This window comes from Heterodontus francisci, chromosome 9, assembly GCF_036365525.1.
Source record: "Heterodontus francisci isolate sHetFra1 chromosome 9, sHetFra1.hap1, whole genome shotgun sequence".
NCBI lineage: Eukaryota > Metazoa > Chordata > Chondrichthyes > Heterodontiformes > Heterodontidae > Heterodontus > Heterodontus francisci.
This window is the reverse complement of record NC_090379.1, coordinates 106,548,689-107,469,229: the sequence shown is the minus strand read 5'-3', so window position 1 is coordinate 107,469,229 and position 920,541 is coordinate 106,548,689. Positions and strand designations below refer to the sequence as shown.

Here is a 920,541-nt window from a genome sequence, read left to right as displayed (position 1 = left end):
TTTTTTCTTCTTCTTCTCATTTTCTCTTCATCTTCTCATTTTTTCTTCTTCATACTACAAATTTTCTTAACTAACATAACTTCTAACATCATAACTAAAACTTATCTTATATCTTCTTCTCACTTTTTACTCTTCTATCATTATACAAACTCAAAAAACAACAACAAAAAACATAATCACTCACCACAACAACAACCACAACAACCCACACCAACAACAACAAAACCCAACCCACCCCCACAACACCCACCCAAACACCCAACACAACCACACCCCCCAACCCCACACACCACACAACACACCCCCCCAACCAACCACAACCACCCAACACACCCCCCACACAACCCCCAACACACCCACCCCACCAACAAACCCCAAACCCCACCACCAAACCACACCCCACACCACACACACCCCCACCCACCACCAACAAACCAACCCACAACCCACAACACACAAAACAAACCACAACAAAACCACAAACACCAAATCACACTAACCACACATACCACAACCCCCAACACACCACCCTAACAAATACCCCCCCAATCACTCACACCCACAACTCCATAACACCCAATACTACCCATCCACAACCCATTCCCACCACATCAATACCACAATACACCTACCCCAAAACCCCAACACATACTCCACCACTACTAACCTATCCCCCCCACTCTAAAAACCCCAACCACTCACCATCCCCACCCTCCCCCTTCCACCAATTACCCACAACATACACCACCCCTCACCTACAAATTACTATATTCTCCCTCCAATCATCACAACACACCTATATTACCACACTTAACATAACCTTATGCCTTCTTGACTACCTTATCCACCTGCGTTGCCACTTTCAGTGACCTGTGGACCTGTACGCCCAGATCTCTCTGCCTGTCAATACTCCTAAGGGTTCTGCCATTTACTGTATACCTCCCACCTGCATTATACCTTCCAAAATGCATTACCTCACATTTGTCCGGATTAAACTCCATCTGCCATTTCTCCGCCCAAGTCTCCAACCGATCTATATCCTGCTGTATCCTCTGACAATCCTCATCATTATTGGCAACTCCACCAACCTTTGTGTCGTCCGCAGACTTACTAATCAGACCAGCTACATTTTCCTCCAAATCATTTATATATACTACAAACAGCAAAGGTTCCAGCACTGATCCCTGCGGAACACCACTAGTCACATCCCTCCATTCAGAAAAACACCCATCCACTGTTACCCTCTGTCTTCTGTGACTGAGCCAGTTCTGTATCCATCTTGCCAGCTCACCTCTGATCCCGTGTGACTTCACCTTTTGCACCAGTCTGCCATGCGGGACCTTGTCAAAGGCTTTACTAAAGTCCATATAGACAACATCCACCGCCCTTCCCTCATCAATCATCTTCGTCACTTCCTCAAAAAACTTAATCAAATTAGTAAGACACGACCTCCCCTTCACAAAACCATGCTGCCTCTCGCTAATAAGTTTGTTTGTTTCCAAATGGGAGTAAATCCTGTCCCGAAGAATCCTCTCTAATAGTTTCCCTACCACTGATGTAAGGCTCACCGGCCTATAATTTCCTGGATTATCCTTACCACCCTTCTTAAACAAAGGAACAACATTGGCTATTCTCCAGTCCTCTGGGACCTCACCTGTAGCCAATGAGGATGCAAAGACTTCTGTCAAAGCCCCAGCAATTTCTTCCCTTGCCTCCCTCAGTATTCTAGGGTAGATCCCATCAGGCCCTGGGGACTTATCTACCTTAATGCTTTGCAAGACACCCAACACCTCCTCCTTTTTGATAATGAGATGATTGAGACTATCTGCACTCCCTTCCCTAGGCTCATCATCCACCAAGTCCTTCTCCTTGGTGAATACTGATGCAAAGTACTCCATTTAGCACCTCACCCATTTCCTCTGGCTCCACACATAGATCCCCATCTCTGTCCTTGAGTGGGCCAACCCTTTCCCTGGTTACCCTCTTGCTCTTTATATATGTATAAAAAGCCTTGGGATTTTCCTTAATCCAGTTTGCCAATGACTTTTCATGACCCCTTTTAGCAATCCTAACTCCTTGCTTAAGTTCCTTCCTACTGTCTTTATATTCCTCAAGTGCTTCCTCTGTTCCTAGCCTTCCAGCCCTTACAAATGCTTCCTTTTTCTTTTTGACTAGGCTCACAATATCCCGTGTTATCCAAGCTTCCCGAAACTTGCCAAACTTGTCTTTCTTCCTCACAGGAACATGCTGGTCCTGGATTCTAATCAGCTGACGTTTGAAAGACTCCCACATGTCAGATGTTGATTTACCCTCAAACAGCCGCCCGCAATCTAAATTCTTCAGTTCCTGCCTAATATTGTTATAATTAGCCTTCCCTCAATTTAGCACCTTCACCCGAGGACCACTCTTATCCTTATCCACAAGTACCTTAAAACTTCTGGAATTATGGTCACTGCTCCCGAAATGCTCCCCCACTGAAACTTAGACCACCTGGCCGGGCTCATTCCCCAATACCAGGTCCAGAATGGCCCCATCCCTAGTTGGAGTATCTACATACTGCTTCAAGAAGCCCTCCTGGATGTTCCTCACAAATTCTGCCCCATGCAAGCCCCTAGCACTAAGTGAGTCCCAGTCAATATTGGGGAAGTTAAAATCGCCCGCCACTACAACCCTGTTACCTTTACATCTTTCCAAAATCTGTCTACATATCTGCTCCTCTACCTCCCGCTGTCTGTTGGGAGGCCTGTAGTAAACCCCCAACATCGTGATTGCATCCTTCCTATTCCTGAGCTCCACCCATATTGCCTCGCTGCATGACCTCTCTGAGGTGTCCTCCCGCAATACAGCTGTGATATTCTCCTTAACCAGTAATGCAACTCCTCCACCCCTTTTACATCCTTTTACAGTAATGAAGGAGTGCTACACTGTCAGTGGTGCTGTCTTTGAGATGAGATGTTAAACCATGTCTGCCCTCTCAGGTGGATGTCTAAGATCCCATAGCACCATTTGAAGAAGAGCAGTGGGAGTTGTCCTTGTCAACATTTGTCCCTGAACCAACATCGCAAAAACAATGATGTAATTTCTCTTCATGGGACATTGATGCACACAATTTGCTTTCTACCTCTCACTTAGAACAGTTCAAAAGTACTTCATTGACTGAGGTTTATTAAGGCACTGTATAAATGTAACTCTTTCTCGTTTTTATTAATGGTCTCCTTGCCTATGTCTAAAGCCATGTTGGATCCAAGTAAAGCTTGAAGGACTTAAAATCAGAAGACAATTTTGTTTAGCTCAAAAGGCATAGTCAGGGCCAAGCCTTCGAGCTATGGAACATGGATTTGCATTTAATTTAGCCGCTTTCACACTCTTGAGATGTCTCCAAGCACATCCCACCCAATGAATTTCCTTGAAAATGCAATCAGTTGTCATGTGGGCAACCATAGCAACTAATTTGAACACAGCAAGATCTTGCAAACAGTAAATGAGATAAATGACCAGTTAGTCTGGGCAACAAATGTAGGACTATGTGTTTTTTGTTATGTCTTCAAACTTTCTGGCTTTGCCATCTCCAGTAATGCAGCACTCCCTCAGTACTGCACTGAACTGCCAGCCTAGCTGTTGTGTTTCACATCCTGGTAGAAGTTTTGAACCCACAACCCTTGGATTCAGTGTGCTCAGCTGACTTCTATACCCAAGCTATGTCTGTCCTGCATGTACTGCCTCCCCACCACTGGAGCTCATGTTCTGGAAGTCCCTCACTCCATCTCCCTTTAAGACCATCCTTAAATGTCCTCCCATTTGGCCAAGCTTTCAGTAATGCTTACTATCTCCTCCTTTGCCTTGGTGTCTCTGAAGTGACTTGGGACACTTTTCTATTTAAGGGATATATCAATACAAATTCTTGTGCATTATGAGCAAGAACTGGGCTTGATGAGCACCATTAGAACCAGCTGTTGTCAAATGTGGAATTGGGTTTGAAGCTTGGTTCCTGATTCCTGAACACGTACATAATTCTAACTGCTGTAAACCTTGGGGGATTTAAAAAGCATGGCAACAAAATGTTCCTTGTCAAATGTCACTAGATATAAAGACATCACTAAGTTTAAAGTAGTCACAGCTATCTTCTGTTGAGCATTTCGGTCATGCTTCCTCAACCCAATTTTTGATCCTGATACATTGATGTGCTGGAAGCCCTCCCAACAAAATCAGAAGATGCTGTTGCATTCCAAGTGATTGAGAAGTTTTTATCTGAGTTGCAATGGAATAAACAAGGGTGGTTCTTGTTACCAGCTGGGATTTTCTATAAACATATTCAGGCAAATCCTCGTGGCGTCCCATTGCTAAATATTTGCAAGCTAGTTGTTTAGTTGGATGTGCAAGTGGGTGGCTTTGCTCTTCTCTGAGTAAGAGTTATTTTTACTTTGCAGATTATGTCTTTTTTGAAAACTCTTCAAGCAATCCATTCTTGATAAGAAGAATAGAGGAACTGAACAAGGTAATGACCTGCATGTTGAAATTCTGTTGCATCAGCAAGCCTCAGTCTCAGCTTTAGATGGTCTATGTAGCGTTGTGATCTTTCAGTGCTGTCTCTTCAGGGTGTATACAAGAGCCCGTGTTCTTGTTAGTCCTTTCAGGATTTACAAAATCTCTAAACTTTCAAAGGATTTAGTTATTATAACAGATTTATTATTAGCGTTCCCTTTGCTGTGCCCACCTGAAGTAGAAGCACCATGATTTGTTCTGTTCTCGGACAACGCCATAGCAGCCTGTCTTCAATGTATTATTCAGCGTATCTTAATCTCTCTGTAACACACCCTTACTCACAGTTTAATATATACCCCAGTCTTTGTGCAACACATTCCCAGACATTGTTATTTTCTGTGTAACATGCTCACTGTCTTGTGAAAAGGGATCTGAGGTTGACTTCACCCTCCAGGATAACCCTGAAGCACTGGGAGGCAGAATCACTTAAAGTGATCCAGCCATAACTAATGGTGAGCAACTCGATCAGTGAGATGTGCTCAAACCTTCAGTCATCAGATTGTACTGGGAGAGTAATGGGAGTGGGGCACTGAGAATAGTATTATGTTGCTGGACTAGTCATCCAGAGGCCTGGACTAATGCTCAGGAGACATGGGACTGAAATTTATCAGTCCTCCAGGGACAGGTGGGGTGGGGGCGCCGACTGGTGAAGTTGCTATTGCCTTCCCAACATCATTTAATTTAGGTAGGGACGGTGAAGGTTGAGGATGGCCTTTCTGCCCAGAGGCCAATTAATGGCCACTTAAGGGCCTCATCCTGCCGCTGCTGGCATTTTACCAGTAATGGGGTGGGGGTTGGGGGTGGTGGGGCCAGGCAGTTAATTGCCTGAGTACCGTAAAATGCTGCCGGGGGTCCCCCAAACAGCCTACAGGGTTTCCCCTCACCTTTTTGGCCCAGCGTCTGGGTCCCTGCCAGCTGCATAAAATTCAGCCCATGGTTTCAGATCCCACCATAGCAACTGGGGAATTTAATTTTAGCTAAATGAATAAATCTGGAATAAAAAGCTAGTATCAGTAATGCTGATCATGTAACTACCAGTTGTCAGGAAAAACCCATCTGGCTCACTAATTTCTTTTAAGGAAGGAAATCTGCCATCCTTACCCAGTCTAATTTATGTGTGACTCCAGACGCTGTGGTTGACTCTTAATTGCCCCCCTGAAATGCCCTAGCAAGCCACACAGTTGTACCGAATCACTGTGACAAAGTATGATGAGAATCAAACAAAACAGGCCACCTGGCATCGCCCAACGCATCGGATTTGGATACAACAAAGCCACATCCAACCTGGTCGACCTTGCAAAGTCCTCCTCGCTTGTGTCAAAATTGGGAGAGCTGTCCCACAGACTAATCAAGCAACAGCCTGATATAGTCCTACTCACAGTCATACCTTTCAGTAATGTGATGGAATACTTTGAGTGCAACTCAAGAAGCTTAACACTGCACAGGACAAAATTGTCTGCTTTATTGGCACCCCACTTACCACTTTAAACGGCACTTCATCACCAGCTTACTGTTGCTGCCGTGTATATCATCTGTAAGATGCAGCGCCCAAACCTGTGAGCGCTGCCACCTAGAAAGACAAGGCATTAGGCACATGGGGACCCCCACCTGCTGCAAGTTCCCTTCCAATTCACACACCATCCTGAAGTGGAAATACACCACTGTTCCTCCATCGTTGCTATGTCAAAATCCTGGAATTCCCTCCTGAACAGCACTGTTTACCATACAAGCTGCAGTGGTTCAAGAAGGTGGCTCACTATCACCTCCTCAAGGTCAATTAGAGATGGGCAATAAATGCTGGCTTTGCCAGCAACACCCACATCCTGTGAATAAATTTTAAAAAAAGACGGCGCCATTAAAGGCAGGGACATATGCAGCAGTGTCATGAAGGGTGGAGAGCTGGAAGAGAGGAAGTTGGAATTTTGAGATAGTGTTGTAAAAGAAGTTTTTTTTTAAGGGCAAGAGGGTGATTGTGTGGAGGTAGATGTTGGCTATGCGTGATTGGAGATAGCTTTGTCAATGATCAAAATTTTGAGGTGCTGAGACCTTACTGGGTGAACAAGACGTTGAGGGCTGATCATCGGTGCGGGTGAGGACAGGTGTACAAAGAACTCCAGTGCAGAGAGAGGGGGCAAGAGGTCAAGGTTGGAATCACTGAAGGTTGGAAATCCTTTGGTCGAGAATTAGAGTAAGGAGAGGAGAGAGGCTGTTTTGGAGAGAAAGTTATCTTTGGTCTTCAGAGTGTTGTAGATGACAAAGATGCAGAGTTGGGAGGGTTGGTGTGGGTGAGGGCTCAAAAAGAAAGCATGCCAACAGAGTAAAGGGCCGCATTGAGGTCCTCGGTGAAGAGGAAGTAGTCACCGTCTGTGAACCAGGTTTTGTTGGAGCCTAGAAAGAATTGCATTTCTAAAGCTCATTTCACAATCTTAGGATGTCCCAAAGTGCTTTACAGCCAATTATGTACTTTTGAAATGGTCAGGAACGTTGATAGAGTTATCTATGATGAAGTTGTGGATGGTATCTGTTACTCACAAGAGAACGGACATTTTGTGGGGCAGTGTTCAGTGGATGATACATGTTATGACTGCACTGTCTTTCTCAAGTTCCATTTCTCCATGGGTCACAACATATATTCAAATGTTTACCCAGTTACCGATACAGCCAATGATATACTCTGTTTTTATTTCAGAATGAAATACACCAACCAGGTTTCTTTAATAAACAGCAAAATTATTAATTTATTATAAAACAAAACTTATTCAGTGATGATGCAAAGCATGAATGCACAGATTGAAATATGAAAGTTCCTTTTGAAAATTGGCCACACATGCATGGGCGTGCACACACACACAGGTTAAAGAAAAAAAAAGTTTTCTCTGCAGAGATCTTTTGACAAAAAAAGACAAGAAACATTGGCCAAATACTTGTTAATTCTTGAAGGAAAAAGAGAAGTTATGGAATGATATCAGTTGTCCTTTTATTCTGGCATCCCAAATATGTGTAAATGCATGCCACTGGATCTTTCTGGAGCAGTTCTTTTCAGGGAGCATCGAGAATTAATCTGGCAGGCATCAGGCGTTTCAGCTAACACACATTGGATTTTGCAGGGTTTCTCAGAGAGATGGAGAAAAGATGAGCTGGCTGTTTCTCTCATCAGGCTACAAACAGAACTGACTCAAAGCAGTACCCAAAAATGAAACCAACTCTTGACCACCGTAAATCTTGACATGTCACTTCTCTGTAAACAACTCCCCCAGTCACCAAGGCTTTTGTTGTTTATTTAGCTTAAGACATGTGACATCCAGTAAATGTTTTTAAACAGAAAGCTCAAGACCTTCCAATGACCTTTTCTAAAAAAAAACTGAAGTCCAGCATCTATGGAATCACTTCAGTCCGAAATGAATCCATCTCCACAATCTTCAACCACGAGTCCTCAAAGAGACTCGGGAATATGGCCATTGGCGGCGGAAGCAGGTGCAGTGGAGAGAGGGTTGGAGGATTGAAATGAGAGAGTTTTGCCCACAAATATGAAGGTGGTTAGTTATACATTGAGCTTAGGGGAAGAAGGCAGTACAGGTTGCTGCTTTGGGAGAGCCCACGGTGGGAGCTGCAGTGGGTGTGGTGGAAGCTGATTGCAGTAGAGCAGGGGGAAGCTAGATGCTAGTTTAGGGTGGGAATCAAGCCAAGCATGGTGATGAAAAAGGGGGTTAATGGAAGAAGAGCAGCAAATTGTCTGGGGTATGAGGCAGTAGAATCTAGAGATGGGAGATGATTGTCCTCTGGGTGTAGAGAAAGGGGAACAGAGCAGGGATGAAATGCAGAAAATAGGAAACGGCTGAGTCAAACGAACAGAAGGTGGATACCAAAGTAGCTTTGTACTAACATGTACCAACTGGATGATTTTTGCAAGAATATGAGAGTCTGTGCTTATATTTCATTGAGCTTGATAAATGTAGTTCAGGATTGAATGTTGAAATGGTCTGGAACTGGGTGAAGGTCAAGGAATGAAGAAGAAGCTGGGACTGAGTGTTGGAATGAAGGAGAATCTGGGACTGTGTGTTGGTCAAGGAATGTAGGAGAGCTTGGAATGAAGGAGGGCCTGGATATGGGTGATGGACAGATGGAGAGTCTGGGGCAAAATGGTGGTCAGTGAAGGTCTGGAGTATGGATAATTGGTGGTTATATGGTGGGGCTTGACAGGCTGCCTGGTGTTGTGCCTGGCTGAACTGGTTGACTTTGTGAATTGGTCTGCAGATCTAACCCCACTGGGTTGGGCTGAAAATGGTTGTGAATGATGTTTTACAATAGTACAGTTACAGTTTTGAACATCTTAAGCAGGCCATTAAATCCTGACTGCAAGATGAAGAGGGCCATGATCAGCATTAAGGCTACCTGATGGAGTCTAACTTCTGAATTAGAGCAGAACGAAAGTGTATAACGGCCAATACAACAACTCCATTGCACTTATATAGTGCGTTTACCGTACCAGAACATCCCAAGGTGCTTAACAAGAGCATTTGTCAATAAAAATTTTGACACTGAGCCACAGAAGGAAATATCAGGACGAATGATCAAAAGCTTGGTCAAAGAACTAAGTTTTAAGGAGCCTCTTCAAGGAGGAGAGAGCGGTTGCGAGGCGGAGGGATTTAGTGAGGCAATTCCAAAGCTTAGGGCCTAGGCAGCTGAAAGCACAGCCACCAATGGTGGAGTGATTAAAATTAGCGATGTGCCAAATACCAGAATTGGAGGAGCGCAGAGATCTCTAAAGCTTGTAGGGCTGAGGAGGTTAGAGATACGGAGGAGCGAGACCATGGAAGGATTTGAAAAGAGAAGTTTTTAGACTGGAAACAGTGTAGGTCAGCGAGCGCAGGAGTGTTGGATGAACGGGACTTGGTGTGAGTTATGGTATAGGCAGTAGAGTTTGGAATGAACACAAGTTTATGTGGGTGAAAGTTGGAGGCCGAGCAGGAGTGCGTTGGAAGAGGTCGTCCAAAGGTAATAAAGTCACAGATGAGGGTTTCAGCTGCAGATGAATGAAAGCAAGGTTGGAGTCAGGCAATGTAACTGGGATAGAAATAGGCAGGCTCAGTGATAGAGCAGATATGTGCTTGGAAGATCTTCTCAGAGTCAAGCACAACATCAGGGTTACGAACGGCCTGGCTCAGTTTTAGCCAGTTGCCAAGGAGAAGGATGGAAATACTGGTCAGGGAACAGAGGGTGGAAGATGGGTGGCCGCCCAGGGGAGTGTTGCAATAATCCAGAGGTAACGAAGGATTAGGGTTTCAGCAGCAGGTGAGCTGAGGCAGATTTGGAGTCAGGTAATGTTATGGAGGTGGAAGTAGGTAGTTTAGTGATGAAACGGTTATCTTGGAGTCAGATACAGCACCGAGGTTGTGAATGGTCTGGTTCAGCCTCAGACGATGTCCAGGGAGAGGGATTGGTTTCTGTGCCTAGGGAACAATAATTGCGAGGAACTTGTGGATGATTTTGTAACTAAGATTTAGACAATCCGTTCAGCTGCCTCTGCTGCTTTCCTTCCCCCTCCACCCCCCCACCCTAGGCCTGAACTCACATCTTTCTCTACTTTCTCTCCTATCTTCCCTCATGCCCTCTCCAAGCTCATCTTGTCCATGAGAACCACCTCCTGCTCCCTTGACCCCATTCCCACTAAACTGCTGACCACCCAACTTCCCCTCCTGCTCCCCATGTTCGCTGATATTGTTAACCGTTCCCTCTCCTCACGTACTGTCCCTTCCCCTTCAAATTTGTCATCATCACCCCCTCCACAAAAGTCCACCCTTGACCCCTCTTTAGTTGATAGCTATGCTCCTTCTCCAACCTCCCTTTCCTGCCCAAAGTCCTTGAAAATGTTGCTGCCACCCAAATCTGTGCCAATCTTTCACAGAAAACCATGTTGCATCACTCCAATCAGGTTTCTGCCCCAGCCACAGTATTGAAATGACCCTTATCAAAGTAACAAGTGACATACTGTTTGACTGTGACCAGGGCAAACTATTCCTCCGCATCCTTCTCAACATGTCTGCAGCCTTTGACACAATTGACCACATTACCCTCCTCCTACGCCTCTCTACCGTCGTTCATCTGGGTGGACTACACTTGTCTGGGTCCATTCTTATCTGTCTCATCGTAGTGAGAGAATCTCCTGCAATGGCTTCTCTTCCCACTGCTGCACCATTACTACTGAAGTCCCCCAAGGATCTATCCTTGGCCCCCTCCCATTTCTTATCTACTTGCTGCCCCTCAGGGACATCATCTAAAACCAAGATGTCAGGTTCCACTTCTCAACCCCTCTACTGTCTCTGATTTGTTATGCTGTTTGTCCACATCCAGTAGTGGATGGGTAGAAATTTTCTCCTGCTAAATACTGGGAAGACTGAAGGAATTGTCTTCAGTCCCAGCCACAAACTCCTTTCCCTATCCACTGACTCCATCCTTCTCTCCGCCAACAGTCTGAGGCTGAACCTGACGGTTGCCAACGTTGTTATCATGTTTGACCCTGAGTTGAGCTTCCAACCACATATCTGGTCCATCACCAAGACTGCCTACTTCCAGCTCTGTAGCATCACTTGTGTCTGACTCTGCCTAACCCCTCTGCTGCTGAGCCACCCGTCCATTGTAACTTTCAGACTTGAATATTCCAGTGCTCTCCTAGTCGGCTTCCCATCTTCCACCTTTCATAAACCTGAGCTCGTTTAAAACTCTGCTGCCCATATCTTAACTTGCACTAGGTCCCATTCACCCATTGCCCCATGCTCGCTGACCTAAGTTGGCTTCAGGTCCAGTAGTGCCTCAGTTTTAAAATTCTCAGCTTAGTTTTCAAATCCCTCGCCCTTCCCTATCTCTGTAACCTCCTCCAGCCCTACAACCCTCCGAGATCCCCGCTCACCTCCAATTTTGGAATCTTGCGCATCCCCTATATTCATCATTTCATTCTTGGCAGCCGTGCCTTCAACTACCTAAGCCTTAAGGTCTGGAATTTCCTCCCTAAACCTCTTGCCTGTCCTTTTAAGATGTTCCTTTAAAGCCTATCTCTTTGACCTGACTTTTGGTAATCTGTCCTGATATCTCTTTCTGTGGGTTAGTGTTAAATTTTGTTTAATAATCACTTCTGTGAAGCACTTTAGGATGTTTTGCTACAATAAGGGTGCTATATAAATGCAAATTGTTATTGTAGTAGTAGTAGTACAACACATCCAATGATTGGATAAACTCAGCACAGACAGAAGCTCAAACGTCCTCCACTTCAGCTTGATGGTTACTTCCTGACGGACAGAGGAGCAGCTTTGTATTCTACTGAATTCCACCTTTCCAGATGTTATTCCTGGCTTAGTTAGTGCTGTGTCGTGCAGGCTGCCACTTGCCAAGAATGAGACATATTAATTTCGCCACATGATCATTGATTTTTAAACTTTTACTGGAGTAAAGAAAGAACTTGTTTTTATAAAAAAAACACCAGACCCTTGACTGGAAAGACATTTGCATAGCAACAGACAGTACTTGGAAAGGACAAAGGGTCCACTCCCTGCTCCAATTTAATCCACAATGGACTTTTGATTACCAGACGTTGAAGGTGGAGAAGCTCGCATTCCAGTTTAACTGCTAAGATGGCCGAATATACAAACAGATGTCAGACCAGTTTAGTCACATGACTAACTGGCTGTTGGAGTTTTTGTATTTGAACTTGCAACAGAGTTTTAAAACTCAGAAAGCCGTTGCTCCTGGGCTGACAAGGCCTCTCGTGGCTGACTTGCTGCAGCCTCTCCTGTCTGCTCTCATCTCTTTCACCAGCTTCGGAAACCATTGAAGACATATGAACCCCAAGAGTGAAAATTCTCCTACAGTGAACAAGGTTTAAGAAGAATACTGGGCCCCAACGAAAAGCAAGATCTACCTACAAGCAAGGACTTCAGCGAGCTTGAAGCACAGTAACAAAAACCCCTCTTCAGAAATTGCCTCAAACCTCTACTTTATTTTTCTTCTCTTTTCTATATCTGTTTGCATGTGCGTATCACATATACATGCTAGCGTGGGGTGCGGCGTGTATCTGTAGGCGTTAACCGAAATAGAGTTTAAATTCAAGTTTTAGTAAAATTTCACTTTTCTTCTTTAACCCTGAGAACACCTGCTGTGCTGGTTTCTTTGCCTTATACTTGGAAAGTGATGAACAAGGATTCACCAAGGGGGAGCTCAAAACACTGTGTTTAAAATAAAATCCTGTTTCATTAAGACCAGGTGAAGGCTAAAAAGGACCCCCAGACATCTTTCCCACCTCATAACAGCTGAGTTAGCTAATTCCAGCCAGAATTGTGCAGAGCAGGGCTGTGAGAAGGAATAATTGGCACGAGCAACACTGAGGTGAGGAAAAAAAATCAAATAAGGCAGTGTTCCTGTTTTTGATTATTACCCATAGACCAACGTCTGTGGGGTGAGGACAAAGTGTGTGGCATTCGTGGTTGAATGACAACTTGTCGGCTTACTTGTGAAGAATGGGCGTTTGAGTGAGTTAACAGAAGATCACTGGCATCTTAAAAAACTGTCCAATGAGCTGCCCTCTTCAGGAGAGGAGGGAACTGGAGAAGGAAAAAGAAATGAACACGTTTCGCACAGTCATTGGGGCATTTCTGGTGTGCTTCACTTCGGCGCTTGAGTCCAAGGCCGCTGAGGCCTAATGTGGCAGCTGTTGTCTTTAGGTTACATGTCACACATAACTTGTCAACTCAGAGGTTTAAGGCATGTGCAGTAACACTGCTGTGTGCCAAGGGACCTCCACACTTTTATGTTCAGTGTTTCAAATTAGGGGGAGACAGTGGCATAGTGGCAATGTCACTGGGCTAGTAATCCAGGGGTTCAGGCTCATTTTCTGGGGCATGGATTCAAATATCACCATGGCAGCTGGTGGAATTTAAATTCAATTAATTAAAAAAAATCTGGAATTGAAAGCGAGTCTCAGGAATGGTGCCATGAAACTATCATTGATTGTCGTAAAAACCCACTTGGTTCACTAATGCCCTTTAGGGAAGGAAATCTGCCGTCTTTACCTGGTTTGGTCTACATGTGACTCCAGACCCACAGCAATGTGGTTGACTCTTAACTGCCCTCTGAAATGGCCGAGCAAGCCACTCAGTTGTCAAGGGCTATTCGGGATGGGCAACAAATGCTGGCCATGCAAGCGACGCCCACATTCCATGAAAGAATAAAATAAAATTAACATTGGTGTGTGCCTCAGAGTCCTGTCTGTTCACTTTTTCACTGTAGCATTTGTGTGATCTAATTATCCTTCGTGCCCTTTCTGTTCATTATTTCAGACTGTCAATGGCAATGTGGAAGCAAAGTGCGTTTGTTTCTACCGGAGACGAGACATTTCAAGCAGTCTTATTGCACTCGCCGATAAACATGCAAGTAAGTTTTATTTTTAATATACTCATCCCCGTGATATCACTGCGCCAGCAAGGCTGGCATTTATTGCACATCCCTAGTTGTCCTTGAGAAATAGTGGTGGGCTGCCACCGTTAGCTGTTGTAGTCTGTATGGTGTAGGTACTCTTACAGTGCTGTCAGGTAGAGAGTTCTAGGATTTTGACCCAGTGATGATGAAGGAAGGGCGATATATGTCCAAGTCAGGATGGTATGTGACATAGAAGGTACCTCGAGGTGCTGGAGTTCCCATGCACCTCTGTCTTTGACCTAGGTAGTGGAGGTTGTGGGTTCGGAAGGTGCTGTGGAAAATACCGTTGAGAGTTGCTGAAGTGCAACCGGCAAATACCCAGCCTCTAGTAGCCAAGGCATTTATGTGGCTGATCCAGTTCAGTTGTCGGTGGCTACTCCAGGGTGTTGATTGTGGTGAGTATGGTTGAATGTCAATGGATGGTGTTTATTCTCTCTCTTGTTGGAGATGGTCATTGCCTGATACTTGCGTGGCACGAATGTTACTTATCACTTATCAGTCTGAGCATGCATGCTGTCCAAATATTGCTGCATGTGGACATGGCCTGCTTCATTATCTGAGGAATTGCAAATGGAACTGAACACTGCAATCAACAGCGAACATCCCCACTTCCGACCTAGTGATGGAGGGGAGGTCATTGATGAAGCAGCTGAGGATGGTTGTGCCCTAGGAACTCCTGCAGTGGTGTCCTGGGTCTGAGATGATTGGCCTCCAACAAGCACAGCCATCTTCCTTTGTGCTAGGTATGACTCCAACCAGTGGAGAGTTTTCTCCCTGATTCCCATTGACTTCAATTTTGCTAGGGCTTCGGTCAAATGCTGCCTTGATGTCAAGGGCAGTCACTCTCACCTTACCTCTGGAATTCAGTTCTTTTGTCCATGTTTGGACCAAGACTGTAATGAGGTTTGGAACTGAATGGCCCTGGCAGAACCCAAACTGAGCATTAGTGAGCAGGTTATTGGTGAGTAAGTGCCACTTGATAGCACTGTTAGAGTCATAGAGTTATACAGCACAGGAACAAGCCCTTCGGCCCATCTTGTCTGTGCCGGCCATCAAGCACCTAACTATTCTAATCCCATTTTCCAGTACTTGCCCCGTAGCCTTGTATGCTATGGCATTTCAGGTGCTCATCTAAATACTTCAATGTTGTGAGGGTTCCTGCTTCTACCACCTCTTCAGGCAGTGCATTCCAGCTTCCAACTGCCCCCTAGGTGAAAAAACTTTTCCTCAAATCCCCACTAAACCTCCTGCCCCTTACCTTAAATCTATGCCCCCTGGTTATTGATCCCTCCGCTAAGGGAAAAAGTTTCTTCCTATCTAACCTATCAATGCCCCTCATAATTTTGTATACTTCAGTCATGTCCCCCCCTCAGCCTTCTCTGTTCTAAGGAAAACAACCCTAGCCTTTTCAGTCTCTCTTCACAGCTGAAATGCTCCTAGTGAATCTCCTCTGCACCCTCTCCAGTGCAGTCACATCCTTCCTATAGTGTGGTGCCCAGAACTGTACACAGTACTCCAGCTGTGGCCTAACTAGTGTTTTATACAGCTCCATCATAACCTCCCTGCTCTTATATTCTATACCTCGGCTAATAAAGGCAAGTATCCCATATGCCTTCCTAACCACCTTATCTACCTGTGCTGCTGCCTTCAGTGATCTATGGACAAGTACACCAAGGTCCCTCTGTACTTCCTAGGGTCCTACCATCCCTTGTATGTTCCATTGGCTTGTTAGTCCTCCCAAAATGCATCACCTCACACTTCTCAGGAGTAAATTCCATTTGCCACTGCTCTGCCCATCTTACCAGCCCATCTATATCCTCCTGTAATCTAAGACTTTCCTCCTCACTATTTATGACACCACCAATTTTTGTGTCATCTGTGAACTTACTGATTATACCGCCTATATTCACATCTAGATCATTAATGTACACTACAAACGGCAGGGGTCCCAGCACCGATCCCTGCGTTACACCACGGGTCACAGGCTTCCACTCACAGAAACAACACTCCTGCCACTAAGCCAATTTTGGATCCAATTTGCCAAATTGCCCTGGATCCCATGGGCTCTTACCACCTTGACCAATCTTCCATGTAGGACCTTATCAAAAGTAATGACACCTTCCATAACTTTGTTGATGATCGAGGGTAGCTTGATGTTGTGGTAGTTGGCCGGATTGGATTTGTCCTGCTTTTTGTGAACAGGACATATCTGGGCAATTTTCTGCATTGTCAGTTAGATGCCAGTGTTCTAGCTATACTGGAACAGCTTGGCTAGGGGCACAGCTTGTTCAGGAGCACAGGTCTTCAGTATTACTGTCAGGATATTGTTGGGACCAGAAGCCTTGGCTGTATACAGTGAGCTCAGCCGTCTCTTTACAGCATGTGAAGTGAATCAATTGAGCTGACGTCTGGTATATGAGATAGCGTGGAACTCGGGATCAGGCTGTGATCGATCATCCACCTGGCTCTTCTGGCTGAAGGTGGTTGAGAACGTTTCAGCTTTGTCTTTTGCACTCATGCTGGTGTCCACCATCGTTGAGGATGGGGATGTTTATTGAACCTCCTTCTCCTGTTAGTTGTTTAATTGACCACTACCATTTGCACTTAGATTGACTGTAGATTAGATAAATTAGTTGTGGGCTGGCTTGGTTCAGTCTGTGGCCTATTGCTTATACTGTTTAGCATGGATGTAGTCCTTTGTTGTAGCTTCAGCAGGTTGGCATGTCATTTTCAGGTAAGCCTGATTCTGCTCCTAGTATGTTCTTTTGCACTCCTCATTGATTCAGGGTTGGTCACCTGGCTTGATGGTATTGGTAGAGTGAGGGATATGCTGGGCCATGAAGTTACAGATTGTGTTGGAGTACAATTCTGCTGCAGCTGATGGCCCACATCGCCTCCTGGATTCACAATTTTGAGCTTCTGGATCTGTTTTTAATCTATCCCACTTGGAACGGTGATAGTAACACACAGTGTGAAGATGTGACTTGGTCTTCACAAGAACTGTGCGGTCATCATTCCTACCAAGGCTGCCCTGGACTGATGCATCAACAGCAGGTGGATGGTGAGGATGAGGTCCAGTGAGAGTAATGACATCCTGGGGGAGTGCAGTCAGAAGCAAATCTACAACACTGTGGTAGGCCCAACTGCACATGGGACATAAAGTGTAGAAATGCAGTTGTTCTAGAAGATTTGATGGGGGATAAGCAGTTGTTTCTGGAACTGCAGACGTGAGTCCTGAATGGTGTGTTGCCGCCCTAGTGCCGGGGTAAATGACATCACTGAACTTGTGCAGGATATTCTGCAAGGAGAAGGGGAACAGCTAGAAGTTTTCATCCATATTGGAACCAGTGACAGTGTTAGGGAAGGGGTTAAAGTCCTGCAGACAGTTTCAGGAGCTAGGAAAAAGATTAAAGAATGTGACCTCAAAAGTAGTAAGCTGCCAGTGCCACCTGCTAGAGAGTACAGAAAAAAGAAGGCCGTGCAGATGAATGCGTGGCTGGAGAAGTGGTGCAGGAGGGAGGGCTTCCAATTTCTGGAGCATTGAGAAGTTCTGGGGCAAGAGGGACCTGTACGAGTCAGACAGGTTCCACCTGAACACGACTGGGACCAATGTCCTCACAGGGAGTTTAACTAGTGCTGTGGGGGAGGGTTTATACTCGTATGGCAGGGAGAGGGGCACCAGGATGTAGCAGCAGAGAGGGGAGATGAAATTCATAGAAAGCCAGTAGCAACAAACAGCTACAGAACAAAGAATAGTGTAGAAAGAGCTTTGCCTGTGGGTTATGTCGGAGGAGCAAAATGCACAGCCTGTGACAATGGCTCAAAATGTTGGTACTTTGTCCATTCCAAGCTGGGAGTTCTCCTCCTGTTTTTTCAGATTCTGCTGTGCAATCCATCAAACCTAATTCTTTGTTCCTTGATTTCCCTTTCACTGACCTTTTGCTTTGCTCCTTTCTTTATTTTTCTCCTCTTTCTACCCCTCCCATCCCTCCCCCATGAAGGCACCAACAGGGGCAATGTAAGGGAGTTGCATTGTGTCGTCGATAAGAGGCATCTGCTAGAAATTCCTGACCAAACCTCCTCCCTTCTGCTGCTTTGCAATTTTGGGGGCGGGGGGGTCTCTAAGGACCCTGCAGGGTGAACCCAGCTGTGATAATTCTCCATCTTGGCCTGTTTCTGAATAAGCAGCAGTCAGTGCTCAATCTGTGATGTGCTGTCTGAGTAGTCCACGTTGTTTAGAGATATTGGCACTTTTTAAGTCCTTAATTGCTCTCAGGCACTGTCCCAATCCTGGAGGCACTGGTACATGCAGGTGTAGTGGTCTGAGAATCACTCCACGGATGTCTGTGTCTCGCTTACAGTCACACTATCCTCCTGCTCCAATCAGGGCCTGCCTGCAGTGAATCAGTACAGGAGAGGGAAAGAGTGTTTTGTACCCCATCGGAAAATTTGATTTTGTGGGAGAGGTCAGATGACGGTAGTCCTAGGTTTGTTATGCAGGCCCTGGATTGGACACTGGAACTAGGAGCAGAAGCAAAGCTCAGGTGGCAATAAGTTAAGTTACAACATTTATGAGTTGTTTCAAGCAAGAGTGTCCTTCATTTACCATAGTGGTATGTTTCGAATCAATTTATGCTTTGGAAAGACTTTGGTTTGTTTCAAGAGTTTTATGAATAGCTTGGAAATTATTTTTAATTGAGTTTGGCTTGATTTCCTATATTGACAGCTGTGCCTTCAGCTGCCTATGTCCCATGCTCTGGAACACCATCCCTAAACTCTTCACCTCTCTCTCAACCTTTAAGAACCTCCCTAAAACTTACTCTTTACCCCTCCAGGTAACTACTTTCTTTAAAAAAATGAAGCATTTTGGGATGTTTTTCTGCATTAAAGGAACTATGTAAATGCAAATTCTTGTTTATAATCTGCCTGATGTTACAGCCAGGTGAGGAAGGGGCCTCAGGCTCCCCCCTCGCCCTTCCTCTTATTTGACCGCAACAGGGGTTATACTTTTTTAAAAACAGTGGTTGTGCCTACCACCTCAGTGAGTGTTTTACCTTTTTCCTTTTATGTGACTGCAAAAACACCAATTGGACAGGTTTTCTTGAGCTTAAACAAGAAAGAGGTACGTTTATTATACTTAACACTCCAATCCGATTGAAAAAATACACTACGCATTCACCCACACAAATAGATTATGGGGGAAACAGATTTGTTGGTCGGATTAAAGTCCAGAATAAATGGAACTTAAATACAGTCTGTAATCCAGTAGTCCTCGGCTGAAGCTGTATTTTGAAGTCCTCACTGGTCAAAGTGCACTTTGCAGAGTTTTCCTGAAGGCAGAATTGGTAGTTGATTCTCTTCCCCTGCTTGCTGGCTGTAGCGGTTTGGAGGGTCTCCCAATCGCAGACGGTTCTTTTCTCGATATTTTCTGGGGAGAGAGAGAGAGAGACAGGGGAGCAGCCACCTTCTTCACTGCTGTACACTTAGTTACTGCTCGTCTGCTGTCTGTATCACAAAACTTCTAGTTTCTTCAGAGATGAACAGGCAGTCACATGGTTCTATCAACATCCCTTTGTTTTTAATGAGTTCCAAAGACTAAAATCCAAAACTCCTCTTAGGTGGGGTTGCCAGTATTTATTCCCTGGAGGGACATCTCCACTTATGAATGCCTCAAGATGACTTTAAATGGCTCACTAAGAAGGATCATCTGGCTAAACTACTCAGTTATCTAAAGCATAGTTCTGGCTGGGCTTCTTGTTAGTCTTTTTGTCTCCAGTTCAATCTCCTGGTGTTTTAGATGTAAATGGCAGTGGCCATCTTGGCTGCTAGTTTTTTTTTTAACAAGTTACTGCAGTGGTTTTTATCCATTAAAAGTCTAATGTAAGTTTCTAACCGATTAAATCAATATTTCCCATTTAACGTTTAGGGTTTTCCTGACACCACCGGACCACGCAGAATGAAATGCAACTATGGCAGCATTTCATTAAAGGGGTGGAAAAGAAAAAGAGGAAAATACACATTCATTCTCATTCACTCCCCAAATTCACTATTAATCTCAAAATTGTTGCAGCTGGTTTTTCTCTGCAACAGCAATGCTGATTTAATTTCATTTTTTCTTGGAGTTTGCCTGGGATGGTTATGTGTTGTCAAATGGGGTTAAAGTTTCTTTAGTATCAATTTGTAATACCCTGGGGATGTGCATCTCAATAAACATGTGGTTGTTGGTGAAACTTGGGTTTGCAAACTTCCATGATTGTCTAAGGCAAGTTCTCCTGTATGTACAAGCTTTAACCCCTCTAGCTCTGCTTTTGCAACACATGGCTTAACCATACAGGCTCCAGCACCTTGATAATTTTTCTTACTACAGTGGTAGTGGGCAATAAATTGGTTTTAAGCCCCTGTGAGGTGTCTGAGATTTCCTCTGGGCCCTTGTTTGTGCTGAATTTGGAATTGAAATTGTTGGGTTTGATTAGTTTTGGGTTTGGGCACTGATCGTTGGGGTCTTCAGTGGGGAGATTCACCTTGACCTCACTTTTACTTTTCTTGTAAGTCATACAAGTGCTGTTCACTTTAGGTCATTTTTGTTTCCCTTTTCCGTGGGGAGGGTCTCTTTGCTAATCTGCCCCATGTCCTCTGGGACATTCCTGCTCGCAGGTGTTTGTCCAGCTTTCACAGCACTCCCCTGTGGCACTTCGCCGAGGTGAGGCATCACCTTCACTGTTTGTCTTTTTGGGAACTTTCCTTGTCCCTGTTAGCAGCCTTGGTAGGGTGCTTCTCTGGCCTGCATTTATGTAGGTGGGTGCGGGGTCTAATTTTTCTAACATTTCAGGGTTGGCCAACTGGACATTCGGAGGTTCCATTTGGGAAGCCTCCTGGCCCTCCTTTCACCGGTCCTTACTGTCCTTTTCATCCCCTTCCTCCCTAACTGTCTGCCAGACCTGTGCTTGTTTGTCCCCTTTTGTTTTCGGCACAGTTCACCAGCACCCTGCTGGAGGGTTTCCCAAAAGCCGGTATAGAAATTAGGGGTGCAGGTTTTACTGCAGGTTGGGGCATCCCCACAACCTGGCACTTTTGGCAAGATTTACAGAACTCCACCACATCTTTGTGGAGTTCTGGCCTGTCAAAATGCTGTCTTATGCAGGCTTTGGTTTCTCGTACACCGACATGTCCAGCCATTAGATGCTTGTGGGCCATTCCTAATATTTCTTTACGATACCTCGGCAGTACCACTATCTGGTGAACCACTGCGCACTCTTTGTTTGAAGGTCTGCGAGGAGGTCTCCACTTCCTCCTCATCACCTCATACTTGAAATAGTAGCACTTGGGGACTCCCTTTGCCTTAGTTTCAATTTGGGCAGTCTGTGCTAACTTCTTTAATATTGGGTCAGCTTGCTGAGCCTCAATGAGGGATGATTTGTTCAACCCATTCTTTGGGTCCTCTAACTTCCCAGAGAAGGTTTCAGATAACCAGACAGTAGGGTCATCTGTCTGCAGTGCCAGTTGAGTCTCCTCTGTGGCCATGGACCAAGTCACCTCACAGTCAGGGGAAATGCTGGGGACCATCTCCTGCAACTGCCCCGTCTCTCTCTGATTCCTTTCAGTCTCTCTACCACTACTGGGGAAGCTACCACCTTCACCCCCGCCAGATCATTACCCAGGAGCAGGTCGACCCTGTCCACAGGCAAACTAGCGACAATCCCCACGGTCACCTGTCCTGTAACTAAGTTGCACTCCTAGTGCACCCGATATAAAGTTATGGGCATACACCACCCTCCGATACCATTCACTATCACCCTAGCATTCACTGCGTTATCTGGGGGAAAGTTCATGCTTTTTCCCAGCAGAAGGGATCTGGTGGCCCCTGTATCCCTGAGTATGTCTGTGGGTCTGCTTGCCCCACTCGAGGGGTATGGGGTTGCTTTTCCTTGGGCCAAAAAATCCTGGTAACTTTCAGGGATTTTGTTAAGTTTTCCCACGCACACAGCGGTAGGTTTACTGGGCCCTACTGCTGCAGTTGAGGCCACAGCCTGATCTGTGCTTTCCATCAAGGCCCCTTCGCCGGCACGGGTCTGGTGTGCCCTGGTGTGTACCGGTTTTCCCTGTATTTTCCAGCAGTCAGCTCGCAGGTGACCTGCCTTGTTACAGTGGAAACACACAGGTTTTCGGATCTCACTCCTCTTCTCAGTACTGTCTGTTTTGGCTTGAGGGGAGGCCCCTATGTGTCCAGCTTTCCTTTCTCACCCAGGACTGCTTAGGCTCCTATCATCCTCCCATCTTTTATCCTTTTGGGTTTGCAGGGGTGACGAGAGAAGAGTTTACCTTGGGGTACGAGAGTAAATTCATCAGCCGGAATTGCGGCCTGCCTGGCTCTGTGACCCTTTTGTTCCTCTATGTGGGTTTTAATAAAAAGGGGAAGTGAGTTTTTAAACTCGTCGAGAAGAATCCCCTCTCTGAGGCTTTCATATGCGAGCTGTACCTTAAGTGCCCGTATCCACTGGTCAAAAGCAAGCTGCTTAACTCTTTCAAACTCGAGGTAAGTTTGGTCAGGCTGCTTCCGGAGGGTTTGGAATTTCTGTCGGTACGCTTCTGGTACGAGCTCATATACCCCAAGAATAGCAATTTTAGTCATCTCATAATTTGATGAACTTTCATCTGGCAACAATGAATAAGCCTTATGGTCTTTTCCTGTTAGCTTGCTTTGTAACTACAGGGTCCAGCTCTCGGCCGGCCATTTCAGCTGTTTTGCAAGCTTTTCAAAAGTGACAAAAAATGCTTCCACATCCTCCCCATTGACCTTTGGAATTGACTGGGAGAGCTTTAAGAGCTCGGCACATGGCCCTGAACGAGGGGTAGTGTCCGTGGAACATAGTGAAACCTCCATGCTTTCACTTTTCCCTTTCTTGATACTCTTTCTGCTGTTTCTCTCTCTGGAATTCCAATTCGAGTTTCCTCTGTTCAAATTGTATTTTAGCTAACTGTACCCTGTCTGTTTTTGAATCTTCAGGTTCAAGTGAAAAATAGTTGGCCATAAGTCTTAAGATTTCAGATTTCTTAGCTTTTGCATGGAAAGTAATCCCTAACAGCCTAGCTACATTCCTCAACTCTTCAATAGGGTAGGGCCTATAATCTATCCCAAGTTACTTCATCCTGATTTGGGAAGGTACTGGCCTCTGATGTGGACATGTTAGTACTCTAGCAGCAAAAACCACAAGAAAACCTGTATTGAAATTTAAAAAAATTTTTTTTGACAAGGGATCAGTTTGGTTTCCCACTTGCAATTTCTTGTTTGTGGTTCGGTTACGATCCCGGATGAGAGCCCCCAAGTTTCTGTTACGGCCAGGTGAAGAGTGAATCTCAGGCTCCCCCCTCGCCCTTCCTCTTAGTTGACTGCAACAGGGTTTATTCCTTTTTAGAAACAGAGGTTGTGCTTACCACCTCGGTGAATGTTTTACCTTTTTCCTTCAATGTGATTGCAAAAGAACCAATCGGATAGGTTTTTTTGAGTTTAAACAAGAAAGAGGTAAGTTTATTATACTTAACACTCTAACACGATTTTAAAAAAATACTAAAAATATGCGACACATTCACATACACATTCACATGAGAATCACACACACACACAAACAAATTACAGGGGGAATCAGATTTGTTGGTTCGAGTAAGGTCCAGGATAAATGGAACTTAAAAATACAGCCTGTAAATCCAGTAGTCCTTGGCTGAAGCTGTATTTTTGAAGTCCTCACTGGTCCATATTTTCCTGAAGGCAGAGTTGATAGTTGATTCTCTTCCCCAGGTTGCTGGCTGTAGCAGTATGTAGCCTTGGAGGGTTCCCCAGCCGCAGATGGTTCTTTTTTTGATATTTTCTGGGGAGGGAGAAAGAGAGAGAGAGACAGGGGAGCAGCCATCTTCTTCGCTGCTGTATATTTAGTTACTGCTCACCTGCTGTCTGTGTCTCAAAACATTTAGTTTCTTCAGAGATGAGCAGGCAGTCATGTGGTTCTATCAATCCCCTTTGTTTTTAATGAGTTCCAAAGTCTAAAACCCAAAACTCCTCTTAGGTGGGGTTGCCAGTGTTTATTCCCCAGAGGGATGTCTCCACTTATGAATGCCTCAGGATGACTTTAGCTGGCTAACAAGGATCATCTGGCTAATCTACTCAGTTATCTCAAGCATTGTTTTGACTGGACTTCTTGTTATACTTTTTATTTCTAGTTCAGTCTCCTGGTGTTTCAGATGTAAATGGCAGTGGCTATCTTGGCTGCTAGTTTTTTTTTTACAAGTTACTGCAGTGTTTTTTCCCATTAAAGGTCTAATGTAAGTTTCCAACTGATGAAATTAATATTTCCCATTTGGCATATAGGGTATTCCTGGCACTATTTTTACTATCAGCAAAAATCTTCTGTGTACCTAAAAGGCAAATTAAATCTGTCTGCAGCAGAAAAACAGATAGTGCCAAGCTTTTTTGATTGACTTTATAAGGAAAATTGCCTAACAATTCAAGGTCTAATTTAGTGGCAGAAACCTCGTTTTAGAGCAGTGCTACATCAGTGACAACAGGTCTTGAACATCCTCGATCAATGAATCGCCATCCTATGCTGTGGCTCAGTGGGTAGCTCTCTTGCCTCTGAGTCAGAAGGTATAAGTCTCACTCCAGAGACTTGAGGACCAAACTCCAGGGAGTGCTGCATTGCCGGAGGTGTGGTCTTTTGGATCAGATGTTAAACCGAGGCCCTGTCTGTTCTCTCAGGTGGACTTAAACATAGTATGCCAATATTTTGAAGAAGAGCAGGGGAGTTCTCCCTGTTATTCTGGCCAATATGTATCTCTGAACTAAAACAGATTCACTAATCATTTCACTGGTTATACTCACCATTGGTGTTTTGTGGGACCTTGCTGTGCTCAAATTGGCTGCCGTGTTTTCCACATTACAATGGTAACAACACTTTAAAAGTACTTAATTGACTGTAAAGCTCTTTGGGATGTCCTGAGGTCATGAAAGACAGCATCTTCCAAACCCGAGACCTTGACCCCTAGAAGAACAATGGGAGCAGGCACATGGGAACATAACCACCTGCAGGCTCCCCCCTAAGTCACACACCAACTTGACTTGGAAAGATATCGTCGGTTCTTCACTGTCGCTGGAACTGTGGGTACAGCACTGTGGGTGTACCTACGCCACATGGACTGCAGCGGTTCAAAAAGGCGGCTCACCGCCACCTTCTGAAGGACAATTAGGGATGGGCAATAAATACTGGCCTTGCCAGTAATGCTCACATTCCATGGACGAATATAAAAAAGTAAGTCTTCCATCTTTCTGTGGCACATGTGCACATATGGATTTTCTGGCCAGTGGGGTCAGCCTAGAATAATTGGGAAATTAAGTGTTGATTTATTTTACCAGTCTCTGCTCCAGTCGTCTTGTGTTCTAGTTTCCAGCAGGTCTAAAGTCTTGTTGCACCAGTGTTTCATTGAGATGATGAAAGTAATGTTAATGAGATGTCCTTGTGGGATTCACCCCAAAGGTTTGCCATGCATTCTGTTTACCAATTTAAAATGGGTGGTAAAGGCCAATTACATTCTAGCCTTTCAGAAAATGAGTACTTAGAGCTGCATTACTGGGTTTTTGATTACTATAATCTAAATTCTGAACAGGAAAGTTTCTATAGGCGTGAGGACGAGAGGAGGAAGAAGAGGGTGAAAAGAAGGGATGCAAGACAGGTTTGCTTGCATCAGAGGCACACTGCCTCTACACATCCATACATCCACACGCCTAAGAATGTCAGGGGCAGCTATGCTATGCTTCACCAGGGAGGCAGGAATTTCATTTAGTACAAGACAAAGCAGTTAACAAGACAGATTTCTAACAGTTTTACCATTAAAAGCAATAGCTACAATAAACATGAGATTACCCACTACTCTGGTTAGAGAGTAACCCCTGCCTCTTCCTGGTGTTTCTCCTTCACTACAGTGAGGTCTACCTTTCTCCCAATGTCTGAAAATCCTGTGGTCCTGGTTCTGTGGTTCCTCTTTCAAGTCTTGTATTTGTCACACTCACGCAAGGAGGAATTATGAACTATATAATGAACTTGTGAATCAAACCTGAAAACAGGCACTTTTCCAAAAGAAACAAGATGGAGTCAAGAGGTCAGGTGGCATTATCCTGTACTGCCAATACACATGGAAATTACAAGAACCCTGAGTCAATTTTCATGTCTGGACCAGCCTTGGAGAAGGCATTAGAATGTAAATGGACTGATCTGTGTTAATGGCTACCTCTGTTCAACAAATTGGGTTAACAACAGCATGGCAGACACGGTGGCTGGGATTTTGCGAGGCCCCCTGAGGTGGGCTGAAGCTGGGGTGGGGCACGGAGTATTGCAATGGATGGCGGGGGGTGGGGGGGCGTCGGCAGGCGGTGTGGTGGGGCAGAGGGCGCCTCCCTGCCCCCGGGATAGGCTGACGATGGCCTTCCCGCCAGAGGCCAATTGAGGCCCTTAAGTGGCCTATTTATGGCCAATTAAGGAACTCTTCCCGCCTCCTCCAGGATCGTCATACGAGGCGCCACCCTGCTGGCTGGTGGGGGTGGGCATGGGGCAGGGGGAATCCCTCCTTCGTGGGAAATTTGTGGCCCACAGATGACCCCCACTGGGAGCAGCTTTACCCCCAGGGAACCCCCCCCCCTCCTCTGGACTGCACGACCACCTCCCCCCCCCCCTCCCCCCCCACATCCCCACTCACTGGGGCAACCCGGACTGGCCTTAGCGACCCTACCTCACCTACCTCCGGTCCGGGGTTCCAGCGCTGGGCTGGGTCTGAGGCTTCTGCAGTACCGGCAGTGGCCACTGCACCCGGTGGTGCTGCCGATACTGCTGAGTTGCTGGCTGGCATCTCGTGGAGGCGGGATTCCCGTGCCTTTAAATTCTTTAAAAGGACAGGGATCCTGCCTCCAGAAACTTTGATTTAAAAAGACCGGAGGATTGCTCTGGGTTTTGGCCGACTTTTTAGCCTGGCGCATGGAGTCCCACCTCCAGCACAAAATCCAGTCCAGTGTCTCCAAATTCAAACTCAAATGAATGGGTGTGAAAAAACACTCAACTTTCTCATGGAATGAAGACGGGTGACACCCAGACCCCATTGTCTAACAATGGCCCCGCCATCAGACATCGTTTATTAGGTCAATGGTAACAAGAAACCATGGTCACATGACAGAAACCAGGGGTCTGATAAGGAGCTTATAAAAGTATATGCTGGGCAGACAAAGGCAAAGGTACTGAAGTTGTGGCCTAACTAATGATTGATAGAGTTCCAGCATAAACTCCCTACTCTTATATTCTATACCATAGCTAATAAAAGAAAGGATTCCATATACCTTCCTAACCGCCTTGACAAACTGTCCTGCTACCTTCAGGGATCTGTGGATAGACGAACATACGAATTAGGAGCAGGAGTAGGCTACTCAAGCCTACTCGCCATTCACCGAGATCATGGCTGATCTGATTGTAATCTCAACTCCACATTCCCGCCTACCCCCGATAATCTTTTACTTGCTTGCTTATCAAGAATCTAGCTACCTCTTAAAAATATTCAAAGACTCTGCTTCCACTGTCTTTTGAGGAAGAGTTCCAAAGACTCACAGCCCTCTGAGAGAAAAAAATTCTCTTCATCTCTGTCTTAAATGAGCGACCCCTTATTTTTAAATAGTGACCCCCAGTTCTAGATTCTCCACAAGAGGAAACATCCTTTCCACATTCACCCTGTCAAGACCCCTCAGGATCTTGTATGTTTCAATCAAGTCCCCTCTTACTCTTCTAAACTTCAGCGGTTACAAGCCTAGCCTATCCAACCTTTCCGCATAAGAGAACCCACCTATTCCAGGTATTAGTCTAGTAAACCTTCTCTGAACTGCTTCCAATGCATTTACATCCTTCCTTAAATAAAGAAACCAGTACTGTACACAGTACTCCAGATGTGGTCTCACCAATGCCCTGTATAGTTGAAGCATAACCTCCCTACTTTTGTATTCAATTCCCCTTAGGATAAACAATAACATTCTATTAGCTTTTCTAATTACTTGCTGTACCTGCATACTAACCTTTTGCGATTCGTGCACTAGGGCACCCTATCCTTCTGCATCTCAGAGCTCTGCAATCTCTCTCCATTTAGATAAGATTTTTTATTCTTCCTTCCAAAATTTCACATTTTCCCACATTATACTCCATTTGCCCACTCACTTAACCTATGTATATCCCTTTGTAGCTTCCTGTGTCTTCTTCACAACTTACTTTCCTACCTATCTTTGTGTCATCAGCAAATTTAGCAACCATAGCTTCGGTCCCTTCATCCAAGTCATTTCTATAAATTGTAAAAAGTTGAGGCCCCAGCACTGATCCCTAAGGCACACCACTCGTTACATCTCGCCAACTAGAAAATGACCCATTTATGCCTACTCTCTGTTTCCTGTTAGCTAGCCAATCTTCTATCTATGCCACTATGTTACCCCCTACACCATGAGCTTTTATTTTCCACAATAACCTTGGATGTGGCACCTTATCAAATGCCTTATGGAAATCTAAGTACAGTACATCCACCGGTTCCTCTTTGAAGAAGTAACTGTGGATAAAGAACACCAATAAATTGGTTAAACATGATTTCCCTTTCACAAAGCCATGTTGACTCAGCCTGATTACCTTGAATTTTGCTAGGTGCCTTGCTGTAACGTCTTTAATAATAACTTCTAACATTTTCCCTATGCCAGATGTTAAGCTTAATTGGCCTGTAGTTTCCTGCTTTCTGTCTCCTTCCCTTTTTGAATAAAGGAGTTACATTCACTATTTTCCAACCTAATGGAACCTTCCCCAAATCTAGGGAGTTTGGAAAATTAAAACTAGCGCAACAACGATCCCACTAGCCACTTCTTTTAAGACCCTAGGACGAAGTCCATGAGGACCCGGGAACTTGTCAGCCCACAGTGCCAACAATTTGCTCAGTACCACTTCCCTGGTGATTGTAATTTTCTTGAGCTCTTCCCTCCCTTCCATTTCCTGATTTACAGCTATTCCTGAGATGTTACTTGTATCCGCTATAGTGAGGACCCATGAAAAATACCTGTTCAATTCATCTGCCATCTCCTTATTTTCCATTGTTAATTCCTCAGACTCACTTTCTATAGGACCAACACTTACTTTAACTTTTCTTTTTTAAATATCTATAGAAACTCTTAACTATCCTTTTATATTTCTAGCTAGCTTTCAGACTCTAATTTTTCCCACCATATTAATCTCTTAGTCATTCTTTGCTGTTTTATATTCTGTCCCATCTTCTGACCTGCCACCCATCTTTGCACAATTATATGCTTTTTCTTCAAGTTTGATGCGATCTTTAACTTTTTTCGTTAACCATGGATGGTGGGTCCTCCCTTGGAATTGTTCTTTCTCGTTGGAATGCATCTATTCTGTGTATTCTAAAATATCCCTTAAATGTCTGCCACTGCATCTCTATTGACCTGTCCCTTAACCTAATTTGCCAGTTCACTTGAGCTAGCTCTGCTTTCATGCCCTCATTATTGCCCTTGTTTAAGTTTAAAATACTAGACTTAGATGCACTTTTCTCTCCCTCAAACTGAATATAAAATATAGAATATAAAAAACCCTTTCTGCTTCTCTAGTTATGCGTCTCGCTAGACTAGGGGAGTCGTGAGGGTTTTGCAGTAAATAGTGGGGGCAATGGATCAAATTTGGGAAGATGTGGTAAATCAAAGAATAGAGACAAGGCAAGAGAGAAAGGTATCAATATGGGAAATGATGAGCAATGATCCCGTGACCTTCAATTTTTGATGCTCTCCTGAAGCCATGGTGTCCTCTTATTTTTTTCAATTTGCATTGTATTTGGAGCAACTGGAGACTAGAGATTGTTCTCCTCAAGGCAGAGAAGGTTCAAGGAAGGTTTAGTGAAGGTATTAAAAATTGTGAAGGGTTTTGATAGAATACATAAAGAGAAACTGTTTCCAATGGCAGTGGAGTCGGTAACCAGAGGCAACAGATTTAGCATAATTGACGAAACAAACTGCGGGAAGATGAGAATTTTTTATGCGTGAGTTATTACAATCTGGAATGCACTGCCTGAAAGGGCGATAGAAGCAGAAAAATTGGATGAATACTTAAAAAGGAAAGGTTTGCTGGGTATGGGGAAAGAGCAGTGGAGTTGGTCTAACTGGGTTGCTCTCTCAAAGAGCTGGCACAGGCACAATGGGCCAAATGGCCCTCCTCTGTGTTGGTTGATGCAATGATTCAAATTCCTGGTATTTGAACTTTTCACAGCAATGGTCAATTGGGCCTGCATCAATTTTGTCCACATCAGGTGGAATTTTGTTTAAGGTAAGTGTGTATGTTTACTGCGTGGGGGATGGAGAATTCCTTCTAACTGGCAGTGACTAAACAAACTGAATTTGAATTCACTTCAGTTGGCAAATCTTTTCTAATACATTGTGAATAGCGGCTTCACAGCACAGATGGGTCGAGCACTTGCATTTCTAGTGACTGGTTCACACAAAAATAAGACTTTGGAGGAACTGTGACCTCATCCTCTCCCTTCCTTGATGAAAGACCCCAAGCCCTCCCTAAAGCCAAGCCCAGTGTTGGGCAGCCTCTAGGCCACCTGACTTTCCGTGCTGACATTCCGAGAGTGTGAGCATCAGGGAGCAAAGTAAAAAAAAAAAAGCTTAAAGTGAGGTCAGCACAGGGGAAGATGCTGATTGGTGACTAGCTGAGATTTTCGTTTATAGAGGCATGGCAGGGCACCACAATCCCATGGAGTGTACAGCCATGTGGAAATTCCAGGGAACTACTTGTGTCCCGGACAACCACTTGTGGAGAAACTGTCGTCAGCTGGAGGAGCTTGAGTTCGAGATTTCAGAGCTTGAGAAGCAGCTGGCGCCACAAGGGTGCATCTGCGACACTGAGAGCTACGTGAATAGCACATTTCTAGAGGTGGTCATGCTGCAGCTTGAGGGTGCGCTGGCAGAGAGGGAATGAGTGACTGCCAGACAGTCAAGCAGGGCCAGGCAGGTTGTGCAGGGGTCCCCTGAAGAAAGAAATTAAAAAGTAAGACCTCAAAGATCGTAATCTCCAGATCACTCCTGGTGTTACGTGCTGGTGAGTACAGAGATGGGAAGATAGTGCGGCTGAATGTGTGGCTAGAGAGATCGTGCAGGAGGAGGGATTTTAGGTTCCTAGGACATTGGGACCAGTTCTGGGGGAGGTGGGATTTGTACAAGTCAGATGGGTTACACCGGGGCCAATATCTTTGCGGGGAGGTTAGCAAGTGCTGTTGGGGAGGGTTTAAACTAGCTTGGCAGGGGAATTTGAACCTGACAGATTCAGAAGAAAGAGAATAAAAGCTGGAAATAGAGGCAGAAAATGAGTAAGTATGGATGGAAGATCGAGGAAACAAAGCTAGAAAATAGATGGCAAAGGAGTTGTTCAATGATTTGTGGTATATACTTCAAAGTTTAGTGAAGAAGGCAGGTAAGCTTAGGACACAGATAACATTTGAAAGTATGGTGATATAGCCATTACTGAAATGTGGCTTAAAGGGGAGGAGTGGCAACTCTACATTCCTGGTTACAGCGTTTTCAAACAGAATAGAGAGGGGAGTAAAAATGGAGTGGGGTTTGGCGGTGGGGCCAGTGGGGGGGGGGGCGGTCATAATATTGGTTAAAGAAACAATCACAACTGTGAGAAGGGATGATAGACTAGAAGGGGCACCAAATGAGGTCATATAGGTTGAACTGAGGAATTAAAAAAGGGGCAATCACAATGCTAGAAGTATACTGCAGACCCTCAAACAGTCAGAAGAAGATGAATGAGCACTTATGTAGGCACATTTCTGAGAAATGCAGAAACAAAGGGCATCAATTGCAGGAGAATTCAACTATCCTAATATTAACTGGGATAAAATAAGTGTAAAAGAATTCTTAAAATACATTGAGAACTTTTTTAGGCAGTACTTAGCAAGCCCAACAAGAGTAGGGGTGGTTCTGGACTTAGTTTTAGGAAATGAAGCTGGGCAAGTGGAAGGGGTACCAGTGGGATAGCATTTCAGTGGTAGTGATCATAATTCAGTTAGATTTGGTTATGGAAAAGGATAAAGATAGACCAAGCGTATAAATTTCAAATTGGGGAAAGGTTAGTTTTATGAAGCTGAGATGTGATTTGGTAAAAGTGGACTGGAAACAGCTACTTGAAGGTAAATTAGTGTCGGAGCAGTCAGAGGAGGAGGTAAAGAGGGTTTAGAACATATATGCACCCACAAAGAAAAAGGCTGGGGCTCACAAATCTAAACAGCCCCCCCATCCCGGGATATCAAAAAGCATTCAGAGTAGGATAGGAGGAAAAAAGATGTCGGTGTCAAAAACTCAATACCGTAGAAAGCCGAGAGGAGTATAGAAAATGCAGGGGTGAAATTAAAAAGGAATTAGAAAAGCAAAGAGAAGGCATGAAAAAAATGTTGGCATACCTAAAAATGAGGTGACAACCTGGTGAAGTTAGAATACGTGCTTAACAGCAGAAGCAGCATGAGATAGACAGAGCTAAGAACTCCCACAACCAACGGATCAGATCAAAGCTTGCAGTCCTGCCACATCGAGTCGTAAATGGTGGTGGACAATTATCCAACTAATCGGAGGAGGAGGTTCCACAAACATCCCATCTTCAATGATGGTGGAGCCCAGCATGTCAGTACAAAAGACAACACTGAAGCATTTGCAACCATCTTCAGCCAGAAGTGCCGAGTGAATGATCCATCTTGTGATATCAAGAAAGGGCTGAACGCACTGGATATAGCAAAGGCAAGGGCTCTGACAACATCTGGCTATAGCACTGAACACCAGGCACTTCAGAACTAGCCAGATCCCTAGCCAAGCTGTTTCAGTACAGTTACAACACTGGCATCTACCCAACAATGTGGAAAATTGCCCAGGTATGTCTTGTCCACAAAAAGCAGGACAAATCCATCCGGCCATCAATCATCAACAAAGTGACGGAAGCTGTCGTTGACAGCGCTGTCAAGCAGCACTTACTCGGCAATAACCTGCTCTGCTCAGTTTGGGTTCTGCCATGGGCACTTGGCTCCAGATCTCATTAGAGCCTTGGTCCAAACATGAATGAAAGAGCTGAATTCCAAAGAGGAGGTGAGTGTGGCATCATGGAGCCCTAGAGAAACTGAAGTCGATGGGAATCTGGGGAAAGCTCTCCATTGGTTGGCGTCATACCTAGCACAAAGGAAGATGGTTGTGGTTGTTGGAGGCCAATCATCTCAGCCCTAGAACATCACTGCAGAAGTTCCTCCTCAGGGCTGTGTCTTAGGCCCAACCATCTTCAGCTGTTTCATCAATGAACTTTTCCCTTCATCATTAAGTGGGGATGTTCACTGTTGACTACACGGTGTTCAGTACGATTTGCAACTCCTTAAATACTGAAGCAGTCTGTGTGTGCATGAAGCAAGATCTGGACAACATTCAGACTTGGGCTTATAATTGGCAAGTAACATTCGTGCCAGGCAATGACTGCCTCCAACAAGAGAAAATCTATCTCCACGACATTCCACGGGATTACCATTGCTGAATTCCCCGCAGTCCGCTTGTTTGGCATCCATTCACAAACTTAAATATTTACTCCCACTTCCAGTGGCAGCAGTGTGTACCATCTATAATAGGCACTACAACAACTTGCCAAGCCTCCTTCGACAGCACCTTCCAAACCCGCGACCTCTACCACCTAGAAGGACGAGGGCAGCTGATGCATGAGAACACCACCTGCAAGTTCCCTCCAAGCCACACACCATCCTGACTTGGAACTATATTGCTGTTCCTTCACTGTCGCTGTGTCAAAATCCTGGACCTCCCTTCCTAAGAGCACTGTCGATATACCTACACCACATGAAATGCAGTGGTTCAAGAAGGCAGCTCACCACCACCTTCTCAAGGGCAATTAGGGATGGGCAACAGGTGCTGGCCTCGCTAGTGATGCCCACATCCGATGAATGAATAACAAAGAACAAGGAAGAAGATAACTAAGGGAAAGCGTAGAGCCAATTAGAGACCAAAAAAGTTAGTGTGTGTTGAGGTGCAAGACATGGGCGTGGTTCTTAATGAATATTTTGTGTCTGTTCACACAAGACATGAAGCAAAGTAGTTAAGGAAGAGTGTGGAATATTGGATGGGATAAAACATAGTGAGGGAGGAAATATTAAGGCATTTAGTATCCTTAAAAGTAGATAAACCACCAGGCTTGGATGAAATGTATCCCAGGCTGCTTAGGGACCTAAACATCCAAAAACATGGAGTAACCCCCCCCCCCCCCCACAAGTGTGATTTAAATATTTTTGCCAAGTTTTGGTTTGGTGGCAGTCCCCTTAATCCAGTCATAATACAAGTAATATATGTCAACCGTGACCCACTCTCGTCTCTCAGTCAGAAGGTTGTAGGTTCAAGACCCAATCCAGAGACTTGAGCACAAAATCTAGGCTGACATTCGAGAATAGTACTGTGCGATTGGAGGTGCCTTCTGTCAGATGAGCTGTAAACCGGTGCCCCAGCTGCCTTCCCCTTCAGTACCACACTGAAGTATCAGCTGGATTTTATGCTCAGGTCTCTCAAGTGGGACACGAAATCCACAGCCCTTCTGACTCAACAACAAAACTTGGTATTTATATAGCACCTCTAATGTAATAAAACATTCCAAGGCACTTCACAGGAGCATTATAATACAAAATTTGACATCAAGCTGCACAAAAAGATATTTGGGCAGATGACTAAAAGCTTGGTCAAAAAAGTTTTAAGGAGTGTCTTCAACGAGAAAGGCGAGGTGGAGTGGCAGTGAGATTTAGGGAGGGAATTCCAGAGTTTAGGCCTTGGCAGCTGAAGGCACAGCCAGCAATGGTGGAGCTATTGAAATCGGGGATGCTCGAGGCCAGAATCAGATGAGTGCAGATATCTCTGAGGGTTGTGAGTTGGAGGAGATTACAGAGATAGGAAGGGGCGAGGCCTTGGAGGGATTTGAAAGCAAGGATGGGAATTTTAAAATCGAAGTGTTGCATAGCTGGGAGCCAATGTAGGTCAGCGAGCACAGAGGTGATGGGTGAATGGAGTCTTGGTTGAGTTAGGACCCAGGCAACAGAGTTTTGGGAGACATCAATTTTATGGAGGGTAGAACGTTGGTGGGCAGCCAGGAGTGTATTGGAATAGTCAAGTCTTAACAAAGGTATGGATGAGGGTTTCAGCAGCAGATAAGCTGGGGCAGAGGCGGAATCAGGCAACGTTACGGAATTGGTCTAAATGGTGGTGCGTATGTCTGGTGAGAAGCTCATTTTGGGGTCCAGTATAACACCAAGGTTGTGAAAGATCTGGTTCAGTCTCAGACAGTTGCCAGAGAGAGGGGTGGAGTCAGTGGCTTGGGAACGGAGTTGTGTGAGGACTGAAGACAGTGGCTTTGGTCTTCCCAATATTTAGGTCACAAAATCACAGAATTGTTACAGCACAGAATGAGACCATTTGGCCCATCATGGCTGTACGAGCTCTGCGAATGAGCAGTTCACTTAGTGTCATTCCCCGACTTTCTCCCCATAACCCTGCACATTCTTCCTTTTTAGATAACTATCTAATTCCCGTTTGAATGCTTTGATTGAACCTTCCTCCACCACACTGTCAGGAAGCGCATTCCAAATCCTAACCACTCACTGCGTGAAAACCTTTTTTCCTCATGTTGCCATTGCTTCTTTTGCCGATCACTTTAAATCTGTGCCCTCTCATTTTTGATCCTTTCATGAATGGAAACAGTTTTTCCCTATCTGTTCTGTCCAGACCCCTCATGATTTTGAATACCTCTATCAAATCTCCTCTCAGTCTTCTTTCTCCAAGGAAAACAGCCCCATCTTCTCCATTCTGTCCTCATAACTGAAGTTCCCCATCCCTGGAACCATTCTTGTGAATCTTTTCTGCGCTGTCTCCAATGCCTTCACAACTTGCCTTAAATGCAGCGCCCAGAACTGGAAGCAATAGTCCAGTTGAGGCCAAACCAGTGTTTTATACAAGTTTAACATAACCTGCTTGCTCTTGTACTCTATGCCCCTGTTAATAAAGCCTACAATATGTATGCTTTAATAATCACTGTCTCAACCAGTCCAGCCACTTTCAATGGCTTATGCACAGATGCACTCAGGTCCCTCTGCTCCTGCACCCCTTTTAGCATTGTGCCCTTTATTTTATATAATGTCTCTCCATGTTCATCCTACCAAAATGAATCACTTCACACTTCACATTGAACTTCATTTGTCCGCCCATTCCACCAACTTGTCTGTGTCCTTTTTAAGTTCCACAATATCTTAAAGAAACATAGAAAATAGGAGTAGGAGTAGGCCATTTGGCCCTTCGAGCCTGCTCCGCCATTCATTATGATCATGGCTGATCATCTAACTCAGTAACCTGTTCCCGTTTTCGCCCCATCCCCTTTGATCCCTTTAGACCCAAGAGCTATATTTAATTCCTTCTTGAAAACATACAATGTTTTGGCCTCAACTGCTTTTTGTGGTAGCGAATTCCACAGGCTCACCACTCTCTGGGTGAAGAAATGTCTCCTCATTTCAGTCCTGAAAGGTTTACCCCCTATCCTTAGACTATGACCCCTGGTTCTGGACTTCCCCCCCCCTCCCCCCACCATTGGGAACATCCTTCCTGCATCTAACCAGTCAAGTCCTGTTAGAATTTTATAGGTTTCTATGAGATCCCCCCTTATTCTTCTGAACTCCAGCAAATATAATCCTAATTGACTCAATTTCTCCTGATACGTCAGTCCCGCCATACAAAGAACAAAGAAAATTACAGCACAGGGACAGGCCCTTCGGCCCTCCAAGCCTGTGCCGATCCAGATCCTCTATCTAAACATGTCGCCTATTTTCTTAGGGTCTGTATCTCTTTGCTTCCTGCCCATTCATGTATCTGTCTAGATACATCTTAAAAGACGCTATCGTGCCCGCGTCTACCACCTCCGCTGGCAACGCATTCCAGGCACCCACCACCCTCTGCGTAAAGAATTTTCCACGCATATCCCCCCTAAACTTTTCCCCTCTCACTTTGAACTCATGACCCCTAGTAATTGAATCCCCCACTCTGGGGAAAAAGCTTCTTGCTATCCACCCTGTCTATACCTCTCATGATTTTGTATACCTCAATCAGGTCCCCCCTCAACCTCCGTCTTTCTAATGAAAATAATCCTAATCTGCTCAACCTCTCTTCATAGCTAGCGCCCTCCATACCAGGCAACATCCTGGTGAACCTCCTCTGCACCCTCTCCAAAGCATCTACATCCTTTTGGTAATGTGGCGACCAGAACTGCACGCAGTATTCCAAATGTGGCCGAACCAAAGTCTTACACAACTGTAACATGACCTGCCAACCCTTGTACTCAATACCCCGTCCGATGAAGGAAAGCATGCCGTATGCCTTCTTGACCACTCTATTGACCTGCGTTGCCACCTTCAGGGAACAATGGACCTGAACACCCAAATCTCTCTGTACATCAATTTTCCCCAGGACTTTTCCATTTACTGTATAATTCACTCTTGAATTTGATCTTCCAAAATGCATCACCTCGCTTTTGCCCTGATTGAACTCCATCTGTCATTTTTCTGCCCAACTCTCCAATCTATTTATATTCTGCTGTATTCTCTGACAGTCCCCTTCACGATCTGCTACTCCACTAATCTTAGTGTCGTCTGCAAACTTGCTAATCAGACCACCTATACTTTCCTCCAAATCATTTATGTATATCACAAACAACAGTGGTCCCAGCACGGATCCCTGTGGAACACCACTGGTCACATGTCTCCATTTTGAGAAACTCCCTTCCACTGCTACTCTCCTGCACAAAACCATGTTGCCTATCACTGATAAGCCCATTTTCTTCCAAATGGGAATAGATCCTATCCCTCAGTATCTTCTCTAGCAGCTTCCCTGCCACTGACGTCAGGCTCACCAGTCGATAATTACCTGGATTTTCCCTGCTACCCTTCTTAAACAAGGGGACAACATTAGCAATTCTCCAGTCCTCCGGGACCTCACCCGTGTTTAAGGATGCTGCAAAGATATCTGTTAAGGCCCCAGCTATTTCCTCTCTCGCTTCCCTCAGTAACCTGGGATAGATCCCATCCGGACCTGGGGACTTGTCCACCTTAATGCCTTTTAGAATACCCAACACTTCCTCCCTCCTTATGCCGACTTGACCTAGAGTAATCAAACATCTGTCCCTAACCTCAACATCCGTCATGTCCCTCTCCTCGGTGAATACCGATGCAAAGTACTCGTTTAGAATCTCACCCATTTTCTCTGACTCCACGCATAACTTTCCTCCTTTGTCCTTGAGTGGGCCAATCCTTTCTCTAGTTACCCTCTTGCTCCTTGTATATGAATAAAAGGCTTTGGAATTTTCCTTAACCCTGTTTGCTAAAGATATTTCATGACCCCTTTTAGCCCTCTTAATTCCTCGTTTCAGATTGGTCCTACATTCCCGATATTCTTTCAAAGCTTCGTCTTTCTTCAGCCTCCTAGACCTTATGTATGCTTCCTTTTTCCTCTTAGCTAGTCTCACAATTTCACCTGTCATCCATGGTTCCCTAATCTTGCCATTTCTATCCCTCATTTTCACAGGAACATGTCTCTCCTGCACGCTAATCAACCTCTCTTTAAAAGCCTTCCACATATCAAATGTGGATTTGCCTTCAAACAGCTGCTCCCAATCTACATTCCCCAGCTCCTGCCGAATTTTGGTATAGTTGGCCTTCCCCCAATTTAGCACTCTTCCTTTGGGACCACTCTCGTCTTTGTCCATGAGTATTCTAAAACTTATGGAATTGTGATCACTATTCCCAAAGTAGTCCCCTACTGAAACTTCAAACACCTGGCCGGGCTCATTCCCCAACACCAGGTCCAGTATGGCCCCTTCCCGAGTTGGACTATTTACATACCGCTCTAGAAAACCCTCCTGGATGCTCCTTACAAATTCTGCTCCATCTGGACCACTAACACTAAGTGAATCCCAGTCAATGTTGGGAAAATTAAAATCTCCTATCACCACCACCCTGTTGCTCCTACATCTTTCCATAATCTGTTTACATATTTGTACCTCTATCTCACGCTCGCTGTTGGAGGCCTGTAGTACAGCCCCAACATTGTTACCGCACCCTTTCTATTTCTGAGTTCTGCCCATATTGCCTCACTGCTCGAGTCCTCCATAGTGCCCTCCTTCAGCACAGCTGTGATATCCTCTTTGACCAGTACTGCAACTCCTCCACCCCTTTTACCTCCCTCTCTATCCCGCCGGAAGCATCGATATCCTGGGATGTTTAGTTGCCAATCATGCCCTTCCCTCAACCAAGTCTCAGTAATAGCAATAACATCATACTCCCAGGTACTAATCCAGGCCCTAAGTTCATCTGCCTTACCTACTACACTTCTTGCATTAAAACAAATGCACCTCAGACCACCAGTCCCTTTGCGTTCATCATCTGCTCCCTGTCTACTCTTTTCCTTAGTCACGCTGACTTCATTATCTAGTTCCTTACAGGCTTTAGTTACTACCTCCTTACTGTCCACTGACCTCCTCATTTGATTCCCATCCCCCTGCCACATTAGTTTAAACCCTCCCAGGAATCAGTCTGGTAAACCTTGACTGCACTCCCTCTATAGCAAGAACATCCTTCCTCAGATAAGGAGACCAAAACTGCACACAATATTCCAGGTGTGGCCTCACCAATGCCCTGTATAATTGCAGTAAGACATCCCTGCTCCTGTACTCGAATCCTCTTGGTATGTAGGCCAACATGCCAGTTGCCTTTTTTACTGCGTGTTGGACCTGCATGCTTACCTTCATCGACTGGTGTACGAGAACACCCAGGTCTCACTGCATATTCCCCTCTCTCAGTTTATAGCCGTTCAGATAAGAATCTGCCTTCCTGTTTTTGCTACCAAAGTGGATAACCTCACATTTATCCACATTATACTGCATCTGCCATGCATTAGCCCACACACTCAACTTGTCCAAATCACCCTGAAGCCTCTCTGCATCCTCCTCACAACTCACTCTCCCACCCAGTTTTGTGTCATCTGCAAATTCTATTTAGTTCCCTCATCTAAATCATTAATGTATATTGTGAAAGCTGGGGTCCTAGCTCTGATACCTGTGGTACCCCACTAGTCACTGCCTGTCATTCGGAAAAAGATTTATCCCTACTCTTTGTTTCCTGTCTGCCAACCAATTTTCTATCTATCGCAATACACTACCCCCAATCCCATGTGCTTTAATTTTACATGCTAATCTCTTATGTGGCACTTTGTCGAAAGCCTTCTGAAAGTCCAAATAAACCACATCCACTGGCTCCCCCTCATCAACTCTACTAGTTACATTCTCGAAGAATTCTAGTAGGTTTGTCAAGTATGATTTCCCTTTCGTAAACACATGCTGACTCTGCCTGATTCTACCACTGCTCTTTTTTTTTAGAACTCTGCTATAAACGTGCTCTGCTATAAAATCTTTGATAATGGACTCTAGAATTTTCTCCACTACCGACGTCAGGCTGACTGGTTTATAATTCCCTGCTTTCTCTCTACCTCCCTTTTTAAATAGTGGGATTACATTAGCTACCCTCCAATCTGTAGGAACTGTTCCAGAGTCTATAGAACCTTGGAAGATGGCCACCAATGCATCCACTATTTCTAGGGCCACTTCCTTAAGTACTCTGGGATGCATACCATCAGGCCCTGGGGATTTATCAGCCTTCAATCCCGTCAATTTCCCCAACACCATTTCTCTACTCATACTGATTTTCTTCAGTTCCTCTCTCTCACTAAGCCCTCTGTTCCCCAGCATTTCTGGTATGATATGTGAAGACAGAACCAAAGTATGCATTTCGTTGGTCAGCCATTTCTTTGTTCCCCATAATAAATCCCCTGTTTCTGACTGTAAAGGACCTTCCTCACAGTTGAGAATGCTTCCATGTTTTGTATCATCTACAAATTTTGAAATTGTGTCCTGTACACCAAGGTCTGGATGAAATTTCTGCTCATTCATTACTGAATGTCAGACAAGTAGTCGAACAATTTTGTGAGAGTTGGTAGTAAGGTGGAGCAGGGTGTCATCACTTGTGGAAACTGACTCTGTGTTTTCCGATGATGTCACTGAGGGGCAGTATGTAGATGAGAAACAGGAGTGGGCCAAGGGGGACACCACGGCAGCGCAGTGGTTAGCACCGCAGCCTCACAGCTCCAGCGACCCGGGTTCAATTCTGGGTACTGCCTGTGTGGAGTTTGCAAGTTCTCCCTGTGTCTGCGTGGGTTCCTGTGTTCCGGTTTCCTCCCACATGCCAAAGACTTGCAGGTTGATAGGTAAATTGGCCATTATAAATTGCCCCTAGTATAGGTAGGTGGTAGGGAAATATAGGGACAGGTGGGGATGTGGTAGGAATATGGAATTAGTGTAGGATTAGTATAAATGGGTGGTTGATGGTCGGCACAGATTCGGTGGGCCGAAGGGCCTGTTTCAGTGCTGTATCTCTAAACTAAAAACTAAACTAAACTAAACCAGAGGTGACGGAGCAGGAGGAGAAGCCAGTGCAGGTGATTTGCTGGCTATAATTAGATAGAAAATAATGGAATCAGGGGAGAGCAGTTTACCCAGCTGGACTACAGCATTGGAGGAGATGGTGTGGTCAACAATGTCAAAGGCTGCAGGCAAGTCGCGAAGGATGAGGAGGGATGGTTTCTCTTTGCCACAGTCATGGAGGATGTCTTTTGTGACTTTGGCAAGAGCTATTTTGGTACTGTGGCAGGGATGGAAATTTGATTGGTGGGATTAAAACATGGAGTTTTGGGAAAGATGGACGCGGATTTGGGAGGTGACAATATTTTCAAGGACTTTGGAGAGGAAAGGGAAGTTGGTGATAGGGTGGTAGTTTGCAAGGACAGAGGAGCCAAGGGTTGTTTTTTTTTGAGAATGGGGTGATAATGGCAGATTTAAAGGAAAGAGGGTCGGTACCTGAGGAGAGAGAACTGTTAATGATATCAGATAGCATAAGGACCAGGAGGGAAGTTGAGTGGTCAGCAGTGTAGTGGGAATAGAGTTAGGAGATCAGGATTTGGGTCTCATGACAAGATGAGCTTGGAGAGGACTTGAATGGAGATAGGAGGAAAACTAAAGCAAGATGCAAGTTCAGGGTTTGGGCACTGAGGAACCTTAGAGGAAGTTTGGCCTGGTGAGATAGCGGAAGTGGGGGGGTGGTGGTGTGGGGGGGGGAGTTACTGGCAGATGCAGCTGATTGGATTGTCTCAATATTAGTGCAAAAGAAGTCCATGAGCTCCTCACACTTGTTGGAGGTGAGGGTGAAGAGACAGGGGAGAGGGTTTAAGAAGGCGATTTTCAGTGGAGAAAAGAGGCTGGGGGTTTTCTTCGCATTCCAGGATGATCTGAAATAGTGAGTATTTTTGGCAGATGAGTCTGTACCCGAAAGTGGTTCATGTGGTCCAGCCAGATCTGATGAATGACTGAACCAGTTGTCCACCATATCTGTTCAAGTGATCCTTGGACATAAGGGAGCGGAGTTGAGGGCCGTACCAGGGGAAACGGCCAGGGGCAGAGATAGAGAAATGGTTTTAATGGGGCCTCAAGCGTCGAAGGTGGAGATGACTGTGTGCTGGAGCTGATTGGTCATGACAGAAATTTCTTGATGAACAGAGGCTAGATAGTTGAGGTCTTGAAATTGCAGTTGTAATTGAATTGAGAGAGTTTTTCCAGGGTGGATACACAAGGAAGTGGGTTTGGGAGGGGAAGGGGGGTGTGGGTGGAGAGTCATGCTAGGAAGTGATCCGAGATGGCCTTATCTATGATACAATGGGAGTATCAAGACCACGTGAGATGGTAAGGTCAAGTCAGTGGCCTATAGACTTATGCTGACACCAGTAATCCCTTGAAGTTGCACAGAGCACAGCAACCTGTAAGTCCCTGCGCAGGCTGCGCTCAAGTTGGCCCCTTTTAAATTACCACTCGTGTGGCTGTGCAAAGAAAATTAAAGGGGCCATGCACTTTAAGAAATTTCCTGCACACTCGGGGGAAAAAAATTGGACGGAACCTTGGCTGTCACCTGTGTTTTTCCTATTGTGTCTTTTGTTGGATATGTGTGGACTGATTTCATTGTGTAATATTGTGTAATGCTAGTACTAATTGGAAGGGCGGGAGATGAAGACAAATGTGGGTCCCTTACAGTCAGAAATGGGGAAAGTTTTAATGGGAACAAAGCAATGGCAGACCAATTAAATACATACTTTGGTTCTGTCTTCACAAAGGAGGACACAAATTACCTCCGAGAAATGTTGGGGAACAGAGCATCTAGTGAGAAGGAGGAACTGTATGACATCAGTATTAGTAGGGAAATTGTGTTAGGGAAATTGACGGGATTGAAGGCCGATAAATCCCCAGGGCCTGATTATCTACATCCCAGAGTACTTAAGGAAGTGGCCCTAGAAATAGTAGATGCATTGCTGGTCATTTTTCAAAATTCTGTAGACTCTGGAACAGTTCCAACGGATTGGAGAGTAGCTAATGTAACCCCATTATTTAAAAAAGGAGGTAGAGAGAAAAGAGGGAATTATAGACTGGTTAGCCTTACATCAGTAATGGGGAAAATGCTCGAGTCCATTATAAAAGATGTAATAGTCGAGCACTTGGAAAACAATGACAGGATCGGACAAAGTCAACATGGATTTACGAAAAAGAAATCATGCTTGACAAATCGACTGGAATTTTTTGAGGGTGTAACTAGTAGAATAGATAAGGGAGAACCAGTGAATGTGGTGTATTTGGACTTTCAGAAGGCTTTTGATAAGGTCCCACATAAGAGATTAGTGTGCAAAATTAAAGCACATGGGATTGGGGGTAAGGTACTGACATGGATAGAGAACTGGTTGGCAGACAAGAAACAAAGTAGGAATAAACGGGTCTTTTTCCGAGTGGCAGGCAGTGACAAGTGGGGTACCGCAGGGATCAATGCTAGGACTCCAGCTATTCACAATATATATTCATGATATAGATGAGGGAATTAAATGTAATATATCCAAGTTTGCAGCCGACACAAAGCTGGGTGGGAGTGTGAGCTGTGAGGAGGATGCAGAGAGGCTCCAGTGTGATTTGGACAGATTGAGTGAGTGGGCAAATACATGGCAGATGCAGTATAATGTGGACATATGTGAGGTTATCCACTTTGGTGGCAAAAACAGGAAGGCAGATTATTATCTGAAAGGTGATAAATTGGGAAAGGGGGAGGTGCAGCGAGTCCTGGGTGTCCTTGTGCACCAGTCGCTGAAAGTAAGCATGCAGGTGCAGCAGGCAGTTAAGAAGACAAACGGTATTTTGGCCTTCATAGCGAGAGGATTCGAGTACAGGAACAAGGATGTCTTGCTGCAATTATACAAGGCCTTGGTGAGACCACACCTTGAGTATTGTGTGAAGTTTTTGGTCTCCTTATCTGAGGAAGGATCTTCTTGCTATGGATGGAGTGAAGCAAAGGTTCACCAGACTGATTCCTGGGATGGCAGGACTGACATATGACGAGAGATTGGGTCGATTAGGCTTGTTTTCACTCGAGTTCAGAAGAAGGAGAGGGGATCTCATAGAAACCTACAAAATTCTAACAGGACTGGCAGACTAGATGCAGGAAGGATGTTCCTGATGGTGAGGGAGTCCAGGACCAGGGGTCACAGTCTAAGGATAAGGGGTAAGCCATTTAGGACTGAGATGAGGAGAGATTTCTTCACCCAGAGAGTGGTGAACCTGTGGAATTCTCTACCACGGAAAGCAGTTGAGGCCAAATCATTAAATATATTCAAGAAAGAGTTAGATATCGTTCTTAGGGCTAAAAGGATCAAGGGATACGGGGAAAAAATGGGAACAGGGTACTGAGTTTGGATGATCAGCCATGATCGTACTGAATGGCAGAGCAGGCTCGAAGGGCTGAATGGCCTACTCCTGCTCCTATTTTTCTGCGTTTCTCTGTTTCTGTGATTGCTCTGACCCATTGTCTTTAATTTTTGTGCAGAAGAGGTGGAAGAAGAGATGGAGAACACAGAACTACAGGAGCTCTCGGAAAATGAGCGACACCAGCTGAAGCACCGAGAGCTCTTCCTATCACGGCAGCTGGAATCTTTACCAGCAACCCACATCAGGTAACTGTAGGGAGGGGGAGAGCTCGCCAGTGGCTGCAGACTTAACCCTTGAGATCATTGCGATGTTCAGTCTTTGGGTGTTTACCCACGGTGGCCCCAGCTGTCCTGGGTCCTGTCTGTGACTGATTCCCTTCCCTTCCAGTTTGGCTGCACATATGTTGGGAGAGGTGGCAGTAGCAACAACAACTTGCATTCATAGAGTGCCTTTAACGATGAAAGGTTTAAGCTGCTTCACATATGTGTAATGGAACAAAATTTAACACCAAGCCACATAAGGAGAAGTTAGAATTGGCGATCTAAAACTTGGTTAAACAGTTAGGTTTTGAGGAGTGTTTTAAAGAAGGAGAGAGAGGCAGAAAGTAATAGGCAGGGAATTCCAGAGTTGGGGCATAAACAGCTGAAGGCATGGCCAGCAATGGTGGGGTGATGGAAATCAGGACAGCGCAAGAGTTCAGAATTGGATGAGCACAGAGATCTCAGATGGGTTACAGAGATAGGGAGGGGCAAGGCTGGGCAGAGATTTGAAGAAAAAAAGGATGAGAATTTTAAAACTGAGATGTTACCGGTCTGGGAACCAATGTAGATCGGCGAGCACAAGAGTGAAGGGTGAAGGGGACTTGGTGCAAGCTAGGATATTGGCAGCAGTGTTTTGAATTAACTCGTGCATAAGTGACAGAGAAAGCCACTGCTTGGTATTATGTATGTTTCTTTGCCTTCAGTTTACGCTTCTAATATCTTTCTGGCTTTCTGTACCTTTATAAAAAAAAGTTCAAACTGGTTCCACAGGCACGAGGGTCAGTAACCAGAGGGCAGAGATTCTCAGATCTCTGGAGTGGGACTTGAAGCCACAACCTTCTGATTCAGAGGCCAGAGTGCTACCTATTGAGCCCTGGCTGATACCAGCAACAGATTTTCTTATCTGTTGAATTCATTGGGGAGCTGTGCAATTAGGGTAGGGACAGACTAAGGTTAATGATCGGGCTCCAACATTGTAGCACCGAATTTTCAACCTGTACATGTCTTTGATTGTGGCTCCTCATTGGGGTGTACAGGACCCCAATGACTTGTGGTTGGCGGAAGGTTCGAGAACTAGAGGACACCTATATAAGCTGAATGGCCAAAGAACCAATGGTGACATGAGAGAAATTCTTTTTTACACAGCGAGTGTTTAGGATCTGAATTGCACTGCCTGAGAGTTTGTTGGAGGCAGATTCAATCGCAGCTTTCAAAAGAGAATTGGATAAGCGCATGAAGACAAAAAAGTTGCAGGGCTATGGAGAAAGGGCAGGGGAGTGGAACTAGCTGAGTTGCTGTTGCAGAGAGCTGGCCAGCACGGACACAATGGGCCAAATGGCCTTCTGTGCTGTAACCATTCTATGATTCTATTTCTAGGTTTTCTCAACACAAAGATAAAATACTGCAGATGCAGGAAACCTGAAATAAAAACAGAAAGTGCTGGAAATACTTGGCAGGTTAGGCAACATTTGTGGAGAGAAAATCAGAGTTAACGTTTCTCGTAGCATTTATCATAACCGGAAAAAAGTTAGAGATGTAACAGATTTTAAGCAAGTACAGAGGCAGGGAAGGTGGGGAAAGGGAAGAATAAATCAAAGGGAAGTTCTGTGATGGGGTGGAAGGCAGGAGAGATTCACTGACAAAAGGGATAATGGTGCAAGGTGAAGGTGTGTGGTAATGGACCAAGTAAAGAAACAAAAGGTGGGCCTAGAGGTGTTGTAAGTGGTACCAGCAGGATCTTTACCAACAGCTGCTGTCTGGATAAAAATGGGAGCAGTGATTATGATCTGAAATTCTTGAAGGCAGTGTTGATTCCGGAAGGCTGTAAAGTGTCTAATGTAAAAATGATGTGCTGTTCCCCAAACTTCCGTTGAACTTCAATAACAACAACCACAAAATTTTAAATAGCGCCTTTAGTGTAATAAAATGACCCAAGGCGCTTCACAGGAGCTTTCTAAAACAAAATATGGCACCAAGCCACACAAGGAGATATTTGGTCAGGTGACCAAAAGCTGGCTTAAAGAGGTTGGTTTTAAGGAGTGTCATTAGGGTGGAAAGTGAGGTAGAGAGGCAGAGAAATGGATTGATTAAAATCGGCAATGCTCAAGAGGCCTGAATTAGCTGAGTGCAGATATCCTGGAGGATTGTGGGGCTGGAGGAAATTACATAGACAGGGAGGGGCGAGTCTGTGGAGGGAATTGAAAACAAGGATGAGAATTTTTAAATCAAGGCATTGCTTGACCTGTCATAGTGTAGGTCAGCGAGCACTTGAAATCTGCCGTCATCACCCCTCTCCTCAAAAAACTAATCCTTGACCCACTGCCCTTGCAAATTATTGTCCTATCTCCAACCTCCCATTTCTCTCCAATGTCCTTGAATGAGTTGTAGCCTTCCAAATCTGTTCCCATCTTTCCTGGAACTCCACGTTTGAATCCCTCTAGTCACGTTTCTCCTCCCGTCACGTTTCTGCCCCTGTCACAGTATTGAAACAGCTCTTGTCAAAGTCACAAGTGACACCCTATGTGACTGTGACAAAGGTAAACTTTTCCTCCTTGTCCTTCTCACTCTGTCTGCAGCCTTTGACATGGTTGACCACACTATCCTCCTCCAACGCTTCTCCACTGTTGTCCAGCTGGATGGGACTGCTCTCACCTTTCTTATCTATCCAATCATAACCAGAGAATCACTTGCAATGGCTTCTCTTCCTGCTCCCACACCATTACCTCTGGTGTCCCCCAAGGATCTATCCTTAGCCCCCTTCTGTTGCTCGTCTATATGCTGCCTCTCGGTGACATCATCTGAAAGCACAGTGTTAGTCTTCACAGGTACGCTGACGCCACTCAGCTCCATCTCACCACCACTTTTCTCGATTCCTCCACTGTTGCTAAATTATCAGACTGCTTATCTGGCATCCGGTACTGGACGAGCAGAAATTTCCTCCAATTAAATATTAGGAAGACGGAAGCCATTGTTTTGGGTCCCCACTCCAAACTCCGTTCCCTAGCCACTGACTCCATCCCTCTCCCTGGCAACAATCTGAGATTAAGCCAGTCTGTTTCCAACCTTGGTGTCACATTTGACCCTGAGATGAGCTACCAACCTCATATTCGTGCCATCACTAAGATCACTTACTTCCACCTCCGTCACTTTGCCTGACTTCGCCCCGTCTCAGCTGATCTGCTGCTGAAACCCTCATTCATACCTTCATTACCTCTAGACTTGACTATTCTAGTGCACTCCTAGCTGGTGTCTCACCTTTAACTCTCTGTAATCTTGAGGTCATCCAAAACGCTGCTGTCCGTGTCTTAAACTTGCATCAGAGCCTGTTCCCCTATCATCCCTGTGCTCGCTGACCTACTATGGCACCCTGTCAAGCAACGTCTTGATTTTAAAATTCTCATCCTTGTTTTCAAATCCCTCTGCAGCCTATGTCTGTAATCTCCTCCTACCCTACAACCCTCCGAGATATCTGCACTCCTCTAATTCTGATCTCTTGTGCATCCATGATTTTAATTATATGTCTACATCACTAATCTCCCATCCTATGGTCACCTTGTATCATCTGAGTATCATCCCAGAATTTGATTCTACAGTGGGAAACTGTGTACGACATCAAACCAATTTGTATGGTTCAGATGGTAATGCTCTCGGCTTTGAGGCAAAGTTGTGAGTTCAATTCCCGTTCCAGGACTCGAGCAGATAAAATGGTGGGTATATTTAATACTGAGAAAGACTGCAACACAATACAAGATGATAAATGGCAAGAAAATTTCAATATGAATGAGTGTGAGGTGTGTATTTTGATAGGGGTACTAAGGAGGCCCACATAGTACTTGGAAAATAAGAGGCTAAGGGAAATAGTGGAGCAAAGGGATCGAGGGGAACAAATACACAAATCATTAAAAATAGCAATACAAGATAACAAGGCCATAAAAAATGGAAACAAAGCACGAGTGTCAATTTCAAGAGAAATAGAATTGAAAAACAGAGACGTAATGTCAACTCCGCTTCTCTCTCCACCGATGCTGCCTGACATGCTGAGTATTTCCAGCACTTTCTGTTTTTATTTAAGCTTATATAGAGTCTTGGTTAAACCATGGTGAGAGAACTGTGCACAGTTCACGGTTCTGATCTCCATATTAACATGCATTGTGGATAAAGAGGAGCCTGTTGACGTACTGTACTTGAATTTCTAGAAGGCATTTGACAAGGTGCCATATAAAAGATTATTGCACAAAGTAGGAGCTCATGGTGTAGGGGGTAACATATTAGCATGGGTAGAAGATTGGCTGGCTGGCAGAAAACAGTATGCATAAATGGGTCCTTTCTAATTGGCAGGATGTGATGAGTGGAGTCCCGCAGGGGTCTGTGCTAGGGCCTCAACTTTTTACAACATATATCAATGACTTGGATGAGGGGAGCGATGGCTTTGTAGCTAAATTTGCAGATGATACAAAGATAGGTAGGAAGGTATGTTGTGAAGGAGTTTGCAGACCGATATAGATAGTTTGACTGAGTGGGCAAAAATCTGACAGATGGAGTATAATGTGGGAAAATGTGAAGTTGTTCATTTTGGCAGGAAGAATAAAAAAGCAAATTATTACGTAAATGGAGAATGACTGCAGAATTCCGAGGTGCAGAGGGATCTAGGTGGACTAGTGCATGAGTCACAAAATGTTAGTATGCGGGTACAGCAAGTAGTAAAGAAGGCTAATGGAATGCTATCCTTTATTACGAGAAGAATTGAAAATAAAAATAAGGATGTTATGCTTCAGTTATACACGGCATAGGTGAGACCATATCTCGAGTACTGTGTACCATTTTGGTCACTTTATTTAAGGAAAGATGTAAATGCGTTGGAGGTGGTTAAGAGGAGGTTTACTAGATTGATACCTGGATTGAGTGAGTTGTCTTATGAGGAAAGGTTGGACAGACTGGGCTTGTTTTCACTGGAGTTTAGAAGAGTGAGGGGAGACTTGATTGAAGTATATAAGATCCTGAACGGTCTTGGCAAGGTGGATGTGGAGAGGATGTTTCCCCTTGTGCGTGAGTCCAGAACTAGGGGGCCACTGTTTAAAAATTAGGGGTCGCCCTTTTAGGACAGAGATGAGAATTTTTTTTTCTCAGAGAGTTGTGCGACTTTGGAACACTCCGGCTTAGAAGGTGGTGGAGGCAGGGTCATTGAATATTTTTAAGGTGGAGGTAGATAGATTCTTGTTAGGGAGGGCATCAAAGGTTATTGGGTGTAGATGGGAGTGTGGAATGTGAGACACAAACGGATCAGCCATGATCTTATTGAATGGCGGAGCAGGCTCGAGGGGCTGAATGGCCTACTTGTGCTCCTAATTCATATGTTCATATCCCTCCACCTGGTGGTCATGTTTTCAGCTGCTGAGGCCCCAAGCTCTGGAATACCCTCCCTAAACCTCTCCGCCTCTCCTTTAAGGCACTCCTTAAAACCTACCTCTTTGACCAAGCTTTTGGTCATCAAACATAATATCTCCTTTTGTGGCTCAGTGTCATAATTTGTTTTATAATACTCCTGTGAAGTTCCTTGGGACACTTTATTACATTAAAGGCGTTATATAAACATAAGTTGTTTTTGTTGTAGGGTAATGGGACTTGGTGTAAGATAGGACATGGACGACAGAGTTTTGGATGACCTTCTCTTTACAGAGGGTAGAATGTGGGAGACCAGCCAGGAGTATGTTGGAATGGTCAAGTCTAGAGGTAACAAAGACATGATTGAGGGATTCAACAGCAGATGGGCTAGAGCAGGAGCAATGTTGGGCAATGTTACGGAGGTGGAAGTAGGTGGTCTTAGTGATGGTGCGAAGCTCATCTCATGAGAACAGTATAGGAGGCTGAGGCCCTCGCTTCTGACATGCAAAACGCCACCAATCCCCACTCCCTCCTTGGAATGAAATAGCACAGAAGGAGCCCATTCGGCCTGTGCAAGCTCCTTGAAATACCGATTCAACTAGACACACCACCCTGCTCACTCCTGCCAGCCCAACAAGCTTCTGTGCCTTTCTTACCATTCTGACCTCCGGAGAGAAATTCCTATCGCCACATTCCCTCTCGCGAATTGACTTTAAAGTTCTTGAAAATCATTCTTGTGTTTTTATCAAGGAAAGCAACATTTTCCAGAATTTACAGCCAGGTCATGACCATAGTGGTTATTCTTTGCTGAGTGACACCCCTCAAATCTCCTCCCCACTGTTCCTGAACTATGTGGTTATTCATAGTGGTTATTCTTTGCTGAGTGACACCCCTCAAATCTCCTCCCCACTGTTCCTGAACTATGTGGTTATTCATAGTGGTTATTCTTTGCTGAGTGACACCCCTCAAATCTCCTCCCCAATGTTCCTGAACTATGTGGTTATTCTTTGTTGAGTGGCACCCCTCAAATCTCCTCCCCAATGTTCCTGAACTATGTGGTTATTCTTTGCTGAGTGACACCCCTCAAATCTCCTCCCCAATGTTCCTGAACTATGTGGTTATTCATAGTGGTTATTCTTTGCTGAGTGACACCCCTCAAATCTCCTCCCCACTGTTCCTGAACTATGTGGTTATTCTTTGTTGAGTGACACCCCTCAAATCTCCTCCCCAATGTTCCTGAACTATGTGGTTATTCTTTGTTGAGTGACACCCCTCAAATCTCCTCCCCAATGTTCCTGAACTATGTGGTTATTCTTTGTTGAGTGACACCCCTCAAATCTCCTCCCCAATGTTCCTGAACTATGTGGTTATTCATAGTGGTTATTCTTTGCTGAGTGACACCCCTCAAATCTCCTCCCCAATGTTCCTGAACTATGTGGTTATTCTTTGTTGAGTGACACCCCTCAAATCTCCTCCCCAATGTTCCTGAACTGTGTGGTTATTCTTTGCTGAGTGACACCCCTCAAATCTCCTCCCCAATGTTCCTGAACTGTGTGGTTATTCTTTGCTGAGTGACACCCCTCAAATCTCCTCCCCAATGTTCCTGAACTGTGTGGTTATTCTTTGCTGAGTGACACCCCTCAAATCTCCTCCCCAATGTTCCTGAACTGTGTGGTTATTCTTTGCTGAGTGACACCCCTCAAATCTCCTCCCCAATGTTCCTGAACTGTGTGGTTATTCTTTGCTGAGTGACACCCCTCAAATCTCCTCCCCAATGTTCCTGAACTATGTGGTTATTCTTTGCTGAGTGACACCCCTCAAATCTCCTCCCCAATGTTCCTGAACTGTGTGGTTATTCTTTGCTGAGTGACACCCCTCAAATCTCCTCCCCAATGTTCCTGAACTGTGTGGTTATTCTTTGCTGAGTGACACCCCTCAAATCTCCTCCCCAATGTTCCTGAACTGTGTGGTTATTCTTTGCTGAGTGACACCCCTCAAATCTCCTCCCCAATGTTCCTGAACTATGCCGCCACCATTCTGGTGCTGTCATACCCCGTGGTGCTGCTGCTGTCCCAACAAATCAAAAAAAGACTTTCATTGAAGCTAATAGCAAGAACTGCATTTATAGACCATACTTCATAATTTCAGGAAGTCCAGAAGCTCTTTATTGCCAATGAAGTACAATATCACTGGTGTAATGTAGAAAATGTGGCAGCCAGTATGCGCACAGCAAGCTCCCACACACACAAATGTGATAATGACCAGATAATCTATTTTAGTTATGTTGGTTGAGGGATAAATATTGGCCAGGACACCAGGAGACCGCCGTACTCCTATTCGAAATAGTGCCACATTTCCTCCTGAGAGAGTGGTGGAGTCAGTTTAATGTTTAATCTGAAGGACAGCACCTCTGTAAATGCAAAACTCTGGAGTTCCAATGTAGATCATGTTCAAGTCCCTGGAGTGGGACTTGAACCCACAACCTTCTGACACAGACAGTGGTACAGAGGGAAATCGACATCTTGCCCATCACAAAACAAACTGGAACTCTTACTGACAGCTTTTTGCTTTCTTTCCAGGGGTAAGTGCAGTGTTACACTGCTAAACGAAACAGAGTTACTTTTATCCTATCTGGAGCGTGAGGTAAGGACCAGTTTCTGCAAGTATTTGTGATCTGTTATTTTTTTAAAATTCATTCATGGGATGTGGGTGTCACTGGCTATGCCAGCATTTATTGCCCATCCCTAATTGCCCTTGAGAAGGTAGTGGTGAGCTGCCTTCTTGAACCGCTGCAGTCCATTTGGGGTAGGTAGACCCACAGTGCTGTTCAGAAGGGAGTTCCAGGATTTTGATCCAGCGACAGTGAAGGAACGGCGATATAGTTCCAAGTCAGGATGGTGTGTGACTTGGAGGGGAACTTGCAGGTGGTGGTGTTCCCATGTATCTGCTGCCCTTGTCCTTCTAGTTGGTAGAGGTTGCGGGTTTGGAAGGTGCTGTCTAAGGAGCCTTGGTGCATTGCTGCAGTGCATCTTGTAGATGGTACACACTGCTGCCACAGTACGTAGGTGGTGGAGGGAGTGAATGTTTGTGGATGGAGTGCCAATCAAGCGGGCTGCTTTGTCCTGGATGGTGTCGAGCTTCTTTGTTGGAGCTGCACCCATCCAGGCAAGTGGAGAGTATTCCATCACACTCCTGACTTGTGCCTTGTAGCTGGTGGACAGGCTTTGGGGAGTCAGGAGGTGAGTTACTCGCCTCAGGATTCCGAGCCTCTGACCTGCTCTTGTAGCCACGGTATTTATATGGCTACTCCAGTTCAGTTTCTGGTCAATGGTAGCCCCTAAGATGTTGATAGTGGGGGATTCAATGATGGTAATGCCGTTGAATGTCAAGGGGAGATGGTTAGATTCTGTCTTGTTGGAGATGTTCATTGCCTGGCACTTGTGTTACTTGCCACTTCTCAGCCGAAGTCTGGATATTGTCCAGGTCTTGCTGCACTTCTACACAGACTGCTTCAGTATCTGAGGAGCCACGAATGGTGCTGAACATTGTGTAATCATCAGCAAACATCCCCACTTCTGACCTTATGACTGAAGGAAGGTCATTGATGAAGCAGCTGAAGATGGTTGGGCCTAGGACACTATCCTAAGGAATTCCTGCAGTGATGTCCTGGAGCTGAGATGATTGACCTCCAACAACCACAACCATCTTCCTTTGCGCTAGGTATGACTCCAGCCAGCAGAGGGTTTTCCCCCTGATTCCCATTGACCTCAGTTTTGCTAGGGCTCCTTGATGCCATACTCGGTCAAATGCTGCCTTGATGTCAAGGGCAGTCACTCTCACCTCACCTCTTGAGTTCAGCTCTTTTGTCCATGTTTGAACCAAGGCTGTGATTAGGTCAGGAGCTGAGTGGCCCTGGCGGAACCCAAACTGAGCATCACTAAGCAGGTTATTGCTAAGCAAGTGCCGCTTCATGCCACTGTTGATGACACCTTCCATCACTTTACTGATGATTGAGAGTAGGCTAATGGGGCGGTAGTTGGCCGGGTTACAGGACATATCTGGGCAATTTTCCACATTGCAGGGTAGATGCCAGTGTTGTAGTTGTACTGGAACAGCTCGGCTAGGGGCGCAGCTAGTTCTGGAGCACAGGTCTTCAGTACTATTGCGGAATATTGTCAGGGCCCATAGCTTTTGCAGTATCCAGTGCTTTCAGTCATTTCTTGATATCACGCGGAGTGAATCGAATTGGCTGAAGTCTGGCATCTGTGATGCTGGGGACTTCAGGAGGAGGCCGAGATGGATCATCAACTCGGCACTTCTGGCTGACGATTGTTGCAAATGCTTCAGCCTTATCTTTCGCACTGATGTGCTGGGCTCCCCCATCATTGATGATGGGGATATTTGTGGAGCCACCTCCTCCAGTTAGTTGTTTAATTGTCCACCACCATTCACGGCTGGATGTGGCAGGACTGCAGAGCTTAGATCTGATCCGTTGGTGATGGGATTGCTTAGCTCTGTCTATCGCATGCTGCTTACGCAGTTTGGCATGCAAGTAGTCCTGGGTTGTAGCTTCACCAGGTTGACACCTCATTTTGAGGTATGCCTGGTGCTGCTCCTGGCATGCCCTCCTGCACACTTCATTGAACCAGGGTTGGTCTCCTGGCTTGATGGTAATGGTAGAATGGGGGATATGCCTGGCCATGAGGTTACAGATTGTGGTTGAGTACAGTTCTGCTGCTGTTAATGGCCCACAGCGCCTCATGGATGCCCAGTTTTGCATTGCTAGATCTATTTGAAATCTATCCCATTTAGCACGGTGATAGTGCCACTCAACACGATGGATGGTATCCTCAATGTGAAGGCGGGACTTCGTCTCCACAAGGACTGTGCGGTGGTCACTCCTACCAATACTGTCATGGACAGAAGCATATATGGCAGGCAGATTGGTGAGGATGAGGTCAAGTATGTTTTCCCCTCGTGTTGGTTCGCCCACCACCTGCCGCTGACCCAGTCTAGCAGCTATGTCCTTTAGGACTCGGCCAGCTAGGTCAGTAGTGGTGCTACCGAGCACTCTTGGTGATGGACATTGGTCCCCCACCCAGAGTACATTTTGTGCCCTTGCCACCCTCAGTGCTTCCTCCAAGTGGTGTTCAACATGGTGGAGTACTGAGTCATCAGCTGAGGGAGGGCGGTAGGTGGTAATCAGGAGGTTTCCTTGTCCATGTTTGACCTGATGCCATGAGACTTCATGGGGTCCGGAGTCGATGTTGAGGACTCCCAGAGCAACTCCCTCCCTACTGTATACCACTGTGCCACCACTTCTGCTGGGTCTGTCCTGCCTGTGGGACAGGACGTACCCGGGGATGGTGATGGCAGTGTCTGGGACATTGTCTGTAAGGTATGATTCCGTGAGTATGACTATGTCAGGCTGTTCCTTGACTAGTCTGTGGGACAGCTCTCCCAACTTTGGCACAAGCCCCCAGATGTTAGTAAGGAGGACTTTGCAGGGTCGACGGGGCTGGGTTTACCGTTGTCGTTTCCGGTGCCTAGGTCGATGCCGGGTGGTCCGTCTGGTTTTATTCCTTTTCATTAACTTCATAGTGGTTTGGTACAACTGAGTGGCTTGCTAGGCCATTTCAGAGGGCATATTAGAGTTAACCACATTGCTGTAGGTTTGGAGTCACATGTAGGCCAGACCAGGTAAGGAAAGCAGATTTCCTTTCCTAAAGGACATTAGTGAACCAGGTGGGTTTTTACAACAATCAACAATGGTTTCATGGCCATCATTAGACTAGCTTTTTTTAAAATTCCAGATTTATTAATTAAATTCAAATTCCACCTTCTGCTGTGATGGGATTCGAACCCATGTCCCCAGAGAAATACCCTGGGTCTCTGGGTTACTCGTCCAGTGATAATACCACTGCGCCACTGCCTCCCCCATAGGTTTTACTACAAGTATTTCAGTCTCACTCCACATTATTTGTTTTATTTAATTGTGTTACTTTGCATCCGGTCATTCCTCTTTGCTTATGTCAAATCACAATATTCTTAGACGGCATGCAGCCTCGCACTGAGCCACTTGGGGTGTCGGGCTTGACCTCCAGTACTGATGTTGCTGACCTGGGGTAGGATGGCAGCAGGGGTGACACAGGTAGCCTGAGTGTCTCTGGAGTAGAGGGGCGAAAGAATCCTTGAGTTCCCACTACAGATTGCTATGAAGGGGCCCCTGCTAAAAAGTGTGTGTGTGAGTGTGTGGGGATACCAGCTGAAGCCAAGATCGGTGATGCCCCCATAATCAAATAGCATACCAGCAGCACTTAGTGTCTCGGCTCACAAATGAAGAAATGTTGCTTGGATAAAGTAACCACCAGTGCCTTCAGGAAATGAGGGAAAGAAAACAGAATAGTGGGCAGGGGAAAATTAGTTTTTCTATTTACTTACATACTCAGTTGTTTCAGATATTACACCCTCAGTACATCCATTTATGCCAACTGCTGCACCTCCACCCTGGTACCAGGACTTCCCTAACAGTCAGTCTGCTGTGTGCCACATTGAAAGTCTCGCAGAATCAGAATTTGCTGGTATGGTCGATTATCAAGGTTGAATTTTGTTGGCCCCACTGATCGGAAGGCGTCAGTGCGACTGGAGTCAGAGAAGGGGGTTCTGTGTTTGTTCAGAACATCCGCTAATGTCCGAGAAGAGAGATTTCAGTGAACCAATCCGATCCTGCCTGTAAAGTTCAGGTTGTTAGCGATTCACCTGCAGGCCAACTGTTTCGGGAACAGCCGCTCGCTCCAGACCTTGCTGTTACTAGCCGATTGTTCCTCACTTAGCGCCACCCCCTCCTCCGGCCGCTAGCTCTGGACCGCGCCGCTTCCGTCCTCTCGGCCACTTGCTCCTACGTCGATCTGTCACCCCTTACTTCTTCGGGCGGCTCCTGGAGGCTGATGAATCGTGAGAGCGAGTGGCCAAGAGGAGGGAAGCTATGCAGCCCAGAGCTCGCAGGTGGGGTGGGGGGTGTTGGTGGGGGGCCGGGTACGCAAGCAGCCGGAGAGAGCGGGGTGGCGCGAGCGGGGAACAATCGGCCAGGGAAGTGGGGGTGGAGCAGCGACGTCTGGAGTGAGCGGCTGAGGGAGGGAGTGGGAGAGAAAGCAAGTTGCCAAGGGGGGGAGAGCGGCCAGTGAGGCGGGTACTAGTAGCTGCGTTCGGGTGAAATCAGTCCTGGTCAGTCATTTAAACGAATTGGCAGCACATTTTATACTCTGCCCGATTTTCTTTTCCATCTATCGGGGTGCCAATTCACTCGGTTCCAATGGAAATTCAATCATACAATTCCTTTTGTATTTAATAGGATTACTGGAATATTAAATGCACCTATGGATTACAGTTAGTATCCTAAAACTACATAGTAGCATATTACTGGGCTTCCACCCAACTTGATGTAAGGTTAGTTTGTTGGAACGATCTACCCACGAGCATTTCCTGTGATAAATTGAGCAGTGCCATCTTTAATCCTGGCAGCTGCCTGAATGTCGCAGACACTGACGTTCCAGTTGAAGAGCCTGCATTTGCGCATGTGCAAGCACTGTGCCACCTAGTGGTTGCGTTGTCAGCAAATGCAGCCCTGGGAGGAAGGGTTGTCACCAGGGTCCACCCCCATCATAGAAACATAGAAAGTAGGAGCAGGAGTAGGCCGTTTGGCCCTTCGAGCCTGCTCCACCGTTCATTATGATCATGGCTGATCATCCAACTCAGTAGCCTGTTCCGGCTTTTGCCCCATACCCTTTGATCCCTTTGGACCCAAGAACTATATCTCACTCCTTTTTGAAAACATTCAATGTTTTGGCCTCAACTGCTTTCTGTGGTAGCGAATTCCACAGGCTCACCACTCTCTGGGTGAAGAAATTTCTCCTCATCTCAATCCTGAAAGGTTTACACCGTATCCTTAGACTATGACCCCTGGTTCTGGACTCCCCCACCATTGGGAACATCCTTCCTGCATCTACCCTGTCAAGTCCTGTTAGAATTTTATAGGTTTCTATGAGATCCCCCCTCACTCTTCTGCACTCCAGCGAGTATAATCCTAACCAACTCAATCTCTCCTGATACGTCAGTCCCGCCATCCCAGGAATCAGTCTGGTAAACCTTGGCTGCACTCCCTCTATAGCAAGAACATCCTTCCTCAGATAAGGAGACCAAAACTGCACACAATATTCCAGGTGTGGCCTCACCAAGGCCCTGTATAATTGCAGTAAGCATCCCTTCTCCTGTACTCAAATCCTCTCACTATGAAGGCCAACATACCATTTGCCTTTTTTACTGCGTGTTGGACCTGCATGCTTACCTTCAGTGACTGGTGTACGAGAACACCCAGGTCTCGCTGCATATTCCCTCTCTCAGTTTATAGTCATTCAGATAATAATCTGCCTTCCTGTTTTTGCTACCAAAGTGGATATCTCACATTTATCCACATTATACTGCATCTGCCATGCATTAGCCCACTCACTCAACTTGTCCAAATCACCCTGAAGCCTCTCTGCATCCTCCTCACAACTCACTCTCCCACCCAGTTTTGTGTCATCTGCAAATTTGGAAATATTACATTTAGTTCCCTCATCTAAATCATTAATGTATATTGTGAATAGCTGGTCCTAGCACCGATCCTTGCGGTACCCCACTTGTCACTGCCTGTCATTCAGAAAAAGACCTATTTATCCCTACTTTTTGTTTCCTGTCTGCCAACCAATTTTCTATCCATCGCATTACACTACCCCCAATCCCATGCGCTTTAATTTTACATGCTAATCTCTTATGTGGCACTTTGTCGAAAGCCTTCTGAAAGTCCAAATAAACCACATCCACTGGCTCCCCCTCATCAACTCTACTAGTTACATCCTCAAAGAATTCTAGTAGGTTTGTCAAGCATGATCTCCCTTTCGTAAATCCATGCTGACTCTGCCCGATTCTACCATTGTTCTCCAAGTGCTGTGCTATAAAATCTTTGATAATGGACTCTAGAATTTTCCCCACTACTGACATCAGGCTGACTGGTCTATAATTCCCTGCTTTCTCTCTACCTCCCTTTTTAAATAGTGGGGTTACATTAGATGCCCTCCAATCTGTAAGAACTGTTCCAGAGTCTATAGAACCTTGGAAGATGACCACCAATGCATCCACTATTTCTGGGGCCACTTCCTTAAGTACTCTGGGATGTAGATTATCAGGCCCTGGGGATTTATCAGCCTTCAATCCCATCAATTTCCCCAACACCATTTCTCTTCTAATACTGATTTCCTTCAGTTTCTTTCTGTCACTGAGTCCTGTGTTCCCCAACGTTTCTGGTATGATATTTGTGTCCTCCTTTGTGAAGATATAACAAAAGTATGCATTTAGTTGGTCAGCTATTTCTTTATTCCCCTGTTTCTGACTGTAAGGGACCTACATTTGTCTTCACCCATCTTTTTCTCTTCACATACCTATAGAAACTTCTACTGTCACTTTTTATGTTCCCCACAAGCTTACTCTCGTACTCTATTTTCCCCTTCTTAATCAATCCCTTGGTCCTCCTTTGCTGAATTCTAAACCGCTCCCAATCCTCAGGTCTGTTGTTTTTTATGGCAAATTTATATGCCTCTTCCTTGGATCTAATGCTATCTCTAATTTCCCTTATAAGCCATGGTTAGGCTACCTTTCCCGTTTTACTTTTGTGCCAGACAGGGATAAACAATTGTTGCAGTTCATCCATGCGCTCTTTAAATGTTTGCCATTGCCTATCCACCGTCATCCCTTTAAGTAACGTTTCCCAATCCGTCATGGCCAACTCGCGCCTCATACCTTCGTAGTTTCCTTTACTAAGATTCAGGACCCTGTCTCAGAATCAACTACGTCACTCTCCATCTTGATGAATAATTCTATCATATTATGGTCGCTCGTCCCCAAGGGATCTCGCACCACTAGATTGTCAATTATTCCTCTCTCATTACACAATACCCAGTCTAGGATAGCCTGTTCCTCAACGTATTGGTCCAGAAAACCATCCCGTATACACTCCAAGAATTCCTCCTCTACGGTGTTGTGGCTAATTTGATTTGCCCAATCTGTATGCAGATTAAAATCACCCATAATTACAGATGTTCCTTTATTGCATGCATCTCTAATTTCCTGTTTAATGACATTCCCAACATCACCACTACAGTTTGGGGGTCTATATACAACCGCCACTAACGTTTTTTGCCCCTTAGTCTGTCCCATCAGAAAGGACAGACATTCCTCGGGGTATCCTCTCACTGGGTGGCAGAACTATCCCCAAATACTTGAAACCAAACCCCACACCCACCTCCCTACATCCCCATCTGCACTGGGAGGGAACGTCAACCCTAGATGTTTGGGAAAATCAGCCAACCCATGCTGTACCCATCCTGGGAATGTTTGGGATAGTGTAGAGGAAGCTTTACTCTGTATCTAACCCGTGCTGTACTTGCCTTGGGAGTGTTTGGGACTGTGTAGAGAGTGCTTTACTCTGTATCTAGTCCATGCTGTACCTGACCTGTGAGTGTTTGATGGGGCAGGGTTCAGGGCCCCTGAGGGGTCGGTCGTGTGAAGATTTCAAGGGGTCCAACAAAAATAGGAACTTATGTTATCCACTGTCTCAATCTGTCACCCTTCTGACCAAGTGCCTAACTCGCACTCTGGGTCAGATGTGGCCAGTGTGGTTATTTGGCTTTGCGCCGCCCATCTGAAGCACCAGATAAATCAATAAACACAGCAATTACAGCTGGGGTTGGTTTAGTTCAGGGGAGCGTTGTCGTGCTTCAGACATGACAGGACAGTATGATCCAATGCAGGGAAAGATAAATCAGGGCTAGGCCAACAGGCAGTATATTGAGTTTATCACCAGCAACATCAAGAAGGTATTAGATTTCCTCCATTCGTTCAATAGGAGCAACAGCCAGTGAATAATAGAAAACCAGCTGTAACAACAGAGTCACCAAGGGAGAGCTTCCTCTTTACAACCACTCATTCCGGTGTAATGCTGGGGTTCAGGTCACATCTTGTTTTAGTTTGTCTCTGACTTGACAGTTGTGGAAACATAAAATTTCATCTCATTTCCAGTTATTGATTAAAGGGGTTGTGGTTAATATGTGAGTGTGTTTTAAATCATCTGGGTAATAAAATGATTTAATGACTGTGTGTATATGAGAGGTGGTTTTGCTGATTCAAAAATATAACCCAAAATATCACAGTTGTGGGATTCTTTCACACTCCTGAAAGAACTTGTTGAACGCCCCAACACTGATGCATTATCTCCAGATTGTTTCCTGAATTGCCTGTTACCTTAGGTTAATCAGGCCCTAAAAAGCAGTGCTTTGAAATCCACTAAGCTGTGTGTCTGTAAAGAGGAACATCTCTGAACTCTATAACTGTGCATAATAAGGAAGGCCTTTTTAAGACCCCCTTCATCCTATTGGCAGGACACAAAAGCTCATTGTTCACTTATTACCTCCAGTTTCCAACCTCTCTCAGTGCAGCACTCCCTTGGCACTGCACTGGAGGTTATGTGATCAATCTTCTAGTCACATTAAGTACCACAAAAAAAATGTGTTTAATTGTATAGCTAATTTTTAGTAGAAACAATACCTGTCTTGTGTTTAATGAGTCTGTGGAATTTTTATGACATTGGTGGCAGTGGTTGGGTGGGGGCGGGGGGTGGGGTGCGGGTGTCACCTCAAAAGCAAAAAGATTGAGAACCCTTGGTGCAGAGGGAGCCTTTCACTATACCTAACGCATATTGTATCTGCCCTGCAGATTTGGATGTAGAGGGATCTTTACTCTGTAACTTGTGCTGTACTTGATCTCAGAGTGTTTAACGTGACAGTGTAGAGGGAGCATTACTCTGTATCTAACCAGAGCTGCACCTACCCTGCACGTGTTTAATTGGACATTGTAGAGGGAGCTTTGCTGTTCATCTAACCTGTGCTGTACCTGCCCTGGGAGTGTTTGATGGGACAGTGTAGAGGAAGTTTTACTCTATATCTAGTCCATGCTGTATCTTCTCTGGGAGCACAAAGCAGAAAATATTCCATTCCACAACATTTATTCTTCATTAAGAGAGCAAGGAATAAAACTAACTGGGGTCTCTGTTCATTCAAACACGCTAGGTATTTCAGTCCCAGGGCAGTCAGACCTGCCTCATGTGAGCTTGCACTGAATGGCCTCTCTGTTCGATTCTTTTCCCTCCAGGACACATTTTTTTATTCGCTCGTGTATGATCCACAACTGAAGACCCTTTTGGCAGACAAGGGAGAGATCCGTGTCGGTCCCCAATACCAGGCAGACATTACAGACTTACTGAAAGAAGGTAAATGGTCAATGGATTTGGCAAATGAACACCTCTATTCATGGCAACACAGACTTTCAATTGGACCATCCATGGAGTTATAACATTTGACAGCACAGACAGAGGATAGTCAGCTCCAAACAATCCCATAATTTAAAAAAATTATTTCATGGGACGTGGGCGTCGCTGGCAAGGTCTTGAGAAGATCGTGGTGAGCCCAAGTCCCTTTTGATCAGGAATTCACCTTTGTTACCCAATATTTAATGATAGGATGATGTAGCGGGGAGTTGGGAGTAACGATGCAAACCTCTTGTTATGTGAACTAGATTGTGTGAAATAGTGTGCGTCCCTCGTGCATTTCTCCTATTTTTGAAAGGTGTACTGATGGCATTTCATTGGGATGAAGCCAATTATAAATCAACAGGCCGATTTATTCAACACTGAATGCATGAAGAAACAGTAACATTTGCAGTGAATTTGAATCTATTTTGTAACACTCCTCGTGACATGCAAAATTACAAAGGATATGAAACTGTCTCTGTTATTGGGCTAAGTACAACTGTCCTGATCGGTAATTTTCCTTTAACTGGTTGGTACTAGGTTGAATAATGAATCCCTAACTCCATGTGGCTCAGTCCCTTACCAACTCCTGACAAAGTGCTCCATTTGTACTCCAGCAGTTCTTTTTACTTTTTAAATGGACAAGAAGAAAAAAGATTGACCTCTGCCTCACCCCAGCTCTCTCTATCCAGGGATTGGCCACTTGAGCTGCCAATCAAATCAGTTACAGCCCTCCTAGTTGTGAGTTTCCTTGCAACAACCCCTGTTCAGCTTTCATGAATGAGGTGGTTATGACATTACGTATCTGAATATCACTGGAAAGTGTTAATTATGTCCTCAGTATCTCAAACTGGTATGACCAACAATGGGTAACTCATTATAAACAGAAAATGCTGGAAATACTCAGGTCAGGCATCACCTGTGTCAAAAGAAACTGAGTTAGCGGGCTGGATTTCCATTATGGAGGCGGGAAACAGGAACCTGGTCTGGTTTTGGGTCAGAAACCTGCCTATTGTTAAAAGAAGTTGATTCAGATTGCAGTTTTCAAATACGTAAGCCCTTATTTGGTATGGAGACAGGTTTCCTGTTCTCTTCAAGTCATTGGTATTGAAAGTGGTCGTGGGTTAGATCAAGTGTGGGACTCATGTAGACTTCCATGGCAGCCACTGAGGCTGCTGGTTGTCCTGACGGAGTGATCTGCCTTCCACAGCACAATTGGGAAACAAATTGTCACAGGGGAGCTTGAGGCCTGGCACCAGGGGCAGAGCAGCTCCTTGCTTCATCAATGCCCACCTGGATCTAATGCTAGAGGCCATGAGGGAGAGGAGGGAGCTCTTCCTGGAGGGTGGCAGGAGGAGGACACCTCGTCTTGCAGCAGGTGCACCTCTCTGTTGAGTGTTATTCCCCTCCACTTCCTCTTCCTCCTCCTCTCTTACCTCCTGCTCCTCCCACGGAGCTGTCTCCTTCCAAGGCCTCACCGTCTTCAAGGTCCACTCTCTGGAGGGCCATGTTATGCAGAGCTCAGCAGACACCACAATGACCAAGACCCTTGCAGGGGGGTATTGGAGGGTGCCACCCGACTGGTCCAGGCACCTGATGGCCTGCTCAGTGATTGGTCTGCTTAGCAGGTGGCATTGGTTGTTTTGCCTCTGTGCCTCTGTCTGGGTCTCCCGTAGAGTGGCCAGTTGCCACCTCTTCAAGGAATGTCCCTTGTCGCCAGTCATGCACTTTGGGGGATGGACTGAAGTGCCGAGGCAGCCTGGATTGGCGGAGGATGAAAGAGTCATGGCAGCTGCCAGGAACGTGAGCATACAGATAGAGGAAGCTCCTGTTGTGGTTGCACACCAGTTGGACGTTGAGGGAATGGAAGCCTTTCCTGTTGATGGATCTCATGAGCCCATTGCTGGGTACCTTGATGCCACAAGGGTGCAAGTGATGATGCCCTGCATCAGGAGGAATCCAGCGATTGAGGCCAAATCCAATGCCCTCTGTGCCTGCACAGGCCCATGTGTCTCAAAGTGGGTGTACTCCCCCTGCCCTCCTGAAAATGACATCCGTGACCTGTCTGATGGCCTGTGAGCTGCTGACTGTGAGATGCCACCGAGGTCCACAGCTGATCCCTGGAACAACTCGATTACATAGAAATCCAGAGTGACAGAGACCTTGGCGGCTGCAGGTAGGGACTGCCATGGGGGCCATGAGGCCTCAGGTCATTGTGGATCAGAGCACATGGGTGCAAGACCATCTGCCTGGATAGGCACAGGCTCCTACAGCACTGGTGCTCTGTCGTTTGTAGGTAGCTGACTCGGGCTGTGCACCCAATGTCTTGGGTAGCACTTTCCTCCCCTTACAGCTCCCCTGCTGTGCTCTTCTGTCCTCCTGCTGTCCAGGGGGTTGCATCTGCCGCAGCTCATCCTGGCTGCTCTGTCCGAGGTCAGAGTAGCCTGTTCCCATCTGAACTCCCTCAGCTGGGCTTCGTGTGTTCACCAGGCCTTCCCCTGCCAACCCCAGGTGTCCAAGTGATGTCAGCGGCCTCACATCTCTGTCCAGTTTCTGCCACTCACCACTGAGAAAAGCCACTCAGTGGCACTTTGGAAGCAGCTGAGCGTTTTTTTGGGTCTCTGCAGTCTTTTAATCAGCCTCTCCCATAACCCTCATGGCCCCCCCGCTATGTTCCCGTCTTGAACACCCTGTTGTGTTCCCCCCATGGCATTCTCCATGCTCCCAGCCTTTAAAAATTATTACCTGCTGCTGACAAGCCTGTTAATGAGCTCTTCAATGAGCTCAACAGGTTATTAATTGGAGGCATGCACCCGACCCGTTCCCTTGCTGCCAGTGTCCCTTTAAAAATGGTGTCACATTCTGGAGGCGACAGGTCCCAGTTCCGACCTCCGTGAGTGCGATATTCAAATCACGCTTGCCTTAGTTGCTAACGCTCAGCGGGCTTTAAAAATCCGGCTCAGCATTTCAGGTCTGTGAAACATTATGACGTTCACAGAACTGAAATGTTAATTTTGCTTCTCTCTCCACAGATGCTGCATAACTGTCTGAGTATCTCCAGCACTTTCTGTTTTTATTTGATTTCCAGCACCTGCAGTATTTTGCCTTTGAATGGGAACTCATTGTCTGTTCCCTACATTAGAACAGTGAAGTACGTCATTGGTTGTGAAGTGCTTTGAGATGTCCTGAGGTTATGAAAGGTGCTATATTAATGAAAGTTCTTTCTTTCTGTTTTGGTTTAAATACCTCCTGCCCTGTTGTTCCAGTGGCTTCAGCCTTTTTCCCTGTGAAGACTTTTGGGAATTAATCCTTGACATCTTAAATCCTAACTTCATATCTGAAATGTATTCTAACTATCAAATTGTATAATCACACATGAACCTGCTTTAACTATCATCTAACAATTATCTGTCTAATTTACAAATCTGCCTATGTCCTATTTAAGTTGCTTACAGTCCTCTTCACAGTTGACCATGTTCCCTAGTTTTGTGGGATGAATTCCCCTGGGCCTCCTCCCTCTCTGCCACAGTAATTGCGACAGAAGTGGTTTGTGTGCCTGAAAAGAGGATTTCTGTCCAATTTACGGTCAGGGAGCAGGAGAAGCTCTGAGGAAATTCACCTCCTTTGTGTTGTCTCCAAATTTAGATGTTGTGCTCCCAAGTCCAGATTGCCTCATTGAGCAGTGACCCGTGGGACACTACTTAAATCCATCCAGTTCTTTAACCAACTTCCTATGAATCCCGAATTGCTCCCTTTCATACCATGCATCTTAATTTTATGAACAAACCTCCGATGTGGCTCCATATTCTGTTATGCATTGGCTACACTTGGATAAAGACCACAGTCATGGTTTTCACATTGTTAAATATGGTATGGGGATAGCCCTTTTCAGTGCATGGCATTCCTTACTTCTCAAGCTCCAGTGATTCACGTGGTCCATGGATGGAGACCAGAGATGAGATGGAGCAGTGAAGCTAATGAGGGAGGGTCAAGGGGGAGGTGTGCAGTAGATGGTACCTGGATTGTATGATGAAGAGTACTCTCTCCTATACTAACTACTTTTGACCGCATGCCTTTAAATCTTTGCACCACCGCCCTGCAGACACTTGAATTATTTGCACACTAACTAGTTTAAGCTCCTGGAATTTTCCCACCATTTCCTTTTAGCTAGATGAGCACTATCACTGTTGAGTTTCTCGTATTGCAGGAGAGGAGGATGGAAGAGATCAGTCCAAAATGGAAGCCAAGATCTGGGATGGCGACACCCCACTGACAGACAAACAGATTGACCAGTTCTTAGTGGTCGCTCGGTGAGTGCTGACAACATAACCAATAAGGTGTATGGTGAGCAGCCGATCACAAAGCTCTCTTTAAAAGTGCTGCAAAATAGAGAGGAGTCTGTTTCACTGATAAGGGATCTCGGGCTCAGTTCTGGTGATCACACTATCACCATATCACAAGCCTGGTCTTTCCATGGCATTATTGTGTGTCACTCAGTGCTATTGAGCCACACTCCGCGACGCTGTTGTGCCACGCTCAATGATATTGTGCCATTGTGAAATTATTGTGTGTTTACTAAATGGAGCCCTTGCGACTTCCGTGCCTTTTATACCTTCTGGCAAGAAGACCAAAGGGAAATAGAACAGAAAGGGACTCTCAGGTTTCTGTATTATTGAATAAAGTTAATTAGTGGTTACTGAGGGAATGCTTTTGCACAGCGAGTACAGGCACCACTACAGTGCAGTCCTTGCTGTACAGACCAGGAATGTCTATGTTTGATCCCCAGTCCATATCTTATTTGATCTCACATGTGTTACAATTGGTCTCTGTATGCCTGGGGTTTTTCCTTGTATATAATATTCATTCTTGGGGTGTGGGTATTGTTGGCAAGGCCAACATTTAATGTCTGTCATTAATAACCATTGAGAAGGTGGAGGTGGACCACCTTCATGAACCACTGCTATCAGTATGGTGAAGGTGCTGCAACAATGAGCAGTTTCATACAGTTGAGAGTGCTGTTAAGAGTAATACTCATTGGTGTGGGACTGGAGTCACACAGAGGCCGTGCTGACACATAGCAATGTGTAAGCTAAAATTGAGAGAAACTTTTTTTCTTGGAGCTGCCTTATCCAAACAAAGAGTGATGATGTGTAACCATTTCTGGCCCACTCTAGGTCTGTAGGTACATTCGCCCGTGCTTTAGACTGCAGTAGTTCAGTGAGACAGCCCAGTTTACACATGAGTGCAGCAGCCGCCTCCAGGGATATCACCCAGGTAAGAAACGGCATGTGACAGCTCACTGTATATGATGTCTCCTTACTGCTCCTCATGTTGACTGTATTCGCCATAGGTTGCCGACAGATCTACGAGGATGTTGCCAGAAATGGAGAATTTTAGCTATGAGGAAAGAGTAGATAAGCTAGGTTTGTTTTCTTTGGAAAAGAGGAGGCTGAGGGGACATTTAATTGTGGTGTGTAAAATTATGAGAGCCTAGATAGAGTGGATAGGAAGGACCTATTTCCATTAGCAAAGAAGCCAATAACCAGGAGGCATAGATTTAAAATAATTGGTAGAAAGATTAGAGGGGAGTTGAGGAGTAGTTTTTTTCACCACAGGGTAGTGGGTGTCCGGAACTCACTGCCTGAAAGGGTGGTAGAGGCAGAAGCCTTCAATGCATTAAAAAAAATACTTGGGTATGCACTTGAGGCGCCATAACCTACAGGGCTACGGATCAAGAGCTGGAAAGTGGAATTAGACTGGATAGCTCTTTTTTGTCTGGCACAGCCACGATGGGCTGAATGGCCCCCTTCTGTGCCATAAATCTTTCTATGTTTCTATCTCCAGCTTGATCAGTATTGTCAGCTGTGGCACAGTTTGTAGCACTCTCGTCTCTTGAGTCAGAAGGTCGTGGGTTTCAGTTCCATGCTCCACACTTGAGCACAAATCTAGGTTGACGCTCCCGTGCAGTATTGAGGGAGTGCTGCTTTGTTAAAAGTATTGTCTTTTGGATGAGATGTTAGTTTAGTTTTAGTTTAGAGATACAGCACTGAAACAGGCCCTTCGGCCCACCGAGTCTGTGCCGACCATCAACCACCCATTTATACTAATCCTACACTAATCCCATATTCCTACCACATCCCCACCTGTCCCTATATATTTTCCCTACCACCTACCTATACTAGGGGCAATTTGTAATGGCCAATTAACCTATCAACCTGCAAGTCTTTGGCGTGTGGGAGGAAACCGGAGCACCCGGAGGAAACCCACGCAGACACAGGGAGAACTTGCAAACTCCACACAGGCAGTACCCAGAATCGAACCCGGGTCCCTGGAGCTATGAGGCTGCGGTGCTAACCACTGCGCCACTGTGCCGCCCAACAAAGGTCTATTTGCCCTCCTAGATGAACGTAAAAAATTCCATGGGACTATTGTCAAGAAGAGCAGAGGAGTTATCCCCAGTGTCCTAGCCAATATTTATTTCTCAACCATCACCACTAAAAACAGATAATCTGGTCATCTGGTTATTATTTCATTGCTGTTTGTGGGAGCTTGCTGTGTGCAAAATAACTCCATGTTTCCTACATTGCAACACTGGCTAAATTCCTAAAGTTGGTTGGCTGTAAAGCGCTTTGGGACGGACTGAGGTTGTGAAAAGCACTACTTAAATGCAATTTCTTTAACCAGCACAACAACGGGCAAAAGTTAACGTGTTATCAGGGTAGAATTTTAACAACAGACCCGGAACTGGTGGACAGCAGGCAGAATGCCCACCCGCTCCTGCCAGCAGGAGAGCCAGACCATTTCGAGGGCCAGACCTCATATCCTTGCCACCGGTCAGCTGCATTCTCCGAGCAGACACCCAGCTGCAGCTTGCCAGCTCCCAATATTGAGTGATTCAGAGGCTGACCCAGCCGGCAGGAGGGCAGGTTGGGGGGGTGGAGGCGGTATCCCTTGAATCAGGTGGGCACCTGGGCTGCTTGTTGGAAGGCCCAGTAAATATGGTGGCAGTGCAGAATTGGTGAGGGGTAAGTTCATCACAGTTATTTTAATTCTGCTGCTCCCTGGGCTCTCCACAGTTTCTGCTGGCAGCAAGTTACGATTGGCCTATACTCTTCCTGAGATTAAATCCCCCAGTTTTTTCCCTTGTCCATTCTTTTTTTTTCTCCCCGGTCCTGAACTTTGAACCCCCAGACACACTCTGAGTCCGTGTGACCTGCTTAGCGACTGACAGCAGCAATAAATACCCCAGCAACATACAAAGAACAGTACAGCACAGGAACAGGCCATTCGGCCCTCCAAGCCCGCGCCGATCTTGATGCCTGCCTAAACTAAAACCTTCTGCACTTCCGGGGACCGTATCCCTCTATTCCCATCCTATTCATGTATTTGTCAAGATGCCTCTTAAACTTCGCTATCGTACCTGCTTCCCCCACCTCCCCCGGCAGCAGGTTCCAGGCACTCGCCACTCTCTGTGTAAAGAATTTCCTCGCACATCCCCTCAAAACTTTCCCCCTCGCACCTTAAACCTATGTCCCTTAGTAACTGACTCTTCCACCCTGGGAAAAAGCTTCTGACTATCCACTCTGTCCATGCCGCTCATAACTTTGTAAACCTCTATCATGTCGCCCCTCCACCTCCGTCGTTCCAGTGAAAACAATCCGAGTTTTTCCAACCTCTCCTCATAGCTAATGCCCTCCAGACCAGGCAACATCCTGGTAAACCTCTTCTGTACCCTCTCCAAAACCTCCACGTCCTTCTGGTAGTGTGACGACCAGAATTGCACGCAATATTCGAAGTCTGGCCTAACTAAGGTTCTGTACAGCTGCAGCATGACTTGCCAATTTTTATACTCTATGCCCCGACCGATGAAGGCAAGCATGCCGTATGCCTTCTTGACTACCTTATCCACCTGCGTTGCCACTTTCAGTGACCTGTGGACCTGTACGCCCAGATCTCTCTGCCTGTCAATACTCCTAAGGGTTCTGCCATTTACTGTATACTTCCCACCTGCATTAGACCTTCCAAAATGCATTACCTCACATTTGTCCAGATTTAACTCCATCTGCCATTTCTCCGCCCAAGTCTCCAAGCGATCTATATCCTGCTGTATCCTCTGACAATCCTCATCACTATCCGCAACTCCACCAGCCTTTGTGTCGTCCGCAAACTTACTAATCAGACCAGCTACATTATCCTCTAAATCATTTATATATACTACAAAGAGCAAAGGTCCCAGCACTGATCCCTGCGGAACACCACTAGTCACATCCCTCCATTCAGAAAAACACCCATCCAATGCTACCCTCTGTCTTCTATGACCAAGCCAGTTCTGTATCCATCTTGCCAGCTCACCTCTGATCCCGTGTGACTTCATCTTTTGTACCAGTCTGCCATGAGGGACCTTGTCAAAGCCTTTACTCAAGTCCATATAGACAACATCCACTGCCCTTCCTTCATCAATCATCTTCGTCACTTCCTCAAAAAACTCAATCAAGTTAGTGAGACACGACCTCCCCTTCACAAAACCATGCTGCCTCTCGCTAATAGGTTTGTTTGTTTCCAAATGGGAGTAAATCCTGTCCCGAGGAATCCTCTCTAATAATTTTCCTACCACTGATTTAAGGCTCACGGCCTATAATTTCCTGGATTATCCTTACCACCCTTCTTAAACAAAGGAACAACATTGGCTATTCTCCAGTCCTCTGGGACCTCACCTGTAGCCAATGAGGATGCAAAGATTTCTGTCAAGGCCCCAGCAATTTCTTCCCTTGCCTCCCTCAGTATTCTGGGGTAGATCCCATCAGGCCCTGGGGACTTATCTGCCTTAATGCTTTGAAATACGCCCAACACCTCCTCCTTTACATACCCCACCCAGTCACTATTGGAAAGGAGAACAAGGATTATTGGCCTTAAATGCATCAGCTACTAACGAGAGGCCAAGGATTAAAATCTTTTCCCTGTGGGAAAACGATCACAGTCCAACAGTTATTGTTTGGGATGTTAATGGACAATCACTCAGCATGTTTGTACCACACTCTACTAGCTGCTGTCTTATCAGAGGCTTTAGCCACTTGTTTTCTTGCACTCATCTAGGTGAGGGATATTAGTCCAATAGCAAAGTATTACAGATGCTGAAAATCTGAAATAAAAACAAAAAATACTGGAAATATTCAGCGGGTCTGGCAGTTTCTGTGGAGAGAGAAACGAAGGGTCACTGAACTAAAACGTTAACTCTGTTCCTGTCTCCACAGATGCTGCCAGATTTGCTTAACATTTCTAGTATTTTCTGTTTTTATATCAGGGATATTAGTGTTGGGGATGGAACTCTTCCATTTCAGGAATCCAGTAAAACACAATCACACACTCCCAGGACAGGCGCAGCATGGGTTAGTTACAGAGTAATGCTCCCTCTACACTATCCCATCAAACGCTTCCAGAGCAGATAAAGCATTTGTTAGATACAGAGTAAAGCCCTAACAATATGCCTCAGTTCCAACCTCAGACGAGCACTCTGCACTGCACTTCTCCTTTCCCGTCCCACCACTGGTCTCTTGAGGGAGATTACCAATGAATGTCATAGTAGGATCAGTTTATTGTTGTTTATCTAGGCCCACGAGGAACTGGATTGGAACATAGCAGGGAGGTGAATGATTAGGAATGCATTGATTGTTTGACCCCATATATCTCAAAAGATCATTTCTAGAACCTCAAAAAAATGTGAAATCTGAAACAGCCGTTCAGCTCATTGAACCCTCCTGGGAGCTGTGTACCATCTGCACTATCTCAGGCTTTAAAAAACCCAGTTAATTAAGCAAATTTAATTTCAGCCGTTCTTTTCAACATTGATGGTGTCCTGTATTCTAGGCTTTGGCCCATCACCAAGATTTTTCCATTTAAAAGGAAATCTTCTGAGGGAATATAGTCACCGATTCCCAAAGTTAATCAAGCAGAATCGCAGGATGTTTATTCAATCTGATGTTTCCACTGCTCAGCCTGCCCAATTCCCCTCCACCAGCTCTCGCCTGAGGCTGCTCCTGCCCAGGACCTTTGCTCTTAATCTGCTCCAGCCACTTCTTCAGCAGTCCTCTCTGGCCATTATTCTCCAGCTGCTCCCACCAAGACCCCGACAGTCAGTCCACCCAAGCCACTTCTCCCAGGGTGCCCACCTTGATCCTTGCAGCTGCTTCCTACTCAAGTCCCCTTCCTTCTGCATTAACCATTGCTACTCCACTTTACTTTAGCCTTCATTATTTGTTCTCCAAATGTAGGCGAAGGGACACTTCTGCTTTGTCCTGGATGGTTTTGACCTTATCATGTGTGGTGCTGCACCCATTCAGGCAAGTGGGGAGTTTCCATCACACTCCTGACTTTGAGCCTTGTGGTTAATGGAGAGGCTTCAGAAAGTAAGCCATTCATCTCAGAGTACTCAGCCTCTGCCCTACTGTTGTAGCCACATGGTTGATGAGTTGATCCAGTTCAGCATCTGGTCAATAGTGACACCAAGGAAGTTGATGATAGGGGAGTCAGTTGTTTAAGATAATCATCATCTGGCACTTATATGGCATGAATGCCACTTGTCATCCCAAACCCATATGCCATCCAGGCCTTGAAGTTTGACAAGGGCTGGTTCAATTGTAAATGAACATTGCTCTCTTGTTCCACCAAAACTATGTGGGATAATTTCCATGCAGTGTAATGATGAGACAGCCTATCAACAAGTTACTGCTTGGGATTAAGCCACCTCTACGTACCCTTACTGTTGAGAAGGAAAAGAAAGGCCTGGACTTGCATTTAAATAGTGCCTTTCACAACTTCAAGACGTCCTAAAATATATCAACCAATGGAATATTTTTGAAACGTTGTCACTGTTGTAATTTGAAAACGCAACAGCTAATTTGCAGACACTAAGGTCCCACAAACAACAATGGAATACATGACCAGATAATCTGTTGAAGGATAAATATTGGCCAGGACACTGAGGAGAATTCCCCTGTTCTTCAAAATAGTCCATGGAATCTTTCAGGCCCACCTGTGAGAGCAGATGGATGTTTGGTTTAACATCTCATCGGAAAGACGGCTCCTCCGACAGTGCAGCACGCCCTCAGTATTGCATTGGAGTGTTAATCCAGGTTAAGTGCTCAAATCTCCGAGTAAGAGTTGTACCCATGACTCTGAGGTAAAAGTGCTATCACTGAACCACAGCTGAGACCTGATGTCAATAAGCTGCAGTAATCGTGAAACACATCATAAAATCTTCTGATGAAGGGTCACTGACCTGAAATGTTAATTCTGCTTCTCTCTCCACAGATGCTGCCAGACATGCTGAGTATTTCCAGCATTTCTTGTTTTTATTTCAGATTTCCAGCATCTGCAATATTTTGCTTTTATAAAATCTTCATACTTACTCTTTCTGTCTATTGGGAAAGAAGGGGTGACTGAAGGGAAGCACTTGAAAATATTTATAATTGTCTTTTGTAAGGCGGGGGTGGGGGGGGTGGTGATGGGAAATCGGCATCTTGTGAAACTCCCATCCATCTTGCACACAGTGAAGAGGAGCTGTCACTCGGGCAGTTTGTGAACTTTTGTTCAGGACCAGTTTCACTGATCTCTTTTTTTCTTCTCCACTTCTAAATTGCCAGTTCCATGCCATGGACACCTTGTACAAAAGCACCTATGAGGTTTCGCAGGCCATCTCTGCACTGGTCCCACAGGGTGGGCCGGTTCTATGTCGGGACGAAATGGAAGAGTGGTCTGCTTCGGAGGCCAACCTGTTTGAAGAAGCACTGGAGAAGTACGGGAAGGACTTTGATGACATCCAACAGGATTTTGTGAGTAGTGCAATGGTGTGACAGATGTGAGATGGCTGCGCCCCACCCCCCCCCCCCTTCCTCCCCACGGCATGGCTAAGATCAGTATGAGCAATTGATGGGTGCATTCATGCCCCGACACTCAATGGGGCTCAGCGCTGTGCCCCCCCCCCGCTCCCCCCCAGCATACCAACCCTGCAGACCTCTAGTTGATGCACCTGTGCACTGCCAGTTGATAACACTCCTGATTAACTAATGAAGACTTTTGCATGGGTGTGGTGTATTTAGGCCCCAGAGTGATGTCCTGATATCCTGCTACACACAGTAATACAAGCAAGATGTCCTGTGATGAGAGGCTAAGTAAATTGGGTCTATGTTTACTGGAGTTTCGAAGAATGAGAGGTGATCTCATTGAAGCATACCAGATTCTGAAGGGGCTTGATGGGGTAGGCACTGAGAGGTTGTTTCCCTTTGCTGGGGAATCTTGAACACAGGAGCACAGCCTTAGGATAAGGGGCCAATCATTTAGGACTGAAATAAGGAGAAACGTATTCACTCAAAAGGTTATGAATCTTTAGAATTTGCTACCCCAGAGAGTTGTGGATGCTCCATCCTTGAATATATTTAAGGCTGAGATAAAGAGGGTTTTGGTCTCGTGAAATCAAGGGATATGGGGAGTGGTCAGGAAGTGGAGTTGAGGCTGTGATCATATTGAATGGCGAGCTGGGTCGACAGGCCATATGGTCTACTCCTGCTCCTATTTTTAAGTTCTTATGATTTCCTGCAGTTTCCTCATCAAGTTCCTGACCTTTGTCAGGCTCAGTAAGAATCTAAGCGAACATTTATTTGCATGTTGGTATTAGTAAATGAACATTGCTCTCTTGTTCCACCAAAACTATGTGGGACAATTTCCATCAATGGGCTGGATGATATCTCAGAGGACAATAATCATAGAATAGGACAGAACAGAAGGTGGCCATTTGGCCCATCGAGTCTGCACTAGCTCATCCAAAGAGCAGTCCAGTTGGTCCCACTCCCCTGTTCGTTCCCCATACTCTGTATTTTTTTCTCTTTCAAATGTTTATCCAATTTCCTTTTGAAGACAAATATTGAATCTATATCCACCAAACATTCGGAGTCCTAACCACTCATTGCGTCAAAAAGTTTTTCCTCATGTCGCCTCTGGTGCTTTGGCCAGTCACCATTACAACTGTGCCGTCTGGTTATCGGCCTCCTTCAGCCATTGGAAACAGTTGCTCTTTATTTACTCCATCTAAATCCTTCATGATATTAAACATCTCTGTCAAATTTCCTCTTCACCTTCTGTTCTATAAGCAGAACCCCAGCTTCTCTAGACTATCCACATAACTGTAATCCTTTATCCTTGGAACAATTCTAGTAAATCTCTTCCGTACCCTTTCCAAAGCGCTCTCATTCTAAAGTGTGATGCGCAGAATTGGACGCAGTATTCTAGCTGAGGCTGAACTAATGTTTTATACAGGTTTAGCATAACTTCCTGGCTTTTGTACTCTATGCCTCTATTTGTAAAGCACAGGATCCCATATGCTTTATTAACCTGTTCTCCCATCTTCAAAGATTTGTGCACAAAACACTATCAGGTCTGTCTTTTCATGCCACCACTACCCCCCACCCCCCACAAACCTTTTTTAAAAATTGTGCCATTTAGCTTGTATTGTCTCTCTCTCCATTTTTCCTGCAGAAGCTTATAATGAAGGAGTTAGGTTAAATCATCGGTTAAAGGGATACAAGTTTATTGAGATATATTGGGTGTAAGTTTAAAACTGGCATGACGGATTGGAACAGTTTTTACAGAAACTACACCGTATTCATTTCTGTTTAAATTAGTGGAAGAAAAATCAGGCTGCTTCCAAAAAGGATGGTCGATTTGCAAAATCTGGTTACCACCCAGTCAGCCGAGTTGTAAATTACCTGCCTTATCGGTAAATAACGTGCTGGTTTCAACAGGCACAATGCAGCTTGCATGGCACTGGGAAGCAGATAATTCCACATCTTTGGTGTCCCGGATCTGACTTTTCCAGGATCCCAAGTACATCATTGGGAGATCATGCAAAATGTAGCCTGCAGCTACTGTAGGCACTGGCAGTTTTTAAACTGCTGAGGCCTATTGAAGGACAAGTTGTAACTGATTATAAGTTTCAGGCTGTAGACCAATGACTTTTTTTGACTGAGTATTATTTCAGATCTCTCATTGTCTTTCCCTTAGAAACGGGGTAAGTCAAATCAGAGGGGCTCAGAGCTGAGGGGGTGTTTGGTTCTGCATCATCTTCCTGCCACCTCAGTCTCAGTATAGCAGTCTTACCTCTGTGCAAGGTGGGTTTGGAATATTTGCACTTGAAACTTTGTCCTCAAACAAATTATTGGAGTAAGTGTAGTTCCAGTGATCAGGATGTGATGGTCCCTCCATGGAATATAAATGGATGAATTTGAATAATATGTCATTGGGTTTGTGATTCATTTAGTAATAATTTGACCATTTTTGGAAAACAAGTAACGTTGAAATTCAGTCTAACAACATTTTCTATTTGACATGTTTTTCAGTTACCCTGGAAGTCACTAACCAGCATCGTAGAGTATTACTACATGTGGAAAACCACTGATCGATATGTACAGCAGGTAACCTTCACATACTCACTGATTCCTTCCTTCATTTTTAAAATGGTGTCGTAGGTTCTCTAAACTTGGGTAGGTGTGACACCGAGCACCATTGTGTTTTACTTGTGTTTGTGTCAGCTTCTCTTTAGAGAAAACCATTTCAGACAAGCGTTTGCTGTTGTTGTAATTAGATCAGTGTTTACCTCAGCATCGTTGGTGTTACTGCCTCTCCATTTTTCCAATTTTTTAAGCAACCCAATTATTCAGTAGACAAGCTGACCCCGTGGCGTTGGGTAATTGGAATGCAGATGTCAAATTTGGCTGGTAACCTGGCCTGTGCCTTTAATGTCACTGCTCTTAATTCACATTAATCCAGGTCATTGCAGCTGCTTTTAAACTGCTGAGGCCTATTGAAGGACAAGTTGAAACTGATTAGAAATTTCAGGCTCTAGACCAATGACTTTTTTTTGACCAAATATTACCTCAGCTCTCTCATTGTCTTTCATTTAGAAACGGTTGAAAGCGGCTGAAGCAGAGAGCAAACTGAAGCAAGTGTACATACCTAACTAGTAAGCACTCCTTTTCTCACCTTCTCATCTGTGTCCCTCTGAGTCACTTGTGAAATGTCAAAAAAGTATCGATCCCTGCCAGTATTGGGCTGTGTCTCTGTCTCCATCCCTCCCTCTCTCTCCAGCCAACCGTTGGTTTATAGGCTATTGTAAGCTTTTGTAACAATAGGGCCATCTTAACTCCATATATCACTACTTTAAGTTTGCCATAGAGCTACTGTGAACATTTATCTCTGAATTTATACTTCATCACCCCTGCAGAGCAATCGCAACTTAATAGTTAGTGCCTTTAAACATAGACCAACATTTCAAGGTACTTCACAGAAACCTAAAGTGAATAGAAAGCTAAAGAAGGAGGTATTAGAATCGGTCAGAGATGGATTTTAAGAAAGGTCTTAAAGAAAGAAAAGCCTGCATTTATGCAGCGCCTTTCGGAACCTCAGGATGTCCCAAAGTGCATAACAACCAATGAGGTACCTTTGAAGTGTAGTTACTGTTGAAATGTAGGAAATGCTGCAGCCAAATTGCACACAGCAAACTCTCACAAACACCAATGTGATAATGACCAGGTAATCTGATTAGGGAGATGAAGTGATTCATTTTGGTAGGAAGAATGAGGAGAGGCAATGTAAATTAAAGGGGTTGCAGCAGTGGAGGGACCTGCGGGTATATGTGCACAAATCATTGAAGCTGGCAGGGAAAGTTGAGAAAGAGGTTAATAAAGCATATGGGATCCTGGGCTGTATAAATAGGGTCATTGAATACAAAAGCAAGGAAGTTATGATATACCTGTATAAAACACTGGTTCGGCCTCAACTGGGATATTGTGTCCGGTCCTGGGCGCCACACTTGCGGAAGTATGTTAAGGCATTAGAGAGGGTACAGACAAAGATTCAGGAGAATGGTTCCGGGGATGAGGAACTTCAGTTACATGGATAGGTTGGAGAAGCTGGGGCTGCTCTCCTTGGAGAAGAGAAGATTAAGGGGAGATTTGATAGAGATGTTCAAAATCACGAGGAGTCTGGACAGAGTAGATGGTGAGAAACTGTTCCCATTGGCGGAAGGATCCAGAACCAGAGGACACTGATTTAAGGTGATTGACAAAAGAAGGAACGGCAGCATGAGGAGAAATCTTTTTATGCAGCAGGTGTTAGGATCTGGAATGCACTGTCTGAGAGTTTAGTTTAGAGATACAGCACTGAAACAGGTCCTTCGGCCCACCGAGTCTGTGCCGACCATCAACCACCCATTTATACTAATCCTACACTAATCCCATATTCCTACCACATCCCCACCTGTCCCGATATTCCCCTACCACCTACCTATACTAGGGGCAATTTATAATGGCCAATTAACCTATCAACCTGCAAGTCTTTGGCATGTGGGAGGAAACCGGAGCACCCGGAGGAAACCCACGCAGACACAGGGAGAACTTGCAAACTCCACACAGGCAGTACCCAGAATTGAAACCGGGTCACTGGAGCTGTGAGGCTGCGGTGCTAACCACTGCGCGATAGATTCAATCAAGGCCTTTAATAAAGAACTGGATTATTCACTGAACAGAAAAAAATTGCAGATTTACAGGGAAAAGGCTGGGGAGTGGGACTCGGTGAGTTGCTTTTGCAGAGAGCCAGCAGGGACATGATGGGTGAAATGGCTTTCTTCTGTGCTGTAACTATTCTATTATTCTGTGTTGATTGAGGGATAAATATTGTCCAGGGCACCAGGGATAATTCCCCTGCTCTTTTTCAAAAGAGTGCCATGGGATCGTTTAAAGCCTCATCTGAAAGATGGCAGCTCTGCCTGCATTTTTGTGCTCGTCTCTGGAGTGAGTCTGACTCCGAGCTGAGATCCGTTGGGCTAAGGGAGGAGAGTGTGGTATAGAGGCAAAGAATTGAGGAATGGAATTCCAGAGTTGAGGGCTAAGACAGCTGAAGGAATGGCCGCCAATGGTTGGACAAAGAGAAAATATGATGCTCAAGAGACCAGAGTCAGTGAAACTGAAAGTCAGGGAAGAAGGGGTGGGGGCATTGTAGGCCTGGAGGAGGTTGCAAACATAGGGAGGAATGAGGCCATGAAGGGTTTTAAGCACGAGGATAATTTTAAATTGGAGGCATTGAGGGTCGGGAGCCGGTTGTTGGTCAGCAGGGGCAGGGGTGATGGGTGAACGGGACCGAGTGTGGGATAAGACCTAGGCTGCAGAATTTTGGATGAACTAAAGTTTAAATGATGGATGGTCGACCAAAAGAGCATTGGAATCACTGAATCTGGAGAGGGCAAAGGCATGGACAAGTGTTTGAGAAGATGGAGCTGCGATGTGGAGGTGGAAGTATATGATCTTTGTGACTGAGAGGATATGGGTTTGAATGCTGAGGCTGCAGACAGCTTGATTCAGCCTGAGACGGTGGTCACGGAGGGAGATGGGTATGGGAGCTTGGTGGTTATGTTACTGGATTAATAATCTAGAGGTTTGGACTAATAATCTGGAGACATGAGTTCAAATCCCACCATGGTAGGAGGGGATTTTAAATTCAGTCAATCAAATTAATCTGGAATTAAAAAGCTGCTATTAGTAATGGTGACTGTGAAGCTTGTCGTAAAAACCCATCTGGTTCATTAGGGAGGGTCTGACCTATATGTGATTCCAGGACCACAGCAATATGGTTGACTCTTCCATGCCTTAGCAAGTCACTCAGTTGTATCAAACCTACAACAAAGGGCAATTAGGGATGGGCAATAAATGCCAGCGGCACCCAGATCCCGTGACTGAATGAAGAGAAAAAAATTGGTTTGAATGTAAAGAGTTTGTGGTGGGATTGAAGTTAGTGGCTTTGTTCATCATGGGGGCATTGAGGGAGGGCTATCTTTTAGGGTGCTGCTTAAATTGTTGCAACCTGTGCCTGTTCAGGTGGATGTCAAAGATCCCATGGCTCTTTTCAAGGAACAGGGAGTAGTCCTGGCCAGCATTCCTCACTCAACTGACACCACTACAAGTAGAAAGGCAGGTTGTCTGGACATTTGCTGTTTGTGAGGCCTTGCTGTATGCAATTGCAGTTGCCTGCAAAAAAGTAAGTAATTGGTTGTCAATCACTTTGCGAAGTCCTGAGAGCCTGCTATAGCAATTCAAGTCTTCCTTCTTTCTTTATCCAGCTGGTGCTTACTGTGGGTGAGCTGGTCCACAGTGTGGGTGAATTGGTCCACAGTGTGGGTGAATTGGTACACGCTGTGGGTGAGCTGGCACGCACTGTGGGTGAGCTGGCACGCACTGTGGGTGAGCTGGTATGGAGTGTTGGTCAGCTGGTACGCACTGTGGTGAGCTGGTATGGAGTGTTGGTCAGCTGGTACGCACTGTGGTGAGCTGGTATGGAGTGTTGGTCAGCTGGTATGCAGTATGGGTGAACCGGTACGCATTGTGCTCAGTGGTGTGGAATTTACAGAAAAAAGTCTTATTTACTTTGAAAACATCAGAATCTACTTAAGCAGAGTCTCTACGAACAACAGCAAACAGAACTCATTCTCGAAACTGCAGCAAACTTTCCAAATATTTCCCCAGCAAAATGCAGCAAGTGGAGGATAGTTGCATAATACAAATTCTGTGCGTATAGTCAATCCCAGTCGCTTACTGCAAGTGTGATTGATGGGGGAATTACCCAATCATCTTCATTTTGGCTGGGACTTTTGTCACTCTATGCAGGCTTATTTTTTTTTGTCTTCCTCCCCCCTACTCTTTAGTAATAAACCAAACCCGAACCAGATCAATGGAAGCAGCACAAAGACGGGAGCGCTGAATGGAGGGAGCGCGCTAGCACCAAACGGGGCAGTGGCCGTGCCAGGACCATGTCGAGCTTGCGAAAGCTGTTTCAGTAAGTACTCTTGGGATCACAGAGCAGTGTGAAGGTCTCCAAGTGGTTCAGCACGGCCATCATTTTGAGAGCTTGATGCCGGTTATTGAGCCAAGCCGGCAAGAGGGTGCCGAGACAGGAGGAAGCCAGAAGCAAGTGTCTGGCTCCTGTTTTGACAGTGCAGCAACACAAGGTTCTTTGAATACACTGGGTTTTGAAACCCTGTTGGCTAGTACCAACCAGATTGAGTTATCTCAACATGGAATGTGAGCATGATGTCCCAATTACTCCAGATCAGACTATGCCGTGCTCCTGATCGGCCAGTGTTAATGCAGCATAAATAAACAAAAGAGGTGGAAGGTTTCAATATACTTGTATCTTTTTTTGTTTCACCAGCTACCCAGTCGTACCAGTGGTACTCGTGGGGCCCACCCACCATGCAGTGCCGGCTCTGCGCAGCCTGCTGGGGCTACTGGAAGAAGTACGGTGGACTGAAGATGCCAACCCGACTGGATGGTGAAAGGCCAGGACCAAACCGGAATAATGTGGTAACTGCTGAGTGCTGGAGATCGTACCAATTTGCCAGCTGCTCTCCACTAGTTTACTCACCTTCCTTTCCTCCCTGAAGAAATTGACTGGTTGTTGCACTCCAGGTCCATGCACAGCCTCCAATAGATCACCCAAGGGGCTCATTATTACTGCGTGAGCCTGGACAGGAAGTGTTGTTGCCTTCTTAGAGTATGGATAAATTATGGTCAAATGTGATCCAATCCTCATCCAACGTCCAAACATGAGCCCTTGGGTAGAAGCGCTAACCCTTGACACTGGGAGAAATTGTAGTGCCTCTAACCCCACCCTGCCTGAGATCGGCTCAACAACAAACAGTTCACAATGTCAGTTTTTTCTGAGTGTGGGTAGCAAAATCGCCTCTGAGTCATAAGGTGATGGATTCAAGCCCCACCCCAGGAACTGAAGTGAGTAATCTCAGCTGACACTTTAGTGCAGTAATGACAGAGTGCTGCACTGTTAGGAGTTGCTGAAAATCAGCCAGGATATTAAAATCCATCTTTTCGAATGCATGTTGAAGATCCCACAGCACTATTTGAAGAAGAGCAGGAGAGTTCCCTCAGTGTCCTAACCAATACTCCTCTCTCAACCAAAATCTTCCTCAACAGATTAACTGATTGATCATCTTGGCGCTGTTGGTAGCCTTGCTATGCACAAAATGCCCGCCCAGTTTGCCTATGTAACAAAAGGGATGTGATGAGGTGCTATATAAATGCAGGTATTTATGATCATTTTGCACTGGCATTCCCTGAGAATGATAACTAAGTGCAGCCTCCAAACAACTGCCCAGTGGTGATTTTTCTTCTCCCTTTCCTGCGTGTGGTGGCCACTCTGTGCCTCTCTCTGAGATGGGGCAGTCACCAAACAACTGTCACTAGCATAGCCCCTCACTGCACCACTTCTGTGCCACTAAGTTGTCTGAGTAAACCCCTCAGACTCTTATTTTTTTTTGGAGTGCATTTTGATGATTGCTGTAATATTTTGTCCTCTTTCTCCTCACCTCAGAATGCCCATGGCTTGCCGGTTAGGAACAGCGCCAGTCCTAAGTTCGCACTGAAGACACGGCAGGCCTTTTACCTGCATACAACAAAACTGACGAGAATAGCCAGGCGTTTATGTCAAGATGTTCTGCAGCAGGCGGCACGACACCCCCATGTGCCGATTAACAGTGCCGTCATCAAGGCGGAGTGTAAGTGTCAAGGTAACATGACGGCAACTTAACAGTGAGTAAGTTCTCCTCCAGACTCCAGAGTAGTTCAGTAAAGAGGATATGGGTCCTTTCTTCTATGTGACCTTATTCCGCCACTCTTCGTGGGTTCAGGCCCCATGTGTGCTGGTCACTCTCCAATACCGAGACTATTTTTTATCTGGCAGGAATTCTCCCAGTGTTCTGGCCAACGTACGTTCCTCACACAGTCCTACAGTAACAGATGTACTACATTGATTTCATTTGTTGGGTTCTTGCTGTGCACAAATTGGCTAGTGTGTTTGCCTTAATAACAACACTTCAAAAGCAATGAATCGGCTGTGAAAGTAGATCCATGCACTTCCTTTCTTCAAGTGAAGTTGCTAATTTATTTTAATTTCTGGCCACTTTTGTGTGTTGACTTCCACACACTCTAGGTGCTGGTTCTACACTGTTCAGACTCAATCTCCTTGGCCTTATAGCTTGTATTGACAGCAGGTTTTTTGGGCTAGATTTAAAAGCAGGCCCCAGAGTTTTCCCTAGGCTGGGAACTGGCCAGGTTTCCATGCAACTGGCTCCCTGTATGAGCCATTGTCTGGCCTTCCATAACCCTGAGAAAAACACATGCTCAGCCCAGTCCCAGCCCAACTCAGAGGTTAACTTTGTTTTGAGTCTCCTCCCATGGAGGAGGGAGATGCTTCCTCTTGGTGTCAGTACCTCCCTGGAGACTGAAGAGATCATTGCATCCAGTCACTATAGGAAGACTCCAGCTAGTCATGACGATTTAGTAAAGACTTGGTCTCTATTTACCTCAGTCACAATTAAGTTGCTTAATCATTCTTTTAATGTCAAAGAACTTCTGCATTTCTTTATCCATCCTGTCCTCTTGGTATCTTGAAGGTTGAACAGACATTCAGCCAGGTCGAATGAGTCTGGGTGTTTTCAACTTGCCAAAGGCTCATATTTTTCGGAGATATTGTATTGAAGTGTCTGCCAGTCCCATTTCATCTCCATCTTGGCTGCAGTAGGACAATGGTAGATGAGAACGCTGTCACTTGGCACCATTCTTTTTATTCTGTCTTGGACTGTGGGTGTTACTGGCAAGGCCGCCAATCATTGACAATCTCTAGTTGTCTTTGAGAAGGTGGTGATGGGCCACCTTCTTCAACTGCTGCAATGCGTTTGGTGACGGTACTCCCGTAAGCGCTGTTATTCTTTGTAGCAGTTTAAAATAACTGAGTGGCTTGCTAGGCCACATTAGAGGGCAGTTAAAAGTCTAACAGGTTGTTGTGGGTCTGGAGACATGTAGGAAAGACAGGTTATGGACAGTAGGCTTCCTTCGCTAAAGGACACTCGTGAACCAGTTGGGTTTTTATGACAATCTGACAGGTTCATGGTCACTTTTATTGGTACCAGCTTTTTATTTTCAGTTCTTTTTAAAAACTCAATTCAAATTCCAATGCACCATGGCTGGCTCAGTTGTACAGAGGGCAGGAGGAAGATTGGAAAAGCAATAGTGATAGGGGAAGCAATGGATGTTTCTGCAGCCACTGACGTGAATCCAGGATAGTATGTTGCCTCCCTGGTGCCAGGGTCAAGGATGTCATGGAGCAGCTGGAAAGCATTCTGTCGGGGGAGGGTGAACAGCCAGTCATCATGGTCCATATTGCTGCCAACGATATAGGTAGAAAGAGGCATGAGGTCTTGCAGTTTAGGGAGCTAGGAAAGAAGCTAGCAAGCAGGACCTCAAAGGCGGTGATCTCAGGATTACTGCCGGTACCATGCACAAGTGAGTGTAGAAATAGGATAGAGCAGAAGAATGCTTGACTGGAGAGATGATGCAGGAGGGAGGGCTTCAGATTCCTGGGACATTGAGATTGGTTCTGGGGGATATGGGACCTATACAGGCCGGACCAATGTCCTTGCGGGGCAATTTGCTAGTGCTATTGGGGAGGATTGAAACTAACTTGTCAGGGGTGTGAGAACCAGAAGGTAGTATTAGAGAGGAAAACCAAGGTGTACAGAGAATTGGGAAATAGTAAGACATTAGGTGGGGTCAGTGTAAGAGGGAATTAATTAGGATTACTGTGCATGTATACGAATGTATGTGAATGAGTTTGGTAAATAAGACAGGCAAGCTGCAGGCACAGATAGCCACGTGGAAATATGTTGTTGTGGCAATAATGGAGACCTGGCTCAAAAAAGGGCAAGACTGGATATTAAACATTGCTGGATGCAAAATGTTCAGAAACGATAGGGAACAAAGGAGAGGAGAAGTAGCTGTTTTGATTAAGGACAACATTACAGTGCGGGAGAGAGATGTCCTAGAGGGGTCAAGGGCAGAATCTATTTGGCTAGAGCTAAGAAACATTAGAGGTATCATTACACCACTGGGTGTATTCTATAGGCCACCAACTAGTGGGAAAGATATAGAGGAACAAATTTGCAAGGAAATTACAGAGGTGCAAGAATTATAGAGTAGTTGTAATAGAATTTAATTATCCTAATATAGACTGGGATAGTAATCGTGTAAAGGGCAGAGAGGAGTAAGAGTTCCTAGAGTGCGTTCAGGAAAATTTTTTACGTCAGTATGTTTCTAGTCCAACAAAGAAGGAGGCATTGCTGGATCTGTCCTGGGGAATGAGGTGAGTCAAGTGACGTTGGGAGAACATTTAGGAGACAGTGAACATAGCATCATATGGTTTTAGTTAGCTATGGAAAAGAACAAGGAGCAATCCAGAGTTAAGATAACTAATTGGGGGAGGGCCAATTTCAATAGAATGGGAACGGATTTGGCCCAAGTAAATTGGAAACAAAGATTGGCAGGCAAAACGGTAACTGAACAATGGCTGCCTTTAAAGAGAGATATTTCGAGTACAGTCAAGGTACATTCCCACAAGAGGGAAAGGTAGGGCAAACAAATCCAGAGCTCCCTGGATGACAAAAGAGATAGAGAGTAAGATGAAGCAGAAAAAGGGTGCATATGACAGATGTCAGGTGGATAATACAATTGAGAACCAAGCTGAATATAGAAGGTTCAGAGGGGAAGTGAAAAAACAAATAAAAGCATAGCGAGGGTATGAGAAGAGACTCAAGGCTAATGTAAAAGGGAATCTAAAAGTCTCCTATAGGTATATAAATAGTGATAAAAGGAGCAGTGGGCTGATTAGGGACCAAAAAGTGGATTTATGCATGGAGGCAGAGGGGTATGGATGAGGTACTAAATGAGTACTTTGCATCTGTCTTTACGAAGGAAGAAGCTGCTGCCCAAGACTTGGTGAAAGCGGAGGTAGTTGAGATACTGGATGGACTAAAAATTGATAAAGAGGAGTTATTAGAAAGGCCTAAAATTGATAAGTCACCAGGACAGGATGAGATGCATCCAAGGATACTTGGGGACATTAGGGTGGAAATTGCAGAGTCACGGGCCATAGTCTTCCAATCCTGCTTAGATACAGGTGTGGTGCCAGAGGACTGGAGAATTGCAAATGTTACACCCTTGCAGGTGCAGCAAGTAATTAAGAATGCAAATGGAATTTTGGCCTTTATTGCTAGGGGGTTGGAGTTTAAAAATAGGGAAGTCTTGTTACAACTGTTCAGGGTGTTGGTAAGGCCACACCTGGAGTACTATGTACAGTTTTGGTTCCCCGTATTTAAGAAAGGATATACCAGCATTGGAGGCAGTTCAAATGAAATTCACTAGGCTGATTCCTGGGATGAAGGGGTTGACTTATCAAGAACGGCTGAACAAGTTAGGCCTTTATTCAGGAGAGTTTAGAAGAATGAGGGGTGATCTTATTGAAAGGTACAAGATTCTGAGGGGGCTTGACAGGGTAGATGTTGAGAAGATGTTTCCACAAGTGGGGGAATCTCGAACTAGGGGACATAGTTACAGAATAAGGGGACACTCATTTAAAACTGAGATGCGAAGGAATTTTTTCTCTGAGGGTAGTGAATGTCTGCAATTCTCTACCTCAGAGAGTTGTGGAGGCTAGATCACTGCAAGTATTTAAAGAGGAGGTAGATAGATTTTTGAAAAATCGGGGAGTTGAGTGCTATAAGGAGTTGGCACGAAAGAGGTGTTGAGGTCTGGGGCAGATCAGCCATGATCTTATTGAATGGCGGGTCAGGCTTGAGGGGCCAAATGGCCTACTCCTCCTATTTCTCATGTTTTTATGTTCAAAAAAGGGTGTAAGGACAAGACTGGCAACTACAGAGTAGTGGATTTAACCTTAGTGGTGGGAAAGTTTTTAGAAATGATAATTCAGGACAAAATTAATAGTCACTTGGACAGATGTGGATTAGTTAAGCAAAGCCTGTACGGATTTGTTAAGGGCAAATCATGTTTAACTGACATGCTTGCGTTTTTTGATGAGGAAGCAGAAAGGGTTGATGAGGGTAATGCAGTTGACATGCTGTTCATGAACTTTGAAGAGGCTTTTGATAAAGTGCCATATGCAAGGCTTGTCAGAAAGGTTAGAGCCCCTGGAATAAAAGGGACCGTAGCAGCATGGATACAAAATTGGCTGAGTGGCAGAAAACAGAGAGTAGCTGTGAACAGTTGTTTTTCGGATTGGAGGAAGGTATATAGTGAGGTTCCTCAGGGCTCTGTGTTAGAACTCCTGCTTTTCTTGATATATATTAATGACCTTGACTTGGGTGTACAGGGTGTGATTTCAAAATTTGCAGATGACACAAAACTTGGAAGTATTGTGAACTGGGAAGAGGATAGTGATAGACTTCAAGAGGACATAGACTAGTGGAATGGGTGAACAAGTGGCAAATGAAATTAATGCAGAAAAGAATGAAGTGATTCATTTTGGTAGGAAGAACTAGGAGAGGCAATATAAATTAAAGGGTACAATTATAAAGGGGATGCAGGAGCAGAAGGACCTGGGGGTCTATGTGCACAAATCATTGAAGGTTAGGGGGCAGGTTGAGAAAGCAGTTAATAAAGCATATGAGATCCTGGGTTTTATAAATAGGGGCATAGAGTACAAAGACAAGGAATTTATGATAGCCTGTATCTATTGGTTCAGCTTCAACTGGAATATAGTGTTCATTTCTGGGAACCACACTTTGGAAGGATGGTAAGGCGAGAAAAGATTAATGAGAATGGTTCTATGGATGAGGAACTTCAGTTATATGGATAGGTTGGAGAAGCTGGGTCTGTTCTCCTTGGAGAACAGAAGATTGAGAGGAGATTTGATAGAGGTGTTCAAAATCATGAGGGGTCTGGACAGAGTAGATAGGTAAAAATTGTTCCCATTGCCAGAAGGATCTAGAACCAGAGGACACCGATTTAAGGTGATTGGCAAAAGAAGCAACGGTGACGTAAGGAAAACCTTTTTACACTGCGAGTGGTTAGGACCTGGAATGCACTGCCTGAGAGTGTGGTGGAGGCAGATACAATTGAGGTCTTCAAAAGAGAACTGGATAATTATCTGGAGAAAGAATTTTCAGGGCTACGGGGAAAAGGCAGGGGAGTGAGAATAGGTGAGTTGCTCTTGTGAGAATCGGCACACACAAGATGGGCGCAATGGCCTCCTTCTGTGCTGTACTCATTTTATGATTCTATGAAATTCTCAAGCTGCCATGGTGAGATCTGAATTCATGTTCTTTTGATTATTAATCCAAGCCTCAGGATTGCTAATGCTAGTTTAATAGCAGAATCACTACATTAACTTACCCAAATCCTCTGGTTCTGGCTGTTGAACCTTGGTTGTTGCTATGCACTGGTGCTGAAATCCTGATCACCTCCCTCTAAATATATGGAGCAGTAATCCTGCCTGCTCGTGTGCTTGGTTTCAACATTATTTCTGGTAAATCCAGTATAATGTTAGGCTGAGAGTGACTCTCTGTATCACTGTAGATGGAATAAGTTAATAGCGAGGATCATTGAAGCATACTCAGTAGTTTTATGTGCTCATTAGGGTGAGTGATATTATTATTGGGGAAGGGAATTCTACTCACTTGGCATGATTTCAACCTGAAATGGAACTAAGGCAGGTGGGGAATGGGGCGAGGGCCAAACCCTTCCCAACCTCAACAGTGCATAAAGCTGTTGAGGCTGGGCGGGGAGGGATGGGGGGCAACTAAAAATTTCAAGATTGAGATTGATAAATTTTCGGTAGACAGTGGAATTAAGGGTTATAGAACCAAGACAAATAGATGGAGTTAAATGAAGTTATGCCATGATATAATTGAATGGCGGAAGAGGTTTGATGGGCTGAATGGTCTCCTCCTGTTTGTATCTTACTAGCATGAATCCTGGGTGATTTTATCTCCTGAGCCTTAGCTGCATTTCACTGGTCAGCTGGTGACTGACCAGCAGGCGGGACTGAAATTACAGAAGGCCGGCAGCAAAGAGAGGCTTTCTCTTGACCATAGAGTGAATCGCTAGGAAGGGGTTTTGCAGAGGTCGGGGAGCAACCCAGGACAGGAGAGGCCTAAACTTTGCTATTATGGCCTAGTGGACCACTGCTGCTTCTCCTGACCGTTCAAGGAAGGTTTTTTTTAAAAATTTACCTTAGATAGTTTTCTTGTGTCCCTGACACTCTTCCCGGTGTCCTTGCCACCACTGGGACAATTGTGGGTGAGTCATCCATCAGGTTTCTGTTGGACAATGTGCTAAGGTCACCTCTGCAATGACAGCATTGTGAGCAGGTGTATTCCAGGTGCAAGTAAAGCTCCCTCTGCTCTGTCTCAAAAATGTGGGTCAGCCCCAAACTCACTAGTGCGCCCTTTACTGCAGCATGTGTCATTTGTCGAGGCCTTCAAGATTATGCAGAGGAGGTTCACCAGAATCATACTGGGGTGAGGGTCTTCAGTCTCCAGTGTCACCACATAATTGGAGAAACTTGGGGTTGTTTTCCCTAGAGGACAGAAGATTAAGCAGAGACTTAGTAGTGTTGTTGAAAATCATGAATTGTTTTGGATCAGTTTCAAATAAAGAGAAACTGTTTCCACTGGCATGACAGTCAGTAACCAGAGGACACAGATGAAAGGTAATTGGCAGTGAGGAAACAATATTTTACTCAGAAAATTGTTGTGATCTGGAACGCACGACCTGAAAGAGAATTGGATAAAATACTTGAAGTGGGAGAAATTTGCTGGGCTATGGAGATAGATCAGGCTAATTGGATAGCTCTTTTAAAGAGCTGGCATAGTCACCATGGGCCGAATGGACTCCTTTTGTGTTGTATCATTCTGTTATATCCCACACCAGCTATCCTGTGACCTCTCAGAGCAAGAATGCCAGTTAGAACCAAATTTGTGCTGCAGGCCTCTGCCCACGACGATCTTGGTTGAGATGGACCCAAACCCATTTCACACAGGATATTTACAGTCAGCAGAGAGGAGGGACTTGCATCCCCTCAGCCTGGGGTGGCTCTGAACCCAGATCTCAGAAGTGAAAGGACAGTGTCTAACCCCATCATGGCACCCCATTCCTCTGAAATGGGATTGAGAGAATTAGAGATTGTGCCAGAGGATTAAGGGTACCTAAAGCAACATACATCTCTTTTATGTACCAGGTACACTGCGGTTACCAGCAGCAGAAAAACAAACCATAGGACTGAAACGAGCTGTTAGAAAACCCTTGGAAACAATCGTGGAATACCTAGGTAAGAGTCAGCCCAGAATAGTGACACGTGCTGGTGACATGGTTCTTATTTTGAACAACTAATCATACTTGTGAATAATTAAAGCTTGTGGTTTGATCATTTAAGTCATCAATTCCTGGTTCAGACCAGTGAAATTTCTGAATACTTTGAGCAGAAATAAAGTGGACAGACCTCCCCTATAGTGAGAACATAATAGGCATGTAAACAAATGAAATATTTTTGCTCTACCCCTTTCAGACAGCCAAAAACCTGTTGCTTAACTCATGATAGAGCCCATAATAAAATAAATCTGAGGTACTGCACCATCAAAATGGGAAGCAAGTATTCATTGTATCATGATCTCCCTGTTAGGAACGAGCTTAGAGGAGTGCACTGTCTCCCTCCAGTCCCACTACTCCACTGGTCACAACATATATTTTAAAATATTTTAACCATTTATGAATATGGCCAATTATATACTTTCATCTATCCGTTTCATAATACAAATCCACCAATCAGGTTTCTTTAATAAACAAAAACATTTTAAATTTATTTTGAAACAAGACTTATTCAATAAAGATGCAAAACTTATTAACACACAGGTTGAAATATGGAAGTATAAATATATTCCCTTCCAAATAACCCAACACACATGCACACGCACACAGACACACCGGTTAAAGAAAAAAATAAAGAAGCTTTGTGTACAGAGATCAGCTTTACCAAAATAAAAATACTTTGGCCAAATAATTGTTAATTCTTGAAGAAAAAAAAAGGACAAGATGTGAAATGTTCCAGATGACTTTCAGTCTGGCATCCTGGGACACGGAGTCACTGGGATCTTTTCAGAGCAGTTTGCTCAGGAGATGTTGAGAGAAAGTCTTGCAGGCTTTTCAGGAGAATTACTGTGTCAGTGGGTTCAGCTATCACACTGGATTCTCAGAAAAATAGTTTGGCATTCTGGTTTTTGAATTTTTCCACAAAGGCTAAGGGGTTATGATCAGTATATGCCAGGGTCTCCCTGTAGCCATGGTGGACATATACTTCAAAATGTTTAAGAGCTAGTAGTAAGCACGGGATTTCTTTTTCTACTGTAGAGTATCTCTTTTGGTGTCGATTTAGCTTTTTGGAAAGTATCCTACTGGCTTTTCTAAGCCCGATTCATCATCATGTAACAAGACTGCACCAACCCCCAGGTCACTAGCATCAATTGCTATCTTGAAGGGCTTAGTGAAATTTGGGGCAGGCAACACTGGTTCATTGATCAAAATGGCTTTCAGCTTCTTAAAAGATGCTTGGCACTCTTGTGACCGCACTACCTTGGCTTTATTTGTGAGAGGATCCGTGAGAGGAACAGATATAGTGCTGAAATTTGGTACAAACCTGCGGTAGAAACCACACATCCCCAAAAACCTCATGCTTTCTCTACGTGTCTCGCTATAGGAATTTCATGGGCTATCCTTAATATTTCCTGGCGATACTTGGATGGTACCACTATCTGGTGAACCACCGTCCATTCTTCGTCCACAAGTCTGTGAGGAGGTCTCCATTTCCTCATCAGAATCCAATTTTTAATATACTAGCATTCCGGAACTCTCTCTGCCTCAGCTTTGGTTAGAGCCCATTGTGCCGCTTTACTTAACTCTAGATTGGCTTGCTGAGCCTCGATCAGAAAAGGCTTACTGAACATTTCCTTTGGATTATCCAAATCCCCCAAAAACGTTTCAGATAGCCAAATATGTGTCTGTGGTGCCAATGTAGCACTTGTTTAACAATTGCTCGGGTCACTAAACATGAAGGAAAAATTCCTGGAACCTTTTCTTGCAACTGCTCTGTCTCTTTGACGACTGGAGAAGCTACTACCTTCACTCCGGCCAAATCATTCCCCAACAGTATGTCAACTCTGTCTACCGGCAAACTATGGACAACTCCTACGGTTACTGTTCCAGACATGAGGTCATGCTCGAGGTGCACTCGATACAAAAGTAAGGGTGTATATTTGACTTTACAGCTGCAGTCAGAGCCAGAACTTGGTCTGTCGTACTCTCGGTCAGGCCTTGTGTATCCCAATAAGACCCATGGGTTTACCCCGCAACTTCCAGCATTCTGCACAAAGATGTCCCACCTTGTGACAATGGAAACACTTAGGCTTTCAGACCTCACTTCCACCCTCAGCACCTTCCTTTCTGGCCTGAGGATGTTGTCATGGTACATTCCCAGCTGTCCCGTCTTGTCCCTGGCTACTTGTCTTCCTTTCACCCTCCGACCTTCTATCCTTCTCGGGTTGGTGGGGGTGACGGAAAAAGGGTTTGGGCTTATGGACAAGCTCATAATCATCAGCCATCTCAACTGGCTGTTGAAACTGTCAGGTTCTCTACATGAGTTCTTACTAATGGAGGGAGTGAATTTTTAAGTTCTTCCAGGAGAATTATTCCCCTAAGGATCTCATTCATTGCCTCTACCTTTAGTGCCCGCATTCAACCATCAAAGTTAATTTGCGTTACCCTCTCAAATTCTATATAAATATGTTTAGGCTGTTTCCAGAGATTCTGAAATTTCTGCCTGTAAGTTTCAGGGTCCAACTTATAAGAAGTGAGATTAGCCTCTTTTGCCATCTCGTAATCTGCAGAAGCCTCTTCGGACAGCATGGCATAAACTTCATAAGCTCTGCCTATCAACCTATCATTCTAGTAAACCTGCACGAGCAGTGTCCAGTTTTCTTTCGGCCACCTCATCTGTTGAGATAGCTTTTCAACAGAAATGAAAAATGCCTCTATGTCCCTTTCCCCAAACTTCAGGAGGGCTTGCACAAATTTAAAAAGCTCTCCACTGGGTTCTGGGTTGGAGTCAGCTCTTTCCTCATCAGAACTTACCCTGGCGTCGAGGCCACCCTTTTTGTTTTAGCTCCAGCCTTTTTAATTGGAATACCCTTTTTCACTCCCTTTCTACAATTTCTTCTGCCCTTCCTCTCTCCTGCTTCTCTTTTTCTTTTTTGGTTTCCCTTTGCCATTCTAGTTACAGCTTCTGAAATGCTCTTTTTCTTTTCTTATTCATAGGAATATAAGAAAAAGACTATGCCGTTTAACTCTTCAAGCCTGTTCTGCTGTTAAAGGAGATCATGACTTATCTATGACCTAAACTGACATACCTGCCTTTGCCCATATTCCTTAATACCCTTGCTTAACAAAAATCTGTCTCAGGTTTAAAATTGACAACTCATCCAGCATCAACTCCTGTTTGCTAAAGAGAGTTCCAACCATCTAGCAACCATTGCATGTCGAAGTGTTTCCTAATTTCACTTGTGAAAGATTTGGCCCTAATTTTTAGACTATGCCCCCTAGTCCTAGACTCCCCACCTACAGAAATAGTTTCTCTCTATCTATCCTATCTGTTCCCCTTAATATCATGAAAACTTCGATCGCATCACTCTTACCTTCTAAATTCCGGGAAATACAGCCCCAGTTTGTGTAATCTCTTCTCATAATTTAATCCTTGGAGTTGAGGTATCATTCTAGTAAACCTACGCTGCACTCCCTCCAAGACCAATTTATTCACCCGACAGCGTCGTGCCCAGAACTGCACTCAGGACTGCAGATATGGTCTAACGCAGACACTGTATAGCTTCTATCACCTTGCATTCCTCTAGAGATAAAGGCCAGCATTCCATTAGCCTTTTTTATTATTTTCTGTACATATCCATGACATTTTAATGATTGATGTACATAAACTGCCAAGCTCCTTTGGACCTCCACTGTTTCTAGCTTTTCACTATTTAGAAAGTACTCTGTTCTAAACCTTTTGGGTTCAAAGAGAATGAGCTCACACTTATCCACGTTAAAATCTATTTGACAGAGTTTTGATCAGTCACTTAATTAATATCTGTGTGTAATTTTATGCTTCCATCTATGCTGCTTGTAATGCCACCTGTGTTTGCGTCTTTGGCAAAGTTGGATATGTGGCTTTCTGTCCTAACATCTGAGTCATTAATGAAGACAGTGAGTAGTTGAGGCCCAAACACAGATCCCTACAGGACTAGTCCAATAGCCATATCCTGCCAATCAGAGTACCTGCCCATTATCCCTGTTCTCTTTTTTCTACCACTCAGTCAATTTCCTAACCAGGTTAATAATTTGTCTTCAATTCCACGAGCTTCAACTTTAGCTAACTGTCTTTTATGAGGGACTTTATCAAATGCCTTCTGGAAGTCCATATAAATAATATCCACAGACATTTAGTTGCGTATTACTCTCATCACCTCTTCAAAAAATTCAAGCAGGCTCAATCTACACTTTACAAATCCATGCTGGCTGTCTCTGATCAGCTGAAAATTTTTAAGGTGTTCAGTCACTCTATCTTTAATTTATAGACAATAGTAATTTCTGGACAGCAGAGGTTCAGCCTATAATTCCTTGGTTTCTCTTTTTCACCTTTTTTTAAATCGCGAGTGATGTACGCAATTTTCCAATCTAAAGGAACAGTTCCTGATTTGAGAGAACTTTGGAAGAGTTCTGATGAAAGGTCACTGACCTGAAATGTTAACTGTGCTTCTCTCTCCACAGATGCTGGTAGACCTGCTGAGTATTTCCAGCATTTTCTGTTTTTATTTGAAAGATTATTGTCAGGCCACCTACAATGTCTACTTCCTTTAAAACCCTGAGATGAAACCACCTGGTCCTGGGGATTTGTAACTCTATAATACATTACTTTTTGCTTTAGCGATATTTTGCTTAAGTTAATTTTGGTGCCCTGATTCAATATTAGTTTCCTCGGGATGTCCAGCATGCTATTCTGTTCCTTTGCTGTAAATATTGATGCAAAGTAATTATTCAACATGTCCACTATTTCCTTATTTTCATTGATAATATCATTGTTATCAATTTTCAAGGGTCCCACATTGCTCCTGACCACCCCTTTTTCCTGCTGTAACTGTAAAACATTTTTGTGTTGATTTTGATATCCTTTGCAGGTTTCTTTTCCTACTCCCTTATTGTAGCTCTTACATCTGTTTTGTCACCTTTTGTTCTTTGTAAATTTCCCAATCGCCAGAATCTGTGCTTTTTTTGTTCATTCTTGTATGCTTTTTCTTTTAGTTTTATATTGCCCCTTACCTCTTTTGTTGTCCAAAGCTCTTGCCCCTTAGGGTCCTGTATCACAAATTCTTTTTTCAACACCTAACGCAGATTACCCATTCCAATTTACTGTGGACAGTCCCTCATCCTGAAATCAGTCTTATCTAGATCTACAATCTTAGTAGCTGTTTCGGTTTCTCCCTTTCAAACACAACAATGAACTCAATCATATTATGATCGTTATTCGATAAATGTCCACACGTCATTAGGCTTTTGACTAAATCTGACTCATTGCTCCTTACTCAAACTAATATGGCTTGGCCCCTTTTGGTTCTAGGATGGGGCGGCACAGTGGCGCAGTGGTTAGCACCGCAGCCTCACAGCTCCAGCAACCCAGGTTCGGTCCTGGGTCCTGCCTGTGTGGAGTTTGCAAGTTCTCCCTGTGACCGCGTGGGTTTCTGCCGGGTGCTCCGGTTCCTCCCACAGCCAAAGACTTGCAGGTTGATAGGTAAATTGGCCATTGTAAATTACCCCCAGTGTAGGTAGGTGGTAGGAGAATTGAGGGAAGTTGGGGATGTGGTGGGAAATATGGGATTAATGTAGGATTAGTATAAATGGGTGGTTGCTGGTCGGCACGGACTCGGTGGGCTGAAGGGCCTGTTTCAGTGCTGTATCTCTCTAGACTCTATGACCTATTGCTGCAGAAAATTATCCCGGACACACTCAAGAAATTCACTCCTTTCTGATGTGCTAGCCTACTTATCCAAATCTATATGAAAATTAAAATTCCCCATTAAATCCACTCTGCCTTTGCGACATGGTTGTCTATTCTGTGCATTTATACAATCTACCACTTCACAGCTGCTACCAAGGGACCTGTACACAACTCTTACTACAGTCTTAAATCTTTTTCTATTTCTTAATTCCACATATAAAGTCTTCACTGACCTCTTATTATTTGCTTTCTTATCATTGAAGTAATTTATTCTCAATCTTCAACGCTGCTCGTTCATCACTACCAGTTTCCCTATCCTTCCTGTCAACCTTGTATTTAGTTCCTAGTCCTGACCGTCTTGCAGCCATGTCTCGATAATGATACCATGTCATACCTTCCAAGTTGAACTTGCACCTAACTTGTCCTTTTGCTCACAAGTTTCTTATTTTTGTCTTCTGATTTAATCACTTTACATCTTTCAGTTTTCCCTTTTGTTTGTTTCATAATTATTTATCCTTTCCACCTGAGCCAACCCACCCCCCATTTATTAATCCTTGCGACCGTCCTACTCATTCTTTCAGCTAGGAACATGGACTCGGACCGGTTCAGGTAGAGCTGATCCCTAACCTACAGTTCCTTCCTATCCCAGTACAGTTGCCATTGTCCAATGAAATGGAACTGCTTCGTCCCACACCACTCCTTCAGCCACACGTTCATCTCCCTAATCCGCTTATCCCTACCCCAATTTGCATGTGGCTGACGTAGTAATTCAGAAATTATAACCCTTGAGGTGCTGTTCTTTAATTTAACTCCCAGCTCCTGGTACTCTCCAAACAGGACTTCTTCCATACCCCCCCGCAATGACTGTGTGCTGGAGAGATTTGAGGCGGAGACATCTCCTGCAGACATGTTCACTCGGGACAGTCTTGCTGTCCACAAACACTCTCATACTGCAGTCCAGACACACAACCTGCTCATCATTATCTTAGTCTATATTTATTTATAGTTACTTTTTAGTTTCAATAATTTTTATGCACTATCTTGCACTAAAATATTGAATAAAATTTTAAATACATACTGTTTCAAGCTTACACAAATCATTGCATGCATTAAAGGCAAAAAGGAACACCTCCCTCCTCCTCTATACCAAATTCCCACTCTCACCAAATTCTGGACTTTCCACTCTGTTCACGAAGTGATCTGTGGTTGTGCTCAATGAAGTTCCACAAACAAATCGACCAATGTTCCTGGTCCTGAGCACCATCCAGCGACCCAAGCTAGAAGATGCGCATGTCTGGGTGTTGGTTGAGAGAAGGAGCACTCATTCAGCTGGGCTGAGATGTGAAGAGTGGCCTTGCTTGCAGTGCACTGCATGGAAGAGAACCTTAGCAAAAGTCAACATCGTCCAGAGACAATGATGTATTTGCACCAGGTTCTTGTAAATCTACAGGCTGTTTCCCTACATTACAACAGCAACCACACTTCAAAAATATTTCATTAGTTGTGAAGCACTTTGAAATGTCCTGAGGTCGTGAAACATGCTATATAAATGCCGGTTCTTTCTTACGTCTGAATGCTGACCATTTTGTCTTTATTCACAGAGGCCCATCCATGCCCAAAGCAAGACCCTCCCAATGCCAGTTTGCATATCAGCAATGTGACACCTGCCAAGCTGATGCCCATCTTAAATCACAGCTGTCCAACCATCCTGGGCAAGCGCAGCTATGAACAACACAATGGCATAGACGGTTAGTGTTTCAGATGTGAGAGTGCAGTTCCGGTTGTTTTGGGGGATTTATGTTCAAATAAATATATATGTTAATTTGTTAATGCGGCTGTTACTTCAGGATTATTCGCTGAGACCTGATTTATCTTTTTCCCCTTTCTCTCAAAGTGCTGACTCCTGTTGGGATGGAGTTCCATAGATATAAAATGAGACCTGCTGGAAACGCACAGTGGATATGTGACTAGAAAAGGACATTTTTGGCTACCTTTTACCTTTTTTACTCAAGCTATTTTTGACTTCCATGCTCCCAACAACTCTCAAAGGTGAACCTTCACTTGTCCTGATATCGGACCAGAATATGGTAATATTCAGGGTAACAAACAGAAAACTTTCATTAGACTCTTCCAGATGCCATCTCTACCCCTTTTACCTCAGATCAGTGCTCCTTGCCTTCTGAAGTGACAGCATTAAAACTTGGCCTAATTGGAGTCTTGAACTGCCAAACAAATTTATTAAAACAGCAAATGAATCAGCAAATAATAGCAGAATGTATCATATATTTTTAGTCATTTTAAAGTTTATTAGCTCCTCATACAGTTGAAACTAATACACTACAACTGTTTCTCTCTCCACAGATGCTGCCAGACCTGCTGAGTATTTCCAGCATTTCCTGTTTTTATTACACTACAACTGTTATTGTCTTTCATAATTTTTCTTTTTTTCCTATTTACCTCAACAGTCTGCCTTAAAAGGCTCCAGATAAACTTATTGATTTTGAAAAGTGTAGGTTAATAATTCCTGTGAAACATTAACCAGAGGTCAGTGAAAAAAGCTGCAAATCAGACACCTGTCTGCACAAATCTCACAGCATGTTTGGATTTTAATTGAGTGGTTCAGCTCCTCCCTGAAGCAGACTGCCCAGAACCAACTGAGCAATCCTCCCACTATTTTATTGAGTAAACTGCAATGCTATCTCTAAGACTTGAGCTGGTTTTAACCCCTTTTGTATCATGATTCATTTTTCTCGCAGATCTTTCTTCAGAACCTGTTCTGAAAAGGGGGCTGCATTTAAAGCGTGAACCTGTTGTGTATTTCCTGCACTTTTTGCTTAATTTTTGCTTTTTAGCAGTTTTTTTCCTTTTTATACGTACAGATCAAGCAGATGGCATCCCAGCTGAGCCAATCCTGTGCACACCCGGGATCCACACACCAACACACATTTTCCAGGGGTTACTGACTCGTAGTCAGCATTGGGAGCTCTGGTTCCTTTGTTTCTTGTTTTGTTTTGCTTCCTCCCCTTACCGAGAGGTGCCGAGGGTAGTGTAGTCTCACAGTTGTTGTTCTCACCTGAGTTTCGTTTAACTAAGCACAGAATGAAAATCAAACCTGCTAAGTAGGACTAAACTCGGGAGTGCCTTTTTTCAGGAGGCTGTTGGTTGAGGGTGGAGTTGTACCTGTGAGGGGGGGTTCTGCTTGTGAGCTATGAAGTTGTAGATTGCAATTTTGTCTGTGGTGGAGCACTGTAGTACAGCAAAATGCGAGTTACTTTAATGTGCATGGCCTGTTAGGTATGTGAATGTGTCACAGGGTCCTTGTCATGTGAATGGATTGGCACTGCTTATAGGCAAACCATGTTTGGCATTGTTGCAGGTTCAGTCAGTAATAGTAACACTGGATTAGCAAAAGAAAACAGCAAGTCATAGTAAATGGTTGCTTTTCAGACTGGAGGATGGTAGATAGTGGTGTTTCCCATGGGTCAGTGCTGGGACGACTTTTTTTTTTTGCTATGTATAAATGAATTGGATCTTGGAATACAGAGTAGAATCTCAAAATTTGCTGATGACACCAAACTTGAAGCTGCAGCAAACCTGCAACAGGACACAGATAGGCTAGCAGAATGGGCAGAGAGGTGGCAGATGGAATTTAATACTGACAAGTGTGAGGTGATGCATTTTGGCAGAAGGGATAGGGTGAGGCGGCAATATATACTTAATAGCACAGTTCTAAAGAGTGTGCAGGAACGGATGGACCTGGGGGTGCATGTGCATAGATCTTTGAAGGTGGCAGGACATATTGAGAGAGTGGTTAGTAAAACATATGGGATCTTGGGCTTCATAGAGGCATTGAGTACAAAAGCAGGGAAGTTACGCTGAACCTTTATAAAGCTCTGGTGAAGCCCCAGCTGGAGTATTGCATCCAGTTCTGTCACACTTCAGGAAGGGTGTGAGGGTCCTTAAGAGGGTGCAGAGGAGATTTACCAGAATGGTCCAGGGATAGAGGATTTTAGTTACAAGGTTATGTAGGAAAAGCTTGGTTTGTTCTCCTTAGAGCAAAGGAGATTGAGGGGAGATTTAATAGAAGTGTACAAGATTATGACAGGCTTAGATAAATTAAACAAGGAAAACAGTATTAGGACTAGGGGACACATTTTTTTTTTTGATTAGATTAGAGATACAGCACTGAAACAGGCCCTTCGGCCCACCGAGTCTGTGCCGAACATCAACCACCCATTTATACTAATCCTACACTAATCCCATATTCCTACCAAACATCCCCACCTGTCCCTATATTTCCCTACCACCTACCTATACGAGTGACAATTTATAATGGCCAATTTACCTATCAACCTGCAAGTCCTTTGGCTTGTGGGAGGAAACCGGAGCACCCGGAGAAAACCCACGCAGACACAGGGAGAACTTGCAAACTCCACACAGGCAGTACCCGGAATCGAACCCGGGTCCCTGGAGCTGTGAGGTTGCGGTGCTAACCACTGCGCCATTGAAGGTTTTGGGCAAAAGATGCAGGGGGAATATGGGGAAGCACTTTTTTTACGCAGTGGGTGATAATGATTTGGAACTCACTGCCCAGAAGCGTGGTGGAAGCAGAGATGATCAATGACCTCGAGGAAGGTGGATGGCCACCTGAGAGAGAGAGAGTTCCAGGACTAGGGGGATCAAGCCAAAGAGTGGGACTGACTGCATCGCTCTGTGGATATCCAGAGTGAACTCGATGGGCTGAATAGTCTCTTGTTAATAAATATCTCTGACTCTAAGTGGGAGAGGGGCTGTAATTGGCCTCAGTTCCTCTGCATCAGAGTGGGGAAACAAGTCAGTTAGGGTTCCTGTTACTTTTCACTAACCAATGATCCCTATTGTGAGAGTAAATGTTGGGTGAGTACAGGATTGGACTCTTATGCATTGCTCCCAAGGTCAACTATCCTGCATTAACTCACCATCTGGCTTGATAGGTTGCTGAATGGCCACTGGAGGGCTGCTGGCTTTATGAAGCTCACTAATTGTACCTGGGATCTGTGGAGTACCAATGCTCCGTCAGCAAAATGTGGCAGGGATGAGTTTAGTTTTGAAATAGTGCTACTGGATATAAAGAGGAATGAATTGCAGTGTGGTGAGAAAGCTTGAATTATGAGGAGAGGTTGCCGAGGCTTGGCTTGTATGTCTGAATATAGAGGATTAAAGGGCGATTCAGGCAAGGGTATTAAGGGATATGGAACCAACGAGGGTAAATGGAGTTAAGATACAGATCAGCCGTGATCTAATTGAATGAAGAACAGGATCGAGGGGCTGATTGGCCTAGTCCTGTTCCTATGACCCTTTCAGGTAACCAGACTTGATCCTTCCACAAGTTGAATTTATATAGCACCTTTAAGGTCCCAAGGTGCTTCACAGAAGTGTTCTCAAATAAAATTTGACAATGAGCCACAAAAGGGGATTGTAGGGCAGATGACCAGTAGCTTGGTCAAAGAGGTAGACTTTAAGGAGCATCTTAAAGGAGGAGAGAGGCAGAGAGGTTTAGGGAGGAATTTCCAGAGTTTAGGGCCTAGGCAGCTGAAGGCATGCCCACCAATGCTGGGGCAGGGAAAATCTTGGATGTGCAGCAGGCCAGAAATGGGCTAATGCAGAGGTCTCAGAGTTGTAGGGCTGGAGGAGGTTACAGAAATAGAGAGGGACGAGGCCTTGTAAGAATTTGGAAACAAAATGAGAATTTTTGAAAACAAGATGAGAATTTCCAGCTAACAGCCCAGTCACTTTACCAGGCTTGACCCTTGATGTTAACGGCCCAGTCACTTTACCAGGCTTGACCCTTGATGTTAACAGCCCAGTCACTTTACCAGGCTTGACCCTTGATGTTAACGGCCCAGTCACTTTATCAGGCTTGACCCTTGATGTTAACAGCCCAGTCACTTTACCAGACTTGACCCTTGATGCTAACGGTTCAGTCACTTTACCAGACTTGACCCTTGATGTTAACGGCCAAGTCACTTTACCAGACTTGACCCTTGAAGCTAACGGTTCAGTCACTTTACCAGACTTGACCCTTGATGTTAACGGCCAAGTCACTTTACCAGACTTGACTGTTGATGCTAACGGTCCAGTCATTCTACCAGACTTGATCCTTGATGCTAACATGACGGGATCAAGTCACTTTACCAGACTTGACCCTTGATGTTAACAGGCTAGCTACAGGGAGGATGTTCCCGATGGCTAGGGAGTCCAGAACCAGGGGTCTCAGTCTCAGGATACGGGGTATGCTGTTTAGAAACGAGATGAGGAGAAATTTCTTCACTCAGAGGGTGGTGAACCTGTGGAACTCTCTACTGCAGAAGGCAGTGGAGGACAAGTCATCAAATATATTCAAGAAGGAGATAGATATATTTCTTACTGCCAAAGGGATCAAGGGATATGGGGAAAAAGCGGGAACAGGGTACTGAATTAGACGATCAGCCATGATCTTTTTTGAATGGTGGAGCAGGTCTGAAGTGCCGAATGGCCTACTCCTACTCCAATTTTCTATGTTTCTATGTTAATGGCCCAGTCACTTTACCAGGCTTGACCCTTGATGTTAACGGTCTTTACCATGCTTGATCCCGTCATGTGACAGTCTGGTCATGTTTTATGGCAAAAGTAAAACGTGTATAAAATGTGGAAACAGATAAGTCAACTTTCACTGTGATAAACCTCTTATTCTACCATTGTATTGTAATACACCTAATATGTGTGCTATATATGGGAGGATGTGTGTGACTCCTCATCTAACAGAGTCATAGGCTGCCAGAGTCAGTGTTATTAACCAGGCCCCACGTGTCCACTCATTCTGAACTAGAAATTGGCTTGTGTTGTGAATTTTCTGAACCCTGTCACTACTGTTGAGAGGTCCTTGCCTCTGAAGATATTATTGCTGGGAATGATCTGTGAACATGCGATTGATCTTTTTTTTCCTGTCCCTTGCAGGCAATACAAAGAAACGTCTGCTGATGCCTTGTAGGGGTAAGAGCTCTAAATTGCAATAAAAGTGATGCTATATGCTCTCTCTCTCTCTCTTTCTGTATTTCTTAGGTGTGTCTCCATGTCTGTGTATCTGTTTCTCTGTCTCTGTATTTCATCACCTGTCTTTGTCGATATTTCCCTTTTCTTATCTGGGTGTCTGCATTTCTCTTTACCTGGTTGTGTCTTGTGTATCTGTGCCTGTGTTTGTATATCTGTTAATGTATGTGCATTTCTATCCGTGTCTTTTTCTGTATTTGTGTGTGTCCTTTTACTTGCCTGAATCTGTGGCCTGATTTTAACTCACTCATAACCCATTTACCTACACAGAGTTAAAATCGGGCCCACTGTCTATGTCTCTTTACCTGTCTCTCTGTCTGCATCTTCCTTTATTTGTGTATATAATCTGTTTGTGTATGTGTATCTCTTTATCTGTATCTCTGTATCCGTGTTTCGCTGTGACTTACTGGTTGACAATTTCTGCTGTAAATCATTAAGTGGCATGATTCATTCATTCTGCCTCATTTCTTCAACTCCCAGTTACTGACAGCAATCATCAGTCATTTGCAAAGGAAACTAAAATCAGTGTTAAATCCAGTCATTGATCACAATTGCTGTAAGACTGTAGTGTAGGTAGATAATGGTGTAAAACTACTGTGTAAAAGCACTGCCTGAGCTGAAACTGAGCATTGTCAAACAGAAAGGTTAGTTGATCTCAGCCAGGGTAGAGCCCCTGAGCTTGCAGAAGTAATCAGCCTGGGTTTCTTCTTGTGATTATTATTGAGTGACCCCTGCGAGAGGTGCACATGTGCAATGTCAGGTGAAGATAGGATCGCGCTTGCTTGTGTTCTCTGCTCCCACCCTTGACTGGATGCACTGTCATAAATAATGATCACTTGGGTGTCTAATGGAAGGTTGGAGGTCGGCTGATCAGAATGCAGTAAAGATTTTCCCAAAAGGACTAAAGAAAGTTGGGGTTGTGGTGGAGTTAATGTTAGACAATACAAAAGAGTGATGTGGGAGATTTACTGTGGACAGGAGCCTGTGTTGTAAAGTGGGGAAGCTCAGCTGATGATGATGGCTAGGACTTTTGGCATTCTCCCCTGTGATGGGATGGCGGAAGTTGCTACTTATACATGGGTGTTCGGCTTCATTCAAAGATCGAGGAAGATTCCATCTACAGGAAGTAATCTACAGCTTTCTTTGTCGACTCCTTTGAGGTCACAGCAGCTCCCTACCACTGTTATAGATTATCTCAACTCTTGGTGTTTGAAGGGATATGGCATTCAACTGAGTTGTCGGCTAAGTTCTAAACAGAGATCTCTACAATTACAACATTTCACATTCACCCTGTTTTACACTGTAGACTTGGTTAGATCCAGTTTCTGAGCAGCTGTTTAATGTGGAGCCAGCATTTAATTTTAACATTACTAAGAGATTGGGGTAAAAAGGTTAAATTAGTCGGGCAGGTTGCATAAACTTATTTGTGTTCCCTTGAGTTTAGTAGATTAAGGTGTAATCTGATAGACAGGAATTCAGGAAGAATTTTTTCACACAAGAGTAGTAGAAATCTGGAACTATCCCCCAAAAAAGCTGCAGATGTTGGGGGTCAATTTAAATCATCAAGACTGAGATGGAGGTATCAAATGATATGGCGTAAAGACTGGTATGTGAAGTTGAGGTGCAGAACAGCCATGATCTAGTTTAATGGTGAAGCAGGCTTGAGAGGCTGAAAGGCCTGCTGCTGTTCCTAATGTCATACTGGTGCTGCTCGGAGACCAGTAGTTGAATCACATTACAGAAGCAATGTACTGCAGATGCTAGAACTCTGAAGGAAAAACAGAAAATGCTGGAAATGCTCAGCAGGTCAGGCAGCATCTGTGGAGAGAGGAATAAAATTAACGTTTCAGATTAATGACCTTTCATCAAGACACCAACCTGAAACGCTGGGCTCTATCTTCCCGGCCTCATGGCGACAGGCTGGGAGGCGGGAGGACTGGTAATATGGTGGGGGAAGGCGCCAGGAGGGGAGGTCGACCTCTTCCCGCCGCCGTAGCATATTACCAGTATCAGGAACCTCTGCGGTGTGACCACCCAGTTAAGGGCCATTTCCTGCCTCCACTGACATTTTGTCCAGTCGGGAGGGGCCACCGCCGCATGGGAAGACCTCAGTGTAAACCCTAACGGGTTCCTGGGGGCACGGAGGGAGCCGTCCTGTACGGACACTCCACGGCCCACAGAGGGACTTCTGCGGGCAGCGGGCGTCCATGTGGTTACCATGCCACTGGTGCACTACAGCCCCTACCCCGATCACCAGGGCCTGCCTGCTTGCCTACCACTGGCTGTTCAAAATTAACTTACCTGCTGTTTGACAGTGCCTTTTATCTTTCAGCCTTAGCACTAGTGATGGCACTGCCGAGGCTGCTGAGCTGCCGGTGCTCTCATTGGGCCTGCAGCTTTGGAGACGGGGTGCGGGCTGTTGCCGTCAATTGGACAGCGGCCCCAGTGGCAGCCTGTTAATTGGCTGCCGCTGGTAAAATGCCACCCCAGGGTCCTGGCCCCAGCAGCGGGACTTGACCCTCAACGAAATAATTCAGCGTGTTAACCATGCTTCTCTCTCCACAGATGCTGCCAGATCTGCTGAGTATTTCTAGCATGATCTGTTTTTATTTTATATGGAGAATTGTTAGGACAGTGTAGAGAGAGCTCTACATTGCTTATAACTGCGCTGACCTAGGAGTGCTTAATGCTGACATCAGGTGCCTGAATTCACACACAAAAGTCATTAAAAAAAAATAAGAGGATTACACTTCCCTTTAAGCACCGGTGGTTGCTCTTCATTTTCAGCTGGGGTGGGGAATGGATTGTTGATGCATCTTTTCTACTTGCTGTGGTTATTCTGGGATGCCAGAGGAAACATTCCACTGGAGTTGTAAAGGTGAGTGCATAATAATCATTGGCTTATGTTAATAAATCCTTCTATTTACTGCAGGTATGTCGAACCACGCACAAGGGAGACAGATGGTAAGGGACTTCACTTTGGAAAGCTGTTAACTGTGATGGGATAGATTCCTGTGGAATGTGCTGTGATTTACTAAATGTTCCAGACTGGTCAATAAAATATTTAAAACAAAATCTTATTCAGCCTGGTGGAGATGAAAGGATGGTCAGGCCTTACATAAGATCTGTTGGTCCTTCTACTTAGTGTTACTCTTTAAACTTAAAAGTTTGAACTTAAAAGTTCTTTTATGTTTGCAACACATGATGCACAAGCCTTTGCTGGAAGATGGGCTGGTGCAGTGGATTGCACAGTGCCCATTCACTGCTGGGATCCGTGTTTGAATCCAACACAAACTGGTGGTAGGAAAACATCTTCTCATCAGGCCGTAAGGGCCCTATGAAAAATTCATTTGGTCAGTCTTAATCCACCTCCCAGCGAATGTGGAAAACTTGTCCATGAGTCTCATTCACGGAGGTTACACTGGCACAAACATAGGCCAGTGTCAACTGGAACTTAGTGAATAGCACACTCGTCTCTGAGTTAGAGGTTGTAGCTTCAAGTCACACCACAGAAATTTGAGCATAAAGATCTAGGCTGACATTCCTGTGCATTACTGAGGGAGTGCTGCACTGTCGGATGTCATGTCTTTATGAGACATTAAACCAACACTCTGTCCGCTGTCTCAGGTGGACATAAAAGATCCCAGAAGATTGAAGAAGAGCAGACTTATCCCTGGTGTCCTGGCCAACATCATTAAAACAGATTATCTGGTCATTATTATATTGCTGTTTGTGGGAGCTTGCTGTGCACAAATTGGCTTCCACGTTTTCTGTATTACAACCTAACCTACACCTCAAAAGTACTTCATTGGCTGCAAGGGGCCTTTGGTCATGTAAGGTACTATATAAGTACCAGTCTTTCTTTCTAGACTGGATTTGACGTATCTTGTTGAGGTAGAGTATAGGAGGCTTCACTCTGCATCAGCCCATTCCTTGTCCTAGAAATGCCTGACACTGTGTACTGGGTGCCCAAGGTGTTCTGTTCACCAGCTCTTGTATTTCTGGGGGGGAAAAATCACCAGAAAATCTGATTAGTCTTTTCCTCAAATGTGTGTTTGTTATATGTGTGCAGAGCTACGAAAAAAGTTTTCTTAATGTTAGACTTTTAACTTTCTTTTCCTAACTCTCCAAAGTTATGATTTTCCATTCTGCTTTGTATTGGATAAAAGGAAAATGGTCCCTTTAAGATTTTGAACAGAAGGCTTTATGTCACATGATTCCCCTTCCCTATTCTTGCTCACTTCTGCAAAGGACTACTCCCCTGTTCACTTCTCCAAATTTCTACTTTAGGTGTCAGCTGTGACTCAGTGGTAGCATTCTCACCTCTGAGTCAGAAGGTTGTAGGTTCAAGTTCCATTCCAGACACTTAAGCAGAAAATGGAGGCTGACAGTCCAGTCTTGAGGGAACGCTGCATTGTCAGAGGTGCCGTCTTTTGGGATGAGACATTAAACCGAGGCCCCATCTGCCCTCTCGGGTGGATGTTAAAGATCCCAAAGCACTGTTTTACAGAAAAGCAGGTTCAGCCAATATTTATCCCTCAACCAACTATTATCTGCTCATTTATTTCACTGCTGTTAGTGGGAGCTTGCTATGCGCAAATTGGCTGACTCATTGCCTATTTTACAAAAGTGACTATACTTCAAAAGTACCTCATTGACTGTAAAGTACTTTGGGACACCCTGAGGTTGTGAATGGTGCAAGAGAAATACAAGTCTGTTTTTCACAAGGAAATAAAAGTCCTTTCACCTTCACATTGTTCAAAATTCAAGAAATCGCTTCGTTTTTTTTCAACTTAGCTCAGCAGTGATCCTTGACCATTCCCTTATCCTTGGTAGAGAATTTCCATCTATTTCAGAGCAGTGACTAGTGTGTCCTGAGCACCCAGTTCCCTTGTTCCTTGTGAACAAGCCTTTTCAGCTCCTGGTCTTCATGATCTTGCCATTTCTTTGCCTTCCCACCAGCAGAAATCCTTATTGTTGTGAAAATTGTCTCCGCCTTTCAGTAACTGAGTGCCACCTGTTATCCTCAAGATTAATTGTCCCATGTTGGGGTAAGATGGCTTTCTTGAGCAAGCATTGTCCGAATCCCAGGCATGATCATAATAACATTTGACATAAAGCGGAATAAGTCCAGAAGAGGAGCAGGTGTACAGCTCAGGGTCAGATTATTCAGGTAACTCCAAAGGCCTTTGAACCAACCATAGAGCGTCACGTGAGGTGATTTATGTGGCATCTCTGTTGTCATTTCTTTAAGACACATCCATATGAGTTAACCCTTCAGCCTGGCACTGTGAAGCTTGTAGTTTAACTGTGCAGTTATTCACTTCGCTGTCTTCTCTAACAGAAAATCAAAGTTCTATTGCAGAGCCCAAGATCCTGGAGCAGTAGGTCTTCAGCTTAATATTGCAAAAGCCGAACCTATTGTTTTCAGTCACTGCACAAACTCCGTACTCTTGCCACCAATTCCATCTCCCTTGCTGGCCACATCCTATTGGACCCTGAGCTGAGCTTCTGAACCCATATCCTTTTGGTCACTTCACCTCTGTAGTAACAACCACCTGCTCCTACCTCTACCCGTCTACTGCTGAAACCTCATACATGTCTTTGTCACCTCCAGACTCAATGATTCCAGTACTTTCTTGTCCAGCCTCCCATCCTCTGTAAACTTCAGCTCATTCTAAACTCTACTGCCGATATTCTATCATGTATCAAGTCCTGCTTATCCATTACCTCTATCCTCACTAATCTGCATTGGTTCCCACTCAACCATAGTTTCAAATTTAACCACCACCTTCATGTGCTTAAATCCCTTTGTAGCTTTGCTCCTGCCTAGCTCTGTAAACTCTCCATCCTCCTCACGAACTCTCCATTCCTCTCAATCTGGCGTCTTGTGCAACCATCCCCTCCCTTCAGCAGCCATGCCTTCCACCACCTGGGCCCCAGGCTTTGGAATTCTCTTCCTAAACCCCTTCACTTTCCTCCTTTGGAACCTCCTTAAAACCCACCTTTTTGGACACTTTTGGTCATCCCTCCTAATATCTCCATAATTAGCTAGGCATCTTTTTTTCGATTCCATCTCCATCAAGCACATTGGGATGTTTTTCGACGTTGATGTTTTTGTATAAGTGCAAGTAGTTGTAGAAACATAGAAAATTGGAGCAGGAGTAGGCCATTCGGCCCTTCGCGCCTGCTCCACTATTCAAAAAAGATCATGGCTGATCATCTAATTCAGTACCCCGTTCCCACTTTCTCCCCATATCCCTTGATCCCTTTGGTATTAAGAAATATATCTATCTCCTTCTTGAATATATTTAATGACTTGGCCTGCACTGCCTCCTGTGGATTCACCACCCTCTGAGCAGTCTCTCTTTCTTTTGCAATGATGCATTCCTTTGGGATTCTGTTGTAGGAATCCACATCCATTCCAGTAAGTGGGAATTTGTGGACAATAAGATTGTTCCAAGTGAACACATCTGTAGTAGTAGTCCCTGTCTCAAATTTCTCCGGCTCAGAGACATTGCGTGAAGTGTGAGTTGGAGATACTCCGACACATAAGGGAGGTGGAGCAGTATCTGGCCAGTTTGCTACAGACCTCGGTCATACCTCGTAGAGAGGTGCAAGTTCAGAAAGGGGTTGGTGTGGTTGTTAGTGTGCAGAATAAGGGGAACCCAGGTGCGATAGAGAAAATGAGGATCTGCAGGAACTGATGCTATCCAGCAGGTACAATGTATTTGCTACCTGTGAGGATAAGGATAAAGGCTGTCGGAAGGGCAGCCAGAATGCTGATCATGGTACCTTGGAGCAGGAAGCTGTTCAAAGGAGAGAGGGGGAGGATGGAAAGCATAACGTGATAGTTGTAGAGATTCAATAATTACGGGTACAGATAGCATCCTTTGTAAGCAGGACCGAGAGTCCCACATAGTATGTTGCCTACTTGATGCCAGGGTGAAGGATTGAAAGGGGAGGATCCAATTATTGTGGTCCATGTTGGGGCCAACATTGGGAAGAAGTCCTGTTTGGAGAGTACAGGGAACTAAATTAAAGAACAGGACCGCAAAATCTATAATTTCTGGATTATTATCTGACCTATGTGCAAATCGGCGTAGCGATAAGAAGATTAGGGAGATGGACATGTGGCTAAAGGAACGGTGTGGGAAAGAGGAGTTTAATTTCATGGGTCACTAGCACCAGTATTGGGACTGGAAGGAAGTGTACAGTTGGGATGGACTCACTTGAACTCGCATGGGACCAGGGTCTGGGCGGAAAGATAAATAGAGCGGTCACAAGGACTTTAAACTAGCAAGTGGAGAGGAGAACTCAGGTGGAAAAGGTAGGTATAGATAATGTTTCAGAAACAAATGTTAAGGCCATGTGGTGCAAAGTGAGTGTGTCCCACCGTTCAACTGCCCACCTGACCGCATCAAGTATGTTTTGTTATTAGGGTTTAACCCCTTGGTGTTTTATTTTTCAAATGAACAGACAGCGACAGGTTTTCTTGTAGGTTTAAAAAACAGAAAATCAATTGTTTATTGATCAATAAGCCTTATCCCGAAATTGTTGCAACCGCATCCACTCATGCATTTGCTCGTGCTCACACACACATAAGAGAGAGAAGGAAAAAGGGAAAGTGATGTTTAGTGGCAGGGGGAGGTCACAATAAACCTGTTGAATTCTCTTGGATATCAAGTTCTTGATGGGTACAGGCCTGAGATGATTGTAGATTTCTCTCTTGATTGAAAACCCAGTTGAAGATGGTGGATAACGTCTAGTTCACTGCTGTCTAGTGTAGATGTAGGATTCTACAGCAGGGTACGTGCCATTTGGCTTGCTGGAAAACAAGCTGCTTGATGATTTTTTTTCTCTCTCACTCTCTGTCATCTGAATCTCTCTCTCGCTCTCTGCCCCTCCCTCTCTCTGCCCCTCCCCCTCTCTGCCCCTCCCCCTCTCTGCCCCTCCCCCTCTCTGCCCCTCCCCCTCTCTGCCCCTCCCCCTCTCTCTGCCTTTCTCTCTTTCACTGCCCCTCCCTCTCTCTTTCTCTGCCTTTCTCTCGCTCTCTGCCTTTCTCTCTCTCTCTGCCTTTCTCTCTCTCTCTGCCTTTCTCTCTCTCTCTGCCTCTCTCTGCCTCTGCCTCTCTCTCTCTCTCTGCTCTTTCTATCTCTGCCTGTCTCTCTCTCTGCTCTTTCTCGGCTATCTTTTTTTAAGGTAAAGCTGTGTGACTTCTCACCTGTTAGGAGATGTTCTGATCTCTTCTGCATGGTGATTGCACAATGGCCCAGGATGTGGCTACTTCACACCTTTGTTTCAGAAGAATATATTCAATTCTGGAATGTTTTAGGATGGGGTGCAATTGACACCTCTTAGCTTTGAATATGTTTGCTTTGTCCTTGTCAGACAGTTTGAATCCACAAAAGCCAGTCACTTTTTCCTTCAGTGACCATTTTGGACCATTGTTCACTTTTTGAAATAAAGGTTCATTTTTTTAAAAGATAAAGTCAGTTTTTTCAGATTTAGTCCATGAGTGCAGTTCTGGTGTGCGTGACACAAATGAAAGGCAAGAGAGTAGAGTGATAGTCAGAAGTTGTGCTTTAGGTACCACAGGTAAAGGGTAAACTAAAAAATGTGAATTAATTAAACCAGGAGTGAGAAATAAAAATGTATGCATAAAACATTAGGACAGAAGCACAAGTTGGGGTGTGTGGCCTAAATAAGAATTTTTGGTACAAACACACTGAGTATTAGGAACAAATTTAATGAATTGAAAGCAAAATTTCAACTTGGAGGGTATGACATGGTATTATTACTGAGGTTATAAGGTATAAGATGAGGGAAATGGTAGAGAGAGGAGTAGTCTTAGTGTAAGAGAGGATATAACAAGAGGTAAGCAGGAAGAGGAGACTTTATGGGTAGAATTAAGAAATAGAAAAGTCTTTAAGACTGTATTGGGAGTTGTGTACAGGCCTCCTGATAGCGGTGGTGAAATGGTAGATTGTAATAATGCAGTGATTATACAAGCATGTAGCAAAGGCAGAGTGGTTTTAATAGGGGACATTAGCTTTCATATAGATTGGGATAAAGAGACTCGCACGTGTCAAAAAGGTAGTGAATTTCTTGAGTTTGTCCAGGATAGTGTTCTACTGTAATATTCCCTAGAATCAACAAGGGGCATGCTATATTAGATTTCGTAATGAGCCAGATTTAGTTGACAGCCAATGTGAACATTTATATAAGCAACTATAACATGACTGAGTTCAACGTAGTATTTGAAAGGGAGGAATGCAAAACAGCTGCTAAGATTCTAGATTTAGCTCAGGTTGATTTCAATGGCATGAGAGAGGGATTGTCCATGATAAAGTGGACAAATCTGTTAATGTATAAAACAGCAGATAAGTGGGAGGTGTTTTAAATGAATTTTATGTGATACAGAACCAGGTTATACTCCTAAGGGGCAAGAGTTGTACTTGCCAAAAAGACAGCCATGGCTGACAAAAGCGGTAAGAGACAACATAAAACTAAAAGAAAAAGCATACAGAAATGCAAAAATAAGCACAAATTGTGGTGACTGGGAAGATATAAAGAACAGCAAAAGGTGGCAAAACAGATGGTAAAAGCTACAAAAAGGGAGATTGAAATAAACTTACAAGGGATACCAAAATCAACACACAAAATTTTTGCAATTATATTAGGAAAAAGGGTTGGTCAAGAGCAATGTGGTCCCCTTGAAAACTGATAATGGTGATATTCTCAATGAAAATGAGGAAATGGCAGGCATGCTGGATATCCCAAGGAGACTAACATTGAATCAAGGACCGGGCCTCACCAAATTAATGTAGGCAAGTGATAGCATTGAAGAAAATAATGGCATTAAAGAGCGACAAAATCCCCAGGACTAAATGTTTTCCATCCAGGTTTTTAAAGGAAGTCAGTGAGAAAATTGTAGATGCCCTAACTATAAGCTTCCTGAGTTCTCTCTCTTCAGGAGCCCTTCCTTTATACTGGAAAACAGTGCATGTTATTCTGTTACTTAATAAAGATGACAGAGACCCAGGGAATTATAGGCCAGTTAGCCTAACATCTGTTGTCAGGAAATTACTGGAGTCTATAGTTAAGAATAGGGTGACTGTGAACACTTTGAAAAATTTCAGCTGATCAGAGAAAGCCAGCATGGATTTGTGAAGGGTCACTCATGCCCTGACGAATCTGATTGAATTTTTTTGAGGAAATGACTAAAGTAGTGGACAGGGAAATGTCTATGGATGTTACTTACATGGGCTTCCAGAGGCATTTGATTAAGTCCTTCGTAAGAGAGCGCTAGCTAAGGTTGAAGCTCATGGAATTGAAAGCAAATTATTGACCTGGTTGGAAAATTGGCTGAGTTGTAGGAGACAAGAGAATGGGCAAAATATGACTAGTGGTGTCCCGCAAAGATCTGTGTTGGGGCCTCAACTGTTCACCGTGTTTATTCACTACTTAGATAATGGAATAAAAAGCCACATATCCAAATTTGCTGATGACACAGAGATAGGTGGCATTGTAAGCTGCATAGAAGGAAACTTAAAATTACAAAGAAATATAATTAAGTGAATGGACAAAACAGTGCCAAATGAATTTCAGTGTAGGCAAGTGTGAGGTCATTCACTTTAGACCTAAAAGATATAACAGAATACTTTCTAAATGGTAAAAAGCTAGAAACTGAAGGTCCTGAGAGACTTGGGGATCCAGGGACACATATTAAAATGTCATGAATGGGTACAAAAAACATCAAAAAGGCTAATGAAATGCTGACCTTTATATCTAGAGGACAAGAGTACAAGGATATAGAAGTTGAGTATTGCTGAAACTAGAGACATGTTGTCAAAGCTTTTCATCTTGCACTCATCAGGACAATCTGCAAGAATACAAGGGAAAACAACAACTTTCCACTGTATAAGAAGAGAGTGCTGATTGGTTGGCACATGAACCCTGATTGGTAGAGGTGTTGCCATGGAGAATGCACCAGTTTACGGTAACTGACAGTTAACTGCTAAGCTTTGTTTGAAATTTAAATCAGGCAGCTTGATTCTGATTGGTCAAGGCATTGCCCTGAGGAATGAAGCAGCGAATGGCTGTCACTTATTTTGTTTAGCTGAAACAGGCACATCTTCTTTCTGTCTGCAAAGAACAGGGCCCTGCGTATTAATATATGTAGCTTCCAGTATGTGCAAATGCGCCACGCTGTGAGCCCTACTGACATTCTTAAATTGGTTGTCAGCCTAATTCTTAGCACACTGAGGATTATTTAGTAAATGTTGTCCAATCGCAGAATCACATCTAATGTTGGGCACTGTATTTTGAGACTTGCAAACATGGGTTAGTTGGGTACGGCCTGTACCTTGCTTGTTGCGAACAGCAGAAGGGACATGTTTTTTGATAAGATCTGCCAGTCTTTGGGACTTAGGGCCGATATACCTAGCATCACACTGGCATTGAAATTCATATATCACATTTTTCATTTGTGTGATAGGCAGGACATCTTCTTGGCTTGACAGCAGCATCCTGTTAGTGGCGAACAACACAGATGTTGCCACTGCATGAAACAGCTAGCTTCACCTGTTGCTCAAATTTTTGGGATACATTATGCATCCAGGGTAAGTTGAGGTAGACTGGGCACTTTTCAGGGCTGAAAATGACGGCCTTAGGCCCGTTCATATCTTTGCACGATATACAGTGAAAAATGATCTGATCAGGGTAGGATGTCTTTGATTTGCTCTATTTCAGCATCGAGCTTGCAGGGTGAGCAAATGGCTCGGGCCTTATTTACAAGGTTGCTGATAAGGCCAATCATATAGCGTGTGGAACTGTAAGAATCCCAACACGTGTACTGACCAGTGAAGGTAGATTTGCGGTAGACCATGGTAGAGAACCCCTTAGCAGATCTCTCAGCTAGTATGTCAAAGAAAGGGAGCTCATTTGACTACATATATTAATACACAGGGCCCTGTTCTTTGCAGACAGAAAGATGATGTACAAACATTGTGCCTGTTTCAGCTAAACAAAATAAGTGACAGCCATTCGCTGCTTCATTCCTCAGGGCAATGCCTTGACCAATCAGACTCAAGCTGTCTGGTTTAAATTTCAATCAACGCTTAGCAGTTAACTCACCATAAACTGGTGCACATCTCCATGGCAATGTCTCTACCAATTAGAGTTGATGTGCCAACCAATCAGCACACTCTTATACACTATAAAGTTGTTGTTTTCCATTACATTGGTATTCTTGTGGATTGTCCTGATGAATGCAAGACGAAAAGCTTCGTCAACATGTCTCTATTTTCAGCAATGCTCAAGTTCTGTACTACCAAACGACTGTGGTACAGAAGTCGTGTGACAGCTATAGAAAGATTTGGAGTACTTTGAGCAGTTCTGGGCACCGTACCCTAAAAAGGATATATCGGTTGTGGATGGTGTGCAGCACAGATTTGCGAGAATGATACCTGAACTCTAAGGGTTAAATTACGAGGAGGGTTTACACAAACTAGGGTTTCATTCCCTGGAATTTAGAAGGTTGAGGGGTGATTTGATCGAAGATTTCAGATATTAAGGGGGAATAGATAGGGTAGATAGAGAAAAACTATTTCCACTAGACCTGGGGCACAGTCTTAACATTAGAACCAGATCTTTCAGGAGTAAATTTCGGAAACACTTTGACATGCAAGGGAAGGCAGTAGTTTGAAACTCTATTCTGTAAATGGCAATTGATGCAAAATCAATTGATTTTAAATTTGAGATTGATAGATGTTTGTTAACCAAAGGCATTAAGGGATATGGGGAAAAGGCAAATATCTAGAGTTATGTCGCAGATCAGCCTTGATCTCATTGAATGGCGAAACAGTATTGAGGGGCTAAATGTCTACTGCTGGTTCTATGTTCATATGAGAAAAGATGGAAAAAGACCAAACAGTAACAGAGGTCTAATGATCCATCTGTGAATACTGGATGCCCTATACTTCAATCTTTAAGAGCGGAGTGTAGATCGACCAGTATGTCCGTCTCCTTGCAGTTGGTCCCAAAGATCAAGCTCGATACCTTGATAGCCTGGCCATTGAGAATGAAGGGCTGGTGGGGTGTTGGAAGCTAAGGGGAAAGAGTCTCTTCATTCCCACTGTAAGTCCACTGCATCCAGATAACCACCCTTATTGACAGTGTGTACTACTTGGTGTCATTGCAACAAGTTAGATGCTCTCACTTACAATCTTCCTATGGCCCTACAATAGCTTCAACATTTGCTGACCAGAGCCCCAGGTCTAATATAGACTGGTGTCTGTGTTGTGGCCATTTTGACTTCCATCTGCTTCATAGAACATCTGTACTCTGTCCTGTATTGGTAGATTTTGCAACCAGCTATACTTTGCTCCAGCCAGTCTGTTTAAATACATCTTTCTTCTTTTGTTTGTGGTGCAGAGGGATCAATAAATATTGCAGCTTTCATGATGATTTTGTGTCTTTCTGTTTGATTTAATGAGCATGTTGGTGCCTCCAGTACTTGCTGTCCTCATGAATTGGGAATTGTTGGACTGTGTGTATCTGTGCGTGTGTGCGTATCTTCCCTTGTGTTTCAGCCTCCTTTTGTGTGTACCTCTATGTGCTTTGGTGTGTGGTTCTGTATGTGTTTGTGCACATCTGTATGTCTCTCCATGTGTCTCTGCGTCTCCTCCTCCTATTATTGTGTGTGATGTTTTGTATGTGTGTTTGTGTTAAGTTTGCCAACTTTGGTTTGATCATGTGATGCTTGGTCACATAACACTTGCCCACAGATTGAAAATGTTGTTGTATTTGCCCTATAAGGTTGGATCTCCAGTAGTCAAGAGACTTTATTCCTCGTGAGCCTATAAAAAGCGTGTTGTAACCGCAATATTCTCAAACCACCAAAGAACTGTGTTGATATTTAATGAGGAGGCATTTATTCCATGAAGATTTTCACTTATTAATTCCTAACATCAATCAGTTTATTGCACCCAAATGTGAATGAAAAACCCTTGATTCACCCTTGAAACATGGCATAATGGTTCTACAACTACTGTTAGAGTCAGGTGGGTGATGGCGTGGCTTGTTCCCACTCCACAGCAAGTGTTTTTGTTACTAGGGTTTTAACCCCTTGTATTTTAATCATCAAATAAACAGATAGTAGCAGATTTTCTTCTAGGTTTAAAACAGAAGATTAACTATTTATTGAACAGTATTCATTCCGGAAATGGTTGCGATTGCACCCACGCACACATTCACTCATACACACATTGAAGAATACATAGATAAAGGGTAAGTGGTTTGAAGTGAGGTAGATGTTCAGGGTTCATGGTAATCCTGTTGAATCTTCTGAGTGGACAGTTTCTTTTTAAAGTTGCTGGCCTGGATGTTTGTATTTTTCTGGTGATTAAGATTTCAAACTGGAGGAGGTGGTCACGTTCAGTTCTCAGCTGCATCATGTTGAAGTGTGGAATTCACAGCAGGGCTCCTTTCTTTGTTTTGATTGGCCTTTCCACAGTCACTGGCTGGACCTCCTTTCTGTGATCTTGTGATCTCTCTCTCTCCAGTGAGCTACCTTTTAAGGTAAAAGTCTTTCACATTAGCCTCTGTTAGGAGATGCATGGCCTCCTCCCTGTGGTGAACACACAGTGGGCCAGGATGTGGCTACTTCACTAAAATAAAAGCAAAATACTGCAGATGCTGAAAATCTGAAATAAAAACAAGAAATGCTGGCAATACTCGGCAGGTCTGGCAGCATCTGTGGAGAGCGAAGCAGAATTAACGTTTCAGGTCAGTGACCCTTCATCAGAACCAGTTCTGATGAAGGTTCACTGACCTGAAATGTTAACTCTGCTTCTCTCTCCACAGATGCTGCCATTATTGTGGCTACTTCACCCCTTCTTTGTTTCAGAAGAACCCATTCAATTCAGGAATGTGTCTTGATGGTTTCAGGATGGGTGTAATTGATACCTCCTAGTCTGGAATGTATCCTTTGGTTTTTAACAGACAGTGAGGCAGTTTAAATATACAGGCCAAGTAAGCTGTCCTTTTGTGGCCATTTTGCCGCACATTGTCCACTTTTTAAAGGAAAAATCAATTTTTTTATAACTCTTCAGTTTGGTTCTGTATTTCATCGCTGCACTTCTCATAAATGTGACATCTCCCCCAAAAAGAAAAAAAAATTCTTTGTATTTGGTCTAGAAAGAAAGAAGGAAGGTAAGTATAGGGTCACACCACTGTACACATTCTGCACTCATGACACCCACACTTCAATCTTACAACTGCTACAGCTGGCATTGTTTGTAACAGTAATTTCTTATTCACGTTTGAGTTTTTCATCATCCTTTCTTTGGATGAGCAACAATTTTGAATTGAATTTCCTTTTTGGGTGTTGAAGTTTTGCCCAGGAAAGCTTCAGTTTAGAAAATTTGGTGTTTTCTATCTTTCCCATTTTTAAATCCCAGTTATGTGGTGTCGAACAGAGCTGGAGTTTTCTAGTATTTGTTCACAGTACTTTGGGGGATTGCTGGAGAGACATATTTTTTGTCCCTAGGTTTATAACATGCAAATTTCCGTTACTGCATTGTTCCTGGCTGTTGGCCATTAGGCTGTTGGCAAATCTCACTGCCTTTACAGGCCTTAACCCCTCAACTGCAGCTTCCATAACACATGGATTTGATAGTTCTGGTGCACTGAGAATTCTTATCTTTGGGGTGACAGTGGGTGATAAATTGTTTTTTACCCCCTGTGAGGCTTCTGGGTTCTCCGTCTGCACTTTGTCCTTGGTGCGTTCTGAATCTAATTTGCTGGGTTTGATTAGCTCTGGATTTAGAAACTGACCCTTTGATTCTTCAGTTGGCACATCCACACTGACCTCACTTTTATTTTTCCTGTAGCTTTCACAAGTGTTGTTGACCCTAGGGCATTTTACCTACCCCTTTACTTCAGGGATGGTTTGCCTCCCCCCCCCCCCTCCCCAATCTGCTTCATGTCCCCTGGGATACTACTGCTCACAGGTGGCTGTCCAGCTTCTGCTGCACTCCCATGTGGCACTTCAGCTAGGTGAGGCATCTCCCTCACTCTTGGTTTGCCTCTTTGGGAACTTTCCTTGTCCCTATTTAAATCTTTAAAGAAGGTCTCTGCTATCCATACCTCTGGTGCACTCCCTTCAACCTCTGCTGCTTTTATCTTTGCTCCTTTAAACTTTTCGGGCTCTGTCTTGGCCCTTTTAAATTCTACTGTCTCTATCTTGGCCTCTTTAACTTCTAGTGGCTTTTCTTTAGTCTCTTTAATCTTGACTGGTCCTATCGCTCCCTGTGGGATTTTTGGGACTTTCTCAGCCCTCTGCAGCTGTGCAGAATTTTGTTCGTTCCCCTCAGTTTCCCCAGTATCCGTGGACTGTTCTGGGCCCTCAGAAAACAGTATTGTGCTTCCTGCCAAGTCATTGCCCGCAATAGGTTGACCTCCTGCATTGGTAAGCTCAGAATGACCCCAACCGTCACTACCCTGGTGGCCAGCTTACTCTGCAGGTAAACTCCAGTATGCTCTTTTGCCAATCCTGTGGTATTTGTTCTGCTTTCGGGTAGCATTTCTGTAAATTTTCTACAAATAGTGTTTGAAAACAACCAGTATCCCTGAGGATGCTTATCTCTTTGCCGGGTGCCTGGGATACAAAATGAGTCATTTTTCCTTTTTGCAAAAGGTTCTGGTATGCTGATCCGGTGCCACATAAGCACACATGCTTGCCACTTTCATAGCTATGGACACTGTCTTGACTGCAGTGCCCCCTGTTGTTTTTGGAATACCATGCATTGACGTGCAGAATTTCCACTCTGGAAACACAATGGTTTATCATCTGGGTTCCTTCTTTTAAAAGTCCCTACTCTCCTTTTCTCTCACGCCCATTTCTACTTCATCTGCATCCCTCCTATCTCTCCATACTCTGGAAGAGTTACCTGTTGTAGATGCATCTGTTCATGATAGTATTGATAGGACTAATCACCACACAATCCTTGTGAAAACCAAGTCCCATCTTCACACTGAGGATACCCTCCATCGTGTTGTGTGGCACTACCATCGTGCCAAATGGGATAGATTCAGAACAAATCTGGCCGCTAAAAACTGGGCATCCGTGAGGCGCTGTGGACCATCAGCTGTAGCAGAATTGTATTCAACCACAATCTGTGACCTTATGGTCCAGCGTATCCTCACTCTACCATTATCATCAAGCCGGGGTATCAACCCTGGTTCAATGAGGAGTACAGGAAAGTGTGCCAGGAGCAGCGCCAAGCATACCTAAAAATGAAGTGTGAGCCCGGTGAAGCTACAACACAGGACTCTTGCATGCCAAACAGCGGAAGCAGCATGCAATAGACCGAGCTAAACAGTATCACAACTAACGGACCAGATCAAAGCTCTGCAGTCCTGCCATGTCCAGTTGTGAATGGTGGTGGACAATTAAACAACTGACAGGAGGAGGAGGCTCCACAAATAGCCCCATCCCCAATGATGGGGGAGCCTCGCACATCAGTGCAAAAGAGAAGGCTGAAGCATTCACAACCATCTTCAGCCGGAAGTGTCGAGTGGATGACCCATCTAGGCCTTCTCCTGAGATACCCAGCATCAAAGGTGCCACTCTTCAGCCAATCGATTCACTAAATGTGATGAGAAGAAATGGCTGAAGGCACTGGATATAGTAAAGGCTATGGGTCTTGACAACATCCCAGTTGTGGTACTGAAGACTTGTGCTCCAGAACCAGCTGCACCCCTAGCCAAGTTTCAGTATAGCCACAACACTGGCATCTACCCAACAATGTGGAAAGTTGCCCAAGTATGTCCAATCCACAAAAAGCAGGACAAATCCAATCTGGCCAATTAATGCCCCATCAGTCTACTCTCGATCATCAAAGTGATGGAAGGTGTCGTCAACAGTGCTATCAAGCGCCACTTAAGCAGCAATACCCTGCTCACTGATGCTGAGTTTGGGTTCTGCCAGGGCCACTTGGCTCCTGACCTCATTACAGCCTTTGTCTAAACATGGCCCAGGATATGGCTACTTCACACCTTCTTCGTTTCAGAAGAACCAATTTCATTCAGGAATATGTTATGGCCAAGTGGTAAGGGGTATGGGTGGTCTCCACTGTTCAACTCCCAAGTGACCACAGCAAGTGTTTTTGTTCCTAGGGTTTTAAACCCTTTTTCAGCGAGCGGAGCCACAGTATAAAGAGACCGGGAGACAGAGAGAGAGTTCATTCAGCGAGCCGGGAACAGCGAGAGCAGAGCCGGAGCACGGACAGACTGGGAGAGAGAGAGAGTTCACTCTGCGAGCGGGAAACAGCGAGAGTGGAGCCGGAGCACGGACAGACCGGGAGAGAGAGAGAGTTCATTCAGTGAGCTGGGAACAGCGAGAGCAGAGCCGGAGCACGGACAGACCGAGAGAGAGAGTTCACTCTGCGAGCGGGAAACAGTGAGAGCGGAGCCGGAGCACGGACAGACCGGGAGACAGAGAGAGAGTTCATTCAGCAAGCGGGAAACAGTGAGAGCGGAGCCGGAGCCGGAGCACGGACAGACCGGGAGACAGAGAGAGTTCACTCTGTGAGCGGGAAACAGCGAGAGCGGAGCCGGAGCACGGACAGACCGGGAGACAGAGAGAGTTCACTCTGCGAGCCGGTAACAGCGAGAGCAGAGCCGGAGCACGGACAGACCGGGAGACAGAGAGAGTTCACTCTGCGAGCCGGGAACAGCGAGAGCAGAGCCGGAGCACGGACAGATCGGGAGACAGAGAGAGTTCACTCTGCGAGCCGGGAACAGCGAGAGCAGAGCCGGAGCACGGACAGACCGGGAGACAGAGAGAGTTCACTCTGCGAGCCGGCTTACCTTCTGGGAGCAGTCCAGGTGTGCGGAGTTTTGAAAAAATAGTCAATAGTGACATCACAGGAAAGCTGCAAGGTGATTGGTTGGTGACTAACAGCTGTGAGAGAATAACTCAAAATAGCTGGGTTTGTAACTTAAGTAAAGAGAAAGTTCTACAGTTCTTTTTAATATAGTATTGTTTCTTTTGGGGGGGAATCAAGGTACCGAGTGCAAATCTAATTTTTGGGTAATTTAAGGGAGTAAAAACAGAGTGACATCACAGGAAAACCGTAAGTTCATTGGTAAGTAACTGCTAATTTGAATTACCTATTCTAAGTTGATTTCAAACTAAAGGTGAATAGGAGAAATATTTTACAGATTAAAAACTAAAGACCAGTCGGAAATTTAAAAAACAAATTAAAATCTAATTAAATAAAATAGAGATGCAGGGCCAGGCGATGTGTTGTACCTGCATGATGTGGGAGCTGGTGAACCCCATTGTGGTTCCTGGTGAACACATCTGTAGCAAGTGTTGGCTGCTCGAGGAACTCCGGCTCAGAGTTGATGAGCTGGAGTCTGAGCTTCGGACACTGTGACAGATCAGGGAGGGGGAGAGTTACCTGGACGCTGTGTTTCAGGAGGCAGTCACACCCCTTAGATTAACTACCTTGAATTCGGCCAGTGGTCAGGGACAGGAGGGTGTGACTATGAGAGAGGTAGGTAGAGGGTTCCAGGAGGTAGTGCTGCAGGAGCCTCAGCCATTGTCCTTGTCCAACAGGTTCGGGATTCTTGCTCCCTGTGTGGACGACAGCAGAGACTGTAGGGAGGATGAACAAACTGACCACAGCACCGTGGTACAGGGAGCCATTCAAGTGGGGGGAGAAAAGAGAAATGTAGTCGTAATCGGGGATAGTATAGCTAGGGGCATAGACACTGTTCTCTGTGGCCAGGATCGAGAGTCCTGAAGGCTTTGTTGTCTACCTGGTGCCAGGGTTCGGGATATCTCATCTGGGCTGCAGAGGAACTTGGAGTGGGTGGGGAAAAATCCAGTTGTCGTGGTCCACGTAGGTACCAACGATATAGGTAGAACGAGGTTAGAGGCTCTGCTGAGGGAATATGAACAGCTAGGGGCTAAATTAAAAAGCAGAACCAAAAAGGTAATAATCTCCGATTACTACCTGAGCCACGAGCAAATTGGCAAAGGGTCAATAAGATTAATGAGGTAAATGTGTGGTTCAAAGATTGGTGTGAGAGAAATGGGTTCAAATTCGTGGGACATTGGCACCAGTACTGGGGAAGGAGGGAGCTGTTCCGATGGGACGGGCTCCACCTGTATCATGCTGGGACCAGAGTCCTGGCGAATCATATAACTAGGGCTGTAGATAGGGCTTTAAATGAAATAGTGGGGGGGGGAAGGGTTCAGTTGCATGGAAAAAACAGGAAGTTAAAGGAGAAGGTAGGAGTGCAGGTTAGTGGTGAGGCTGATTGTTACCAAACTGCAAGAAGTATACAGGCTAAAGCAGAAGAGAGAAATAATAAACAGGCAAATTAAGCATCAGTGCTGAGGGACAGATTAGGGAGTATAGCCCAAATAAGAGTTCTATATACAAGTGCACGGAGTGTAAGAAAAAAATGGAGTAGCCTTACTGATCAGAAATAATATCACCTCATTGGTGAGGGAGGATATAATGAGGGGAAAGCATCCAGTGGAGACCTTATGGGTGGAATTGAGGAACAGAAAAGGATCTAAAACTCTAATAGGTGTTGTGTATAGACCCCCTGGTAGCAGTTCTGAGGTGTTCGATTGTATAAATGCACAAATTAGGCAAGTGTGTAACAAAGGCAGAGTCGTATTGATGGGGGATTTTAACTTACACATAGATTGGGAGAGGCAGACTAGCACTTGTCAGAAAGGTAGTGAATTTCTGGAATGTGTCCGGGATAGTTTCCGACAGCAATATGTCCTAGATGTAACAAGGGGACAGGCAATATTAGATTTAGTTATGAGTAATGAGTCAAATTTAATTAGTAGCCTAACTGTGCGGGAACATTTATCAAACAGTGATCACAACATGATCGAATTCAAGCTGTTTGAAAGTGAAAAGCACGAATCAACTACTAGAATTTTTTGCCTTTGCTCCGTGACTTTTTGGTCAGCTATGTGGCCTGGTCCAATCTAGACCTCCTTTGTTATCTCTTGCCCCACCCCCACCTCACTTGCTTATAACCTGTGACTTTTCTAATATTTGTCAGCTCCGATGAAGGGTCACTGACCCGAAACGTTAACTCTGCTTCTCTTTCCACAGATGCCGCCAGACCTGCTGAGTTGTTCCAGCATTTGTTGTTTTTGTTTCAGATTTCCAGCATCCACAGTATTTTGCTTTTCTACTAGAATTTTAGACTTGGGTAAGGCTGACTTTACCGGGATGAGACAAAGACTGTCCACGGTAAACTGGGTAGATCTGTTAATGGGTCAAATGACTGAAGAACAGTGGAGAATATTTAAAGAAACATTTAACGAAATACAGAGCGAGTATATACCCCTGAGAGGAAAAAGCTCCACTTCATAAAAAAAACAGCCATGGACAACTAAAGAGATTAGGGATAGCATAAAACAAAAAGAAATGGCTTACAAAAATGCAAAACGCAGCACAGATCTGGCCGAATGGGATTGATACAAAGACCAGCAAAGGGTCACAAAGCAGCTTTAAAGAGCTACTAAAAGAGATTATGAAAGGAAACTTGCAAGGGACATCAAAATCAATAACAAGAAATTTTATTGTTGCATAAAGGGAAAACGGGTGGTCAAGAGCAATGTAGGCCCAATAAAAGCTGAAACTGGAGATATTGTCATTGATAATGGAGAAATGGCAGTCATGTTGAACAATTACTTTGCCTCAGTATTTACAGTTGAAAAGGAGGATAACTTGCCAAAGTCCTGAAAAACTTAATAGCCGATAGGGGACAGGGACTTAATACAATTAACGTAAGTAAATCATCAGTAATAAGGAAATTAATGGAACTAAAGAGTGAGAAATCCCCAGGACCTGACGGTTTCCATCCGAGGGTGTTAAAGGAAGTAGGGGAGCACATTGTAGATGCCCTAACTATAGTCTTTCAGAGTTCCCTAGATTCAGGAGTGGTCTCTCTGGATTGGAACGTTGCACTTTTTAAGAAGGGTGAAAGGGGGAACGCAAAGGTTGGTAGAGGTTTGGAACTCTTTCCCACAAACAGCAGTTGAAGCTAGAACAGCTGTTAATTTTAAATCTGAGATAGATAGAGTTTTGTTAAGCAAAGATATTAAGGGATATGGGCCAAAGGCAGGTATATGGAGTTAGGCCGCAGATCAGCCATGATCTCATTGAATGGCGGGACAGGCTCGAGGGACTGAATGGCCTTCTCCTGTTCCTATCTTCTTATGTGTTTTATTTGTCAAATAAAAAGACAGCGGCAGGTGTTCTTGTAGATTTAAAAGAGAAGATTGACTATTTATTGAGCAATGTTCATTCCCGGAATGGTCACAACCGCACCCGCACATGCACTCACTCGCACGCCCATATGCAAGAAGAGATAGAGAGGAAAGAGGTTAGTGGTTTGAAGTAGGGTAGGTTTTCAGGGTTCATGGTAAACCTGTTGAATCTTGTTGGAGGTCAATTTCTCTTTTAAAGTTGCAGGTCTGGGTTTTGTAGCATTCTCTGGTAGCTGAGTCATCAATCTAGAGATGGGGCATCACCTTCAGTTCTCTGCTGCACAACCTGAAGTGTATAATTTATAGCAGGACACCTTCTTTGACTTTGGCTGGATTTCTGCCAGCTCTTAGCTGGACAGACTTTTGTGATGTTCTTGTTTTTCTCTCGCTCTCTCTCTCTCAATTCAAAAATGTCTGTTAATCAGTTCAGGATGAGTGCAATTGACACCTCTTAGCTGGGAATGTATCCTTTTGTCCTTGCTGGACAGTAAGACATTTTGTATATATGGTTTGAACTGCAGCAGCCATTTTTGCAGCATGTTGTCCACTTTTTGAAGGAAATTTTTATAACTCTTCAATTTGAGTTCTATTTTCAATCGCTGCACTTCGCATGATCGTGACAAATGTCTCTTGCTGGTTTCAGGATGGGTGTAATTGACACCTCCTGGCCTGTTTTGTATCCTTTTGTCCTTAACAGACAGTGAGACAGTTTGAATATACAGGCCATGTCTGCCGGCTTACGGCAACCATTTTGCAGCATATTGTCCATTTTTAAACGAGAAGTCAATTTTTTAATAACTCTTCAGTTTGGTCTGTATTTTCATCACTGCACTTCTGGTGAGCATGACACTACCTATTGATTGTCTCTGTCAGAGTTTGAATTTAATTTGCCCCCCTCCCCCCATAGTACAGAAGCATTTCAAAAATGTTTCTGTGGTATTATTTGTCAGGAAGAAAGTTCAAAAAGTACCTGTGACTTCGCTAAAGTACAACTCAAACATTTAAATAATGCATCTACTAGTTTATTCACAACACCCATTGCTAGTGGTTAAGTCTCTGTGCTCCTGAACAGTTTATCTGGGGACAAAATAATGTGTTTTGTTCTACTGCACTGCTATTTCTTGTTGGACCGACAAATGGGCGACCTACAGCTTTGAAGATATCAAGAACCAAGATAACTGAAGTTTTAAAAAAACATGTTTATACTTCTGGGGCAACTCTTCCATTGTACACCCTCGAGCAGGAAGCATTGTGCCTATTCAAAATAAGCTGAATACTTTAAACCAACTTCTTGCCTCTTCTTCCAGTTTAGAATCATAAAGCCTTAAACACAGTAAGAGACTGTTCAACTCATTGTGCCTGTGCGGGCTCATTGAAGGAGCTGTCCACTCACTCTCCTGCTCTTTCCCCATTTATCCAATTCCCTTTTGAAAGTTTCTACTGAGTCTGCTTTCGCTATCCTTCCAGATCATTACTTGCTGCAAAAAAAATCTATCCTCATTTCATCTCTGGTGCTTTTGCCACTGATCTTAAAACTGTACCCTCTGGTTACTGACCTTCCCGTCAGTGGAAATAGTTTCTTCCTATCTGTTTGATCAAAACCCTTCATATATTTTGAACTCCTCTCTTAAATCTCCGCTTAATCTTTTCCACTTTAAGGATGAGATGTTAAACTGAGTCACAGGTGGATGTAAAAAAACTAATAGCTCTATTTGAAGAAGAGCAGGATAGTTCTCCCTGCTGTCCTGGCCAATATTTATCCTTCAACCAACATCACTAAAGCAGACGTTCTGGTCATTATTCCGTTGCTATTAATGGGAGCTTACTGTACAATGTGAAAGACACTACCCCCCCCCCCCCCCTTGGATGAGGGGCAGCTTTTAATCACAAACTTCATGAAAACTGATTCTTTAAAACAAAAAGCCACTTTGCTAAAATAACTTTGGTATCAAAGTGTGTGTGTGTGTGTCTTTTCTCTTATCTCTCCCTGAATGTTATGTGAGTTTGTGTACTTCTGCCTTTTAACAAAGCTTACTGTTAAAGGGACGGCCCTTGTCATTTCCCAAGTGTGCTATGTGGTAAGTATGTGGTGATTTTATATATTCAAAGATTGAGAAGACACTCGTGGAGGATGAGTGGCCTTAACTCATGTCCCCCTTGATTGCCAAAAGAGGAACATTCCACACCCCACACTCCTCCCTGCTCTGTAGTAGATGCAGAGTTGATCTTCTTTAAGCTGTGTGTTGTCAATAAAGATTGTTGCAAAGTTGAATTTGAGTTGTATGGAAAAAAAACAATTCTTTTGGACAATACAATGGGGGCAAGGGTAAGTGTCATGCCCAGTAAAGACACATCATATTCCTAACTTTTAAGATACGAACTTTATTCAATATAGACTCTTTTTAAATGGAAAGTCAATTTCAAAAGTGGACAATCAGCTGCAAAATGGCCACTGAAGGTCAGATGACCTGATCTGTGTATACAAAAATTGCCTCACTCTCTTGAAAAGACAATAAGATACATTCCAGACAAAGAGGTGTCGACTGCACCCATCCTGAAACCATTCAAATACTCACTCAAACATTAATAGATAGGCATGGATTCCACAACCTGGTCCATTATGTGCTCACAACAGGGGAGAAGGCCATGTATCAACTAACAGAGACTCTAATTTGATGGCTTTTTCACCGTAAAAGGCAACCCTCTGGAGAAAGAGTTGCGATCACAGACACATCACAGAGAAGGCAGTCCAGCTAGGGGCTGTGGAAAGATCCAGCCTAAACAAGAAGAAGTAGCCCTGCTGCTAATTCTACACTTCAGCTTGGTGCTGCAGAGAACTGAAAGTGACCGCCGCCTCCAGTCTGAAATCTTAACCACCAGAAATCTACAACACCTCAACAAGTGCAAGACTACAAACAACCCAGGCCTGCATCTTTAAAAAAGACTGACCTACTTCAAAGATTCAACAAGTTTACTGTAAACCACGAATGCCTACCACACCTTGAACCCTTACCCTTTACCATCTGTCAATCTTCTCTTGAGAGTGAATGTGTGCGTGAATGGTGTTGTGAACAATTTGGTTAATAAAAATTGTTCAATAAATAGTTAATCTTCTGTTTTAAGCCTACAATAAAACCTGTCACTGTCTTGTTTATTTGGCAAGTAAAGCACTCAGGCTAACTCATCATTTTAAACAAAACACGATTGTGGTCAGTTATGAGGTGAGCAGTGGGAACCACCTACACCTCTTACCACCTGTCCATAACAATCAGTGTGTTATTACCCAGGATGAATGTTAGCCTTTGGCAACAACATACTGGCATGGGTCTCTAATAGTTAAGAAGTAAACAGTAAATTGAGAGGATTTTAATTTTCAGATGTGATAAAGTGTTGATTAGTTCCTCATTTTGTCTGTTGTGTAATGTGTACTAGTGTCCTAGCTCTTTGACACAATATACAGTCAACAGCAAGGAGCAGCATTGTGAAATACATTCTCCGCTTCCTGGAAACGGTTTCCTTCGTTATCTACTTGGAAATATACATTAATCCTATTAATTCCCTCCATGTATATATCTATAAATATTTTAAGAGTTCAGGTCAAATTGGATTCTCAGAGTCCGATCATATTTGTAAAACTCTGGGTTTGCAGATTGTTCTTTTGCCTGTGGGATCTCAGTTTGAATGCAACTCAGATTAGCGTCAGCTCTCACTATTGTGAATGTAAAGTTGGTGTGGAATGAACAACAAAAACAACTTGTACTTATATAGTGCCTTTAATGTAGTAAAACATCCCAAAGGCACTTCACGAGAATATTATGAAACAAATTGTGACACTGAGCCAGATAAGGAGATATTAGGGAAGGTGACCGAAAACTTTAATAATTGAGAGCTGTCTAAAAGGAGGAAGGAGAGGTAAGGGTAGAGAGCTTTAGGGAGGGAATTCCAGAGCTTTGGGCCTAGGCAGCTGAAGGTATTCCCTAATGTGGAGTAATGAAAATCAGGGATGTGCAAGACGCCAGTTTTTCCCAGCGCAGATATCTGAGGGTTGTAGGTCTGGATGAGGTTACAGAGTTGGGTTGCGGGGGGCAGGCAAGACCATGGGGGATTTGAAAACAAAGATGAATTTTTTAAAATTGAGATGCTGCTGGACTGGGAGCCAATGTAGGTCAGCAGCCACAGGAGTGATGAGTGAACAGGACTTGGTTTGAGTTAGGATAGAGGGAGCAGAGTTTTGGGTGGCCTCGAGGTTATAGAGGATGGAAGATGAGAGGCCAGCCAGGAGACTATTGGAATCGTCAAGTCTCTAGGTAATAAAGGCATGGATGAGACCTCCAGCAGCAGATAAGCTGAGCGGAGACAAGTGATGTTACAGAGGCGGAAGTAGGTGGTCTTGGTGATGGAAAGTCTCAGATAGGATGTTGAGATCACGAACAGTCTAGTTCAACCTCAGACAATGGCCAGGGAGAAAGATGGGAGTCAGTAGCTAGGAAACAAAGTTTGTGGTGGGAATGGAAGACAATAGCTTCGGTCTTCTCAATTTGTAGTAGAGGGAAATTTCTTCTCATCCAGTATTGGATGTCGGACAAGCAGTCTGACAATTTAGAGACCGTGTAGGGGTTGCGAGAGGTGGTGATGAGGTAGAGCTGGGTGTCGTCAGTGTCATGTGGAATCTGACACTGTGTTTTTGGATGATGTCGCCAAGGGCAACCATATAAATGAGAAATAGGAGGGATCCAAGGACTTTTGGGGGACGCCAGAGGTAACAGTGCAGGAGAGGGAAGAGAAGCCATTGCACGTGATTCTTTGGCTACAATTGGCTAGATAGGAATGGAACCAGGTGAGTGCAGTCCCCACCCAGTTGGAGGATGGTGGACAGGCGTTGGAAGAGGATGACATTATCAGCCATATCAAAGGCTGCAAAGAGGACTGTTTTATTTTATTTTTTTTTATTTTAGAGATACAGCACTGAAACAGGCCCTTCAGCCCACCGAGTCTGTGCCGACCAACAACCACCCATTTATACTAACCCTACACTAACCCCATATTCTCTACCACATCCCCACTATTCTCCTACCACCTACCTACACTAGGGGCAATTTACAATGGCCAATTTACCTATCAACCTGCAAGTCTTTTGGAGGTGTGAGGAAACCCACACAGACACGGGGAGAACTTGCAAACTCCACACAGGCACTACCCAGAATCGAACCCGGGTCGCTGGAGCTGTGAGGCTGCGGTGCTAACCACTGCGCCACTGTGCCTGACATATTAAATGGAAAGGACATAGTGCTGCAGCAGGCGATGACCCGATGAGGTCAGGCCTAGGCACAGAGAGAAAACTTTAAACTGTGTATCTGACATGTGAGTTGCACAATATTTGGGCGTGCTCGATCTTGACAGTGGTTGTCAAAAGTACTGTGCTACGAATTGGCTTCAAATTTTTCGGCTGAACATTGGTCAACTGAGGGTCTGGGGCCTGCATTGATTTATCGGAGTGGCTGCATTATTCAGCTAATTGTTAATCTAACGTGTCCACCACCAATTGGCGGCCAGGCGGGAAGGCCATTCACAGGTCTTCCCACCCTGGACTTAATTTCAGCGGAGACGGGATTGGTTGTTTCTCCTGCAGTGTGCCTTTTATTTAACACTCTCACCTGGGATTGTGTCTAATTCTGGATGCCTCCCAGCGGGAAGTGATTTCAGTTCTATTTTCTGTACACTGGTTTTCCCTGGTCACCATCATCCTGGAGTCCTTTTCCATTGAGGGAGGGATATCCTGAGCCTGGGATCTGTTATGTTGGCAAGTTGCACAGGGCAAAGTGGCTGTTTTAGGGCTGGAGTGCTTGGAAGACCCCAGTTGAATGGAATGGAGGATGGGGAGAGGTTAAGGTTCTGCAGACTCCTCCCTCATTGTGCTGCAGCTCCTAATGTTTGCAGTACTCAAGGATGGGTAGGGGACTGTTAGCAGCTTGTCAGTACCTTACATACTAGTGGAGTGAGATGTGATCCTCCAATCGCAGCTTTACTCTCTGCCACTCTCTCCAGCCACTCGTGTTTTGGTTTGGGTTTTGAATGCTCAGCTTGTGCTTCACACCTGTTGCTCTCAGTCTGACCGCAGCTTTCCTCCTGCACAGCCATTATCATGTTCTGTACCTGTGCTGCTGTGCTGTGCACATAATACCCCTTTAAATTAGAAGCATGCAGTCTCATAGCTCATGTTCGAAGAACCTTCCTCCTCCCTTCCTCCTTGGTTCTTGCACTATAAGTGGCTGCTCCTGGGTCTGCAGAGAATAATGGTGCCCATCCCAACCCTAACCACTCCTCCCCTTCAGCCCTAATCCTGTGACTCCTAGTCATTCTCTTCCCTTCTCCTTTGGTCCCCGAGACCCCATTCTCCAATCTCTATCTGATCCCACCGCCCCACTGAATACAGAGCCCCACCCCGATTTCAGAGATGCCCCAAATGCTGAGACCACCCCAGTCACGATTCCTGACTCTCCAGTCCCCTTCTGACTGTGCTCCATGTGGTCGTGGCTCTCTGCAGCAATGGTTGGGTGACATCGTCAGGTTGGTGGGGGGAGTTTGGTGTGCACTGCGGTGGGAACTTTAATCTATTCATCATTACGTAAGTAATGTAGAGGTAGGACTCTGGAGACCCAAGCCCCATTTCACAAGACTAATGATCATTTTGGTGCAGTTCCCAGCTTTTGTGGAATGGGAGTTCTTTCCTATTATCCAAAGCGGCAGAGAAACTCCACCTATGCTTGGTGGAAAAATGGATGTCTCTGTTTGAGAGGGTGCTCGTCCAGCTCTTAGCTTTGTCCTGTGCTGCAGAACAGCACTGTTTATGGAAGAATCAATCAGTAAAGTAGGCCTGACGGCTCAGACGTACAAAACATTCTGACCTTGCAAAGTTGCAAACCATTAAAAATTGCAGCTAGGCAGTAAGCATCTGAAAGAGATTGAGAGGCTAATGTTTGGAGGTGAGGGATTCAGGACTGAAGCTCCTGGGAAAGATTAAGTTCGAGATGCAGACATTGCAGGGAAGAATGGGCTTTAAGCTAAACATCCGGAAGACAAAGGTCCCCTACCAGCCTGCTCCTGCAGCACAACACTGGAGTGGAAGAAAGTCATCCTTGTTCCCAAGGGACTGCCCAAGAAGAAGGAAGAAGATGCGCAGAGGAGGAAGAATCTGTGGATCAGCATATTTACAGCTTAAGTGGAATTGGGAAATGGTGCTGAGACAGCTCCAGGCCATGCTGGTATAAATAAATCAGAGAAATAAGAAAAATTGTAACAGAAAGAAGATTAATGCTGGCAATGTTTCCGAATATTTGCCCCAAAAAAAACCCACCTGAGCAGAATCGGTGAATGTTAGCAGAATTTGATAAATGTTGGCAGAATCTGCTGCAGGCATTGCAATGCATTAGGGAAGGAGAGAGTTACCTGGACACTTTGATCCAGGATGCAGCCACACACAACCACCCCCCCCCCCCCCCACCCCACTTAGGTTAGGTAGTCGTGCAGGTGTGGTTAGTGGTCAGGCAGAGGCAAATGTGATTGCGAGTCAGAGGCAGGTAAGAGGTGCAGTGCTGGAGGAGCCTCAGTCTTTGTCCTTATCCAGCAGGTATAAGGTTCTTGCAACCTGTATGGATGAGTGCAAAGTCTGCAGAGTGGCTTAGCAAACTGACCATGGTTCCATGGTCCAGGAGGCCATTAAAGTGGGGGGTGTGAAAAGGAATGTGGTAGTGATGGGGGATGGTATAGTTAGGGGGATAGATACTGTTTTTGCAGCTTCGGGGAGTTCAGAGGTTGTGTTGCCTGCCCAGTGCCAGGGTTCAGGAGATCTTCTCCTGATTGGAGAAGAATTTGGAGTGGAAGCGGGTGGATCTAGTTGTTGTAGTCTGCATAGGAATCAACGACATAGGCAGAACTGAGGTTCTGCTGAGAGTGTTTGAGGCGCTGGGGTCAAATCCAAAGTGAGTGGGTACAAACATGGCAGATACAATATATAATGTGGAGAAGTATGAAGTTACCCACTTCGGTAGGAAAAATAGCAAAGCAGAATATTTTTAAAAGTTGAGAGACTGGGAAATGTTGGTATTCAGAAGGACCTGGGTGTCCTTGTACATAAATCACAAAGTTTAACATACAGGTACAGCAAGAAATTAGGAAAGCAAATAGTCTGTTAGCCTTTATTACAAAGGGATTGGAGTACAAGAGTAAAGAAGTCTTACTGCATGTCTATAGGGCCTTGGTGAGACCACACAAGGAGTAATCTGTACAGTTTTGATCTCCTTACCTTAGGAAGGATATACTTGCCTTAGAGCAGGGTTGTCCAACATACAGCCCGTGGGCCAGCATCCGGCCCACCAAATGTTTCCATCCGCCCCATGGATTTCATTTCAGAGATGAGAAATTTTCAATTAGCTTCTTCTTCCAGACAGGCTTTTAAAAAAAGATTGCAGGTTAGTTTCATAGCTGACAGGTATTGACATCGGGAACAGTGGTTTCCCAACTTAGGACAGATTTGAGATTTTCCAGTGGGTTCCAACTTTTTTTTTAAATGCCAAATCTGTTCGAAGTTCAGAAACCGCTGTTCCTGCTCCCAGCACCTGTTAGCTGTGAAACTGACTTGCGATCTTTTAAAATAACTGATCCACCACAAAGCTGCAGTGCTGAGTGCTCCCGCTGTCTGTAGCTATCAGAGAGGAGAGGCAGACTAAGAGAGGTGGGGGAACAGAGAGATAGAGAGGGGAGCAGAGAGAGAGGGGCAGAGAAAGAGAGAGGGGCGAAAGAGTGTGCTGGGGGGTGGTGGGTAGAGGAGACAGACACAGGGGGTGCTGAGAGAGAGAGGGTGGGGGAAAGAGAGAGAGGGGACATGAACATCTGAATTAGGAGCAGGAGTAGGCCACTTGACCTCTCGATCCTGCTCCGCCATTCAACAAGATCATGGCTGATCTGATTGTAACCTCAACTCCACATTCCAGCCTACCCCCATAATCTTTCACCCCTTTGCTTATCAAGAGTCTATCTACTTCTGCCTTAAAAATATTCAAAAACTCTGCATCCACTGCCTTTTGAGGAAGAGAGTTCTAAAGACTCATGACTCTCTGAGAGAAGAAATTTCTCCTATATCTTAAATGGGTGATCCCTTATTTTTAAACAGGGACCCCTAGTTCTAGATTCTCCCACAAGAGAGAGATGGGGGACAGAGATAAGAGGGGGAGACACAGAGCGAGGACGACACCGTGGGGAACACAGAGAGGGGGGACACAGGGAGATAGAGTGATCAAGATCTATCCGGAACATCTATCTGGAATGCTCCACAGTGCTAAACCAAGTGTGCGGGCAAATATTGACGACCTGTGCAAGCAAAAAAACACCAGGTATCTCACTAAATCAGTGTCCAATATAGTGACAAGAAAGTAAGTCAATAAATTAATCTCCTCATTTAAAGTTTCTTCATAAAAATACACATTTGTTGTTTTGATTAATAGTAAGATAAATTTTTCATGCCTTTATCTTTCCGAAATTGTCTCACCGGCCCCCTATGTAAGACAAAAATTGTAATGTGGCCCCCCACGCACAAAAGATTGGACAACCCTGCCTTAGAGGGAGTGCAACGAAGATTCAGTACACTGATTCCAGGGATGAGGGGATTGTCATATGAGAAGAGTTTATGTAGACTAGGCCAATATTCCCTAGAATTTAGAAAAATGAGAGGTGAACTCATTGAAACATATAAAGTTCTTAAGAGGCTATGTAGGGTAGATGGGAGGAAGCTGATCATTTAGTACTATGAGAAATTTCTTCACTCGAAGGCTTGTGAATCTTTGAAATTATCTACCCCAAAGAGCTGTGAATGCTCAGTCTTTTGAGTATATTCAAGATAGAGATCAATAGATATTTGGATACTAAGGGAATCAAAGAATATGGGGATGGTGCAGGAAGGTGGAGTTCAGATCGAAGATCAGCCATGATCTTAGTGAATGGCAGAAAAGGCTGGAAGGGCCAAATGGCCTATTTCTTAAGTTGTTATTATGTTAATTTAAATAGAATCCAGTGAATTTCAGCAGGATCTGATGTATTTCAGCAGAATTGGGTGAACTTTAGGAGAATCAGGTGAAATTTAGCAGAATTCAGTTAATTTCAGCAGAATTCGGTGAATTTCAGCAGACTGTGATTTTCCTCATTGGTAAAATAAGATCCAGTTAGAATTTAACTTCTGATTTCACATGAGTACAACTCCAATTGTGACCAATAGCTGCTTCAACCAGTGAAAGAATGTATCCAAAAATGAGAGACAAGGGTCCCTTTTTATATTAACTGGTGGCACTGGGGGATGGGGTAGTGGGGAATCAAGGTAACAAGTTGAAGTCTGCCCTGGTCTTCCCAATGGAGAGCTGACTGTCCTAATGGAGGAGGGAAGTGCTATATCTTCCAACACCTTAACTCTGCTGTGGAGAGCCCTTGGTCTGGATTTGAAACACTGGTTTTGACCAGTTTGATCCACCTAATGGTGTTTTAAGTTGTTGTGGGATATAGTGAGCTAGCTGAAGAATGCCGTCTACACAAGGCCATTTTATTTTTTCCCAGTTATCATTATTGTCCTCTGCCCTCCTGCAGGGACCTGCTCGAAACTCTGTGGTCAATGGGAGGTCTTACCCAGCCAGTGTCAGAGCTCCACGAGCAGTCTCGGTGCCACCAGTGAAGCGTAGGCGGCTAAACTGGATCGATGGCCCTGGCAACGTCTTTTTCATGGCAACTGATGAAACCAGGTAAGACTGCTAAAGGTTTCCAGCCCTAAGCAGATCATCATCGACTCTTGATACCTAAGGTTACACGAGAGTCTCAGTGCCAGTTCTTCAAAGCCATTGTTCCCTCTTCTCCCAAAAGGCGCAATAAGGCTTGTTCATTAAGAAACTAAGGTGAAGGCACCATTCAGATTGAAAAGAGTAGGAGAGAAGATTAGGTAAATCAGGAAGTGCAGTGAAGATCAGTAAATACCTGACCAATATGATCACTATCCTCACTACATTGATATCAAGTCCAGGACCTACAAACTGTGCAACTCCTTCCCTCTTTCTGTTTTCCCTTTCTTCCTGATAACAATCTTTTTTAAATCCCACGCTTGGTATCACCTTATCACAACCTCACAGTGTACATTGTATCTTTTCATTCAGTCTGTGCGGTATCCTGCACTGTGCGATGTGATCATTTCTGTCCACCTTGGTTTACCATGATTAAAAACAAATGTGTTGCCAAGCTTGGGGTTTCAAAGCCTGTTGATAGTAGGAAGGAAGTGGAATCTTGAGGGAAGTAAGATGTCCCTGTTTGGAGGTTCTGGGAGAGAATGAGTTACAGTAGGAATTGAGTTACAATTTCAACAATATAAGGAGAGAGAACAGAATGTGTCATTTGATTTCAAACATACAACTTTCTTGTTATGCACAATACAGCTATGAATAACTCTGGACCTCACGAGCAGAAGCAGCCTTATAACATTCTGCTACTAGTCCTTTGATCAGTAACTTGAAGCTCTCTGTGTCACAATTATGGTTGAGCAGATTGAGGATAGCTGTGTTCGTGTCACTCACGTATTCAAGTGCTGTCATATTGTGATAGTCCCAGAGTGGGGAAGGGGGCCAGTACCTGTTTCATATTGTACTCATTTCACAAAATAACATGGACGAGATTCAGATATCTTGATGGAGTTTATCAGTGGGTGGAGTTGTGACAGACTTGGCGATCTCTACTGATGTGATGTGTTATCCACCGTGACACCTGCGTCACAAAAACCTCCTCATGTTGCTCACCAGTCATGAACCATGTGCCTCAAGGGGCTTGAAGCACTTTGATGCCATTTTTGCACTGATAGCAATCAAATCAATTTATGCTAGAAGTTTTCATTGGAGAAGGAATGAGATCGACTCGGGATAGAGGTGGTGTAAACCTGAATCTGCGAATCGGGGGATCGGACGGCTACCGGTGGGATGAGGAAAGTCTCACACTGCTTCTGAATTGCAGCAGCTGAGAAACCAGTTTTTAATTTTTTTCAAGTTAAAAAAGGCTCAGGTGTTGGCTTTTAAACATTTTCAATACCAATGGGACAGCAGTATTTGGGTCTGTCTGTGAGTGTGCAGGAACAGAGTGTGACAGGCATATGTACACAGGCACAGAGCAGTGTGAGTTGTCCAGTGCATATGCATGCACAAAATGGGGCAGCATGTATGAGTGGTATGAATGGGGTTGTGTGTAAGTGTGTGCACGGAGGAGGGCTGCATGTAAATTTATTTTTTATTAATTTATTCATGGGATGTGGGCATCACTAGCGAAGCCAGCAATTATTGCCCATCTCCAAACGGAATGGTTTGCTAGGCCATTTCAGAATTAGCCACATTGCTGTGGGTCTGTAGTCTGGAGTATAGGCCATACACTGTAAAGAAGTCAGATTTTCTTTCTTAAAGGACATTAATGAACCAGATGGGTTTTTATGACAGTCCAGTAGTTTCATGATCACGATTGCTGATACTAACTTTTTATTTCAGATTTATTTAATTAACTGAATTTACATTTCCCAACTGCACTGGTGGAATTTGAATTAATGTCGATGGATCCAGGCCTCTGGAATACTAGTCCAGTAACGTAACTACTGTACTACTATACCCCAGTTTACATGGAGCAGGGCTGCAGTTACACAGTGTGATACACAGATTGGTGCAGTTACACAGATTGGTGCAGTTACGCAGAGTGATACACAGATTGGTGCAGTGACAGAGTGACACACAGATTGGTGCAGTGACACAGAGTGATACACAGATTGGTGCAGTTACACAGATTGGTGCAGTTACGCAGAGTGATACACAGATTGGTGCAGTTACACAGTGTGATACACAGATTGGTGCAGTTACACTGAGTGATACACAGATTGGTGCAGTTACACAGATTGGTGCTGTTACACAGATTGGTGCAGTTACACTGTGATATACAGATTGGTGCAGTTACACAGAGCGATACACAGATTGGTGCAGTTACACAGTATGATATACAGATTGGTGCTGTTACACAGTGTGATATACAGATTGGTGCTGTTACACAGTGTGATATACAGATTGGTGCAGTTACACAGAGCGATACACAGATTGGTGCAGTTACACAGTATGATATACAGATTGGTGCTGTTACACAGTATGATATACAGATTGGTGCTGTTACACAGTGTGATATACAGATTGGTGCTGTTACACAGTGTGATATACAGATTGGTGCAGTTACACAGAGCGATACACAGATTGGTGCAGTTACACAGTATGATATACAGATTGGTGCTGTTACACAGTGTGATATACAGATTGGTGCTGTTACACAGTGTGATATACAGATTGGTGCAGTTACACAGAGCGATACACAGATTGGTGCAGTTACACAGTATGATATACAGATTGGTGCTGTTACACAGTGTGATATACAGATTGGTGCAGTTACACAGTATGATATACAGATTGGTGCTGTTACACAGTGTGATATACAGACTGGTGCAGTTACACAGTATGATATACAGATTGGTGCTGTTACACAGTGTGATATACAGACTGGTGCAGTTACACAGTATGATATACAGATTGGTGCTGTTACACAGTGTGATATACAGACTGGTGCAGTTACACAGTGTGATATACAGATTGGTGCTGTTACACAGTGTGATATACAGACTGGTGCAGTTACACAGTGTGATATACAGATTGGTGCTGTTACACAGTATGATATACAGACTGGTGCAGTTACACAGAGCGATACACAGATTGGTGCTGTTACACAGTGTGATATACAGACTGGTGCAGTTACACAGTGTGATATACAGATTGGTGCTGTTACACAGTATGATATACAGATTGGTGCTGTTACACAGTGTGATATACAGACTGGTGCAGTTACACAGTATGATATACAGATTGGTGCTGTTACACAGTGTGATATACAGACTGGTGCAGTTACACAGTGTGATATACAGATTGGTGCTGTTACACAGTGTGATATACAGACTGGTGCAGTTACACAGAGCGATACACAGATTGGTGCTGTTACACAGTGTGATATACAGACTGGTGCAGTTACACAGTGTGATATACAGATTGGTGCTGTTACACAGTATGATATACAGATTGGTGCTGTTACACAGTGTGATATACAGACTGGTGCAGTTACACAGTATGATATACAGATTGGTGCTGTTACACAGTGTGATATACAGACTGGTGCAGTTACACAGAGCGATACACAGATTGGTGCTGTTACACAGTGTGATATACAGACTGGTGCAGTTACACTGTGTGATATACAGATTGGTGCTGTTACACAGTATGATATACAGATTGGTGCTGTTACACAGTGTGATATACAGACTGGTGCAGTTACACAGTATGATATACAGATTGGTGCTGTTACACAGTGTGATATACAGACTGGTGCAGTTACACAGTGTGATATACAGATTGGTGCTGTTACACAGTGTGATATACAGACTGGTGCAGTTACACAGTGTGATATACAGATTGGTGCTGTTACACAGTGTGATATACAGACTGGTGCAGTTACACAGTATGATATACAGATTGGTGCTGTTACACAGTATGATATACAGATTGGTGCAGTTACACAGTATGATATACAGATTGGTGCTGTTACACAGTGTGATATACAGACTGGTGCAGTTACACAGTGTGATATACAGATTGGTGCTGTTACACAGTATGATATACAGATTGGTGCTGTTACACAGTGTGATATACAGATTGGTGCTGTTACACAGTGTGATATACAGATTGGTGCAGTTACACAGTGTGATACACAGATTGGTGCAGTTATCAAGTGGGGAAGCGCTCAGTTCTTATCTACTACCCCCAACCTCAGAAAGACACGGTGGGGGTGGGGGGTGGGGTGGTAGGGTAATACTGACTCCCTTCTACCACTTCCAAGTTCATATCAGTAGTAAGTACATTATCATTTATTATTTGGGAAAATTGGAATCTCCTGTTTGTCAGAGATTGTTCCAGAGACTTCGTTTCCCTACTTGAGGCTTGTGATTTGCTGCCTTTTTCAGAACTGCTGCTGTATGCATGCCTATCTATCCAGTTGTTACCATAAAATCATCTGCGATTACCTCTCCTCCAGTTCTTGCAATTTTACCTCTGGAGTCTTCCATTAATCTTTCCCTGGCCCTATTTGTCACCTACATGCTGCCTATTAGCAACATCATCTGAAAACACATAGTCATGTTCCACATTTACAGTGATGACACCCAGCTCTCATCACCACCTCTCTTGAGCTCTCCAGTGCCTCTGATTTGTCACACTGCTTGTCCTACCTCCATTATGGGATGAGCATAAATTTCCTCCAATGAAGTGTTGGGAAGACCAAAGCCATTATCTTTAGTCCCCATTACAAACTCTGTTCCCTAACCACAACTCTAACCTGCTTCATGGCCACTGTCTGCCTTTTAGCCCTGGCTCCTTATTTGACAATGAGCTGAGCTTCTGACCCCATATCCTCTCCATCACAAGACTGCCTACTTCCACCTCCATAACATTGCCTGTCTCCATCCCTGCCTCAGCTTACTTGCTGCTGGAACCTTCATCCATGCCTTTGGTACCTTTCGACTTGACTATTCCAATGCTCTCTTGGCAAACCTCTCATATTTCAACATCTAAAAATTTGAGGTCATCCAAAACTCTGCTGCCCATATTCTCACTCACAATAAGTCCCATTCACCTATCAGCCCTGTGCTTGCTGACCTACATTGGCTTCTGGTTCAGTTATGCCTCGATTTTAAAATTCTCTTCCTTGTGTTCAAATCCCTCCATGGTCTTGTCCCTTCCTATTTCCATAATCTCCTTCAGCCCCACAATCCTCCAAGATCTTGTGTGCTCATCTAGTTCTGGCCTCTTGTGCAGTGGTATTTCATTACTTGGTGAAGCTGGGGTTCTTCTCCTTCGAGCAGAGAGATTAAGGGGAGATTTTGACAAGGTCCCACTGCTTAAAACCTACCTCTTTGACCAAACATTTGATCATCTGACCTAATATCTCCTTATGTGGCTTGGTGTATATATTTTGTTTTATATTGCTCCTGTGAAGCATATTGGGGTGTTTTATTACATTAAAAGTGATATATAAATAAGAGTTGTTATTGTTTAATACCGGAGAAGCTAGACAAACACATGAGGGAGAATAAATTAAGGGATATGCTGATAGGGTGAGATAAAGCAAAGTGGAAGGTGGGTCGTGTGGAGCATAAACACTGGTACAGACCTGTTGGGTCAAATGGCCTGTTTCTGCACTGGGAGTTCTAATTCTATGTAAAACCATGGCCCCATCTGCCCTTTCAGGTGGGCATAAAGGTCCCACAGCAATATTCAAAGAGCAGGGGAGTTCTCCCGGTATCCTGGCCAATATTTATCCCTGACCCAGCATCACTGAAACAGATTATCTGATCATTCCTACATTACCTCGGTGACTATATTTCAAAAAGTACTTCACAGAAGGTAAAGTGCTTCAGGATGTCCTGAGGTCATGAAAAATGCTGTCGAAATTCAAGTTCCTGTCTTTATTCATCTCTCTTGCTGTTTGCTGGAGCTTGCTGTGCACAAATTGGTTGCCGTATTTGCCTACATTACAACAGCGAGTGCACTTCAAAACTATCAGGAAAAACTGAACAGGCCGGGACTCTCCTAGAGCAAGGGAAGGCTGAGGGGTGACCTAATAGAGGTCTTTAAAATTATGATGTGCTTTGATAGTTAGGTGACGTATAGTGTGGGAGGAAGCTTGTGAGGAGCGTAAACACTGGTAGAGACCAGTTGGGGGAATGGCCTGTTTCTGTGTTTTAAATTCTATATAATTCAGTGAGAGCAAAGCACTTTAGAACTTGCTGAGGATGTTAAATCACTCTACATAAGTGCAAGTTCCTTCTTTCCTTGAACTTGCAGTTTGGGAGGTGTGATGAGAATTAATCAGCCATCAGCCTGGCATCACTCAGACGTTAACTTTGATGATGACTCAGTCAGAATATATATATGTAAAAGACATAATGAATAAACGCCTGTATTTATTGTTTTGCAGGAAGATCCGCAAGTTACTTACTTCCTTTGAGAGGAGACAGAGTGGGAGGCGGCCCCAAGCACAGATTGCGATTGAACAGTGCCCCTCAGATCCTGCAAAAGGCTCAAAGCCTCCCCCCATTGATGAGCCCATTGTCATTGAAGATTAACTGAGGAAAGTCAACATCAGCCATCTCCTTGCACTTCATACTAACGGTGTTGGCTTTGCCTAGTGGAAGAAGAACCGTATTTGTTTTCTTTTTAAAAAAATATTTAAAACAATCTATCTTTGTAACAGTGCCCGAGTCTGAATCTGAAGCCAAATAGTACTTGTGGTTATCTTCCCTTCCCATCATTTGTTTTTTGTCATTGGACTTCTGTAAGAAAGACTTACATTTATAAAGCTTCTTTCATGACCCTAGGATGTCCCAAAGCGTTTTACAGCCAATTAAGTACTTTTTGAAGTGTAGTCACTGTTGTAATGTCGGAAACGCAGCAGCCAAATTGCGCACAGCAAGCTCCCACAAACAGCAGTGTGGTAATGACCAGATAATCTGTTTTTAAGGATGTTGGTTGAGGGATAAATATTGGCCAGGACACTAAGAGAGAATTCACTGTGTCTGTTTACCAGCTGTAAAGTCAAGTTAAATTATTAAGCTATAAGAGAGAAAACAAAATTATATTTTCAGTTTTGGGCCTCAGACTGGTGAAGGTGAGAACTTGGATCCAAATGGAGAGGTTTGTGATTCTGGGGTGAGGCGTCTGGGCCCTTCATGCTGTGTTTTGGTATTTCTGATGACGTTCTGCATCCTTAGAAATGTCAACCTCTCAAACTTATTTCCTCATTTTCTCCCCACTGGTACTGCCTTATGCTCCAGGGAGCACAGGCCACAGTCAGCTGCTTCATGGCCATCCCTCTCCTTCATATGTGAGCCTGGCAAACTGGTATAGCTGAGATGTGATGCAGGGTCACACCTTCGACATTTCTGCTGTTCCACATACTGACTGAATCGCTGATTATTTCCAACATTTGTGGTTGGGTGTTGGCATTTAACTCTTTGAAAAAGAGCTCCCATTTTCTCTCCTCTTCTCCTGAAGGTGCTAACTTCTTCTTGAAATATAATTCCGCAGAGGCTGGGAGCTCTCGAGTGTCTCGCACAATGGCCAGTGTGCCTGTACACTGTTTGACCATGGGAGGAATCACAGCCAAGCCTGATCCTGTCCTCACCCAACATCCAAACAGCACCTTCCAACAGGATAGTGATCAATAGTGGGAATACAGGCTGGTTATTTTCCAGATCCCAGTCTGGGGCCCTAAGGTCAGTAGTAGCTCTCTAACTGAGATTAAAGCAGGTCAGGAATTCAAACCTTTACAAGAAAACAATTTTCCCCAAAGGTAATTAGAAAACCAGCTATAATATGAGAAGTGGAGGGGAGGGGGGTTCAACAAAAAATAGTTTACATTTCTCTCTCAGTCAAATTCAATTCTTGCCCAACTACCTGTTTCTTCTCTGTTCACCTGCCTGTGTTAGACAGATGTCTTGGGGATGGTTCCCAGATCAGGACCAGTGAGGCTTCAGTGTGACAGTGAAACTGGAGGGAGGGATGTAGGATAATTTTATTGTGTAAGTGTGTATTACCTTCGCAACCTTTTCAAAGAGCTTTGCAGTCACTCACCTCTCTTGGCTGGTTTTAATTACCCTCTTCCCTTCTCACTCAATGAGTTTGTAATCTCTCTTGATCTTTTTAATCCTAAATCTCATTCCTAACCTTTCCCTGAATCATATAATCCTACAGTACAGAAGGAGGCCATTCAGCCCATTTGCCTGTGCCAGCTCTTTGAATGAGCTATCCAATTAATCTAACTCCTCTGCTCTTACCCCATAGCCCTGCAAGTTTTTTCTTTTCAAGTATTTATCCAATTCCCTTTTGAAAGTTACTATTGAATTTGTTTCTACACCCCAGGCCAGATTTCAGATCATCATAACTTGCTACGTAAAACAAATTCTGCTCATCTCCCCCTGGTTTTTTTGCCAATTGTCTTATGCCTGTGTCTTCTGGTTACCGACCCTCCTGCCAATGGAAAAAAACTCTCCTTATTTACTCACATCTGCCTATTTGTTGTTGCTTCCTTTCTGAACTCTCTGACTGACACAACTCCCCATCTGACTGCGGGTGATCAGGAAGATGTCAGGCAGCCTCCTTCGAGGCTCTGATACTATGTTGGAGCAGCCATGCAGTGAACTCATCTCCTCTTACTCCCCCTCCCATTCTGGACTCTGCTCTCCATCTCTAACCACATTACGATGAACCCCAACCAGCCAAGCGTCTTTATCTTTTGAGGACTGAGGTTTTTTTCAAGTATATGTTTGTCTTTTGTTTTTTTTTTAAAGAAGGTTTTAGTTTGAACACAGCAAAATGAAGACTGCATAACTTCCTGTTTATGAATAAAGATGGAGTTTGTGTTAAGTATGAGCTCTCTTAGTTACTGTGCGGCACCATTCGCAGTAACCTGTATTATGATTGGACGTGGCTCAATTTATGAGAGGAAATTATATCATTTGAGCAATGCGTGAGTCAGTGCCGATTCACGCGTGCCACCAGCAGCTGCTACGATGGAGAAGGGTCATTGCTGTATCAAATTGTCCTATCACGAAGTACCTGACTCCTTGCTGGGGCACTATTTCAAGCCCTGGTCAAGAAGGAAATGAGGGATAAACTAGAATTGCAGCCTATGATTTGTGGGAATTAATGGGAACAGGAATCGAAGCATTATGGCCCTAAAATTTCCAGGTTGGGAGAAGTAAATCCCATCTCTGCCATAGGGTGTCTCAAATTCATGGAATTGTTACAGCACAGAAGAAAGCCATTTGGGTGGCGCAGTGGTTAGCACCGCAGCCTCACAGCTCCAGTGACTCAGGTTCGGTTCTGGGTACTGCCTGTGCGGAGTTTGCAAGTTCTCCCTGTGACCGCGTGGGTTTCCGCCAGACGCTCCGGTTTCCTCCCACAGCCAAAGACTTACAGGTTGATAGGTAAATCGGCCATTGTAAATTGCCCCTAGGGTAGGTAGGTGATAGGATTAATATAAATGGGTGGTTGATGGTTGGCACAGACTCGGTGGGCCGAAGGACCTGTTTCAGTGCTGTATGTCTCTCTATGACCCATCATGTCTGTGCTGGCTCTCCTAAGGAGCAATTCACGTACTACCACTCCTCAGTCTACTCCCCACAACCCTGCACATTCCTTTTTTGCAGATATTTAGAATATTTAGAAAATGTAGAAAAATTTACAGTATAGAAGGAGGCCACTCTACTCATCGTGTCTGCGCTGGCTGAAAAACAAGCCACCCATCCTAATCCCATTTTCTAGTACTTGGTTAGTTTCCCTTAAGTTTACAGGACTTCAGGTGCATATCCAAACACCTTTTTAAATTGAGTTCAGGGTTTCTGCCTCTCCTACCTTTTCAGGCAGTGAGTTCCAGACCCCTACCACCCTCTGGGTGAAAATCTTTTTCCTCATCTCTCCTCTAATCCTTCTATCAATCACTTTAAATCTATCCCCCCTCATCACTGATCTCTCTGCTAAGATAAATAGGTCCTTCCCATCCACTCTATCCAGGCCCCTCACAACCTTGTACACCTCAATAAAATCTCCCTTCAGCCTCCTCTGTTCCAAGGAGAACAACCTCAGCCTATTCAATCTTTCCTCCTAGCTGCAATTTTCCAGTTCTGGCAACATCCTCATAAATCTACTCTGTTGCACCTCTCGTGCAATTACATCCTTTCTGTAATAAGGTGACCAGGACTGCACAAGGGTCTCAAGTTCTGGCCTAACTAGTGTTTTATTTAGTTCCAGCATAATATCCCTGCTCTTATATTCTATGCCTCAGCTAATAAAGGAAAGTATTCCATATGCTTTCTTAACCACGTTATCGACCTGTCCTGCTATCTTCAGGGATCTGTGGACATGTACTCCAAGATTCGTCACTTTCTCTACACCTCTCAGTATCCTCTCTTTTATTGTGTATTCCTTTCCTTGTTTGACCTCTCCAAATGCACTGCCTCACACTTCTCCTAGTTGAATTCCATTTGCCACTTTTCTGCCCACCTGAACAGTCCATTGATATCTTCCTGCAGTCGACAGCTTCCCTCCTCATTGCCAACCACACGGCCAATTTTTGTGCCATCTGCAAACTTGTTGATCATGCCCCTACAATTACGTCCAAATCATTAATATATACCACAAAAGGCAGGGGACCTAGTACTGAGCTCTGTGGAACCCCACTGAAAACAGCCTTCCAGTTGCAGATATTCCCGTCAACAATTACCCTTTGTTTCCTGCCACTGAGCCAATTTTGCATCCAGCCTACTACATTCTCCTGGATCTCGTGGGTTTTTTTTAACCAATCTTCTATGTGGGACCTTGCCAAAAGCCTTACTAAAATCCATGTAGAATCATAGAAATTTTAAGGCACAGAAAGAGGCCACATGGCTCATCGTAGACCACATCAACTCCACAACCCTCATCAATCCTTGTTAGCTCCTCAAAAAATTCAATCAAGTTAGTTAGACATGATCGTCCCTTAACAAATCCATGCTGACTGTCCTTGATTACTCCATGCCTTTCTAAGTGACGTTTATCATGTCTCTCAGAACTGATTTCAATAATTTGCCCACTACCGAGGTTAGACTGACTGGCCTGTAGTTATTCGGTCTATCCCACGCTCCCTTTTTAAACAAAAGCACAACGTTAGCAGTCCTCCAATGCTCTGGCATTGCTTTTGCATCCAGTGAGGACTGGAAAATAATGGTCAGAGCATCAGCTATTTCCTCCCAGGCTTTTTTTAACAGACTGAGGTACATTTCATCCAACTCTGATGATTTATCCACTTTCAAGGATGCTAGTCCCCTTAATACTTCCTCTCTCCCTTGTTTATCACATCCAATATTTCACACGCCTCCAATAACTACAATAAGTGGATCGTTCCCCTGTTTTGTGAAGACAGATGCAAAGTATTCATTAAGAAGCATACTGACATCTTCAGTTTCTATACATAGGTTACCTTTTTGGTCTTTTATGGGCCCTACTCTTTCCTTAGTTATCCTGTTACTCTTAATTATATTCTTGATTATATTCTTAGAATTATAGGCTGGAACTACTAGGATACTGTCCTGTTGAGACTGGTCTTTTAAATTCTGATAAGGGGAGCTGTGGCTGGCTTCCCTATGTCAAGGGGGCCTATTGGGAGATGTTCCCAGGCTTTGCTAGGAAATTCCTGCCCTTGTGCTGTTGAAAGGTGTCAGCAGAAGTCATGCCAATGAAGAACCTTGCAAGATGCTGTATAGGCCCGAAGTTTTGAGTAGAGTAAAACAAGTGGACGCGGAGGAGATCGAATTACCGGCTGTGGTGAGAGTGGTTACAGTGGGAATTGAAGACTTACAAAGTAGATATTTTCCTTTTAGCAAGAAGAAGTGCTGCTAACTGCTATGTTTGAATCATTGAGTGACTGTCATGTGACAAGCCCTCCCCACCTGTCGTTTTAAGCTTGTGTTTTTCTGCAGCAGAGAGGAGAAGCAACTGGACTCTTGACACATGCAGATCCAACTGGGGGTATCTCTCTCCATTCCAGCTTGAAAGCTTTCAAATCCTGTCTGTTGACTGACCACCTTTGCGTACTCTGTCTACAATCAGAAACCCCATTGGAGGAAATCATCTGCATCGCTGTCTCCAAGAGACCCATTGAACCAGTCATCTACCTCTTCAAACTAAAAGCCTCAGGACCACTGAATTCAGCTAGATGCCAGCTGAATCACCAAACTCCACAGACTGTATTTTCGATGGACTCTAACTCAACCAATCTACCTTTCCCCACTCTGTAACCCATTTGTGTGTATGTGTGTGAGTGAATTTTGGCGCGTAGTTTATTATTTTCATTAGTTCAGTTTAAGTACAATAAAGTTAACCTCTTTCTTTGTTAAACTTAAGAAAACCTGTCCAATTGGCTCTTGTTATGATCATAGCAAGTAGGTAATCAAACACCTACTGAATTAGCCAGTACATCCACTTTAAGAAGAATTATCCTTCAACTCCACTCACTTCCTTTAAGTAAAATGTGTTGCTATGGGTACCCGCATGGGTCCTAGTTATGCCTGTCTTTTTGTGGGGTATGTCGAACATTCCTTGTTCCAGTCCTACTCAGGCCTCCTACCCCAACTCTTTTTCCGGTACATTGATGACTGTATCGGTGCTGTTTCCTGCTCCCGCCCAGAATTGGAAATTTTTATCAACTTTGCTTCCAATTTCCACCCTTCTCTCACCTTTACATGGTCCATCTCGGACACTTTCCTTCCCTTCCTCGACTTCTCTGTTTCCATCTCTGGTGATTGGCTGTCCACTAATATTCATTATAAGCCCACCGACTCCCACAGCTACCTCGACTACACTTCTTCACACCCTGCCTCCTGTAAGGACTCCATTCCATTCTCCCAGTTTCTCCATCTCTGACACATCTCCTCTGATGATGCTACCTTCCACGACAGTGCTTCTGATATGCCTTCCTTTTTCCTCAACCGAGGATTCCCCTCCACTGTGGTTGACAGTGCCCTCTACCAAACGCATCTTCCCCTCCCTTCCCTGTCAGCATTCCAAAGGGATCGTTCCCTCCGCGACACCCTCATCCACTCCTCCATTACCCCCATCACCTCGTCCTATTCCCACGGCACCTTCCCACGCAATCACAGGAGGTGTAATACCTGCCCATTTACCTCCTCTCTCCTCAATATCCAAGGCCCCAAACACTCCTTTCAGGTGAAGCAGCAATTTACTTGTACTTCTTTCAATTTAGTATACTGTATTCGCCGCTCACAATGTGGACTCCTCTACATTGGGGAGACAAAATGCAGACTGAGTGACCGCTTTGCGGAACATCTCCGCTCAGTCCGCAAGCAGGACCCTGAGCTTCCGGTTGTTCGCCATTTCAACAACCCGCACCCCCCCCCCCCCCCCCACCCCCCCTTCTCATGCTCACATCTCTATCCTGGGATTACTGCAGTGTTCCAGCAAACATCAACGCAAGCTCGAGGAACAGCATCTCATATACCGATTAGGCACGCTACAGCCTGCCGGACTGAACATTGAGTTCAATAATTTCAGAGCATGATGGGCCCCCCTTTTTATTTTTAGTTATTATTTTATTTGTTTATTTCATTTTAGTTTGTTTCTACTGTGCCTACCCACTTTTTTTTATGTTGTGCTTGCAGCCAGGGCTGTTCATTTTACAGTCAATTGACACCCTCTCTGTACTAATGCTTTGTCTTTCACCACACCATTAACAAACCATTTGCCTTTGTTTCATGACCTTCTGGTCAGTTATCCTTTGTGACCTTGTCCTATCAACACCTCTTTTGTTATCTCTTGTCCCACTTTATTTGCTTAAAACCTTTTACATTTCTAATATTTGTTAGTTCTGATGAAGGGTCACTGACCTGAAATGTTAACTCTACTTCTCTCTCCACAGATGCTGCCAGACCTGCTGAGTATTTCCAGCATTTCTTGTTTTTATTTAAGAAGAATTATATCTGTTGTGGTCAAACAAGGAGAGGGAAAAGAGGGAAGCCCTTCAACCCCTCCTCATTTGACTGTACCAGTGCGTTTATATAGCACATTTTGCAATCCCAGGATGTCGCAATGCACTTACAGCCAATGAATTATTGCACTGTATTTGGGAAACACAGCAGCCAAATTTCACAAAGCAAGGTCCCGCAAACATAATGAGATGAAAAAACATAATGGGGGCAATTTTGATTCCCTATGCTTGGGAATGGAGTCATCATCAGAACAGGAGAAGGCCATTTTGCCCCTTGAGCTTGTTCTGCCATTCAACGAGATCATAGCTGATTGTGATGTAACTCTGCTTAGCTGCCTTTGCCCCATATCCCTTAATACCTATGGTCAACAAAAATCTTCCAATCTCAGATATGAAATTAACTATTGATCTAACATCTATTGCCATTTTTGGAAGAGAGTTCCAAACTTCTATCACCTTTTTAGGGTGATAGAGTCATTAGGGCACAGAAGCAGGCCATTCGACCCATCAAGCTCATGCTGGCTCTCTGTAGAGCAATCCAATCTGTCCCATTCCTCTGCTCTATCCTCATAGTCTTGTAAATTTATTTCCCTCAAGTGCCCATCCAGTTTCTTTTTGAAATCATTCGTCTCCGCTTCCACCATCCCTGTAAGCAGCAAGTTCCGGGTCAGTACCACTTGCTGTGTTAAAAAGTTCTTCCTCACATTCCCTCCTGCATCTCTTGCCCCAAAACTCACATCTGTGTCCCCTAGTCCTTGCACCATCAGCTAATGGGAACAGCTTTTCTTTGTCTACCTTATCTAAACCTGTCATAATCTTGCACACATCTACCAAATCTCCCCTCAATCTCCTTTGCTCCAAGATCAACCCAGCTTCTCCAACTTAACCTTGTAGCTAAAATACCTCATCCCTGGAACCATTCTGGTAGATCTCCTCTGCGCCCTCCCAAGGACTCTCATATCCTTCCTAAAGTGTGGTGACCAGAACTGGATGCAATACTCTAATTGGGGTCTAACTAGAGCTTTCTAAAGGTTCAACATAACTTCCCTACTTTTGTACTAATTGCCTCTATTTATGAAGCCCAATATCCCATATACTTTGCTAACTACTCTCTCAGTATGTCCTGCCACTTTCAAGGATCTTTGCACATGGATGCTGTCCCTGCACACACTTTAGAACAGTACCATTAAATCTATATTGCCTCTCCCTAACCCTTCTACCAAAACCTCACAATTCTCTGTATTAAATTCCATCTGCTATTTGTCTGCCCATTCTGCTAGCCTATCTATGTTGTGTTGCAGTCGACTGGTATCATGCTCACTGTTTACCATACCTCCAAATTTGGCATCATTGGCAAATTTTGAAATCTTACTCTGCATTCCAAGATCCAAGTCATTAATTTATTTATATATAAAGCCTCCATTCTGAAAAACAATCATTTACTGTGACTCACTCTTTTCTGTCCTTCAGCCAATTTTTTTTTTTATCCAAGCTGACACTGACCCCACTATCCCATGAGCCTCAACTGTTAACAGCCTTTTATGTGGTACTTTGTCAAACACTTCCTTAAAATGCATGTAGACAACATCCATTGCATTCCCTTCATCAACCTTCTCTGTTACTTCATCAAAAAATTCAATCAGATTAGTCAAGCATGATCTGCCTATCACAAATCCCTGCTGGCTTTCCTTAATTAACTCGAACCTCTCCAAGTGCCTGTTGATTTTTTCCTGATTATTGTTTCTGAAACCTTACCCACCAGTGATGTTAAACTGACCAGCCTGTAATTACTAGGACTGTCCTTACATCTTTTCTTGAATAAGGGTGTCAAATTTGCCACTATCCAATCCTCTGGCACCTCCCTGGTAACTGGAGAAGATTATGGTAAGCCCGTCTGCCATCTCCACTCCCACTTCCTTTAGCAATCTAGGGTACAAGCCATCCATACCAGGCGACTTATCCATTCTAAGCATAACCAGCCTTTCCAGTGCATCCTGCCTATTAATTTTGTTATGACCTCAGTGAGACCATTAATGTTAAAATATGAGATATGAACCCCCAAGACCAATTTAAAGACATACACAAGATTTCACGACTTTTAGTATAACAACTAAGCTAAAAGAAATCCCCATTAACTAAATAGTACTTTGTAAGTAGCTGATTCCCCAATATTAAAACACTTGAAAACTTCACACCACACTTATATGGTGCAAAGACACCTTTGATGGTGAATTCTTTGCGGTGAAAAGTCCCAAACTCCTCTCAGTTGCAATGGATTAGATCTCCCAGACCTTTCTCAAAGTAAATGTCCTCTTTGCTCACTTCTGCAAGCCCTTTCGACCTGAACAGCTGCGAACAGGGCAATTCCTGGTGATCTTGTTGTTCTTTTCCTCTGCAAACTTCAACTTTCAAAACAGGCTCAAGTCTTCGCAGCCTTTTGCTGCATCAGTCTTTTCTGAGAGCAGGTGTTCCCTCTCTTTCTCCCTTGAGGCTGCCATCCCTGATCGCCTTCCTTACTGCCTGCTCTGAGGCTGTCATCTGGGAGGGTGAAGCCCGTTGTTCTTCAGGTGTTGTCTCTGCTGTCTCTGTCTCTGCTGTCTCTGCTTTTCAAAAAGTCTTTGATCTGGGATCTTTCTTGTCCTGGTAACCAAGGATTTCTGTCTTGTCTTTAAGCAAAGTTGATGTGGGGTCACCTGACTTCACTGATTCTATCTTAAACTTTTAAAAATCGTAGTTTTTAAAAACATATTCATGTTACAAAGTCCAGCATTCAAAAGAATTTTCACCCCCATACATTACCTCCACTGATTCCACTTTGAATGATATTTTATCAGCATCCTCTTAGATACAAAGTACTCATTAAGTAATCTTTCCTTTGTGATGGAGTCTGCGGTCTGCTGGACCAATGGGGGAGCGTGTGCAAGTTGTCTGAAGAGTTGACTTGTCAAATGTTTTCTTAGGTGCACTGACCCTGGTTTCAAAGCTTTTGTTTTTTGGAGATAGGCCCTAAGTGAAAGTGAAACAGAAAATGAAACTGAAACTAACAGTTCCAGTTTATGGGACAACTGAAACTGTTTGGAACCAGATAAAAGGACACAGAGCCATCTGAGCTCAGATTATGCAGGAGTGGAGTCCCAGCAGGCTGAAGAAAGTAACGGCTGGATCCAGGAGCTGTTTCTGTTTCTTAAAGTAACAGATTAACGAGACCTGGCCATACACTGCATGGGGTTGTCATTGAAGGGCTCAGATAAAGGTAATACTGGTGGATCCACACCATCAAGACTGTCGTGGGCAGAGCTGAGGAGGTTCTGAAGAAGTATGCTGTTTTGCATGATGACTGTACCCGTGGAGTTTGTGTTGAGGGGAACTGCTGTCAGATGAAAATCAGTGGCTGCATCTTGGAAGACAAGAGCTGAGGAAGTTCAGAGCTTTGAAGAGCTTTGTGGCTGTAATTGGTGCCCAGTAAACCTGTGAGATCTAACTTTGCTGTATCTGACAGTTAATGTGTAATTTGTAATAAATATATATTGACTGTAATCTGTCTATTAATTCATGTTTAATTTATGTTGATTTTGGTTTGATTGTTAAAAGTTATGAAAGTGAAATCTTGTCCATTTGTTTTTTTTATTGGGATTGTTCGGTAAATTTGGTTCTTTTGGTTTGTTGATCTCCATGGGGATCATAACACCTTCCCCTGCACCTCTAGCATATCTCACCTTCTTTGTCCCTAATAGGCCCCATCCCGCCTCTTACTACCTGCTTACAATTTACATGCTGGTTGACCATTTTTGGTTTCCCTTTTATGTTAACCACCATTCTGTTCTCATATTCTCTTTGCCATAGTTTGCTCTTCACTTCCCCTCGCCAACTTATTGTATTCAGCCCGGTTCTCATTTGAAGAATTCACCTGACATGCATCATACACCCTCTTTTTTTGTTCATCATATTCTTTATCTCTAGCCATCCTGAAGTATGGTGCCCAGCACTGCTCACAATACTCCAGGTTTTGTCGAAACAGGGCTTTGTGTAGCTAAAGCATGACTTCTATTCCCTGGCATTCTAGTCCTCCAGATAAAAAGGCCAGCATTCCATGAATATTTTTGATTATTTTCTGTACCTGTTCATGATATTTTAATGATTTATGTACCTGGACCCCCAAGTCTCTATGGGCCTCCACTGTTTCCAGCTTTTCTCCACTTAGATAGTACCCTGTTCTATCCTTTTCAGGTCCAAAGTGGATGAACTTACATTTGTCTACACTGAAATCCATTTGCCACAATTTTGTTCATTCACTTAACCTGTCAAATATTTCTTTGTAATTTTATATCTCCATCCACACTGCTTACAATGCCGCCTACTTTTGTGTTATCAGCAAATTTGGATATATGCCTTGCTATCCCATCATCTAACTTGTTAATAGATATGGTGAATACTTGAGACCTCAACACAGATCCTTGCTGGACACCACTCATCACATCCTGCCAATTAGAGTACTTGCCCATTATCCCTACTCTCTGCCTCCGTCGACTCAACCAATTTCCTAACTGGGTCAATAATTTGCCTTCAATTCCATAAGCTTCAACTTTCCCTAATAGTGTCTTTTAAGAAACTTGTTCAAATGTTTTCTGGAAGTCCATATAAATAACATCCATGGACCTTTTCCCTACCCACTACTTTAGTCACGTCCTCAATAAATTCAGTCAGATTTGTCAGGCATGACCTGCCCTTTATAAATCCATGCTGGCTTTCTCCTGTCAGCTGCAATTTTTTAAGGTCTTCAGTCACCCTATCCTTAATTATAGACTTCAGCAATTTCCCGACACAAATGTTCAGTTAACAGGTCTATAATTCCCTGGTTTCCCTTTGTCATCTTTCTTAAGTAGCAGAGTGACATGTGCAACTTTCCAATCTAAAGGAATGATTTCTGAATTGAGAGAACTTTGGAAGATTATAGTTAGGGCTATTAGTTGTATATCAAATGTGTTTAATTATATGCAGATAGAGTAGACCCATAGAACAATTGCGGCACAGAGTGATACCATTCAGCCCATTGTGTCCGTGCTGGCTGAAAAAAACTTGCCGCCCAATCTAATCCCACCTTCCAGCACCTGGTCCATACAGCACTTCAGGTGCATGTCCAGGTCCCTTTTAAAAGAACTGAAGGTTTCTGCCTCCACCACCATTCCTGGCAGTGAATTCCAGACACCTACCACCCTCTGGGTGAAAAAGTTTTTCTTCATGTCCCCTCTAAGCCTTCTACCATTCACCTTAAATCTGTGTCCAACCGTGACTGACCTCCCTGCCAGGGGAAACAGGTCTTTCCTGTCCACTCTGTCTAGGCCCCTCATAATTTTGTACACCTCAATTAAGTCTCCCCTCAGCCTCCTCAGTTCCAGGGAAAACAACCCTAGCCTATCCAATTTTTCCTCATAGCTGCAACTTTCAAGCCCTGGCAACATTCTTGTAAATCTCCTCTGTAGTCTCTCCAGAGCAATTATGTCCCTTCTGTAATGTGGTGACCAGAACTGTACGCAATGCTCTAGCTGTGGCCTAACCAGCGTTTTATACAGTTCCAGCATCACATCCCTGCTTTTGTATTCTATACCTCGGCCAATAAAGGAAAGCAATCCATATGCCTTCTTCACCACTCTATCTACCTGTCCTGCCACCTTCAGGGACCTGTGGACATGCACTCCAAGGTCTCTCACTTCTACCCCTCTCAATATCCTCCTGTTTATTGTGTATTCCCTCGCTTTATTTGCCCTCCCCAAATGCATTACCTCACACTTCTCCAGATTGAATTCTATTTGCCACTTTTCCATCCACACAACCAAACCATTGATATTGTTCTGGAGTCTAAGGCTATCCTCTTCACTATTAACGACACAGACAATTTTTATGTCATCAGCAAATTTCCCAATCATGCCTCCCACATTTAAGTCCAAATCATTAATATAGACCACAAACAGCAAGGGACCCAACACTGAGCCCTGTGGAACACCACTGGAAACAGCTTTCCAATCACAAAAACATCTGTTGACTACTACCCTTTGTTTCCTGTCCCTGAGCCAATTCTGGATCCAACCTGCCACATTCCCCTGTATCCCATGGGCTTTCATTTTACTGACCAGTCTACCATGCGGGACCTTGTCAAATGACTTACTAAAATCCATGTAGACCACATCCACTGCACTACCCTCATCAATTCTCCCTGTTACTTCCTCAAAAAAACTCAATTAAGTTAGTAATACATGACCTTCCCCTAACAAATCCATGCTGAGTATCCCTGATTATCCATGTCTTTCTAAGTGGCAGTTTACCTGTCCCTCAGAATTGATTCTAACAATTTACCCAAAACTGAGGTCAGACTGACTGGCTTATAATTATTTGGCCTATCCCTCGCACCCTTTTTAAACAATTGGGGTTTCACATGAGCACATGTAAAGAGACACTTACTGAAACTGTGCGAAATTGAGTTAGGAGGTGGATGCTTGTAATGTTTCACATTGTAAGTAAATGCTAGACTGAGTAAAGACTGGCTCCAGTACTATCCTACACCAACTGGCTGTCTGGAATATAATATGGTAGCAGAGAATGGTTGCCTAATGATGAAGGTTGGAAACTAAGAAGTTTTTTTTTCTGTCAGAAGTCTACAAAACTAGTAACATGATGAGAAATGTCAGAAAACAATTGCTGAGGCATGATTACCCTCCAATGTTGTCACAGTCTGTTTATGACCAGTGGAAGAATTAAGTGGATATGTGGAATGGGTTATGTCTCGACCAAAGAGCAAACAAGGTATGGCCTTGGCATTGTAATTTAAATCAAAAATAAAGTATTTTGTGAACTGGATGCCCATCGGTTGGATACTGATGATGGTTTGAATCTTCTATTAGAGTTCTTGAATGAAATTTACAAGAAAGGTGATGTATTAAATGCCTATGAGGCATGGTCAGACTTTAATAGATTTTGGAAAACAGAGGGTTATTCAATGGAGGAATACATCATGGAAATTAACAGACTGTATAAAAGATCGTGGAAATTCAATTTAGAGATTCCTGGTTCAGTGCTAGCATTTTAATTGCTGGATTGTGCTAAGGCAAGGGTCTGCAATCTGTGACTCATTAAAAACTCATGTATGGCTCCTGACCTTGGTCGATCAAATCATTTTGATGATAATTAAATGCCTTGTTTCATTTTTTAAACTTTTATTAACATTGTACTTGTGAAAAAGTATCATTCAATTAACAACATTTTTGTAAAAACCTTTAAAAAGTTCTTGAAATGCATCTTTGTCTTGTTTTTCATTATTAGTGGCATCTGAGTAACAGCATTGGGGTTCTTAAGATATTGCGTTTTTGACTAAAGTTTTTAAATGGCTCTTCTTGTTATGAAGGTTGCCAATCCCTGTGCTAAGGTGTTGCACATGGACAGTCTCCGCGTTCTAACTGGTCTTCGGTTCTCAGAGAGAGACTCCTTGTTGAATCAATATTTGCTGCCTTGAAAAAATTCCTGGGGAAACAATGATTTACTGCATCCTTTCTGGAACAAATGGGACATTCCGTGGTGACACAAAGAATAAAGAACTCAATACAATGGAAGAGTTACAGACAGGCAAAATGAATATGAAAGCATCATTAGCAGATCTGGTTATTACAGCAGAAGACAGAATTGGAACAGCAATAACAGGAGAATTAATCCCAGGAACGCCCAAGGAACAATTAATAGGTTCTTCAGATGTGACTACAAGTATTATACAATGAACTGCCCAAAGTGGAGAGGCAGGGTCCTCAAAATAACAATAACACAAATGAATTCTGAGGCAGTAGATGAAGATAATGTGCTTCCAGGGTGTGGTATTTTTGAAGAGATCTGTTTTGCTGACGATATGTTGTGTTCAACTAAAAGCAGATCCTGCAATGTTTTATTGGTATCATAAAGGGAAACGTTCAGGCATCTTCATGATTTTTTTATGGGGTGATACAGTGAAATTTGAGAAATGTATTATTAATAATACTGTGTTCTCGCACCCACACTTTTTGGGATTTTCTTCTCCCTGTTGCTTTCACATGCGTTCAAGTCCTCTGAAGAAGGAATTTTCCTCCACACAAGATCAGGGGGCAGGTTATTCAACCTTGCCCGTCTAAGAGCGAAGTCCAAAGTACAGAAAGTCCTCATCAGGGAACTCCTCTTTGCTGACGATGCTGCTTTAACATCTCACACTGAAGAGTGCCTGCAGAGTCTCATCGACAGGTTTACGGCTGCCTGCAATGAATTTGGCCTAACCATCAGCCTCAAGAAAACGAATATCATGGGGCGGGACATCAGAAATGCTCCATCCATCAATATTGACTGGAAGTGGTTCAAGAGTTCACCTACCTAGGCTCAACTATCACCAGTAACCTGTCTCTAGATGCAGAAATCAACAAGCGCATGGGAAAGGCTTCCACTGCTATGTCCAGACTGATCAAGAGAGTGTGGGAAAATGGCGCACTGACACAGAACACAAAAGTCCGAGTGTATCAGGCCTGTGTCCTCAGTACCTTCCTCTATGGCAGCGAGGCCTGTACAACGTATGTCAGCCAAGAGCGACGTCTCAATTCATTCCATCTTCGCTGCCTCCGGAGAATCCTTGGCATCAGGTGGCAGGACCGTATCTCCAACACAGAAGTCCTCGAGGCGGCCAACATCCCCAGCTTATACGCACTACTGAGTCAGTGGCGCTTGAGATGGCTTGCCCATGTGAGCCGCATGGAAAATGGCAGGATCCCCAAAGACACATTGTACAGCGAGCTCGCCACTGGTATCAGACCCACCGGCCGTCCATGTCTCCGCTTTAAAGACGTCTGCAAACGCGACATGAAATCCTGTGACATTGATCACAAGTCGTGGGAGTCAGTTGCCAGCGCCCGCCAGAGCTGGCGGGCAGTCATAAAGACGGGGCTAAAGTGTGGCGAGTCGAAGAGACTTAGTAGTTGGCAGGAAAAAAGACAGAGGCGCAAGGGGAGAGCCAACTGTGTAACAGCCTCGACAAACAAATTTCTCTGCAGCACCTGTGGAAGAGTCTGTCACTCTAGAATTGGCCTTTATAGCCACTCCAGGCGCTGTTCCACAAACCACTGACCACCTTCAGGTGCTTACCCATTGTCTGTCGAGATAAGGAGGCCAAAGAAAAAAAAATTATTAATAAGATCAGAGTAGAATTTAAGATTGGGAGTCTGGCTTATGGGGCTTCTAAATGTATTGGTTTAGATATTAAACAGGGTTAATTGTGCTGGGTCATCATAGAAAGATGATATATCTAAAGGAGAGACAGAGCAATTGTAAAGCTTGATTGGTGTGTTGAACTGGTTGTGCACTCAGACTAGATCAGATACTAGTTTTGATGTGTTGAAATTAAGTACTAGGATGAAACACCCTAATAGAGAATGTTTTAAGGGCAAATAAAACATTGAAAAAATTAAATCTGGAGAAATTTATACTTAAGTTCCTATCCTTAGGTGACCCAAAGAACATGAAACTACTCATTTTTAGTGATGCTTCACATGTTAATGTTCCTGATGCGTATTCAAGTGCAGCTGGTTTCATAATATTTCTGATGAGTGAAAATGGGAAATGTTCCTCTTCAGCTTGGGAAGATAAGAAAATAATAGTTGTTAAAAGTACTTTATTGCTGAAACACTGGCGCTTGTGGAGGCAGTGGATTTGGGATTTTATTTGGCAAATGTTTTAGGTGAGATTCTATACAAGGGGCATACTGAAGATAGTGGGCTGAATTTTTATAGCTCGTCGCCTAGACGGCTCGTGCGTGCGCTGCAGAACTGCCGTGATATTTTGTGTGATGGCTCATTATCATGGAGGGGGCAGACCGCCCAGCCCTGATGATGTAGAGGGGGCGGGCGCTCCATCCCCGGCAACAGCGTTCAGCGCTAACACGCAGGTGCCAGCACCATTTTTAAAGGACTTCAGGCCTTTCCCTTACATTTTACTGTTTAAAGTGACAGGTTGGTAAAAAAATTAAAATAAAAAGCTATTCACGCTTCCAGTCCCCTCTCCCACCCACCCCCAATGAATAATCAGTTTACTATTTGTCCTCTCCCCCCAAAAGAAATAAACTTTTGATCATGACCTTATCCCCCCGAACTTTCTTTACTTTAACCTTCAACCCCTTCCCACCATCCCGTCAACCAATCGCATTCATTTTTGCCATTTCCCCCCCTCCCACTGCCCTGAAAACTTCACTCCTCCCCCTTATACACCAGTGTTCCACCTTGGATATCCGAACAGAGATCTGAAGGCGCGGGACTTCTGGCAATCGGCCGGAATATTGGCATTGGATGGCCGTCGCAACGAGGTAAGTAATTATTCATTTCTTAGCATTGATTAAAATATGTAAATTAAGTTTTTTTTGCTAGGAGGCGGGGGGCCGCCCTGAGGCCTCGCCACCGCCGGCAAAATGGGGCAGGGCCTTCCAGGCGTCGAGGCCCATGGCGGGCCTCTCCTGGAGGTATTTTCCGGGCCCCCCCGCCATGACCCCTGCATTGGGTGGTTGGTAAAATTCAGTCTCGTATACCCATTGAATGATATGTAGATAATTGTGGGATAATGTACACTCTACAAAAAGTATGAGTGAGAAAAAGTTATGGATTGACCTTGCTGGCTTGAAACAAATATTGGAGAGATTGGACATCTCTGAAATTAAATGGTTGATGCAAGTCATCAACTGTCTGATTGTTTTACAAAAAGAAATGCTTGTACGAAGAGTTTGTTAGGAGTCCTAGAGGAGGGGCATCTTGCAGTGTAATGCTTTGTACAGAACATGGAATTTTTTTTTATTTATTTGAAAGTTTGTGTAAATTAACTCCAAGTTTTATTTAAAGAGAAACAAGGGAATTTGTTAATTGTTATCTTGTGTTTTATTATATGCAGGTGGAGGACCTTAATTGGGGTTTCACTTGATCACATATAAAGTGATACTTACTGAAACTGTGGCGCAGTTCAGTTAGGAGGTGTACGCTGGTAATGTTTCATGCTGTAAGTAAATGTTAGACTGAATGAAGATTGGCTCCAGTACTATCCTTCACCAACTGGCTTTCTGGAAAATAACAAGGCATTGTTCTCACCTACTGCTTTTAAAACCCTGGGTTGACAACCATTAGTTCCTGGAGATTTGTCACTCTTTAGTGCCATTATTTTTGTCATTACTGTTATTTTGTTTACTTTAATTTTTCTGAGCCCCTGTCCCTGATTCAATATTAGTTTCCTTGGGATCTCTGGCAGGCTGAGTTGGTAGCCTTACTGCCCCTATGACCCCCATGATGCTGACAGCACATTTTTCTAAGGGGCCTACTGCTAGGCGCTCAAAGCACCAGCTTCTTTTAAGTGGTAAGCATCTTTTAATAATATCTTCTGAAAATCATGGGATTAAATAATAAACTATATGCCTGGTCCCTTTTGTACGTAACTTACTTGTTTTTGCCATTGCTTTTCTTTCACAATACTTTTCATTGCAAAAACTGACCTGAATATAATTTTTGTTGCTCCCATTTGAAATCTGTACCTCTTTTCCATCTTTCAGCAAGTGGAGGGCTGAGACGCTGATTTGCTCCCCTTAGTGATTCATTAGTAGGCCTGTCAGTAAAACGAGCTATCTCTTTATCTTCCCTCCCACCACACCCCTCCTCCCACCCCATGCCCCACACATGCCTTGAAATGTGCATTTAAAGAAGCCATCTTCTGTTCAAGATGAAAGAGGGACATCCTGTCTCATGAGCCTGCAATAAGATGATTGACCCTCATTGTATCAGTTGTAAATTCTACAAACAGGCCCATCTGGCTTCAATTTACATCGTTAATACCTGTAACCTGTGACCTCTGATCGAAAAACACAGCCCTTAAATATAGCTCAATCTTTGTGAAGGAAAAAGTATGATCTAAATTCCCAAAAGTCGACACCCTCATTATTTGAAATCCTTAACTCTCAAAGAGAAATTTTGCTCATTGGATAAGTTTTTCTTTGCTGGATTTGAAAGACCATAGACTTCTCCATGATTGAATGGGTAAAACTACCACCTGATGTGGTACTGAGCCATACAGACCAGGAATGCCCCAGGCTCAATCTCCTGCCTGTACTGAGGTAACTGCTCTCAGCCATGGAAGTGCTTGAGGTGGGGAGAGGGGGTACTAAAATCAGCCTGTGCTCCAGGCTAGAAAGAGGAAAGCTTGTCCAGTGTTCCCACTGATGATCACTATTGAGTGATCCTCGGGAGAAGATGGGACTGGGTTGCAATAGCCTATCATTAGTTAGTCTGGCTATGCTTACTATCTAAACACACATGAAGATTGGCCTGTATATACTGGTAGCTTGTGGAACTGAACGCTGACAAGACTCAGCACCTTCAAATGAGTAGAGAAAATATTCAGCAGTGCAAATTGCACAAAAGAAAATTAATTTCAGAAACTTTATTCCTCATTCCACTGTTTTGATTAGGAATGATGAATTATTCATAAATAAAACAGATGGTGTTTCCACTGAACACCGTCCCTCTTATTAACACTTAGCTGAAATCTAACTCTCTGATAGCCTCCAGGAACAAAACAGGAAATTGCAAATATCACTGTTCAGCAAATATGAGCAGTGAATAATGAGATGGGACATAGCTTGTACCATTCCCTGTGTATCATAGCCAAAGGTCCTGAGTTCAATCGCTGGTCATGCTGAGATGATAGTAGAGGCTTTACAGATTGCTTCAGCATCCTGGATTAGAGAGGGGAAAACCAACTAGAATTCCTGCTCCCTGGTCACTATCCAGTGACCCTTGCTGCAAAATGCACAGCCTGAAGCCAGGTGAGGACATGATCAATCTTGACTGTGAAGCTCGAAGTGCCTTTCATCACTTGCAGTTTAATTTCACACATACAGAAGGCATCAGGCAAGATAGCAACAAATCAGGAGTCAACATGTGACATCTGTCAAATTGAAGGCAGATGAATTTTGGGGTAAACAGCCTAGTTGTAATTCATCTTTCTCTTTCAACACTTCTAACTTGCACATAACAGAAAGACTGAGTCTCCAATAAGTTGGGACATTCCCATCATAATCTCCTGTTTACTCCAAAAGGTGGTAAAACACACTGACCATTAAATTTGAGTTCCAAATAATGGTCACTTTTATTCACAAATTAGATAAATACACTGAAGCAGAAGAGTCAAAGAGACATTTATGGCACAGAAGGAGGCCATTTGGCCCTTCGGGTCTATGCCAGAATACAGCATGAGTAACAGTACAATACCTAACTTGTGCAATTCATAGTGTTTGAAAATAATAAAATGTACGAAATCATAGGTGTTCTTAGTTTTGGATTGAGTTTCTCTCAGGAAACATTTCTTGGGCAGTAACTCCAGAGCCCCTCTTTATGGCCTGATGTGCAATAAGCAACATAAAGCAGGGAGCTGGCAGGGGTGGGGGCCTATCCTTCAGTGATATGTCTATCTTTACTGTTACAGCCAGGTGAGGAGGGGGTCTCAGGTTTCCCTTTCGCCCCTTCTCTGGTTTGACTGCAACAGGGTTTATCCTTTTCTAACAGTCGATGAATTTACCACCTCAGTGAGCACTTGCTCCTGTTCCTCTAATGTAACTGCAAAAGAACCAATCAGACAGGTTTTCTTGAGTTTAAACCAGAAAGATGTAAGTTTATTACTCTTAACACTCTAAACCGGTTAAAATTAATAAATGATGCTACGCATTCACACATACATTCACACAAGAGTCACACAAACACAAATAGATCACAGAGGGAAAACAGATTTGGTGATTGGAGTAAAGTCCGGAATAAATGGATTTTAAATACAGTTTTAAATCTCAAGTCCTCAGCTGAAGTTGTATTCCTGAAGTCCTCGCTGGGCCACGTGCACAGTGATGGGCTTGCTTTTCTCAGGGATCCTGAAGATAGAAGAGGGGTTCAATCCTTGTCCCCTATTGGCTGGCTGTGGCAGTCTGTAGGCTTGCAGGGGGGAGGTTCCAGTTGCAGCCGGGTCTTCTCTTGATATTTACTGGAGGAAGAGAGAGATGCTTCATTGATGGCTTTTCAGTTACTCCAGTTTGCTGAATGATAAAGCTTACAGTCTCTCCAGAGCTGCACAGGCAGTCACATGACATTATAAAACCCCTTTATTGTTTTAATGAGATCTTTCTGGAATCTTCTCTGAGATTCAGGGTGCTACATTCAAGCTCTCCAGTCACACTTGGAGGGGGTTAGTACTTTCAGAGTCAATGGGTGTAGATGGCCTTTGACAACCATGCTGATAAAGCCATTACAGGTAATTTAATCATCGAGAGCACCCCATTGTTCTGGCTAGGCTGAATCGGTCGTGTCATCTCCAGTCTGATCTTTTGGAGTTTCCAATGTAAATTGCAGTGACCATCTTGGTTGCCAGTTTACTTTTTAAAAAAGTTACTTGTAAGAATTTCCAATAAAAGTCTAATGCAAGGTTCCAACTGATGAAATTAATATTTCCCATTTGGCATATAGGGTTTTCATGAAATTACTCTGAGGTGAATCCAAATTCATATGAATATCCAATGATTTCCTCAATGAAACAAAGAACTTGTATTTATATAGCATCTTTCATAGCCTTAGGATGTCCCATCTTGCTTCACAGGCAATGGCATTCTTTTGAAGTATGGCCACTGTTGTTGGGAAATACAGCAGCCATTTCCAACACACCAAAGTTCTACAAGCAGCATTGATATATATGACCAGATAATGGAAATGGTTTGAACCTGTTACTGGGGTGGTAACGGCTTAAAATTGGAGTTGTAGTCTTACTGCCGTTAACCCTGGCATTTGACGGACACCATTTTGAAAGTTGTCTACTGCTGGGCACCTGAAATGCCCACCTGTTTCAAAGGGTAGGCCCCCTATAATGTGCAAACCCAGTTCCTATGACCCCAATTGCAATTTTGGGTTGGAACCAATTGGAGCCTTTGCCGTGTACACTGATCAGTTCCATAGGTGATAAGACCTGAAAGCCCAGCAAATGGACAGTTTGATTTTATTTTTGTGTGGCCCAGAGAAGCCCATTATCACTACTCTAATTATTTTACATCTTTCTGAAATTTACTTGCAGATTTGCTCCTCCACCTCCTTCCCTTGAAGTATACAACATCAAATCACCTCCTTTTTATTGGCTCCTGGTGAGTCAATAAACAAATTGGAGCAAAAGGAACACAATAAAATGATTGAAAGCCTTCTAAATGGCTGCAAAATATTTACTTCAAATTTTAAATACTGCAAACAGCCGACAGACACAGCAGCTGTGTGATATCTGTTTATATATGTGTCACATACACACACACGTTAGGCAATCTTTCATGACATTGCATGTGGCAAGTCAATCCCAAGTGCAGTCTTCAAGTTAAGTGAGGTCAAAGGATTGCGTTTCTCTACAGTACAAGCTGAAGAGCTGGGAGACCTAAAACTGATGCACTACCACATCACCACTGGCAGGAATGTATAATTGCAACAAGTTTACATTGGCACTTTCCAGTAACAGTGTGGACAAAAGAATAAAAAAAACTGACACAAAAATGGGACAAAATCATGACAATGGGAAGTAAGGTTTTCAGACAGGGCATGTGCAGAAACATAGTAGTTTTGTATAAAGTAATAAAGAAGGCTAATGGATTACTATCCTTTATTACAAGAGGAATTGAAAATAAAAGTAAGGATGTTATGCTTCAGTTATACAGGGCATTGGTGGGACCACATCTCAAATACTGTGTGCAGTTTTGGTCTCCTTATTTAAGGAAGGATGTAAATGCGTTGGAGGCAGTTCTGAGGAGGTTTATTAGATTGATACCTGGAATGAGTGGGTTGTCTTATGAGGAAAGATTGGACAGACTGGGCGTGTTTTCACTGAAGTTTAGAAGAGTGAGGGCAGACTTGATTGAAGTTTATAAGATCCTGACAAGATGGACGTGGAAATGATGTTTCCTCTTGTGAGTGAGTCCAGAACTAGGGGGCACTGTTTTAAAATCAGGGGTTGCTCTTTTAGGTCAGAGATGAGAATTTTTTTCTCTCAGAGAGTTGTGTGACTTTGGAACTCTGCCTCAGAAGGTGGTGGAGGCAGGATAATTGAATATTTTAAGGCAGAAGTAGATAGATTCTTGTTAGACAAGGGAATCAAAGGTTATCGGGGTATATGTGAGTGTGGAATTCGAAAAACAAACATATCAGCCATGAGCCTATTGAATGGCAGTGGGTTTGAGGGGCCGAATGGCCTACTTCTGCTCCTAATTCATATGTTCATCTAGATGTAGATGTGTGATATATAAGAACGTGAGAACATAAGAAATAGGAGCAGGAGTAGGCCATTCAGCCCCTCAGGCCTGTCCTGCCATTCAATAAGATCATGGCTGAACTGCCCCAGACCTCAACTCCTCTTTCATGCCATCTCCTCATAGCCCTCAACTCCCCGATATTTCAAAAATCTATCTACTGGCTGTACATGTATGTGTTTCTGTGCATATTTCTATAACTTGTTTATACAGTGCCTTTAACATGGTAAAATATCACAAGATGCTTCACAGGAGCATATAAAACAAAATATGACAGCCAATTTAAGAAGATATTAGGATAGGTGACCAAAAGCTTGGTCAAAGAGATAGATTTTAAAGAGTGGCTTAAAGGAGAGAGGTGGGGAGGTTTATAGAGGAAATTCCAGAGGTTAGGACCTTGGCAGCTGAAGGTACAAACTCCAATAGTGATGAAAATCGTGGATGTGCAAAAGGCCAAAATTGGAGGAACAGAAAGATCTTGGAGGGTTGTAGGGGTGGAGGAAGTTACATAGATAAGGGAGGGTGAGATGATGGAGGAATTTGAAAACGAGGATGAGATCTTTAAAATTGTGGTTTTGCTGGACCGGGAGCCAATGTAGGTCAGCAAGCACAGGGGTGATGGGTGACTGAGACTTTGTGTGAGGGAGGACTAGTACAGATTAAACAGAGGTCAATGAATAGCAACTGGGAAAGAATGGAAACTGTATGGATGGTGAGGTGAGAGCTTGTCGTGGCAGACATGTTATTTTACTGCTAGCGATACTTTTCCCAAGGAGATGGGGAAGATGATGTTCCCACCCATCTGAGGGTTGCGCAGTGCATTGTTTCACTTACTCCAAAGGATTGGCTGCTTCCGAAGAGAGCATTGTGATGTGGTGTAAACTCAAGTCACCACATATACATGTGTAATGTTTCTACACGCTTGTGTGTATTACAAATAAATGTCCACACACACACACATGGACCTGTGGCTGTACATGGATAAATATAAGGTGTGTGTATGTTCGACGTAAAATCTGGTCTCCATCCAGCCCTTGTCCTATGGACTGAATTAGCTCCAATGCCTCATAATATTAGAAGGCTGCAGAGTTTGTATGTTTAATATCCGCTGTAACACAAGCCATCCTTGGCTAGTGTCTGCCCTGGCAGCCCAGAGGTTAAAATGCATGTCACAATGGGTCTGTGCTGTTTTGTGTGCTACTTTACATGTCCTCTGTTCTCAACTGCCTTCTAAGAGCACTAAGCTGTAGGGATGCTCCATTGAAGTCTAACACTGTTCCCTATTCAGCTCTGAGCTGTGGTACTTCCCACATTCTGCTTCTGCTAAGTGCTTCCCCAGTATTTCTCCCACCCGATGCAAAACCATTGTATATGATTGCTGAGTGCTGGTTAATGAGGGCGAAGGGGTTTGGCAGGTTGGTATGTTTAAAAATTAATTCTTTGTGTTTCCAAGGATTGGTTAATGTTGTCCTCATCAGCTTGTTTCATGTAACTGGATCTGTGTTTTTATCTTTGCAGATTTCTCTTTCCCTCTGCTTTAACTCCTTCCCTCCATTGACTGAGGATGGCTGCAGCAGAGCCTCTGAGTGCTCTCTCTCGCTGGTATCTCTATGCCATCCATGGCTACTTCTGCGAGGTGATGTTCACAGCAGCATGGGATTTCGTGGTGCATTTCAACTGGAAGTTCCCCGGGTTCACCAGTGTCTGGGCCCTTTTCATCTACGGGACATCCATGCTGATTGTGGAGAGGATGTACCTCTCCCTCAAGGACAGGTGCTGCACCGCCGCCCGCTGCCTCATCTACACCATCTGGACGTACATCTGGGAGTTCTCCACGGGCTACATTTTACGGCAGTTCAACGCCTGCCCCTGGGACTACTCTCAGTTCGAGTTCGACTTCATGGGCTTGATCACCCTCGAGTACGCCATCCCCTGGTTCTGCGCCTCCTTCATCATGGAGAAGCTGGTCATCAGGAACACACTGCGCCTGCGCTTCGACCACCTCCAGGACGCAGCTGCGGGGACATCCCAGCCTCCCGGCGCCGTAGCGAATGGGCACATCAAAACCGATTGAAACCTTGTTTGGGGGGGGGTGTGCGGGAGAGGAGGAGGAACTGCTACAAACTGAAAACGTTTTTTTTACACGCTTCAGTCGACCAAATGCACAGGAGAAAAATCCCCAAATAAAGCAGAAGCTGCTCAGCAGTGCACCCGCCCATCAGACCGCCCTGAGTGACGTCAGGCAGCGGGGGGCTGGATTGCGATTGGTCGAGGCGACTGTCACTCAGGGTGTTTAAAAGCGATGATGTCAGCGGCACGAGCCTGACCGTTATTTCCCGCCTCTGGTGGCGGGACGTCCATCCGTGCACCGGGAAGGTGACCTCGGCTTGGAGTAACGCAACAGGCATCGGTCTGCAGCTTTATGTCCTTTTTCATCATTGTGAACAATTTTATTAATTGAGGGATGCTCACCCTGTAAATTATCTTTCATGCACTCAGTCTGAATTGTACTCAGGCTGAAAGGATTGCTGCTGAGAAAGGTGTAATTGAGTTCTTCATCTATTCCTGCAATGATCTCTGTTTTAAGGGATTGTTTAACCTGTGGCGAAATTGTGGACAAAGAAATGGGACCCAAACCCATTGAACCCTCATCTAATATCGAAATATGTAGGAAAATGATTGGCAAAAGAAGCAACGGCGACATGAAGGAAAACTTATTTTTGTGCAGAGCAGTTAGGATCGGGAATGCCCTGCCTGAGAGTGTGGTGCGGGCGGATTCAATCGAGACTTTCAAAGGGAATTGGAGAATTATATGAAGAGAAATTTTTTTTAGGGCTACGGGGGAAAGGCGGGGTGTGGGACGAGCTGAGTTGCTCTTGGAGAGCGGTACAGACACAGTGGACAGAATGGTCTTCTGTGCTTTAACTGTCCTATAATTCATCATCCAGATGGCATAAACACAGTAACTTGTACTCCACCTGAGTTTCCCGACAGTTAGCTGGTGCAATAATGAGGCCGTTTAAATGGATACAATTGTCTGGTTTTGAAAAAAGTGTCAAGTAAGGTTATCTTCATCATTTTGCCAATCTCAGTCTGCGCACAAAAAACTAAAACAAAAGCTTCATTGGAGTTTCCTTCTGAAATATAAACAAAGTGCTGGAAATACTGAGCAGGTCAGGCAGCATCTATGGAGAGAGAAGCAGAGTTAACATTTCAGGTCAGTGACTTCAGAACAGAGAGTTTCCGTCTGGTCAGGTTGTGTCTCTGTGGTTAGCACCGCAGCCTCACAGCTCCAGCGACCCGGGTTCAATTCTGGGTACTGCCCGTGTGGAGTTTGCAAGTTCTCCCTGTGTCTGTGTGGGTTTCCTCCGGGTGCTCTGGTTTCCTCCCACATGCCAAAGACTTGCAGGTTGATAGGTTAATTGGCCATTTTAAATTGCCCCAGTATAGGTCGATGGTAGGGACGTAGGATTAGTATAAATGGGTGGTTGATTTTCGGCACATACTCGGTGGGCCGAAGGGCCTGTTTCAGTGCTGTATCTTTAAACTAAAACTAAACTTGATGCAAGAGAATATATGATGTCGCTTACATACAGTTGTGTGCCCATGTGCATCTTACTGCACCACCTTCCCACCTCTGTGGTGGGATGGGAAGAGTTCTGAAATTAGATTCCCTCCTCCCCCATTTCCTCAAGACACGCTGACTCTTATTGGGGTGCAATTCCAAGGGCACTTGCCACTCTGCAGCACCTCAACCAAATGGCCATTTCAGCAGACTATTTGCCCAAAGGGGCCATCACAGCCAAGCTCTCTTCCCTGAACATTGGAACGCATGCATTCCTGGAATGGGGACTGCTTTGTCAGTTCCCTAGACCAGAGGTACTGAAACCAATTGGAGCACCCCTATCGCTGACCGAGTTGAGATCAGATAACTCAGCACAGCCTGGGGATCGAAGCTGAGTTCTAGACTGTAGAGCTCAGTCCGACGTGACACTGTGCTTTTAGCAACTAGTCTACGGTTAAATTCCTTTGAAAAAAGAATGTTGCATTTTCATCTGTGATCGGCAACTTTCACAATCGGGAGACATTTTTAAAATAATGTGGACAGAAAGGACTTGTTCTCATCTTCAAAGCCCTCTCCATTTTGGTCAATTTTTATTTAAACGACCTCTTTGGCCTCAGTCAAAGGCTCTGGTTGTAGCCTCCATGCCCCTTGGGCTAGAGAGGGAAAATATTCCTAAATTGTTATCTCTTGCTGGTAAATGCACATCAGGATACTGGGTGAGGCCAACTGTTGAATTCAACCTCGACTTGAGTCACTGCCTCAGAAAACAAGATAACTGGCTGATTCAAAGATATGGTGGTGTCTTTTTAGAGAAGAAAAGGTATGAAGGGAGGCATTTTTGGGGGAGGGAGGAAACTTGTTTCAAAGGGACAATGAGTCTGAAATGGTAAAATAACTGAATTAAGCAGACTCTGATGAAAGAACAACGGGTTATAAACAGCTCAGGAAAAATATTTAAATGTGAACAGAAACAGACATGAAAACCAATGGATGTCAATTAACTCTGTAACTTATTAAACAGGATTCCTTTTTTAACTATTTCAGTCAGATATAGTTTCCAGTACATGGAGGACCACAATTACCTTGCAGTGGGAGTTCATCTGGCTGTGAGAGTCAGACTCAGGCGTACATGGACCACTCCTTCTACCTTACAATGTTTTAAGTTATGAACCAGTTCCTTCAGCGTGACATGGTGCACCTTCAAGGAGTGGAGAACAATTACAAGAATGCTGGAAATCAGAAATAAATGCTGGAAATGTTTTGCAGGTCTGTGTGTAGCGTCTGAGGGGAAGAGACTTGCGCTTCAAGTGCGGTTTTTCACTCACCTGTTTTTATTGTGGCAAAAATGGCAACTGCTTTTACGACACTGAGCAATGGAAGCAATTGCAGTGTCACCCAATTTGAGACCAGCGGAACACAGACAAGCGATGGAACTGGCACCATTCTGGACTTTGCAACTCACCAGGCAGGGTGTTTACCCACCAATAAAAAAGCAAAATACTGTGGATGCTGGAAATCTAGATAAAAATATTAATAAAAAAGCAACCCACCAAGGGTGTTAAAGATAACATTTCCAACATTTTGTCTGAATGAGGCTTAAAGGGGATGAGAGCAAGATCAAACCAGTTTAACTGCCCCTTTAATTTACCTTTTGAGAATTCCAGTATTAGAATCTGAGGTACCGGGCTATGGAATAGTAGAAGGCTAGGCTGACAACTCTGTTCTGATGGATCCTGGGAGCTTTCCTTTCAAGAGCTTTTTCCTCCAGCTGCCCTGCCCCCATGCTTCTGCATTGGCCTCCTGACTCTCACATACTTGTGGCAATTAGTCAATGATGGTGGCTACAACACCCACACTGCTCTTGTGCTCCAGAAACCACTCTATCCATTTACTGATTGGAGCATGCATGCACCAGAGTGCCTGCTATTTTTTTTTTGCTGAGTCTGGCAAGATAAATGCACCCCAGCCTTTTACTAAAGTTTTCATCTAATATTTCTGCGTTGAGTTTGCTGCTCACAGTCACTGAGACTGTTGATCTCACTGAGCTTGGGTTAGGGAGAGTAGAAAATGTGACTGACATTCTGCTTTGAATCATCATCCAGTGACTGCATGTGTCCATGGGATGAGGACATACCTGGGTTTACCTGTGATGCCCCCAACAGTTAAGCCTGGCGAGGCAAACAAATGAAGAATGGTCACTTGGGCAAAGGGGCTACAACTGCCCAATGAATAGTATCCCAGCAAGATTCAACAACTGTGAGAGAGCTCTGTTGAATTGTCTACTGAAACTAAATTAGAAAATCCTCCCCAGTGCCCAGTGGATGTGAAGTCAGTTTCAGCCCATCGAAGCTTATTCCAAGTGTGTAAATGAAGAAGGGGTTTCAGAGTGTCTGGACTTGTTTTATATCAGGGTAGGTGACTTGTTGCAGCAAGTGACTTATTATCAACTCAAACTGCATTTTCCGCTGCTTTTTGTACAATACTGCCTTCTAGACATGGGAACCAAAAGTGAGCCAAGCAAGCCTGCTCTAACATTTTGTCAGCCATGGGAATCACTTTTTTAAATCCAAATGTCCTGTCCTTTCTCTGTATCTCTTATTTCACTCTCGGTAAAGCACTTTAAGACTGCCTGAGGAACATAATGTGTTATATAAATTCAAGTTCTTTTACTCATAATCTCTGTCTGCCTTTTAAACAGCTCAATTGATTCTGCACCTATGGTCTTCTGGACCTATGGTCTTCTGGACCAGTGCATTCCATACTCTCACAACTGTGTGTCTTAAGAATTTGGTTCTGGATTTGCTGTTAACCGGCTTAGTTATAAGATTAAGTGCTCTGGCAGCACCTTGTATCACACAGGGTAAGCATAGGAATTTGTAGGTTTTCTTGCTGTGCGAATCACCAGCTCTGGCTACATCAAATTTTGTCATTAGGGAATATGTTTAAGTAGCTTGTTGTGTCAACTGAGTCCATAAAGACATGCTGCAACACAACAGCTCCTCGTGGGGTGTGTCTTGTTTTGCAAACGTCCAAGAAAAATATACTGGCAAAGTTAGAAATTCAGTGTGAAAGGAATTTTGTGTAGATTTAAAAAAAAATCATTCTTAGGATTTAGATATTGCTAGCAAGGCCAGCATTATTGCCCATCTCTAATTGCCCTGAAGTTGGTGGTGAGCTGCCTTCTTGAACCACTGCAGTCCGTGTTGTGAAGGTAGATTAGATTAGATTAGAGATACAGCACTGAAACAGGCCCTTCGGCCCACCGAGTCTGTGCCGAACATCAACCACCCATTTATACTAATCCTACACTAATCCCATATTCCTACCAAACATCCCCACCTGTCCCTATATTTCCCTACCACCTACCTATACTAGTGACAATTTATAATGGCCAATTTACCTACCAACCTGCAAGTCTTTTGGCTTGTGGGAGGAAACCGGAGCACCCAGAGAAAACCCACGCAGACACAGGGAGAACTTGCAAACTCCACACAGGCAGTACCCGGAATCGAACCCGGGTCCCTGGAGCTGTGAGGCTGCGGTGCTAACCACTGCGCCACTGTGCCGCCCCACAGAGCTGTTAAGTAGGGATTTCCATGATTTTGCCCCACCAACAATGAAGGAACAGTGATATATGTCCAAGTTAGGCTGGTGTATGACTTGGTGGGGAACATGGAACTGATGTTATTCCCATGCACCTGCTGCCCCTGTCCTTTTAGGTGGTGGAGGTGAACAGTTCTTAAAAGAAGGGAAGGGGTAGGTGGTGGTGCAAATCTTTTTAGAATTCAGCCTTGTTTGTGCAGACATTCATTTTGAGGAAAAGGACTAAATTAGATGGGACACCTGCCTGAATGGGAGTATTTAATAGGTGTGAACGCTGGTCAAAGGCTGTGCGATGTTTTCTTCTAAATTTGAATGCATTGACTTAACCTTCTGGGTATATATTCCGCTGAAGTACAGATCACATTATGATAGCATGTTAAACTTACCCAAACAAATTGCAATGATTACTTCCCAGTTTAGTCAGCAGGGATGGGTCCTACGCTGAGGCAGCAGGCAGCCCTTGCTGTCATTTCGTGTAGGAATTTATTTTGCCTTGTACCCATTTTAGGTCATTTTCCTGATGCTCGTGGAATCTCAAGCTCTCTTAAAGCTTTTCAGATGTGTGTTTTTTTTTCCTGACACCTTTAGCTGGAAGTGAAAGGATTCTGTTCATTTTTGTTACTCGATATTCTCAACTTGAATATTGGGAAGTGTTTGGGGAAGAAATACATTAGCAGTGTTCACTGAATATATTAAACAGCAACACCATTGCCATCATCTTAAGTACTCTCTGATTCAGTGCGTTCTGCATTGACAGACCTCGGCATGCTAGTTCTTTTATCTCCTCTATACAGTTACAGTTTCATGGCTGGTTTCTACCTGCAGTCCGTGCCCCAGGAAATTCTTCATGTTTGAGCACTGGCACTGAAGTGTTGGCATGGGTATTCAACCGTAGAAGCACACAACCAGACACAATCTTGTCCTCACTTTCCAGCAAGGATCACTCAGTCGCCTTCAGAGAGCTATGTCTGCTTTATCCCCTCACTGGAATAGAGCAGTGGTTCTCAACCTGGGATCCATAGATTCCTGGGGGTCTGTAAACATTTCATGGAGCCCACAAAAAGAAAGTGAAAGTACCCTCGTCAAGAGTAGGCGAATGAGTAGTAGCCGGAGGTGGGCTTCTACCAACTTGGTGCTCATGCTTGCTCAGTGTTCCCTTAGTGCTTTCACCATCCTCTGCTGCAATCCCCATGCTCCTGCTCTCTCCATGCTCTGCTTCCTTTGTGTTCCCACTCTCTCCATGTTCCTGCCAAGGATAGAAAAACTGCAGTGAGAAGCAGGCACTGATATCTGTAAGTAAGTACCTGTTTTCTGAAAGCATTATTAAAACAATTACAAGTATTGTATAATATTATAATTTAGATTGCAATCTGTGATTACTAATCCATTTGAAAAGGAGTCCTTCAACAAAAAAAGTTTGAGAATCACTGGACTAGTACTGAAGTCAAGATTTTGGATCAAACCTTGGGAACTTTCCCCATGTTAATGTGCTACCCAAGGTACTTTAAAAAGTATATATAATTCATTCACAGGATGTAGGTGTTGTTGGTAAGGCCAGCATTTATTGCCCACCTGTTGTTGCCCTTGAGTAGGTGGTGGTGAGCCGTCTTCTTGAACAGCTGCACTTTGTGTGGCGATGGTAGTCCCACAGTGCTGTGAGTAGGGAGTTCCTAAATTTTGACCGATAGACAATGAAGGAATGGAGATTATATGTCCAAATCAGGATGGTGCTAATTTGGATGTGATGGTATTCTGATGCACTTGCTGCCTTTGACCTTCTAGGTGGTAGAGGCCAAGGGTTTAGCAGGTGCTGTTGAAGCCTTGGTGAGTTGCTGCAGTGTGTCGTGTAGATGGGTACGCACTGCAACTACAGTGCATTGGTAGTGGAGGGAGTGAATATTTAATATGGATGGAGTGCCAATCAAGCAGACTGCTTTGTCCTGACGCTTCTTGAGTTTTGTTGGAGCTGCATTCATCCTGATGTGCCTTGTACATTTTTAAAAATTCTTTCATGGGATGTGTGTGTCGCAGGCAAGACCAGCATTTGTTGCCCATCCCTATTGTTCTTGAGAAGTTTGTGGTGAGCCGCTGCCTTGAACCGCTGCAGACCATTTGGTGTGACTTTTCTGCAGCAATTTGGTTCAATTGAGTGGCTTGCTAGGCTATTTCAGAGGGCAGTTAAGTGTCAACCATATTGCTGTGGGTCTGGAGTCACATGTAGGCCAGACAAGGTAAGGACTGCAGATTTCCTTCAAAAATCAATGATAGTTTAAGTAATGGTGCCATGAAACTAGCTTTCAATTCCAGATTTTTTAATTAATTAGTTGAATTTATTAATTAAATTTAAATTCCATCAGCTGCCATGGTTTGAACCCATGTCCCCTGGGCATCAGCCTGGCCCTCTGGATTACTAGTCCAGTGACATAATAATAATCAGAATAAGGGGTAGGCTGTTTACAACTGAGATGAGGAGGAATTTCTTCACTCAGGTGGTGAATCTTTGGAATTCTGTGCCCCAGAGGGTGGTAGAGGCTCAATCATTGAGTATCTTCAAGACAGAGATGGATAGATTTCTAGGTATTAAAGGCATCGAGGGATATGGGGATAGTGCAGGAAAATGGTGTTGAGGTAGAAGATCAGCCATCATCTAGTTGAATGGCAGAGCATGCTCGAGGGGCTGAATGGTCTACTCCTGTTCCTATTTTCTATGTTCCTATCACTATGCCACCATCTCCCCAAGATGGAAATGCTTTGTTAAGTCAGGAGGTGAGCCACTTGCTGCAGAATGCCCCGGCTCTGACCTGCTCTTGCAGCCACAGTATTTATGTGGCTGGTTCAGTTAAGTTTCTAGTCAAGAGTGAACCTCCCTCCCCCATCCCCTTCAAGATGTTGATGGTAATACCATTGAATGGCAAGGGAGATAGACTCTCTCTTTCTGGGGATAGTCATTGCCTGGCATGAATGTTGCTTGCCATTTATCAGCCCAGGCCTGGAGGTTGTCAACTAATACAAAAGCAAAATACTGCAGATGCTGAGAAATTGAAAGAAAGACAGAAAGTACTGGAAACACTCAGCAGGTCAGGCAGCATTTGTGGAGAAACATAGTTAACGATTTAGGCCATCTGATTGGTCATCAATCTGGAAAGTTAACTTCATTTCTCTCCACAGATGCTGCTTCACCAACTGAGTATTTCCAGCAATTTTTATTATTACTGGAGATTGTCAGGTCTTGCTGCATCTGGGCAGGGACTGCTTCATTATCTGAGGAGTTGCAAATAGAACTGAACACTTTGCAATCATCAACGGACATTCATATGACTGACCTGATGATAAAGGGAAGGCAAATGAGGAAGCAGCTGAAGATGTTTGGATCTAGGACACTGTCCTGATGAACTCCTGCAGTGATGTCCATGGGCTGAGGCCTCCAACAACCACAACCATCTTCCTTTTCGCTAAGTATGACTATCACTGCTGGATAGTTTTCCCCCAATCCTCATTGACTTCAGTACTATTATGGCTTCTTGGTGCACACTCAGTCAAATGCTGCTTTGACGTTAAGGGCAGGTACTCTTGTCTCACATCAGGAATTCAGCTTTTGGTCCACGTTTGAATAAAGGTTGTAATGAGGTCTGGAGCCGAGTTGCCCTGATGGAACCCAAACTGCATTGGTGAGGTTTAAATTGCATTTTAAGCTTTTGCTTTAACTATTGTACAAGGTAATAAGTAGTATCAATAGTAATTCACTATTCACTAAGGTTCACTAAAGTCCTTCAGGGAAGGAAATCTGCTGTCCTGACCTGGTCTGGCCTACATGTGACTCCAGACCCACAGCAATGTGGTTGACTCTTACATGCCCTCTGAAATGGCCTAGCAAGCCACTCTGTTGTATCTAACCATTACGAAGTCAATAAAAAAGAATGAAACCGGACGGACCACCCGGCATTGACCCGGCACTGGAAACGACAATGGCAAACCCAGCCTGGTCGACCCTGCAAAGTTCTCCTTACTAACATCTGGGGGCTTGTGCCAAAGTTGGGAGAGCTGTCCCACAGACTAGTCAAGCAACAGCCTGACAGAGTCATACTCACGGAATCATTCCTGACAGATAATGTCCCAGACACTGCCATCACCATCCCCGGGTATGTCCTGTCCCACCGGCAGGACAGACCCAGCAGAGGTGGTGGCACAGTGGTATACAGTCGGGAGGGAGTTGCCCTGGGAGTCCTCAACATCGACTTCAGACCCCATGAACTCTGATGGCATCAGGTCAAACATGGATAAGGAAACCTCCTACTGATTACCACCTACCGTCCTCCCTCAGCTGATGCGTCAGTACTCCTCCATGTTGAACATCACTTGGAGGAAGCAATGAGGGTGGCAAGGGCACAGAATGTACTCTGGGTGGGGGACTTCAATGTCCATCACCAAGAGTGACTCGGTAGCACCATTACTGACCGAGCTGGCCGAGTCCTAAAGGACATAGCTGCCAGACAGGGCCTGCTACTGGTGGTGAGGGGACCAACAACAGGGAAAAACATACTTGACTTCATCCTCACCAATCTGCCTGCCGCAGATGCATCTGTCCATGACAGTATTGGTAAGAGTGACCGCCGCACAGTCCTTGCGGAGACGAAGTCCCGCTTTCACATTGAGGATACCGTCCATTGTGTTGTGTGGCACTACCACCTGCTAAATGGGATAGATTACAAACAGATCTAGCAATGCAAAACTGGGCATCCATGAGGCCCTGTGGGCCATCAGCAGCAGCAGAATTGTACTCAACCACAATCTGTAACCTCATGGCACGGTATATCCCCCACTCCACCATTACCATCAAGCCAGGAAACCAACCCTGGTTCAATGAAGAGTGCAGGAGGGCATGCCAGGAGCAGCACCAGGTATACCTCAAAATGAGGCGTCAACCTGGTGAAGCTAGAACACAGGACTATCTGCGTGCCAAACTGCATAAGCAGCATGCGATCAACAGAGCTAAGCAATCCCATAAGCAACGAATCAGATCTAAGCTCTGCAGTCCTTCCACATCCTGCCGTGAATGGTGGTGGACAATTAAACTACTAACTGGAGGAGGTGGCTCCACAAATATCCCTATCCTCAATGAAGGGGGTGCCCAGCACATCAGTATGAAAGATAAGGCTAAAGCATTTGCAACAATCTTCAGCCAGAAGTGCCGAGTTGATGATCCATCTTGGCCTCCTCTTGAAGACCCCAGCATCACCGATGCCAGATTTTAGCCAATTCGATTCACTTCGTGTGATATCAAGAAATGACTGAAGGCACTGGATACTGCAAAGGCTATGGTCCCTTACAATATTCCAGCAATAGTATTGAAGACCTGGCTCCAGAACTTGCCACGCCCGTAGCCAAGCTGTTCCAGTACAGCTACAACTCTGGCATCTACCCTGCAATGTGGAAATTTGCCCAGGTATGTCCAGTACACAAAAAGCAGGACACGTCCAACCCGGCCAATTACCGCCCCATCAGCCTACTCTCTCTTCTTTGGCCTCCTTGTCTCGAGAGACAAACGGTAAGTGCCTCGAGGTGGTCAGTGGTTTGTGGAGCAGCGCCTGGAATGGCTACAAAGGCCAATTCCAGAGTGACAGATTCTTCCACAGGCGCTGCAGATAAAATTGGTTGTCGGGGCTGTTACACAGTTGGTTCTCTCCTTGCACTTCTGTCTTTTTTCCTGCCAACTGCTAAGTCTCTTCGACTCGCCACTCTTTAGCCCCGCCTTTATGGCTGTCTGCCAGCTCTGGCGATCATTGGCATCTGACTCCCACGACTTGTGGTCAATGTCACAGGACTTCATGTTGCGTTTGCAGATGTCTTTAAAGCAGAGACATGGACGGCAGGTGGGTCTGATACCAGTGACAAGCTCGTTGTATAATGCATCCTTGGGGATCCTGCCATCTTCCATGCAGCTCACATGGCCAAGCCATCTCAAGCGCCGCTGGCTCAATAGGGTGGATATGCTGGGAATGTTGGCCGCCTCGAGGACTTCTGCGTTGGAGATACGGTCCTGCCACCTGATGCCAAGGATTCTTCGGAGGCAGCGAAGATGGAATGAGTTGAGACGTCGCTCTTGGCAGACCTACGTTGTCCAGGCCTCGCTGTTGTAGAGCAAGAGGACACAGGCTTGAAACACTCGGACTTTTGTATTCCGTGTCAGTGCACCATTTTCCCACACCCTCTTGGCCAGTCTGGACATAGCAGCGGACCCCTTTCCCATGCGCTTGTTGATTTCTTGTTGAGGCTTGTTGAGGCATTGCGGTGCCTCATCAGACCCCTTTCCGATCCTGAGTGGCGTGAAACAGGGCTGTGTTCTCGCACATACACTGTTTGGGATCTTCTTCTCACTGCTGCTCTCACATGCGTTCAAGTCTTCAGCCTACTCTCAATCATCAGTAAAGTGATGGACGGTGTCATCAATAGTGCCATCAAGCAGCACTTGCTTAGCAATAAGCTGCTCAGTGACGCTCAGTTTGGGTTCCGCCAGGGCCAGTCAGCTTCTGACCTCATTACAGCCTTGGTTCAAACATGGACAAAAGAGCTGAACTCAAGAGGTGAGGTGAGAGTGACTGCCTTGACATCCAGGCAGCATTTGACCAAGTATGGCATCAAGGAGCCCTAGCAAAACTGAAATCAATGGGAATTGGGGAAAACTCTCCACTAGTTGCAGTCATACCTAGCGCAAAGGAAGATGGTTGTGGTTGTTGGAGGTCAATCATCTGGGCTCCAGGACATCACTGCATGAGTTCCTCAGGTAGTGTCCTAGGCCCAACCATCTTCAGCTGCTTCATCAATGACCTTCTTTCAATCATAAGGTCAGAAGTGGGGATGTTCGCTGATGATTGCACAATGTTCAGCACCATTCGCAACTCCTCAGATACTGAAGCAGTCCGTGTAGAAATGCAGCAAGACCTGGACCATATCCAGGCTTGGGCTGATGTGTGGCGCGAATGTTACTTGCCACTTAAGTGCCAGGCAATGACCATCTCCAACAAGAGAGAAATTCACCATCTCTCCTTGACATTCAATGGCATTACCATCGCTGAATCCCCCACTATCAACAACCTGGGGGCTACCATTGACCAGAAACTGAACTGGAATAGTCATATAAATACCATGACTACAAGAGCAGGTCAGAGGCTAGGAACCCTGTGGCGAGTAACTCACCTCCTGACTTCCCAAAGCCTGTCCACTATCTACAAGGCACAAGTCAGGAGTGTGATGGAATACTCTCCACTTGCCTGGATGGGTGCAGCTCCAACAACACTCAAGAAGTTGGACACCATCCAGGACAAAGCAGTCTGCTTGATTGGCACCCCATCCACAAACATTCACTCCCTCCACCACCGACGCACAGTGGCAGCAGTGTGTACAATCTACAAGATGCACTGCAGCAACGCACCAAGGCTCCTTAGACAGCAGCTTCCAAACCCGCAACCTCTACCAATTAGAAGGAGAAGGGCAGCAAATGCATGGGAACACCACTACCTGCAAGTTCCCCTCCAAGTCACACACCATCCTGCCTTGGAACTATATCGCCATTCCTTCACTGTCGCTGGGTCAAAATCCTGGAACTCCCTTCCTAACAGCACTGTGAGTGTACCTACCCCACATGGACTGCAGCGGTTCAAGAAGGCAGCTCACCACCACCTTCTCAAGGGCAATTCGGGATGGGCAATAAATGCTGGCCTTGCCAGCGAAGCCCACATCCCATGAATGAATAAAAAAAAAATAATAAGGGGTTTTTGTCCTGCACACAAAAGTCTTTTGGTTCTGACATCACATCTACTGATGAGAATAATGGTGACAATTGACCAGTAAGTACCGAACGCGATCTACAGGCAGGGCAAATGTTGACCATCTGATCAGTTCACACTTATGCTAGCTGGTGTCTCAATCTTTGTTGGTCATGCCGTAGAAAATGGCTTTATAATCCTGCTACTTGAGGAGCCCATTCCTGCGTTGTAACACTCCCTAGAATACCCCACATCACTCATTGTAACAATTCCTATATAACCTACAATAACGACTCGCCTTTAATGTAGCAAATGTCCCAAAGCAGTTCAAAGGAGAGGAGAAAACTGACACTGAGCCACATAAAATATTAGGGCAGGTGACCAAGAGCTTGGTCAAAGAGACCATCTAAACGGAAAAGAGAGAGGCAACGATGCAGAGAGGTTTAGCGAGGGAATACCAGAGCTTCGAGCCTAGGCAGCTAAAGGACGGCCACCAATGGTGAATGGTGCAGTGATGGCAATCAGGAATACACAAGAGTCCAGAATTGGATTAATGCAGAGTTCTTGGAGGGTTGTCGAGTTAGAGGAGGTTACAGAGATCGGGAGGGGCAAGGACTTGGAGTGATTTAAACACAGGACAAGAATTTTAAAGTTGAGGTTTTGCCGGATTGGGAGCTAATGTAGGCCAGCGAGCACAAGGGTGATGGGTGAATGGGATTTAGTGTGAGTTAGGATATGGGTAGTGGAGATTTGGATGAGCTTAAGTTTAGAGGGTGAAAAATGAGAGCTTGACCAGAAGAGCATTGGAATAGGCAAGCCTAGAGGTAATGAGCATAGAGGATTTCAGTAGCAGATGGGCTGAACTAAGGGTGGAAATGGGTGATATTACACAAGTAGAAGTCGGCAGTCTTGGTGATGGAAAGGATATGTGGTCAGAAGCTCAGATTAGGGTTAAGTAGGATGCTAAGTTTATGAAGAGTCTGGTTCAGCCTCAGACATTGGTAAGGGAGTGGGTTGGAGTCAGTGACTAGGAAGTGGAGTTTGTGGTGGCTTCGGTCTTCCCAATATTTAATTGGAGGAACTTTCTGGTCAGCCATTACTGGATTTCAGACAAGCAGTGTGGTAAATCAGAGGCGGTGGAGCGGTCAAGATAGTGGGGAGTGTTACACCTAGGTGTTAAGGGTTGTGGGTGGTTCCCACTGTTCACCTCCCAACTGACCGCAATTATGTTTTGTTTAAAATGATGAGAGTTAGCCCCTGAGTGTTTTTGGGGTCAAATAAACAGAAAAATGACACGTTTTCTTGTAGACTTAAAACAGAGGAACTATTTATTAAACAATATTCATTTCCCCAAAATGTTTGCAACACCACTCATGCAAGCATTCTCTCTCGCATGTACTTTCAAGAGAAGATAGATAGAAGGCAAAGGGCAGGAGCTCAAGGTGTGATAGGGGTTCATGGTTTATGGTAAACCCGATGAATCTTCTAAGTACAACAGTCTTTTTTTGAGGTGCAAGCCTGGGTTGTTTGTAGTCTTGATTTGTTAAGGTGTTGTAGATGTCTTGTGGTTAAGATTTCAGATTGGAGGTGGTGGGTCACTTTCAGTTATCTGCTGAACCAAGTTGAAGTGTAGAATTCGCAGCAGGGCTCCTTGTTTTGTTTGGATCTTTCCACAGCCCCTAGCTCGATTGCCTTCTGTGATGTTGCTGTGATCTGTCTCTCCAGAGAGCTACCTTTTAAGGTACAAATCTCACATTAGCTTCTGTTAAAAGACGCATGGCTCTCTCCCCTGTAGTGACCGCACAATGGTCCAGGATGTGGAATCCATGGCCATCCATTAATGTTTGGATGAGTATAATCAGGTTATGATGTGGCTGCTTTGCACCTTCTTAGTTTAAGAAGAACTCATTCAATTCAAGAATGTATCTTGATTGTTTCAGGACGGGTGTAATTGACAAGGGTACAAGGGAGACTCGAAGAGCCATAGTGATAGGTGATTCAGTAGTTAGGGGAGCAGATAGGTGTTTCTGCAGCCGCAAACATGATTGGTGTGTTGCCTCTCTGGTGCCAGGGTCAAGGATGTCACTGAGCAGCTGCAGATCATCCTGAGGGGGGAGGGTGAACAGCCAGCAGTCGTGGTCCACATCGGAACCAACGGCGTAGGTAGAAAGAGGGATATGGTCCTGCTGTCAGAATTTAGGGAGCTAGATAGAAAATTAGCAAGCAGGACCTCAAAAGTAGTAATCTCTGCATTACTCCCAGTACCACATGCAAGCGAGTACAGGAATAGGATGATAAGACAGATGAATGCATGGCTGGAAAGTTGGTGCAGGAGCGAGGGCTTTGGATTCTTGGGACATTGGGATCAGCTCTGGGGGATATGGGACCTGCACAGGCTGGACGGGTTGAACCTGAACAGAGCCAGGACTGAGTTTCTTGCGGGATATTTTGCTGGTGCTGTTGGGGAGTTTGGTAGGGGGGGGGGGGGGGGGGGTGGGGACTTGAGGGTAAAAATCAGAAATTATAATGGAAGGCAGAAAATTACTGAATGAGACTGAAATGTAGAGGAAATAAAGATTAGAAAATAAAAAAAAAGGGTTTGTTGGTGTTCAAGGACATATACGTCACTGCAAGGAGTATAGCAAATAAAGCAGATGAGCTGAGGGCACAGATAGAAATGTGGCAGGATGATATCATAGCTATTACAGAAACATGGCTTAAGGAGGGACAGGAATGGCAGCTCAACATTCCTGGTTACAGGATTTTCAGACGTGATAGGGGGGGGATAAAAAGGGTGGGGTGGCAATTTGGTCAAAGAAACAGTTACAGCTGTGAGGAGGGGGTGATATGTTAGAAGGAGCATCAAATCAGGGCATATGGATTGAGCTAAGGAACAAAAAGGGGCAGTCACACTGCTGGGAGCGTACTATTGACCCCCAAACAGTCAGAGGGAGATAGAAGAGCAAATATGTTGGCAAATCTCTGAGAAGTGCAAAAACAATAGGGCAGTAATATTAGGGGATTTTAACCACTCCAATATTAACTGGGATAGTTTTAGTGTGAAAGGAATTGAGGAAGCAGAATTCTTGAGGTGCATTCAGGAGAACATTTTTGGCCAGTATAAAGCAACTAACAAGAGAGGGTGCAGTTTTGGGCTTCATTTTAGGAAATGAAACTGGGCAGGTGGAAGGAGCGGCAGTGGAGAGCATTTTGGTGGTAGTGATCATAATTCAGTCAGTTTTAACATAATTATGGAAAAGGACAATGATAGAACAGGAGTTAGAGTTCTTAATTGGGGCAAGGCCAATTTTGCTAAGCTGAGGAGTGATTTAGCAAAAGTGGATTGGAAACAACTACTTGAAGGTAGTGGGAGGCATTCAAAGGGGAGATTGAAGGGGTTCAGAGTAAACCTGTTCCCACAAAGAAAAAGGGTGGGATGGCCAAATCGAGACCCCCTTGGATGTCAAGGAACTTACAGGGTACGATAAGGCAGAAAAGGAAAGCTTATATCCGACACCGAGAACTCAATGCGACAGAAAGGTAAGAGGAGTATAGAAAATGGAGGAGTGAAATCAAAAAGGAAATTAGGAAAACAAAGAGAGGGCATGAAAGAATATTGGCAAGCAAAATCAAGGTGAACCCAAGGATGTTTTATCAATACGTTAAGAGTAGGAGAATAACTAAGGAGAGAGTAGGGCCCATAAAAGACCAAAAAGGTAACCTATGTGCAGGGGCAGAAGATGTTGGTATGGTTCTTAATGAATACTTTGCGTCTGTCTTCACAATAGAGGGGGACGATGTTGATATTGTAGTTAAGGAGGAGGAGTGTGAAGTATAGGATGTGATAAACATAGGGAGAGCAGTTATTAATGGGATTAGCATCCTTGAAAGTGGATAAATCACCAGGGCTGGAAGTAATATACCCCATGTTGTTACAAGAAGCCAGAGAGGAAATAGTGGGCGGTCTGACCATCATTTTCCAGTTCTCACTAGATGCAGGTGTGGTGCTGGAGGATTGGAGGACTCCTAACATAGTACCTTTGTTTAACAAGGGAGTGAGGGTTAGACCAAATAATACAGGCCAATCAGTCTAACCTCAGTGGTGGGCAAATTATTGGAATCAGTTCTGAGGGACAGGAAGGGCATGGATTAATCAAGGATAGTCAGCATGGATTTGTTAATGGAAGATCGTGTCTCACTAACTTGATTGAATTTTTTGAAGAAGTAACAAGGAAAATTGATGAGGGTAGTGCAGTTGATGTGGTCTATGTTATTACCGACTACTCAAAACAAAGCCCCGAATCAAAATATATGATTCTGATTGTGGTGGGAGAAATGCACCGTTGGTTCAGGCCTGCCCCTCCACAGATCACCTAACATACCATTTTTAAACTTACCAAATTAAAGAAAACCACAGCCAAATTGACCATCTATTAACCCTGAATGAGGGTAACCAAACCAGGTATCTTTAATCATCAAATAAACTGTTTAATTAGAAAAACTGAATTCTTAAACACTACTAAGATAGAAACAACATTTAAAAATAGAAAAAGTGGTGTCCTTACAGATGTATGCCCCTGCCGAAGTGGAATCTTCCAATGTGGAACAGTCCAAGGTTGCTTGAAGTCCTCACAGCTGTCAGATGGGGGTGGGGTGGGGGGGAAATGTCCAACATCTGAAACTCCAACTCCTCTTTCGTCTAGCAATGACCTCAGTCGATCAACAACTCGCAAGCACTTCAATGAATCAATTTGGCTTGAGAACTTTGCTGGGGGTGGGGAAGTGATCAGTCTAAAATTCACCTTCTTCAGTTTAATCTATCAGAGAACTCTGTTAAGTTCATGCTGGTCCAGCTGTCTGTCTGTGTCAGTTAACTGTGTCTCAAAAGCCAGTCTTTTCAGCTAATTTCAAATGTCAATTGGCAATGATGTATATTTAACCTCTGTCTCTGAGTGGCTGTATCCCAGGGCAACGAGAATGCATTCTTTTACTCAGTCCCTGGAACTTATTGCCTTAAAGCAGCACTGATCCTTTTCCAGCCTTAAAGGCACACAGCATACTTCCCGGGAAAAGAATCTACAGGATCGTCACCTACCTGGCGTCCGGGGCAGTGGCGGACCTGAAAGGAACAGGGCTGAAGAGCTACAAAAGAAAGAGCGGGGCTCGAGGCCCTTCACCTACCTGACCTCTGGGGCAGCAGCGGACCTGAAAGGAACAGGGCTGAAGAGCTATAAACGAAAGAGCGGGGCTCCAGGTCCTTCACTTACCTGAGGTCCGGGACAGCGGCAGGCTCTCTGGCTGTTTCTGCACATGCTCTGTTTGGATTTAGTGAAAAAAAGAATAGTGACATCACTGAAATTTTGTGTGCTGATTGGTCGGTGGGCGGCAGCGATTATTGCCTGGGAATAGCTGAGATAGATTGGTGTTAAAAAAAAGGTTCCTTTTAAATTAAAGCCCTAGGATACCTGTTTGCATGGAGTGAGGCTGTAAGTTAAGTGTGGGTATTTTCACTGGCTGGGGGCGGTGGAAGGTGCTCTGTGGTCTTTTTCTTTCTCAGCCTCAAAGGTGCAGGGGATAAAAGCTGATTGTAAATAGCTGGTAAGTTATTTCAACTAGCAAGTTTACATTATAAAGTTAAGTAATGACAGGGCAGCTTGGCCAAGCAGAATGTGCCTCCTGTGCAATGTGGGAAGTCGTGGACATGCCATGTGACCTTGGCGAACATGTCTGCAGAAAGTGTCTCCGGTTGCAGAAGTTTGAGTTTCGGATTTCGGAGCTCGAGCAGCGGCTGGAGTCACTGTGGCGCATCCACGAGGTGGAGGACTACGTGGATGGCACGTTTCAGGAGGTAGTCAAGTTAGTGCCCAGGCAAACACAGTCGGGGGGTGACTGGTTGACTGCCAGACGGACAAAGAAGTCAGGGTAGGTAGTGCAGGAGTCCCCAGAGGAGATCCCACTTTCTAACCGGTATTCAGTTCTGGGTACCAATGGGAAAGAGGGTTCCTCTGGAGAATGCATTGAGAGTTATAACCGGAATATCATGGGTGACTCAGCTGTGCTGGGATGGAGAAAAAGGGGCAAGAGGGCAATAGTTGTAGGGAATTCTATGGTTAGAGGAACAAATAGGCGTTTCTATGGTCGCAGACGTGATTCCAGGATGGTATGTTGCCTCCCTGGTGCAAGGGTCATGGATATCACCGAGCGGTTACAGAGTATTTTGGAGGGTGAGGGTGCACAGTCAGAGGTCGTGGTCCACGTTGGTACCAATGACATGGGTAGAAAGAGGGATGAGGTCCTGCAAAAAGAATTTAGGGAGCGATGCAGCAGATTAAAAAGTAGGGCCTCAAAGGTTGTAATCTCTGGGTTTCTTCCGGTGCCACGGGCTAGTGAGTATATATATTTTTTTATCCATTCATGGGATGTGGGCGTCGCTGGCCAGGCCAGCATTTATTGCCCATCCCTAATTGCCCTTGAGAAGGTAGTGGTGAGCTGCCTTCTTGAACCGCTGCAGTCCATTTGGGGTAGGTATATCAACACAGTGCTGTTAGGAAGGGAGTTCCAGGATTTTGACCCAGCAACAGTGAAGGAACGGCGATATAGTTCCAAGTCAGGAAGGTGTGTGACTTGGAGGGGAACTTGCAGGTGGTGGTGTTCCCATGTATTTGCTGCCCTTGTCCTTCTAGTTGGTAGAGGTCGCGAGTTTGGAAGGTGCTGTCTAAGGAGCCTTGGTGCATTGCTGCAGTGCATCTTGTAGATGGTACACACTGCTGCCACTGTACGTCGGTGGTGGAGGGAGTGAATGTTTGTAGATGGGGTGCCAATCAAGCAGACTGCTTTGTCCTGGATGGTGTCCAACTTCTTGAGTGTTGTTGGAGCTGCACCAATCCAGGCAAGTGGAGAGTATTCCATCACACTCCTGACTTGTGCTATGTAGATGGTGGACAGGCTTTGGGGAGTCAGGAGGTGAGTTACTCGCCTCAGGATTCCTAGCCTCTGACCTGCTCTTGTAGCCACGGTATTTATATGGCTACTCCAGTTCAGTTTCTGGTCAATGGTAGCCCCTAAGATGTTGATAGTGGGGGATTCAACGATGGTAATGCCGTTGAATGTCAAGGGGAGATGGTTAGATTCTGTCTTGTTGGAGATGGTCATTGCCTGGCACTTGTGTGGCGCGATTGTTACTTGCCACTTCTCAGCCCAAACCTGGATATTGTCCAGGTCTTGCTGCATTTCTACACGGACTGCTTCAGTATCTGAGGAGTCACGAATGGTGCTGAACATCGTGCAATCATCAGCGAACATCCCCACTTCTGACCTTATGATTGAAGGAAGGTCATTGATGAAGCAGCTGAAGATGGTTGGGCCTAGGACACTACCCTGAGGAACTCCTGCAGTGATGTCCTGGACCTCAGATGATTGACCTCCAACAACCACAACCATCTTCCTTTGCGCTAGGTATGACTCCAACAAGCGGAGGGTTTTCCCCCTGATTCCCATTGACCTCAGTTTTGCTAGGGCTCCTTGATGCCATACTTGGTCAAATGCTGCCTTGATGTCAAGGCAGTCACTCTCACCTTACCTCTTGAGTTCAGCTCTTTTGTCCATGTTTGAACCAAGGCTGTAATGAGGTCAGGAGCTGAGTGGCCCTGGCGGAACCCAAACTGAGCGTCACTGAGCAGGTTATTGCTAAGCAAGTGCTGCTTGACGGCACTGTTGGTGACACCTTCCATTACTTTACTGATGATTGAGAGTAGGCGGATGGGGCGGTAATTGGCTGGGTTGGACTTGTCATGCTTTTTGTGTATCGGACATACCCGGGCAATTTTCCACATTGCAGGGTAGATGCCAGTGTTGTAGCTGTACTGGAACAGCTTGGCTAGGGGCGCGGCAAGTTCTGGAGCACAGGTCTTCAGTACTATTGCCGGAATATTGTCAAGGCCCATAGCTTTTGCAGTATCCAGTGCCTTCAGTCGTTTCTTGATATCACGCGGAGTGAATCGAATTGGCTGAAGTTTGGCATCTGTGATGCTGGGGACTTCAGGAGGAGGCTGAGATGGATCATCAACTTGGCACTTCTGGCTGAAGATTGTTGCAAATGCTTCAGCCTTATCTTTTGCACTGATGTGCTGGGCTCCCCCATCATTGAGGATGGGGATATTTGTGGAGCTACCTCCTCCAGTTAGTAGTTTAATTGTCCACCACCATTCACGGCCGAATGTGGCAGGACTGCAGAGCTTAGATCTGATCCGTTGATTATGGGATCGCTTTGCTCTGTCTATCGCATGCTGCTTATGCAGTTTGGCACGCAGATAGTCCTGTGTTGTAGCTTCACCAGGTTGACACCTCATTTTGAGGTATGCCTGATGCTGCTCCTGGCATGCCCTCCTGCACTCTTCATTGCACCAGGGTTGGTCTCCTGGCTTGATGGTAATAGTAGAGTTGGGGATATGCCGGGCCATGAGGTTGTAGATTGTGGTTGAGTACAATTCTGCTGCTGCTGTTGATGGCCCACAGCGCCTCATGGATGCCCAGTTTTGCATTGCTAGATCTGTTCGAAATCTATCCCATTTAGCACGGTGAAAGTGCCACACAACACAATGGACGGTATCCTCAATGTGAAGGCGGGACTTCGTCTCCACAAGGACTGTGCGGTGGTCACTCCTACCAATACAGTCATGGACAGAAGCATCTGCGGCAGGCAGATTAGTGAGGATGAGGTCAAGTATGTTTTTCCCTCGTGTTGGTTCCCCCACCACCTGCCGCAAACCCAGTCTCGCAGCTATGTCCTTTCGGACTCGGCCAGCTCGGTCAGTAGTGGTGCTACTGAGCCACTCTTGGTGATGGACATTGAAGTCCCCCACCCAGAGTAAATTTGTGCCCTTGCCACCGTCCATGCTTCCTCCAAGTGGTGTTCAACATGGAGGAGTGCTGAGTCATCAGCTGAGGGAGGGCGGTAGGTGGTAATCAGTAGGAGGTTACCTAGCCCATGTTTGACCTGATGCCATGAGGCGTCATGGGGTCCGGAGTCGATGTTGAGGACTCCCAGGTCAACTTCCTCCCGACTGTATACCACTGTGCCACCAGCTCTGCTGGATCTGTCCTGCCGATGGGACAGGACATACCCGGGGATGGTGATGGCAGTGTCTGGGACATTGTCTGTCAGGTATGATTCTGTGAGTATGACTATGTCAGGCTGTTGCTTTACTAGTCTGTGGGACAGCTCTCCCAACTTTGGCACAAGCCCCAGATGTTAGTAAGGAGGACATTGCAGGGTCGACAGAGCTGGGTTTGGCATTGTCGTTTCCAGTGCCTAGGTCAATGCCGGGTGGTCCGTCCGGTTCCATTCTTTTTTATTGACTTCGTAACGGTTAGATACAATTGACTGGCTTGCTGGCCATTTCAGAGGACATGTAAGAGTTAACCACATTGCTGTGGGTCTGGAGTCACATGTAGGCCAGACCAGGTAAGGACAGCAGATTTCCTTCCCTGAAGGACATTAGTGAAGGAGGTTAGAGCAGATGAATGCATGGTTGAAGATATGGTGCAGGAGGGAGGGCTTTAGTTTCCTGGATCACTGGGTCTGTTTCTGGCGAAGGTGGGGTCTGTATAAGATGGGCAGGTTGCACCTGAACTGGAACGGGACCAACATCCTTGCTGGGAGGTTTGCTCGACCTGTTTGTTGGAGGGGGGCGTGGTTAAACTAATTTGGCAGGGGGATGGGATACAGATTGGAAGCACAGAAGTGGGTGATGTACAATCAAATATAGAAGAGAGGCTAAGTCAGTCTGTAGGGCAGAGGAAATGTAGACCTGTTAAGGCTCAAGCAAATAATACAAGGCTGGATTGAATCTATTTTAATGGAAGGAGTCTTACTAGTAAGGCAGATGAATTGAGGGCATTGATTAACACATGGGATTATGATATTATTGCTATCACTGAGACATGGTTGAGGGAAGGGCAGGACTGGCAGCTTAATATCCCAGGGTATAGAATCTTCAGACGTGATAGGGGAGGGTGTAAAAGAGGAGGTGACGTTGCATTGTTGATTAAGAAGTCAATTACTGCAGTAAGGAGGGAATGATATCTTAGAAGGTTCCTCTAATGAGGCCATATGGGTAGAACTTAAAAACAAAAAGGGGGCAATCACTTGGTTGGGAGTGTACAGTCAGGGAGAGATAGAGGAGCAGATATGCAGAGAGGTGCAAAAATAATAGGGTAATAACAGGGGATTTCAACTTGCTCTATATTAGAGTGGATAGTATTTGTGCAAAAAGCTTAAAGGGGCAGAATTCTTCAAGTGCATTCAGGAGAGCTTTTCGCGCCAGTATGTAGAGAGTCCTGCAAGAGGAAGAGCGGTACTGGACTTAATCCTAGGGAATGAAGCCAGACAAGTGGTAGAAGTGTCAGTGGGGGAGCATTTCGGGGATAGTGACCATAACTCTGTTTGATTTAAGGTAGTTATGGAAAAGGACATAGCGGGACCAGAAATAAAAGTACTGAATTGGGGGAAGGCAGATTTCAATATGATAAAACAAGATCTAGACAAAGTGGACTGGGAGCAGCTTCTGATAGGAAAGTCTACATCAGACCAGTGGGAGTCATTCAGAAAGGAAATAGTGAGGGTTCAGGTCCAAAATGTTCCCGTAAAGGTGAAGGGTGGGACCAACAAGTCAGGGGAACCCTGGATGTCAAGGGATATAGAGGATTGGATAAAGGAAAAAAAGGAGGCTTATGGCAGATTCAGACCGTTGAAAACAGCGGAGGCCCGAGAGGAGTATAGAAAGTGTAGGGGAGTACTTAAAAAAGTAATTAGGAGAGTGAAGAGGGGGCATGAAAAATCACTGGCAGACAAGATAAAGAAAAATCCCAAGGCTTTTTATAAGTATGTTAAGGGCAAGAGGATAACCAGGGAAAAAGTGGGTCCCATTAAGGATCAAAGAGGCAATCTGTGTGTGAAGGCGGAGGACATAGGTAAGATTTTGAATGATTACTTTTCATCTGTGTTTACTACGGAGAGGGACAATGTAGGTGTAGTGATCAGGGAGGGGGATTGTGATATACTTGATCGAATTAGCATTGAAATGGAGGAAGTATTCGCTATATTAGTGGGCTTAAAGGTGGATAAATCCCCAGGCCCAGATGAGATGTATCCCAGGCTGCTATGTGAGGCAAGGGAGGATAGCAGGGGCTCTGACACAAATTTTCAAGTCCTCTCTGGCCACAGGAGAGGTACCAGAGGACTGGAGGACAGTGAATATGGTACCATTATTCAAGAAGGGTAGCAGGGATAAACCAGGTAATTATAGGCCAGTGAGTCTAACGTCAGTGGTAGGGAAATTATTGGAAAAAATTCTGAGAGACAGGATTAATCTCCACTTGGAGAGGCAGAGATTAATCAGGGATAGTCAGCATGGCTTTGTCAGGAGGAGATCATGTCTAACAAATTTGATCGAATTTTTCGAGGAGGTGACTAGATGTGTAGATGAGGGTAAAGCAGTTGATGAGGTCCACATGGACTTCAGTAAGGCTTTTGATAAGGTCCCGTTTGGGAGATTGTTTATGAAGCTAAGAGCCCATGGGATCCAGGGTAATTTGGCAAATTGAATCCAAAATTGGCTTAGTGGAAGGAGGCAGAGGGTGATGGTTGAGGGTTGTTTTTGCGAATGGAGGCCTGTGACCAGTGGGGTATCGCAGGGATCGGTTCTGGGACCCTTACTGTTTGTCATGTACATTAATGATTTAGATGTGAATATAGTAGGTATGATCAGTAAGTTCGCAGATGACATGAAAATTGGTGGTGTCGTAAATAGTGAGGAGGAAAACCTTAGATTACAGAATGATATAGATGGGCTGGTAAGATGGGCGGAGCAGTGGCAGATGGAGTTTAATCATGAGAAGTGAGAGGTGATGCACTTTGGGAGGACTAACAAGGTAAGGGAATATACGATGGATGGTGGGACCCTAGGAAGTACAGAGGGTCAGAGGGACCTTGGTGTGCTTGTCCATAGATCACTGAAGGCAGCAGCACAGGTAGATAAGGTGGTTAGGAAGGCATATGGGATACTTGCCTTTATTAGCTGAGGCATAGAATTTAAGAGCAGGGAAGTTATGTTAGAGCTGTATAAAACGCTGGTTAGGCCACAGCTGGAGTACTGTGTGCAGGTCTGGGCACCACACTATAGGAAGGATGTGATTGCACTGGAGAGGGTGCAGAAGAGAAGAGATTCACCAGGATGTTGCCTGGGCTGGAGCATTTCAGTTATGAAGAGAGACTGGATAGGCTGGGGTTGTTTTCCTTGGAGTGGAGAAGGCTGAGGCGGGACCTGATTGAGGTATACAAAATTATGAGGGGCATAGATAGGATAAATAGGAAGGAACGTTTTCCCTTAGCAGAGGTGTCAATAACCAGGGGGCATAGATTTAAGGTAAGGGGTAGGAGGTTTGGAGGGGAGTTGAGGAAAAAGTTTTTCACCCAGAGGGTGGTTGGAATCTGGAACACTCTGCCTGAAGGGGTGGTAGAGGCAGGAACCCTCAGAACATTTAAGAAGTATTTAGATGAGCACTTGAAACGCCATAGCATACAAGGCTATGGGCCAAGTGTGGGAAAATGGGATTAGATTGGACCAGTGCTTGATGGTCGGCACAGGTATGTTGGGCTGTAGGGCCTGTTTCTGTGCTGTAAAACTCAATGACTCTATAACATCTACATGAATTTTAGCAAGATTTTGACAAGGTCCCACATGGCAGACTGGTTAAAAAATAAAAGCCCATGGGATTCAGGGAAATGTAGCAAGCTGGATACAAAATTGGCTCAGTGGCAGGAAACAAAGGGTAATTGTTGATGGGTGTTTTTGCGGCTGGAAGGCTGTTTCCTATGGTATTCCACAGGGCTCAGTACTAGGTCCCCTGCTTTTTCCGGTATAAACAATTTGGAGTAAATGCAGGGGCATGATCAAGAAGTTTGCAGATGACACAAAAAGTGGCCGTGTGGTTGACAGCGAGGCAGATAGCTGTAGACTACAGGAAGATATCAATGGACTGGTCAGCCGGGAGAAAAGTGGCAAATGGAATTCAACTCGGAGAAGTGTGAGGTGATGCATTTGGGGAGGTTAAACAAGGCAAAGGAATCAACAATTAATAGAATACTGAGAGGTGTAGAGGAGGTGAGGCACCTTGGAATGAATTTCACAGATCCCTGATCTGTCAATAAGGTGGTTCAGAAGGAATATGGAATCATTTATTTTCTTAGCTGAGGTGTGGGATATAAGAGCAGGGACATTATACTGGAAATGTATAAATCATTAGTTAGGCCACAACTTGAGTACTGTGTGCAGTTGTGGTCACCTCTTTACTGAAAGGATGTAATTGCACGAGAGAGGGTACAGAGGAGATTTGTAAGGATGTTGCCAGGACTGGAAAAATGCAGCTGCGAGGAAAGATTGAATAGGCTGGGGTTGTTCTCCTTGGAACAGAAGAGGCGGTGGGGAAATTTGATTGAAATGTACAAAATTGTGAGGGGCTTGGATAGAGTGGATGTGAAGGGCCTATTTGCCTTAGCAGAGAGGTCAGTGACTAGGGCGCGTAGATTTAAAGTGATTGATAGAAGGATTAGAGGGGAGATGAGGAAAGGCTTTTTTACCTAGAAGGTGGTGGGGCCTGGAACTCACTGCCTGAAAGGGTAGTAGAGGCAGAAACCTTCAACTCGTTTAAAAGGTCTCTGGATATATATCTCAATTGCTGTAACCTGCAGGGTTACAGACCAAATGCTGGAAGGTGGGATTAGTTTGGGTGGCTCGTTTTCCAGCTGGCGCAGACACAATGGGCCAAGTGGCCTCTTTCTGTGCTATAAACTATGATTCTATATGTCTTTACTGGGCAGGACAGGAGGTAGAGCTGGGTGTCATCAACATATATGTGGAAACTGGCGCTACTATTTCCGATGATGTTGTGCAGGGGCAGCATGTAGATGAGAAATAGGGTGTCAAAAGCAGATCCTTGGGGGACTCCAGAAGTAACGGTGTGAGAGCAGGAAGAGAAGCTTATTGCAGGACATGTTCTGGCAAGGCTGGATAGATAAGAATGGAACCAGATGAGGGCACCAGGTAACCTAGGCGATGGAGAAAGACAGTGTGTTCAACTGTGTCAGGATACAGACAGGACGAGGGTTGAGAAAGATGATGTGGATCACTGTCACAGTCACATGATGTCATTTCTGACACCTCTCCATATAATGCTCCCAGATATACCTTTGATGCCTATCTGACATCAGTTCTTGGCTAAGTTGAAATTTCTACCTGCTCATCAATAGCAAATCAAAACATCCTTTTCTGCGAGCACCTTCATCACTGGCTTTGACTCCCTGGCTGCCAGTTCAAGGTTAGCCCATTGGTGTGCTGACCCTTGTGTCCTGATTCACCAGTGCTGAGAATCTTAGCCCCAGTCTATGGTCTGCATCCTTCCATCTCCAGAATATTGCCTACTTCTGTCTTTACCTCTTCCTCCACTGATGCTAACTAAAACCCTAATTTATATCTTCATTAACTTGGTTATTGATTTCTCATGCTATCCTGACTGGCTTCTCTTAAAGTAATCCAGAACATGTTTTGTATAACCTTCCTCTTTTCAAGGTCGTATAAATGTATGGCCAGAATTTTACACCCCGCCCCCCCCCTCCCCTCAAAGAGTGGGAAGGTGGCATAAAATAAAGCGGGAGGTTCGGGGGGCTCCGGCCTCTGCTGCCACTTTACGCAGGGCGGCAGTGGCAAAAAACAGCCAGCCCGCCCCATGCCAATCAAGGTCCTTAAGTGGCCTTAAGTCCTCTACCATGGGGATTTTACCCGTGGCTGGTCAGGCGGCCCAGCCGTGAGAGAAGCCGCCTGACAAAAGCATGCGGCTCTCTGACGGCCTGGGGGGAGGCCCTCATGATCGGGCACTCTGTGCCCGACAGAGGGCTGCCCTTGCTGCCCCAACAACCCCTAACATTCCCCGTCTCCCCAGTCAACCACCCTTGCCTCACCGGGGCCCGACCGATCACACCCGGCGAGGCACCAAAAACTTACCTTTGTTCTCCGGGCTCCCCGACGTCGTCTTCACCAAGTTGGGCTGCAGTCCCAGCAGTGGCCACCGCTACTGGTGGCGCTACTGTGACTAAGAGCTGCTCGCCTGCTGATTGGCCGGCAGCTCCATTAGGCGGCACTTCCTACCTGAAGCAGGTGGAAGTCCTGCCTCAGAACAGTTAAAGGTCGGGGAACCGCAAAATGCGAGTCGGATCCCCAGGCCACGCGGAAGTGGGTTCGCCACCGACTTTTCAGTGGGAAAAATCCCGGCCTATGTCTTTTTTTATAACACTTTTCATGACCACTGGATGTCTCAAAGTACTTTACAGCCAATGAAATACTTTTGATGTGTAGTCACTGTTGTAATGTAGGAAACGTGGCAGCGAAGTTGTGCACAGCAAACTTTCACAAACAGCAATGTGGTAATGACCAGATCTGGTTTTGTGATGGTGATTGAGGAATATATATATGTTGGCCAGGACACCGGGGATAACTGTCCTGCTCTTCTTTCAAATCTTATCCTGGGATCTTTTACATTCATCTGAACAGAAGATGAGGCTTTGGTTTAATGTCTCATCCAAAAGATGGCACCTCCGACAGTGCAGCACTCCCTCAGTACTGCACTGGAGTCCATGCAATCTGCAGTCATGGCTCCGTATTACTCAGCAAATCAATTTCAAGTTCCTTTTCAAATTCTTCCATTTTATCTGAATAACCCTCTGTAACAGCATGTCCCATGTCAGAGAAACTTCCAAGCCTGTTTGTGAAGAAGGCACTGAGACTTGGATGCTATGGGGGAGACATTTTTATCATATATAATAAATAAAATATATTCAACCCCTAGGTATTTAACATCCATCAACAGAACTTATTAGAGAATAACAGGTTCCTTCTTTAGTTCTATATATATATATATGGTTGTATTTAATTTAAAGAGACCAAAATGATACTATTTTCTTTATCTTACTTTATTATACCATCAACCTTCAGCAACACCAGCCATTAAAATAGGGGAATACACAGTATGTTAAACAACAAAAAAAAATTTGTTTAACTAATTACAAAGTGATCTTAACAGAAAAATTTCCATGGTCTATCAACTTATCATATCACAAGACGGCCCTCTTTGAGGACATCCAGCAATTTCTGTGAACAAGCACTTTTCGTAAAACAATCCGACAGCTGATGACTTGCGTTGACCCATTGTATTTTGGAAATTTTGTTTTGTATGAGCGACATCAACCCTCAATCTCTTTTCTGTGACACTTCTTGCTGAATGGACATTGTCCCAGAGAGAATGGTTATCTATATAGCATTCTATAGGAAAAATTTTCTCCAAAAATATAATGAACCCTGCTGTGCTCAACTTTAATACATCATAGCAAGCATCCGGTCTAGTTTGTGTGCACAACCAGTTTAATTGCCCGATTAAGCTCCTCACCTGGTCCGCCCATTCCTTGGTTGCTGAGACTTCCTTTTGTGAGAATCAGGCCCTATTTATTGGGATCCTATTAACATTCTTCAGGTAAGACTGTTTATTTAGGGTTACTCCCAACTTAGTCTGCCTAATGTCCAACCCTATAGATTTAAAATCTCCGGAAGCCCGACTTCCAATTTTAAATTCCTTTATAACTTTATCTACCACAAATTTCTCAAATGCTGCAGATCCTCCCCACAGAAAATAGTCGGCATCAAAAAAATTGCATAACTAGGGCTGTAGATAGGGCTTTAAACTAAGTAGTAGTTGGGGGGCGGGGTGGTTGGGAGGGTTCAGTTGCATGGAAAATTAGGAAGTCAAAGTTAAAGGAGAAGGTAGGACTGCAGGTTAGTGATGAGGCTGATTGTTACCAGAAAATAAAACGTAGGGACAGAACGTGTGAACGTCATATTGCACCAAGGAATCGTACAAGAGTAAGGAAATTTGATAATAGAACAAACTTAAAGGCTTTGTATCTGAATGCACGAAGCACTCGGAATAAAATTAATGAGTTAACAGCGCAAATAGAGACGAATGGGTATGATTTAGTTGCGATTACAGAGATATGGTTGCAGGGAAACCAGGTGTGGGAATTGAATATCCAAGGGTACTCAGTATTTCGGAAGGAAGGAAAAGGAGGTGGTGTAGCTTTGTTAGTAAAGGAAGAGATCAGTGCTGTAGTGAGAAATGATATAAGCAGTGGAGATAAAGACATAGAATCAGTCTGGGTAGAAATAAGAAACAGAAAGGGAAAGAAGTCTCTGGTGGGAGTAATCTAGAGGTCACCAAACATTAGTTCCGCAGTGGACCACAGTATAAACCAGGAAATACTGGGGTCTTGTAAGAAAGGTACGGCAATAATCATGGGTGATTTTAATACGCATATGGCCTGGATTAATCAAACTGGCAAGGGAAGCCTCAAGGGAGAGTTCATTGAATGTATTAGAGATTGTTTTTTGGATCAGTATGTTGTGGAACCAACCAGGGAGCAGGCTATTCTAGATTTTGTATTATGTAATGAGGTGGGATTAATTAATGATCTCATAGTTAAGGATCCTCTAAGGATCTACCCTACCACTGATGTTAGACTCACTGGCCTGTAATTGCCTGGTTTATCCCTACTACCCTTCTTGAATAATGGTACCACATTCACTGTCCTCCAGTCCTTTGGCACTTCTCCTGTGGCCAGAGAGGATTTGAAAATTTGTGTCAGAGCCGCTGCAATCTCCTCCTTTGCCTCACATAGCCATGCCTGGGATACATCTCATCTGGGCCTGGGGATTTTTCCACTTTTAAGCCTGCTAAAACTTCCTCCCTTTCAATGCTGATTTGCTCAAGTATATCACAATCCCCTTCCCTGATCTCTACACCTACATAGTCCTTCTCCATAGTGAACACAGATGAAAAGTAATCATTTAAAACCTCACCTATGTCCTCCGGCTCCAGACACAGATTGCCACTTTGGTCCTTAATGGGCCCTACTCTTTCCTTGGTTATCTTCTTGCCCTTAATATACTTATAAAAGGCCTTGGGATTTTCCTTTATCTTGCCTGCTAGTGTTTTTTCATGCCCCCTCTTCGCTCTCCTAATTACTTTCTATACTCCTCTAGGGCCTCCACTGTTTTCAACGCTCTGAATCTGCCATAAGCCTCCTTTATTTTCCTTATCCAATCCTCTATACCCTTGACATCCAGGGTTCCCCTGACTTATTGGTCCTACTCTTCACCTTCACGGGAACATGTTGGCCCCATATACTCTCACTATTTCCTTTTTGAATGACTTCCACTGGTCTGATGTAGACTTTCCTACAAGTAGCTGCTACTTTGGCCAGATATTGTTTTATCATATTGAAATTGGCCTTCCCCCAATTCAGTACCTTTATTTCTTTGTCCTTTTCCATAACTACCTTAAATCTTACAGAGTTATGGTCACCATCCCCGAAATGCTCTATGCTCTGACACTTCCACCATTTGTCCGGCTTCATTCCCTAAGATTAGGTTCAGTGCCACCCCTTCTCTTGTAGGATTTTCTACATGCTGGCTCAAAAAGCCACTTTTCAAAGATTAATGAACCAGATGGTAGCCAGTGTTCTCAACTGTGTAGTGTATCTTGATGATGTACTAATATACCGTAACACAGTGGCGCAGTGGTTAGCACCGCAGCCTCATAGCTCCAGGGACCCGGGTTCGATTCTGGGTACTGCCTGTGCGGAGTTTGCAAGTTCTCCCTGTGTCTGCGTGGGTTTCCTCCGGGTGCTCCGGTTTCCTCCCACACGCCAAAGACTTGCAGGTTGATAGGTTAATTGGCCATTACAAATTGCCCCTAGTATAGGTAGGTGGTAGGGAAATATATAGGGACAGGTGGGGATGTGGTAGGAATATGGGATTAGTGTAGGATTAGTATAAATGGGTGGTTGATGGTCAGCACAGACTCGGTGGGCCGAAGGGCCTGTTTCAGTGCTGTATCTCTCTAAACTTGGCAAGAACACTTAAAGCAGCTAAAAATTCTGTTTAAAAAACAAGCAGTGGACTTAGTGATAAATCTGGAAAACAGCAAATTCGGAAAAGCAAGAGTAACTTACCTCGGTCACAAGGAAAAGCATTGCCAAAAATGGCAAAGTTAGAGGCCTTAATAGAGTTCCCTATCCCTAAATCTAAACCTGAAATAATGAGATTTTTAGGGATGTGCAGCTTTTACAGGAAATTTGTACGGATTTTTAATACTGTGGCTGCTCCATTAACCGATTTGCTACAAAAAAGGAAAAACAAAGTAGTATGGTCAGATGAATACCAGGCAGCTTTTGAAAAGCTAAAGGCAATCTTAACTAATGAACCAGTGTTGGCTGTTTCAAATTTTGCTCAACCCTTTATAATAGCTATCGATGCTAGCGACCTGGGGTTGGTGCAGTCCTATTGCAGGATGACGAATCGGGCATAGAAAAGCCAGTAGGATACTTTTCAAGAAAACTAAATTGCCATCAAAAAAAGTATTCCACTGTGGAAAAAGAAACATTAGGACTTTTGCTGGCTCTCAAACATTTTGAAGTATATGTCCGCCAAGACTCTTAGAAACACTAATATACATTGACCATAACCCATTAATGCTTGTGGAAAAAATTTAAAATGCTAGTGGAATTTGTTGTTACAACCTTATCATTTGAAAATTGTACATATTTCGGGGAAAAACAATGTTATCACCGACGCTTTGTCACGAATTTAACCATGTTAAGCTACATGAATGGTGATAGTACTAAGAAAAAATCTGTAAATTATCAGTAGAGTGAATGACATCATGAATGTGAAAATATGTTTAGAGTGTTTTGTTCCAGTTTCTGTTTTACATTGTAATGAAATGCATTTTAAAAATGGCATTTCATTTCACAAACGGCGGAGGTGTCATGGAAGTTTAGTTTTTTTTCTGTTTAAAACAGTGCCTTTAAGACTCAGTTTAAAAACAGTGTGCCTTTAAAAACTAAAGGGCACAATTTGCCAGCTGCACCTGGTTCCTAGGCCACAGCAGGAGAGAGAGGAGGTCACATGGTGTACTGTAACTTTTAACTGTGGTAAAGACTGGCTTTAATTGGTTTGAACCAGAGTCCAGCGAAGCGTGCTTCACTGAAAGGATTTCTCTCTCTTAGCAGAAAAAAAAAATCTACATTTATATTCAGGCTCTGTATTATCCAGGAGAGGAAAACCCTGGAAAAAGAACATTTTCATTGTTTGAAGTAGTAAATTCCATTTTACTTCAAAACTCTAAGAAGTCTCTACTACAGAATTGACTCTCTATTGCCTGTTTGTGTTGGCTGGAATTCTCAGTAAAGTTTCTACCAAAAGACTACCCATTTTAAAATCCAAGTAGACCTATTGCTGTGTTCCTCGTTGAAAGAACTGTGTGATGCCTGCTGTAGCTGAAATACTTTGAATGCCTATCTATTAAAGACTGTTTCGTCAAATTCGCCTAGAGACTTCGAGTGGCATCTGATTACTGTACTCTGGGACGCTTCATTAACTGGGAACATAACCCACCTAGAGCATAGCTACCCGACCTGAACCCGACGGGAACCAATGACATGTGTCGGGTTCGGGTCGGGTCGCTCTTCCGGGTCCGGCATTCGGGCTCGGGTCGGGTTGGGCCGGGTCGGACACACTCTATCACCACCTCTGGTACGTGGCTCCAATCTTAAGTGCCCTTTTTAAACAACCTTTCAAGTCCAGTTACAGTTTTTGTTGCTTATCTGCACAAGCTTAAAAAGTGAAAAACGGAAGCTAGGTTAACTGAACATTCCGGTGGTGAGATATGGACACTGGACATTCCCTGAGATGCTTTGCAAGCATCTTTGCACTCCTGCCTTAGGCCTCCAAAAAACTTCTTTGTATCCATCTGTAAGCAAGCAAAACAGTACTGAGATTGTATCAAATTTTGCATGAAATAAAAATGTTTTAATATGTTTGCAGCCACTTTCGTGATCAAAACTGTTTCAATTTCTTTTTTCTCCCACTACATCTAGGTGCTACCCTGACATTTGCAGCTGAGGTGGAGGAGTCTGTTCAGTGTGCTGCCCCATTGCTGTGGATGACCATGGCGGGCATCCTACTCGGTGTCTGCAGCAATGGTGCTTGAGTATCCCCCATGTACACGCCTGCTGGAGGTAAGGGGGTCAAGTCGGGGGGGAGGACGAGATGCTGCTTACCCTGTGGGTGTCCTAAGAAGAAGGCCCTGGGGCAGCTGGCACATGCTCCTCCTCCATCTGGGTGCATGATGGCACCCTACCTGTTTCCATGAGAGGAAGCCCCAAGGCAGCTGGCACATGCTCCTCCTTCATCTGGGTGCATGATGGCACCTGCCTGTCTCCACCAGGGAAAGGAGTACCTGGAGGGAGGTCCAAGTTCCTTGTCCCCCTCTCGCTTAGACTCTGCTGCATGGAGCCCACGGCAACAGTGCAGGTCAGTTCGTATATGGCTCGAGTTGTCAGCCAGACTCGCCATGGAGCTCATCTGACTCAACTGAGGAAGCCATATGCTCATGGCTTACATGAACTCCTCCATGGCACATGCAAAGCCATGCATGATGTCAGGCACCTCTGATATGTTTTCCACGTGGCTTTGCTGCACATCCAGCAGATTTCTCACAGCGACAAACAGAAGATCATCATGAGCATGGTGCTGAGCAGGGGCCTGGTTCTCAGCAGTCCTCCAATTGTCAGGGGACCTGGCTGGCACGTGCTCCATTAGCTGCTGAGACGTGTCTGTGTCGTGACCATCAGCCTGTGACCCAGATTCTAATCTTAAACGCTTTGTAGACCGTGTGGATATATCTCCGCTGATAGAGGTGTAATAAGAGGCAGGTGACGATGCACCCTCTAGGGCATTGGCTTCTTCTTCCTCCCCAGAGAAGGATTCTTAGGCCACGTGGCGTTCTGCGATTCGAGTGCGAACACTTGCAGTGGAGAGACAAGCAGGCACTTTAATCACGTGCTTCACACAAATTCAAACAATTTCCTTCAGTTTCTACATATGACTATAAGAGCAGGAATGACACTTCATCCTTATGCCTTGTGGCTCCTGCCTCACCATCTCTGCTCACCCTGCCTCCCTCCCTTCTCGTGGTCTCCGAAGCTGCTTCCTCAGCTGTGGTCATCAGCCTGATGTCAAGGACCCCTCCTCCTGTCTTAGCATGCTCATGCTGGTTGTGGCTTCATTTATCCTGCAACAGACAGTGCAGATTTAATGACATGGCTAATTATGCATCACACCCATTGCATACATGCATCAACATTACTCATTCTACATTGGCTTTCATGACACATCCAATCACATAAACAATGCCAATCTTCATTATTTAGTGAATGGCACCAAGGGTGCTCACGCATTCCACTACATTCCTTGCATACCCTCTGCCTTAAAGACACAGAGCCATGGAAGAAAACAATGGAGCAGCTTCACCAGGACCACTTACCCTCGTTAATCTGAGCAACTCATTGATTCTCTTGAGGCCCTGTACCCATGTTCTATGAGCTACCCCAAGCTTTGAGACCTCGTTTGCTATCTCCATCCAGGCCGCCTTGCTGAGCCAGGAGGGTCTTCTGACTCCGTCTGCAGGGAAGAGGACCTCCCGCCTTTCTCTGACTGCCTGGATGAGAACCTGCAGGGAGGTAAAATCGAACTGGGGCAGGACGCTGCCTGCAATGAGATTCAGTTCGGCTGTAGGGTAAATAAATGATATGAGATTGGTGATGACTTTCACAAAATAAGGGAGGCAAAAGCATTTCAAGTAAAAGCTTCAATTGAAGTTACTTTGAAGATATGTTCATGAAAGGAAGGCTGCAAGCACAGAATGTTTTATATCTGTGGGGATCATGGTGCTCGGAGCAGTGACGGCGGGTTCCACTAATGAAAGGCCATCCCTGCTGCATGATCCCTGTTCCCTGTGCCCGTTGCCGCATGGCTAATTTAAATACAAAATTATGTGGGATATGGGAATTGTGGCGGGAGCGGAATTTACAACACGTAGAGTCTGTGAGTGTCTTGTTTCAGCCTGTTTTGTGGATAGCTCACATCCATGTGTGATGAGTTGTCTCATTTCAATGCAGACAGGGTTAATGAGTTTTAGTATCAGCAGATATGGATGTGTATTTTAGTGTAGGCAGTGGTATGTCTTGTGACTGTGCCCTCCGTCTTGTGATTGTGCCCTTCATCTTGTGAAGGCAAGTGTACCAGTCTTTTTAAATTGTTCTATTTTTAATTACACTTCGGTTTATTTTGTATTTCCATTGCTGCGTGACAAGATTATGTCCCCTTGTTCTTGATACTTCCACCAGAGGGAATAGATTCTTGATATCTACTCTTTCAAATCTTTTTAACATTTTAAACACCCCAATTATATCACTCTGCAACCTCTTATACTCAAGCGAATACAAGCCAAGTTTATGCTATCTTCCCTCATAACTTAACCCTCTAAGCCTAGCTACACGCCATCCAAGGCCATTCGTCCTTCCTGAAGTGCGGTGTCTAAAACTGAACATTGTACTCTAGAAGGACTCTGACCCAGGCTCTGTACAGCTGAAGCATAACTTCCAACGCCCTTGAGATAAACATTCCTTTAGCCTTTTTGATTACTTTTTGTACCATTCTACTTGATTTTAATAATTTGTGAACTTTGATTCCCAAATCTCTTTGCTGCCCACAATTCTTAGTTTCTCGTCATTTAGAAAATACGATTTATCTTTCCTGGGTCCAAAATAGGTGACCTCACATATGCCCACATTGAAATTCATTAGCTTTGCCCACTCACTTAATCTGGCTATGCACCTTTGCAACTACCTGGCTTCATTTACAATGCATCTGTGCACCAGCTGGATTAGGGTGAAAACAAAATCTCCTGCTGTCGGTGTCAGTGAGGATGGGTTGGATTCTGCTTGGATGCCTTCTGTGCTTAATTATCCTCTGACACTCACTATCTAGGGTTGCACATGAGGAAAGACTATTTGAATGAGGGCAGCTGGCACCCGTGGATCCGAACTTCAACAAGAGCTAGATTCACATTCAAAATGGCTTCAGAAGACATCAACACATTGAAGGAAGAGCCAAACAATGATTTGAGAAAGGTTTCTTTCTTGGGAACATATTTTTAAAGTGCCTTAGTATGTTTTACTACGTTAAAGGTGCTATGTAAATGCAAATTGTTGTTTACCCCATGAGAACATAGCCGACTGAAGGGGCGAAGTGATGGTGGATGATGTTTGTAGGCTTCCTTTTTGTAATTAGCAGCATTTCTTGCTGTTTGATTGAACCAGTCAGTTTTAGCAAGGATCACTGAAGCTGTGTGAAACAGAGTTTGCTCACTGAGACACATTAGAACTGACCCCCGATGTTAATTCTGATCAGTGTTTTGCTATAATCCCTGCTAGCCATGGTTCAGTTTGGAGCACTCTCCTGCCGGGTCAGAAGATTGTGGGATTTAGTCTCACACCATAGACTAGAATACAAAATTCCAGGCTGACACTCCAGTGCCATACTGAGGGAGCACTGCATTGTCAGAGGTGCCATCTTTTGGATGAGACATTAAACTGAGGCCACATCTGCCATCTTGGGTGGATGGCACTATTTTGAAGATGATTAGGGGAGTTCTTCCCTGTGTGTCTAGCCAATATTTATCCCTCAACTATCATCACTAAAATAGATTCTCTGATCATTATTGCATTGGTGTTGTTACGAACAGGTGGTAAGGGGTGTGAATGGTTTCCACTGTTCACCTACCAACTGACTGCAATGTGATTTGTTAAAATGATGAGTTAGCCCTTGTATGTTTTTAAGGTCAAATAAACAGACAAATGATAGGTTTTCACGTAGGTTAACAAAAAGATAACTATTTTTACACAATTCATGAAATGTTCACAACCTCACCCATGCACACATTCACACACACACACACTACACAAGAATAGATAGACAGAGGAAAAGGTTAAGTGGTTTAAAGTGAGGTAGGAGTTTGTGGTTTATGGTAAACCTGTTGAATCTTCTAAGGAGAACAGTTTCTTTTAAAGGTGCAGGCCTCGATGTGAGTATTCTTGAACTTGAGGTGTTGTAGATTTCTGGGAGTTAAGTCTTCAGAGTGGAGGTGATGGTCACTTTAAGTTCTCTGCTGCAGCAAGTTAAAGTGTAGAATTAGCAGTCGAGCTTCTTCTTTGTGATCGCCCAATCTAACAGCCTTTGGCTGGACTGCTTTCTGTGATATCTTGGCTTGATCTCCTCTCTCTCTGGGAGGCTATCTTTTAAGGTCAAAATTCATCACATGCGAGTTTCTGTTAGTTGGCAGATGACCTTCTCCCCATGGCTATCTATTGATGCTTGGATAGATACCATTCTGTTTTGATGTGGCTATTTCACACCTATTCATCCTGGCTTTGTTGTAAGACTTGCATCCTGAGGTGGCGGGGTGGGGGGGCAGTTAAGACAATCATCTTTGTCTCAGAGAAGAAACCCATTGAATTTAGGAATGTCTCTTGATGGTTTCAGGATGGGTCTAGTTGACATCTCTTAGTCAGAAATGTATTCTTTTGTCTTTTCGAGACTATGAGGCAGTTTTTGAAAACACAGGCCAGGCCATCTGTCCTTCAATGGCCATCTTTGCAGCACATTACCCATTTGTTTAAAGGGAAAATAAATGTCAATGAATCCACATTGAATAAAGTTTATATCTTAACATTTTGGAGTACGCTATGTCTTTACTGGGCATAAGTGCTTTTAGGACCATCCTGTGCATAAATTGTAGCAGTGTCTACCCTTCAACAGTATTTATTTTTTTTATTTAGAGATACAGCACTGAAACAGGCCCTTCAGCCCACCAAGTCTGTGCCGACCATTAACCACCCATTTATACTAATCCTACACTAATCCCATATTCCTACCACATCCATCCCTATATACCACCTACCTATACTAGGGGCAATTTATAATGGCCAACTTGCCTATCAACCTGCAAGTCTTTTGGCTGTGGGAGGAAACCGGAGCACCGGAGGAAACCCACGCAGACACAGGGAGAACTTGCAAACTCCACACAGGCAGTACCCAGAATTGAACCCGGGTCGCTGGAGCTGTGAGGCTGCAGTGCTAACCACTGTGCCACCCAATTTAATTGGCTGCAAAATGCATTGGGATGTCCTGAGTTCTTGAAAGGCTATATAAACCATATAAAATCACCCACTATCACTTCTCCCCCTCCAGTCAGCTAAGTTCTGATGGGATAAACAACAACTTGTATTTACAAAGCACCTTTAACAAACTACTCATTTACTGTTCAGTAATAGATCAGTAAACACTGGAGTGGTTTTGTTGTATATGGAGTGTTTTGCCTTGTATTAATTGTGGAACAATAAATGCACAGCTGCCCCATAACACTTGAAAATAAGTAAATACTCATTCACCCTATAGTACTTGGCCAGTAAAACTCAGTTGCCCTGCAATAATATTGGGTGAGTAAATACTGAACTAATAGCAGGACATTCAGTGCTCCTTTGCCCAGTAGTAAACGAATTCAGTAAATACACAGAACCCCTCCAGTAAAAGTAGGTATGTAAACATTCAGTTAGCCTGCAAATGCATGAGATGCAACACCTGCCCTTTTACCTTCTCTGTCCTCACTGTCCAACGCCCAAACGCTCCTTTCAGGTGAAATAGTGATTTACATGTACTTCTTTCAATTTAGTATACTGTATTCGCTCTTAACAATGCGTTCTGCTGTACACTGGAGAAACCAAAGACAGACTGGGTGACCACTTTGCGGAACACCTCCAGTCAGTCTGCAAGTGTGACCCTGAGCTTCTGGTGCCCTGTAATTTTAAATCTCCACCTTGCTGTCACGCTGACATCTCGGGCCTCGGCCTGTTGCAGTGTTCCACTGAAGCTCAACGCAAGGTCAAGCAACAGTAAAAAAGGGTCATTCACCTGAAATGTTAACTCTTCTCTCCACAGATGCTGTCTGATCTGCTGAGTATTTCCAGCATTTTCTAATTTTGCTTCTGCCATTTGTAATATTGAAGAGGGTCTTAAAGGAAAAAATGGGAGATGGAAAGGCTGAGAGAGGACACCCTGTTACGATGAAGATAGTTAGTTGGAGGAGCTGCGGGAAATCGAGACACCAGCTGTCACCATAGTTACTACAGCTGTCAAAAATGTGCGCAAGCGCAGTAACGCTTACCTCAACCTCTTGTCTGTCTTCCCGTAGGTTCCGCCTTCTTTGTATTCTGCAATGTGATTGGCTGCAGATATAGGCCGGCGCCACAGTCAACGGCGCGCGCACGTTTTGTTTTCTGAACAAAGATTGGCGGAGATGCGAAGCCTGAGGACCAATGGAAGAACGGCTTTCAGGCAGTGGCGCGTGCCAAGTTATCCCTCGTGGCGATTGGCGGGACATGTTGCGGGCTGAGACCAATAGGAGCGCAAATATAGATACAGGCAAATTTTCCCGGGAGATTTCCGGGTGAAGAGTATACGGGCCGAAAGGTACGGAACCGGAGGGTTGGGGGAGAGATCGGGGTCAGTTACTGAGTCCGGAGGGTAGGAGGAGAGACCAGGGTCAGTTACTGAGTCCAGAGGGTAGGAGGATAGACCAGGCTCAGTTACTGAGTCCGGAGGATGACGGAATGTCTGTGGTCAGTTATTGAATTCCGGGGGAAGAGAGACGGGGTCAGTTACTGAGTCTCGAGTGGAGAAAACGGATCGGTTCCTGAGTCTGGGGTGGGGAGTGCCCGGGGTCATTTACTGAGTTGGGGTGAGACTGTGGTTACTTTCTGGGTCCCGACGGTGGGCAGTTTGGGGGAGGAGGTCGGGTCAGTTACTGAAATAAAAGCAAAATACTGCGGATGCTGGAAATCTGAAATAAAAACAAGAAATGCTGGACCCACTCAGCAGGTCTGGCAGCATCTGTGAAAAGAGAAGCAGAGTTAACGTTTCGGGTCAGTGACCCTTCTTCGGAACTTGGGTCAGTTACTGAGTTTGGCGGGTGGGAAGAGATCGGGGGTAGCTACTGGCTGCGGGAGTGGACGGGTGGTAAGACGGTCATTTCTCTCTGCCCCCCAACAGTCTGCTCCTTTCTCTTCCCCTCACCCAGGTCTGGTAATTTCTACGCCCCCCCCCCCCCCCCCCCCCCACCCGTGTCCCACATCTCGTCATTTTTCTTCTTAGTGTACAAAATCATGAGAGGTATAGACAGGGTGGATAGCAAGAAGCTTTTTCCCAGAGTGGGGGATTCAATTACTAGGGGTCACGAGTTCAAAGTGAGAGGGGAAAAGTTTAGGGGGGATATGTGTGGAAAGTTCTTTACGCAGAGGGTGTTGGGTGCCTGGAACGCGTTGCCAGCGGAGGTGGTAGACGCGGGCACGATAGTGTCTTTTAAGATGTATCTAGACAGATGCATGAATGGGCAGGAAGCAAAGAGATACAGACCCTTAGAAAATAGGCGACAGGTTTAGATAGAGGATCTGGATCGGCGCAGGCTTGGAGGGCCGAAGGGCCTGTTCCTGTGCTGTAATTTCCTTTGTTCTTTGTTTCTCCCCTCCTGACGTCTAGTCACTTGTCACGTTGCTTTTTTTTTCTCTGTGCTCATTTATGGCTGATTATGGTAAATGAAGCCTCGTCACATGTTTTTAAAGTTATCTACATGTTTGCAGTAATGAGTTGAAACTCCAGGGTAATTGGAGACCTTGAAAGTAGCATAACCTCAGTTGAATAGTTCTGATATTCTTCACATAAATTATGTTGGACTCTGAACAGATTGATAAACCTAAGTTAAGGAATGTATTGCCAACTGGTTTATTCTTTGTTTGGTATAATTTTACTGGCAGTAAATTGAAATTAGGAGTTTAACCTGAATTGTGTGTTCTGTGTGGTGTTTGTGCAAATTCAAAGAAATCGCATAATTAGACCATGAAGACCCTAGGTTTGCCTGCCTTACCTGTGTTGAGGCAGCAGATCTCAGTTGGCACATTGCATTCAGCTACAGTGTCCCAGGCTGTGGGAAGGGCACAAATCAGCCAAGTCAACAACGTGTAATCCTTTGTCACCTTTAACTTGGTAAAAACGACCCAAGGTGTTTGGCACTTCTGATTTGCTGACTTGTGACTCCTGCTGGAAGGATGTGTGCAGTGTAGAAGGCTAATGGAATGCTATCCTTTATTACGAGAGGAATTGAAAATTAAAGTAAGGATGTTATGCTTCAGTTATACAGGGCATTGGTGAGACCACATCTTGAATACTGTCTACAGTTTTGGTCTCCTTATTTAAGGAGACGGTTCAGAGGAAGTTAACTAGAATGATACCTGGAATGAGCGGGTTGTCTTTGGACAGACTGGGCTTGTTTTCACTGGAGTTTAGAGGAGTGAGGGGAGACTTGATTGAAGTATATCGGATCCTGCACTGTTTTAAAATTAGGGGTTGCCCTTTTAGGACAGATGAGAAATTTTTTCTCTGAGGGTTGTGCGATTTTGGAATTCACTGCTTCAGAAGGTGTTGGAGGCGGGGTCATTGAATATTTTTAAGGTGGAGGTAGATAGATTCTTGTTAGGAAAGGGAATCAAAGGTTATCGGGGGTAGATGGGAGTGTGGAATTCGAAACGCAAACAGATCACCCATGATCTTATTGAATGGCGGAGCAGGCTCGAGGGGCCGAATGGCCTACTTTTGCCCCAATTCATATGTTTGTATGTGTGTGGGGACTGGACAATTTGTACTGTGTTGTACATTGATGTAATAGTGCAGCCGTTTGCATTTAGTTCAGCATTATTTAATTTCCCTAAATTAGGTTTCAAAACATGGCCAACAAAAAGCTGAAGAGGACTGGCTTGCCTTCAGATTTGTGTGAGAGGCTTAACAAATACCAGATTGTAAACTGTCAGGTAAGGCACTGGTGGGAATGGAGTGATGCTGTAATAAACTTGGAAGTACTTATAGCAGATTACTGTGTACTGTAGCAAACTTAATTCCTGGCCCCACAGACTAATGAAGAACATTAGCAATTGTGCACTCTCATTAAGGGTTCCATTTTCCAGTTCCGCCATCTTCTTTTGAAGGAGTTGCTGCCCTTAGAGCAACTCCCACCAAAATGCCCCAGAACACCATATCCAAGAGGACATCCTTCAGATGGCAACCTAGGCAGTTGAGTGTTGGCATTTCTTGATAGTGGAAGGCATCATTGCCAAGCCAGATCTTGTTTTCACCGGACACCCTTTTTTCAACAGGGGTCACTGTAGTGGGAATCCTGGCTGATTTTATAAATTTAATTTCCCGCCAATTGTATACAAACACCGGGAATCAAACCAGGTTTGATCTATATGGCTCAGTGTTGCACTGTTAACTTTACCCATCAGGGTTGGTAAATCATAGGGGTGGTTGATTTTTGGCACTGTATGGTACTTCAGTTATACCATGCTTGATTTTTGCATGGACCAGTTCTGAGACTTGCAGAATACAGACCTCAACCACCCTGATCCCATCCTTTATGAAATCCTGCTCACCCATCACACCAATCCTTGACGATTGGCTCCCCAAATCCCATGTCAATTTCAAAATCTTTGTCCTAGTTTACAGATTCCTGTGTGGCTTCACTCCACCCTGCCTCTGTAACGTTGCTCAGCCCTGCATTCTGTTTTCTCTCTTCTGAGTTTGGACTACAGCCTATTTACCCTTCCTCTGCTCCACGGTCAGTGACTGAGCCTTCTACCAGCATTGGCCTGCGTGCAGGCTTTCAGCTCCGGCTCAGCTGGCAGCACACTTGCCTCTGAGTCAGAAGGTCATGGGTTCAAGTCTCACTCCAAGGATTTGAGCACATAATCATGACTGACCCTCCAGTAAGGGTAGTGCTGCAGTGTCAGAGGTGTCATCTTTCGGATGAGATGTTAAATTGAGGCCACATCAGCCCTCTCAGATGGACCTAAAAGATCTCTTAGCAGAGCAGGGGCGTTTTCTCCCCCCGTGTTATGGCCAATATATATTCCTCAACCAACATCACTTTTAAAAAAAAAAAGATAATATCTGATCATTATCACTTTCCTGTTTGTGGAATCTTACTGTGCACGTGTTGGCTGCAATGTTTCCTAGATTACAACAGTGACCAATATTCCCTGTAATTTATTTTTTCGGAGTGCGCGGGCAATGTCTTTAAATGCACCCCCCCTTTAAATTTTTTTGTGCGGTCAACTTGTGCACAGCCTGCACGGAGAGTTTAGTTTAGTTTAGAGATACAGCACTGAAACAGGCCCTTCGGCCCACCGAGTCTGTGCCGACCATCAACCACCCATTTATAATAATCCTACACTAATCCCACATTCCTACCACATCCCCACCTGTCCCTACATTTCCCTACCACCTACCTATACTAGGGGCAATTTATAATGGCCAATTAACCTATCAACCTGCAAGTCTTTGGCATGTGGGAGGAAACCGGAGCACCCGGAGGAAACCCACGCAGACACAGGGAGAACTTGCAAACTCCACACAGGCAGTACCCAGAATTGAACCCGGGTCGCTGGAGCTGTGAGGCTGCGGTGCTAACCACTGCGCCACTGTGCCGCCCAACTTTCAGGTTGCTGCATGGCCGCACAGCTTCGAGGGAACATTGACAGTAACTACACTTCAAGAAGTACTTAATTGCCTGTTAAATGCTTTGGGATGTTCTGAGGTTGTTAAAGGTGTGATATAAATGAGTCTTTCATTCCAAACCAATCAGCCATGCCCCATCTCTCTCCATATTCAAGGCCTTCCTCTTTGACCACCTCCCTTAACTTTTTCCAAATTTTTCTTTGGTGTTCAATGGATTTATTTTGGAAGTTTTGCTTGTTAAAGGCACTGTTCAAATACAACTTATTGATGCCTCTCTCCCAATCTTCTTACCCACCCTCTCACTTACAAATTTGTAATCACTAACTTTTGTGACTGTGTCTCTTCTGTTTTTAACAGGATTTTCTGTCCCTTTCTCCTCTGGATTTGATGAGGCTCACGGGTCAGAGTATCCAGAAGGTTTCTACACTGGCAAAAACAGTCAGCAAGGCTTGTGCTCCTAAAATGGTCACTGTAAGTGGAGGTTCTTGTTAATTCATTGCAAGAGACTTCTAATATTGTAATTTGTTACTCAGTTCTGTTTCCTTCTGCCCTCCCCTTCTCTGCTGTCCACGTTTTCCCTGAGTTTTGAGGGTGGAAATCTTCACGTGAGACAGGATTACTCCATGGTCTATCCATAAAGGCACTGTTGGAACGATGTGTGCTATGTTATATAATCAGCACAGAAGGCCATTTGGCCCATTATGCCTGTATAGGCTTTCTGAAAGAGCTATTTAATTCTCCCCACTGCCCTGCTCTTTCTGCATCTCCCTGATCACTTCTGTTTTTTAAAATGTTCAATTTTCTGTTTCTGTAAAGTCCCTTGCCTTCCTTTTTCTGCTTCATTTCAGCATGATTAAGATTAGAATTGTGGGCATAAACTCACTTGTGATTTCAGCTTTTTCCTGAGCACTCCTCAATTGTGTTCACAACAAGCAGCTCCATAAACTGACACCATAGCCATGTGCCCTTGTATATGCTGTGAATGGCCTAGTATATCACAGGACCTATAGTTGGCCTTTATTATAACACACTGGAAGCGATGTAGACTGCTCACTACATTCTCCTGTCTACTTCACTAGTAGGTACTGCACTATTAGACTGTTGAAGTCAGTCTAGAACTATTAGATTTATTTGCAATATTACTGACACCTATCATTTATATTACACATTTAACCTAAAAAGTATTCTTAGGTTCTTCACAAGAATGTAAGGCAAACATTGAGAATGGAAATGAAGGAACAGTGATATATTTCTAAGTTAGGATGGCATGTGAGGGGAACTTGGAGGAAATGCTGTTTCTGTTCACCTGCAGCCCTTGTCCTTTTAAGTGGTGGAGTTTGCCGGTTTGCCAGGTACTGCCAAAGAAAGCTTGCTGATTAAGTGGACTGTTTTGACTTGGATGGTACTGAGCTTCTTTAGTGTTATTGTAACTGCATCCATCCAGGCAAGTAGGGAATATTCCAGCAGATGCATGGGAACACCACCAAGATCCACTTCCAATCACTCACTATCCTGACTTAGACATATATTGCTGTTCCTTCATGCTTCATTGCTGTGTCAAAATTCTGGAAATAAATGCCGGACTTGTCATCGACACCCATATCCCGAGAAGGAATATTTTAAAAAAAACTGTGTTGAATGTTGTTGTGATCTCAAGGGCAGTCACTCTCACCTCACTTCTGGAATTCAGCTCTTGTGTCCATGCTTCAACTAAAGTTGTAATTGTGTCTGGAGTCCAGTGGTCCTGGCAGAACCCAAATTGAGCATGGATGAGTGCAGGTTATTGGTGAGGAAGTGCTGCTGATTGCACTGTCAGTGACACATTCCATCACGTGCTGCTAATTGAGAGTAGGCTGATACGATGGTAATTGGCCAGATTGGTTTTGTCCTCCTTGTGCTTTCTCAGGATACTACACAACTGGGCAGTTTTCCACATTGCCTGGTAGATGATGGTGTTGTAGCTGTACTGGAACCGCTTGGCTGGAGTGTGGTGAGTTCAGGAGCATTAGTCTTGAGCACTACAGCTGGGATGTTGTCAGGGCCCATAGCTTTTGTCGTTTCTTGATGTCTCACTTGGAGTGAATTGAATTGGCTGATGACTGACATCTGCGCTGGTGGGGACCTGAGGAGGAGGCTGAGATGGATCATTCACTCAGCAATTTTGTGTGAAGATAGTTGGGAAACCTGCAACCTTGTCCTTTGCACTCGTGCTGGGCTGTGTCATCATTGTAGGTGGGGATGTTCTTTGAAGGATACACGCCAAAATATTATAACCAGTCTCTTTTTTTTTAAACATATGCTTTCCTGACTAATTGTGTTCCTCCATCATTTTCCATTTTTTATTAGTGATAATGACTTTGTCTATTTCTCAGTTTGTAAAAATTAATCTTGCAAAAGAGCTGACCCAGACATCAAATGATCTGACTCTGTTTTGAAACAGGGAAACATCGTGAGAAAACTATCACAGCCAAATGAATCTCATTGAGATGTGGATGAATCAGGGTGGTTTAGTATATTCTCTAACACAGGGACAAGAAGACTCTTTTGCTTGCTGCAGCTTAGATGAAACCAGCTTCTAAACCACATCTAAAGTGATATAAGAAATTTAGTACAGAATGGTTCCCTAATTGTGGGAGGAAATCTCTGCATCTTTTGCATTCAGATTTGCGGCTTTGTTCCGAACACCGAACGAAGTTAAATTTTGAATCTAGTTGAAGTCCAGTTTGGATTCAGGATCGATTTGAAAGGTCACCACCTAAACACTTGGATTTTGTGGGGGGAGGGGAAATGAATATAATTTAAAGTTTCCCCCAATGGCCTAAACTTGTAAAGGTCCTGATGACTACACTTCAGAAAGCCTGGGGTTTGACTTCTGGCCTTTTAAATTAACCAATTCCAGCCAGGACTAGAGTCTTAGGGCTGCAATTGGCTTGAGTACCCCAGGGTTAAGGTGGATAAAAATCAGCCAGAGTTCCTATTGCTGAGCCTTGATGGAAACTGCACGGGAGTGGACATCAGATTGAGTTCAGCTGTGATACTGTTCCACTGTCTGGGTTCAGACCCCAAGAAAAGACTTGCCTGGGCTCCCAGACCATGAACAACTCCTTTTTAGACCTTTTAACAAAATAAAACATTTCAAGGCGCTTCATAGGAGTGTTATAGGTCAGAAATTGACACGGAACCACATCCAGAGAAACTGGAACAGGTACCCAAAATCTTGATCAGAAAGGTAGGTTTTAAGGACTGAATTCAAGGAGGAGAAAGGTGCAGATGTTTCGGGAGGGAACTCCAGAACCTAGGGCTTAGGTAGCTGAAGGCATGGTCATCAATGGTGGAGTGATTAAAATCTGGTGTGCACAAGAGCACAGAGACCTTGGAGGGTTGTAGGGCTGGAGGAGATTACAGAGATGGGGAGGGCTGAGCCCATGGAGGGATTTGAAAACAAGCCTGAGAGTTTCAAAATTGCACTGAGAGCCAACTTGGATGAATGAAAGATCCTTGGGTGAGGGGTTCCAGCATCCATAGACCCATACCTCAGTAATGATGTGCTCTGCAGTCTGGATTCATGCTTGGTTAATGGACAGCTTGAGCGCAGCCAGGGTCAATAGAACTATATCTCAGCAGGAGTCGGCATCTTTAGGATCTAAACCTGGAAGATTGCCTGCCTATAATAGTATCCATCTGCTTTACTTCAGCTGCCAATCACCAGTTGTTCTTCCGGGTGGCCAGTTTAAAATCTACCCCCGTTGGCTGATAATGTTATGATGTCGTCGGTGGGCAGCGCTTTGATTTAAACACTTGTTTTTGTTATTGTCAGGCACTTGAAATGAAAGCAGAAAGATGTGCTCAACCCTCTACTGCTTTCTTCCCCACCTCTCTGACGGAACTCGACGAGGTTCTCCATGGTGGACTAGCCTGCGGAACTCTCACTGAGGTATGGTTCCAGAAATCTCCCAATCCACTCTGATCTTGTCCGCTTCTGACCTCATTTAACAACTAGTGATTTCACAACACAATCTAGACTGAAGTGAAGTAATTATGAGCTATGTATGATGGCCCTCAACATCAGAAGGTTACTCTGAGTATACGTTGGGTGAATACAATGCTGCGCAAAACAGCTTTATTGGCTGAGCAAAGAGAGTTTGCCCACAATGTGGATCAAGAAGTGGGGATGTTCGCTGATGATTGCACAATGTTCAGCACCATTCACGACTCCTCAGATACAGAAGCAGTCTGTGTAGAAATGCAGCAAGACCTGAACAATATCCAGGTTTGGGCTGATTAGTGGCAAGTAACATTTGCACCACACAAGTAAGTGCCAGGCAATGACCATGTCAAACAAGAGAGAATCTGACCATCTCCCCTTGACATTCAATGGCTTTACCATCACTGAATCCCCCACTATCAACATGCTTGAAGTTACAATTGATCAGAAACTGAACTGGAGTAGCCACATAAATACCGTGGCCACAAGAGCAGGTCAGAGGCCAGGAATCCTGTGGCGAGTAACTCACCTCCTGACTCCCCAAAGTCTGTCCACCATCTACAAGGCATAAGCCAGAAGTGTGATGGAATATTCTCCACTTGCCTGAATGGGTGTAGCTCCAACAACTCTTGACAAGCTCGACACCATCCAGGACAAAGCAGCCTGTTTGATTGGAACCCCATTCATAAACATTCACTCCCTCCACCACTGACACACAGTGGCAGCAGTGTGTGCAATCTATAAGATGCACTGCAGAAACGCACCAAGGCTCCTTAGACAGCACCTTCCAAACCCACGAGCTGTACCACCTAGAAGGACAAGAGCAGCAGATGCATGGGAACACCTTCAACTGCAAGTTTCCCTCCAAGCCACACACCATCCTGACTTGGAACTATAATCGCTGTTCCATCACTGTCTCTGGGTCAAAATCCTGGAACTCCCTTCCAAACAGCACTGTAGGTCTAGCTACCCCAGATGGACTGCAGCGGTTCAAGAAGGCACCTCACCACCACCTTCCCAAAGGCAATTAGGGATGGGCAATAAATACTGGCCTAGCCAGCGACGCCCACATCCCCGGCACAAATTTTAAAAAAAGTCAATACAGAATCAGATTGAGCCCTGGGTTTGTACCCACCACACACTAATCACCCAGTGTTCACCCCCGCCCCCACACACAAACACACACACTAATGACAGTCTTCACCCCCCTACACAGACACTAGTCGCCCAGTGTTCACCACCACCCCCCCTTATACACCACACACAGACACGCACACACTAATCACCCAATGTTCACACCCACATATCCACACTAATCACCCCACGTGCACACTAATCACCCAGTGTTCACCCCCCCCTCCAATGTGCGCGCTCTAATCACCCAGTGTGCAGCCACCATGAGCGTGCACTAATCACCCAGTTTACAATCCCCACATGTGTGCACTAATCACCCGGTGTTCACCCCTCACGCGCACAAACTAATCACCCAGTGTTCACCTCCCACATGTGTGCACTAATCACCCAGTGTTCACCTCCCACATGTGTGCTCTAATCACCCGGTGTTCACCCCTCACGCGCACAAACTAATCACCCAGTGTTCACCTCCCTCACGCACGCTCTAATCACCCGGTGTTCACCCCTCACGCGCACAAACTAATCACCCAGTGTTCACCTCCCTCACGCACGCTCTAATCACCCGGTGTTCACCCCTCACGCGCACAAACTAATCACCCAGTGTTCACCTCCCACATGTGTGCACTAATCACCCAGTGTTCACCTCCCACATGTGTGCACTAATCACCCAGTGTTCACCCCTCACGTGCACAAACTAATCACCCAGTGTTCACCTCCCACATGTGTGCACTAATCACCCAGTGTTCACCTCCCACATGTGTGCACTAATCACCCAGTGTTCACCCCTCACGTGCACAAACTAATCACCCAGTGTTCACCTCCCACATGTGTGCACTAATCACCCAGTGTTCACCTCCCACATGTGTGCTCTAATCACCCAGTGTTCACCCCTCACGCACGCTCTAATCACCCAGTGTTCACCTCCCACATGTGTGCTCTAATCACCCGGTGTTCACCCCTCACGCGCACAAACTAATCACCCAGTGTTCACCTCCCACATGTGTGCACTAATCACCCAGCGTTCACCCCTCACGTGCACAAACTAATCACCCAGTGTTCACCTCCCACATGTGTGCACTAATCACCCAGTGTTCACCCCTCACGCACGCTCTAATCACCCAGTGTTCACCTCCCACATGTGTGCTCTAACCACCCAGTGTTCACCTCCCACATGTGTGCACTAATCACCCAGTGTTCACCCCTCACGCGCACAAACTAATCACCCAGTGTTCACCTCCCACATGTGTGCACTAATCACCCAGTGTTCACCTCCCACATGTGTGCACTAATCACCCAGTGTTCACCCCTCACGTGCACGCGCTAATCACCCGGTGTTCACCCCTCACGCGCACAAACTAATCACCCAGTGTTCACCTCCCACATGTGTGCACTAATCACCCAGTGTTCACCCCTCACGTGCACAAACTAATCACCCAGTGTTCACCTCCCACATGTGTGCACTAATCACCCAGTGTTCACCCCTCACGCACGCTCTAATCACCCAGTGTTCACCTCCCACATGTGTGCTCTAATCACCCAGTGTTCACCTCCCACATGTGTGCTCTAATCACCCGGTGTTCACCCCTCACGCGCACAAACTAATCACCCAGTGTTCACCTCCCACATGTGTGCACTAATCACCCAGTGTTCACCTCCCACATGTGTGCTCTAATCACCCGGTGTTCACCCCTCACGCGCACAAACTAATCACCCAGTGTTCACCTCCCACATGTGTGCACTAATCACCCAGTGTTCACCTCCCACATGTGTGCACTAATCACCCAGTGTTCACCCCTCACGTGCGCAAACTAATCACCCAGTGTTCACCTCCCACATGTGTGCACTAATCACCCAGTGTTCACCCCTCACGTGCACAAACTAATCACCCAGTGTTCACCTCCCACATGTGTGCACTAATCACCCAGTGTTCACCCCTCACGTGCACAAACTAATCACCCAGTGTTCACCTCCCACATGTGTGCACTAATCACCCAGTGTTCACCTCCCACATGTGTGCACTAATCACCCGGTGTTCACCCCTCACGCGCACAAACTAATCACCCAGTGTTCACCTCCCACATGTGTGCACTAATCACCCAGTGTTCACCTCCCACATGTGTGCACTAATCACCCAGTGTTCACCCCTCACGTGCACGCGCTAATCACCCGGTGTTCACCCCTCACGCGCACAAACTAATCACCCAGTGTTCACCTCCCACATGTGTGCACTAATCACCCAGTGTTCACCTCCCACATGTGTGCACTAATCACCCAGTGTTCACCCCTCACGTGCACAAACTAATCACCCAGTGTTCACCTCCCACATGTGTGCACTAATCACCCAGTGTTCACCCCTCACGCACGCTCTAATCACCCAGTGTTCACCTCCCACATGTGTGCTCTAATCACCCAGTGTTCACCCCTCACGCACGCTCTAATCACCCAGTGTTCACCTCCCACATGTGTGCACTAATCACCCAGTGTTCACCCCTCACGCACGCTCTAATCACCCGGTGTTCACCCCTCACGCGCACAAACTAATCACCTAGTGTTCACCTCCCACATGTGTGCTCTAATCACCCGGTGTTCACCCCTCACGCGCACAAACTAATCACCCAGTGTTCACCTCCCACATGTGTGCACTAATCACCCAGTGTTCACCCCTCACGCACGCTCTAATCACCCGGTGTTCACCCCTCACGCGCACAAACTAATCACCCAGTGTTCACCTCCCACATGTGTGCACTAATCACCCAGTGTTCACCTCCCACATGTGTGCACTAATCACCCAGTGTTCACCTCCCACATGTGTGCACTAATCACCCAGTGTTCACCTCCCACATGTGTGCACTAATCACCCAGTGTTCACCTCCCACATGTGTGCACTAATCACCCAGTGTTCACCCCTCACGTGCACGCGCTAATCACCCGGTGTTCACCTCCCACATGTGTGCACTAATCACCCGGTGTTCACCCCTCATGCACACAAACTAATCACCCAGTGTTCACCTCCCACATGTGTGCACTAATCACCCAGTGTTCACCTCCCACATGTGTGCACTAATCACCCAGTGTTCACCCCTCACGTGCACGCGCTAATCACCCGGTGTTCACCTCCCACATGTGTGCACTAATCACCCGGTGTTCACCCCTCACGCACACAAACTAATCACCCAGTGTTCACCTCCCACATGTGTGCACTAATCACCCGGTGTTCACCCCTCACGCGCACAAACTAATCACCCAGTGTTCACCTCCCACATGTGTGCACTAATCACCCAGTGTTCACCTCCCACATGTGTGCACTAATCACCCAGTGTTCACCCCTCACGCACGCTCTAATCACCCGGTGTTCACCCCTCACGCACACAAACTAATCACCCAGTGTTCACCTCCCACATGCGCGCACAAATAACCCAGTATTCACCTCCCCCGCGCGCGCACTAATCACCCAGTGTTATAGAGTCATAGAGTTATACAGCACAGCAAAAGGCCCTTCGGCTCATCGAGTCCGTGCCAGCCATCAAGCACCTAACTATTCTAGTCCCATTTTCCAGCAATTGGCCCGTATCCTTGTATGCTATGGTGTTTCAAGTGCTCATCTGAATACTTCTTAAATGTTGTGAGGATTCCTGCCTCTGCCCCACTTCAGGCAGTGTATTCCAGATGCCAGCCACCCTCTGGGTGAAAAACTTTTTCCTCAAATCCCCTCTAAACCTCCTACCCCTTACCTTAAATCTATGACCCCTCCGCTAAGGGAAAAAGTCTCTTCCTATCTACCCTATCAATGCCCCTCATAATTTTGTGTATCTCAATCATGTCCCCCCCGCATCTTTCTCTGTTCTAAGGAAAACAACCGTCGCCTTTTCAGTCTCTCTTCATAGCTGAAACGTTCCAGTCCAGGCAACATCCTGGTGAATCTCCTCTGCACCCTCTCCAGTGCAATCACATCTTTCCTATAGTGTGGTGCCCAGAACTGTACACAGTACTCCAGCTGTGGCCTAACTAGCATTTTGTACAGCTCTATCATCACCTCCCTGCTCTTAAATTCTATGCCTCAGCTAATAAAGGCAAGTATCCCATATGCCTTCCTAACCACCTTATCTACCTGTGCTGCTGCCTTCAGTGATCTATGGACCAGGGTCCCTCTGACCTTCTGTAATTCCTAGGGTCCTACCATCCATTGTATATTCCCTCGCCTTGATCGTTCTCCCAAAATGCATCACCTCACACTTCTCAGGATTAAATTCCATTTGCCACTGCTCCACCCATCTTACCAGCCCATCTATATCTTCCTGTAATCTAAGTCTTTTCTCATCACTATTTACGACACCCCCAATTTTCGTGTCATCTGCGAACTTACTTATCATACCTCCTATATTCACATCTAAATCATTAATGTACACTACAAACAGCAAGGGTCCCAGAACCGATCCCTGTGGTACACCACTGGTCACAGGCTTCCACTCGCAAAAACAACCCTCAACCATTACCCTCTGTTTCCTGCAACTAAGCCAATTTTGGATCCAATTTTCCAAATTGCCCTGGATCCCATGGGCTCTTACCTTCTTAACCAATCTCCCATGTGAGACCTTTTCAAAAGCCTTACTGAAGTCCATGTAGACTACATCAACTGCTTTACCCTCATCACATCTAGTCACCTCGTAAAATTCTATCAAGTTAGTTAGAGGTGATCTGCCCCTGACAAAGTCGTGCTGACTATCCCTGATTATTCCCTGCCTCTCCAAGTGGAGATTAATCCTGTCCCTCAGAATTTTTTCCCAATAGTTTCCCAACCACTGATGTTAGACTCTCCGGCCTGTAATTACGTGGTCTATCCCTGCTACCCTTCTTGAATAATGGTACCACATTCGCTGTCCTCCAGTCCTCTGGCACCTCTCCTGTGGCCAGAGAGGATCTGAAAATTTGTGTCAGAACCCCTGCTATCACCTCCCTTGCATCGCACAACAGCCTGGGATACATCTCATTCTGGGCCTGGGGATTTATCCACTTTTAAGTCCGCTAAAACATCTAATACTTTCTCCCTTTCCATGTTAATATGTTCAAGTTTATCACAGTCCCCCTCCCTGATCTCTACACTTACATCGTCGTTCTCCACAGTGAAAACAGATGAAAAGTAATCATTTAAAACCTCACCTATGTCCTCCGGATCCACACACAGATTGCCACTTTGGTCCCGAATGCGCCCACCTCTTTCCCGGGTTATCCTCTTGCCCTTAATATACTTATAAAATGCCTTAGGATTTTCTTTTATATTGACTGCCAATGTTTTTTCATGTCCCCTCTTCGCTCTCCTAATTACTTTTTTAAGTACCCCCCTATACTTTCTATACTCCTCTAATGCCTCCGCTGTTTTCAGCGCTCTGAACCTGCCATAGGCCTCCTTTTTTTTCCTGATCTAATACTCTATGTCCCTGGACATCCAGGGTTCCCTGGACTTGATGGTCCTACCCTTCACCTTAATGGGTACATGTTGGCTCTGAACCCTCACTATTTCCTCTTTGAATGACTCCCACTAGCCTGATGTAGACTTTTCTACAAGTAGCTGCTCCCAATCCACTTTGGCCACATCCTGTTTCATCAAATTGAAATCGGCCTTCCCCCAATTCAGTACCTTTATTTCTGGCCTGTCTTTGTCCTTTTCCATAACTACCTTAAGTTTTAGAGTTATGGTCACTATCCCCGAAATGCTCCCCCCCCTGATACTTCTACCACTTGTCCAGCTTCATTCCTTAGGATTAGGTCCAGTAGTGCCCCTTCTCTTGTAGGACTTCCTACCTACTGGCTCAAAAAACTCTCCTGTATGCATTTTAAGAATTCCTCCCCCTTTAAGCTTTTTGCACTAAGACTCTCCCAGTTGATATTAGGTTCACCTCCCACGCGCGCACTAATCACCCAGTGTTTACCCCTAACGCGCGCACACTAATCACCCAGTGTTTACCCCTAACGCGCGCACACTAATCACCCAGTGTTTACCCCTGACGCGCGCACACTAATCACCCAGTGTTTACCCCTGACGCGCGCACACTAATCACCCAGTGTTTACCCCTAACGCGCGCACACTAATCACCCAGTGTTTACCCCTGACGCGCGCACACTAATCACCCAGTGTTTACCCCTAACGCGCGCACACTAATCACCCAGTGTTTACCCCTGACGCGCGCACACTAATCACCCAGTGTTTACCCCTGACGCGCGCACACTAATCACCCAGTGTTTACCCCTGACGCGCGCACACTAATCACCCAGTGTTTACCCCTGACGCGCGCACACTAATCACCCAGTGTTTACCCCTGACGCGCGCACACTAATCACCCAGTGTTTACCCCTGACGCGCGCACACTAATCACCCAGTGTTTACCCCTGACGCGCGCACACTAATCACCCAGTGTTTACCCCTGACGCGCGCACACTAATCACCCAGTGTTTACCCCTGACGCGCGCACACTAATCACCCAGTGTTTACCCCTAACGCGCGCACACTAATCACCCAGTGTTTACCCCTAACGCGCGCACACGAATCACCCAGTGTTCACACCTCTCTCTCTCCTCCTTTCTCTTTTTTCTCTCTCTGTCTCTCTCTCTGTCTCTCTCTCTGTCTCTCTCTCTGTCTCTCTGTCTCTCTCTCTGTCTCTCTGTCTCTCTGTCTCTCTGTCTCTCTGTCTCTCTGTCTCTCTCTCTGTCTCTCTCTCTAATTGGCATTCTTCGGTTCATGAGTGGGACTGATCAAAGTTCCCTACTTCCCTGTGTAGAACTTCCTTGTCCATATTCACAATGCTGGCGTTGGAGTATGGCAGGAGTAAACCATATCTAATAGTTGATTGTAGGTGTGTCCAACAGTGAGATGCGTTCAAGGAAAGCTACATTTCAGAAGAGCCATCAAGTTTTTTTTAAATTAATAAATTTCCTGTGCAGCAAATTGGCAATCTCTGCTGTGTCTCCAGGTTGATACGTTTTGAGACTGGGCACTGGGGGAAATTGGAGATGCTTTCACACACACCGACAACTTCTGTACAAAGCTAAGCTGTGACTAAAAGCAACATTCATTTTTCATCTCATGAATTGCTGCCAACTTGAAAATTGTACTTTTGAGAAAACAAGATTATTTTAAGTCAGTACTGAAATCAGAATTGTAGGACTCAGTGTACTAGGACTGCCACATTATTTTTGACCTGTGAAGATGAGCATGAGGGAAATATCATGGCTATAGCGATTCTGATGACCATTTGTAGCACTGTGCCTCAGAATGTTGGCTGCAATTGTAGTCCACCTGAAAGCAATGAGTATTACTTTAGACTATTTTTTATTCATTCATGGGATGTGGGCATCACTGGCTAAGCTCGCATTTATTGCTCATCCCTAATTGCTCTTGAGAAGGTGGTGATGAGTCGCCTTTTTGAACCGCTGCAGTCCATGTGGGGTAGGTACACCCACAGTGCTGTTAGGAAGGGAGTTCCACGATTTTGACCCAGGCCTGTATTCCCTAGAGTTTAGAAGAATGAGAGGTTATCTTATTGAAACATATAAAATTCTTAAGGGGCTTGACAGGGTAGATCCTGTGAGTATATTTCTCTCGGCTGGAGAGTCTAGAATTAGGCTTCATAGACTCGGAAGAAGGAGTTGGCCATTGAGATCTGAGATGAAGTGTAATTTCTTCACTCAAAATGTTGTTAATCATTGGAATTTTCTACCCCAGAAAGCTGTAGATACTCAGTTGAGGAGTATTTTCAAGACTGAGATGGATAGATTTTTGAATGCTAAGGGAATTGAGGGATGTGGGGATAGTGCGGGAAGATGGAGCTGAGGTAGAAGATCAGCCTTATCGTATTGAATGGTGGATTGGGCTGAATGGCTTTCTCCTGCTTCTATTTCTTATGCTCTTGAATGATGGTTGGGCCTCTTGGGTTGTCCCAACATAGTGTCTTTGTGCTACAGCCTTCTCCTCTCCTGTTCCTGGAGTGCAATTCCTGCTGTAGTATGGTGTCACTGCTGCCCAGTGGTATCTCTGTATGCTCCTCTTCAGGTCATCAGTTGTGGCAACCATAACTCATTGATTTCTGCTCCTTCATTGACAGAGGACAGTTAAGGCTAAGTGTAGTACCCTGGCTGAGACAAGACAACTCAACACTGACCAGGGAATCAAATCTGCGACCCCTTTGATCTGTACCACAATACATGGTGCACTTACCACTGCGGCAGCTTCAAGTGGTATTTAAGTGACCTGAGTTCTGATTTAATTCTGCCAAGGTGGAATGATGTGAGTGTTGCAGGTCACCCAGTTGTGCTAGGCCCTGACTAACTGTCTTTTGTATTCCAACAATCCAAATCAATTTGTGGGACAATTTTGTGCTGCAGTGTGGTGTGTGTTATTTTACAATGTTGTTGGCTCTTGTTTACAGAACCATTCCCAGTAAGGTTCTCTGTTTTCAGGTGACTGGTCCTTCGGGCTGTGGAAAGACTCAATTCTGTATAATGCTGAGCGTTTTGGCCACCTTGCCTGTAAGTATAGGCGGGCTGGATGGAGCAGTCATTTATATCGACACTGAGTCTGCGTTTAGTGCTGAAAGGTGAGAGGATTAGTTATAATATTTAATTCTAGTACTGCTACAGTATTAATGGTACTGGACTAAAAGACCCATAGGTTGCGTGTTCAAATTCTGCTATGGAAAGTTGGGAAATTGAATTTAATTTATCTGTTTTGTTGCTGAACACCAGAAAATGACAATTGGTTGTAAAATCCCAACTGTTTCATTTGTGTCCTTTTTAGGAAAGAAAGCCTTCCACCCTTACCTGCTCTGACATATATGGGACTCCAGTCCCACATCAGGTGGTTGACTCTTTAAAGTGCCCAAGTAAGCGAACCTGGTGTAATTCATGAATGAGGAAATCAGACAGACCTATCAGTATCTTTTATCAGAATGAAGGGAAGGCAATTTCAGGCTAGTTAAAGTTCTCCTCCCAAACATCTCTTGCTGGTGCCAAAGCTGGGAGAACTGTCCCATAGACTAGTCAAACAACAGCCTGACCGTAGTCCTGGCAGAATCATATCTATTGGCCCACATCCCTGCCACCTACATCACTGTCACTGGGTATGTCCTGTCCCATCACCAGAATAAACGCACCAAAGGCAGGGGCACAATGATTTCTAGTCAGGCTGAACACTGACTTCAATAAAACCTCCTGTTGATTGCTACATACTACCTCCTTCAACCGACTAATCAGTACTCCTCTATCGCTTGGAACGTACTCTGGGTGGAGAATTTCAATATTCAGCACCAAGACGCTGGCTAGTACCACTCATGGCTGAGTCCTGAAGGTCCTAGCTGCTGGACTAGGTCTGGTTCAAGTGGTGAGGGAACCAACATTATGAAATAACCTACTTGACCTCATTCTCAACTTAACACCAATGCACCTGAATGCTGCAGCATTGGTAGAAGGGACCACTGTACAGTGTTGTGAAAAAAATGTTGCATTTCCACCACTGTGGAACAAGATTAAGGAGAGATCAGCAACCCTTCCATGGGACCATCAGCAGCAGTAGAATTTTTTCTCTCCACAATGTAACCTCGTGGTCTGGCGCAACGCTCGCTCTTTGATCACCGTCAAGCTAGGAGAGCAATCCTGGTTCAATACAGAGTGCCGAAGGTGACGGGTACAGAACCAGACATATTGTAGAATGAAGCATGGACATAATAAAGCTGCTACACAGGGATACTTGCATGCTAAACACAAATAGGTAGAACTAAGCAATCCTAGAATCAACAGATCAGAGCAAAACTTTAGTACCCTACCGGATTTAATCAGGAAAGGCAGTAGACAACCAGGCAACACCGGCTCCATGAACATCTCCATCCTCAGTCCTGGTGAAGCCAAGCATGAGAGTGCAAGAGACAGCCTGAAGTATTTGCAGGTGCTGACAGGATAACTCAACTCTGCCTCTTCCTGAGGTCCTTGTCAGTGTCCAACCAATTTAGTTCACATCATGTGACTTTACAGATCAGTTGAGTGCATTAGACACAGCAAAGGCTTTGGTGAAGCTGGGCTGTAGTGCTGAAGACCTGGGCACCAATGCTAATCGCACCAAGATATTCCAGTGCAGGTATCTCATGGGCATCTACCTGACAATGTGGAAAATTGCCCAGGTATGTTCTATCCACAAAAAGACATAATAAATCTAACTAGGCCAGTTGTCAGCCTATTGGCCTTCTTCCAAAAATCAGTAAAGTGATTGAACAAGCCATCAATGATGCTATCAAACAATGCCTGCTTGCCAGTAGTCGATTCACTGATTCAGTTTGGGCTCCACCAGAACCACTTGGCTCCAGACCTCATCACAGCCCTGATCCAAGTGTGGACGCAGGGACTGAATGCCAGAGGGGAGGTGAGCATAGCTGCCCTCAAAATCAAGGTAGCATTTTTTCAAGTATAACACCGAGGAGCCCTAGGTCAGTGGGGTAAAAGGGGAAAGCCTCCACTGGCTGGAGTTTTACCTGACGCAAAAACAAATGATTATGGATGTCAGGGACCATTCGGAAAAGAACATCAGGGGCAGGAGCTCCTCGGCAGTGCCCTTGGCCCAACCATCTTCACCTTATTCAAAAAGTGACCTTCCAGCTGTCATAAGATCAGGAATGAGGCTGTTTGCTGAAACTTCCACAGTGTTCAGTTCTATTCACAGCTCCTCTTGATAGTGAAGCTGCCCATGCTGGCCTACAGCAAGACTTGGGCTGAGAAGTGACTGAAAACTGTTGTGACACACAAGTGCCAGGTGCTCACCATCTTCAGGAGAAAGCCTAGTCATCTCTTCTTGATCTTCCAAGGCAACATAATTCCTTATTCCTGACCTTCAACATCTTTAGGACAAGGGGTCACCACTGACCGAAGCTGAACTAGACCAGCTCATGGAGACTGTGGTCACAAGAGCAGGGCAGAGGTTGGGTATTCTGACGAGTGACTCATCTCTTAACTTTCAAAGCCTTTTCACAAAGGCTGAATTCAGGAAATTCCTGAATGAGTGCAGCCATACAACATATGGGAAGTTCGACACCAGCAGTTCACTTGATCAATGCCCCCGCCACTGGATTCAATATCCATCTCCTCCATCACCCATGTACTGTAGCTGCAGTTTGTGTGATCTACGGGATGCAATGCAGTGACATGCCAAGGTTACTTAACAGTACCTATCTCCCCACTAAGAAGGGCAAGTAGTGCTGTAGAAATACTGTCTACTCCAATTTCAATGCAAGTCAAACAACATACTGGCTTGGACATGTATTGCCTTTCCTTCATCATCACTGTGCTAATATCTAGGAATTCCCTACCTAACCCCATGTGGGAGCACCTTCATCAGGAAAGCTGTGGTTCTGGAAGGCCTATCACCAGTTAAGACGACTAGAGATAGGCAGTAAATGCAGCCTTGCTCCATGTGTTCTTGTTTACAGGCAGTTCAGACCTTGTGCACTATTCATGTTTACTGCAGCCCACTGTGAGGTCACTCGCCTCCCAGTGTTCATGCTCAATATTTCGCGATACTTCTGCTGTCTCCTAGTTTTAAGTAACTGGTTTGAAGTACTTGCCTGTCAGGAATGATTTACTTCTCAACCATTTTTATGCCCACTGCCAGCCAAACTTGCATTAATAGTGGAACTGGAACATAAGGTGGACAGAACTGTGAGTGTTATCTTTGTAATTAAATGTATACAAGCGAGACTGGTGAAATATCTGCGAGAATTGCCTTCAAGTCATTATTCTAGAGCTTCTAGCAGCTTGACTCAGTTGTCAATGTGCTCGTCCCTGACTTGGAAGGCTGCAGGCACATAGTCTAGGCCGTCATATCACAGTGGTACTGAGAAGAGTTCTGCTTTGTCAGTGCTGCCTTTCGGATAAGATGTTAAACTGAGGTTCCTTTCTGCCTGTTCCAGCTGATTTAAGTGGATGGCAAAGATCCCATGAGTATTAGAAGAGTGGGAAGCTTTCCTGGAGTCCTGGCCAACATGCCTCGCTAAACCAGCACCACCAAAAAAAAACTTTGTGGGATCTTGCTGTACATTTTAAAGTTTTAAGTTCTAGAGTCGCAAATATTATATAAATGGATAAGGGATTGTGACTCCAATAATAGTGAGATAGTGCCCGAGAGCCTGTGTATGCAGGACTCCTTTTCAAGGGAAGTTCTTGCATGCTGTAATGGAGTGTATTTGGTCCCTTAATGCTGTGTGAGCTCTTTGTATGGCATTAACATTTGTGTATTTTCTAACCTTATTTTTGTTGTGTTTCAGGTTGGTAGAGATAGCGAGGTGCCGATTCCCTAGTTACTTCTGTGCAAACCAGAAACTGATCGCAATGACCAACAGAATTCATCTGTACCGTGAACTCACCTGCTTGGATGTACTAAAAAGGTAGCTGTTGTTTCCTTTTATTTGACTTCAGTTTTGTTCTCAAACCATCCCCTGACTCTGTATTCCTTTCACTTTCTCAAAACGATCATTAAGGCATTGCATTTCACAATTTTGGGGCACCGTACAGGAATTTTCAGCCAATTAAATACTTGAAGTTAGTCCTTTCCTTCCTTTTCCTATCCTTTCTTTACAACAACAACTTGTATTTATATAATACCTTTAGCAAAGTAAAGCATCTCAAGGTGCTTCACAGGAGCATTGGCAAACAAGATTTGACATGAGCTATTGGGATAGGTGACCGAAAGCTTGGTGCAAGAGGTGGATTTTAAGGACAATCTTAATGGTGGAGAGAGGGAGATGAAGAGACAGAAAGGTTTAGGGAGGGAATTCCAGAACTTGGGGCCCAGCAACTGAAGGCTCAGCCACCAATGATGGAATGATAGAAATTGAGATGCTCAAGAGGCCAGAATTAAGTAGTGTGCAGTAATGAAACAGTGAATGCAGGAATCGCACACATGCTTGTGATTGTGTGAATTGGATTGATTCCCTAGAAAATGTATAGGATTGTATTAGCACCAAAAAGGGGTCAACATCTATTGCCGGTACAGTGTTGTAACTAGGAATTCAATTAGCCTACTTAATGGTGAAATTTTCGCACTGTGTCAACATGAAGTGAGAAAGTCAGCTGTTGAATTCTGGAATTTGTTCTAAACTCAGGTTGTGAGCTCTGGAGATTAGGTTTTGAGCTATGTAACCTGGATTAAATACTTTATTTCCAAAAATATACATTTTTCATAAAATCTGTAAAAATACATTATGTGACGTTCGACATTACGTAAAGTGCGATACAGACCAGTTTCTGTAAATACAGTACATGAAGTGCCTCACTACACTTGCCATTACAGGTTATATTTGCAATGTACATTTACATTTCATGTCAAACATTCTCTGGTGCATACAACCTGAGGGGCTTTACACTGGTTCCAGCCCCTCCATATACTGTGGCAGGAGGCCTTACACGGTGGCCTTTCCCCATTGAGCCTTTGCAGCAGCTGCCCAAACTTTAGTTCCTCCCTCAGCATGTAACCCTGGACCTTGGAATGTGCCAGTTTGCAACCTCGGTCATCGACAGTAGAAGACCAGGAGTTGATGGTTCTCCAGCAGTAGTTGATGTTTATGTCGGTGTGCATCCCTGTGAACAGCTCGTGGAGCACTGAGTCCTGCTAGATAAGGAAAAACTGTTCCCATTAACGAATGGTACAAGAACGAAGGGATACAGATTGAAGGTTTTGGGCAAGAGATGCTGGGGGAATATGAGGAAGCACTTTTTATTACGCAGTGGGTGGTAATGACCTGGAACTCGCTGCCCACAAGGGTGGTGGAAGTGGAGACCCAAGAGGAAGTTGGATGGCCACCTGAGAGAAATAGACTTGCAGGGCTACGGGGATCGAGGCGGGGAGTGGGACTGACTGCATAGCTCTGTGGAGAGCTGGCTTGGGCGTGATGGGCTGAATGGCCACCTTCTGTGCTGTAAATGACTCTGAGAGGGAGCTGCAGTCAGATGAGAAACTGGCTAAAATCCTTGAAGAAAGGAGCTGGAAATCTACCTGAGGAACTTCAGACTTGTGAAGAACTGTGTGACTGTAATTTGGTGCTTTATATTCTGAGTGGACTGCCCAGTTGAGCCTAGGTAGGTGAACTCTTGAACCACTTCCAGAGCATGGTCGCCGCTATTGATGGATGGAGCATTTCTGACGTCCTGTCCCATGATGTTTGTTTTCTTGAGGCTGATGGTTAGGCCAAATTCGTTGCAGGCAGCTGCAATCCTGTCGATGAGTCTCTGCAGACACTCTTCAGTGTGAGATGTTAATGCAGCATTGTCAGCAAAGAGGAGTTCCCTGATGAGGACTTTCCGTACTTTGGTTTTCGCTCTTAGAGGGGCAAGGTTGAACAACCTGCCACCTGATCTTGTGTGGAGGAAAATTCCTTCTTCTGAAGACTTGAATGCACGTGAGAGCAGCAAGGAGAAGAAGATCCCAAACAGTGTAGGTGCGAGAATACTGCCCTGTTTCACGCCACCCAGGATAGGAAAGGGGTCTGATGAGGCGCCGCTATGCTGGATTGTGCCTTTCATATTGTCATGGTATGAGGTGATGATACTTCGTAGCTTCGGTGGACATCCGATCTTTTCTAGTAGTCTGAAGAGACCACATCTGCCGAGGTTAAAGGCTTTGGTGAGATCAATGAAAGCAACGTAGAGGGGCATCTGTTGTATGTGGCATTTCTCCTGTAGCTAGCGAAGACAAGCGCATGGGAAAGGCTTCCACTGCTATGTCCAGACTGGCCAAGAGAGTGTGGGAAAATGGCGCACTGACACGGAACACAAAAGTCCGAGTGTATCAAGCCTGTGCCCTCAGTACCTTGCTCTACGGCATGGAGGCCTGGACAACGTATGTCAGCCAAGAGCAACGTCTCAATTCATTCCATCTTCATTGCCTCCCGAGAATCGTTGGCATCAGGTCGCAGGACCGTATCACCAACGCAGAAGTCCTCGAGGCAGCCAACATCCCCAGCATATACACCCTACTGAGCCAGCGGCGCTTGAGGTGGCTTGGCCATGTGAGCCGCATAGAAGATGGCAGGATCCACAAGGACACATGTACAGCGAGCTCGTCACTGGTATCAGATCCACCGGTCGTCCATGTCTCTGCTTTAAAGCTGTCTGCAAACATGACATGAAGTCCTGTGACATTGATCACAAGTTGTGGGAGTCAGTTGCCAGTGATCGCCAGAGCTGGCGGGCAGCCATAAAGGGCGGGCTAAAGTGTGGCGAGTCGAAGAGACTTAGCAGTTGGCAGGAAGAAAGACAGAAGCGCTAGGGGAGAGACAACTGTGTAACAGCTTCGACAACCAATTTTACCTGCAGCACCTGTGGAAGAGCCTGTCACTCTCTAGAATTGGCTTTATAGGCACTCCAGGTGCTGCTTCACAAACCACTGACCACCTCCAAGCGCTTACCCATTGTCTCTCGAGACGAGGAGGCCAAAGAAGAAGAAGGACTGCCCAGTAAATCTGTGAGACCAGATCTGTTGTATCTGATAATTAAGGTGTAATTTGTAATATTGACTATGATTTGTCTGTTGATTCATTTTTAATTTATGTTGATTTTTGGTTTGATTGGTGAAGTTATAAAAGTGAAATCTTGTCCATCTGTTTTTTCCTATTTGAAGTCATTCTATAACTTAGGTTCTTTTGGTTAGTTGGTCTCCATGGGGATCATAACAGCCATCTGTTACCTCTACCATCTCAACTTCTACCGATATTTTGTTAGCATCCTCTTCCGTAGTAAACATTGACGCGATGTACTCATGAAGTATTCGAGCCTTAACCTGCACCTCTAAGCATATGTCACACTCTTTGCCCTTAATAAGTCCCAGCCCATCTCTTCTACCCGTATGTAAATAGTAAGTGAGTAGTAAGATTTTATGTTAACTGCCATTCTATTCTCATAATCTCTCTTTTCTAGTCTTATTTTCCTTTTCACTTCCCCTCTCAACTTACTGTATTTGGCCTGGTTCCCGCTTGAAGACTTCACCTAACATGCATAACACAACCTTTTTTTTTGTTTGTTTCTTCATATTCTCTACCTCCCTCATCATCAAGGAGTTTTGATTTTGGTCCCTTACCTTTCACCCATTTTGGAATGTACCTGAACCATCGCTTTCTTAAAGATCACCATTACAGATTTTCTTGTCAATCTTTGGTTCCATTTTAGCCTGATGAGGAACACTCCTATCTAAGTGTTCCCCCACAGACACTTGGCCCAGTTCATTTCCCAGCAATAGATCCAGCAATGCCTCCTTTCGAGTTGGACCGAGAACATGTTGGTCAAGAAAGTTCTCCTGAGCACAATTCAGAAATTCCTCCCCCTCCTTACCCTTTACTCTGACATTATTCCAGTCGATATTTAGATTTAGATTAGATTAGATTAGAGATACAGAACTGAAACAGGCCCTTCGGCCCACCGAGTCTGTGCCGAACATCAACCACCCATTTATACTAATCCTACACTAATCCCATATTCCTTCCAAACATCCCCACCTATCCCTATATTTCCCTACCACCTACCTATACTAGTGACAATTTATAATGGCCAATTTACCTATCAACCTGCAAGTCTTTTGGCTTGTGGGAGGAAACCGGAGCACCCGGAGAAAACCCACGCAGACACAGGGAGAACTTGCAAACTCCACACAGGCAGTACCCGGAATCGAACCCGGGTCCCTGGAGCTGTGAGGCTGCGGTGCTAACCACTGCGCCACTGTGCCGCCCATTTGAGTCAGGTCCCTCAATATCACTACTCTATAGTTCTTGCACATATCTGTGATTTCCCTGTAGGTTTGCTTCTCTCTCTGTCTCACATGCATGCACACATACACATGCAAGCATACGCATGCTGACATGCATACACGCACGCACACACGCGCACACACACACACGCACACACATATATATATATATATATATATAATTTGGAGACCTATAGAATACCCCCAGTAGCATGATCATGCTCTTTTTACTTCTCAGCTCTAACCAAATGGATTTTGTCCTTGCCCCCTCAATGACATCCTCCCTTTCCAACACTACAATGTCTTCCCTAATCAGTACTGCCACACCACCACCTTTTCTCTTCCTTCCCTATCTTTTCTGAACATTTTGCATCTTGAATATTACGCGCCCACTCCTCGGACTTTTTAAGCCACGTTTCCGTTCTTGACACCACGTCATTCCCAGATGGCTATTTGTACTTGTAGCTCACCAACCTTATTCACCACACTTTGTGTGTTTATATAAATGCATTGTAAACCTGTCTTTGTATTTCTTGTCGTTCTTCTTAGTTTGCTCCTATATAATATGGTACTACTTCATTCTTTAGTGCTATCCAACACTCTCACTCCTTTAAGCACCTTATTCCTCTTTTCTACTTCTATATGCTGGTGTCCAACCCCTGCCAATTTGGTTTAAACCCTCCCCAATGACACTAGTGAACCTCCCTGCGAGGACATTGGTCCCAGATCTGCTGAGGTGCAACCTGCCCCTTTTGAATAGATGCCTCCTGCTGCAGAACTGGTCCCAATGTTCCAAGAATCTGAAGCCCATGTTTCAAGCCACACATTGATCCTCCCTATCTTCCTATTTCTAGTGTGTGGCACTAATCCAGAGGTTACTACCTTGGAAGTCCTGCTTTTTAACTTCCTCCCTAACTCCTGAAAATCTGACCATAGGACCTCAGTACCTGCTCTCTCTATGTTGGTACTGAAGAATTTTCTGCACCCTCTCCGTGATGTCCTTTACCCTGGCACCAGGGAAGCAACATGCCATGCGGGACTCACGATGACAGTTACAGAAATGCCTGTCTGTTCCCCTAACTATGGATTCTCTTGTAATGACTGTGTTATGAACAGGTGAGGAGGGGGTCTGGGGCTCTTTTGTCCTTTTCTGGTTTGACCGCAACAGGGTTTATTTTTTAACGGTGATTTAACTTACCACCTCGGTGAGCGCTTGCTCCTGTTCCTCTAATATAATTGCAAATGAACCAGACAGGTTTTCTTGAGTTTAACCAAGAAAGATTTAAGTTTATTAACCTTATCACTCTAAACTAGTTAAAATTACTAAAACACGCTACACAACCACGCCCCACCCAAGCACGCACGCACACACAAATAGATTACAAAGGGAAAAACAGAGTTGGGAGGTTGGAGTAGAGCCTGTATAAATGGAATTCAAATACTGAATCTCAGATCCAGAGTTCTTGGTTGAAATTATAGTCTTGAAGTCTTCGCTGAGCCATGTGCACGGTTCGGGCTTGCTTCTCTGGTTCGGGAAGGCAGAAGAGGGGCTTTATTAGTGTCCCCTAGTTGCTGGTGGTGCTGATCTGTAGCTTTGAGGCTTAGTAGTTGCAGCTGAGGCTTGTCTGGTACTTTCCTGATGAGAGGAGAGAGATGTTCTCTTGCTGGATTTCGGTCACTCAGCCTTCTGAGTCACCAGTCACAAATCTCCAGAGTGGCCCATGAAGTCATTGTAAATTGCCCCTAGTATAGGTAGGTGGTAGGAGAATTGAGGGAAGGTGGGGATGTGGTAGGGAATATGGAATTAGTGTAGGATTAGTATAAATGGGTTGTTGTTGGTCAGCACAGACTCGGTGGGCCAAAAGGCCTGTTTCAGTGCTGTATCTCTCTATGACTCTATGATCTAAGTCATGTGATATGACCACCACTTTGTGTTTGAATCAGAATCTTCAGGAATGGTCTTTGAAATCCCCTTCAAGCTGTTCAGACAAGTTTGGTGTGGAGTTTGGCTCTTTCAAAGTCAGTGGGTATCGATGGCTTTTGATGACCACATTGATGAGGCTATCCCAGATAAATGAATCAGAGCACCCCATTGTTCTGGCAAGGCTGAGTTAATCACATCTGTCTCCTTCGGTTTTTATCATGCAAATTGTGCATGGCCATATTGGCTGCTAGCTGTTGTGTTTTAAAAGTTATTTGTAACAATTTCCTGGAAAAGTCTCAGGCAAAGTTTCACATGATGAAATTAATATTTTCATTTGGCGTGTGGGATTTTTGTCACAACTGCATTTCTACTCTGTGCTGTACCCTCCTGTGCAGTCCCTTACCCATTGGTACCATGGTCTGGACTGCACTCCTTCAACATCACTCTCAGCAGTCTCCAAAGCTGAATAATGGTTTGAGAGTGGCATACACCCCAAAGGCTCCCGCACTTCCTACTCTTCCGGATGGCCACCCATCTACTGTCCTGAACTCTCGCTGCCTGTGAGGCGGCCACCTGCAGGAATGTATGATCCAGGAAACACTCTGCCTCCCTGATCCTCTGCAGTGACTGCTGCTGCCCTTGAAACTTGGAAACGCTGAACTCGAGCTCAAGCAGCAGGAGACACTTCCTGAACACATGGTCCCCCTAGACACATGAAGTGCCCTGGAGTTCCCACATGGCGCAGGAATTGCAAGCAACAGGTTGCAGATGCCCATCGATGACCTAAAAACAGTCCCTATTTCCTCTTTTAGAATCTAGTTGGTTCTTTGTTTAAACTGTTAATGTTAGTTCATGCCTCTAAACCTGCTCTGTGCAAATACTCTTATTAATTCCCTTATTGTTATACTTACTCTGATTAGTTAAGATATAATTTAAAACAGCACTTTATAGTTTCTTGATCCTAGTTTAAACCACTGCCCTAGTTTAAAACAAAACCTAATACTCATCAACCAATCATTTAACTGCTGTCCTCTGATGTCACTCCTTGCTTTTTACGAAATACACTGATCTGGTCCTCCTGCTCTCTCTCTCTTATTCACTGTTGCCATTGCTGGTTTCCCAGATCTGGCCTGCGCTGTTCTCACTCTCTCTCTCTATTTTATTCATTGTTGCCACTGCTGGTGTCCCTGATTTAGTCCGCGCTGTTCTCCCGCGCTCTCTGTCTCTCTTTTATTCACTGTCGCCACCGCTGGTGCCCCTGATCTGGTCTGTGCTATTCAGCTTAGTAACACTGCTGTACTGGTACTGGTCTATATCAGTTTAGTAACACTGCTGTACTGGTACTGGTCTATATCTACTTAGTAACACTGCTGTACTGTTCTGTAAATAGTGGGATGTTGTGGTGAAATGGATTACAATTACCTTGGGATATTGGAAGGAACTCTGAATACTCATTTATGTATAGAGAGTAATTGCCAGCTTGTTATTGAAGATCCAGGAGAGTGCACTGCATGCTACATAGAACTCACTCAGTCCTTTTTTCACTCTGTAGTTGCACATGGTCCTTGATCAGTATTGGACTGGAACACACTGATCCAAGTATGAGCTTGTGTCAAGTTCAGTGAATTGTACTGATGATTAGGAATGGACTGCAAAGCGCATTGGTCAGAATGCTGGCTTGAATGACCTGTTCTCTTGCACATTTTGCTGCATGGTGTGATGTTTTGATGAGGTGGCTTTTACCACCCTTAAAATAAACAATGAAATATGGTACCAATGTGAATTATCAGTGGATGCAACTGAAATGTGTATTGGAACAAAGGTGCTAAATTAACCATATTTTGACTCTAACACATAGTCTCCAATTGCTCAGAATAAAAACGACTGAGTACTGACCAGAACACACCCAGGTTACTGAAGTAGCTGATCGCAGGCCTGTTGTGGGAGAGGTACAGCTGGCATGAGTCCCTGGGCTAGTGAGAGAAGTTGGTCAAGGGTCTTGTTGATCATTGCTATCTAGTGGCTTCAGCTGGATGTGTGTGGATGCTGGGAGAACAGTCGGGGCGAGCTGATGCACAATGTCCAGGTTCATGTGAAGAATGGTTGTCGGAGTGGATTGTTGGAGGGCTGTTGGTCACTCTGGAACCATCTCTTAGCAAGGAACTGTGCCACCAAGAGAGCATTGCAGTGAACACAATTGTCAGCAAGTCTCATCTCTCTGTAGCCATACATGCATTGCTCAATGAATTGTGCCTCATTAGAAGGATTCTATTGATATGGTACTTAAAACTACATAGGTCACTGGATTCAATGGGTCGACCAATGTCTTGCATGTATTTTTATATGGTTTCAAGGTGTCAAAAACAAAATGGCCATTCTTAAATAGTTAGTGATAATTAAGTACTTGCTGACTTACATTGATTCTCGGCCTTGCAATGCCTTGATTTTAAAAATTCTCATCCTTGTATTCAAATCTTTCTATGATCTTGTCTGTCCTCCAGCCCTACAACCTTCCGAGATCTCTATATTCCTCCAATTCTGGCCACTTGTTCATTCCTGATTTTTAATTGCTCCACCATCGGCGGCCATGCCTTCAACTGCTTCGGCCCTAAACACTTGAATTCCCTCCTTATTCTCTGCCTCTTACTCCTTAAAAATTACCTCTTTGACTAAGCTTCTGGTCATCTTCCCTAATATCTGCTTAGGTGGCTCAGTGTCTGATCTTGTTTGACAATGCTCCTGTGATGTCCCTTGACTATATAAATACACTTTGTTGGTCATGTTAGAACAGAAGCATAGCAACTGTACACCAGTTTTGCTTTTCCCAGTCCTGTTGCCTCCTGAATCTGAAGGTTATGAGTTCAAGCACACAACCAGGGACAACACTTCAGTGCAGACTCAGATGTGGTCCTTTGGGTGAAATGTTAAACAAGTCCATGTCAGCCTGTTCAAGATCCCGTGACATTATCTGAAGAGCAATGGTAGGGGTGTTGGGGTGAGAGTTTCCTTTGGTATCTTGGTAATATTTGTCCCTCAATTGAAACAACAAAGAACCGGTTAACTAGTCACTTGTCATGTTGGGATCTACTGTGTGTAAAATGGTTGCCACATTTGGCTACGTAACCATCACCACCCTTCACAATAATTCTTCATAGTTGAAACATTTTGGAAAGAGAAATTATTAACTAAGTAAGTCTTTTGGATAACACTGGAAAAATGCATTGTTACTTATGGCCCTATAGGTCATTGGGTACATGCAATGTGTTGATCTGTACAGTCCAGGAAGTCCCCAGGTTCAAGCCATGGTCTGTCCACGTTCAGCTGACCTTGGCCAGGGTGGTAGTGTAAGCGGACCTCAGAATTCCAAAGTGGGGGAGGACAGCAATCATCCAGGATTCATGCTGCTCCTTCAGCCCTATGCTTCACCAAGACTTTGCATTCTTCCAAATCTGGCCTCTGATACATCATGCTCTTCATTCACCTCACCATTGTTGGCTGTGCCTTCAGCTGTCTAGATCCCAAGCTCTGGAATTCCTTTGCGAAACCTTCCTGCCTTTCACCTCCATTAAGGTGCTCCTGAAAACCTAACTCTTCAACCAGGCATTTTGTTCACTTGTCTTAATGTCTTTTGGTTTGGTATCAATATTTGTCTGATAACACAGGAGTTGTTGTTGTCGACAACAGATTGATTCAGTGACCCTTGTGTGATAAATGTGTGTGGACTCTGGATGGGGACAGGGATTGGAGATAGCAGTGAAATAAGCGCATAAGCGATAGGAGCAGGAGTAGGTCATACAGCCCCTCGAGCCTGCTCCACTATTCAATAAGATCATGGATAATTCTCAATCCCTACTCTATTTTCTCCCTTGATTCCCTAAGAGTCCAAAAATCTATTGATCTTAGCCTTCAATGTACTCAATGACTGGGCATCCATAGTCCTCTGGTGTAGAGGATTCCAACTATTGACAACCCTTTGAGTGAAGAAATGTCTCCTCATATCAGTCTGAAGTGATTGGTCCGTTAACCTGAAACTCTGCCCCCCGTGTTTCAGATTCCCCAGCCCGCAGAAACTACCTAAGAGTCAACCCATCAAGCCGCTTCAGAATCTTATAAGTTTCAATGAGATCACCTCTCATCCTTCTAAACTCCAGAGAATATAGGCCCAATTTACTCAACCTCTCATCAGATGTGAACCCTCTCATCCCAGGAACTAATCTAGTGAACCTTCTCTGTACTGCCTCCAATGCCCTTTCTTATCCTTTCTTAAAGATGGAGACCAAAATTGCACACAGTGGCCAGGATTTTATCTTGGTGACAGGTGTCTCGACCATCAGCGAAAGCGCCAGTGAGAGACCGCGTTGCCTCCTCTAGAGAAGATCTGCCGAGCTAAGTGCCAATTAGGTGGGCCTTCCCCGAGATTAAGGACCCCGGTGACGGAAGTCCCACCCTCTGAGAGCTGTTGGCTATTCAGAGGCCAGCAGCTCTTTAACTTTTCTTTTAATTTCCAAAATATACTTTATTCATAAAAATCTGTAAAAACTACATTACCAAACAGTTTCAAACAGCACCAAGTCAAAAAATACAAACAGTGCAAAGGAGATCAATTTCCTTCAATACAATCATGAGTTGCCTCACAACCCTTCCATTTCATTTGTCATGCCATATACATTTTTACATTTTACAGCACACGAAAATATTCCCGATACAGTTTGAGGGGTTTTCCATGGATCCAGCCCCTCAGTTCAGCTTGGTAGGGGGACCTTACACAGTGGTCTTTCCCTATTGAGCCTTTGCTGCGACTGCCCCAAGCTTTAGTGCATCCCTCAGCACATAGTCCTGGACCTTGGAATGTGCCGGTCTGCAGCATTCGGTCGTGGACAACTCTTTGCGCTGGAAGACCAGCAAGTTTCGGGCAGACCAAAGGGCGTCTTTCACTGAATTGATAGTCCTCCAGCAGCAGTTGATGTTTATCTCTGTGTGCGTCCCTGGGAACAGCCCGTAGAGCACAGACTCCTGTGTTACAGAGCTGCTTGGGATGAACCTCGACAAAAACCACTGCATCTCTTTCCACACCTGCTTTGCAAAGACACATTCCAGAAGGAGGTGGGCAACCGTCTCTTCCCCACCACAGCCACCGTGAGGGCATTGTGCGGAGGGGGTGAGACTTCCGGCATGCAGGAAGGATCTAACAGGGAGGGCTCTTCTCACCACCAGCCAAGCTACATCTTGGTGCTTGTTTGAAAGTTCTGGTGATGAGGCATTCCACCAAATGACTGCTCGTGGAACCATTCGACAGGATCCACCCTCTCCTTTTCCCGTAGGGCCTTGAGGACATTCTGTGCAGACCACTGCCTGATGGATCGGTGGTCAAAGGGGTTTTTCCGCAGAAACTACTCCACGAAGGATAGGTGGTACGGCACAGTCCAACTGGATGGAGCGTTCCGCGGCAATGTGACCAGGCCCATCCTTCGCAACACCGGGGACAGATAGAACCTCAGCACATAGTGACACTTGGAGTTTGCGTACTGGAGGTCGACACACAGCTTGATGCAGCCACACACGAAGGTAGTCATCAGGATGAGGGCGATGTTGGGTACATTTTCCCCGCCCTTATCCAGAGGTTTGAACATCGTGTCCCTCCGGACCCGGTCCATTTTGGATCCCCAGATGAAGCGGAAAATGGCTCGGGTGACCGCCACAGCGCAGGAGTAGGGTATGGGCAAGCCCTGCGCCAGGTACAGCAACAACGTGAGCGCCTCGCACCCGATGACCAGGTTCTTGCCCACAATGGAGAGAGATCGCTGCCCCCACATGCTCAGCTTGTGTTGTACCTTGGTTACTCGCTCCTCCCAGATTTCGGGGTGCACGCCCCGGCCCTTCTGAACCATATCCCCAGCACCTTCAGGTAGTCTGACCTGACGGTGAAGGGGACAAAGGATCGGTCAGCCCAGTTCCCAAAGAACATGGCCTCGCTCTTGCCGTGGTTAACTTTGGCTCCCGAGGCCAGTTCGAACTGGTCGCAGATGCTCATTAGTCTGCGCACAGACAGCGGATCCGAGCAGAAGACGGCGACGTCATCCATGTACAGGGAGGTTTTAACCTGAGTGCCTCCACTGCCTGGGATTGTCACCCCTCTTATGCTCACATCCTTCCTAATAGACTCAGCAAAAGGTTCAATACAGCAAACAAACAAGACAGGGGAGAGAGGACAGCCCTGTCTGACTCCAGATTGGATCGGGAAACTTTCTGATTCCCACCCATTGATTGAGACTCCGCTAACTGAGCAGTGCCACCGTGGAGGCGATGGCTGCTGCCAGTAATGCACCCACCCGAAGCCTAGGATCATCGATGGACCCAGGCCACAGTTAAGTCTGGGCGGGAGGGGTTTCGCCATATGGGGGTTGTGGGGGAGGGGGATGTCGGGGGGGCAGGGAGGTGGCTCTCAGAAGTGGCCCCCTCCTTTCATGATTCTGGGTCCCTTGTTCAGGCACTGTGCCTTTTAATGAGAGTCGCCCCCCCCCCAGCTCCCTCCGGAGCCGGCAAGCAACTTGTACGGGTTTGCTTGGCATGCTCCCCATGTGGCAACAGCCCACCCACTGATAATACTGGCGGCAGGGTGGGAAGGCCATTCACCGGCCTACCCACCCCAGACTTAATTTGGGTGGAGGCGGAAAGGTGGCAGGTAACCCCAACACCCACCATCCTGCCCGATTATGTGCTCTTGCTGTCTCCAAAGTCACCGCGGGTAGAGCATAACATTCCCCCAACATGTCATTTGTCTTCCTAATTGCTTGCTGTACCTGCTTCCTAATTTTCTGTGTTCCTTGTACGAGTCCCTCTGAACATCAACATTTATAAGTTTCACACCTTTTTAAAAAAAAAAAATTCTGTTCTTCTATTCTTATGACCAAAGTGAATAACCTCACACTTTTCCACATTATACTCCATCTGCCACCTTTTAGCCATTCATTTAACCTGTCAAAATGCCTCTCTGTCCTTACAGCTTGCATTTCCACCTCCCTTTATATCATCAGTAAACTTAGATCCATTTCTCTGTCTCTTCGTCTAAATCATTAATATAGATTGTAAATAGCTGAGGCCCCAGCACTGATTCACTAATGTCGTTTAGGGAAGGAAATCTGCTGTCCTTACCTGGTCTGACCTACATGTGACTCCAGACCCACAGCAATGTGGTTAACTCTTAAATGCCCTCTGAAACGGCCTAGCAAGCCACTCAGTTGTATCTAACCACTACGAAGTCAATAAAGAATGAAATAACTGGCACTGGAAATGACGACGGCAAACCCAGCCCTGTCGACTCTTACTAACATCTGGGGGCTTGTGCCAAAGGTGGGAGAGCTGTCCCACAGACTACTCAAGCAACAGCCTGACAAAGTCATACTCCGGAATCATACCTTACAGACAATGTCCCAGACACCGCCATCACCATCCCCGGGTACGTCTTGTCCCACCGGCAGGACAGACCTAGCAGAGGCGGCGGCACAGTGGTATACAGTTGGGAGGGAGTTACCCTGGGAGTCCTCAACATCGACTCTGGATCCCATGAAGTCTAATGGCATCAGGTCAAACATGGGCAAGGAAATCTCCTACTGATTACCACCTACCATCCTCCCTCAGCTGATGAATCAGTACTCCTCCATGTTGAACATCACTTGGAGGAAGCACTGAGGGTGGCAAGGGCACATAATGTACTCTGGGTGGGGGACTTCAATGTCCATCACCAAGAGTGGCTTGGTAGCACCACTACTGACCGAGCTGGCCGAGTTCTAAAGGACATAGCTGCTAGACTGGGTATGCGGCAGGTGGTGACGGAACCAACAAGAAGAAAAGACATACTTGACCTCGTCCTCGCCAATCTGCTTGCCGCAGATGCATCTGTCCATGACAGTATTGGTAGGAGTGACCACTGCACAGTCCTTGTGGAGACGAAGTCCTGCCTTCACATTGAGGATATCCTCCATCGTGTTGTGTTTTGAAGTGCATTAAGGTGGATAAATCCCCAGGGCCTGACCAGATGTATCCTAGGATGCTATGGGAAGCAAGGGAGGAGATTGCTTGGGCCCTGGCAGAGATTTTTATATCATTGCTGGCCACGGGTGAGGTACCGGAAGACTGGAGGATAGCTAATGTTGTGCCTTTATTTAAGAAGGGCAGTAGGGATAAGCCAGAGAACGACAGGCCAGTGAGCCTTACATCAGTGGTGGGAAAGTTATTGGAAGGGATTCTGAGAGACAGGATTTATATGCATTTGGAAAGGCATGGTCTGATTAGGGATCGTCAGCATGGCTATGGCTTTGTGTGTGGGAAATCATGTCTCACAAATTTGATTGAGTTTTTCAAGGAGGTGACCAAGAGGATTGACGAGGGCAGGGAGATGGACGTTGTCTATGTGGACTTTAGCAAGGCCTTTGACAAGGTCCCACATGGCAGGTTCGAACACATGGGATCCAGGGTGAGCTAGCCAATTGGATACAAAATTGGCTCGGTGATAGGAGGCAGAGGGTGGAAGTGGAGGGTTGTTTTTCAGATTTGAGGCCGGTGACCAGTGGTGTGCCACAGGGATTGGTGCTGGGCCCTCTGTTGTTTGTCATATATGTTAATAACTTGGATGTGAATGTAGGGGGCATGATTAGTAAGTTTGTAGATGACGCCAAAATTGGTGGTATAGTGGGCAGTGAAGAAGGTTGTCTAAGGTTACAACAGGATATAGATAAACTGGGAAAGTGGGCAAGGGATTGGTAAATGGAATTTAACGCAGACAAGTGTGAAGTGATGCATTTTGGGAAGTTAAACCAGGGCAGGACATATACAGTGAATGGCAGGGCCCTGGGGAGTGTTGTTGAACAGAGAGACCTTGGGGTGCAAGTACATAGTTCCCTGTGGCAACACAGGTAGACAGGATGGTGAAGAAGGTGTATGGCATGCTTGCCTTCTTCGGCCGAGGCATTGAGTACAAGAGTTGGGACGTCAGGTTACAGTTGTACATAACATCGGTTAGGCCGCATTTGGAGTACTGTGTGCAGTTCTGGTCACTGCACTACGGGAAAGATGTGATTAAGCTAGAGGCGGTGCAGAAAAGATTCACAATGATGTTGCCTGGTTTGGAGGGCTTGAGTTATAAAGAGAGATTGGATAGGCTGGGTCTGTTTTCCCTGGGGCGAAGGAGGCTGAGAGGGGACATGATAGAGGTATATAAAATTATGAGAGGCATAGATAGGGTAGATAGCCAGAGTCTGTTTCCCATGGTAGGGGTGACTAAAACTTGAGGGCATAGATTTAAGGTGAGAGGGAGGAGTTTTAAAGGGGATCAAAGGGGTAAATTTTTCATACAAAGAATAGTGGGTATCTGGAATGAGCTGCCAGAGGAGGTGGTGGAGGCAAGAACAGTAGCGACATTTAAGAGGCATCTGGACAGGTACTTGAATGAGCAAGGCATAGAGGGATATGGAATTAATGCAGGCAGGTGGGATTAGTATAGATAGGCATTATGGTCAGCATGGACGCGGTGGGCCGAAGGGCCTGTTTCTATGTTGTATGACTCTGTGACCACCGTGTTCAAAGGGATAGATTTTGCACAGATCTAGCAATGCAAAACTGGGCACCCATGAGGCTCTGTGGGCCATCAGCAGCAGCAGAATTGTACTCAACCACAATCTGTAACCTCATGGCCCGGCATATCCCCCACTCTACCATTACCATCAAGTCGGGAGACCAAACCTGGTTCAATGAGGAGTGCAGGAAGGTATGCCAGGAGCGGCACCAGGCATATCTCAAAATGAGGTGTCAACCTGGTGAAGCTACAACCCAGGACTACTTGCGTACCAAACAGCGTAAGCAGCATGCGATAGACAGAGCTAAGTGATCCCATAAGTAACGGATCAGATCTAAGCTCTGCGCTCCTGCCACATCCAGCCGTGAATGGTGGTGGACAATTAAACAACTAACTGGAGGAGGTGGCTCCACAAATAATCCCCATCCTCAATGATGGGGGAGCCCAGCACATCAGTGCGAAAGATGAGGCTGAAGCATTTGCAACAATCTTCAGCCAGAAGTGCCGAGTTGTTGATCTATCTTGGCCTCCTCCTGAAGTCCCCAACACCACAGATGACAGACTTCAACCAATTCGATTCACTCTGCGCGATATCAAGAAACGACTGAAGGCACTGGATAATGCAAAGGCTGTGGGTTCTTAAAAAATTTTCCAGCAGAAGTACTGAAGACCTGTGCTCCAGAACTTGCCGTGCCCCAAGCCAAGCTGTTCCAGTACAGCTACAACTTTGGCATCTACCCTGCAATGTGGAAAATTGCCCAGGTGTGTCCTGTACACAAAAAGCAGGACAAGTCCAACCCAGCCAATTACTGACCTATCAGTCTAGACTCAATCATCAGTAAAGTGATGGAAGGGGTCATCGACAGTGCTATCAAGAGGCACGTGTTTAGCAATAACCTGCTCAGTGACACTCAGTTTGGTTTCTGCCAAGGCCACTCAGCTCCTGACCTCATTACAGCCTTGGTTCAAACGTGGACAAAAGAGCTGAACTCAGGAGGTGAGGTGAGAGTGACTGCCCTTGACATCAAGGCAGCATTTGACCGAGTATGGCATCCAGGAGCCCTAACAAAACTGGAGTCAATGGGAATCGGGGAAAACTCTCCGCTGGTTGGAGTCATACCTAGCACCAACGAAGATGATTGTGGTTGTTGGAGGTCAATCATCTGAGCTCCAGGACATCACTGCAGGAGTTCCTCAGGGTAGTATCCTAGACCCAACCATCTTCAGCTGCTTCATTAATCACCTTCCTTCAATCATAAGGACAGAAGTGGGGATGTTCGCTGATGATTGCACAATGTTCAGCACCATTCGTGACTCCTCAGATACTGAAGCTGTCTGTGTAGAAATGCAGCAAGATCTGAACATATCCAGGTTTGGGTTGATAAGTGGCAAATAACATTCGTGCCACACAAGTGTCAGGCAATGGCCATCTCCAACAAGAGGAAATCTAACCATTTCCCCGTGACATTCAATGGCATGACCATTGCTGAATCCCCCATTAGCAACATACTGGGGGTTACCATTGACCAGAAACTGAACTGGAGTAGCCATATAAATACCATGGCTACAAGAGCAGGTCAGAGGCTAGGAATCCTGTGGCGAGTAACTCACCTCCTGACTTCCCAAAGCCTGTCCACCATCTGCAAGGCACAAGTCAGGAGTGTGATGGAATACTCTCCACTTGCCTGGATGCGTGCAGCTCCAACAACATTCAAGAAGTTGGACACCATCCAGGACAAAGCAGCCTGCTTGATTGGCACCCCATCCACAAATATTCACTTCTTCCACCACTGATGCACAGTAGCAGCAATGTGTACCATCTACAAGATGGTACCATCTACTGCAGCAACTTGCCAAGACTCCTTAGACAGCAGCTTCCAAGCCTTCAACGTCTATCACCTAGAAGGAACATTGCAGCAAATGCAAGGGAACACCCCCATCTGCAAGTTCCCCTCCAAGTCACGCACCATCCTGACTTGGAACTATATCGCCATTCCTTCTGTTGCTGGGTCAAAATCCTGGAACTTCCTAACAACACTGTGGGTGTACTTACCCCAACGGACTGCAACGGTTCATAAGATCATAAGAACTAGGAGCAGGAGTAGGCCGTCCGGCCCCTCGAGCCTGCTCCGCCATTCAATAAGATCATGGCTGATCTTTTCGTGGATTCAGATCCACTTACCCGTGCTCTCACCGTATCCCTTAATTCCTTTATTGTTCAAAAAGATATCTACCTTAGTTTTAAAAACGTTTACTGAAGAAGCGTCAACTACTTCACTGGGCAAGGAATTCCATAGATTAACAACCCTCTGGGTGAAGAAGTGCCTTCTTAATTCAGTCCTAAATCTGCTCCCTCTGATCTTGAGGCTATGCCCTCTTGTCCTAGCTTCACCTGCCAGTGGAAATATCCTCTCTACTTGTATCTTATCTATTCCCTTCATAATTTTATATGTTTCTATAAGATCCCCCCTCATTCTTCTGAATTCCAATGAATATAATCCCAATCTACTCAGTCTCTCCTCATAAGCCAACCCCATCAACTCTGGAATCAACCTAGTTCAAGAAGGCAGCTCACCACCACCTTCTCAAGGGAAATCAGGGATGAGCAATAAATGCTGGCCTAGCCAGCGACGCCCACGTCCCATGAATGAATAAAAAAAACTCCACTAATCACAGCCTGCTAACCTGAAAATACTACATTTATCCCTCCTCTTTGCTTCCTGTCCATTAACCAATCCTCCATCCATGCTAATATATTACTTCATTACTCCATGAGCCCTTTACCTATTGACCTTTTGTGTGGCGCTTTTCAAATGCCTTTTGGAAATCCAGGTATAATACATCTATAGGTTCCCCTTTATCTACCCTACTCGTTACATCCTCAAAAAACTCTAATAAATTTGTCAAATATGATTTTTCTTTCATAAAACCATGTTGACTTTGCCTCATTATACTGTGATTTTCTTAGTGCACTGTTAAGACTTCCTTAATAATATATTACCCTAATTCCATGAGCTTTTATCTTGTGCAACAACCTTTTGTTGGCACCTTGTTGAATGCCTTTTGAATATCCAAATATACGACATCTATTGGTTCCCTTTAGTTACCCTGGTAGATACATTCTCAAAAAATTCTAATAAATTTGTCAAATACGACTTCTCTTTCATAAAACTGTGCTAACTCCACCACAGTTGAATAACTGGCCCAAGGAGCCTTGATTGAGCAGGTTTATCCAGCGAGTAGATCCCCAAAGACACATTGTACAGCGAGCTCGCCACTGGTATCAGACCCACCGGCCGTCCATGTCTCCGCTTTAAAGACGTCTGCAAACACGACATGAAATCCTGTGACATTGATCACAAGTCGTGGGAGTCAGTTGCCAGCGTCCGCCAAAGCTGGTGGGCATCCATAAAGGCGGGGCTAAAGTGTGGCGAGTCGAAGAGACTCAGTAGTTGGCAGGAAAAAAGACAGAGGCGCAAGGGGAAAGCCAACTGTGTAACAGCCCCGACAAACAAATTTCTCTGCAGGACCTGTGGAAGAGCCTGTCACTCTAGAATTGGCCTTTATAGCCACTCCAGGCGCTGCTTCACAAACCACTGACCACCTCCAGGCGCTTATCCATTGTCTCTCGAGATAAGGAGGCCAAAGAAAGTTACACCATATGGAACAGACGGAGGCATGCTGTCTGTGCTGAGTTAAGTGAGCTTAGCCAGTGTGTTGATGACGGTGTTCAAGTTTGGCCTTGTTCCCAGGGTTTAGCAGAGACAAAATGCCCCCTGCTGCTGCTCTTGATTGCTGTTCTGTGGTTCCCTGCAGGGAGCTGTGTGCCTGTGGACAGAATTGGCTGTGATGTCCCATGAAGTTGAAATGGATGCTAACGCTTGACAGCATGCATGCAGTACGTCCAATTGAGTCAGGTATCACAGTGTGCCAGCAACCCTCAAATCACCACTGCCCTCCCTCCACACCCAATGGCACCTAGTAAAAAAAAAAATATGCCTATAGGTAGAGCAGATGGGAGTTGGTGAAGGGGGGAAAAGATATCCTGTGAAGAATGGCCATGTGAGTTCCTCGGTATGATATGTCCGATGGTCACAGACTGCATCCAGTGAGATTTGGCACCTTTGGAGGGAGGAGAATACTTTTTAAAAAGTAAAATGAAGTAACCTTTCTTTGAGAACATTGCTGTATCATGCTGTGGCACAGTGAGGCGAGTTTACCTTTGATGTGTAATATGTAATTTAGTCGTAGGTGGTGAGAGGAATTAGCAAGCGGAATGGCAGACAAATAAGCCTTTGAGAGCAAAAAGGAAAGCAATGGACAGAGCAGTTGGCATCACACTGGCACTGTCCGCCCTTGGCATCTGTTGGCGCAGTCCACATTGCGGCAGAGCATGGTAGTGATGCTGTAATATACTTGGCATAGGAGCCAGGAAAATTTGTGATTTTTTTTTTTGTATTCGTGGATGTGGGCGCCGCTGTTTAGGTCAGCATTTATTGCCCATCCCTAATTGTCCTTGAGCGGTGTATGTTTTCCAGCCTCACTTGGTTCCAGATGTCACAATATGGTTAATCTGCTGAATGGCATTGGTAGATTTCTGGACGACCTGTATCATTTCATCGTAATTATTGGCAGTCGCGGAGCAGGGAAAAGCTGCTCAGATTTTGTAGTCACTTATGTGAATCCAGCGGAAGTGATAGCTTGTATGGGGAACCTGAAGAAACCGTATTTATTCTGGTGATGTGATGGACGGTATTCAGCACTGGTAATCATTTGCCCCGTGTAAAGCTCAGAGACAAATGTTACACATCTCCATAAAATCAGGTGTAATGAAATATGCCAGAAAACTGGAGGTAAGGACATCATTCAGAAGATAAAGGAAGCCTGGCTGGGCATGTTCCTCGAAGAAATGATAACAGGTGGACAAAAAGGTTATTGGATTGGCAGCCAAGAACAGGTAAAAGAAGAAGGAGGAGACCGAGAAGAAGATGGAGAGATGACATAATATCATACCGAGGAACTACATGGGCGAGAACAGCAAAGGATAAATGGAAAAGGCATGAGGGGGACAGTGGATGAACACAACCTAAATGATGATGAATGATTTGCCCAGTTCAGTGTGATGGTGTGAGTTGATTTAGAATAATTAAATATGCTATAAATTTTCAGACAAAGAGCTTTCATTTATACAGCCCCTTTCACTACCTCAGGACTGTCCCAGAGTGTTTTACAGCTAATGAAGTACCTTTTGAAGCAGTCACTGTTGTAGGAAATGTGGTAACCAATTTATGCAAATTAGATAATGATCTGATCATGTGTTTCAGTGATTGAGGGATAAATATTGGTCAGGAGAATGGGGAACACTCTCCTGCTCTTCAAACTAGTGCCATGGGATCTTTTGCATCCACCTGAGAGGACAGTCGAGGCCTCAGTTGAACGTCTCATTTGAAAGATAGCACCGCTGAGTACAGAATTCCCTCAGTACTGCACTGAAGTTTCAGCCTTGATTTTGTGTACAAGTCTTTGGAGTGGGACTTGAACCCACAGGATTCTGACTCAGAGGCAAGAATGGTCCCACTGAGCCACAGCTGACTCAAATTGGTTGGATGATGGCCTTAACCTGTGATTAATAGAGAAGATCACCTGCAAGTGTGATCTATTAGCAAAAAATCTCTACAGGCTAGTGTGTGATAGAGGTGTTTAAAATTATGAAGGGGTGGGATAGCGATGGAAACACTGGTGTTTCTAATGATTGAGGGGTCTAGAACGAAAGGCACAGCAATATAATATTAAATGTAAGAGATTTAGGACACACAGCAGGAGTAACTTTTTTAGTGGTGAGTTCATGGAATTAGTAAAGTTAGTGACTGATCATGTTGACATATAAGTACAGATTATATAGGTAACTGGGAGAAGGATAAAGGGATAGAGGATTAGGTCTACTCCTCACGTGGGGGATAAATACTAGCATGGATTCGTTGGGCCGAATAGCCTGTTGTAATTCTGTGCAAGATAAGAACTTCTGTTTTTGGTGGTGGTGGTTGAAGGTTAGATGTGATGGGAGAACTTAGCTGCTTTTTTGACTGGTGCCCTGGAATGTTCCACATCCAGATGATACAGGCAGAATGTCTTACCCGAAAGACCGTATCGCCAACAATGCAGCACTCCCTCTCCTGCATCGCAATGGAAATATTCCGTTGTCCAGCACTGACATGTGATGAGTAGAAGGGAAAAAAGAAACTAATAAAAAAAAAAGCAGGAAATACTGATGTGTTAACTGCTGGGTAAGTAAAAACTATATATTTGGGTGGTGGCTGTACCCGAGACACTACACGTGTAGTGTCTCCCACCCACCCTCCTCCTCTAACCAAAAAAAAAGGTCTCTGTTGTGTTGATAAGGTAAGCTTTTTATTTAAGAAATTCTGTCCGTTGGACTGCTAACCTTACAAGTTTTGACATTTTTTTTGGTTTTTCAGTAGATTTGTTGGGAATTTAGAATAGTGGGAATGTTCCTCCTGCAGAATGTGGGAGGTAAGGGTCGCCAAGAGTGTCCCTGCTGACTGCATCTGCGGGAAGTGCACCCAACTCCAGCTCCTCGAGAACCGCGTTAGGGAACTGGAGCTGGATGAACTTTGGATCATTCGGGAGGCGGAGGGGGTTATTGAGAGGAGTTATGGGGAGGTAGTCACACCTCAGGTAAAAGAAGTAGGTAGATGGGTTACCGTCAGGGGAAGGAGAGGGAACCAGCAGGCAGTGCAGGGATCCCCTGTGGCCGTTTCCCTCAACAACAGGTATACCGTTTTGGATACTGTTGCGGGAGACGACTTACCAGGGGTAAGCAATAAGGTACAGGTCTCTGGCACAGAGTCTGTCCCTGTTGCTCAGAAGGGAAGGGGGAAGAGGAGCAGAGCATTAGTCATTGGGGATTCCATAGTTAGGGGAACAGATAGGAGGTTCTGTGGGAATGAGAGAGACTCACGGTCGGTATGTTGCCTCCCAGGTGCCAGGGTTCGTGATGTCTCGGATCGTGTTTTTGGGATCCTTAAGGGGGAGGGGGAGCAGCCCCAAGTCGTGGTCCACATAGGCACCAACGACATAGGTAGGAAGAGAGATGGGGATTTAAGACAGAAATTCAGGGAGCTAGGGTGGAAGCTTAGAGCGAGAACAAACAGAGTTGTTATCTCTGGGTTGTTGCCCGTGCCACGTGATAGTGAAGCGAGGAATAGGGAGAGAGAGGAGTTGAACACGTGGCTGCAGGGATGGTGCAGGAGGGAGGGTTTTGGTTTCCTGGATAATTGGGGCTCTTTCTAGGGTAGGTGGGACCTCTACAAACAGGATGGTCTTCACCTGAACCAGAGGGGGACCAATATCCTGGGGGGGAGATTTGCTAGTGCTCTTCGGGGGGGTTTAAACTAATTCAGCAGGGGAATGGGAACCTAAAATGTAGTGCCAATGTACAGGATGTTGAGAGTAGTGAGGTCAGGGATAAGGTTACAAGGACGCAAGAGGGCACTGGCAAGCAAGAACCTGGTTTAAAGTGTGTCTACTTCAACGCCAGGAGCATCCGGAATAAGGTGGGTGAGCTTGCAGCATGGGTTGGTACCTGGGATCTCGATGTTGTGGCCATTTCGGAGACATGGGTCGAGCAGGGGCAGGAATGGATGTTGCAGGTTCCGGGATTTAGCTGTTTCAGTAAGAACAGAGAAGATGGTAAAAGAGGAGGGGGTGTGGCATTGTTAATCAAGGAGAGTATTACAGCGACAGAAAGGACGTTTGAGGACTCGTCTACTGAGGTAGTATGGGCCGAGGTTAGAAACAGGAGAGGTGAGGTCACCCTGTTGGGAGTCTTTTATAGACCTCCAAATAGTTCCAGAGATGTAGAGGAAAGGATAGCGAAGATGATTCTCGACCGGGGCGAGAGTAACAGGGTAGTTGTTATGGGGGACTTTAACTTTCCAAATATCGACTGGAAATACTATAGTTCGAGTACTTTAGATGGGTCAGTTTTTGTCCAGTGTGTGCAGGAGGGTTTTCTGACACAGTATGTAGACAGGCCAACCAGGGGCGATGCCACATTGGATTTGGTACTGGGTAATGAACCCGGCCAGGTGTTAGATTTAGATGTAGGTGAGCACTTTGGTGATAGTGATCACAATTCGGTTAGGTTTACCTTAGCGATGGGCAGGGACAGGTATATACCGCAGGGCAAAAATTATAGCTGGGGGAAAGGAAATTATGATGCGATTAGGCAAGATTTAGGATGCGTAGGATGGGGAAGGAAACTGCAGGGGATGGGAACAATCGAAATGTGGAGCTTATTCAAGGAGCAGCTACTGCGTGTCCTTGATAAGTATGTACCTGTGAGGCAGGGAGGAAGTTGTCGAGCGAGGGAGCCATGGTTTACTAAAGAAGTTGAAGCGCTTGTCAAGAGGAAGAAGAAGGCTTATGTTAGGATGAGACGGGAAGGCTCAGTTAGGGCGCTTGAGAGTTACAAGCTAGCCAGGAATGATCTAAAGGGAGAGCTAAGAAGAGCAAGGCGAGGACACGAGAAGTCATTGGCGGATAGGATCAGGGAAAACCCTAAGGCTTTCTATAGGTATATCAGGAATAAAAGAATGACTAGAGTTAGATTAGGGCCAATCAAGGATAGTAGTGGGAAGTTGTGTGTGGAATCAGAGGAGGTAGGGGAAGTGTTAAATGAATATTTTGCGTCAGTATTTACAGTAGAGAAAGAAAATGTTGTCGAGGAGAATACTGAGATTCAGACTACTAGGCTAGATGGGATTGAGGTTCACAAGGAGGAGGTGTTAGCAATTTTGGAAAGTGTGAAAATAGATAAGTCCCCTGGGCCAGATGGGATTTATCCTAGGATTCTCTGGGAAGCCAGGGAGGAGATTGCAGAGCCTTTGTCCTTGATCTTTATGTCGTCATTGTCGACAGGAATAGTGCCGGAAGACTGGAGGATAGCAAATGTTGTCCCCTTGTTCAAGAAGGGGAGTAGAGACAGCCCTGGTAATTATAGACCTGTGAGCCTTACTTCGGTTGTGGGTAAAATGTTGGAAAAGGTTATAAGAGACAGGATTTATAATCATCTTGAAAAGAATAAGTTCATTAGCGATAGTCAGCACGGTTTTGTGACGGGTAGGTCGTGCCTCACAAACCTTATTGAGTTTTTTGAGAAGGTGACCAAACAGGTGGATGAGGGTAAAGCAGTGGATGTGGTGTATATGGATTTCTGTAAGGCGTTTGATAAGGTTCCCCATGGTAGGCTATTGCAGAAAATACGTAAGTATGGGGTTGAAGGTGATTTAGAGCTTTGGATCAGAAATTGGCTAGCTGAAAGAAGACAGAGGGTGGTGGTTGATGGCAAATGTTCATCTTGGAGTTTAGTTACTAGTGGTGTACCGCAAGGATCTGTTTTGGGGCCACTGCTGTTTGTCATTTTTATAAATGACCTGGAAGAGGGTGTAGAAGGGTGGGTTAGTAAATTTGCGGATGACACGAAGGTCGGTGGAGTTGTGGATAGTGCCGAAGGATGTTGTAGGTTGCAGAGGGACATAGGCTGCAGAGCTGGGCTGAGAGATGGCAAATGGAGTTTAATGCGGAAAAGTGCGAGGTGATTCACTTTGGAAGGAGTAACAGGAATGCCGAGTACTGGGCTAATGGGAAGATTCTTGGTAGTGTAGATGAACAGAGAGATCTTGGTGTCCAGGTGCATAAATCCCTGAAGGTTGCTACCCAGGTTAATAGGGCTGTTAAGAAGGCATATGGTGTGTTAGCTTTTATTAGTAGGGGGATTGAGTTTCGGAGCCACAAGGTCATGCTGCAGCTGTACAAAACTCTGGTGAGACCGCACCTGGAGTATTGCGTGCAGTTCTGGTCACCGCATTATAGGAAGGATGTGGAAGCTATGGAAAGGGTGCAGAGGAGATTTACTAGGATGTTGCCTGGTATGGAGGGAAGGTCTTACGAGGAAAGGCTGAGGGACTTGAGGTTGTTTTCGTTGGAGAGAAGGAGGAGGAGAGGTGACTTAATAGAGACATATAAGATAATCAGAGGGTTAGATAGGGTGGATAGTGAGAGTCTTTTTCCTCGGATGGTGATGGCAAACACGAGGGGACATAGCTTTAAGTTGAGGGGTGATAGATATAGGACAGATGTCAGAGGTAGTTTCTTTACTCAGAGAGTAGTAGGGGCGTGGAACGCCCTGCCTGCAACAGTAGTAGACTCGCCAACTTTAAGGGCATTTAAGTGGTCATTGGATAGACATATGGATGAAAATGGAATAGTGTAGGTCAGATGGTTTCACAGTTCGGCGCAACATCGAGGGCTGAAGGGCCTGTACTGCGCTGTAATGTTCTAATTCTAAAAACCAGTAAACACATTAATGTTTGGAGTGTGGTTGCCTGTTCAAAACAAAACTCTTTTGCAGATGCTAGGAGGACCAGCTGTGTATTTCATCCAACATTTACAGATCTCTTGTGCCATAATTGAGTCTGTGAAAGTGATGGATGAGTAGTGCATATTGTTAACATAAAAGCAAAATACTGTGGATGTTGGAAATCTGAAATTAAAATTAAGTGCTGGAAATACTCAGGCCTGGCAGCATCTGTGGAGAACAAAACAGAGTTAATGTTTTGAGTCAGATATGGCTCTTCTTCAGAACCCATACCCGACTTGAAACATCAGTTCTGTTTCTCCACAGATGCTTGTCTGGTGACCAATGGTGGGCGAGTGGGTATAGGGCGGGTGAAGGCAAGGAGGTCATGTGATGAAACCTTCAGGAATACTTCGAACCAGAGTTGGCAACCCTAATCATCAGTGTTCAGTCTGATTTTGAGGCGCAGATATTCATCTCAGTAACGTTTGACTTAGAGTGGTGGTTATGCTCCCTGCCAGCAGATGGAGGTGTTGCACTCTGTAACCCATACAGGATTACGAACATCACCACCCCTGGCCCATCACTGCTTCCTGACAGAAATAAAACACACTTGTAGCTCTGCAAACCTATTGTAAATTAGTCAGTTTTCTGTGGTTTGCACAATGGAGCAGAGACTGAGTGCAGTGCTCAGGTGAAGCAGGATTTGAGGACAGGGTTTAATTGGACCAGTACATGCGGATATAATTGTCGCCGTTTTAAAGTCATATATTCAATTCCTACTTTTATATTGTGTTTAGATTTTTATATTCGTTAAATAGAAAAATGTATGGCACGTGGGGAAGCAGTGAAAAAGTTGGCTGGAGTTTTTGTGTAGAGGAGACCAAGGCATTAGGAGCTGTGTAGTTGCTACAGTGTCACCACTGGAAGACGGTTGTAATTACAAGTGACATATATTTACAATAACAATAATTACTTACATTTTTATAGAACCATTTAATGTAGTAAAACATCCCAAAACACTTCACAGGAGCATTATCAAACAAATTTTGATACCGATATTGGGACAGATAACCAAAAGCTTTGTGAAGAGGTAGGCTTTAAGAAGCATCTTAAAGGAGGCGAGAGAGATTTGGGGAGGGAATTCCAGAGCTTAGGTCTTTGGCAGTTGAAGGCACGGTGGGTTAGTTAAAATTTGGGATGTGCAATAGACAAGAATTGGAGGAACCCAGATATCTCGGAGGATTGTAGGGCCAGAGGAGGTTACAGAGATAGGGAGAGGGGGTGAGGCCATGGAGAGATTTGAAAACAATGATGAGAATTTTGAAATTGAGGTGTTGTCGGACCAGGAGCCAATGTAGGTCAGCAAGCACAGGTGATGGGTAAATGGGATGGTGCGAGTTAGGATGCATGCAGCATGGAGCATGCGAGATGGAAGGCCAACCAGGAGAGCATTGGAATAGTTGAGTCTGGAGGTAACAGAGGCATTGATGAAGGTTTCAGCACCTGATGGGCTCAGGCAGGGGCATTGATGGGTGATGTTACAGGAGTGGAAGTTGGTGGTCTTGGTGATGGAGAGGAAATTTAGCGTTGGAAGCTCAGCTCAAGGTTAAATGGGATGCTGAAGTTTGAACAGTCTGGCTCAGCCTCAGACAGTGGCCAGAGAGAAGGATGGAGTCAGTGGCTAGGGTTGGAGTTTGTCATGGGCCTGCAGACACTGTCTTCAGTCTTCCCAATATTTCAATGAAAGAAATTTCTATTCATCCACTACTGGATGTGGGACAAGCACTCTGACAAATCAGAGGCAATGAAGGGGTCAAGAGAGTTGGTGGCGAGCGAGAGCTGTACTTGTGGAACCTAATGTATTTTTGGATTATGTCGCTGAGGGGCAGCATGTAGATGAGAAGTGGTGGGGGAGCCCGAGGAGGGCTCCAGGGGTAACTGAGCGCAAGAGAAACCATTGCAGGTTTATGTGGGTAACGTGCATTATAAATGTGAATGTAAGATTTTATAATAGGTAAACAGTTGACATTTTTTTCAGGTGTAACATTTATAAAGGAACTCGAGATAAACAAAAGCCCATTCTGCAGTTCTGCGGATTGCATATTTTGAATAAAATTCACCAGTCACATCGGCATGGATTTTATTTTCTTTTTTAAAGGGTATTTTCTGGTTTTCTCTGTGGCTCAGTTTGCCCAGTTTGTTGATCGCAGCTGGCGTGTGATGGTGGCAGTACAATTAGTCTCTGTACCCCACCCTGCCGGGGAGCACAGGGCAAAGGGGTAAACTTCCCAGGGTTCCAGCTCCTGCCAACTATCTTATGGCATTGCCTGTGGACAGGATTGAACTTGGTTGTGATTCCTCTCCTTGGTGGACTAGCCCTGTCGATGATCAGCATCAAGGATGGGCTTTTATATTCCTCCAAGAATCATGACCAACAAGAGGAGAAATTCTTAGACTTCAGATTCATGTGTCAGCCATGGGTCAGTAGAGCCATAGAATCATAGAATGGTTACAGCGCACAAGGAGGCCTTTTGGCCTGTTGTGTCTCTGCTGGCTGTCTCCTAGTCCCACTCCCTGGCCTTTTCCCTGTAGCCCTGAAAATATTTTCTCTTCCGATATTTGCCAGTTCTCATTTGAAAGCTACAATTGAATCTGCCCTTACCACACACTCAGGCAGATCATGCCAGATCCTAACCACTCGCTGCGTAAAAAAGTTTTTTCTCATGTCGCCTTTGACTCTTCTGCCAATCACCTTAAATTAGTGTCCTCTGGTTCTGGATCTTTCGGCCATTGAGAACACTTTCTCCCCATCTACCCTTTCTCCCTGGACCCCTCATGATTTTGAACACCTCTATCAAATCTCCTCTTAATCTTCTCTTCTCCAAAGACAACAGGCTCAGCTTTTCCAACCTATCCACGTATTTGAAGTTCTTTTTCCCTGGAACCATTCTCGTGCATCTTTTCTCACTCTCTCTAATGCCTTAACGTCCTTCCTAAAGTGTGGTGCCCAGAACTGGACGTACTACTGCAGTTGAAGCTGAACCAGTGTTTCATACAGGCTTATCATAACTTCCTTGTCTTTGTATTCTGTACCTTATTTATACATCCTAGGATCTCGTATGCTTTATTAACTGCTTTCTTAACCTGTCCTGCAACCTTCAATGATTTGTGCACCCCCTTTAGAATTGTATCCTTTAATTTATATTGCCTCTCCTCGTTTTTACTAACAAAATGCATCACTTCATACTTTACAGTATTAAATTTCATCTGCCACTTGCCCGCCCATTCCACCAGTCTGTCTATGTCCTCTTAAAGTTCATCACTATCTTTGTCACAGTTCACAATACTTCCAAGTTTTGAGACATCTGCAAATTTTGAAACTGTGCCCTGTACACCGAATCTATGCCATTAATATATATCAAGAAAAGCAGGGGTCTGAGCACCGACCCCTGGGGAACCCCACTATCTACCTTCCTCCAGTAAACCATTCACAACAACTCTTTGTTAACTGTCACTCAGCCAATTTTGTATCCATGCTGCCACTTTCTCTTTTATTCCCTGGGCTCTAACTTTGTTGACAAGCCTATTATGTGGCACTTTATCAAATGCCTTTTTGAAGTTCATGTACACCACATCAACTGCATTACCCTCATCAACCCTCTTCGTTACCTCATCAAAAAACTCAAGCAAGTTAGTTAAATATGACTTTCCCTTAACAGATCCGTACTGGCTTTCCTTAATTAATCCGCATTTGTCCAAATGACTGTTAATTTTGTCCCGAATTATCCTTTCTAAAAGTTTTCCCACTACCGAGATTAAACGACTGGCTTGTAGAGCTAGGCTTGTCCTTACACCCTTTTTTGAACAAGGGTGTAACATTTGCAATTTTCCAGTCCTCTGGCACTACCCCTCTATCTCAGGAGGATTGGAAGATTATGGCCAGTGCGTCTGTGATTTCCACCCTTAATTCTCTCAGTATCCTTGGATGCATCTCATCTGGTCCTGGTTTCTTGTCAACTTCAAGTGCAGCCAATCTATCTAGTACCTCCTCTATCAATTTTTAGCCCATTCAGTATCTCAACTAACTCATCTTTCACCCTGACTTGGGTAGCATCTTCTTCCTCAGTAAAGACAGATGCAAGATACTCATTTAGTACCTCAGCCATGTTCCCTGCTTCCATGCGTAAATCCCCTTTTAGGTCCCTAATCGGCCCCACTCCGTTTACCACGTTTTTACTATTTATATGCCTATAGAAGACTTTTAAGTTACACTCCAGTACAGTACCTAAGGAGTGCCTCACTCACTTCCTGAGATGCCATCTTTTGGGTCAAACATTAAAGCAAGGCACAGAAATGGGCACAAATGCTCCCCGGCGTCCTGGCCATTATTGATCACTCAACCAACATCAGTACAACAGATTATGTGGTCATTATCACATTGCTGTTTACGGGAGCTTGCTGTTAAAAATTTTGTTGTCGCATTTCCTCATTACAACAGCGACTGCACTTTGAGAAGTCCTTCATTGGTGCACTATGGCTTTACTTGTATGTGTAGGGTAACAAACTGCTCCCTGCTTTCCCTACAGAGCTTGGAATATGAGGGGGGAGGATAGAAAGGTGCTTTGTCTTCTCCCACTCCCCTCGCAATCCCCACTTCAAAAGTCTTTAAAGGATTAATATAATTTCTCCCCCCTCTTTTCACACCAGGGTTGAATCCTTGGAAGATGACATTATCTTGAAAGGAGTTAAACTAATTGTAGTGGACTCGGTTGCGTCTGTAGTCCGAAAGGAATTTGACACGAGGCTCCAGGGTAACCTGTTAGAGCGCAGTAACCTGCTGTCAAGCAAAGCTGCCACGCTGAAGTATTTGGCGGAAGAGTTCTCCATTCCGGTAAGACCTTTTTTCTGGTTGAACAAAATGATTGTGTTTGATTTTTTTTTTAAAGTCTAAGCTTTTTGCACCCCTTCCTGTTAATCCCCAGAGCTCTTGAATGCAAATGTTGCAAGTGTTTGAAGCGTTCACAGAGACTTCCTTCCCCTAGATCAACATTGTGGGCAAACCGATGTTCTGTAGAGATTGATTGTTACTCCATAGTTCTTGTACATGACGCTCCCATTTATATGACTTTTTGTCTTACCCCTAACATTCTCACATTCAACTGATTTGTTGTTTGAATATTTACCTTTTACCGCTGTGCGAGACGGTAGAAGCTTTGGTGTTTAGGGGGAAAGTATTTCTGCTCATTGTGGGCTCAGTAATAGGTACGTTTGCACATTATTCAGAGGAGTGCACACCGATGAAATGAGCCTGTTGTAATAGTGGCAATAGTGATAATTATGATACAGAAGTATTGCATGCTCTGGGTGTTGGCACAGCACCTTAACAATGTAATGCATGTATTTTACGATTGGAAGCCTACAGCCATTCTCTCCTCAATGGCTAGACCTCTTCCCCTGCCCACTTGATTTCCAAATCCCTGCTAGTTCACATAGGGCACTTGAAATGCTGAACTTATAGCAGCAATTACTTATCAGATTTCATACACATTTAAACTGCTGGAATTAAATACTACCCCTTAACTTTGAGCCATGGTCAGTTGCAGCAATCAGCTTAATGCTGAGCTTCCTCATTGTTACGGCCACGTGGTGTGGCATGGGTGGTTCCCACTGTTCAACTCCCCACCTGACTGCAGCAAGTGTGTTTGTATTCAGGTTTTAGCCACTTAGTGGTTTATTTTTCAAATAAACAGACAGCGACAGGTTTTCTTGTAGTCTTTCCTTTCTTTTCTTTAAAAACAGAAAGTCAATTGCTTATTGATCACCATGTCTTATCCCGAAATTGTCACAACCTTATTAACTCACGCATTTGTTCGCACACACACGTGCGCGCGCACACATGAAGAAACAGAGGAAAGAAAGAGGTAGGTGGGTTTTTTGTGGGTGAGAAGAGTTTCGATAAACCTCTTGAATTCTCTTGAGACTCAAAGTCCAGATAGTTGTAGGCCTGTGGTGATTGTAGATTTCTGTCTTGATTGAAGGTTCTGTTAATGTTTGTAGATGACTCCTAGCTCTCTCTCTGCTGTATGATTTAGATTTCAGTTTTTTTCCAGCAGGGCTTGTGCTTTTTGGCTTTCTGGAATGCCAGCTGTTAGAAGTAGCTTCACCTTCTCGGTCTCTCTCTCTTTTTCCCTCTCTATTTTTCTGGCTATCTTTTTTTTAAGGTAATGCTGTCACTTCTCAACTCGTATTAGGAGACTTTTCTTATTGTTTCTTCCCCATGGTGACTGCACAATGGCCCAGGACGTGGCTACTTCACTCTTCCTTTGTTTTAGAAGAAGACATTCAATTCTGGAATGCTGTTATGATTGGTGTGAGATGGGTTTCATTATCACCTTTTGGCTTTGAAGATTTGTCCTTTGTCTTTGTCAGACTATTTGAATATACAAAAGGTTAATCCCCTTCTCTTCGGCAGCAATTTTGGACCATTGTTCACTTTTTAAAAATAAAGGTTCAATTTTTAAAGACAAAGTCTGTTTTTTTCACAACTCTTCAGAGTTGCTCCATGTATGTTGTATCATTGCACCTCTGATGTGCGTGACACCTCCCCCGAAAGGAAAAAAAATGAAATTCTTTGGATTTCATTTTTGTATTGTTTGGGTTTAGAAAGAGTGAAAAGAAGCAGTAAGACAGTTTAGGGTCACATCACTTTACACATTCATTTCATTCACTCCTCAGGCTTCCAGCTCCGAGTCTGATAACAATTTGATTTGCACAGTGTTCTTTACATTCTGGACAGTGTGTCGACTAGGACATTGTCTTAGGCTGAATGGACGGAGGAGTAAACTCCATCGAAAAAGCCTGGCATTTTTTTACTTTGAATTTTTCCAGGAAGGTAAGTGGATTATGGTCTGTGTGAATTGGAATCTCTTTGTGCCCGTAATTGGCACAGACTTCAAAATGTTGAAGAGCTAAGAGGAGCCCTAGTGTTTCCTTTCATGTAGTGGAGTATTTCTTTTGGTGTCCGTTCAGCTTTTTTGAGGAATAGCCAATTGGTCTTTCCAAACCTTAATCATCATCCTGGAGTAGGACAGCACCTACTTCAATATCATTGGTGTCAATGGTCATTTTAAAATGTTAGTTGAAATTCGAGGCCGTCAAAACTGGGTCGTTTGTTAGAATTGCCGTTAGCTTTTCAAATGCTAGCTGGCACGGCTCTGACCACACCACTTTTGCACTTTTCTTTAGCAGGTCTGTCGGGAGCAGCTAAGGTGCTGAAATTGGGAACAAATTTGCGGTAGAACCTGCTCATTCCTAGGAACTGCATGATTTCCTTGATTTTTGGAATGGGGAAATCCACTAGGGCCTGCACTTTTGCTGTCCTTGGCAGGACTTGACCTTGGCCCACGATGCGGCCGTAACAGGTGACTTTAGCTTTGGTGAATTTACTTTTTGCCAAGTTGGCCACGAGGTGACCGTTCTGTAGGCTTTTGAAGAGTGCCTGTAAATGATTTAATTGGTCTTCCCAGGTGTTGCTGAAAACTAGCAGGTTGCCAAGGCAAACAACACAGTTATTTAGACCAGCTGTCACTTGATTCATTAACCTTTGGAATGTGGCTGGGGCATTTTTCAGACTGAAGAGCATATCTTTGCACTGAAATAAGCCATAGTGGGTGACAAGGGCGGAGATTTCCTTTGCCTGCTGAGTCATTCATACTTTGCAGTATCATTTCAAGAAGTCTATTTTGCTGATGTAGATGGAATTTCCTACATGGTCCATGCAGTCTTCGATACAGGGAATTTGGTATGGATCTGTTTTTGTAACTGCGTTAACCTTGTGGTAATCAATACAAAGCCTGGTTGTACCATCAGGTTGGGGAAAAATACTATCGGAGAACTCCAGCTACTCTGACTTTGTTCCATTAAATAATTTTCCAGCTTGTACTGCATTGCCAGAGACCTGAGCTAGCTTAATTGGGTTCAATCTGTAGGGGGTCTGTTTTATTGGTGGGGGCTCTCCTGCCTCCACATGATGCACTGTTAAAAGTGTGCAACCTGGTTTATCCTTTGAACTCTTTTAATAATGTGATTAGGTCCTGTCTCTGTTGTTCAGAGAGATAGTCCAGCATTGTGTCTAGTCCCTTTAAAATTTAAATTTCCAATTTGGTGGTAGGGGGTTCAATTTTAGAGTTTTCAGGGCTTTCGTCCTCATCTAGTTCGTCCCCACTATTACCCTCTTCCTCTATCACTTTTACTGCCTGGCACAAACTTACTGATCTGTCTAGTACCCAGCTGTAGTAACTTTTCAGCATGTTAATATGACACTGTCTTTGTTTTGTCCTTCTGTCAGGGATGTTAATTAGGTAGTTTATCTCATTTACCTTTTTCCCTATGGGATGATGATGACAGATTTGAAAGAGAGAGGGGCAACACCTGAAGGGAGAGAACCGTTAATGATATCGGCTAACATGGGGACCAGGAAGAGAAATTGGGTGATCAGCAGTTTAGTGGGAATAAGTTCGAGTTAGCATCTGGGTGGGTCTCATGGGAAAGATGAACTTAGAGAGGGCATGAGGGATCAGAGAAACTAGAGAAAGATGTGAGTTTTGGTCTATGACGGGGGTAGGGGGGGAGAGGAGCCTTCAAGGAGGTTTAGCCCAGTGGGCTAGGGCAAGGGAGGGGGTTGCGGCAGAGGCAGCTGATTGGATGGTCTCAGTCTAGGCGACAAAGAAACTGTTCTTCGGCCTGTGGACAGTGGACTGTAGGTGGAAAAGATCTCAGATGAAATGCTTATTTATTATCTTATTTCTTTTCTGAAGAGAACTCTGCAGTCTGGTGGAGTGCAGGAAAGGCTGGAATCCGATAGCAGCCTGAGTTACAGTGGGCCGTGTGGCTACAATTTCAGTACAGTATGCTCGCTGTGGCAACTGATCTGGTGAATTTATTAGATGTCAGTGCCAGAACGTTTAATGGTAAAATGGGAAGTTTTGGCAAGAAAGCTTGTGGGGGGCTGAAAATGGAGTCCACCTGTGTAGCATCGGCTCCCACTGCTTCCAAGGTACTAGCTGTGCATGAGGTCTCCTTGCCCTGTAATGTGAAGTCTGCTCATTCTCAGATTGAAATCTTGCACCTTCTGGATAGCTAAGGACTGGATAGGCGTGTGGATCAGGGGTATGTCAGTGCTGGTCGTTCCTGCATCTTTCGAAGGACATGTTTTTGAGGGGGAAGTGGGTGTTGATGCCTGAACAAAATTAACTCAAGTCACTGCGCTGGACATTAAGGGAAGCCACATCCAAGGTCAGAGCCAGTCGGCAGGGGAAAGTATATTAAGTTGGGTCATTCCACTGGCATTGTGACGAGATTACTGCTCGGTCACTCAGTATCCATATTATGGGGAGGCTGCTCATTTGTGACCTTAATGAACAGAACACATTTGGTGCACAGGCTCTCAGCATGCTATGCTGTGGCCAGTCACACTGGGTACTGATGCCTTAAGTGACTTCAGGTCATGTAAAAAACATAGAAACATAAATAATTTGAGCAGGAGTAGGCCATTTGGCCCTTTGAGCCTGCTCCGCCATTCATTATGATCATGGCTGATCATCCAACTCAGTAGCCTGTTTCGGCTTTCGCCCCATACCCTTTGATCCCTTTAGATCCAAGAGCTATATCTAACTCCTTTTTGAAAACATACAATGTTTTAGTCTCAACTGCTTTCTGTGGTAGCGAATTCCACAGGTTCACCACTCTCTGGATGAAGAAATTTCTCCTCATCTCAGTCCTGAAAGGTTTACCCCGTATCCTTAGACTATGACCCCTGGTTCTGGACTCCCCGACCATCGGGAACATCCTTCCTGCCCTGTCAAGTCCTGTTAGAATTTGATAGGTTTCTATGAGATCCCCCTCACTCTTCTGAACTCCAGCGAATATAATCCTAACCGACTCAATCTCTCCTGATACGTCATTCCCGCCATCCCAGGAATCAGTCTGGTAAACCTTCGCTGCACTCCCTTTCTAGCAAGAACATCCTTCCTCAGATAAGGAGACCAAAACTGCACACAATATATCAAGTGTGGCCTCACCAAGGCCCTGTATAATTGCAGCAAGACATCCCTACTTCTGTACTCTAATCCTCTCGCTATGAAGGCCAACGTATCATTTGCCTTTTTTACCGCCGGTTGCATCTGCATGCTTACCTTCAGCGACTGGGGTACGAGAACACCCAGGTCTTGTTGCATATTCCCCTCTCTCTGTTTATAGCCGTTCAGATAATCTGCCTTCCTGTTTTTGCTACCAAAGTGGATAATCTCACATTTATCCACATTATACTGCATCTGCCATGCATTGGCCTACTCACTCAACTTGTCCAAATCACCCTGAAGCCTCTCTGCATCCTCCTCAACTCACCCTCCCAGCAGTTTTGTGTCATCTGCAAATTTGGAGATATTACATTTAGTTCCCTCATCTAAATCATTAATGTATATTGTGAATAGCTGGGGTCTTAGCACCGATCGCTGTGGTACCCCACTAGTCACTGCCTGCCATTCGGAAAAAGACCCATTTATCCCTACTCTGTTTCCTGTCCGCCAATCAATTTTCTATCCATCGCATTACACTACCCCCAATCCCATGCGCTTTAATTTTACATGCTAATCTCTTATGTGGGACTTTGTCGAAAGCCTTCTGAAACTCCAAATAAACCACATCCACTGGCTCCCCCTCATCAACTGTACTAGTTACATCCTCGAAGAATTCTAGTAGATTTGTCAAGCATGATTTCCCTTTCATAAATCCATGCTGACTCTGCCCGATTCTACCTCTGTTCTGTAAGTGCTCTGCTATAACATGTACCAGTGAAAGGAGCTTGAACCCTCCAGAGGAGCTATATAGATGTGTGGGGACTGTTGCTATGATCGCTGTCAAGTCTCGGACAAGAGGAGTAAACTGCAAGCTACTGAAGGACGGCTGTGGAATCATTCTGTGACAATAACTCAGTGCCTTTATGAGAGGAAGAAAGAAGGTGAACACAAAAACAGACACCAGCGATTTACCGACATTTGTATGAATGGAGTCAAGAGTTGACGGTCATGGTAAAGGACAGGGAGGGGCTAAAATGAAGTCTCTTACTGAAGGCCCATCTGTGTCACTGGAGTAGGTGCTTTGTATGTCTGGAGTTTCCTCTGGACAATGTGGAAAGCTGGAGCCCCTAATTGGACTGCCAGTGTTACTACACACAGCCCCTCTCCCCATCCCAAACAACAACAACAACAACTTTGGTTTATATACTACCTTTGACGTAGTAATGTGTCCGAAGGCCCTTTATAGGAGCATTATTAAACAAAATTTGACACTCAACCACCACCTGTATTAAATCACACATTATATACACTTTTTAGGACAGGTGAATAAAAGTTGGATCAAAGAGGTAAGTTTTAAGAAGGGTCTTAAAGGCGGAGAGAGAGGCACATTAGAGGTTTAGAATGTCAAGTTCAGTTCAGTTCCCATGCAGTAAATTGTGAGATTCCTATTTCTTGGCTCCAGCGCTGGAATAATCTTTCCCTTCAAAGTCAGGTTCGGACACTTTTGCATGATCGATTTCACTTTCCTTTGGAAAGAACAGGAGGTCATGTTACTTCACAAAACTTAATCTGGAACAAATGTCAGCCCTGAAATCTTAATAAGCCTCTCATATTTATGGTTGAGTGCAATAAACCCAAATGATATACATCTGTGAAAGGCCAGTCCCTCTGCAGTCAGTCCCAACTTTTTCCCTTTTTTGCACTGTGAAGCTTTGAGCACTGAGGTTTCAGAGGCAGTGTGACTGGGGGTAAATTTTGACTTTGTGTGACTGTCTAAACAAGGGATAACAAGCTAGCGGCCCATTCTACATCTTTCCCCATTCTTATTTCTATTGTCTTCAAGGTCTACCCTGCTGAGTTGGCAAGAGCAGGAAAGGAGTAACAGTGGTCAGGAGGAAGGGGCCTGACAGATCAAGAGGCCTCGCAATGCTTCACACAAAATTCTGCCATAATGACTCCGTTTTTGCATAGCCAGCCAGAGCATATGGCTTACACTAAAGGAAAACTTGCATTTATATACCGCCTTTAATGACTCAGAGATATCCCAAAGTGCTTTACAGCCAATGAAGAACTTTTTGTTTTGAAGTGTAGTCACCGTTGGAATGTGGGAAATGTGACCACCACAAAAGCATTGTAATAAATGAACAGGTAATCTGTTTTAATGGTGATCTTGGTTGAAGGATAAAGATTGTCCCGGACATGCGAAAACTCCCCTGCTGTTCGACTAGTGCTGCGGGATCTTTTACACCTACTCAAGAGAGCAGACGAGGTCTCCGTTTAATGTCTCATCCAAAAGGCGCCACCTCCAACAATGTAGTACTCCCTCAGTATTGTACTGGAGTGTCAGCCTAGGTTATGTGTTCAAGTCTCTGGAGTGGGTCTTGAACCAGCGACCTTCTGACTCCAAACTGAGAGTGCTACGCACTGAGCCAAGTTGACACATGAAAAATAAATCTGCACACAGTTGGAAACAGGTGCTGAACTAGCTCAGCATCAGAAACTGACGATATGAATGCCTTGATGCACTGGGAGTGTCGATGTAGATTTAGTACTGATGTCTCTAGAATGGGACTCGGACCCACAACTTTCTGACTCAGGCAAGAGTGCTACCACTGAACCACAGTCGACGCTGACCTTTGACTGACTCTTTTGATGAACAAAGCAGTCTGCTTGATCGACACACCCATCTGCTGTCCGAAATATCAACTGCTTCCACCACCACTGTGGCAGCAGTGTGTGTCATCTAAACATAAGAACTAGGAGCAGACTCAATACGATCTTGGCCTCAACTCCACTTTCCTGCCCGTTCTCCATAACCCTTCAACCCATTTCTAATTAAAAATCTGTCTATCTCTTCCTCAAATTTACCCAATGTCCCGGCATCAACTGCACTCTGGGGTAGTGAATTCCACAGATTCACGACCCTTTGAGAGAAGTAATTTCTCCTCATCTCTGTTTTAAATCTGCTACCCCTTATCCTAAAACTATGACTTCTCGTTCTAGATTGCCCCACAAGAGGAAACATCTTCTCTACGTCTACTTTGTCAATCCCCTTAATCATCTTATATACCTCAATTAGATCCTCTCATTCTTCTAAGCTCCAGAGAGTAAAGGCCTAAACTGCTCAATCTCTCTTCGTAAGACAAGCCCCACATCTCTGGAATCAATCTAGTGAACCTCCCTTGAACTGCCTCCAATGCAACTACATCCTTTCTCAAGTAAGGGGACCAAAACTGTACGTAATACTCCAGGTGCGGTCTCACCAATGCCTTGTACAGTTGCAGCAACACTGCCCTACTTTTCTACTCTATTCCTTCAGCAATAAATGCCAAAATTCCATTTGCCTTCCTTATCACCTGCTGTACCTGCAAACTAGTTTTCTGTGATTCATAAAGGATCTAAAGGATGCAATGCTGCAACTTGGCAAGCCTTCTTCGACATCACCTTCCAAACCTGCAACCCCTACCACCTAGAAGGACAAAGCAGCAGGTTAATATGAACACCGCCACTTCAAAGTCACACACCATTCTGACTTGGAAATATTTTCCTTCATATTCGCTAGATCAAAATCCTGGAACTCCCTCCTTAACAGAACTTTGGGTGTACCTTCACCACATTGTTACGACCAAGGCAGGAGGAGTACACTGTTTATTCTAGGATCACTTCTCCACAACATATATTTTTAAATTTTCCCACTTACATTTTCCCACTTACTGTTAGTCAATCATTTTCCCAAAATAGAATGCACTAACCAGGTTTCTTTAATGAACAACAAAATTGTCAGTTTATTGGAGAACAAGTCTTAACTAGTAATGAAGTAGAGCATGAACACACACATTGTAAATTTTAAAGTCCCTTTTTTATCTTAGCCCCTCACACTCTGTCTCACACACATACATACATACACTGGTTAATGGGAAAAATAAAAGGGATTTTTTTCCAGAGCTCTGTTACAGACACAAAAAGCACTTGGGCTGATTACTTACTCATTTTTGAAGATAACCGCAGATGGGATATGTTGTTCCAAAACTGGCATACAGTCTAGCCTCTGAGTACACGTTGACAGGTCACTAGGATCTTTTAGAACTGTTCTTTTCAGGCGGCATTGAGAATTATTTTTAGCAGGCTTTCTTCAAAGACAGAAGATGAGATGAATTGACACAGTGGACTTCTCATTTTTTTTTAAGATACTGGAAAGCGAGCTGGGTTGTGGTCTTTTCGCCTTCCTTCACTTCTTCAGGCTAACTTTATCAGCCGCTCACTCCAGAAGGTAAAGCACACACACTGACTGCTACAACCAAAAGCCTGAGTTTTCTGCCCCCTCAGGTGCGCGCTGCCGCTGCCTTGTCCAATCAAGCAGTGTTACTGACTTCTCTGCCCACATTTTCCCCGTTATTAGGGTTTCGGTTCTGTTTTTAACTTGAGTCATGTGACAACCAGTAAACATTGTTGCGAAATTTGTTCTTTCAGTGACATCTTGAAAAAAATTGTTCCAACATTTATTCAGTTTGACTGAGTTCTTTAAAAATATTTTAACAAAAAAAACAATCACTTCCATAACAACAGGGACTGCAGCAGTTCGAGAAGGCATTTTTGAGGGTAGTTAGGGATGGGTAATAAATGGTGGCCTTACCAGCAATGCCCACATCCCATGAATGAATGAACACAAACTACCCCCATTAGAAGGATACATTGCCCTTTTACTGGCTGTACCTGCAGTGAAACCTTTGTTAGGATGTGCACTCCTCTTTTTCACGGACTCTGTTAATATTACTGATGGGTAGAATCCAGACAAAAGGTGACACTGAGCCACACAAGATAGTCGGATGGCTTGGTCAAAGAGGTGTGTTTTAAAGAGCAGCATAAAGCAAGAAAGTAAGGTGGAAAGGTTTGGGATGGAATTCCAAAGCTTAGAGTCCAGGCAGCTGAAAGCATGGCTGCCAGTGTTGGGCCAGAGAAATTCAGGAATGTGCAAGAGACCAGATTAGTTATAAAAATATTGGAGATGGTGGGGAGGCTGTTTGGATCGGGCGATTGGAGGTCATGTGACAACTTCCAAAAAATGTTCCTGCTGAACTTCACATACGTGTGGCGTGCACCAGCCTGGAAGGTACCATTCAGGCCTTGTTCCATGTTAAATACCACACCTGTGCAGCCGGGTAGCGACCGTACAAAAAAAATGTAAAGGTTCTGTGTATTGAAAAAATTGACCACACACAACAACAGTGTTACAGGGAATATTGTGTGAAACTGGAGTTGGAAACCAAGTAGTATCCCTGTTAGGGGCATCCAGCTCTCTTTTACTGATTCTGTTAATCCTGATGTTACAGCCTTTCGGAACAGGAGTAGGCCACCAGCTGAAACAATGCACAACAAATGTGAAGAATTGTACCCATGGAGAAATGTGGCAGAATGCACTGAAAAGGTTTATGAGTCAGTAGCCATAGAGAGGATGCTGCCAATGAACAAGCAATTGTGCAGATTAATGACCAGCTGTGGTCCTGCGTCTGGTTGGTGTTTTTGCTTTAGTTGCCTTTTTGGTCTTCCTTTTCTTGTTATGCTTGCAAAGTGAACAGTTGTCCCTTGTTAGGAAGTGTATGACTGGATGTTGTGTGAAGGCAGGACTAGGCTTGGCTATGATTAAGGACCTCTGAGTCCAAAGGTGCAGGGATCGAAACCTGCTTGAGGCAATACCAGCGAGTGGGGACCAGAACTGCAGCTTTGGGTTCTGGGACATTAGCATCTCGCAAAATTCTCCCATAAAATCCTCCCAACGTATAGGACTAACCACCTCATTGACTGATTAAAAGATGGTTAAGGTCAGGGAAGGAGTGTTCCATGTCGCAGCCTGTCAGACTGTTAATCAGCCTATAAGTCCTTCCACCGCTTCTCACTGTTCTCCAGGGGAAGAACGTGAAAATCCAAAAACAACCAAACACAATTTTGGATACTGATCAAAATCAGCAATTGTGGCTGAATCAATTTTAATGTTCCCTGAGTCCATGAGACACATTGCAGCATCCCAGCCCACTGTCTGAGGTCAGCTAACTTATCACAGGCCAGGCGTTAAATCTGGGACACGTTGTAGACTTGATGTCTAGCATAGTGCTACACTGAGTGGCAACTATGTATCAGCTGTGGCTGAGTTGGTAGCACTCTCACCAAGGTTCCAGGTTCAAGTTCCACTGCAGGACTTGCGCACAAAAATCAAGGCTGACACTCCAGTGCAGTACTGAGGGAGTGCTGCACGGTTGGAGGTGTCGTCTTTTGAGTGAGACATTGAACCGAGGCCCTGTCTGCCCCCTCAGGTGGATGTAAAATATCCTGTGGCACTATTTTGGAGAATAGCAGGAGAGTTATCCCTGGTGTCCTGGCCAATATTTATCACTGTCAAAATTAGATTACCTGGTTATTATCGCATAGCTATTTGTGGGACCTTGCTGTGCACAAATTGGCTGCTGTATTTCCTACTTTACAACAGTGACTACACTCAAAAGTACTTCACTGTTTGTAAAGCGCTTTGAGACATCGGCGGTCGTGAAAAGCGCTATTATAAATGCAAGTTGTTGTCGTCATCCTTTACCCACTGCCATGTTCTCCATGTATAGTATGATTAAAATGCATTCAGCAGTGTGTTATAAAACCATAATAACGGGGGGCTCAGAACATCAACTGAGTGATCTTCACTTTCCTGTTGTATGATACTCCACAGACCATTACCTTATGTTCAATACTTTGGCTGTTATCTTGATCTGAGTATGCTAATCTCCATTCAAATATGAGAAAATAAAGCCAGAAATTTTCTGGAGCATCATTGACTTCTCTTGTTTATTGCCAGTTCCTTTTACGCTTGTAGCTGAACTCACTTAATCTGTTGCTGTGGTCTCTCACACTTCAGTTGTGTCGCCAGCTTGTCTTGTGTTCTCTCGCACTCTTGCTCGATCTCTATCTTCCCTCAGTTCTTTTAGCTGTCTTGTCTTTTTCTCTTCTAGGTCTCTCTACGAGTTTGTCTCTACCTGCCTGCCTCTCCCAGCACTTTTTTTGTATGTGTCTCTGTGTTTAGCTCATGTTCACTCTGTTTCTCCTTCTCCCTCTCCACCTTGTGATTGCTCTCAACTGTCTCACTGTTGGGGAAAGGGAGCCCTGCAGGGTGAAAAATCTTAAAGAAAACTGACAATAGTGCATGCTAGCTATTCACTACATTTTAAATTGCTTTTTTTAAACAGTGCTGAATCACAATTGGGTTACTCCTTGAAATTTTTGGCTGATTTTAGTCAGTTGCAGTACCAATCTTCGGCCAGTCAATGGTAATGTTGAGCTGGGGTTGTATGCTCTTGACCATGTTTGTTCTCAGGAAGCTGTGGGAGGGTGAGGATTGGGCTCTGTTGATTCAGAACGTATCACCTAGGTCAGGATGCAATTTTGTACCATTACTTTAACCAGATTCAGGAATTACAGTGAGGCGGTCTTATATCAGACCCCAATAAAAACAGATTCTCATGAACTTTTAACAGGCTTTAGATTTGTTCTGTATCTATTATGTCTTTGGAGGCTGTTCACACACTAAATGCAGATAATCTCATCGGAAATGTTGGCTGGGAGAAGTTGTACAGTGATGTGGGCAGGAGCAGACCCATTGGTCCATCTAGGCTGCTTATCCAATTTTTGTGTTATCTTTATAACGCTTATAAAATTGAATAATAGTGCATCCTTTTAGATGCGAGAAACATGTCTGTTTTCTTTTTAATATTCCTTAGTTTAAGGTCAGGCCTCAGTTAAGCGTGTACTCTGGGTTGATGCACTGAGGGAGTGCTCTGTTCACGTGAGATGTTAAACTGATTCAGTTCAGCTAAATGATAAGGGTCCCATGGCACTATTGATGAGCTGGCCAACATTTCCTCTTCAAACAATGGTGCCAAGTACCAATTATCTGGTCATTTATATCGCTGCTGTATGTGGGACCTTGCTATGCACAAAATGGCTGCCACACTGGCGTACACAACAGGTGCAGTATGTAAAGTATTTTGAAATGTTTGAAAAGTGTAAATGAAATGATTCTGTAAATCAAGTGGAGGGAGTTCGATAATGCCACACCTGTGTACATGAATGTGTTAGCTATAATATTCTGAAAGATCTCTGACTTTCCAGTCGGTCCCCGAGTGCAAATTCCTTACATTGGGCGGTGTGGCCACAATAATCAGAGCCCAGTGCATTGAGCGGAGATATCTCTTGGGTTTGGTTCTGAAGACAGCTGGGAACAGGGTCACCAAGTGGCAGATTGCCTAATGTTTGCTGTAGTAACCAGAACTTGGCAAGCAGTTGATAACTTCATATTGAAACTCAGAGATACAAAGGGACAGAGTTTCAGCTGATGAAGCAGCTTTGGAGAGAGTGCATATTGCTTCTGATAGGCTTGTTAGCTAAGACATTATGATATAGTTGCCTGTGGGCACACCTTGAATTTTCGACCGAACATTTTAAATGAAAACTACTTCATGGTACTAGACTCGAAGATGGAGCTCAGTCTTTAGCAGCTGAGGCTGAGAAGGGTGACCTCAGCCCTTGCTTGTGCAAATGTCAATTATGAGCCAGTAGCTAGGAGGTGTCCTGGAGTCATCTTGTGATGGCAGCAGAAATATGTTCTCATTTCAAACTGCAAACAATTCTGATTTTTTTCTTTTCCAGTGAAGTTTTCGCTCGATCAAGTCTTGTGATTTTAAAATGGAACTCCATTGCAGCATTCTGTAAGGAACTTTTATATTTTTGCCCTGGGGGCCTGAGTTTAAATGAATACACCATACTGTGTGGAGTTTGCGATTGGTTTCAAGAGTGAGCCTGAGCATGCATTGCTGCTCTGTTATGTTGTGCACTAGGTCCTTTGCAACTCTAACCAGCATCATGGTTTTCCCTTTACCCTGCATTCTCCTCTCCTGCATTGCTTAAGATTGCCCTGTCCCTCCATCTTAGCTCAATGTACAAGTTCAAACTCCAAATTTAAATTTACCTGTACCGAGCACATTACACAACCCCAGCCCGTGAAATAGCTCTCCGTAGGTCCAGGATGCAAGGGATTTACAGGGAGGATCGCTCCAATTGCTTCCCTCCTTGTGCAGCCTTGTACCTTCCGGTAGCGGAGCGGACCTGAGGGGAGAACGCTGAGAGAGGAGTGGATGAATAGAGCCCGAGGATCGCGGGCTAGACACTTGCCTTCCGGGAGCGGAGCGGACCTGAGGGGAGAACGCTGAGAGAGGAGCAGATAAATAGAGCCGGAGGATCGCAGCCTAGACACTTACCTTCTGGGAGCAGAGTGGAGAGCAGTCCAGACGTGCAGAGTTTTGAAAAAACGTCAACAGTGACATCACGGGAAAGCTGCAAGATGATTGGTTGGGTAAGTAACAGCGGTTAGTGCCTGTAAATAGCTTAAATAAATATCAGGGGAAGTTCTTCTTTGAAAAAAAAATCTCGAAACCTACCGTATAAGTGATGAGGTTAGTACTACTAAAGTGTGTTTTTTTTTAATTAGTGTAATTTATGAAGGACTTTAGATTGTAGTGTTTGGAGTAGAACAAGGCCCCTAGCGTAATTAGTATTTTTTAATTAAAGGGAATATCTAAGTAATCTAAAGGTAAATCATGGCAGGAGAGCTCGCACCCGTGATATGCTCCTCCTGCGCTATGTGGGAAATCAGGGATGCTTCCAGTGTCCCTGACGACCATGTGTACAGGAAGTGTATCTATCTGCAGCTACTGGCTACCCGCATTACGGAGCTGGAGTTGTGGGCGGATTCACTGCGGAGCATCCGTGACGCTGAGATCGTCGTGGATAGCACATTTAGCGAGGTGGTCACACCACAGACAAATGCTGCAAAGGCAGAAAGGAAATGGGTGACCACCAGGCAGAGTAGAGGAAGGCAGGTAGTGCAGGAGTCCCCTGTGGCCATCCCCCTCTCTAACAGATATACTGCTTTGGATAGTGTTAGGGAAGATGGGTCAGGGGAAAGCAGCAAGAACCAAGTTCATGGCACCATGGGTGGCTCTACTGCACAGGAGGGGGGGGGGGGAGGGGGGGAAGAAGAGTGACAGGGCTTTGGTGATCGAGGATTCTATCATCAGGGGTACAGATAGGTGTTTCTGTGGCCGCAACCATGACTCCAGGATGGTATGTTGCCTACCTGGTGCTAGGGTCAAGGATGTCCTGGAGCGGCAGCAGGACATTCTGAAGGGGGAGGGTGAACAGTCTGAGGTCGTGGTACACATTGGTACCAATGACATAGTCGATAGAGGGATGAGGTTCTGCAACAAGAATTTAGGGAGCTAGGTAGCAGATTAAAAAGCAGGACCTCAAAGGTTGAAATCTCTGGATTACTCCCGGGGCCACGTGCTAGTGAGTATAGGAATAGGAGGATAGAGCAGATTAATGCGTGGCTGAAGAGGTGTTGCAGGAGGGAGGGCTTTAGTTTCCTGGATCATTGGGTCTGTTTCTGGCGAAGGTGGGACCTGTAACAAGTTAGACGGGTTGCACTGGAATGGGACCAACATCCTTGCTCGGAGGTTTGCTAGTGCTGTTGGGGGGGGGGTGGGGAGGGGGTTAAACTAATTTGGCAGGAGGATGCGATACAGAGTGGAGGTACAGTAAGGGGTGATGCACAGTCAAATATAGAAGAGAAACTGAGTCAGTCTGTTAAGGCACAAGCGAGCAATGCAAGGCTGGATTGCACCTATTTTAACGCAAGCAGTCTTACATTGACAGGAGGATGTAAAAGAGGAGGTGGCATTGCACTGTTAATCAAGGAGTCGATTACTCCAGTGAGGAGGGATGATATCTTAGAAGGTTCCTTAAATGAGGCCATATGGGTAGAACTTAAAAACAAAAAGGGGTCAATCACCTGGCTGGAAGTGTTTGACAGGCCTCCAATCAGTCAGGGAGAGATAGAGGAGCAGATAAGGAGGCAAATCTCAGAGAGGTGTAAAAATAATAGGGGTTTTCAACGTTCCCAATATCAACTGTGATAGTCTTAGTGCAAAAGGCTTAAAGGGGCAGATTTCTTAAGGTGCATACAGGAGAGCTTTTTGAGCTAGCACATAGAAAGTCTTACAAGAGAAGGGGCAGCACTGGACCTAATCTGAGGGAATGAAGCCAGAAGTGGTAGAAGTGTCAGTGGGGGAGCATTTTGGGGATAGTGACCATAACCCTGTAAGATTTAAGGTAGTTATGGAAAAGGGCAAAGAGGGACCGGAAATAAAAGTACTGAATTGGGGGACGACCGATTTCAATATAATAAAACAGGGTCTGGCCAAAGTGGATAGGGAGCAGCCACTTGTAGGAAAGTCTACATCAGACCAATGGGAGTCATTCAAAAAGGAAATAGTGAGAGTTCAGGACAAACATGTTCCCATAAAGCTGAAGCGTAGGGCCAACAAGTCAGGGGAACCCTGGATGTCAAGGGATATAGACGATTGGATAAGGAAAAAAAAGGAGGCTTTTGGCAGATTCAAATCGCTGCAAATAGCAGAGGCCCTAGAGGAGTATTGAAAGTGTAGGGGGGTACTTAAAAAAGTAATTAGGAGAGCGAAGAGGGGACGTAAAAAACACTGGCGGGCAAGATAAAGGAAAATCCCAAGGCGATTTAGAAGTATACTAAGGTCAAGAGGATAACCAGGGAAAGAGTAGGGCCCATTAGGGACCAAAGTGGCAATGTGTGTGTGGAGCCGGAGGACTTGGGTGAGGTTTTAAATGATTACTTTGCATCTGTGTTCACTATCGAGAAGGACGATGTAGGTGTAGAGATCAGGGAGGGGGATTGTGATATATTTGAACAAATTAGCATTGTGAAAGGGAGGAAGTATTAGCTGTTTTAGCGGGCTTAAAAGTGGATAAATCCCCAGGCCCAGATGAGCTGTATCCCAGGCAAGGGAGGAGATAGCAGGGGCTCTGACACAAATTTTCAAATCCTCTCTGGACACAGGAGAGGTGCCAGAGGATTGGAGGACAGCGAATGTGGTACCATTATTCAAGAAGGGATAAACCAGGTAATTACAGGCCAGTGAATCTAACATCAGTGAAAGGGAGAGGCAGGGATTAATCAGGGATAGTCAGCATGGCTTTGTTGGGGGAGATCGTGTCTAACAAACAAACATAGAATTTTTCGAGGAGGCGACTAGATGAGGCAGTTGATGTAGTCTACATGGACTTCAGTAAGGATATTGATCAGATCCGCATGGGAGATTGTTTAAGAAGGTAAGAGCCCATGGGATCCAGGGCAATTTGAAAAATTGGATCCAAAATTGGCTTAGTAGCAGGAGGCAGAGGGTGATGGTTGAGGGTTGTTTTTGCGAGTGGAAGCCTGTGACCGGTGGTGCACTGCAGGGATCGGTGCTGGGACCCTTGCTGTTTGTTGTGTACATTAATGATTTAGACGTGAATATAGAAGGTATGATCAGTAAGTTCGCAGATAACACGAAAATTGGTGGTGTCGTAAATAGTGAGGAGGAAAGCCTTAGATTACAGGACGATATAGATGGACTGGTAAGAATGGCGGAGCAGTGGCAAATGGAATTTAATCCTGAGAAGTGTGAGGTGATGCATTTTGGGAGGACTAATATGGCAAGAGTATGTACAGTGGATGGTAGAACTCTACGAAGTACAGAGGGTCAGAGGGACCTTGGTGTGCTTGTCCATAGATCACTGAAGGCAGCAGCACAGGTAGATAAGGTGGTTAGGAAGGCATATGGGATACTTGCCTTTATTAGCTGAGGCATAGAATTTAAGAGCAGGGAGGTTATGATGGAGCTGTATAAAACACTGGTTAGTCCACAGCTGGAGTGCTGTGTACAGTTCTGGTCACCGCACTATAGGAAGGATGTGATTGCACTGGAGAGGGTGCAGAGGAGATTCACCAGGATGTTGCCTGGGCTGGAGCATTTCAGTTATGAAGAGAGACTGGATAAACTAGGGTTGTTTTCCATAGAGCAGTGAAGGCTGAGGGGTGACCTGATTTGAGGTATACAAAATTATGAGGGACATAGATAGGAAGACACTTTTTCCTTTAGTGGAGGGATCAATAACTGGGGGCATAGGTTTAAGGTAAGGGGCAGGAGGTTTACAGGGGATTTGAGGAAAACTTTTTTCACCCAGAGGGTGGTTGGAATCTGGAACACACTACCTGAAGAGGTGGTCGAGGCAGGAACCCTCACAACATTTAAGAAGTATTTAGAAGAGCACTTGAAACGCCATAGCATACAAGGCTATGAGCCAAGTGCTAAAAAATGGGATTAGAAGAGATAGGTGCTTGATGGCCAGCACAGACAAGATGGGCCGAAGGGCCTGTTTCTGTGCTGTATGACTCTATGACTTGTGCTTGCCAGGCTGATCTTGCAGAGGGATGACATGATGTCTACCATTCTGCTTTAAGCCTTCTGCTACTGGTGGGCCACTGCAGGACACCAATGCCATCATCGAGGAAGAAAACCTGATCATAATTTAATTACAAATATATTAGTTTGATTGGAACGATTTTTAAAGTTACCTCATACTGGAGTCTCTGCCTGGCTGCATGTTCCACCACCTGCTCTTCCCAAACTGCTGTGGTGACGATTGACCCTTGTCACCAAGTCACAACTTGATCGTTCCTCGTAATCTTCTAATACTTTATCCTCAGTCAGGCACCTCGCCTTTTTCCAACCCCGCCTTTCGAATCCTCATTGTTCACCATCCCACCCCAAGTGTGTCAGCGAGATATCCTTCCTCCTCTCCTTCTTCGATCTCTACACTGAGTGACTTCTCATCCTTGGTGATGTTTTTTTAAAATTCATTTGTTGGATGTGGGCATCGCTGGCCAGGCCAGCATTTATTGCTTATCCCTAACTTCCCTTGAGAAGGTGGTGCGGAGCTGCCTTCTTGAACCGTTGCAGTCCATGTGAGGTAGGTACACCCACAGTGCTGTTAGGAAGGGAGTTCCAGGATTTTGACCCAGCGACAATGAAGGAACGGCGATATAGTTCCATGTCAGGATGGTGTGTGGCTTGGAGGGGAACTTACAGTTGGTGATGTTCCCATGCATTTGCTGCTAGGTGGTAGAAGTCGTGGGTTTGGAAGATGCTGTCTAAGGAGCCTTGGTGCGTTGCTGCAGTGCATCTTGTAGATGGTGCACACAGCTGCCAATGTGCGTCGATGGTGGAGGGAGTGAATGTTTGTGGATCTGATGCCAGTCAATTGGCTGCTTTCTGCTGGATGGTGTCGAGCTTCTGCATTGTTGTTGGAGCTGCACCCATCCAGGCAAGTAGAGAGTATTGCATCACACTCCTGACTTGTGCCTTGTAGGTGGGCAGGCTTTGGTGAGTCAGGAGGTGAGTTACTCGCCGCATGATTCCTAGCCTCTGACCTGCTCTTGTAGCCATAGTATTTATATGGCTACTGACCCGAAGGGTCACTGACCCGAAACGTTAACTCTGCTTCTCTTTCCACAGATGCTGCCAGACCTGCTGAGTGAATCCAGCATTTCTTGTTTTTGTTTCAGATTTCCAGCATCCGCAGTATTTTGCTTTTATTTATATGGCTACTCCAGTTCAGTTTCTGGTCAATGGTAGCTCCGAGGATGTTGATAGTGGGGGGTTCAGCGACGGTCATGCCATTGAATGTCATGGGGAGATGGTTAGATTCTCTCTTGTTTGAGATGGTCATTGCCTGACACTTGTGTGGCATGAATATTACTTGCCACTTATCAGCCCAAGCCTGGATATTGTCCAGGTCTTGCTGCATTTCTACACGGACTGCTTCAGTATCTGAGGAGTCGCAAATGGTGCTGAACATTGTGCAATCATCAGCGAACATCCCCATGTCTGACCTTTTGATTGAAGGAAAGTCATTGATGAAGCAATTGGAGATGGTTGGGCCTAGGACACTACCCTGAGGAACTCCTGCAGTGATGTCCTGGAGCTCAGATGATTGACCTCCAACAAGCACAGCCATCTTCTTTTGTGCTCTGTATGACTCAAACCAGTGGAGAGTTTTCCCCCTGATTCCCATTGACCACTTTTGCTAGGGCTCCTTGATGCCATACTCTGTCAAATGCTGCCTTGATGTCAAGGGCAGTCACTCTCACCTCACCTCTTGTGTTCAGCTCTTTTGTTCATGTTTGGACCAAGGCCGTAATGAGGTCAGGAGCTGAGTGGCCCTGGCGGAACCCAAACTGAGCGTCTCTGAGCAGGTTATTGCTAAGGAAGTGCCGCTTGATGGCACTATTGAAGACACCTTCCATCACTTTACTGATGATTGAGAGTAGACTGATAGGGTGGTAATTGGCCGGGTTGGACTTGTCCTGCTTTTTTTTTCAATCTCCATCTCATCTGTCCTTTCCCTCTCTCCTCTGATTTCACTGCTGTCCTCCTCTCCCAAAACCTCTCCCACCATATAAACTCTGCTAGCCCTATTGACAGCTGATCCTTTACCTTGTCATTTCCTGTTGCCATGGTAGGAGGTAGGAGACCATTTCCTACTTCCATGGTCTCGATTACCAATAAGACCATCTCTGACTGCTTTCTTGTAAGCCTCACCACACACTGCTCTTTGCCCTACCAGTCCCACTCCCTCTGCGTCCATTCCTGGAAAAACCTCTTACCCAAAGTTACTTGCATCTCCACAAAGTCCCAACTGCCTAGCTGTTGGCCTTACATTTATCATGCTACATCTGCAACTGTCTGTCTGCTCAGCCACTTTCCTCCACCTTCGATGCTGTTGTCCCCAGCTTACTCTTTCCTATCCTGCTTATTCACCTACCATGTTTCCTCAGTATCAGCTGTGGAACTTTTAGTCGCACTCTTGCCTCCTAAGTCAGAAGGTTCCAGGTTCAAGTTCCACTTCAGAAGAACGCAAAAATCAGGATTAGCACTCTAGTGCCGTACTGAGGGAGTGCTGCACTCTTGGAGGTGCCGTCTTTTGGATGCGACATTAAACCGAAGCCCCATCTGACTGCTAGGGTGAATGTAAAAGATCCCATGGCACTATTTCGAAGAAGAGCAGGGGAGTTAGCCCAGTGTCCTAGCCAATATTTATCCCTCAGTCAACATCACATAAACAGATTATTTGGTCATTATCACATTACTGTTTGTGGGAGCTTGCTATGTGCAAATTGGCTGCCATGTTTCCTATATTACAACAGTGACTACACTTCAAATGTACTTCATTGGCTGTAAAGTGCTTGGAGACATCTGGTCGTTGTGAAAGGCACTATATAAATGCAAATCTGTCTTTCTTTTCCCTCAAGTTCATCAAATGCAGATCTGTGCATAGCTGGTGCACAGTTTATATATATATATATTTATTTATTTAGAGATACAGCACTGAAACAGGCCCTTTTACCCACTGCAACTGTGCCGACCATCAACCACCCATTTATACTAATCCTACATTAATCCCATATTCCTACCGCATCCCCACCTTCCCTCAATTCCCCTACCACCTACCTACACTAGGGGCAATTTATAATGGCCAATTTACCTATCAACCTGCAAGTCTTTGGCTGTGGGAGGAAACCGGAGCACCCGGCGAAAACCCACGCAGTCACAGGGAGAACTTGCAAACTCCGCACAGGCAGTACCGAGAATTGAACCCGGGTCGCTGGAGCTGTGAGGCTGCGGTGCTAACCACTGCGCCACTGTGCTGCCCAATTTAGCCATTCATCACCAGCTCTGGCTGGACCACATCAAGTGCTATCGAGACTTGCTCTCCTCTCCTCTCACTGTTCCAGTATTGTCATGAAGAGCATAGATAATCCCCAGTTGCCTTTCTGGGAACATAGGAGCAGGAGTAGGCCTTTTAGCTCGTCGAGTCTGCACCGCCATTCAGTTAGATCATGGCTGATCATCTACCTCAACACCACTTTCCCGCGCTATCCCCATGTCCCTTGATCTCATTAGTATCCAGATATCTATCCATTTCTGTCTTGAACATGCTCAATGGTTGAGCTTCCATAGCCCTCTGGGGTAGAGAATTCCAAAGATTCACCACCCTCCGAGTGAAGAAATTCTTCCTCATCTCATTCTTAAATGGCCTACCCATTATTCAGAAACTATGTTCTCTGGCACTAAGAGTGTGCCTTGTTCATTCTGTTGCTCCTGCCTCTCATTTCCCCTTGCCCATCAAACCATACCTGCCCTTCTCCTAGCTTTAAACCCTTAACTCTTTTGAGTTTCTCCACCCTAGACTTTATTGCCTCAACTCCAACATCTCTTTCCTTTCTAAAGTCTGCAAATGTATTGCTGCTTCCCAAATATGTGCACATCTTTTCCACAGCTACATTTTATTTGTATCTTTCCAATCAGGTTTTTGCTTCTGTTGCAGCATTGAAACAGTTATGATCAAAGTCACAAATAACATCCTCTGCTACTGTGACCATGGTACACCATCCCTCATTGACAACTCTGCCATCTTGGTCGACCACACCAATCTCCTCCAATGCTTCTCCTCTGTTTTCCAGCTCACTGGTAATGCCCTTTCTTGGTTTCATTCTTATCTATCCAGTTATAGTCAGGAATTTATAATAATAGCTTCTTTTTCCACTCCTGCACCTTTTTATTTCTTGAGTCCTCCAAGGATCTGGCCTTGACCCCTTTCTCTTCTTTATCAGCTTGTTGCAATTTGACTACATCATCAGAAGACATGAGGTCAGCTTTCACATATGCTAACGACACCCAGCTCTACCTTTGCATCGTTTGCCTCTACTTTTCTGGCACCTCAGCGTTTTCAGCCTACTTGCCCACCATCCAATCTCTGATAGTCGCAATTTCTTCTAGTTAAACATTAGGAAGACTGAAACCATCATTGCCAGTCCTTGCCACAAACCCCTTGTCATCTCTCTCTGGGCCACTTCCTCAGATTGAATGTTTGCAATAGTTTGCAATCTTGACATTCTATGTGAGCCAGGCGAAGATCTGAGCTTCTGTCCTCTCCATCATAAACACTGCCTATTTCAACCTCCTTATTGCCCACTTACATCCTTAGCTCAGCTCTTCGTGTCTTTGTCAACTCCAAATATTCTGCTGGTTGGCCTCCTATTCTCCCACCACCATAAACTTCAACTCATTTAAATCTTTACTGCCTGTGCTCAATCCCACACCAGGCCCCTCCCCCCATTACCCCTATCCTTACAGAGACACCTTGGTTTTCAATTTAAAATTCTCATTCTTGTTTTTAAATGCCTTCATGACCTAGCCCCTCCCTATCTCTGTAACCTCCTGCAGCCTTACTGCCTGACCCAAATTTTCTATTCCTCTAACTCTGACTCCTCCCTGCCGATGCTGTTGCCGACTGGGCCTTTAGCTGTTTAGTTCCTTTGTTCTGGAATTCCCTCTCTGAACCTCTGCTGTTTTCAATCTCCTGCTTTTCCTTTAAGTTTCTCCTTACAGACCTCCTGTTTGACCAAGCTTTTGATGACCCCATCTAATATCCTCTTCTTTAGGTCGGCTTCCTTATTTGTCTGATTTTACCCCCGTGAAGTTCCTCGAGATGTTTCTCACACTAAAATGTAAGTTCTTGTTGAAAGCAACTTATCTCTTTTATGTATAAATAAAAATTACTTTATAATTTTCACTAATTTCATTCTGTTGCTTCACTGTATATTTTATTATAATAAATTTGACTAATGGCTTTAGCCTGAATGATGCAGCCTGACACTGTGGTATTTTTCTACATGGTGCAGAACAGGAGTGCATGTTGGGCAGCTTGTACGACTTCCGATTTTAGATAATCTGATGAAAAGGTTATTCCTAGTCCTGAGGCACTACAATGTGCCTGCAATTATCTTGAGTGATCTGGGACATAGATCTGCTCATGGAAATTGCAATTCACTTTGAACACACAAAATTGGGAGAAAACTTGCATTACAACACTCTTCCTCAAAACTATTTTAGTGGTACAGGGCATGAACCCCTTTGTGCAAGAAGGATCATTGCAAGTCTCAATGATTTGCTGATGCTCTGACTCTCTTGCCCCAGTATATCAAAGGCAACTGGCAATTGACTCAGCGCAAATGCAACAAGTTTGAACTAGGAGCATTCTATGCCCTTTTTTTAGGAATTGGCACACAATAAAATGGTGATGTTCTGGACAGATAGACAGACAGATGCAGGTTGCTTGCCAGCTCTGGGTTGTTCGGGGGAGGTCTCATTAAAAGACACTTAGTGCCTGATCGAGGGACCTGGCATTGGGAAAGGGGGCAGCCTGCTGAGAGCCACCCCCTTGCCCTTGCTGCCAACCCCTCTACACCCCTCCCTCACCCGCAACCCTCACTCCATTGATCGTTCAGTGTCATGCACATATATATCCACAAAACTTCGGTTCAGTATTATGGCACAGACATGATGGGCTGAATGGCCTCCTGTGCTGTATCATTCTCTGATTACATGATAGTGCTGCAGTGGATTCCCTCAGCGAGGTGATGCTTACCATAACATAAATTAGACTGCTCATCATGACAAGACCCATATTGTCTACATCAGTTGAGGTTACCCAAAGACGGAACAAAAGGTCACAGGACCCAAGACTGAGGAACTAGCACTGGACAGTTTGTATGCATCCTCCCCATATGAGCAGATAAAGAACATGGTGTGAAAAATGGACATGCTCCTTCCTGCCACAGAACTTGTCCAATTTCCTCTGTCCTGGCCTCTACTGCGTCACCAAAGATTATTAAGCAAACCTCCAGCATATCTATCCATCCTCATATTGCTGCTGTGCAGCAATGGTGAACTGTCCTCCACATATTAGTAACAGTCTTACTAGCTGAAGAAAGCCTGGTTCTCTAGCCTTCTCATTAGGAGCCTTCCAAGACATGTGCAGACAGATGGAGGGTCAGAAATACACCCAGGTGCTCCTCTCAGTCTTCATTCCACATCCTGACCAGCTTCACCAAGCCACATCTTCTTTCTGTCATTGCTATAAACTGTGTATCTTGAATGCTGTTCATCAGGAAGGCAGTAAATCATTCGGGTGCAAGAATTCAGCAATTCCGATCGATTCCTTCTCAGTTTTGTGTCTTCTGCACATTGTCCAGATCACTGAGAGTTGGCCTCAACGTTTGGGCTACTTTGTGTTTCCAGCCAAAGTTCATTTACTTTTTTTTTGGATGAAATTTTTATTTATAGTTGAATGTTGAAGATTGCTTGAGAACAGTGCTAACATGTAATTTGTCTGCGAAGAGGTTCAGGAGACGGTCGCACAAAGTCTTTCAGGCTAACATAAGAACTGTTTGAAACTACACTTTCCCTTGACTTTCAAGGTTGACTCTTCACTCTTAATTCAACATGCAGTCAGTGAAATTGAGCCACCTCATTTTCCCCTAGCGTGTGAATAGGGCGGTCCTGGGAACTACATCTGTCAAGAATGCCTAAATTTGCATCTGGCTTCCATTTGAGTTCGGAAGTAACGGTGCTGAAGTGTTTGTACTGCTGTGTGCTGCTCCACTTTATTGAGGCTGTGAGACATTGAGCGTTGTATTTAGACAGAACAAAATCTAAACCACTGTGTTTTACTTGTAAACCAAGCCTTGAGTAAACCAATAACTTGTCAGAGACCTGGATTTAAAATTGTTTTGCGCCTGTTACTCTTACCAAGGTAGATTATGAACCACACTTGTGCTACAGACACTTCTAGAGCTAATGTGCCAAGGGACAACTTCTATACTCACTGTATAATCTGGAAGTTCAGGCTGATAAGGGCTCTGGCGCTGTGAACTTTCCTCAATATTTCAGCCATGCTGCTTCACTTCTTGTGCTGCTTTGAACAATGAAGGGAATTAAAGCACTTGCATTGATATAGCGCCTTTCATAGCCTCAGGAAGTCTCAAAGTGCTTTAGAGCCAATGAAGTACTTTTGTAGTGCCGTCATTGTTATGATGCAGGAAATACAGCAGCCGATTTGTGTGCGGCAAGCTCCCACAAACAGCAATGTGATAATGACCGGATAACCTGTTTTAGGTGTTTGAGGGGTAAATATTGGCCAGGACACTGGGGATAACTTCCCTGCGCTTCTTCAAATCGTTTCAATGGATATTTTACATCCACCTGAGAGGCACATGGTCTTCGGTTTAATGTGCATCCGAAAGACGGCGCCTCCAACATTGTAGCACTCTCTCCGTACTGCACTGAGATTGCCAGCCTGGATTTTGTGCTGAAGTCTCTGAAGTAGGTCTTGATCCCACACCATTCTGACTCAGAGGAGAAAGTGCTACCACTGAACCACAGCTGATACCTGATATCTGAAAGTTCAGGCTGTCACGGGCTCTGGTGGTATAAACAGGCCTAGATGTTTGAGTCATGCAGTTTTCTAGCTTTAGTTCTTGTGCTGCTTTGGGAAAAATCATATGTGGTGATTTAATATTAGATTACTTACTTGGGTATTGCTGACTTCATTTTCTAAATGTAGTTCATGTTCATGTGCAAAAGCAAACTTTGCAATTCCTCTGTCCTATTTCTGACCCTATGCAGTTCTGAACTTGCTAGTTTTTCTGTGCACTTGGAGTTCCTCACTGTCATTTTAAATCGCCTCCTCTGAATTAAGATGTCTGTCTACTTGTAGATAGTCAGAAGAGCATCTGACTAATATGAGCCCTATCATGATGATCTCTTAAATGTTGCAGATGATTTTTACCTTGTTGGGCAATTAAGTATTTTATGTGGAGGAAGATTTTATCGATTCTGACTAATGTTAACAGTTTTTTTCCCCTTCATATTCTCAGAAGTGCTTTGAGATAAAGTATATTTCAAGAATTGGGCTCAAGGACTTTTAAACATCTTTTGAACTAGCATTCTTCAACAATATCTATTAAATCTCTACTTTTTAATGCTCGCAGAGAACAGAACTGCTAAAGTAATGAAAATGTACAAATAAAGTGCCTAATTTGCATTGTATGCAGTATAATCTGCAGTAGGGAAGTGAGTTTAGGCAGCAGTTTTACATACCTCAACTTTCATTCATGTGGTGCCTTTTAATGTTGGAAATGCCCCAGTGAGCTTGACAGGATGGTGGCAGGGAATAAATAAATAATAGGAGCCATGGTGGGAGTGTTAGGAGGGGTGAGTAAAAGCTTGGTTGAAAAGAGGGGTTTTTTGAAAGCTTTTAGGGGTAAGTAAGAAAAGCTTGCATTCTTGCATTTAGATTGTACCAATAATGTTGAAAAACATCCAAAGGTACTTCACAGAGACATAGGGGAAAAGTGGACACAACACCTGCAAGTTCTCCTCCAAGTCGCACACCATCCTGACTTGAAACTATATCGCTGCTCCTTCACTGTCGCTGGATCAAAATCTTGGAACTCACTTCCTAACAGCGCTGTGGGTGTACCTACACCACATGGACTGCAGCAGTTCAAGAAGGCAGCTCACCACCACCTTCTCAAGGGCAATTAGGGATGGGCAATAAATGCTGGCCTAGTCAGTGATGCCCACATGCTGTGAATGAATAAAAAATACTAAACTGCATGACCAGGCAGAGACTGAGGAAGAGGAGGGTGTGTGATTGACTGTCTGTGATAGACTGTTGACATGTTGAGGTGGAAAAAGAGGGATAATGCACCAGGGTCACAACCGCAGGGAATGTCGGTTCTGACTTTGTCTAGGGCCGTCTCAGGGCTGTGAGAGGGGTAGACACCTGGTTAGACGTCCCTGCAGGAGTGATGGGTGGTGAGTGATCTGTGAGGCAATAAACATTTAAGGGAGTTTGTAGCGGAAAGGGAGGATGATGATAGGGCAATGATAGTGAGAAACAGAGGGGTCTAGCAAGGGATATTTGAGGGGTGTGAGTGATGGGAATTGTTTTGAGAGGAACAGGAACAGTACCAGAGGAGAAGGAATCATTTATAATGCTAGCTAGCACGGAGGCCAGGAAGGAAAGTTGGATGGCTGCAGTTTAGTGAGAATGGGGTCAAGGGAGCAGGAGATGCATCTCTGACTAAATGAACTCAAGGGAGGGCTTGAGGGGATAAAGGAAAGAGTTGAGGATTCTGGGATAAGAGGAAACCTGAGGGGAAGTGTGGCTTGGTGGGCAAAGGAAGCAGCAGAGGCTGTTGAAGAGATGGTCTCAATCTTAGTGACAATGAATTCCATGATCATTTACATGTTGAAAGTAAGGGTGGCAGGGCAGAAGGGAGGAGATGGTGGTAGTGGAGAAAAGAAGTTGAGGGTTATCTTTATTCTCTAGCCTGCTCCAGGTGAAGGCCGTAAAGTAGTGGGCAATTTTGGCAGATAGGATTGGGGCCTTGTTCTCCATGTGGTCCAGCCAGATCTGGTGATGGATGGCTAATCTAGTTGTGCACCATATACGCTTAAGTCAGGACTCCTTGGACTTATGAAGATTGGGGTCACACCATGGGGAAAGACCAGGAGGGGGTAGAGCAGAAAGTTTACTCGAGAAAATGGCATGAAAGACAGAGGAGAGGGACTGATTCATCAAATTGGTGGCTGAAGAAATATCAAGCTGAGGATTACAGTATTAGTGGAAGGTGACGGTCCAAGGAGAGCCAAGAAGGCAGTCAAATGGAATTTTAGCCCAGGAAACGGTGAAGTTTGGGGAGGGAAAATTCCAAAAAGTACTTTTGGATTGAAGATATATTGGGGTAGTGGAAGAAATTAGGACCTAATGTGGGACAGAATGCTGAAGGTTGAATTTTGGATGTGTTTGAGTTTCTGCATGCTGTATCCCAATGTGAGTATATTCAGGCTGCTGGCAGTTGCTTTGTTTGTTAAGGAATCTAGAGGACTAGAAAACTTGTGTAAACTTGAAATTTTCTTTTCAGTTCCACTTGGCTGTTAATATCGGCCAAGTATGCTCCATTCATAAAGGGGAGTGACATGCTGTGAATTTTTTTTTATTAAAAAAAAAATATTGTTTACAGTGTGCATTGGTGCTGAAACCAGTCCTGACAAGATTTCCTTCCTCTTTGATGCTTTGAAATGTAACCACAGGCATGAATAGCACACACATAATAAACATAATGGGCTGCTCTGATTTATATTTTAATCAAGTGAAGATGCTCATCATGTTTGAACTAAAACCCCTGTGCCTCAAACATAGTGCAGTAAACTTCATGAATGCCAGTCTGTTGGGATTTGTAATATTTTTAGTGCATATGTTACTCTGAACCAGAGTTTCACATTGACAGATGTGTTGAAGATTTATATATGAAGGTTGAGGGACCCTGGTATCCGAAGATGGTACAGATTCATTTCTAGTGAGAGTCTGAGTAGCCATTTTGGGTGGCACAGCTTGCACTAATCAGTGCCCCATCAATGCATTGCACAGAATTACATAGAATATACAGCACAGAAACGGGCCATTTGACCCAACCAATCCATGCTGGCATTTACGCTCCTTTTGAGGCTTTTTAAAAATTCATTCACGGGATGTCGGTGTTGCTGGCAAGATCAGCCTTTATTGCCCTGCCCTAAATTCTCTTGAGAAGGTGGTTGTGAGCCGTCTTCTTGAACTGCTGCACTCTGTGTGGTGTAGTTATACCGACAGTGCTATTAGGTAGAAAGTTCCAGGATCTTGACATAGCGATGCTGAAGGAATGGCAATATATTTCCAAGTCAGGTGATGTGTAACTTGCGGGTAGTGTTGTTCCAACACATCTGCTCCCCTTGTCCTTGGTGAGTTGTTGCAGTGCCTCTTGTAGATGGTACACACTGCAGCCACATTGCAGCAGTGGTGGAGGGAGTGAAGATTTAAGATGATGGATGGGATGCCAATCAAGCCGGTTGCTTTGTCCTGGATGGTGTTGAGCTTCATGAGTGTTGTTGGAGCTGCACTAATCCAGGCAAGTGGAGAGTATTCCATCACACTCCTAACTTGTGCCTTGTAGATGGTGGACAGGCTTTGCGAGTCAGGAGATTAGTCACTTGCTGCAGAATTCCCAGCCTCTGACCTGCTCTTGTAGTCACAATATTTATGTGGCTTGTCCACTTAAGTTTCTGATTAATGGGATGTTGATGGTTGGGGATTCAATGATGGTAATGCTGTTGAATGTCATGGGGAGGTGATTAGACACACTTTTGTTGGAGATGGTCATGGCCTGGCAATCGTGTTGTGGGAATGTTTTTGCCACTAACCACCCCAAGCCCAAATGATGGAAGGCAGGTCATTGGTGAAGCAGCTGAAGATGGTTGGGCCTAGGGCACTACGCTGGGAAACTCTTGCAGTGATGTCCTGGGGTTGAACTGATTGGCCTCCAACAACTAGAACCATCTTCCTTTGTGCTAGATATGACTGCTGCCAGTGGAGTGTTTTCCCTCGATTCCCGTGGGCTTTCATTTTACTAGGAGTCTTTGATGCCATACTTGGTCAAATCCTGCCCTGATGTCAAGGGCAATCACTGTCACCTTACCTCTGGAATTCAACCCCTTTTACCATGTTTGGCCCAATTCTGTTATGAGGTCAGGAGCCAAGTGGTCCGAACTGTACCCAAACTGAGCATCAGTGAGCAGGTTATTGATGATTTAAGTGGTGCTTGACAGCACTGTTGATGACTCCTTCCATCACTTTGCTGATGATTGAGAATAGAATGATGGCACAGTAATTAGTCACATTGAATTTGTCCTGCTTTTTGTGGAAAGGACATAGTTGACCCATTTTCCATATTGTCCAGTAGATGCTGGTGTTGTATGTGTACTGGAACAGCTTGGCTAGAGGTACGGCTAGTTCTGGAGCACAAGTCTTCAGCATTACATCTGAAATGTTGTCAGGACTCAAAGTCTTTGCTGTATCCAGTGTGCTCAGCCGTTTCTTGCTATTATGAGGAGTGAATCAGATTGGCTTTTGTGATGGTGGGGACCTTAGGAGGAAGCCAAGATGGACCATCGACTCAGCACTTCTGGCTGTGTGAAGATAAATACAAATGCTTCAGCTTTGTCTTTTGCTCTCGCGTGCTGTGTTCCACCATCATTAAGGTTGGGGGTGTTCATGGAGACCCCTTCTCCGGCTAGTTGTTTAATTGTCTACCGCCATTCATGTCTGGATATGGCGGGATTGCAGAGCTTTGGTCTGCTTCGTTGGTTGTGGGATCGCTTAACTTTGTCTATCACATGCTGCTTCCAGTGTTTAGCATACATGTAGTCCTGTGTTGCAGCTTCACCAAGTTGGCACCTTATTTTTAGGTATGCCTGGTGCTGCTCCTGGCATGCTGTTCTGCACACCACATTGAACCAGGGTTGATACCCTGGCTTGATGGCAATGGTGGGAGCGAGGGATATGCCAGGCTGAGAGATTAGAGATTGTGGTAGATTACAATTCTGTTGCTAATGACCCACAATGCCTCATTGATGCCCAGTTTTGAGTGGCTAGATCTGTTCTGCCTCTATCACATTTAGCATGGTGGTAGTGCCACATAACACAATGAAGGTGTCCTGAGTGTGAAGATGGGACTTTGCCTTCCTGAGGACTGTGCAGTTGACTGAGCCTCCTCCCAAACTTCCTTATCTAACTTATCAGCATAATCTTCTATTCCTTTTTCCCCTCATTCTTATCCAGATTCCCCTTAAATGTATCTAAACTACTTGCCTCAACTACACCCTGTGGTAGTATATATTATAATATAATACACGCTTTGCACATCAGAGCGAGCGTTGCCTATTGGTGCGTTCCCTCTTTAAGAACTTGGACACAAGTTCTAACAGTCAGAACTTTGTTTGAACTGTAGCCTGGATTGCTATTCAAATTCATCTGGGCTTGTTTAGCAACTTTGGCTAGGTATTTTCAAGTTGGCTGTGGTGCTTATACACACAGTGGCCTAAAACTAACTGTCGACCACAGGTATGGCAGTAAGACTTGTATTGATGTTTTGCCAAGATGTACTGATATCTAAAATCAACCCTAGGTGTATAAGAATGGTTTTCATTTGAATTTACACTAACACCTCAAAAATGTAACTGAATCCATTGCTAAAAGTGGTGGTTAAGTTTCACATATCAATATGAGGAGGATAGAGCAGATGAATGCGTGGCTGGAGCAATGGTGCAGATGGGAGGGCTTTAGGGACATTGGGACTGGTTCTGGGAGAGATGGAACCTGTACAGGCAAGACAGGTTGCACCTAAAGAGTCAGGCCCAATGTCCTTGTGGGGTGGTTTACTAGTGCTATGGGGGAGGGTTTAAACTAAGTAGGCAGGGGGATGGGAACCAAAGAAGGTAATATTAAGAGAGGAAAACAAGGTTTTTCACAAAGAATTGGGAGAGACAGATAACACTAGAATGAGAACTAGTAAGATATTAGGTGGGGTCAGGGTAAGAGGGAATGCAATAAGGTCTAAATTAGGTTTACTGTGCATGTGTGTGAATGCACGGAGTGTGGTAAATCAGGTTGGTGAGCTGCAGGTGCAGAGAGCCACGTGGGAGTATGATGTCGTGGCGATAATGGAGACCTGGTTCAAAAAAAGGCAGGACTGGTTACTAAATATTCCTGGATACAGGATGTTCAGGAAAGATAGGGAAGGAAAGAAAGGAGGAGGGGTAGCTGTATTGATTAAGGAGAACATTACAGTGCTGGAGAAAGAGGATGTCCTAGAGGGCTCAAGGGCAGAATCTGTTTGGTTAGAGCTAAGTAACAATAGAGGTATCATTACACTACTAGGTGTATTACCTACACTACTAGGCCACCAACTAGTGGGAAAGATATAGAGGAACAAATTTGCAAGAATTACGGAGAGGTGCAAGAATTGTAGAGTAGTTATAATGGGGGACCTTAATTATCCTAATATAGACCGGGATAGTAATTGTGTGTAGGCAGAGAGGGGCAAGAGTTCCTAGAGTGTGTTCAGGAGAATTTTCTACATCAGTGTTTCCAGTCCACGAGGAAGGAGGCATTGCTGGATCTGGTTCTGGGGAATGAGGTGGGTCAAGTGAATCAAGTGTCAGTGGGGGAACATTTAGGGGACAGTGAACGTAGTATCATAATGTTTAGGTTAGCTATGGAAAAGAACAAGGAGCAATATAGAGTAAAGATATTTAATTGGGGGAGGGCCAATTTCAATGGGTGGGAATGGATCTGGCCCAAGTAAGTAGGAATCAAATATTGGCAGGCAAAATTGTAAGGGAGCAATGGTTTGCTTTTAAAGAGTTGGTATTTCGGGTATAGTCAAGGTGAAGTCAGAGCTCCCTGGATGATGAAAGAGATAGAGAGTAAGATGAAGAAGCAAAAGGGTGCAGCTGACACATGTCAGCTTGATAAGACAAATGAGAACCAGACTGAATATAGAAAGTTTTTTTTTATTCAATCATGGGATGTGGGCATCGCTGCTAGGCCAGCACTTATTTCCCCTCCCTAATTGCCCTTCAGAAGGTGGTGGTGAGCTGCCTTCTTGAAGCACTGCAGTCCATCTTGGGTAGGTACACCCACAGTGCTGTCAGGAAGGGAGTTCCAGGAATTTGACCCAGCGACAGTGAAGGAACGGCGATATAGTTCCAAGTCAGGATGGTGTATGGCTTGGAGGGGAACTTGCAGGTGTAGGTGTTCCCATGCATTTGCTGCCCTTGTCCTTCTAGGTGATAGAGGTTACGGGTTTGGAAGGTGCTATCTAAGGTTCCTTGGTGCGTTGCTGCAGTGCATCTTGTAGATGGTACACAGTGCTGCCACTGTGTGTCGGTGGTGGAGAGAGTGAATGTTTGTGGATGGGGTACCAATCAAGTGGGCTTCTTTGTGCTGGATGGTGTCGAGCTTCTAGAGTGTTGTTGGAGCTACACCCATCCAGGCAAGCGGAGAGTATTCCATCTCGCTCCTGACTTGTATCTTGTAGACAGTGGACAGGCTTTGGGGAGGCAGGAGGTGAGTTACTTGCCACAGGATTCCTAGTCTCTGACCTGCTCTTGCAGCCATAGTATTTATATGGCTACTTCAGTTCAGTTTCTGGTCAATGGTAACCCCCAGGATGTTGATAGTGGGGATTCAGCGATGGTAGTGCCATTGAATGTCAAGGGGAGATGGTTAGATTCTCTCTTGTTGGAGATGGTCATTGCCTGGCACTTGTATAGTGCGAATGTCACTTGCCATTTATCAGCCCAAGCCTGGATATTGTCCAGGTTTTGCTGCATTTCTACACGGACTGCTTCAGTATCTGAGGAGTCGCAAATGGTGCTGAACATTGTGCAATCATCAGCCAACATCCCCACTTCTGACCTTATGATTGAAGGAGACAAACTCTCCGCTGGTTGGAGTTATACCGAGCACAAAGGAAGATGAAGCAACTGAAGATGGTTGGGCCTAGGACACTATCCTGAGGAACTCTTGCAGTGATGTCCCGGAGCTGAGATGATTGCCCTCCAACGACCACAACCATCTTCCTTTGCGCTTGGTATAACTCCAACCAGCGGAGAGTTTGTCCCCTGATTCCCATTGACTGCAGTTTTACTTGGGCTCCAAACAATTATGCCATACTCGGTCAAATGCTGCCTTGATGTCAAGGGCATCACCTCCTGAACTCACCTCCTGAGTTCAGCTCTTTTGTCCACGTTTGAACCAAGGCTTTAATGAGGTCAGGAGTTGAGTGGCCCTGGCAGAACCCAAATTGAGCATCACTGAGCAGGGTGTTGCTAAGCAAGTGTCACTTGATAGCACTGTCGACTACACTTTCCATCACTTTACTGATGATTGAGAGTAGACTGATGGGGTGGTAATTGGCCAGGTTGAACTGGTCATGCTTTTTGTGTACAGGATTGGTCTCCCGGCTTTGTGTAACAATTTTCCACATTGTCGGGTAGATGCCATAATTGTACCTGTACTAGAACAACTTGACTAGGGGTGTGGCAAGTTCTGGAGCACAGGTCTTCAGTACTATTGCCAGAATATTATCAGGGCCCATAGACTTTGCAGTATCCAGTGCCTTCAGTTGTTTCCGCATATCACGTGGAGTGTATTGAATTGGCTGAAGACTGTCATCTGTGATGCTGGGGACTTCAGGAGGAGGCTGAAATGAATCATTAACTTGGCACTTCTAGCTGAAGATTGTTGCAAATGCTTCAGCCATATCTTTCACACTGATGTGCAGGGCTCCTCCATTATTGAGGATGGAGATATTTGTGGAGCCACCTCTTCCTGTTAGTTAGATTAGATTAGATTAGATTAGAGATACAGCACTGAAACAGGCCCTTCGGCCCACCGAGTCTGTGCCGAACATCAACCACCCATTTATACTAATCCTACACTAACCCCATATTCCTACCAAACATCCCCACCTGTCCCTATATTTCCCTACTACCTACCTACACTAGTGACAATTTATAATGGCCAATTTACCTATCAACCTGCAAGTCTTTTGGCTTGTGGGAGGAAACCGGTTCTTTAATTGTCCACCACCATTCACGACTGCATGTGGCAGGACTGCAGAGCGTAGATCTCATCCATTGGTTATGGGATCGCTGAGTTCTATCGCATGCTGCTTCCGCAGTTTGGCATGCAAGTAGTCCTGGGCTGTAGCTTCACCAGGTTGACACCTCATTTTGAGGTATGCCTGGTGCTGCTGCTGGCATGCCCTCCTGCACTCTTCATTGTACCAGGGTTGGTCTCCTGGCTTGATGGTAATGGTAGAGTGTGGGATAAACTGGGCCATGAGGTTACAGATTGTGGTTGAGTAGAATTCTACTGCTGCTGATGGCCCACTGAGCCTCATGGATGCCCAGTTTTGCATTGCTTGATCTGTTCGAAATCTATCCCATTGAGCATGGTGGTAGTGCCACAAAACACGATGGAGGGTATTCTCAAGGACTGTGCGGTGGTCACTCCGACCAATACTGTCATGGACAGATGCATCTCGAGTTCCGAGGGGAAGTGAGAAAAGAAATGAGAAGGAAAGAAAGAGCATGAGAAGAGACTGGCAGCTAACACAAAAGGGAATCCAAAAGTCGTCTTTAGGCATATAAATATTAAAAGGGTGGTAAAAGGAAGAGTGGGGCTGATTAGGGACCAAAAAGGGGGTTTACGCATGGAGGACGAGGACTTGGCTGATGTACTAAATGAGTATTTTGCACCTGTTTTTACTAAGGAAGAAGATGCTGCCAAAGTCGTAGTGAAAGAGGAGATTGGTGAGACACTGGATGGGTTAATAATAGAAAAAAAGGAGATATCAGATAGGCTGGCTGTACTTAAAACAGGGGTGGCGACAGAGGACTGGAGAATTGTAAATGTTACACCCTTGTTCAAAAGAGTTTAAGGATAAGTCCAGCAACTACAGGCCAGTCAGTTTAACATCGGTGGTGGGAAAGCTTTTTGGAAACAATATTCAAGATAAAATTAACATTCACTTGGAAATTTGGATTAATTAAAGAATGCCTGCATGGATTTGTTGAGCGCAAATTGTGTTTAACTAATTTGATTAATTTTTTGATGAGGTAATGTGATTGGTGTGGTGTACATGTACATCCAAAGGCATTTGATCAAGTGTCATATACAGATTTGTTAGCAAAGTTAAAGCTCATGGAATAAAAGGTACAGTGGCAGCACGGGATACAAAGTTGGCTGAGTTAAAGGTCACAGCAAGTAGTAGTGAATGGTTGTTTTTTGGACTGGAGGGAGGTATATAGTGGGATTCCCCAGGGGTTGGTATTAGGACCACTGCTTTTCTTAATCTATAGTAATGACCTAGACTTGGATATGCAGGGCACAGTGTCAAAATTTGCAGATGACACAAAACTTGGAAGTACTGTGAACTGTGAGGAGGATAGTGATAGACTTCAGGAGGACGCAAACAGGCTGGTGGAATGGGTGGACACATGGCAGATGAAATTTAATGCAGAGAAGTGTGAAGTGATACATTTTGGTAGGAAGAATGAGGAGAGGCAATATAAAATAAACGATACAATTTTAAAGTGGGTGCAGGAGCAGAGGGACCTGAGGATATATATGCACAAATCATTGAAGGTTGCAGGGCAGGTTGAAAAAGTGGTTAATAAAGCATATGGGATCTTGGACTTTTCAATAGGAACATAGAATACAAAAGCAAGGGAGCTATGGGGAACTTTTATAAAACACTGGTTTGGTCTCATCTGGAGTATTGTATTCAATTCTGGGCACCAAACTTTAGGAAGGATATGAAGGCTTTAGAGGGGATGCAGAAAAGATTCCAGGGATGAGGGACTTCAGTTATGTGAATAGTTTGGAGAGGCTGGTCTGTTCTTGGAGAAGGGTAGGTTGAGAAGAGATTTGATCGAGGTGCTCAAAATCATGAGAGGTCTGGACAGAGTAGATGAGGAGAAACTCTTCCCATTGGCGAAAGGGTCAAGAACCAGAGGATATCAATTTAAGGTGAATTGTAAAAGAACCAGAGGCAATGTGAGGAAAAGCTTCTTTACACAGTGAGTGGTTAGGATCTGGAATGCAGCACCTGAGAATGTGGTTGAGGCAGATTCAATCTTGGCTTTCAAAAGAGAATTGGATAATCATCTAGATAGCAAAAATTTGCAGGGCTATGGGGAAAAGGCAGGGGAGTGGGACTAAGTGAGTTGTTGTTGCAGTGAGCTGGCACAGACACAATGGGCCTTCTGTGCTGTAACCATTCTATGATTCTATTGACTTTGCAAACCCTTTTTGCTATATGAATGCCAAAGTAATAACATGGCTGAAGTTTCGCATTTTTTTCACAGAGTTGACTGTTCAGTGATGTTCAGTCTGAGTTGAATTCAAACTGCTAGTCCAAGGTTAGTGGAAGAGATGGGACGATATATTGTGTTCAGACCCAAGGTCCTGTGAAGAGAAGAGGAGAACTTTATTTACTTTAACTCGGCTGGATTAGAACTCCAAGAGTTCTGTCATACATCTGCCAAGAATGAGACATTAATTTCACCACATGTACATTGATTTTTAAACTGTTACTGGCGTAAAGAAAGAACTTGTTTTGGAAAAAAAAAACACCAGACCCTTGACTGGAAAGACATTTGCATAGTAACGGGCAGTACTTGGAAAGGACAAAGGGTCCACTCCCTGTTCCGATTTAATCCACAATGGACTTTTGATTACCAGACGTTGAAGTTGGATAGGCTAGCATTGCAGGTTAACTGCTAAGGTGGCCGAATACACAAACAGATGTGGTCAGACCAGTTTAGTCACATGACTAACTGGCTGTTGGAGTCTTTTTGAATTTGAACTTGCCACAGAGTTTTAAAAACTCAGAAAGCTCTTTGCTCCTAGACTGAAAAAATCTCTCTCCTGTCTGCTCCCACCTCTTTCACATGGAACTGAAGACCCATTGAAGACACATGAACCCCAAGAGAGAAAAGTCTCCTACAGTGAACAAGGTTTAATAAGAATACTGGGCCTCAACGAAAAGCAAGACTACCTACAAAAGGATGACAGTGAGCTCGAAGCACAGTAACCAGAAACTCTTCTGATATTGCCTCGAACCTCTCTACTTTATTTTTTCTTCTCTTTTCTGTCTCTATTTGCATACGGGTATCGCGTATGCATGCTAGCGTGGGGCATGGCCTGTATCCGTAGGCGTTAACCCAATTAGAGGTTAAGTTTAAGTTTTAATAAATTTCGCTTTTCTTCTTTAAACCTAAACAGGCCTGTTTGTGCTAATTTCTTTGCCTTATAATTGGAAAGTGGTGAACAAGGATTCACCAAGAGGGAGCTCAAAACACAATGTGTTTAAAATTAAACCCTGTTACAATAAGACTAGGTGAAGGCTGAGAAAAGACCCTAGACACCTTTCTCACCTGGTTGTAACAGTTCTAAGACTGAATAATGCACTCTCCAGGAAAAATATACTTGATGTCTAATGCAAACTGATGCCGGAAAAACTGATCCAATAAAAATGCTACATGAAGTGATGGAAATATGGAATTTTATGGATGTGAAAGTAGGCTCTAACATATACAGGAACATATTTCTAATGGAAAGAGTTTAAAAGATAGAATCCTCAAAGTTGTATTTGTTCCAAATTGAATTTGTCTTGGCCGCTTTGGCAAGTAAGTTGAAAAACATTGCTGTGTGTGCCTGAAATGAGAGATACTTGATAGGAGCCATTATTTGTAGTTGATGTTTTTTCAGTAAATGTACCAATATGTAGTACAGCGTTGAACACATGGTGAATTGTCAGAGTTTGGGCCTATTTCAAACTTTCTCCTTTTTCTGAGATGGTTGGTCCAGAAACTCTTCTAAATAAAGTAGAAGGAATGTTTATGCTACCATGAGAATGCCCTCCACTACATTTACTGGGGAAGCCTGCCAAAAATGCCTAATGTGGTCAAGCTCTTTGTAAAGACTAAAAGAGGAAAAAGGGAAATGCCAGCCCTCCTTTGGAGAGATATATGTTGACTTGCTGATACACCCCGTCCGATAGTCAACAAGCCTGATTTATAGCACCTTCTAAAGACCTTGGGTCTGAACCCAGAGTATAAGGGGTTTATAAAGGTCTCTTTTCTCCCACTAATGCTGGAAAATGTTTAAATTGAACTCAAAACTCTCAAAATCCACTAACGGTTAACTGTACTCTCGACAAACCTGGAGGGGTTTGGCAATAAGCCATGAATTTAGCACATGGCCAGTGACTAAAGCCATACCAGGCTTCATCACGTGGGCCTTGTATTGTTTTGTTTGCTCAGAACAGCAGCTGCAAGTTCTTTTTGACTTTGCAGCTGTTGTATTTGACTTCAACTTGATCCTTGCCTTTGGAAAGCATTTTGGTAACCTCAGTCTCCCAAAGGATGGGCACCTACCCTGACTGATGATTTTTTAAGAATGATTTCTGTCATTATCTACCTCGCTTGGGATTGCTTTGCTTATACTCTCCGGACTGTGGTGCTGATTGGGCATGTAAACTTCTACTGATTTGGTGCATATACAAGCATTATCTGAAGTATGAGATTATGCATGTTAATTCCGTTTCTCGTTTTCCCCTATTCGTCTGCTCATGGGCAGTCTCCTGGTTCTTGGACCTTCTCGTAAAACAGTGCAGGCTGCCAACGTAGCAGATTCGAGATCAGGCCATCCCTCCCTAATGGAAAAGGACCCCAGGATGGCAATAACCTGGGAAACTCAACAAACATAAAATAGAACTGATATCACTTCCCATTGATAGGGCTGCAGAATTGGGTACAATCCCAGGTGAAGGCAAAACAATCAACAAAATTAGCTATCTCTATGTTTATCTTCTTGGATAGGCAGGATGATAGTAAACCTTTGGATGATGAGCCAACTTTTGGGTAATGAGCCATTTTTTAATGCTCACAAAATCTCTTGATGAGTTTAATGGTTGTACTGAAGCTAATTTGGGTGTGTAGGTATACCCTTGATGAGTATTGAGTCTCACTCTGAGTCCTGGTTGAATATTTGGTTTAACTTCTGAATTTACTGGTTTACCTCCTCCAACTTCTTAGCTTTCCTACAGGTTTTGTTTTGAGAGTGGTATATTCCTTGCAGAAATGAAGGTTGGATACAGCAAAAAAAAATCTTGCCCTTTGAAAGAGTCCAAGCGATTACACAGTAGGTACAGCCTGTGCCCATTGGGTCCTCTTCATGAGACTTCATTCAGGCTGAAATACCTCTTGGTGCCATCTGCAGTTTTCTTAAATTTTCTGTTACAAATTTGAGAACCAAGGTTACTCAACTTGCTTTCCAAATTCCTGTTTTCCCTTTGAACAGTTGAAGCTAAAAGCACAAGAAGTGGCAGTTTGGCCCAATGTGCCTATGCTGGCTCTGTGCTAGAGCAATCCAAAATTACTCTGACTATCCTGTAGTCTCCCATAGACCTCTATATCAATCGTTCATCTCTTCCCTGAAAAATTAATGGTCTCTAAGTCAACTGTACTCTGTTGTAGAGCACTTCATGCTGTAACAGTATTCTGTGTTAAACCGTTTCTCCTAATCTGTCCTTAGTGACAATTTTGAATTTGGATCGCATATCATTAGTTCCTGAACCAGAGGAAACAATCTTTCCTGATCAAAAACCTCCATAGTTTCAAAAATTTCCAATAAATCTCCTCTTAGCTAGTCTTGCTCCAGTGGAAATAGGTCCAATATCTCAAGTCTCCTCATAACTCTAGTTTTCCTATCCCTGTTATCAGCCTGGTGAAGCCACACTGTACAATCTGTGATTTTAATGTTCGTCCTATATTAGGACTCTTATTATGGCCTAAATAATGCCTTGCACAGATTTAGCATAACCTTTGCTCTTGTACTTTCTGCATCTATATATAAAATTCAAAATGTTACTGACTTTATGACTGACTCCTCTCTTTCCCAATTTGAAGGAATTCTGAATTTGTGCCCTTGATCTTTATGTTCCTTCAAACCTTTCAGTGTCATTTCAGTTCAGTGTAGCCTTTCATTCTTTGTTTCTCCTTCCAAAAAGCATCGCCTCTGTAATCGCATGGCCTAATATATCCCTCACTCTACCATTACCATCAGGCTAGAGGATCAACCCTGGTTTCAATGAGGAGTGCAGGGCCAGGTGTTCCGACCAGGTGAGAAAGGTGTCTATGGGTCTATTAATGTTTTCACCTGGTCTTATTGTAACAGGGTTTAATTTTAAACGCGCAGTGTTTTGAGCTCCCCCTTGGTGAATCCTTGTTCACAGTTTGCAATTATAAGGCAAAGAAATGAGCATAAACAGGCTTTCTTTGGTTTAAAGAAGAAAAGTGAAATTTATTAAAACTTGCACTCTAATTGGGTTAACACCTACAGACATACGACGTGCCCCACGTCAGCATGCATACACGATACGCACATGCAAAAAGGGACAGAAAAAAGCAGAAGAAAAATAAAATGGAGAGGTTTGAGGCAATATCAGAAGAGTTCCTTGTTTAATGTGCTTCAAACTCACTCTAGTCCTTTTGTAAGTAGTCTTGCTTTTCATTGGGGCCCTGTATTCTTCTTAAACCTTGTTGACTGTAGGAAACTTTTCTCTCTTGGGGTTCATGTGTCTTCAGCCGTTTCCGAAGCTGGTGAGAGCGAGATGAGAGCAGACGAGAGAGGTCTTTTCAGTCCAGGAGCAAACAGCATTCTGAGTTTCTTCTCTCAGCAAGTTCAAATTCAAACAGCCAGTTAGTCATGTAACTAAACTGGCCTGACCAGGTCTTCTGTGATTTGGAGAGCAGGGACTTGGTCCTTAGTCCCAATACTGTCTGCTAGCCTGCAAGTGTCTTTCCAGTCATGGACTTGGCAATTCTTTGTGATAGGCCCTGTTTTCTTCCCAGCTACAATTTTAAGTTTTAATGTTCATGTGATGAAATAATGTGTGCCTCAGTCTTGTCAGGTGGGGGCCTGCATGACAACAGAATGCAAGGAGCAGCACCAGGCATACTTAAGAGTGAGGCGCCAACCTGGTGAAGCGATAGTTAAGGACTACAGGCGTGCGAAACAGAGGAAGCAGCATGTGATAGGCTAAGCAAAGTGATCTCACAACCAACGGATCAGGTCAAAGCTCTGCCATCCTGCCTCACCCAGTTGTGAATGATGGTGGACAATTAAACAACTAACCAGAGGAGGAGGCTTCACAAACATCCTCATCCTCAATGATAGGGGAGCACAGCACATCAGTGCAAAAGACAAGGTTGAAACATTTGCAACCATCTTCAGCCAGAAGTGCCTCCTACAAAGTGGAATTTGCTGACAAGAGCAGGTCAGAGGCTGGGAATTCTGTGGCGGGTAACCACTACCACCTAGAAGGAGAAGGGCGGCAGACATATGGGTACACCACCACTTGCAATGTCCCCTGCAAGTCCCGCACCATCCTGACATGGAACTATATCATCATTCCTTTACTGTCGCTGGGTCAAAATTCTGTAACTCCCTCTCTGACAACACAGTGGGTGTACCTACACCACATGGACTGCAGCGGTTCAAGAAGGCAGCTGACCACCACCTTCTCGAGGGCAATTAGGGTTGGGCAACAAATGCTGGCCTTGCAAGCGACCCTCATATCCCATGAACAATTTTTTAAAAACGGCTGCATGAGGTGGCATCTGCCACTGGCCTGCTCAACCTGCTAACCTTTCCATGTGCCTGCTGTTTGCTGAACTACTCTTATGTCATCGGCAAATTCCACTTGTACTCTCAATGCTGATGTCCAAATCATTAAGTGGACCCAAAATGAATTCCAGTCTTTTTTAATTTCAAGCGACACAGATGTACTCAAACCTTTAGTTTCCTGGCTGCCAAACAATTTTTTTTTAACCCATGCTGCTACATTTCTTCCTGTGCCCTGCACGCACATTTTGTAACAAGCATCCAGTGAGACACCTTACCAAATTATTTCTGAAAATCTGTACTATTTGGATCATTTAAACAAAAAGGAAGCTTAAATCTGTGACACAAGTTGGAACTTAAACCTTAATTACCCAATGTATCTGGTGTGTAGCTATCCTTTTTCTTTATTCATGCATGGGATGAGGGCGTCGCTGGCCAGACCAGCATTTATTGCCCATCCCTAATTGCCCTTGAGAAGGTGATGGGGAGCTGCCTTCTTGAACCGCCGCAGTCCATGTGGGGTAGGTACACCCACAGTGCTGTTAGGAAGGGAGTTCCAGGATCTTGACCCAGTGACAGTGAAGGAACAGCGATCTAGTTCCAAGTCAGGATGGTGTGTGACTTGGAGAGGAACTTGCAGGTGGCGGTGTTCCCATGCATTTGCTGCCCTTGTCCTTCTAGTTGGTAGAGGTCACAGGTTTGGAAGGTGCTGTCTAAGGAGCCTTGGTGCGTTGCTGCAGTGCATCTTGTAGATGGTACACACTGCAGCCACTGTGCGTCGGTGGTGGAGTGAGTGAATGTTTGTGGATGGGGTGCCAGTCAAGCGTGCTGCTTTGTCCTAGATGGTGTCAAGCTTCTTGAGTGTTGTTGGAGCTGCACCCGTCCAGGCAAGTGGAGAATATTCCATCACACTCCTGACTTGTGCCTTGCAGATGGTGGACAGGCTTTGGGGAGTCAGGAAGTGAGTTACTCGCTGCAGAATTCCGAAATTCTGACTTGCTCTTGTAGCCGTGGTATTTACATGGCTATCCCAGTTCAATTTCTGGTCAATGGTAGCCCCTAGGATGTTGATAGTGGGGGATTCAGCGATGGTAATGCCATTGAATGTCAAGGGGAGATGGTTAGATACTCTCTTGTTGGCGATGGTCATTGTCTGGCACTTGTGTGGCACAAATGTTACTTGCCACTTATCAGCCCAAGCCTGGATACTGTCCAAGTCTTGCTGCATTTCTACACGGACTGCCTCAGTATCTGAGGAGTCACAAATGGTGCTGAACATTGTGCAATCATCAGTGAACATCGCCACTCTGACCTTATGATTGAAGGAAGGTCATTGATGAAGCAGCTGAAGATGGTTGGACCTAGGACACTACCCTGAGGAACTCCTGCAGTGATGTCCTGGAGCTCAGATGATTGACCCCCAACAACCACAACCATCTTCCTTTGCACTCAGTATGATTCCAACCAGTGGAGGGTTTTCCCCCTGATTCCCATTGACCTCAGTTTTGCTAGGGCTCCTTGATGCCATACTTGGTCAAATGCTGCCTTGATGTCAAGGGCAGTCACTCTCACCTCACCTCTTGAGTTCACTGCAGGCATTAAAGCTGCAGACATTATTGCATTCAGAATTCAGTTCTGCAGCCAGCCATCCTTTGGAGGTTCTGGATCTACACAAGGGAAAATAGCTTTTTTTTCTTTGAAGAGCAAGTTCAGGTAACTCTGCTGTTCAGAAAATACCGAACAATGCTTATAGGTTGCAGATGGTGCTGAGAGATGTTTCATCCTGAATATGGTCCATTGTTGACCTCTCAGGTAAGGCTTTTTGTAGGGCTCAAAGAGACTGTTAAATTACAATGCCAAATGTCTAGGTAAGGGAACTGGAGGGGCGAAGCTGGGAGGGGAAGAAGAAAAACAGTTGTCGTCTCGTGCACTAAGATATCAGCTCAGCAGTTATTAAAGGGCAGCTGATGGGTGGAAGGATCTTCCATGCATTGAATACACTTCTGAGAAGCCATCTTTGATATATGAGTGAAAGAGAGTTGATATTGCAAGGTTATCCCCTTCAATTTGAATTCCTCAGTTCAGTACAATCATGGTTGATAGCCCAAGATTGTATTTCTTTTGGCTTGAAGTGCATTGGTGCATTCCCAAGCAGTTGAAGTAGTTTCCTTAAGTTAGAGTGCTACTTTAATGGCCCCAAAATAATGGAACATTTCCAGCCCTTTAACTTCAGGAAGATGATGCATTTAAAGATTTGTTGATCAGGTTCTCAAAGGTGCATGCATGCAAGACTTGAAGTTCAGAGCCCATACCATAAGCAACAATGTAGGGTTTTCTGTCAGTCTGGCTTCAGCCCTTGACATCAAGAAATGCTTGTTACTAGAAGCCTGGCTTCCTCTGACAGCAGTACCTTTAAGACTATCCCTTTCTATTATAGGTTATTTGACTTGTGTATTGACCTCTGGTATCCAGGTGCCATTTTATTTGTGTGACCTTACACTGGTTGCAGTGTGTATTATCTACACAGTGCATAGCAGCAACTCGCCAAGGTTTCTCCCACGTTGACTCCCAAACCCACAACCACCTAGATGTAGATGGGGTGCCAATCAAGCCGCACGTCACCTTGACTTGGAAATACATTGCTGTGCCTTCATCATCAGTGGGTTGAAATTCTGGAACTCCCTACCTAACAGCACTGTCAGAGTACTTTCACTACATGGACTGCAGTGGTCAAGAAGGCGGCTCACCATCAACGTCTCGGGCAATTGGGGATGGGCAACAAATGTTGACCTTGTCAATGGTGCCCACATCCAGTGAATGAATAAAAAAAGTGAGCTTCAGGGAGCTGAGAGTGACAAGTGGGATGTTTCGGTTGCGCCTCTAATCGTAATGTTGATCTATTTCATATGCGTAGGACGGGTATGCCAACAATCCCGAGAATGATTGGGGCTTTGGGCGAGGCCCGTCTGTCAGAACATCATACTGATGGATAGTCTGCACCAGTGTTCCCTCCAAGCTGCGCAGCAAACCAAAAATCCCAATGCAGGCTGTGCACAAGTTACTGGACAAAAAATTTAAAGGGGCTGAGCACTTAAATAAATTGCCTGCGCACAATGAACAAAATGAGAGTAAAATAAAAGCAAAATACTGCGGATGCTGGAAATCTGAAATAGAAACAAGAAATACTGGAAATACTCAGCAGGTCTGGCAGCATCTGTGGAGAGAGAAGCAGAGTTAACGTTTCAGATCAGTGACCCTTCTTCAGAACTGGCAAATATTAGAAATGTGAAAGGTTTTAAGCAAGTAAAGCGGGGGTGGGGCAAGAGATAACAAAGGAGAAGGTGTAGATAGGGCAATGTCACAGACAATAACTGACCAGAAGGTCATGGAGCAAAGGCAAACAATATGTTAATGGCGTGTTGAAAGACAAAGCATTAGTACAGATAGGGTGTTAATGGACTGAATACTGAACAGTCGTAAGTACAAACATGAAAAAAAACAGTGGGTAGGCAAACTGAATAAGCTAAGATAAAATAAACACAAAAAATATATAAAAAAGAAAAAGAAAAAAATAACTAAAAATAAAAGTAAAATGGGGGGCCCATCATGCTCTGAAATTATTGAACTCAGTGATCAGTCTGGCAGGCTGTAGTGTGCCTAATCAGTAAGTGAGATGCTGTTCCTCGAGCTTGGGTTGATGTTCACTGGAACACTGCAGCAATCCCAGGACAGAAATGTGAGCATGAGAGCAGGGGGGAGTGATGAAATGGCAAGCAACCGCAAGCTCGGGGTCGTGCTTTCGAACTGAGCGGAGGTGTGCTGCAAAGCGGTCACCCAGTCTGCGTTTGGTCTCCCCAATGTAGAGGAGACCACATTTTTAGCAGCGAGTACAGTATACTACATTGACAGAAGTACAAGCAAATCGCTGCTTCACCTGAAAGGAGTGTTTGGGGCCTGGGATAGTGAAGAGAGAGGAGGTAAATGGGCAGGTATTGCACCACCTGCAATTGCAGGGGAAGGTGCCATGGGAAGGGGACGTGTGGTGGTGGTAATGGAGGAGTGGACCAGGGTGTTGCAGAGGGAACGATCCCTTCAGAATGCTGACAGGGGAAGGGAGGGGAAGATGCATTTGGTAGTAGCATCACGCTGGAGGTGGCGGAAATGGCGGAGGATGATCCTTTGGATATGGAGGCTGATGGGGTGGAAAGTGAGGACAAGGGGATCCCTGTCTGGGAGGGAGGGGAAGGTGTGAGGGTAGAGGTGCGGGAAATGGGCCAGACATGGTTGAGGGCCCTGTCAACCACTATGGGGGGAATCCTTGGTTGAGGAAAAAGGAAGACATATCAGAAGCGCTGTCATGGAGGGTAGCATCGTCAGAACAGATGCGTCGGAGACGGAGAAACTGGGAGAATGGAATGGAGTCCTTACAGGAGGTAGGGTGTGAAGAAGTGTAGTTGAATTGAGCTGTGGGAGTCTGTGGGCTTATAATGGATATTAGTAGACAGCCTATCCTCAGAGATGGAGACAGAGAAGTTGAGGAAGGGAAGGGAAGAGCTAGAGATGGACCATGTTAAGGTGAGAGAAGAGTGGAAATTAGAAGCAAAGTTGATAAAGTTTTCCAGTTCGGGGCGGGACCAGGAAACGGTCATCAATGTACTGGAAAAAGAGTTGGGGAGGGGGGCCTGAGTAGGACTGGAACAAGGAATGTTTGATATATCCCACAGAATGACAGGCGTAACTAGGAACCATGCAGGTACCCATAGCAACACCTTTTACTTGAAGGAAGTGAGTGGAGTTGAAGGAGAAATTGTTCAATGTGAGAACAAGTTCAGACAGGCGGAGGAGGGTGTTGGCGGATGGGGACTGGTTGGGCCTCTGTTCAAGGAAGAAGCGGAGAGCCCTCAAACCGTCCTGGTGGGGAATGGAGTTGCAGAGAGATTGGGCGTCCATAGTGAAGAGGAGGCGTTTGGGGCCAGGAAACTGGAAATTGTCAAAATGACGTAGGGCGTCAGAAGAGTCACTGATGTAGATGGAAGAGACTGGACCAGCGGAGAAAAGATAGTCAAGGTAGGAAGAAATGAGTTCAGTGGGGCAGGAGCAGATGACACAATGGGTCTGCCGGGACAGTCCTGTTTGTGGATTTTGGGAAGGAGGTAAAAGCGGGCTGTCGGGGGTTGTGGGACTATGAGGTTGGAAGCTGTAGAGGGAAGATCTCCAGAGGAGATGAAGTCAGTGACAGTCCTGTGGACAGTCACTTGATGTTTGGTGTTGGGGTCATGGTCTCGGGGGATGTAGGTAGAACTGTCTGAAAATTGGCACTGAGCCTCTACAAGGTAGAGGTTGGTCCGCCATACAACAACAGCACCACCCTTGTCTGCAGGTTTGATGACCATGTCGGAGTTAGACCTGAGAAAACAGAATGCCTCAAGTTCAGAGGGGGACAGGTTAGAGTGAGTGAGGGGGGCAGAGAAATTGAGATGACCAATGTCTCACCAACAGTTTTTAATGAAAAGATCAAGAGCGGGTAAGAGGCCAGGGGGAGGGGTCTAGGTAGAGGGAGAATGCTGGAGGTGGGTGAATGGGTCTGCTGGTCAGGGGGAGGACTCCTGGTCGAAGAAGTGAGCCCGGAGGCGGAGACGACGGAAGAAGAGCTCAATGTCATGCCGAGCGCGAAATTCATTGAGGTGGGGGCATAAGGGGATAAAACTGAGACCTTTGCCGAGTACAGAACGTTCAGCATCAGAGAGGGGGAGGTCAGAGGGTATAGTGAATACACAGCAAGGGGTCAGATCAGAAGGGGTGGGGTCAGAGGGAAGTGAAGGGGAACAGGATCTGGAGGGTACGTCTGTCTGCACCAATTAATCTGCGCTGCTGGAGCCCACTCTGTTTGTCATTGTTCTTGTTTCCTTTAATCCGTCCTTGTAGCCATTCACAAACACTATTTAGTAGATATCTTTGAGTATCCTCGTGAAAGTTTCTATTGTCTCATGCTTATAACACTTGGTGTTTATGCTCCATACAAGCCTTCTCCCACCTCATTTCATCAAACCCATGCCTTGGTTTCCTCCGGATACAGATATTCCCAATTAGTGCCCCATCCTTCGCCTTCCATAAACATAAGCTCATCCAAAACTCTGCTGCCTGCTTCCTACCCCGTACCAAGTCTTGCTAACCCTTTACCCTGTGCTCATTGACCTACATTAGCTCTTCGTTCCCCAGACTTTAAATCCTCTCTTGGCTTCTCCTGTCTATCTCTTTAATCTTTTCCAGCATCCCCCCACAAGTATCTCTGTCCCTCCAACTGTGGCCTTTTGATCACCCCCCCCCCCCTTCCTTTCCCCCATCATGGGCAGCTGTTTTTTCAGCTAAGGGGAAGCCTGATAAGTACATGAGGGAGAAAGGAACAGAAGAATAAGCTGATCGGCTTCCTCCCTCCCTACTTCATCTTACCTATGTAAAAAATAGACCTGTTGGGCTGAATGGCCTGTTCCAATGCTATGGACACTAAGGGTTACATAGAAATACAATCAGCGTATCCTTTTATTCCTTTCTCCTTCATGTATTTCTCTAGTTTCCCCTTAAATGATCTGTTCTATTCACCTCAACTACTCCTTGTGGTAGCAAGTTTCCATTCTAACCACTTTCTAGTTAAAGACATTTCTGCAGATCTCCTTATTGGATTTATTAGTGGCTATTTTATATTTAAGGCCCCTGGTTTTGGACTCCCCACAAGTGGAAATATCTTCATTATATCAACCCTCAAAACCAGCAAAGGGCCTCCAAAAAGTTGATAAAAAGGGAAAAAATAGAACATGAGAGTTAGTGAGCAAGGTATATAAAAACAGATTGTAAGAGCTTTTACAAGTTTATAAAAAGGAAGAGAGTAGCTAAAGTAAACGTCGGTCCCTTAGAAGCAGAAACAGGAGAAATTATCATGGGGCATGAGGAAATGGCAGAGACATTGAACAAATATTTGTGTCTGTCTTCACAGTAGAAGACACAAGTTACATACTCGAAAAAGAGGGTAACCTAGGGGCTATTAAGAGTGAGGAAATTAAGGTAATTAATATCAGCAGCTAAGAAGTACAGGAGAAACTGAAAGGACTAAAATGCCTGGGACCAGATGGCCTACATCCTTGGGTTCTAAAAGAGATAGCTTCAGAGATAGTGGTTGCGCCAGCTGTGATTTTCCAAAATTCCCTAGATTCTGTAATGGTCCCAGCAGATTGGAAGTTAGCAAATGTAACACCATTATTCAAGAAAGGAGGAAGAGAGAAACCTGGAACTACAAGCCAGTTAGCCTGACATCAGTTATCAAGAAAGTGTTATCTGTTATTAAGGAAGTCTTAACAATGCATTTAGAAAAGCATAGTACGATTAGAACAAGTCAGCAAGGTTTTATGAAAGGGAAATTCTGTTCAACAAATTTATTAGATTTTTTGAGAATGTACCTAGTAGGGTAGATAAAGGGAAATCAGTAGGTGTAGTATACTTGGATCTCCAAAAGACATTCGATAAGTTGCCACACAAAAGGTTAATACACAAGATAAGGGCTCATGGAGTTGTGGGGTGATATATTAGCACGGATAGAGGATTGGTTAATGGACAGGAAGCAGAGAGTAGGGATAAATGGGGCATTTTCAAGTTGGCAAGCTGTGACTAGTGGAGTGCCACAAGGATCAGTGCTGGGGCCTCAGTTATTTACCATCTATATTAATGACTTAGACAAACAGAGAGTAGTGTATCTAGGTTTGCTGACGATACAAAGCTAGGTGGAAATGCAAGCTGTGAGGAGGACATAAAGAGGCTGCAAAGAGATATAGATAGGTTAAGTGAGTGGGCAACAAGGTAACAGATGGAGTATAATGTGGGGAAGTGTGAGGTTATTCACTTTAGTAGTAAAAATAGAAAAGCAGAATATTTTGTAAAAATGCATGAAACTTGTAAATATTGATGTTTGAAAAGACTTGGGTGTACTCGTACAAGGAACACAAAGTTAGCATGCAGTTACGGCAAGCAATTAAGAAAGTAAATGGAATGTTGGCCTTTATTGCAAGGGGATAAAGAAGTCTTGCTATAATTGTACATGGCTTTGGTGAGACTGCACCTGGAGTACTGTGTGCAATTTTGGTTTCCATATTTAAGGAAGAATATACTTGCATTGGAGGCAGGACAGGGAAGGTTCACTAGATTGGTTCCTGGGATATGAGAGTTGTCTTATGATGAGAGGCTGAGTAAATTGGGTCTATATTCTCTGGAGTTTAGAAGAATGAGGTAATCTCATTGAAACATTCAAGATTCTGAAGGGGCGTGACAAGGTGGATACAGACACATTCCCCTGAGTGGGGAATGTGGAACAAGGGGGCACAGTTTCAGGATAAGGGGCCGATCATTTAGGATTGAGATGAGGACATTTACTAAAAGTGTTGTGAATCTTTAAAATTCTCTACCCCAGAGGGTTGTGGATGCTCCATTGTTGAATATATTTAAGGCTGGGGTAGACAGAGTTTTGGTGTCTCAGGGAATTAAGGGACAGGGGAGCGGGCGGGAATGTGGATTTGGAGCCCAAGATCAGCCGTTTGATATTGAATGGTGGAGCAGGCTCAACAGGCTGTATGGTTTACCCCTGCTCCTACTTCTTATGTTCTTAAACCCTTTCATTATCTTGAAGAACTCGCCCATTTAACCATCTCCTGTTTTTCACTCGTGCACTTTACAGGCCATTCAATTTCTTTTCCTATATTTTCTTCCCCTCCTCCTGTCTTTTTCATTAATAATATCTTCCAGTTGTGATGAAGATTTTACACACTCGAATCATTACCTTGTTTGTTCTTCCCACAGATGCTGCCTACCTGTTGAATGCTTCTAGCATTTTCTAGCTTGATTTCAGATTTCCAATATTGCAGTTGTTTTTTGTCACTATATTTCATATTTGCATATAGGAAGCTGGCTGTCATATTAATTTGCTTGCTGCTTCCTCAAGCTGAATAGAGTACACAACATAGCTGTCTACATCAATGCTTTCCTGGCCCACCTTGCACCTGTACCCTCTTTAAACATGAGCTCATCCAAAACTCTGCTACTTGTGTCTTAACTCTCACCAATTCCTCTTCACCCATCATCCCTAGGCTCATTGATATTGGCTTCCAGTCCGGCAAGACCTCAATTTTAAAATTCTCATCCTTGTTTTTCAAATCCCTCCGTGGCCTCGTCCGTCCTTATCACTGTAACCTCCTCCAGCCCCACAACCCTTCGAGGTCTCTGTACGCCTCCAAATCTGGCACATCCCAGATTTTAATCGCTCCATCATTGGCGGCCATGCCTTCAGCTGTCTGGGCCCTAAGCTCTGGAATTCTCTCCCTAAATCTCTCCATGTCTCCACATCTCTCTCCTCCTTTAAGACGCTCCTTAAACTCTACCTGTGTGACCAAGCCTTTGGTCACCTGTTCTAATATTTCCTTATGTGACTGCATCAGATTTTGATGATGCTATTGTGAACTACCTTTGGACGTTATTACTATATTAAAGGTGTTATATAAATGCAAGTTGTTTTCAAAATACTATTTCAAATGCATTTCCTCCTGCATATTTGCGTTGGTGTCGATGCACTTCGTCAAGCTGGCTCACCTTGAAAACTTTGTTGGTTAAAGACAGGCTGGCTGGGAAGATGTCTTTGAACCCAGCTGGAAGTGGCATCTGCAGTATTTGTCTGCCAAATACCATTTTGATCATCTTTTATCTTGGGAATCAAGGAAGACTTGAGTCAGGTATGTGATTCTTTGTGGTTTTGCCTGATGTGATTTATATTTAGTAGTGTTTACCCAGCTGAACCCACAGTACTACTGAATGGGGAGGCAGAGGCAGAACACTCTGCTAAGAGCAAAACTCTTATGTATCCTTACGGTCCGAGCTTTGCTTCAGGTCCAATTTTACCGGAGGTTTTAGTGGAGGCGACACCACAAATGTTTTATTTTCTATTTTGAACAGGGATAGTTGTATATTACTGTAAACCTGTTGTTTGCTTTTGCTACTGTTTAATCAATTTACTGTTAATAAATCTCAGTAATTTGTACTGTTGGACAAGGTCTAAAGGTGTTTATTCAATGTGATCACGTGGCATGTCTTGTAATATATCCTGTAAGCTGAATACAATGACAGATTTCTATTTGAACCCTGGACATGCTATACTTAACCCAGATACTGAATCAGTCTTTGGCGCTGACCCCACGGAAAATATCCTGGGTAAGAGTCCAAAATTTAACAGAGTGTCATTGCCAAGTCCACTCCTCCTCTTGGACAGTTTTAAGCACGGGGTCATTAGACAGCTGGGACACCTGGTTAATTTTTACTCTTCCTGTTAAAGACCAATGCTCCCCAATGCTGCCATGTTGTAAACAAATTGTTATTTGTTAGTGTTGGTTATGTTGGCTGTTCTTTGTTTTTGCCTTCATTGAAGTAGGGCCATTAATTTACTGGGACTCGGTAATACAAATTCAAAGAAAAGAAATTGCATTTATTTAGTGTCGTTCATGACCTCAGGCTCATTGGCTATAAAGCATTTTAAGAAGTACTTTGAAGTAGTCACTCTTGTAATATAGAAAACACAGCAGTTAATTTGCACATGGCAAGATCCCAGAAACAGCAATGTGATAATGATCAGATAACCTAGATGTTATGTTGAGGAATAAATATTGATCAGGACACTGAGGGCTCCTCTTTGTTTCGTACCATAGGGCCTTTCTCGTCCATTTGAGAGGGCAGACAGGGCCTCAATTTTAAGATCTCTTCCAAAAGACGGCGCCTCTAACAGTGTAGCCCTCCTTCAGTACTGCACTGGAGTGTCAGTCTGGATTCTATGCCCAAGTCTCTTGAGTGTGACTTGAACTCCAGACTTTGTGACTCACAGGTGAGAGTGTGATCACTGAACCACAGCTGACACATTTAGTTTTAATTGCAAGAATGTTACGCTCATGAGATGTGTAGTGATTAAAAATACAAGAACCCAAACTGAAGAATTATAAAAATTGATTCTTTCTTTAAAAACTGGAAGTGTAATGCAAAATGGTCGCTGAAGCTCAAACTGAATATTCAAACTTTTACCATCGGTTAAGGACAATAGGATACATTCCAAGCTAAGAGGTGTTAATTACACCCATCCTGAACCCATCGAGACATTTTTGAATTAAATGAGTTCTTCTGAAACAAAGAAGGTGTGAAGTAGCCACATCCTGGGCCATTGGCGGTCACCACAGGGAGGGGGATCTACATCTCCCAACAGAGACACCATTTTAGCTTAAAATGTAGCTCTCTGGAGAGAGAAGAGGAGACCTGAACAAACATCACGAAAGCTTGTCCAGCTAAGAGCTGGGAGAAATCTAGCCAAAACCAAAGAAGGTGCCCTGCTGTGAATTCTGCACTTCAACTTGTGTAGCAGAGGACTGAAAGTGATTCCCCATCTCTAGATTGGAGTCTCAACTACCGGAGGAATCCACAAACACCCCAGGCCTGCAACTTTAAAGGAGACATTGATTTCCGAGAAGATTCAACAGGTTTACCGTGAACCCCGAAAACCTACCCCATTTCAAACCGCTTACCCCGTTTCCTCTCTATCTATCTCTTCTTTTGTGTGTGTATATAAGCGAGTGATTATGTGTGTGTGGGTGTGGTTGCAACCATTTCAGGAATGAATATTGATCAGTATAATCTGCTGTTTTAAACCTACAAGAAAATCTATCGCTGTCTGTTTATTTGCCAAATAAACCATGAAAGGCGTAAAAACCCTAGTAACAAAAACACTTGCTGCGATCACTAGGGAGTTGAACTGTGGGAATCCCCACACCTCTTACCACCTGGCCATAACAAGATTCTCAGATTTTTACCTGTGTTTTTGGTGTTGCATTCTGCAATTCCATCAGTGTGCCATTTGACCGCTTGATTTTTGTGGTGATTAATCAAATTTTGCCTTTATTACAGAATTTTCCAGAATGCTATTCTCTGCAATTGAGTCCATTTTTTGATAAAACTACAAATCAGTGAGCTTTGCCATAAGAATAGGGAAATTAACTGTTTTGCATTGTGGAAATTGGATGTATCACATCTTGTGTACGCACGACATACCTCATTTTCTATGATACATTTTCCATGTTGGATGACTGGGCCAATTCATTGGTATGCAGAGAGTAGTTTACATCCAAAGAATGGGAAGGAACTTGCCAAAGTATAAGTACGGTAACGTTTCAATGCAGATAAAATGGCAATCTAATGGTGTATTATGGGATTTCTCTATTCCAGCGATAAGGAAATGCATAGAAGGTACAACAGGCAAATGTTCCCTTTAGCCCGGGCCTGTCCATATTGGTGTTTACACTCGTTGGGAGCATTTAATCCTAATCACATTTACCTGCCCTGTTCCCTTATCCTTTTATCTCCTTTTCCTTTATCCATTTATCTAATCTTGAATTTTGCCGCAGTTTCTGCCGCAGCCGCCAACCTTGAAAATGAATTCCACAGTCTCACAATTGATCGAAGATTTTTCTCTTGTTCTCTATTCTAAAGCTCTTAATGTTTAATCTTGTATCAGTATGGCCCCTTGTTTTAGGCCCTTCACTTCAAACAATTATATTACTACTTCCTTTCTTCAGTCCTTTTATCATTTTAAACATTTCTTCATATAGACTTATAGTTTGCCTGTTCTAATGAAAAAGGCCCCAATCTTTCAGGTCTTTCTTTAGATTTCTATTTCTGTTTACTCTTACTGAGGTCTTAATAAGGTTTTTTATAGACTTATCAGTATTTTTTATGTTCTGTACCTCTAGTGATAAAACCTGGAATTCCATTAACTTGTTTTTATGACTTTATCAATTTGAGGTCCTATCTTAGTGTCTTGTGAACCTGTATCCCCAAATCCCTTTGCTCTTCCACAGTACTTGGCTCACTTCCATTCAGGGTATAATTATTGCTTATTTTTGCCAACTGTATCACCTCTTATTTACCAACATTGAATTCTATTTGCCACTTTTTGGCCCTTTCCCTCATCTTATCAACCTCCCTTTGCAACTTCCTTCGGTCTTCTAAAGAATTAACTGTTCTTCCTATTTTGGTATCATCTGAACATTTCAATACCATTCCCTGTTGGCCAACATCCAAATTCCGAGGCTTATCAATCCTCAATTGTCCCTTTTGAAATTATCTCTTTATTTAGATGCATGGTAATTTTTAATTAAAGACTCTTACATAAAGAAAATAATTAATCTAATGTTCCAAACCACAGATATTAATCTAACTGGCCTGTAATTACAAGTTACAGAAAGATGTGCAAGTCGCAGAACAATTTGCCATGTGTACCGAGAATACTGTGACTTTGGTAATTCAAGCTGTTAAGTGTTAAGTGACCTCCAATTGAGGTAAAGTGTCTAGTTATTGAATGAATCTCTGCTAGTGGGTTCGTATTGTAATTGGTCAACCCAAAAATCACTTATTTTATCTCGCACAACGTGTTTTTGTCTTTTTGAGTTTGCATTAAAATATTGCAGTGGAGATGGAACTGCAGTTCCTTTTCAAGGCCATTTGGTTCGAGTCAACATTTTATGGGCGATAAAAATTCCTTGTGATGATATCTGATTTATAGTGAGTTAAATAGTGACTTCAGGGTTGAACTTCATTTAATGAAATACATGCTTATGTTGATGAAATAATTTTCCACTGGACTGAGACCAGGACCCATGTTATAGATCTTTTTCTGCATCAGTGGTCATAAAACTGTTTATTAATATCCCATAAAAGGAAGGAGAAAGTTACAACTCTATGAAAAGAAAATCTGTAGATATTCCCCACCGGATTAGGCAATTATTATCTCCATTCAGGTGCTTAGTTTTTTTCTCATTAGATGTCTAATAAGTGGAGAAGCATTTCCCAGTATTTATTGCTTGTTCCTTTGCATTACCCTTTTGAATAAACAGGGAATTATGTACAATTACAGAATGTGTAACTCTTATCCTGCTGAACAAACAGGAATGTGCAGTTACAGTGAGTAACCCTTACCTTGCTGAATAAACAGGGACTCTGCACAGTTACGCAGTGAGTAATCTTTACCCTTATGAATAAACAGGATTCAGAGATAGAAGTTGACAAGAGCCAAGACCAAGGATTTTCCAAGCTTGCCAGTTGTACAGCTGGGGTTCCACTGACTATCCCCAGCTGAGGGCAAGGGTCGGCTACCTGCTGCTTTCCCAGCTACAAGACCATCCTACGCAATGGCATTAGCTTACATGTTTATCTGATGCACCGCACCCCCCCACCCCACCCCACCCCACCAACCTCAATGACCAGTCTGTTCATCTTGGTGCCACACTGGCTGGTCAGTTGTCCTGGCTTGGGAATGTGGTTACCAAGTTTTCCATGGCGGATCAGTCACATTCTAATTGCTTATCAGGTTGACCCAATAGACCATCCTTAACTCTCACCTTAAACCACACCACTCTCCCCACCACCAGCACCCCCGCCCCCCCAAATCCCGCAACATCCCTCATTAGAAGATGGTCATTGGAGAACTGACAAGCGCGACAGTGAGATGGAGCAGAAAATGAGAGAAGCTTTCTATAAAGGATGGAAGGATAGAGGATTTACAGTAACGAGACAGTGGATTATTTGGCAGTATTTTATAACTGTGGTTTATTTGAAAGCTGTGTTAATTAAAACAAAAATGTACACCACATATTTTCACCACGGGTAAAGCGTTTTTAAAAATAATCAGTGAAATAAAGTACAAGTTCCTGTGCAATAACTGTGTGCTTGTCTTAATCTAAGCTAACTGCTAATTGCCCAAATGCTTGTTAAGTCTCCTTATTACTCTCTCTCACAACAATGCTCTTAAAACTGAGGCAAGTGGGACACAGATTAATTTCATTTTGCAGTTGGGCACATTGTTTTGATTGTGCCAAATTGGGTTTTCATGACATATCTGCATCTTCAGATTTTCAATTCCTGTTTGCCACAAGATGTAGACAGAGTTCATGGCGAATGTGGGGAAGCACTGTTATACACCCTATTCAGGGATGATCATTCATTGCCTTCCCCGTTAGGTATGCTTTGCAAAACTATGAAGTTAATTTTGGGACACTCCAAGCAGCCATGGTGAGACGGACTTGAACGGCTGTCTAATTATTTTCGAAGTCGGCCTGGCAGGACATAAGATCTTGTGATTAGAGTCTTGGGCCTGTGTGGGCTTAAAATTTTGCCACTTGTGAAATCGGTGCGTCAACTTCCCAAGAGGCTATGGGGGTTGAGTGTAGTATCCCACATAGCTAGAAGAAGCAGAGATTGTGAAAAGGCTCACCAAAGTCATGCTTAGATTCTCTGAATAGGGGTACAACTCTGTGGAACAACTTAAGGTCAAGGTCTGGTTCATGTGTGAGTCAAGATGATGAATGCCAGCAGGCATTTCAGACAGGGGATGTATCGCAACCCTCATCACATAAGTGTCCAAACTCTACTCGGGTACATACAGTTGTTGCTTTTAACTTGCTGCTGAACTGTTGATATCCAGGCGGGGCGGGACTGGACTTAGGCTTAGCAATTCTGGTTGGACTATAGTCCGGGATGATTTATCATATGACCTCCAACTGCCCCCTTACATCTCGCCATTGGCCACCTGATGACCGTTTTCCAGTAATGGTGCCTATGATACCCACAATCCTCTGCACTTTAGCAACTGGCCCATCATTGTGTGGTTTTACCATAACGCACGTGTCAGGGATGAGTTGCAGCCTTGCCATTGTGAGTCTGGCCAGAGTGAAATAGGAGAATAAAAATGTCCCTATAATATTATTTTCCCTGATGCAGACATGCCTGTGAGATTGTCCTCGTATGTCCTGGGATGAAAGACTAAACAGAGAGGATTGCTAACCCTAGCTGGACACCAGGTGAAAGTGCATAGTCTGAGGAAAGGTTCTTGCTGAACAGCAATAAATAGTTAGTGATTCTGTTAGTGAGGGTGACTGACAAATTTGGAGATTGAATGGACAGGGGTCCTCAGTTTGTTTCACAGAGCAGTAGTTGCTACTATTGAGATGTTCAGTCATGGCTCTGACACTTTTTCCATTTACTTGACTAGGTTAAAAGGTCCAAATACTCTGAACTGATATCATAAAACTCACCCCCACCTCACTTGCTTATAACCTGTGACATTTCTAATATTTGTCAGTCCGAAGAAGGGTCATTGACCCGAAACGTTAACTCTGCTTCTCTTTCCACAGCTGCTGCCAGACCTGCTGAGTGGTTCCAGCATTTCTTATTTTTATTTCATAAAACTCTTGTTCAGTTGGCCATACTATTTCTACAGTAACCATGGCAATATTTCTGCCTTCACTTCAGAACGCAGATGTGTGATCTAGCCAGTCACAAGATGACACATTAATGCATTTTGTAAATCAGATGTGATTTCATAAACACATGTTAAAAGGGAAATAGTATCTATTATCAGCATTGGATTTTGAAGCCCCACCGTCTTCCAGTGAATTGGTTGGTCAAAGGAAACACTTGATCCAGTGATCTGATTGGTCCATAGGAAACACTTGCTCTCATGAGTGCCTGCACTTGTGAGAAGAACATCCGGTGCAGAAAGAGAATCCAAATTGCCATGATTATCGTCAAGTTGGTTGGCATTTAGAAACCAGGTGATTGTCTGCCAGTGTGTAGACACTCACTGAATCTTGCTGTTTTTAATCTTCTGCCTCTCTCTTGGCCCAACGAACTTGTGTTGTAAGTGTTCCCTTGGGCCAGTAATCTGGCAGTGCTTCTGATCCAAAAATGAGCAGGAACCACAGAATGTCCACAATGCCCGGTCTGGCCTCAAAGTTACCATAATGAGCACTTGCAAAGATACTCTTGGTTTCTCGACCAGGAAACATCAAGAATGGTTTGACAAGAACAACCAGGAGTTCCAGGAGCTACTAGATCGCAAGCTGTTGTTGTTCCTGAACTGGAGCATCACCGAAATTCGAGGGAAATAAAGTAGGGGCACAGACAATCCAAGGCCGAGGTCCAACAAAAAACCCATGACCTAAAGAACAGCTGGTGGGCTGAAAGAGCACAGGAAGTACAGCAATTTGCTGACAGCCACGACATGCATGGATTCTTCAGCACAGTCAAGACCATTTATGGCCCAAGCACCCAAGAACCTACCCCACTGAGAGCAGAGAATGGAGTGGCGCAGATCAAGGACAGAGAGGCAGTCAGCGATTGTTGGACGGAGCACTTCGAAGATCTCCTCAATCGCGACTCAGTCCTTGATGTGAGTGCCCACGACCACATTCCACAGCATGCTACCCATCACGACCTCAGCACAACCCCAGCCCGACACAAGATCGAAAAGGCCATCTGACAGTTAAAAAAACAATAAGGCCCCTGATGTAGATGGAATTCCCAATGAAATTCTAAAATACGGCAGAGAGGCACTCTTGACACTGTCGGGCAAATCCCCCACCTGCCAAGACTGAGCACAAAGTATTTCGCCACATGAGCAAAAACTTAAAAATTGCAAGCCCTGACTGGAAGGAAATTACATAGTACCAGACAGTGTTGAAACAGTGGGGACCCAGCAGTTTCTTCCCCAATGCACAGAAGTGTTCAGACCAGTTTTAGTCACATGGCTAACTGGCTATTGCAGAGAATTTGAACTTCCAACAAAGGATGTTGAAGAGATTGTTCCATATAAGGAGTCACATGACTAACTTCCTGGGCAACCTGGGAGTTTTTTTGAATTTGAACTCCCAACAAAGAGATTGAGACAGAGAATGCTATGTGCTCCTGGACTGAGAACGTCTCATCTCCTGTCTGCCTGCCCTCATCTTTTCCCACAGAACTGAATCTTGTGAAGACATGTAAACGCAAAGAGAGAACAGTCTCCTACGTGAACAAGGTTTAAGATGAATACTGGGCCCCAATGAAATGCAAGATCATATCTTCAATCAAGGACAACAGCGAATTTGAGAAACAGTAACAAGATATTGCCTCAAACTGTTCTACTTTTCTTCTCTCTTCTGTCCCTATTTGCATGTGTGTATCGCGTATGCATGCTAGTGTGGGTGCATTGTATATCCGTAGGCATTAACTGCATTAGACTTTAAGTTTTAAGGTTTAATAAATTTATTCTTCTTTAAACCACAGAAAGCCTACTTGTGCTAATTTCTTTGCTTTATAATTGGAAAGTTGTGAACAATAATTCACAAAAAGGGAGCTCAAAACAGTGTGTTTAACATAAAACCCTGTTGCAATAAGACCAGGTAAAGACAGCAAAAGACCCCTAGACACATTTCTCACCTGGTCTCAACACAGATACATGGTCTTATCTCCCGCATCTTGAAGGAGGAGAGCATGGTGAGGATCTCTGGGACGCCGTAATTGTGAACATCTTCTGAAAAGGCGACAAGACGGACTGTGGTAACCACAGAGGGGTATCCCTGCTGTCTGCCACAGGGAAGGTCATCATAAGAGTCCTTCTCAACCGCCTCCTCCCTGTGGTTGAAGCGCTCCTACCGGAATCACAATGTGGATTCCGTCCATCAAGAGGCACAGTGGACATGATCTTCACAGCAAGACAACTCCAAGCAAAATGTAGGGAGCTGCAGCAACCTTTATACATGGCCGCCTTTGACCTCACAAAGGCCTTTCACTCTATCAACTGGGAGGGATTATGGAACATCCTCCTCAAATTTGGCTGCCTGGAGAAATTCGTCACTGTCCTCCGCCTGCTGCACGACGACATGCAAGCCGTAATCCTTGCCAACGGATCTGCCACTGATGCAATCCGAGTGCAAGCTGGAGTCGAGCAAGGCTGTGTCATTGCACCAACGCTCTGTTCCATCTTCCTCATCGCAACACTCCACCTCATCTCCATGAAGCTCCCTGCTGGAGTAGATCTACTCTACAGGATGAGTGGGAAACTATTGAACCTGCGTTACCTCTAGTCCAAAACCAAGGTCACCCCAACCTCTGTCATCGACCTGCAGTACGCTGATGACGCCTGCGTATGTGCACACTCGGAGGCTGAGCTTCAACCTCTCGTCGATGCATTCATGGAGGTGTATGAAAGAATGGGCCTTAAGCTAAACATCTGGGAGATAAAGGTCCGCTACCAGACTGCTCCCGCAGCACAACACTGCCCCCTGACTGTCAAGATCCACGACAAACCACTGAACAATGTGGATCACCTCTCAGACCTTGGGAGCCTCCTCTCAGCAAGGACAGACATCGCCGATGAAACTCAGCATCGCCTCCAGTGTGCTAGCGCAGCCTTCGGTCGTCTGTGGAAAAGAATGTTTGACGACAAAGACCTCAAACCTGGCACCAAGCTCATGGTTTACAGGGCCGCAGTGTTACCTGCCTTCCTGTATGCATCGGAAACACTGACTCTGTACAGCAGCGATCTCAAAGCCCTGGAGGGATATCACCAGCAGTGCCTCCACGAGATCCTGCAAATTCAGTGGCAGGACAGGCGCTCCAATATCAGTGTACTCTCTCTCAGGCCAACATCCCCAGTATCGAAACGCTGGTCATGATTAGTCAGTTACGCTGGGCGGGCCACATCGTCCGCATGCCTGACACAAGACTCCCAAAACAAGCTTTCTACTCCGAGCTCCGTCATGGCAAGAGGTTACCAGGAGGGCAGAGGAAACTTTACAAGGATGTCCTTAAAGCCTCCCTGAAAAAAATTTGACCCCTCCTCTGATATGTGAGAATCTCTTGCCCGAGACTGCCCAAAATGGAGAGGAAGCATCTGCGAAGGTGGCAGCCAGTTCAAACAACGTCAACATGCCCAGGCAGCAACCAAGTGCAAACAGTGGAAGGAGCATTCGGAAATTTGAGCATCCCATCTACTCGCCTCATCGAACACCACCTGCCCCACCTGTGGCAGAGTGTACGGATCCAAAATTGGATTATTCAGTCACCTAAGGACCCAAAACCCTGGAGTGGAAGAAAATTATCTTTGTTCCCAAGGGAATGCCCAAGAAGAAGAAGAATCTGGCAGTGCTTCTGATCCAAATAGTCTTGTCCCCCTTCTGTTAGTTGAGCAGCAACCTCAGCGCTGCTCCTTGTACCGTTCCCAGTCTCTGGCCGATGCCTTGTGTTTTTCTTTTATGGCTTCAGCCCCATAACCACTCTTTACACTTTCCCTGACTACTGCTTTCTTTGCCCCATGTGTAAAGTAATTGGAATGTTTATTTTTATGTTAAACGTATTTTATGAATACATATTTATGATCTTGGATATAAGGGGCATAATTTCAAGTTTACAGATGACATAAAACTCGTAAATGTAGTAAACAGGGAGGAGACTAGCAACAGACTTCAGGAGGACATAGACTGGTGAAATGGGCAGCCACATGACACATGAAATTTAACAAAGGGAAGTGTGAAGTGCTGCATTCTGGTAGGAAGAATGAGGAGAGGTAATATAAACTAAATGGTGCAATTTTAAAAGGGGTGCAGGAACGGAAACACCTGGGGTTTCAAATACACCATCTTTCAAGGTGGCAGGACAAATTCTTAAGGTTGTTTAAAATAAAATACACGGAATCTTTTGCTTTATAATTAGATGCATAGAATACAACAGCAAGAAAGCTAAAAGTTTAGCTTAAAAACACAATTTAGGCCCCAGTGGGAGTTTTGACTAATTCTGGACACTTTAGGAAGAATGTCAAAGTCTTGGAGAGGCTGCAGAGGACATTTACTAGAATGGTTCCAGGGATGAGGGACTTCATTTATGTGGAGAAACTAGGATTGTTCTCCTTGGACTACAGAAGGTTAATGGGAGATTTGATAGAGCTGTTCAAAAATGGGTTAATAAGGGGAAATTGTTTCCAGTGGCTGAAGGGTCAGTAACCAGAGGCAAAGATTGTCGACAAAAGAACCTGAAATGCGTAAACATTTTTTTATACAGTGAATTGTTGTGATCTGGACTGCACTGCCAGATTCAGTAGTAACTTCCAAAAGGGGTTTGAATGAATACTTGAGAAGGAAAAACTGCAAGGTTCTGGAAAAAGAGTGTGGGCAGTGGGATGAATTGGATAGCTCTTTCAAAGAGCTGGCACGGGCGCAATGGACCAAATGGCCTCCTGTTCTATGATTTGATGATTTCCCAGCCCAAATTTTTGCCCCTCTGCTGCACTCCCCTGCTCTGTAGTTTGGCCTCTACTCTAATGCTCCGTTCCCCACATTGAGGCTTCTCTCCAGCCCTGTGCTGGTTCATGCCTTTTTGTTGCTTCACCTGTACCTGTGAGCACGACTGCCTCCTGGTAGTGACACTGCTGTGATGAATGTGGAGCTTTGACTTCAGATTATAAAGAGGCTTCCATATTTTTATTACTGTTTCGGAGAACTGACTTGTCTGTTTTTAAACTTTGCTGACTGCACAGCCAGTCTGACTAAATATAAGCAGCAGCATCAGACATGGCCTGCTATGTGAGTCTGAAAGGCATTAATATACAGTGAAACCTATATAAACGGACACTCCCAAAACTTAGACACTGATTGAGGGACCTAAATAACTAACATTATGAAATATGCAAGAGGCAGTCTCTAACCACTGCTACTCACAAATCGCAGACTACGAACAGCCTTCAATGCATCCAATCCTTTCACAAATTAAAACATGGGACACAGCCTGCTGTTACATATGAGCTAGGAGTAGGAGTAGGCCATTCGGCCTCTTGAGCCTGCTCCGCCATTCCATAAGATCATGGCTGATCTGTTTGTGGACTCAACTCCAAAATGTTCCAAGTACGTACTACATCTGAGTCTGAAGATGATGATGTCATTTTTGTTGGTTCCCGTTCGGGGTTCGAGGTACCCTGTCACTGCTGTCCCTGCTTCTGAAAGCAACTTTCTTGACAGTGCATGCTAGAATGTGTGCGTTCACCTAACCCCGCGCAGTCCCATAAGATATGCGTGCACCAGACCCTGCAAGGTACGGTTATTTGCTATCAAGAATGTCATTAGGAAAAGGTTCCACTGTACAGGTACCAAATCTGGCACATCAGTGTTATATATCTACTTCCAAACTTACATTTTTAGCATTGTTGCAGTTGATTAGTTGCTGATCATAAATTCAGCTGGTTCATGCTTCTTCACAATTGTTGGGAAATTTTTACTGTGGATTCAGTGACCATTTTGAAAATAAGGACACCTGTAAAATAAAGGACAGCTCATGCCAGTCCCTTAGGAGTCCCTAATTTACAGGTTTCACTGTACTAATGTTTTAACTGCACCTTGCTTTGCTCTGTCGAGGGTCTTTTGAGTTCAAAAGGATAGTGAAACTAGGTGAGATGGGGTCACAAGGCTCCCCTCTTGTCCTTCTTCATGTTTGACCACAACACTGTTTATTCCTTTTAAAACAGTGGGTGTGCTTACCACTTAAGTGAGTGTGTTACCTTTTACCTTTGTTGTGATTGTAAAAGAACCAATCGGACAGGTTTTATTGAGTTTAAACAAGAAAGACATGAGTTTATTGTACTTAACCAAAAACCTGATCTAAATAAAATAATAAACTGCACTACACTTTCACTTGCACACACACAAACAAATAGATTACAGAGTGATAAGGGATAGCTTGGATTGGATTAGAGTCCAGAACAAGTTTAATAAAAAAATATAAAGTCTATGGGGTCTGGTAATTTAGATGTCTTCCAGCTGAAGTTGTGATTCTGAAGTCTCTGGCTGGTAGAAGTACTTTGCGGCTGGTAGAAGTACTTTGCAGCTGGCCCACCTAGTTTGGGTTTTTCTTGGTGACAGAGTTGTAGGTGGCTTTCTTCCCCGGGGTCTCTGTCTGTAGCAATGGTAGACTTGAATGTTCCACATTTGCAGACAGGTTTCAAACTTGCGATGTTAATTGGAGAGAGAGACGCACATACACACAGCCCCCACTGGGGTCGTGTCTGGTTAGCACTTGAAGCTTGTCTGCTTCAAAGTCTCAGGAGCTTGTCCTTTTGCAAAAGACAGCTAGATTTTCCACTGATGGGGAGGTGGTCACATGATTGTCCAGCATCCTCGCTTGCAGTTTAATTAGATTCGCATCTAGGTATGTTCAATCTCTCTTCACCCCCTGGAGATATGACTCCACTGTTAATGTTCCAAGATGGCTTTGAATGTTTTGCCATTCGAAGTGATGCTGTGAGTTTCCAAATTAAGAAGGCATTGTCCTGGATGCAACCTCGTTAGACATCTGTCTCCAATTCGATGTCCTGGAATATGAGGTATTTTAATACAAATTGTGGTGGCCATCTTGGCTGCCAGCTTTTTAAAAGTTAACTGCAGGATCCCAGCTCCTTTTAAAAATTTTAATGTTGGTTTCCAACTGATGAATTAAAAAAATCCTGATTTAGTATAGCATGTTTTCTTTATATGGGGGATTTGTATCAGTGGTTATTGGTTGGGTTGTGACTGGTTTTGTGTTTTGGAAGAAAGGTTTTTTGGAAATATTTGCTGTAGCTCAATACACAGTTATTAACCGATTGAATCAGGCCGATCACTGCATTGTCACATTCAGTTTCTCTATATTGCAGGTTTGAGCATAGTGCATATAAGAATGCAAGGGACATGACACTGGCCAGCCAGCATTCCCTATGTTTCAAACATTATGCATGTTTGATAGCCTTGTGCACATGTGAAAGATCCTTATTTGATTTCCTGTGTTCCTGATTGGAGTAGCTGGTGTCTGTGTCTCGATTTTAATATTCTCATCCTTGTTTTTAAATTCCTCGGTGGTCTCGCCTCTCCCTATCTCTGTAATCTCCTCCAGGCTCACAACCCTCCATGATATCTCCGCTCCTCTTGCTGATCCCCGATTTTAATTGTTCCACCATTGGCAGCTATGCCTTCAGCTGCCAAGGCCCGAGGCTCTGGATTTCCCTTCTTAAACCTTGCCACTTCTCTACATCTCTTTCCCCCCCCCCTTTAAGACACTCCTTAAAAACATAGCTCTTTGACCTCATCTGTCCTAATACCTCCTATGTCGTTGGGTGTCATGTTTTGTTTGATAATGCTTCTGTGAAGCACCTTGGGATATTTTACTATGTTAAAGGTGCTATAAATATCTGTAAGTTGTTATTTTATATCTCCGAGAGCTTGACTCCAGTTCACCACTTCTTAGTCAACCAGGCTGGGGGCTGGAGACTTGTGGCTCTTAAAAAAACAGTGAGTTTCAGTTATGTTACAGACTCTGATCCTGCTATCTCTGAAAATATTCGTATTAAGGAGAAACATAGGGTTCAATAAATTACTTCAGTCTCTTGTATTGTCTGTCACTGCTGCTTACATGTTATTTTTTAATAAACCTTTTCTGCAGCTTATATCCTAAACCACAACATGAAAGTGTTTATTCTGCTAAACTTTAGGAGGTAACATTAGGGTTCATGACACACCTGGTCAGCTGAATATAGTGGAAGGATTTCTGTTCAAGCCCTGGGATCGTTATATTATCAGGTATAGTGTCAGGCATGGCTCAGTTGGTAGCACTCTCACCTCTGGGTCAGAAGATCGTGGGTTCAAGTTCCACTCCAGAGACTTGAGCACAAAATTTAGGCTGACACTCCAGTGCAGTACTAAGGGAGTGCTGTATTGTCAGAGGTACTGTCTTTCAGATGAGATGTTAACCCATCTGCCTGTCGGGTGGACATAAAAGATTCAGCAGTGGAGTAATTTCTGGCATCCTGGCCAATATTTATCTCTCCAACAAACATCGATTAAAAAAAAAAATCTGCTCTTTATCTTAATTACTGTTAGTGGGAGCTTGCTGTGTGCAAATTAGCTGCCGCATTTTCTGCATTACAACAGTGACTAAACTTCAAGAGTACTTCATGTAAAGCATTTTGGAACGTCCTGAGGCAGTGAAAGGTGCTATCAGAATGCAAGTCTCTTTATTGTGCTTGTATGGTTGCACCTTGTTCGAAGAAAGTGAGGAACTGCATGGGTAGTCAGGACAAGGTGACAGGGAATGGGAAGGTGTGTGGGGTGGGGAAGGGTAATGGGAATTCTCTCAGTCCCCAGATGATTTTTTTAAAACTCAAAAGACTTTTCTTTGTGGCTGAACATGAAATAAATGTGAATATGACCTAAAAATGCAATGATTGCTGCCCCCCTACTAAGACAGCATGCTTTTCAGATCACAGCACCACCTCGCCCCCATTTCCCCATCAGAACCTCCTCTTTCCCTATCATATTCCCTCATTCCCTGATCATACACTCCTGTTTCCCCATCATACCTCCTGTTTCCCCATCAAACACCCCCCCCATTATCCCATCAAACACCCCCCATTATCCCATCAAACACCCCCCCCCTCCCCGTTTCCCCATCATACGTGGTCTGACCTCATTCTGAGGAGAGAGAAAAAAAAATCAAAATATGACATCACAGGAAAATAGGTAGTTGATTGGTGAATTTTTTTATCGTTTATCTTTCAAAGCTTGGTTAATTATACTAATTGTAAGGTTTTATTTACTAATATTAGTTAAGCTTAATAGATTGGCTAGTGAATATTTCCTATTAATTAAGTAAATAATTAATTAGTTAGTTATTTCAACCACAATCAGGATGGCAGGGTAGGTGTTGTGTTGCAGCTGCAGTATGTGGGAGCTGGTGGACACCAGTGTGATCCATGGCAAATACGTCTGCATTAAGTGTCTGTGGCTCGAGGAGCTTCAGCTCAGAGTCAGTGAGCTGGAGGCTGAGCTAAATACACTGCGATGCATCAGGGAGAGGGAAAGTTTCCTGGACACTTTGTTCCTGGAGGCAGTCACACCCCATAGAATAGGGTCTTCTGATTTGGTCAGGGACAGGAGGATGTGACTGCGAGTAAGGCAGGTAAGAAGATCGAGAAGGCAGAAATGGAGGAGGCTCAGCCCTTGCAATTGTCCAGCAGGTTTGAGGTTGTTTCAGCTTGTATGGATGAGAGTGAGGGCTGCAGGGTGGATGAGCAAACTGACCATGGCACCGTGGTACAGGAAGCCATTCAAGCGGGGGAGTAAATAGGAGTGTAGTGGTAGTAGGGGACAGTATAGTCAGGGGGATAGACACCGTTCTCTGCAGCCGTGAGTGAGAGTCCAGAAGGCTGTGTTGCCTGCCTGGTGCCAGGGTTCGGGACATCTACTCAGGGCTGGAGAGGAACTTGCAGTGGGAGGGGGAGGATCCAGTTGTCATGGTCCACGTGGGTACCAATGACATAGATAGGACTGGGAAAAAGGTTCTGCATAGAGAATATGAGCAGATAGGGGCTAAATTAAAAAGCAGAACCTCAAAGGTGGTAATCCCCTGGTTATTACCTGAGCCACAAGCAAATTGGCGTAGGGCAAATGAGACTAGACAGTTTAATGCGTGACTCAAAGATTAGTGTGGGAGAAATGGGTTTCGATTCATGGGGCATTGGCACCATTACTGGGGAAAGTGGGAGCTCTATCATTGGGATGGTCGACACCTGAACTGTGCTTGGACCAGTGTTCTGGCGAGTCGTATAACTAGGGCAGCAGAAGAGGTCGTTAAACTAAATAGTGGAGGTGAGGGATCAAGTGAGGGAAGATGTGATAGTTTAAAGAGAGAAGAGGAGGCAAAAGATAGCAAGCTAGCAATAAGGATAATGATGAACAGGGTGTGACAGGAAGGGACAGTACGTACAAACTCAAGAGTGAGCCAGCAGATAAGACTAGAGGTTGTTAACTAACAGAGTGGAGGGAGGGTTCACGAGAGGTGAGATTTAGAATTCCAAGGAGGAACAGTATAGCATTGTGGATAACTACAAGCAGAATGGGACAAGAAGGGACAGAGAGTTTCATGAATTGTACATTAGCAAGTAAGGTCATTGAAGGGAATAGAAGCAAAAAAATGAAATTAAAGGTTCCATAAGTGAATGCACAAAGCATCTGCATTAAGATAGATGAATTAGTGACACAAATAGAGGTACATGATTTAGATCTAATCACCATCATAGAGACATGTTTACATAGTGATCAAGGTTGGGAAATAAATATTCCAGGGTACACTATATTTCGGAAAGACAGATAGAATAGCAAAGGAGGAGGCGTATCACTGATGGTAAAGGATGACACAAGAAATTATTGGAGCTTGTAACAAAGGCAATGTAATAATTGTGGGGGCCTTTAATCATCTTATAGACTGGGACAATCGGATTTGCAGGAGTAGTCCAGAAGATGAGTTTGTAGAATGTTTTCGGGACAGTTTCTTGGAACAATACATTATGGAGCCAACTAGGGATAAAGCTGTCTTAGATCTAGTATTGTGTAATGAAGCAGGGTTAATAAGCAATGTCATAGTAAAAAATTTCGCTGGGAAACAGTGATCATAATACCATTGAATTCCATATTAAGTTTGAAAGTGACATTGTCCAGTCACAAACAAGACTCTTAAACCAAGCCAATTACGTAGACATGAGGGGAGAGCTGGCTAAGGTAAATTGGGTAAATAGACTGAAAGGTATGGCAGTAAATGAACAGTGGGAAACCTTTAAAGAAACAATTCAAGATGTTCAAGAAAAATACATTCCTTTGAAAAACAAAAACTCAGCCAGAAAGACCTATTCATGGCTCACTAAGGAATTTAAGGATAGTATTAGATTAAAAGAAAAGGCTTATAATGTTGCCAAAAAAGTAGCAAGTCTGAGGATTGTGAGTGTTTTAGAAACCAGCAAAGGGCCATGAAAATGTTGATGAAAAAGGAAAAAATAGAATGAGAGTAAACTAGCCAGTAACCTAAAAAGAGATTGTCAGAGCTTTTATAGGTATATCAAAAGGAATAGAGTAGCTAAAGTAAACATTGGTCCCTTGGAAGCAGAGACAGGAGAAATAATCATGGGGAATGAGGAAATGGCAGAGGCATTGAACAAATGTTTTGTGTCTGTCTTCACAGTAGAAGACAGAAGTTCCATACCAGAAATAGCCAGTAACCTAGGGGCTAAAAAGAGTGAGGAAATTAAAGAAATTCATATCAGCAGAGAAAAAGTATTGGAGAAACTTAAGGGACTAAAATCTGACCAATCTCCTGGACCTGATGGCCTACATCCTAGGGTTCTAAAAGAGATAGCTACAGATATTGTGGATGCGGTAGCAATGATTTTCCAAAATTCCTTAGATTCGAAATGGTCCCATCCGATTGGAAGTTGGCAAATGTTACACCACTTTTCAAGAAAGGAGGGGGAGAGAAAACAGGGAACTACAAGCCAGTTAGCCTAACACCAGTCGTTTGGAAAATGCTGGAATCTATTATTAAGGAAGCCTTAACAAAGCACTTAGAAAAGCACGCTATAATTGGAACAAGTCAACATGGGTTTACTAAAAGGAGATCCTGTTTGACAAATTTATTAGAGTTTTTTGAGGATGTAACTAGTAGGGTAGATAAAGGGGAACCAGTAGATGCATTCTTGGATTTCCAAAAGGCATTTGATAAGGTGCCACACAAAAGGTTCATTGGCAAGATAAGGGCTCATGGAGTTGGGGGTAATATATTAGCATGGGTAGATGATTGGTTAACAGACAGAAAGCAACAAGTGGGCATAAATGGGGCATTTTCAAGTTGGCAGGCAGTAAATAGTGGAGTGTCACAAGGATCAATGCTGGGGTCTCAGCTATGTACAATCTATATTAGTGATTTGGATGAAGAGACGGTGAATAATGTATCTAAGTTTGCTGATGATACAAAGGTAGGTGGAAAGGTAAGCTGTGGAGGGGACACAGAGAGGCTGCAAAGAGATATAAGCAGGTTAAGTGAGTGGGTAACAAGATGACAAATGGAGTAAAATATAGGGAAGTGTGAAGTCGTGCACTTTGGTCGTAAGAATAGAAAAGCAGAATATTTTTTAAATGGTTTGCAACTTGTAAGGGTCGATGTTCAAAGAGACTTGGGTGTGCTTGTACGAGGAACGAAGAAAGTTAACATGTAGTGTAAGTGGTTTTCTCTGGCTTATCAAAAACACACCTCTCACTACAAGTTCTAGACGATAGGGATTATATGGACAGATCAGTCTCGGACTCACATTTTTCGGGCTCAACCGTATTGTGTTTAATAAGATTAACAATAATACTTGTAAACAGTTCAAAACAGTACAGCCCTGGCTTGTCCAACAAGCCCTACCGTGCTAAATTACCTTGGCCTAATAAAAGAACTCTCCTGTGAAATAAACTAACACAGGACTCCCAGCACTAAACCCCTCTCAGGTTTGGTTGGGACTTCCAATCACCCCCTCACACAGCTAAGGGTTTTGTGGATGTGTAGGCGCAGGCACTATGCTTACCCCGATTGCCTGTTGTCTTGCTTACAGCTTCTTGCTCTACGTCTCGCTCTTGGTTCTGTACTGCCGACGCAGTATCCAAGTTTCAGTTTGAGTTGAGGTCCGTTGATGAGGGTTGAAGAGCAGCACTCAGCTTCTGCCGGTGTTCCGTTGAATCGAGCTGAGCCCCACTCAGGAGACCCGCTGTAGATTGATGCCGAGGAGAAGAGAGAAGAGTAAGCACCGTTGGCAAACGGCTCCATATATATATTCAAAACCCATCACCTTTTCTCCCGCCAATACTGATCGATATATTGACTCAGGTGATCTGTCTGGACCTCCCCCGTGGCCTGGAGTCACTCATAACCTTTGAAATCTTTGTGAAAGATGATATTTTGTTTCCCCACTCCCAGACCTGGCACCTGGAGAGACAGTGAGTGCTGATTACTGAATGTCTGTCGTTTCCTGAGTTGACGGCCCCCATTAGCAGGTAATGGGTTTCAATCTCAAACCAATCTTAACTGGTTTATCTCCTGGAAGACTATGGCCCAGCCATCTCCTGCCTTCCACCAGTCGCAGTTGGGACTGATTTGTGCGATATTGAGTTACCTCTCGGGGTATTGTTCCCAGTAATCATGTTAGAATGTTAGATGGTGATGGCGTCAACCAGCCTGGGTTTACTTCCACCCAGCTTGTCAGTGTGAAATGTTTGTTTGAATATGAATGCACCTTAGTCAGGTTAGCCTGGCTTGAAACTCCTGCCAGTCAATCCTATTCCCTAAGCCACTCCCATGAGCTTGCCATCTTTATTGGGGTTTTGGATTTAAAATATGTTTCACAAAAATGGCCTGAAAGTTGGCACTACATTAGTTATGACAAATAATGAAGGCAATGGCATGTTGGCCTTTATTGCAAGGGGATTGGAGTACAGGAACAAGGAAGTATTGCTACAATTGTACAGGGTTTTGGTGAGACCATATTTGGAATACTGTGCACAGTTTTGGTCTCCGCATTTAAGACAGGATATACTTGGAGGCATTGGAGGCAGTGCAGCGAAAGTTCACTAGATTGGTCCCTGGGATGAGGGGGTTGTCCTTTGATGAGGGATGAAGTAAATTGGGCCTGTATTCTCTGGAGTTTAGAAGAATGCGAGATGATCTCATTGAAACATATAAGATTCTAAAGGGGCTGGATTGGATAGTCTGAGAGATTATTTCTGCTGGTCAGGGAATCTAAAACACGGGAGCACAGTCTCAGGATAAGGGGTTGATCATTTAGGACTGAGATGAGGAGAAATTACTTTGCTCAAAGCATTGTGAATCTTTGGAATTCTCTACCCCAGAGGGTTGTGGATGCTCCATCGTTGAATACATTTAAGGCTGGGATAGAAAGATTATTGGTCTCTCGGAATCAAGGGGTATGGCGAGTGGTGGGAAAGTGAAGTTGAAGGAAAGATCAGCCATGATTGTTTTGAATGGCAGAGCAGGCTCGATGGGCCACATGGTCTACTCCTGCTCCTATTTCTTGTGTTCTTGTATTTCCCCATCGTACCCTCTCGTTTCCCCATCGTACCCTCTCGTTTCCCCATCGTACCCTCTCGTTTCCCCATCGTACAATCCCGTTTCCCCATCATACAATCCCATTTCCCCGTCATAGTCCCCTGTTTCCAGTTGTGCTTCCCTGCAATTCCCCATCACTCCCTGCTGACTCCCCACACCCAGAGCAAGGCCCCATTTCTTCTCATGTAATTTACATGTTGTTAAATTTCAGAACATTTAAAATAAAGGAATTAACATCTTACTTGATAATAGTGTTCAAAAGAATTTTGCACAAACTCATTGACATGTTTGTGCAGCATGATCTCATTACAAAAGAATCTTGCCCTCAGGTTGAAAAATGAAATTAGCAAAGAGCACATGAAATGTAAAGGTGAAATATTTCAGTGTGATTATTGCAGAAATTTCCATTCTCGGGGTGTGGGCGGCAGTGACAAGATGATGGGGACTGCCCTGAGAAGGTGGTGGGCCTTCTCCTGAGCTGCTGCCGACTATGTGGAAAATGTGCTCCACAAGATGCTAGGTTGGTAGTTCCAGGTTATTTAAACAGTGGCAGTGATATCTGTCCAACTCAGGTGGTGTGTGACTTGAGATGTACTTAAGGCAAGGTGTGTTGATAAAGCCTTCTGACATTGCTGATTTTGTCTTTCTTGATGGTAGATGGTGCTGTTGAAGTACCTAGAATGGATAACATCAATAACACAGATTATCTGGCCATTTATTTCATTACTATCTGTAGGATATTGCAGTAAGCTAGTTAGCTGCTGCGTTTCCCTTCAGTGACTACAATTCAGATGTACTTCATTGGCTGTAAAGCACTTTGGGATGGCCTGAGGTCATGAATGGCACGATAGAAATGCAAACCTTACATTTTTTTACTTTTATTTTTTGATATCACGAGGGTGGAACCAAATTGAATGGTTACTACTAGCCACGCTATCACGTAGAATGTAGATTCTACCCTCCTGTTGGTTCCTTTACTGGCGGATGCATCTCTGTTTGAATGATGTACTGTAGAAATGTACTAATAAGTTGCATCGTAGAAAGAGAACCCTGCAAAACTGTTGGGATCTCCTGATCTCTTTATCTGAACTTATTTAACATATTCAACGTTTTGTTTATCGGAGGTTGAGAAAAGGAACTATTTTTTGTGAGTATTTTGTTTCAACAAGATGAGAGATATTAATGCTCAGAAAGGAACTTTGTTCTATTTCAGGCACCCAGTGTCAGCATCACACACTCCCAGGACAGGTACAGCACACGTTAGACACTAAGTAAAGCTCCCTGTATGCAGAACCATCAAATACTCCCAAGGCAGGTATAGCACAGATTAGATACAAAGTAAAGCTCCCTCTACACTGTCCCATCAAACACTCCCAGGACAGGTACAGCACAGGTTAGGTACTGAGTAAAGCTCCTTTTAACTGTCCCACAAACACTTGCAGGCAGTAATGCCAACACTAATGTATAATAAATCAGGAGACAAACACTTATGAATCAAGCGATTTGGAATAAAAATCATGAGTTGCTATCGTTTACAAACATAAACTGATATAGATTGGCAGTTGGTTTTTAAACCTCAATACTGGTTTATTTAATCTGAGCAGGCCAGACATTTTACAAAAGCTATATTGCTGCATCTGAAAACACTTTACAAAATCTATTACAGAGCCTCTCTCATAGAGCAGGAATTCCAAGGCCTATCCGCACACAAGCCCTTCTTGCAAGTGTGCCTGGTTAATAATCAGGACTAGCAACCATGGTGATTAAATACTTATTAAAATTCCCTCTACACTGTTCCATCAAACACTCCCAAGACAGGTGTAGCATGGGTTAGATACAAAGTTAAAGCTCCTTCTACCTTGTCCCATCAAATACTCGAGGTGCTGAATGGCTTCCAACTTGTTATTACAGTTGACCCTATTGCACCTGAGCTGGAGAGGATGCCTCCCTGCCTTGCTGCACCTCTGTTGGTTGGAGGAGACGCTGCTGGTTTGGTCCTCTCACCGCCACCCATGCTGTTCCTATTGGTCAGAGCCCAAGACAGTCAGGTCATGCCCAGGATTATGTGCTGTGTGCAATATTCTTGCACTACCACGTGATCAGTGCGCCAGTAACTTGCTAGGATGATGTGCCTTCCCTCAGAACAAAGGCTTCAGTGTCTGAATGCCTCGCACTATCGGGTTTGGGATTTTATCCTTTTATTCTCTGCCTACACCTGCCCTGCATTTCTCTCCGCCACTCCTATCGCTGTATCATTCTCCTCTGAGAAAACTCACTTTCCGTTAACGATCTGGACTCTGAACTGTCACTGACTTTACCCAGAAGTCCCCTCGTCATAAACAGGCAACCACAGGGGCAACAAAAGGTGTCTTGTGCCTACCCCTACCCCCACCCCGAGCATGAGTGAGTGAATGGGTGGGGAGAAGGGGCTGGGGAGGTGGGGGGAGTTGGGTGGAGTTGGTGGGATGGGTGGCTGGTCTTTAGAGATACCCAGGGTGCTGGTCAGGGATAGCAGCAATTTCTGGAGCGCAGAGCATTTTGTGTATGCAGGTTGCTGTGATTAATCTCATTATTAATGGCATCATAAAACAGCCTTCCTTATTATAGCAAAAATCCTGACATTTCAGAGCCCTCTTGCGAGATTCAAAGTGAAGCTGAATTTTATTTCGAAATCATGTCTTTCGTGATAAATTCGCGAGAATCGACATGTTTTCCCAGGGCAGGTACAGCAGGGTTAGATAAAGTTTCTTTTACACTGCCTCAATGGAAGAGTGGTGCTGTTACATCAGTGTGACATTTACATTTTCTGCATCATGTTACGGCCATGTGGTGTGAAGTGGGTGATTCCTACTGATCAACTCCCCAACTGACTGCAGCAGTGTATTTGTGTTAGAGTTTAGCCCCTTAGTGTTTTATTTTTCAAATAAATGGACAGCAACAGGTTTTCTTATAGGTTTTAAAAATACAGAAAGTCAATTGTTTATTGATCGATACGCCTTATCCCGAAATTGTCACAACCGCATCAGCTCATGCGCACACACAAGAAGCAGACAGAGAAGTGAAAAAGGAAGATGGTTTTTAGTGGGGGGGATAGGTTAAAATAAACGCATTGAATTCTCTTGGAAATCAAGTTCTCGATAGATGCAGGCCTGAGATGAGTGTAGATCCCTCTCTTGATTGCAGGTACAATTGAAGACGGTGGGCTACTTCTAACTCTCACTGCTGTATAATGCAGATGTCGGATTCTGCAGCAGGGCGTGTGCTTCCTGTCTGGCTGGAACACAAACTGTTAGGATGTTGCTTCTTGCTCTCTTTCTCTCTGGCTGAGTTTTTTTAAATGTAAACCTGTGTCATCTCTCACCTCCTGGTAGGAAACGTTCTCATCTCTTTTCCATGGTGATCACACAATGGCTCAGGACTTGGCTACTTCACACCTTTTTTGTTTCAGAAGAAGACATTCAATTCTGGAATGATTTTAGGATGGGGTGTAATTGACCCCCTCTGTGCTTTGAAAATTTGTACTTTGTCTTTGTTAGACGATTTGATTACACAAAAGGCCAATCTCTTTTCTCTTTGGCCATTTTGGACCATTGTTCACTTTTTAAAATAAAAGTTCATCTTTTAAAGACAGTTTTTCATAACTCTTCAGAGTTAGTCCATGATTGTTATATCATTGCACTTCCAGTGGGCGTGACAGTCAGTAGGGCATATGTTCATAAACTAGACTGACACTTCAAACAAAGAACCAAGAATAGGGAGTGCTGCATTTTTGGAGGTTCTGTCTATTGGATGAGGCATTAATTTGAGACCTGTCTTACTCATCAGGTGGACATAAAAGATCCCATGGTAAAGAAGAGCAGTGGAGTTCTCCCCAGTGTCCTGGCCAATATTTATCCCTCAACCAGCATCATTAAAACAGATCATCTTTCCACTGATTTCATTTCTGTTTGTAGAATCTTGCTGTGCACAAATTGAGTGCTACGTTTCTCTGTATTACAGCAGTGATTACATTCAAAAATTTGAAAGGATTTGGGAAGTTCTTTCTTTCTGGTGAGCTGAGTGCTGTACTTCAGTGGCGGATGGAGTTTGAGCCTCATTCTAGTTCACTTCGATGAGGTTTCTGTGCTGGGCTTGCTTATCCCAGTGTGCAGAATGCATAACTTTCCTGACAGTGCAGCAGCTACACAAGTCACAAAATGCTGGGAATACCCAGCATTCCAGTTAACCTCAGAGAGAGAAAAAAGGAGAATAACGTTCTGGGTGGAGACCCTTTTGGCTGAACTGATGAAGGGTGCCAGCTGAAACATTGACTTGTCCCTTCCCATTCAGACACTGACTGACCGCAGTGTATTCCCAGTGTTGTCTGTTTTTAATTCTGACTTCCACCATTCGCTTCTTCAGCTCAGAAATGTCATTTACCATTACATATTCACCAGTGAAACAGAGATTCCTTCTCTGATTTCCAGAATCGTATTTGAGTTTGTTGTCTTGAATGAGTTGTTTTTGTGGGACCCTCCTCATAGAAGGGCCACTTGCTAGTAATTAACGATCATTGTGTAGCATTGAGGGAAACCTGAAGCCAAATCAATTGGTTCAAACAGAAGAGGGTCTTGTACTGAAAAGTGTGCCTCTGAAAGAAAGAAAGACTTGCATTTATGAAGCGTATTTCACTACCTCAGGCTGTCCCGAATGCTTTGCAATCAAATAGTACTTTCTGAAGTGTAATCACTGCTGTGACGTTGGAAACATGACACCCATTTTGCGCACAGCAAGCTCCCACACACATCTCTGACCAAATAAACTGATTTAGTGATGTTGATTGAGGGATAAAGGTTGGCTAGAGCACTACCACAGAGCTGCGGCTGGCAGTCTATGGGTGTGTATCAATGGGGTAGGAGAGGGTTGAGTTCGACTGTGATTTCCTCCACAATCTGATAGTCAACCAATGCTCACTGTCTTGGCAAAAACGAAGTGATGAGGTGGGAACAACCATGCACCCCAGGAGCTTGCATTCTGTTCACTGCCCCCGTGGCTGTACTTCAGGCACACAAGACACATGACAAACGATGGGTGAGGGTGGGAGAGTAAAGTTGTGTGATATTATAACTGCACACACCCCAATAAGGTTTTTGATCATTATCGGTGCCAGCTGTTAGATACAGAGCAAAGCTCTCTGTACACTCTGAAGAGGCTCTGAAGATGTAATCAGAGCTTGCTTCTAAAATTATGTTTTCTTTTTATATAAATACAGAAACACGTTTTGGCTCTGATGCTACTTTCGGCACACATTGGAACTTGAGATTTTCATTTAACAACTCTCTCTCAGGCAGTGTAGCTGCACTTTGCTAATTTTTTCTCTGAATCCTCCAAATTTCTCAAAGAGAATGGTTCAAGGGCAGAAGATACCTGTGCATATCACTAATGCATTGAACAGTTTTCACATCATTCTCACCTTAGCACTGTATGGGTCATTCTCTGTTTTCTCTTGTGTGCGTGTGTGTTTGTTTTCCTCCAACTTTCTGTTCTAATCTCCACCTTTCCCTTGTTCTGCTACTTCATCAGTGCTTTTTGACCTGTAATTATGTTCAGTTTCGAAGAAAGAAAGGTTTTATGTCTGAAATATCACCCAATTCTCTCCGGTCAACTGTGACTCCAGCTGTTTCTGTTTCACATTTCCAGCCTTTGTAGAAGTTTGCCTTTTTTCTCCCCCAAAGTGTTCTTGAAACAGCAATAGTCATGGCAGCTATTTTCAAAGCCACAGTGTCTAGCCCTTGCTACTAATTCATAATAAAATACACAATGTGGAAATCAATTTTACCTTGAAACTGGATGGATCTCATTATCTCCAATAACTTCATAGAATCATAGAATGGTTACAGCACAGAAGGAGGCTATTCGGCCTATCATGTCCATGTCAGCTATCTGCAACAGCACTCAGCTAGTCCCACTCCCCCACCCTTTCCCCGCAACCTTGCAAATTTTTTCTCTTAACATGCTCATCCAGTTTCCTTTTGAAAACCATGACTGAATCTGCCTCCACCACACTTCCAGACAGTGCATTCCAGATCCTAACCACTTGCATAAAAGTTTTTTATCATGACACATTTGGTTCTTTTGCCATACACCTAAAATTGGTGTCCTCTGATTTTCAACCCTTCTGCCAATAGGAACAGTTTCTTTCTATCCACCCTGTCTAGACCCCTCATGATTTTGAAATATCATCTCCACCTTTTCTTCTCTGGAGGGAACAGCCCCAATTTCTCCAATCTATCCATGTCACTTCTTTTAAATGTATTTGTTCATGGGATGAGAGCATTGCTGGCAAGGCCAGCATTTATTCCCCATCCCTAATTGCCTTTGAGAAGGTGCCTCGAACCACTGCAGTCCATGTGGTGTAGGACCACCCACAGTGTTGTTAGGAAGAGAGTTTCAGGTCTTGACCCGTGACAGTGAAGGAACGGTGATCTAGTTCCAAGTCCAGATGATGTGCACTTGGAGGTGGTGGTGTTCCCATGCGTCCGCTGCCTTTGTCCTTCTAGGCGGTAGAGGTCACGGGTATGGAAGGTGCAGTCAAAGGAGGCCTGGTGAGTTGCTGTAGTGCAAATTGTAGATGGTACACACTGCTGCCACTGTGCGCTGTTGGAGGAGGAGTGGATGTTTAAGATAGTGAATGGGGTGCCAATCAAGTGGGTTGCTTTCTCCTGGATGGTGTGGAGCTTCTTGAGTGTTGTTGGAGCAGCACTCATCTAGGCAAGTGGAGAGTATCACATTCTTGACTTGTACCTTGGACAGGCTTTGGGGAGTCCGGAAGTGAATTACTCTATGCAGAATTCTCAGCCTCTGACCTGCTCTTGTAGCTAACGTATTTATGTGGCTGCTCCAGTTAATTTTCTGGTCAATGGTAAACCCTAGCATGTTGATGGTGAGGCATTCAGCGATGGTAATGCCGTTGAATGCCATGGAGAGATAGATTCTCTCTTGTTGGAAATGGTCATTGCCTGGCAATTATGTGGTACAAATGTTACTTGCCTGAAGTCCCTCATCCCTGGAACCATTCTTGTAAATCTTTTCTGTACCCACTCTAAAGCCTTCACATCTTTACCAAAGTGTGGTGCCCAGAATTAGACACAGTACTCCAGTTGAGGCTGAACCAGTCTTTATAAAGGTTCATAAAGGTTTGTACTCTGTGCCTCTACTTATAAAGCCTGAATCCTGTATGTCTTTTTAACCAGTTTCTCAACCTGCCCTGCACCTTCAATGATTTGTGCACATATACTCTCAGATGTCTCTGTTCCTGTTGCCCCTTTAGAATTGTATCCTTTATTTTATATTTCCTCTCTCATTCTTCCTACCAAAATCTATCACTTTACACTTCTCTGTATTAAATTTCATTTGCCACCCGTCCACCTATTCCATCAGCCTGTCTATGTCCTTTTGAAGTCTATCACTGTCCTCCTGATGGTTCATGGTACTTCCAATTTTTGTGTCATCTGCAAACTTTGAAGTTATGCCCTGTACACCCAAATCTAGGTCATTAATATAGATCAAGAAAAGCAGTGGTCCTAGCACTGATCCACCAGTTTGAAAAACAACCATTTACCACTACTCTGTCTTTCCTGTAACTCAGCCAACTTTGTATCCATGCGGCCGCTGTCCCTTTTATTCCATGGGCTTCAGCTTTGTTGATAAGCCTATTATGTAGCACTTTATGAAATGTCTTTTGGAAGCCCATATACATCACATCAACCACATTACCCTCATCAACCCACTCGGTTACCTCATCAAAAAACTCACTCAGGTTAGTTAAACACGACTTGCCTTAATTAATGCACACTTGGCCAAGTGACTGTTGATTTTGTCCTGGATTATTGTTTCTAAACATGTTGACTGGCCTACATTTGCTGGGTTATCCTTACACCTTTCTTTGAACAAGGGTGCAACATTTGCAATTGTCCAATCCTCTGGCACCACCCCGTATCAAAGGAGGATTGGAAGATTAAGGCCAGTACTTCTGCGATTTCTACCCTTTCTTTCCTCAGCATCCTTGGTCCTTGTGATTTATCAACTTTAAGTACAGCCAGCCTTTCTAATATCTGCTCTTTCTTAATTTTTAACCCATCCAGTATCTTAACTACCTCCGCTTTCACAGTGACTTTGGCAGCATATTCTTCCTTGGTGAAGACAGATGCAAAATGCTCATTAGTATCACAATCACGCCTCTATCTGTAGATCCCCTTTCTGGTCCCTAACTTGGCATGAAATTGACTGCAGCAAGCTTTATTGGATTCCACTGAGAGGGGAGGATATAAATCCTCTTTTGGGTCTGAAGGTGCTTGTTGCTAGGTTATTGAGACAGTGGTGTTGAAGCAGAACCTAACCCTAACTGCTCTCTTACTTTTACTTGATCATCCCAATGTGGTGCCAGTCCTGATAAAAGGATAAGATTTGTATTTTTATGATGCTTTTCATGATTTTAGGACTTTCCAAAGTACTTTACAACAAATGAAGTACTTTTGAATCGTAGTAACTGTTGTAATGTCGGAAACATGGCAGCCAATTTGTGACACAGCATCTCCCACAAACAGCAGTTTGATAATGATCAGATAATCTGTTTTTTAGTGATGTTGGTTAAGGGATAATATTGGGCAGAATACCTGGCAGAACTCCACTGTTCTTTGAAATCGTGCCATGGGATCTTGTATGCCTACCTGATAGGACAGACAGGGTTTTGGTCGTTCATCATATCTGAATAACGGCACCGCTGACAGTGCAGCGCTCCCTCAGAGTTGCACTGGATGTCCCTGTTTAGATTTTGTGTCCAATCACCAGGGAAGTGGTACTGAACAAATTGTTGGAGCTGCAGGCTGACAAGTCCCTGGGTCCTGATGGACTTCATCCTAGGGTCTTAAAAGAAGTGGCTAGTGAGATAGTTGATGCGTTGGTTTTAATTTTCCAAAATTCCCCAGATTTGGGGAAGGTTCCATTAGATTGGAAAATAGCCAATGTAACTCCTTAATTCAAAAAAGGAGGGGGGGGGGGAGGGGAGGAGACTGAACGCAGGAAACTACAGGCCAGTTAGCTTAACATCTGTCATAGAGAAAATGTTTGAAGCAATTATTAAAGATGTTATAGAAGGGCACTTAGAAAAATTCAAGGTAATCAGGCCGAGTCAACGTGGTTTTCTGAAAGGGAAATCATGTTTAACCAATTTATTGGAGTTCTTTGAAGAAGTAACATGCGCTGTGGATAAAGGGGAACTTGTGGATGTTCTGTATTTAAATTTCCAGAAGGCATTTGATAACATGCTACATCAAAGGTTATTGCAGAAAATAAAAGCTCATGGTGTAGGGGCTAACATATTGGCATGGATAGAAGATTGGCTAGCTAACAGGAAACAGTGAGTAGGCATAAATGGGTCATTTTCTGGTTGGCGAGATGTGATGACTGGTGTGCCCCAGGGACCAGTGCTGGGGCCTCAACTTTTTATAATTTATATAAATTACTTGGATGAAGGGACCGAAGCTATGATTGCTAAATTTGCTGATGACACAAAGATAGGTAGGAAAGTAACTTGTGAAGAGGAGGCTACAGAGGGATATAGATAGATTAAGTGAGTGGGCAAAGATCTGGCAAATAGAGTATAATGTGGCAAAATGTGAAATTGTCCATTTTGGCAGGAAGAATAAAAAGGAAGCATATTATGTAAATGGTGAGAGATTGCAGAGCTCTGAAATGCAGAGGGATCTGGGTGTCTTAGTGCATGAATTGCAAAATGTTAGTATGTAAGTATAGCAAGTAATTAGGAAAGCTAATAGAATGTTATCATTTATTGTGAGGGGAATTGAATGCAGAAGTAGGGAGATTATACTTCAGCTATACAGGGCACTGGTGGGACCACATCTGGGCTACTGTGTACAGTATTGGTCTCCTTATTTAAGGAAGGATGTAAATGAGTTGGAAGCAGTTCATAGAAGGTTTACTAGACTAATACCTGGAATGGGCGGGTTGTCTTGTGAGGAAAGGTTGGACAGGCTAGGCTTGTATTCGCTGGAGTTTAGAAGAGTGAGAGGCGACTTGATTGAAACATATAAGATTCTGAGGGGCCTTGACAGGCTGGATGTGGAAAGGATATTTCCTCTTGTGGGGGAATCTGGAACTAGGGGTCGCTGTTTTAAAAATAAGGGGTCACCCATTTAAGACCGAGATGAGGAGAACTTTTTTTCTCTGAGGGCCGTGAGTCTTTGGAACTCTCTTCCTCAAAAGGCAGTGGAAGCAGAGTCTTTGAATATGTTTAAGGCAGAATTAGATAGGTTCTTGATGAGCAAAGGGGTGAAAGGTTATTGGGGGTAGGCGGGACTGTGGAGTTGAGGTTACAATCAGATCAGCCATGATCTTGTTGAATGGCGGAGCAGGCTCGAGGGGCCAAGTGGTCTACTCCTGCTCCTCATTCGTATGTAAGTCTCTGGAGTGGGACTTGAACCCATTACTGTCTGACTCGGGTGAGAGTACTGTGGAGGAACAATGCTTGGTTTCCATGCCTGCTTACAAAACCCAGGGAACATCAAGCCCTGGGTTCCTGTGGAGCTGCAGGGCTTGCTTCCTTTTCACAGTATGCCAGTGGTGACGTGAGGACTGTGTGTTTGTTGCTGATACCCCACCATCCAAAGGAAAGCTCTTGAAGTGCTTTGTACCAGTGTACACCATACTTAGAGGAAACAGAATCTCTGAATTACAAAAGCAAAATTCTGCAGATACTGGAAATCTGAAATCAAAACAGAAAATGCTGGAAATACGCACCAGGACAGGCAGCATCTGTGGAGTTGATGTTTTCATCTTTTAACAATTCGTTAAATTACTGTAGTAGTGGAAGTGTGCTTAGAAATCACCTTCGAAACTGCCTTGCTTGGTTAGTTATTCAATTAAGATACTTGAGAGTTTTAACTCAAGGCACCAGGCTGCTCATTGTGTAATCACCTCATCCTTTGAATTACTCTTTTTTTTTGAAGAACAACAACTTGCATTTATACAGCACCTTTAACATGGTAAAGCAATCCAAGGTGCTTCCCAGGAGCATTATCAAACCAAATTTAACACCAAGGCGTATAAGGAAATATTACAGTAACCAAAAGCTTGGTCAAAGAGGTAAGTTTTAAGGAATGTCTTAAAGGAGGGAGCAGTGGGGAAGTTTAGGAAGGAAATTCCAGAGCAAGGCCCTTGGCAGTTGAAAGGTCGATTGTCAGTGGTGGCACGCTTAAAATTGGGCTGCTCAGGAAGCCAGAATTGGAGGAATGCAGAGATCTCGGAGGGTTGTAGAGTTGGAGGAGGTCAAAGAAATAGGGATGAGGCCATGGAGGGGTTTGGAAACATAAGAAATAGGAGCAGGAGTAGGCCATTTGGACCCTTGGGCCTGCTCCACCATTCAATAAGATCATGGCTGATTTGATTGCGGCCTTAACTCCACTTTTCTGCTTGCCCCCATAACCCTGGACTCCCTTGTAGATCAAAAATCTGCCTAACTCAGCCTTGAATATATTCAATGACCCAGCCTTCATTGCTCTCTGGGGAAGAGAATTCCAAAGATTCATGACCCTCTGAGAGAAGAAATTCCTCCTCATCTCCATCTTAAATGGCAGATCCCTTACTTTTAAACTGTGCCCCCTAGTTCTAGATTCCCCACAAGGGGAAAAATCCTCTCAGCATCTACCCTGCCAAGACCACTCAGAATCTTATATGGTTCAGTAAGATCACCTCTCATTCTTCTAAGCTCCAATGAGTATAGGCCCAACCTGCTCAACTGTTCCTTTAAAAACAACCCCTTCATCCTAGGAATCAGCCTAGTGAACCTTCTCTGAACTGCTTCCAATGCACGTATATCGCTCCGGAAGTAAGGAGACTAATATTGTACACGGTACTCCAGGGTGTGGTCTAACCAATGCCCTGTACATTTATGGCATGACTTCCCTACTTTTATATTCCATTCCCCTTGCAGAAAAGGCCAACATTCCATTTGCCTTCCTAATTACTTGCTGTAGCTGCATGCTAACATAAGAATTTTAAAATTGAGGCATTGCTGAACTGGAACCCATGTAAGTTAGCAAGCATGAAATCTAATTGAACCACTAGCTTCTGTTTGTTTGTCATAGAATTAGACCATTTGGCCCATCATGCCTGTGTCGGCTCTTTGAAAGAACCATCCAATTCATCCCACTCCCCTGCTCTTTCCCCATAGGCCCTGCGCATTTTTCCTTCTCAACTATTTATCCAAATTCCTTTTGCATGTTAAAATTATAACTGCTTCCAAAACCCTTTCAGGCAGTGCGTTCTAGGTTGTATGAACTTGCTGCATAAAAAAGCCCAAGGGGCATTGATGTGGCGCTGTTTGTTGGTAGTCCAGCGCCCTGTGCTGTGATGCTCTGCAGTGCTCTCATCGTGGTCATGTTGCAGAGTAGCCAACAGAGGGAGGGAGGTCTGTGTGACTGATACTTCTTGGGGGTGAGGTCTGAAGTGGGGTTGCTGAAGGCAGGGCAAGAATCTACCTTGCTATTTTGTAGGGCAGGACGACAGTGCCTGAAGGGGATAAATTCCACATTTTGTTCAATAAATGGAGTTCTTTGCAATATCCCTTGGGGCTCATCATATTTTACTGAAGAGTAAGAGCCTGCACCAGGTTTGTTACAAATTGATATATGTGCCTTTGCCAGGTGAATTACACCATTACATGTCTTTAAAGTGAGTGAAGAGTTTCTCTGATCATTTTTAGTTTAGTTTAGTTTAGAGATACAGCACTGAAACAGGCCCTTCGGCCCACCGAGTCTGTGCCGACAATCAACCACCCATTTACACTAATCCTACACTAATTCCATATTCCTACCACATCCCCAACTGTCCCTATATTTCCCTACCACCTACCTACACTAGGGGCAATTTATAATGGCCAATTTACCTATCAACCTGCAAGTCTTTGGCATGTGGGAGGAAACCGGAGCACCCGGAGGAAACCCACGCAGACACAGGGAGAACTTGCAAACTCCACACAGGCAGTACCCAGAATTGAACCCGGGTCGCTGGAGCTGTGAGGCTGCAGTGCTAACCACTGCGCCACTGTGCCGCCCCTAATCTTCATCTTCATGAGTGTCTATCATCCTTCTGATTATTTAACTATACATCCCAGTAAATTGCCCATGGCATTACGCACAGTCACTTGATGAGCGTAAGCTTTTTTTTAATGAACAAGGTAATGTCATAGTTGGGGGAGAGACCAAAGAAACTTGCTCCATCGACGACATAATAGCCAGAGCCAGTAACTGCAGTGTGATGGTGGACATAGCAAAATTGAGTGGGAAATGTTGGCATCGCAATTTAAATGGGAAAGGTTGATGCAGAAGTGTGACCAAAAATGGTGTCAACAGGCAGTAAGGTTTGTGGACGGGAAGTACGCACCAACGCGAAAGATGTAAAGCAGCATAAGTGTTCTCCTCATGGCTAGTTGTTAAGTAATTCACTCAGCCTGAAGCTGAGCAACACAGTTAAGGTTGTGATCCCTGGTCTGCATTGTCAGCTGAACCTAAGCTGGTGCACGAGTTAGAATTGCTATAATGGCTTCAGAGTTCTTGAGCAAGGGAGGAATAAAATCTGCGAGTGGTCCAATTGTTGGTGACAGTCACCTCAACCAGAAAGTGCACATGTGGATTTAGGGTGGAAACAACATAGGCACAGGAGGAAGTAATTTGGTCCTTTGAGCCTGTCTTGCCATTCAATGTGGAAAGAGATGCTGTGGTTTTTGTCTAGGTTCATCCCAAGCAGCTCTGTAACACAGGAGTCTGTGCTCTACGGGCTGTTCCCAGGGACGCACACCGAGATAAACATCAACTGCTGCTGGAGGACTATCAATTCGGTGAAAGACGCCCTTTGGTCTGCCCGACACTTGCTGGTCTTCCAGCGCAAAGAGTTGTCCACGACCGAATGTTGCAGACTGGCTCATTCCAAGGTCCAGGACTACGTGCTGAGGGACGCACTAAAGCTTGGGGTAGCCGCAGCAAAGGCTCAATGGGGAAAGACCACAGTGTAAGGTCCCCCCACCAAGCTGAACGGAGGGGCTGGATCCATGGGAAACCCCTCGAACTGTATCGGGAAAATTTCTGAGCTGTAAAATGTAAAAATGTATATGGCATGTCAAATGAAATGGAAGGGTTGTGAGGCAACACATGATTGTGTTAAAGGAAACTAATCTCCTTTGCACTGTTTGTATTTTTTGACTTGGTGCTGTTTGAAACTGTTTGGTAATGTATTTTTTTTTACAGATTTTTATGAATAAAGTATATTTTGGAAATTTTAAAAAAAAATAGGTTATGGCTTCTGGAATGTGCCTTTGCAAAGCAGGTCTGGAAAGAGATGCAGTGGTTTTTTGTCGAGGTTCATCCCAAGCAGCTCTGTGACACAAGACTGGGTGCTCTATGGGCTGTTCCCAGGGATACACACTGAGATAAACATCAACTGCTGCTGGAGGACCATCAACTCGGTGAAAGGCACACTTTGGTCTGCCTGAAACTTGCTGGTCTTCCAGTGCAAAGAGCTGTCGATGACTGAGTGTTTCAGACTGGCACATTCCAAGGTCCAGGACTACGTGCTGAGGGACGCACTAAAGCTTGGGGCAGTTGCTGCAAAGACTCAATGGGGAAAGGCCACGATGTAAGGCCCTTCCACCATAGTATACCAAGGGGCTGGAAACAGTTTAAAACCCTCGGGCTGTGTGCAGCAGGGAACGTTTGACATGAAATTTAAATGTATGTTGTAAATTTAACCTGTAATGACAAGTGTAGTGAGGCACCTCATGTACTGTATTGGAATAAACCGAACTGTGTCACACTTCATGTAATGTCAAATTTGAACTGTTATGCCATGTATTTTTCTTCTGGAAAAAAAAAGATCCTGGCTGATTTGTATCTTAACTCCATCTACCTGCCTTGTTAATATCCTTGCCTAACAAAAATCTGTCCGTCTTAATTTTGAAATGTTCAACTGACCCGCAGCCTCAACGTCTTTTTGGGGGGACAGAGTTCCAAATTTCCACTACTCTTTGTGTGAAAAGGTGCTTCCTGTGCGGCTTAGCTCTAATTTTAAGGTTATGCTCCCTTGTTCTGGACCTTCCCCATCTGAGCTGACTCCCAGGTGAGACTCAGGAGGTGAACAATGGGCACTTGGTCAAGGTACTGGAGCATAGTCAACATTGACAGAACTTGCTGCAGCACAAGCCAGTATCTTCATGAGAGGAGGGGGAAGGGTCCCAGTAGTGTCAGAAAACTGGGAGGATAAAAGGAATGGATGGGAATTTCGGGAAGGTTCAGGCTTCGTTTGTTAGCTGCTTTGAAAGGTCCAATGAAAGATGATGAGAAGCTGCTATGTCGTTGCCCTCTCGCTAGTTAGATGGCCTGTAGTGATTTCTTCTTGCTTCCTTTGATCAAGTTTCTGAGAGAAAGAGCAATTTGATTTATATATTGAATCTGAGCCTGCTTTTTGAAATGCTATTTCCTGCTCAGTCTGGCAGGCGTGTCTCAGTAGAGATTGCCAAATTAGTTGGCAAGCGCAGATGTCAACTTCAATTTGATCATAAAGGTTTTTCTGCCCCTAATTGAAAGGCATTTTTTGAAGGGTGTTCACGATATTGTTTAAGGAACCAAATCTGGGGAGAGTCCAAGCCCTCCTCAGAGCAATAGAAAGACTTGACCAAGTCACAAGTTCACTTTTCTACAGTTGAATGATCCAGAACACAAAGCTTAGCCTATTGTGATAAACTGACTGGAAGTGGCTTGATTTTATTTATTTATTTTTGTTGATTTATCTATTTATTTAACCCCATCCTCTATTTCTCTCCCTACATTGCTCAACTGACAATAATCAAGTGTGAGCCTGGGCTGTGAGTATTGACATGTGTTTGACTGAGAGAGGCATTACAGGCAATCCTGACCCTACCCTCTCTTTGTGAGGCATATGCAGGCACTTGAGCATCCACTGCCTCTCTCACTCATTCTCATTCACTGGCTCGCTTTTACTTTCTCGCACTCTCACCACCTCGCTCTCACATTTTCATTCCCTTGCACTGATGTACTCTCTCTCACACACACATCCATCTCTCTCTGACACTTCCATTCTCTGACACGCTCTCACATGTGCTCAGGTGCAAAGACACTTAACCTTGGCTGACATTTTATCCTGCTCCGTTAGCCCTGGGATGCTGAGGCCGCTGCCTTGGCTGAGTTCAGTTAACTGAGGGCACACTGGGGATTGAACATGGGACCTCTGGGCTGTAAAGCACAACCATTAGAAACCTGACTTTAAACAGAGTAACCTGCAGAACAAGCTTAATAATGTTAATGTTTTCTCAGAATAGAACCTCAGCTGAAAAAGAAGTCTGAATGACTTTAATTTTACTGCTGATCACTTTTGCTTGTGCTCTATTCACCCTGGTTGGATTTTTGTGACAAAGGGGAAAAGGTAAAATCTATAAAGAGGAGGTGCAGTTGTTGCTCTCCTGTACCACGTTGTTTAGTTAGAGTGAAATGCACCTGGAACATTCATGCACTCTGGGAGTCAAAGGAACTCCTGGTTTCGGTGGAAGTTTCTGGCTGGTTTTGATCACAATCTAGACTGAAAGCTGTGACTACAACAGCTTACATTTATATAGCACCTTCAAAGTAGAAAATCATCCCAAGGCACTTCACAGAAGCATCATCAAACAAAATTTGACACCGAGCCATGTAAGGAAATATTAGGACAGACGACCAAATGCTTGGATAAAAAGGTAGGTTATAAGGAGTGTCTTAAAGGAGGATAGAGTGGAAGAATTTTTGGGAGTGTTGCGACCAGGTGAAAAAGAGGTCTAGGGTTCCCTTTCAGCCTTCACCTGGTCTGACTGTAACAGGGTTCAATTTTAAACACACTGTGCTTTTAGTTCCCCCTTGTTAAAGCCTTGTTCACCACTTTCCAATTATAAGGCAAAGAAACCAGCACAAACAGGCTTTCTTAGGTTTAAAGAAGAAAAGTTGAAATTTATGAAACTTAAACTCTAATTTGTTTTTTTAAAATTCATGCATGGGATGTGGGTGTCACTGGCTAGGCCAACATTTATTGCCCATCCCTAATTGCCCTTAAGAAGGTGGTGGTGAGCTGCCTTCTTGAACCGCTGCAGTCCATGTGGGGCAGGTACACCCACAGTGCTGTTAGGAAGGGAGTTCCAGGATTTTGACCCAGCGACATAGTTCCCAGTCAGGATGGTGTGTGACTTGGAGGGGAACTTGCAGGTGGTGGTGTTCTTATGCATTTGCTGCCCTTGCCCTACTAGTTGGTAGAGGGCGTGGGTTTGGAAGGTGCTGTCTAAGGAGCCTTGGTGCGTTGCTGCAGTGCATCTTGTAGATGGAACATACTGCTGCCACTGTGCGCCAGTGGTGGAGGGCGTGAATGTTTATGGATGGGGTGCCAATCAAGCGTGCTGCTTTGTCCTGGATGGTGTCGAGCTTCTTGAGTGTTGTTGGAGCTGCATCCATCTAGGCAAGTGGAGAGTATTCCATCACACTCCTGACTTGTGCCTTTTAGATGGTGGACAGGCTTTGGTGAGTCAGGAGGTGAGTTACTCACCGCAGGATTCCTAGCCTCTGACCTGCTCTTGTCGCCACGGTATTTATATGGCTACTCCAGTTCAGTTTCTGGTCAATGGTAGCCCCTAGGATGTTGATAGTGGGGGATTCAGCGATGGTAATGCCATTGACTGTCAAGGGGAGATGGCTAGATTTTCTCTTGTTGGAGATGGTCATTACCTGGCACTTGTGTGGCACAAATGTTACTTGCCACTTATCAGTCCAAGCCTGGATATTGTCCAAGTCTTGCCAAGTTCTGAGTAGAACAGCTGCTTCGGCAATCTGGTGTCAGGCATGCGAACAACATGACCTGCCCAGCGAGCTGGTTTTGCGTGATTAGTGCCCTGTTACTGGGCAGGTTGGCTTGGGAAAGGACGCTGCTTTTGGACTGCCATTTTTGCCATTGGATTTGGACGATGTTGTGGAGGCACCTCTGGTGGTACTTCTCCAGTGCTTTGAGGTGCCAGCTATAGGTTGTCCAAGTCTCCGAAGCATGTAGAAGCACAGGGATTACTGCTGTCCAGTAAATCAGTCTCGGGTTTGAGATCCTGATCCTTAAATACTTTCTTCTTCATTTGTCTATTGTCTATTTGTTTTTGTCTGTCAACAATGGTACCTGGCAGTGTAAAATAATAGTACACCTACCTTGCCTGGTGACTCAGCAATTAGCTCCGTCTGTGTGTAAACAGGTTCCAAATCAGTGGGCAATTTCACAGCCCAATGGAGTCTGATGACACCTGCATATTCTACACCTATCCCTGAAGAGTAGTTTGTTTGCATAATTAGGCCCAGATAACTAGGTGGCTGAAATGCCTGAGATTGCCTTTAAACACCAGCCAGAATGAAGTTCTCTCTCAACAACAAGAAACCAAGTCTGCAGTGAAGTGGTACTTCACAAACTTCAATATGGAAAAAGTGTAACAATTCCCATGACATCACAACAACATACATTTGTATAACATCTTTAACATAATACAACATCCTATAATCCACAGGAGCATTATCAAACAAAATTTGACACCCAGCCTCATAAGGCGATATTAGGTCAGGTGGCAGAAAGCTTGGTTAAAGGTTTTAAGGAGCGTATTAGGAGAGGGGCAGAGAAGTTTAGGGAGGAAATTCCAGTGGTTTGGGCCGAGGCAGCTGAAGGTACAGATACTAACTGTAGGGCAAAGGGAGTGAGGTGCACAGGAGGCCAAGTTGGAGAAATGCAAGACAGATACTGGATTAGTAATGGCGAATAGCCACTCTCTTCAGACTGCCACATGAAGAATGAGCACAGGGGAAGACACCAGAGGGTGACTATCACCTGATACATTTAGGAGAGGGAAACGGAGAGCGAGTTCCCAACCGACAGGACTTATCAATAGGAAATTCAACTTCGAGAGGTAAAACGGGTGCTCAAGAATCGGCAATACATAGAACTGTGTGTTCGCAACAAGGACTGGTTTGTTCATAGAACCATAGAAAAATTACAGCACACAAGGAGGCTATTCAGCCCGTTATGTCCATGCTGGCCGAAAAAACTAGCTGCCCAATCTAATTCCACCTTCGAGCACCTAGTCCATAGCCTTGCCGGTTACAGCACTTCAGCGGATGTCCAGGTACCTTTTAAAAGAATTGGGAATTTCTGTCTCCACCACCATTCCTGGCAGTCAGTTCCAGACACCCACCATCTTCTGGGTGAAAGTTTTTCTTCATGTCCCCTCTAATCCTTCTACCAGTCACCTTAAATCTGTGCCCCCTGGTAATTGACCACTCTGCTATGGCCCCTCATAATTTTGTACACCTCTATTAAGTTACCCCTCAGCCTCCTCTGTTCTAAGCAACACAACCCTAGCCTATCCAATCATTCCTTGTATCTGCACCTTGCAATCCCTGACAACATTCTTGTAAATCTCCTCTGTACTGTCTCCAGAGCAATTATGTCCTTTCAGTAATGTGTGACCAGAACTGTACAATACTCCAATTGTGACCTAACCAGCCTTTTATACAGTTCCAGAATTACATCCCTGCTTTTGAATTCTATTCCCAGGCCAATATAGAAAGCATTCCATATGCCTTCTTCACCACTCTATCAACCTGTCCTGCCACCTTCAGGGATTTAGATTCGGACAGCTTACTTACAGGTGATATGCTCTTCTTTAACTATACACAACTCAAGCAGCCTACCATATCACTCTCACCCTCGAAACTTTTGGGATTAAGAATGTCATCTCAATGCTGTGCTGAATTAGAAACGTAGAAATTGCTAGACAAATAAAGGTCAGGGTCTTCTACCATCCCGGTAGTGGAAGGTTACAATGACAGTGGAGTTGTTGATTAATCAGAGGAATCAGTCTCTATCAATTACTCTACAACGACCCCAGACATGACATGAGGCAAACCCCAGTGTTGGTGAGCTTTTGGCACCATAGCTTTTGTGACCATCCCGGACCTCCCCTCACACAACAACAAAAACTCTCACCTTTACAGGGTTAATGGAAAGAAGTTGACGTGTGAGACTAATTGGATAGTTCTTTCGCAGGCACAATGGCCCGAATGGAATCCTGTGCTGTAAGATTCTGTGATTCTAACTTGTATTTATATAGTGCCTTTAATGTAGTAAAACCCTCCTCCCAAAGCATGTTTTAAGACAAAATTTGTCACTGAGCCACACAAGGTTACAGTTTGGTCAAAGAAGTAGATTTAAAAACTATAAAAACCATAAAGGGGCCCAGAGAACATCACAAGGGATGAAAAGATGCAAGTGGTTTAAAAGATTCCAAACATCAGGCAAAACTGAGACGGTTCACTTGGCTGATGAAGAAAGGTTGAGCAGGTTAGGCCTGTACACATTGGATTTTAGCAGAATGAGAGGTGATCTTATTTAAACATATAAGATTCTGGGGGAACTCGACTGGATGCTGGGAGGATGTTTCCCCTTGTGGGGAAATCTAGAACTAGGGGACACAGTTTAAAAATAAGGGGTCTTCCATTTAAGATGGAGACGAGGAGGGCAATATTAGTTCAACACTCACAGCAACCTACAATCAACCTACATTACCGGAATAGGAAGAGAGACTCCAATAAAACACCCACGAGGAAAAGGAGGAGCAGTAGCTGTGCTTGCCCTGATATCCTCCCAGGCCTGTCACTCAACCACCCTCCCCCCACCTCCCCCGCAACTCCGTCCAGTCCACAGCTCAAACTAGCATCTTCCTGCACCATGAGCCAGCCTGGCCCAGGTGTGGCACAGTCCAAGCGGAGTCTTTGTGGTATCAGGGAGTGGGGGAGGGGGAACCTCCTGCCCTCTGCTATGTCCCAAATGGTTCCTCCATCCCCTCCCCCAGGCCCCTATATAACTGATCTGACTTTCCTTTAACGTTTTGGGGTTTGATCGTTTATTAATCCTTTGTTCGTTCGTTGGTGTCATCTTCTTCCCAGAAGGTTGACTGTCATGGATCTCCACCTGTCTGTGCTGTGCTGTCCTTACACATTCTGCATAGGTCAACTGCATCTAGTCCATTATATCTATCTTCCATTTTCTTCTCTGCTTCCCTCTCCTACATTTTCCATCAATCTTTCCTTCTAAAAATTGTCTCTGTCTACCTTCTGCTCTAATGATGTGACTGAAGTATTGTATCTTTCTCTCTTTGATGTTATGCACTGATTTCCTGTTTCCTCCAGCCATTTCCAGCAGTTCCTCATTAATCTTTCTGTCTGTGTAAGATATGCAGAATGTCCTCCGATATGTCCACATCTCGAATGTATACAGCTTATCAATAGTCTCTTTATTTTATCTTCATTATCTTTATTAATCTTTAGTTCCCCCAAAAGAGCTGGAAAGCTGGTGGCTGTTAACCAGGGCCTGTCACCGGGAGAAGGCCCGCAACTGCCGCCATGCTTGGTGCAAACACGGGACCGGTAGCTACTTATTGGGGTGTTTGAGGCCTACACTGGGTGTTTATAAAGCCTCCCCGCCCACCCGCCAGCTCCATTCCTCTCCTGCACCCGCCAGCTCCATTTCTCCTCGCACACTTGCTGGCTCCGTTCCTCCCCGCCCACCCGCCGGCTCCGTTCCTCCATTCTTCCCCGCCGGCTCCATTCCTGCCCGTCAGCTCCATTCCTTTCCTGCACCCGCCGGCTCCATTCTGCTCCTGTGCCCGCCGGCTCCGTTCCTCTCCTGCGCCCGCCCGCCAGCTCCGTTCCTCTCCTGCGCCCGCCCGCCGGCTCTGTTCCTCTCCGCCTGCCCGCCAGCTCCATTGCTCTCCTGCGTCTGCCCGCCAGCTCCGTTCCTCTCCTGCGCCCGCCCGCCAGCTCCATTGCTCTCCTGCACCCACCCACCGGCTCCGTTGCTCTCCTGCGCCCGCCCGCCGGCTCCATTGCTCTCCTGCACCCACCCGCCGGCTCCGTTCCTCTCCTGCGCCCGCCCACCGGCTCCATTGCTCTCCTGCACCCACCCGCCGGCTCCGTTCCTCTCCTGCACCCGCCCGCCGGCTCCGTTCCTCTTCTGCACTCGGCGGTTTCTCACCTGCTGCGGATCTGACACATCTGCCTGCATCCAGCTCCAGCTCCAGCACCTGCACTGTGCATGCTCCAATCACAGCCCAGCACCGCACACGCTCCAGTCACAATCTACTCAGAGACTGTCAATATGTTACCAGCAGCTCGCGATCACTGTGTTGGTGACTCCTGTTCTAGAACCTAGCTCGATGCCTTGATGAGCTCGATTCTTTCTAATTACTTTCACTCCTGGTAATTTTAAATGTCTTATCTAGCTGCTAGGTTATTTTAAAACACGTTTAAAGGCTTGGAGCATGACATTTAAAATTACCGTGGACCTCAAACGTTTTACAGCGGACACAGGTGTCTGTGTACCGACACGTTGCCGACCCCTGGTCGGGAGTGGGCAAAGCCATGGAGGTATTTGAAAACAAGGGTGAGAATTTTAAAATTGGCACATTGCTTGACTGGGAACCATTGTAGGTCAGTGAGTAAAGGAGTGATGGGTGATGGTGCAAATTCAGTCACAGGCAGTAGAGTTTTGGAAAACCTCAAGTTTATGGAGGGTAGAATGTGGGAGACCAGCCAGGAGTGAGTTGGAATAGTCAAGTCTAAGAGGCATAGTTGGGGGTTTCAGCAGCAGATCAACTGAGACAGGGGCAGAGTTGGGCGATGTTACTGAAGTGGAAATAGGCAGTCTTAGTGATGGCGTGGATATGTGGTCGGAAGCTCTTCTCGGTTTTCATGGTCTAGCAGAATGATTATTTTGTCATCTGAACACTTCCATCTGTTCCAATGAGCAAATTTCAGTGTTTTATTGACCCAAGGTCACGCTTACAAGAATGATCTTTTGAGATGGCATGTGGGCAATATCTGGTGCAGTCAAACTTCCCAAATGGATTTAAAGAAAGAAAGTCTTGCATTTGTATAGAGCCTTTTGCGACCTCTGGATCTCCCAAAGAGCTATACAGCTAATGAAGTAGTCCGGAAGAGTAGACACTGTTGTAATGTTCGAATTGTGCCAGTCATTTTGCGCGCAATTTACTTTAATGTCAAAAGCAAAATACTGTGGATGCTGGAAATCTGAAACAAAAACAGAAAATCTGGAAATGCTCAGCAGGACAGCAGCAACTGTGGAGAGAGAAACAGAGCTGACATTTCAGGTTGTTGACCTCTGCTACTTTAATGTCACTTTGCAATGATTTTTAGTTGTTACTTACTAAATGTGCGAGCTATTCAATGCAGTAATATATGGACTCCTGTAACATTTGATATGAGCATATTGGAAAGCCCCAGGCATGTGCATGCCCCAATCCTTTGCAGGAACTGCAGGATTTAGATGCCATACCACAAACTGACCTCTAGATGGTACTCGACTCACATGAAACGCATTGTGTGCAAGAACCACTGAGAGTGCAGGAAGACACTGCGAGTCTGCTGTACAGCAGGGTGTTATAACTGAGCTCCACTTACAGGTAGGATACTGTGCTGTATGCCCCATTAATTGTAAGACCTGACCTGTACTGTAGGTCAATGGATTGGTCAGGTGGACAAAAAAGTGGCAAATGAAATTTAACCCATAGAAGTGTGATGTGATGCATGTGGGTAGGCCAAACAAGGCAAAGGAATACACAATAAATGGACAGATACTGAGAAAGTGAGGGAGCTTGGAGTGAATGTCCACAGATCCCTGAAGGTAGCAGGACAGGTCAATAAGGTAGTTAAGAAGGCATATGGAATCCTTTCCTTTAATAGCCAATACATAGAATATAAGAGTAGGAAGGTTATGCTGGAACTATATAAAACATTACTTAGGTCACAACTTGAATACTGCGTGCAGTTCTGGTCACCTCATTACAGAAAGGATGTAATTGCTCTAGAGAAGGTACAGAAGAGATTTATGAGGATGTTGCCAGGACTGGAAAAATGCAGCTTTGAGGAAAGATTGGATAAGCTGGGGTTGTTCTCCTTGGAACAGAGAAGGCTGAGGGGAGATTTGATTGGGATGCACAAAATTGGATAGAGTGGATGGGAAGGGCCTATTTGCCTCAGCAGAGAGGTCAGTGACACGGGACCCGAGATTTAAAGTGATTGATAGAAGGATTAGAGGGGAGAAGAGGAAACATTTTTTCACCCAGAGGGTGGTGGGTGTCTGGAACTCTCTGCCTGAAAGGGTGGTAGGGGCAGAAAATCCCATCTTATTTAAAACGTGCCTGGATGTGTACCTGAAATGCTGTACCCTGTCAGGCTATGGACCAAATGCTGGAAAGTGGGATTAGGCTGAGTTTTTTTTTCAGCCAGCACAGACACGATGGGCTAAGTGGCATCTTTCTGTGCTGTAAACCTTCTATGATTCTACTGTCCAACAAAGTATTATAACTGAGACCCATATACTGAGGGGTGTATACAACAGTATTATAACTGAGACCCATTTACTGAGGGGTATATTGGTTGTTTGGCATCCTTTCATCTACGAAAGATGATGGACCTGCAGCAAACAATTCATTTAGGTGGGGTGCCTTCTCTTGGTGTACCTTTGCTGATGGCTCTGAAGGCCAATCCTTGAGAGGCAGCTTCTGTCACAAATGCTGCACGTGAAGCTGCCAAGTGACACTGTGAGCTGTTGTTTTTGACATTGGTCGTCGTGGTAGTGCACAGCAGTCCACAGGATGTGGCGCCATTTCCCTTTTTTGCCCACTAGTGACTCCCAGTTGCAATAATTGATGTTTAGGGCCTTCATGTCATGCTTGCAAACATCCTTAAAGTGCAGCTTTGGGCGCCCCACTAGTTGCCTGGTCCCGGCTACCTCACCATACAGAAGGTCTTTGGGTATGCGACCATCTTCCATCCTGTGGATGTGTCCAATCCACTGAAGGTGCCTCTGTTTGATTAGTGGCAACACACTTGGGAGTTCTGCCTTTGAGAGGATTGCCGCTTTGTGATTTTGTTCTGCCAGGATATACCCATAATGTGCCACAGGCAACGAAGATGGAAATTATTGAGCTTCTTTTCCTGGTAGCTATAAGTCACCCATGTTTCACAGCCATACATGAAGTGCTGAGAACACAGACCTTATAAGCCATCAATAAAACCATCAGCTTGGTGCTAAGGGTCAGCTTGGTGTTATCCCATGTGTGTTTCTCAAATTGGCCAAAGGTGGTAGCTCCTTTTCCTATGCGTGTTCGAGCTCTGCATCAAGGGATGTATACAACAGAGTTATAAGTGAGACCCATATACTGAGAAAGAAAGAACTTGCATTTATATTCCCCCCTTCATGATCTCAGAAGTGCTTGGCAACGATTAATTCCACATTTTAGGAAGGATATCCAGGACCTGGAAGGGGTACAGAGGAGGATGATATCAGGGATGAGGGAGTTCAGTTATGTGAGAGATTGGAGAAGCTGGGATTGTTCCCCTTAGAACAGGGAAGTTCAAGGGGAGACTAATGGAGGTGTTCAAAATAATGAGGGGTTTTGATAGAGGAAGTAGGGGAAAACTGTTTCCTCTGGAACGTGGATTGCTAACCAGAGACCATAGATTTAAAATCATTGGCAAAAAAAGAACTAGCGGAGAAATTTCTTCACACGGGGGTTGTTAAGATCTTGAACACATTGTCTGAAAGAGTGGTGGACACAACAGCCAATTAGCACACCACAGGTTCCCACAAACATCACTGAGATAATCTGTATTTAGCAATGTTGGTTGAAGGATAAAGGGGAGAGGGGTAGGGGAGAAAATTGGAGTGAGAAAGTGGTGATGTGAGGGTATTACATTTTGTAGATAAACTATGAATATATGAAATCGATGGGCAGGAAAAGACCAGCTGGTCCATCAAATCTGCCAAATACTGAAGATGGCAGGAGCACCATAACTAAACGCTTCTCCGCTCCCAGCCTTGTAATCTCCTGGGGGAGGTGCAAAAAAAGAAACAAAGCCCAAGGCCAAAAGGGAAAAAATACTCCGGGAAATTCCTCTCTGTTCCCTCACGAGATTGAAACCAGTCCAAGAGATCTCAAGGGCCAAGTGTTACCTAAAGCTCCAACCACTAAACCCAACACCATTGTTTAGGTTTGGCGTAGCTGCTAAATTCAATCTCTTCCTAGTGTTCAGGTGATGTATCAGTGGCTCGAGGAGGAGGGGAGGAGAACCAATTTTTGGCTGGTCCAGGCCCTGATGATTACATAACCAACTCAGGCAAACAAATAAATGCTGCTTATTTATCTCTTTCGGTATGGGATTTGAGAGAAATACCAGCTGCTTTCTGGAAGTTTAAGTAGGTTTCCTTATGTTTGACTTGAGGGCGTTCCAGCTTACTGAGAGCCAGGAGAACTAGTTTAGAAACAATGCAAGGTTGGGAGAGATATAAATATAAGCCCAGATCTGTAAAGATAAGCTGAGAAAATGTTTGCTTGCCCTGTGTGCTGCAGCATTTCAAACATTGGCTTTAACATATTGTGAGCAGTGGTGGATCTATTTAGTTCTCTCTTGGCCCAGGACCCATTGTAAAACAAACATTCAGCCTTTCTGACCTTCACAAGGCCGTCTGATATTTTAATGCTGTAGTTTCAGGATCCTGTCACTCAGAGTTATCAATGAGGCATAAAAAAAGTGTCCTGCTCGTGGCAGAAAATAGGCACTGAATATTTCAGTTTTCTCCACGCGTCCCATTGCTTTGCCCTGATGCTCTGAGGTCAGTCACCCTCCCACTCACCTTCCTCAACACTGCCACACCCTAGCTCTGTCTAGCATGGCTTTTGTTGTCGAGCTGGGTAATGCCTGTAATTAAATCTGTAAATAAAATCTGTAATTATGGGTGTCTTTAATCTGCATATACTTTGGGCAAATCAAATTAGTCACAATACCGTAGAGGAGAAATTCTTGGAGTGTATACGGGATGGTTTTCTGAACCAATACGTTGAGGAACCAACTAGAGAACAGGCCATCCTAGACTGGGTATTGTGCAATGAGAGGGGAATAATTGACAGTCCAGTGGTACAAGACCTCTTGTTCTTTGGGACGAGCAACCAGAATATGATAGAATTCTTCATCAAGATGGAGAGTGATGTATTTGATTCTGAGACAAGGGACAATCTTAGTAAAGGAAACTACGAAGGTATGAGGCGCGAGTTGGCCATGATGGATTGGGAAACGTTACTTAAAGGGATGACGGTGGATAGGCAATGGCAAACATTTAAAGAGCGCATGGATGAACTGCAACAATTGTTTATCCCTGTCTGGCGCAAAAGTAAAACAGGAAAGGTAGCCAAACCATGCCTTACAAGGGAAATTAGAGATAGCATTAGATAAAAGGAAGAGGCATATAAATTTGCCAGGAAAAACAACAGACCTGAGGATTGATGGCAGTTTAGAATTCAGCAAAGGAGGACCAAGGGATTGATTAAGAAGGGGAAAATAGAGTACGAGAGCAAGCTTGCGGGGAACATAAAAACTGACTGTAAAAATTTCTATAGGTATGTGAAGAGAACAAGATTAGTGAAGACAAATGTAGGTCCCTTACAGTCAGAAACAGGGATATTTATTACGGGGAATAAAGAAATGGCTGACCAACTCAATGCATACTTTGATTCGGTCTTCACAAAGGATGACACAAATATCATACCAGAAATGTTGGGGAACACAGCGTTTAGTGAGAAAGAGGAACTGAAAGAAATCAGTATTAGTAGAGAAATGGTGTTGGGGAAATTGATGGGATTGAAGGCTGATGAATCCCCAGGGCCTGATGGTATGCATCCCAGAGTACTTAAGGAAGTGGCCCTAGAAATAGTGGATGCATTGGTGGTCATCTTCCAAGGTTCTATAGACTCTGGAACAGTTCCTACAGATTGGAGGGTAGCTAATGTAACCCCACTATTTAAAAAGGGAGGTAGAGAGAAAGCAGGGAATTATAGACCAGTCAGCCTGACGTTGGTAGTGGGGAAAATTCTAGAGTCCATTATCAAAGATTTTATAGCAGAGAACTTGGAGAACAGTGGTGGAATCGGGCAGAGTCAGCATGGATTTACGAAAGGGAAATCATGCTTGACAAATCTACTAGAATTCTTTGAGGATGTAACTAGTAGAGTTGATGAGGGGGAGCCAGTGGATGTGGTTTATTTGGACTTTCAGAAGGCTAATGACAAAGTCCCACATAAGAGAATAGCATGTAAAATTAAAGCACATGGGATTGGGGGTAGTTTATTGCAATGGATAGAAAATTGGTTGGCAGACAGGAAACAAAGAGTAGGGATAAATGGGTCTTTTTCCGAATGGCAGACAGTGAGTAGTGGGGTAGCGCAGGGATTGGTGCTAGGACCCCAGCTATTCACAATATATATTAATGATTTAGATGAAGGAACTAAATGTAATATCTTCAAATTTGCAGATGACACAAAACTGGGTGGGAGGGTGAGTTGTGAGGAGGACACAGGGAGGCTTCAGTGTGATTTGTACAAGTTGAGTGAGTGGGCAAATGCATGGTAGATGCAGTATAATGTGGATAAATGTGAGGTTATCCACTTTGGTAGCAAAAACAGGAAGGCAGATTATTATCTGAATGGCTATAAACTGAGAGAGGGGAATATGCAGCGAGACCTGGGTGTTCTCGTACACCAGTCACTGAAGGTAAGCATGCAGGTGCAATAGGTGGTAAAAAAGACAAATGGTATGTTGGCCTTCAAAGCAAGAGGATTCGAGTACAGGAGCAGGGATGTCTTGCTGCAGTTATTCAGGGCCTTGGTGAGGCCACACTTGATATATTGTGTGCAGTTTTGGCCTCCTTATCTGAGGAAGAATGTTCTTACCATAGAGGGAGTGCAGCGAAGGTTTACCAGACTGATTCCTGGGATGGTGGGGCTGATGTATGCGGAGCGATTGAGTTGGTTAGGATTATATTCGCTGGAGTTTAGAAGAGTGAGGAGGGATCTCACAGAACCTATAAAATTCTAACAGGACTTGACAGGGTAGATGCAGGAAGGATGTTCCCGTTGGTGGGGGAGTCCAGAACTAAGGGTCATAGTCTAAGGATACGGGGTAAACTTTCAGGATTTACCAATTTCTTCACCCAGAGAGTGGTGAGCCTGTGAATTTGCTACCACAGAAAGCAGTTGAGGCCAAAACATTGTATGTTTTCAAGAAGGAGTTAGATATAGCTCTTGGGTCTAAAGGGATCAAAAGGATATGGGGTGAAAGCGGGAACAGGTTACTGAGTTGGATGATCAGACATGATGATATTGAATGGCGGAGCAGGCTCGAAGGGCCGAATGGCCTACTCCTACTCCTGCTCCTATTTTCTATGTTTCTATGCCTTTTGCACATTTTAATTTTTTTTTCAAAATTATACCTTATTCATAAAAATCTGGAAAAAAAATACATAACAAAACAGTTCAAAACAGTTCCAAGTTGACATTCCAGAAAGTGCTAAAGAAATCAGTTTTCTTCAATACAGAGCGTGAGTTGCCTCACAACCCTTCCATTCCATTTTACACGCAATGTACATTTGCATTACACAGCAAAACCATATTTTGGTGCATACAGCCTGAGGGGTTTTACACAGGTACCAACTCCTCACTTCACTATGGTGGGAGGACCTTACATAGTGGCCTTTCCCCATTGAGCCTTTGCGGCGTCTGCCCCAAGCTTTAATGCGTCCTTCAGCATGTAGTACTGGATCTTGGAATGTGCCTGTCTGCAACACTCGGTTGTGAACAACTCTTTGCACTGGAAGACCAGCAAGTTTTGGGCAGACCAAAGAGCGTCTTTCACCAAGTTGATGGTCCTCTAGCAGCAGTTTACGTCCTTGGGAACAGACCGTAGAACACAGACTGCTCTGGATGAATCTCGACAAAAACCACTGCATTTCTTTCCACACTTGCTTTGCAAAGACACATTCCAGAAGGAGGTGGGCAACAGTCTGTTCCCTACCACAGCCACCTTGAGGGCTGCGTGCGGAAGCAGTGAGATTCCCAGTGTGCAGGAAGGATCTGAGGGGAGGGCTCTTCTCACCACCAGTCAAGCGACATCTTGGTGCTTGTTTGAAAGTTCTGGTGATGAGACATTCTGCCAAATGATTTTGGCAGTTGTTCAGGGAACCATCCGACAGGATCCACCGTCTCCTTTTCCCGTAGGCCCTTGAGGACATTCCGTGCAGACCACTGCCTGATGGATTGGTGGTCCAAGGTGTTGTTCTGCACAGACTTTTCCACAAAGGATAGATGGTACAGCACGGTCCAATTGGATGGCGCATTCCGCGGCAATGTGACCAGACCTATCCTTCGCAGCACCGGGGACAGATAGAACCTCAGAACGTAGTGACACTTGGTGTTTGCGTACTGGGGTTCTATGCACAGCTTGATGCAGCTGCACACAAAGGTGGCCATCAGGATGAGAGTGACGTTGGGTACGTTTGTTCCACCTTTATCTCGAGGTTTGAACATCGCGTCCCTCCAGACACGGTCCATTTTGGATCTCCAAATGAAGCGGAAGATGACTCGGGCGACCGTCACGGCGCAGGAGTGGGGTATGGACCAGACCTCCGCCACGTACAGCAACAACGTGAGTGCCTCGCACCTGATGACTAGGTTCTTGCCCACAATGCAGAGAGAATGCTGCTCCCACATGCTCAGTTTATTGTGTACCATGGCTACTCACTCCTTCCAGATTTTGGCACATGCCCTGACCCCTCCGAACCATATTCCCAGCACCTTCAGGCAGTCTGACCTGACGGTGAAGGGGAAAAAGGATCGGTCAGCCCAGCTCCCAAAGAACATGGCCTCGCTCTTGCCGCGATTTACTTTGGCTCTGGAAACCAGTTCGAACTGGTCGCAGATGCTCTTCAGCCTGCGAACGGATGGCGGATCTGAGCAGAAGATAGCAACGTCGTCCATGTACAGGGAGGCTTTGACCTGAATGCCTCTGCTGAATGGGATTGTCACCACTCTTATGCCCCCATCCTTCCTGATGGACTCAGCAAAAGGTTCGATATAGCAAACAAACAAGACAGGGGAGAGAGGACAGCCCTTTCTGACTCCAGATTTGATCGGGAAACTTTCTGATTCCCATCCATTGATAGAGACTGCACTACTGGTTTTTGTGTAGAGCAGTTGGATCCAACTCAGATTCCCTCCCCAAACCCCATTTTGGAAAGCACGTCCATCATGTAGGTGTGTGATATCCCTTCAAAAGCCTTCTCCTGGTCTAAGCTGACGTGGCAGGTGTCCACCTCCCTGTCCCGTACATAGGCGATCGTATCCCTGAGTAGCGCGAGGCTATTAGAGATCTTCCTGCTGGGTATAGCGGAGGTCTGAGCGGGGTGAATCACCAACCCCAGAGCAGACTTGACCAGACTGCCAATGACTTTGGACAGAATCTTGTAGTCTACTTTGAGATGGGCCGCCGATTTCTGATTTTCGCCCTCTCCCCCTTCCGCTTGCAGATGAGGATGATGATGCCTTTCCTCATAGATGCTGACGTGTTGCGGCCAGAAGCGTACTCTCGTACACTTCCAGCAGGTCTGGACCGATCCAGTCCCATAGAGTCGACTCCAACTCAACTGGTAAGCCGTCGCTTCTGGGAGTTTTACTCGTCTCGAAGGATCTGAAGGCCTTTGTCAGCTCGTCAAGAGTTAGCAGTTTGTCCAGACTCTCCCACATGCTGTCATCTAAGACCTCCGTGATAGATGACGGAAGGGACTGGGATGCCGTGCTGTTCGTGGGCTTCACGTCGTACAGCTCGGCATAAAATGATTTGCTGATCCTTAGTATGTCAGACTGCGATGACGTCACCGAGCTGTCCTCTTCCTTCAGGCTGCTGATCACAGAATACGCTCTGTGTACCTTTTGGAAGAAGAAATGCGAGCATGTCTCATCCTGCTCAACGGAGTGAACTCTGGAAGATGATCTTGGAGCCTCGGTGGCAAAGAGCGAGGCCTGCTGGCTGTTCGCATCTTGGAGATCCTCCTTGACCTCGACCCCCAACGACTGCAGCCGGAGCAGATTCTGCATTCTTTTCTGGAGTCAGGACATTTCCCTCTGTCTCTCTCTCACCTTCTGAATACCTTTGAGGATAAAGAACCTCTTGGTGTTCACCTTGATCGCTTCCCATCAGTGCACCCGAGAGTCATAGAGTTATACAGCACAGAAACAGGCCCTTCGGCCCATTGTGTCCGTACCAGCCATCAAGCACCTATCCTAATCCCATTTTCCAGAACTTGGCCCGTGTCCTTGTATACTATGGTGTTTCAAGTGCTCATCTAAATACTTCTTAAATGTTGTGAGGGTACCTGCCTCTACCACCCCTTCAGGCAGTGTGTTCCAGATTCCAACCACCCTCTGGTGAAAAATTGTTTCCTCAAATCCTCTCTAAACCTCCTGCCCCTGACCTTAAATCTATGCCCCCTGTTTATTTACACCTCCGCTAAGGGAAAAAGTTTCTTCCCATTTACCCTATCTATGCCCCTCATAATATTGTGTACCTCACTCAGGTCCCCCTCAGCCTTCTCTGCTCTAAGGAAAACAACCCAAGCCTATCCAGTGTCTCTTCATAACTGAAATGCTCCAGCCCAGGCAACATCCTGGTGAATCTCCTCTGCACCCTCTCAAGTGTAAACACATCCTTCCTATCGTGTGGCGACCAGAATTGTACACAGTTCTCCAGCTGTGGCCTAACTTAGCGTTTTATACAGCTCCGTCATATACTTCCTGCTCTTACATTCTATGCCTCGGCTAATAAAGGCAAGTATCCCATATGCTTTCCTAACCACCTTATCTACCTGTGCCGCTGCCTTCAGTGATCTATGGAAAAGTACACCAAGGTCCCTCTGATCCTCTGTACTTCCTAGGGTCCTACCATCCATTGTATATTCCCTTGCCTTGTTAGTCCTCCCAAAATGCATCACTTCACACTTCTCAGGATTAAATTCCATCTGCCACTGCACTGTCAATCTGACCAGCCCATCTATATCATCCTGTAATCTAAGGCTTTCCTCCTCACTGTTTACGACACTACCAATTTCCATGTAATCTGCGAGCTTACTGATCATACCTCCCATATTCATGTCTAAATCATTAATGTAAACTACAAACAGCAAGGGTCTCAGCACAGATCCCTGCGGTACACCACTGGTCGCAGGCTTCCAATCTCAAAAACAACCCTCAACTATCACCCTCTGCCTCCTGCCACTAAGCCAATTTTGGATCCAATTTGCCAAATTGCCCTGGATCCCATGGGCTCTTACCTTCTTGACCAATCTTCCATGCGGGAGCTTATCAAAAGCCTTACTGAGCTCCATGTAGACTACATCAACTGCTTTACCCTCATCTACATACCTAGTCACCTCCTCGAAAAATTTGATCAAATTTGTTAGACACAATCTCCCCCTGACAAAGCCATGCTGACTATGCCTGATTAATCCCTGCCTCTCCAAGTGGAGATTAATTCTGTCCCTCAGAATTTTTTCCAATAGTTTCCCTAGCACTGATGTCAGACTCACTGGCCTGTAATTACCTGGATTATCTCTACTATCCTTCTTGAATAACGGTACCACATTCGCTGTCGTTCAGTCCTCTGGTACCTCTCCTGTGGCTAGAGAGGATTTGAAAATTTGTGCCAGAGCCCCTGCAATCTTCTCCCTTGCCTCACATAGCAGCCCAGGATACATCTCATCTGGACCTGGAGATTTATCCACTTTTAAGCCCGCTAAAACCGCTAATAACTCCTCCCTTTCAATGCTAATTTGTTCAGGTATATCACAGTCCCCCTCCCTGATCTCAGCACCTACATCATCCTTCTCCATAGTGAACACAGATGAAAAGTAATCATTTAAAACCTCACTTATGTCCTCCGGCTCCACACACACATTGCCACTTTGGTCCCTAATGGGCCCTACTCTTTCCCTGGTTATTCTCTTGCCCTTAATATACTTATAAAACACCTTGGGATTTTCCTTTATCTTGTTCGCCAGTGTTTTTTCATGCTCCCCTTCGCTCTCCTAATTACTTTTTTAAGTACCCCCCCACACTTTCTATACTCCTCTAGGGCCTCCGCTGTTTTCAGCCCTCTGAATCTGCCATAAGCCTTTTTTTTCCCTTATCCAATCCTCTATATCCCATGACATTCAGGGTTCCCGGATCTTGTTGGTCCTTCCCTTCACCTTTACGGGAAATGTTGGCCCTGTACTCTCACTATTTCCTTTTTGAATGCCTCCCGCTGGTCTGATGTAGACTTTCCTACAAGTAGCTGCTCCCGGTCTACTTTGGCTAGATCCCGTTTTATCATATTGAAATTGGCCTTCCCCCAATTCAGTACCTTTATTTCCGGTCCATCTTTGTTCTTTTCCATAATTACCTTAAATCTTAGAGTTATGGTCACTATCCCCGAAATGACACTGACCCTTCTACCGCTTGACTGGCTTCATTCCCTAAGATTAGGTCCAGTACCGCCCCTTCTCTTGTGGGACATTCTATATGCTGGCTCAAAAAGCTCTCCTGTATGCACTTTAAGAATTCCGCCCCCTTTAAGCCTTTTGCACAAAGACTATCCCAGTTAATATTGGGGAAGTTGAATCCCCGACTATTATTACCCTATTATTTTTACACTTGTCTGAGATTTGCTTACATATCTGCTTCTCTATGTCTCCCTGACTGTTTGGAAGCCTGTAGTACACTCCCAGCAAAGTGATTGCCCCCTTTTTGTTTTTAAGTTCTATCCATATGGCCTCAGTTGAGCAACCTTCTAAGATATCATCCCTCATGGTTCACCAACCTTTGTAATCCCTTTTGAGTTCCTCAATGTTCTCTGGGGTCAGCAGTATTACATTCAGCTTCCATGGCCCCTGCCAACCCGCGGGTCAGCCAGTAGGAGGCAGTGGGCAGAGAAGAACACCAGCTTGACGTGGTGGATCTGACCGTGAAAGCACGGGACTCCGAGGAAGTCAATCCTGGAATGGGCAGACCCGTCCGGTCTTGATCAGGTGTATCTACGCTGCATTCCGTTTGCAGGGTCGCTAAAGACGCCCTGCAGCTTGGCATTTTTTACTGTCTCCATTTGGAATCTAGACATGGTGTCCAGTTTGCTGTCTTCACGGCCGGATCGTCCAGCTGCATCAATGACGCAGTTGAAGTCACCGCCTAGAATGATCGGCCTGGACGTTGCCAGCAACAGCGGGAGCTGCTGGAAGACACTCAGCCGCCTGCTGTATTGGACCGGGGCATACACGTTGATTAACCTGAGCGGAGCATTGTCGTACATTACGTCTGCTATGAGGAGGCGACCACCCACCGCCTCCTTAACTTCGGAGATGGTGTAGTTGCCTCCCCGCAGCAGAATACCCAGGCCAGAGGAACGGGAATCATTTCCCCCTGACCAGATAGATGGCCCGTGGGACCAACATCATCTCCTCTTGCTACTGGTTTGGGTGGTGACCTGTTCCATTTTTTGGGGCTGCTTCTTGGTTTTCCTTTTGACCACTTGTCACTCATCCGATTGTCCCACTGCTGCCTCCTCCTCCATGGATTCTGTGTGTCGAGGAGGAGTTTCCGGGCACGGGGTAGGTGTTGGGTCACTGGTTGCAGCTGCCTCCCCTTTCCTCTGCATCTCAGACAGATTTTCTGAGGAGTATTCAACGTTCCTTCGTCCAGCCTTTCCTTGGACCTTGCTGCCTGTGCATAACTGAGGCAGCGCTTGGGGCAGGTCTTGTAGCGGTGGCCTGCCCCACCACACAGGTTGCAGCACTTACTCTGCTTACAGTCCTTTGTGTGATGACCTTCCTGTTTGCAGTTTTTGCAGATGACTGTGCTGCAGTTGGCCGCTATGTGACCAGATTTGCCACAGGTCTGACAAACTCTGGGCTGCCCCTCATAGACCAAGAAGCCTCTGCTTCCCCCGATAGCGAAGCTGGAGGGAGGATGGGTGATGGCTCTGTAGGCGTTGATCTTCAAGGTGCCCTTGACCTGCCATTTGCTGGTCCAAATCCCAAAGAGGTCCTTGACCTCGGTGCTGCCACCTCGACGTACCTGGCGAGGAAGGTGAGCTCGTCCACGACTGGAACATGGGGGTTGTAAAGGTGGATTGTCACCAGCCAGTTCCGTTGCGACGGCAGTGTGAAGAGCGGCTCCACCATGAGGATGGACAGTAGCGCCTGGTTTCCCTTCTCCTTGAACACCTTCAGGAACATGATGCATCCCGTCACATTCTTGAACATCATGGCGAAATATCCACTGCTGGGGAAGTCCTGCAGGCAGAAGATGTCTGCAGCTTGGAATCCACATCATTTGATCAGGATTTTCTTAATGAAGAAGGCACGGTTGATGGGTGCACCACCTTCATTATCTTTCACCGCCTGCCTAATGGTGTTGTGCACCCCCTGGCCTGGAGCTCTGGTGTTGGTTGCAGCCGTTTTTTGCTTGAAGCTTTCCTGGGACAGGTACTAAAACCCCTACCAACAGGAAAACAACAACCACAGTGGATCGCCAATCCCAAAGAGTAAAAATGGCGCTGAAATTCCTGCCAAAAAACCCCCCAAAAACACAAGAACAGTACCTGTGGGATCAAAGCCCACCGATCATGGTCGATCCCCTGTCAGGTAAGGTGATTTTAATTGCTCCACTACTGGTGGCTGTGCCTCAGCTGCCTGGGTCCTAAACTCTGGAATTTCCTCCCTAAACCTCTCCACCCCTCTCCTTTAAGTTGCTTCTTACAATCTACCTTTGTGACCTGTCACTTATCCTAATACCTCCTTATGCGACACAGTGTCAAATTTTGTTTTATGATCACTCCTGCGCACTGTTTTGGGATGTTTTGCCATATTAAAGGTGCTATGTAAATGAAAATTGTTGAAAAGGAAATGGAGGATCTGATTGCAATTGTGAGATTCCAGTGCAGGAGGCTTCCAGCTGAATGCAACAAGCAATCTTAGCTCCTCGAAATGTATGGTGTGACTTGCTCTACTTCCTATTTGAAGACAGGCCACCCTTTCCCAGGCCTCCACCTGGGAATGTTGCTAACAGCCAGCTCCTGGGGTGGGCTAACAGGCGAAGCCTGGGAAAGGTCAACCCAATCCTCCTGATAATCTCTCCTCACTACTGAGAGTTGGCTGATCACCTCTGCTCAATGTAAATGCTCAGTGGAATAGGAATTGAGACTGGATTCTGCCGCTGCATGGCACTTCATGACCACGTCACTGGTGGGTTGAACAGACTCGCTGTCTCTCCCAGCTGCAGATAACCACAGGACAACTACACCACTTTTCACTCCTCCAACTTTCTCTCCAGACCTTCTTGATCCAGCTTCGTGGTTTGGTGATCATTCAGGAGCACAAACACACCTCACTTGGGCACCTATTGTTCTGAAGTGTCAGTGGGCTATCCAACAACTAGGGGTGATCTTTGGTGTAAGTCAGTCAGGCATTCTTCAATATGAGCCATTGATGGGGCAAGAGCCCTGGAGTTTATTATCACTAAGTGTGTTGAGATAATTTGGAAGGTGCTCTATAGATTCATAATTTTTTGCTGAGTGCTAATAATAGTTGTTCACTCAACTGTGATTAGTTCACTATACACAGACCTTGTGGTTGAACCTAGATCTTTATGATGTGGATGGCTTTGTACAACCTGTTGGAGAGCACATATCTCTCGAGAGAAAATGGCCAGGTTGGCTGGTCTCTCAGTCCTGCAGTTACGTCACAGCTATACATGCTAATGTATCTACTGTTCTCCTGCACTGAGGGATCCATTACATCCAGAATTTGGTGGGTTTATTTTCAGATTACACCTTTGTGAATTTTTTTTGCGTTAAAAGCATATTTTGATAGGGAGAAACTGTTTCCATTGACAGAAGGGTCGGTAACAAGAGGACACAGATTTAAGATAATTGGCAAAAGAACCAGGGGCAGAGGATGAGCATTTTATTTTAATGCAGTGAGTTGTTATGCACTACCAAAGGAGAATTGGAGATATAATCGACGAGGAAAAATTTGCAGGGCTATTGGGAAAGAGCAGGGGAGTGAGACCAATTGGATAACTCTTTCAAAGAGCTGGCACAGGCATGTTGGGTTGAAATGTATCCTTCTGTGCTGTATAATTCTCTGTAAATAGACTGTTTTCTTTGCGCAGTCTGATTTACACTGAACCTTTGGGCACATTTTTCTCACTTTGTCTTGTAATCTCATACTGAAATCAAACTGCATTCATTCACCTGCTTGTAGTACTGATTACCTGCCATAGATGTCACTAATTTCCTAGCAGTTCTAACTTCAAGACTGTGGGTTCACGCACGTCTGCATTTGTTTTATTTTTTGTTAAATGTTTTTGGAATTAATTTTTGTACTTATTTAGATAAAATCAGAACACAATGAGTGCCAGCATCAAGCACTTGCAGTTAATCACAGTATGAGTAAATCTCCTTTTACACTGCCCCATTACACACTTACATTTCAGGTACAGTACTGGTTATACATAAAACTCCCTGTACATAGCCATACCTAACACTTGCTAGTTAGTACAAAATGAATTTGATACAGAATAAAGACCGTTTTACAGTGGCACAGCAATCTGGTGATTACAGCACTGGTTAGATACAGCGTAAAGCTTCCTCTACACTGCCCCACCAAACACTCCCAGGGCAGGTATAGCACAAGTTAGATATGTGCCATGGGTTGTCGACTAAACAAATATGAGGAGAGTTTGAAGACCAAGAAACAGCAAACAAAAGAGCGTCTGTACACCATGCGCAAATTTGCTGTGAAAGCATAAATGTTCTCCCATCGAAGTTATTAAATTTAAGAAAAGGAAAAAAAAACAGGTTAGATACAGAGTAAATCTCCCTCTTCATTATCCCATCAAATACTCCCAGGAAAGGTACAGGATGAGCTACAGCAGATTAAAGCTCCCTTCCCTTACCTCTGAATAGCATTCTAGTTGTAGTATTGTGTAGAATATATTAATGGGAGTGAATGCAAAGAATATATTAATGGGAGTGAATGCAAAGAATATATTAATGGGAATGAATGCAAAGAATAAACTGAGTGATAACAGGTACAAATATTAGGCCCAACTTTGAGATGATTTCTAAACATTCACTTTGAATTGAACTGTTGATACCTCCAGAGTTGACCTCAGTACCCTTATTGCTGGCCTCTTGAGCTCCCCCTCTGCAACTTGTACGACACTGCCACCTGAATCTTTACGCATTTAGCATGCATTCACCCAACACCCTCTGCCCTTGCTGACTTCCATTGGCTCCCTGCTCTTATGCATTGAATTCAAAATCCTCATTCATGTTTGCAAGTCTCTCCATAGCTCCCTGCCTAACTCTACCTCTGTCACCCCACTCCAGCTCTATGTTCCAGCCTGTGCCTTCAGTGCTCCTATGTTATTGTAACCCTTATCCCCTCTACAGCTTTGATTTTAGTCTCTGGAACCCCTCCTTGAATTCCTTCACCTTGCTCCTTCTCATGCCATCGTTAAAAGCAGCCTCAAAACCATGCTTTTGGCCATCTCCATCCCCACTGCTTGGTGCTCCTTCTCTTTGTATATAAAACAAGTGTTTGTGAACAGACAGATCTCATTCTGTGCATTTGGGGAAGAGTTTCTTCCTGTTTTCTCATCTCACAAAGGTCTCGGAACCTTCCTGGGTGTGGTTAAACGGTACCAGATGGCCACTATTTGTCACTCCTGTGCTCTTTCTTCATGCTTGCATATTAACTGGCAGAAGTCTCTTCAACCATAGGAAGCATCACAGATGTGCTAGACTTTACCCTCTCACCATGTCAATAACATACTTTCCAGCAAGGGGTCGCAAGTTAGAGATAAAGCATCCGAACCTTCGCAGGCCTATTAGAGCAGCTTCGTCATCACGTTGGGGGCTGAGAACAGCGACCTCAGCCCAGAATAGTGTTAGAATCTGGGACTTTCCTTTATGAAAGTGAAGCGAAAAGCTGATAGAAAATATGAAGTTTGAGAGAAAGGAAACCATAAATACAGGAAGGTGGGTGGGTGACATCAAAAAAGGTGTGCCACAGCTTATTATCTTCACTCCTTTTAATCTGCCTCCATCACCCGTCGACTGCTCAATAGTGCAGTTTCAGGACAGTCCCTGTCAGCAGTCTTGCAGGCAGCATGCGCACACACACTCACTCACACACACCCACTCACACTCGAGTGCACAGTTGTACACACTCAGAAGCACACGGATTTGCCTACTCGTTCATGCTCATGTTCCACTCACACTCTTGCTCACTCACAGAGCTAAATAGTGAGCGATTCTGAACAAAGTAAAATTGAGAGTTATGTTAGTATTCCGCCCGCAGTGATTACAAAACTGGGAGTGAGTTCGCCCCGGGCTGCACTGACAATGTAGAGTTAACATTTGATATTATATTAAAGGCCAAGAGAAACAGATGTGCAATACTTCAGAAAAATCTTTGAGCTGAAGAGAAGAGTTGTGGGTGTGGGGATTAAGTGGGAAGCAATACAAGGAGGAAACTAAATATACGTTCAGGGATATATGAGGAGTAGAAATAATATTACTAAAATTACAGAGGGTAAGCAAGAAGCTCAGAATCAGCCTGATGGCAGCAAAAAATAGATACAAAGAATCAGAGAACTGGGAGTTTAGATATAAATCATTTAAGAATAGTGAAAATGAACAAAAAGCACAGCAGAGCAGGAGATTGTGGAAACTTGGCAAGGAAATACAATTTGATGCAACGTAGATGGTCTGTTAAACACCAGATAGGCCCTTTAAGGGAGACTCTGCATAAAGCTGCTTTGTGTCAGAGGTGCTATCTTTTATATGAGGTGTTAAACTCAGTCCCCATTTGCTCTCTTAGGCCAATGTAAAAGATCCCATGGCACTATTCAAAAAATAGGGTATTCTTCCCAGTGTCCTAGCCAATATTTATCCTTCAACTGACAGCACTAAAACAGATTAGCTGATCATTATTACATTGCTGTTTGTGAGAGCTTTATTTTTTAATATTCATTCGTGGGATTTGGGCATTGCTGGCTAGGCCAGCATTTATTGCCCATCCCTGATTGCCCTTGAATTGAATGGCTTGCTAGGCCATTTCAGAGGGCATGTTAAGAGCCAACCACATTGTCTGGAGTCACATGTAGACCAGACCAGGTCAGGATGGCCGATTTCCTTCCCTAAAGGACATTAGTAAAGAACCAGATGGTTTTTTACAACAATCGACAATGGTTTCATGGTCATCATTAGACAAGCTTTTTAATTCCAGATTTATTAATTGAATTCATATTTCTGGGCTCTGGATTACTAGTTCAGTGACATGACCACTACGCCACCACCTCCCGAGGCTGTGCATAAGTTGACTGCTGCATTTCCTACATTACAACAGTGCAAATAATACTTTGTTGTCTGTAAAGCATTTTGGGACGTCTTGAGGTTATGAAAGGTGCTATATAAATGAAAGTCTGTCTTTACGTGCAAACAGGATGGCATGTTACAGACGAGATAGATCTTTTAAGGGAGACTTAAGATAAAACTAATTTGTAAGAACACAAGATATAGGAGGCGGAGTAGGTCCTGCTTGAGACCCTGGGGCAGCAGCTTTGTTGACCCTTCTGCTGGGGGTATCACTCGGGAGACCACTCCGTGACACTCCCCCCACCCTGCCTGAAAAGGGAGCATGGTCCATAGGTTGTACCGTGGCACAAAGGCACCTCCCTCCTATGATTCATGTTTTAGAAACAGTGCAGAACTATTCCTTCGGGCCTGAAGGTGTTAAAGGAGAATCACTTTCCCCCTCCTCCACCCCCTTGGTGAATGGGAGAATGAACAGATGTTTTGTGTGAGAGGCTGCATTATAGCAGCCAAAAAGAGCCAGGAAGTTTCCCAAAGCCTACTCGGAGAGACACTGTCCCTTTTGTAGGCCCCAAACAATCGGATTCACACAACATCCTCTCTCACTGCTCTCCACTTTGTCCCCCACTGTAAAACCACCTCAGAAATGTGCTGGAACACACAGGAAGGATTCTGTAGCATTAGTGTCCTCCTAATCCGTGAGCTGTGGTTGGAAAAGATAAAGATCTGAAGTGGACTCCAAATTTAAAGATACTATCAGTCTTAACCCTTTGTGTGCTTGAAAAAATTGATTGATGTTTACAACACAGGTGGAGATTCTGTTGCACCTGTGCTGGCACTCACAGAGGTATCGACTTAATCCTATTCCCCTGCTCTTTCCCTATTCCTTTTTAAACTTTTCTCCATTTATGTCTCTTTAAAAGCTATTATCCAGCACTGTTTTTTGGTTTTATCTCCCCTGCCCTGACAACCCTATGCTTAGCAAAAAAAAATTCACCTAATCCCTCCTAACTTTCCACCACCATGGGCATCTTTCAAAAATTAAAGTTTGTGTGATCAGCCTTTCAGTAAAATGTTTCTGTCTGTAAATAATGTTAGCTTTCTTGGTGGTCTATTGAGTGAATATAATGCCTTATGTCCTGGCCAACCAACATCACTGAAACAGATTATCTGGTTAATATCGCATTGCTGTATTTGTGGGAGCTTACTGTGCTCAAATTCCTTGCAGGGTTTGCTCCATTAAAGCAGTGACTACGCTTCAAAAGTAGGTCATGGGCTGTAAAGCGTTTTGGAATGCCCTGAGGTCACGCAAGGCACTATGGAAATGCGAATCTGTCTTTGTAATCTGATACCCAGTCTGTGCTGCTGAATCAACTGGTCTTAGCTGGGCGGACAGTAGAGTTGATACAATGGGCCTCAGTGCCTCGAGGCTAGGGGTATGGTTGGGGGTGGGTGGGAAACCTGCCAAATTCCCTTTTCCGATGTTCATTTAGTGATCCCCTGCTGGAAAGTGTGGATTTTGGGTGAGAATCCCACTCCGCACAGCAATCAGTGTCCTTGATTCAGAGTGAGCCGAAGTCTTGAGATTGCTCGGGTGGAAGAATGAAATCCTGAAATATGGCGCGTTCCACAAATACAAATGAAGTGTGGCTCGTTGCAGACTGAGGAGTGGCCCAGACCAGCAGTGTCAGGTGTCGACCCTGTGCAGAACAAATCATTAAAAGACTTTTGTAACAATCCAACTTAAGCTAAGACCACTGGGGAGGTGGTGGCGTGTGTTAATGTAGTGGACTAGCAATCTAGAGACCCAGGCTAATGCTCTGGGGAAATGGATTTAAATCCCACCATGACAGCTGGTAGAATTTAAATTCAATTACTAAATCTGGAATTAAAAAGCTAGTCTCAGGAATGGTGACCATGAAACTATTGTCGATTGTCTTAAAAATCCATCTGGTTCACTAATGTCCTCTGCCGTCCTTACCTGGTCTGGCCTGCATGTGATTCCAGACCCACAGCAATGTAGTTGACTCTTAACTACCCTCTGACATGGCCTAGAAATCACTCACTTGTCAAGGGCAATTAGGGATGGGGAATAAGTGCTGGCCTTGCCAGCAACGCCCACATCCCATGAAAGAATAAAAAGAAAGCGTAGATGCGTTTAAGGGAATCTAGAGGAAGGAAGGAATAGAAGGATATACTGATGGGGTAGATGGAGTAGGTTGGAAGGAAGCTCAAGTGGAGTACCAAAACCAGCACAGACCTGCTGGGCCAAATGGCCTGTTTCTGTGCTGTAAATGCTATGTATAACTGTACAAACTAGAACAATAATAAAAATAAATGAGGTACATCAATTCCCCAGTCGTGATGATTTTGTGTTCTTCATACACAGGAGTGCTGTGAGCTTAATTGGTCTCTAGACTGGTAGCTTAGTGGTTATGTTACTGCTGTAGTAATCTTAAGGCCTAGACTAATGCTCCAGCGACATAGGCCAAGATTTTACAAAGCTCCTGATATCTGGCTTCGTGGCGGGGGAAGATCATTCCAGCAGTGGCCCGCCACGGAGCCGGACGCCAGGAGGGCTGGGCCCGATCTTCCCAGCGGCGGCGAGGCTCCGTGGTGGCCCCCCCCCCCCCCCCCCCCACTGCTGGGCGATGGGACCCAGATTAAAATATTCAAATTAGCAGAATGCATACATTTAACTAAAATTGACTCCAATCTTACTGTCGGGCCACGATCTTCTGAGTGGCAACTGACACTTTCACTTTCCCATCTGGGGAAAGCAGGCACCACAGTGGTGGGGAAGGGGTTAACAAGATTTTTAGTGTGGGTGGAACGGGGTCAAATTTACAGCATTAGTGTAGGGGATGGTGGGAAGGGGTGACCTGTGCACCGTTCAGTTTTGGTGGGGGGTTGGGGGGGAAGGTCAAGTGTGGAAGGTAAGTGCTTTGGGGGTGGGGGGGTGGGTGAAGAGGGCTAATAATGAATTTTGTTGTTGATGGGGGTGGTAAAGGATGGCAGATTTTTAAACAGTACAGTGGGGGGGTTGGGTATAACTTAAAAAATTTAAATTAGCCGACAGGGCTTTAAAAATGGCACCGGCGCCTGCGCGTAGGCAGGTGATGACATTGCTGGCGTGCGGACTGCCATTTTTCCACCCACCACCTCTCCCTGCGGCAGGTACATAAAAGTCAGCCCATGAGTTCAAATCCCACCATGACAACTGGGATAATTTAAATTAAATTAATTAAATAAATCTGGAATAAAAAGCTAGTCTCAGTAATGATGACTATGAAACTACCAAATTGCCATCTGGTAATGTGGTTTAGGGAAGGAAATCTGCCGTCCTTACCTGGTCTGGCCTATGTATGACTCCAGACTCTCACAATGTGGTTAAGTCTTAAGTTTCCTCTGAAATGGCCTGGCAAGCCATTCAGTTGTATCAAAACCGCTACAGAAAAGTTGAATGAGAATAAAACCAGATGGACCTCTTGGCAGCGACCTAGGCACCAGACGTGACAAAGAGACACTAAGCCAGTTGACCCTGCAAAATTCTCCTCAGCAACAAATTGGGACTTGTGCAAAAATTGGGAGAGCTGTCCCACAGACCAGTCAAGCAACAACCTCACTGAATCATACCTAAGAGCCAATGTCCCAGATTCCTTCATCACCATCCCAAGAGCTGCCGGCACAATGGTATACAGTCTGGAGGGAGTAGCCCTAGGAGTCCTCAGCACTGACTCCAGACCCCATGACGTCTCATGGCATCAGGTCAAACATGGGTAAGGAAATCTCCTACTGATTACCAGCTACTACCCTTACTCAGCTGATGAATCAATGCTCCTTGATGTTGAACCCCACTTGGAAGAAGAACTAAGGGTGGCAAGGGCACAGAATATACTCTGGTTGGGGGACTTCAGTATTCTTCACCAAGAGTGGCTCAGTAGCACCACTACTGACCCAGCTGGCCGGGTCATGAAGGATTTATTTGCCAGACTGGGCCTGCAGCAGGTGGTGAAAGAACCAACATGAGTCAAAACCCACTTGACCTCATCCTCAATCTACCTGTGGTAAATGCATCTGTCCATGGCAGTATTGGTAGGAGTGAGTCAGTGCAAGTCCTTGTGAAAATGAAGTTCCATCTATACACTGAGGATATGTTCCATTGTGTTCTGTGGCATTATTACTGTGTTAAATAGGAATAATTCAGAACAGACCTAGCAGCTCAAAACTGGGCATCCATGAAGCATTATGGGCCATCAGCAGCAGCAGAATCTGTAGCCTTATAGCCCGGCATATTCTTCACTCTACTATTACTACCAAGCCAGGGGAATCAAGCCTGGTTCAATGAGGAGTGCAGGACAGAATGCTGGGAGAAGCACAGGCATACCTAAAAATGAAGTGCCAACCCAGTGAAGCAACAACACAGGACTACATGATTGCTAAACAGTGGAAGCAGCATATTATAAAGAAAGCCAAGTGATCCCACAACCTATGGATCAGATCAAAGCTCTGCACTCCCACCACATCCAGTCATGAACAGTGCTGGACAATTAAGCAACTAACAGGAAGAAGAGGCTCAATGAACAGCCCCATCATCAATGATGATGGATCACAGCGCATCAATGCAAAGGACAAGGCTGAAGTGTTTGCAATCTTCTTCAGCCAGAAGTGCTGAGTGAATGATCTAACTCAGCCTCCTCCTGAGGTCCCCAGCATCACAGAAGACAATCTACAACCAATTTGATTCACACTGTGTGATTATCAAGAAACAGCTGAAGGCACTGGATACAGCAAAGGCTCTGGACCCCAATAGCATCCCTTCCTCTGTAGTGCTGAAGACTTGTGCTCCAGAACTAGCTGCGTCCCCAGCCAAGCTGTTCCAGTACAGCTGACACTGGCATCTACCCGACAATGGAAAATTGCCCAGGTATGTCCTGCCCACAAAAAGCAGGACAAATCCAACCAGGCCAATTACTGCCCCATCAGTCTAGACACAATCATCAGCAGAGTAATGGAAGGTGTCGTCAATAGTGCTATCAAGTTGCACTTACTCAGCAATAACCTTCTCACCAATGCTCAGTTTGGTTTCCACTAGGACTACTTGGCTCCAGATGTTGTTACAGCCTTGGTCCAAACATGGGCAAAGAGCTCAATTTCAGTGGTGAGGTGAAAGTGACTGCCTTTGATATCAAGGCAGCATTTGATTGAGTGTGGTGTCAAGGACCCCCATTAAAATTGAAGTCAATGGGAATCAGGGAGAAAACTTTCCACTGGTTGGAATCATACCTAGCACAAAGGAAAATGGTTGTTGGCGGCCAATCATTTCAGCCCCAGGACATCGCTGCGGTGGTTCCTCAGGCCAGTGTCCTTGGCTCAACCATCTTAGCTGCTTCATCAATGACCTTACTTCCATCATAAGGTCAAAGTGGGGATGCTCACTTATAATTGCAGTGTTCAGTTCCATTTACAACTTCTCAGATATTGAAGCAGTCCGTGCCCTCATGCAGCACGATCGAGACAATATTCAGACTTGGGCTGATAAGTGGCAAGTAACATTCGCGCCACACAAGTGTCAGGCAATGACCACCTCCAACAAGAGAGAATCTAACCACCTCCCCACGACATTCAAATGCATCACCATCACTGAATCCCCCACTATCAACATCCTGGGGTTACCATTGACCAGAAACGTAACTGGAGCAGCCATATAAATACTGTGGTTACAAGAGCAGGTTCAGAGGCTGGGAATTCTGCAGCAAGTAATTTACTGCTGACTCCTCAAAGCCTGTCCACCATCTGCAAGGCACAAGTCAGGAGTGTGATGGAATACTCTCCACTTGCCTGGATGAGTGCGGCTCCAACAACACTCTAGAAGCTCAGCACCATCCAGGACAAAGCAGCCCACTTGATCAGTACCCTAACCACCATCTCAAACATTCACTTCCTTTATCACTGCACAGCGTGTCAGCAATGTGTACCATATAAGATGTACTGCAGCAACTTGCCAAGGCTCCATCGATAGCACCTTCTTCAACCACCTCGAAGAACAAGGGCAGCAGACATATGGGAACACCACCACCTGCAAGTTCCCCTCCAAGTCACACCCCATCCTGAGTTAGGAATATATTGCCATTCCTTCACTGTCACTGGGTCAAAAACCTGAACTCCTTTCCTAACAGCACTGTGGGTGTACCGACATCACATGGACTGCAGCAGTACAAGACGGTGGCTCACCATCACCACCTTAAGGGCAATTAACAATGACCAAGAAATGCTTTCCTTGCCAGCCGTGCCTACATCTCGTGAATGAAGAAAAAAAACGCGTGCTGACTGTGTACATGAAGACGTTGTCATGACATGACTGGTAGGCTAATCTGAAAGTGGCCTCCTATTCCTGCATCGTACAGAATTCCAGGACTGGTACATCGCCCCATAATGTTTTTACCTATGCAAGCCTCTTTGTTTCTCAGATTGACCCTCTCAAGGCACAAATGTGGGCTAAAGCTTCCAGTCTCCATAGTAGTAGGTTAGGTTAGAGTGACGATAGTATATCCAAGCATTCTGTGCCAGCCTGGCTGGATATTTGTGTGGCATTTTCAATTTTCCCAACCACCTCTGGAGCTACCACCAGCTGCCAAGCCTCCAGGACATCTACTATTAGGCTGCATTTCAAGGAATGCGGGACTTCAGTTTTGTGGAGAGACTAGAAAAGCTGGGATTATTCTCCATACAGCAGGGAAGGTGAAAGGGAGTCTTAATAGAGGCGTACAAAATCACGAAGGGTTTTGATAGAGTAAGATAGGGAGAAATGGTTTCCGCTGGCAGGAGGGTCGATAACCAGAGGACACAGATTTAAGATAATAGGCAGAAGAACTGGGAAAATGAGGAGGAATCTTTTTCTCATGTATTGAGTTGTTATAATGTTGAATGCATTGCCTGAAAGGGTGGTGGAAGCAGATTCAATTGTAACTTTCAAAAGGGATTTGAATATATACTTGAAAAGTAAGATTTGCAGGGGTATGGGGAAAGAACAAGGGAGTGGGACAAGTTGGATAGCTCTTTCAAAGAGCTGGCACAGATACATTGTGACAAATGACCACCTCCTGTGCTGTATTATTCTATGATTCTCAGGGCAAATGTACAAGAGAAAGAAAAGTTATTCTGTTACATCTTGTGATAATACAAGAAACCGATCCAGTGCTTCTTAGATGGCCATTTAAAGAACAAATAAGGCAGACAAAAACAAATGAGAGCATTGGTACCCAAGGGGCTGAGCTACAAACTGGAATTCTACACTCAGTCCACAGAGTGCTCCCGCTGGGCTGTGGTCATGTAGAAGTCTCTTCAGCACTGACCCATGCAATGCTTCAGCCCTATCAAAAACAAAGTGCCTCCGTGGCTGGATCAGTGTGTCATCACCAACATCTGCTAAAGGCTTCAAATACTGTGCAAAATGCAACTGTTTGTTCATGGTGGCCCATGCTTGCATTCGTTACCTGGACTTGCTGCACTAAACATTAAAAACCACGCCTCACAGGAAAAGCTAAGCAAAGGTCTACATATCACTCAGAAATAGGTTAGACTGAATCTCAGCTTAAAAAGGCAAGATTTTCAGGGCTATGTGGAAGGAGCAGGAGGGTGTAGTGTTTTGAGAATTGCATTGTACATATTGTTCACTTGAGGCTACCATGCATACATGAACCAGCAGAGGGAGCTGAAAGAGAAAGTGAAAGTAAAATAGAATAAAGAAGACTCTATCAGGTTCAACAGCATGCTGCCTCTGATTCAGTCTATGCCTCATATTTCTTACTAAACTCTGCTAAACCTCACTCCAGTCCTGAAAGCATCACAGAGGGCTGGGCAAATTGAATAGCTCTTGTGAAGAGCTAGCACAGACAGGACGGGCTGAATTGCCTCCTTCTGTGCTGTATGATTCTACAGATCTTCTTTTTCATCATTCTTCACTGGGAAAGTTTTTAGAAAAAATAATATGGGATAAAATTAAGTCACTTGGACATATGTGGATTAAATAAGGAAAGCCAGCAGAGTTGTTAAGGGCAAATTGTGTTTAGTTTGATCGAGTTTTTTGATGAGGTAATGGAGAGGGTTGAAGAGGGGTAGTGCAGTTGATGTGGTGTACGTGGACTTCCAAAAGCCGTTTGATAAAGTGCCACTTAACAGGCTTGTCAGCAAAGTTGAAGCCAATAGAATGAAAGGGACAGTGGCAGCATGGATACAAAGTTGGCTGAGTGTCAGGAAAGAGAGAGTAGTGGTGAACAGTTGTTTTTCGGATTGGAGGAAGGTATACAGTGGGGGCAGAAAGAAGCAGACTCGCACAGAGCAGGAAGATCCCAGATTCAATCCCAATGGTGTGCCTAGTCAGCTGGTCTCAGTCACTTGGCCTCATCACCCTCGAATTAGAGAGAGGAAAGTTAATGAAACGTTTTGCTCCTGATCACTGCCTAATATGTCCTGGGAGAGAGAGAAAGAAAGACTTGCATTTACATAGCACCTTTCATGACCTCAGGACAACCCAAAGCACTTTCTAACCAAAGACATATTTTTTGAAGTCACTGTTGTAATGTAGGAAACGCGGCAGCCATTTTGTGCACAGCAAGGTCCCACAAACAGCAACGTGATAAAGAATAGATAATGTGATTTAATTATGTTGAATGTTAAATATTGACCTGGGAGAACTCCCATGCTCTTCTTTGAATAGTGCCATATGATCTTTTCCATCCACCTACTTATCATCTAATCCAAAAGTTGGCAACTCCGACAGTGTGGCATTCCCTCAGTACTGCACTGGAGTGAGCCTGGAATATGTGCCCAAGTCTCTAGAGTGGGACTTGAATCCATTACCTTCTGATTCAGTGATAAAAGTGCTACACCCGCTGAGCCACATCTGATGCTGACTGAGCCAGTGAGCAGTGATGCTAGCTCATTTGAATAATTTCTGCACATTCATCATCCAGATTCACACAGAAAGGATGAGCACTTGAGTGGGACACTGAAGGCCTGTCTGCCTGGGCACCTGTGGAACACACCCTACAGCAAGGAGCGGAAGCCATCAGGAGAAAAAGGGGCCTTCCTCACGCTTTGCTGTGCTCTGACAAGTCTTTTTGAGTGACCGGGCACTGTGGATGGTGGGGAATATGACACAAGTGTGCAGCCAGCCAGAGCTCGATGGAGTTGGCAGGACAACTAGCCTCACTGCCTCCCCTATTGGTGAACTAGAGCCTGTTCCTGTGCCCTGATGTAATGTAGGTCTGATAATGGGGCTGTAAATCAAATACTTCTATCTGGTTAAAGGAGTCATAAATAAATTTAAAACAGAATTATGTTGGAGGTCTGTGCCAGATTTTGTTATGTTTTGAAACAACACGAGAAGGGACCAATCTCCAAACTTATTAAAACCAATGTTTTTAAGCACTGCCATTTTCTCAGTGTTATCTCAAATTTCAGCAGAAATTTGATTCTGGATTTTAGGAATGTAGTGTCTGAGACATTTCTGTACAGTCTGTGAATTGCTGTGGGCCTTACCTTAATTTTCCTGTAGGGGTTATGGATTTCCCCCACCCACTTGGTTTTACACTTCACCTCCTGCATGTAATAGATTAATCCCCAAAATAAGAGGTCGTGGAGGTTGGCAGTGGGGTGGGGGAGGGAGGGAGCAGCTTTGCAGAGTGTGACTGCAGCGGGGATACAGCTTTGCAGAGTACGACTGCGGCAGGGATACAGCTTTGCAGAGCGTGACTGCAGTGGGAAAGCAACAGCTTTGCATGGTCTGAATGCGGTTGGGGAGTAACAATGCCTTTGCACGGTCCAAGTGTAGAAGGGAGTGCTAGTTTGTTGACAGAAACCTTATTTGCATTGTGTTGATGTCCCTGTTTATATACTAGCAGCGTTCTTTTACCAATAACGGGTACCTGGTAACCGAAGTTGCTGTACTGAATCGTGTCACAGCTCTGCGACAGCTCATATTGGAACTTAAAAGTGCTTTGTGCAAAGAGGAATAAGAAGTATTAGTGGGCTTGAAACATTGGCCCACCCTTCTCATCAACAGGAGACAGTTGGGGTGAAATAGCTTTACTTAGTGGGGAGTGGAGCCCCGGGGGTCAGGAAGGCTTAACTGAATGGTGGTTTCTGGTTATTTTTCAGATTCTATTATCCTAGTGCAGACAACGGCAAGCACAGTTCTGCCTCTCTTTGCTGTTCTTTTAATACAGAGGATCAGTCCCTCTTTGTTCCTTGGCAGCAGATACACTTTTAGTTTTGTGGGTCTTATCCTTCTCTTTGTTGCCTCTAGACTTGACTATTCCAACACTCTCTTGGCCGGCCTCCCACCTTGCGTAAACTTGAGCTTATCTAAAACTCTGCTGCCTGTGTCATAACTTGTATCAAGTCCTGCTCACCTATCACCCCTATGCTCGCTGACCTACATTAGTTTCCAGTCTGGCCACCCCTCATACATAATATTCTAACCCTTGTTTTTAAATTCCTCCATGACCTTGCCCCTCCCTATCTCTGTAACCTCCTCCAGCTCTGCAATTCTCTGAGATATCTGCATTGCTCCAATTCTGGCCTCTTGTGCATCCCTGATTTTAATCGCTCCACTATTGGCTTCAGCTGCCTAGGCCCTAAGCTCTGGAATTCACTCTCTAAACCTCTCTGCCACTCTCTCCCACTTTCAGATGCTCCTTGAAACCTACTTCTTTGATCAAACTATTGGTCACTTGGCGGCACAGTGGCGCAGTGGTTAGCACCGCAGCCTCACAGCTCCAGGGACCCGGGTTCGATTCCGGGTACTGCCTGTGTGGAGTTTGCAAGTTCTCCCTGTGTCTGCGTGGGTTTTCTCCGGGAGCTCCGGTTTCCTCCCACAAGCCAAAAGACTTGCAGGTTGATAGGTAAATTGGCCATTATAAATTGTCACTAGTATAGGTAGGTGGTAGGGAAATATAGAGACAGGTGGGGATGTTTGGCAGGAATGTAGGATTAGTATAAATGGGTGGTTGATGTTCGGCACAGACTCGGTGGGCCGAAGGGCCTGTTTCAGTGCTGTATCTCTAATCTAATCTAATCTAATATCTTTTTATCTGGCTTGGTGTCATGTTTTGTTTGACACTCCTGTGAAGCACCTTGAGACCTTTTACTACATTAAAGGTGCTATATAAATGCAAGTTGTTAGGAGAATGTGAGGAATTGAACTACATATCTTCCTGAGCAGTGATGTCCTTGAATACAGCCATGGCAACAGCCTTTCTGCGTACCTTTCCATGGGCTCTGAATTGCTAAGAACTTGTACTTTTCAGTTCGCAGCCAATTTAAATAGGTCTCTGTTTTGTTTGCTTTTGGTAGTTTGCTTTTAATCCCGTGGCCTGACCTCATTGCTCATTCTGAACATGGTTTTGCAACCACTCCCCCCAGGACTTTTTAATAAGTTCAGACTGTTGATTTAGAAACTCAATTGCAAGATCTTAAAGCCTCAGAGCCCGCAGTTCTTGTCAAATGACTATTTGTCTTGGAGCGCACAGATAGCCGGTCAGTGTGGATTGAGACTCAGTGGAAGGTTGCCCAGTCTGAGCTGGTCATGTGCTTCCTGAGGCTGATCCAGGTGAAATTCTTCACAATCTGGTTCCTCTCGTTCCTTCCTGCCTCTTTTGTGGACCACTCAGAGAGGCTAGGTGGTGAGGTAACTCTGCCCATGTTGTCTGAAGTATGCTTCACCTCGAGTAGTGTGCACCGCCCCCCCCACCCCACTGCCAAATTCCTGGTGATGGTGACATGACCAGTACCCACCAGACACCAATGAGTACATCAACATGCCCCAACACTGTTGGCACTCCTCAGAATCGGTCCACAATCACCAAAACCCAACTCCCTGATAAAGCTCACTCGAGGTAGAAGTTATAGTGTCAGTTGTGGCTGAATGGGTAGTACTTTCTCGCATCTGTTGTGGGTTTAAGCCCCACTCCACAGCCGAGCACAAAATCTCGGCTGAAACTCCTGGGCAGTACTGAGGGAAAACTGCACTGTTGGGGTACTGTCTTTCAGAGGAGATGAGGCCCCCGTCTGCCCCCTCAGATGGATGTAAAAGCACAGCACTATTTTGAAGAAGAGCAGGGGAGTTGTCCCCAGGGTCCTGGCCAATATTTATCCATCAACCAACTTCACTAAAACAGATTATCTGGTCATTATCACATTGCTGTTTTTAGAACCTTGCTTTGAGTAAATTGGCTGCTGTGTTTCCTAGATTTCAACAGTGACTACACATCAAAAAGGACTTTATTGCATATAGAGCACTTTGTGACACACTGAGGTCATGAAAGTCTTTTCTTTTCTCACTCATCACTGCAATTCCACATAAACATATAGCAACGTTTAGCAATGACCCCAAGATGGTACATCTGGCATTGGGAGATTGGAACCGAGCTGGCCCCTCCCCCACCCCATACAAATGTGATAATCCACATGCTGAACCAAGCAGTTCCACTACTGCATTGTGCGAGCCTGGTGTGGTAGAACTGCACTTTGGGGATAGTATTCTTCCTGCTCAGCTCCAGATTTCCCTGCTATACAAGAAAAGGACAGGTTAAAGGGGTTAGAGTAGATAGCTCCAGCTAAAGAGCCTTCATCGGTACAGGCACAAAGGACTAACTGGCCTCCTTCTCTGCTGTAATTTCTGAGTTTATAAACAGCATGAAGCTTACTATTGATGCCTCCTGTCTTGCACCCTCCATAAACTTGAGCTCATCCAAAACTCTGCTGTTCCTATCCTAACTCGCACCAAGTCCCGTTCGCCCATCAGCCCTGTGCTTGCTGACCAACATTGGTTCCCACGATGGTAATACTTTGATTTTAAAATTTCCATCCTTGTGTTCATATCCCTCCATGGCCACATCGCTCCCTTTGTCTGTAACCCCCTCCAACTCTGCAACCTTTAAAGAACTATGTGTTCCTTCAATTTTGGCCTCCTGCACAACCGCAATGTCTATTGGTCCACTATTGGCAGCTGTTCCTTCTGCTCCCTAGATGCTAAGCTCTGTAATTCACTCCCCAAACCTCTTTACCTCTCTCTCCTCCTTTAAGGTGCTCCTCAAAATCTACTTCTTCAACCAAGGTTTTGTCTACCTGTACTAGTAGCTCCTTATATGGCTCGGTGTGAAATTTTTTTGGATACCATTCCTGTGAAGTACCTGGGGATATTTTACTGTGTTAAAGATGCTATATAAATCCAAGTTGTTCTTTAGCTGATTAAACTTCACTGACCCTTCAGAGGCCCTTAAACCACATTTCTTGTCATCCTGTGCCCAAGCTCTGTGGCTGAGAATCAGTACAGACCAGGAGTCAAAACTGAAAACTCAACACCGTGGCTTGAAATTATAATATTTGAATGTTCAGTTAGCAGCAGTTACTTGTTTAATGCAAATCTGATTTGTTATTTTCACGCAACCACTTGCTGCTTTCCACATATGCAAATATTTTCCACGATTGCTCGGCTGCAAGTTGAAAGGTTTGTATTAGTTTCACATCTGGGGTTTGTTTCTGTGCACCAGTGTGATGTGAACCAGTGCTGCATTCTTCTCACACTCAGGCTGTTGGATTGTGCATGTTAGCCACGAAGATGTAAACCCAGGGGGTGTCCTGTCTATGGTATTCACTGTTTTGTTTTGCTCAGAGCCCAGATAGCCATTTGATGTCTGCATTCTTATCAATCTGCCTAGATCTGATGTTGCTGATATGAACTGATCTTTGCAACAGAGGAACAGAAGTGGGCCATTCAGCCCCTCAAGTTTGTTCCGCCATTCAGTTAGATTATAGCTGCTCTGTATCTTAACTACCCACCTGCCTTTGTTTCATATCCCTTAACAAAAATCTCTCAATCTCAGTTTTGAAATTTTCAACTGATCCCTGGCCTCAACTGCTTTAGGGCAGAGTTCCAGATTTCCAGTACCCTTTGTGTGAAGAAGTGCTTCCTGATGTCACCCTGAATAACCTAGCTCTAATTTTAAGGTTATGTCCATTTGTTCCGGACTTCGCACCAGAAGCAATAGCAAGCTACCCTATCAAATCCTTTAATCATCTTAAATACCTCAATTAGATCACCCGTTAATTCCCTATACTCAAGGGAATATTGAATGATGCCTCATTGTTCTTGGTGACATTCTCATTTCTCATCCAATCAGGTAACTCTGTCCTGCCCTTTCCAAACATCCAAGCAGCTGATAATGGAAGAGCAAAGAGGTTTGAGCTATCTGGGTTTTGAGGACTGGATTGTTGAGGCTTGGCTGGGGTTTAGGGTTGCCAAAAAATTGTCCTGGAGTCTCCAGGAATTAAGGACTAATCTGCTGTGAGCAACTGAAGAGAAAAATCAGAGGGATATTAAAAAAGTGTTTTTAAACTTTTCTTTGAATACTTTTGTTCATTAGTTATAAAAATATTGGACATGAAAAAGAAGGCTGTTTGACTGGTCAAGAATCATCCAGTTGAGAAACAAAGAGTATATTTACTTTACAAATGGTTTGGGAACACGGTACATTGTGAGGATGGGAATGTTGGGCGTTAAATGGCTCGAGAGGCCATATGGCCTACTCCTCTTATTTCTTATGGATTGTGGGAGCTGAGCGGTTGGAAGCAGGTGGTGATGTAATGACACCTAGTTTGGTACAGCATAGAAGGTAGCCATTTATCTCTATGGTAGAGCTATCCAACTAGTCTCACTCTTGTTATTTCACCACAACCCTCACAATTTTCCCTTCGAATATTTATCCAGTTCCCTTTTGAAAGTTGTTATTGAAACTGCTTCCATCACCCTTTCAGGCAGTTCATTCCAGTTCTTAAAGTATGTAAATTTCTCTTTCCTTATCTCCACAGCCCCCCCCCCCCCCCCCCCCCCCCCCCCCCACCCACACCACCACCACCTCTGGGTTCATTCGCCAATGACTTTAAATTTGTGCCCTCTGGTTACTGATCCTCTGACCACTGGGAACAGTTTCTCCTTATTTACTCTATCCTAACTTTACTTTAAGGAATTTTTTTTTATTTGTTCATGGGATGAAAGCATCACTGGCAAAGCCCATCCCTAATTGCCCTTGAAAAGTTGGTGAGCTGCCGCCTTCTTAAACCGCTGCAGTCCATGTGGTAAGTGTACACGCACAGTGCTGTTGGAAGGGAGCTCCAGGTTTTTGACCCAGCAACAGTGAAAGAACACTGGTATAGTTCCAAGTCAGGATGGTGTGTGGCTTAGAGGGGAACTTGAAGGTGGTGGTGTTCCCATGCATCTACTGCTCTCATCCTTTTAGGTGGTAGAGGTTGCAGATTTGGAAAGTGCTGTCGAAGGAGCCTTGGTGAGTTGCTGCAGGGTATTTTGTAGATGGTACACACCGCAGCCACTGTGTGCCGGTCGGTGGTGGAGTGAGTGAATGTTTAAGATGGTGGATGGGGTACCGATAAAACGGGCTGCTTTGTCCTCAAAAGGCAGTGGAAGCAGAGTCTTTGAATATTTCTAAAGCAGAGGTAGATGGATTCTTGATAAGCAAGGGGGTGGAAGGTTATCGGAGAAAGGTGGAAATGTGGAGTAATCAGTTCAGCGATGAACTTATTGAATGGCAGGGCAGGCTCGAAGGGCCGAGTGGCCTACTCCTGCTCCTGATTCGTATGTTCATATGTCCTGTATAGTGTTGAGCTTCTTGATTGTTGTTAATCCCAACTTCTCTAGTGTTTTGATATAATTGAAGTCCTGCATCGCTGCTACCATTCCAGTAAATCTTCCCTGCACCCATTTTAAGTCCTTGACATCCTTCCTGAAGTTTGATGCCCAGAGTTTAACACAATACTCCAGCTGCGGCCTGATTTATAAAGGATCAGTATAGCATCTTTGCTTTTGCACCCTATGCCTCTATTTATAAAGCCAAGGATCCTGTATGCTTTTTTTAAAACAATCTTATCAACTTGTCTTGTCCGCTTCAAAGACTTGTATACGTATGCCCCCAGGTCTACCTGCACCTGCACCCCTTTTAAAGTTGTACCATTTATTTTATATTGCCTCTCCTCATTCTTCCTACCAAAACAAATCTCTTAATACTTCTCTTTATTAAATTTTGCCGTGTATCTGTCTGTTTCACCAGTCTATCTATGTCTTCCTAAAGTCTGTTAATATTCTGCTCACTGTTTACTACATTTCCAAGGTTTATGCCATCTGCAAACTTTGAAATTATGCCCTGTATACCCAAGTCCAGGTCATTAATATTAAAGAGCAATAGTCCTCACACCCACCCTGGGGACACCACCATGCACTTCTCTCCAGTCTGAAAAAAAAACCATTTGCCACTACTCTCTGCTTTCGGTCCCTTAGCCAATTTTGTATCCATGCTGCCACTCTCCCACTTCAGTTTTGCCAACAAGTTTATTATGTGGTACTTTATCGAACAGCTTTTGAAAATCCATACATACAACATCAACTGTCCTACCCTCATCCACCCTCTCCATTACTTTGTCCAAGAACTCAATCAAGTTAGCCAAACACTATTAGTCTTTAATAAATCTATGCTGGCTTTTATTTTTTCCAAGTGCTAATTAATTTTGCCCCAAATTATTGTCTTTAAAAGTTTTCCCACAACTGATATTAGGCTGACTGGTCTATAATTGCTGGGTTTATCCCGCTCCCCTTTCTGAACAGGGTTGTAATGTTTTTAATCCCTCAACCCTCTGGCACCTCTTCCATATCCAAGGAGAATTGGAAGATTGTGGCCAGAGCCTCTGCAATTTCCACTTACTTCCCTCTGCAACCTAGGCTGCATCTCATTCAAACTGGGCGACTTTTTTACTTGACAGACTCCGAACCTTTTAAGTACCTCCTCTTTATTTTTATCACCAATACTAATAACCCTTGGGCAGCACAGTGAAAAAGTTTGAAAAATGAGAGGCTGAGGTTACTGTACGCAGGTAAAGCCACAGTCAGGCCATACACAAAGGTTCCAGAAATAAAATCAGAATGGTTTTCAGGCAGCATCTGTGAAGAAAGAAACAGAGTTCACACCAATAACTTTTCATCAGAACTGGAAGGAGTTAGAGATTTAACAGTGTTTAAGTAAATACGGAGCCTGGGGAAAAGGGGGAAGGAAAGAACAAAGGGGAAGATGTGTGATAGGGTGGAAGGCAGGAGAGATTAAATAACAAACGGAATGATGGTGCAAGGAAAAGCAAATGATTACAAGCGAGGCTGAAGTATTGAGAAGAAGCAAGAGTGTGATACACCAGATGCTGGGTCATGCCTGCAGTTCTGTCATTGCCACCCTGCCTGTCCAAGAGGAGGACAGTCACCTCCACCTGGAGCAAAAACGTAACCGAGAGGCAATCCTGGCCTCTTCTAGCAGACAGTTTCTGAACAAGTGTGAGTGGGGGTTGGCGAGAGCTGATCCAGCTACTTTCCAGGTCAGGATGGGGCGGAGATCCAATCAAGGACAAATGAGGAAGGAACTGATCAGGAAGAAAAGAGTGAGATATAACCTTCAGCAATACCATCACACACACTGCACATTGGGTCTCATCTTCCCAGAACACCTACTCTACCACCTTCCTATTATGGTGTCTAACTATCCAGTCCCTCGATGCTATTCTTCCTGGTAACTCATTCAATTTGTTGAAACTTGATGGCATAGTTCTATACTTACCCTTTACACCCTGACCCTGTTGCCTTAATGCACACTAAAGTTTTCTATCTCTGTCCCATTAACTATCTTGTGTAACCTCCATGTTTGGCTCTGAGGCACAAATCTTCAAGGCTGATGAGCCTCAAGGTCTATTTGTTTCCCATAGCTTCTGCCTCAGGTACCGGAGATTAGCTATTTGTTATTCTTTATTCAAACCAAATCAATATACATAAACTATTGGGTGTTCGTAGTGAGGGAGAAACGGAGGATGAATCACCTGCACCAGGAGAAGCCATTTTAAGAGCCAAGTTGATGCATTCAAACTCCTTTTGCTTAAGACATTGGAAAGAGACAAAAAGCCTCCATATAGAAGCATGGTGCTTGAGAACACTTATTCCTAAACTCTGTACATGTTGCTGCTGATATCGAGAAGGGCACACTTTAACACCTTTTGCTCCAGTTACCAGCACTGAGTGCCCAGATCCGATAAATAGTAAACTTTCATCCCATCAGTCTAGGCTGGATTAGAACTGAGAGGCCAGAGGTAAATGAAGTGATTAGGTCACATCACCCACTCTTGTAAATATTAAATAATTGAAGTAAATCCTATTTAACTCATCATTATTCTGGGAACTGCCCAAATTGAGGGATAAATATTCCTGATTGAATGTGGTGGGACAATATTTGGATTGAATTATTCTCATTAGATAATGGATGTCTCTTCCCACCCCCCTCCCCATCCCTCCGTCCACTTGTTACCATATTCTGTGTAAATGATTTTTATCTCCACTTTAAGTAAATCTTACCGCTTTCCACTGGATAGGGTGTTGTGTTGACTTGCTGCCTGGTTTGAAACAAGTGGCTGTGGGATGGTCTCAGATAGCATAGCTTAATTGGATTTTCTCCCCTCCTCAAGGCTGGTGTCCTCCCAGTACCTCAATCAACTGGTCAATAATTTGTCAGACATTGAAATGTCAATTTTAACCCCTTCTGCCAGGTAGAAACTGGACTGGGATTTGGATGAGGGGAGCAGCCAGTTAAAATGAATGGTTCATTTATTACCAACTGCGAAAAAAATGCCTGCAACAACACTCCACAGTACTTCCACCAACTGTGCCTGAGAAAAGTAAGTGCAAACCACCCCACTTGCAACTTGTTAAGTGACCCCTTAAATAGCCCTGGTTCAGGGCCCATCTTGTCTTTCTTCACTTGTTTTTTTCTTGACTGATTAGCGCATATGTAGACAGGACCTGTGTGAACCAAGTTTGCAATTCTGGTGTCACGTCAGCTGGTTAGGCTATGTGGCATCAGGATAGTGTCCATTCATAGCCTTCTGTGCAAGTGATTAGGATCTGGAGTGCACTGCCTGAGAGTGTGGTGGAGGCAGATTCAATCAAGGCCTTCAAAAGGGAATAAAAGCAAAATACTGCAGATGCTGGAAATCTGAAAGAAAAACAGAGAGTCCTGGAAATACTCAGCAAATCAGGCGGCCTCTGTGGAGAGAGAAGCAGAGTTAACTTTTCAGGTCTGTGACCTCTCATTAGAACAGAAGGGTGGTGCTGTTGCCTGGCTACCTTGCAGAGGCACCAACTCTCAGACACTTCTTCCTACCTCCCCCTGGACCATGACCCCTTCAAAAGGGAATTGGACAAGCACCTGAAGAGAAAGGATTTGCAGGGCAATGGGAATATCTGAGTTGATCTTGCACAGAGCCAGCATGGACATGACAGGCTGAATGGGCACCTTCTGTGCTATAACCATTCAATAATTCTATGATGTAAATTGGCAGAATGGATCATTGTTGGATGACTGGTGCAGAAGGTGGCATCTCTGACAGTGTAGCAGCCCTCAGTACTGCTGTTCTACATCACAGGGCAAGTTTTGCAGTGGGACTTGAGCCCATGACCACCTATTTCCAAGCAAGAGCGCTACCACCCGAGCCATGCCAATGAACCAGAGCTCAGGAACATGTTGGACAGAGTATTTTACGAATGAGAAGGAGGTTGGGAGACTTATTGGTGGAGCTTTTAGCCAGTCAAATTTCTGGCTTGGGACAAGCTGTAGATGTCAGCTGTAGCTCAGTAGGTAGTACTCTCGCCTCTGAGTCAGAAAGTCATGGGTTCAAGCCCTATTTAAGAGATTTGAGCACATAATCTAGGCTGGTACCCCAGTGGGGCACTGAACATCTCATTACTGTTTGTAGGACCTCGTTGTGTACAAAATTGGTACAATACAACAGTGACTACAGTTCAAAAAGTATTCCAAACCCACGACCTCTACCAACTAGAAGGACAAGGGCAGCAAGTGCATGGGAACCCCACCACCAGCAAGTTCCCCTGCAAGTCACACACCATCCTGACTTGGAACTATATCGCCGTTCCTTCACTGTCGCTGGGTCAAAATCCTGGAACTCCCTTTCTAACAGCACTGTGGGTGTACCTACCCCACATGGACTGCAGTGGTTCAAGAAGGCAGCTTACCACCACCTTCTCAAGGGCAATTAGGAATGGGCAATAAATGCTGGCCTGGCCAGCATCGCCCACATCCCATGAATGAATAAAAGAAAAATGTTATTGTCTTTATAGTGTTTTTGAGATGTTCTGAAGTTGTGAAACATGCTATATAAATGCAAGTCTTTCTTTCCAATGAAGGATTTTCTGGGTGAGTGTGTGGGAAGCCTGCCATTGTTGACAGTGATTGCAGCTCCTCATGCTGTGCATGTTATGCCTGGTGGTAGTTTTCAATTGAGGACTTTGAAGTACAAGCCTACTATCTGCTGGCACTGTTCATATTTTCCACTGGTGGTGCCAGCCCTCCCTTGTGGTCAATCACTTGCTTGGCATGTTTGCTTTATGTTTCAAAGAGCAGTACATTCCACTCCCACCGTCCCATCCAAAACCAGATCTCTTTACCATTTTGAACCAGTGTGCTGAGGCTCTCAGAGCAGGTGAGCTGTCTGATTTCAGCCAGGTTGGGGTGGGGCGATGACGGTGGACGTCATTATTAGCCTCAGAACTTTTTTATTTGTTCATGAGATGTGGGCATTTGTTGCCCATCCCTAAGTGCCCTTGAGAAAGTGCTGGTGAGCCACTGCTTTGAACCACTGAGCCCATGTATTATAGGTACACCCACAGTGCTGTTCGGGAGGGAGTTCCAGGATTTTGAACCAGGAACAGTGATATAGCTCCAAGTCAGGATAGCATGTGACTTGGAGGCGAGCTTGCAGATGATGGTGTTCCCATGCAACATCTGCCCTTGCTCTTCTAGATGATCGAGATTGCGGGTTTGGAAGCTGCTGTCGAGTTGCTGAACTGTATCTTGTAGATGGTCCACACTGTAGGCACGGTAGGGTGTGAATTCTTAAGGTAGTTGATAGGGTGCTGATCAAGTGGGCTGCTTCATCCTGGATGGCATCGAGTGTTGTTGGAGCCAGATTCATCTAGGCAAATGAAGGCTATTCTGGGTAGAGGAGGAGAAATACAGCCAGAGATTCCACTTGGTGCAGTCTCACCTGAGTGCACATGTGTGCAGAGTCAGGATAGCTCAGCTGTGATGGCATCCTTGGTCGAATAGCTCACTGTCATCTCACTGCCCATCTTCTCTCATTGGCCAGGGGGAGCCATATCATCTCACAGGCGTCAGCACCTTTAGGGGAAGGATGAGGGTTGGGAAATGGCCATGTTAAGTTTGAAAATAGCTGACATCTGTATTTGTCCCTTTCTTTAATATCGCCAAACCGCACATCAGAGCTCCTCAACTGGCAGAAGTGAAGTTTGAATATGGACCAGAAAAAGAGAGAACGAAAGAATGATAGAGCACAGTGGGAGGCCATTTGGCCTATCATGCCTGTGCTGGCTGTTTGAAAGAGCTATCCAATTAGTCCCACTCTCCTACTCTTTCCCTGTCGCCCTGCAAATCTTTCGTTTTCAAGTATTTATCCGATATCCTTTTGAAAGTTACTATTGAAAATGTTTCCACCACCCTTTCAGGCAGTGCATTCCAGATCATCATAACTTATAGCATAGAAGAAATTATCCTCATCTCTCCTTTTGCTAATTACCTTAAATCTGTGTAATCTGATGCCACTGGAAACAGTTTTGCCTTATTTACTCTATTAAAATCTCTCATAATTTTGAACATCTCAATCAAATCTTGCCTTAACCTTCTCTGCTCTAAGGATAACAACCCCAGCTTCTCTAGTCATCCACGTAACTGAAGACCCTCATCCCTGATTTTATGACACCACTTATATTTGATGCAGCACGTGACTGGTGCTGTTCTGGTTGCAGTCGCTGACCACGCAGCTGTTCTTGCGCTGTAGTCTGTGTTGCGCAGGCCCTGTGTGATCCATTTATACCCTGGGGGAGTTTGAGGTGGGGGAGGGGGTGGCTGTCTTCTTGCTGGCCTGTGCCTTCAGCATGAAATCCAGAAGGCTTGAATTTTAACTTTATGCCTTTTTATTTAATCATTTGCACTGGTCTCCTTTATTTGAAGATAAGATCATATCAAACAACCTGTGATAAATTGGGGCAACGTAAGGACAGATTACATGTAAGCAGGAAGAAACAAACTGTGAATTTGATATTGCTACTGCAGGAAAACTGTCGGAATACTTTACTGGATACAATATTTCATGCTTTAAACTATCTGGCAATTCAGATTTGTTGTAGCTGCAATGTGTCACTTCAGAAGTGAAGATTCACTTGAGTTTGTTTCATGGCAAAACACCATAAATTGTGCCTGAGTGATCTCTTAGTTATGGTCTAGCAGTGCAGGGTACTGGGAGTTTATGCTGTACCCTCCGGTTTGATAAATGTCAAGTCTCGAAACTGTTCTATCGAGAGGTCTCCTGACTTCCTGACTCCAATGGTGATATCTCATAAACCTGTAAAGTTCAAAAATTTAATTACCAGTTTTTTTTTTTGAAAAAACACTAAAAATGTGGAATATAAACAGTGGCGCAGACCAGTTGGACTGAATGGCCTGTTTCTGTGTTGTAGATTCGATGTCATTACAATGGGGCCCTGTTCAACCTACAGGTCTTGTAACGTGGAAGCTGACTTTACAATCAGATACAATCACCTTGTCGTCTTATTGCATCTGAGCATGTGCAACAGTTACATAATTCTAGGCAGTAAGGTTAAATACTTGGATGTGATATTTTTGATAAGTAGATACCCCAGTAGAACTGAGTATCCATGCTATAAGTAGCTCCCCAATCAAGAGCCTAGGAACAGGAGTAGGCCATTCAATCCCTCAAGCCTGTTCCGCCATTCAATTAGAGTACTGCTGATCTTAACTTCATCTACTTGCCTTGGTTCCATTATCATAAATACCCTTGCCGGACAAAAATCTATCAATCTCGGTTTTGAAATTTTCTATTGATCTAGCTTCAACAGCTTTTTTAGTGGCGAGAGTTCCAGATTTCCACATCACTTTGCAGTGGGATGGTGTGGAAGAAAATTGACACCATGTCCTGTTCTGATTGTATAAGTTTTTTTCAGGTCTATTTTAATTGAAATAAAATGGAGGCTGTCATTATTTTCTACAGCATCCAAAATGGCCACCAGGTGTTCTGCTTGGCTTGGGTTTGTGAGGGAATCGAGATAAGTGGGTTTGAAATGCTGATGGTCTTGAATAGACGTCGGCAGCTGTGTTTGTTCAATGACTCATTGTGATAATATGAAGTTGCAATTCTTCGTCCAATGCAAAATGTTATTGCCATATCTATAAATAGGTTTGAAGTCAAGATCACAGCTTAACGAAGCACCAAGTGTTGCTGTTGTTTTGGATCTGCATTCTGTGGTGATATTCAGAGTAGATATTGGGAGTTAGTATTTGATGTGGAGGTATCATTGTTTTTGGTGATTTGCCCTCTTTTTTTAGTGTGCAACATCTTGTATGAATCTGGAGATTTAAGCGTAAATTTGGGCTTTAAAATTGTGCATTTAGCTGCTGGTGTAAACAGACTATTGGAGAGCACTGCCATTCAAAGGAGAGGTTCTGTCAGCAAGGTTGATTGGCTTTGGGGCATGCAGAACTGAATAAGTAAAACCAGTCATCCAAAAATGATTGTAACGTCGTAGAGGAGGAGGCTTTTTAAAAATTTTTAATGACTTTCTCCCTTACTCTTTTTTGGCTTATAGTAACAATGTCATCTCATTCCTGGGATGAGAGGAATTAGCCTAAGAGGAGAGATTGAGTTAAATGGGCCTATATTCCCTGGAGTTTAGAAGAATGAAAGGTGATCTCATTGAAACGTATAAAATTCTTAGAGGGCTTGACAGAATAGACAGGTCTTCCAGTGCAAAGAGTTGTCCACGACCCAGCGTTGCAGACTGGCACATTCCAAGGTCCAGGACGACTAAAGGGAAGCACTAAAGCTTGGGGAAGCCGCCGCAAAGGCTCAATGGGGAAAGGCCACTGTGTAAGGTCCTCCCACCATAGTATACTGAGGGGCTGGAACCCGTGTAAAACCCTCGGGCTGTAGGCACCGGTTTTTGGTATGTATTACAAATGTACATTATAAATATTACCTGGAACGGCAAGAGTTGTGAGGCACCTCATGTTCTGTATTGAAAGAAACTGATCTTTTTTGCACATTATGAAATGTCCAATTTGAATTGTTTGGTTACGTTTTTTTTTTACAAATTTTTATGAATAGAATATCTTTTTGGAAAAAAAGACACTGAGAGTTGTTGCCCGCGGCTGGAGAATTCAGAACTAGGGAGCATATTCTCAGGAAAAGGGGTAGGCCATTTAGAACTGAGCTGAGGAGAAATTTCTTCACTCAGAGGGTTGCGAATTTTTGGAATTCTGTACCCTAGAAAGCTGTGGATGCTCAGTCAATGAGTATATTCAAGACAGAGGTCATTAGATTTTAGGTACCAGGGGATCTGGGGATAGGGCAGGAAAGTGGTGTTTAGGTAGAAATTCAGCCATGATCTTATTGAATGGGAGAGCAGGCTTGAAGGGCCAGATGGCCTACTCCTGTTCCTACTACCACTTGTGATATCTCCCCCAAGTAGCCATTGTTCATGTGTGAGCCCAAACTGTCGTCAAGATATTCAACAGCACAGGGAAGCGCGGCAGAATCCGATCCTCTTCTCACCAGGACTTCCACTTGCACAGGCCCTTTCCATCAGGGATCACTAGATGGTGATCAGGACTGGGAACCCTGGTGATTTTTTAAAATCTCTTGCCCTTTGCTAAAGATGAGGTGCAATTATACCCCAGTAAAGCTCTTTTATGTTGCACTCAGACATGCACTAATGCCTCATGCTGCCAACCTTAGTGAATTGTGGCATGTTTATTTGCAGGTTGCACCTGGCTTTGTGACACCTTCTCACCAGGAACCTTCCAGGACTGTCAAGGGTTTCATGCAGTATGAACTTAGTCTAAAAGTTATCATCTTCAGGGCTTTTTGTTGGGTTGGGGTTGGCGGGGGGAGGTGGGGGGTTGGTGTTGGTTGTGAGGAGGAATTCAGATGACAAGTGGGAAAGTGGCAGGTGTGAGCGGGTTAAAAATAGACTGACTGCATGTAATTTAAAACCTGCTAGAAAAGCAGGTTATTTCATCTTTGAACATGTTCATTGACAGGAGTTCCTTTGTGTTTCAATAAGCGTCTACTTAATGTAACGGCTGATGACTATCAGCTTGCCCTCCTCCCGCAAACATGCCCATACACCATTAGTTGGGCTGATCATGCAGAGCTGAAAGGTGTGGCTGTATGTGGCGGGTGAGAAGAGAAACTTTGGCCGATGCAGAACAGAGGAAACCTAAGGGCACCCAGGTCACCCTGTCAATTGGGAACTCTGGCTGCCTTTTGACTACCTTGTTTCATTGGTGCTGGAGATGGGACAGTGGGGGTTGTAAAGGGATCCTATGTAGATTTGCAGATTAGATTCATTCATGGTTCCTGTGCATTCCATCACCTTGACAGAGCAAATGGATTTTGTTTTTTTTAATGTTGCTGCCGATATTGTTTCTGTCTTAATTTGTCTCATTCATTCTGCCCACTGGAGCAGAACGACATTCTGGTGTGCTCTATCTTTTGAAGTATTGCCTTTGTTTTTTCTGAGTGATTGGTTTTTCCCCACCCAAATGCACCAGCATCAAGCCAAACACAGTACTAGAAATAAACAGGTCAATCGAGGTGTGGGAATGAAATAAGGCAGCTTAATGTTTAGATATGCCCACTTCTGGTTTTATTCTGACTTCCAGCTTACCTCTGAGCCATGGAGGTCAGAACCATTCCAGGTGTGAAGTTTGTAGAGATAACAGTTAAGGCTTTCAGAATTGACCTCGGCACTGTGCTGGAGCGGCACAGTGGCGCAGTGGTTAGAACCGCAGCCTCACAGCTCCAGCGACCCGGGTTTGGTTCTGGGTACTGCCTGTGCGGAGTTTGCAAGTTCTCCCTGTGACCGCGTAGGTTTCCGCCCGGTGCTCTGGTTTCCTCCCACAGCCAAAGTCTTGCAGGTTGATAGGTAAATTGGCCATTGTAAATTGCACCTAGTGTAGGTAGGTGGTAGGAGAATGGTGGGGATGTGGTAGGGAATATGGGATTAATGTAGGATTAGTATAAATGGGTGGTTGATGGTTGGCACAGACTCGGTGGGCCAAAGGGCCTGTTTCAGTGCTGTACCTCTCTATGACTCTAATCCTGGGCAAAGGAGGGTGAAAATCAGCCTGGGTTCGTGCTCCTGACTACTGCGCGCTGTGATCCTGATTGAAAATTTCTATTCCAGTGCCAGCCCCTGAGTCAAGATCCATTCCAGAGGCCTGAGCGCATGATGTATGCTGAAACACCAGTGCAGTACTGAGGGAGCACTGCATTGTCAGAGGTGCCGTCTTTTGGATGAGACATTAAACTAAGGCCCATCTGCCCTCACAGGTGGATGTAAAAGGCCCTACAGACTATTTTGAAGAAGAGCAGGTGAGCTCTGTCCAGTGTCCTGGCCAATATTTATCCTTCATCCAACATCACTAAAACTGGATTATCTGATCATTATCACAATGCTGTTTGTGGAAGCTTGCTGTGTCCAAATTGGCTGCTGCGTTTCCTCCATCACAACAATAATGCCACAATAAAAAGAAAAAAAAAATTGACTATAAAGCGCTTTGGGCCGTCCAGAGGTTGTAAAAGGCACTATATAAATAAAAGATCTTCTTTCTTACATGGATATCAGACCTGGTTATAATATTCTCCACTGCTGATACAAAAGAGGAGTGGGCAGTTTGCTGAGGCATTGTACAAGTTGGTGCTTGCAGGAGTCCCAGAGTGCTTCACAACCAATGGAGTACATTTGAAATATTGTCACTTGTTTTGTAGGCAACTTGGCAACTAATTTATACACAGTAAGGTCTCAGAAGCAGCAAATTAATGACCAGTTAGTCTGGTTTTGGCTGAAGGTGGAATTTTGGACAGCACATTGGGTGAGTTCCCATTGCTCTTCTTGCAGTAATCCCATTGAGTGCCATCTGAACAGGTCTGTGGTGCTTCAGTTTAGCATCTCATCAGAAAGACAGCACCTATGACAGTGCAGCACTCCCTCCATATTGTACTAGAGTATCAGAATAGATTATCAGCTCAAGTCTCTGGAGTGAGGTTGGCCCCATGAGCTTCTGAGGCAGAGGTGAGAGTGTTATAAACTGAGCCATGCTGACTCAAGGAAGAACAGGAGAAAGTCTGATTTTCTATCAGCTGTATGGCAGGAACTGCCCACCCATTTGAGATATTGGTTAGGGCATATGTGGAAATTCTCTGTAACTTATTGTGAGCGCGCTTCCCTGGCACCTTGTGACGAGATGGCATGAGACTTCGATTCAGCGAAGCTGCGGTTCTCGTTGCACGGATTGTGCAAGCATTGTAAGTAATAGGCTGTGCTGTGAACAATAAATCTGAAGCAGATTGTATGCTGGCTAGGGTGGGGGAAGGGGTGCTTGACACTTTGTAATCCATTGATTGCTAGAGGAAGTGTAATTCCATCAGGAGCAGCCACAAGGCAAAACAAATCTCATTCATTGGTCAGGCAACTTGCAGAATGATCTGCCAGCACAAAGGTGAGCTTGGTTTGGCTATACTCAGCTCGTCATGTCACATTGGGCAGCTCACCCGAGGGACCTGGTCTGTCCATGCTCACTAAGGGGCCTGGTCTGCCTAGCTTCACGACTCGCCATGAGGGGCCTGGTCTGTCTGGGCTCAACCCGGGCCTGGTCTATCTCTGCTCTTTGCTCGCACGCCTATGTTGTCGGTGCCTGGCTGATCACATTGGGGATAGGTCAGCAGGTGTTGGGTCAGTGATGAGTAATAGTTCTGAGCACTTGTGACCGAGTTGGTTCGGCTGTGCTCGGAAAAACACCTGATTTTGGCTGTGATGAAATGCTCTGTTTGCACGACTCAGCAAAGACCCCAGTAAATACTGATATACTGCCCGGGGCCATTGGTAAATCCTGACACACTCGCAGGAACTCCTGTGAATACTGACATACTCCGAGAACCCCTCTGCAAATAATGATACACTCCCAGGACCACCTGTAAATACTGACACACTCTCAGAGACCCCCCCGCCCTTGCAAGTAATGACACACACCCCAGGACGATCTGTAAATACTGACGCACACCTGGTGGACCCTCTGTAAATAATGACACACTCACCGGATCCCCTGTAAGTACTGACATGCTCCTGGGGACCCCTTGTAAACAATGACACACTCCTGGGAACCCCCAGTAAATAATGACACACTCCTGGGGACCACCCCCTGTAAAGGGAGACGGTGGCGTAGTGGTAATGTCACTGGGCTAGTAATCCAGAGGCGCAGGCTAATGCCCTGTGGACACAGCTTCAAATCCCACCATGGCAGCTGGTGGAATTTAAATTCAATTAATTAATAAAAAATCTGGAATTCAAAGCTGGTCTCAGTAATGGTGCCATGAAATTATCATTGATTGTCGTAAAAACCCATCTGGTTCACTAATGCCCTTTAAATCTGTAATAAAAGCAAAATACTGCGGATGCTGGAAATCTGAAACAAAAACAAGAAATGCTGGATTCACTCAGCAGATCTGGCAGCATCTGTGGAAAGAGAAGCAGAGTTAACGTTTCGGGTCAGTGACCCTTCTTCGGAACTGACAAATATTAGAAAAGTCACAGATTATAAACAAGTGAGGTGGGGGTTGGGCAAGAGATAACAAAGGAGAAGGTGCAGATTGGACCAGGCCACATAGCTGACCAAAAGGTCACGGAGCAAAGGCAAACAATATGTTAATGGTGTGTTGAAAGACAAAGCATTAGTACAGATTAGGTGTGAATATACTGAATATTGAACAGCAGCAAGTGCAAACCTGAAGAAAAACAACCTGAAAAAAACAGTGGGTAAGCAAACTGAACAAACTAAGATGAAATGAAATAAATGCAAAAAAAGATTGTAAAAAATGTAAAAAGGAATGTAAAAAAAAAGGAAGAAAAAATAACTAAAAATGAAAGTAAAGTGGGGGGCTGTCATGCTCTGAAATTATTGAACTCAATGTTCAGTCCGGCAGGCTGTAGTGTGCCTAATCGGAAGATGAGATGCTGCTCCTCGAGCTTGCGTTGATGTTCACTGGAACACTGCAGCAATCCCAGGACAGAGATGTGAGCATGAGAGCAGGGGGGAGTGTTGAAATGGCAAGCAACCGGAAGCTCAGGGTCCTGCTTGCGGACTGAGCGGAGATGTTCCGCAAAGCGGTCACCCAGTCTGCGCTTGGTCTCCCCAATGTAGAGGAGACCACACTGTGAGCAGCGAATACAGTACACTACATTGAAAGAAGTACAAGTAAATCGCTGCTTCACCTGAAAGGAGTGTTTGGGGCCTGGGATAGTGAGGAGAGAGGAGGTAAATGGGCAGGTATTACACCTCCTGCGATTGCAAGGGAAGGTGCCCTGGAACGGGGACGAGGTGGTGGGGGTAATGGAGGAGTGGACCAGGGTGTCGCGGAGGGAACGATCCCTTCGGAATGCTGACAGGGGAAGGGAGGGGAAGATGCGACTGGTAGTGGCATCACGCTGGAGGTGGCGAAAATGGCGGAGGATGATCCTTTGGATATGGAGGCTGGTGGGATGAAAAGTGAGGACAAGGGGAACCCTGTCACGGTTCTGGGAGGGAGGGGGAGGGGAAGGGGCGAGGGTAGAGGTGCGGGGAATGGGTCGGATACGGTTGAGGGCCCTGTCAACCACAGTGGGGGGAAATCCTCGGTTGAGGAAAAAGGAGGTCATATCAGAAGCACCGTCATGGAAGGTAGCATCATCAGAGCAGATGCGTCGGAGACGGAGAAACTGGGAGAATGGAATGGAGTCCTTACAGGAGGTAGGGTGTGAAGAAGTGTAGTCGAGGTAGCTGTGGGAGTCAGTGGGCTTATAATGGATATTGGTAGACAACCTATCCCCAGAGATGGAGACAGAAGTCGAGGAAGGGAAGGGAAGTGTCAGAGATGGACCATGTAAAGGTGAGAGAAGGGTGGAAATTGGAAGCAAAGTTGATAAAGTTTTCTAGTTCGGGGCGGGAGCAGGAAACGGCACCGATACAGTCATCAATGTGCCGGAAAAAGAGTTGGGGGAGGGGGCCTGAGTAGGACTGGAACAAAGAATGCTCGACATATCCCACAAAAAGACAGGCATAACTAGGACCCATGCGGGTACCCATAGCGACACCTTTTACTTGAAGGAAATGCATGGAGTTGAAGGAGAAGTTGTTCAATGTGAGAACAAGTTCAGCCAGGCGGAGGAGGGTGTTGGTGGATGGGGACTGGTTGGGCCTCTGTTCCAGGAAGAAGCGGAGAGCCCTCAAACCATCCTGGTGGGGGATGGAGGTGCAGAGCGATTGGACGTCCATAGTGAAGAGGAGGCGGTTGGGACCAGGAAACTGGAAATTGTCAAAATGAAGTAGGGCGTCAGAAGAGTCACGGATGTAGGTGGGAAGAGACTGGACCAGCGGAGAAAAGATAGAGTCTAGATAGGAAGAAGTAAGTGCAGGAGCAGGCTGACACAATGGGTCTGCCGGGACAGTCCCGTTTGTGGATTTTGGGAAGGAGGTAGAAGCGTGCTGTCCGGGGTTGCGGGACTATGAGGTTGGAAGCTGTAGAGGCAAGATCTCAAGAGGAGATGAGGTCAGTGACAGTCCTTTGGACGGTGGCTTGATGTTCGGTGGTGGGGTCATGGTCCAGAGGGAGGTAGGAAGAGGTGTCTGAGTTGGCGTTGAGCTTCTGCAAGGTAGAGGTCGGTACGCCATACAACAACAGCACCACCCTTGTCTGCAGGTTTGATGAGCATGTCGGGGTTAGACCTGAGAGAATGGAGTGCCTCAAGTTCAGAGGGGGACAGGTTAGAGTGAGTGAGGGGGGCAGAGAAATTGAGACGACCAATGTCTCGCCGACAGTTTTCAATGAAGAGATCAAGAGCGGGTAAGAGGCCAGGGGGAGGGGTCCAGGTAGAGGGAGAATGCTGGAGGCGGGTGAATGGGTCTGCTGGTCGGGGGGAGGACTCCTGGTCGAAGAAGTGAGCCCGGAGGCGGAGGCGACGGAAGAAGAGCTCAACGTCATGCCGAGCACGTAATTCATTGAGGTGGGGGCGTAAGGGGATAAAACTGAGACCTTTGCTGAGTACAGAACGCTCAGCATCAGTAACGCTCAGCATCAGTAACGCTCAGTAAGGACTCCATTCCATTCTCCCAGTTTCTCCGTCTCCGACGCATCTGCTCTGATGATGCTACCTTCCATGACGGTGCTTCTGATATGACCTCCTTTTTCCTCAACCGAGGATTTCCCCCCACTGTGGTTGACAGGGCCCTCAACCGTGTCCGACCCATTCCCCGCACCTCTACCCTCACCCCTTCCCCTCCCTCCCAGAACCGTGACAGGGTTCCCCTTGTCCTCACTTTTCATCCCACCAGCCTCCATATCCAAAGGATCATCCTCCGCCATTTTCGCCACCTCCAGCGTGATGCCACTACCAGTCGCATCTTCCCCTCCCTTCCCCTGTCAGCATTCCGAAGGGATCGTTCCCTCCGCGACACCCTGGTCCACTCCTCCATTACCCCCACCACCTCGTCCCCGTCCCAGGGCACCTTCCCTTGCAATCGCAGGAGGTGTAATACCTGCCCATTTACCTCCTCTCTCCTCACTATCCCAGGCCCCAAACACTCCTTTCAGGTGAAGCAGCGATTTACTTGTACTTCTTTCAATGTAGTGTACTGTATTCGCTGCTCACAGTGTGGTCTCCTCTACATTGGGGAGACCAAGCGCAGACTGGGTGACCGCTTTGCGGAACATCTCCGCTCAGTCCGCAAGCAGGACCCTGAGCTTCCGGTTGCTTGCCATTTCAACACTCCCCCCTGCTCTCATGCTCACATCTCTGTCCTGGGATTGCTGCAGTGTTCCAGTGAACATCAACGCAAGCTCGAGGAACAGCATCTCATCTACCGATTAGGCACACTACAGTGTGCCGGACTGAACATTGAGTTCAATAATTTCAGAGCATGACAGCCCCTCACTTTACTTTCATTTTTAGTCATTTTTAGTTATTTTTTCTTCCTTTTTTTTTTACATTCCTTTTTACATTTTTTACAATCTTTTTTTGCATTTATTTCATTTCATCTCAGTTTGTTCAGTTTGCTTACCCACTGTTTTTTTCAGGTTGTTTTTCTTCAGGTTTGCACTTGCTGCTGATCAATATTCAGTATATTCACACCTAATCTGTACTAATGCTTTGTCTTTCAACACACCATTAACATATTGTTTGCCTTTGCTCCGTGACCTTTTGATCAGCTATGTGGCCTGGTCCAATCTGCACCTTCTCCTTTGTTATCTCTTGCCCAACCCACACCTCACTTGTTTATAATCTGTGACTTTTCTAATATTTGTCAGTTCCGAAGAAGGGTCACTGACCCGAAACGTTAACTCTGCTTCTCTTTCCACAGATGCTGCCAGACCTGCTGAGTGAATCCAGCATTTCTTGTTTTGGTCCTTTAAATCTGTCATCCTTACCTGGTCTGATCTACATGACTCCAAACCCACAGAAATGTGGTTGACTCTGAACTGCCCTCTGAAACAATCTAGCAAGCCACTCAGTTATCAAGGGCAATTAAGGATGGGCAACAAATGCTGTTCTTGCCAGTGATGCCCACATCCCATGAAAGAATATGAAAAAATAATGACACACTCCTGGAGACCCCCCGTTCACCCCTGTGAATGCTGACACACTCCTGGGGACCCCCTGTAAATAATGACATACTCCCAGAGCCCCCTGTAAGTACAGAGATGGAGGGGGATTCAGCATACTGTTGATCATAAAGTTCCCCTAACAGCAACTATGATTTATATAGTGCTTTTAACATAGTAAAATGTCCCAAGGCGCTTCAGAGGAACATTATCAAACAAAAGTTTGACACCAATCACCTAAAGAGATATTGGCACTGGTGACCAAAAGCTTGGTCAAAGAGGTAGGTTTTAAGGAGCATCTTAAAGCAGGAAATCAGCGGAGAGGTTTAGGAAAGGAATTCCAGAGTTGAAGGCACAACCGCTAATGGTGGAGTGATGAAAATCAGGGATGTAACTTCTAATCACATGAATTGTATAGAAGTGAGAGATTGCTTTGGCCCCTAACCCTCGTACACAATGAATATTATGGCAAATGGGAAAGCTTCAAATAGTGTTGTCATGCCTGCCAAGAATGAGGCACATTAATTATGTCATGAACAGTAATTTTAAAGTGTTACTGGAGTGAAGAAAGGACTTGATAAACAGATCAGCCATGGCTGGAAAAAACATTTGCATCTTAACAGACTATGATTAGAAGGACAAAGGACCATTTCCTGACACATTCAACCCACAATGGACCTTGATCACCAGGTATTGTGTGTAAGAGGAGCATTCCAGAGACTGCTAAATTAATACAATCCAAGGCGTAGTCAGACCAGTTAGTCACATGACTAACCTGCTTGGCAACTTGGGTTTTCTGAATTGTACAAACAGTTTGAACTCAGAGTGTCTGCTTGTTCCTGGACTGAGAAGATCTCTCCTGTCTGCTCCCATCTCTTTCTTACAAGCCTTTGAATCCACTGAAGACACATGAACCCCAAGAGAGAAAAGTCTGCTCCAGCAAACAAGTTGGAAGAAGAGTATTGGGCCCCGACGAAAAGCAAGATCTATCTACATCAAGGACTGTACAGTGAGCTAAAAGAACTGTGAAAAAAACTCTTCAGATATTGTTCCAAACTTTTTCCACTTTATTTCTTCTGCTCTTTTCTGTCTCCATCTGCATGTTTGTATCGCATGTGCATGGGCGCGTTGTGTATCTGCAGGCATCAACCGAATTCGAGTTTAAGTTTAATAAATTTCAACTTTTCTTCTTTAAACCTAAGAAAACCTGTTTATGCTGGTTTCTTTCCCTTATAATTGAAAGCTTGCTTTTGCTGACAATGCTGCCACTAGGTGGCGCTGCAGTGGCACATGTACAAATGCAGCCTGCACCACTAAAACGTCAAAGTCTGCGACGTCAGCAGTTGCCAGGACTAAAGATGGCGCTGCTCAAATAATCACACGAAGGCAACCTAAACACATGGCAGCACACAATGGCGGGCGGGCGAGCGGGCCGGAGGGGGTAGAGAGCAAGCGGGCGGCCGGGGGAGAGCGAGTGAGCGGGCAGGCCGGGAAGGAGAGAGCAAGTGGGCGGGCTGGGGGGTAGAGAGCGAGCGAGCAGGTGGGATGGCCGGGAGGGGGTGGGGGGGTGGTTACGGAGAGAGCGAGTGAGTGGGCGGGCCAGGGGGGAGGAAGAGAACAAGCGGGGGGACCAGGGTGGCGGGGAGGAGGAGAGTGCACCCACCGCCACCACCACCACCAAGGTCTTCGGCGCACTCTCCCCGCTTCCCCCACCCCTGCGCTCTCTCCGCTTCCCCCACCCCTGCGCTCTCTCCGCTTCCCCCACCCCTGCGCTCTCTCCGCTTCCCCCACCCCTGCGCTCTCTCCGCTTCCCCCACCCCTGCGCTCTCCCCGCTTCCCCCACCCCTGCGCTGTCCCCGCTTCCCCCACCCCCGCTCTCTGCACACATTACTTGATGATGTAATCTGCGCATGCGTCAACCAGTCCTGGCAATGCGGAACGCAGCGTATGCGCAGAGAGTAGGAGCCAATGTGCGCAGATCGGCAGAGTCTGTTGATGTTAGCTGCCGGCTACGTTGTCGATAATCACTTTGTAATTGAAAAGGATTCACCAAGGGGGAGCTAAAAACAGTGTGTTTAAAAATAAAACCCTGTTACATTAAGACCAGGTGAAGGTTGAGAGGGACGCCTAGACCCCTTTCTCACCTGTTCGTAACTGTGTGAATGAAAATAAATTTCTGTACCCTTGTTTGTCAATTTTCTAATCGGAGTGTTCCAATGTTAGTGTTTTTAAAAAAAAGATACAACTCTATAGTAAACAGGATATGGTGTCGGTGTGACTTCCTGTGGACATGTTGGGGAATATTACCTGAGCATATATTTTGGCAGTGATCATGCTGCAGATCAAACTAGAGTATCCAAAGTGTTCTAGGTACTGAAACACTGGAAATACACAGCACATCCAACAGGAATATTAGTGTTTTAGGTGAGATTCTTCATCAGTCCTAGGTCAGTAACAAAATATGAACCTATTTTCACTCTTGCACAGATGCTGCCTGACCTGCTGTGTATTCGCAATCTTTTTTGTTTCTATTTGTGTTTTAACATTTGTGTGTTAATCTCTACTTAAAATCTTGAGTTTCTTGTATTTTATTCAAATTTCCGTATGCACAAAGATGAGAATTTTAAACTTAAGGCATTGTTGGATTGGGAGCCATGGTATGTCAGTGAGAACAGGACTTGGTGCAAGTCTGGACACGGGCAGCAGAGTTTTGGATGCACTGAAGTTTATGGAAGGTGCAAGGCAGGAGGCTGGTCAGGAGAGCTTTGGAGTAAATGCAAGCTTCCTTTATGGGCTGGGAGGTAAGGGGTTATGCCATCTATAGCAGTGGTTCCTCGGTTTGATGGTTGGCCAATGCTACCAGTATTTGAGATACTGTTATTTTCCTCGGCCACCTCACTGAGGAGGAAAGACAGCCATGGCTCTCACCCCAGATCCAGATCCAGTGGTTATGGTGGGTGAGGGCAGGAGTGGCCTCGAGCGGTTTCATCACATGACCTCCCACCCCTAAAACCGCTCCATCCCTGCACTCCCACCTTTGATCACCCGACACATACATCCTTGCAGCACCCCACCTTCCCAAACCAATCAGAAAACAAACAGATTCTTTGTTATCCAGTCAGCTGCAATATTTTATAACTAATAATCAAAAGTGTTCAATGAAACGTGCAATTAATTTTTCATGCCCCAGTGATTTTCCTCCATGGTGCTCGCAGCAGGCAATGAATCTTTAATCCTGGAGACTCCAGGGCAATCTTGGAAGGTTGACAACCCTATCGGGCTCAGCTGTAATCACTACGCCTAGTTCCTCCCACTCCACAGTCTAAGCTGACATCTGAAGAAGGGCCACCTGGTGCTGGAAGGCAGCAAGCACTTGTGGAATCGAACCCCTTCAGCACCTTTAGTGAGGAGGGTGGGAACAAAAATAAGCTGTAGTTACTGACATGGTCACTGCAAGGAGAGTGCTACCCTTATCATGGCAGTGTCAGTCGGAGGATCAATGTTGCCTCATTTGGTAGCTCTCTTGCCTCCAAGTCAATTATTCATTCCTGTCTGGTGCAAAAATAAAACTGGAAAGGTGCCTCAACTGTGGCGTACAAAAGAAATTAGGGATAGTATTAGATCCAAAGAGGAGGCATATAAAATTGCCAGAAAAAGCAGCAAGTCTGAGGGTTGAGAGCAGTTTAGAATTCAGCAAAGGAGGGCAAAGAGGTCGATTAAGCGGGGGGAAATAGAGTATGAGAGTAAACTTGTGGGGAACATAAAAACTGACTGTAAAAGCTACTATAAATATGTGAAGAGAAAAAGATTAGTGAAGACAAATGTAGGTCCCTTACAGTCAGAAATGGGGGAAATTATAATGGGGAACAAAGAAATGAGAGAACAATTAAACACATACTTTGGTTCTGTCTTCACAAAGGAGGACACAAATAACCAGAAATGTTAGGGTCTAATGTGAGGGAGGACCTGAAGGAAATCAGCATTAGTAAAAAAAAAATAGTGCTAGGGAAATTAATGGGGTTAAAGGCAGACAAATCCCCAGGGCCTGATAATCTACATCCCAGAGTACTAAAGGAAGTGGCCCTGGAAATAGTGGATGCATTGGTGGTCATCTTCCAAAATTCTAGAGACTCTGAAACAGTTCCTACAGATTGGAGGGTGGCAAATGTAACCCCACTATTTAAAAAAGGAAGGAGAGAAAAAACAGGGAATTATAGACCAGTTAGCCTTACATCAATAGTGAGGAAAATGCTAGAGTCTATTATAAAGGATGTCATAACAGAACACCTGGAAAGCATAAACGGAATTGGACAAAGTCAGCATGCGTTTGCGAAAGGGAAATCATGCTTAACAAATCTACTGGAGTTTTTTGAGGATGTAACTAGTAGAATAGATAAGGGAGAACCAATGGATGTGGTGTATTTGGATTTTCAGAAGGCTTTTGGTAAGGTCCCACATAAGAGGTTAGTGTGCAAAATTAAAGCACATGGAATTGGGGGTAATATGCTGGCATGGATTGAAAATTGGTTGACAGACAGGAAACAGAGTAGGAATAAACGGGTCTTTTTCTGGGTGGCAGGCAGTGACTAGTGGGGTACTGCAAGGATCAGTGCTTGGGCCCCAGCTATTCACAATTTATATTAATGACTTGGATGAGGGAACTAAATGTAACATTTCCAAGTTTGCAGACAACACAAAGCTGGGGGGAGGGGGGGAAATGTGAGCTGTGAGGAGGATGCACAGAGGCTCCAATGTGATTTGGACGAGCTGGGTGAGTGGGCAACTGCATGGCAGATGCAGTATAACGTGGATAAATGTGAGGTTATCCACTTTGGTTGTAAAAACAGAAAGGCAGATTATTATCTAAATGGCAATAGATTAGGGAAGGGGAGGTGTAACGAGTCCTGGGTGGCCTTGTACACCAATTGCTGAAAGCAAGCATTCAGGTGCAGCAAGCAGTTAGGAAGGCGAATGGTATGTTGGCCTTCATTGCAAGAGGATTTGAGTACAGGAGCAAGGATGTTTTACTGCAGTTATACAGAGCCTTGGTGAGACCACATCTGGAGTATTGTGTGCAGTTACGGTCTCCTTATCTGAGGAAGGATGTTCTTGCCATGGAGGGAGTGCAAAGAAGATTTATTAGGCTGATTCCTGGGATGGCACAATTGACGTATGAAGAGAGATTGGGTTGGCTAGGCCTGTATGCACTAGAGTTTAGAAGAATGAGAGGGGATCTTGTAGAAACCTATAAAATTCTAACAGGACTGGACAGGCTAGATGCAGGGAGGATGTTCCCAGTGGCTAGAGAGTCCAGAACCAGGAGTATGCTATTTCGAACCGAGATGAGGAGAAATTTCTTCACTCAGAGGGTGGTGAACCTGTGGAATTCTCTACCACAGAAGGCAATGGAGGCTAAGTCATTAAATATATTCAAAAATGAGATAGGTATATTTGTTAATGCTAAAGAGATCAAGGGATATGGGGAGAAAACGGGAACAGGGTAATGAATTAGACGATCAGCTATGATCTTTTTTGAATGGTGGAGTAGGCCCAAAGGGCCAGCTCCTGCTCCTATTTTCTATGTTTCTGTGTTAAGTCACAATGTTGTGGGTTCAAGTCCCGCTCCAGAGACTCGAGCACAGAATCTCAGCTGGCACTCCATTGTAGTACTGAGGGAGTGCTGCACTGTCGGAGGTGCCCTCTTTTTGATGAGATGTTAAACCAAGGTCCTCTCAGGTAGATGTAAATGATTGCTTGACACTATTTCAAAGAAGAGCAGGGGAATTCTCCAATAATTATTCCTCACCACGCACTACATTATCACATAGCTGTTTGTGGGACCTTACTTTCTGCAAATTGGCTGTTGTGTTTCCTACATTATGATAGTGACTACACTTTGAAAGTACTGCATTGCATCTAAAGCGTTTTGGAATATCCTGAGGTTATGAAAGGTGATGTATAGGACAGTTACAGAAACTCCTCTATAATAAAGGCAAAATACTGCAGATGCTGGGAATCTGAAATATAACAGAAAGTGCTGGAAATACACAGCAGCATCTGTGGAGACGGGAACAGTTAACATTTCGGTCTGTGACCTTTCATCAGAACTGGCAAAGGTTAGAAATGTAATCGGCTTTGAGCAAGTGACAGGGAGGGGGGTGGGGGAAGAAGAACAAAATGGAACATCAGTGATAGGGCAGAAAGCAGGATAGATAGAAACTTCTCCTTAGCCTTCCTGCTCCTGTCAGAGAGAGAGGCCTTTCTCTCCTGTGACTTGACCTGACACCAGGCCCAGGGCTGAGAGGTCCAATCTGTTGCTCCACCCGCTTGATTGAGTCACAAGGTATTTCGCGAGTGTTTCATTTGTGCCTCACCATGTCAAACCACATTGCTTTTAAAGTATGGGAGCATTTAGTGATCCAATGTTTAACAGTAAAGGATTGGGTTATGTATTGGGATCGAGGACAGGTGATGGCTTTATGCTAAGTTATTCTACAGTCCAACAGAAATTCCAAAATCCACAGCATGAAAGTGTGGCTTTTTACAAACTATGTTTTGGAATAGTGCACAGGTGATGTGTGTCTGTAAATTATCCCCGAAAGCCTGGCATTTTTCTGTTCAGTGTTTGCTTGCATTGCTCTGCTGGTGCCAGAAGACCCTGAATGTTCAAAATTGGGCCATGAATGTCCACAGGCTGTTTGATGGTGGAGGGAATCCTAACCACACCCAATCCTATCCCCACTCAACATTTACACACTCCAGGAGTCCCTGGATAGCACTCACGTGTGGGGGCTTCTCCAGTCCAGGGTGCTGAGCTCCATTGTTGTAGCGCAATACTTGCTGGGCTGAAATCTGCTAACATTGGACACATTGGGAGTCTCTCCTGAAAATACCATTGCTCCTGAAGACTGTTAACCTTTTGTGGGTACAGTTCCACCTCTTACTCAGATGGCCATTCTTCATAGGTGAGTCGATTGAACTGTGTGACCGAGGGGGGGTCATTGTTGTTGAGATCACCCATAAACCCGTTCCGAGTGGGAACCCTGGCTAGTGTCATTCCCCCGCCCCTAACTGGGGGTATACTGAGGGTCATTGACTGGTTAAGAGTACAGACCAGGAACCAGGCCTGAGACCTTTCTTGGTTAGTCCAGTACAGTGCAGTTCCTCACTGACTAATGAAGAGGGGCCACCCATAGAACTACTTTGAGAATTCAGAGGATCTGATCCTAAGGCACTGTGCACATTCAGGATTAGCAGCAATTGTGGCCTGAAGTACTTAGTAAGTAGCGATGAGTTTACGCATTAGCGCAGCAGCTCCAAAGCGTGCTAATGAAATGCCAGTGGATCTAGTTCGTATCAAAGGCTGTCCTCCGCTGGGTATCTGAAAGATTGGGCTGAGTCAGCAGATATCTGCAGGGTCCCATGGCCGTTACAATTTGTGTCCGAGCTGCTAAAATGGCCAAGCATCCATATCGCGGCCATCAGCAGAAGCTTTGCTGAGTATAGGGGGGCCAGGCTCAGTACCAGTAGCATCAATAAAGCTATTGTACTGCAACGTCCTGAATCCCAGGCCCAGAAAAAGCATTTGCTGAGCAATGCAGTAAACAATCGACAGCAGGGGTTAATGAGGGCTGACCTCTCTAAGTGACTGATGTTTCTGAAGCCTGTAGGGCCTTGCTCGTTAATGAAGTGTCCTTGAATGGAGGTCATGGCCAGACCTGGCCCAGTCCCTCAGCAATGCCTTCATGGAGTATGTTTGAGTCTCAGTTCATTTTCTGTGAGGCTTTGATGGTGTCAGTAATTTTCGGCACTCAGGTGAAAGCCTCCCTATTCATGAACCTGCACTCCATCAATCTGTCTGGTTATTATTTGTTTTTTTATGCGGGTTGAGCACTTGTTCAGGCTCGGCAGTGAATGATTAACAAAAAGACTCTAAGAGGGATTGCTGCCCAGGCCTTCAATATGGTTTCATTATCACAGAGGCATTCTTCTGAGGGCTTTTCCAGTTTATTATTTGTATCTTTGAAAAAAAAATTTGACTTTTTTCCCCCTCCCTCCAAGATATTTTCTAGATCCCTTTTCAATCCTCTCCACACCTGCAGCACTAGAAAAGACTGTTCTAGGCTGTGTGACACAGCTCAGGTTACGAGAATGACCGTTCAAATATTCTCTCTACTACTTTGGGATTTTGGTACGACGTGTATATGGTTTTATTTTAATTTGCTATAAAATTTGCTTAGACATTTAGATTCAGTTTACAAGGGGGTTAACCTGTAGAAAGGTGCAGAATTGTTTGACTTGATATTAAAGCCAGTGGACATTCAGTAATGGGGGGAGGATGTGATCATTTGAATTTCTAATGAACTACCCAAAGAGAGATGGGACAGCCAGGCATCTTTCTGTAGCTTTTAAACAATGGAGCGACCCTAGGAGGCCGTTAGCTAAAATGCTCATATAGTTGAGGAGCATTTCTGGCTATCAACAAAGGCAGATTCCTTTGTTTCAGCCCATGTCAGTGGAAGACCTATTCTGGGTTAATTAAGTCAGAAATCATGACAAGTTTGGGCAGGAGAGTTTGTCCTTCTCTGACTGAGGCAGATTTACCAGACTGTGTGTGAAATCATGTGTTGCTTTAGAACAGCAGAAGCCATGAGCTAAAGATCAGCTGACTTACAATTGAGCTTTTGCCGAGAACAGTGTCAGAGGTGCAATATTATGCTTTTACAAGGAACATGGAAAGATAGGAATTGTCGAGTTTCATTGTGCATTCCATTCATTCTTCTGTTTTATATAAAATAATCCAGTTTGTTCACATGTTGCTTGCATAGAGGACGGAGAACACATGTGGTACCACATGTGAGATTACAGTGGCTGGTATAGACAATAAGTTTCTATCCCTGGGTCATGCTCTTGTTTTTTTTAGCTATTGGGCAGTAACGATGCAGTCGAGAGCATAAGGGATGTGAGATGCACTTCTGGGAGTGACACGAACATAAGCGAGTATCTGGTGTAAAATCCACAAGATTTTAAAACTTTACCTCCCTGTTGAGAAAAGACTAGCAATCTTTAGGAGGGTAAATAGTCTCATGGTCTGGTAATAAGCTGTACAGAGTAAGAAGATCCCTGGTCAGTTCATAGTTGGATGGTTTCATTGGGGATGGTGGTTGGGACAGTAGAGTTTGCTCTAATGTCTGCGTGCTGGATCCCTGCTGAAAGGTGCATGTGAATGGAAATGTCGGGTACCAACAAGCTTTCCCTCTGTGTGTGACAGTCGGACAACATGCGGACTCTCACTGTCCAGGCTCATGCTCAAGGAATGCCTCCTTAAGCAAGGTGCAGGAGGGCGGCTGGTGCCCATGGACATGTGCCTCAGTCAGAAGCCACTCTTTCAGATAATAAGGAAGGATGGATAAAAGCTCCATACCTGTGCTCAGTGCCTGTCCAACATGGCAACGAAGCTGAGGTCAGGCCGTGAGCACAGTGTATCAACTGCCACGCGTTGGTATGTTGATGCAGTAAGATGCCATTTTTCTGTCTGTTATTTGTTGTTTTATTTCCCTCCCCCTTTACCCTTTTACCACTGAGTGACCAGCTATTTCTCAGACCATGAGCAAGCACAAGTCACCTGCTGTCACACATTTGCCTGTGCCCCTCTGTAGCTGACAGCCAGGCTGTGAGCGAGAAGACCTGGAGTTCTGGAGATCCTGCCCCACACAGACCCTGGTTTGAGGGCAAGAGTTCACCACATACAACAGAACTCACAAGAGTACCATTGGCAGCTATTTATTTTTCATTTCCTGCTTTTACTGTTAGCCTTTTATTTATTTTCTCCCACACTGCCAAGTGCTGACCTTTCACCTCTGCCTGTGCAATGTATTCCCTACCCTGCCGAACCCAGCTGGCGCATCTGTGCTCCATTTGGGAAACCAGGCCTATTGCTGGGGAATGCCATGAGAGATTTCATGTAGGCTTCAAAGTTAAAATTAACTAAAGTTTCCTTTGAAAGCTCTTGGCCTTTGCCACTGGCTGTGTCCCATCTCACCATGTTGCTTGTAGCCAGGCGATTTTTCAAAGTCCCAGTACAAACCAAACGCTTGGATCTCTGTGATAGCTAAACTTGTTTTTAAATAGAGCAGACCTGATATTAATTGGATAGAATCCAGAGATCAAGAGAGTGTTCCAGGGGCATTGCCTCCGACTCCAGTTTCTAAATGTGTGTAGCGAGCTGTGCTGACTGACCTAAAATCCAGCAACACCTCGATTTTTAAAATTCTCATCCATGTTTTCAAATCCCTCCATGGTCCCATGCTCCCGAGCTCTTTGACTTCCTTCAACACTCTCAGATCTCTGCACTCCTCCAGTTCTGGCTTCTTGCGCATCTCCAAGTTTCATCGCCATTGGCAGCTGTACCATCAGCTGCCTGGGCCCTAAACTCTGGAGTTCTCTCCCTAAACTTCTCTGTCTCTCACTACCTCTCTTTACTCCATTACGACACTCCTTAAAGCTAACTCGTTACCTGTCCTAATATCTCCTTGTGTGGCTTGTGCCAAATTTTGTTTCATCGTGCTCCTGTAAAGCACCTTGGGATGTCTTAGTACATTAAAGGCACTTTATAAATGCAAGGTGTTGTGAATGATTTATGAATATAAGTGGTTATAAAGATAATTGTCTTTTTGTTTGAATGCCCTGTGCCCCATGTTTTCTAGCTGCTCGCTCCAATCATTTTGAATGCTGGTGTAGTGCTGCTGGTCCTGGAGGCATTGCGTGAGATAATGTACTCACAGTCCAGGTGATCCTCCCGCCAGCCTCTTGCATTCAGTAAGTGGGTGCTGTGGATGCTGCAGGCTGACAAATGAATGGCCGTAGGCTGTGGTGACTTGCAGCTGAGTCTCCCCTGTTACGATAAGGTGAAAGGGGGGGGGGGGGGCCGAAAGGCTCCTCTCTTGTCCCTCTCCTTGTTTGACCACAACAGGGTTTATTCCTTTTTAAACAGTGGATGCGCTTACCAATTCAGAGAGTGTTTAACCCTTTATGTGCTATGATCATGCCAATCAGACAGGTTTCCTTGAGTTTAAATAAAAAAGAGGTTAGTTTATTATACTTGAAATCAAAACCTGATCTAAGTGAAATCAATAACCAACACTCCAACTTTCACACATTCGCACACGCAAGAATCTCACACACACAAATACGATACAGAGTGATGAAAAATTGTTCGGTTGGATTAGAGTCCAGAACAAATATAAATAACATAACGTCTAAGGGATCTGGTAATTCACTTATCTTCCGGCTGAATTTGTGGTTCTGAAGTCTCTGGCTGGTAGAAGTGCACTTGCAGCTGGTCCACCTGGTTCAGGGTTTCCACCTGGTTCAGGATTTCCATCTGGTTCAGGGTTTTCTTGAAGACAGTGATGTAGGTGACATTTTCTCTGGGGTATCAGTCTGTAGCGATTACAGACTTGGACAGGGTTCAAACTTGCATTGTTACCTGGAGAGAGAAAGAGAGACACACACAGTCCCACTGGGGTCTTGCACTGGTTAGCTCCCAAAGCTTGTCTGCTGTGTTTAACAAAAACTCCAAGTTCACACAACCTGGGGAGACTGTCACATGGTTCTCTCACTTTTTTTTTTACTTTACTGAGGTACCAAGTCTATGAATCCCAAATCTCTCTCAGGTCTTTTGTTTCAATGTTCACCCCACTGGAGATACATCTCCATTAGTGACTGCTCCAAGATGGTTTTGAATGCCTTGCTAACGAGTGTGATATTAAGTAATTTACTCAACTGTTCAAGCCATTGTCCTGGTTGGGAGCTTTTTAGACATGCGTCTCCACTTTGATATCTTGGAATGTGAGGTATTTCAATGCAAATTCTGGTGGCCATCTTAGCTGCCAGTTTTTAAAAAGTTAAATGAAGGATTCCAGTTTTCCTTTTTAAAAGTTTTATGTAGGTTTCCAACCGATGAATTAAAAATCTTCATTCAGTATAGCATGTTTTTCTGACACCCCCTTGCTGGTGAGGGACAATCTCACTTCATTCCAAAGCCCTCCAGAATTGGGAACCACCACGTGGGAAATTGTGAAAATAACATGGGATTTACCACATGGAATAGTTGAGGCGAATAGTAATGGATGTCTTTGAAGGGGAGGCTAGGTAAGCACATAAAGGAGAAAGGAATAGAAAGTTTACTGAAGTAAGGTGGGGGGAAGCTCGTGTGAAGCATAAATGCCGACATAGATCATTGGGCTGAATGGCCTGTTTCTGTGCAGCACAGTTAGCTTAACATCTGACTTAGGGAAAATGTTAGAAGCTATTATTAAAGATGGTATAGCAGGGCATTTAGAAAAATTCAAGGTAATCAGACAAAGTCAACATGCTTTTATGAAAGGGAAATCATGTTAACCAATTTATTGGAGTTCTTTGAGGAAGTTACATGTGCTGTGGATAAAGGGGAACCAGTGGATGTATTGTACTTAGATTTCCAGAAGGCATTTGATAAGGTGTCACATCAAAGGTTAGTGCAGAAAATAAAAGCTCATGGTGTAGGGGGTAACATATTGGCATGGATAGAAGATTGGCTAGCTAACAGGAAACAGAGAGTAGGCATAAATGGGTCATTTTCTGGTTGGCGAGATGTGATGAGTGGTGTGCCACAGGGATCTGTGCTGGGGCCTCAACTTTTTACAATTTATACAAATGCTTGGATGAAGGGACCGAAGCTATGGTTGCGAAATTTGCTGATGACACAAAGATATAGGTAGGAAAGTAACTTGTGAAGAGGACATAAGGGGGCTACAGGGGGATATAGATAGATTAAGTGAGTGGGCAAAGACCTGGCAAATGGAGTATAATGTGGGAAAGTGTGAAATTGTCCACTTTGGCAGGAAGAATAAAAAAGAAGTATATTATCTAAATGGTGAGAGATTGCAGAGCTCTGAGATGCAAAGGGATCTGGGTGTCCCAGTGCATGAATCGCAAAGGTTAGTAGGCAGATACAGCACATAATTAGGAAAGCTAATAGAATGTTATTGTTTATCGCAGAGGGAATTGAATACAAAAATAGGGAGGTTATGCTTCAGCTGTACAGAGCATTGATGAGACCACATCTGGAGTACTGTGCACACTACTGGTCTCCTTATTTAAGGAAGGATGTAAATGCGTTGGAGGCAGTACAGAGAAGGTTTACTGGACTAATACCTGGAAAGGACGGGCTGTCTTATGAGGAAAGATTGGACAGGCTAGGCTTGTATCTGCTGGAATTTAGAAGAGTAAGAGGCGACTTGATTGAAACATACAAGATCCTGAGGGGTCTTGACAGAGTGGATGTGGAAAGGATGTTTCCCCTTGTTGGAGAATCTCGAACTAGGGGTCACTATTTAAAAATAAGGGGTCGCCCATTTAAGACAGGGATGAGGAGAAACTTTTTCACTCAGAGGGTCGTGAGTCTTTGGAATTCTCTTCCTCAAAAGGTGGTGGAATCAGAGCCTTTGAATATTTTTAAGGCAGAGGTAGATAGATTGTTGATAAGCAAGGGGGTGGAAGGTTATCGGGGTTAGGTGGAAATGTGGAGTAATCAGTTCAGCCATGAACTTATTGAATGGCGGAGCAGGCTCGAAGGGCCGAGTGACCTACTCCTGCTCCTAATTTGTATGTTTGTATGTACGTTCTATGTAATTCTAAGTAACTTTTGTTTTGTTGTCTGGACCTATTTGATGAGTTACTCACCACCCATACACCATGCGAATCTCCACACTGCTTCGAGGAGATTCTCTGTATTCAACTCAATCTCCATTCTATGGTATCGTTCGCTTGACAGCACCTCTTTCCCCCCCACACCCCACTAATCTTCGCTTATGTAAGCCCACTGAAACTAATAAACTTTGGAAGCAGATGGAGGTTGGAGTTGGGATCACATTGTCACAGTGACCGTTTCTCATGCGTAATGAGCTGTACCTCACGGTAATAACTGCAGACTTCTAGAAGGGGTCAAGCCTGGAACACAAAGAGGTTTGCTTGGGATTTGCTCCTATATTGGTCTTTGAAGAAACAGGGCACAAACTTGGCTGAAATACTAACTGTCAGAAACACCAGCTAATTAATTCTCTCTACCTGCTTGGCTTGGTTCCAAGATTGAGACCTTGTGGTGAGACAATCTTGAGGCTGTGTCTATAATTAAACTGATTAAATTCTCCCAGATGCAGAGCTATCATTCGCTGTTTATTCTCTCTGGGCTATGAAGCAGAAGAACAGAAGTTATATGTTTGGAAGTTAAAGTGAAACAACCTTCAAATCTCAGAATAGTTTCTTCATTTCCTTTTGAAGTGCATTGTGATTTTTTTTGCTTGTCCATGGTGAGTTACTGTTGGTGCCTGTGTAACTAGTTTGCCTGGTCTGTTAGACGAGATCCACCTCATGTAAATTTCCTGTCGCACCCTCACCGAAGCTTAGATCAAAATCTGCAATCTATAGCAATAGCCTGACTGAGAATTGCCCTTTAAGAATGAAGAAAGATTTGCATTTATAAAGCACTTTTCATGATCTCAGAACATCCCAAACCACTTTACAGCCAGTAAAGTACTTTTGAATTGTAGTCACTGTTGCTATTTTTTATTGGTTCGTGAGATATGGGCGTCAATGGCTAGGCCAGCATTTATTGTCCATCCCTAATTGCCCTTGAGAAGGTGGTGGTGAGCTGCCTTCTTGAACCGCTACAGTGAAGGAACAGTGATAAGAGTTCCAAGTTAGGATGGCGTGTGGCTTGGAGGGGAGTTTACAGGTGGTGGTGTTCCCATGCAACTGCTGCCCTTGTCCTTCTAGGTGGTAGAGGTTGCGGGTTTGGAAGGTGCTGTCGAAGGAGTCTTGGTGAGTTGCTGCAGTGCATTTTGTGCAATGACCATCTGAAACAAGAGAGAATCTAAGGATCTCCCGTGGATGTTCAATGGCATTACTATTGCTGAATCCCCCACTATCATCATCCTACTTTTTGCTCAGGTTAAGTGGAATTTTAACACAAAGCTACACCTCCTTCACATCTGGCTGAAGATGGTTGCAGATGTTTCAGCCTTGTCTTTTGCACTGATGTACTTGGCTCCCCCATTGTTGAGGTTGGAGATATTTGTGGAGCCTGCTCCTCCTGTTAGTTGTTTTATTGTCCACCACCATTCATGACTGGATGTGGTAGGACTGCAGAGCTTAGATCTGATCTGTCGATTGTGGGATCGCTTAGCCTCATCTGTCGCATGCTGCTTGAGCTGTTTGGCATGCAAGTAGTCCTGTGTTGTAGCTTCACCAGGCTGACACCTCATTTTGAGGTATGCCTGGTGTTGCTCCTGGCATGCCCTCCTGCACTCTTCATTGAACCAAGGTAGGTTTCCAGCTTGATGGTGATGGTAGAGTGGGGGATATGCCGGGCCATGAGGTTACAAATTGTGGTTGAATACAATTCTGCAGCAGTTGTTAGCCCAAAGCACCTCATGGATGCTCAGTTTAGAGTTGCAAGTTGTTGAGACCAAATTGTTGGAGCTGCGGGCTGACAGGTCTCTGGGTCTTGATGGACTTCATCCTAGGGTCCAAAAAGAAGTGGCTAGTGAGATAGTTGATGCATTGGTTTTCCAAATTTTCCAAAATGCCCTAGATTCGGGGAAGGTTCCAAAAGATTGGAAAATAGCGAATGTAGCTCCTTTATTCAAAAAGGGAAGGAGACAGAAAGCAGGAAACTACAGGCCAGTTAGCTCAACATCTATCTTAGGGAAAATGTTAGAAGCTATTATTAAAGACATTATAGCAGGACACTTAGAAAAATTCAAGGTAATCAGGCAGAGCCAACATGGTTTTGTGAAAGGGAAATCATTTTATCATTAAATCATCCAATTTATTGCAGTTCTTTGAAGAAGTAACATGTGCTCTAGATAGAGGGGAACCGGTACATGTACTATACTTAGATTTCCAGAAGGCATTTGATAAGGTGCCACATCAAAGGCTATTGCGAAAAATAAAAGCCAATGATGTAGGGGGTAACATATAGGCATGGATAAAAGATTGGTTAGCTAACAGGAAACGGAGAGTAGGCATAAATGGGTAAATTTTCTAGTTGGCAAGATGCAACAAGTGGTGTGCCATAGGCCTCAACTTTTTACAATTTATATAAATGACTTGGATGAAGGGACGAAGCTATGATTATGAAATTTGCTGATGACACAAAGATATAAGTAGGAAAGTAGGTTGTGAAGAGGACATAAGGAGGTTAACATAGAAAATAGGAGCATAAGTAGGCCATTCGGCCCTTCAAGCCTGCTCTGCCATTCATTATGATCATGGCTGATCATCCAGCTCAGTAACCTGTTCCCGCTTTCGCCCCATATCCTATGATCCTTGAAACTCAAGAGCTATATCTAACTCCTTCTTGAAAACATACAATGTTTGGCCTCAACTGCTTTCTGTGGTAGCAAATTCCACTGGCTCACCACTCTCTGGTTGAAGAAATTTCTCCTCATCTCAGTCCTGAAAAGTTTACCTCATATCCTTAGACTATGACCCCTGGTTCTGGACTCCCCCACCATCGGGAACATCCTTCCTGCACCTACCCTGTCAAGTCCTGTTATAATTTTATAGGTTTCTATGAGATCCCCCCACTCACTCTTCTGAACTCCAGCGAATATAATCCTAAGCGACTCGTTCTCTCCTCATACGTCAATCCCGCTATCCTAGGAATCAGTCTGGTAAACCTTCGCTATGCTCCCTTTACAGAAGAACATCCTTCCTCAGATAAGGAGACCAAAACTGCACACAATATTTCAGGTGTAGCCTTACCAAGGCCCTGTATAATTGCAGCAAGCCATCCCTTCTCCTATACTTGAATCCTCTCGCTAAGAAGGCCAACATACCATTTGCTTTTTTTACCGCCTGTTGCACCTGCATGCTTACCTTCAGCGACTGGGGTACGAGAACACCCAGGTCTTGTTGCATATTCCCCTCTCTCAGTTTATAGCCGTTCAGATAATCTGCCTTCCTGTTTTTGCTACCAAAGTGGATAACCTCACATTTATCCACATTATACTGCATCTGCCATGCATTTGCCCACTCACTCAACTTGTCCAAATCACCCTGAAGCCTCTCTGCGTCCTCCTCACAACTCACTCTCCCACCCAGTTTTGTGTCATCTGCAAATTTGGAAATATTACATTTAGTTCCCTCATCTAAATCATTAATGTATATTGTGAATAGCTGGGGTCCTGCGGTACCTCATTAGTCACTGTCTAAAAAGACCCATTTATCCCTACTCTTTGTTTCCTGTCTGCCAATCAATTTTCTATCCATCTACCCCCAATCCCATGCACTTTAATTTTACACGCTAATCTCTTATGTGGGACTTTGTCGAAAGCCTTCTGAAGGTCCAAATAAACCACATCCACTGGCTCCCCCCATCAACTCTACTAGTTACATCCTTGAAGAATTCTAGTAGATTTGTCAAGCATGATTTTCCTTTTGTAAATCCATGCTGACTCTGTCCAATTCTACCACTGTTCTGTAAGTGCTCTGCTGTAAAATCTTTGATAATTGACTCTCGAATTTTCCCCACTACCGACGTCAGGCTGACTGGTCTATAATTCCCTGCTTTCTCTCTACTTCCCTTTTTAAATAGTGGGGTTACATTAGCTACCCTCCAATCTGTAGGAACTGTCTATAGAATCTTGGAAGATGATCACCAATGCATCCACTATTTCTAGGGCCACTTCCTTAAGTACTCTGGGATGCAGACCATCAGGCCATGGGGATTTGTCGGCCTTCAATCCCATCAATTTCCCCAACACCATTTCTCTACTAATACTGATTTCCTTCATTTCTTCTCTCTCACTAAACCCTGTGTTCCCCAACATTTCTGGTATATTTGTGTCCTCCTTTGTGAAGACAGAACCAAAGTGTGCATTTAGTTGGTCAGCCATTTCTTTGTTCCCCACAATAAATTCCCCTGTTTTTGACTGTAAGGGACCTACATTTGTCTTCACTAATCTTGTTCTCTTCACTTACCTATAGAAACTTTTACAGTCAGTTTTTATGTTCCCCGCAAACTTGCTCTCATACTCTATTTTCCCCTTCTTAATCAATCCCTTGGTCCTCCTTTGCTAAATTCTAAACTGCTCCCAATCCTCAGGTCTGTTGTTTTTTTCTGGTGAATTTATATGCCTCTTCCTTGGATCTAATGCTTTCTCTATTTTCCCTTGTAAGCCATGGTTTGGCTACCTTTCCCGTTTTACTTTTGTGCCAGACTGGAATAAACAATTGTTGCAGTTCATCCATGTGCTTTTTGAATGTTTGCCATTGCCTTTCCACCGTCGACCCTTTAAGTAACATTTCCCAATCCATCATAGCCAACTCGCGCCTCATACCTTCGTAGTTTCCTTTACTAAGATTCAGGACCCTTGTCTCAGAATCAAATACGTCACTGTCCATCTTGATGAAGAATTCTATCATATTATGGTCGCTCTTCCCCAAGGGGTCACGCACAACTAGATTGTCAATTATTCCTCTCTTATTACACAATACCCAGTCTAGGATGGCCTGTTCTCTAGTTGGTTCAGAAAACCATCCCATATACACTCCAAAGGGATATAGATAGGTTAAGTGAATGGGCAAAGATCTGGCAAATGGAGTATAATGTGGGAAAATGTGAAATTGTCTACTTTGGCAGGAAGAATAAAAAAGAAGCATATTACCTAAATGGTGAGAGATTGCAGAGCTCTGAGATGCAGTGGGATCTGGGAATCGCAAAAGGTTAGAATGCAGGCTCAGGAAGTAATTTGGAAAGCTAATAGAATGTTATTGTTTATTGCAAGGGGAATTGAATATAAAAGTAGTGAGTTTCTGCTTCAGCTATACAGGGAATTGGTGAGACCACATCTGGAGTACTGTGTACAGTATTGGTCTCCTTATTTAAGGAAGGATGTAACTGCGTTGGAAGCAGTTCAGAGAAGGTTTACTAGACCAATACTTGGAATGGGGAGGTTGTCTTAGGAGGAAAGGTTGGATAGGCTGGGTTTGTATCTGCTGGAGTTTAGAAGAATAAGAGGCAACTTTATTGAAACAGAAGAACCTGAGGTGTTTTGACAGGTGGATGTGGAAAGGATGTTTCCTCTTGTGGGAGCATCTAGAACTAGGGGTCGCCCATTTAAGACAGAGATGAGGAGAAATTTTTCTCTAGAGGGTCGTGAGTCTTTGGAACTCTCTTCCTCAAAAGGTAGTGGAAGCAGAGTCTTTAAATATTTTAAGGCAGAGGTAGATAGATTCTTGATAAGCAAGGGGTTGAAAGGTTATCGGGGGTAGTCAGAATGTGGAGTCGAGGTTACAGTCAGATCAGCGATGATCTTGTTGAATGTTGGAGCAGCTCAAAGGACAGATTGGCCTACTCCTGTTTCTAACTCGTATGTTCGTATGTTGCTAGATCTGTTCGAAAATGCTCCCATTTAGCATGTTGGTTGTGCCATACGACACGATGGTGGGTATCCTCAGTGTGAAGATGGGACTTTGTTTTCACAAGGACTGTGTGGTCGTCACTCCTACCAATACTATCATCGATGATGCATCCGTGACAGTTAGATTGGTAAAAATGATGTCAAGTAGGTTTTTCCCTCTTGTTAGTTTCCTCACCGCCTGCTGCAGTATCGCAGCTATGTCCTTCAGGACTTGGCCAGCTTTGTCAGTAATGGTGCTACTGAGCCACTCTTGGTGATGGACATTGAAGTCCTCCACCCAGAGTACATTCTGTGTCCTTGCTACCTTTAGTGCTTCTTCCAATTTGTGTTCAACATGGAGAAGCATTGATTCATCAGCCGAGGAAGTGGGGACACAATAGGTGGTAATCAGCAGGAGGTTTCCTTGCCCATGTTTAACCTGATGCCATGAGACTTCATGGGGTCTGAAGTCAATGTTGAGGACTCCCAATCAACACCCTCCCCACTGTATTCCACTGTATCGACACCTCTGGTGGGTCTATCCTGCCAGTGTGACAGGAAAGACCCAGGAATGATGATGGTGGTGTCTGGGACTTTATCTGTAAGGTATGATTCTGTGAGTATGACTATGTCAAGCTGTTGCTTGAATAGTCTGTGGGACAGCTGTCCCAATTTTGGCAGAAGCCCCCAGACGTTGGTAAGGAGGACTTTGCAGGGTCAACAGGGCTGCGTTTGCCTTTGTCGTTTCCAGTGCTTAGGTCGATGCCAGGTGGTCCAACCAGTTTCACGATAGCCAATTTGTGGACAGTATGTTCCCACAAACAGAAATGTGATAATGACCTGATTGTTAATTGTATATCAATTGTGTTTAATTTTTTGCAGGTGGAGGCTGTTAATTTGTGTTTTGAGCACATATAAAGAGACATTTGCTAAAACAGAGTTGAGGTTCGACTAAGGATCTTTTTACTCTGTAAAATAAATGTTGGACTGAGCAAAGATGGGCTCCAGCACCATCCTCCAACAACAAACTTTCTGGAATAGAATGTGGTAGCAAAGGATGGTTACCAAAAGGTGAAGATTAGAAACCAAGAAAAAATATTTTCACAGAGAAAACTAAAAATCCCAGTGGATTGCCCTCCGATGTTCTGAGTCAGACTTGGATAGATTTCGGAAAACGGATGGTTATTCAATAAAGGAATATGTCATGGATTTAACAGACTTATAGAAGATTGAGAAAATTCAATTTGAAGATCCCTGCTTGAGTGCTAGCGTTTAAATTGCTAGATCGTGCTCGGGTGTCACATATGGACAGGCTCCTGGTTCTAACTAGGGTTCGGTTGTCAGAAAAACACTCCCTGTTAGATCAGATGTCGGCTGCCTTGAAGAAGTTCCAGGGGAAACAGTCATTTCCTGCAGCCTTGGTAGAACACATGAGATATTCTGCGGTGACACAAAGAATGGAGGGCACAAAGAATGGAGGACTCTATGATTGCCAGATTTCAAAATGATCCAGATACTGGACGCAGGCTTCAGTACAATGGAAGAGTTGAAGACAAGAGGAATGAGGATGAAAGCACCTTTAGCAGGTCTGACTATTCCAACAGAAGACAGAATTGGAACCAAAATAATAGGCAAATGAATCCCAGGAATGCCCAAGGTGTGACTCTAAGTATCATTATGCGATGAACTGCCCAAAGCGGAGAGGCAGGGTCCTTGAAATAACAGAGAATTCTGAGGCAGAAGAGGAGATAATGGTGAATCTGAACAAATTGTACTAATTACAAGGAGTTTTCGTCCTGTGATGAATGTGTTAGTCATAGATTTGTTTAACTGTGCTGTGTTAGATAGTGCTTGCGCGTTGACAGTATGTAGAGCAGATTGGTTAAAATGTTATCTGGATTCACTCAGTGAGGATCGATGCAAGGTTATGGAGTATAAAAGTATAATTTGTTTTAGGTTTAGTGATGACGACACAACTGAAGTCACTGAAGAGAGTTGTAATTCCATATAAAATAGCTGGAGTAAGCCATTTTATTAGCACTGATGTACTCTCTTGTGAGATACTTTACTGCTGAGTAAACCTTCTTTGAAAAAGGCACAAATGAAACTTGATATAGAGCATAATAAGACAATTGTTTTTGGAAAGTCAGTGGATTTGCAGTTTACCAGTCACGGCATTATTGTATCCCCTTAACAAAACCTGATGTTTCTAGTCGGAGCGTTAGAGAAGAATTAATGGCATCAGGTGCTAAGAATCCGAGAGAAAAAAAGCAAATTGTCTTAGTTACACAGACAATTTGCTCACCCTTCTTTTCAAAGATTAAAAACCTGGCTAAAGGATGCAGGTGCGGTTGATGAAGAGTATACACGGCGAATAGAAGAGATTAGTGAGAAACGTAAAATGTATAGGAGGACACCATCACATCCTATTGTAAGCCTTCCATTGACACGTGACTTTAATGAGGTAGTTCCAATGATTTAAAGGCATGGGACAAAGAAAGACATATTGCACTCTACATTTTATAGACCTGGCAACCAGATTTGGTCGTTGTACAATAATACGTAACATGGACAAAAGGGTGATTTATAGATAAAATCATGAAGAAATGGATAAGCACCGGACTTGGGGCACCAGATAAGTTTCTGACTGATAATGGAGGGGAATTTGCCAATATGGAGTTCAGAGACATGTGAAAACGTGAACATTATGGTCATGGATACCACAGCTGAAAGTCCTTTCATCAATGGACTCTGTGAAAGGAATCACATGGTGATCGATGAAATGCTGCATAAAATCTTAGCTGTGCATGCAGGGAGACAGGCTGTCATCAAGGCTGAGGTCTCGGAGAAAATTCAGAGAGCTCTGAGGCATCATATAAGGCCACCTGAGACAGAACTTAATTAAGGAGATTTGGTGTATTATAAAAGAGAGCGTCATGGGAAACGGAATGCCCCTGGTATGGTAATAGGTCGTAATGGTAAGACAATAGTTATCAAACATGGAAATCAAACAGTTAAGGTTCATGCCTCACGATTAATCGGGATTGATTACAAAATTTCAGAATCTGAGCAGCTGATAGAAGGAAACGAGGCACGTTGGACCACAAATGCTCATGTGTTTTGTGATGAAGGTCCTGAGGAACAGAATATGGTAACTAAGGGTTGGATAGTGGTAATGTGAGTGACCACGATGCACATGACATAGTTATTGCAGCCAAAGGCCAATTCCCGCAAGTAGGTACTCTGGTGACAAATATTCCAGAGGGGTCTAATGAATGGAGGGATGTGACAGTTGTGGGACATGCAGGAAAATCTACTGGCAAGTTTAAATATTAGTTGAATGATGATGACCAAGAAGTAAGGTCCATGGACTGGCAAAATGGGGTGAAAGAGTGCAGAGGAAAGAAGTGCAATGCAAGATGGGGCTGGACGTGACTCTTGCATCAGGAAAGGATTACAGCCTCCGCTAGTGCGAGAGGGAGATCTTACAGTAATAGTCCCAAAAGACATCAAAGTGCTGGTAGAGGCTGTAGTTTGGACAGAATGCATAATTAAATTAAGGCTAAAGAACAGTCTCACAATAGAACGAGAAGCAGAAGTCCTCATGACCCTGAAGTTTTGTGTCTGGCAATAAACCTGAGGATAAACTAATGAGGGATGGAAGAAGTTGGAGAGAGTTTGGTGTTTATTCTGAGGTACCTGATAAGGGACAGCCAGCCTTGTCACAGAGATGGATTTGTATTGAAAAGGTCCTGCCTGATGGAACTTATAAGGCTAAAGCAAGGCTAGTTGCTAGGGTTTTTGAAAAGCGACTGGGTGATACTGATGTTTGAGTGCACCGTCCCTTAATGAAAAAAGTAATCTTAAAGTCTTTTTAGCTCTTTTGGCCATATATTCAGACGAGTGTAGATCAATCGACATCAAAGCCCTGTTTCTGCAGGGTAATACTTTTCGGAGAGAAGTGTTTCTGAAACCACCCAAAGAGGCAGCAGATGCAGAAGGAAAGCTATGGAAACTAAATAAATGCATCTATGGTCTTAATGATGCTTCTAGGGTGTGATATTTCTCAGTGAGATTTGTTTTGCTGAAAATTGGTTGTGTTCAACTAAAAGCAGATCCCACAATGTTTTATTGGTATCATAAAGGAAAACTTTCAGGCATCTTCATGATGCATGTTGATGATGTCTTGTGGGTGGTACTGCAGAATTTGAAAAATGTTTTTGTTGATAAGATGAGGATAGAATTTAAGATTGGGAGTCAGGCTTGTGGGGCTTTTAAATATATTGGTTTAAATTAAGCATTAAGATATTAAGCAGAGTAAGTCTGGAATAATTTTAAAACAACAAACCTTTTTCGAGATTGTTACTTCCATCCTAGTTAATCATGCCATGTCATCACAGAAAGATAATGATATATCTAAAGAAGAGACAGAGCAATTGCAAAGCTTGATGGATCAATTAAACTGTGCACTTAGACTAGACCAGATGCTAGTTTTGATGTGTTGGAGTTAAGTACTGTGATGAAACACCTGAAGGTTGAGAATGTTTTAAGGGCAAATAACACATCAAGAAATTAAATCTGGAGAAATGCATACTTAAGAAAAGCTGGTTTCATAATATTTCTGATAGATGAAAATGGAAAATGTTGTCCTTTAGCGTAGGAAGCTAAGAAAATAAAAAGTGTTGTAAAAGCACTTACATTGCAGAAACTCTGGGCCTTGTGGTGGCAGTGGATTTGGGGTTCTATTTGTCAAATAGTTCAGGTGAAATTCTGTACAAGGGGTATACTGAAGATATCTATTGAATGTTGGGTCGATAATTGTTCATTGTGGGATAATGTGCACTTTACAAAAAATGTGAGTGGGAAAAGGTTATGGATTGACATTGCTGGATTGAAACAAATGCTGGACAGAAAGGAAACTTCCAAATTTAAATGGGTAGATGCAAGTCATCAACTGTCTGATTGTTTCACAAAAAGAAATGCTTGTTCAAAAAATTTGGTAGGGGTCCGAGAGGAGGGACATCGCGCAATGTCACTCTTTGTACAGAATATGGTAAACCCTAAGCTTTATTTAAAGAGAAAGAAGGGAATCTGTTAATTGTATATCAGTTGTGTTTAATTATATGCAGGTGGAGGGTGTTAATTAGGGTCTTACTTGAGTTCATATAAGGAGACACTTACTGAAACCGTAGAGGTTTGAGTAAGGAGCTATAGGTTTGTGATCTTTTCACTCTGTAAAATAGATGTAAGACGGATCAAAAATTGGCTCCAACATCATTCTTCAACAACAAACTTTCTGGAATAGAACACAGATAATCTGTTCTTAGTGTTGTTGGTTGAGGGATAAATATTGGCCAGAAAACCAGGGATAACACCCAAGCTCGTCTTCGAAATAATGGTGTGGGATTTTTTTACGTGCACCTAATAACCATTATTTTAGTGATCGCATCCAGTAGGACACAACCATTGTTCCCTGTTTATTAGGAGTAACAGGAGTAGCTTGACGCTCACTGGGAACAGATTCCTGTGGGAGGGTGAGAGCGTTAGCGTTAGACTTTCAATATGCTGCTTTCCTTGGCTTACTTTGAATTGTTAGATCTTTACTTCACCCCCTTAAAATGTAGAATTAATGAGGTGCGGTTTAGATGGCTGAGTTGATTCCCAGTACCTCCTGTCTTGTGTCGATGTGGGACCATGCCTTGAGTACAGTGCTCCAGAGATGTGATAATTTACAAACTAAGACGCTATTAATAACCCACTGCAGAGAGTTAAGCACAAAATCTAGGCTGACACTCCAGTACAGTACTGAGGCAGTCTGAGGGAATGCTACACTGTTGGAGATGCTGCCTTTTGGGTGAGGCATGAAACAGAGACCCCATCTGCCCTCTTGGTTCGATGTAAAAGATCCCTTGGCAGTATTTCGAAGAAGAGCAAGGGAGTTCTGCTTGGTATCCTGATGAGTATCCATCGCTCGTCCAATATTGCTAAAACAGATTCTCTGGTCACTGCCGTATATAGGAGCTTGCTGCATGCAAATTGATCATCTTGGTCCTACATTACAACAGTGACTGCCGTTTTTTTAAAAAAAAGTGTTCATTGGCCGTAAAGTGCTTTGGGATATCTTAAAGTTGTGAAAGATCCTATATAAAGGTGAGTCCTCATTTTTTATCTCCTCGGAATGACGGACAAATTACAGAGGGAGCTGTGGCTGGTGGTGAGTGGCATTGTTGGTCTCTTTCTCTGCTCACCACCTGTAGTCTGGGAGTTTGGTAGGAAATTGAGGAATAAAACCAGAGTAAATATGCTCTTGATCCAACTAATCTTGGTTATACTATATATGATGCATATGATACTAGAAAAGATCGGATGTCCACCAAAGCTACTAAGTATCATCACCTCATTCCATGACAATATGAAAGGCACAATCAACATGGTGGCTCCTCATCAGAGCCCTTTCCTATCCTGAGTGGCGTGAAACAGGGCTGTGTTCTCGCACCCACACTTTTTGGGATTTTCTTCTCCCTGCTGCTTTCACATGCGTTCAAGTCCTCTGAAGAAGGAATTTTCCTCCACACAAGATCAGGGGGCAGGTTGTTCAACCTTGCCTGTCTAAGAGCGAAGTCCAAAGTACAGAAAGTCCTCATCGGGGAACTCCTCTTTGCTGACGATGCTGCTTTAACATCTCACACTGAAGAGTGCCTGCAGAGTCTCATCGACAGGTTTGCGGCTGCCTGCAATGAATTTGGCCTAACCATCAGCCTCAAGAAAACGAACATCATGGGGCAGGACGTCAGAAATGCTCCATCCATCAATATTGGTGACCACGCTCTGGAAGTAGTTCAAGAGTTCACCTACCTAGGCTCAACTATCACCAGTAACCTGTCTCTAGATGCAGAAATCAACAAGCGCATGGGTAAGGCTTCCACTGCTATGTCCAGACTGGCCAAGAGAGTGTGGGAAAATGACGCACTGATACGGAACACAAAAGTCCGAGTGTATCAGGCCTGTGTCCTCAGTACCTTGCTCTATGGCAGCGAGGCCTGGACAACGTATGCCAGCCAAGAGCGACGTCTCAATTCATTCCATCTTCACTGCCTCCAGAGAATACTTGGCATCAGGTGGCAGGATCGTATCTCCAACACAGAAGTCCTCGAGGCGGCCAACATCCCCAGCTTGTACACACTACTGAGTCAGCGGCGCTTGAGATGGCTTGGCCATGTGAGCCGCATGGAAGATGGCAGGATCCCCAAAGACACATTGTACAGCGAGCTCGCCACTGGTATCAGACCCACCGGCCGTCCATGTCTCCGCTTTAAAGACGTCTGCAAACGATACATGAAATCCTGTGACATTGATCACAAGTCGTGGGAGTCAGTTGCCAGCGTTCGCCAGAGCTGGCGGGCAGCCATAAAGACAGGACTAAAATGTGGCGAGTCGAAGAGACTTAGTAGTTGGCAGGAAAAAAAGACAGAGGCGCAAGGGGAGAGCCAACTGTGCAACAGCCCCGACAAACAAATTTCTCTGCAGCACCTGTGGAAGAGCCTGTCACTCTAGAATTGGCCTTTATAGCCACTCCAGGCGCTGCTTCACAAACCACTGACCACCTCCAGGCGCGTATCCATTGTCTCTCGAGATAAGGAGGCCCAAAAGAAACAGTTATAGGATACAGTATTAAAGATGTAATGTCCACAGTGCAGAATGATGGTGAGTGAGTTTCTAGAATGACTTCTGGGAGTGGTGGTTGTGTCACTATACAATGTGTTGGTGTCTGGTATCTTTTGATACTCTGCCATAGTTGGTCAATTATCTCATGCAGTTTGTGTTCTTTTGTTCCTGTTCTTTCCTTTCTCTGCCCTCTTCCCCCATCCCCTTCCTGAAGGGTTTCATTCCTTGCTGAGTTATGCATGGCTCCACGGCTACAGCCTGATCCCTGCCGCCTCAGCCAAGTTGGCATTCCTAATGTGTGGTTACTGGCAGCATTCCTGAGCCTGATTGTCGGCAGATGACAGCAGGGATCAGCGGATAACCATGAGGAACGCGAATATCCAGTAATTTTTCCCTTTAGCCAAAGGACAGCGAGGCCAATTGAGTTGGTAGCACTCTCGTCTCTAAGTCAGAAGGTTGTGGGTTCAAGTCCCACTCCAGAGACCTGGGCGCACAAATTCCAGGCTGATACTCCAGTGCAGTACTGTGGAAATGCTGCACTGTCGGAGGTGCTGTTTTTACATGAGAAGTTAAATCGGGGCTTTGTCTGCCCTCCCAGATGGATGTAAAAAATCCCATGGCACCATTTTGAAGAAAAGTAGGGGAGTTTTCCCTGGTGTTCTGGTCAGTATTTATCCCTCAACATCACTAAAACAGATTATGTGGTCATTATCACATTGCTGTTTGTGGGTGCTTGCTGCGTGCAAATTAGCTGTCCTGTTCCCTACATTACAACAGTGACTACACTAAGTACTTCATTGACTGTAAAGCACTTTGGGGCATCCTGAGGTTATGAAAGGTGTTGTGTAAATGCAGTTCTTTCTTTCTTTAACTCTACACAGACCACTCATCAAACCTGGGACCTACTCAATACCTTAAGTGAGACATAAAGGGAGGCCAAGTTGGGCTTCTTAAAGTAGAAAGCCCATAAAGAGCTTGGTATAGTCTGAGCATAGTCTGGTTGTGTCTCTTGGGATCAGTATGACCGGTATATGTTACAGCTCAAGTAAAAGCAACCCAGAGCAGGGCTGAGTAACCATCAGCGAATACAATGCCCGACCTGTGGATTGTTGTTTTACAAATACTGTGCCTGTCCCTCCCTATGTATCTTTGCCAAAGGCTGAGCCCAGGAAAAAGTCCAGACTGCTTTGTAACTACTTAAACATTGGCTGCTGTTGGTATTTGATATGGGAGCAATAGACTGACATTGATTTACAGTCTGATGGCGGTGTAGGCATTATATTAATTGATGCTGTGTGTGAAAAGTACATTCATACATTGCTGCTGTTCAATTTGCCCACTTTCTTTCTGCCCTCTTCTCTGACTCTCTTTCTGGGGTCACAGTTCCACAGCTGCAAGATGACCTGTAAGCCAAGTTGACATTTTTCTTGAATGAATCTCAACAGTGAGTGTTGGCAGGCTATTCAACTGCAGGAGCTGAGCCTGATCCTGTGTCATCTAATGTTGACATAACAGCAAACCTGCATTTATATTGTGTCTTTAAAAGAATGTCCCAAGGCGCTTCACAGGAACAAAAGAATAAACTCAGAGCCCTTGTGGAAAGTTTGGGGCGGTGACTGAAAGCTTGGACAAAGGAATGAGTCATGAGACGGCAAGAGAGAGAAAAGAAGCAGAAGAGTTTAGGAAGGGAGCTCCTGGGAGAAGGGTGGATATGGCTGAAGGTTCTGCCATCATTAGTGAAACAGAGAGGGGCAGATGCCCAGGAAAAGAGTGGAAGAGAAACTGCAGGAGTTTTCAAAGGCTAGGGATGAGGTTTAAAGTTACATAGAATTACATAGAATTTACAACACAGAAACAGGGCTATACCCTACATGCCTCCTCACACTCTACTTCATCTAACCCCATCACCAGAATTTTCTATTCCATTTTCCCTCACGTGCTTCCCCTTAAATGCATCTTTCAATGCTCTATATCTATACTCCTTGTAGTATCAGCTTCCACATTCTAATACTCACTGGGTAAAGAAGTTTCTCCTAAATTTTTAATTGGATTTATTAGTAACTAACTTATATTTATGTCTCCTGGTTTTGGATTTCCTCACTAAAGGAAAAATCTTCTCTTTGTCTACCCTATCAAACCCTTTTATAACCTTAAGGAACTCTATCAGGTCATCCCTCAGTCTTCTGTTTTCTACAGAAAAGAGCCCCAACCTGTTCAGTCTTTCCTGATAGGTATAACCTCTCAGTTCTGGTACCATCTTCAGTATATATCCTTGTTGTTACATAGAGATCAGAACTGTGCACAGTCACTGCAAGTGTTGTCTAACTAGGGTTCTATGTACGTTTAACATAACTTCTCTGTTTGTGGTGGAGGAATTTGTAGATGCGGAGAAGGGTATTAAGTTTGGTGCTGAACAAGTCTGTGCTCATCATCTTGCCCTCACTTGATAGTCACATATGTACATGTGCCAGCAGAGCAATTAGGAGCGAGAACCTGGCTGATTCCCTCGCCCAGAGGCACTGAGGCTAATTATACTGTTGACACCCCTGTGGGTGCTATGCTGTGGCAGGCCTGGTGTCAATGGTGCTAATGTGGAGCTCATTATTGTCAATTTGTTGGAGCTGCTGAAACTGTTATTGATGCCTTTGATACCTCCAGACTCGACTATGCTGTCCTGGTAGTGTGCCACCCCTCGTAAACGTGAGCTTATCTGAAACTTGTGTCCTAACTCGCACCAAGTCCTGTTCATCCATCACTCCTGTGCTCGCTGACCTACATAGGCTCCCAGTCTGGCAATGCTTCGATTTTTAAAATTATCACCCTTGTTTGCAAATCTCTCCCTGTCTTTGCCCCTCTCTATCTCTGTAATCTCCTCCAGCCTCACAACCTTCCAAGATACCGGCGCACATCTAATTCTGGCCTCTTGAGCACCTCCAATTTGAATTGCTCCACCATTGGTGGCCATGCCTTCAGCTGCCTGGGCCCCAAGTTCTGGAATTCCCTTCTTAAATCTCTCTGCCTCTCTTCCTCGCTTTCCTCCTTTGAGACGCTGCTTAAAATCTTTGACCAAGCTTTTGGTCACCTGTCCTAATATTTCTTTATGTGGTTTGATGTTAATCTTTGCCTGATTTTGCTCCTGTGAAGCGCTTTGGAGTGTTTTACTATGGTAAAGTTGCTGTATAATTACAATTTATTGTTAAGTACAACGGACAAATTTTGGGGATAAATTCACTTTCCTACTACTATCAGAAGCTGGGAGAGCAGAGTATGAGTAGCAGACTCAGATGATAATACTAGATTCCTTCTTGGATGGGAGAGTTTGATCCAGGGTGGGGAAGTGTAGGGTTCCAGCAGGGACCAGATTTCCAAATGCCCAGCAGCCTGGTCCACAAGACTCACATGTGCTGCGGTGGGAGAGAAGAGGGAGTGAGACGCGGGGAGATTGTTGGTTCTGTTTTTAAACTACCTGTGCCAGCCTGAATTCACCTCTGACAAGGCTTTACATGGCAAGCTTCACTGGAAAGTTAGATTTACTCCTCCCCCCCCCCCCCCCCCCACCACTTCCTCCTCCCCCAAAGCTAATTGGAAAGTCCCTACTCCTTTCATAAGCCATGGCTTCATGGTAGTGTTGTTGCCTCTGAGTTAGAAAGTTGTGAGTTCACTTCAGAGGTTTGAACAGATAATCTTGGCTGAACTCCAGTAATGAGGAAGTGCCACAACATCGGAGTTGTCTACTTTTAGATGATATGTTAAACCGAGGCCCCGTCTGCCCTCTTAGGTGGATGTAAAATATCCCATAGCATGATTTGAAGGAGAGCAGGGGAGTTATCCTGGTGTTCTGGCTAATATTTATCCCTCAACCAACACCTGACCCCCCCCCCCCCCCAACCCCCCCTCAACCACCCCTAGATTATTTGGTCATTATCAGAGTGCTGTTTGTGGGAGCATGCTGTGCACAAATTGGCTGCTAAGTTTCCTACATTACAATACTGACCTACATTTCAAAAGTCCTTCATTGACTGTGTAGCAATTTGAGACACCATGAGGTTATGAAAAGCACAATATAAATGCAAAACCATCTTTCTTAGTTGTCATGGACCGGGATTTGAACTTGGGACCTTCTGGTCTTTGTACCTGTGTTCACTGCATGTACAAGCTGTGCTATTGGGGAAGGGAGCTGCCTGCCCAAAGCCTCAATGCACCCCTAGAAAGAAAGCTCCCCAAACGCAGAACCTTTGAGCGTGAGAGATTTGTGTGCAAGGCTCCTCCTGCTGTTGTACTGTCTCATCCTGGCAGTAATTAAATCCAGATGGATGGTAAACACAGCATGGAAATCAATTACAGCACATGGCTTATTTATTAACTTTCCTGGAACAAAGGCGCTAAAGCTTTATTCCCTGCCATTTATTAGAACTGACTGATAAAATGGCAAAAAGTTTTATTCAGGAATGTTGGTTCAAGTTAAAGCCCATTAAAAATGTATGTGCGTTTAATCTTTCCTTTACACTGACGCTAAGTAATGTTTGCTTAATCTGATTGGCCAACAGCTACTGTTGCCATGGGCAAGCCTGGCTGAGTAGATTTATTGCTTGTTGGCTTTGTTAAAAGGGGCAGGGGATCTTCTATCACCTGGGCATGGTGGGGAAAGGGACAGCCGTGTGAGGTATTGCTCTCACCTTGGTAACTGAGTCACAGATAAAGTCATTTTGCTTACTGATCTGATGTGCTACATTCGGGTTATTTTTGCTGGCAACATAGGATTTTGGTTTTGAACGGGCAGAAAAGGTTACCCCACATGCCACTTTTCAATATAACCCAGGTTTTGAATTGCTGTCCCACATTTGTTCTGCCGTTTGGTGTCAGCCATGGCTTAGTTTGTAGATCTTTTGCCTGTGAATTGAAAGGTCATGGTTTCAAGTCCCCACTCCAGGCACTTGCGAACATAATGCAGTACTAAGGGAGTACTGCACTCTGGGAGGTGCTGTCTTTTGGATAAGACATTAATCTGAGGCTCTGTCTGCACTGTCAGGTGTATTTACAGATCCCATGGCACTAGTTCGAAGAAGAGAAGGGGAATTCGTCTAAGTGAAATAAAAACAGAAAATGCTCGAGATACTCAGCAGGTCTGGCAACATCTGTGGAGAGAGAAGCAGGGTTAAGGTTTCAGGTCAATGACACTTCATCAGAACTGGATAGAAATAGGTTTCAAGTAGGGCAAATGGAGGAGGGTGGAAAAAGAACAAAAGAGAAGGTCTGTAATAGGGTGGAAGTCGCGGGAGACCTCAAATGACAAAAGAGTTGGTGGGGCAAAGCCAAAAGGAATGGTAATGGGACAAGTAAAGAGGCAAAAGATGTGTTCAGAGGAGGTGTGAATGGCAGAATAATGAACAGTTGCCATCCGAAAGTAAAAACAAGAGAAAAACAAGATTAAAGCCGAAACATGCAAAGAAAAGGAAACAAAATGGGGGGCAGAGATTACAGTCTGAAATTGTTGAACTCAATGTTGAGTCCAGAAGGCTGTAAAGTGCCTAATCGAAGGATGAGGTGCTGTTCCTCTAGCTTGTCTTGAGCCTCATTGGAACACTGCAGCAGGTCGAGACCAGAGATGTCAGCATGAGAGCAGGGTGGGGAATTAAAATGACAGGGCATCAGAATCTCGGGGTCACGCTTGCAGATGACTGGAGATGCTCCGCAAAGCAGTCTCCCCAGTGTAGAGCAGACTACATTGTGAACAGCGAATACAGTATACTAAATTGAAAGAAGTACACAGAATCACAGAATTGTTACAGCGCAGAAGGAGGCCATTTGGCCCATAGTCTCTGCACCGACTCTCCTAACGAGCATTTCACCTAGTGCCACTCCCCACCTTCTCCCCATAACCCTGTACATTCTTCCTTTTCATATAACAGTCTAATTCCCCTTTGACTGCTTCAATTGAACCTGCCTCCACCACACTCTCTGGCAGTGCATTCCAGTCCTTAACCACTTGCTGTGTGAAAAATCTTTTCCTCATGTCACTTTTGCTGCGTTTGCCAATTATTTTAAATCTGTGCCCTCTCGATCCTTTCATGAGTGGGAGCTATCTCCCTAACTACCCTGTCCAGACCCCTCATGATTTTGAATACCTGTATCAAATCTCCTCTCAGCCTTCTCTTCTCCAAGGAAAACAGTCCTAACTTCTCCAATCTATCTTCATAACTGAAGTTCTTCAGCCTTGGAACCATTCTCGTGAATGGTTTCTGCACTCTAACGCCTTCACATCCTTCCTAAAGTGCGGTGCCCAGAACTGGATGCAGTACTCCAGCTGAGGCCGAACTAGTGTCTTATATAAGTTCAACATAACCTCCTTGCTCTTGTACTTTATGCCCCTATTAATAAAGCCCAGGATACTGTATGCTTTATTAACGGCTCTCTCAACCTGTCCTGCCACCTTCAATGACTTATGCACATATACACCCAGGTTCCTCTGTTCCTGCACCCCCTTTAGAATTGTGCCCTTTATTTTATATTGTCTCTCCATGTTCTTCCTACCAAAATGTATCACTTCACACTTCTCTGCATTGAACTTCATCTGCCACCTGTCTGCTCATTCCACCAACCTGTCTTTGTCCTTTTGAAGTTCTGCACTATCCTCCTCACAGTTCACCATTCTTCCAAGTTTTGTATCATCCTCAAATTTTGAAATTGTGCCCTGCACACCAAGGTCTGGTTCATTAATATATATCAGAAAAAGCAATGGTCCCAACACTGAGCCCCTGGGGAACTCCACTACAAACCTTCATCCAGCCCAAAAAACATCCATTAACCACTACTCTTTGTTTACTGTCACTCAGCCAATTCTGTTTCCATGTTGCTACTGTCCCATTTATTCCATGAGGTATAACTTTGTTCACAAGTCTGTTGTGCAGCACTGTATCAAATGCCTTTTGAAAGTCCATGCATACCACATCAACCATATTGCCTTCATCAACCTTCTCTGTTCCCTCTTCAAAAAATTTCCAGCAAGTTAGTTAGACATGATTTTCCCTTATGAAATCCATGCTGGCTTTCTTAAATTAACCTGCTTTGTCCATGTGACTATTGATTTTGTCCCAAATTATTCTTTCCAGTATTTTCCCCACCACCAAAGTTAAACTGGCTGGCCTGTAGTTGCTAGGCTTACCTTAACATGCTTTTTTTGAGCAAGGGTGTAATGTCTACAATTCTCCAGTCCTCTGGCATCACCCCCGAGTTTAAGGAAGACTGAAAAATGATGGCCAATGCCACTGCAATTTCTACTTTCACTTCTCTCAGTATCCTTGGATGCATCTGATCCGGTACTGGTGCCTAATCCACTTTAAGTACAAACAGCCAATCCAATACCTCCTCCTTATCAATTTTAAACCCTTCTCATGCCTAAATTACCTCCTCTTTCATCATGGCCTGGGTTGTGTCATTTCCTTTAGTAAAGACAGATGCAAAGTATTCATTTAATACCTCAGCTATGTCCCCTGCCTCCATGCACAAATCCCCTTTTTGGTCCCTAATCGGCCCCACTCCTCCTTTTACCACCCTTTTAGTTTTTTTTTTAGTTTTTAGAGATACAGCACTGAAACAGGCACTTCGGCCCACCGAGTCTGTGCCGACCATCAACCACCCATTTATACTAATCCTACACTAATCCCATATTCCTACCAAATCCCCACCTGTCCCTATATTTCCCTACCACCTACCTATACTAGGGGCAATTTATAATGACCAATTAACCTATCAACCTGCAAGTCTTTGGCATGTGGGAGGAAACCGGAGCACCCGGAGGAAACCCACGCAGACACAGGGAGAACTTGCAAACTCCACACAGGCAGTACCCAGAATTGAACCCGGGTCGCTGGAGCTGTGAGGCTGCGGTGCTAACCACTGCGCCACTGTTTTTACTGTTTATTTGTCTGTGGAAATCTTTGGGATTTCCTTACAACCTGAGATTGCCAGTCTCTTTTCCTACTCTCCCTATGCTTCTTTTATTTGCTTTTTTAATTCCCCTCTGAACCTTCCATATTCAGCCTAGTTCTCAATAATATTTTCTACCTGGCACCTGTCATAAGCACACTTTTTCTTCTTTATCTTAATCTCTATCTTTTTTGGTTACCATACCTTTCCCCTTTGAGGTAACAAAATTTGACTGTGCCCGAACTATCTCTTCTTTGAAGGTAGCCCATTGTTCAGCTACTGTTTTTCCTGCCAACCCTTGACTCAGTTTATTTGGCCCAGATCTGTACTTACCCCATTGAAGTTAGCTTTCCCCCAGTTAATTATTCTTACTTTGGATTGTTATTTGTCCTTTTCCATAGTCAGCCTAAACCTTATGATACAATGATCATTGTTCCCTAAATGTTCTCCTACTGATACGTGATCTACTTGGCCCACCTCATTCCCAAGAACCAGGTCTACCAGTGCCTCCTTTCTCTTTGGACTAGATCCATACTGCTGTAGAAAATTTTCCTGAACACGCTCTAGGAACTCTTGTCCCTCATTGCCCCATACACTACTACTATCCCAATCTATGTTTAGATAATTAAAGTGTCCCATTATAACTATGTTATAATTTTTGCACCTCTCCACAATTTCCTTGCAAATTTGTTCCTCTACATCCTTCCCACTCGTTGGTGGCCTCGAGACAATACCGAACAATGTAACTGCACCTTTTTGTTCCTTAGTTATAGCCAAATAAATTCTGTCCTCAACCCCTCTGGGACATCCTTTTTCTCCACCACTACAATGCTCTCCTTAATCTATACTGCCACCCCCCGCCACCCCCATTTTTCCCTTTCCTTTCTTTCCTGAACACCTTCTATCCAGGAATACTTAACATCCAGTCCAGCCCTTCTTTGAGCCAGGTCTCTGTTACAGCTGCAACATCATAGTTCCATTTCAGTCTGCGCCTGTAACTCACCAATCTTATTAGCAACACTCCATGTATTCACATACATGCACATTAACCTTGATTTAGACTTTATTACCTTCTCCCTTACTCTGACCCCCACCTAATAACTTGCCATTCCCTACTCTAGTGCTATCTATCTCTTGCAGTATTCTGTGCACCTTGGTATTCCTCTCTGATATTTCCTCCTGGTTTCCACACCCCTGCCAAGTTAGTTTAAACCCTCCCCACTAGCACGAGCAAATTGCCCCACAAGGAAATTTGTCCCAGCTCTGTTCAGATGCAACCCATCCGGCCTGTACAGGTCCTACCTTCTCCAGAACTGGTCCCAGTGTCCCAGGAATCTAAAGCCCTCCTTCCTGCACCATCTTTCCAGTCATGCATTCATCTGCACTATCTTTCTATTTCTGTATTCACTTGCGCGTGGTACTGGGAGTAATTCTTTTGAGGTCCTGTTTGCTAATTTCTTACCTAGCTCATTAAACTCTTTCTGCAGGACCACATCCCTCTTCCTACCTATGTTGTTGGTACCAGTGTGGACCATGACTGCTGGCTGTTCACCCTCCCCCCTCAGGGTTTTCAGAAGCCGTTCAGTGACATCCTTGACCCTGGCACCAGGGAGGCAACACTCCATCCTGGATTCATGTCCGTGGCCACAGAAACGCCTGTTTGTTCCCCTGACTATCGAGACTCCTATCACTGTTGCTCTTCCAGTTTTCTTTGTGCCCTCCCACCCCGTGCAGCTGAGCCAGCCGTTGTGCCATGGCCTTGGCTATGGCTGCACTACCCAGATGAATCATCACTTTCCTCAGTATTCAGAACTGAATATTGGTTGGAGAGTGAGATACATTCAGGGGTCTCCTGCACTACCTGCTTGTTTCTTCTTGACTGTCTGGAGGTCACCCATTCCCTCTTTCCCTGCATACTCTTAAACTGAGGGGTGACCACATCTATAAACATGCTATCCTCAAAGCTCTCAACCTCATGGATGTACTGCAGTGACAGCAACTGCTGTCAAATTCCAAAACCCAGAGCTCAAGCTGCTGCAACTGACGACACTTCCTGCACATTTGGTTATTCAGGATACGAGAACCAAGGATCAGACACAGTCGAGGGCCCTGTCAACCACACTGGTGGGGGCATCCTGGGTTGAGAAAAAAGGAAGATATATTGGCAGCGCTGGTATGGAAGGTTGCGTCATTAGAATAGATGAGATGGAGAAACTGGGAGAATGGAATTGTGTCCTTACAGGAAGCAGGATGCAAGGAAGTGAAGTCAAGGTAGCTGTGAAAATCATTGGGCTTATTGTACATATTAGGGGCAGCCTATCCCCAGAAATGGAGACAGAGAACTTGAGGAAGGGAAGAGTTGGAGATGGACCATGTGAAGGTGAGGGAAAGGTGGAAATTAGAAACAAAGTTGAAGCTTTCCAATTCAGTGCAAAGCAAAAAACAACACCGATACAGTCATTAATATACTGGGAAAAGAGGTGAGGAAGGGGGCCTGAGTAGGACTGGAACAGGAAATGTTCCACATATCCCACAAAAAGACAGGCAAAGCTAGGACCCATGGGGGTACCAGTAGCATTTTCCTAAATGTCATGCCAATATTTATTCCTCAACCAACATCATCAGATTATCGTCATTATCACTTTGCTGTTTGTGGGAGCTTGCTGTATGCAAATTGCCTGCCGAGTTTTCTACATTACAGCAGTGATCACACTTCTGAAGTATTTTATTGGTTTCAAAGCAGTTTGGGACGTCCTGAGGTCCTAAAAGGCACTATGTAAGTGTAATTTCGTTCTGTATCAACCTCCTGTAATGGGCCTACAGGGCAGATGTCCCTTCAGGGTCTCCACTGCCAGCTCAGGGACAGTACTGGTTACATATAGAGTAACCTCTCTCAACATTGTCCAATCAAACACCCCTGGGTCAGATACACTATGCGTTGGAAATAGTGAAGCTTCCTCTACAGTGTCCCATCAAACACTCCCAGGGCAGGTACAGCACGGATTTGATACAGAGTAAAGCTCAGTCTACACTGTCCCATCAAACACTCCCAGGACAGGTGCAGGACTGGGTTGGATACAGATTAAAACTCCCTCTACACTGTCCCATCAAACACTCCCAGTTTAGTACAGCACTGGATTAGATACAGAGTAAAGCTCCCTCTACACTGTCCCATCAGACACACCCAGGGCAGGTACAGCACAGATTTGATTGAGTAAAACTCTCTCTCTACTGTTCCAACCAACAGTGTGCCTCAGAAGAAAACCTTCTGTTATGCCAATGTGGTATTTTTCCATTTCCTACATAACCTCTGAAAGAAAAAGCTTGTGTTTCTATAGCATCTTTCATGTTCTCAGGACATCCTAAAGTACTTCACAACCAATGTTATTTGTTAAAGCGTAGATTGCCTATAGAAGGAGTCGGCTTTATCTCGCGTTCTTAATGTTCCCTTATATTATGTTCAATATACACTCATATGGACTTCAGAACCAATTGTTAGAAACCCCATTCGGGAGAGTGTGTAGATGTGGGGTTCAATACTTTCTCTCACTACTGAGTACCTCCAAAGTGAAAAACTCCTGCCCACTCCACCACTGTAAGTATGTGGAATTCTTTTATTTCTCTTCCTGTCTCTCCTGAAGCAGCCTAAACGGCCATTTATCTTGCCTGTGAGCCCAGTGATTGTCTGTTCAACTGTGGAGAGCATTGTAGCTGTGTCTGATCCTGTTCTCAACCGAAACCTGACCAATTCCTCTCACCTCTTCCCAAGCCAAAGGGTGCCAAGGCCAGTTGTCGTTCCCCTACTGTCTTCCCAGCTGAAGTCAGCTAACTCAGCAAATTTGAACATTTGAACCCAAGACCATCTGGCCTGTGTGGTTTAGTACCGCACTACCTTTCACAACTGAGCCCTCAGGGCAGCTGAAGCAAGGTTTAAATAGATCCAGTGGCTGCTTTACTTGTTGACTTTGTATGGTGCTGAAACGGTTACTTTGCATCCTTCTGATTGATATTTTGTGAGAGAACCAGTGTGGAAGGATTTGTGTTGAGGGTCTTCAACACTCAATCCCCAAGCATTGACCTGTTCAGAGTGGACCCATGATCAATGTAGAATGATTTGCAGCTCTTTGAATAGACATTGCTTGTTCTGGAAACATTGCCAGAGACAACTTGTTTCAAATTGTTGACAAAATCACTTAGAAAAATTGGCAAAATTCCTGTAAGTTGGGGACATTTGTTTTTTTTATATATATAAAAGCATATGTGTGTGCATGTATATCTATATCACCACCCCTCTCTCTATCTCCCACCGGAATGTCTGTTCACTTGCAAGCAAGGCCTTTACCATCCATCATCTTATTGTGGAAGATTGCATCAAGATTGTGGCCTTGATAACTTGGCTCATGGTGATGACACCTTGTCCCTTCCTGAAGGCACCCTGTTCTTCTATACCATCTGTCCTGCCCAAATTGCCATGATAACGATGTAGCACTTATCACCAAATCTCACCATGGTCTGTTCCCTCTAATCACCCATCTTTCTCTCAAATCCATGTGTGAACCACTCCAATCATGTTTCTTCCAATTCTGACCTCTTGCAAAACCTCCTCTCCCTTCACTCCATCATTGGTGGCCATGCCTTCAACTACCTAAGTTTTAAGCTCGGGAATTCCCTCCATAAACCTCTTCGCCGTTCTCTCTTCCTATAAGACAAAACCTACTTCTTTAACTAAACTTTTGATCACTAATCCTAATGTCAGCTTATGTCAATATTTTGTCTGATAACGCTACTGTGAAATGTCTAGGCATGTTTTACTCTGTTAAAGGCACTACTACGTTGTTTTCACAGGTAAAGAGCTGGTCTGAGCATGTGTGGAGTGATGTACACTATGCCTGAGGACTGTGCCATGTGAGAAAATATTCACACTTAACGTGCTACCCAGTGAACTGGTGATCATGCTGATTATATAGAGCTGGCGGATCACATTCACCAATCACACAAACTAGGAATTGTACTGATTGGCTGATAACACCCTGACTAGTTGCACCAGCTGTCGGTACCAATTGACTAGCGATCACCTTGAATGACTGTCAGTATTGACTGACTCGTGATCACTCTGACTGGCAGAAATTTCCTTCAACTAAATATTGGGACGAATGAAGCCATTGTCTTCGGTCCCCTCCACAAACTCCAGTCCCTGGTCAGTGACTCCATCCCTCCCCCTGGCAACTGTCTGAGGCTAAGCCAGACCACACATCCTCCCCTGCTTCAGCATATCTTCTGTTGAAACCCTCATCCAAGCTTTTGTAGCTTCTGGACTTGATGATTCAAATGCTTTCCTGGCTGGCCTCCCATCTTTCACCCTTCATAAATTTGAGCTCATCCAAAACACTGCTGCTTGTATCCCAACTCTCACCAAGTCCTGTTCACCCATCACCCCTGTGCTCACTGACCTACATTGGCTCCCGGTTCTCAATTTTGGAATTCTTGTACTTGTTTTCAAATCCCTCCATGGCTTTGCTTGCCACTGCCCCCCATAACCCCTTTCCCTTACATCTACATCTGTCACCTCCTCCAGCCCTTAAATGCTCTGAGATCTCTGCGCTCCTCCAATTCTGGCCTCTTGCGCATCTTCAAGTTTAATTGCACTACCATTGGCAGCTATGGAATGCCCTCCCTTATCCTCTCCAGCTCCCTAACTCCCTCTACTCCTTTAAGCTGCTCCTTAAAACCGACCACTTTGATCAAGCTTTTGGTCATCTGTCCTAATATCTCCTTAAGTGACCTGGTATCAAATTTTGTTTGATAACCTTCCTGTGACGTGCCTTGGACGTTTTACTGCATTAAAAGTGCTATATAAATGCAAGTTGTTGTGATCACACTAACTGTCAGTACCGACTGACTAGCGGTCACTCTGATTGACTGTGCTGACTGATTACAGTGCTGACGATACAACCAAATGACACTGACTGGTTCATTACATTGACTGTCGAAAATTTCCACTAATTAGATTTCATCATGTGCGCCTTATCATGTGATAAGATCTGGAAGGCTGCATGCAATGAATTACTTGCAGTAATTAGCCATGTAGGATGAGGTACTAACAATCAACAGTGAGTGTGTATGTTTGCATGTTTACTTTTCACAAAGTGGAAGCCATGAGTTCATTTCATCTTTTCTGATCATATTGCAAATCGTGGCAACAAAGCTAAGTGTAGTTGCCAGCCGTTCTTGCAATCCAAGATTGAGGCTTCAGTCTACCTACTGACAACTACAACAGTGGTCTGCATTCATGTGCCACCTTTACCATATAGAAACATCCCAAGGTGCTTCATACAGACGTAATCAGCTGAGTTAAAGTAGGAGATATTGAAAAGGCTGACCAAGAGCTTCACCAAAGAGTTATGTCTTTGGGAGGATTGTACCACAAAGATGTCCATATATATGTTGTGCTGTGAAACTTTTTTTTACTTTAAGCATTTTGCACTGAGTGCAGTTGAGCAAGTGTGATGTAGATGATTTGTTGTGATTATCAGCCTAACATCTGTCATTGGGAAGATGCTAGAATCCATTATTAAGGAAATAGTAGCAGGACATTTAGAAAATCATAATACAATCAGGCAGAGTCAACATGGTTTTATGAAAGGGACATCATGTTTGACAAATTTATTAGAGTTTTTTGAGGATGTGGATAAAGGGGAACCAGTAGATGTAGTGTATTTGGATTTCCAAAAGGCATTTGATAAGGTGCCACATAAAAGGTCACGACACAAGAGCTCATGGTGTTGGGAGTAATATATTAGCATGGATAGAGGATTGACTGACTAACAGGAAACAGAGGCGGGATAAATGGGCATCTTCAGGATGGCAAACTGTCACTAGTGGAATGCCACAGGGCTCAATGCTGGGGCCTCAACTATTTACAATCCATATTCATGACTTGGATGAAGGGGCTGAGTGTATTGTAGCCAAATTTGCTGACAATACAAAGATAGGTAGGAAAGCAAGTTTTAAGGAGGATGCAAAGAGTCTGCAAAGGGATATAGATAGGTTAAGTGAGTGGGCAAAAAATTGGCAGATGGTGTATAATGTAGGAATATCTGAGGTTGTCCACTTTGGCAGGAAGAATAGAAAAGCAGAATGCTACAGTACAAAGGGACCAGTGTGTCCTTGTACATGAATCACAAAAAGTTAGCATGCAGGTACAGCAAGTAATTAGGAAGGCAAATGGAATGTTGGCCTTTATTGCAAAGGGGATGGAGTATAAAAGTAGGGAAGACTTGCTACAACTGTACAGGGCATTAGTGAGACTGCACCTAGAGTACTGTGTACAGTTTTGGTCACTTTATTTAAGAATGGACATACTTGCATTGGAAGCAGTTCAGAGAATGTTCCCTGGGCTGGGGTTTGCCTTTTGAGGAAAGGTTGAGCAGGTTGGGCCTATACTCATTGGAGTTTTAAAAAAAAATTTATTTAGAGATACAGCACTGAAACAGACCCTTCGGCCCACCGAGTCTGTGCCGACCAAGAACCATCCATTTATACTAACCCTACAGTAATCCCATATTCCCTACCACCTACCTACACTAGGGGCAATTTACAATAGCCAATTTACCTATCACCTGCAAGTCTTTGGCGGTGGGAGGAAACCGGAGCACCCGGCGAAAACCCACGCGGTCACAGGAAGAACTTGCAAACTCCGCACAGGCAGTACCCAGAATTGAACCCGGGTCCCTGGAGCTGTGAGGCTGCGGTGCTAACCACTGCGCCGCCCAAGAAGATTAGAAGGTTGAGAGGTTATCTTATTGAAACATATAGATTCTGAGGGGGTTTGACAGGGTAGATACTGAGAGGATGTTTCCCCTTGTGGAGGAATCTAGAACTAGAGGGCACAGTTTCAAATTAAGGAATGTCCCCTTCAAGACAGAGATGAGGAGGGATTTCTTCTCTCAGGGCCATTAGTGTTTGGAATTCTCTTTCCCCAGAGAGCACTGGAGACTGGGTCATTGTATATACCCAAGTCTGAGTTAGACAGATTTTTGATCAACAAGGGAGTCGAGGGTTATGGGGAGCCGGCAGGAAAATGGAGTTAGGCCACGATCAGATCCAGCATGATCTTATTGAATGGTGGAGCATGCTCGAGCGGCTGAATGGCCGACTTCTGCTCCTATTTCCTTGTTCTTATGATATGCTGTAAGATGAAGTAAGGTGGGAGGAGGCTTATCTAGAGCATAAACACAGGCATAGACCAGTTGGGCCAAATGGCCTGTTTCTGCTCTGGACATTCTATGTAATTCCCTGCCTTTCCCCACGTATCTGCCTTTGCTGCTATTGTGGTGGTGACATGCAACTCCTTTTCTCGTTAACCTAAAGCAAAACTTTCAGGATTGTTCTCCCCTTATGAAGCATTGGTTGCTTTTTAAAAATGAGGACACTCTTGTTCAGTGCATGAGCTGATAGATAGTTGCATTAATGAGTATTACTGACCGGGGAGGTCCCAGATTGTATCCAATCTAAGCTGTGTTGACCTGCTTGAGAACAGGCAGCAGTAGCAGTGGCTGCTGCAGTTTTGTCCAGCACCTCTGGGCTAGGGATGGTCGGCAGAGGTGGGGGCATGGCAGTGCGGTACAGTAGGATCCTCCGGGGTTCCTGCTCCTGATCATCATCTAATGACTCCCATGCAAAAACACACATACCTGTCACACCTTCCATACTTGGCTATACACACACACTGATTGATACACACACATGCATTGATCCGAAGAGCGCACACCTGACACTAAAGACCTGCTGTCAGGAAAAAAATACCCGACCCAAACACAACAGAGCCACATCGGACCCGGCCCGGCCCGAGTCCTTTTATTTTTCCCGAGCCTGAGCCCAGCCCGACCCGACCACCGGAATGTTCACTTTACCTGCCTTCCGATTCCGAATCCATTTTTCACTTTTTCAGTTTGTGCAGATAAGCAACAAAAGAGTCGCTCATTGTGCAGACTCAGAGTCTCCCTCCTTGACATCCTGGACTCCCAGCTCAGGCAGGCTTTTCAACTTTTGACACTTACTAAACTCAACTTCCCAGCAGAGCAAAAGGTAATACTGTGGGACTTTGCCCGACCTGAGTCCGAAAACCGGACCCGTAAGAGTGACCCGAACCTGACACATGTCGTCGGGTCCCATCGGGTTCGGGTCGGGTAGCAGGCCTTTAACCTGACACACCATCAATGTGTTGGCCATGCACGCCTGCACACACATGCGGACACACGAACCTTACATTGATTAAAAAGCCACAGATTTGTCACCTCTGCGCTGAACTAGTGGGCTTCAATTCAGGAGGCAGACCAAATGGGTGCCTGGATCGAATTTAGTGTGCAAACATTGAAGGGTGCCACACGTAGGCTGTTCTTGCTCCTGGGTCACTTTTATACACCAGTTTGCTCCTGGACTTGAAGTGAACTGGTGTATGAAAGTGTCCCAGGAGCACCCTTGGAGCTTGAGCCTCGGAGCACTGCACCACCATTCAGACCATCAAAAGCAGAACCCGTCTTTCAGTTCATCCACAGAATCCTGGGAATGGCTCACAAGGTTTGGAGTTGATCGAACTCTGGTTACCTTTTCATCTAATTTTGGTGGTTTTGTCTTGAATACAAGAATGCTAACTTCATGGCCCGCGCACAGCTGTGTGTGGGAGAAATAGAGCTGAAAACACTAGGCTCTTTTTACCACTTGTTTGTTACGGAGAGCCTGAAAGTTCAAGGCTTGGATGGTCGGGGTCTGAGGTGGTTCAGGCAAAATGTAGGTGGGGGGGGGAAAATAATAATTGAGAATTGCTTGTTGATATAACAGGGCAAGAGGGGGAAATCAGTATTGAATTATTTTAACAAATGAAATGAGCATTGTGCAAAATAAAAGTAATTGTGAGGATGAAAGGCACTTTAATTAGGGAAATTTACAATGGGATGGGAAAGGTCTTGTAAAAGGAGGGAATGGAGTGAATTTAATAATGGCTTGAAATGAGAGGTTGTTGTGCGCTGAAACGCAATGGAGACTGGCAAACCCGGAGGTGGTGCAGAGAAATGCCAGAAAACATACCTCTGGTGTCAGAGGGCAGAGTTTCTGAGGGCAGACTGGAAAAACTTGGGCGTTTCAATCTTAAAAGGAGGAGACTCAGAGGTGCCTTTACAGCGTTATGTAAGAAAGGAAGAAGGACCTAACATTTATATCACACCTTTCATGACCTCAGGCCCCCCCAAAGTGCTGCACAACCGATGAAGTGCTTTCAAAGTATATTCACTGTTGTAGTGTGGGGAAATGTGGCAGCCAATTTGTGCATAGCTAAAAGACAATAAAAAAAGGCTTGCATTTATATAGCACCTTTCACAACCACCAGACATCTCAAAGTACTTTACAGCCACCGAGGTACTTTTGAAGTGTGATCACTTTTATGATGTAGGAAATGCAGTAGCCAATTTGCGCAAACAACAGTGTGATAATGACCAGATAATGTGTTTTTCTGATGTTGATTGAGGGATAAATATCGGCCAGGACCCCGGGGATAACTCCCTCACTCTTCTTTGAAATAATGCCTTGGGATCTTTTATGGGCAGATGAGGCCTCGGTTTAACATCTCTTCCAAAAGATGGCACCTTCAACGGTGCAGCAGTCCCTCGGTACTGCACTGGAGTGTCAGCCTTGATTTTTGTGCTCAAGTAAGTGGAACTTGAACCCAGAACCTTGTCACTCGGGTGAGAGTGCTATCCACTGAGCTAACACTAAATAGTATTGAAAGGGTAAATCCAGAAAACTACAAACTAAAGTGTCACAGTAGGACAAGGGAACACAGGTTCAAAATCGTAAAAAGATTCAGAATTGTTGTATTAAACCAAGAGTAAGAGTGAGAGATGGTGGAAGGAAAATAGTAGAAATGTGGAACTCTTGCCCCCCAAATGGCTGTGGATGCTGCGGGACATTTGAAGCTTTCAAGATTGAGATTGATAGATTTTTGTTGGGCAAGGATATCGAGATATGGAGGTAAGGCGGGTAATTGAAGTTGAGGTACAGAACTGCCATGATCCAATTGAATGGTGAAGCAAGCTGAAGAGTCTGAATGGCCTCTTCCTGTTCCTATGAGAATGGTGGAACTTTGGAATATGTGACCCTTAGGATTGCCGTAGATCCCTTTTTGAGTTCAGTGATGTCAGTCACTCTCATAAGTGGTCTGAGCATCTTACTTTAATGGGAGTTGTCTGAAACTGCCTTTTATCTATTTGTAAGATAGTGTAACCCTGGGGATGCAACTGTGGAACCTCTTGTGAACTGAACCAAATTACTCGCGTCTTCTACATGTGTATTACCTCAATCTCACCAAAGACCGCCCGGGCAAACACTCGATGAAAAGAGGCCTGATATGATTGTCAGGCTGCTTTATTTCATCATAAGGTGAATGTACTGAATGGTTATTAACGGATTCAATTCACACGATACAACTTAGCTTTGCAATAAAACAAAATAAAAAACCATTCCATACTTTCGGGCATCAGTGGGCCATCTTACTTAAAGAAGATATTTTCATATTATTCTGCACCATAATCTTATAAACTTTTGCTGCCTGACTGTCTTGTAAAATTATATCAGAACAAACCTTCATTTGATCTCCCATGTAGGTGATTTTTATCACTTGCCATTCACAACGAGAAAGGCAAGGCCCATTTAATCTGCTGAACACCCAGAATTAGTAAACCTCCAGTATGATAGCCATTAGGTGTTTATTGATTACCAAGGTAAGCTAATTAATTCATATTATTTACTGTCTATGAAGATACAACATCAAAGCCAGATAATTCACATCTTAGCTTCCTGTTGTCTCAGATATTTTAACTGGCATGAATACAATGCTTTGGAACAGAACATTTGAATTTTTCCAAATCCTTTGTGTGGAATAATGGTCATAAGATCAAAACATGAGAGTGACATTCTCCTTCTGGTAGTTGAAGAGGTCGGAGATGTATTAGATTCATGCAGAAAATAGTAATTGACAATGAAATTAATATTACAAAGATTATGGCATATTTGAATAGGACCAGGTGGAATGACCTTTGGAAAATTGGAGTCAGCTGTTGAGGAGCAACTTAACCATACTGAATAGGAGAAGTGGCAATAATTTCAAACCAACATTGGTTTATGAAAGGCAGGTTAAGTGTAGGAAAAATTACCAAGCTGCCTTGGTTGAGATCGGCAGGTTGAGTGAAGAGCAGGGATTTTACCATTGACCTCCTGGTCTTGATGGTTCAGTTTCACCCACTGATTTATTGGAGAGCTCCAGTAGGGTCCTCGAAGTGGAGAGAGTGGCCAGTAGAGTAACTACTCCACAGTTCAGTCCTGGAGTTTTTGCTATTCACAATATTTGTCAATGATCTGAAGAGGGGAAAAATAGACTTGTATTTTTCTAAAATTTTGTTACATCCTTCAAATGTCCAAAAGAAGTTCACAAGATGAGAAATTTTATTTGAAGTGCAATGGCTGGCAGTATGGCAGTCATTTTGCACACAGTAGTATCCCACAGTGTTGAGGTGGATGGTCAGTCAGGTGACCATAATGACAGCTGGCAGTACTTCCTGTGACTTGTCGGGCAGAGGTGAACTTACACGGACGCCTTCAGAAAGTGCCAACAGCTTCGAGCGGGTGATCACCTGGAGCATGGGAGTGGAACTGTTGATGAAGGATATGCCATCAAAAGGCTAATCCTTGAATTAACCAACAACATCCACAACCTGAAAGGCAGAATACAGCTGCAGTACAAGTGGATGTAAAAGATCCCATAGTACTTTTTCAAAGAAGAGCAGGAGAGTTATCCCTGGTGTCCAGACCAATACTTATCCCTCAAACAACATCACTAAAACAGATTATCCAGTCATTATCACATTGCTGTTTGTGGGAGCTTGCTGTGCGCACATTGGTTGCCAAATTTCCTACATTAGAAGAGTGACTACACTTCAAAAATATCTTACTGATTATAGAGCACTTTGGAAGTTCTGTGATCGTGAAAGGTGCTATAGCAATGCAAGTCTTTCTTTCTTTAATGAACAAGAAACTGTGGATAGTCTGAATTGCAACGCCAGGGTTCAGGTGTGGAGGACAGTCACAGAAGCTTTGACTGCTGTTGACCTATGATTAATTGTGATGGTTGAGGGAGAAAAGTTGTCCAGGACACTTGTGCTATGCGAACATTTACCTGAGCCATCAGACAGGGTCCCAGTTTAAGATTTCATCTGAAAGGCAGCACCTCTTACAGTGCAGCACAGTATTGTGCTGGAGTGTCTACCTCATCTGAGTCCTGAATCAGGCTGAAGGCATTATAAAAAGAATGAATGATTGAGTTTGAAAATGAGCAGTATGAGATGAAGATGCAAGGGTGCAAGTCAGTGAAATTGGCAGAGCCTTAGTAACTGGGGCGAAGAACAGTTAATTGAGTTGGGTATCAGTATAATGTCAGATCATGCTAATGTTGAAATTAAAAATGAGAAATATTACAATAGATCTTTGAATATAAATCGAGGAAAAGTGTTTTGTGTAAGAGTTGGACAAATGTTAAAAGTATTGCCACAGTAGATGGCAGCAGTTACAAAGTCAGAGATCCTGGACATTGCTACAAATAGGAAGACTGTCCAGGTATGATCGCAACCTTTAAGCAATAGAAGAAGCTACATCCATTCTGATATAAAGGAAGACTTGTGATGAGTATTGAAGGAAATGACAAATAAGGGTGTGCTGAAAGATAGGACTGCTTAATAAGAGTTAAAAACAGCGGGTATGGTTATTGGTTATAAACTGACAGAGCCACAGGCTAAACTTAGCATAAGGAACAACTTCACACTTTGCGTCAGGGCCTTTTATTAATGGCCTGTCACACAGTACGGTAAACATGGGCTCAGCTGGAGTGTTGCCAATATGGGCAATTTTACTTGCAGGCCTTGTGATTTGTGAAAGTTTATTTTAATGCTCACACTGCATGCAAGAAGTTCCGTTCTGTGCAAAAATATGATCTCAATTTCTGCAAGAGTTGCGAGCATTAAGGAAAATTTCTACAATTTGCCATGATTGCAAGGGGATTGTCAGTGAAGGTATTATTGCAGTTGAGAGATTTCAAAGGAGAATCATATCATTTCTTAATGCAATAAAGAGGAGAAGGAGGACTGATTTTTTTTTCCAGTGCTGCTTGGTTCCCACACAAATTATACATTACATTTATAGTGTATAGTATACATAGAATGTTGGGGTGGTGAAGGAGCTTTAGTGAGCAAAGGGTCCTGGAACCAACAGTCAGCAGTGGTATTTGTTTGTACTGTTGTTTTCGTGCCTGGTGCATTGGTTTTGACAACTGTTTGAGTGGGGCTTCAGATGCTTGATCATCAAGACCGCCTACTCCCATCTCCGTAACATCGCCCATCTCTGCCCCTGCCTCGGTAAATCTGCAGCTGAAACCCTTTACTGTGCCTTTGGAATACCCACTGACTTGACCATTCCATTGTCCTCCTGGCCACCCTCCCACTTTGCACCCTCTGTAATCTTGAGCTCATCTAAAACTCTGCTGTCGGTATCCTAACTTACACCAAGTCCCATTCACCTGTGCTCACGTTGGCTCCCAGTCCACCAACACCTCGAATTTAAAATTGTCACCCTTGTGTTCAGATCCCTTCATGGCTCTGCTCCTCCCTATCTCTGCAACCTCCTCCAGCCCTTCAACCCTCTGAGAACTCTGCATTCCTCCTAGCCTCATGTACATCCCCAGTTTTCTTTGCCATACCATTAGCGGCCATGCCTTCAGCTGCCTAGGCACAAAGCTCTGATATTCCCTCCCTAAATCTTATCAACAGTCTTTTAAAATGTACTTTTTTGACTAAACCTTTGGTCACCTCTTCTAATATCTCCTTCTGTGGCTTGGTGTCAAATTATATTTAATAATGTTCCTGTGAAACACTTTGGGGTGTTTTATTACGTTGAAGGTGCTAAATAAATAAGCGTTGTTCTTGATGTATGACTCGCTGGGACCTATGTTATGTGCTATCAGTAAAGACAGAAAATACTTGCATTTATATAGTGCCTTTCACATCCTGTGGAAATTCTAAATAGCTTTAGAGATATTGAAATAGTTTTTGAAGTGTAGCCACTGTTGTGTGGGCAATTGCAGCAGCAAATTTATGCACAGTGAGATCCCACATCAGCAATGGGTCAAAAGCCCAGTTAATCTTTTTTTTTAGTGGTGCGCTTGGATATGAATAACTGTTGGTCAGGATACCGGGAGGACACCCCTGCTCTCCTTCAAATAGTGTCATGGGATTTTTTATGTTCACCTGAGCAGGCAGAAGGGACCATGATTTAACCTCTCATTCAAAATATGAAAAACGTCTTGATGGCCTGTAGATACACATTGTGAAGAGATTGACCAGAAAGCATATGCTTTCTTGGATTTTTCATCATGCCACAATCTACACTGGGAGACAGGGTAATGAGGAGAGGGAGGTACTTGCTGACACTTCAGTGGAATGCACTGACAGATTGTTGCTGGGAAGAAACCCAAGATTATGCTGTGCTAGAGTCTGGGGGGAGGGGGAGTCACCGTGGGAAGGCCCCAGGTGCAGTGTGCCAGGTCTGGTTCAATGGCTGGTGACAGATTGAATGATGAACAGGACCTGAAAGCCCTTTTCATATTCTTGTGTTGAGTTTTATTCCCAATTGGGAAGATTGAAGCCATTGTCTTTAACTGGCATCCCATCTTACACCTTCCGTAAACTTGAGCTCATCTAAAACTCTGCTGCCCGTAATGTAACTTACCAAGTCCTATTCACCGATCACCTGTGTGCTTGCTGATTTACATTGACTCCTGGTCTGACAATGCCTCAGTGTAAAAAAATTCTCATCCAAGTTTTCAAATCCCTCCATGGCTTTGTGCCTCCATAGCTCTGTGCCTCCATAGCTCTGTAACTCCTCCAGCCCTATAACCCTCTGAGATCTCTGCACTCCTCCAATCCTGACCTCCTGCGCATCTCTGATTTTAATCACTCCACCATTACTGGATGTGCCTTCAGCTGCCCAGGCCCAAAGCTCTGGAATTCCCTCTCTAAACCTCTCCTCCTTTGTTTATTCTCCTCTTCCGTTTATTCTCCTCTTCCTTTAAATTTGTAAACCGTGGCATGGAGTCAACTCCCCCTTGGCCCCTTTATTCCCTTCGCCCACTTGATCCTGGCCGACACGAGGGACGAAGTCCTCTTAATTCAGGCTCAGGCTGGGTGTTTGGGATATCGGGGTTACAGGAGAGCCACCCTCCACCTAATCCACCAGCTACAGTTAATGGCTTAGTACAAAGAGGAGGAAACTCAGTCCTTTCTTTAACTATCAATTTACTTTATTCACGTTGTTGTACAATGTAAGAATAAGGCTTATACACTTGGTTAGACAAAAGCATGCAACTCAAACTGGGTTATACAGTTAATAACAAAGCTAGGTAGAATTGATAAGCACACCCACTAGGTTCCTCTGAACTTTCCCTGACCTAGTCACAGAAAACAAAGGATAATACCCGAAAAAAGGGAGAGCTGACGCTGGCCAGGCGTTCCGTTCTCTCTCCCTTTACGTCATCGCCGTGTTGCTCACGCAGGGTCTTCCACTTCCGTGATGGTTGGTCTCCGGAGTTTCTCGCTGGTGAGCAGACGTGATCGTCCATCACTGTTTTAAAGCAGTGACTCTAATGAGGGAGTTCCCGGTTGTGTTCGTGGGGTAATTCTAACCCCCTAAAAAGGGGTGTTTTGGGGATCAGGTGAGATGGTAACATTTTTAAAATCTCAAACTCGACCTGCCCTGCCCACTTCTGTGTTCAACGGAGACAGGACAAAGGGGGCTTCAACCCCCTGTAAGGAGAAGGGATGGCTATTTAAACATTATAATGAGGCTTAGAGTCTCATATTTAACCTGCTTTACAAGTTGAACCCTGGCTGGTCATGTTTCCCAAGCCTCAGAATGCCGCTGCTAAAGGGACATGGGGACAGCTTGGGAGAAAAGATAAGTGCTCTTACAGCACTAATTGTGGGCCAGGAGAAGCAGGAGTGCTTCCCCCTCCAGCTCTCCCCCACTCCTATTACCAGCTACAGGCTCCTTACCTGGAGCTGGGGCCTGCTCCGGAGTGCTTCCTGTCTGACTGGAAGCCATGCCTGTCAATCAGGCTGACATAGGGGTGGGGATCCTTTAAGAAGAGAAGCCACATGCTGTGGATTCAGAACTTCACAGGATGTGGGGAAACCCGAACTTCTGGTTCCCTGACTGAAACTCTGCATCCACTGTCCCTGCTCCAACTATCCACCCCTCCCCACCTCCTCCCCCCCACCCCCCCTGCTGCATTCTTACCAGAGTCATCACTGTCAATATAGGGGACACAGTCTTTGCTGTAGCATGTGGAGGTGACCATCAGGAGTTTTCCCACAGGAGCCCGGGAAGCAGATCAACAGCCCCTCAGTCAAAGAAACATATAGCACCAGGACAACAGCACTGAAAAGACATTGAGGGGAGGGAATCAGTTAAGGAGAAAGAAGATCAAGATTATTAGCAACAGAGAAATGCCATTACATACATCAACCCTACCTATCCTCCTTCCCCCTAATTTTCCATCTAGAAGACATAAGGATTGTTAGATGAAAAAAGACCATCTAATGCAAAGAAAAATACTGCAGATAATGAAAATTTGAAATAAAAACATAAAATTCTGGTAATGCTCAGTTGTCTGACAGCAAGCTGCCAGACCTGCTGAGTATTGCCAGCATTTTCTACTTTTATTCCAAGGTCCATCTAGTTCAGCTTTGACTGTTAATTGCATATCAGTTGAGTGTTAATTTTATTCTGTTGGTCGGTATTTACTGAGGACTCACCTGTGTTTTTTGTATGTATGTGTTGTTACGATCGAAGCAGGAGGGCTGCACTGTCCTTCTCTAGTTCCATTGCACCACTGGTCACAACATATATTTAAATGGTTCCCTAGTTACCGATATGGCCAATTATATACTCTATTTTTATTTCAGAGTAAAATTCACCAACCAGGTTTCTTTAATAAACAACAAAATTATTAATTTATTATAAAACAAGACTTATTCAGTAAAGATGCAAAACACTAACACACAGATTGAAATATGAAAGTTTCCTTTTAGATTAGCCCAACACACGCACATAGGTTAAAGAAAAAAATAAAGAAGTTTTCTCTCCAGAGATCTCTTTACAAAAAAGGCAAACAAAGTACTTTGGCCAAATACTGTTAATTCTTGAAGGAAAAGGGTAAGCTATGGAAAGATATCAGTTGTCCCTTTTCTGGTTTCCAAATATACATGAACAGCTGTCACTGGGATATTTTTGGAGAAATTCTCTTCTAGTGATGTTGAGGATTAGTCTGGCAGGCTTTCCAGGAGAAATGCGGCATCAGGGGGTTCAGCTATCACACTGGATTCTCAGGGTTTTTTAGAGATGTGGAGAAAGGATGAGCTGGTTGCGTCTCTCTTAGCAGACTGACCACCATAAATCTTGACATGTCACTTCTCCGTAAACAACTGCCCCCTAGTCATCAAGGCTCCTGTTGTTTATTTAGCTTAAGACATGTGACATCCATTAAGGGTTGATTTTAAAACAAGTCCCAAAGCCCTTCCAGTGACCTTTTTGGAAAAAAACCAAAGTCCAGCATCTATGTAATCTCATCAGTCCTCCAAAGGAATCCATTTCCGCAATTTTAAAACACGAGGCCTCACAAAATAATAAAAAATGGAAGTACTTTCATAACAGTATATGTATGAAAAAAAAAGTATTATATATTTTATATAAATACACACACAGAGAAGGCAAAAAGAGGGCTGGGCTGTTGGAGGTGCACGGTCTGTTGGAGGTGCACAGTATGTAAAGTGTATCACTGTAGCTAAAAGCTAATAAGTGAATAAGGTCTTGACTTTCGTATTCTACCCTTCACCATCTAGCTGTCTGAGTTCTGTTATCTACCATGCTGGCGGTCGCATAATGCAATGATAATTGAGTTGTTGACTTTTTTTCTATCAACTAGTCTGCAACAGACCTAGACATGACGTGAGAAAACCCTGGTAGTTGGGAGCTTTGGAAGCTGTCTCTAAAGTCACTTGTTCCTCCCAAGCCTGCTACACTTACCACATCTGAGCTCAACTAATTATCCCTTGAACCCATTGATCCTGTTTGCCGCAATGGCCTTCCTTGGTAACTTATTGCACAGCTCTATTACCTTTTGGCTAAAGAAGTTCCAGCTGATTGCCGCCTTAGTTCTAATCAAGTCATTTCTATCTTGCATGTCCTGGTAATTGAACCTTTCACAGCAATGGTCAATCGAGTCCCATCTCAGATGGAATTCTGTTCAAGGTAAGTGTGTACATTCACTGCTGGGGGTGGGGGTGAGGTAGAATTGCTTCCAACTTGCAGTGTCCAGTCTGAACTTGAATTCACTTCAGTTGGCAAAGCTTTCAGAATACACTGTGAATAACGGCTGCACAGCACAGACGGGTTGAGCATTTGCATTTCCAGTGACAGTTTCACACCAAAATAAGACCATTGGAGGAACTGTGACTTCATCCTCGCATTCTTCAGGGGTCACATTTTAACAATATGCTCTTTTCAATTTATGGGCACTCAGAGTTTTAACATTGAAAATGCTTATTTTGCATTGAAGCTCTGAGCATCATACTAAGGGAATCTCTGGGTTTTGAACAAAGTGATTCTGTAGAAAAATTCATTTTCTCGAATATTTGCATTTGCTGTGTGCTAAAAATGTACTGTTGGGGCCCTTTAACTGCTTGTTGGTAGGGTTTGTCTGTGCTTCTGGTAGTATCCTTTTTGCTACAGACTATGAGTAATCTACAATGCAGCATGTTAATTACCAGAATTTGTCTATTCAGAAGGCAGCATTTCAGAGGTGTGAAACTACTGGTTCCATAAAACTGAATGTTGGCCTCTGCCAGTGTATAATATCTGGATCCTTGTTAAAGACAGGGAGGGTGAAATTGGTCTTTGCCAGCAGTGTGAAATGGGTTCGTAGAAAATCGGCAGCCTGTTATACACTGCACCAGTTTTTATTTTCCATTGACTCGGAAAATATTGCCAAGATTTTTAATTTCCAAGCAAGTAAAAGCGACAGTGAGGTTAGGAAACGAGTCTCAGTGAAAAGAAGATCAGACGCAGTAAAAAATTGGCTGCTGATTCACTACATACCCATTTCGTGCAGCTGGCATAGACCAGTTTTACCCCCATTATCTTAATATCTGATTCCACTTCAAAAACAGAGGTCTCTGGGTTCATGTTGAAGAGGAGGTTTCAATAACTGTGCTCTTGTTAAAGGTGTAGGGGTCTTAATATTTGGGTCCTAGTTAAAGATGGCATTTCAATATCTGAGTCCGCAAAATAGCCCCCAGCCTTGGGCATAATGTTCCACCACAATGGAAGTTTATGATTGGGATTGCTTGGAGTACAACATGAAGTCTGATACCCAAGAGTTAGTACCGCCAAGCTGAGATCGCCCCAGTACAGTTTTGATACCTGAACCATTTCTGAGGATACAATTCAGTTCAGGGTTGAGAAGACAATTGAATCTTTCTTCTGAAGCTGCCCGAATGGCTATTTGTTAATCCAGTTTGAACAAATTCAGTTGAGTATTGGGTTAGCTTTTGTCAGCTGAAACAGGACATAGAAGCCAACAATGGGTTTAAATGCTGCTTGGTTATGGAGAGCAGAGTTGCCAATCCTGATCTCTGGAGGAAAGTGTGAATGGCTATTGGGTGAGGATGGGCTTGGGTTTCGACAGTAATCCCCTCCAATATTTATTAAGTATCTGCCATTCCTTCACGTCCAGTGCAAGATGGTCCCTGATGTCTCTTAATGGTCTAGCCCCATCTTGGACTATCTTCTTAATGTTTATGATATTGAATTTCCATGGAGGTTCTCCCACTCATTCACTGTTACTTCTGTGAATGATCCTTGGAAAGCCAGGACGCACGCCACTGTTCTTCAGTGGTCCCTGCAGATCTTCTGCCAAATAGGTGCTTCAAACAATTCCCCCGGAAGTTCAAACCCTATGTGCTGAGAAAGCTTTTTCTATTTACCTTTGCGTTGGCTGCCAGCCTTCTTTCGTATTATGGAAGTTATGCTAAGCCATTATAAATCACTGGTTAAGTTGCAGCTGGAGTATTGCGTCCAATTCTGGGCATCACACTTTAGGAAGGATTTTTTTAGATTAGATTAGAGATACAGCACTGAAACAGGCCCTTCGGCCCACCGAGTCTGTGCCGAACATCAGCCACCCATTTATACTAATCCTACACTAATCCCATATTCCTACCAAACATCCCCACCTGTCCCTATATTTCCCTACCACCTACCTATACTAGTGACAATTTATAATGGCCAATTTACCTATCAACCTGCAAGTCTTTTGGCTTGTGGGAGGAAACCGGAGCACCCGGAGAAAACCCACGCAGACACAGGGAGAACTTGCAAACTCCACACAGGCAGTACCCGGAATCGAACCCGGGTCCCTGGAGCTGTGAGGCTGCGGTGCTAACCACTGCGCCACTGTGCCGCCCCATAATAAGGATGTTATTGCCTTGGAAAGGGTGCCTTGGAGATTTGCTAGAATGATATCAGGGATAAGGGATCCCAGTTATGTGAAGAGACTAGCGAAGCTGGGTTGTTCTCCTTAGATCAGAGATTAAGGGGGCGATTTAATAGAGATGTTCAAAATTATGAAGGGATTTGATAGAGCAGGTAGGGAGAAACTGTTTCTGCTGGCAGGAGGTTGGTAACCAGAAGAGACCGATTTAAAATAATTATTACAAGAAACAGAGTTATGGTGATTGGGAATACACTGCTTCAAAGGATGATGGAAGCAAATTCAACAATAACTTTCACAAAAGGAATTGGATATATACTTAAAAAGAAAAAAAAATGCAGGCTTATGGGGAAAGAACAGAGGAGTGGGTATAATTGGATTGCTCTTTCAAAGAGTTGTCACAGGTGAGATGGACCGAATGGCCTCCCGCTGTGCTGCATGATTCTGTATTTTGTCATGAAGGATCAGAAGTATGTTTTGAGTATCATGAAGCATTTTTTTGCAATTAGAAAAAATATAACATGCTGTTATATCGTGGCCCACTCAGTGTTGATGGCATCTTAAGTTTTTGCAAAGCCCGGGTGAGTGAGTGCAGCCACCTTAAATGGAGTGTAGCTCAGCTCTCCAGGTATATCTGCTGATTGCTCAAGCTTCACAGAGAATGCCTTCCTCTGTCTCAAGCATCAGTAATTAAGAGGAAGGGGCAAAGAAAGGAGCTTCTGTCACTTGTTGTGGCAGAGTTTGGTGGGTGCCAGGGTTTATTGGGCATGCTCAGTGCTTTCACAGACTGTTCTTGGCACAGCTAACTTTCGATGAAGGTCATGGTCTGCTCTCCTCCCTTTTTCTTACGCGACTGTCACTGTGTTTCATTCATTGTACATGAATCCCGTTGGGAAGTTTCTGCATACTTCTTCCTTTTTCTTTGCTATGCTCTATTTGTGGGCCTGAGTTGGACAGGCCAGTTGAGATAGACAGCTCTCTCTTTATCTGGGTTTTTCTTTGTGGTGAAGAGAATCAGAGAAATGATACAACATACAGCACAGAAGGAGAAACCTCAGATGTTCAAGTCTTCCTTTTCAACCTTCGTGTCTCACAATACAGTGGAATTCTGCATAATGTACATTTAATTTTTATGTTATCGATGTTCAATAAATCTGTAAGGAATTCAGGAGATACCTATTTACCCAGAGTGGCTGAGATGAATAGCATAGCTGCATTTAATGGGAAGCTATATAAGGACCTGAGGGAGAAAGGAAGAGAAGTTAGATGCCATCAAAATGTGGAGCAGAAACACTAGCACAGACTATTTGGATAAAAAATGTCCTTTTTCTGTTTGGTAGATTTTATGTACTTCTATGTAATGTGTTACAGCCAGGTGAGGAGGAGGTCACGGGGGGCTCCCCTCTTCGCCTTTCTCTTATTTGACCGCAACAGGGTTTATTCCTTTTTAAATAGTGGTTGTGCTTCCCACCTTAGTGATTTACCTTTTACCTTAAATGTGATCGTGAAAGAACCAATTGGACAGATTCTCTTGAGTTTAAACAAGAAGGAGGTGGGCTTTATTATACTTAACAATCAAAACCCGATTTAAAAAAAAATTAAAAATTGCTACACATTCACGCACACATTCACGTGAGAATCACACACATGCCAATAGATTACAGAGTGAAAAGTAGATTTTGTGGTTGGATTAGAGTCCAGAAGAAATGGAAATTAAATGCACAGTGCACGAGGTTGGATGATTTGGTGGTCTTCCTGATAAAGTTGTATTCTTGAAGTCTTTGGCTGGTCAAAGTGCACTTTGTGGTTGGCCTGCTTGGCTCAGAGCTTTCTTGGAGGCAGACTCATAGGTGGCTCTCTTCCCCTGGTCTCTGTCTGTAGCAATCTGTAGGCTTGGAAGGTCCACAGTCACAGATGATTTTCAAACTCGTGCTATTATCTGGGGGGAGAGAGAGAAGGAGGTATACACCCTTTCTGCTGTTGCACAGTTTGAGTTACTGGCTTGACTCCCTTTGTTCAAGGAAACTCCCAGCTTTCACAGAGATGGACACTGTCACATAACTGCCTCAGTATATTCTCTGGAACCCTCTAATGAGATTCAAGGTTCGGAATTGACTCCCCAGGCTCCAGGATACCAATATTTACACTTGGAGGGGTTTGCTCTTTCAAGGCCCAGGTGTTAGGATTGCATTGAATGCCATGCTAATGAAGCAATCTTGGGTAATTCAATCACTTGAGCAAACCATCGTTCTGGATCCATGTTCCTCAGACTTCTGTGTCCAGTTGAGCGTTGTAATGTGAAAAGGTGTTTCGGATGCAAATTGCAGTGGCCATCTTGACTGGCAGTTTTTAAAACGTTAACTGCAAGATTTTTTCCGTTAAAAGTTTATTGTAAGTTTCCAACTGAAGAATTAATATTCCTTATTTGGCATATCGTTTTTTTGGACACCTGCATACCAGGCGGAATGAAATGTGATGATAGGAACATTTCATTAAAGTTGTGGAAAAGGAAAGAAGAAATCACACATACATTCTCAACACTCACTCCGTAAATTCACTCATTAATCTTAGAATTTCTGCAGCTGGCTTTGTCTGCAAAAGCTATGCTGATTAATTTTTTTTGCCTGATATGGTTACATGTTGGGTTAGACCCTGGACAATGCATCAGCAATTACATTGTTTTTCCCTGCAATGTTGGTAATTTTTAAATGGTAGGGTTGTAAGAGCAGGTTCCATCGAAATAAACTTGCATTTTGATGTTTGAATTTCTCCACAAAAGTTAGAGGATTATGACTTGTAAAAAACCACCGTCTCCCTATAACCATTTTGCACATAGATGTCAAAGTGCTGGAGTGCTAGCTACATTCCCAGTGTCTCCTTTTCCATAGTGGAATATCTCTTTTTGATGTTGGTTTAACTTTTTGGAGAAGTACCATGCTGGTTTCTCAATGCCTGCCTCATTGACTTGAAGCAGGACAGCACCTACTCCTAGGGGACGAGCATCAACTTCCACTTTAAAGCGTTTATGAAAGTTGGCAGCTGCCAGAACTGCTTCGTTTGTTAATATGGCTTTTAACCTCTCGAAAGCAGTTTGGCACCTCTCTGACCAAACTACCATGGCTCTTTTCTGCAGTAAGTCTGTCAGTGGGGAGGCTACAGTGCTGAATGTGGTAAAACCCACACATTCCCAGAAAATGCACAATTTCCCATTTTGTGGTGGGGACGGGAAAATCCATCAGTGCTTATACTTTTGCGGCCCTGGGTAGCACTCGTCCCTGACCTGCAACATGCCTGAGGTAGGTCACTTGAGCTTTAGCAAACTTGCTTTTTGTGAGGTTGACTACTAGGTTCGCTGACTGTAACCGTTGGAAGAGGGCATCTAATTGGGCTAGGTGGTCCCCCCCAGGTCTCACTGTATACCAGCAATCATCTAGGTATACTACACAGTTGGTTAGGCCAGCCACTACCTGGTCTGTCAGCCTTTGGAAGGTGGTTGGGGCATTCCTTAAAACAGAGGGCATCACTCGCCACTGCAATAGGCCATCTGGGGTGACAAAAGCTGAGATCTCTTTGGCTCGGGGTGTTATGGGAACCTGCCAATATCCTTTTAGCAAGTCTATTTTAATAAGTCTATTTTAGTTATATAGGTGGCATTTCCTACTCTATCAATACAGTCTTCCAGGTGGGGAATCGGGTAGGAATCAGCTCTGGTCACTGCATTAACCTTGTTGAGCCATCAGGCTTGGACACCAGTACAACTGGGGAACTCCAGCTACTCTGGCTGTGCTCAATCAATTTGTTTTCTAGCATATACTGTATTTCCTCACGAACCTGGGCCAGTTTCTTGGGACCTAGACAATAGGGGTTCTGCTTCATGGGAGGGGTCTTCCCTACCTCCACATCATGTAGGGTTAGGGTTGTGCACCCTGGTATGTCCTTGCAACCTTCTTCAAATGCAACGAGCAGCCTTGCTAGGGCTTCTCTTTGTTCCGCCTTTAAATAGGAGAGCGTGGTGTCTAGGTTATTCAACAGTTTGGTGTTGGCTAACTGGGCAATAGGGGGTTCAGTTTGGGAATCCCCCAGACCTTCCTCAACTTGTCTTCACTGTCCCTTTTGTCCCCTTCCTTCCTGACTGTCTGACAGACCTGTGCTTGTCTGTCCCCTTCCCGGCTGTGATAGAACAAGAACAAAGATAATTACAGCACAGGAACAGGCCCTTCGGCCCTCCAAGCCTGCGCCGATCCAGATCCTCTCTCTAAACATGTCGCCTATTTTCTAAGGCTCTGTATCTCTTTTCTTCCTGCCCATTCATGTATCTGTCCAGATACATCTTAAAAGACGCCATCGTGCCCGCATCTACCACCTCCACTGGCAACGCGTTCCAGGCACCCACCACCCTCTGCGTAAAGAACTTTCCACGCATATCCCCCCTAAACTTTTCCCCTTTCACTTTGAACTCGTGTCCTCTAGTAATTGAAACCCCCACTCTGGGAAAAAGCCTCTTGCTATCCACCCCGTCTATACCTCTCATGATTTTGTACACCTCAATCAGGTCCCCCCTCAACCTCCGTCTTTCTAATGAAAATAATCCTAATCTACTCAACCTCTCTTCATAGCTAGCGCCCTCCATACCAGGCAACATCCTGGTGAACCTCCTCTGCACCCTCTCCAAAGCATCCACATCCTTTTGGTAATGTGGCGACCAGAACTGTACGCAGTATTCCAAATGTGGCCGAACCAAAGTCCTATACAACTGTAACATGACCTGCCAACTCTTGTATTCAATACCCCGTCCGATGAAGGAAAGCATGCCGTATGCCTTCTTGACCACTCTATTTACCTGCGTTGTCACCTTCAGGGAACAGTGGACCTGAACACCCAAATCTCTCTGGACATCAATTTTCCCCAGGACTTTTCCATTTACTGTATAGTTCACTCTTGAATTGGATCTTCCAAAATGCATCACCTCGCATTTGCCCTGATTGAACTCCATCTGCCATTTCTCTGCCCAACTCTCCAATCTATCTATATTCTGCTGTATTCTCTGACAGTCCCCTTCACTATCTGCTACTCCACCAATCTTAGTGTCGTCTGCAAACTTGCTAATCAGTCCACCTATACTTTCCTCCAAATCATTAATGTATATCACAAAGAACAGTGGTCCCAGCACGGATCCCTGTGGAACACCACTGGTCACACGTCTCCATTTTGAGAAACTCCCTTCCACTGCTACTCTCTGTCTCCTGTTGCCCAGCCAGTTCTTTTTCCATCTAGCTAGTACACCTTGGACCCCATGCGCCTTCACTTTCTCCATCAGCCTGCCATGGGGAACCTTATCAAACGCCTTACTGAAGTCCATGTATATGACATCGACAGCCCTTCCCTCATCAATCAACTTTGTCACTTCCTCAAAGAATTCTATTAAGTTGGTAAGACATGACCTTCCCTGCACAAAACCATGTTGCCTATCACTGATAAGCCCATTTTCTTCCAAATGGGAATAGATCCTATCCCTCAGTATCTTCTCCAGCAGCTTCCCTACCACTGACGTCAGGCTCACCGGTCTATAATTACCTGGATTATCCCTGCTACCCTTCTTAAACAAGGGGACAACATTAGCAATTCTCCAGTCCTCCGGGACCTCACCCGTGTTTAAGGATGCTGCAAAGATATCTGTTAAGGCCCCAGCTATTTCCTCTCTCGCTTCCAATTGTTTTAACATGTTTTGTTTTTGTTTTTTCCTTCGGTCCGGGATGTCAATCAAATAATTTACCTGACTAATTCATTTTGCCACTCAGTGTGGGTCACTGAACCGGGCTTTTAGGAGTTCACCCTGAATTGGGAGTAATATTAATATATGGTCTCCAGGCCGAAATGTTCTGGCTTTGGCATGTTTGTCTGCTTGCCTTTTCATAGCTGCCTGGGAGCTCTTTAGGTGCTCCTGAGATACTGCACAGGCTCTCGTGAGCGATTCCCAGAACATGGAAATGTAGTCTAACATAGAAGACTCATCCCTGTATCCCAAAAACATCTCTATGATTAGTTTAAGATGACCTCTCACCTCGTGTCCATAAACAAATTCAAAGGGACTAAAACTGGTGGATTCACTGGGGAGAGTCCCTAGTGGCAAACAGGGGAAATCCCAGCCCTTTGTCCCAGTCATGGGGATACTCATAAGAACATAAGAAATAGGAGCAGGAGTAGGCCATTCAGCCCCTAAAGCCTGCCCCTATTGGGGCCTGGGATAGTGAGGAGAGAGGAGGTAAATGGGCAGGTATTACACCTGCGATTGCAGAGGAAGGTGCCATGGGATGGGGACGAGGTGGTGGGGGTAATGGATGAGTGGACCAGGGTGCCGCGGAGGGAACGATCCCTTTGGAATGCTGACAGGGGATGGGAGGGGAAGATGTGTTTGATAGTGGCATCACACTGGAGGTGGCGGAAATGGCCCCAAACACTCCTTTCAGGTGAAGCAGCGATTTACTAGTACTTCTTTCAATGTAGTATACTGTATTCGCTGCTCACAATGTGGTCTCCTCTACATTGGGGAGACCAAGCGCAGACTGGGTGACCGTTTTGCGGAACACGTCCGCTCGGTCCGCAAGCAGGACCCTGAGCTTCCGGTTGCTTGCCATTTTAATACTCCCCCCTGCTCTCATGCTCACATCTCTGTCCTGGGATTGCTGCAGTGTTCCAGTGAACATCAATGCAAGCTCGAGGAACAGTATCTCATCTACCGATTAGGCACACTATAGCCTGCCGGACTGAACATTGAGTTCAATAATTTCAGAGCATGACAGCCCCCATTTTACTTTCATTTTTAGTTGTTTTTTCTTTTTTTTTCTTTTTTACATTTTTTACAACCTTTTTTTTGCATTTATTTAATTTCATAGTTTGTTCAGTTTGCTTACCCACTTTTTTTTCAGGTTTGCACTTGCTGCTGTTCAATATTCAGTCCGCTAACACCTATTCTGTACTAATGCTTTGTCTTTCAACACACCATTAACATATTGTTTGCCTTTGTTCCATGACCTTTTGGTCAGCTATGTGGCCATGTCCAATTTGCACCTTCTCCTTTGTTATCTCTTGCCCCACCCCCACCTCACTTGCTTATAACCTGTGACATTTTTAATATTTGTCAGTTCCGAAGAAGGGTCACTGACCCGAAACGTTCACTCTGCTTCTCTTTCCACAGATGCTGCCCGACCTGCTGAGTGGTCCCAGCATTTCTTGTTTTTATTTCAGATTTCCAGCATCTGCAGTATTTTGCTTTTATTTATATTTTAAAAGCTTGCAGAGGCTGTAGGAGGAAGTGGGTAGGGAGGGGGGGGGGCGGCGGGCGGCTTTGGTGGAGGGGGGTGGGTGCATGTCCTAAGGAACAGTTTAATTTCTGACACTTCATGGAAATATTGAAGTAGGGTAGGAGATGGTGTAATGAGCCTTGATTTGAATACAGTGGGAATATAACAAGGGCAGGAAATCTATGAAGGATGGAATATTTCAAATTATGAAGTGCAAGATACATAACTTCAAAGGAGTACTGACTGATATTATCGTTAAAATAGAGATGTAAATTGTTTTTGTGTAGACATGCGATCTTGTCACACATGCCCATGATTACAGTAAATCCTTTTGCTCCAGGTTCCGTTTGGTAAGAGGGTGTTCCTTGGATCTCCATTTGCACAGATCAGACACTTGGCTCATTTCCTGATTTGTGGCAAGCAGTTATTGACAGGAGAGTATGAATTGGGAGCTGAAGTAGAGACAAGTCAGGGAAGGTTAGGCTTTGCCTGCACTGAAGGGAAATGGTCCAGAAATATTTTGCTGAGGCTTGTTGGTTGTTTTCTTGCTGTTCTATGTGTAAGAAAAGAGGTTTGCCAAAGTTTAAAATCAAAATCTGATCTTGTTCTCAGTCCTTTACGACTGGAAGTTGCCCATTTGATTACCAATAAGTTGACTGTGCAAGGTCAAAGAGGAGCCTCTCAGTTTCCCTCATAGACCAGTGGCTAAAGGCACCACTTAGAGTAGCACTGGGCTGTCCAGACCAGATGTTCCCCAATTTGATCCCTGCTCTGTGCTGTGTTAATTGGTCTCAGAACCCTGGGGCTAAGGAGATTTTTTAAAAATCAAGAAAATGAGCTTGGCTTCCTGCCTTGTTGTCCAGAAATGTGTGTGAGAGACAGAAAGAGGGGGAGATTGTGTATTGATGTTTTTTTTTTTGGCTAAAGGCAAGATTAATTGTGATGCCACCCATGTTCAACTAGCCTGTTGATGTTCTCTGCCTGGGTTCACTTGTGAAGAATGGTAGAGGGAATTAAGATACAGATCAGCCGTGGAAGGTGGAAAAGGTTTGAGGGGCTGAATAGCCTACTCCTGTTCCTATGAGAAGAGGGGAAACACATTGGAATTGAAAAGGAAACCAGTTATTTTTGCTCTACAAATGTCAACCATGTGCTGAGCCTCCTACGGACCCCTTATCTTAATGGGTGCATGGCCACACAGCCTAGTAACAGGAGAAGCCTAAACCTTAGCTAGGCAGCACAACCTATGGTAATTGAACACTTCAAACCTGAAATGATGCCCCATCCCTCCCTGCCCTGCCCCAAGTCAGCATTTCGCCCAGGCTTAAAACTTCACGCTACACACTTAGATTAGATTAGAGATACAGCACTGAAACAGGCCCTTCGGCCCACCGAGTCTGTGCCGAACATCAACCACCCATTTATACTAATCCTGCACCAATCCCATATTCCTACCAAATATCCCCACCTGTCCCTATATTTCCCTACCACCTACCTATATTAGTGACAATTTATAACAGCCAATTTACCTATCAACCTGCAAGTCTTTTGGCTTGTGGGAGGAAACCGGAGCACCCGGAGAAAACCCACGCAGACACAGGGAGAACTTGCAAACTCCACACAGGCAGTACCCGGAATCGAACCCGGGTCCCTGGAGCTGTGAGGCTGCGGTGCTAACCACTGTGCCACTGTGCCGCTTTAAAAAGAATACACACAAAATTATCTTGATTGAGGAGCATAGGGTTGCCAACTCTCCAGAATTGGCCTGGAGTCTCCATGACACTGCTGCAAGCAATGCAGGAAAAAATTCATAGGGGCAATAAACAAAATTGTGCCACTTTTTTCATTTACTTTGAACACTCTCAATTATTAGTTACACCAATATTAAAGATGGGGTTTAAAAAAAGGCTGTCTGTTGCTCAATCTTGACTGTTAGTCAGAGAATGTTCTCTTTCCAATTGGCTGTGGAAAGCCGTATACCTGGAGGATGGACCAATGCTGGGAATGTAGGGGGTGGGGTACATCGAGGTTAGAAATCATGTGACGCAACCTCCAGGAATGCTCCCAACCGAAGTTGGCAAGGCTTGGAGGATGCGAATGTATGTGGGAGGCCATTTTTCAGTGTGAACATGGAGATGGCTCTAGTTTCTCTCCCTGAGGAGGCAGGTGTACATTTACTGCAGGGTCTTAGCCTTGGTTCAGTGGTAGCTTCTGAGTTAGAAGATCATAGATTCAAGCCCCACTCCAGAGACAAGACCACAAAATCCAGGCTGACATTCCAGTGCAGTGCTGAGGGATTGTTGGAGGTGTTAAACTGAGGCCCCCTCTGCTGTCTCAGATGGATGTAAAAGATCCCATAGCACTATTTGAAGAGGGGCATGGGAGCTCTCCCTGGTGTTCGGGCCAATAATTATCATCACTTTGCTGTCTGTGGGACCTTTCTGTGTGCAAATTGGCTGTTGCATTTCTGTTGCATTTCTTACATTAAAAAAAGAAAAGAAAGGTTTGTGTTTATACAGCATTCTTTACAACCTCAGAACATCCCAAAGCCCGTCACAGCCAAGTAAATGCTTTCTTCGAAATGTAGTTACTGTTGTAATGTAGGAAATAAGGCATCCCATTTGTGCACAGCAAGATCCCGCAAACAGCAACGAAATACTGACCAGCTAATCCGTTTTAATGATGTTGCTTGAGGTATAAATATTGGCCTGGACATTAGGGGAGAAGTCCTTCACTCTTCTTCGAAATAGTGCAGTGGGATCTTTTATGTCCACCTGAGAAGGTCGATGAGGCCTTGGTTTAATATCTCATCTAAAAGGCAGCACATCCGATAGTGCAGCATTCTCTCAACACCACAATGAAATGTCAGTTCAGAGTATGTGCTCAAGTCTCTGGATTGGGGCGTGAATCCATAACCTCTGATTCAGAGGCAGGAGTGCTACCCACTGAGCCACAGCTGAAACTAAACAGTGCAACACTTCAAAAAGTACTTTTTTGGCTGTAAAGCACTTTGGGGTGACCTGAGGTAATGAAAGGCGCTGTGTAAATGGGAGTCTTTCTTTCTTTAAATGAATGGTCTGCATAAATGCCCAGTGTTTAACCCTTTTCATTTTGTGATAATCTTTCACTTCAGGATGCTATAATGGTAGGGTGTAATTTTGGATTACTGAATGGCAATCAATCAGGTAGGACACATTGATAAATTGCACACATTTTCTTCTAATATCTTAAGCGCCTGCAGGGACTGCTTCAGAGAAATGCACGAATGTCTCAGCCTACATCTAGTACTGGCTCCCTACCCTTTGGCACTTCTACAAGTAGTTGCAGGCTTCTCAGCTGGCCAGTTCTAATGGCTCTCCCCAACCCCCCGCCATGCATCATCCCTTCCTTTTGCAGGGGCAGTTAGAAATAGGTGCAGTCTTCTCTACCAACCTGTCGGGAGCAGCATCTGCTCTGCAGAGACTCCCACGAATAGGTGCAGGCATCTCAGATTTTAATGGCTTCTGCCCTACAGGGACAGCCACAAGGAGTGGGATTAACATGCCCCTCCTTGTTGGGATAATTATGAGTTGAGTCAAACTAAAATTGGATTATTTTCTGCAAGTCTTGTTTTCAACTTCAGTTTGCACTGATTGAACAAGCTTGATGCAAGAATAACAAAAGTAGACATTGGCACAAGAGATGGAGTGGGAGGAAAATGTGGAAAGTAATTAATGAATCTGCTGCTGATATCACCCTTCAGTCACCTGGAGTGTGCGTGAATTTACTGTACAAGTGTAGCGTTGATGTAGAAATGCACCCATAATCGGAGCCTGAACTGGGGGCAGAGTGAAGTGTAGTGAGACTCCCTGGAGGAGAGACACTTGCTTCTCTTTGCTTCAGAATCCAATTCCTGGGGTTAGTAGCATGGAGTCACAGCATTTTTAGTGTTGGTGCACAGCAAAAACCACTTCTCACACCTGCTAAGCTCATAGTGTAACAACACCCAAAGTTTCAACAGCAGTTGGAATTCTAGTTCTTCTGACCCTGGCTGCAGCCATATACTAAAGGAAAATGATGTGTCAGGGAAGTTGTTGGTACAGAACAGGGGTTGGCAACCTTAATAATAAAAAGAGCCATTTTTAAAATTTGGCCAAAAATATGATATCTTAAGAACTGCAATGCTGTTACTCAAATGCCAATAATGAAAAACAAGACAGAGATGTATTTCGGCAACATTTTAAAGGTTTTTTACAAAAAGGTTGTTAATTGAATGATACTTTCTCACAAGTACAACGTTGCTAAATTTTAAAAATGAAACAAGCCATTTAATTACCATCAAAATGGGTTTGATCGATCAAAGTGGGGAGCCACACAGGAGTCCTTAATGGGCCGCATACGACTCTGGAGCTGCAGGCTGCAGACCCCTGGTATAGAAGAATAAGAAGTGATCTAATTTAAGTGTTGAAGATGATTAAAGGATTTGATAGGGTAGATAGAGAGAAGCTATTTCATCTAGTGGAAGAGTCCAGAGCTAGAGGGCACAACTGTAAAATTAGTGCTAGACTATTCAGGGGTGATGTTAGGAAGCTCCTCTTCACACAAAGGGGAGTGGAAATCTGGAACTCTCTCCCCCAAAAAAGCTGTTGAGGGTGAGGGCCAGTTGAAAATTTCAAAACTGAGATTGATAGATGTTTATTAGTCAAGGGGATTATGGGTTACAGAACCAAGGTGAGTACTTGGAGTTAAGACACAGAACAGCCATGATCTAATTGAATGGTGGAACAGGCCTGAGGGGCTGAATGGCTTCCTGCTGTTCCTGTGGAGGACAGGGTGGAAAGAAGTTTTATTTCTGCATTTGCTTCTTCCTTTTTAGCATGTGTTTTGTTTTGAAATAATGATAGTGGATTTCTGCATGGTTGCTGGCGGCTAGTGGGGAGCCTGGGGCGCAGAAGCTGAGTGCTGGCCAAGTGACCAATGGGCTCGAAGACAGCAACACAGCAAGTAGTGAGGATTAATTGCCTGAATTGTACTCTGCTGGTCAGCGCTTGATGCTGTTGCTTCTGTGGAAGGCTGGGTGAGGCATTCCCATGCTATTGTTCTTGGATCAGCCAATGGGATTGGAGTCCCAGAGCTGCACAGAATGGCAATTGTCAAAGCCACTTCGGCTTCTGATTTTACCTTCTGATTGGCTGCTGCTCCACCGATTAGAAAACAAATCCCAGGACTGCACTCGTACTTTGGTACAGACGCAATTCTATCGATTCGCTGTTCCAATTCATTGCTGTCTCCCAGGAACTGTTCAAGGCCTTTGCCTGAGTCACTGTGCAAATTGTTGCTAAGCAGAGTGTGGTACTGGTCCAGGTTGACCCATGCTTATACCATCACCTCCTCTCTAGGTCAAGAGCTTGTCATGTGAGTCATAAAGGGCAATCCCTTGTCAGGCAGTTTGGTTGAACCAGCTCCAGAGGATATACATCATATGTGAAGTCCTGTATTGCATAGAATTACATATAATTTACAACTTGGTTACAGGCTATTTGGCTCAACCAGCCTGTATTGGTTTTGGTCCTCCATGTGAGCCATAGACCTAATCACATGTGTCCACCTATTACCATGCCCCTTTCCTTCAACCATCTTTACAAACAATTAAATGTTGGCATGGTTTTTTATTCAATCATTAACTCTGGTCTTGCATTTCACAGCCTCACAACCCTCTATGTTTAAAAAAATGTTACTCTGGCTGGAATTTTAACGCGCGCCCCCCAACACCCTGGCCCCGGGAGCGGGCTAAGAGATGGGGGGGATGATGCCGCACCCGTCGCCTACCTACCCTTGCTGGTCTTTTACCAGCGATGGGTGAGGTGGCAAACGGCCCACGTGTCTGACCCAGGCTAATTGAAGCCCCTTAAGTAACCAATTAATTGCCACTTAAGGCTCTCTTCCCACCGCCACTGGCACTTTACCAGTAGCGGATGGTCACTTTAGCACCTGAAGAGGCCACTCAGTAATACATGGTGGTCTTCTTATGAGCTGGAGGGAGGCCCTCCTGTTCAGGCCTCCCTCCACCCCCACCCCCGCATTGCTGGGGACTAGCCGATTGTCCCTGGTGAGGCTGGACACCCACTTACCTCTTTGAAGAACGACATCCATTGTTCCTTTCTCTGGGTGCAGTTGCAGCCGTGGTCACCATTTCCGATGGCGCTGCTGGGACTGAAGAGCTACCGGCCCTCTGATTGGCTAACAGCTCTTTGAGGCATGACGTCCTGCCTCAGAGGAGCACAAACCCTAACCGAGACCAATTAAGGGTCTGGGCAACGCAGAATAGCGATGTAGCTTCCAGGCCCAGCAGACGTGGGCTCTGCCCTAGAGCATGGCTACCCGACCCGAACCTGACGGGACCTGATGATGTGTCGGGTTCGGGTCGGGTTGCACTTCTGGGTCCAGCATTCGGGGTTGGGTCGGGCCGGGTCGGACACCCTCTATCACCACCTCCGGTGAGTGGCTCCAATGTTGGTGTACTTTTTGGACTTGTAAGATGGTTTTGTTACAGTTTTTTTAAGCTTGTGCAGATAAGCAACAAATTGAAAAATGGAAGGTAGGTTAACTGAGGGTCGGGTCGGGTCAGATGTGGTTCTGTTGGGCTTGGGTCGCGTTTCATTTGCACACCTGAGCAGGCCTTTACTCTCCCCTGACTTTTCAGCTGGTGGGTGGGGCCACAGCATCAACATTAAATTCCGGCCTCTGACTCTGTTCTTAACTCTCTTACATTTAATCTTGCATCTATGTCCCCTCGTTCTAGACTCCCTCAGTCTGTTTCTATACACTGGTGCCCATTGCTTCATTATTTGACCACCTCTATCAAATAAATCTGTAATATCCTCTGTTCTAATGAAAACAGCTCCACATTTTCATGTCGGTGTTCGTATTTGTATTTCCTTGTACCAGGCAGCAACCTCATGAATCTGCACTGCACCCTCTCTAAAGCCTCCATATATCCTTATCTAGAGTGGGGCCTAAAACTGAACACTTTATTCCAACTATTATCTGACCAAGGTTTTATTTAGATTGGCCGTCACCTCCTGTCCATAGCCCATGTATCAGTTTTGAATATTTTTTTGCAAACGTGATCTTCTGTCTTCCGCTTCAGGATTTCAGCTGATACAACTCTACCTTCCTGGCTGTCAAGGGTCATGAATATTCCACTTTGAACACGTTGAGATGCTGATTCCTATACTTGAATTCAGAGGAAGACAGAAATTTCTGACTGAGAAAGTGCATTACAAATTTGGGTTTGTTGTAGATCTCCTCTTGGGTTCAGTGCTGCCAGTGGTTCCCATAAGTGATGTGAGCATCTTACTTTTCTGGGAGTTGGCTCAGACTGCCCTATATCCAATTGTACAATAGCATAACCCAAGGCCGTAAAATACCATCCTCTTGTGATCTGGACTGGATATCCATGTCTTCCGCTCAAATACTCGAACAGACCATACGTTCCCACATCTTTGGGTCGACTTACTTGATTTAAACAAGGGTTTTTAACTGTTTGCCGCCATTGCTTAGCTCTTTGCCTCAGTGAAAGTCCTTACAGTTTTTTTTTGTGTAACAAACCTGATTACCTTCACACCTTTACATGGTCCATCTCTGACACTTCCCTTCCTCGACTTCTCTTTAGATTAGAGATACAGCACTGAAACAGGCCCTTCAGCCCACTGAGTCTGTGCCGAACATCAACCACCCATTTATGCTAATCCTACATTAATCCCATATTCCTACCAAACATCCCCACCTGTCCCTATATTTCCCTACCACCTACCTATATTAGTGACAATTTATAATGGCCAATTTACCTATCAACCTGCAAGTCTTTTGGCTTGTGGGAGGAAACCGGAGCACCCGGAGAAAACCCACGCAGACACAGGGAGAACTTGCAAACTCCACACAGGCAGTACCCGGAATCGAACCCGGGTCCCTGGAGCTGTGAGGCTGCGGTGCTAACCACTGCGCCACTGTGCCGCCCTATTTCTCCATCTCTGGGGATAGGCTGTCTACTAATATTCATTATAATCCCACCGACTCCCACAGCTACCTCGACTACTCTTCTTCACACCCTGCCTCCTGTAAGGACTCCATTCCATTCTCCCAGTTTCTCCGTCTCTGACGCATCTGCTCTGATGATGCAACTTTCCATGACAGCGCTTCTGAAACGTTTTCCTTTTTCCTCAACTGAGGATTCCCCCCCACTGTGGTTGTCAGGGTCCTCAACCGTGTTCGGTCCATTTCCCGCACCTTTACCTTCACCCCTTCCCCTCCCTCCCAGAACTGCGACAGGGTTCCCCTTGTCCTCACCTTCCACCCCATCAGCCTCCACATCCAAAGGATCGTCCTCCGCCATTTCCGTCAAGTCCAGCGTGATGCCACTATCAAACGCATCTTCCCCTCCCCTGTCAGCATTCCGAAGGGATCATTCCATCTGCGACACCCTGGTCCTCTCCTCCATTACCCCCAACAACTCGTCCCCTTCCCACAGCACCTTCCCATGCAATAGCCATATAAATACTGTGGCTACAAGAGCAGGTCAGAGGCTAGGAATCCTGAGGCGAGTAACTCCCCTCCTGACTCCCCAAAGCCTGTCCACCATCTACAAGGCACAAGTCAGGAGTGTGATGGAATACTCTCCACTTGCCTGGATGGGTGCAGCTCCAACAACACTCAAGAAGCTTGACACCATCCAAGACAAAGCAGCCCGCTTGATTGGCACCCCATCTACAAACATTCACTCCCTCCACCACCGATGCACAGTGGCAGCAGTGTGTACCATCTACAAGATGCACTGCAGCAATGCACCAAGGCTCCTCAGACAGCACCTTCCAAACCCTCGACCTCTACCAACTAAAAGGACAAGGGCAGCAAATACATGGGAACACCACCACCTGCAAGTTCCCCTCCAAGTCACACACCATCCTGACTTGGAACTATATCGCCGTTCCTTCACTGTCGCTGGGTCAAACTCCTGGAACTCCCTTCCTAACAGCACTGTGGGTGTACCTACCCCACATGGACTGCAGCGGTTCAAGAAGGCAGCTCACCACCACCTTCTCAAGGGCAATTAGGGATGGGCAATAAATGCTGGCCTGGCCAGCGACGCCCACATCCCATGAATGAATAAAAAAAAAACGCAGGAGGTGTAATACCTGTCCTTTTACCTCCTCTCTCCTCACTATCCAAGGCCCCAAACACTCCTTTCAGGTGAAGCAGGGATTTACTTGTACTTATTTCAATTTAGTATACTGTATACACTGCTCACAATGTGGTCTCCCGTACATTGGGGAGACCAAATGTAGATTGGGTGACTGCTTTGCGGAACACCTCCGCTCAGTCTGAAAGCATGACCCTGAGCTTCTGGTTGCTTGCCATTTCAACACACCCCACTGCTCTCGTGCCCACATATCTGTCCTGGGCATGCTGCAGTGTTCCAGTGAACATCAACGCAAGCTTGAGGAACAGCATGGCACTTACCAATTAGGCATGCTATAGCATGCCGGATTGAATATTGAGTTCAGTAATTTCAGAGCATGTCGGACCCCCCTTTTTATTTTTTGTTATTTTTTATTTGTTTATTTTATTGTAGTTTGTTTCATCATTCTTTATTTTTTTACTATGTGCCTGCCCACTGTTTTTTTATGTTTGTGCTTTGGGCCAGGGCTGTTCATTTTTCTGTCAATTAACACCCTCCCTGCACTAACGCTGTGTCTTTCACCGCACCATTAACATACTGTTTGCCTTTGCTGCATGACCTTCTGGTCAGTTATTCTCTGTGACCTTGTCCTATCAACACCTCTTTTGTTATCTCTTGCCCCACCCCCACTTTATTTGATTAAAACTTATTACATTTCTAACCTTCTGATGAAAGGTCACTGACCTGAAAATGTTAACTCTGCTTCTCTCTCCACAGATGCTGCCAGACCTGCTGAGTATTTCCTGCATTTCTTGTTTTTATTTCAGATTTCTAGCATCCGCAATATTTTGCTTTTTATATTACCTTCACAACCTTCCTGTTTCTAAAACACCTGTCTCTCAGGGATCAAATGACTTTGCAACACACTGGATATGAGGTTTTTTTGTTCAGGTTCTGAGAAAATTGGCTCCCATGAAGCATATTTCCTATTTCTTGTTTAGGTGCATGTTTTTAAAAAACCTGTAAGAATATACTTTGCTTTAAATTAATCCGATCATTAAAAGTAACTCCTATTTCCAAATTTTATTGTGGGAAAAACATGGTCAAACAATCCTGAAAAGTGATGGTATGTAAATAACTAGATAAGTATGTGAGGGAGAAAGGAATAGAAGGATATGCTGACTCAGTGAAATGAAGTAGGGTGGCAGGAGGCTTATATGGAGCATAAACACGGACAGGTGCCTGTTGGGCTGAATGGCCTGTTTCTGTGTTGTAAATTCTATATAATTCTGCTATATAACCTGTATTGTACCTGATCTGGGAGTGCTAGATAGCAAAGTGTTGAAAGAACTTAAGTACCAATAATGCTGTGTTCCCAGAACTAACAGCTCTCACCTGGTGAACAGTTCACACAATAGAAATTGTAAAAGCAGCTGACTGTGAGCAGTCACATAGTTTGCAGCAAATGTCTCTGTTTACTGCCAGCAAGATGTCTCTACCCAGCTCCCACAGGAAAACCCAGGGATATTGGCTTCATTCCAAAACTATGATCACTTGCGCTTTACATGCGAGTTAATGAAGCACTGGTGTGATGAGAGGCGGCAGGTTTTGTTTTTTTATATTTTTATAAAATATAACCTGAGGGTTTTGGCAAATGCCTTTTCTTTTCAGGCAGTTTTACATCAGTATAAAGATGTCCTGGATACCACAGAATCCTAGCAAACTGTTTAGAGACACCAAGATGCTCTGACTGTCTGCACTTTGGCTTCTGTTGTTGGGGGGAAGGGGAAGAGCTGTCAACATTCCTCTCGTGACTATGTCCTTTATCTGGCTGCTTACAACCCTTACCCTGCTGAATAAACAGGAATTTTGTACAGTTACACAGTGAGTAACCCTAATCCCGCTGAATAAGCAGAGATTCTGCACAGTTACAGTGAGAAACCCTGACCCTACTAGGCATTACATGCAATTAGTAATCTTCAAGGCAATATGTGGGCCCCAAGCCCAGGAAATCCAGCCATCACAGTCCAAACAACTATTTGCATATATTTGATTTGCCAATTTGCCCTAGTTGAATTTGATACTCCTGGAAGTTTCAGACAGGCTGCTTTTAGAGCTTTTGTCTCATTCTGGGAGAAATCCCGATACAGAATGCCAAGATCTGTAGAGTTAATAACTTCAGATCGACATATGCAACTCTTTGCGAACATAGAATTGTTACAGCACAGAAGGAGGCCATTTGGCCCATGATGTCAATATCAGCTCTCTGCAAAAGCAACTCAGCTAATCCCACTCCCCTGCCTTTTCCCCACAGCCCTGCCAAATTTTTTCTCTTTAGGTGCTTATCCGATTCTGTTTTGAAGGCCTCGATTGAATCTGCCTCCACCACACTCTCAGGCAGTGCATTCTAGATCCTGACTACTCATTGAGTAAAAAAAGTTTTTCCTCATGTTGTCTTTGCTTCTTTTGACAATCAACTTAAATCGGTGTCCTCTGGTTCTTGACCATTCCACCAGCGGGAATAGTTTCTGCTGTCTAATCTGTCCAGATCCCTTATGATTTCACTCAGATACTCTATCAAATCTCCTCTTAATTTTCTCTTCTCCAAGGAGAACAGCCCCAGCGTCTCCAGTGTATCCATATAACTGAAGTTCCTCATCCCTGGAACCATTCTCCTGAATCTTTTCTGCATCCTCTCTGATGCCTTCACATCCTCCTAAAGTGTGGTGCCCAGAACTGGACACAATATTTCAGTTGAAGCCGAACCAGTGTTTTTATACAGGTTTATCATAACTTCCTTGTTTTTGTATTCTACACCCCTACTTAAAAAAGCACAGGATCTGGTATGCTTTATTAACTGCTTTCTCAACCTGCTGTGCCACCTTCAATGATTTGTGCACATATACCCCAGGTCCCTCTGCTCCTGTACCCCCTTTAGAATTGTACCCTTTAATTTATATTGCCTCTCCTCATTCTTCCTACCAAAATGAATCACCTCACACTTCTCTGTATTAAATTTCGTCTGCCACTTGTCAGCCCATTCTACCAGCCACTCTATGTCCTCTTGAAGTTTAACACCATCCTCCTCACAGTTCACAATACTTCAAGTTTTATGTCATCCGCAAATTTTGAAATTGTGCCCTGTACACCCAAGTCTGGATCATTAATATATATCGGGAAAAGCAGTGGTCCTAACACTGGTCCCAGGGTACCCCACTATATACCTTCCCCAAGTTTGAAAAATAACCGTTCGCAACTACTCTTTATTTCCTGTCACTTAGCTAACTTTGTATCCATGCTACCACTGATTAAAACATCACAATTGTCTTTGATATTCCACGATATGCACTTATGTGGCCCCTGAGAATAAAAGCTTGCACACACCTAATTTAGGGATTGATGATGAAGTGGGTTAGTATATTTTCCTTACTGTAAAAACAAGACAAAGTTCTGAATCCAGCCCAAACTGGAGGAAGAGACACTTCACTGAATACTGACCATAGTTCAGAAGTACTGGGCAGTTCATTCAGAGAGAGCACACAGATTTGGAAGTGAGAAAAGGTACTCTGGAGCAGCAGGGAGTGAGAAAAGGTACTCTGGGGCATCAGGGAGTGAGAAAAGCTATGCTGGGGCAGTAGTGAGTACTTTTGAGGTTGGAATTAATATGCATTGTTGGGCATTATGGAGGCACTCTTACTCTGCGACTGTACAATTATACTTAATAACATTTAATTTCCCAGGAATTACACCTCTTGGCTTGGTGAGCACCTAAATTGTCCAATTGAATTAGCTGTGAAGTGGTTCGTCAGCACAGAAGGATTCGTTGTGGAGTGGATTGGAACTTGTGGACTGGCCAAGGCTCATTGTCTAAAATAATACCAAGGTTTTAGAGGGAGTGTGAAGGCATTGTGTTAGAATTTTCTGCCAAAATAACAGCAGTTCTAATGGTGCCTTCCATTATTAATGTGTAAATCATCCAACAACTTGTGGCAAAGAAGGTGCCCTGTGAATTGCAAATCTCCCCAAGCTACTGGATGATTTGCGCCACTCCACCATTAGCCTCTCAAAAACCTCCCCGTGATTTTTAAGAACTGCTGGATTTGCACATTAAACTCGAATTAAACTCACCACAGAAAGTTAGAGCTGATACTTAACTACATAAGTGAACTTTTAACAATGTGATGATTATTAACACAATGAATGGCAATAAACTTCTCCGGCCCAGAAAGCGAATGGTTTAAACTGTTGAGTCTCATTCCTGCATGTAGCAAATTCTTCTTAAAGATTTAAATTTTAAATATTTTTTCTTTTCCTTTCTGTCCTTTTTTTCTCTCTCTCAAACGAATCTTCTTTCCCTCTCTTTAATTTCTCTTTCTACACCTGATTTGACTGTAATTCACTTTATTTCCTTCTCCATTATTCCTGTTTCTTTCTCCATCTTTAATCACATTGGTTAAGGAGATATGTTAGTCTTGTAGTTCATCAAGGTTCCAGATGCCCTGTTGCCCATGGTCAATTCGTACTTCCAGCAAGTTACAGAGCAAAATGTTTTCACACTGAAGTGTGCAGGAAAAAGTCAAAGGAATTTGCCTCGCTGCAGCAAATTCTGGGTCAGTGTAATTCAGGAATTATCAATTAGGTATTGCCAAACTTGAGTAATCAGAGCCTCCAGATTGTAGGAGGAAAAGATTGAGACAGGTAAGGAGATCCTGGGAGAAAAAAAATGATTGTGCAGCAAATCTTGATTTCAACACAGGGGAGGGGATAGAGAGGAGGAAGGACATGTAGGATGGAAACATAGGAACATAGGATAGTGTGTTTGGAGCTGGGAAGGAAGAGAGCAAACTACCAAATAGCACCAACCAATAGTCTCAATAAAACAGAGAAACGTGAGAAGAAAGTCTGTGACGGAAAGCTTGCAAGAGAAAATAAGTAGGTGGCTACAGGTAGATGTGGAGATTTGTGGTTTAAGGGTTAAAAAGTCTTTCACACATGTTTTCTAACTCATGTTGGAAGCTGTCATTGTCCTGAAAACATGCCTGCACCACCCTAGCCTCCCTTCCCTGATCTTTTCTTTCAGCACTGTTATTTCAGTCTCTCTATGTGATTTGCTGATTTGGAATATGTTGTGTCAGGCTGCTCCTAGTAACAAATGTCAAAGCTTCCTTTTGAACACACCTAGTTTCTTTTGCCTCCTTTGTTGCAGTAAGTTGAAGGCCTGGCATATTTATACAATGATGGAAAGGAATCTGTTTACAGAGAGGAGAGGTTCCTATCCAAAGGAACACATTGCTGGTTCTTGCTGAACATTAGACATCTAACCGGCTGGAGGATGTAGCAGGCGGGCTAGGCAAGATGCCAGGTAGATGGAATAAAACTACTGTGACTGCATGACATCCATATAGAGAATGGAGATCAGAAACAGCTGCAACAGAACTCTGCTTCACAGGCAGTGGAGTCAGCAGCTGTACAGATGTGATCTCAGAAGAGCCTCATCTACCTTTGCAGCAATGCACAAGATTATTGTAGGAAAAAAAGGTGTCTCCTCTCTCCTCCACTCCATATTCTAACCCCAAAAATCCATGTGCCTTCTCTTTGACCCTGATAATGTATCCCCAAAAATTTCACATACCTTTGCCATTTTATATCCCATAAAAAGCCACATACCTCTTCTCTCCATATTGTATCCCAGGAAAGCTTTTACCACCCTAAATTATATTCCCCCAAAATTGCTACCTTCTTGCCCCGATGTCATATCCCAAAAATTCCACATACTGTCTCCCAATATATTATTGCCCGGAAATTGTCCATACCAGCGTCACCATATTAGCCCAGAATATTCATGTTCCTGCTGCCTGCCAATATATAATCCCAAAGGTCTACCTGAATATCCCATTTGCAGTTCCCTCTCTTTGGCTTGCTTTGTGTATTCACTTTGAGACTCAAACTACATCTAAAAGAAGGCAGCAGCCATTAAGCAGAGGAGAAAATGCATGTGTTTGGTTTAAACTCTAATCACTCATTAGAATGATTGTTTACAGTTAATGAGTTGTGATGTTGACGGATGTTTTGGCTTAAGTAGTTGCTGCTTTCTTTTGCAGCTGATAAAGTTCAAAGTGGATTTGGCTTTCGCTTTTGGCTCCCACATTGCAGTGGGAAAGTAAGTTGTGGTCTGTTGGCATGTGGCAGTCTGTTTCGTGGTGGCATGGTGATGCAACATTTTGCAAGATGAATGCATGGAGTGGTGGAATATTGGGTTTTATTTTAGTGTGGAACCATGTATGGAATTACATCAGAATTACAGCACAGGAACAGGGCATTTAACCCAATAAGTCTGTGCCGGTGTTTATCCTGCACATGAGCCTCTGCCCACCTTGGTTCATGTGATCCTATCTGCTTATCTTTCTCCCTCATGATATATATGTTGGGGACAATGTATGCCCTATATGTGTTCAAGAAGGAATACCATTGCCTTTATTTACAGAGGAGAGAATGTATACTATCTATATTGGGTAGAGACAGGCATGTTTTCAAGTAATATAGAACACATTAGGTGTATATTGTGTTGGAATTAGCAAACCCCGTATATAAAAGGGAATCAAAACTGCAGTGTGTATTAAGAATAGAATGACATGTCTGATATTGTAGGGACTAAGAAATAGCAAACGCTGGGTATATTTTCAAGGACTAGAAAGTCATCTCAATATTCTAAAAAGAATAGCACACAATGTTTCAGCTTTGTTGGAGAATAGTACGTCCAGAGTATGTTGTAGTGAATAGCATGCCCAGTTGTATACTACATCAGAAATGTACAGTGTATAATCAATAGGGAATAGTACGCCCTGAGTGTTCATATTAGCTGCTTTGTTTGCTTACATAACAGCGGCTGCACTTCAAAAGTAATTATTTGGGTGTAAAGCACTTTAGAAGTATACAAATGCACTTTTTTATTTATTTATATTCTATAAGGAATAGTGCACCTGAGTATATTTTGAAGGATAATGTATCATGAATATATTCTGTAGTAATTATTTTTCTATTCATAAGTATTCATATTTTATGTTTACTAGTCGATCTCCCATAGTGCTTGCACACAGGAAATGGGAGAATCCAGTCTCTGCCTTACCTGTCTCTGCTGTCTTTGTGTTGTTGTTTCTTTCTGTCTACGGTGTCAGTGACAGCTCGGTGGGTAGTACTCTTGTCTCTGAGTCAGACGGTTGTGGTGTCAAGCCACACTCCAGAGACCTGAGCACACAATCTAGGTTGACACTCCAGTGCTGTACTAAGGGAAGTTGTGTACATTGTACTGCAAACTATGGAATCTTCCTTTAGCTGACAAATTCATGGCTGTAGGCGAAAAAAACCAAGTCCATGTCCAGGCACCCCTTCAGATTGAGGCGTGATCTGATCGAGGTCTTTAAAATGAGTAAGGGATTTGATAGGGTAGATATGGAGAAACTATTTCCTCTGGTGGGGGGAGCCCAGAGCAATTGAGCTAGGCCATTTAGGAGAGAAATCAGGAAGCATTTTTTCATACATGTTAGTAGAAATCTGGAACTTTCTCCTCCAAAAGACTTTGGATGTTGGGGTCCATTGGAGCTTTCCAGACTGACATGGATAGAATTTTGTTGGATAAGGATATCAAGGAATATAAAGTAAAGGTGGGTAGATGGATACCAATAAGCTATGATCTAATTGAATGGCAGAGCAGGATCGAGGGGCTGAATGGCCGCCTCCTGTTCATATGGGAGCCAGAGGCCTTGTAGTAAAAATAATAAAGAAGGTACTCAAAGACACGACAACAACTTTTATATCTAGGCTTAATCATGTTATTGTGAGATATGTAACTTCTGAATTTTTTTTATATTACTAGCTCAATTTACCTTGCTTACAGAGAAAAAAGGGCACTTGCAAATTCTTTCAAGAAATGTTTTGAGTCACCAGATTGGTTTGCCACCTTTCTTATGTTGACCAGTTTTCCTGACTGGTCATTCAGGGTTAATTGTTTTCCTAAGTCCTTGGTTCTCTTCGAGCACCTTTCCTCACTTTTGCTTCAGCATTCGCTGGCCCCTTCAGGTTGAATTTGCTGCTGTTCCATTTTGAGTCTTTCAGTAAAGTGTGACAGAAAAGTCTGATGTTACAGGAAATGTCAGAACAGGAAGGTGGGTGCAGAGTTGAGACATGGCATGTTTTAAAAAGCCATTGCCAACACCACTGTGAAGGGTAGACACCGTGCAGCCAGAGACACGAATGGAAACAATACTGCGGACAATTTGAAATGTGTGCATAAATCTTGCTGACTCCACTCAACATTATATCAAAGCACAGCTATCGGATGCAATCTAAGCTTATTCATGAGCTGAGCCATTGCAGGGTTGAGGAGCCAAAACTAGTTTCTATTTTAAGTCAGTTATTTACTTCAGCTGTCTCCAACAGACTGAACAAAATGCTTCAGGGTCATTTGCGTGCAATTAGAATGTATCTGTCAAATGTTGTATGGAGCAGACAATTGGCCAAAGCTGCAGCTGGGGTCTTTTTTTTGAAAACCTTGTGATTTACATCATGGAAATGTACTTAGTTCTATGTATTCCAGATGTGGAACCTCTGTATAAATGAGTAATAGTCTAATCATCAGTTTGCATAGTTACAGCTAAATGACCTGAGTGGAGTTACTTTTTGCTGCTTACACATATACAGGAATTGTACTTTGTGAGTTTAGCTTGCTGAATCGCTTTGTGCATAGATATGACAGATCACCAGCAACCTCTTTCCCAGTGCCGCCAAATCATGGAGTCCCCTCCCTCCCTCGTTCCTGCCTTCCCTCCTTCTGTCCTCCTTCCCTCCCTTGGGCTTCCAAGAACCCCAGGTGCAGGTTTTTAAAACCCAATTTTGACATTTTCTCTGACTCTTAACAGCCTTAAAAAAGGAAAGACTTGCATTTATATAGTACCTTTCACAACCACCATATGTCTCAAAGCGCTTTACTGCCAATGAAGTACTTTTGAAGCATCGTCACTGTTGTAATGCCTTTACCCCTTCTTTTAGATTTCTCACTTAATGGCATTCCACAGTAGCAGAGGTAACTGGACATTTATTTTGATATCTTTTTGGGTGCTGGTGGGGTTAGTATTCACTGACTGATCCATGCATTTGGGTGCTGGTGGGATCAATATTCATTGACTTTTTATATCCTCATCCAATCACCACACATGTGCGCTTTCCAGCAGGGTCACTGGTTAGCAATCAGGAGCAGGAACCCTGGCCAGTTTCTCTTCTTCCTAAATCAGGATGCTGAGGCCAATTCCAGTGCTTGTATGGGTTCACTTATTCATTTTACTTTCTCTCTCTTTTCTTTTGTTTCTCTCTCTAACTTTCTCTTTCTCCTTATTTTTTTTGTCTGTTTCAGTATATCTCTCATATCTGTCAGTTTGACATTTCTATCCTATCTTTTCTCTATCTGTATTTGGTGCATCTCTATCTCTCCCTCTTTCTATATCTCTGTCTCCATCTCCATCATTATCTCTCCATGGAATGTATCCTGAAGTTGCTCTGCAGCAATGCTGCTTTCTGCTTCCAGGTATATCACTCTATTCCCAATGAAGCTTCTTTCCTTAGTGAGCGGTGGAGGTGGGGGGAGTGCGCATTCCCTGATGACCATGAAGTGCAAACAAGATGTTTAACCCATGTCTTCGCTTTCTTGCTGTCAGCATTTTTGTTCTCTCGCTCACTCTCTCTCTTGGCTGAGGATAACCTTATTAGTGGTAACCTGACGCTGACTTGCACAGAAGAAAACCCTTTATTGGCATGCCTGCAGCAGTTGTCAGTCATATCAACAGGCAAAGAACAAACCTGGAGACCTGCCTTAAATTACTTTAAAATGCTTGTCTGTTATCTATTTAAAAGCATGTGATCCCTTGCAAAGCTTTAACAGATTTAGTCACGCCATTCTGATAAACTGAATGAGAAGCAGGAATGTTGTGTTTGGTGTTGATTAACGTATTGGGGGTTAGGGTGACAGAATGAGAGTTGTTTGGTGTGACAGGTAGCTTACTTGCACCTTTTGTGGTTTTTGTTTGAGCTGAGCTGTCACCTGAAATGGCTGCCACACGGAGTTAAAAACATTCTCAAAAGGAATCTACTACAGTGTCCCACTGCAGAGACTTGAGCATGTGATCTAGGTTGACACTCCCAGTGCAGTACTGAGGGAGTTGCTGCACTGTTGGAGGTGCTGTCTTTCAGATGAGATATAAAATCAAGGCCGCATCTGACCTCACAGATGGATGTAAAAATCTCATGGCACTGTTTCGAAGAAAATCAGGGGGGTTCTCCCCTGTGTCCTGGTAATATTTATCCCCCAACCAACATCACTAAAATAGATTATCTGGCCATTATCTCATTGCTGTTAGTGGGAGCTTATTGTGTGCAAATTGGCTGCTGTGTTTCCTACATTACAGCAGTGACTGCACTTCAAAAGTACTTCAGGTTTTAAAGCGCTTTGGGATGCCCTGAGATTATGAAATATACAAATGCAAGTCTGATCTGCTACTCTTTCCATCCGCATATTTGATGAGCACGCATACTTTGATTACTGAAAAAAAGCAGCCTGTTTGGTGGGCTGGTATCAGTCTTGTGACTGATTTTCCCCCTCACCATCCCCACCTCACCTGACCATTGTGAAACAACCTTGGGTGATAAATTTAATGGTCCCCTATCTTTGTCAAAAAAAATTACTTGTTATACCTTAAAGGCGAGGAGACGGGGTGTTTCACAAAAACTATCTGGGTTCTTGAGAAAATGTGTGCCTAGCTCTGGATGTGATGCAGTGTGAAGCCAGCAGGACAAGCAGCATCTGTGGAGCGAGGAAGAAGGTTAGATTAATGTTTCAGGTCTGTGACCCTTGATCAGAATGTGGGCTCTGGTGAAGAGTTACTTCTGAAATGTTAACCTAACTTTTTTTCTCTTTGCAGATTCTGCCCGACTTGCTGTATATTTCCTGCATTTTCTGTTTTTGTTGGAAGATTTCCAGCAGTTGCAGTGTTTTGTTTTCTCCACCCCCCCCAACCCCCGGTCCCTAGTCCGAAGCCATGCACACTAATCAGTTCAATGAGGGAAAGGGGTTTACTCCATCCCAGAGTGGTCAGGCTGTCGACCCTTGCAGGGTAATGACCAACCAGCTCCAAGAATTGATTGCATGTTTGGGCCAGGATGTTCCAAAGCGCTTTACACCCAAATGAAGTACTTTTGAAGTGCAGTCATTCGTAATGTAGGAAAAAATACAGTCTACATCCCACAGAATACCATTGTTAGTGATTCCTCTCCTCCCCTGCAATAAAGTTCATTGAGTTGCTTCACAGGACTTGTGCCCCTCCAAATCATTCAAAGGGTTAATTTTCTTTTCTTTTAAAAGGAACACCAATCATACAGTAACCCTGGGAGACTGGGCAGGCAGCTGGTTCATCTCTGGGACCAGGAGTGAAATCCAGCCCAGAGCAGTAGATGAAAGTCAAAGAAAAGAAAGAATTGTATTTGCATAGCACCTTTCATGCCCTCACGACATCCCAAAGTGCTTTTCAGCCAATTAAGCACTTTTGAGGTGTAGTCACTGTTGTAATGTAGGAAATTCCAACAATTCATGCACAAAAGCCCCAAAAACAGCAATGAAATAATGACCAGACATTGGCCAGCCTGTATGTTAGCTGTAAAGCTCCTGTCTGAAAGGTTTGAGCCTAGCTCCTGGTCAGAATAAGCACACTGTGCAAAACCTCCTTCTATTGGGAGCTACTCAGTACATTCAATAGTTGGCCTTGCTCATGAGATAAAAGTGGTGGGAAATGTGGAAATGCCACACTGGTGCTGTAGGGAGTGCTGTTCTGAGGTTGGGGCAAGAAGATTTTTAACCTGAATTTAACTGTTCTCGACCATACCCGAAAGTTGGTAATACTGGGTTAATGAATCAAGAAATTGCACCCTGCGACTGACTCCTTATGTTGATGTGCCCAAAGATACAAAAGACTTTTTTTTAAAGAAATGCATAAGTCAATGAATAGAATTCTAAAATCGTACAGCACCGAAGGAGGCCATTTGGCCCATCGTACCTGTAACGCTCTTTGAAAGAGCTATCCAATTAGGCCCATTCTCTTGCTGTTTCCCATGCCCTGTAAATTTTTCCTTTTCAACTATTTATCCAATTCTCTTTTGAAATTTATTATTGAATCTGCTTTGACCACCCTTTCTGGCTGTGCATTCAAATCATTATAACTTACTGCATAAAAATGTTTTCCCTCATCTCCCCTCTGGGTTAACTGCATGTTGTTGCTAATAGTAATTGTTACGACCGACTGCTCCAGTCAAAGCCCCCAATCAAAATATACAATTCTGATTGTGGTGGAAGAAACTGTTAATTCAATCCCATCCCTCCACAGATTGCCTAACATATCATTTTAAACTTTCCAAATTAAAGAAAGACCCAGCCAAATTGTACCCTCTATTAACTCCCGAATGGGGCTAACCCAATCAACAAATTAACTGTTTAATTAGGAAAACTAAATTCTTAAACACTACTAAGATATAAATAACATAAAAAATAGAAAAAAATTAGAGTCCTTGCAAATTTTCAGATCCTCTCTGGCCACAGGAGAGGTACTAGAGGACTGGAGGACAGCGAATGTTATTCAAGAAGGGTAGCAGGGATAAACCAGGTAATTACAGGCTGGTGAGTCTAACATCAGTGGTAGGGAAATTATTGGAAAAAATTCTGAGAGACAGGATTAATCTCCACTTGGAGAGGCAGGGATTAATCAGGGATAGTCAGCATGGCTTTGTCAGGGGAAGATTGTGTCTAACAAATTTGGTTGAATTTTTCGAGGAGGTGACTAGGAGGTGTAGATGAGGGTAAAGCAGTTGATGCAGTCTACATGGAGCTCAGTAAGGCTTTTGATAAGCTCCCGCATGGAAGATTGGTCAAGAAAGTAAAAGCCCATGGGATCCAGGGTAATTTGGCAAATTGGATTCAAAATTGGCTTAGTGGAAGGAGGCAGAGGGTGATGGCAGAGGGTTGTTTTTGTGAGTGGAGGCCTGTGACCAGTGGTGTACCACAGGGATCAGTGCTGGGACCCTTACTGTTTGTAGTGTACATTAATGATTTAGACATGAATATAGGAGGTATGATCAGTAAATTCGCAGATGACACGAAAATTGGTGGTGTCATAAATAGTGAGGAGGAAAGCCTTAGACTACAGGACGATATAGGTGGGCTGGTAAAATGGGCGGAGCAGTGGCAAATGGAATTTAAATCTTGAGAAGTGTGAGGTGATGCATTTTGGGAGGTCTAACAAGGCAATGGAATATACAATGAATGGTAGGACCCTAGGGAGTACGGAGGGTCAGAGGGATCTTGGGGTGCTTGTCCATAGATCACTGAAAGCCACAGCACAGGTAGATAAGGTGGTTAGGAAGGCATATGGGATACTTGCCTTTATTAGCCGAGGCATAGAATATAAGAGCAGGGAGGTTATGATGGAGCTGTATAAAACGCTGGTTAGGCCACAGCTGGAGTACTGTGTACAGTTCTGGGCACCACACTATAGGAAGGATGTGATTGCAATGGAGAGGGTGCGGAGGAGATTCGCCAGGATGTTGCCGGGGTTGGAGCATTTCAGCTATGAAGGAGACTGGATAGGCTGGGGTTGCTTTCCTTGGAGCAGAGAAGGCTGAGGGGGGACCTGATTGAGGTATACAAAATTATGAGGGGCATTGATAGGATAGATAGGAAGAAATGTCCTCCCTTAGCGGAGGTGTCAATAACTAGGGGGCATAGATTTAAGGTAAGGGGCAGGAGGTTTAGAGGGGAGTTGAGGAAGAATTTTTTCACCCAGAGTGTGGTTGGAATCTGGAACACACTGCCTGAAGGAACCCTCACAACATTCAAGAAGTATTTAGCTGAGCACTTGAAACGCCATAATATACAAGGCTATGGGCCAAGTGCGGGGAAATGGGATTAGTTAGGACGGGTGCTTGATGGTCGGCGCACGCGCGTTGGGCCGAAGGGCCTGTTTCTGTGCTGTTAAACTCTGACTCCATGACTCTATGCTCCTGCCAGATGTGTAACAGTCCAAGGTTGCTTGAAGTCCTCACAGCTGTCTGTTGGAGAAAAAAAGGGTTCTTCAACAGTAGAACAGTCCGTAGTCTACTTCAGAAGTCGGGGTTGTTGCTCCTTCTCCAGCGATGAATTTCAGCAACTAACAACTTGCAGACATTTTTTAATGAATCAATTTGGCTTTAGAATTTTTGAGGGATAAACGATTGTCACAGTCTAACTTCCCTTCCTTCAGTTTAAACTATCAGAGATCTTTGTTTTGGCTTTACATTTTAGAATTTTGAGAGAGAATAATAAATAAACAGTCTAAATTTTCTTCCTTCAGTTTAAATGGTATGAGAGCCCTCCTTTCAGGTGTCTGTCTGTTTTCCAGTTAGAACAGTCTGTTTCAACTAAAAAGCCAGTTCAAAAGATAATTGCAACATTGTATATCCGGTCTTTGGTCTCTGAATGGCTTTTGCCGGGTAACCAGGATGCATTCGTTGAAGCTGTTTGGTTCCCTCTCCATATGGTTGTATCCAACGGCAACTAAAATGCACTTTCTCTAACTCCTGAGGCTTGCTGGTTCTTAAGGCAGTATGGCTCCTTTTCCAGCCTTAAAGGCACGCTGCATTCCTCCAGAAAAAAAAAACTACAGGATCATAATAGTAATAAGGAAGCAAACTCTGAGGCCGGTATTTTACCAGCCCTTACGTTCGAGCTGGGAGTTGGGAGGGGTCGTAAAATGGCAGCAAAGGCTTTGGGAGGGAAGCCAAATGAATATTACCAAAGGCAGGAACGAGGCAGCTGATTAAGGTAATAAAATGGCTGACAATAGGACAAATAATGACCCCGCCAGCATTTTATTCGCTTTGAAACAGCCCACTGCTGTGTGATCAGTCTGCCAGCTTCACTGAAGCGGCCTCCCATTGGCTTCTTGAGGGGGGATCCTTCCTTTCCCGAGGTCCCATGGCCCACAGAGGGGCCCACCAGCAGCAGTGGCCACCCCTGTTGGAGGGTTCACCCCACCATTTGTCAGGGCCTGCATGTCTGGCTGTGGTACATAACTGCTGCTTCTGCTAACCCTTCAAGGACGCCTCAATATGGAGACACCCTCTCCTTTCCCTTGCAGCCTCAGCAGCGGCCACCTCTATTGGTGCCACTGCCGGCCCTCTGATTGGGCCAGCAGCTCGGAGAGGCAGGCCGCTATCCTTAATGGGACGGCGGTCCTGGCAGTGGCCTTTTAACTGATGCTACCGGTAAAATCCCCTCCGTGGTCCTCCTGTTTGCCCAAGCGGGCTTAGGACCCAGCAGCAGGACCCACGGCATCCCGGTAAAATTCTGCCTGACTAACTTCAGATGATGCTTGAATGTGTTTCTGTACATTCTTTATCCTTTCAGACTGTTTTTTTGTAACAATTTCTCCCAAACCTGACCTATATTTTTACTCCTTAATTTATTCAATGGATAATGGCTTGTCGTATTCTTTCAGAGATTATGAATTCAGAGCAATTCCTTAAAGAAGATCCACCGCTATACTTGATCTTCCTCTTTTATTTTTCTTTGAAACAATTTGGCACAGATTTTTTTTGCCAGTCTGAGCCCTCTTGTGTGCTTGCCTTTGTTGCTCTCGCCTGAGAACGTTATTTCAAGCTGTCAGCTGTGGCTCACTGGTTGTCTCTAAGTCAGAAGGTTGTGGGTTCAAGTCCCACTCCAGAAACGTGAGCACAAAATCTAAGCTGACACTCTAGTGCAGTACTGAGGAAGTGCTGCACTGCCAGAGGTGCCGTCTTTCAGATGAGACATTAAACTGAGGCCCTGCCTTTTCTCTCAGCTGCACAGAAAAGATCCCATGGCACTACTTTGAAGAAGAGTAGGGGAGTTCTACCCAGTCTCCTGATCAATATTTATTCCTCAACGAACCTCACTAAAACACTGGTAATTATCACATTGTTGTTTGTGGGTGCTGGCTTCTGTGCAAAGTGGCTTCTGTGTTTCCTACATTACAACAGTGAGTACACTTCAGAAGTACTTCATTGACCATAAGAACTCTCGACATCTTGAGGTTGTGAAAGGCGCTATATAAATGCAAGCCTCTATTTTCTTTTCTAATGTAACCTCATGTTCTCATCCCTTTGTTGCAGTGAGCAGGGCTTGACCTGCAATGTGTGCTGCGATTATTACTGTTTATTAAGTTTATTAAATGTGACTTGAGATAACACTGTAACCCTGATTTTAATCTGGTGCGCTATCAGGACGAGTGGGGAGCAGAGTGAGGGTGAAACTTCCATCCCGACCTCAGCAGTGTTGAGTCTGGGCAATTTTTACTTCCAGGCCTCAGCTGCATGGCACCAGTCGGCTGCGTTTCCAAAATGGGTGGAAATTGGCAGCTGGTTGATGGGTAGGAGTGGAAATGTAGGTGGCAGGAGGCTAACACACAGCAAGGGTCTCACGGATGGGAAAAGGGGAAGTCTGGGGCAGGGGAAGCTTAACTTTCCTTGTGGGACCCAGAAGGAAAGGTTAAAAAAAAATGACCTTCATTTCCTCTTCTGGTCCCGAATCCTTGTACTGCTCAGGTCAGAATTAAAATTGCAGTTGGGGCCCAATGATGTCACCCACCCCAATCTGCCCATTTAAAGAAGGATCCTGCTGGCTTCAGGCGAATGCTCTTACTGCCTACTCAGAAGAGCAGTTTAAATTGAAGATGGCAGGTTCCAGGGGAGTGAGTCGTAACTGCCTACCTGCTTGGTTACCACTGGGTTGGTAGGATTAAAATTGCCCTTTATGTGTGTTTGAAAGCTGGGATTCTGCTCTTTTTTTGGAATCCTGTTAGAGTTTAAGGACTCACTTTATGAGGGGTTAATTTGGCCGATTTTGGTGATAAATTAGTTTATTGTGCTTGAAATTATTTAGTTTTGTGTTTGGGCTAACTTTGAGACCATAAGTGCCCTCGTTCATGAGTTTGGCTAATGCACAGTTTAATCAACGCAGTAGATTTGTGGAACAGATTCTCAGCAAAAACTGTTCATGTGGAGTTCATCATAAGTGCTGCTTGATAGCACTGTTGATGACCCCTTCCACCACTTTGCTGATGATTGAGAGTAGACAGATGGGACAGATGGTAATTGGCTGGATTAGATTTGTCCTGCTTTTTGTTGATGGGACATACCTGGGCAATTTTCCACATTGCTGGGTAGGTGGCATTGATGTAGCTGCACTGGAACAGCTTGGCTAGGGGCACGGCTATTTCTGGAGAACAAATCTTCAGCATGACAGCTGTGATGTTGTCAGGGCCCATAGCCTTTGCTATATTCAGTGCCTTCAGTCGTTTCTTATAGCAAGTCAGTGCAAAAGACAAGGCTGAAGCATTTGCAACCATCTTCAGCCAAAAGTGCTGAGTGGATGATCCATTTTGGCCTCCTCCTGACATCCCAGAATCACAGATATCAGTCTGCAGTCAATTCCATTCACTCCACTTCAAAGTGGAGCTGGACAGATACCTGGTTAGATATGCATTTGAAGGCAGAAAAGGCAAGTGTGGACATAGATAATCAGATGGAACATAACACAATACTGGAACCTGATGGCGCCTTTCATGTTGCAATAGTGCAGCTGGGTTCTCGAAGCAGGGTTCTTGTGTGGGTGACTGCAAGCCAAAAGCTGATGGGAATTTCAAAGACCAATACCCCAGAATACTGACAGCCAGTCTGCAGAAGTCTTGGTCAACTGGGAGAAACCAGCGGATCCACCACAGACTCTTGCACTACATAACTGCTGATGGACAACAGGGAGCATGACTATGGATATTGTCCATATAAACATCCAGAAGGCATTTGATAAGATTTCACACAAGAGATTATTGGCAAAAATGAGAGTCCATGGAATTGGAGATAATCAGTTGGCAATTGATTGGGAGGTCGGATCAGAGAGTGTAGATAATGGGAATGTCCTCTGATTGGTGGGGTGTATTGAATGGTGTTCCCCAGGGATCTGTAGTGAGACCTTAGCTTTTCACAGTGGCACAGTGGTTAGCACCGCAGCCTCACAGCTCCAGGGACCCGGGTTCGATTCTGGGTACTGCCTGTGCGGAGTTTGCAAGTTCTCCCTGTGACCACATGGGTTTTCGCCGGGTGCTCCGGTTTCCTCCCACAGCCAAAGACTTGCAGGTGATAGGTAAATTGGCTGTGGTAAATTGCCCCTCGTGTAAGTATGTGGTAGGGAATATGGGATTACTGTAGGGTTAGTATAAATGGGTGGTTGCTGGTCGGCACAGACTCGGTGGGCCGAAGGGCCTGTTTCAGTGCTGTATCTCTAAATAAATAAATAAATATATTTATCAATAGCTTTGATGATGGAATAGAGAGTTGTATATCTAAGTTTGTAGATGACACTAAGTTAGGAGAAACAGTACTTTGTGTAGATGAGAGCAGAAAGCCATAAAGGCAGAATGATCAAAATTGTGGCACTGTGTGAGGTCATCCAATCTAGATCCGAGAAAGATAAATTGGAATATTTTCTAAATGTTGGGGAACTAGGAACTGTGGGGGAGCAAAGAGATTTAGGTGTCCAAGTACACACATCACTAAAAGCTAATGCACTGGGACAAAAATTGATCTAAAAGGCTAATGGAACATTGATCTTTATTTCAAGAGGACTGGAAGTTATGCTTCAGTTGTACAGACCCTTGGTCAGGCCCCATCTGCAGTATTGTGTACTGTACCTGGGGAAGGACATTATAGAACAGTGGGGGGGCACATTACAATTTTAGTCCTATATAGGGGTCCGGGAAGAAAATTTCAGAAAGAGAAAGGCATTAAAAATTTATCTTACTATTAATCAAAGCAACAACAAATGTGCATTTTTGTGAAGAAACTTGAAATGAGATGACTAATTTATTGACTTACTTTCTCACCACTATGTTCAACAATGATCTAGGGACATACCTGGCTTTGTTTTTGCTTGCAGAAATACTCAATCTCTGCCCACACACTTGAGGTAGTGATGTGGAGGATTCTGGATACATGTTCATCTGTCAGGAATGATATTGATATCTTTCCATCCCCTCTCCCCTCTCTGCATCTGTTTCTCTTACCCTGCTCTCTGTGTCTGTGTCTCTCTCTCTTCCATCTCTGTGTCTCTCCCTCTCTCTCTGTGACTCTCTCCACCCTCTCTCTCTGCATCTCTCCCCCTCCCTCTCTCTCTGACTCGCCCTCCTCTCTCTGTCTCCCCCTCTCTCTCCCCCCTGTGACTCTCCCCCCTCTCTTTGTCTCTCGCCCCCCATCTCCCTCTCCCCCCCATCTCCCTCTCCCCCCATCTCCCTCTGCCTCCCCCATCTCCCTCTGCCTCCCCCATCTCCCTCTGCCTCCCCCCATCTCCCTCTGCCTCCCCCCATCTCCCACTGCCTCCCCCCATCTCCCACTGCCCCCCCATCTCCCACTGCCCCCCCATCTCACTCTCCCCCCCATCTCACTCTCCCCACCCATCTCCCTCTCCCCCCCATCTCCCTCCCCCCCCCCATCTCCCTCCCCCCCCCCATCTCCCTCCCCCCCCAATCTCCTTCTCCCCCCCGCATCTCCCTCTCCCCCCCCCTCTGCCTCCCATCTCCCTCTCCCCCCCCCATCTCCCTCTCCCCCCCCCATCTCCCTCTCCCCCCCCCATCTCCCTCTCCCCCCCATCTCCCTCTCCCCCCCCCATCTCCCTCTCCCCCCCATCTCCCTCTCCCCCCCACTCCCTCTTCCCCCCCATCTCCCTCTTCCCCCCCCCCCAATCTCCCTCCCCCCCATATCCCTCTTCCCTCCCCCATATCCCTCTTCCCCCCCCATCTCCCTCTTCTCCCCCCCATCTCCCTCTTCTCCCCCCCATCTCCCTCTTCTCCCCCCCATCTCCCTCTCCCCCTCCCATCTCCCTCTCCCCCTCCCATCTCCCTCTCCCCCTCCCATCTCCCTCTCCCCCCCCCCATCTCCCTCTCCCCCCCATCTCCCTCTCCCCCCCATCTCCCTCTTCCTCCCCCCCATCTCCCTCTTCCTCCCCCCCATCTCCCTCTTCCTCCCCTCCATCTCCCTCTCCCCCCCCATTCTCCGTCTCCCCCCCCCCATTCTCCGTCTCCCCCCCCCATTCTCCGTCTCCCCCCCCCATTCTCCGTCTCCCCCCCCCCCATTCTCCGTCTCCCCCCCCACCATTCTCCCTCTCCCCCCCCATTCTCGCTCTCCCCCCACCCATTCTCGCTCTCCCCCCACCCATTCTCGCTCTCCCCCCACCCATTCTCGCTCTCCCCCCACCCATTCTCGCTCTCCCCCCACCCATTCTCGCTCTCCCGACCCCCCATTCTCCCTCTCCCCCCCATCCCCCTCTCCCCCCCGCTGTCTCTTTCCCCCTTCTCTCATTGTCTCTCTCTCCTCCTTTCTCTGTCTCTGTCCCCCCATCTCTGTGTGTGTGTCTCTCTCGCTTCCTGCTCCACGCTTTCTGTCTGTGCGCTCACCATAAGTACAGATATTAATGGCAGGCTGTAAAAGCCGTCTCTCCGCTGGGCGCAGCCATATTGTGTGGGAACGGGATCCTGACAAATCTGCAGCTGCCTGCCGAGGTGCCTGACATTCCGGCAATGCTGGCTTTGACCCTGGAGCGGCCGCCGTAGCTGGCACTTGGAGCTAAAGTGGAGCCAAGTTTGAAATTCCGATTCAAGGAAAGGGCAAAGCAAATGGTCGAGGGCAGAAACCATGCAGTGAGGAGGAGGAACTGCTGGGTACAGTTTATATCTGTGGGCCGTGTGTTGGACAACCCTGTTATAGAATGTAGATTCATCGGAATGATTCCAGTGCTTAAAGGGTTAAATTATAGGGACTGTTTACATAAACTTTGATTTAATTCTCTTGACGTTAGAAGGTTGAAGAGAGATCTGAATGAAGTGTTTAATATGATAAAAGGATTTGATAGAGTAGAATGTGCGGAAATCCAGCGCAAAGGTGCTTAAAGTTAGAGCTAGGTCATTCAGGATTGAAATCAGGAAGCACTTTTTCACAGAAAGGTATTTGAAATTTGGAATTCCTTTCCCCAAAAGGCTATGGAGGGTGGGTATACCTCATTCATACTCTCAGTATGGTAGCATTGGCCAGGTGTAACTGGTTTCCAAGCTGACCGTGTACATTAATGGTTGAAAGTTTGGAAGTCGGCAGCTGTTACTGACACCAGGTTGGGTATGTTTTTATCCCTCGGCTAATTCAGTTTTTTCTAACCTGTCTCAGCTGCGCAAGATATAAGACAGGCTGTCTGCTCATGGGCTGGCTGATGTTCTTCAGGTTGTCCACCAAGGAACTGTCCAGGCCACATATGGAGTTGTTCTGGTCGCTATGACATCTGGTTGGTCATCTAGGCCCAAGAGGAGATACAGAAGAGGCCAAGAGGCTCATTCCCAGTGTTGAGGGGTCAACTCTCAAGACTGGATTAGTGAGCATTTAGAAACGCATAGGACAATCAAGGATACTTAGCACAGATTTGTTAAAGACAAGGCATGGCTGGTGTTTGATAGAATGTTTGGAAGAATTGACCGATAATGGGAGTGCAGTGGATGTAATAAATATGTGTTACATAAGGACATAAGAAATAGGTGCAGAAGTAAGCCATTTAGCCCTTCAAGCTTGCTCCACCATTCAATTCAATCACGGCTGATCTTCACCCTCAATTCCACCTTCCCGCACTATTAGTTGCCAACAAGTTTTCCAACTCTGGTTGGACATATTCCTGGTGGTTTCATCGCATAACGTGCTGCCTCCAACCATCCTTTCCCCCCCCCCACACTCCTGCCATTTGTCACCCAACATGTTAAGCCTTACAGCACCCCGTCTTCCCAAACCAACAGACTCTTCATTACCTGATTGGGTGATTCTTGACCATCAGTCAAACAACCTTTATTTCCCATCTCCAATATTTTTAATAACTAATGAATAAACTGTTCAAAGAATTTTTTTTAAATCGCAATTTTTTTTTCAATTTCCCTATGATTTTTCTCCCAGGTTGCTGGTAATAGTGTCTTGGAGATGAGGGCAAGCCTGGAGGGATGGCAACTCCATGTTATGCAGAAGGTTTGCTATAACAATTCAAAGCTATGGTATAAAAGCCGATGTGTCGGCATGGACGGGTGTTGGCTGGTGGATCAGAAACTATGGGTTAGGATTGCTAAGAGTTGCTGCGATTGCAGAAGGGTTCGAAGTGGTGTACTCCAGTGGGGCAGTGCTGGGCCCATTTTTTGCTGTCAATATCTTTTTATACTCGGGCATGACGCTAAAATTTACTGATGGCATGAAAGTCGGCCTTTGGTGAAGGTGGATCATAAAAGACTTCAGGAAGGCAGAGTGGCAGGCAGGCTGCAGGCACCGTTTAATGTGAAGGAGTGGGTGATTCGATTGAGAATTTTTGTATTTTGAGAGGAATTGATAGGTAGATAGTGAGAAAACCTTTCTGCTGGTGGGGGCCTCTAGCACAAGGGGACATAATCTTATAATTAAAGTCAGGCCATTCAGGACAGAAGGTAGGAAAGTCTTCACACAAAGGGTGGAAAACATGTGAAACTCTCTCCCACAAAAAGCAGTAGATGCCAGCTCCATTAATAATTTTATTCTGAGATTGATATATTTTTGCTCTGTAAAGGGTTTAAAAGGGTATGGAGCCGAGGCAGGTGGATAGATATAAGAAACAGATCAGCCATGATCTGACTGAATGGTGGAACAGGTTGGAAGGGTCGAATGGCCTCCTCCTACTCCTATGTTCCTGTCATGGAAATTCAAGAAATGCAAAGGAAATAAAATATGGTGAAGGATATGGGTGAACAGAGAGACCTGGCGGGGCAAATCCATAATTGCCTGAAAAGTGAAAGCATTTCAGAGAAGGTTTACCAGACTAATACTTGGAATGGGCAGGTTGTCATATGAGGAAAGGTTGGACAGGCTGGGCTTGTATCCGTTGGAGTTTAGAAGAGGAAGAGGCAACTTGATTGAAACATTTAAAATACTGAGGCGTCTTGACAGGGTGGATGTGGAAAGGATGTGTTTCCCCTTGTGGGAGAATCTAGAACTAGGGGTCACCTATTTAAGACAGAGATGAGGAGAAATTTTTTTTCTCAGAGGGTCATGAGTCTTTGGAACTTTCTTCCTCAAAGACGGTGGAAGCAGAATCTTTGAATATTTTTAAAGCAGAGGTAGATAGAGTCTTAATAAGCATGGGGATGAAAGGTTATTGGGGGTAGGCGGGAATGTAGAGTTGAAGTTTGTTATGACCAGGTGAGAAAGGTGTTCAGCGGTCCCTCTTAGCCTTCACCTGGTCTTACCAAAACAGGGTTTAATTTTAAACACACTGGGTTTTTAGCTTCCCTTTGGTGAATCCTTGTCTAATTATAAGGCAAAGAAACCAACACAAACAGGCTTTCTTAGGTTTAAAGAAGAAAAGTTGAAATTTATTAAACCTAAACTCTAATTCAGTTGACGCCTACGGATGCACGACGCGTTCACACTAGCCTGCATACGCGATACACACATGCAAATAGGGACAGAAAAGAACAGAAGAAATAAAATGGAAAAGTTTGAGGCAATATCTGAAGAGTTTTTGTTACAGTTCTTCGAGCTCACTGTAGAGTCCTTGATTGTAGGTAGATCTTGCTTTTCATTGGGGCCCAGTATTCTTCTTAAACCTTGTTCACTGTAGGAGACTTTTCTCTCTTGGGGTTCATGTATCTTCAGTGGATTCAGAGGCTTGTGAGAAAGAGATGGGAGCAGGCAGACAGAAGAGGCCGTGGCGAGCCAGCCAGGCGAGATCTTCTCAGTCCGGGAGCATTCTGCTTTTTGCCCAAACTGTTTGTACAAATTCAAAAAACTCAGGTTGCCCAGCAGGTTAGTCATGTGACTAGCTGGTTTGACCATGTCCGTTTGTGTATTCGGCCATCTTAGCAGTCAACCTCACCTTCAAGCGAGCTCCCCCACCTTCAAGGTCTGGTGATCAAAAGTCCATTGTGGGTTGAATGTGTCATGGACTAGTCCTTTGTCTGTTAATATGCAATTGTCTTTCCAGCCAAGATCTGGCAATTTTTTAAAGCAAGTCCTTTCTACACTTCAACAACAGTTTCAAATTTAATGTCCATGTGGCGAAATTAATATGCCTCATGCTTGGCAGGTGGGGGCCTGCATGACAAGGTTGCAATCAGATCAGCCATGATCTTGTGGAATGGCGGAGCAAGCTAGAGGGGCCGAGTGGCCTACTCCTGCTCCTAATTCATATGTTCATATGTTTATGTGCTGGTAGATAAAACCATTAAAGGTTCAACAGCATTTTGGGTTTTATAAATAGGAGCATAGAATACAATGGGAAAGATGTGATAAATTTGTACAAGGCAATGCTTAGGCCACAGCTAGAGTACTGTTTGGAATTTTGAGAACTCATTATGTAAAGGACATTAAATCCATAGATATCAATAAAGGTAGATTCACCAGGATGATTACAGAGAATTACATATGTCATGCAATCGGAGGTGCAATGATACAACATTCAGTGAGTAACTTTGAAGAGTTATGAAAAAACGGACTTTGTCTTTAAAAAATGAACCTTTAGTTTAAAAATAGTGAACAATGGTCCAAAATGACTGCTGAAGAAACGGGGATTAACCTTTTGTGTATTCAGTCAGACAAAGACAAAGGACAAATCTTCAAAGCCAAAAGATGTTAATGAAACCCATCTCACACCTATCCTAAAGCATTCCAGACTTGAATGACTTCTTCTAAAACAAAGGAGGTGTGAAGTATCCATGACCTGGACCATTGTGCAATGACCATGGGATAGAAATCAGGATTTGTTCTAACAGGAGGTGAGAAGTGATAATTTTACCTTTAAAAAAACAGCCAGGGAGAGAGACTGACCCAGAAGGTGAAGCTACTTCTAACTGCTGGCATTTCAGCAAGCCAGAAAGCACATGCCCTGTTGGAAAAAATCCAACATCTACATCATACAGCAGAGAAAGAGCTAGAAGTGACATACCATCTTCAACAGAACCTTCAATCAAGAGAGAAATCTACAATCACCACAGGCCTGCAACCCTCTATAACTTGAGTCTCAAGGGAGTTCAACAGGTTTACCGTAACCCTGCTTCCCTCACTAAAAACTCACCTACCTCTTTCCCTTCCCTAACTGTTTCTTCTTGTGTGCATGCGTGTGCGCGCGCGAGTGAATGCATGAGTGAATGTGTTTGCTACAATTTCGGGATAAGACGTATTGATCAATAAATAATTGACCCTCTATTTTTTAAAAAACCTACAAGAAAACCTGTCACTGTCTGTTTATTTGAAAAATAAAACACCAAGGGGTTAAACTCTTAATACAAATACACTCGCTATGGTCAGGTGGGGATTTGAACAGTGGGAACCACCCACGTCACACCAAATGGCCATAACACATAGAACATACAGCTCAGAAATAGGCCATTTGACCCAACTTGTCTGTGCTGGTGTTTACCCTCCACACTAGCCTCCTTTCATTCCATCTGCCTCATCTCAGCCTTTCAGCATATTTTTCTGTTCCTTTTTCTCTCATGTATTCGTCTAGTTTCCTTTTGAAAGCATCTAAGTTATTTACTGCACCCTCTATTCAAGAAAGGAGGGAGACAGAAAGCAGGAAACTATAGGCCAGTTAGCAATTGTCATTGTGAAAATGTTGGAATCCATAATTATGGAAGTAGAAGCAGGACATTTAGAAAATCATAATACAATCAGGCAGAGTCAACATGGTTTTATGAAAGGAAAATCGTGTTTGACAATTTGTAAGTGTCCTTTGAGGATGTAACAAGCAGGGTGGATAAAGGGGAACCAATAGATGTAGTGTACTTGTATTTCCAAAAGGCATTCGATAGGGTGCCATATAAAAGGTTACTACACAAGAGAAGAGCTCATGGTATTGGGGGCAATATATATTAGCATGGACAGAAGATTGGCTAACAGGAAACAGAGAGTCGGGATAAATGGGTCATTTTCAGGTTGGCAAATTGTAACTAGTGGAGTACCACAGGCATCAGTGCTGGGGCCTCAACTATTTACAATCTATATTAATGACTTGGATGAAGGTACTGTAGCCAAATTTGCTGACGATACAAAAATAGGTAGGAAAGCAAGTTTTGAGGAGGACACAAAAGAGTCTGCAAAGGGATATAGATAGGTTAAGTGAGTGGGCATAAATTAGGCAAATGGAGTATAATGTGAGCAAATCTGAGGTTGTCCACTTCGGCAGGAAGAATAGAAAAGCAGGATGGAGAGAGACTGCAGAATATAGAGGGATCTGAATGTCCTTGTACATGATTCACAAAATGTTTGCATGCAGACACAGCAAGTAATTACGAAGGCAGATGGAATGTTGTCCTTTATTGCAAGGGGGATAGAGTATAAAAATAGGGAAGTCATGCCACAACTGTAAAGGGCGTTTGGTGAGACCGCACCTAGAGTACTATGCACAGTTACGGTTTCCTTATTTAAGGAGGGATATACTTGCATTGGTGGCAGTTTAGAGAAGGTACACAAGGTCAATTCCTGGGATAAAGGGGTTATCTTATGAGGAAAGGTTGAACAGGTTGGATCTATCTATACTCATTGGATTTTAGATGAATAAGAGGTGATCTTATTGAAACATATAAGACTCTGAGGGCACTTGACAGGGTAGATGCTGAGAGGATGTTTCCCCTCTTGGGGACTATAGTACTAGGGGCACAGTTTAAAAATAAGGGTCTCCCTTTTAAGATAGAAACGAGGAGGAATTTCTTCTCCGAGCATTGTTAGTGTTTAGTTAATCAATGGGTCATTGAATATATTCAAAGCTGAGCTAGACAGATTTTTGATCTACAAGAGAGTTCAGCGTTATGGGGAGCCAACAGAAAGTGGAGTTAAGGCCACGATCAGATCAGATCAGATCTTATTGAATGGCGGAGCAGGCTCAAGGGGCTGAATAGCCTACTCCTCCTATTTTGTCTGTTCTTAACCACTTCCTGTGGTCACGAGCTTCATGTTGGTGAAAACCATGTACAGCTGTCCTGAAGAGTTTTACCACCAGGCTCTTTGATCCATTCCAAGTGGATGGGTTTTAATTTTTTTCGTGGTTTGTACTGTATAAACAAACCTTTCCATTGCATTTAGTGAGAAATCCTAAAAAAACAATCGACAGCCAGAGATGGGAAATTATTGTCATGAGGAGAGACTCAAGATACTGGAACTAGTTCCACTGAAACTAAGAAAGCTAAGTTTTAATAGGTGTGTTTCTTTTAAATTATGAAGGATTTTGATAGAGTGAATAGGAAAAGTCTATTTCCTGTGGTTGGGGACTCAATGACGCGGGTCATCTGTTTAAATAAAGCAAGGACAGAGGTTAAGAGAAATTCCTTTAAAGGCAGGACAGTTGAACTATGGAATTATTTGCCACATGGCCTGGTTGAGGCTGATCCCATTGCATATTTTAAGGGAAAATAGGTATATATTTGAAACTGAGAAATATGCAGGGTTATAGGGAGAGCATGGGACAGTGAGATTAGTTTGTTTTGCTTCAGCAAAGACCCAGCACAGCTATGATGGGCTGAATGGCTTGCTCTGTGGTCTAAATGTCTATAAGGAACAATTTAGGGTGGAGTGTTTGTTCACATAATCTATGCAGTACCGAGGAGAGTTTAACTGCGATCTGGCCAATGTTCATCCCTCATTCAACAAGTGATCTGGTCATTATCGTATTGCTATTTGTGAGATCTTGTGATGGTCAAATTGGCTGTTACATTTCTTAATTACAACAATGACAACACTTCAAAGGTACTATATTGGCTGTAAAGTTAATATAAATGCAAGTTCTTTCATCCTTTACTCTCTTGGGTTGAGAATAACTCACTGCCAGTGGGTCAGGATCATTGCTGCAGACTCTTGGTGTTATGTGCTTTGATGCATCAACTCACTGGACTGCTGGGCTGTCTGCTTCTAATTTTCTTGTCATATGTGCCTATGCCAAATTTTCTGCAGGGGACAGCCATACTGTCCCATACTTTTACTTAAGAATTGTGAAAGTGTTTATTAGCCAGTGAAATCAGTGATCACATCAACACCAGCAATTTATTCCATGTTGATAGTCCCCGTCTCACACAAACCCCTTTTTCAGAATTTGCTAGTTTGTTGTGCGCTGATGGCTGCCATTGTCAGCATTTCCTGTTATCCTTGGATACTTCCTGTTATCCTTGGACACTACCGTCCTTCCGTTTTCCTCTTGCTCTGTGCTGTACATTGATGCCTTTCCTAATTTTATATTATCTGGCATGGCCTGATTTCTCCACATGTTTCCTGATGGATTAAATGATTGTACACTACTATGTGGAAGTGGTTGCCCCTTAAAGCAAAATAAATGGAGATTTCTGTGTTTCCTCAATCATTGAGGAAGCTCAATCTGCAATTTGATGTGTAGGTTGGGACTAAAATAAGTGAATAAACTAGCTACCGGCAACATTTCCAATGCTTCATGGCAATAACTCAACTATCCCAACTCTAAATTATTCCCAGTTCCCATTAATGGGGTTGAGTCTGTGCAACTGTGAAGTCATCCACTTTTCATCTAAGAAAGATAAATTAGAGTATTTTCTGAATGGTGAGAAACAATGAATTGTGGAGGAGCAGAGATTTGGGAGTCCAGATTATTAAATCCTAGTGAACAGGTACAAAATGTAATCAAAAAGATGAATGGAATGTTATCCTTTATCTCAAGAGCACTGTGTTCAGTTCTGGGCACCATACCTCAGAACGAATATATTAGCCTTGGAAGGGGTGCAATGCAGATTCACTGGACTGATGGCTTAGTGGGTTAAATCATTGAGAACAGATTGCATAGTCTTGGCTTGTATTCCCTTGACTATAGAAGGTTAAAGGGTGATCTGATTGAGGTGTTTAAAACATTAAAAGAATTTGATGGGGTAGATGCTGAGAAGCCATTTCCTCTGATAGGGGAATCAAGAACAACGGAACTCTAAATTATTCCCAATACCCATCAGAATGTTAAACTAATAATGCAAAATAATTAACTGTAACTGATTTCTTATTCTTGTTCGCTGGCCTGATGCTCAGGCAAATTGTTACATTCTAAGCACCACCCTGAAAGGAATGAAACGCAAGACCTTCCAGATCTGCAGGTGATTCAGTACCATACAATCACCTAAGGAATCAGGGGAGTGAGTGGAGCTTCTTTCACTTTTGTGGGGACTGGATAGTGTGAGCCTTTTGCATGGCCTGAAGGATATGACATTGTAGGTTTCTTTGGTTTAGTTAAGACTCGTGTTGCCACAGTTTGACACACTCCCATGTGTTGGCTGTAAGAAAAATAAGGAATGATGTATCTGCCGTCTCAGTATATTTTTAACTATCAGGATGTCCAATTTAGCAAAGGAATGGGAGGGAGCCATTCAACCCCTTGAGCCTGTTCTGCCATTCAATTAGATCTTGTCTGATCTTAACTCTATCTACCTACCTTGGTTCCGTAGCCTTTTAATACCCTTATCTAACAAAAATATTTCAACCTCAGTTTTGAAATTTTTAAGTGACCTCTGGCCTCAATAGCTTTTTGGGAGAGAAATTTCCAGATTTCCACTACCCTTTGTGTGAGGAAGTGCTTCCTGACATAACCTCTGAAGGATCTCTTTCTAATTTTAAGGTTATGCTTCCTTCTTCTGGATTCCCCCACCAGAAGAATTAGTCTCTCTTTCTATCCTATAAGCTCCATTAATAGTCTTAAACATCTCAGTTAGATGGAACTTGATCCTTCAGCCAACCAGTGAGGTAGACACGGTAATACAGTGATGGAGGCATGGTGCAATATCCCTCTGCTCTTACCACATTATCAAGCTAAAGAAGGTAAACTCTGCAGCTCCATTATCTGGGACTCATGTTTCTGTGGTTCTTAAGTACCATTGTGTTAGGCAGGGCAGAATATGAGGCATCTTGCCTATTGGTTCTGCAATGGGCCTAATGTTCATTGAATGTCACACTAAAAGGAAAATAACTGTGCAAACAGGAATATAGTGATTGGTACCTTAAATGCAATAAGTTCAAAGCTTAGAAAGGTTTGTGCTGGTTCATTTTTATTTGAGCCTTGGAACTGAGAAACATACTGATGTTCCTTATTAGCTAGCCACTAGTCCTATACTGCTTTCCTTGGAAATTAGTAAGTTCTCAATCTCCTATAATGCAGAACAATTCTTCTGTCTTCACTGGAATGTAGGAAAGCATGGATTATGTGCAGTCTGCATTAAACATTAATAAACCATGGACCAGATCCATTCTGTGTTGCTCATTAGCAAGCAGTGGATTATATCTAGTCTTCTTTGCATTGTCAGAAAAGCATGGTTTGTATTCAGTCATACTTGGTTGGTAATAAGCCATGGCTAAGATCCAATATCCCTTGGACATTGCCGAACCGTAGACTATATCACTGTGTCAGATGTGCCTCAGTTGGGAGTGCTCGCCTCTGAGTCAGAAGGTTGTGGATTCAAGTCCCACTTCAGGATTTGAGCATCTAGGCTGATGCTCCAATGCAGCAGTGCAGTACTGAGGGAGTGTTGCACTGTTGGAGGTGCTGTCTTTCAGATGAGGTGTTAAACCGAGGCCCCACCTACTTCTCAGGTGGGTGTAAAAGATCTCTTGGCAATATTTTGAAGAAGAGCAGGGGAGTTATCTCTGGTGTCCTGGCCAAAATTTAGACCTCAATTAACTTCATAGAAACAGATTATCTGGTCATTATCACGTTGCTCTTTATGGGAGCTTGGTGTGTGCAAAATTGTCTGTTGTGTTTCCTATGTTACAACAGTGACTACACTTCAAAAGTATTTCATTGGCTGTAAAGCACTTTGGGACATCCTGAGGTCATTAAAGGTGCTATATAAATGCAAATAGTTTTACTTTAATATCTGTTGGAGATTAGAAAGCTGTGGATCATGTACTATGTTTCTGCCCTTCACATCATCAAGCTACAAGTATTACCCTGTTCTGTTTCGTCGTTAGTTAATGATGTTTAGTCCAATTCAGGAAGCAGCACCACATTCCATTATCATCTTGAAGGTGTGCCCTTAGAATCCAGGAGCATGTCATCCTAGTAGCCAGCCTGAAATCATTCTGTCTCTGCATTTAACCAAATAAGACACTGGGTGGAGAAAACCCTCTTTAAAGAGGCCATTCCTCAAAAGTATCCAAGCAACAGACATTTGATTGGGAGATTTAACTAGCAGTTCACCAGATTTGTACAGATGAGAGACATTAGTTGACTCATCACACCTTATCCATTTGATCCATTTGGAAAGAATTTAAGAATCACCACAGCATCCGCATCCCCACCCCCATGAATCATATCATCCATTTCTTAAATGATTCCATGGTTTAACCTGTACTTTCTTACCTTGAAGTCCATATCATGTATTGATCATTCATTCTGTGAAGCACAGCTTCCTGACATCAATGCTAAATTTGCTCCTCTTTAGTCAGAACTTGTATCCTCTTCTCCTACTATCATGGTTCATATTGAGGTAGTGTTCTGGCTATCAGAGAGGCGAGGCCATTTATTGTTCTGAATTAATTAAGAAGTGATACCCTCATCCCATTGATCTGGCTGCATGTGTCATCAGCTCTGAAGTGAATTAGCTCCAACATGCCAAGTTGGTCTCAGCTAGAATAGTAAGTGTAGAGTGTCACAGCTGACCTTAGTGCCCTTGGCTGGGTAGGGAGAAAATCAACCATGCTTGCCTCTCCTGATGGCTCTCTAGTAAGTTCCAATGTGTAGAAACTAGACTAAGGCCTACTGTGGTCAAATAGCTGTTGCGGTCGGGTGGGAAATGATGGGGATGATTTCCACTTCTCACCTCTCAACTGACTGAAGACAGTAGGGGGAATTTTATGCCCTCCCCCACGTTGGGTTTGGGGGCAGGGAGAGCAGGGATGGTGGTGGGGGGCTCCGCCACCAATTGGGGCCCTTAAGTGGGCAATTAATGCCCAACTAAGGACCTCATCCCCACCCCCCCCTCCACCCAACCGCCGCCGCCACTCCCACATTCTTGAGTTGTGTCCCTAAACCCCCTTCTGCCTCTTTACTTCTGAGACTCTCCTTAAAAGCCATCTGTGACCAGGTTTTTGGCCACCCCTAATATTTCCTTTGGCGTGCCATGTAATTTTTTTTCTTCCTATGCCTCTGTAAAGTACTTGGAATCATACGATCATACAGCACTGAAGGAGGTCATTTGGCCCATCTTGGCTGTGTCAGCTCTTTGAAAAGTCAATCCAATTAGTCCCACTGCTTTGCTCTTTCCCCATAGCCCTGCAAATTTATCCGCTTGAATTATTTATCCAATTTCCTTCTGAAAGTTGTTATTGAGTCTGCTTCCACCACCCTTTCAGGCGTTGCATTCCAGATTGTAACAAGTCGCTGCGTAAAATAATTTCTCTTCATCGTGCCTCTGGCTCTTTTGCCAGTTATCTTAATTCTGCGCCCTCTGTTAATGACCCTCCTGCCTGTGAAAACAGTTCCATCTAACTCCTCTGTGAAAATCACTCTTAATACCTCTCTTAAATACCTCTCTTAAATACCTTAATACCTGTCTTTCGTAAATGTCCCTTTAACCTCCCAGCTTCTCCAGTTTCTCCACAACATATTGTTAAAGGTGCTATATAAATGAGTTGCTTTACCCATGAAGAGTAGAAACTTGCTGGAGCTTTGGTTGCTCATCCACAAGAGGAGAGACAAACTGAAAGCCAATCATATCGGTACCCAAAGGGTTAACTGGTACTCTGAGTCCATTGTAAATAATAGGCTTCACAATACTATGGAGACTGAGCCTGTAACGAGGGATCCTGTTACCATGAATAAGATATGTTGGTGTTCTCTAACCAAACTCTGAAATAACTGCGGTTCAGACACTTTGCCAGCAGCTCGATTAATGAAATCAAAATATTTATTGAAAGAAATGTGGGCTTAAAATTGGCCTTGACTTGCATGAGACTGTTTCCACTGGCATTTGATGAGTATAGCAGGCTCTACCTCATACTTTTTGGAGAGTAAAATGTTTATTTTTTTTTCTTCCCCCTGTTACTCATAAATTGTGCTTGGTCAAAGATTTCACTTGGATTTTTTTTCTCTTCCTCCCTCGTCACCCCATGGGGAGGGGTGTGGGGGCTTCGTTATGCAACTTTGCTGGTCCCTTTTCTGCAGGAAATGTATCGGAGGAGAGTGAGGGCAGCCAGTGTGCTTGGCTTCTCAGTTAGCCCGTCCTCACCATCAACAAACAAAATATTTTGCAAGGGAAGAGAAAGGCCATCGCAATAGAGTGTTTGTCAGGGTAGTCATCTGTGTTTCTTTGTGTTGGCTGCCGAAAGCGGGCCTCGTGTTTATATAAGGAAATCATTATGCTTGGCTCTCTCCAGGCCAGCAATTAACTTTTCCATTGGGACAAGAAACGAACATTCTTTGACTCCAAGCAAGTTGTTTAGCTGCCCCTTGGGGGTCTATCCAATCGTCCTGTATTTTTTCAGCTGGGCCATGCAGGGATTGGCTTCTGCTGGGACCAGGCTGCTCTGCTGCTAGTTTCATGCTGTTAATTAATCTCCATTCCAAGAGTTTCAATAAGCGAACTCTGCTTATGTAATGACAGCACAAATAGTTCTTAATTGGCCCAGAATAGATCCTCATTATTGTCTGCAGAGACTCGATGAAAATCGGGGGTGGGGGGGGGGGGTGTAGTTGGGCGCAGGGGGGCATGTCATGGTGTTGCAGGATGGAAACCTTTCTATTCTGGTGCAACCAGCGCCTCTGATTAAATAGGTGGCTTTCCAACAGATACCTGCAACAGCAGTAACTGAATTTATTCACCCAGAGTTCAGAGCCCATATCCTCACTCCACCACCCCACCACTTTGTATCCATAACTTCCCTGGTCCTTTCCTCCAAGATCCTTGCCCTTGTTTCCTTGTCACTTTACCCAAAGCAATTTGCTCCAGCTGATTATTCTCCGTGCTTCCCCCCCACACCCCATTGGAGGCTGTTGCGTCAGTCAGTGCTCATTCCCCGCCCTCCTGCCACCCCATCCTGGAATTTTCTCGCAAAGGCACTTTCTGTGGCTATGCCCTTTGCATCCTATCTTTCAAAAAAAGGAAGACTCACATTTCCATAGCACTTCAGGATGGGCCAGAGCATTTTAAAGCCAATTATGTACTTTTCTGAAGTGTAGTCACTGTTGTAATATAGGAAGTGTGGCAGCCAATTTGCACACAGCAAGATCCCACATACAGCAATATGATAATGACCAGATAATCTATTTTAGTGATGTTAGTTGAGGGATAAAAATTGGCCAGGATGCTGGGGGAGAACTCCCTTGCTTGTCTTTGAAGTAATGCAGTGGGATCTTTTCGGCCCACCTGAGACAGGGCCTTGGGACTTATCAAAAAATGGCACCTCTGGTAGTGCAGCACTCCCTCAGTTCTGCATTGGGGTGTCAGAATAGGTTTGTGCTCAAGTCTCTGGACTGGGACTTGAACTAACAACCTTGCCACTCAGAGGCAAGAGTGCTACCCACTGAACCAAAGCTTCCAAAAAAAACCTCCTTTTGCCATTGATTCCTTCCTCCGCCCTATAATTTTTAAAAAACTTTTTCCTTCTCACTATCTATCTTGCATAATGCTTTGAGACTTTTATAACATGAGGAGTAAGTAGATTGAGCCACATGACTTATTTGGGCTCCTATCTTTAACTATCTTTGCTTAATTCAGTATCAATCTGCAGTTGTGTGGGGTGGGTTTGGGAGAGGGATGCTGGACCAAACATGGCTGCGCAGCCACACAGCACCAAATGTTGGCTGTGTATGTGGCCAATTATGTCCCCACACATTCGCCACGTTTCACACCCACCAGCTGACCTTTCAAAAATTCGGTGGGAAACTGGGCTTTTTTTTATTCATTCATGCGATGTGGGCATCGCTGGCAAGGCCAGCATTTATTGCCCATCCCTAAGGAGGTCTTGAGAAGGTAGTGTTGCAGTCCATCTGGGACACCCACAGTATTGTTAGGGAGGGAGTTCCATGATTTTGATCCAGCGACAGTGAAGGAACAGTGATATAGTTCCAAGTCAGGATGGTGTGTGATTTGGAGAGGAACTTGCAGGTGGTGGTGTTCCTATGCACCTGCTGCCCTTGTCCTTCTCAGTGGTAGAGGTCGTGGGTTTGGAATTTGTTGTAGTGCATCTTGTTAATGGTACACACTGCTGCCACTGTGCATTGGTGGTGGAGGGAGGGAAAGTTGAAGGTGGTGAATGGGGTGCTGATCAAGTGGGCTGATTTGTCCTGGATGGTGTCGAGTCTCTTGAGTGTTGTTGGAGCGGCACTCATCCAGGCAAGTGGAGAGTATTCCATCACTCTCTGACTTGTGCGGTGGCCATCCAACCCCCCCACCCTGCCCCCACAAAAGCCAGGCATACTAATTCCTCACAGCCATGTCACTGTGATATTTGAGCTATCATAGGTTTCACGTTGGAAACCGATTGCACGCTCCTTATATATGTTATCAGAGGGAGGAAGGGGGTCATTTTAACCTCCTTGCCTGGGCAGTAACAGGATGAGGCAGACTACATGTCCTTTAAACAACCCCCCACCTGATTTTCATGCCACTGATGTGAATGGAATGCAAATCGTCCAGGATTGTACAGTCAGTTGCTCACTGGTCATAATCCTTGAAGTTTCATCATATGACCTCCAACTGCCCCGTCCAGTAAAACAGCAATTTTTTCCTTATCTGTATTATTTTTATGATTAATACACAAAGTGTTCAAAATTAAATTAAAAGAAAACAATTTTATTTCACAAACTCAGGATTTTTCTCCAGGGGTTGCTCGCAGTAGTAGATTCCTGGAGTAACCAGAACGATCCTGGAATGTTGGTAACTAAGTTCTACAACAGCCTGGTGACCCACTCTGTCTCCCAGGTTACTGCTCAGGTGACAAGATTGGCATTTTCTCCATCTTGCTTGCAGCACGTTGTGATTGTATCATTTGGGATTTTCGGGACCAGCCAGTGAGGAATCAGTCTGGCATGAGAACTGAACTGTGGCTGTGACTGGCAGAACCAACGGCAGTTTTTCAGGTAGCTTCCAGCATTTCTCATCGTTTTGGCAGTGCCCGTTACGGTTGTTTTTGGGGGAATGTCTGAACCCAGCTGCTCTGGTCCTTTCTTTGAAAGCTTCCAGACTCTGTTAATTGAAAGAAATAGTTGCTAAATTGCACTGAAGGTCAGGCCCTTTCTTTGGCTCTTGTTTCTTTTTAAACTCTTCTCAGCTGGTTTCCAGGTGCAGGGTACTCTAGCTGTGATGCTGGAATTAGACGGCAGTCAATTGCAAAGCACTCCAACTAGCATTCCACTCAGAGGTATGCTGATGTCATGGAAAGAGGCACTGCTCAGGTCCAAATGCGCTGATTAGCTGCACTGCCCCAGTTGGCCTTCACTGGAGCTTTTCGCCTTCAGTACAGCCCTTCTCTGTTATGGCACCTGTCAGCCTTGAGTTGTGTTTCTCAAGGGAAGGTTTAACAGAGAGTAACCAGATCATTGCATGTGGGGATGGGGTGGGTAGGTGGGGAAAGAGTTGTTGTTTCTGAACAGTGTTTGCTCTCTTTCCCACATCATCCCCATTGTCACTGACTCCTTGCTGAGATATGATCCCCTGGGACCCACCCCCGTATCTCACTCCAGCCGCTATTCTTCATTTCTGAGCTTGGACAGAGAATGCTGTTGTCTCGTTCGACCATAGAGACCGTGACAGCTGATACTAATCCTGACTTTAGCAGATGTCTAGCCATGCTCATTTGCAGCAGCCATCAGCAATCAGGAACATAAGCCCAGGCTGTTTTTCATTTTCCTCCCTCCCTAGACCAGCGCTGGTGAAGCCAGTTATTAGTACGTCTACCATCTTGGTGGCTAACTTGCCGCAGAGCAAGAAACTGGAACCTTCTGAACTGCACCATTCACTGTCACATTGGGCTGCGATGTTATTCTCTGGGCCATTGAGTTAGCTGCAGAGATTTCTGAATCAGGATTCACACTCACAATGGACCCTTGTATATTACAATGTTATCGCACCCATCTCACTGGTACCCCTGTTACCTTGAGACAGGCAGCACAGACTTCCCCTAGTCTCATTGCTCACAGTCAGCGGTCAAGGAAGTGGACAGAAAGTCTTTCATGGAGTTAACAGCACAAAAACAGGTCATTTGCCCAACTGGTCTATGCTGGTGTTTATGCTCCACACAAGCCTCCCTCCAACCTACTTCATCAAACCCCATCAACATATCTTTCTATTCTTTTTCTCCCTTATGTACTTACCTAGCTTTCCCTTAAATGCATCTATACTGTTCACCTCAACTATTCCATGTGGTAGCAAGTTCCACATTTTACCCAATCTGCAGGTAGTTTCTCTTGAATTCCTTATTGGATTGGAAATACTCAGGAGGTCTGGTAGCATCTGTGGAGAGAGAAGCAGAGTTAACGTTTCAGGTCAGTGACCCTTCATCAGAACTGAACTGACCTGAAGCGTTATCTTTGCTTCTCTCTCCACAGATGCTGCCAGACCTCCTGAGTATTTCCAGCATTGCAGGTTTTTATTTCAAATTTCCAGCATCTGCAGTATTTTGCTTTTATTACATTTATTATCCCTAATTTTGGACTCCCCCACAAGTAGAAACATCTCTATATCTACCCTATCAAAACCGTTAATAATTTTAAAGACTTATCAGGTCATCCCTCAGTCTTCTCTTTCCAAGAGAAAAGAGCTCCTGCCTGTTCAGTCTTTTCTGATAGTTATGACCCCTCAGTTCCGATATCATACTTGTAAATCTTTTTTGCACTTTCCCCAGTGCCTCTAACTTTTTTATCCTGCACTTGTTTGCGTGTGTGTGTAGCTCTGATCTCCCATTTATCCCTGTGGGATCATGGCTGCAGATGCCCACATTACCACCACTCTGTGGTCCAACATGGACTCCCAATGTCTTAACCCCTTAGCAATGATTTATTTTCAATAAACTGCCCAAGAGAACACTTACTAGTGGTTCTCTGATACATTAGTTGAAAGTTGATGTTCAAAGCACATTCCTTTAAACCTTTGATGCTGTGTGGTGTAGTCGCATCAACACAGTCACTCCAAACTGGGTTGGGGGGTGCAGGGTGGGTTTCAGTCCAACCCAGGCTGATGTGATGAATATCTCTTCCGTGCAAGCTGTCAGGGTCCGAGGCAAAATGAGTTTAGGACAGTCTTAACCTAGTTTCGAATTGGCACAGACACAAGCAACAACAACAACTTGCATTTATATAGTGCCAATAACATCATAAAACATCCCAAGGTGCTTTACAGAAATGCAAGCAGACATAAATTGACACTGAGCCAAAGGAGGAAATATTAATTACAACAAGAGACCCAATCACTTGGTCAAAGATGTAGGCTTTAAGAAGCATTTTAAAGGAGAGAGAGGGAGGTAGGTTTAGGGAGGGAATTCCAGAGGTTGCAGCCTAGACAGCCATCAGTGGTGGGGTGAAGGAAGTGTGGGATGCAGAAGAGCATAGAGATCTTGGAAGTTTGGAGGGCTGCAGGAGATTACAGAGCTAGGGAGAGGTGAGGCCATAGAGGAATTTGAACACGTTGATGAGAATTTTAAATTTGAGGCATTTCCAGACTGAGAACCATTGTAGGTCAGCGAGCCACAGGGGTAATGGGTGAACAAGACTTGATCCAAGTCAGGTAGAGTTTAGGATGAGCTCAAGTTTACGGAGGGTGGAAGATGGGAGGCTAGCCAGGAGAGCTTTGGAATTGTCGAATCTGGAAGTAACAAAGGCATAGCTGACGGTTTCAGCAGCAAATGTGCTAAGGAAAGGGCAGAGTGATTATGCCTCTGTGCAGCTCCTTGGGACATTTTTCTACATTGAAGGCACTATACCAATTGAAATTTGTCCTTTAATCGCTATTTGTAACAAAGGCTGTGATTTTGCAGGACCCTGAGCGGGGTCCAAGTTGGGGGAGAGGGGTGCATGGATTATCGCAATGGGTGGGGGGGGGGGTGGGGGGTTGGTGGGGGGCGGAGGTCAGCAGGCCGGAGGAACCGTCATCTCCTCGTCGCCCAGTGATCGTCCCGGGGACGGAAGAGGCCGACGATGGCCCTCCCGTCCAGAGGCCAATTGAGGTCCATAAGTGGCCTATTAAGGGCCTCTTCCCTCCACCGCTGGGATCTTATCAGTGGCAGAGGGTGCCATGCAACATGAAATACCCTTCTTGGGGGCGGGCCCCTCCTTTGTGGGCAATTTGTGGCCCATGGAAGACTGCCACCAGGAACAAACTTACCCACCGGAACCCCCCTCTCCCCCCGGGACTGAATGATCTCTGCCCCATTCTCTTCATCAGGGCCTTCCAGACTGACCCCAGCGACCCCACCTTGCCTACCTCTGTTCATGAGTTTCACCGCTGGGCTTGGGTCTGAGGCCTCTGCAGTACTGGCAGTGGCCACAACTCCAGGTGGCGCTGCTGATACTGTTGAGCTGTCAGCCCTCTGATTGGCCGGCAGCTCTTGGAGGCGGGATCTCTGTCTTTAAAGGGACGGGATCACGTCTCCTGAAACTTTGATTTAAAAAGACTGGAGAATTGCTCCAGGGGCACAATATAGCAGAGGCAGGGATCCCCCCACCTTTTTGGCCCGGCACCGGGAACCCCGCCTCCAGCACAAAATCTAGCCCAATGTCAGCATTAGTTGGCAAGTGCCGTTGGTGACATTTCTACTTATCATCCAGACATTGCGGTTGCCAAACTATCCAGCCAGAGTAGGGGCTTAAGTTTAATCCCCAGACTGCTGAGTTGGTGATCTTAGCCAGAGCTGCAGTTCACCTCGGGTTCCCATTCTCATTTACAATGCAGCAGTAACTGTTTGGATGTCAGCTGAGAAGTGTTAGTCTGGATTGTGATACCCTCCAAGGTCAAATAGCCTTCTGATGCATGTTGTGCACACTGCTGTGTGAGGAATGGTCACTGGAGCTAGATAGTTGACACCAGTGTGGTGCGAGGTCTCCGGAAGCTGCCCTATTTGCTCCCATAATCTTAGTTGTGTGGGGAAAAAATGGGAAAATACCAAAGGGAAATTGAATTGAATTTAATTGTGTGCGGATGGGGAAGGTGGTAGAAGGTGAATGAGCAGACCGCCAAAGTGACTAGTAATTTTTCCTCACTAAATATGTTGTAAATCAGCCTAGTTTGGTGACCTGCAATGTAGAATTACAAAGAATTTACAGCACAGACACAGGCCATTCGACACAACTAATCTAAGCCGGTGTTGAGCCTCTTCCCACTCTACTTCATCTAACCTATCAGCATGTCCTTCTATTCCTTTCTTCCTCATGTGCTTATCTAGCTTCCCCTGAAACCCTCCAATGCTACTTACCTCAACTACTCCATGTGTTCCACATACTACATAGAAAGTTCCACATTCTTGCCACTCCTTTGGTAAAGAGGTTTCTCCTGAAATCCTTACTGGATTTATTAGTGACTATTTCATATTTATGATCCCTAGTTTTGGACACTCCCATAAGTGGAATCAACTACTTTATATCTACCGTATCAAACTCTGTTTGTTGCTGGATGAGTAATGAAGAGAACTAGCTCAATAACATAATGTACCATCTATATATACTATCACGAGAGCTTCAGTACACCATAACAGTGGATGTATAAATTTTTCATACAATATCTACCCAAACTGAGAATTATATGTTGTTTCATTCTGAACTGGGTTTGAATTTGGAGAGAGCAGTTTAAACTGATTGACATGAGGATGAAGTCTTGGTTTGTGGAGAACTGTGACTTCTATTGTATGTAATCAGAGTCATTTGAGGTGAAGAATTCCTAGCATTTCCCCTGTGGCATGGGAGCGTGAAGGCATAGAGACCAGAAAGTGCCAGGAGGAGACCATTCAGCCCCTTGAGCCTTTTCCGCCATTCTGTTAGATTGTGGCTGGTCTGTATCTTAACTTCAACCACCCACCCATGGTTCTTTAACTCTTAAAACCTTTACCTAACAAAACTGTCAATCTCAGTTTTGAACTTTTCATCTGACCTCAAGTGTCAGTAGCTTTTTTGGGGGGGATGAGGGTGGGGGGGGGGGAGATATTTCTAGATTTCTATTACCCTTTGTGCGAGGAAATGCTCCTGACATTGCCTCTGAACAGCAGAGCTCTAATTTTAAGGTTATGCCCCCTTGTTCTGTATTGCACCACTAGCGAAGGTAGTTTCTATCTTTTTTTTATTTATTTATTTTAGAACATAGAACAGTACAGGCCCTTCGGCCCACGATGTTGTGCCGAACCTTTAACCCACTCTAAGATCAAACTAACTACCTACCCTTCATTCTACTATCATCCATGTACCTATCCAAGAGTCACTTAAATGCCCCTAACGTATCTGCTTCTACTACCACCGCTGGCAGCGCATTCCACGCACCCACCACTCTCTGTGTAAAGAACCTACCTCTGACATCTCCCCGAAACCTTCCTCCAATCACCTTAAAATTATGCCCCCTGGTGATAGCCCTTTCCACCCTGGGAAAAAGTCTCTGGCTATCCACTCTATCTATGCCTCTCATCATCTTGTACCCTTTCTATCAAGTCACCTCTCATCCTTCTTCGCTCCAATGAGAAAAGCCCTAGCTCCCTCAATATTTCTTCGTAGGACATGCCCTCCAGTCCAGGCAGCATCCTGGTAAATCTCCTCTGCACCCTCTCTAAAGCTTCCACATCCTTCCTATAATGAGGCGACCAGAACTGAACACAATATTCCAAGTGTGGTCGAACCAGGGCCTTATAGAGCTGCAGCATAACCTCGCAGCTCTTAAACTCAATCCCCCTGTTAATGAAAGCCAACACACCATACGCCTTCTTAACAACCCTATCAACTTGGGTGGCAACTTTGAGCGATCTATGGACATGAACCCCAAGATCCCTCTGTTCCTCCACACTACCAAGAATCCTGTCTTTAAGCCTGTATTCCGCATTCAAATTCGACCTTCCAAAATGAATCACTTCACACTTTTCCAGGTTGAACTCCAACTGCCACTTCTCAGCCCAGCTCTGCATCCTGTCAATGTCCCGTTGCAACCTACAACAGCCTTCCACACTATCCACAACTCCAGCAACCTTCGTGTCATCGGCAAACTTGCTAACCCAGCCTTCCACTTCCTCATCCAAGTCATTTATAAAAATCACAAAGAGCAGAGGTCCCAGAACAGATCCTTGTGGAACACCATTGGTCACCGAGCTCCATGCTGAATACTTTCCATCTACTACCACCCTCTGACTTCTATGGGCCAGCCAATTTTGTATCCAGACAGCCAAATTTCCCTGAATCCCATGCCTCCTTACTTTCTGAATGAGCCTACCATGGGGAACCATCAAACGCCTTGCTAAAATCCATATACACCACATCCACTGCTCTTCCTTCATCAATGTGTTTTGTCACATCTTCAAAGAATTCAATAAGGCTTGTGAGGCATGACCTGCCCCTCACAAGCCATGCTGACTTGTTTCTAATCAAACCATGCTTTTCCAAATAATCATAAATCCTGTCTCTCAGAATCCTCTCCAATAATTTGCCCACTACCGACGTAAGACTGACTGGTCTAGAATTCCCAGGGTTATCCCTATTCCCTTTCTTGAACAAGGGAACAACATTTGCCACCCTCCAATCATCCAGTACTACTCCAGTGGACAGTGAAGACGCAAAGATCATCGCCAAAGGCGCAGCAATCTCTTCCCTCGCTTCCCGTAATATCCTTGGGTATATCCCATCTGGCCCCGGGGACATATCTGTCCTCATATCATTCAAAATTTCCAGCACATCCTCCCTCTTAACCTCAACCTGTTCGAGCATATCAGCCTGTTCCACGCTGTCTTCACAAACGACCAGGTCCCTCTCACTAGTGAATACTGAAGCAAAGTATTCATTTAGGACCTCCCCTACCTCCTCCGACTCCAGGCCAAGTTCCCTCCACTATCCCTGATCGGCCCTTCCCTCACTCTGGCCATCCTCTTGTTCCTCACATAAGTGTAGAAAGCCTTGGGATTTTCCTTAATCCTACCCGCCAAGACTTTTTCATGTCCCCTTCTAGCTCTCCTAAGTCCATTCTTCAGTTCCTTCCTGGCTACCTTGTAACCCTCTAGAGCCCTGTCTGATCCTTGCTTTCTCAACCTTAAGTAAGCTTCCTTCTTCCTCTTGACTAGCTGTTCCACATCTCTTGTCATCCAAGGTTCCTTCACCCTACCATCCCTTCCCTGCCTCATCGGGACAAACCTATCCAGCAGTCGCAGCAAGTGCTCCCTAAACAACCTCCACATTTCTGTCGTGCATTTCCCTGAGAACATCTGTTCCCAATTTATGCTCCCCAGTTCCTGCCTAATAGCATTGTAATTCCCCCTCCCCCAATTAAATATTTTCCCATCCCATCTGCTGCTGTCCCTCTCCATGACTATAGTAAAGGTCAGGGAGTTGTGATCACTATCACCGAAATGCTCTCCCTCTGAAAGATCTGCCACCTGGCCTGGTTCTTTGCCAAGCACCAAGTCCAACATAGTCTCCCCTCTAGTCGGCCTATCTACATATTGAGTCAGGAAACCTTCCTGGACACACCTGACAAAAACTGCTCCATCCAAACTATTTGCACTAAGGAGGTTCCAATCAATATTAGGGAAGTTGAAGTCACCCATGACAACAACCCTGTTACTTCTGCACCTTTCCAAAATCTGCCTCCCAATCTGTTCCTCCATGTCTCTGTTGCTATTGGGGGGTCTATAGAAAACTCCCAACAAAGTGACTGCTCCTTTCCTGTTTCTGACTTCCACCCATAATGACTCAGTCGACAAACCCTCCTCAACGACCTCCCTTTCTGCAGCTGTGATACTATCCCTGATTAGCAATGCCACTCCCCCACCTCTTTTACCTCCCTCCCTATTCCCATATTTGGGGCGGCACAATGGCGCAGTGGTTAGCACTGCAGCCTCACAGCTCCAGGGACCCGGGTTCGATTCTGGGCACTGTCTGTGTGGAGTTTGCAAGTTCTCCCTGTGTCTGCGTGGGTTTCCTCCGGGTGCTCCGGTTTCCTCCCACAAGCCAAAAGACTTGTGGGCTGGTAGGTAAACTGGCCATTATAAATTGTCACTAGTATAGGTAGGTGGTAGGGAAATATAGGGACAGATGGGGATGTTTGGTAGGAATATGGGATTAGTGTAGGATTAGTATAAATGGGTGGTTGATGGTCGGCACAGACTCGGTGGGCCGAAGGGCCTGTTTCAGTGCTGTATCTCTAATCTAATCTAATCTAATCTAATCTAATCTATTCCTTTTGAAACATCTAAACCCCGGAACATCCAACATCCATTCCTGCCCCTGTGATATCCACGTCTCCGTAATGGCCACAACATCGTAGCTCCAAGTACTGATCCATGCTCTAAGTTCATCACCCTTATTCCTGACACTTCTTGCGTTAAAGTAGACACACTTCAACCCATCATACTGGCTGCAACTTTGCCCTGTCAACTGTCTAACCTTCCTCACAGACTCTCTGCACTCGGTATCTGCCTGTTCAACAGCTACCCCATCCACTGATCCGTGGCTCCGGTTCCCATCCCCCTGCCAAACTAGTTTAAACCCTCCCGAAGAGTTTATTTTTATTTATTTTTTTATTTAGAGATACAGCACTGAAACAGGCCCTTCGGCCCACCGAGTCTGTGCCGTCCAAGAACCACCCATTTATACTAACCCTACAGTAATCCCAAATTCCCTACCATTTACCTACACTCGGGGCAGTTTACAACGGCCAATTTACCTATCACCTGCAAGTCTTTGGCTGTGGGAGGAAACCGGAGCACCCGGCGAAAACCCACGGGTTTTATGGGATGTGGGTGTCACTGGCTAGGCCAGCATTTATTGCCCCAAGTGCCCTTGAGAAGGTGGTGGTGAGCTGCCTTATTGAACTGCTGCAGTCCATGTGGGATGGGTACACCCACAGTGCTGTTAGGAAGGGAGTTCCAGGATTTTGACCCAGTGAAGGAACGGTGGTATTGTTCCAAGTCAGGATTGTGTGTGGCTTCGAGGGAAACTTGCAGGTGACTGTGTTCCCATGCATCTGCTGCCCTTGTCGTTCTCAGTGGTAGAGGTCGCGGGTTTGGAAGGTGCTGTCTGAGGAGCCTTGGTGCATTGCTGCAGTGCATCTTGTAGATAGTACACGATGCTGCCACGGTGTGTGGTGGTAAAGGGAGTGAATGTTTGTGGATGGGGTGCCAATCAGGTGGGCTGCTTTGTTCTGGATGGTGTCGAGCTTCTTAAGTGTTGTTGAAGCTGTACCCATCCAGGCAAGTGGAGAGTATTCCATCACACTCCTGACTTGTGCCTTGTAGATAATGGACAGGCTTTGGGGAGTCAGGAGGTGAGTTACTCGCCGCAGGATTCCTAGCCTCTGACCTGCTCTTGTAGCCACGGTATTTATATGGCTACTGCAGTTCAATTTCTGGTCAATGGTAACCCCCAGGATGTTGATAATGGGGGATTCAGTAATCATAATGCCATTGGATGGCAAGGGGAGATGGTTAGATTCTCTCTTGTTTGAGATGGTCATTGCCTGGCAATTGTGTGATGCGAATATCTACCCTATCAAATCCTTTAATCATCTTAAACAGCTCAATTAGATCATCCCTTAATCTTTACTCAAGGGAATACATGTCGAGTCTATCAACCTGTTCTCATAATTTACCCATTTATGTCCCAATATCATTCTGGTAAACCTGCTGTGCACTTTTCCTGAGGTGAGGAGCCCAAAACTGAATGTAGTGCTCCAAATGGGGTCCAACCAGAGCTCTGTAGAGCTGTAACATAACTTGCATCCCTTTGTATTCCAGCTAACCTTCAGATAAAGGCCCATATATTAGCCTTTACAATTATGTTTTGCACTGGTCCACTAGCTTTTTATGATTTCTGTACTTGGACCCCTATATCTGTGTTCATCTGCAGATCTTGGCTTCTCGCCATGTAAAAAATACTCTGATCTATCTTTCTTAGGTCCTAAGTGGATGACCTCACATTTCCCCACATTGAACTCCATCTGTCACAGTTTTGGCTGCTCATCTAATCTGTTAGTGTCACATCTGATTTGATTATCAGTCTGCTCTCAGCTGGAATGTTACAGTTTTTGCCCAGTGTCTCCTGAGCTCTGGTGAGGAAGATCAGCTAGGATTCCTGATTTCTACCCATTGATCCCCACCACTTGTTGTAAAGTGCACATGGGTGAGTTAGCAAAATTTAAGCACCCTGAGAAAGGGGTAAACTTCACATAAAAGGAGAGAGGAGAAATAGTTCTGCCAATATCAACAATTTGCATTTATATAGCACCTTTAACATAATAAAACGTCCCAAGGTGAAATGTTATTAAACAAAATTTTACACCAAGCTGCATATAGGACAGGTGACTAAACACTTGAGCAAATAGGTGTGTTTTGAGGAGCAACTTACAGGAAGAGAGAGATGGAGAGGTTTAGGGAGAGAAGTCCAGGGCCTAGGCAGCAGAAGACACAGACACCAATGGCAGAGTGAAGTGTGAAATTATCCACTTTTGTAGGAAAAATAAAAAAGCAGGGTATTTTTGAATGATAGACTGGGAAATGTTTGCATGCAGAGGGACCTGGGTGCCCTTGTACATAAATCAAAGAAAGTTAACATGCAGGTACAGCAAGCAATTAGGAAGGCAAATAGTATGTTAAATTTTGTTAGAAAATGATTGGCATATAAAGAGGTTTTACTACAATTATACAGGGCATTGGTGATGCCGCACCTGGAGTATTGAGCAAAGTTTTGGTCTCCATATTTCATATGGAATGCAGCGGTTCAAGAAGGCAGCTCACCACACCTTCTCAAGGGCAATTAGGGATGGGCAATAAATGCTGGCCTGGCCAGGGATGCCCACATCCCATGAATGAATAAAAAAAAATATACAAGGAAGGAGATACTTGCCCTAGAGGGACTGCAACAAAGTTCACCAAACTGATCCCTGGAATGAGGGAATTGTCCTCTTGAGGAGAGATTGAACATACTATTCTCCCTGAAGTTTAGAAGAATGAGAAGTTATCTAATTGTAGCATATAAAATTCTTATGGGGCTTGATTCTTCCTTGGCTGGGGAATGTAGAACACAGATTCAAAGTCTTAGAATAAGGGATCAGCCACATAGGACTGAGATAAAGAGAATTTCTTCATTCAAACGGTTGTGACTCTTTGGAATTCTATATCTCAAAGAGCTGTAGATGCTCAGTCATTGAATATATTCAAGAAAGGGGGTGATAGATTTTTGGGTACCAAGGGAATTAAGGGATTTGGAGTTGAGGTAGAAGATCAACTATGTTTTTGTTGAATGGCACAGTAGGCCCAAAGGGCCAAATGGCCTACTCCTCTTATTTCTTACGTTTTTATGTTCTGATTAATATCAAAGAAGAGCCCCAATCATGGCAACTGGGCACAGCTTTAAATCCAGGAATGGCTGAGAGCAGTCTCATTAATTCTTGGGCTGGCGGAGTGCCTTGATAAAACAGGAAGTTGTGCTTCAGTGGGACGGACGTTAGAAGGAAAGAATGGACTTGCATTTATATTGTGCCTTTCATGACCTTGGGCTATCCCAAAGTGCTTCACAGCTGAGGAAATACTTTTTATGAATGTTGAACAAAGGAGGGTCCAATAATATAAAAGCAAAATACTGCAGATGCTAGAAATCTGCAATTTAAACAGTAAGTGCTGGAAATACTCAGCAGGTCTGGCAGCACCTATATAGAGAGAACCAAAGTTAATGTTTCAGGTCAGAACTGATGAAAGGTCACAGACCTGAAACGTTAACTCTGGTTCTCTCTCTATAGGTGCTGCCAGACTTGTTGAGTATTTCCAGCACTTTATTATTATTAAAGGAGGGTCCAATCCACTGCATGTCTATCTCCTGCTACAAAATATTGCAAGCCAACATTGACGCATTTGTACACCAGTCTTGCCCTAAAGGCCTGCTCGGGTCTGGAAAAAAAAACCCGACCTGAACCCGACAGTATCACATCAGACCCGACCCGCGTCCAACCTGACCGAGCCCGACCCGACCACCAGAATGTTCACCTTCTCCAGTTGACAGCATTTGTTTTACATCTATAGTGCACTCATTGTATTTACCACTTTTGAATGGATGGAATGGAAGGAAGCTGCAGCATGAGCACGATGACGTCATAGAGACGCTCACTCACTCACTCACTGCGCAGACTCAGAGTCTGTGGAGTCCGGATGCCTGTTTCCCTCCTTGACGTCCCAGACTCCCAGCTCAGGCAGGCTTTTCCAATTTTGACGCTTACGTACTCAACTTCCCTTTTCCTCCCAGCAGAGCAAAAGGTAGTACTGTGTGTGTCTGACCCGGACCCGGCCCGACTCGACCCGAGCCCGAAAGCCGGACCCGGAAGAGTGACCCAACCTGAACCCGACACATGTCATCGGGTCCCGTCGGGTTCGGGTCAGGTAGCAGGTTATCTTGCACCACCACCCTGCCAGACTATCCCACCCTGAAAGGAGTCTGCCACAAAACCTTTGCTGTTGAAAGATGTCCACCGAAAACAATCATGTCAGAGGGGGAGAGAGGGAAAAAAAACAAAATTGTATAAGAGCCAAAATTCTATAGACAGTTTTTCTGTACAGCCACAGAGCCTGGGCTGGAGGAGATGATGTCCTCCTTCCCAGAGTGCTCATTGGGAAGAAGCAATGGCATCCCCCCAGTGGCAACTAAATGCAAATTTACAAACTACTGCTAAACTGCCTACTCTTGCAGAATCCACTTCCAAAGGCACTTTATCAGCCAACAGTTGATTATTACTAGGAGTTTACCTGTAGGTGCAGAATGAAAGCCCTGGGGCGATCCTTGCTCTGTTTCAGTGAGCCACTTTCATTTGGAATAGTACAACTGGCTGCACAGAAAGGCTTATCATTTTAGAAGTAGCACATGACAAGATGACTATTGTGGGCCAATGGATGGTATCAATTATACCCAGCTGTGGAACTGTTAGGTCCTTGTATCTAGTTATGGGAGTAGACACAGTGACCCTGCTCCATCATCTTGTTGGCCATGGCAACTCTTTATCTTTATAATCCCAATTCTCCCTCCTTTCTGCAAATCCCAAATACTCTTCCTCAATTATGATTGATCTTCCAACACAATGTGATTGAATCAACTGTATTCCTACACAGTAGGAAGTCATTGGATTGCCGAGATTTCAGTGGGGATGGGGGTTGGTGGTTAGGAAGTTGGTACAGCTTTATATTCTGTTGTTAGTTTTAGTAAAACGTTCACTTCCTAATGGATAATCCTGCCCCATCTCTGCTTTGTTTTCCTATGGTGTGGCAGGGTCAAATTTGGTGGCCATGTTGACATAGGCCATTAATGACAATGAATGGTATGGATATTGTATTAGTTGTAACATACTCTTGGCTAAAAGATCCATCTATGGGAACTGCATGATGCAGTGGCTTAGAGATCCTTTCACCTCTGAGAGGTGGGATTGAATCCAGGCCAGACCGATGGGATGACAACTCCCTTTTTGTGACTGGCTTTAAGCGTCTGTCAAGATTGGGAGTGAGCTGCCAGCACAAAAGTGCCCAGTGCCCTGTATTAAATTGGGAATCTTGTTGAGAAGGACCACAGGATGGCTGATGTTTACAATATATTAAAAAAAAACTCAACTGTGCAACAGGGGCACATTATTATAAAGCTGATGTTGAGACTCAATGTTTGCTGAGAGTTTTACCCTGTATCTAAGTCTTGCTGCACCTGCTCTGGGAGTGTTTGATGGGACCATTTTGAGGAAGCTTTACTCTGTTTCTCACTCATGTTAAACCGACTGTGGGAGTGTTTGATGGGACAGTGTAGAGGAAGCTTTATTCTTTATCTAACCTGTGCTATATAATGAAAAGTCAGCATGTAATCCAGGCTGTCATTTCAGTAGAGTACTGCAGAAGTTCTGCATTGTTGGAGTTGTTGTAATTCAGATGAGAAGTAAGAGATCCCATGGCCCTATCGGAGTAGAGCAGTGGAGCTCTCCCAGTGCCTTGACCAATACTTAAGCAGCAGCACTAAAATCGATTAACTGGTCATTTAGCTCATTACTATTTGTGAGACCTGGTGTGCCAACTGGCCGACGTGTTTACCTACATAACAGCAGTGACTACACTTTAAAAGTACTTCACTGGCTGTGAAGTGGTTTGAGACATCCTGAAGTTGCAGGGACATAGGAGCAGGAATAGGCCATTCAGCCCATCGAGCCTGCCCCGCCATTCAATACAATCGTGGCTGATCTTCTGCTTCAGTGCCTTTTTCCCACACTATCCTCATATCCCCTTATGTCATTTGTGAAAGGTGCAATATTAATTCCATTTATTTCTTTCCTTTTTGTTCAGTGCCCAGTTTTCCCTTGGCCTTTTCTGACACCCCCGAATTCTCAGCGGAATAACATCGTTTCTGGCAGCTTCAGTCAGAAGGTTGTACACTTGAACTAGAGCAAGGATGCATAATTTAGGCAGACATTCAAGTGCTACACGGCCAGAGAGCTGCATTGTTGGGGTGAGATATTAATCCAAGCTCATTTGAAGCATGATCAAGTGGATAGATTGGTATTTGAAACATAAAAGATATGAGCAGGAGTAGGCCATGTGGCCCTTTGGACCTTTGCTGCCATTCAGTTAGATCATGGCTGAATTTTTACATCAACTCCATTTTCCAACCCTATCCCCATATCCCTTGATACCCTTAGTGTCCAAATATCTATCAATCTCAGCTTTAAATATCCTCAACGATAGAACATCCACCACCCCCGGTTAGAGAATTTCAAAGATTCACAACCCTCTGAGTGAAGAAATTCCTTCTCATCTCATTTCGAAATGGCCAACCCCTTATCCTGAGGCTATGACCCCTAGTTCTAGACTCTCCAGCCAGGAGAAACAACCTCTCTGCATCTGGGAAGATGAGATCAATTGGCCGAAAGGGTTTCTTCAGCTTGTGAGGTGCTGCTGATACCTCAATACCATTGCGGACACAAGATTATGTTCTATGCCAGCTCGAATGCACTGCAGGCCTGGTATGTTCGCACAGCAACCACCCCCCCCCCCCCCACCCCACCCCACGCGCAGCTCATGGCGGTTTCTCTTCTCTCCTCACCACCTTTTACCCTTACAATCGCTGTCGTGGGCTCACTGTCTGAAATGAGTTTGTGTGCCCTGCGTCGAGCTATACACTGCCACACACAGCAGAAAACATTGTTCCTCTCTTGATCAAAGTCAGAGGCTAGAAAGAAATTAATTAACTTGCTGGCCTCCAGCCCTGTCTGGGCCTCTGCTCCCTCCCTGGAGGTTACAAAGATGCTTTATATCCTACACATGGAGTCAAACTCATTAATGTCCTCTGACCGGGTATTGACCCAATGTGCCAGCCAGCAGGTTAATAATCAATGCCATTTGGTTTTTGGGTTACACTTTAACAGAATCAGGTGAAACCAGTTCTTACCCAGCACCCTTGTTTTATGCATTATGATGCAGTTTTTTGTCTCAGGGACTATTAGGATTGATGCCAGCAAAAATACTCCAGGAGGTCGTTGCATTGAAATGTTTATTGCTCTGCTGGCTCATTGTCAAATCCGCACAAAATCAGACCTGTCAACTCTGTACTTATTTCACTGCTTTGTGGAGATTGACATCTCAATAGGGTTACACATTTGAGGCTTATATATATATTTGATGATGGTGACAGGAGCTCAGTACTCCTGTATACCTTCTTACAGAGGACCTGGACTAGCCACCGGCTGCATGCATATACCTCTGTCTTCCCCACCCCCCCGCCATCACTGCTGCCTCCTCCTCTCCCTCTGCCTCGCTCTGCCTCTGCCTCGCTCTGTCTCTTCCTTCTTTCTACACTCTCTCCCTCTACTCTTTTTCCACCTCTGTCTCTACAATCCTATTTTAGCCTCTCTTTTTCTCCCCTGCCTTCCTTTCTTTCTCTGCAATGTTGTTCTCTTGCTACCTTTCTGTCTAGCTCGTCTCTCTCTTGCTCTCTCGTCCGCCTCTCCCTCTCTTCCTGTCCCTGTCCCAAAGCTGATATTGAATTGTGAAGGCTGTTGGAACATTCTTCAGGTGCATAAAAGCCAATGAAGGAGTGTTTCAATGAAGTAAAAAGCAAGGACTTGTTTTTGTTGCCCTTCTTGCTCTGTGATCACAGTGTGGTTATTTACCCAACATGGAGACTTGCTCCCAGATATCTGAAGCAGCCCTCACAAGCCAGCTGCCTGAATAGAGTCGTGGAATGGTTGCAGCGCAGAGGGAGGCTATTTAGCCTGTCATATCTGTGCCGGCTGTTCTGCAAGAGGGGCTCACCTAGTCCCACACCTCTGCCTTTTCCTCTTAGTCCTGCAAATTATTTTCTCTCCAGATTATTACCCAATTCTCTTTCGAAGGCCTCAATTTGAATCTACCTCCACCATACTCTCAGGCAGTGGATTCCAGATCGCAACCACTCGCTATGTAAAAATGTTTTCCCTCAAGTCCCCATTGCTTTTTTTTTCAATCACCTTAAGTCAGTATCCAACTGAAGTTCCTCATCCCTGGAACCATTCTCATGAATCTTTTCTGCACTCTCTCTAATGCCTTCACATCCTTCCTAAAGTGTGGTACCCAGAACTGGACACAATAGTACAGTTGAGGCTGAACCAGTGTTTTATACAGGTTTATCATAACTTCCTTGCCTTTGTACTCTGTACCCCTATTTATAAAGTCCACGTATGCTTTATTAAACGCTTTCTCAACCTGCCCTGTCACCTTCAATGATTTGTGCACTTATACCCCCAGACCCCTCTGCTGCTGTACCCCCTTTGGAATTGTACTCTTTAGTTTATATTGCCTCTCCTTGTTCTTTTTTAAATTCGTTCTTGGGATGCTGGCAGCATTTATTCCCCATCCCTAATTGCCCTTGAACAGCTGGTAGTGAACTACCTATAACTGATTGGCTTGCCATGCCATTTCAGAGGGCAGTTAAGAGTTAACCACGTAGCTGTGGGTCTGGATGCACATAAAGGCCAGACCGGGTAAGGATGGCAGATTTCCTCTCCTGAAGGACATTATTGAACCAGATAGATTTTTATGACAATCTGGTAGATTCATGACCATTATTAATGAGACTAACATTTTATTCCAGATTTATGAATCAAGTAAATTTTTTTCTTTTTTTTTTATATTCCTTCATGGGATGTGGGCGTCACTGGCTAGGCCAGCATTTATTGCCCATCCCTAATTGCCCTTGCGAAAGTGGTGGTGAACTGCCTTCTTGAAATGCTGCAGTCCATGTGCGGTAGGTGCACCCACAGTGCTGTTAGGAAGGGAGTTCCAGGATTTTGACCCAGCGACAGTGAAGGAACGGCGATATAGTTCCAAGTCAGAACGGTATGTGGCTTGGAGGGGAACCTGCAGGTGGTTGTGTTCCCATGCATCTGCTGCCCTTGTCCTTCTAGGTGGTAGAGGTCGTGGGTTTGGAATGTACTATCTAAGGAGTCTTGGTGAGTTGCTGTAGTGCGTCTTGTAGATGGTACACACTGCTGCCACTGTGTACCAGTGGTGGAGAGAGTGAATGTTTGTGGATAGGGTGCCAATCAAACGGGCTGCTTTGTCCTGGATGGTTAGTCGAGCTTCTTGAGTGTTGTTTGAGCATTCATCCAGCAAGTGGAGAGTATTCCATCACACTCCTGACTTGTGCCTTGTAGTTGGTGGACAGGCTTTGGGGAGCCAGGAGGTGAGTTACTTACCGCAGGATTCCCAGCCTCTGACCTGCTCTTGTAGCCATAGCATTTATGTGGCTGGTCCAGTTCAGTCTCTGGTTAATGGTAGCCCCTAGAATGTCAATAGTGGGGGATTCAGCGATGGCAATGCTGTTGAATGTCAAGGGGAGATGGTTAGATTCTCTCTTGTTGAAGATGGTCATTGCCTGGCCTCCAGGCTCCTAAATTCTTCCAGCTGCTGTATTAAGATTTGAACTCAAGTTTCTGGAGCAATAGTCTGAGCATCTGGATTACTAATTTATGCTACCGTCTTCCTACCAAAATAAATCAGTTCACACTTCTCTGCATTAAATTTCATCTGCCATTTGTCCACCCGTTCCCCCAACATGTTTATGTCCTCTTGAAGTTTATCGCTATCCTCTTCACAGTTCACAGTACTTCCAAGTTTTGTGTCATCTGCAAATTTTTAAATTGTGCCCTGTACACCCAAGTCTAGGTCATTAATATATATCAAGAAAAGCAGGGATCCTAACACCGACCCCTGGGGAACCCCACTTCCGCCAGTCCAAAAAAAACATTCACCACCAGTCTCTGTTTCCTGTCACTCAGGCAATTTTGTATCCATATTACCACTGTCCCTTTTTATTCCATGGGCTCTAACTTTGCTGACAAGCCAGTTATGTGGCACTTTACCAAATGCCTTTTGGACGTTCATGTACACTGCATCAAACGCATTGCCCTCATCAACCCTCTCTGTTACCTCATCAAAAAAACTCAAACAAGTTAAACACTATTTACCCTAACAAATCCATGCTGGCTTTCTTTAATTAATCCACATTTGTTCAAGTGACTGTTAATTTTGTCCTGAATTATCATTTCTAAAAGCTTTCCTGTCACCGAGGTTAAACTGACTGGCTTGTAGTTGCTGGGTTTGTCCTTGCACCGTCTTTCGAACAAGGGTGTAACATTTGCAGTTCTCCAGTCCTCTGGCACCAGCCTAGTATTTAAGGAGAATTGGAAAATTATAGCCAGTACCTTCACAATTTCCATCCTTACTTTCCTCAATATTCTTGGATGCATCTCATTGGGTCCTGGTGACTTATCAACTTTAAGTACACCAAGCCTATCTAATACTTTATCTTTATCAATTTTTAGGCCATGGAGTGTCTCAACTACCTCCTTTCACTATGACTTGGGCAGCATCTACTTCCTTAATAAAAGACAAATGCAAAGTACTCACTTTGTACCTCAGCCATGCCCCTGCCTCCATGCATAAATTCCCCACTCCTCCTTTTACTCAGGATGCTACAAAGAGCATGGCCTGAATCTTGCTCCAATTTATTTATTTGTTATTCTTTTCTGATTTTATTTATTATTCTCCTCTGTGCTGCCTGGCACCTTTTTATCTCAATTGAGTGAAGCGTAGAAATAAGTGATTAAATACAATTGTTAGAAATACTATCTGCAGCACAGCTGAGATAGGAAATTCGGCATGCGGGATGTTGCAGCTCTTTCCTGCCCCAATTTGATGGCTTTCTGACTGATGAGGCCCAGTTTCACGGTTGCTAGAAGCCCTTCAGTACCCCATCCCATGGCTGTGTGAGCTCAGGGTGTCAACAGGCAATTTGATTGTGGGCGAATCACATGAAGAGCTGGATCGTATCCTCACACATGCACCAGGAGTTGCTGGATAATGATTATGGGCCAGAACAATAGTTGCTTTTACCTGCCCTTACTCCACCTCAATCATCCCTAGTCAATCGTAGCATCCATACCTTGGTCCTGCCTGAGACCAGCTAATGGCAGAAACAGGTATGATGGCGTAGAGGTTATGTTACTGGCCTAGTAATCATGAGGCCTGAACTAATGCTGTAGAGACATGAGTTCATATCCACCACAGCAGCTGTGATTCCAGACCCACAGCAATGTGGTTGACTCTTAACTGCCTTCTGAAATGGCCTAGCAAGCCACTCAGTTGTATCAAACCCACTGGCAGAACAGACCCACCAGAGGTGGTGGCATAGTGGTATGCAGATGGGAGGGAGTGGCCCTGGGTGTCCTCAACCTTGACTGTAGACCCCATGAAATCTCGTGGCATCAGGTTAAACATGGCTTGTGCAGATTACCACCTACTGCCTTTCCTCAGCTGATGGATCAGTACTCCTTCATGTAGAAAACTACTTGGAAGAAGCACTGAGGGTAGCAAGGATGCAGAATGTATTCTAGGTGGGGGACTTCAATGTCAATTACCAAGAGCAGCTCAGTATCACCAGTACTGACCAAGCTGGCTGAGTCCTGAAGGGTATATTTGCCAGACTGGGCCTTCTATAGGTGGTGAGGAAACCAACAAGAGGGAAAAACCTACTTGACCTTGCCTTCACCAATCTACCTGTTGCAGATACATCTATGCATGATAATATTGGTTGGAGTGACCATCTTTCAGTTCTTGTGGAGACGTAGTCCCATTCACACTGAGGATACCCTCCATCATGTTGTGTGACACTATCACCGTGCTAAATGGGATAGATTCAGAACTGATTTATCAACTCAAAACTGGACATCCATAAGATGCTGTGGGCTATTGGCAGCAGCAGGAATGTATTCAACCACAATCTGTAACCTCATGGCTTGGCATATCCCCCACTCTACCATTACCATCAAGCTGGGGGACCAACCCTGGTTAAATGAAGAGCGCAGGAGGCATGCCAGGAGCAGCACCAGGCATACCTAAAAATGAGGTGTCAGCCTGATGAAGCTGCAAAACATGACTACTTGCATGCTAAACAGTGGATGCAGCATGCGATAGACAGAGCTAAGCGATCCCACAACCAACAGATCAGATCAAAGTTCTGCAGTCCTGCCATATCCAGTTTAACAACTAATGGGAGGAGGAGGCTCCACGCAATGATGACTGAGCCCAACACATCAGAGCAAAAGACAAGGCTGAAGCATTTGCAACAATCTTCAGCCACAAGTGCCAAGTAGATAATCCATCTCGGCCTCCTCCTGTGGTTGCTAGCATTATAGAAGCCTGTCTTCAACTAATTCAACTCACTCCACGTGATAGCAAGAAATGGCTGAGCGCAGTGGACACAGTGGAGGCTGTGGGCCCCGACAACATCCCTACCAGTTTTGGAGACTTGTACTGCAGAACTAGCTGTGCCCCTAGCCAAGATGTTCTAGTACAGCTACACTGGCATCTACCTGACAATGTGGAAAATTGCCCACATTTTTCCAGTTCATTAAAAGCAGGACAAATCCAATCTGGCTGATAAGCGCCCCATAAGTCTACTCTCAGTCATAACAAGGTGATGGAAGGTATCATCGACAGTGCTATCAAGTGGCACTTACTTACCAGTATCCTGCTCACCAATGCTCAATTTGGGTTTCACCAGGACCACTCAACTCCAGACCTCATTACAGCCTTGGTCCAAACATGGACAAAAGCTGAATTCCAGAGGTGAGGTGAGAGTAAATGCCCTTGACATCACGGCAGCATTGGATCAAGTGTGGCATCAAGGTGTCCTTGTAAAATTGAAGCTAATGGGAATAAGGGGGAAAACTCTCCCCTGGCTGATTCATACCTAGCACAAAGAAAGATAGTTGTGGTTGTTGGAGGTTAATCATCTCAGCCCCAGGACATCACTGCAGGAGTTCCTCAGGGTAATGTCCTAGGCCCAACCACCCTCTGCTGCTTCATCAATGATCTTCCCTCCATCATAAGGTCAGAAGTGGCAATGTTTGTTGATTGCACAATGTTCAGTTCCATTTGCAACTCCTTAGGTAATCAGGCAGTCCGTGTCCGCATGCAAGAAGACCTGGACAATATTCAGGGTTGGGCAGATAAGGGGTAAGTAACATTTATGTCGCACAATGAGCATCTCTTACAAGAGAGAATCTAATCAGTTCCCCTTGATATTCAATGGCATGAGCATTACTGAATCCTCCACAGTCAACATCCTGAAGGTGAACAGAAACTTAACTTGACCAGTCTCATAAATGCTTTTGCTACAAGAGCAAGTCAGAGGCTGGGTATTCTCTGGTGAGTAACTCACCTCTTGACTTCCCAAAGCCTTTCCGCCATCTACAAGGCATAAGTCAGAAGTATGATGGCATGCTCTCCACTTTCCTGGATGAATCCAGCTCCAACAACAGTCGAGAAGCTTGACACCAACCAGGACAAAGCAGGCCACTTGATTGGCATTCCATCCACCACCTTAAACATTCAGTCTCTATCCACCACCGGTGCACAGTAGAAGCAAGTGTGTACCATCTACAAGGTGCACTGCAGCAACTCGCCGAGGTTCCTTTGACAGCACCTTCCAAACTCATGACCGCTACCGCCTAGATGGACAAGGGCAGCAGATGCATGGGAACGCCAGAATCTGCAAGTTCCCCTCCAAGTGAAACCCCATCCTGACTCGGAACTATATTGCTGTTCCTTCACTGTCACTGGAGCAAAATCCTGGAACTCCTTCCCTAATAGCACTGCGGGTGTACGGCAAAATGGCTCTTGATTGGTCTCAAAGCCCAATAAACTAGCATTAATAAGATCTATGCAGTGATCTTGCAAAGGTTTGGGCACATACAAGGGATTGTTAAAAGCAGTATAATTTTTGAGAGTGGGTTGGGGGGAGAAAGGAAATAGAAATGGGGTTAACTCCTTGAATACCAGATGACTCAACACTCTCGGCTCACATACCATCCACAGGATTGATTGCATCTCTTTGAAGTGGAGTTAGATTAATCAAGCAGCAGCATTCCGGGGATTAAATGGATACTGCAGGAATGAAATGGATACTCCAGGGAAAACTCTGAGAATTGTCAGCCTTCACTTGCCTGCCATAAAATCAAATGTGATAGCTTTCCTTTCATTATCCTCTGGGTGTTCTCATAGTTACCAGGATTCTGTGCTGATTCTGCATGCAGTTGATTACATGTCGTTACTTCCTGATTCGGCACAGGCTTGGGTTAAAACCCGACTTCATCGTCGTGCATAGTTTGATGGAGTGCCTGTCTTGTTTTTAGTTGCAGGGTCTCTTGGTCTCAATGACAATGTAGCTTTAATTTGAAAGAGTGCAGGCTACTTCCAGCTATTGATTCAGGTACAGAATTCTGTCGACTGGATTAAAGTAGGAGGTCATCAGGCTGTGTGTTTGGTGTTTACAGATTGTATTTCCTTGTCGAGTACACTTACTCTTTACTGAACTAAACACTTGTCAGTCATGTCTTGTGGCACCCACTAACAGGCCTGACCTCTCCAGTGATCGTGGAGGTTGATACTTTGCCCACAGTATACAGTCTAATGTATCATCAAAGGGCGATCTCTCCACACTGTTCCAGGGAAACTCTTGATTCCCAGAGGGGTACCAATATCCTGGGGGGGAGATTTGCTAGTGCTCTTCGGGGGGGTTTAAACTAATTCAGCAGGAGAATGGGAACCTAAATTGTAGTGCCACTGTACAGGATGTTGAGAGTAGTGAGGTCAGGGATAAGGTTACAAGGACGCAACAGGGCACTGGCAAGCAAGAACCTGGTTTAAAGTGTGTCTACTTCAACGCCAGGAGCATCCGGAATAAGGTGGGTGAGCTTGCAGCATGGGTTGGTACCTGGGATCTCGATGTAGTGGCCATTTCGGAGACATGGGTAGAGCAGAGGCAGGAATGGATGTTGCAGGTTCCGGCATTTAGATGTTTCAGTAAGAACAGAGAAGATGGTAAAAGAGGGGCGGGTGTGGCATTGTTAATCAAGGAGAGTATTACAGCGACAGAAAGGACGTTTGAGGACTCGTCTACTGAGGTAGTATGGGCCGAGGTTAGAAACAGGAGAGGTGAGGTCACCCTGTTGGGATTCTTTTATAGACCTCCGAATAGTTCCAGAGATGTAGAGGAAAGGATAGCGAAGATGATTCTCAACCGGGGCGAGAGTAACAGGGTAGTTGTTATGGGGGACTTTAACTTTCCAAATATCGACTGGAAATACTATAGTTCGAGTACTTTAGATGGGTCAGTTTTTGTCCAGTGTGTGCAGGAGGGTTTTCTGACACAGTATGTAGACAGGCCAACCAGGGGCGATGCCACATTGGATTTGGTACTGGGTAATGAACCCGGCCAGGTGTTAGATTTAGATGTAGGTGAGCACTTTGCAGGGACAGGTATATACCGCAGGGCAAAAATTATAGCTGGGGGAAAGGAAATTATGATGCGATTAGGCAAGATTTAGGATGCGTAGGATGGGGAAGGAAACTGCAGGGGATGGGAACAATCGAAATGTGGAGCTTATTCAAGGAGCAGCTACTGTGTGTCCTTGATAAGTATGTACCTGTGAGGCAGGGAGGAAGTTGTCGAGCGAGGGAGCCGTGGTTTACTAAAGAAGTTGAAGCGCTTGTCAAGAGGAAGAAGAAGGCTTATGTTAGGATGAGACATGAAGGCTCAGTTAGGGCGCTTGAGAGTTACAAGCTAGCCAGGAAGGATCTAAAGGGAGAGCTAAGAAGAGCAAGGAGAGGACACGGGAAGTCATTGGCGGATAGGATCAGGGAAAACGCTAAGGGTTTCTATAGGTATATCAGGAATAAAAGAATGACTAGAGTTAGATTAGGGCCAATCAAGGATAGTAGTGGGAAGTTGTGTGTGGAATCAGAGGAGATAGGGGAAGCGTTAAATGAATATTTTTGCGTCAGTATTTACAGTAGAGAAAGAAAATGTTGTCGAGGAGAATACTGAGATTCAGGCTACGAGGCTAGATGGGATTGAGGTTCACAAGGAGGAGGTATTATCAATTTTGGAAAGTGTGAAAATAGATAAGTCCCCTGGGCCAGATGGGATTTATCCTAGGATTCTCTGGGAAGCTAGGGAGGAGATTGCAGAGCCTTTGTCCTTGATCTTTATGTCGTCATTGCCGACAGGAATAGTGCCGGAAGACTGGAGGATCGCAAATGTTGTCCCCTTATTCAAGAAGGGGAGTAGAGACAGCCCTGGTAATTATAGACCTGTGAGCCTTACTTCGGTTGTGGGTAAAATGTTGGAAAAGGTTATAAGAGACAGGATTTCTAATCATCTTGAAAAGAATAAGTTCATTAGCGATAGTCAGCAAGGTTTTGTGACGGGTAGGTCGTGCCTCACAAACCTTATTGAGTTTTTCGAGAAGGTGACCAAACAGGTGGATGAGGGTAAAGCAGTGGATGTGGTGTATATGGATTTCAGTAAGGCGTTTGATAAGGTTCCCCATGGTAGGCTATTGCAGAAAATACGGAAGTATGGGGTTGAAGGTGATTTAGAGCTTTGGATCAGATATTGGCTAGCTGAAAGAAGACAGAGGGTGGTGGTTGATGGCAAATGTTCATCCTGGAGTTTAGTTACTAGTGGTGTACGCAAGGATCTGTTTTGGGGCCACTGCTGTTTGTCATTTTTATAAATGACCTGGAAGAGGGTGTAGAAGGGTGGGTTAGTAAATTTGCGGATGACACTAAGGTCGGTGGAGTTGTGGATAGTGCCGAAGGATGTTGTAGGGTACAGAGGGACATAGATAGGCTGCAGAGCTGGGCTGAGAGATGGCAAATGGAGTTTAATGCGGAAAAGTGCGAGGTGATTCACTTTGGAAGGAGTAACAGAAATGCAGAGTACTGGGCTAATGGGAAGATTCTTGGTAGTGTAGATGAACAGAGAGATCTTGGTATCCAGGTGCATAAATCCCTGAAGGTTGCTACCCAGGTTAATAGGGCTGTTAAGAAGGCATATGGTGTGTTAGCTTTTATTCGTAGGGGGATCGGGTTTCGGAGCCATGAGGTCATGCTGCAGCTGTACAAAACTCTGGTGAGACCGCACCTGGAGTATTGCGTGCAGTTCTGGTTATAGGAAGCATTACAGGAAGGATGTGGAAGCTATGGAAAGGGTGCAGAGGAGATTTACTAGGATGTTGCCTGGTATGGAGGGAAGGTCTTACGGGGAAAGGCTGAGGGACTTGAGGTTGTTTTCGTTGGAGAGAATGAGGAGGAGAGGTGACTTAATAGAGACATATAAGATAATCAGAGGGTTAGATAGGGTGGATAGTGAGAGTCTTTTTCCTCGGATGGTGATGCCAAACACGAGGGGACATAGCTTTAAGTTGAGGGGTGATAGATATAGGACAGATGTCAGAGGTAGTTTCTTTACTCAGAGAGTAGTAGGGGCGTGGAACGCCCTGCCTGCAACAGTAATAGACTCGCCAACTTTAAGGGCATTTAAGTGGTCATTGGATAGACATATGATGAAAATGGAATAGTGTAGGTCAGATGGTTTCACAGGTCGGCGCAACATCGAGGGCCGAAGGGCCTGAACTGCGCTGTAATGTTCTAATTCTAATTCTAATTACAATAGCACACACATTTGTGATGAGTTGTTAAATTTCAAATCCAAAACAATCAATCTATCTCTCCCTCCTTGTATCTATTTCTCTCCGTCTCTCTACACAATCTACCTGTCTCCCTCTACCTCTGTCTCTTGCTCTTCTCTCTCCCTCTAACTCACTTTTTTTCTATCTTTCTGCTCTACCTCCCTCTCTTCCTCTTGACTCTCTTTTTCTCTCTTCTTTCTTCCATCCCTCTCCCCGTTGGTGTGAAGTAAAGGATTTGAACTGGCTGGACCAAAACTAGGCCTGTCTGACATTTGAAAGTCTCTTCTCATTGCTGCTGGAAGGCGCAGTGGTTAGCACTGCAGCCTCACAGCTCCAGGGACCCGGGTTCGATTCTGGGTACTGCCTGTGCGGAGTTTGCAAGTTCTCCCTGTGTCTGCGTGGGTTTTCTCCGGGTGCTCCAGTTTCCTCCCACATCCAAAGACTTGCAGGTGATAGGTAAATTGGCTGTTATAAATTGCCCCTAGTGTAGATAGGTGATAGGGAATATGGGATTACTGTGGGGTTAGTATAAATGGGTGGTTGTTGGTCGGCACAGACTCGGTGGGCCGAAGGGCCTGTTTCAGTGCTGTATCTCTAAATAAAATAAATAAATAAGGATCGTTTGTGAAAAAAGTTCAAGCAATTCCCAACAGGATTGGGCTCACAGTAACACTCTCATTTGTACTTCTGAGAATGGCTGCTGATCTGAATGGAAACAAATTCACACTGCTGCATTGGGGAGAGATGTTCTGAGGTTTGGGCCGAGGCACATTGTTGAGGAAGAGGACTTTGTACCTAACTCTGCTGTTTCTGGCTTGGGAATGCTTGATGCTGGCAGCAGATGCCAGAACTGGGAAAATGTTCCATTCCCGGCACTGGTTGGGCATTCAGGAAAAGAACTCCAGATCTAGCACTTAATAAAAGATTACATTGAGGGCTGACTTATTTTAGTCTGCAGCTTCGTTGAGGCTATTACTGATAGGCATGCAACCCCTGTGGGGGTTTCAATATGTCTCTTCCAAAATGAGAGATAAGAGCATTGGTTAATTTTCCTTGTCCTCCTTCTGCACGGAGAAAGAGTTTTAGCATTTCCTTCATATTATGCTGCCACTTCTCTTGAGGCACAACTTTAACACTGATCTTACATGGTGCCCAGTAATTTGTGACTGAAAGTTGTTATCAACCCCATGTGGGCAGCATCAATTGCCTCATTGTGTTTTAAGTGCTGAAGTTGGTCTGTCATATTACGTGCATTTTCTATTAGCTAATGTTTAACTGAATGTATCTGGACACTGAACAGTTCAGTGGCAGTCTCCGTGTGGGTGGGTGTGGGTGTGTGTGTGTGTGTGTGTATGTGGGAGTGGAGGAGGCGGTGTGCAGGAGTGTTGATGACTCATTCGGCCAACATTTAGAGAGTGACAGGATGAAAGCTTTTGTGTCTGCATTTTGGTCCTAAATGATGGGATACAAGGTTTTTTTGCATTCATTCTTTCCTATACTTGACCCATGGTGCTTGATGAGACACCATCAAGGTCATGGAATACATTATAGATTATGCGGAAGGTGGTGGCACAGTGCAATGTCACTAGATTAGTAGTTCAGAGGCCTAGGCTAGTGCTTTGGGGAGATGGGTTCGAATCCCACCACGGCAGATTAAAAATTAAAAATATTCAAAAAGCTTATCTAATGATGACCATGAAACCATTGTTGATTGTTGTAAAAACCCATCTAGTTCACTAATGTCCTTTAGGGAAGGAAATCTGCCATCTTTACCTTACCTACATGTGACTCCAGATCCACAGCAATGTGACTGCCTCTTAAATGTCCTCTGAAATGGCCTAGCAAGCCACTCAATTCAAAGGTAATTAGAGATGGGTAATAAATGCTGGCCTAGCCTGCAACGCCCACATCCCATGAACGAATAAAAAAAAACATGATCTAAACAGATTGAAAATTGAAGGAGGATGGTAATAAACGATGAATGTTCTGCAGTAACCAGAGATGCTCTGCAGGGATCTGCTGTCGACCCCTGCTACTCGCACTGTTTGTGGTTGATGTGAAGCAGGGTACCAGCAGTATACAGTGTGTTACACTTACTGATGACACAAGACTATGTGTCGGGCTGGTGAGCAGAAAGATCGTAATCTGTGGGATTTAGAAGAATTAAGAAAATGGGCTGAGAAATAGTAGATGGATTTTAACATGGCTATAAATGTCAGGTAATGCATGATCAAACAGTAACAGTCTATAATGTGAAATGGTGTCCATTAACAAGGAAAACGATTGTCGGATAATTGTTGATCATACCTAGGAAGGATCTGTCACTGTGAATCAGTTGACCACAAGGTCCATCAGGTATAGGCATGTATTTGGAAGGAAACAAATTATAATTTTACAAGTTACTACTGGTGTCCTAGTTAATACTTATCTCTCAACGAACATCACTATAACTGATTGGTTATTATCACATTGCTGTTTGTGGGACCTTGCTGTGCACATATTATCTGCTGCATTTGCCTAGAAAACAACAGTCGCTACACTTGAAGATTACTTCAGTGGTCATGCAAGACACTACCGAGATGCAAGTTCTTTCTTTGTTATCGGCCTGTTGGTCACTGGCAAACGGTGTACCCTTTAACGGTTGCGTGGCAACCTGATGGTTCCACGCAGGCCAAGCAAAAATCGGCCCCTTAAATTGCCTTAAGCAGCCCACAGAAAAATTTAAAGGGGCCGTGCACTTAATTAAATCACCTGCGCACTCCAAAAAGAATTGGAGGGAATATTGCTGGCAAGGTCAATTATTGAATCTTGTGTGCAACTTTGGTCACTATACCTCAAAAGGAATATGAATGCTTTCATAATTCAAGCTACTATCCATGTTTTTTATTCACACCTTCCATAAGAAAGCACTTCATATGAATCAAAACTTGACTTTTATGGACAAAATAAGCTATGACAATGCACTCATACTACTGGGATAAGCATTAGAAATATGGATGCCACCATATGTTTCAGATTTACTGGAATTGCTGGGAAAATAAAATGTTGCCAAGCACGTGATTCAGGCTATAAAATAAACTGGACTTCTTAGGAAATATGATGAGACATAAGTGAGAAAGAATCAGAAGATAAAAAATGTAACAATACTTTCCTTGATTCTGATTGTTCCTTTGAACCTTTTTTTCTTGAACAAAAATAAGAAGGGGTTTCTCTGTGGTCCTTTTTATGTATGTGCCAAATCATGAGTCCTGCTTCATTGCAGTTACCTTCACACTTGATCAAACGCCATAAATTAAACTGAAAGTTATTAAGATCTGGAATGCAGTGGCTGAAAGGGTGGTGGAAGGCGATTTAATAGTAAGGTTCAGAATGGAATTGGATAAGTACTTGAAAAGGAAACATTTATAGGACTATGGGTAAGAGCAGGGGAGCTTAACCAGTTGGGTAGCTGTTTCAAAGGGCCGGCACAGACACAATGAACTGAATGGCCTCCTATGATGTATGATTCTATGGACTAAGGAAAGCTCAGAACTCTTGATTAAGGGTTGAAACAAAGACAAAGCTGGATTTTCCTCTGAATACAGGCTGATTTTTTTGTTTGGTTGATATCTAGCAGCTGGGGGCAGAAAATCTTTGCCACAAGCTTGAAGCACACACTCAGATACAGGCGAGCCCATTTAAATAAGTTGGTAATATTGCTTGTTAGAATTTTCATTGCCAGATTACTGGAAATGTGAATCAAACTTTAAATTGGCAGAACAGGCAAGTTAATGGAGTGTGGGACATTTGTTTTGTGACCAAAAGCTTGGTCAAAGAGGTAGGCTTTAAGAAGTGACTTAAAGGATAAAGGTGGAGAGTATAGGGATGGAATTCCAGAACCAATGGCAGTAAGACAATAGAAGTCTCCAGATAGCAACCACAGAAGCTATTTTTAAGTGTTTACGTAGTTACAAACTGTATATTTCTTGTGAAGTGACAGGACAGATCCCAGGTCCACCATCAATCCATTGGAAATAGTTCTAAGGAGAGTGACGAAGATAATTCCAAGTCTTAGGGGATTCCAGCTGTGTTTATATTATATGAGACCAGTGGTCGTGGTTGTGCTGGGGACAACTTCTTAGGACCATGGGTCTCACTGAGCTGGCAGCAACCCGAAAGTAAGCTTGCTGGGATTTTACCAAGTTGATCCATAGTGAATCTCTGAGTTTACTTTTTAGTTGCAGCTGGCTGCATGAGTCCCATGCTACCAGCTTGAATCTTAGCTCAATATCATAACTTAAGTCATGAGAAGCATTGGGAGGGGATTGAAATTTGAGTGCAGGGAAAACATACTAAGAGGAGACAGGTTTTTTGAAAAATGAAAGCTATCGATAAGGTAGGGCAGAAATGCTCCATATTTCTATCTTAGGCCACTTAATTGCATACCATAGAGCTTAGTGGGCTGTATATAAGTAATTACACACACCAGCAAATTTAGTAACACTAAGGCCTGAATTTTACGCTGCCCCAGCGGGTTGGATGGTGGCGCGGTGGCGGTGTAAAATTGAGCGCAGGCTCCAGGAGGCCTATCTGCCCCGATTCTGCCAATTGAGGGCTTCCCCTGCCTCCCAACCCACCCCTGGGATCCAAGACGACCCCCTCCCTTTGAACGACCACTCTAGCCTCACCAGGGCACGACCGATCCCTCTGGTGAGGCAACCCAAACTTACCCACTCTCTTGGGTCCATGTCGTCAGCTGGGCTGCAGTCCCAGCAGTGGCCACCGCTCCCAGTGACGCTGCTGAGACTAAGCTGCCGGCCTGCTGATTGGCTGGCAGTTCACTGAGGCAGGACCTCCTCCCTGAAGTGGGTGGAAGTCCCGCCTTGGGCCAATTAGAGCCTGGGGATCCGTAAAATACGGGACGGATCCCCAGGCTGGTCGTCACCGATACTTGCGTCGGAGTCCGGCTCCCGTCCGTCCACTGTAAAATTCGGGCCTATATGTCTCCCCCAAGTTAAGTAACAGCTTTAAATTTAAAAATTTTTTGTCATGAAATCACACAAAAGCAAACCCCTCCCCCTACTGCATTCCAAACCCACTCTTGGAGTTGGACATTGCTGTTTGAATGTATTTCAGGACCGAACAAAGGATTTGTGGTTAACTGGGGCTCTCAGACAATGTGTGGTCTCCACGCTGCAGTTTGTACAGTTCTCAGAGGGAGACAGGCTATTGAACCTGGCCAGTGAACACAGAACTCAAGGACAAGATTACAAAATTCGCTGCCTGGAGCAGAATTTGAATTTTATTCCCCTACTGAGATAATGTACTCAGAATCATAGAATTGTACAGTGCAGAAGGCGGCTATTTGGCCCATCTTCCTGTGCTGGCTCTTCAAAACAGCTATCCAATTAGTTCCACTCCCCCTGCTGTTTCCCCATAGTGCTATAAATTAACCATTTTCAAGTATTTATACAATTTCCTTTTGAAAGTTACTATTGAATCTGCTTCCACCACCTTTTCAGGTAGTACATTCCAGATCACAATTACTCGCATTTTGAAAGGAATTCTCCTCATCTCTCCCCTGGCTTTTTTGCCAGTTATCTTAAATCTGTGTCCTTTGGTTACTGACTCTCCTGCCAGCGGAAAAGGTTTCCCCTTATTTACTCTAGCAAAACAACTCATGAATTTCAGATTTGTCAGAAAAGGTACTTCATTCCAAACCAATTAATACTGTAAAATATTAACCGGGATAATATTTGTCAAAAAAAGGCTCGAGAGTTTGGGATATTGAGAGATCTGCTTGATTGGGGAACATTGTATAGAACTCTTGAGAAGTGGAGAATGATTGAGGTAGTCAACATGTGGAACTTGTGCTGGCCCCATGCACCTCAACCAACTGTCCATTCCTGAAGTGTGATCCTAGATGGTGTTGACAGGCTATTGACCCCTGGAGGGCGTCACACCCGCTGCTCCCTGGCGATTGAGTGTGGGAACCCTGGTTCGTATTTCCAGTACTTAATCCAGAGCGCGGAGGGCAATGAACGCATCGACTATGAATCCAGCTGAGACCAGCTAACTCGCCACGGAGCAGGGACTCTACTTGGCACTGGAGGATGCATTCCGTTTCTCTGTGAAGATAATGGTCCTTTAATGGTCCAGAACCTTCCATACTTTGTTTTTTGATTGTTCTGAATACGCTTTTATTTTTGATCACCCTAGTGAATCGAAATACTAGCCAAGCGTTGCATTACTTTTAATTATTGGTGGTCTTAGGAGACCTTAAGTGGATTGAACTTAACAAAAAGGTTTTGGATGCTGATTTTTTTTTTGTTTGAAATAGTTTGCTGTTGACTCATGTAAGTAAGGGAATAGGGCCCGGCTCAAAGCCCACTAAACAAAACTGGTTTGAGGTGGTTGTGTGGGAAGCTAATGTTATAGTATTCTTATTTTTAAATACCGACTTTGTGGCTTAAGTTCACATATTGTGCTTATTACTTTTTAATAAAATTCCTCTTTCTTTTTATGAGACATCTTCGTTGAGTTAACGAGCAAATGTTCCCTGCTGTTCCCCCCAATACCAGGCAGGCTCTCAGTTTCTGAGCTGTTAGCTGCTGTGATCCGGTTGGCCTTATAAATGCTGTTTTTCTGGGCAACGATTCAATGAGTCTTGACCCTTTCATAAGTAAACAGCTAGTTTACTTCAATGTGAATCATCACCAATAGAGGATTGGTGTCAAAGCCTTAGAGAGGGTGTGGAGGAAATTTACCAGAATGGTACTAGGTTGACGGAATTCAGTTACATAAGAACTAGGAGCAGGAGTAGGCAATTCAGCCCCTCGAGCCTGCTCCACCATTCAATACGATCATGGCTGATCTAATCTCGGCCTCAACTCCACTTTCCTGCCCGTTCTCCAGAACCTTTCAACCCATTACTAATTAAAAATCTGTCTATCTCCTCCTTAAATTTACTCAATGTCCCGGCATCCACCGCTCTCTGGGGTAATGAATTCCACAGACTCACGACCCTTTGAGAAAAGTAATTTCTCCTCATCTCTGTTTTAAATCTGCTCCCCCTTATCCTAAAACTATGACCTCTCTTTCTAGATTGCCCCACAAGAGGAAACATCCTCTCTCCGTCTACTTTGTCAATCCCCTTAATCATCTTATATGCCTCAATTAGATCTCCTCTCATTTTTCTAAACTCTGGAGAGTAAAGGCCTAAACTGCTCAATCTCTCTTCATAAGACAAACCCCTCATCTCTGGAATCAATCTAGTGAACCTTCTCTGAACTGTCTCCAATGCAACTACATATTTCCTGAAGTAAGGGGACCCAAACTGTACGCAATACTCCAAGTGTGGTCTCACTAATGCCTTGTACAGTTGCAGCAACACTTCTCAACTTTTATACACTATTCCTTTAGCAATAAATGCCAAAATTCCATCTGCCTTCCTTATTACCTGTTGTACCCGCAAACTAGTTTCAGTGAATCATGCACGAGAATGCCCAGATTAGAGGGCTGCTCAGGTAGGGGAAAAAAGAACCTGACCCAACCCCGACCGAACCACGCGGACCCGGCCCGTGTCTCTCTGAGTTTGCCCCGAGCCCGACCCGACTCGACTCGACTCGACTTGACTCGAACCGACCCGAGCCCAACCCGACCATCCATTTACTTACCTTCGGACTCGGAATCTCCATGAAGCTGCAGCGCATGCGTGATGACATCATCATGACGCTACTTTCTCACTGCGCAGACTCAGTTTCGTCCCGGACTCCCAGTTCAGGTAAGTTTTTTTAAAATTTCAATACTTACCAGCAGAGCACTGACCTTGTGTGCCCGACCCGACCCGACTCGACTTGGACTCGGCCCAACCCGACTCGAGCCCAAGTCGTACCCTGAAGCTGGGCCCGACCTGACCCGAACCCGACACGTCATCGGGTTCTGTCGGGTTCAGGTCTGGTAACAGGCCTCTAACCCAGATCCCTCTGCACTGAAGCACTCTGAAGTTTCTCTCCGTTTAGATAATAATTTGCCTTTCTATTCTGACCAAAATGGATAACCTCACACTTCTCCATGTTAAACTCCATCTGCCAAATTTTGGCCCATTCACCTAACCTATCCATATCCATTTGTAAATTGTAAACATGAATAAACTAATGAAATTGGGATTGCTCTCTTTTGAGCAGGGAAGATTAAGGGGAGATTTAATAAAAGTGTTCGAAATCATGAGGTGTTTTGATAGAGTAGGTAGGAAGAAGCTTTTCCAGCAGCGGGATCGGTAACCAGAGGAGACAGATTTAATTTGCAAAAGAACCAGAGGGGCGATAAGAAATGCAGATATGCAGCAGTATGTACCATCTACAAGGTACGCTGCAGTAACTTGCCAAGACTCCTCCAATGGCACCTTCCAAACCTGTGACCTCTACCACCTAAAAGGACAAGGGTAACAGATGCCTGGAAATACCGCCATCTGCAAGTTTCCCTCCAAAGCCACACACCATCCTGACTTGGAACTATATCACCGCCGTTCCTTCACTGTCGCTAGGTCAAAATCCTGGAACTCCCTTCCTAAAAGCACTGTGGTGTACCTACACCAAATGGATTGCAGCGGTTCAAGAAGGCTACTCACCGCCACCTTCTCAAGGGCAATTAGGGATGGGCAACAAATGCTGGTCTTGCCAGCGCCACTCACATCCCATAAAAGAATTAAAAAAGCTCGGCGAGCTGTTGCAATCTGGAATGCACTGTCTGAAAGGGTGGTAGTTGCAAATTCAGTAGTAGCTTTCAAAAGGGAATTGGATAAATTCTTTAAAAAAAAACATTTGCAGGGCTATGGGTAAAGTGTAGGGGAGTGGGACTAATTGGATAGCTTTTCAAAGAGCTGACACAGGCATGATGGGCCAAATGGTCTGTATGATTCTATGTTTGAAGTATAGTGTCTGTGACACTTAGTTATAGATATGGTTAGCCTTGTCTTTGTAGTGACCTCCAAAGTCAAATAACATCTTAAGCGGAAACCTAGAATTTCATTAGCTTTTTATACAGCGTTATCAACTCGAGGGGCTGTCTTTAATGTCCTGTATCCTCCAATCCCTCTGCTCTTCTTGAGCAATGAACCGACCTCCTTATGTCCTCCTTCTGCCGTAATTAGTATGAGTACCATTATTTTTTCTAACCACACTTATTGACACTGAATTCTATTTGCCACATTTTGGTCCATTTTTCCATTTTATCAAACTCCCTTTGCAGCTTCCTTTGGTCTGCTAAAGAATTACCTGTTCCTCCTAAGTTGGCATTGTCTGCACACTTCAGTACCATTCCCTCTTGGCCAACATCCAAATCGTTCATCTACCCAGTTCACAGAAGTGGTCCCCAGGACTAAACCCTGTGGGACTGAACCCTGTATCATGACCCCCTTCCAACCACAGTGGAAAATCTGTCCTTGACTTCTGTTTGCTCCCCTCTAACTGACTTGCAATCCAGTTTGCTATCCTCCCCTAATTCCATATCCTTAATCTTCTCCACTAATCTCTAGTGGGGTACCTTGTCAAAGGCTTTCCTAAAGTCCCTGCACAATACACCCACTGCAGTTCCCTCCCCTGTTGCCTCCTCCACGCAGCAACTTGAAAGTAGCAGGCATTTTTCCTCATGTCCACTCCAGAAGGTGCTGACTCCTTAACTTTGACAATGTCAGGCACCCTACAGTATCTCATCTAAGCCACCATTCTTTATGTTTGAGGTTAGACAGTTGATGTCAGCATGCCTCTGCAGCGAATAACAGCTGAACTTAAGCTTATCCTAGCTGCTGTTCCCCCTAACCTAGTCACCCCTCCCCAACCCAGCAAGTGTGTGGCCATGTGTAGCTTTCCACCTCATACTCTCGTGATGGTTGGCTTATTCATCCTAGACTTGTGACATTCTGGAGTGTGTGGCAGGTTGAGAGGAAGTTTTGTGCCCTTGTTCGCCAGTGCTTGGGCTTTTTCTTTAAGAAACGGTCAAAGCTGTCAAATTACGTTGAGGAGTAGAGTAAATAAGGAGCACCTGTTTCTACCAGCAAGGTTGTGGGGGTGGGTGGGCACGGTTGTCAGTAGCCAGAGGACACAGATTTAAGATGATTGACAAAAGAAGCAGAGGGGAGATGAGGGGAATATTTTTTTCGCAGCAAGTTGTTGTGATCTGAAATGCACTGACTGAAACGGTGATGGAAGCAGATTCAATAAAACTTTCAAAAGCAAATTGAATAAATATTTAAAGGGGAAACAATTTACAGGGCTATGGGGAAAAGTACAGGACAGTGTGACTAATTGGATAGCACTTTCAATGAGCCAGCTCAGGCACGATGGGCTGAATGGCCGCCTCCTATGCTATATGATTCCATAAGTGTATGGAGGGTTTAGTACCACTGCATGTTTTGTTTAGTTTAGTTTAGAGATACAGCACAGAAACAGGCCCTTCGGCCCACCGAGTCTGTGCCGACCATCAACCACCCATGGTGGAACATTGTTTTGTGCAGGCATTCTACACACAACAAAGATCTGAAATTTGCTTCAAACATGGAAAGATGGCATGTTCAAATGGAGTGTCATTCAGGACCATTTGGTGGAGTCCTGGTTGTGGTTCTGTAGTTTGTCTTTCATCGAGAGAGTATTGTGTGGCATGGGACGACCATGGGTGAGGGGTGAAGGCTTAAGGAGGTGCTTAAGAGCATGAAAAATGTATTCGTCCCAGAAATCTCATACCTTTTTAATAAATCAAGCCCAGCTATCTGCCTTCTCATCATATTCCCTCTCTATGAAACTCATCTAAATGGCTTTGGACCAGTTGATATCACCTGCTTCAGTGGCCATTTCTGTCAACATATTCCAACAAGCCTTGCTCTCTGTGTGAAAAAGTTTTGCCTAATTTCCCCCTCACCACAAATGTCTTGATTCTTAACCTTGCAATTCAGAGGAAAAGTATCTTCAGTCTCTTCAGTTTCCTCAAAGGTCTGACCCTGAACATTAGTCCCCTGTAACTAGTGTTGCCATATCTAGTTGACCGTATTCCTGGAGGTTTTATCATGTGACTTCCCTCCAACCGTCCTCACGTTTCCTCCATTGATTGTCTGAAATGGTCATTCTTGCAGTTTATTACCTTCCTCCACTAATTGGAACAAAGAACAGTACAGCACAGGAACAGGCCATTCGGCCCTCCAATCCTGCACCGATCTTGATGCCTGCCTAAACTAAAACCTTCTGCATTTCCGGGGTCCGTATACCTCTATTCCCATCCTATTCATGTATTTGTCAAGATGCCTCTTAAACGTCTCTATGGTACCTGCTTCCACCACCTCCCCCGGCAACAAGTTCCAGGCACTCACCACCCTCTGTGTAACGCACTTGCCTCGCACATCCCCTCTAAACCTTGCCCCTCTCACCTTAAACCTATGTCCCCTAGTAACTGACTCTTCCACCCTGAGAAAAAGCTTCTGACTATCCACTCTGTCCATGCCGCTTATAACTTTGTAAACCTCTATCATGTTGCCCCTCCACCTCCATCGATCCATTGAAAACAATCCAAGTTTATCCAACCTCTCCTCATAGCTAATGCCCTCCAGACCAGGCAACATCCTGGTAAACCTCTTCTGTACCCTTTCCAAAGCCTCCACGTCCTTCTGGTAGTGTGGCGACCAGAATTGCACGCAATATTCTAAGTGTGGCCTAACTAAAGTTCTGTACAACTGCAGCATGACTTGCCAATTTTTATACTCTATGCCCCGACAGATGAAGGCAAGCATGCCGTATGCCTTCTTGACTACCTTATCCACCTGTATTGCCACTTTCAGTGACCTGTGGACCTGTACACCCAGGTCTCTCTGCCTGTGAATATTCCTAAGGGTTCTGCCATTTACTGTATACTTCCCACCTGCATTAGACCTTCCAAAATGCATTACCTCACATTTGTCTGGATTAAACTCCATCTGCCATTTCTCCGCCCAAGTCTCCAACCGATGTATATCCTGCTGTATCCTCTGACAATCCTCATCACTGTCCGCAACTCCACCAACCTTTGTGTCGTCCGCAAACTTACTAATCAGACCAGCTACATTTTCCTCCAAATCATTTATATATACTACAAACAGCAAAGGTCCCAGCACTGATCCCTGCGGAACACCACTAGTCACATCCCTCCATTCAGAAAAGCACCCTTCCACTGCTACCCTCTGTCTTCTATGACCGAGCCAGTTCTGTATCCATCTTGCCAGCTCACCTCTGATCCCATGTGACTTCACCTTTTGTATCTGTCTGCCATGAGGGACCTTGTCAAAGACTTTACTGAAGTCCATATAGATAACATCCACTGCCCTTCCTTCATCAATCATCTTCGTCACTTCCTCAAAAAACTCAATCAAATTAGTAAAAAAATTCAAATTCTACCATCTGTTGTGGTGGAATTTGAGCCCATGTTCCCAGAGCAATATCCTGGGTCGCTGGGTTACTAGTCCAGTGACCATGCCACCGCCTCCCCAAATAGGGAAGGCAAATAGGCTCTTCCTGACCCGATTGGATGATTCGCGATTGTCAGTCCATCCATCTTTTTTCCAATCTCTAATACTTTTATAACTCATCAACAAAAGTGCTCAAAGGAATTGTGAAAAAACCATTTTTAATGCCCATATGATTTTTCTCCTGGATTTTCAAACAGTGGAGTTCTGGAGATTAACCTTCAGCTCCTGGAGACTCCAGGACGAACCTGGAGGGTTGGTAACCCTGCAGGTCATAAATGAAGTTAACCTGAGTCTAACCTACTGCCCCATTCATGTGGAAGAGAGATATTGGGCTGAAGTTTTGCCACAGACGTGGGAAACAAGAACCAGGTCTGTTTTTGGGTCAGAAATCCGCCTCCGGTAGAAAACTGATTAAAGTTCAGCTTTTCAAATTGGTAACCGCTTAATTGATGTGGAGACAGGTTTCCTGTCCACATAGAGCCAGTGGAGGCGGGAATGGAGGTGGGTGGGGTCAGATGAAGTGTGGGACTCATTAAACACCCCACGGAACACTGAGGCTGCTGATTGTCTTGAGTGAGAAATCTGCTGATTGCGAAAAATCCTTCCACAGCACCAGAGGGAAATGAGATGTCACAAGGGCTCTGGAGGCCCAACACCTAGGGCAGGGCAGACACTTGCTTCATCAATGCTGACCTGGATCAAATGCTGGAGGCCATGTGGGAGGGTGGCAGGAGGAGGCCACCTCGTCATGCAACAGGGGCACCTCTCTGTTCAGCGTCATCTCCCTCCCCTCCCTCTTCCTCCTCCTCTCTTACCTCCTGCTCCTCTCTCAATGAGCTGTCTCTTTTCAGGGCCTCACTGTCCTCAAGGTCCACATCTCTCTGGATAGTCCTGTCAAGGAGAGTGCAGCAGACTTCCACAATGAGCGAGACTCTTGCAGAGGGTATTGGAGGATAGGACCTGACAGATCAGGGACTGGAATTGCATCTTCAAAGGCCCATGGCCTGCTCAATGGTTGGCCTGCTGAGCAGGTGGCATTGCTTGTATCGCCTCTGTCTGAAACTCACGTCAAGGGACTAGTAGCCATCTCTTCAAGGGATTCCCCTTGTCCCTTGGAACAATCCATGCACTTTGGGGTTGGAGTGAAGATCTGAGGCAGTCTGGACATGTGGAGGATGAAGGAGTCATGGCAGCTGTCAGGGAAGTGAGCACAAACATAGAGGAAGCTCTTGTTGTGGTCACAGACCAATTGGACATTGGGGGAGTAGAAGCCCTTCATGTTGATGGATCTCGCGAGCAGGCCGCTGGGTGCCTTGATGGCCATATGGGTGTAATCGATGATGCCCTGCACTTGGGGAATCCAGCAATGGAGGCGAAATGCTGTGCCCTCTGTCCCTGCGAGGCCATGTCTTTTGTTAAATGAATGGATTGTCCAGCTCTGGAAAAGAGGGCATCAGTTCCCAGAGAGATGCGGTGTTGTGCAGCTGCTTTTGAGATGCCACTTAGGTCCACAGCTGATCTTTGGACGGAGCCAGAAGCAAAGAAGTTCAAGGCCACAGTGACTTTGACAGCCACTGGCAGGGCATGACGACCAGTGCTGCAAAGTCTTTGATGACGAGGGCACAGATGTCTGTGACCATCTGCCTGAAAAGTCGCAGTCTCCGGTGGCACTGGTTCTCGGTCATCTTCAGGTTGTTCCATCTTTGGCGGTCAATCCTATGTTGGGGGTTTGGTTTCTGTTGCCTTCCTGCCCTTCTTTCCTTTCCCATGCCCTCCTGATGCCTGGGGTTCTGCCCTTCCTGATGTTGTCCCTCATTGCCACTGGGTCCAAAATCTGGCAGGTGCGTCCACATTGCCAGCTGGAGCCTTCTTTCTTGGTAGGTGGCCTTGGCATCCTTGCCCCCTGCTCTTCTGCCCCCATAATGTCGAGGGTGCTAACCCTGTTCAAAGCCTGGGCACCAAGTGCCCACTCTCCCTCCCACCTGTGCAGCACCAAGGGCACTCCCCATACCAAGTGCGGAGTCAGTCTTTGCCCCACTGGCCATCCTATGGGGGCCGGGGTGATGCCTTGGGGAAGGAAGCCTTGACCAGATCCCCACTGTGTACCCACTTCTCCTCAACTTCTCAGAAACTGACAGCCTCTGAAACCCATGCGCTCCTTTAAATATGCCACTCTCCCCCTTCAACAAGCTCTTATCAAGCTTTTTAACTAGTTTAATATGCCTCAATTGGGAGGAGAGCAGGATCTCTGTCCCGCCCTCCGCATACCCTGGTGATTATTACCGACCCTTGGATCGACGCCTTGAAATTCACATGCTGCTGAACGCCGGTATTTTCACACCGCCCCCTCCCCCCCACAACTGGCCTCCATTCCCGACTTTGTGCGGGGGGGGTGGTGGTGGTGGTGGTTCTCAAAAATTCTGCCCTTTTTGTTTTAATTATGAGATTTTAAAAGAAAAGAAAAACATAAGGGGCTGAAATATCAGACTTACCCTGAAATCAAAGCTGATTAAAGTGTAGCATCTATTCCTCGTAATTTCAGGGGACAATAAAGGTAGAGGCACTGAGTTGTGAGGGGGCTGATTCAAGATATACGCACTGACCCTGTTGCAGGCTGCTTTTGACCCAGGTGCCATGATCTGTTGAGTTCAGAGCTGGGTTTTGTTGATGGACAGAGATTGCTTCATGTGTCATGACTGAGGTGTACGCTCTGCCAGTCGGTGGGTGTTGGTAGGACGGGCCCCCCGAGGATTGTGTTTCCTGTTTGATGCTGTGCTTAACACCTGCCCTAAACTGACCTTGTAGGATCCAGCTGCACAGTCTGTCACTCACTGCACTATGCTATTTCGAAAGACAGCATAAAATTTAGACGTTGTCTTTTTTTTAAACTACCAATTAGCCCTATCTCCCGAAGATGTCCCTCCCCTTCTGGTCTCCATCATTGCTCCACCATTGGCTCGCATTGCTTGGCTATAAGCTCCGGAATTCCCAACCTAAACCAGTCTGCTTCTGTACTCCTCTCTCCTCCTTTCAGACACTCCTTAAAACTTACCACTTTGACCACGCTTTTGTCCTAATATCATCTTATGTGGCTCGATGTCAAGTTTTGCTTGATACCTGGTCTTGTGAAGTGCCTTGGGATGTTTTATTATGTTAAAGGCGCTAGATAAATGCAAATTGTTGTTGGTTTATGCTGGGATAAGGAAAGACTTGCACTTACATAGTGCCTTTCATGACCTCAAGATGTCACAAAGCACTTTATAGCCAATGAATGCTTTTGAAGTAAAGTCGCTGTTGTAATGTAGCAAAGTGCAGCAACCAATTTCCAAACAGCAAGCTCCCATAAGCAGCAGTGAGATACTGACCAGATCATCTCTTAACAATGTTGGTTTCGGATTAATATTGGCCAGGACACCAGGGCAAACTCCCCTAATCTTCTACAAAATAGTGCAGTGGGCTCTTTTATATCCACTTGTGAGGTGAGGTGTTGGGTTAACATCTTATCCAACAGCACTCCCTCAGTAGTGCACACACATAAGCATCAGCCTGGACTTTGTGTTAAAGTTTCTGGAGTGGGACTTGATACCACGACCTTCTGAATCAGAGATGAGAGTGCTTCTACAGAGTCTCGGCTTACATCTCTTCAATACAGCTTCAAGATCAATCACTCGGGGACCCCAGAACTAGTCAGTGCCTTCAGGATTTGTCAGAGTTGTATAGTATCAAGCGAGAGTGAATTATTCCCTTTTATTTCGGCCCCTCCGGTACTGTAGGCCTGTGTGTCTCAGTGTCAGCTCCTGTATGTTAACAGTACACGCTGGGTAAAAGGGAGCAATTCACTCCTGTCTGGTACTGTACAGCTTGTGTGTGTCTCACTGTCAGCTCTTGTACACATGCAGTACACACTGGCTAAAAGGGAACAATTCACACTCGTCTTGGACTGTACAGTTCATATGTGTCTCAGTGTTATTGTTCAGTGATACCGCATGCCATAGGGGATTTGATTTTGAGAGGACAGATTCTGTTCTGGATGTTATCTCAGTAACACAGCAGTCATATAAATAATGTGCACCTCCTATAAAAGGTGTACACCTCTCACATAACCTGAGTCTTAAATTGTACACAGCTGGTGACAGATACTGTTTGTTCAATGCTCGGGCATGCCACTAAGATACCTGACTCAAAAAAAATCCCAGCCCCACATAATCACAGTGGTGTGGTCAGCATCCTCAAATGAAATCATTGAAGCCCTCAACAGCAAAAACCTGACTTTAAATAGCACTTTTGATGTAGTAAAGCATCCCAAGATGCTTCACAGGAACGCTATTGAACAAAATTTGACTCTGAGCCACATAAGGAGATATTAGGACAGGTGTCCTAAAGCTGGGTCAGAAAGGTGGGTTTTAAGGAGCATTTTAAAAGAGGAGAGAGAGGCAGAGAGGTTTATAGAGGGAATTCCAGAGTTTAGGGCGTACGCAGGTAAAGCCATGGCCGTTGATGGTGGGGCGATGAAAATTGCAGGGATGCAAGAGACCACAGTTGGAGGAGCGCAGATATTGGAGGGTTGTAGAGCTGGAGGAAGTTACTGTCCCACTCCAACAGCCTGTGCCTGCCTGTTTTTTATGGGGGAGAGGGAGGGTAGGGGACCTGCTGTGACACAACCCAGCCTTAGCATTGTTCATACTGTGTCTTCTGATCAGAATCACACTGCCCAGTGAAGTCACAAAAGTGGCTGCAGCGTCCTGGTTAAGAACCATGCTGTGCGCGGCGCTGCACGTTTGCTAGACAAGCCTCGCATGCACTGCTGTCCCACTGCTTTGTGAATTGTTTGAGGTACCTTTCTGTACAGGAGGGTCGCTATGCAAATGTAAGTTTTTGTTTCTCCCACTTGCTTCCTCCCATTCCTTGCCAAATTCTTGCTGGAGTACACTTGCACATTCAAGTCTTTGAGTGTGCACCAAGCCAGTGAATGGCAGCAGACCAATCAACCACATGTGGTATCACAGCCAGGACCGCTCTGGAGCTGGGCCCGTACCAGATGGGCACTTTCCAGCAGGGGTCATTGCACTGTGGTGGACAGCGGGTATGATGGAAGATTATTCTTCTGGCTAGCTCAGTACACAGCCAACAATTTGACCACCCTAGCCGAGTTCAGGTAACTCAGCTGGGACTGTGGACTGAGGTGGAGGGGGTGAACCTTCTGGTACGTCGGACGGCCCCATTGTGAATGCATTGAGGAGCAGGTAAGAGAAATACCAAAATTGTATTCTGACAACTTATTTCCTTTTTCATTGAAGTGGTGTTAACTGCCTGAGTGGGAGTAAAAATGTGCCGGCGTTTCAGGAGATTCAAGCTGTGTAAATATTTGGATAAAGCTGGTGCTGTTGGCACTTTGCCCACCAGTAATAGAAAACGTTGTCGAAGCTGTGAACCTGTGTTGGGTTAGTGGCTGAGTGCCCTTGCTTCAAGTCCTTGCAGTGAGCTGTGTGGCTTGCGTCTTTGGGTCTCTGAAAAGGAAAGGTAAGCCACCTACAATCGGTGGCATGCTTTCTGTAGCAACACTGGAATTATCAGGGCAACAAGGGTGTATTCTGACTGGTGTTGATGGCTCATGTCATTGCCCATTTTTACTCAGGCAATAAGGTTTTGCTACAGGCAGCAGGTGGGTTATTTTTCTCGGTCAAGTCGTCCTCCAAGGTCAAAATGTCAAGAAAGCAGCCTAATGTCTTGTTCCCCCTGCCAGTTTGTCTCCCGCTCCAACCCCCCGACTCCCCATCTCTCCTGGGAATGCCAACCCTTCTACACCTCCATTGGTACCTGCAGACCTTGCAGTGCTTCACCCCAGGTGGCATTCTTTGTACAGGAATGCAGTGTTGGCATGCTATTTGACTGTGGAGGCCATCACACTAGATGCACAGATTTCCAGAAGGAGTGATTCATTATTGGTGATTGGGAGTGGGAACATAGGCTGATTTCCCAATTCCAGTCCAGGGTCCTGAGGCCAGTTGTGGCCCCAGCAGCTGCCATGTTTGAGATCAGCTAACTCAGCACAGACCAGACACTGAACCTGGGACCATCTAGTCTCTGGCAGTTCAGTAGGTAGTGCTTTTCTTACTAAACTCGAGCAAGAGCTTATGAGTGTTTTTTAATCCAGTCAGAAGTAAGCATTCTGCTTTTTATTCTCGTTATAAACTAGGCAGGCACTTCCATTGAGGGATTGCTGCACTGTCAAAGGTGAAATGTTAAACCGAGGTCCTGTCGGCCCTCCCAGGCGAAAGTGCCATGGGATCATTCACAATCAAAGAAGAGCAGGGGGTTTTCCATGCTGTCCTGGCCAAGTTTTATCTTTCAAATAACATTAAAAACAGATATTTGGGTTATTCACCTCACTACTGTTTGTGGGATCTTGCTGTGCACACATTGGTTTTTGCTTTTATCTAAAACATTACAGTGATTATACTTTGTGAAGCCCTAACAGTGTGAAAGACGCTATAGAAGTGTTGTCAGCTGTGGCTCAATGGGTAGCACTATCACCTCTGAGCCAAAAGGTTGTGGGTTCAAGTCCAGAGTCTTCAGCACAAAATCGAAGTCGACACTCCAGTGTACTACCAAGTAAGTGCTTCACTTTCAGAGGTGCTGTCTTTCAGATCAGGCATTAAATGGACGTCCTGTCTCCCCTTTCAGGTGGATTATAAAAGATCCATGGCAATTTTTCAAAGAAGAGCAGGGGATTTCTCCTGATTGTAGAATAGAATCATAGAATGGTTACACATTGGCCTGTCAAATCTGCACCATTTCTCTGCAAGACCAATTCAGCTAGTCCCATTCCCCCATCCTTAACACTGCAATTTTTTAAATTTCTTTTTTTTTAATTCATTCATGGGATGTGAGTGTTGTTGGCAAGGCCAGCATTTATTGCCCATCCCTTATTGCCCCTGAGAAGGTGGTGGTGAGCTGCCTTCTTGAACCGCTGAAGTTCGTTGGTGTTGGTACACCCACAGCGCTGTAAGGGAGGGATTTCCAGGATTTTGATCCAGCAACAGTGAAGGAAGGGCGATATAGTTCCAAGTCAGGATGATGTGTGGCTTGGAGGGGAACTTGCAGATGGTGGCGTTCCCATGTATCTGCTGCCCATGTCCTTCGAGGTGGTAGAGTGCTGTTGAAGGAGCCTCGGTAGGTTGCTGCAGTGCATCCTGTAGATGGTACACACTGCAGCCACTGTCCCGAGGGCAGTGGAGTGAGTGAATGTTTAAGGTGGTGGATCAGGTGCCGATCAAGCGGGCTGCTTTGACTGGGATGTTGTGAGCTTCTTGAGTGTTGTTGGAGCTGCACTCATCCAGGCAAGTGGAGAGTATTTCATCACACTGTTGACCTGTGCCTTGCAGATGATGAACAGACTTTGGGAGTTAGGAGGTGAATTACTCGCTGCAGAATTCCCCGCCTCTGACCTGCTCTTGTAGCCACAGTATTTATATGGCTGATTCAGTTAAGTTTCTGGCTTATGATAACTCCCAGGATGTTGATAGTGGGGGATTCAGTGATGGTAATGCCATTGAACGCCATGAGTAGATGGTTAGATTCTCTCTTGTTTGAAATGGTCATTGCCTGAAACTTGTGTGGCAGGAATATTATGTGCCACTTAACTGCCCAAGCCTTAATTGTTGTCCAGATCTTGCTGCAAATGGAAATGGGCTGCTTCAGTATCTGAGGAGTTGCATATGGTAACTGAACACTGCAATCATCAGCAAGCATCTCTACCTTTGACCTTATGATGGAGGGAAGGTCATTGAAGAAGCAGCTGAAGATGGTTGGGCCTAGGACACTCCCCTGAGAAACTCCTGCATTGATGTCGTGGGGCTGAGATGATTGGCCTCCAACAACCACAACCATCTTCCTTTGTGTTAGGTATGACTTCAACCAGTATAGAGATTTCCTCCGATTCCCATTGACTCCAGTTTTGCGAGGGCTCCTTGATGCCACACTCGGTCAAATGCTATCTTGATGTCAAGGGCTGTCACTCTCACCTCCCCTCTGGAATTCAGCTCTTTTGTCCATGTTTGGAGCAAGGCTGTAAAGGTCTGGAGCTGAATGGTCCTGGTGGAACCCAAACTGAGTATCGGTGAGCAGATTATTCCTGAGTAAGTGTCGCTTGATAGCACTGTCACCATCCCCCTCTATCACTTTGCTGGGGTGTTGGAGAGTAGACTGATGGGGTTGCAGCTGGCCGGGTTGGATTTGTCCTGCTTTTTGTGGACAGGACAAAGCTGAGGAATTTTTCACATTGTTGGGTAGATACCAGTGTTGTAGCTGTACTGAAACAGCTTGTCTAGGGGTGTGGCTAGTTCTGGAGCACAAGTCTTCAGTACTATTGCCGTAATGTTGTCAGGGCCCATGGCCTTTCCTGTATCCAGTGTCTTCAGCTGTTTCTTGATATCACGTGGAGTCGATTGAATTGGCCGAAGACTGCTATCTGGGCACTACTAAAGGTAAAGGCCTGCTAGGGTCTGCAAAAAAAAAACCCAACCCGAGTCTGACAGAACCACATCCGACCCGAGCCCGACCCAGCCTGAGTCCTTCTGTTTATTCCTGCGCCGGTCCCGACCCGACCCGACCATCAGTTAATTTATTTTCCATTTTTCACTTTGTTGCTGATCTGCACAAGCTTAAAATAACTGTAACAAAACTACCTCTCTAGTCCAAAAATTAAATTAACAGTGGAGCCACTTACCTGTGATAGAGCGTGTACAACCCGACCCGAGCCCGAATGCTAGACCCAGAAGTGCAACCCGATCTGACCCGAACCCGACACATGTCGTCGGATCCCGTCGGGTTCGGTTCGGGCAGCAGGCCTTTAACTGGAGGAGGACATGATGGATCATTCACTCGGCACTTTTGGCTAAAGTTGGTTGCAAATGCTTCAGCGTTATCTTTTCCACTGATGTACTGAGCTCCCCCCTCATTGAGGATGAGGATGTTTGTCGAACTTCCTCCTCTGTTTAGTTGTTTAATTGTCCACCGCCATTCCCGACTGGATATGGCAGGACTGCAAAGCTTTGATCTGATCCATTGGTTATTGCACTGTTTAGCTCTGTTTATCGCATACTGCTTCCGCTGTTTGGCAGTCCTATGTTATAGCTTTACCATGTTGGCACCTCATTTTTAGGTATGCTTGATGCTGCTCCTGGAATACTCACCTACATTCCTTACTAAACCAAACTGGTCCCTTGGCTTGATGGTAACGGTAGAATGAGGGATATGCCGGGCCATGAGGCTACAGATTGTGGTTGAATACTGCTGCTGCTGATGTCCCACAATGTGTCACGGGTGCCCAGTTTTGAACTGCTAGATCTGTTCTGAATCTATCCTATTTAGCACAGTGGTAATGCCATACAACATAATGGAAGGTATCCTCAATGTGAAGATGGGACTTTGTCTCAACAAGGACTGTGTATGGTCACTCCTACCAACACTGTCATGGATTGATGCCTCTGTGACAGGTAGATTGATGAGGATGACGTTAAGTAGGTTTATCCCTTTTATTGGTTTCCTCACCGTCTGCCGCAAACCCAGTCTGGCAGAAATGGCCTTCAGGAGTTGGTCAGCTTGGTCAATGGTGCTACCAATACACTGTCAGTTGATGGACATTGAAGTCACCTACCCAGAGTCTATTGTGCCCTTGCTACTCTCAGTGCCTCTTCCAACTGGTGTTCATCATGGAGGAACACTGATTCGCCAGCTGAAGGAGGGCCACAGGTGGTAATCAGCAGGAGGTTTCCTTGCCCATGTTTGACCTGATGCCATGAGATTTAATGTGCTTATCCAATTCCCTTTTGAAAGCCACAATTGAATCTGCCTTCACTACCCTCTCAGCCAGTGCATTCCAGTTTCTAGTCACTGGCTGTGTGGGGAAAAATGTTTTATTTAGATTTTTTAGATTTAGAGATACAGCACTGAAACAGGCCCTTCGGCCCACCGAGTCTGTGCCGCCCATTAACCACCCATTTATACTAATCCTACACTAATCCCATATTCCTACCACATCCTCACCTGTCCCTATATTCCCCTACCACCTACCTATACTAGTGGCAATTTATAATGGCCAATTCACCTATCAACCTGCAAGTCTTTTGGCTGTGGGAGGAAACCGGAGCACCCGGAGGAAACCCACACAGACACAGGGAGAACTTGCAAACTCCACACAGGCAGTACCCAGAATTGAACCCGGGTCGCTGGAGCTGTGAGGCTGCGGTGCTAACCACTGCGCCACTGTGCCTTTGGTTCTTTTGCCAATCACACTAAATCTGTGCGCTCTGGTTCTCGCCCCCTCTGCCAACGTGAACAGTTTCTGTCTATCTACTCTGTCCAGACCCCTCATGATTTTGAACGTCTCTATCAAATCTCCTCGCAACCTTCTCTTCATCGGGTGAACAACTTCAGCTTCTCCAATCTATCTTCATAACTGAAATCCCTCATCCCTGAAACCATTCTCACAAATCTTTACTGTACCCTGCCTAAAGCCTTCACATCCTTCCTAAAGTGTGATGCGCAGAATTGGACACACTGCTTCAATTGGGCCCGTTTATCAAGGTTCATTATAACTTGCTCGCTTTTTACTCTATGCCACCTTCAACGATTTGTGCACAAAACCCCCCAGATCTCTCTGTTCCTGCACCCCCTTTAAAATTGTACCCTTTAGTTTATATTGCCTCTCACTGTTTTTCCGATCAAAATATATCACTTCACACTTCTGCCATGTGCTCGCCCATTCCACTAGCCTGTCTATGTCCTCTTGAAGTATATCACTATCCTTGTCACAGTTCACAGTACTTCCAAGTTTTGTATCATCTGCAAATTTTGAAATTGTGCCCAGTGCACATAATTCTAGGTCATTAATATATATCAAGAAAAGCAGGGGTCCTAACACCAACCCCTGGGGAACTCCACTGTATACCTTTCTCCAGTCCAAAAAACAACCGTTCACTCTCTGTTTCCTGTCATTCAGCCAACATTGTATCCATGCTGCCACTGTCCATTTTCATTCCATGGGCTTGAACTTTGCTGACAAGCCTATTATGTAGCACTTTATCAAATACCTTTTGGTAGACCATACACACCACATCAACCACATTATCCTCATCAACGCTCTCTGTTACCTCATCAAAAATTTAATCAAGTTAGTTAAATATGACTTGCCTTTAACAAATCCGTGCTGACTTTCCTTAATTAATCCACCTTTCTCCAAGTGACTTAATTTTGTCCCAGATTATGGTTTCTAAAAGCTTTCCCACCAGTGAGATTATACTGACTGATATGTAGTTGTTGCATTTATCATTGCACCCATTTTCAACATGGGTATAAAATTTGCAATTCTCCAGACTTCTGGCACCACCCCTGTATCTAAGGAGGATTGGAAGATTATGGCCAGTGCCTCCACAGTTTCTATCCTTACTTCCCTTAGCAACCTCGGCTGCATCCCATATGGTCCTGGTAACTTATAAGGTATCGACAGCTGCATGAGAAGAGAGTGCTGATTGGTTTGCAAGTGAACTCCGATTGGTAGAGACGTTGCCATGACAGATGCACCAGTTTACGGTGACTGACAGTTAACTGCTAAGCTTTGTTTACAATTTAAATCAGGCAGCTTGACTCTGACTGATCAAGGGAATGAACCAGCGAATGGCTGTCACATATTTTGTTCAGCTGAAACAGGCGCAATGTTTGTACATATTCTTTCTGTCTGCAAAGAACAGGGCCCTGTGTATTAATATATGTAGTTTCCAGTACGCACAAATGCGCCACACTGCAAGCCCTACTGACAATCTTAAACTGGTTGTCAGCATAATTCTTAGCACACTGTGCTTTATTTAGAGAATGTTGTCCAATTGCGGAATCACATCTAATATTGGACACTGTGTTTTGAGTTTTGCAAGCACGGGTTGGTTGGATATGGCCCGTACCTTGCCTGTTGCGAACAGCAGAAGGGACATGTTGTTTGATACGGTTTGCCAATCTTTGGGACGTACGGTCTATATACCTAGCATCACACTGGCATTGAAATCCATATATCACATTACTCATTTGTGTGATAGGCAGGACGTCTTTTTGGCTCGACAGCAGCATCCTATTAGTGGCGAACACCACACCGTGTTGCTGCTACACAGTAGCAACATGAAACAGCTAGCTTTACCTGTTGCTTAATTTTTTGGTATACATTACCCTTCCAGGACAGCCTTGCTTGAAAGTAAGCTATAGAAAAAAAACGCTTGCTGGTCTAGTATAAGAGCAATGAGCTGCCAGTGATATAGATGACAGGGTTCGTCCTCATGGCTCGCTGTGTCCGTGTAAGTATGGGCTGCCCAAGACATACAAAGGTGATGCCCTATCTTATCTGTGACCGCTTCTGCACAACATGAATTGGCCAAATGGTTGGGAGAATTGTTGCAACCAGTTTTGAGCAAGTTCTCCACATACACGGTGAAGGATTCCTTCACATTTGCGAAGACCATACAGGACTTGCATATCGATAGCAATGCTGTGTCCATGGGCTCATTTGACATTTCTAGCCTATTCATCAAAGTACCACTTAAGGAAGCCATAGATATTGGTGCTGCAGCACTATATCATTGCGATTTAGACCCGCAACCATTGCATGAATCAGTATCCATTGAACTTGGCAACTCACGCAGTTGAGTTCAGTTTTAATGACACCATGTATGCCCAAATAGATGGTGTTGCTATGGGATCCCCTCTAGGTCCAGCTCTCGCAAACATCTTTGTTGGGTTCCTTGAGAAATGTGTCTTTGAGGGAATGACACGTAACCACCTACCTCTTGCATATTTCCGATATGTCGATGATATGTTTGCTATATTTGAATGTGCAGTTGCATGCAATAATTTCCTTACACGTCTTAATGGGCTCCATCCTGCGCTCAAAGTTACCTTTGAAATGGAGCAGGCAAATGAGCTCCCTTTCCTTGATGTACCAGTTGAGAAGTCTGCTAAGGGGTTCTCAACCACGGTCCAGCGCAACCCTACCTTCACTGGTCAATACGTGTGTTGGGATTCTTACAGTTCCACGCGCTATAAGATTGGCCTTATCGGCAACCTTGTAAATAGCGCCCAAGCCATTTGCTCACCATGCAAGCTCGATGCTGAAATAAGGTGAGTCAAAGGCATCCTGCGTGGCAATAGCTACCCTGATCAGATCATTTCTCACTGTATATCGCGTAAACTATGAACGGCCCAAGGCCGCCATTTTTGGCCCTGAAAAGTGCCCAGTCTACCTCAAATTACCCTGGAAGGGTATCTCAAAAATTTGAGCAACAGGTGAAGCTAGCTGTTTCATGTTGCTACTGTGCAGTAGCAACACGTGTGGTGTTCGCCACTAACAGGATGCTGCTGTCGAGCCAAAAAAACATCCTGCCTATCACACAAATGAATAATGTGATATATGAATTTCCATGCCAGTGTGATGCTAGGTATATAGTCCGTACATCCCAAAGACTGGCGGATTATATCAAACAACATGTCCGTTCCACTGTTCGCAATGGGCAAGGTACAGGTTGTACCCAAACAACCTGTGCTTACAAAACTCAAAACATAGTGTCCAATATTGGATGTGATTCCACGATTGGACAACATCTGCTAAATAATGCTCAGTGTGCTAAGAATTACGCTGACAACCAGTTTAAGATTGTCAGTAGGGCTCGCAGTGTGGCGCATTTGCGCGTACTGGAAACTACATATATTAATATACAGGGCCCTGTTCTTTGCAGACAGAAAGAATATGTACAAACATTGTGCCTGTTTCAGCTGAACAAAATAAGTGATAGCTATTTGCTGCTTCATTCCTCAGGGCAATGCCTCGACCAATCATAGTCAAGATGCCGGGTTTAAATTTTAAACAAAGTTTGGCAGTTAACTGTCAGTCACCGTAAACTGGTGCATTCGCCATGGCAATGCCTCTACCAATCGGAGTTTACTTGCAAACCAATCAGCAGTCTCTTCTCATGCAGTATAAGTTGTTGTTTTCCCTTACACTGGTTATTCTTGAGATTGTTGTGATGAGTGCAAGACGAAAAGCTTCGACAACATGTCTCTATTTTCAGCAATACGCAAATACATCTATGCTACTGGCCTCAACTACTCCATGTGGTAGTGCATTCTACATTCTAACCATTTTCTGGATAAAAAAACATTTTCCTCAATTCATTATTGGATTTATTAGTGACTGTCCTATATTTATAACCCCTAGCTTTGGTCTCGACAAATGCTCAGAGGCCATTGTACTGTTCCCATTCCTAATTCCGCCCTGTCCATTTAAATGAGCCACTGCTCTAAATATCGCAGCGGCTCCGCGGCGCACATCTCCTGTGTGCCCTATGCCACCTCTCGGCGGCGAGTTGGAAAAATTCAGCGCTGTATCAGTGCCCGCCCTGAACTGGAAAATTTCATCAACTTTGCTTCCAATTTCCACCCTTCTCACCTTCACATGGTTCATGTCCGACACTTCACTTCCCTTGTTCGACCTCTCAGTTTCCATCTCTGGGAATTCTGATGATGCTACCTTCGACAACAGCGCTTCTGATATGTTTTCCTTTTCCCTCCACCGAGGATTGCCCCCACTGTGGTTGACAGGACCCTCAACCATGTCTGACCCATTTCAAAGACTTCTGCCCTCAGCCCTTCTCCTCCCTCCCTCCCAGAACCGCGACAGGGTTCCCCTTGTCCTTATTTTCCACTCCACCAGTCTTCACATCCAAAGGATCATCCTCTGCCATTTCCACCACCTCCAGCGTGATGTCACCACCAAACACATCTTCCTCTCTTCTTTCAGCATTCCGAAGGGATCTTTCCCTCCGCGACACTCTTACCCACTCCTCCATCACCTTATCCCCTTTCCATGGCACCTTCCCATGCAATCGCAGAAGGTGTTACACCTGCCCTTTTACCTCCTCGCTCCTCACCATCCATGTCCCAAACATTCCTTTCAGGTGAAGCAGCAATTTACTTGTATTTCTTTCAATTTAGTATACTGTATTCTCTGCTCAGAATATGGTTGTCTCTACATTGGGTGACCAAATGCAGATTGGGTGACTGCTTTGTGGAACACCTCTGCTCAGTCTGCAAGCATGACTCTGAGCTTTCGGTGGCATGCCATTATCATTCACCACCCTGCTCCCATGCCAACATTTCTGTTCTTAGCCTGTTGCAGTGTTCCAGTGAACCTCAACGCAAGCTCGAGGAACAGCACCTCATCTTCTGATTCGGCACTCTACAACCTTCTGGACTCAACATTGAGTTCAACAATTTCAGAGCGTGACTACCTTTTTAAATTTAATTTTTTATTTTTTAACCATGTGCCTGTCTTAAACTTGTTTTTCAGGTTTTTGCTTTTGGACAGAGCTGTTCATTATTCTGCCGTTAACACTCTCTCTGGACTAATGCTTTGTCTTTTAATACAACTATTAGCACACCCTTTGCTTTTGTTCCATGATATTTTGTCATTTAATCTCTCCTGCCCTCTGCCCGATCACACGCCTTCCCTTTTGTTGTTCCTCTTTCCCCCCCACCCCCCTCCCTCATCACTTGTTCAAAGTCTATTACATTTCTAACTTTTGCCAGATCTGATGAAAGGTCACAGATCTGAAACGTTAACTGTGTTTCTCTCTCCACAAATGCTGTCAGACCTGCTGAGTATTTCCAGCAGTTTCTGATTTTATTTGTAGACTGATGTTACTTCGTGACAAGCCCTTGAGTTTTTTTTATTTGGGAAAAGGCAGAGCATTGTGTCAGTAGGATTTTTATCAGCTGCTGCTGCAATTCAGTTAGCCAGAACCTGGAGAAATTTATTGGGAGCATGTAGGAGGGGAGAGGATCTGCACATGGCCAAATATATCCCAAGTTTAATCTTGGCAAGTGGGTATCTCCCTCGGGTCTTGTTCTGCCTGCATATTCAGATGTCTAGCTGGCAGTGGATTTGTTATGCACAGAATAGCTCACCGGCTGGAATATGCTATGTGTGGGATAAGCACAGGCTGAAATATATTGGACTGGATTTTATAAGATCTCAGCGACGAGCTTCAAAAATGGCGGCCCGCCAGTGCGGGCTGTACGCCAAAGAGCCACAGCAATCTCAAGTGTGGCGGCTCATTTAAATGGATGGGATGGGCTGCCCCCCCCCCCATCCCCCACCCCGATCACGTGGAGGGGGCAGGCTTTCCGTCCCCAGCAATGGCGTCAGCTGCCTATGCGCAGGCGCTGACGCCATTTTTAAAGGGCCGTTAGCCCTACCGGCTAATTTAAATTTTTATAGATACAATGATTTAAATTAAGTAAAAACATTTCTTTTGCCCCTCTCCCACCCCCTCCAATAACGATTAAGTTAATTATCCACCCTTTCCCCCTCAAAAACACTAACCTTCCCCCCCACCCCACCCCCAAACTGCATAAACTTTAAACTCCAACCCTTCCCCCCCCATCCCCTACATCCATGTTGTTAATTTGACCCCGTTTCCCCACCCCCCCACCCTGGTCCCCGCACTGATAAACTTACTTGCTCCCTGCTCCCCACCAGTGTTGCGCCTTGTTTCCCTGGATGGGGATCCGAAGGCGTGGGAATGCCGGCTGCCGGGCCGAAGATCATGGTGGGACATCAAGATTAATGGTAAGTATTGCAAATCTGTTAATTTACTTTATTTGCATATGGTGATTGTGCTCCCGTCCCTGAAATGCAGGGGGTGCCACCACGATGCCCCACTGCCTGCGGGAGGATTGGGCCGGCGGCGTAAAGGTCCGTGGCAGGCCTCATCTGGGGCCATCTTCAGGCACCCGCCGCCCCCTTTCCCCCACCCCCCCCCAACCCACCCCCAAACCGCCACAGATCCCGACATCGAGGGCTCCTTAAAATCCAGCTCATTATGTATGGCATCACACAGAGGCTGGAATGTGTTTATACAGGGTAACACCTGCTTAACTCAAATTTCATATTCATAGATCAGCGACAAATCATAACTAAGCGGTGAAGATTATAGGAATCAAATGTGAAGCGAACGGCTAGATAAACTTGCAAAGTGGAAATACTGCTGACTGAACAGACTCAGCTCACCTGCATGATTCTGTTCAAATAACTTCTAGAATGTTTTCTTATGATTGACAGCGAAATTAGAATGAACTTGCTCTTTGTAACTCCCAACACCTCCAGTGAAAAATTGTAGAGAGCAAAACCCCAGGGAAAGTGCTTTGAGTAATTTGTCTTTTTTGTAGAAACATCAGTACATGTTGAAGCATGAACTCTCCAGAGGTAAATTTGAAAGAAAAAACATATAACCTCCTGGATTAGTTTTGATCGCCTAAGGAGGTTGGAGAGGAATTTCCCCAGATTTCCCCCCTAAGATTGGTCTGGGTTTTTAAAATCTGGTTTTATGCATCTCCCAGGAGATCGTATGATTTTGAGCGGAGTAGAGTGTGTCTATATTGTGATATACAAGGACCAGAGGGTCTTTTTCTGCCTTTCATTGTTCATATGTTGTGAAAATGTGGAGCTGGTTTTTATATTTTCTAATGTATTATAATGCTTGCAGCAGAACACAAATTTTTAATTGAGTTTTGTGTATAAACAGTAGCAAGCAGGACTAAAAGGCCTAAAACAAAAGCACAATACTGTGGGTGCTGGAAATCTGAAATAAAAACAGAAAATGGTGAAAAGCACTCAGGAGGTCAGACAACATCAGGGGAGAGAGAAACTGTTGACATTTTAGGATGGAATACTCTCCATTTGCCTGGATGTGTGCAAACTCAACCGCACTCAAGAAGCTTGACACCATCCAGGACAAAGCAGTTTGCTTGATCGGCACCCATCCACCACTTCAAATATTCACTCCCTGCACCACCGGCATGACGTGGCTGCCATGTGTGCCATCTTCATTATGTCTGCAGCATCTCGCCAAGGCTTCTTCGGCAGCACCTAGAAGAACAAGGGCAGCAGGAACATGGGAACACCACCACCTGCAAGTTCCCCTCCAAGTCACACACCATCCTGACTTGGAACTATATCGCTGTTGCTTCATTGTTACTACGTCAAAATCCTGGAACTCCCTCCCTAACAGCACTGTGGATTTACCTAAACCACACGGACTGCAGCGGTTCAAGAAGGTGGCTGACCATCAGCTCTTCAAGGGCAATTTGGGATGTGCAGTAAATATTGGCCTTGCCAGCGACGCTCACATCCCATGAATGAATTAAAAAAAAGGTTGATGACCTTTCATCAGAACTGGAAGGAAAAGCCAGGGAAATGGAAGAGGAAGGAGAGAACAATGGGAAGGTCTGTGATGGGGTGAAGGACAGAAATGTTTAAATGACAAAAGGGAGAATGGTGGAAGGCAAAAGAGAATGGTAATGGGACAAGAAACAAAAGATGGGTCCAGAGGAGGTGTAACTGGTTACAGCAGAACCATTACTGGCACCTGCTGTCCAAAAAAAATGGGAGAAGTGGTTAGAATCATAGAATCTAAAGCACACAAATATCTTTCGTAGATTTAAGTGTGGACTTTATTAAATCCTGTTGCGGAGATATGGTGAAGAAGGAAAGATACAAACTAGTTGACCTTTTGTTAAGGTTGGTTTTTTTGATATGTTTGGTATAAAAGACCACACCCTAAACATATCGATAGTATAGAGCTGCTGTTCCTTCTTGGGTGCAGAGAATTATTTATTTACGCATGATATGTCAAGTTATTTAATCCCCTAGCAGCTGTTGGCAAGCAAAATACTATTTGTTTATTTTTCATGATCAAATTAAAATAGCACACTTAGAATCCTAGAATCTTACAGCACAAAAGGAGGCCATTTGGCTCATCGTGCCTGTACCAGCTCTTTGAATGAGCTATCCAATTAATCCCACATCTCTGCTCGTGCCCCATACCTCTGCATGCTTTTGCCCTTTAAGTATTTATCCTGTTCCCTTTTGAAAGTTAGAATTGAATCTGCTTCCACCACCCTTTCTGGCAGTGCATTCTAGATCACTTTCTGTGCGAAGATCAATTAGAAACTTCTTTCCAAATTCTTGTATTGGAGATTCACTTTAAGTAGCACCACAGGAAATCTGCTGGCACATATTTAATATTTTTGAGGTGTATCCATCATACTTACATTTATATAGCCCCTTTAATATTCCAAGGCACTTCACAGGAGCATTATAAAAAGAAAGAGTTGCTTTTCTATGAAACCTTCCATGACCTCAGGACATCCCAATGCGCTTTACAGCCAATGAAGGCCAGTTAGTCTGACATCAGTAGCAGGGAAAATGTTAGAATCTATTATTAGGGATGTGGTAACAGAGCACTTGGAAAATCACAATATGATTAGGCAGTCACCATAGTTTTATGGAAGAGACAAATCTATTAGAATTTTTGAGAGTGTAACTAGCAGGGTAGATAAGGGGGGGTGGGTACCAGGGAATGCAGAATATTTGTCTTTTCAGAAAGCATTCGATAAGGTGCTGCAGAAGAGGTTGTTACACAAATATAGTGCTCATGTTCTGATGAAACGTTAACTCTGCTTCTCTTTCCACAGATGCTGCCAGACCTGAGTATTTCCTGCAATTTCTGTTTTTATTATAAGGCCCATGGGATTGGGGGCTAATAGTATGGATTGAGGATTAGATAACAGACACAAAACCGAGTAGGAATAAACAGGTCATTTTTAGGATGACATGGTTTAGCCAGTTAAGTGCCTTAGCTATCTAGAATTATATTAATGACTTAGATGAGGGGACTGAGTATAATTCATCTAAGTTTTCTGATGATACGATACGAAAAAAGAAAGATGTAAGGAGGACACAAAGAGGCTACAAAGGAGTATAGACTGGTTAAGTGAGTGGGCAAGAATGTGGGAGATAGAGTGTGATGTGGAGAAGTATGAAATTATACATTTTTATAGGAAAAATAGAAAAGCAGAATACCCTTTAAATGGTCAGAGACTGGGAAATATTGGTATTCAGAGGGACCCGAGTGTCCTGTACATGAATCACAGAAAGTTACCAAGCTAAAGCAAGAAAATAGTGTGTTAACCTTTACTATCAAAAGATTGGAGTATAGAGTAAAGAAGTATTACTGCAATTATATAGGGCCTTGGTGAGACCACGCCTGGAGTACTGTGTACAGTTTTGGCCTCCTTGCCTTAGAGGGATTGCAATGAAGGTTCACTAGACTGATTACTGTGAAGTGTCTTGGGATGGTTTACTAGCTAAAAGATGCTATATAAATGCAAGTCCAATGTAACTTTAAAATAAGGAGTACTGCCCTCACCAGAAAGCAGACCCTGGGCGAAGATACTTTCTTTGTTGTTTTTGACAGATACATTGAGCGGTGATGTGGAAGCAGCCAAGTTAGTTTTGCTTTGGTTTCTGTCTCTTGACTGTGTGTGTTGTGGTCACAAATGTGCTCCATTTGCAAAGCCACACTGCTTCCGCCCTTGCTGTTGTTTTAGTGTCGATAATTTCATGCTTTGAGTGGTGAGTCTTTCAACTACGCAGTTTACCTTAGATGAGCATGTGCCCATGACATCTGTTGGATCGTGTGCAAAGAATTGTTTTCATCTTTCTAATTTCCTGAGATTGCCAATTAGAATATGCTTTGCACTGTGAGTGTACTTGTTTTCAAATCCCTCCATAGCCTTGGCCCTCCCTATCTTTGTAAACTCCTACAACCCTCCGAGATTTCTGCACTCCTCCAATTCTGACCACTTGAGCATCCCCGGTTTTAATTGCTCCATCGTTGCCAGGTGCTTTCAGCTGCTTAGGGCCTAAGCTCTGGAATTGCCTCCTTAAACCTCTCTACCTCTCTACCTCTCTTTCCTCCTTTAAGATATTCCTTAAAATCTACATCTATTACCAAGCTTTTGATCACCTGTTCTAATATCATATATGGCTCGATGTCAAATTTTGGCTGATAATCGCTCCTGTAAAATATGTTGGGATGTTTTATTACATTGAAGGCGCTATGTAAATGCAAGTTGTTGTTGTTTTTCTTCTTGTACCTTTCCTTTGAAAATGAGCTTGTGTGAAATGAAATTGGAGAGCATCAGTCCAGTCCCAAGTTGTGCAGGTCCAAAAGGATGAAATTGCCTTTAATTTTACCATCCCACTCAGGGACCATGGGATGCATGTTGTGGGAAATGGAAATTGTGTTCATGGACTGTTATTCTCAGTGTGGGCGGTGAGGTACTTTGGTGGGAGAATATAGAAGGAGCTTTACTTTATATTGAACCATATTGTACCTGATCTGGGAATGCGTAGAGGAAGATTTGCTGAGTCTAACCAGTGTTGTAATCGATCTGGGCAGTATAGATGGAGTTCCATTCTGTTTTTACCCTGTGCTCTACCTGACCTGAGAGTGCTTGATACTGACGCTTGATCTCTGAAAGGAGAAAATGTTTTGTTTCCTAACACTAAAACTTTGATGAGTACAAATTTCATGGGGGAACGAAGAATTGTATGAAGTCACAATGTGTGGAAGAGACTAGTGTGCAGACTCGCTTGTATGAGGAAGTGAAGGGCTGAGGAAGGTGTGACATTCCCCAGTGATGGATGCTGCTGCAACTCTACTGTTTTCTTCCTTTGCAGGTCATTCTGACGAACCAGATCACAACAAGGTTGAGTCAAAGTTGTGCTGCCAGCTCTGTGCCAGGCTCTGGGAGAAGTGATTTACTCCTGTCTGAAGGTAATGGTCACTCCCTGTGTCTTTTCCATTAACTGTACCCTGATGCCATCTTCAGTTCGTTGCCTCACAGGACAATTTCTGTGCAGCGTTATTCCTGCCCAAAAATATCTGTGTTGAAATATTTTTACAACCTTGCATTTATACAATACCTTTCATGAGTTCAGGAATACAAGGGTGGAAGTTATGTTACAGCTGTACAGTGATCTGATTAGACCCTATCTCAAGTCCTGCATTCAGTTCTGGGCACTTCACCTCAGGAAGGATATACTGGCCTTGGAGAGGTTGCAGATCAAATTCGCCTAAATGATATCGGGCTAAAACGGTTAAATTGTGAGGACAGGTTGCTTAAACTAACTTTTTATTTTCCTGAGTATAGAAGAGTATTGAGTATTTTCCTGAGTATAGAAGATTAAGGGGTGATCTAATCGAGGTGTTTAAGATGATTGATGGATTTGATAGGATTGACAGGGAGAAACTCTGGCAGGTGATATGCAAAGGGCATAACCTTAAATTTAGAGCTAGTCTGTTCAGGCTTAATATCAGGAAGCACTTCTTCACACAAGGGGTAGTGTAAAACTGGAACTCTCTCCCCCAAAAACACTGTTGATGCTGGGGGTCAATTGAAAATTTCAAAACTGAGATTGATAGATTTTTGTTGGTAAGGGTGTTAAGAGTAATATAACCAAGGTGGGTAGGTGCAGTTAAGATACAGATCAGCCATGATCTAACTGAATGGCAGAATAGACTTGAGGGACTGAATTGCCTCTCCCTGTTCCTACATTCCTACGTTCCTCACCTGAAGACACTGACTTCTGTTGTGGTCTGCCTTCATGCATGCCACATGTGAGTGCCAGTGTTTTTCACTGCAGATGGCATCACAGATGCTCCGGATTCTGCCCTCATCAGATATTCCCTGCCCCTAAACCTTCCGCAGGGTCACAAGATGGCGATCAGGAGACTGAATCCCGGCTGGTGCTCTCTTCTGCAGCCCAGGCAAGCTGAGCCAATTGTAACGTCCCAACCTGCTCCCCCAGCTACAGTTGGTTAAACCAGCAGAAACTGGGCAATGAGCCTTAGTCACCCCAGTCAGTATAACTCAGCTATGCACCATCATAAACAGCTGAGCTATCGGAGTCAATAAAAAGAACATTTCTTGCTCTCCTGAAAACACAAATCCGCCTGGGATACAGATGGTGGGCACCAGTTGCCCTCTGATATCTCGTCCAAGGCATAAATCAGGTAGCATTGTCGCCACTGAGTCAAAAGGTTGTGACTTCAAGCCCTACTCCAGAGATTTGAGCACAAAATCTAGGCTGACGCTCTCATTTCAGTACTGAGAGAGTGCTGCACTGTTGGAGGTGCTGTCTTTCAACTAAGATATTAAACCAGTGCCCTGTCAGGTGGACGTAAAAGATTGCATGACACTATTCAAAGAAGAATGTGGACTTATCCTTGGTGCCCTGGGGAATATTAATTCTTCAACCAAGGTCACTAATAAACAGACTATCTAATCATTTGTCTCATTGCTGTTTGTGGGAGCTTGCTGCATTCAAATTGGCTGACACATTTCCTACCTTACAACAGTGATTATACTTCAAAAGTGCTACATTGTCTGTAAACTGCTTTGGAACATCCTGAGGTTGTGAGCAGTCAAGATAAAAATGCAATTTCTTTATTTTTTGCTGGATCGTTCATCAAAAGATAGGACAACACGAGAGGGTTTCAGGTGCTTGTGTGTTCTTTGCATGTGTATTTAGCTTTAAAAGACTGATGAATTATCTGACAAGGAGCTTGTTTGCAAAAGGAGATGTGTGAATGCAGGCCTTCGGCTGGTTAGATTAGACAGGCTGTGTTTGAAGGATTGCTCAGCTTCTATTTAATGCTCTGTCACTGAGAGATTTACAGATATTCAACCCCCACAGGTTTACAGAGCAAGAGCTTTGCTGAATCACCTGCTTGCACCTTTATCCTTTCATTTCACTCCCATTTTATTTACAGCCTGCGTGTGTCTCAATGTCAGCTCTTGTCATAGAGTTGTACAGCACAGAAACAGGCCCTTCGGCCTATCGTGTCCGTGCGGGCCATCAAGCACCTATCTATTCTAATCCCATTTTCTAGCACTTGGCCTGTAGCCTCGTATGCTATGGCGTTTCAAGTGCTCATCTAAATACTTTTTAAATGTTGTGAGGGTTCCTGCCTCCACCACCCCCACAGTTCCAGATTCCAACCACCTTCTGGGTGAAAAAAATTTTCCTCAAATCCCCTCTAAACCTCCTGTCCCTTACCTTAAATGTATGCCCCCTGGTTATTGACGCCTCTGTTAAGGGATAAAGTTTCTTCCTGTCTATCCTATCTATGCCCCTCATAATTTTGTATACCTCAGTCAGGTCCCCCTCAGCCTTCACTGCTCTAAGAAAACAATCCTAGTCTATTCGGTCTCTCTTCATAGCTGAAATTCTCCATCCCAGGCAACATCCTGGTGAATTTCCTCTGCACCCTCTCCAGTGCAATCACATCCTTCCTATAGTGTGGTGCCCAGAACTGTACACAGTACTCCAGCTGTGGCCTAACTAGCGTTTTATACAGCTCTATCATAACCTCCCTGCTCTTATATTCTGTGTCTCGGCTAATAAAGGCAAGTATCCCACATGCCTTCCTAACCACCTTATCTACCTGTGCTGCTGCCTTCAGTGATCTATGGACAAGTACACCAAGGTCTTTCTGACCTTCTGTACTTCCTAGGGTCCTACCATGCATTGTATATTCCCTTGCCTTGTTAGTCCTTCAAAGTGCATCACCTCACATGTGTACAGTCTCTTCTGTTGGCATTTCTTCGCGGGCGAATATTTTGGGAAGGTTGTAGTCATCAGTTGCAGGCCTGCTGGTGGCTAGTCAGGCCTATCCGTGACCGGCAGATTCTCCCACAGCAGGTACAAGTGAAGGTATAGTCGCTGCTGGGGACAATTGGATCTGTCCTCTCCTCCTTTTCTCTTTCATGCTGGTTCTTTGCTCAGTGTCAAAGGTGTCTGTAGCCCTCCTGATGTAGCATCTCCAGGCATCATGATCTATGGCCTGCGCTTTCCACTGGCGATGGTCGATCTGGCGCACAAAGAGGGACTTCTTCAGGGAGTCTTGAAACGTTTGCATGGGGTCCCTCTGTTACTTTTACCAGTGGTCAGCTCTCCATACAACAAGATCTTGGGCAGGCCACTGTCTTCCATCCGGGCAACATGATCCACCCAACGCAGTTGGCTTTGCAGGAGAATGGCCTCGATGCTGGTGATGTTGGCTGTTTCCAGGGCTTCAATGTTTGAGATGCGGTCCTGCTAGCGGATCTTGAGGATGCTGCAGAGGCAGCGCTGATGAAAGCGCTCTAGAAGGCGTACATGACAGCAGTATAAGACCCATGACTCGGTGCCATACAGAAGGGTGGTGAAGACTGTGGCTTTGTAGACTTTGAGTTTGGTCTGTGCTCTGAGGCTGTGGTTGCTCCACACACATTTGTAGAGTCTGCCAAATGTACTGTTTGCTTTTGAGAGCCTATTGTCCACTTCCTTGTCTGTGGTGGCATCAAACAATTGCAGGTTGATAGGTAAATTGGCCATTATAAATTGTCACTAGTATAGGTAAGTGGTAGGGAAATATAGGGACGGTGGGGATGTTTGGTAGGAATATGGGATTAGTGTAGGATTAGTATAAATGGGTGGTTGATGTTCGGCACAGACTCGGTGGGCCGAAGGGCCTGTTTCAGTGCTGTATCTCTAATCTAAAATCTAAAGATAACGCTCCCCAAATAAGTAAATTGCTTGACGGCATTTGGCTCGGTTCCCTCGATCACAATGCTTGGTGGTCTATATTCCTCTTGGGGTGCAGGCTGATGCAGGACTTCAGTTTTCTTTAAACTGATTTTTTAGTCCAAAGAGTTGTGCCACCTCGGAAAAATGTGTTGTTATACATTGCAGATCAGACTGACTGTGGGCCAGGAGAGCACAGTCATCGGAGAAAAGAAGTTCACATATGTGTTTTTCTTGTGTCTTTGTGTGAGTCTGAAGATGCCTGAGGTTGAAAAAGCCTCCCTCAGTCCGGAAGTTTACGTAAACTCCCTCTTTAAAGTCTTCCGTTGCCTGCTGCAGCATCATGCTGAAAAAGATGGTGAATAGGGTTGGGGCCAGCACACTTCCCTGCTTCATGCCATTGGAGATATGGAAGGGACTTGAGAGGTTGCTGTTTTGTTTGACTTGTCTGTACTGATTTTCATGAAACTGCTTCACCATGGCCAGGAACCTGAGTGGGCATCCAAATTTTTCAAGGATTTTCCAAAGTCCATCTCTGCTCACAATGTCAAAAAATTGGTGAGGTCGACAAAAGTGACATACAGGCCTTTGTTTTGCTCACAAAACTTTTCTTGTAATTGTGTGCAACTGAGTGCAAATACCATGTCTGTGGTGCCTCTGTTTGCTCTGAAACCACACTGGCTCTCTGGGAGGTTTTCTTCCGCAGTGATAGGCACAAGCCTGTTCAGAAGTGTTCTAGCCAGGATTTTCCCAGCAATAGAAAGGAGGGTGATCCCACGGTAGTTGGAGCAATCTGATTTTTTTCCTTTATTTTTGTACAAGGCGATGATAACGGCATCACGAAGATCCCAGGGAATCCTACCCTGTTCCCAGCAGGCCGTGAAAAACTCATGGAGCTTGGTGTATAGGGCAGGGCCACCATGCTTCAAGGCTTCGGGTGGAATTCCATCAACTCCAGGGGCTTTGTTCTTCATCTGGTTGATGACGGTCATAGTTTCCTCCAGAGTTGGGCTCTCATCCCGTTCTTTTTTTACAGGCTGTTGTTGGATGCGGTTGATGGCAGTATCATGTACTGTGCACTTGGCGCTGAAGAGAGTTTCAAAGTGCTCTGACCAGCGATCCAGGACTTACTCCTTGTCAGTGTGTAATGTCTTGCCATCGGCGCTCCTCAAGGGGATTTGGGTATCATATGCTGGTCCATGGACAGATTTTAGTGCCTTATAGAAACTTATGTCGCCAGTATTAGAGTACAGTTGTTTTTTTCCACAAGTGCAATCCACCAATCATTTTGGATGTCCCTCAGTTTACATTGAAGGGTGCTGCATGCTTGACGATAGGCTGTCTTTTTCTCTTGGCTTCCTGGCTGAGCCAGGTGAGCCTGATGAGCTGATCTTTTTATTTTTAGCAGAACTTGAATTTCCTTGTCATTTTCATCAAACCAGTCCCTATTCTTCTTGGTGCTGGGTCTGATGACCTCGTTGGAAGTATCCAGTACCTCAGCTTTGATGTGTTCCCAGAGTTCTTCTGGAGTGGAATCAGCAGTGAGATCAGGGTGTTCCAGTCTGGTCGGTAAGGTTGCTTGATATCTATCTCTGCAAGATGTTGAGATCATAATAGGGTCGGCACAGTGGCGCAGTGGTTAGCACCGCAGCCTCACAGCTCCAGCAACCCGGGTTCAGTTCTGGGTACTGCCTGTGCGGAGTTTGCAAGTTCTCCCTGTGACCGCATGGGTTTCCTCTGGGTGCTCCGGTTTCCTCCCACATGCCAAAGACTTGCAGGTTGATAGGTTAATTGGCCATTATAAATTGCCCCTAGTATAGGTAGATGGTAGGGAAATATAGGGACAGGTGGGGATGTGGTAGGAATATGGAATTAGTGTAGGGTTAATATAAATGGGTGGTTGATGGTCGGCACAGACTCGGTGGGCCGAAGGGCCTGTTTCAGTGCTGTATCTGTAAATAAATAAATAAATGTTCTAGTCTACTCTGTTAGGTTGCTGACTTGAAATTTCTTTGATGGGTTGTCTCTAAGCCTGTTCTTGGGCTTAGACTTGAAGCGGAAGTTCAGCTTTGAACAAATGAGCCGGTGGTCTGTATGACAGTCAGCAGTAGGCATGACTCTAGTATGTAGGACGTCCTTTAGGTCACACTGGCACACCAAGATGTAATCTATCAGGTGCCAGTGTTTAGAGCGGGGATGCATCCATGTGGTCTTGAAGCGATCTTTTTGTTGAAAGAAGGTGTTGGTTATGGACAGCTGCTTTTCTGCACAGAGTTCCAAGAGTAAACAGTGTATAGTACACACTGGGTAAAAGGGTACGATTCACTCCCGTCTGGTACCATTATACTTATTATCAGCTCTTGTACATGCACCATACACACCAAACAAGCTGATTGGCTTCTGTCTGCTGCTGTATATCGAAGGCCCTAGAATTAAATGTTCAGTCGCTGGCCTGGGAGACAAACCTGGTCTGTTTCTTAACTTCAAGCAGCAACTTTAAAAAAAAAATCAGGAGTTGCTTGTCAGGCTCGGAAATCCCTGCTGAAAGACACAAATAGTCTGCTGCAGGGATTGAGGCAGCCTCTCACTTCCAGCACTCCCCTCCCATCAGGACCTGTCTCGATCATTCACTGTTGTCTATGTAAAGTGCGTGTTTCTTTTTATATATTAGTATTTTTCAGCTCCTATATTGCATATATTTACAGAACACAGAAAGGGATCAGCTCACTCCCATCTGGTACTGGATGATTTGTGTGCGTCTTTCTGCTCTTGTACATATTGTCCATCTGGTACTGTGTGGCCCCTTTACCTCTGACCCATGGGCACTGTAAAGTGGGCAAATTGCCAACTCACAGCAGTAGAGGAGTCAACCCAGTAAAATCCCAGTTGATGAAAGGTCGCACAAACCCAACTCTGAGTGAGCTTTACAAGTGGCCTGTTTTTCCCTGATTCCATAGGTGTGGAATTAACCTGGCAGGTCCTGTCTGACCTGAAATTCTGGATCACATCCTCTTTAGCCTTAAAGAGAGTGACAAAAGATCAATCATCTCTTGCTATCAACACGTGCTTTAAGAGCCTGTCAATCTCACAGATATGTGACTGGAGGACTTTTGTTAATTGCAGTAGCTAATCTGATACCTGACCTGACCATGTGTGATTCGTCCATTCTCTTTCTAATCCCGATTGCAATCCATACATTATGGTTTAACAGTTTATGATGATTGCTGGGCGGTTTGTGCTGGTGTTGTGTGTTATACAGTCTGAGCTGAAATCAAAGAAGCTCCTCTGCTTTAAATGCCGAGATAATAAGTTGATGACTGCAAGCATTGAGTTTCCACGTGGGTGTATGAGTGAAGGGTGAAGCTGGGAGTCATAGATCATCTGTCAGAGTACAGGCTGGTGTTTTACTGGTAGATACGTTAACAGCTGAAATCGGAGTTCCTGTCTGTGAGGTTGACACGAATGTTCCTGAGGTAACATTTCAGCTGAGTCTATTGTAGAACAGTCCACCAATGCAAATTACAAATCACCAAGCAGAGTGGAGTGAACCTCCCAGAAGGAAAAACTCTCTGTCCCATCTTTGGCCTCTTGGCCCTTTGCCTGAGGATGGAATTTCATCCAGGTGAAAAATGTTGCCCACGGAGGAGTTGGTTGGGGAAGGATACTGACAGCTTGCGGGCCAGGAATTGTTCAGACATGGAGAACAGCTCCTATTGCTGCCAGTGCTTGATTGAGTGAGGGAGGGGACAGGGGCGAGGATGTAAAGATGTACACAAGGCAATGGAGTTTTTCAACTCACTTCAGCTTCTTATTGATAGCATGCATTGAAAATACCACAATCGTAATCATTTGTTCGTCAAATAAGAAGTGGAATTATTACTTTAAGAGCTCCAAGCTCACTTCCTCAAACTATCAGATTGACCATCTTGCAATGTAGTCAGTATTCTAGAAGATGCTTTAGGCCCCAATAATGTTGCCACGCTTAGACAAAAGTAAAAAAGGACCGAGTGTACAATGGAGCCGACATAGGATCAGCGATTCTGGGCTGACACTTGGCATAATAGTGAAATTCTGAACAACTGTCGATCCCATATGGAATAATCATTGTCCCAGATTTCACCCCTTCACATTTAATCACTGTCACCCCATTATATTTAATCACTGTCACCCCATCACATTTAATCACTGTCACCCCATCACATTTAATCAGTCACCCCATCACATTTAATCACCGTCATTCTCCATGCTTAATCACTGTCACCCCATCGCATTTAATCACCGTCATTCTCCATGCTTAATCACTGTCACCCCATCGCATTTAATCACCGTCATCCTCCACATTTAAGCACCGTCACCCCATTATATTTAATCACTGTCACCCCATCACATTTAATCATTGTCACCCCACTATATTTAATCACCGTTACCCCATCGCATTTAATCACCGTCACCCTCCACGTTTAAGCAGCGTCACCCCACTATATTTAATCACCGTTACCCCATCGCATTTAATCATTGTCACCCCACTATATTTAATCACCGTTACCCCATTGCATTTAATCACTGTCACCCCATTATGTTTAATCACTGTCACCCCATCACATTTAATCATTGTCACCCCACTATATTCAATCACCATCACCCTCCACATTTAATCACCGTCACCCCATCGCATTTAATCACCGTCATCCTCGACATTTAAGCACCGTCACCCCATTATATTTAATCACTGTCACCCAATCACATTTAATCATTGTCACCCCACTATATTTAATCACCGTTACCCCATTGCATTTAATCACTGTCACCCTCCACATTTAAGCACCGTCACCCCATTGCATTTAATCACCGTTACCCCATCGCATTTAATCACCGTCACCCTCCACATTTAATCACTGTCACCCCATTATATTTAATCACTGTCACTCCATTATAATTAATCACCGTTACCCCATCGCATTTAATCACCGTCACCCTCCACATTTAATCACTGTCACCCCATTATATTTAATCACTGTCACCCCATCACATTTAATCACTGTCACCCCATTATATTTAATCACTGTCACTCCATTATAATTAATCACCGTTACCCCATCGCATTTAATCACCGTCACCCTCCACATTTAATCACTGTCACCCCATTATATTTAATCACTGTCACCCCATCACATTTAATCACTGTCACCCCATTATATTTAATCACTGTCACCCCATTATATTTAATCACTGTCACTCCATTATAATTAATCACCGTTACCCCATCGCATTTAATCACCGTCACCCTCCACATTTAATCACTGTCACCCCATTATATTTAATCACTGTCACCCCATTATAATTAATCACTGTCACCCCATTATATTTAATCACTGTCACCCCATCGCATTTAATCACCGTCACCCTCCACATTTAATCACTGTCACCCCATTATATTTAATCACTGTCACCCCATCGCATTTAATCACCGTCACCCTCCACATTTAATCACTGTCACCCCATTATATTTAATCACTGTCACCCCATTATAATTAATCACCGTTACCCCATCGCATTTAATCACCGTCACCCTCCACATTTAATCACTGTCACCCCATTATAATTAATCACCGTTACCCCATCGCATTTAATCACCGTCACCCTCCACATTTAATCACTGTCACCCCATTATATTTAATCACTGTCACCCCATTATAATTAATCACTGTCACCCCATTATATTTAATCACTGTCACCCCATTATAATTAATCACTGTCACCCCATTATAATTAATCACCGTTACCCCATCGCATTTAATCACCGTCACCCTCCACATTTAATCACTGTCACCCCATTATATTTAATCACTGTCACCCCATTATAATTAATCACTGTCACCCCATTATATTTAATCACTGTCACCCCATTATAATTAATCACTGTCACCCCATTATAATTAATCACCGTTACCCCATCGCATTTAATCACCGTCACCCTCCACATTTAATCACTGTCACCCCATTATATTTAATCACTGTCACCCCATTATATTTAATCACTGTCACCCCATTATAATTAATCACTGTCACCCCATTATAATTAATCACTGTCACCCCATTATATTTAATCACTGTCACCCCATTATAATTAATCACTGTCACCCCATTATATTTAATCACCGTCACCCCATTATATTTAATCACCGTCACCCCATTATATTTAATCACTGTCACCCCATTATATTTAATCACTGTCACCCCATTATAATTAATCACTGTCACCCCATTATAATTAATCACTGTCACCCCATTATATTTAATCACTGTCACCCCATTATAATTAATCACTGTCACCCCATTATAATTAATCACTGTCACCCCATTATATTTAATCACTGTCACCCCATTATAATTAATCACTGTCACCCCATTATATTTAATCACCGTCACCCCATTATATTTAATCACCGTCACCCCATTATATTTAATCACTGTCACCCCATTATATTTAATCACTGTCACCCCATTATAATTAATCACTGTCACCCCATTATAATTAATCACTGTCACCCCATTATATTTAATCACTGTCACCCCATTATATTTAATCACCGTCACCCCATTATATTTAATCACCGTCACCCCATTATAATTAATCACTGTCACCCCATTATAATTAATCACTGTCACCCCATTATATTTAATCACCGTCACCCCATTATATTTAATCACCGTCACCCCATTATAATTAATCACTGTCACCCCATTATAATTAATCACTGTCACCCCATTATAATTAATCACTGTCACCCCATTATATTTAATCACCGTCACCCCATTATATTTAATCACCGTCACCCCATTATATTTAATCACCGTCACCCCATTATAATTAATCACTGTCACCCCATTATAATTAATCACTGTCACCCCATTATATTTAATCACCGTCACCCCATTATATTTAATCACCGTCACCCCATTATATTTAATCACCGTCACCCCATTATAATTAATCACTGTCACCCCATTATAATTAATCACTGTCACCCCATTATAATTAATCACTGTCACCCCATTATATTTAATCACTGTCACCCCATTATAATTAATCACTGTCACCCCATTATATTTAATCACTGTCACCCCATTATAATTAATCACTGTCACCCCATTATATTTAATCACTGTCACCCCATTATAATTAATCACTGTCACCCCATTATATTTAATCACTGTCACCCCATTATAATTAATCACTGTCACCCCATTATATTTAATCACTGTCACCCCATTATAATTAATCACTGTCACCCCATTATATTTAATCACTGTCACCCCATTATAATTAATCACTGTCACCCCATTATATTTAATCACTGTCACCCCATTATAATTAATCACTGTCACCCCATTATATTTAATCACTGTCACCCCATTATATTTAATCACTGTCACCCCATTATATTTAATCACCGTCACCCCATTATAATTAATCACTGTCACCCCATTATATTTAATCACTGTCACCCCATTATAATTAATCACTGTCACCCCATTATATTTAATCACTGTCACCCCATTATATTTAATCACTGTCACCCCATTATATTTAATCACTGTCACCCCATTATAATTAATCACTGTCACCCCATTATAATTAATCACTGTCACCCCATTATATTTAATCACTGTCACCCCATTATAATTAATCACTGTCACCCCATTATATTTAATCACTGTCACCCCATTATATTTAATCACTGTCACCCCATTATATTTAATCACTGTCACCCCATTATAATTAATCACTGTCACCTCATTATAATTAATCACTGTCACCCCATTATATTTAATCACTGTCACCCCATTATAATTAATCACTGTCACCCCATTATATTTAATCACTGTCACCCCATTATAATTAATCACTGTCACCTCATTATAATTAATCACTGTCACCCCATTATATTTAATCACTGTCACCCCATTATATTTAATCACTGTCACCCCATTATAATTAATCACTGTCACCCCATTATATTTAATCACTGTCACCCCATTATAATTAATCACTGTCACCCCATTATATTTAATCACTGTCACCCCATTATAATTAATCACTGTCACCCCATTATATTTAATCACTGTCACCCCATTATAATTAATCACTGTCACCCCATTATATTTAATCACTGTCACCCCATTATAATTAATCACTGTCACCCCATTATATTTAATCACCGTCACCCCATTATAATTAATCACTGTCACCCCATTATATTTAATCACTGTCACCCCATTATAATTAATCACTGTCACCTCATTATAATTAATCACTGTCACCCCATTATATTTAATCACTGTCACCCCATTATATTTAATCACTGTCACCCCATTATAATTAATCACTGTCACCCCATTATATTTAATCACTGTCACCCCATTATAATTAATCACTGTCACCCCATTATATTTAATCACTGTCACCCCATTATAATTAATCACTGTCACCCCATTATATTTAATCACCGTTACCCCATCGCATTTAATCACCGTCACCCTCCACATTTAATCACTGTCACCCCATTATATTTAATCACTGTCACCCCATTATAATTAATCACTGTCACCCCATCACATTTAATCACTGTCACCCCATCACATTTAATCACTGTCACCCCATCACATTTAATCACTGTCACCCCATCACATTTAATCACTGTCACCCCATTATATTTAATCACCGTCACCCTCCACATTTAATCACCGTCACCCTCCACATTTAATCACTGTCACCCCATTATATTTAATCACCGTTACCCCATCGCATTTAATCACTGTCACCCTCCACATTTAATCACTGTCACCCCATTTTATTTAATCACTGTCACCCCATTATAATTAATTACTGTCACCCCATCACATTTAATCACTGTCACCCCATTATATTTAATCACTGTCACCCTCCACATTTAATCACTGTCACCCCATTGCATTTAATCACCGTTACCCCATCGCATTTAATCACCGTCACCCTCCACATTTAATCACTGTCACCCCATTATAATTAATCACTGTCACCCCATCACATTTAATCACTGTCACCCCATCGCATTTAATCACTGTCACCCTCCACATTTAATCACTGTCACCCCATCGCATTTAATCACCGTCACCCTCCACATTTAATCACTGTCACCCCATTATATTTAATCACTGTCACCCTCCACATTTAATCACTGTCACCCCATTATATTTAATCACTGTCACCCCATTATATTTAATCACCGTCACCCCATCACATTTAATCACCGTCACCCTCCACATTTAATCACTGTCACCCCATTATATTTAATCACTGTCACCCTCCACATTTAATCACTGTCACCCCATTGCATTTAATCACCGTTACCCCATCGCATTTAATCACCGTCACCCTCCACATTTAATCACTGTCACCCCATTGCATTTAATCACCGTTACCCCATCGCATTTAATCACCGTCACCCTCCACATTTAATCACTGTCACCCCATTATATTTAATCACTGTCACCCCATCACATTTAATCACTGTCACCCCATTATATTTAATCACTGTCACCCCATCACATTTAATCACTGTCACCCCATTATATTTAATCACTGTCACCCCATCACATTTAATCACTGTCACCCCATTATATTTAATCACTGTCACTCTCCACATTTAATCACTGTCACCCCATTGCATTTAATCACCGTTACCCCATCGCATTTAATCACCGTCACCCTCCACATTTAATCACTGTCACCCCATTGCATTTAATCACCGTTACCCCATCGCATTTAATCACCGTCACCCTCCACATTTAATCACTGTCACCCCATTATATTTAATCACTGTCACCCCATCACATTTAATCACTGTCACCCCATTATATTTAATCACTGTCACCCCATCACATTTAATCACTGTCACCCCACTATATTTAATCACCGTTACCCCATCGCATTTAATCACCGTCACCCTCCACATTTAATCACCGTCACCCTCCACATTTAATCACCGTCACCCCATTATATTTAATCACTGTCACCCCATCACATTTAATCATTGTCACCCCACTATATTTAATCACCGTTACCCCATCGCATTTAATCACCGTCACCCTCCACATTTAATCACCGTCATTCTCCATGCTTAATCACCGTCACCCCATCGCATTTAATCACCGTCACCCTCCACATTTAATCACCGTCACCCATCACAGGTGTGTTGTGAGGAAGATGCAAAGCGGCTTCAATGGGGATTTGGAAAGACTTAGTGAGTGGGCAAGAATGTGGCAGATGGAATATAATGTGGAAAAATGTGAGGTTATCCACTTTGGTAGGAGGAGCAGATGTGCAGAGTATTTCTTAAATGGTAAGAGATTAGAAAGTGTAGATGTACAAAGGGACCTGGGTGTCCTTTTCATTAAATCACTGAAAACTAATATGCAGGTGCAGCAAGTAATTAAGAAGGCTAATGGTATGTTAGCCTTTATCGCAAAAGGATTTGAGTACAAGAGTAGTGAAGTCTTGCTTCAATTGTATAGAACCTTGGTTAGACCGCACCTGGAGTACTGTGTGCCGTTTTGGTACCCTTTCCTCAGGAAGGATATTATTGCTATTGAGGGAGTACAACAATTATTCACCAGACTTGTTCTTGGGATGGCGGGACTGTCCTTTGGAGAGAGATTGGGGAAACTGGGCCTGTATTCTCTAGAGTTTCAAAGAATGAGAAGTGATCTCATTGAAACCTACAAAATATTTAAAAGGATAGACAATGTAGATGCAGTTAAGATGTTTCCCCCGTTTGGGAAGTTGAGAAACAGGGGACACAATCTCAAAATAAGGAGGAAGCCACTTGGGACCGAGATGAGGAGAAATCTGTTGACTCAGAAGGTTGTGAATCTTTGGAATTTTCTACCCCAAAGGGCTGTTTAAGCTTACTCACTAAATATATTTAAAGCAGAGATTGACAGATTTCTAAATACCAATGACATAAGGGGATATGAGGATAGTGTGGGAAAAAAGCATTGAAGTGGATGATCAGCCGTGATCTTAATGAATGGTGGAGCAGGCTCGATGGGCTTAAATGACCTACTCCTGCTCCTGTGTTCCATAGGACATGAGATAATGTGGAATGTAAAAAGGCCATTCACCATAATGCTTCCAAGAGACTAGGTATAAACTTCCCTGTCAGAGACTTCCCCAATTCATTAATCTCCTCTGGAAGGTGATTAAGAGGGAGAGAACTCCAACCTATCTCTGTAACCTCCTCCAGTCCTTCACCCTCCGAAGGGTGAAGGACAGCAGATGCATGGGAACACCAGCACCTGCAAGTTCCCTCCAAGCCACACACCATCCTGACTTGGAACTATATAGCCATTCCTTCAGTGTCGCTGGATCAAAATCCTGGAACTCCTAACAGCACTGTTGGTGTACCTAAATCACATGGACTGCAGCAGTTCAGGAAGGCAGCTCACCACCACCTTCTCAAGGGCAATTTGGAATTGGAAATAAATGCAGTGCCCCCATCCCATGAATGAATATTTAAAAAAATTAATCACTCCATCATTGACAGCTGTGCCTTCAGCTCCAAGCTCCTCAGCTCTGGACTTCTCTCCCTAAGCCGCTCCGTCTCTCTGCCTCTCTCTCCTCCTTTCAAGACGTTCCCTAAAACTTACCTCTTGGAACAAGCTTTAGTCGCCTGTTCTAATATCTGCTTGTGCAGGTCTGTGTCAGATGTTGCCTGGTAATGCTCCTGTGATGCACCTTGGGATGTTTTGCTGTGTTAAAGGCACTATATAACTGCAAGTTGTTGTTGAAATATATATCTCCTACTGTAAATAATCGAACCAAACCTTCAGGATCGTTACCATTGCAAGCTGAATTAATCAGCCTCAATTGATTGGGTTCCACAGGTCCTCTTCACTAGTTCCCTACAACACTGGAGTCACAGCATTCTGCACAATGGTAGATTGATTATGCCAGTAAGCTTCAGTGCTGTGATTTCTTCCTGTCTCTCATCTCCTGTGGCAGTCCTACTGGCACCAGCAGACTTCCGGTATCCATTTACCACTTCTGAGTCTAGACAATAAGTGACTGCAGGTTTTTTGACTATACTAGCATCACAACCAAGCTCAATCCGGTTCTAACACAACACTGTTGGAGCCATTGGATAGTGAATCCTGCTGATTCTCCATCCCCTGTTTAATCTCCATCAGGGACGCAGTTCCAGCTCCTTGGAAAGGAGCCTTTAGGGAAGAGTGACCTTAATATAATAGAATTTTACATTAAGTTTGAAAATGATGTTGTTCAATCTGAAACTAGGGTCTTAAATCTAAACAAAGGAAACTACAAAGGTAAATGAGGCAAATTGTCTGTGAAAGATGGGAAACTACATGAAGGGGTATGTTGGTAGACAGGCATGGCTAGCATTTAAAGAATGAATACGTAGTTTACAACAAATTTACATCCCCTTGAGGCACAAAAGCCCAGCAAGAAAGGAAACCGAAACATGGCTAACAGGAGAAGTTAAAGATTGTATTAGATCAAAGGAAGAGACTTATAAAGTTCCCAAAAAAGTAGTAAGCCTGAGGATTGGGAGCATTTTAGAATTCGTCAAAGGAGGACCAAGCAACTGATGGAGAGAAAATGCAGTCTGAAAGTAAACTAGAAAGAAATATAAAATGGACTGTAAAAGCCTCTATAGGCACGTTAAAAGGAAAAGATGAGCAAAGACAAATGTTGGCCCATTACAGGCAGAGACAGGATAATTTATAATGGAGAAGAAGGAAATGGCAGAGAAACTAAACAAATACTTTCTGTCTGTCTTCATGGAGGAAAATACAAAAAACCTCCCAGGAATGCTAGAGAACTAAGGGACTAGTGAGAGAAACTGAAAGAAATTATTATTAGTAAAAAAGTAGTACTAGAGAAATTAATGGGACTGAAAGCTGATAAATCCCCTGGACCTGATGATTTGCATCCCAGAATGTTGAAAGAGGTGGCTGTAGAGTAGTGGTCATCTTCCAAAATTCAATAGATTCTGGAACGGTTCCTGCAGATTGGAAGGTAGCAAATGTAACCCCACTATTTAAGAAAGGAGGGAGAGAGAAAACGGGGAACTACATGCATGTTAGCCTGACATCAGTAGTAGGGAAAATGCTGGAATCTGTTATAAAGGATGTGATAACTGGACACTTAGAAAATAATGGTAGGATTGGGAAGAGTCAACATGGATTTATGAAAGGGAAATCATGTTTGACAAATCTGTTCAGAGCTTTTTGAGGATGTAACTAGCAGAATAGATAAGCGGGGGGTGGTGATCCAGCAGATGTGGTGTATTTGGACTTTTAGAAGGATTTTGATAAGGTCCCACATAGGAGGTTAATAAGCAAAATTAGAGCACATGGGAATTGGGGGTAATATACTGGCATGGATTGAGAATTGGTTAATGGACGGAAAACAGACAGTAGGAATAAACTGGTCATTGGCAGGTTGGCAGGCTGTGGTTAGGCCCCAGCTATTCACAATCTATATTAATGATTTGGATATAGGGACAAAATGCAATATTTCCAAGTTTGCTGATGACACAAAGTTAGGTGGGAATGTGATTTGTGAGGTGGATGCAAAGAGGCTTTGAGAGGAATTAGACAGGCTAAGTGAGTGGGCAAGAACATGGGAGATGGAATATAATGTGGAAAAATGTGAATTTATCTACTTTGGTACGAAAAACAGGCAGAGTATTCCTTAAATGGTGAGAGGTTGGGAAGTGTTGATGTCCAAAGGGACCTGGGTATCCTTGTTTGTAAGTCACTGAGAGCAAACATGCATGTGCAAGAAGCTAATTGAGAAGGCAAATAGTATGTTGGCCTTTGAAGCATGCAAAATTCTTGCAGGGCTTGACAGGGTTGATGCAGGAAGAATGTTTCCCTTGACTGGGGGGTGGTCTAGAACCAGAGGACATAGTCTCAGAATAAGAGGTAGGTCATTTAGGACTGAGATGAGGAGGAATTTCTTCACTCAGAGGGTGGTGAATCTTTGGAATTCTCTACCCTGGAGGGCTGTGGAGTCTCAGTCATTGAGTTTGTTCAAGCCAGAGATTGATAGATTTCTAAATATTAAAGCTATCAAGGGAGGATAGTGCAGGAAAATGGCATTGAGGAGGAAGATCAGGCTCGAGGGGGCTGAATGGCTTACTGCTGATCCTACTTCCTATGTTCCCCACAATCTAGGAATAGTTAACCAGGCACAGATGAGAAACCAACTCTGAGATCTTATGGTCTCTATGGTGTATTTCCACACCACTGATAAATGGTACCTTGATGACAGCGAGGGTAACAGAGAGGGTTATTGAAGGGAATGTGGTGTACGTGGACTTCCAAAAGACATTTGATAAAGTGCCACATAAAAGTTAGAGGCCATGGAGTAAATAGGATAGTAGCATCATGGATACGAAATTGGCTGAGTGACAGATAACAGAGAGTAGTTGTGAACGGTTGTTTTTTGGACTGGAGGAAGGTATATAGTGGTGTTCTCTAGGGCTCAGTGTTAGGCCCCTTGTTTTTCTTGATATATAGTAATGACATAGACTTGGGTGTACAGGGCACAATTTCAAAATCTGCAGATGACACAAAACTTGGAAGTATTGTGAACTGTGAGGAGGATAGTGATAGGCTTGCAGATCACGTAGACAGGTTGGTGGAATGGGCAGACATGGGGTAGATGAAATTTAATGTAGAAAAATGTGAAGTGATCCATTTTGTAGGAAGAACGAGGAGAGGGTTCTTGAAGGGTACAATTCTAACAGTCATGCAGGAGCAGAGGCACCTGGGGGTATATTTGCATAACTCATTGAAGGTTGCAGGGTGGTTTAAGAAAGTGGTTAATAAAGCATATTGGTTCCTGGGCTTTATAAATAGGGACATAGAATACAAAAACAAGGAAGAATGATAAACCGGTATAAACACTGGTTTGGCCTCAACTGGAGTATTGTGTCCAGTGCTGGGCACCACACTTTAGGAAGGCTGTTAAGGCATTAGAGAGGGTGCAGAAAAGAATCATGAGAATAGTTGCAGGGATGAGGAACTTCACTTACGTAGATAGGTTGGAGAAGCTAAAGCTGTTCTCCCTTGGAGAAGAGAAGATTAAGAGTTGTTCAAAATCATAAGGAGCCTGGACAGAGTAGATTATGAGAAACTATTTCCATTGGTGGAAGAATCCAGAACCAAGAGGACATTGATTTAAGGTGATTGGCAAAAGAAGCAATGGCGACATGAGGAAAAATGTATTTAGGCAGTGAGTGGTTAGGATCTGGAATACATTGCCTGAGAGTGTGGTGGAGGCAGATTCAATCGAGACCTTCAAAAGGGAACTGGATAATTATCTGAAGAGAAAACATTTGCAGGGCAAAGGCTGGGGACTGGGACTAAGTGAGTTGTTCTTGTAGAGAGTTGGCACAAACACGACAGGCTGAATGGCCTCCCTCTGTGCTGAAACCATTCTATGATCCTCTGATTCTATGACTTATCTGGTACAATGTCAGCCCTGGTTTAGTGGGAAGCATTAAACCTAAGTTGACACTAGTGCAGTGCTGGGGGAGTTGTCAGTGTCGGTGATACCGTCTTTCAGATGAGACGTTAATTCAAGGCTCCATCTTCCCTCCCAGGTGGCTGTAAAGGATCCCACAGCACTATTTTAAAGAAGAACTGGGGCATTCTCCCCAATGTTCTGGCTAATATTTATCCAACAACGACAACTTCCATTTATATAACATCTTTAACATCCCAAGGTACTTCACAGTAATATTATCAAACAGAGACTATCCCTCAATCAACACCAGTAAATCAGTTTATCTGGTCATTATCACATTGCCTTTTGTGGGACCTTGCTGTGCACAAACTGGCTGCCGCGTTTCCTATTTTAGTTTAGTTTAGAGATACAGCACTGAAACAGGCCTTTCGGCCCACCGAGTCTGTGCCGACCATCAACCACCCATTTATACTAACCCTACACTAATTCCATATTCCTACCACATCCCCACCTGTCCCTATATTTCCCGACCACCTACCTATACTAGGGGCAATTTATAATGGCCAATTAACCTATCAACCTGCAAGTCTTTGGCATGTGGGAGGAAACCGGAGCACCCGGAGGAAACCCACGCAGACACAGGGAGAACTTGCAAACTCCACACAGGCAGTACCCAGAATTGAACCCGGGTCGCTAGAGCTGTGAGGCTGCGGTGCTCGCCACTGTGCCACCCCAGTTGCAACAGTGACGACATTTCAAAAGTGTTTCATTGGCTGTAAAGCGTTTTGAGATGACCTGAGGTTGTGTTTGGAATGCAATTGCTTTCTTTTATCATGTGTCTTGGGATAAGATCCTCCTGGCCTATCCAGTAAAGTTTGTAACGACGTTGTCAGTTGTCACAGGGTGGCCTCTTGTGTCCATACCCCAGAATACCTCTCACTGTTTGCAGACTATCCTCCTTGGCTCCTTCCTTGGGTCCAGCAGTATCAACAGATTCAACTGTTCTGGTTTCCAGGACAAGGTTTACATCAAATATGTTTACATTTCTAACCCAGAACACTCATTGCTACATTTAATAGCAATTTTGCAACATTTCCTTTAGCAGTTGTGTCATCAGTTGAAGAACAATCGAGTCATTAAAGCCAACACTGATCCCACTGTCCAAACAGAGTACAGTGTGATTCAGGGCACTGACAGGTGAGATACCGCTGTCCAAACAGAGTACAGTGCGATTCAGAGCACTGACAGGTGAGATACTGCTATCCAAACAGAGTACAGTGCGATTCAGGGCACTGACAGGTGAGATACCGCTGTCCAAACAGAGTACAGTGCGATTCAGGGCGCTGACAGGTGAGATACCGCTGTCCAAACAGAGTACAGTGCGATTCAGGGCGCTGACAGGTGAGATACCGCTGTCCAAACAGAGTACAGTGCGATTCAGGGCGCTGACAGGTGAGATACCGCTGTCCAAACAGAGTACAGTGCGATTCAGGGCACTGACAGGTGAGATACCGCTGTCCAAACAGAGTACAGTGTGATTCAGGGCACTGACAGGTGAGATACCGCTGTCCAAACAGAGTACAGTGCGATTCAGGGCACTGACAGGTGAGATACAGCTGCCCAGAGTACAGTGTGATTCAGGACGCTGACAGATATGATACCACTGTAGAGAGTACAGAGTGATTCAAGGCACTGATGGGAGTCATTACACTCTCCAGAGAACAGAGTGACTCAGGGTACTGACAGCAGTCATTCCATTTTCTAGAGAACGGAGTGATTCAGGGCACTGATAGGTGTGATACCGCTGACCAAACAGAGCACAGAGTAATTCAGGGCACTAACAGGAGTGTGGGATGGAATGATCCCTGGTTATGGGAAGGAATGATCCCGGTGATCCCTGGCTATGGGATGGAATGATCCCGGTGATCTCTGGCTACAGGATGGAATGGACCTGGTGATCCCCGGCTACAGATGGAATGATCCCTGGCCATGGGATGGAGTGACCCTGATGAACCCAGGTTACAGATGGAATGATCCCATGATCCTTGGCTATGGCATGGAGTGATACTGGTGAACCCCAACTGCAGATGGAATGATCCTGGCGATCCCTCACTTTGGGATGGCGTGATCCTAGTGAATGCCGACTGTGAGGTGGAGTGATCCTGGCAATCTCCAGCTACAGATGGAGTGATCCCAGCAATCCCAGGCTATGTCATGGAGTGATCCTGGGGATCCCTGGCTAAAGGATGGAATTGACCTGGTGATCTCTGACTATGGAATGAAGTGATTCCAGTGAACCCCAACAATGAGGTGAAATGATCCTGGCGATCCACAGATGGAGTTATCCAGGCTACTGAATGGAATGGTCCTCGTGATCCTCAGCTACAATGGAATGATCCAGGCAATCCTAGGCTATTGGATGGGATTCCCAGCTATGGAATAGAATGATCTCGACATCCCTGGCTACAGGATGGAATGATTCTGGTGCTCCATGGCTATGGGTTGGAATGATTCTGGTGATCTCTCGTTGTAGGAATGAATGATCCTGGTGATCCCCAGCAATGGGATGGAATGATCCCACACTATGAGGTCACTGACCAAATAGCATTTTCAGAAACTTTCAAGCGCTCTTCATGTGCAGATGAAAATGTGAAACTCTGTAAAGCGCCTTGGGACACTTTACTTCTTCAAAGCTGCTATGTAAATGGCTGTTGTTGTTGATCATGTAGTTAGCCCTCAAATTGCTTATTGAGAAGTTTAATATGGCATTTTCCGAATAATTGGCAAGGTTTGGAAAATGCAGGATGATTATTCTGACTACTGACATCCCTCCTCCAAAAATCCTATGACTGTCAACTTTTGCTGCTAAAATCTGACCCCATCTGATGAATGAAAAGCAAATGGATCAAATTTGTCTGACTTTAGACTCCCTGAGAGTGAAAGGCGGATGTAGTAAGATTGGCATGTATGGGCAGCAGAGGGTGTGGTGAGAATAAAAAGGCAGTCTGAAGTAATGTCCCCATTCATGCTAAAAAATGTTGGAAACACTTTAAGAAATGCAGCCATTTTTTTTTGAAGGCTCTGTTTGAGTAGATTTAAGAGCTATGGTTCGGTGCCAATTAAACAAAGCTGATCTCTGTGTTAATTATGTAGACTCAGGAAGTGTGCAACTGTGCAATGACACTGGTGCCAAAGCTGCCTGCTTTCTGCTAGCTTTGAATAATGGAGGCAACATGCAGGAGTGTTCAAACTGATCATGTTCAGTCTGAAGTACAATCTACCCAGCAGGGACCTTGCCTTTAATGGAGTAGAATTAATTATTAAGGTAATTTAGGCTTTTTGTTTAGTTTCTGCTAGGGATTTCATGATGAATGTACACACGGTAGGTTGTGATTTTGTTCCTTACCTGGATTTGGTTGAGAGCTAAAATTGGCTTTTCCCAGGAACTCCATCCAGAACCAATGTAGAGCACCTCACACCAAGCACTTTGCAAGGAGAGAAGAGAAGGTTAAGCATGAGACGAGAAAGGTCAAAGCTGAGTGGGCAAAGGAAAGTCAGAGAGATAGGGCCTTGAAGCAAGGCAGGGAGGCAACAAGGTGAACTGATGCTGGGGAAGAGTAGGGGTGTTGTCACTGAAAGATCATTTGCTGATGGAAATAAGGAGCAAGCGAAGCTCAAGTGTCCAAAATGACGAACGAGCAGAGCTCGAGTTTTGGGGAGAAGGGAACAAGCGGAGCCGAAATGTCAGGGAGTGAGGAACAAGTGGCGCTCGAGTGTCAGGGAATGAGGAACAAGCGGTGTTTGCATATCAGGGAGTGAGGAACAAGTGGAACCAGAGTGTTGAAGAGTGAGGAACAGGTGAAACTTGAGTGTCGGGGATTGAGAAACAAGCGGAGGGTGAATGTTGAGGAATGAGGAACAAGCGGATTCTGAGTGTCAGAGAGTGAGGAACAAGTGGAACTCGAGTGTTGACGGGTGAGGAGCAAGCAGAGCTCAAGTGTTGAGGGGTGAGGAACAAGCGGCGAGTGAGTGTCAGGGAGTGAGTGCTATCCATTCTCTGATTATTCATACAATGATTCTAATGGTCTTGACGGATAACAAGGTGGTTGATAGGAGTCGATCAGTGAACGAGTAGGCACAGAGTCTGTCATCTGGTTGGACAAAAGGAAAAACTAGTGAGAATCTCCATTTTGAAGCAGGATTTTCCAATCCGTATTATTGGAATGCAGTGGCAACCCGATGGGTTTTAAATAGTTGAGTACTGTTAGTCCTGCATTCACACATGAAGAATGAACTCTGAGGTAATGTTTCTGGGGTGTGCCACCTGACTTCCCCCGCTCCAAACACAGTCAGCACCTTCTGGAGGAAACTGTGGGGAGGGAGGAAATAGGGGCAACTAAAGAAGGTCACACAAATGCTGTGTGGCTTCCTCCCTCCCTCAAATTCTGCCTGCCGGCATTCTCTTTATATCACAGGGAGAGTGATGACTGTCGCGGCTTCGTGCTTTTGAGCAGAGCAGCTGGAGTCAGTTCGCTGTGACCTCTGAGAGTCATGTACCTTCAATCCTCTTCCTGTTTTCTCCCCCTCTCAGACTTGTCTTCAATCTAATGGTACCTTTGGCAGCTCAATGCCATGTCCTCCAAGCTGGCCGGCCCCCTCAGTCGGTTTCAGAGTGTGTTCTTGCAGCAGAGGGAAGTTTGATCGCAGCCACATAGATTTATTTTTGATGTTTCTGTGGTAAATGTGGCTATTTTTTGTTTCCAGTTGCCACCTCAGGGGATGAAGTGTCACTGCAGGATGATATATCAACTCTTAGGGACTTTACAGTGGACCAAGGTTTGCAGGCTAAATTACATTGCGTGCTGCATCAGCGCCAAGGAGAAACCTGCAATTGCTGAATGTAAGCAGCAGGTCAGTCAGTGTGGACTCTTCATTGGCCCTCACCCAGTCAGATAATCATCCCTCAGCGTTTAGCAGTTTGATGTCTTTGTACACGGCTGCCACTGGAAGCTCAGCATTCAATTAAGTTATTGCACTGCTCCTTCTCAGTGGATGTTGTCCTGTTATGGTTGGAGCATGGTATCAGTCACCAGAGAGCTACAGCAACAACTTGTATTTTTATTGCACATTTAACATAGTCAAAGGTCCCAAGGCACTTCACAGAGGTGTTATAAAACAAAATTTGACATGGAGCCACATAAGGTGATATTAGGGCAGATGACCAAAAGCTTGGTTAAAGAGGTTGGTTTGAAGGAGTGTCTTAAAGGAGGAAAGCGAGGCAGAGAGGTTTAGAGAGGGAATTCCAGAGCTTAGGGCCTAGGCAAACGAAGGCACAGCCACCAGTGGTGGAGCGATTCAAATCGGGGATTCTCAGGAAGCCAGAATTACAGGAGCGCAAATATCTGCACTGAATGTCATCAGCATTCATGTGGAAACTGGCATTGTGTTTATGGATGATGTAGCTGAGGGGCGGCATGTAGATGAGAAATAGGAGGGGACCAAGGATAGCTCCTTAGGGTACACCAGAGGTAACAGTGTGGGAGCAGGAAGAGAAGTCATTGCAGGTGATTCTTTGGATAGGATGAGGTAGTTAAGAATGGAACTAGGCAAGTGCAGTCCCACCCTGCTGGACAACAGTGGAGAGGCATTGGAGGAGGATGGTGTGCTCAACTGTGTAAAAGGCTGTAGACAGGTTGAGAAGGATGAGGAGAGATACTTTACCTTTAACACAGTCACATAGGAAGTCACTTGTGAGTTTTATAAGAGCAATTTCGTTACTGTGGCGGGGCAGAAACCTGATTGGAGAGATTCAAACATGGAGTTCCAGGAAAGATGGAGGCAAATTTGGGAGACGACAACACATTCAAGGACATTGGAGAGGAAAGGGAGGTTCGAGGAGGGGGGGTAGTTTGCAAGGATGGAACTGGTGCATTGTCCTCTTCGAGAATGGTCCAAATAAAAAGGTCAAATAAAATGCTGAAATGAGGAACCAGTTATATACCTCATATTTCCCTGCCTCTTTTAGCCTTCTCCTGCCTTCAGCTAAGAGGCTAGCCAATCAACACATCCTTCGGTCTCTGGCATTCCATTGGTACCTGCTGGGAGGCATTGAGACAACATTTCCCCACTCTCTACAGAATAGGTCCCATCATTCCGGAGGATCAAAGATACACCCCTGTCCCGTCACTCTGGGAGATCACAGATACACCCCATCTCATCACTCTGGGAGATCACAGATACACCCTTGTCCCCTCACTCTGGGAGATCACAGATACACCCTTGTCCCCTCACTCTGGGAGATTACAGATACACCCCATTCCATCACTCTGGGAGATCACAGATACACCCTTGTCCCCTCACTCTGGGAGATCACAGATAAACCTTTGTCCCCTCACTCTGGGAGATTACAGATACACCCCATTCCATCACTCTGGGAGATCACAGATACACCCTTGTCCCCTCACTCTGGGAGATCACAGATAAACCTTTGTCCCCTCACTCTGGGAGATTACAGATACACCCCATTCCATCACTCTGGGAGATCACAGATACACCCTTGTCCCCTCACTCTGGGAGATCACAGATAAACCTTTGTCCCCTCACTCTGGGAGATTACAGATACACCCCATTCCATCACTCTGGGAGATCACAGATACACCCTTGTCCCCTCACTCTGGGAGATCACAGATAAACCTTTGTCCCCTCACTCTGGGAGATTACAGATACACCCCATTCCATCACTCTGGGAGATCACAGATACACCCTTGTCCCCTCACTCTGGGAGATCACAGATAAACCTTTGTCCCCTCACTCTGGGAGATTACAGATACACCCCATTCCATCACTCTGGGAGATCACAGATAAACCCTTGTCCCATCACTCTGAGGGATCACAGATACACTTTTGCCCCCTCACTCTGGGAGATCACAGATAAACCCTTGTCCCATCACTCTGGGGGCTCACAGATACACCCCCATCCCATCACTCTCGGAGATCACAGATACACTCTTGCCCCCTCACTCTGGGGAATCACAGATACTCCCTCGCCCCATCACTCTGGTAGATCACAGATAAACTATCGTCCCATCACTCTGGGGGAAATCACAGATACACCCTCGCCTCATCACTCTGGAGGTATCACAGATACACCCCATCCCATCACTCTGGGGATTATAGATACATCCTCGCCCTATCACTCTGGGAGATCAGAGATACACCTTCGTCCCATCCCACTGTAAGATCAGAGATACACCCTCGTCCCATCCCTCTGGGGGATCACAGATAAACTGTTGTCCAGTCACTGTTGGGGATCACGGATACACCCTTGCCCCATCACTAGGCAGCTGTAACCTCCAGTCCCATATTCTACCTGGCTCTCTAACCTCCAGACCCAGCCTGTACCTGTCTCTGTAACCTCCAGTCCCAGGCACGACCTGTCCCTCCAACCACCAGGCCTAGTCTGTACTAGTCTCTGTAACCACCAGCCCCAGCCTGTACCTGACTCTGTAAACTCCAGTCCCTGCCTGTACCTGTCTCTCTAACCTCCAGTCCCAGCCTGCACCTGTCTCTGCAAACTCCAGTCCCAGCCTGTACCTGTCTCTCTAACGTCGAGCCCCAGCCTGTACCTGTCGCTAACCTCCAGTCCCAGCCTGTACCTGTCTCTGTAACCTCCAGTCCCAGCCTGTATGTTTCTGTAACTTCCAGTTCCAGCCTGCACCTGTCTCTGTAACTTCCAGTCCCAGCCTGCACCTGTCTCTGTAGCTTCCAGTTCCAGCCTGTTCCTGCCTCTGTAACTTCCAATTCCAGCCTGTACCTGTCCCTTCACCTCCAGTCCGAGCCTGTACCTGTCCCTTCACCTCCAATCCCAGCCTGTACCTGTCTCTTCACCTCCAGTCCCAGCCTGTAACTGTCTCTGTAACCTTTAGTCTGAGCCTGTACCTGTCCCTTCACCTCCAGTCCCAGCCTGTAACTGTCTCTGTAACCTTCAGTCCCAGCCTGTAACTGTCTCTCTAACCTTCAGTCCAAGCCTGTACCTGTCCCTGTAACCTCCAGTCCCAGCCTGTACTTGTCCCTGTAACCTGCAGTCCTAGCCTGTACCTTTCTCTCTAAACTCTGGTCTCAGCCTGTACCTGTCCCTCTCACCTCCCGTCCCAGCCTGTACCTGTCTCACTAATCTCCATACGACCATACGAATTAGGAGCAGTAGTAGGCCATTCAGCCCATCGAGTCTGCTCTGCCATTTAATAAGATCATGGCTGATCTGTTTCTGTCTAGAATTCCACACTCCCATCTACCCCCGATAATGTTTGATTCCTTTGCCAAACAAGTATCTTTCTAACTCCACCTTAAAAATATTCAAAGACCCCACCTCCATGACCTTCTGAGGCAGAGAATTCCAAAGTTGCACAACCCGCTGAGAGAAAAAATTTCTTATTGTCTCTGTCCTAAAAGGGCAACCCCTAATTTTAAAACAGTGCTCCCTAGTTCTGGACTCACCCATAAGAGGAAACATCCTCTCCACATCCACCTTGTCAAAACTGTTCAGGATGTTATATACTTCAATCATGTCTCCCCTCACTCCTCTAAACTCCAGTGAAAACAAGCCCAATCTGTCCAACCTTTCTTCATAAGACAACCCACTCATTCCAGGTATCAATCTAGTAAACCTCCTCTGAACTGCCTCCAACACATTCGCATCCTTCCTTAAGTAAGGAGACGAAAACTGCACTCAGTATTCGAGATGTGGTCTCACCAATGACCTGTATAACTGAAGCATCACATGCTTACTTTTATTTTCAATTCCTCTCATAATAAAGGATAGCATTCCATTTGCCTTCTTTATGACTTGCTGCACCTGCATGCTAACCTTTTGTGACTCATGCACTAGAACACCGAGATCCCTCTGCACCTTCATTTCCTGTTCAAGAAATACTCTGCTTTTTTATTCTTCTTGCCAAAGTGAACAACTTCACATTTTCCCACATTATTCTCCATCTGAAGGATTTTTGCCCACTCACTCCACCTGTCTATATTGGTCTGCAACCTCCTTATGTCCTTGCACAACATACTTTCCTACCTATCTTTGTGTCATCTGCAAATTTAGCTGCCATGTTACCCCCTACATCATGAGCTCCTACTTTGCGCAATAACCTTTTATGTCTCTGTAACCTCCTGTCCCAGCCTGTCCCTTTCTCCCTAAACTCCGGTCTCGCCTGTACCTGTCCCTCTCACCTCCAGTCCCAGCCTGTACCTGTCTCACTAATCTGCAGTCCCAGCTTGTACCTGTCTGTGTAACCTCCTGTCCCAGCCTGTACCTGTCTCTGTAATGTCCTGTCCCAGCCTGTACCTATCTCTCTCTCACCTCCAGCCAGATGTATGCACTTTCTTTGCCTGTTTCTCTTTCCTGTAAGGTCTCTTGAACTGTATTGCCAGTGCAGTAAATCCTCAGACAGTAACTCCTTTTATTTTATCAGTAGAATTTATAGCCCCGTTAGAGGGTGCTGGAGTCTCATAAAAGGTGCACTGAGGATGCCAGGCTACTGTGAAATACCACTGGTGCAGGTTCTGCCGGGCATTATCGGCCTGCTGCCTTCCTTATAGTAGTATACATCACTGATATTACACAGTAATATGGCAAACCAAATATAGCACTTGTCAGTAAAGGACAGTGAGCTACTGTAAGACAAGCTTGTGCAGCACAGCGAGCAGGGGTGGGAGTCAGATTCAAACAAATGAATTCTAGCTGCCTGCCAGGTACACTGTGACTCCCTGTAGAAATTTCACATGCACAACAAACTCCATCACAACATCCACTCAGACTGTTACCTGTGCTTTTGTTACCTCCAGACTTGAATATTCCAATGCTCTCCTGGCTGGCCTTCCATCTTTCACCCTCCGTAAACTTGAGCTCATCCAAAAATCTGCTGCATATCTCCTAACTTTCACCGATTCTGGTTGGCCCATCTTCCCTGTGCCTGCTGGCTTACAGTGGCATCCATTCCAACACCTTCATTTTAAAAGTCTCATCCTTGCGTTTGAATCCCTTCATGGCCTCACTCCTCCCTATCTCTGTAACCTATTCCAGCCCTGCAATCTTCTGGGATCTCTGTGCTGCACTGGTTCATTAGGGGCTTGTTGGAGTGAGGTAGCGGATGAGAAGAGAGGGCTTTACTCTGTATCTAATTGTGCTCTCCTTGACCTGGGCATGTTTGCTGACGCTGACGGTTGAATGGTCGCTGGGTCACAATCCTGGAACTCGCTACCTCTGGCATTGTGGGAACACCTTCATCACACAGACTGAGCAGTTCAGGAATTCGGCCCACCATCACTTTCTCAAGCACGACCACAGATGGGCAATAAATGGCGGCCTTGTCAGTGAAGCCCAGATTCTGAGAATGAAGATAAAATAAATGAATAAATAAAATGGGAAGAGTTACATTTCTCAGCACTAATATCCCTCACCTTGATGTGCACAATAAATTTGAGAAGCAGGCCTTTTGTCTTCACAGCTGCAACCTCAGACAATCCATTGCACTTTGCCTTTTGGTGTCACTACTGGCTACAGGAAACTAATGTGTTGGGAACCACCACCACCCTTACAGCATGAAGCAGTTCAAGGCTTGTTGGTCATCGCAGAATATAGCACGGCCATTGAGAATAGACAGTACCAGGGTCGGGTCCCTGGGATATAGAGATGAAAAATTAACCTGGGGTCCCAGTCACTATCCAGTGATTTTACTGCACATACGTGGTCCAGAGATGAAAGCAGGGTAGAGCTTGGTCATGTGGTGCTGGATGGTTACCATGGAACTGTAGCTCAGCAAGGGTCAGGAGAAAGGAGGAGAAGAAACATTGGGGACGTCAGCTGAAGGAATGGGTGTTGTGGAAATCAAGTGCACTCCTATCTACTCTTTTAGCTTCTGTGTAATCATATTGCTTGTTAATAAATTTGACTTTGCTCTAGCTAAAACACTCCAGGCCAAAAGTATGGTGATTTCCATCTATCGGGGTGGACATAAGTATGTGATGGATAACCCGTGTAGGCCTGTGGTATCACGATAATTCTAAGTCCTGCAGATTGCATATCCATTAGAACAACAACGAGTTGCTATTATATAGCACCTTTAACCTAGCAAAAGGTCCCAAGGCATAATCAGACAAAAATTGAGTTGAATACTGCAGGCTACTAGATACAGTATTGGGCTGGCAACCCACAGGCCATGAGTTTAAATCTGACCCCAGGAAATTGTGCAACAAAATTCAATTAAATCTGGTAGCTGGCACCAGGATAAAAGAGTACCATTGTCATAAAAATCCATTGGTTCGTTAATATCCTTCAGGGAGGGGAACCTGGCACCCCCACTGGTCTGCCCTACACATTCTTGTACTATGCAGTTGACTCTTAAAGCCCTCATGGCAAGTGGGGTAGGACACTGAATACTACCTTGTAGGTGTCACCAACATCTGAGAGCATATTGTAACAAAAATAATGACGACCAGCTCCCGGGTTGATCTGGTTACAGTCTCCCCCAATCCCACGCACACACTCCCACATTTTGCCGTACTACAGTTGCGCTGCCAACAGTGTGGGTGAGGAGCTCTATTGTTTTCACAGTCAACTATTTGCACCTTTGATATTTGTTGTTAGCTCTAGTTTCTGTGCAGTGATTTTGCTAAATTTCCATTGAATCCTGTATTTAATTATTTCTGTTTAACCCGCTATAATAGGAGTAATTTCTCTGGGCCATTGGCTTCCATGCCTGGACAGCCACCTCCACTATTTCTGTTGGAATTTTCCCCATTTTATTTTCTCAATTTCCTCTCAGGTGGACATAAAAGACCCCTTGCCACTATTTTGAAGAGCTGGCGAGTTCTCCCTGGTGTGCTGGCCAATATTTACCCTTCAACTAACATCATGAAAAACAGTTAACCTGGACATTTATCTCATTGATGTTTGTGGGTGCTTGCTGTGCACAAATTGGCTGCTGCATTTCCGACATTACAACAGTGACTACACTTCATTGGCTGTAAAGTGCTTGGAATGTTCTATCTGTCTTTCTGTCTATCTATCCCTATCTTTCTTTCTTTCTCTCTTTCCTTCCTTCCTCTTCTCTCCATTTGGTGTGTAATTGAGCCCAGTCCTCTCCTTGCCTGACATCTATGCACAAACTTTCATGTACGCTTCCCAGCTGCAATCACTGGATATTGATCAGGAATGGGAACCCCAGCCTGTTTACTCTCCCCACCGCATTGCTGAGAGGGCCTGAAGACCAATTCTACTGCTTTCCTGACTGAGACTGGCTGAATCAGCAGCACCCGGGGAGTGGAAGCTGGCCTTTGCCGGTCTGTGTGGCTCAGCTGTACATCACATGGCAGGCAGGTTGAGGGTCGTATTCATTTGCGAATTATTTTGGTGATGTCCCTCTTCTGAAGGTGGTGGTTCTTAAAGGCCTGCTACCCGACTCGCACCCGACAGGACCCGATGACGTGTATCGGCTTCGGGTCGGGTCACGTTGCACTTCTGGATCTGGCATTCAGGCTCGGGTCAGGCCAGGTCAGACACATTCTATCACATGTAAGTGGCTCCAATGTTAATTTAATTTTTGGACTAGAAAGGTGGTTTGGTTACAGTTATTTTTAGCTTGTGCAGATCAGCAGCAAATTGAAAAACGGAAGGAAAAACTGACGGTGGGGTCGGGTCGGGCGCAGGAATAAATGGAAGGACTCGGGCCAGGTAGGGCTTGGGTTGGATGTGGTTCTGTCGGGCTCAGGTTGGGGTCTTTCTTTGCAGACCTAAGCAGGCCTTTAGTGGTTCTTGCTTGCTAAAGTTCCAGAGGTGCCAGCTGCCCTTGGGTACTCATTCGGCACCCGCGATCCCACACAGTGAATGCCAGCTAGACATTCCCCTTTAGATCCCTGGCTGATTCCTCACCCCCTCCCAGGCTCACAGTGCTGAGGGTAGGTACAGTGCCTGTACTAATGTCCTGCCAGAGATCAGCTCACTCAGTAACAAAACCAAGCTAACATATCTCCGTACCACAGTAACTCAGTGAGCCACCGGGAGGGGAACATATGTGTAATTTATATTTGGGTGCAGAATATTTTGGCGCTGCAGGTCTTAGCTGTCAAAAGGAAAATTAAGTTACATCTTCCATGTGCATCAAACCATTTCCGATGTTTTTGTAAAGGGGAATAAAGAACACACCAGATGCCCTCCCGATGGTTTGTGTTCAGCATATGGTACTAAGTGAAGTTTTTATACTGAGACTGTCCTCAGAAGATGTGTGTGTGTTAGCGGGGGAGGGGAAAGGTGGAGTGAGCTTGTTGTTTACTCAAATCTGGCAGGACACAGCTGAAACTGCAGCTTTACGGAATTGGTCTATGTGGGTCATCTTGGAAAGGAAAAACACACGATGTAGACTAACTCCTTCTGCAACAACAACTTTTTGTTTTTATATTGTGCTTTTAACTTAGTAAAATGTTTCAAAGCACTTCACAAGAACATTATTTTTTTTTAAAATTGACACCAAGCCACATAAGGAGATATTATGAAAGGTGACCAAAAATTACTTGTAGGGGTAGATTTAAAGGAACATCTTAAAGGGGAAGAGCGAGGCAGAGAGGTTTAGGGAGGGACTTCCAGAGCTGGTTGCCAGCCCTTTTTTTCTGTACTTTATTTTTTCCAGCAGATCCCAGTTAGCTGCCTGCAGTGAGTTACTGGGAATAGAAGTTGCTGCCAGAAAGCATTATGCTTGGCCAGGGAAAATACATCTGTTGTTACAGCCTGGCTGCTTCTAGACTGTGTTTGGATGCACGTTGGCTGTGAGAGCATTCGTGTGTGCTTGAGCCTGTATGTCTATGTCTGTAATAATTTTCATGTGTGAGTGTCTGTATGTGGTGCCTGTGAGAGCATTTGTGTGTATGTGTCCCTGTGTCTATCTGTGTGTGTAGTGGCAATCAAATGTGTGTTTGTATCTGGGACCTGCCAGAATATTCACACGTGCATGCGTGCACACTTATATTTGCTGTGTGTGTTTCCATGTGTACCTGTGAGAGCGTGCGTGTGTGTCTGTTTTGTTATTTTCAGATCCGTTCATTCCACTCCCCTGAAATAAGATGGAATATAAAGGCCTCTGAAATTTCCAAGAGAAATTTGCCATCTCTTTCTAGCATCTTCCTCTGCAAAAGAATCTGGAGTGTTGGGATCTATTTTTTAAGTCTCCCTATCTTCCCCAGGCAGTCCCCAATGGCCTGTTCTGGATCCTGAATCCTGAAACTAACCATTAGCACAGCTCCAGATGGGGCAATGGAGGAGTACAGGCAGGAGGCAACATCAGGGTGGATGCAGATGATTCTAATTCAGAATGGCTGACTTGTAAGATGTGTTGAGGATAGCTGTCTTGTCCCCAGTTCTCTTTGGCTTGGAGTATGATTAGTGAACTAGAGAGAACACTTTAAACCTAGCAAGAGTCTCTTGAGATTGTGAATTAGGCGATACCTCTCTCCAAGCTTGAATGATTTACAACAGCTTGCATACATAGGAAAAAAAAGACTTTCATTTATATAGTGCATTTCACCAGCACCGGATCTCTGAAAGTGCTTCACAGCCAATGAAGTACTTTTGAAGCGTAGTCACTGTTGTAATGCAGGAAACGTGGCAGCCGATTTGCACACAGCAAACTCCAAAAACAGCAATGTGATAATGACCAGATAAGCTGTTTTTGTGAGGTCAATTGTGGGATAAATGTTGGCCAGGACGCTGGGGATTCCTTCCCTGCTCTCCTTTGAAATAGTGCCATAGGATCTTTTGCATCCACCCAAACAGGCAGAGGGGGTCTCAGTTTGACATCTCATCTGAAAGACGGCACCTCCAACAGAGTAGCACTGCTTCAGTACTGCACTGGAGTGTCAGTCTTGATTTTTGTACTGAAGCCCTGGAGTGTGGCTTGAACCCAGAACCTTGTGACTCAGAGGCGAGAGTGCTACCAACTGAGCTACAGCTGACGCTTTAATGTAGTAAAATGTCCCAAAATGCTTCACAGGAGCATAGTCAGAAAAGTTGTTGATACCATGCCACATAAGGAGACATTAGGATAGGGGCTTGGTCAAAGAGGTAAGTTTTAAAGAGGGAGAGAGTTATGGAGGAAGAGCGGTTTAGGGAAGAAATTCCAGAGCTTAGGACCTAGGCAGTTGAAGGTGTGGATGGCCAGTGATGGAGTGAAGGCAGTGGGGGATGCACAGGAGATCAGAATTGTAGGAGTGCAGTGATCTTTAAGGGGACAGTTTTAGTAGGTTAAGGATGCTATATAAATGCAAATTGTTAATGTAGAAAAGAAGCCCCATGGTTTTGCAGTGGGGTAATCAGACAGAAATGCATGCGGAGACAAAAGGAGGGTATATTAGGCAGGATGACCAAAAGCTTAATCAAAGAGGTTGGTTTTACATTGGACGTAAAATGGCAAATCTTCCAAATTTCTGTAAGCAATGCCATGGGAGATTTACAGGTAATAAAATACTAAGATTCCACATTGGAAATTTTAAGAGTTTTGTTTATCAAAAGCCCCTTTAATATAAATTGTTAACTGAAGAAAAAATTGAAGAGTTTTCTCTTGTACGTGCTTATGGGGGTGTTTTCTTATCGTTTGCTTTGTGCTTTCTCTTTTATTTTCATTTGATGCTGTACTTTTGAATATGAAAATTGAACTGGTCAGAGAAAATCCATCTCTTCTTCCTGGACTGCATTACAAAGCCACACAGACCAATGGAGTTGATGAGAGTGATGTATGTTTACCAGACTTGTTCCTGGGATGGCGGGACTGTCCTATGAGGAGATATTGGGGAAACTGGGCCTATATTCTCTAGAGTTTCGAAGAATCTCATTGGAATCTACAAAATACTTAAAGGGATAGACAGGGTAATTGCAGGTAAGATGTTTCCCCTGGTTGGGGAGTCTAGAACCAGGGGACACAATTTCAAAATAAGGGGGAAGCCACTTATAGGAACATAGGAAGATAGGAACAGGATTAGGCCATTCAGCCCCTCGAGCCTGTCCCGCCATTCAATGGGATCATGGCTGATCCGCGGCCTAACTCCATATACCTGCCTTTAGCCCATATCCCTCAATATCTTTGCTTAACAAAAATCTATCTATCTCAGATTTAAAATTAACAACTGTTCTAGCTTCAACTGCTGTTTGTGGGAACGAGCTCCAAACCTCTACCACCCTTTGCATGAAGAAGTGCTTCCTAACATCTCTCCTGAACGGTCTAGTCCTAACTTTTAGACAATGCGCCCTAGTTTTAGAATCTCCAACCAGTGGAAATAGTTTACCTTTATCTAGCCTGTCTTTTCCTGTTAATATCTTGAAGACTTCAATCAGATCACCCCTTAACCTTCTAAATTCTAGCAAAAACAATTTGTGTAATCTATTCTCGTAACGTAACCCCTGTAGTCCAGGTATCATTTTTGTAAATCTACGTTGCACTCCCTCCAAGGCCAAATATCCCCTTCCTAAGGTGTGGTGCCCAGAACTGCTCACAGTACTCCATGTGGGGTCTAACCAGAGTTTTGAACAGCTGCAGTAACTTTTGTGTCTTCATACTCCAATCCTTTGGATATAAAGGCTAGCATTCCATTAGCCTTTTTGATTATTTTCTGTACTTGCTCGTGGCATTTTAAAGATCTATGCACCTGAACCCCCAAGTCTCTTTGGACATCCACTGTACTTAACCCTTTCCCATTTAGAAAGTACCCTGCTCTATCCTTTTTTGGTCCAAAATGGATAACCTCACACTTGCCCGCATTGAAATCCATCTGCCACAGTTTTGCCCACTCACCTAGTCTGTGAGTATCTCTTTGCAATTTTATGCTATCATCTAGACTGTGGACAATGCCGCCTAACTTTGTATCATCAGCAAATTTGGATATATGACTTACTATGCCATCTTCCAAGTCGTTAATGAATAATGTGAATAATTGAGGCCCCAACACAGATCCCTGCGGGACACCACTACTAGTCACATCCTGCCAATCGGAGTACTTACCCATTATCCTCACTGTCTGTCGCCTGCCACTCAACCAACTTTCTAACCATGTCAATAATTTGCCCTCAACTCCATGGGCTTCTACCTTACTTAACAGTCTCTTATGTGGGACTTTATCAAATGCCTTCTGGAAGTCCATATAAATAACATCCATGGGCATTCCCCTGTCCACTACCTTAGTCACCTCTTCAAAAAATTCATTGAGATTTGTCAGGCATGACCTTCCCATCATGAATCCATGCTGGCTGTCCCTGATTAACTAAAATTTTTCTAGGTGTTCAGTCACCCTATCCTTGATTATAGACTCCAGCAACTTGTCCACCACAGATGTCAGGCTAACTGGTCTGTAATTTCCTTGGTTCCCACTTTCACCCTTCTTAAAAAGTGGAGTGACATGTGTAACTTTCCAATCCAGAGAGACCACTGCTGAATCTAGGGAACTCTGAAAGACTATAGTTAGGGCATCTACAATGTGCTCGCCTACTTCCTTTAACATCCTCGGATGGAAACCGTCAGGTCCTGGGGATTCCTCACTCTTTAGTTCCATTAATTTCCTTGTTCCTGATGATTTACTTATGTTAATTGTATTAGGTCCCTGTCCCCTATCGGCTATTAATTTTTTCGGGACTTCCGGCAAGTTATCCTCCTTTTCAACTGTAAATACTGAGGCAAAGTAATTGTTCAACATGTCTGCCATTTCCCCATTATCAATGACAATATCTCCAGTTTCATCTTTTAGTGGGCCTACATTGCTCTTGACCACCCGTTTTCCCTTTATGTAACTAAAAAATTTCTTCTTACTGATTTTGATGTCACTTGCAAGTTTCCTTTCATAATCTCTTTTAGTAGCTCTTATAAGCTGCTTTGTGACCCTTTGCTGGTCATAGAGTCATAGAGATGTACAGCACTGAAAGAGGCCCTTCGGCCCACCGAGTCTGTGCTGACCAACAACCACCCATTAATCCCATTTCCCTACCACATCCCCACCATTCTCCTACCACCTACCTACACTAGGGGCAATTTACAATGACCAATTTACCTATCAACCTGCAAATCTTTGGCTTGTGAAAAACACTATAGAAATGCAAGCTCTTTCTTTTAAACCATTTCTTAAAAAAGCTCAGGGAAAGGATGCAGTTCTAATAGTGTCTGTCATAATCAAGTTAACAGCGAGTCCCACATCTTTGATTTCCCTCTCCTGAAAGCATGGGGTGCAGTTCCACAAGTACCTATTTTTCATAACCATGTCTAGACAGTGAGCTACTTGACCATGCAAGTTTGGGAGCCATTACTGCAGCCCTGGATGGTTCAGCACAGTCTCGGGTTTGAACACAGAACTGTATGCATCAGCCAACCACTGCTTTCACCAGCTGATATATGTGGGCAGCCTAGAGAACTCACTTGCATGTAAAGTAGTGTAGTGGTTATGTCGCTGGACTAATAATCTAGAGAACATGAGTTCAAACCCCACTGCAGGAAGTTTAAGAGTTTGAATTCAGTTTAATTCTGGAAATAAAAAGCTGGGATCAGTAAAAGTGACCACAAATCTGTCAGATTGTCAAAATAATCCAACTGGTTCACTAATGTTCTTCAGGGAACCTGCTGTTCTTATCCAGTCTGGATCGATATGCGACTCCAGCTGATTGACTCATTTAGCTACATAGCAGAAGTCACTGCACAAATTAATTTACTGGCTGTAAAGCAAATTAAGATATTACAGTCACAATAAGAGGACACATAAATATATGTGTACAATACTCGGTGTGAATGCGAGATGTAAACGAGCATTACAGTATTGTGACAAGCAGGAGGGTGTAATTACAATGTGACATGTTTACATAGGGATTATTATAAAGGACACAAGAATTAAAAGGAAAAGATAGCAGAAAATGCAAGATCTTAAAATAAGACCTAGATTATGTACAAATAACTTATCCTGGGAGCAAAATGAGAACCACCTGAGCACAATCTTATGGGCGAGATTTTAACTCACTCAAAATCAACCACTTGCAGAGTTAAAATCCGGCCCTGTCTGTCCCTTCCCCTCAGACACCTCGGTGACAATTTCAATACAATATAGAAACTCCGGAATTTTTCTTTTACAAATTCGAAAGGAAATTTTTCAATTATAAAATTTAACCGAAACTTGCTGCTGATCTCAGAAGAAATTTCTGAGGTGTTATTCTATAGCAAAACAGCCGGGCCCAGCGGGAGAAGCCGGGTCCGGGGCCCAGCGGGAGGAGCCGGGGCACAGTGGGGCCTGTGCTGGCGGCGAGCTCAGGGGACGGCACCCGGTAATTGGTCGGCGATGTCCTCCGCCGAGCCCATAATGTTGCTGTGCCCCATGGCGCTGTTCCCGCCGCTCGGCTCCTGCTGGAAGTGACCTTTGTATTGATCCCATTCAGCTGGATCTGTGCTGCGTTTTGCATTTTTGTAAGCCCTTTCTTTTACTTTTATGCTATCCCTAATCTCTTTAGTTGTCCATGGCTGTTTTTTCTGTGAAGTGGAGCTTTTTCCTCTCAGGGGTATATACTCGCTCTGTATTTCGTTAAATGTTTCTTTAAATATTCTCCACTGTTCTTCAGTCGTTTGACCCATTAACAGATCTACCCAGTTTACCGTGGACAGTCTTTGTCTCATCCCGGTAAAGTCAACCTTACCCAAGTCTAAAATTCTAGTAGCTGATTCGTGCTTTTCACTTTCAGACGCGACCTTGAATTCGATCATGTTGTGATCACTATTTGATAAATGTTCACGCACAGTTAGGCTACTAATTAAATTTGGCTCATTGCTCATAACTAAATCTAATATTGCCTGTCCCCTTGTTACATCTAGGACATATTGCTGTAGGAAACTATCCCGGACACATTCCAGAAATTCACTACCTTTCTGATAGGTGCTAGTCTGTCTCTCCCAATGTATGTGTAAGTTAAAATCCCCCATTAATACTACTCTGCTTTTGTTACACACTTGCCTAATTTGTGTATTTATACAATCTACACCTCAGAACTGCTACCAGGGGGTCTATACACAACACCTATTACAGTTTTAGATCCTTTTCTGTTCCTCAATTCCACCCATAAGGTCTCCACTGGATGCTTTCCCCTCATTATATCCTCCCTCACCAATGAGGTGATATTATTTCTAATCAGTAAGGCTACTCCACCCCCTCTGCCATTTTCCCTGTCCCTCCTGTAAACTTTATAACCAGGTATATTTAGTTCCCAGTCCCGACCATCCTGCAGCCACGTCTCCACAATAGCCACATCATAATTTTCCATTTGAATTTGCGCCTGCAGTTCATCTAGTTTCTTTCTTACACGCTGTGCATTTGTATATAGAACTGTTATTTGGGCTATGCCCCCTAACCTGTCCCTCAGCTCTGATTCGCCTGTTTATTACTTCTTTCTTCTGGTTTAACCAGTATACTTCTTGCAGTTTGGTAACAATCAGCCTCACCACTAACCTGCACTCCTACCTTCTCCTTTAACTTCCTGTTTTTCCATGTAACTGAACCCTCCCGCCAACGTATTTAGTTTAAAGCCCTATCTACAGCCCTAGTTATATGATTCACCAGGATTCTGGTGCCAGCATGATTCAGGTGGAGCCCGTCCTATCAGAACAGCTCCCTCCTTCCCAAGTACTGGTGCCAATGTCCCACGAATTCGAACCCATTTCTCCCACACCAATCTTTGAGCCACGCATTTACCTCTTTAATCTTATTGACCCTTTGCCAATTTGCTCGTGGCTCAGGTAGTAATCGGAGATTATTACCTTTTTGGTTCTGCTTTTTAATTTAGCCCCTAGCTGCTCATATTCCCGTGGCAGAACCTCTATCCTCGTTCTACCTATATCGTTGGTACCAACGTGGACCACGACAACTGGATCTTTCCCCTCCCACCCCAAGTTCCTCTGCAGCCCAGATGAGATATCCCAAACCCTGGCACCAGGTAGGCAACAGAGCCTTCGGAACTCTCGATCCTGGCCACAGAGAACAGTGTCTATGCCCCTAACTATACTATCCCCGATTACGACTACATTTCTCTTTTCTTCCCCCACTTGAATGGCTCCCTGTACCACGGTGCTGTGATCAGTTCGCTCATCCTCCCTACAGTCCCTGCTCTCGTCCACACAAGGAGCAAGAATCTCGAACTTGTTGGACAAGGACAATGGCTGAGGCTCCTGCAGCACTACCTCCTGGATCCCTCTACCTGCCTCACTCATAGTCACACCCTCCTGTCCCTGACCACTGGCTGAATTCACGGTAGTTAATCTAAGGGAAGTGACTGCCTCCTGAAACACAGCGTCCAGGTAACTCTCCCCCTCCCTGATCTGTCGCAGTGTCTAAAGCTCAGACTCCAGCTCATCAAATCTGAGCCGGAGTTCCTCGAGCAGCCAACACTTGCTACAGATGTGGTCACTAGGAACCACAATGGGGTTCACCAGCTCTCACAGCATGCAGGTACAACATATCGCCTGGCCCTGCATCTCTATTTTATTTAATTAGATTTTAATTTGTTTCTTTAAATTTCTGACTGGTCTCTAGTTTTTAATCTGTAAAATATTTCTCCTATTCACCTTTAATTTGAAATCAACTTAGAATAGGTAATTCAAATTAGCAGTAACTTACCAACCAATGAACTTGCGGTTTTCCTGTGATGACACTCTTTGTTTTATTTTTCACTCTGTTTTTACTCCCTTCAATTACCCAAAAATTAGATTTACACAAAGTACCTTGATTCCTGCCCCCTCAAAAAAACACTACCTACTATATTAAAAAGAACTGTAGAACTTTCTCTTTAGTTTCTTACCGAGCTATTTAGAGTTATTCCCTAACAGCTGTTACTCACCAACCAATCACCTTGCAGCTTTCCTGTGATGTCACTGTTGACTTTTTTTTTCAAAACCCTGGCGTGCCTGAACTGCTCCCGGAAGGTAAGCGGCTCACTGAATGAACTCTTGCTCTGTCTCCCGGTCTCTTTATACACCGGCTCCACTCTCGCTGTGTCCCGCTCGCTGAATGAACTCTCGCTCTGTCTCCTGGTCTCTTTGTGCTCTGACTCCATTCTCGCTGTTTCCCGCTCGCTGAATGAACTCTTGCTCTGTCTCCCGGTCTCTTTGTGCCCCGGCTCCGCTCTTGCTGTGTCCCACTCATTGAATGAACTCTCGCTCTGTCTCCCGGTCTCTTTGTGCTCCGGCTCCACTCTCGCTGTGTCCCACTCGCTGAATGAACTCTTGCTCTGTCTCCCGGTCTCTTTGTGCTCTAGCTCTGCTCTCGCTGTGTCCGGCTCGCTTAGGACCGAGATGAGGAGATATTTCTTTCCTCAGAGGGTTATGAATCTTTGGAATTCTCTACTCCAGAGGGCTGTGGAAGCTCAGTCATTGAGTATGATTAAAGCAGAGATTGACAGATTTCTAAATACAAATGACATAAGGGGATATGAGAATAGTGTGGGAAAAAGGCATTGAAGATGATCAGCCATTTACATATTCAATAGTGGAGCAGGCTCGTAAGGTTGAATGGCCTACTCCTGCTCCTATGTATGAAGATTCCATCTTCCATGATATTTCAGAGACATAGGAGTATAGGAGTAGGCCATTCAGCCCCTCAAGCCTGTTCTGCCATTCAGTTACATAATGGCCAATATTATTGTTCCTGAGGTTCAGTGCCCAGAACTGAATACAGTTCTCCAGATAGGATCTGACTAAGGCTCTGTTCAACAGATGCGCCACTTCTCCACTTTTGTGTTCCAACCTCTTTGACAGCAAGGCCAACATTCCAATAGCCCTTTTGATTTGTTTTTGTACCTGTGGTCTCGCTTTTAGTGCTTTGTGTACCTACGTTAAAGATGCCATATGTCATGCTTTGTGTCCCTTTCCTGCTCCACAGTTCCTAGTTTCTTACCATTGAGTAAACATTCCAGTTTGCCTTTTTCTAATCCAAAGTGGATGACCTCACATGTTCCCACACGGATCTCCCTCTGCCTCAGGTTTGTCCACTCACTTACCTGTGTGCCTTTGTAACTTCCTGCTCCCATCTACACAACTTATCGTTCCTCCTAACTTAGTGTCATCTGCCAACTTGGATATACGACTCTCTGTTCCTTCATCCAAGTCATTGCCACATCTGATGAATAGCTGAGACCCGAGTCCAGATCCCTGGGGAATACCACTAGCCACATCCCATCAATCAGAGAATATTCCATTTATCCCCACTCTCTGAACAGCAGCACAGGGATATCATTGTCTAAGCCAGATCACTGCTTTTAATCCTAGAATGCAAGAGTTGCTACAGGTACATTCCAGCATTCTATATCTGGTCAGGAAATCCGCACAGAATGCTCAGAGCAGTGCATCACGCGCCTTTTGTTTCAAAGTGCAGTGGCTTGGTATGTCATTCCCTGTAAATGGAAATTTACATGCAAGGAAAGAGAAAAACAAAGACTTGCATTTACGGAACGCTTTTCATGACCTCTGAATGTCTCAAAGTGCTTTACAGGTAATGAAGTACTTTTGGAGTGTAGTCACTGTTGTAATGTAAAAAGTTTTGTTTTTATTCATTCATGGGATTTTGGCATCGCTGGCTAGGACAGCATTTATTGCCCATCCCTAATCGCCCTTGAGAAGGTGGTGATGAGCTGCCTTCTTGAACCATATGGTGTAGGTACACCCACAATGCTGTTAGGAAGGGAGTTCCAGGATTTTGACCCAGCAACAGTGAAGGAACGGCGATATAATTCCAAGTCAGGATGGTGTGTGGTTTGGAGGGGAATTTGCTGCAACTGCTGCCCTTGTCCTTCTGTGTGGTAGAGGTCGTGGATTTGAAAGGTGCTGCCTAAGGAGCCTCGGTGCGTTGCTGCAGTGCGTCTTGTAGATGTTCCGCACTGCTGCCACTGTGCGTCGGTGGTGGAGGGAGTGAATGTTTGTAGATGGGGCCAATCAAGCGGACTGCTTTGTCCTGGATGATGTCGAGCTTCTTGAGTGCTGTTGGAGCTGCACCCATCCAGGCAAATGGAGAGTATTCCATCACACTCCTGACTTGTGCCTTGTAGATGGTGGACAGGCTTTGGGGAGTCAGGAGGTGAGTTACTCGTCTCAGGATTCCCAGCCTCTGACCTGCTCTTGTAGCCACGGTATTTATATGGCTAGTCCAGTTCAGTTTCTCGTCAATGGTAACCCCCAGGATGTTGACAGTGGGAAATTGAGCGATGGTAATGCCATTGAATGTCAAGGGGAGATAGTTAGATTCTCTCTTGTTTGAGATAGTCATTGCCTGGCACTTCTGTGGTACGAGTGTTACTTGCCACTTATCAGCCCAAGCCTGGATGTTGTCCAGGTCTTGCCACATTTCTACACAGACTGCTTCAGTATCTGAGGAGTCACAAATAGTGCTGAACATAGTTCAATCATCAGTGAACATCCCCACTTCTGACCTTATGATTGAAGGAAGATCATTGATGAAACAGCTGAAGGGGGTTGGGCCTAGGACACTACCCTGAGGAACTCCTGCAGTGATGTCCTAGAGCTCAGATGATTGACCTCCAACAACCACAACCATCTTCCTTTGTGCTAGGTATGATTCCACCCAGCGGAGAGTTTTCCCCTGATTCCCATTGACTCCAGTTTTGCTAGGGCTCCTTGATGCCATACTCGGTCAAATGCTGCCTTGATGTCAAGGGCAGTCACTCACCTCTTGAGTTCAGCTCTTTTGTCCATGTTTGAACCAAGGTTGTAGTGAGGTCAGGAGCTGAGTGGCCCTGGTGGAACCCAAACTGAGCATCAGTGAGCAGGTTATTGCTAAGCAACTGCCACTTGATAGCACTGTTGATGACACCTTCCTTCACTTTACCGATGATTGCGAGTAGGCTGAAGGAGCGGTAATTGGCTGGGTTGGATTTGTCCTGCTTTTTGTGTCCAGGATACACCTGGGCAATTTTACACATTGCAGGGTAGATGCCAGTGTTGTAGCTGTACTGGAACAGTTTGGCTAGGGACACGGCAGGTTCTGGAGCACAGGTTTTCAGTACTTCTGCCAGAATGTTGTCAGGACCCATAGCCTTTTCTGTATCCAGTGCCTTCAGTCATTGATATCACATGGAGTGAATCGAATTGGCTGAAGACTGGCATCTGTGATGCTGGGGACATCAGGACCAGGCCGAGATGGATCATCCACTCGGCACTTCTGGCTGAAGATTGTTGCAAATGCTTCAGCCTTATCTTTTGCACTGATGTGCTGGGCTCCTCCATCATTGAGGATGGGGATATTTGTGGAGCCACCTTCTCCTGTTAGTTGTTTAATTGCCCACCACCATTCATGACTGGATGTGGCAGGACTTAGATCTGATCCGTTGGTTGTGGGATTGCTTAGCTCTGTCTATCACATGCTGCTTTTGCTGTTTGGCACGCAAGTAGTCCTGAGTTGTAGCTTCGCCAGGTTGACACCTCATTTTGACGTATGCCTGGTGCTGCTCCTGGCATGCCCTCCTGCATTCTTCATTGAACCAGGGTTGATCCCTGGGTTGCTGGTAATGGCAGAGTGGGGGATATGCCGAGCCGTGAGGTTATAGATTGTGGTTGAGTACAATTCTGCAGCTGCTAATGGCCCACAGAGCCTCATGAATGCCCAGTTTTGAGTTGCTCGATCTGTTTGAAGTCTATTTCATTTAGCACAGTGGTAGTGCCAACAACACGATGAAGGGTATCCTCAATATGAAGAGGGGACTTAGTCTCCGCAAGGACTGTGCGGTGGTCACTCCTGCCAATACTGTCATGGACAGATGCATCTGCAACAGGCAGATTGGTGAGGACAAGGTTAAGTATATTTTTCCCTCTTGTTGGTTCCCTCACCACCTGCCGCAGACCCAGTCTAGCAGCTATGTCTTTTAAGACTCGACCAGCTCGGTCAGTAATGGTGCTACCAAGTCACTCTTGGTGATGGACATTGAAGTCCCCCACCCAGAGTATATTCTGCGCCCTTGCCACCCTCAGTGCTTCCTCCAAGTGGTGTTCAACATTGAGGAGTACTGATTCATCAGCAGAGGTGGGGAAGTAGGTGGTAATCAGCAGGAGATTCCCTTGCCCATGTTTAACCTGATGCCGTGAGACTCCATGGGATCCGGAGTGATGTCAAGGACTCCCAGGGCAACTCCCTCCCGACTGTATACCACTATGCCGCCACCTCTGCTGGGTCAGTCCTACCATGGGACAGGACATACCCGGGGATGGTGATGGCAGTGTCTGGTACATTGTCTGTAAGATATGATTCCGTGAGTATGACTATGTCAGGTTGTTGCTGACTAGTCTGTGGGACAGTTCTCCCAACTTTGGCACAAACCCCCAGATGTTAGTAAGGAGGACTTTGCAGGGTCGATAGGGCTGAGTTTTCCGTTGTTGTTTCCAGTGCCTAGTGTTGATGCCAGGTGGTCCATCTGTTTTCATTCCTTATTGACTTTGTAGTAGTTTGATGCAACTGAGTGACTTCCTAGGCCATCTCAGAGGGCATTTAAGAGTCAACCACATTGCTGTGTGTCTGGTGTCACTTTTCGGCCAGACCAAGTAGGGATGGCAGATTTCCTTCCCTCTAGGACATTAGTGAACCAGATGGGGTTTTTACAACAATCGACAGTGGTTTCATGGACATCATTAGGCTAACTTTTAATTTTAGGTTTATTAATTGAATTCAAATTCCACCTTCTGCCATGGTAGGATTCGAACCCCGGTCCCCAATGCAATACCTTGGGTTACTCTTCCAGTCACAATTCCACTACGCCACCACCAATTTGTGCACAGCAAGCTCCCACAAACAGCAATGCGATAATGACCAGATAATCTGTTTTAGTGGTGTTGATCAAGGGATACTTATTGGCCAGGACACCAGGGAGAACTCCCCTGCTCTTCCTTGAAATAGTGCCATGGGATCTTTTACGTCTGTCTAACAAACAGGACCTCAGCTTAATCAGTCATCCGAATGACGGCCCCTCGGACAGTGCAGCACTCCCTCAGTACTGCACTGGAATGTCAGCCTAGGTTTTTGAGCTCAAGTGTCTGGAGTTGGTCTTGGACCCACAACCTTCTTGCTCAATGGTAAGAGTGCTAGCAACCCCTCATGTGTGGAAACCTTGCCAACACTCACTGCCATAGTTCACACTTTGCTGCTGAGGCTAATTGTAGTACTTGCTACCACTGCACCGATTGTGATCATCCAACTCAGCAGTGAAGGGCAACCAGCTTCACACTACTTAAGTGTCAGCTGTGGCTCAGCAGTTTGAATTCTCACCTCAGCTGTGGGTTTAAGTCCCAGTCCAGAGATCTGAGCCCTTAATCCGGGCTGATACTCGTCATGTGGTACTGAGAGAAAGCTGCACTGTCGGAGATCCTGACTGTCAGATGGGGCATTAAATTGAGGTCCTATCAGTCTCATGGGCCTGGACAGTTGAACTATCGAGGGGTGGCCCTCATTTTGCTATGGCCAACAAGTCCAGTGCATAGTCATGAAGATAGTGTCCTTGCTAACTTAAATATTTGACCTTGTGTTAAGGCAAAGCCTTTGTGTAGGTCTGCGATGGTGGGGATTTCCATTATGTGGGCTGAGTGAGACATTCACATCAAATTCGATAAAGCTGTGGTCGATATGCATGTTTGGGTAGAGAGGAGACAGAGGGTGTATTGTCAGCCAGAGTGATGTTTGATGAGGGGGCAGGGGGATTCAAGAACGTTGGATTTTTCAAAGTATTTTTGAAGCACAGTGAGGAGGAGGCGGTTATTTCTGAAAGTTTCTTGTATGCAGGTGAGCGTTTTATTAACATTTCAAAATGCCTGAATTGCTTAATCAAACTGTTACCTTTCAAAGTGCTGTGACACAGAGCTAAAGAAAGAACACGCATTTATGTAGCACCGTTCACAGCCTCAGGACATCCCAAAGTGCTCTACAGTAATTTTTGAAGTGTTGTAATGTAGGAAATGCAGCACATAATTTGCACCCATCAAGTCTCAGAAACAGCAATGAAACAAATCACCAGATAATCTCCGTTAGGTGTTTGAATAATTATTTCCCAGGACACTGGGGAGATCGCACCTACTCTTGTTTGAAATAATCAATGGGATCTTTATATCCAGCTGAGAGGGCAGATGGGCTCTCAGTTTACTGATTCATTTGAAAGACAGTGCCCCCTCAGCTCGCCACTGGAGTGACAGCCTAGATTATGTTCTGGATCAAGTCTCTGGAGTGGGACGTGAACAAGAACTTTTGACTCAGAGGTGAGAGTGTTGCTCACTGAGCCACGGCAGACACATAAGTTAGCAAGGAGGACTGACCACAGTAAGATTAAAAAAATAGAGATAACACTGTTCAAACACCATGCTATGTTTACAGCGGTTGGGTGCCGGTCTGTGTGGTGCCTGGGTGTTTTATCATTCATTTGTGGGATGTGGGAGTCACTGACATGACCAGCATTTATTGACCATTCCTAGTGGCCCTTGAGAAGGTGGTGGTGAGCCGCCATCTTGAACTGCTGCAGTCCATGTGATATTGGTACACCCACACTGCTGTTGGGAAGGGAGTTCTAGGATTTTGATCCAGCGACAATGAAGGAACTGCAATGTAGTTCCAGGACAGGATGGAGGGGAACTTGTAGGTGGTGATATTCCCATGCCCCTGCTGCCCTTGACCTTCTAGGGTGGTGGAGTTTGTGGGTTTGGAAGGTGCTGTCGAAGGAGGTTCAGCAATTTGCTGCAGTGCCTCTTGTAGATGGTACAAGACACGGTGTGCTGGTGTTGGAGGGAGTGATGTTTAAAGTGGTTGTTGGGGTACCAGTCAAGGGGGCTGATTTGTCTTGGATGGTATCAAGTTTCTTGAGTGCTGTTGGAGCTGCTCTGATCCAGGCAAGTGGAAAGTATTCCATCACATACCTGATTTGTGCCTCATAGATGGTGGAAAGGCTTTGGGGAGTCAAGAGATGAGTCATTCACTGCAGAATACCCAACCTCTGACCTACTCTTGTAGCCACAGTATTTAAATGGCTGTTGCAGTTAAAATTCTGTTCAATGGTAACCCCCATGATGTTGATGGTCATGGATTCAGTTATGGTAATGCCATTGAATGTCAAGGGGAGATGATTAGATTCTCTCCTTTTGGAGATCGTTATTACCTGGCACTTGTGTGGTGCATATGTTACTTGCCACTTATCAGCCCAATCCTGAATGTTGTCCAGGTCTTGCTGCATGTGGGCACGGATTGCTCAGTATCTGAGGAGTTGCAGATGGTGCTGGACACCATGCAATCATAAGCAAACATCCTCACTTCTGACCTTTTGATGGAGGAAAGGTCATTGATGAAGCAGCTGAAGATGGTTGGGCCTCGGACACTGTCCTGAGGAACTCTTGCAATGATGTACTGAGTCTGAGATGATTTGGCTTGGAACATGCATCAGAGTCATGCCTCTGTCACTACCTCCTCCTCTGGGCTGTTAAGGAATGGGTTGGTGCACCAGGTTCACTGTACAGCCAGCAAGAGAGAATGAAATGGAGATTACAATCTAGTAATGTGCAGCAGATCCATAGGTACTTTGATCAGAAGCACAGACTAACATGAAAGGCAAAATACTGCAGATACTGGAAACCTGAAATATAAACAGAAAATGCTGGAAGTACTCAACAGGCCAGGCAGCATCTGTGGACAGAGAAACAGAGTTAACACTGCCTGAAACATTAACTTTGCTTCTCTCTCCACAGATGCTGCCTGGTCTGTTGAGTATTTCCAGCATTTTCTGGTTAGCATAGGCTAATATTTCAGTAGGACTCTCTCAGTATTGGGGGTAGGCCTGGCAGAGCCACTTACAGGAATGGCTAGAGCAAAGAGGTGAAAGAACAATAGCCACAGTCAGAAGTTTAAGCAAATCAGCTACAACAACAACATATACATTTGTGTGGCTGGGGAAGCAGTTTGATGTCAAAGTTAACAATCCATTCAACAGCTTCGTCTGATCCAGCTTGAATGGTTGTGATGCCACCTGGAATGAATCTGTCAGGGCAAGAGTTGAATATGTGGGCGATAGTCTGACTTGGATGACCACCATCACAATTTGAGCTACCCTCATGTTCCACTTGTGGAGCAAGTGGCCACATCCTTCCTGGCCCGTCCTCAAGCATTTGAAGATTGTCCAGATTTTTTGTGGGAGGTTGAAACCTGGGACTTCACCACTCTGGTCAGTTACCAGGTTGCGGTTGGTGATGTTGGCAGTCAAACAGGAGGTGTGTCATTGAGAGGTGGGGCTGTCGACAGATGTAGGGCATGGAGTGTGTTCCAGTAGGGGCTATGAGATTTCAGGTGAGTGTGTGGGATTTTTCTTGAGATCTTGCATCAATGGGAGTGCTTCGTTAGCTGGTGGTGTTCTTTGAGGAGAATGAACCTCCTGATATCGACAGGGAAAGCAATGTGTGCTAGCACAGGAAGACACTTGAGCTGTGTTGGTCTCAATGTTCCCAAAGTAATCCTCATGACTTCCCAGAGGTGGATATCTACCAGGTATGTGTGGCAGCTCCTGTGCCAGATTGAGCAGTAGTACTCTACTGTTGGGTAGACCAGGGTGAGTGAAGCAGTGCTTAGTTTGTTGGCTCTGCTGCCCCAGGTGGTACCGCCAGTTTCCTTATATGATTCACTCTTGTCTTCACCTTGGCTGCAGTGTTCTGGAGGTATTACCAGGAGGTCAATGTCTGGTCAAGAGTGATGCCAAGGTATTTTGCTGTTCGGTCATGGGTGAATGGTCAGCTGCAGAACTGGCCTTTGAGTTGTTTAGGTGGAAGAATGAAACGACAGTCTTGATGGCATTTGGGTTGGAATCTCCATATTCTTTTTTATTTTATTTTTTATTTTATTTAGAGATACAGCCCTGAAACAGGCCCTTCGGCCCACCGAGTCTGTGCCGACCATCAACCACCCATTTATACTAATCCTACATTAACCCCATATTCCTACCACATCCCCACAATTCCCCTACCACCTACCTATACTAGGGGCAATTTATAATGGCCAATTTACCTATCAGCCTGCAAGTCTTTGGCTGTGGGAGGAAACCGGAGCACCTGGCGAAAACCCACGCGGTCACAGGGAGAACTTGCAAACTCCGCACAGGCAGTACCCAGAATCGAACCTGGGTCGCTGGAGCTGTGAGGCTGCGGTGCTAACCACTGTGCCACTGTGCTGCCCCTGAAGTAGGCTTCCAGACAAGATCGATCTTAGAGATACTTACAGCACAGGAACAGGCCATTTGGCCCATTGAGTCCATGCTGGCTCTCCACTGAGCTATCCAGTCAGTCCCACTCCCCTACTCGATCACCATAGCCCTGCCAGCTTATTTCTTTCAAGTGGCCATTCAATTTCCTTTCTAAGTCATTGATTGTCTCTGCTTCCACCATGCTAGTGGGCAGCGAGTTCCAGGTCATTACCACCCGCAGCGTAAAAAAAGTGCTTCTTCATATTGCCCTACATCTCTGGCCCAAAACCTTCAATCTGTGACTCCTAGTCCTTTCACCAATAGTTAATGGGAACAGTTTTTCCTTATCTAACTTATCTAAGCCTGCCTTAATCCTATACACTTCGATTAGTTCTCCCCTTAATCTCCTTTATTCTAAGGAGAACAACCCCAGATTTCCAACCTAACCTTGTAACTAAAGTCCCCCATTCCTGGAACCATTCTGGCAAATCTCCTCTGCACCCTCTCAAAAACCCTCACGTCCTTTCTAAAGTGTGGTGACCAGAATGGGACATAATACTCCATCTTCAGTGAGTGTTTTCACAATGTCTTGAAGTCTTCAGCCTGGAAAGCCAGGGCCAAGTCATCAGCATATATGAAGCGCGTGACTTTGTGGGAGGGAGGTATAATATATTGGAGAGTTGGTGTGAGAACTGATCCCTGTGAAAGCCCATTGTTCGTTATGCATGGGTGGCTGATTTGATCTCCAAGATGCACACCGAACTGTTGGTTGCTGATACTGTGGGACAAGCATAAGTGTGGACCACCTGAAGGAGCTGTAAGGGAAGATCACCGGAGGAAGTGATGTTGTGTCACACATGGCCGTTTTTTTGCAGTTGGAACATGACAGCAAGATTTGTTTAGATGTAGCCTGTGCAGTGACTATATATATATATATATGTTCTAGTTAAAGTATAAAAAAGCCCACATTTTCTTTTAATACTGTTTGGAATCCAGTTAGTCTTACAATAGTTAAGATATCAAAGGATCAAGTGATATTATATGTCAATATCTGGGATATATTTTTCCGAAGACAACCAAATATTACATGATGACAACATTGGATTTTTTCTGACGAACACACCTGGAGTGGCTGAAGATACTGGACAGCAGTCAGCAGGAGACCCCACAATACTGCAGCAAGCTATACTACATACAGGACTAAAAACAAGAAATGCTGGAACCACTCACCAGGTCTGGCAGCATCTGTGGAAAGAGAAGCAGAGTTAACGTTTCGGGTCAGTGACCCTTCTTCGGAACTGACAAATATTAGAAATGTCAAAGGTTATAAGCAAGTGAGCCGGGGGTGGGGCAAGAGATAACAAAGGAGAAGGTGTAGATTGGACAAGGCCACATAGCTGACCAGAAGGTCATGGAGCAAAGGCAAACAGTATGTTAATGATGTACTGAAAGACAAAGTGTCAGTACAGATAGGGTGTTAATGGACTGAAAACTGAACAGCCGCAAGCACAGTAGAAACAAACTGAACAAACCAAAATAAAATAAACACAAAAAAGAAAGAAGAAAAAATAACTAAAAATAAAAGTAAAATGGGGGGCCCGTCATGCTCTGAAATTATTGAACTCAGTGTTCAGTCCGGCAGGCTGTAGTGTGTCTAATCGGAAAATGAGATGCTATTCCTCGAGCTTGCGTTGATGTTCAGTGAAACACTGCGGCAAGTCCAGGATAGAGATGTGAGTATGAGAGCAGGGGGGAGTGTTGAAATGGCAAGCAACCGAAAGCTCAGGGTCCTGCTTGTGGACTGAGCGGAGGTGTTCCGCAAAGCGGTCACCCAGTCTGCGTTTGGTCTCCCCAATGTAGAGGAGACCACATTGTGAGCAGCGAATCCAGTATACTACATTGAAAGAAGTACAATTAAATCGCTGCTTCACCTGAAAGGAGTGTTTGGGGCCTGGGATAGTGGAGGTAAAAGGGCAGGCATTACACCTCCTGCGATTGCAGGGGCAGGTGCCATGGGACGGGGACGAGGTGGTGGGGGTAATGGAGGAGTGGACCAGGGTGTCGCGGAGGGAACGATCTCTTCGGAATGCTGACAGGGGAAGGGAGGGGAAGATGTGTTTGGCAGTGGCATCACGCTGGAGGTGGCGGAAATGGCGGAGGATGATCCTTTGGATATGGAGGCTGATGGGGTGGAAAGTGAGGACAAGGGGAACCCTGTCACGGTTCTGGAAGGGGGGGGAAGGTGTGAGGGTAGAGGTGCGGGAAATGGGCCGGACACGGTTGAGGGCCCTGTGAACAACAGTGGGGGGGAATCCTCGGTTGAGGAAAAAGGAGGTCATATCAGAACAAAGAACAGTACAGCAGAGGAATAGGCCATTCGGCCCTCCAAGCCTGCGCCGATCTTGATGCCTGCCTAAACTAACACCTTCTGCACTTCCGGGGCCCATATCCCTCCATTCCCTTCTTATTCATATATTTGTCAAGATGTCTCTTAAACGTCGCTATCGTATCTGCTTCCACCACCTCCCCTGGCAGCAAGTTCTAGGCACTCACCACTCACTGTGTAAGAAACTTGCCTCGCACATCCCTTCTAAACTTTGCCCCTGGCACCTTAAACCTATGTCCCCTAGTAACTGACTCTTCCACCCTGGGAAAAAGCTTCTGACTATCCACTCTGTCCATGCCACTCATAACTTTGTAAACCTCTATCATGTCGCCCCTCCACCTCCATCTTTCCAGTGAAAACAATCCGAGTTTTTCCAACCTCTCCTCATAGCTAATGCCCTCCAGACCTGGCAACAAACCTCTTCTGTACCCTCTCCAAGCCTCCACTTCCTTCTGGTAGTGTGGCAACCAGAATTGCACGCAATATTCTATGTGTGGCCTAACTAAAGTTCTGTACAGCTGCAGCATGACGACTATTTTTATACTCTATGCCCCGACTGATGAAGGCAAGCATGCCGTATGCCTTCTTGACGACCTTATCCATCTGCGTTACCACTTTCAGTGACCTGTGGATCTGTACGCCCAGATCTCTCTGCCTGTCAATACTTCTAAGGGTTCTGCCATTTACTGTATACTTCCCACCTGCATTGGACCTTCTAAAATGCATTACCTCACATTTGTCCGAATTAAACTCCATCTGCCATTTCTCCGCCCAAATCTCCAACCGATCTATATCCTGCTGTATCCTCTGACAATCCTCATCACTGTCCAAGACTCCACCAACCTTTGTGTCGTCCGCAAACTTACTAATCAGACCAGCTACATTTTCCTCCAAATCATTTATATATACTACAAAGAGCAAAGGTCCCAGCACTGATCCCTGCGGAACACCACTAGTCACATCCCTCCATTCAGAAAAGCACCCTTCCACTGCTACCCTCTGTCTTCTATGACCGAGCCAGTTCTGTATCCATCTTGCCAGCTCCCCTCTGATCCCATGTGACTTCACCTTTTGTATCTGTCTGCCATGAGGGACCTTGTCAAAGACTTTACTGAAGTCCATATAGATAACATCCACTGCCCTTCCTTCATCAATCATCTTTGTCACTTCCTCAAAAAACTCAATCAAATTAGTGAGACATGACCTCCCCTTCACAAAACCATGCTGCCTCTCGCTAATAAGTCCATTTGTTTCCAAATGGGAGTAAATCCTGTCCCGAAGAATCCCTACCACTGACGTAAGGCTCACCGGCCTATAATTTCCTGGATTATCCTTGCTACCCTTCTTAAAAAAGGAACAACATTGGCTATTCTCCAGTCCTCTGGGACCTCACCTGTAGCCAATGAGGATGCAAATATTTCTGTCAAGGCCCCAGCAATTTCTTCCCTTGCCTCCATCAGTATTCTGGGGTAGCTCCCATCAGGCCCTGGGGACTTATCTAAATACTTTGCAAGACACCCAACACCTCCTCCTTTTTGATAATGAGATGACTGAGACTATCTACACTCCTTTCCCCAGGCTCATCATCCATCAAGTCCTTCTCCTTGGTGAATACTGATGCAAAGTACTCATTTAGTACCTCGCCCATTTCCTCTGGCTCAACACATAGATTCCCTTCTCTTTCCTTAAGTGAGCCAACCCTTTCCCTGGTTACCCTCTTGCTCTTTATATACGTATAGAAAGCCTTGGGATTTTCCTTAATCCTGTTTGCCAATGACTTCTCATAACCCCTTTTAGCCCTCCTGACTCCTTGCTTAAGTTCCTTCCTACTGTCTTTATATTCCTCAAGGACTTTGTCTGTTCCTAGTCTTCCAGCCCTTACAAATGCTTCCTTTTTCTTTTTGACGAGGCTCACAATATCCCGCGTTATCCAAGGTTCCCGAATCTTGCCAAACATATCCTTCTTCCTCACAGGAACATGCTGGTCCTGGATTCTAATCAACTGACGTTTGAAAGACTCCCACATGTCAGATGTTGATTTACCCTCAAACAGCCGCCCCCAATCTAAATTCTTCAATTCCTGCCTAATATTGTTATAATTAGCCTTCCCCCAATTTGGCACCTTCACCCGAGGACTACTCTTATCCTTATCCACAAGTACCTTAAAACTTATGGAATTATGGTCACTGTTCCCGAAATGTTCCGCTACTGAAACTTCGACCACCTGGCCGGGCTCATTCCCCAATACCAGGTCCAGTACGGCCCCATCCCTAGTTGGACTATCTACGTATTGTTTCAAGAAGCCCTCCTGAATGCCCCTTACAAATTCTGCCCCATCCAAGCCCCTAGCACTAAGTGAGTCCCAGTCAATTTTGGGGAAGTTAAAATCACCCACCACTGCAACCCTGTTACCTTTACATCTTTCCAAATTCTGTCGACCTATCTGCTCCTCTACCTCCCGCTGGCTGTAGTAAACCCCCAGCATCGTGACTGCACCCTTCCTATTCCTGACCTCCACCCATATTGCCTCGCTGCATGACCCCTCCGAGGTGTCCTCCCGCAGTACAGCTGTGATATTCTCCTTAACCAGTAATGCAACTCCCCCACCCCTTTTACATCCCCCTCTATCCCGTCTGAAGCTTCTAAATCCTGGGACATTTCGCTGCCAATCCTGTCCTTCCCTCAACCAAGTCTCTGTAATAGCAACAACATCATAATTCCAAATACTAATCCAAGCTCTAAGTTCACCTGCTTTACCTGTTATACTTCTTGCATTGAAACAAATGCACTTCAGACCACCAGTCCCGCTGTTCTCCGCAACATCTCCCTGCCTGCTCTTCCTCTTCGTCTTACTGGCCTTATTTACTAGTTCCCCTTCATTTATTTCACTTGCTGTCCTACTGCTCTGGTTCCCACCCCCCTGCCACACTAGTTTAAACCCTCCCGAGTGACGCTAGCAAACCTCGCAGCCAGGATATTTGTGCCCCTCTCGTTTAGATGCAACCCGTCCTTCTTGTACAGGTCCCATCTGTCCCTGAAGAGATCCCAATGATCCAGATATCTGAAACCCTCCCTTCTACACCAACTGTTCAGCCACACTGTTTGGCTGCACTATATTTCTATTTCTAGCCTCACTGGCACGTGGCACAGGGAGTAATCCAGAGATTACAACCCTAGAGGTCCTGTTTTTTAACTTTCTACCTAACTTGCTAAACTCCCCCTGCAGGACCTCATCACTCTTCCTGCCTATGTCATTGGTACTGTTGTGTACCACAACCTTTGGCTGTTCACCCTCCCCCTTCAGAATGCCCCCTGTCCGTTCAGAGACATCCTTGACCCTGGCACCAGGGAGGCAACATCCCATCCTGGAGTCTCTTTCACGTGCCCCTGACTATAGAGTCCCCTATAACTATTGCTCTTCTGCGCTTTGTCCCTCCCTGCTGAACAACAGTGCCAGCCGAGCTGCCACTGCTCTGGCTGCTGCCGTTTTCCCCTGATAGGCCATCCCCCCCAACAGTATCCAAAACGGTATACTTGTTAGAGAGGGGGATAGCCACAGGGGATTCCTGCACTGACTGCCTGCCCCTTCTAGCGGTCACCCATCTATCTGCCTGCACTTTGGGTGTAACCACTTCTCTAAAACTCCTGTCTATGACACTTTCTGTCACCTGCATGCTCCTAAGTGCATCCAGTTGCCGCTGCAACCGATCCATGCGGTCTGTGAGGAGCTGCAACTGGGTACACTTCCTGCAGATGTAGTCGTCCGGAACGCTGGAAGCGTCACAGAATCCCACATCTCACAGGTGAAGCACTTCACCCCTCGAACTGTCATTTCTAGCACTAGTTAGTTAATTATTATAAAATAAATAAATACTTATTAAATCCATACTAAATTTTTATAATTAACTATCTGGTCCCTGGTGCTAGATTTCTACGATAAATATTAAATGCTTACTAAATACAGTACTCTCCTCCCACTGATTTCGTTACTCTACTTATTAATTAGTTAATTAATGGTTTTAATCAATTTTTACCAATGTTTTATTTTCAAATTCAGTACAAATTCCCTACCAGCCAATCAAGTCACAGCTTTCCTGTGACGTCACTTTTCAGTTTTTATTTTACCAGAGGTAAGTTTTTTATACTTACCGGTCCGGAACTCTGCCCTCCGAGTCTTCTCCGTGAATGTAGGCCGTGAATCCCCGAGGTAAGTTTTTTATACTTACCGGTCCTGAACTCCACCCTCCGAGTCTTCTCCGTGAATGTAGAGAAAAGGGCACACCATAGATGCAGTACTTAATGATGGAAGGAAATTTGAAGCCATCAGGTCTGGGCGCCAACAGTTACGAGCATTGGGTTGGCTACAACAATTGGTATGATAACCAAGGCTCAGAAAATAAGTCTGTGGAAAATGTGGCCTGACTCACCCATTTCGTAGTTATCTGGCATATCCGGACCAGTGTAAAGCTTGTGGCACGTGAGGACATTGGGCAAGGCAGTGCAGAAGGCCGAGCTCAGATACTGCACACAGGAATGATGGCAGATCACATGCGGAGAGAACTTCTGCAAGAAAGGATGGCAAATGCAACAAGAGGCATGCCAACACACAACAAAAGCCCAAGCAGGTACATCAGGTTAGTAGGGAGACAGATTGCCAGAAGGACATAGATGAAGAGTGCACTTGTGCAAATAGTGAGCAAGCATTCCACATAGTCAACTTGGATCAAAATGTCAATGCTATCACGCAATCTGAGGCATTCACTGTGATCTGGATCATATGTCCGCAAAAGAGTGGCAAGCATAAACTCAGAGTAAAAATCAACACCGGAGAAAGTGCAAACACTCTGCTCATCCATATGCTGAAGGACATGTACTAAAGAAATGGGAATCTATGGTATGAAACACCACAGCTAGGCTGACTGCCGACAATGGTTCTGCAATCAAGTGCATTGCAATGGTAACCTTGAAGTTTAGCTATGGGAGCTCTGAATGGCTACCACAAATGTTTTATATTGTCGACACAACTGGTCCAGCTGTCGCCAGCAATCACCAGCAATCCCTCCCACCTCAGAGTACTTGATGCAACGAACTGAGGCCGGAGGAGAGACTCCCTGTCATACGGCCTCTTTGCATCAAGACTCCCACCCTTTGTGTCATCCTTTGCATGGAAAGACCCGACACACTCGACCTGGATATTTGGTACCATCTTTGGTGTTTTACTGAATCCATGCCCTGTGACAATTCGTAGATCTTGTCTACAAATTGGAATGTCAACCTTCATTTTGACTCAGTCTGACTCTGAGGGCTTCAGGGAAGGGTTATTAATTCATGCTTCTTCCGGTCAGTTGAAATGGGATTGTCAGTGCTGTCATACGGACATACGTATGAACATACGAATGAGGAGCAGGAGTAGGCCATTCGGCCCCTCGAGACCGCTCTGCCATTTGATAAGATCATGGCTGATCTGATTGTGGCCTCAACTCTGCTTTCCTGTCTACCCCATACCCCTTGACTCCCTTGTCAATCAAGACTCTATCTAACCCGGCCTTAAAAATATTCAATCACCCTGCCTCTCCTGCTTTCTGGGGAAGAGAATTCCGTAGACTAACGACCCTCTGAAAGAAAAAGTTTCTCCTCATCTCTGTCTGAAATGGGAGAACCCTTATTTTTAAACGGTGTCCCCTGATTCTAGTCTCTCTCATAAGGGGAAACATCCTCTCAGCATCCACCCAGTCAAGTCCCCACAAGATCTTCAATGTTTCAATAAGATCACCTCTCATGCTTCTAAACTCCAATGGATACAGGCCCAACCTGTCCAACCTTTCCTCATAAGATAACCTCTTCATCCCAGGAATCAGTTGAATGAACCTTCTCTCAATTACTTCTAATGCAGTTATATCCTTTCTTAAGTAAGGAGACCAAAACTGTACACAGTACTCCAGATGTGGTCTCACCAACTGTATAACTGTAGCAAAACTTGCTTACTTTTACATTCAATTCCCCTTGCAATAAACAACATCATTCCATTTGCCTTCCTAATCACTTGCTGTACCTGCAAACTAACATTGTGAATCATGTTTGCACCAGGACAAGTTCTGCAGTCTCTCTCCATTTAAATAATATATTGTCCTTCTATTCTTCCTACCAAAGTGGACAAGTTCACTTTTTTTTAATTTCCAAAATATACTTCATTCATAAGAATCTGTAAAAATACATGACAAAACAGTTCTAAACAGCACCAAGTCAAAAAATACAAACAGTGCAAAGGAGGTCAGTTTCCTTCAATACAGGAGTGAGTTGCCTCACAACCCTTCAATTTCATTTTTCCTGTCATATACATTTTACAGCAAACAAAGATTTTCCGGATACAGTTTGAGGGGTTTTCCATGGATCCAGCACCTCCGTTCAGCTTGGTGGGGGGACCTTACACAGTGGTCTTTCCCCATTGAGCCTTTGCTGCGGCTGCCCCAAGCTTTGGTGCATCCCTCAGCACGTAGTCCTGGACCTTGGAATGTGCCAGTCTGCAACATTCGGTCATGGACAACTCTTTGCGCTGGAAGACCAGCAAGTTTCGGGTAGACCAAAGGGCGTCTTTCACCGAATTGATCGTCCTCCAGCAGCAGTTGATGTCTATCTCGGTGTGCGTCCCTGGGAACAGCCCGTAGAGCACAGACTCCTGTGTTACCCACTGTTTTTTTCAGGTTGTTTTTCTTCAGGTTTGCACTTGCTGCTGTTCAATATTCAGTATATTCACACCTAATCTGTACTAATGCTTTGTCTTTCAACACACCATTAACATATTGTTTGCCTTTGCTCCGTGACCTTTTGGTCAGCTATGTGGCCTGGTCCAATCTGCACCTTCTCCTTTGTTATCTCTTGCCCAACCCCCACCTCACTTGTTTATAATCTGTGACTTTTCTAATATTTGTCAGTTCCGAAGAAGGGTCACTGACCCGAAACGTTAACTCTGCTTCTCTTTCCACAGATGCTGCCAGACCTGCTGAGTGAATCCAGCATTTCTTGTTTTTGTTCCTGTGTTACAGAGCTGCTTGGGATGAACCTCGTCAAAAACCACTGCATCTCTTTCCACACCTGCTTTGCAAAGACACATTCCAGAAGGAGGTGGGCAACCGTCTCTTCCCCACCACAGTCACCTCGAGGGCATTGTGCAGAGGGGGTGAGACTTCGGGCGTGCAGGAAGGATCTGACGGGGAGGGCTCTTCTCACGATCAGCCAAGCTACATCTTGGTGGTTGTTTGAAAGTTCTGGTGATGAGGCATTCCGCCAAATGACTTTGGCGGTCTGCTCAGGGAACCATCCGACAGGATCCACCATCTCCTTTTCCCATAGGGCCTTGAGGACATTCTGTGCAGACCACTGCCTGATGGACCGGTAGTCAAAGGTGTTTTTCCGCAGAAACTGTTCCACGAAGGATAGGTGGTACGGCACAGTCCAACTGGATGGAGCGTTCTGCGGCAATGTGTCCAGGCCCATCCTTCGCAACACCGGGGACAGATAGAACCTCAGCACGTAGTGACACTTGGAGTTTGCGTACTGGAGGTCTACACACAGCCTAATGCAGCCACACACGAAGGTAGTCATCAGGATGAGGGCGATGTTGGGTACATTTTTCCCGCCCTTATCCAGAGGTTTGAACATCATGTCCCTCTGGACCTGGTCTATTTTGGATCCCCAGATGAAGCGGAAAATGGCTTGGGTGACCGCCACAGCGCAAGAGTGGGGTATGGGCCAGACCTGCGCCAGGTACAGCAACAACGTGAGCGCCTCGCACCTGATGACCAGGTTCTTACCCATAATGGAGAGAGATCGCTGCTCCCACATGCTCAGCTTGTGTTGTACCCTGGCTACTCGCTCCTTCCAGGTCTTGGTGCACGCCCCTGCCCTTCCGAACCATATCCCCAGCACCTTCAGGTAGTCTGACCTGACGGTGAAGGGGACAAAGGATCGGTCAGCCCAGTTCCCAAAGAACATGGCCTCGCTCTTGCCGTGGTTAACTTTGGCTCCCGCGTCCAGTTCGAACTGGTCGCAGATGCTCATCAGTCTGCGTACGGACAGCAGGTCCGAGCAGAAGACGGCGATGTCATCCATGTGCAGGGAGGTTTTAACCTGAGTGCCTCCACTGCCTGGGATTGTCACCCCTCTTATGCTCGCATGCTTCCTAATAGACTCAGCAAAGGGTTCAATACAGCAAACAAGCAAGACAGGGGAGAGAGGACAGCCCTGTCTGACTCCAGATTGGATTGGGAAACTTTCTGATTCCCACCCATTGATTGAGACTGCGTTACTTATGTTTGTATAGAGCAGTTTGATCCATTGCAGATTCCCTCCCCAAACCCTATTTTGGAAAGCACGTCCATCATGTAGGTGTGCGATATCCTGTCAAAAGCCTTCTCCTGGTCCAGGCTGATGAGGCAGGTGTCCACCCTCCTGTCCTGTACATAGGCGATCGTACCTCTGAGTAGCGCGAGACTATCAGAGATCTTCCTGCCGGGTACAGTACAGGTCTGATCAGGGTGGATCACCAACTCCAGAGCAGACTTGATTCGACTGGCTATGACTTTTGACAGACTCTTGTAGTCAGCATGAAGCAGTGAGATGGGCCGTCAATTTCTGATTTCTGCCCTCTCCCCCTTCCGCTTGTAGATGAGGGTGATGATGCCTTTCCTCATGGATTCTGACATGCTGCCGGCCAGGAGCATACCCTCGTATACTTCCAGCAGGTCCGTGCCGACCCAGTCCCATAGGGCCGAACACAACTCAACCGGTAAGCCATCGCTTCCGGGGATTTTACTCGTCTTGAAGGACTTGACGGCCTTTGTCAGCTCGCCCAGAGTTAGCGGCTTGTCCAGTCTCTCGCTCATGCTGTCATCTAAGACCTCTGTGATAGATGACAGGAAGGACTGGGAGGCTCTGCTGTCTGTGGGCTTCACGTCATACAGCCCAGCATAAAAGGATTTGCTGATCCTTTGCATGTCGGACTGCGAAGACGTTACCAAGCCATCCTGTTCCTTCAGGCTGCTGATCACCGAGTTGTCTGTGTGTACCTTTTGGGAGAAGTAACGCGAGCACGTCTCATCCTGCTCAATGGAGCGGACTCTGGACCAGAAGATGATCTTGGAGGCCTCCGTGGCAATGAGCGAGGCCTGCTGGCTCTTCACATCATGGAGGTCCTCCTCTCTCGCCTTCTGAACATTTTTGAAGATAAAGAACCTCTTGATGTTCTCCTTGATCGCCTCCCACTAGTGAACTGGAGACTCAAAGAGGGGTTTCACGATCCTCCAACCCTTGTAATCCCTTTTGAGTTCCTCAACGTTCTCTAGGCTTAGCAGTGTAGCATTGAGCTTCCATATCCCCCTGCCAACCCGCTGGTCGTCCTGTAAGTGACAGTCAGCCAGTAAGAGGCAATGGTTGGAGAAGAACACCGACTTGACGTCGGTGGATCTGACCGTGACAGCACAGGACACAAACAGGAAGTCAATCCTGGAACGGGCAGACCCGTCCGTTCTTGACCATGTGTATCTACGCTGCGCTCCGTCTGCAAATTTGCTGAAGACGTCGTGCAGTTTAGCATCTTTTACTGTTTCTATTAGGAATCTGGACGTAGCGTCCAGTTTGCTGTCGTCTCTGCTGGATCGTCCAGCTGCATCGATGATGCAGTTGAAGTCACCGCCTAGGATGACCGGCCTGGATGTCGCCAGCAGCAGTGGGAGCTGCTGGAAGACGGTCAGCCGCTCGCTGCATTGAACCGGGACGTACACGTTGTGCAACCGGAGTGGAGCATTGTTGTACATTACATCAACTCTGAGGAGGCGACCGCCCACCACCTCCTTAACTTCGGAGATGGTGAAGTTACCTCTCTGCAGCAGAATACCCAGGCTGGAGGGACGGGAATCATTACCCCCTGACCAGATCGATGGCCCGTGGGACCACCATCGCAACCATTGCCTGTAGGTGCTGAGGTGTGGTATTCCACACTCCTGCGGAAACAGTAGGTCGGCTTTGACCTTTGCGAGGTAATCCAAGTTTGAAACACATCGCGTAGTGGATTTAATGTTATGCACATTCATTGAAGCAATCCTTATACCCATTTTATTTATTTTTTAAGTTAGTTGTTGCTTCCCATACCATTTGTCCTTGCTAGTCCCAGTCCTTCGGGATGTTCCTGCATACCCATAGTGTACGCAAGCTGTTTCACGTTCGTTGGGCTCAGAAACCCCTCCTGGTTTTTCATGCAGGGTTCCGCTGGGGTGACATCGGGGGGGGGGTGTCTTGTAGGCAGCAAGGATTGGGCTGTCCTCTGCTGTTCCCCTCGATTCCTCCTCGAAAACATCACTGCTCCCGGCTTCCAAGAGCTGAGGTGTGCCAGATGTGTCTTTGCTCTCTGTGTCCCGGAGCTGGGATGCGCTGGCCATGTCGCGAGGTGTGGCACTTTGGGTTTGGGGCACGCCGAGCCCATCACAGCTTCCAGTGCCTGGGGCTGGGGGGCTTCATCTTCCAGCTCCTTTGAGTTCTGCCGCCTCTTTTGAAGGTGCCGTCGTTCTGGCACTTCCTCGTCCAGTGAAGAGGAGCTGCTGTAGTCTGTCTCAGATGGTAGCCTCCTCTTGCCACTGGTTTGGGTGGTCACCTGTTCCACTTTTGGAGGTTTTTTCTTTGTGGTTTTCCTTTGTACCACTTGCCACTGACCTGTTTGTCCATCTGCTGCCTCCTCCTCCATTGATTCTGTCTGTGCAGGAGGAGTTTCCGGGCGCAGGGTAGGTGCTGGGTCACTGGTTTCAGCTGCCTCCCCTTTATTCTCCTTCTCTGGTAGACTTACCTCGCTGCGGAGAAGGTTGCTTGTCTCCTTTCCAGCACCGGACGCCTTCATCGTTCCTTCTCCCGGCCTTTCCTTGGACCTTGCCGCCTGAGCATAACTGAGGCAGCATTTGGGGCAGGTTTTGTAGAGGTGGCCTGCCTCACTGCACAGGTTGCAGCACTTACTCTGCTCACAGTCCTTGGTCTGATGGCCTTCCTTCTTGCAGTTCTTGCAGACAACCGTGCTGCAGTTAGCTGCCACGTGACCAGATTTGCCACAGGTGTGACAAACTCTGAGCTGCCCAGCGTAGACCAAGAAGCCTCGACTTCCCCCGATAGTGAAGCTGGAGGGAGGGTGGATGATGTCTTCATTGGCATCGACCTTCAAGGTCACCTTGACCTGCCACTTGCTGGTCCAAATCCCAAATGGGTCCTTGACATCAGTGCTGCTGCCGGCCACCTCAACTTAGCTGGCGAGAACGGTGAGTACAGGAACATGAGGGTTGTAGAGGTGAATTGTGAACAGAAGCGTGAAGAGTGGCTCCACTGTGAGGATCGACAGTGGTGCCCAGTCCCCTTTCTCCTTGAACGCCTTCAGGAACTTCATGCATCCCGCCACATTCTTGAACGTCACGTCGAAATATCCACTGCTGGGGAAATCCTGCAGGCAGAAGACGTCCGTAGCTTGGAATCCACAGCAATCGATGAGGATTTTTTTGATGAAGAAGGTGCGATCAACCGGTGCATCTCCTTCCTTGTCCTTCACCACCACCTGAACGGTGTTACGCACTCCCTGGCCTGAAGCTCGAAGATTGGTTATAGCCATTTTACTCAAAGCATACCCAGGATCAAAAGTCACCGCACATGGTTTCTCCCCTGCCAAGTAAGTACTGCTAAGAACAGATACTACACTTGATTTTAGCCAAAAGGCCGAGAAACGAGAAGTGAGAAGTGGACAAGTTCACATTTTCCCACATCTGCCAAATCTTTGCCCAGTCACTTAACCTATCTATATCCCTTTGCAGACTCCTTACATCCTCCTCACAACTTAGTCTCCTACCTATCTTTGTGTCATAGGAAGTTTAGCAACCAGACATTTGACCCCTTCATCCAAGTCATTTATATAGATTGTAAATAGTTGAGCCCCCAGCACTGATCCCTGTGGCACTCCACTAGCAACGGCTTACTAACTCGAAAATGACCCATTTATCCCTGTCCTATGTCAGACCATGCCACACAGCGCTGAATAATCTCCTTGATTAAATGCTGTATGTGCATGTGTGTGTATCTCTTTACCTGCACTTTAAATGGAATGAATAGAATGGATATTCAAGCAAGTCAGCACAGGCTGATCGTTAACTTTTTTAGCAGGCCTGAGGGCAGTCTGCCCAAATTCTTTGAGCTGTCTGACAGGATTGATTCTTCATTAACGGCTTGGGGACTGCAAGTTTCTGTGGGGAATGACTGGGAATTTAAACGTTATTCCATCATTGGGTTATGCTGAATTCGGTTAGAAATGAAAATTGTTGTTTGGAATTGTTTTGTACGACTTTCTGCTTCATAATTATATGGAGTACCAGTAGCTCAGGAGAGGGTAGAGCTCCTTCAAACCAGTCAATTTTATGCCAGCATAATCCGAATATTCCAAATTTTGAAATAGTGCCCAGTGAAGTTATCACTTGGATTGATGACACTTCTGGAGGTGAGTTTGTGGCCTACCTGCTAAAACGGAGCTGAGCCTATTTGTGGGTTGGAACTAAGAAGCTCGACTTGAGGCCTGCTTCAGCATGGAGGGCAGAGTCACAGCACAGAGTGTGCTGCTCACCAGAGAAGAAAAGGATCAAAAGCTGTTTTGAGGAATTTTATAAGGATGATACCAGAAATGCAAGATTATACCTATCAGGAAAGATTGAACAGGCTGGGTCTCTTTTGTCTTGAAAAGAGTAGGCTGAGAGGTAGCCTAATAGAGGTCTTTAACATTATGAAAAATTTTGATAGAGTATAGAACAGAAAGAGTGTTTCCATTTGCAGGGATGAGCATAATTAGAGGCCATCAATGTAAGATAGTTACCAAGAAATCGAATAGGGAATTCAGAAAAAACTTTTGCCCAGAGAGAGTTAAAAATGTGGAACTCATGACTGCAGGGAGTGGCCTTGAGGCATAGAATACAGATGCATTTAAGGGAAGTTAGATAAGCATATGAGGGAGAAGAGAATAGAGGGTTATGCTGATAGTTAAATGAGGAAGTATAGGATGAGACTTGAATGGAGCATAAATACTGGCATGGATCGTTTGGGTCAAATCGCCTGTTTCTGTATATTCTGTGTAATACCACATTATTTTTTAAGACCACTTTTAAGACAGTTCCTTCCCAGTCTAAAAAGCCTGTGTTTCTCTGGTCTTTATAACTCTGATCTCTGACATTAGGGATGTACCTCATGGCTTTTCTCTGCACTGTTTGAATGCCTCCCTAGATTGTTGGTGGCCAGAACTAGACATTGCGTTGAAGGAAATAAAAATAGGAAATGCTGGAAATACTCAGCAGGTCTGGGAGCATCTGTGGAGAGAGAAACAGAGTTAACGTTTCAAGTTAGTGACCCTTCATTAGAACTGACAAATATTAAAAATGTAAAAGGTCTTAAGCAAGTAAAGCGGGGGTGGGGCAAGAGATAACAAAAAAGAAGGTGTTGATAGGACAAGGTCACAGAGAATAACTGACCAAAAGGTCATGGAACAAATGCAAACGGTATGTTAATGGTGTGGTGAAAAAACAAAGCATGAGTACAGAGAGGGTGTCAATTGACTAAAATGAACTGCCTCTAAGCACAAACATTAAAGAAGTGGGTAAGCACAGTAGAAACAAACTACACAAACTAAAATAAAATAAACAAAGAAAAAAGAAAAAATAACTAAAAATAAAAAAGGGGGCCCATCATGCTCTGAAATTATGGAACTGAATTTTCAGTCCGGCAGGCTGTAGCATGCCTAATCGGTAAATGAGGTGTTGTTCCTCGAGCTTGCATTGATGTTCGCTGGAACACTGCAGCAATCCCGGGACAGAAATGTGAGCATGAGAGTTGGGGGGGGGGGGGCGCGGAAGGGGGTGGTGTGGGTTGTTGAAATGGCAAGCAACCGGAAGTTCGGGTTCATGCTTTTGGACTGAGCGGAGGTGTTCCGCGAAGCCGTCACTCAATCTGCATTTGGTCTCCCCAATGTAGAGGAGAGCACATTGTGAGCAGCGAATCCAGTATACTAAATTGAAAGAAGTACAATTAAATAGCTGCTTCACCTGAAAGGAGTGTTTGGGCCTTTGATAGTGAGGAGAGAGGAGGTAAATGGGCAGGTATTACACCTCCTGCGATTGCAGGGGAAGGTGCCTTGGGAAGGGGACGAGGTGGTGGGGTAATGGAGGAGTGGATGAGGGTGTCGCGGAGGGAATAATCCCTTCGGAATGCTGACAGGGGAAGGAAGGGGAAGATGCGTTTGGTAGTGGCATCACGCTGGATGGGCATAAATGGCGGAGGTTGATCCTTTGGATCTGGAGGCTTGTGTGGTTGAAAGTGAGGACAAGGGGCACCCTGTCGCAGTTCTGGGAGGGAAGGGAAGGTGTGAGGGTAGAGGTGCGGGAAATAGGCCGGACACGGTTGAGGGCCCTGTCAACCACAGTGGGTGGGAATCCTTGGTTGAGGAAAAAGGAGGACATATCAGAAGCATTGTCGTGGAAGGTTGCATCATCAGAGCAGATGCGTTGAAGATGGAGAAACTGGGAGAATGGAACGGAGTCTTTACAAGAAGCATGGTGTGAAGAAGTGTAGTCAAGGTAGCTGTGGGAGTCGGTGGGCTTACAATGAATATTAGTAGACAGCTTATCCGCAGAGATGGAGACAGAAAGGTCGAAGAAGGGAAGGGAAGTCTTGGAAATGGACCATGTAAGGGTGAGAGAAGGGTGGAAATTAGAAGCAAAGTTGATAAAGTCTTCCAGGTCCGGGCGGGAGCAGGAAACGACAGCAATACAGTCATCAATGTACCGGAAAAAGAGTTGGGGGAGGGGGCCTGAGTAGGACTGACAAAGCAGTATATACAGTTTGATCATAGCCCTTACCTATATCCTACTGCATTGACAAGTGGTTGAACATCCAATTGACTTTAATTGCTGCTCTGTATTGGTTGGAAATGTTTAGCATTGAGTCAACAAGACTCTGACGTCTCTTTCAGCTTCTTCCTGATCTCCATTCATGGAGTATGAGTGTTGTGTATTTTTACTTCCTAGATATCACACTCCAAATTTGTCTGCATTAAATTCCGTCCGTCTTTGCTGCTCCCTTGCACCCAACTCGTCCATAGATTCTGAGCTGACTCTTCTAATTCCACTGATCCTCTCCTAGTTTGGTGTCATCTTCAAATTTGACCACTTTGCACTGAGTGTCTGGATCCAGGTCCCTGCTGTGAACTAGAAACAGAAGTGGTCCCGTTCTTTTCCGAGATATCCCAGTCAGTATCAACCCCATTCCTCCCTCCACATGCTTACATTTTACTTCCCTTGGGTGCTATTTAATTTGACTTATGTTGGGTGGACCCTTTTGTCATCTGCTTCACCTGCGTATTCTCATTCACCTTAGTTCCTCTCCACTGCCTCCTTAACTTCTTTGAATCTGCTTCTGCCTCTGCTCCCCAGTAAGAAATGACCTAGAATTTCAGATCCGTCTGCCTTACCCACTACCCTGTCATGGTAGTTGATTGACTCGAAGGTCATGGTGTTTGAAGATAGAGAGTCGCTTCTCCCAGTCCCAAAGTATTTTCCACATTAACGTTGACCTTTTCACAGATTGGATAGTTCCTGGTGATGTCTGTACCAATGCCTGGATTTAAAAATTTTTACCCTTATTTTTAAATCCCTCCATGGCCTCACTCTTCTCTATCTCTATAACCTCCTCCAGCCCTGAAGCTTCTGAGAGCTTTGTGCTCCCCCATTCTGGCTACTTGCGCATGTCCAATTTTAATTGCTCCACTGTTGGCAGCCATGCCTTCAGTCACCTAGGTGATTAGCTCTGGAAGTCCCTCTCTAAACCTCTTCACTTTTCTCTCCTCTTTTAAGATGCTCCATAAAACCTATCTCTCTGATGAAGTTTTTGCGCACCTGTCCTATTATCTCCTTTTGTGACTGGATGTCAAATTTTGTTTGATAGATGGTTGAAGGCATGGCCGCCAATGCACAGTACAGAGCAGGTTAGAATGAAGCTCCCCCTACATTGCCCCATTATACACATCCCAGGGCAAATATGGCAATAGGTTAGAGATTAAATAAAACTGCCTCTCCCAGGCCAGCAAAAGTCTGGACTTGGAGCAAAGTAAATTTCCTGCAATTCCTGTGATGTTGGGGAAGGTTTAAACTAGCTTGGCCGTGGGATGAGAACCTGAGGGATTTCAGATAGGAGAGAAATAAAGCTTGTAATGGTAGGAAGAAAAGTAGTCAGTGAAATGGGAGGGCGGGGGAAACAAAGGCCAGCATCAAATAGGATTAAAGTACAGAAAAATGTTAAAAAAGCAAAATTAAAGGCACTCTATCTGAATGCATGCAGCTTTCGCAACAAGGTAGATGAATTGATGGCACAAATAGCAGTAAAAAGGTATGATCCAATTGCCATTATGGAGACGTGGCTGCAGGGTGACCAAAGCAGAGAACTGAATATTCAGCAAAGTGATTCCTGACAACGCAGCCGGCCACTGACGTCATCAGGCTGCGCCAAGGTGCGCACATGCGCAGATGGTCTCCAGCTCTCTGCACGTGCGCTACGTTCCGACTTTCCAAGACTGGTTAGCACATGCGCCGATGGCGTCATCGCGTGTTGTGTGCATCTTCGGGCAACGCGCCTGGTCGGCCTCTGCACATGCGCTTTACGCATACAGCAATGCAACGCTATTGGGAATTCACCCATGCGTCAAGCTCCGATCCCCCCCCGTTGGTCTCTCCATCTGCTACGCTCCCCCCTTCGCTGCTCTCTCCAGCCGCTCCGCACCCCCCCCCCCCCCCCCGTCCCCGGCCCCGGCCTGCTCGCCCCTTCCCCGGCCGGCTCCGCTCCCCCCCCCCCACCTTCCCTGGCCTGCTCCACTCCCCACCCCACCTTCGCGGGCCTGCTCCGCGCCTCCCCCCACCCCCCCCCCCCCCCCCCATCCCCAGCCTGCTCACTCGCTTGTCCCCTCCCCGGCCCGTTCCGCTCCCGCGCCCCCCCCCCCCCCCCTCCAATGTCGCCAGCCCGCTCCGTTTCCCGTGTCCCGCTCCGTCCCCGTCTCCCCCATCCCTGGCCCGCTTCCCTGCTCTGTCCCCGGCTAGCTCCGTCACCCCCCCCCACCACCCCCTGCCCCCCGTCCCAGCCCGCTCGCTTGCTCCCTCCCGCCATTGTGTTTAGGTTAGGTTGCCTTCGTGTGATTATTTGAGCAGCGCCATCTTTAGTCCTGGCAGCTGCCTGAAGTCGCAGACTGTGACCTTTTAGTGGCACATGCTGCATTTGTGCATGTGCCACTGCAGCGCCACCTAGTGGTAGCGTTGTCAGCAAACGCAGCCAATATTCAATGATATTAGACATTTAGCAAGGAGAGGCAAAAATGAAATGGTGATGGGATAGTGCTGTTAATGAAGGATGAGATCAGTACATTTTAGAATTCAGCAAAGGAGGACCAAGAAATTGATAAAGTAAGAGAAAATAGAATATGAAAGTAAACTAGTGAGAAACATAAAAAAGTGTTGTAAAATCTTCTATAGGTATGTAAAAATTAACAGATTAGCAAAGACAAATGTAGGCCCGTTACAGGCAGAGACAGAAGAATTTATACTGGAGAATAAGGAAATAGCAGAGGAACTAAACAAATACTTTGTGTCTTATACACGGAGGAAGATGGAAAAAACCTTCCAGGAAGATGACAGAACCAAGGGACTGGCGAGAATGAGGAACTGAAAGAAAATAATATTAGTAAAAAAGTAGTACTGGAGAAATTAATGGGACTGAAAGTTGGTAAATCACCTGGACCTGATGATCTATATCCCAGAGTGTTGAAAAAGGTGCCTGTAGAGAAAGTGGATGCGGTGGTGGTCATCTTCCAAAATTTTATAGATTGTGGAACTGTTCTTGCAGATTGGAAGGTAGTAAATGTAACTCCACTATTTAAGAAAGGAGTGAGAGAGAAAACGGGGAGCTACAGATGTGTTGGCCTGACATCATAGAAACATGGAAAAAAGGAGCAGGAGTAGGCCATTCGGCCCTTCGGGCATAGAAGGGAAAATGCTAGAGTCTGTTGTAAAGGATGTGATAACTGGACACTTAGAAAATTATGGTAGGATTGGGCAGAGTCAACATGGATTTATGAAAGAGAAATCATATTTGAGAAACCTGTTGGAGTTTTTTGAGGATTTAAGTCGCAGAATAGGTAAGGAGAACCAGTGGATGTGGTGCATTTGGATTTTCAGAAGCTTGTCAAGAAGATCCCACTCAAGAGGTTAATAAACAATATTAGAGCACATGGGATTGGGAGTAAGATGCTGGCATGGATTTAAAATGGACTAACAGGCAGAAAACAGAGTAGGAATAGACAGTTCATTCACAGGTTGGCAGGCGGTGACTAGTGGGGTACCGCAAGGATCAGTGCTTGGGCCCCAGCTATTCACAATCTATATCAATGATTTGGATGTGGGGACCAATAGTAATATTTCCAAGTTTGCTGATGACGCAAAACTAGGTGGGAATGTGAGTTGTGACGAAGATGTAAACAGGCTTCAAGGGGATTTAGACAGGCTAAGTGAGTGGGAAAGAACAGATTAAATATAATGTGGAAAAATGTGAAGTTATCCAATTTGGTAGGAAAAACAAATACAGAGTATTTCTTAAATTGTGAGAGATTGAAGTGTTGATGTCCAAAGGACCTGGGCATCCTTGTTCATGAGTCACTGAAAGCTAACATGCTGGTGCAGCAAGCAATTGAGAAGGCAAATGGTATGTTGGCCTTTATTGCAAGAAGATTTGAGTACAGGAGTAAAGATGTCTTGCTGCAATTGTGTAGAGCCTTGGTGAGACCACACCTGGAGTATTGTGTGCAGTTTTGGTCTCCTTACCTGAGGAAGGATATACTTGCCATAGAGGGAGTGCAACGAAGGTTCACCAGTATGATCCCTGGGATGGCAGGATTGTCCTACGAGGAGAAATTGATGAGGCTGGGCCTGCATTCTCTAGAGATTAGAAGAATGCGAGGCGATCTCATTGAAACGTACAAAATTCTTACAGGGCTCAACAGAGTTAGATGCAGGACGGATGTTTCCCCTGGCTGGGGGGGATCTAGAACCAGGTGACACAGTCTCTGAATAAGAGGAAGGGCATTTAGGATTGAGATGAGGAGGAATTTCTTCACCCAGAGTGGGGTAAATCTTTGAAATTCTCTACCCCAGAGGGCATTAGAGACTCAGACATTATGAGATCAATAGATTGCCAAACATTAAAGGCCTCAAGGGAGATGGGGATAGTGCGGGAAAATGGCATTGAGGTAGATCAGCCATGATCTAGTTGAGTGGCAGAGCAGGCTCGAGGGGCCGAATGGCCTACTGCTGCTCCTATTTCCTATGATCCTATTCTGCACCTTTACCCAACCTCAGAAGAGCACCTCCTACTTCAGACTCTGACATTTTCACTTCTCACATCAGCCATCCATCTGATCTCAGTAAATTTACTAAACTGTGCACTTCATTGTCCTTGAAAATTCATCCAGCCAGAGCATCTTCACCCAAGGCTTCCCTTCCCATCCACCCACCGTCACTTTTGGAAGCCTTCAAGATTCCATCCTTGGTCCTTCCTCTTGCTCAACTACATGCTGCCCCTTGGCAACATCATCCACTGCTATGGGGTCAGTTTCCATGTGTACACTGACAACAGCCAGCTCTACCTCTCCATCAGCTCTCTCAACCCTTTCACTGTCTCTCTGTCATCAGATCTCTACGTTCCTACAATTCTAGCCTCTTGTGTAGCTCCAACTTTCATTGTTCCATGATTGGTGGTCCTGCCTTCAGCTGCCTAGGTCCCAAGCTCTGGAATTCCCTCTCTAAACCCCTCAGCCTGTCCACCTCTCTCTTCTCCTTTAAGACACTCCTTAAAATACCTATGTAGCCAAGCTTTTGGTCACCCGCTCCAATATTTCCTACTGCAGTGACAACACTTCAGAAACCTTCATTAGCTGTAAAGCATTTTGTGATGCTCTGAGCTTGTGAAAGCCTCTGGCTTGGTGTAGATTTTTGTCTGGTATCACTCTTGTGAAGCACTTTGGGGCATTATACTACATTAAAGGCACTATGGAAAGGCAAGTTGTTGTTTTCCAACTCCGAAAGCCTGCCTCCTATTGAATCATGCCTTCAGGAGTGGAAAGGAGGTGGAAGATTGGGCTTGGTGGGAAGGAAATCGGAGACGGAAACTGTCTGAAAAGAGCTCGTGTTTAAAATGATGCTGTGGTTGTAGCGAAAATAAAAGCAAAATACTGCGGATGCTGGAAATCTGAAATAAAAACAAGAAATGCTGGAATCACTCAGCAGGTCTGGCAGCATCTGTGGAAAGAGAAGCAGAGTTAACGTTTCGGGTCAGTGACCCTTCAGGTGGTTGTAGCTGTTGTGTGATTTAAACAAGCTCCCCTAGAACCAGATAATGTGTTCATATTGCTCACTGAGGACTGGGTCGAAGCAGTAAGATATTCTTTATAATTAGGCCTGCCACTTCCTGCTTGGGTTGACTGATCTCAATGGAAACAGTCACAGGACAGGAACCCACAGGGGCCCAAAGGACCTCGTTCACTTCAAAGTGATGCCCAAACATAGCGTCCTGCAAATACTTTTTTATTTGCAAAGTACTATTCTGGTCAGATGATGTTTTTAATAGAACAGCACGTAGTGGGCCCAAGTTTCCCCATGGGTACTTTTGTACATGTGGTATAGTGTGTCACTTTCTATCCTCCAGTACTTTCTTCTGCTGCATTTTTTCCATTATCTGTACTGTACCAAATCACCAATCATCCATACTTGGCTGCAGGAAATAATGCTTCCAGAGCTTTTTAACTTGAGAGTGGCACACCTAGTCATTTCACATGTGAATATATTGAGCTTTACCCACAGATGTTGTGGAAGGTTAAAACCAGGCACAGAATGAAGACATAGAATGAAAAGGGGATTGGGGAGAGGCACAGAAACTTCCAAGTGTATATCCTTGAAACTGTTGTTCATTTTTTTCGATACTCCTTTGCACTGATTACTCTGTAATTACATTAACCTTATTTTTTTTGTTCCACCTTGTAATTTCCCCTGACCCCTCTGAAGGCTGCCTCTCATGCTGGGCTCTGGTTCCACAGGAACTTTCTGCACTCCAGTGCATTGTATCTGTAATCTGGACAGTGAGTGCTGGGGGGGTTCTTCACTGTGGAGGAATGTGCAGTTGAGCCTAATACTGCCATGTCATTGTGCAACATGGACTCAGTAGGTGGGATTGCTATTTCCTAGTTCTCATTACAACTCCTAACCTGGACGAATTGAGCAATATTAGCCTGCTGCGCTGTGACTGAACCACAGGCTGGGGATTGAACCTGGGACCTTACTGGTCTATGGGACTCGACTCTGCACTGAGCAGGACACTGACCAACTGAGTCATCAAGCCTCTGCCCTATTTTTGTGCTATGGTTGCCACAAGCACTGGGGAAACAAAAGAGATCAGTTTGTGGAAAATGCTAATCTCTGTTTAGACCACTTTCGAAAGAGAGCGGAGCACTTAATATTTTTACAGCTCCCTGCTAGGCAATAGTAGAAGTAGGGTCAGGTTAGCTATTGGAAACTGAAGGAGCTCGAGAGCTGGCTGTGCAAGCACTTGGTGGGACACCAGATCTAAATGTAGTAAGGATGTGGTTACTGAAGGCTGAGGGCAGGTTACAAAGTACTGGGTCTAACAGAATGACCATGGCAGTGTTTGTATTCACGCGTGGGAGTGTTTGATACAAGTGTAGCCTGCACTGAACAAAAAGTTGCAAGAGTTGTCATCTCATCCAGAAATGCTGACACAGGCCAGTTGCCTACACTTGCTGGCTATTCCTTGCCGGATGTTCACGCCGGCAACAACCATGTAATTTCCCACGGCTTTTGCCGTGCACCCATAGTAGCTGGAGAATGGCACGCGAGCATGCGTGTGAATTGCTCACTGTTTGGGATCACACCATTGTTTTCTCCCAATTAGGAAAAATTAGGGTGTGTTCTCCAATTTCCATATCAGTTGGATCCGTTTCACTCCATTAACATTGGGCGAATTAGAATTTGCTACTGCAAGGAGTAGTTGAGGTGAATAGTGTAGATGCATTTAAGGAAGAAAGGAATAGAAGGATATACTGACAGGGTTACATGAGGTAAGTGTGGAGCAGAAACACCAGCATAGACCAATTTTGCCAAATGGCCGGTTTCTGTGCTATAAATTCTAAGTCATTTTATAACTATGTAATTAGAAGCAGGAGGTTTGAATGCAGTTGCACGTGGGATTAGAGTCATACAGTATAGAAACAGGCCCTTCGGCCCACCGCGTCCATGCTGACCATAATCCCACCTGCCTGCATTAATTCCATATCCCTCTATGCCTTGCTCATTCAAGTACCTCTCCAGATGCCTCTTAAATGTCGCGACTGTTACTGCCTCCACCACCTCCTCAGGCAGCTCATTCCAGAGACCCACTATTCTTTGTGTGAAACATTTACCCCTTTGATCCCCTTTAAACCTCCTCCCTCTCACCTTAAATTTTATGCCCTCTAGTTTTAGTCACCCCTACCATGGGAAACAGACTCTGGCTATCTACCTTATCTATGCCGCTCATAATTTTATATACCTCTATCATGTCCCCTCTCAGCCTCCTTTGATCCAGGGAAAACAGATACAACCTATCCAATCTCTCTTTATAATTCAAGCCCTCCAAACCAGGCAGCATCCTTGTGAATCTTTTCTGCACCGTCTCTAGCTTAATCACATCTTTCCTGTAGTGCGGCGACCAGAACTGCACACAGTACTCCAAATGCGGCCTAACCAACGTTATGTACAACTGTAGGCTGTAGAGACAGCCCTGGTAATTATAGACCTGTGAGCCTTACTTCGGTTGTGGGTAAAATGTTGAAAAAGGTTATAAGAGACAGGATTTATAATCATCTTGAAAAGAATAAGTTCATTAGCGATAGTCAGCACGGTTTTGTGAAGGGTAGGTTGTGCCTCACAAACCTTATTGAGTTTTTCGAGAAGGTGACCAAACAGGTGGATGAGGGTAAAGCAGTGGATGTGGTGTATATGGATTTCAGTAAGGCGTTTGATAAGGTTCCCCACCGTAGGCTATTGCAGAAAATACGGAAGTATGGGGTTGAAGGTGATTTAGTGCTTTGGATCAGAAATTGGCTAGCTGAAAGAAGACAGAGGGTGGTGGTTGATGGCAAATGTTCATCCTGGAGTTTAGTTACTAGTGGTGTACCGCAAGGATCTGTTTTGAGGCCACTGCTGTTTGTCATTTTTATAAATGACCTGGAAGTGGGTGTAGAAGGGTGGGTTAGTAAATTTGCGGATGACACTAAGGTCGGTGGAGTTGTGGATAGTGCCGAAGGATGTTGTAGGGTACAGAGGGACATGGATAGGCTGCAGAGCTGGGCTGAGAGATGGCAAATGGAGTTTAATGCGGAAAAGTGCGAGGTGATTCACTTTGGAAGGAGTAACAGGAATGCAGAGTACTGGGCTAATGGGAAGATTCTTGGCAGTGTAGATGAACAGAGAGATCTTGGTGTCCAGGTACATAAATCCCTGAAAGTTGCTACCCAGGTTAATAGGGCCGTTAAGAAGGCATATGGTGTGTTAGCTTTTATTAGTAGGGGGATCGAGTTTCGGAACCACGAGGTCATGCTGCAGCTGTACAAAACTCTGGTGAGACCGCACCTGGAGTATTGCGTGCAGTTCTGGTCACCGCATTATAGGAAGGATGTGGAAGCTTTGGAAAGGGTGCAGGGGAGATTTACCAGGATGTTGCCTGGTATGGAGGGAAGGTCTTACGAGGAAAGGCTGAGGGACTTGAGGTTGTTTTCGTTGGAGAGAAGGAGGAGGAGAGGTGACTTAATAGAGACATATAAGATAATCAGAGGGTTAGATAGGGTGGATAGTGAGAATCTTTTTCCTCGGATGGTGATGGCAAACACGAGGGGACATAGCTTTAAGTCGAGGGGTGATAGATATGGGACAGATGTCAGAGGTAGTTTCTTTACTCAGAGAGTAGTAGGGGCGTGGAACGCCCTGCCTGCAACAGTAGTAGACTCGCCAACTTTAAGGGCATTTAAGTGGTCATTGGATAGACATATGGATGAAAATGGAATAGTGTAGGTCAGATGGTTTCACAGGTCGGCGCAACATCGAGGGCCGAAGGGCCTGTACTGCGCTGTAATGTTCTAATTCTAATTCCAACTCTTGTACTCAATGCCTCGGCCGATGAAGGCAAGCATGCCGTACGCCTTCTTCACCACCCTGTCTACCTCTGTTGCCACTTTCAAGGAGCTATGTACTTACATCCCAAGGTGTCTCTGCTCAAGAACACTCCCCAGGCCCCTGCCATTCACTGTATATGTCCTACCCTGGTTTAATTTCCCAAAATGCATCACCACACTTGTCTGCATTAAATTCCATTTGCCAATCCCTTGCCTACTTTCCCAGTTGATCTATATCCTGTTGTAACCTTAGACAACCTTCTTCACTGTCCACTATACCGCCAATTTTGGTGTCATCTGCGAACTTACTAATCATGCCCCTTACATTCACATCCAAGTCATTAATATATATGACAAACAACAGAGGGCCTAGCACTGATCCCTGCGGCACACCACTGGTCACCGGCCTCCAATCTGAAAAACAACCCTCCACTACCACCCTCTGCCTCCTATCACCAAGCCAATTTTGTATCCAATTTGCTAGCTCACCCTGAATCCCATGTGTTCGAACCTTCTGGACCAGCCTACCATGCGGGACTTTGTCAAAGACCTTGCTAAAGTCCATGTTGACAACGTCCATCGCCCTGCCCTCATCAATTCTCTTGGTCACCGCCTCGAAAAACTCAATCAAAATCGTGAGACATGATTTCCCACGCACGAAGTCATGCTGACTATCCCTAATTAGACCATGCCTTTCCAGATGCATATAAATTCTGTCTCTCATAATACCTTCCAATAACTTTCCCACCACTGATGTAAGGCTCACCGGCCTGTAGTTCCCTGCTTAACCCTGCTGCCCTTCTTAAATAAAGGCACAACATTAGCTATCCTCCAGTCTTCCAGTACCTCACCCATGGCTAATGATGATACAGAAATCTCTGCCTGGGCCCCAGCAATCTCCTCCCTTGCTTCCCATAGCATCCTCAGATACACCTGGTCAGGCCCTGGGGATTTATCCACCTTAATACACTTCAAAACCTCCAACACCTCCTCCTTTGTAATGTTGATATGCTCCAGGGTATCACTGTTCCCTCCCTTGAACTCACCAGCTTCCATGACCTTCTCCATGGTAAATACGGACGAGAAATATTCATTTAAGACCTCGCCCATTTCCCGTGGCTCCACACATAGATTGCCACACTGATCCTTAAGGGGACCTACTCTCTCCCTAGTTACCCTTTTACTCTTAATATACTTATAGAATCTTTTAGGATTCTTCTTTATCTTATCTGCCAGGGAAATCTCATGGCCCCTTTTAGCCCTCCTAATTTCCTTCTTAAGTGTAGTCCTATATCCCCTATACTCCTTGAGGGACACGCTCGATCCCAGCTGCCTATACCTGACATATGCCTCCTTCTTTGTCCTGACCAGACCCTCAATATCTCTCGTCAACCAAGGTTCCCTAAACTTGCCAGCCTGGCCCTTCCATCTAACAGGAACATGCCGGCCCTGAACTCTTCCTATCTCTCTTTTAAAAGCCCCCAACTTGCCAGACGTCCCTTTACCTATAAACAGCCTCTCCCATTTTGAGAGTTCCTGTCTGATGCCATCGAAATTCGCCTTCCCCCAATTTAGGACTTCAACCTGAGGACCAGTCCTATCCTTTTCCATAACTATCTTGAAGCAAATAGAGTTATGTTCACTGGTCCCAAAGTGCTCCCCCACTGACACATCAACCACCTGCCCATCCTCGTTTCATAAGAGGAGGTCGAGTGTAGCCTCTTCTCTAGTAGGGCCATCCACATACTGCTTCAGAAAACTATCCTAGACATACTTAATAAATTCTTCCCCATCTGATTCCTTAGCACTAAGGCAGTCCCAGTCAATATTAGGGAAGTTAAAATCACCTACTATTACAACCCTGTAATTCCTACACCTATCTGTGATTTCCCTACATATATGCTCCTCCACTTCCCTCTGACTATTGGGGGACCTATAGTATAAACCCATCAAAGTGATCACCCGTTTCTTATTTCTAAGTTCTACCATATGGCCTCGCTGGACATTCCCCCCAGGATATCCTCTCTAAGTACCGCCGTGATATCCTCCCTAATCAATAGTGCAACTCCCCCTCCTCTTTTACCTCCACCTCTGTCACGCTGGAAGCATCGGTACCCCGGAATATTGAGCTGCCAGTCCTGCCCATCCCTCAACCACATTTCCACAATAGCTATAATATCACAATCCTATGTACCGACCCATGCTCTGAGTTCATCTGCCTTACCTGTAAGGCTTCTTGCATTAAAGTAAATGCAGTTTAGCCTACCAGAACTTCCACGCTCCCTGTCCTGCCCCTGCCCGGCCTGCCTAGTGGACTTGCTTGCTTTAACATCTACATTTGCCTCAACTATCTCATCTGAGAGACTACTGGTTTGGGTCCCACCCTCCTGCAAGACTAGTTTAAACCCTCCCGAGAAGTACTAGCAAACCTCCCTGCAAGGATATTGGTCCCCCTCCAGATTAGATGCAACCCATCCTTCTTGTCCAGGTCACCTCTGTACCAGAAGAGATCCCAATGATCCTAGTAGCTGAAGCCCTCCCACCTACACCAGCTCTTCAGCCACGCATTAATTTGACTAATCCCCCTATTCCTACCCTCACTAACACGTGGCACAGGGAGTAATCCTGAGATTACAACCCTAGAGGTCCTGCTTTTTAACCTTCTGCCTGACCCTATATTCACTTTGCAGGACCTCATCTCTCTTCCTGCCTATGTCGTTAGTACCAATATGGACCACGACCTCTGGCTGCTCACCCTCCCCTTTCAGAATGTCCTGTCGCCACTCCGAGACATCCTTGACTCCAGCACCAGGGAGGCAACATACCATCCTGGAGTCTCATTTGTGGCCACAGAAACACCTATCTGCAACCCTTAAGATAGAATCCCCTATCACTATAGCTCTTCCAACCCTTTTCCTCCCCTGCTGTGCAGCAGAGCCCTCCGTGGTGCCACGAACTTGGCTGTTGCTGCTTTCCCCTGGGAGGTCATCCCCCCCCCAACAGTATCCAAAGCGGTATGTCTGTTTGAGAGGGAGATGGCCACAGGGGACTCCTGCACTACCTGCCTGCGCCTACTACTCCTTCTGGTGGTCATCCATCTCTTTTCTGCCTCTGCAGCCATTACCTGCAGTGTGACCACCTCACTAAACGTGCTATCCACGACTTCCTCAGCATCGCGGATGCTCCACAGTGAATGCACCCACAGCTCCAGCTCCGTAATGCAGGTAGCCCGTAGTTGCAGCTGGATACACTTCCTGCACACATGGTCACCAGGGACACTGGAAGCGTCCTTACCCTTAGATTAATTAGTTACTCCCTTAATTAAAAAATACTAATTATACTAGGGGCCTTGTTCTACCCACGACAATCTAAAGTCCTTAAAAAAAACACTTTAGTAGTATTCACCTTACCTTATCACCAGAGATTTTATTTCCAGCAAAAAAAAACAACTTTCCCCTTATTTTTTGAAGATATTCTAACAGCTGCTACTCACCAACCAATCACCTTGCAGCTCTCCTCTGACGTCACTGTTTGCCTTTTTTCTCAACACTCCGGTGCGCTGGAAGAGTGATTGTAGGATACAAGGAGAGGAAAAGTGTAATTACAGGCAGGAGGAGTTATATCGGGTGTAATTAGAGGCAGGCGGGCTTACATTGGGTGTAATTAGCGGCAGGAGGGGTTATGTTGGGTGTAATTACAGGCAGGAGGGATTATGTTGGGTGTAATTACAGACAGGAGGGGTTACATTGTATGTAATTACAGGCAAGAGAGATTACATTGGGTGTAATTACAGGCAGGAGGGATTACGTTGGGGGTAATTGCAGGTTGGAAGGGTGACAGTGGGTGAAATTACAGGCATGAGGGGTTACTTTGGGTGTAATTACAGGCAGGAAGGGTTGCATTAGGTGTAATTGCAGACAGGAGGACTGCACAGTGTAATTGCAGATGGGAAGAGAACATTTTAGGTACAGGTACAATATTGTACAGTGTATAATTACTAGAAACAGAATGAGTTTAGCCTGTCATTTCAGGCAGGGGTGACTGTAGGTTACATTATAGGTAGGGTGACTGTAGAGTGTGTTTAGTGGCAGGGGACTGTGTGCTATAATTAATGTGAGGTGTATTCCCAGGCAGGGGGAGGGGGGTGTACAATGTAATTCTAGAATGGAGGAGGGGTACACATTGTAATTCCAGGTAGGTGGAGTGAGTACAGTGTAATTCTGGGCAGGAAGAGGGGTGAACAGTATAATTCTGGGCTGGATGAAGAGTATACAACGTAATTCCAGACAGGGGTAGGGGGTACAGTGTAATTCCGGGCAGGAGGAGGGGTGTACAGTGTGTGTCCGGGCAGGAGGAAAAGTATACAGTGTAATTCTGGGCAGGAGGAGGGGTGTACAGTGTAATTCAGGGCAGGATGAGGGATGTAGAATTTAATTGCAGGCAGGAGGAGGGGTGTACAATGTTAGTAGAGGCAGAAGGAGGGCAGTTGTGTGGTTTGAGGTGGGAGGATTGCACAATGTTCCATATATATAGCTGAAACTTTCACCATCTTCACTTCCTTAATGAGTGAAATTATCAATTTGTGTCACACTCAGCAATGTGACATGGGCTAAGAATGGATGGTGACTGATTCCAGATGGGAGCCTTCCAGTCACCTGGGGTAGAGCATTGACCGTCTTCTATCAGTTCTGGCTCTGTGGGTTACATTCTCGCTTCTGTGTCAGAGGTTGCAGCTTCTAGACCCACTCCAGAGACTTGGGTACAGAATCTAGGCTGACACTCCAATGCAGTACTGATGGAGTGCTGCAGTGTCAGAGATGCCGTTTTTTGGATGAAGCGTTAAGTTGACACCCCATCTACCCTGTCAGGCTGAACGTAAACGAATCCATAGCACTATTCGATGAAGAGCAGGAGAGTTCTCCACGATTTCCTGGCCAGTATTTATTCCTCGATTAACACCTAAAAAAAGATTATCTGGTCATTATCACATTGCTGTTTGTGGGAGTTTGCTGTGTACAAATTGGCTGTTATATTTTCTACATTAGTACAGTGTCTACACTTCATAAAAGTACTTCATAAAAGTACTCCAAATGCGGCCTAACCAACGTTATGTACAACTGTAGGCTGTAGAGACAGCCCTGGTAATTATAGACCTGTGAGCCTTACTTCGGCTGTGGGTAAAATGTTGAAAAAGGTTATAAGAGACAGGATTTATAATCATCTTGAAAAGAATAAGTTCATTAGCGATAGTCAGCACGGTTTTGTGAAGGGTAGGTTGTGCCTCACAAACCTTATTGAGTTTTTCGAGAAGGTGACCAAACAGGTGGATGAGGGTAAAGCAGTGGATGTGGTGTATATGGATTTCAGTAAGGCGTTTGATAAGGTTCCCCACCGTAGGCTATTGCAGAAAATACGGAAGTATGGGGTTGAAGGTGATTTAGTGCTTTGGATCAGAAATTGGCTAGCTGAAAGAAGACAGAGGGTGGTGGTTGATGGCAAATGTTCATCCTGGAGTTTAGTTACTAGTGGTGTACCGCAAGGATCTGTTTTGAGGCCACTGCTGTTTGTCATTTTTATAAATGACCTGGAAGTGGGTGTAGAAGGGTGGGTTAGTAAATTTGCGGATGACACTAAGGTCGGTGGAGTTGTGGATAGTGCCGAAGGATGTTGTAGGGTACAGAGGGACATGGATAGGCTGCAGAGCTGGGCTGAGAGATGGCAAATGGAGTTTAATGCGGAAAAGTGCGAGGTGATTCACTTTGGAAGGAGTAACAGGAATGCAGAGTACTGGGCTAATGGGAAGATTCTTGGCAGTGTAGATGAACAGAGAGATCTTGGTGTCCAGGTACATAAATCCCTGAAAGTTGCTACCCAGGTTAATAGGGCCGTTAAGAAGGCATATGGTGTGTTAGCTTTTATTAGTAGGGGGATCGAGTTTCGGAACCACGAGGTCATGCTGCAGCTGTACAAAACTCTGGTGAGACCGCACCTGGAGTATTGCGTGCAGTTCTGGTCACCGCATTATAGGAAGGATGTGGAAGCTTTGGAAAGGGTGCAGGGGAGATTTACCAGGATGTTGCCTGGTATGGAGGGAAGGTCTTACGAGGAAAGGCTGAGGGACTTGAGGTTGTTTTCGTTGGAGAGAAGGAGGAGGAGAGGTGACTTAATAGAGACATATAAGATAATCAGAGGGTTAGATAGGGTGGATAGTGAGAATCTTTTTCCTCGGATGGTGATGGCAAACACGAGGGGACATAGCTTTAAGTCGAGGGGTGATAGATATGGGACAGATGTCAGAGGTAGTTTCTTTACTCAGAGAGTAGTAGGGGCGTGGAACGCCCTGCCTGCAACAGTAGTAGACTCGCCAACTTTAAGGGCATTTAAGTGGTCATTGGATAGACATATGGATGAAAATGGAATAGTGTAGGTCAGATGGTTTCACAGGTCGGCGCAACATCGAGGGCCGAAGGGCCTGTACTGCGCTGTAATGTTCTAATTCTAATTCCAACTCTTGTACTCAATGCCTCGGCCGATGAAGGCAAGCATGCCGTACGCCTTCTTCACCACCCTGTCTACCTCTGTTGCCACTTTCAAGGAGCTATGTACTTACATCCCAAGGTGTCTCTGCTCAAGAACACTCCCCAGGCCCCTGCCATTCACTGTATATGTCCTACCCTGGTTTAATTTCCCAAAATGCATCACCACACTTGTCTGCATTAAATTCCATTTGCCAATCCCTTGCCTACTTTCCCAGTTGATCTATATCCTGTTGTAACCTTAGACAACCTTCTTCACTGTCCACTATACCGCCAATTTTGGTGTCATCTGCGAACTTACTAATCATGCCCCTTACATTCACATCCAAGTCATTAATATATATGACAAACAACAGAGGGCCTAGCACTGATCCCTGCGGCACACCACTGGTCACCGGCCTCCAATCTGAAAAACAACCCTCCACTACCACCCTCTGCCTCCTATCACCAAGCCAATTTTGTATCCAATTTGCTAGCTCACCCTGAATCCCATGTGTTCGAACCTTCTGGACCAGCCTACCATGCGGGACTTTGTCAAAGACCTTGCTAAAGTCCATGTTGACAACGTCCATCGCCCTGCCCTCATCAATTCTCTTGGTCACCGCCTCGAAAAACTCAATCAAAATCGTGAGACATGATTTCCCACGCACGAAGTCATGCTGACTATCCCTAATTAGACCATGCCTTTCCAGATGCATATAAATTCTGTCTCTCATAATACCTTCCAATAACTTTCCCACCACTGATGTAAGGCTCACCGGCCTGTAGTTCCCTGCTTAACCCTGCTGCCCTTCTTAAATAAAGGCACAACATTAGCTATCCTCCAGTCTTCCAGTACCTCACCCATGGCTAATGATGATACAGAAATCTCTGCCTGGGCCCCAGCAATCTCCTCCCTTGCTTCCCATAGCATCCTCAGATACACCTGGTCAGGCCCTGGGGATTTATCCACCTTAATACACTTCAAAACCTCCAACACCTCCTCCTTTGTAATGTTGATATGCTCCAGGGTATCACTGTTCCCTCCCTTGAACTCACCAGCTTCCATGACCTTCTCCATGGTAAATACGGACGAGAAATATTCATTTAAGACCTCGCCCATTTCCCGTGGCTCCACACATAGATTGCCACACTGATCCTTAAGGGGACCTACTCTCTCCCTAGTTACCCTTTTACTCTTAATATACTTATAGAATCTTTTAGGATTCTTCTTTATCTTATCTGCCAGGGAAATCTCATGGCCCCTTTTAGCCCTCCTAATTTCCTTCTTAAGTGTAGTCCTATATCCCCTATACTCCTTGAGGGACACGCTCGATCCCAGCTGCCTATACCTGACATATGCCTCCTTCTTTGTCCTGACCAGACCCTCAATATCTCTCGTCAACCAAGGTTCCCTAAACTTGCCAGCCTGGCCCTTCCATCTAACAGGAACATGCCGGCCCTGAACTCTTCCTATCTCTCTTTTAAAAGCCCCCAACTTGCCAGACGTCCCTTTACCTATAAACAGCCTCTCCCATTTTGAGAGTTCCTGTCTGATGCCATCGAAATTCGCCTTCCCCCAATTTAGGACTTCAACCTGAGGACCAGTCCTATCCTTTTCCATAACTATCTTGAAGCAAATAGAGTTATGTTCACTGGTCCCAAAGTGCTCCCCCACTGACACATCAACCACCTGCCCATCCTCGTTTCATAAGAGGAGGTCGAGTGTAGCCTCTTCTCTAGTAGGGCCATCCACATACTGCTTCAGAAAACTATCCTAGACATACTTAATAAATTCTTCCCCATCTGATTCCTTAGCACTAAGGCAGTCCCAGTCAATATTAGGGAAGTTAAAATCACCTACTATTACAACCCTGTAATTCCTACACCTATCTGTGATTTCCCTACATATATGCTCCTCCACTTCCCTCTGACTATTGGGGGACCTATAGTATAAACCCATCAAAGTGATCACCCGTTTCTTATTTCTAAGTTCTACCATATGGCCTCGCTGGACATTCCCCCCAGGATATCCTCTCTAAGTACCGCCGTGATATCCTCCCTAATCAATAGTGCAACTCCCCCTCCTCTTTTACCTCCACCTCTGTCACGCTGGAAGCATCGGTACCCCGGAATATTGAGCTGCCAGTCCTGCCCATCCCTCAACCACATTTCCACAATAGCTATAATATCACAATCCTATGTACCGACCCATGCTCTGAGTTCATCTGCCTTACCTGTAAGGCTTCTTGCATTAAAGTAAATGCAGTTTAGCCTACCAGAACTTCCACGCTCCCTGTCCTGCCCCTGCCCGGCCTGCCTAGTGGACTTGCTTGCTTTAACATCTACATTTGCCTCAACTATCTCATCTGAGAGACTACTGGTTTGGGTCCCACCCTCCTGCAAGACTAGTTTAAACCCTCCCGAGAAGTACTAGCAAACCTCCCTGCAAGGATATTGGTCCCCCTCCAGATTAGATGCAACCCATCCTTCTTGTCCAGGTCACCTCTGTACCAGAAGAGATCCCAATGATCCTAGTAGCTGAAGCCCTCCCACCTACACCAGCTCTTCAGCCACGCATTAATTTGACTAATCCCCCTATTCCTACCCTCACTAACACGTGGCACAGGGAGTAATCCTGAGATTACAACCCTAGAGGTCCTGCTTTTTAACCTTCTGCCTGACCCTATATTCACTTTGCAGGACCTCATCTCTCTTCCTGCCTATGTCGTTAGTACCAATATGGACCACGACCTCTGGCTGCTCACCCTCCCCTTTCAGAATGTCCTGTCGCCACTCCGAGACATCCTTGACTCCAGCACCAGGGAGGCAACATACCATCCTGGAGTCTCATTTGTGGCCACAGAAACACCTATCTGCAACCCTTAAGATAGAATCCCCTATCACTATAGCTCTTCCAACCCTTTTCCTCCCCTGCTGTGCAGCAGAGCCCTCCGTGGTGCCACGAACTTGGCTGTTGCTGCTTTCCCCTGGGAGGTCATCCCCCCCCCAACAGTATCCAAAGCGGTATGTCTGTTTGAGAGGGAGATGGCCACAGGGGACTCCTGCACTACCTGCCTGCGCCTACTACTCCTTCTGGTGGTCATCCATCTCTTTTCTGCCTCTGCAGCCATTACCTGCAGTGTGACCACCTCACTAAACGTGCTATCCACGACTTCCTCAGCATCGCGGATGCTCCACAGTGAATGCACCCACAGCTCCAGCTCCGTAATGCAGGTAGCCCGTAGTTGCAGCTGGATACACTTCCTGCACACATGGTCACCAGGGACACTGGAAGCGTCCTTACCCTTAGATTAATTAGTTACTCCCTTAATTAAAAAATACTAATTATACTAGGGGCCTTGTTCTACCCACGACAATCTAAAGTCCTTAAAAAAAACACTTTAGTAGTATTCACCTTACCTTATCACCAGAGATTTTATTTCCAGCAAAAAAAAACAACTTTCCCCTTATTTTTTGAAGATATTCTAACAGCTGCTACTCACCAACCAATCACCTTGCAGCTCTCCTCTGACGTCACTGTTTGCCTTTTTTCTCAACACTCCGGTGCACTGGAAGAGTGATTGTAGGATACAAGGAGAGGAAAAGTGTAATTACAGGCAGGAGGAGTTATATCGGGTGTAATTAGAGGCAGGCGGGCTTACATTGGGTGTAATTAGCGGCAGGAGGGGTTATGTTGGGTGTAATTACAGGCAGGAGGGATTATGTTGGGTGTAATTACAGACAGGAGGGGTTACATTGTATGTAATTACAGGCAAGAGAGATTACATTGGGTGTAATTACAGGCAGGAGGGATTACGTTGGGGGTAATTGCAGGTTGGAAGGGTGACAGTGGGTGAAATTACAGGCATGAGGGGTTACTTTGGGTGTAATTACAGGCAGGAAGGGTTGCATTAGGTGTAATTGCAGACAGGAGGACTGCACAGTGTAATTGCAGATGGGAAGAGAACATTTTAGGTACAGGTACAATATTGTACAGTGTATAATTACTAGAAACAGAATGAGTTTAGCCTGTCATTTCAGGCAGGGGTGACTGTAGGTTACATTATAGGTAGGGTGACTGTAGAGTGTGTTTAGTGGCAGGGGACTGTGTGCTATAATTAATGTGAGGTGTATTCCCAGGCAGGGGGAGGGGGGTGTACAATGTAATTCTAGAATGGAGGAGGGGTACACATTGTAATTCCAGGTAGGTGGAGTGAGTACAGTGTAATTCTGGGCAGGAAGAGGGGTGAACAGTATAATTCTGGGCTGGATGAAGAGTATACAACGTAATTCCAGACAGGGGTAGGGGGTACAGTGTAATTCCGGGCAGGAGGAGGGGTGTACAGTGTGTGTCCGGGCAGGAGGAAAAGTATACAGTGTAATTCTGGGCAGGAGGAGGGGTGTACAGTGTAATTCAGGGCAGGATGAGGGATGTAGAATTTAATTGCAGGCAGGAGGAGGGGTGTACAATGTTAGTAGAGGCAGAAGGAGGGCAGTTGTGTGGTTTGAGGTGGGAGGATTGCACAATGTTCCATATATATAGCTGAAACTTTCACCATCTTCACTTCCTTAATGAGTGAAATTATCAATTTGTGTCACACTCAGCAATGTGACATGGGCTAAGAATGGATGGTGACTGATTCCAGATGGGAGCCTTCCAGTCACCTGGGGTAGAGCATTGACCGTCTTCTATCAGTTCTGGCTCTGTGGGTTACATTCTCGCTTCTGTGTCAGAGGTTGCAGCTTCTAGACCCACTCCAGAGACTTGGGTACAGAATCTAGGCTGACACTCCAATGCAGTACTGATGGAGTGCTGCAGTGTCAGAGATGCCGTTTTTTGGATGAAGCGTTAAGTTGACACCCCATCTACCCTGTCAGGCTGAACGTAAACGAATCCATAGCACTATTCGATGAAGAGCAGGAGAGTTCTCCACGATTTCCTGGCCAGTATTTATTCCTCGATTAACACCTAAAAAAAGATTATCTGGTCATTATCACATTGCTGTTTGTGGGAGTTTGCTGTGTACAAATTGGCTGTTATATTTTCTACATTAGTACAGTGTCTACACTTCATAAAAGTACTTCATTGGCTGTGAAGTGGTTTTGTATGTGCTGACATCATGAAAGGTGTGATGTACATGAAAGTTCTTTTTTCTTTCTTAACTCTGCATCTAACCTATTCTACACCTGACCTGGGAATTGTATGATATTAACACTGGGTGCATGAAGTGGAACATGTCTTATTCTCCGACTCCCCAATACAAAATAAAAGTAGTGATGGAATTAAAAATATCTAAAACTAAAGCATGCTTGCCCGGCTTCTGTTGAATTGCTTTCTGTGCTTTGCCCTTGTTTGCAGATTGCTGGGTAAGCCCTGATGGGGAGACAAGCTACGCAACAGCAGCCCTTGGGAACACGTGGAGTCACAGTGTCAACACCAGGCTCATCATGCAGTATCTGGACTACCACAGCAGGCAGGTGAGGTTTGCAGGGGCTGAGAGCCAGGGCGGAGGCGGAGGAAGCAAAGCCTCTTATCACTGTGGGTTGCCACACGAGTTTCAAGAACTCAACCACATGGGGAGATAGGCGGGTGTAGCACGGAGAGCTGTCAGGAGTCAGAGCGGAGAAAAGCTCTCAAGTGCAGATTGCGATAAGCTGGAAGGATGTGTTAGTTGCCTCTCAGTCAGACTGGGTTCCTGTTTATCCACCGATTTTGTAACTTACCGCAGCACATTAATCAGGTGTAAGTGCTATGAACACCAAGAGCCATTTTTCTGCCCTTTCTTAAAAAGGTAATACATCCCATAATAACAAACTGTACATGCTTGATTTCAGAATTACCACCTTATAAATATTTCAGGGCAGGAGGGGAATTGGCCTGTGCGAGCTTAAGCATCAAAGCTACAGTGATATGTGATACAGTGACTTCGGAGTCAAAAGTTTGTGGGTTCAAGTTCCACTCCGAAGACTTGAGGACATAATCTAGGTGGATACTACAGTGCAGCACTGAGTGAATGCTGCACTGTGGGAAGTGCCGTCTTTCAGATGAGATGTTAAACCAAGGCCCCATCTGCCCTCTCAGGTTAAAAAAAAAACAGTACAGTATTTCGAAGAAGAGCAGGGGAGTTCTCTCTGATGTCCTAGACAATATTTATCCCTCAATCGACATCACTGAAGCAGATTATCTGGTCGTTACCACATGCTGTTTGTGGGACTTTGCTGTGTGCAAATTCACTGCCATGTTTCCTACATTGCAACAGTGACTACAGTTCAAAAGTATTTATTTGGCTGTAAAGTGCTTTGTGACATCTCGAGGTCATGAAAGGCACTATATATGCTTTTGGTATTTCAGTCATTTATAGTTTAAAAATTTTTTTCCTGAATTATCAGACCATTTGAATGAAGTGACTTTGAATTAAGAGGAATTGGCTGTGGTGATATCCCATTTCTCTGTATCCTTTAATATTTATATTCCAATGTTTACTTACTAACCCTTTAGTAGTCATATATCAGCTGTGGCTCAGTGGGTAGCACTCTTGTCTCTTTTGTTTCCTCTAGTTCTCTATAAGCATAGTTGCACTTTTGCTCTGCTGTTAAAGTGAAAAGACGCTCTCCTGCCACATGGTGAGCTCTGGATTGAGTTAAAAGGTTGTGAGTTCAAGTCCCCCTCTAGACACTTGAACACATAATCTAGGCTGGCACACCTGTGAGGCACTGGTACCTGTGAGGCACTGAGGGAGTGCAGCACCATTTGCAATACCATCTTTCAGATGGGATTTCAAACCAAGGCTCTGTCTGCCCTCTTGTTAAGATGCAATGGAACTATTCAAAGAAGAGCAGGGGAATTGTCAGTCAGAGAACTTTTAGGGGACAGTGATCATCGTATCAAAGGGTTTAGGTTAGTTATGTAAAAGGAAAAGGAGTAATGTAGAATAAAAATACTTAATTGGAGGAGGGCCAATTTCAGTGGAGTGGGAACAGATCTGTCCCAGGTAAATTGGAATTAAAGATTGGCAGACAAAACTGTCTTGCAACATTGGGCTGCCTTTAAAGAGGAGCTGGTTCAGGTACAGTTGAGGTACATTCCCACAAGGGGGAAAGGTAGGGCATGTAAAGCCAGAGCTCCTTGGATGATGAAAGTGAGTATACTGAAGCAGTAAAAGGGTGCATATGACAGATGTCAGATTGATAATACAAGTGAGAACCAGACTGAATATAGAAAATTCAGAGGGGAAGTGAAAAAGAAAATAAGAGAGGCAAAGAGAGAGTATGAAAAGAGGCTGGCAGCTAAAACTACAGGGAATCCAAAGTCTTCGATATGCATATAAATGGTAAAAGGAGGGATGGGGCCGATTAAGGCCCAAAAAGAGGATTTATACATGGAGGCAGAGAGCATGGCTGAGGCACTAAATGAGGACTCTGCATCTTTCTTTATCAAGGAAGAATAGGCTGTCAAAGACATAGTGAAAGAGGAGTAGTTGAAACACTGGATAAAGAGGAAGTATTAGAAAGGCTGGCCTGACTTGAAGTTGACAGTCACTAGGACCAGATCAGATATATCTAAGCAGGGAAGTAAGGGTAGAAATTGCAGACGACCTATCCATAATCTTCCAATCCTCCTTAGATAGAGCGCTGTTACCAGAGGACTGGAGAATTGCAGATGTTACACCCTTGTTCAAAAAAGGATGTAAGGATAAGCCCAGGAACTACAGGCCAGTCAGTTTAACCTCGGTGGTGGGAAAGCTTTTAGAAATGATAATCTGGGACAAAATTAACAGTCACTTTGACAAGTATGCATTAATTAAGGAAAGCCAGCATGGATTTATTAAGGGAAAATCATGTTTAACTAACTTGCTTGAGTTTTTTGATGAGGTAACAGAGAGGGTTGAAGAGGGTAATGCAGTTGATGTGGTGTGCATGGACTTGTAAAAGACAAATGATAAAGTGCCACATAACAGGCTTGTCATCAAAGTTAAAGCCAATGGAATTAATAAGGACAGTGGTAGCATGAATATGAAATTGGCTGAGTGACAGGAAACAGAGAGTAGTGGTGAATGGTTGTTTTTCAGACTGGAGGAATGTATACAGTGATGTTCCCCAGGAGTCAGTACTAGGACCACTGCTTTGCTTGATATCTATTAATGACCTAGACTTGAGTGTACAGGAATTTCAAAATTTGCTGATGACGCTAAACTTGGAAGTATTGTGAACTGTGAGGATAGTGGTACACTTCAAGAAAACATAGACAGGCTGGTGGAATGGGCAGACACAAGGCAGATGAAATTTAATGCAGAGAAGTGTGAAGTGATACATTTTGGTAGGAAGGACAAGGAGAGGCAACACAGAATAAAGGGCACAAATTCTAAAGCGGGTGCAGGAGTAGAGAGGCCTAGGGATATATGTCCACAAATCGTTGCCAGTGGCAGGGCAGGTTGAAAAAGTGGTTTTAAAAAAAGGCATATGGGATTCTGGGCTTTAGAAATAAAGCAAAGATGTTATGGTGAACCTTTTATAAAACACTGTTTCAGCCTCAACTGGAGTATTGTCTCCAATTCTGGGCACCACACTTTAGGAAGGATGGAAAGGTTTTGGAGAAGGTGCAGAAAATGCTCATGAGAATGGTTCCAGGGATAAGGAACTTCAGTTACATGAATAGATTGGAGAAACTGGGGCTGTTCTTCTTAGAGAAGAGAAGGTTGAGAGGAGATTTGATAGTGTTCAAAATCTGGAGGGGTCTGGACAGAATAGATAGAAACTCTACCCATTGGCAGAAGGGTTGTGAACCAGAGGACATTGATTTAAGGTGATTGGTGAAAGGACCAAAGGTGACATGAGGAAAAGCTTTTTTTAACTGCAAATGATTAGGATCTGGAATGCACTGCCTGAGAGTGTGGTGAAGGCAGATTCAATCATGACTTTCTAAAGGGAATTGGATAAACACCTAAAGAGAAAAAAGTTGCCGGGGCTTGGATGGGGGTGTGGAACTAGCTGAGTTGTTCTTGCAGAGAGGCGGCATGGACACGACAGACCAAATGGCTTCCTTCTGTGCTGTAACCATTGTATAATTCTAGACGCTTGGTGTGGGACCACTATTGCATATGTGCTTGGAGCTGTTACTAGCTCCATGGTAGTCTTCAGTTCTGTTATATGGCCATTGTGCACATTGCTAGTTGATTCTTCCACTCAAGCTGCCCTTTGCAGCACCATGTCCCTAATATCTGCACAGAAGCTTGATGATCTTTTTTTAAAATCATTCATGGGATGTGGGCGTCACTGGCTATGCCAGCATTTATTGCCCATCCCTAATTGCCCTTGGGAAGGTGGTGGTGAGCTGCCTTCTTGAACCGCTGCAGTCCATTTGGGGTAGGTAGACCCACAGTGCTGTTAGGAAGGGAGTTCCAGGATTTTGACCCAGCGACAGTGAAGGAACGGCGATATAGTTCCAAGTCAGGATGGTGTGTGACTTGGAGGGGAACTTGCAGGTGGTGGTGTTCCCATGTATTTGTTGCCCTTGTCCTTCTAGTTGGTAGAGGTTGCAGGTTTGGAAGGTGCTGTATAAGGAGCCTTGGTGCATTGCTGCAGTGCATCTTATAGATGGTACACACTGCTTCCACTGTGCGTCGGTGGTGGAGGGAGTGAATGTTTGTAGATGGGGTGCCAATCAAGCGGGCTGCTTTGTCTTGGATGGTGTCGAGCTTCTTGAGTGTTGTTGGAGCTGCATCCATCCAGGCAAGTGGAGAGTATTCCATCACACTCCTGACTTGTGCTTTGTAGATGGTGGATAGGCTTTGGGGAGTCAGGAGGTGAGTTACTCGCTTCAGGATTCCTAGCCTCTGACCTGCTTTTGTAGCCACAGTATTTATATGGCTACTGCAGTTCAGTTTCTGGTCAATGGTAGCTGCTAGGATGTTGATAGTGGGGGATTCAGCAATGGTAATGCCGTTGAATGTCAAGAGGAGATGGCTAGATTCTGTCTTGTTGGAGATGGTCATTGCCCGGCACTTGTGTGGCGCGAATGTTACTTGCCAGTAATCAGCCCAAGCCTGGATATTGTCCAGGTTTTGCTGCAAATCTACACGGACTGCTTCAGTATCTGAGGAGTCACGAATGGTGCTGAACATTGTGCAATCATCAGCGAACATCCCCACTTCTGACCTTATGATTGAAGGAAGGTCATTGATGAAGCAGCTGAAGATGGTTGGGCCTAGGACACTACCCTGTGGAACTCCTGCAGTGATGTCCTGGAGCTCAGATGAATGACCTCCAACAACCACAACCATCTTTCTTTGCGCTCAGTATGACTCCAGCCAGCGGAGGGTTTTCCCCCTGATTCCCATTGACCTCAGTTTTGCTAGGGCTCCTTGATGCCATACTCGGTCAAATGCTGCCTTGATGTCAAGGGCAGTCACTCTCACCTCACCTCTTGAGTTCAGCTCTTTTGTCCATGTTTGAACCAAGGCCGTCATGAGGTCAGGAGCTGAGGGGCCCTGGCGGAACCTAAACTGAGCGTCACTGAGCAGGTTATTGCTAAGCAAGTGCCGCTTGATGGCACTGTTGATGACACTTTCCATCAGTTTACTGATGATTGAGAGTAGGCTGATGGGGCGGTAATTGGCCGGGTTGGACTTGTCCTGCTTTTTGTGTCCAGGACATACCTAGGCAATTTTCCACATTGCAGGGTAGATGCCAGTGTTGTAGCTGTACTGGACCTGCTTGGCTCGGGGCGCGGCAAGTTCTGGAGCACAGGTCTTCAGTAATATTGCCGGAATATTGTCAGGACCCATAGCCTTTGCAGTATCCAGTACCTTCAGTCATTTTTTGATATCACGCGGAGTGAATCGAATTGGCTGAAGTCTGGCATCTGTGATGCTGGGGACTTCAGGAGGAGGCCGAGATGGATCATCAACTCGGCACTTCTGGCTGAAGATTGTTGCAAATGCTTCAGCCTTATCTTTCGCACTGATGTGCTGGGCTCCCCCATCATTGAGGATGGGGATATTTGTGGAGCCACCTCCTCCAGTTATTGTTTAATTGTCCACCACCATTCACGGCTGGATGTGGCAGGACTGCAGAGCTTAGATCTGAGATCGCTTATGGGACCTACAAATAGTAGTGGTGATCTGCCCAAGGGCAGGTCCTCCACTCATTTCTTCACGGCACATGGTCTTGCACTTTTCTCTTCAGTTGCTTATAAGAGCCTCCCAATGTTTAATTTCCATGAGAAATGAGAAATATGACTAGGAAAATGTATGTGAGGTGGTTTCCCAATGCCTTCCTCATATGAGTTTTAAAAGAAACACAAGTTATATTCCCATTGTCCCTCGAGGTTCTAGCTCTTCTGCCATCACCACCGAAAATGTGCTGGTTCCAGTGTTGGCCATGGCTTGTACCCCTGAGCATGGGACCCTTACCTGGGCCTGGGGCGACTCGCAAAAAGGCAGGGACGACCACTCCTGCGGTCTCAATAACCCTGCTAACCTGAATCTACAAGTATTGCCTTTTAAATGTAGAGCCCCATGAGGTCATAGATCCTTTCTAAGTTCTTCAGCCACAAGTTATGCTTCACAAACCTGCAGCTCGTAGTGTGGTCCTTGGGCAGAATGATGTCTCCTACCAGAATGTTTATTGACACCACTGTGCCACTCAATAAATTGGAGGTGGGCAGGGACTTATGGTAGTACAAACAGCAAACAGAATCTATTCAGAGTCTCTCCGAGTTACAGCAAACAGAACTTATGACCCAAGCTGCAGTAACTTTTCCCAACAAAAGCAAGGTGATTTCTCCAGTAAAACGCAGTGAGTGATGGATAGTTAGATAACCCAAATTATGTGCAGATAATCAATCCCCAGACACTTAACAGCAGTGCAGTCTCTAGGCGTGATTGACAGGGATGTGTGGTGTCACTGCATGCAAATATTTCCTGCCTGCAAATAGGACAAGATTCCAGGTGGAGATATTTGCTGTACAGAAAGCTCGCCCACATTATTAGACTAAAGGTAACCCCAGAAAATGACAGCAGTGTTTGTGTGCAACACATGGGCCAAAAATCCCACCTTTAACTCTGCGTTGATCACGTCCTTGCCAAAGATCCAGGCTTGAGAATGTCACATCTCAGCAGACGTTTGCGCTGCTAGCTTTTCTTCTTGTGATCTAAAATAATGGCATTCATTGCCTCAACACCATGATTGCAGGCAGAGAAAGTGTTGGTTTCTCAGAGATAAAATCACTATTTACAAAGTGGAGGACTGTCTACAGTGTGCTGCAGAGCTGCTAGACATTGTGTGATTGAGAGCATAAAACAAGGCTTAATTGACCATAGACCAATTCACCTTTCATTGACTTAAAAGATTTTCTAATTTTCATTCGGAATCACAATTATATAAAGAAAGCCAGGCTGACCTCAAATTGCCAAGACTGATCAGTTTTTAATGAACCTGAGCAAAGTATGATGATTGGAGCCTGAAGGGGAAGAGTGCACATTGCTTATGCTGCACAATAGTAGACTTTCTTCTCTATTGCTCTGATCTTGCTGGTGTACAATGCAGCAGGCACCCACCAGTACCTTGCCCAAGTTGCAGTTCTTCACTTCTTGGGCTACAGTGCATGGCAGGCTGCAGTACTGGGGCAGTCACAGTTGATCCTTACGTAGAATCTGCAACACAGAAACAGGTCATTCAGCCCAGCAGTTCTGTACCAGTGTTATGCTGTACACAAGCCTCCTCGCATTCTAATTTCCTCGTCCACTCTGCTTCCACATAGTTGTATTCCCTTCTCCCTCATGTATGCATCAAGCTTCCGAGTAAATAACTATGGGGTAAGGCTTAACAGCCTGGGGCTCTTTTCTCTAAAAAGGAAAATGTTGAAGGGTGACCTAATGGAGGTCTTTAAAATGATGAAGGGTTTTGATAGGGTAGACATAAAGAAGATGTTTCCACTTGTGGGGAAGACCAAAACTAGGGGCTATAAATATAAGATAATCACTAATAAATCCAATAGGGAAGTCGAGAAAGTGTTTACCCAGAGAGTGGTTAGAATATGGAACTCGCTATCATAAGGAACAGCTGGGGAGAATAGCATAGAGGCATTTTAGGGGAAGCTAGATAAGCACACGAGGGCAAGAAGAATAAGTGGTTATGCTAATAGGATGAGATGAAGGAGCTTGGGAGGAGGCTCTTGTGAAGCATAAACACTGGCTTAGACCAGCTGAGCTGAATGACCTGTTTCTGTGCTGTACATTCTATTTAATTCCATGTATATGTATCAATGCAGTGATTTCCTCAATCTTACCACCATCAACAACAACTTGCCCTGACTTCAGCCATGCCTCAGCTCTTCTGCTGCTGAAACCCTCATCCATGCCTTGACTCCAAACTGGACTATTCCAACACACCTCTGCTGGCTTCCCACATTTTACCCTCCATAAACTTGAGGTCATCCAAAACTCTGCTGCCCATGTCCTAACTCGCACCAAGTCCCATTCACCCATCACCCCTGTGCTCACTGACCTACACTGGGTCCCAATTTAAAATCTTTGTCCTTGTTTTCAAATCCCTCCATGGCCTGGCAACAGAAGGCTGAAGATTGATTCCTGGTCTGTGTTTAGTTAGCTGTTCTTAGATGGGGATTCTGCAGTTGGCCTCAGCACCACTGGATTAGGGGTGAGCAAAATCAGCCAGGTGTCACACATCTGTTCACTGTCAAGTGAAGACTGTTGGAAAATGCGTGTGCATTGGGCTTGACTGTGACGCCCTTTTATTGTGGAACAGCCTGTCTGAACTCACTTATGTAGAATGACCAATATTTGTCATGTGCTGCAGGACTCGCTGGTGAAACTATATGTCAGCAAGAAAGAAACACTTGCATTTATATAACTCCTTTCGTGACCTCAGGACTTCCAAAATCACTTTACAACCAATGAAATGCTATTCAAGTGTAGCCACTGTGGTAATGTAGGAAGTTATGAAGAACCTTTATAAAGTTCTGGTTCGGCCACAACTAGAGTATTGCACCCAATTTTGGCTACCACACTTTAGAAAGGATGTGAGGGTCCTTGAGAGGGTGCAGAGGAGATTTTCCAGAATGGGATGAGGGATTTTAGCTACAAAGTTATGTTGGAGAAGCTGTGTTTGTTCTTGGAGCAAAGGAGATTGAGGGGAACATTTATAGAAGTGTACAAGATTCTGACAGATTTAGATAAGGTAGACAAGGAAAAACTGTTCCCACTGGGTACCAAGGATTGGGAACAGAGATTTAAGGTTTTGGGCAAGAAATGCAGGGGGGATGTGAGGAAGAACTTTTCTTATGCAGCAAGTGGTAATGACCTGGAGTATGCCCATGAGGATGGTGGAAGCAGGGACAATCTATTATTTCGAAAGGAAATTGGATGGGAACTTGAAGGAAATAAATTTGCAGGACTATGGGGGTAGAGCTGGGGTTATGGGACTGACTACCATGCTCTAGGGAGAGCCAGCAAGGACTCAATGGGCCAATGGCCTCCTGTGCCATAAATGACTCTACAACTCTATGAAGCGCGGCGGTCAATTTGCCCACAGCAAGCTCCCATAAACAGCAACATGATGATGACCAAATAAATAGTTTTCAGTGATGTTAGTTGAGCAATAAATATTGGCCAGGACATCGGGGGATATCTCCCCTGCTCTCCTCCAAAATAGTGCCATGGGATATTTTACGTTCACCTGAGAAAGCAGATTGGGCTTTGGTTTGATGTCTCATGTGAAAGACAGCACTGCCAACAGTGCCGTGCTGCTTTAGTACTGCACTGGATTGTTATCTGAGATTACATCCTGAAGTCTCTGGAGTGGGACTTGAACCCACAACCTCCTGACTCAGAAACAAATGTGCTACTGCTGAACCACAGTTCAGGAGGATGGGCAGAGGGAAATTTTAGAGAAGAAAAATTGGCTCAGGAGTACTCTTTAGTGATTTACTGCAATTACAGAACATGGTCTCTGGTTGTGATCTCTGTGTTTGTGTAGCAGAGCTCAGTAATGAGCCCACATGGCTGGTAAGTGCATTTAATAGATGTAATTTTATACTTGGGACTTTTTCTGATTTGCAGACAATATAATGTACCACAAAGTGTTTTGTTTTATGTTTTTTTGTCTGTGAGCAATGCCACGGGAAATGAATTATAATCAAAGTAATTTTAAACCAAAGCACTCTAGGGAAAAGATCCCAGGCAAGGAGCAAATTGCACTATAATCTGCTAAAGAATGCAAGCTGTAGTCTGAGCTATACCAAGATATTACTTAACTCCAGGGAACAGAAAATCGCACTGACTCAGAGGCACATGGAAAGAAAAAGTACAAATGCTGCAAATCTGAAATAAAAACAGATCCTGCTGAAAATAAACAGATTTATTGGCATCTCAAAGGGAGCATTTGGTATGGGACAGGCCTCTGGATTACTGGTTCAGTAACATAACTACTTCACTACTGCATGCAGGGTGTGCTAATGTGGTTATGTTACTGGGCTAATAATCTGGAGAACAGGAGCTCAAATTCCACCCCATGGCAGTTTGAGAATTTGAATTCAGTGTAAAAAATCTGGAAGTGAAAATTTGGTACCAGTAAAAGTGATTGTCACAAAAAAAGTCAGCTGGGTCAACTGATGTCCTTCAGGGAAGGAACCTGCTATCCTTACCTGAACTGGGTTATAGGTGACTGCAGTCTCACACCAACCTCATTGATTCTTAACTGCCTTTTGAGCTGGCCCAGCAAGCCGTTCAGGTGTATCAAACAGCTCCAGTGGTTCAAGAAGAAGGCTCACTACCACCTACTCAAAGCCAGCCTTACTAGGGATGCCCACATCCCGAGAATGAATTAAAAAAAAATAGATTTGAAGAGAGGTCACTAGTATACTATTGCTGTGTGTGTTTACACATGTGTATGGTCTTCTACTTGTGCACATAGACTCATCTGTACATACGCATTTGCATCGAGCAGGTTTTTAATAAACATATGCTTCAACCAATAGATATACATGTAACCTGCCCCTATCTGTCTCTGTGTCTATAAACACTCAGATGGACTTAATTCTTTTTAATTAACTCTCTCTCTTCTTGTCCTGAAGGTGTTTGACTCTTGCTGTGGTATGGCTCTTCTGTTACCTCATTTAAGTGGCCATTGTTCATAAATAGTGGGTACTGGCAAGCTGTTTGACCTCAGGGTTCATCATATCTCAACCCCACTTGATGCCCAATATAAAATTGTATTGTAAAAGATCCGCAACAAAACAGAAGGTGGAAAATTTTCAAATACTTATTATTCTCTGCCTTTCCCCCCAAAAGAATAGCACAGTCTTGTACCTCATCTCTGGCTATGGTCAGGTTGTTGAGCTGAAATATCACCAGAAGTTCAAGGGAAGCTACCAAAATTTCTCACAAAGTGCAGGAACATTATGAGCCATATTCTAGGAAGTGAAATATTTCCTTCCTAACCTTGATTCAGGAAAGGCAACTGGTCCTTAAGTGCTCAGGTTTTTAAAGATGTTCACGACTAGATATGGTCCAGAAAGAAAACTTGCACTTCACCCACCGTGGCATCCAAATGTTTATTTTAAAATGACTCCAAGGTTTTTTGCCTCCACCAGTGGCGTAGAGTCATAAAGGCACAGAAGGAGGCCACAGTTGGAACATGCTGGTAGCAGCAACATCCTTTTATGAGTGAACCTCCTAATAAATAAATAAAAAAGTAAACTTCCACTCCAGAGAGTTCAGCACATAATCTAGGCTCCCATCACAGTGCGGTACTGAATGAGTTCTGCACAGTCAGAGATGCTCTCTTTCAAATGAGGCATTAAACCAAGGCACAGTCTGCCCTTTCAGCTGAACGTAAAGAATCTCATAGCACTATTGGAGAAAGAGCAGTGGAGTTCTCCCCAGTGTCCTGCCCAGTATTTATCCCTCAATCAACACCTAAAAAAACCAGATTATCTGGTCTTTATCACATTGCTGTTTATGGGAGCTTGCTGTGCACAAATTGGCTGCTGTGTTTCCTATATTACAACAGTGAATACACTTCAAACTTACTTCATTGGCTATAAAGCACTTTTGAATTCCTGAGGTCATGAAAGGCGTAATCTTTATTTCTTAAACTACCTACATGTAAATCCATTCCTACTTCTTTGGCTTATTTATTTATTTTTTATTTAGAGATACAACACTGAAACAGGTCCTTCGGCCCACCGAGTCTGTGCCAACCATCAACCACCCATTTATACTAATCCGACACAAATTCCATATTCCTACCACATCCCCACCTGTCCCTATATTTCCCTACCACCTACCTATACTAGGGGCAATTTGTAATGGCCAATTTACCTATCAACCTGCAAGTCTTTGGCATGTGGGAGGAAACCGGAGCACCCGGAGGAAACCCACGCAGACACAGGGAGAACTTGCAAACTCCACACAGGCAGTACCCAGAATTGAACCCAGGTCGCTGGAGCTGTGAGGCTGCGGTGCTAACCACTGCGCCACTGTGCCTCCCGAACCCAGGTCACTGGAGCTGTGAGGCTGCGGTGCTAACCACTGCGCCACTGTGCCACCCAATTTGGACTGTCCCTGCCAATGAATTCAGTGGATAGAAACAAACATCATCTCTATTGACAAGGCAGTCAAGGGACACCTCGATAACTATACACTGATATGTGAACTGTTAACAGTCAAAGCTTGTGGAAACCAAAAAGCCCCAGATTCAATTCCTGGTCTTTGGTGAGCTAGCTACAATTGGTCTTCATGCCCCCGAGTTATGTAGGACAATGTCAGTGTTCCTGTGAATGTCATCTGAGGACAAGAATGACCATAACTGTAATGACGTCACTGTTAAATGGCCTGTCAGCATTCCCCATCTATGTAGAAGCAATACATATCAAACTCTAGACCTGTTTAGTACTGAGTAAAACTACTGTGCTTTTATTTATAATTAGATGATTTGTTCTAGCAAAAATGTTGAGAGATGTCATATAACACTGGTAATTATTTACAAAGTGTACAATTAGAATGCTTAAAGGATCCCTTGATATTCCTGATCTTTCAGTCCTCCACCCCTCCATTCAAGGGTGATGTCAGGAAGTGTACAAAGGGTAGCGGAAATCTGGAACTCTGTCCCCCAAAATGATTTTGAGACAGGAAGTCAATTGAAAACTTTAAAACGTACATTGTTTGACTTTTGATATACAAAATTGTTAAGGGTTGAGGAACCAAGGATTGAGTTAAGGTACAAATCACCCATGATCTAATTTAATGACAGAAACAGCTTGAGGGGCTGTCTGGCTATCTCCTCTTCCTGTGTTCTTATAAACCCTTGAAATGATGATCTCTTGTAAGCCACACTGCGTACAGAGTCCGATTCACCTGATACAATACTGGCACTGTGGCAGAACCTCTGGGCACTTGGGTTTTATTCTTTTAACCCCTTTGGAAGAGCAGTTTCTCCCAGGATTCTGCTTAACGGCCAACCTTGCCATGTTTACAAGTCACTCACGATAAGGTAATTAGCTGATGAGTTGCTGCTTGGCTGCCTTAATCCCAGGAAATCATAAAACAATGGGCTTTGTTTAGAGAGGCCAGATTGACCTGTCAGAACAGTTGTAAAACACATTACTGGTCAAAATACATCTATTAACATCTTAAACACACCATCTCCTCAGTACCTTGCTCTACGGCAGCGAGGCCTGGACAACGTATGCCAGCCAAGAGCGACGTCTCAATTCATTCCATCTTCGCTGCCTTCGGAGAATACTTGGCATCAGGTGGCAGGACTATATCTCCAACACAGAAGTCCTTGAAGCGGCCAACACCCCCAGCTTATACACACTACTGAGTCAGCGGCGCTTGAGATGGCTTGGCCATGTGAGCCGCATGGAAGATGGCAGGATCCCCAAAGACACATTGTATAGCGAGCTCGCCACTGGTATCAGACCCACCGGCCATCCATGTCTCCGCTATAAAGACGTCTGCAAACGCGACATGAAATCGTGTGACATTGATCACAAGTCGTGGGAGTCAGTTGCCAGCATTCGCCAGAGCTGGCGGGCAGCCATAAAGACAGGGCTAAATTGTGGCGAGTCGAAGAGACTTAGTAGTTGGCAGGAAAAAAGACAGAGGCGCAAGGGGAGAGCCAACTGTGCAACAGCCCCGACAAACAAATTTCTCTGCAGCACCTGTGGAAGAGCCTGTCACTCCAGAATTGGCCTTTATAGCCACTCCAGGCGCTGCTTCACAAACCACTGACCACCTCCAGGCGCGTATCCATTGTCTCTCGAGATAAGGAGGCCCAAAAGAACATCTTAAACACACCATCTCCATCAAAGAAAGTCTTTGTCTTCACTAATCCTCGATCACCGAGAATCTGCCCAGCCTTGTGGATTGACTGGCTCAGGTCCTCCATCTTAAATTTAAGAAAGGAACATGCATTTACTATAAAATCAAAGCAAAATATTGTGGCTGCTAGAAATCTGAAATAAAAAGAAAAGAAAATGCTGGAAATACTCAGCAAGTCAGGCAGCTTCTGTGGAGAGAGAAACAGAGTTAACATTTTGTCATGCAGGCCCCACCTGCCAAGAATGGGGCACATATATTTCGCCACATGCACATTGATTTTTAAACTGTTACTGGAGTAAAAAAAGAACTTGCTTTAAAAAGAAAACACCAGACCCTTGACTGGAAAGACATTTTGCATTGTAACAGACAGTGCTTGGAAAGGACAAAGGGGCCACTCCCTGCTCTGATTTAAACCACAATGAACTAAACATTGAAAGTGGAGAAGCTCACATTCCAGGTTAACTGTGAAGATGACCGAATGCACAAACAGACGTGGTCAGACCAGTTTAGTCACATGACTAACTGGCTGTTGGAGTTTTTTGAATTTGAACTGGCCACAGAGAATTTGAACTCAGAAAGCTCCTAACTCCTGGACTGAGAACATCTCTCTCCAGTCTGCTGTTCATCTCTTTTTCACCAGCTTCAGAATCCACTGAAGACATATGAACCCCAAGAGGAAAAAACCCCCTACAGGGAACAAGGTTTAAGAAGAATACTGGGCCCCAACGAAAAGCAAGATCTACCTACAAGCAAGGACTACAGCGAGCTTGAAGCACAGTAACAAAAACCCCTCTTCAGAGATTGGCTCAAACATCTCCACTATCTTCCTTCTCTTTTCTGTCTCTGTTTGCATGTGTGTATCGCGTATGCATGCTAGCGTGGACCGCGGCATGTATCTGTAGGAGTTAACTGAATTAGAGTTTAAGTTTAATAAATTTCAACTTTTCTTCTTTAAACCTAAGAAAGCCTGTTTGTGCTGGTTTCTTTGCCTTATAATTGGAAAGTGGTGAACAAGGATTCGCCAAGGGAGAACTAAAAAAACACTGTGTTTAAAAATTAAAATCCTGTTACAATAAGACCAGGTAAAGGCTGAGAAAGACCCCTAGACACCTTTCTCATCTGGTCGTAACAATTTCAGGTCGATGACCTTTCATCAGAACTAGAAGAAGTTAGAGATTTAATACAAAATAAAACAAAGTGTTGGAAATACACAGCAGGTCTGGCAGCATCTGCTTTTATTTTAGAGATTTAATAGTCTGTAGGTGGGGGTGGGGGGGGGTGGGGCAGCGGCGGATAAGGAAAGAACAAAAAGGGAAAGTTGGCAATAGGTTGGAAGACAGGAATGATTAAATGACAAAGGAATGACAGTACAAGGCAAAAGGGGATGGTAATGGGACAAGTAAAAAAAACAATAGATGGGTCTCGAGGAGCTGCAAATTGTTATAGCAGAATAGTCGAGGGGAAGGAAGGACAGAAAATCTGGCAAAAAGGAGAAGGCTCCCAGGTATGTGATGAAGAAAGGAGCGGAGCCCCGAAGGGTGCAGACCATCCCACTAGATATGTACCAATAGGAGAACCCCCACCCCAACCCCAAGTACCAGTCCCTACCACCTCCAATCTGGTGCATCCATCCTCCATTACCAGCATAAGGACATAAGAAATAGCAGGAGTAGGCTATATAATTCTCAAGCCTGCTCCGCCATTCAATAATATCAGTGCTAATCTTCTACCTCTACTCCATTTTCTCACCCTATCCACGGATCTCTTGATTCCCTTACTATCCAAAAAATGGGAGCAGTGGTTAAAATCTAAAGTTGTTAAATTAATTTTATATCTGAGTTACTAGTGCTTTTAAAGAAGATTTAAGGGTTATAGCCTGTTTAAGGGACGTTGCAACTTCAGTCTGGCTGTTTAATAACAGTCACTGCAGATCAAAAGGTAATTCACTATCTAATGCACTTTGAGACATTTACCACTGTGGTGTAATTTGTGATGTAGAAAATTGAAGGTGACTGGAACATCTGGAACTCTTTCCCCCCAAAAGCTGTGAAACAAGTGGAACCTTCAAGACTGAGATTGATAGATTTAGTCACATAAGAGTGTTAAGAAATTTGGAGTAAAGGCGCTGAAATGGAGTTCAGGTATAGATCAGCCATAATTTGATTGAATGGCAGAACAGGCCAGAGGGGCTGAATGTCTTCCTCCTGTTCCTTATGTTCTTATGAAAAGCTGGTAGGACAATGAGAACCTGCAACTTGTATACTTATGAGAACTCAAGTGTGCTGCAAAGTCTGTAATCTTGCCCATGATTGTTAATGTTTGCAATAACCTTTAATCCTGCATTCTGTAAACCATAGGATCCTAGAGGTTTATAGCATAGACTGCCTGGCTGTCTCCCTACAACCTGCTTGCCTTCTCTGCTTCAAATATTTATTCATTCTTCACTTAAAAATGCATTGGGCCCTGCCTCAACTCCACTTGTGGAATACATATGTGATGTAGAACTTTGCACTTGTCTGCGTGAAGCTTTCTGAGCTATTGATGTGCCGGTAGAATTGTTTTGTCCAACTCACTCGGTAATTTCAGTGCCTTCTTCCAGTTACAAATTTGACAACTTTGTATGAAGTTTCCGAGTCCAGGTCATTTATTTAAATAAGATTGAGATTAAAGGAGATTGAGGGGAGATTTAATAGAAGTGTACAATATTATGGCAGGCTTGGATATGTTATACAAGGAGAAACGGTTCCTATTAACTAATGGTACAAGGACTAGGGGACACAGATTGAAAGTTTTGGGCAAAAAGTGCAGGGAGAATATGAGGAAGCATTTTCTTACACAGCAGATGGTAATGATCTGGATCTCACTGTGCACAAGGGTATTGGAAGCAGAGATAATCAATGACTTCAAGAGGAAATTGGATGGCCATTTGAGAGAAATAGATTTGCAGGGCTGTGGGGATCGAGCGCAGGAGTGAGACTGACAGGATAGCTCTGCGGAGAGGCGGCAGGGATTCGATGAGCCAAATAGACTCCTTCCGTGCCATAAATAACTCTATGACTCGATAAGATAGAAAAAGCCCGAGGGAGCCCCACTCAGTACTTCTTCTCCCTGTGCTCTCCCAACCCCTGCCATGAACAAATCAACTTGTATTGACAGTCCAATGATATGATGTTTCTAAAGTTCCAAAAGCTATTTGGCAAAGTCTCAGATCAGAGAATATTAGTGTAAGTAAAATTGTGAGGATTCATTAGTAAACCCTAGGAATAGCTGAGTTTTTGGCTCAAGGGTAGAAAACAACTAGGAGTACAGTGTACCACGTGTAGAATACTGTATACCACTCTTCTCTAGAAAAGAGAAGGCTGTGGGGTGGCGTAATAGAGATCTTTAAAATTAAGAGATTTGGTAGGGTAGATGTACAGCCAAAACTAGGGGTCATAAACATAAGATAGTCACTAATAAATCCAATAATGAATGCAGGAGAAACCTCTTTACCCAGAGAGTAGTTAGAATGTGGAACTTGCTACCATAGGTAGTTGAGGTGAATAGCATAGAAGCATTTAAAAGAACAAAGTGACTCCTGACAACGCAGCGGCCTGCCGAAGTCATCAGAGCGCTCCAAGCTGCGCACATGTGCAAACGGTCTCCTGCTCTCAGTGAAATGCTGCGCACACGCAGCCTATGTTTTGCCAGGACTAATTGGTGCATGCGTGGGAAAACATCACGTGGCTGAATGGCACACTTTGAGGCTGGAGCACGATCCCCGCCACTCACTTCTCCCCACTCAGCTACACTCTCCTGCCCCACTGGTTGCCCTTCCCCCCTCAGCCACTCGTTCCAGGTCTCGAGGCTTTCTCCCCCTCCCTCCTCCTCCTCCCCTCCACCGGCCGCTTCCCACCCCCCCCCCCCCCACTTCAGCTGCTCATGCCAGACCTTGCCACTGCTCCCCCCCACTCCCCTCGGCCGATTGTTCCCCGCTCCTCACTTCCCGCAACACCCTTCCCCACCACCCACCCCCGGCCACTTTGCTATCTGGCCACTCTCTCCCTGCTTTCCCCCCCACCCCAGCCGCTAGTTCTAGGCCAGGCCATTTCCCTCCTCTCGGCCACTCCCTCCTACATTGCCCCGTCACCCCTCACGACCCACATTGCGTCTTTGGACGGTGCGCGGAGAACGATTGAAAGTGGAATTCCCTCCTAAACCGCTCCACCTGTCTACCACTCTCTGTTCCTTTAAAACCTAACACTTCGACCAAGCTTTTGGTCAGTTGTCCTAATTTCTCCTTGTGTGACTTGGTGTCAAATTTTGTTTGATAATTAATCGCTCCTTTGAAGTGCCTTGGAACTAAAGGTGTGCAAAGGAAACCCGACTGAACCCAAATGCCGGAGCCAGAAGTCCGACCCGACCCGTCCCAAACCCGACACATATCGTCGGGGTCAGGTCGGGTAGCAGGTCTTTACCCACTTACTGATGAAAAGGCCTGCTACCCGACCCGACCCGACCCCGATGGGATCCGACGACATATGTCAGGTTCGGGCAGGGTCATGCCAGGCTTCAGGCTCCGGCGTTCGGACTGGGGTCGGGTTTCCTTTGCACACCTTTAGTTCCAAGAGAGGGACATGAAGGATGTTGAGGTTAGAAACAGATGTTTGATTACTCTCGGTCAAGTCGGCATAAGGAGGGAGGAAGTGTTGTGTATTCTAAAAGGCATTAAGGTGGACAAGTCCCCAGGTCCGGATGGGATCTATCCCAGGTTACTGTGGGAAGCGAGAGAGGAAATAGCTGGGGCCTTAACAGATATCTTTGCAGCATCCTTATACACGGGTGAGGTCCCGGAGGACTGGAGAATTGCTAATGTTGTCCCCTTGTTTAAGAAGGGTAGCAGGGATAATCCAGGTAATTATAGACTTGTGAGCCTGACGTCAGTGGTAGGGAAGCTGCTGGAGAAGTTACTGAGGGATAGGATCTATTCCCATTTGGAAGAAAATGGGCTTATCAGTGATAGGCAACATGGTTTTGTGCAGGGAAGGTCATGTCTTACCAACTTAATAGAATTCTTTGAGGAAGTGACAAAGTTGATTGATGAGGGAAGGGCTGTAGATGTCATATACATGGACTTCAGTAAGATGTTTGATAAGGTTCCCCATGGTAGGCTGATGAAGAAAGTGAAGGCGCATGGGGTCCAGGGTGTACTAGCTAGATGGATAAAGAACTGGCTAGGCAACAGGAGACAGAGAGTAGCAGTGGAAGGGAGTTTCTCAAAATGGAGACGTGTGTCCAGTGGTGTTCCACAGGGATCCGTGCTGGGACCACTGTTGTTTGTGATATACATAAATGATTTGGAGGAAAGTATAGGTGGTCTGATTAGCAAGTTTGCAGACGACACTAAGATTGGTGGAGTAGCAGATAGTGAAGGGGACTGTCAGAGAATACAGCAGAATATAGATAGACTGGAGAGTTGGGCAGAGAAATGGCAGATGGAGTTCAATCAGGGCAAATGCGAGGTGATGCATTTTGGAAGATCCAATTCAAGAGTGAACTATACAGTAAATGGAAAAGTCCTGGGGAAAATTGATGGACAGGGAGATTTGGGTGTTCAGGTCCATTGTTCCCTGAAGGTGGCAACACAGGTCAATAGCGTGGTCAAGAAGGCATACGGCATGCTTTCCTTCATCAGACGGGGTATTGAGTACAAGAGTTGGCAGGTCATGTTACAGTTGTATAGGACTTTGGTTCGGCCCCATTTGGAATACTGCGTGCAGTTCTGGTCGCCACATTACCAAAAGGATGTAGATGCTTTGGAGAGGGTGCAGAGGAGGTTCACCAGGATGTTGCCTAGTATGGAGGGCGCTAGTTATGAAGAGAGGTTGAGTAGATTAGGATTATTTTCATTAGAAAGACGGAGGTTGAGGGGGGACCTGATTGAGGTGTACAAAATCATGAGAGGTATAGACAGGTTGGATAGCAAGAAGCTTTTTTCCCAGAGTGGGGGATTCAATTACTAGGGGGCACGAGTTCAAAGTGAAAGGGGAAAAGTTTAGGGGGGATATGCGTGGAAAGTTCTTTACGCAGAGGGTGGTGGGTGCCTGGAACGCGTTGCCAGCGGAGGTGGTAGACGCGGGCACGATAGCGTCTTTTAAGATGTATCTAGACAGATACATGAATGGGCAGGAAGTAAAGAGATACAGACCCTTAGAAAATAGGCGTCATGTTTAGATAGAGGATCTGGATCGGCGCAGGCTTGGAGGGCCAAAGGGCCTGTTCCTGTGCTGTAATTTTCTTTGTTCTTTGTTCTTTTTGTTCTTTACTTGGAACATTTTGCAGTATTAAAAGGTGCTGTATAAATACACGTTATTGTTTTGAATGGAAAGTTTAAATGCTAGGTTAGCCACTAAACTAGGGTGACTGTAGCATGCTTTGGGCTGTGGATGTTGAGATTGTCTTGTGACACACATCCTAACACAGGCTCTGTAAAGACACATTTATTCTTTGGAGTGCCAGGCTTCCAAAGCAACTCTCAGCAAAAAGAAATCTGGCCAGTCAAGGCGGCAAGAACCAAGTAGGGGCTCGAGGAAGGAACAGCAAACATGGCGGCTGCAAAGGACTCCTGCAAACACCCCCCCTCCCCCCCAAACAAGACCACAAGTGAGAAAAGCATGTCAAAGAAGGACACTGAGAGGAACAAGGAGAAGGAAAAGGGTGCTGCAGAAAACTGCCTCCTCCTCAGCAGACTGAATCAATGGAAGAGGAGCCAGCAGAGTGACAGCCGCGAGAGTGGCAAGTGGTTAAGGTGAAAACCACAAAGAAGAAAGCCCAAAAAAGGGAACAGACCACCACCCAAACCAGTGGCAAGAGGCAGCTCATGTCTGAAATGAACTACAGAGGCTGCTCCTTATCGGATGAGGAAGGGTAAGAAAGGCGCCACCAACAAAAAAGCAGAAAAATGCAAAGGAACTCAAGGAGGAGACTGCCCCCCAGCTTTGAAACACTTGAAGCAATGAGATACCCAACACACTCCTGTTCTGGGAAGCCAGGAGTAGCGAAGTGCCCAGCATACCCCAACTCTGGGAAGCCGTGATTAGTGAAGCACCCAGCGCGTCCCAGCTCTGGGAAGCCGGGAGCAGCAATGTCCTCGATGAGGAACAAAGCAGGAAGACAGCACCAATGGTAGACAGTCCACTCCCTGCTGCTTACATGTCCCCTGCCCCCACCTCAACCGATGTCACCCTGGGGAACAACCCTCCCATGGTTGACCAGGTCGGTTTTCTCATCCTAATGACAGCGTAACAGTTTGTGAACACTATGGGTATGCAGGAACATACCCAAGGGCTGGTACTACTACAGACAACTGGACTGGTCAGCGATACGCAGTTTAAATGGATCTAAAGATTGCATCCATTAATGTGCGTAGCGTTAATTCCACTGCGCGATGTGTTTCGACCTTGGGGTACCTCGCCAAGGTTAAAGCTGACCTGCTGTTTCTTCAGGAGTGCGGAATACTGCACCTCGGCACCTACAAGCGGTGGTTGCGGTGGTCGTCTCACGGGCCATCGATCTGGTCAGGATGAAACGATTCCCATTTGTCTGCCCTGGGTATTCTGCTGCAGGGAGGCAACTTCTCCATCTCTGAAGTTAAAAGGGTGGTGGGTGATTGCCTCCTTGTAGCGGACGCAATGTACAAAAACGCTCCGCTCCGGTTAATCAACATGTACGTCTGGCTCTAAATAGTGAACAGCTGACTGTCCTCCAGCAGCTCCCACTGCTGCTGGTGACGTCCAGGCTGGTCATCTTAGGCGGTGACTTCAACTTCCTCATCGATGCAGCTGGACAATCCAGCAGGGCTGATATCAATAATGTAAAAGCAAAATACTGCAGATGCTGGAAATCTGAAATAAAAACAAGAAATGCTGGAAATACTCAGCAGGTCTGGCAGTATCTGTGGAGAGAGAAGCAGAGTTAACGTTTCAGGTCAGTGACCCTTCATCAGAACTGGCAGAAGCTAGAAATGTAATAGGTTTTAAGCAAATAAAGCTGGGGTGGGCCAAGGGATAACCAAAGAGAAGGTGTTGATAGGACAAGGTCACAGAGAATAACTGACCAGAAGGTCATGGAGCAAAGGCAAAAGGTATGTTAATGGTGTGTTGAAAGACAAAGCGTTAATGCAGAGAGGGTGTTAATTGACAGAAAAATAGAACATCTGGCTCAAAACACAAACATGGCAAAAAAAGCAGTGGGTAGGCACATGGTAAAATAATGAATGATGAAACAAAATAAAGAAAAAAGAAAAAAACAAAAAATAGCTAAAAACAATAAAAAGGTGGGTGCTCATCATGCTCTGAAATTATTGAACTCAATGTTTAGTCAGGCAGGCTGTAGCATGCCTAATGAGCTGATGTTCACTGATATCAAGCTGGATGCCACGTTCAGACTTCTGATAGAAATGGTAAAAGATGCCAAGCAACGCAATGTTTTCAGCAACCCCACAGATGGAGCACCGCTTAGATACACCTGCTCGAGGTCAGACGGGTTCGTCCGTTCCAGGATAGACTTCCTGTTTCTGTCCTGTACTTTCACGATCAGATCCACCGACATCAAGCCGGTGTTCTTCTCTGACCACTTCCTATTACTGGCCAACTGTCACTTACAGGAAGACCAGAGGGCCATGGAAACTGAAAATGAAACTGCTGAACCCAGAAAACATTGAGGAACTGATAAGGAATTACAAAGGTTGGAGAACCATGAAACCCACTTTGAGTCCTCAAGGGCACTGATGGGAAGCAATCAAGGTGAACATCAAGAGGTTCTTCATCCTCAAAGGTGGTCAGAAGGTGAGAGAGAAACAGAGGGAAAGGTCCCAACTCCATAAAAGCATGCAGAAGCTGCTCCTGCTGCAGTTGATGGGGGTGGATGTCAAGGACTATCTTTAAGGGATAAAGAGCCAGAAGGCCTCGCTGTTTGCCGTGGAGACTTTCAAGATCGTTTTCCGGTCCAGAAGTTGCTTGGTGGAGCAGGGTGAGATGCACTCACATTTCTTCTTCCAAAAGATACACACAGAGAGCTCTGTGATCAGCAGACTGAAGGAAGAAGACATCTCGGTAACGTCATCATAGTGTTACGATTGAGGTGGGAGCAATGCACTGTCAGTTCAGTCCCATCAGTCCACAGGTCGCAGCATATTATTAATGTTTTCCCACCCAACTGGAAAACAGCCCAAATTAAACACTCTAGTAACCCCAGAATAAAACAGACCAAACCAGGTATCTTTAGACAACAACAAATTAGCTATTTTAATCTTGTCACGGTGGCGGCGAGAGCAGGAACAGGCGAGAGGAGCCGGGATATAAAGAGCGGAGACTCGAGACCAGAAGCGGCAGCGGCAAGAGCGGGAGCAAGCGAGAGGAGCCGGAATATAAAGAGCCGAGGCCCGAGACCAGAAGCGGCAGCGGCGAGAGCGGGAGCAAGCGAGAGGAGCCGGGATATAAAGAGCCGAGGTCCGAGACCAGAAGCGGCAGCGGCGAGAGCGGGAGCAAGCGAGAGGAGCCGGGATATAAAGAGCCGAGGTCCGAGACCAGAAGCGGCAGCAGAGAGAGCGCTCTGTTCAGTGAACAGTATACCTGCTTGACCACAAAATCGAAGTGTGATGTCACAGGAGAGCTGGTGAGTGATTGGTGGGTATTTCTTCTGTGTCTCTTTTTTTTGGCCAAATGATTTAAATCAGGAGACGTCATTACAGGTGAAGAGCACACTTAAATAATTCTGTTTTTATCAATTCTGAGATCCAAATTAAGTAATTTCATAGAATAGAGATGGCTGGGCAGGCGTTGTGTTGCAGCTGTAGTATGTGGGAGCTGGTGGACTCCTTGTCATCCACAGTGACCACATCTGCAGCAAGTGTTGGCTGCTCGAGGAACTTCAGCTCAGAGTTGATGAGCTTGAGTCCAAGCTGCGCACACTGTGACACATCAGGGAGGGGGAGAGTTACCTGGACACTGTGTTTCAGGAGACAGTCACACCCCTTAGATTAATTACATCAAGTTTGGACCGTGGTCAGGGACAGGAGAGCATGACTGCGAGTGAGGTAGGTATGGGGATCCAGAATTTAGCTTTAGAGGAGCCTCAGCCAGTGCCCTTATCCAATAGGTACAAGGTTCTTGCTCCCAGTGTGAACGAGGGCACAGACTGCAGAGAGGATGAGCAAACTGATCACAGCACCATGGTTCAGAGTGCCATTCTAGTGGGGGGAGGAAAGAGAAATGTAGTAGTAATAAGGGATAGCAGAGTTAGGGGAATAGATACTGTTCTCTGCAGCAAAGACAGGGAGTCCCGAAGGCTGTGTTGCCTACCTGGTGCCAAGGTTAAGGACATCTCTTCTGGGCTAGAGAGGAATTTGGAGTGAGAGGGGAAGGATCCAGTTGTCGTGATCCATGTCGGTACCAACGACATAGGTAGGACTAGGAAAGAGGTTCTGCTGAGGGACTATGAGCAGTTCAGGGCTAAATTAAAAAGCAGAACCACAAAGATAATAATCTCTGAATTACTACCTCAGCCACGTGCAAATTGGCCGAGGGTAAATAAAATTAGAGAGGTAAATGCGTAGCTCCATTGGTGTGGGAGAAATGGGCTCCGAGTCATGGGACACTGGCACCAATACTGGAGAAAGAGAGAGCTGTTCCGTTGGGATGGGCATCACAAGAACCATGCTGGGACCAGTGTCCTGGTGAATCATATAACTAGGGTTGTAGATAAAGCTTTAAACTAAATAGTGGGGGGGAGAGCTCAATTAAAGGGAAGTTTAAAAAGTCGAAAAGTAACGAGAGAGCAGAGGTGCAGGGTAGTGAAGGGGCATACATTAATCAGAGTGTGACAGGAAGGGACAGAGAATACAAGCATAAGAGTACAGCAGAAATTAGAAGCAGAGTAGGTAAAAATGGTAAAAAGTCAAAGTTTAAGGCTCTTTATCTGAATGCATGTAGCATTTGTAACAAGATAGATGAGCTGACCGCCCAAATAGAAATAAATGAATATGCTTTGATAGCTATCACAGAGATGTGGTTGCAGAATGACCAGGACTGGAAAATCAATATTCAAGGATATTTGATCTTCCAGAAGAATAGGTAGAAAGGAAAAAGGAGGTGGGGTAGCTTTGTTATTAAAGGAAGGGATCAGTGCAGTTGTGAATAATGATATAGGTGTAATATATCATGATGTAGAGTTTGGGTGGAAATAAGGAATAGAGTCATAGAGTCGTACAGCATAGAAACAGGCCCTTCGGCCCACCGCGTCCATGCTGACCATAATGCCTATCTATACTAATCCCACCTGCCTGCATTAATTCCATTTCCCTCTATGCCTTGCTCATTCAAGTACCTGTCCAGATGCCTCTTAAATGTCACTACTGTTCCTGCCTCTACCATCTCCTCTGGCAGCTCATTCCAGACACCCACTATTCTTTGTGTGAAAAATGTACTCCTTTGATCCCCTTTAAACCTCCTCCCTCTCACCTTAAATCTATGCCCTCTTGTTTGTCACCCCTACCATGGGAAACAGACTGGCTATCTACCCTATCTATGCCGCTCATAATTTTATATACCTCTATCATGCCCCCTCTCAGCCTCCTTCACTCCAAGGAAAACAGACCCAGCCTATCCAATCTCTCTTTATAACTCAAGCCCTCCAAACCAGGCAACATCCTTGTGAATCTTTTCTGCACCGTCTCTCGCTTAATCACATCTTTCCTGTCGTGCAGCGACCAGAACTGCACACAGTACTCCAAATGCAGCCTAACCAATGTTATGTACAACTGTAACATGACATCCCAACTCTTGTACTCAGTGCCTCAGCCGATGAAGGCAAGCATGCCATACGCCTTCTTCGCCACCCTGTCTACCTGTGATTCCACTTTCAGGGAACTATGTACTTGCACCCCAAGGTCTCTCTGCTCAAGAACACTCCCCAGGGCCCTGCCATTCACTGTATATGTCCTGCCCTGGTTTAACTACCCAAAATGCATCACTTCACACTTGTCTGCATTAAGTTCCATTTGCCACTCCCTTGCCCACTTTCCCAGTTGATCTATATCCTGCTGTAACCTTAGACAACCTTCTTCACTGTCCATTATACCACCAATTTTGGTGTCATCTGCAAACTTACTAATCATGCCCCTTACATTTACATCCAAGTTATTAACATATATGACAAACAACAGAGGGCCCAGCACCGATCCCTGCGGCACACCACTGGTCACCGGCCTCCAATCTGTAAAACAGATGGGTGCCTCCACTACCCTCTGCCTATCGCCAAGCCAATTTTGTATCCAATTGGCTATCTCACCCTGGATCCCATGTGTTCGAACCTTCTGGACCAGTCTATCATGCAGGGCCTTGTCAAAGGCCTTGCTAAATCCATGTAGACAACGTCCAACGCCCTGCCCTCGCCAATCCTCTTGGTCACCTCCTCGAAAAACTCATTCAAATTCATGAGACATGATTTCCCACGCACAAAGCTATGCTGACTATCCGTAATCAGACCATGCCTTTCCAGGTGCATATAAATCCTGTCTCTCAGAATCCCTTCCAATAACCTTCCCAGCACTGATGTAAGGCTCAGCGGCCTGTAGTTCCCTGGCTTATCCCTGCTGCCCTTCTTAAATAAAGGCACAACATTAGTTATCCTCCAGTCTTCCGTGGCTAACGATGATACAAAGATCTCTGCCAGAGCCCCAGCAATCTCCTCCTTTGCTTCCCGTAACATCCTAGGATACACATGGTCAGGCCCTGGGGATTTATCCACCTTAATGCGCTTACATATAGCAAGGGAAAGAAATCACGGGTGGGAGTGGTTTATAGGCCCCCGAGAAGTTGCCTCTCTGTAGGACAAAGTATTAATCAGGAAATAATGGAGGTGTGTAAGAAGGGCACTACAATTATCATGGGGGATTTTAATCTGCATATAGACTGGACAAATCAATTTGGAAAGCGTAACATGGAAGACGAATTTGTAGAGTGTATCAGGGATTGTTCCTTAGAACAATACATTGCAGAACCTACCCAGACACAGGCTATTTTAGATTTGGTAATGTGTAATGAGGGAGGATTAATAAGAGATCTTGTAGTTAGGGATCCTCTAGGGGGAAGCGATCATAACATGGTAGAATTTCAAATTGAGTTTGGAGGAGAGCAACTCAGGTCTCAAATCAGTGTCTTCAACTGAAACAAGGGCAATTACAGAGGTATGAGGAAAGAGTTGTCTAAAGTGGGCTGGGAAAATAGACTACAGGGAAAGTCAGTAAATGAGCAGTGGCAGACTTTTAAGCAGATATTTCATAAATACTCAGCAAACATTTATTCCGGTCAGAAGGAAGGACTCGATGAGAATGTTAACCCGTGGATAACAAAGGAAGTTAAGGAGAATATCAAATCAAAAACAAAGATGTACAAAGCGGCGAAAGCTAGTGGTAGGCCAGAGGTTTGGGAATTTTTTAGAAACCAGCAGCGGATGACTAAAAAAACTAATAAAGAGGGAGAAAATTGATTATGGGAATAAATTGGCAAGAAATAGAAAAACAAACAGTAAGAGCTTCTACGGGTATATAAAAAGGAAGAGAATAGCTAAAGTAAGTGTTGGAACCCTGAAAGGATGATTTTTTTTTTATTCATTCATGGGAAGTGGGCGTCACTGGCTATGCCAGCATTCATTGCCCATCCCAAATTGTCCTTTAGAAGGTGGTGGTGAGCTGCATTATTGAACCGCTGCAGTCCATGTGAGGTAGGTACACCCACAGTGCTGTTAGGAAGGGAGTTCCAGGATTTTGACCCAGTGACAGTGAAGGAACGGCAATATAGTTCCAAGTCAGGATGGTGTGTGACTTGGACGGGAACTTGCAGGTGGTGATGTTCCCATGAATCTGCAGCTCTTTCCCTTCGAGGTGGCAGAGGTCGCAGGTTTGGAAGATGCTGTCTAAGGAGTCTTGGTGCGTTGCTGCAGTGCATCTTGTAGATGGTACACACTGCTGCCACTGTGCTTCAGTGGTGCAGGGAGTAAATGTTTGTGGATGGTGTGCCAATCAAGAGGGCTGCTTTGTCCTGGATGGTGTGGAGTTTCTTGAGTGTTGTTGGAGCTGCACCCATCCAGGCAAGTGGAGAGTATTTCATCACACTCCTGACTTGTGCCTTGTAGATGGTGGACAGGCTTTGGGCAGTCAGGAGGTGAATTACTCGCCGCAGGGTCCCTAGTCTCTGACCTGCTCTTGTAGCCACGGTATTTATATGGCTACTCCAGTTCAGTTTCTGGTCAATGGTAGCCCTAGGATGTTGATATTGGGAGATTGGGCAATGGTAATACCATTGAATGCCATGGGGAGATGGCTAGATTGTCTCTTGTTGGAGATGGTCATTGCCTGGCACTTGTGTGGCGCGAATATTACTTGCCACTTATCAACCCAAGCCTGGATAGTGTCCAGGTCTTGCTGCATTTCTACACGGACTACTTCAGTATTTGAGGAGTCGCAAATGGTGCTGAACATTGTGCAATCATCAGCGAACATCCCCACTTCTGACCTTATGATTGAAGGAAGGTCATTGATGAAACAGCTAAAGGTGGTTGGGCCTAGGACACTACCCTGAGGAACTCCTGCAGTGATGTCCTGGAGCTCAGATGATTGACCTCCAACAACCACAACCATCTTCCTTGGCGCCATGTATGATTCCAACCAGCGTTAAGTTTTCCCCCTGATTCCCATTGACATCAGTTTTGTTAGGGCTCCTTGATGCCATACTCGGTCAAATGCTGCCTTGATGTCAAGGGCAGTCACTCTCACCTCACCCCTTGAGTTCAGCTCTTTTGTCCATGTTTGAACCAAGGCTGGAATGAGGTCAGGTGCTGAGTGGCCCTGTCAGAACCCAAACTGGGCATCACTGAGCAGGTTATTGCTAAGCAAGCGCTGCTTGATGGCACTGTTAATGACACTTTGCTGATGATTGAGAGTAGACTGATGGGGCAGTAATTGGCCGGGTTGGACTTGTCCTGCTTTTTGTGTTCAGGACATTTTTGGTCATTTTTCCACATTGCAGGGTAGATGCTAGTGTTGTAGCTATACTGGAACAGCTTGGCTTGGGTGCTGCAAGTTCTGGAGCACAGGTCTTCAGTACTGTTGCCGGAATATTGTCTGGATCCATAGCCTTTGCAGTATCCAGTGCCTTCAGTCGTTTCTTGATATCCGTGGAGTGAATCGAATTGGCTGAGGTCTGGCATCTGTGATGTTGGGGACTTCAGGAGGGGGCCGAGATGGATCATCAACTCGGCACTTCTGGCTGAAGATGGTTGCAAATGCTTCAGCCTTATCTTTCGCACTGTTGTGCTGGGCTCCTCCATCATTGAGGATGGGGATATTTGTGGAACCACCTCCTCCAGTTAGTTGTTTAATTGTCCACCACCATTCACGGCTGGATGTGGCAGGACTGCAGAGCTTAGATCTGATCTGTTGGTTATGGGATCGCTTAGCTCTGTCTGTTGCATGCCGCTAATGCAGTTTGGCATGCAAGTAGTCCTGAGTTGTAGCTTCACCAGGTTGAAGTGGAAATCATGTTTGACAAATTTGTTAGAGTTCTTTGAGGATATAACAAGCAGAGTGGATAAAGGGGAACCGCTAGATGTAGTGTATTTGGATTTTCAGAAGGCTTTCAATAAGGTGCCACATAAAAGGTTATTGCACAAAATTAGTGCTCAGGATATTGGGGTTAATGTGTTGGCATGGATTGAGGATTGGCTGACACACAGAAGGCACAGAGTCGGGATTAACGGGTCTTTTTCAGGTTGGAAAGCCGTAACTAGTGGGGTGCCACAAGGATCGGTCCTGGGGCCTCAACTATTTACTATCTATATTAATGACTTGGAGGAAGGGACAGAGTGTAATGTATCCAAATTTGGGGTTGATAAAAAAAATAGGTGGGAAGGCACGTTGTGAGGAGGACACAAAGAATCTGCAAAGGGATATAGATAGGTTAAGTGGGTGGGCAAAAACTAGGCAGATGGAGTTCAATGTGGGAAAGTGTGAGGTCATCCACTTTGGTAGGAAGAGTAAAAAGGCAGATTATAATTTCGATGGAGAAAGACTACAAAATACTGCAGTACAGAGGGATCTGGGTGTTCTTGTACTTGAAACACAAAAAGTTAGCATACAGGTGCAACAAGTAATTAGGAAGGCAATTGGAATTGCGAGGGGGTTAGAGTTTAAAAATAGGGAAGTCTTGTTACCGTACAACTGTGCAGGGTGTTGGTGAGGCCACACCTGGAGTACTGTGTACAATTTTGGTCCCCGTATTTAAGGAAGGATATACTAGAATTGGAGGCAGTTCAGAAAAGGTTCACTAGGCTGATTCCTGGGATGAAGGGGTTGTCTTAACAAGAACGTCTAAACAGGTTAGGCCTTTACGAATTGGAGTTTAGATGAATGCTAAGTGATCTTATTGAAACATGTAATATTCTAAGGGGGTTTGACAGGGTAGATGTTGAAAATATGTTTCCACTGGTGGGGAAATCTCAACTAGGGAACATAGTTACAGAATAAGGGGGAACACATTTAAAACTGAGATGCGAGGGAATTTCTTCTCTCAGAGGGTGGTTATTCTTTGGAATTCTGTACAAAGAACAGTACAGCACAGAAACAGGCCATTCAACCCTCCAAGCCTGCGCCAATCTTGATGCCTGTCTAAACTAAAACCTTCTGCACTTCCGGGGACCGTATCCCTCTATTCCCATCCTATTCATGTATTTATCAAGATGCCTCTTAAACGTCGCTAACGTACCTGCTTCCACCACCTCCCCGGCAGCAAGTTCCAGGCACTCACCACCCTCTGTGTAAAGAACTTGCCTCGCACATTCCCTCTAAACTTTGCCCCTCGCACCTGAAACCTATGTCCCCTAGTAACTGACTCTTCCACCCTGGGAAAAAGCTTCTGACTATCCATTCTTTCCATGCCACTCATAACTTTGTAAACCTCTATCATGTCGCCCCTCCACCTCCATCGTTCCAGTGAAAACAATCCGAGTTTATCCAACCTCTCCTCATAGCTAATGCCCTCCAGACCAGGCAACATTCTGGTAAACCTCTTCTGTACCCTCTCCAAAGCCTCCACGTCCTTCTGGTAGTGTGGCGACCAGAATTGCACGCAATATTCTAAGTGTGGCCTAATTACAGTTCTGTACAGCTGCAGCATGACTTGCCAATTTTTATACTCTATGCCCTGACCGATGAAGGCAAGCATGCCATATGCCTTCTTGACTACCTTATCCACCTACGTTGCCACTTTCAGTGACCTGTGGACCTGTACGCCCAGATCTCTCTGCCTGTCAATACTCCGAAGGGTTCTGCCATTTACTGTATACTTCCCACCTGTATTAGATCTTCCAAAATGCATTACCTCACATTTCGCCGGATTAAACTCCTTCTCCCATTTCTCTGCCCAAGTCTCCAATTGATCTATATCCTGCTGTATCCTCTGACAATCCTCATCACTATCCGCAACTCCACCAACCTTTGTGTCATTGCAAACTTACTAATCAGACCAGCTACATTTTCCTCCAAATCATTTATATATACTACAAACAGCAAAGGTCCCAGCACTGATCCCTGCAAAACACCACTAGTCACAGCCCTCCATTCATAAAAGCGCCCTTCCACTGCTACCCTCTGTCTTCGATGACAGAGCCAGTTCTGTATCCATCTTGCCAGCTCACCTCTGATCCCATGTGACTTCACCTTTTGTACCAGTCTGCCATGGGGGACCTTGTCAAAGGCTTTACTGAAGTCCATATAGACAACATCCACTGCCCTTCCTTCGTCAATCATCTTTGTCACTTCCTCAAAAAACTCAATCAAGTTAGTGAGACACGACCTCCCCTTCACAAAACCATGATGCCTCTCGCTAATAAGTTCATTTGTTTCCAAATGGGAGTAAATCCTGTCCCGAAGAATCCTCTCTAATAATTTCCCTACCACTGGCGTAAGGCTCACCGGCTTATAATCTCCTGGATTATCCTTGCTACCCTTCTTAAACAAAGGAACAACATTGGCAATTCTCCAGTCCTCTAGGACCTCACCTGTAGCCAATGAGGATACAAAGATTTCTGTCAAGGCCCCAGCAATTTCTTCCCTTGCCTCCCTCAGTATTCTAGGGTAGATCCCATCAGGCCCTGAGGACTTATCTACCTTAATGCTTTGCAAGACGCCGAACACCACCTCCCTTTTGATAACGACATGACCCAGACTATCTACACTCCCTTCCCTGGACTCATCATCCACCAAGTCCTTCTCTTTGGTGAATACCTCGCCCGTTTCCTCTGGCTCCACGCATAGATACCCTCCTCTGTCCTTGAGTGGGCCAATCCTTCCCCTGGTTACCCTCTTGCTCTTTATATACGTATAAAAAGCCTTGGGATTCTCCTTAATCCTGTTTGCCAATGACTTTTCATGACCCCTTTTAGCCCTCTTGACTCCTTGCTTAAGTTCCTTCCTACTTTCTTTATATTCCTCAAGGGCTTCATCTGTTCCCAGCCCTTATGAATGCTTCCTGTTTCTTTTTGACTAGGCTCACATTATCCCGCGTTATCCAAGGTTCCCGAAACTTGCCAAACTTATCCTTCTTCCTCACAGGAACATGCTGGTCCTGGATTCTAATCAACTGACGTTTGAAAGACTCCCACATGTCAGATGTTGATTTACCCTCAAACAGCCGCCCCCAATCTAAATTCTTCAGTTCCTGCCTAATATTGTTATAATTAGCCTTCCCCCAATTTAGCACCTTCACCCGAGGACTACTCTTATTCTTATCCACAAGTACCTTAAAACTTATGGAATTATGGTCACTGTTCCCGAAATGCTCCCCCACTGAAACTTCGACCACCTGGTCGGGCTCATTCCCCAATACCAGGTCCTGTTCAACCCCATCCCTAGTTGGACTATCTCCATATTGTTTCAAGAAGCCCTCCTGGATGCTCCTCACAAATTCTGCCCCATCCAAGCTCCTAGCACTAAGTGAGTCCCAGTCAATTTAGGGGAAGTTAAAATGACCCACCACTACAACCCTGTTACTTTTACATCTTTCCAAAATCTGTGTACATATCTGCTCCTCTACCTCCCGCTGGCTGTTGGGAGGCCTGTCGTAAACCCCCAACATCGTGACTACACCCTTCCTATTCCTGAGCTCCACCCATATTGCCTCGCTGCATGACCCCTCCGAGGTGTCCTCCCGCAGTACAGCTGTGATATTCTCCTTAACCAGTAATGCAACTCCCCCACCCCTTTTACATCCCCCTCTATCCCGCCTGAAGCTTCGAAATCCCGGAACATTTAGCTGCCAATCCCGTACCTCAGAGAGTTGTGGAGGTTGGGTCACCAGATATATTTAAGGAGGAGGTGGATAGATTTTTGAAATCTCGGGGAGTCAGGGGTTTTGTGGAGCAGGCCCGAGAGAGGAGTTGAGGCCTGGGACAAATCAGCCATGATCTTATTGAATGGTGGGGCAGGCTTGTGGGGCTGAATAGCCTACTCCTGTTCCTATTTCTTTTGTTCTCATTTATTAGAACTAAACCTTAAACACTATTAAGATAACCCTATGTCTACAACTTATAACCCCTTATAACTTATTAACCATTCACACAAATACATTCAAAAATCAACGGTTAACCGTTTAAAAAAAAAAGTGATGTTTTAAAAATTAGCTGTTTGTTTAGAGATACAGCACTGAAACAGGCCCTTCAGCCCACCGAGTCTGTGCCGACTATCAACCACCCATTTTATACTAATCCTGCACTAATTCCATATTCCTACCACATCCCCACCTGTCCCTATATTTCCCTACCACCTACCTATACGAGGGGCAATTTATAATGGCCAATTTACCTATCAACCTGCAAGTCTTTGGCATGTGGGAGGAAACCGGAGCACCCGGAGGAAACCCACGCAGACACAGGGAGAACTTGCAAACTCCACACAGGCAGTACCCAGAATTGAACCCGGGTCGCTGGAGCTGTGAGGCTACGGTGCTAACCACTGCGCCACTGTGCCGCCCCTATCTTAAGAATAAATAAATAACTGGGTTATAAGTCTTTGTGGGTTATGTTTCTCATGCATGAGGTATCCAAGTGTAAAAATAAAAACTCGAAATCTCCACGCGGATTTGATAAAACAGTCTTTTCTTGTTCGGCATTCAAAGAACTTTGGCTGCAGCAGGCGTCCAGCAGTTCTTTCAACACGGGGTATAACGACAAGTCTATGTTTGAATTTTAAAATTGGGAGGTTTCAGTTGAAGCTTTACTGCGAATTCTTGAAAACACAATAAGTCAAGAGAGATTCAATCTCCTTAGATTGGAAGTAAAGAAAAAGGGAATTTTGCTACCTCCAATAATACGAATGTTCTCTTCAAAAGGGACTTTTTCCTCCTTAGGCAATTAACCAGGCCTGTGACTCATTGTCGAATTTCTGCTGGGAGAATTCTCTTCTTTCAAGGCAAGCATGCTTTGCTGGTGTGTCTCAGAAAACTGGTTTTAGCTGGTTTTTACACCCAGTTAAATTGAACATTATACCATGTGATCTCCTCACTCTGCTGCTATTGCCTAGGTAACAGTTGCAGCTGTGGCAGACCGTGCCTCTTAGTTTTTAAAGGCATACTATTTTTAAACAGTTTTAAAGGCATACTGCCCCAATCAGAGAATTAAAAAACCAATTCCATGACACCTCCGCCCTCGGCGAAATGAAACGCCATTCTTAAAATGCGTTTCATTACAATGCAAAAAATAGAAACTGGAAAGAAAACATTCAAACATTTTTTCACATTCATGCACCCATCCACTCTACTAACTTACAGCATTTTCTTTGTACCATCGCCATCCATATAACTTAACATGCTTAAGTTCGTGACAAAGCGTCGGCGATAACATTGTTTTCCCCTAAAATATGTGCAATTTTCATATGATAAGGCTGTAACAAACTCTATCTAAATATTCTAGCATTTCAGTTTTTAAATTTTTCGAAAAATGTTAATTGGTTATGGTCGGTATATATTAATGTTTCTTTATAGCCTTCCCGGACATATACTTTGAAATGTTTGAGAGCCAGCAAAAGTCCTAATATTTCTTTTTTCACAGTGGAATACTGTTTTTGGTGGTAATTTAGTTTTCTTGAAAAGTACCCTACTGGCTTCATTATGCCCGATTCGTCATCCTGCAGTTGGACTGCACAAACCCCCAGGTTGCTAGCATTGATAGCTATTTTAAATGGTTGAACAAAATTTGAAGCAGCCAACACTGGTTCATTAGTTAAGATTGCCTTTAGCTTTTCAAACGTTGCCTGGCATTTATCTGACCATACTACTTTGTTTTTCTTTTTTTGTAGCAAATCGGAAAATGGAGCAGCCACAGTACTAAAATTCTGTACAAATTTCCTGTAAAAACCGCACATCCCTAAAAACCTAATTATTTCCCATTTCGATTTAGGGATAGGGAACTCCACTAACGCTTGCCCCTTTGCCATTTTTAGCAATACCTGTCCTGTGTCTGAAGTAAGTTACTCTTGCTTTTCCGAGTTTGTTTTTTCTAGATTTATTACGAAGTCCACTGCTTGCAACTTTTTAAACAGAATTTTTAGCTGGTTTAAGCGTTCTTGCCAAGTGTTACTGTATATTAGTACATCATCGAGATATACTTTACAATTGGAAACACTGACTACCACCTGATTCATTAATCTTTGAAAAGTGGCTGGGGCATATTTTAGCCCGAATGGCATCACCCGGCACTGGTAAAGATAGTCAGGTGTTACAAAAGCTGATATCTCTTTGGCTCGAGGATTCAAAGGACTTGCCAGTATCCCTTTAACAAGTCAATCTTGGTAAGAAACGTAGCACTTCTCACTCTGTCGATACAGTCTTCTAAACGCGGAATTGGGTAGGAGTTTGCCTTCATTACTGCATTGACTTTTCTGTAGTCTATACAAAATCGCGTTGACCGCTCAGGCTTAGGTACTAGAACTATTGGTGAACTCCAGCTGCTTTAACTAGGTTCGATCAAGTTGTTTTCCAGCATGTATTGAATTTCTGCTTCTACTTGGGCCTATTTGTCCAGATTTAAGCGGTAAGGATGTTGTTTTAAAGGAACAATTCCTCCTATATCCACATCATGTGTGGCTAAGGTTGCACATCCTGGCTTATCCCTACAGACTCTTTTAAGTATTTTGAAAAACCTGGTTAGATCTTCACGTTGTATTGCCTCTAAGTGCAAAAGTATGTTGTCCAATTTTCCTAGCCATTCTGTATTCGCTAACCTGATAGTTGGAGGTTCAATCTGAGAACTGTCTAGGGCTCCTTCTGCCTCATACTCATTATTCTTTTCCTTCTCAACAGTCCCAATTACCTGACATCCCTGTACTGGCTTATCCTCTTCCCTGCGATAATATTGCTTTAACATATTGATGCGACACAACCGGTTCTTCTTCCGGCAATCAGGGGTGTCAATCAAGTATTCTACCTTACCCACTCTTTTCATCACTCTACATGGGCCACTGAATCGTGCTTTTAACAGTTCCCTTTGTAATGGTAACACCAATACTTCATCCCCTGGTTGGAAATTGCGGCTTTTTGCATTCTTGTCTGCCTATTTTTCCATATTGGCTTGGGTTGCTTTTAGGTGTTCCTGAGCCCTACAAAACTGCTTTACGTCTTTTGTAAGGCCTGGCCAGTGATAAGGTTGGCTTATATGTGATTTGGTCTTCCGAATTCCCCTATGTCCTGCAAAAGGAATGTCTTGTGCTAACCTTAGTAATCCCTGGCGATATTTAGGTGGCACCACTATCTGTTTAACAACTGTCTAGTCTTCGTCCGCAGGTCTATGAGGCGGACTCCATTCCCTCCTCAAAACTCCATTTTCCATATAATAGCCTTCTGGAACTCCTTTCGCCTCAGATTCTGTGTATCTCTGGGTCTAGATCATCTTTCTGTGCTGCAATTATAGAAGATCTGTTAAACATCTCACGTGGATTATCTAAATCTCCAAATAAGTTTTCAGATACTTGGCTATCTGTTTGTGGTGTCACTTTAATCTCCGACGATGGATCCTGTTTAGCCATTGCTCGGGTGACCACACATGCAGAAGGTATTCCTGGAACTTTTTCCTGTAATTGTTCAGTTTCTCTACCTTCACTCGGTTCCTCTGCAATTGTAGGAGAAACTGATATTCTGGCCAAATCTTTTCCTAGGAGTAGATCAATTCCCTCAACTGGAAAACCGTGGACAATTCCAACAGTTACCATCCCCGATATTAAGTCATTCTCTAGGCGTACTTTATATAAAGGTACGAGTATATATTCCCCGCCAATTCCAATAACTAAAACCTTAGCGTTCATGGTGCTCTCTGGTGGAAATGGTATATCTTTCAATTCTGGGTACTGCCTGTGCGGAGTTTGCAAGTTCTCCCTGTGTCTGCGTGGGTTTTCGCCGGGTACTCCGGTTTCCTCCCACCACCAAAAGACTTGCAGGTTGATAGGTAAATTGGCCATTATAAATTGCCCCTAGTATAGGTAGGTGGCAGGGAAATATAGGGACAGGTGGGGATGTGGTAGGAATATGGGATTACTGTAGGATTAGTATAAATGGGTGGTTGATGGTCGGTACAGACTTGGTGGGCCGAAGGGCCTGTTTCAGGGCTGTATCTCTAAATAAAAAAAATAAAATAAAGAGCTTTTGGGTTGCTCCTGTATCCCTGAGTATAATTGTTACGACCAGGTGAGAAAGAGGTCTAGGGTTCCCTTACAGCCTTCACCTGGTCTTACTGGAACAGGGATTTATTTTTAGACACAGTGTTTTTATCTCCCCCTTGGTGAATCCTTGTTAACCGTTTTCCAATTATAAGGCAAAGAAACCAGAACAAACAGGCTTTCTTAGGTTTAAAGAAGAAAAGTTGAAATTTATTAAACTTAAACTCTAATTCGGTTAACGCCTCTGGATAAACGACGTGCTCCATGCTAGCATGTATACGCAATACACACGTGCAAATAAAGACAGAAAGAAAACAGAAGAAATAAAGTGGAAAAGTTTGAGGCAATATCTGAGGAGGTTTTTTGTGTTACGGTTCTTCGAGTTCACTGTCGTGTCCTTGATTGTAGGTAGATCTTGCTTTTCGTTGGGGAACAGTATTTTTCTTAAACCTCATTCGCTGTAGGAGACTTCTCTCTCTTGGGGTTCATGTGTCTTCAGTGGATTTAGAGTTCCGTGGGAAAGAGATGGGAGCAGGCAGACAGGAGGGGCTTTGGCGAGCCAGCCAGGAGAGATCTTCTCAGTCTAGAAACATTCTGCTTTCTGCCCAAACTGTTTGTTCAAATTCAAAAAACTCAGGTTGCCCAGCAGGTTAGTCTTGTGACCAGCTGGTTTGACCCTGATCGTTGTATATTCGGCTATCTTAGCAGTCAACCTGGAATGCGAGCTCCCTCACCTTCAACGTCTGGTGATCAAAAGTCCATTGTGGGTTGAATGTGTCAGGGAATGTTCCTTTGTCCTTTCCAAGTACTGTCTGCTAATATGCAAATGTATTTCCAGCCAAGGGTCCATTGTGGGATGCATGTGTCAGGGAATGGCTGCTTTGTCCTTCTAAACACTGTCTGTTAATATGCAAATGTCTTTCCAGCCAAGATCTGGCAATTTCTTTTTTAAAAACAAGTCCTTTCTTCACTTCAACAACAGTTTGAAATTTAACGTCCACGTGGTGAAATTAATATGCCTCATGCTTGGCAGGTAGCAGCCTGCATGACAATAATGATAGGTTTTCTTGCCTCACTTGAAGGATATGGAGTTACTTTCCCCTTTGACAAAAATTCATCATGACTTTCGGGTATCTTATTCTTAATCTCTACACTCACTTTAGTTTTTGTATCTCGTTTTACAACTGCCGCTAAAGCTATAACCTGGTCTGCTATACTACTCTCAGTCAGAGTTTTTTCCTCTGCATTAGCTTTGCGTACCCCAACAAATCCTATGGGTTTACCTTGCCATTTCCAGCATTCTGAACGAAGATAACCTGTTTTGTGGTAATGATAACACTTAGGCTTGCGAACCTTACTTCTACCCTCAGCACCTTCCTTTCTGGCCTGAGAAGGTGATCCTGTGGCATGCTCAGCTGTTCTTTCTAGTCCCTGGCAACTTGCCTTCCTTTCACTCTCCCACTTTCTATCCTTCTCAGGTTTATAGGGGTGACAGACAATAGGTTTTGGCTTAGTCACAAGCTCAAAATCATCACCAATTTCCACTGCCTGCCTAGCCTTGCAAACTTTCAGGTTATCTACACGACTGAAGGAATTGAATTTTTAATCTCTTCCAAGAGAATCAATTCTCGAAGGTTCTCATATGTTGTTTCCATCTTTAATGCCCGTATCCAACGGTCAAAATTAATTTGCTTCACCATCTCAAATTCTACATACATCTGCCCAGCCAATCTCCATAAGTTCCAAAACTTCTGACGGTAAGCTAAGGGACTAACTCATACGCAGCAAGAATAGCCTTTTTTGCCATCTCATAATCTGCAGAAGCCGCTTCAGGAAGCATGGCATAAACTTCATGAGCTCTGCCTATCAACCTGCTTTGCATCAGCAGTGTCAAGCTTTCTTTCGGCCATTTCATCTGTTTGGCTATTTTTTCAAAAGGTATGAAAAATGCCTCGAAGTCCCTTGCCTCAAACCTAGGAAGAGCTTGTATAAATTTAAACAGCTTTTCGCTGGGTCCTGGGCTGAATTCAGATTCTTCCTGACACGGATTTTCCCTGGAGTCAAGACCACCCTTTTGTCTTAGTTCCATCTCTCTTAACCTAAATTCTCTCTCTTTCTCCCATTCCTCTTTTTCAAGTTTTCTTAATTCTTTTTCAGCCTCAAGTTTTCTTATTGCTATTTCTTCTTCTTGTTCAAGTTTCATCATTTCTAACTGAATCTTAGCCAATTCAACGGCAGCACTCTTTGACTTACTACCTTCCTGTTCCTGTTCTTATAATTTTAGATGTTGGGCTATTAGGTCAATTATCACCGCATTTTTGGCACCTGATTTAAATTCTAACCCCAATTTTGCTGCTAATTCCTTTAGTTTATTCTTAGTTAAAGTTGTCAAGTCACTGAGGGACACATTCTCCTTTCCCAGAAACTCTGCAGCAACTGCTAATGCTATTCTGATGGTATAGATTGTACCTTATTACACAAGAAACCTGGTTCCTTTTATTTTTTTCCAAATTATTACTCCTCTTATAATTCACATAATTGGCGTTAGATTTGGATCCCAACGATCGAACGCCCCAATTAATATGATCCCAGAACCGAGAGCAATTAATATGATGCCAGACATAAGACACCAATTGAGATGTTATCCCAGAGACAAGCAATTAACACGATTACAAACGCGAGGCCCCAATTAATCTGATCACGGACGAGACACCCAATTAATATGTTACGACCAAGGCGGGAGCAATGCACTGTCAGTTCAGTCCCGTCACTCCACAGTTCGCAGCATATTAGTAAAGTTTTCCCACCCAACTGGAAAATAGCCAAAATTAAACACTCTAGTAACTCCCAGAATAAAACAGACCAAGCCAGGTATCTTTAGACAACAACAAATTTAACTATTTATTAAAACTAAATCTTAAACACTATTAAGATAATCCTATGTCTAAAGACCTTATAGCTTCTTATTTTAACCTAACTCCCCATTTAAACACATACATTCAAAAATCAACAGTTAACTTTCTTTTCAAAATTATGTTTTCAAAATTGGCTGTTTCTTAAGAATAAATAAATAACTGGGTTATAAGTCTGTGGTTTACGTTCCTGATGGATGAGGTATCCAAGTGTAAAAATAATCAGATGTCACTCAAAATCTGCACGCGGATTTGATGAAACAGTTTTCTTGATAGGCACATCTCAACTTTGGCTGCAGCAGGCGTCAAACAGTTCTTTCAACACAGGGTATAACGACAAGTCTATATTTGGATTTTAAAATTGGTATATTTCAGTCGAAGCTTTACTGCGAATTCCAGAAAACACAATCAGTCAAGAGAGATTCAATCTTGAAGCAAAGACTCCTTAGATTGGAAGTAAAGAAAAAAGGAATCTTGCCATCTTCAGCAATATCAATGTTCTTTTCAAAAGGGATTTTTTCCTCCTTAGGCAATTAACAAGGCCTGTGGCTCATTGTAGAATTTCTGCTGAGAAAATTCTCTTCTTTCAAGGCAAGCGTGTTTTGCTGGTGTCTCTCAAAAAACTGGTTTTGGCTGTTTTTTACATACAGTTAAATTGAAACATTATACCATGTGACCGCCTTACTCTGCTGCTATTGCCTAGGTAACAGTTGCAGCTGTGGCAGATTGTGCCTCTTAGTTATTAAAGGCACACTGTTTTTAAACAGAGTTTTAAAGGCATACTGCCCCAATCAGAGAAGAAAAAAAATCAATAGCCTGACATGCTAAGGATCAGCAAATCTTTTTCGGCTGGGCTGTACAATATGAAACTCACAGACAGCATGACCTCACAATCCTTCCCGTCCTCTATCACAGATATAGTAGGCGATAGTACATAGGAGGGTCTGAATAAACTGCTAACTCTGGACACGCTGACAAAGGCTGTCAGGTCCTTAGAGATGAGTAAAACCCTTGGAAGTGACAGTTTACTGGTTGAGTTGTATTTGACTCTTTAGGACTGGATTGGCCCAGACCTGCTGGAATTGTACAAGAATATGTTTCTGGCCAGCAGCTTGCCAGAATCCATGAGGAAAGACATCACCAGCCTCATCGACAAGCAGTAGGGGGAGAGGGAGGAAATCAGAAATTAGCGTCCCATTTCACTGCTTAACGTGGGCTACCCCCAAGCTTATCACCAATCAGGTAAAGTCTGCTCTGGAGTTGGTGATCCACTCTGATTAGACCTGCACTGAACCCGGCAGGAAAATCTCATAACCTCGCGCTAGTTGGGGATACGATCGCCTATGAGTGGGACAGGGGAGTGGATACCTGCCTCAGCTTGGACCAGGAAAAGGACTTTGACAGAATATCGCACAATTACATGATGGACGTGCTCTCCATGATGGGGTTTGGGGAGGGAATCCGCAATTGGATCCAGCTGCTCTACACAAATATCAGTAGCACAGTTAAAATCAATGGGTGGGAATGGGAAAGCTTTCTGATCAAATCTGGAGTCAGGCAGGGCTCTCTCCGCTGTCTTGTTTGTGTGCTGTATTGAACCTTTTGCTGCGTCCATTAGGAAGGATGCAGGCATAAGAGGGGTGACTATCCCAGGCAGTGGAGGCATTCAGGTCAAAACCTCCCTGTACATGGATGTCATCGCCGTCTTCTGCTCAAATCCGCTATCGGTGCGTATCTTGATGAGCATCTGCAACCGATTCAAACTGACCTTGGGAGACAAAGTAAACAAGGCCATGTTCTTTAGGAACTGGGCCAACCAATCCTTTGTCCCCTTCAGTGTCAGATCAGACGACCTGAAGGTGCTGGGGATATGGTTTGGAGGGGTTGGGCATGTACCAAAAACTGGAAGGTGTAAGTTACCATGGTGAAAAAGAAACTGGGCATGTGGTAATGATGCTCCCTCTCCATTGAGGTAAGAACCTGGTCAACAGGTGTGAGGTGCTCTCGGTGATGTTCTACGTGGTGCAGGTCTGGCCCATACCCAGCTGCTTTGCTGTGACGGTCACCCAAGCCATCTTCCGCATTATCTGGAGATTGAAGATGGACCATGTCCGTGGGAGCACGATGTTCAAACGTTTTTTTTTAATTCATTCATGGGATGTAGGCGTCACTGGCCAGGCCAGCATTTATTGCCCATCCCTAATTGCCCTTGAGAAGGTGGTGGTGAGCTGCCTTCTTGAACCGCTGCAGTCCATTTGGGGTAGGTATACCCACAGTGCTGTTAGGAAGGGAGTTCCAGGATTTTGACCCAGCGACAGTGAAGGAACAGCAAGTCAGGATGGTGTGTGACTTGGAGGGGAACTTGCAGGTGGTAGCATTCCCATGTATTTGCTGCCCTTGTCCTTCTAGTTGGTAGAGGTCACGGGTTTGGAAGGTGCTGTCTAAGGAGCCTTGGTGCATTGCTGCAGTGCATCTTGTGGATGGAACACACTGCTGCCACTGTGCGTCGGTGGTGGAGGGAGTGAATGTTTGTAGATGGGGTGCCAATCAAGCAGGCTGCTTTGTCCTGGATGGTGTCGAGCTTCTTGAGTGTTGTTGGAGCTGCACCCATCCAGGCAAGTGGACAGTATTCCATCACACTCCTGACTTGTGCCTTGTAGATGGTGGATAGGCTTTGGGGACTCAGGAGGTGAGTTACTCGCCTCAGGATTTCTAGCCTCTGACCTGCTCTTGTAGCCACGGTATTTATATGGCTACTCCAGTTCAGTTTCTGGTCAATGGTAGCCGCTAGGATGTTGATAGTGGGGGATTCAGCGATGGTAATGCCGTTGAATGTCAAGGGGAGATGGCTAGATTCTCTCTTGTTGGAGATGGTCATTGCCTGGCACTTGTGTGGCGCGAATGTTACTTGCCACTTATCAGCCCAAGCCTGGATAGTGTCCAGGTTTTGCTGCATTTCTACACGGACTGCTTCAGTATCTGAGTAGTCACGAATGGTGCTGAACATTGTGCAATCATCAGCGAACGTCTCCACTTCTGACCTTGTGATTGAAGGAAGGTCATTGATGAAGCAGCTGAAGATGGCTGGGCCTAGGACACTAGCCTGAGGAACTCCTGCAGTGATGTCCTAGAGCTCAGAAGATTGACCTCCAACAACCACAACCATCTTCCTTTGCGCTAGGTATGACTCCAACCAGCGGAGGGTTTTCCCCCTGATTCCCATTGACATCAGTTTTGCTAGGGCTCCTTGATGCCATACTCGGTCAAATGCTGCCTTGATGTCGAGGGCAGTCACTCTCACCTCACCTCTTGAGTTCAGCTCTTTTGTCCATGTTTGAACCAAGGCTGTAATGAGGTCAGGAGCTGAGTGGCCCTGGTGGAACCCAAACTGAGCGTCACTGAGCAGGTTATTGCTAAGCAAGTGCCGCTTGATGGCACTGTTGATGACACCTTCCATCACTTTACTGATGGTTGAGAGTAGGCTGATGGGGCGGTAATTGGCCGGGTTGGACTTGTCCTGCTTTTTGTGTACAGGACATACCTGGGCAATTTTCCACATTGCAGGGTAGATGCCAGTGTTGTAGCTGTACTGGACCTGCTTGGCTAGGGGCGCGGCAAGTTCTGGAGCACAGGTCTTCAGTACTATTGCCGGAATATTGTCAGGGCCCATAGCTTTTGCAGTATCCAGTGCCTTCAGTCGTTTCTTGATATCACGCGGAGTGAATCGAATTGGCTGAAGTCTGGCATCTGTGATGCTGGGGACTTCAGGAGGAGGCCGAGATGGATCATCAACTTGGCACTTCTGGCTGAAGATTGTTGCAAATGCTTCAGCCTTATCTTTCGCACTGATGTGCTGGGCTCCCCCATCATTGAGGATGGGGATATTTGTGGAGCCACCTCCTCCAGTTAGTTGTTTAATTGTCCACCACCATTCACGGCTGGATGTGGCAGGACTGCAGAGCTTAGATCTGATCCGTTGGTTATGGGATCGCTTAGCTCTGTCTATCGCATGCTGCTTACGCAGTTTGGCATGCAAGTGGTCCTGGGTTGTAGCTTCACCAGGTTGACACTCATTTTGTGGTATGTCTGGTGCTGCTCCTGGCATGCCCTCCTTCACTCTTCATTGAACCAGGGTTGGTCTCCTGGCTTGATGGTAATGGTAGAGTGGGAGATATGCCGAGCCATGAGGTTACAGATTGTGGTTGAGTACAATTCTGCTGCTGCTGATGGCCCACAGCGCCTCATGGATGCCCAGTTTTGCATTGCTAGATCTGTTCGAAATCTATCCCATTTAGCACAGTGATAGTGCCACACAACACGATGGACAGTATCCTCAATGTGAAGGCGGGCCTTCGTCTCCACATGGACTGTGCAGTGGTCACTCCTACCTATACTGTCATGGACAGAAGCATCTGCCGCAGGCAGATTGGTAAGGACGAGGTCAAGTATGTTTTTCCCTCATGTTAGTTCCCCCACCACCTGCCGCAGGCCCAATCTAGCAGCTATGTCCTTTCGGACTCGGCCAGCTCGGTCAGTAGTGGTGCTACCAAGCCACTTTTGGTGATGGACATTGAATTCCCCCATCCAGAGTACATTTTGTGCCCTTGCCACCCTCAGTGCTTCCTCCAAGTGGTGTTCAACATTGAGGAGTACTGACTCATCAGCTGAGGGAGGGCGGTAGGTGGTAATCAGTAGGAGGTTACCTTGCCCATGTTTGACCTGATGCCATGAGACCTCATGGGGTCCGGAGTCGATATTGAAGACTCCCAGGGCAACTCCCTCCCTACTGTATACCACTGTGCCACCACCTCTGGTGGGTTTGTCCTGCCGGTGGGACAGGATATACCCGGGGATGGTGATGGCAGTGTCTGTAAGGTATGATTCCATGAGTATGACTATGTCAGGCTGTTGCTTGACTAGTCTGTGGGACAGCTCTCCCAACTTCGGCACAAGCCCCCAGATGTTAGTAAGGAGGACTTTGCAGGGTCGACAGGGCTGGGTTTTCCATTGTCGTTTCCGGTGCCTAGGTCGATGCCGGGTGGTCCATCCGATTTCATTCCTTTTTATTGACTTTGTAGCGGTTAAGTACAACTTAGTGGCTTGCTAGGCCATTTCAGAGGGCATGTAAGAGTTAACCACATTGCTGTGGGTCTGGAGTCACATGTCGGCCAGACCAGATGAGGACAGCAGATTTCCTTCCCTAAAGGACATTAGTGAACCAGATGGGTTTTTACAACAATCGACAATGGTTTCATGGCCATCATTAGATTCCAGATTTATTAATTGAATTCAAATTCCACCTTCTGCTGTGGTAGGATTTGAACCCATGTCCCCAGAGAAATACCCTGGGTCTCTGGGTTACTAGTCCAGTGATAATACCACTACGCCGCCGCCTACCCTTCTAGATAAAGAGAGAGAAAATGTGCCTAACATTATCCAGATCCTAATGGCCACCTTTTTGTGCGCAGCTGCATCAAATTCTGCGTAGACCCTCGTATGCAAACACCAAATATCACTACTTGCTGAGGTTCTACCTGTCCCCAGTGTTGTGAAGGATGGGTCTGGCTATTTTACTGTGGAACATGCCGTTCAGTTGGACCATGCCGTACCACCTGTCCCTCGTGGAAAGGTTTGTGCAGGAAAACTCCATTGAACACAAGTCTATCGGGCAGTGGTTTGCACGTAATGTCCTCGGGGCCCTGCGGGAAAAGGAGATGGTGGATCCTATCGGATGGTTTACCGAGCAAACTGTCAAACTCATTTGGCAGAATAGCTCATCGCTAGAATGTTCAAACAAGTACCAAAACGTAACTTGACTTGTGGTGAGAAGGGCCCTCCCATCACATCCTTCCTGCACGCCCGGAGTCTCAGCGCCTCCACACGCTGCCGTCGAGGCAGTGGCGGTGGGAAAGAGACTGTCACCCAACTCCTTATGGAGTGTGGGAAAGAGATGCAGTGTTTTTTGTCCCGAGCAGCTCCAAAACGTAGGATTCAGTACTCTAAGGGCTGTTCCCAAGGTCACACACTGAGATAAACAACCGCTGCTGGAGGACCATCAACTCGGTGAAAGACTTTCTTTGGTCTGCCCGAAACTTGCTGGTCTTCCACTGCAGAGACCTGCCAACAACTGAGTGTTGCAGACTGGCACATTCCAAGGTGCAGGACTGTGTGGTGAAGGACGCACTACAGCTTGGGGCAGCTGCTGCAAGGCTGAATGGGGAAAGGCTACTGACTAAGGCCCTCCTGCCAGGTATACTGACAGACTGGAAACCATGTAAAACCCTCTTGGGCTAAGAATGTTTGACATGAAATGTAAATGTATGTTGTAATTATAACCTGTAATGGCAAGTGTAGTGAGGCACCTCATGTACTGTATTGAAAGCAACTGATCTGTATTGCATTTTATGTGATGTCAAATTTGAACTGTTATGCAATGCTCTTTTACAAATTTTATGAATAAAATATATCTTTGGAAAAAGAAGTACAGATACTCATATCACTAAAAGTAGTGATACAGGTTAATAAGGCCATAAAAAAGCAAACAAGGCATTTCTAGAGGGATAGAATTGAAAAGCAAAGAAGTTATGTTAAACTTGTATTGAACCTTGGTTAGACTACCTTCGGAGTTATTTTTTATTTGTTCATGGTATGTGGGCATCGCTCACAAGACCAGCATTTATTGCCCATCCCTAATTGCCCTTGAGAAGGGCTGTGCACAGTTCTGGTCTCCATATTCCAAAAAGGATATAGAGACACTGCAGAAGATGCAAAATAATTTGAGATAATAACAGAACTGAGAGATTATACCTAGCAAGAAAGATTGAACAGGCTGGGGCTCTTTTCTCCAGAAAAGAGAAGTCTGAGGTTGTGACCTGACAGAGGGGTTCAAGATTAGAAAAGTTTGATGGCGTATTAAACGTAGAAAATGTGTTTCCACTTGTGAAGGAGACCAGAACTAAGGGACTATAAATATAAGATAGTCACTAATAAATCCAATAGGGATTTCAGGAGAAACTTCATTACCCAGAGAGTGGTTAGAATGTGGATCTTGGTACCGGAAAGAGTAGTTGAGGTGACTAGCCTAGATGAATTTAAGGGGAAATTAGGTAAACAAGTGGTAGAAAGGAATAGAAGGATATCTTGATGTGGTTAGATGAAGTGGTTGTGATGAGGCTTATGTGGAGCATAAACTCCAGCATGGACCAGTCATATCAAATGGCTTGTTTCTATGCTGCAAATGCTATGTAATACTTCATAGGTTTGGTGAAATTAATCCCAAACTATTTTTCAGTCGTGATATTACTGAAATGTTCTATCATCCATCCAGTATGTCATTTCCTTTGTTGTTTGTGAACAGGCATACGAACAGTCCTGCATTCAGTAAGTCACCCCTAGATTTTGAATTTCACCCTTAGCTTCTTCATAAAGTACGTCTTCCATTTTACGCTTCCCTTATGCAGTATCTTATGCCAATTCGCATTGAATGCCATGTGGCCAATTACAGAAGTTATCTGGCTCATGCTGTAGATTCTCGTCTGAGTGAGGTCCCCATTCTTCTCTCCCCTCTCCCACCTGCTATTTAATACTATCTGTGAATTTGCAGTTTACAATGAGTTGCGCAATCCAGGCCATTGATGTAAATTATTGTATACCAATTGGGTGTTTAATTGTATTCAGGTGGTGGGTAATAATTGGGGATTTATCAGTGCTCATGGAGCCGTTTGGGGGCTTGCTGTGTGCAAATTTGCTGCTGCGTTTCTTACTTTACAACAGTGACTACACTTAAAAACACTTCTTTGCCCGTAAAGTGCTTTGGAATGTCTTGATGTCATGAAAGGCACTATATAAGTGCAAGTCTTTCTCTCTTTCTTTCACTTAAGAACAGTAGGAATCCCAACAAGACTGTGGCCCAGATTATTCGCTGCATTGCTGGCTGGTTACTCAGATAACACTGCAGCATTCCAGAAATGAAAGTTCTGATAACGGCATTCTTCATCTCAATGCAGCATTCCTGTGTACCACAGCTGGTTCATTCCAACAACATACAGATTCCGATCCAAACATAACATCTCCAAGCAGACTTGTGGCTGTGTATGAAGCTCTGCACTTTGTCACTCATACCAAATATTGATCAATAGTTGCACACTAATACGAACTGCACATTGTGCTCTTCCAAATTCTTCCAGAGGCCTGTGCACGTATCGCTATCTGTGAAATAGATGTTAGTGCAAAATGATCTCAAGGAAGAGCTTTTTAGACCATTATTTTCATTCAACAATTTTTACATAATCCAGGCTGGCTTTCCAATGCAGTACCAAGGGTGTGCTGCACTATTGGAGTTATCATCTTTTGAATGAACTGTTAAATCGAGACTGTGTCTGCCCTCTCAGATGTCATTATATGCTATGAGTTTGGCATCCTGAATTTAGATTCGCCATATCACTCTTCTGCTTACACACTGTGTACACATTCCTTCCAACTTTTTTCTTGCTTTCAATGTCTTTCAGATGAAATGTTAAACCGAGGCCCCATCTGCCCTCTCCGGTGTGTTACAGCTCAGATAGCCAGTGGGGAAGGATAGAACTGGAGTCTAGTCTTTGTACACTTACAAGCTTTTATTTACAGAGACACACATTACATATCATGCACCTCCAACCCCAACAACCACAGTTTCAGCCAGCTGCTATATATATGAATCCCCAGTTAATATCCACCACCTGAATACAATTAAACACCCAATTAGTATACAATTAACAAGGTGGGCATAAAAGATTCCATGGCACTGTTCAAAGAAGAGCAGACTGGACAGCCTCTAAGAACGTGGATTTCCCCACCCCCTCCCATACCCCAGAGCATCGATCAAGTGATCATCCCTCACGTTCCGATGATGAACGCTGACAGGCTATCCAACTGTAGAAAGAGGACCACAATTGGGCCCAACTCTTTACTTGCCCAACATCCACACGTTTGCCATCAAGGTCACTGGATAGTGCTCAGGAACCTAGGGCTATTGAGGTCAATTGTAGTAGCCCAACTAAGGTCAGATAAGTCAGCCTTGGAGCAGAGATCATCCTGGTTTGTATGAGAGGATAACATTTTTCATTTCATTTCTTGTTTCTCTGTGGCCATGGAATGGCTAATTTAAAACAAACACAAATCACAAACAAGTAAAGGATGGCCAGAGTGAAGACTTGGCACCGGTGTGGATCCCACATGCAAAGCAAGTAACACAGGATCGTTCAGGTGTTTTAATAATGGAATAAACCACCACTGCAAGCTCAATATGTAATGTATGGCAGCTCCACTGATGATCCATGGGTTCAGTATATCGCCCAGTGTATGCTGAGCTGTACAGACCCAGAGGTTGCAGGTTCAGTCCTGACTGTGCTGAGCTAGCTAACTTCAGTATGGATGGAAGCACTTGCGATGCCACAAAGTGACCCCCAAGGCTTGGGCTAGAGAGGAGAAAAATAGAGCCAGTAAACCTACTCCCAACACCTATCCAGTGACTGCTACTTTTTAAAAATGTATTGATGTGATGTGCATGTCACCAGCAAGGTTAGCAATTATTAACCATCCTGAGATTATTCACAGGATGTGGCCTTCACTGGCTTGGCCAGCATTTATTGCCAGTCCTGGTTGCTCGAGAAGGTGGTGGTGAGCTGCCGCCTTGAACCGCCGTGATGAAGTTACTCTCTCAGGTAGGGAATTCCAGGATTTTGAACCAGCAACAATGAAGGAAGGTCACTTTGTGGCATCGCAAGTGCTGCCATCTATATTGACGTCAGCTAGCTCAGCACAGTCAGGGATCAAACCTGGGACCTTCTGGGTCTGTACAGCTCAGCATATACTGGACGATATATTTCCAACTCAGAATGGCTTCTGACTTGGGAAGGGAACTTGTAGGTAATGGTGTTCCCATGCATCTGCTGCCCTGTTAGGTGATGGACATTGCAAATTTGGGAGGTGGTGTACTGGGGAGAGTCTGTATAATATAGATTTGTCTGTTGAGGATAGGTCTTTGACACCTTCTGCAGTTCAATAATGTGCTGATCATTGTCTAAACTCACACCTGACGAATTGGCACTTTGAATATCAGAGTTTTGTGGAGTAGAACCAGCAAGAGCCAACACCTTTAGGAGAAAAGGGATGGTCGCTGAAAGGGAAAGCTCACTGGAACAACAGAGGACTAAGAGTAGAGTCAGGATATCTCTCCACTGGAGTTTTACTTGGAGCTAGTGTACTTGGTCACCGTCTTTGTGTCTTCTGACACAGCGTGTTTGGCCAGCTCCCCGGGCAGCAGCAGGCGCCCGGCGGTCTGGATCTCCCGGGGTCTGATGGTGCTGCGCTTGTTGTAATAGGCCAGGCGGGAAGCCTTACCCGCAGTGCGTTTGAAACTATAATTCGCAAGCAAACTCGTGATGCTCATGGCCTTGGACGAGATGTCGGTGTCGGGTGAACCTGCTTCACCACTTCGTAGATGTAGATGGCGTAACTTTCTCTCCTGGATCTTTTCCGCTTCTTGCCGCCCTTTGTTGGTGGCTTCTTCATGGCTTTCTTGGTGCCCTCCTTGGGAAGTCGTGCTTTCTTGTCATCAACCATGATCATGATCACAGAATACCTCCACTGTTTAGTACTTAACTGCTGTGCTTGTCCGTTAATGAGGGTGCAGCTCTAGCTTGTGACAATCTGACTTGACCTTATTAATGCGATGGGAGCTATTAAATCCCAAAGGAAACAGACTTTCCATGGCTTTTTATTTTTCCATCTAAAGTATAAATGGCTTTGTACCTGCAGAGATGTGTGTATTTTAAGCACAGCAAGTCAAGCAGCTAATCCCTCCTCTGTTGTATATGTGGGAACTGGATGTCGCCATGACCTCCCCACCCCTCTGCCCAAACAACAATAAAAAGGTCTGGAAATGTGGCTCACTGACAGATGGGCAACACTCGGCACTCAACAACTTACTTAGAGCAAGAGAGAGAGCAAAAGAACAAAACAAGAAAGAACTGTCAATGCCTTCCAGTGCAGCGGAGAGTTCTTAGCCACATTTACTCTACACTGAGATTAGAATTCGGAATCACAGTCCAATATTAAGAAGCTGGTGGGTGGCCCGTCCCACCATGGCTCAGTTGGCAAAGCCAGTGTGCTACCCAAAGGTTTGCTGATCTGTCAGCGCCCCTGGTTCACAGCCAAAGTGCTCACTCTTAGTCACTATCATGTGTGTGGGTTAGGCTCCATGATGCCCACTCCTAGTTCAATAGTCTGCTAACCCACACTGTTTGGTAGGGGTTGGTTGTGTTGCTGTCCAAATACCTTGTCGACATGCACTGTTGATGCTTACACATGAACAATGACTATTTGGATGAGATCTAGGCTTGTGTTCCTTGAGTATTGAAGATTAAGGGGTGATCTAATTGAGGTGTTTAAGATGATTAAAGCTGTTGATAGGGTAGACAGAGAGAAACTGTTTCCTCTGGTGGGGGAGTCCAGAACAAGGGGGCATAACCTTAAAATTAGAGCTCGGCCATTCGGGGGTGATGTCAGGAAGCAATTCTTCACACAAAGTGTAGTGGAAATCTAGCACCCTCTTTCCCCAAAAAGCTGCTGAGGCTGTGAGGGGGAATTTTATGCTCTCCACCGCGGTGGGTTTGAAGGCAGGGAGAGCATAAAATCAGGTGGGTTGGTGATGGGCTGGGGGCGGGAGGAGGAGGGGGGGGGGGTGGGAATGGTGGTTCCCGCCACCATTCCGCCTCCACCGAAATTTAGTCCAGGGCGGGAAAGCCTGTGATCAGCCTTCCTGCCCTGCTGCCAATTGAGGCCCTTAACTGGGTAATTAACCCCAGTTACGGCCTCTTCCTGCCGCAGCCTAAATTACCCGTGCGGCGGGCAGCCCTGTCACCACACAGGAAGCACGGCACAAAAAACTGTGTGGACTGCTTCCTGGTTCCGGGGGCAGGGGGGTGTGTTCCTCGTTCAAAGGCACTTACTTGGTGGCTGAATGAGGGACCCGTCATCGGGAAGAGGGGACCCGCTGAGGCCCACCCCCCTGCCCTTACTACCGATCCTCCTCCCCTCCGACCCTCCACGCTGCGAGATCCTACCTGAGGCCTGGGTCCAGTGATGATCCTCGATCTCCAGGATGGTCTTCTCCTGCAGCTGCCACTGCCTCTACGGTGGCACTGCAGCTACTGGCCTCTGATTGGTGGGAGCTCTCCAAGGACAGGACTTATGGCGACGGGGTCCTGAATCCTATGGAAGGACTGCTGCTGTCCACTTAAGTACCTGATTGGCACTAAATTCGGTGGGCCTTCCAGAAAAGAGGTAATGGGGATCCTGGCATCAGTTTCCCCCGACATTGAGACCCTGCCGCCAGCATAAAATTACCCCCTGTGGGTCAATTGAAAATTTCAAAATGAGGTTGATAGATTCTTGTCAGGCAAGGGTATTAAGGGTTGCATGCACTACCTGAATTCTCTCTTTACAGAATGTGGACTGAATAAATAATGGACTGAGATGAGAAACTGACTTAAGACCAATAACTGTTTAATTTAAATAAAATATGTAAGCTGACAGTATACAGTTTTCGCAGGACGATATGTTTTCCTCTGCTCAGGTTAATGGCAAAGCAAAACTTTTTGTCTCTCTAAACATCTGTCTAAAACTCAAAGACCTCTAAGATAATCTTCTCGATCCTAACTCTTTGACTTTCAAGATGCAGATGCCCTTTTCTTATGTTCTGCCAAATTAACAGCACTGACTCCCAGTATCTTGGAGATGTGGACTTGGCCCAAAGAACTGTCAAGCCAAGTGTACATAATGACTGTCTAACTAGTGTAACTATAACTAGTATAATTATAACTAATACTTCAGGTCACCTTTGTATATCAGACCAGATCAGTGCTGCTGGCTTATAGTCAAGAAAAGAATATTGTGTGCCAACTTAGCAGTTAACCCTTTATATGCTGAATCTAGCATGGCAGAAATATAAATTTAAAAAAAATGTAACGGGCAACAAAATCTGTTTTGCCACATTTGTGCCACAAGCATGAACCTGGAATCAAAGCTGGAACTTTGCTGGTTGGTATTGTTGATGCATGTAATCAAATGTTATCCATACTTGTCAACAGCTTGCATTTATATAGTACCTTTAACTTAGTAAAATGTTCAAGATGCTTCACAAGAGCCTGATCAGACAAGAATTTTCACTCAACCAAAGGAGGAGATATTAAAAAGAAAAGAAAGTTTTGCATTTGTATAGTGCCTCAGAATGCCGCAAAGCGTTTGCTGCCGATGAAGGACTTTTGAAGTGTAGTCACTATTGTAATGTAGGAAATGTTGGAACAGGTGACCAAAAGCTTGGGCAAAGAAGTAGGTTTTAAGGAGCAAAATATAGGAGGAGATTGGGAGCGATGCAGAAAGGTTTAGGGTGGGAATTCCAGAATTTGGAACCTAGGCAGCTGCAGGCACGGCTGTCAATGATGGAGTGATGCTCTGGCTGGATTCAAGGACAACACAGTGCACAGTTTAGTAAATTTACTGAGACCAAATAGATGGCTGATGTGAGAATTGAAAATGTCACAATCTGAAAGTAGGAGATGCTCTTCTGAGATTGGGTTAAGGTGCATAATGGCGCAAGATTTACTTTGCTGTAAGCCCAGGCTTTAGCTGGACTGGGAGAGGCAGTTTTATTTCATCTCTAATCTGTTGCCATCCTTGGCCTGGGATGTATATAATGGGGCAATGTAGAAGGAGCTTCATTCTAACCTGTGCTGTACTGTACATTGGCTGCCATGTCTTCAGCTGTCCAGGCCCCAACTTCTGAAGCATTCTGTAGGGAGTGCTTTGACAGTTTGTGTCAAGGCATGAAAGATCCACAGCATGGACAGCTCTCACAGTGAAAAGCACGTGCACTAAAGTAATTTACTCACCCACTCTCTGCAGCAAATAGATGACAGTCTACAATATTGTATTTACTCAGGGCTGCAGAACAGTGTGGATTGGTAATTTTTGATACAGCTTGGAAGCAGGCAGAGGTGATGCAAGCGGCAGCCATTGCAAACGCACTTCCTACAGATTTGTGTTTCTGAATACTCTTCATTCTGTTAGCTCTAACTCAGCACCTCTTCTACGCTGTTTTGTTGCAGATGATCATTGCAAAGTCTCCACTTGCTCCATTTGCTGTGTTTATTTTCACCATCCAGGATGCAGGTCTTGTTCTGCAAGGTAGGAACTTTTTAACAATTTAAAACCCTTGAACCAGAACGACTTGAAATTTGAAATTGGAAACCATGCTTTCATAATCAATTGTAAAATGTCTGGGCAGCATTGTCAGAAGTAAAGGGGTAATATATTCCTTATTCTGTACTGTACAAGAGGCATCATTAACGAGAGTAAAGGTGTAATATACTCTTAATTCTGTACTGTACAATGGGCAGATTATCAGGAGTCAAGAAGTAATATACTCCTTATTCTCTATTCTACAGGGGCAGGTTATCAGGAGTAAAGGGGTAATATACTCCTTATGCTATACTGTACAAGTGGCATCATTAACAGTGGTGAAAGGATAATATACTTATTCTGTACTGTACAAGGACATCATTATCAGGAATAAAAGGGGTAATATACTCCTTATTCTGTATTGTACAGGGGCAGGTTATCAGGAGTAAAGAGGTAATATACGCTGTGTACTGTACGTAGATATTATGTTACTATAGTTATACTAGTGGACTTGCAAGCTGTTGGGAGCTTTTTGTAATTGTAGTTACATTAGTTTGTATGTTGCAGCAAATACTGGTCACTGTTCCATGGATCATTCAACTATTTTAGTTGATTATGTTTATTATAATGTTGGGTTATATTAGTCTGGATGGATGGAAAAGGGCTCCTTGTGCGCTTGTGTTCATATAATGTACCAGGTTTTGGGCCTATTACAGAAGGTTTAAGTATCTTTTTTCCTGACTAGTTGAAGTCTGGTATAGTCAGCTCTATAGCAGGAGGTGTGGATGGGACTTTTTAGGCTGAATTCAAAGTATTACAAAGCAGTTATAGTACAGAAGCAAGCCGTTCGGCCCAATGTTTATGTTCCACACAAGTTTCTCCCACCCTACTTCATCTCACCCGATCAACATATCAATCATCTCAGTGACTCCCTAAGATAACAAGTTTCACATTCTAACCACTCTCTGGATAAAGAAGTTTCTCCTGAATTCCCTATTGGATTTTTTAGTGACTATCTTATATTTATGGTCCATTGGTCTGGTCTTGCCCACAAGTGGAAACATTTTCTCTATGTCTACCCTATCTTGAATACCTCGATCAGATCACCCCTCAATCTTCTCCATTCTAGAGAAATGAGCTCCAGCCTATTCAATCTTTACTGACCTTATTAACATGTGTTGCTACTTTCAGTGATTTGTGTGTCTGTACCCCAAGATCCTTTTGCTTCTGTATTCCATTTAGACGCTTACTTTCCAAAGAGAATGTGACCTCCTTATTCTGCTTACCCAAATGTGTTACCTCACACTTATCTATATTGAAGTTTATTTGCCAATTACAAGCCCATTTTGTAAGTTTATTCATGTCTTCCTAAATTTTGTCACAGCCCTCCTCAGTATTAACTATACCCCCAAATTTGATGTCATCACAAATTTTGAAATTTTACTTCTGATCCCCAAGTCCAAATCATTTATGTAAATAGTGAACAGCTGTGGTCCCAGTGCTGATCCTAGTGGAACATAATCTGAGTAACTACCTTTAACCCCGACTCTCTATTTTCTGTTTTTTATCCAGTTTGCTATCCATTCTGCTACTTGACCCCTGACTCCACATGTGCTGACCTCAGTCATGAGTCGACTGTGTGGTACTTTATTGAAAGCTTTTAGGAAATCCAAATATATTGCATCTGCTTCATTACCCTTATCTGCCCTTTCTGTTACTTCTTCAAAGAATTCAATAAGGTTGGTCAAGCATGACTCTCACTATGAATCTGACCATGGCAATATTTTTACAGCCCTCTGCTGTAGATTTGGAAGAACCCCCAGTTATTCAGAAACATGTTTACAATTTTTTTACTCGTAACACACAAAGGGAATTGTCCCCTGGTTCTCTGAGTGGATAGTCCTTCTCAGATACTCTGCTACACAGGTACAATGTGCTTCAGTAGGACATTCAGGAATATTCTCTGTATGCAGATAACAGTAGACGTACAGCCAGTTATCATTTATAACAACAGTTACAAGTGTGTTAACAGACTACATCCCTGATATCCATTACTGCAACATCAGCGGCTATGCCTTCAGCTGCCTGGGCCCTAAGCCTCGAATTCCCGCCCTAAACCTCCCCACCCCTCTCATCTCCTTTAAAACACTTTCAAAACCTCCCTCTTTGACCAAGCATTTGGCCATCTATCCTAATATCTTCTAATGTGGATCTGTATGAAATGATGTTTGATAATCGCTGCTGTCCAGTGCTTTGGGATGTTTTACCATGTTAAAGGTGCTAAATAAATGCAAGATGTTGTTGTTAAAAGTTCCAGAATTGAGATTCAAGCAGGTCACGAATGTGAGGCTCACTAGGCTGGGCTGGGATGGCCTTACCTGAAACTCATGCTAGATGGTTCGTGCATGTAAACTTCACATGAGGACAACATCAGGCTTGGTTGTGAATGGTTGCTCAGATGAGGTACCAGAGTGCTGTCATGGACAGTGAGAGGTCCTGCCTTAGGGAGAGCAGGAGCAAAAGTTAGAGTAAAGAATGAACTTGTATTTCTACAACATCTGTTATGACCTCAGGGTATTCCAAAGCGCCTCATTGCCAACACTTTTGAAGTATAGTCACTGTTGCAATGTCGGAAACGCAGTAAACGATTTGCGTCCAGCAAGATCCCGCAAACAGCAACATGACAATAATCAGATAATGTGATTTGGTGATGTTGGTTGAGAAATAAATATTGGCCAGGACACTGGGGAGAACTCCCCTGCTCTTCTTCAAAATAGTGCCATGGTTTTTTTAATATCCACCTAAGAGGGCAGATGGAGCCCCAGGTTAATGTCTCATCTGAAAGAGTTAAAAGTAAGAGGAAAGGTTGGAAGGAATGCACAGTGTGTAAGCAGAATTGTAACATGACAAGTCTGAATTCAGGATACCAAACTCACTGCAGGAAATGACAGCAAAAGCTGGCAGTGTGTGTGGGAACGATGCCTTGCTGTCATTCTGCAACAGCACTGGGACTTGGCAGAGAGAGAAAGGAGTTTGCACAACACATCAAAGCTTGATGAAGGACGTAGGGCAGGAATGAATGGGTCTCACCCTATGCTTTTCCTCAGTCCACTGTGGAACCCCAATTGTGGTCTCTGCTCACAAGATCCCTGACTGCACTGCAGAGCTCAACCTGGTGTCAGACATCAAACTACGAATTATTCATAGAGCTGCATAGCATTGCGGGTACTGAACTTGGAACAAATATAAGGGTTATTTCGAAGAAGAGCAGGAGAGTTCTCCCCGTTGTCTTAGCCAATATTTATCCCTCAACCAACATCACTGAAAAACAGAATATCTGGTCAATATCATATTGCTGTTTGTGGGATCATGCTGTGCACAAATTGGCTACTGCACTGCTAATATAACAGCAGTGACAACATGTCAAATGTGGCTCATTGACTGCAAAACCTTTTGGGACATACTCAGGTTGTGAAAGGCATTTTGTAATTAATTAGAAGGTTTTAATGCACATTTCCAGCGCCTGACATTTTTGCAGTACTGCTCTCTAGTTCTTCCTGGTTTGTGCAGCTGGGAGTGATTCTGGTAGCAAGTACTGCTCCTCCAGCAAAGGATGGTACCAACAATTGCAGTGAGTAACAGCTAGGACTGCCTGTGAAGCCACTGGGACTGGTGCAATCCCATTATCCACATTCAACATAAGCTGTTGCACCCTCTTTCTTCCTCCCCTTGACTCTGTAAGCTATTGGGCCATAATGGTGCTCATCGTTAGTTACATGTAAATGATAGAGCAACTTCAGACGTGGGGCAGATGCGCCGTTGAACGCAGATATGCAAAAGTTGCTGTCCAAGTTGTGCTGCTCCTTTAGCTTTGTGAAAATGGCATCTTGCTGCTTGCCTCACCATTGAAATGGATTGAATGCTGTGAAGTTGCTGTATTTGCATGGTAGATAAGAACGAAATTCGCCACAAAAAGTTAAGACTTAGCCATTGCAGTCTTGGTAATCTTATACCGACATGATAAGTGCTAATTACTGCCGAACAACTTCTTTGGCACTGGATATTAACTATTGCAAGCATGGAATCTCATTCCTTCAGGTATTAATTGATGTTGGAGATTTTAAAAATGGGAAATTAAAAGAAATCTACGTTTCCTTTCTCTTTTTCTCTCTCTCTTAATCCAATCTTTACTTCTGTCTCTTTATTTCTCTTTCTGTACCTGATTTGATGTTGAATTAATCCACTGTAATTTACACTACCTTCTCAGTCCTTGTGCTTTTATTTCAGAATTCTTCAAAATGATTGGTTAAGGAGATACCCTGTTGCTGGGTGTTCACTTGGTTACAGATACCCTGTTTCTCTCGCTGCGCTGTTATAAACAAAGAACAAAGAAAATTACAGCACAGGAACAGGCCCTTCGGCCCTCCAAGCCTACGCCGATCCAAATCCTCTATCTAAACCTGTCGCCTATTTTCTAAGGGTCTGTATCTCTTTACTTCCTGCCCATTCATGTATCTGTCTAGATACATCTTAAAAGACGCTATCGTGCCCGCGTCTACCACCTCCGCTGGCAACGCGTTCCAGGCACCCACCACCCTCTGCGTAAAGAACTTTCCATGCATATCCCCCCTAAACTTTTCCCCTTTCACTTTGAACTCGTGTCCCCTAGTAATTGAATCCCCCACTCTGGGAAAAAGCTTCTTGCTATCCAACCTGGTCTATACCTCTCATGATTTTGTACACCTCAATCAGGTCCCCCCTCAACCTCCGTCTTTCGAATGAAAATAATCCTAATCTACTCATCCTCTCTTCATAGCTAGCGCCCTCCATACCAGGCAACATGTTATCAATTCATACTTTCAACAACTTGCCACATAATACATTTATAAACCTAAATGAGCAAGGGCAACTCTAACCAATGGCAGATGCTGCTTGATGCCTTGCTACAGAAAATTCTGGCCCATCAACTCTTCTGACATGCAGTTCAATAATATAACAGCCCTCCAACACGTCCTCAAAAGTAGCCAGTCTTCATTCGGGTTGCCAACTCTGGTGGGATGTATTCCTACAGGTTTCATCACAGGACCTCCCACCCAGACAAACAGCCTCTTTTTCCCATCTCTGATATTTTTATAATTAAAAACAAAAGTCTTCAAAGAACATGAGATAGACACCCAGCTTTTTTAATGCCCCTGTAATTTTTCTCCCAGCAGTGTCCAGGTGATAAATCCTTAATTCCTGGAGCCACCAAGACTATCCTGGAGGGTTGGCAATGCTAGTCTTCACATGCAAGCCTGTTCAAAAGAGTGTCGGTAGGGCGTTCTACCTTGTGGAGTATTGTGACCAATTCTGGCTTCACTTCAAAATCCACCCACTTCCACTTTCCAGCAAGAGTCAGTAGACGGGAAGCAGGAACCCCTGGCTTATATGACAGCTCTTTGGTCAGGGATAGTGAGGCCAGTTATATTGTGCTACTGCTGATATCAGCTAACTCAGCAGTGTTGTGGGATTGTACCTGGGGCCTTAGCCTGTGTGTGTGTATGTGTGTCTGTGTATATACACGTGTGTATATCTCAGCACTGTACAGCTTCATAAAGTCACCCTGCTGAGTCAAACTGCTAGTTAAACGAGCAGCATTTCTGATTGAGCCTGTGACTTGCCTTTATTTTCTTTCCTTTTAAAAGACTTCCGTTGCGATAAACTGTAAACAGTCCATCGGGAGTGATTTCATGCAGTTCCCTCACTGATTGCTCTTTCCGTTTAAGTTGCAGCATTTCCCTTTCATTTTAAATATGGGGTAAACAGTGAATAATGACCAGCTCTCTGTTCCTCACCTTGATGGATGCTTTGAAGAAACAGGATCAGCCTTTCATTCAGCCACCATTTACAGGGTATGCATTCAAAAGTTGTAGCAGGTTAACCTTCAACCTTCTGAGTCAAGACCTTTTGGTTAACGCTGAAGGGTTTGCACCAAGAACATTAACCTGACTGACCTGCTTGTATTTGTCGCATGTTTCTGTTTTTATTTCAGATTTCCAACATTTCTCCATTTACCTCATCACTCTGAGCTCTTGTTGTCTTGCTAGGGAATTTTTTTCTTGCAAAAAGAAAGGAAGAACTTCCATTTCTATAACACTTCAGGATGTCCCAAAATACTTCTGAAGTGCAGTCACTGTTGCAATGGAGGAAACAAGGCAGCCAATTTGTGCACAGCAAGCTCCCACAATAGCAATGTGATAACTACCAGATAATCTGTTTTATAATCTTGATTGTGGATAATTATTGGCTAGGACACCAGGGAGAATTCCCCTGCTCCTCTTCTACAAAAAAACGAACCTTGACCCCACTTTCCTTGCATACTACCACCTCATCTCCAAAGTCCTTCTTGTTGTATCCCAAATTCACGTCCATCTTTCCCAGAACTCTATGTTTGAATCCCTCCAATCAGGATTCTGCCCCGCTGCAGTACTGAAATGGCTCTTATCAAAGTCACAAATGGTATCCTATGTGACTGTGACCATGGTAAACGAGCCCTTCTCATCCGTCTCAACCTGTCCGCAACCTTTGACATGATTAATCACACTATCTTCCTCCAGCCCCTCTCCACTGCTGTCCAACTGGGTGGGAGTAAGCTTGATTGGTTCCATTCTTATCTATACAGTCGTAGCCAGAGAATCTCTGCGATGGCTTCTCTTCCCACTCCTGCACCGTTACTTCTTGTGTCCCCAAGGATTTAGCCCTGGCTCCTCCTCTTTCTGATCTACGTGCTACACCTCGGCGACATCATCCAAAAACAGGAAATCCGGTTCCACATGTACACTGACGACACTCAGCTCTACCTCATGGCCATCACTCTCAGTCCCTCAGTACTAGATGAGCAGAAATGTCCTCCAACTAAAAATTGGAAAGCCATCGTCTTCAATCCCCACTGACTTTATGGCAACTGTCTGGGGTAGAAACAGACTGTTCACAACCTTGGTGTCATATTTGACCCCGAGATGAACTTCCGACCATATCTGTCCATCACCCGCACCGCCAACTTCACTACTGTAACGTTGCTCAACTCCACCCCACCTCTGCTCATCTACTGCTGAAATCCTCATTCATGTCTTTGTTACCTCTATACCTGACTATTCCACTGCACTCCTGGCTGAACTCCCACAATTTACCCTCTGTAAATTTGAGGCCATGCAAAACTGCGCTGCCTATGTTCCTACTCGCACCAAGGCCCATTTCCCTACCATCCCCGTGCTTGATGACCTGCATCGGCTCCTGGCCAAGCAAAGCCTTGATTTTAAAATTCTCAACCTTGTTTTCAAAGCCATCCATGTCCTCGTCCGTCCCTATCTCTGTAATCTCTTCCAGCCCTACTGCCCTCAGAGATATTTGCGTTCATCTAACTCTGACCTCTTAAGGATCCCTGATTTTAATCGCTCCATCACTGATGGCCGTGCCTTCAGCTGCCAAGACCCTCAGCTCTGGAATTCCCTCCCTAAACCTCTCCGCCTCTGTACCTCTCTTTCTTCCTTTAAGCCGCTCCTTAAAACCTACCTCTTTGACCAAGCTTTTAGCCATCTGGACTAATGTGTCCTTATGTGGCTCGGTGTCTGGTTTTGCTCCATAGCATTCTTGTGAAGTGCCTTAGGGCGTCTTATTATGTTAAGGACACAATATAAATATAAGTTGTTGATTGATTTTTTGAAAACATGACTAAAGTAGTGGACAAGGGAATGCCTCTGGATGTCATTTACATGGACTTCCAGAAAACATTTGATAAAGTCCCTCATAAGAATCTGTGGCTAAAGTTGAATCTCATGTAATTGAAGGCAAATTATTGACCTGGTTAGGAAATCAGCTGAGCGGCAGGAGATAGAGAGTAGGGATAATGGGCAGAATGTGATGAGTGGTATCCCGCAAGGAACTGTGTTGTAGCCGCAACTATTCACCATATTTATCAATAACTTAGATGATGGGATAGAAAGCCGCATATCCAAATTTGCCAAGGATACAATGATAGGCAGCATTGTAAGCAGGGCAGATGGAAGGGTAACATTGCAGAGATATTGATAGATTAAGTGAATGGACAAAACTGTGGCAAATGGATTTCAATGTAGGCAAATGTGAGGTCATCTACTTTGGACCTAAAAGGATAGAACAGGGTACTTTCTAAGTGATGAAAAGCTAGAAACAGTGGAAGCCCTAAGAGACTTGGGGGTCCAGGTACACAGATTGTTAAAATGTGATGAACAGGTACAGAAATTAATCAAAAAGGCTAATGGAATGCTGGCCTTTATACTTAGAGGACTAGAATAGAAGAGGGTTGAAGTCGTGCTTCAGCTTTACAAAGCCCTGGTTAGGCCACACCTGGAATACTGTGAGTAGTTCTGGGCACCACACCTTAGGAAAGATACATTGGCTTTAGAGGGAGTACAGCGTAGACTTACCAGAATGATACCTGGACTCCAAGGGTTAAATTATAAGGAGAGATTATACAAATTAGGGTTATACTCCCCGGAATTTAGAAGTTTAAGGGATGATTTTATTGAAGTTTTCAAGATAATAAGGGGACCAGATAGGGCAGATTGGGAGAAACTATTTCTGTTGGTTGGGGAGTCTATGACCAGGGGCATAGTCTAAAAATTAGAGCCAGACCTTTCAGGAGTGAGATTAGGAAACACTTCTACATACAAAGGGTGGTAGAAGTTTGGAACTCTCTTCCATAAATGGCAATTGATGCGAGATTAATTGTTAGTTTTAAAACTGAATTTGATAGATTTTTGTTAACCAATGGTATTAAGGGATGTGGGGCAAACATGGAATTAGATTGCAGATCAGCCATGATCTCATTGAATGGCCTACCCTGTTCCTATGTTCCTCTTTGACCAAGCTTTTGGTCATCTGTCCTAATAGCTCCTTATGTGGTTCGGTATCAAATTTTGCTTTTTAAACCTCCTGTGTCCTTTTTAGACATTACGTTAAAGGTGCTATGTAAATGCAAGTTGTTTTAGTGGCCTGAAATCATCTTCGTCCATCTGAGAGGGCAGACAAAACCTTAGTTTAACGTTATATCCAAAAACAACACTTATGACAGTGCAGCATTCCCTCAATACTGTACTGGAGAACATACTATTCTTCTGCTAAGGTAATAGTGTCCCTTTCAGATCCAGTTGTTGTTGATTAAACCAACATGTTCCTTGTTTTCATATGAACTGATCTCAACTAATTGTCTGGGCTGGAGCAGTTTGTGAAAAACCCCAGAACACAGATGGAAAATTAGGACATGCTCGCACCTTCAAGAGGCTGGCTTCAGGGAAATGTCACAAACCGGGTCACTACTTGATGTTATTTTGCTGATAATGACTCTACTCCCACAAAGGTCCTCCAGCTAAAGGCATCTAATGTAGCATAGACCAGAAGGTCCTGGCTTGGACTCCTAGTCTATGGTGAGTTAACTGATCTCAACTGATACAAATATAAAATACTGCAGATGCTGGAAATCTCAAACAAAACAGAAAAAGCTGCACAGGTCCGGCAGCATTTGTGAAGAAACAGAACTAACGGTTAAGATTGATGACCGCTTCGGATGAAAGGTCATGGATCTGAAACATTAACTCTGTTTCTTTATCCACAGATCCTACCTGACCTGATGAATCTTTTGGGCCTCCTTATCTCGAGAGACAATGGATACGCGCCTGGAGGTGGTCAGTGGTTTGTGAAGCAGCGCCTGGAGTGGCTATAAAGGCCAATTCTGGAGTGACAGGCTCTTCCACAGGTGCTGCAGAGAAATTTGTTTGTTGGGGCTGTTGCACAGTTGGCTCTCCCCTTGCGCCTCTGTCTTTTTTCCTGCCAACTACTAAGTCTCTTCGACTCGCCACAATTTAGCCCTGTCTTTATGGCTGCCCGCCAGCTCTGGCGAATGCTGGCAACTGACTCCCACGACTTGTGATCAATGTCACACGATTTCATGTCGCGTTTGCAGACGTCTTTATAACGGAGACATGGACGGCCGGTGGGTCTGATACCAGTGGCGAGCTCACTGTACAATGTGTCTTTGGGGATCCTGCCATCTTCCATGCGGCTCACATGGCCAAGCCATCTCAAGCGCCGCTGACTCAGTAGTGTGTATAAGCTGGGGATGTTGGCCGCTTCAAGGACTTCTGTGTTGGAGATATAGTCCTGCCACCTGATGCCAAGTATTCTCCGAAGGCAGCGAAGATGGAATGAATTGAGACGTCGCTCTTGGCTGGCATACGTTGTCCAGGCCTCGCTGCCGTAGAGCAAGGTACTGAGGACACAGGCCTGATACACTCGGACTTTTGTGTTCCGTGTCAGTGCGCCATTTTCCCACACTCTCTTGGCCAGTCTGGACATAGCAGTGGAAGCCTTACCCATGCGCTTGTTGATTTCTGCATCTAGAGACAGGTTACTGGTGATAGTTGAGCCTAGGTAGGTGAACTCTTGAACCACTTCCAGTGCGTGGTCGCCAATATTGATGGATGGAGCATTTCTGACATCCTGCCCCATGATGTTCGTTTTCTTGAGGCTGATGGTTAGGCCAAATTCATTGCAGGCAGACGCAAACCTGTCGATGAGACTCTGCAGGCATTCTTCAGTGTGAGATGTTAAAGCAGCATCGTCAGCAAAGAGGAGTTCTCTGATGAGGACTTTCCGTACTTTGGACTTCGCTCTTAGACGGGCAAGGTTGAACAGCCTGCCCCCTGATCTTGTGTGGAGGAAAATTCCTTCTTCAGAGGATTTGAACGCATGTGAAAGCAGCAGGGAGAAGAAAATCCCAAAAAGTGTGGGTGCGAGAACACAGCCCTGTTTCACACCACTCAGGATAGGAAAGGGCTCTGATGAGGAGCCACCATGTTGAATTGTGCCTTTCATATTGTCATGGAATGAGGTGATGATACTTAGTAGCTTTGGTGGACATCCGATCTTTTCTAGTAGTCTGAAGAGACCACGTCTGCTGACGAGGTCAAAGGCTTTGGTGAGATCAATGAAAGCAATGTAGAGGGGCATCTGTTGTTCACGGCATTTCTCCTGTATCTGACGAAGGGAGAACAGCATGTCAATAGTCGATCTCTCTGCACGAAAGCCACACTGTGCCTCAGGGTAGACGCGCTCGGCCAGCTTCTGGAGCCTGTTCAGAGCGACTCGAGCAAAGACTTTCCCCACTATGCTGAGCAGGGAGATTCCACGGTAGTTGTTGCAGTCACCGCGGTCACCTTTGTTTTTATAGAGGGTGATGATGTTGGCATCGCGCATGTCCTGGGGTACTGCTCCCTCGTCCCAGCACAGGCATAGCAGTTCATGTAGTGCTGAGAGTATAGCAGGCTTGGCACTCTTGATTATTTCAGGGGTAATGCTGTCCTTCCCAGGGGCTTTTCCGCTGGCTAGGGAATCAATGGCATCACTGAGTTCCGATTTGGTTGGCTGTATGTCCAGCTCATCCATGACTGGTAGAGGCTGGGCTGCATTGAGGGCAGTCTCAGTGACAGCATTCTCCCTGGAGTACAGTTCTAGGTAGTGCTCAACCCAGCGGTCCATCTGTTTGCGTTGGTCAGTGATTATGTCCCCCGATTTAGATTTGAGGGGGGTGATCTTCTTGATGGTTGGCCCAAGAGCTCTCTTCATGCCATCATACATTCCTCTGATGTTTCCGGTGTCTGAGGCCAGCTGAATATGACTGCATAGGTGTTGCCAGTAGTCGTTTGCGCAACGCCTAGCTGTTCTTTGTGCAGTACTTCTGGCTGCTTTAAGTGCTGCGGATGTTAAATCGCTGGGGGCTTTCTTGTAGTTCAAAAGTGCAATGCGCTTAGCGGCTATGACAGGTTCCAGCTCTTCATTATGAGATTGAAACCAGTCTGCATTTCTCTTCGCACTTTTGCCGTAGGTGGATACTTCCTGATGAATACTTCCAGCATTTTCTGTTCTGATCGCAGTGTGCTGCTGTCAGGGAAAGCCACAATAGGCTTCATTGATCAGTTTTTTAAAAAAAAATTTTGTGGGATGTGGGCGTTGCTGGCTAGGCCAGAATTTGTTGCCCATCCCTAATTGCCGTTGAGAAGGTGGTGGTGAACCACCTTCTTGAACCACTGCAGTCCATCTGATGTAGGTACACCCACAGTGCTGTTTGGAAGGGAGTTGCAGGTTTTTGACCCAGAGACAATGAAGGAACAGCGATGTATTTCCAAGTCAGGATGATGTGTGATTTGGAGGGGAACTTGCAGGAGATGCTGCCCTTGTCCTTCTAAGTGGTAGAGGTCACGGGTTTGGAAGGTGCTGTTGAAGGAGGCTTGGTGAGTTGCTGCAGTGCATCCTGTAAATGGAACACATTGCAGCCACTGTGGGACAGCGGTGGAGGGATTGACTGCCAAAGGTGGTGGATGGGGTGCCAATCAAGCGGGCTGCTTTGTCCTGGATGGTGTCGAGCTTCTTGAGTGTTGCTGGAGCTGCACTCGTCCAGGCAAGTGGAGAGTATTCCATCACACTGCTGACTTGTGCCTTGTAGATGGCGGACAGGCTTTGGAGAGTCAGGAGGGGAGTTATTCACTGCAGAATTTCCAACCTCTGACCTCTTTAAGCCACGGTATTTATGTGGCTGGACCAGTTAAGTTTCTGGTCAATGATAACCTCAGGATGTTGATAGTGGGGCTTCAGCGATGGTAATGCCATTGAGCGTCAAAGGGGAGATGGTTAGATTCTCTCTTGTTGGAGATAGTCATTGCCTGGCACTTGTGTAGCGTGAATGTTACTTGCCACCTATCAGCCCAAGCCTGAATGTTGTCCAGTTCTTGCTGCATATGGACGTGGGCTGCTTCGGTATAAGGAGTCACGAATGGTCATAGAGAGATACAGCACCGAAACAGGCCCTTCGGCCCACCGAGTCCACGCCGACCATCAACCACCCGTTTATACTAATCCTACATTAATCCCATTTCCCTCTTCTATCCTCCCTGAATTTTCCTGTCACCTACCTACACTAGGGACAATTTACCTATCAATCTGCAAGTCTTTGGCATGTGGGAGGAAACCAGAACACCCAGAGGAAACCCACATGGTCACAGGGAGAGCTTGCAAACTCCACACAGGCAGTACCCAGAACCGAACCCGGGTCGCTGGAGCTGTGAGGCTGCGGTGCTAACCACTGCGCCACTGTGCCACTGAACATTGTGCAATCATCAGCAAACATCCCCAGTTCTGATCTTATGGTGGAGGGAAGGTCATTGATGAAGCAGCTGAAGGTGGTTTGGTCTAGAACACTACCCTGACATACTTCTGCAGCGATGTCCTGGAGCTCTGTTGTTTGGCCTCCAGCAACAAGAACCATTTTCCTTTGAACTAGTTATGACTCCAACCAATGGAGATTTTCCCCCTGATTTCCATTGACTTGAATTGTGATAGGGCTCCTGCTGCCGGGGTTGGTTGTGGGGGTGGGGGGGAAGAAATCAGCCAGGGTTCTTGCTCCTGATCCGTCACTGCAAGGTGTGTATATGGACTTAAGGAGGAATCACGCTTGGATTCAGCTGTACTCAAACATCTTGCTGATCAAGCATCTTGCTAATGGTCATGTATAAAGAATGGTCAGTTCGACACTGTACAGATAGGGTCAGGGATGTGGTGGAACTCTATTCCAGCAAGAATCAGGGAGAAAATCACTAGGAATGATTGTAACTGAGGCAATGGTGCAGGATTAATGGAGAAAACAGGTTTTTCTGTAGTGCTGCGGCACACCACATTATCGTGTACTAACTACAGTCTCCAACTTATCACAATACCCTGCACTAACTACAGTCTCCCATTTACCACAATACCCTGCACGAACTACAGTCTCCCATTTACCACAATACCCTGCACTAACTACAGTCTCCCATTTACCACAATACCCTGCACTAACTACAGTCTCCCATTTACCACAATACCCTGCACTAACTACAGTCTCCCATTTACCACAATACCCTGCACTAACTACAGTCTCCCATTTACCATAATACCCTGTACGATTAAAGTCTCCCATTTACCACAATACCCTGTACTATTAAAGTCTTCCATTTACCACAGTACCTTGTAATAACTACAGTCTCCCATTTACTACAATACTCTGTATTAACTGCAGTCTCCCATTTGCCACAATATCCTGTACGAACTACAGTCTCCCATTTACTATAATACCCTGTACTAACTACAGTCTCCTATTTACCATCGCATCCTGTACTGACTGGTTGGCATCCTTCCATCTACAAAAGATGATGGACACGCAGCAAACAATTCATTTAGGTGGGGTGTCTTCTTGCCAATCCTTGAGAGGCAGGTTCTGTCACGTGCTGCTCACATGAAGCTGCCATGTGACGCTGAGAGTTGTTGCTTTTGACGTTGGTGCCTGTTGCCAAGCTGCTGTAGCAACTGGTCATTGTGGTAGTGTGCACCAGTCCACAGGATGGTCACAATTTCCCTCTTTTGCCAGCTAGTGACTCCCAGGTGCAATAGTCGGCATGTAGGGCCTTCATGTCACGCTTATAAGCATCCTTGAAGCGGAGCTTTGGGCGGCCCACTGGTCGTCTGACACCGGCTACCTCACCATACAGATGGTCTCTAGGTATGCAACCATCTTCCACTGAAGCCGCCTCTGTTTGAATAATACCAACACACTTGGAGCCTTTGAGAGGACTGCCACATTTGTGATTTTGACCTGCCAGTATATACCTATAATGCGCTGCAGACAGTGAAGATGGAAATTGTCGAGCTTCTTTTCCTGGTATCTGTAAGTTGCCCATGTTTCACAGCCATACAGCAAGGTGCCAGGAACACAGGCCTTATAAACCATCAGCTTGGTCTACAGACTACAGCCTCTCATTTACCACAATATCCTGTACTAAGTACAATCTCCCATTTTCCACAATAATCTGTACCAACCACAGTCTCCCTTTTCCTATAGTTCCCCACACGAACTGCATTTTTACATACTCAGTATAGTTATCATATTAATTGCATTCCTCCACAGCAACTACTTTTTTCATTAGTTACAGTCTTCTACAGTATCTACACTCTCCAAATTCAAAACAAGAACAAAGAACAGTGCAGCACAGGAACAGGCCATTCAGCCTTCCAAGCCTGCGCCGATCTTGATGCCTGCCGAAACTAACATCTTCTGCACTTCCGGGGCTCATATCCCTCTATTCTCTTCCTATTCATATATTTGTCAAGATGTCTCTTAAACGTCACTATCGTATCTGCTTCCACCACCTCCACTGGCAGCAAGTTCCAGGCACTCACCACCCTCTGTGTAAGAAACTTGCCTCGCACATCCCCTCTAAACTTTGCCCCTCGCACCTGAAACCTATGTCCCCTAGTAACTGACTCTTCCACCCTGGGAAAAAGCTTCTGACTATCCACTCTGTCCATGCCGCTCATAACTTTGTAAACCTCTATCATGTCGCCCCTCCACCTCCATCTTTCCAGTGAAAACAATCCGAGTTTTTCCAACCTCTCCTCATAGCTAATGCCCTCCAGACCAGGCAACATCCTGGTAAACCTCCTCTGTACCCTCTCCAAAGCCTCCACATCCTTCTGGTAGTGTGGCGACCAGAATTGCACGCAATATTCTAAGTGTGGCCTAACTAAGGTTCTGTACAGCTGCAACATGACTTGACAATTTTTATACTCTATGCCCCGACCGATGAAGGCAAGCATGCCGTATGCCTTCTTGACTACCTTATCCACCTGCGTTGCCACTTTCAGTGACCTGTGGACGTGTACGCCCAAATCTCTCTGCCTGTCAATACTCCTAAGGGTTCTGCCATTTACTGTATACCTCCCACCTGCATTAGACCTTCCAAAATGCATTACCTCACATTTGTCCGGATCAAATTCCATCTGCCATTTCTTCGCCCAAGTCTCCAACCGATCTATATCCTGCTGTACCTCTGACAATCCTCATCATTATCCGCAACTCCACCAACCTTTGTGTCGTCCGCAAACTAACTAAAAGGACCAGCTACATTTTCCTCCAAATCATTTATATATACTACAAACAGCAAAGGTCCCAGCACTGATCCTTGCGGAACACCACTAGTCACATCCCACCATTCAGAAAAACACCCATCCACTGTTACCCTCTGTCTTCTGTGACTGAGCCAGTTCTGTATCCATCTTGCCAGCTCACCTCTGATCCCGTGTGACTTCACCTTTTGCACCAGTCTGCCATGCGGGACCTTGTCAAAGGCTTTACTAAAGTCCATATAGACAACATTCACCGCCCTTCCCTCATCAATCATCTTCGTCACTTCCTCAAAAAACTCAATCAAATTAGTAAGACATGACCTCCCCTTCCCAAAACCATGCTGTCTCTCGTTAATAAGTTTGTTTGTTTCCAAATGGGAGTAAATCCTGTCCCGAAGAATCCTCTCTAATAATTTCCCTACCACTGACGTAAGGCTCACCGGCCTATAATTTCCTGGATTATCCTTACCACCCTTCTTAAACAAAGGAACACCATTGGCTATTCTCCAGTCCTCTGGGACCTCACCTGTAGCCAATGAGGATGCAAAGATTTCTGTCAAGGCCCCAGCAATTTCTTCCCTTGCCTCCCTCAGTATTCGAGGGTAGATCCCATCAGGCCCTGGGGGCTTATCTACCTTAATGCTTTGCAAGACACCCAACACCTCCTCCTTTTTGATAATGAGATGACTGAGACTATCTGCATTCCCTTCCCTCGGCTCATCATCCACCAAGTCCTTCTCCTTGGTGAATACTGATGCAAAGTACTCATTTAGCACCTCACCCATTTCCTCTGGCCCCACGCATAGATTCCCATCTCTTTCCTTGAGTGGGCCAACTCTTTCCCTGGTTACTCTCTTGCTCTTTATATATGTATAAAAAGCCTTGGGACTTTCCTTAATCCTGTTTGCCAATGACTTTTCATGACCCCTTTTAGCCCTCCTAACTCCTTGCTTAAGTTCCTTCCTACTGTCTTTATATTCCTCAAGTGCTTCATCTGTTCCTAGCCTTCCAGCCCTTACAAATGCTTCCTTTTTCTTTTTGACTAGGCTCACAATATCCCGTGTTATCCAAGCTTCCCGAAACTTGCCAAACTTGTCTTTCTTCCTCACAGGAACATGCTGGTCCTGGATTCTAATCAGCTGACGTTTGAAAGACTCCCACATGTCAGATGTTGATTTACCCTCAAACAGCCGCCCCCAATCTAAATTCTTCAATTCCTGCCTAATATTGTTATAATTAGCCTACCCCCAATTTAGCACCTTCACCCGAGGACCACTCTTATCCTTATCCACAAGTACCTTAAAACTTATGGAATTATGGTCACTGTTCCCGAAATGTTCCCCCACTGAAACTTCGACCACCTGGCCGGGCTCATTCCCCAATACCAGGTCCTGTACAACCCCATCCCTAGTTGGACTATCTACATACTGTTTCAAGAAGCCCTCCTGGATGCTCCTCACAAATTCTGCCCCATCCAAGCCCCTAGCACTAAGTGAGTCTCAGTCAATATTGGGAAAGTTAAAATCACCCACCACTACAACCCTGTTACCTTTACATCTTTCCAAAATCTGTGTACATTTCTGCTCCTCTACCTCCCGCTGGCTGTTGGGAGGCCTGTAGTAAACCCCCAACATCATGACTGCACCCTTCCTATTCCTGAGCTCCACCCATATTGCCTCGCTGCATGACCTCTCTGAGGTGTCCTCCCGCAGTACAGCTGTGATATTCTCCTTAACCAGTAATGCAACTCTCCCACCCCTTTTACATCCCCCTCTATCCCGTCTGAAGCTTCTAAAGCCTGGAACATTTAGCTGCCACTCCTGCCCTTCCCTCAACCAAGTCTCTGTAATAGCAACAACATCATATTTCCAAGTACTAATCCAAGCTCTAAGTTCATCTGCCTTACCTGTTATACTTCTTGCGTTGAAACAAATGCACTTCAGACCACCAGTCCCGCTGTGCTCAGCAACATCTCCCTGCCTGCTCTTCTTCTTCGTCCTACTGGCCTTATTTACTATGTCTTCCTCATTTACTTCATTAGCTGTCCTACTGCTCTGGTTCCCACCCCCCGCCACACTAATTTAAACCCTCCCGAGTGACGCTAGCAAACCTTGCAGCCAGGATATTAGTGCCCTTCCAGTTTAGATGCAACCCGTCCTTCTTGTACAGGTCCCATCTGTCCCTGAAGAGAGCTCAATGGTCCAGGTAACAGGGTAGTTGTTATGGGGGACTTTAACTTTCCAAATATCGACTGGAAATACTATAGTTCGAGTACTTTAGATGGGTCAGTTTTTGTCCAATGTGTGCAGGAGGGTTTTCTGACACAGTATGTAGACAGGCCAACCAGGGGCGATGCCACATTGGATTTGGTACTGGGTAATGAACCCGGCCAGGTGTTAAATTTAGATGTAGGTGAGCACTTTGGTGATAGTGATCACAATTCGGTTAGGTTTACCTTAGCGATGGGCAGGGACAGGTATATACCGCAGGGCAAAAAGTATAGCTGGTGGAAAGGAAATTATGATGCGATTAGGCAAGATTTAGGATGCGTAGGATGGGGAAGGAAACTGCAGGGGATGGGAACAATCGAAATGTGGAGCTTATTCAAGGAGCAGCTACTGCGTGTCCTTGATAAGTATGTACCTGTGAGGCAGGGAGGAAGTTGTCGAGCGAGGGAGCCGTGGTTTACGAAAGAAGTTGAAGCGCTTGTCAAGAGAAAGAAGAAGGCTTATGTTAGGATGAGACGGGAAGGCTCAGTTAGGGCGCTTGAGAGTTACAAGCTAGCCAGGAAGGATCTAAAAGGAGAGATAAGAAGAGCAAGGAGAGGACACGAGAAGTCATTGGCGGATAGGATCAGGGAAAACCCTAAGGCTTTCTATAGGTATATCAGGAATAAAAGAATGACTAGAGTTAGATTAGGGCCAATCAAGGATAGTAGTGGGAAGTTGTGTGTGGAATCAGAGGAGGTAGGGGAAGTGTTAAATGAATATTTTTCGTCAGTATTTACAGTAGAGAAAGAAAATGTTGTCGAGGAGAATACTGAGATTCAGGCTACTAGGCTAGATGGGATTGAGGTTCACAAGGAGGAGGTATTATCAATTTTGGAAAGTGTGAAAATAGATAAGTCCCCTGGGCTAGATGGGATTTATCCTAGGATTCTCTGGGAAGCTAGGGAGGAGATTGCAGAGCCTTTGTCCTTGATCTTTATGTCGTCATTGTCGACAGGAATAGTGCCGGAAGACTGGAGGATCGCAAATGTTGTCCCCTTGTTCAAGAAGGGGAGTAGAGACAGCCCTGGTAATTATAGACCTGTGAGCCTTACTTCGGTTGTGGGTAAAATGTTGGAAAAGGTTATAAGAGATAGGATTTATAATCATCTTGAAAAGAATAAGTTCATTAGCGATAGTCAGCAAGGTTTTGTGACGGGTAGGTCGTGCCTCACAAACCTTATTGAGTTTTTCGAGAAGGTGACCAAACAGGTGGATGAGGGTAAAGCAGTGGATGTGGTGTATATAGATTTCAGTAAGGCGTTTGATAAGGTTCCCCATGGTAGGCTATTGCAGAAAAAACGGAAGTATGGGGTTGAAGGTGATTTAGAGCTTTGGATCAGAAATTGGCTAGCTGAAAGAAGACAGAGGGTGGTGGTTGATGGCAAATGTTCATCCTGGAGTTTAGTTACTAGTGGTGTACCACAAGGATCTGCTTTGGGGCCACTGCTGTTTGTCATTTTTATAAATGACCTGGAAGAGGGTGTAGAAGGGTGGGTTAGTAAATTTGCGGATGACACTAAGGCCGGTGGAGTTGTGGATAGTGCCGAAGGATGTTGTAGGGTTCAGAGGGACATAGATAGGCTGCAGAGCTGGGCTGAGAGATGGCAAATGGAGTTTAATGCGGAAAAGTGCGAGGTGATTCACTTTGGAAGGAGTAACAGGAATGCAGAGTACTGGGCTAATGGGAAGATTCTAGGTAGTGTAGATGAACAGAGAGATCTTGGTAAATAAAAGCAAAATACTGCGGATGCTGGAAATCTGAAACAAAAACATGAAATGCTGGAGTCACTCAGCAGGTCTGGCAACATCTGTGGAAAGAGAAGCAGAGTTAACGTTTCGGGTCAGTGACCCTTCTTCGGAACTGACAAATATTAGAAAAGTCACAGATTATAAACAAGTGAGGTGGGGGTGGGGCAAGAGATAACAAAGGAGAAGGTGCAGATTGGACCAGGCCACATAGCTGAGCAAAAGGTTACGGAGCAAAGGCAAACAATATGTTAATGGTGTGTTGAAAGACAAAGCATTAGTACAGATTAGGTGTGAATACACTGAATATTGAACAGCAGCAAGTGCAAACCTGAAGAAAAACAACCTGAAAAAAACAGTGGGTAAGCAAACTGAACAAACTAAGATGAAATGAAATAAATGCAAAAAAAGATTGTAAAAAATGTAAAAAGGAATGTAAAAAAAAAGGAAGAAAAAATAACTAAAAATGAAAGTAAAATGGGGGGCTGTCATGCTCTGAAATTATTGAACTCAATGTTCAGTCCGGCAGGCTGTAGTGTGCCTAATCGGTAGATGAGATGCTGTTCCTCGAGCTTGCGTTGATGTTCACTGGAACACTGCAGCAATCCCAGGACAGAGATGTGAGCATGAGAGCAGAGAGATCTTGGTGTTTAGGTGCATAAATCCCTGAAGGTTGCTACCCAGGTTAATAGGGCTGTTAAGAAGGCATATGGTGTGTTAGCTTTTATTCGTAGGGGGATCGGGTTTCGGAGCCATGAGGTCATGCTGCAGCTGTACAAAACTCTGGTGAGACCGCACCTGGAGTATTGCGTGCAGTTCTGGTCACCGCATTATAGGAAGGATATGGAAGCTATGGAAAGGGTGCAGAGGAGATTTACTAGGATGTTGCCTGGTATGGAGGGAAGGTCTTACGAGGAAAGGCTGAGGGACTTGAGGTTGTTTTCGTTGGAGAGAAGGAGGAGGAGAGGTGACTTAATAGAGACATATAAGATAATCAGAGGGTTAGATAGGGTGGATAGTGAGAGTCTTTTTCCTCGGATGGTGATGGCAAACATGAGGGGACATAGCTTTAAGTTGAGGGGTGATAGATATAGGACAGATGTCAGAGGTAGTTTCTTTACTCAGAGAGTAGTAGGGGCGTGGAACGCCCTGCCTGCAACAGTAGTAGACTCGCCAACTTTAAGGGCGTTTAAGTAGTCATTGGATAGACATATGGATGAAAATGGAATAGTTTAGGTCAGATGGTTTCACAGGTCGGCGCAACATCGAGGGCCGAAGGGCCTGTACTGCACTGTAATGTTCTAATTCTAATTCTAATATCTGAAACCCTCCCTTCTACACCAGTTGTTCAGCCACGTGTTTAGCTGCACTATCTTCCTATTTCTAGCCTCACTGGCACATGGCACAGGGAGTAATCCAGAGATTCCAACCTTAGAGGTCCTGTTTTTTAACTTACTACCTAACTCCCTAAACTCCCCCTGCAGGACCTCATCACTATTCCTGCCTACGTCATTGGTACCGATGTGTACCACAACCTCTGGCTGTTCACCGTCCCCCTTCAGAATGCCCTCTGTCCGTTCAGAGACATCATTGACCCTGGTACCAGGGAGGCAACGTACCTTCCTGGAGTCTCTTTCACGTCCACAGTTCATACTGTTTTCAGCTTGGCTACAGTCTTCCACACTAACTATTCCTGACGCTCAATACTGCCCCATCACACCTGCTGCACCCTAGTTTAAGACTTGCACCTCGACTTTTTTTTAGCAATCGGTCCCGATGGCAAAGGATTGTGGTATAACAGGGGTTATGATGTTGCGATATATAAGCCTTCTTCGGGAGGTTATGGAGGTCTCTCTCTATCTCTCTTATTTTTCTGGTTTGAAAACAAAGGCAGCAGCTGTTGGCTTTGGTCTTACATTGATCCCAGGTCCAAATTCACTCACTGCCCCAGTGTTCGGGAACAGTCAGACTTTGCAAACAGAAGGTTTAATAGCTCTCGTCAGTTTAATATACAGCCACTGTTCAGCAAGAAAAGAGGCCGCTGTTAATGCTGAGATCTAATTTGGGACGGCCCCCTCCTGAAAGGTTTAAAGTGTTACGAGCTCCGTCGGGAAACGGACATTCTTTTTGATCACTGCACCAAACCAGCCATTTTACAGGCTTAATGACACAGATGAACACCCCCTACCAGTGCCATGTATTGAGCAGGCCGGCAGGGGTGACAGCAGAGAAGGTGGGACAAAATAACACTGGGCGTGAGAGACTTCTGCTTCTTATGCTTCACTAAGCACAGAAGCCAGGAGCTTGCTTCTAGTTCACAGAGCCATTGCTAGTGGCTTTTCTTTACCCCATTCAGCCAAGTGTACGTACAGGGAAAGGGAGCATGCAGAGGAAACACTGCACTGGTTGTTTGTAAAGGAACAGAATGCCGACCTTTGAATATGCAGCCTGTCATGTTCAATAGCATGATTCTGTTTGAAATCTTCCCCATACAATGCGTCATTGTCAGCCATCTCATCATTCTCACACAGGATCGGTATTGAAGGTCTATGTTGCTGGTTCTGTTATTCCCACTCCAGCAGTGTTGTGAGACCCACCTCAAAATCAAAATGCCTGATCTGATCCTTCCAGCTCAGCTGAATGCAGGTATATGGGACGAAGTAAAAAAAGATCTTGCATTTATCTAGCACCGTTCACAATCTCAGGATGTCCCAAAGTGTTTTGGAGCCAACGATGTACTTTTTGAAGTATAATCACTATTGTAATGTCGGTAATGCGGCAGCCGATTTGCACACAGCAAGGACCCACGTACAGTGTGATAATGATCAGACAATCTGTTTTTGTGACGTTGATTGAGGGATAAATATTGGCCAGGACACCAGGGATAACTCTCCTGCTCTTCTTCAAAACAAGGCCATGGGATCTTTTATGTCCACCTTAGAGAACAGATGGGAGCCTCAGTTTATCCAAAATGTGCAGCACTCTCTCAGTGCTGAAATAAAAACAGAAAACACCAGAAATACTCAACAGGTCTGATGAAAGGTCACTGACCTGTTTCTCTCTCTGCAGATGCTGCCTCACCTGCTGAGCATCTCCAGTGTTTTCTGTTTTTGTTTCAGATTTCCAGCATCTGCAGTATTTTGCTTTCTCAGTACTGCACTGGAGTCTTAACCTAGATTCTTATGCTCATGACTCCCGAGTGGGACTTGAACCCACAACCTTCTGACTCAGAGGCGAGTATGCTACCAACTGAGCCATAGCTGACTACAGAATCCTGAAAACAGCAAAGTGATTATTAGATTATCTGTTTTAGTGATGTCGGGCTTGCTAAACTACATTGCCTCCAGGCTGAGTAACACCTTGAACTTAAATTCTTATCCTTGTTTTCCATCTCCCTTGCCCCTCAGTTTAACGTCTCGTCCGAAAGATGGAACCTCCAGCAGTGCAGCCCTTCCTCAGTACTGAACTGATGCATTAGCCTGGGTTTTGTGCAGGAAGGGTAACTGAAGTCGTGACCTTTTGACTCAGAGGCAAGATTGCTCCCACTGAGCCACTGCTGACAGCTTTCTGGCACAAAGGAAGTAGAGTGGGTCCAGATACTCTCAGAACTTTCCTAGTGGATTAAGGCACTGTGGTAGTGTAGTACTGAACCATTGGGATGGCCCCTGGTGTGTGCTGAGCTCGCTGTTCTCTGCTGGGACAGCAGTTGGAATGCTGCCATCTGTTTGAATGTTGGCAGGGATGGGGAGAAAATTTAGCCAGGTTTCCCACGGCTGAGACATTGCGTGGTTGCAAATCTGGATGCAGTTTGGGCTTGATGCACTCTATGGTAAAATAGCATAAGATCAAATGAAGAATGGCTGCTGCTGGACTGAGTAGGTGGAACTGTAAGCCAGTGAGAAGTCAGCACCTTCGAGGTTGGAGGGCAAATGTAAAATAGATCACTGTCTCTCTACTAAAATATATGGGGAGAGGGGAACTGAAAGTATGTAAGTTGCCTGATACAGGTAATCAGACACAGCCCCGTATCACTTCAGGTGCGTCTGCAGATGCCCATGTGACCTGCCAAGTGCTTGTAGCTTTTTCTGTGTTGTTTTATCTCACTTCAATTGAAGGCAGGCCATCCAGATGCCTACGATTGGTTGCTGGTCTCCACCACAGCTGGCAGAAAAGAACCCCCTCTCCCTCCCCCACTCCCACCCACTGCTGCCCCACAAACTGTATCTGTCCGTAGAACAAGTCTGGGATTCTGGAGTTAAGGCACAAAGCTGACTGCTCTGTAATTTGAAGACCCTCCCCCAATCCCTGGATCTTGGAGATTTGTGCAAATCAGATGCCTCAGAGGGGGCAGAGTGCATTCTGCATTGAGAGGCCAAACAACAGGGAGATTAGTCAGTGATGGGAAGCTCAGGGAGCAGCAGCTCATGCCCCTCCTCCCCCCCCGCCCCATTATATCCTTTGCTTCACTGTGCTGAAGGAGCATGACAATACATCACAGAAACCCTTGCATAAACAAAAGGTCAAGGCAAGTGCGGGGCAGGGGGGCAGTGGAGGTGGGTGGGTGGGCTGCAGGGCAGTAAAATGAGACCCCCTTTCATAGGGAAATAGCCCTCGGCCTGTCTTTGCTGACCTAATTGCCAATTAGATTTCCATAGAGACCATTCAGAGGCCTACACTCAAGCTCTTTTAAGCAGCAACACTTGTAGGAGTGTCCCTCAACTGCAGTCAAAGTAATGAATCCTTTGTTCTTTAAGCCCTTCTAATTCTCAGCCCCTCCAACACATAATAGTTCAAGGAGATTAAGGATAAGCAGGTAGATGCGAAACCCTCAATTCAAATGCTTCCATTTCCTGTTGTGCTCTCTTTCACTTCCTCCCTCCCAATCTCTCTATTTACTCTTTCTCTTCAGAATGGGCCCTGTACCATTGTGTAGGTATTTCTGTTCACTGGCGGGGCCTGGCTGACAAATGAGTGTGGGCATTCACGCTATAAGGCGGGCACATGTTGCCTCCTTGGCTTTCATATGATATCTGTATTGAATTGTTTAATCCCGGGATGGTAGGGGAGGGATGTGGGCTGGGGAACAAAGCATGGGAATGCTAAACAACAGGGGCCACATCTGCCTCCTTGGAGAAGACCAGCGAGGGCCCATAGGTACCGTGAGAAGGAGAGGACAGAGCAGTGGCATCACGTGATCTTTTCCTCCCCCTCTCATCCCTCACAGAGAACTGAGTGGGAAAGTGCAGCAGGCTTGGCAGCTGAAGCATGCCAGAGAAGGAGAAAAGACGGGTTATTTGCCACAGTATAGCATGGAGCAGGTGCATGGAGGAAGCACAGCATGAACAAGGCAGAGAATGGTGATGTTCATTGTGGAGTGAGAAGGTGTCAGCAATCCCTCTCAAAATTCAAGAACCTGCAGATCACTACACAGAGTGAAGCAAACACTTATTGAGAGCGTTCAGGACTGAGACACTATCTGGCTGTTGTATTCTGCCCACTCTGCCATGCTGTATAAAGGCTAAACTACGTCCTGCTCAGCACTGCATGTGTGTGTATGTGTGTGAGAGAGATGCTTCTTCAGCCAGTCCCTCTTTTCTTCTTTCCATTTCCTACTGTACAAATGTGTCAAACAGGCTTGGCCAAGCCTCGTCCTTGCAGCAGATTGTAAGATCAGGACCTATCACCTGAATAAAAATAAGAATTAACCCTTCAGAATCCTCCTTGCTTTTCTGTGCATTTCAGCACACGAATCATCTTCACTCGAATTGCCTCTTCCCACCCTGAGCCGATAACCCTCTATTCCCCGATCCATGAGAGTAAAGCGGGCAGTGAGAGTGGATGAGATGCAAGAAGAAACCTGCATTTATACAGTGCCTTTCATGACCATTAAAGCATTTTACATTCAGTGAAGATTTTTTATTCATTCATGGGCTGTGGGCATCGCTGGCAAGGCCAGGATTATTGCCCTTAAGAAGGTGGTGGTGAGCCGCCTTCTTGAGAAGGTGGTGGTGAGCACTTTCTTGAACTGCTACAGTCCATGTGGTGTAGGTACACACACAGTGCTGTTAGGAAGGGAGTTCCAGGATTTTGATCCAGTGACAGTGAAGGAACAGTGTTATAGGAATGAAACCGGACGGATCACCCAGCATCAACCTAGGCACCGGAAACGACAATGGAAAACCCAGCCCTGTCGACCCTGCAAAGTCCTCCTTACTAACATCTGGGGGCTTGTGCGAAAGTTGGGAGAGCAGCCCCCAGACTAGTCAAGCAACAGCCTGACATAGTCGTACTCATGGAATCAGACCTGACAGACATTGTCCCAGACATTGCCATCACCATCCCCGGGTATGTCCTGTCCCACCGGCAGGACAGACCCACCAGAGGTGGCGGCACAGTGGTATACAGTAGGGAGGGAGTTGCCCTGGGAGTCCTCAACATCAACTCTGGATCCCATGAAGTCTCATGGCGTCAGATCAAACATGGACAAGGAAACCTCCTGCTGATTACCACCTACCACCTTCCCTCAGCTGATGAGTCAGTGCTCCTCCATGTTGAACAGCACTTGGAGGAAGCACTGAGGGTGGCAAAGACACAGAATGTACTCTGGGTGGGGGACTTCAATGTCCATCACCAAGAGTTGCTTGGTAGCACCACTACTGACCGAGCTGGCCGAGTCCTAAAGGACATAGCTGCTAGACTGGGTCTGCGGCAAGTGGTGAGGGGAAAACATACCTGACCTCTCGTCCTCACCAATCTGCCTGCCGCAGATGCATTTGTCCATGACAGTATTGGTAGGAGTGACCACCGCACTTCGTTGTGCAGACGAAGTCCCGCCTTCACGTTGAGGATACCGTCCATCGTGGTGTGTGGCACTACCACCGTGCTAAATGGGATAGATTTCCAACAGGGCTAGCAATGCAAAACTGGGCATCCATGAGACGCTGTGGGCCATCAGCAGCAGAATTGTACTCAGCCACAATCTGTAACCTCATGGCCCGGCATATCCCCCACTCTACCATTACCATCAAGCCAGGAGACCAATCCTGGTTCAATGAAGAGTGCAGGAGGGCATGCCAGGAGCAGCACCGGGCATACCTCAAAATGAGGTGTCAACCTGGTGAAGCTACAACTCAGGACTATCTGCGTGCCAAACTGCGTAAGCAGCATGCGATAGACAGAGCTAAGCGATCTCATAACCAACGGATCAGATCTAAGCTCTGCAGTCCTGCCACATCCAGCCGTGAATGGTGGTGGACAATTAAACAACTAACTGGAGGAGGTGGCTCCACAAATATTCCCATCCTCAATGATGAAGGAGCCCAGTACATCAGTGCGAAAGATAAGGCTGAAGCATTTGCAACAATCTTCAGCCAGAAGTGCCGAGTTGATGATCCATCTCGGCCTCCTTCTGAAGTCCCCAGCATCACAGATGCCAGACATCAGCCAATTCGATTCACTCTGCGTGATATCAAGAAACAGCTGAAGGCACTGGATACTGCAAAGGCTATGGACCCTGACAATATTCCGGCAATAGTACTGAAGACCTCTGCACCAGAACTTGCCGCGCCCCTAGCCAAGCTGTTCCAGTACAGCTACAACACTGGCATCTACCCTGCAATGTGGAAAATTGCCCAGGTATGTCCTGTACACAAAAAGCAGGACAAGTCCAACCCGGCCAATTACCGCCCCATCAGCCTACTCTCAAAAATCAGTAAGTGATGGAAGGTGTCATCAACAGTGCCATCAAGCGGCACTTGCTTAGCAATAACCTGCTCAGTGACGCTCAGTTTGGGTTCCGCCAGGGCAACTCAGCTCCTGACCTCATTACAGCCTTGGTTCAAACATGGACAAAAGAGCTGAACATAAGAGGTGAGGTGTGAATGACTGCCCTTGACATCAAGGCAGCGTTTGACCGTGTATGGCATCAAGGAGCCCTAGCAAAACTAAGGTCAATGGGAATCAGGTGGAAAACCCTCTGCTGGCTGGAATCATACCTAGCGCAAAGGAAGATGGTTGTGGTTGTTGGAGGTCAATCATCTGAGCTCTAGGACGTCACTGCAGGAGTTCCTCAGGCTAGTGTCCTAGGCCCAACCATCTTCAGCTGCTTCATCAACGACCTTCCTTCAAGCATAAGGTCAGAAGTGGGGATGTTCGCTGATGATTGCACAATGTTCAGCACCATTTGCGACTCCTCAGATACTGAAGCAGCCCGTGTAGAAATGCAGCAAGACCTGGACAATATCCAGGCTTGGGCTGATAAGTGGCAAGTAACATTCGCGCCACACAAGTGCCAGGCAATGACCATCTCCAACAAGAGAGAATCTAACCATCTCCCCTTGACATTCAATGGCATTACCATCACTGAATCCTCCACTATCAACATCCTAGGGGATATCCTTGACCAGAAACTGAACTGGGGTAGCCATATAAATACCGTGGCTACAAGAGCAGGTCAGAGGCTAGGAATCCTGCAGTGAGTAACTCACCTCCTGACTCCCCAAAGCCTATCCACCATCTACAAAGCACAAGTCAGGAGTGTGATGGAATACTCTCCACTTGCCTGGATGGGTGCAGCTCCAACAACACTCAAGAAGCTCGACACCATCCAGGACAAAGCAGCCTGCTTGATTGGCACCCCATCTACAAACATTCACTCCCTCCACCACCGACGCACAGTGGAAGCAGTGTGTTCCATCCACAAGATGCACTGCAGCAATGCACCAAGGCTCCTTAGACAGCACCTTCCAAACCCGTGACCTCTACCAACTAGAAGGACAAAAGCAGCAAATGCATGGGAACACCACCACCTGCAAGTTCCCCTCCAAGTCACACACCATCTTGACTTGGAACTATATCGCCGTTCCTTCACTGTCGCTGGGTCAAAATCCTGGAACTCCCTTCCTAACAGCACTGTGGGTGTACCTACCCCACATGGACTGCAGTGGTTCAAGAAGGCAGCTCACCACCACCTTCTCAAGGGCAATTAGGGATGGGCAATAAATGCTGGCTTAGCCAGCGATGCCCACATCCCACGAATGAATAAAAATATATATAGTTCCAGTGGTGGAGGGAGTGAATGTTTAAGGTGGTGAATGTGGTGCCGGTCAAGTGAGTCCCTTTGTCCTGGATGGTGTCAAGCTTCATGAATGTTGTTGGAGCTGCACTCATCCAGGCAAGTGGAGAGTATTCCATCACACTCCTGACTTGTGCCTTGTAGATGGTGGACAGGCACTGGGGAGACAGGAGGTGAGTTACTCACCATAGAATTCCCAGCTTCTGACCTGCTTTCATAGCCACAGTATTTATGTGGCTGGACCAAATAAGTTTCTGGTCAAGGGTAACCCCCAGGATGATGGTGGTGGGAGCGGATTCAGGGATGGTAATTCCTTTAAATATCATGGGGGAGATGGTTATATACTCTCTTGTCCAAGATGGTCAGTCATTGCCTGTGTGATGCAGATGTTACTTGCCACTTATCTGCCCAAGCCTGAATGTTATCCAGGTCTTGCTGCATGCAGGCACAGACTGCTTCAGTATCTGGGGGGTTGAGAAAGGCACTGAACACAGTGCAATCATCAGCGAACATCCTCGCTGACTGTATGTTGGAGGGAAGGTCATTGATGAAGCAGCTGAAGATGGTTGGGCCTAGGACACTACCCTGAAGAACTCCTGCAGCGATGTCCTGGGGCCTCCAACAACCACAACCATCTTCCTTTGTACTAGGTATGACTCCAAACAGTAAAGAGTTTTCCCTTGATTCCCATTGACTCCAGTTTTGCTGGGGTTCCTTTATGCTACACTCGGCCGAATGCTGCTTTGTTTCAAGGGCATTCATGCTCACCTCACTTCTGGAGTTCAGCTCTTCTGTCCATGTTTGGACCAAGGCTGTGATGAGGTCAGGAGCCAAGTGGCCCTGGCGGAATCCAAACTGAGCACCAGTGAGCAGGTTATTACTGAGAAAGTGCTGCTTTTTAGCACTGTCAGTGACACCTTCCAACATTTTGCTGCTGAGCAAGTGTAGACTGATAGGGCGGTAATTGGTTGGATTGGATTTGTCCTGCTTTTTGTGGACTGGACATACCTGGACAATTTGCCACATTGTCGGATAGATGCCAGTGTTGTCGCTGTACTAGATCAGCTTGACTAGGGGCGCGGCTCATTCTGGAGCACTTTTGAAGTGTAGTCCGTGTTGTAATGTAGGAAATGTGGCATCCAATTTGCGAACAGCATGCTCCCACAAAGGGCAATGTGATAATGACCAGATAATCTGGTTTTTTTTGATTTTGACTGATGGATAAATATTGGCCAGAACACTGGGGAGAACCTCTATGCTGTTCTTCAAAATAGTGCCATGAGATCTTTTACATCCACCTAAAAGGGCAGATGGGGCCTCGGTTTAATGTCTCATGCAAAAGATTGCACCTCCGACAGTGCAGCACTCTCTCAGCTCTGCATTTGCTTGTCAGCCTGGAGTGGGACTTGAATCTAGAACCATCTGACTCAGATGAGTAGCACAGGTGGTGAGAGTCTGGATGTGAATAGAACAGGCGGTGAGAGTCTGGATGTGAGTAGAGCAGGCGGTGAGAGTCTGGATGTGAATAGAGCAGTCGGTGAGAGTCTGGATGTGAATAGAGCAGTCAGTGAGAGTCTGGATGTGCGTAGAGCATTGAGTGAGAATCCAGGCACGAATAGAACAGCCGGTGAGCTCTTCTTTTGTACCCAACCTGGCGTGAGAAAGTTACGTTTGTCATTATTTACATGATGCACAGTTAAATTGAGCTTGTGGCAAAGTTTAGACCTCCAGTGATTCTCAGTAAACAGCCTTATTGTGAGTGCAAACAGAACAGGAATTAAAGGGGTTTAGAGGTGGCTATCAGAGAGGTTTAATGGTTGCTGGAGAGCTATGTAATTGCACTCAGCTGGAAATGTTTGGAAGAGACTCTGCTTTATTCTCTCAGCTGGCTGTGGAAATGGAGATCCATCGATCTGCTCCACAAATTCAACTGCATACATGGCTTTCAGTGTGAAACAGGCCTTTGTGCTAAACATTCCAATGTGAGTTCAGAGTCTAGCTTATGTTCAAAGCATATTGCACTTCCTCCCCCTGTCCTTCCCACACTCAGCAATATATGTTCTTTGAATTCTGTTAACGAAATATAGTTTTGTGTGTTTCATTTTCCATTTTCTCCACTGCTCTCAAAGGCACTCACTCAGGGTGAAGTCTTCCCAGCCACACAGAGGCAGCTTTGGTGGGGGTGGTAGTGTGAGGATTAGTGGGAGTTTTGAAAATGGTGCTTTGGGTCGACAACCCGACACATTCCCAACTCCAGCCATTCTTGCCAGAGATGGGTGAGCAATGAAAGCAGCTACCCACCTGGCAGCAGTGGATAGCCAATCAGTACCAATTAACTGGCTACTTGGTCCCAGATTGGAGATACCGCCGGGATCTTACCAGCGGCAGACGGACTTCACGCAGTGGGCGAAGCCCGGCAGGTCCCTGGAAGCCACCTCCCAGTGGCAGCTGTGGCCACAAATAATAAATTTTTTCCAACATCTTAGGAGGGCTCCTCCATCTTGAGGCACCCTTGTGTTCTCCTGCCTGCCACTGCAGTGCTCGCCTCTCCCAGTGGGTTGCCAGCAGGACATCGATGTATGCCCTCTGATTGGCCCAGCCGGATGCCTGTTCCACCCACTCTCATTAATTGGACAGCATTCCCGGAGGCATCCTCTTAATCGGCTGCTTCCAGTAAGGGCTCACACACAGGCATCACCATGAGGTCCGGATCCACTTTTGGTCCCAACCCTGAAAATCTTTAAAGGTGGAAGATTCCGCCCCGATGGTGCAGCTCCACGGCAGCTGCCGCCCTCGAGTTCCTCAGCATCCTTCAGAGTGACCGGCTGTTCTGTCAAAATTACTTCATTGGCTATCAAGTGCTTTGGAACGTCCTGAGGTTATGAATGGCACTATAGAAATTCAAGTCTTTTTCTTGATCTCAAAACTGTGTTTCATCTTTGGTTAACCTCTGTCAATCTTTTCCAGTATCCCCTCTTATCTCTTTGTAACTTTCATTCATTTCCAGTAATGGGGGTCAGTGGCAAGGCTGACATTTATTGCAATCTGAGTTGCCCTGTGAAGGTGGTGGTTGAACCACTGGGTAGCAGTTTGCCACAGCTAAGTGGCTTGCTGGGCCAGTTCAGAGGACAATTAAAAGTCAATCAGGTTTTGTACCTAAATGAAACAAGATTACGCAGAAAGACTGGTGTGCAGCCTCACCAATGATTTATATAGTGCCGTGCCAGTGTAACCTTCTTGGACTCTCGGGGATTTGTTTATTCAGCCTTCCATATTATTTGCCTTGCCACTTGCTTCCACACAATGTGGTATCACTTTCAATGTCTGGTTAACTCGCACACCCAAATGTACTTCCTGTTGCATTTTTATTTAGGGATTTCCCCTTCTTTGTAATGAGATTTGTTCTTATTTTAGGTACCAGTCTACACTGCATTGTAGTTCTGAATATTAAAGTTATTTGCAATCTGTATGCTCAGTAGTTCAGTGACTTGGAGCAGTATTGACTATTCCTCTCAGAATATCCTGACCAAAGTTATCCACAAATGGACGTATTTACAATACCGTTAACATGTGAACAGATTTCTATGGAAGTCATGGCATCATGCAATAGCTCAGCAGATAAATGGATCGTGTGGTGCATTACGGAAGCCATGGATGTTCCAAGACCAATGCTTCTGAGTCAGGTGATTACAGACAGGGCTGCAATGTCTAGGAGAAGCAGATGGTCAGAAAGAAAGAACTTGCATTTATATAGTGCCTTTATGACCTCAGGATGTCCCAAATTGTTTTACAGTCACTGTTGCAATGTAGGAGATGCGGCAGCTAATTTGTGCACAGCAATGAGAGAATAACAAGATAATCCGTTTTAGTGATGTTGGTTGAGGGATAATTATTAATCAGGATACTGAGCAGGACTCTCCTGCTCTTCTTCAAGGTAGAGCCATCAGATCTTTTACACCCACTTGGGAGGACAGATGGGGGCTGCAGTTTAATGTCACATCTGAAAGATGGCTCCTCCGACAATATAATACTGCCCTTCCTCAGTACTGCATTGGAATGTCAACCTAGATTTTGAGCTCAAGTCACTAGTGTGGGGCTTGACACATGACCTTCTGACTTTGAGGCAAGTGTGCTACCCACTGAGCCATGGCTGGCACTTTAAATCAATCTGAACTAATGAACAACGAATCAGGAAGGTGGGCTGGTGGAGTTCAGTCATTGAAGTTTAAAAATAAAAGATGTGAGTTGCTGGGTTGATGTGCGTAATTTAAAATGGTGAAGGGAGTTAGTAAGTTTGAGATCCATGGCTCGGGACAGAATCTTTTCACTCCTGAGGCTTGACCTCAAACCCAGTTGAGAGATGAAAGGATTTTCTCTCTGCTTGCAATGAGAGTCTCACAAATGCTTAATTTGGGGTATTCTCATCCCCGGTTCCTTGTGTACAGAAACATCCATAATCCAGCACTAATTGGCTCCAAACTGCCAATCTCGCTCAGCCTGTAAGAGTTGATGGAGTGAGAAATAGAACTGCTACACTAGAGGGTGCTGTTCCTACACAGGGACTGGGAACTAACTTGGAATCTAACCTGTGCTGTACCCTGTGGCACAGCTTGTTGTGGCCAACTGGCAGGAAGGGGACCGAACTGGAAACTTGGGAATGCCAGCTTGCCTAGTCTGAAGGTCCAGCTTCAAACCGCACAGACTTGCAAACCACAACTGGAAGTTGAGGGTGGGAGACAGAGGCTCCTAGGAGTCAAATGGTGATGGGCGTCTGATGGTTGTCTGATGTCAGAGTGGGGTCACTAGGTCACTAGGCCTACCTGCCTTGGGAATGTTTGATTGTACAGTGCAGAGGGAGCTTTACTCTGTATCTAACCCATGCTGTACCTGTCCTGGGAATGTTTGATGGGACAGTGGAGAGGGAGCTTTAGTCTGTATCTAACCTGTGCTGAAACTGCCCTGGAATATTTGATGGGACAGTGTAGAGGGAGCTTTACTCTGTATGTAACTTGTGCTGTACCTGCCCTGGAGTGCCCAGTATAAAACTGGGTTCACAAAAGGGTAAGTATTTATTTCATCCTTAGACACCAACATTGTCTTATCTCTCACAGCACAAAAAATTTTAAAAATATGAAATTTAAGAGATCTAACAGGCACAAACCTGAAAAGGGTTGAATGAAAAAAACATGCTTTACCATAATAGGATGAATCTTGCAGTAATACATTTCTGGCCCTCAGTAGCTCAGAGGGTAATGTACAGCCTTTATCTATGCAACCCATGAAGGTATCAGCTTTGATTCCTGCTAGGTGCTGAGCCAGCATATCTTAGCTGGGTAGTGGTGGGGAGCAATGTGTGTAGGGACTAAAGAAGTGGGGAAATCAGCCAGGGCACCTCCTTCTGACCACTATTCAGTGACCCACCTGCTGCACGTGTTCCGGACCATGGCTGAGGACAGGATGAGCCTTGGACGGAGAGGCTTGCTAAGGTACAGTTCCAGAAGGGTAGTCACTGTCCAGTATGTTGCCAGAGTGGCCGTTTGCGAGCTTATTATTAGAATGCTGGCAATAAGCCAGTTACTGTAAACAAGGTGCCGCTAAGACAAAGCTGATTGGAGTATCATGGCTAGTGGGTAACTGCAGCCGAGGTGCACCTGATGTCCATATTTTCCATTCATTGATCGGGGTGGGGCACTAGGCTGATAACTCCTTTCACACCAGCCCCCCCACCCCAGCACAGACGCACTGAGGCCTATTTTAGAACCTCTCCTGCTGCCTTGTTTGAGACCAGCCCACTCAGCACCGACCTGATATCAAATCTACACCCCTTATAGTCTGTGTAACGATGCCAGGAGATGCCTTTATCAATTAAATTATCTGGGGGAGTGTATGGCGTTTGTTGGTTTTGTGAAGCTCGAGCCTGATCCCGTTTGGTTGTTGCTTTCTGCACTGTGCTGAGTTAGCTGATCTTAGCTGGCTTCTGCATTGCTACACTGGGCAGGGGTGAGCAGTTGACGGGGCCACTCATGATCACTTCCAATTGCTCCTGCCAGACCTGTGCATTTGTGAGTGTGGAGCGAAGGCTGTGATGGCACTCACGATTGTCTAGCCCACTGTTACTCACTTTCTCAGTGTTGTAGATAGGGGACACTGCCAGCACTTTTGAAACCACATTCCAGTGAGAGTCATGGACTTGAGGACAAGAATCAGAAAATAGAGCAGTGGTTTATTGACTTTAAGAGCTTCAAATCAGAAAGAACCAGACATTGAGGGGCAGATTATGACTCAGCTTGATGGTGAAAATCAGAGCCCAAGATACCTTCAACTTGAGCTGAACTGCTCATAAAGGCCACAGCAGATTTTTTTAATGATTGGAGTTTGTATTGCCAGAAGCCGGATACCCTTACAGTACAGGACAGAAGGAGCGATTCACATTGCTGACTCTCAGTATGCCATAAAAATCTGGGTAGGTCGCCTTAAATACACACTCACAGTTTCACAGGCCTGCTTTAAATTAGCATCACTTAGCAATGCATCCCTTTCCCTGCAAATCTCATCGGCTGTTGCAAGCCTTTGGGGTATTTTAATGTTTTAATATTCAATATACTGTAATTTTCACCACAACCCCCCCCCCCCCCCCCCCCAACTTCCTCCAAAACTATGGACAAATGGTCCATTTTGTGTATAATCTCTCCTCGATGTGAGCACTATTCTTAACTTGTTGCCTGTGTGTGTGTAGTGCCTGAAGTATGACTGTGTGTGTTCCCCTCTGATAGATTACAGCTGTCTATAGACAGGGACGAGGCCAGCAATATTCCCTGTCTCCCTCCAAACCAGGCTGAGAGAGATGGGGAAATCTGGAAAGAGGGTCATTGCAGAAAGTGCTACAGTCAATGAGAGAAGCTCAGCCTCTCACTATATGTTGCCTCTGATAAGACCAATGTCGGTTCACTCAATAACGGCCTGTAGAAACTAATTATCCCCACACAGTAGCTAACTTTAATTTATAACCTTGGAGCAAGGCCAGTTCAGAGAATCCCAGAGTCAAACAGCACAGAAGGAGGACATTTGGCCCATTGTGCCTGTGCCGGCTCTTTGAAAGAGCTATCCAATTAGTCCCACTCCCCTGCTCTTTCCCGCAGCACTGCAAATTTTTCATTTTTATGTATTTATCCTTTCAGGCAATGCATTCCAGATCATAACCACTCGCTGCATAGAAAATTGTCTCCTTATTTCACTCTGGTTCTTTTGCTGATTACCTTTAATTTGTTCTCTGGTTACCAACCTTCCTGCCATAGTTTCTCCCTAAATATTCAAAGAAAACTGAGGGCAGCAGCTCCTGGTAAATTATGATGGCAGTAGTGGATAGCACTCTCTCGCTTCTGACTCAGAAGGTTGTGAGCTTAAGCCCCACTCCACAGATGAGCACAAAATCTAGGCTATCACTCTAGTGCAGTATTGAGGGAGTGTTGCAATGTTAGAGCTGCTGTCTTTCGGGTGAGGTGTTAATCCGAGATCCCATCTGACCTCTCACGTGGACATAAAAATATTCCATGGTGCTATTTCGAAGAACAGGGACGTTCTCCCCAGTGTCTTGGCCAATATTTATCCTTCAATCAATATGTCAACAAAACAAAATCCATTCACTATCACATTGCTATTTGTGGAAACTTGCTGCACATAAATTGACTGCCGTGCTTCCTACATTACAATATTGACTAGGCTGCCAAGGACATCCCAAAGTGTTTCCTAGGCAATGGAGCACTCCTTCAGTACTACAGTGGAGTGTCAGCCTGGATTCTGTGCTCAGGTCTCTGGAGTTGGACTAGAACCCATAACCGTGTGATTCAGAGGTGAGGCTGTTGTCCACGGAATCACGGCTGACACCTTGTCTTTGGGGCGGGGTGAGGGGGTGGTGAGGGGGGAATGGTGCTTGGGTATCAGTATGGTGGATTGTACCCCACCAGAGCCTCATGGAGGTTTTAGTGAAACATTCACTTGGCAGCTATACTGGGCAATCATTTCCTGTTTTGTAAAACAGGCGGATAATATTTGGCAGCTCATGGACCCTGAGTAAATCCATATTTGATCCCCAGTATAAAATTCCAGCATCCCCTTCCTATTAACTCCTGTTTCACGGGAGCCTCTAGCCAAGAATAATATTTTCTGGCAAATGAGTCATGAATGTATGCGGTATCACCTAGAAATTACCATAAAATCCAGACCAGAACTCACATCTTGAGCTTTCCAGCTGCAGCATAATGACTGCTACAACTTGTAAAAGGAAAGATCTCGTCTGGAACATGGGTGCTTCCCTTCAAGTAAACTCAGGTTGGATAGCCCCGATGGTTAATACAGACTGAACATTCCACTACTTTTCTCCCCTTTTCTCCTGAAGGAACCACCTCTTAATGAGTTAGTTTCACAACCCCCTCCCCACGCCGCTGTAATTGCCTCTCCCGAGTAGCCAATCTTAAAGTGTGAGTCCAGAAAATGAATGCCAATAGACTATCAGTGATAAATGGACACTTGGATCATAATCTGATTGGGCATAGTCAACATGGATTTATGAATGGGAAATCATGTTTGACAAACCTATTGGAGTTTTTTGCGGATGCTACTAACAGAATTGATAAAGGGGAGTCGGTGGACATGGTATACTTGGATTTTCAGAAGGCTTTTGATAAAGTCTGCCACAGGAGGTTGGTTAGCAAAATTAAAGCACATGGGATCGGAGGTAATATACTGGCATGGATTAGGGATTGGTTAACAGGCAGAAAACAGAGAGTAGGAATAAATGGGTCATTCTCGCATTGGCAGGTTGTGACTAGTGGAGTACCACAAGGATCAGTACTTGGGCCCCAGCTGTTCACAATATATATCAATGATTTGGATGTGGGGACCAAATGTAATATTTCCAAGTTTGCAGATGACACAAAACTAGGTGGGAATGTGTGTTGTGAGGAAGATGCAAAGCAGCTTCAAGGGGATTTGGAAAGACTTAGTGAGTGGGCAAGAACATGGCAGATGGAATGTAATGTGGAAAAATGTGAGGTTATCCACTTTGGTAGGAGGAGCATATGTAGAGTATTTCTTATGGTAAGAGATTAGAAAGTGTAGATGTACAAATGGACCTGGGTGTCATCGTCAATAAGTCACTGAAAGCTAACATGCAGATTCAGCAAGTAATTAAGAAGGCTAATGGTATGTTAGCCTTTATCGCAAGATAAAGGAGTGGTGAAGTCTTGCTTCAATTGTATAGAACCTTGGTTAGACCGCACCTGGAGTACTGTGTGCCGTTTTGGTCCCCTTACCTTAGGAAGGATATTATTGCCATTGATGGAGTGCAACAAAGGTTCACCAGACTTGTTCCCAGGATGGCGAGACTGTCCGATGAAGAGAGATTGGGGAAACTGAGCCTGTATTCTCTAGAGTTTCAAAGAAGGAGAGGTGATCTCATTGAAACCAACAAAATACTTAAAAGCTAGACAGGGTAGATGCAAGTAAGATGTTTCTCCTGGTTGAGGAGTCTAGAACCAGGGGACACAATTTCAAAATAAGGGGGAAGCCACTGAGGACAGAGATGAGGAGTAATTTCTTTACTCAGAGGGTTGTGAATCTTTGGAATTCTCTACCCCAGAGGGCTGTGGAAGCTCAGTCACTGAGTATGTTTAAAGCAGAGATTGAAAGATTTCTAAATACCAATGACATAAAGGGACATGGGGATAGTGTGGGAAAAAGGCATTGAAGTGGATGATCAGCCATGATCATATTGAATGGGGGGGGCAGGCTCGATGGGCTGAATGGCCTACTCTTGTTCCTATGTTCCTGGTGCCAATTCCGAAACCTGTCCTCATCTACTGTCCGGACACACACAGCTTTCAACACGCTTGACTACATAGTGAATCCCAGCTGCTTGCTCTCTCTTCCTGATTCAGGGTGCGGAGGCATTAGCTGAGATTCTCCGTGGTAGACTTGCCTACTGACGCTCAATATCTTGGCTTGCACGTGAAGGACAAGCACTTGGGCAAGGCTCTGAAAGCTGGTTAGCACCCGTGGGACCAGCTTCAGCTCATCTGCTGCTAAAACCCTCATCCATGCCCCTGTTACCTTTAGCCTCAACTATTCCAATGCTCCCCTAGATGGCCTCCCAGCTTACACCCTGTGTAAACTTTAACTCATTCATAACTCTGCTAGATATATCCTAACTCACACCGCCCATTTACCCATCACCCCAGTGCTTGCTGGCTTACATTGGCTCCCAGTCTGGAAACGCCTCGATTTCAAATTTCTTATCCTTGAGTGCAAATCCTTCATTGCGCCCCCACCTCCCCGCCCCCCCCCCCCCCATCTGTGTAACCTACCTCATCCAGCCCTACAACCCTCTCAGATCTATGTCATCTCTGCGCTCCTCCAATTCTGGCCTCTTGCGCATTTCTCAATTTTAATGGCTCATCATTGGCAGCTGTGCCCTTTCAGCTCTGGTGTTCCCTCATCTCTCCACCTTTAAGATGCTCCTTAAAACTTACCACTTTTACCAAGTATTGGTTACTTGTCCTAATGTCTCATTCTGTGGCTTGGTGTCATATTTTGTTTCATGATGTTCCTGTGAGGTGCTTTGGACATTTTACTTTGTTAAAGGTTAACAGCAAGTTGTTGTTCACCAGCTGGAATTAGGAGAGGAGTTGGGTAGGGTGGGATACATGACAAGCAATCTTAGTCAACAGGAAAGTGACTCGCATAGGTGGGAGGGTGGGTTTTAACCCCTTAACCCCTCCAGTACCGAGACTTCTGACATTCAGATCTGATTTTCATAGCTGTCCGAAGAGCTCAGGCTTATACCCATTTGCCCAAATATAAAGCAGGCCTAGCACATGATGACAAGCGACCTCTGCAGCTCTTAGGAACTTGGGAAGAGGAGGAGGCCATTCAGCCCCTCGAGCCTGTTCTGTAATTCAATGAGATCATAGCTGATCTGTACCTAACTCCACACACCTGCCTGTGCTCCATATCCCTTAATACCTAGCAAAAAATGTACTGATCTCAGACCGAAAATTAGTAACTGAGCTTGCCCCTGCTGTTTTTTGTGGGAGTGAGTTCCACACTTCTACCACCCTTTGTGTGAAGAAGTGTTTCCTAGCTTCTCTCCTGAATGGCTTGGCTCTGATTTTAACATTATATCCCCTTGACCTAGACTCCATCGCAGGCAGAAGAAGTTTCTAACTACCCCATCAATTCCTTTCAAAATCCTAAAAATCTAAAACCTAAATCCTAAAATTAATTCCAGGGAATTCTAAATGATGTCTGATCACAATCTAACCCTTGGAATCCTGGTTACATTCTACTGAATCTGGGCTACACTCCTTCCAGGGCTAATATATCCTCTCCAAGGTGCAGTGCCCAGAACTATGCTCAGTACTCTAGGTATGAACCAGCTAACGCTTTGCAAAGGGAGAAAAACATCTTCCCCTTTCTATTCTCGCCCTTGAGTTTTAAAAAAAAAGCAAATATTCCATTAGCCCACTTGTCTCACTGTCTCTGCATCTGTAACTGCGGCTGCTGATCCATGATCTCCACCGTTGACTGAGCCCAGTTCCCCAAGAATGTGGATGTCAGAAGGCCGGGGGAGCACAGGCCCTCAGCTAACACTCCCGTCAGTGTAGGACCTCTTGAGGCCGGACTGAAAGGGAAAAGGAGCCTACCAAAAAAACTTAAAGAGAGAGAGAGGGGGAGGCTTACTTATAACTAGGCTAAGCCCTGTCAAAGCAGTGAAGAATGACATGCAGCTTTCTGCATTGTAAAGCAGTGTAGAAGAATGTGGGCTGGCCAACAGAACTGGGATCCAGCACGGCTGCCGAAGTAGAGGGAACAATGACCTCCCTGTTAGCCTCTTGGAGCAGGGTCCTGAAGAGAAAGCTGCAGGGTGCAGGAAGCCGAGAGCCTATGGGAAAGTTTCGGCACTTCGAAACCGAAAACAGTCATCGGCCTTTGATCTGCCCCTGTTTCTTTCACCTTCTCCACATCCTTGTTTTACAACTCGCTGCCACTGAACAACTCCCAATGGTCGCTGGCAAAGTCTCACCGCCTCATCAAGAAGCAGGGGAGATTAGAAAGAGAATGGGGAAGGGGGAGGGGAAGAACTTGAGGCATCTTTCTTTATTGCTTCTCCACATCAAGAAACTGGCAATTGTTGGCCATGTTTCAGCATGCTGTTTCCCAAAAGACTCCCCAAGAACAATAGGGTTCACGAGAGCAGAATGGGTTCAGAATAAAAGCAGAGCGCAGGGATCAGAAGAAAACCTCTTAGTCAACTTTGTGTTGCTGTGCTAAGAAATAAGAACAAAAATTTAATCAAATAAAAAGGAATTGAATTCCCTGATAAGGAATGGTTGACAGAAGCCATTGACCAGCCCTTACTTCGAGCTCCCCCAGCTATCCTTTTGCTTTTCCTGGAAGATGTTTTCCCCGCCACCTGTTCCCAGTGAGAGAGACTTGCACACATCAGCTGCTGCTCCTTCGTCGGATGCTGTGTAATGCTGAGACCCAATCACCCAATACAGTTTAAACACCAGGGGGGCTGGTTTCTCACTTTCACCAAAACAGAGCTTCCCACCCCAGCCGCCCCACCCCCAGGCTTGGGCCCCATCTTCATCATTTGGCTCTTCAGCTGTCAAGGCATTCATGCTGTGGAGTGCAGCGGGAGAGCCAGAGCTGCCTAACACTTATGTTACCGGACGAGTAATCCAGAAAAAGTCAGTTCAAAGCCCACCATTGCGTTTGAGAAATTGAATTTGGATTTTAAAAAACCTAGAAATAGTTTAAATTAATAGTTTGAAGAGAACATGAGTTGCCTTTAAATTTTTGTATTCATTTCCAGATGTGGGCAAGGCTAGCCTTTCTTGCCCATCCCTAACTGCCTTGGAGGAGGTGGTGGTGGGCCTTCCCCTTGAACTGCTGGTAGTAGTTTGATACAACTCAGTGACTTGCTAGATCGCTTCAGAGGGCAGTTAAGAGTCATCCATGTGCATCACATATAGATCAGACTGGGGGAGGATTTCAGTTTTCCTTCCCAAAGGGCATTAGTGAAACAGCTGTATTTTTTTAACAACAATCCGACTGTTTTATGGTCACTGTTACAGATTTCATTTCCAGGTTTGTTTTTAAATTGAATTTCTCAAACTTCCACACTTCTGCTTCTTCTTTGAATGCTGTGTAATGCCGAGACCCAATCGGCCAATAGAGTTTAAACAACAGGGGGCTGGTTCCCCACCTTCACTGAAACCAAGATCCCCTGTCCCAAGGTGGGATTTGAACTTGCATTTGCTGGCTTAGTAGTCCTATAACATAAGCACTACTATAGCCTCCCACATTAACCTTTCTAATGGGCAGCCAGTCTTCCTGTAAACACTGGGGCTTGTTACCTCATGCATGCTCAGACTGCCCATAAATGTTCTAGTCCATGCACACAAGGGCCTAGTAGCCCCAATTGGAGGCCACAGAAAGATCGGGAAAGGCCAGTTAAAAAAAAATGCATAGTCCAGCCTGTCTTTCTTCAAAAGAAATCCAGCAGCTTTATTTAAATTTATTCACCAGCTACTCAAGAGCAATTTAAAAGTTGACAATCTTAGCAAGTGTAATACAACACTGAAAGCCTCCTGCGAGCACATAATGTGTTAGCTCTTTGATACAACTTACAGTTGTTGCAGGGAAGTTCTCTGGTCTAAGATGCAGGAACAGCAGGGAAAGTTAAAAAGGTGAGTCCAGGAATCATGCATCAGGGACAGAGGCCACTCAGCCATCTAATTAGTCCCCTACCCTGCTCTCTACTAACTTTCCTTTAGAAAGTTACTATTAAACCTGCTTCCACCACCCTTTCAGGCAGTGTATTTCAGATCATGACAAATCGCTGCATAAAAAATGTCTCTTCATCTCTGCTTCTGGTTCTTTTGCCTATTACCTTAAATCTGTGTTCTCTGGTTGCCAACATTCCTGCCAGTTTCTCCCTATTTATTCTCTCAAAACACCTCAAATTTCTTCCAGTATTCTCCTCCCTGCTAAAAGTGTCAGCTGTTGCTCAGATATGGTGTCAGGTGTGGCTCACTGGGAACCACTCTTGTCAGTGAGTTAGAAGGATATAGGTTCAAGCTCCATTCCAGATACTTGAGTGCAAAATCTGTTCTGACACTCCAGTGCTGCATTGTCAGAGGTGTGTCTTTTGGGTGCAACACTAATCTGATGGCCCTGTCTGCCCTCTCATGTGAATGTAAAAGATCAATGGCACTATTTTGAAGAAGAGCAGAGCGCTCTTCCACATATCCTGGCCAATATTTATCCCGCAACCAAGAGTAATAAAAGAAAGCATATGATTTGGTGTTTATCACATTGCTGTTTGTGGCATCTTGCATAAAGAGGCTGTTGCGAATCATACAAAGCATGTGGAAAGAGTGCATTTGCCCGTTGTGTCTGTGCCATCTCTTTGAAAGAGCAATCCAATTGGTGCCACTCCTCTGCTCTTTCCCCATAGCCCTACTTTGTTCTCCTTTACAAGTATTTATCCAAATCCTAGCTTTGAAAATGGTTAACAAATTAGTTGAAGAGCTTTTCAGGAGTGTGATGGACTGGAGGGAAAGAACAGAGGCCCACTTCAGACTATTGCTTGTTAACCACAATTTAGGAGTTTGGTTAAATGCAGGGTTGCAGTCCAGATGGTGTCAGCTGTCATTGTGCATTGTGTGGATACAGTTGAGATACCCTTTACCATTACCTGATATAAAGGGTAGAATGTGTTCTTGAGCTCCAGCATCCCATGTAACATGTGAAGAGGGGGATGTGTGAAAGCAGATTTCCATACGGGGCATGTTACCTCAATGGCTGATTACAGAGCCCTCTGCTCCACAGGCTTAAAACACACTGAAATTGCCCATTATCCCAATTAGTGTAATGAACAGTCAAATATGACCCAGCAAGACTGTTTACATCCTTCCAAATGTCTTTAATTGACTCCAGTCGAACTATTTATCCACTGGGCCCCAATCCTTCCTTGAGACCAGCTGCCTAGGCCCTGAGCTCTGGAATTCCTCCCTAAATCTCTGCAACTCTCTCTCCTCCTTTAAGACGCTCCTTAAAACCTACCTCTCCTGATATCTCCTTATGTAGCTCATTGTCAAATTATGTCTGATAATGCAAAGCATAGGATGTTTTACTGTGTGAAAAGTGCAATATAAATGTCAGTTGTTGTTATTGTTGAGACATCCAAGATTCTGAAGTGAGGGATTCTTCATTTTTGCATGACACGGACAGAGATTCTTTCTCCACCTTTAATTTTCTACTCTCCTCTGACTGAAGGCGTCGCTGTCATTCCACTGCACACATGCTGGCAGCAAACAAACGTTGACTCTCACTCAAATCCTGGGACCCGTGCTGGAAAGTGCACCCGTGTGTAGTGGATGAGGATCAGGCTCAGCAGTGATTCCTTAAACAGTTGAACAGCCTCACATGGACTGCAGTGGTTCAAGAAGGCAGCTCACCACCACCTTCTCAAGGGCAATTAGGGATGGGCAATAAATGCTGGCATAGCCAGCGATGCCCACATCCCATGAATGAATTTTTAAAAAAAGCCTGCTGACACGCACCATCTAGGCATTACCCATGAAGAAAGGCCATTCGGGCAAGGTATTGGCAGGTGACCTGTGCCCCTTGAACCACATCTCTGCAAGAGGTTGGCATGAAGTTCTGTATAGGTGATTAAGGGTGCTCTAATCGAGCTCTTTGATGATTTATTAGAGTTGATAGGATAGATAGAGAGAAACTATTTCCTCTGGTGGGGGGAGTCCAGAACAAGGGGACATTACCTTAAAATTAGAACTAGGCTATTTATGGGTGATGTCAGGAAGCACTTCTTCATCAAAGGTTAGTTCAAATCTGGAGCTCTCTCCCCCAAAATATAAACACTGGCTGTCAATTGATTATTTTAGAACTGAGATTGATAATATTTTTGTTAGGTTGCAGAACCAAGGTGGGTCGATGGAGTTAAGATACAGATCACACATGATCTAATTAAATGGCAGAACAGAGTAAAGGGCTACTCCTGTTCCTATGTCCCCAGTAGTGATGGGGAAAAAGTTGGAAGGAATGGGGGCATGGGAAAAGATAGCTACTCACTCTAAATATGGTAACATCACAGTAATGGGGTGATGCCTCTTCGTTTGGGCTTTGCTTGAGTACGAGAGAAGGCTAAATCGTGGACCTGTAGAAAGAGAGGTCTCAAAAATATTGACAAGAGTTTGATGACACATTTCCTGTGCCTGAGGCTTTTAATAGGTACCAGCTCAGCTGAGGTCGAGGGCTGGGTGTGAGATGTTTGCTTTGTAAAGCACTGCACTCATTTTAAAGTTCATAATCCCTTTGTCTAATGGGCAAAAACAAAGTGGGAATGAATCACAGAATGGTATTCATACAGGCCCAAAAACCACACAGATACTCGCTAACCTAGATTGCTAAACCAACCACAGTCCTAGTACTTTTCCAATTTATTTTTCAATCCAAGTGGCTTTTTTTTTCCTTTTAAGTAAATCACAACCTCCATGCTTGACAAACACAGCTGCCAACTCTTTGTTCCCTTTCAGGCTAAATTTCCACAACTTCCCATTTATATTTCCCATTCGTTCTTCCTAAAGGGCTGCAACCCTGCTCTCTGCTCCTCCTCTTCTCCTTTTCTCTTCTCCTCCTCCTTCTCCTTCTCCTCTCTTTCTTTTTCTCCTCCCCTCCCTCCTCCTTTTTCAGTGGGATGACTGGCTGGACTCCCATCAAGAAACACCTGGAATGCATGATGCATCATAACAGTTCAGAGCTTGTGTCACTTGTCCAATTGACTGCTCTTCACTGCAAGACTTGTCTGTGATTGAATAGCTTGTCTGGTTCATTCAAGAGACATTTAGTTGTTGTGCAAGGGAAACATAGGCCTGTTCTGGCTGGATGAGCCTCAGTGGCCCCCTCTCATCTGTACCTATTCCATACTAACAAACTATTCAACAAGGATGGGCATCACAGCTGAACCTGATTCCTTCTCACCTATGTACACAACAAGAAGTTGTCTTTATATTGCACTTAAGTATTAAAAAATTGTTAAGAACACTTTACAGGGTGGTGGGGGTGAGGAAGATAAAAAGGAACAGATGCTGAACCGATGGTTGGGACGGTGGTTATCAGCTTTTGACAGTGGGGGGGGAATGCAGGGAGGCAGTTCCAGACAGGGATAGGTTCCAACATGTTGTACCACGGACATTTGACAAAATTATTGTTTCAGCCATGGACATGGGAGCAATTAATCGGTATATAAAGTGTATAGCCATCCTAATGTCTTTAAAACGCATTTCTCTTTATTCAGCAAGTACCTGGCATTGTTTTTGCTTGCACAAGTAGTCAATCATTGCCCGCACACTTGCTGTAGCGATGCAGAGAATCCGGATAGATGTCCATTGTCAGGAGTGATCTTGATCTCTTTCTCTCCCCATTCACTCTCTTTCTCTAGAGGCCTGCTCAGGTCGGGAAAAAGGAACCCGACCCGAACCACAGCGGACCTGAGCCTGACCCGGCCCAAGTCCCTCCGATTTAGCCCCGGGCCCAACCCGTCCCGAACCCGCCCCGACTCGTTCCGACCCAAGTCCGACCCAACCCAACCCGACCATCCCTTTACTTAACTTCCTGACACTGAACCTGCAAGAAGCTGCAGTGCATGCGTGATGACGTTACAGTGATGTCACTCGCTCCCTGCGCAGATTCAGTTTCGCAGTTTCGTCCCGGACTCCCAGCTCAGGTAAGTTTTTTAAAATTTCAATACTTGCCAGTAGAGCACTTACCGTGTGTGTCCGGCCCGACCCGACCCAACTCGACCTGGGCTCGGCCCGACCCGACCCAAGCCTGAAAGACCCGAACACGACGGGTCCCAACGACATGTGTCTGCAACCTAACAAAAATATTATCAATCTCAGTTCTGAAAGAATCAATTGACAGCCAGTGTTCATATTTTGGGGGAGAGAGTTCCAGATTTGAACTAACCTTTGATGAAGAAGTGCTTCCTGACACATGTCATTGGGTCCCATCGGGGTCCCGTCGGGTTCCGGTCGGGTGGCAGGCCTCTATCTCTCTCCCTCTCTGTGTCAATCCCTATCCTCTCTCTGCATCCATCTCTCACCCTTCTCTCTCTCCTCTCTCTGTGTCCATCTCGCTCCCTCTCTCTTCACTCTTCCCCCCCCCCTCTGTGTCCATCCCTCACCCCCTCTCTCACTGCCACTCTCTCTGTGTCCATTCCTCGCCCCCTCATCCCTCTCTCTCTCCCTCTTCCCCAACCCCTCTCTCTCCCCCCCCGCTGCGCTCTCTTCCCTCTCTCCCACTCTCTGCCCTCTCTCCCTCTCCCCCCTCTCTCCCCCACTCTCTCCCTCACCCCACTCTCTCCCTCACCCCACTCTCTCCCTCACACCACTCTCTCCCTCACCCCACTCTCTCCCTCCCCCACTCTCTCCCTCCCCCTCTCTCTCCCTCTGCCTCGCTGCCACCCTCTCTCTCCCTCCCTCTCTCTCTCTCCCTCTCTCTCTCTCTCTCTCTGCCTCCCTCCCCCTCTCCCTCCCTGTCTCTGCCTCCCTCCCTCTCATCCCTCTCTCCCTCCCTCTCATCCCTCTCTCCCTCACCCTCTCCTTCCCCTCCCTCTGCCTCCCTCTCTGTCTCTGTCTCTCTCTCTCTCCCCCTCCCTCCCTCTCTCTTTTGCCCTCCCTCCCTCCCTGCAGGAACTCTCACCAGAGCAGCTTTGTGATTGGTTAGTTTTTTTAAAAATTCAAAGCCCTCAGTTTCACAGCTGACAGGATTGGGAACTGCGGCTTCCGAACTCGAGAAAATTTCGGGGTTTTCCAGCGGGTTCCGATTTTTTTTAAAAAGCCCGCTGAAAACCCCAAACTTGTCTTGAGTTCAGAAGCCGCTGTTGCTGCACCCAGCACCTGTCAGCTATCAAACTGAAACTGACAGCAGTGAATTTTTTTTAAGTCAGACTGGTCAGGAAAGAAAAAGTCAATAGGAAATTTTCATTCCTGAAAGTACCAGTCACAGACCTCAAAATTTTTACCACGGACACCTTGCTGTCCCTGTACACACTTTCCAGCAGGGGCCACTGGAGAGAAACAGTTCCCAATCATGAAAGGATCGCAAACGAGAGGGCACAGACTTAATGTAATTGGTAAAAGAAGCAAAAGCAACATGAGGAAAAGGTTTTTTCATGCAGCGTGTGGTTGAGTTCGGAATGCACTGCCTGAGAGTGTGGTGGAGGCAGGTTCTATTGAAGCATTCAAAAGGGAATTAGACTGTTTTATGAAAAGGAAGAATTGCAGGGTTACAGAAAGAAGGCGGGGAAGTGGCACTAGGTGAAATGCTCATTAGGAAAGACATGATGGGCCAAATGGCCTCCTTCTGCACTGTAACAATTCTGTGAGAGGCATCAAGAGCGGAAATCCCTGGCTGAAGTGGTTTTCCCTAATCCAAGGATGCTGGAGCTAATTGTACCACTTCAAAAGCTGCGATCAGCAAATTCAGCATGGATTAAATCATCCCAGGCCATCAAACTTGGGAACCTTCCTTGTCTGTATGGTTCACCTACATGGTGTCTTCACCGATGTGAGCCCTCAGGGCAGATTTCAGCAAAAAACTTTAAATGGAGGCTGAAGCAAGATGATGTCACTCCTCCCTTCCCAGCTCACCCCAGACAGGGATGGAAAATCGATACTGCTTGTCAAAAAACATTTACTGAAACGGTTCACAGGCTTTCCAGAAGCTATGAGAGGCAGAAAGAAAATTTCTGCCTACTTGAATCAGGAAGCAAGAGTTACGTCCTGAACCGCAAAATGGGTATTGTGACTCTCTGAGAATGTGACATTGTTCCAGGGCAAGAATAGCCCAGTAATTGGGTTTGGCGACAGGGGGCTGGCTATAAGAGTGGCATTTCACTGTCTCTCCGTGTGCCATAACATCTGGCAGCAGAGCACAATATTAGTGGTGAGAGAACTCAGGCCTCGGAGGAAGGCCAAGCCACAACAGCCTGGGAGGTAGGCAATGCAGTGGAGCAGCCTACCTCTTAGGTTGTTGCTGGCTGCCAACCCTCCAGAATTGTTGTGAAGTCTCCAGAAATTAAAGATTAATTTCTGAACACCGCTGTGCGTACCCAAGAGAAAAATCTTAGGGGCATTAAAAATAATTTTTTTTTTCATTTTCCTTGGACACTTTTGTTTGTGAGTTATGAAAATATTGGAGATGAGATAAAAAGTTTTTTGACTGCGCGGGGTGGTTGGAGGTGGGAGGTCATGTGACAAAACCACCAGAAATACGTCTAACCAGAGCTGGCAATGCTACATGCCATGGAGGCCTGGAATTAGGCCGCACCACAGAGATCTGGAATGTAGACCGCAGCACGGAGTGAATTCCAGGATGAGAAATAGGGAAATTTCCATTCGTAGAACAGGTAGGATGGCTTGTATTGTACCATAACTGCCTCTGCTCCTCCAACTAAGATTAGCCAGGATTGATTGTAATGGGAATATACAGTATATATCACGGGTAACGGATACTGGATTCATTGTTTGTAAATAAATTGCTTTAATTTGCAACTGCTACTTTTAGTTCTGCCTGTTTGTCAAAGCTTGACCTAACCCAGCCATGATCCACAAGCTGCGCTGAGCAGACAATCCCTGTGTTACCTTCCCTCTGCTGACTCCACAAAGCTGGAGTTCCCACGTTCACTCCAGACCGTGACGCACGCAGCACAATGGAAGCACAGCACACGCTCCATTAGAAACCCACATTTACATAAAAGGTTTAGCTCCAAGCACGGCCTCACAAGAGATCCTTCTGATTTTTTTTCCTCTACAAAGTTACTTGACAGTAATTAGTTGTGTCTTGACATGTGCTTTTGTGCTGGTTGGCTGCTCAGAGGCACTCTCATCAACAGGACCACACAAACTGGATGTTCCACCATTGTTCACTGTGACCTTTCCCTCTCTCACCTTTGACCTGTGACCAGAGCACAATTGTCCAATTGCTGTTTGGAGGATAATGCTAGACTGGCTGGTGTCACATCATTTCACCACATTAATTGTAGACTTCGGAGAGCAAACAATCAATAATCGAAAGAGACAGAACACAGACAACAATAGGGAGTGAAGTTTAGGATCACATGCCCAGGAGCCATTGCTGCACATACAATCAGATCTTGTCGTTAGCACCCATTGACATAGGGCCAGGTGCTTCTTGTAAGATTGCAAAGCCTTCAGACTCGATTACTCCAGGCCAAACTCCCATCCCCCACTCTCTATAAACTTTCAGCTCATCCAAAACTGCTGCCCATATCCTATCCCACATCAAGTCTCACTGAACATCACCCTTCTCCAAACTGTCCGATGTTGACTTCTGGCCCCTCAATGCCTTGAGTTTAAAATTCCCATCTTGTATTTAGATTCCTCCATGGCCTCACCCCCTCCCTATCTCTGTAACCTTCTCCAACCCTACAACCCTTCTCCACCTCTCTAGGACCTCTCCCATCCTCTGACTCCAGTCGCTTGTGATTCCCTGACTCCCCGCAATATTGGCAGCCGTGTCTCCTTCCGTGTGGTTCATCTCTCTGAAATTCCTAGCCTGAACACCTCCGCTGCCTCATCTACGACCATTCTTGAACCACACATCTCCCCCGCCACCCTGTTTGGCCAAGTATTTGGTCAATCCAATACTAGTAAAAGAAAGATTTGCATTTCTATTGCACCTTTCATGACTTCAGGATATCCCAAAGAGCTTTACAGCCAATGAAATCCTATATGAAATAGTAGTTGTAGTATAACTGCTAATAGTTCGAGTAGTAGTGGGACTCCCCAGATGAGTTGAATTATTTAGGCAGTGGGTGGCTGAGACACCAAGAAGGCCTAAGTTCAATCCCCAGCTTCAGGCCGCGAAGATTCACCTCGGTAACCCTCGATTACTGTCTCAAGGATCTGGAATCCTATATGATTTCTGGAATTTTCTGTTTAATATTTTCTTCACTTAGGAACAAATTGCCTCTAGGAATACAAAGTATAAAAGAAGCATCTTCTGTACCAACAACAGTAGCCATTTTCTCCAAGTTGGTACACGGAATCCCGACGTGTATGTTAATACCAGGAGAGATCCCCTGCAATTTTAGGAAGGTTCCTGGAATTGCGTCAATATTTACAGGGGCCCCTGGGCATGTGTCAGTATTTCAAGGGGTCCCTGAGAATATGCCAGTGTTTTCAAGGATCCCTGAGAGTGTGTCAGCATTTACAGAGGCCCCTGAGCATGTGTGGGTATTTACTGGGGCCCTGGGCATGTGTCAGTGTTTACAGAGTCTCTGCGAGTGTGTCAGTATTTAGAGTCTCTGGGAGTGTCAGTATTTAGAGTCCCTGGGAGTGTGTCAGTATTTAGAGTCTCTGGGAGTGTGCCAGTATTTACGGAGTCCCTGGGAGTGTGTCAGTATTTACAGAGTCTCTGGGAGTGTGTCAGTATTTACAGGTATCCTTGGGAGTTGTCAGTGTTAACAGAGTCCCTGGACGCATGTCAGTATTTATAGGTATCCCTGGGAGTCTGTCACTATTTACAGGTGTCCTTGGGAGTTGTCAGTATTTACAGAGTCCCTGGAAGTCTGTCACTATTTACGGTGGTCCCCAGAAATGTGTCAGTATCTACAGGAGGTCCCTGGGAGTGTGTCTGTATCTACAGGTGTTCCTGGGTCTGTGTCAGTGTTTACAGAGTCCCTGGGAGTGTGTCAGTACTTACAGGTATCCTTGGGAGTTGTCAGTGTTTACAGAGTCCGTGGGCGTATGTCAGTATTTACAGAGTCCCTGGGAGTGTGTCAGTATTTACGGAGTCCCTGGGAGTGTGTCAGTATTTACGGAGTCCCTGGGAGTGTGTCAGTATTTACAGAGTCCCTGGGAGTGTGTCAGTATTTACAGAGTCCCTGGGAGTGTGTCAGTATTTACGGAGTCCCTGGGAGTGTGTCAGTATTTACAGAGTCCCTGGGAGTGTGTCAGTATTTACAGAGTCTCTGGGAGTGTGTCAGTATTGACAGAGTCTCTGGGAGTGTGTCTGTATTTACAGGTATCCTTGGGAGTTGTCAGTGTTTCCAGAGTCTCTGGGAGTGTGTCAGTATTGACAGAGTCTCTGGGAGTGTGTCTGTATTTACAGGTATCCTTGGGAGTTGTCAGTGTTTCCAGAGTCTCTGGGAGTGTGTCAGTATTGACAGAGTCTCTGGGAGTGTGTCAGTATATACAGGTATCCTTGGGAGTTGCCAGTGTTTACAGAGTCTCTGGGAGTGTGTCAGTATTTAGAGTCTCTGGGAGTGTGTCAGTATTTAGAGTCTCTGGGAGTGTGCCAGTATGTACAGAGTCTCTGGGAGTGTGTCTGTATTTACAGGTATCCTTGGGAGTTGTCAGTGTTAACAGAGTCCCTGGGCGTATGTCAGTATTTATAGGTATCCCTGGGAGTGTTTCACTATTTACAGGTGTCCTTGGGAGTTGTCACTATTTACAGGTGTCCTTGGGAGTTGTCAGTATTTACAGAGTCCCTGGAAGCCTGTCACTATTTACGGTGGTTCCCAGAAATGTGTCAGTATTTACAGGGGGTCCCTGGGAGTGTGTCTGTATCTACAGGTGTTGCTGGGTCTGTGTCAGTATTTATAGGTGTCCCTGGGAATGTGTCAGTATTTACAGGTGTTCCTGGGTCTGTGTCAGTATTTACAGGTGTTCCTGGGTCTGTGTCAGTATTTACAGAGTCCCTGGGAGTGTGTCAGTGTTTACAGAGTCCCTGGGAGTGTGTCAGTATTTACAGGTATCCTTGGGAGTTGTCAGTGTTTACAGAGTCCCTGGGCATATGTCAGTATTTCTAGGTGTCCCTGGGAATGTGTCAGTGTTTACAGAGTCCCTAGGAGTGTGTTAGTGTTTACAGAGTCCCTGGGAGTGTGTCAGTGTTTACAGAGTCCCTGGGAGTGTGTCAGTATTTACGGAGTCCCTGGGAGTGTGTCAGTATTTACAGGTATCCTTGGGAGTTGTCAGTATTTACAGAGTCCCTGGGCGTATGTCAGTATTTATAGGTATCCTTGGGAGTGTGTCAGTATTGACAGAGTCTCTGGGAGTGTGTCAGTATATACAGGAATCCTTGGGAGGTGTCAGTGTTTACAGAGTCTCTGGGAGTGTGTCAGTATTTAGAGTCTCTGGGAGTGTCAGTATTTAGAGTCCCTGGGAGTGTGTCAGTATTTACAGAGTCTCTGGGAGTGTGTCAGTATTTACAGGTATCCTTGGGAGTTGTCAGTGTTAACAGAGTCCCTGGACGTATGTCAGTATTTATAGGTATCCCTGGGAGTCTGTCACTATTTACAGGTGTCCTTGGGAGTTGTCAGTATTTACAGAGTCCCTGGAAGTCTGTCACTATTTACGGTGGTCCCCAGAAATGTGTCAGTATCTACAGTTGTTCCTGGGTCTGTGTCAGTATTTACAGAGTCTCTGGGAGTGTGTCAGTCTTTCCAGAGTCTCTGGGAGTGTGTCAGTACTTACAGGTATCCTTGGGAGTTGTCTTTGTTTACAGAGTCCGTGGGCGTATGTCAGTATTTATAGGTGTCCCTGAGAGCGTGTCAGTATTTACGGAGTCCCTGGGAGTGTGTCAGTATTTACGGAGTCCCTGGGAGTCTGTCAGTATTTACAGAGTCCCTGGGAGTCTGTCAGTATTTACGGAGTCCCTGGGAGTGTGTCAGTATTTACAGAGTCTCTGGGAGTGTGTCAGTATTGACAGAGTCTCTGGGAGTGTGTCTGTATTTACAGGTATCCTTGGGAGTTGTCAGTGTTTCCAGAGTCTCTGGGAGTGTGTCAGTATTGACAGAGTCTCTGGGAGTGTGTCAGTATATACAGGTATCCTTGGGAGTTGCCAGTGTTTACAGAGTCTCTGGGAGTGTGTCAGTATTTAGAGTCTCTGGGAGTGTGTCAGTATTTAGAGTCTCTGGGAGTGTGCCAGTATGTACAGAGTCTCTGGGAGTGTGTCTGTATTTACAGGTATCCTTGGGAGTTGTCAGTGTTAACAGAGTCCCTGGGCGTATGTCAGTATTTATAGGTATCCCTGGGAGTGTGTCACTATTTACAGGTGTCCTTGGGAGTTGTCACTATTTACAGGTGTCCTTGGGAGTTGTCAGTATTTACAGAGTCCCTGGAAGCCTGTCACTATTTACGGTGGTTCCCAGAAATGTGTCAGTATTTACAGGGGATCCCTGGGAGTGTGTCTGCATCTACAGGTGTTGCTGGGTCTGTGTCAGTATTTATAGGTGTCCCTGGGAATGTGTCAGTATTTACAGGTGTTCCTGGGTCTGTGTCAGTATTTACAGGTGTTCCTGGGTCTGTGTCAGTATTTACAGAGTCCCTGGGAGTGTGTCAGTGTTTACAGAGTCCCTGGGAGTGTGTCAGTATTTACAGGTATCCTTGGGAGTTGTCAGTGTTTACAGAGTCCCTGGGCATATATCAGTATTTCTAGGTGTCCCTGGGAATTTGTCAGTGTTTACAGAGTCCCTAGGAGTGTGTTAGTGTTTACAGAGTCCCTGGGAGTGTGTCAGTGTTTACAGAGTCCCTGGGAGTGTGTCAGTATTTACGGAGTCCCTGGGAGTGTGTCAGTATTTACAGGTATCCTTGGGAGTTGTCAGTATTTACAGAGTCCCTGGGCGTATGTCAGTATTTATAGGTATCCTTGGGAGTGTGTCAGTATTGACAGAGTCCCTGGGAATGTGTCAGTATTTACAGAGTCCCTGGGAGTGTGTCAGTATTGACAGAGTCTCTGGGAGTGTGTCAGTATATACAGGTATCCTTGGGAGGTGTCAGTGTTTACAGAGTCTCTGGGAGTGTGTCAGTATTTAGAGTCTCTGGGAGTGTCAGTATTTAGAGTCCCTGGGAGTGTGTCAGTATTTACAGAGTCTCTGGGAGTGTGTCAGTATTTACAGGTATCCTTGGGAGTTGTCAGTGTTAACAGAGTCCCTGGACGTATGTCAGTATTTATAGGTATCCCTGGGAGTCTGTCACTATTTACAGGTGTCCTTGGGAGTTGTCAGTATTTACAGAGTCCCTGGAAGTCTGTCACTATTTACGGTGGTCCCCAGAAATGTGTCAGTATCTACAGTTGTTCCTGGGTCTGTGTCAGTATTTACAGAGTCTCTGGGAGTGTGTCAGTCTTTCCAGAGTCTCTGGGAGTGTGTCAGTACTTACAGGTATCCTTGGGAGTTGTCTTTGATTACAGAGTCCGTGGGCGTATGTCAGTATTTATAGGTGTCCCTGAGAGCGTGTCAGTATTTACGGAGTCCCTGGGAGTGTGTCAGTATTTACGGAGTCCCTGGGAGTCTGACAGTATTTACAGAGTCCCTGGGAGTCTGACAGTATTTACAGAGTCCCTGGGAGTCTGTCAGTATTTACAGAGTCCCTGGGAGTCTGTCAGTATTTACGGAGTCCCTGGGAGTCTGTCAGTATTTACGGAGTCCCTGGGAGTGTGTCAGTATTTACAGAGTCTCTGGGAGTGTGTCAGTATTGACAGAGTCTCTGGGAGTGTGTCTGTATTTACAGGTATCCTTGGGAGTTGTCAGTGTTTCCAGAGTCTCTGGGAGTGTGTCAGTATTGACAGAGTCTCTGGGAGTGTGTCAGTATTTAGAGTCTCTGGGAGTGTGTCAGTATTTAGAGTCTCTGGGAGTGTGCCAGTATTTACAGAGTCCCTGGGAGTGTGTCAGTATTCACAGAGTCTCTGGGAGTGTGTCTGGATTTACAGAGTCCCTGGGAGTCTGTCAGTATTTACAGAGTCCCTGGGAGTGTGTCAGTATTTACGGAGTCCCTGGGAGTGTGTCAGTATTTACAGAGTCTCTGGGAGTGTGTCTGTATTTACAGGTATCCTTGGGAGTTGTCAGTGTTAACAGAGTCCCTGGGCGTATGTCAGTACTTATAGGTATCCCTGGGAGTGTGTCACTATTTACAGGTGTCCTTGGGAGTTGTCACTATTTACAGGTGTCCTTGGGAGTTGTCAGTATTTACAGAGTCCCTGGAAGTCTGTCACTATTTACGGTGGTTCCCAGAAATGTGTCAGTATTTACAGGGGGTCCCTGGGAGTGTGTCTGTATCTACAGGTGTTGCTGGGTCTGTGTCAGTATTTATAGGTGTCCCTGGGAATGGGTCAGTGTTTACAGAGTCCCTGGGAGTGTGTCAGTGTTTACAGAGTCCCTGGGAGTGTGTCAGTATTTACAGGTGTTCCTGGGTCTGTGTCAGTATTTACAGAGTCCCTGGGAGTGTGTCAGTATTTACAGGTATCCTTGGGAGTTGTCAGTGTTTCCAGAGTCCCTGGGCATATGTCAGTATTTCTAGGTGTCCCTGGGAATGTGTCAGTATTTACAGAGTCCCTTGGAATGTGTCAGTATTTACAGGTATCATTGGGAGTTGTCAGTGTTTACAGAGTCCGTGGGCGTATGTCAGTATTTATAGGTGTCCCTGGGAATGTGTCAGTATTTACAGAGTCTCTGGGAGTGTGTCAGTATTTACAGAGTCTCAGGGAGTGTGTCTGTATTTACAGGTATCCTTGGGAGTTGTCAGTGTTTACAGAGTCTCTGGGAGTGTGTCAGTATTTACAGAGTCTCTGGGAGTGTGTCTGTATTTACAGGTATCCTTGGGAGTTGTCAGTGTTTACAGAGTCTCTGGGAGTGTGTCAGTATTGACAGAGTCTCTGGGAGTGTCAGTATTTCGAGTCCCTGGGAGTGTGTCAGTATTGAGAGTCCCTGGGAGTGTGTCAGTATTTACAGAGTCCCTTGGCGTATGTCAGTATTTATAGGTATCCCTGGGAGTCTGTCACTATTTACAGGTGTCCTTGGGAGTTTGTCAGTATTTACAGAGTCCCTGGAAGTCTGTCACTATTTACGGTGGTCCCCAGAAATGTGTCAGTATTTACAGGTGGTCCCTGGGAATGTGTCAGTATTTACAGGTATCCTTGGGAGTTGTCAGTGTTTACAGAGTCCCTGGGAGTTTGTCAGTATTTACGGAGTCCCTGGGAGTGTGTCAGTATTTACAGTGTCCCTGGGAGTGTGTCAGTATTTGCAGAGTCCCTGGGAGTGTGTCAGTATTTGCAGAGTCTCTGGGAGTGTTTCACTATTTACAGGTGTCCTTGGGAGTTGTCACTATTTACAGGTGTCCTTGGGAGTTGTCAGTATTTACAGAGTCCCTGGGAGCCTGTCACTATTTACGGTGGTTCCCAGAAATGTGTCAGTATTTACAGGGGGTCCCTGGGAGTGTGTCTGTATCTACAGGTGTTGCTGGGTCTGTGTCAGTATTTATAGGTGTCCCTGGGAATGTGTCAGTATTTACAGGTGTTCCTGGGTCTGTGTCAGTATTTACAGGTGTTCCTGGGTCTGTGTCAGTATTTACAGAGTCCCTGGGAGTGTGTCAGTGTTTACAGAGTCCCTGGGAGTGTGTCAGTATTTACAGGTATCCTTGGGAGTTGTCAGTGTTTACAGAGTCCCTGGGCATATGTCAGTATTTCTAGGTGTCCCTGGGAATGTGTCAGTGTTTACAGAGTCCCTAGGAGTGTGTCAGTGTTTACAGAGTCCCTGGGAGTGTGTCAGTATTTACGGAGTCCCTGGGAGTGTGTCAGTATTTACAGGTATCCTTGGGAGTTGTCAGTATTTACAGAGTCCCTGGGCGTATGTCAGTATTTATAGGTATCCTTGGGAGTGTGTCAGTATTGACAGAGTCTCTGGGAGTGTGTCAGTATATACAGGTATCCTTGGGAGGTGTCAGTGTTTACAGAGTCTCTGGGAGTGTGTCAGTATTTAGAGTCTCTGGGAGTGTCAGTATTTAGAGTCCCTGGGAGTGTGTCAGTATTTACAGAGTCTCTGGGAGTGTGTCAGTATTTACAGGTATCCTTGGGAGTTGTCAGTGTTAACAGAGTCCCTGGACGTATGTCAGTATTTATAGGTATCCCTGGGAGTCTGTCACTATTTACAGGTGTCCTTGGGAGTTGTCAGTATTTACAGAGTCCCTGGGAGTCTGTCACTATTTACAGGTGTCCTTGGGAGTGTGTCAGTATTTACAGAGTCCCTGGAAGTCTGTCACTATTTACGGTGGTCCCCAGAAATGTGTCAGTATTTACAGGTGGTCCCTGGGAATGTGTCAGTATTTACAGGTATCCTTGGGAGTTGTCAGTGTTTACAGAGTCCCTGGGAGTTTGTCAGTATTTACGGAGTCCCTGGGAGTGTGTCAGTATTTACAGTGTCCCTGGGAGTGTGTCAGTATTTGCAGAGTCCCTGGGAGTGTGTCAGTATTTGCAGAGTCTCTGGGAGTGTGTCAGTATTTGCAGAGTCTCTGGGAGTGTGTCAGTATTGACACAGTCTCTGGGAGTGTGTCAGTATTGACACAGTCTCTGGGAGTGTGTCAGTATTGACACAGTCTCTGGGAGTGTGTCAGTATTGACACAGTCTCTGGGAGTGTGTCAGTATTGACACAGTCTCTGAGAGTGTGTCAGTATTGACACAGTCTCTGGGAGTGTGTCAGTATTGACCGTCTCTGGGAGTGTGTCAGTATTGACCGTCTCTGGGAGTGTGTCAGTATGTACAGGTATCCTTGGGAGTTGTCAGTGTTTACAGAGTCCGTGGGCGTATGTCAGTATTTATAGGTGTCCCTGGGAATGTGTCAGTATTTACAGAGTCTCTGGGAGTGTGTCAGTATTTACAGAGTCTCAGGGAGTGTGTCTGTATTTACAGGTATCCTTGGGAGTTGTCAGTGTTTACAGAGTCTCTGGGAGTGTGTCAGTATTTACAGAGTCTCTGGGAGTGTGTCTGTATTTACAGGTATCCTTGGGAGTTGTCAGTGTTTACAGAGTCTCTGGGAGTGTGTCAGTATTGAGAGTCCCTGGGAGTGTGTCAGTATTTACAGAGTCCCTTGGCGTATGTCAGTATTTATAGGTATCCCTGGAAGTCTGTCACTATTTACGGTGGTTCCTGGGAATGTGTCAGTATTTACAGGTATCCTTGGGAGTTGTCAGTGTTTACAGAGTCCCTGGGAGTTTGTCAGTATTTACGGAGTCCCTGCGAGTGTGTCAGTATTTACAGTGTCCCTGGGAGTGTGTCAGTATTTGCAGAGTCCCTGGGAGTGTGTCAGTATTTGCAGAGTCTCTGGGCGTGTGTCAGTATTTGCAGAGTCTCTGGGAGTGTGTCAGTATTGACACAGTCTCTGGGAGTCTGTCAGTATTGACACAGTCTCTGGGAGTCTGTCAGTATTGACACAGTCTCTGGGAGTGTGTCAGTATTGACACAGTCTCTGGGAGTGTGTCAGTATTGACAGTCTCTGGGAGTGTGTCAGTATTTACAGGTATCCTTGGGAGTTGTCAGTGTTTACAGAGTCTCTGGGAGTGTCAGTATTTCGAGTCCCTGGGAGTGTGTCAGTATTTACAGAGTCCCTGGGCGTATGTCAGTATTTATAGGTATCCCTGGGAGTCTGTCACTATTTACAGGTGTCCTTGGGAGTTGTCAGTATTTACAGAGTCCCTGGAAGTCTGTCACTATTTACGGTGGTTCCCAGAAATGTGTCAGTATTTACAGGGGGTCCCTGGGAGTGTGTCTGTATCTACAGGTGTTCCTGGGTCTGTATCAGTATTTATAGGTGTCCCTGGGAATGTGTCAGTATTTACAGAGTCCCTGGGAGTGTGTCAGTGTTTACAGAGTCCCTGGGAGTGTGTCAGTATTTACAGGTATCCTTGGGAGTTGTCAGTGTTTACAGAGTCCCTGGGCGTATGTCAGTATTTATAAGTGTCCCTGGGAATGTGTCAGTATTTACAGGTATCCTTGGGAGTTGTCAGTGTTTGCAGAGTCTCTGGGAGTGTGTCAGTATTTAGTGTCTCTGGGAGTGTGTCTGTATTTACAGGTATCCTTGGGAGTTGTCAGTGTTTACAGAGTCTCTGGGAGTGTGTCAGTATTGACAGAGTCTCTGGGAGTGTCAGTATTTCGAGTCCCTGGGAGTGTGTCAGTATTTACAGAGTCCCTTGGCGTATGTCAGTATTTATAGGTATCCCTGGGAGTCTGTCACTATTTACAGGTGTCCTTGGGAATTGTCAGTATTTACAGAGTCCCTGGAAGTCTGTCACTATTTACGGTGGTTCCCAGAAATGTGTCAGTATTTACAGGTGGTCCCTGGGAATGTGTCAGTATTTACAGGTATCCTTGGGAGTTGTCAGTGTTTACAGAGTCCCTGGGAGTTTGTCAGTATTTACGGAGTCCCTGGGAGTGTGTCAGTATTTACAGAGTCCCTGGGAGTGTGTCAGTATTTACAGAGTCCCTGGGAGTGTGTCAGTATTTACAGAGTCTCTGGGAGTGTGTCAGTATTGACACAGTCTCTGGGAGTGTGTCAGTATTGACACAGTCTCTGGGAGTGTGTCAGTATTGACACAGTCTCTGGGAGTGTGTCAGTATTGACACAGTCTGTGGGAGTGTGTCAGTATTGACAGTCTCTGGGAGTGTGTCAGTATTTACAGGTATCCTTGGGAGTTGTCAGTGTTCACAGAGTCCCTGGACGTATGTCAGTATTTATAGGTGTCCCTGGGAGTGTGTCAGTATTTACAGAGTCCCTGGGAGTGTGTCAGTTTTTACAGACTCCCTGGGAGTGTGTCAGTATTTACGGAGTCCCTGGGAGTGTGCCAGTATTTCCAGTGTCCCTGGGAGTGTGTCAGTATTTACAGTGTCCTTGGGAGTGTGTCAGTATTTACAGAGTCTCAGGGAGTGTGTCAGTATTTACGGAGTCCCTGGGAGTGTGTCAGTATTTACAGAGTCCCTGGGAGTGTGTCAGTATTTACAGAGTCCCTGGGAGTGTGTCTGTATTTACAGGTATCCTTGGGAGTGTGTCAGTATTGACAGAGTCCCTGGGAATGTGTCAGTATTTACAGTCTCTGGGAGTGTGTCAGTATTTACAGGTATCCTTGGGAATTGTCAGTGTTTACAGAGTCCGTGGGCGTATGTCAGTATTTATAGGTGTCCCTGGGAATGTGTCAGTATTTACAGAGTCTCTGGGAGTGTGTCAGTATTGACAGAGTCTCTGGGAGTGTGTCTGTATTTACAGGTATCCTTGGGAGTTGTCAGTGTTGACAGAGTCTCTGGGAGTGTGTCAGTATTTACAGAGTCCCTGGGAGTGTGTCAGTATTTAGAGTCTCTGGGAGTGTGCCAGTATTTACGGAGTCTCTGGGAGTGTGTCAGTATTTACAGGTATCCTTGGGAGTTGTCAGTGTTTCCAGAGTCCCTGGGCGTATGTCAGTATTTATAGGTATCCCTGGGAGTCTGTCACTATTTACAGGTGTCCTTGGGAGTTGTCAGTATTTACAGAGTCCCTGGAAGTCTGTCACTATTTACGGTTGTCCCCAGAAATGTGTCAGTATTTACAGGGGGTCCCTGGGAATGTGTCAGTATTTACAGGTATCCTTGGGAGTTGTCAGTGTTTACAGAGTCCCTGGGAGTGTGTCAGTAATTACGGAGTCCCTGGGAGTGTGTCAGTATTTACAGAGTCCCTGGGAGTGTGTCAGTATTGACAGAGTCTCTGGGAGTGTGTCAGTATTAACAGTCTCTGGGAGTGTGTCAGTATTTACAGGTATCCTTGGGAGTTGTCAGTGTTTACAGAGTCCCTAGGCGTATGTCAGTATTTATAGGTGTCCCTGGGAGTGTGTCAGTATTTACAGACTCCCTGGGAGTGTGTCAGTATTTACGGAGTCCCTGGGAGTGTGTCAGTATTTACAGTGTCCCTGGGAGTGTGTCAGTATTTACAGATTCTCTGGGAGTGTGTCAGTATTTACAGGTATCATTGGGAGTTGTCAGTGTTTACAGAGTCCCTGGGCGTATGTCAGTATTTATAGGTATCCTTGGGAGTGTGTCAGTATTGACAGAGTCCCTGGGAATGTGTCAGTATTTACAGAGTCCCTGGGAGTGTGTCAGTATTGACAGTCTCTGGGAGTGTGTCAGTATTTACAGGTATCCTTGGGAGTTGTCAGTGTTCACAGAGTCCCTGGACGTATGTCAGTATTTATGGGTGTCCCTGGGAGTGTGTCAGTATTTCAGAGTACCTGGGAATGTGTCAGTATTTACAGAGTCTCTGGGAGTGTGTCAGTGTTTAGAGTGTCTGGGAGTGTGTCAGTATTTAGTGTCCCTGGGAGTGTGTCAGTATTTGGAGTCCTTGGTAGTGTGTCAGTATTTAGAGTCTCTGGGAGTGTGTCAGTATTTACAGGTATCCTTGGGAGTTGTCAGTGTTTACAGAGTCCCTGAGAGTCAGTATTTATAGGTGTCCCTGAGAGCGTGTCAGTATTTACGGAGTCCCTGGGAGTGTGTTGTTGAAATTCAGCTGGATGCATTGTGTTGGCACGCACTGATTTTGCTTGGTTTATTTTGAGTAGTGGTGGGGGTGATTTCCCCTAGTTTTTCTAACCTGACCTTCATATAAATGTGGCTTATGTGCCCCTCACAAAATGTAAGGAGCAGGTTCTTGAAGCAGCACCTGGTGGCACATCCTGCTCTGTCATGTGCTGAGGTGAGGCAAGCACATTGGCAACGTTCCACGGGAAGGGCGTTCAACCTCTCCCAGGCAGTGTCCTGAATGTTGGGGTCTGCAGGACTGCTGACACCAACTGAAAGGGAACAAATAAACATGCAATCCAAAGAAATAAGCAGTGGTGCCATGCCAACAAAGTCGCCTTAAATCTAGTCCTGCTGGCTGTTGGCCTACAGGAGTTGGCTTTGCTACAGCTTTTTAAAGGCACTCAGAGCTGCACTTCCCAAGAACCAGTCTTCCAGGGAGATGTTTCAAGGGTGGTGGACAAAGAGCATGAGCCCACAGTACAGTCCAAGAGAGAGGTGTCTTTTGGTGAGAGGTGACCAGGCGGAGATGGTAGGACTGAGAGCTCCAGTGAACAAGAGCATTGAGGATGATGCTGGAGTGGAGGTGGCAATAGAGCCCGTGTTGATAGAGTGGAATAAGCCCACCGACCCTCATAGCTACCTCGACTACACTTCTTCACATCCTGCCTCCTGTAAGGACACCATTAACATATTGTTTGCCTTTGCTCCATGACCTTCTGGTCAGCTATTCTGTGACCTTGTCCTGTCAACAGCTTCTCTTTTGTTATCTCATGCCCTACCCCCGCTTCACATGCTTAATATCTGTTACATTTCTCATATCTGCCAGTTTGGAAGAAGGGCCACTGACCTGAAACGTTAATTCTGCTTCTCTCTCCACAGATGCTGCCAGACCTGCTGAGTATTTCCAGTGTTTAGAGTTATAGAGTCGTACAGCATAGAAACAGGCCCTTCGGCCCACCGCGCCCATGCCGACTATAATGCCTATCTATACTAATCCCACCTGCCTGCATTAATTCCATATCCCACTATGCCTTGCTCATTCAAGTACCTGTCCAGATGCCTCTTAAATGTCGCTACTGTTGCTGCCTCCACCACCTCCTTTGGCAGCTCATTCCAGACACCCACTATTCTTTGTGTGAAAAATTTACCCCTTTGATCCCCTTTAAACCTCCTCCTTCTCACCTTAAATCTATGCCCTCTAGTTTTAGTCACCCCTACCATGGGAAACAGACTCTGGCTATCTACCCTATCTATGCCTCTCATAATTTTATATACCTCTATCATGTCCCCTCTCAGCCTCCTTCGCTCCAGAGAAAACAGACCCAGCCTATCCAATCTCTCTTTATAACTCAAGCCCTCCAAACCAGGCCACATCCTTGTGAATCTTTTCTGCACCGTCTCTAGCTTAATCACATCTTTCCCGTAGTGCAGTGACCAGAACTGCACACAGTACTCCAAATGCGGCCTAACCGATGTTATGTACAACTGTAACATGACATCCCAACTCTTGTACTCAATGTCCCGGCCGATGAAGGCAAGCATACCATACGCCTTCTTCACCACCCTGTCTACCTGTGTTGCTACTTTCAGGGAACTATGTACTTGCACCCCAAGGTCTCTCTGCTCAAGAACACTCCCCAGGCCCCTGCCATTCACTGTATATGTCCTGCCCTGGTTTAACTTCCCAAAATGCATCACTTCGCACTTGTCTGCATTAAATTCCATTTGCCAATCCCTTGCCCACTTTCCCAGTTGATCTATATCCTGTTGTAACCTTAGACAACCTTCTTCACTGTCCACTATACCACCAATTTTGGTGTCATCTACAAACTTATTAATCATGCCCCTTACATTCACATCCAAGTCATTAATATATATGATAAACAACAGAGGGCCCGGCACCGATCCCTATGGCACACACTGGTCACCGGCCTCCAATCTGAAAAACAACCCTCCACTACCACCCTCTGCCTCCGATCACCAAGCCAATTTGCTAGCTCATCCTGGATCCCATGTGTTCGAACCTTCTGGACCAGCCTACCATGCGGGACTTTGTCAAAGACCTTGCTAAAGTCCATGTCGACAACGTCCATCGCCCTGCCCTTGTCAATTCTCTTGGTCACTTCCGCAAAAAACTCAATCAAATTCGTGAGACATGATTTCCCACGCACAAAGCCATGCTGACTATCCCAAATCAGACTTTGCCTTTCCAAATGCATATAAGTCCTGTCTCTCAGAATCCCTTCCAATAACTTTCCCAGCACTGATGTAAGGCTCCCCGGCCTGTAGTTCCCTGGCTTATCCCTGCTGCCCTTCTTAAATAAAGGCACAATATTAGCTATCCTCCAGTCTTCCAGTACCTCACTCGTGGCTAATGATGATACAAAAATCTCTGCCAGGGCCCCAGAAATCTCCTCCCTTGCTTCCCATAGCATCCTAGGATACACCTGGTCAGTCCCTGGGGATTTATCCACCTTAATGCGCTTCAAAACCTCCAACACCTCCTCCTTTGTAATGTTGATATGCTCCAGGATATCGCTGTTCCCTCCCTTGAAAACACTAGCTTCCATGACCTTCTCCACGGTAAATACAGATGAGAAGCATTCATTTAAGACCTCGCCTATTTCCCGTGACTCCACACATAGATTGCCACACTGATCCTTAACGGGACCTACTCTCTCCCTCGCTACCCTTTTACTCTGATATACTTATGGAATCTTTTAGGATTCTTCTTTATCTTATCTGCCAGGGAAATCTCATGGCCCCTTTTAGCCCTCCTAATTTTCTTCTTAAGTGTAGTCCTACATCCCCTATACTCCTCGAGGGACTCGCTTGGTCCCAGCTGCCTATACCTGACACATGCCTCCTTCTTTGTCCTGACCAGACCCTCAATATCCCTCGTCAACCAAGTTTCCCTAAACTTGCCAGCCTTGCCCTTCCATCTAACAGGAACATGCCAGCCCTGAACTCTTCCTATCTCACTTTGAAAAGCCTCCCACTTGCCAGACGTCCCTTTACCTGTAAACAGCCTCTCCCATTCAACTTTTGAGAGTTCCTGTCTGATGCCATCGAAATTAGCCTTCCCCCAATTTAGGACTTCAACCTGAGGACCAGTCCTATCCTTTTCCATAACTGTCTTGAAGCTAATAGAGTTATGGTCACTGGTCCCAAAGTGCTCCCCCACTGACACATCAGCTGCCTGCCCAGCCTAATTTCCTAAGAGAAGGTCGCGTGTAGCCCCTTCTCTAGTAGGGCCATCCACATACTGCTTCAGAAAACTATCCTGGACACACTTAACCAATTCTTCCCCATCTGATCCCTTAGCACTAAGGCAGTCCCAGTCAATATTAGGGAAGTTAAAATCACCTACTAGTACAACCTACACCAATTCCTACACCTATCTGTGATTTCCCTACATATATGCTCCTCCAATTCCCTCTGATTATTGGGGGGCCTTTGGTATAAACCCATCAAAGTGATCACCCGTTTCTTATTTCTAAGTTCTACCCATATGGCCTCGCTGGACATTCCCCCCAGGATATCCTTTCTAAGTACCGCCGTGATATCCTCCCTAATCAATAGTGCAACTCCCCCTTCTCTTTTACCTCCACCTCTGTCACGCTGGAAGCATCGGTACCCCGGAATATTGAGCTGCCAGTCCTGCCCATCCCTCAACCACATTTCCACAATAGCTATAATATCACAATCCTATGTACCGACCCATGCTCTGAGTTCATCTGCCTTATCTGTAAGGCTTCTTGCATTGAAGTAAATGCAGTTTAGCCTACCAGACCTTCCACGCTCCCTTTCCTGCCCCTGCCCGGCCTGCCTACTGGACTTGCTTGCTTTAACCTCTACATTTGCCTCAACTATCTCATCAGAGAGACTACTACTTTGGGTCCCACCCCACTGCAAGACTAGTTTAGTTTCTTGTTTTTATTTCAGATTTCAAGCAACCGCAGTATTTTGCTTCTATTGATAGAGTGGAGGGTGTGGGTGGGACTGTACGAATGGAGGAGTTCTCTGAGGTGGGTTGGGAGGAAACTAAGGAAAGATCTGGAGGCATGGATATGGAAAACCTCACATTGAGCCTGGTGAGGAATGGGTACGGGGGAAATATGGGCTGCGCCACTTTGGACTAGCGTAGTGTTCTGGAGGGAAGTGGGCTGGCGAAGACATTGATCAGGAGTAAAACTGTGGATAAGGGTTACAGCAAGTGGTGTCAGCAATGGTTCAGCAGGTAGCACTCTCTTGCCTTTGAATCAGAAGGTTTTGGGGACAAGTCCCACTCCAGGGCAGTACTGAGGGAGTGCTGCACTGTTAGAGATGCAGTATGTGGATTGAGTTGTTAAACTGAAGCCACCTGCCTTCTTGGGTGGATGTAAAAGATCCCCTGGCTCTGTTTCAAAAAAGAGCAGGGTGCATTCTTCCTGGTATCATTGCCAATATTTAGTCCTTAATCAACACCTACAGACAGTCGAAGAGACTTAGCAGTTGGCAGGAAAAAAGACAGAAGCGCAAGGGGAGAGCCAACTGTGTAACAGCCCCGACAACCAATTATATCTGCCGCACCTGTGGAAGAGTCTGTCACTCTAGTATTGGCCTTTATAGCCACTCCAGGCGCTGCTCCACAAACCACTGACCACCGCCAGGCGCTTATCCATTGTCTCCCGAGACAAGGAGGCCAAAGAAGAAGTAAAAGACAGACAGATTTATCTGATCACTAATAAAAACCGAAAATGCTGGAAACACTCAGCAGGTCTGGCAGCATCTGTTGAGTTTTCCAGCATTTTCTGTTTTTATTTCAGATATCCAGCATCTGCAGTATTTTGCCTTTATTTATCTGACCATTATCTGATTGCTGTTTGTGGGACTTTTCTGTGTGCTCAGTGGGTAGCATTCACGCCTCCGATTCACAATGTTCCAGGTTTAAGTCCCACACCAGGGCTTGAGTGCAGCACTGAGGGAGTGCTGTGTTGTCAGAGGTTTCGTCTTTCAGATGAGACATTAAACCGAGGCCCCATCTGCTTGCTCAGGTGGATCTATAAGATCCCATGGCACTACCTTGAAGAAGAGCTGGAGAGTTCTCCCCAGTGTCCTGGCCAATATTTATCCCTCAATCAACATCACAAAAACAGATTATCTGGTCATTGTCCCATTTCTGTTTGAGAGCTTGCTGTGTGTAAATTGGCTGCAGTGTTTCCTATGGGCTGGATTTTACTGTAAGCGGAAAGGACTTTGCCACTGACGTAAAAGTCAGTGGCGAACCCGCTTCTGCCTAACCCGGGGATCCAGCCCACATTTTACAGGTCTCTGGGTTTTAATTGTCCCGAGGCGGGACTTCCACCCACTTCAGGGAGGAGGTCCCGCCTCTGAGCTGCCGGCCAGTCAGCGGGCTGGCAGCTCTTAGTACTAGCAGCGCCACTGGGAGTGGTGGCCACTGCTGGGACTGCAGTCCAGCCGACACCATGGAGCCAGGACTTCAGGTAAGTTGAAACAAAAACAAGAAATGCTGGAATCACTCAGCAGGTCTGGCAGCATCTGTGGAAAGAGAAGCAGAGTTAACGTTTCGGGTCAGTGACCCTTCTTCGGAACTGACCCGAAACGTTAACTCTGCTTCTCTTTCCACAGATGCTGCCAGACCTGCTGAGCGATTCCAGCATTTCTTGTTTTTGTTTCAGATTTCCAGCATCCGCAGTATTTTGCTTTTACTTCAGGTAAGTTGGGCTTGCCTCGCCGGGGGAGGAGCGGGGGTGGGCAGTGATGGGTCGTGGCGGTGAGGCAAGAGTAGTTTTTGTGGGGGGGGGGCCTCTTGGGTCCCAGAGGTGGGTTGGGACGTGCCCAACTGCCATGCCCCCCCCGGTGCGCTATCACTGGGCAGCCTTTCACATCCCCAGCATGCCCGCTTGCCACAGGTGAAATGCCCGTGGAGGCGGGCAAGGGCCCTTATGTGGCTGTTAAGTGGCCACTTAAGGGCCTTGATTGGCCTCGGGTGGGCGGGCCGTTTTCCCCCCCCCCCACCCTGCCCGACCGCTGTAAAGTTGGCCGGAGGCGGGAGTAGGGCGGGAAGGCCTCCCGGAGCCTCCCGCTCAATTTTACGCCACCCCCACCCCACCATCTGACCTGCTGGGGCAGCGTAAAATTTAGCCCTATATTACAACAGTAACTACACTTCAAAAGTACTTAATTGGCTATCAAGCACTTTGAGATGTCTGGTGGTTGTCGAGGGCATTATATAAATGCAAGTCTTTTTCTTGCCATGTTTTCTCCATTACAGCAGTGACTGTAAATGTGCTTTGGGATATCCTGAGGTCATGAAAGGTATTATATAAATGCAAGTTCTTTGTTTCTTTTCTAAGCCAGAAGAGAGGATGAGGCACATGACACATGGCAGATGCAGAGAAATGCGAAGTGATGCATTTTGGTAGGAAGAATGAGGAGTGGGAATATAAACTAAATGGTACCATTTTAAAGTGTGCAAGAACAGAGGGGGATGTATATGCACAAATCTTTAGTGCTGGTAGGGCAAATTGAGAAGGCTGTTAAAAAGCATATGGGATCCTAGGCTTATTAAACAGAGGCATAGAATACAAAATGCTCAATAGTTAGGCCCCAGCTGGAGTATTGTGTTCAATTCTAGGCACCACATTTAAGGAAGGATGTCCAGGCTTTAGAGAGGCTGCATGGAGAATTATTAGAATAAAACCAGGGATGCGGGATTTCAGTTTTGTGGAGGAATTAGAGAAGCTGGAATTGTTCTCCCTAGACCAGAGGAGCTGGAGGGGATATTTAATAGAGGTGTTCAAAATCTGGAATGGTTTTGACAGAGTAAATAAAAATGGTTTTGCTAGATTAAATAAAGAGAAACTGCTTCCAGTGGCAGCAGGGTTGGTAACTGGAGGGCACAGATTTAAGGTAATTGTCAAAGCAGTCAGAAGTGACATGAGAAGAATATATTTTACACAGTGAGTTGTTATGATCTGGAATGCACTGCCTGAAAGGATGGTGGAAACAGATTTGATTCTAACTTTACTGTGTAGGGCTATGGCGAAAGGGGGTGGGACTAATTGGATAACACTATTAAGGAGCCAGCACAAGCATGGTCGTTCGAATGGCTTCCTTCTGTGCTGTATGCTTCTATAATAGGGAGCAAGTAAGGGGCAGTATTATGGAGGAAGTGGGGAAGGCCTTTGGAGACAGATCAGAAGTGAGAGGAGGAAGATGAGCTCAGGGTGGTGCAGGACATAAGATTGTTTGGTTTAGTTTAAGTTTTGTCGATGTTTAGCCAGAGGAGGTTTTAAAAAATTTGTTTTTCAAAAATGTTTTGTTCTAATGCAAATAAGAGAGAGCGCACAGAGTTCATCGCAATCTGAGCACAGCAAGAGCAGGAAATCTGACATTTCTACAGAAACCATCGTGGCATTTTCAAACTTCCGACATATCAGATCTGGGCCCAAGCTGATAATTCTCCACCTTCATTGTAGCAGGAACCAGATAAGCAGATAGAACCTTTTTATTGTACATGATAGATTACAGATCAAACACCAGCCAGAATGCATGGAACACTAACATTAACCGTTCCCTTCCCCATCTATATTAACCTTTCCCTTTCCCTTTTAACCCCTCCCTTCCCAATCCACATGATCCATTTCCTTCCCCATCCACATTACTTCTTCCTGACTCTATCTACAGTAACACTTCCTAACTCCATCCACTTTAACCCTTCCCTCCCCCTCCACTGCATCTTAAACACTAATATTAACCCTTCTTCCTGCATCCTCAACACATTAAAGCCTAATGTTAAATCTTCCCTCCCATCCACAACACCTCTAACACTAATAACCCTTTCCTAATAACCTCCTCCTGCGGTATCTCTGAGCACTAATAACCCCATTCCCTACCTTTAATAGCGACACTCTCTCACCCTCCCATCTGCAATGCTGCCAAGAATCCTGGTGTTTTACTTCTCCCCTCCCCTGCTTACAAGGGACAGTCAGCCAGCCCTTGGCACTTCATCTCATTCTGGGATCCATTATATGTGAACCTGTCCCACGAATGTCAGCAAGCAGTTTGACTGTGGAAGGCATGTTGTTTGTTTTTTTTTGATTAGATGGGCATCTGGCTTGATCCATTACATTTAGCAGTCTGCAAATGGACACGTCCCACTAACCCAAGTCCAGACAGCTTAGGGGCGGGTTTGCTGTGCCAAGGCTTAGAGACCCACCCCCACCAAGTACACATTAGCAGTTAATGTTGTCCCGCTAAGACCACGCTACCCATTGGGACGTTGGCTGGCAGACCTATATGGAGCTCAGTGGGAATGATTAGTTGGCCCATCGGATCCTATTCGTAAGCCTAGCCGGCCCACTACCAGTGCCCGGGGGTTGCCTGCCTGATTTAGGTGTCGGATTATTAGGCCAAAGGTAGACTTCATCGGCAGGCGAATCATTTTGGAAACACCTAAACCCCCTTCCTCCCCCACCACCTCACTTTCCCCACCTTCACCCATTCAAGGAGATATCAAAGTTGAGCTTAATGTTGCCCTTACCCCAAGTGCTGCAGCATGGGTTACCGGAAAGTGATCTGGAGCAGGAACCCTGGCACCTCCTCTCTGGGATTGAGGACAATTGTACTTCTGTCAACTGCTGAGATCGGCTACCAGCTCTGACCGGGGATTGAACCCGGTCTGTGGGATTCAGTCGCACACTTAAGCCATGCATTCAGCCACCGTGTCCCCTCGGCCTGTGGCAGCTGCCTGACTAAAGGAGAAAAAAAAGAAAGAACTTTGCATTTCTATAGCGCCTTTCACAATCTACAGCCAAGAAAGTACTTTTGAAGTGTAGTAAAGTAGGAAACACGGCAGCCAATTTGCATGCAGCAAGCTCCCACAAACAGCAGAGTAATAATGGACAGATAATCAGTATTAGTGATGTCGTTTGAGGGATAAATATTGGCCAAGACTCCAGAAAGAAGTCCCCTGCTCTTTTTCGAAATAGTGCCATGAGATCTTTTCCACCTGACAGGACAGATGGAGCCATAGTTTCATGTCTAATCCAGTAAATGGCACCTCTGACAGTGCAGCACTCCCTCAGTACTGTGACTTTTGTGCTCCAGTCTACAGAGTGAGACTTGAACCTACAACCTTCTGACTCAGAGGTGAGAGTTCTAACACTAAGCCACAGCTGATACAGGAGGTGAAGTAACAGGAAGGCATGAAGTTTCGTTCTTCACTGGTGTTGTGTAAATGTTACGGCACTCCCTTTGAACAATCACTGAGCTCTCCTGTCACTCTCACACTGCACAAAGGCCTCCTTCTGCTCCTGTCAGCTGTTGTTTGTCCACTGTCTGCAGAACAGTAACACTGCGGGAAAGTTACCTAACCCTGTTTCGTGGCTAAGAACTCATAGCTATTTGTTACCAGATATGGAGTATCTAAATTTTTCTTCAACAGATTTTTTTCTCTGGGAAGAGATCCAGTACATTTTCTCTTCCCCCCCCCCCCCCCCCCCCCCCACCACCCCATCACACCATTCTCCCCTCTGCTCTGGGCAAACAGAGAACAATAACTTGCATTTATATCATGCCTTTAATATAATAAAATGTCCCAAGGCGCTTCACAGGAGAGACTATCAAACAAAATTTCACACCAAGCCAAATAAAACATATTCAATAGGTGACCAAAAGAGGTAGGTTTTAAGAGTGTCTTAAAGGAGGAGAGAGAGGTGGAGAAACAGAGAGGGTTAGAGAGACTAATGCCCAGGCAACTGAAGGCATGGCCACCAATGGTGAATTGATTCAAATCCAGGGATGCACAAGAGGCCAGGGTTGGAGGAGCGCAGATATCCCAGAGGGTTGAAGGGCTGGAAAAGGTTACAGAGATAGGAAGGGGTGAGGCCATGGGAGGATCTGAACACAAGGGTGCAAATTTTAAAATCGGTGGCTTTGCAGGAGCAGGTGCCATTGTAGGTCAGCGACCACAGGAGGGATGGGTGAAAGGACTTGGTGTGAGTTATGATACAACCAGCAGAGTTTTGGATGACATAAAAACAAGAAATGCTGGAACCACTCAGCAGGTCTGGCAGCATCTGTGAAAAGAGAAGCAGAGTTAACGTTTCGGGTCAGTGACCCTTCTTCAGAACTGACAAATATTAGAAAAGTCACAGGTTATAAGCAAGTGAGGTGGGGGTGGGGCAAGAGATAACAAAGGAGTAGGTGTAGATTGGACCAGGCCACATAGCTGACCAAAAGGTCATGGAGCAAAGGCAAACAATATGTTAATGGTGTGTTGAAAGACAAAGCATTAGTACAGATTAGGTGTTAATGCACTCAAGTTTATGTAGAATGGAAGATGGATGGCCGGCCCAGAAAGCGTTGGAACACCCATGTGTTCAGTAGCTTGGTCTGGAGGCTGTCAGAGAAATGGTCATTGGTTTCCCCAAATGTCAGGCACCTGGTTAATTCCCCCCAAAAAAAAAAAAAAATTTTGTTGGAAGTGGATGTTTGTACCCTAGAGAACTGCCACCTCCATGAGCAGCCAGTGGCTTTGGGAAGATGCACACCTGAGGGTATCATAGAATGGTTACAGCACAGAAGGAGGCCATTTGGTTCGTCGAGTCTGTACCAGCTCTCTGCCACAATGAATTCGCTGGTCCCACTCCCTACCCTTTCCCCATAGCCCTGCAATTTTATTCCCTTCAGGTGTTTTTGCAATTCTCTTTTGAAAGCCACAATTGAATCTGCCTCCACCACACTCTCGGGCAGTGCATTCCAGATCCTAACCACTCGCTGGGTAAAAATGTTTATCCTCAAGTTGCTTTTGGTTCTTTTGCTGATCACCTTAAATTGGTGTCTTCTGGTTCTGGATCCTTCTGCCAGCGGAACAGTTTCTCTCTATCTCCTCTGTCCAGACCCTTCATGATTTTGAACACCTCTATCAAATCTCCTCTCAACCTTCTCTAAGGAGAACAATCCCAACTTCTCCATCGTCTCTGGAACCATTCCTGTACATCTTTTCTGTCCCCTCTCTAAAGCCTTTACATCCTTATGTTATGAACGATGGACTTTGAAACATGATTATGTTTTAAAAACTGTGACTTTTAAAAGTTTAAGATGGAATCTGAGAAGCCAGGTGACCTCGCATCTACTTTTCTTAAGGACAAAACAGAAATGTTGATCACCAGGACAACAGAGAACACAGGTCAAAGACTTTTTTTTTTGAAAAACAGAGACTGCAGGGGTAACACCTGAAGAACAATGGGTTTCACACTCCCAGACTTTCAGATCGTAAACAAGGAGTCATTGCAACTGACAGGGGTTTGGAACTTTTAACTGCAAATATTTCACCATCAAAGAGAACTGTGTAACGTACAAGTGTGGTGTGAGGTTTTCATGTATTTTAATAAGTAAAAAAAACCTTTCTTTGTAATTTGGGGTATCAGCTAGTTGCAAAGTACTATTTAGTTAATGGAGATTTCTTTTAATTTCATTGTTATAATAAAAGTCTTGAAATATGAAATTGTGGTGTAATTCTTTAAATTGGTCTGTGGGTTCATATCTTGTATTTTTAACGTTAATGGTATCACTGAGGTCGTAACACTTCCTAAAGTGTGTGCCCAGAATTGAACCGAATTCTCCAGTCGAAGCCGAACCAGTGTTTTATAAAAGTTCCCATAACTTCCTTACTTTTGTACCCTATGCCTCTATTTATAAGACCCAGGATCCCATACGCCTTTTTGACCACTTTCTCAACCTGCCCTGCCACTTTCAACAATTTCTGCACATATATCCCCAGGTCTCTCTGTTCCTCCACCCCTTTAGAATTGTACCTTTATTTTATGTTGCTGCTACTTATTCTTTCTACCAGAATGTATCACTTCACCCCTTTCTGCATTAAATTTCATCTGCCACGTGTCCGCATATTCCACCAGCCTAGGTCGTCTTGAAATCTATCACTATCCTTTTCACAATACTTTCAAGTTTTGTGTCATCTGCAAATTTTGAAATTGTACCCTGTACATCCAAGTCTAAGTCATTAATATATACCAAGAAAGGCAGTGCTCCTAGTACCAACCCCTGAGGAACACCACTCCCCTCAATGGGGGAGTTGCCATCAAAAGGCAAATGAGTTAATCCTTGAATTAGCCAACTGTCTTCACAGCCTGCAACCTGCAAGTATTGTCTTTGGTCCATGCCAAAACTCTGTTTGCTAACCACTGACTCTATCCTCCTCCCTCAAGTCTGCTGTAGGCCTTGAATCCACAACATTGTGTCTCAGATGCAAGAGTGCTACCAATGAGTGACGGCTGAGACCTTTACTGGGGTTTAGGGTCATGACACCAACATGGGCGATCCAAGCATGAGGGCATCGTGGCTCTGCCCCATGCACCCTCACCTAATCCTTGTACATGCCCTTCCCAGATAATGAACAAGCACGGGAATCATGGTTGATTCCTTCCTCCTCTCTCATCTCAAGATAGGCATACCTGAGCCCCTGACCAGCAGAGATCAGTTGACTCAGCACCTGCCAGGGATTGAACTTGGAATCCCCATGGATCTTGTGTGACCAGCTACTCCCAAGCTCCATGAGCTGTTGGGGCAGGTTTTACAACTCTACCTTGTATTTAAGAATCCTAAAACTTTCTGGCACAGCAAGAGGCCATTTGACCCATTGTGGTTATGCAGCCAAAAAAGAGCTGTTCAGCCTATTCCATTTTCCAGCTCTTTGTTTGTAACCTTGTAGTTTACCACACTTACAGTGCATATCCAGGTGTTTTTTTAAATGCCATGAAGGTTTCTGACTCTGCCACCCTTTCAAACAGTAAGTTGCAGAGCTCCCCCACCTTCTTAGTGAAAACATTTCTCCTCAACTCCCCACTAATCCTTCTGCCAATTATTTTGAAAGTTTCAGTCAGAGAATTCTGTGTAAATTCAACACTGCAAACAGATAAGTGTGATTGGTTCTTAACAGATTTTTGCTGTCAGAAGTCCAGTTTTGTGAGCAACTGATTAGAAAAGGGGGAATGATAAGACTAGGTGATTGCCAGAAATCAGAGAGGGTGATGGCAGATTTCAAACTGCAGCTTCGCATGATCGTCACTGTTCCCTGGAATTTTCTCCATAATCACTTCAATGTGCTATCTCTCTCCCTTCATTCAAAGCATCCTGTCTTACTATCCCAGCGTCCTTTGTTAAGTGAAGAACATTGTATAAATACACGCTGTAGACACCGAGAGTACCATCCACGTTTAAATTGCAGAGCCCACTGCCTTACACTGTGCAGGTCAGTATCAGGCAGGGCCCACCAGTTGGTCAGATTCACTTCTAACTCTAACCTATGGCCATTCATCAAAGGACTGACCCTGATCTGATAGCTGCTGATAAAGGAGTTTTGTCGCTGGTTATCGGCTGCACAGGAAACAAGCATCACCATTATTGGCTTCCCATGTTTCCTTTTAATGAAGAAAGCAAAAACGCATTTCCATTCCTTTTGAAACTGATGCTATGAGTCATCTCCGATGTTTTCTGTTCTGCACACCCCTCCCAGTATTGTCGGGATGGTAAAATCAGGAGAGCCTGAAATGTTTCCGGACTGTTTTTATACTTGGGTTAGTAAGACTTTTGTTGGGTTGCAGTTTTCTCCCTTTAATCTCCTAACTCATGTGAGGGTGAGGTTCCATTGGGGTGATCTTTTCCGATATCAGCGGTAAATGCCAGACCTCGATCTGGCCCCTTGCCCCAATGTAGAAATCTCCTGGAGTATTTGATCAGCTTACCTCATTCCATTCTCATCCCTGTCCCTCGCCGTAACCCCATAGAGTGGATTATGATTAGCCAGGTGTAGCACTGTGTGGGACCCCACTGCCATTGCCAGTGTGAAAAGCCCACATCAGGGGTTAAAACATTCCAAAGAGCTGCCCCGATGGCTTAATGGAGAAAGGTGCAGCATTAAGCCTTCCTGAGCAAAGGGTTCCCGAATCAACCTCAGTTCAGTGTGGACCTAGCTCATCCCTGCCAGTTGGGGCATTGAGACATGTGTGAATATTGTGGTCATTTCTGAGCTGCTGGTATCTGAGGCATGATTTGGAATTCGTGTTTGCCTAATTTACCTAAAGTCAGATAGGGATGGGGTGGGGTAAATGCAGATCTTTAAGTAAATTACATTGAATACGCAATGTGGAATGGGCAGTGGGTGAAAGGCCTTTTCTCCTTTCACATTCTTCTGCATTCCAAAGTGTAACGTGGCAAAGTCCATAGGCCTGGAGCACATGGGCCTCCACTGACATCAGACCGTGCACTGACAGTCCGCCTTGGGTGCAGGGATAGAAGGTTCATTTCACAGAACATCAGGACAGAAGGTCTTCCGCTTCCCAGAGGATTCCCAGTGCATCCCACCTATCCATTATATATTCGGGTGCCAGAACAGCAATGGTCACAAGATGGAATACAAAAAGGTGGAAGTTAAGTTACAGCTGTACAGAGCTCTGGTTAGACCCCATTTGGAGTAACTACACTCAGTTCTAGGCTCCTCACCTCAACAAGGTGGTACTGTGTAGATTCACCAAAATGATACCGGGGCTAAAAGGGTTAAATTATGAGGGCAGGTTCCATGGACTATGCTTGTATTCCCTTGAATATAGAAGATTAAGGGATGATCTAACTGAAGTGTTTAAATGATTAATGGGTAGACAGAGAGAAACTCTTTTCTCTGATGGAGGAAGACAGAACAAGGGGGCATAATCTTAAAATAAGAGCTAGGCTGTTCAGAGCTGATCTCGGGAAGCATTTCCTCACACAAAGGGTGGTGGAATTCTGGAACCCGCCAAAATCCTGTTGAGGTTGTTGGGGGTGGTGGGGGGGGGGAGGTGGTGGTGTGGTCAAAACTGGGATTGATTGATTTTTGTTAGATAACAGTATTAAGGGTTACAGAACCAAGGCAGGTAGATGGAGTTAAGATACAGATCAGAGATGATCTAATTGAATGGTGGAACAGGCTCAAGGAGCTGAATGGCCTCCTCCTTTCTTATGACCTGATACCAATGAGACCCACTCTTCCGGGTTTGCTATGGCATGCTGCCAGTCTCAATAGGAAGGCCTGTGTTCTATTCTGCTGACAAGTAGCATTCTTGGGACCCAGAGCAGGCCAGGTCCTGAACTCTGGAGTTCATCTCTATCCTACTGATGAAGTGCCAACCATCGAGGCCACACTAACAGCATGAGACTGTTAGATGGGAGCATGCTGAAACCCAGACCTGTTGCTGTTACAAACACACACTCTGTCTAGGTGTAACAGCTGCAACCAGAAGCTCCATCTGTCACCAATGTCTCATTACCTTCACTCTTCCACACGTCTGCATGTCGGCAGCAACACACTGACTGTGCCCCTTATCAACAACCAGCCTCTGCATGTCACAGTGAACAGGTGTCCCTTAAGGCCTGCCACCATTCAGGATTATAATAGAAGCTGTACAATGTTAAGCCTCAGTCTGTCAGGCGGTAAAGCTCTCTGACCATGTGCTTCTGAGCTGTGACTGTGGAATCCAGTCCCAGGCTTATCTAAAAAGGAAAAACTTGTACTTATGTAGCGCCTCAGGTCACTCCAAAGTGTTTCACAGCCAATAAAGCACTTCTGAAATGTAGTCACTGTTGTAATCTAGGGAAAAGCAGCAGCCAGCTCGCACAAACAGCAGTGTGATGAAGCCTAAGTGGTTCAGACCTCTCATTGCAGTGAGCTCTCCTCTCTATCGCCTTATCAGTGAGTCAACTGTTTGAGTGGCCACATCCTGTAGAACCAGATCACAGTAAAAAGCTCCACTTACTGAAGGGGAAGGGAGGAAGTTAGACATCCAAAAGCATTTTACGGCCAATGAAGTACTTTTGAAGTGAAGTCACTGTTGTAATAACAACAGCTAGACCCAATAGGGTCCCAGCACCAGTCCACTTATTGCTACCCCTTCCCTGCCCCAACCCAACAAGTGACCACTACTTCCTATTCTTCAGTCAGTTTCCTCTTCATGGCTAAGTTTTACCTTGAATTCTCAGAATTTCATGATTAAGTAACAGACCTTTGTGTGGAACTCTGTCAGAGGTTATCTGGTAACTGAGAATGGACCTTATGAAATAATGATCTAGAGACTGACAAGCAGTGCTATTCTTTATTTCATCATGTAATGATAGTATAAGGTAACCAGAAGACACAATGTCTGATTGATTTCACAGTCTGTAATATACAGTCACAGTACCACAGACTATAATATGCAGCCAGTTTCTCACACTGTAATATACAGTCAGTTTTACAATCTCTGTAATGCACAGTCAGTTTCACACTCTGTAATATATAGTCAGCGTCACAGTCTCTCATATAGCCACCACTCTAGAAAAGTCAGTTTCACAGACAATAATATACAGGACGTTTCTCACACTGATATACAGTCAGTTTCACTATACAGTCAGTTTTACAGTCTCTGTACGCACAGTCAATTTCACATTCTGTAATATATAGTCAGCTTCACAGTCTTCCATATAGTCACCACTCTAGTAAAGTCAGTTTCACAGATTGTAATATACAGGCAGTTTCTCACACTGATATACAGTCAGTTTCACAGACTATAACATACAGCCAGTTTCTCACACTGTGATATACAGTCAGTTTCACAGACTATAACATTCAGCCAGTTCCATACACTGTGATAGACAGCCAGTTTCTCAGACTACAACATACAGCCAGTTTCTTGCACTGATATACAGTCAGTTTCACTGACTATCACATACAGTCAGTTTCTCACACTGATATACAATCAGTTTCACAGACTGCAACATACAGCCAGTTTCTCACACTGATATACAGTTAGTTTCACAGACTATAACATACAGCCAGTTTCTCACACTGTGATACACAACCACTTTCTCACACTGTGATACACAGTCAGTTTCTTGCACTGTGATATACAGTCAGTTTCTCACACTGATATACAGTCAGTTTCATAGACTAACATACAGTCACTTTCTCACACTGTGATATACAGTCAGTTTCACAGACTAACATACAGTCACTTTCTTACACTGTGATATACAGTCAGTTTCTCGCACTGTGATAGTTTAGAGATACAGCACTGAAACAGGCCCTTCGGCCCACCGAGTCTGTGCCGACCATCAACCACCCATTTATACTAATCCTACACTAATTCCATATTCCTACCACATCCCCACCTGTCCCTATATTTCCCGACCACCTACCTATACTAGGGGCAATTAACCTATCAACCTGCAAGTCTTTGGCATGTGGGAGGAAACCGGAGCACCCGGAGGAAACCCACGCAGACACAGGGAGAACTTGCAAACTCCACACAGGCAGTACCCAGAATTGAACCGGGGTCGCTGGAGCTGTGAGGCTGCGGTGCTAACCACTGCGCCACTGTGCCGCCCAGTCAGTTTCTCACACTGTGATATGCAGTCAGTTTCTCACACTGATATACAGTCAGTTTCATAGACTAACATACAGTCACTTTCTCACACTGTGATATACAGTCAGTTTCTCACTGTGATATACAGTCAGTTTCTCACACTGTGATATACAGTCAGTTTCTCACACTGAAAAATAGTCAGTTTCATAGACTAACATCCAGTCACTTTCTCACACTGTGATATACAGTCAGTTTCTCACACTGTGATATACAGTCACTTTCTCACACTGTGATATACAGTCAGTTTCATAGACTAACATCCAGTCACTTTCTCACAATGTGATATACAGTCAGTTTCTCACACTGATATACAGTCAGTTTCATAGACTAACATACAGTCAGTTTCTCGCACTGTGATTATACAGTCAGTTTCCCACACTGTGAGATACAGTCACTTCCTCACACTGTGATATACAGTCAGTTTCTCACACTGATATACAGTCAGTTTCATAGACTAACATACAGTCAGTTTCATAGACTAACATACAGTCACTTTCTCACACTGTGATATACAGTCAGTTTCTCACACTGATATACAGTCAGTTTCATAGACTAACATCCAGTCACTTCCTCACACTGTGATATACAGTCAGTTTCTCACACTGATATAGTCAGTTTCATAGACTAACATACAGTCACTTTCTCACACTTTGATATACAGTCAGTTTCATAGACTAACATCCAGTCACTTTCTCACACTGTGATATACAGTCACTTTCTCGCACTGTGATATACAGTCAGTTTCTCGCACTGTGATTATACAGTCAGTTTCTCACACTGTGATATACAGTCACTTTCTCACACTGTGATATACAGTCAGTTTCTCACACTGATATACAGTCAGTTTCATAGACTAACGTACAGTCACTTTCTCACACTGTGATATACAGTCAGTTTCTCACACTGATATACAGTCAGTTTCATAGACTAACATCCAGTCACTTTCTCACACTGTGATATACAGTCAGTTTCTCACACTGATATACAGTCAGTTTCATAGACTAACATCCAGTCACTTTCTCACACTGTGATATACAGTCAGTTTCTCACACTGTGATATACAGTCAGTTTCTCACACTGTGATATACAGTCACTTTCTCACACTGTGATATACAGTCACTTTCTCGCACTGTGATGTACAGTCAGTTTCCCACACTGAAAAACAGTCAGTTTCATAGACTAACATCCAGTCACTTTCTCACACTGTGATATACAGTCAGTTTCTCGCACTGTGATATACAGTCAGTTTCTCACACTGATATAGTCAGTTTCATAGACTAACATACAGTCACTTTCTCACACTGTGATATACAGTCACTTTCTCACACTGTGATATACAGTCAGTTTCTCACACTGATATACAGTCAGTTTCATAGACTAACATCCAGTCACTTTCTCACACTGTGATATACAGTCAGTTTCTCATACTGTGATATACAGTCAGTTTCTCACACTGTGATATACAGTCAGTTTCTCGCACTGTGATATACAGTCAGTTTCCCACACTGAAAAACAGTCAGTTTCATAGACTAACATCCAGTCACTTTCTCACACTGTGATATACAGTCAGTTTCTCACACTGTGATATACAGTCAGTTTCATAGACTAACATACAGTCAGTTTCTCGCACTGTGATTATACAGTCAGTTTCTCACACTGTGATATACAGTCACTTCCTCACACTGTGATATACAGTCTGTTTCTCACACTGATATACAGTCAGTTTCATAGACTAACATACAGTCAGTTTCATAGACCAACATCCAGTCAGTTTCTCACACTGTGATATACAGTCAGTTTCTCACACTGTGATATACAGTCAGTTTCTCACACTGATATAGTCAGTTTCATAGACTAACATACAGTCACTTTCTCACACTTTGATATACAGTCAGTTTCATAGACTAACATCCAGTCACTTTCTCACACTGTGATATACAGTCACTTTCTCGCACTGTGATATACAGTCAGTTTCTCACACTGTGATATACAGTCACTTTCTCACACTGTGATATACAGTCAGTTTCTCGCACTGTGATTATACAGTCAGTTTCTCACACTGATATACAGTCACTTTCTCACACTGTGATATACAGTCAGTTTCTCACACTGATATACAGTCAGTTTCATAGACTAACGTACAGTCACTTTCTCACACTGTGATATACAGTCAGTTTCTCACTGATATACAGTCAGTTTCATAGACTAACATCCAGTCACTTTCTCACACTGTGATATACAGTCACTTTCTCACACTGATATACAGTCAGTTTCATAGACTAACATCCAGTCACTTTCTCACACTGATATACAGTCAGTTTCTCACACTGTGATATACAGTCAGTTTCTCACACTGTGATATACAGTCACTTTCTCACACTGTGATATACAGTCACTTTCTCGCACTGTGATATACAGTCAGTTTCCCACACTGATATAGTCAGTTTCATAGACTAACATACAGTCACTTTCTCACACTTTGATATACAGTCAGTTTCATAGACTAACATCCAGTCACTTTCTCACACTGTGATATACAGTCACTTTCTCGCACTGTGATATACAGTCAGTTTCCCGCACTGTGATACACAGACAGTTTCTCACACTGAAAAACAGTCAGTTTCATAGACTAACATGCAGTCACTTTCTCACACTGATATACAGTCAGTTTCATAGACTAACATCCAGTCACTTTCTCACACTGTGATATACAGTCAGTTTCTCACACTGTGATATACAGTCACTTTCTCACACTGTGATATACAGTCAGTTTCTCGCACTGTGATTATACAGTCAGTTTCTCACACTGTGATATACAGTCACTTTCTCACACTGTGATATACAGTCAGTTTCTCACACTGATATACAGTCAGTTTCATAGACTAACGTACAGTCACTTTCTCACACTGTGATATACAGTCAGTTTCTCACACTGATATACAGTCAGTTTCATAGACTAACATCCAGTCACTTTCTCACACTGTGATATACAGTCAGTTTCTCACACTGATATACAGTCAGTTTCATAGACTAACATCCAGTCACTTTCTCACACTGTGATATACAGTCAGTTTCTCACACTGTGATATACAGTCAGTTTCTCACACTGTGATATACAGTCACTTTCTCACACTGTGATATACAGTCACTTTCTCGCACTGTGATATACAGTCAGTTTCCCACACTGAAAAACAGTCAGTTTCATAGACTAACATCCAGTCACTTTCTCACACTGTGATATACAGTCAATTTCTCACACTGTGATATACAGTCACTTTCTCACACTGTGATATACAGTCAGTTTCTCGCACTGTGATATACAGTCAGTTTCTCACACTGATATAGTCAGTTTCATAGACTAACATACAGTCACTTTCTCACACTGTGATATACAGTCACTTTCTCACACTGTGATATACAGTCAGTTTCTCACACTGATATACAGTCAGTTTCATAGACTAACATCCAGTCACTTTCTCACACTGTGATATACAGTCAGTTTCTCATACTGTGATATACAGTCAGTTTCTCACACTGAGATATACAGTCAGTTTCTCGCACTGTGATATACAGTCAGTTTCCCACACTGAAAAACAGTCAGTTTCATAGACTAACATCCAGTCACTTTCTCACACTGTGATATACAGTCAGTTTCTCACACTGTGATATACAGTCACTTTCTCACACTGATATACAGTCAGTTTCATAGACTAACATACAGTCAGTTTCTCGCACTGTGATTATACAGTCAGTTTCTCACACTGTGATATACAGTCACTTCCTCACACTGTGATATACAGTCTGTTTCTCACACTGATATACAGTCAGTTTCATAGACTAACATACAGTCAGTTTCATAGACTAACATCCAGTCAGTTTCTCACACTGTGATATACAGTCAGTTTCTCACACTGTGATATACAGTCAGTTTCTCACACTGATATAGTCAGTTTCATAGACTAACATCCAGTCACTTTCTCACACTGTGATATACAGTCACTTTCTCGCACTGTGATATACAGTCAGTTTCTCACACTGTGATATACAGTCACTTTCTCACACTGTGATATACAGTCAGTTTCTCGCACTGTGATTATACAGTCAGTTTCTCACACTGTGATATACAGTCACTTTCTCACACTGTGATATACAGTCAGTTTCTCACACTGATATACAGTCAGTTTCATAGACTAACGTACAGTCACTTTCTCACACTGTGATATACAGTCAGTTTCTCACACTGATATACAGTCAGTTTCATAGACTAACATCCAGTCACTTTCTCACACTGTGATATACAGTCACTTTCTCACACTGATATACTGTCAGTTTCATAGACTAACATCCAGTCACTTTCTCACACTGATATACAGTCAGTTTCTCACACTGTGATATACAGTCAGTTTCTCACACTGTGATATACAGTCACTTTCTCACACTGTGATATACAGTCACTTTCTCGCACTGTGATATACAGTCAGTTTCCCACACTGAAAAACAGTCAGTTTCATAGACTAATATCCAGTCACTTTCTCACACTGTGATATACAGTCAATTTCTCACACTGTGATATACAGTCACTTTCTCACACTGTGATATACAGTCAGTTTCTCGCACTGTGATATACAGTCAGTTTCTCACACTGATATAGTCAGTTTCATAGACTAACATACAGTCACTTTCTCACACTGTGATATACAGTCACTTTCTCACACTGTGATATACATTCAGTTTCTCACACTGTGATATACAGCCAGTTTCTCGCACTGTGATATACAGTCAGTTTCTCTCACTGATATACAGTCAGTTTCATAGACTAACATACAGTCAGTTTCTCACACTGTGATATACAGCCAGTTTCTCGCACTGTGATATACAGCCAGTTTCTCGCACTGTGATATACAGTCAGTTTCTCACACTGTGATATACAGTCAGTTTCTCACACTGATATACAGTCAGTTTCACAGACTAACATACAGTCAGTTTCTTACACTGTGATATACAGTCAGTTTCTCACGCTGTGATATCCAGTCACTTTCTCACACTGATATACAGTCAGTTTCTCACTGTGATATACAGTCAGTTTCTCACACTTTGATATACAGTCTGTTTCTCACTGTGATATACAGTCAGTTTCTCACACTGATATACAGTCAGTTTCATAGACTAACATCCAGTCACTTTCTCACACTGTGATATACAGTCAGTTTCTCACACTGTGATATACAGTCACTTTCTCACACTGTGATATACAGTCTGTTTCACAGACCATATCATATTGGACTGAATTTTTCTGTTAACGGGGAAATCTCGCCACCGGGGCCAAAAGTAGGAGGTGATCCCGCTTCGGCTGGCAGCGGGACCCGGGGTGGCATATTGCCAGCAGCAACGAATTAGGAGGCCGCCGCCATGGCTACCATCAAAGACGGCAACTAACCCCCAATGAGATGGCTGGCAGCTTAGCAACCTCAGCAGCGCTCTCGCTAGTGGTGGCCATCGCTGAGGCTGCAGCTCCAGGAAGAGGACGCCTCAATGGTTGGGCATCCTTGAAGACAGGTAAGTTGGGTTGGGAGACGCCGGGCCAGACTGGCAGGCCCCGCTGATCGGGGTGGTGGTCGCTGAGTGCCGGTGGTGCTCTGGCAACGAGGGCTGCCATTGCCGCTGGGGGGCCTTTCTGTGGGCCATGGAGTGCCCATAATGGAGGGCCCACTCCCCAGAACCTGTTGGCCGGCCACCAGGTTTTACCTGGTGGCCTCCCCACGCGGTAGCGACCCTCCTGATGAGGGCAAAATGCCCGTGGAGGCAGGAAGTAACCCTTAATTTGCTACTTAAGTGGCTCATTTGGCCTCCCAGCGGGTGTTCGAGCTGCCGACTTTCCCGCTGCTGGCATTATGGCATGGTGGCAGGATGATGGCTGGCTCTCCTCCCAATGCCTTCCCCTGCCATTTTGTCAGCCCGCCCGCCTCCCAGCCCATCCCCAAAGGGCCCGGAAACTTCAGCCCACAGAATCACAGTTTCACCTTATATTTTAAGTACTTAAAATTTGATTGCAGGCAGACAGACATTTTCCCAAAGTACTAAAAATGTTTGGACTTGTGTGTGACTGGCCAATGAAGGGTCTAATGGATGGTTTAATAAGGGGTCTCTGCCTGAAGCTGACTGAAGTCCATGCCACTGATTCTCACTGAGCATGATTGATTTACCCTTTCAGAATATAGCATAAAGATTGAACTGTGAGCCTACTATCAGCTGCTTTCCCTTCCACAGCTGCTTGTGAAATCGCCCCTGCTCTAAACCCTGAAGGACACAGACCCTTATCCAAAGATTTGAGAGGGTGGTCTGTGGAGCTTACAAATACTCAGCTGCCTTTCAATCATTAAACCCAACTCCAAATTCCAAAGGGGATCTATTAACTCCAATTACTATCCGGTGCAGGGTTAGCCTCCTACCGTCTGACGTTGCTGAAAGTTTGGATAGTATATAATTTCCATTTTAGACTAGCCTGAAACTAGACAGTATGTGAAATTGGCCAGGCTGGAAGGAGGATGCAACCCTCACTCCAGTTCTGAGCTGTGAGTAATGCCTTGACATCAGAAAACTTAATTTAAAAAAAAATAGAAAGCATTGGCTTTTTGTGTCCATGCAAAATCTTAGAAATTTCTTGAGAGGTCACTTGTAAAGTGGAAAATGCAGTTAAAAAATGGATGGGTAACGACCCCAGGAGTTTACATCACTTAGACTGATGAACATCATGACTCCGGGATATTTCTGTGTGGATACGTGTCCTCCCTCACCCTAATGTTGCCACCCCTCCAGGATTGTCCTGGAGCCTCCAGGAATGAAAGATTAAACACCTGGACACTGCTGTGTGCAACTTGGGAGAAAAACTGTGCTTTATTTCATTTCCTTTGAACTTTCCTTTATTAGTTATAGCACTATTGAAGGTGGTGAGAAAAGTCTGTTTGATTAACAGTAATACCATCTCCTGGAATACTTCCTACCAGAGTTGGCAATTTCACCTTGCCTCCCTGCTGTTTTGTATTTTACCCAAGCTAAGGGGAACACAGAAGGCCTTTCAGCATAGGTAAAGGGAAGAGCAGGTTAATATTTCAGTGTGTACCCTTGTTCAGTGCTGAGAATACAGTTAATGACAGAATGAAGTTATTGAACCCATTGCAGGCATAACACCTAGTGTGCTCGGGATTGGGGTGTCTCTAAGGCTAACAATGGAGGTTCAGAGCCAAGTTGATCTATTTGGTACACACAGGCCCTAAGCTCTGGAATTCCCTCTGTAAACCTCTCCACCTCTCTCCCCTACTTTAAGACACTCCTTAAAATCTATCTCTTGACTAAGCTTTTCATCACTTGTCCTAATATCTCCTTATGTAACTCAGTGTCAAATTTTCTTTGATAATTGCTCCTGTGAAGCATTTGGGGACGTTTTACTATTTAAAGTAGCTATATAAATACAAATAGTTGTTGCTGTTGATTAACCAGCCAATCTGACTCATTAATGACTGCAGGAGGGTTTAGACATTTCACATTCTGCCATCTTGGCTCCAGGCGAGTCGGTGTCCTCCTGGGTGGGGTGGTCTTGGCTGGACCAGCTGGAGGAAGTTTGCCAGTGGCCTGTGCTGATAAGCTGCGCTGTCTTAATTGGGAAAACTTCAGCAGTGCCCCGTGAAGATTTGGGTGCCTCTCGGCCTTGGCTATGGTCTCTAGGTAACTAAGATGGGACTGTATGAGGAGAGAGAGTGCACTCCATGTTGATGGCAACAGAAATTCGACCAGTGCAAGTTATTCTAAACATAGGGGGAATTTTATGCAGTTCGCCACAGCAAATTTGGTAACATGCGGGACAACATAACTAGGCAAGAGGTGTTTTTTCGGATTCCCAACAGTGAGCTATTTTAGAGGAATTAAGTCGTTGGTGGGTTTGCGGCTTTCCGGGGTTCCCCCAGCGCGGTGGTGGATTGCAGCTTTGCATTCATTTAAATAACATGAATATTCATACCCTGTGCATAGTTAGGATTTAGTCCTACCTGCCAGATTAACTGAACGGTGACTGATATTCTCATGCCACCCAGTTCACGAATGTTTCAACGTGGCGTGCAACAGTTGGATTTGTGCAGTTGAGTCTCAGGACTGTGCTTTTCCAAAAGAAAGAAGAAGAAACATTGGAATGGATGTTTGCCTCCAGGCTCAGCACCAACAAGGGTGAACCATCTCAGGGGATGGCAGTGACGGCATGAGGGGGGGGCTTCATGGAGGAGCAGGGGAGGTTAGTCGGGCAGGACAGGTTGGGGTCTCGGGTGCATGAAGGAGCAGGGTAAGATAGTCAGGGAGGACAGGGTGGGGTCTTAGGTGCATGGAGGAGCAGGGGAGGGTGTTCAGTGAGGACAGGGTGTTGTCTTGGGTGCATGGAGGAGAAGGGGAGGGAGGAGAGCAGTGTCCAGAGTGTATAGTGGCTGATTTTGACGATGAGGCTGGCTGTGTGTGGTTGCAGGGGGTGGTGGGTTGATATGCTCTTGTCAGAAAACTGATGGTCATGAGGGGCCTAAAAGGAGGAAGGATCGCTGTCATCATTGGAGTCCTGTATGTCTACATCAGGATACTGGCTGACAGAAGGTACAGTCACAGTCATAGGGGGCAATTGTATGTGGTCGGGGGGGAAGGTCAAGACTTCGGGCTGGATATTCGAGGTCATCATAGGGAGGGGATTGGGAATCTGTAACTATATCAAGGTGGATTCTTGGAGGTTCAAAGGTGAGAGTCGACAGTTGGATGGTGACGGGAGTAGGGATGAGGGGGGAGGGAGGGTATAAATTGATGACGAGCCGGTCCAGGGTAATGGGGGGAGGTTCTATGGTAACAGGGAGAAGGTTGAAGGTTATGTTGGGTGGGTCAAGGGTGATGGGTGCAGGCTGTAAGGTGGCAGGAGGCAATTGGAAGATGGGCAAACTTGCCTGGTATCGCAGACGCAACATTTTCTGGAAGAAGAAAGCAAACCGCGCGTTCAATCACGGAATGCAAGTGGATTGGGAGGAGACAAATGATGATGGGTGGGATTTCCCACTGCACACAACTGTAAGGCACATAACAGCAATCTGCTCATGACTTTCATGGTTCTGCTGAATGGCAGAAGGACAGTTTTACAACACTCTTCTCAACAATTGAAAAGCTACAAAAACATGATTCTCATACACGCAATTTGTCCTCTAGCATGCAAACAATTGCAGCGGGAGAGACTGAGGAGGGATCTTGGCGATCAATGGATGATGCCTCAACAGGAGCAGCAGGCAACACAAAGGTGAAGCTGCTCAGAATGAAGCCATCCAGGAAAGGCATTATCAAAGATGGGCGATGGCGTGTCATCGCATCCTCAGGACATGGACACATTACCTTCAGATATCAGAGAGGCAATGCCAGAGAAGCATTAGGATGTGACTTGCAATGGCAACAGAAATGTGCATGATCTTTCAACATTACCTGCAGCCACTTATTTTCATTGGGAACCCCATGCAGTGTACCCTCAAGGTTACTATTGCACTCAATTACTTTGCTATCGGAGATCGACGGGCAACGTGTGTAGCATCTCACAGTCTGTGACCCACAGGTGCATCAAAGAGGTGACCAATGCCCTTTTTCAACGTGCCAATGATTTCATCTACTTAACTGTAGACGAGGACAGCCAGGCAGCAAGGTCTGCGGTCTTCGGCACCATCGCTGGCTTCCCTAGAGTGCAAGGCGTAATCGACTGTTCTCTTGTGGCTATTAGAGCTCCCTGGGACTAGCCTGCTTGGTGAATCTGTCTTGGTTAATCGCATAGTCTTCCACTCTTTAAATCTGCAACTGGTTTGCAACCACAGGAAAAGTATCATGCATGTTTGCACACGTTTCCCAGGGAGCTGTCATGACTCCTACATTTTGAGGAATTCCCAGCTGCCAGCAGTTTTCGAGGAACCAGCCAAACTGGACGGATGGATCCTGGGTGACAAGGATTACCCCCTTTGTACATGGCTGATGACACCAGTACTTCATCCCCAAAGTGCTGCTGAAGAGAGGTACAATGCCGCTCATGCATCATTGCCAGAGCCATCATTGAGCACACTATTGGCATGCTGAAAGTGCGATTTCGTTGCCTTGACCGGCTTGGAGGGGCTCCAGTACACGCCACAGAGGATGTCACAAGTAATCGTTGTGTGCTGTGCCTTGCACAAACTTTGCAATTAGATGCGGCAACATTCTACAGGTGGAGGAACAGGAGGAACACCAGTCCTCCTTAGATGAGGATGACTATGAAGAGGGTGAAGAGAGGACAGCAATGCAATGATGCCGTCACCGATATGAGGGCCATGGTGAGACATGCAAGAGACATCAGGCTGAACCTCATTAATGCACGTTTCAGCTAACAGTAAGTCACATCATCAAGGAACGTTGGGAAGAGAAACATAACAATTCCCCACAGAAATTCCCTTTTGCATGAGGTCTTATTCATCTATGCAATCTTAACGAAGCGTTGCTGCACTTTCATGTGATTGGCATTTGAAATCATCCATGGGCTACAATGAATGCGACTACACACCATGGCAAGCAGCATTAAGTCGTGACCATGGAAAACAAAAATAAGGCATGACAGTATTGGAAAAAGTTATTCATCATCATTAGGAAAGCATCCATCATAGAAGATTGAAGGCTAAAATTCCAATGAGGTATGGACACTGGACATTTCCTGAGATGCTTTGCATGCATCATTACGTTGCTGCCATAGGCTTCCAAAAATTTCTTTATATCCATCTGTAACCAAGCAAAACATGACCAATAGCGGATCAAACTTTGCAAGAAATAAAAATGTTTTAATACATCTTTGCATTCGTTAATATTTCTACATCACCAGTGCCACCTTCATGCTCAAAACTGTTTCAATTTTCTTTTTCTCCCACTACATCTGGTGCTACCCCAACATTAGCAGCTGAGGTGGAGGCAGTCTGCCCAGTGTGCTGCCCTGTTGCTGTGGATATCCGTGGCGGGCGTCCTCTGGAGGAACGGGGTCTTGATGGCTCCATCCTACTGGGCGTCTGCAGTAATGGTGCTTCAGTAGCCCCGTGTGCTCACCTGCTGGAGGTAAGAAGGTCAATGTCGGGGTGGGGGAAGGACGAGACGCCGCTTACCCTCGGGGTGTCCTGAGAGGAAGGCCCCAAGGAAGCTGGCACGTGCTCCTCCTCCATCTGTGTGCACAAGGCACCTGCCTGTCTCCCTAAGGGGAAGGAGCACCTGGAGGGAGGTCCAGGTTCCTCGTCCCCCTCTCGCTTAGACTCTGCTGCATGGCACCCATGGCAACAGCGATGGAGTTCAGGTCAGATTGCTTATGGCTCGAGTGGTCAACCAGACTCACCATAGAGCTCACCAAACTCTCGATTGAGGAAGCCATTTGCTCAAATGCCTGGGACATGGCAGACATCATGCCTTGCATGGACTCCTCCATGGCATGCACAAAGCCAAGCATGACCTCAGGCATCTCTGACATATTTTCCACATGGCTTTGCAATACATCCAGCAGACTTCTCTTCGCAACAAACAGAGGATCATCATCATGAGTGTGGGGCTGAGCAGGGGCCTGGTCCGCAGCAGTCCTCTGATTATCATGAGACCTGGCTGGCACATGCTCCCTCAGCTGCTGGGATATGTCTGTGCCGTGACACCAACATGTGACCCAGATTCTAATCTTAAAACCACCCGTGGCCTGTGTGGATGTATCTGCGCTGGTGGCAATGGAAGAAGAGGCAGGAGACGGTGCACCCTCTGGCCATTGGCTCGCCACAGGAGGATTCTTGGGCCACGTGATGTCCTGCAACTCGAGTGCGGGCAGCTACAGTGGAGACACAAACAGAGGCACTTTAAGCATGTACTTCACATGAGTTCACACAATTTCCTTCAGTTTCCACATATGGCTGCGAGAGTAGAGATGCCACTTCATCCATAAGCCTTGTGGCTCCTGCCTCGCCATCTCCGCTCGCCCTGCCTCCCTCCTCTCTCACGATCTCAGAACCCTTCTCCTCAGCCACGGTCAGCAGCCTGTTGTCAGGGACTCCTCCCGTCTTTGCCATCTTGGGCTGGTTGTGGCTTTGTTTCTCCTGCAACAGACAGTGCAGATTTAATGATGTGGCAAATGATGTATCACAACCATTGCATACATGCACCAACATCACTCATTCTGCATTGGCTTTCGCATGTCACATCCAATCACAAAAACAATGCCTATCTTCATCATTTAGTAAATGGGACCAAGGCTGTTCACACATTCGGCTGCATTTCTTGTGTACCCTCTGCCTTAAAGAATCAGAGCCATGGAAGAAATCAATGGAGCAACTTTGCTGATCTTAGCAAGTCATTGATTCACTTGCACCCATGTTCTAAGAGTTACCCCATGGTTCGAGACCTCCTCCGCTACCACCATCCAGGCCGCCTTGATGAGGCGGGAGGGTCTTCGCACTCCATCTGAAGGGAAGAGGACCTCCCGCCTTTCCCTGACTGCCTGGAGGAGAACCTGCAGGGAGTTATCACTGAACTGTGGGGCAGAATGCTGCCTGCTGGCTGCCTTTTGATTCACTTTGGCTGCAGGGAAAATAAATGATGTAAAGTTGGTGGTGAATTACACAAAATAAGGGAGGCATGAACATTTTAATTTAAGTGAAAATTTCAACTAAGTTATTCTGAAAAATCTTATATGACAGGAAGGCTGCTGCTCCGTGAGACTCACAAGATTCCGCTCATACTGGTAGGTTACCATGTATGTCAGATAGAAAGAAAAAAGCATTCATTTTGTATAGCGCCTAATCACACCTTTAGGGCAAAGTGCTGCACAGGCAAGGAATTACTTTTGAATGTTGTGGTCTGTTGTTATTATGGAAGTCAGCATGGAGGCCAGTTTTTGTACAGCATGGTTCCACAAACAGTAGTTACATAAATCACCAGTTAATTGGTTTTGGTGATGTGATTGAGGGATAAGTATTGGTCAGGACACCAGGAAAACTCCCCTGCCCTTCTTTGAATTGTACCATGGGATCTTTTTAGATCCACTTAAACAGATGACAGGGTCTCGATTTAATGTCTCCTCCGAAGTGACAACCACGATTATGTTCTCAAGTCCTAGTGTAGGGCTTGAATCCACAACCATCTGAATTAGGTAGGAGTGCTTCCACTGAGCCAAGCTGACACCCACCAGATAGTGCAATATGCTGCTTTACGACAGAACCTGCTTAGCCTACAAACATAATATACACAGGTTTCATTTCAAACTTGCTGCAATATTCTCCCATTGCCTCCTCTCCTGAAAGCACTGTTTCTCCCTGAGCTGCAGTTCAGGTGACACTAGCCACGCTCTATTGAATCACCCATGTGGGCATTCATCATGTCTGAGCCTAAATAGTGTCACCATTAATTGACTGCAGAAAGCAGAGCACCTGTCCTCAATTCTGTCCTCACCCGATGTGCTTTCCAGTAGGGGTCATTAGCTGTAAGGAGATGGATCCTGGCTGAGTTTTTTTTCCTGTTTCTCTTCCCTAACCCAGGGCTGCCGAGGCCAGTTGGAGTATCCCAACTGCCATGTGATGAGATACCAGAGCGGTAATTGGGACCTGGGATCTGTATGGCTCAGTAACTGAGTCATTGGGAAATTTTCATGTTACTGTTTTGTTGACATTTATGATTTTCATCCTCTAATTTTCTTGGGACGTGGGCACTGCTGCAAGGCTGTCCTTTATTTCCCACCCCAGCTGACCTAAGAACAAAATCACAGAATCATTACAGTGCAGAAGGAGACCATTTGGCCCATTGTGTCCGCACTGGCTGTCTGAAAGAGCAATTCCCTCAGTTCCATTCCCCTGCCTTCTCCCTGTAACCCTGCACATTCTTCCTTTTCATATAACTGTCTAATTCCCTTTTGAATGCTTCAATTGAACCTGCATCTACCACGTTCTCAGGCAGCGCATTCCAGACCTTAACCACTCACTGTGTGAAAAAGTTTCTCCTCATGTCACTTTTGCTTCTCTTACCAAATGCTTTAAATCTGTGCCCGCTCGCTCTCGATTCTTTCACGAGTGGGAACAGTAGCTCTCTCTCTACTCTGTCCAGACCCCTCATGATTTTGAATATCTCAATCAAATCACCTCTCAGCCTTCTCTTCTCCAAGGAAAACTGTCCTAACTTCTCCAATCTATCTTCATAACTGAAATTCCTCATCCTGGGAACCATTCTCGTGAATCTTTTCTGTACTCTCTCCAATGCTCTCACGTCTTTCCTAAAATGTGGCGCCCAGAACTGGACGCATTACTCCAGCTGAGACCGAACTAGTGTCTTCTTCAAGTTCAAAATAACCTCCTTGCTTTTGTACTCTATGCCCCTATTAATGAAGCCCAGGATACTGTATGCTTTATTAACCCCTCTCTCAACCTGATCTGCCACCTTCAATAACTTATGCACATATACACCAAGGTCCCTCTGCTCCTGCACCCCTTTTAGAATTGTACCCTTTATTTTGTATTGTCTCTCCATGTTCTTCCTACCACAATGAATCACTTCACATTTCTCTGCATTGAACTTCATCTACCACCTGTCTGCCCATTCCACTAACTTGTCTATGTCCTTTAGAAGTTCTGTACTATCCTTCTCACAGTTCATCAATGATTCCAAGTTTCGTACCATCTGCAAACTTTGAAATTGTGCCCTGTACATTAAGGTTTAGGTCATTAATATACATCAGGAAAAGTAAGGGTCCCAACAGTGATCCCTGGGGAACTCCACTACAAACCTTCCTCCAGCAGGAAAAACATCCATTAACCACTACTCTTTGCTTCCTGTCACACAGCCCATTTCGTATCCATGTTGCTACTGTCCCTTTTATTCCATGAGCTACAAGTTTGTTCACAAGTCTGTTGTGTGGCACTGTATCAAATGCCTTTGAAAGTCCATGTACACCACATCAACAGCATTGCCCTCATCAGCCCTCTCTGTTACCTCCTCAAAAAACTCCAGCAAGTTAGTTAAACATGATTTTCCCTTATAAAATCCATGCTGACTTTCCTTAATTAACTCGCATTTGTCCATGTGACTATTGATTTTGTCCGAAATTATTTTTTCTAGAAGTTTTCCCACCACCAAAGTTAAACTGACTGCCTGTAGTTGCTGGGCTTATCTTTACACCCTTTTTTGAACAAGGGTATAACGTTTGCAATTCTCCAGTCCTCTGGCACCATCCCTAAGGAAGACTGAAAAATTATAGCCAGTGCCTCTGCGAATTCCACCCTCACTTCCCTCAGTATCCTTGGATGCATCTCATCTGGTTCTGGTATTTTATCCATTTTAAGTACAGGCAGCCTATCTAATACTTCCTCTTTATCAATTTTAAACCCCTCTAGTGTCTGACTTACCTCCTGTTTCAACATTGCCTGCGTTGCATCTTCTTCCTTTGTAAAGACAGATGCAAAGTATTCATTCAGTACCTCAGCTATGCCCTCTGCCTCCATGTGTAAATCCCCTTTTTGGTCCTAATCGGCCCCACTCCTCCTTTTACCACACTTTTACTATTTATATGCCTATAGAAAACTTTGGGATTTCCTTTAATGCTAGCTGCCAGTCTCTTTTCATGCTCTCTCTTTGCTTCTCTTATTTGCTTTTTCACTTCTCCTTTGGACCTTCTATATTCAGCATGATTCTCAATAGTATTTTCTACCTGGCATCTGTCGTTAGCACATTTTTTTCTTCTTTATCTTAACCTCTACCTCTTCTGTCATCCAAGGAGCTCTGGATTTGTTTGCCCTATCTTTCCCCTTTGAGGAAACATACTTTGACTGTGCCCGAACTATCTCTTCTTTGAAAGTAGCCCATTGTTCATCTACTGGTTTCCCTGCCAGCATTTGACTCCAGTTTATTTGACCCAGCTCCATTCTTACCCCATTGAAGTTGGCCTTACCCCAGTTAATTATTCTTACCCTGGATTGCTGTTTGCCCTTTTCCATAGTCAGCCTAAACCTTACAATACAATGATCACTATCCCCTAAATGCTCTCCTACTGATACTTGATCCATTTGGCCCACCTCATTCCCAAGAACCAGGTCTAGTATTGCCTCCTTTCCCATTGGACTAGCAACATACTGTTGTAGAAAATTTTCCTGAACACACTCAAGGAACTCTTGCCCCTCACTGCCCTTTACACTACTATTATCCCATTCTATGTTTGGATAATTAAAGTCCCCCATTATAACTACTCTATAATTTTTGCACCTGTCTAATTTCCTTGCAAATTTGTTCCTCCACATCCTTCACACTGGCTGGTGGCCTATAGACAAAACCGAGCAATGTAACCACACCTTTTTTATTCCTTAGCTCTAGTCAAATTGATTCTGTCCTCGACCCCTCTGGGGCATCCTTTTTCTCCAGAACTGCAATATTCTCCTTAATCAATACCACCACCCTTCCCCCTTTTTTCCCTTTCCTATCTTTCCTGAACACCTTGTATCCAGGAATATTTAACACTCAGTCCTGTACTTCTTTGAGCCAGGTTTCTGTTATAGCCAGAACATCATATTTCCAAATGGCAATCTGCGCCTGTAACTCACCAGTCTTATTAACCACATTCCGTGCAACATGGCGAGACAGCTGTTAAGAGTAAACCATGTTGGTGTGGACTAGAGCCACCTACGGGGTCAGACCAGGTAAGAATGGCAAGTTTCCTTCCCTAAAGGACATTCGTGAATCAGTTGGGTTTTTACAACAATCTCAAAGCTTCATGGTCACTTCTGCTTTATTTACAGATATTTTTAAAAAACTGATTTCAGATTCACACTCTGCCGTTGGATTTGAATTCACATTCTTTGGATTGTTTCTCCATGCTTTTAGATCACTAGTCAAGTAACATAACCACTACACTACCATATCCTCAATGGGGAATTAATCATGATGGACAGAATGGCCACCACAGATACAGTTCCTTCACTGCAGAGTTGCTTTCCTGTGTTCAGTTACCTGAAGACAAGCTCACTCAATTGTAAAAACAATCACTTCCCCTATTGGAGCCTGTGGGAAAGAGCTGTCTGCCAATTTGCCCGTCTGCATCCGAGCTCTTTTCCCCCTTTGTACTCTTAGTGGGAGGGAATGGCCTTCACCTCCTCCGAAGTAAAACAGCAAAATAACAACAACAAAAAATTCTTGGCTGCCAAATGAAATGTACAGCCTGCGCTGTTCTTGGGCAGTGATCATGCTGGCGTGATTAGGAGTTTAATCAGATCCTCAAGGACGTTCTGTAGCTGTGAGTAATCTCTAACTGATAGGACTTGAAGAGCACTACTATTGGGAATTGAATCATCGACAGTACATGACAGCTTTTGTTACCTTTCGGCTGGTCCCAGTTCAACAGAGAGACTCGAGTGACCAGCTGACCAGTTATGGACAAAACAGTGCAGTTTGGGATTGTTCGCCTCTAATTTTTGTTCATTGAAAGCCAGACGGGAGTAGTTCAGCTTTGAATATATGCATTTTATAATATATCCAGGAGTGAATCATTCCCTTTTATCCAGTGTGTATTATACATGTACAGAAGCTGACGCTGAGACACACATGGGCTGTGCAAAACCATACACGAGTGAACCGTTCCGTTTTACCCAGTATGTACTGTACGTGTATAGGAGCTGACACTGAGACACACGTGGGCTGTACAGTACCGCAGAATTACAGAATTGTTACAGCACAGAAGAAGGCCATTCAGCCCATTGTGTGCACCGGCTCTCCGAATACACTTAGCGCCATTCCCCCACATTCTCCCCATAACCCTGCACATTCTTCCTTTTCAGATAACTGTCTAATTCTCTTTTGAATGCCTTGATTGGTGCCTCCATCACATTCTCTTGCAGTGCATTCTAGATCCTAACCACTTGCTGCTTAAAATGTTTTTCCTCATGTCACCATTGCTTCCTTTGCTAATTACATTAAATCAGTGCCCTCTGGATCTGGATCCTTTGGCAATGGGAACAGTTTCTCCCTATCTACTCTGTCCAGATCCCTCATGATTTTGAACACCTCTATCAAATCTCCTCTTAACCTCCTCTTAAAGGAAAACAGTTCCAGCTTCTCCAATCTATCCATGTAACTGAAACTCTTCATCCCTGGAACTATTCCCATGAATCTTTTCTGCACTCTTTCTAATGCCGTAACATCTTTCCTAAAGTGTGGTGTATGTTTTATTAACTGCTCTCTCAACCTGTCCTGGCACCTTCAATGACTTATGCACATATTCACCTAGGTCCCTAAAATAAAAGCAAAATACTGCGGATGCTGGAAATCTGAAATAAAAACAAGAAATGCTGGAAACACTCAGTAGGTCTGGCAGCATCTGTGGAAAGAGAAGCAGAGTTAACGTTTCGGGTCAGTGACCTTTCATCTGAACTGGCAAAGATTAGAAATGTAATAGGTTTTAAACAAGTGAAAGGGGGGGAAGAGGAAGAAGAACAAAAGGGAAGGTCTGTGGAGCATCCTCGAGTCCGAGAGGATCGTGGATAGCACGTTTAGAGAGGAGGTCACACTGCAGCTGAAGGGACTTGAGGAAGGAAGGGAATGGGTGACCACCAGACAGTCCAAGAGAAACAGGCAGGTAGTTTAGGAGTCCCCTGAGGTCTCGCTTGCAAATCGGTATTCCATTTTGGAGGCTGATGAGGCTGGTTCCTCCAGGGAGTGCGGACAGAGCCAAGCTTCTGGCACCACAAGCAGCCTGTCTGCACAGGAAGGGGGAAAGAGAGGAAGAGCAATAGTAATAGGGGATTCTATAGTCAGGGGAACAGATAGGCACTACTGTGGCTGTCAACGTGACTCCAGGATGGTGTGTTGCCTCCCTGGTGCCAGGGTCCGGGATGTCACTGAACAGCTGCAGGGCATCCTGAAGGGGGAGGGTGATGAGGCAGAGATCATGGTACATGTTGGTATGAATGACATAGGTGGAAAGAGGGATGAGGTCTTGCATCAAGAATTCAGGGAGTTAGGCAGTAGACTAAAAAGCAGGACCTCTCGGGTTGTAATCTCTCGATTACTCCCAGTGCCACGTGCTAGCGAGTATAGAAATAGGAGAATAGCACAGATGAATGCATGGCTTAAGAGTTGGTGCAGAAGGGAGGGTTTTAGATTCCTGGACCACTGGGACTGTTTCTGGGGAAGGTGGGACCTGTACAAGCGGGACGGTCTACATCTGAACCAGAGGGGGACTAACATCCTTGCTGGCGGGTTTGCTAGTGCTGTTGGGAGGAATTTAAACTAATTTGGCAGGGGGAGGGGATGCAGACTCCTAGCAGAATAGGGACACAGCTAAACACAGGAAAGCAAACAAGTCAGATTAATACAGTGGAAGTAAGTTTCAAGGGAGTAAGACCAGGATGGAAGGCCTCTACTTTAATGCCAGGAGTATTACAGGTAAAACGGATGAGTTAAGGGCAAGGATTGACACGTGGAAATGTGATATAGTAGCCATCACGGAGACATGGTTGAGGGAGGGGCAGGATTGGCAGCTCAATATCCCAGGATATAGAATCTTCAGGCGAGACAGAGGAGGGGGTAAAAGAGGAGGGGGCATTGCAATATTAGTTAAGGAGTCAGTTACTGCAGTAAGGAGAGATGGTATCTTGGAGGGGGCATTAAATGAAGCTTTATGGGTAGAGTTTAGGAATAAAAAAGAGACAGCCACATTACTAGGTGTTTATTATAGACCCCCAGATAGGGCGGCACAGTGGCGCAGTGGTTAGCACCGCAGCCTCACAGCTCCAGCGACCCGGGTTCAATTCTGGGTACTGCCTGTGTGGAGTTTGCAAGTTCTCCCTGTGTCTGCGTGGGTTTTCTCCGGGTGCTCCGGTTTCCTCCCACAAGCCAAAAAGACTTGTAGGTTGGTAGGTAAATTGGCCATTATAAATTGCCCCTAGTATAGGTAGGTGGTAGGGGAATATAAGGACAGGTGGGGATGTGGTAGGAATATGGGATTAGTGTTAGGATTAGTATAAATGGGTGGTTGATTGTCGGCACAGACTCGGTGGGCCGACGGGCCTGTTTCAGTGCTGTATCTCTAAACTAAACTAAACTAAACTAAATTGAGGATCAAATATGTGCACAATTCGCAGAGGTGCGTAAAAATAATAATAGGGATTTCAACTCTCCCAACATTAATTGGGTTAGTCATCATGTTAAGGGCTTAGATGGAGTGAAGTTCTTAAAATGTATACAGAAGAACTTTTTAGCTCAATACGTAGAGGATCCAACAAGGGAGGGTGCAGTGCTGGACCTAATTCTGGGGAATGAAGCTGGACAGGTGGTTGATATGTTGGTGGGGGAGCATTTTGGTGATAGCGACCACAACATGGTACAATTTAATAAAAGCAAAATACTGCGGATGCTGGAAATCTGAAATAAAAACAAGAAATGCTGGAATCACTCAGCAGGTCTGGCAGCATCTGTGGAAAGAGAAGCAGAGTTAACGTTTCGGGTCAGTGACCCTTCTTCGGAAGTTCCGAAGAAGGGTCACTGACCCGAAATGTTAACTCAGCTTCTCTTTCCACAGATGCTGCCAGACCTGCGGGATGGTACAATTTAAGCTTGTTGTGGAGAAAGAAATAGACAAGTTGCACAAAAAGGTTTTGGATTGGGGGAAAGCGAGTTTTAGTAAAATAAGGCAGGATCTGGCCAAGGTAGACTGGAAAGAGTTACTTGTCGGGAAATCTACAGAAGAGCAGTGGGGGGCATTCAAAAAGGAAATGGGGAGGGTACAGGCCCACATGCTCCCTCTAGGGTAATAGGTAGGAGCAACAAGCCCAGAGAACCATGGATGACCAGAAACATTCAGGGTACGATGAGAAGGAAAAGAGAGGCTTTTAGCAAATACAAGGAGAGAAAATCAACGGAAGCATTAGTGGAGTACAGAAAGTGTAGGTTGGAGCTTAAGAAAGTAATTAGGAGAGCAAAGAGGGGATATGAGAAAGCTCTGGCTGGTAAAAGTAGGGAAAATCTCAAGATATTCTATAAGTATATTAATAGGAAGAGGATAACCAGGGAAAGATTAGGACCCATTAGGGACCAAGGGGGAAATCTGTGGGTGGAGCCAGAAGACATTAGTGGGGTGTTGAACAAATACTTCACCTCTGTCTTCACCCAAGAGAATGAGGATGTAAATATGGCACTCAGAGAGAGAGACTGTGAGGTTCTTGAGCGAATTGTCATAGGGAGTGACAAGATATTGGAGGTTTTGGCAGGCTTAAAAGTGGACAAATCTCCAGGTCTGGACGATTTGTGTCCCAGGATGCTGTGGGAGGCGAGGGTGGAGGTTGCAGGGGCTCTGACCCAAATTTTTAATTCCTCTCTGGCCACGGGGGAGGTGCCAAAGGACTGGAGAACAGCTAATGTGGTCCCACTATTTAAGAAAGGTTGTAGAGATCAGCCAGGGAACTATAGACCAGTGAGTCTCACATCAACTATTGGAGAAAATTCTGAAGGAGAGAATCTATCTCCACTTGGAGAGGCAAAATTTGTTTAGGAATAGTCAGCATGGCTTTGTCAGAGGTCATGCCTAACAAATTTGTTTGAATTTTTTGAGCATGTGACCAGGTTTGTAGATGAGGGTAGTGCAGTTGATGTAGTTTACATGAATTTCAGGAAAACCTTTGACAAGGTCCCACATGGGAGACTTATCAAGAAAGCAAATACACATGGGATACAGGGTAACTTGATAAGGTGGATTCAAAATTGGCTTAGCTGTAGGAGACAGAGAGTGATGACAGACGGCTGTTTTAGTGACTGGAAGCCAGTGTCCAGTGGCGTAACACAGGGACCTGTGCTGGGTCCCCTATTGTTTGTCATTTATATAAATGACATAGATGACTATGTGGGGGGTAGGATCAGTAAGTTCGCGGATGACACAAAGATTGGCCAAATGGTTAACAGTGAGGTTGAGTGTCTTGGGTTACAGGAAGGTATAGATGGGATGGTCAAATGGGCAGAAAAGTGGCAGATGGAATTTAATCCTGAAAAGTGTGAGGTGATACACTTTGGAAGGAAGTAGTCAATGAATGGCCTGACACTGGGACGTTCCGAGGAACAAAGGGACCTTGGCGTGTTTGTCCATAGACCTCTGAAGGCAGAAGGGCAGGTTAATAGGGTGGTGAAAAAGGCATATGGGACACTTGCTTTTATCAATCGAGGCATAGATTACAAAAACAGGGAGGTCATGTTGGAGTTGTATAGAACTTTGGTAAGGCCACAGCTGGCCACACAGAAGACTGAGGGCTGACTTGATCGAGGTGTACAAGATTATGAGGGACATGGACAGGGTGGATAGGGAGCAGCTGTTCCCCTTAGTTGAAGGGTCAGTTACGAGGGGACACAAGTTTAAGGTGAAGGGCAGGAGGTTTAAGGGGGATTTGAGGAAGAACGTTTTTACCCAGAGGGTGGTGACGGTCTGGAATGCACTGCCTGGGAGGGTGGTAGAGGCGGGTTGTCTCACATCCTTTAAAAAGTACCTGGATGAGCACTTGGCACGTCATAACATTCAAGTGCTGGCAAATGGGATTAGGTAGACAGGTCAGGTGTCTTTAATACATCAGTGCAGACTCGATGGGCCGAAGGGCCTCTTCTGCACTGTATTATTCTGTGATTCTGTGATAGGGCGGAGGGCAGGAGAGATTAAATGACAAAAATGTCATAGAACGAAAGACGAAAGGACTGGTAATAGCCATAGTAAAAGGCACAGTGGCGCAGTGGTTAGCACCGCAGCCTCACAGCTCCAGCGACCCGTTCAGTTCTGGGTACTGCCTGTGCGGAGTTTGCAAGTTTTCCCTGTGATCGCATGGGTTTCCGCCGGGTGCTCCGGTTTCCTCCCACAGCCAAAGACTTGCAGGTTGATAGGTAAATTGGCCATTGTAAATTGCCCCTAGTGTAGGTAGGTGATGGGAGAATTGTGGGGATGTGGTAGGGAATATGGGATTAAAGTAGGATTAGTATAAATGGGTGGTTGATGGTCAGCACAGACTTGGTGGGCCGAAGGGCCTGTTTCAGTGCTGTATCTCTCTATGACTCTATGACAAAGCACTTGTCCAGAGAGAGTGTTAATGGCCGAATAATGAACAGCTCTGTCCGAAAGCAAACACATAGAAAATAAGTTTAAGACTGGCACCTGGTAAAAAAAACCCATCAAAATGGCTGTCATGGTCCGAAGTTGTTGAATTCAATATTGTGTCCAGAGGGCTGTAGAGTGCCTAATTGGAAGATGAGGTGCTGTTCCTCGAGCTTGCATTGAGCTTCACTGGAATACTGCAGCAGGCCGAGGACAGAAATGTGGGCCTGAGAATAGGGGTGGTGAATTAAAATGGCAAACAACCAGAAGCTTGGAGCGATCTGCGTTTGGTCTCCCCAATGTAGAGGAGACTGTATTATGAGCAGCAAATATGGTATTGTGAATTGAAAGAAGTGTAAGTAAATCACTGCTTCATCTGGAAGGGGTTTTTTGTGCTATGGATGGTGAGGAGAGAGGAGGTAAAAGGGCAGGTGTTACACTTGCTGCGATTGCATGGGAAGGTGCCATGGGAAGGGGACAGGGTGTTGGGGGTGATGGAGGAGTGGACCAGAAGTTGTGGCCGGAACACTGCGCGCAAGTTGACCCAAGTCAGAACCTATCTTTCATAAGCAGACTCCCTTCAGTGGCACAACACTTTACGGAATCAGTTTTGGGTTGCATTACTATCTGGGTCTCACAATTATTTGACTTCAGTGAGAGTGCAAATAATGAGAGAACTGAGAGAGAGGAAAATTGCTGGTTCAGTTCCATTGTGTTTATCTTCTTTTCACTTCATTTCTACGGTCTGTGTGTGTCTCACTGACTATTCTGTATATGAACATTACGTGCTGGGTAAAGGGAACTTCTACTGCATAAAGGCATAACTAACTTTAGAATACTGGTGTAGGGACCCGAGAGACTGCTGGTGTTCTCAGTTGACTGGATTGCCTTATTGGACCTAGGATACTGGTGTTGTGGACTGAAGACATTGGTCTGTAGGACTGAGGACATTGGTGTGTTGGACTGAGGATACTGGTGCGTTGGACTGAGGATACTGGTGCATTGGACTGAGGATATTGGTGTGTTGGACTGAGGATATTGGTGTGTTGGACTGAGGATATTGGTGTGTTGGACTGAGGATATGGGTATATTAGACTGAGGATACTGGTGTGTTGGACAGAGGATATGGGTATATTAGACTGAGGATACTGGTGTGTTGGACTGAGGATATGGGTATATTAGACTGAGGATACTGGTGTGTTGAACTGAGGATATGGGTATATTAGACTGAGGATATTGGTGTGTTGGACTGAGGATATGGGTATATTAGACTGAGGATATTGGTGTGTTGGACTGAGGATATAGGTATATTAGACTGAGGATACTGGCGTGTTGAACTGAGGATATGGGTATATTAGACTGAGGATACTGGTGTGTTGGACTGAGGATACTGGTGCGTTGGACTGAGGATACTGGTGCGTTGGACTGACGATACTGGTGTGTTGGACTGCCGATAATGGTGTGTTGGACTGAGGATACGGGTGTGCTGGACTGAGGATACGGGTGTGTTGGACTGAGGATACGGGTGTGTTGGACTGAGGATACTGGTGTGTTAGACTGAGGATATGGGTATATTAGACTGAGGATACTGGTGTGTTGGACTGAGGATATGGGTATATTAGACTGAGGATACTGGTGTGTTGGACTGAGGATATGGGTATATGAGACTGAGGATACTGGTGTGTTGGACTGAGGATATGGGTATATTAGACTGAGGATACTGGTGTGTTAGACTGAGGATATGGGTATATTAGACTGAGGATACTGGTGTGTTGGACTGAGGATATGGGTATATTAGACTGAGGATACTGGTGTGTTGGACTGAGGATATGGGTATATTAGACTGAGGATACTGGTGTGTTGGACTGAGGATATGGGTATATTAGACTGAGGATACTGGTGCGTTGGACTGAGGATATGGGTATATTAGACTGAGGATACTGGTGTGTTGGACTGAGGATATGGGTATATTAGACTGAGGATACTGGTGTGTTGGATTGAGGATATGGGTATATTAGACTGAGGATACTGGTGTGTTGGACTGTGGATATGGGTATATTAGACTGAGGATACTGGTGCGTTGGACTGAGGATATGGGTATATTAGACTGAGGATATTGGTGTGTTGGACTGAGGATATAGGTATATTAGACTGAGGATACTGGTGTGTTGGACTGAGGATATGGGTATATTAGACTGAGGATACTGGTGTGTTGGACTGAGGATACTGGTGCGTTGGATTGAGGATACTGGTGCGTTGGACTGAGCATACTGGTGTGTTGGACTGCCGATAATGGTGTGTTGGACTGAGGATACGGGTGTGTTGGACTGAGGATACGGGTGTGTAGGACTGAGGATACTGGTGTGTTGGACTGAGGATATTGGTGTGTTGGTCTAAAGATACTGGTGTGTTGGACTGAGGATACTGGTGTGTTGGACTGAGGATACGGGTGTGTTGGACTGAGGATACTGGTGTGTTAGACTGAGGATACGGGTGTGTTGGACTGAGGATACTGGTGTGTTGGACTGAGGATACTGGTGTGTTAGACTGAGGATACGGGTGTGTTGGACTGAGGATACTGGTGTGTTGGACTGCTGATAATGGTGTGTTGGACTGAGGATACGGGTGTGTTGGACTGAGGATACTGGTGTGTTGGACTGCCGATAATGGTGTGTTGGACTGAGGATACGGGTGTGTTGGACTGAGGATACGGGTGTGTTGGACTGCCGATAATGGTGTGTTGGACTGAGGATACGGGTGTGTTGGACTGAGGATACTGGTGTGTTGGACTGCCGATAATGGTGTGTTGGACTGAGGATACGGGTGTGTTGGACTGAGGATACGGGTGTGTTGGACTGAGGATACTGGTGTGTTGGACTGCCGATAATGGTGTGTTGGACTGAGGATACGGGTGTGTTGGACTGAGGATACGGGTGTGTTGGACTGAGGATACGGGTGTGTTAGACTGAGGATATTTTTGTGTTGGACTAAAGATACTGGTGCTTTGGACTGCGGATGCTGGTGCGTTGGACTGCGGATACTGGTGCGTTGGACAGCAGATACTGGTGTATTGGACTGCGGATACTGGTGCTTTGGACTGCGGATGCTGGTGCGTTGGACTGCGGATACTGGTGCGTTGGACAGCAGATACTGGTGTATTGGACTGCGGATACTGGTGCGTTGGACAGCAGATACTGGTGTGTTGGACTGCGGATACTGGTGCGCTGGACTGAGGATACTGGTGCGTTGGACTGCGGGTACTGGTGCGCTGGACTGAGGATACTGGCGCGTTGGAGTGAGGACATTGGTGCGTTGGACTGAGGATATTGGTGTGTTGGACTGCGGGAATTGTTTTTTAAAATTATTCTTTCATGGGATGTGATGTCGCTGGCAAGGCCAGCACTTATTGCGTGTCCCACAATTGCGCTTCTAAATGTGGTGGTGAGCCACTTTCTTGAACCGCTGCAGCCCATCTGGTGCGGGCGCACCCACAGTGCTGTTAGGTTGGGAGTTCCTGGTTTTTGACCCGACTGTGAAGGAACAGCAATGTAGTTTCAAGTCCGGAAGGTATGTGTCTTGGAGGGGAACTTGCAGGTGGTGGTGCTGCCATGCGTCTGCTGCTCTTGATCTTCTAGATGTTAGAGATCACGCATTTGGAAGGTGCTGTTTAAGGAGGTTTGATGAGTTGCTGCAGTGCATCTTGTATATGGTACACACTGCTGCCACTGTGTACCAGTGGTGGAAGGAGTGAATGTTTGAGGTGGTCGAAGGGGTGCCGATCAAGTGGGCTGCTTTGACCTGGATGGTGTTGAGTTTCTTGAGTGTTATTGGAGCTGCACTCATCTAGGGAAGTGGAGAGTATTCCATCACACTACTGACTTGTGTCTTGTAGATGGTGGACAGGCTTTGAGTCAAGGGATGAGTTACTCGCCACAGCATTTCCAGCTTCTGATATTGTAGCCACAGTATTTATGTGGTTGGTCCTGTTAAATTTATGGTCAATGGTCAATGGTAACCCCCAGGATGTTGATAGTGGGGGATTCAGCAATGGTAATGCCGTTTAATGTCAACGGGGAATGGTTAGATTCTCTCTTGTTGGAGATGGTCATTACCTGACACTTGTGTAGCGCAAATTATACTTCCCACTTATCAGCCCAAGCCTGAATATTGTCCAGGTCTTGCTGCATGCAAGCACAGACTAGTTCAGTATCTGAGGAGTTGCAAATGATACTGAACGCTGTGCAATCATCAGCGAACATTCCCACTTCTGACCTTATGATAGAGGGAAAGTCATTGATGAAGCAGCTGGAGATGGTTGGGCCTAGGACACTACCCTGAGGAACTCCTGCAACAGTGTCCTGGGCTGAGATGATTGACCTCCAACAACCACAACCATCATCCTTTGTGCTAGGTATGACTCCAATCAGTGGAAATTTTATCCCCTGATTCCCATTGACATCAATTTTGCTCGAATGCCACACTCTGTCAAATGCTGCCTTGATGTCAAGGACAGTTACTCTCACTTCACCTCTGGAATTCAGCTTTTTTCCAAATTTGGACCAAGGCTGTAATGAGACCTGGAGACAAGTGCACCTGGTAGAACCCAAACTGAGCATTGGTGAACAGTATTGCTTAGTCAGTGCCGCTTGATCGCACTGTCAACGACACCTTCCATCACTTTGCTGATGGTTAAGTGTAGACTGATGAGGCAGTGATTGGCCAGAGCAGATTTGTCCTGCTTTTTTTGGACAGGACATACATGGGAAATTTTTTACATTGCCGGGTAGATACCAGTGTTGAAGCTGAACTAGAACATCTTGGCTAGCACAAGTCTTCAGAACCATAGCGGGGATTTTGTCAGGCCCATAATCTTCGCAATATCCAAAACCATCATCTGTTTCTTGATATCATGTGGAGTGAATGAAATTGTTTGAAGACTAGCATCTGTGATGCTGGGAACCTCGGGAAGGGTCATCCACTTGGCACTTCTGGCTGAAGATGGTTGCAAATGTTTCAGCCTTGTCTTTTGCACTGATGTGCTGGGCTTTTCTATCATAGAGGATGGGGATGTTTGTGGATCCTCCTCCTCCGGTTATAGGGTAGCAAGGTCATTTGACACCTGAGATTTGGTCGGCCCTGCCCTTTTGCGAGTCGTCCCTGGCCTAGGTAAGGGTCCCATGCTCAGGTTTATGAGCCATAGCCAACAGTGGAGCCAACAAATTTTCAGTGGTGATGGCAGAAGAGCTAGAACCTTGAGGGACAACGACTGCTTACAAGGGAGGATCCTTTAAAGCACACATGAGGAAGACAATGGGAAACCACCTCTTGTGCTTTTTCCCTAGTGATATTGCTCATTTCTCATGGAAGTAAAAAAAAAAATTGGATGCTCTTACAATCAACTGAAGAGGAAAGATAAAAACCATGAGCTGTGGAGAAATGAGCAGAGGATCTGTCCTTCGGCAGATCAGCACTATTACCGCCGGTTAGTTGTTTAATTGTCCACCACCATAATACTTTAAAATGAGATGGGTTAAGTAAGGGCTTGGGCTTTTGGTGGTTTTATACATTGGTGGTGAGTGTGGAAGGCTAGAGTTCTTTGGGATTCCGTAGAAGAATGGGAAGGGATTTAACCAAGTTGAATTTCATACAATGGGAGTAAATGGAAAGAGTTTGGTTGCATTGCAGTTCTATAAATTGGAATTGATTTGGATGATTTTCCCTTAGTGTAAGTGATCCACTTCATTTGAAACTGATTGGAAATTGGACTTTGATTAGACTTACATAGAAATAGAAGTAGGCCATTCAGCCCCTCAAGCCTGTTCTGTAATTCAGTTAGATCATGGTAGATCTGTATCTGAGCTCCATCTACCCACCTTGGTTAAGTAACCCTTAATTTCCTTACTTATCAAAAATCTATCAGTCTGAGTTTGGAGCTTAGTTGGGAGCAACTATAGTCAGTCACATCTCTCCTATGTGTGGCATTTTGTGAATGTAGAGCAGATGTTAGGCTGTAACTGAATGAATTTTGTAACCGTGCCGTAGCACAGGGACATTAAAAGGGCAGCTCACAGCAGTGAGTACCGTAATCAGAGCTGTTCTGTAAACAGGGTGAACTGGAAGACTGGACTTGTGATGTTTTTCTTTCATAACTAAGGAAGGATACTTCAATCACAGAGCGGCCTCTTACTTCAAAAATCATATCCTTGAATCTTAACTTGAAGCTCACATGATAGGAGTCTCAGTGTTGTCTTATCTCAGCTGGATAAGAGAGTCTATGTGTGGATTCAGAGTGGCCTGGCCATTTGGCTTCCTGAGACATCGTAAACTGTAGTAAACTATAATATGCTTGTCAAAATCACTTTTCTCAGTTGGGTGAGTTTTCTCTCAATCAGACCATTATCTGCAGTGACACAGAGAAGGAAGGCCATTTCACCTCGGGAGGTTGGGGCAGGAATCACACTGTGGGATAGTTCCATCAATGGCCTGACAGGTGAAGGCATCATCCCGTGTGCACCAAGCCATGCAAGGATAGAAGGTGCCAGGGACAATTCCTGGCATCAGCCAGCACAGCGGTGTGGATGCAATAACTGCCCGCAGCATCGCTGCGCTCACAATCACATGAACAAATTCCATTATGGAATGAAAAGAGATCAGATTGCGGCTCGAATTAACATGCAGCCAGTCACCCTGCTTAGGAAGTGTGTGTGGATGTCCCGGTAGCACAGGATCAGGCTTGGCTGTAGGCCTTCACTTCAAGGTTCAGTAGTCAGGCAACATTCATACAGCTAGGCTGACAAGTGAAGAATGACCACCTGGCCAAGGTGTTGGGGGGTTCTGTGGAACTGTTGCTCAACAAGAGTCAATGTCTCATGCAGAGGAGAAGACAGGAAAGAATATTTATATTTATATAGCACCTTCATGACCTCAGGACATCCCGAAGTGCTTTACCAAAGAAATGCTTTTGAAATTTAGTCATTGTTGTAATGTAGGCGATGTGGCAGCCAATTTGTGCACAGCAAGCTCCCACAAAACAGCAATCAGATACTGACACGATAATTTGTTTTTAGGTGCTGGTTGAGGCATAAATACTGTCCAGAGCACCAAGGAGAAATCCCCTGCTCTTCTTCAAAGTAGTGCCATTGGATCTTTTATAGCCACCTGAGAGAGCACACAGGGCCATGGTTTAAAGTTATGTCCAAAAGATGGTACTTCCGACTGTGCAGCATTCCCTCAGTACTGCACTGGAGAATTGACCTAGATGTCTCTGGAGTGGGAGTTGAACTCACAAAATTAAAATTGTAGAATGGTACAGCACAGAAGGAGGCCTTTCGACCTATTGTGCTTATGCCAGCTTCTTGATAGATCTATTTAATTAGTCCCACTACCCTGCTCTTTCCCCATAGTCCTGCACATTTTTTTCTCTTCGAGTGTTTAGCCAATTCACTTTTGAAAGTTACTGTTGAATCTGGTTCATTTGTGACAGTGCATTTATGATCACAACAACTCGCTGTGTAAAAAAATTTCCTCCTGTTACCTCTGGTTCTTTTACTAATCACCTTAAATCTGTGTCTCTTCTGCCACTGGAAATAGTTTCTTCTTATTTACTCTATCAAAACCATTCATGATTTTAAACACCTTTATCAAATCTCCTCTTAACCTTCTCGGCTGCAAGGAGAACAACCCCAGCTTCTCCAATCTATCCACATAACTGAAGTCCCTCATCCCTGGTACCATTCTAGTAAATCTCCTGCACCCTCTCTAAGGTCTTGCCATCCTTCCTAATGCATGGTGCCCAGAATTGGGCACAGTACTCCAGCTGCAGCCTAACCAGTGATTTATAAAACTATAGCATAACTTTCCTGAATTTATACTCTATGCCTCTATTAATACAGTCAAGGGTTCCATATGATTTTTTAACAGCCTATTGTCCCATCACGTTCAAAGATTTTTGTACATACACCCCAGGTCTCTCTGCTCCTCCACCCCCTTTAAACTTGTCCCATTTATATTGCCTGTCTTCATTCATGTATTACTTCACACTTCTGTACATTAATTTTCATCAGCCATGTGTTTGCTTATTTCACCAGTCTGCCGATGTCCTCCAGAATTCTGTTAATATTCTCTTCATTGTTTACTACTTTTCCAAGTTTCATGACATCTGCGAACTTTGAAATTATGCCTTGTATACCCAAATCCATGTCATTAATATATATCAAAAAATACCCTTGTATAATTTGAAAAACAACCATTCACCGCTAATCTCTGCTTTCTGTCCCTTAACCAATTTCGCATCCATGCTGCTACTGTACCTATAGTTCCATGGGCTTCAATATTGCTACCAAGTCTATCATGTGGTGCTTTATCAAATGCCTTTTGAAAATTCAAATGCACAGCATCATTCGCACTACTCTCGTCAACCCTCTCCGTTATTTCATCAAATCAAGCTAGTGAAACATGAATAAAAGCAAAATACTGCAGCTGCTGGAAATTTGAAATAAAAACAAGAAATTCTGGAAATACTCAGCAGATCTGGCAGCATCTGTGGAGAGAGAAGCAGAGTTAATGTTTCAGGTCAGTGACCCTTCAGAAGGATCCACAGATGCTGCCAGACCTGCTAAGTATTTCCAGCATTTCTTGTTTTTATTATAGTGAAACATGATTTGCCTTTAACAATTTGTTCTGATTTTCATTTATTAGCTCATGCTTTTCCAAGTGCCAGCTAATTTTGCCCTGAATTAATGTTTCTAAAAATTTCTCTATCATTGACTTTGGGCTGACTGGCCTTTGGTTGCTGAGTTTATCCTTTGCCCTACTTTTGAACAGGGGCATATCATTTGCAGTACCTCAGTCCTCTGGCACCACCCTCATATCTAGGGAGGATTGCAGATTGTGGTCAGAGCCTCACAATTTCTACTCTTATTTCCCTCAGTACCCCAGGATGCAACTCTTTTCTACCTTGAGCACTTTTAAGCACCTCCTTTGTTTAAATCTATTTTTATCCTATCTAATTTCGCTACGACCTCCTCCTTTACTGTTACATTGGCTGCATCCTCTTTTCTAGTGAAGACAAGTGTAAAGTACTCATTTAGTACCTCAGCCATGCCCTCTTCCACACAAGAAGATTTCCTATTTGGTTCCAGATTGGCCACACCCTTTGACTACTCTTTTACAATTTATATGTTTACAAAAGATTTTTGAGTTTCCACTTACATTAACTGCTAATCTATTCTCATACTCTTTGCCCCTCTTATCAACTTTTTTTAAAGATCTCTTTACTTTCTGTATTCAGCTTAGTTCTCTACAATATTATCAGCCTTACATTTGTCATAAGCCTCCTTTTTCTGTTTCAATTTAATTTATATACCTTTAGTCATTCTGGGAGCTCTAACTTTGGATGCCCTTCCATTCTCCTTGTGGGAATGTGTCTACTCTGTAGCTGCTTTGAGCCAGCTCTCTGTTATTGCCATTATTTTATAGTCGCATGTGACAACATGTGCCTGCGGTTCACCAACCTTATTTATCACACTAGGTGCAATTACGCTTACGCACTTCAAACTCCTCTTAGTCTGCACATGGCACTGAAACTCTGCCTGCAGGATCTCAACCCTTTTCCTTCCTGTGTTAATGGTTCCCACGTTGACCAGGACTTCTAGTTATTTCCCTTTTTGCCTCAAAATGTTCTGCACCCTCTTAGTGATGTCATTTATACTGGCACCAGGGAGGCAACGCACCATGCAGGACTCATGGTGGTTGTAGAAACGCCTGTCTATCCCCCTGACGATTGAATCCCCTATGACTACTGCATTTCTTCACTTTGCTGTGCCTCGTGCGCTGTCATTTGCCTTACAGTGCCATGGATCTGCTCTAAACTGTACTCAGAGGCAGAGTGCTACCCACTGAGCCATGGCTGACACAGAAAATTAGCAAACCAAAAAGCATGCCTGGTCTTTCTGATTTTCTCCATTTAAAAGTATGCACTTTAGAAAGAATGAATTTTCATGGACCAGCTCTAGGATTATTTAGTAACCTTGGGGAGTAAATTTCCTGGTCACAGCTGGTTATTTTTAACAATTGAAACTAGTTGTTAACAGGAAGCGATTGACATGCACAGCTGTGTAAGTGATGAACCACAGTCCATGTCGGCACCTTCTTTATTTCACTTTATTCACTTTATTTCCAGACCACCAAAGGTTTTAATTGGATTGGATATAGACAGACCATTGAGAGGTTTTAATGAACTGTCCCACTTACTAAAGTACACAGGATCATAATGACCTTTCACACCGCACAATAAACAATGCAAGTTATGCCCTTTCCGACCAAACAAAGAGAGAACTTCAGCAATCATATGCAAATATTTAACCCGTCTTTCGTGATGTAATGTTTGTGGGCAGGCTTGTTAAGTAACAAGGAACCAAGACAGGTTGGTCCTGAAACTAGTTAGGGCAACTAATGGATAATGTTGGAGAAAATATAAATGCAAACCCCTGATGATCCTGTCCAATAGAACTGTACAGACTGCAGGTCCTAGGTTTGATCTCCTGTCTGTGCTCAATTAGCTAATTGCACCCAAACCAATAATTGGGGTTTACAATTAACACCATTGGCCCATGGCCAGGTTTGCTTCTCCTGACACCTTCCTAGTGACTCCTGCTTGGAAAGTGCACAATGGTAGGTGTTGGGTGAGATCAGGTTGGTTGTTCATCCCTCCCCCATCCCAAAGTCAAATAGTTCGCTGATGGCTCACCCTAAGCTCACACACAAAGAACATAAGCACTTGCGTGAGTTTCCAGAAGGCATCTTGGAGCCAGAGAGACAAACCTACAAAGAGTTGGCACCTTGAGAGATGGGGAGGAAATTAGGAGAAACTTTTTTTTTAAACATATGGGGTTCTGGTGAAAAGGCCAAACAGCCACTCACTGCCAGTATATTGTATTGGTTCATAGGTCTGGTCAAAGTCTGAGGTGCAACTGGGCTAATTTGCACTTGAATTATTTATTTTTTTGCCTTCTCAACCCCAGAGTTAGCATTGGAATGGTTGGAGGATAGTGCACAAGGTTGTACCATCTGATGGGCAATGTGTGAGTACTGATGGTCTTTTGTCATCTTTCTGTTTAAAAGTTAAAGAATACATTAGGTGACACAGACAGACAACACACACACACACGCACAGACATACATACAGACACAGACAGACACACCCCTACCTCTTTGAATAAATACTTGGTGATGTCAGGTGAGACAGGAAGGGGAAAGTAGTGGGAAAGATGGTGCCTATTGGGCAAATGGGTAATAAATGAAAGGATAGTCCAGGTCAGGCAGGGAAATAGGGGATCGTCCAGGTCAGACAGAGTAATAGAAGAGGGGACAGTCCAGGTCAAACAGAGAAATAGAAGAGGGGATCGTCCAGGTCAGACAGGGAAGTAGAAGAGGGGATCATCCAGGGTCAGACAGGGTAATAGAAGAGTGGATAGTCCAGGTCAGACAGGGTAATAGAAGCGGGGATAGTCCAGGTCAAACAGAGAAATAGAAGAGGGGATCGTCCAGGTCAGTCAGGGAAGTAGAAGAGGGGACCATCCAGGGTCAGACAGGGTAATAGAAGAGGGGATAGTCCAGGTCAGACAGAGTAATAGAAGAGTGGATAGTCCAGGTCAGGCAGGGTGGTGGAATTGGGGATAGTCCAGGTCAGACAGGGTAATAGAAAAGGGGATAGTCCAGGTCAGACAGGGTGATGGAAATGGGGATAGTCCAGGTCAGACAGGGTAACAGAAAAGGGGATAGTCCATCTCAGACAGAGTAATAGAAGCGGGGATAGTCCAGGTCAGACAGGGTAATAGAAGCGGGGATAGTCCAGGTCAGACAGGGTAATAGAAGCGGGGATAGTCCAGGTCAGACAGAGTAATAGAAGAGTGGATAGTCCAGGGTAAGACAGAGTAATAGAAGAGTGGATAGTCCAGGGTAAGACAGAGTAATAGAAGAGTGGATAGTCCAGGGTAAGACAGGGTAATAGAAGCGGGGATAGTCCAGGTCAGACAGGGTAATAAAAGCGGGGATAGTCCAGGGTCAGACAGAGTAATAGAAGAGGGGAAAAGTCCAGGGTCAGACAAGGTAGTAGAAGAGGGGATAGTCCACATCAGACAGAGTAATAGAAGAGGGGATAGTCCAGGTCAGACAGGGTAATATGAAGATCGGAATTAGGAGGAGGAGGAGGCCACTCGGCCCCTCGAGCCTGCTCTACCATTCAATAGGTTCATGGTGAACTGATTTCTCCATATTACCACCTGACCCCGATAACCTTTCACCCCCTTATCAAGAATCTGTCTACCTCTGCCTTAAACATATTCAAAGACTCTGCTTCCATCGCCTTTTGAGGAAGAGAATTCCAAAGCCTCACGACCCTCTGAGAGAAAATATTTCTCCTCATCTCTGTCTTAAATGGATGACCCCTTATTTTTAACAGTGACCCTTGGTTCTAGATTCTCCCGCAAGGGGAACCATCCTTTCCACATCCACCCTGTCAAGACCCCTCAGGATCTTATATGTTTCAATCAAGTCGCCTCTTACTCTTCTAAATTCCAGCGGATACAAGCCTAGCCTGTCTAATCCTTCCTCATAAGATAGCCCGCCCATTCCAGGTATCAATCTAGTAAATTTTCTCTGAACTGCTTCCAATGCATTTACATCCTTCCTTAAATAAGGAGGCCAATACTGTACACAGTACTCCAGATGTGGTCTCACCAATGCCCTGCATAGCTGAAGCATAACCTCCCTACTTTTGTATTCAATTCTCCTTGTGATAAACGATAACATTCTATTAGCTTTCCTAATTACGTGCTGTACCTGCATACTAATCTTTTGCGATTCATGCACTAGGACACCTAGATCCCTCTGCATCTCAGAGCTCTGCAATCTCTCACCATTTAGATAATATACTTCTTTGTTATGCTTCCTGCCAATATGGACAACATTGCATTTTCCCAGATTATACTCCGTCTGCCAGATTTTTGCTCACTCGCTTAACCTATCTATATCCTTTTGTAGTCTCCTTATGTCCTCTTCACAACCTACTCTCCTACCTATCTTTGTATCATCAGCAAATTTAGCAACCATACCTTTGGTCCCTTCATCTAAGTCATTTATATAAATTGTAAAAAGTTGAGGCCCCAGCACAGATCCCTGTGGCACACCACTCGTTTCATCTTGCCAACCAGAAAATGACCCATTTATGTCTACTATCGGTTTCCTGTTAACTAGCCAATCTTCTATCCACGCCAATATGTTATCCCCTACACCATGACATTTATTTTTTGCAATAACCTTTGATGTGACACCTAATCAAATATCTTCTGGAAATCTAAGTACAATACATCCACTGGTTCCCCTTCATCCATAGCACATGTAACTCCCTCAAAGAACTCCAATAAATTAGTTAAACATGATTTCCCTTTAACAAAACCATGTTGACTCTGCCTAATTGCCTTCAATTTTTCTAAGTGCGCCGCTGTAACGTCTTTAATAATATCTTCTAACATTTTCCCTAAGACACATGTTAAGCTAACTAGTCTGTAGTTTCCTGCTTTCTGTTTCCCTTTTTGAATAAAGGAGTTACATCTGCTATTTTCCAGTCTAGTGAAACCTTCCCTGAATTTAGGGAATTTTGGAAAATTAAAACTAACGTATCAACTATCTCACCAGCCACTTCTTTGAAGACTCTAGGATGAAGTCCATCAGGACTCTGGGACTTGTCAGCCCACAGCTCCAACAATCTGTTCAGTACCACTTCCCTGGTGATAGTAATTTTCTTGAGTTCCCCCCTCCCTTCCATTTCCTAACTTACAGCTAATTCTGGGATGTTACTTGTATCCTCTATAGTGAAGAGCGATGCAAAATACCTGTTCAATTAATCTGCCATCTCCTTATTATCCATTATCAATTCCTTAGACTCACTTTCTATTGGACCAACGTTCACTTTGTTAGCTGTTTTCTTTTTTAAATATCTATTGAAACTTTTGCTCTGACTTTATATTTCTAGCTAGCTTTCTCTCATACTCTAATTTTACCTTCCTTATCAAACTTTCAGTCAATCTTTGTTGTTTTTTATATTCTGTCCAATCTTCTGACCTGCCACCCATCTTTGCGCAATAATGTGCTTTTTCTTTAAGTTTGGTACTATCTTTAATTGTTTTAGTTAACCGCGGGTGGCGCCCCCCCCCCCCCCCACCCTTGGAATTTTTCTTTCTCTTTGGAATGTATCTATTCTATGTATTCTGAAATATCCCCTTAAATGTCTGCCACTGCATCTCTGTTGACCTATCCCTTAACCTAAGTTTCCAGTTTACTTTAGCTAGCTCTGCTTTCATGCCCTCATAATTGCCCTTATTTAAGTTTAAGATACTGGTCTTGGACCCACTCTTCTCTCCCTCAAACTGAATGTAAAATTCAATCATATTATGATCGCTGCTACCTAGGGAGCGCCTTAACTATGAGGTCATTAACTAATCCTATCTCGTTGCACAATACCAGGTCTAGTATAGCCTGCCTTCTGGTTGGCTCCAGAACATACTGTTCCAAGAAATTATCCTGAAAACATTCTATGTACTCCTCATCTAGGCTACCTTTGCCCATCTGATTTTTCGAGTCTATATGTAGGTTAAAATCCCCCATGATTATCACTGTATCTTTCTGACAGGCTGCCATTATTTCTTACTTTATACCCCGTCCTACAGTGTGGTTAACGTTAGGTGGCCTATACACCACTCCCACAAGTGACTTCTTGCCTTTATGATTTCTCTTCTCTACCCAAACTGCTTCTACATCCTGGTTTTCAGAACTTTATGTCATCCCTCTCTATTGCGCTAGTATCATCATTAATTAACAGAACCATCCCTCCACCTTTTCCTAGCTTCCTGTCCTTCCTAAATGCCATGTACCCTTCAATATTCAGGTCCCAATCCGTGTTATCCTGCAGCCATGTCTCTGTAATGGCTATCAAATTGTACTTATTTATTTCTATTTGCACTCTCAGTTCATCTGTTTTGTTTCAAATGCTACGTGCATTCAAATACAGAGCCTTTAGTTTTTTCCTTTTATTATTTTTGTAACCTCTAGCCTTATCTGTTGATTTATTCTTAGATTTGCACGCTCTGTCCCTTCCTGTCATAGTCTGTTTATCATTTCCCATATTAATACCTTCCTCTCTTGCCTTGTCTCTACTCCTTGATTTACTATATCTTCCCAAATTTGATCCCTTGCCCCCACTATTCAGTTTAATACCCTTTCCACTTCCCTAATTATGCGGCTTGCGAGAACACCGGTCCCAGCACGGTTTGGGTGTAGACCGTCCCAACGGTACGCCACCACTTTCCCTAGTACTGGTGCCAGTGCCCCACGAACCGGAACCCACTTCTACTACACCAGTCTTTGAGCCACACATTAATTTCTCTAATCTTATTTGTCCTATGCCAATTTGCATGTGGTTCAGGTAATAATCCACAGCTTATTACCTTTGAGGTTCTGTTTCTTAATTTAGTGCCTAATTCCACATACTGACTATGCAGAGCCTCTTTCCTTGTCATGTTTATGTTGTTGTACCTCTAATAAAAGAGGGGATAGTCCAGGTCAGACAGGGTGGCAGAAGTGGGGATAGTCCAGATCTGAAAGGGTCTATTGCTCTGTGGCAATGTAACTTAATTTCTCATGATTTTACTTAGATTATTTCCAAATGTCACAAATTATTCAATAAACATAATTGCTTTGGATGAGAGCACTGGTTCTGATTTTTATTAAATGTTTAAGATTACATATTTTTTGTTTGAAAGCCAGGAATATTCTCCATGAGAAGGGAGAAACATGTGAGCTGCCCTGACATCTGTGTTGGCTCTGTTTTAGTAGATTTGGGTAGAATGTATGGTGCTAACAGCAAGCTAAGTTTGGGAAATTGAATGAAACGTTATTCATGTGGGATCAATGACGGGTGGGTGATCCACTTTGCCAGATTACCACCCATTTAGCACAACTTGCGTTTATACTCCACACAAGCCATCTTCCACCCTACTTTATCTCACCCCATTAACATATCCTACTAATCCTTTCTCCCTCATATAAATATCTAGCTTTCCTTTAAATGCATCTATGTTATCCACCTCAACTACTCCTTGTGATAGTGCGTTCCACATTCTCACCAGTCTCTGGGTACAGATTCTGAATTCCTGAATTCTTCATTGGATTTATTAGTGGCTATCATATATTTATCACACCTACTTTCGGACCTGCCCCTGCCCCTCACCACCTCCATGCCCCCAATAGTGGAGACATTTGCAAGTCTATCATATCAAACTCCTTTATAATCTTAAAGGCCTCTATCAGGTCACCCCTACAGAAAACAGCCCTAGCCTGTTCAGTCTACCCTGATAGTTATTATCTCTCAGTTTTGGAATCATTCTTGTCTATCCTTTTTGAACCTATTGCAGCGGTTCTATACCATTTTAAAAAATATGGAGACCAGAATTGTGCACAGCACTCCAAGTGTAGTCTAACCAGGGTTCTATACAAGTTTAACATAACCCTTCTACTTCTCAATTCTGTTTTTCTCGAAATGGACCCCAGTGCTTTGTTTGTACGTTTTATAACCTTGTTAACCCGCATCGCCAGTTTTAATGATATGTGAATCTGAAATAGAAGGGAAACATCTGTCGGCTGCACTTACACACTTACCAGACTCTGTTTTTCAGACTGGATAGATTGCATAGCCTGAGGCCTAGGGGCAGAGGAATTTTGCCCATGTGGATATATTGGCTTTTCTGAGTACATGTTTTCTTCATGGTAGTGAAGCTTCCTGGTCCTAATACTGAATACTGTTAGAGCTAGAAGTAGAGGGGGAGACAGAGGTGTTTTGAGTATTCTCTGAATCAAGTTTTGCTGAACTATGTATTTTGATGCATAGTCCTACCTCCCAACCAATAAAATCAGCAAAAGAGGCCCAACAACTTTAAAAAAGCTGACATCACAAGAATGGCCCTGACACTTGAAACCTAGACAGTCCCCAGGCTTTTGTACCACAAACAGAAGGTAGACACGCCATCCCTTCACTCATATTGGAGGAAAAGGAACAGGAATACACTAGAGGCCAAAGGGGAAATTTAAGTGTGGAAAATTGGTGGTGCGTTTTTGCAGAGGCCCAGGAGCCAGCACTGTGGAACGTTTGAATTTTGATTACATTATTAATAAAGATGCATTCTGTTTCATTTAAAGCACTGATGTTTTGTAAAGTGACATTTCATCATTTTCCCATAAGTTAAGAAGTGTTAATACCCGGTATCCAATGCTCCCAATACCTGAGTTTTCAAAGTCACTCTACTGCTTTCAGACACAGTTTGCAGAGATGCTGTACCCCATTTAATTCCCCTGGACTCAAAAAAGGGCAGGACTGGGTACTAAATATTCCTGGATGCAAGGTGTTCAGGAGAGATAGGGAAGGAAAGAAAGGGGGAAGGGTGGCAATATTGGGGAGAATTAAGGATAATATTACAGTGCTGGAGAGAGAGGATGTCTTAGAGGTGTCAAGGACATGTTTTAATGGTTTGTTTCCAAAACTGTAAACAATAAACTTAAATGTAAATAGTTCATATTGCAACAGAGTCACTTAAGCATGGTGGGTGCTTTTTTCTCACAAGTAGGAAATCATCTGACATCAGATGTGGTCTCATTTGACTCATGATCCTCATCTCAGGTATTGATGTCGGAATCGGAGTCAATGCTTATGAGTGGTGCTTTCAGTGCTTTGAAGAATGATGCATTTCATGTGATGATTTGTGAACCGCGCTTAGTTTTGATCATTGATCCTTTTGTGTTGGTCATAACAAACGGTTGGATGTCACAAAGGGGTTGTTTGCTTTCCAACATGACCATCACATTTCACAAGCACTTTATCTCCTGGCTTTAGCGGTGTAGCTCTAAATTTCATGTTTCACTTTGCATTTACTTACATTCGATCCTTCTGTTCTTGAATGCGTTCACGTACATGTTGACCATGAGCTCCGCAGGGTAGTTCAGGTAGACATGCATGCTTAGGATGTGCAAAGATGAGTGTAGCTGTAGGTTCTTCAGTAGTTGAGTGAGGAGTCGCTCTGTAATTACGAAGAAAGTGGTATAGCTCTTGTTTCCATGACTCGTTCCCAGCTGTAGCTGGACGTATCACCTATTTCAAGGTTCGCATAAATCTCTCAACTTCTCCATTAGATTTTGGCCAATGGGGTGTGATTTTCCTATCAGTGAACCCTAGGTAGTTCGCGAATTTATTGAACTCATCGCTGTTGAATCTTATCGTTTGAGGGATTCCAAACAAGGCAAAGATCTGGTCAAGTTTTGGGATAACTGTTTCCATTGTAACTAATTCTACGATTCTGCTGTCGTTGTAAGTAACAACAAGCAGGTGTTCACTTGTGGGCAAATGTGTGAAGTCAAAGCAATCTAACTTCAATCCATGGTCCTGGAGGTAGTTTGGATATCTTCAGAGGATCATGAAGATTTGACATTGTGGTTGCTTGACATGGCAAACATTGATTGATTTTGTGCTCTATCATACAGTCAGTTCCTGGGAACCATACCTTTTCCCTAAGAGTTGTTTGGTTTTGAAAATTTCCTGGTGTCCTTCATGTGCTATATCGACAATACATTCCTTCAATGAGTGTGGAATGACAATACATTTGTTGTGCAATACAAGATTAGCTTTGATTGTAACAATGAGCTGATTTCGCACATTGTAAAGATCTTGCAGTGTGTGAGCGATTTTGTTTGTGGACATTTTCTTGATCACTCTTTCCAGTTTTGTGATTCCATACCCTCCATACATAATTTCAAAGCCTCATCTTGTTTTGTTGCTGCTTTGATGTTGAGTAGTTTTAGTGACTGGCACCGCATTTATGCTTACGTAGTTAAGATGTTGTTCAGCATCCTTTTCTTCACGATTGGTTGGACTGACTGTCGGCAGCAAAAGATAGTCTGTTAGATTGAGTTTACCTGGCTGATACTCAACATAGAACTCGTACTCTTCTAGTTTGAGTATTTAATGTTCTATTAGAGTGGGTGGTTTACTATGTGGATTGTTGACCAAACTCACTAGTGGTTTATGATCGGTTAATACTTTAAATTCGCTTCCATATTAGTAGAGATGAAAGTGCAAGATATCCCATGTGATTGAGAATGCTTCTCTCTCTGTTTGCCAATAACGTTGCTTTACAGGCGTTAACAATCTGCTTGCCATCACAACGATGGATGGGTTACCTGTCTTGTCTTTCTAAACAAGAACTGCACATAAGCCAACCGGGCTTGCATCTGCAACTAGCTGGGTGGTTTTCTCAGGGTCGAAATAGGCATTTGTGCAAATCGCTGAAAAATTTTGTTTGATCTGGTGTACTGCCTGTTTGTGTGATTTAGTCCATTCCCACTTGGTGGTCTCTTTTGTCAGATCACGTATTGGTGCAGATAGTGTAGCGAGATCAGGAATGAAGTGACTACAGTAGGTGATGAGTCCTAGCAGACTCTGGACTTCATGCACATTTGAAGGATCCACAGCATTTGTTATGGCTTCAACCTTCCATGGATTTTGTGATACCCCTTCACCACTGAACACATGACCAATTTTGCTTTCATTGAACAAGCATGTGTCTTTGTTCAAGGTGAGGTTACATTCTCTGAGACATTGTAGGTCTGCATGTAGACCTGTCTAGAGTTCTATTTTGGTGCGGCCGTAGATGAGAATGTCATCACTGATGTTCAGCGTGCCTTCAAATCCTTGAAGTGCAGATTGAATCAAGAGCTGAAATATCTCAGCTGTTGAGCTGACTCCAAAGTTGAGCCTCTTGTATCTTAAAAGTCTGATGTAAGTGGAGATTACAGTAAGATATCTCAATTCTTCTGTAAGCTTGATTTGATATTATCCTGCATTGAGGTCAAGTTTAGCAAAGTGTTTAGCTCCATTCACTTTCTCTATGATATCATCAATTGCTGGTGTCAAGTGTTTTTCTTGTTGTATGGCTTGGTTTGGTGCTCGCATATCAGCGCAGATTCTAATCTGGTTCTTGCTCTTGGGTTTCTTGATGACTTGTGATGTTCTCGAGACTTGAGTGAGGTTTAGCCAAGTTGACTATAAGGTATAAGGCAGAGATAGAGACTGCAGGCTGTTGAACATAACAGAGTCATCTTTATTCTGTCTTAGTTTCGCTTTCCCTTTGCTGGCATGTGTGTTCTACAACACCTCAAGTGTACACAATGCACGATGCAATTGCAATTTCAAAACACTACAACACTACATCGACCACTGCTTTTCTTGATGTATATTAATGACCTAGGGCCCAATTTCAAAATTTGCAGATGACACAAAACTTGGAAGTATTGTGAACTGTGAGGAGGATAGTGATAGACTGCAAGAGGACATAGACAGGCTCATGAATGAGCAGACACATGGCAGATGAAGTTTAATGCAGAGAAGTGTGAAGTGATAAATTTTGATAGGAAGAATGAAGAAAGGCAATATAAAATAAATTATGCAATTTTAAAGGGGGTGCAGGAGCAGAGGGACCTGGGAGTATATGTGCACAAATCATTGAATGCGGCAGGACAGTTTGAGAAAGTAGTTAAGACTTACGGGATCCTTGGCTTTATAAATAGAGGCCTAGAGTACAAAAGAAAGGAAGTTATGATCAAACTTCATAAAACACTGGTTTTACCTCAACTGAAGTATTGTATCTGATTATGGGCACTGCACTATAAGAAAGATATGAAGGCATTGGAGAGGGTGCAGAATGGACTTGGAAATGAGAGACTTCAGTTACATGAAGGCAAAGCTGGAGCTGTTCTCGTCAGAGAAGAGAAGTTCGAGAGGAGATTTGATTGAAGTGTTCAAGATCATGAGGGGTCTGGATAGAGTAGATAGAGAGAAACTCTTCCCATTGGCGGAAAGGTCAAGAACCAGAGGACACCGATTTAAGATGAATGGCAAAAGAACCAGAGGCAACATGAGGGAAAGGTTTTTAACGCAGAGAGTGGTTAGAATTTGGAATGCAGTACCTGAGAGTGTGGTGGAGGCAGGTTCAGTGATGGCTTTCAAAAGGGAATTCGATAAGCAAAACATTTGCAGGACTACGGGGAAGAGGCAGGGCACAGAGACTTACAGAGAGTCAGCATGGACAGAACAGGCTGACTGGCCTCCTCCTGTGCTGTAACCATTCTATGATTCTAAAAATTTATGGCAGCATTCTTTGCCTCAGTATCCCCTCCGCTCCCAAAGTTAATACTCCCTCTCAGTTAATGCTGGTAATTTCCTCCCCCATCTCCCCACTGTAAGGGCTGGATTTTTTGCTGGAGGCGAGGCTCCTGGTGCCAGGCCGAAAAGGCAGGGAGAACCATGCCTCTTCCTTTTCGTGCCCTGCCCCTCCAAGTGATCCTCCAGCGTTTCTGAGTCAAAGTTTTAGGAGGCAGGATCCCGGTCCCTTTAAAAACTTTTAAGGGATGGAGATCCCGCCTCCAACAGCTGTTGGCCAATCAGAGGGCCAGAATCTCTGCAGTATCGGCAGCGCCACCGGGAGCGATGGCCACTGCCTGTACTGCAGAGGCCTTGGACCCAGGCCCAGCGTAGGAACCCCGGAATACAGGCAGGGTCACAGGGGCCAGTCTGGAGGGTCCCGGCAAGGTGGGGTGGGGGGTAGCATTCAGACCAGGGGGTGGTCCTGGGGGGTAAAGTTGTTCCTGCTGGGGGTCCTTCATGGGCCACAAATTTCCCACAAAGGAGGGACCCCCAACCCCCCAAGCTCACAGGGAGGGCACCTTGTTTTACAAGGCGTCCTCTCTGTGCAGCAGAGGCCCCCCCCCCCCCACCCCCCTGCCGCTGGTTGGATCCTAGTGGCAGCGGGAAGAGGCCCTTAATAAACCACTTATGGGTCTCAGTTGGCCTCTGGGTGGGAAGGCCGTTGTTGGCCTATCCCGCCCCCGGGAAGATCGCTGATCAATGAAGAGGCGACGGCCCTCCACCCCGCCGCACCCTGTCACCCATTGCCATTCTCCGCGGCCCTCTGCCTCAGTGGAGCCCGTAGAATCCCAGCCTAAATGTCTGTCCCAGATTCTTCCCCTGACTACCACTTACAGCTTTCTTCAACCAAAAGAACAGCTCCTTTTCCGTGCCCTCCACTCCCACTTTCTTTCATGGTCACTCATTCTTGCCCTTTCCTTCCCATTGCCATGCATTCTCTCCTTACTATCTATTCTGTCCCTCCCCTTGCCATCCATTTCCCCACTACCCATCCCTGGTGGAAATGTACCAGACAGGTCAATCACCTTGCAGTGTGCTATGACGGTCAATGGCTGTGACTGCTATCTCTCTAAACTGTAGATGGGAAGTCCTGTTCTCACAACAACTCGCACCTACAGACAGCAATCCCAGTCATCAGTACTGGGAGCATTCCAAGTGGATTGGCTAACAGACTGTGGAGGGGTGGGGGAGACAGACATAGGAGGCCCCCTGCTGCATTAATTTATCATAAGAACAGACGATGGCATACTGGCCCCACCCTAAAAATGCTGACTGTTCATGTGAGAAGCCTATGGTCAGAATCTATAATAAATTCCAGTGGACCAAACCCATTCTATTTCATTTCCATTGCGTGGTATTCCAGTGGATCAAACAGGTTTAAAATATTTTCTTCTGTTTTTGTTTAAGCGGAATGATTGATTAATTGGACTGCTGAACAAAGATTTTGCAGATACTGTAGTTTTACCTTGCGGTTTTGATAGCAATACTCACCCAGACCTAAGTATAAAATGCTCTGACTGGCTAATGGTACATGCTTCAGCTATGAACCACTTGCAGATTGTGTGAAGCCTTCTGCACCAAGCAGAGCTTCAATCCATAACCAGCTGTCACTTGGACATTTCAACACATTGTTTATAGGTCTCACTCTGGCTGGAACAGGGAATTGGAAAACACTTCTTTGTTGTTGAGTGCTGTTGTGTGGTTGGAATGATTAATCCACGTTGTTAGAAAGCCCTCCTGTTGGCCTTTTATATTCATTAAGCAGCAACCTGGCCCAAATGCTAAGCTACAATTCAAGATTAATCCTTCCACCACTCTCTTCCACTCCTCTCCTCGGGATGAGTCATTGGGGACCAATTTCTGTATGCTGTGGTAAGTCAATTCTAAATGGATAGGAACTGGTGCCAAACTCGCCAGTATGGTCAAGTTCTGATAGCATGTGGTCATAGTATCATAGAATGATTAGATTTTTAGATTAGATTAGAGATACAGCACTGAAACAGGCCCTTCGGCCCACCGAGTCTGTGCCGAACATCAACCACCCATTTATACTAATCCTACACTAATCCCATATTCCTACCAAACATCCCCACCTGTCCCTATATTTCCCTACCACCTACCTATACTAGTGACAATTTATAATGGCCAATTTACCTATCAACCTGCAAGTCTTTTGGCTTGTGGGAGGAAACTGGAGCACCCGGAGAAAAACGACGCAGACACAGGGAGAACTTGCAAACTCCACACAGGCAGTACCCGGAATTGAACCCGGGTCCCTGGAGCTGTGAGGCTGCGGTGCTAACCACTGCGCCACTGTGCCGCTGTGTTGTGAATGACACAACACAGAAGGCGGTCATTTGGCCCATCGTGCTATCCAATTAGTCCCACTCCCTTGCCTTTCCCCATAGCCCTACAAATGTTTCCTTCAAGTATTTATCCATTTCCCTTTTGAAAGTTATTATTGAATCTTCCAGCACCCTTTCAGGCAATGAGGTCCAGATCACAACTTTCTTTCTTTTTTCTTTTGGGCCTCCTTGTCTCGAGAGACAATGGATACGCGCCTGGAGGTGGTCAGTGGTTTGTGAAGCAGCGCCTGGAGTGGCTATAAAGGCCAATTCTGGACTGACAGGCTCTTCCACAGGTGCTGCAGAGAAATTTGTTTGTTGGGGCTGTTGCACAGTTGGCTCTCCCCTTGCGCCTCTGTCTTTTTTCCTGCCAACTACTAAGTCTCTTCGACTCGCCACAATTTAGCCCTGTCTTTATGGCTGCCCGCCAGCTCTGGCGAATGCTGGCAACTGACTCCCACGACTTGTGATCAATGTCACACGATTTCATGTCGCGTTTGCAGACGTCTTTATAACGGAGACATGGACGGCCGGTGGGTCTGATACCAGTGGCGAGCTCGCTGTACAATGTGTCTTTGGGGATCCTGCCATCTTCCATGCGGCTCACATGGCCAAGCCATCTCAAGCGCCGCTGACTCAGTAGTGTGTATAAGCTGGGGGTGTTGGCCGCTTCAAGGACTTCTGTGTTGGAGATATAGTCCTGCCACCTGATGCCAAGTATTCTCCGAAGGCAGCGAAGATGGAATGAATTGAGACGTCGCTCTTGGCTGGCATACGTTGTCCAGGCCTCGCTGCCGTAGAGCAAGGTACTGAGGACACAGGCCTGATACACTCGGACTTTTGTGTTCCGTGTCAGTGCGCCATTTTCCCACACTCTCTTGGCCAGTCTGGACATAGCAGTGGAAGCCTTACCCATGCGCTTGTTGATTTCTGCATCTAGAGACAGGTTACTGGTGATAGTTGAGCCTAGGTAGGTGAACTCTTGAACCACTTCCAGAGCGTGGTCGCCAATATTGATGGATGGAGCATTTCTGACATCCTGCCCCATGATGTTCGTTTTCTTGAGGCTGATGGTTAGGCCAAATTCATTGCAGGCAGACGCAAACCTGTCGATGAGACTCTGCAGGCATTCTTCAGTGTGAGATGTTAAAGCAGCATCGTCAGCAAAGAGGAGTTCTCTGATGAGGACTTTCCGTACTTTGGACTTCGCTCTTAGACGGGCAAGGTTGAACAACCTGCCCCCTGATCTTGTGTGGAGGAAAATTCCTTCTTCAGAGGATTTGAACGCATGTGAAAGCAGCAGGGAGAAGAAAATCCCAAAAAGTGTGGGTGCGAGAACACAGCCCTGTTTCACACCACTCAGGATAGGAAAGGGCTCTGATGAGGAGCCACCATGTTGAATTGTGCCTTTCATATTGTCATGGAATGAGGTGATGATACTTAGTAGCTTTGGTGGACATCCGATCTTTTCTAGTAGTCTGAAGAGACCACGTCTGCTGACGAGGTCAAAGGCTTTGGTGAGATCAATGAAAGCAATGTAGAGGGGCATCTGTTGTTCACGGCATTTCTCCTGTATCTGACGAAGGGAGAACAGCATGTCAATAGTCGATCTCTCTGCACGAAAGCCACACTGTGCCTCAGGGTAGACGCGCTCGGCCAGCTTCTGGAGCCTGTTCAGAGCGACTCGAGCAAAGACTTTCCCCACTATGCTGAGCAGGGAGATTCCACGGTAGTTGTTGCAGTCACCGCGGTCACCTTTGTTTTTATAGAGGGTGATGATGTTGGCATCGCGCAGATCACAACTTATTGTGTGAAAAAAAAAAGGATTCCTCATGTCGTTTCTGGTTCTTTTTCAATTGTCTTATATCTGTGTCCTCTGGCGACAGACGCCTCTGCCACTGAAGACGGTGGTAGATAATCTAGCAAAGCTGTTCATATTTAAACACCTCTTTCAAATCTCCCCTTAACGTTCTCTGCTCTAAGAAAAACCATCCCAAATTCTCTAGTCTGTCCACACAACAAAGTCCCCCCAATGCTGGTATCACTTTAATAAATCTCCTCCTTCAAGGCCTTGACATCCTTCTTAAAGTGTGGTGCCCCGAATTGGCTACAATACTCCAGCTGAGGCCAAACCATTACTTTATAAAGGTTTAGCACGACGTCCTTGCTTTTGTACTCTATTATCTATGACTCTAGTAATAAAGCCAAGGATCCCATATGCCTGTCTAACAGCTTATCCTGCCACCTTCAAAGATTTTTGTGCACATACACCCCCAGGTCTCTTTGCTGCTGCACGCTGTCTAAAATTGTACAAAATTGTCATCTGTACATTTAGGTTTCCAGCAGAGAAACCCCGAATAGTGTTTGGGAGTAGGGAGCCTGACAGTTCTTCACTGGTACAGGTGCCCTGGATTATAAAGAAAAAAGAATTATGTAGCACCTTTCGTGACCTCAAGATGTCCCAAAGCACTTTGCAGCAATTAATTACTTTGAGGTGTAGTCACTGTTATAATGTAGGAAACACAGCAGTCAATTTGCACACAGCAAGCTCCCACAAGCAGCTTATAACCAAATAATCTGTTTTTTTTTAAATTGGTGATGTTTGAGGAATAAATATTGGTCATGATACCAGTAAAATTCCCCTGCTCTTCTTCAAAATAATGTGACCACTTGAGAGGGCAGACGGGGTTTTGGTCTAGTGTCTCACCTGAAAGCAGGCACCTGTGACATTGCAGCTCTCCCTTAGTACTGCACTGGAGTTTCAGTCTAGAGTGGGACTTGAACCATAGCTATCCAACTCAGAGACAGGAGTACCACCCACTGAGTCATAGCTTACACGCAGGTACTTCTTCCTTTAAGTGAGGAACAATGTAAAATGCAAGTTGTTGCTCCTCAACCATCACCCTAAGAGTTGTAACTCAGCTCAGCTCAGCACAGTGGGTCGTACCTGCAAGCTTCCTGGTGAATAGGGCTCCTACTGAATTGTTCATTTATCCACCTGACCATCAATGGAATTTTGTAGGTTGTGCTGCAGTAAGATACAGATATAGCTTACATCAGTAAATGATTTCCGCTGTGGGTAAACTCATCGATCAGGATATTTTTCCCACAAGGCTTGTCTGTTTTTGGTCTGTCCAGAAACATGTACAGTAGTGAAATGCAGGCAACTTTCTCAGAGGCGGTATATCTCTTGGCCAACTGCTGGAGTAGAAGGCAATAATATAGTGATGTCTATCACTATTGTGCGGGATCTGTAATTTCTTTGGATAATCCGCTTTTTGACCGCTGCACCGGGAAGTGTCTGAAACGGGCCTCGGACAGGAGTCTGATTTCTAACAAAGAAGTCCATTGTTCTGTTTTTCAAGTAACTGCTATGTCTCCTGATGTAGTGACATCATTAATTAAGGTTCTTAAGGTTGGAAAGGAATTTTCATTGTCAACAAATCAAACTTCATAATTCAAGCCATCATTCTGCCACTTTTCTGTCCTTGTCTGATTTGCATCTTGGCAGAATCTGAGGGGAGACACTTGGCACCACATCACTGCCCTGTAAGTAAATTCAGTTTAAAACCACTCCAGCAATTTGTAATTGTGGGAAAGAAAACTCAGTGGACAGGGCGTTTAGAGTATCAAGACTGAATATTATGCTGAAGTACCTAAATGTTCTCTGCCAAAAATGTAACTTAAAGGGCTCTTCTGCTGGAGTAGTTGGTAAAGCCAAAGTACAATATAAACCAAGAAGGTATCTAGTTAGTTACCTGGTATTTACTGTGTTGGCTGATTTTAGCTGGGAGGGAAGAAGGGGAGGTTATAATTGTCCTTTGCCTCCTGGAACAGGGTTCCCACTCCCAATTATTGTCCAACAACTCCTGCTACAAGGTGTATATACATGGGCGTTGGGTGAGGACAGGATCAAGCTCAGCCACAATGCTCACGTGAAGAATGGCCATTTGGCTGAGGTACTGGATGGCGGCTGGTAGCTGTGGAACAGTAGCCCATCAACAACAGCAACACATACTTGCAATTATATTGTAACTTTTAACATAGAAAAAAGCACTTCATTGAGGTGTAATTGGCCAAAAATGGGCCAAACCAAAGAAGGAGGGGTGACCAAAACCTTGGTCAAAGAGATTTAATGGAGGAGAGAGAGGTGGCGAAAGATCACAGAGAGAGAAACTGGGCAACTATAGACATGTTAGTCCAATATCTGTGTCGGGGAAGAAGTGGAATCTATAATTAAGGATAGAGTGACGGAGCACTTAGAGAAAAGTGAGTTGATTAGAGAAAGCCTACATGGATTTCTAAAGGGTTGGTCATGTCTAATGAACCTGATTGAATTATTTTGAGTAAGTAATTATAGTAGACAGGGGAAGGTCTATGGATGTAATTTATACGGACTTCCAGAAAGCTTTTGATAAGGTTCCATGTAAGAGACTGTTAGCTAAAATTAAAGCTCATGGAATTGAAGGCAAATTATTGAACTGGTTAGCTGAGTGGTTAGGCGGTAGAAGACAGAGAATAGGGATAATGGGTATGTACTCAAATTGGAAGGAATTGACTAGTGGTGTCCAAAAAGATCTGTGCTGGGACCTTAACTATTCACTATATTTATCAATCACTTAGATAGAGAGCCATATATCCAAGTTTGCTGATGCAAACAGTAAGTAAAGTTCACGGGTGCATAAAATTACAAAGAGACATTGATAGATTAAGTGAGTGGGTGAAACTGTGGCATATGAATTTCAATACCGCTAAGTATGATGTCATCCATTTTGGACCAAAAAGGGGTCGATACAAGTATTATTTAAATGGTGAAAAGACCGGAACAGTGGAGGCCCAAAGAGATTTAGGGTGCGTGCACACAGATCACTAAAATGTAGTTAACAGGTACAAAGAAGAAAAATCAAAAAGGTTACTGCAATGTTAGCCTTAAAGTCATAGAGTTATACAGCACAGAAACAAGTCCTTCGGCCTATTGTGTCTGTGCTGGACATCAAGCACCTATCTATTCGTATCCCATTTTCCAGAACTTGGCCCGTAGCCTTGTATGCCATGGTGTTTCAAGTGCTCATCTAAATACCTCTTAAATGTTGTGAGGGTTTCTGCCTCTACCACCACCTCTGCAGTCTGTTCCAGATTCCAACCATGCTCTGGGTGAAAACATTTTTCCTCAAATCCCCTCTAAACCTCCTGCCCCTTACCTTAAATCTATGCCCCCTGGTTATTGACACCTCCGCTAAGGGAAAAAGTTTCTTCCTATCTACCCTATCTATGCCCCTCATAATTTTGTATACCTCAATCATATCTCCCCTCAGCCTTCTCTGCTCTAAGGAAAACAACCCTAGCCTATCCAGTCTCTCTTCATAGCTGAAATGCTCCAGCCCAGGCAACATCCTGGTGAATCTCCTCTGCACCCTCTCCAGTGCAATCATATCCTTCCTATAGTGTGGCGACCAGAACTGTACACAGTACTCCAGCTGTGGCCTAACCAGCGTTTTATACAGCTCCATCATAACCTCCCTGCTCTTATATTCTATGCCTCGGCTAATAAAGGCAAGTATCCCATCTGCCTTCCTAACCACCTTATCTACCTGTGCTGCTGCCTTCAGTGATCTATGGACCATCCATTGTATATTCCCTTGCTTTGTTAATCCTCCCAAAATGCATCACCTCACACTTCTCAGAATTAAATTCCATTTGAAACTGCTCTGCCCATCTTACCAGCCCATCTATATCATCCTGTAATCTAAGGCTTTCCTCCTCACTATTTATGACACCACCAATTTTCGTGTCATCTGCGAACTTCGTGAGCATATCTCCTATATTCACGTCTAAATCATAAATGTACACCACAAACAGCAAGGGTCCCAGCACCGATCCCTGTGGTACACCACTGGTCACAGGCTTCCACTCGCAAAAACAACCTTCGACCATCACCCTCTGCCTCCTGCCACTAAGCCAATTTTGGGATTCAATTTGCCAAATTGCCCTGGATCCCATGGGCTCTTACCTTCTTAACCAATCTCCCATGCGGTACCTTATCAAAAGCCTTACTGTGAACTATATCAACTGCTTTACCCTCATCTGCACATCTAGTCACCTCCTCGAAAAATTCAATCAAGTTTGTTAGACATGATCTCCCCCTGACAAAGCCATGCTGACTATCTTTGATTAATCCCAGCCTCTCCAAGTGGAGATTAATCCTGTCCCTCAGATTTTTTCCAATCATTTCCCTAGCACTGGCCTGTAATTACCTGGTTTATCCCTGCTACCCTTCTTGAATAATGGTACCACATTCGCTGTCCTCCAGTCCTCTGGCATTGAGGATTTGAAAATTTGTGTCGGAGCGCTTGCTATCTCCTCCCTTGCCTCACATAGCAGCCTGGGATACATCTCATCTGGGCCTGGGGATTTATCCACTTTTAAGCCTGCTAAAACCGCCAATACCTCCTCCCTTTCAATGCTAATTTGTTCGAGTATATCACAATCCCCGTCCCTGATCTCTACACCTACATCGTCCTTCTCGATAGTGAACACAGATGAAAAGTAATCATTTAAAACCTCACCTACATCCTCCGGCTCCGCACATAGATTGCCACTTTGGCCCCTAATGGGCCCTACTCTTTCTCTGGTTATCCTCTTGCCCTTAATATACTTATAAAAAGCTTTGAGAGTTACCTTTATCTTGCCTGCCAGTGTTTTTTCATGCCCCCTCTTTGCTCTCCTAATTACTTTTTTAAGTATCCCCCTACACTTTCTATACTCCTGTAGGGCCTCCGCTGTTTTCAGCGCTCTGAATCTGCCATAAGCCTCCTTTTTTTTCTTTATCCAATCCTCTATATCCCTTGACATCCAGGTTCCCTTGACTTGTTGGTCCTACCCTTCACCTTTACGGGAACATGTTGGCCCTGAACTCTCACTATTTCCTTTTTGAATGACTCCCACTGGTCTGAAGTAGACTTTCCTTGATAACTAGAGGGGTGGAATATAAAGGGAGGAGGGGTTGGAAAGTTTAGCTCCAGCTATACAAAGCCCTGGTTAGACCACATCTGTAATACTGTGTACAGTTCTGGGCACCGCACCTTGGAAAGCAGACATTGGCCTTGGAAGGAGTGCAACGCAGATTCACCAGAGTATTACAAGGCTCCAAGGGTTAGATTACGAGGAGCAATTACATAAACTAGGTTTGTATTCTTGAAATATAGAAGGTCAAGGACTTTTAGAATTTTGAAAGAAATGGATGGCATAATAGAAACTTTTTCTGCTGGTGGGTGAGTCTAGCACAAGGGGGCATAACCTTAAAATCGGAACCAGACGATTTAGGAGAGACGTTAAGAAACACTTGCCCCGCAAAAAATGGTAGAAATGTGGAACTCTCCCTCAAAAAACACAGTAGACACTAATATAATTCATAAATTTAAATCTAAGAGCAATAGATGTTTGCTGGACAAAGGTGTAAAAAAATATAGAACTGAGGCAGTTGGATAGAGTTAACATACTGATCAACTATGATCACATTGAATGGCGAAACAGACTTGAGGATTTGAATGATCTACTCCTGTTCCTATGTTCCAAGATGCTGAGGGTTTAGAGAGGGATTTATAGAATGTGGGACCTAGACAACTGAAGGCACATTTACCAGTAATGGGGTAGAGGGACTGGGGGTTGCATAAGAGGCCAAAGTCAGAGGAGCAGAGAGTTCAAGGAGAAGTTGTAGGGCTGGAGGAGGTAACAGAGATTGGGAGGGGCAAATTGGTTGAGGTATGGTGGAGGCAGATAATGAAGGTGGACGTAGGTGGTCTTTGTGATGGAGAGGTTATGGGATCAGAAACTTAGCTCAGCGTGGCAAACCTGTGAACAGTTTTGTTTGGCCTGATACTGTGGTTAGGGAAAGGGTGGAATCAATGGCTAGGGAACAGAGTTTGTGGTGGGGACAAAGACAATGGCTTTGGTCTTCCCAGTGTTTAACTGGCAGAGTCACACACCATCCTGACTTGGAACTATATTGCCGTTCCTTCACTGTCGCTGGGTCAAAATCCTGGAACTCCCTTCCTAACAGCACTGTGGGTGTACCTACCTCACATGGACTGCAGCGGTTCAAGAAGGCAGCTCACCACCATCTTCTCAAGGGCAATTAGGGATGAGCAATAAATGCTGGCATAGCCAGTGACACCCACATCCCATGAATGAATTTTTAAAAAATCGCAACTCATTTAAGATGAATGTTGGACAAGCAGTATGATAGCACAGAGGCAATGGAGAGATTGACAAAGTTGGTGGAGAGGTAGAGTAAGTATTATCAATGTACACGTGGAAGCTCATCCCATGTCTACGTATAATGTTGCCAACGGACAGAAAGTTGATGAGGAAGGGGAGAGAACACGAATAGATCCTAGGGGGACTCCGGAAGTAATGCTCAAGAACAGGAGGAAAAAACCATTGCAGCAAATGCCATGGCTATGATTTTATAGAGAAGAGTGGAACCAGTCGAGGGCAGTCACACTAAGTTGGACAACTGAGGAAAGGCATTGGAGGAGGATGGTGTGGAAAACTGTGTTAAAGGTTACAGGCAGGTCAGGGATAGTGCACCACTGACACAGTCAAATAGGATGTCATTTGTGACTTTGATAAGGGCTGTTTCAGTACTGTGGCAGGGTTAAGAAACATAAGTCATAGAATCATTTATGGCATAGAAGGAGGCCATTTGGCCGTTCAAGTCCACACCGGCTCTCCACGGAGCAATCCACTCAGTTCCACCCCCTCACTCGATCTCTGTAGCCCTGAAGTTTATTTCCTTCAAGTGCCCATCCAATTTCCTTTTGAAATCATTGATTGTATCTGTTTCCATCACTTTCAATGGCAGCGAGTTCCAGATCATTACCACTCGCTGTGTAAAAAAGTTCTTCCTCACATTCCCCCTGCATCTCTTGCTCAAAACCTTCAATCTGTCTCCCCTGGTCCTTGTCTAGCTTATCTAAACTTGTTATAATCTTGTACACCTCTATGAAATCTCCCCTCAATCTCCTTTGCTCCAGGGAGAACAACCCCAGCTTTTCCAACCTAACATTTTAACTAAAATCCCCCATCCCTGGAACCATTCTGGTAAATCTCTTCTGCACCCTTTTAAGGACCTTCACATCCTTCCTAAAGTGTGGTGACCAGAACTGGATGCAGTACTCTAGTTGGGGCCTAACCAGAGCTTTATAAAGGCTCAACATAGCTTCCCTGCTTTTGTATTCTATGCTACTATTTATGACGCACAAGTTCCCATTGCTTTGTTAACCACTCTTTCAATATGTCCTACCACCTTCAAAGATTGATGCACACACACCCCCAGGTCCCTCTGTTCCTGCACACTCTTTAGACCTGTGCCATTAAGTATATATTGCCTCACCCTATCCCTTCTGCCAAAATGCATCACCTCACACTTGTCTGTGTTAAATTCCATCTGCCACTTGTCTGCCTGTTCTGCTGGCCTATCTATGTCCTGTTGCAGGCGGTTCATATCATCCTCACTGTTTGCTTCTCCCCCAGTTTAATATCATCGGCAGATCTTGAGATTTTACTCTCTATTCCAAGATCCAAGTCATTTATAGATAGGAAAGAAAGCAGTCGTCCTCGCACTGACCAGTGGGGAAATCCACTGTGGCGCAGTGGTTAGCACCGCCGCCTCACAGCTCCAGCGACCCGGGTTCAATTCTGGGTACTGCCTGTGTGGAGTTTGCAAGTTCTCCCTGTGTCTGCGTGGGTTTCTTCCAGGTGTTCCGGTTTCCTCCCACATGCCAAAGACTTGCAGGTTGATAGGTGAATTGGCTGTTATAAATTGCCCCTAGTATAGGTAGGTGGTAGGGAAATATAGGGACAGGTGGGGATGTGGTAGGAATATGGAATTAGTGTTGGATTAGTATAAACGGGTGATTGATGGTCGGCACAGACTCGGTGGGCCGAAGGGCCTGTTTCAGTGCTGTATTTCTAAACTAAACTAAACTAAAACTAAACCATCCTCCAGTCTGAAACCAACCATTTCCTGCGACTCACTGTTTTCAGTCCTTAAGCCAATTTTTTATCCAATTGGACACTGACCCTCCTATTCCATAAGCCTCAAATTTGTTAACCGGTCTTTTATGTGGTACTTTATCAAATGCTTTCTTAAAATCCATAAAAACTACATCCACCATATTCCCTTCGTTAACCTCTCTGTTACTTCATCAAAAAATTAAATTAGATTAATCAAGCATGATCTGCCTTTCACAAATCTGTACTGGCTATCCTTAATTAACTCAAACCTTTCCAGGTGCCTGTTGATTTTTTCCCTGGTTATTGTTTCTAAAACCTTACCCACTACTGATGTTGAACTTACTAGCCTGTAGTTGCTAGGACTGTCACATTTGCCACTCTCCAATCTTCTGGCACCTCCCCCATATCTCGGGAAGATTGGAAGATTATAGCAAGCCCATCTGCTATCTCCACCCCAACTTCCTTTAGCAACCTGGGATGCAAGCCATCTGGACCAGGTGACTTATCTACTATAAGCATTGACGGCCTTTCCAGTACCTCCTCCCTCTCAATTTTTACCCTATCCATTGTCTCTACTGTCTCTGCTGCTACCAATATTTTGTCAGATTCCTCTTCCTTAGTAAACATCGATGCAAAGTACTCATTAAGTATTCTAGCCTTGCCCTGTGCCTCTAAGCATATAGTACATAATGGGAGAAATTCAGACAGGGAGTTGCAGGAAAGATGGGCCTGTATTTGAGAGGTAACAGTACGTTCAAGGACTTGCAGGGCTACGGGGATTGAGCCAGGGAGTGGAACTGACAGCATAGCTCCATGGAGAGCTGGCATGGACTCTATGGGCTGAATGGCTTCCTTCTGTGCCATAAATGACTCTATGACTTTGGAGCTGAAAGGGAGTTTGGAGATGGGGCTTAAGTTTGCAGAGACAGAGGGGTCGAGGGTGGGTTTTTGATGAGAGGGGCAATGATGGCAGGATTGATAAGAACAGGGAACAGATCCTTAAGAGAAGGAACATTCACAATATTAGCTTGCAGGGGTCAAAGATAGAAGGTTCGGCAGTCAGTAGTTTAGTGAGAATGTGAGCAGGAGTTGAAACTCATGGACGAGACAAGGTCTGAGAGTGCATAAGGGAAGGTGGGAGAGAAACTGAAGAGAGACATGGGGCTGAATTTTCCCAGCCTCGTGATGACAGACTTGGAGGTTGATGGGGGGTGGCGGGGAAAATAGGGAGGAGCCGTACCTGGACTGCTGCCCGATGCATTCCCGCTGCCAGGGAGCTTTCCCAGGAACAGGTGACAAGTGGGATCGGCTGTCCGCTCCACCTAGGCGGGCAGCCAAATAAGATGATTAAGGCTCCAGTTAGGAATGGTGTAGAGGGTTTGCCGGCATTTTGCGGCTGGCGGAGCGCCCCCCTGCTGTGTGCAGAGGCCACCAGCTCAATGGTGGTGGCCTCCTTGCAGCAGGTCGTGGGTGCCATCAGAGCCAGAGGCTCCATGCCCCAAAAAGGCTACACCTGCGAGCCAAACAATGCACCCAGAGGGTTTCCCCTCCACTCAGAGAGGCCTGACGGCTTTGCGCCCCCCCCCCCCCCCCACCCCCCTCACCTTTGCATTATTTTAATTTTAGATCTACCCCTCCAAGGGCACCTCCACATTGCCTTGGGAGCCTGTCTGCCGTTCTTAATAGGGTGGCAAGCACAGAAACAGCCAATCAGGATGCTGCCTCTGGGAAATCTGGCCCATGGTTTAAGAGCTAGGGCAGTGCTGAACTTGGGAGAAGGTTTGGCTTGGTATGCGAAGAAGAAGGGAAGCAGCAGTGACAACTGAATGAATGCTTTTCATCTTAGTGACAGTGAAGTCCATGAGCTCCTCGCACTTGTTGGAGATGAGGTTGAAGGGGAGAGGGTATTTAAGGAGAGACTTGGTCCTAGAACAAAGAAGCCAGGGGTTTTCTTTGCAAGCAAGATGATACTGAAATGATAGATGGTATTGGCAAAGGAGGGTGAGGCCACAATGCATAATGTGGTCATATCAGTTCTGATGATGGATGGCTAAACCAGCATTAGGTACAGTCAGATCTGCCCCCCTTGAGGGAGCAAAGATGGGGCCCAGACCAGGTGGAATGACGGGGTGCAAGGGAGAATGGGTTTTGCAGGGGACAAGAGGATCAAAGGGCATGAATTTAGCAAACCCTTTCATATCAGGCCAGGAGATCCAGACACACCAGCATACGCTAGTATATCAGAGAGTAAGAGGCCTGAGTTTCACTGACATGGTGAGTCAGCATCTGATATTATGAGAGACTTCAGAGATCCACTCATGCAATGAGTCAGCCTGGTGAATTCGGAAGAATTGCAGAATTATCACGAGAATGCCTTTCCTGGAATGATGGTTGTTTGGTGGAGGCAGAATCATTCTTTCATCCCATCCGATCCCCCATAAAACATTTAGGTATCAGAATTCTAACTAACACCTTCTTTTTCTCTGACCAGTTAACAGTACAACTGGGGAGTATTTACCAAGACGCTCAGTTTGGGGGCTCAGCCAGTGTTTTGTTCCCCCATGCCTACAAACACATAGTTGAGATTTGCACGCTCCTCGCAAATCTCAGCACACTGGAAAGGTGAACAGTGCTGTCTGCATGCCTAGCTGTATTGCAGACATGCACGCTGGCAAAAGCTGTCGATTTAAGTTCCTCTCTCTTTTACTGGCTGAGATGGGAATGAGTCACAGAAAATGTTTGCACAAAGGAAAAGAATTCATTTGAAATGCAGCCTGTGTGTATTCTCCAGATGGCACATTTTGGACTTAATCTAAAAAACATGCCGTTCACAAGATACTGGAAATCTGATTGGAAAATTTATTAACCGTTCCAGAGTGAAGAGATAAAGCCTTTGGCACTTTCTTAGATAGGTATTGGGAATGCAGAATGTGGAGAATATTGAGAACAATGTGGAGCAGAGGAATAATACCTGTCCAGACTCAGCACCTATGTTCCCAGCTTTATACCATAAAGCAATGCGGCACCAGTACACGCCTAACACCAGTGTTCTCAAATCAATACTATAGACCAAACTACACCAATATCTAATACCGATACCCCTATTCCAGCACCGGTACATGCTGATGCCCTTAACCCAACGCCAGTGAAAGTCCAGTTCCCTATCTCAAGATCCTGTGCCAGAAGTGGACAAGTCCTTGACCCTGTGCCAGCATCAAAACTAGACTTACACCTCAGCACCAATACAGATTAGTATTCCTATGCCAGAGCAGGACAGGTCTGATACCCCTATCCCAGCACAAATACAGTTTGTTCCTCTCCCAGATGATTTTTTAAAAATTCATTCATGGGATGTGGGTGTTGCTGGCTAGGCCAGCATTTATTGCCCATCCCTAATTGCCCTTGAGAATGATTTAGATTTATTTGGATTTAGAGATACAGCACTGAAACAGGCCCTTCAGCCCACCGAGTCTGTGCCGACCATTAACCACCCATTTATACTAATCCTACACTAATCCCCATATTTCCTACACTAATCCCATATTCCTACCACATCCTCACCTGTCCCTATATTTCCCTACCACCTACCTATACTAAGGGCAATTTATAATGGCCAATTTACCTATCAACCTGCAAGTCTTTTGGCTGTGGGAGGAAACCGGTGCACCCGGAGGAAACCCATGCAGACACAGGGAGAACTTGCAAACTCCACACAGGCAGTACCCAGAATTGAACCCAGGTCGCTGGAGCTGTGAGGCTGCGGTGCTAACCACTGCGCCACTGTGCCGCCCATAAGGTGATGGTGAGCATAATTCTTGAACCGCTGCAGTCCATGTGAGGTAGGTACACAGCGCTGTTAGGAAGAGTGTTCCAGGATTTTGACCCAGCGACAGTGAAGGAACGGCGATATAGTTCCAAGTCAGGATGGTGTGTGACTTGGAGGGGAACTTGCAGGTGGTGGTGTTCCCATGCATTTGCTGCCCTTGTCCTTCTAGTTTGTAGAGGTCGTGGGTTTGGAAGGTTCTGTCTAAGGAGCCTTGGTGCGTTGCTGCAGTGCATCCTGTAGATGCTGCCACTATGCGTCGGTGGTGGAGGGAGTGAATATTTATGGATGGGGTGCCAATCAAGCGGGCTTGATTGAGCTTCTTGAGTGTCGTTGGAGCTGCACCCATCCAGGCAAGTGGAGAGTATTCCATCACACTCCTGACTTGTGCCTTGTAGATGGTGGACAGGCATTGGGGAAGCAGGAGGTGAGTTACTCACTGCAGGATTCCTAGCCTCTGACCTGCTCTTGTAGCCACGATATTTATATGGCCACTCCAGTTCAATTTCTGGTCAGTGGTAGCGCCTAGGATGTTGATAGTGGGGGATTCACAGATGGTAATGCCATTGAATGTCATGGGGAGATGGTTAGATTCTCTCTTGTTGGAGATTGACATTGCCTGACACTTGTGTAGCGAGAATTTTACTTGCCGCTTATCAGCCCAAGCCTGGATATTGTCCAGGTCTTGCTGCATTTCTGCAGGGCATGCTTCAGTATCTGAGTAGTCACGAATGGTGCTGATCATTGTGCAACCATCAGTGAACATCCCCACTTCTGACTTTATGATTGAAGGAAGGTCATTGATGAAGCAGCTGAAGATGGTTGGGCCTAGGACACTACCCTGAGGAACTCCTGCAGTGATGTCCTGGACCTCAGATGATTGACCTCCAACAACCACAACCATCTTTCTTTGGGCTAAGTGTGACTCCAACCAGTGAAGAGTTTTCCCCCTGATTCCCATTGACTTCAGTTTTGCTAGGGCTCCTTGATGCCATACTCGGTCAAATGCTGCCTTGATGTCAAGGGCAATCACTCTCACCTCAGCTCTTGAGTTCAGCTCTTTTGTCCATGTTTGAACCAAGGCTGTAATGAGGTCAGGAGCTGAGTGGCCCTGGCAGAACCCAAACTGAGCGTCACTGAGCAGGTTATTGCTAAGCAAGTGCTGCTTGACGGCACTGTTGGTGACACCTTCCATTACTTTACTGATGATTGAGAGTAGGCGGATGGGGCGGTAATTGGCTGGGTTGGACTTGTCATGCTTTTTGTGTATCGGACATACCCGGGCAATTTTCCACATTGCCGGATAGATGCCAGTGTTATAGTTGTACTGGAACAGCTTGGCTAGGGGCGCGGCAAGTTCTGGAGCACATGTCTTCGGTACTATTGCCAGAATATTGTCAGGACCTTTGCAGTATCCAGTGCCTTCAGTCGTTTCTTGATATCACGCAGAGTGAATCGAATTGGCTGACGTCTGGCCTCTGTGATGCTGGGGACTTCAAGAAGAGGCAGAGATCATCAACCCGGCACTTCTGGCTGAAGATTGTTGCAAATGCTTCAGCCTTATCTTTTGCACTGATGTGCTGGGCTCTCCCATCATTGACGATGGGAATATTTGTGGAGCCACCTCCTCCAGTTAGTTGTTTAATTGTCCACCACCATTCACGGCTGGATGTGGCAGGACTGCAGAGCTTAGATCTGATCCGTTGGTTATGGGATTGTTTAGCTCTGTCTATTGCATGCTGCTTACGCAGTTTGGCATGCAAGTGGTCCTGTGTTGTAGCTTCACCAGGTTGACATCTCATTTTGAGGTATGCCTGGTGCTGCTCCTGGCATGCCCTCCTGCACTCTTCATTGAACCAGGGTTGGTCTTCCGGCTTGATGGTAATGGGAGAATGGGAGATATGCCGTGCCATGAGGTTGCAGATTGTGGTTGAGTACAGTTCTGCTGCTGCTGCTTGTGGCCCACAGCGCCTCATGGATGCCCAGTTTTGCATTGCTAGATCTGTTCGAAATCTATCCCATTTAGCACAGTGGTAGTGCCACACAACACGATGGAAGGTATCCTCAATGTGAAGGTGGGACTTCGTCTCCACAAGTGCTGTGCGTTGGTCACTCCTACCAATACTGTCATGGACAGATGCATCTGTGGCAGGCAGATTGGTGAGGACGAGGTCAAGTATGTTTTTCCCTCTTGTTAGTTCCCCCACCACCTGCCGCAGACCCAGTCTAGCAGCTATGTCTTTTATGACTCGGCCAGCTTGGTCAGTAGTGGTGCTACCGAGCCACTCTTGGTGATGGACATTGAAGTCCCCCACCCAGAGTATATTCTACACCCTTGCCACCCTCAGTGCTTCCTCCAAGTGCTGTTCAGCATGGAGGAGTACTGACTCATCAGCTGAGGGAGGGCGGTAGGTGGTAATCAGTAGGAGGTTTCCTTGCCCTGTTTGACCTGATGCCATGAGGACTCCCAGGGAAACTCCCTCCCTACTGTATACCACTGTGCCACCACCTCTGCCGATGGGACAGGACATACCCGGGGATGGTGACGGCAGTGTCTGGGACATTGTCTGTCAGGTATGATTCTGTGAGTATGACTGTTAGGCTGTTGCTTGACTAGTCCGTGGGACAGCTCTCACAACTTTGGCACAAGCCCCCAGATGTTAATAAGGAAGACTTTGCAGGGTTGACAGGGCAGTGTTTGCCATTTTCGTTTCTAGTGCCTAGGTCGATGCCGGGTGGTCCGTCCGGTTTCATTTTTTTTATTGACTTCATAGTGGTTAGATACAACTGAGTGGCTTGCTAGGCCATTTCAGAGGGCATATAAGAGTCAACCACATTGTTGTAGGCCAGACCAGGTAAGGACAGCAGATTTCCTTCCCTGAAGGACATTCGTGAACCAGATGGGTTTTTACAACAATTGACAATGGTTTCATGGGCATTATTAGACTAGCTTTTAATTCCAGATTTATCAATTGAATTCAAATTCCACCTCATGTCATGGTGGGATTCAAACCCATGTCCCCAGAGCAATACGCTGGCTCTCTGGGTTACTAGTCCAGTGACAATACCACTATGCCACTGCCTCCCCTCAGTTATATTGCAGTTCTTAATAAACTATGTGGCCTGACTGTGCCATGTAGCCTAAAATACAGGGCAGAGCAATTTTCCACTGATGAATGAGTGAGTAACTTTTTCTGAAATTTAGGATGTGGCATTTGGCGGGGGGTTGGTGGTGATGGGCAAGTTGCTGTTATCAATCCATTTACCTCCCTCCTCCCCAGTTTACATTCACACACCAATTACAGCAAACAGATTGAGAATGCTTTGCTTCTACTTAAGTTAATATGTCTATAATGATTACCCTGCTTGCAAGCCATTCTGTCTTAGTGTGTGTCAGATAAAGCACCAACATGGGAAGGCTGCAGAGAAACCTTAAGATTGAAGAGCGGGTATGTTCTTTTTTCCTCATGCCATTTTCGCCCCTCTCCTGAAGACCTTATCACCTGGTTGGGGTCCAGTTCCACAGGTAGTGATCATCCTCAAGCACCTTTCTCAAGTGGCCATGATCTTGGAAATTGAGCACTAGCAGGCTAATTATTTCTGGGGGTATCACCTTGAGCCTAAATCCTGAATGCGGTCCTCTATAATTATGTGCACCATTCCATCGGGAATCATTGGTTAGTTGCACAGCAAGATCTCTAGCTGATCTCTAGCTTCCACAGACTTTTTCAGATCAATTGTTGATGCCCCAAGGGCTGGTTGTGATCGGCTAACTCATAACAGACCAGAGATGGAACATGGGACCTTCCCATTGTGTATGGTTTGGTACCAGGGTCTATTGTCTTTAACTTTATCCACTTGGACCGCCAGTTGGCATGGGGACAGCCAGTCTGTTGCCGTAGGGATCTGGCTGGCATAGCTGCCACCTGACTGCTGTTTTGTTTCCAGAGCAAGCAGTACAAGTAGGAATTTCTGCCTGCAGCACTGAGTCTACTCCTGGATCAAAGCAGCAGTGTCCCCCAGGGCCTGCAACCAGACCAGAAGATCAATATGGAAAGAAAGTGTCCCATCAACTGGATATTTAGAGGGAGAAAATGTCTTTGTGACTAAGTGAGTGGAAGATGGTCCTTCCATGAATGGGGCTGTTCTGGGGGCTCAACTTTTCACAATATTTATGAAAGGAAGATAAAGTTGCCTATCCAGGGTTGCACTAAGTTAGGAAGGACAATAAGTAGTGTAGCTGGGAGCAGGAAATTGCAAAGGGACGTTGTTAGATTAAGTAAATGTGAAAAACTATGGCTAATGGAGATCAGTATGGCCAAGTGTGAGGTCACCCGCTTGAGACGCAAGAATGAAAAATCAGAGTATTTTCTAAATGGTGAGAAATTAGGAATTGTAGAGGAGTAAAGAAATTTGAGAATCAAAATACACAAATCACTTAAAGCCAGTAGACAATTACAAAAAACAATCAAAAAGACTCTTGGAAAGCAGATCTTTATTTCAAGGGGGTTGGAATGTAGGTGAGGAAGTTATGCTTTAGTTGTACAGAGCTCTGGTTAGACCGCTTCTGGAGTACTGTATTCAGCTTTGGGCACTGCAACTCAGGAAGGATGTATTGACCTTGGAAAGGGCACAGTACAGGTTCACTGGAATGATACCAGGGTTAGAGGACAATTAGGACATATTATTAGGACAGGTTGCGTAAACTTTGCTTGTATTCCTTGAGTTTAGAAGATTGAGAGGTGATTTGATTGTGGTGTTTAAAACGTGAAAAGGACTAACTGCAGGGAAACTATTTCCTCTGCTGAGGGAATCAAGAACAAGGAATACATATTCTTAAAATTAGAGCCAGGCCATTCAGGAGCAAAATCAGGAAGCAATTTATCCACAAAGAGTAGTGAAAATTTGGAACCCTCTTCCTCCAAAAAGCCATGGTTAATGGGACAATTGGAGCTTTCAAGACTGAGATCAATAGATTATTGTTAGGGAAGGGATGTAGACCAAAAACAGATGAATGGCATTGAGGTGCAGATCAGCCATGATCTAATTGAATGGGGGAGGAGGCTTGACAGGCAAATGGCTTACTTCCTGTTCCTTATGTACCTATGTGAACTGCCCAAGGAGGGATTAGAAGGATGAGAGTCCCTGTATGAGCTGGTTGGGAGAAGTGTTAATGGGAGATAGTGTGTCTGGGAGAGTGACTGTTCAAGGTGTTGCAAAGTTGATAGTCTTGGTTTGGTGTTTACAGTCTGAGATGACAGGGTCCCCATAAATATGCCCTCAACCTCTGTGATACACAAGGACTTCATCAGAGCCTTTGACTCAGAAGGCAGAGGAGAACCTGCATGTACTCTATGGAAGAATGACCCAAGAAGCAAACAGTAATTATCAGAACCATTTATAAGGAGGCTGAACAGGAGTCTTGAGGGGCTGAATGGCTTGCTCATGTTCCTATGATTGAAATCTGCTATTTCTCATTGTATTCAAATTGATGTTTCGTGATTGGTATTGCAGGGAATTGAAATAGGACCTCACTGCATCCTGGGTAAAGCCCAGCATAGGCTTTAAATTAGTGTTCATTTTTGGGTTTATGAAATTCAAAGGGTCCAAACTGAAGACCAAAACTAGAGGGAAATAGTCCACTGGAGAAAAAGATTATTTCAAATTACTGGCTATGGTTCCATATCCCACAACCAGTCAAGCTTTTTTGTCTTTCTGTGTCAAGCAGCCTTGGGGGCCACATGTGAGGTTTACATCGTAGTGACAGCTTTACTCATTTGGTAGCACTCTCACTGCTGAGTCAGAGTTCATGGGTTCAAGCCCCAATCCAGGACTTGAGCCCATAATGAAAACAGACACTGAGGGAGCATTATCGGAGGTGCCTTATTTCTAATGAGATGTTAAACCAAGGCTCTAACTGCCTGTTGAGGTGGGCATAAGAGATCGCACAGCACTATTTGAAGATGAGCTGGGGAACTCTCCTTGGTGTCCTAGCCAATATTTATCCTTCAACCAAAACTGATAAAATGGTCATGTATCTCATTTGCTGTCTTACCCATATTACAACAGTGACTACACGCCAAAATAATTCAGTCTTGCATTTCTGTGTACCCAGAGAGTGACTCAATCCAATTTAACCCTTACTGTTATCACAACCTACCATACCTATATGCTATTGACTATTCTACCTAGCCTGCTAATCCTTGCATGGGGATTGGCCAGTAAAACTGACAATCAAACTGGCCACCGCCCCTCTGGGTGGGAATTCCTGGAAGCTCGCCCCTGCTGTTCGGGAACGAATTGGTTATCTGAACGTGACAGGCGTGGAAAGTGGACTGAAGCATTTAAGTTCACCATTGTTTCAAGTTGTAGTGGTAGGTGAGAGTTACAATTTTGCAAACAGGTCCATCTGGCTGTATTACTCCCCCCACCAAAAGCACTTGGCTTCTGTGCAAATCTAATGTAAACGTGACTAAAAATAATGTGCCCTGACCCTTGGTCATGAAAGACGCAGCATTTTGTGACATCCTGAGGATCTGAAAGGTGCTATGTAAATGCAAGTCTGCTTGTTTTATATTTCAACATTCATTATACATCCCTAATTGTCTTTGCGAAGGTGGTGGTGGTGGACCTTATTGAACTGCTGCAGTCCGTGTGGTGAAGGTACTCCCACCGTGTGGTTAGGGAGGGAGTTCCAAGATTTTGACGCAGTAATGATGAAGGAATGGTGATATATGTCCACGTCAGGATGGTGTATGACTTAGAGGGCAACTTGAAGATGGCAGTGCTCCTACAGCATTGTTGCTTTTGTCCTTCTAGATGATAGAGGTCACAGAGGAGGGAGATGCTATTAAAGTAAGCTTGATGAGTTGCTGCAGTGTATGTTGGAAACCGTGCATACTACAGCCACAATGTACCTGTGATGGAGGCAGTGGATGTTGAGTCCAGGGGCACCAATCTGTTCTGTACGAGATGGTGTTGAGCTTCTTATGTGTTGGAGCTGCCTCCATCCAGGCGAGTGGGCAAGTATTCCATCACACTCGTGACTGTAACCTTGCCAGTGGTTAGCTGGGAAGTTTCAGGACTTTGACCCAGCAATGATGAAGGCATGGCTCAGTACCGGGGATACAGCATTTGCACGGTGTACCCATAGCTATAATTTTCTATCCCTTGGCACATCAAATCAACAGTTGGAGCGGCATTTGGTGTATTTAATCATTAGACCATTGGGGAGTGCTTCATTTTCATTGTCTGATATTAAAGAAAAAATGAATTGATCTCCCTGACTGAGAAAAATAATTCATCATTCAACCTCTCTGTTTGATGTAAAGGGAGCTTTGTTCAAAATACCTGCACCATGAACTTAAACCTGGCTAAAAATAGCCTGCAGTCTGCATTACAGCCTCCATGAAATTTAGCGCTGAGTGGCTCAGACTCCAGCTGAGGACCAGCTGACAACTGTGAGGGTTAAAATGGTTGGAATTTTTCAGAGAGACAGAGAGAGAATGAGGGAGAACGTCTGGCTAACACATGTGTGTTTATAGAGCTAAATGGGAAAAGAAGGGCCTGTGTGCTGGGACTGGGGGCAGGGAACAGAAATGGACAGTCTCTAAGCTGCTCGCACTGTTAATACAAGCTGTCCACGATTTACGGCTCAAGCTGTTAAGTGACTTTTGAAAAATTGCTATATGATCTTTTTTCCAGAGGTGTAAACAAGAAGCAGGGGAATAGAAGCCAGGAGTAAGTTGCCTTTAGTCACGCATCTGACTCCTGTCAAAGGACCCAAGTTGGGTAATCACCAAAAATATGCCTGTCTAATTTATGATGACTTCCAAAAGAAGCATTGCTGTTGCTTTGAAATGACTTAAATCAACAGTTTCCCACCCACTCTCCCCCATGCCAATATTCTCCTTTCCTGAAGGCAATGACTCCTTGCCAAGGTCCCGTTCCAGTGATGCCTCAGCCAGTTGGTCATTCTTTGTGCGACGAGACTCAGCAGTATGTACAGTCATGAGCGTCGACTCCTCGAGCATTAACTCGAAATGCCTCGGGTTAAAAATTCTCACCCTTGTTTTCAAATCTCCCCATGACCTTGCCCTCCCTATCTCTGTAATTTCCTCCAGCCCTGCAAGATCTTTGCGCTCCTCCAATTCAGGCACCTTGTGCATCCGTGATTTCCAACACTTCACCATTGGTGGCCATGCCTTCAGCGACCTAGACCTCAAGCTCTGGAATTCCTTCTCTAAATCTCTCTACTTCTGTATCTCCCTCTGTCCTTCTTTAACACACTCTTTAAAACTACTTCTGACCAAGCCACCAATCCTAACATCTCCTATGTGGCCCGGTGTCAAACTTAGTTTGAAAATCACTCCCATGAAGTGCCTGGGAACGTTTTACTATGTTAAAGTCGCTATGGAAATAAGACTTGTTGTTGAACAGATTCACAGTCCTGTTCACATCCAACCTCTGCACATGTGAGCACAATCATAGGATGAACAGAGGGAGCAGGAAATCTGGCTGACTGGTATTCCCCTCCCACATCCCTCTCACTTGACCCATAGGTACTTAGGTCAGTTGTAGAGCCCCGACTGCCCTTCTCCTCACGCCACCACCATCACCTTCCTCCCAGCTTAGATCAAACTCAGCACAGACAAAAAGAACCTGGGACTGACCTGGTCAGTACAGCTCAGCTCAGTCCCTGGAGTTCTTTTGGTTGTTGGATACGTGATTGAACTGCAGTGTACAGGCGGTATCCTGGGGGAATACTGTAAATCTATATGAGTTATTCCAGAGAGTGCAGTTGATGAATAGGCATTGTCCTCGGGAGTACTGCATCTGTATCAGAGTTAACCCATGTACGAGCTATCTCATGTACTGTGCATAGAAATCATAGAAAGTCTATGGCATAGAAAGAGGCCACTTGGCCCATCGTGTCTGCGCCCACCGAAAAATGAACCACCCAGTCTAATCCCACCTTCTAGCATTTGGTCCCTAGCCCTGCAGGATACAGCATTTGAGGTTCATATCCAGACTCCTTTTAAATGAGTTAAGGGTTTCTGCCTCAACTACCCTTTCAGGCAGTGAGCTCCCGACACCCACTACCCTCTGGGTGGAAAAACGTTTCCTCCTCTCCCCTCTAATCTTTCTACCAATAACTTTAAATCTATGCCCCTAGTCACTGACTTCTCTGCTAAGGTAAATAGGCCTTTCCCATCCACTCTATCCAGGCCCCTCACAATTTTGTACATTTCAATTAGATCTCCCCTCAGCCTTCTCTGTTCCAAGGAGAACAACCACAGCCTATCCAATCATTCCTCATAGCTGCATTTTTCCAGTCCCGGCAACATCCTTGTAAATCTCCTCTCTATCCTCTCGAGTGCAATTACATCCATTCTGTGACTGAGGTGACCAGAATTGCACACAGTGATCAAGTTGTGGCCTAACCAATGAGTTATACAGTTCCAGCATAACCTCCCTGCTCTTATATTCTATACTGTGGCTAATAAAGGAAAGGATTCCATATGCCTTCTTAAACAACCTTATCGACCTGTCCTGCTACCTTCAGGGATCTGTGGACATTCACTCCAAGGTCCTTCACTTCCTGTACACCTCTCAGTATTCTCCCATTAATTGTGTATTCTTTTGCCTTGTTTGACCTCCCCAAATGCATCACCTCACACTTCTCCAGGTTGAATTCCATTTGCCACTTTTCTGACCAGTCCATCGATATCTTCCTGCAGTCTACAGCTATCCTCCTTGCTGTCAACCACACGGCCAATCTTTGTGTCATTTGCAAACTTCTTGATCATACCCTCTACATTTACGTCCAGATCGTTAATATATACCACTAAAAGCAGGGGACCCAGTACTGAGCCCTGCAGAATGCCACTGGAAACACCCTCCAGTCACAGAAATACCTGCCAACAATTACCCTTTGTTTCTGCCACTGAGCCAATTTTGTATTCACCTTGCTACATTTCCCTGGATCCCATGGGCTTATGTATGGGATCTATCCCATGTACTGTACATGTACAGGAGCTACTCCATGTATGGTACATGTTTGGGAGCTGTCCCATGTACGGTGCATGTAAAGGAGCTATCTATCCCATGTACAGTATGTGAATATGAGCTATCCCATGAATAGTACATGTACAGGAGTTATTTCCATGTACAATACATCTACACGAGCTATCCCATGTACAGTACATGTATAGGACCTATCCCATGTATGGTACATGTACAGGAATTATCTCTTGTATGGTACATTTACAGGACCTATTCAGTGTACTGTACATGTACAGAAGCTATCCTATATACAGTACAAGTACTGGAGTTATCCGATGTATGGCAAATGCACAGGAGCTATCCTGTGTACGGTGCATGTAACAGAGTTATCCCATGTACAGTACATTCAGGGGAGCTATCTCATGTACAGTACATTCAGGGGAGCTATCCCATGTACAGTATATGCTGGGGAGCTTTCCTGTGTACAGTACGAGTACAGGAGTTATCCTGGATGTAGTGTGCATGTGTAAGAAGTATCCCGGGTGGAGTGTAAACGTGTAGTGGGGGCGGTATCCTGGGTGGTGTATAAACACGTAGTGGGGATATCCCAGGTGGAATGTATACGTGTAGGAGGGTATCCCGGGTGGAATGTATATGTGTAGCAGGGTATCCTAGGTGGAATTTTACATGTAGGGGGTATCCCTGGTGGAGTGTAAACGTGTAGGCGGGGTATCCCGGGTGGAGTGTAAACATGTAGCGGGAGGTATCCCGGGTGGAGTGCAAACGTTTAGGTGGGTATCTGGGGTGGAGGTTAAATATGTAGGGGGGGCGGGTGCGGGAGGTATCCCAGGTGGAGTTTAAACCAGCAAGAAGCATAAAAACAAACTGTAAAAGCTTCTATAGGAATGTAAAAAGAGAAAGATTAGCAAAGACAAATGTGGGCCCACTACAGGCAGAGACAGGATAATTTATAACGGGGAATAAGGAAATGGCAGAAAAGCTAAACAAATACTTTGTGTCTGTCTTCATGGAGGATAATACAAAAAAAAAACTCCCAGAATACTAGAAAACCAAGGGACGAGCGAGAATGTGGAACTGAAAGAAATTAATATTAGTAAAAAAGTAGCACTGGAGAAATTAATGGGATTTAAAGTTGATAAATTCCCTGAACCTGATGATCTACATCCCAGAGTGTTGAAAGAGGTGGCTGTAGAAATAGTGGATGCATTGGTGGTCATCTTCCAAAATTCTATAAATGCTGGAGAGGTTCCTGCATATTGGAAGGTAGCAAATGTCATCCCACTATTTAAGAAAGGAGGGAGAGAGAAAATGGGGAACAACAGACATGTTAGCCTGACATCATGTTGGGGGTATGCTGGGTGGTGTGTAAATGTGTAGGGGGGTATCCCAGGTGGAGTGTAAATGTGTAGGGGGGGTATCCCAGGTGGAGTGTAAACATGTATGGGGGATATCCCAGTTGGAGTGTAAATGTGTATGGGGAATATCCCAGTTGGCGTGTAGGCGGGGTATCCCAGTTGGAGTGTATATGTGTAGGGGGGGTGTCCCAAGTGGAGTGTAAATATGTAGGGGGTATCCCAGTTGGAGTGTAAACTTGTAGTGGGGGGGGCGGTGGTATCCCAGTTGGAGTGTAAATGTGTAGGGGGGTAACCCAGTTGGAGTGTAAACGTGTAGCGGGGGTATCCCAGGTGGAGTGTAAATGTGTAGGGGGGGTAGCCCTGGTGGGGTGTGAACGTGAAGGATGTAACCTGGGTGTACTGTAGTTGTCTGCTCTATACTCCACACTATATAGAAGTGGCTGTAATGACATTCTTTGCTCCGTCTTACTGCTGGGAGCTGAGTGAGGTAGCAGTGACTTTAGTGCTTGGTTTTTCCCAACTCCCTCAGCTGGTCAGCCAGAGTGCTGGTACATTGTGCACTGAAATCTAAACATCTGGGAATCACCCAAATCCCAGGTAACACAGCAGGTGTTACCCATTTTAATAATGTTCTATCTCTTTTGAGGGAATTGACCTGGTCTTGCTGTCGGTGACAGACAAATTTCAAAGCTGATTTAAAGAATACTGTTTAGACTTTGTGACATCATGTGTTTGCCTAGATGATGCTTTGGGTGAGGTATGGATGGGCTTTGCCTTTCTGTCAAACCACAGGACAAAGACAAATCAAAATCGCACAATTTCTGGCACTCAGGAGTAAGGCAAACCAAGCAATGTCAGCTCTAACAGAGGAACTTCAGTGCTGGGAGCACAAAGCACTGTCTATGGAGAGGGATTTGGGGATTGGGCAGTGCTACTGAATTGTATCAAGTGTTACGACCGAGGTGGGAAGAGTCACTGTCTTTTCTAGTCCCACTTCTCTGCAGGTCACAACATATATTTTAAAAATGTTTCCCCAGTTACCGGTTCAGTCAATCATATACTCTACTCTTTATCCCAGAATAAAATAACCAACCAGGTTTCTAGAAGAAACAACAAAATTATCAGTTTATTATCAAACAAGACATGTCTAGTAACGAAGCAAAGCATTAACATACAGATTGAAATATGAAAGTTCCCTTTTTAAATTCCCCACACGCACTCTGGAAAAAAATACAGAAATTCTCTCTGCCCAGGTCTGTTACAAAAAAAAGAACAAAAAAAGAATACTTTGGCCAAATACTTGCTAATTCTTGAAGAAAAAAAGAGAAGATATGGAAGGAAGTCAGTTGTCCCATTTGGTATGGCATCCGGGTATACAGAGACAAGTAACTGGGATCTTTTCTAAATCAGTTCTTTTCAGGCAGCATTGAGAATTAATCTGGCAGGTTATTCCAGTTTCTCAGGAGAGATGCAGCACTAGGGATTTTAGCTGTTCCACATTGGATCTTTGTAGGGTTTCTTCGAAGAGGTAGAGAAAGAGGTGAGTTGGGTGTTTCTTCCTTGGCAAGTTGATCTCCAGCTGTCTTCAAAACAGTTCACACCCTCAACTGACTTGAAAACAATATCTTCCCCAAACAGAAAGTCAACCTCCTGACCTCCATAAAAGTTGACGTGGCTTCTCTGTAAACATCTTACCCAGGTCACCAAGATTTCTGTTGTTTATTGAGCTTAAAGCACATGGTTTCCAGCGCAGATTGTTTTCAAACAACATGTCAAGCATCCTTTCAGTGAACTTGGTCAAAGAAACGAATCCATGGAATCTTTTCAGTTTTAAGAACATAAGAACTAGGAGCAGGAATAGGCAATTCAGTCCCTCGAGCCTGCTCCGCCATTCAATACGATCATGGCTGATCTCATCTCAGCCTCGACTCCACTTTCCTTCCCCTTCTCCATAACCCTTGAATCCACTACTAATTAAAAATATGTCTATCTCCTCCTTAAATTTACTCAATGTCCCGGCATCCACCGCACTCTGGGATAGTGAATTCCACAGACTCACGACCTTTTGAGAGAAGTAATTTCTCCTCATCTCTGTTTTAAATCTGCTACTCCTTATTCTAAAACTATGACCTCTCGTTCTAGATTGCCCCACCTGAGGAAACATCCTCGCTACGTCTACTTTATCAATCCCTTAATCATCTTATATACCTCAATTAGATCTCCTCTCATTCTTCTAAACTCTACAGAGTAAACGTCTAAACTGCTCAATCTCTCTTCAGAAGACAAATCCCTCATCTCTGGAATCAATCTAGTGAACCTCCTCTGAACTGTCTCCAATGCGACTACATCCTTCCTCAAGTAAGGAGACCAAAACTGTACGCAATACTCCAGGTGTGGTCTCACTAATGCCTTGTACAGTTGCAGCAACACTTTCCTACTTTTATACTCTATTCCTTTAGCAATTATTGCCAAAATTCCATTTGCCTTTCTTATTACCTGCTGCACCTGCATACTAGTTTTCTGCGATTCATGCACAAGGCCACCCAGATCCCTCTGCACCAAAGCATTCTGAAGTTTCTCTCCATTTAGATAATCATTTTCCTTTCTATTCTTCTGACCAAAATAGATAACCTCACACTTATCCACGTTAAACTCCAGCTGCCAAATTTTGGTCCATTCACCTAACGTATCCATATCCATTTGTAAATATTTTATTTCTTTATTGCAACTTACTATCCTACCTATTTTAGTGTCATCTGCAAATTTGGCTGTAGTACCTTCTATCCCTGCATCCAAGTCATTAATATAGATTGTAAATAGTTGGGGCCCGAGGACCGAACCCTATGGTATCCCACTAGTTACATCTTGCCAACCAGAAAAAGACCCATTTATCCTGACTCTCTGTTTTCTGTTGGTTAGCCAATCCTCTATCCAAGCTAATAAATTGCCCCTAACCCCATGTGATCTTACCTTGTGTATTAACCTTTTGTGTGGCACCTTACAAATGTCTTCTGGAAGTCCAGATATACTACATCTACAGGATCCCCATTATCCACTTTACTTGTTACATCTTCGAAGAACTCTAGCAAATTAGTCAAACACGATTTACCCTTCATAAAAGGGCGGCACAGTAGCGCAGTGATTAGCACCGCAGCCTCACAGCTCCAGGGACCCGGGTTCAATTCTGGGTACTGCCTGTGCGGAGTTTGCAAGTTCTCCCTGTGAACACGTGGGTTTTCGCTGGGTGCTCCGGTTTCCTCCCACAGCCAAAGACTTGCAGGTGATAGGTAAATTGGCCATTGTAAATTGCCCCTAGTGTAGGTTGGTAGGGAATATGGGATTACTGTAGGGTTAGTATAAATGGGTGGTTGTTGGTCGGCACAGACTCGGTGGGCCGAAGGGCCTGTTTCAGTGCTGTATCTCTAAATAAAATAAAAAAATTAAAAAACCATGCTGGCTCCGGTGGATTGCATTTTGACTTTCTAAATGTCCTGTTATTACTTCCTTAATAATGGATTCTAACAATTTCCCAACGACAGATGTTAAACTAACTGGTCTATAGTTTCCTACTTTCTGCCTCCTGCCCTTTTTGAATAAGGGCGTTATATTAGTATTTTTCCAATCCACTAGAACCTTTCCCACATCCAGGGAATTTTGGAATATTATAACCAATGGATCCACTATCTCCGGTGCCACTTCCTTTAAGACCCTAGGATGTAGGCCGCCATCAGGCCCTGGGGACTTGTTTGCCTTCAATCCCAATAGTTTACTCAGTACTTTTTCCCTAGTAATGATGATTGTTCTAAGTCCCTCCCTTTCTATAACCTCTACATTACCTCTTACTATTGGTACTAGTGTCCTCCACCGTGAAAACTGAGGCAAAATACTGATTTAGTGTCTCTGCCATTTCTGTGTTCCCCATTATTAACTCCCCAGTGTCATCCTGCAAGGGACCAACATTCAGTTTAGCTACTGTCTTCCCTTTTATATACTTATAGAAGCTTTTGCTATCTGTTTTTATATTTTGTGTTAGTTTTCTTTCATAATTTACCTTTGCTCTTTTTATTACTTTTTTAGTAACCCTTTGTTGATCTTTAAAAGTTTCCCAATTTTACAGCCTGTCACTGGCCTTTGCAATATGGTGTGCCTTAGTTTTTGTCTTTATGTTATCCTTAACTTCCTTGCTTAGCCATGGGATGTTTTTTCCCCCTCTTACAATCTTTCTTCCTCTATGGAATATATTTTAGTTGGGAGGAATTGAATATCTCCTTAAACATCTGCCACTGCTCATCAACTGTCCTACCTGTTAGTCTTCCTGCCCAGTCCACTAGGGCCAAATCTGTCCTCATGCCTATGTAATTACCTTTGTTTAACTCCAGAACGCTAGTGTGGGACTCCAGTTTCTCGCCCTCAAACTGAATTTGAAATTCTAGCATGCTGTGATCACTCTTCCCTAGAGGATCCTTACCTATGAGATCATTAATTAATCCCACCTCATTACATAATACCAAATCTAGAATAGCCTGCTCCCTGGTTGGTTCCACAACATATTGCTCCAAAAAGCAATCTCTAATACATTCAATGAACTCTCCCTCGAGGCCACCCTTGCCAATTTGATTAATCCAGTCTATATGCATATTAAAATCACCCATGATTATTGCCATATCTTTCTTACAAGCCCCCAGTATTTCCTGGTTTATACTGTGCCCCACTGCGGAACTACTGTTTGGGGACCTATAGATTACTCCCACCAGGGACTTCTTTCCCTTGCTGTTTCTTATTTCTACCCAGAATGATTCTACGTCTTGATCTCCAGTGCCTATATCATTTCTCACTGCAGCACTGATCTCTTCCTTTACGAACAAAGCTACACCACGTCCTTTTCCTTCCTGCCTATCCTTCTGAAATACTGAGTACCCTTGGATATTCAATTCCCAAACCTGGTTTCCCTGCAACCACGTCTCAGTAATCGCCACTAAATTGTACCCATTTGTCTCTTTTTGCGCTGTTAACTCATTAATTTTATTCCGAATGCTTCGTACATTCAGATACAAAGCCTTTAAGTTTGTTCGATTATCAAATTTCCCTACTCTTGGCCGATTCCTTGGTGCAATATGACGTCCACACGTTCTGGCCCTACCTTTTATTTTCTGGCAACAATCAGCTTCATCTCTAACCTGCATTCCTACCTTCTCCTTTAACTTTGACTTCCTAATTTTCCATGCAACTGAACACTCCCCCGCACTATTTAGTTCAAAGCCCTAGTTATGCGATTCACCAGGATTCTGGTCCCAGCATGATTCAGGTGGAGCCCATCATATCAGAACAGCTCCCTCCTTCCCCAGTACTGGTGCCAGTGTCCCATGAATTTGAACCCATTTCTTCCACACCAATCTTTAAGCCACGCATTTACCTCATTAATCTTATTGAGCTCATAGCTCAGGTTGTGTAATCCAGAGATTGTTACCTTTTTGGTTCTGCTTTTTAATTTAGCCCCTAGCTGATCATATTCCCTCTATCCTCATTCCACCTATATCGTTGGTACCTACATGGACCATGACAACTGGATCTTTCCTCTCCCACTCTAGGTTCCTCTGCAGCCCAGATGAGATATCCCGAAACCTGGCACCAGGTAGGCAACACAGCCTTTGGGTCTCTCGATCCTGGCCACAGAGAACAGTGTCTATGCCCCTAACTATACTATTCCCGATTATGACTACATTTCTCTTTTCTCCCCCCATTTGAATGGCTCCCTGTACCACGGTGCAATGGTCAGTTCGCTCATCCTCCCTACAGTCCCTGCTCTCGTCCACGCAGGGAGCAAGAATCTCGAACCTATTTGACAAGGACAAGGGCTGAGGCTCCTGCAGCACTACCTCCTGGATCCCTCTATCTGCCTCACTCATAGTCACACTGTCCTGTCCCTGACCACTGGCCGAATTCAAGGTAATTAATCAAAGGGGTGTGACTGCCTCCTGAAACACAGCGCCCAGGTAACTCTCCCCCTCCCTGATGTATCGCAGTGTCCAAAGCTCAGACTCCAGCTCATCAACTCTGAGCCCGAGTTCCTCGAGCAGCCAACACTTGCTACAGATGTGTTCACCAGGAACCACAATGGGGTCCACCAGCTCCCACATCATGCAGGTACACGTGGCGTGGCCCTGCATCTCTATTTTATTTAATTAGATTTTAATCTTTTAAAAAAAAATTCTACCTGGTCTTTAGTTTTTAATTTGTAAAATATTTCTCCTATTCACCTTTAATCTGAAATCAACTTAGAATAGTTAATTCAAATTAGCAGTTGCTTACCAACCAATGAACTTGCGGTTTTCCTGTGATGTCACACTTAGTTTTTTTTCACTGTTTTTACTCCCTTAAATTACCCAAAAATTAGATTGTTTACACCAGGAACCTCGATTCCCTAAAAAAAAACTACCTACTATATTAAAAAAAGAACTGTATACCTTTCTCTTTACTTTGGTTACTTACCCAGCTATTTAGAGTTATACCCTAACAGCTGTTACTTACCAACCAATCACCTTGCAGCTTTCCTGTATTGTCACTGTTGACTTTTTTTTCAAAACTCCAGCATGCCTGGACTGCTCTCACACAGGACCGACTGCTCTCCGTTCCCTGTGCTGGTCTCACTCCTTCCCGCTGTACACAATTCCTCAAAAAATAAAATATAAAAAAATGAAAACACTTTCGTAACACAAGGCGGTTAGTAACACAGTGTCAGCTGTCACTCAGTCAGTAGTACTCTTGCCTCTGAAACAGAAGGACATGGCTTAAGCTCCACTCCAGATACTTGACCATATAATCTCAGCTAACACTCCAGGGAAGTACTGAGGGAGCACTGTACTGCGAGAGGTACCATCTTTCGGATGAGACCAAGACCCTGTCTGCCCTTTCGGGTGGATGTCAATGACCCCGTGGTACTATTTCAAAGAAGCAGGGGAATTCTTCCCGGTGTCCTGGCCAATATTTATCCCTCACTCAATATCATTATCAAATTATCTGGTCATTTGCCTCATTGCTGTTTGTGGGAGCTTGCTGTATTTCCCTACAACAGTGATTACACATCAAAAATTCTTCATTGGCTGTTCAGTGCTTTGTGACATCCTGAAGCACTAGAGAAATACAAGTTTTTTTTTCTTTTTAGATAAAGCTGGGACTGGGTTGCTCAATCACAGCTCAGAAGCACATAGTCAGAGACCTCAGTCATGTTGTTTATTTAGATGTCAATTAGAGTCCAGGCAATTCCCCACACTGAAAGAGGCGAAATCGGGGACAGAGAGGTGAAGTCGTGCCAATGCTTCATTCAAATCCCTTCAGTTGGTGTCTTGTTCATGCGACTCTCCTCAAAGGCATTTTTGAAATTCAGTTACAGTGTATGAACGGTGAATGCAAATGTACGAATCAATCTCCGATCTGCTGTGGCTCGGAAGCAGTTGTGTTTCCCACTTCTACTGTGTGAATGAACAGGTCTGACAAAAGGTAGCTACAACGAGCTGCATCTTAACTCCCATAAAATGTGTAGATTAGGTCAGGGCAGAGATGAAAGTTTAAGAAATCAGAAATAGAAACCCAACGCATCTTGAAGCATCTTGAAGGGCGGCGCAGTGGTTAGCACCGCAGCCTCACAGCTGCAGCGACCCGGGTTCAATTCTGGGTACTGCCTGTGTGGAGTTTGCAAGTTCTCCCTGTGTCTGCGTGGGTTTTCTCCGGGTGCTCCGGTTTCCTCCCACAGCCAAAAGACTTGCAGGTTGGTAGGTAAATTGGCCATTATAAATTGCCCCTAGTATAGGTAGGTGGTAGGGAAATATAGGGACAGGTGGGGATGTGGTAGGAATATGGGATTAGTGTAGGATTAGTATAAATGGGTGGTTGATGGTCGGCACAGACTCGGTGGGCCGAAGGGCCTGTTTCAGTGCTGTATCTCTAAACTAAACTAAACTGTCCACTTCTGGTTTTAACAGAGGCAGGATGAGGGGCGGACGACCAATCTGCTCACAGGCGTGGGTTGGTCATTTATATATTATAATGAGGTTACATGCCTTCATTTTAATAGGGATTCTATTTTTAACTCATGTTGGCCATGTTTCCTAGACTTCAGGAAACTTAGCTCGTGAAAGTAGGTGAGAATGGCTGAATCCATAAGTTAAGTGTCTTTACAGCATTTCTTGTGGGCCCGGAGGAGCAGGAATATCTCCTCCAGGCCCAGCAAGCTACCCCCAGCATGATCTGTCTGCTCCACCTCCCTGACCAGGTTCAGACGACATCCCACGCGATCAGACTTCCCCCCGCCCCTGTAATCGAACTCTCCTCTCCACCCCAGAAATCAACCCCTCCCTCCCCCCCATAACCAACGATCTCTCTCACCCCCACACGAGAACCACCTGCTGTCAAGCCTGTTCCACTTTTGCCTTGTGTTGCAGGATTTCCCACCCAACAGATTTCCAGACTGACAGTCAGGCTGACTGTGGGCATGAAACCTACGGGAAAAATTTCAAAGCTGCAGAACATTCAGGAATTTGAATTCTGAGTTTCCCGACCTCAAAACAGCACCCCCGCATGGAACATGCCTCCGAGATAAAATCCAGACGACCAAGTCTACAGCACAGAAACAGACTATTCAGTGCATCTGGAGTCTGTGCCAGTGTCTATTCTCTATACAAGTCTCCTCCTACCTGACTTCATGTCAACCTATCAGCATATCCTTCTCTCATGCACTTATCTAGCTTCCCCTTAAATATGTTTAGACTATTTCTCATCAAACCCTTTTATTATCTTAAAGACCTCAATTAGGTCATCTCTCAGCCTTTTCTTTTCCAGAGAAAGGAGCCCCAGCCTGGTCAGCTTTCCCTGATGGACCCAGTTCTGGTATCATTTTTGTGAATACTTTATGCACTTCTCCACTGCCTCTATATCCTTTTTATAAAATGGAGACTAGAATAATGAACAGTACAAGTGTGGTCTAACCAAGGTCCATGCAAGTTTATCATCGTTTATTCCTATTTTATATTTTTTCACATTCTTTCTTTGTTTTAACTTCAACCAACAATTTGGTGTCATCGCAAATTTAGAAATTCTATTTCCAATTTCCGAGTCCAAATCATTAATGTAAAATTGTCCTTGCATCAATCCCGGTGGAACACCACATCCCGCCTTTTGCCAGTCTGAGTAACTACCCTTACTTTTTGTTTTCTGTTTTGTAGCCAACTTGTTATCCATTCTGCTATCTGTCCTCTGACCCCAGATGTTCTGACTTTAGTCATGAGTCTATTATGCAGTATCTTATCGAAAGGCTTTCGAAAATCCAAATATATTATATCTACTGCATTACCCTTATCTACTCTTTTTTTTTACTTCACAGATTCAATTAGGTTGATCAAGCATGACCTTCCCTTTTAAAATTCATGCTGACTACTCTTTATTATATTTTTGTTTTCTAGATGTTTTTCAATTACATCTTTCAATAAAGATTCCATATTTCTCCTGAATTCTGTCTTAAATATCTCGCACTGCTGTTACATCTCTTTATTTGTCAATTTTTTTTCACAGTTTACCCCCTAGTTCCATTCTCACCCCTTCTTAATTAGCTTATCTCCAGTCTACTACTTTGGTCTTTGTCTCAATTATGTCTTTCTCAGTCATTAACTTAAACCTTGTTAAGCTATGATCGCTATTGCCTTGATGTCCCCCTATGCTTACTTCTCTTATCTGATCTGGTTCAATTCCCATTACAAGATCCAGCAGTGATTCCTCTCTGATTGGGCTTCTTACTACTGAGTAAGAAAGGAGTCCTGTGCACACTGTAAAAAAAACTCTATTCTCTTTTCCCCTTTCCCTACCTCTTGCCAGTTTATTTGGGGATAGTTGAAATCTCTCAAGGTTATGATTTGATGTCTTTTACTCGTTTCGTAGATTTGCCTATATATTTCTTCCTCTACTTGCTTTCCATTAATATGTGGTCTGTAGAATACCCCTACTAACGTGATTGATCCTTTTTTATCCTTTGTCTCAATCCATATAGATTCTATTTCTACCTTAATATTAGATATGACACTTTTTTTCTGGTGCCGTGGTGGCGCCTCTAATTAGCCCAGCTACCCCACCCTCCCTTTTTCCTTCCCTTTGTGTAACACTTTTATTGAAACATTATAACTGCATTGAGTTCTTATTTACTGTGCTGGGTAAGGGTCATTTACTGTGTAACTGTACTGAATTCATGTTTATTCAGCAGGGTAAGGGCTACTCTCTGTAACTTTACTGAGTTTCTGTTTATTCAATGGGGAAATGACTACTCTCTATGTAGTTACAGAGTCCCTGTTTATTCAGCAGGCTAAGAGTTACTCGCTGTGTAATTGTAGAGTCCCTGTTTATCCAGCAGGGTGAGAGTTAGGTTTGGAGGTGGGGGTCCATAGAATTGCAGCAGGGGGAGTGGGGGTGGGGGGGGGGTGTAGGGGAGAGGCCCGTAGCCTTCCCATCACCTTCCCTTCGCAACGCAATTTTGTTGGGGGCCAGTTGAGGCCCTTAAGTGGCCTATTCCGAAAGGCCGAGCTGGGGTTCCCCCTGCCTTCACAGCTCAGCGCCAGAGCCCCACTGGAGCCACAAAATTTAGCCCTGTGTAGCTGTAAAGTTCCTGTTTATTCAGCTGTGTAAGTGTTACTCACTGTCTAATGAACGTAATTTCCGTTTATTCAGCAGGAATAGGGTTATTCACTGTGTAACTGTACAGAATTCCCATTTATTCAGCAGGGTGAGGGTTACTTTCTGTGTAATGTACAAAGTTCCTGTTTATTCAGCAGCGTAAGGGTTATTCACTGTGTAACTCTCCAGAATCCCTGTTTATTCTACAGGGGAACAATTACTTACTCCGTAACTGTACAGAATTCCTGTTTATTCAGTAGGGCAAGAGTTTTTCACTGTTTTACCCCCCAAAAATTCCTGTTTCTCCAGCAGACTAAGGGTTAGTTGTGCTAAATGTACAGGGTTCCTATTTCTTCAGCAGAGTAAGGCCTAGTCATTGTTAATGTCCAGAGTTCCTATTTCTCTAACAAAGCTTAAATACAATTTGGGAGAGTGTCCAAATATGAGATCATGTTTTTAACATTGGTTGCAAACACAATTTAAGGCCCTTATGTTAATTGACTTTTAAAGCTATGAATAGCACTCAGTAAACACTTGATTAATTCAGAGCACAGATAAGGGATTGATTGAAAATTGAACCTTCACATTCCTGAAGGCAAGTCATTAAATAATTATGCAACATCTGCACAATGAGTTAGACACCATGTGTAAGAGATCTTGCAACTTCCAGGCTTGCGCTGAAGCATATAATAAAGACTTACATTTAATCTGGTGACATGGTCATAGGCTGACCCCAGACAGAATGGGAATTTAAACAAAATGCTATGCATATATATGAAGTGGCCATTCATACGATCACATTTCAACAAAACAGGCATGGGAATTGATTGCCGAACGTCATTGGGATTTGATTACCCACACACCAAACCTCAATGAGATTTGATCACTCACACCAAACCTCAATGGAATTTTATCAACCACATACCAAACCTCAGTGGGGTTCATCATCCACACACAAAACCTCAACGGGATTCATCATTCACACACCAAACCTCAATGGGATTTCATCACCCACACACCAAACCTCAATGGGATTTCATCACCCACAGACAAAACATCAATGGGATTTGATCATTTACACAGCAAACCTCAATGGGATTTGATCATCCACACACCAAATCTCATTGGGATTTGTTCACTCACACACTAAACCTCAATGGGATTTTATCACTCACACACCAAACATCAATGGGATTTGATCATCCACTCACCAAACCTCAATGGGATTCAGCACTCACACACCAAACCTCAATGGGATCGGATCATCCACTCATCAAACCTCACTAGGATTCATCACTCAGACACAAAACATCAATGGGATTTGATCAACCACACACCAAACCTCAAGAGGTCCATCACCCACACAGCGAACCTCAATGGGGTTCAACACCCACAGACCAAACCTCAATGCGATCCATCACACACACACCAAACCTCAATGGAATTCATCATTTACACAACAAACATCAATGGGATTTGATCAACCACACACCAAATATCAATGGGATTTTATCGCCCACACACCAAACCTCAATGGTGTTCCTCTTCCATACTCCAAACTTCAATGGGATTTGATCACCCACATGCCAACCCTCAATGGGGTTCATCACCCACATGCCAACCCTCAACGGGGTTCATCACCCACACGCCAACCCTCAAAGGGGTTCATCACCCACACGCCAAACCTCAATGGGGTTCACCAGCCACACACCAAACCTCAATGGAGTTCCTCTTCCATACTCCAAACTTCAATGGGATTTGATCACCCACACGCCAACCCTCAACGGGGTTCATCACCCACACGCCAAACCTCAATGGGGTTCATCAGCCACACATCAAACCTCAATGGGGTTCATCACCCACACACATAATCTCAATGGGGTCCAACACCCACACAGCAAATCTCAATGCAATTCATCACTCACACACAAGACCCCAATGGGATTTTATCACGACACATCAAACCTCGATAGGATTTGATCACTCACCCACCAAACCTCAATGGGATTTGTTCACTCACACACCAAACCTCAAAGGGATTCGATCACTCACACACCAAACTTCAATGGGATTCGTTCACTCACACACCAAACCTCAGTGGGATTCGTTCACTCACACACCAAACCTCAATGGGATTCAGCACTCACACACCAAACCTCAATGGGATTCAGCACTCACACACCAAACCTCAATGAGGTTCATCATCCACACACCAAACCCTCAATGGGATTTGATCAACCACACACCACACCTCATTTGGATTCATCACCCACAGACCAAATTTCAATGGGGTCGATCATTCACACACCAAACTTCTGTGGCATTCATCACCCACACACCAAACCTCAATGGGATTTGACCATCCACACACCAACCTTCAATGGCGTTCATCACCCACATAACAAACATCAATGGGATTTGATCGCCCGCATACTAAACCTCAATGGGATTCATCATTCACACACCAAACCTCAATGGGATTTTATCACCCTCACACCAAACCTCAATGGAATTTGATCATCCACACAGAAAACCTCAATGGGATTTGATCACTTACACTAAACCGCAATGGGATTTTATCACCCACACATCAAACCTCAATGGAATTTGATCAACTACACACTGAGCTCAATGGGGTTCATCACCCAGGTAGCAACCTTCAATGGGATTTGATCCCCCATACACCAAACCTCAATGGCTTTGATCGCCCTCACACCAAACCACAATGGGATTTTATCACCGACGCATCAAACCTCAATGGATTTTATCGCCCATGCACCAAACCTCAATGGGATTCATCATTCACACACCAACCCTCAATGGGATTCGTTACCCACACAACAAACCTCAATGGGGTTCATCATCCACACACCAAACTTCAAGGGATTCGTTCACTCACACACCAAACCACAATGGGATTTTATCACCCACACTCCAAACCTCAGTAGGGTTCCTCATCCACGTACCAAACATCACTAGGATTTGATCACCCTTACACCAAACCTCAAAGGGATTCATCATTCACACATCAATCCTCAATGGGGTTCATCACCCACAAACTAAACCTCAATGGGATTTTATCACCCACGCATGAAACTTTAGTGGCGTTCATCACCTGCTCATCAAATGTCAATGGCATTCATCATCCACACACCAAGCCTCAATGGGATTTGATCATCCACACACCAAAACTCAATGGGATTCATCACCCATACAACAATCCTCAATGGGATTCATCACTCACACACCAAACCTGAAAAGGATTTGATCATTCACACACCAAACTTCAATGGGATTCACACCCACACACCAAACTTCAATGGGATTTTATCATACACACTGTCACCCTTAATGGGCATCATCACCCACACGTCAAACCTCTATGGCATCTGATCATCCACTCACCAAACCTCAAAAGCATTCATCACTCAGACACAAAACATCAATGGGATGTGATTACAAACACATCAAACCTCAATGGGGTTCATCATCCACATTAAACCTAAATTGGGTTCATCATCCACACATCAAACCTCAATGGGATTTGATCATACACACACCAAACCCTCAACTGTGTTCATCAACCATACACCAAACTTCAATGGCATTAATCATCCATGCACCAAACCTCAATGGGGTTCCTCACTGACAGACCAACTTTCAATGGGAATCATCACCCATTCACCACACATCATGGGTTTCATCACTCACACACCAAACCTCAATGGGATTCATCATCCACACAACAAACGTCAATTGGATTGAGCACTCATACCAAACCTCAATGGGAATCATCACCCACACACCAAACCTCGATGGGGTTCATCAACCATACGCCAAACTTTAAAGGGATTCATCATTCACATACCACACCTCAATGGATTTCATCACCCACGTACAAAACCTCAATGGGATTTGATCACCCGCACATCAAACCACAGTGGGATTTGATCACCTGCACACCAAACCTCAATGGGGTTCATCATCCACACACCAAACCTCAATGGAAATCATCAGCCCTACAACAAACTTCAAAGAGATTCATCAGTCACACACAAAACCTCCATGGGATTTGATCATCCACACACCAAAAACCTCAATGAAGTTCTCATCCCTACACCAAACCTCAATGGGATTTCATCACCCATACACCAAACCTCAATGAGATTCTCATCCCTACACAAAACCTCAATGGGATTCATCACCCAGACGCTAAACCTCAATGGGATTCATCACCCATACACCACACCTCATGGGTTTCATCACTCACACCAAACCTCAATGGGATTCATCATCCACACAACAAACATCAATTGGATTGAGCACTCATACCAAACCTCAATGGGATTCATCACCCAGACGCTAAACCTCAATGGGATTCATCACCTGTACACCAAACCTGAATGGGATTAATCACTCACACACCAAACCTCAATGAGGTTCATCATCCACACATCAAACCTCAATGGATTTTATCACTGACACACAGACCCTCAATGGGAATCATCACCCCCCAAACCAAACCTCAAAGAGGTTCATCTGTCACACACCAAACCTCCATGGGGTTTCATCACCCATATACCAAACCTCAATGATGTTCATCATCCACACACCAAACGTCACTGGGATTCATCACCCACAAACCAAACCTCAATGGGATTCATCACTCACACACCAAACCTCAGTGAGATTTTATCACCCACAAACCAAACCTCAGTGGAATTCATCACCACACACCAAACCTTGATGGGAGTTTATCACCCACATACCAAACCTCGATGGGAGTTTATCACCCACATACCAAACCTTGATGGGAGTTTATCACCCACATACCAAACCTCGATGGGAGTTTATCACCCACATACCACACATTGATGGGAGTTTATCACCCACATACCAAACCTCGATAGGAGTTTATCACCCACATACCAAACCTCGATGGGAGTTTATCACCCACATACCAAACCTCAATGGGATTCATCACCCACACACTAAACCTCAATGGAGTTTAATCTGAGTATTTTTCAGTAATATACTATTTCGAAGAGTTGTGCTGGTATCGTGACCAATATTCATCCTTTAACCAACATTACTAAAACAGAATATTTAGCCATTTATTAATTGCTGTTGTGAGCCTTAATTTGCACAAATTGATTGCACCAATGCCTACATTACAATATTGACTACACTTCAAAAATACTTCATTGGCTGTAAAGTGCATTGGAACATCCTGAAGTCATGTAACGTGCTATTAAATGTAAGTTCCTTCTTTCTTTCTTTTTCTTAGGCATGGTACAGTTGGTCCTGGGATGCTGTGGTGAGAACCAGAGCTAGCTCCCTCTATCTACAGACCCTTGCTACGTCAGTGGCTCAGAGCAGGATCTGGCTCAGTAGTGATATCTACTGCAACTTGCTGACTATATTCAGAGATAAACAATGACCATTTGGGCTAGATAGCCTCGGATGGCATCTATCTGGAAATGTGGAAAATTGACCAGGTATGTCCTGTACACAAAAAGCAGGACAAATCAAACCCGGCCAATTACCGCCCTATCAGTCTACTCTCGATCATCAGCAAAATGATGGAAGGTGTCGTCGGCAGTGTTATCAAACGGCACTCGCTCAGCAATAACCTGCTCACTGACCCTCAGTCTTTGTCTGCCAAGGCCACTCAGCTCCTGACCTCATTACAGCCTTGGTCCAAACATGGACAAAAGAGCTGTACTCCAGAGGTGAGGTGAGGTGACTGCTCTTGACATCAAGGCAGCATTTGACCGAGTATGGCATCAAGGGGCCCTAGCAAAACTGGAGTCAATGTGAATCAGGGAAAACTCTCTGCTGGTTGGATTTTTCCCTAGCACAAAGGAAGATGGTTGTGGTTCTTGGAGGTCAATCATCTTAGTCCCAGGACATCACTACAGGAGTTCCTCAGGGTAGTGTCCTAGGCCCAACCATCTTCAGCTGCTTCATCAATGACCTTCCCTCCATCATGAGGTTAGAAGTGGGGATGTTCGCTGATGATTGCACAATGTTCAGCACCATTTGCGACTCCTCAGATACTGAAGAAGCCCATGTCCATATGCCGCAAGACCTGGACAACATCCAGGCTTGGGCTGATAAGTGGCAAGTAACATTTGCGCCACACAAGAGCCAGGCAATGACCATCTCAAACAAGAAACAATCCAACCATCTCCCCTTGACGTTCAATGGCATTACTATCACCGAATCCCCCACTATCAACATCCTGGGGTTACCATTGACTAGAAACTAAACTGGATCAGTTACATAAATACTGTGGCTACAAGAGCAGGTCAGAGGCTGGGAATTTTGTGGTAATTAACTCACCACCTGACTCCCTAAAGCCTGTCCACCATCTACAAGGCACAAGTCAGGAGCGTGAATGAATACTCTCCAATTGCCTGGATGGGTGCAGCTCCAGCAACACTCTAGAAGCTCGACACCATCCAGGACAGGAAATCCCACTTGATTGGCATCCCATCCACCACCTTCAACATTCACTCCCTCCACCACAACGCACAGTGGCAGCAGTGTGTCTCATATACAGAATGCACTGCTGCAACTCACCAATGCTCCTTTGACAGCACCTTCCAAACCCGCAACCTCTACCACCTAGAAGCACAAGGGCAGCAGATGCATGAGAAGACCACCACCTGCAAGTTCCCCTCCTAGCCCCACACCATCCTTACTTGGAACTATATCACCCGCCGTTCCTTCACTGTCTCTGGGTCAGAAGCCTGGAACTTCCTTCCTACAGCACTGTCGGTGTATCTACAGCGATTCAAGAAAGCAGCTCACCACCACCTTCTCAAGGACAATTATGGATGGGCAATAAATGCTGGCCTAGCCAGCGATGCCCACATCCCACAAACAAATAAAAAAAAAGGTGCTTGTGCATATCAAATTGAACCTCAGCAAGAGTCCAGGGTGGGGGGAAAATGGGAGAGTGGAATGCAAAAATGCAAAGCTTAAGAAAGTGCACTTGAGCCAGTTATCTTGATTGTAGCTGTTTTTACTAGGAAGCCGGTTGAGTGCTTGTGCTGTGAACCAGTTACTGTGTGTGGTTTCGCTGTTCTTCTAATTGGCCTTCAAGCTGCTTTATTTGAACTGTGGTTTATATATAGACAGTGAGGTTACCTGGTTGAGCAGGAAGTGGGTGCAGACAACAGGTCACATGTCTGTTCGCATTTTATATTGTACTAAAGGGGCCTGGCAGCAGCCATCAGATAGAATCCCATTTCCTTTGTCTGGGACAACCAGACGAAGCCCCATGTCTTGCTCTGGAAAGTCAGATGGAGCCCATGCCCTCTCTGGCTGGTTGAGTCAGATGGAGCCCCGTCCCCTCTGTTTGGGACAGTCAAATGGAGCCCCATGTCCTCTGTCTGGGACAGTCAGATGGAGCCCCATGTCCTCTGTCTGGGACAGTCAGATGGAGCCCCGTGTCCTCTGTCTGGGACAGTCAGATGGAGCCCCGTGTCCTCTGTCTGGGGCATTCAGATGGAGCTTGTGCCCCTTCTGTCTCGGTCAGTCAGACAGAGCCCTGTTCCCTACCGGGTCAGTCAGACAGAGCCCTGTGCCCTCTGTCTGGAACAGTGAGATGAAGTCCCATATCCTCTCTGTCTGGGTCAGTCAGAAGGAATCCTGTGCCCTGTCTGTTTGAGTCAGTCAGACTTATCCCCGTGCCCTATGCAGCACTCTGCAGAGTTTAATTTACTTGGTCCATCCCATTGCGGACCTATGATTCTCATTCCCCCAATAAGGGAATCCGGCTTCTTACTGTGGGTCTGAGCGACATTAGGATTGATGGGGACATCCAGGCACTCACATTACACTGTGTTGCACATAGCCTGTCAATGGCATACTAATGACAACGACATCAAAAACTGTGGGTTCAAGCCCACTCCGGGACTTGAGCACACCACCTTCAGTACCATACCGAGGGGGTTGCATTCTTGGAGGCACTGTCCTCTTGGTGAGATGTCTTGCTTGTCCCTTTGGTTCAGGTGGACCTTCATGAAGCTCCAATGGCACTATTCAGAGAGTAGAGAGTTCTCCTGGGAAACATTTCTTTTCTCAACCAACAACTCCAAAAACAGATTAACTGGTCTTTTGTCCCATTGCTGTTTGTGGGACCTTGCTGTGTACCAAATTGGCTGTCACTTTTGCTTACAAAACAATGAGTGCACTTCACTGTATGTGCAGTACACAATGAAATGCTTTGAGACATTTCTCAGTAATGGGATGAGATGCAAGTCTATCACTTTTTATCCTGTACTCTGTCCATGTCATGACTTGCAACTTGACTGTGGTTTATTAGATGTGGATCTTTTTCGTAACCCTTAATGTCTTAGTCTTTCAGGTTACTGATGCTCATTAACTGTGGCTCAGTCGGTAGCACTCTCACCTCTGAGTCAGAAGGTTGTGAGTTCACGACCCATTCCAGAAATTTGAGTGCAAGAATCTAGGCTGACATTCTACTGACTTGCTAAGGGAATGATGCATTGTCAGATGTGCCATCTTTTGGATGCGATATTAAACCAAGGCTCTGTCTGCCCTCACAGGTTGATGTGAAAGATCCCATGGCACTATTCAAAGAGAGCAGGGGAGTTCTTCCCGGTGTCTATCCCAGAGAGCTGTGGATGCTCAGTTGTTGAATATATTCAAGACTGAGCATAGATAGATTATTGGACTTTAGGGACATGGGGATGGGGCAGGAAAATGGAATTGAGATCAGAGATCAGCCATGATCTTATTAAATGATGGAGCAGGCTAAAGGGACTGTATGACCTCCTCCTGCTCCTGTTTTTTATGTTCTTATGTGGCCTGACGAATATTTATCCCTCAACCAACATCATTAAAATGAACTAACTGGTCATTATCACATTGCTGTTTGTTGGCCCTTGCAATGTGCAAATTGGCTGTGATGATTCCTACATTCTAAGTGAGTACACTTCAAAAATACATCATTGATTATAAAGCGCTTTGCGATCTCCTGAGGTTATGAAAGATGCTACAGAAATGCAATTTCATTAGGTTAATTAGCCCTAAGAAGTTACTTAGACACAGTTGAATGCTGACTGACTCAAGGATTTTCTCCTCTCTCCTCTTAACTCTCAGGTGTTTGGGTAAAACAGCCACTTTATCAAATACTTCAGGCTTCCCCTGGGCCTTATAATTACAGCGCCTGATGAGGGGCGTTACTGAGTTGTTTGATGTAAGCTTCAAGCATTGATGTAGTAGAGATTGAAATTGTCACAACTCCTGGAATAGTATCAGGAAGCAAATCAGCCAGGAATCCCACTCCCAATCACCAACCATCAAGAACATGTAGCACCTGGTGAAAATGGAAGTAGTGTTGTCCATGGCACTGTAAGGAAAGGGTTAATCAGACTGATTTGAATAAACACATTTCCAAAGTACTCCTTTGGCTGTAAAGTGCTTTGGGACATCTGTGGAGAGAGAAACAGGGTTAACAGGCTGAATTTTATGCTCACAATGGGGGTCCTGGCAATGGGCCGGAAAGCCGGGATGACCCTGCCCTGCCTGTTTGTTGGACCCCCAGATGCATTTTACAGGGTTTGACAACTAATTTGTTGCTGTCAGGGCTTCCATCCCTTTAAAGGACAGCCACGTGCCCCCAAGTGCAGCCGGCCAATCAGAGGGCTGACAGATCAGCAGTGCCACCTGCTGCAGTGGCCGCTACTGGGACTGCACCTGGAAGAAGAGGACACTATGGAAGGATGGCGCCCTCCCAACTAGGTAAGTGGGGTCTGCAGGCATCCGGGCCAGTCAGGCAGGCCCCATGAGGAGGTGGTTGGTGAGGGCAGACAATGTTGTTGCTATGGGGACAGGCTGCTGGGGGAGCATTCCATGGGTCAAAGAGGGCCAAAAAAGGAGGTCCCCCCCACCCCCTCTGAGCCCACAGGAAGTCCGCTGGGGTTCACCTGACAGTCTCCAGATGCGGCTGAGGTCCCACCCGCTGCTGGTAGCAGGAAGAGGTCCTTAATTGGCCACATAAGTGGGTCAATCGGCCTCTGAGAGGAAGGGCCAACCTCCACTTTTTAAACTTTCCTTGTTAAGTGGATAAGTTTGATTCTTGAATTTGTACTACTTTAAAATAGCAAAAAATATACAGAAATTCCAAGTTTGTAACCAGCTACTAAATAAGAAAGGTTAAATCGGTAACATGGGTAAGAAAAGGCTACGAACTTCAGCAGCACAGGCACAGGACAGGCATCAACTTGCTTTGTCCCAAAGAATGAAGGAAAGATTTAATTCATTAGAAGGGAGGCCTTGAAGCCTCACTTAAGATAAACATCTGCCTGAGAAATACCACAGCATGGAGTTGGAAAGTCAGCAAGTGTGATTCTTGTAGTCAAGTATAGGGAGTTAGAAACAGAGATGTTGTTACTTTCATGCATGTCACTGATTGTAACACAAATCTGGAGCTGCAAGGACAGAACATCATCAAATCAGTGTTAAATTGATTAAAGGAGTTGACAGGGTAGATTTTTTAAAAACTGTTTCCTCTGGTGGGGTAGTCCAAAACAAGACGGCATAACCTTAAAATTAGAGCTAGGCTGTTCAGGGGTGATGTCAGAAAGCATTTCTTCACACAAAGTGTAGTGGAAATCTGGAACACTCTCCACACAAAAAGCCTGTACCCGGCAGGAAGATCTCTGATAGCCTCGCGCTACTCAGGGATACGATCGCCTACGTACGGGACAGGAGGGTGGACACCTGCCTCATCAGCCTGGACCAGGAGAAGGCTTTTGACAGGATATCGCACACCTACATGATGGACGTGCTTTCCAAAATGGGGTTTGGGGAGGGAATCTGCAATTGGATCCAACTGCTCTACACAAACATCAGTAGCGCAGTGTCAATCAACGGGTGGGAATCTGAAAGTTTCCCGATCAAATCTGGAGTCAGACAGGGCTGTCCTCTGTCCCCGGTCTTGTTTGTTTGCTGTATTGAACCCTTTGCTGAGTCTATTAGGAAGGATGCGAGCATAAGAGGGGTGACAATCCCAGGCAGCGGAGGCACTCAGGTCAAAACCTCCCTGTACATGGATGACGTCGCCGTCTTCTGCTCGGATCCGCTGTCCGTGCGCAGACTGATGAGCATCTGCGACCAGTTCGAACTGGCCTCGGGAGCCAAAGTTAACCACGGCAAGAGCGAGGCCATGTTCTTTGGGAACTGGGCTGACCGATCCTTTGTCCCCTTCACCGTCAGGTCAGATTACCTGAAGGTGCTGGGGATATGGTTCGGAAGGGCCGGGGCGTGCACCAAAACATGGGAGGAGCGAGTAGCCAAGGTACGACAAAAGTTGGGCATGTGGGGGCAGCGATCTCTCTCCATTGTGGGTAAGAACCTGGTCATCAGGTGCGAGGCGCTCACGTTGTTGCTCTACGTGGCGCAGGTCTGGCCCATACCCCACTCCTGCGCCGTGGCAGTCACCCGAGCCATTTTCCGCTTCGTCTGGGGATCTAAAATGGACCGGGTCCGGAGGGACACGATGTTCAAATCTCTGGACATGGGCGGGAAAAATGTACCCAACGTGGCCCTCATCCTGATGACCACCTTCGTGTGCGGCTGCATCAAGCTATGTGTAGATCCCCAGTACGCAAACTCCAAGTGTCACTACGTGCTGAGGTTCTATCTGTCCCCGGTGTTGCGAAGGATGGGCCTGGTCACATGGCCGCGGAACGCTCCGTGCAGTTGGGACGTGCCGTACCACCTATCCTTCGTGGAGCAGTTTCTGCGGAAAAACACCTTTGACCACCGGTCCATCAGGCAGTGGTCTGCACGGAATGTCCTCAAGGCCCTACGGGAAAAGGAAACGGTGGATCCTGTCGGATGGTTCCCCGAGCAGACCGTCAAAGTCATTTGGCGGAATGCCTCATCACCAGAACTTTCAAACAAGCACCAAGACGTAGCTTGGCTGGTGGTGAGAAGGGCCCTCCCCGTCAGATCCTTCATGCACACCCGAAGTCTCGCCCCCTCCGCACAGTGCCCCCGCGTTGGCTGTGGTGGGGAAGAGACGGTCGCCCACCTCCTCCTGGAATGTGCCTTTGCAAAGCAGGTGTGGAAAGAGATGCAGTGGTTTTTGTCAAGGTTCATCCCAAGCAGCTCTGTAACACAGGAGTCTGTGCTCTACGGGCTGTTCCCAGGGACGCACACCGAGACAAACATCAACTGCTGCTGGAGGACTATCAATTCGGTGAAAGACGCCCTTTGGTCTGCCCGAAACTTGCTGGTCTTCCAGCGCAAAGAGTTGTCCACCACCGAATGTTGCAGACTGGCACATTCCAAGGTCCAGGACTACGTGCTGAGGGACGCACTAAAGCTTGGGGCAGCCGCAGCAAAGGCTCAATGGGGAAAGACCACAGTGTAAGGTTCCCCCACCAAGCTAGACTGAGGGGCTGGATCCATGGGAAACCCCTCGAACTGTATCGTTAATATTCTGAATTGCTGTAAATGTAAAACTGTAATTGACATGACAATTGAGAAACGGAAGGGTTGGGAAGAAACTCATGACAGTATTGAAGGAAACTGATCTCCCTTGCAATGTTTGTATTTTTTGGTGCTGTTTGGAAACTGTTTGGCAATGTAATTTTTACAGATTTTTATGAATAAAGTATATTTTGGAAATATAAAAAAAAAAACAAAAAGCCATAGAGGCTGGGGGTCAACTAAAGATTTCAAAATTGAGTTTGATAGATTTTGTTAGACAAGGGTATTAAGGGTTACAGAACCAGGACGAGTAGATGGAGTTGAGGTACAGATCAGTCATGATCTGATTGAATGTTGATACAGGCTCGAGGGGATGAAAGGCCACCTCCTGTTCCTATGCCCCTTATGAATGAAGCATAATGAAAGCCACCTTTTGTTGTAATTATGTAATGTAGAAACATGCAAATCGTCACACAAAAGGAGCAATAAAATGGTATTAAAAAGTGGTTGTTGGAACTGATGTTGGAATTCAATTAAGATGATCAGGTTGTATGCCAAGCTCTGAACTTTAAACATGTTTGAATTCTTCTGCTAAAACTCACAAGGTTTAGTTGTAAGTACTGCTGTTAGTGTAGGTTTAATTATTGTACTTCATAAATTTGTGACATGTGACACTTAATGTTGCAAATCCTATAAATTTGAGGGGTAAATTATAAGTGGTAACGCACACATTTACCCCTCCTCTAACAGCATGTCCATATGCGTGCACAAACACACACAAACCGAATGTTTCCTTTGCCCGAAGACCACACAGTCCAGGAAGAGAGATCACTGGATTGTGATCAGGGTGGAAGCCTTGCCCGATATTGATACACTCCACCCATCCCCCTCGCTACCATCCCTGACCCCCCAACTTAGGGACGATGAGGCCAGTTGTAGCAACGTCACTGAGCTTAAATATAATGTACGGTACAAAATAAGCCATTCGGCCCAAGACGTCTACGCCAGGACTTATGCTCCACATGGGTCTGCTCCCACCTTACTTCATGTAATGCCTATCAGCATAACTTTCTAATCTTTTCTGCCTTCTGTACTTATCGAGTTTCCCCTTATATGTAATTGTGCTACTGATTTCAGCTACTCCAAGTTCCACATTCTAACCACTCTCTGGGGAAAGATGCTTCTCCTGAATTCCCTATTGGTTTTATTAGTGACTGTCTTATACTGTAAAAAATGTAAAAAGGAATGTAAAAAAAAAAGGAAGAAAAAATAACTAAAAATGAAAGTAAAATGGGGGGCTGTCATGCTCTGAAATTATTGAACTCAATGTTCAGTCCGGCAGGCTGTAGTGTGCCTAATCGGTAGATGAGATGCTGTTCCTCGAGCTTGCGTTGATGTTCACTGGAACACTGCAGCAATCCCAGGACAGAGATGTGAGCATGAGAGCAGAGAGATCTTGGTGTCCAGGTGCATAAATCCCTGAAGGTTGCTACCCAGGTTAATAGGGCTGTGAAGAAGGCATATGGTGTGTTGGCTTTTATTCGTAGGGGGATTGGGTTTCGGAGCCATGAGGTCATGCTGCAGCTGTACAAAACTCTGGTGAGACCGCACCTGGAGTATTGCGTGCAGTTCTGGTCACCGCATTATTGGAAGGATGTGGAAGCTATGGAAAGGGTGCAGAGGAGATTTACTAGGATGTTGCCTGGTATGGAGGGAAGGTCTTACGAGGAAAGGCTGAGGGACTTGAGGTTGTTTTCGTTGGAGAGAAGGAGGAGGAGAGGTGACTTAATAGAGACATATAAGATAATCAGAGGGTTAGATAGGGTGGATAGTGAGAGTCTTTTTCCTCGGATGGTGATGCCAAACACGAGGGGACATAGCTTTAAGTTGAGGGGTGATAGATATAGGACAGATGTCAGAGGTAGTTTCTTTACTCAGAGAGTAGTAGGGGCGTGGAACGCCCTGCCTGCAACAGTAGTAGACTCGCCAACTTTAAGGGCATTTAAGTGGTCATTGGATAGACATATGGATGAAAATGGAATAGTTTAGGTCAGATGGTTTCACAGGTCGGCGCAACATCGAGGGCCGAAGGGCCTGTACTGCGCTGTAATGTTCTAATTCTAATTCTAATACTTATGACCCCTAGTTTTGGTCTCCCCTACAAGTGGAAGCATCGTCTCTACATCTACCCAATCAAACCCCTTCATAATTTTAAAGATCTCTATCAAGTCGCCTCCCAGCCTTCTCTTTTCACGTGAAAAGAGCCCCAGCCTTATCAGACTTTCCTGATAGTATAATCTCTCAGTTCTGTTTTCATCCTTATAAATCTTTTTTGCACCTTCTCCAGTGCCTCTCCATCCTTTTTATAATATGGTGATCAGGACTGTGCACTGTACTCCAAGTGTGAAATCAGTTAACTCAGTACAGAGTGGGAATTAGCCTGGCTGATTACTGGACTGGATGGTTGAAAGCTACATAGGGTCATTGAGACAGCTCTTCAAATAATATGACTTGGCGGTGGTGGAGATGGCCTGGGAGTCAACACTTTGATAAATTAAGTACCCTGTCTAATTCCTCTGTCTGTCTCTCCTCCAGGTGAAGAAGGCCGACTCGATTTGCCCACCGAAGGTACAGATCCTGGACTCCAGCCAATCGGAGTACGGAGCTCATTTGCTTACTGCTCAGGCCGGGACCTGCCCAGCCTAACTCAGGCCAAGCCCTGACCAGCCCAGGATCAAGTGTCAGCCCAAAACAGTCCAAGTTTTTGTCCACACTCCTCGAATGTACCATCCGTACTGATTGCCTGGGTCAGGGAATATTGATCCTCTCTTGATGATATTGGGACTGGGGCTGTCTATGAATGCAAAAGCATTTGGAATATGAAGGACTGATGGACTTGGACACCATGTCTTTGAATTATTCGCTTGGTAAGACATGGGTTGATGGAGCAAAATATGGAAGCACCAGCTGGGAGCCATATGTCATGGTAAAATGTGGCATAAAGTGAATGTATTGGGGGCGTCACCAAAGAACAGCCATGGACTCCCGACAACCTAATTTAAGGCACATCGCTTGGCTGAGTTTTATTCAAGGGTCAGACTATTTAGGGGTCAGGTAGGTGCAACTTAAATAAACCCCAACAAGGTCGCAACCCTAAAAGCTCAATCTGTGAATGCACTGCACTGATATTAGGACAGTCCCAGGTTGGATTCCCATCCTGCCTGGGGCAGTGGTAGGGCTGCTACGCTCAGCCTCATAGCTGCTAGGCTAAGGAGGGGCAAATTAATCATCCAGAGCTTTCACTTTTGATCACAGGTTAGTAACCCCCAGTGCAAATAGTGAGAGGATGAGCCACACCATGATGCGTTCATGGTGGAATAGGCTGCTGCTGTTCACTGTCTGCACTCGCATACGAATTACAGCCACATGGACAGGATAATGTAGGTTGGAGAGGGGTTGGTGGGTGAATCTGCATCCTGAGAGTAAGAGAGGACTAGGCCTGACCAATATCAAGGGCGGTGCACTTCAGGCACAGAATGAATGCAGCCCGCCACACTGGACATTTACGATGTCTGTTTTGCACCTGTAAAATTGCCTCCACCCCAAATAAGCACTTTAGCACACAGAGGGATAGAGGTATTCTCCAGCTGAGTTACAGAGCATGACTTAGACAGGTCAGAGTCCTGACAGCGGGTCTCAAGTGTTGGGAATTATATCTCTTCTGAGAAATACGATTCAGCTGCTTATTGGGCTGGCAGCAACAATAGGAGGCCATGTAACAGTCACCATGACTCCATGACAATGTGCCACTGCCAAGCATGGTACTGGCCAGGAAGGGTTTGTGCTTTGCTTCTGACCAATGCTTTGATGGCTGTCCCTGGCCAGGGTGTAGTTGCCAACTCTGGACATGTTTCTGGAGGTTTTATCACATGACTTTCCACCTCCGAACACCCCGCCTGGTCAAACAGCGATTTTACCTCATCTCCAATATTTCAGATCTAGGAAACACATTCATGAGGGTGGGGGTGGGGAGGCGGCGCTTATGATCATTTTCTCCCTGAGTGCACAGGAGGGTTGGCAACCCTAAACCAAGATAATATGTGGTCCCTGTTCCTAATCATTCTCCTGGAACTCCTGCTGGGTGAATGTTCACAAGTGCGTCTCTGAGAGCCAGTTGTTGTGTTGCGGAAATAGCAAAGGCTCTCCAATTAACCAAGTTGATTGGTGATATCCCATAAGTGCAGTGTTTTTGTCCAACAGACCTCTCCTAATAAAGAGTTAAATTAATACAAGTGCATTATATCATTGAATTTGCTGTGTGTTTTACATAACCTGGGGAGTTGCTATTCACAGCAGTTCTGTGCAGAGTCTTCATACCACAGGTGTTCACACAGTCTCTGCAGAAACCCGGGAGTCAGTGCCACTTAAGGGCAACTTCCCCACTCCACTCAGTTTTGTAGAGGACGGAGGGGCGAGCAACCACGTGGCGACGCCGTCAGCTGAGAGCTGGCAGCCTCCTAGTGGGTCCGGTGGGGGATAGGTATCTCCTTTTGCGGAAATCCATGGCTGCCAGAGGGGCTACTCCGGCGGCGATGTCCACCCCCCCGCAGCTAGACATCCCCTCCCCACCCTCACTAAATGCCCCCCACTAACCCTATTGCTGGGGTCTGCCTGAATGGCCCCGGCGAACCTAACCATACTTACCTGTCCTGGGGTCTCTGAACTCTTCTCCCCTGCAGGCCTCCTGCAGTACCGGCAGTGGCCACTGCTCCTGGTGGTGCTGCTGGGACTGCAGAGCTGCCGGCCCTCCGACTGGCTGGCAGCTGTAGAAGCGGGAAGTGGTCCCATAAAGGGCAGTGACCCCGACAGCGGGCAGTTAATTGGCTATCCGCCATTAAATTGTACTGGGGCTCCGATGGAAGGCCAAGGCTGGTTTTCCTTCCACTGTCCAACCCGCCGCCAGGATCCCTGTCACCAGAATAAAATCCAGCCCAGTGTGTGTACAGACTGAGAAGTCAGTGTTCGCACAGTTCATTTACAGACCCAGGCGTGTGTGTTCACACAGTATGTGTACAGACCCAGGAGTTAGTACTCACACATTGTGTGTACAGACCCAGGAGTCAGTGTTCACACAGTATGTGTACAGACCCAGGAGTTAGTACTCACACATTGTGTGTACAGACCCAGGAGTCAGTGTTCACACAGTATGTGTACAGACCCAGGAGTTAGTACTCACACATTGTGTGTACAGACCCAGGAGTCAGTGTTCACACAGTGTGTGTACAGATCAACGAGTCAGTATTAACACAGTATGTGTACAGACCCAGGAGTCAGTATTCACACAGTGTGTGTACAGACCCAAAAGTCAGTGTTCACACAGTGTGTGTACAGACCCAGGAGTCAGTATTAACACAGTATGTGTACAGACCCAAAAGTCAGTGTTCACACAGTGCATGTAAAGTCCTGGAAGTCAGTGTTCATACAAGAGTACAAATGCAAGAGTCAGTGTTCGCATGGTGTGTGTACAGAACCGGCAGTCATTGTTCACGCAGTTTGCATACAGAGGTGGAAGTCAATGGTCACACAGTCTGTATACAGACCTGGGCGTTAGTGTCCACACATTCCATGTACGGACCTGAGATTCAGTGTTCACACATTGTGTGTACCAAGGTGTGAGACAGTGTTCGCACAGTCCATGTACAGACCCTGGAGTCAATGTTCATACAATGTGTGTATAGATCCAGGTGTCATTGTTCACATAGTGTGTGTACAGACCCAGGATTCAGTGTTAACACAGTGAGTCAAATTTTGCAGACCCAAAAATTGGTGGTGTCATAAATAGTGAGGAGAAAAGCCTTAGAATACAGGATGATATAGATGGGCGGAGCAGTGGCAAATGGAATTTAATCCTGAGAAGTGTGAGATGATGCATTTTGGGAGGACTAACAAGGCAAGGGAATATACAATGGATGGTAGGACCTTAGGAAGTACAGAAGGTCAGCGGGGCCTTGGTGTGCTTCTCTATAGATCACTGAAGGCAGCAGCACAGGTAGATAAGGTGGTTAGGAAGGCATATGGGATACTTGCCTTTATCAGCCGAGGCATTGAATATAAGAGCAGGGAGGTTTTAATGGAGCTGCATAAAACGTTAGTTACGTCATAGCTGGTGTACTGTGCACAGTTCTGGGCACCACACTATAGGAAGGATGTGATTGCACTGGAGAGGGTGCAGAGGAGATTCACCAGGATGTTGCCTGGGCTGGAGCATTTCAGCTATGAAGAGAGACTGAAAAGGCTAGGGTTGTTTTCCTTAAAGCAGAGAAGGCTGAGTGGGGGACATGACTGAGGTATAGTAAATTGTGAGGGGCATAGATAGGGTAGATAGGAAGAAACGTTTTCCCTTAGTGGAGGTGTCAATAACCAGGGGGCATAGATTTAAGGTAAGGGGCAGGAGGTTTAGAGGGCATTTGAGGAAAAAAAATTTCAGCCAGAGGGTGGTTGGAATCTGGAACACACTACCTGAAGGGGTGTTAGAGGCAGCAACCCTCACAACATTTAAGAAGTATTTAGATGAGCACTTGAAACACCATAGCATACAAGGCTACGGGCCAAGTGTTGGAAAATGGGATTAGAATAGTTAGGTGCTTAATGGCTGGCACAGACACGATGGGCCGAAGGGCCTGTTTCTGTGCTGTATAACTCTATGACTCTATGTCAGGGACCCCGCCTCCCGTCTTAGCACGCTCGCACTGGTTGTGGCTTCACTTCTCTTGCAACGGACAGTGCAGATTTAATGACCTGGCAAATGATGCATCGCAACCATTGTATACATGCATCAACATCACTCATTCTGCATTGGCTTTCACATGACACATCCAATCACATAAACAATGCCAACCTTCATCATTTAGTAAATGGCACCAAGGCATCTCATATATCCGACTGCATTCCTTGCGATCCCTCGGAAGAAATCAATGGAGCAGCCTTGCCAGGACCACTTACCCTCCCTGAACTGCATAAGTCATTGATTCATTTGTGGCACTGCACCCATGTTCTAAGAGTTTCCCATGGTTCGAGACCTCCTGTACTACCTCCATCCAGCCTGCCTTGGTGAGGCGGGAAGGTCTTTGCGCTCTATTTGCAGGGAAGATGACCTCCCACCTTTCCCTGACGGCTGGAGGAGAACCTGCAGGGAGGCACTACTGAACTGTGGGGCAGGATGCTGCCTGCTGGCTGCCAGGTCATTCACTTTGGGTGTAGAGAAAATAAACGATATGACGTTGGTGGTGACTTTGACAAAATAAGGGAGGCAAAAACATTTTGATTTAAGTGAAGACTTCAACTAAGTTATTCTGGAGATATTTATATGAAAGGAGTACTGTGTACAGTTCTGGGCACCACACTATAGGAAGGATGTGATTGCACTGGAGAGGGTGCAGAGGAGATTCACCAGGATGTTGCCTGGGCTGGAGCATTTCAGCTATGCTGCTCCTTGAGGCTGAAAGCACAGAATCAGTTTTATATCTGTGGCGATCGTGGTGCTTGTGGCAGTGACAGTGGGTTCCACCAATGAAAGACCACCCCTGCCGCATGATCCCACGTGTTCCCCGTGCCCGTCGCCGCATGGCTAATTTAAATACAAAATTGCGTGGGAAACGGGATTTGCAGCGGGAGTGGAAGTTATGACAACTTCCGGTCCGGCCATCAGAAACACCGCGGCAATACGATTCCACCCTCAGTGTGCATGCCAGAGCATAAGACAGTGTTCACACAGTCCATGTACAGACCCAGGAGTCAATGCTCACGCAATCTGAGTACAGACTCAGAAGTCACTGTTCACACAATGTGTGTACAGACCCGGGAGACAGTGTTCACACAGTGTATTTACAGATCTGGGAGTCAGAGTTTAAACTGTGTGTGTACAGACCCGGGAGACAGTGGTCACACAGTGTGTATACAGACCCGGGAGACAGTGTTCACATAGTGTGTGTACAGCCCCGGGAGACAGTGGTCACACAGTGTGTATACAGACCCAGGAGACAGTGTTCACATAGTGTGTGTACAGACCCGAGAGACAGTGTTCACACAGTGTGTGTACAGACCCGGGAGACAGTGTTCACACAGTGTGTGTACAGACCCGGGAGACAGTGTTCACACAGTGTGTGTACAGTCCCGGGAGACAGTGCTCCCACAGTGTGTGTACAGACCGGGAGACAGTGTTCACACAGTGTGTGTACAGACCCGGGAGACAGTGTTCACACAGTGTGTACAGACCCGGGAGACAGTGTTCACACAGTGTGTGTACAGACCCGGGAGACAGTGTTCACACAGTGTGTACAGACCGGGAGTCAGTGTTCACACAGTGTGTGTACAGACCCGGGAGACAGTGTTCACACAGTGTGTGTGCAGACCCGGGAGACAGTGGTCACACAGTGTGTGTACAGACTGGGAGTCAGTGTTCACACAGTGTGTGTACAGACCCGGGAGACAGTATTCACACAGTGTGTGTACAGACCCGGGAGACAGTGGTCTCACAGTGTGTGTACAGACCCAGGAGACAGTGGTCACACAGTGTGTGTACAGACTGGGAGTCAGTGTTCACACAGTGTGTGTACAGACCCGGGAGACAATATTCACACAGTGTGTGTACAGATCCGGGAGACAGTGGTCTCACAGTGTGTGTACAGACCCGGGAGACAGTGGACACACAGTCTCATTCTCGGAAGGATGTGGAAGCTTTAGAGAGGGTGCAGAGGAGATTTACCAGGATGCTGCCTGGACTGGAGGGCATGTCCTACGAAGAAAGATTGAGGGAGCTAGGGCTTTTCTCATTGGAGCGAAGAAGGATGAGAGGTGACTTGATAGAGGGGTACAAGATGATGAGAGGCATAGATAGAGTGGATAGCCAGAGACTTTTTCCCAGGGTGGAAAGGGCTATCACCAGGGGGCATAATTTTAAGGTGATTGGAGGAAGGTTTTGGGGAGATGTCAGAGGTAGGTTCTTTACACAGAGAATGGTGGATGCGTGGAATGCGCTGCCAGCGGTGGTAGTAGAAGCAGATACATTAGGGGCATTTAAGCGACTCTTGGATAGGTACATGGATGATAGTAGAATGAAGGGTAGGTAGTTAGTTAGCTCTTAGAGTAGGTTAAAGGTTCGGCACAACATCGTGGGCCGAAGGGCCTGTACTGTGCTGTACTGTTCTATGTTCTATGTTACAGACCAGGGAGTGAGTGTTCACACAGTGTGTTACAGAACTGGGAATGAGTCTTCACACAGTGTGTTACAGACCCGGGAGTGAGTGTTCACACAGTGTGTTACAGACCTGGGAGTGAGTGTTCACACAGTGTGTTACAGACCTGGGAGTGTGTATTCACACAGCATGTTACAGACCCAGGAGAGAGTATTCACACAGCATGTTACAGACCTGGGAATGAGTGTTCACACAGTGTGTTACAGACCCGGGAGTGAGTGTTCACACAGTGTGTTACAGACCCGGGAGTGAGTGTTCACACAGTGTGTTACAGACCTGGGAGTGAGTGTTCACACAGTGTGTTACAGACCTGGGAGTGAGTATTCACACAGCATGTTACAGACCTGGGAGTGAGTGTTCACACAGTGTGTTACAGACCCTGGAGTGAGTGTTCACACAGTGTGTTACAGACCTGGGAGTGAGTATTCACACAGCATGTTACAGACCTGGGAGTGAGTATTCACACAGCATGTTACAGACCTGGGAGTGAGTGTTCACACAGTGTGTTACGGACCCGGGAGTGAGTGTCCACACTGTGTGTACAGACCCAGGCGTCAGTGTGCACACAATCCATGCAAAGACCTGGATGTCAGTGTTCACAGTGAGTACCAACCCGAGAGACAGTGTCAACTCAGTGTATGTACAGACACGGGAGTCATTAGCCACACAGACCATGTACAGACCTCAGACACAGTGTCCACACTGTCCATATACAGACCCAGGAGTCAGTGTGCACACAATCCATGTAAAGACCTGGGTGTTAGTGTTCACAGTGAGTACAAACCCGAGAGACAGTCAACACAGTGTATGTACAGACCCGGGAGTCATTATCCACAAAGTCCATGTACGGACCCAGGAGTCAATGCCCACACAATCTGAGTACAGACCCAGAAGTCAGTGTTCACACAGTGTGTTACAGACCCGGGAGACAGTGTTCACACGGTATGGTACAGACACGGGAGACAGTGTTCACACAGTGTGTTACAGACCCGGGAGACAGTGTTCACACAGTGTGTACAGACCGGGAGTCAGTGTTCACACAGTGTGTGTACAGACCCGGGAGACAGTGTTCACACAGTGTGTGTGCAGACCCGGGAGACAGTGGTCACACAGTGTGTGTACAGACTGGGAGTCAGTGTTCACACAGTGTGTGTACAGACCCGGGAGACAGTATTCACACAGTGTGTGTACAGACCCGGGAGACAGTGGTCTCACAGTGTGTGTACAGACCCAGGAGACAGTGGTCACACAGTGTGTGTACAGACTGGGAGTCAGTGTTCACACAGTGTGTGTACAGACCCGGGAGACAATATTCACACAGTGTGTGTACAGATCCGGGAGACAGTGGTCTCACAGTGTGTGTACAGACCCGGGAGACAGTGGACACACAGTCTCATTCTCGGAAGGATGTGGAAGCTTTAGAGAGGGTGCAGAGGAGATTTACCAGGATGCTGCCTGGACTGGAGGGCATGTCCTACGAAGAAAGATTGAGGGAGCTAGGGCTTTTCTCATTGGAGCGAAGAAGGATGAGAGGTGACTTGATAGAGGGGTACAAGATGATGAGAGGCATAGATAGAGTGGATAGCCAGAGACTTTTTCCCAGGGTGGAAAGGGCTATCACCAGGGGGCATAATTTTAAGGTGATTGGAGGAAGGTTTTGGGGAGATGTCAGAGGTAGGTTCTTTACACAGAGAATGGTGGATGCGTGGAATGCGCTGCCAGCGGTGGTAGTAGAAGCAGATACATTAGGGGCATTTAAGCGACTCTTGGATAGGTACATGGATGATAGTAGAATGAAGGGTAGGTAGTTAGTTAGCTCTTAGAGTAGGTTAAAGGTTCGGCACAACATCGTGGGCCGAAGGGCCTGTACTGTGCTGTACTGTTCTATGTTCTATGTTACAGACCAGGGAGTGAGTGTTCACACAGTGTGTTACAGAACTGGGAATGAGTCTTCACACAGTGTGTTACAGACCCGGGAGTGAGTGTTCACACAGTGTGTTACAGACCTGGGAGTGAGTGTTCACACAGTGTGTTACAGACCTGGGAGTGTGTATTCACACAGCATGTTACAGACCCAGGAGAGAGTATTCACACAGCATGTTACAGACCTGGGAATGAGTGTTCACACAGTGTGTTACAGACCCGGGAGTGAGTGTTCACACAGTGTGTTACAGACCCGGGAGTGAGTGTTCACACAGTGTGTTACAGACCTGGGAGTGAGTGTTCACACAGTGTGTTACAGACCTGGGAGTGAGTATTCACACAGCATGTTACAGACCTGGGAGTGAGTGTTCACACAGTGTGTTACAGACCCTGGAGTGAGTGTTCACACAGTGTGTTACAGACCTGGGAGTGAGTATTCACACAGCATGTTACAGACCTGGGAGTGAGTATTCACACAGCATGTTACAGACCTGGGAGTGAGTGTTCACACAGTGTGTTACGGACCCGGGAGTGAGTGTCCACACTGTGTGTACAGACCCAGGCGTCAGTGTGCACACAATCCATGCAAAGACCTGGATGTCAGTGTTCACAGTGAGTACCAACCCGAGAGACAGTGTCAACTCAGTGTATGTACAGACACGGGAGTCATTAGCCACACAGACCATGTACAGACCTCAGACACAGTGTCCACACTGTCCATATACAGACCCAGGAGTCAGTGTGCACACAATCCATGTAAAGACCTGGGTGTTAGTGTTCACAGTGAGTACAAACCCGAGAGACAGTCAACACAGTGTATGTACAGACCCGGGAGTCATTATCCACAAAGTCCATGTACGGACCCAGGAGTCAATGCCCACACAATCTGAGTACAGACCCAGAAGTCAGTGTTCACACAGTGTGTTACAGACCCGGGAGACAGTGTTCACACGGTATGGTACAGACACGGGAGACAGTGTTCACACAGTGTGTTACAGACCCGGGAGACGGTGTTCACACGGTATGTTACAGACCCGGGAGTGAGTGTTCACATAGTGTGTTGCAGACCCGGCAGTGAGTGTACACACAGTGTGTTACAGACCCAGGAGTGAGTGTTCACACAGCGTGTTACAGACCCGGGAGACAGTGTTCACACAGTGTGTTACAGATCCAGGAGACAGTGGTCAAACAGTGTGTGTACAGCTGCAGGAGACAGTGTTCACACAATGTGTTACAGACCCGGGAGTAAGTTTTCACACATCATGTTACAGACCCAGTAGTGAGTGTTCACACAGTGTGTTGCAGTCCCGGGAGACAGTGGTCAATCAGTGTGTTTACAAACTCAGGAGTTGGTGTTCACATAGCATGTTACAGACCCGGGAGTGAGTGTTCACACAGTGTGTTACAGACCCGGGAGTCGGTGGTCACGTAGTGTGTTTACAAACTCGGGAGTTGGTGTCCATACAGCATGTTACAGACCCAGTAATGACTGTTCCCAGATTGTGTTACAGACCCGGGAGTCAGTGGTTCCGCATTGTGTTTGCAGACCCGAAAGTCAGAGTTCACACAGTGTATAACAGACCTGGGAGTCAGTATTCACACAGTGTTTAAAGACCCAGGAATGATCAGTCTCACAATGTGTTACAGACCCAGGAGGAAGTGTTCACACAGTCCATGTAAAGACCCGGGAGTGAGTGTTCACACGGTGTGTTTTGTTACAAAAGTGCTTCCATTTTTAATATTTTTTTGAGGACTTGTGTTAAAGCTGAAAAGATCCATATTTTTTTTTTACCAAGTTCACTGAAAGGACACCTGAAATGCTGTTTGTAAACAACCTGTGCTGGAAATCATGTGCTTTAAGCTCAATAAACAACAGAAACCTTGGTGACCTGGGGAAGATGTTTACAGAGAAGCCACATCTCAAGGTATATGGAGGTCAGGAGGTTGACTTTCTATTGGGGAAGATATTGTTTTCCATTCAGTTGGGGTGTGAACTGTTTTGAAGACAGTTGGTGTTTTGCCTGCCAAGGAAAAAGAAATCACCAGCTCACCTCTTTATCTCTTTGAAGAAACCCTGCAAAGATCCAGTGTAGGACAGCTAAAATCCCTGGTGCTGCATCTCTCCTGAGAAGCTGGAAAAACCTGCCAGATTAATTCTCAAGCTGCCTGGAAAGAACTGCTTCAGAAAAGATCCCATTGACTCATCTCTGTATACCCGGATGCCAGACCAAAAGGGACAACTGACTTCCTTTCATACCTTTACCTTTTTCTTCAAGAATTAGCAAGTATTTGGCCAAAGTCTTTTTTTGATTTTTTTTGGTAACAGACCTCTGCAGAGAGAATGGGCTGAATTTTACAGATGCCCCAACGTCGGGAGGGGGGGGGGGGGGGGGTGTGGCAGGGTGGGGGAGGGGAGGGGCAGAAAATGCCACGGACCTGGACACCGGGAAGGCGGGACCTCATATTGTCTGTGGTGTTGAGACCTCATGGCGACAGGAGCCCAATTTAAATATGCAAATTAATGTGAATACCTGAATTAATGATCATTGTGTTCCTGTCATCTGTCCCAGAGCGATATTGGTGCCTGTGGCCGGCACTCCCGTGCCTTCGAATTCCAGTCCGGGAATCCGAGGCAGAACACTGTTGGGAAGGGGGGAGCAGTTAAGTTTTCTGGTGTGGTCAAAACAATCTGATTGGTGTAGGGGACGGTGGGAATGGTTACAGTGCACAGCTTATGAACTTTGGGCAGGGGGAGTATGTCAGATGGGCGGGAAGTGTTTTTTGGGGGGCAGAGGGCAAGAAATGCATTCCATGATTATTGGGGGGTTGGGAGGGGGCAAGTTAAATGGTTTTTTAAGTTTTTTGTAATCTCCTTCTTTAAATATTTAAATTAAATGGAAGGACTTGAAGCCCTTTAAAAAAGTCATCGGGGTGGGCGGTCCGCCCTGGACATTTAAATGAGCGGCGGCTTTGCGACGTGCGATCCGCACTAGTGGACCACCATTGTTTTTACGTCAGCGACACCATAAATTTCAGCCCAGTTTCTGTATTTATTGTGTATGTGTTACAGACCCAGGAGTCAGTGTTCACACAGAGTGTTACATCCCCGTGAGTCTGTGTTGACACAGTGTGTTACCGATTGTCAGGAACACACTATATGCCAAACGAGAACGATTAATTAATCGATTGGAGACTTTCATTTGAGTTTAATGGAGAAAATCCTACGGTTAACTTTATAAAAATAACTGGCAGCCAAGATGGCCACCGCAATTTGCATCTGAAACACCTTTGCACATTCCAAAGCCCAACCAAAGCCAGACGTCTGAGAAGCCCTGGACCCAGACAATGGTTTGCTCTAAGTAATTGAATTACATAGGATTGATTTATTAGTACAGCAGTCAAGGCAATCCTGACACCCGGACTTTGAAAGAGCAAATCTCTCCGAGTGTAAATATTGACATCCTGGGGCCTGTGGAGCCAACCCTTGTATCTCATTGAAAGGTTCCAGAGTATACCCAGAGACTGTCATGCGACTGTCTGTCCATCTCCGAAAAAACTGGGAGTTTTGTTACACAGACAAGAGACAGACCTAGTATTAAAGTTAGCAGAGATGGCCCAAACCTAAACTGAAGTAGAAGGTGCCCCAGAGTACGACTATTTAAAGAATGAGGTGCAGATGAGGAGGTGGAGACCTCCTTGCAGACCTGCGGAAGAAGAGTGGACAGTGGTTCACCAGATAGTGGTGCTGCCGAGGTACCATAAAGAAATACTAAGAATGGCCCACGTACTTGCATTAGCTGGACACGTCGGTGTACAAGAATACCCAAGCCTCATAAGACAGCATTTTGACCGGCCAACACTCCACAAAGATGTGGTGGAGTTCTGTAAAACGTGCCACACGTGTTAAGTTGTGCGGAAGCCCCAATCTGCAATGAAACTTGCACCCCTAATTCCCATTTCTGCTTATGGGGAACCCTTCAGCAGAGTGCTGGTGAATTGTGTGGGACAATTGCCGAAAACAAAAGGGGACAGACAAGCATAGGTCTGTCAGACTGTTAGGGAGAAAGGGGACAAAAAGGTCAGTGAGGACATGTCAGAGGAGGGCCAGGAGGATTCCCAACTGGAACCTGCTCCCTCGCCTCCCACAGGAAGAATGACCTGGTTCCACCCCCCCCCGAACCAATGTGCCGCCTCAATTCCCCTGATAGGGATTGGAAGGCGGGTGAATGCCGGCCAGCGGCACAAAGATCGCACTGGGAATGGAGGCAGTGGCGGGCTTGCAATTATGCCAGGTATTTAAATTTATTTAAATATGTAGGTGCTGAGCCTGTCGCCAAGCGTCAGAGGGGCCGCCACGAGGCCTCTCCATCTCCATGAAGATCGGGCCGGGCCCTCACGGTGTCAGGCTTGGGGTCAAGCCTCTTCCAGCGCGATCTTCTGGCCCTGCACGCTGCAGGTCCGTAAAGCCTGGATGAAGAACTAAATTTAGCCCAGTGTTCCCACAGTGTCTTACAGACCTAGGAGACAGTGTTCCCACAGTGTGTTACAGACCCGGGAGACAGTGTTCCCACAGTGTGTTACAGACCCGGGAGACAGTGTTCCCACAGTGTGATACAGACCTGGGAGACAGTGTTCCCATAGTGTGTTACAGACCCGGGAGACAGTGTTCCCACAGTGTGTTACGGACCCGGGAGACAGTGTTCCCACAGTGTGTTACGGACCCGGGAGACAGTGTTCCCACAGCGTGTTACGGACCCGGGAGACAGTGTTCGCACAGTGTGTTACGGACCCGAGAGACAGTGTTCCCACAGCGTGTTACGGACCCGGGAGGCAGTGTTCCCACAGTGTGTTACGGACCCGGGAGACAGTGTTCCCACAGCGTGTTACGGACCCGGGAGACAGTGTTCACACAGTGTATTACGGACCCGGGAGACAGTGTTTCCACAGCGTGTTACGGACCCGGGAGACAGTGTTCCCACAGCGTGTTACGGACCCGGGAGACAGTGTTCCCACAGCGTGTTACAGACCCGGGAGACAGTGTTCCCACAGCGTGTTACGGACCCGGGAGACAGTGTTCCCACAGCGTGTTACGGACCCGGGAGACAGTGTTCCCACAGCGTGTTACGGACCCGGGAGACAGTGTTCCCACAGCGTGTTACGGACCCGGGAGACAGTGTTCCCACAGCGTGTTACAGACCCGGGAGACAGTGTTCCCACAGTGTGTTACAGACCCGGGACAGAGTGTTCCCACAGTGTGTTACAGACCCGGGACAGAGTGTTCCCACAGTGTGTTACGGACCTAGGAGACAGTGTTCCCACAGTGTGTTACAGACCCGGGAGACAGTGTTCCAACAGTGTGTTACAGACCCAGGAGGCAGTGTTCACAGAGCATGTTAGAGACCCGGGAGGCAGTGTTTCACACAGTATGTAACAGACCTGGGAGGCAGTGTTCACACAGCGTGTTACGGACCCGGGAGACAGTGTTCACACAGTGTATTACGGACCCGGGAGACAGTGTTTCCACAGCGTGTTACGGACCCGGGAGACAGTGTTCCCACTGCGTGTTACGGACCCGGGAGACAGTGTTCCCACAGCGTGTTACGGACCCAGGAGACAGTGTTCCCACAGCGTGTTACGGACCCGGGAGACAGTGTTCCCACAGCGTGTTACGGACCCGGGAGACAGTGTTCCCACAGTGTGTTACAGACCCGGGAGACAGTGTTCCCACAGCGTGTTACGGACCCGGGAGACAGTGTTCCCACAGCATGTTACGGACCCGGGAGACAGTGTTCACAGAGCATGTTACAGACCCGGGAGGCAGTGTTCACACAGTGTGTTACAGGCCCGGGAGACAGTGTCCCCACAGTGTGTTACAGACCCAGGAGGCAGTGTTCACAGAGCATGTTACAGACCCGGGAGGCAGTGTTCACACAACATGCCTGAATTTATACTTCCATTGTTGTAATCGGCGGTGGACGAAAACAATGGCAGTCCCCCCACACAGGCCATTAAGTGTGGCAGCTCATTTAAATAGCCAGGGCGACCGCTCACCCTGATGACCTGGCGGGCGTGGGCAGTCTGTCACCAGCAATGGTGTTGGCTGCCTTTGCGCAGGCGCTGATGCCATTTTCAAAGGGCTTTGAATCCTATCATTAAATTTAAATATTTAAAGAAGTGATTTTTAAAAATTAAATAAATTTATCCTGCCCCTCTCCCTCCAAACCCAATAACCATAGAATGAATTATTTGCTCTTTCCCTCCTCAAAACACTTACCTTGTGTACCTGACCTTCCTCCTCCAAAGTGCATCAACTTTACACTTTATCCCTTCCCACCATCTCCTACACCAATGAGAAAACTGTGACTCCACTGCCCACCCCACTGCACAGTGAAACTTACCAGCTCCCACCTGCCTACCAGTGTTCCACCTTGGATCCCGGGACAGGTTTCTGAAGGCATGGGAGTGCCGGCCACTAGCTCAAATTTCGCTCCGGGACAGACGGCAGGAGCATGAAGGTACTTAATTTGTTTATTTGAATTAAGTTACATATTTAAATGTGGCTCCCGTTGCCGAGTGGTAGGGAGACCACCACGAGGCCTTGCTGCCGCCAGCAATATCGGGCCAGGTGTTCCCGGCATGAGGTCGGTGGCAAGCTTCTGCCAGAGGCATTTTCCGGCCCCCCCACCCAACCCCCTGCCACGGCCCCCGACGTCGGGGGGGGGTGGGGTCTGTAAAATTCGTCCCAGTATGTTACAGACCCAGAATCAATGCTCACACAGTGTGTTACAGACCCAGGAGTCAGTGGTCATACAGTGTGTTACAGACCTGGGACTCAGTATTCACCTGCCATCCCTATTGACTCATTCCCAGTATGAACTTCTCTGCTGCTGACTCCGTAATGGGTTAATAACTGCAGTTAATTGTTGCTGATGTTAAACCAGCTCCTTCGCTCCAGGGGCTCAGATTCCCCTTTGTGCTTATTTGCTCGAGTGATGGCATCAACACCCGCTGGCTGAATAATCCGTCTGGAATGAAAAACAATTATTGGAGTTGTTGGCAATTTGTACTTCTTCCTTTGTAGTTGTTGAGGACTGAGTGTACACTGCACACTGATCTGACTCTTCAACAACATTCCTCAGCTGTTAACAGCAGGAATCATAGAGCATCTCTCTGCTGCACCCTGACCTTTAACCACCACCTCTTCCTCTTTATATTGAGATTCAAACTCGAAACCTGATTTAGTGATGAGGCACTGAGCTATACAGAGCAGGAAGATCTCAGGGTTAAACCCTGAATTATGCTCAATTAGCTGGCCATAACCATTAGTTATGTTGCTGCAGTTCCTCAGCATTTCTGGTATGTTTTTGGAATGGGGTGTGGTTTGGGGTGGGTGAATTAGCCAGGGATCCTACTCCCGATTGTGTAGTAGCCAATGCCGGTGGCTGCTGATCTGTGGGCAGTGGCTAAGCACACAGTGCAATGCCCACATGATGCAATGGCCCACTACTACCCACCTGGTTTCACATGTGAAAGACAGGCAGTAAGTTGCTTTTGGCTGTGGGAAGGTTGCTAGTGACGGTTGGTTCCTGAAGGAAAATACTGGGAAAGCCCAGCATGTGTTCCCATGCTCGTTCCATTTTGTAGACATTGGCAGGGCTGTAGAAGAGGTCAACTGTGGCCCTGTGGGAGCTTGATCTATAAGATGTGGGCACCACAGTCTCTACAGCCTCATGCCTCATCCCATGCCCTGTGCTCCGAGGCACCATCTTTTGCATGAGTTGGTAAACTAAGGCCCCGTCTGTTCTCTCAGGTGGAAGCAAACAATCACATGACATGATTCAAAGAAGATCAGGAGAGTTTCATGGTGTCCTAGACAATGTTTATCCCTCAATTAGCATAATTGAAACTGATTATCTGGTCATTTATTTCATTGCTGTTTGTGGGACCTTGCTGTGCGCAAATTGGCTGCCACATTTTCCACATTAAAAAGTACTTAATTGGCTGTAAAGTGGTTGGGATGTCCTGAGGTCACAAATAATGATACATAAATATAAGTTCTTTCTTTCCCCAGCACAGGTCTTTACTGAGGCCACATTTGCCTTGTGGGGTCCCTGTCCAAAAGTTCGGTTCGGGGACTGACCCGCCTTCTATCCAAGGTATCCCAACCCTTCTCCCTCAGTTGCACCATTGGCGGACCCACAGTCTGGAACTTCTCCTCCTCGCACCCTCTAATCCACCTCACTACCTCTGCCCCCACCTTCTTAAAACCTATCTGGTTGTCCTCCCATCCTCTACATCCTTGAACCTCACCACATTAAACTCTGCTGCCTGAGCTCTATCACGCATCAAGTCTCTCTTGCCCTTCACTGCTGTGCTTGCTGACCGACTTTGGCTCCTGGTTCCCCCAATGCTTCAAATGTAAAATTTCTATCTTTATGTTTAAGTTCCTCCCTAGCCTCATCCTATACACGGGGGAGAAAGGAATAGAAAGTTATGCTGATAAAGATGGATGAAGTGGAATGAACACTGGCATAGACCTGTTGGGCGGAATGGCTTGTTTCTGTGCTATACATTTTATACAAGCTCAGTGAGGGTGCTATGACTGGCCTCATCATCCCTAAGTAGAGATGGTGGTGCAACAAAATTGGGCAAGGCTTCCACCTCTGATCACAATCCAATGATCTCTGTTCAGGCACCGTGCACCCATGTGCTCTTCAGACAAAAGGAAAGATGCTCAGGTGCGATGCCTTCCTTGGTTAAATAGCCTGCTGCAACCCAGTGTGCAGTCAGCAGCTTCAGGAGAGGAAGGGGAAATAAAAATTGGCAGGAGTGGGCAGGCGTAGGTGTGTCTTGTTGTCTGGCATATTGAAAAGTGATCCTGAGCCCTGGGTACAATCGGGTGCAGGGAGCAGTGTAGGCTGCGAGTCCCGTGTGAGTCCAGTGCACAGATTGTCAGCATGTGAGGGAAGTGAATGCTCAGTTACAGGAAAATTCCAGGCTAACACTCCAGTGCAATACTGAGGGAGTGCTGCCCTGTTGCAGGTGCTATCTTATGAATGAGATGTTAAACCAAGCTGTCTTTTAGCTGACAGGGAGCTGACCACTCTGCTGGTTTGTATCAGGGGGAGTGCATGCTGCAATCAACAGAGCGAAATACCTGATGAGAAGGCGATAATGACTGACATTAGCTGTCTGTGGAGGAGGTTCTCAATGAAAAGCCTGTGCCACTAAGGTGTGGACTGTTCCAGTCTCTAACTTGGCCACACACAAACCCTGACCTCTCACTCTTTCTGCTGCTCCCAGGTACTTTCCTCAGGTACGATTGCGCAACCTCTTTGGCACCTCCCTCAAAAAAAACCTTGCATTTATATAGCACCTTTTATGACCACTGGACGGCTCAAAGCATTTTACATTCAATTAAGTACTTTTGAAATGCAATCACTGTTGTAATGGTAATACAGCAGCCAGTTTGCACACAGCGAGCTTCCACAAACAGCAATGTGATAATGACCAAATCATCTGTTTTGTGATTTTGCTTGAGGGATAAATATTGGCCGGGACGCCGGGGATAACTCCCCTGCTCTTTGAAATAGTGCCGTGGGATCTTTTACATCCACCTCAGAGGATAGATGGGGCCTTGGTTTAACATCTCATCCATAAGACAGCAACTGCAACAGGGCAGCACTCCCTCAGTATTGC

The 920,541-nt window shown here is 45.0% G+C and overlaps 3 protein-coding genes, 1 long non-coding RNA gene and 2 pseudogenes across 10 annotated transcripts; 3 read left to right on the top strand and 3 right to left on the bottom strand.

The window, feature by feature from the left end:
* The first annotated feature begins 4,427 nt into the window (after positions 1-4,427).
* On the top strand, positions 4,428-146,003 carry LOC137373960 (metastasis-associated protein MTA1-like). Of its 3 annotated transcripts, XM_068039640.1 has the most exons (19): positions 4,428-4,495; positions 13,869-13,962; positions 45,139-45,265; positions 53,242-53,305; positions 62,903-63,020; positions 67,267-67,369; positions 68,234-68,333; positions 74,699-74,887; positions 77,447-77,521; positions 78,011-78,069; positions 81,802-81,932; positions 82,308-82,459; positions 83,484-83,667; positions 91,200-91,289; positions 98,654-98,800; positions 104,028-104,063; positions 107,053-107,084; positions 137,071-137,222; positions 143,557-146,003. In XM_068039640.1, exons 3-19 carry the CDS (start codon positions 45,156-45,158, stop codon positions 143,702-143,704), a joined length of 1,890 nt encoding a protein of 629 aa, XP_067895741.1. In that variant the 5' UTR covers positions 4,428-4,495; positions 13,869-13,962; positions 45,139-45,155; the 3' UTR covers positions 143,705-146,003. The 3 variants fall into 3 exon arrangements, with proteins under 3 accessions (XP_067895741.1, XP_067895739.1, XP_067895740.1); XM_068039638.1 differs by lacking the exon at positions 4,428-4,495 and having other exon boundaries at positions 13,880-13,962; positions 83,484-83,679; XM_068039639.1 differs by lacking the exons at positions 4,428-4,495; positions 137,071-137,222 and having other exon boundaries at positions 13,880-13,962; positions 83,484-83,679; positions 143,557-143,670.
* A 22,996-nt stretch (positions 146,004-168,999) lies between these two features.
* LOC137373959 (transmembrane protein 229B-like) lies at positions 169,000-174,466 on the top strand. Of its 3 annotated transcripts, none has more exons than XM_068039637.1 (2): positions 169,000-169,868; positions 172,068-174,466. In XM_068039637.1, the coding sequence occupies exon 1, from the start codon at positions 169,023-169,025 to the stop codon at positions 169,530-169,532; it is 510 nt and encodes a 169-aa protein (XP_067895738.1). In that variant the 5' UTR covers positions 169,000-169,022; the 3' UTR covers positions 169,533-169,868; positions 172,068-174,466. The 3 variants fall into 3 exon arrangements, with proteins under 3 accessions (XP_067895738.1, XP_067895737.1, XP_067895735.1); XM_068039636.1 differs by having other exon boundaries at positions 169,000-169,998; XM_068039634.1 differs by having other exon boundaries at positions 169,000-170,675.
* A 35,355-nt stretch (positions 174,467-209,821) lies between these two features.
* Positions 209,822-903,974, top strand: rad51b (RAD51 paralog B). Of its 3 annotated transcripts, none has more exons than XM_068039630.1 (11): positions 209,822-209,922; positions 212,219-212,312; positions 214,372-214,485; positions 217,832-217,948; positions 227,585-227,721; positions 231,430-231,549; positions 262,482-262,665; positions 580,448-580,544; positions 669,708-669,826; positions 724,491-724,569; positions 902,261-903,974. In XM_068039630.1, exons 2-11 carry the CDS (start codon positions 212,229-212,231, stop codon positions 902,386-902,388), a joined length of 1,179 nt encoding a protein of 392 aa, XP_067895731.1. In that variant the 5' UTR covers positions 209,822-209,922; positions 212,219-212,228; the 3' UTR covers positions 902,389-903,974. The 3 variants fall into 3 exon arrangements, with proteins under 3 accessions (XP_067895731.1, XP_067895734.1, XP_067895733.1); XM_068039632.1 differs by lacking the exon at positions 209,822-209,922 and adding an exon at positions 210,069-210,190; XM_068039633.1 differs by lacking the exon at positions 212,219-212,312 and having other exon boundaries at positions 209,831-209,922; positions 902,261-903,973.
* LOC137373958 (uncharacterized) lies at positions 269,044-272,207 on the bottom strand. Its single transcript, XR_010975747.1, has 2 exons — positions 271,837-272,207; positions 269,044-269,376 (listed from the first exon to the last, which is right to left on the bottom strand). It is a non-coding gene; the product is annotated as an uncharacterized lncRNA (long non-coding RNA).
* LOC137374054 (U2 spliceosomal RNA) lies at positions 645,137-645,271 on the bottom strand (annotated as a pseudogene).
* Positions 720,569-720,951, bottom strand: LOC137373510 (histone H2B-like; annotated as a pseudogene).
* Positions 903,975-920,541: the final 16,567 nt, after the last annotated feature.

What these genes read in the sequence shown, in the direction of transcription:
- LOC137373959 (XM_068039637.1), top strand. Translation starts at nt 169,023, where the DNA reads ATGGCTGCAGCAGAGCCTCTGAGTGCTCTCTCTCGCTGGTATCTCTAT.
- rad51b (XM_068039630.1), top strand. Translation starts at nt 212,229, where the DNA reads ATGGCCAACAAAAAGCTGAAGAGGACTGGCTTGCCTTCAGATTTGTGT. An exon ending in TCTGCGTTTAGTGCTGAAAG is followed by an intron (nt 227,722 to 231,429) that starts GTGAGAGGATTA and finishes GTTGTGTTTCAG; the next exon opens with GTTGGTAGAGATAGCGAGGT. An exon ending in TGCTTGGATGTACTAAAAAG is followed by an intron (nt 231,550 to 262,481) that starts GTAGCTGTTGTT and finishes TTTTCACACCAG; the next exon opens with GGTTGAATCCTTGGAAGATG.
- LOC137373960 (XM_068039638.1), top strand. Translation starts at nt 45,156, where the DNA reads ATGGAGAACACAGAACTACAGGAGCTCTCGGAAAATGAGCGACACCAG. An exon ending in TATCCTATCTGGAGCGTGAG is followed by an intron (nt 53,306 to 62,902) that starts GTAAGGACCAGT and finishes TTTTCCCTCCAG; the next exon opens with GACACATTTTTTTATTCGCT. An exon ending in CAAGTGTACATACCTAACTA is followed by an intron (nt 78,070 to 81,801) that starts GTAAGCACTCCT and finishes CCTACTCTTTAG; the next exon opens with TAATAAACCAAACCCGAACC.